This window comes from Lycorma delicatula, chromosome 10 (genome assembly GCF_047948215.1).
Source record: "Lycorma delicatula isolate Av1 chromosome 10, ASM4794821v1, whole genome shotgun sequence".
NCBI classification, from domain to species: Eukaryota; Metazoa; Arthropoda; class Insecta; order Hemiptera; family Fulgoridae; genus Lycorma; species Lycorma delicatula.
Genome location: NC_134464.1, coordinates 117,921,696 through 119,075,128, shown reverse-complemented (window position 1 = coordinate 119,075,128; position 1,153,433 = coordinate 117,921,696). Strand labels below are relative to the sequence as shown.

General features: G+C 29.7%; 6 protein-coding genes, 1 long non-coding RNA gene, 1 other non-coding gene and 5 pseudogenes across 13 annotated transcripts; 7 read left to right on the top strand and 6 right to left on the bottom strand.

Annotated features, from left to right (window-relative positions):
* Positions 1-7,216: 7,216 nt before the first annotated feature.
* Positions 7,217-136,115, bottom strand: NT1 (Neurotrophin 1). The gene is made up of 12 exons (XM_075377537.1): positions 135,504-136,115; positions 57,517-57,689; positions 44,429-44,537; positions 42,439-42,669; positions 36,404-36,485; positions 31,383-31,566; positions 26,191-26,307; positions 18,755-18,907; positions 16,713-16,836; positions 15,025-15,180; positions 13,051-13,331; positions 7,217-8,078 (listed from the first exon to the last, which is right to left on the bottom strand). The coding sequence occupies exons 1-12, from the start codon at positions 135,546-135,548 to the stop codon at positions 7,787-7,789; spliced, it is 1,947 nt and encodes a 648-aa protein (XP_075233652.1). The 5' UTR covers positions 135,549-136,115; the 3' UTR covers positions 7,217-7,786.
* Positions 136,116-219,312: 83,197 nt separating this feature from the next.
* LOC142331271 (uncharacterized) lies at positions 219,313-286,123 on the bottom strand. Of its 4 annotated transcripts, none has more exons than XM_075377045.1 (9): positions 286,054-286,123; positions 255,047-255,293; positions 247,133-247,253; positions 236,068-236,180; positions 230,181-230,313; positions 226,367-226,517; positions 224,876-224,963; positions 222,238-222,444; positions 219,313-220,719 (listed from the first exon to the last, which is right to left on the bottom strand). In XM_075377045.1, the coding sequence occupies exons 2-9, from the start codon at positions 255,225-255,227 to the stop codon at positions 220,052-220,054; spliced, it is 1,662 nt and encodes a 553-aa protein (XP_075233160.1). In that variant the 5' UTR covers positions 255,228-255,293; positions 286,054-286,123; the 3' UTR covers positions 219,313-220,051. The 4 variants fall into 4 exon arrangements, with proteins under 4 accessions (XP_075233160.1, XP_075233161.1, XP_075233163.1 ...); XM_075377046.1 differs by lacking the exon at positions 286,054-286,123 and adding an exon at positions 280,003-280,086; XM_075377048.1 differs by lacking the exon at positions 286,054-286,123 and adding an exon at positions 271,951-272,043.
* A 16,498-nt stretch (positions 286,124-302,621) lies between these two features.
* On the bottom strand, positions 302,622-845,590 carry LOC142331744 (uncharacterized). Its single transcript, XM_075377800.1, has 9 exons — positions 845,055-845,590; positions 341,400-344,515; positions 329,953-330,054; positions 319,242-319,358; positions 315,646-315,832; positions 313,400-313,581; positions 307,052-307,180; positions 305,728-305,839; positions 302,622-303,195 (listed from the first exon to the last, which is right to left on the bottom strand). Exons 1-9 carry the CDS (start codon positions 845,122-845,124, stop codon positions 302,900-302,902), a joined length of 4,311 nt encoding a protein of 1,436 aa, XP_075233915.1. The 5' UTR covers positions 845,125-845,590; the 3' UTR covers positions 302,622-302,899.
* LOC142331747 (uncharacterized) lies at positions 333,914-574,920 on the top strand. The gene is made up of 3 exons (XR_012758079.1): positions 333,914-334,110; positions 437,876-438,033; positions 574,833-574,920. It is a non-coding gene; the product is annotated as an uncharacterized LOC142331747 (long non-coding RNA).
* LOC142331854 (U6atac minor spliceosomal RNA) lies at positions 727,722-727,828 on the top strand. Its single transcript, XR_012758112.1, has one exon. It is a non-coding gene; the product is annotated as a U6atac minor spliceosomal RNA (small nuclear RNA).
* Positions 845,591-853,456: 7,866 nt separating the features above from the next.
* Positions 853,457-884,567, bottom strand: LOC142331746 (uncharacterized). Of its 3 annotated transcripts, none has more exons than XM_075377805.1 (6): positions 884,268-884,567; positions 872,424-872,526; positions 866,492-866,582; positions 859,532-859,617; positions 857,178-857,310; positions 853,457-855,064 (listed from the first exon to the last, which is right to left on the bottom strand). In XM_075377805.1, exons 2-6 carry the CDS (start codon positions 872,511-872,513, stop codon positions 854,979-854,981), a joined length of 486 nt encoding a protein of 161 aa, XP_075233920.1. In that variant the 5' UTR covers positions 872,514-872,526; positions 884,268-884,567; the 3' UTR covers positions 853,457-854,978. The 3 variants fall into 3 exon arrangements, with proteins under 3 accessions (XP_075233920.1, XP_075233918.1, XP_075233919.1); XM_075377803.1 differs by lacking the exon at positions 884,268-884,567 and adding an exon at positions 882,920-883,073; XM_075377804.1 differs by lacking the exon at positions 884,268-884,567 and adding an exon at positions 882,924-883,073.
* A 14,939-nt stretch (positions 884,568-899,506) lies between these two features.
* On the bottom strand, positions 899,507-923,258 carry LOC142331745 (uncharacterized). The gene is made up of 6 exons (XM_075377802.1): positions 923,111-923,258; positions 913,806-913,908; positions 909,534-909,636; positions 906,054-906,139; positions 901,640-901,769; positions 899,507-899,792 (listed from the first exon to the last, which is right to left on the bottom strand). The coding sequence occupies exons 2-6, from the start codon at positions 913,893-913,895 to the stop codon at positions 899,707-899,709; spliced, it is 495 nt and encodes a 164-aa protein (XP_075233917.1). The 5' UTR covers positions 913,896-913,908; positions 923,111-923,258; the 3' UTR covers positions 899,507-899,706.
* A 39,690-nt stretch (positions 923,259-962,948) lies between these two features.
* LOC142331493 (uncharacterized) lies at positions 962,949-1,101,717 on the bottom strand. Its single transcript, XM_075377440.1, has 6 exons — positions 1,101,392-1,101,717; positions 975,715-975,817; positions 974,040-974,139; positions 969,758-969,843; positions 965,342-965,474; positions 962,949-963,625 (listed from the first exon to the last, which is right to left on the bottom strand). Exons 1-6 carry the CDS (start codon positions 1,101,436-1,101,438, stop codon positions 963,522-963,524), a joined length of 573 nt encoding a protein of 190 aa, XP_075233555.1. The 5' UTR covers positions 1,101,439-1,101,717; the 3' UTR covers positions 962,949-963,521.
* LOC142331859 (U6atac minor spliceosomal RNA) lies at positions 1,007,636-1,007,690 on the top strand (annotated as a pseudogene).
* Positions 1,007,691-1,007,804, top strand: LOC142331873 (U6atac minor spliceosomal RNA; annotated as a pseudogene).
* Positions 1,008,394-1,008,448, top strand: LOC142331858 (U6atac minor spliceosomal RNA; annotated as a pseudogene).
* LOC142331875 (U6atac minor spliceosomal RNA) lies at positions 1,008,449-1,008,562 on the top strand (annotated as a pseudogene).
* On the top strand, positions 1,009,152-1,009,265 carry LOC142331864 (U6atac minor spliceosomal RNA; annotated as a pseudogene).
* Positions 1,101,718-1,153,433: the final 51,716 nt, after the last annotated feature.

Genomic DNA, 1,153,433 nt, shown 5'->3' with positions numbered 1-1,153,433 from the left:
AAAGTATTAATTAATAACAATTTTTCATTAAATCTTCTCACGATTAGTACTATATGTTTTACATTAAAAATATTTTAACTTCTGGCCGTTCCATCCAATTGAAGTGAAATTTTTTTACCGATTTTCGAATATATGTACGGTATTACTTTTGGTCGTATGGTTTGATCGGGGATTGAAATTGAATTTTCTTTACGTTTTGAGGTATTCCAAGAGTAAGAAAATATCATTCATGTGAAATGTAATATCCTTATATATATAAAAAATTGGTGGCTCGAAAATTTCCAAAACTACTTGATCAATTTCGTTGAAATTTAGATATGTTGTAGTAGTGTATCTGAAGTTGTGCATAAACGAATTTTATGAAGATTAGTCGACGAGTCGTTCTTCAGTTACGCTCAATTTAAGGTCGACAGTAGACAACACAACACCTTGATTTGAAGTTGACGTTCGGTCAATTTGAGACTGTGCAAAGATTTTTTAATATTTGTTTTTATCAACAGTTATCAGTCGAGCGACCGTTATCAAAGAAATAAGTGATTTATTTATTAGAATTTTTTTTATTCAAATGTTGGATATTATTAACATTTGTGATTATAAAAAAAGACCGCAAGTGGTAATTTTAGATTTTTTAATCCTAAAAATGCCTAATTTGTCTCGTAGTTTGTTTGGCTGCTTTTACACGAATGGCCAAAAAGAAGTGTAATGTATTTAGAGTGTATGCATGTATGTTTGTTTCACCGTAGCAGCTCAATGACTGAACCGAATTAGATGTACGGTCGGAATCCTTACTTTACCGGGCGTATCATTGGCTATATTATATATATATATATTTAAAAAATCATATGATTTTTTGACAAGCAGTATATTCGATTATGTAAGCATGTTCTATGTTCTTTCTCTTGCTCTTATTTTGCTAGTGTTCTTACTTATTAGTAAGAAGAACTTACTTTTTGGGCAGCCGTGTAATACACGGCTGCCCAAAAAGGAGTTAATGTATATAGTGTATGTATGTTTGTTCCACTGTAGCAGCTCAACGGCAATGTCTGTGTTTGGCCCCTTTTAAGAAATTCTTTTCTTATAGACATCTTTGGTCGGCAAACGTAAATTATTCAATAGTTTTATTAATTTGTTTTATTTAATTTTTTTGTTTTATATTATATTCTATTGATGGTACGCATTAGTAAATTCGAGCATTTGACAACATAGATTTTATCGAGGTAAAATAGTTAAAAATAATGAAATAAATGCGTAATGAGATATTTTTATACTAGTAAATATTTTAAATTTTTGTTACGAGTACTGAATCACGTTTGTACATTTTCATACTACTTTTTTTATGACTGATATTCGGTCACAACTGTTGTTTTCTTTTCATATTTAATAATCTTTCTGTGTTTCTTTAGTACAATTAAAATGCTTCTCTATAAAGGGAAGAAATTTTAGGATCCTGATTAAGAAATATAAAAACATTTTTAATTAACAAATACTGTTAAAAGTCACCATTTAAAAAAACTCTTTCTAAACGTTACAGATATTTTTATAACATAATTGCATAAAAAAAATGCAGGTTTGATATAAAAAAATTTAAATTATTATTTTAAATAATTCAAAATTTGTAAATAAAAAATATACTACGGTGACATATTATCACAGAAACAAATTATCAAAAGTTGCGGATTTATAACGTTAAGGAAAACAAAATATTTAATATAAATTTTCACACGAATATTATGTTCATAAGGACATTGTATGTATCTCTCTTTATCTGTGTGTGTGTCCCTTAGCTGAGCACCGGAATGTACTGATCACTAGCGGAAAATTCCGATTCGTTAGTATCAGTTTCTAGAGTTAAATTTCTAATTTAACTTTCATCATTCAAAAATAAATATTTTTACACAAGAGCTAATACATTTTGGATATCTAATAATCCCATTCCGAGACGCCGCCCGCACGGAGGGCGTGCTTACGGCACGCCTATGCAGCTAGTTATTACATAATTCTGACTATTACATAATTATTTATATATTTTTTTTTTTTACCATTGATTTCAATGCAATCAGGATGACAAATATGATTTACATTTCAGTAAATAATCTAAATAAAATAATATGTAGTAATCTTAAGTAGAGATAAAGTAATCTAAGTAAAGCCCCTTGAAGGGTTTTTACTCCAAATCAAATGATTCTTGTTGTATATTGAAATTAAAAAAAGATTTAACTGTAGCCCTTAATATTTTATTTCAAGTATTAAGGTTGTCAATTTATTAAAATAACAGTATTCTAGTGTGATTTTTTTTTGTATATTGGTTTTTTTTTATTTCCAGCGATGTTCGAGTGAAATTCCAGAATGTCTGAGACAATCTGAATGCTATTCTATTTTAAAAATATAAAAATTTAACTTCGAAGATGTTTTTAAGTTTAAATCTATTCTAAAACAGTCTTTATTTTGTTTTCTTTTCATGCACGTTTACGGTTTAATTTTACTTTCTCGGCGAATATTCTCTTTGAGTATTAAACAATAATATCAACGAGAAGACTTAAACAAAATTCTCGTCGAGTATTAAAGAAGAAAATATGATCATGTCGAAAATGTAATATCGGATTTTTGAAATTCTTACGATTTAAGGTTCAACTAGTTCATATGACAAAAAAACAAAACACGTACGTACGTGTGTGTTGCACTGCTTTTGGCTTTATATCTCGGGATATACCGAACCGATTTTCTTCTGTATATTTCTACGCATGGGTTGTTGATCATATTATTTTTTTTTCAAAATTCGTTAAGAGCATGGGGGATATCGTAAAAAACCAATTTCAGTTTTCTTCAGATATTTTAGAAAAAATTATTAAAGCAAATTTGTTACCTACAATCCATTTATAAATAATCCCAACAAATTAAAAAAAAAAAAAATTAGATGTGGACGCCACATGACTTCCTTGTATGCCTATTAAATTACATATACACATATTTTTTACAATCAGAAGTTAATAATTATTAATAAATCAATTATTTAAATTCAAAAAGAGATGAAGTCTGATTCGAACCGATGTGCCTTCCCCTCGTACCATCAATATATTTTTAATATTTTAAAATTAAAATTTTATTATAGTTTAAAAAATTTGTTTACAATCAGAAGTTAATAATTATTAATAAATTGATATATTTAAATTAAAAAGGAAAGTTAAAAAAAAGGAAAAAAAAGATGATTCAAGGATGTGCCTTCCTCTTGTACGATCCAAATATTTCATTAATTAAAATTTTTCAAATTTTTTTGGATATTGGGCTTTTTTTGGACAGTTATGGTCTAGTAGATTGCTATCAAAGAGGAAGGTGCACAACTAGAATTTACAACAGTCCTAAATCCAAAATTTCAACATTTACGGCTAATCGTTTTTGAATTATGCGAGATACATACGTACGTACAGATGTCACGCCGGAAATAGTCAAAATGGATTCAGAGATGGTCAAAATGGATAATTTCTGTTGAAATCTGAAAACTGAAATTTTTTCGTGCTCACAATACTTCCTTTACTTTGTACAAGGAAGTAAAAATAAAACCAATCTCCTCCTCTTAAAATTGAAATATAGGTTTTTCTTCTTTTGTTCTGTCTCTCTTCAGTTTAAATATTTTTCAAAAAACATTTTTTTATACTTCATATATAGCTGTCGTATATAATAGCTATATATATATATATATATATATATATATATATATATATAGAGAGAGAGCTAAGGAAAAAATTGTGTAGGCAGGCAGCGTTTGGAATATGTAAAACAAATTGTTAGGGATGTAGGATGTAGGGGGTATACTGAAATGAAACTACTAGCACTAAACAGGGAATCTTTGAGAGCTTCATCAAACCAGTCAAATGACTGAAGACAAAAAAAATATAGCTATCAAGAAATATCTAAAATTTTTTAAAATTATAAACACCAGAATTAAATGTAGAAACGTTTTTTGAAAATTTCTTTTTTCTTACTAGCGTTTATTGAAGGGGATGTTTATAGAAACCTTTACTTAAGGGCTTAAAATGTTTGTTAAGGTTAACCTATATATGAACATTTTTAGTAAAAGTTTTCTTAAAATTTATTCCCCACCTCTAAAAAAGTTTATTTTCTGTTATTTCTTTTTTTGGCTCTAACTCTTTTAACTTTTTATTATTGTATTTTTATTAACACTTTTATTAAAAAAGATTAAATTAGCTTTGGCACCTATATTACATTCTGGACCAAAAATAAGAAGTAATTTTTTTCGTTACTTTCATAAAAATTACACTTTCTTTTTTCAGTATTTTTAAACAATTCTTTTTAAATTAATATTTTTAAAATAAAAGTTAAGACACGTAGGGTTCGAATTGCAAAATCTTTCAGTGAAGTTAGAAAGATGTTTTGCTATGAATAAAATGTGCGAAGTATTGTATGACTGGTGTAGCCGGGAAAGTCATGCAATACTTTCTCAGCTTTTATATTTCATAATGATCTCTTCTTTGATTCTATTCCTGTCTTTATTTTAATTTAATTTATCTGATTTAAAAATAATTTTTCAAAAATTTAAGAACGAAAAAATAAAATTGTGTATGTTGCCTCTCTAGGAAATTGCAATAGAAAAAGTAAATTAAATTTTAAAACAATTAAATCTTAACCAGATTAAAAATAGTAAATGTTCCTTTTTTAGATTGGATGGATAAAACCTATCTAAAGAAAGATAAATATGTAACATGAATTTCAGAGCAGTGAGTTATATCTACATCCAAGTATAAAATTTTAAGGATAGGTATAACAGTTTATTGTTATTATAATTGAAACTTTTGTAAAAGAATTTTTAGTAAGTATACTATCATTGTTAACCAATGAAGCTCCTGTATCACTATAGGTAAACTAAGTTTCCTGACTAGTTTTACGCATACATTAAAAAATAAGAAACCATTATTTTCTAATTCACTAATTTTGACTAAACATACAATGTTGGCCAACAGTTAATTTTTCTATATTTATAATAAGCCAAATTCTCCTTTTCTAGATGAACCAGTTTTCTAGATGTAGCCAAAGTAACGTTAACGTTATGATTTTAATGCAATTGTTATCCTTGCTTTTGGTGATCATTTTTCTCTACCATTAAGAAGTAAGGTTTTTTCTGCAATTGTTAAATTTGTCAATTATTCTTTTCAGTATGTTGTCAATGTTTTTCTGGTAAAAACACTGAGTTCAGTTGTAGTAAAATATTTATCTATCTTTAATGAGCTTATCATGTTTTCATAATGAATGGGAATCAAGGAGATGTTTTTGATGTATTTAATGATAGACCTCTCAGCAGGAACTGTAAAAAAAATAGGACTATTCTTCTCCACAGCTCTTTGTACAAAAAACTTTGATTTTTAGTTTTGGGTTCAGAATTTTTTAAAAGAAGCATTCTCTTCATTCAGTTTTTTAAAATCTTTATGTAAATTTAAGATTATTGATAGAAAATTGTTATTTGGTTAGACAAATTTAGAAATTGATTCCTTTTTTAGTGCAGTAGTCTAAATTTATTTCTTTTAGAAATTATTTTAATATATTAACAACATATTTGAAATTTTATTTTTAATTTAAATGGACTTTTCCTTATTGATATGAGTGATATCACTTTTTACATCCAATCTGGTTTGTTGTGTAAACTATTGTATTAAAAGCTGACAACTTTTGTTGTAGAGGGTGAAAAGAATCAGTCATTGTTATGTACCAATTGATGTGTGTATATTTTTTGGAATATACAAAAATATGATTTTGTTCTCTCTACAATTCGATTTTAAATTTAAAAATGGTAGATCTGTTTAGTGTTTAATGTTCTTGTCAGTAAATTTAATGTCTTTGTAGATTTATTTTGATTATATTGAAACTTTGTTAAAAAACTTTAATCTTAGTATAGAATTTTGATCTTGGCCTAAATAAAATTCATTTATGATTCACCTAATAACATACTAGTATTATGATAAAATAAGTTTCACACACACACACACACACACACACACACACACACACACACACACACACACACACACACACACACACACACACACACACCCACACACACACACACCCACACACACACACCCACACACACACCCACACACATATCACTAAACTAATTAAACACAAAAAAATTATCAATAAAAACATTTAAATAGTTTAATTACACTTAGTAACTAAATTACACAATAGCCCATGAAAAATATGATTGAGCGTAGCGGATGTAAATCTGAAATCACTGAATTATTATTATAAGAAATAAATGGATATAGCAAAAAACATTATAACAGACCATTTGCTGTATTTTACTTGCAGACAGTACTATCAGACCATTCTGTAGTAGTGCACTGTTTGAAAGAGGATAAATAAGCATAACCAGTACATGTTATGTTATGTACCAGTACATAACTATGACCAGTACATGTTATGTTACATTTAAAAAAAGAGCATGAGGAGTTAAGTGGTTTTCGTTATTATTAAACGTATGTTTAACGTAATGACATTGTATGTCATTACGCTGAATTGACACTGAGATAATTGTGATATTTAGAACTACAAAAGATATCTTTACTCTATTTACAGGGATATCTTTCTTATTTCACAGGGACTGGGCATACAATGAACTTTTTCTCTGAAAAAAAAAACTTTTGATTAGTTTCTCATGATTCTCGGGTGTTTTATATGTATCAAAGCCATAGGAAAGATTGGGACAAATAATTTAAGCAATGTATAAATATACCCAGTCTATCGAAAAACAAGATATAAACAACACATACACTCTCTTGAAAAACAACACATATACTCTCTTCTCTCAGTGGAGGAATTATGAAGTAATTTATACATTTTAAAGAATTTTTAAAAATATTTGAAATATAAACACAGGTAATATTTTCATGAGTGAATAAAAATATATAACAATTTTAAAAATATTCTTCTTTGAAAATATTCCTTTTTGGTGTATTCATAGCTGTTAATTTTGTTTTTTTTTTTAAATTAAATATTTGTGTATCATAATCTGTGCAGTGGTGTTCTAAAAAATTCTAGTCGTTTGCCTTAAAAAAAAAAAATTGAAGCAATTAATATAAAATTGTATTAAATATAAGATATGCACTGATAAAAATTGTATTTAATTTTTTTAATTGTATTTTTTTTTTTTAATTATACTAATAAGTTATTAAAATTAATAATTAAAAAAAAATATTGTCACACACAATTGTACAAATAATTAAAATTAAAATTAATTTTTAACAATTATTTTTTGTTTTTGTTTAAAATTAAGTAGTTGAGTTTTAAATATTTATATGCAATGGGATACTAAATACTATGCAAGTTTGGAAGAAGGTAATCAATATTTTATATTTCATTATGGATTATTGGGTACATAAACTTTGATTTTTGATATTCTGAAGTCAATGGTACATAAGAAAGTAATGTTTTTACATTTCCCTAATCATCAGGTAAGACTTATTTTAAAATTGAAGTTTCGCTTAAATATTATTCTAACTTAATAATAAGGCTTTATTATAAATTATTTATAAAACTTAAAATTATGTAAATGTTTTCAAAGTTATACTTTGTTACTTAAAAATTATTCATAAATACACTTATATATTCATATGCACACTTTCCATCACAATCACTAGGTTTAAATCTTGATTAAATTAATATAACTATGTACAGGTGGATGAAAATTAAGTTCAAAAAATTAACTTCTTTTATTTGAAACAACTCATTATTTTTAATGGTGGCAAAAAAATAATTATTTTTTTTTGTAAACTGTCTATTCATCATTTGTTAGCCGTGGTCCGTCAGTAATAGGTGTCCAATCTGCTTTATCCACTCTTTGATCAATAGGTGATGATGTAGCAGTCTTAAAAAAGTCAATTATTGGATGATAACTATAATTTATCCTTCTTGAAGGGGTTGTAGCTGGTGCTGAAGGTGTTATAGGGGGTGGTAAAGGTGTTTCTGTTACTCCAGCTCCTGATATTATTAAATTATCGACTGGTAACTCAGGATGCCTCTGATTTGGCATTATTAATGGTGGACCTTCATTTTGGACTTTTGGTGGTCTGTAAAATTATAAAATAGAAAGTTGATAAGTAATTTAATAGAATTTTGTAAAAACAATATTGAGAATTTGAAAAAAAATGTATGTTGTACAAAAATATTATTTAAAAATACAGTAATATTCAACCTAAACCACTTAAATCAACACAGAAATACATATAATTAGAATAGAATGTAATGAATACTTTGTTCATTACCAATGGTACATAAGGAGATGATGCAACTAATAACATTCTTCATCATTTTTAATATCCTAAATTAAATGAACTATTAACTGATATCACCTGTTATATGTAATAAGATTTATTATTATTTTTTTTTTGTTTTTTATGTTTCTACAGTGTTAATATTTTTTTACAATGAAAATAAATTTTTGTTACATCATATTTTAAGTTCATTTATAGCTGCTTTATCAAGTTAGTCAAATAACCCAGCACTAGGGAAGCACTGTTAAATTAATTATTAAAATAAATATTTGCTTATTAAATCTCCTAAATTTAAATTTATTAATTTGAATTTGATTTTTTTTTTTAGTTGTTTTCATAGAAGATAACTAGTTATCTTGTAGCTAAATAACAACAGTTAATAACAACTTATAAACATATAATAATGGGTTCAAGTACCTAAAGTAGTGGTAATAACCCATTCCCAAGTAATGGGTTCAAACCTAAAGTAGTGGTTTTAGATTTTTGGTAATCTTGCTGAATTCAGATTTTCCCAAGACACTGCGCCAATTCTAACAACTGTAGTTTACAAAATAATTTTTTGGAAAGATTACGTAAAAATAAATAAAACTTATTATAGATCGCAAAAAAATGTAATTGAATAAATTCAATTAATTATAATAATTACTGGGATGGATGAACCTTTTGATTGCAACACATTTTCTCAAATCATAGAATTAAACTGGATACAGCCACCCTCAATTCCTTCTTCAGATTGATTTTCTTGTGATACGTAGATTTTATCATAGCAACTGCCCAAAACTCAGCTTCACGCAAATAAGAAATCGTAAATAGAATTAAATTTCTCTGAGCTTTACCATTTAGGAGTGGGTATTCATCATTAATTGACTTCCAAAATTCATCTCGAGAGAAATAAACTTCATTGGAGGTCAAAAATTGTTGCAACAAGGGGAAAAATTCCTTGTCTCTCCCTTTTATTCATTTGTTTTCCATAGCTTTAAATGTATAAAAGCTAAAATTTTCTCACTTGACTTCAAAAGGTGCATGTTGCTTTTCTGCAGAGCAGACTCATAGCATTTATCGGTACTTATGTATTAACGCCACCGCAGCTACAGTTTTATTTAAAAACAAAGTAGTCAATCAGATTTCGGTGGAAAAATGGGCTGATATTAATCTAGTTTAACCTAGATTCAAAACAGTCTCTTTATTAATTTTAATAAATGGTTATTTATATTTATTAATTTTATAAATATAATTTAACCAAACTTAACCTACGCTCGCTTTGCTCGCTAACCTTGACTAATTAATAGGAGTGTTTTGATTATTTAAATAATAAATAATTGCAATAATTACTGAATTTATTAAATAAATACTCAAAAAATTAAGGTGTTAAATACTCAAGGTTAGCGAGCGAAGCGAGCGTAGGTTAAGTTTGGTTAAATTATATTTATAAAATAAATAAATATAAATAACCATTTATTAAAATTAATAAAGAGACTGTTCATTTTCCACCAAAATCCGATCGACTACTTTGTTTTTAAATAAAGCTGTAGCTGCGGTGGTGTTAATATGTAAGTATCCATTTATCTTTTAAAAAATTTCATAAAAATTTTCTAGTTTTACCAAAAAAATCTTCATTCACAAAATGTTCAGTATAGTTGCATTCTTCCTTCTTTAAGAAAAATATAAATTTCTTGTCGCAGTTCAAATGTACGAGACAATCTGCTACCAAGAGAAAGGCATCATGAAATGTAGTACAACAAAGGCATGAGTTGTTCATCCCCCATGAGTTGTTCATTATTGCCTTCAAAAGCTGAGTTTTTATCATTTTTACTACATTTACTATTCTAAGAGCAGTTGAATGTAGGACTCAGATATCTAGACTTGAATGTTTCCCTGTAAATTAGGCAGTAGGTCCACCATGCTTCATGAATTTTGCTTCAAATAAAAGCCTACAATCATCCAAATCAACCAGATTTAGAACGAGCACTACAGTACAGATACCAATGTACTTAGTTCATTCAAAACTATTTTTGAATATAAAAGTAACAAGGATCTCAAAAACGTTTTGAGTCTTTGTATTAACAGTGATACTTTTAGAGAAGAGAAGGTTACATTTTTATTCCATCTCTAAACCATGCATAACAAATCATGTGAACATCATTTTGGTTGTCTGTGGCTACAGCCAGCTGCAAGCCAAATTCCTTCCCTTTAAAGTTTTTATTTAATTGATCATTGAGGCCCTTTGCTATGAGTTGTAATCTGTGGCTGATGTGTTATTGAGGCAATTTTTAAGTACCTTCTCAGCAGACTTGCTGATCATAATTTTAACCATATCTACATCAGCCAGTAGAATTAGTTCTTCTGTGATTGTATGGGGCTTCTTACATTTACGATTCTATGTGGTACCTTGTAAGATGCTGACAAAGGATTGCTTGGTATTGTTACCTACCTATAAAAACTACTCTTTTTTATTTAACTCTTTTACTTTCCTCTAAAGTAGTCATGAGATTTACTAACTATTTTAAAATAAATGGTTTCTAAATGATGTTTCAACTTGCTTGGTAGTTCAGTCTAATACAATAACTTTTATAAATAGAACATTGTGGCCTCTCTTCGCCATTGACATTTGTCAATGTAAAACCAAAGTCCAAATAGCTGTAATTATATTTTCAATTTTTATGCTTTTTCACACTCTTGCAACTGGTTGATGACATGTCTTCTTCATTTTCATTCTCACAATACTTATTTGCTAAAAAAAAAATCCATTTTTAAAAGTGCTTATGAGAAAAAAAATACTTCAAAAACTACACTTGAGTTGATCACAACAATATTCAGTTGATAGAACCTCCAAAAATTAATTCAACACTAGAACTGAACAAAGTGGATTTATTTGTATATGAACACAAAGTATTAAAAAATTTGATAAACCGTTAAAGCAATCAAGAGACTGGTATCATGTCATTTAGTAACCATTTACAAAGACCTTATAAACATTGAATAAGTGGTTTGCACGTGCTCCATTAGATATCAAATTCTGTGACATTGAATTAAAAATGGAAATATAATTATGAAATTTTTATAATATTTTGCTTCATCCCAGTAAGGAAGACAGCTCTCCAGGGAATGAGGTGCACACTTCAGGAACTACTGACCTAAAGTATTCTCGGTATTATATCTAAGGTATAAAACTGTACCTAAGGTATCCATTGTCCAAACATTCAGTTCTAAATTTTATCAGGATTGTTAACAAACATTCTTATGTTTGCCAGTTGGGTTTTAAATTATCTTCTTACACTTGATCCCTAGCCTAACTCAGGAATTAGTAAAATGAGGGAATGTACTTGACAAAAAAAAAGGTCTGTGGTACTTTTTAATGATTTTTTTTCAAGTTTGCAAGATAAAACATTAGATTATCAATGACAATACTGGTAGCATCAGATTGATGGTAAGATCCTCTCTAAGGACCAAATGGAACTTTATTCCACTCATGGCTCTCAGATAGGCCTGAAGCAAATTTAGAGATTAGATGTGTACTAAAAGTAAACAGATTCTTCATAAATAAGTAAGGTTTCTTTTTGTCTAAAAGGCATCTGAAAATATTAAGTTCCTTCCTCACCACATCCATTATCAAATAACAAATAAAAATCTGTTCCATTTTGTTCCATTTATAACATTGCACTGGTAATGAAGCCTATATAGTTTGCCTCATTATACATATTTTTCCAACCAGTTTTCCAGATACTGCTGGGTTTGTGTGTGTGTGAGTGTGTATGTGTATGTATATATATGTGCATGCATGTGTGTATGTGTGTAAGCAAATGCAGTTATTGTATTGACATGCCAGGCCTGATGTAACTGTATATGTAATGCAATGTAAGTGTAATTGTACTGGTAAACATTTACACATGAACTGTACATGTACTAGTAGTCTTGAACAGACTCAGGTCGGCCACTCCTGAGGCGAGTGGTTAGTTGAAACCCAACCACCAAAGAACATTGGTATCCACAGACTAGCATTCAAATCCATGTAAACGCAACTGACTTTACAAGGACTTGAACATTAGAACTCTCAATTTCAAAAATCAGCTCATTTTGTGATGACAACTTTAACCGCTAGACCAATCCAGTGGGTTAATTTGCTCCATTATCTTTATGATTTGGTAAAGAACCATACATAGTTTGTGTCTGTATTTCTTTGAATATAATGGCAAAAATGTAACGTCTTAAAAAAAGCATAAATCTAGTATAAGTATAGAATTTAGTAACAAGTAATTTAGGATTTGAGACAACAAAGGCATTTAAAAGAGTATGATAAATAATGATTCAAAATTTGAAACAATCTTATGATGGAATTTGCGAGTTATAATCATCGAAAGTAAGGTTATTTGAAATAACCTCTTTTTTTTAAATTAACCTATATAAAGTTCTCAAAAATAGTTCAAAATAAAGTTCTGAAAAATATTTGAAGGCAGTCAATAAAAGTAAAAAAGGCAAATTTTACGCATACTTTATGACAGTCCATCCGTCGTTCAAGATCAATTAATTTATACATTTTTTTTCATGCCTTTTGACATTTTGCATTTTTAGCTAATATCTCTGTATGTGTGTCCTGTTTCTATGAAATAATTTACAAATGTTGACTCTGCTCTGAGTATTTGTATCTGAAGTATATTTCAGACATCGATAAAAAATACTATAAATATTACAAATTAATTTTATACTAGAACTGCTGTAGTTTAATTGCCTAAAATATGTAAAATATATGATTAATGGTTGGGTATATTACCTATTGTCATATCTGTTGTTATTATTTATATTATTGCCACCATTATCTTGTGGTGGTGGAGGTTGGGGTAGCGTATGATTTCTGTATGATGTCCTTCTCAGATTATTATGAAAAGGTGGGTATCTCGGTGGAATTTCTTGTTCATGTTGTATTGGTAGTGGTGGTCCTCTGTGAATTACACCTTGACCTTGAAGAGGTGGTCTTCTTGTTACCCCCATATTAACAACATTTGATTCTCTCTTAGGTATGCTATGACTATTTTCAAGACGTAAACGACCACCCTGAAAAAATTCATGCAATAAATTGAGATTAGAATAAAAAAATTTATTATTTAAATTATTTTGTTTTTATCACTAGTTAGTTATTATAATTTTGCCCTTAAACATCATGGTATATAATTTGCTAGACAAAATTTAGAAAAGGTTTTTCAGCTACAAAAGAAATCCATTAATTTCTATAATAATTAGAAAACATGAAACGGTTAGGCAAATCCTAATTAAGCAAACCCTTTTTAATTTACACTAAATATAATTCCATCATTATTTATTTAAGAAGAAAATATCAATTGTAGGCAACAGATTTAAAAAAAAAAATAGAATCATACTTATAAAATAAGAAATGAAACAAGTAGGTTTGTATCAATAAATGTTCTATAATGGAACAAACCGATGAAACAACATTGCTTAAATGTAAGTCATCTTATGTAGACCTTATAGTTTATGTAAAAATTACAGCGTGAAATTTGTATGTGTGATAATAGAAAGATTTTTATAAAAACTGCTGAAATTTTTTTTGTTATTGAAAAATTTGTTTTCTTTTCAAATTAACTAAGTTAAGTAGTCAATACCCAGGGTATTCTGATGATCATGTTCAATTTAAATATCGTTGCATGTACGAGCAAATATCTTACTGACTTTTAGTTGATAGCATATAATTGAAATTTACCTTTCAAGAATAAATGGAGAGACAAACCATTCTGTGCGATATTTTGTTGAAAACTTCAAAATACCAATTATCAAGAATTTATATTCTTACCTTCAATATATTATATATTTATAGATTTTTTGTTAACATTTATTTAACAATTTATAGCTTATTTATTTTGCATTATTTTCTGCATCGGTAATCTTTTATGTTCTTATGTTGATATTCTGCAGTCTTGGTTTAACATTTTAAGTTGGACACTATAATCCACAGATTATCATAGAAACCAATATTATATTTTGTTTTAGAAATGAGTGTTTTAATTTTTTTTGATGATTGTTGTTATTATTACCTAAGATATTCTTCTATCTATATTTTAATAAGGAAGATGATGGGGATGAAATTAATACATGAAAAAAAGCTGTTGCGAGAATCAAATCTAAAATAAATTGATCTAGAAACAAGAACATTGATCACTACCCTAACAGTCAGAAAGTTAATGAAAAAATTAATTAACTCATTTTTAATAAAAAATTCCTTTAATAATTTGGAATAAAAATTTTATTTGTTTTATACAAATGTTAGTATACTACATTATTGTTTTCCAAATTAAGTAATGCAGTGGATATTTAAATAAAGAAATTGTTTTTATTTTATAAAGTTAATTAAATGTTGTTTAGTTAGGGAAAAAATTCTCTTTCCATGAAGCTTTAAGAGCAAGACATGAGGTTCTTCATCAAATTAATCATCTAGCTTAAGTTGAGTAGTTACCACGATGTCTTAGGCATTTAATAGGCTGCACATCAATGATTGTTTATTATGCCTGTCTATATAACTTAACAAACCTCCATAAGTAGTAATTGACTGAAAGATCCTATGCCTGGGCTCGATATAAAAGAATGAAATAGCTATCAAGTTTTACATTTGAAATAAAAATTTTGTAAATGGTTTTGATCATTTTGTTCTATTTTATTCGTATTTCAGTAACCATCTAGTTAGCTGTTTTTAATATTACATTATTAATGGAATAAAAAAAAAATATTGATTTACTTGGTTTTGTGGTGGTAGTTTTTGTGTTGTAGGTCCTGAAATTTCAGGTGCAATGAAATTTGTTTCTGGTGAAGCCTCTAAAAATGCTGGTGGTACATTCTGTTGTGGTCTGCTGGGTATAAATCCTTGTACATGACACGAACAACATGTCGGTACCTGTAATCATAAAAAAAAAAAACAAAGGTTTATTTACAAATGAATAAAATATAATTAGTTTAATTATTTCTTCTGGTAGTGAAAGAATTCTAATCAAAATATTTTCATTTAATTTTATACTCTTCCTTTTACTATTATCTTTATTAAATTAACAGAATATTATTTGTTCTTCTTTATGTTATTTTGAACAATATTATTTGCTTTTCTTTATGTTGTTTTGAACATTCCATTATAATTTTGATTTATTGTTGAATAAATTCAGCACAGAAGTTTATAAAGAAGCTTGTAGATGTGAATGTGAAAATAGAAATTTGTAATGTATGAGAAATACCCACTTGTTGGTGTTGGTCTGATGGTGAACTCGTCATTGCAAATCAGCTGATTTTGAAGTCGAATGTTCTGAGGTTCAAATTGTAGTAAACAATTCATACTTTTGTACAAATTTGAATACTAGATCATGGATACCAGTGTTCTTTGGTGATTGGATTTCAATTAATCACACATTCAGGAATGGTCAATCTGAGACTGTACGTGACTACACCTCATTCATATATATCATCCTCTGAAGTAATACCTTATGGTGGTTCTAGAGGTTAGACAGAAAAAGGGACAGAGATTGTATGAGAAATGTCATGTCTTACCTGGATTTCACCACAGGACCTCTGGATGAAAGGTTGAGCTGCTACCATTCCGCCATAGAAATCGGCAGAGTAGTAGCACATTTAATGTGCTTTATTCATTTATTTTTAAAACAAGTAATTTTGTTTTCTTTCTTAGTGAAGCATATTATAATACTATATAATAAGATAATATTTAATTGTGATCCCTAAAGAAATTATGCTTTATAAAATATCTTTTATTATAAGATCTACTTAAAGCCTCTCTAAATAATTTTACTTTAGTAACATTTATCTTCCTTCAAGAAGACACATTTTAATTATTTAATCAAGCACTGCTTCAATTATATAGTGTAATTAATGACTATTAACTGTTATAGAATGTTTCATGTATTTGGAAGCCTGTAGTTGAAGTCTGTTACATTATTTAGAGGTTATTTTTAATCTTATATGTTTACAAATTGAACTTTTACCTCTATGTTGACATTTATAGAAAACATGTGTACAAACAAGTATTTTATTTAAATCGGATAATAATATTTTTATAAATATTTTTAAGCTAAGAGAAAAAAAGGTGAGGCAACTATATTGTAGCAATCTAAATTTTACTTTAAGAATTTGAAATTTCAGTGTTCACATTTACTCTCTAAAAATTAATTTAGTAGAATTAAATGAAAAAAATATCAAACAGAATAGTAGTTTTCAGTTTATTTATAATTTCAATTAATACTACTTATATATTATTTAACAAAATTAAATTTACCACTGTATCAGTACATCATGTATAATAATTAAAATGATATTTAAAACAATTATATCTTTTGTAAACTTTATAAATTGTTGTGTAGTGTATTAAAGTCTATTATAACTTTATTTGATTGAAAACGTATTTTTAATGATGATTAGTATTTTTACCTTAAATACATCCATTGTTAAACCAGTATGTTGATCCCATGTTAAAAGGCGATGGTAATTATATACTTGTAAACATTCCGACCTTAAACCGTCTGCCAAATATGAACAACTTGTTTGAGGTCTCCTAAAACAAAACATGTAATTAATTTGTTTTTAAAAATGATAGTTTTTACGACTCGCTTTCATATTTTTTTTTTATATAAATTTTCCATAAAAAATGATTTTTTTTTTGAATTTATTATCCCTGGTGAGATGAAATTTCAAAAATAAGGAATGAAAATGTACTTTCAAAAAAAATTGTGCAGAATGCTGAACATAACAAAAACACTTTTATTTTGATTATGTTACATTTGTTTTTTTTATATTTACATTTATAACATTGTGAATTTATTCACATGTGTAAATTATTTTAATGTACTCAGAAGAGATGTGTAAGCTTGAAGTACTTTTTGTGGTTACATGAATGCACACATTCACACACAGACACACACACACACACTCACTCACACACATTTTTAAGTGTGAATAGTATGGAGTATACTGAGCTACCTCACGGTAAGGTTTGAAAATTTCCATTACATTTATAAAAATGGAATTGCTGTACAGTGTATCACAATGTTCGTGACTATAGTCATAAAACCTAAGACAGCTGGAATGTCTAAAGGAAAAGTATGTTAAATAATAAAAGAATCTAAAATAATGATTTAATTTGTCAGAACTTTAATAAACTGTTTTATATAGATCATGTCAGTTTCATGTAATTAGGAAAATCTACACAGTAGAATTTTATTGACTGATAATGATAACAGAAGAAAGAACAAAGAGAATCAGTCAAATGATACAATATTTAGAACTAGGTTAGTCTATACTGCAACTAACTTTCTGTTTCTGAATTGCAACTAAATTTTAGAAAGCTGTCTTCATGGTTTTCTTTTTAGCTGAAATTTAGTCCTTAGCATAAAACTCTTGTAATTCTGAGCACCAGACAGATGATATGCCTGATCATCCAGCAGTTGTACAACTCTTCTATAGCAAGTATCTCCAGTTTCACTAATTTTCTAAGCACCTTAAAACTTTAGTTTTGAAGAATTTTTCCATGGCCAGACTTACATGTTATATAAGACTGCCATGCAACCAGCCACAAGTTCTTCCTACAGTTCAACCCAATATTGGTTACAGCTGTTTTCAACTAAATCTGAATTAGTTTCTTCAACAGATGACTATTTTTTTTTTAATGAGTGCTTGAATTTGGCTCCTAAATTAAAAAAAAAGAGGATGACATTCATGTGCGCTTACTTTGGGTTTTCAAAAATTTCAGCAGCCATCTGTCTTCTGGCTTTAGGCTGTTTTAATCTAATCAATAACTATTTATTAAGAGTGACTCTATAACCTCTCTTTAGGGATTAATCTAAGGTATCTAGTTATCTATAATGTTGCCTCATTTATAGTAATGTGGACTTAATTAGTATACACTTAATTTTCCCAGACAGGTGCAGCTTATTAAATAGCAGAAAATCAAGAAACCCGTGTTTGAGACATGTAAGACATATTGGATAGGCTTTCCAGTATTAAGCAGTCAGCTTTCAAATTATGTTATTTCAGACACCAGATTTCTTTTCAGCTTTGTTTTACGCTGTTCAAGAATAACACACAACCTTATTTTACTTTGAAATATAATGTCGTCCAGATTGTTATTCTAGTAACTGGATAGTATATTGAAAGAAGTTTTGTGTAACTTTAGCTCATTAGATGAAGTAATTTTTTTATATAATTAAAAATCATAAAATTTACTTATTAATAGTTAACTGATTTTCCCTAATTGTGCTTTTGTAAGGAAATAAGCCTTTTTTTACAACTTTGAATTTTTCTACAACTGTGAATTTAATGCATATTAATCGTGCTGTCTTAGGCATTAATATGAAAATGGACTTTAATAAACCAAGGTTTCATTTGGTAGAGTGTACATAACATTTAAAATATATAAAATTCAAATATTGTTATAATTTAATATGGAGCACGTTAAAGTACAATTAAATGCTTACATGCACATTTCCAGTCGCAATGTTTGTGTATAATCTCCTGTATTTACAATATACTTCCATGCACCACTTGTAGCTCTAGCTCTTTTTGGCTGTGCCATCTCTACTCTGGTTGCACACATTCTGTTTTCTCCGATATTACTTTCACCTTGCCTCCTAGGAAATAAATAATTATTTACCGACATAAATATCATATTACAAATATTACTGTTAGATACTATAGTTGCAATTTTCAAACTTAACCAGCCAAAATATTATAATATAAATATAATAATATTGCAGGGGCAATATTTTTCCCCTGCAAATTGATGGTTAATATTGCAGGGGCAATATTTTGCTCCTGTAATATTAACCATCAGTCAATTTAATACTATGGGTTGTCAATTTTAATCTAACCTCTCCACACTTTCAACTATTTTGTTACCCGACCATGTTTGTTCCTGCTTCCATCTTTTTTATTATTCCTTGTTATCTTGTTTATCCTTGTTCCATCTTGTTTATATATCCATTATTCATATTGCTTTTACTCTCTTTCTCTCCTTTATACATTTTTAATATATTTTATAAAAAACATAAATGTTATCATTTCAATATAACATTTCTCTTAGTTTAACTAAATAAATATATCTTTTGTTCCGTTTGTTACTTAGTAGTACATTATTTAATCACATCAGGAATGGATAGATAAGCTATTGCAAAGATAAAAAAAGGAGTTGCCCAGTCATTTGCGTTTTTTCCTGTTTAGCCTCTGAAATCACTGTCAGGTATTACTTTAGAAGATGAATGAGGATATGTATAAGTGTAAGTGAAGTGTAGTTTTGTACAATCTCAGGTCGACCCAACCCAACCATTAAAGAACACCGGTATCCACGATCTAGTATTCAAATCCGTATAAAAGTAACTTCCTTTACTAGGACTTAAACGTTGGAACTCTCGATTTCGAAATCAGCTGATTTGCGAAGACGCATTCACCACTAGACTATATTCAAGACATTCAAGCGAATGTATATTATAAAGAAATTCCATGAAATATTAAATTTCTCAGCTGGAATAAATATCACGATAACATTTCGCTTATATCTTACACTTTGTCTAGAACTTTTTTTTTGTTTACTTCAAACGTGATTCCCTAAGTACGACAAGCAAATTACTCTAAAGATTCTAATGTTTGTTGTTGCCATTCCTGTTGGATAAATTCCTGATAAAATATTGCAATTTGATAATCGACAGGACATTATAAGAACATGACGATAGCTGGTTCCATTTTCGAAAGAAGATGATTTGAAGAATGTTTTGAAAGATGGGGGAATAGATCTGAGTCATTTATATTCGGAAAAAAGGACATTTTTAGAATAGTAAGATATTTTTGTTTTAAATCGCTAAAATTTTATACATTTTCAACAAAATTCATATGTTTATATGTTAGTTAAAACTAAACAAAAAATCAATTTCTATTTTTTTTCTTTTTTAATTTCTGTCTCATATCTTAATTTTATTACGAATATTGCAAGTCAATGCAAGTATAAAAAAATAAAATTTTATTATGACATTTATTGTTATTACTCTACTATAATTATATTACTATATTATAATACTGAAAATGTTGGTTTATTTATTTATTGCTTTTTTGAGTTAGTAAATTATAAAATATAATTAAAAATACATTAGCATTGGCTTGAAAAGTGAATGACATCAGGAATGTTAATGTTGCATAATCATATTACAGCTTTGGTTGTGTTTGTAGGCTAAATACGCGTGAACGCATGCAACGGTAAATGACATGGGTGGTGCCCTTATGGCTTATGACAGGTTACTTAACGGGATATAACTTGTTTATTTATATATATAGAATTAGTGATCGAACAGCAGTGTTCTTTATGGTAAAGATTTTGAGAATTATGCAATATCAGGTATAACATAACTTGATGTAAAATGGGTGAGGCATTCGAGGTCAATAAACATAGAAATATGGTTACACCAACCAATCTAGGCTACCTTCAACGTTCAGTTCTGCTTTTAAAGATTTAACAAAATAATAATAAGTGTTTTAACTATGATATAATTGTGTGTACATATTTTCTCTATTGAGTGGAAACGTATGCAGTATAAAATGCGTTGTTTCCTTGGGAAAAGGATGCATTAATTTGTTGTTTTAAATTAAATGGCTTATTCTTTTTTTATGGCTCTGACTCATATAAAGTATTTAAGACACAAAGAGGGTAAGTTAATAGCTTCTTTTTTTTTGAGAGTATTATATTAACTGGATATCCCGTCCATCGTGAACAGAATGAAGAGGGATTACTCGTAATGTTGAAAAGCATGTGCATTTCAGCAGGTTTGGCATGTTGATATGCAACATTATCTTTTGCTCAATGAAAATGCTGAGAATGCTCTGCCATTTATGTAAGTAACGTTTGACTAATGTCTGATGTTGCCTGTTACCGTCATATTTATATCTCTACATTTCATGCATTTTCATTGTTTTTTTTTGTATTAATTTTTTTGTTTGTTTAAAATTTATCTGAAATCTTTAAAAAACAATTTGTTTGAAAATAACTACAACACATTTACGTATAATTTCGTACAGGCGTAATGACATTATAATGATTAATGCATTAATTAAATAAAAAATTGTTTTTTTGTAGAAAAATAAACAGTTTTCTTAATAAGTACGACACATATTTGATAACTTTTGTAATAAAATTTCCCTTTTAGGCTAATAAAAATAGCCTAGATACTAAAAAAAACTTTATCAGTTAAAGAAAATAAAAGACGACCTCTCCTTTCTGTATAGCTATATATTCTATCAATATCATAAATATGTGAGGTGTGATTGGAAAGTTTTAAGATAGGTTCCGCCAGTGCTCAATAGGAGAGGGTAGCTTGCCCTGCGTGTGTGAAAGGGAAAGCTTGTTTTCACCTTGAAACGTCCTGAAAAGATCACCGCGATATCTCTTTTCTGTAACATTCTTGTGAGTGAAGACGTGCTTTCGGTTCTCGGTGGGTTATTGATTTCTCAAATTGGATGAAAAACGGTGCAGCAAATTTGTATCAAATTTTGTTTGTGAACTGGGAAATCAGCTTCGAAGACTTAAGAAATCTTAAAATCAAACTTTCGGAGTTAATTATCTGAGCCGGTCAAATGTTTTTATCTGGTTCAACAGATTCAAAGATGGCCGCGAATCAGTCGAACATGAGCCCGGTCCAACCGACCTTCCACTTCAAAAACTAACAAAAACATTATGATTTTTCTTGATTTAGTGCGCTCTGATTGTAGACTTACAAGTAGGGAGATGGTTGATGAACTGAATTTAAGTTTCTACGCGGTAGTCAACTTTAACTAAACATTTGTACATCTGTTGAGTGTCCGCGAAATGCATTTCGAAATTTTTATCAGGCCAGCAGACTTAAGTGTCCCAAGAACAAATTAATCTGGCCGAAACTGATTCAGATCTGTTATATAGGGTAATTATAGTTGAAAAATCATGTGTTTATGGTATCGCCTAGAAACAAAGGCACAATCATTAAAGTGGAAAGGTCCAAGTTAGTCACGATCAAAAAAAGCGAGACAAAGTCGGTCGAATGTGAAGATAATGCAGGTAGTTTTACGGGTATCGTGCATTAGGAATTTGCCCCTATGGAGCTGTCAGTCAATCAAGAATACTATAAAAGTGTCCTTCAGCGTTTGCGCGAAAATGCGCACAAGAATAGCTCTACGATCTGGCGAGTTGGATCCTCCACCACTACAACGGACCGGCTCATCGTGCGTTCTTGAACGCGGAATGTTTGTCCGAATTCCATGACTTCTTCCTGTTTCCTAAATCGAAATTTTTGCTGAAAGGGGACCGATTTGACTCAACTGAAGATATCCAGGAAAATATAGAGAGGATTCTAACCACCCTTAAGAAATAAAATTTACAGGAATGCTTCCAAAAGTGGAAATACCATTAGAGTTAATGTGTTCAGTTAGAAGGAAACTGCTTTGAAGGAGATCCATCCCAATAGCCTGTATATACTGTCATTTTGAAATTTCAAACTCAATCTTAAAACTTTCCAATCGCACCACGTATGAACAAAATCATTTCATGTACACAACATGTAGAAAAATTATTTTCTACTTTTAGGACTATTGAAATCTTTACTTTAGACGAGTGTTTACTACTAAAAAATATATATCATTATTAAACGCTTAATTATACTATTATTTTTATGCCTGCCGTGGTTTCAAGATTTGTAAGTCAAATTATGCAAAATAATTGCTACAAATATTAAAAAAAGAAGAAATATTAGATCAGTTAGCAATAATAACCACTGAATTTATTATTTTTACGACCAGAATCAAATATGGATGGTTACTTTAATCAGATGTAGTCAGATTATACGGCTACTACGATTAACAAGTTCTGCTGTGTACATATGTACGATTTTGTTTGGTAGTTATTTTAAAATGATAGAAAAAACTTATTTTTACAGAGAATTTAATAAAATTTGTTTTTAAAATGTGTGTGCAGCAGTAGTTTATTTCAATAAAAAAAATCTAAAAACAAATAAAACATTCTCATTAAGTGATATTTATATAAGATGTATGAGTATTATAATACAAACTCTTGCTATGATTATTATTTCTCTTAAAAATTACAAAGACCAAAAAAACTTTACTAGACCAGGAAAACTGCTGCATGAATCCTAGGTAACGTTGAAGAGATGTAGTTAAACATTTGTTCAAATTTTACATACCTAGATAACGATATATATAATTATTATTCACTTTTGCCCTTAGGACAACGTTTCATGATATGTAATCCTAAGCTGTTTTCTCCTTTTTTTTCCTCTTCCCAAAATCTCTTCATTCTTTGACTGTGCTCCTGTTTTCTTCTATTCTTTCACTTCAAATTTCGTATTCATAATTTAGTTTCTAATTTTTCTTGTCTCTCCTATAATTTCCCTGTTGATCCTTGCTTGTCTTAGATCCTCTTGTATTTCGTGATGCTGATTAGTTTTCCTAATTGAGCCGTTCACTATATCAACGATTTTCTGCTCATTGTGGGAGTGTGTCCGTTCGTTCATATAATTCCGTGGTTGGTTTCTTCATCCCTATGTCATCTGTATGTATTGCTCCAAAACTCTTTTCAAGTATTTTTCATTATATTTTTTCTGTTTCTGTGATGCCTGATGCTCCATTTGAAAAAATATATGTCGGTAAGCTTTTCATTGAAGTTTTGTCTTAACGATGCTAAAGAGAAAAATATATATCAATACAGCTTTTTGCCAAAAAATATTCTCTAAGTTTGTATTTTATACACTAGTATAAAGTATACAGTATTTTCGAAGTCGAGTGTTCTAAGGTTCAAGTCCTTGTAAAGGCAGTTGCTTTATGTGGATTTGAATGCTAGACTGTTGACGGTGTTCTTTAGTGGTTGGGTTTCAATCAATGGCACGTCTCAGGAGTGGCCGACCTGAGTTTGTTCCAGTTTACAAGCTTACCGGTACATTTGTAATTATAGTCAGCTACGTCAGGCTTGGCAAGCTGTTAGTGTAACTGTATTTCCGGATACATACATACCAGACCCGGCAGTTGCTAGAAAACCGGTTGGAGAAAAAAGCATACTGTATAATTTAAATCTTTAATTAACGATAGAAAGATTTTATTGTACTTTTATTTAAATTTATGTATAGTTTATAAATCACATTATATCACTGTAATAGATTTTAATATCATTTGCCTATATGTTTTGAAGTACTTTTATTTTCTTCATATTTTAAGCAGTTTGCGTTTGGTTACTTAAAATGTTATTGAAATTAGGTGCATGGAATATGTTTTTATTCTAATATAATTATTCTTGTATTAATAAATTATACACCATTACCTCTGGAAACTTGGTAATAAATTTAAAATTAAATACTGTTATATTATAACTGTAAAATAAAACAAACATTTCATTATGTTTTTTCTTCTTTAAATTATATAATTTAATATATAAAGTATTAGTGATAACTTCATTTTTTCTTTGCACAAAATTCTTGTATGTGTGTGTGTTCGTGTAAGCGGGCGCACATAACGGTGTGTAAATTTGTAGCCTATAGATTGAAATTATACAATCAGAATTTTTTCAATCTTTTCACTTATATTGAGAACAAATTCATCTTATCCATCCTTATTAGTGAGACCAATCCTCAGATATATATATATATATATATACATATATCTGAGGATTCTATTTTCAACTGACCATAGTGTTACTGAACCATATAAGACTTGTGGAAGGATTACTGTTTTATAATGTCTTTTCTTAATAAGGACGTTTTTATTATTTAGGCTTCCAATTAAATGATATGCTATATTTATTTTTTATATTTTAGCATACATTCCTTCTTTTTTTAGTCTTGTTGGGTTTGTTACTTTTCTTAAATATTTAAATCCATTTATCCCTTCTGATTATTTTATTTTAGGTACTTTAATTTCGTTATTTTTAACTTGAGTGTATGTCATTGAAATCAAAATTCATATTTTTATAATTTTTTTAATGATTTTTTTAAACATCAAAATACTCATCAGCTTATAAAATTTTTTTTGTTCTAAGTTTTCTTATTGTCATAATCGATCAATTTAGACTGACCGTTAAATATTGTTATATCGAATACTAATAATATTATTATTATTCCTAACGTGTTCGCTGCAATCTGTTCACTACTGAACAATAAGCAATCGCCTCCATGGCCCAATGAGATGTACAGACTCAGGCAGACCATTCCTAAAATGTGTGGTTAATTGTACTCCAACCACCAAAGTACACCGGTATCCATTGTCTAATATTCAAATCCGTAAAAAAGTAACTTTTATTATAATGTTAACATAAAAATAGCTATAAGAATAACATTACTGTAACATTATAAAACATAACCTTCTTTCTTGAACAATTTAAAATCATAAATATAGTCTTCCACAGCTGTTTTGGTAAAGATGAATCAACAACTATTGGATTTTTGTTACATACTCATATTTTTTTTAAGATATTAAGTATACAATAAGAAAAAATAAATAAATTCATACCTTCGAAATTAAATAATAAAGTTGTACTTAATATTTTTTGCACTAAATTTTTGCAAAAAAATGATGTACAACGATTCAAGTTTTAAGAATATACTCTGTTTCTGTTTTACTGTTTCTGTCTTCATGAGTTGGATACCAAATAATTAATTTATTAAATTTTATTTTTTAAAATAACTGTATATAAGAAACGAACTGCCTGAATTGCAATCTTAATATACAATTAGTAATTTATTTTCTGAAATTTTATGAAAGTTCCATAAAATAACCTTACCCTGTCTCATAAGATTCAATGGAGGGGTTAATTCTGTAGTTTTTAATTGCATATAAAAAATAAAAAAATAAAATAATAAATAAATTTAGAATTATATATAACTTTCTTTTTGTTTACCTTTCAACATGCTCTCCAAATGGATCAATTTCTTTGTAATCCTGTTTTGAATCCAGTAATAATGAATTATATGCATCTCTATTAGCTGATTTTTTAATCGACGCTAATATTTCATTTCTGTTAAAAACAAACAAAGATTATTATTATTATTATAATGCTTGTAATTTAATTATTCCTAATTTAATAACTATTAGTATTATTATTGATTAATGTTTAATCTCAAGTAGTTAGTTCTATTTGTGGTTAGCACTGCTAACAATAAATGGAAGTGATATTGTTCTACGAAAGCATAGTCTCCGGTCCAACAATATTTGTAATGAATATACAAAAAATATGATGTGGACACAACATGACTTTCTTATATGCCTATAAATTACGTATACACAATTTTTTACAATGAGAAGTTAATAATTATTAATAAATCAATGTATTTAAAAAAAAGTTAAAAAAAAGGAAATGAAGTCGGATTCGAACCGATGTACTTTCCCCTTGTATGATCGAAATATTTCATTAATTAAAATTTTATTTGGCTGTAACACTGGAACCGATGTAAATAAGTACCACTTATGATGAGATTAAAATGAGATCAAAAATCCAAATGTTTTGGATTTTGGGCTTTTTTGGACACTTTTGGTCCAGTCGGTTGCAATCAAAAGAGAAGTTGCACAACTAGGTGTTACAACAGTTCTAAATTCAAAATTTCAACATTCTACGGCTAATCGTCTTTGCGAGATACATACGTACGTACGTACAGACGTCACGCCGAAACTAGTCAAAATGAATATTTCCGTTGAAATCTGAAAACTGAAATTTTTCGCGATCACAATACTTCCTTCACTTTGTACAAGGAAGTTAAAAGAATATCCGGATTTTAATTTGATACAGAGTGTCTTACGAAGAAACGGTGAAACTTTCAGGACATGTTCTACTGGTCAAAATAATGAAAAAAGTGCATACAAACATAGGTCTGGAAACCCTTTGCTTTCGAGTTACGCCTAGCAACAGATTTCGCCTAGATTTCAGCTCTTCTAATAAAAGGAAACCCTGCTGTAATTTTTGGGACCCAAATTAAGGAGTAAAGTTGGTGGTTTCTTATTTAATTTGAGATGGGAAATAGGATAAAACAGGTCCCTGAACTGTATCTTCAGTAGTTTTTAAGATATCCGACGTAAAACACAAAAGTCGTTGTCGAAAAACAAGTTTTTTAGGTTTGTAGTAATAGCTTTGTCAAATGAGTAATAAATGCGGAAGATTTAGTAACAATACTTGGAGAGAATTTACTTCTGAGAAAATCCATCTAAATACAACTACCAATAAAAAGTAAATAAAAAATGTTAAAAATGAAAGAGCAAAAACGTTTTGCGCATTGTCGTAGAATGATATCTTTACGTTTGACTTCTCCAATAACAAAGGTGGGAACTCCTGAACAGAAAACCTTCTGTATTTTGCAGTTTGCTAAATGTGAATCTGCAGTTACAGTTCGACGTGCGTTCCGTAGAGAATTTGAATGTTATCCTCCGATTGATAGTGACGATGGTATAATCAATTTAAAACGACTGGATGTTTGTGTACAGGAAAGGTTACGGGATGACCGTGAGTGTCTGAAGAAAATGTTGAATGTATCAGGGAGTCCTTCCTGCGTAAACCTAAAAAATATGTTAGAAAGGCCAGCCGCGAATTAGCAATGACGGTGATGAGAGTATTGGAATTTTTTACAAAAAAGCTTACTTCGTCCATACTATTAACAGGTTTTGAAGCTTACCGACTACGCTGAGCGTGCCTAATTCACGATCGAAATGTTGAGGCATAAAGAAGAGGATTTTTTTGATCGTATTGTTTTTAGTGATAATCAATATTTCATTTTAATGGAAAATTTAATGTACATAATGTCCATATATGTGGGGGGTGGGTTAGAAAATTCCCATGAAATCTTACATTGGGAAGGGATTTCTGAAAATTGAATGTTTCTTAGAAATATCCCGACGACAAGTTTACGAGGTGTTCTTTTTCGCGGAAGCAAGAATAATAAGAGTTGCTTATTTAGAAATTCTGCGTTCACATTTCTTTTCCTCAGCTACAGGATGGGCTAGAGAATTTTATTTGGCAAGAAGATGGTGCTCTTCTCACTGGCATATCACTGTACGGTAACGGTTGAATGACGTTTTCCCCAACTGCTGGATCGATCGATCCGATGACTGAACTTGTTTGCCGGTGGCCTCCAAGATCATCCGATCTGATTCATGTGATTTTTTTTCTTTGGGGTTTTATAGAGGGTCTTATATATGTGCCTTCGCTATCTAATGATCTACCAGATTTCGGGCACAGGATTAAAGCAGCTTCTATTACGTCAGACATGCTGGTTAAAGTACATGCGAACTCTCCCACCGGTTGGACTTATATGGTATGAGATAGGTGCTCAAAATGAACACTTGTAGCGAAAGAATCTTTCATTTTATTTCTTATTCATTATTTAAGTTAAAACTGAGAGATATTAAACAGCTTTAAAACTTCTGATATTCTTTTTTGTTCCCCATATTGTTTTTTTTCAAATCATATTTCTTCATATTATTAATTAGAACTCTTCTTAAATTTTGAGGGAGAGTAAATTAAGGTTTTATTTATTACTTTTTTATTATTTCAGCAATATTGAAAAAAATGGATTTTTATGAGATAAGTGTATTTCTTTTAAACTAAAAATTGTCTTTAAAAAATAGATAGATTTTTAAATGATTGATAGCATTGCGAAATGATCAGAAAATACAATTTAAAGATTGATTAATAATCCGATTTCGTTAACTTATATTAATTAACACTAATAACTAATATTTATTCCACTTTACAATGATTATTACATAATTCTTGAGTAAAAAAAATTACCTTTCATTAAAATCAATAATCGATTTCTATTCTGTTAATTTACTTAGTGTAATATATTACTAGAATTAGCCAATCCAAATATCGTTTATTTTAAAACCATTATATATTTTTTTAAAAACTTCTAAGCATTTTATATATAAAGTTTTAGGAAGATGAAAACTTTCAAAGGATTTTTTTTTTGTTTTCAGAAAAGAAATTTACTTGGAAAAAATAATGATCATTTTTATTTATTATTTTCCGGTTTTGGGGGATACGATCTTTTTAATTTGATTCATTAATATATCATTGATTTTTCTGAAGTTTTTTAAACGGTTTATTTTTATTTTTTTATAATTTCAAATTAAATTACAGAACAAGTTTATTTATGTATGCAATATTCATTTGATCATTATGTTGGACTGATTTAATAACTTCATTGATTATTGAGCCCCTAAAACAAAAAAAGAAAAAAAAATTTTTTTTTTTAAATTGCAGGTATTTTAATATAAATGAAATAAATTAATGATTTTAAATTACCTATAAATAGTAAAAATTCTGGTAATAAATGACAATACGAAAATGGAAGACTTATATACAGAACACAAACCTGCATTAGGAGTCTTGGGCTTGTTTATTTTTAATGAGATAATTAGCTAATATTTATATGTTATTAGAATACATTTTTTTATCTTTAGTTAAGCGGTCTTATAGGAATTTTAGGAAGTGTAAAGCCGGGAAAACGACTAAATTTTGGAGTGGAGTAATTTGATAATTATTAATGTACTTTCAAGTAAACTTCAATAATATGTATTGGAAATTTACATGAAGTTTGTATTTGTATTCATGTGATAAGATGAGGTTTGCATCACTATATATTTGATTCGGAAGTTAAGTTACAAGGGGCAATTTTTATATTGTTAAGTTTGAAGTTTCAGGTAAATTAGATTTTAGAAATAAACTAAAAATATTGTTCGAACTTCCTATTAATTGTTACCTGCTTAAAAGTAACATTTTTGTTACATATAAGTCGTTTATTAAAGATTAATTCAAATATCGTTCAGAATTATATAGTAGTGGAACAGATGTATATAGCGTTGAATAGATATACATTTTTTATTTTCAAGTTTAAATATGTTACGCCCTTTTTTTGTATTGATTAACATTAACAAATCAGAAGAAAGTAAAATTTCTTTATAACTTTATATAAAGAATCTTAAACGTGTGTTGCATATGAAACAACAAATATGTCTGATGGAAAGGAAATATCGGAAGGAGTATTCGTATAGAAGAGGACTTAACATTGAACCTTGAAGTACACCATTTAAAACAGAAGCGTAAAAGGATTCCGGGGGATATGTAACGGTAACATGTTAGAAGGGGTATGAAAACACATCACGAAAGTATGATTAAGGCTAAGGAAAATTGTAATCTGAGATAAAATAGCGTGATTTCAATTTTGAAACATCTTATAATGGTTTAGGTTTAATAAAGTTGGAACTATCTCTTTTGATTGTTATGTTACAAACAACTGTTCTTTTTGAAAAAGAAAAATGCTAAAAATTTCAAATATTTTTTCGTTTAAGGAAAATTTAACGGTTTGATGTTTAGTACAATTCATCTTACTGTAAATATTGATGTTAAATTCATGAAATAACACCCGTGACGAGTTATCAAATTATTTGTATTTTGCTTTATAACATTTGACCTTTTATTTTTTATTTAAAATTTTCTTTTTTTTAATTTAAATTTTGTTTTCGAAATATTTAATTAGCTCCTTATATTTACTCGTATATAAATTAAATAAAAGAAACACGTAAAGAAATGTGAATGTAAATTGAAGAAAAAATACATAATATTGATACCGTGTTTTATTATTACGTTGTACAAGTTTTTTGATATACAAGTATATATGTACATATAATTTTTTGCATTGGCAAAATTTTTCTTTTCATATTTTATAAAACCTATTCAGAAACACATGTGAAACGTAATAATTTTTCATGTGTTTTGTGTTTCGCTATTAATATAATCGATATTTAATACATAAATTTATAAACTAAATTTCTGTTGAAAGACTTAAAAAAATTATGTCTTTTTAATTTTTATAATTTAAAGAAACTGAAATTAAAAGTAAGAAACAGTGAAAATTAAATAGAAATTTTCCATTTAATTTTTAAATTACAATAAGTATAAAAAAAGTATATTAATTTATATCTTCTGACTAGTTTTAACGTATTTCTTTTCTATTCATAAATTTCACGCTTACCATTAGAGAAATTTATCAATTAAAAAATTAATTACTATTTTAAAAAAAATGGAATAATAATATATATTACTGAGGATAATTTGTGTCTTCCAAGCATAAACTTTGAGTGAAGAATTGACACTCTTGTCCAGTTGGTTCAACGTTATATCTTCTTAAAGGTGGTGATGAATTTGCGTGCGGATGTCGTGATTTTTGCGGTCTAACATTAACATTTTTTGGTGGTGATGGTGGTGGTGGGGGTGGTGATAAAATCTCTGAAAAATATAACAATAAATTAGAAAAACAAATTATGCTTATATAAAATTCAGTAAATCATTGTAATTTATTATTCAATTATATTATGTTTACAACAAAATAAGTATAAATAATTTTACTTTTCAGTCATTTTTATTTAGTATTATGAATATTTACGTTTATAATTGTAACAAGATTTCAAGTTTCTTTTTTATTAATTCATTCAAAAACTCGAAGGTTGAGCGCGAGAATGTGGAATACGGACATTTTGTAGCGTATGAAAAATGCCATGTCTGACCGTGATTTGAATCCGAGGACCTTCCGGATGATAGGTTGAGGCGATACCATGGCGGTCGGCGGAGAGGTATTTCATCCCTTAATGTAAAGTAATATAGTTGTTATTAAGATTATTATTGTTATATTTTCTGCTAAGAACACTGTAATTTCTAAGTTACCTTTCTTAGAGGTAATCGTCTTTCTTAGCGTTATTCTTAATAAAAGAATGAAGCTAAGAAAGGTAAAGAGTATTCAACTTAGAAATTAAAGTAATATTATCGAATAATTTTCACGCAAATGAAAATCCCCCAAGTTATATTTAAAAGTCATCCCCAGATTTATCTGATACGTCAAACTCTTAGCGGTAGAGGCGCCGTTTTTAGTGACAGAAGATCTGTTTCCGTTTGTGCGGGTGTAAGCTTTTAAGAATGGGGAAGGCTTGCCTCATTCCCCAGCTCAAATTTGACCGGCGGGCCCTATATGGGTTGACAGTCGCTCTTCGGTGGGTGTATGCCAACTACACGCTTAGTTGCAATGTATTGTCATAGGCAACTTTGCTTCTAAGGTCAGCATGTCATACAAGTCAGCATATATCTGATCTTGATATGCCGGATACATGCTGACTTGTAGTGTGGCTGTGAGAAGGTACTTCCGCTCGGGGTCTGAGCCTATACCGTTGCAGATTTGTTTTCCACACGTAGGGATGGGTGGGTTGTTGATCGCCGTCCGCGGTGTGTGACAGCCGAGGGGCCTGGCCGGAGGTCTGGGAGAGTCATAGGTAACTATGACTCTCCTAAAATTATATTATCGAATAATTCCATGTAAATGAAAATCCCTCAAGATATATTTAAAAATCATCCTCATATTTATGTCAAGGCCTATCTGTGGATCTTTTTTCTTCGTTAACAAAGAAATTTTATTAATTATCTTATGTACTCATGCCAAGCGTTCGTAACGTAGTTATATAAATTTATAATATTCATTACTACTTACTGGAACTGAATTTTTGTTTTTAATAGATTAACCGGTTTGAAAGAGGAATTTTTCAGTTCAATTCCAGTATATTTATTTACTAATCACACTCTTCAATAAATCAGTCGTTTTCATTGATTCTCTTTGTTTTTATTTTTATAGTAAATTGCTCCAGTAGTCCATAAATAAGTATTTTGATTTAAAAATATTTCTCCTTTTTTCTCGCCATTTTGTTTATCGTTATTGGAATGTTATAACGTGATGATATATATATATATATCTTGATGCAATCATAATATTGAAAATACTTTTGGGGAAAAATAAAAGTATTACTTAAAGTAAAAATTAATATACCTAATGGATATTCCTACATTCCAAATAGCCTTAGGTATCTAAAATAGATTCCTTCGCTCGAGATGAAAAATCGTTTACTTCTTAAGAATGTTATTTCTTCATATTTTTTTTTGTTGGCCTACCATTGTTTTAAATAAAACAAACTTAAAAATAAAAAAAAAAAAACATTACAAAGCCAATTAAAGAAATACCTCGCTAAAGATTTTCAACACCTCCGTGGAGTAGTAACGCTGCATCAAACGGTAAGCGGTCAGGAGTTTTTCATTCGTTAAAAAAATGCTATTTCCACATATAAGTTTTTGAGCTTATATTAATTATTCCTCTTCAAACAAAAGAATATAAATAAAAACTTTTTCAATTCATAATTTTTTAACTTTTTGTAATCGACACCAAATTAAATTTAATGAGTAGCGATTAATTTACGAATAATTTGGTACCAAATTTTAAGAAGAAATTAAAAAAAAATTGTTACTTAAAAAATGAAAACATATTTGAAGTACTTTTCCAGCACTGAAAAACAAAAGGTTTAATTTCGAAAACTGGTTATTCAAACGATTAAAAAATCTTTCCTTGCAGTTTATTTCATTCAAAATATTGTTTAAAGAAAACAGATTAAATATTTATAAAAAAAATTATTTAATTTAAAAATAAAATTGTTAGTTACTTTCTATTGAAATATTTAAAAATATTAGTGTACTTGTAATTTTTAGAGGAGGAAAAAATTACAAAATGTTTTTAGAAAACGTTTTGTCAATCTCTTTGCTGAAAGTTTATGTTACTGCCTAAACGCTATTTTTTTTTTCTAAGAAAAGTTTTTCTTAACTACAAAGCGTTCGGAAAGTTCCTGTGCACTAAAATTATAGAAACCAAATGACGAAACTTTCTTAATTATTATTACTTCGTGTTTTTATTTCATTATTTTATACAAACGAATGTTATTACAATAACTGGAATAGTTTATAAAAGGTGTTGAAAATGACCTCCTCCAACGTCAATACAACACTGCAAACGTTTCAATTTGCTTTCAAACACTTTACCAGTTGATGTACTGGAATGTCACGTACGTATGCTGTTACTGCTGTTTCTAGTTCGTCAATCGTGCGTGATCTGTTGCAATATATTTGCCCCCCCCCCCCGGTAAAAAGTAATCTGGAGGAATCAAATCGGGTGATCATGGAGGCCAAAATCCCTCGAAATGATTCGTTCACCAAAGAGACATTTTGTAAAAAATTCATTGACCTGTTAACTGTGTGCGCTGTCGCGTCAAATTTTTGGAATCAACCGTAATTGATTTCCGCTTTAGTTATCTGACTAATGAAGTTTGTTAAAACACCACAGTAACGATCACTATTAACTGTATTTTCAAAAAAGATTGGACCTACAATGTGCGATCTTCTCACACCGACCCAGACTAAAATTTTCGCTTCGTGTAAAGATTGTTCGTGTAACAATCAGATATCGGCCACAGTCGTGTATTTTGTGAATAATATACCCTCCCGGATGAAACCACGCTTCATCTGTAAAAACGCAATGTCAAGGATACCTACGGAATTTTGATCAATAAAAAGTTCAAACCATTGACAATAATTTAGTCTTTTGGCATGATCTATATATAGGTTTCAGTTCTTGATCTCGCATTACTTTTAGGGGAAAACTTTCAGTTCTTACAGCTTTATATGTTGTAGGAAGTCCTATATCCTTCTTTTCTTTTTCTGTTTAGTCTTCGGAACTAACGTAAAGTATTACCTCAGAGGATGAATGAGGATGATATTAATGAATGCAATTGATATGTATGATTGTAGTCTTGTACAGTCTCAGGTCGACCGTACCTGAGGTATGTGGTTAATTGAAACCCAACCACCAAAGAACACCGATATCCACAATCTAAATTCAAATCTGTATAAAAATAACTGCCTTTATTAGAACTTGAACCTTAAAACTCTCGACTTCTAAATCAGCTGATTTGCGGTGACGAGTTTAACCATTAGACCAACCCGGCAGGTTAAGTCCTATATTTTGCTGCGGTACAACCTTCCGCATTGACTTTGATGGACTTGCAAAATAAAATATCAAGCAACTTCTGTTTAGGTGGTCTTTCATTTCTATCAGCGTCTTCAACAGAGGCTCTTCTCCGAAATTTTTCGATAAGAGTTCGAACTGCATTGCAGTGAGGAACAGGAGAATTTGGAAACTTTTCAGAAACCTTGTGCTTCACTAAATCATTATACTTGTTACTTCACAAAAGATGTATTCGACGAGAAAAATGCGATACCCTGCTGAAAGAACCATTACGTTTCTCGCAACTATTGATTACGATAAACGAAATAACACGAAACGAAACGAAGTACGCTCAATCATAACTCAACAACTGACGTCTTGGTTTTTACAGGGTAACCAACCTAACGCCGAAAGAACAGAATGCACCACTTAATTCTAAAGAATACTGCACAGTGAATTTCCGAACGCTTTTTATATAAAAAATAAATAAAAAATTCACAAATTTCTTTGAAACTTTGCACAAAAATTACTCGATAAATATCACATATGTAGACACTAACTGACCACCCGTTTGGATAGAATCCTACCTATGAAATAGATGTTTCATACATACATATTTACATACATTAATGTGTGTATGTTGTTTTAATTGACTTAACAAAAAACCGATAGATGATTATTTTTTTTTAATGATCGCCATACTTTCCATTTTATATACAGCTGGAAAAGTAAAGATATTTTTTTTTCTAATTGAGTGATATTTCTTTAAGTATTTCAAGATCCAAAATTGGTTAAAAGCAATTTAATTTACTCACAGGGCATAAAGTTTTACCTTTTTTCCTTTTGATATTTAGATATCCGAAGGGCAGAGCGTGTACTACACGGTTACATGTTATTGCTAACGGTATGTTAGAATGTGATATAATTAAGCGATTATTCGAAATGAAAATATTTAAACTTATTTAACAACTGTAACAATTATTTCTTAATAATTTTTTCTGATAAAATTCTTTTTCATTCTTTATAAAATTAATCGGTTGTAAAAATATAAGATTAACTAAATCATTTAAGCAACCTAAATTAAATTTTAGTTTTGTAATATTTTATTTTAAAATAAATCAGTATAAGTTAAATAAATTGTCTAATCATTTTGTTAAATTGAATTAAAAAGAAATAATTTAATAATTATGGATCATTCTTTGTTGAAGTAGTCACCTGATTATTATTAATGGAATGGCTTTTAATTTTCTAACTCACCTGTCGGGATTTGTGAATCTCTACGTGATTGAGGTCCAAAGGAATTTGGGTTATTATAATGGGGCCTTCCTCTTGTACTAACCTGAAAAAAAAATTATATTTGAGGTTATTTCGTGTTAAAATTAAGAATTAGCTATTAATAGTTTATTAAAATCTCATTTCAATATTACGTTATTCTATGTGTGTTATATCACACATAGAATAACACACTTTGATTATCTAATATTATTTTAAAATTACTGTTAAAAAATGTTTTAAAGTAAGAACTCGCTACAGTTTTTAAAAAAAATAAGTTCAATCTACTTCATTATTTTACGTCCTTCAGCTGCATTTTATCTCACTATTTTTTAAAACTGTCCTGAAAAATTGCTTGTTTTTCATATAGAACAATACTAAAAATATTTAGAAAAAAAATTAGTAGCAATAATTATAAACATATATTAATGCATAAACTTAAATTAATCCTCCTAATTCCTATCATTTTCTTATTGAACAAAAATGTACACTTGTTAAACGCTAATACAAACTCCATGACAAAAACATATAACTCAATTTTTTATTATCTTTGTTTTTTAGATTGTTTTTGTACAATCGTAAATCAATCAATAACTAGGATCTATATGCAATATTGCATCTAGTTTATAATATTAAACATTTAAGACGTCTGGGTTTAAATGTATGTAGAACACTTAATAAATTAAAATGTACCTCTATAAAATTGACAATTAGTTATTTCAACACAAATATTATCGGTAAAAGAAAGGGATCGCGATAATAATAATAATGCCTCAGATGAAATCCAATCCCACTTGGGTTATATTTGACTTAGTGAGTAGATGTAACTGCACGGAATGCAATTAACAAGGCCAACGTAACAATTGTATTACTCAGGAGCTCCTCTGTGGATTACGGGATTGGCGGTCCCGAGCTGTCGTAGCTGGTCGTTTCTGGTTGTGCTTCTCGATTTCGTTGCTTGCAGCGAGGTCAGGAAGCATAACCGTGATTTGTTGCCGAAGTTGAGTGGAGTGTGGATGGGGAGTGCTTGTCTCTCCTTACAGTGGTGGAAACAGGGTTGAGGCTGAGCTCTATATTTCCAGCTCTGACTAGTATAGTCGATCAGTGAAAAATTGAACGGTCGACCATCCAGATAAAGTAGCCCAAGACCGATGCAGAAGAAAACAGATGTAGCCAAACAAAAGTTTGTTATACGATCTAGAAATGAGCCTTCGACCAGTCAAAAAAGAAGTCTGAACATAATGCACCGACGATAAAAGTTGAAATAGAGAAATTCTGATTCAGGGGATCAGCAAAGAAGACAACGTAATGACGGTTGGAAAAGGGAGTGTTGGACAAGCACCATCAAAGCTCCCGAAAGCACGGAGGCCTCTACATGAGAGTCCGAGCTCTTTAGCCGCCCCAAACAGTTTAGCGAGGAACGAATCAAGCTTAGACTGTGATGCAGTGCTCCCCGCATCATTTGTGTCTATATCATCTGTAGTTGGCAGCAATATATCCTCCTTGATTTACTATTACTTATTTTACTTTTCAGAAGCTCTGAAACAGGTGGAGAGTCTGTCAGGAGGATGGAAAAAAGGAAGAAAAAAGGATGGCCTAAAGGAAAATCTAGGCGATAGATTATATTGATTTAGTTAGTTTTATAAGTTTTTTGACAAATTTTCATTAAGGCTATTATACCCGTTTTTAAAGATATGACAATATTTCTTTAGAAATGGATATTTATTTTTAAATGGTAAGAACCGTGTCATCTTTTGTTATTTTGGAGTTATAATATCCAATGACAATCCTATTTCTCATCGATAATCTGTCTGACAAGACTAGTCTTCTGACTAGGTCACTAGTTTTTGCTATTAATGTGGAAAAATATTTTCTTTTTTTTATTGAGAGAGAGCTGATTACCGTAGCACTCGATGCCAACAATCTCAAATAATATAAAAAAATAAATAAAAAAGAAAAAACATAAATTTATGTTTTTAAAAAATCTAAAACATTTACTTACTATTTGGAATTTTGAAAATAATTTCCTATAAAACGGATCCCTGACGTATTAAATTACGTTTACGACTAACTCAGCTCATAAACAACCCTAAATTTTGAAATTTTAAATCCCCCGACCTCAGTATTGTATTAATCCGTTCATAATTTATTTAAAAAATTTTAAAAACCAATACAACTTTGTATAAAAATAAATAACGTCTTTACAGAAGAGATGATACCCAAAAATTATACGATTGTTGGGGAAAAAGAGCTATTAAATAATACTTTATCCTCCGAATTCTTGAAACAATTTTCGATTACTATATTTCAATTTTATGTCAACATATTTTTATATATATTGAATTCCAGGAGGGGTTTTATTATTTTTATTTTACCACCTACATTTAAAATATTCGTATTGTAATAATTTTTTAGTTATAATTATAAAACTTAATAATTTAAAAAAAAAACTCCATAAGAAGAGATTCGTGAAAAATGTAACAAACTTTCAGGACATGTTCTACCGGTGAAATTAAAGAAGAAAGATCATATAAATGTAAGTTCGGAAACGCTTCGTTAGCGACTGCCTTTAGGCGAAAGAATTTATTCTTATTTATACTCTTTCAGTAAAATCAAGCCAGACTGTAATTATTGGGACCCAAATTAAGGAATAAATTTAGTGGTTTTATATGAAATCTGATCTGAAAAATTGAAAAAAATATTCCCAGAACTGTATTATTTGTAGTTTTCGAGAAATTTAGGGTAAAAGACAAAAGAATGGGGTCGAAAAAAAAGCAATATTTTATGTGAGCAAAATAACTTCATTAAATGGGTAATAAACACATAAAAAAACTTAAACAAAACTTTTAGAGAATTTGATTCTGAGTAAAATAGTTATTATGAATAAAGTCTACAAAAATAACATACAGACCAAAATAACAATTTCAAAGTTTATTAAAAAAAAAAAAACGTTTGAAAAAGTGATAAATTTTAACTAGGTATTAAATGAAAAAAATTTTCAATATTACAAAAAAAAAAAGAATTAACTATTAAAATAAAATATAATATAAGCTTGATGAAATCAAACCTGTATCTGGAAAAAGAAGAAAATAAGACAGATGAAAAAAGTATAGTTGATGAAGATGCAAGAAAAAGTAATTGAAAGAAAGACAAGATTTGATATTAATTGGAAATAAATACTTTGGAGGAACTGATGGGAAAAAATAGGAAGGTCATAGAAGAATGCAAATAACAGACAACTTCCCAAAGTGAAGGCAGCTATATAAAGATTAGATGACAGATGAACATGTCAACTACGGCTTTGTAAAAACTTATTAAGTTTAATCTGGGATTAAATTTTTTTTTTAAATTGACTGTGAAGGTGATAATTTATGTAAAAGCTGTCAGCCTCAGTTTGTTTCTTTCAGCTAACACGAAGAAGGATTGGCATACAACGACTTGCGTATTAACATTTTTCATGAAATTCTTTTTATAGGACTTATCGTATACAGAGTGTTTCACGAAGTTCTCCCGGGACATTTTTAACCTATTCTACTCGTGAAAATAATGGAAAAAGTTCATATAATATCCTAAAATACTTCGTTTGCGAATTACGGCTAATGAAAGATTTCTCTCTGATTTTAGATATCCCGATTAAATGAGGTCGTACTGAAATTTTAAGACTTTGGACTCATTGGGCTGGTCTAGTGAGCACGTCTTCGCAAATCAACTGATTTGCGAACGTCCAAATCCTAGTAAAGGCAGTTATTTTTATACAGATTTGAATATTAAATCGTGGATATTGGTGTTCTTTATTGGTTGAGTTTCAATTAATCATACATCTCAGAAATATTCGACTTGAGGTTGTACAAGACTACCTTCACTTACACTCATACATATCATTCTCATTCATTTTCTGAAGTAATACCTCACGGTGATTCCCGGAGGCTAAACAGAAGGAAAAAAAGAATAAAAAAGGACTTAAATTAAGGGGCAGAATTAGTGATTTCTTATGTTTTTGATCTGATAAATCGAATAAAATAGTTCCTCAAACCGTATCTCAGTAATTTTTACGAAATATTGGGAGAAAACCAATAAATTGGGGTAAAATACCCTTAAATACCATTTTTTTTTTGTTTGACGTGCAATAACTTTATAAAATATGTAATAAACAAACTTTAAAACTTTTAAACAAAACTTGAATTTGGTTTTTGTGTACATTAAATAAGTACTTTTTTGAAAAATATAGTAATGTACTGTTTCTAAATAAAATTCGAATTTTTCTTTGTTTTATTCAACTTATCTTATACCATTTTGTTTAGAATTAAATTCTCGACAAGTTTTGTTTAAATGTTTTGTGTGTTAATTACTCATTTAATAAAGTTACTGAACGTCAAACATAAAGAAAACTGGCTACTTTTATTCTAGTTTATTGGTTTTCACCCCAGATTTCTCAAAACTTGCTGCAGATAGGTTCTGGGATCTATTTTATTCGATTTTTCAGGTCAAAATCTATAATAAATCACAAATTCTGCCTCTTAATTAAAGTTCTAAAATTTTCAGTATGACCTCACCGGGATAGCTGAAATCCGAAGCATTAACTTGCAAACGAAGCATTTTAGGACATATTTTTATATGAACATTTTGTACTATTTTCAGCAGTAAAATAAGTTATGAAAGTCCAGAGAGAACTTCGTGATTACACACTGTATATTAAGCCGAAAATTTGTTTGTCTGTTTATTTATATGTTCTCGCATCACGCGAGAATCAATCGACCGATTGCTTTCAAATTTACAGTTTAAATTTGTTATCACAGGAAAGGCTTTAATCTATAGATCGAGGCCCTAGCCCCCGTGGTGCTGAAGTTTTCAAAGATATTCATTAAAGAAAAAAAAAAGAAAAAAAAAATATATATGTAAAAATAAAAAATTTCTGTCACCATGGAAACAAAGTTAGGTTGTGAAGTTTTCCTCATAAAAAGTGTGTTAACTTTAGTTACTACTATTCTGTCTTTTGTAATTTAGTTTTTCAGATTTCTCTAAATTTTGAATACTTTAATCGCTATTTATCAGTATTATTCTCACTACCATGAGATTAACGAATACTGTGGGGATCCAAGAGGCGGAACCCTCTGGCTAGCGATGCGAGCCCCCACCGGCTAGTATGTAAACAAAAATATGCTTTTCTATGATTTACAGCTGATTTCACTAGACTGTCCGACGTACGCATAGTTGCCCAAGGAGTAAATTCTTAATAACTGTTTTGTTTTATTTTTCTTAAAAAAAAATCAAAACATGAAAGATTTAAAATATAGTATGTTTATTGTTCTTGCCGTGTTGTATAAACGATAATATTACAAAAAATTTTCCAAATTTTTAAAAACTTGCTTTATTCTTTTTAGTCATACTTAAGTCAGATTATTATCACACATTAGGAAGCCGAGTTATCAACCGTGTGGTGTGGAGCCGAGTGAATCGTCAGGAGCTATGTGAATCATACGAAGCCGAGTGAACTACCAGGAGCTGTGTGAATGGTACGGAGCCGAGTGAATCGTCAGGAGCTGTGTCTCAACATACTGCCCGCTAAAAAATCATCTGTGTGTATATATATATATATATAAATGATGACGAAATGACAAATTCGAAACCACAAAAACTCCTGTACCAAGTTTTTGTCACTTTTTTATGTCAAACGGCTATCGGATTTGTGATCTGCGAACCCCCCGAAACCCTGCATAGCCGTTTTGCAGATTTTGCAATTTTTTTACACCCGCACCCTTAATTTACCCCCGTAAGGGGGGATGTTTGCAAAAGTAACTGTGCAAAATTTCATAAATCGGGAATGTCAGCAGTCAAATTAAGGATGCGAGATTTAATGAAAAAAAAAAAAAAAATTGTGAGTTTTTTTTTGTTGAAAAAGCCAGTAAATGAAAAGAAAAGCCAGTAATTACTCAATTAAACGAAGGCCCATTGATTTTAAATAAATGATCTACCTGCTTTCATTTTATTCATAAAAAGAAAGAAATATTTATTATACAAACATCATGATGCGGTCGGTAATCTGCACTTCTCGCCATATCCTCTCTACCAAGACCACGAAACATTGTAGCAATATCCATACTAATCGGTAGCATAAGTTCTGATGTTATATTTTGTGAACGGTCTACTGCTGGAAGTGCCGGTGATTCAGGAGATGCCATAACTTGTGCAGATACTAAAGCAGCTAATGCCAATCTTTGCGGTCCAGACATTGTACGTAATATCGGCATAACCTGTAAACATAAATTCATTTATATAATTACTGAAGTAGTGGTAACGCAACGAATGGAACGATTCTGTCATTTATTGCATCATTCGTACTGATAACCCTCATTTCTTGAAGGAATGGTAGAGAAAAAAAGAAAGTGGACGGCAAAGAGCTCTTGAATATTGTTAAAGGCTGGCATCCATATTATCAAATCATACAACTGACTTTGGAGAGAAAAATCCTTTGGGTTGATTTTAATTTGAACCGAAAAAAGGAAGAATCTTACCATTTCAATTTATTGATTGTTACATTTTTAAATTAACTTAGAATGTATGAAATTTATTTAAAAATAATCGATATAATATTTTTAGCTTACATTCTTACGATCCATACCTAGATCGTATAGCGAGTTACTAATACCTCTTTCTTGCATAACTCCCCGAAAAGTCCTTTACTTCATCGTGTCGCCTAATAATTGCTTCCTTGATGCAATTATTAGATTTAATTTTTTAAATTCAATTATATGAAATAATAAATAAGAAATTATATAGCGAATAACAAAAATATTTATATTATTTGCTAATTTCTTTTAATTTTATCCGTCCGCTTTTTTCGCCCAGTAATAATATCTCTACGCTTCATTATGTTACATTTTGCTACTAATGCACTGAAAATGGCTCATTGTTTTACTTATATTTTCAGATGCAAGGTCTGTGTTTGTGCGTGCGTGCGTGAGGAGGGTGCTATGAGAAATTCTGTTAGATTGAAATCTACCAGTCTTTGTTCATTTTTTAATTTCTGCAGATCGTATGCCAGAAATATATATATATATATTTTTTTTGTAGTTTTTGGAAATAATTTTTTTTTTAATTAACGTAAAATTATATATTACATTGATTTCAAAATATATGCGTATATTTTTAATATTATGCGATGTTTTTAATATCAAAATAAATTTTAGAAAACATTTTACATAGTAGTCTAGACCTTTACAGGTTTGTTTGTTAGTTTTGCTGCTTTTAGTAGTGGATTGCTGATAGTTTTCACTCATGACTCGTCATTATAATTTTCTTTTTTATTCAGCTTTTTTATTTTATTCAGCCCATATCCCTTGAAAATCCCGAAATTTGATATAATTTAAGTGTTTTTTTTAATTCAACTTAACTACTATTTTGCAATGGGTAGTAAAACGATTATAATAATAAATAAAACAAAATTAAAAGAATTAAGTTGATTCTTCGTACAAATAACAGTAATAGTAAAGGTTTCTATAATAAATCTTATACATAGTGCCCCGGAAGATGTTGGACAAATACCTTATTTCGCTTAATTTTCCTTCAGTTCGTAATTTTGTGTGTTATTTTAAAAATATTTATCCCTTAAGAACTGACTGATATTTAAATCAAATTTGGTGTACATAAACCCAACATCAACTTAAAAAAAAAATTGAAAATTCTATTTTTAAAAATTCCAAACTGACGGCTATTAAGTTTTTAAACATTAAAAACTCCACAAATATTAACTTTTTAATGTTTTATTAGATAAAATATATTAAGCCTTTGATTATAAACGAAATGTTACCTTCATTTGTTCAAATCAGAACATATTTATTTTTTTAATTTAAAAGATTATTTTATAAATAAATTTCCAAACAATCTTAAAAATTTTGTTTTTAGATTAATAAATTTCCTTTAAATAAATGATACTTATTGTCCAATTTGCGATTATTATTAATTTTTTTAATTATTGATAAATAAATAGTAAAATAATGTATTATTTTTTACTTGCGCCAATCGTTGTCTCGCACCCGGTTTTAGCATCGCCGCAGTTACTACCTTTTTCATTATATCTCTCTTCCTGTCTTCAACAGTTTTACTTGAACCTCCTTCTAAACTGGAATAAAAACAAAGAATACAAATTAAAATTTATTTAATATTTTTTCCGTTATTATTATAATTTATTTGTATTATAGTATAAATAAATTCTATGTATACAAAAGTAATCTGGGGAAGTAAGATCATGCAGGCCACATACTCCTTAAAATGATTCATTTACAAAGACATTTCGTAAAAAAGTCATTGACCTGTTAGCTGCGTGCGCTGTGGATCCAAATTGGTGGAATCAAACGTGATTGATTCCCAATCCTGTTAATTGACTAATGAAGTTTGTTAAAACAGCATAATAACGATCATTATTTTATTTAAAAAATAATGCTTGCCTCCCATAGAAAGTAAATCTTTCTTTCTTTTCTTGTTTAGCTTCCGGGAATTACCGTTCAGTTATTACTTCAGAGGATGAATGAAGATGATATGTGTGAGTGTAAATGAAGTGTAACCCAACCCAACCACCAAAGAACACCGGTATCCACGATCTAGTATTCAAATCCGTATAAAAATAACTGTCTTTAATAGGACTTGAACGCTGGAACTCTCGACTTCCACATCAGCTGATTTGGGAAGACGCGTTCACCACTAGACCAACCCGATTGGTTATAGAAAGTAATCTGGGGGAGTGCTAACTTACGTATTGACTTTGATGGACTTTCAGCCATTGCATCCGAAATATCAAACAGCTTCTGTTCGTTTAGTTTAGGTGGTCTTCCACTTGATCAGCGTTTGCAACAGAACGTGTTGTCAGAAAGTTTTCGATAAAAGTTTGAACTGCATTGCGGGGAGGAACAGGAGTACTTGAAAACTTTACACAAAACCTCTTGTCACCTTCACAAAAGACGTGTTCAACGAGAAAAATTTGTTACTCTACCGAAAGAAACGTTTCTCGCAATTATTGATTCCGATAAACGAAACAACTCGTAACGAAACGAAGCACGTTCAATCACAACTCTACAACTGACGAAATGGTCTGTTTCTGAGCAACGCCCAACGAACCCGCAGGGCAACCAACATAACGACGAAAGAACAAAGTACCCCATAATTCTAAAGCATACTGGACAGTAACGCTCTGTATTCGCTCTGTATTGTACTGTAACGCAGTAACGCTCTGTATTGAGCGTTTCCGAACGCTCTGTATTTGAGAAAAGTTTACGGAGTGTTAAAATGATTATTATTTTTATTTATTTTACATAAAGTTTTACAGAACCGGTTTTTGAATGGTCTACGTAGAATAAAATAAAATAAATTGCCGTATCTAATTAGGTTGAAGTATTTTAAAATTGGGTGGTAAGTAATACGGATTATAAAAACACTATGATTACAGTGCTTTGTCAATGAAATATTTTTATTTATTAACTTTTTCTGAGCGGCTAATGAGATCTTTCTTTCTTTTCCTATTTATTTTTTGTTTTATAATCACAATACATATTTGGAAATCGTAATAAAAGCTTAGCTAAGTGATTTATTTAATAAACAGATACAGAAATTTAATAAAATTTATTATTTACAACAATAAAACTGAAAAATCAAACTTCTGGGAAATATGTTGTGTATTTTTAAAAAAATTACTTTAGTACTGAAAAAACTTTATTTCATTTTTTTATATTTTTTTTTTAATGTTTGTTATGTAAAGGTTTACGTAAATGTTTAAATACCAAATCAACATTTATTTTTTTTTTAATTTCAAGTTGGGTAATTCATAGCAATTTTAATTATTTCCACCGTGATTTTTGAAGTGCTATTTAAAAAACAAAAAAGTATAAAAAATATTTTTAAGAAATAAATTAAAGCGTAAAAGCTACATAAAAATGGCCATAAATAAATATTTTTCTTTTTCTAATTCTTCTTTAAAAAAATTATCAATTGTCATTTTGAAGTCAAAAACTAAAAAAAAATAAAAAAAAAAACCACTACTACAGGATTGATTACTAATCTTTAATTTTACACCGACTTCAAAATATCAAAGTTAAAAGACAAATTGAAAACTATTATATTTTTTTTCTGTTTGAGCATTTCTTAAAAGAAAAAAGATTTGACGTAATTTTTACTTTATTAACATATATTGTTAATACTTTATTAACAATATATGTGTAAATGAAGTATATAGTCTTGTAAATTCTCAGTTCGACCATTCCTTAGATGTGTGGTTAATTGAGGACCCAACCATCAAAGAAAACCGGTATCCACGATCTAGTATTCAAATCCGTGTAAAAATAACTGACATTACTAGGACTTGAACGCTGGAACTCTCGACTTCCAAATCAACTGATTTGGGAAGACGCGTTCACCACTAGACCAACTCGGTGGGTTGTAAAAAGCGAGTTATTAGTATTTTATGTAACATATTTATTAATGTCATATGTAGCCCACCGGGTTGGACTAATGGCAAACTCATTGTCGTAAATCACTTAACAGCTGATTTTCATAATAAGGTTCGAAATTTCTAAGTTCAAAGGTTCTAACAGTCGAAGGTTCTAAGTTTGAAATCCTAGTTAAAGTTAGTTTTTGAATACTGGATAGTTGATACCGGTGTACGTTGGTGGCTGGGGTTCAATTAAACACACATCTCAGGAATTGTCGATCTGAGTCTGTACAAGACTGCACTGCATTTACATGTCCTTCATCTCATTCATCTTAGGCGGGGGGGGGGGGGGGTTGCTTATTGTTCACTAGTTGAACAGATTGCAACGTACACGTTAGGAATAAAAAAATATATATATCTGTAGATCTTTAGAGGAATAGAGCTTTTACATTTTGTTTATCATTAAAAATAAAAATATAATTACAAAAAAGAATTTTTTAATTATTAGTCTTATATTTCATAATAATGTTGAAGATTATTTTTGAAGAAAATTCCGTTGAATATTATTATAGAAATTAAGCAGAAAAATAATATTTGTAAAATTAAATTTGGCATGTATTCCGAATTAACTGCTGGGTCATCATTATAAAAAAAAGAATACAAAACCACATCAGTTTTGATGAAAAAGATATTCAGGAAATGTTCAAATTAAAAATTTTATTGTTTTTGGTTGAATTTAAAATATAAATACATAGAGCGAAATGTCAAAACAATTAAGTTTTAAACTAGAAATCGTGATCTTGTTTCGTTTGATCAAGTATATAGAGAGAGTGATTTATCAGTCACACTATAAATATTAACTCCAAAATATTAATAATTAAAAAACGATCTCCGTAGCGAAATAGTAGCGATTCGGCTTTTCATTTGGAGGTCCGTGTTCAAACTTGGGCCAGGCATGGCATTTTTCATACGCTACAATTCAATATTCACATTCGATTTCAATGTTCACATTCTCACGTACAAGCATTTTTATATGCTTCTGTGATTAATTAATTCATCAGCTAGTTAAAAACTACCACCTCTTTTAAAAAAAGTTTTAATTAAAAAAATTCTCTCGAGCGCTTTTATTTATTCATGCCATCTTTAGGAGTATAAGATAATTAAAATAAAAAAATATAATCGAACGAACATTTGCTATGACTATATTTTTACTAATTAAAAATATTTTTTTCTCCTGATGATGTAACGAATAGTCGAAAGGGCTTGCCATTACGCTATGTGAACAAAATATGTCTAATATAACAGAGAAAGACTGGTCATCGATATGTGAGAATGTAAAAAACAAGAAGATGAATGTTTGGAGAAAGAATATTTATGATGTTGAAGAAGAATTTGTTATCAATTTACTAGAAAGTTGTGATGAAGGCAGTGATGATTATTCATCTACAAGCGAAGTCGGCGAAGATTTAACAACACCTTACAGAGTAACAGTTTCTCCACTACGGCAAGTCAAAATAAATATTTTTATTTATTTGCATTTAAAATAAAAGTGAAATAAAAAACAAGGACAAAAATAAAATGCATATAAATTACTTCGCGGAGTTAATAAATTTATATCGTGTATAATAACGTATAAAATGAAATCAAATGAATATGAGCAGGCGACGTATGCTTTTTTGCATGAATAGTATACTAGACATGCAAAAAAGACCCTAGACAAGTTGACCCTAGACAAGTTGACTACTAGACAATTTGACCCTAGACAAGTTGACCCTCGCCAACTGTTGGCGAGGGTCAACTTTTAGCTTACGTATTGTACAAGCTTCTATTATTTTTATAGTTTATCAGTTACGGTATATTCATGCCCTATTTTCAAAATGTAACGTGCATAATTTGGTTTTTCTGGCTGACAAAATTTAAAACTTTATTGCCAAGCATATACACTATGACACGATTAGCAAGTTATTTTCTACACACCAGAACCGTTGTCCTTATATTTTTGTTAATTTTCATTACTGAATTATTATTAATTTTATATGCTATTTGCATACCAATTCTTTTTTCTGAGTAAATTTGTAATTTTATAAGTTTCAGGCCGTGTAGTTAAATAGCATATATTTTTTGTCCCTTACATTACTATTCTGCGAACGTAATATATTTATATTACGTAATATATTTATATTATTCTGCGAATATATTTATTTATACTTAATCGATTATACATTTTTATTTTTTTGCTTTTTTATCTACCATGTCTACACGATAACCGTTAAAGATTGCTACTTGCTTTATGTAATTATGTTCAAATTTAAGATGTGCGTGGCTTGAAGGAGTGGCCCTAGGCTATGTCCGAAAACTGGCATAATTTTGCTATACTTGCAAGAGCAGTCCTCAGAATAAAAGAAGATGATGCAAGATGACTGGGATACTGAGGGTTTTAGTTTATAGCAGGGCTGGGCGGACAGCCCTGTTCCTGAGGGCTCACATGCCCTGGTGTGTGGGTTCCCGTGATGGAGCGGGGACTCCTGGGATCCGTTAGGTGTGATTGAATGAAAAGACCGAGCCCGGCCGGCGGTGTGGTTTCCCGGATACGCTTTGGCGGCTTCAGCTCCTGCGCCGTCGGTTTGAGGCTGGCAAAAGGAAAGACCGAGACCCGGTTTCCGGCGGGGAGGCTGGTTTCTTCCACCGGAGATTTGAGGCAGGCAATTAAAAGATCCGGAAAGGACACTTCCCCGAGTATACTTAATTGGATGTCCGGCTCGGGGATGTAGGGGGAAAAAAAGATGTGCATGGCTTATTGGTAATTTCAAGGCTCTATTGAACATAGCCCTATAGGCCTACAATTTTTGACTAATCGGACGGTATGATTTATTATCTATTGTTATTATATCCACGTTAGTAAGCTTTCTGTAAATACTGAATTCCAATCTGTGATCATTTCAAGTGAAGGTGAGATCTAAATATTTAAGTTTTGTATCTCTTTCTTCTTCAAAAGTAAACTCTGCATTACTGTTCAAACTTTTGAATAGGCTCTTCATACTATTAGGCTTATTACGTATATTTCTATTAAATATAAAAAAATTATCATCAATATACGACAATATCATGATTTTTACTTTCCCGTCTAAATAGCGCTATAACTCTAGAAAGGAAAGCATTATAATCTATCCAATTTGGGCATACACGGTTTTCACTGGATCTTGGACTTTTTGAGATCTAAGGAACCCAAAAAAAACCATAAAACCGGATGGAAATTTTTCAGATGTTAATATTCGTATGTACGTTTGTACAATATCTAACTGGTGTTGTTTAGAGGTGTTGGCCTCTAAATCATATTATATCTCCAGAACAACTGGACCGATATTTTTACCAAACTTGATCAGATTACTTCTATGTATGGGACATTGATGCTATTAAATTTTCAACTTAAAAAGTCAAAGGAATGAGGCTGTAAAGCACGGACACCCTCAGTATCTCGAGATTTTGCTTAATTAAGATAAATTTTTCGTAGACACATTTGTTCATTACTAAAAAATAATATTATTTGCAAATAAAAATGTTTTTGCAAAATCGTATTCCTACCCCAAAAAAGTGCTCTAAACTACTACTATATTGTGACGTCACAGGCGAGCGGTAGAATTTAATGTATAATATTTAAAGAGTAAAAAAGTAACTTGGTTTGGATAGGTCTCGAACTCGATCGCCCGGATAACTCGGTACCTAGTGCTTAAGCCTCACAGCTAGACCAGTCTGCCGACAGTACAAGCGAAATTTGTTCTATGTAACTTGTGAAATTACATTGGTTTAGTTAGTACCGAACGTCACCGCTAGTACCGCCACATCCGCGCGAATTAAATATGTTATGCGCGCGCGCTTTAGTTAGAATCATTGAATTGAATAAACGAACAAATATTATATTTAAATAAAATGATAAATATTTTAAATTAAGTTGTTTAGATATGTATGTGTAAGCCGTGCATCAGAAACAACTATGTTCTTAGCTTTTTTCTCAAGGCTTTATTTTAGTCAAAATGTTGCAAAAATATTTCGGACAATATACTAGTTTTTGGATTCCCCATCATTAGTTTAGTTTTTTTTTTGTTGGTATTATTATTGTTTCTAAACTAGCTTTGTTTTATGGTAATGTTTAGCAAACTTATACATAATCTAATATACGCAAAATTACGACCATTTCAATGATTTACGATCATATTAAGAATTTATCAGCTATAATACTAATGACTTCATCTATAGGAATATTTGAAAATATATTTTTTATTTATTATTTAGGAAATTCCTAGGTCAAATGTATGGTAAGGCAATAATCAAAATTATCTAAGTGTTTTTAGTAAAAAATTAATAACAGTAATTATACAATACAGGTCACTAGGAAATGTATTGCTGTTCTTGTTATTATTCTTTTCTAATTCAATTTATAGATAATCGTATCAGGATATTTTAATACTGTGTTATGTAATTTAATTTGTTTAATTATTATAAACAAACTTTTATTATGTATATAATTAATTACATACCGCATTACATAGTTTAATTATTACCGCTATCTTTTTTCTACACCTCTAACTGTATTATTATTCCAGGAAATATTACGTATTTTATTTAAATGTTTGTATACGAAAAGGTTTTTTAAAATAAAATTACGTACTGGTTTATTGTTTGGAACGAGTGCAAATTTTACGCTTGTTAATTATTGTTTAATTCATAATTCTATAATAAAACGATTTAATTTTGTTTTAATTCTATTCAAAATATAAAAAAATAAATAAATATTTTGTGGATGAACTTACTATATTATCAAACAAAACATTTAACATAATCTCGTTAGAAATAAATTCAAACAAAATTTTTTATCCTATAAATAATTGTATATTTGTTTGAGTAGCTAATATTCACACCGATTCAAAAGTACGGAACCCACTCAACAACTTTAAAACCGTTCCATATAGAATACTGTAACTTTCAGAATAAGGTATAGGTCAACTACTTTTTCTTTTGACAAGAAATAAAATTTCAACCCCTGCTTTGAGTGGCCCAGGTTTGTAACTAAAATAATTTAAATGGTATCATCTTTTCTGTGATAAATCATTTTAAAGATCTCTCTTTAAGACAAGAAAAATTATAGAAATAAAAAGTTTGTACATGTACCAAAAATGGCGACGGGATAAAGTTTGATTTTGAAAATTGTTAAATTTAAGTTTAAATAATAAAATTAAATAAAAATAGTTGACTGAATTAAATAAAAATTTAATCTAATTTAATTAAAATCTGTTTTAAAAGTTAAATTTAAATTATAAAAAAATATATTTTTAAACAAAAAATTGTTTTTGTTCCAATTTAAAAACTAATTAAAAAAAGATATTGTTACCTAATCATGCTGATCAGCTAATCAATCATTGTTGATCTCTTACCATGGTTGTAAAAATGTGTTCCATTGCTACACTGTTAGCTTCTTATGGGATTTATTTATTATTTAGCGCATGGAACTAAGACAAAACACCAATTACAGTCAAAAATTACAAACAAACATCTAAAAAATTAATACAAACTACTAAATTCTGGAGTCGCCATCAGGAAATCTTCAGGAGTCCCTTCATAAGCTGTCCTAGGGCAAACTTCTGTGATGTGGTTAACGTTTTGATTTTCACTACACTCGCAAAGAGGCATCAGTGTTTTACCCCCTTTATACATGAAATAGGAGCACCTATCATGCTGAGTTCTTATTCAGTTTAACGTTGACATTTAGCATCACAATAAATTCTTATGAGAATTTATTGTGATCGGTTAGTTAATTAATTCTGTCTACCTTTATTCCATTTGTAAGCCACTTCTACATCTTTTTTTTACCTTTCTTGTAATTAATTACTGCATTAATCTTTTCTGTGCAACCTGCTAACATTGCTATCAACATGTCATTTAATGAACAAGAGAGGGTCACACTATTAAATATGAGGTGGCTTTGATGATTAAGTTTTATAATGAAGTTTGTTAATTGTACAATGCAACATTTAATAATTATAACCCTATTTAAAGAGATACAATGTCAAAAACCATCAAACGATTTGAAGAAACTGCCGCCGTTTTGGATTCCGAGCTCGCACCAACTTTTTAATTATACATTTTTGTTTTCCTAAAAAAATCTTAAAATGATTTATCACACAAAGGGTGTTAACCATTTATAATATCTGAGTTACAACCCCTGAGCCAAGCCTCAGGAAGGGGTTGAAATTTTATTTCTCGTCAATAGGTAAAGTAGTTGACCGATACCTTATCTTGAAAGTTATAGTATTCTATCTTGTATCAGTCTTCTAAAGTTGTTGAGGGGTTTACATACAGAGTGTCCCATATAAAACGCAACCCAACCTTATATTATTAGGTATTGAAATAATAAAAAGGATGTGTAAATGTAAATGTAATATTTATTATTACCATCCATTACCTTACATTTAGAGTAAATGTTGGAAGTGGCCGCCATCTTCTTGAATACAAGCCTCAATTCTTTTTACAGCGTTTCTTGCAACTTTTTTCAAAGTTTGTGGCTGGATATTTAATACAGCTTGTTCAATATTGACTTTCAATTGTTCAAGTGTTCGTGGTTTGTTGCTGTAGGCTTTTTCTTTGAGGTAACCCCATAGAAAAAAATCCGCTGCAGTCAAATCTGAAGATCTTGGTGAGCACAAGCCTCGACCGATAACACGATTACCAAAGAATTCCTCGACGAAATCAGAAGTTGAACCTGTGTAGTGCGATGTCGCACCGTCATGTTGTAGCCAGCAGTGTCTGTCTTCCTCTTCCAAGAATGCAATGAACTGAAATAAAATATCCTGATATCGTTCTGCATTAATGGTGTAATGTAAAAAAATAGGACCGATTATTTTCTTCCGCGATATCGCGCACCACACGCCCGACTTCTGAGGGTGTAATTGTTTTTCGTGATAAACGTGGGGATTTTCAGCACTCCAAATTCTACTGTTTTGGCTGTTTACGTAGCCATCCAAATGAAACCGTGCTTCATCTGTGAAAAATAACGAATCCATAACATTAATTCCCTCACGCAGAAATCGACGGAACCGTTGACAATATTGTAGCCGTTTTTCTTTGTCGGGCTCAAGAAGTTGATCAACCGTTTGAATGCGTAGGTCGTAATTGTAATGTTTGGTCGCCCGATGAACAGTTGATTTGGACAAATTAATTTCAGCAGACAAATGTCTGATCGATTTATTTGGCGAGGCGAGTAATCGGTCTTTGATTTCAGGGACTGTATCTGTATTCAACACTGACGCAGATCTTTTGTGTTCCTTGTTATTAACAGAACCGGTCTCTCTAAATTTTACAACTAACCTTAATACTGATGTTTTGTTAGGAGCTGGTTTATCTGGGTACTTATGGCGAAACAAATCTTGCACTGCAACCACTGATTTCGTACTGAAGTACGACTCAACAATGAAAACATGTTCATTTGTGAAAACACCATTTTGTCTCTAGCAATACACTGAACGTTATGATTGCATTGTTGTTACTATCGGTAGTGTTCTACTGCGTCGCCGCGATGTTCAGATGTTGGACGAGTCCATTTTAGTAACGAGTAGGGGAGTAAGCTTGACTTTTGAAATTTCATGGGTGAGTGATTGATGGTTTGCGTTTTATATTGGACACCCTACTTTTCACTCGCTTTGTATATCTAATAATGAAATAAAAATAAATTGAAACATCTGATTAAGAACTATAGGAAAGATTTCTTGTTTAAACAAGAAGGACCGGTTGTGTATTTTTTGTGATCAAAAAGTAAGCAACCGTTAATAATCTTTTATTACACATTTTACTGATAAAAAAGTAGACCAATAACATTATTTCATAATGTTCATCTTACGTTTTAATAAAATAAATACCCAAATAGATGATCTATAAAACATATGAGTGAACTTATTCTTAGAACATTAGTAATTACAAAATTGAGTTCCTCACAAGTGCAGTTATATGAGGCAAACAAGTAATCAAATTTTTGTACAGTATTTTATAACATTCAAGTATTTCCACCATTAATTACAGTTAAACAATTTGTGGTAATTATTATTTTTTAAATGTTTAAGCTGCGCTAATTTCTTTTAATTTTTTGTTGTGTATTAGAAATATTAATTCTATCATGTTTTATTTTACTTTCAAACCAGAATGTGTTAATGTATTTACTAGTCACGAATATTTTACTTTCAATAAGGTTTATAATAAATACAACTTTGTTCTTTTCTGAACTTTTCTTAAGATTTATAATTTATCTTTAAAAAAATCCTCTAGAATTACGGTAATTTATACGAAAAATTACGGAGAAAAATACCATTTTTTCACTTGTTTTCCTCGTGTATTACATTAAACAAAAATCAATATTCAAATATATTTAAAAGTTTTTTTTTCTTTTAAGAATTAAAAAAAAATTACCGTTGGTTGGTGTCTTAATATGATTGCATTAAAAAAATCCCTATTTCGGGTCTCTGTAAAGATAGGAGTTTAAAAAATAATTCTGTATTTTAATAGCACAATAATGCAGTACAAATAATATAAATTATCAAGAGATGGTAAAAAAGGTGTAAAGGAGATATTAACTGCCATTAAAAATTGTAATTTTGTTTTTAAATTAGAAAAAAGACTACGATTGTTGTTTCACTTAAACATAGATGATAATACAGTCCTTGTAATTATTTGATTGAACAGCTGTTTTGTCCTGTAGAACGGTGAAACGAGTGTACTAATATATATATATATTCAAAAAAAAAAATTACAATGAAATTGTAAACCGTATGGTAAGAGTCTCGCAGATATCATTTCTTGCCGGTCTCCGTGGCGCGAGTGGTAGCGTCTCGTCTTTCATCCGGAGGTCCCGAGTTCGAATCCCGCTCAGTCATGGCATTTTCACACGCTACAAAAATTGTCATTTATTTAATCTTCTGAAGTAATACTTAACGATGGTCGCGGAGCCTATCATTTCTTCTGCTCAAAAAACAAAAATTTCTGTAATATAAATAAATCTATTTTTAACAAAAGGATACTGATATCAAAAAAGATAAGACACTGCATTTCTATTATTAAAATCTGTTATTAATTTAGAATTTTCTTTAAAAAAAAATATGTTAAGTATATGTAATAGAAAACAGATATACAATAATAGATAATAAACCATGTTTAAGTGTTCCATATAATAAGCAAAAAAAAAAAAAAAATACAATTTGTTACCAAAATCTTACCGGCCCGATTTCATTTATTAAACAACGAATAATCGTAAGAATTGTATTATTTCTGTAAATGTGATATGTATTACATATTAATGAAATCAGGACGGCAAGAGTTTTGTAACAAATTTTTTTTGTTTTTTTTTACTCATTATATGGAACGCTTAAACATTGTTTATTATCTATTATTGTATATCTATTGTCTATTAACATGTATATTTTTTAAAATAAAATTTTAAATTAATAACAGATTTTGGTAATAGAACTATAATGTCTTACCTTTTTTGATATGAGATCGTTTTTTTAAACAGATTTATTTATATTACAGAAATTTTTGTTTTTTGAGCAGAAGAAATGATATCTGCGAGACTGTTACGGTACGGTTTACAATTTCATTGTAATTTTTTTTGGATATCACTGCGTTTAGTTAGATTATTCTTTTATTTTATTTTTTATGAATTGCTGATTGTTATCTTATGGATTTATTATTAAAATTTATTGTCTTAGAACAAACAAACTGAATTTCACGGCCAATTTTTTTGTTGATAATGATATCATTCACTTCATACCATATTTTTCCTTTTTTAATAAAACTAATATAATGGCTTTTACGAATCGGAAATCCGTGATGAAATATTGCACGTATTAATTTTTGTAAGTGTAACCCTCGATTTTTATCGTAAAATTCGATTTTACCAATGGAATTTATTTCTGTTTTAATAAAACTAATATAATCTCTTGTAAACTGATATTTTTATTTTTTTAAAGAATTAATGTGGATCAAAAAAAATTGTTTCTTCTTCAGTAGTTTCATTTACAAAGATCATTTACTATTAAAACAAGCTGTAGTATATTTCCTTTTAAATTTTATTATTTCAAGTACATTTTCGAGTTTTGTACGCTACCTAGTACTACCAAGTACTGCTATCTAGTGGCGCGATTCGTAAATTCACGGTAAAAAAATAAATAAAATGACACTTTTCAGTTTCGTGGTTTATCAAATGGAAAAAATAAAGTCTAACAAAATTTGAGGTATTTTTTGAAAGTATTCCTTATTACTAATCTAATTGAACTGAAATATAATGTTTTTAGGCTTATTTTCCCCCCATTTTTGTTTCATTCTTAGGCTAGGTCATGTTTAGAACTGCAAACGTAATTTGTTGACTCCGTCAGCTCTTACCGATGAAGTTCTAATGAACACCGTGTGAATCTGTGTGTGTGTGTGTGTATATATATATATATATATATATATATATATATGCACACACACACATAAAAAAAATATATATATATATATATATATATATTTTATCAAAAACAGAACAAACATAGTAGAGTAATAATTGGCCATTAATCCGTTTGGTTGTTACTAGGTTAGCATTGAAGAAGGGAACTTATTATCTAAAAAACAATTGTAATAAAACTATTTATTAAAAACTTACTTATTTGATTCTTTATTAAACTGATTCGATGAGTCTTCATTGTTTACTTCTCTATGGTAGTTATTACTATTTGAATCAGATATATCACTAAATGGTTCATTGTCGTCTAAAGGAAAATCTTCTAAATCATCTGACAATGAATGTGTTGTAACTAGTGTAAAACAAGGAAAAATCTGAAATTGAAAGAAAAAATAATGTAAATAAATAGTCAAGGTGAGAAAATCTGTTTTTATGTTGTAAAATTCCTATAACTAGCAGTTGTAATAATTAAAAATACGTACTCATATTTTAGAAAACCAGCGTATGTTTTCCGTTACAGATTCCATTTTTCTTAAAACTTCTGTGCGGGAGGACTATTTATAAAACTTTAGTATAAACTAAGAGTTAGTCTTACCTTTGAAATAGTTACCTTTAAAATAATTAATATATATCTATATTAATGTATGAAAAAAAATCTAATGTGGACACCAAATACTTCCTTGTACGCCTATTAAATTACATATAAACATTTTTTTAAAATGCAAAGTACATAAAAGTTTATTTCATTAATAACTTCTGATATTTTTTCATTTTTTTTTGTTATTAATGAATTATTTAGTGTAAATCTTTTTACAATGAGAGGTTAATAATTATTAATCAATTTATTTAAATTACCAAAAAAAGGAGATAAAGTCGGATTCGAACCGATATGACTTTCCCATGTAAGATCCAAATATTTCACTAATTAAAATTTTATTTGGCTATAACTCTGCGTCCAACGAAAATAAGTACCACTTATGATATATAGTTTAAAAGCTCTCAATGAGGGCTTATTATTACAGTTAAGAAAAAATCCAAGTTTTTCTGGATGTTGGGCTTTTTTGAACACTTTTGGTCCAGTCGAGTGCAAAAAGGGAGGTGCACAACTAGATGTTACAACAGTCCTAAATCCAAAATTTCAACATCCTACGGCTAATTGCTTTGTAGTTATGCGGGATACGTACGTACAGACATCACGCCGAAACTAGTCAGAATATTCAGGAATGGTCAAACTGGATATTTTCGTATAATCTGAAAACCAAAGTTTTTCGCGATCACAATACTTCGTTGACTTCGTACAAGGAAGAGAAAAACGCTGACCGGGAATAGAACAAAGAATTGAGACGTGCTACAATTCCCTAGTGAAAAAATAAATAAATAAAAGATATTTATTGTAAATAAACAATACTTTCAAAACATTATAAAATAAGTATTTCTAAAAGGAGAAAGATACTTTAACAGGTTGACTGCTATGAGATCCGGTTCTGGATCTTAAGTTATATCTGCAGCAGAGCTGTGAGCCCCGTTTTGATTCTCACTGTAATAGTGGTTTCCATCTGCTAAGGGTCTTTTTTGGTCCTCATTTTTCATGCAAAAAAAGTCATACTGTTATAGAACAAATTGCGATTACATTGGTATACTTAGGTTCTTTGTGCATTGTCTCATTCAAAAGTTGCTAAGCTGTTTCCAGAAAAATATAAATTTTACATTATTATTATTATTATTATTATAAAATAACAGCTGATTTTTACTAAATAAATTTAATTTGTAAAATGATTATGTTATTTAGATCGGAAAACAAGACTGAGTACGAGAATGTGCTTACCGTTTAACTGGTTTTTTGTTCTTAACAGTTAATTTTTTAATTTTTTGTTCTTAGTTACGCTTAGTTATATTTTTATTCGTTATACTTTTTATTGTTTGTACTTTGTTAACATTTTTATTGGAGAAGATATAACTGGATGCCTCCTTTTCACGTTATTATTACTCTGTACAACTTACTAGTATTTTCGTTATTCAGAAGCTGATTTGTAAGTAAAGCATACGCACAAAATAATAACTGCTAATTTCATTATAAGAATTAAATTTTTTTGGATGTAAAAATTCCTTTTAAATTATTTTATTAAAAATTGATAAATAAATTAAAAGGTTGAGTGATATTGAATAAAAAAAAATTATGTAAAGTTATTTCCATGAGCGTTCTGAACCACAGAAACTTACATTATTTCATTTGACTGAAATAGTTTTTTCCTTATTTCATCTTTTAACAAAACAATGTATTGTAATTATAAAACTCCTACTTATGTCTTATTCGCAGAATTTATCTTTTTTTGAGGCACGAATTATTAATGTCTTGCTCACTGAAATCCTGTGAGGCCCAAATTTATAACTCACTTTTTTTTTTTAATTTTAATTTCACATAATTTAAGATAGAATGACATTTTGTATAGAAAATGTATAGACTGAAATTAAAAAAAAGTAGGGAAAAATTTGGTTATAACGTGTAGTTAAAGTGCACGTTAAATTACTGTTTTGGGAGTAGCAATCTGTTAAGATAGGTGCGTTTTATATATATATATATATATATATATATATATATATATATATACGAGGTGCGACAATAAAGTAATGAGATTGATGTGAAAAAAAATTTTGCTTACCGTTTTAGTCATGTTTAGTGTTATCTCCTTCAAAGTAGTTCCCCTCTGATTGCACACACTTATTCCAGTGCTTCTGCCATTGATGGTAACATTTCTGGAACTCATCTCTGTAATATCCTCCAAGACCCTCGTCACAGCTTTTTGGACATCTTGTGTTGTTTGAAAATGGTGTCCGTTGACCGCCATTTTGACTCTTGGAAACAGAAAAAAGTCGCACGGAGCGATATCTGGTGAATAAGTTGGCTGTGGTAGTACTGAAATTTGTTTTGAGGTTAAAAATTGTTGTATTGACAGAACAGTATGGGATAGCATCAGCAAAACCAACCTTCATCGCCAGTGATAACAACAAATCTGGATTGATTTCCGTTTGCTCTAACAGATCGGCTGCCACATTTTTCCGTGTTTCTCGCTGTTGTGTGAGATTTTTGGGGACCATTTTTGCACAAATCTTTCTCATACCAAGATCTTCAGTTAATATTAGACGAACCGTTTCTCGATCGATGTTGAGTTCTTCTGCAATCATTTTCACGGATAATCTTCGATCAGATCGTACGATTTCACGCACCCTGGTCAAGTTGACATCTGTCCGTGAGGTTGATGGTCGTCCACTGCGGTCTTCATCTTCAACATTTGTTCTGCCTTCACTAAAAATTTTATGCCACTGAAAAACTTGAGCTCTTGACATAACTTCCTCTCCAAAAGCCTTCTGAAGCTTACCATAAGTTGTCGCGTTTTCACCCGATTTAACGCAAAAAGAAATGGCATACCGTTGCGCAATATTTTGCGGTTTCATTTCTGTGACGAGAGACACAAACACGTGTTCACTTATTACAGCACAACTCACGACTGAGCAGTTGCATCAATGTGCCACTTGGACTAGAAGTAGCTTATAGACCAAGGTCAAAGATGAAAAGAAAAAACAGTCTCATTACTTTATTGTCGCACCTTGTATGTATATATATATATATATATATATATATCTAAATTAATAAAATAAAATAAATATTATAAAGCAAAAGACGAGTAGAAAAAAATAAGTAAAAAGTAACAGCCATAACAGAAGTGGATGAAGAGCTTCTACACAACCCTTCCTCTAAAACTTACATATAAATTAACATAAATCAGCAATTGCGACTCCTCCGGAAAAGGGGGCGCATTGCTCCCTCCATATAGTTAGTGCCCCGTTGTGGCGTATTCCTGCTAGCCTATGAAGCGTTAGCACGAAAGGACTTCAGTGGACGGTCTGAAGGGGAATTACGTCGGGAGGACAGGTTCCATAAGCCTAGCCTTCCGCGGTCGGCCCATAAAATGGGTTCTATAACGCTGGTTTAACAACGGATTGGAATACAATTAAATCCGTCCTTAAAAATACTAAATATTAAATAAGACAAAACTAGAAAAATTAGACCCGTCACTTAAAATAAACCTTTTAAAAACACGCCCGATTGAATCATCCAGCAGCAATGGACTCTGTCCAGGTTCTGCGATCCGAAGGGAGAATCTATAAGCTCCCGCTAACTTTGCATTCCATTCCATTCCAAAAAGTAAAATTTTTGTAATTGATTCTTGAATGTTTTTTGTTTTTGTTTTGTAATTTATCCGAATACGCTAATAACATAATAGTTGTTTTTTATCCTTTACGTTTTACTTTAGTAGGATCTATTTTACATAATCCATTTATGTTAGTAAGTAGCACACACGAGTTACCTACTTACTTATTGTGTATTAGTATTTTATCTTAATGACTCTTAATAAAGCTTATATACTTATAATGTAATCTATTCTAATGATTATTATTATTATTATTACAACCATTCATTTTAATATAATGCAATGTAGAAATGCTCTCTTAATTCATTTTCTACATTAGATATCGTGCTTGTGTTATTTGTTTTATTTTAAAATAATGTTTTTGTTTTCTTTTCTTGTTTTATTTACTACATTAATTTAGATATAATAATATATCTTTAATTTTATAATCTATTTTATTTATGACATTAATATTTCATAATTAATCATTGTATAATACAAATTTATAATAGCTCTTATATTTATTAAAATTAAGTTTTCCTTCCGCTGCTTAATTTTTTCTCTACTATTTACGCTTTTTTAGAACTCTCTGTTTTATCTGAAATTTTTTGTTGAATTTAGGTTAAAAGTATATGTGTATTTAAAAAAAAAAAATATTTTTATTACGCTTCATTTATTAATATAAAATGAACTATTCTGAATAGTTCAATTAGTCTATTTAATAACAGGCTACCATTATACATCCACGCGCACGCACAAACATAATAAATTCTGGGAACTGTTAAATAATTTTTCCACAGTTAAATATAGAAAAATAAATTTTTGCAAGTGCTCCTACTGCTCTAAGCTTATCGTTTTCCTTGATATCTTCATATTGTATAAATAGATTTTAATTAAAATTTGTACGATTGTTTCTGAAGATGGGTTATTAATGTCGTTAAATTTTTATTGCAATTGGAGAGATACGGAAACCATGGTTCCCTCACAAAACAGAATATTTTAAATTAATTTTTTACTTGCATATTTATATGTTTAAATGTTCCGTTTTTATTTCCTTCTAAATATAGGATTCTCAACGATGAATGTAATAACTTTTCTGTTTTTTTTTTTAATTTGATAAATCTTGCACATTCGTAAATACAAATGTATTGAAACGGTCAGAAATTTTTAATTTCTAAACATCAGTCTACATGAATCATATTTATCTATACCGAAAAAAGATCTGACCATTTCATTTTTGTCTCCAGAAAGATTGTTCTGATATTTTCAATTAACTCCCACAAGGTGTAATATACTGTATTTTAGACGGGAGTATATTTAAGCGTAATTAATATTTAACATGTCAGGAAAAAATTTTTGAAAGTATGTGTTTGAAGCGTCGCTTTATATGGAAGTGAAACTTGAACGATCGGAGTACCTGAGAAGAAAAGATTAGAAGCTTTTGAAATGCGGTTCTATAGGAGAATGTAAAAAATCAGATGGGTGGATAAAGTGATAAATGAAGAGGTATTGCGGCAAATCGATGAAGAAAGAAGCATTTGGAAAAATATAATTAAAAGAAGAGACAGACTTATAGGCCACATATTAAGGCATCCTGGAATAGTCGCTTTAATATTAGATGGTCAGGTAGAAGGAAAAAATTGTGCAGGCAGGCAGGAATATGTAAAAGAAATTGTTAGAGATGTAGGTTGGAGGGGATATACCGAAATGAAACGACTAGCACTAAATAGGGAATCTTGGGGAGCTGCATCAAATCAGTCAAATGACTGAAGACAAAAAAAAATATATTTAAAAATGATGTTAAGATTAGATTTTGATTTTAATATTTCAAAACGAAACAATTTAATTTGATCTTGAAACTGATGAAATTAATTTGGTCATCCAAAAAGAAGATATAAAAGACCTATCATATTAACTGTATTAATATAAATTATTTTAAATATATATTGCTGAAATATTCACTTATGCTTCTTGTAATTATTTTCTTATTATATGATTCCATGAACTTCATCAGATCAAACGCATATTCAATGTTTCAATTCCCACATTTAAGAACAGGAAGTTAATTATAACATTATTATTTCCTGAAATAACCGGTTGTGTTATGATTTTCCTGCTTAAAGTTTTATCTATTTATTTGTAACTAGTACACGACTCCTTTATCAAACACTTATTCTTGATGGTGTTTATAATTTTAAGCTTTATTATTATTGTAAGGCGGTAATAATAGGTTAAAATTACATTGAAATTACCCCTAATAAGGTTAATAATTGTAATTTTATGGCAGTGATAAATCCCTTTCTGGTAAGAGATAATCGAACACCGTTACGGTATATTAATTTACCGAAAAATTCCTCTAAGAAAAGAAAAAAAAAATTTAACTAATTTTCGTTCGTTTTTAATTATTATTTTTCATAATTATAGATAGATGTGTACAATTAGAAAATGCGAATTTTTTTTTGTAATAATTATTTTATTTTGGTATGGGATTACCATATTCGAAGCTCCGAGGGGATCTCCATAATAAGCAACTCAAAAATTTAAATGGAAAGGGTAGTGCTGTAAAATAAATGACATTAAAAAAACAAAATACCTTGGGCTACAAAAACATTAACGAAGATGACAGCCATTTAATTATTTTCCACTGTCGGTTTAAAATGTAGTCTACAATACCTCTTAAAAAATTGTTAAACAGTCAAACAGTAAAAAAATAAGATTTAATAAATTCATTTACCAGAAAAAGATCTGTTTTTGAGTATGAAATCACCGCTTGTTTTTGTACGAGATAATTAGTATAAAAAATAATTACAAGATCGCCATTTTGGATAATGTTTTTTAGCCCCAATATTTTTTATTTCAATATTCTTTAAAACTGAGTGTCACACACACGCCTACCGTTTCTATTCGAAATATTTGAGTTACCTTCCCATGAGGCCCTCAAAAATGCTTTGGTTGTGGTGGCCTCATACCGAAAAAATAGATCTTTACGAGATAGTAGCATTTACTAAATTTCATTTTTCTCTCTTTAACTGTTGAAAAGTCATTAAAGAGTTCCGTTTTGTTTAATGTAACATCAGAGAATATTACGGAAAATTTATCTTTATTTTTCGTAAGGTCACCAATCATAAATTTATTTAGTCTACATAATACAAAGACGTTTCGTTTCCAATTTAAAAATATTTTCAATGCGTCACGTTCAACAATATATTCATACAGCATTCAATACCACCTATTTGTACGGACTAATCGAGAGAATAAATAATCATTCAACCACTGCAATGTCCTGATTATAATTGGGACAATCATAATAATTATAATTGATAATTATCAGTTATCATTCCACTGCTCCCTTTAGTAGAATTATCTGTAGTCCTGTTGCTTCCTTTCCCTTTCCCTTGGTTTACACCGCCTATAACAGGACGAGGAGAAAAAAGTAATTAAGAGAATGGATAAACAAAGGAATACATTTATTCCTTTTAAAACTCCTTGTTTCCTTTTGTAAATAAAGTTTCTTAATTAAAAGACTAAATTGCAGCTATTTTTTTGAAAGTTTTCGTTTACTCTGCTGAATAAAACTAAATAATCAACCTCTCACCTAGTTTTACAATAAACATAACGTTTTGCAAATATGAATTAAAATTCATAAATTAGTTAGCACTTTTCAAAAAAATTAGTAAAATATAAAATCAACCACTATGAAATTTGTAACATTATAAGAGCGAAATTATACAATTAGAAATATAAAAAGAAATATGGTTTTACAACCCTATATTAAGTAAAATTAAGTACTATGAAAAAATGTTATATCTTATCTGAGAAAAAATATTCTTTTAGAATAAGAACTTCTTGTACTTTTTTGTTTAGCTCCCGGAACTACCGTAAGGTGATTACTTTACAGGATGAATGAGGATTTTTTCCGGCCTCCTTGGCGCGATTGGTAGCGTTTCGGCCTTTCATCCGGAGGTCCCGGGTTTGAATCCCGATCAGGCATGGCATTTTCACACACGCTACAAATCATTCATCTCATCCTCTGAAGCAATACCTAACGGTGGACCCGGAGGTTAAACAGACACACAAAAAAAAGGATGAATGAGGATGATATGTTGAATGTAAATAAAGTGTAGTCTTGTACAGACTCAGATCGACCATTCTTGATATGTGTGAATAATTGAAACCCAACCACCAATGAACACCGGTATCCACGATCTAGTATTCAAATCCGTATAAAAGTAACTGCCTTTACTAGGATTTGAACCTTAGAACTCTCGACTTCGAAATCAATTGATTTACGATGAGTTAACCACTACACCCGGTGGGTTTTATTATAAGAACTAGGTTGACAGGAAATGACAGGATGTAAGATATTAATAAGATTAATTAATTTGGTACATAAAGAAAGTGCAGAGGATGAAAATTGTGCGGAAATACATTAATTAAAATTAGGAAAAGGATGAAATTTAATTGGAATATATCGGTGTTAATAAATAAAACGTTTGAAAATTTTTCGTTGGCAATAATCATGTATAAATTAAAATTAAGTTTACCTGCTAATTAGTTAATACGTAGCACAGGCACCGAGCTGTATTAAGCATATAATAGATTTTTCATTTATAATAAAGACAAATTTTTATTAGATTAGAAACAAATTTATATTTGTGACTTAAATTTACTAATTTTCATGAATAACTCATAAAATTACATAATTTATTTACAAATAATCTTTTAACATTATAGAAATCTAAAGAAGTAAAACCGGAACTATTTGCATGTGTTGTTTTCCTTAACAAATTTTAATGTATTTCTTATTTTATTTACCGTTTTCCCCTCCTTCAAAGTTAGTTTATTTGTTTATATTTCTTCTCTTTTATACAAGAGATATGTGCATTACTTTTTAAGTAAATAACAGTGTTAACATGTCACTGTTACAACTGTTTCACGGTCGAGTATGCTGGAGAGGTTAACATAAACGCAATATAAAGGTAGGTCAGAAATAAATAAAAACTGTTGTTAATTAATGCATGTTAAGTGTTCATTTATAGCTCAGTAAACTTTATAAATCGTATAAATTTTATTTACTTCTATTCATTGACTTTGCAGATAAAAAAATCTTAATATTAAAATATTAATTTCTTTAAATTATTTTTTATGTAATTTATTTTAATGTAAATTACTGGTAATGTTTTAAATTACTATTTGTTTACTTACTGTGAAAGAGATTAATTATAAAAATACATTTAAATTCTTCAGGTAATGAAAGTTGTTAGGGTTTTTGTTTTTATTTTTCTTATGTAGTAGTTCAAAGAATTCAGTTAGTTATCTTAAGTTACTCAATTTACATGACTTTTTTATTGTGATGTAATCCGTATAATATTTCGTTGTCTTTCTCGTTAAATAAAGAAATATAAGTACAGTATGTTGAGTTATTTAAAAATTATTTTAAATATTTAAATGGATACAAAAATTATTCAGAATACTTGCAAAATTAGATAATGTGTCAACTCCTATAACAGCATTAGTGAGTGGTGGTACGGCAAATATTCCACTTTTTTTGCTTTTTTTTGCGTTTGTTTTCCTGCTCTCCTTGGTCGGACTAAATAATCAGGTATGACTTAGCCAAGGGGAGTGTCGTTGTAACTCTAATGAGCCACCTCACCAACCTTTCTTTCTTTTTCCTGTTTACCCTCCGGGAATTACCGTTCTGATAATACTTCAGAGGATGAATGAGGATGATATATATGAATGTAAATGAAGTGTAGTCTTGTACAGTCTCAGTTCGACCATTGCTGAGATGTGTGGTTAATTGAAACCCAATCACCAAAGAACACCGGTATCCACGATCTAGGATTCAAATCCGTGTTAAAATAACTGCCTTTACTAGGACTTGAACGCTGGAACTCTCGACTTCCAAATCAGCTGATTTGGAAAGACGCGTTTACCACTAGACCAACTCGGCGGGTTCCTCCCCACCTACCGGCAGTACGTCCGGCATGACAGGTCGGCTCACCGGTTCCAGATCTTTTCCTTACTCTCATTTTGCCTCTGCCTCTAACCGTTAAGGCCAGGAACACCAGGCCTGGTTATGCCGTTCCCGGGCCCTGCCTCAGCAGCCGGGTCTCGGTCTTTCTTTTTCCCTAAAGTAATTCCTCCCGCTTTTGTAATCCACTTCCTTTGCTCGTATAACCTCAGCCACGAATCTTTCTATTGTCAGCCATTTCTCTTTACTTCTTAACATATACTTTGTTGTAGTTTTCGGAGTAATCTCTTTTATGTTATATCTGGCTTTTAGATCCTCCCAACGTGCACATTCAAAAAGGTGTAGCAGGGAGTGTCTTCTTGACCGCAGTACACACAATTTGGGAGGTCCCTTCTTTTAAACCTGTGTAAGTATATTCTCCGTGACAGAGAGAATTGTGACAGGTAGTATCCCACGTCACCGTATTTCCTCCCAAGCTACGGTTTTAATTCAGGAATAAGTTTCTTGTCTACGACTCAGTCGTAGCGGCGTTCAATTTCTCTTGCCATTCTTGTAGCAAGAGATTAGTAGCATCTTCCCTGTCCATGCCCTCATAGATCTCTTTCATTTGGGTAGCCCGTAACTGGATCGGCGGTACCCCGTTGAGGACTCCCACCGCATCCGCCGATACCGTTCGGTAAACCGTCACGATCCTTAAATTCATTCGTCTCTGCAGTGATGTCATCATCTTCACATTCCTCTTGCTGTTTAGTGCCGAAAACCAGGTAGGCACTGCATAGAGAAGTCACTGCTATCATCAAAAGCTTTATTTTAGCTGCTCTGGATCCCCACTTGGCGCCCATCAATCTCTTCAGAGCGTTGACGATCCGCTCCGCTTTACTGCATACTTCATTGAGTTGTGGGTTGTAATGAGGATGAGATGAATGATTTGTAGCGTGTGTGAAAATGCCATGCTTGACCGGGATTCGAACCAGGGACCTTTGAATGATCGAACCCGGGAACTTTGAATGAAAGGCCAAGACGCTACCACCCAAGCCACGGAGGCTGGCGTCGACCGTAACTTGAATTCTTCTAATCTTACGTCGGCCTGCCACAACCACGAGTGGTTTTTTTTTTGTGGAGTCGTAGCCTCCTTATCGCCAACCACATGCTTATTTGTCTTGTGGCTCTATTCGCCTTTTCCTCAACTTCATCTTCTGTAGGTCCATCAACGAACATCGCTAAATCGTCGGCGTAAGCAATATTCCTCTTGAAATCGATTTTTTTCGATTTTAATTCTGTTTACTCGGCATCACATATGCAACTGAATCGGTTATTCGACTTATAAGTTCAACAATATTGGGAAAGATAGTTGGGGAACAAACACTTGATCTTCTATTAAGAAGAAATCAAGTAATATTGAATTTTGGGATCGATATAGTTTTGCAGGTGAATCAACTCGACCGATCCACCGTCCTAAAAACGGTTCTATCAAGTAAATTCCAGACTTTTATGCAGTACAGTGATGAATTGAGTAACTGGATGTTAAAGCGATTTTATTGTCGTGTTCTTCTTCTAATTGTAGAATGTGAAAACATTCAGTTATATCCAGAAACAAGATACTGTTAGGGTATTCTCGATGACAAAGAACGTACGCTTTATATTGGTCAAAAAGAATATCCACCTAGAATAAAAATGCATATTGGTGTGCAAATATTTCAATGGAGATTCACTCCAAAAATTCTGGTAGATTTTAGCTGTCTTAGATCCTATTATTTTGGGTAATAGAGAGCCTTACTTCTTTATCCAATTTCGTTTAAAATAAATAAATAAAATGGATTGTAAAATGAAGTTGGTTCTAAACTTTAATTAAAATCAAAATTTTCAAGTTTTTTCTACGATTAAGAACAGCGTATTCTTGGAAAATATCATACGTAATAACTTTTTAATATTTTTTAAAACATATTAAAAATTTTGGGAACAGTCGATATTTACAGTGGAAAATTATAACCACAAATTTAAAATAATTAAACACTAAAGATTATTTTCTACTTCCATTAACATTTCTATACATAAAATTCACAACGAATTATCATCTTATCGTGTCAGTAAATTCCTTCCATATTCGTGTGTTTCAAAATCAGATGTTTACATAACACAAGCCATTTATTTACGTGGTAGCGTCTTGGCCTCTTATCTAGAGATCCCGGGTTCGAATCCCGGTCAGGCAAGGCATTTTCATACACGTCACAAATCATTCATCTCATACCCTCTGAAGCAATGCCTAACGGTGGACCCCCGGAGGTTTAAAAAAAGAAAAAAAAAGACGTTTATTGAATGATTGTTTCACGAGAATCATATCCTGTTGTTTTATGAGCATCTACGTACAAACTCTGATATTTAATATCGAACAGAATAATCGATCTCAAAAATTCTGATGCAAAGTTTTTAATTATACGTCTGTCGGGAGGACCTTTATGGTAGTGGTGCAAAGAGTACATTGAACGCGGATGTCGTTTCATGAAACTAACGCACGTCGTAATAAGTACGTTTCTCCTCAATGAACGTGTAATTTTATTAGCTAAGCTGAACGGACGTCTTAGTACTTATGATGAAGGAATTTTTACTACGTTATTATACGAGTGAAAAATTGTTACGTTTTTCTACAAAATTACAACTCGATTCTAGTCGTATTAATACTTTCAAATTTATTTTTTAATCGCTTTGTATAATGAATCGTTTAATAACAGAAAGGAGTATATTAATTGTTATTATTATCTTTTTTACTCTAAACTCTGTCCTAATCTGTTTTGTAATTTGAGACATGTAAATTACCCGAAGTACAAGCAATATCATCATTGCTTTCCCCTAGATTATTCTCTACACAACAAATTTTATTGATGGAAAAATTAAAGTTGTTGGGGTAAAGGTAAAAGTCACTGCCAATTTATTTATTTCGTTCATATTAATATGTAATTGAGAACATTATGTTTTGTTCAGTGAAGAGGCGGCAACGGGACAACGGGATAGCAAATTACTTCTTACATTCTCGAATACGTTCGGTATGAAATCTCTATTCTACCACTATTAGATAGCTTACTATCATTAAGGTATTTGGGTGATAGTGAATCTTAATTTCATATCCAATATAGATCCAAATAAATCAATAAATAAAATTGGTTATAAAATGATCGATGGTTCTAAAATTTGACTAAAATCAAACTTTCCAAGTTTTTTCTACGATTAAGATCAGCGTTTTCTTGGAAAATAATTCTTAATAACTTTTTTCATTTTTTATAACATTTTAAAAATTTTGAGAACAACAGTCGATATCTACAGTAGAACCACGTATTTAAAACAAATAAACATTAAGAATTATTTTAAGGTATGATACCTATCATATAGTTAAATAACAGACTCCATGTCTTTAAATATGGGAAAACCAAAATTAAAACAAAAACATTGGCGTTAAAAATACTGTTATTTTTTTTTAAATAGAAGGTTTTATCTAAACTGACTCTTTTAAGTCGGTTAAGATGAAGTAAGTAAAAATTTAAATTTTATAAACAAATTATTTCGATTAAATTTGAAATTTACTAAAATTAATATTCTTTAACTGTGTAATGACTCCAGCCTTCGAAGCTCTGGCGACTAAGTACTTGAAGCATTGTTCCTCTATCACAAACGGTTTTAGCATTATTTCTAATGATATTATAAAATTGAAAACAACTACCATAACTAATAACCGATTATAAAATTTAATTCAGTAGAGTAAACTAGTAAATTTATTCATTTATTCATTCACAAATTCCGGAATACCGCAATTATTTATCCGTAATAATTAGTTGTACGATAAAATTTGATATTATATTCAATTATTTAAAAAATCTGATGTGGACACCACATGACTTCCTTTACGCCTATTAAATTAGATATATACATTTTCTTTAAATTGAAAAGTACATAAAATTTCATTTTATTAATAACTTCTGATATGTTTTCATTTTTTTTATTGTTATTATTAAATTATTATTTATTGTAAAATTTTTTTTACAGTCAGTAGTTAATGACTATATAATAATAATAATAGTAAGAAATTAATAAATTAGTATATTTAAATTATAAAAAAAAAAAAAGTTAAAAAAGGAGATGAAGTCGGATTGAACCGATGAGCCTTCCCCTTGTAAGATCCAAATATTTCATTAATAAAAATTTATTTAGTTATAACTCTATAAAAAATGAAAATAAGTACCACTTATGATATAACTTGAAAAGCTCTCAATGAGGACTTATTACTGCAGTTAAGAAAAAATCCGTAAACCAAATATTTTGGATTTTGGGTTTTTGTGAACATTTTTGTTCCAGTCAATTGCAACTAAAATAGGAAGTGCACAACTAGATGTTACAACAGTCCGAAATCCAATATTTGAACATTCTACGGTTAATCGTTTTTAAGTTGTGAGAGATACATGTACGTACATACGTCACGCCGAAACTAGTCAAAATGGATTCAGGAATGATCCAAATGTATATTTCCGTTGAAATCTGAAAACCGACATTTTTTGCGATCACAATACTTCCTTTACTTCAAGGAAGTAAAAAGCAGATGTTTTTTAATTATGATAAGTGCTTATATCAATCGCTTTCTTTCCAAGTACAAGGAGTTCAACCTCATGCTAAAAATTTAGTATAAAAAAACTTCATGATATTTTTCTCTTAAATAAATCTAAAATAGATTACCATGTTTATAAAAAATTCATCGACACGGTTCCAGGATATTGATTAAAATCAAATGTTTAATGTTTTTTTCTACGATTTAGATCGGTGTATTCTTGGAAAATACCGAAAGAAATAATTTTTTATAATATAACATTTTAGAAATTTTGGGAACCATCAGTTGATATTTAGACCGGAAAATTATAAACCAAGTTTTAAAAATTTTACTTTGTTTTTGGTTTCCAGTGAAACAAAACTGGGATTCTGTAGGCTTAATTTATCTAACAGTTAACCTTTCTCTAAGTTCAATGATCTCTACTTCAAATCAGAATTTGGTTATCAGATTATCTTGATATAGGAAACATTTTTATACTAATCGTAGATAATTCGTTGAACAATATTTTCTAATTTCTACGGTATTAAAATTCCTAAAACATAATTCGTATATTTTGATAATTAATCTTGGCTGAGAACACCGTTATAATTAGAGACCGGATTATATGCAACATAAAAAGCTTGAAATATGCATGCAAATATGCATGAAAAGTGCCAAAATATACAACTTTAAATTATAAAAAAATAATAATTTTTAGTTTTTTTTTATTTCAAAATCAGCATACAATTAATAAGTAGTTGAATAATATATCGATAAATTCGATAATTAACAATTATTTAACATTTTGTTAGTTTTGTAAAGGTAAGCAATCGGGTACTGTTCCAAATGTTAGGTAGTATGATTGTCTTTCATCAGTCAATACATTTTTGTAAGTGGAAAAGGATCGCTCCACATCCACTGAGATGATAACTGGGCAGTATTTGAATTTGGGTGCTATGTTAGCACTTATGTTTCTGGCAAAAGTTCACTCCTCCCGTTAATAAAACTATCAATTTGATAGTTTTATCCCCAGTTAGTTTTATACCCAGGCTTTGAACACAAAGGTTTAAAGCCTGGGTTATTGTTCAAAATGTTTTCAAATTTTTCTTTAAGTTTACACGGGAATACCTCTGGCAATGCGGATTTCATTTGGTGAATCTTATTCATTAAGTAAATAAATTCAGCCAACACCAAACCTTGAATTTCAAGCATTTTAATGCTTGCAGGTATGTGGGAAAAAATGAGTGCTAATCACAGCTATGTTTTTTTTTAATACTAGAATCGTTAAATGCTTCGTTGGACTGACAAACTGCCAAAGCTTCTGCACTATCAAAGTCCTTTGATGGCCTCGAAATGTGCATTGTAAAACAGTACAGCTTCAATCCACGTTCCCCATCAAGTAACCACTGGTTCGGGAGGTAAAGGCAGTTTTTCTTTATACGCCTTATTGCGAACAGGTGCCATAAGAAACACTTTATTTGTTGATGAAATCAGTTTATTTACATTCCCAAACGTTGATCGTACTTCTTCAGCGAGTCGATGTACTCCGTGAGCAAAGCACGTCACATGAATCAAATTGGGATAAAATACTTGGAGGGCTTTGGCTGCCTTGATCATATAGGGAGCAGCAGCTAAGAAAAATATAAATATTCTTTCATCTGCAGAAGATTCATGAAATATCTTTTTAATACCCTCATTCACAAATTGGAAAGCGTAGAATGATTTGCCTTTTCAAGGTCTTTTGAGGTCCAAATAGGAAGAACAAGGCTCTAGTTTTAATGCACCGATAATTAAATTCGCAATGTAACGGACATATCTGTCGGTAGTTCCGTCAGATGAAATCCAAATAATGCTATCCTTGAGTTCATTGCGCATTTCTTCCCGAACATGTAGATAAATTGTCGGTATGTAATTTTTACGCAATGTTGATTCATCTGGTATATTTTGATTCAAACAATATTTCCATCGAAAATCTTTGAAGATAGGATTTGTAAATTTGTGAAGAGGAATATTACCTGTAAGCAATGCTTCACATAAATGCATGCTAAAGTGGTTTTTTTGTTTATCTATGGAAATGAAATCACTGCTACTTGCCGCTATTATAAATTGTGTTCGTGGGCATTTCTTTTGCAATCCTGCGATATGAGGACTTGTCTTGACATGCTGGACTATTTGAAATTTTATTGTGCACGAAATATTTTTCTCGCAAACTCGACAGTATAAAACATTTCCGTCGTACGTAAATGTTCCAGGATAGTCAGAAATCCACGAAGAGACACTTTTTTTCGGGGGCATGATACACATTAAAGTTTGCCAAAATAAATAAAAAACTAAACTGATGCAATGAACGGATCAATAATAAAATGCTTAATTATTATTATAAAATTAAATAAAATTATTGTTATAAAATGCTTTAATTGCCTAGCGAGAGGAGTGCTGCAGTAGGCATGCGCGACGCAGAACGGTATCGTCCGTCCTTGTCTCGCGTTGTGTGTGTTTTACTTGACCTCATAATAATATCCTACCAAAACAATAGACGCGTGGCTGCTAAGATCGCTTTACGACCGGTCCGGTTAATAGGTTTGGCCGCCTACAACGTAAGATTTCATTTATTAACTAGGCCTACTATCGAAAAATATTGTAAATATAGCGAAAATATGCAATAACCGGTTTATATGGGCTTTATATGCAAAAGCATATAATCTGGTCTCTAGTTATAATGCTTTATAAGCTTTTTTACACTTACTGGAAGTTGTCGTTAAATCAAATCAATTTTCGTAATGATCTCTATGCGAGAAATACTCTTACAATAAAAACAGTATAAGCTATTATTTAATTTTACAATGTCCAATTTTATTTAGTGTAATAAAAAAATCTTCACATTATTTCTAATAAGATTTTGTTAACGTTAGTTTCTTCCAAATTCTGTTGGAGTTGAAATAATAGAAATATGAAATTTATTATGCTCATTATTTTTATATTTCTTTGAATTTAAATATTAAAATGTACCGTTTTATTATGTAGTATGAACATTAAATTTGAAGTTTTAACAAAATTAAAAGTTGTCTATGTAATAATATAATATTAATTTAATTAAGTAAATTTGCGAAAAATATTATATTTTAATAACGAAAAATTACTTTCTCAGGAAGTTTATGGATATTTATAAATTCCCTTTCTTGTAATTTAAAAATAGAATTGCATATTATTTAAAGTTTTTTCTTTTGTAATTAAGGTAGGAAGTATTTATTATACAAGTTAGGAAATTATTTAAGATAAAATGAAAGTTTTAATAATAATAATAATGATGATGAAACAGATTGTCTGGTGAAACTGTGAAATTATAATTTTTTATTTTACTGAATGAAATTGATTGCTGTAAGAAAATTTTGTTAACAGAAGGTAAATATTCGTTTTATTATTACTTCCTTGTATAAAGTAAAGGAAGTAAAAAATTTCGGTTTTCAGATTTCAACGGAAATATCCATTTGGATCCATTTTCAATAGTTCGGCGCGACGTCTGTACGTACGTATCTCGCATAGCTCAAAAACGACTACCAGTAGAATGCTGAAATTTTGGATATAGGTCTGTTGTAACATCTAATTGTGCACTTCCCCTTTTGATTGCATTCAACTGAACGGAAAGTGTCGGAAAAATCCCATAATCTAAAACATTTGGATTTTGTAGTTTTTATTAACTGCAGTAATAAGCCCTCATTGAGAGCTTTTCAACGATATAAGTTGTACTTATTTTCATTGGTTCCGGAGTTATAACCAAATAAAATTTTAATTAATGAAATATTTAGATCTTACAAGGGGAAGGCCCATCGGTTCGAATCCGACTTCATTTCCAACTTTTTTAAAATTTAAATATATTGATTTATTAATTATTATTAACCTCCGATTGTAAAAGAAAATTATGTATTATATATATAAAACACTATAACACACACACACACACACACACACACACATATATATATATATATATATATATATATATATGTGTGTGTGTGTAGAATAAGAGAGAGGAGTCTCATAAAGAAGCTGATATTCTTCAGGGTTCTAAGCCTGAAAATAAATATAAAATTGTTATAAACATAACTGCTATTGACCTTATATCTCAGGATTGACTGAAACGATTTTCTTCAAATTTGGCTCAAATATTTCTATATATGGATTTGATCGTTGATCATATTAATTTTTTTTTCAAAGTCGGTTAAGACGCTGGGGAATGTAGCGAAAAAAATTCGATTTTCTTTTGAGAGTTTTAGAGTAAATTTTATTAATGACATATTTGCTATTTAAATTACGTATATAATATATATCTAATCGTATCTAAAAATATGTACGTATAAATATCTACAATAATCCAAAAAAAGTTTTAAAAATCAATCCCAAAACTGAAATATATGTGTTTGTTCTTTTGCTCTATCTCACCTAAATTTAAATATTTTTCAAAAACTTTTTTAAAGTTTATACTTAATGTATAGAGCTATCAAGAATTGTTCCAAAATTAAAAAAAAAAAAATAAAAACCGCAGATCTAAAATGCAGAAACGTTTTTTGAAAATTTTATTTTTTATGTTAATCTATGTTGAAGGGGTGTTAGATTTAGAAAAACTTTACTAAAGCAAATTTATTCAGTTTAACCTACATATGAATATTATTAGAAAAACATTTATTTAAATCTATTTCCACCTCTAAAAATAAATATTCTGATTTTTGTTTTAGTTCTTTTTTATTTTTTATTATTAAAAAAATATTTTTTAATTTTATTTTTCATCACTTAAAGGCCTATTAAAATAAAAGTAGCTTTGGCAGCTATACAATTCATACCAAAAGAAAGAAGAAATTTCATTATTTTCATAACAGTTATACTTTATTTTTCAATATTTTTAAATAATTCTCTCTTAAATTAATTATTTTTTTTGTTGTGGATTACTTCTTTATAAATACATTTTCTAAATTTTCCCTACAGACTATAGAAGCTACTGAAATCAAAAATATGTTTATTTGAAATTTTGATGCTTAAATTTATTTTGGTAATCATGACAAGACCGGCGTATCCGGAAAACCCGTGCCATACATTACCAGTTTCTTTTTATTATTTCTTGCAAACGGAAAATTCTCAGATGTGAAATCAATATCACCGGATTTGTTGTAAAAATAAATGAAATGAAATGAACATATAAAATTATTACTGAGGGAATGGAACATTTACGGGATGTAAAATATTTTTAGGCAACATGAATATTAAAATATCATCTTTGAGTGTATTTTAAGGCTACTTTCTATTACAATTTCCAGAGTAACATCGATTATAATTATTGTTCGCTATTTATATAATAAATAAAAAAAAAGTTAATTGTATTACGGAAGACTTACTTTGATAAATTAGATTAGAGCAAATAGTCAGCCGCCAAGTACGCTTTGCAATATATACAATAATATTCAAACATTGATTATAATCTTCAGTGTATATAAATACCATGCTCTAATAAAAATTGTTGGTTATTTAACATAATATGTATGCTGTAGTGTCATGTAAATCAGATAAATAATAGAAATTTTTTTTAAACACGTAGCTTTTTTTCTTTACTATTGTAATGAGAAATACATTAGTTACGGTCTTTAAATTGGTATATATATTTTTTTGTTTAATTTTATTACTCATACAAGTAAATTGTTTATCCAATCGAGGAGGGCAACATTAGTTTAAAATTAAATTTTGTTAGAGGCAATCATTTAAAGAGTGGAAAAGTCGGTTTTACTGAATAACTCGTATATTCAATTATATCTTTAAATCTTTCGATTAAATATCAATTGTTATTACATCACAGATTATACATACAAATCATAGATTACAGATTACCAAAATTATTTCAGTAAATAAATTTTAATTTTTCATGAAAGAATCAGTCACATGCAATACAGGTATGTTATTATTTTTTAATATTTAACTTTAACATGTCTTCTTTTACGTGATGAATTAATCATCATCACAAAAGCTTTCAGAGAAGCTTGTTCATGGGAATACGGAAATGTAATTTTGTACCGTACGAAAAATGCTCTGTCAGACAGAGATTTAAACTCCGAATGAATGGTACTACCACCCCTCCACCGAGATCAGTGATCTAAAAATAAAAATTTTTTTTAACATTTAAAAATAAATAAATTTTTAAAAAATAAAACTAACTTCAAAAAATGTATTAAAAGAAATTGCTTAATTCATTTCAAATATTCGATTTTTTGAAGTTGGTATTAAATTTGGATTAATACAATGAAATTATTTTTAATTTAAAATAATTTTTGAAGTTAAAATTTAAAAAAAAATTATCGAAAAATTATAATTATTTTTTTAATGTAGTTTTTTTTGGAAGTCAGTTTTAATGAATATATTTTTTTTTATTTTGTTGGTTTGGTGGTAAAAAAAAATCATCAAATCTTGCTATTTCTTAATTATGATAATAATAATGACAACGAAAAGATAATATTAGATAATTTAAAAAAAAAAAATTAATAAAGTGTGTATATTAGAAAAAATAAATAAATGAAGTTGTTTATATATAAATAAATAAAATACAACCTTACAACAATTTGTCCGCAGTCTCTTTTCTAATACTTTCGGTCATTCGACCATCCTCAGGAAAAGATATTCTTCAATTTATATCATTAAAATTAAATAATGTAAAAAGTAAATTAAAAATCGCAACTGGTCGTCATAGTATAAAGTTAGTCATGTCTTTTATGTAAGGTCGCAGTTATTATCTTGTAATTTTAACATTTTATAAATTTACTTTTTACATAATTTAATATTAATGATATAAATTGAAGAATATCTTTTCCTGAGGATGGTCCAATGACCGAAAGTATTAGAAAAGAGACTGCGGACAAATTGTTGTAAGGTTGTATTTCATTTATTTGTATATAAATAATATTATATACTAACTGTCCCATGTTTAAAAAACTTAAATAAAGTTGTATTAATATGTGTTATAATGATAAGAAATATTTGAAAACAACAATAAATAATTTTTAATAAATAATTAATTATTAATTAATTATAATATAATTAATACTTAATAATTTTATAAAAACAATGAAATAAAATAAAATTGTTGGTACAAATTGTTTTATTGTTTCACAAAATATTCGCCTTGAAAATTCAGGTGTAATCCATTTTAATTCAAAAACAATTTCAAAACTTTTATTGCATCATTATTTTTGATTTTGATGATATTTGGTATTTGATAACTACCCACCTTGAAGTGGCCAAAAAATATTTTTTTATATTAAACAACAACATTTTTTTTCTTGAATAATAAGACTATTTTCTTACTTGATAACCGTTAAAAACGTTTTCCATGAGCTGTAGCATTCTTATTCAAATGGGCTTTTTAGAAAGAGAAAAGATGGAAATTCATCTTAATATACTAAAAATTAATTTTGTTTCATAACCAAATCTTGTAATGTTTACTGAAATTACGTTTAAAAATTGTTGTTTTTTCAAATTTTGTGCCCAAAACAAAAAAAAGAAGGGCTTAAAGTAACAGGCCTGTTTTTTACTTTTTAACTCTTAGGTACTAGTGTACTTATAAAAAGAAAATTTGACTATTACCGAATGTCCTTCATTAAAAAAAATGGCCGCCAAATCGTAAGATTTTGAAAATATGTCATTTTTGGGGTCCGAAAACCACATGTGGAACAGGGGGCAAAAATCTTTAATTTTTACAGCAATAAGTAACTTTTATGTACTTTAAAACCATATAAAATTTATTTTGTTACTCAAACGGGTTGACGAGTAATATAAATTTGAATACTAGATCGTGGATAACGGTGTTCTTTGGAGGTTGGGTTTCAATTAACCACACATCTCAGGAATGGTCAAACTGAGACTGTACAAGACTACACTTCATTTACACTCATACATATCATCCTCATTCATCCTCTGAAGTATTATCTGAAAGGTAATTACCGGAGGCTAAACAGGAAAAAAGAAAAGAAAAGGTTATTTAGGGTTATATAAACCTTTTCTTTACCGTATAAACTTGTTCATAAAGTAATTTTATTAGCAGTGAACTTTTATGTGATATCATTTATTTTTAATTTTATTAATTAGAGAAATTTTTATTTTATCTGTAGAGAAACTGGGATAAGAAAAAGGATAGGGAGTTTTATAATTTATACTAACTGTATTGTTATTGTAAGAACCCTTGCATTTTATAAAAACGGATTATGGAGTGTTCAACTGGCTTTCACGCCGTAAAAGTATGTCACAGATTGACTTACAATAGATCTTCAGTATTGCACGATATTTTAGAATTAACTGAACAGCTAATAACATTGATATCTTTAAGAAGTGGATGCACTGAAACAAGAAATATCTGTGCTTTTCATAAAACCGAATATTTAGATAAATATTTTCATATTAATAGGAAAAGTTGCTCTAATCCATTTAGTTGCCACACTAAACCGGTTAAGAGATCTCTTCAAGAAATATCTTTGAAAGTTTCAACAAGCATTTCAAATTTAAAATTAATTTCAGGCAGAGCACAAAATGGTTAAACAAAATAAAAAAAAACCACAAGATGATGCAGAAAGCGAACCGGAATGTCAGAATATATTTGAGCCTCAATGTGTTATAGTCGAGTCAGTGAATAAAGCTTGTTCAGAAATTGGCATTTCCCTCGTTAAGGTTCAAAAATTATCGAGCAGCACAAAGAAATAAATTTAAAAAAAGAAAGTTACAAAAATAGCCGAGTCAGTTACCAGTAAATTAAACGATTCCTTTGGTTAAAATATTTCTAGTACATAAAAAGAACATAATAACTTCGTCCTGCTGTAAAAATTGCAAGATTTTTGTCCTCTGTCCCATATGTGGTTCTTGGGCTCCAAAAATGAGACATTTTCAAAATCATACGATATGGCGGCCATTTATTTAATAAAGGACAATCGGTAACAGTCCAATTTCATTTTTATAAGTACTATATTTCCTAAGAGGTAAAAGGTAAAAAAAGGCCTGTTACCCTACAATATTTATTTTGGGCTCAAAAGTTTGAAAAAACAACTATATGTAAACGTAATTTCAGTAAACATTTCAAGATTTGGTTACGAAAAAAATGAATTTTGTGTATACTCTTAACAAAAAGCTTTTTTTTTACCCTCTGTATGATGCAAAATAAGAATGTTACGCAGCTCATGGATAAAGTGTAGAAAATGGCTGTTTTTACCTGTTGGCTAGTTAGATAGTAGTTTAGTACTCAAGATAAACATTTTTTTAAACAATAAAAAATTATATTTTGGCCACTACAAGATTATCATATACCAATTATCATCAAAATAAAAAAAAGTGATGTACTGATCATTTGTTGAATTAAAATGGAAAACCCCGTATCATTGGTTTATTTTTCTATTTTGATTAGATAGTTACAGAAGTATTCTGTGAGGGCATTGAATGTTAAGAGTAATGCGCGGTGTTGAAGAGATAAACTGAGTTGTCATTGGTTTTTTTTTTATCAGATTTCCTATTCTGATAGATAGTTAATGACGTAGTCTCTGAGGCGGGTGAATGTTAAGAATATTCTGCTGTATTGAAGAGAAGTTGTGGTTTTTCATTGGTTTATTTTTTTATTGTTATTAGATAGTTATGGAAGTAGTCTGTGAGGGTAGTGAATTGTAAGAGTAACCTGCGGTACTGAAGAGTGAGTGTGTGTTGTCATTGGTTTTTTCCTATTCTCGTTAGATAGTTATGGAAGTAATCTTTGAGGGTGGTGTTTGTAAAGAGAATTCTGCTGTATTTAAGAGTGAATATTTGTTATCATATGTTTTATTTTTATCGGCTTTCTTGTCCTATTTAGATAGTTTCGGAAGTAATCTGTGAGGTCGGTGAATTTTAAGAGTAATTTGACTGAAGAATACCTCAGTTTTCGTTATCAGGTAATCACAACATTCCCAGAAACAAGATCCTTTCGCAGTTATGTTCCAACAAGTCGGAAATGTATTTTGAAAATTTGGTGACCTCTGAATCAGAAACATTTACTTTAGTTTCGGTACACAAGAATATTAGTGTTTTTGATTGCTTTATAGGTTTACCAAAGCAAAATGTAAAAATTATGTCTGCTGCGTATACGTTAGCAAGTGGCGAAATCATTGAAGTCAAAATACATGAAAATGAAGCGGAATATCTTTTAAATTTGACTTCAGTAATGAATCACAGATAATATGAAAGGTTTTCCCTGTAAGTGTTCGATGTGAGTACCTTTTGTCACACGGTACAAATCTAACCGATAGGAAATTTCGTCCCGTTGTTTAATCAGAATGTCTGGAGTAATGAAAGCAACAGTTACTTTAATCTGGTAGATCAGTAAGTAGCGCAAGCACAATCATATGATCTTTTATGAAACCTCAAAGGTAAAATCACACGAGTCAGGTTGAGTGACCTTGGAGGCCACCGCAACTAAACTCTATCATCGGGTTCATACCGACCAATCCAGAGATCGGGGAAAACAGGATTCAACCGATCCTGTTCACTGCTCTGTCCAGTGAGGAGACGCACCATCTTGGTGCCAAATTAAATTCTCTGGTCCATCTTGCAGTTGAGGAAAGAGCCGTGTATACAGCATATCCAAATAAGCAACTCCTGTTACGCTTGAATAAGGAGGAAAGAATGGGCAGTAAATTTTCCGCTAAAATTTCGCATATAAAACATTTAATTATATGGAATCTTTTTCTCATTGAAGAGTTCAAGGAGATTTTCTGACTCTTGGATAACGCCATTATTTGTCTTAACTTTTCTACTAAGATGAAATGTTGGCTAAACACAATACGATCAAGAAAGTCGAAATCTTCATGCTGCAATGTTTCGACGGTGAAGTTGGTACGTACAGAGTAACCGGTGTCCTTCAAAGCTGTAAACGGTGTAAATAGCGTTTAACAAAATGTAAGCGTTTTCTTAAAATATTCGGCATAGCTAGTTCGCGGTGGTCTTCCTAATATTTATTTTTTAGGATTGCATATGAAAGAGATTCTGACACGTTCATGATTTTCTTTAGCACGCTTCGTCTTCCCGTACTCTTTTCTTTCCCATCATGCCATCGCAAAATGTTATAATCATTTGGAGTAGCCCAAATAAACTTCCTACGGAGCACATATTGAATTGTAACTACAGATTCACATTTAACAAACTGCAAAACGTAGAAGGTTTTCTGTTCGAGTCGGTATCTCTCCTAGTGGCGCTATCAAACGGAAATTTCGGGAATCACCATCTATTGCCATGCGTGGAACTAAACTACCCTTTTTTCTCTTTGATTAGATTCTTAAATCAACGTTGTACATCTCTTCCAAGAACAAGTAACAAATTAACACTCCAAATTCTTTTTTATTCACTGTTTATTATTTTTTTCAATGTGGTGATCCTCTTTTAGGTAGATTTCATAAGAAATCTACCTATTGTAATGGGTACCGTGATCCGACTTCCGGAAAATTTCAACATATCTTCGCGTTTCACATCTCCCAGACCCCAAAACCACCGTCAGTTAAAGAGTTTATAAATATATAAATATATATATTTCAGTTTCTTGTAGACACGATAACTGCCGAAATTTTGCGCCAATCACTATGTAAGTAACGTTTTTGATATCACCAACCATCGGTTCAGAGGGTGAAAAAATGGGGTTTTGAAGACAAAAAAAATCATACCTCCCTTAATAGGTACAGTATCGAATCGGTTTTAAGTTTCGTTAGTCCTATAAACATTACCTAACGCTTTTGTCTGAAACAATTTTTGATAGACCAACCCTTATTGCAATGGATAAACAAAATTTTACTGGAATTGTAAGACGATGGGGGTTTGTTTTATGCTAAATATATGAAACTTTTTTCACATGCAACCATTGACGTATTGAGTAAATTTGAAGTTTTTTCTTAAATTTAAGGTGGAAATATTTTTTATCCTCTACGTAGCACCGGTGAAATCTACCTTCGCCTTCCGGCATGCCAAAAGGGATTTTTTTAAATATAGCTTTGAAGATAATAATTAGCCTGCCTATTTAGTATTCTATACAATTATTTCGTTCTAATTTAAAAAAGTTTACATACATAAATATATTAATTAAATTCAAACCAAATTTATTTTACTAAAAAAGAAACCAAAGCAATTTATAGAAAAATAATAATTTTTTTTAATTTTATGGTGCGTGTTTTACGTTAAATACGTACTAGCGTAAATAAAATTTTTTACTATTCGAAAATGATTTGATAAAAAATATATTTATTATATTGTTTCCTGTACTACATTGTAATCATTACCATCCATCATTTAAAATAGTATCCAGATAATAGATTCAACGTGTAAGTCAAAATATTTTACGTACTGTATTATCATAACCAAAACAAAATGTGGAACGTGCTTCAGGCGCCCGCTGTTACCATGGAAAAACCAGTTTTAAAATGGCACGGTCATCAACATATTTAATAATTTTACCCTGCAAATTCCATTCTATGTTAAAGAGTGTAATGAAAAGAGATAGAATATAGAGAAAGTAAGGCAGGTGAAATGCTAAGAGAGGTATGGAAAGATTTAATAACGGGTGTTAAAACTTAACTGTAACAATTTACCGATTTTTATGATATATATTCTATTGTTTAAATTTAAATATAGTGATAATAACATCGATTTAACATGTATATACCTATAATCTAAACAAATTTAGTTTCTACCTTCTATCATGATAACTTCCGTATATCATTAAATGTCTGCACTTCCGTCTATGAATTTGAATTACGGTATCTCTTGTATAAAATAACATTTTGTACGTTTATTAACCTCATTGCGTGTTCTTTTCTCTTTTTACTGTAGTTTTATTTTTACATATATTTTAAAAGTGTTGGTAAGAAATCGATTTTTTTATGTTTCTAATGTAAAGGATTGCTTGTTTTTTTCTCTCTCTATGAAGTGTGTACATGGGTGTAACTTTTTAAAGAATATTTAAAAATTTGATAATTTTCTTAATATTTTCTTTTTATCATTTCTTCCCAGACTGTTTTGTTGCACTTCATTCCTTTATTTATTAAATCTTTTAGCTTCAATGTACTGATTACATATTAGATTTTCAATTACTTCTTCATTTATTCTAATATTAGCCTCTGTGTCACGGCTTCGCCCGCTCTTTATGATTACTTGTATTTCCTGGTGCGGTCAGTTTTTTTTAATTTTATGTTTTTTAGTCAAGTAACCGGAGACAGATATAGCCAGTCGCGTCGTACATACAGTAACAGTAGCAGTGGTTTTATTGGTTGAGCCGCCTCGGTGTATATTATCGCACACTTTAAAAAATTGTAATTCAAAACAACCCGAAAATACTTTTCAAATATTTATCTGAAGAATATTTGCCAAAATTTACTCTGTATATCTCGTATAGTATAGTTGGAAATGGGGGAAATTTGTAATTAAAATTATTTTACTTTTCTTTGCCTCTTTTAAGGTTGAATTATAGAAAATATAGAAAACTGTTCTTAGATATTCAGATGTAAGTTACACAAACCAAAAATCAAGTTTATCATCTGTAATCGAAAAATTAAAAAAAGGCCTGGTTTCAAACAAAATTCAAAAATTTATTTTAACCCTTTAAACTCGGATATTTAAAAACCTTAGTAATTGGTTTTTAGATATTCATATGAAGATGACTCACACAAAAAATCAAATTGATATCTTCATTTTTTACTGAGAAAGTAAAAAAATAAATAAAATAAAATAAATAAAGTAAATTAAAGTAAAATAAATGAAATAAATTTCATTTTAACTCATTAAACTCGGAATTTCTAAAAATCTTTTATTAGCGTGCACTTACATCATAAGAAGAACGTTATATCAATTTATCTTCAGCAATTTTTGCAGAGCGTTGATTATGAATTGCCCACGACAGATTATTTTATATATTTACACTATACCGTGAAAAACCAATATTTGGTAAACGTCGATATTCTCCGGTGAATGTCGACACATCCAAATATATCGGTGAAAGACCGAAATATTTGTTCATTCGGATCTTCGCCGTTATACTTCGACAGACACAGAAATTTTCTGGTGGAGGTCGAAACGGTAACTAGAAATTAAAAAAAATAAATCACTCAATACCAACCTCTAAGGTAAAATAGATTACGAGAAACTCTCGTAAAAAAAGCTGATGTGGACCCCACTAGACTTCCTTGCACGCCTTTTAAATTACATATACACTTTTTTTTTTAAATGGAAAGTACATAAAATTTTATTTTAGAAATAACTTTTTTTATTTTTATTATTGAATTTTTATTTATTGTAAAACCTTTTCTGCAATCAGTGGTTAGTAATTAATAAAAAAATATTTTAATTAAAAAGTTAAAAAAATTAGATGAAGTCGGATTTGAATCGATGTGCCTTCATCTTGTAAGATCCAAATATATCATTAATTAAAATTTTACTTGGCTATAATTCTAGAACCAATGAAAATAAGTACCACTTATGATATATCGTTGAAAATCTCTCAATTAGGGCTTACCACTGCAGTTAAGAAAAGCGAAATTCGAAATGTTTTGCATTTTGGGCTTGAGTAACGCGAAATATATACGCACATTTGTACAGACGTCACGCCGAAACTAGTCAAAATGGATTCAGGGATGGTCAAAATGGATATTTTCGTTGAAATCTAAAAACCGAAATTTTTCGCGATCACAATACTTTCTTTACTTTGTACAAGTAAATTTAAATTTAAACCAAACGTAATCTATGTTCGCTTCACTCGCTAATCTCGACTAATTAAGGTTAAATATAAAATTATATGCTTTATTCTACAACATTGGAGGCGATTAATCAAATTAGAAATAAAAATTAATCAAATATTCAGCATTTTATAAATTGAAAGGGTCAACCAGGATATAAAGAACATGTTAACTGCATGGATGAACGATAATGTTATAAATAAATGGTCAGATGGTTTGCCCTTTATTTAAGTTTTATTCAACTTTCAACATTAGTGCATGCTGACTGCGAATGTAAAATTTCTTTTATTTCTTAAATACATAAATAAATTTATGTATTTATGTATACATAAATAAGTTATTTATTAAATGTGTAACTTTGTTTAAAGAACAGTAAATAAAAGCCGTTAAAAAAAAGTTGAGGCTCTTTCCCTTCCTCCTAGATAATTGTCTGTATCTAGCCTTGCGGTATGTACTACGTGACTTTCTATATACATCCTACAACCACAAACACCAAGCCTACGTTTTGTTTATGTACTTTAGATTAATCTATAAATTCCATCCAGTTTGTAAATAAAACTATGGAATGCGGTATAAAATGTCCAAAAAATCTAAAGACATGAACCAACAAAAAACGATTTTTAACAAGCAATAAATAATCTAAAGAGAAAGTACTTTGTTAAAATATTTTTATTAAATGATTTTAAAATGCTAACTATTTTATTAACACTACATACATTACTTTGAGTTTCTGCAGACATATATAATACTAATAATATTAAAAAATAAAAAACAATGTTTGTAGTAAATAGCTACAAAAATAAAGTATAAATTATTGTAATTATAGTATATACCTATATAAATAAAAATGTAAATGCTCGTTTGTTCAAAATCTTAAATCTCCGAAAGATCTTCACCGATTGCTTTGAAATTTTGACATAACGTTGCATTCGAATAGGCGTGTGTTTTTATATACCTAAGGTGTCACACCTGTGACAGGTAAAAACATACTTTTTTTTTAAAAACAACGCTATCTGTTGGACGTAAAAGCAACACACGCGCTATACTAGATATTTTACGATACCATTTCAATGTTTCCGATATGTGTGTCCGTTATAGACTAAAAAACTACTGGAAAAAGGGGAGAAAGGGAAAGAAAATCGAAAAAAGGGAAAAAAGGGATGAAGGGGAAAATGGAAAAAGAAAAAAACGGGAAAACGGGGAAAATATATGTGTGCGTGTGTATATATATAATGTGTGTGTGTGTGTGTGTGTGTGTGTGCGCGTTTGCGAGTGTATACTTTTAATCTGTTTTTTTTTCTGTGTAATAAATAATACCATAATTTAGATCTTGTTTTGAGGAATCAATAAAAGAATATTTATTGGCATTCTTTCCTGCTACTTTTGTGCGTTGAATTGTCTGTTTTTTCTTAGTCTAGATTGTTTTATTAGTGTAATTTTTAAGTAATAGTTGTTTTGTCATGAGTTGTTAACAATTTATTTTTATAAAAAAATCCTTGTTTTCACAATGAAAGAAAATATATCTTAAACTATTTTTCATCATAATTTCCATTTACACTCAAGGATTTATGAGACTAGGTGACGAGTTTGACGATCCGGTCGTTAAAGAACTCTGCTGCATGTTTCTTAAACCATCTTGACCCCCGTAGGGGAAGACACGCCTTGTGACTATTCTAGTCGCCTCACCAATCTTTCTATTTGGCTCTGATTGGCTTTACCGGAAGTCATCTTTTAGATCCTCTAAACTTGATAACACAACACAGTCGTACACAGAAGAGAGTTGCTGACAGTCTTTATCATCGATTTGCATACGTTTCCCGCTTAAAAGTTTCTTTAATTTTACGAAACTATAAAAGCCATATGAACTATATCCGATCTGCATGGAGGATGATCCGATATCTCCCATCAATCTTTTTTAACAGTTCTTCCGTGCTTTAAGTAACGTAAGAACGCGTGCTATATTACATTAGGCACATATACCCTTAATAAGCACATCTAATAACCAATACCATTTTTGTAAATTTGACTCTTTCATCACATTTTTTCCGTAAACTTCAAATGGATTAATTTTAGCTAGTCGAATTTTTTCTGCATTTAAAATTTAAATCACCGATCGCTACTTGGATTCGGCAGGATTATAATCGATTCATATAATGAAATTTTATTGAAAAATATTGGCTGATATACTTAAGAGCTTGTGAAGCTAATAGAAATCGATGTGAACAAATTCAAACAGGTTGTCGATCAGGTTTTATTCAAAGGTTTCAATTTATGTTATTAATATATTTAATGATTCTTATTTAAAAGCTTATCCTTATAATTTGGAGGTGAATTGATGAGTTTTTTTATATTCATACGGAGCGTTCGAAATGTTGATGTGCATTGGAATTATGGAAGTATAATGACGTCTTAATTATTACTTTGTATTTTTATTTCATTATTTCATACAAACGGATATTAAAATTACTGTAATAGTTTATAAAAGGTGTTGAAAATGACCTCCTTCAAAATCAGTACAGCACTGCACACGTTTCAATTTATTTTCATACTGGTATGTCTCGTACGTATGCCCTTACTGTGGTTTTCAGTTCGTCAATCGTGCGTGGTCTGTTGCGATACACTGCTTGTTACGCTACCCCCCGTAGAAAGTAATCTAAGGAAGTCAGATCGGGTGATTGTGCAGACCACAAAACCCTCGAAATGATTAAAAGACATTTCGTAAAAAATTCACTGACCTGTTAACTGTGTGCACTGTTGCCCCATCCAACCAGTTGGAACCAACCGTGATTGAGTTTCACTTTTTTTTATCTAATGAAGTTTGTTAAAACAGCAAAATAACGATCACTATTAATTGTGTTTTCAAAAACTTTTGGATCTACAGTACGCGTTTTACTTACACCGACGTAGACTGCAATTTTCGCTTCGTGTAATTCATGGGTGGTAGTGGTCGACCACAGTCGAGTATTTTGTGAATTAATATACCCTCCCAGATGAAACCATGCTTCATCTGTACAAAAAAAACTATCGAGAATACATAAGGATTTTAGTCAATAAAACGTTTAAACCATTGACAATAATTTATTTTTTGGCATGATCTGTAGATTTCAGTTCTTTAATACACATTACTTTGTAGGGGAAAAGTTTCAGCTTATTTCTTACAGATTTATGTGCGGTAACAAATCCGATATTTTGCTGCTGTGCTAACTTACGCTTTGATTTTGATGGTCTTTCGACCATAGCATTCAAAATATCAAGCAGTTTCTGTTCGTTTAGTTTAGGTGGTCTTCCACACGATCAGTCTTCAATGGAGCCTGTTGCCCGAAATTTTTCGATAAGAGTTAGAACTGCATTGCGGTGAGGAACAGGATAAGTATTTGGAAATTTTTCAGTAATTCACTAGTCCTTCACTAAATCGGTATACTTGTCACCTTCAAGAAAGACGTGTTCAACGGAAAAATGCGTTCCTCTACCGAAGCGACTACAGTTCTCGCAACTATTGATAAACGAAACAACACGAAACGAAATAAATAACGTTCAATTACAACTCAACCAGTAACGTATTTTTTATTACTGAGCACTGAACTTTTCAGACATACTTGTAATAAATGAAATAAAATAAAATGATATATTGATATCCTGTGTTTTATATTTTAATTACTTCGCATTTATTTCATTAATATACAAGTAGTTAATCTACTTGTATAGTTAATCTTGTATTGTTGTAGTTAATCTACTTGTCAGGCGCTTTGAGTCAAAGTATGCAATCAACATCGCTTCACTCTTGATTTTTTCTGCCTGATTTTCGCCGAACTTTGTGCTCCAGGACTCAATCAAGCAGCAGATTGACGCTTCGTTTGCGGACCATGCATGAAGCAGCAACTTTCATCCCTAGTTACAATGGTTTGCAAAAAATTCGGGTCGCTATCAGCAGTTTCAACGAAGGCTTGAGCACAAGAAAGAATTTTTATAAAAAACAAACTTTTTTGAGTTTGCGGGCCACAAAAATCCTTGAGGAAGGCTGCGGAATAAAGTAGCCGTAATTTTAACTTATCCGTACAGTAAAAGAGATTTCTTTTCAAAAAATAAAATCATTAAAATCGGATCGATGTAGTAAAATGTAAGGATGCATCCATTAAAAAACAACATACGAATCGAATTGAGATGTCTTCCTTTTTTGCAAGATTGTTAAATTTTTTTCTACAAAGTTTATTATTTACTTCTATGATTGTGTGGTTAAAAAAAGAGAAAACTTGAGTTCTTTTTGTTTTTTCATTATTTATTTTGTACTAATTATCATTTAAACTTTAAAAATTTGAAAGAATTCAATTTTAAATTTAAAAATCTATTATATCATAATCAAAATATATAAAATACAATTATTTAGGAAAATATTAGTAGGTCATACGGATTGTATACTATTACCTTACATATACATTCAATAATTAATTATAAGCACCGTAGTTAATTCTAGGGTGTGCGTATGTCATTAATTTTACGTGACCGTGTATTACAACGTAACTTTTCTAATTCAATTAACCTAATTCTGAGTTTAATGAATTCGTTTTTATTTATATTTTATTAAAGAAATAGAAAGTTAATTCCGTTATTTTTTTATAATTAATTAATAAAATGATTAATGTATCGATTGAATTTTTAAAATTGAAACTATATATAATTACAATCCTAAAATTATTTTATTTTTTTTCAATCGACATACCGTTTAAAAAATGATAAATTATTTTTTTTTCAGAGTAATTAGATGTTAGATATTAATGTAATAAATATTATTTGAAATTAAATTACGATATTTTGCTGCACTGGTCACGCTATACCTTAGTGAATGAATTTTCAAGCTTAATAACTCACTCGCCGATCTCCGTGACTGACAGGAGATTCTAGGTTAGAGTCCCGGTGAGACACGAGATTTTTTTTACATGCAAAAAAGATTCAGTCCATTATTTTCAATTGGCAGGTATTATAGGGTGGCAGCCAGAATAAACGGATCGAGATTTCTCTTTTTCAAATCCGTGGCATCTCATCCTTTCATCCGGAGGTCCTGGGTGCGAATCCCGGCCGGGCACGGCATTTTTCATGCGCTACATTTCCATATCCTACGTACAAGCTTCAAGCTTACGTAGCGATATCATCAAGCAAACAAAAAATTAATTATAGATATTCAACATATTTATTCGTTGTTTTGAGGAAACATATCTAGTTGGAAATAAATAAATGAAATTAAAACATTTGTCAATGAAAAGTGTAATAAGACTTTCCCGAACGAACATTCTTATTATTATTATTATTACTGTTCATTTAATTATTAATTCATTTCTAAGCAAGTTATTATCTTTAACTTCTCCTTACGCTAAGTTGATATAATTTATTTAATTCGTGTTTTATTTTTTAATTATTAAAATTATTACATTATCAATTTATTGGATAACATAATCAGTGATTTTTCAAGATTGATCAGAAATAATATTCTTGATCTAATTTATCGTTTCGATTAGGTGACTTTATAGTCCGGCCTTACGGAGTGCTCTTCTATTTCAGTTCTTTTATTTCTTTATTTTTATTAAGTCACAGACCGCTGGATCTGTGGCTACTTAATGTTGGTTCAACTAGATCTTATTCACTTATTGTTTAATTCTCTTACTGAACAAACTGTAAAGTTGGTATGATGTTACAATAAAAAAAAAACGAAAAAAAATATTAAAAAAATAGTTTTTTCGTCGTTTTTGAGGTCATAAACTTGATTTAATAATTGATATTTATATATTTTATACATTTATTAAATCTTACATTAATGCATTTGAACCACCTTAATAGCTTATATCGTCCACCGGGCTGGTCTAGTGGTTAACTAGTCATCGAAAATCAGCTGATTTCGAAATCAAGAGCTTTAAGATTTAAGGTCCTAGCAAAGGCAGTTAGTTACTTTTATACGGATTTGAATACTAGATAGTGGATACCGGTGTTCTTTAGTGATTGTATTTTTACTAACCATACATCTCAGGAATGGTCGACATGAGACTGTACAACACTGCCCTTCATTTACATTCATACATATCATCCTTATTCATACTCTAAAATAATACCTTACGGTGGTTCCGGAGGTTAAACAAAAAAAGATAATAGCTTACATCGTTATTACGTAATGATTATTACATTTTAATTTTGGCGGCCATTTGAGGTGACCCTGACCCGGCCATTAGTGTATTTTTGCAATCCTCTAACAGTGTTTAATCCAAATCCGACCAAAAACAAAATCCTAGACAAAAAGTATTCACACACACACACACACACACACACACGCATATATATATATATTGCACATATATATTTTTCCGTAACTATTCATTCATTGAAAATAACTTGCTAAATAATAACGATTATTAACCACATATTTTGTTCCCTAATCAATGTTCTGTTAGATTATGCAGATTCATTCTATTATACAAATTTTTCTTCAAAAAACTAAAGGAAATTATTATATATTTTTTTAAAAAAACATATCTCTTGTGAAAAGAATGTAAATACTTGTGAATCCGTGAAAAAATATTCCGAAATATTTCTAATTACTGTTTTATGTTTTCTTATTTACCTCACCTAATTTGGATTTTTTCAAGGAGGACTATTCGAATTATCAATTTTTTTTAATGTAATATCTATTTCAGTAAACAATGATTATTGTTATTAAAAAAAAAGTTCTTGTAATTGTTATATTAACTAGTATGGAAAGTATTGAAACGATGATGGATAACGTAGACTACATAACTGCTATTGTAAAATACTGTTGATGGAATAACGTAGACTACATAACTGCTATTGTAAAATACTGTTAATAAGATAAAGAATCTCTTTAAAAATTCACATTACAATTGTAATACTTAGAATTTACACTATACTATTTACACTTATACTTAGAATTTTACATACTTAAAATTTTTATACTAATTTAAGATCATTTTCATTCAGAATGAATTAAATGTTTATTATTATTACTATTACTATATGTATATATATATATATATATATATATATGTATGTATACTGCATAATTTGTTTCCTAATTTATCAAATCGTGTATAGCTAAATGTCATCTTTTTTCTTTTTTTTAAACTAATATTTACGACTGAAATAGTTAATTGAAAAAATGAGGGATACCTGTAATACTTTTGGACAAAGAATACCCCCAAATTGGACAAGAGCAATCAGGAAAGATAATTTTTGTGGAAGTTAATAAAACATATTCAAAAAACTTAACATATTCAAAATTCCTAAGAAATTATCTTTTATCTTTGTCTTCGCCTAATCTTGATAAAAAATTATTTTTAAGATAGTTATTTCAGCCAAATAGCCGTTTATTTGATTGTAATAACTGCCAAAATTAAATTTATATGTTAGTTTTGATAAGCAGAGTAGAAAATATACAGAATATGTCAAGCAGAAACAAAAGGACATATTTTTTAAGTGAAAATAAAGAAAAACGTTCGTAAAAATATGTCCAGAAACGATTTTTTTTTAATCATAGCTTGCGAAAAATGTTGCTCTAATTTCTTCTTTAGGGTAAAGTGAACCTACACTGAAATATTTGAAACTTAAATTAAAAGGATAAATTTGATGATTTCATATGATTTTTGACCGAAACTACTGAAAAACCCGGTTCCAGATCTATAATTTTAATAATAATTTTATATCTTTTTAATAATTTCTAAGGAAATTACTGTAAAACACAAAAAAGTTAATCAAAAATTTAATTTTGAGAAAATCTACGTAAGTAACGTCAACTGGTTGCCTTAGGAATGTTTAAATCAGAAAAAAAGTAACGACAACTGAACGTGGAGAAGAATTTAAGAGATTTGACTTTTGTTAAAAACAAAACGTACCGAAACGTGGCAGAAAAATACTTTATTAAAATTTTATATCATAAAAAAGAATAATTGTTATATACATGTAATTTTGAAAAAACTTCCCAATCCGCCTTTTTCGTCCCTTAAGCAAAATTTGAATGCTCAGCTTTGCGATTTTTCATAAATATCTCGTAAACGATGAAGAAATTGAACAATATTAAAGTAATTTTCTGAAAGCCCATGAAATTATCTACAAAATATAATTTTTCGGCTCTGACAGCTTTCTTAGTTCCGAAAATATTAACAATTAAAGTTAAAAATTGGTACCATCTCTTTGTCGGTCTCATTCGCCTGAGCGAAACTCGAATTTTTCGAGTTTGTAGCCTAACTCTGAAGTTAGGCTACAAAAAAATCCGTAAGCTGAACTTCAAGCAGCATCCAAAGCTGTCAAATCTGAATATCAAACGAGCGTCGAAGAGCTTAAGCTACATCTCAAGTACGCGTGCAAAGCAGCGGTTAAACGCTAGTGATATAATAATGAGAAAAGAGAATTGTTTTTTTTTTTTTTTTACCAAATTTTTGTTGAATATGTTAAAAATGAAGTTTGTGCGAAGTAAAACGGAACAGAAAATGTATTGACCAGTAAATACAGATAAAAAACATAATTTGTACAAAACCATATTTATTAATTTTTTTTAGTCTTCAAATAGAGAGAAATGTAAATATTTGGCCTTATTTTATGAATGAATTAGAGAAACATTCTAATAATAAAATAATGAACCATGATTACAATCTTTTTCCATTATTTTTAACTAATTATTAAAACCATTATACCTCTTCAGATACAATTTGTGAGCAAATTAAAGTGTTTTGATTCAGTCATCAATTCATAATGTTCCACTTCTATTTCATATTTTAAATGTCAAAGTAATTTAATGACCTTGAGGAAAAATTACAAGCAAGTGGATTACTGATAGCCAGAAGACATCTGTCAATCTGTCTTCAAAAGATACATTCGATTGAACATCAGAATCACTCATTGTAAAACTATATATAAAATGTTAACCTGAATTAAAAAGAAGGTCGATGATTCTTTAGAAAAAAACACCTTATACGTAAGATAATAAATTAAACTGAGACGAGAATTTAAATGAACTTTGATCTCTATAATTTTAAGTCCGTGACCTTGAATTTTAGTATAGTAAGTGTACTGAAGCCGTATATTCACTAATATAACTTAACAGTTCATTGATTGTACTCAAATATTTCCTTGTTGATAGCAAACACGTTTATTATTAAACGGTATAAATTAAGTAATATTTTTCGTTTCAACTTTGATCTAACAGTTTTAAAATATATTCTATAGTCTGCAGAATCATATACGCATGTTCATACATGTAACATTTTAATGTAACTTGGCTAAGATAATTGATAAACCGGTTATTTGGTAAATAAATGTGACGTCATTAATGCATTATTTTCGTTTAAAATGCAATACTCAAGATTTTTTTTTTTTAATGATGTCCTTCAACGCTGTTCGGTCATTTAATATTTAATTATTTATTCCGTTAAAATTAATGATGTCTTAAAAAAAAATTAATTGCATTAGGTATAATCTGTTTATAAATGTTGATATAAACTTTAATACCATATTTTTTGAAACATTTTCTACATTTTTAATATGTTCTTCTGTTATTTTTATATAATAGTATTTTTTTAATGTCTAATGAATAGAAATTAAATAAAAAATGATACAGTAAAATTAGATTTTATACAAGGAATAATTAGGAACACAATAACATTTTTGGAATAATGTTTGTTTTGGCATGTAATTTAAGAAACTGAGCAATACTGAGTGGTAAACTGAAGAATCCAGGTAAAAGTGATTTTTTTTTTTGATATGGTTGAAGAATCAAAAGATTGGTTTTTCGTGAATAACTCAAAAACTATAAATCCTAGAAAATTTACTATTTTTTTTTTTTTGAAAGCCAAATCAAATCGCCAAAAAACCCTGTTTGAAGCGTCTTTCTACGATCACAACTGATCGAGCTATAACCCTTTCAAGTATTCTCCGTTTTAAATCCTTTTTAAAAAATCATAATCGTTAAACTTGAATCTTTTATGTGCAGCCATTTGATTTAAGTACTCATCAATTATTGTTTCTTCCCCATACATGTATAAACTAACAACCTTATTTGTTTTAACTTTAATCTCATAAATATGATTTTAAAAACTGGAAATCTAATATAAAAAATTATTATTTTTATTAAAAATATACATTTTGAAAAGAATTTTGGAAAAAGGTAACTTTTTAAAAAAAATTGAGTTTTTGAGATTATGCATGAAATCAAAATTTTATATTTACCCTTAAAGATCCTATAAAAAAGGTCAGATTAATTTTTTTGATCAAACTTAATAAAAATGACAAACTCAGGAAACCCAAAAATTGGGTGTCTCGTAATGCCTTCATTTTTTGGTCCTGAATCAATCAACTTATATTGTTAAGAATTGAAAGCTCTACAATTTTTATCTGTAACATTTTTTGATCAGAGGCTTTGTTAAAAAGTTATTTGAGAAAATGTGACTTGTAAACAGTTAAATTCTTTAAATTGCTATACCTGTTTTCTTTATCTCTAAAAACATCTTATGAAAATATAGCTTTCAGAACAAATACCTAAGTTACCTACGATATATAGCTTTTTATGAATAACGTTTTTCTACTTTTCAATCTTTAATTAAAAAAAAGTTGACACCTCTATCTGGAAATCAGGACTGGAAATCAGTTTCTTAAATAATAAGCAAAACAAAAATTTTTTCTAAGTTTCATAGTAATCCTAATTACTTACTTAATATTTTATGCTTATTTTACTGAACTAAAATAATATGCCTATAATAAATACGTTATTTATGAATAGAATTTTATTTATTGCAATAATTTTTGTGGCGTGTGATGTAAAATAGAATCTTAAAATTAATATAGAATCTCAGTGTACGAGTGTACGAATATGTTTGCAGTAAAGGTTGTGCAGAAAATAACCACTATTTAAAAAAAAAAAACATAGTATTTTTCCCCTCTTTCTAGTTTAGAATGAATGCTGCTCCGTCTTCTGGGTAAACTGTTAATTTCGTCATGTAATAAAAAGTGTCATTATTTTAACAATTTAAATAACCATTTACTTTTAGATTTTATTTTTTCATACGGTTTTTCAAGTTTTTTATTTTATTTAATACTTACTAAATGAATAAACTTTTGAAATTAGCTTTTTATTTTTAATGAAAATTTCAAAAAATGGTTTTTAAAAGATATTAATGTGATTGATAAGAGATTTTTAAATTCATCTTGATTAAATATTGCTAATTATATTTTTAATTATAAAAAAAAATAATATCAAGCGAGATTATTTTTAAAATTTGGGTATTTTTTTTGCATTTCTCAAAGTTTTGAAGTCCCCTGAGTTCAAAGATAAAAAAAAATCCTTGGGCATTTAATCTGCATAATATCTTCAGAATAAGTGAAGATATAATCAGGAAATTTGATATGATCTGTATATAGAGGAAGATTAAGGGTATTATTATTTTTTGAAAATTGCGTAAGGAGTGTGATGAAGCGGTTCTGTTATAATCCATTGGGACTAAAATAATCAAATTTTTTAATAAAAAATTTTTAATTTAATTTGATAAAAAGATTTTCTACAATGAATAGTATACAAAAACTTATGTAAATTTACTAAAATAATAAACATTTTTAATAAAAAAAAAAAGTTTAACTATATTTGGGAACTAATAATTACGTTTTTATCTTTTTATTTTTTGTTTATAGCCTTATTTTTAATAAGCAATTAAATGCAGTTATAACCTTTTTATTACGTTAGGCTACTTATTATTTCTCAGTTATTAATAATTTTTTACGTGTAGGTAAAGTTAATCCAGTTTTAAATTAAAGAAAAAAAAAGCTGAAAACACAGTTGTAGGAGTTTCCCGTCACGCAGTTTTTTTTCTGATGCACGGAATACACACACAACTTAACTTAAAATATTTATCATTTTATTTAAATATAATATTTTTTGTTTGTTTAGTTCAATGATTCTATCTAGAGCTCGCGTGCATATTGTATTTCATTAGCGCGGGTGTGGTGGTACTAGCGGCCACTTTAAATACGTTTTTTACACTTCAAATATTATTAATTTATTTAATTCTATTACTCACATGTGACATCACAACATAGCAGACGCTTAGCAGCTGTACGTCACTGCTATGCTAGCACTCTTTGTTGTGAGACGGGGTAATATTGACGCAGTATACCCATTTAGCCGCCAGTTTATTTAAAGGATTTTTTGGGGTGGGGGTGCGATTTTGCAAAATATTTTATTAAAATATTATTTTTTAATTGTTAACAAATGTACCTAAGAAACTTTAATTAGGCAAATATCGAGATACTCAGGGTGACCTTGCTTTACACCCCCATCCCCTTGATCTTTTAAGTTAAAAGTTTAATGGCATCAATGCCCCATATATAGAAGTAATTTGACCAAGTTTGGTGAAAATCAGTTAGTAATTCTGATGAAATAAGGTGATTTAGATGGCGACACCGAAAATACACACGTACATACGAACATTCAGAAATTATCCATCCGGTTTTTGGGTTTTTTGGGTTCCTTAGGTGTCAAAACGTGAAGATCCGGTGAAAAACGCATATGCCCAAATTGGACCGATTATAATACTTTCCGTAAAAGAGCTCTTATAGCTCTTACAGCTCTCTTAACAGCAGAGAGCGATGTTTCTCTTCTACAGTGCCAAATGGAAAAGTAATAAATATTTAAATTTTGTGATAAAATTAAAAAAAAAAGAAATTTGTTTTTTTTTGTATTTAAAATTGTATTAATTGTAAAATTTTATTAATATTTTTGTTTTAATTGAATTACTCAAATTGCATTTTTTTTTGCATTTATAAAATTTAGCAACCCTGTCGCGGCTTTGCCCGCTCAAAATGGATGCTTGTGATTCCCGTCGCAGTCAATATTTTATTTTGTGTTTTTAGTCAAGTAACCAGATGCAGGCGCAAAAAGCCGCCGCATACATATAGTAACAGTGGCAGTGACTCTGTTGGTTGATATACCGTTGCACTCGTTAAACGATTGAATTAAAAAATCCCTTTGGGGACGCTGGAAGGCGGAGGTGGATTTCACCGGTGCTAAGTAGGGGGGTAGAAAAGATTCCCACCTTTAAGTTAAGAAAAACTTCAAATTTACTCAATACAATGGTTGCATGTGAAAAAAAGTTTCACATGTTTAGCATACGACAAGCCCCGTTTTCTTACAATTCCAGCAACATTTTGGTCATCCCTTACCGCAAGGATTGGTCATATCAAAAGTTGTTTCAGACAAAGGTTTTAGGTAATGTTTAGAGGACTAACGATCACTTTAAACAGATTCGATACTATGTCTATTAAGGAAGGTATGATATATTTTGTCTTCAAACCCCATATTTTCCACCCTCTGGGCCAATGGTTGGCGATATCAAAAACCTTTACCGACATAAGTTTTAGGTCCTTATCCAAAGAATAGTAGGAATTTTAAAGGAAATCGATATTTTACTTATTAAGAAAGTTAAAGCGATATTTTGTTATTTCTAAAACGCCCATCTATTTTCACACCTATGGTCCAATTTTGTCCATTAACGAACTCGACCGAGATTTTTGGTCGTTATATTTTATGTATCAATTTGAAAGTGATTTGCGCAAAATTACGGCGGTTATCGTGTCTACAAGAAAGTGAAATATACATATATATCAACTTTTGAACTGACGGTGGTCTTGGGGTCTGGGGGATGTGAAACGCGAAATGTCGAAATTTTCCGGAGTAATGGTACCCATTACATTAGGTAGATTTCTTATGAAATCTACCTAAAAAAAAACCCGAAATGTTTTTTATTTATTTATCTGAAAAGTATTTGCAAGCCCAAATCTACTGAATATCGCGTATAGTATATTCAGAAATCGAGATAATTTGTAATAATTGTTCAAACGTTTTCTACCTTTCTTCACCCCTTTTAAGGTCGAATTAAAAAAAAAACAAACTAATAATAGTTTTCAGATATTTAAATGAAAATTATAACAAAAAATCAATCGATATCTACATTTGTTATCAAGAAATTAAAAAAAAAAATAGTAAATTTGTCACTCCATTCTAACCCTTTAAATTCGGAATTTAAAAAAGAAATCCTTTGTTAGTGTGCACTTACACAGTAAGAAAAACGTGTATACAAATTTTCCTCAATTTATCTTGCGTAGTTTTTGCTGGGTGTTGATTGTTAGTAACTCACAATATGTTATTTTATATATACATATTTAATTTTTTCTAGAACTTTATGGAAAAAATAACAAGTAAATTTATACCTTCAAATTTCATGAAAAAACTTAAGAGATTACCTAACTAAATCTTGTAAGAATAATAATAACGATTTGTTTTACTTCATGGAGTACAATAGAAAGCGTGAAGTATATGTCGCAATAGACCATTCTGCATCACAAATCATCATTTCACTGATTACCTTTCTTTATCAGATTAACATGTCATATTATCTTCATATGAATGTAGGAAAAAATAACAGTATAAATTTTTTTTTATATATATATATATGTAAAAAACTTTTACGGTAAAATCTATCGTCAGTTTTAAATCATAAATAAACCAAACATCATTTTTCAGATAAAAAAGAAACAAAATAGTTTTCAGATTTAACTTTTTGAGCAATGTATTCTATTGTACGAGTATATAATATTTTACTTTCCCAGCGAATAAAGCTGGAGTAGGTATATTAAAGGTGAAAGTATGGTGATCATGTCAAAAACGGGGTATCGGTTTTTTTTTTTGTTGAGATCTTTTAGTTTTAGAGTCGAACAAGTTCATCTAGACCAAAAAAACTTGTGTAGGTTTGTGCGTACGTATGTGTCGCACTGCTTTTGCCCTTATATCTAATGATTGATCGAACTGATTTTCTTCAAATTTGACTCCAATATTTTTATACATTGGGCATTGATCATATATTTTTTTCTTAATTCGTTAAATGGATGGGGGATATCGCGAAAAAATCAGTTTCAATTTTCTTAGAGGCATTTAGAGAAAACATTATTAAAGCGAATTTTTTACCTAAAATGCTTGTACAGGGTCATTCACAGGAACCGTATGTTTTTGAAGTGGGTTGTACTCGGGCGTTCGTGGTGGAAGGGGCACGTGGCTGGTGTCTGACCTTTCCTTTGTTCATAGCATTTACATTTTAGTCGTTGAGATGGAGCCGTGGACGTTAGACCAACGCCTGTACGCGTATGACAGTTTTGTGCGAAATGACGAATCCGTAATTGCTGTTCAGCGAGATTTCCGCCGTCAGTTTAATATCCATCGTAATGCAAGTGTCCCTTCTCGTAACACAATATTGCGATGGGTAAACAACCTTCGAAGAAGCGGTTCAATATTGAAGAAAAAACCACCGGGTCCCCGACGAACTGCTAGCACTCCGGAGAACATCGAACGAGTAAAGGAAGCCATTGTCAGAAGCCCACGCCGCTCTATTCAGAGGCATTCAGCAGCGCTTCAAATGAGCACAAGTATGGTAAGACGAATTCTGCATACAGACCTGCATTTCCATCCTTACAAGATAGCCGTTGTGGAGCAGTTAAACGAGCAAGATTTCACGCAGCGATTACAATTTTGTCGACAAATACTTACCATTTTTGAAGAAAATGAAAATTTGTTATTGTTAATGAGTGACGAAGCCCATTTTCATCTGAATGGCTTTTTCGTTTTTCATAAAGCCCCCCCCCCCCAATTCCACCTACATGGTTTGATTTTGTCCGTTAACGAACTCGACCGAGATTTTGGGTTGTTATAATTTATGTATCAATTTGAAAGTGATTGGCGCAAAATTTCGGCAGTTATCGTGTCTACAAGAAACTGAAATATATATATTTATATATTTATAAACTCTTTAACTGACGGTGGTTTTGGGGTCTGGGAGATGTGAAACGCGAAGATATGTTGAAATTTTCCGGAACTAGAATAATGGTACCCATTACAATAGGTAGCTTTCTTATGAAATCTACCTAAAAGTTACCTACAAGTTGGCTTAAGTAAGGGGCACAAATTTCTTCGTAGTAAATCATATTATCTTTAAAGTAGCCTACTAGTAATATTATAGTAGTAATATCTACAGTAAATTATAGTAATATTATCTGTTACTAATTGTAGTGGTTAGAGCGTGACTTTTACATCTGGTGGTCTTAGGTTCGGTTCCCGGCAACAGTCTGGGATTTTTTCACCTGGTATTTCATATATATTGTTCCTAGTTATAATACTTATATCAGAGGTTATAATAATAAAGATAAAGATAACAATATTTTTATTTATGAAATAAATAAGTAAAAATAAAAAAGCTGACAACACAGAACCCCGGCTAAAGCCGCGTTCCGGGAAAGTCCTACAACTATAGCTTGTTTCTGATGTACGGCTTACATATACATATTCACATAAGTTAATTAAAAATATTTATCATTTTATTTAAATATAATAGTTTTTCGTTTATTTTATTCAATGATTATAACTAAAGCGGGCGCGCATACCGTATTTAATTCGCATGGGTGTGGCGGTACTAGTGGCGACGGTCGACACTAAATAAACTAATGTAATTTCACAAATTACATAGAACGGATTTTCTTGTACGGTCGGCAGCTGGTATAGCCGCAAATCTTAATGAACCAGGTACCTAGTCAACGGGCGATCGAATTCGAGACTCAGCCAAACCGAGTTACTTTTTTACACTTTAAATATTATTGATTTCTTTAATTCTACCGCTCATCTGTGACGTCACAACATAGCAGAAGACTATAAATGCAGTATTTTGGATGAGAGTATGATTTAACAACATTTTTTGCAAATATTATTATTTTTTAATTGTTAATAAATGTGACTAAAAAATATATGACATTAATTAGGCGAAATCTGTACATACTGAGGGTGACCTTGCTCTACATCCTCACCCTCTTGATCTTTAAGTTGAAAATTTAATGGCATCAATCCCCCATACATAGTAGTAATCTGACCAAGTTTGGTCAAAATCGGTCTAGTTATTCTGGACATATAAGGTGATTTAGAGGCCAACACGGAACACACACACGTACATACGAACATTAACCAAATTTCCATTCGGTTCCTTAGGTGTCAAAACGTCAAGATCCGGTGAAAACTGCTTAAGTCCAAATTGAACCGATTACAATACTTTCCAATAATTTACAATGCTTTCTAACTATAGCTCTGCTTTAGCGCTATCTAGACGGGAAAGTTAAAAGTTATAAGTCTTTTGTTATTTACAAAAAAATACCTTTTATTAAGTAGCTAGTATGATGCGATAAAGATTTGGGAAATTATATAAGTAAAATGATTTCTCAGTGGCCAAACCTTTTTCTTATTATATTAATTCTATGCAATAGGAATATAATCCTTGGTGGAGAGGTAGCGTCTCGGTCTTTCATCCGGAGGTGCTCGGTTCGAATCTCTATCAGGTATGGAATTTTTCAAACTCTTAAAATTTCCATCTCTACATTCTTACGTACAAGCTACATTGTAAGCTTCTGAGGTAAATTAATTCATCAGTCAGTCAAAAAAATAAGTAATAATAAAATATTATTAAAAAATTAGGATATGAATGCAGATGTTGGTGTGTCTTTTTTTAATTAAACTTTATCATATGATTTCTTACGTAAAATTTGTTACAATTTACCCATTACTACGGAATTCTTGCTGGTTGGTTGCTAGGGGATTGTTTTTATTTATGTTGCTCCGATTCTTGCTAGATTAAATATGCAATACATAATTTTACAAATAAATAAAGTAATATAGTAAAAACATAGTTCGCTAATTACTAAAAACTATTTACTATTAGAAAAAACTGTTATTAAAATTTTGTTTTATTTTTTATGAAGTTGAAAAACCTACTGTGCATCAAAAGTATAAAAAAAATATATATATATATGTGAAAAATATAAAATTTGTTGAGATGGATTATGTAATATTATTAAAACTATGAACTAATAAATAAAACCGACAGAAAAATGTTTATCTCTTAATTTATATTGCGTAAAAATCACTTATGATAATAGAAAACTGAACATACTGAGCATTTAGTATGCACTTTTGGAATGTCATTAAGCATACTTTCTTCCAAATTTGTTAGACTATTGTTTGTGACATGCTATACAAGATGTGGCTATTAAATAACGAGACTAATGCTGCTACAGAAGAACTGCGCTTGCGCAAAATTCGTACGACCGACAGCTGTGTAGCGTGAAGCCTTCTGTTTCGATTGTTGTTGGTCAAGTTTCTGTAGACATATTAGTCTGGCCGTGGCCTACGTTTGGATAACATCTGTTTTTTTTTTGTTTTGCCGAAAAAATGTTAAGTGTTTGATTAGAGCAAAGAATTGTCGTGAAATTTCATATGATACTTAGAAAAACGGCTATCGAAACTTATCTTTTATTACAAAATGTATATGGCAATGAATTTTTATTATTTGAGCGGGTTTTGAGTGGTTTAAGCGTTTCCAAGATGGCCGAAAAGACGTTAAAGATTATGTTCTCCCGGGTCTTGTTTTTTCCTGGTTCCTGAAAGTCAAACTATTAACCAACATTACTACCTTGAAGTAGTTGCTCAACTCCGTAAAAAAATAAGAAAATAAACGACCCAATTGTGGAAGAACAACGGGTCATGGGTTCTTCATCAGGACAACGCACCGGATCACAACATTGTATGTCTGTCAAGACGTTTCTAGCCAAGTATAACATCCCAGTGTTAGACCATCCGCCTTATTCGCCTTACCTGCACCATGTAACTTTATCTGTTCTCCAAGGTCAAATAAGCATTAAAAGGAAAAAGATTTCAGACCGTTGAAGCTGTGAAAGAAAAAGCGGCACGCGTCATAAAATAGCTCGCAGAAGATTTCCAGCACTGTTTAGAACAATAAAAAATTCGCATGGGGCGTTGTAGGGATAAGGGAGGGGTGTATATTTAAGGGGATAATAACTAAATTTGTATAACTTTAAAATAAAATATTTTACAGCATTAGTCTCGTTATTTAGTAGCCATAATGACTGACTCTTTTTAGCTTTTAACTCATTTAGCTTTTTATAAATAAATAATAAAAACTCAAATTAAAACCTGATGTTTAGTTCTTAAAAATTATAAAATTATTAATTTCATTAGAGGTTAACACAACAGGGCGTTAAGTATGAATTTCTAAGATAGAATGTGGCAAGCATGTGTACGTGGAAAAAATCATGAAATGAGATTACAAATCGAACCTCCATGTACTACGAATTAATTTTAGGTGAAATTCCAAACGGTATTTCATGGCTTGATGTTAATATTATGAGACCTGAAATTAAATTTCATGGCTAGCTCAGAAAGGGTTCGAAAATTTTGCATGACTGTCAAGCTGTTAAATTTACTAAAGTTTTCTTCTGGAAAAAAAATTCAAATTATCATTTATAATTTATAAACACTTATAATATTGTTTTTATTTATTTTTTTTTTATCAAAACGGGCATCAACAGCTATGTTAATTAGTCTGCTGGAAATTAGTAGCGTATAAAGAGATACCATGCCTAGATTCGAACTGGTACATCCGCACGAAATACCGAGACGCTACCTACTCAGCCACGCAGGTCGGCTGAAAAAATGTTTTTTTTTTTTTTTTTTTTTTAATTTTAAATGCTAATTAAATGTAGAAAAATTTCAACAACATCGTTGTCAGATTTCTTAATGATTCATATTAGTAAAAATTCTAATTTAACGGTAAATTTACGGATGTAGTCATTCATGTTCTTTAATTAAAATCTATTCTAATATCTTCTCTACATTATAAAATTGTAAAAAAAATGTTGAAAACACGAAAATCTTAATAACGCGAAACCTAATTGATGATTGGGACTGACGGGGGCTTAAAACAATCGGAGAATCAAGTGACACCTTATGAGGCCTCACCCAAAATTTTTTTTCAACAGAGTCGAGATATGAACGAATGTTCTTCCTATATTATAACATAATAAGAAAAATGCTGAAATGTTATCGGCCAGGTGGTGCAGCTCCATAGTAAAATTAAAAATTGTACTAAGTATTCAAATATTAACTGAATATTTGAACTAACTGAATTTCCCTTAATTAATTCTTTTTAAAATGATTCATTTAGAATTATTAGGTGTAAATATTTAATGAGATTATAGTTACTTTATTATTAGATAAATTGTGTATTCTAAAATTAAATATTTTGTAATTTTTGTTTATTATTGACATAAATTAAGTAATTTAGGTAAACCTTCAAATGTTAAGAATATTCTACTGCAATTAAATAATAATAAAAAAGTGAATAATTAGTTCTCTAAAATGTTTATTTCTTGTAAGCTATTAGGTTAATTACATCCTTATCCTTGTACTGATTTAAATGTTTTCAAACGAAATGATGAATATATTGTGTTAATATATAATTGTGAAATATAAGATTTCAAATGTACATAATACACTTAACACATTTTTTTCTTTCATTATAAAAAATAATAATAATCATTTTATTTTTTATTTTTTTATTTTTATTTGCTTTGTTTGTGCATCAGAACAGTTACACAAAACCTTTGTGTTGCACAATATCACATAAAGTCACAAAAGAACAGCCACAAGTCAACAACCCACATATAAATTAAAAATACAATACTCAAAACACAATAATAATAACAATTATACAGTCAAACACAAAAAAATAATAATTAGAACTTTAAAAACGGTAGCTATGGAGTGATAATAAAAACACATAGATGAAAACATACAAAAACAAAAACACAATATTACTAATACATTCCAAATAAAACAAGTTATAAGCAATAATCCTTAAAAAACAACAATAATTTTAAAATCATGAAAGTGAGCATTACACTAAGGACAATCCATCGCCACGTAACCCTCTCAAATGTTTAATGAAGGTTGTCTCATCTTCCCAAAAGCTTAGCTTATCCTGGAACTCCACTGCAACACTGGTACACCGCTCAATCGGAGACACGGTGGAACCAACCGGCGTCACAAATTGCCTAAAAGACCTCACTGACCTGGCCTGGTTCCGCAAGACAACATGGTAACGCGTCGGAAGTTTATTGTGCAGAGTTTTATAAAAGAAAACCAAGTCAAAATACGTTCTTCTATCAGATAACCTGGAAACGTCTAATCGCCTCAACATATCCTCTCTACTAGCGCCAACAAAACAATCTCCAAACTTAAAACGCATCCAGTTCAAGAACCTATTCTGAACACCCTCAACCAGATCAGAGGCAAAAACTCGTATACTATTCCACACCACGGTCGAGTACTCCAAGCGACTCCTCACCAATGATTTGTACAGCAGGTTACAAATTATAATAATAATAATAATAATATATTCTACCTCTATATATATATATATATATATATATATATATATACAATATAAACATAGTATCACTGATTATAAAAATAATTATTTAGAAATTTGTAACGATAATTAGGAAATGAATTTACTCGAAAAATATTACATTTATAAATTTAAAGAAAAACATAAAATAATTAATCAACAGATAATTTTTGAAAATGAGACTTTAATTAAAGATACAGAGAGTTGTAGGAGTTGACATCAATATTTACAAACATAACATTTTTAAATTTACTTAATCCTAGCTGGTTTATACATCTTCATTTAAGATTTTATTTATTTATTTTGTAGTTATGGAGTTATATATCAATTGATGTTGTGGATTCGACGATAGTTAACTATTGATATTTTATTAAATTTTTTTTACAAGTGTGTGTGGTGTTTTTTACAATTAATACTTTGAGGTATATATATATATATATATATATATATATATATCACGGAGTTCGTTAGAACTTCGCCAGTGAGAGGTGACGAAATCAACGGACTACGTTTATAGTTCTAAACATGACCTAACCTAACAGCGAAATGTAAATGGAGGGGGGGAAATAAATAAGCGTAAAACATTATATTTCAGTTCAATTAGATTAGTAATAAAGAATATTTTCAAAAAATACCTCAAATTTTGTTAGACATAGTTTTTTTCCCAATTGATGAACCGCGGTATATGTCATTTTATTGGTTTTTTTTAATGTACCTTTACGAATCGCGCCGCTAGATAGCAGTACTTGATATACTAGGTAGCGTACAAAAAGTTGATAACGCACTTGAAATAATAAAATTTCAAAGAAAATATACAACAGTTTGTTTTAATAGTAAATGCTCTTATGTAAATGAAGGTACTAAAGGTGAAACAATTTTTTAATTCCCATCACTTCTTTAAAAAACAATAAAAGTATTTGTTTACACGAGACTATACTAGTTTTATTAAAAAAGGAATACATAAAACAAAAATAAATTCGATTGGTAAAATCGAATTTAACGATAAAAATTGAGGGTTACACTTTTTTTTTCACCTCCTCCACCGGGCCGGATCCACGTAAAGCATAAAAACAGCCCGAGTTAGTGTCCAATACTCTAAGGAGCCTACTCTTCTACCGGCTGTAAGTCGGGCATGACAAGCAGGCCCGCCGGTAGATCTTAATTTCCTTGCCCTGCCTCTAACTCCTACTGCAAAGCCACCAGGTCCGTCAAAGTCGTGCCCAAAGACCCCATCCTGGGAGCCGGGACTCGGTCTTGTATTGCCTGCCTCAAACGGAGGCAATTCGAAGGTCACCTCCGCCGGAGGTGGAGTCGGAGTGCTGGAAACCACTCCGACTCGGTTGAAAGACCGCCGGAGTCGGTCTTTCAAGCGCCTGCCTCTAACAAGCGCGATCCATAGGTCCCACCTGCCGGGATTCGGTCATATCAGCTCTGGGGCACCAGAGTCCCCGTGTTTCATCATTGACGGCCACCCAACTAAGCGTGGTTAGACGCCGACTCCACAAGGGGCTGTCCAGTACCCCATTGCTACCCCCACCATTCACGGTACTGAAATAAACCGGAACGCTCCACGAAGGAGAAACTGAAAAGCCAGGCACTGGCAACAGCTACACAAAGCCTGTAAAAACGGGATAGCAACTCACTCGCGTTGCCGTATAAGCTGGACGAACCGAAGACACTCAAAATTCGGCCGACTCGCCAACCAATCGGCGTATGGCCTCGGTTATCTACACCTCAGTCGTGGTACATTCTAAATCCCGTAGGCGAACCACCGACCTGCGACCGCCCCTCGTCTTCATGTCGACATGCAGGTCTTTATAGCTTTATCCTGAAGAACCGCTTTCAACGCAACCGCCTTATCAGCGCCCTCAACCCGAAAGCGCAAATCTCCTGAAAATATCTTGGTAATCTCCCAAGGAATAGCCAAGTAAAAATAATTTTTATAAATAATGTGATGTACACATGATCAGAACGCAATTCCAACACCGTCCATCTTTAAAACAAACTAAAAATAAATATACAATGAATAAATTAACAATTAATATAATTCACCTTATCAGCACGTTGATATGTACTGTCGATCTTTCGGCTTACTTAGAAGCCATCATCAGGAGTTAAAATTAATACATTTAAAGTCAAAGTTTAAAAAATCATGGTTAAAATTTAAAAACAGTCTTGACTGTCCCGGTCCTACTAATATAGACCGAGTATACTACTACTGCTACTAGTATAGAGAGTATACTAGTAGGATCGGGACAGTCATGATTGTTTTTAACTTTTTTTAAATTTTAACTATAATTTTTTTAACTTTTGATTTTAAATCCATTAATTTTAACTCCTGATGATCGCTTCCAAATAAGCCGAAAGATCTAGAGTACGTATCAACGTGCTGGTAAGGTGGATTATATTAATTGTTAATTTATTCATTTAACATATCAGCGGTACCATGTTTGAGAAATTAAATATATAACAGTTATTAACAATTAAATACCCGATAGATAATTAGAAAAGACCTAGCTGCAAGGGGCTGATTCCAGACTCTACATTAAATAGAGGGATAAAACATCCACCAACATCCTTGCGTTCCTTTCCGTCGACAAAACGAAAGATAAGACTAATTTTTTTTAAACTTATAAATAATATGTAGTTCATACAACATACAAAAGTTCATTTGTTGTAAATTTTCTCTTTTCATGTTTCCCACACCTGCATGGTCATTTATTACCGGTGTATGACTCGCTAATTGTAAAAATATGTAGAGCTATAATATTTATTTACTAATCATGCGTAGTATTCTAACGGATATGATTAGCATAAAGAGAATTTTTACTGAACATTCTTTTCTTTTTATAAAACTTTTATAAACTCTATAGGATCATAAAAATATATATAAAGGAACTCACAAATGTTTTTCTAACGTTACAGACATATTTAATAATTTATTTACATAACTGTGAATGTGTTTTTATTTTTTTCTATATATATATGAATTATCTACACGTTCCCATGATGAATTAAATTGGTCAATTGTATTCGATGTTCTTGGGAGTGAAAGCAAACAGGATATCATCAGCTCATATGTACACATTCGTGTTTATTTATCTAGGATGCCTAATATAACAAAGATATATTTGTAATATCAATATTTACTATATATTAAATCTAAAATGAAGGAATAAATGTTGAATAAACTCTACTATAATATAACCTACACAAAAAAAAAAAAGTATAGCCTATAAATAAAATATATATATATATATATATATATATATATATCCTTTAAAATAGAGATACATCCATTTTATTTGTTTACATATTTTAAAATTTGTTTTGTTACTTATACATACTAACACAGAGAATCACAAGATAAAATGAACACAATTGACAATTTTTACTTTTTGTTTTTAAATATTTATCTTTGTATTAAAATCGTTGCTATCCCCTCATTTTTGCTGAATAAAAAATTTACCAACAAAATCAAATAAACACAAACTAAGTTGATCAATATTATGAAAAGGACAAAACCAATATCAATAACTGTTATCAAGTTTAGAGGATCTAAAAGACGATCTCCGGTAAGCCCATCAGGACTATGAACGGAGGGTGTGGTGTAGCGACTGGGATCGACACAAGGTGGGCGTCTTCGCCTTCGGGGATTCGGGTGATGAATAGTAAAAAGTCCTACTGTGTGAAAATATTTAAAGAAAAAAAGCAAGACAGTATGAAGAATTAATGGGAAAAGTTATGAGGAAAACCTTTATGAGGAACAAATCTACTGAAAGAAAAAAGTAAAAGATAAGGTAAAAAGTCTGGAGGAAGAAAACCTCTTAAAAAAGAGATCGAAAGAACAAGTAAAAAATGTGTTTAAAAATGGGATATCGAGAAAATACTATAAAAGATAAAAAAATATTAGCGAAAAGGGGAAAAGAATGGAATTAGATTTATGAAACGAAAAGAAATTATAAAAAGTATAAATTACCATGATTAACGGAAGGCGAGTGAAATAAGGACGTGGCACAGTTCCCTAACTATAATTATTTCTTAATAAACAAAATTATTTAAATCTATTTACTAAAATTACTCCCCCCCTAAAAAAAACCAATCTTTGCAGGTAATAAATGAAGAATTTTGGTACTTTCATCGAATACTCATGTCCTCCATTTGTTCTCTTTAAATTAGTGGTGGCTTTTTTGAACAAATTTCTTTATTCATTGTTAATTTACTGGTTACTACATTACTTCGACTTAAAGATCACGCAAAATTTACTTATTGACTGCTACATAGCTACTTCCGGCAGCCAGGTGTCCTTATTGCATCCAGTATTCTCTGGTACTGGTTCTTGTTCCCTGTCATGCGACGCCGAATTCCGTATGGTGCCTGGTAGTCTACCAGTCTACCTACGCTTTTTATTCCGCTACTTCAGCGACCCTATAAGCGTTCAATGGTTTGAGTGTAAGATAGACAAAGTGATACCGATATTTCATAATATAATGGTAGAACCCTTTCGTTTCCAGTACACCGGTTTGATAGCAAGCCAGAAATCCGAGTACAATATACTCCCGTCATTAATGTTATTTTTGATAGCATTCAGCAGGATTTGAATCGATTTGTCAGAAACTTTCTCGTCGTTTACATGACAAATGCCGCTGAAAACCTTTGTTAAAGGTAGACGCGACCAGCATAATATTTGCTCCTCGACAACAGCCTTACATCGATCTTAGTGACCGTAATATTTCTCCCAATTTTACCTTTCGTGTGTGTTCAATATACTCGAAACACTCTTTCCTAATGAAATTTTCCAGGGAATACTGATTAATTTCCCAGGGAAATTAATCCAGGGAATTCCCTGGATTATTCCAGGGAATCGTACCGATATCAGATTCACATTGACACCGAGCAACACTTGATAATTCGAACGCGCAACTATATAGAAAACGTATGACAGTCACGATGTTGAGATTCGAATTTTTCGGCTACGAAACGACACGCCCATTGACTTTCGACCGGAAAGTACGTTGTTGCAATGTAATACAACACCGTCAATTTCCTAAAGACGCATAACGTGTCCGTTGCGACATGTCCTCGTTCCCGGTAAAGTGCCATGCAGCTGTTGGGATCGTATTCGTTAACCGCCAAATTCCAAACATTTATGTTAAAAGTCAGTCCTGCTTTAACGATAAACGATCTTATTTATAGTTTAATCAAATATATAGGCTAAACTATAGAAGTTTTCAGTACCCTATCTGAAAAGTTTTATCTTTAACTGCACTTATTCAAACGGTATTACACAATATAAAAGTTTTTTTTTCGAGTAAAATCTTTTATGTTATAGCATTAGTTTTATAATATATTTATTTTATTTTATAAATGTTTTTGAAAAACCAATAATACATAACTTTAGTGATTTTTAATCACTAATTATCGGAAATCATATTCGTATTTTAATCTATAGATAAAATACTGCATGGGAGCAAAAATTAACTGATTTGCAATTTTTTTTTGGCAGGGTGTTAAAATTATAAGCGGTTATAAGCCTAAAGAAATAATATGATTGGATTTTCATTTCAAATTTTAATTTATTAAATTTAGGCAATTTTCTTTTATGTTGTAATACATAAAAAAATTATTATAAAGATATTTTTTAGAATGATAAATTTCATCGGTTAGTAGTCACATACTTTGTTAAACAACTGTTAACCTTCTATAAATCTTACTTTATTATATTATAATAGTAATAAATTTTACCCTGTTAATTCTTTAAGCAGTAAAACTTTCACCAATAAGTTTTTCAACAGACAAGGTCAATGTAAATTTCTATTAAAATAAATCTTCCCTTTCTCAAATCGTAATTTATTTTCAAAAACCGGATCTTTCAATATATTGTCCCACTTAAATGAAAAAAAAAATTAATATAATTAATGTATAATTTTATTATTGACCATAATGTAATTCGATTTCTACTTTCCTGGCATCACAGCTCTAGAGATGTGCTTGAAGAAGGAAAGTACAGTAATTAGTCAAAAAATGGATTATGGATTTTTTCCATTCTCTACATCTCATGACCCAGGACCCTCCCCCAAAAAAAAAGTTGGAGTTCGTACGTACTACGTATATGTGTTGGTGTGTTTGAAGCTTAAAAACGTTTGACTGGAGCAACAGATTTTGTGGAATAATCATGTATATAGGGCAATTAATTGGAACAATTTTGGGGTGAATATCTCCAGAGGGTGGGATAGATAGTTTTTTGGATTCAATTTCCTCAAAATTTTAAAACATAACCCCGCTTTATATTAAGCTCAGTACATATGTGCATGCTTATCTTACCGTTTTTAAAAATTAGCCCCAAAATTTCCCTTCTCCAAAAATCGAAAAAGGTATTTTTTTATTGCATATTTTTTAACGGAATTTTTTTGTCTTCTTAGACAAAATATTAGTAAAATGACACAAATAAAATACTTTGAGGGCAATATTGGAGGGGGGAGCCGATCAAAATTTAAAAATTACGATTTTTTTATACTGATTTAAAAAAAATTAAAACTACTAATTTTTTTATTTATTAAGCTTTTAATAATAATAATATTATAATACAATTTCATTATAATTCACCCTCCACGCCAAAAAAAATTAGGTAACGGGTAAATTAGTTTTACATTTTTCACTGGTATGTTTTCAGTTCCTTTCGTTTAACATAGTAGACGAAGGAAAATGAAAAAAAATTCTTGGAAGGTGATTTTGATGGTGGGGTGGAGAAAAAATATTAAAAAAAATTTTGGCATTTTTCTACTTTTGGTTTATTAAATGTAAAATGATAATTTTACCATAAAACTTCAAAAACTTCATCATAAATTACCTCCATCATAAAAAATAAATCCTAGAAAGAAAGAAGGAACTTTTTATTTATCATTTTTTTACTATATAAGAATAAATAACCAAAGCCAAGAATGTATTACAAGTTTCTGCTAGTTTTTTTTTTTATTGATTAATTACGTACTAAAATTTAATTAATATATTTTATGCTTATTCAAACTTTTATGCTTATTCAAAACAAAACAAAAAACAAAATTTTTCATCACTTCAAAAAATTAATAGATTTAAACGTTTTTATCGGAGGTCCCATGTTCGAATCAAGGCATGACATTTTTCTTACGCGGAAAAATTCCACTTTCATATCCCACGAACAAGCTTCAAGCTTACTTGGCGAAATCTTCAAGCAAAAGTAATTTACTTCAAAAATTAAAATTAACGTGCTGGAGAAACCTCTTTCCCCGAGGAACAGAAGAGACCAAGTCATCTTAACTCGGCTAAGAATTGGACACACCAAGCTTACTCACGCTCACCTACTTGGCTCTCCTCAGAAGATCTGTGAGGCTTCCAAGGTCAAATGGTCCGTGTACCACCTGTTCTTTGATCACCCAATCTTTGGAACCATCCGACAAAACTTACACCTGGGTTCAGATATGAAATTTTTATTAAACCAGAACAAAGGTTTAAAACGTCTGTTGCTGTTCCTCTCCTACAGTGGAATGAAGAATACGATTTAGTGATTTATGTATTTCATTTTGTATTTATTGCTGTCAATTGTCTATATGTTTATTATTTATTGTTCCTGTTTCTTTATTATTTATTTTTGTTGTTTTATATAATACTACATGATAGTGTTACTGTAGTCGCTAATGACTATAATTGTTGATGCGACTATAAATAACAGCATTAAAAAAAAAAAATTAATAAATTTAACACATTTAAAAATTAAAAATTTAATTTTTCATTCAACAGTTTTCTTAAATTTTATTTATTTGTTTTTTTTTGTTTTTTTTTTTATTGAAAGTATCAGTATACACAAAGGTTAGTAGTGTAGAGATATAGAAATAAAAAAAAAAACACTTTTATTTTCTGCAGGGAAATTAAAAGCATCATATGCTATTATAATTAGATAAACTATAATGTTCAGTTCGATAGTCATCTAAACCACGTAATGTGATTCAGTGGTTTGTTTTTTAATGTTCATAAATAAAATAAAAAACGATAAAAATAGAAAACAAAAGTATAATTTTATTTATTTATCGAAAGTTTTTGTTATACATATATAAAATATATCTAGTTTTTAAATAGGAACTATTTTTAAAATAGTTCCGCTATTTGTGTGAAAAAGAAATATTTGATGCGATTGTTTGTGTGCGTATGCGGTGTGCATGTGTGTGTGCAAACATTGTTATCCGGAATTTTAGTTAAATATCATAACAAAAGTAAGTGATATTCTTCAGGAGGTAAAACAATTTAATGCATCTTCTGAACTGCGTTTGCCTGTCTATTGTTCTACGTGTTAATTTTTTTAATATTTTAATCTAATAGCTTCCATTTTCTCTCAACGTATTTTAATATTTCTATTTTTCTTCTTCTATATTCTCTTTTCTTTATGTTAAAACTATTTTAATATTTTTTTCGTTTTTTGATGATTACTTTTTTAAGTTATAATTTTAATTTCTGAGGATATATCAAAAAATTATAATATATAACTTCAGAAATATTCATAACCCATATCGAGAAGTAAACCCAGGTCAGGCATAGAATTTTCACACGCTACTTGTCATTCATCTCATCCTCTGAAGCAATACGTAACGGTGGTCACGGAGGATAAAAAAAAAGAAACCCAGGATCATCATTTTATTATTCATAGAATTAACTAAGCTAGTGAGATTTCAAAACAAGATTTCTTTACTAATCATTTTCTTAGTTGCACCTAAGGGATTTAAGATCGTCCGGAGTGCTTTATTATAATCGCGTCTCCCTGTAGTCATTAATACTTGACTTGTGTAGTTTTTAAAGCGAATAAAATAATCTCCGTGGGTACTGATTGTAAAATTCGAAAATTAATAATATGTGATATGTATTTAAACATTTTCAGGGATTGTTTATTTGTCAACCCTCTAAAATCACCAACAAATTAAAAGAGCTGCTAATGCTGAAATGTAAAAAAGTCTTCAAATCAGCATCTTGGATTTGAACTTCATTTTTCCGTATATTATTTTAGAGGAGTTACTTGTAATATATATTTTTTTGTGTTTTACGAACATCGACTTCTACGGTCATTAGCCCTCGTCATATACGTCACTATACGTGCCACCCTTCGAGACTCCGTTGTATATATAAAAGCTACCCTTTATAGTTTGTTTAACACAGCTTTAAAATTTTCATTTTTACAGACTTTTAAGAAGTCCGCTGGCGTGTAAATAAGCAACTATTTTTTCTTTATTTCCATTTTCCAAACCGGCACTTGTAATATTTTTTATCAAAATTAATAGGCTACAATAAAAATAATAAAGTTTTTTTGCATCGGGTATCAAAAATAAATGTTAGAATTTTTTGTGAGACCGTAACATACGGTCCAGATTTAATTTCAAGCCGCTTCTTCCTGTTCAAATAGTTAAAAAAATTACCCAATGATTCCACGAGTGGTGAGAATTGAAATAAGTAACAGTGGTTAAAAGAAATAGCGGTAAAGGAGTATGACACGGGCATTCTTGAAAACTAAGGATCGCTTTGACTTATGTTTCATTGTTGGCGGCATTTAGGGAAAGAAATAGGCTAATGTATTTCCTTATAGTATTTTTTTTTAAGTGTATTATAATAAAGTGTATTTAAAAATGAATATCGAGGTTTTAAAGCTATATAATATTACTCAAGTTCACGAACATTGGATTAATTATATACGAAACGAAAGAGCAACTCAAACAGCTTTAGCTGTGTGCAAGCTCATAAACTGTTTCCTTTACCTTCCACATGGAAACGCTAGTAGGAAAGATGGCGAACTCCCAACAGAAAGCGTTCTTTGTTTTCCAGTTTGCAAAGTGTGAAGTTCAACGTGCGTTCCGTTTGAAGTTCGGTTGTGATACCTCGGTTGACGATAACATTCGTAGATGGTGTAAACAATTTGAAACTACTATCTGTATAGGATAACCGAGTGTGTCCGAAGACAATCTTGAACGTGTAAGAGATTCTTTTGTGTTTAGTTCTAGGTAATCTGTTAGGAAAGCTAGCTGCGAATTAGAAATTCCAGTGACATCTGTGAGTAGGGTTTTAAGGAAACGCTTACAGGTGCTTCCATATTGTTTGCAGCTATTACAAGCTCTAAAAGCTTACAGATTACGGTTTGCGTGCTAACTTTGCAAATAAAATTATGCACCGTGACAATGAAGACTTTTTTTATCGTATCGTATTCAGTGACAAGTCAACATTTCAGGTAAATGGAAAGTAAACACTCGTAACGTGTGTTTCTCAGGATCAGATAATCATCACGAAATATTGCAGTGTGAACGAGACTCCTAAAAAAGTGAATTTTTTTTTGTGCCGTATCCCGACGGAAAGTTTAGGGGCCGTTCTTTCTCGCGGAAAGAAGTGTGTCTGGAATGAACTATCTTGATGTGCTACAGTTATGCCGCTTTCCTCAAACGCTGTACAACCCACAGAACTTTATTTGACAACAAGACGGGGCATCTCCTCACTGGCATAACGCTGTACGTGATCAGTTAAATGTAATTCTCCCCGACCGCTGGATAGGTCGTCGGAGACCTGATGATAGGGCTCGTTTACCGTGGCCTCCACGTTCGCCCGATCTGACCTCGTGCGATTTTTTCTTTGGGGGTTTATTATGGATTAAGTGTGTGTAACATCGTTACCAGCTGACCTACCCGACTTGAGGCACACGATTGAAGCAGCTGTTGCATCAATTACGCCAGACTTGCTGATTAAAAAATGGGATGAACTCTCCTACCGGATGGATGTGTGCCATATAACGAATAGTGCTCACATTAAACATTTGTTTGAGTTGCCCTTTCATTTAATGTATAATTTACCGATGTAAGTAAAACTTAATTAATATTAATTAACTTTCAAACCCCGATATTTCATACAAAAAATTTATGATCAAAAGAGCTTTTACTTTCAAAACAGCTAACCCACATATTTTATTTATTATTTCTCACGTTTTAATTCCATAAATTAGTGAATTACTTTTACCGAATATTTAGTTTATTATTTGTAAAATTAAAAAAAAAAAAAATATTAACCCTCGTTCTTATAACATAACGTCATTCCCAAGAAACATAGAATAAATTAAAGAAATTAAACCGGTTTTCCATATTAATGAAATGATTTTGTACAAAATCTTATTCTTAGAAATATTTATAAATAATTAACTGATAATAAAGTACGTTAAACTAAATTGAGAATAAAGAAAGTGTACCACTTAAATGTTTTATGCTGTCTGAAAAACCGCAAAACAACCAAATAATTTTCAAATTATTAATATTATTTATTGAATTTAATTGAAGATAAAATGAGTGTGAGAAAATTATAAACCGTGTTAAAACACGGGTTATCTGTAAATTTAAGATTTCTTTTTAAAATAATAAATAATTATTCTTTCATTTCTCTACAGAAAATTAGAAATAAAAATTCGAAGGAAATATTCTGGTACTTAATCTAGTAATCATTTTATTTACTTGAGATAAATTTCAAATTAACTCTTGACTAAATTATTAGATCTAATCAGTAAATAATATGGCTTAAAACATACTTTATTAATAAATTTATTTTATAATTTTTAATGAAATTTAATTGCATTTCAACGGCGAATTTTAGTGGAAAATTACAAAAAATAACATTTAAAAAAGGAAAAATTTTGAATAACTTGCTTATAAATACGAGGGATATCTCTAAAGTAAAGACCGCTAGGAAATTTCTCTCCTTAAGGTTGGCGAACCTGTGTGGTTCCTGCCACGCTAGTAATGTACACACTGCATTGTTGTCTGTTAGTTTTCGCGTTGTAGTATCTTTGATTACATATAAGTTATTACGTTATAAAATGAATAGGAAAATCAATGTTGCTGTCGACTGTCAAGTACGCGGAGTCGTAGGTTTTCTAAACCACCAAAACGTTAAGCCGGTTGAAATTCATAGGCAGTCGATTGCTGTGTACGGCGATAATGTAATGAATGAAAGAAACGTCCGAAAGTGGTGTGAAAGGTTTAGAAATAATATGCATGATGAAGAACGTTGGGGAGGCCCTCGATAATCACCGAGGACGTATTGAAAGCGTCGATGATTAAATCAGAAAAGATCGTCGCTCAACGATTTCCGACCTGGCCCCATCTTTTTCCTGATGTTTCAAGAGCCGTTATCGGTCGGATCGTTCATGATCGTTTAGGCTTCAGAAAGGTTTGTGTACATCAGATGCCGCACGTCTTAACGGAACGTCACAAAAAAATCCGAATGGGATCTGCTTTCGAATTTTTGATGCGTTACACAGAAAAAGGTGATGAGTTCCTTAATTCGATTGTTACCGGCGGTGAAACGTGGATTTCGTACGACACGTTAGAGAAAAAACGGCAGTCAAGTGAATGGCGTCATCCTCAATCACCAAGCAGACCGACAAAGGTCAAGCCACAGACATTTGGACGCAAACTGATGAACAGTCTTTTGGGATCGGTTTGCCATACTGCTGATTGATTTCATGCCGCGTGGAACGACTATAAATGTAGAAGCCTACTGCGAAACTCTACGTAAGTTACGACGTGTCATTCGAAATCGGCCACGTGGGCGGCTGACCGACGGCGTCGTCCTGCTTCACGATAATGCACGTCCACATGTTGCGGGTCCGACCCGTGATTTACTGAACACATTTGGATGAAAATTTACGATCATTCTACATATAGTCCGGACTTAGCTCCTGCTGATTACCATTTATTTGGAAAATCGAAAGAAGTTTTGAGTGGTAAGCAATTCGCGGGTTACGGTAAAATTAAAAATGCTGTTAAGCAGTGGCTAAATGAACTGGCGGCAGAAGAATGTGACGAGAGTATATTGAAGCAGGTGTATCGCTACGATAAATGTCTTAATTTTTGTGGCAATTATATAGAGACGTCCTATAAAGTATGTAGTTTAAAAGAAATAAGTAATATTTATAAAGTTTTCAGAATAAATTTTTTTTACAATGAAACGGTCTTTACTTTAGAGATAACCTCTCGTATATTACTTTTTTAATTTTAACCGGATTGTGTAACATTTAAACAGAATAACTTTTTTCTTTACCTAGGTGGGAATGTATTTTAGAGAAATATTACAGGGATAAGAAACAGAATGAAAAAAAAGTTGTTTTAATCTTAAGTTTTATATCTAATAAAATATATATATATATTTTTTTAAATTCTGGTTAAGGGGTTGCTTTCCTAGTAATAGATAAGAACTAGTAACTGAATGAACGACTAATTCATATCTTATAAATTCATGTTTATCTTATTTATAGTACAGATAAACGAAATGATAGTGAATTTTGGCTTTCTAAACAAAAAAAAAAGAAAGTAATAAATTACTCATGTCTTTTTAAATTTTCAAAAGCATTTAAATGTTAATGGAAAAAACTTGATGTATGGAAGGATATACAGTGAGTTGAATTATAAATGAAATAATGAATGAAAGCAAGCAGTAATTTATTTAATATTTATCATATATCATTCTTGTAAGTACTTTATTAAGTACAATAAAGTACCTTAATCTGGAAGGAGAAATTGAAAAAAAAGCGTTTTATTAATCCGTATGATTGTGTTGATACTTTGATAGCAATGAGTGAAATTAAATTCGTGTCATCGTGTATCGTGCCCTGTATTCCAAGAAGAGAAGAAGAAGAATAGAATGTGGAGAAGAAGAAGTGACAGCTATGAAACAACTTTCTACTTCATGCTTATATTTTACTGTACAACTTGTAAACCATATAACCTGTAGGTTTCTAGTTGAATACCTTGCAGTATTACTTTGACTTATACATTTTTATCACTTTTTATTTTTAATTTACTTACATCTAATTTATATAACCTCATTTTAATGTACACACACACACACACACACACACACACACACACACACACACACACACACACAGCGTAATGCCAAAGATGGAAAGTTCTTTCATCCTATCCTATTTTAATCTGTATAAAATTATGTAATTAGCCTAAATATTACTATAACAATTCGTTTTATCTTTTCCGATGAATTTAAAACTTAATTACTCTCTTCATAACAAAAACCTAACAGTCTCCCGTCTCGCGGCTAAAGCCGCGTTCCGGAAAATTCCTACAACTCTGGTTGTGTCTGATGCACGGCTTGCACACACTACTTAATTTAAAATATTTATCATTTTGTTTAAATACAATATTTTTTCTTTTATTTAATTCAATGATTCTAACAGGGATAGGGATAAAATAATATTTAAATTCTTTTAAAGTACCTGTGAAAAAAGTAACATTTACGTTGTAACATAATTATCCTTTATAATTTCGATTGTGGGTTTTTCCTTAAAATAAGTATGCACTATTTATGAATTAAATAAAGTTGGCTTAAGTGAAAAAATCTCATGTGGACACCACATGACTTCCTTGTATGTCTACTACATACGAACATTTTTGCTGTACTTTATTTACACTTATTTAATTTGAAAGTGAGATGCAATCCTCCAGTTTTTTAATAAAAGTGGACCGTTACACAATTACTAATATATTAATTTTTATTAACATCAGATATTTATACAATTATTAATTCAACAATCTTACCTGAAATATTAGGATAGAGTACAAGTTCCTTGATTACTCTTTAAATAAATTGTTTACCAAATAATCCAATAATAAAAAGTGAATATTCTACACCGTAAGGTCAAAATTAATATTTGTAACCAGTACACAGGGGTTCACTAAGTGGAGTATTTTAATTATTATTAACTTTTATTTATGTGACACACCAGAAATCATGTGCGTATTATACACAAGGGAAAAAAAAATTCAAATAATACGATTCTAAGTTATAATTTTCAAATAATATTAAGTAATCAGATGTTTCACCAACTCTATTACATATACACATGCCTGTTAAATTATATATACACATTTTTAAAAGTACATAAAATTTTATCTCATTAATAACTTCTGATTTTTTTCATTTTTTTATTGTTGTTATGGGATAATTATTTATTGTAATTTTTTTTTACAATCACGGATTGATAATTATTAATAAATCAATATATTTATTAAAAAAAAAAATATATATATATATATATATTAAAAATAAAATAATTTAAAAAAAAAATTAAATAAAAAAGGAGATGTCTGATTGGAACCGATGTGCCTTCCTCTTATAGATCTAAATATTACATTAATTAAAATTTAATTTGACTATAACTCTAGAACCAATGAAAATAAGTACAACTTATATCGTTGAAAAGCTCTCAATGAGGGCTTATTACTGCAGTTAATAAAAACTACAAAATCCAAATGTTTTAGATTATGGGATTTTTCCGACACTTTCCGTTCAGTTGAATGCAATCAAAAGGGAAAATGAAAATAAGTACCACTTATGATATATCGTTGAAAAGCTTTCAGTGATGGCCTAGTAGAGAAGGTAAAAAATACAAAATTCAAATTCTTTTTTGAATTTTGGGCTTGGAGACTTTAGGTTCAGTCGATTGCAATCAAAAGGAGGAGAACAGTTGTTCCTAAATCTAAAATTTCAACATCCTACGGCTAAACGTTTTTGAGTTATGCGAGATAGATACATTCGTATGTACAGACGTCAAGCCGAACTAGTCAAAATGGATTCAGGGATGGTCAAAATGGCTATTTCTGTTGAAATTTGAAAACCGAAATTTTTAACGATCAGAATATTTCCTTTACTTTGTAGAAAGAAGTAAAAATTGAGGTTCAGTTAAATTAAGGTGAAAGTTAGGTTGCGGGCCTCCGTGGCGCGAGTGGTAGTATCTCGGCATTTCATCAGTAGGTCCCGGGTTCGAATCCCGGTCAGGCATGGCATTTACACTCGCTATAAATCATTCATCTCATACTCTGAAGCAATAACTAACGGTGGTCCCAGAGGTTAAAAAAAGTAAGATAAAGGTTAGGTTAGTTTATAAATAATTCGTAGATGTAAATTTTATAAAAACATACGCAGACAGTCATGAGTTAGAAAAACAGTCTATGACTTCCGCTTAATTTAACCTAACCTAACATTTTTGTAATTTTTTTTTTTAATTTAACCTCCGGGTCCACCGTTAAGTATCGCTTCAGAGGTTGAGATGAATGATTTATAGGGTGTGTAAAAATGTCATGCCTGACCGGAATTCGAACCCGGGACCTCCGGGTGAAAGGTCGAGACGCTACCACTCGCGCCACGGAGTCCGGCAACCTAACCTAACTTAATCTTAAGAAAATATAACCGTTATTCTTAATTTAATTTCAGTGAAATCAGTTATTTAGTCTGCTAATAATGTATACTACCGATGCACAGTAAAAAATAACGAAATTTTGGGTATTGATACTTTATAACTTAAGGACGTAGTTCAAGCGTAAAGCGTTTCAAGCAAATAATTGAACTTGTTACGAATAATTTAGATTCTAATAACGTGTATTTCAAATTTCATCAAAATCAGCGGTGAATAATAATTGTTTACCGTTACTTTAATACGTAAACTTCACCTTGTTTTAAATCTGTTAATAAAAACTTATTTTTCTTTATTTTTAACCAGTTTTGTTGACATAAATCTAAGGAATGAAATGTAGTTTAACGGGAAATCGACTGTAGAATATAATAAAATTCGATTACACATTGATATTATTAAACGAGTTATTAAACTTAAAACTCGTGGACAAACTTGATATAACGTAGCTACTGTAATCATTTGGTCCCGTTTCTAACTATTAAATAATTAGTGACATTCGAACATTTGTGAACACTTTTTGTCTCAGATTATGATTTTGATATCGGATTCGGATTAAGCATCGTTGGAAGGTTTAAAAAAAATCCCTTTCGGCACCGGTGCTAAGAAGGAGATAAAAAAGATTTCTACCTTAAAGTTAAGAAAAACTTCAAATTTACTCAATTCGACAATGGTTGCATGTGAAACAAGTTTTACATGTTTAGCATTCGACAAGTCCCATCTTCTTACAATTCCAGCAACATTTTGGTTATCCCTTGCGATAAGGGTTGGTCACTTAAAAATTGTTTCGGAAAAGTTTTAGGTAATGTTTAGGGGACTAACGACCACTTTAAACCGGGATATTATGCTTATTAAGGGAGGTATGATTCTTTTTTGTCTTCGAAATCCTATTTTTTCAACCCCCTGAACCAGTGGTTGGTGATATAAAAACAATTTACTTAGATAAGTTTTAGGTTCTTATCGAAAGAATAGTAGAAACTTTAAATGAATTCGATATTTTACTTAATAAGAAAGTTATAGCGATATTTTGTTTTTTCGAAAAAGCCAACCTATTTTCACTCCCATGGTCCAATTTTACCCGTTAACAAACTAGACCGAAATTTTGGATTTTTATATTTTATGTATGGATTTGAATGTGATTGCCGCAAAATTACGGAAGTTATCGTGTCCACAAGAAAATTATATATATGTATATATATAAAACGTTTGAACTTACGATGGTTTTGGTGTCTGGGGAATGTGAAACGCGAAGATATGTAGAAATTTCCAGGAAGTCGAATCATGGTACCCATTGCAGTAGGTAGCTTTCTTATAAAATCTACCTAATACATGAATGGTCGTAACCGACCATCGGGTTCACCTCAAAATGGCCGCCAAAATTAAAATTTTGTAATAATAATTACTCAGTAATGGTGTAAGCTATAAAGATGGTTCAAATATTCTAATGTAAGGTTTTACTAAAAGGCGTAAAATATGTAAAATAGATTTTTTAAATTAAGTGTACGACCTAAAAATGGCGGAAAACAATTTTTAAAAATTGAAAAGAAAAATTATACCATAAAACCGCCAAAACTCGAGGTAAATAAGTTGTGTCAACTTAGCGTAAATAGAAGTTAGAGATGAATTGAGAGAACAGTAATAATAAAAAGAATGTTCGTTTAGGAAAGGCATTCTAGACTTTTCACTATTAACTGGTTTATTTATGCAAATGCCTTTTGTCTGTCCACAAATTTGATTTTAAATATAGTTTGCTTAAATTATATGTGAATAAATATATCAGAAATTAATATTATTTGACTGTAAGTATAAAAGAACAATAGTGAGAGAGAGTTTAACTTTTTATTGTCATTCATTTTTTTTTAGTGTTTTTTTTTGTTTTGGTTTGTATTATTTGTGATGTAACGGTGTGAGGTTACAATTCCCATTGCTGTCTAATAAAAAAAAGCATGCTACATGTATTTTAATAAAGAAGTTCCTTTTAGCTTACACCGCTATAAATAAATACATTGGTACATACGTACAAAAAATTATAATTTTTACTTTTATCTCGCCGCAACCGTGATATTTTGAACGCAATAATATGTTTTTTAACGATACGTCATCAAAAGGAATCTTCAGTGGATGACACAAACAAAGTATAGACGTACCTTATAGTGTTCTTACTCATTTTTACTAGAAGAAAGATCAACTTTAATTTCTTCTTTTTTTTATGAATTATACGTGAAGAAAAAGGTTTAAATACTTTGCAGTTAAGCACAGTATTGTTTTATTAATTTTTAACAGGCTTAAATAATTATTTTTCTATTATAACGGGATATAAATGTTTATTTTAGTCATTGGTGTATGATAAGACTAACATTTAACAATATGTAATATAAAAAACGTAACAATACATGACATAAATAGTTAATTTACAAATAAATAAATATGTCCATGTTTTACCTATATTTATTTATAAATCTTATTTGCTCCTGGAATAAAAGGCTGCTGGCCAGTTTCATTTTTTTGTGTAAAATGAACTTGCCAAACTTTATCGGCATTTGAATCCAAGATCATCCAAATGTAAAGGAAAGACGTACCCTCACAGAGATCAGCGGTTCACCACATGAACCATTTTTTATGGCTCTTTTTTATTAGTAGGGGAAATTCATCAGATGATTTCGTTTTGGGTTTTTTATTGGTAACTTATACGGCAGATATTTTTAAACAAAGAATTTAATATGTAGATTGAAAGAAATATTTTTGTCTTATTTTTTCCTTGATTGTTGGTTAATATTGAATTTTTATTGCATATTGTTACACAGTCTAATGTCATTATGATACCGAACATATTTTACGCGTAACTTTAAGAAAATTAATTGGAAAAATTAAGGTAAAATAATAATAAATACAGCGCAGGTGTGCGCTGTATTTAACGGTTGGTAGCAGTCAGTGTCTACGTTATGTTTTTGTATTTTTTCTTATTTTTAACTCGATGAAGTATAAAAAATTAACATATTTATAGATTCCAGACTGCTGTATATATATATATATATATAGAATGTTTTAGGAAGTTTACAGGCGGCGTATTCCTCTCGCCAAAGTAGTGAAAAAAGTTCAAATAACATGATCAAGAAACGCTTTGTTACGAGTTAATGAAAACTAGATTTCTGCTTTAACGGTCAAATAATATTATAATAAATTCCTACGGATACAGATTATGAAGAAAAATTAGTAATATTTTATGCAATCTTGATGAAAAAAAAATAAAATAAATAAATCCCAGAACTGTATATTAATAGTTTTCAAGAAAATTTCTATAAAATACAAAAAAAATTGGGATGAAAAAGTACGTTATTTTTAATTTGGCGTAAATTTACTTATTTAAATTGCAAGTAATGAAATAAAACTTCATGATATCCTTTACTGATAATTTAATTCTGAGAAAGTAATTAAAGTCAATATTCTCTAATTATGCGATTTCCTTTCGTGCAGAAATCAGGACGAGATCTTTCGCTGACTGCAACTCGATTATAAAGCATTTTTATCTGTATATTTATTTGACTTTTTAAGTATTTTTATGAAAGGAATACGCTTATTAAGTATGACAAAAGCTTACTAAAACTTATATATATATATATCCTTTTATATCTCTAACAACATCTACCTTTTATATATCTATACTGTACTTATTTTTATACTCGTCATTTTAAAAATACCGAAGAAATATTTAGATTATCAATTTTTTTTTGTAGATTATTGTTTGTTACATTTGTAAAACAAAGGTAAACAGTAATGTTGAACAAATTAAGCTACAGCAAGTTGGTTGAATGAATATTTCAGATTGTTATTAATATTTAAATGGTTTTGAGTTAAAGGAGCCTTGAGTTTAATAGTTGATATGCCTTGATTTTCTATTTGTAATAATATCTGTAATTGTAATCTGTAGCTGTAATTCTTTCATCTATTTTTATTGCTAGTTATCATTATTTATATAGCCTAGTTATTATATAAACCTGACTTCGAAGAAATTTGAATGAAATACAGCTATGTTTACAATACTCATTTACGTGAAAAAAAAACACAATTGTCTATGTATAACACAAAATACCTATCTATGTTAAATATAATTTAACTATATATTAATATAAAGTTATATTTAATATATAATTATAATAATAATATTATTATTTAAAAAAATCAATTTTTTACTTTATTCGCTTTTTATTTTTATTTTTGAGAATATTATGAGTTTAGTATAGTTTAAGATTTTATTTATTACTTCAGATTACGAAGAAGTTTAAATAATTTAATTTAAATTAAATTAATAGATACTATTTTACATAAGGTGATTATAAAAATGCAAATTAATTACATGAAAATTAAGTGAATAAATTTAAATTTAATAAAATAAAAAAAAGTAATTTTTTTTCTTTTTTTTCTCAATAACTATTATAATTACAATCGGCTCTCCTGCGGAGTCATAAGTAAGTTTCCTGACAAAAGCACGTGATAAGAAGGTCCTTAAGGAACCCCCAAAATAAATAATACACAGCAAATAGCTGCAAGCAAACTTAAAGTCAAATATGAAATTTCAAACTCAGTCATAAATCACAAACCATTAATTTCACCACCATAAGTCCACAAAACAAACATTAATAACAAATAAAAAAGAAAAAGAAAGAGAAGTAACAAGAAATTAGATATACGACACCACTAAACTTGACGGTGTTAGATTCCAAATTGTTACGCAGACCCTAAGTCGAGTACATGGGCTCGTTTCAACCGTCGGACGTCTCTGCTGTTATCGAGTAGATTAATTGAAAAGTGGTTTACATGATTCTCAAGCCTCTGCAGGTATTTGACATTGCGCTGTTGTGCAATCTCACGAAATAAAAACATAAAAAAAAAAATAATAAATTTTAATAAAAAGAAAATTTTTTAAATATTATTTATAATTTTTTTGGAAAATTAAAAAAAAGAAAAATATAAAATAAATTTATTATTTCTTTAAGGAAACAAAATCATAAGATTTTATATTAGAAATATGGTTCTAAAGAAGAACGGAGAAAGTAATAAGATTTATATAGAAACGAAGCAGCGATATATGAGAAAAAAAATTATCCGACACATTTCACGAAGGAAAAGTAATTGACTGAAAGGAAAAGGGTTTAATAAAAAGATAGTATTGTAAAGAAGAGATCAAGGATAAATAGTCTGTAACAAAATCGATATAATTATACTATCCAACAGAAAAGGAAACTGTAATATATTTCTACGTTGAAAACATAGAAAACCTCTTATGACACAGCTAATTCTGATTTTATTATATATATATATATATATATATATATATGTGTGTGTGTGTGTGTGTGTGAGTGTGTGTTATTTTTTGCCTGAAACATGGGAAAATTCTAATTCTAATTAATAATAGCTATAGATTAATTGTTTTTTGAATCGATGATATATTATTTAGAAAAAATTGTTTAATTCTAAAATAAACTTGTCACTTAAAAAGAGTAAAGGAACATTGTAACAAAGTCGAGAGAAAAAAAAATGGTTTTTTGCATGATTTGATAAATTTCTCATTGTTTTTTTCTTTTTTCAAATATATCTTATAATTTTTTGATTAGAATAAATAATAATAAGAAATAAACAATCATACTACATCTCACTATTATATAAAGAGATGTCTTTTTCGTTTCTTCTCGATAACCGCGAAAACTACCGAATCAATCATTACGAAATTTTAAGGGCAGCTTTCTTATGATGCCCAGAATGTTTACTACTGTTTAAACCCCACTAATCTCACTGCTACATAAATCATAAATAAAACAAATTTATAAACAAATAACTTTTACTTTTTCCTGTTTAGCCTCCGGTAATTACCGTTCAGCTATTACTTCAGAGGATGAATGAAGATGATATGTATGAGTGTAAATTAAGTGTAGTCTTGTACAATCTCAGTTCGACCATTGCTGAGATGTGTGGTTAATTGAAACCCAACCACCAAAGAACACCGGTATCCACGATTTAGTATTCAAATCCGTGTAAAAATAACTGTCTTTTCTCGGATTTAAACGCTGTAACTCTCGACTTCCAAATCAGCTGATTTGGAAAACTTCTTTTACTAAATGTCATTTACATCGATATATATCATCTACATCGATCATTGTCTATGTCAATATCAACTTCTTTAGTAAGTTATTATGTGATTTACTGAATTTAATGTATTCTCTATGAAAAATCAATTTGTATTATTGTGGTAATATACGTAAAAATAAATTAATTTAATTAAATTAGTTTAAATAAATTAGTTAAAATTAAAGAGGATGACGACTATTTACATATTTAATAAGTTTGAAGAATATTGAATTTCGATATCGATATTGATTTCTTTAGAATGTTACTGATGTGCTTTTACTAAGATTAATTATATCGTCTTATCTATTGGCGATCAGTGAGAATTCATTCTCATTTGAACAAAGCAGCCCGGCTTAGATTTTTATGTCCTGAACTATAAGACCTATCAGTGTAAGCCGTACACCTAATTGATATATATTCGACTTTCAATTTGATATTAATATTTTAAATCTGTGCCTAAATGACTAGATCGGTGAGGTTACAGATAGAAAGAAAAATGTCTAAGGCTACTAGAATTTATGATCGTAGCCAGAACATTCTCAAGGACTTGAACAGTAACGTATACGATCAACTAAAAATAGAGTTCAAAGTTTGAGAAATATATTAAATCAGCGTTTCTCTACCTTTCAGTATTTGCGACTCAATTTTCAATCATAAATTTCATCGAGTCATAGTATATCATAATTTCACTCTCATAGTATATCAATGTTTACAATAATAATGTATTTCAAAATACTCGCGAAGGGCTCTCAATTGCCGAAGAAGAACTTCATAGATTTCACGGTAAGTGGCGAAATCAAAAGACAATTTAGTAATAAATCATTCTTTGAATTTTGGGCTGGAGTGGATAATGAATTTTCTGCACTGAAAACAAGAGAATATCGTATTCTATTACCAATTTCAACATCCTACTTTTGCGAAACCGGATTTTCTACAATGGTTGCTTTGAAGACGAAATATAGATTTCAGCTAAATATAGAAAAAGAAGTATCTATTGCTAATATTTAACTTTCCTTCGAAAAACGTTGTTCTACACGACAGGTCCAAGGAAGACACTAATAATTATAAAACTTGTTTTTAATTTAGTACTGATGACTTAATGCAGATGCATTGTGCAGTACTGATGTAATCATATTTGTAAGTGTATTATATAATTGTATAGTGTATTTTATTATTTATTATGTGATAATATATATATCTTTTTTTTACTTACCTTTCAGTAAATTAATAAATTTTTTTAATAATATTTACTTTTCGATATGGTCGCGCCCCCATATAGTATTATCATCCCCTCTAGGGAAGCGCGCCCCATAGGTTGAGAAACACTGTATTAAGTTTCAAATCAGCTTTTGATTATCTCTCTGAGACTATCTTAATTTGAATGATGTTCAAACAGATAACAAGATTAAAATATGTAACCATTGCATTGCAAGAAAATAGAATGATGAAACTCCTGGACTGAGTTGTGCTGGGGGTAAAGTAGGTCTTGAACAACTTCAGTATCCTCCTGATATACATTATTGTAGGTTGATATACATATATATATCAACCTACAATCAATCAGTATTTCCTATATTTATAACAAAAGCATGGTTTCTATATTTACTTTTAAATACCAAACAATCATATGAAAAGTTGATAAAGAAAAAATATAGGTGAATAATTACTGTACGAAATACTATATAGGGCAGACCGGACGTACAGTCAACCCATATATATATATATGTACTACATACATCATAAAATACCTTTCCCAAATCAATTTACAGTAACTGGACAACAGATGTAGGAAACTGTTAACAAAACATTTTCCTCTAATGAGTTGAAGCGGTAAAAACACAATGTTCTCAACAAAAAGGGGTATACTAATTTTTTTTATTTTAACTATCTATCCTAGTTCTTATAGCTTGATGCATGTTAAGCACGCGAAATAGACATCAATCAGATTTGCTTAATTTGAGAATAACAATGTTTCCTACGAAACATCGAATAAGAATAAGAATATTATTTTTCTAATGCGTACATTGCAATCTGTTCCTCAAGAACAATAATCAAACCCCCCTCCCAGCTGAACTTAATGGGATGAGGATGATATGTATGACATGTAAATGAGGTGTAGTCTTGTACACTCAGTTCGACCATTCCCGAGATGAATATATAATTGAACCCCAACCAAAAACGTTCACTGTCTAGTAAAATTCATTGTGTAGTATTCAAATCCGTATAAAAGAAACTAACTTACTAGGATTTAAACGTCAACCATTTACTGGTACAGTTACATTAATATGATGAATCGCTAATGACTTTAATTGTTGCTATTAAAAAAAAAAAAAAAAAAAAAGTAGCAAAATTAATTAAGGTAGCATAAATTTTTTAATATGGATTTAGATTATTATAGTTAAATACTTAGGAGTAATGTTAATATTAAGATTATTTTGTACCGCTTTCATATAATTACTCTCTTTACGTAGTTATGCAAATATTATTTCATGTAATTATTGTTTATATATATATATATTTTTTTTCTTTAACCTCCGGGTCCACAATTAGGAATTTCTTCACAGGATGAGATGAATGATTTTTAGCGTGTGTGAAAATGCCATGCCTGACCGGGATTCGAACCGAAGATCTCCGAATGAAAGGCTGAGACGCTATCACTCGCGCTCCGGAGCCCGGCTTTTTTTATGTATTAATGTAAACTATTAACACTTCTTGTTTAAGATCATTAATTTGTTATTTTGTAATAAATCTGATGAAAATTTGCTATTATTTCCCCACTGATCCTTCTAGGTAAATGTTAAAAAAAAAATTTTCTTTTTGTTATCCGTGGAATAGTACATCAGTTATTCCTAACGTAAAATAATAATTATGTCTTAATCTAAATCGAGGATTTATTTATTTAATGAAAAAAAAAAAGCTGGCAAAGCGGGTTACTATTGCATGATTTTCCCGGCTATTAATAAAAAAATTACAAGAATTAGAGCCCAAAAAACAAAAAAAAAAAAAACTGTTTATATATTTTTTAGAGATAGAGAATAAAGTTTAAGAAAAATATTTCTAAAACTATTTATATACAGGTTAACAGATTTGCTTAAGTAAAGGTTTCTCGAAATCTAATACCCCCTTCAACAATGGCTAAAATAAAAAAAGAAAATCTTAAAAAAACATTTTCTGCATTTTAGATCTGGGTCGAATCATTTAAAAAAAAAAAAAAAAAAAAAAAAAAATTGTAGATATTTCTTGATAATTATGTATATGAAGTATAAACTTTCAAAGAGATCTTTGAAAAAACATTTAAACCGAAGGGAGATAGAGAAAAAAACAAACATATTTCGGTTTAAGAGATGATTACTAAGTTAGTTTGAACTAACACCTTCAGATTTTTCCGTCTGGGGATGGATGAAAAATGTTGTATACAAAACAAAAATACATTCTCGTGTGGAATTAATTGTTAGCATTACGAATGCAGTGGAGCAACTTAAAGATAGCCCTGAAGAACTAAAAACAACAACAAAAGCAGTAAAGAAGCGTGCGAAGAAATGTTTTAAAAATGGCGGGCTAATTTTTGAACATTATTATAAACTGACATTTTGGTCCAATAAGTACTATTTCTAAACAAAATTCGAATTTTTCTAACTTTTATTTGTTGTATTCAACTTATCTTACATCATTTTGTTCAAAATTAGATTCTGTAAAAGTTTTGCTTAAAAATTTTCTGTGTTTATTACCCATTTAACAAAGTTTATTGAACGTCAAACATAAAAAAAAAAAACAGGGGTTTTTACCTCAGTTTATTCATTTTCATCCCAGATTTCTCAAAACCTACTGCAGATACGGTAGTGAGACCTATTTTAATCGATTTTTAAAATAAAAAAATCATAAGAAATCATCAAAATCTCTTAATTTACGTACTAAAAATTTCAGTACGAACTCATTTCACCGGGGTAGCTAAAATCCGAATAAAATCTTTCACTAGTCGTAACTCGAAAACGAAGCATTTTAGGACATATGTCTGTATGAACTTTTTCCATTATTTTCTTAAGTAGAATAGGTTATGAAAGTTTTGGAAGAACTTGGTAATACACTCTGTATATGGATTGAATGTAACAAATCTGTTTTAATAAAGTTTTCTCTAAAATGCCTCTGAATGAAATATAAATTGGTTTTTTTTGCGATATCCCGCCACTTTTTTAAAAGAATTTTTAAAAGAATTAATGTGATCAATGCCCATATATACAGAAATATTTGAGTCTCATTTGAAGAAAATCGGTTTATCAATCCTGTATTTAAGGCCAGAAATGAATGTGATAGATACATATAGATGCACATGTTTTTTTTTAACCTAGATGAACAAGGTCGACCCTAAAACGTAAAAATTAAAAAAAATATCGGTTATCCTATTTTTGATACAATCAACATACTTTCTGCTTTAGTAAGCTATTTTCACTGGAAAAGTAAAATATAATCATAATGCAAGCCAGTATTCACGTGGTACAACATAGTTTATATGGTTTTAAGATCATTTCATGTAATGCATCTTAATTAATAGTAATAGAAAAAATTTCATAGAATATTAAAAAAAAGGTAATAAAAAAATGAAAAAATTTTTGATATGATAAATTTCTTTCCTTGTAAGACTAGATTAATTGTTTTAATACGGTGTATTAATTTTTTACATTTTTTTTTGGTGGGGGGGTTTGTTATCGTGTAGTGTATTATATCTTTTTTTTTAGTAATTAATATTAACTTTAGTTTTTTCCCTTGTATTTCTTTGAAGTTTTTATGATTTATTTCATATAAAAAATAAAGTACTTTATGACAGCAGCTCATCCTTTTGTAAATAAAAAAAATTTTTTTTTTTTAATAATTTCTCATTTTTAATCAATTAATTATATTTTTATTATTTTTGTAAGTATTATCAAAATAGCACGTACTTATATAATTTTTTACAAATCAAGAAAAAAAAGAAACTGAAATAATAAACTTACCAAATAAATTATAGTTAAAATCTTCATTATGTTTACATATTCCATTGTCCATGAACGTTATATACACACCAATTTAATTTTTCGAAAAAAGAAAAAATCATTCACAGAAACTGCGCGTCCTTTGTTGTCACTTATTATTATTATTATTATAATTATTATTATTATTATTAATAAAAATTAATATTATTATAATTTAAAAAAAAAATCACTTAATAAATTTTGCACTTTTTTTATTTTATTTATATAATAGTTTTTGAAATTTTAATAAAAAAAGAAACTAAGAGTCAAGTAATATCTTTCCACGACATATTTTACCGGTTATAATAAAATGAAATGAAATTGACGTGATTTGAGGTTATGTTGTCTTTAATAATATAAAAAAAATAATAAACAAGCAGTGTATACGGTGCTGTAGTTGAATGAATACTGACAATATATTTCTTAGTTACAGTTGAAGAATTCTATTATCCGTGCCGCGAGACTAATAAGAAAGCCGGAAAACCAGGAGTAGTTAGCTGGTTAGATGTAATCTTGAACTTGATCGGAAACAAGTACCTCGTAAAGCGGTAGTGGGGAATGAGGAGAGTAAAAAGGTGTAAAAGAAAAGAGAGGGGAGTTTTGTTGTCGACTGTTTAAGTAGATAATGGTGGGGGAGCAAGTTGGCACTGACCGAGAAACGAAATGTAATTAGTCAGGTCTGACAAAAATAGAAATAATAAAATAAAAAAGGAAACAATATTCCGACTTTGTATACCAGGAAGAGAAAGAAGAGATTAAGAAGAATTCTCTTCTTTTTAATCCTTATTTCTTTCTTCTTACATGTTTATATCATCTTCAAAAATCTAAGAAGTAACTTACCCGTATTCACTGCCTCCTATGAAGGTTGTTAATATTTAACTGTCCTACGTATTATGAACTTGACAGCTGTAGGCGAGTAAGCACAAACCATTCGTGCGAAAGTGTATGTATAATATATTTATCACTATGACGACGTTATAGTATTGGTTTACAACGGTACTGCATGAGCTAACAAACAACTATTATACATTCCTTTTTTAATATTTAATTCTTAACAATACTTCATAACTTAAACTCTACGGCAAGACACTATACTAATTGTAATTATTAACTTAAGTCACGTAAAGTGCATGTGTACTCTTGAATACAAATTTTACTCTTTTTTTTTACTATAATTTGATTGTGTTTTTTTTTCAGTTTCATATTCCCGAATAAACAAAAAAACTGCTTAATTAAACAAAATTCGGATAAAATTTGACATATCAAAATAAAATCATAAATAATCAATTAAATCAAATTCGCACGACACACACATTTTGCTTAATTTTTTTTTTTTTTGAGGTTTTTAGGGGCATCTACTACTTTGGTCATTAGCCCCATCACACTTCAAAAAAAAATAAAAAAGGGTTCAATATTTCACATTTTCATGTGTCAAAAAAATGATCAAAATTTTACTTTTTCTTATAATTTCTGATCCAATTAAACTACTTTCTAGGCTTTCCTTTCGGCCATCCTTTTTTACACCGTTTTTCCATTCTGCGAACGGCCTCAACTTCCGACGACAGTGTGTCTGAGGCTTCGGACATGGCATCGTCTTCTCTTTCTGACGCCAATGACGTTCGCTGGCTTACATCAGGTGATGAAAGCTTCAATGGTGCTGTGAGCATCGTTGCAATTGAATCTAAACTTGCAACCGATGCACTTTCGGCGGCTGATGAACTTGATTCAATGTCTAAGGCTGTGCTTGGGCCGGCTGATACAGATGCTCTCGCCACAGTTGTTCTCTGAGCTTTTGGGGCCTCAGTACGTACAGTTTTATTATCGTCTGTGTCTGGTGCTTTTTCGATAGTTACTTGCACCTCCATTTTGGTTGACGCAGATTTTTCCTGTACTCTTGTCAGAAAATCCTTAGCTATATGACTCGTCATCGGGGTGATCTTTTGATCTTTGTCGGATAAATCAAGATTTTTCTTCATTACGTCTATTGATGGAGATATAATGGAAGATTTTGCCGGTTTTTTAAACTGCGCTGGTACGGGTCTTCTGTCAGCGACGTCATTCCGGGAATGAGCCTTCTCATGTTTACTTTGTTGTGTCTGATGAGTCGACTCGATCTTGGAATCGATGATTCTTTCTATCATTGTCGCGAGACTTGGTGCCATCGTATTAAGCGACTGCTCCACGTTGATTTTAGGTGTGGGGGGAGCAGCAGCTGCTTCTGCGTATGTAGTCGATGGTCTAGGTGTACGTAGGTTTACAATCTTCTTCGCTTCAGGGTAGCTGACTTTTTGAAGCGTTTTAACTTCCTGAATGGCTGTTTCTGATTTGTATACCGGGCAGTTCCTAGATCGACAGTTATGGTGCCCTTTACAATTAATGCAGACTGGAGAGTCTTTACATGGATCGCCCTCATGTATCTTCATTCCGCATATACAAATTTCCTGCGCTTCACATCTAGCTGCAGTGTGTCCGAAACGTTGATACCTAAAACATCTCATCGGCTGCGGAATAAATGCCCGTACATCAAGCCGATGGATGCCAGCTCGTACCTTTTCAGGAAGATTTGGCCTATTGAATGTCAAAACATGAGAGGCCGAAGGAAGAATCTCACCATTTCGTCTCATAGTAAGTCTGCGACAATGTGTCACTCCTTGACTAGACATTTCCTGCACTATTTCTTCTTCAGTACAGTTAAGAAGATCTCGGCAAACAACAACTCCTCTGGATGAATTAAGTGTATTATGCGGTTGGACAGTAACCGCAAATTCACCGATCTTCTTCAACGCCTGGACTTTCTGGCTTTGCATGTCGTTGATAGTTTCGACATGTAATCCATTAAACGTCTTACGGATTTCCTTGACAGGACCACCAGCACAATTTGTAATCTCTCTGGCAATTAAGAATGGACTTACCTTTTGGAAGTTACCATTCTCTTTCGGAATGACCAAAAATCTTGGTTTGGGAACATTATTTCCAAACAAAGCTCTTCTTAAATCTTTACTGATTTTATCAGCATCTTTTCTCATGTTATCACTCTCCTTACTTTTTTCCTCTTCGCTTGTGGCGAATCGGCGGTTTCTAAACGAGGGTGTTTACGTGCACCCTCTGCCACGTTTGATTGTTCAATATTCATGAACAGTGGATCCCTTCTGTAGCAAGGCTAGCCGCCGGGTTACACCCCCACTCCAGGGCTACTAACCTTGGAGGTCCGATCCGGTACTCCGGTGGAACCGACATATGTCCTGGCAGAGAGCGGATGCGCAGTCTCTGCACTGACTCCAGGCTCCTACTCACCGAAGATTTCAGAGCTCCCATGCACCGACATACATGGGCACCATTGCTACATGCTTGCCATCGCAGGGGGCATGTGGACAACGGAAGGGTCTCCGTTACACCTGCAATAACATTGACCCTGGCCGCCACACCGCCAGCTCTAAGAGTGGTATGAATCCATTTCCAAAATCGTTTGTTATTCCATTTCCTGCAGGTAGCCAAAAATCCAGTCCGTTTAGTGACCTGAAGTTGGAACCAGGTCAAACTTAACAAAGCATAACCGAGGAATTTACTCGGAACCCCGTTAGCCAGCTATATGTAATGTACGAAAGTACAGCTGTTGCCGCCCTGGACGTGGAACATAGATGTTGTGTTCCGGACGTGGGGATTATCTACCTCGGGGCATATTTTGCTTAATATTTATGTAAATTACGTCAATAGAAAACAAATACAAGTTCAGAAATTAGACTTTACACAGAAACAAACACACACACACACACGACCTTATTTTGGTCTGAATTAAAATTGAATTTCTGAGACTTATATTTGCTTTTTATTGATTTCATTTATATCAATTATTTTCAGAATTAAATTTGTCTATAAATTCTATTCGTTTATTCGAAATTTTAACAAACTTAAGATAAATCTAAAAAAAAAAATTATTTACTTGGCATAAATTGTTTGAATTTCACAAGTTTTTTCGTTAACGATTAGAACATATGAATATAAGAATATGTTTTGGGGCATATTTTACTCAATTTTTCGTATCAAAAAATATAAAAAACCAGCAGATTGCTTCCTATCTTAATTTTGTGTTTCATAAATTTTAAAATAATTTTATTTTACCATTACAGCAGAAATTTGGGTAAATATTTGCTGTTATTTTCAGCAAAAAAAGCGTCTTCTAATATATTTCGAATGCTGTCAAATTTTCAACCATCGATACATTTACACACACAACGCGCGTATGCGATCAAATATGCAATTTTTAAGCACTTTTTTGCTGTATTTCGACGCTTAATTTTATATACGTTACGGTAAATTTGATTAATTCAGTGATTATGCATAGTTACCGGTTAATATGTATAATCACCTCCAATGTTTGAGAATTTTATAAATATATAGCAAATGATTATTACATATACCGGTTAATTTACATATGATCCTTATTAACATAGTTTACATATTAAAATAACTCTACTTAAAGCAGTAATTATTGAATTTCTTCTTTTTTTCTTTTTCTTGTTTAGCCTCCGGGAATTACCGTTCAGGTGTTATTTAGAGGATGAATGGGGATGATATGTACTAGTGTAAGTGAAGTGCAGTCTCAGGTCGACCATTCCTGAAATGTGTAGTTAATTGAAACCCAGTCATCAAAGAACACCGGTATCCACGATCAGTATTCAAATCCGTATAAAAGTAAAAGTAACTAACTGCCTTTACTAGGACTTAACTAAGACTTTAATAGACTTAAGACTAAGACTAAACTAGGACTTATTAACGCGGAACTCTCGACTTCCAAATCAGCTGATTAGGGTTGACGCCTTCACCACTAGACCACATCGGTGGGTTTGAATTTATTATTCAAATAATTAAATTATTACTGTCAATTAGTCGAGATTAGCGAGTGAAGCGAGCTTAGGTTATGTTTGGCTAGATCTAACCAAACATAACCTACGCTCCCTAAACTCGTCTAATTAAATTGAAATATACAAATTATATATCAAATTTACCGCAATATATATATTTGTCCTGTGTTGTATTCTATGTTAAACGAGAAAAAATCTTTAAATTATTTATGTATGCAATATATATAAAAGTTTTGTGCAAGAAAACCGAATTTTCGCTAATTTATTTTATGTTCGTGTTTCAACTTGCAGCATCATAACGAAACACGCTTCTAACTAGGCCCGACAATTTTTTTCGGCTTTATATTGAACATAACTCAAGAACGACCCGACCAATCTTCATAGAATTTTCACTTGCTCAACTTCAGATACACTACTAAAGCATATCTAAATTTCAATGAAATTTATTAAGTAGTTTTTGAGATTTTCAAGCCACAAGATTTTATACATAGGTCTATAGATATACATAAGGAAATTTTATTTTAAGTGAATAATAGTTTCGTACTCCTCACACCTCAAAACGTACAGAGAATTAATTTCCCCCTCCCACCATGTGACTGAAAATAATTTTTCTTGAAGAAAAATATAGATTTTCCTAGAAAATCTTTAAAAATAAGAAAAATACTACGTAGCTATCGAATTGAGTATTTTTTTTGTTTTCGGTTAAAAATGATTTCACTCTTGGTTATCAACTTTTTAATTGCGTGGTTTCAAAAAATAATATTGCAAAACTAAAATTTATAATTAACAATTATTTAACGTAATTTTATTTTTATAAATTTATAAAACTTTTTCGATAAAAAAAACATCGACACATATACGTACTATATACACAAAGTAAATAGTTTATTAAAAATAAAATATCTAGCTTTTAAACGGCTTTCAGTACTTTCTTTTTAAAATAGAAACAAGATTAATCGGTTCAGGTTTTCACCTATTAAAAACAAATAATAATGATGATTCTTGAATAAAATATTTTTACTTTCTAACCAAGGTTGTTTGGGGTCATTTACAATTATATTTATCAATTAGATTAGAACTTTTCAAAAAACAAACTTTAATGAACTAATTTTAATAATGATGTTTCTTTTTTTCTTCTTATAATAATAATAATAATAAAACTTTTTTTTAATTCTTGTCCATCTCTACAAATGAATATAATATGTATGACTTAAAAAATAATAATCCCGTTATTAAACAGAAACAGTAGTATTACCAGATGTAATTTCACCGATACATGCAGGATTATTAAGTAAACATGAAAATAAATTTTCGTTAACTCCATTTTTGTTTAATCATTGTACTTTACAGTCAACCAAATTTTTTTAACCTATTCTAATAGTATTCTAAACTATCCGGTCAGGACTCAATCCCTTAAATCCCTGTGTTCATTTTCCTAATACTAGTAATAGTAATAATACGAAGAGACTAATCACCAGGTTTGGGCCGTGGATTCGGAGAGGGTAAGGGGAAGTGGGTTATTATCTCAACCAGTTCCTCTCTGGCCACGGGAACTTCATGGTTTACCTACATCGGTTCGGGAGAAGAGCATCCCCGGAGTGTGCATATTGTACGCAAGTAGAAACACCAGAGCACATATTTTTTAACTGTGCTCGTTGGGATCGCGTGAGGGTACAGATGGGATTGGCGTGGCTTCCCCCAGATAACATCATGGTGTACGTGCTCCTAGGCAGGAGGGAATGAAACGCCGTGGAAAAAATGGTCGGCAGAATTCTGGGCACGAAGGAAGAGGAAGGCAGAATCGGGAAGGCGGCTCTACGAGGCTAGGAACAGGACATGGTGAGAAATGCTTGCTCTAAGAAGTAACGGCCATGCGATGCTTGACAAAACCGCGATCGATGAGATTTTTATTTGTTTTTGTAGAAGTAGGGTGAGGTGCATCCATGTATGTGTGAGCGACATAATGTTAGGCGACGTGCAAGGCCAGAGAGGTAGTCTTTTTGCCTAGTGTGTTCGGGTCCGCTCACATTCAAGAGTGAGGGGGGCGGGAATTCCCGATGATGGCAAAAAAACCTTCAAGGTATGAGTAGGTCACGAAGTTAAGCATGTGCGAAACGCAAATCTGGAACTGTTTGAGTAGGGACGAGATGGATAGCTCCTTAGGGGAAGGGCATATCGGCTATCCGGATGAGGAAATCGGTGTGACCTAACGAAGTTGGGGACACCCCGGTGGGAAAGCCTCAGAAGGGAGCTAGCTAGGGTGGGTAGAGACTGCTGCACAACCGTTACAATCCTTGCGTAACGGCAAGGACCGGTTGCCTTGGGGGTGTTTAAAGGAAAAAGTGAGAATGATACTGGTAATAATTAAAGCCTGCTCAAATTACTAAAACTATCAGTGAATTGTAATTTCGTCCTCTGTTTTAAAAATAGTAGTTATAGCGGGCTATCCGTCCTTCATACGGGTAAAAACGTATTTTTCACGGTTATTAGCGTTATCCAAAAAAAAACCATCTCGATTAACCGTACTCCATTTATCATTTTTTTATCGACTTTTTGAGGAAAAGTAACGGGATGAATTCGGTTGCATGTTGCGAGTGGGGGGCAAAAATGAATTTTCTTTACGTCATGAGGAATGAGGTTTATAAAAATACCATTCACTTCAATCGTGATTTCCTTATATATTTATTTATACAGAGTCAAAAGAATGAAAACCCTTTAACAGCTTTAAAACCGTTCCAGATAGAATACTGAAGTTTCAGGATAAGGTATCGGTCAACAGGAAGGGTACCTTTTGATAAATAAAATTTCATCCCCTTCTTGGGGTGGTAGCCCAGGCGTTGTAACTCAAATATTTTAAATGGTAATCCCCTTTGTGTGATAAATCATTTTAAAGGTCTTTTTAAATCATGAAAGATTGAAAAATAAAATGTCGGTACACTGTCTATACCAAAAATGGTGGCAGGATAAATTTGGATTTTAAAAAAAATATCAACTTATTGATAATTTAAGGAATGTATTGCAAATAAATAACTTCATAAAAATTCTATTAAATGAATATTATCGAATAGATTTATTTTTAAAAAAAATTATTAAACCTAACATTTGCTTATTTACTTGCATTTCATTTTAATAAATGCTCGAAATGTCCTTCTTCTGTTGTTTGATAGTGTGTGATATTTTGTGCCGATTCTCGAATTCAATTCTGCAAATCATCGAAATCTTGGGGCTTTTTATGATAAACAATACTTTCATTGAGTGGCCCGTAGAAAGTAATCAGATGGTGACAGGTCGCTTGATCTCGCTGGCCATTCTATTTGACCTCTTCGGCCAATCCATCTTTCAGGAAAAATTAATTAAAAATTTCACCTAAAGATCGAAATGATTGGGCACACCTTGTTGAAACCAAACGGTTTGTAAGCTGGGGCCAACAACGACGTTTGAAGGTTTGAAATTATATGATCGAAAAGCAATACTTCATATTTCATTCACTGCGTTTAAATTTCCATCAATAAATATAGGGCCTATCAATCGCCCACCAATATTACCCTAAATTTACTATGACTGGATACTGTGTATATGCCTCACCATACCAGTGTGAATAATATCAGTTCAGTATCGACTATTATGGCAATCTACATTACCGTTTAAAAAAACGTGGCCTCATCACTAAAATTATGTTGTTTAGTAGATTAGGATCTGTAGAAATATTGTTTATCATACTTTCGCCGAACTCAGGTCTTCGATTTATTAAGTTCTTGCACCCGACCAATTTTGAAGGGTTTGAAATTTTCACTTTTTAATGTTCGAATCGTTGAATTTTGGCTAGTGTTATGTTTTCATGCTGCTGTTCGAGTCGAGGAATAAAGATTCACAATAAATTCTTGCATAATCGTTAACGATTTGTTGCAGATTTAGGTCTCACTGGTTTTCCCCTTTATTAACGCTCCCTGTTTCTTCAAATCGTTCGATGATTTTTGAATCTGTACCTTTTGAAATAGGGTTACGATTATTAAATGTTGCACTGAACAATTCCCAAACTTCATTATACGACCTCACTCTTTCAATGCTCCTCTTTATTAAAAAAAAGGATGACCCTCTCCTGTTCACTAAGTGACATGTTGATAGTAATGTTAGCAGATGGCACAGAACAAATGAATTCAGTAAAAAACGATTACAAAAAAGGTAAAAAGGATGTGATAATGAAAGTGCTTACAATTTGGTAAAGGTAGACAAAATCAATTAGCCAACCGATCACAGTAAATTCTAATAAGAAACTAAAAGTGTAGTAATGAAACACTCTAAATGGAATATTATACAACAATGAAGTAAGCTTTATTTTTGCAACAATGGTAAGAGACCATCAATGATCAACTGATCAGCATGATTAGGTGAAAATATTTTTATTTTTTTACTCATAAAATTGGAATAAAAACAATTTTTTGTGTTAAAAAATACAATTTAAAAAAAAATTAAATGTAACTTTTAAAATAAATTTTAATTAAATTATATTTTAATTCAGTTTAATTTCTTTTTATTTAATTTTATTATCTGAATTTATTAAATTTAGCAATTTTTAAAATATAAACATTATCCCGCTGTCCCTTTGTGTTCAGACATCGTACCAATTTTTTATTTATACAATTTTTATTGCCTTAAGATACCTTTATAATGAAGTATCACACAAAGGATGTAATTCAAAATTTGTAATTTTAAACCCCCCCCCCTTCAAGAAGGGGTTGAAATTATTTATCACTAAAGGTAAAGTAGTTGACCAATACCTTATCCTAATATTTACAGTATTCTTTCTGAAACGGTTTTAAAGTTGTTGAGAGGTCTCCGTATTTTTGTCTCGCTATGTTTGATATATATTTATTTAATTTTTGTATAGAGTGCAGTTATCTACTTTTCTTAGCTTCGCCATAATTAAATCATATGTTGACGCGCTTCGGATATTCTCCATTTTCAAAACTCACTGTATTGGTGTTTCTTTCACTTTGTAAGACTTTATACAGCGTTAGGTGACGCTTCACCCAACTCAATCATATAAATACCTGGGTAGTCATTTTTCCTGTTCTTTTATCTATCGGTTAAATTTCATCTATTTATTATATAATTATCTATTTCCTGTACTAGAAAATTAAGATTCCTAAATTGAACATCGGATTGATTATTAATCTGTTCATTTATGATTATTTTTACACTATTTTTAATTTAAAAATTTCTAAATTTTCTATAATATTCAGTCTTCCTCCTTTAACACAAATCAGTTTCATCGAGTGCTCTATTTTCAGTTAGGCATGTCCTTCTTTTATTAAATATTTTGCGTAGTTAGAATCTTGTTTTTCGTAATTGAAAAATCTCATATTGTTTGATAAATCTTAATTTTAACTTACTTCCCGTTTGCCCAATGTATACTGCGTCGCATTTACATTTTATTTTATGCATACCATTACTGTTATAAATATATTTTTATTCTATTTTGTCATTAAAAATCTTTTTAAGTGTATTATTCGTATTTACAACCATTTTTATATTATATTTATTGAAAAATTATTTGATCGGGTAAATTTCTTTTCCTGTAAATGTTAATTTAGCTCATTTATAGTTTTCTTTAAAGTTTATTGGTTTTTTAATTCTGCTTATTTTATTTTTGATCATTCTCGTAATCATTAATTTTTTATATCCGTTACTTTCTGCTATACAAAAAATAGTGTTCAGTTTTTTTATAGGCTATTCTCTTTAATGAAAAGTCATTTAATCTATTTATCACATATCTGGAAGCCCTAATTTATGTTCCATCGTATGATTTGAGTCATAAGCTTATATGTTATTCATATAAATTTCTTTTCTGTATACTTCGAAATCTAAATCACTGTTAAACGTAGAAAGTTAATAATCTTTCCTTCTTCTTTTCCCATAAATATTTGATGTAATTGCTCACTTCTTATAAAATCTTTTTTTTTTATTTTATTAATTTTATGATGGGTACCACCATTAATATGAGAGAAAATAAAATACTAAAAGTGGTTGTATAAAGCAACAAAAATTCCCCTTTCTGTTATAAAATAACGATCTACATCCAATAAGAAAATAAAACAAAAAAAATTGTATAAAAATATAAAATGAAAAGATAAATAGTGACGTAATGAAATGTTGTTCAGTTTGAGTAATTAATTTAGTAAGTTATATATAAACAGGATTTAAATTTTGAATAATACAGAATTTTCAGATGTAATACATGTTTAGTTTTGTCAAACAAAAAAAAAACTACAGTAATTTGATAAATTTTTATTATAGTAGAAAATAAGTTAAAAAAAAATATTCCTCAAAAAAAAAATACCGTATCAAAATTGATCGTTTATTTAGTCGGTCAAGCCCATGAACTTATAGAAAAACAATAGATAAATGGTATTATTACAGAATTCAACAAAGTGTTTACAAAGTATAAAAAAATGTTTTTATTGATAAATTGTTTTATTTTTTTTAATATTTTTTTTTTAAGAAACCAAGTAATGATTAAACAAAATTACAAAACGTTTTTCTAACTTAATTTAGTTTTAAGTGTTTTTAGAGGTTTTATAACTTCGATTATCAATACTAGATGAAATAAATTTAATTAATAAAATCAAAATTTTAATATATAAATTTAAATAAATTAACAAAGTAAAAGATATTATTTGAAAATTCAAATTTTTATAAATAAAATGAAGTCATAGTTAATAGGTAATTATAGTTTAGTAGATAAAAGCTCTGCTTTTCTTATACCGATTAGATTTATATAAGTAACCAAGTTATAATGACGTTATAACATAAATTATTTTTAATATGTGAATACTAAAGATGTTCAGATGCGGTGCGCTATTCATATCAACCAACTTTTGAACTGTTGATAAAATCAGGCAATTCTGCAATTCTGCAATTCTTCCCTAATTCAAGAAATAATTAATTTTTTTTTCTTATTCAGTTACTTTAGAAAATAAACAAGAATAATTTTAAATGACATCATTAATAGTATGAATAAAAAAATAGTTAATCACAAAAAAAATCTTCTTCCAAAGTGGGTGAATGAACCCCCTTTAATATTTCAAAAATGTTTTAATGAAAATAGTTTAAAGTTCTCTTGAATTTAAATATAATTGCTTGAGATTTATCGCTAAATAATTTAATTATTAGCTCAATATAATTGAAAATCCCAAAGATTTCAATTGTGAATATTACAATATCTTGTTAAAATAAATCCAATCGTAAATCTAAATAAACAAGTTAATTCATTTGTTTTTAATATCATCCAATAAGTAATTAGACAAAAATCGAGATAATTCGCACAAACTGAAATTAACAAAGCCATTGAGGCAATAATTTCTTTGTCTTTAACACAAACACAACATGAAAATAAAATGTTTCTAAACAATTACTAAAAAATGTAATTTTTAATATATCAACGAATATGTTGATAGACTTCAATATGTCAGTATACAGAGTGTGTCACGAAGTTCTCTAATTATTCTACTGGTGAAAATAATGGAAAAAGTTCATATAAATAAACGTCCTAAAAGGCTTTGTTTGCAAGTTACAGCTAGTGAAAGAGATTTTGCTCGGATTTCAGCTACACTGGTGAAAGGAGTTCATACTGAAATTTTTTTACTGATTTTTTTAGGAGTTCATACTGTTAATTAAAAAAGTAGAATTAGTGATTTCTTATGATTTTTGATCTGAAATATTGAATTGAATAGGTCGAAGAACCGAATCTGCAGTAGTTTTTGCGACATCTGAGGTGAAAACCAATAAATTGGGGTAAAAAACCCTGATTTTTTTGTTTGAAATACAATAAAATTGTTACATGGGTCATAAACATAAAAAAACTCTCAAATAATATCTGTAGAAAATTTAATTCTGAAAAAAATTGTTTAAGATAAGTTGAATAAAACAAATAAACTTTAAAAATCTGAATTTTACTTAGAAACAAAACACTAGACCAAAGTGCATTATACGTACCAGTATATAATAATTGTTAAAAAATGATCCCGCCACCTTCAAAACATTTCTTGGCACGCTTCAGAACTACTTTTGTTTCTCTTCTTAGGTGCTCAGAGCTGACCTTAAGCTGCTCAGTCACATCCATAATGCGGACAACAAATTCCACACGAGAATGCATTTTTATTTTGTATACAGTATTTATCATCCATCCCCAGAAGCAAAAATCTAAAGATGCTAGATCAGGGGATCTTGGTGGCCAGGAATATGGATATCCACGAGGGATCCATTTCTCATTTCTCAGGGATATGATGATTTAAGTGACTGGAAACGGCACAAGAGCAGTGGGGAGAGCGCCGTTATGCTGGAAGTTTGCATCTCAACACTACAAGAACATCTTCAAGCAATTGCGGAAATTCTTCTTGAAGAAAGTGCAAGTAGACTTCAGCATTTAAGCGGTTAGGCAATATGAACGGTCCAGACAGCTGGTTGTGATGAAGGTCGCACCATACATTGACGCTAAATCGGTGTTGAAAATTGCCTTACACCGTTTCATGAGGGTTTACCCATGTATGCCCATTGAATAAATTGTTGAAATCTAAAGTGAAATTTGCCTAATCGGTAAAAAAAACAAACTTGTAAAGTTGTCACCAGTTGCAGAACTCCAAGCGAAGCGGACCGCCTCCTGGGTTTAGATGTTGAACCGTTTATAATAAGAATAAAACTGGTTTTAAGTGTCCTCCAAACCATTGAATGCCAAACTCCGATGCTCTTAGAAGGAGATCGTGTACTGACGCCTGAACTGCGCTGAATCGCATCGATAATAATTTCATCAATAACAGCGTCATTTGTTCAAATCGTTCGTAGCTGGTACGAATACTTGGTAGTGAATCTGTTTCTTAAAGATTGCGAAAAATCGCGCTATTATTTTTGGGATCTGGAATCCGGCGATTCCGAAAACGTATTTCATATTCTACTGCAGCAGCTGTAACATTTCTATTACATACACCCTAAATGAATACCATATCAGCGTATTCCTCTGTTGTAACTGTGTATGACATTACTTCAACGGCAAACCAATAACGTTCAGAATTAAATGCACAGAAAATATTCGCTAACGACAGCATAGTTCACAATAACACTGCAGAACTTAATGCACAATTACATTAAATAAGTACTTTTCTGAAAAATATAGTAACGTACTGTTTCTAAATAAAATTCGAATTTCGCTAACTTTTCTTCGTTTTATTCAACTTATCCTACGTCATTTTGTTCAGAATTTTCTACAAAAGTTTTATTTATTGTTAAACGGGTAAACAAAACCAGTTTTGTTAGGTCAAATAAAAAACAGGGTTTTTTACCCCAATTTATCGGCTAAGAAATCACTAATTTTACCCCTTAATTAAAGTCTTAAAAATTTCAGTACGATAATTTCACCGGGGTAGCTTAAATCCAAGCGAAATCTTTCACTAGCCGTAATTCGCAAACGAAGCACTTTACAACGTATGTTTATATGGATTTTTTCCATTATTTTAACGAGTAAAATAGGATATGAAAGTACCAGGAGAACTTGTGATATATATATATATATATATATGTGTGTGTGTGTGTGTGTGTGTGTGTGTGAGCGCGTGCGTGTGTACAGATAGATAGATCGAGTCAATATATATATATAGATTTGTGAAAGTTTCTGCCTTATTTACAACCAAAATTCTCTCATCAAAACAATGAGAAAAGCTCATATAATCGTAGGTATAGAATCGCTTTGTTTTCGAATTACGGTTACAATAATATTGCGTCCAGATTTCAGCTCTAAAGGACTAATAATGCTTTACGATTACTTTACCGATCCAAATTGTTGAACAAATCAGCGGTTTTGTATACACTCTTGCACTGATTGCATTAAAAATTTAAATTAATTGATTTTTAAATTAAAAGATGTTTTTCCAGAAATTGAAAAAAATTAATAAATTCTAGTTTTCGAGAAAAACGTAATACTAAAAATTTTAAGTTTGGCCTAAATTTACTTCGTTAAATTGTCAGTAAGAAAATAAAACTTCAAGAAGAGATATGTAATGATTTAATTCTAAGAAAATTTATGCAATTAAAGTCAATAAAAATCGAAAAAATCTTTAAAAACCATTATTCAAGACTAAAATCTACTCTAAAGATTAGTAAAAAATTCTTTGCATTGGCCTTTTTATTATTTTATTAAATAGCTGATACGATAAGTACAGTATTAAAATAAAATTTAATTTCTTTTTTTATAAATTTCTTTTAAAAATATATCCATTATTTCTTAAGGAATTTGATTTAGTCAGCGACTCGAATTATTAATATATGGAAAAAAATAGCAATCTAAAATGGTTGCTGACTGTTTTACTCCTCACCCGGTAATGGTATTATCTAGATAAATTTACCCGAAAACCTCTTTCAAAATTTAGTAAATATAATAGTAAAATAATTGTTTAGTTCGACCCAGATATTCATGAGTTTCAAGCGTACTTCGATACTAAGAAATAAATACTAAATATTCCGACCTGATGATGACATATGTTATATTTTTAATTCAACGTATACCGGTTTTAGTTACTTTAATAAAAAAAAAAAGTGTTAGATAATAATTTAATATGAACTTCTATCGCTTTTTTTTTTAATCGACAGAACAAGTTTTGATATATGACAAGAAGATGACACGCCTACCTTCTCACTAAGGGTATCGCGTAGCATGAAGAAAGGTCATAACGGAATGTTCTATATATTTTAATTTTGATAATGTAAATTAATAATAATTTTTAAAAAAGTTCTTTTATACAAAGATTATAAATTTTTGGTCGATATCATTTTAATTTTTATTTTGTATTAGTGAATATTATTAATAATTTATATCGGATCTCTTGGATTTTATATTAATATTTATAATTATATCGCTTAATAGTACATTATCATAAAAATCTATTACTTTATTGTTTTTATTACCGAATTAAATATTATAAAATTCTTAACATTAAAACAATGTTATCGATAAGAAATAAATTTTAAAATTATTTTCAGTTATATAATTACATACTGTATTACACTTTTCTTTTTGTTATTGTTTTGTTTTTTTATCGGCAATTTAAAAGACGGTTTCTTTATATTAGACAGGTTTTTTGTTAATTTCATCTTCATATAAAAATCTCTAAGTATAATATAATTTTAATCTAGAAAATCTTTAAATTAAATTTATCGGTTAGATATCTGTTCGAAGGATTGTTTAAAGTAAGGAGATAAGAAAATCCATAGAAAGAATAAATTTCAAATTAGGTTAGAATGCATTATAAAATATAATACATATAAATGATTAAGAGCGTGTGCAACTCGTCCGAAACTACAGAAAAAATTGTATAACGGGGCTTTATAGATGCTAGTACCTTCAGGAAGAACATTAGTAGCAATTCATCAGAAGGAATGAAGACTTACGGTATTTCTGGCTTGTAAGTCTTGTAAGTTAACTTGCATATCGCTTTATTTTTCTGTGCTAGTAGTTTACTTCTACTACTGAATTAGTGGTGGGATTACTAGTTTGCCCTTTACTAGAACATCTGACGGTCTACCTCGTACTTACATGCTGATTACGTGTTTGCCCTTTCCTCTGTTTTGCCGAATGTATGTTGGTTGCAACAAATTGTTTAAAATGAGAAATGTAAACAAAAATGAAACCATGACATCGGAGTTTATAGATGTACATTTATAAAGAAACTTTATAGAATACTGAATCTACTGGTTACAGGAATTATTTCAGAGAAAGTACTTACTCGTATAAAAGGTTGCTAGAAGTATTTTTGTTGTCAGACTTTATTCATTTACTTTTTTGGGTAGGAAATAGTTTATAAAAAAAAATGGGTACTTATGTATTAGCCCGTCGACCAATAAATTGCAAACTTTTGGGGTATTGTTGTTAATATCACCCGATATAACCATTATATTACCATTTATATTTATTTATTTTATAAATGTAATTTAATCAAACTTAACCTACGCTCGCTTCGCTCGCTAACCCTGACTAATTAACACAGTAATTTTTTGAGTATTTAAATAATAAATTCATCGGTGGGATCTCTCATCAACGGGACCCACCGCTTAATCAAACAGTTTGCACCATAGATTGACCTCAAATTTGGCCAACTCAATTTACGACTAACCCAGTTCTTAACGGGGCACGGGGTCTTTAGGTCATATCTTTTTGGGAGGAGGAGGGCTATCACTTCCGAGTGCCTACATTGCGGAGGCTAATACTCCCCTGAACATCTTGCGTTCAGGTATCGACGGTGGATGGTCGAAAGAGGCGTCTGCGAACAACTAACTGGACCCCTCGATGTAGACACGATTATACCGATAATACTATCTGGAATCGAAAAATTCAGGGTCGTATCAGAATACGAGTATATACCAAAGATACTACAGCACAAAGTCAGGGACTACGAGGTAGCGAGAGGGTGATGGACATTCTCCTGTGGAGTCGTCGTCGTCCGGGCTTGCTTTGATGGGCGGCGACGATGAGACACGTGGACTCCGTCCCCCTCGAGCTGTTAAGACTGAGATCCGGCTGGGGCCCCCTCGGAGGAGCCGTTAGAGATAGGCAGCTATTAAAAGACCGAGACCCGGTTTAGGCCCCCTTTGTGGGATACTCACATCGGTGGGCATCAAGACCGAGTCCAGGCCCCAAGGGTGGGGTTCAGGAACGATGTAGTCGGGTCTGGATACCTTTCTCTAGGGGTTACAGGCAGACACTGAAACAATCTGTTAGAATGGACAATCCCCTGGGCTGTGCTATGCTTAACGGTGAGTCCAGCCCAGGGGGGTAGGGAAACAAGCTAACACAAAAAAAAATAAAAGTAAAAAAATTCAGTAATTATTACAATTATTTGTAATTTAAATAATCAAAATATTATTTTAATTAGTCGAGATTAGCAAGCGTAGGTTAAGTTTGGTTAATTTATATCTATAATTATAAGCAATAATGCTTATATTTTTAATATGTAAAATATGTTAATGATCCCGTAACTTTGAAGTATTTTCAAAGTTTCGGGATCATTATGGTTATGGTCGACGGGCTGATATTTAAGTACCAAAAGATGTAATGGAACAAAACTATCATCGTTTGTCGTTTAATGAATAGTACTATCTAACTTTGTGTATTCAGATATTGCATACTCCATTTAAATGTTACTGCGTTGAATTTTAAAAAGTACTTTTCAAGATTGCTGATTATTCATTGGTTAACTGTTTTTAAAACAGTAGGTTTTCACTAATTTAATAAATTATTCGATGCTCTAACGTGTTGTTCACTTCATTCGTATACCTTATTCATATATATATATATATTTTTTTTTTTTACTGAATTTCGAAGAAAAATACGGCCAGGAATATGGATATCCACGAGGGATCCATTTCTCATTTCTCAGGGATATGATGATTTAAGTGACTGGAAACGGCACAAGAGCAGTGGGGAGAGCGCCGTTATGCTGGAAGTTTGCATCTCAACACTACAAGAACATCTTCAAGCAATTGCGGAAATTCTTCTTGAAGAAAGTGCAAGTAGACTTCAGCATTTAAGCGGTTAGGCAATATGAACGGTCCAGACAGCTGGTTGTGATGAAGGTCGCACCATACATTGACGCTAAATCGGTGTTGAAAATTGCCTTACACCGTTTCATGAGGGTTTACCCATGTATGCCCATTGAATAAATTGTTGAAATCTAAAGTGAAATTTGCCTAATCGGTAAAAAAAACAAACTTGTAAAGTTGTCACCAGTTGCAGAACTCCAAGCGAAGCGGACCGCCTCCTGGGTTTAGATGTTGAACCGTTTATAATAAGAATAAAACTGGTTTTAAGTGTCCTCCAAACCATTGAATGCCAAACTCCGATGCTCTTAGAAGGAGATCGTGTACTGACGCCTGAACTGCGCTGAATCGCATCGATAATAATTTCATCAATAACAGCGTCATTTGTTCAAATCGTTCGTAGCTGGTACGAATACTTGGTAGTGAATCTGTTTCTTAAAGATTGCGAAAAATCGCGCTATTATTTTTGGGATCTGGAATCCGGCGATTCCGAAAACGTATTTCATATTCTACTGCAGCAGCTGTAACATTTCTATTACATACACCCTAAATGAATACCATATCAGCGTATTCCTCTGTTGTAACTGTGTATGACATTACTTCAACGGCAAACCAATAACGTTCAGAATTAAATGCACAGAAAATATTCGCTAACGACAGCATAGTTCACAATAACACTGCAGAACTTAATGCACAATTACATTAAATAAGTACTTTTCTGAAAAATATAGTAACGTACTGTTTCTAAATAAAATTCGAATTTCGCTAACTTTTCTTCGTTTTATTCAACTTATCCTACGTCATTTTGTTCAGAATTTTCTACAAAAGTTTTATTTATTGTTAAACGGGTAAACAAAACCAGTTTTGTTAGGTCAAATAAAAAACAGGGTTTTTTACCCCAATTTATCGGCTAAGAAATCACTAATTTTACCCCTTAATTAAAGTCTTAAAAATTTCAGTACGATAATTTCACCGGGGTAGCTTAAATCCAAGCGAAATCTTTCACTAGCCGTAATTCGCAAACGAAGCACTTTACAACGTATGTTTATATGGATTTTTTCCATTATTTTAACGAGTAAAATAGGATATGAAAGTACCAGGAGAACTTGTGATATATATATATATATATATATATATATATATATATATATGTGTGTGTGTGTGTGTGTGTGTGTGTGAGCGCGTGCGTGTGTACAGATAGATAGATCGAGTCAATATATATATATAGATTTGTGAAAGTTTCTGCCTTATTTACAACCAAAATTCTCTCATCAAAACAATGAGAAAAGCTCATATAATCGTAGGTATAGAATCGCTTTGTTTTCGAATTACGGTTACAATAATATTGCGTCCAGATTTCAGCTCTAAAGGACTAATAATGCTTTACGATTACTTTACCGATCCAAATTGTTGAACAAATCAGCGGTTTTGTATACACTCTTGCACTGATTGCATTAAAAATTTAAATTAATTGATTTTTAAATTAAAAGATGTTTTTCCAGAAATTGAAAAAAATTAATAAATTCTAGTTTTCGAGAAAAACGTAATACTAAAAATTTTAAGTTTGGCCTAAATTTACTTCGTTAAATTGTCAGTAAGAAAATAAAACTTCAAGAAGAGATATGTAATGATTTAATTCTAAGAAAATTTATGCAATTAAAGTCAATAAAAATCGAAAAAATCTTTAAAAACCATTACTTATTCAAGACTAAAATCTACTCTAAAGATTAGTAAAAAATTCTTTGCATTGGCCTTTTTATTATTTTATTAAATAGCTGATACGATAAGTACAGTATTAAAATAAAATTTAATTTCTTTTTTTATAAATTTCTTTTAAAAATATATCCATTATTTCTTAAGGAATTTGATTTAGTCAGCGACTCGAATTATTAATATATGGAAAAAAATAGCAATCTAAAATGGTTGCTGACTGTTTTACTCCTCACCCGGTAATGGTATTATCTAGATAAATTTACCCGAAAACCTCTTTCAAAATTTAGTAAATATAATAGTAAAATAATTGTTTAGTTCGACCCAGATATTCATGAGTTTCAAGCGTACTTCGATACTAAGAAATAAATACTAAATATTCCGACCTGATGATGACATATGTTATATTTTTAATTCAACGTATACCGGTTTTAGTTACTTTAATAAAAAAAAAAAGTGTTAGATAATAATTTAATATGAACTTCTATCGCTTTTTTTTTTAATCGACAGAACAAGTTTTGATATATGACAAGAAGATGACACGCCTACCTTCTCACTAAGGGTATCGCGTAGCATGAAGAAAGGTCATAACGGAATGTTCTATATATTTTAATTTTGATAATGTAAATTAATAATAATTTTTAAAAAAGTTCTTTTATACAAAGATTATAAATTTTTGGTCGATATCATTTTAATTTTTATTTTGTATTAGTGAATATTATTAATAATTTATATCGGATCTCTTGGATTTTATATTAATATTTATAATTATATCGCTTAATAGTACATTATCATAAAAATCTATTACTTTATTGTTTTTATTACCGAATTAAATATTATAAAATTCTTAACATTAAAACAATGTTATCGATAAGAAATAAATTTTAAAATTATTTTCAGTTATATAATTACATACTGTATTACACTTTTCTTTTTGTTATTGTTTTGTTTTTTTATCGGCAATTTAAAAGACGGTTTCTTTATATTAGACAGGTTTTTTGTTAATTTCATCTTCATATAAAAATCTCTAAGTATAATATAATTTTAATCTAGAAAATCTTTAAATTAAATTTATCGGTTAGATATCTGTTCGAAGGATTGTTTAAAGTAAGGAGATAAGAAAATCCATAGAAAGAATAAATTTCAAATTAGGTTAGAATGCATTATAAAATATAATACATATAAATGATTAAGAGCGTGTGCAACTCGTCCGAAACTACAGAAAAAATTGTATAACGGGGCTTTATAGATGCTAGTACCTTCAGGAAGAACATTAGTAGCAATTCATCAGAAGGAATGAAGACTTACGGTATTTCTGGCTTGTAAGTCTTGTAAGTTAACTTGCATATCGCTTTATTTTTCTGTGCTAGTAGTTTACTTCTACTACTGAATTAGTGGTGGGATTACTAGTTTGCCCTTTACTAGAACATCTGACGGTCTACCTCGTACTTACATGCTGATTACGTGTTTGCCCTTTCCTCTGTTTTGCCGAATGTATGTTGGTTGCAACAAATTGTTTAAAATGAGAAATGTAAACAAAAATGAAACCATGACATCGGAGTTTATAGATGTACATTTATAAAGAAACTTTATAGAATACTGAATCTACTGGTTACAGGAATTATTTCAGAGAAAGTACTTACTCGTATAAAAGGTTGCTAGAAGTATTTTTGTTGTCAGACTTTATTCATTTACTTTTTTGGGTAGGAAATAGTTTATAAAAAAAAATGGGTACTTATGTATTAGCCCGTCGACCAATAAATTGCAAACTTTTGGGGTATTGTTGTTAATATCACCCGATATAACCATTATATTACCATTTATATTTATTTATTTTATAAATGTAATTTAATCAAACTTAACCTACGCTCGCTTCGCTCGCTAACCCTGACTAATTAACACAGTAATTTTTTGAGTATTTAAATAATAAATTCATCGGTGGGATCTCTCATCAACGGGACCCACCGCTTAATCAAACAGTTTGCACCATAGATTGACCTCAAATTTGGCCAACTCAATTTACGACTAACCCAGTTCTTAACGGGGCACGGGGTCTTTAGGTCATATCTTTTTGGGAGGAGGAGGGCTATCACTTCCGAGTGCCTACATTGCGGAGGCTAATACTCCCCTGAACATCTTGCGTTCAGGTATCGACGGTGGATGGTCGAAAGAGGCGTCTGCGAACAACTAACTGGACCCCTCGATGTAGACACGATTATACCGATAATACTATCTGGAATCGAAAAATTCAGGGTCGTATCAGAATACGAGTATATACCAAAGATACTACAGCACAAAGTCAGGGACTACGAGGTAGCGAGAGGGTGATGGACATTCTCCTGTGGAGTCGTCGTCGTCCGGGCTTGCTTTGATGGGCGGCGACGATGAGACACGTGGACTCCGTCCCCCTCGAGCTGTTAAGACTGAGATCCGGCTGGGGCCCCCTCGGAGGAGCCGTTAGAGATAGGCAGCTATTAAAAGACCGAGACCCGGTTTAGGCCCCCTTTGTGGGATACTCACATCGGTGGGCATCAAGACCGAGTCCAGGCCCCAAGGGTGGGGTTCAGGAACGATGTAGTCGGGTCTGGATACCTTTCTCTAGGGGTTACAGGCAGACACTGAAACAATCTGTTAGAATGGACAATCCCCTGGGCTGTGCTATGCTTAACGGTGAGTCCAGCCCAGGGGGGTAGGGAAACAAGCTAACACAAAAAAAAATAAAAGTAAAAAAATTCAGTAATTATTACAATTATTTGTAATTTAAATAATCAAAATATTATTTTAATTAGTCGAGATTAGCAAGCGTAGGTTAAGTTTGGTTAATTTATATCTATAATTATAAGCAATAATGCTTATATTTTTAATATGTAAAATATGTTAATGATCCCGTAACTTTGAAGTATTTTCAAAGTTTCGGGATCATTATGGTTATGGTCGACGGGCTGATATTTAAGTACCAAAAGATGTAATGGAACAAAACTATCATCGTTTGTCGTTTAATGAATAGTACTATCTAACTTTGTGTATTCAGATATTGCATACTCCATTTAAATGTTACTGCGTTGAATTTTAAAAAGTACTTTTCAAGATTGCTGATTATTCATTGGTTAACTGTTTTTAAAACAGTAGGTTTTCACTAATTTAATAAATTATTCGATGCTCTAACGTGTTGTTCACTTCATTCGTATACCTTATTCATATATATATATATATTTTTTTTTTTTACTGAATTTCGAAGAAAAATACGGCCAGGAATATGGATATCCACGAGGGATCCATTTCTCATTTCTCAGGGATATGATGATTTAAGTGACTGGAAACGGCACAAGAGCAGTGGGGAGAGCGCCGTTATGCTGGAAGTTTGCATCTCAACACTACAAGAACATCTTCAAGCAATTGCGGAAATTCTTCTTGAAGAAAGTGCAAGTAGACTTCAGCATTTAAGCGGTTAGGCAATATGAACGGTCCAGACAGCTGGTTGTGATGAAGGTCGCACCATACATTGACGCTAAATCGGTGTTGAAAATTGCCTTACACCGTTTCATGAGGGTTTACCCATGTATGCCCATTGAATAAATTGTTGAAATCTAAAGTGAAATTTGCCTAATCGGTAAAAAAAACAAACTTGTAAAGTTGTCACCAGTTGCAGAACTCCAAGCGAAGCGGACCGCCTCCTGGGTTTAGATGTTGAACCGTTTATAATAAGAATAAAACTGGTTTTAAGTGTCCTCCAAACCATTGAATGCCAAACTCCGATGCTCTTAGAAGGAGATCGTGTACTGACGCCTGAACTGCGCTGAATCGCATCGATAATAATTTCATCAATAACAGCGTCATTTGTTCAAATCGTTCGTAGCTGGTACGAATACTTGGTAGTGAATCTGTTTCTTAAAGATTGCGAAAAATCGCGCTATTATTTTTGGGATCTGGAATCCGGCGATTCCGAAAACGTATTTCATATTCTACTGCAGCAGCTGTAACATTTCTATTACATACACCCTAAATGAATACCATATCAGCGTATTCCTCTGTTGTAACTGTGTATGACATTACTTCAACGGCAAACCAATAACGTTCAGAATTAAATGCACAGAAAATATTCGCTAACGACAGCATAGTTCACAATAACACTGCAGAACTTAATGCACAATTACATTAAATAAGTACTTTTCTGAAAAATATAGTAACGTACTGTTTCTAAATAAAATTCGAATTTCGCTAACTTTTCTTCGTTTTATTCAACTTATCCTACGTCATTTTGTTCAGAATTTTCTACAAAAGTTTTATTTATTGTTAAACGGGTAAACAAAACCAGTTTTGTTAGGTCAAATAAAAAACAGGGTTTTTTACCCCAATTTATCGGCTAAGAAATCACTAATTTTACCCCTTAATTAAAGTCTTAAAAATTTCAGTACGATAATTTCACCGGGGTAGCTTAAATCCAAGCGAAATCTTTCACTAGCCGTAATTCGCAAACGAAGCACTTTACAACGTATGTTTATATGGATTTTTTCCATTATTTTAACGAGTAAAATAGGATATGAAAGTACCAGGAGAACTTGTGATATATATATATATATATATATGTGTGTGTGTGTGTGTGTGTGTGTGTGTGAGCGCGTGCGTGTGTACAGATAGATAGATCGAGTCAATATATATATATATAGATTTGTGAAAGTTTCTGCCTTATTTACAACCAAAATTCTCTCATCAAAACAATGAGAAAAGCTCATATAATCGTAGGTATAGAATCGCTTTGTTTTCGAATTACGGTTACAATAATATTGCGTCCAGATTTCAGCTCTAAAGGACTAATAATGCTTTACGATTACTTTACCGATCCAAATTGTTGAACAAATCAGCGGTTTTGTATACACTCTTGCACTGATTGCATTAAAAATTTAAATTAATTGATTTTTAAATTAAAAGATGTTTTTCCAGAAATTGAAAAAAATTAATAAATTCTAGTTTTCGAGAAAAACGTAATACTAAAAATTTTAAGTTTGGCCTAAATTTACTTCGTTAAATTGTCAGTAAGAAAATAAAACTTCAAGAAGAGATATGTAATGATTTAATTCTAAGAAAATTTATGCAATTAAAGTCAATAAAAATCGAAAAAATCTTTAAAAACCATTATTCAAGACTAAAATCTACTCTAAAGATTAGTAAAAAATTCTTTGCATTGGCCTTTTTATTATTTTATTAAATAGCTGATACGATAAGTACAGTATTAAAATAAAATTTAATTTCTTTTTTTATAAATTTCTTTTAAAAATATATCCATTATTTCTTAAGGAATTTGATTTAGTCAGCGACTCGAATTATTAATATATGGAAAAAAATAGCAATCTAAAATGGTTGCTGACTGTTTTACTCCTCACCCGGTAATGGTATTATCTAGATAAATTTACCCGAAAACCTCTTTCAAAATTTAGTAAATATAATAGTAAAATAATTGTTTAGTTCGACCCAGATATTCATGAGTTTCAAGCGTACTTCGATACTAAGAAATAAATACTAAATATTCCGACCTGATGATGACATATGTTATATTTTTAATTCAACGTATACCGGTTTTAGTTACTTTAATAAAAAAAAAAAGTGTTAGATAATAATTTAATATGAACTTCTATCGCTTTTTTTTTTAATCGACAGAACAAGTTTTGATATATGACAAGAAGATGACACGCCTACCTTCTCACTAAGGGTATCGCGTAGCATGAAGAAAGGTCATAACGGAATGTTCTATATATTTTAATTTTGATAATGTAAATTAATAATAATTTTTAAAAAAGTTCTTTTATACAAAGATTATAAATTTTTGGTCGATATCATTTTAATTTTTATTTTGTATTAGTGAATATTATTAATAATTTATATCGGATCTCTTGGATTTTATATTAATATTTATAATTATATCGCTTAATAGTACATTATCATAAAAATCTATTACTTTATTGTTTTTATTACCGAATTAAATATTATAAAATTCTTAACATTAAAACAATGTTATCGATAAGAAATAAATTTTAAAATTATTTTCAGTTATATAATTACATACTGTATTACACTTTTCTTTTTGTTATTGTTTTGTTTTTTTATCGGCAATTTAAAAGACGGTTTCTTTATATTAGACAGGTTTTTTGTTAATTTCATCTTCATATAAAAATCTCTAAGTATAATATAATTTTAATCTAGAAAATCTTTAAATTAAATTTATCGGTTAGATATCTGTTCGAAGGATTGTTTAAAGTAAGGAGATAAGAAAATCCATAGAAAGAATAAATTTCAAATTAGGTTAGAATGCATTATAAAATATAATACATATAAATGATTAAGAGCGTGTGCAACTCGTCCGAAACTACAGAAAAAATTGTATAACGGGGCTTTATAGATGCTAGTACCTTCAGGAAGAACATTAGTAGCAATTCATCAGAAGGAATGAAGACTTACGGTATTTCTGGCTTGTAAGTCTTGTAAGTTAACTTGCATATCGCTTTATTTTTCTGTGCTAGTAGTTTACTTCTACTACTGAATTAGTGGTGGGATTACTAGTTTGCCCTTTACTAGAACATCTGACGGTCTACCTCGTACTTACATGCTGATTACGTGTTTGCCCTTTCCTCTGTTTTGCCGAATGTATGTTGGTTGCAACAAATTGTTTAAAATGAGAAATGTAAACAAAAATGAAACCATGACATCGGAGTTTATAGATGTACATTTATAAAGAAACTTTATAGAATACTGAATCTACTGGTTACAGGAATTATTTCAGAGAAAGTACTTACTCGTATAAAAGGTTGCTAGAAGTATTTTTGTTGTCAGACTTTATTCATTTACTTTTTTGGGTAGGAAATAGTTTATAAAAAAAAATGGGTACTTATGTATTAGCCCGTCGACCAATAAATTGCAAACTTTTGGGGTATTGTTGTTAATATCACCCGATATAACCATTATATTACCATTTATATTTATTTATTTTATAAATGTAATTTAATCAAACTTAACCTACGCTCGCTTCGCTCGCTAACCCTGACTAATTAACACAGTAATTTTTTGAGTATTTAAATAATAAATTCATCGGTGGGATCTCTCATCAACGGGACCCACCGCTTAATCAAACAGTTTGCACCATAGATTGACCTCAAATTTGGCCAACTCAATTTACGACTAACCCAGTTCTTAACGGGGCACGGGGTCTTTAGGTCATATCTTTTTGGGAGGAGGAGGGCTATCACTTCCGAGTGCCTACATTGCGGAGGCTAATACTCCCCTGAACATCTTGCGTTCAGGTATCGACGGTGGATGGTCGAAAGAGGCGTCTGCGAACAACTAACTGGACCCCTCGATGTAGACACGATTATACCGATAATACTATCTGGAATCGAAAAATTCAGGGTCGTATCAGAATACGAGTATATACCAAAGATACTACAGCACAAAGTCAGGGACTACGAGGTAGCGAGAGGGTGATGGACATTCTCCTGTGGAGTCGTCGTCGTCCGGGCTTGCTTTGATGGGCGGCGACGATGAGACACGTGGACTCCGTCCCCCTCGAGCTGTTAAGACTGAGATCCGGCTGGGGCCCCCTCGGAGGAGCCGTTAGAGATAGGCAGCTATTAAAAGACCGAGACCCGGTTTAGGCCCCCTTTGTGGGATACTCACATCGGTGGGCATCAAGACCGAGTCCAGGCCCCAAGGGTGGGGTTCAGGAACGATGTAGTCGGGTCTGGATACCTTTCTCTAGGGGTTACAGGCAGACACTGAAACAATCTGTTAGAATGGACAATCCCCTGGGCTGTGCTATGCTTAACGGTGAGTCCAGCCCAGGGGGGTAGGGAAACAAGCTAACACAAAAAAAAATAAAAGTAAAAAAATTCAGTAATTATTACAATTATTTGTAATTTAAATAATCAAAATATTATTTTAATTAGTCGAGATTAGCAAGCGTAGGTTAAGTTTGGTTAATTTATATCTATAATTATAAGCAATAATGCTTATATTTTTAATATGTAAAATATGTTAATGATCCCGTAACTTTGAAGTATTTTCAAAGTTTCGGGATCATTATGGTTATGGTCGACGGGCTGATATTTAAGTACCAAAAGATGTAATGGAACAAAACTATCATCGTTTGTCGTTTAATGAATAGTACTATCTAACTTTGTGTATTCAGATATTGCATACTCCATTTAAATGTTACTGCGTTGAATTTTAAAAAGTACTTTTCAAGATTGCTGATTATTCATTGGTTAACTGTTTTTAAAACAGTAGGTTTTCACTAATTTAATAAATTATTCGATGCTCTAACGTGTTGTTCACTTCATTCGTATACCTTATTCATATATATATATATATTTTTTTTTTTTACTGAATTTCGAAGAAAAATACGGCCAGGAATATGGATATCCACGAGGGATCCATTTCTCATTTCTCAGGGATATGATGATTTAAGTGACTGGAAACGGCACAAGAGCAGTGGGGAGAGCGCCGTTATGCTGGAAGTTTGCATCTCAACACTACAAGAACATCTTCAAGCAATTGCGGAAATTCTTCTTGAAGAAAGTGCAAGTAGACTTCAGCATTTAAGCGGTTAGGCAATATGAACGGTCCAGACAGCTGGTTGTGATGAAGGTCGCACCATACATTGACGCTAAATCGGTGTTGAAAATTGCCTTACACCGTTTCATGAGGGTTTACCCATGTATGCCCATTGAATAAATTGTTGAAATCTAAAGTGAAATTTGCCTAATCGGTAAAAAAAACAAACTTGTAAAGTTGTCACCAGTTGCAGAACTCCAAGCGAAGCGGACCGCCTCCTGGGTTTAGATGTTGAACCGTTTATAATAAGAATAAAACTGGTTTTAAGTGTCCTCCAAACCATTGAATGCCAAACTCCGATGCTCTTAGAAGGAGATCGTGTACTGACGCCTGAACTGCGCTGAATCGCATCGATAATAATTTCATCAATAACAGCGTCATTTGTTCAAATCGTTCGTAGCTGGTACGAATACTTGGTAGTGAATCTGTTTCTTAAAGATTGCGAAAAATCGCGCTATTATTTTTGGGATCTGGAATCCGGCGATTCCGAAAACGTATTTCATATTCTACTGCAGCAGCTGTAACATTTCTATTACATACACCCTAAATGAATACCATATCAGCGTATTCCTCTGTTGTAACTGTGTATGACATTACTTCAACGGCAAACCAATAACGTTCAGAATTAAATGCACAGAAAATATTCGCTAACGACAGCATAGTTCACAATAACACTGCAGAACTTAATGCACAATTACATTAAATAAGTACTTTTCTGAAAAATATAGTAACGTACTGTTTCTAAATAAAATTCGAATTTCGCTAACTTTTCTTCGTTTTATTCAACTTATCCTACGTCATTTTGTTCAGAATTTTCTACAAAAGTTTTATTTATTGTTAAACGGGTAAACAAAACCAGTTTTGTTAGGTCAAATAAAAAACAGGGTTTTTTACCCCAATTTATCGGCTAAGAAATCACTAATTTTACCCCTTAATTAAAGTCTTAAAAATTTCAGTACGATAATTTCACCGGGGTAGCTTAAATCCAAGCGAAATCTTTCACTAGCCGTAATTCGCAAACGAAGCACTTTACAACGTATGTTTATATGGATTTTTTCCATTATTTTAACGAGTAAAATAGGATATGAAAGTACCAGGAGAACTTGTGATATATATATATATATATATATATATATATATATATATATATATATATATATGTGTGTGTGTGTGTGTGTGTGTGTGTGAGCGCGTGCGTGTGTACAGATAGATAGATCGAGTCAATATATATATATAGATTTGTGAAAGTTTCTGCCTTATTTACAACCAAAATTCTCTCATCAAAACAATGAGAAAAGCTCATATAATCGTAGGTATAGAATCGCTTTGTTTTCGAATTACGGTTACAATAATATTGCGTCCAGATTTCAGCTCTAAAGGACTAATAATGCTTTACGATTACTTTACCGATCCAAATTGTTGAACAAATCAGCGGTTTTGTATACACTCTTGCACTGATTGCATTAAAAATTTAAATTAATTGATTTTTAAATTAAAAGATGTTTTTCCAGAAATTGAAAAAAATTAATAAATTCTAGTTTTCGAGAAAAACGTAATACTAAAAATTTTAAGTTTGGCCTAAATTTACTTCGTTAAATTGTCAGTAAGAAAATAAAACTTCAAGAAGAGATATGTAATGATTTAATTCTAAGAAAATTTATGCAATTAAAGTCAATAAAAATCGAAAAAATCTTTAAAAACCATTACTTATTCAAGACTAAAATCTACTCTAAAGATTAGTAAAAAATTCTTTGCATTGGCCTTTTTATTATTTTATTAAATAGCTGATACGATAAGTACAGTATTAAAATAAAATTTAATTTCTTTTTTTATAAATTTCTTTTAAAAATATATCCATTATTTCTTAAGGAATTTGATTTAGTCAGCGACTCGAATTATTAATATATGGAAAAAAATAGCAATCTAAAATGGTTGCTGACTGTTTTACTCCTCACCCGGTAATGGTATTATCTAGATAAATTTACCCGAAAACCTCTTTCAAAATTTAGTAAATATAATAGTAAAATAATTGTTTAGTTCGACCCAGATATTCATGAGTTTCAAGCGTACTTCGATACTAAGAAATAAATACTAAATATTCCGACCTGATGATGACATATGTTATATTTTTAATTCAACGTATACCGGTTTTAGTTACTTTAATAAAAAAAAAAAGTGTTAGATAATAATTTAATATGAACTTCTATCGCTTTTTTTTTTAATCGACAGAACAAGTTTTGATATATGACAAGAAGATGACACGCCTACCTTCTCACTAAGGGTATCGCGTAGCATGAAGAAAGGTCATAACGGAATGTTCTATATATTTTAATTTTGATAATGTAAATTAATAATAATTTTTAAAAAAGTTCTTTTATACAAAGATTATAAATTTTTGGTCGATATCATTTTAATTTTTATTTTGTATTAGTGAATATTATTAATAATTTATATCGGATCTCTTGGATTTTATATTAATATTTATAATTATATCGCTTAATAGTACATTATCATAAAAATCTATTACTTTATTGTTTTTATTACCGAATTAAATATTATAAAATTCTTAACATTAAAACAATGTTATCGATAAGAAATAAATTTTAAAATTATTTTCAGTTATATAATTACATACTGTATTACACTTTTCTTTTTGTTATTGTTTTGTTTTTTTATCGGCAATTTAAAAGACGGTTTCTTTATATTAGACAGGTTTTTTGTTAATTTCATCTTCATATAAAAATCTCTAAGTATAATATAATTTTAATCTAGAAAATCTTTAAATTAAATTTATCGGTTAGATATCTGTTCGAAGGATTGTTTAAAGTAAGGAGATAAGAAAATCCATAGAAAGAATAAATTTCAAATTAGGTTAGAATGCATTATAAAATATAATACATATAAATGATTAAGAGCGTGTGCAACTCGTCCGAAACTACAGAAAAAATTGTATAACGGGGCTTTATAGATGCTAGTACCTTCAGGAAGAACATTAGTAGCAATTCATCAGAAGGAATGAAGACTTACGGTATTTCTGGCTTGTAAGTCTTGTAAGTTAACTTGCATATCGCTTTATTTTTCTGTGCTAGTAGTTTACTTCTACTACTGAATTAGTGGTGGGATTACTAGTTTGCCCTTTACTAGAACATCTGACGGTCTACCTCGTACTTACATGCTGATTACGTGTTTGCCCTTTCCTCTGTTTTGCCGAATGTATGTTGGTTGCAACAAATTGTTTAAAATGAGAAATGTAAACAAAAATGAAACCATGACATCGGAGTTTATAGATGTACATTTATAAAGAAACTTTATAGAATACTGAATCTACTGGTTACAGGAATTATTTCAGAGAAAGTACTTACTCGTATAAAAGGTTGCTAGAAGTATTTTTGTTGTCAGACTTTATTCATTTACTTTTTTGGGTAGGAAATAGTTTATAAAAAAAAATGGGTACTTATGTATTAGCCCGTCGACCAATAAATTGCAAACTTTTGGGGTATTGTTGTTAATATCACCCGATATAACCATTATATTACCATTTATATTTATTTATTTTATAAATGTAATTTAATCAAACTTAACCTACGCTCGCTTCGCTCGCTAACCCTGACTAATTAACACAGTAATTTTTTGAGTATTTAAATAATAAATTCATCGGTGGGATCTCTCATCAACGGGACCCACCGCTTAATCAAACAGTTTGCACCATAGATTGACCTCAAATTTGGCCAACTCAATTTACGACTAACCCAGTTCTTAACGGGGCACGGGGTCTTTAGGTCATATCTTTTTGGGAGGAGGAGGGCTATCACTTCCGAGTGCCTACATTGCGGAGGCTAATACTCCCCTGAACATCTTGCGTTCAGGTATCGACGGTGGATGGTCGAAAGAGGCGTCTGCGAACAACTAACTGGACCCCTCGATGTAGACACGATTATACCGATAATACTATCTGGAATCGAAAAATTCAGGGTCGTATCAGAATACGAGTATATACCAAAGATACTACAGCACAAAGTCAGGGACTACGAGGTAGCGAGAGGGTGATGGACATTCTCCTGTGGAGTCGTCGTCGTCCGGGCTTGCTTTGATGGGCGGCGACGATGAGACACGTGGACTCCGTCCCCCTCGAGCTGTTAAGACTGAGATCCGGCTGGGGCCCCCTCGGAGGAGCCGTTAGAGATAGGCAGCTATTAAAAGACCGAGACCCGGTTTAGGCCCCCTTTGTGGGATACTCACATCGGTGGGCATCAAGACCGAGTCCAGGCCCCAAGGGTGGGGTTCAGGAACGATGTAGTCGGGTCTGGATACCTTTCTCTAGGGGTTACAGGCAGACACTGAAACAATCTGTTAGAATGGACAATCCCCTGGGCTGTGCTATGCTTAACGGTGAGTCCAGCCCAGGGGGGTAGGGAAACAAGCTAACACAAAAAAAAATAAAAGTAAAAAAATTCAGTAATTATTACAATTATTTGTAATTTAAATAATCAAAATATTATTTTAATTAGTCGAGATTAGCAAGCGTAGGTTAAGTTTGGTTAATTTATATCTATAATTATAAGCAATAATGCTTATATTTTTAATATGTAAAATATGTTAATGATCCCGTAACTTTGAAGTATTTTCAAAGTTTCGGGATCATTATGGTTATGGTCGACGGGCTGATATTTAAGTACCAAAAGATGTAATGGAACAAAACTATCATCGTTTGTCGTTTAATGAATAGTACTATCTAACTTTGTGTATTCAGATATTGCATACTCCATTTAAATGTTACTGCGTTGAATTTTAAAAAGTACTTTTCAAGATTGCTGATTATTCATTGGTTAACTGTTTTTAAAACAGTAGGTTTTCACTAATTTAATAAATTATTCGATGCTCTAACGTGTTGTTCACTTCATTCGTATACCTTATTCATATATATATATATATTTTTTTTTTTTACTGAATTTCGAAGAAAAATACGGCCAGGAATATGGATATCCACGAGGGATCCATTTCTCATTTCTCAGGGATATGATGATTTAAGTGACTGGAAACGGCACAAGAGCAGTGGGGAGAGCGCCGTTATGCTGGAAGTTTGCATCTCAACACTACAAGAACATCTTCAAGCAATTGCGGAAATTCTTCTTGAAGAAAGTGCAAGTAGACTTCAGCATTTAAGCGGTTAGGCAATATGAACGGTCCAGACAGCTGGTTGTGATGAAGGTCGCACCATACATTGACGCTAAATCGGTGTTGAAAATTGCCTTACACCGTTTCATGAGGGTTTACCCATGTATGCCCATTGAATAAATTGTTGAAATCTAAAGTGAAATTTGCCTAATCGGTAAAAAAAACAAACTTGTAAAGTTGTCACCAGTTGCAGAACTCCAAGCGAAGCGGACCGCCTCCTGGGTTTAGATGTTGAACCGTTTATAATAAGAATAAAACTGGTTTTAAGTGTCCTCCAAACCATTGAATGCCAAACTCCGATGCTCTTAGAAGGAGATCGTGTACTGACGCCTGAACTGCGCTGAATCGCATCGATAATAATTTCATCAATAACAGCGTCATTTGTTCAAATCGTTCGTAGCTGGTACGAATACTTGGTAGTGAATCTGTTTCTTAAAGATTGCGAAAAATCGCGCTATTATTTTTGGGATCTGGAATCCGGCGATTCCGAAAACGTATTTCATATTCTACTGCAGCAGCTGTAACATTTCTATTACATACACCCTAAATGAATACCATATCAGCGTATTCCTCTGTTGTAACTGTGTATGACATTACTTCAACGGCAAACCAATAACGTTCAGAATTAAATGCACAGAAAATATTCGCTAACGACAGCATAGTTCACAATAACACTGCAGAACTTAATGCACAATTACATTAAATAAGTACTTTTCTGAAAAATATAGTAACGTACTGTTTCTAAATAAAATTCGAATTTCGCTAACTTTTCTTCGTTTTATTCAACTTATCCTACGTCATTTTGTTCAGAATTTTCTACAAAAGTTTTATTTATTGTTAAACGGGTAAACAAAACCAGTTTTGTTAGGTCAAATAAAAAACAGGGTTTTTTACCCCAATTTATCGGCTAAGAAATCACTAATTTTACCCCTTAATTAAAGTCTTAAAAATTTCAGTACGATAATTTCACCGGGGTAGCTTAAATCCAAGCGAAATCTTTCACTAGCCGTAATTCGCAAACGAAGCACTTTACAACGTATGTTTATATGGATTTTTTCCATTATTTTAACGAGTAAAATAGGATATGAAAGTACCAGGAGAACTTGTGATATATATATATATATATATATGTGTGTGTGTGTGTGTGTGTGTGTGTGAGCGCGTGCGTGTGTACAGATAGATAGATCGAGTCAATATATATATATAGATTTGTGAAAGTTTCTGCCTTATTTACAACCAAAATTCTCTCATCAAAACAATGAGAAAAGCTCATATAATCGTAGGTATAGAATCGCTTTGTTTTCGAATTACGGTTACAATAATATTGCGTCCAGATTTCAGCTCTAAAGGACTAATAATGCTTTACGATTACTTTACCGATCCAAATTGTTGAACAAATCAGCGGTTTTGTATACACTCTTGCACTGATTGCATTAAAAATTTAAATTAATTGATTTTTAAATTAAAAGATGTTTTTCCAGAAATTGAAAAAAATTAATAAATTCTAGTTTTCGAGAAAAACGTAATACTAAAAATTTTAAGTTTGGCCTAAATTTACTTCGTTAAATTGTCAGTAAGAAAATAAAACTTCAAGAAGAGATATGTAATGATTTAATTCTAAGAAAATTTATGCAATTAAAGTCAATAAAAATCGAAAAAATCTTTAAAAACCATTACTTATTCAAGACTAAAATCTACTCTAAAGATTAGTAAAAAATTCTTTGCATTGGCCTTTTTATTATTTTATTAAATAGCTGATACGATAAGTACAGTATTAAAATAAAATTTAATTTCTTTTTTTATAAATTTCTTTTAAAAATATATCCATTATTTCTTAAGGAATTTGATTTAGTCAGCGACTCGAATTATTAATATATGGAAAAAAATAGCAATCTAAAATGGTTGCTGACTGTTTTACTCCTCACCCGGTAATGGTATTATCTAGATAAATTTACCCGAAAACCTCTTTCAAAATTTAGTAAATATAATAGTAAAATAATTGTTTAGTTCGACCCAGATATTCATGAGTTTCAAGCGTACTTCGATACTAAGAAATAAATACTAAATATTCCGACCTGATGATGACATATGTTATATTTTTAATTCAACGTATACCGGTTTTAGTTACTTTAATAAAAAAAAAAAGTGTTAGATAATAATTTAATATGAACTTCTATCGCTTTTTTTTTTAATCGACAGAACAAGTTTTGATATATGACAAGAAGATGACACGCCTACCTTCTCACTAAGGGTATCGCGTAGCATGAAGAAAGGTCATAACGGAATGTTCTATATATTTTAATTTTGATAATGTAAATTAATAATAATTTTTAAAAAAGTTCTTTTATACAAAGATTATAAATTTTTGGTCGATATCATTTTAATTTTTATTTTGTATTAGTGAATATTATTAATAATTTATATCGGATCTCTTGGATTTTATATTAATATTTATAATTATATCGCTTAATAGTACATTATCATAAAAATCTATTACTTTATTGTTTTTATTACCGAATTAAATATTATAAAATTCTTAACATTAAAACAATGTTATCGATAAGAAATAAATTTTAAAATTATTTTCAGTTATATAATTACATACTGTATTACACTTTTCTTTTTGTTATTGTTTTGTTTTTTTATCGGCAATTTAAAAGACGGTTTCTTTATATTAGACAGGTTTTTTGTTAATTTCATCTTCATATAAAAATCTCTAAGTATAATATAATTTTAATCTAGAAAATCTTTAAATTAAATTTATCGGTTAGATATCTGTTCGAAGGATTGTTTAAAGTAAGGAGATAAGAAAATCCATAGAAAGAATAAATTTCAAATTAGGTTAGAATGCATTATAAAATATAATACATATAAATGATTAAGAGCGTGTGCAACTCGTCCGAAACTACAGAAAAAATTGTATAACGGGGCTTTATAGATGCTAGTACCTTCAGGAAGAACATTAGTAGCAATTCATCAGAAGGAATGAAGACTTACGGTATTTCTGGCTTGTAAGTCTTGTAAGTTAACTTGCATATCGCTTTATTTTTCTGTGCTAGTAGTTTACTTCTACTACTGAATTAGTGGTGGGATTACTAGTTTGCCCTTTACTAGAACATCTGACGGTCTACCTCGTACTTACATGCTGATTACGTGTTTGCCCTTTCCTCTGTTTTGCCGAATGTATGTTGGTTGCAACAAATTGTTTAAAATGAGAAATGTAAACAAAAATGAAACCATGACATCGGAGTTTATAGATGTACATTTATAAAGAAACTTTATAGAATACTGAATCTACTGGTTACAGGAATTATTTCAGAGAAAGTACTTACTCGTATAAAAGGTTGCTAGAAGTATTTTTGTTGTCAGACTTTATTCATTTACTTTTTTGGGTAGGAAATAGTTTATAAAAAAAAATGGGTACTTATGTATTAGCCCGTCGACCAATAAATTGCAAACTTTTGGGGTATTGTTGTTAATATCACCCGATATAACCATTATATTACCATTTATATTTATTTATTTTATAAATGTAATTTAATCAAACTTAACCTACGCTCGCTTCGCTCGCTAACCCTGACTAATTAACACAGTAATTTTTTGAGTATTTAAATAATAAATTCATCGGTGGGATCTCTCATCAACGGGACCCACCGCTTAATCAAACAGTTTGCACCATAGATTGACCTCAAATTTGGCCAACTCAATTTACGACTAACCCAGTTCTTAACGGGGCACGGGGTCTTTAGGTCATATCTTTTTGGGAGGAGGAGGGCTATCACTTCCGAGTGCCTACATTGCGGAGGCTAATACTCCCCTGAACATCTTGCGTTCAGGTATCGACGGTGGATGGTCGAAAGAGGCGTCTGCGAACAACTAACTGGACCCCTCGATGTAGACACGATTATACCGATAATACTATCTGGAATCGAAAAATTCAGGGTCGTATCAGAATACGAGTATATACCAAAGATACTACAGCACAAAGTCAGGGACTACGAGGTAGCGAGAGGGTGATGGACATTCTCCTGTGGAGTCGTCGTCGTCCGGGCTTGCTTTGATGGGCGGCGACGATGAGACACGTGGACTCCGTCCCCCTCGAGCTGTTAAGACTGAGATCCGGCTGGGGCCCCCTCGGAGGAGCCGTTAGAGATAGGCAGCTATTAAAAGACCGAGACCCGGTTTAGGCCCCCTTTGTGGGATACTCACATCGGTGGGCATCAAGACCGAGTCCAGGCCCCAAGGGTGGGGTTCAGGAACGATGTAGTCGGGTCTGGATACCTTTCTCTAGGGGTTACAGGCAGACACTGAAACAATCTGTTAGAATGGACAATCCCCTGGGCTGTGCTATGCTTAACGGTGAGTCCAGCCCAGGGGGGTAGGGAAACAAGCTAACACAAAAAAAAATAAAAGTAAAAAAATTCAGTAATTATTACAATTATTTGTAATTTAAATAATCAAAATATTATTTTAATTAGTCGAGATTAGCAAGCGTAGGTTAAGTTTGGTTAATTTATATCTATAATTATAAGCAATAATGCTTATATTTTTAATATGTAAAATATGTTAATGATCCCGTAACTTTGAAGTATTTTCAAAGTTTCGGGATCATTATGGTTATGGTCGACGGGCTGATATTTAAGTACCAAAAGATGTAATGGAACAAAACTATCATCGTTTGTCGTTTAATGAATAGTACTATCTAACTTTGTGTATTCAGATATTGCATACTCCATTTAAATGTTACTGCGTTGAATTTTAAAAAGTACTTTTCAAGATTGCTGATTATTCATTGGTTAACTGTTTTTAAAACAGTAGGTTTTCACTAATTTAATAAATTATTCGATGCTCTAACGTGTTGTTCACTTCATTCGTATACCTTATTCATATATATATATATATTTTTTTTTTTTACTGAATTTCGAAGAAAAATACGATATTACTTTCGGTCGAATGGTGGAGGTGTGGGTTGAAAATAAATTTTCTTTACATTTTGAGATATGAGGAATACGAAAATGCCATTCATAATTACATGAATGGCATTTGTGGCTCGAAAATCTCCAAAACTACCACATTAATATTATTGAAATTTAAATGTGCTGTATTAATATATTTGAAGTTGTGCATGTGAATATTTGATGAGGATTGGTTTAGTCGTACTTGAGTCACGCTCAATTTAAGGCCGACAAAGACAACACAACCTCAATTTGAGGTGATGTTTTGTGTAGTGGTGTATTTCTCATACGCGCATATTTAGTGAATCACAATGGTGAATGAGTTCAAACTTGATGCCTGTTACGCGCATGGTATTTTTCCTGATGTGGGAAGCATGCAGGTAGTTAAATAGATCCCCCAATCGGCATACTACACAGTTTCTTTCTGAACATTTTCGAGATAGGTTGGTTCGATTTCGTTGATTTAATTCAGACTTCTGTCCGGAGTGTAGGGTCATTGATGATGTGTGCCATGTCTTATATGGCTTCCCCAGGTACGAAACTGAATGTGCCGCAGTAGCTAGGGAGCTTGCGAGGGTCAATTTGGGTTTGGTCTGCAAGTTAATTGGAAAATATAAAGGAAATGGAAGATAGTTTCTGGTTTCCTTAGATTCTTAATCCTGCGGAGGATGGCTGAGGGGAACTGATGCTGTTATAAATGAATAGATAGTATAGCATCCCGGGTGACTAGGGGCCCACGTAGGTACTTACTTCTCCAAGATAGGCGTTTTGGCATCGAGCCCCAGTTAGCTGAGATATTCACTTTTAGGATGAGAATGAATGTGTGAAGAACTCTATGATGAAGCTGTGTTGGAGCGGTACCTGAAGGGGTAGGCATTGACCTCACTCCCGAAAGTGGACCAAAGTAGAGAAAGAATGGGTATGTTTTCATTACAGGCTTATTAAATCTGTTTCTAATTTTTAAGTAAATCAAGCGGACTTTGAGTAAATTGAATTGTAGGGCAAAACTGTCGTTGTTGCGATCAGCACTTACTTTGTCGGTATGGTATTGTGGTGTTTAAAGAGTCAGTCAAATAATGATCTGAGGGCATAGTTTGATTGAAGTTAGATATAGGAAGAATTTTTGTTTGAAACCTTCGGTGTTAGAGGAAGGCGCAGGAATCACGCTTCCGCGAATCGTTTAATAGTTAAGGGTTGTAAGTTATGATAGGTGGTCGTGGTTGGAAAAGGTCATACGAAGGTAAGTTATGTAAATTCACTGGAATTGTTTTCCGAGGCATTTGCATCCTGACAGAATCTAAACTAATGACTGTGTTGTGCTGTCAAGTATAAAGGGTCTAAAAGACGACGTCCGGCAAAGCCCATCAGGGAGTGACGGTGTGGCGACCGGGATCGTCAGGGCAGTCGAACATCATATGCTCGTTCGACTGGACCTCCCCGCAGACACACAACTCATCAGCCGCTAGGCAAAACCGAAAAGATATTGCTTCAAATCCACATGGTTGGTGAGCACTTGGGCACCCGCTGCCTTTAAAAATGAATTCGAGGCATACCATCCCCCCAGAGCCTGTATAAACCTATACAAGGATCTTCCCTTAGTCGTGGTGTGCCATTAAGGCTGCCATCCATCGCGAGGCTCCATAGCCTCTTCCGCAGGCGGGAAATGGGCAACTGAACGAAATTTAGATCCGGTGCATTGTGATCGCCGTTCCGCTCCGGTTCTATCCCGGCTCGAAATCGCATCCCAAATGCCTCGGCTTCCCGACCTTTTCGCAACTTCCACATGACTGCCCGAACTTTCACCACTAAATCGATTGGGCGAGTCTTTCCCAATACGGTGGTAGCCTCGTAGGAGGTTGTTTTAAAAACACCAGTGCATAATATTAAGGCTCTGCGCTGGGCACTCCTTAAATTTTGAAGCAGTGCTCTATTTCTATCTAACCTATGCGCCCAAATTGGCGCCGTGTATGCGATCAGGCTCATGAAGACAAAATAACAATAAAAATAATAACAATAAATAAAAAATAAATAAAAAAAAACAATAAATAAAAAATAAATAAAAAAAATAATAACAATAAAAAATATCCAAATAACTGTTGCCTTACTAGGCAGTCGTAACAATAAACGTAAATTTAATTTAAAAATATCGAAATTTAAACTCGCAGTTCATTTATTCCAATTATCCGTATTGACCATCCCTGAATCCATTTTGACTAATTTCGGCGTGACGTCTTTACGTACGTACGTATATACGTTTCTCGCTTAACTCAAAAACGATTAGTCGTAGAGTTTTGAAATTTTGGATTTAGGATTGCTGTAACATTTAGTATGGCAATAGATTGATTCCTTAACTTTCCGTTTGACAGCGCCGATAGGAGAAATAGGGACTCAAATAAAAAATCTCCTATTTACAGTTTCTTAAAGGTGAATCTGTCACAATTCAACGTGTGTTTCATAGGAAGTTCATTTAGGATACTCCAAGTGATAATAACATTCGGCGATGGCATGATCGGTTTGAAACGACTGGATGTCTGTGTGAAAAGAAGAGTACGGGAATCTTTCATATGTAATCCTAAACACACCGTTTACAGCTTTTTTAACAGGCTTTGAAGCATACTGATTACGCTGTACATGCCGACTTCGCCATCGAAATGTTGCAGCATGAAGATGGTGCATCTTCATACTTTCCTGATCGTATTATGTTTAGTCAACACTTCATCTTGGGGGAAAGGTTAACGCCCACAACGCCTGTATCTGAGAGACACAAAATCTTCATAAACTCTTACAATTTGAAGGGACTCTATGTAATTAATTGTTTTCTGTGCGATATCCTGGCGGGAAATTTACCTTTTCCCCCCTTATTAAGCGTAACAGGAGGTGCTTATTCGTATATGCTTTATACATGGTTCTTTGCTCAGCTGCAAGATGGGCCAGAGAATTCTATTTGGCAACAAGATGGTGCTTCTCCTCACTGGAATAGCAGTGAACAGGATCGGTTGAATGACGTTTTCCCCGACCGCTGCTTCAGTCGGTATGGACTCGATGATAGAGCTTGTTTGCGCTGGCCTACAAGGTCATTTGATCTACTCCATGTAATTTTTCCTTTGAGGTTTTATAAAAGAGCTAATGTATATGCCTGTACTTCTTACAGATCTACCTGATTTGACATACACGGCTGACGTAGCTGTTGCTTTCATTACTCCCGACATATTGGTTAATCAATGGGACAAACTTACTGTCGGTTAGATATGTGCCACATGACAGAAGGTGCTCACATCTAACACTTATACGAAAAAATTCTTTCATTTTATCTGTGATTCATTATTGTAAGTCAAAGTTAAGAGGTAATAAATAGCTGTAAATACCCGATATTCTTTTTTGTACACTTTGCATATAATTTTTTATACTCCGTATATCCAATTTTTCCTTTTAAAGATTGAAAAAAAAAATAGTGAAGAAACAAAAATCAGCTTATTTTCAAAAATATGTCGTATATTTGTTTATTACTATTATCTATTCATTATACGTGATTAGTTAAGAGAATTACTACAAAATGTATAATAAATAAACGTTAAAATAAAACTTATCTTACAACATAAATTAATGTAAGGAAAAAACAATTTTTCTTAAACTCTTAATTGCAAAAAACCCAATGTTATTTACTTTTAATGTTAAAAGAAAACTTTTCCAAAATTGAAAACGTTGGCGGTTACCATATGGTAGATTTTTCATCATTTATTTAAAACTAACAGACCTGGCAATGCTTCACTATTGCTAGAATTGAGCATATATATAGATTAAATGAACACAATTGAAAGTTTGATAAAACATTAACAAAATGAACATTATGGAACTTCACGAAACTTTTACCCTTTTTTCTTTTCCTCTCCCCTTACCCCTTTTCCATTTCCCCTTTCACCATTTTCCATTTTTACCCTTTACCCTGTTTTCCCTTTTCCTCAACGTTTCTCTTTCCTTCTCCCGTTTATTTTCCCCTTATTTCACTTTCCCCTTTCCATTTCCTTTCCCCGATTTTCCTCTTTTTTCTATTTTCCCCTTCTTCCCTTTTACCTTCTTCGATTTTTCCCTTTTCCGATTTTCCCTATTTACCTTTTCCGATTTTTCCCTTTCCCCCATTTCGCCGTGCGTAAATCAGTTCAGTAGTTTTTTAGTCTATAGCGGACACACATATCGGAAACATTGAAATGGAATAGTAAAATATTTAGTATAGCGTGTGTTGCTTTTACGTCCAACAGATAGCGCTGTTTTTAAAAAAATCATGTTTTTGCCTGTCACAGATTTGACATCTTAGGTATATAAATAATAGGTAAAACACGCGAAAAAAATCGAAAACACGCGCGTATTCGATTGCAACGGTATGTCAAAATTTTCGGAGATTTAAGATTTTGAACAAACGAACATTTACATTTTTATTTATATAGATTTGATTAACCGTTACCTTGCTTATCTTGCTTAAAACTAAATAACTTTTTTATTTAAATTAGAAACGCACACTATTGGCTACATATAATTTAAAAATTATAAAATTACGGAATAGATCCGCTGATTAAAAAAATTAGGTTTTCACATCAAATAATAATCGAATAATAGAATATACTTAAATTTTATAATTGCAAAGAGCGGATCTACTTCATATTTTTTTACGTTTTTTAAAATTTTACCTCTTCACTATTATTCGTATTATAATTAACAGCAAATATTTTAAATAAAACATCTCTCTTATGGAATTCAAAATTGAATATAATTATGTTCGTTCAGATAGCCTCCGAGACCACCGTTAGATATTGCTTCAGAGAGTGAGATGAAACGACAATTTTTAGCGTGTGAAAATGCCATGCCTGACCAGGATTCGAGCCTAAGACCTCCTGTTGAAAAACAGTCGCTACACTCGCGCTAAGCAGGCCGGCTTTTTGGTATGATCTGTTGTAAAATGTTTTAATAACGCTTCCTTGATATATTTACCCTTCTCTCATTTTCAATTATCGTTTCTTCCGTTTGTATTTACTTTTTTAAAATTTAAATTGCATCTACATGATAATGAATTATTAAATTTTTAGTTATATACTTAAGACATGAATTTAGCATGTAGACGACGATCGTTTATTTTCTACAACATAATAATTTCACCGGCTTATACTTACAAGAATTATTATTATAAATGCAATTAGGTAAAACACCACTTAAGAAAATCGTGAAGCGGATGTTATAAAGTAAATTATAATTCCTTGTTCATTATTTTAATATTCTTTAATAATTAGTTTAATGTTCCTTCGTAGCTTCTTGTAGTTTTATGTATATATATGTTTATAAAAAATAGGTTACACTGTAGTTGTAGTTTCAGTTTTAAATATATTCTCACGAATGTATGTTAAACTGATTAATATAAACATTATTTTAATAGATAAATCTCATAATAAAAACAAATGACCTTGTAATATTACATCCAAACGTATATCCGAGATCGTGCAGTAAAAAAAGAAAAATTAGAACAAAACTTAAATTATCATATTTTAAGACATACTAATTAGATGTTGCGTGGAAGAAGAAAAAATACACAGTTAGCAATGCTTATATAAACTTAATGGGAGAATATATTTACTTTCCCAGCTATAGCAGTATAAAGAGAAAATACAACGATCGGCAAAAATTCTGGGTACCTGGGTTATTGCAAATTTGGACGTTTTAAGACCCCTTAATCAAACAAAAGAAACGTTTCTGGGAAGATGTAAGCTAGTAAAGTACGTGCGTGTGTTGACTTGAATTTTGATTATCTATGGACTGGCTCAACATTAATTCTTTAAAAATTACTCAACGAATTTTTACATAGGGGGGCATTGATGTGGTTAAATTTTACACAAAATTAAAAAGAGGGAGGAGTAATATCTTGAATTATTCTGTATAATGGTCATAGAAAATTGAGCTTTTGTACGATGGAAGCATTTAAGGTTTTTAAAGTTTTAAAATTGTAAGTCGATCAGATTTAGCATTGGAATGATATTATATATTATTTCTAAACAGTTTTGGCCTCATATCTCGAAAATTCGTTGACCAAAAAAGTTGAAACACCCGTTTTACTTCCTTGTACGAAGTAAAGGAAGTATTGTGATCGCGAAAAATTTCGGTTTTTCAGATTTCAACGGATATATCCATTTTGACCATCCCTGAATCCTTTTTTAGTAGTTTCGTCTTGAACTCTCTATCTACGTATGTATCTCGCATAACTAAAAAACGATATGCCGGATAATGTTGAAATTTGGGATTTAGGACTGTTGTAATATCTAGTTGTGCACCTCTCTTTTTGATTGCAATCGACTGAACCAAAACTGTCCAAAAAAGCCCAAAATTCCAAAAATTTGGATTTTGTAATTTTTCTTAACTGCAGTAATAAGCCTTCGTCGAGAGATTTTCAACGATATATCATAAGTGGTACTTATTTTCATTGGTTCCAGAAAATTAAAATTTAGAATCGTATTATTTTTGAATTTTATTGTTTAATTTTATTTAATTATTCAGGAATTTCTGTTTAATTCTATCTGCATTAAAGTTAAAGACAGAGTGAATGAAAAATAGATCCTCAGAAGAACAACATATACACTGAGGCATACATGCCCGAACTTTAATAAATTGCAAAAAACTATTATCTTTTAGTTCATTACTCCTCTGATATTGTCTGAAAAAATTCTCCCTAAGTAGGAACTGATAATAATTTCGTTCATTATCTTTTTTGTTGCCAGTGATTTAATTACTCTTTGGTTTGATATAATTCTTCTGATCTTAAATTGTGTACACAAATTCAATTTTCTCTCTAGTTTCAAATTTTCTCTCTCTTTACATTCATGATCCTCTCTTAATCTTTTTATTCTTTCTTTGGTTTTAACATATTTTTCCTTTTTATATTTATCATCTCTTAATTTGTTTATTCTTCCCTTGTTCTTAACATTTTCTTCCCCCTTCATATTCATCTTCTTGTCGTTTTTTTTTAGATATATTTCTTCATGTTATCTCTATTTTCGCTGTATGATTGTTTCTTTTTAATTTTTGATTATTCACCGAATAATCCAATAATAAAAACTGAATATTTTACACCGTAAGGTAGAAATTAACGTTTGTAACCAGTATACAGGACTTCACTAAACGGAATAGTTTAATTATTATTAACTTTTATTTATACGAAACACCAGAAATCTGAAATTTTTTTTAATCAGAAACTCACGAAGATACAAATAATACTGATCTAGCAGTACAAATAACAAGTTTAGTAACAAGTAACAAGATCAAGTAGTACAAGTCTAGTCGTACAAGTTTTACTCTATCCAAATATTTCATGTAAGATAGTTGAATTAATATTTATTTAAATATTTGACGTTAATAAAAACGAATATTTCAGCCGTTGTGTAAATGTCCACTTTATTAAAGAATTTGAGGATTGTATCTCATTTACAAAGGAATTAATTTTAAATGAAGTGCAGAAAAAAATGTGTATATGTAATTTAATAGGCGTACAAGGAAGTCATGTGGTGCCCATATCAGATTTTTTTTTTTCATAAGCAAAACAATCATTGAAATATTTATTCTGTAAGCTGTAATTTTGATAATTTAATAAAGCTGTTATCAGTTGAAAGATTATTTTTTAAGCTTAAAGAGCATTGAACCTTTTTTGCAATATAATTTTATCTGCGTTAACTTTCCAAAAAAAAACAAACTTTTATTCCTTCTCCACACTTCTATTGACAAATTAAATAATTACTGTAATTTTTTTTTAAAATGAATGTACAATTATTTTATTATAAAATAAGGAATTCTTTTTTATAACATTTTTTTAAATAATTGATTGTTAATGCAACTGGATTAATTCTCAATAATATATATATATATATATATATCTTTTTACGCAACCATACTATCAATTTTTTTTAAAATTAGTACATCATTATTTTGTTACATATATCGATGCTACAACCACAAAATCATCAAAAAATTAAATTTTAAAATCATTAATATTTAAAATACTTTCTTTTCTTCATATAAATATGTAAAAAAAAAAATTAGTATCATAAGATATTACTAAGTTTGGTTAATCAATTTCTATTTGATATATAAAACTATAATTAATTCGCCACACACAAAAAAAAAAAACACAAGCAATTATTACATAATTTATACGAAATATTACATGTAACAGAGTGAAAAATGATATTTACAATAAAAAAAATTACTGCATGAAACGAAGGATCTTGTGGTTTTTTTATTACTGGAATTTAAATAGTATCCAAACAAACTGAATAATTTCTACATACTTTAAAATATCTGTGCTTCCTCACGCTGTGAAATTCAATATTTTTTTTTTTTATAGAAAATTATTATTTAATAAATAACTACCGAGTAATTTAATATTATTATTGTTATACACAATTACGCGGTCAGGAACTAATAAAACTGCGAAAATTATAACCAGATATTGGGAAAAGTTAAGATTATTTGTTTCCTGTAATAATGTAACTTAATAATTTTATTTGAGGCTTAAAACTGGTTTGGTCTGGTTTGGTGTATTAACTAGATGAGAAAATTAATATTGTATTAAATATTTGACCAATCGATGTCATTCAATCGCTTTACTTTAATTATTATATTCAGTTGTTAAGTAATATTGGTTTTAGCTTGGTTAGTTGATTGTAATTTACTTTGTATCATTAAGAGAAAGTGAACCAAATTAATTAATTTAAGTTAATTTACGTATTAGTTGCTTATAAAGTGTAAACTATATTTTTAGTTGTCAAATGAATGAATACAACTACAATAAACCTTTTTATAAATAAATCTACCATTAAGCTTGATTTGAGTAATACAATTTATTAACCATATTAAAAACTTTTGATACAGAAAATTTCGGTAATAGAATAAATAAATTAATCGTTAACGAAGTGTTTAATATTTTTATTTATTTTTTTGATATAAAAAAAATCGTCATGATATGATATGTGTTTTAATCAAAACTGTTTCGTTAAACATTTATAATCAATCTAATGAAAGAGGTCAGTTAAATTGTTGAACTGCATGGCTTAGTGGTAGTATCTCGGGTCTTTTATCCATGGATCCCGAGTTCACATCCCGGTTAGGCATAGCATTTTTCATACACTATAAAATTATATTTCCATATTTCCATGTAAGACTTCAAAAAGCTTCTGAGGTGAATTAATCCGTCAAGAAAAAGAATAATATAATTGTAATTTTATGGAAATTTAAAAATAAAAACAATAAATCATTTATAACAATAATTAAATTTGTTTTAAAATTTATTAAAAATTCGTTTAAACAGCAAAAAATTCATCATCTATAGAAAACCACGGGAAAATACGGTTTTATTCCACCTCCTTGTTTGTTTGTAAAATTTGTAAATTAATAAATTAAAATTTCTAAAAAAAATAACACTTATTTCTTTTTCTCACTCCTTCTGACAAATTTCTCCATAAAATGTAAATTTTTAAATGAATGGACAATTTTTTTTATATACTAGCAAATTCTAGAAAGGAGTACTGATGTACGTAGTTACGAGATTACTAATTTCTGGTGTTTGAAATTTTTGTCCTCATTTTTGATTCCCCGTACTGAATTAAGTCTTTTTTAAATAGGTAGTTAGATATGTAATGGATGATTTTAATGTAAAATGTTAACGAAATAACCGATAGCCATTTAATTTGTAATAGTGTTCAAATTATTAGTTATTGTATTATTAGTGCTGATTCTTATTTCGAACCCTGTTGTTATTAGTGTTTGGGCCAATAATTCCAACAGTCTGTTTAATATCTGATACTGGGTGTAATTCCGAAGGTAATACGAAATAAAAAAATTATTGCATTTACCTCGTTTTATTACTACCACAATTTTTCCATTTTAGGAAATTTAATTGCTTATAGTCATTTATCGAGAAACAGTTTTCGCCATATTTTCATCGTAAAATTCTGTATTAAAATCATGTATCACATATCCAACTTCCTGTTTATAAAAAATAGTTTGATTCAATATGGCGGATCCAAAAAGGCCGATAAAAATTTCAAATATTCCATAAAGTAGTAATTTTATAACTATAAAGAATTGTACTTGTTTCTACCTCCTAGAATTTCCCATTTTTGAAATATAAAGCCGTTTCCATATTTTAATAACATCCTGAATGTAAATATACGATAAAATATGGACTTCTATTTTAATTTTCATCAATTCTCATTTTATTTCGGTAAGTATTTCAGTTATAGAACTTTCTTTTTAACTAATATCTTCATTTCTAGTAATTGTGTCAAATTATTTTTGACACAGTTTTACGAAAAGATGAAGTGTTTTTTGGGGTGAGAGGGTGGAATTTGTACATCCCAAAATGGTTATAAAAAGATGTATTTTGAGTAACTCTAAATTTCGCTACTCTTGCTGTTTAAACGTTTTCTAATAAAATAAAAAATAGGAGAGGTTAAATTTATTTTCTCCTGAATCACTCAGTAATTGCTAGCCTTTTTTAATTACTTTTCATAACGCTTTAAAAGAGAAAACATTTTTCCAGGAGTTTTAAGATTTGTAATTTTTTCCACGGTATGAACTTGCTTTTCGTTTAACTTCTTATTTAGCTTTTCCAACTTGCCATTTAAGGCTCTCACAATTTATACAACTAAATTGAATACTTCTGTTATCACAGATATGGTTTGTTTTTTTTTTAATTTCCAGTTATTATTTTTCATTATTTCCTGTTTTCAAGGCTATTCTATGGATTATTAGTAGGTTTGAATTTTCTTTCATATTCTTTCGTACAAGCTTCAATTTAGAGGATCATGAACCCTTGTATTTGATTTACCGTATCTTTGCTGGATAGTCTCATTTTAAGGCATACAGAACTCGTTTTTTTTTTTTCACTCATTTCATACTATTTCACAATAACTCTTATGCCACTACATATCTAGAAGTAGAGACAAGATTTCATGGAAGTAAAATTTGTTAACAGAGCTGACTAACTGACTATATACTCCTAAGTAGAAGGCTTTGTTCCAATTGAGGAGTAGTTGATCTGAGTCTGTTCCAGACTGCATGTTTACCGGTACATTTACACTTACATTTCAGTACATCTGCAGTTTTCAGGCCTGGAAAGCCGGTAGCAGTAATTTAATTTGCTTATACACACACACCCAGACCTGGCAGTAGCTGAAAAACTGGTTGGAGAAAACAAACAAACATATTTTTCATATTTTATTATCAATAGATTAAATGCTGTTAATTACAGATCCATCAGTTTATATACTATCGTAGGCTTTTATATCCACAACAGCACTCAAACTCACCCATATTTGAAGAAGTAGGAATGATTAAATGACTGTACTCTTGAATGATTCCTTATTTTGACGAGGTATTTCATTAAAAATTGATCATAAAAAAAATACATCACCCACACGATTTAATAATAAAGTAATTAACACAGAATACAAAGAAATTCTATTTTGATAATAAATAATCAAACAATAAGAAAGTAACCCAAGGCCATCCACCCTAATAATAAGCAAATAAAATCAGGTATTAAAATAAAAAAAAACAGATAATAAAATCGAACTAAATTTAAATCCTCTCTTATATAACGAAGACTATAAAATAACACATAAACCTATAATTAAAAACACAAAAGATATAAAAAAACAAGAAATTCAATAAAAAAAAATTAATCTCGTAGAAAAATGATGTTTTTTTTTTAAGTTGATCATGAATTGAGAAATTAAAATTTTTGATTAATTAGTATATTTAAAACGACATCGAATAAATCTTTATATTTTACATTTCACACTTTTTATAATCTCAAAGGGCTACATGACATTCCCAGATTATCTGAACTTTTATTTATCTGGTTTCGTGTAGTTCGGATGAACGAGATTATACTATATTAAAACTGTTCGGGATACAAATTTTCTGAACATCCTATTCATTAATTATTCTGGAAGTACTTTAATGCCATGGTGTACTAATGAACTTTTAAAATTTCTGCGACATAAAAAATTATTTTAAGATATGAAAAATACTTCAAAAATTAATAAAAATGAATTAGTACGTTTATATTACCAACCAATTCGTAAGTAACATACAGTATTTTTCGTTTATAAATTAACCTTACTGATTATTAATAATTAACCACTCATTATCTAATTATTAATTATAGATGTCAGCTTTTATAAATGTAAATTGACTTTAAAATTCTATTTTTATAAAAAAATCACATTTTTTTCCTGTCACGCGGCTAAAGCCGCGTTCTGGGAAATTCCTACAGCTGTGGGTTATTTCTGATTCACGGTTTACACATACAACTTAATTTAAAATATTTATCATTTTATAAAAATATAATATTTTTAACTCTGTTGATTAATATCATTAATTTAATGATAAATAAATTATAAATATCATTAATACTATTAATTATAATTTAATTCAATGATTCTAACTAAAGCGCGCGCGCATACCGTAATTAATCGGCACGGATGTGGCGGTACTAATGGCGACGATCGGCACTAAATAAACTAATGTATTTTCACAACTTACATAGAACAAATTTTGCTTGTACGGTCGGCAGGCTGGTATAGCCGCTGGTATAGAGGCTCAAAGCAACAGGTACCGAGTCGACCGGGCGATCGAATTCGAGACATAGCCTGACCGAATTACTTTTTTACACTTTAAATATTATTCATTTAATTAATTGTATCGCTCACCTATGACGTCACAACATACAGTCGACTACAACAGCTGTACTTCAGTGCTACCAACCTTTGAAATAATAATAAAATAAAATAAATAATTAATATTTAAAGTGTAAAAAATAATTTGATTGACAACCCTGTAGAATTTCAAATTTTACGGTCTGAGACGATAAGGTAAAAATTCTCACAGAGAAAAAGAGAAATGCCAAGTTGGCGGACTGTGACACTAGCGCTCCTTGTGGTGACAGGTGGGACTAATTGACGCAGTAGGTTTTTTAGCCAATGTTTAGAGCATTTTGTGGGTTGGGCGTACGATTGGCAAAAGTTTTTTTTGCAAATATTCTTATTTTCGATTGTTAACAAACGTGCGTAAGAAAAATATTCTTAATTAGGCGAAATTTCGACATACTGAGGGTGATCTTGATCTATAACCTCACCCTCTTGACCTTTTAATTTGAAGATTTAATGAAATCAATGCCCCAGAAGTAATTTGACCAAGTTTAGTCAAAATCGGTCCAGTAATTCTGAAGATATTAGATGATTTAGAGGCCAACACCGAATAAACACACATACATTCGAACGTTAAAATCCGGAAAATTTCTATTCGGTTTTTTGGGTTACTTTGGTGTCAAAACGTCAAGACCTATTGAAAACCGCATATGCCCAAATTGAACCGATTACATTACTTCCCTTTCTAGAGCTGCAACTCTGATGTAGCGCTATCTAGACGAAAAATTAAAAGCAGTAACACTAATTTACCAATGTAGAATTTTATAAAACTTTTACAGTAACTTATACACACCTCTATTTTAAAGCGGAGAATAAATCCATGTTTTGGATATTAAAGCCATTTATCTTCGTATGATTATGGAATTATATTATTAAACTTTATTTTTATAGCATAATTTTTATTTTTTTAAAACATTGAAATTGAAATTTATTTAATGGCAATTAAAATTTATTTAAATAGCAGTATATTTTATAAAAAATACTGACAAGGATTTTTTTCTTTATCATTACGATGAAAGTAGTATAAATTAAAAAAAAAATTATTTTTAATATATAATAACACATAAATTAATTTTCTGGTTAAAAGGTGTTTCTATCCAGAATTTCTAGATTATATTTTTATAATATATGAAAGTTTTATGTAAATTACTTTCCTATACTTCAATTTATAATGATTTATGTGACCTTAATGACAACATTTATTTTAAATATAAAATCTCTGAAAAAAAATTTGTCAGTTTAATTAAAGGAGAAACCTGGGGAAAATTTGAGTTATCCACAATTTTTTTTACAAAAATATTTTTTTATTTAATAGTAGAAATTACCTATGGAGAAAGTGTTTTCATAATAAAAATGTTTGTATTAAATTTCATTAGATATACAGATTTTAAGAGGTCATAAATTAAAATTTTTTTTTGTTAAAGGAGAAACAAGATTTTTTACACTATGGGAGTTAAAATATATAAAAAATAATTCTTTTATTTAAATTTTATTACCATAAATATTACGTTGAGATCCCTTACGGAATACTGTGTACGCAGTGAAAAAAGTCTAGTGGTGATGTTCTAATTGTTATTAATGTTCAAGTTTTATATTCAGTGTTTGGTGTTTATTATTTAAGTATTTATAATCACTTAATTTTTTCTCGGTCGTTAATGACTATTATCATTGATGTGACTATAAACAAACGACGGGGGAAAAAGAAGATTAAATCATCTGTTATTTGTAATTTTACTACCAAAACGAAAATATTTTTTGATTTCTTTATTATTGTATTTAATGATATTAATTTATCTTGCTTTATAAATTTCATTTCATTATCTTTGTTTTAACTTATCTATTTTTAAATTATATATCTTACTTTCCCGGAGAATATAGCTAGAATAGCTAAGAGGAAAATATCATGTCAAAAATGGAGTTTTTGGTATTTTTCAAATCTTTACGTCTAGGGTTTAACTAGTTCAGCTAGATAAAAAAGCCGTATAAATTATAACTTTTCGGTGGATGTTAAAATAACAAGAATATAAAAAGCGTTATTTTTGTTTTTTTGTTGCTCTTGATAAACACGCATTGAAGGCCAAACGTTGTGTTATTGTTTTGTATTTTGTTTTACGTAATAATACCATAATATTGTAAAATGTTGTTTTTACTTGAAGAATTATAAAATGGAATGTTTGTAATCTAAATATTTTATCTGCATATTTATATATATATTTTTTTATTTGCGTAGTGACTTATATGGATCTGAGTATTTCGTGTTCTTGTTTTATATATATATATATATATATATATATATATATATAGGTGTTTCATTTTAATCGCTCCAAGCGATTTTATCGTAACTACGCACAATACAAAAAAAAATTTCTTTCTTTCTTTTTTCTGTTTAGCCTACGGTAACTACCGTTTAGATAATACTTAAGAGGATGAATGAGGATGATATGTGTGTAAATGAAGTGTAGTCTTGTACATTCTCAGTTCGACCAATCCCTGAGATGTGTGGTCTGGACAACGTCCCTTGCTGCTGTATATTTCTATTATCGGGCGGATTTCATCGGTTATTTAGTGGCGGTTATAAATTTTAAGTTTTATTTATGGACGGATTTGATAATTTTCGTTCCTATCCGTATGGACCAGCGTGAAAATTATTTACTGGTTCTGACCGTGAGAAACTAAGCTTTTGAGCCTAGTAATCCCGGCGTGATTCCCCTTCAGTGAAGTCCATCCGCTGAAGTCCTTTCGGTACCAGCACGAATGGGCTAGCAGGAGTGCCCCTAACGGAGCCCTTGTTATTTGAAGGGAGAAATGCGCCCCGTTCTCCGGGGGGAATCACATTTGCTGACTAATGAAGTTGTGGTCTCTTCGTGGGACGGTGTGGGGTGTTGTCTAAATATATATATATATAAATAAGCCTAAAAAGGTTTTTCAAAAAATTAACCCACACCTTTTAAAATTAAAATACATGTCTGTTATTTTGCTATGTTCCTTCGGTTCTAGTATTTAAGAATATTTTTTTAAATTTATACTTCGTATATAGAACCATCAATAAATGTCTACAATTTTTTAGAATTATAGTCCTCGGACCAAAACTATAGAAAAGGTTCTTAGGAAATTTCCTTTTCTTATTTTAGCCTTTAATGAAAGGAGTTATTAGATTTAGAGAAAACTTTACTTAAGCAACTTTGATAAACATAACTTATATGTAAATATTTTTAGAAAAATTATTCTTAAAATTTAGTGCCCACCTCTAAATATATATATTCTGTTATTTGTTTTTTGGCATAACACTTTTAACTTTTATTAGTAAAAAGATTTTTGTATATTTCTGTAACACTTAAAGAGCTATTAAAATTAAAATTGCTTTGGCATCCATCAAAATATTGCAAATCCAAAACGAGTAGCAATTGTTTTCATACTTTCATAAAAATTACTCAATATTTTCAATATATTTTAGAATAATTCTCTTTTAAATTAAAAATCTGATGTGGACACTACATAACTTCCTTGTACGCCTATTAAATTACATATATACATTTTTAAAAGTACATAAAATTTTATTTCACTAATAACTTCTGATTTTTTCCTTATTTTTTATTTTTATTGTTATTTTTGAATTATTATTTATTGTAATTATTTTTTTACAATCGGAGGTTAATAAATCAATATATTTAAATTAAAAAAAAGAAGATGAAGTCTGATTCAAATCCTCCCCCACCCCCCTTGTAAGAACCAAATATTTCATTAATTAAAATTTTATTTGGCTATAACTATGGAACCGATGAAAATTTTACTTCACAACTTTAAAAGCATATAAAAATTTATTTAAATAACTTACAAATTCGATTGAGGTCTCATTTCATAAAAAAAAAAACATCAATTTATTCACGCAAGATTCACTTTGGCTTCCATTTGTAATGCGACATTCATCGCACCTGAAGTCCATTCCATTCCAGATTGCAGCAGCAGCTCGGGTGTACCTCAGCAGCTGTTGCGTTAATTCTTTAAGTCTGGGATACGAGTTAATGTTGAGTTCAGTAAGGGAACTAGGAATAAATTTCGTCGTTACGAGCAACATTTTTGGTGGTATGATGTGTTTAAATTTGCCTCGAATTTCGAGACATTCACAGAAATTAGCTCAATAAAGTAGAACTAGGCGCGGGGTTCGTGCTTACGCGAACTCGGTTAGCTAGTTGAGAGGGAAACGATGTAGGACATTCAAGATGTCCGGACGAGGCCTACAACGAAGGCAAAACCTTAGTTATTAAATCTCCGATGTAAATCTACGGAAGCATTTACATCGGTGGCATCCCAACGAGGCCAGGCTTATTTCTATGAGATGTAAAAAGTCAGAGGGCGATAGACGAACCCCGTTAAAGCCCATAAGCGGATGGTGCGAGGGTGGTGTGTGGCGACCGGAACATCACTAGACGGGTATCTTCCCCTATGGGGTTGGGATGTTGTGTTAATTCGATGTCTTAGCTCAACAAGATAAGTAGACAAAGGTGGTCCATTAACCCGATCTTTAATGAAACCCCACAAAAAAATCTAGTCGGTCAAATCTGGGGAACGAAATGGTCGTGGAATTGGATCTTCATGACCGATCTATCGACCTGGAAATCGAGTATCAAGAAAATCTCGGACTTCTAAGCGGTAGTGAGATGATGCTCCGTCTTGCTGATAGTATTGCATCCATCTTGGTCATCATCGTCTAACTGAGGAATTAAAAAAAATTGAAGCGTATCCAAATAAACGCCATTTATTGTTACCTCCTGGAAGGGCTATATCGTTTTTGAGTTGTGCGAGATACATACGTACATGTTTTTGAGGTATGCGAATCATATGTTCATACAGACTTCACGCCGAAACTAGTCAAAATGAATTCAGGGATGGTCAAAATGGATATTTCCGTTGAAATCTGAAAACCGAAATTTTTCGCGATCACAATACTTCCTTTACTTCCTACAAGGAAGTAAAAAACATATCTACATTCCATTCAATGTTTACAAATATACGTACTCAAAATAATTTTCAATAGCAGCTTCTGAATTATGAATTATTAATAATAATTTCGTACATTTAATGTCATATAACATTATTTTACGTATTTGTTTAAGTAATTAATATGGTCTTTAATTTTACCCATTTTTAGTCTTATAATTAGGTTTTTATATATAATTGATCTTATAATGACGTCATCCATGCAAATATATAATTATGTATCTATCAAGAAAAAAAATTTATTTATTAATGAAAATATATTAAAATAATATCAATTTTTAACACTTCTAAAAATTACTAGAAAATAAAGTACAAAATATTTATGTATTTTTGTTAGGCGGTCTGGAATTTTCCACTAATGATGTATCATACTCGCAATTTTCAATTTATGATCTTCCATTTAATATCATATAAAACATTTCAAAAACTAGTTTTTAAATGACGCATTATCAAGAACATTGTTGAATATATTAAAATTTTAAACTTGCAATAGTTTTTAAAAGTATACCAGATATAATATATATTTTCATTTTAAATTTCAGATTTCAAGATTGCTAAAATCATTTGATTTGATTAAATCAGTTACAGTTTTAATTAAAATATTAAGATACATACGAGGTCTGTAAATAAAATAATGAGACTGGTTCAGAAAAACCTTTTATTTACATTTCAATTATACATCTCTATTACCTTCGAATTAGTTCCCTTGGGAAGCCACGCAACGGTTTTCCGGAGTGGAAAACCCGTTTGAAGCCACTTTAATCGGTTTTCCCACTCTTCATAGCAATGTTGGAACTCCGAAATTGGAATATTCTTCAGATGGTCAGTTATATTTTTTTTTATGTTTTCTGCTGTTCCTTTGAGGTGCTTTTAAAGTTGGGAACAGGAAAAACTCTGAGGGACTCAACTCAGATGAATAAGGTGGTTGAGGAACTAGAGGAATGTTTTTCTTTGCCAAAAAACTCATTAATTGATAGTGCAGTGTGACAAGATGCATTGTCATGAGGCAGCATCCAGTTGTCTTTGATGGCTGGTCTCACTCGGGCAACTCTTTTCTGCAGTCTTTCAAGAATTTCTTGGTATACTTATTGATTTACAGACTATCCTGTAGGCAAAACTCCTTATGGGCAATGCCATTATTATCGAAAAAAAAAATTAGCATGGTTTTGTTTTCATTCATGATCCTGCATCATGCACCTTGTCACACTGCATTCTCAATTAATGAGTTTTTGGCAAAGAAAAACATTTCTCTAGTTCCTCAACCACCTTATTCACCTGACTTAAGCCGTTGCGACTTTTTCCTGTTTCCGACTTCAAAAAACACCTCAAAGAACACCATTTTGTAACAGTAGAAAACATTAAAATAAATGTAACTGACCATCTGAAAGACATTCCGATTTCTGAGTTCCAACACTGAAGAGTGGTAAAACCGTTTGAAGCGTTGCGTAACTTCCCAAGGGAACTATTTCGAAGGTGATACAGTCCATGTATAACTGGATTGTAAATAAAACGTTTTTCTAAACCAGTCTCATTACTTTTTTTACAGACCTCGTGTATATATATATATTCTTATGCGATGTGAAATTTTATATAACTTATATACTAAAGGAGAGTTCATCTATTAATTATTTTGTTTTAAAATCAAATAAAAGAAAGAAAAAAGGAAAGAAATAAATAAAAGGAAACTATATCTTAAATAACTTTTAAGAAATAGTAGCTTGCCGGCCTCCCTTAATGCGAGTGGTAGCTTCTCGGCCTTTTGGAGGTCCCGGGTTCGAATCCCGATCGTGCATGGCATTGATCACACGCTACAAAATTGTCATTCATTTCATCTTCTGAAACAATACCTAACGGTGGTTTTGGAGACTAAAAAAAAAGATTTCTGTTTTATTTAATGAAAATTTTACTCGCGTTTGTTGTTTAACAAAACAAAAACTGAAATAGCTTACCGCTAAAAATAAAATAACATTAAAAAATCCTCGTGAATCTTTCAGCTAAAATTAAAACATGAGAAAAATAGTAATTAAAAAGGCTGTTTGCAAAACTTCTCCGATATTTACATAAAACTGAAATTTAAATCTTTCCCAGTTATGAATTTAAATATTATCATTACGCATAAGATTCTATATATTTTCTAATTTATTTTCTTACTGAAATAAATATGAAAAAAAAATTAGCAAATATTCAATACCTACCCTAATCTGCTTTATGTTAGGCATAAACTAAAGAAGAAAGAATTATTTATTATTATGAAAACTTTTTCCGGAACTGGTCGACCTTCCCTATATAGTAAATTAATTTATTTATGTTTTTATTTTTTACAAGTAATTTAAATTATACAAATTGAAAGTAATTTAATACCTTTTACATAGAAAAACAATACATTTTTTACAGTGTCTGAAGCTCAACACATACTAATACCAATAGAATCCGTTGAAATTGGAAGTGGCAACAAAGAAGATACAATATTGACATTAGATGGTAGAGACCTATGGTTGAAATTCCAGTGTCTCACAAATGAGATGATTGTCACTAAAAATGGCCGGTTAGTCATTATTTATTTATAATAAAAATACCCATTAAATCTTAATTAATTTAAGATAGATAACAATTAAATAATACATATATATTTTGATATACGAGTTCTGTAAATAAAGTAATGAGACTGATTCAGAAAAACTTTTTATTTACAATCCAATTATACATGGACTCTATCACCTTCGAAATAGTTCCCTTGGGAAGCCACGTAACGCTTCAAACGGGCTTTCCACTCTTCACAGCAGTGTTGGAACTCAGAAACCGGAATATCCTTCAGATAGTCGGTTAAATTTATTTTTATGTTTTCTATTGTTCCAAACTGGTGTCCTTTGAGGTGTTTTTTTAAAGTCTGGAACAGGAAAATGTCTCAGGGACTCAAAGTCAGGTGAATAAGGTGGTTGAGGAGCTACAAGAAGTTTTTATTTGACAAAAACTCATTAACTGAGAGTGCATTGTGACAAGGTGCACTGTCATGATGCAGCATCCAATTGTCTTTGATGGCTGGTCTCATGCGGGTAACTCTTTTCCGCAGTGTTTCAAGAATTTCTCGGTAAACATATGGATTTACAGTCTGTCCTGTAGGCAGAAACTCCTTACGGACAATGCTATTACTATCGAAGAAACAAATTAGTATGGTTTTGATTTGCTCATTTTTGATTTTTTGGAATGTGATGAGTTTGAAGTGTGCCATTCCTTGCTCTGGCGTTTTGTTTCTGGGTCGTACTGAAATATCCAATATTCATTACCAGTAACATTTTTTAGAAAATCAGGATCAATTTCAATTCGCCCTAGAAGATCGCGGCACACTTCAACCCTGTTTATTTTTCTGTTCAATAGGGAGTTTTTTGGGATCAATTTTGCACAAACCTTTTTCATGTCCAATTCGTTAGTCAAAATTTGATGGACTGTGATATGGTTCAAATTCAACTGTTCTGCAATGATTCTAACAGTGAATCGCTGGTCACACCTTATCAAGGTAACAATATGCTCAACATTGACGACACTTTTTGACGTTAACAGACTTCTAGAGTGTGGATCGTCCGCAACTGATTCCAGGCCATCTGAAAACGGTTTAAAGCATATTAAAATGCTTTAAACCACCTAAAAACTTGATCTCGTGACAGAGATTCAATTTTTAAAATGTTTCAGTAGCATTCTCACAGGTTAACACAAAATTTGATTGCACAACGTTGCTCATAACTAGTATCACTCATGTTTGTAACGCACAACAAATATTGGTTTCACAAAAAGTTTGTTTTCATCTCACGTGGCAACAATAGACTAAAAATATTAATACCTAATATAAATCAACTGTTCATATAACCATATATTTACTAGTAACTTTAAAGTTTTGTTACTTTGGCTGCCAAAAGAACTAGTTCCATTACTTTATTTACAGACCTCGTATATGGTTGTCAACACAAAAACTTCTATGATACTCAAAAAAAAAAAATTATACATAAGAATATTAAATTTTATAATATTTGCAAGTACATTTTTTTTAAATTTATTAAGTACTACGCAGTTAGCATAGACGAATAAAAAATTAAGTATCACTAAAGAAATACATTGACTCGCAGAAGCATTCACGTTTATACTATTTTTTCTTTTTTTTTGTTTTATTTTACTTTTTTCTTTTTAATTAAGTGACTAATGAAATTACTCAATTTATTATACATACCTGCCTTTATTTTTACTTCCTTGTACGAAGTAAAGGAAGTGTTGTGATCGTAAAAATTTCGGTTTTTTAGATTGTAACGGAAATATCCATTTTGACCATCCCTGAATCCATTTTGACTAGTTTCGGCGTGACGTCTGTACGTATTTATGTACGTACGTTCGTACCTATGTATCTTGCATAACTCTAAACCGATTAGCAGTATAATGTTGAAATTTTGGATGTTGTAACATCTAGTTGTGGATTTCCCCTTTTGATCGTTTGCAATCGACTGAACCAATAGTGTCTAAAAAAAACCTAAAATTCAAAAGAATTTAGATTTTGGACTTATTCTTAACTGCAATAATAAGTCCTCATTGAGAGATTTTTAACGATATATCGTAAATGGTACTTATTTTCATTGGTTCCAGAGTTATAGCTAAATGAAATTTTAATTAATGAAATATTGGATCTTAGAAGGCACATCGGTTAAAATCGACTTCATCTCCCTTTTTTAAATTTATTTTATTTAACTTTTTTTTTAGTTTAAATATATTGATTTATTAATAATCATTAACTCGTGCTTGTAAAAAAAAAGTACAATAAATAATTATTCAATAATAACAATACAAAAATAAAAAATATGAGAAAAAAATCAAAAGTTATTAGTGAAATAAAATTTTATGTTTTTAAAAATGTTTGTATGTAATTTAATAGACATTATTACATATGTGTGTATACACGCGTGCGCGCGCGTGTGTGTAATAGATTTGGCGAAACATCTGATTATTTAATATTAATTGAAGATTATAATTTACAATCGTATTATTTTTGGATTTTCTAGTTTAATTTCGGTTTCATTTTATTTACTCGTTCTGGAATTTCTGTTTAATTTTATCTACATTAAAGTTAACTACAGAGTGACTGCAAAATAGACCCTCACAAGAAAAACATATACACTGAGGCATACATGCCTCATCTTTAATAAACTGCAAAAAAATTAATATCTTTTAGTTCTTTACTCTTCTGATATTGTCGGGCAATATTCTCCTTAAGTCGGAATTGATAATAATTTCATTTATTTATTTTTTTGTTGCTAATTATTTAATCGTTCTTTAGTTTGAAATAATTCTTCTGATTTTAATTTGACACAAATTAAAATATATATTTCATCATCCTTACTTAATATTTTTATTCTTTCCTTGGTCTTAACGTTTTTTTCCTTTTATATTTATCATCTTTCTTAATGTTTTTATTCTTTCTTTGTTTGCAACATTTTCTTCATGTCTATTTTTTTTATGGTTTACAACATTTTCTTTCTTTTTTTCCTTTTTTTTTTAAATATATTTATTTATTAATAATTATTATCCTCTGATTGTAAAAAAAAAAACTTTACAATAAATAATAATTCAATATTAACAGTAAAAAAAATATTCGAACAAAGATCAGAAGTTATTTGTGAAATAACATCTTATGTACTTTTAAAAATGTGTATATGTATTTAATAGCCTTTTTTATTGTATACCTGCCTTTATTTTTTATTGATGGATTAATCTTCTCAGCCCTAATACAACATCTTCCCAATAATATGGTTGTGAAAATTTGCAAGAAAAATACACCAAACAGTAGAGATATTCCACGCCATACTATAAATATAAAGTTAGTAGTAATAACACATTATAGATGTTTATTTACAGTATTAGTACACCACTGATGTCACAACAATAGTCTCTAATCTGTTAAGTTGGATTAAATTTAAAAATTTAATTTTTAAAGTTCAAAAAGTTTTTAACTTTCATATTTTTTGAATAGTTTTTTTAAAATTAAAATGTCAGCTTTCAGAATTAAAAAATTTACCAATTTATTTATAAATAATTTAATTCCCTATATGTTATCTTGTTTCTGGCAAACGGGAAGGGCAAACAAAGCAAACCCTGACCGGCTAGTTTTAAATATAAATACTGTACGTAGTTTATGCGAAAGTTATGTTTTTAAATTAATTTCTATACTAATTTAAAAAATTATTTTAGAAAACATTTTTTAGAAAGTCGCGTTTAGTTTCAAGGGGAAAAATTAAAAAAATACTAATAAAATTGGTTCATCGTTGAATATAAAAACTCTTGTTAAAACATATATTCACCTAAAAACATAGTCGCAGTAAGAACTATATAATACTATTTATCCAAAACGAAATCTGCGCGTCATCTTTCAATTTCATTTAGTCTTTTTGAACACCAATATTTATAAAATTTTTCCTATGTATATTAAATGAATCCAGATAAAATTCAATGCAGGAATCAAATCGTCGAGTTAATCGTACGACTTTTTGCCGCTAACTTTTGAATCGTTTAACCGTAAACGAATACGTCATCCAGTTATGTTGATGAATAAATAAACAAAACTTCCGTATAGGACGACAAAAAAATTAATGAGATTCATTAAGAACCACTCCACAGTACTAAAGTATAAAAAATATGGAGTGTAATAATTCCTTTGAAACAATCGGCTCATATTTATTTAAGGATAAAAATGATACTTTTATACCGTCATATCAAGCAATATAATTTTTATGCGAATAATTGAAAAAGTTTTTTTCCTAATTTAATGGAAAAACTTGAAATTAATCTAAGATAAGTGGTTTCAGTAAACTGGGGTCAATTTCACCGACAGATAATCAAACTATAAAAAAATTGTTTCTATATCACTTTATCCCCAATTACGGAAACATTCTTTGACCCGGAGATAGCCGGATTCCATGACAAACGATCTTTTCTTGTGAATACTATTTGAAGAGTAAGATATTCAGTTACTTATCCACCTTATCAAACATTGAACAACTTGTTTAAAAGATTTTCACGAATTTTCCGCAAATTCTTGTGGATATTTTACATCTTTTATTGAACGCCATAAAAATTTGACTTGAAGAATATAATCTTCAGTATGTAGTCATAAAATTTTTGAAGATACAAGTAAATTCTATTAAATAAATTTCCAATTTTTGTAAAAAAAAAATTTTCTCGCATTACTAAGTGAACAAAGAGCATGTTCTGCTTGTAACATTGCCACAAAAGTTTAATATAAAATCGTTAGGGTAGATTAAGTCAAAACTATGATCTATACTTTAATAATACGTAATTAAAGTATATAAGTCATAAGTTTTATTAGTTCTCTAAGTTATAACACTTCGAGGTTCTCTTCTCTTGAGATTTAAAATTAATGAGTCATGATAAACAATGTTTATAATTAATAAACTGACGTGTTATTATTGATGAGAAGTAACTAAATGATTGCAATAGCCTTATACTTGCATTAATGAGCTGGTAATATATTTTAATGTACAGAAATAAAAAATTATAATATAATGAAGTGGTACGCCATTTTAAGATAAAATTTCACCTTGCAGTAATTTAATATTTATAACGTAAAAAATAATTTAAACGGTTGATAAACGAGAATAAATAATAATTTAACCGAGAGAATTAGTAATACAGATGTATAAAAAACATCAAGGTCATTTACCTTAAAACTCAAAGTGACTTTTATATTAATAATTTATTATTAGTTACTGATGATAATAAAAGTCATTGGAATTATTTACAGGGGAAAGGTATGCAAACCATCTTTACACGGACCCGAACAATGACCTACTTTTTCGTACAGGCGACTACTACTCTCGGCCGACCAGCTGGTTGTTTGCTTGCCAGTTTATTTAGCCTGCACTGCTTCGGGCATTTTGGACTGGCTCCAAATCCCATTTACCTGTATATGTTAGCCTACTTGATATTTCATACAAAATATTTTCGATTTAATTCATACATAAATATTTTATATTTGACGTTGCGAGAAATTACATTCATAAAATATTATTATGTAATATGCATTTCATTGATATATTTATGTGATATCTTCGATTATTAATTAAAACAGTAATTTTTTGTTAAAACTTATTTTAAAAAATTCACTAAAATTGTAAAATAGAACCTTTAATTATTCTTTAAATCGAATGGCTACCATATTAAAAATATCTATCAGAAGCTTAATAATCTTTACTTTGACCCTCATTTCGAAAAAAATTTTTTTTTTTAAATTGAAAAAACCATAATTTTGTAATTTGAAGTAATATATTAATCAGTTTTTTTTATAAGTCATCAATGATTATTTGAAGTAATTATTATATAATATAATATTACATATTACTAATATTATATTAAAGAACATTTTTAAACTTCTAAATTTTTTTCTCTTATATTTTATCGAACCGCGAAATTAAAAAAAAGTATATTGAAATCTACTAAAATCACAGATTTGTTTTCGAATAAAAAGTTACAAATCATTATTTTTAAATAGATCTTTAGGTATAGCTACCAATTAAATTAAAGAAATGTTTCATTATATTTGTAACTAATTTAAATTCTAATTCAAAGAAATATTTCAGTAAATGTGGGTGGTATAAAGAATAATTTTTTTAATGATAAATCTTCCTCCAGGAAATGGTTCTCTACAGTTCTTATAATTTTAGCTCTCTGGAGAGAAAATATTAAACTAAATTCTTTTCTGTCATTGTAATAAAAATACAAATTATTCTGTACTCTTTGATTAGGTTTACAATTCAAAATAATTACTAACTGCAAAAAATTAGTTTTTATTTTTAACCCGCCTCAAAAAAAGAAGAAGGTTCTTAATTAAATTCTTATGTTTTGTTTTTTAACCTCCAGGTCCACTGTTAAGTATTTCTTCAAAGGATAACATGAAACGGCAATTTGTAGCGTGTGAAAATTCCATGCTTGACCGAGATTCGAACGCGTGACCTCCGGGTTGATACCAAGACTAGTTGATACCTAAAAAAAATAAAAACTTCTTAAACCCCTCCTCCGTATATTTAAAAGTTGGGAAGGTTTGAAAAGAGTACTAAAAAAAAGTCATTTACCATTGGATAGTTTCAATCCGCAGTATCTCCTGATCGATAGTGTTTACTGTGAAACAAAAAACCAAACGAATATTTGAAAATTTTCTCTAATTTTTAATCACGCCATACAACTTATTATTGAATCAGATATAAAAATTATGTTTGATTAAATTAAGGGGTAGTTATCTCTTATAGAACGTGATTTGGTACCAAGTCGACAGTTTTACTTCAACAAAAATAGTGGGTTGTTTGATTTATAATTTAGATTGTTGAAAGATTATCTAAAATTTCATTGTCACGTACAAGAAATAAGGTTTAAAAACACAAAATTGTTAAATTTTGTTAATAAACGTCTGACATACGACGGGTTAATTAGTTGATAGCCATAGTTTAAGTTAATCTTTGTATTAGATGGGCCGCAGTAGATACGAAGGTCGAGAAATTTTCGGGTGATGTATAAAAATTCTAGGTTATAATGTTTAGAAAGAAAGAAAGGTTATAATGTTTACCTTTCATCCGGAGGTCTCGGGTTCGAATTCCGGTAAGGCATGGCATTTTCACACACACTACAAATCATTCATCTCATCCTCTGAAGCAATACCTAACGGTGGTCCCGGAGGTTAAACCAGAATAACAATTTTTTTTTTAATATTTACGATTTATTTGCTACGTCATCGTAATGATGAATTCGTTATTGTTGGCAAAGTGTATTTCTTTGCTATAGGGACTCAAATTTTCTCCAATTAAATAATTAACATGTTTTCAAAATGTCTTAAAAATCATTATTGAATTGCGGTTTAGTTAATAAATAAAAAATATAATAAAATTCTTTCTTGCCAACCTTACAAAAAGAAAATGTTTATAAAAAACGGAAGTATGATAGACAACGATAATTCTGACTAATAATTTTAATTTTGATAAAAACAAAGAAAGAAAGAAAATCAATATTTTATAATTTAATTCAGAAAAATTCAGATTACGAATAAAATCAGTCCATCAGTATCGATTGCAAGAGGAGATTCGCGTGTATTGATATGCTATTTGCTGCACATTGACAAAATTAATATTAAAAACTATTTAACCTACTTCGGTTACCATAGATGTATTTAGAGTGTATGTATGTCTTATAGCCCAACACAGAAAAAGAATATACGAGGATATGTTAAGAGAGGACGCTAAAACCCTCCTATGGCAAGAGTGGCAGGGGCTTGGGAAGAGTCACGCACTGGAACATGGACACGAAGAATGATACTGCGATTAGAGTCGTGGCTGGGGGAGAGATCATGGTGATGTGAATTATTATGTTGCATAGCTTCTCTCTGGCCATGGAGAATTTGGTGAATATTTTAACAGATTTTAGAAGTGAGAGATGCCCAACTGTATATACTGTGGCCTGGTAGATTCATCTTACCACACATTTTATGAATGTGAGAGATGGATCGGATGTAAAGAGAGAGCAGGCCTTGGATGGATAACGCCCGAAAACAGTGTAAGCTATATGATACAAGGGGTGGTAGAATGGAATGCTATTGACGGTTTGGCCATGGAAATTCTGCAGAGGAAAGAAATAGAGTTTCATGACTGGAGCAGGGAACAGCATGTATAAAAAAATAGTTAGAGAAAGACTGAAACCCTGCTGCTAGGGGGGATCTGAGAACGGCATAACCAGACTTGGGTTCCCTCCCTGGTGGCTTGAGGCAGGCAAAAGGCAAGACCAAGTCCACGTTACTGTGGTAGGGCCCAGGAATGGTATAGCCTGGTCCAGTTACCCTGCCTCATTGATTTGAGGCAGGCGAATGAGGTAAGTAAAAGATCCGACCCCACTGGGTTGAGTATTGCTTGAATGCCCATTCGACCCAGGGGAGCAGAAAAAAGTATATGTATGGGAGCAAAAAAAAAAGAGTGTGTATGTATGTTTGTTCCATCGTAGCAGTTCAACAGCTGAACCGATTTAGATGTATTTCCCCCCGCATTGGAATCCTTATGTTACCAGGAGTGTAGTAACACAAACTTTAATTAATTGAATTAATGAACTGTGAATTGTGAGTCTCTGTCACTGAGTGAGCTGGGTTTGAACTGAATGATTAGAATCAGTCATATGAAAAATATTACAAAAATAATAGAATTAATATTACGTTAAATAAATAAAAAAAATGTCTGTTTATTAATAATTGGCTTCCCATGGGGAATGCATGTGAGGTGATGTGAGCACCTCGTGCGAGGCTAGACCAATCATCACCAACTAGTAAGAAACCCCTGGGGCGCTGTTTTTGGAGGTGCAGTGGGTGCTCTTATAAAAACTCCAATCTTTCGATTTTAAAAATTCAAACTGGGTATTTTCTAGTATAATACAAAAGCAGGATGGAACCAAACCAGAACAAAAATTAACTGATATACTCAGAAATAGACCTTATTTAATGTTGCATAGCATACAAATGTGCTGTTTATAAAGCTACATCTGTTATTAGAAATTAATGTGAAAGTAGTATTAAATAAAATAAAATAATAGGTGACCAGTCAACTTTCAGAAAGTTTTAATTTGTTTAAATATATTTTTCATGTTGTAGAAATAGCAGGCATTTAAGGTTGTCTAATGATTAAGTTCTCACCTGGTCTTACATTGATAAAAAAATTTTGTCCTTCGATGAAAATTGTTAAATGCAGTCGAGGGCTCTGAATATTAATTATTCTATATTAAAGAGTGGGAGTCTCAAAAGCTATATATATATGTATACATATATATATATTTAAATAAATTTAAAAAATTCTGATGTGAACACCACATGACTTTCTGGTATGCCTAATAAATTACATATACATATTTTTTTGCTGCACTTCATTTAACTTATTTCATTTGAAAATGAGATATGATCCTCCAATTCTTTAATAAAGTGGACAGTTACACAATTGCTGAAATATTCATTTTTATTGACATCAAATATTTATACAATTATTAATTCAACAATCTTACATGAAATATTAGGATAGAGTAAAAATCCCTTTATTACTTATATTACTAGATCAGTATTATTCATATCTTCATGAGTTGCTGATTAACAAATTTTTAAATTTCTGGTGTGTCGTATAAACAAAAGTTAATAATAATTAAACTATTCCGTTTAGTGAACTCCTGTATACTGGTTAGAAACATTAATTTCTACCTTACGGTGTAAAATATTCAGTTTTTATTACTGGATATTTGGTAAATAATCAAAAATTAAAAAGAAACAATCATACAATGAAAATAAAGATAACATGAAAAAATATATCACAAAAAAAAAAACACAAGAAGATGAATATGAAGGGGAAGAAAATGTTAATGAACAAGGAAAGAATAAAAACATTAAGAGAGGATGATGAATATAAACAGAGAGAAAATTTGAAAATGACAACGTGTACACAAACCAAAGAGCAATTAAATGATTGGCAACAAAAAGCAAATAAATGAAATGATGATCAACTCCAACTTAGGGAGAATATTGTCCGAAAATGTCAGAGGAGTAATGAACTAAAAGATAATAATTTTTTGCAATTTATTAAAGATCAGACATGTATGCTTCAGCAAATATGTTGTCCTTGTGAGGGTTTATCTTTCAGTCCCTCTGTAGTTAACTTTAATGTAGATAAAATTAAACAGAAATTCCAGAAATATTAAATAAAATTAACAGAAATCAATCTAGAAAATCCAAAAATAATACGATTCTAAATTGTAATTTTCAATTGATATTAAATAATCAGATGTTTCACCTAATCTGTTACATATACACGTATGTAATAATGCCTGTTAAATTACATATACACATTTTTAAAAGTACACAAAATTTTATTTCATAATAAAATCTGATATTTTTATCATTTTTTGTTGTTGTTATTATTGAATAATTATTTATTGTAAAAATATTTTTACACTCACGGGTTAATAATTATTAAATAAATAAATGAAAAATGATGATAAATAAGTGAATTAGAATTTTGATGGAAAACAAAGAAAACAATATGGTAAATTTTAATTGAATAGCATCGAATTTAGTACAACAGATTTAACTAATCAAAGTCATTATCAAAATATAACAAAAAGGTTAGATCTACTGTAAATATAGATGAAACTTATATACCATAGTTCTCGCTAACAAATCTAAAGAATGAACATCCCAAGATGAAGCCACATCGGAAGAAAGTACCAATTTGGAAAGGGAATTAATTATGGCACACACAGTGTAAAAATGCTAAAGGGACAGTTAACATGCTTTGTTGAGATAAAAAATATAACTTATTTTCTTAATTACTTGATGTTTTCATTCATTCAGCTATGCTTTCTGAACTGTTGAATTAGAAGCTAATATCAAATATTCCTCTTCAGGCTGTTATGGTTATAGACAATGTCATATATTATAATAACAAAGAACTGTAACTGTCCTTTAGTTTGTTTTTTTATTTTATTTTTATTAAAATAAATGAATACTTTAAAAAAAAAACTAATTTTATTTGCTTTACCATTTTGGAATGCTACTTTATCGGTACACTAATGACTATGAATATTTAATAATGAATAATAATATTTAATAATTAACGAATATTTAATAATTCAGTGTTAAGCTCCTGATCTGTAATTGACATGAGTGGAATGTTAAAGTACAATCTTTAACAACAGGGCATCAGACAGACAACCAAACAGTTAACGATTTTTCATATGACACATGATCTCTGTATTGTTAAACATGAAGTAAAAGTGGTCATTAGTCTGTATATAATTATTTATTTAACCATTGTCATTAGTTTTGTATTTTACGATAAAAGGGAAATTTATACAAATTGTAAAATAGACTACTTATTTGTGCATTAGTAATTTTAGTATAATGATTGCTGTAATGTTTGTATTATACAGTTTTTTCTTCTAATATGTAAACATTGTTTTTTGAGAGAAAAAGTATAATGTATTTCCTCAGTTACTTGATGCGTTCATTCATTCAGCTACTTCATTTTAAATCTTAAAATCATGACTTGTAATTTTTATCTTCTTGTGTTATTACTGTAATATCTTCTTCATGTTTTATAAATATTTGCAGCACACACATTCTTAATATTCTTCTTTTTCAATCTGTTTTTATATAAATTGAAAAACAAATTAATTTAATTTACTGAATCCAGAAGCATGAAATTGGTTTTAAATTAGACCTACTTTATTAGAAAAAAACCGTAAATCATTTCATTTTTTTTTTTACTCACGTGTTTTCCCCTTCACTTTTCATCTCTCACTCTCTCTCTCTCTCTCTCCCTTTCTATCTCTATCTCTATTTTTCTATTTCTCTCTGTGTTCATAAAAATGAATTGACATTTTTTTAATATTAGTAATAGCATTACCATCTTTACAATGTTTTATTTTATTAAAATCAAATTACTTTTAGATAGTAAATTATCTTTTCCAGTTTTAGGCTGTTTAGTAAAGAGAAATTTATTAATTTAACCTTAATAACCAAAATCCATCCATAATTTGGGCAATCAAACCGAAGTAACTATAATTATAAAAATAAATATGAAACAAGGCATGTTGTATTTTAAGGGAAATTAGTGGAGGCATTTCAGTTATTAAATTTGTTGTGTAGATTGTAAACAAATTAATATTAGAGCCTCCCACACCAGTAGATTATTTTATACTTAAGTAATTTTAAGATTTAAAAGTTTTATCCATTTACTGTTGAATTCTAGTATCATATATTTCACAATGTATAAATAATAACATACTTTTTATGTGATACCGAATACAACAGTCTTATATTCTGTTAAAGCTAAAATATTTAAGACAGATGTAAAAGCTAGTACATGCTTGTGAATAATATTTATTTATACTTGTTATTCTTATTTTTCTTCTTACATCGTTAATGTGAATAGATTTCCATGATATTTCTCATGCCTGGATGAATGTTTATAAGAATACTTCAGATTACTTTTCTCACTGGTAGATAATATATGTATATACGCATAGGATTTTTTAATATTATTGTTAAATTAGTTCTGTAACACAACTCAACATTGAATGATGATGATAATAATTATGATCAAAATGATGTGAGACTCCTTTCACTCTTTTCATATTCTTTTTCTTTCCTTTTTTTTTTGTAATGTACCTTGCTTTATAGAATGTTACTTTTTCATGTTTGTTGATGTAGCAGACAACTGATCTTACTATTTTATTTGTCCTACTCTATTGTGAGTATAATATTATGCACTTTTATTAATTTATAATCATCCATGAATGAAATGCAATGCAAATTTCATAAATTTTTAAATGTAACATTTTTTTATTAGAAATGGTTCACACACACACACACACACACACACACACACACACACACACATACATATATATATATATATCTACATACATCACTTTTTTAAAAACCTTTCTTCGCCATTATAATAATGTCAACATTAGAAAGCCATTATACTAAGTTTCATTAAATTGGCAAATTCACAACAAAAAAAGAAAAATAATATTTTTAAATCTATATATTAAAAATTATATCTACATCTAAAACTATTAAAAAATTATGATATTCCATGGTAAAAAAAAATGAATTTCTCCATAACGGCTTTGAAGAAGGAATCTATCTGGAAGGATAAAGGGAAACTATGGAAAAATTATGATTCAGAATTACATTACTTATTACAAAATTTGCCATTAAAAAAAGGGAAAAAACAAAAGATAAGAGCTCCAAGTAAGAGATAAGAAAAGTGATTTAAACGAGAAGTAAAATAAAGATTTGGTCCAGCTATTCCTTCAACCAGTTTTCCAGCTACTGCTGGGAGTGAATGTATGTGTATAAGCAAATGCAATTACTGCTACCAGCTTGCCTGGCCTGATGTAGCTGCAGATGTAGTACAGTTTAAATGTAAATGCACCAGTAAACGTGAAGTCTAGAACAGACTCAGGTCAACCACTCTGTTACTTCTGTACACATTTGAATACTAGATCGTAGATACCAGTGTTCTTTGGTAGTTGGGTTTCAATTAACCACACATCTCAGGAATGGTCGACCTAAGATTGTACAAGACTGCATTTCATTTACATTCATACATATCATCCTCTGAAGCAATACCTTAAAGTGGTTCCAGAGGCTAAACAGAAAAAGAGAGAGTTCAACTATCTAAGATGTATGGTTAATTGAAACTCAACCACCAAAGAACGCCGTTATCCAGAGTCTAGCATATTCAAATCCATATAAAAGCAACTGCCTTTACAAGGACTCAAACCTTAGAACTCTTCACTTTGAAAATCAACTGATTTTGCAATAATAAGTTTAACCACAAACTAATACAGCAGGTTAGCCCAGATATTAATCCACAAAAATAATTCTCAAAATTTTCCATTTTATTCTGTACCAGTTTTATTTATTTATTATTTTTACATAACAATAACAATTTGATTGCTTATTTTTAAACAGTAGATACTAATTAATGTTCCATATAAATTTCCAAAAAATTCTGGTTTGTCAGTTAATAATATTTAAAAAATCATAAGTTCTTATAAAACAAATCTTAATTTTTAATAAATTGGTTGGAAGACCGAATTAAAAATAGAAATTAAACTATAGTAGCATCTTCGGCAAAATGGTGAATTATTCAGTCTACCTCATTAGGTTATTCTTCACCCACTTTTCTTACCACCCATCCATTTTTCTAACCATTAATCTCATCTTTGCTTTTATCATTCTAAAGGTGCTAATCTGACCCTGCTAGCTTCTCCAAGCTGAGGATGATATGTCCTGAAGGGCCAATGTAGCCATAATGTCTGATAAAGAAGAATTCTTATAAAACATTGAGGGAATCTAGTCTTTTTTCATTGACTGCATGACTAATCTCTAGTTGCTTAAGTATATGGATAAAACCAAGAAGCCTAATGTAAAAAAGTAATAATAATATATATCTTAATTATTTCACCGCAGAAAACAATTATGCAAATTTATTTCCCTTACAATATATGTCTTGTAAAATATCTGATAAGAGTTTTCTCTGAGAGTAATGATGTTCATTATACAGCCAGTCTCTGTAGTGATCAGAGTGAGTATATGTACATTCTAGTGCTGCACATCACTTGTATTTTGGTAGGCTTAACATGCTGCAGTCACTTTTAGCACTGTGCAGTCATTTTAATGGAAAAAACCAAAACAACAATTAAATGAAAAACCACTTCACTCCACATTTTCTCCAGTACATTTGTAAAGAAATGATAGTTAACTTTAGGAATGTTATGTCACTTCTGGGAGAAGGTGATATCTTCATCTTCATTGATGGATTTAACATTATTTGGAAATTTTTTATTACAGTAAAAAATTCTATTGGATATTTTAAACTGAGATTTATGAATATCTTTTTATATATATTCCAAATTAAAAACTATCATAGTTTCATTGGGTTTGTCTTGAATGGCTAATCCTACTGTCATGAATTGTTCGTTACTTCTGGTCTGGCCTGATTGAGATAAACAAGTATGGGAGTATTTTATTTCATATAAACATTATTTACCTTTTCTTCACAGAATTATTATTCTTAAATAATAATTTATTTTATCTTTTAGTTCAAAATAGAATTTTTATATTTTTATTTTTGTTGTTTTATATTTATAAGCCTCAGTTGTAAGACTAGTATAAAATTTTTCCATTTATTTTGTTAATGAAGAAGTAGTGTAAGTAGTATTTTAACTTCAAATTTTTTAATTCCCATACTTAAATTGATTGATATTTTTTTATTGATGTCATAAAAAATGATATGAAGATGCCATAAAAAAATTGTTATGAACTGAGGACATGAGACACCAGTCACCACCAAAAATTACAAAGACATTTTCTTAAATAAACTGGAACTTATGAATGGAATAGGGAAAGTAAGTTGTGAAGAGTTTCCCATTGCCTTCTTCATTGATCTGAGTAATAAACTTTTGCACATCAACATGCCATACCTTCTAATACAAAATTAATATTCAGCACTGCAAGATACTGATTTTCAGTGTTTAGCATAGAAACTGACTAAATAATGCGCATCATTACTCTTAAAAATAACAACTCTTGACTTGGTAATATCAAGTCAAGAGTTGTTATTTTTAATTATATATATATATTGTTATATTATATAATATAAAATGTTAATTATATATATATATATATATATATATATATATATAAAAACTTTGTCAGCAGTTCACCTGTAGTGCAGCTTTTTGATGATCATGGCTAATAGGTTTAAATTACTAATACAAATGTTTTTTTAACCTGAATATTTTGCTTGTTCTTCAGATCTTTTGTATGTGCCAAAACCTTATGTACCTTTTTCTTCTAAAAACCGATGTATTATATTTGCTGGATGTATTTGCCGATGTATTATAAGTGGAGAACGTTAAGACAATAAAACATAGTAATACAACAGAGCCAAACAATTGTTTTTCAAATGAACTAAAAATGACATAAGATAATAAACAATGTTAAAAAATTATATAAAAAAATTTGTTATATTGACAAAATTTACATGTCAAATTAACAAATTTTTATATAAAAATGTTTTTTTGAAACAGTTTTCGATAAATTCAATATTTAACTAGTTATAACCAAAATTCAGAAGTGCGGCATCTTTACATCGATATGGTGTGGGCCAATTTTCTAGATCTATCTGGATATCTCAAAATTAAGAATTGTAGTGAGGCTCTCGACTTTTAGTATGTTAATTAAGACGTGCTTACGGACCTTCTCCACCTGATCTGATCAACAGGAAAGTTTTGCCCTTATATTCATGTTTTGAATCTAATGCTCCTACTCTATAGCTGCTATCTAATTATTTTTCTTTGTATGAACTAGTTTTCATCATGTGCACAAGTTCTTGAATAATTTATTATTTCCAAATCAAAAAAATTAATTTTTATTCATTCTTTACTGTTACACACTTCTCAAAATGTATAATATATTAACAAAATAATTCTCTCAGTGATATTTATTATATGTATTATTAATGTATTAATAAAATAACTTAGAAAAAATAAAACAACTAGTTTGTATCATACTTAACTCATCAAATATATATCACTTCAATATTTCTTACTCATATAAGAATAACATTAATGGAAACCGAATAAATACCAAATAAATAGCATGAATAAATCAAAAAGCACAAATAAAATTGCACAAACAAGGTGTCAACCAGCAATACCAGATTAAAAAATTTTACTTTTCTCTTTTTTCTTTACTTCTATTTAGGATCATGTGTTTCATTGATTTTATCCTAATTATCTATAAATTTTTTGAGAGCAAAATTCACCCAATGTACCAATATTCACCAAATTATGTTTTACTTTGCTTTTATTGTTAAATACATTACAGTAAATTTTATACATTCAGATAATAATTTAGCATTCTGTTCATTTTGTCCTTTTTCCAAGTATTTAAAGATTTTTTAAATTCATCGAATTTTGTACTACCTTCTATCTGTAATCTTCTTCAAAATTACTTTTTATTTGTGTATTTTAACTAAATAATTTAACTGTTCATTCATATTTAGCCTTATTTCTTTTTACATATCTAATTTAACAAAATAATTTTTTATTTCTGGTTTCTTCACAAATGATTTTTATATGCGTAATTTCACTAATAATTTAGTACTTCATTTATTATTTGTTCATGTTCACTTTTAATTTTTGTATGTTCAATACCAAAAAATAATTTTCATCAATTTGTCTTATTAGTTATTGATGGGTGTTCATTATTACTCAGTCAGGACATCTTGTTTTTTAGATACAGAATATAACCAAAGATGAACTGAATGCAAAATTGTGAAGCATTTAACTATAAAGAATGAACTAAAACATTTGTAGATTTGGAAATAATAAATTATTTATGAATTGGTGAACATGAAGAAAAATAATTACATATATGTAGTTCTACATTATTATTTTTTTAAACAAAAAAGTTACTTCTGTAACAAAATATCTTTACTTCCTTGTAAAATATTTACAAGGAGTAAATATTTTATTTGTTTGGAAATGAAGATTTTTAAGTTAACTGTGAATTAAAACTGTTATTGAAATATACCAGAATTTATAGTAATCGGCTTTGGAAATTTTTTTGTCATATTCAGTTCTCTTTTCATGGTAACAAATTTATTTACTTTTTATAAATTTATTTATTAAATATTTCATTATTTTATAAAGACAATTTCATTAAATTTTATATTTAAAAAATATTAGTTATTTTTCTCATTAATTAAATTAAGCTGATAATTTTTCCAACTCTTAATGAGTTTTTATAAGTATCAAACACATCAACCTAAATGCCAATAAAAGTCTAATATGGAAAGAAAGATATCTGATATTTTATTTAATAACTAAAGAATGCGCAAGTCCTTTATTCATTTAAGTATAACCCAGTTCATAGAAAACAGCTATTTTTCTAATATTCTAAATTCTATAAATTCTAAAACTTAAAAAGATGTTAATGGTTTTTTTCTTACCATTATGTAATACAGATTCTACATGTCAAAATTTTTAGAAAATCTTTTCATTTAAAAGCCAAAATCAAAAACAATACTTCCTTTTGTAGAATTGTAACTTATAATCATAAAATTTTCTTTCATATAGGAATTTTATTTTGACAATCAAGTTACGCTAATAATTAATTTAAATTATCTTGTTTTTGAAAGAAAATAATTTTCTTGTTATTCTGGAGATGTTATGGAGAATTGTTTTTATATTTTTTATATGATACCTCATTCAAATCAAAATGAGAAGATAACTTTTTAAGGTAAATTTCATTATGAATTAGCAGTTGGTCTTAATATCTCAAATGTCATGTAGTAGCACCGTGGACTTATTACTTTCTCTCAGTGATATTTATTATATGTATTATTAATGTATTAATAAAATAACTTAGAAAAAATAAAACAACTAGTTTGTATCATACTTAACTCATCAAATATATATCACTTCAATATGTTTTACTCATATAAGAATAACATAATGAAAACCAAATAAATAGCACGAATAAATAAAAAAGCACAAATAAAATTTCACAAAGAAGGTGTCAACCAGCAATACCAGATTAAAAAATTTAACTTTTCTCTTTTTTCTTTATTTCTATTTAGAATCATTATTTTATTTATTTATTTAATTTTTATTACTTAATTTTTGTATTATTAAAAGGGTAGATGAAATTTCCCATTAAAATTGTTGTAGCCGAAATTTAAATTGAAAATGATAATGCTTTCTGTTTGTTTACTGTTAAAAATGTATATTAGTCAAAAGTTACTAGATACGATAGAAATAGTACCTATTTCTGCTGATGCGTTGGGGTACTAGGTTCACAAACTATTCTCATTCATCCTTTTTGGAAATAAAAATGGTTTAAGTATAAATATAATGATGTCTAACTAAAACTGAATTTCAATGGGCTGCTGTCCACTGAAATTATCAACAGGGGTCGGTGGGAGCCCCCTTATAATACATACAGAGAAATAAATGGAATTCAAAGATGTGAATTATTCAAAGTCAAGATTATAAGTGAATTCTAAAGTAAAAAAGAAAAGATATGAACTCTTAAAGTCAAAATTACTTTGAACTGAAATTAAAGTAGTGATTCAAATTATCAGAAGGCAGCGTAGAATTTAAAGTGGAAAATAAAAAAAATGTAAACTCCAAAGTCAAAAATTATTTAAAGAGAATTCAAAGTCAGAAAATAAAAAAAATGTTCAAAATCATCAACCTTACTACACACGCGCACGCGCGCGCCCGCACAGAGAGAGAGAGAGTGTGATGTGCACACACTTAATCCGTTTTTCTTCCTGTTTAGCCACTGGGAATCACTGTCAGGTAATACTTCGGAGGATGAATGAGGATATGTATGAGTGTAAGCGAAGTGTAGTCTTGTACAGCCTCAGGTTGACCATTTCTGAGATTAATTGAAACCAAACCACCAAAGAACACCAGTATCCACAATCTAGTATTCAAATCTGTATAAAAGTAACTGCCTTTACTAGGATTTGAATGTTGGAACTCTAAAGAGTTCCAACATGATTTTAAAGTAAACTTTAAAATCAGCTGATTTGCAAAGATGCATTCACCACTACACCAACCCCATGAGTTACAATCATAATTCTTTTGTAGGCTGGATTATCCACATTATTACTTTGGTATTATTTCCATTCCTTCTAACTACAGAATCACTGAGCTAGGGTGGAGATACCTCTAAAATGAGGATGATCAATGGGATCTGCAAAATCTTTATACAATCAAGAATGATGATAATAAATAGATTTAAAAAAATCACTTTTTAAAATTGTTTAATAATACAAACATACAGCCATATTTCTTAATAAACAAAGTTGTAATTTTCTAGGAAGAGGATGAAATTAATTTTCTCAAAAAATATTAAACAATAAGGACTTTCAAAAAATTAAGATTTTTACATTTTAAATGCAACGGGTAGTAACTTGGAAAATGGATTTTAAATTTAAAATAAATTCTAAACAAATTTTTTTTAATTAAAAAAATATTTTTTATTACCACTGACCATTAGAGCGTGACATTCAAAAACTTTTATTGTGGTATGTAGGCCTATTGATGCAGAAAATGTAGATGCAATAACTCCCATTAACTCCTTTTTGTGAAGGAAGAAAAATATATAAAGTACATCTAAAAAAAGGAATATTTAAATATTAATATTAAAAAAAATATATAAAGTAATTTTTTTAGCAGAGGGTGAATATTAAATAAACATTTTTGATAATTTGTGATCTTGATAAAAGAGATTTCAATTTTGTAAGAAAAAATTTTTGCTAAATTTCCCTAGCAATGAATTGAAATTCTATTTTGGCCAGAACATCTTTCCTTTTCCAATTTTTGCAAAAATTGAATACATTTTTTTTCCTCTGAAAGTTGTATATTTCAACCAAGTTTAAAGAAAAATCGGTCAATTTACAGAGTTAAAAGAACAAATTCAGGGCAACATACATACATATGTACATAATGAACATACATAAATACACACAAATGTCTGTCGGTCAGAAATAAATTTTTTAGACTTGGAAGCATTGGAATAATTTTTTTTTTTTGTAGATTATATACAGTTTATAAAATCTATTTTTTTTTTGTTAAAAGTTTTTTTTTAAATGTCACCTTAAGATACAAAACTTAAAAATTAACCAATTTTTAAAATTTTTTTGTTTTTTTACCAATCTACAAGTATATGCTTTTCCATTATAGCTATAGTAGCATATATAGCTATATATATGCAGGTAGTAGTATATTTAGCTATAGCCAGGAAAGTAAAAAGTCCTTTAAGTTCTACCTTTATAAGCATTAATGTTTTATTAACTAACTTTGTATTACATTAACATGCTTTATGAAATGAAATTTAAAGGATAAATAAATCCAGTGAAAACAATTCTGTTAAGAGAAATTTCATAAATGAATTAAAAAAGTATAAAATTTATTCATAAATAACTTACAAAGTGCTTTGTTCACTTTCTTTTTTTAATGGTATAAAATATATAACATGCACTTTCTACATTTCAACAAAAGTAAGTCTTTATCTGAAGGTAAATATATTTAATTCACACAGATAGACATACTTAAACTGTCAACAAGTACTCCTATATGATTTTATTTCTACAATATTTACATCAAGCCTAAAGTGATACATTATATTTTTTAAGCAACGTATGAGTTGATTAAATTTATTTTATTACTTTAAATTAAATTAAAAAAAAAAACTTATGATTTACATTTTTAGAAATGTTGTTTCTATTTAGCACACATTTGTTCAGTTATTACATGTTTATAGATGCATATGTAGTGGTTTATAACAGAATACAGAACATTATTTACTTAAACTGTTGATTAAAAGCTTGTTGTTCTCAATAGCAGCTTCTTCTTGAAAGAAATTCAATTTAAAATAATTGTAGTAACTTAGTGTTATTATAATATTAACTGGGTGACTTATTGTCTCTACTTCATAATTATAATCATTTTTAATGAGCGAGATTAAATAATAGAAATACAATTTTGATAATGTAACCAATCATCTTGTACTACTTCAAATTTTCATTAAAAAGAATGAAATAAAAACTAATTTATTTAATGACACTTAATTTTAAAGTAATAAAAATTATTAGTAATTCAATTTGTTAATTAAATTGGCTTTTTTCATAAATAATATAATCCCATTCATTCACACTAGATGGGATTAGTCATAGATTGGACAAATGAAAGTTCAGATGATCAGAATTGTCATATAGTTTATTAAATTCACAATAAGTGTGAAGTTGTAATTCTTTATCAAAGTGCAAATAAATAATAAATTCAAACTTTGCTGTAGCTGTACCAGTTTAGAAGAAAATGGTTCTTCATAATAGAAAATAGGCTTATTAAATAATGAGCAAGCCTGCAATACAAACATTACAACATACACATTTCTTTGAAAAACCAATTGGTGATCTTAATACACTATTGTGACTACAAGAGCTAAAATTTATATATAAACATCTATATCTAGCTGATCATCTATATATGAACACCTGTATCATTAGATTTACCTGAATTTATAATTTTTAATTTAATTTACTGATAAATAAATATGAAAAATCTAATTTTTTTGAATTTGTAAACGCTAATAAATTAGAATTGTCATTTCATGTATATTTCATAATATAATACTAATTTGAAACAAAAAGTCTGACAATATTACAAAAGAAATGAGGTTTCAAAAAAATAAACAACATAAATAAGATAGATAAATAGGTAAATAAATAATACAGATAAATAGGACTATTTCCAAATCTAAAAGTATATTATTCATGTTAGGTTAGATGAAGATAAAATAAATAATTATATCTTTTATTCTCGTTGGTACATAACAATACATTACAGAGATAATTTCAGGAATGGATAGATAAATTACTCAACAGTTAAAATTTGAACTGTCCCAGAATTTTCGTGGATGTATGAAGGAAAACCATGGTAGACTCTTGACCAAAGCAGAATCATAAAATAAACAATTAATTATAAAATAAAAAATATATTTGGTTAAAGTCTATATTAATTATTTAAAATATAAACATAAGCAGTAACGTTAAAGTAAATACATACATTTTAAGTATAATAAATAACTACAAAATAAATCACAATTCATAAGAGGTTAATGAAAATTATTTGAGCACTGTATTTACATACATATTGAAAGTAATGCATAAAGTTACCTTTAATTTTTTAATTACTATTATTTAAAAATTCATCAACAGAATAATATTGTTTCTGCATAAGAATACATTTTAGTCATAATTTAAATAAATTGGTCAAAAACGTTTTAAAATTGCTTAGTAATTTATTAAAAATGACAATCTTAGTAATTTATCTTTCTCTTTAGAAGCTTAAAGATAGTTTTTTATAAGCCAAAGAATAGTGTTAAATTATATAAAAACAGTTCTGTCTTGTTTGATAGAGGTGAATATTATTATTTCTTTTAAGAATAAACAACTACTCTATTTAACAAAAATAATACTTTCAAAAATATTTAACAAAAATAAGTTAACATATTTATCCTAAATATCAACTACATAATTTATATGGGTGTCCTCACACTTATGGGTACCAAACAATGATCTGATCTAACAGCCAATTTTTTTTTTATTTAAAAACTTGTTCTGACTTTTTAGGAATATGATATTAAATTTCAGATAGGAATAGGATATTTTTATGCTTATATATACATGTAAGCATAATAAATATTTAATTATGTGTTTCATTAAGACACTATAAAGCAAAACACTACAGTTTTATTTTGGATGATTGAATTCAACACCTAAAGTATAATTCTATTGAAATACCTAGAAATTTCTCTTTATGATCAACAGAAATATTATCATTAGTGGGAATTCTATCCATGCAGTTACCAAAATAACATCTAACTGAGATCAATCCAGTGGTTTTATCTGTATTTAAAGTTAGACAGTTACAATCTATTCAGTGAATAATTTTTTGAACTGCCAACACAGAATTTTAGAGCCCTTTTAAATAACTATCTTCAAATGTAAATACAATTGTAACATCTAGACATAATGAATGGTTCAAAATTTTGAGACAAATATTAATAAACAATAAGAAAATAAAGGACAAGGACATCTCCCAGCGGCAATCCACGTTTTATATCTTGACTTAAGAACCTATTTTTTATTTGTGTGTTCATATCAAAAGATGAAATTTCAACTGCCTATTCATGGTTAGTAAAATTGACTTTAACCATTTGTAAGTAGCTCCTCGTATATCACAGGTACTATGATATTCATCAGTAAAAAAATGTGAAACTAAATAAAATGGTTTACTGAGATCGAAAAAAGTTGAAAATAGAATCTTGTGTTATCTATGCAATTTAAAATATTTTCTAAAATTTGTGAAATGTCTGTATTAATAGACAACTTTTTCTTAAAACCATACTAAAAGTTTGTCAATACTTGTTAAGTAAAATTACAAAAAAATGAATAAAGAAATGAAGTTGACAAAAGCAGACTAGCACAAGCCAGGAATATATTTTCTTTCAGAATGGTTTTATTACATACAATTGACAACTATAACAACATTTTTTATAAAAATCTTAATTAAATTTTAATAATGTAATTAATGTTTTTAAAATTGACACTGTTTTCAGTCATTCTTGTGTCCATCTTCATGTGACTCATGTGGCTGTTCTCATCTGGCACAATTTAATTGTTTGATTTTTTAATCAAGCAGACATGTTTAGAAAATAGTCAAAAAGTATACTGAATTTCAATTGTATCTGTTTTTTTTTTTTTTGTCTTCAGTCATTTGACTGGTTTGATGCAGCTCTCCAAGATTCCCTATCTAGTGATAGTCTCATTTCAGTATAGCCTCTACATCCTACATCCCTAACAATTTGTTTTACATATTCCAAACGTGGCCTGCCTACACAATTTTTTCCTTCTACCTGTCCTTCCAATATTAAAGCGACTATTCCAGGATGCCTTAGTATGTGGCCTATAAGTCTGTCTCTTCTTTTAACTATATTTTTCCAAATGCTTCTTTCTTCATCTATTTGCCGCAATACCTCTTCATTTGTCACTTTATCTACCCATCTGATTTTTAACATTCTCCTATAGCACCACATTTCAATAGCTTCTAATCTTTTCTTCTCAGATACTTCGATTGTCCAAGTTTCACTTCCATATAAAGCGACACTCCAAACATATACTTTCAAAAATCTTTTCCTAACATTTGTATCTGTTTAGTATTTTATTTATTAATTTGTCATTTCATTAATATATGATTACAAACTTTCTTTTAACTTACAAATTCAGCTAATCTTGATTTTCTTGTGGTATACTGTTTTTCTTATTTGTGTGTGTTTGTAATGTAGTATATGAAGAATATCAAAGCTGTTTTCAATACTGGTGGATTTGTGAATTGTATCTACCTGATGATTGACAAACAATGATTCTACATTACTCAGATCAATGTAGAATGTTATATTCTCAGAGAAATTACACATAACACAAATGTCACACTCGAACAGTATGAAATGTATAAAACAACAATATATTTATTAAATAAAAAATGTATATACTTGTCACATAGGGTTTAAAACAGATAAAAAAATCTAAAAAAAAAGAAAAGTTTCTATGGTTAATTTCTTATGGGATTTATGTGATTATGTAATAAACATATATTTCAACATAAATATTCCAACAAAAAATTGCATTGTACAATCAATTTTTTTTTTAATAAAAACAATTTTAAAATTAATATAAAATCAGTTTGGTTTATTCAACAGCTAATGTAGCAGCAGTTACATTAATAAAACAAGGTGGGGTAAATCTGGTATAATTAATGGCTTCTGTTAATGAATAATATGTAGATAAAAAAGTTGCTACTATCCCACAAAAAACTATAATAGCTGTTATAATTCTTTCCCAGACAACCAATGGTCCAATCTTTGAGTAATTATCTAATGAAACTAAATTTAAAAAATTATTTTTTATCTTTTTACAACTTCTTACAAAAAAATCTATCAATAAACATGACGTTTGTGCACTCACAACTTCATTATCTTCATTTTCATCATTAGGTAATTTTTCGTACGAGTATTTATGTATATTTTTTTTAGTACTTTTAACATTTTGTTCATTCTTTGATGTTTTAAGATAATAGTACTGTTTTTTTGTTATTGGAGTTGTTACATAATCTTTTGAGCCCAAAGTCATTGTTATTACATCATCTGTTGTTTGTGGTATAATCGATTCTAGATCTGGTTGTGGCTCCATTGCTCTTAATCTTGCATAAAATAATGGTGGTAATATAAACATAATAGGACCCATCATTGAACCTCCAACTAAACCCATTATTAAATCGAATCTTGGTACTATTTCACTTAACATAACTGATAATAACACTAAACTAGTTCGTAATAGGCAACGTAACCAATTAAATTCTGAAAAAAAGAAAATATATAAATTAATGAAGTTTAATGTACACTTGTATCAGTATGATTTAATCTAACCTATTCTATCAACAGAATTTTTTTTATAAAACTTGGTTGTATAGAATAAACTACATTATAATATTTTAGTTGTTTAATATAATTTGCACACATAACAGATCTGGACGTTAAAATTTCATTCAAATTGCAAGATAGATGATAAATCTGAATATTGAAAAATCCTAAATTTTTCTTAAACGTTAAATTTTAATCTAAAATTGTATGTATGGATGAAATGAACACCTACAAAAGTACAACACTTTAATTCACAGAAACTTAGAAGCTTGTATGTAGGAATATGGAAATGGAATTTTGTAGCATACGAAAAATTCCTTATCTGACCAGGATTCGAACCTCCTGATGAAAGGCCAAGATGCTGCTACTCTTCCATGGAGATTGGTAAAGTGTTCTACTTTTATGTAGAACAATTAATTTGAATATAGGTTTATTTTTTCTTGGAAATTGGAGGTATAGTTTTTAAATGGAAATAATGTATCTGAGTATAAAATCTATTCAAATTTGAAAATTACTGTAGCAATACATTTAAATAAGAAAAAATAAATATTTTGCAATCAGTGTAGATGTCAAAATAATTGAATTTTTGTAGAGTTAGATTTCATTACTTTTGAGTTTGATTGATAAATTAAAATGCTGTATGCAGAGTAATGAATGTTATTAACCATTAACAAGAAATAAAATATTCCTTGTTTATGTTTAATAACATAATTTCCATTTCATATTCCTGTAAATATGCTTCAAGCTTATATGACAAATTAATCATCAAAACAAAACAAAAAAATGAAGCTTTTGACTTATAGACATTTATGAGAACTGAAATTAAAATAGAATTGAAATTATGAAGAAGATTAATTGAGTTTTCCATTATAACTTACCAATTGAGATAAATAATGTTAATTCTATTCTATAATTTAGTATTTATTTTAATATTAAGTTTCACTAATTAATCACTAACTAACTTTTGAACTTGGCTACTTAAATCTTACTTCACTTATATATAGCAATGTCTGTATATGCCATAACCAGATGGTTGTAGGCAACTTCACATAAAATTAAAGTTTTTCATGAAAAACGTAACCACTTGAAGAATAGCTATGAGTGAATGTGAGGAGTAAAGTGGTTTCTCATTGCCTTCTTTACTGAGCTTATATACTGTTGTATATTATCATGCTAAGCCCACTGAAATGTAGATGACAAGATTTCACAAGTAATACTTTCTCTTTTTGATCATGGGAATTAGGTGTATGGTGAACATCATTACTGTTACAGAAAGCAACTCTGATTTGTTTCTGAATAATTCAATTACTTTGCATGAGTTGCAATGATTTGAAAGACTGAGAAAGATGATGAAGATAAATTAATGTAATCTTTTCTACTGTGGAAATATATACTACATAAGCCATCAATTCTGTAATTGGAAGTTCAGTACAATTATTTAATAAAATACTTTACCTTTTTTTATTCCAAGTTTCTCTTCTAAATCTTGGAATAAAGCAGTGCATCCAACAACTGTTGATAAACATACCTGCAGTGTCACTAACAATAAATTAATATCTAATAATTTTGATGATGGTAAAGTCATTAATAGATTATTATCTAAATCACTTCCATACCGTAGTGTTGCTAATATGGTTGTAGTTATAAATAAACCACCAGTTACTGAAACAGAAAAAAAATGTTTAATACTTTTTACATAAATCTTTCTTGAATAAGGTGCAGAAGATAGTTGCACAGAGAGTTTATTACATGAATAAAAACAGGCAGCCTATTTAAAACTATATAAAAAGTATAAATACATCTATTCAGTCATATAATTGCCAGAGTGAAATGTCTCATACTACCATTTTATTGTAAATTAATTTTTATTGCCATTCTTCAGTCAAAATAAAAAAAAAATTGTTAAAAATAAAATTATATGTAGTGTTGTGAATGGCACATGTCAACAAATGATTGATTTATGTGGTGACATCAATGCAGTAATGCTGATTTTTTTTTATTAAAATAAAACACAGTATTGTAGAATTTATATTACCTCAGTGAATTTATGCACATGAAAGGATTCAGTCTACTATTTAATTTTGTAAATGTAATTTGTTTATCATAAGTAAATCTAATCATAAAAATAAAAAATAAAAATTTTAAAATAGAAAGTACGAGGGTTATTTTTTTTCAAGGTCCGATCGGTCATGAAATTAAAACCACAGTGAAAATAAAAAATTTTTTATTTGTAACAAGTACTTATATAGTTTTCACTATTTCTCTACATAGTCACCACTCCGATTTAGACATTTGTCATAGCGTGGTACCAACTTTCCAATACCCTCGTCATAGAATGGAGCCGCCTGTGTTTTCAGCTATGTTTCTACGCGGATCTGCAGCACAATGTCTGTGCCAAAATGTTGGCTGAAACGCTGGCTAGGAGAAAACTTTGCGAAAAAGCCACAATTCAGAATAAGCAGAGAGGAATGTTGTCATCAGGCATTGTCTTTCTCCATGACAATGCTCAGCCACACACTGCAGCTGTAACAAAGAAGCTTCTGCAGCGTTTTTGTTGGGAAGTGTTTGATCACCCACCATACAGCCCGGACTTGGCTCCAGCCGATTTTCACCTCTTTGCTCACATGAAACGCTGGCTAGGAGGACAACATTTTGACACAGACATCGAGCTGCAGACCAGCGTAGAAATATGGCTGAAAACACAAGCGGCTCCGTTCTATGACGAGGGTATTGGAAAGTAGGTACCACACTACAACAAATGTCTAAATCGGAGTGGCGACTATGTAGAGAAATAGCGTAACTATGTAAGTACCTGTTACAAATAAAAAATTTTTTATTTTCACTGTGGTTTTAATTTTGTGACCAATCAGACCTTGAAAAAAAATAACCTTCGTATAAGATAGTTAAAATAGATCTAAATTATAAATGTTAATAAAACAATAATAAATTGATGAAATTAAAATAAAGTTGATGTAAAGAACTAATAATAGTAAATTCAAAAGAGAGAATTAAATCAAAATAAATTAAAAAAGTAACTTAGAGCTGTGAGTTAATTGTACTGTTAAACATTTTTATGAAATATAGTTCTAAAAATTCCAATTAAAAGGCATAATAATGCTTTCAATAGTGTAATAGAAAATACAGCCTGTCAAAGGAAAAGATTCCGTGAATAAGTTGTAATAATTTCAAAAACTGATACATTATTAATTACATACTTTTTAAATATACTACTGATCACAATGAAATTAATGGTGTGTGCTGCAACCTAAAACCTAAACTAAATCATGATGGTTGGACAATACATCATCCACATATTCCGTTTCACTACCATGTGGAGTCTTGACTTAATTCGTAGTTCCATCAGTACAGTAATTTAATACATAAATATAACTAAAAAAGGTGTTAGCATGTGAAGAGAAACTAATTCTAATATAATGTAGTTTAGCAAATGAAATACTACTTTTCTTGTCTTAAAACTCATTTTATAACCATTCAGAATTCTCCATGTCAACTAATGAGAATAGTAATAATATTATTAACTAAATCTGTAGCTAATAAATTAGCTGATCTCCATGGTGGAGCAGTGGAGTCTCAGCCTTTCCCCATGTTCGAATCGTGGTCAGTCATGGCATTTTTAATACATTATAAAATTCCATTTCTGTATTACCATGTACAAACTTCTCAGTAACCTTCCGTTATGAATAAATTCATGAAGCAAAAAGGAAAAAATAAATTATTTACTCAAAGTACTAGGTCTAATTTGGTGTGACACTAAAATTATTCTTAGAATATGAAGATCTGATCAGTAGAAAGAGGCTCTCATAATAATTATAGAATAAGAGAAAATAAGCTTCATTTACTTGAAATTTAGTTTACGAATAATTTAGAATGAATCGTTACAATCACACAGAAGTGGAGAGAAGAGTTGAAAAAAAAATAATGGATAGTTACTTTAGCCTAATCTGAATTAATAACTTACATTAATTGACCTTTATACATTTCTATGTTTAACAAAGCAGTCGTCTCTCAATTGTTAAGAAGATACTTTAAGGTATAGATGTAGGAAAAAATTGCCAAAAAATCATATATATACCTGAGAAACCAGCAGCCACTGCTTGTCCAAGCTTCATTTTATTCGCCATATCAACTTGTACAGTTAATATCAGTGGATGTATATCAAACTAAAACAAACAAATGAAAGTTTTAGTTCAGAAATGAAACATATATATATATATATATAATATGTCTGAGACCCTTTTTGTTGTTTTTTTTTTTAACAAAATATGTGTAAATATATATATATATATATATATATATATATATATATATATAATTTATTTATTTTTTTGCATTTTTCTTGGAAATAATAATAATAATAATAATAATACACATTGCCATACAGGAATTTGTATCTTGCCATTTAGATCTTTTATCTGTATTACAAAAGTAAATATTACATACAACAAAATTTTTTCAGAAAATTTTGGAAATTTAATATACTCATGTAATATACTCATAACATTGCTCTAACAAAATGCAGTGCTTGTAGTTAAAACCTCAGTTAACAAAACTCCTTCTTAATTAATCAGGCTGCAGTCATTAGTTGTTGATCTGATTCATCTAAGTTGTATCAATTCACCAATTTTAATGAAAATTACTTAATTTTTTTCTTAGGAGATTTACTTATTTTATAATTTTTTTTAGATTACAATGCACCAGTGTGCACTCATAAATTTTCCAGAGCTGAAATTTTTGATTTTGTATTACAGCAGACCACAAGAATAAGGTCCATAACCACAGGTGGCTTGGCTACACGACAATGTAATAAAAAATGCACATTCATTTTGATGTTTACATTGATAAGAAGCAAATCTTATTTTTTATGTCAAATGTTTTAGCTTTTTTCATGAATTAAATTTTTAGCAACTTATTTTGTCAACATTTCCCTACAGGTGTTCAAAAGCAAGGAACATATTTGGGCGGTGTGATTTTTATAATTTAGGCTCTATTCTTTATCAAGTTAAAACAAATTTTATGTAAAAGGATGATTTTTTATTTCTCTTAAAACACAGTACTGGAATGGCATTCAGACACAAGTGCACCCCTAATAATGCATGATTAAAATTTTCTTTTAAATAGAGGATTACAAATAAAATAGATTTTAAACTACGCAACATCAGATTTTTCCCTTAATATTCTTTTTGAAAAATATATATATTGTTTTATAACTATAAAACTACAGAAGTTATTGTTTTGAAATTTACATTTTACTTGTACAATAAGTTTTATTGACATTTAATCTATACTCAATATTTTTTTTCTAGCCTTTTCTTTATAGTTATAAAACATATTAATTGCTTTCACAGAATAAACTTTAAAACAAATTAATAAGACTGACTTTAAAAAGTCTGAATTAGTTTGGTTAGCAGTCATTATTATTGCTAATTATTTATTATTTTCCCATCTTCTTCATTTGTTTATAGAATATAAACCATATGAATGTATAGTGTTCATGTAAAGTTGCCAATTTAACAGCAGCAAATAATTTTTTTAAATGAAAATAACTGTTTATTTTTAATTCTACCTGGAATGCTAGAATTCCATAAGCAATTGCAATTGCTTCCCAGCTAGGTGCTGGTACTGCTGTTCTTGAAGGTACATTTGCTCCAATAATTGATATCCATGTTAAAAATGACACTGCTACAACGACACCTGATGAACTCACTACAAGCCATCTATCATAAAATAAAATTTTATAAATTATTAACAATGCATTTTCAAATTTTGTAATACATTTTTTCCCTAAATACCTTTCACTGGTAACTGAGTAGCTGTTTCATTGGCTCTGAAAGCACTTTTATTAATGGTATCTATCTTAAAAAGCACAGGAAAACTTTTAGTGTGTAGTCAAACTTGATCTATTCTATAATATAATTTTATGAAATTTAGTACGTATGTAAATTTTATGTTCATCTATGTTGACATCTTGATTTTTATGTACTACATGTAAAATTTGCTTGTTGTAGTTGACAAATTTGTGATTCTGATGTAGTGTGTACTTGCATGTGCTTTTTATATTATGAATGATTGTGTCCATGAACCTCTGACTATTTGCAATTTTATTAAATTATTTGAAAATTTGATTCTGATAAGGCGTGAAATACTTGTCCTTAGTATATGTGAATGGAAGTGTTTGTGCCCTGTCCATCCAATGTAGTATTTAGTGCAGTCATTGTGGTATAGGTCTATAAATGACTGACAGATAGCATTAGAAGAGATAAAAGCTTACAAAATACAGTGTCTTGTAAATGCACCAGTGGAAATGCAAATACCCGACAATGGTAACTTGCACAAAATTAGATGCATTGTAAAAGTATTGTAGCCCCCCACTTGTTAAAACAATTATTGTTCCTGAAATGGTTCTAATATAATTTCACAATGATTCAACTATATGATCATATTTGACCAATGTATATATATTTATAAATACATAATTTTACACTGATTTTCCATAAACGTATTTTTCATTATTTTTCTGCTGACACTATTTAAAAAAAAAAAGTTTTTTTAAAACTTATCAATCAAAGTTATTAAAAATAAAGTTGTGGATCAGTAAAAATATCTCCTCATCAGTCATCAGTTTGTAATGTCCATTGTCCCTTGAATCATCTGTTACAATATTGTTAATACAGTAAATCTTTTTTTCTATAATCAACAGATATATTATTGAGAAATTATTGTTTTGAGCTTTTTAATGTAGCTTTTCAGCTAGTGTGTTTTTGTTTCTTTGATTTTTGATAAAAAAACTTATTTCTGTATTATAACGAAGTCTTTTTATGTAATCATTGTATCTTTTTATGAAGATGTCCTCTTTCTCCGGAAGAGATTTTATATAATCAAAGCTGTTTTATACGCCTGAGGTGTTACATTTATTTTATTTGTATTTAAAGGTTTTTTTTCTTATTTGGTTTTGCTATAAAAGCTATATTTTATCTAGCTATTTTAAATTTGTGAGCTTTTTTCTAATCTTTTTTTCTGTCTAAAAAAGAATTTGTTCTGTATAATAAATTTATTGTTTCATTAGATATGTTAGTAAAATGTATCCTATCAGCATAATAGATTAATAAAAAAGAGCCTTCAAATATGAAACAACACCAAAACATTTTTTTTAGAGGATATTTAACTGATTCTTGGATATCAGGCAGTGATGTATTTTTATCTGATACTTTTCTAATGTATGGATGTCTTTGCCCCTGAACATAAAATTGCAACTTGTCAGAAAACATTACATCTTTCTAGTCTTCTTTGGCCTACTTATCCATGTACTTTGGCTCTCAAGAGCCCTTTTTTGCACATGTAAAAATTGCTTTTTAGCTGGCCAATGACCATTTGTCCAGCTGCAAGAAGTCAACATATAACAGTTGTTGCACGTAAATCTGTTTCACTGGCTGCTAATTCTTGATTTAAGTCTGCAGAACAAAATTTTGATCAAGTTTACTTTTTTTCTCTAATATGTTGAAGTAGTTTTTCTTTTACAACCACATCTGCCTTTCCTTTGAGCGAAACAGAATCAGTTTCCTTATTTTTTTTTAAATAGTGTTCACTGTCCCTAATCCAACACTCCGCTCAGAAGCTGTTTGTTGTTCTGCTCAAACAGAGAAACAAGTTTTGAATGCTTTCTTGGTGTCCATTATTTTGTATATATTCAAGGCGCACAATAAAAAATATGAAAATATGATTTTGTAATAAAAAATGAAATAAACTTTCACAAAACACTATAACATGAAAATTGCTAAATAACCAAATAAAAATAATAACCTTACATTACACAGACAATTTATGAATGGGTGTGGTCAAGCAGTGTTTTTTTTTTGTCTTCAGTCATTTGACTGGTTTGATGCAGCTCTCCAAGATTCCCTATCGAGTGCTAGTCGTTTCATCTCAGTATACCCCCTACGTCCTACATCCTTAACAATTTGTTTTACATATTCCAAACGTTGTCTGCCAGTACAATTTTTTCCTTCTACCTGTCCCTCTAATATTAAAGTGACTATTCCAAGATGCCTTAATATGTGGCCTATAAGTCATCTAGTCTTTTAACTATATTTTTCCAAATACTTCTTTCTTCATCTATTTGCCACAACACCTCTTCATTTGTCACTTTATCCACTAATCTGATTTTTAACATTCTCCTACAGACCACATTTCAAAAGCTTCTAATCTTTTCTTCTCAGGGACTCTGATCGTCCAAGTTTTACTTCCATATAAAGTGACACTCCAAACATATACTTTCAAAAATCTTTTCCTGACATTTAAATTAATTTTTGATGTAAACAAATTATATTTCTGACTGAAGGCTCGTTTCGCCTGTGGTATTCGGCATTTTATATCGCTCCTGCTTCATCCATCTTTAGTAATTCTACTTCCCAAGTAACAAAATTCTTCTACCTCCATAATCTTTTCTCTTCCTATTTTCACCTTTAGTGGTCCATATTCATTGTTTCTACTACATTTCATTACTTTCGTTTTGTTCTTGTGTATTTTCATACGGTAGTTCTTGCATAGGACTTCATGCCGTTCATTGTTCCTTCTAAATCCTTTTTACTTTCAGCTAGAATTACTATATCATTAGCAAATTATAGCATCTTTATATCTTCACCTTGTACTGTTACTCCGGATCTAAATTGTTCTTTAACATCATTAATTGCTATGTAGCAATGTAACAACAACATAAAAATAAAACAAAAAAATTCCCTGTGTTTAAATTAATTTTCACCTACTGTATTCAGAAGGTATCTAATGACTAAAACTATTAACTTTTCAGGGATGTTATATCCATTATAGTAAAGTTTAATTTATTATTGCTAAATTAAAATTCAAACTGCAACACAATTTCTTTTCTTGAAATATTTTAATTTATTTGGATCCATAGCCAAAGCTGTACTTTCATTGAGGGCATTGCCCTTTTACATATCTGTTAAGAGTGAAATACTTTTCATGATACTTTAACAGTATAGAGTAGCTAATAAAAGTTACTTCAGGGATCAAATATTTTCAACAGTATTAAACACTTAGTTCATTTGAATCTTTCATATTTAATGTTCATATTGTTGATATATTGCATATATGTACTACACAATAATAACGGAACATAATAAAGATACAACTCACTAATACTAGGCAAGAACATGGATTATGTTTCATTACAGTATAAAAAAAATGAATTTTCATAGTTCACTCTGACTACCTAAAAGTAAAACATTAAAAACAAATCACTTTTTTGAAATTAAAATTTGTGCTACACAATTAATTGTTCTTTCTCATCATAAAGAAAGTATGTTTAACTGGAAACCAAGTGAAAAAGGTAAATCTTTGATAATTTAAAATAAAGTACTTACTTCATATCTTTAGGGCTTCCTAGCCACATAAATGGACAAAGAGCTAAACCTATTACTGGCATCCAGTAGCAATACGATACATCCCATTTTAAACTGGCTGCTTTCTCTCCCAATAGTTGCATGTTTTGTGATGCTGTTAAAAAATTTAATGTGAAAATACTATAATGGTTCTTGAAAAATAATTTAAAATATATAATTATGCAAAATTAATATCAAGAATGAATTTGTATGTCATAAAACAATTGCAGTATATATTTATTAAGTTCATTGATATATTAAGGATATTAGTGAATGAAAAACAAAAATTGAATTCTAAAATATTTTAGTATAACAATATCTTAAACAAGTAAGATTAGATTAGATCAGTGTTTCTAAACCTGGGGGTCGAGGAGATATGAAACGGGAGTCATGAAATTAGCCTACAACTTTACATATAAACAATAATGAAATCATTTTATGAGAAAATTTTATGAGAAAAAAAATCATTTATTATAAAAATTTTACATACATTTATTATAATCGTATAATCTACAAATGAAAAAAAATTGATGATTTGGTTACGTTTGTTTTTTATTTAAAATTTATCCATCTACGAAACACACAAAATTAAGTTGTTTTCAAGTGAAGACGATTCATACATTTAGTTTTTAGTGCAACCATAGGTGAAAACCCCATTTCACAGAGGTAAGATGTGGCAAAAAAGATTAATATTTTCAATGCTTCTGTGACTAAATTTCCATATTCACTTCAAATAGCAAACCAAAACGTATCTAAATCTAAGACGCTAATTGTAGTTGTAACGGTTTATTGGCAGACATTTCGATGAACTGGTCGTGAATCTCAACTGGTAACTTACAGCTGCAACAAGGTTTTCACTAAATGGATTCAGTACTCATCTCTTTGAGAAATCATTTTTATCTTGTGGGAAACACTCCGCCACCTGAATTTTTTGCTCACACAAACGCATCTTCATGTTATTCAAACTGTAGTGAATAATAGTGTCTTCTGTATCAACATTTTTCTCAATTTAATAGGAAGTGAGTCTAATCCAAAAATAAAGCTTCTTAATTAAAGCATGAACTTTGTCTGTCATTAATAAAATGTTTTAATAACATCCGTGTAAAATCACATTAAAGCTGTTTAAATGTAAATATATATCAGCTAAGAAAGCCAGCAGCAGAGAATACTCATTATTCAGTAAACACATTGAACTATCATGGAAAAATATTAATTCGATTCACAATACCAATAACCGGGTTAACACTTTCTCCTGCGATAACCATTTGACTTCTGTATGGAAAAGAGGACATTTTTTATTTTTGCCCATTTCATCACATAGTTTAGCAAACAGCCTATTCTATAATAGTAGACTTTAAAAATATTAACAATTTTACAGCTCTAGAAAGAATTTTTTTGAAATTTTTTGGAATGTTTTATGTGGCAAGAGCATGTCTGTGAAGGAAGCAGTGCATCCGCTCGACCCTTGGTGTAAGAGGATCATCTGGTTTTTCTTTTCAGAAACGGCACTTCTTTCCTGTTATCACCTTTGCACCATCACTAAATACTGCAATACATTTTATCCAGTCTATGTTGTAGTTTTTAGTAGCTTGATAAAAAACATTTATGACCTGTACTGTTGCATGACCAGGTATTGATTTGCAAAACAACATATTTTCTTGGATTGATCTGTTTCTATCGAATTCATATCTTAAAAAACGTAGAAATGTTTGCCACATATATTATTAATAATGTATTCACATGGACTCATCAATTGAATGCTAAAAAGTTCATTTGAACTCACTTACTGAATTATCTGATCGCAAACATTGGCAGCCATGATTCAAATCGCCTTTTTACTCTGTCATTAGAAAGTGAAATATTTTTCAATTTTTTTGCTTCTTTCACGCCTATTAAAACACTAATCATATCAATTTTTACCATTTCATGGGGTTTGGACATCTTAGCTACTCTTATTGCTACGAGATAAGATGCTTCAAGTGTACTTTTATCAGTATGGCTTGATATACAAATAGAAGTTTATTGATTTCTCAAAGTATGTCAGTCATTTTCTTTCGAAAAATTCCAAGGGTTTGCTTTTATAATCAGGATATTTAGTTTCAAAGTTTCAAATTATTTATGATGGCTTCATGCTTTCATCAGAGAGGTCTTGAAAGCAAACAACGCATCGTATGGCTTTCCATCCAATGAAATAAAACCATAATTAAAATAACTGCATTGTACAATCTTGTCTTTTACTGATCAATTTACTGGATGTAGATGGCTCACTTTGATTTTTCACAGATTTATCCATTTTACATAAGAATATAATTGAAAAAAAGTTACACCGTTAGACTGCACACCTAGAAAGCGAAACCTCAAATATTAATTTCAATGAAACTACGCTTTTAAAAACTTAAATAAAGGCACCAGAACTTGCACCCTTCACATTCAAAACTAAAGTGACATTCTGCAATCCCTTATGCCTCTTTTATACTGCTGAGAGCACGAGATGTTCAAACATATCATATGCGTGTTCGAACATGATGCTCTCACAGCAAATATTATCAAGCAGACGAAATTACATGGATCATGTACACATCAAGTCAACCTGCATATTGCTCATGTTTGTACATTCCATACGTGCATGTTCATACCCATCGCTATCAATGCAGCTAAATAGTTTTAATGGTTGCATTGGGTTGGGGTTGGGAGTCACAAAATATTCATTATATATTTTTTTTTTTACTTTTTGGGAGTCATGGAGATATAAAGGTTGAGAATCACTGAATTAGAATAAAAGAAATGATTCTCTACCAAAAAATTTCAGCTTAAACGACTTTTTTAGATTTGCCTTTTCTGAGCTTACAGCCCAGCTCAATGTCTTTGGAAAAATAATGCAGCTAAGACTTGAAAAGCTCAGATTCTATACTCAGAAAGGGGTTGTATTGAAGGTCCCCAAATTCTATAAAAAAGATACCTAGATGTCTCATTCGATTGTAATCTCATAGTTTATGTATTGGGTTGACTATAAATCTCAAAGTTCTTATATAAAAGTTGAACACACCATGTTCAGTTAGAAAACTACTTGTTTTCCAAAGATTTGGTCTAATTATTACTGATAAGTTATCAGGGAGGTCTTTAAAAGTTGCCTCATACAATTTTTTTGATTTTGATAGTCCAGAATAAATTCCCTCTGTTTGGTCAGAATATATATATCTTCAAATTATTTTTATAGACCATGTAGTTTTTTTTATTCAAAAATCTTTCAATTATTTAGAAAAACTATACCAGGGCTACTGTAGGAGCGGAGCTTTGTCTTAAAATAATAGAGTTAACTAAAATTGTACTTTGGTGAAAAGACTTTAACATACATGAAATAATAAATGCCAGTTAATTTGAGAACTTTTTCTTTCTTCACTAATCAAAATTTGTGTAATTAGTGTGACATCACAGTGATCTCAAGTCAACACAATTAACTACTTTAACTGATAATATTTTGATATATTCTAATTTCAGTTTTTGGTGACTTTTTTAATTCTATTTTATAAAATTAGGGTAATTTTTTCCCAGTCTTGATTATCAATACTTACTATTTAGTATAGATGTACAAAATGTTTACATTTTTGTTCTGTAACTGATTGTTGTGCAAATATTTAGCATCATTCATATAATATATGTCATGAATTCAAACATAAATAAATTATTTAATTTCATATATAACTCTCATCAAAAAAAAATTTAATTGATTTTTAATAAATATTGTAAATCATAAAAATATCAATTTCTCAAACACGATATCATACTGATAACTAGCAGTCAGTCATGACTGCTTAATATTTTAATTCTTTAACTTTATTTTATAATGATATTTTCATCTCCTGATGATAGTCTAAGGATCGAAAGATCTTTTGAAGTCAAAATTAATTGCTGGTAAGGTGGATTTGCACTTTTTAATAATATAAAAAATATATCAATGCAATATTATAGTTAATAATAAAAGGCATCTGATACAAACATAAAAATCTAATGGTGTCTGTGAGTCAATTACTCTTTCATGCAAAAACTTCTCAATTGATTGAGCTGAAATTTTGCATGAACATAGGTTTTTGATCACCTGATTTCGAAAACGAGAATTCTAAAATTCAAATCCTAGTAAAGACCGTTACTTTTATACGGATTTGAATACTAGATCGTGGATACCGGTGTTCTTTGGTGGTTGGGTTTCAATTAACCATACAACTCAGGAATGGTCAACCTAAGACTGTACAAGAGTACATTTAATTTACATTCATACATATTATCCTCATTCATCCCCTGAAGCAATACATTACAGTAGTTCCGTAATGTTCGGAGGCTAAATAGAAAAAAAAATGAAAGAAAAGGTTTTTATAACTGAAAAAACATAGGACTTGCCGTTATGAAATGTTTCACTGTTTCAAGATAGTGGCCATTTTAATGGCTTGGGGTAACAATCGAATTATGTTCCTTGTCAGTTTAATTTTACTATTGCCAAACCGTGTATCAAATCGAATTTGGAGATCATTTTCAGTATTTCAAATTAAATTATCAATAAAAATGGTTTGTTTGTCTTATTCGATATCTGTTTCGATTAACGGTAAAAGTAACTTCAAACGGTGTACGGCGCGGCAGCTCAACATACAAAGACACTGCCACTGTTACTACATGTGTGCGACTCGGCGCGCCATGACTGGCTTTATCTGCATCCGGTTACTTGATTAAAAGATTATAAAATAAAAATTTTACTCGTACGAATTTCGGATAATCTACTATAATATTTTTAAGATTGTGCCCGCATACTTCATCAGGTCGTTCAAAGTATCGAGTCCTGTGTTGACCTAAATGTTGCTCTGAAGAAATTACAATATATCGATAGATTTTATAAATTGAACATTAAATCTGCTTTAAATGTTATTTATAAGTATTATCTTCGCAAGCATGAGAATAATTAAAACAATGGAAGTTCAGACTAGGTGGGAAGGATAAGAGAAGTGAGTTCTGATCGGTTAGTTAATAATAGAAACAATAAAGATAATGACTTAAAAACAGAAAGAGAAAAAGTAAATTACATAATTTAAATAAGTATAGTACATTAAGTGAAAATAGTGTAAAATTTACATTTTTATTTTCTTTGTCACTGATCGTGCATTATAGCAATCATCTTGTCTTCCGTGAAATTATCCGTTGAATAATTACAATTTTTAGCAACTCTTGAGAACTTTCTCAGAGGAAAAAAAAAAAAAAAAAAAATAGAACTTTATATTAATAGGTAGGTTGCCCTTTTAATTTATTAAAGATTTTCATGCCTTTAACTAGGGGCATATTCAGAAATAATTAAAAATAATGAGTTGTTATACCATAAGATTTGTCTTTTATCTGAACATTAAATAATGTGAGAATGTATTGTACTTCAGATTATTTAATATTTTCAGAAATAAAAAAGGAGTAGTTCAAATACGTATAGTGAGTGAATGATAAGAATTTGCAAGTTTCTAAACAAGGAGGTATTTACATAACATGTTTTTAATTATGCTACTAAAACATGTAATTCTAGCTTATAGAATTACAATGCAACTCTGAAATTCCTAGTGTTATTATTGTTTTCAGTATTTTGTTAATAAATATTATAACTCTTAATCGGCTTAGCAACTTAAAGACTGCCAAGTTTATTTATTAGAAAATTAATATGAGAAATCCGAGTTGGATTTTTCTAATATTTAATCTCAAAATATACATTTATTTTCTTTTAATTCCTAGTTTTTTTTATGGATTATTGAAAACTAATTAGTTATTTCAAGGAAATATAATTTAAAAAATAATAAGAAGAAATATTGACATATGTAAAAGATATATACTTATATGTACTTGCCAACAAGAAGGTTAGGTACCCCTCCAGCAAATACTGTTAAATCCAATAATACTGTAACTAAACGTCCTGTAAGCCGTCCATATGTCATCTCTGCAAGTGCGGAATACGGTTGTCTATTCAAACAAATAAAAAAAATAATATCCATTAAAACGTATGAAAAATTATATTTTATACATAATTATACAGTATACAAAAATATATAATCGTAAATGAAAAGTTCTCGGTTAAATGTTATAACAACAATAACACAAAATATTTAGATCTGAAATAAGTTACTAAGTAGATAATAGTAATAAATTCGCAGATGAAATACTAAGACACGAAATATTTTATTTTATAAATCTTTCTGCTTGTTCAGAAAATTCGGTGATGGAATTTTTGGTGAAACCCAATTAATGATCAAATTGAGTGGTAAGATGGCTTTTTATAAAATATATGTAATATTTTATTACGTTTGCCGGAGAACCAAATCCAGGAAATATTAAAAGAATTTAACAAAAATCATGAAGAAATTTAATTCACAAGTAAACTGGAGTCTGAAACTTTAGAGTTCCTTGATATGACCATGGAATGAGAAAATATACACTAGGTGGTTCGCTAAAAAGATTTTTTCGAATATCCCATATCATATAAAAAAGCTGTAATAAAATATTTAGCAAATAGAGTTCTAACATTCGACAAAAGAGAAATAATTAGGGAAGCAGAAAATCTTTTATTAAAAAATAATTATCCCACAAAATTAGTTAACAGTATTTACCTTGACAGCTTTTATGAAGTATGTAATTCTAAAGATAATAACAACAGAAACAACATGGGAGTTAGTGTGCGAGATGAAAACGATTATCAGCAATTTATAATAATCATTCCATACATCCATAATTTGTTTGAAAACCTTAAAAATATTTTGAAACAAGAATTCAAAATGACGTTTAAAAACTTTAACAATTTTAACCACTTTTTTTCACGTTGTAATCGTCAACTGAGAAACTTAAACAGTCTCATGTAGTTTATAGCATTCAATTTCTAAGGTTCAAATCCTAATAAAGGTAGTTACTGTTTTACGGATTTGAATAATAGATTGTGGATACCGGTGTTCTTTGGTGGTTGGGTTTCAATTAACGACACATCTCAGGAACGGTCGACCAGAGATTGTACAAGCACTTCATCTACATTCATACATATCATCCTCGTTTATCATCTGAAATAATATCTTACGGTGGTTCCGGAGGCTAAACAGAAAAAAAAAAGAGAGCGTTCAATGTAATGATTGCCAGGAACAATATATCGGGAAAGCCGGCCTCCGTGGCGCGAGTGGTAGCATCTTGGCCTTTCATCCGGAGGTCCCGGGTTCGAACCCCGGTAAGGCATGGCATTTTCACACACGTTACAAATCATTCATTTCATCCTCTGAAGCAATCACTAACGGTGGTCCCGGAGGTTAAACAAAAAAAAAAGAAAAAGAAAAAATATATCGGGAAAACCACGCGATATTAAAAAAAAAAACGTCAAGAGACGCATAAGTACCGGAAACATGAGGTTAAAGACTTATCAAAATATGAAAAAGAAAATAAACTATTTTAATTATGAGCAAGTAAATATTTTAGATTATGATGGAAATAATACTAGGAAGTTAAGACTTGAAATGATTCGCGTTATCAAATGAAAAAATTCTATTACAACAGATCAGATATTAATGGGTTAAGTAGATTATACGAGGTCTGTTAATAAAGTAATGAAACTGGTTCACAAAAACATTTTATTTACAACCCAATTATACTTGGACTTTATCACCTTCGAAATAGTTCCCTTGGGGAAGCCACGCAACGCTTCAAACGTTTTTCCCACTCTTCATAGCAGTGTTGGAACTCAGAAACCGGAATATCCTTCAGATGGTCGGTTATATATATTTTTAATGTTTTCTACTGTTCTAAAATGGTGTCCTTTGAGGTGATTTTTTTAAAGTCGGGAAAAAAAGTTCCAGGAAAAAGTTTCAGGGATTCAAATCAGGCGAATAAGGTGGTTGAAGAACTACAGGAATGTTTTCTTTGCCAAATACTCATCAATTGAGAGTGCAGTGTGACAAGGTGCATTGTCATGATGCAGCATCCAGTTGTCTTTGAAGGCTGGTCTCACGCGGGGCAACTCTTTTCCGCAGTCTTTCAAGAATTTCTCGTTAAATATATTGATTTACAGTCTGTCCTGTATGCAAAAACTCCTTTTAGACAATGCCATTACTATCGAAGAGACAAATTGCACGGTTTTGATTAGTTCATTTTTGCTTTTTTGGGACGTGGTGAGTTTGAAGCGTGTCACTCCTTGCTCTGGCGTTTTGTTTCTGGGTCGTACTCAAATATCCAAGATTCATCACCAGTAATAACATTTTTTAGAAAATCAGAATCAGTTTCAATTTGCCGTAGAAGATCACGTCATACTTCCACCTTGTTGTTTTACTGTTCAATAGTGAGGTTTTTTGGAACCAATTTTGCACAAACTTTTTTCATGTCTAATTCGTTTGTCAAAATTTGATGGAGTGTGGTACGATTAAAATTAAATTGTTCTGCAATCATTCTGACAGTTAATTGTCTGTCGTACCGTATCAAGTCTCTCATTCGCTCAACGTTGTCGTCACTTTTTGACGTTAACGGTCTTCCAGAGCGTGGATCATCCGCACTGATTCTTTGTCATCTTAAAATGCTTTAAACCACGCTAAAAACTTGGGTTCGTGACAGAGCGTCATCTCCATATGGAATTTTCAATTTTGAAAAATTTTCAGTAGCATTCTGACCGAGTTTAACACAAAAGTTGATCGCACAACGTTGCTCATTGTTAGTATCAATCATTTTTGTAACGCACAACAAAAACTCGTTCCAAGAAATGTTTGTTTGCATTTTACATGGCAACAGTAGACTAAAAATATTAATACCTAATATAAATCAGCTGTTCATATAACCATATGTTTACTAGTAACTTTGCAATGTTGTCACTTTGGCTGCCAAAAAAAAAATAAAAAATAAACTAGTCGCATTACTTTATTTACAGACCTAACTAGAGAGATAAATAATTACTGTTTAGGATTAGATATAATTGTGTAAAAAAAATGACTGTATATGATATTTATGTTTTATTAAATTTCCAGTTTCACTGAATGAAAAATAAGTGAAGGGTATCAACCAGTTCATCATGGTACGTGGACCGGTCCAGTATTGTTTAACCTATTATGATTAAGTAGGTTATGCTTATTATTTGCACTTGATAAAGCTTCGCATTTGAAGCGAAACGTCGTGTTATTGTATTATTTCTATTATTTTTTTTTATTTGTTTCTTATAATATTAATAATAACGGCCCTGAGGTGATAATTCCCACGTCCGGAACACAACACCTACGTTCCACGTCCAGGGCGGCAACAGCTGTATTTACGTACATTACATACAGCTGGCTAACGGGGCACCGAGTATTTTCCTCGGAATGCGTTTTTCTGTTTGACATGTCATCCACCTTCAGGTCACTAAGACGGATTGGATTTTTTTGCCACCTGCAGATCATGAACATTTAAATGATTTGGAAATGGACTTATACCAGACTTAGAGCTGGCGATGTGGCAGCCAGGGTCGATGTTAATGCAGGTGTAACGGAAACCCTTCCGTTGTCCGCATGCCCCCTGCGATGGCAAGCACGTAGTGAAGGTGCCCATGTATGTCGGTGCATGGGAGCTCTGAAAGCTTCGGTGAGTAGGAGCCTGGAGTCGGTGCAGAGATTGCGCATTCGCTCTCTGCTAGGACATATACCGGTTCCAACGGAGTGCCAGATCGGACCTCTAAGGTTAGTAGCCCTGGAGTGGGGGTGTATCCCGGTGGCTAGCCTTGCTACAGAAGGGATCACCTGTAATGGAAACACTTGAACAAACAAACGTGGCAGAGGGTCCACATAAACACACTCGTTTAGAAACATCCGATTCGCCAGAAGCGAAGAGGAAACGAAGCAAGGAATCTGAAAGGATTAAAAAATATACTGACAGAATTAGAAAAGATTTACGTAAATTCTGTTCAGCAGAAATGCGCCCAAACCTAGGCATCTAGTGATAACGAGAGAGAATGGAAACTTCCAGAAAATCAGTCCATTCTTGATTGTTCGGGAAATTACAAATTGTGCTGGTAGTTCTGTTAAGGAGATACGCAAAACTTTTAACGGTTTGTACGTCGAAACCGTAAATGACATACAAAGTTTAAAGGTTCAAGCTATAAAGAAGATCGGTGAGTTCCCTGTGTCTGTACAACCTAACTCGTCGAAAGGAGTCGTTGTTTGCCGTGACCTTCTTAATTGCACGGAAGAGGAAGTAATGGAGGAGATGTCGAGTCAAGAAGCGACTCATTGCCGCAGGTTAATCATGAGGAGAAATGATGAAGTTCTTCTTTCAGCGTCACATGTGTTAACCTTCAATAGACCGAATTTGCCTGAAAGAATACGGGTTGGAATTCACCGTATAGATGTGCGTGCATTTATCCCGCAGCCTATGCGATGTTTCAAATGTCAGTGTTTCGGACACACTGCAGTCAGATGTATAAGACAAGAAATCTTTGTGTGTGGAATTGAAACTCATGAAGGCGATCCGTGTAGAGATCCTCCCGTTTGCATTAAACTGCAAAGGGCATCATATTAGTCGTTCAAGAAATTGCCATGTAGATAAATTAGAGACGGCGATTCAGGAAGTCAAGACGCTACAGAAAATAAGTTATCCTGAAGCTAGAAAAATCGTTAATAGTAGAATTCCTCGACCAACAACGACATATACTGAAGCATATGCTGCCCCTCCGTCATCCAAGGCTAACGTGGCGCAGCTGCTTTCCACGCTTACACCAAGTCTTGCGTCTATGATAGAAACAATCATTGAAACAAAGATTGAATCTAATCGGCGAAAGGAAATAATTAATTACTCCTGTGAAAACTCCTACGCAGATGGACGTTGCTATGGAACGCCCTCCACGGGAGGAAGCAACAAAACCCGTGATCATGGGACCACCACCTGATATGCATAAGGACAGAGAAGCATCTGAAAAAGCGAAATCCATCACTCCTTCGACCAGTCATAGAGCGAGGGAGGGTGTGACAAGGGCACAGAAAAAGCCTGAAAGTAGTTCGATAGAGGTGCAATTAACAATCGAGAAAGTACCGAACTGGCACCTACAGAACCTCAAAAAGCCCAGAGGGCATCAAAGGACAGTACGAGTGCTTCAGCCGGTCCAAGTTTATCATTAGAAATTGAATCGAGTTTGAGAGTCAGTAACATCCGTGCTGACCGTTCCGTCTAAATTGTCATCACCAGATATCAGCCGTAGAACATCGTTGGTATCTGAAAGGGAGGAAGATGCCATGTCTAACGCTACATATACATTATCATCTGAAGTAGAAGCTGTAAGGAGGAAGGAGAAAAAACTCGGAAAGGAAAGCCTAGGAGGTGAACTAACTAACTTCAATCACTATGTTAAAGAACCAGGTTTTTTCGTTAACGTTTCCTTTATTTTGTTTGTGCGAATCCGGATTTAAGTAAGAGTGTTTAGTTTCGTGTGAAATGTAACGATTTAAGCTTACTTTTGTATTTGTTGCTTTTTTTCTTCTTTTGATGTGGGAAGGGGCTAATGACCAAAGTAGTCGATGTCCCGGAAAACCTCAACAAAAAAAAATAACAAAAAAAAATTGTAAAATGGTTACGTTATTTGAAGATTTATAAAATAAAATATTTAGTGTCAAGATTTTATCTGCGTATTTATTTTTATTTCTATTATCTACGTAGTGACTTATTTGAGATATAAATATTTTATTTTTATTATATATATATATACTCAATGAATTCCGGTTAATAGGAGTACGGGTTATTCAGGGCAGCCGTTTAATTGGGGCAATTTTGTAAAAATAGAAACAACAGTATAATTCATGAAAAATTACGCCGGTTTAAAGCCGTTTAAATTACGCCCAAAATGCCGTTTGTAAGGCCCAGCAGTTCGAATGATTCTCTTTATTTTACGAGTAAAATTATACAATTTTATTAAATATTATTAGTCGTTTAACCATTATTTAAACGCTATAAAATTCATTGATAGACTTTGTCAGTATTTTATACAAGAAAGTAGTGAAGGACGCCCACAAGTAGAAGTGTGAGTCGTTGCCAAATTTATTCAACGCCAAGTAATGAAAGGGAGAGTCAGAGCAAAGTAAATGAATTTTTCCGATAAGTTTAACCAAATAAAAAACATTAATGTACATATTTTTTTATTTCACTGACCATTAAACGCTCTTGTTATTTTGATTTGTTTTTCTATTTTGCTTATCAAGCTTTTTATGTTATTAATGACGTAAGACTATAAAAACATCTTTTCCCATCACAATGATCCGCGGTTGATTAGCGCTCCGCGAAAATATGTTGGTATCTGATTGTCTCCCTTCATAGTCTTATGCTACCCTCTTGTGAAAAAAATTTCAAAAAATTACAGTATATTAAAGAGATTTAACAGATTTTGACAAAAAAAAACCGTTACGATTGGATATTTTTTATGTCTGAAACAACAAAAAAATTGAAACTACAAAAATTACGATAATTTAATTACAGAATTTTTTTGCGCATTTCTACCGCGTTTTTTATTAGCAAAATTTTTTTTCTTGTGTTTATGAAACATAGTTTGCTGATTTTAAAAATAATACTTTCAAGCAAATCGGTTGAAAATTGGGCAAAATATGATGAAAAACCCGTGTCATAAATCACAGATTAGTAACATATGTTAGTATAAATGAAAGTAGATTCAGAAAACTACGTTTTATAAAAATTCCCACCACTCAAAAGGCTATTCAGATTGACAAAAAACGATTTTTACTGTATACTCTTATTCATTACGAATCGATATGTGTTACATGTTTACCGATATCATTTGTCAGAAAAGATATTTATAGATCTCAAGTAAAAGTGACGTATTTATGACCACAAATTCCTTCTTTTTTTTGTGTGCCGTATATCATAATTAATTATGTGTTTCAATACATCGATATGTTGCTAGTAAGATAAGCTATTTTTGTAAATAATAAATAAATCCGTAACCCTCATAGCCATTATAATACACTAGTCATACACACACAAGCACATTTGTGAGAAAAATGGTCGTATTCTTTCTAGTCTAAATAAAACATTTTACATCGTATAAACTGGGTAATAAAACTGATTCCTTTTGTGAATATAAAACAAAATAACCGACTTAGATGCCATATAAAATGATTTTGTAACAGCGTTTTAAAACTGACGCTGTACATAGCCAGTTCCAAGGCTACATGGTCTGAAAAGGTTTTAATTTGCAATTACCAATGTTGCTTGTGCAAGTTTGTTTTTCTAATGCTTATTCGCATCAACCATAATAGTCATTTAAATGTAACTGTAATACTGTATTAGAAATAGAATTCTGAATAATAAGGGGTTAAATCATGTTTATTAATTCCTGTATATTGTACTGTATTTATCTATATGCAAGTCTTTCGATTTAATTGATTTTTTTTATTTTCAATTAGATGTTTGATTTTTTCTTTTTCTTTATTTTTAATTTTTCTTTCTTGTATTTTAACTGAGACTAATCGTTCTCCATTTGATTTTTCTGAAGGTCAGTCCGAGGTGGTTTCTGGATTTAATATTGAGTATAGATTTTTTAGTTTTTCTTTGTTTTTTTTTTTGTCTGAGTATATAGATATAATATTTATGAAATGTTTATCTTGTTTAATTATCGATTTCAAAATCTGCTGATTTGCGAAGACAAATGATTTCGAAGTCGAAAGTTCCAACGTTCAAACTCGTGAACTGATGGATACCGGCCACGATCTATAGAATTCAAATCCATATACCAGTTCATTGTTAGAAAATCTGATGGCGATGGAAGGACTCGGAAAAATAACAGGAATTGATTAAAGTCTTTTATCCTTGAGGATCAATCAAGGATATGTTCTTCCGCAACATTGTATTTGATATTTGGTTAGATTTCTAAAGACAAAGAACATTTCGTTTTTCGTTGTATCGAACCCGTTACTCTGAAATTTTATTACGGTTATTAAATAAATATGAGAGTCCGAGTTCCACGATTATATAACATTTTTTTGAAAGGTGATAATGGAACATTCGATTACGTGAATGTTAACGATAAACTGAACTTTGTTGATTCGGAAACGAAAGCACATACTCAGACTGTGGAACGGATGTGACGTTTGGCGAAGATGAAAAACAAGAAAATATATAGTACTCATCAAGAAATACTTTTCTTTCTTTTTCCTGTTTAGCCTCCGGTAACTACCGTTTAGATAATACTTCAGAGGATGAATGAGGATGATATGTATGAGTGTGAATGAAGTGTAGTCTTGTACATTCTCAGTTCGACCATACCTGAGATGTGTGGTTAATTGAAACCCAACCACCAAAGAACACCGGTAGAACACTATCTAGTATTCAAATCCGTGTAAAAATATCTGGCTTTACTAGGACTTGAACGCTGTAACTCTCGACTTCCAAATCAGCTGATTTGGGAAGACGCGTTAACCACTAGACCAACCCGGTGGGTTTATCAAGAAATACTGGACAGTTATTTCTACACATTCTTTATTTGGCCTTTCAGAATTAAAAATTGTGAATCGGATAAATTCGATATTAAGAGACATATCACCCGTGTCTCCCATTTATGGCTTATGAGCTCCATTATCTGGCATCTATAAGTGTGAATCGTGTAGACTGATGTTTAGAAAATGAAATACGTTAATTATATTTAAGAATGTGCAATCTTCGCTAAAAAGATTGATCATCGAGTCTTAAAAAATAACAATATCCACCTTTACCGAACCATACAACGCAACTGTTTTCATGTTCCTTAACACAATACTTCGGCTTGCGAGAAAGGACGTTATTACGTTTCCATTGCCGTTTTTAATAAATTGTCGAACCATATGAATATTCTTCCCACCAATTTATTAAATTACAAGTAAAAGAGTTTATTTACTGAGATAATAATTATTCTGTCTTAGAATTTTATATACTTAATAGTTTTCAAATAACGATTAAGTAATGATTAATAATATAATTAATTACGAGTAATTACGATTTAATAATGATTAATAATAGTTCTCAAATAGTTTTCATGAATTTTTTAATATTTTGAAATCGACTAGAAATTAAGTACAGAAAATATTTGTATTTTGTTTCTTTGGTAGTTCGGAATTTACCGCTAATAATGTCTATCACAGTCACAATTTTCAATTTATGATCTTCCATTTAATATGATATAACATTTCAAAAACTATTTTTTTTTTAAATGACACGTTACCATATGTTTTATTGAAATATATAATTTGAACTTGCAATACTTTTTGCATTTTTTTTTGTGTTCAGTCATTTGACTGGTTTTATGCAACTCTCCAAGATTCCCTACCTAGTGCCAGTAGTTTCATTTCGGTATACCCCCTACATCCTACATCCCTAACAATTTGTTTTACATATTCCAAACGTTGTCTGCCTGCACAATTTTTCCCTTCTACCTGTCCCTCTAATATTAAAGTGACTATTCCAGGATGCCTTAATATGTGGCCTATAAGTCATCTATTCTTTTAACTATATTTTTCCAAATACTTCTTTCTTCATCTATTTGCCACAACACCTCTTCATTTGTCACTTTATCCACTAATCTGATTTTTAACATTCTCCTACAGCACCACATTTCAAAAGCTTCTAATCTTTTCTTCTCAGGGACTCTGATCGTCCAAGTTTTACTTCCATATAAAGTGACACTCCAAACATATACTTTCAAAAATCTTTTCCTGACATTTAAATTAATTTTTGATGTAAACAAATTATATTTCTGACTGAAGGCTTGTTTCGCCTGTGGTATTCGGCATTTTATATCGCTCCTGCTTCATCCATCTTTAGTAATTCTACTTCCCAATTAACAAAATTCTTCTACCTCCATAATCTTTTCTCTTCCTATTTTCACCTTTAGTGATCCATATTCATTGTTTCTACTACATTTCATTACTTTCGTTTTGTTCTTGTTTATTTTCACGCGGTAGTTCTTGCGTAAAACTTCCTCCATGCCGTTCATTGTTTCTTCTAAATCCTTCTTACTCTCATCTAGAATTACTATATCATTAGCAAATTATAGCATCTTTATCTTTTCATCTTGTACTGTTACTCCGGATCTTAATTGTTCTTTAACATCATTAACTGCTAGTTCCATGTAAAGATTAAAAAGTAACGGGAATAGGGAAAATCCTTGTCGGATTCCCTCTTTTGTTACGACTTCTTTCTTATGTTCTTCAATTATTACTATTGTTGCTTGCATATACAATGAATCATTCTAAATTTCAGATTTCTAAGTTGTTACAATCATTTGATTTGATTAAATCAGTTACAATTTTAATTAAAACAAAACTTCGATGCGCCCTATGTCTTGGTTTCCCTTATCCTTTCGGGAGTCGGCCCAACGACTTCATTTAAGCGTTTGTTCATAAAATACTCACAAAAAAAAATTCTAAGGCAGCTACTCAAATTACTTTACAAAACAACTACATTTTCGCTTCTCCTTCATACAACTTTAATTTAAATAAAGCCAAACTTAACTTTTTCTTTATATTAAACTATATCCTCATGGCCGAAAACATCTTTGCCTAGAATGATACCTTCATACTTATAACTATTACTACTATAAAAAAATCAACCCCAAAATCTCTCAGATTTCTTAGATATCAACTCTAATGACAAATTCAGGACTTTTACTAAAATTCAGATACTCAAAAACCGCTGAATTGCAATTTGTACTTTGAAAAATCATTGGATAATTTTCTTAAATTGTATTAATTTTTAATTATTTAATAATAAAATAATATATTTTTTTAATTTATTAAATACCAAGTAATTAGAATACTAAAAAATTAGTACGTAACTAAAGAAGTACAAGCGCCACACAGACATACAACATTTGTACACAATTTTTTACTTTTCTTTATTTAATTTTACTTTTTTCTTTTTAATTATTTGATTATCAGTTAATTATATTATACCTGCTTTTCTCTGTTATTGATGGATTAATTTTCTCCGCCATAATCCAACATCTTCCCAATATTATAGATGTATATATTTGTAGGAAAAATACACCAAACACTAAAGGTATTCCTAGCCATCCTGTAAATATGAAATTAGTAAATCACGTTAGATATTAATCGACAATGTTAATACATTAGTAATATCTTTACAATAGTCTCTAATCTATGAAATTTAAACATTTTTAAAAATAATTTTAACTATCATATTTTTTTATGATAGATTTTTTTGTTAAATTATCAACTTCGAAATTTAAAAATGTACCGGTTTATTTATTAATAATTTAATTTTCTCTTTGTTATTTTTTAATTTAATTTTTCTTAGTTATCATCTTTTCATTTCTCTTGTTTGAAATTACACGTATTTTGTTCTAATAAGCAACATCATTTTTCATTATCATTAAATAAACATCATTTCATCATCATTAAATAAGTAACATAATTTTTTTTTTTGTAACGTCAACATCTTGACGAGAATATCGTTTGTTCACATGAGGCGTATCCGGAAAATAAATATCGGTTTGTTATTTAAAAAAAAATATTTATATGTATATACATAATTTTCCACAGAATAATTTTATTATTACATGGAAGAGCACACCTTAAACTGTTTTTCTACACAATTTGCGCCATTATCAAGACATATTCTTGTTTTGTAACCATTTCTCCCTCAGAGAACGTCGCTGCCAATGAAGATAACCACTGTTATTAAACATTTTTCATGTCAGCATAGGGGTACAGCTTTCTGGGAGAAATTAAAGATTGTTCTTACACATAAAATATATTTTAACTTAAGTATGGCCTACATTTTACTTAACAAACATAATCTACTTATAAAAATCAGACCGTACGAAAATTGTCCTTGCGTTTGAATATCCGTAGGCATACGATGATAAAATAAGTCGCTAATATTTAATTCATGTATCCAAATTAATTATTTGACATGACAAAAATCAGTTTTGCTTCTTATTCTTTCGAATAAAGAATATATTATTTACATTTTTTCATAAAATCATAATCTAGATAGCCGACTATGGCTATGGACCATAAGTTTGCGGTCTGTTGTAATATAAAGTTAAACGTTCGGAACTGAAAAATTTACCAACTCACACTTGGTCGGCATCATTGTCATAGCGCTGAATAGTAAGGGAACTCTTAAAATGGAAAAACAAGCGGTTGTCCTTGGCGCTCAAAAAGTGATCATTTTCATCTTCGTATCGGGTAAGAAAACGATGAGAAAAGTCTAATCGCTTGGTTTTTGGAAATCTCCATCAACATTTTCGACATCCAATGGAAATAGAGCTTGTGATAGCCTACATTTTGTTACGATTTCATGCAAAATTGTTAGTGAAATTTCAGGGAACTCATTAACATAACGCAGAAATTATATAATTATGTTTTATGATTTATATATTTTATTAATTCTATAGTTTAAATTATATTTTTTTTTTACATATGTTTCCTGAATTATTTTTTTTTAATTTTCTTTTTCTTTTATATATCATTTATATTTTAATTTGAAATGTAATTTATCTATTAAATTACCATTACATCCATTCGATGTAGCAAAGTATTTAATATTATTTAATTTTATAGTATTATGTTTAAGATATTTGTTTGCTCTTTAAATTAATGAATTGAAAGTGGCTATTTTTTGATTCCACGGATGAAAGGAATTACAGTGTATTATTACATCTTGTTGGGTTAGTTTCCAATAATTGTTTACGTCCAATTTATTATTATTGAAGATTTTATTAAAATTGTTATATCTAAACAATCAATGCGATTGTTTCATTTCTTGGTTCATAGTGAAATTAATGTTTTCATACAATTTTTATAATACTATTAATCTGGAAAAATTACACATATATAACAAAAATAGTAACAATTTAATAAATGAACAGATTAGATTCGAAGGTGACATTTTACATAAGCAAATAATAAAAAAACAATTATTAAGTTGGTTAAACTGATTTCACAATCTACAGAATTCATAAAAATTGTGATACTCTTACAAAACGGACGTAATTATTTTAATTTAAGTTTAACGTTTACAAAATTTATCTATGACGATCAGTTGTTATGTCTCTAATTTTATCATGTGAATTTTACATTTTTTATATATTTTAATTTTAAATTATTATAAATTCTTCCTGACGATGGCAGAATAGCCGTAAAAGTCTGAGGAAATCAAATAATGCATTGGTAAGCTGTTTTTAATGTTATATTTGTAAGACATATTTATTTTTCTGAGTTATCCTCTAAATATTACATCGATAAAAACAGTTATTATTATTATTATTATCTACTCATGGCCCAGGTGCAGAAGTCAGTCCATCGGGATATTACCGAGATGAAGAAAGGAGAAGCCAGAGAGAGCTTGCTGCGCAGAATACTATGCAGATCTGACAGACAAGATAGGAAGAGGAGTCTCGGGATGGACGGTGAGGTGGACTATTTTCTGACTCAAAAGCTGACGGGATGTAGTTTCTTCCAGTCGAATCTCCATAAAATGGGGAACATGTCGGACCCAAGCTGTGTTTTTTGTATCTCCCCGAAAGATGATGCCCTCCACACATTCTTTGAATACGTGGAGTTCAGATTGAAGTTCCGTTGAGGTAGCATCAGGTAGCCTGACACCGGACAATATTTTCGGCTGGGAAGCCGAGACGATTGGGTGAAGGTCTCGACATACACATTGGGTGAAGATCTCGTCTTCCGTCTGAAACAGAGAATGTTGGACACTGTCGCCTAAGGGAGACAAGGAGAAGCCCCATGAAGGGCTGAAGGGTTAAATAGCGCCATCCTGAAGTAATACGAAAGCGGTTTCGGGGTTGTATCTGGAGAAACGGAGGTGATTTAGTGGGTAGGCCGAACTGTTGGAGAGTCTAAAACACCGGAGGATAAGTCTCCGGTGAATGCATAAAGCATTTACCCATCCTTTAAAAAAATTATTATTAAACAAACGTGGCTGTACTTTTAATAGCGTTTGACGAAAGCCAACGACTAATGGGAGAATGGGAGAATGTGGCGCGCATGCTCAGAGGGAAATGGTACTTATTTTCCGGGTATGCCTCATATGCAGGCGCGCATGCGTAATAATTTTTGTATTACTTAAAACTTCTGATGTCAACTATGCTTTTCTTCGCTCTTAAGTAATGTTTTTTCTTTAGTACGTTACTCGCATTTCATATAATTATTATTTTTAGATGTTAAGTTGGATTTTAACCATTTTTTTCTAATCAAAGTTTTGCTGCATGATTCATCCAAGAAAATGTTAGGGCATTACCTTTTTTAGGAAATTTAAAATATGAATTTTTTTTTTTTGTCTTCAGTCATTTGACTGGTTTGATGCAGCTCTCCAAGATTCCCTATCTAGTGCTAGTCGTTTCATTTCAGTATACCCTCTACATCCTACATCCCCAACAATTTGTTTTACATACTCCAAACGTGGCCTGCCTACACAATTTTTCCCTTCTACCTGTCCTTCCAATATTAAAGCGACTATTCCAGGATGCCTTAGTATGTGGCCTATAAGTCTGTCTCTTCTTTTAACTATATTTTTCCAAATGCTTCTTTCTTCATCTATTTGCCGCAATACCTCTTCATTTGTCACTTTATCCACCCATCTGATTTTTAACATTCTCCTATAGCACCACATTTCAAAAGCTTCTAATCTTTTCTTCTCAGATACTCCGATTGTCCAAGTTTCACTTCCATATAAAGCGACACTCCAAACATACACTTTCAAAAATCTTTTCCTGACATTTAAATTAATTTTTGATGTAAACAAATTATATTTCTTACTGAAGGCTCGTTTAGCTTGTGCTATTCGGCATTTTATATCGCTCCTGCTTCGTCCATCTTTAGTAATTTTACTTCCCAAATAACAAAATTCTTCTACCTCCATAATCTTTTCTCCTCCTATTTTCACATTCAGCGGTCCATCTTTGTTATTTCTACTACATTTCATTACTTTTGTTTTGTTCTTGTTTATTTTCATGCGATAGTTCTTGCGTAGGACTTCATCTATGCCGTTCATTGTTTCTTCTAAATCCTTTTTACTCTCGGCTAGAATTACTATATCATCAGCAAATCGTAGCATCTTTATCTTTTCACCTTGTACTGTTACTCCGAATCTAAATTGTTCTTTAACATCATTAACTGCTAGTTCCATGTAAAGATTAAAAAGTAACGGAGATAGGGAACATCCTTGTCGGACTCCCTTTCTTATTAGGGCTTCTTTCTTATGTTCTTCAATTGTTATTGTTGCTGTTTGGTTCCTGTACATGTTAGCAATTGTTCTTCTATCTCTGTATTTGAACCCTAATTTTTTTAAAATGCTGAACATTTTATTCCAGTCTACGTTATCGAAAGCCTTTTCTAGGTCTATAAACGCCAAGTATGTTGGTTTGTTTTTCTTTAATCTTCCTTCTACTATTAATCTGAGGCCTAAAATTGCTTCCCTTGTCCCTATACTTTTCCTGAAACCAAATTGGTCTTCTCCTAACACTTCTTCCACTCTCCTCTCAATTCTTCTGTATAAAATTCTAGTTAAGATTTTTGATGCATGACTAGTTAAACTAATTGTTCTGTATTCTTCACATTTATCTGCCCCTGCTTTCTTTGGTATCATAACTATAACACTTTTTTGAAGTCTGATGGAAATTCCCCATTTTCATAAATATTACACACCAGTTTGTATAATCTATCAATCGCTTCCTTACCTGCACTGTGCAGTAATTCTACAGGTATTCCGTCTATTCCAGGAGCCTTTCTGCCATTTAAATCTTTTAATGCTCTCTTAAATTCAGATCTCAGTATTGTTTCTCCCATTTCATCCTCCTCAACTTCCTCTTCTTCCTCTATAACACCATTTTCTAATTCATTTCCTCCGTATAACTCTTCAATATATTCCACCCATCTATCGACTTTACCTTTCGTATTATATATTGGTGTACCATCTTTGTTTAACACATTATTAGATTTTAACTTATGTACCCCAAAATTTTCCTTAACTTTCCTGTATGCTCCGTCTATTTTACCAATGTTCATTTCTCTTTCCACTTCTGAACACTTTTCTTTAATCCACTCTTCTTTCACCAGTTTGCACTTCCTGTTTATAGCATTTCTTAATTTCCGATAGTTCCTTTTACTTTCTTCATCACTAGCATTCTTATATTTTCTACGTTCATCCATCAGCTGCAATATATCGTCTGAAACCCAAGGTTTTCTACCGGTTCTCTTTATTCCGCCTAAGTTTGCTTCTGCTGATTTAAGAATTTCCTTTTTAACATTCTCCCATTCTTCTTCTACATTTTCTACCTTATCTTTTTTACTCAGACCTCTTGCGATGTCCTCCTCAAAAATTTTCTTTACCTCCTCTTCCTCAAGCTTCTCTAAATTCCACCGATTCATCTGACACCTTTTCTTCAGGTTTTTAAACCCCAATCTACATTTCATTATCACCAAATTATGGTCGCTATCAATGTCTGCTCCAGGGTAAGTTTTGCAGTCAACGAGTTGATTTCTAAATCTTTGCTTAACCATGATATAATCTATCTGATACCTTCCAATATCGCCTGGCTTTTTCCAAGTGTATATTCTTCTATTATGATTTTTAAATTGGGTGTTGGTCACCAGAAAATTAAAAAATATGAATTATCAAATGAAAATCAAACATAACATTTCTATAATATATAAACTAAACTGCTGCAACTGTGAAATTTTCTATAATTAACAAACAGGAAAAAAATCAAGCAAAGATAAAAATATAATGAACACATAAAAGCCTTCCACGGCAAACATAGAAACAGATCACAAATCCATCAACATTAACAATTCTATATACTACTACTATATACCGCATTTACAATTCTGATAAACAAATGATCATATCTTAATACAAATAATTATGAACTGTACAAGTATGTAATAACAATGCGCTAAATGAACAGAGATACAAGGTTCAGAGATCTGTTACAATTATCAGATGATAATTGGTAAGAGCATGATTTTCTAACAAAAAAACTGCTGACTACGACATCAATTGATATGAATATGGAAATCAACAGCATTAATCATTGAAGATGGTTGCAACAAAGACTGAAAGCATGCATTTCAGTCACTGCTGTAACAGTACAATGTGATTTAAAAATATGATTTTATCCAATTTGATTCAATTTCTCATTAGAAATTAATATATTTTGTGTAATTAATTAATAAGAATAAATAAGCCAGAAATTGTAATGCAACAAAATATGGATTTACATACAGTGGAAACCTTTGTGATTAAAAAATTTAATTATTCTTTCTTTAACTAAAAATAAAATTAAAAAGTAATTATTAAATTCAATTAGAGAGTAAAATAGTTCACCACATAAATTTATAGCACTTTTATGAGAACGTGGTATGGAAATTTTGAAGCGTTTGAAACTTATTAAGGCTGACATTTAAGGTTTGCATTCACGGATGGAGTTATGAAAGGGATTATCCTGCCGAATGGCCTGGCTGAGGCTACGTCAGAGGCTTGCCCCGAAGTACGGGATGGTAGGTGTGGCTATTCGACCAGGAATCAAATGTATTGGTGGTCTCCCGAGGTCACTAACAACAGACGGGAGTGCCAACGAGCAATAAGAGCGTGGCAGAGGAGGCGGTGAAGAGACGATGCTGATGTTGCTAGGATATATTATCTGAACCAAAAAAGGCTACTCAAGAAACGAATTGAGAATGCGAAAAGAGCAAAGCGGGCTGACAAGCGGACACAAATTGACGGCAATCCTTAGGGCAACGGATATAGGATTGTTCGTAAGAGATCTGGTAGAGCGCCACCCTTACTGAGTCGCTGCCGGAAGCTGACAGTATCTCGAGCCCTTTTCCCCATTGGCGAGGACTTCTCCCGAGAAAAAGTTATTGCTGATGCGATCCCATTTTTATCCTATATGAGCTGAGTCTCGTTTGCGAAAAGCTAAGGCCGAGAAATGGGCCGGGGCCAGATGGAATTCCGGCCGAGGTGATAAAGATGGCTGTTGATGCTGCTCCGCTTACAGTGCTCGGTGCATGAGTGGGTGCTGCAGGAGTAGAAATGGGACACACCTCTTGCCGAAAACGCCTGCTCGCGGTTACAACGTCCCTTCGGTTTATAGGCCGCTTTGCCTTCTCAATGCATATGGAATTTATTCGACGCTATGCTAATAAGAGTAAGAAGACTACAAGAGAAGATCGATGCGCACGGTGGATTGTCAGACCATCAATATGGATTTCGACGGGGGCAGTTGCTCTGACCAGAGTCACCGCGTTGGTAAAGGAGGCGGTTCGTGGCATCAGACACTCAAGAAGATTCACCAATTATTGTGTTTCTGGATGTCAGGAACGCTTTCAATAGTACAAAATGGCCATCCATCCTGTATTGAGCCCGCATTCAATTATTCATCATGAAAAACAAATCCGAGGTTGGATTTGAAACAGCTTGGAATTCAACTGTTTTAGACATTGTTAAGATTCTACTCTATAACATTAAGAACCTGTTTTAAAATCTTAGGCTGTGTAGAAGATTGTACATGGAATGTTTACAAACTGTTTACTCCAATTAACAAAGTTCAATTGAAGTAAATTTTTGAGTTGTATAAAACTGCTCTGTTTTTTAACTCTTAAAAAATAGTTATTTCGCATCCAAAAGAAAAAAAGACCTATTCTAATACTAACCTATTATGCATATGGAAACTTATGTCATAACTTTAGTCTTAATAGTAGGTTTAAAAAAATATATAAAATATTAAAAAACTTAAAATTATTAAGATAAAAAATTAAAGCAAAATCTTTACACAGGTATTTAAAAAATAAAGATTTAAATTACAGAAAATATTATCATGTTACCACAATCAATGATGGATCGCGGCATAGTTACAACAGGAAAGACTCCAAATAAATCAACAATGCATAATGTAGCAAAAAATAATGATAATCCTTGGGTAGCTTTATCATTTGCTTTTCCATCTTCCTCTGTGAAATCATTTTTATTTCCTAATAACGGTTTATATTCATCGTTTTCTTCCATTATAAACTAGACTTATTTTATTTCTTCTTTTATTTTAATTATATCATGAAATGTTTTTGATGATTACTGTAAACATATGATAAAATATATATAAATTCTAGGTTTTTGTATTAAAAAAAAAAAAATTATCATATTTTTCATTTGAGTGAGGCTGCACATTTTACAATGCTATGTATAAATTAAAAACTCACTTCTTAAAGATTTCATAATAACCCAAAAGTTATCTACAGTACTAACTAATTTGTATATTGATAGCTTATAAAATAACAAGCATTGAACTTACATATCTAAAACAATAACAGAAACATGTCAAACCATAAAATATTTGTAATCTTTGTAAAATATAATGGAGTTCTGATCCAGTGTGGATCTCAACTCCAAATTTTCTTACACAGATTATAAAAGGAGTTCCTAAAAGGATGAAACCTAAACTTTGAAAATGTATATTTCAGTTATTTTTTCATAAAATAAGAAAAATAATATCACAGATTCATTTACTTTTAAATAGATGACGAAAGTGTTTTCAAATACCACTTTTGTGTGCACGTGAGTGAGTGACACACACACACACAGAGAGAGAGAAAAAGAGAGAGAGAGAGAGAGAGAGAGAGAGAGAGAGAGAGAGAGAGAGAGAGAGAGAGAGAGAGTGAGATTGTTTGTGGAAAGTATGTAGATTATCACTGCTTCAAGTGCTTAGCTATTATCACCAGATCTCGTTATTAAAATAAAAATAATCCAGCATCCTTTTTCATTGACAAAATTTCAAAACCAACAACAGTTTTGCAAATGTCTTTTGTTGTCTGGTTTTTATTATTCATGAAAAATCCAGGAAGTACGTAATTAAAATTTTTTTTAATCATACAATCACTAGCTGTCTACAATATTCTTTGAGGGATTCTAAGAGGGATTCTAATTCTAAGAGGGATTCTGGATGAACAAACTTAATGCTGTTTTACATGTTCAAGAGTTATAGTGGATATCATAATTTTTAGAGAAAGAAAATCTAAATAGTGTCACTTGCATTACATATAATTTACATATATCTCTATCATAAGAAAAGTTCAGACATGTAATTAAACTTATAAATGAATATACCCATTCTATCAAGAAAAATACATTGTGACTATAAAATACATTTGACTCTGCTTAGGATGGAAAATGAAAAGAATAATACATTCAAAAATATTAACAAACAAAAGAACAAAAAAAAGTTCAATGTAAAAAAAATGTATGCTTTGTTTAGTATGACAAAAACAAAACATTAATATGCTGAGCACAAACACAAATCAACAAACACCATACCTAACAGAATACAGAATGAAAGAACACTGTGCTACCTCCATCAAAATAATAAAATACTCAGAAAATTCTCTATACAGTTCATTTTATTTTACTTTTAACAACTGTATTTTTAATGAAATTATAATATTGAAAAAAATAAAAATAGAATTTAATAACCATTTTTGTATGGTTTTGTATAATTCAGTTATAAAACAAAAATGTTTTCCAATTTTTTTATAACTGATTGGTTGTTTGAAGGATTACTTAACTTTAAAAAGTTTGCATAACTTAAGATCAAAAAAATAATTTTTTTAATCTTTTTGATTTAAGGTGTTCTGCATTATTACCTTCTGACCAGCTCAATAATAGATCTAACTACTCCACCCCATAAAATAATTACTGCAGATTTATTTAAGCAAAGAAAGCAACTTTGCTTATGTATTAAGAAAAGTTAAAAATTATTATTTACTAAGTAAAGCTAGTTTTATAAATCTTTTCTGATAATTTCTTGTAATCTGATTTCAGTCTCTCAAATCGTGTGCAAATGTTTTTACTTTCAGTTACATTGTAGTAAATAGATATTTATTAAAGGATCTTTACAAACATATATTCAATTTAAAGACTTTTATAAAGTATTATTAAATTAAGTATTGTAACTGTGTAAGTACACTGTGATACCTCTCTCTCACTCATGTCCTTTAAAAAATCTGTTCTGTGAAAAGCAGTTTATCTTCATTCCTTCCATTGAATTAATGAAGGTAAACTGCTGGGTTGCTGCGGAGGGTTGCTTGCGTTGTACTGAGCTCTATGAAGTTATTAATGTAAATAAAAAATACAATATAAATGAATAGCTTCCTTCAAATAAATCAAAGTCAAAATCAAAAAGAAAATAATGTAATTAAAATAATTAATTAGCAAAATTCAATAGAATTAAAGGTAATAAATTAAATTGATTTGTTTACTTTTACAAGTCGTTGGAATATTACATAAAAAAATGTAATATAGATTGATAAAAGTCAATAGCAGTTGTTTACTTTTAATCATAAGATTGAAAAATATGTTAACATTAAATTAATTTTGTCTACACTATTTGAAAAGTCATTGTTCTTGATTAATAAGACAACCTAATGAGATTATTATCAATAAAATAAAATTTATAAACATTTACAGATTAATAATATTTATTAAAATTTCAGATAAACAAAAGTTATAAAAAACTGTTAAAATAATCTCTTAGTATGAAGGTACTGCCACAAGAGGTCGAAGTTTAACAAATATATACAAAAAAAAACACAGGGTACTGACAAGTTTGAGGTGCGAGGCCAGCAATGGAGGCGTGGATGGTGACAAGACACATGGGGTGCTGAAATAATACCATGAGATAAACCCAGCATCCCATATTGTAGTGGAGGAGGGGGTTTTAGTGGGTAGGCTTGCAGTGTTGAGTCCCACACTACTATGGGATATGAGACCACATGGTGCCAATTAAAAGTTTCCCCTCCTAACAAAAAAAAAATCCCTTTCGGCATTCTGGAATGCGAAGGTATATTGCACCATTGCTAAGTAGAAAATAAAAAAGATTTCCACCTTAAAATTAAGAAAAACTTCAAATTTACGCAATATGACAGTGATTGCATGGGAAAAAAAGTTGCACATGTTTGGCATACGACAAGCCCCATCTTCTTACAATTCCAGCAAAATTTTGTCATCCTTTATCATAACAGTTGGTCATATCAAAAATTGTTTCAGACAAAGGTTTTAGACAATGTTTAGAGAATTAATGACCACTTTAAACAGATTTAATAATGTGCCTATAAGGAAGTATGATGTTTTTTGTCTTCGAAACCCCATTTTTTACACCCCTTGGGCCAATGGTTGGCGATATCAAAAAACTTTACTTAGATCAGTTTTAGGCCCGTATCCAAAGAATAGTATGAACTTTAAACGAATTCGATATTTTACTTAATAAGAAAGTTATAGTAATATTTTGTTTTTTCGAAAAAGCTCGCCCACCCACTTTTCTACTTCCATGGACCGATTTTACCAATTAACAAACTCGAACAAGATTTTGATTCGTTATATTTTATGTATCAGTTTGAAAGTGATTGGCGCAAAATTACGGCAGTTATCGTGTCCACAAGAATATATATATTTATATAAACGTATTTATACGTATACGTTTATAAAAATGTACATATAAACTTTTGGGTACTAACGTATTAACGCCACCGCAGCTACAGCTTTATTTAAAAACAAAGTAGTCAATCGGATTTCGGTGGAAAATGAACAGCCTCTTTATTAATTTTAATAAATGGTTATTTATATTTATTTATTTTATAAATATAATTTAACCAAATTTAACCTACGCTCGCTAACTTTGACTAATTAACACCGTAATGTTTTGAGTATTTATTTAATAAATTCAGTAATTATTGCAATTATTTATTATTTAAATAATCAAAACACTCCTGTTTATTAGTCAACATTAGCGAGCGAAGCGAGCGTAGGTTAAGTTTGGTTAAATTATATTTATAAAATAAATAAATATAAATAACCATTTATTAAAATTAATAAATAGACCGTTTTGAATCTATGTTAAACTCTATACCGGCCCATTTTCCACCGAAATCCGATTGACTTCTTTGTTTTTAAATAAAGCTATAGCTGCGGTGGCGTTAATACGTAAGTACCAACTATTGAACTGTCGATTGTTTCGGGATCTGGGGTTGTAAAACGCGAAGATATGTGGAAATTTTACGGAAGTCGAATCATGGTACCCGTTACAATAGGTAGCTTTCTTATGAAATCTACCTAAAACATTAGATTGCCCAAAAATATAATGAAACAAACTATTTTGTAATTTGGTTTTTTTACCATTTACAACCCCTTAAAATTGGATAATTCATTCGGTTTGAAAAATAAATATTTTACATAAAAATGAAAAAAATAATTTATTTTTAATTATTAAAGATCTTTTACTGATTTTTAATAAAAATCCATTTAAAACCACGACTTCGTTTGTATTAAACATCGGACCTTCAATTATTAAATATCACGTCATTGTTTTCAAGTCATTTAAATATAAAGTGCTGCGTAGATATTAAAGTGTAAGCTGTTCTATCCTATTCGTATTGGATTATAATGTAATGTTAAATATAAACTTATTTTCATATTATAATTTTCATATTTTTTTCTGGTTAGGCTCCAGAACTATCCTAAGGTATTAGAGGATGAATGAGAATGATATGTAAGAATGTAAATGAAGTGTAGTCTTGTACAGCCTCAGGTCGACGATTCCTGAGATGTGTGGTTAATTGAATCCCAACAAGCAATGAACACTGGTATCCACTTCTAGTATTGAAATCCGTAAAAAGGTTATTCTTGTCTTTGCTAGGATTTGAACCTTAGAAATCTACGTCGAAATCAGCTGATTTGCGATGACGAGTTAACCACTAGACCAACTCGGTGGGCTTACCAATTAAGCCTGCTACTCTTCAAGATCTGTGAAATCGAATTGTTACAGTAGAAAATTCAATAACCAGGGACCAGTTACCAATAAAAATAATTGGGATCAATTAAAATAATTAATTGTTGTTTATAAATTTTGATTTTTACATCCTAGTACGAAGTAAAAGCAAGTATTGTCATCGCGAAAAATTTCGGTTTTCAGATTTCAACGGAAATTTCCATTTGACAATCCCTGAATTCATTTTGACTATTTTCAGCGTGACGTCTGTACGTATGTATCTCGCATAACTCAAAAACGATTAGACATAGAATGTTGAAATTTTGGATTTAGGACTGTTGTAACTTATAATTGTGCACCTTCCCTTTTCATTACAATCCACTTGACCAAAAGTGTCAAAAAAAAACCAAAATCCAAACATTTAGATTTTGGAGTTTTTTTTAACTGTAGTAATAAGCCCTCATTGAGAGCTTTGCAGCTATATATAATAAGTGGAACTTATTTACGTAGGTTCCAGAGTTATAACTAAATAAAACTTTAATTAATGAAATATTTGGCTCTTACAAGGGGAAAGTACATCGGTTCGAATCAGACTTCCTTTCCTTTTTTTTTTTTTTTAAATGAAAAGTACATAAAATTTTATTTCATTAATAACTTCTGATTTTTTTATTGTTATTATTGAATTATTATTTATTTAAAAATTCTTTTACAATCAGAAGTTAATAATTATTAATAAATCAATATATTTAAATTAAAAAAAAAAGTTGAAACAAAAAGATTTCACTGGTGCTAAGGAGGGGATAAAAAAGATTTCCACCTTAAAGTTAAGAAAAACTTAAAATTTATTCAATAAGACAATGGTTGCATGTGAAAAAAGTTTCACATGTTTAACATACAAGTCCCATCTTACAATTCCAGCAATATTTTGGTCATCCCTTGCCGTAAGGGTTGGTTCTATCAAAAATTGTTTCAGACAAAAGTTTTAGGTAATGTTTAGAGGACTAAGCACTTTAAACCGATTCGATACTGTGCCTATTAAGGTAGGTATGTTTTTTGTCTTCAAAACCCCATTTTTTCCACCATCTGGGTCAATGGTTGCTTATATCAAAAAACTTTACTTAGATAAGTTTTAGACCCTTATCCAAAGAATAGTAAGAATTTTAATTGAATTCGATATTTTACTTAATAAGAAAGTTATAACAATATTTTGCTCTTTCGAAACTCCCCCCGTTTGCACCCCATGGTCCAATTTTAGACGTTAACGAATTCGACCGAGATTTTTGGTCGTTATATTTGATGTATCAATTTGAACGTGATTGGCGCAAAATTTCGGCAGTTACCGTATTCACAAGAAAGTGAAATATATATATATATTATATATATATAATATATATATATAAATATAATATAAGTTAATACATATGTATTAACTTTTGAGCTGATGGTGGTCTGGGGGATGTGAAATGCAAAGATATGTCGAAATTTTCCGGAAGTCAAATTTTGATACTCATTACAATACATAGCTTTCTTATTAAATCTACCTAAAACTAAAGAAGTACTGAACAAGATTTGATTTGTTTTCAAAACACTGTAATTAACTGATTTTGTGCATTTTTTAAATTAATGCATTTATTCAAGCATTTTTAATAAGTTTACTTTTCCTTTGTTTCGAAACACTGTATATAAAGTCATGCGGTAAACTCAAATCCAACAGTCAACAGGCGCGAAGAGCCCTACTACATGATTTAATTCTTTAAGACTCCATGCTTAAATGCTTCTTCTTATCAGGTGCAATGGTATGTCACAATTTTGTTATAATCATACACACCTACGCAGCTAGACCCTCCGGGCGGGTTGTCCTGGCGGGCAGCGTCTCGGAATGGGATTATTAGGTGTCCTAAATTGATTAACTTGTGTAAAAATACTTTTTTTTATTGATATAACGAAAGTTAAATTGAAAATTTAACTCTAGTAGAAATTGATACTAACGAATCGGAATTTTCCGCTAGTGATCGGTTTTCCAGTGCCGGCTTTATGCTTATGGTTCATTATTTTATGAAGAAAAACAATCACATAAATAAATAAAAAATATGTAAAAATAATTTCAAAATATTACTGTTGAATTAAACGTACTAAAAGGTAAAAAATAATTTTAGGACGTTATCTCAGAATGGATTTGACGACACGCTTTGATGATGATATGTAAGATTATGTGAAAGACATAGCTTCGAATTAAAAATTTGGTGCTTTTTCCAATTTTTTCTTATACGTGTTTGCACCCCACTCTTTAGGTCATTCATCACGCATAAGAAAAAGTTGGCAAAAATATCAAATTTTTAATTTTAAGCTATGGCTTTCATATAATTTTACACATCACAATCAAAGCTTGTTGTCAGATCCGTTATTTTCTTATAAGAGTGGTTTTTGAAAAGTTTTTTTATATATTTTTTATTTTCTACATTTTAGTTTTCGTAAGTTTATACTTTACAGCTGCGCTAGCGCATAGGTTTGAGAGTATTTAGCCAAAGATCGGATCGCTACATTTTACGGTGGATGAGTGCGATCAAAACATAGGGCTAAACGATTTAATTTCCGTATAACCAAGATCCGGTCGATCAAGATGGCACTCGATACGTTAAACAGTTAGTGCTCGACCTGCTGATACATACGCCGTTTGAATGATGAAAATCGGACAAGCGGTTGCCAAAATATTACGGTGGCATCCCCATCGCACCCCTCCACAATTTCCGAACGGCGCCCCGGGGGCACTTGGAAATATTATTATCCGACGGGTACCACTGGGAGCGGATGGGATGTCGTTTAGGATAGTAGAAAAAGTTTTCAGAGCGCTAGGACCGACCGTTTTCGAGATATTTGTGATTTTTGTCTGAAAATTCGAATCCGGTTAAAAAGTAATAAATTTTCGCTCACATATCGATGTATAATAATGTAACAAGTATATATCTGACCACCACGAGACATGTAATAACGAATCGGAATTTTCCGCTAGCGATTGGTACATTCCGGTGCTCAGCTAAGGGACACACACACAGACAAATGCCGTTTAATAGAGTAAACAAAAATGATCACTATTTACACACTCTTTCATACTCGGTTCTTTATATAAACTTTTCATACAAACCACAATGAATATCATTATGCATTATTTATTCCTGAGATTAGTACAGCTATTCTCAAGATAACAAGCACCGAAAACCTCATGCTTATTGAGGAAAATGAGAAGCAAAGTAGTCTTCTCTTGCCTTTTTCATTGAGCCACACATACTGTTCCATATCAACATTTCAAAACTATTGAAACAAAAAATTATTCAGTTGTTCTTGTACATCATTATTCTCAGAGAAAGCAACTCTGAATGTAGCATTTTAGGTACTTTATATATGTCATAAGTATAAAAAAGGCGCTTAAAAATATTGTAAAGTAATAAATGTTACAAAAGAATACATTGGTTTTACTCTCTAATTATTCTCTTCTAGAATGGAAAAATTTGGTTGTATTAAAAGCAATGAGAAAAATAAATATTCAACTGTTATTCTAAAACAATATTGCACCAAGATCAATGCCAACCAACAGCTGAATCCACTTTAATACTCAGGTGACAGTTGGGCACCACTAATCTCAACTGAAATAAACGTTTAATTTGTTACGAAAATTTTTTGCAAAATTTTGTAAAAAATAAAATTGTTTTAACAAATAGTATAAGTATTTAATTCTAATGTTATTTTAAGGTACTGATAAAATAATATAATATATAGCAATAAACTTTTCATCATTTTGAAATTTTCATTTACGTGAAATTTTTTATTTTCTAATGTAATATTAGAAAATATTACATTAGAAAACATACATTCTTTTTACATTCTTTTTTTTATATTTAAAAAAAGAATGTAAACAGTTTCTTTAATTAAATTGTTTTTGTAACTTAAAATAAATAAAATTTAATAATAAATATTTAAATTTATTATAACAACGTATAAAAAATAAATAAAAATCGTACTGACTAATAACTGCACAAATAATAAAAAATAGTGTAACACTGTGTAAACAACACAGCAATATACTTAACAAAATATTAACATTGATACAAAAACCAATCACATTGAGTGACAACACGACAGTGAATAATATATGTTTCCACCGTCCGAACGCAAATACATCTAGTACACTTACGATACAGTGTCTGATCTTACGTCTCTATAGTGAAAGTATATATCTGGAAGGCTGTAAACAGCAGAGTAATTACATGACACGTATTTATTACATTGTTGAACGTACTAAACCTTTGTTAATTGTGATAGAATGTCATATTTTTATTTATTCAAAAATAAGTTATTAATAGAATACTATGTATGACCACCCAAAATAAGTTCCGAAATTAAAAAAAAAAAATTTGGGTGCACCAATAAATTGCACCGCAAATATTTTTTGGGGAAGGGATGAAAATTATTCATATCTAAGAACGCTAAACATTTTATGAAACGAAAACATCTGTCAGATTAATATCGATTATATATCCCCTGTTAATATGTATAATTGAATATACAGATTGTCCAATAAGGAAATCCGACTTCATTTCTTGTTTTTTAACTTTTATTTTTGTAATTTTAATAATTATTCACATCTGATTGTACAAATTTTTGAATTAAGATAAAAAGTATATAACATTTTATTTCACTGATAACTTCTCATTTTTTTCATATATTTTGTTTTTGTATTGTTATTATTGAATTATTATTTATTGTTAAAAGTTTTTTTTTACAATCGCAGGTTAACAGTTATTAATAAATCAATATATTTAAGTTAAATAAACAAAATATATGTATCCTCCGAAATTTTTCATATTTTTTATTGCTATTGAATTATTATTTATTGTAAACATTGTTTTACAAATAGAGGTTAATAATTATTAATAAATCCATATTTAAATAAAAAAGTTAAAAAAAATTTTTTTTTAAAGTTAACAAACAATAAAAACAGATGAGGTCAGATTCGAACCATTTATCTTCCCCTTGTAAGATCCAAATATTTCATTAATTCATATTTCATTTGGCTATACCTCTGGAACCAATGAAAATAAGTACCCCTTATGATATATCGTTGAAAAGCTCTCAACGATGACCTATTACTGCAGTTAAGAAAAAGTCAAAAATCCAAATATTTTGGATTTTGGGCTTTTTGGCTCAGTCGATTACAGTCAAAAGAGGCGGTTCACAATTAGCATATTACAACAGTCCTAAATACTTAATTTCAACACTATAAGGCTAATCATTTTTGAGTTATGCGAGATGCATACGTACCATACGTACGTACGTCACGTCGAAATTAGTCAAAATGGATATTTCCGTTGAAATGTGAAAACCGAAATTTTTCGCGATTACAATACTCTTTATTTCGTACCAGGAAGTAAAAAAATATGATGTGGACACCACATGACTTCCTTGTACGCCTATTAAATTACATATACGCTTTTCTTGCTGCACTTCATTTAAACTTATTCATTTGAAAATGAGATACGATCCTTCAATTCTTTAATAATCTGGACAGTTACACAATTGCTAAAATATTAGATTTTATTTACATCAAATAAATATTTATACAATTATTAATTCAACAATCTTACCTGAAATATTTGGTTAGAGTAAAAGTCCCTCCCTTTACTACTCTTTAAAAAATGTAAATCTTATATCTGATGAATACTACTATGTTTCTTAAATTATTACAAAATGAAAACAGAAACGAAAGAGGAGAAGGTTACTAAATTTTAAAGCGATATTTATTATCAAGTAGACTGAAACAAATGCATAAATAAAAATAATACGATTCTAAATTATAATTTTCAATTAATATTCAATTATCAGATGTTTCACCAAATCTGGTGTGAACATCATATGACTGACTTCCTTGTATGCCTACTAAATTACGTATACGCATTTTCAAAAGCACATAAAATTTTATTTCACTAATAACTTCTGACATTTTTCATTGCTATTATTTAATTATTATTTATTGTAAAAATTGTTTTACAAACAGAGGTTAATAATTATTAATAAATCAACATATTTAAATTAAAAAAAAGTTAAAAAAAGAAAAAGATATGAAGTCGGATTCGAATCGATGTGCCTTCCCCCTTGCAAGATCCACAAATATTTCATTAATTAAAATTTTATTTAGCTATAACTCTGGAACCGATGAAAATAAGTACCACTTATGATGTATCGTTGAAAAGCTGTATCGTTGAGGGCTTATGACTGCAGTTAATAAAAACTCCAAAATCGAAAACATTTGGATTTTGGGCTTTTTATGGACACTTTTGGTCCAGTGGATTGTAATCAAAAGGGGAGGTGCACAACTAGATGTTACAACAGTCCTAAATCCAAAATTTCAACATCTTACGGCTAATCGTTTTTGAGTTATGCGAGATAAATACGTACGTACTGACGTCATGCCGAAACTAGTCAGAATGGATTCAGGGATTGTCAAAATGGATATTTCCGTTGAAATCTGAAAACCGAAATTTTTCGCGATCACAATAATTCCTTTACTTCGTACAAGGAAGTAAAAATTCATTCGTAGAATGTAAATCATAAAAAAATTATTTTCACAAAAAGTAAGGGAAAGTATACCGGAAAAGTATTTGGGAAGGATGTTCAATTAGAAAATTATTTTATGTTCATCACGTGACATTTTTGGTTAAAATCTGAATGTGTAATTTTCTATTACTTATAAAATGTAGTTAGGAGTTTAAAATATTATTACCGTGTACTAACTCATCTGACAAAAAATAAGAATTTTTAATTAAATAAGGAGTGTTTATTTAATAAAAAACTATTATACATGAACAATAGTTACGGTTTTTATAAATATATTTTACTCTAAATCCATAAATTTTTGTTGAATTCAGTTCGTGTTCAAACACATCCGAGATGTTATTGTGATAATGCAATATAAAATCTTTTAAGACAATCGTATGACTCGTTCAGGAATAAACCGACATAGACGCTATTTATTCCGAACATGTTGTAACACAAAGAAATAAAATAGAGAAACAACTTAAAAAATTATATAAATTTAATTTGATTCTCATTTTTTATCGTTCTTTTCGGAATTAATTGCTCAATTGAGGAAATATGAGTTACCATATAAGGAAAAATATTTTTTAATTGAACGATAAAAATGACGTAAAGTAAACACTTCTATTGAGGAAAATGAAGAACTTTTTTATTTGGATGTTTTATTCATTCGCTTATACGTGCTGTGAATCGTTTTACTCATAAATAAATTATTTAACACAAAATGAAATGCAAGTGTAATGATATGAATCGATATATAACGGAATTTAATTTTAAGAAATCAGCTAAGAACAGTAATATAGAGTTATGTAAGATATACTTGGAGTCTTGTGGTGAACGCGTCTTCTCAAATCAGTTGATTTGGAAGTCGAAACTTCCAGCGTTCAATTCCTAGTAAAGGCAGTTCTACTTTTATACGAATTTGAATACTAGATTGTGGATACCGGTGTTCTTTGGTGGTTGTATTAACCATACACCTCAGGAATAGACGAACTGAGACTGTACAAGACTACAATTCATTTACACTCATACATATCATCCTTTGAAGTAATACCTGATCGGTAATTCCCAGAGGCTAAACAGGAAAAAGAGTTACACTTGGAAATTCCTGAATCTAAATTATTCCTGAAGCAACGAGAACTTATTCTTTCGTTTCTCTTTCCATTATCTTTTTGGGTTTAATGGAAAATTCCATTAAGATTGTATTAGTTTACACAGAATATACGCTAAGAAACACAGTATCTACTGCACGTAAAAAGAGAACTCGTCAGACAAGTGATTTTAAATGAAATTGAAGTTCAAAACTGAATATAAAAAACAATAACCTGTATGCGCGAAATCAATATTAAACACCCTCATGTCCACCCTGATTCACAATCTTTAGTAATGAAAATTTTTAAAAATTGTTATTGACATTTGAAACTCTGGTGCCATGTATGTATAAACAAATATATATATATGCAGAGTATCCCATGAGGGACTTGACATACACAGGTGTATTCCGCTAATAAAAATAATGAAAAAAGTTGACATAAACATAGGTCTGAAAACGCTTTGTTAGCGATTTAGGGTTAGCGAAAAGTTTCGCCCGGAATTCAGCTTCCTTGGTGAAATGAAGACGTACTGAAATTTTAAGGATGTTAATTGAAATAACCTATAACGTCTTACTGGTTAAATATCTTACTGCTTAAATAAAAAGTTTAAGTTTAATTTGGGTCAAGCTCCCCCCTCCAACTGCCGAACAAGAAAAAGAACGCTTGGTAAAAGAAAAAAAAACAACAGAGGATCCAGACGATACGGGCTGACGTTGTCATGGCGAATACGCAGCCGATAGGTGGGGAGTCCCGTTAGTCAGAAGGACACCCTTCACACGCGACGTCACCTGCTTCACTGCAAACCCGTCTAGGAGGAGCAGAAAAATTTTTTAATTTAAATGAAGTGTAGCAAAAAATGTGTACAGTATATATAATTTAATAGGCGTAGTCCACATCAGATTTTTTAAAAATTATAGACCTGGACCTAAAATGCATTAGTCTTTTGAAAAATTTTTTTTCTTATTTTAGCTTTTATTGAAGGGGCGTTAGATTTATAGAAAACTTTATTAAGGAAATTTGTTAAGCCAAACCTGTAAATAAAAATCTTAAAAGAGGTTTTTTAAAACTTATTTCTCACCTCTAAAAATATATATTCTGTTTATTTTCTTCTTTTTTTTCTTTTGAGCCTAACTATTTTAATTTTTATTCTTAATAAACAGGAAGCCTTTTTATTTGTAGTACACCACTTTATCTAAGTGGTTGTCATGTACTACTATCACCTGCATAGAAATATAGAATACTCGTACTACCCCCACTAAAACAGAGATTTCAGTGCTTTCTCAGATAGGGTATTAGTTTTACATCGATTGTGAATTATATCAGATTTCAATAAGTGAAAGCCTTCAGGTTTCAAGTGCACCAACTTCTTTTAAATTCAGTTTTTTTTTCATAATTGACATTTTTTTACATATTTTTCAAAGGAGAATGTGTTTTGAAGCTTCAAACAAAATTTGGTTACTCAAAATTTCAATTTTGTTAATCAAATGTCGAACAAGATGAAAATAAAATCATAAACAAATATAGTTAAAATTTAAAAAAAAACACAAGAAAATCACAAGATATAATAAATAAAAGAACAAACCCGATCAGAAAATAAACCATAAGAATTAAACATAAAAAATAATCACTTAAAGAAAAAAAATCAAAATTATATTCATCGTTTAACAACTGATTTTACAAAGTCGAACGTTCTGAGGTCCAAACTGATGTGTAAAAGTTAGTTGCTTTTATACGGATTTGAACACTAGACAGTGGATACCAGTGTACTTTTGAAGTTGGGGTTCAATTGACCACATGTCTCAGGAATGGTTGGCCTGAGTTTTCATGAGACTACATCTCATTTATATTCACACATATCATCCTCATCTCAACGGTAAGGGGGAGGGGGGTGGTTGCTTATTGTTTACTAGTTGAACAAATTGCGATGTACACATTAGGAAAAAGAAAAAAAATTAAAACAGAAAAACACAGTCTAACCATTACATTAAGTGACATCAACATACAAGAAATGAAAGACACAAAAAATTGTAGATTATTATTTAAACTAAAGGTTCGCCTAAAAATATAACCAAAAAAGAACCAGCAAAATAACAGAAATTTTTTTTTTTAATAAGTCGGTTTGTCTTGTTTCTTTGTGATTTTTGTTTTTTATTTTTTGTTAAGTTTTTTTTTTTTAAATGATGTTTATATTTAAGGCCTCTATGGATTATAAGTCCTCTAAGCCTGAGAACACATAGGAATGAGATGACTTATACTCCATTAAATCTTTAACTTTTCTCTGAAACAATTTACTGAAGCAAATGGTTATATATTGCAATTTTGACTTTTCCTTGGAAGTAAAGAACATTTTGATAAAGCAGTTTGAATATTTCAATTTTTTTAATTGAAGAGTAGGCTACAGAGCTAAAGAATAAATGGTTTCAAAACTGCTTAACCTAATCATTCTTACCGGTTTTACTGGTCTTCAGAATCAGAACACATTAAAAAATGTAATGAAAATTGCAATATTTCATTTTGTAGATATATTTTTTTACTGAAATTTTATTCTGTTATGTATTTTATATATTTCTATTCTACTTATTTTTTATACTTACATTTACTTTTTACTGTAATCGAGCTAAAAATAAACTTGTTGCTAATGGCAACCTTAAAATGTTAAGAATAGAGGAGGATTTACAATCCTAAATTGTTTTTTTTGTCTCCACAAGTAAAATATATATATATTGTTTTTAATATGCCTGAATATCATAATATCTCATTTATTTATTTTAATTAAGAAGAATTAAACTAATTTTTAGGCTTGAGGGAGCATTGGGGCTTGAAGTTCTTGAACTCTATTAAACGTTTTACTTGTTTCTGAAGGTAAATGCTTCAAAAAAAAAAAAAGAAACAGTTTCTTAGAGAATAGTTTAAATATTATACTATTTAAACTTGTCACTGTTCTGACCACTTTTGTGGAAGTCTGGATCCTTACCAGATCGGTAATGATCTTCTGTATATGTAAAATGGTCGTTACAGTTTATTTTGTTAAAGTATTATCATTACAAATAATGACTGTTTTTTTTGTGTCGTTTGCTTAAATTTCAAAAACTGTGGGGCCAATCAAAATAGTTAATTGAATGTTGGGGATGGTTTTACGCATAGATTTATTTTGATAACTCAGATTAGAATATAAAGCTTAAATAAAAAGTTTTCATATTTTACAGCATCATTTTCATATAGTAAAATTTTGAGTTATAGACTAAACCGTATTCTGTAAGATGTAGGAGGTGTTTGATTTCTGTATTGTTATTTAATTATTTTTTATTCCGATGATGAATGAAGTTGAAACGGTTATTATGATTGATGTTTTAGCTTTTATTTATATATGGGCCACTCCATCTAAATAAAAAATAGATTTTATGACGTTTATCTAATCGGCATAAATTTTACAACAAAAAAGTGATATAATAAAAAACTAAACCTGATCTTATTTTGGAGAAAAGATTAATAATATTTATATAACCAGAATGCATTTTAGCAAAAAATCTAAAGCGATGAAAATTAAAGCGTATAGAATTATATCAAAGTTTATTCATAGAAACCCATTTTAAATTTCTAATAGAGATTCGTTTCTTCATTTTGCGAGTCGGTATTTATGGTTTACATGCTGCTGGATGAATTTTAGTAAATAATTCAGAGGACAAGAATAAAAAGTAAATTTTTAAATAATTTTTCTGTAAAGTATTTTTTTTTTTCAATTTCAACGAGTTTGGAGTTTTGAGTATAAATAAAATTCTGATTCGTAAGGGAGCATTGATAATTCATATTACGTACTATATATATTAAAAATAAAGTAATATTACAAATAAAAATCTGTTTTCTGTTAGTATAAATATTCAATGCAAACAGACTGCAAAGTCAGAAGTCTGCCTTGTAAAATTTGCATGTCTTTTATAGTAATGGGATTTAAAACGTATTAATTTTATTACTGTAGTTGGCGGAAATAAGTTATTTAAAACAATAAAACAAAACATTAAAAATACTTGAGTCATTTGGCACTTTTATATCTGTAATCATGTCAGTATTGCTGACAAAAACAATTTGCATAATTATTTAGTTGTATGCATTATATAATAATGTAAACAAATTAATAATTTATACAATTGTGTTTATAATTTATAAAAATATTTTATCAAAAAGATGAAATTAAGTCCTGATTTATCTGTCGTTGACGCAAACAGGTAGTGTATTTATATAATTATATATTAAATTACTTTGTTAGTATGATTAACAAGATTACTAGAAAACTTACCTCTTTAAAAACGTGTAAAAAAATACTTTACATATACTAAATAAACTGTTTTTCATTAAAAATATGCTTAACCAATATCTACCGATATAATAACTGATGCAAGAAGTACAGCAGTATAAAAGAAAATGATGTTTCTAGTCAAGTAATAGTTGTTATGTAATAGTACAAGAAAAGATCAAGTGAAGCCTTGTCAATTCAGTACAGTGTTACGTAACTTTGAGCGCTCTACCGATCCACACATGTTCCACTGTTAAATTTAAAAAGTCAGTAAAAGAATTTATTTAGTTATAAAAAAATTTATTCATTTAAATTTCATACTTAAGTGTATGAAGTGTATGAGTTTCGTATTAAGTGTAGGATGCAATTTTTTCAACAAAATTATGTCAAGAATTTAGAGAGAGAGAGAGAGAGAGAGTGAGTGAGAGAGAGTCATACACATATATATATATATATATATATACACTTGCAATAATTGTTCTTATAATACAAGATTAATTTAATTCGAAAAGTAGACTATTACAAAATGGAATTCCGCAGGGATCACCCCTTAGCGGTACCCTGTTTACAATTGCAGTCAATAGGGTTCTACGAGGAATACCAGTGGAAATTGGTAAATGTATGTATGTCGACGATCTGGCGATCTTCTATGCCGGCACGAAAACTGCAATGGTCCGGTACAAGTTACAATGAGCAATCGATGATATTGTTGATACGGCTGAAAGGTCTGGCTTCAGGTTCTCAACCGAAAAGTCATGCGCCGTATATTTCTGTCGCTTTAGAGGAACACACCCTAGTCCACGACTTACAATAAAGGGTTTTGAAGTTCCATATAAAGAAGAAGTCAAGTTTTTGGGACTCGAAAGAGCAAGCCTTGGACGTCGTACAAAACGCCGGAATTCGATATGAGACTGGAGCGTTTTGCACTAGTCCCGTCGACGGTCTTACATGTGAATCAGGATTGTCTCCAGTAAGTTTTCAAAGAGACATGCTGTTACTGCGCTATGCGATCAATGTCACGTCATCACCGCACCATGTAAACGGACCAGTGTTCATAAGACATTCTTTCCAAAAAGCTTACAACCGGCGTCAGACCTATATACCAGGCCGGCCGGAATCAGAGCTCGAGAATCGATGGACAAGTACGACATTGTGCTTCCAAGAGTTGTTGAATCAACGGTGTATGAATCACCACCGTGGCTGCTTCCATCGGCCTTTTTTCGAATGGATTTAACATCTTTTAAGCGATACAATTCACAGGAAATAATTCATCGTTTTCGGGAGCTTGTGAGCGAACACGAACAAGAGCTAGTTTTATACACGGATAGCTCTAAGACGGCGAACGGGGTTGGCAGTGCCTTCCGTTGTGCGGTCGTTAGTCATTCGTGGTCCTTGCCGGCTGTTGCATATGTTTTTACTGCGGAGTTGTATGCCGTTTAGCAAAGGTATTGAGAGCACTATCATCTACCGTGCTTTTTGATCTGCAGCGACAAATAAGTGGTATACAAGCGCTGCAGGATACGAGCTCAACGGATCGCTTCGTGAAAATGATACTTTCATTGCTCCGGGTGCTAAGCAAGAAGGGGCGATCCCGGGATACTCCGGTTTTGCTGGAAACGAGGCTGAGGATGAAGCAGCTCGAGCCTCTGCTGACGCGCCTGAGTCCGAGGAAATTCCCGTCAGACCTGGCGATGTTAAGTGTCGCGTACCTGTTTGTGTCAGACGTGAATGGCACAGAGTTTGAAAAGAGTTACCGACGAAATTTAACGCCGTGAAAGACTCCTTGCAAGTGGACCGCTCCATCTACGATCAAGAGGAGAGAGCAGATTGTAATAATAAGGTTACGAATAGGACATACGAACCTAATGTCGAATTATATGTTGACTGGTAGCAATCGACCGGTTTATGACGAGTGTCAGCAACCGTTGACAGTCAAACACTTATTGGAAGATTGGATCGTACATGGGGATCTGGGTCGTCAATTTAAAATAGGAGGAGGAATAAAGAAAATTTTGAGAAACGAAGAATGTGCTGTTAGAGACTGCTGTTTTTCGTTATGCAGCTTGTATCTTCTACTGTATTTAAATTTAATTTTCGGAGGCATGTCTTCGGAATATTTTCTATTTTCTAGAGAGGATATTTAGATATTCCTTTTTTTTGTTTTATTTCTTGTTTTTTACTGAATGGGGCCTTTTACATCCCATTCGGTTGTGTATGAGTTTTTCTCAACGACTAAGTGATTATATGGGTGTATTAGTTTTGTTATTTTATACTTTTATTAAAGTGTTATCTTTTATTTGTAGTTTTTGTTTTAGGAATTGACAAGGGCTAATGACTTTGGTAGTCGATGCCCGATACCTATTAAAAAAAAAAAAAAAAAATAGTATGGCACGGCACTAGCAAAAATGGTTGAACGCATCGTGAACAACAATCTTGGAAATCATTCTACCAGAGAAGGTAGCCCGAAACGGAGAAGAAACCAGCAGTTTTCAAACAAAAGAATTCATCTCCTTTTGGAGATGAATCGGTCGAGGAATGAATCTTCGACCGATTACAGAGGAAAGACAATCGATGAAAGCAGAATATACAAAAAGCCTAAAGCTAAAGTGGAAGTAGCAAAACTCACCGCACAGGGAACTGAGAAAATAGATATAAAAATTTTGGATAAAGATTTAACTAAAACAAAAATGGAGCCTCCAAAAACACGGAGGCCTTTAGCGGAGAGGGTCATATGTGGTGGGGGTCAGCACACATGTTCTAGCGGTGAGTGCATGTAGTCTGGACTGTAATGTACTTCTCACTGCGCCACAGGAGCAGGTGCTGTCCGATGCCGGCAGCATGAGATCTTCCTTGATTTCTGGCGGGAGAACTGAAGATTCCATCTCCAACGTCTCAGATACCTCGGAATTTGACATCGAAGACTTTAGAAAGATGGAGAAGAGGAGCAAAAAAGGATGGCCTAAGGGAAAACCTTGGTGATATATTAAGAGGAAGTTTAATGTGTTTTGATGAAAGGATGAATATTTTAATTTTTGCCTATCACAGACATGTATCAATAACTTTGACAAAATTTGGTCTGCGAGTTAAACGGTAAGAGACTTTTACGCTCCTGTCATTATGTTTTAATATAAGTGTATTTTTAATTTTTATAATGGGATTTTAAAAGTGTGAATTTGATTGTTTTTGACACTTCGTAAGAAATATTTTATGTTTTTTTTTTAAGGATCTTAAAAGCAAGAAGGTTTTTTAAGGCAAGGATCTTTTACACCATTGTCATGTTGTGTTTATTTGGGTTTTGTAACACAACTTGACAAGTATATTTCTAGATGATCTGTTATGACAAGACTAATCTACTGACTGTCGCTGATGCTGTTAACAGGGAGGGAAAGAAATTTTTCATTTTTTTTTTTTTATGTGAAAGGAGCTAATGACCATAGCAGTCAATGTCTCTAAAACTTTAAAAAAAATTGTGTGTATTCATGCTTGTCACACGCGCGACCCTATTAAGCAAAAAAAATATATATCCATTTTAACGCCCCCACATCTAATATAAACGTGATATATAACATGTATCATCGTAACAGAAGAAAAATGTATAGTTTATACTCTTTTTTTAATTTTATTTAAACGAATAAAAAATAAAAACCTTGAGTTTATGCAGTGAGTTTCTATAAAAGATTGTATGAAAAACAAATTTATATAGAATAGAATTATCTTACAAATTTATTTGCAATAAATAAATGGTAGCACTAAAAAAAATTATTTCATTAAATTTTATAGATCGGAAAAGTAATTAGAGGTATAAATACATACCAGGCTGAATTCTAAGCGGCCACGCATGCGCAACACGTAGAGCGTGTTCGCTTACCAGCACACGTTCTACGTGTTGCGCCACCACCATTAAGTAAGTACGGACGTATCTTGATGTTGATCTTGGTCGTCGTAGCCGTTTCATCATGATGCATCACCCGCTACATTTATCACTCAATACAGAGAAAAGGGAAATTCCACTGGAGGGAATTGGAAAAGGGAAATTCCTACAGTGATAACTGTACCTACAGTGATCGCACCTACAGTGCGATTTCCTTTCCTGATTCGTATTTCAGCCAAGATTAAATCGATAAGAAACGTTTTACCAGTTTCACCAGCGGCATCCAAAAAAATTAGATCCATTTAATTTTGTTGTACTATCAACAACGGTGTTAAAATCATAAAGATGTTTGGTTGTTAGTTTTTTTATTTTTATCTGAAAGGAATCTTCTTAGTTTATTTTCGTCGTAATTTATTTCCTTGTCAAACTCCAGTTCTATCGCATTGAAAGCATCACGTAGTAGTTGAAGTCCTAATTTGGATAATGCTTTAGAGCCGGTATCAATGCAAACATTTTTCAACAAAATAAGTTCAAAATTGTAAATTTCGTTGTCGAAAACTGCGTCTCGATTAAGAATTTTTATTCGTGTAAAACATCTTATGAAAACTCATTCTTAAACTAATTCATAGCGATTGTGGGTGACTCGGTGCACAATATATTAATATAATAGCAAGTAACTGTCGAAGTTGAGAAGGTGATTTTCTAAGAATTGCGTCAATAATTGTCCTTTCCAGTGGTCATTTTGTAAAAGTTCCAGTTTAAAGCAAGACTCTTGAATTGTGCAACAAACTCTCATGTTTATCGTACGCAAGTCCGCAAATATTTCAGGTCTTCGAATACGATAAAGAAGCATCCTCAAATAAAAACACTCTGATCGACTCGGATGTACAGTGTAAACAAGTGTAATAGTGTTGGATAAAAAAACATTTGAAAATCCAGGTGCCGGTGTTCCTCTACGGCGTCGCAAAAATTTTTTCCTTGAATTATCCCATGTATAATATGTGGGTACTTCGCAATGTAATAGAGTTTTTGCGAAACTGTCGCTCTGGTATAGTTTAAAGAAAGCGGTAAGGGTTGTATCGGACGGTTTTTCTAAAATACGGTTAATATTATCAGATGAAAAGTAAACTATTTGACCGTTTTTAACGTGAAAACTAAGATTAGCGCTGGATATCTTTTATGAATGGAAAATCCAAAATGCTTCATTGGAGCTTATATAACGTCCTATCTGATACTGAAGCACTTCATCTTGCGGGTTTCCATTACGTATTTGAAGAACAGCCATATACCTTTGTTCACCTACTTTAGTTCCTACCTTTGTTCACATATTTGCAAATATATTTAATCGGTCTCACCGAGTTACAGTATCTTACTTTGATATGAGTATTAAACATCTTTGATAATTGATGGATTATATTGTAAGATCCCCTTATTGTCTACAATCCAATTTTGATAAACGCTGATGATTCGGGTACGTAATTCCAAAAAATCCTCCATTGTTAGGAGAACGTCGACGATATAGCGGATAACCATATGTTCCTGTTTTTGTTGAACTTAAAACCATTTGCGTTAAGCACTTGCTACGTCTGTTATTCTTCATGCACGGTAAATTTGGATTTAGCTGACAGCACGGTTCATGCATCATATTCTTTGATACTACATCAAATATTTTAGGATCCGTGTTGCTATCGGGTAGCTCTGCTGAAGTAATCAAATCGATGTCGTTAAACTTTTCCTTTAGCCAAATTAAGATAGGCGCATGAGGCAAACCTCGATTCTGCCATTCTACGGAGTACATCCAACAAACACCTGAAAAACCCCACGGCGAACGATAACATCGATTAATTGTGAAAGCTTTTGTTTAAATATTCTGGAGATAACATCATGGCGATCGAAAGCTTGTTCGTTACCTTTCAAAAGAATTTCGATTTCTGGCCATTTTGGATTGCATGTAAAGGTAATAAATAGATCGGCACGGCCGTGTTTTCGAACATAATTCACGGCATCCTGCGTTTACTTGTGTATGTGTCGCGGACTGCCTGTAAATGATGATGGTATATACACCGTTTTATCTATATCTTGAACTGGAACATCCGATTATATCGCGTCTTGATGATGAATCTAATCTTCACATCGCAAATGTTTTTGATTCAGTTTGATGTACAATAATCGTTCACTTTCGATTTTTGCGTACATATCTTTAAGAGTCGTCTATATTTCAAAACGTAGTTATCGTGGTTAGCTCTTATCATTAAGCGAGAGCAATAAAATGATCGAGATGGTATTTTCCTTATTGCCAATATTCTAGTGGTAGAGTCGGTTTGAACATAATTGAAATGGTATCCGTCGAACCCGTTCCAAAAAAAAATTAATGAGTATTGAAGGTTGAAGGTATTCATATGATCTGTCTGTTTCTGAAATTCGCTGTAAAATTCTATCTCGTCGATGTAAAACAATATCCCTGGACATACATTCATTTTCAGTTGTTACTATCGCAATTTCATCCGCTGTAGGGACATTGAACCTTCTTTCGTGTTCTCGAGTAGGTGTCTTATCTGGCCGAATAACCAACTACTTTGAAAGAATCAGACGTCATTTGTTCCAAAGCCAGCCAATTTGAATAAACGAACTGATCGACGAGGTTCGTGAAAAAAAAAACTGCAAGCGGATTACTATTTCTCTGTTGAATCCGGGTACGTCAGCATATCTTCTTGAGGCTTGTAATTCAGGGTCTCCGATAAAGTAAATTAAAAAATTCGAATTTTCACCAATCGTAGGCAACAAAGATTCCATCTGATGAAAAATTTGTCCTTTAATCCCAAATATTGATTGGAATTCTGTTGGCGATTGATATTTTGCACCGAAAGATGTCATTTGATAGCATGAATCGTACTTTTCGATATTGCTTAAAAATTGATTTGAATGACGATCAGTTCCAAATAATTATTTAAGTGGTTCTGGAGGCGTCTCAAGAGTCGGTAAAGTGACCTTTCCTTTGTTGCAACAAATTCCTTCAGATTCGTTTGCTTATCGAAGAGCTTGACAGTAATCGCAAACATTGTCCATTAATCCAATTTTTACTTTCGGGTCATCCTCATACGGGTACCTGTAATCGTAATTAAATGCAATTTTAAAAAGATTTTTACTTGTTTTTTGACGTTCTTGCCGGGCAAAGACGATTTTCTTTCATCCTATTCATCCGTTCTGAAGTTTCCCGATCTAAACATCGTCCTTTAGCAGCTGTTCTGCTGCTACGGTAACCGATTGAACTTCTTCTTGGCATTCTAAGAATAAACTTTATACAATTTATGTATATAAGTTAGGTGTGATACTCAACGACTTACGTTTTCAAAAAACCAACTTTATTTATAAAATTAATGTTATAACAATTAGTATACATGTAATCGTAAATAATTAACTGTTAAAATCAATGCGTAAATGCTAATGTGTTATAAAATAGGACAATATAACATCGAACGTCTAGTAGTACATGTTAATGGTATCAGTTCCTAATTGGGACTAACTAATTATTCTGTACACTTGATACAGGATACGAACAGGATGGAACTGCATTGCATTCCATCACACGGTAGATTTCTAAGTATTAAGTGATATGAAACACACATGGTTTATGGAATACCACAGGATTTTATTGTAATAAAACTTATACCAGGGTTGTCTCAAAAAATATATATATATATCAATGTGGCCAATGGTGAAAAAAGGAACATTTTTGATATTTTTTTAGTTATAACTTTTGAATTTTTGATTTAAAACAATCCTGAAGGTATATGGGCCTTGTAAAATTTTGTTAATGCATGTTTAGTATTGCGGCTGCGGTTACAGAAATAATTGGTATAATTTTTTATATATACAGATATATACAGAACAATATCCAGCAGTTAGATCAATAACTAGGGTCATAATTTTATAATTCTAAAACAAACAGTAACAAAGCAAAATTATTTCAAATATAACATTAATGACTACACTCAATAATGCTTGCCGATACATTTCCATTTCAAGAGCTTCCTGTTTAAAATATTTTTGAAACTTTTTGGAAATATATTTATACTGCATAATGAAAAATGCAGGCAATATTATATTGTGTTCCTATATAAAAAACAGACAAGAATACATCATACATTTTTCACAAAAAAATATATATTAACGCCCTTATTTACATTTCATTGAAGGTCAATCATCTTGGACCTGACGACATTCAAACCACATCTGTACCTTGAAAATATGAAAAAACTTACTGCAACAGACAGGTTTATCATACAATTTTTAATTTCCACACATAATGACAAATATTGTCTAAATATTTTCCTAAACTATATTAAGATATCTACTATTAGCAAAAGTACCATTTACTGCGCCTTTAAGGAAGGAATTGCATTGCAGTTGTGAAAATATCTCTGAAAGTATATTAATAGGTTCTTAGAAAAAAGTAATTTACAATTCTCTTAATTATTTTTAACATAAATAGTTATTCACAATTCAAACAAATATTACAAGTTGTATGTACGGTTGGTTGTGTTAAGTTCTTTTACAGCTGTTAGCTTTGTTTACTTAGGTATGGTTGCTAACTTATTGCATTTATAACAATTATTTTATAAAAAAGTAAACCTAATTTTTTCATGTAGAATTCAATATCTAACTTTTGTTCTTACGTCATTTTTTATTAGCATGTTAAGTGAAAACTGATAAAACCATTCTGCATCAAAAAATGGCTTGGAAGTTATAATGCCCAAGCCAGATATTTTAGGAAAATTTTTAAATATATGTTATTTTAAAATGGATAATTTTGATTTTCATTCCAATAAAGTTTTTTTACAGAACCCAAAAAATTATCAGAATATCATTATTTTTCTATGATGAGCGCCATATGAAGAGATATTTAAAAATATCATATCATTGTTTATGGTAATAAAGGTTTACATGAATGGTTTTATTTTAATCAGATCAGTGATTCTGAATTAACAAGGATATTATCTTTAATGAAGTTGTGAGATCAAGTTCAAATTAATTTTAAAGCTATCAGCTTTCTAATATTGTCTCCCTACCTGTTCTACTGCTGGATTCTAATTAACAGCACATATTGGTTTGGTAATCCAGGGATGTAAATAACTCTTTTATTCTGATCATTCATATAAATAAATATATATGTATAGATATATTGTATAATCATTCATATATGTAGTTTACATGAGAAATTGATATGTAGGCTAATTCGTTACATCTACTATATATAATATATTAATAATAAAAACTGACATTATTTCAAGGTTGCCTAACTTCCTAAAGCACTAATTTTTAAAGTTTCTGTGATATTAAGAATCAATCAGATTAATTTATGAAGTAACAGATAGACAAATAAAAGTTGAATGTACTAAGTAATAATATTGTAAAATTTCCCTGTAAGGATAAAAAATTTCAATTCCCAGATTTGAAATATATTTGAAAATATACATATTAAAAATGTTAAATTAAATTAAATTAACAATTTTGTATTTTCAAATAAATTTATGAAAATTGATGAAGCAATTAAACACATAAAAGGAGATGAAAATTTAATAATTGTTGGAGATTGGAATGCAAGCATTGGAAAAGGCAAGGAAGGAAATATAGTGGGTGAATACGGGCTGGGTAAAAGGAATGAAAGACGGGACCGACTTACAGAGTTTTGCACCAAGTATAATTTAGTAATTGCCAATACCCAGTTAAAAATCATAATAGAAGAATATACACTTGGAAAAAGCCAGGCGATACTGCGAGGTATCAGATAGATTATATCATGGTTAAACAAAGATTTAGAAATCAACTTGTTGACTGCAAAACTTACCCTGGAGCAGACATTGATAACGACCATAACTTAGTGATAATGAAATGTAGATTGGGGTTTAAAAACCTGAAGAAAAGGTGTCAGATGAATCGATGGAATTTAGAGAACTTGAGGAAGAGGAGGTAAAGAAGATTTTTGAGGAGGACATCGCAAGAGGTCTGAGTAAAAAAGATAAGGTAGAAAATGTAGAAGAAGAATGGGAGAATGTTAAAAAGGAAATTCTTAAATCAGCAGAAGCAAACTTAGGCGGAACAAAGAGAACTGGTAGGAAACCTTGGGTTTCAGACGATATCTTGCAGCTGATGGATGAGCGTAGAAAATATAAGAATGCTAAAGATGAGGAAAGTAAAAGGAACTATCGACAATTAAGAAATACTATAAACAGGAAGTGCAAACTAGCGAAAGAAGAGTGGATTAAAGAAAAGTGTTCAGAAGTGGAAAGAGAAATGAACATTGGTAAAATAAACGGAGCATACAGGAAAGTTAAGGAAAATTTTGGGATACATAAATTAAAATCCACTAATGTGTAAAACAAAGATGGTACACCGATTTATAATATGAAAGGTAAAGTCGATAGGTTATATTGAGTAATATATAATAGGTTATATTGTAATATAGATTATATTGAAGAGTTATATAGAGGAAATGAATTAGAAAATGGTGTTATAGAGGAAGAAGAGGAGGATGAAATGGGAGAAAAAATACTGAGATCTGAATTTAAGAGAGCATTAAAAGATTTAAATGGCAGAAAGGCTCCTGGAATAGACGGAATACCTGTAGAATTACTGCACAGTGCAGGTGAGGAAGCGATTGATAGATTATACAAACTGGTGTGTAATATTTATGAAAAAGGGGAATTTCCGTCAGACTTCAAAAAAAGTGTTATAGTAATGATACCAAAGAAAGCAGGGGCGGATAAATGTGAAGAATACAGAACAATTAGTTTAACTAGTCATGCATCAAAAATCTTAACTAGAATTCTATACAGAAGAATTGAGAGGAGAGTGGAAGAAGTGTTAGGAGAAGACCAATTTGGTTTCAGGAAAAGTATAGTGACAAGGGAACAATTTTAGGTCTCAGATTAATAGTAGAAGGAAGATTAAAGAAAAAACCAACATACTTGGCATTTATAGACCCAGAAAAGGCATTCAGTAATGTAGACTGGAATAAAATGTTCAGCATTTTAAAAAAAATTAGGGTTCAAATACAGAGATAGAAGAACAATTGCTAACATTTACAGGAACCAAACAGCAACAGTAATAATTGAAGAAAAAAGCTGTAATAAGAAAGGGAGTCCGACAAGGATGTTCCCTATCCCCGTTACTTTTTAATCTTTACATGGAACTAGCAGTTAATGATGTTAAAGAACAATTTAAATTCGAAGTAACAGTACAAGGTGAAAAGTTAAAGATGCTACGATTTGCTGAAGATATAGTAATTCTAGCTGAGATTAAAAAGGATTTAGAAGAAACAATGAATGGCATGGATGAAGTCCTATGCAAGAACCACCGCATGAAAATAAAAAAGAACAAAACGAAAGTAATGAAATATAGTAAAAATAACAAAGATGAACCACTGAATGTGAAAATAGGAGGAGAAAAGATTATGGAGGTAGAAGAATTTTGTTATTTGGGAAGTAGAATTACTAAAGATGGACGAAGCAGGAGCGACATAAAATGCTGGATAGCACAGGCAAAACGAGCCTTCAGTCAGAAATGTAATTTGTTCACATCAAAAATTAATTTAAATTTCAGGAAAAGATTTTTGAAAGCATGTGTTTGGAGCGTTGCTTTATGTGGAAGTGAAACTTGGATGATCAGAGTAACTGAGAAGAAAAGATTAGAAGCTTTTGGAATGCGGTGCTATAGGAGAATGTTAAAAATCAGACGGGTGGGTAAAGTGACAAAAGGATAAAGTGAAGAGGTGTTGCGGCAAATAGATGAAGAAAGAAGCATTTGGAAAAATATAGCTAAAAGAAGAGACAGACTTATAGGCCGCATATTAAGGCATCCTTGAATAGTCACTTTAATATTGGAGGGACAGGTAGAAGGAAAAACTTGTGCAGGCAGGCAACGTTTGGAATATGTAAAACAAATGTTTAGGGATGTAGGAGATATGGGGTATACTGAAATGAAACAACTAGCACTAGATAAGTAATCTTGGAGAGCTGCATCAAACCAGTCAAATGGCTGAAGACAAAAAAAAAAAATTGAAAATATATATATTTTGAAATATTTTTTTTGATTCCCAGATTGATTGCAGACACTCAAGTGTCTGCCCGGAAGAGGAGTCAGTGTGTCTTGATGAAGCTGAGGAGACCCCGATGGGAAAGCCCCAGAAGGGGGTTAGGTAGGGTGGTCAGAGACTGCTACCACGAAACTCCAAGGTGACTGTGTTTTGCACCGGTTTTGCAACGGTGAGGACCATTAAGCACAAACTGTGAGGACCATTAAGTCAACACCTTGGGGGTGTTGAAGAAAAAATCGAAGAAAAAAAAAAGAAGATTTGCAGACACTTGAATTTTATTAATACAGATATTATTTCTAAATATGGGAAAAACTCACTAATTTTATTGTCATTTTAAATTATAAATTTTCTTAAAAGAACAAGTACATTATACTTTTATACACTAGTAAAATTAAACTGTTAACTACACAAATTATAGTCAGTTCTGGTCTCCATTCCACTTATTTCATGATTTTTCATAAATATCTTTTATCATTTTATTACATTATTTATAAGATTAGGCATAAGGAATTGGGAAAAAATTATTGATAATATAATCATGATTACACATACTTTACAAGAAATACAATTAACAAACGATCAATAGCCATCAAGTTAAAAAGATGGTGTTTTAAGTTAATAAATCCAGTTACACTGATTCCTATATTGTTAGATGCACTTTTTTCAATTCTACATTAATATTTTACTCAATTCGTTTGTTGCAGTTTGCTTCTTAAATCCAGTCATGGTTTAAGCAGTCAAGGTGAATCATATTTATTTGAAATAGATTTCTACTACCACATATCTTTATGCACTTGTTGCAATTCATTTCAGCATTAACATAAAAAAAAAAAAAATTGACTAGATGATTTCTAGAAAATATTTAAGGTGGTTATATGTAAAATTATTACATAAGATTTATAGAATTTCCGTAATGTTGTGATTGTTAAATCATTAAATTTGATTTTGGAAGGAATTTACAGGTTTTTTCTTTTCTTGTTGTAAACGTTCGTTTAGGCGGTGATAATTTTATTTTATTCTTTAACAGCAATTTTTTACAGAAAATATTATTTTTACATACCAAAAAAAATCTGGTTTTTGTTTGTATTAAATAACTCATTTTCTGACAAATGTTTACAGTTTCTAAATTAAATTCGAATTTTTCTAAATTTTCTTTGTTTTATTCAATTTATCTTAAACTATTTTGTTGAGAATTAATCTCTACAAGTTTTATATGCTAATTAGTCATTTAACAAAGCTGTACGTTGAAAAAAAGTTAAATATTTGTTGTCTGATTCCGAAGAAATATCTACTTAATATGTAGAGTCTTAATACGTATTACGTAAAAAGTCTTAAACGTTAAATATTTATCACCAACTAATATAAACGTGTTTAAACATGAGCAATTACTAATACGTAGCGTAAAAAAAAACTTTTGTGGGGGAAATCAGAAAAGACACTACTAGTTCATGTAGTGAGATCCTAATTCTGATTTCTTTTTCTTTTCTGCTTCAATCTATTCATTTTGAACTTTTTTCAACCCACCTAATTTTCAACAATCTTCTACAGAATTACTTTTCAAAAAATCTTTAATCTTTTAGCTTTCTTGCCATTATTTAATTTATTTGAAGCATTTTATATACACGTTACAACATTAAGCTAAGGTTTCATGGTGCACAGTGCATGTTTAAATCCTTCTTCTGGTATATCGTACTTGGATCATGCAAAATGTTAGCATACGCAAATAGAAACTGCGTGAACTAGAAGAAAATTTACGCGTGCACTCTTCAATTTGGTGGAAACGACGATCTTGTACGCGAATTGTGTTCACGAATTTTAGTTTACATAGTCACCGATGCTTAATTTTTTGAACGCTGTTAAATTATATTTTTAACTATTATTTTTTTGTATTTATTACTGATTGATTAAAAATTGATTTAAGTACTGTACACATATTATTTTATTATATTAGCTTGACAAATAATATTTAAATAAAATTCTTTAATTATATCAGCTAATTTATAACAAAAATTAAAGATTAATCCTGCTATTAAGTATTTCTTTAAAATTGTGTTAATTCTGTCTCTATTAGTCTGTACAAATTATTTTAATGCATGTGAGAAATAATAAATAGTAATGAATAACAAATTTACGTACTTACCTTCCACAACGTATTTCAATGTGGAGGTTAACCCTTCTTGACCATAGGAGATGGTTGCACTTTACTTTTTCGTGTTTCACGAGTAGGGGGAGGAATATAAACCAATTTTTTAAGTGCGCTGCCATCTACCGGATGCCTTCGGTACTACATGAAACTATCACAAATTTTTCGCAAAATAGCTGTGTTCTGGTGGAAATTGCTTGATGCAATGAAAATTTTTTATCTCTCGTGTGAAGATTTTTGTATATTTTTCGACTTTTATCTCATAAATAAGCAAGCTAAAGATAATGACCGTATTTATTGCCTTTCTTAACATTTATTTTTTATATTTCTTGAACTTCCGGTGTGAAAAGTATTTCATATATTTGATAAGTGTTTTTTTTTTTTTAATTGCAAGAAGTACCTATCAGATCAAGTATAATTTAGTAATTGCCAACACCCAATTTAAAAATCATAATAGAAGAATATACACTTGGAAAAAGCCAGGCGATACTGGAAGGTATCAGATAGATTATATCATGGTTAAGCAAAGATTTAGAAATCAACTCATTGACTGCAAAACTTACCCTGGAGCAGACATTGATAGCGACCATAATTTGGTGATAATGAAATGTAGATTGGGGTTTAAAAACCTGAAGAAAAGTTGTCAGATGAATCGGTGGAATTTAGAGAAGCTTGAGGAAGAGGAGGTAAAGAAGATTTTTGAGGAGGACATCGCAAGAGGTCTGAGTAAAAAAGATATGGTAGAAAATGTAGAAGAAGAATGGGAGAATGTTAAAAAGGAAATTCTTAAATCAGCTGAAGCAAACTTAGGCGGAATAAAGAGAACTGGTAGAAAACCTTGGGTTTCAGACGATATATTGCAGCTGATGGATGAACGTAGAAAATATAAGAATGCTAATGATGAAGAAAGTAAAAGGAACTATCGGCAATTAAGAAATGCTATAAATAGGAAATGCAAACTGGCGAAAGAAGAGTGGATTAAAGAAAAGTGTTCAGAAGTGGAAAGAGAAATGAACATTGGTAAAATTGACGGAGCATACAGGAAAGTTAAAAAAATTTTGGGGTACATAAATTAAAATCTAATAATGTGTTAAACAAAGATGGTACACCAATATATAATACGAAAGGTAAAGTCGATAGATGGGTGGAATATATTGAAGAGTTATACGGAGGAAATGAATTAGAAAATGGTGTTATAGAGGAAGAAGAGGAAGTTGAGGAGGATGAAATGGGAGAAACAATACTGAGATCTGAATTTAAGAGAGCATTAAAAGATTTAAATGGCAGAAAGGCTCCTGGAATAGACGGAATACCTGTAGAATTACTGCGCAGTGCAGGTGAGGAAGCGATTGATAGATTATACAAACTGGTGTGTAATATTTATGAAAAAGGGGAATTTCCGTCAGACTTCAAAAAAAGTGTTATAGTTATGATACCAAAGAAAGCAGGGGCAGATAAATGTGAAGAATACAGAACAATTAGTTTAACTAGTCATGCATCAAAAATCTTAACTAGAATTTTATACAGAAGAATTGAGAGGAGAGTGGAAGAAGTGTTAGGAGAAGACCAATTTGGTTTCAGGAAAACTATAGGGACAAGGGAAGCAATTTTAGGCCTCAGATTAATAGTAGAAGGAAGATTAAAGAAAAACAAACCAACATACTTGGCGTTTATAGACCTAGAAAAGGCTTTCGATAACGTAGATTGGAATAAAATGTTCAGCATTTTAAAAAAATTAGGGTTCAAATACAGAGATAGAAGAACAATTGCTAACATGTACAGGAACCAAACAGCAACAATAACAATTGAAGAACATAAGAAAGAAGCCCTAATAAGAAAGGGAGTCCGACAAGGATGTTCCCTATCTCCGTTACTTTTTAATCTTTACATGGAACTAGCAGTTAATGATATTAAAGAACAATTTAGATTCGGAGTAACAGTACAAGGTGAAAAGATAAAGATGCTACGATTTGCTGATGATATAGTAATCCTAGCCGAGAGTAAAAAGGATTTAGAAGAAACAATGAATGGCATAGATGAAGTCCTACGCAAGAACTATCGCATGAAAATAAACAAGAACAAAACAAAAGTAATGAAATGTAGTAGAAATAACAAAGATGGACCCCTGAATGTGAAAATAGGAGGAGAAAAGATTATGGAGGTAGAAGAATTTTGTTATTTGGGAAGTAAAATTACTAAAGATGGACGAAGCAGGAGCGATATAAAATGCCGAATAGCACAAGCTAAACGAGCCTTCAGTAAGAAATATAATTTGTTTACATCAAAAATGAATTTAAATGTCAGGAAAAGATTTTTGAAAGTGTATGTTTGGAGTGTCGCTTTATATGGAAGTGAAACTTGGACAATCGGAGTATCTGAGAAGAAAAGATTAGAAGCTTTTGAAATGTGGTGCTATAGGAGAATGTTAAAAATCAGATGGGTGGATAAAGTGACAAATGAAGAGGTATTGCGGCAAATAGATGAAGAAAGAAGCATTTGGAAGAATATAGTTAAAAGAAGAGACAGACTTATAGGCCACATACTAAGGCATCCTGGAATAGTCGCTTTAATATTGGAAGGACAGGTAGAAGGGAAAAATTGTGTAGGCAGGCCACGTTTGGAGTATGTAAAACAAATTGTTGGGGATGTAGGATGTAGAGGGTATACTGAAATGAAACGACTAGCACTAGATAGGGAATCTTGGAGAGCTGCATCAAACCAGTCAAATGACTGAAGACAAAAAAAAAAAAAAAAAACCTATCAGATGGCCAATGAGACATATTTGTCCCACTTATTTTTTATAATTTCTTTATAGATTCGACATTTTTGCTTTATTTTTTCAGTCTAGAAAATTTTTAGTCTAAATTTTATTTTTAGTATAGTAGATATTATATCACCTGCCTCAGTAGAGTTTTCATAAAACTTCATGAAAATAAAACTTTTCATAAAAATGTCCTCTATGGTGCATATCCTTGCTTTGAAAACTTACATAGAAAGTAAAGGTTCTTGTCATCGCCGTCAGTAAAATCAACATTAAACATCACTGGCAATACACCCCTTGTGTTTGAATAAACTTGTCATCAAAATTAATTCTTTTTTGTAAAGTTGCAGCTGAAACTAAATCTTATCTCTTATGCTCTCAGTTTTTATTCAAACTTGTTAATGCAATATTCCCACCTAATGACCAATGGGTCATATAAGTCCCACTTAACATTTTTTAAAAACTGGATGCAACAACCATACACTGTTTATACATTTCACGTCGGAAGCTACTTCTTAAACAAAATACAGAACAAATATTACAAATTTATCAAGCTTGTGAAAGTCTCCAGAAACAAGATTTCTCAGTGTTATTCCGATGCTGAATCTTCGCAAAAACCTTTTTGAGCACACATTTTGTTCGCAGTATAGCACAATTCACAAACGTTTCGTTTTTGGTGAGGGCAATATGTTAGCAACAACCTACATAACAGGCTTATTGTGCTGCACATTTTTTCGATGGATCAGCACATTAGGCATGTTTTACACATTCATTTCATTTCCACATAAATATAATCTTTTTTTTAAAGTTAATACTTTAATTATTGTTTATTTTACTTTTAAGTAACTAATATGTATACTTTTTAATTACTTTCCTTTATCGGAGTTGATATAATTGCAAAAATAAAAACAGATCAAAATAAATTTTTAATGTTAGAAGATCATCCCTTATCAGATTGCAAGTAAATTCATTCACAGAAGTTGATAAACATTGAAAATTATTAGATTTAATAAACTGGCAAATTACTGGATTTTCCGGCTACGCCAGTCAGGTCATAATTATCAAAATAAGGTTTAAGCATCATTCAGAAAAATTTTGTTATTCTCAAATTTTGAATTTCTTTTAGCGGCTTTCTTATTTTTTAGGAAAAATTTATTTATAAAGAACTGATTTTAAACAAAAAAAATTATTTTAGAAGAGAATTGTTTAAAAATACTGAAAAAATAAAATGAAAAAAAAAAATTGCTCCCGACGGGGAGTCTTATTCTTTAAGAATTTGGGGGTTGGTGCCCCCATGGCTCTAGCCTCTTCAGCTTTTCTCCCCCTATACACAGAGCTGCAGAACACCTTACACCATACACACACTACACCAAGAACACTACACAAATTATAACATATATGAGTACCCTTAGACAACTACAAAACAATATCTTATATTTACACTTGGTGGTGCGAGAACTTACGAAACGCAACCGTAACCCAAGGTGGAAACTATCGTACCGATGGGTGGGTGGCTTTACCTACTGAGTCTCGAACGATGTCCTCTGGGCACTTGGGTGAACCCAGTTGTATTTAGCTCTAGCTCCAGTACGCATGCGTTCTGCTGGAATGGTCCGTTAATATTGGCAGTGCTCATGGGAACCGTATTTCAGTACCATTTCTAATCCTTTGGTGGTTGTTGGTCCACCTGAAAAAAAACTAATGGGTTACAAGAGACTTCGGCCGACATCGTCAGTCGAAGATTTAGCTAGCGGTGAAGTGACAAGGAAGGTTACAGAGGGAAGAAACGTTACCCAATTGAAATCCAATTTGAAATTATTAAAAGTCTATTGTAACAGGTTGCGGATCTCCGAAATCGGTCCAAAAGTTCAGGAGTGGAAAAGGAGGAGTCCAAAAGTTTCTCATTTTTACTTTATTAAAGTAAATAATGAGGAACAATGCCGAAAACGGCTAGCCCTTAAATATGTAGTGAGATACGGAGTGGTAGTGAAGCTCCATAAAATGCTGAATTTCAGCAAGGGGGTTATCTTTTGGCATGACTTGGCTGACATGGAGTTATGTTACCTACCTCAATGTCAGTCAGTGAAGTAGGTTACCTCAGAATCCATGTACGACCATATATACATAACCCCAAACGCTGCTGTCAGTGTCAGGGTTTTGGCTGCAACAAAGATGGTTGCACAAAAGAACAAGTTTGTGGTGCATTGTGGCTGTACAAGATATGATGACACCACATTTGCTGAGGTCGAAAACCATGCAAATTGTAAAGATCCACACTCAGGAAGATCTCGAGAATGCCCCATTTACAAAGAAGAAAAAGCTATTTTGAAGATCTGTGCTGAATAGGAAGTTCCCTTTCCTGTAGCTCATCGGGAATACAGAAAATTCCTCAGCATGAGGAAACTTGTACAATCTGCTCTTTTTACGTTTAGTCTAGATGATACGTATTCATTCATCAATATCTTAATATTATCTATTTAATTTTTTAGTATTAAGGAAGTATACCACTTATTAGTTTTAATCCATCATAGATAAAGAAAAATTGTTAAAGCAAAGAAAGACTATAAAGTCTGCCATTACAAGAATCCGTACATTTGCTGATAAATTTAATCTATCAGTGGATGATATTTATGCCTTAGAAATCTTCATGATTTCCATGTAAAATATGATGTTATACAGTCACACCTTGAGACTGAATTTGATGATGATGATGATGTTCTCTTATCAGACCACATTCAAGTTGAAGATAATTGACTGTAAGTTACAATTTTTGATGAAAAATAGTCAAAAAACAGTGAATCAAGAAATTAATTTAAATTCAAAGACTAACCAAATCCAACTACAGCCAATTAACTTATCAGTATTTAAAGGCAATATCTTAGATTGGCAACATGACTATCATATATTTAATGATTTAATACATAGTAGAAATGACTTAAGAGATTTACAAAAATTGCATTATCTTCATTCCTCTTTGAACGATGAAGTACTAGCCGTTATTAAGAATTTGCCAATTAAAAATGAAAATTACATAATTGCATTAGAATTATTGAAAAGGAGATTTAATAATAAATATGTAATTGCTTTCCGTAATGCTGATCACATCTTAAATTTAAATGCTTTAAAGGGAGAATCTTTGGGCACTTTGTCCAATTTTATTAATGAAGTATCGTCTCATGTAAATGCTTTTGAGATATTGCAAATACTAATTAATGCATTTGAATTTACAGTGATTCAATTTTTAGTTTCAAAATTTGATTATAGCACTTTTAAAAGGTGGAAAGAGAATTTATTAAAAAAAGAATTTCCCACTTTTCAAGTCTTACAAGAGTTCCTCTAATCAAGACTTAAGATACTTGAGAACACCAACCCAAGGTTAATTAATGATTCTAAGCTCAAAATAGATTATTCCACCTTCATCCAAGAATACTTAGATCTGGGTGACATGTCATCACTTAACAACGATGACTTCTTAATTAAACGAGCTAATGTGTGCTATTTACTCCACCAGTATTTAAACCGTAACTACTAAACTTTCAATGGTTTTTGATGGTTCGTCTAAAACTTCCAGTGGCCTATCACTTAATGATACTTTACTAGTCAATCCAGTAGTCCAACAAGGTATATTTTCTATAATTTTAGATTTAGAATACATAATTATGTCATTACATCAGACATAATGAATATGTATTGCCAATTTTAATCAAACCTAGTGATTCAAACGTACAATGTATACTATGGCGTGATTCTCCTGATCAGGAATTACAACAATGTACTACATTTGGTAACTTATGGAACTGCTTGCACATCATACCTAGCCACATGATGTCTAAAACAAATAGCAAAGGAAAATGAAATTAATTATTCATGAGCTTGCAATGCTATTCAAAACAACTTCTATGTTGAAACATTATTACAGCAAGTTCAAATAAATTAGATGAAGTTATTCAACTGAAAACTGACATTACTAAATTGTTACAACAGTATGATTCTTTGTTACATACTTAGTTTTCAAACAATTCTATAGTGCTTCCCTTGATCATAATTATTCTTTTTCGTCCAATCAAGAACAATACATACAAACTTTAGGAATCCTTTGGAATAATTCTTGAGACATATTACTTCGTCTCACTCTAATAATTCTAATATCTATACAAAAGAAATATCCTTTCCATCATAGCTAGTATTTTTGATCCACTGGAACTTATTGGTCTTATCATATTTTCTTATAAATGTTTTATGCAGTCATTATGGCAAATTAAAATTGATTGGGATGAAACATTACCCAAAACAATACTGTCTCAATGGCTGGCTCTTTACAATCAGTTGTATTTAATTAAATCTATAAAAATAAATACATCTATAATTCCTAATAATAATAATAATATTAACATTAAGTCAATTCAATTACATTTTTTTTTTTCAATGCCTCAAAAAAGGACTAAGGTTGCTATATTTATATACGAGTATTACTTGTTGACAATACAATTTCATCTAATTTACGCTGTTTGAAATCAAAACTGGCCCCTTTAAAACAAATAACATTACCAAGACTTGAACTATGTGGTTGTTTGTTACTTACTCGCTTATTAATAAGGGTAACTAAACATTAAAGATACATTTTAATGAAATACACTTGTATACTGATTCTATGGTTGCACTTTACTGGATTCATGGACAACCATCTACTTGGAAGATATTTATTAACAATAGAGTTTTGGAAATCCAACATAATACCAGAAATGCTATTTAGCATTTCATTAAGTCTTCAGATAACTCTGCTGATTTACTGTCTAGGGGTTGTCCTCCAAGCAATTTAACTGATCTGTCATTTTGGTGGCATGGTCTGAATTGGCTTTCATGATCTTCTTCCTATTGGTCAATTAATAATAATTTTACCTTTAAAAACTGCGAATTGAAGAATGCTTAGCAGAAAAATGCAAATCTATGTTATTGTCATGTATATCCAATGTCAAACCTGATTATACAAGAAAATATTCATCTTTAAACAAGCTGCATACTTAGTTTCATTTACAATGCTAAGTCTAATCAGTTAGAATAAAATTCACATCCTACACAGGAAGTGTACTACACAGTACACTTCACAGGACTACACAGGAAGTAAACCACACACGCTTACCTTCTTTTTTCAACAATCACAGTTCATTCACTTTGGTCATGAGATATGTAGTATGAAAAATAATCAAATTATTGCTAACATAGAACTAACTATTATAACATAGAAAACTTATCTCTTTGAATCCATTCTTGGCTAACTTAGGTTTACCATGTGTAGGAGGCAAACTTCAACAATCTTTATTTTACTACCATATAAAACATCCTATCATATTACATCCTGATGCTAACATCACAAGACTAATCATTAAGGCCAAACATTTATGGCTTCTGATATTCAGTTATCACATCATTTGCTGCGTAAGAAGTATTAGATACTAAATGCCAAAAGAACTATTTCATCAATCATTAATAAATGTTTGACTTTCTTCAAGTTTAATGCAAGAACTCAAACTCAAAAACTTGGTCAACTACCACATTTTAGAGTAGTTCCTTCATGACTATTCTCTGAAAATTTGTGGAAAAGTGCAATTAAAAGTATCAAACATCATATGCGTCATGTTATCGGTCAAACGATTCTTAACGTTGAGGAATTATATACAGTTTTAATGCACATTGAAGCTGCTTGCCTTAACTCCCATCCCTTATGCTCTGTTTCTGCAGACCATAAAGATCCTGATCCTTTAACTCTAGGACATTTTCTCGTTCACGTACATCCTTACCTGAGCCCAGTTATCAGAAAATTCAAATTAATCATTTAGGACGCTGGCAACTATTCCAAAAATTTATTCAGTCTGAAAAAATATATGTAAATATATATGTACATAGTGTTATAATAACTGTTTCAAGGATTCAGGAGATGGTCCTCCACATAAAGAAAAAACTTTACATCTACATATGTCTGTAAATGCTTAGTTTACCAGCTATCCACCACTTTGTATTTTTAATATAAAGATTTATCTCTCAGAAATGGTTAATTGTATCGAGGTGAGATTTCATATACCACTAGAGTACTTAGAGGTTTACTTGTATAAAAATAATGAACCTGTTCTCTCAAGCCATTTGAAAATGGTAGCCATGTACTCTTTTTAATTGTTAATATCTTTGCTAGTTTATTTAAATGTTGTTATTGCAAAAAAAATGTAAGCATTTTATACAAAGAAAATACACCTTATTTATTTAAATACATTCATAAATGTAATGGTGAATGTAAAGTGAATGGGCAAAAACTTTTGAATGATTCATTCTAGATTAAAATACCAGTTTTCATTTTCTCCTGAATAAAATTAAATAACTCGACTTGATCTCAACTGGAATAATTTTATTAATATTATCATATAGTAAATTATAATAAGTTGATAATATTATAAATATTACAATAAAATAAAGTATTATTGAATATTTCTGATCTCCAGGGAAGGAAATGGATTGTCCAACAGGCTGTGAGTTGAACTGAACACAGTGTAGGATGACGATGTATGGTCAGTGGGGGTCATGGTGCTCAGTAGAATAACTGGTAAGAAATATGTAATTAAATAGTAGCTTTGACAGCCCCAACATCTCTCTGTGCATGCGTGAGTGAGTGAGTAAGAGAGAGAGAGAGAGAGAGAGAGAGAGAGTGTGTGTGTGTGTGTGTGTGTGTAATATAGTTCATAACTATAATATAATCTATTACAATAAAAGTATTTCTTTATTTCTTTTATTTAATTTTTGAGTTATTACAATATTTAATAATACTGATTAAATATTACATTCTTTTTTACTTAATATAATAAATACAGATTTATACAGTATAATTTGTCAGTAATTTTGCTTATAGAAGTATTTAAATAATGGTGTTAATAGTTAGAATGATGAATCATGTAAACACCTTGCCTTGTAAAAACCAGTGACAACATTTAAATTTTTAAACTTTTTTAAAAAGTTTGTTAATACACTTGCTGTTTCCTAGATGATTGTGGCATTGTAAAAAAAAATATAAATGGGATCAGTTACTATAGAGTAACTATACTCTAGCTCAATACATCGATAAATAAATTAGATGTGGTTTCATCTAATTTATTTATTTTATTTTGATTACACTTGCAGTTATTCTTGAGATTCTGTTTGCTCTTACTTAGTAGTTATTAATATTTAGCTAAGCACTTTTTCCTCTGTAAAAAATATTGATGAAACAGAAATATATAGTTGCTTTTTGTTTTAGTTTTCATAAAAGATTAAATTAGAGTAAGAATGTATGTAAGAATCTATTTATAGATTATGTAGTTATTAATCTGATTTTAAAATGTTTAAGCTGACACATTCTTAAAATACTATATACTGTAGATGTTGCTACATATCTTTCCTGTTATTGTAAACAACAGGACTGAAAAAACTAATTTCAATAATGATGGATATCCCAAATGAAACTGTACACCAGTGTTTACAAACCTTTTATTTATTATCTACAAATAATTATGATAGAAACAGGAATAATTCTTACTAAAATGAGTTTTTATTTTCAGGAAGTGGTCAATATGGCCACCATTTGTCTCCAGTGTGATAATTTTATTACATTAGTATGCCACTATGGTTAGCCAAAGTAATTTGTAACTATAATTGAATAATTTCATTCAGTTGAAGGGGAATCTTATTTTTTTGATTTTTTTTTTTTCATTAGTTATCATTTTGCTTGATATATTTATACTGGATTAACCAATTTTTATAATTTTGAACAAAGACTTTTGAATATGAGTCATTGATGACATGTAATTTTGGTTACAATTGGTTAAGTTAGCGAGGAGATGTGGTTACCATGGATCTCATAACTCAAAACTACTCAGAGTAGAATAAGTTTTTTATTTAATTTAATATCTCTTAGGAAGCTTATACACTACTTGTTTGTATTGTGTTCCATTGTACTCCCAAATTAAAAATATGAGGGTAGAAAACTTGTTTTCAGCTTTTTCATTCATTGTAAATATTTCCTTATTTATTAGCTAAAATGGATCATATATTTAAAATATTTATGTAATATTATTTTGAAGTTGATTGGTTAAGGAGGGTTGGGGTAGTCCATACTACTGGCCAACCTTATGAAATACCCATAACCAGTATACCATCTAAATATGTGTACGATGCAACTTCTGCTTGACTGTGCACCACATCATTGTGGACTGCATATGTTTTGCGGCCTTGCATTACAAATTAAAATTACCAAGAGACATTCGCCACATCCTAGAATAAATAAGAATGTACTGACTGGGTATTGTTACTTCTAAGAAGAATTAATATACTTCATAGGATTTAATCTGCTATAAATGTTGATATTATTCTGTTATTTGGATGTATTATCTTATTAGGATAATATTCTATTTGTGTTAGGATATATTATACTAATTATTATGTTTCCTTTACACTTTCAGTTTTGTTTCTACAATTATCTTAATTTTCATCTTAGTTTTAGCTTATTTTGCTAATCTTTTAATATCCGAGAAGGAAGCTTTTGTTATTATTTTGAAATAATAACAAAATGATGGTAACACAAAAGCGTTTTTCGTCCAAAAAAAAAATATACCATCTATTCTGGACTTTCAAAAAGTTGGATGATATTTCTGATCACATAGCTGAAAGCCCAAAAAAGTCTATCAGAAAATTGGCAAAATTTCAAGGAGTAGTATGCATATAGCGCTGATTAAACATTTTAAATTACACCCATACAACAAAACTGTAGTGCATCAGTTACACAATACTCATTTTCCTAAACATGTTGAATATTGGCAGTGGTTGATTTAGCAAATGAAAAAAGTACACATTTTTGATGTAACATTTTTTCAGATTAAGTGTGGTTTCATTTATTGGGTCATGTCAACAGCTAGAACAATTGATTTTGGTTTATGAATAATCCTCACAAGATCTTAAAATAACTATTACATGACAAAAATATAGAGTTTGGTGTGCTTTATCACATAAGCAGCTAATCATGGAGATATTGTATCATGCTGATGAATTTGCCAGGCAGAATCTTCATCTCGCTCTTAATAAAATTTATGAAAAACTTGAATATTTCTTGAACATATAATATTCACAATATTGTAACATTATATTGGTGTGATCCTTCACCATTACATTGCCCAATCCCTCACCACTGACCAAACATAAATAATTAAATATTTTTAATGGGATTTAGAACTATCATCATATCAATTCTAGTAATCTTCCACCTGTATAAAATTGAAGACTTATTTGGAGGGGTCCACTTCATGAGTGATTTGGAGTTAAAGGAAGCAGTCACTAATTTCTGAATAAATTAATGGTAGACAAGTACCAAAAGCGTATACAAATATGATTTGTAATTTCATGAATAATTACATGGAAAAATAACTTAAGAAAGATTAAATTTTCTGTTCAAAAAATGTTGGTTACTTTGTTACTGTAAACTAGGATTGGTCAGATTTTTGACCATTCAATATTTAAATGTTATTTTATCATTATCGTACTCATAAAAAGTATAGATAAAGATTAATAGCAATAAAAAAATTAATGAAAACTTCATTAATATTTTTTATGCAGTTGTGGTAGTTGTATAATTCTATAATCTTATAGAGTTCATATTTTAACTTTAAGATACAAACCTTAACACTTTTAAAACAAATAAATCCAAATTTTATAAATACTATATTTTTAATAATTTACTTCTGCTAATGTTCTACCCTAGTATCAATTGATATTTCTACTCACATTTTAAGTATCTCAGACATGTTATGTCTATTTATTCTTGGAAAGGCATGAAGGATGGGGACTTTAGAGTTGATTTATTTTAAGAAATGTTTTTGGTGTAAGGTATATTTTATTTAGATTTGTTAACACTTAAGACATTAATTTTCACTTAGAATTCATTGTTCAGATCCTGTCAAAGTTCTGAGGTAGATTTGAATCTCTCCCAACAGCCTAAATTCACTGTATCTGGGAAGTCACTGTATCCCTAAAGTTAACAAAAAATATGAGTTAGGATATATGTTTAGAACATACAGTATTTTCATTAGGATTGTTGGCAACAGTTTTTTTACATCACACACTGACTAAAAGACAGTTGTGCTAAAATGGCTGACACAAGTAGTTACAGTGTCGAGGAGCAGTTAGTGACAGGTGTATGAGTTCATCAACAACAACGTACAAATCAAACAATAAAGCTAGTTAGTAATATGTTTCAGCAACGCTTAATAAGGTACTACCATGAAAAAAACAATGTTGGCTTGGGAAAAACATAGGCCACAGAGTGTACGAAAGTTAATGTGGTTAGAAGCATGTGCTGCTGTTGCAGTTTCAGTTTAACAATCCCCAATGAAATCAACTTGTAAACGGTCAGTTGAACATCATATACTACGGATGACAATGCAAAACCATATGTAAAAGGACTTGAAAATTTGTCCATTTCATCCATTGTTAATCAATGAACAATCAGATGCAGACATGGAATAATATGCTGCATCCTGATGGGCTTTATTAGAAAAATTTCTCGCTGCAGTGCTCTGTAGAAAGGTGCAGAAAGGTTTTACTGATGAATGTCCTTTTACTGATAGAATAATCTATCGCAATTCGCATGGCAGAAATGTGTTTTTTTGGGCGAAAGAAAATCCTTATTATGCAACAGAGTTGGAAAGAAATCCACCATAGTTGGAAAGGAATTGAAAAGCTTGTGTATCCTTATGATGAGTGCCTCAGTTTAAATGGCGACTATGTAGAAAAATAGTTTAAGATTGTCCTTACAAATGTATATAATAAAATTTCTTTTTTTTTATTTGGTTTTATATTCCAGAACGTAAGTTACTTTTTGGACAGCCGTCGTATATTTACAAAATCAACATTCAGTTGTAATTAGTGTTAAAATTATATTATATAAATGTGACATGAAATTCTAGAAAAATAAGTTTTAAATCCTCTAATACCTTGATACCTTGATAGAGTATCAAGGTCATTTTATGATCATCATTTATTGTACACTCTAATGTAAACAGATTCTGACTTAATGATAAACAATATAGTATGTATTCTGATAATACATACAAAGGGATCCATCTAGCCACTTACAAGAACAAAGTCGATTATGTAAATCGACTTAAACTCTAATGTTTTACTCTAATGTAAACAGATTCTGACTTAATGATAAACAATATAGTATGTATACTGATAATACATACAAAGGGATCCATCTAGCCATTTACAAGAACAAAGTCGATTATACTGTAGGATTTCTGTGTACAGTAATAAAACTAACACATAAACATACATTACAATAATTTAAGGATATTAAATAAAATACATCATCAGATTAAGAGACATTTTTAGAATTTTTATTTATTTGTAATATGAGATATACTGATATCTAATAATTTACATACTTTTGTGAGTAGCTAATTATGTACATTTCACGTTTATGTGAATAAACTAAAGTTACTGTAACTATACAAATTTATTTATTTTTTTATTTTGTGTACCGGGTTTCGTTTAAATTTTATGTTCTTAGATTGATTTAAGATCATTTTTTATTTTTTTGTTCTATAAAATAAGCAATCATTATTCAAGGAGTTATAAGAATTATGAATAAAACTGTTAAAGTGAAATTTTAACAGATGGCTGTTCTGTATTTTCTTACTAAAACCATACAATTTCTTAAAACAAATGGCCACTTATGAATTTTTTTTCTGTAATAATTTAAAAAAAATTATGTGTTTTTATAATATTATTATAGAGTTTCTCTGAGAAAGCTGCCATCAAACTGTTGCAGTAATATCCACTAATTTGTAATCAATAATAGTAAATAATTGTTTTTTTTTTTTATAGTAGTGAAATTCTTGTATTTCTCCTCTTATTTATAGTGTTTATGTTTATATAGAATCAATCCCTTAGAAATGTATTTATTGCTATAAACATTTTAATTTTTATTATTTACAAATTATTTTTATTATATATTGCTTACTAAACACTTGTTTAGCATTCCTAAACCACTTTCGATAGAAAAGAAGTAAATTTTTACTTCTGACTGTATATTGCATCTTAGCTCATCATAAAATATTACTTAAAAACATCATAAAAAAAAATTAATTAAAAAAACTGATTACTAAAACTTGATGTAAATCTATCTTCACTTAGTGTGAGGTACCTGAAGAGCAGTCCAAGCATTAGTCCTTGGGCTGAAAACCAGTGTTCCATACTGACAAACCTTTCAGTCTTTTACCTGAGTTTATAGTTGTTTGCATGCCTGCTCATACTTAAGAAAACTCTAATAGATTGTTTTTATTAAAAAAAAAAACAATTAGAAGGTTCCACTGGAAAGCTAACATTTTAATTCGATAGATTAATTAATTAAGGAAAATAATTCCTGATTGAATTGAGAATCATATCCTTCCCAAAAATATGCTCAAGAAGTGATAAAGAAAAATGGGCAGTAGTGTTTATTATTTGAAAGAATAAATAAGGTCGAGTAGCTAACACAGAAGGTGAAAATTATTTAAGAACTTACAAGAAGAATTTTACCATATGAAAAGAATCTCATAGTCATAAATCTTTTGACTCTTACAGAGAACATCTAAAAAATAAGGCGCAACAATTCTACTACTGCGTAGAAACTTCTGCAAATCTTACAATGTTGTTTAACACACAGTTCCCTCTAGTGTTTGAATGTAGCTTGATCATAAACTAATATTTCTATTACATCTACTAGATAAAGCTTTATTAAGGAAATATAACAGCTGGCATTGCAGTAAAATGGCTTGAATTACTATTGATATGGAAAATGCGGCTCCATACCATTCTTATGTAAGCTTCTACTCCTGTCAATAAAAATGATATAAATATAATATGTGTTAAGTGCTGACCATGGAATAAACTGATTTTTTTCAGGGTTAAAATATTATAAATCTAGTTCTCATCCAATTATACTACACTAAAAATCTAAAAATTACTTGAAAATAAACTTTACTATAGAATTTTTAGTGTTGTTATACAGTCAGTATAATTGCTAATTACATAGCAGTAATAAATTAATTATTGATCCATTTCTTTTTAATTTTTAATATAGTTTCCTATTGCAGTGTTTGATTTAATAATCTATCAATTTTCATTTCAATAGTGTACATGGGTGTTCAACAATAACACATTAAAAAATTAATTTTTACATCTTTTTCACATACATAAAAAACTAACAGTTATCTAAAGAAACTCTTTATTGCTTAATTGTAGTGTATTATATATATTTTAATGAACTGTTTGACTTTTAAAGAAAAAAGATATGTATACTTTCATGCTTTAAAAAAATATTTCTAATTAATATTAAAAATAAAATATATTTGTATATTTAATAAATTATTTTTTAAAAATGTAAAAAAAAAAATAACACTATAATACTTAATGTAAAAACTTATTGACTATATCACATTGAATTATATCATTTCAAAATTATGCTATAAGTATAAAAATAAAACATAATCATAAAAAAAATTATATATATCTTTTAAAATTTTGTTAAATGTCTTTAAATTGAGTATACTGAGTTCGCTCTTTCTAAGCAAACGAGTTATAAATGAAGTATGATTTGCCATTAATGTAAAGTTAATCTTTTAAAACTTTGTATAGTATTTTTTTCATAAAGAGTAAACAAAATAAAAAAAAATTTAAAAGGTATATTTATACATTACAGAAAGACTGATTAAGATTGAATAAATTTCACTCTAATTAAAATTGTATACATTTGCAATGTTAGCTATATATTTATGCAGGATTTTTTGTTTTATTATTTTCATGCATATAATTTATCTGTTTTATTTCATTTTTTTTATTTTTTATTGAATAAGTTTTTTATTTAATACTACATATATAACATGTTTTATAATGAACCATTAAAAAGTTTTTTCTTGGCCATTTTTATAATTACTACACTAATTCTAATGATAATAATATTAATAAAGTAATGTCATTTCATTCATTTTATACATTCATTTGTATAAATAACATTTATACAAAAACTGATCAATGATTATGTGGCCTTTGTAATGTACTCGCCCCACTTGAATTATGATGTTTTATTTCTTCGGCGAGTCCATCTAAATCGACATAACCGCCTCCATGTTCTGAATCCCCAAGCAATTGCCCTAGTTCATGTTTCAGTTCTGCAAATGTGGGTCGTTTTGCTGGCTCAGAATTCCAACACCTTTGTATTACTCTGAAAAATTCTTGGTGACAATGACTTGGCCGGTCTAAACGATATCCTTCTCTCACTCTACGCATCACCTCTCTCGCACCCATATTAGCATATGGAGTTGATCCTTAAAATACAATTATTAATTATACATTAAGTTCACATACTGTACTCACTAAACTAAATAGTTTCTTAATTATAGAACTGAAACTAAAGAAAACCTAATATTAGTATTTTTATAATCCTTTTTCTTTAACAACAAAAATTTGGGTTAACTTATATCTCAACCCAGGACCAAGTCTCAGAGAAGACTGAAAACTAGTTTGATATACCCTATAAATTTTCAATTTCCACCATCTACCTTTTTTTGTTACCTTTGTTTCTTCAAAAAATTAATTCTTGTTGAACGTACTAGATTCTCTGACTTAAGAATGTCAGAACTGATGCATCCTTTGTATCTAGTAGGGGGGCAGCTTACAAATTGATTTTAAAGTTGTTTCTGTCCAGTGGTCAAACAGTAACCAAACAGTTAGCCATTCGAACAGACACAGACCTAATATTTCCATAGTTAATAACAATTAACTAAATTAGATATAGGCAATTAAATAAAAATACAAGTATATTATAATAAATTGAATGATGTGAAAACCAGATTTATGCTTTATGCGTTCAGGTTATAGTTATCCTCTCATGAGAACAAACATCATAACCTCTGAGAGGAAATTCCAAAAATTAAAGGTTGAATGGAAGAACACCAGACTAAGGTGTATGGTGAAATGTTGATGTGAAATGAATAAACATATGTTCATAAATTTTAAGTATTTATTCTTACTGTTCCATGCAAATCAAAAGAAGTTAAATTTTTCACATATAATATTGTCTTACAAGCCATTTTTAAGGAATTTAGTTTTAGATGTGATTTTACATATTTTTGAAAAAAAAATAGTACTGGGATGTCATTCACACATGAATTATAAAATATCATTACTAATATTAATACTAAATTGATTGATTTATTAGTGCTCACTATAATGATCTTATTTTTCTAAAAGTATGTGAGTGATGAGTAGCATAAACAAAAGGAATATTTATTGCTATTTATGTAAGAAACCATTTAATAGTACAAAATTTAACAAAACTTAGTTTTCTTCACTTTCCTTCAATCAAATTTACTCCTTCCTTCTAATGAATGAAACAGATATTCCAAATTTACTTTGACCTACCTCCTTCATGATATTTTATATCTTAGTATAGTATTGTTTTTAACATGAATGTAGTTTGCAGTGAATATTTAATGTTTTATAAATACCTCTTCTAATGTTCTCTGACCAGCTAACAGAATTATTTTTATTTTATTTATCTATAAATTTTGGTGTAAGTTTACTGTTACCAAACGGTGATGTTGTTTGTGTAGAGTGCAGTTGTTAATTTACATTACTAGATAATTAAGATTTTTGTTTTTTATAAATTTACCAGCATAATTATCTTTATATATCTTTGTAGGCATAAATGCCTACATAAAGTGATATATTGGTAGAGAAGAAATCAACAATCTCTACAAAAATCCAAGCTAGTCTGATAAGAAAGTAAATGAAATAGCTGCAGAATATAAATTATTATGTTATTCATCTTATAGGTATGATAAAAAACAATAACAAACAATAACAAATATTTAAAAAAATAAGAAATGCTACATGAAAGCTATTGAAAAAAACTTTTCAAAGTTTCGTATCAGAAAAAAAACAAATTTCTGCAGAACAGTTTTTAAAAGATTTTTTCTAAGTTAAAAAAGAGAAAAGAGTTTTAAAAAAGAGAAAGAGTGTTAAAAGATTATTATATAACTTAATCATTACTGTAAAGACATTATCAATATTTCATATGTTAAAGCTGTAAAAATTTAAAACTGAGGAATCAATTTGTCGTCAAATGGAAGTTAGTTTAATTGATGCAGAAAATGAGTCAGATTAAATTTGATTAAAATACTGGATGTAATTGAAATTGTAGATGTCTAATCTACAACTTAGAACTTCTCATTAGCTAAAGTAATTGAGAAAGATGAATTATTCAACTTGTTTGATATTCATTTAGAAAGAAATAGGTCTCAAAAGAAAATATATTTCACTGTGACAAACATAGCCACTTTAAAGGAAAGAATGCATTGTTTTAAGACTGAAAGATTGCATAAATGTGGATTTATGCGGCATTGATCAATACAAAATCAGATTATTCAATCTATACTTTATTTAATTTCACATAAAAAAATACTCTCAGGGAAGTAATCCTATAGCTGATTCTGCAAGAATGTGGCTCTGTGTTGCTAAGAACTTGATTTACAATTACCAGATTACCAACCACTGACTAGGAACCAATTATATGCTTATGTAAAAATATATTTTACATACTTCATTTTTAACTGAAGTAAATTAGTGGGATATTTTTGTCATTAACCTATTGCAGAAGCACATATCAGTTATGAGATTTGTAAGTCCCTCATGATTTTATGTTTAGATATTTGAAATGGAGCATTAATCATGAGGTAACACTAAATGTATAACAAACTAGTTGTAAGTTGGTTTATTTTACTACTATCAAATATATAATATGTTAGAATCAAATATTCTCTTTCTTTCTTTTAGTATATACATAATATTTCATTTACCTAGAGTGACTATTTCCCACATGAGAATTCCAAAACTCCAGACATCAGTCTTATGTGTAAAAAGGCTGAAATGTAAAGATTCTGGAGCCATCCATCGAATTGGTAAAGCACCCTAAAAAGAACGCAAAAAAAAAACAAATGAACTTAATTCAAATGAAATGACAAATAGATATGTTTTTTTTTATTTTTACATTGTTCATTTATTTTTCACAGATCATGAATTGTTAATCAATACTTACCTAAGTAAAATATTTTACTTTTTGAATCCCCTTACATCTTTAAAAGCATATAGAAGTTTAGTTAAAATATTTACAGAATTAGTTATCAAGCCAATTTGTAGCAAACAAGTTAAGTTGATACCTACACCCCCAGAGTACAAATTGCTTAACTTCTGAGGCAGTGAAAATTCATATGAATCTCTAGAACAATTGTGTGATAGTTCAAAGAATTTGTCTTGTGCTTATAGCCAAGTGAATGTTTACAGCTAATATTTTTTCATTGAGAATGACATAAATGGTTTCATGCTCTTAGATAAAAAACCATTTATATATAAAAAATTTTTTAATTCAACACTTAGACATGGATGAATTTTCTATTTCAACTAGACAGAGATCATCATTATTACATAAAAATGTGAGAGTTCCTTGATAAATGTTTCCCAGGTTAGTTGGTCAAGTACCCATCAGTATGACATCCTCATTCTCTAGATTTGACAGAATCCAATTTATTTATGAGTGGTTTTATTAGAATCAGTGTTGCTGAACTCAAAAAATCATTCATTACTATCGTTGAAGTTAGTGACAACAGAAGTCACTAATTTTTTTATTGCCTCTAGATTGAGTTCAGCAAGAAATTGATCTTTTTTCAAAAGATGAGATGATGGCAATATCATCAATGGTGCTTATACCAAACCTATGTGATTTTTATGAAAAAACTTGTTATTTTTTATTCTAAAACGAAACTCAACTGAATGTTTAAGTATTCTAAATGTATTTCTATTAGTCTTCAATGTTAAAAGTTATTTTTAATAACCCTGAATTACAAAAAGAAAGTTGAATATTAAATTTACAATTCAGAATATACTTTGAAAATGACTAAGATACTGAAAACAGCATATGTCATCATATCACCATATTATGGAATATCAATATTTTAGAGCCAGATCTAAAATTTCTTGAAACATCTTTCATTTTTTACAACCTTTTTTACCTATGTTGTTTATTTGTTTGTTATAATGGCATTAACTTTATATTTTAAATCTCTTTGTAATCAATTAATACAAAATAGTTATAGTTCTGATGAAGTGATGACTAAGTTTAGTTACCTTGCTTTGTCTTTGTTCATATATCTGACCAGTATCTCTAACATTTCTTGACATACCAAAATCAGCTATTTTACACAGCTTATTATGATCAACTAGTACATTTCTTGCTGCCAGATCTCGATGAATTATCTGTGAAAAAGGAAGTAATAATTAAATTTTTGATTGTAATAATAATATTTTTATAACAACCAGTTACTATAAATATATTTTTTTTAACAACACATTTTTCTCTGAATTATCTATAGTAATTATTATGCTGCACTACAAAAATAAAATTAAACAATTTGATGCATTACTTAGAGATAATATTTTTTAACTTAATAATTGGATAAATAAAAAAAAATATTAAATATATACTAATAGCAGTACTATCATTAAATTTGAAATGTAGTTTATATTTATCTGTTCTTGGCAGGTTGTAACCTGCTTTGATAAATAATCATCTATTCTAATTAATCAAAGTGTTCATTCTAATCTAATGAATAATCTATCAGTATCAGGTTTTCCAATACCCATCTCTTTCTTCTCTGATATACATTTTTTAGATGGTTATTTCTTTACTATCTTTATTTAAAATATTTAAAAATTTTAGCCCTGCTTACAAAAATTATTTTTTAACTAATTCCCTACGTATTTCAGGAATATGTAGTAAACTTGTATCCATACTTCTTGTTTTAGATAAATTATTTATTTACATTCATCACAACTGTTAAATAATAGTATTAATAATTAATAAATGTAAAGTTTTTTTTAAGGTGATATATTATATTATTTTTTTAATGCTTCCATATGATGGATAAAGTAATTGTAATCCATGATTTTATTATTTTCTTCAGTACGAGTTCTACATAGGCAAAAGTAGTTTTATATGTACTCGCTTAACATAATATTCTATTTTAGAGCTGTGAGATTTTTTTTGTTCGTTTAACCTCCGGGACAACTGTTATGTATTGCTTCAAAGGATGAGATGAATGATTTGCAGCATGTGTGAAAATGCCGTGCCTGACAGGGATTCGAACCCGGGACCTTCGGATGAAAGGACGAGATCATACCACTTGTGCCATGGAGGCCGGCTTTTAAAGCTGTGATTGGATTAGGGCATCATAACTGATATGTTATGCTTGGTTACAATATAGTATCAATTAAAAAAAATTTTTTTTACATAAATTTTATGTGATAATAAGCTGTTTCCTTAATTTAAGAATATGAAGTTTCCAATTTAAATCTCTGTTCTTATTTTATATAAATAGATTATATATAGATTTATATATATATATATATATATATATATATAAATTTAAAAAAATTGAAAAAATCTATCAGATGAATGAGTCATTTTTTAATAACTCTCATCTCAATGCTTCTTTCTGAATGATTCGGAAACCTTGTATCTCAAACTTGTGATGTTATTGTCTTACTAATGTTTTTACATGACTGCCCATAAAGGAGTGTAATGAATTTAGGGTGTATATATATGTATGTGTTCCACCTTAGCAGCTCCACAGCTGAACTGATTGTCATCCACATGCTCTTTAATTAACCTATATTAAAGAAAGATGTTTGTCAACAATGTATTTTTCGGTAGTTGTGTTTTTTAATTTTTAATATTTTTATCCCTTATTAGATAAATTTTTTTATAATCCTAATAATGAGAATATTCAGTATTTTGTACTAACCTATTATTTCAATCGGCTTATTAAAAAATTTGAATGACTATTCATCATTTCAAACACATCTTATTAAGATTGAAATATTACCATCAGTTAGTTTCTAACTTCAGTAATAATCAATCAGGATATTTGTTAAAACTAAGTACAACTTACAGCATAATTTTTCAAAATAAAATATATAAGTTTTTATACTTTTAAAAACTGTAAATTCTTTCTAAGTATGTAAAGCATGTAGTTTTGTACACATAGAAAAATATATTTCTAAAAATCACTTTGAAACTAATGTGCCATTCTTTCATCTGTATTGAATGAATAGGTGCAGAACAGAATGATCAGTACTTTAATAATTTTAATAAAATTTTGACTTTGTTATCAAATTATATAAAATTTTGAAATCCTAGTCAATAAATGATTGTTTTTTTAAATTAGATAGTTCATGTGACATACATATGGGATTTTCATGAACAGCAGTAGGCTTTCAATAAAAATACATGATCATAATTATTTTATGAAATTATAGATCAATTCATACAGTATTTACTATAAATATATATATTGTTTTTTCAAAAATTTTTTCCATTGTATCGAATATTATAATTTAATTAATTATAAATTCAAAACCACCAGATACAGTACATTAAAAATAAGAGACATTACTGTAGATGCTATAATAAATGTAGCACTTTAAAAGATTTACTTAATCATCAGCAGTTAAAATTAGAAATTACATATAAAAAATTTCAGCATACACTGTCTTATTAAATAACATTAAAACCTCTTTCTCATAGCAAGGCATGAAGTAAAGTAACAATTCTTACTGAAATATTAGACTAAACAACAATTTTACCAATTTATATAATATAATAAACCATCATCATATACTTCGTTTGTTTGTCTATTAATTTATATTTACATTTAAATTTATTAATAAAATATTTTCCCCGAATATCAATTTTCCTATTATTGTTATTTATTTCTATTATATGCAAATTATTATGTATATCAGTAATTATATGTTTAAGTAATTTTTCATCTTATTTGTAAATGGTAAAACCACTTTATTTTAAAATTATCCTTAAAGGTTATTTTTAAGAGCTTTGTATATAGATAATAATCTAAGGGTGTTCTAGCAGACAACTTTATTAAAGTTATTTTATACAGTTAGTATTTTTTATTGAAAAACATCTCTAGGCGAGACCAAAAATACATAAAAGAATCAATTTAATAAAATTTTAACTGTGCATTAATAAACAGAATCTATGTAAAGAAAAAAAATATATAAACAAATTTTATGCATTGATGTTTTCATATGATTTTATTTTTGCCTTGATCTTTTTCAGCGAGTAAATGAACTTTTATCTATTAAAAATCTGAAATGAGTTTCTTGAATTGTTTGTCATTAAGTGCAATCTAAAATTTAATATTATAAGTAATGTCAAAACATATTTTGCGGATGGATGTACACACCAACATGTTCAACATTTACAATGAAGATATAAGAAATTTATTACAAGAAAGAGAAGAAATATGTATAGAAGGAATGAAAAATAAGGTATATAAGGATTGCTGATGATATGCTAACTCTAGCTGAGTGTAAACATGCCCTTCAAAGGTCGTTAACAGCCATGAAACAGCATGGAATGAAAATGAATATAGGAAAACTAATGTAATGAAGTAAACAATAAAGAAGATTTAGTGGTAATGACAAATAAACAAAGAATAGAAAAAAAATTATAGATATTTGGGGACTATGGTAATAGAGAACTAGCAGAGCACAATGGAAATAAAAGGAAAGGTAATGAGGCAAAGAAAGCCTTCTGTAAGAAGAGAAAATTACTGTGTAGTAAATGGACTTAAGGGCTAAAGAAGGTTAGCAAAATGCTATGTATGGAGTGTCTTGTTATGTGGAAGTTAACCATGGACAAGGAGGAAGAGGAACTGGATTGAGGGTTTTGAGATATGGATATGGAGAAGGATGGAGAAAGTAAGATGAGTGGAAAAAGTGAAAAAAAAAATTAAAGAACAGGATTGAAGAAGAAAGAGCATTTATATGGGAAATAGATAAAAGAAAAAAGGAAACTGGTTAGTACATGTGGTTAGAGAAAGTGGAATTTTGACACTGCATTGGAAGAATCAGTAGAAGAAGAAAGGAAGTGAGAAGGGGATAAAGAAGAATGCTTGTGACAGAAATGGATAGAGTAAGGGGTGGCATACGGGATCTCCCGCCAGGCAGAACACCAGATGATGAGGATGTTCATATTTGTTTTGTGTTTTCATCTATCATCATTAATTGGATTGTTTTTTTTTTATACCTCTGGGACCACTATTAGATATTGCTTCAGAGGATAAGATAAATGATGATTTATGTAGCATATGAAAATGCCATGTTTGACTGGGAATCAAACCAGGGACCTCTGGATAAAAGGCTAAGATGCTACCAATTGTGCCACAGAGGCCATCTTCATAGGGAGTTTGTGATCAGCAAATATCTACTAATTACTTTGAAAAACAAGTCAGCCATGGACAGTTTTCATGCACTACAAAATTTCCATTCCATATTTCACTGCATGACCATCCAGCTCATGTGGTGAATTATTGTAAAAAATGAAAAAACCCATTTCAAATTTAGTAGAGAAGGTTTTCCTCTACTTGACAGCCTCAGTGGTTCAGTTAGTAACATCTCTGACTGTTATACTAGAGGTCTAAGGTTCAATTCTCAGCTAGGGTCTAGATTCTTATAATAAGATAGAACTACCTACCAAGATCTTTCCATAAAAAAAATCATACCCTAAACTAAAAGAACCTCCATTGCCTGGACTCTAAATGTAACAAATATTGCAGTGGGTAGTTTTACTTTTTCTACATTGAATATATTCTTGTATAATAAATAAGAAAAGGAAGATCACTGTATGTAATGAAAACAGGCAAAATCAGTATCTAGGTAGACCTAAACCAGTACTTGCTGTATTGCATTGTTGACATTAGCTTACCCGAAGAAAAAATAAAGAAAATCATAAACAATTTGGTCCTCCCAATTTAGGGATTTGATTGATGTACCTACTCATCATTGTAAATCTACACTTTTGCAAAAGATCTTGCAGCTCAACCTTGGATTAGGAAAGAAAATGTCAGTTGTAGATTAGGTTAAGAGAATGATTGAAAAACTTGACTTATTTTTTTTTTATTTACCATATAACTCATTGTAAATGTAATTTATAATCCATGTTGATGGATTATTGATTTCATAAATACAGAGGGGGTACAAAAAATGTACTCACTGTTTGCTAGTCCATATCTTGTGACAAATTTGACTTGACGTGACAATTTTTGACACTGAGAGAGGGTTATGATATGTGTTCAAAATGACCACCAGCAGCTTCTACACAATGCCCATTGTGCAGAACTGTACACTGAACTATGGCTGTTAGTGCATCTGGCGTAATGTCAGCATATGATTTTATGATTTTTTCATGTAGCTCATTGATTGATGCTGGTTTTTTTTTATGCACGTCATTCTTGATGGTTCCCCAAAGGTAGAAGTCTAGAGGTGTCAAATCAGGAGACCAAGTAGAGTACTCAACAGCACCTCTTTGACCCACCCACCGTCTGGGTAGAGTTTTATTTAGGTACAACCTGACATCTTGATAGTAGTGAGTTAGGGCTTTGTTTTATTGCATATAAAAAAGTTCATCACCATACAGGTTTTGGATGGCAGGCAAAATCCTTGTCTGAAGCATATCAACTTCAAGATAAGCTTCACCAGTTATGATACCCCCGAAGAAGAAGGGACCAATCAAACTATGCACTGATAGATCACACCACATATCAACCCCTAGTAGATTCACTGCTCTGTCCACAAGAGCATGAGGATTTTCAGGAGCCCAGTAGACACTGTGGTGATTCACAGTACCGTTAAGTTTGAATTGCGCCTCGTTAGTCCACACAAACTTCCCTGTAAATTCCTCATCCTTGCCAACCATGTGCTAAAACTATTTACAGAACTTCATCCTTTGATCTGGGTCATTCTTATTGATCACATATATAGCAGTCTTGGAATATACACTTTCCACTTTGCACTCTTCAGAATGCATCTTACACTTGCCAACTCACTCCACTTTAGTGTGCTCCCTGGTTCACTGATTTTTGCAGTGATTGGGTCAAACATTGCAACACCGCAGCACTGAATACTGAACTCATGGCTGTTCATGGTCGGCCGGATCTTTCCTTGTGCACATCTTTAAACTCTCTCTGCAACTACCATTTACCTTATGAATGTTCTTGTACTTCCAGTACCACTTCAGTACAGCCTTGCGTTCAACAAATGATAAGCGAACCTCAGCCATTGTTGCTACTCGACTGTCTTCTGCTGCACTGAAGACAGACTTTCAGCAGACTTGCTCTGCCACCACTAACCAACTGCGCATGCACGGCATAAATTGCCAGTTCCACCTACCATGACAAATTTAATACCTTACACGACACTACACATTAGATTAGTGAATTTAAGTCTTTTTGTTTAGATATTATTTATTACAAACTGTGAGTTCATTTTTTGGACTCCTTGTACATTTATAATATCAGTAGATGACAGAATGTTACCTTTGTTGTTTTCCAAATATTAATTATACTAATACAAAATAAAATATTAGTTTTAAAGTAAGTTATAATTTTCTGTTACCCCTTTTGTAGTAAGGTAATCCATTCCTCTAGCTACACAGTAAGCAAATACAGTTAGATCTCTGGATGTCAACGCATCTGTTGATTCAGAAAAATTATAATAATGAGCACGTGTTCTGTGATCCCTTAGAAATGCCAGCAGTTTTCCATACATCACATATTCCATGATTAATAAATATGGCTCTGTAAAACAAAAAAATTAACAGAAAACATGAATTAAATTTTTATTATAAATTATTAACTTTTTCGTGAATAAAATGCAGTAAAAAATTAAACTAATTGTAATTAAGTTTTAGTTACAAAATGCAAAATATATTTATGTGAACTATGATTTTTTTCTATTTTAACTATCACAGTGAATCAAAATTTAACAAAAAATATTTTTTTAAATATTCGAGTGCCATTATTTGTATGCTAAGTTTAACAATTGATTGTGAAGACCTTGATCTACTTTTTTTAACCATCAGTTTCTTTATATTGTAGTCCCAAATTTCTTTTATGTATATTCTATGAATGCTAATAATTTTGTCGTTTAATCTTTTCAATGTTATTGTTTTTAAAATAAAAAGTCTTCTTTTACTAAATTACTTAAATAGAATTATCTCTACTTATGAAAATTTCTTTACTATACATTTTCTCTTTCCTAAAAACCCATTTTGATTAGCTTTGAAAACTCTTTTTCCCTTGATCCATAGATGTGGGCAAGCCTATGAACTACCCAGAATCAGTGAGATCCTGTCTGCGAATAAATCATTGTTCTATCTTCCCCATTTTATACCATTTATTTATTTTTCCAGGGGAGATACCCTTACACTTTGTTATACCAGCTTTGTCTGTCGCACCATCTTCTAGTAGTCATTAGACAGTTACTTTTTTATTAAGTCTCAGTATTAATAACTGTGCCTATGGAATTTTTCAGCCACTTTTTATTCTCTCTAGCAGTTGCTCATAAACCGAGGCTAGTGGCTGAAGTGCTACGTGCAAAAAACCCAAACTATGCAAAAACTCCTTCTATTCCTAAAACCTAGACAAAATCTCATAATCTAGTGTTTAATTTGAGTACAAATATAATTTATCTGTGATACTATTGTTTCCATCATTTCTTCTAAAAATTAAATTAAACTACAAAACTTTTCACTTTTTACCATAAACATATATTTAATTGGGGTGTGAACCTCATCAAAATGTAAATGTAATTTAAAATCATTTCTTGTTTTGTTTCACCCTATATACCTCTCAACAGTCTCTTTTTGTGTGCTTTTGTTTGCCATTGTCATTCATTCATTTTATGTTCCACCCTCAGCATACACTGTTTTAATTTTGTGTAGGGTCTAATTTTCCACATGTGTGACTGTAATATAGTAAGAATATACTTGTAACATAAACCAATTTTTTTCTTGAATTATACCTCATTTTTATTATTATTCTTTTTGTGTTTTTTTATCATTTATACAGTTGTTAAAAAAAAAAAAAAAAAAAAATTATTTAAAGCAATTTTTGTGTGTATATGAGTTAAAATTGGGATTTTGTTGATAGATATTTCTGTTTACACTTTTGTATTTCATATCCTGATATTCATACAACTTAGAGAAAAGTCTTTTAAAAAATGTATTATTATCACATTTATTTCTATACAAATAAAAAGGATAAATTTCTAAAATATATGAAATATTTTAGTCCAAAATGGAAAAGATATAATAAAAAATTTACTTTCAATTTTTTATGAATTCTTTTGAAAACAAGTTAATAAAAAAATACTCATTTTCTTGTTTCATTCTAAATGTTGAGTGCAAAATTGGTATAAAAATTTGTTATCTTTTGCAATTTTCTACATAAATTTAAGTTTGTTTAAGAAGTCTTAGAAGAAATGTAATTAGAAATCAAAATTAACTTAAAAACATGTTTAGTCCTTGTAAAATCAAAATAAGTAAATTTTATAAAAATGTTTAAATTGATATTTATAATAGGAATCATGATGACCCACATATATGTATGGGTATTAAAAAACTATGGTTACATTAGGTAAAAAATTTTCCCACAAAACTGAAAATAAGTAACTGAAAATTAGAATATTTCATTGTATTTTTATTATTTAAAAAAAAAAGTATTATTAAAATACTCATTCATCTTACATTCTGTAATATGCAGTATTATACAATTTATAATTTTTTGTATTTACTACTGCAAAAATTATATGTAAAACATTGGTAATATATTAATTGATGTTAATAATAATTCTGTACTTACCTTTTTCAGTACAGCATCCCAGTAAAGTAACCACATTTGGATGAGCACCAAGTTCTTGCATTATACCTAGTTCTCTTAACAGATCTTCTCGTTCTCTGTTCGATGCACCTTCCTTAACAGTCTTAACAGCAACTAAACGTGTTAAACCTTCATGTCCGCTAATGTCATCCGCTTCTGCTTTCCATACCTACATAAACATAATTCATTTTTAATACAGTTATGTTTTATTAATTGTGTCATAGTAAGGAAAGTAACATGTTTTACAGCAATGTTTAGCAATATGGAGTTAGATTTTTACCTTCTTGAATTTAAACATCTTTATCAAATTTATTTATTATTGAATGGATTATTTTTACCACAGAGATATGTTAAATTTTCTATAACCAATGATTAACAAACATTAAATATTTAAAATTAACATAGCATATTTATTAACATCCAAGAGAAATAAAAACAAAATTTGGAAAAAGTAGTCATGAAAAAATTGAAATATCTAGGCGAAGTAATCCAGAAAAATGAACTAGACAAAATCTGTTTAGAAAATTGGGAAAATAACGTAGAAATGACTTTCCAACTAACCAAAAATCTTTACAATAAAAAATCAATTTCTTACAAGGCGAAATTCAGAATTACATCACGGTTATAAAACCTAAAAAGTCAGTACATGGCAGAAACTTTAATATTAAATAATCAAAGAAGACTAGAGAATATTTTGAAAAAGGAAAAGAAAATTCTAAGGAAAATATTAGGGTCAAAATGTGAAAATAATAAAATAAAATGTATTAAAATCAAACAATTTATAGAAAATTTGAAAACATAATTGAAACAATTAAAAAACAGAAAATAATGTTTTAAAGGGTCATTTAAATAGAAGTAATAAAGAAAGATTGACAAGAAAGATTTTCAACTTGTTTGACAATCTCAAAAATAACAGTTGGCTCCTACAGAGAGAAAGGATCTCCAAGAGATCATAATAAGAGAAGAATAAATTATAGTCAAGTAAATTTTCAAGAAAAAACTACATGAGTTTAAAAAAGTCGCTCAAGATAGAATAGGAAATAACATAACAACAGGAGAATTTCAGAACACAGAGAAAGATTAAGAAAAATTATGATTAAAAGATGGCAGAATATTAAAGTCTGAAAGGAAAAATAAAGTTTGATTTCATGGTCCAGCATTGGCCAATTTAAAAAACACTATTTACTAACAAAACACAGAATATATATATAATTCTCAAATATAATATCAAAGGGATTTCTAACCACTTAATTATAGCACCATTATTAATAACAGTGTTACCTGTAGTATGTTGATGAAGGAGCTGGGTAATAGCTCTAAAAATAGGTATAATATCTCAAATACTGGATATAATTGTTCTTGAAAATTTTTACATATTTACGAAGAGAACAATTTTTATAGCAATAATACTTTTTGTGGTAATTGTTCATATTTTAAATTCTTTACATTTCATCTGTTAATTTAGTCACCTCTTTGATTCTCCTTACTGATTTTTTTTTTTTTAAATAAAAGAATAATGTAAAGAAAATGTAAAATGATGTTCATAGACCACAGGTAATGTCAGTAACATACATCTTACTGTAGTTTAGGTTCCACATTTCTTTATGTGCTGCCATGTAAAATAGATTTCTTAGTACTAGATTACATTATACCAGAATATTTCTTCTTAGCTTAGTTTGATTATATTTGATTTGAGTATTACCTATCACACCATTTTTGAACTGTTCTATTAATTATTCTTTAAAAAAAACTCCAGAGTGAAATTAGGTAAGTTTTATTAATTTCAAATTTTATAATTTCTTTCAGTATTTTTTTTAATGTTTTTTACAAATTTTTGAATAACATATTAATGCAGTTAGTAGCTTGGTGTAATAATATATTAAGGCCAGTAGATTATAAGGGAAAAATTTAGACTGTCATTGTAAAATTCTTCATGTTGATTAATGTCTCAAATTATCTATTATTATTAAATATAATAGAAGATTCTGTTCACAAAACAAACATGAATGTATTTAGCACATTCAAATAATGAAAGCTTAAATGAATAATCATTATTATTATAATCTTTAATGAATGCATGATAGTGCACTGAAGGCCTGTAGCTTTCATCACATTACTTGATAAAAGACCTTTCAATAACAAACAATAATTGTGATATGATTTATTGATTAAATAATACTTACATGATTATAAAGAAGATTCACTTTCACATTTTTTTGTTGAAATAAAAATGATTGAAAATCATTTTAAAAATAAAAGGAAAGAAACAATTTATAAATAAGTTGTCAATGACCTATTTATTTTACTTTACAAAAATCCCATTTATAGATTACTCTGTGAATGTGTGTGTATTGTAAATTATAATTTTATATAGATTAAAAAATCATCTGAGAAGTATCAAAAATGTAAAGAAGATTTTCTTACCTTAGCAGTATATTCTTATTCCCATAAAAATATATTTTTGGAGGTAGCTCCATTTCTCTCATAAAAAATATTACACTTTAAAAAAAAATGAATTAAAATAAAAACTCATGTCTAAAATACATGTACCCTTTTGCCAAGTAACTATTTTAAACTTTTATATTTTTACTCATATAATTTAAAAATATTTATGAAAGAAGTGCCTCTACAAATCCGTTTTTCAGTATGATGTAAGAATGTCATTAAGTAAGAAATTATCTCTCTTAAATTGTTTGTTAAAATAAATTCATTAATTTTATAATGTATATGTATTTTTTCTCATAACCGTAATGGCTGTAAGTTATCTAAATTATGTTAAAGTCATTACTGAAAAATATATATTCATTCTCTAGATTAATAAGCATTTTGTGGCAGACTTGATAAGGGATGTGAAGGAATGAAGTAATTTTTGATTGCATTCTTTACTGAGCTGAATGTATAGATGCAAATGTCAGTCTTACAATTTATGGTTGATGACAATGTATGTTTAAAAGTTGTTTTAATCAATTTATGATTATTTTTATCACTATAAGAATAACAAAGTTTATTTTTGCAACAAGATGAGAAAGGGATTTAGAAAGAAACAGTTTTTAAGAAATATTTACTTATTAACTGAATACATAGTTTATATAAAAATGATAGTGTTGTATAATGATCTCATTAAGAAGTATAGTTGAAAAAGGATATAAAATAAATTTTTTTTGTTATAAATTTTCAAGGTCAAATTTAAGTTGGGGTACTCACACATAGGACCAGTGGGTTATATCTTCAAAAAAAATATATAAAGGCAGAAAAATTCTGCAACTATTCTCTCCACACAGCTTCTTGATCAGTTGGTGTCAAGTTTGATTCTCAGTAAGAATCTGGTAACTTTTCACTTGCCATTCCATCTATCTCATTTTTTCATTAAAATAAATTATTTCATGTTTTAAGTTGTAATAATAAAAATAAAAAAGTTAAATCTGTTTTTAAATTGTATGAAAACATTTCTAGATTAAACATTTTTGCACATATCAGAAATCACAAATTGTCATCCTTTTTTAAAATTTGAATTTAAAGATAATTAAAGAAATTTATTACTACTTTATTGTAAAATAATATTTTTAAAAAATACTCACCTGACCAAAATTTCCTTGTCCTAACACTGTTTGAAGCCGTAGTTTATCTCTAGGAAATTCCCATCTGGTAGATGTTACTGGTATAGGAGGTAATGGAGTTTTCTCCACTTCCCATCCCTGTAAATAAAGAGTTTTTAATTTAAAAAATTAATTTGAATAGAAATGTTGTTTTTTAATAAAACAATATTTATACCAAGCATACAACAATAATTGTAAGTTTAAAATAAAGATATGGTGAATTTGAAGTAGTACAACGTTGAGTTAAGTAGCTTTCTAAATATTTCTATAAGATAACGTGTATTTTCTCACAAGTGCCCAAAGTGACTTTCTAAGAGACACCTTGACTCTTGGATCTCCAACAAACTTTCATTAGCCAAAATACTTCGACACCTGTAACAAAAACAGTTGACGCCACCTGTCTTCTAGAAACCAAATTTTGAAAATGGCAAATGACGCATTAATTTGACACTTTAATACTTGGATAAAAAGAAAACAAGAAAATGTTTTTGATGTGATGACAAAAATGAAATTCAACAGAAAAAAGTGTTTATGACTCAGAAACTTTTGTAAACCGTCTTAGGATTAATGAAAGACATTTCTGCATACTTTTTGCTGGCAGCCCAGTGGTGATATGTATTTTTTATCAGTGTTATGCTGATATGATATGTTTGTGATAAGAACTCGCTGTCAATAGATATCAGGTGTTATATAGCAGTTTTTTTGTTCAAGAACAAAATCAAATGGATTTTTGATTACCTGTTATTTGTAAATGAGAATACCAGTAAGTAATAATTTTTTTTTATACTCGTATTACAATTTTATTTAAAGTAAATAAAATCTTGATGAAAGGAATCTAATCTGAATAACAACTCTGAATTTATATTCAAAGTGATTTCAGATTTCACGGCAATTTTTCGGGAAATGATTCTACAGCCAAAAATAAGAAAAACTTTCATATAAAAATAGATCAGAAAACGGTTCGTTAGCGAGTTTCGGCTCGCGAAACATTTAATCCTGCTTTCTGTTCCCTCTGTGAAATTAAACAGTACTAAAATTCTTGTAGTACAAATCGAGAGGTAAATTTGGTGCTTTTTTAAGAATTTTGATCTAAGAAATTGAATAAAAGTGGTCCTAGACCTCTATCTCACTTAGGTTTTAAGGAAATCGGAATAGAACAAAAAAATGTTTTATCGGAAAATACACACAATTTTTTAGATTCGGAATAAAATAACTTTGCTAATTTACTAATAAACAAATAAAAATCTCTAGTCAACTTTGTAGATAATTTAATTCTGAAAAAATTGATATAAATAACGTTTATTAAAATTAAACACAAATTTGAGTTCAACTTTAATAAAAAACAAAACACAAAGGATCGGAAATGTGATACGATTTTAAATAAAACAATATACACACAAATACTAAATATTATAAAAATAAATTTGAAAGACTTGCTAAAACACATTAAAAGTTTTTATTTTTTCACATATTAGTAGTAACAGCTACAGCTAATCAAAAATTAAGTTTAATGTCTAGCATTTGAATATTCATTTGAGCGGTGTTAATCATATTGTTCGGTTAATTACCAGAAATCTATTTTCATTTGGAGAATTGACGGACATGTTAATTTATGGTAAAGTAAATAAAAATAGATTGGATTCTGTACGCGAATACCGGGAAAATTATCCAGATCGAAGATTACCGGTTCGTAAAACATTTGAGGCTTTGGAAAGACGAGTTCAAATAACAGGTGTACTGAAACCACAACGATTCGATGCTGGTCGTGAACGTTTTGTGAGAAATGCCAAAGCTGAAGAAGCATTATTGAATGCGGTATAAGTATCTACCACCTCAAGCAACAAAAGGTTGTCACATCGCTTTCATATTTCCAAATCGTGTGTGTGGCGAACGACGGGAGCAACAAGTATACCCATTACAACACATGTACAAGAGTTGTTACCGGCTAACGATCTCCTACGTAATATTCTAATTACAGATGAATCTTGTTTTACCAAAAATGGCATTGTAAATTATCAAAACACTCATAATTCGGCAGAAGAAAATTCCCATGAGACTCTTACAAGTCATTTCCAACGCACTTTTTCGTTTAATATTGGATGTGGTCTTGGTGACAATCTCATAGGCCCTTTTTCTCATCGCCAACGGTCATGAAAATAATGGAAAAAGGTCACACAAACATATCTCCTAAAATGCTTCGTTGCGAGTTACAGCCGGTAAAAGATTTCGCTCGGATTTTAACTCCCCCAGTGAAATGAAGTCGTACTGAAATTTTTAAGACGTTAATTAATGAGAAAAATTTGTGATTACTTAAGGTTTTTGACCTTAAAAATTAAATTAAAGGTCCAGAACTGTATGTGTGTAGTTCTTGAAAAATCTTAGGTGTTTTTATTATTATTTTTTAGTTATTCTGGGCGTCCTTAAGTTGTTCTACGACATCCATAATGCGAACAGTTAATTCCTCAGAAGAATGTATTTTTGTTTTGTATACAATATATTTCATCCATCCCTAAACGCAAAAATCTAAAGGTGTTAGATCAGGCGATCTTAGTGGCCAGAAATGTGGACCTCCACGATCTATCCATTTCTCAGGGAAATGACGATTTAAGTTAGTGAAAACGGCACAAGAAAAGTGGGGAGGCGCGCCGTAGTACTGGAAGTATACTTGCAGTACTTATATTACTACATTATAGGCACGGTCTTTTCCCAAATGTGGAAAAGACCGTGGCTTGCGTGGCGCTTCTTGTACACCTCCAAATAAATTTGTAACAAAAAATTTATTTCAGGGAATGGTGCCTTTAGGGAGAGATTGGCTCGATTCGGCCTAGTTGACTCGGGGGCTTATGTCCGTATTGTGGGGTGATTATGATGGCTTCATGTATTTATGTATGTAGAAGGTATAAGCTTAGACGATTGGAGGTTATCTGTTAGCTCGACGAAATTCGGTCGAGCTTAGATTTAAAGAGAAATTGGAAAAATCAGGCCGAATGGACGATTGTTGAGGAGTATATGAAGTATTTGATTCTTGAGAGGATGGCTGAGTGAATTAGGATTAATGGATAGATTGTGACCCGGGTGACGTTTAGGTACTCTATCCGCCAAGATAGGCGTCTTGGCTACCTAGATTGTGTGTGTGAATTTATGCGTGTGTTTATTATTGTTATGTTAAACTCGTATATTGTGTTGATCTGCAATCTGGGATGGGGGTCTTCTCGGTCTTATTCTCGGGGCAGTCGGATCAGAGGTTAGTTACTTTGTGTTTGATGTACACAAATTCGCGATGTTGCGAAAAACATATTTTATGTGGTGTGTTGTTATGATTAATTTGGTTTTACAAGCTCAAGTTTATAACTTCGAATCAGTTCAGTTACTCGGGAATATTGTGTATTTAGATTTATTAATAATGTGGCTCCTTCGGTTAGATTAGGTCAGGATTCGCGCTTCCGCGGGGGCGGTTAATGTAGTGGTATGAGGACATTTGGTGTAGGACTATGTAATTAGCTAAGGCTTGACACGAAAACGACAGTATAGGTTTTTGTTCTCACCGATGGAAATGTCTGTCGAGGCATTTACATCGGTGACATCCTGACAAGAGGCCAAACTGATGACTGAGAGATATAATCAGGTTTGAGGGTCTGGAAGATGACCTCCGGTAAACCCCCATTAGGCCTATCGAAAGGGGTGGTGTGGCGACCGGGTTCGTCACAAGGCGGGTCGTCCCCTATGGGTCAGGACACCCAAAATGAATACCATATTAGTGTATTCCTCCGTTGTAAATAAGTACGGCATTACTTCAATGCCAAACCGACACGTTCAAACTAAAATTGACAGAAAACCTTCACTGACATCACAATTCAAAATACCCGATATACTTAATTTACCTTACAGAATGATTTAAACACTAACACAGTATTGCGTATTGTGGATCAGGTGTTATTATTTTATTGCCAACTTTGAAATAATTTTTTTCAAATAATTTATTGCGTTCCTGTCGTTAATAAAAAAAATTATCTAAGTAATTTTTATTTATTTATTTTTATTTTACAATTTTGTGTAATTTGCATTTTTTTTTTTTAATAGTAAATTTTGTTTTTACAAAATGTTCATATCACCAAAAAAGAATTTTTTTTTTTTTTTTACATTAAATACGTATTAAATCATTTTCTGACAAATGTAGTAATATAATGCTTCAAACTAAAATTCAAATTTTCTAACCTTTATTTGTTTTATTCAACTTATCTTACACCATTTTGATCAGAATTAAAATTTCTATAAGGTTTCTTAAACGTTTTTGTGTTTATTACCCGTTTAAAAGTTACTGTAGTGAAACAAAAATACAGGAGTTTTACCCAATTTATTGGTTTTCATCCCAAATTTCTCAAAAACTTCTCTAGATACGGTTCTGCAACCTATTTTATTAGATTTTCAGGTCGAAAAACATAAGAAATCATTGACTTTGTTTCTTAATTAACATTTAAAAAATTTCAGTACGATCTAATGAGATCTTACTGAAATTTTCAGTACCCCAGTGACATGTCACTGGGGTAGCTGAAATCCGAGCAAAATCTTTCACTAGCCGTAACTCGCAAACGAAGCATTTTAGGAAATATGTTTATATAAAATTTTTTCATTATTTTCACGAGTAAAATAGGTTATGAAAGTCCCGGGAGAACTTTGTGGTATACTCTGTATATATTTATAAAATCATAAAAAAAGATTTTTACATAAAAAGTAATTTTTATGTCAATCATTGTAATCTTTTATGTCAAGTAATAAAATGATTGTTTGGTAATTGAAATTTTTTTATTAGCACATAATGTTAAGCATGTCTCACTTTTCATTGATAAGCTAAAATCTTTTCTTTTTCTTTTTAACTAATATTTAAATTCATTACTCAAATATTTGTTCGTTTAAATAGTTAATCAAAAATTTTTTATTTTTTTTATGATTTATTTGAATTTGTCAAATATTTTTTACAATATTATTTTCACAGAAGAATATTTTTATTAGTAAATATCTCTCTAATTTATTTACTTTTTGTTAGACTAATTGCCATGCCTTTAAGGAATGAATTACACTGCTGCTAATGTATTGATTAAATTTTACTTCCTTGTACGAAGTGAAGGAAATACTGTGATCGCGTAAAATTTCGGTTTCCAGATTTCAACGGAAATATCCTTTTTGATCATCCCTGGATCGTATTTTGACTAGTTTAGGGGGACGTCTGTATGTACGTACGTATCTCGCATAACTCAAAAACGATTAGCCGTAGAATGTAGAAATTTTGTGTTTAGGACTGTTGTAATATCTAGTTGTGCACCTCCCATTTTGATTGCAATCGACGGAACCAAAAGTGTCCAAAAAAATTTGGATTTTGGACTTTTTCTTCTTAACTGCATTAATAAGCCCTTATTGAGAGCTTTTCAACGACATATAATAAGTGGTACGTATTTTAATTGGTTCCAGAATTATAGCCAAATGGAATTTTAATTAAAGAAATATTTGGATCTTAGAAGGGGAAGGCACATCGCTTCGAATCAGACTTCATTTTCCTTTTTTTTAACTTAAATGTATTGATTTATTAATAATTATTAACTTCTGATTGTAAAAAAAATTACAATAAATAATAATTCAATAATAATAAAAAAAAATAAAAATATAAAAAAATATTAGAAGTTAATTAATGAAATAATATTTTATGTATTTTTCTTTTTAAAAAATATCAAAATGTAATTTAATAGGCGTATCGGAAAGTCATGTTGTCCACATCAAATTTTTGTAATTATTATATTGATCAGTAAGCAATAACATCTTAAGCAAAATTTTTATAAAAATTAATTCACAATTTTTTTTTAGAAAGATTAAACCAAAAAACTCAATAATTTCATAAAGGCTAGCTGATCTGTAATTCTAATACATTTCTAAACTTTCCACAATAATATTTGGCACACAGTAAGTCTTATATACAGAGTAATTGAAATAAAAACTCCTAAAACAGTAATTTTATAATGTGTGTATTAAAAGTAGTGAAAAAGTTTTAAATTGTTATTGCAATTTTTTTTGATGATCATTAGTTTTTTTTTTATTTTTATCAATTTTATGTTATCTAATGTTATGCTAAATAGCTTTTACATAATATGTAGTGTTATTTTGGTTATTCTATAGAAGAAAAAATTATGGATCATGTTTTAAGGCATCCAAAAATACTTAATTTTTTTATAAAAGGAAGTATGTGGTAAAATATTGTGGGCTTATTTCTTCAGGGCTGGTTTGTATCGAAATCCAGCATTCATGAATAGATAGTACATGTAACTATTTTAAACTTTATTTGTCAGGTCATGATATGTTGTTAATTACCAGCCATTAATTAAATACAAATGTTGATTAGGAAACAAAATAATAAATTATTAGTGTAGAATGGAAAGAGTAACTTTTTTGTAGACTTGGCATGCAGATGTAAAATATTATGTTTGGGTTAACAAAGGATGAAACAGGAAACCAATTTCCATTGTATATCTGATATGGGATACTTATTTTTGAGAATGGTTATGCAATTTTTACTTTCTTGTATGAAGTAAAGGAAGTATTGTGACCACAAAAAATTTCAGTTTTTGCATCCCAATGGAAATATCCATTTTGACCAACCCTGAATCCATTTTGATTAGTTTTGGTGTGAAGTCCGTACGTACATACGTATGTGTCTCACATCTCAAAAATGATTAGCCGTAGGATGTTGAAATTTTGTATTTAGGACTGTTGTAAAATCTAATTGTGCACCTCCCCTTTCGATTGCAATCGACTGGACCAAAAGTGTCCAAATAAGCTCAAAATCCAAAAACATTTGGATTTTAAAATTTTTCTTCTTAACTGCGTAATAAGCCGTTAATTAAGAGCTTTTTAATGTTATATAATAAGTGGTACTTATTTTTATTGGTTCCAGAGTTATAGACAAATCAAATTTTAATGAATGAAGTATTTGGATCTTAGGGGAAGCAACATTGGTTTGAATCACTTAATATGTTTTTTTTTAAATATATTGATACATTAATAATTAATTATTAACCTCTCATTGTAAAAAATAAAATTGCAATAAATAATATTCAATAATAAAAATAAAAAATATGAAAAAATATTAGAAGTTATTAATGGAGTAAAATTTTATGAACTTCTCATTTTAAAAAACATGTGTATATGTAATTTGATAGGCGTACAAGGAAGTCATGTGGTGTCCACATCAGATTTTTATAAATGGTATTTTTCTCTTTTTAATTATATACACTATTTGGTTATCACAGCTAACTGATGAAAATTATCGCAGAACTCTTTCTTGTAACTTTTTATAATTCTATAAAAATTCTACTTCTTAAGTTACCATGGACATTTTTTAATATTTGATCGATCATACAACTATGTTTATATGAATTAATCTAACAAATTAATTAACCTTTTAAACTTTTAAACATTAGTATTATTAATAAATTATAAATACCTTTAAACATGAACTGCATAATAATATCATATAAATTATTAATGTTGTAATTAAATAATATTTTCATATACAAATTATTACTGATAATATTTAAAATTATTATTTAATTAAAAAATTATTATAACACTGTCAATCACTAATTACAATGAACTATAAAGTAAGAAGCTACCTATAACTCTGTCGTTAAACAACAAAAAAGTACTGATAACATTCTTATTCAAATGTAGAATCTAACTTGTACAAATAGTATAATGAATGACCTAGCAACAACACATGCGTTAGTTTTATTTGTAAGTAATGGTATATACATGTATATAAGATATATATATATATATAAACACACACACACACACACACACACACACACACACACACACACACACACACACACACACATACACGCACAAAGTTAAATTATGTAATTTCTCCATATTCATTGTTTTATGTATTCATTTGTAATTTTTTAAATTATTTTATTGAGTATTTACATTTTTCTGAGGTATGCAGTTCATTATCAAATGTCTTCAGCATACTGTTTTTATTGTTGTTTAATATAAAATGTAACAAGTGTAAATAAATGTTAGTACAGGTACAATAATATCATATAATACATTGCTATATGTATGATTCATCTGTTTTGTTTATATAAATTGATAAATATATTCGTAATAAGCCGTTAAGGTACATAAAATTTGAAATTAGGTGCTATAAAATTTTATGTACTACATCGTATGAGTACCTCATTATAGTGTTTTTAGAATAAATTAACTGGTTTATTACATACATGTATTAATTCCTACATAAAAAATAATTAAAAATTACAGTTGCCCTTACAGGTTTCCAGAATGCACTATGTATCATTCATTACATATTTGTTTAATTTTTTGTTATTCTTTAAAAAGTTTTTTCTTTAAAATGGTTTCTGCTAATTTTTTTAATTATAACATTATTTTAATATATTTACATCTTCTCTTATTTATATTATGTATTGTATTTTTATAATTAACTTTTTTTACAACCTATTGGTTCTTTCAATTATAACTGACACTGGATGTTTTATTATAATTTTTATTTTCATTAATCTTATATTACTCTGCATTTCATAAACCATTCTTTAAACCTTTTTTAAGATGTATACATTATAAATATGTACATATTTATTTAATATGTATATTTCAGCTATGGGAGAAAATGTTGAATTGATAAAAAATGAAGATATCTGCACAGATGGAAAGAGAAAAATTGTATAAGGTGTTGGTTTTTAGAAAATGAGTACAGAATATTCAACTAATAATTTCAAATCAGAAGATATAATGATAGAATATGACATGAAAATGAATATTAGGACAAAACTCAATTACTAAAGGAAATAAATCAATGAAGATGTAGACAAAAGAAGGGAGAATTGAACAATTAAAACAGTGTACATATTTAAGTACCATGCTAACAGAAGATTGCAAAAGTGAAAATAATATAAAAATAAAAGTTTTAGTTGTAAGGAAGCATTTAATAGAAAGAAATGATTATTATTTTTAAGATCGAGTAGGTCTTATGTAATGTTACATTGGCCATTGGCATGTGTGTACTTCTTTACGCATGTGAAACATGATATTAAAATAAGCGTAAAAGAAAGACTAGAAGCATTTTAAATGTGGGCATGAAGAAGATTGGGGAAGAATAAATGGACAAAAAAGTAAAAAATGAAGAATTTATGGTGAGAGTGAAAGAGAAGAGTAGCTTAAACAGAATAATTCAGAATAGAAAAGCTAACTTGGTGGGACATATGATAGAAGACGTGATTAAAACAAAGCTATAATGATCAGTAGAAGATGTAAAAAGATGTGAAAACTGTAGTCTATCTAAAAGGAATTGACGCTAACAGCTCATAAGTTAAATATTGTAATAGAGGAGAATTGAGATGAACATTGTATACAAGGGTGAGCAGATAACCTTTATGATGTAAGAAAGTAGAGCTTATGAAATTTTTCTGTGTTATATTTCATTCAGTCCTTATCAAGAGGGTCTCATTTAGGTGAAAAATAGTTAAGAGTCTACTGTATTCTGTAAGGGGTGGCTATTACTGAAACTTTCATGTTCAGTGAGGGAATTGAATTATTCCCATGTTCTCAACAGCTTTACTGCATACTCCAAGAGGTAGTTTCAAATAAATCAGAAACTACAATTTCTTATAACTAAATATTTGTCTTACAGTTTTACAACTACAGCTTATTTAATAGCATTCATTTAAGACTGGTTGCTTTGAAAATTAAGACCACTTACTGTATAATAATTATATATAATGTTAAACTTTGTTCAATTTATTATTGTCACATAGTCTTCTATAAAAATTCACTTCTTTTATCAGCATTATTATAGAATACCTTGGAACTTAAATAACTTAAAAATTGTGGAAAAATATATTGAGTCTCTGTAGCCTTCTAACTAATTATAGTTCCAAGATTAACTCATTAAGACTACAATATTCTATGTAATTTGTAAATTTACTGAATGAATTTTTATAATCATTCAAGAAAACCTATATATTCCATATAACAACAGACCAACAAGGCCATTCATTTTGTCACACCAGAAAAATACAATTACTGTGAATTATAATAGAACCTAATTAAAAGAAGGATATTTCTAATACTTTATATTAATATTTATTTTTCTTTTATGTGTTTTTTCTTTTAAAGAGAATTATATTAAATCATAATTAGTTTTCTGTTGTTCTGGTTTTGTACAAAATTAATTCTATCCTATTGTAAAATACAGTATGGTAAATACTTCTTCAGTGTTATCAATTTGGTTATGTTAATAGTAAATATTTTTATGGGTATACAATAAACGTCAATCTCATCACTTGTGTATATAATTGGTTATTTATTTCTAATCAATGACATTCAACTTGACATATATCTTGTCATAATATTTTTTTACATCAATTAATGTTTCTTTTGTGAAAATTTACATATTATGTAATTTTTTACATCAAACTTATTACTTCATGTTGTTATTATTAATATTATTTAAAATTATTACATTTTTCCCTGATGGCTATGTCATGGATTTAAATTACAGCAAAGAAAGAATAAGATCCAACTAAGACATGGTTATTTCTCCTCAATTACTTAATGAATAAATTCAGGAGTAATGGATGCCAATAATTTTTTTAATTAATTTTTATTAACTTATTATACTTACCAAATGAGCAGGTACTCGTGGTAATTTTGTAGGTAATGGTGAATTAGTTGCACCAAGAGGACTGCGATTATATTCTGAAGAATATTCTGATTCATCTAGAACCTGTAATAAAATTAATTTACAAAAAAATTAATAAGAAATATTTAAATAATTGATGATACAAATATTTTTTAATTATGACAGATATTTTTACTTAAGCAGTTTTCCTTAATATTTTGGTGATTATTTGAAAACATTTAACAAATATTTTCAAATAATCATTTAACCATATATTCTTATGGTTAAATAACCTTCTTAATTATAATACTCACCATCTGGAAAATAATATGACATGTTGTGGGGTTTTTAGGTAGACCTTAAACTGAGAGGAAGCTTTTTCTGGTTGTTTAAAATTTTTTTAATATATTCCTGTGTGTTGTTTTGCAGTTCGACAAGGATATATATATATATAAATTTGATTAATTATATTATATTATATTAATTATATGTAAATTTGACAGTTGTTTTATTATGTTTGTTTTAGACATGTTTATTGTTTTTTTTAATTCATTCCCTTACTTTGACAAGTATCAGTAACTGTAAATTCACATGAGGGTCCTCTTCTTTGATATAACTTGCTCACTAGTGTAATGCACACATTTTCATAGAATTCAAATCACAGTAAATTTTAAATGTATTGTTAAAGTTTAAAACAATTACAAATTCTGCAGCTAGATGCCACATGAAAGATGCAAATAATATACTGTATGAGAATTCTTCTTGTTGTCCTGTAACCATTTTAATATAATGAATATTTATTATGATAAACTTTTAAGTCCCATAAAAGGTTTTTAAAGACCTCATAAATTGTTACAAATTTATCTATTTCTTCATTCCATTTCACTGATTTGTCATGAGACTGACCTAATAGTCTCAAGAAGATAAAACCTGATATGCTCATTCATGCAGTAAAATAGACCATATCACCAACATCTATGATAAATACAAGGTTGTCCTATTCATATGTTATAAATCTTTTTATTTATATTTCTTCATCTGTATGCTGCTGAATCTTTGAGGGAATGTTTTTTGCAACAAAGAAAAATGGCAAGTCCCTCATTATATCTTCACTATGCCTTTGATTATCATATATGAATTGGATAAATCATACTTATTTAGGTCATAGCTGATCACAATCAATGACTTCTGGTTCACGATCTTTCAGTTTTGCTGTGATCATTTCTTCATTTTTTAAAACATTAAAAGTGTTATCTATTTTGATTATTGTTTGACAATCTAGAGCTCTTCTTATTATTGCATGCAATAAGGTTCTAAAATTTCAAAAAGTTTTTGTTTAAAAATTTTGGTGCAAAGGTTTTTAATAACTATTTAATGTAATAACTATGTTTAGATTTACTCACTTCACATATGTTTGTGTAGTGAGTATGTGTATTTCTTTGTGAAGAAATAAACATTGCATTAAAAATGTTCTACTTATGTGTTAATGATCATCATTTTTTATTTTTTCTGTGTAATTTGAGTGAATAGAAATGAATATTCTTATGCACATTGTTAAAACATTTTTGTAAAGGAGTTAATTTCTTAGCTACTTTTTAAAGGTCAGTTGCTTCCAGTCATTGTTTGTTTTCCTACTTATCTGAACATAAAACATTATATTATTATGAATACTCAAACACATGTTCCTATTCAAAGATAGGAAAATGAAGATAGATTGTATGATGAACTGATGCAGAGGATAGGTGCATAGCTTTCTGTATTGGAAGTAGACAGTTTCAGGTCTGATCAGAGCAGTATTTTTTATTAAGACTGTTTCCCAGCCACCATGTTGTTGTTAGATTATAATTAAGGCCTGACCTACCAATCCAGAAATGTAACATCTATATTCTTGTAGAGTTAGGTGTTCACTGAGTGATGAAACAAAGCTGCAGATATGTTCTTTATATGAACAAGGAACATATTTGCCTACCTTTGGATTCTTAACCAACAGAGCTGCCTGTTCAAGATATTTAGAGACTTTTAGAACATGTTAAAATAAAGAGTGTAAATGAAATGATATGATTGTCTACTCAAAATAACAAACGGATTTCAAATTTATGATTATAGCTGATGGATACTTTATTTAATTTTTTTTTAAAGCTTGATAAAAAATATTATTGATTCCATTAAAACAGAACATCATGAACATTTCACACAAGTTGCCTTATAACTGTCTGGAAAATATATTTAAAACCTTAAATAGAAGCTTTGTATATTTTTGTTGCTGAAAAATTATTTCTTTTTATAATTTTTTTTATCTTTGAATTTTAGAGGGTCAGTTTATATGTATGAATTAAAAGCTGTTTAAATTAAAATTTAGAACTGAATTTGAAAGTAAAATATTTGAAGTAAAATATATATTGTAACAAGACCAATATAATGGACCTGAGTAACGGATTCTTTCAATTAAGAAGAAAGTAGTAAAAAATATGATAATGGGAAGAATCCAGAAAGGGCCTAAAAGGGACTCTTGTAGTAAAGCTAATAGGTACATTTAACAATTGTTCTTTGTAATACTGCTCACTGACATACCTAACGGATGTTCCGTGAAAAGGGTTACTGGACCGAGGATAGGAATGTATGGGAAAAGAAAAATTAATTGATCATTCTCACACTCAACTGGGGTCTGGTCCTGTAGGTAGGAGTAATCTCCAGGGAAGATAAGTTGAAATGAGTTCTGCGAGAGAGTTCTAAGTGAGGAGTTATTCTGCAAGGAGGTTGGCAAGTCAGTGAAGTGCGAATTTCTAGTGGGTAAAAATTTGACTGATTAAGGTGATGTCACAAGTAATTCCAGAATAAGAAAACAAGAAGTAGTTCGGTAAGTTATAGTTAGACAATTAGTGAAAATAATGTGAATGACTAAATTCATTTATAAATTGTTAGGGTAGTTTTATTTGTGAACAGTAAATGCATTTGTAGTGAAAGAACTTTAAATTGTTTATCTATTGTACTATTTTTGTTAATACAAGACTAGTGGTTAAAAGTGTTAAGATTAGTGGTTATGCTAATGTCTTTTGTCAGTGGGACTGAATTCTGGTTTTCAATATTTAACTACCTGTAAATAAATCCTGACGATTACTTTAAATTCTGTTTTGTATGTAATCACAGCTTTTTTATTATTAATATTGTATTGTGTTTGTGATTATTATGATTATTATTGTTATTGTTTGCTGTTGTCATTATTGTTATTATTCTGATTGTTATCGTGAGTGGTTTATTATTACTATTGACATTATTATTGTTATTGATTTGTCTTGTTTTATTTATGTTCTCAAACTAATAAATTGTAATTATATAAACATTTTCAATAGTCAATCTCTCAATATATATACACACAAGCATATATACCTCAAAAAACAACAAATTAACTACCAAACACAGTAACAGAAAACTTAAAAAATTAATTCCAAAATCAACTTTCGCGGATCCCACATCATCAGTTGGTACTTAATTCTTTTATTTATGCTTCTTCACTAATATGGTGCTAAATCTTTGATGGAATGTTAGTAATAAGGAAGAGAAATGGCGAGTCGGTTACTTTGAATTATTTTTTCCAGAAGGTAATTAACTAGGCACATCACGAATAATGTTCTGTTCTAAACTTCATTCAATAAGCAAAGATTTATAAGTTTATTCACAATTCCTTTAGTAGTAATTTAGTGCCTCATTAAGCTTTTTATTATCATTAATATATGATCGGATAAATCATACTTATTTAGTTCGTAGTTGAGATTATGTTCAATGTCTTCTTGTTCATGATCTTTCATTTTTTGGGGTGATCATTCCTTCAATTTAATCAACAGGAATTATTAACAACAGATCGTTTTTGAAGATGATACTTTAATTAAAGACAGTGGGTTTTGTAGTTGGCAACAATGTTTACGAAAGTAATTGCGTGACGTTTAACTACGTCATCCAGCTGGAAGTGAAGTTGTGTTCAATTTTTGTGGTTAAGGTTTATGTTTTCTAAATTTTAAGTTTCGTTTTTGTTTTTCGAAGTATTTGTAAAAATATGTACCGATTGATGGTGCGAGATCCTGCGAAAGTCGACTTTTGGTATTAGTTTGTTAGGTTCTTCTTACTGTATTTGGCGGTAAATTGTTGTTTGAGGTTAATTGGGTGGTCAGTATGTTGATGAATTATTTGAATTTTTAGAAAATTATATATATTAAGATTAATTTAAAGATTTAATATTTAGTCATTGGAGATTAAATTTAAACCAGTTCATTTAGTTTATTTAATAAAATGTTAACATTTACATTATAATTTACTTAACAGAAAATTACTAATTAGACTTAAGGGATAGGTCAGTTAGTTCTCACGTGATTCTGATATAAACATACTTTATATATAAAACAGTACTAGTTATCAGAAAAAAACATAAAGTAAAAGTATTTTATACTGCTCAAGGAAAAATAATCTTATTGTAACGCTAGCCGGTCAGGGCTCGCTCGCCGACGGTCTAGCCACGGGGCTCTGCTCCTTGGATCCTCTTGGTTGTGAGAATATTAAGTATTTTACAGAAATATTTTAATTAAAAGAAATATTAGTGCATAGAAAATATTTTTCCGAACATTTTGGTGCTTTTATATTTAAAATGGGCTGAAGGAGTGATTACGTATAGAATTTCATAGTTATTAATAGAAATATAATGTTTAACGGTAGCCATATTGATAACAAGTAGTAGTTGGCTTCTTCGTTTAGTCTTCTGCGTGTATTCGTGTGAGGTTGTGTTAGTTGCTGGTTGAGCTGATACTATTGACGCAGAGTGGACCACGTGATGCGACGGCCGGATGCGCGCCAATGACTTTCCCGCTAAATAAAGAATCCTTTTTTTTTACTGCTAAATATTAACTAATAATCCCATTCTTTTGTTACTAAAATTAAATAAATAAAAACCATTTACGCTTAGAAATTAAATAAAATAATTTGTAAAAGCTTCTAGCAAGAGAGAGTCGGCTAAGCGAGAATCGCCGTACCAAGCCGTTCTGCGCCAATAGCAGATAAAATAAAAATGCGAGTTCATGCGATAAACAAACAAACTAACAAACAAACTCACGCACCTTTTTATGAGAAAAAAGATGACGGACGTGATTTTACGTGCGACATTAAAAGCAAACTTTTCAGTTTATATACACCATTTTCAATTTAAGATGATGTTTTTAGTGGAAGACGTATACACCTGACCACCACGAGACATGTATCGGGACATCGGGATTTTCTGCTAGTGATCGATAAATTACGGTGTCGATAGCTAAGGAGAACACTCATACACACACACACACACAAAGACAGACAGACCCACATACAAATGCCCCTTAGTAGGGTAGGATGTTTATTCAATTTACAATGTCCAAGTAAGAAATTTTAAGACTTTTTTTGTAGAGATCTGCAAATTTAATGAATGACAATATTTTAAACATTGTTGTAACGTTTTCATTACTGAGATAAGGCAAAAGCCTTTCTAAAAATATAATTATTCTCAAGAATAAAAAGAATAAACAGCAGGTTTACTAGGCAATGTAAGTAAAGACCTCCCTGTGCCTTCTTCTTTGAACTGAATACAAGCAAACCATTGCACTTGCATGATAAGCTCACTGAAATACAAAAGATATTTGACCTTGTTAGTTGCACATTCATTTTGTTCTCCTGCTAGCAGGTGTTCACTAGTAAACATAATTATTCTTTGTGAAAACAATTGTGATTAGTGTATCTTTTCCGCAGGTGCTTTACTTGCACTACAACGTATAAAAGATTATGAGATAACTAATCATAAACAAGTTAAGACACTAATACAAAGATTCAGTTTTTTAACTTTATACAGATTTTATTAGTTTTAACATAAAAAACTCAGGTATTCAATTAATGCAGAAAGTAGATTTAATTTACAGATTTGACATTTTTCTATTGGTTTTTAATTAATTTTTTGCTTGTCTAACTTAATAATCTGTTTGCTTTTTGCCTTTCAGTGAATAATTATATTATAGTGATTAATATTTAAATATTAATTAATTATAATATAAAAAAAGAGATGCTAATGATGTAATCTTGTCCCTATGTTTTTTAGAATTTTTATGTTTAACAGTTATTTTGTTTTTTTATTAAGCCTTAATCTGAAAATATCTCACTACTGTTATATATTCCTTATAACAATATTAATAAAAAAGGATCATAGTGATAGTTCAGAAAGAAACAAAATCAAGATTAGAAGGTGAGATTTAAAATTTATGAATTTAATTATAAAAATATATTAATGTATAAAATGTGATACCCTAGAGTGAATTGTATTTTTGCATGTTATTAAATTTGTTTATTTAAACATTTTTTTGTATTGTTTAAAAATATTAGCTCAAGATAGGTGTCCATGTCATGTAACAACATAAAATTATGCAGTTAAACTGTTTGATTGTATACTTTGCTGTATTGTTTTTAAGTTTTAAGATAAAAAGAGTAAACTGAAAAATTATGAATGTAATTGTGGAAAATACTCTTGAAGTCGAGAAATTTCTACTTATGTTCTACTGGTGAAAATAAAGAAAATATACATGTTCATATTAACATTGGTCCAGAAACACTTTTTAATTTTGGCTAGCAAAAAGTTTTACTATAGCAGTAAAATGAAAGTGTATGTTACATAAATTATCATGCATTGTTGATGATTTTATATGTTTTTTTGACCTGACAAAATAGTGTTCCAAAATTAAATCTACAGTAGTTTCAGAGAAAATTATTTTAAAGCTCAAAAAATTAGAATTCAAGACATTTTTATAGGTTTATTGAACATGGCTCTTTGGTGATTAACATTTTGTATTATATAAATTTTCAGGATGCTAATCACTAAGAAATTTCAGTATTGTCACTTTTAGCTTAAAAAAGGTTGTAATTTATCCAAGGAACAGAAATATTATTATTAGTATTATTATAATTAATTAAATGATACATGTTAATTTAAAATTTTATCATTTTTAATTACTTAGTATTAAAGAGTAGAATATTATAAGTGTTAATGAAATGTAATTGGTCACAATTTTCATATCCAGGCTATTTTTGCATTTCTTAATGTTCTGAAATTTCACAGTTAAAAATTAGCAATTAAAAACTTGGGATTCAGTTCTGTGTGTGTTTTGTATGTCACCATAAATTGGATTGGTTTCAGCATAAATTTTGTTTAAAATCTTTACAATGGATGAATGTTTAATCATAAAATTTGGTATGACAGCTTTTGTATGTATGACATTGATAGTATTAAATTTTTATGAATATCAGACTAAATGTAGGATATTTTCCTTTCAACCTGTGATTAATATCTCAAGGTAGTGAAATAACCAGTGAAATCTTCACCATGACCTTTTCAAAATTATTATTTGTATAAAGTATGTGTATTTTAATCTCCTGAAAAGAAAAATGAATAGAAGGTTATAGTAACCCTTTTAGGAGTCTAGTTTTAACTGAAATATTATCTTCAACCCACTGCAATTTGATAAAAATTTCACTGGTTCACTTTTGAAGACTATTGGTTTAATAGTCTCAGCTTTACTTAATAGGAACTTCAGCTATTAGGCGTAAGGCTGGCAGTCACCAGACAGTAAACCATGTTCCAAAAACAGTTTAGAGCAGTGGTAGTCAACCTGGTCGCTGAACACCCACTACTGGGCGTTCCAGTTTTCATGGTGGGCGGCAGGGGTTTTGTCTGATGTTGTAGCACTTTCTTTTTTTTAATTTAATTAACTTTAAAAAATTTTCATAGCATTATTTAAAAACACTTTCATTAGGTTTTCATAAAATTCCCTGTGACAATTAAAATTTCAGAAAATATACTATTTGTATTGCCTGTGCATAAGTTTAGTTCATGTTATGCAAGTAACATGGCGCTACAATGCAACCGCAAACAAAAGAGCCTTGTCCCGGAATAGCTCGCGCATCTGGTCAGTAAGCAGTTAGATTTGTGAGAGTGAGCACGTGCCTACAGCTTCAAACAAAATATGAGTGAGTTGTTTAATAAAGATTTATTCTGCCAAACTTAGCAAAAGCTGACATAAAGTATTTGGTAAATAATTATTATTATTGTGGAACTGTTGGGCGGTTAGAAAATTTTACTACTAACAGAGACACAAAGGTGGGCAGTAGGTATAAAAAGGTTGACTACCACTGGTATAGAGGCAGCCTCCCTACCAGATACCAGGGATGGAATGGTTTTTAATGCTTTAGAATCCATAGCATGGAGAACATGGAAGGATCAGACCTATACCCACAAACCCAATAATGGGGAAAAAGGGATTGAGAATAAAGAAAGTGTGGTTGCATGCAGGAGTTACCCGTGAGGGTAGCATTCTGTTTTGTTCAGGACGTTTAATGAATATTAGCAATATTGTGAAAATAAAAATTGAAAAAGACCTTCTTTCCTTTCCACCACAATCACATACAAAAGTTTGGTTTACAAACTTTGAATTAGAAAGACATAATCATACGAGCCTGTATGACTTTTATGACCAAAGAAGAGAAGGAGTTTTGTTATAATTGTATTTTGTAAGTTGAAGAAATTATTAATTAAAAAAATAAATAAGGTACTAAGATTACTAATGATTTTTAAATTCATCTCTGGGTGGAGGATTGAATTGTAATTCTTATTCAAATTCATTGTTGGATTTTTTTACAATAAGTTATTCAAAATTTCCATAAGTTACTTGTATTGAAATTTAAATTTCGGTGTTGACAAGTGAATTACTGGTAAAAATATAATTTATTAATAATTCTTTAATGGTATATGAAGTAAAAGTATATTATATATATATATATATATATATATATATATAATGTGTGTGTATGCATATACAGTTAAAGATTATAATATAGTTATAATAACAAAGATATATTTAATCATCAATCTTTTTTTAACAGTTAATAGACTATATTAGTCTGTGGGGGGTTAATACGTTTTATATTATCATATTATTTAAAACGGTTCTGAAAAAAGTTGTAATACATTAAACTGGTTGACCTTCTGAGTTCAAAAACCATACTACAGATCAGTTTCCATTCATCTCTTTGTTTTCCTTTTCTTTTTTTTAATAATCAATATTTTTACCGTAAGCTATTATATCATTAAAGGATTAAAATGTAAAACATTATTTTTATTATTATTGCTTTCTGTTTAATAAAATAGCATATTATTAAAAACTGGTTTCTTCCTACTGTTTAATACACATTATCCATAATGATATATATTTTTTTATATACATTTTTCTGTAAAAACGTGCATCTCATGGCCTACAATAAGAATTAATTTTATTTTTCCTGCTTTATTTTATTGTAGAATAATCAGGATCAGCTTGTATTAACTTTTTTGTATTTTAATTAAGGTTATTTATATATAAGGCTATTGAGTGAAAGTGTATTAAATATCTATGCATTTTTCTAATAGTAAATGGCATTATGTTTTATTTTTTATAATTTTTTGTTGAGCATTAAATATCACTGTTTTTTAATACAATAAATTCAGTGAAGTTGTTAAAATTAAAGGAAGATACATTAATGATAAGTTTTTATTTCATGTTGAAGTGTGTATTTTTAGAGATATCTAATCATCAGTTTTTTCATAAAAAAATTACATTAATCTTAAGCTTTGTTACTTAATCAAAAGTTTATATATAAACTAGAGCATCCCCATCAAGGTTTCACTTGTGCTATATGGTTACTTGCATTTACCGTTGTGGTTAATTTTTTTTTATTTTATGTTTTTCAGTCAACTGGACGCAGATGCAGCCAGTTGTAGTGTACATACAGTAACAGTAGTGTCGTCTGTTGGTTGAACCACTGTGCTGCATACTGATATTCACTAAAAAATTGAAATTCAGTAAAACTCGAAAATGGTTTTTAGATGTTTATTTGAAGAGTATTTGCGAGCCCAAATTGAGTTTAGTATAGTCAGAAACGGAGAAAATTTACAACTATTGTTCAACATTTTTTTTTACCTTCACCTTTTTCAAGGTTTAATTTTGAAATATCTATAAATTGGTTTTTAGATATTCACATCAAGATTGCATGCACTAAAAATATTTTTAAGTTTGTGCCTTCATTTATTACTGAGAAATTAAGAAAATAGTAAATTTCATTGTTATTCCTTTTCAACCTTTTAAATTCAAAATTTCAGAAAATCCTTTTTTAGTGTGCACTTACACCATAAGAACGTGTATACAAATTTTCATCAATGATCTTTAGTAGTTTTTGCTGAATGTTGATTATGAATGAGTCACAACATGTTGTTTTATATATATATATATATATATACCTAAATGACCATTATTATTATAGATTATGTGTCAGCATTTTAAAATTTAATTTTTCTCTTTTATTTTATATGTGATTAATATACATTTTTACTGCCTTTGATCAGTCTTTTTCTTCTTTAATGTTTTCTTGATTGTGTTCATTTCTTTCAATCATTAAAGTATTTATTTTTAATATCATTTTCTTATTTTATCCCTTCTTGAATTGAAGTCAATAAATTTACATTAATCTGTTAATTTTTCTACATGCTATATTTTGTTTAAATTGCTTAACTTACATAGTAATCTCATTAGTGGTTAATTAATATTATAAAATCTGTAAATTTTGTGTTATAAATGTAATAAAACTTGTGCCATCTACTGTTGCATTATTAATGAGAAGATTATAGTGATGGGAGCAGTATAGATTAATAAAAATCTCTCATGCTCAGCACTCATTATTGTTTAATGAAATACATCTAAACGGAATTTAGAAAAGGTTTTTCATTACGGCATTACATAAATATTACAAATAAGAAAATATGAAACCTGTTAAAACAAAGATCAGTAATTAATGACTTTTCTTTCATTATTTATTTATGAAGAAATAATATAAGTATTATTCAGATTTCAAAAAAAAAAAAATCAGTTGCAAATAAAACATAAGAAACTGAACAAGTATGTTTGTGAAACTAAGCATTTTATGTCAGACCAGAGTTTACAGAAATAATAGTTTCAGTCATTATTATATGGTAATTTGAATTTAAAAAAAATAAAAGTATTTAACTGAAAACTGTTTCTACTTTCTTGACGATGTACTTTTCCTCTTCAATAATAAATAAATTAGGTAGATGTAAATTAAGATTTGGGTTTAGATAGAGTTCCATCTCACATTTTACTTGGTTCTGAGTCACTGAGAGATGATGAAAAGAGAAAACAAATTTCCTTGTTTTTGTAGTACGAGATAAATGATAATATAAAGAACTTTGTGTTTTTTTTTTATCATTTGTGGTACAAGACAACTACATTAAAAGCTGAAGATTTCATTGCTACTGTTTTGTTTTTATATTTTTATGATGAATATAATACTTTTTAACCTAGATCCATTTTTTATTATTATTAAGTATTTTATTTTATATTACTTACCTTTTTCCTGTTGCGAATAACAACCATTCTTGCTACAATCACAGCTAATAGTAGAATTGGAATAATACCCAACCCTGTTAAAATATATGTAGCGATATGAACACCTTCTGGATATGCAACACCAACATCTTCATTACTATCTGTTATTGATACATTACTATTTAATCTTGAACCGGTGCTGTGTAACCATTTATGATCTAATGCTGATGTCGATAATGATGTCAATGTTGTCGGTGGAATTATTTTATTGTTATTATCTCGATAAGTATTTGTTATTTTCACCCTATCTATTTCTACTTTATCTGGTATTTCTGTTAGTAAATCTTTATCGTTATTTTCAACTATTACTTCTTTTAATTGGTCTTTTTCTTCTTCAATGTTTTCTTGATTTTGTTGATCAGTTTCAATCGCTGGAGTATTTATTTCAATATTTATATCACTATTGGTAAATGATTTATAATTTAATTCTTCTCTGTTTTCTTTGCTGGTATTTGTTTGTTCATATCTTGTATTATCTGTTTCAATAGCACTGCTTGTAGAGTTAAAATTATTTGACGGCGATGGTGAAGATGCGTTTTCGTAATCCATATCATCAATTGAGGTCTGTGGATTATTATTGTTATTATCTTTATCCTTATTAATATTAATTTCAGTGGTTGATATTTTAGCAATAGTAGGTGTTATTTCAAAACCTAATTCTGTATTATTATTATTATTATTAACTGAAGGCATTTCTTTGGTATCATTTGTGTTTGTTTTTATTGGATTATTATTTGGTGTTAATTCTATAACTGGTACCGGTACTTTATTTTTTACAATAGTTTTTTCATCATTATTTAAAATAGTTTTTCTTGTTGTTAATATTTTCGATATTATTATTCGTGGTGTTGTAGATGTTTTTGTAGTAGATGCGACTGTAGTCGATATTATTTCGTTTGTTCTTGGTAATGTAATCTTTGGTTTATATGATGCATTTGTTATCAAAGTTTTATTGAATTCTTTTTTGTTACTTTCTGTAATTGGTTTTATTGTAGTAGTTGTTATTCTCTGATTTTTTATGCTTATTCGCGGTACGTCAATAAAATCGTCAGGTATTGATTTATTGGTTAGTGTGCTTGTTGTTGGTTTAAATATTATTTTGGGTGAAGAACTTGATGAAGTACTATCATGAAATTCATCTGTTTTACCTAAATTTTTCTCATTATTATCATTTACAATCAAAGATTTGTTATTTGACATTTTCGTATTTAAATTTTCATTCATTACAGTTTTAACATCTACTTTACTATATTTTGAATCGTTATCTTTCATTGTGCTATTATTAGTTATATTAATTAACAAATCAGCATTACTAAGTGTTTCATTAATCTTTGAATTTGAATTATTTTTTGGTAATGATTCTTTAACAGATACTGATGTCACTACTGCGGTTGACAATATTCTTGTAGTTAACTGCTGATTTGTTGGTGAAATTGTTGTTATTATTGGGTGAGTTAAATTTCTTTCATACCTGTTTGATTCTTCATGTATCAATGGATCAACATTTTTTTGCTGTTCATTTTCCTTTTTATTACTGGTTTCATTACTAGTGTTATTATTATTATTATTATTACTGTTATTATTATTATTTATTTTATTCCTTACATTCAGTGTTATTGGTAGTAATGTTCTTTTGGTTGTACTTCTTAAAATTGTGGTTTCTGATAATGGCTCAACTTTTATTCTTTCAAACTTTTGAGTTCTTGATGTATTATTACTATTATAATGTTTTATGTTTTCAAAATCAACAATCTTTTCTGTATTATTTTTATTATTATTGTTGTTTTTGCGATTATTTAAGGTCCGATTTAATAGTATTATAGCTGTATTATTCTTTATTGTTTTTTCATTACTTATATGGTCATTTGGTGTTGGTTTTTGTTTAACTGATGTGTTATCATCTATTACTTCGCATTTTGTATTGTTAATTACTGTGCGGCTGTTATGTTTATATGATATTGGCAGAGATGCATTTTTGTTACGATTTGCTTTTAACTCATCAGAACCATTTTCCTTAGAAAGTAAACATTCTGTTGTTGGAGTTATAATTAAATTTTCAAAATTTTTTGCTGTAGTTGTAGGTAATGTTTGTTGTGTTGTTGGTCGTCTTCGATAATAACCTGATATATATGGGTCTCGTAATTGTATTTTACCTCTTGGTACATTATTTCTCTCGATTGTTTTTTTTACAACTGTGACATCCATATCTTCATGAAGTTCAATGTCTTCATCTAATTTTGTTGAACGGTATTCTGTTGTAACGTGTTCTTTAGGTTTATGTCTATTATGACTGTTTGATTTATTTTCGATAGAATTTAAACCGCTTGGTGTTGGAGGTATACCGGGTGATAACTTTTTACCAAAATCTAAAAACGGTAGTAAATGATCTTGCGGAACATCTTGATCTAATGGTCGAAAATGGTTGTATAAATTATATGGCATTGTTTGGGGTGTAACAGTTGTAGTTGTTGTTGTTGTTTGTAACCGACGCCTTTTTTTAGAATTAGTACTAGTATTATTAATAACAGATTCTGACAGATTGTCAGGTGTTTCTGATGTTGTTTCTGTTTGAACATGACTAGGTGTACGTTGCCGTCTAAATGATGATGATAATGGAGATGACTTGCGCCCTCTTATTGAGTCTAATCTTGTGTAATTTTTATGGCTATCATTACCAGTCTTTTGTGGTGATGCCTCGTTAATTGTTTCATCTTTTGTATCCTTAACCTCATTAACCGTTTTATTTGACTTTGACTCAGAACTGACATTTGATGTTTTTGATGCGTTTTCTGTTTCGTCATTTTCATCAGGTTTTGATCTTGATCGATCAGATTTTGATCTACTTTTATTAATTTCTTCAGATTTATTCTCTCCTTCGACTTCATCCTTAGTTTTTTCGATACTGTCTTTTCGATCACTGATAACTCTTTGTGTATATTTATTTCTTGATTTTCCTCTAGATATTCTTCCTTCCTCGGTGGTTGTTTCATCTTCAGTATTATCATAATGATGGGGGTGTGTACTTCCGCTTAATACTTGTGTTCGACGAGCTTCCACGATTTCAGGATCTGAATCATCTGTAACATAAAAGAAAGAAAGATATTACTAATTAGTTATGATGTTTATTTTTAATTAAAATTCACATATTGTCCTCGTTGAAATATAAATTATTAAAATTTCTACTAGAGTGAACTGTGAAGTATACAAGGATACAGGAGTTTCTCTAAGTAAATAATATAATCTGGAATATTATTGTGGAAACCAAAAAATCTGTTTAGAAAATTTTTTGAACACCCTCCAATTCTCATATTTTTTGGCGCAAGACATTAGCTTCATACAAAGCTAAAGTTTTGATCTCAGCTTTAACCATTAATTTCAAAGTGTGGCATGTAATTTAAAATTAAATGCTGTTTAAAACAGCACATTTTGTGGTTGTTAGTTTTTCCTTAAAAAATATGAGAACATTTACGTGAGGGTTTAACTCATAAATATTTATGATACCAGTGTAAAACCATTTTTCATTACTATTCAAAACACCTCATTTATGGAATACCATAACTTTTGATTTCTCTAGATTCGTGATTAAATTCTACTTAAAACAATATGCCTTAAACTTATCTATCATCTTTTGTAGAAATTTTGGTTCAGTTACAGGACAAATTAAGTTATTTGCTTACACCAGAATCCTAACATTAATGTTTTCTCTTCATATACCTCCTGTACTTTATCATGAAAGACATTAATGAACAGAGCAAATTATGCAGGCAACCCTGCCTGACATCTTAAATGATGAGTAAAGAATGAGAAAGGCCTTTGATACATCATACAGATGATTCATTTTGATTTTATAAATTTATTAAAATTTTTATGAATTTTTCAATTGAACATTGTGCATTTAATAAAATAATACCTGTCTGTCTAGCCCATTAAAAATAATTTCAAGTAAGCTTTTGTAATTTATTCTTCAACCGTGTTCTTAATAATCTATATGACATTTTTTAATTATTCAAACTTTCATTCATTTAAACTGGAATTGTAACATCATTTGGCCATAATAATTTTATAAGAATCATGAAAACTGTAAATCATTTTTTTTTCTATTCTATTAAGAGAAATTCATGGAATATGACTAAAACTATGAACATTGTCATGGATTTAGTAAAAATTCATGTCTCAGTCAAATATTTTGCGTAAAACCTCCTATATCATGAACAACACATCATTCCACTGATTTTACCTTCTTTCTTTAGAAAGTTGATGTAATTTCTCAAATTATTCTTGTGCTTTTAAAAAATTTAATTTTTTGTCTCGTTAAAAAAAGCAAGCAAAAATTAAGAAGTATTATCTTCAACAGAATGTACATGTTTTTATGTTTATTAATTTTTTCAGTAATGGAAATTATAAAATTCCAAAAAGAGAAGGTTTTAAATATTTGTACTAGACTTTTTAATTAATAATTTATTTTTAGTGACTATCTTGACCATGCCTATTATTTACTTCAATGAAATGTAAAATTTGGCATTGTTACTTCAGTATAGTGTAAAAACATTGTTATTTCATTTTATAAGTTATTAAGTTTATAAGAATAAGTTATTAAGTTCTAACAACTAATATCTTTCTTTAATGTTTTGTGAAGTTAAGATCAAGCAGTACAAGTTGTAATAAGGTACCTGAATTAATGAGTACATACAATTTAAAATAAAGTAGATGGTTTGCAAAGACAGAATAATGACATTAGTCTTCTTTGTTCATTAGCTCATATCTTCTTTTACATTTGTCACAAAGAGGTTTTGTTATAATTCTGTGTTACAAATTACTTGTATCTTTTGTAGTATTGCTGTATGAAATTATTATGAAGTACGGTATATTTCATTGTATTGTGATCTTTTTAATTTCTAATACTCTATTAATTAGCCGTGTTTCTATCATCTCCATTTTCTTATTGAAATCGTATAAATGAAAGTTAAATTATTCTTAAATAGCAAAAAGAAAATGTATATGACCTTTTAGTATATAATGTTATTATACGTGTTTCATTTCTATATAATTAAATATGAAGTGTCAATAAATGGATATTTTATATATGATGCAAAGCATAAAGATTTGTTCTTGTTCTCTGTACATAAATGTCGTTATTCTTAGAAACAGCAACTCTCTGTTGTACAGTGATATCATCTCCTCCTTTTCATCCAGAAAGTTCTGGATTCGATCCTAGTCAGGCATGGAATTTTTCACATTTATTTTGTATTATTAAAAAATCTGATGTAGACACCATAAGACTTCCTTGTACGCCTACTAAATTACATGTACACATTTTTTACTGTACTTCATTCAAAATTATTTCATTTGAAAGTGAGATACGATCCTCAAATTCTTTAATAAAGTGGACAGTTACATAGTTGCTAAAATATTAGTTTTTATTAACATCAAATATATATACAATTATTAATTCAACAATCTTACCTGAAATATTAGTCCCTTTATTACTCATATTACTAGACCAGTATTATTCGCATCTTCATGATTTGCTGATTAACAAAAGTTTCAGATTTCAAGGGTGTGTCGAATAAATAAAAGTTAATAATAATTAAACTATTCTGGTTAGTAAACTCCTTTATACTGGTTACAAATATTAATTTTAACCTTATGGTGTAAAATATTGACTTTTTATTACTGGATTATTTGGCGAATAATCAAAAATGAAAAAAACAATCGTACAGAAAATAATAAAGATAACATGAAGAAATATATTTAAAAAAAAACAACAAGAAGATGAATATGAAGAGGAAGAAAATGTTAAGAACAAGGGAAGAATAAAAACATTAAGAGAGGATGATGAATATAAAGAGAGAGAAAATTTTTAAACTAGAGAACATGTACACAAATTAGATCAGAAGAATTATATCAAACCAAAGAGCGATTAAATGATTGGCAACAAAAAACAAATCAATGAAAGGATGATCAATTCAGACTTAGGAGAACGTTGTCCGACAATATTAGGAGCGTAATGAACTAATAGATAAGAATATTTTGCTGTTTAATAAAGATCGGGCAGGTATGCCTCACTGTATATGTTCTTATGATGGGTCTGTTTTTCAGTCGCTCTGTAGTTAACTTTAATGTAGGTAAAATTAAACTAGAAAATCCAAAAATAATACGATTGTAAATTATAATTTTCAATTAATATTAAATAATCAAATGTTTCACCAAATCTATTACATATACACATATGTAATAATGCCTATTAAATTACGTGTACGCATTTTTAAAAGTACATAAAATTTTATTTCACTAGTAACTTCTGATTTTTTTCATATATATATTTCTTTTTATCGTTATTATTGAATAATTATTTATTGTAAATCGTTTTTTACAATTACGGGTTAGTAATTATTAATAAATCAATATATTTAACTCAAAAAAAAGTTCAAAAAATAGTTTAAAAAAAGGAGATGAAGTTTGATTTGAACTGATGTGCCTTCCCTTGTAAGATGAAATATTTCATTAATTAAAATTTTATTTGGCTATAACTTTGGAATCAATGAAAATAAATACCACTTGTGATATCGTTGAAAAGCTCTCGATGAGAGCTATTACTGCAATTAAGAAAAAGTCCAAAATCCAAATGTTTTTGGATTTTGGATTTTTTTGGACACTTTTGGTTCAGTCGATTGCACTCAAAAGGGGATGTGCGCAACTATATGTTACAACTGCCTTAAATCCAAAATTTGAACATCCTACGGCTAATTGTTTTTGAGTTATGTGAGATACATACGTCACACCGTAACTAGTCAAAATGGATTCAGAGGTGGTCAAAATGGATATTTCCGTTGAAATCTGGAAACCGAAATTTTTCGCGATCACAATACTTTTTTTACTTCGTACAAGGAAGTACAAAAAAGTTAGGGTAGTTTTAATTGGACTTAAACCTCTAGGACTTAAACCTATCAGGAGGTAGAATAAATGCAGATACAAAAATTAAATAACAAGAATTCGAAGCATATTAGTTGATCAATAAAATAATGTAAGGTTAATTTAGGTTAGGTGATACTTTTTAAATTAAAAAATAATGTTATAGCTATGAAAATTTAAAAACATTTTAATTATAATTTCAGTTCAGGCAACGTTAGTGATTATAAATTTGCTATTAATATGAATTTAGAGATTTTTTCTTTCACCGTAAAAATAAATTAATACTATTTAATGCACGCTTAGTAATTACTTTGACAAACTGATAAAATTATTATAATTTATACTTAAAAAAAAGACCATTTAAAACGCAAATTAGTATTATATAGTCAATATTATAAATTGTTTTTTAACATAAAATAAAGCAAATAGACCATTCGTGATGAAAAAACTATGCTAATCAAAATAATGAATATATTTCTTCTCCTAGATGCACGTTAAAAAGACATTACAAAGAAGAAAAAAGTAAAAATGTATACAGTAAAACTAATATTAAATCTGTACTTTACAAATAAGGTAAAGAAATAGAAATTTAAACCATCTTTTTATTTTATGATAATATTTCATACATCCAGTCGGTTAATTTTTTTCTCCTTCTTTATTACCTTTATTTAGTTTTGATCTACTAAAACGTTTCCTTTTTTATTTTTTATTTCTGGGTCATGGTAAATCCACGTTAAGTATTATAAATATTATAAACCATAGACCGTTGCATTGGTAATTCGTTGTATAATAACTGATATCTACAACTTCCATCAAAACGAAGATGGTACTTTCACCAGACATGCATTGTAAAAAATAATGTTTTTTTTTCATTTTATTTAAATATATAAAATATATTTTCTGATTTAATTGTAAATCTGACCACCCACAAATTTGTTTTAGTTGTACAGAATATTTTCAACTTCAATCTGATGTTAAGCAGTATATTTTCTAGTGAAAAATAAAAATTATTATTTTCTTTATAGCACTATAATATTTGATATGCTCCGTAAGAAAAACATATTTTTTACTGAGTTTGTATAAAAATTAATTAATTATTACAATAAATTTCTGATTATCCGGGGCCGGAATACAACCGATTTGTGACTACGATTTTTTTCAGGTTTCAAATTTTATACTTTCACACTTAGAGATATAGCAGGGATATAGCTTTAGAAGAAAAAAAAGTATTGTAATCGGTCCAATTTGGACATATACGATTTTTACCCGATCTTTACGTTTTGACACCTAAGAAACTCAAAAAAATACAAAAACCGGATGGAAATGTTCGCATGTACGTGTATGTGTTCGGTGATTCACACCTAATATCTCCAGAACTACTCGACCGCTTTTGACCCAACTCGGTCAGGTTACTTCTATATACGGGTCATTGATGCCATTAAATTTTCAACTTAAAAGGTCAAGGGGGTAAGACTGTAGAGCAAGGTCACCCTCAGGATCTCGAGATTTCGCCTAATTAAATTCTTATTTTTCTTAGGCACATTTGTTAATTAAAAAATAATTCCAAAAAAATTTGCAAAATCGCACCCCCACCCGAAAAAATGCTCTAAACTAGTGGCTAAGTGGGTATTGAGCTTCATTAGTACCCCCTTCTCACCGCAGGGAACGCTGGTGTAGCACTGACCTACATTTGCTGTAGTTGTCTACTACTCTTTTTTTCTGTTTAGCCTCTGGAACCAGCGTAAAATATTACTTCAGAGAATGAATGAGGATGATATACGAGGTGCTACCCAAAATTTCGGGGAATTTTACCATAAAAATAAAATAGCTTACCGTAACTTATAATTTCCACTGTCTCCTTCAAAGTAATCCCTTGGGCATTGATACAGTGATCCCAGCGTTTTTCCCATGATTCCATGCATCCCTGGAAGTCTGCAGGTGTAAGTGTTCGAAGCACGTTCTGGGTTTCTTCCTGAATCTCCTCAATCGTGTTAAAACGACGGCCTTTCAATTGAAATTTTATTTTTGGAAAGAGAAAAAAGTCGCACGGGGCAAGGTCAGGCGAATAGGGTGGGTGGGGAATCACTACCGTCTTTTTGGAAGCCAAGAAATTCCAAACGGCTAGCGATGTGTGCACGGGCGCGTTGTCATGGTGCAAACCCAGCTGTTGTTACCCCACAGATCTGAACGTTTGCGCCTAATGCTTTCACGTAACCGCTTCAAAACTTCACAATAGAACATCCCACTGACAGTTTGACCAAGAGGAACAAATTCCTTACGGATAATGTCTTTGATGTCGAAAAAAATAATCATCAATCATCATGGACTTCACGTTGCTGCGAACTTGGCGTGCTTTTTTTGGCCACGGTGAACTTGGCGACTTCCACTGCGACGACTGCCGCTTAGTTTCAGGGTCGTACCTGTACACCCATGTCGCATCACCGGTTATGATGTCGGGGATGAAGTTAGGGTCATCTCTTGCTGAATTTTTCAATTCACCACAGACAGCTACGCGATTTTGTTTCTGGTCGCTGTTCAACAGTCTCGGTACGAATTTTGCAGCGATGCGTCTCATTTTTCAAATTGTCCGACAAAATGCGTTGCACGGACCCATATGACATTTGTTCGATCGCACAAACATTATGGATTGTTTGTCTACGACCTGCAACAATAGCCTCTCGCACTTTCGCGATGTTTTCCTGTGTTGCGCTTGATGGTCTTTCTGAACGCTCATCGTCATCGACTGCCGTTCGTCCATCTTTGAATCGTTTGTACCTCAAAAAAGTTTTACTTTTACTCGTAGCATTGTTAGCAAATGCTTCCACAAGCATGCGATGGCTTTCTGCACCAGTTTTTTTAAGCGTGAAGCAAAGTTTGATGCTGGTTCTTTTCTCTTTAAAATCTGCCATTTAGAACTTCGCCGAAGTAGTAAAACACAACTTTACACAACCGCACGAAAGTCAACAATGCAGCCTTCAATGCAATTGAAGTTTAATCTTGTTCAATCTCAGGTCGGTTATTCCTGAGGTGTGGTTAATCGAAACCCAACCACCAAAGAACAGCGGTATCTACGGTCTACTATTAAAATCCGTATAAACGTAACTGCCTTTCTTAGAACTCTCTATTTCATCTGATTTGCCATAACGAGTTCACCACTAGTCGTCTGCTGTGTTGTAACGCCACAGGTGAGCGGCAGATTTAAATAAATGAAAGTGTTTAAAGTGGCCGCTAGTACCGCCACACCCGCACGATTGAAATACGGTATGCCTGCGCGCTTTAATTACAATCATTGAATTAAATAAACAAAAAAATTTATATTTAAATAAAATTATAAATATTTTAAATTAAGTTGTATGTGTATGTAAGCTGAGCATCAGAAAACACCGCGTGACTGGAAAGACCTACAAATGTGTTGTCTTTATTTTTTAAATATTCATACACCATGTACTAGATACGTTTTTAATATAAAACAAATATTTATTTCAATTTGTCTGTTTTGTGTTGTATGGAATAATGAATTGACGGCAAAACCAGATTTATTGAATATTATATAATCAGAGCGTACTCTTTATCAAATGGAATGAGATTTCGATGTGGTTCTTTGTAGAGGAAATTCTTTTGGTAGATTTCTTTTTATATAGATGATTTAAAGAATATTTTTTTCTCCTTTTTTGTACCGTTATTAATAATTAGTTTCGTCTAAGCCGATTATAGTATTGAAAGTATTTCGGTTCGAAAGCTCAACTAAACTAATTGGGAAACTTTGGTTCAAATAGAAATTTACAAGTTCTAAAAAAAATGTTAGTTCATGTGCATCAACAGTCCCGTTTAGGTTGAGAATTATTGGTAATTGTTTTTAATTTGGCACCAAATTTTAATAATAAAAATTTTAAACGATAATAAATTTTTATTTTAAACTTTTTTTTTGAACTCTGTTTTATAAAATGTTTATTTTCTTATAAATTATTAAATATTTTACAATACGTTAAGTGTGTATATTTTCCATAAAGAAATGTTCTCCAGTCTCTAAAACTCATTTCTAACTTTGTACTTTATTATCGGTTATCTAAAAAATCTTACATGAGAGGTAAACAATAAAAATATCTATCAGAATGTTTATCATATTGAAATTTGGAAAACTATTAAATGCACGCTAGCATTTTCCATTCTTTTTTAATCTATCAGGATACTATTTATAAACCAGAAAAAAAATCGCTCGATTTTGGTGTTTTATTTTCTATTAGTTTTAGTTAATTATGTCAACAGAATAAAATCGTATTTGAAATAGTTCTTTTTTTAAAGTTTCCTTGTAAACGTTGAATAAGAGATGAGGGTTCCATTTTTATTTTAGGAAGACTGTACTAATGATTTTTTAACCGTTGTTCCATTTTGGTGAAAAATTATAAGAATAAAATATAAGTAAATATCATTTTTAAAACAACTTCTGAAGTACTTATTAAAATTTTCCTTTCCGAATCGTATAGGAAATGTTTTTTTATTTATTTAAAAAAATTAAATTTAATTTAAAAATTTCAGGGGGTAACGCTATAAAACGCTTTCGTATGAAATGTTTGTGAAATTTTGATAAAAAAGAATTTGTACCTTCGGTAACGGTTAAGTCAGCTTGTTTACGTAATAAAATAAGCAAGATTAAATTCTTTTTTCTTCGACTGGAAACGAGTTTACATTTTAAGAAATATAAAAAAATGTCTGGAAAGTATAACAACGCTAAATTGTTTCTTTAACAACTATAAAATTGTTTGGGAATTTGGAATAAAATAACAAATTTTGCAATTATAAAAAGATTTCCTTAGGATAGAGATTGCTGTACAGTAATTTGCTTATAAAATATATATAGCGGGCCCGGAGAAAGTTTTTTTTTATTCTCATTGATGGATATTTAATGAGTGAAGTCAATATAAAATTTAAGTAATAGAATTAATTTCTATTTGTAAATTTTATTCTAAGCGTAATGCTTGTAGCCTAAACGGTTCCTTACTTTTTAACGATCCACCCACTTACAATTTACCCATATTATTCTCTATTAGAAAGTTGAAATAACGGTAGATCGACAATTCAAGCTATCTTAACTTGTTCTTATAGTTTTATTTTTTTTTTTTTACTTGTGTTACTTTTAAAAGTAAAAGTTTATCCGTTAGAATCCGAATATACTCGCAGGATTTATATATATATATATATATATATATATATATATAAGAAGAATAGAGAAATATATATATAAGAAGAAGAGAAGAATTCTTATATATATATAAGAATATATAGAAAATTGTAACGGTTTTTAAATATCTAATTAAACTTCCTGTGGCTATCTTTGAATATCTTTCAATGAATCACGCAGTTTTCTAAGACTAATAATTACAACGAACTGATCTCTTTTTTTGCTATTAAAAATTGACCACACGTTTTGACCCTTACAATTTTCACTTTGTACATTATATCTGTGATATACGCTAAATAAAAATTACTATGATTCACAAAAAAAAAAAATGTTCTTTTCATAATATAAATAATAATACATATATATGTATAATATAATTAATTAATTTTATTAATATAAATGATATATATGTATATAGATTAATTATTCTTTAATAAGTGGGAAAAATTGAAAAACTCTCTCGGTAAGAAATCTAAATATCTTTTAAATATACAATTATATATTGTACATAAATATACAACTATATATTAAATAATTGTAAATATACAATTATATAATAAACCGGTCGGTAATTACAAATGATTTTCACAATAAATTTTTTTTTGACTTTTTTATTCCTGTCGATTTATTCTTCTGTTAAAATTTTACAAGCCGTAGAGACGCTACTTATTGAAGATTTTATTAACTACAATTTTTTTTTTACTTTAGTCAGTCGACTGGTTCCATGCAGCTCTTCAAGATTCCCTATCTAGTGCTAGTCGTTTCATTTCGGTATACCGTCTACATCCTACATCCTTAACAATTTGTTTTATGTATTCCAAACGTTGTCTACCTGTACAATTTTTCCCTTATATTGTTATTTCAATATTAAGGCGACTATTCCAGGATGCCTTAATAGGTGACCTATTAAGTCTGTCTCTTCTTTTAACTATACTTTTCCAAATGATTCTCATCAGTTTGCCGCACCAAATCTTCATTTGTAATTTTATCCACGCATTTGATTTTTAACATTCTCCTATAGCACCGCATTTCAAAAACTTGTAATCTTTTCTTCTCAGGTACTCCGATCGACCAAGTTTCACTTTCATATAAAGCTACCCTCCAAACATATACTTTCAGAAATCTTTTCTTGATGTTTAAATTAATTTTTGATGTAAGCAAATTATATTTCTGACTGAAAGCTCGTTTCGCCTGTGTTCTTCGGTATTTTATATCGCTTCTGCTTCGTCCATCTTTAGTAACTCTACTTCCCAAATAATAAAATTCTTCTACCTCCGTAATCTTTTCTCTTCCTATTTTTATATTCAGCGGTCCATCTACATCTACATCTACTACATTTTATTACTTTCGTTTTGTTTGTTTATTTTCACGCGGTAGTTTTTACGTAGGACTTCATCCATGCCGTTTTTTGTTTCTTCTAAATATTTTTACTCTCGGTTAGAATTACTACATCATCAGCAAATCGTAGCAACTTATCTTTTCACCTTGCACTGTTACTAAATTATTATTTAATATCATTAACTGCTAGTTCTATGTAAAGATTAAAAGTAACTACAATAGGATAATAATACTAAACAAAAATAATAAACAGAACTAAATAAATAGAGATTAAAGAGAAAATAACGAAAATTGATATTTTATTCCTTAAGATAGTAATAGTAATAATTAAAAAGTTACTAATTTTACACATTTGATAACTATAAGAGGTTTACTTTTTAAAAAAATTATTAGAGGTATGACAGGTTGTTCGTGAATCTTATAAAAGGGTACACTTGTTTTGTTATATAAAGTACTGTCTGTTTAAAATACATTTTTATCATTAAATTATAGTTAAAATAAACTAAGTATTAGTTTAACATCTTAAATAAAATTTAGGAACGACATTTTAACATTTTTGTTTATGTTCTATCCTTGACTTTTAAATAACGAAAATATATAACAAAATTAAAGTAATATAGCTATAAAAATGTAAATTATGAAATAATCCTTAAATCAACAGTTCATCGTAAATTTCATTAAAAAGTTCGGTGAACTATTATGACGTCATAGCATGTCAGTAAGAGAGAACGGATGATTTTTATTCTATTAATTGTGAAGAAGTTATGCTCTTTCTCTCCCCTCCCCCCTCTCTCTCTTTTGCCCAAATTAAATAGTCGTTTTCGTTATTTCTTACTGGCTGTCTAAATTTAAAAAAAATTAAATACTTATCGCATATCGAATAAAAATTATTTAAATAGAAAAGCGGAAATCTGATTATTCTTGATGCGCTTCTGATATTGCGTAATTTAAATGTCCATCGTGACGGTAAATTAATCCATCTTATGTATAATTATTAGTTCCTTTATCCGTGCCAAACCTGTAATATTAATTACTTGTATAATGCAAAGCTGAAACTTGGCAGATACAAAAAATAAATATTTATTTATTTTAATCCGGTTAATAAATAATGATGCGGTACATATATCACATCAGGAATTGTAATTTTACTATTTTACGAGACGTGCAAAAGGAACTGCTTCAGTATTTATCTGGAAGGTGGTTAAAGTCTATAGTACTTATGAGCCTCCATATTTTGATATTTTTGCCGCTACTTTCAAAATTTAGTTTATTTGTTTTTACGGTTATCGTTTAGTAAAATTTATTTAAAATCCGAGCAATTATTTTCAATATATATCGGTAAATTAACAATCGATTTATAAGAGTTATTTAGGAGAATAAATATTTATTCGCTCCCCCGAAAATAAAAAACAAACGAAATATATAAAAATAATAAATAGATAAAAATCAGTTCAAAAAAAAGACAATATGTGATGCGGGTTTATCAAATATCGGTAAAGATTAGTTAGAGACAAGGTTTGTAATGAGAATGCACTCCAAAAATGGGAGTAATTTTCATATGTGATGTAAGACATCCAAAGAAATATCGGTTTCCATACTTCAATGGAAAAAAGATGGGTCATCAAGTCCCCAGGTGGATGGAAAATTTCACGGTTGAGAAAGTTATCGGGTAAAGCAGCTCTTTATTCCTGATCGGTTGTAGATAAAGTTCTAATTGTCTCAGACGCTAGTCTAAAAAAAAAAGCAGTTTTCGTTTTTAATTTTTTTTTTTTCTAATGCGTACATTGCGATCTGTTCAACTAATGAACAGTAAGCAACCTCCCCCACGGCCCAGTGAGATGAGGATGATATGTATGACATGTAAATGAGTTGTAATCTTGTGATTTAAGCCGACCAGTCCTGAGACGTGTGATTAATTGAACCCCAACCACCAAAGTACACCGATATCCGTTGACTAGTATTTAAATCCGTATAAAAGCAACTAACCTTTATAAGGATTTGAACCTCAGGACCTTCGACTTCGGAAATCAGCTGTTATAAAACTGATTTGCGACAAGTTAACCGCTAGCTCAGCCCGGAGGGTTACAAAGGAGTTAATCAAAATTACTTGAGTGAAACCGTACTTTGAACATCTGCATTTTGGTGAGATTGGTATTTCGATATTAACAGTAACACTGACATTTCTTTCAGTGAAGAAAACGAGAGAAACCACTTTAGTATGCCTGGCATGGAATGCATGTCATCTTTAGATTGACTTACATTTTTTTGATAGGACATGATTCATATCAGGCTGATCTATAACTTTTATAGTTACTACACAAGTATAATCTGATAATTTATGTTTGATAATTGATAAATTTAAAAAAATACTTAATGTTAATTTGAAAAATGAATGTAGACGTTGCATGTGTATATGTAAATACGTTGGAATAATATAATATTGCGATATGTTAATTTTATGAATGTTCTGTTGGATTTGTTAACATATCACTTCAATCTACTCTCGAAAAAATTTATATTACTTCTTGAATCGATTTGATGTAATCTTTCACAGATATTCTAGATTGACTTTAATGATTATGGAAGTTTTTCATGTCTTATGCATGATATATATTAGTCCTAATATATTACCATAAAACAGTAAAATGGTTGCCGTATTTTTACTTGTTACTTTTTTTTGGTAAATTTATAATGAATCATTAATTTATAAAATTGAATATATTTTTGGTAATTTTTGCCTTCTAAAACAGAATCCAGTGAAAATAGATTAAAATTATTCTATAAAAAAAGATTTGATATTAAACAAGGTCGGACCTCACCAGATAAATAAAAACAAAAAATAAAATCTTCAGAATTGTGTATAATAAATAATTCTTTAATTAGCAAATTTTCTAGCACAACTACCGAAATAATATTAGTAAAAAATTTCTCCATGTACAGGGCGTTTCATGATGTTCTTGGGAGTTTCGAAAATTCATTAATAAAAATTATTTCACTCATAAGAATAAAACAAGTACTGTGCAAAAGAGTACTTCAAATAGTTTTTTTTCACATATACTAGGCAGTTAGTAGACAGTAGACAGTAGACAGTAGAGAAAATGGTTGCACGGGAAGCGAGAAGTCGCTTTGTGTGTTAGAATTTCACTTGTCAAAGTCAGTAATTTCTGTATAACGTGCGTTTCGGTTGAAATTTCATAAGGAACCACCAAGTGACAATACAATTTGTGCACGGTATAAACAATTCACTGAAACTGGTTGCTTGTGGAAGCGAAAATCAACCGGTCGTCCATCAACCTCAGAAGTCAATGTCGAAAGTGTGCGTGCAAGTTTCATTCGCAGCCCGTCAAAATTGACTGCGGCTGCAGGCAGAGAATTGGGAATTTCAAAAACAACAGTGTGGAGAGTTCTCCGTAAACGTTTATTATGCAAATCGTACCGTCTTCAATTAATCCAGCGTCTTTCTGATGGAGATAAAACACGTAGGCTCGATTTTTGTTTACAGTTACAGGAAAAGATGTTGTTAGATGAAGATTTTCTAAACAAGATAATTTTCAGCGATGAAGCTACTTTCCATGTTAGCGGCAAAGTAAACCGTCATAACGTTTGAGTTTGGGGAACTGAAAACCCACACGCTTATGTGGAACGCATTCGGGATTCTCCGAAAGTAAACGTTTTTTGTGCGATCTGTCGTGAGGCAGTGTTTGGACCGTTCTTTTTTATGGAAACGAAAGTAACCGGCATGATATAACTGGATATGTTACAATTATGGCTTACGCCTCGGCTACTCAACGATTATTTTCCAGCAAGATGGTTGTCCTGCCCGTTTTCATAACGAGGTTCGACAGTACCTTAACACAACATTACCTCGGCGCTGGATAGGACGTGCGTCTGAAGAAGATCGACAGATTATGCTGTGGCCACCAAGATTGTGATTGGCCAGACCTCACGCCATGTACTTTTTTTTTCTGGGGTTACGTGAAAGATAAGGTGTTTATCCCACCGATGCCGCACGATATCGCTGAGCTAAAGGATCGCATAATCAATGCAATCAACTCTATCGAAAATGACATGTTAGAACGAGTTTGGCGAGAGCTAGACTTTCGTGTTGATGTGTGCCGTGTCACCAGAGGAGCACATATTGAGCATTTATAGATTTTAACAAAAACTGTTTGAGTCCCTGCATCACTTCGTACAACTTTCATTTAGGTACGCGAAATACTTTTTTTGTACTGAATTTTTGTAATTCCTAAGAACATTATGAAGGCCCTGTATATAGTTCTATTTTCTTTTACCGAAATCCTTTTAAATTATTGATAACTGAAATTAAAAAGAAAAAGAAATTAAATCATAAATTTAAAAAAATGTTATTTAAATTACTTTTTATTATTGTAATACTTTTTTATATGAAAATAATCAATATTATTCAAATTACTAGAATATAATTACGTATTAAATAATGGAGTTAAATGATTTGGCGTTTATCGGGAGAGAGGAAATGCTGTTAATAAAAAATAAGTTAAATATTATTGTATTTTCAGTCCGCTAGGATGATCTAATCGTCGCAAATCAATTAGCAATTGATTTTACAAAAGCTAATTTTCGAATTCGAAGGTTCTGAGGTTCGAATCCTAGTAAAAGTTAGTTGCTTTTATACGGATTTGAATTGTAGACGGTGGATATCGATGTATTTTAATGGCTGGAGGTCAATTTACCTTACTTCTCAGGAATGGTCAACTTAAGTCTGTATAATACTACACATCTCATTTACATATCATTCTCATCTTACTGGGCTGTGTGGGGATTACTTATGTTCACTACTTGAACGGATTGCAACGTTCACATTAGGAAAAAATATTACATTTCCCAAAGTAAAACTAAAGACAACCATAAAAGTTCATTTCATTCTTTAATTTTTAAAAAACCGTTTTAAGTAGTGTAAGGTTGTTTGATAATTCTAAAGGAAATTAAATATTTGAGTAAACGGATGTAGGTACTTTTTAATGAATTAATGTATGCTGCACTAATTCCAGTGGAATAATGAAGAGAACTGAATTGAATTATTTTTATTTTCGTGTAATAAGATAAAGACATACACACGATACGTTCCAGGTTTAAAATGTAAAGAACTTAAAGAGAAATATTGGATTAGACGTAGTAGTTTTAAGATGTTTCTAATAGTCTACGTGGTTTGGTTGTTTAATTTTGAATTTTTTGTTGTTTTTTGGTGGACGTCATCCTTTTTTTTTTCAAACGTAATTTAATAGTTTACTAAAAAAAGACATCAACAAACTCTTTAGTAGTACGATTTCTTGCGCTGTATTTTCAAAATAGATTTTACTAATTCGCATAACGTTAACATGTTTTAGCGTACATGTGTCAAATTTTTAAATATAAAAAAACATAAGCTCTGGATGATCTTTATTTTTAAATTAATTTTATTTTCTAACATTACTATAGCTGTAAGGGAAAAATATATAGATTGGTAAAAAAAATCTAAAAACATTGGTCTTTTTGTTTTCTACCTTAAGGAGGCGTTAAAAAAATTTAACAAAAATATAATAATTTAAATAAGTAGTAAATGATGTGCGGACAAAAGTTTTATTCCAGTGCTCCCGAATCTATTCTTCTCAGACAGACGTAATTCCTCAAAAATTTTTTTTTTTTTTTATTTTATATATCTTAAAGAAATTGGATTTTGTTTGGATCTGAATTTTCTACATTAATATAGGCTTTCAAACGACTAAAAATGTATTTTGCCTATCCCGTTCCTATCGTCTGGAATAAAAAAAAATCTTTTAAAACTTTATTTTAAATTTAAATCCATCTTGCAAGTCACTCATTGCATTTAAAATTTAAAAATCCTTAATTTTTTAAATTATTACATTTCTTAAAAAAAAATTACCTTAAAATTTTCACCCTTTCCTATAAAATTACAACTTTGTTTAATTAGAATTATGGCTATGTATTTCTTCAAAAATGTCAAAAAGCTCGTTTCTAAATTTATTTTCACCACTTAGGAATTATTTTCTTAAAAATTAATTTTACCCGAATATTTCCCCTTGATTATGGGAGCCCCCGAAATAAAAAAAATTTTTTTCACAATTTGTAATTTTTAAAGATCAAAAATGTATTTTGTTAAACAGTAAAGTCACTAAAATTACTTAATACTCCTTCAGAGCCTAAAATGGACACCGACTACGCCGGTCAAGTTGTGGAATTCATTGCTGGCTTTTTTAATATTCCGATTAATTTTTAATAGATTCCAAAAAAAAGAATTTTCAACATTTTTTATTTATTATTTTTTTATATTGTATTTATTTTTAAATTTATACTCTAATTATAAAATTTAACTTTATTTATTTGTAAAATGTAGTAATTTTTATGTTTTTTAATGTCATTTATTTTTAGAGGGTCCTTCAGGTGATTTTGAAGTGTGTCCTTACATATAATTCCTGTAATTTAATTTATAATTACATGAAAGAAAACTACATCACAATTTTAAAATAATAAATATAAAATGAAAAAAAAAGTATGTATATAGATTATATGAATAGATTTTTTCATCGTTGTTTAATATTTGTAATAATTAATATATAACCTGATATCATTCTCATATTCAAAGTATTTTAATGTAAAAAAACGCCGATCTCCATGGCGGAGTGGTAGCGTACCAGTCTTTCATTCGGTAGATCACGGATTCGAATCCCGGTCAAGCTAACCTCATATTCAAAGTATTTTAGTGTACAAAAAAATCTGATGTGGGCACCACATGATTTTCTTCTAGACGTATTAAATTACATATACACATTTTTTAAAATGGAAAGTATATAAAATTTTATTTCATTAATAACTTCTTGTACATTTTCATATTTTTTTTTGTTTTATTCTTATTTATCGTAAAAGTTTTTATACAATCAGAAGTTGATAATTATTAATAAATCAATATATTTAAATAAAAAATAAAAAAAAGGAAGTGAAGTCTGATTCGAACCGATGTGCCCTTCCCTTCTAAGATCCAAATATTTTATTAATTAAAATTTCATTTGACTATAACTCTGGAACCAATGAAAATAATTACTGCTTGTGATATATTGTTGAAAAGCTCTTATTGAGCGCTTTTTACTGCGATTAAGAAAAAGTCCAAAATCCATATTTGCTTTGGTTTTTTGGCTTTTTTGGACACTTTTGGTTCATTCGATTGGAATTAAAAGGGAAGGTGCAAAACTATATGTTATAACAGTCCTAAATCCAAAAATTCAACATCCTACGGCTAATCGCTTTATGCGGGATACATACGTATGATCAGACGTCACGCCGAAACTATTCAAAATCGCTTCAGGGATGGTCAAAATGGATATTTCCGTTGAAATCTGAAAATTGAAATTTTTTCGCGATCACAATACTTCCTTTACTTCGTACAAGGAAGTAAAAAAGATTGCCGATTTCAGTGGTGGAATAGTAGCGTCCCGAGCTTTCATCAGGAGATCCCGGCTTCGAATACCGTTCAAGTATGGCATTTTTTTCATTCGCTACAAATTTATATTTTCATATTCTTTCTTACAAGTTTTTTTTTATAAACTTCTATGTGAAATAATTCATCAGTCAAAAAAAAATAAATATAAAAAATAAGATTGGTTTTTGAGAAATTTAAGTTAAAAATACAATACGTTATCTATTTTTACAAATACACTTAAAACTATGCTAGAGTTCTCAGACGCTATCAGATATTATCAAGATATTTCATAGTTACTAGTTTTCATGTATTTATTCATATTAATTATGTTTGTACCGGTTAAGGATTATCATTTAACTATCCTATTTCACGTGATCTTCTATCATACGACTTAATTATAGCTTCAGTACGGTAGCTGATTGTAAATAAATAAATTTACAAATAGACTTAACGACACGCTTGTTAGTAATTTCCTTATCTTATTTCTTACATAAAAATTATAATTATAAAGACCCTGATTTTTAATATTTTGCCAACAGTTTTCTTTTATTCGTAAGCGTTTAATTATGTTTAGGCTACCCTTGTTTTAAATGGGATTAATATTATTCAGATGTAAATTAAAAAAAGTGGATTAACATAAAAAAAGTAAAATAATTTTAATAGTTTACCATTTTTTATTTTTTATTTTAAGTTCTGATTCTTTGAATTTGACGCTAAATTAAAAGTTTAATTAAAATCGCTAAATTTTTTACTTTTTAATGTTTCTTTTAAGTAAAATTCTTAATTTAATTTTTTTATTGTTATGAATCTATAAAAACTTGTTTATACTAACTTTTCAAATTTTTTTTCTCTATAATAATATTAAATATATTAATTTTTTTTATTATACGACACAACAACTTAGCAATCTTTTGAGCAAGGTAATTGAACAGTAAGTAAATAACATGTGTTTGAACTAACATTAAGTTGCCACAGACCCGACGGCTTGTGACTTAATAATGAAAAGAAGAGCACTCTGTACGGCCAAACCATAAAGTCACCTAATTGAAAGTTAAGGCAAACCAAGAATATTGTTCCTCAGCAATCTTGAAAAATCACTGATCCTATTATCTTATAAAATGACCGCCAAATAATTCGGCTACCGATCCAAACGATTTTGATACGTTACGCTGACCAGAGAGAATTCCTGCCGAACGGTTTACAACTTAAGATGCAAAACTAGTTGTTATTAATGCTAGTGTTAGATGTTAATATAAGGCTATTACTTATGTACCAGGGTATATTGAGCATTTTCCGCAGCGATTTTGTTTGGTAGCGTTCAAGTATGTGGAGTTTAGAAGTGATGTTTCACCCAAGTAAGTCGTCTATCAAGATGATAAAAACCAAATACGATTTAGTCTTGAGATCTCGGAATCGGAACATTGAAGATAGAGATAGGAGGACAGTGTTATATTATATTTATATTATTTTAATATATATATATATATATATTTAATAGAAAAAAATCTCATTAAAGGATTTATTCAAAAAATATATAACAATTTTTAAGTGATGAGTTCATGAAGAATGTTTTATATTTATAACTTACTACTTTTTGAGTACATTTAATCACTTTATTTGTAAAATATTTTCTTTTTGACATCTAAATTAGATTTTGTCCTGATACTTGGTAATAAACAATTGTCGTTCACATGGAAAAACAACCAAAACAGTTTTGTCATTATCAAATTATTTGTAACGACATTATCATATTATGTTTACCGTTTGTAATTTGTACAGTTATTTGACGATGATTTTCGTTATTGTGTGACTGTTATAGCATCCAATATATAATTTATAAGGTATTATACTTTATTACTTGCAAAAAAAAGAATAATTTACTATAAGTTACCTGAAGAAAAAGAAAAAGTACATTTTCTCATAAATACTATTTTAAAAAAACGAATAAATTTTTTTTTGAATAACGAGCTTTTTATCTTGCGTTGAAATCTGAGCTGGTTACAAGATTTCAACAATGTAAATAAACGGATAATTTACATAATCATTCGATCGTGTAATACATGTTTAAGATTACTGATTTTATTATTGCTTATTAAAAAAAAAAGTGATGTCAGAAAATACATTTAAAATTTGTAAATAAAAAAAAAGTCAGTTTTATTCTAGTCTACTTTCTAGTGTTTATAAATATAATCATTTTTTTTCTCTTTTTTAATGGTATTTCATTTATTCACTTCTGAGGAAGAATAAAACTGCTTTTAGTTTCACATAAATGCCATTATAATTAATGGTACTTGTCTACCTTTTCAATCGAGTACATGAATTTTTATAATCTTACGCGATTTTGCTGTAAACAGAGTTACTTTTATGTATTTGCGTATGTTTATTCTGTAAATTATTATTTCTGTATTGTTAATAAGCATCGAACATTAATTCGATATGATATTTTTCCAATTTTATTCGGGGTGATGTTAAATTAAAAGTAAAAATGTGTAAATTTATAAAAAATTAGCCAAAATTACAATTATGTATTTTTATTTTTTCATTACCGAAATTTAAGAAACTTTCTACAAGAGTGGTAAAATATTGTTTCTATGAAAAGAGATGTTTTAGCTTCGTTTTTGTTGCCAATATTCCAACAATGAAATAAGTTCTCAGTTCAGTGATATTTGATTTTTTTTATCAGTGTTGTACTCAAATCTTATTCTCCTTAAAGTGGGTTGATTTCGGATTTCTTTTTTGGAATCTGACTGCCACTTTTTTCAATCCAATTTTTTTCAGTTTTGTCTTCCAAATTAGTGGTATTTGGAGGTATTTACATAGAAATTATAAATATAATTTAACCTACGCTCGCTTCGCTCGGTAAGCTATTTTTTTTTTTTTTAATCGTAGATTTTATTCAAACTTAGTTCTTCCAATTGTACCTGAGAGAGGTCCATATAAGCATTACACTAATAAATATAATATAACCAAACTTAACCTAAGCTCGCTTTGCTCGCTAACCTTGACTAATGAGATTAGGTTAAGTTTGGTTAGATTATATTTATAATTTCTCTGCAAATACCTTCAAATACCCACCGATTTGGAAGAAAAAATAGAAAAAAGTGGCTGTCGGATTCCGAAAAACTACCGATTTCGGTAATTGCTTTTAGGTAGATTTCATAACCAACCGGGTTGGTCTAGTGGTTAACGCGTCTTCCCAAATCAGCTGATTTGGAAGTCGAGAGTTCCAGCTTTCAATTCCCAGTAAAGCCAGTTATTTTTACACTGATTTGAATACTAGATCGTGGATACCGGTGTTCTTTGGTGGTCGGGTTTTAATTAACCACACATCTCAGGTATGGTCGAACTGAGAATGTACAAGACTACACTTCATTTACACTCATACATATCATCCTCATTCATCCTCTGAAGAATTATCTAAACGGTAGTTACCGCAGGCTAAACAGGAAAAAGAAAGAAAAGGTAGATTTCATAAGAAAGTTACTTATTGTAATGGGTACCATGATTTGACTTCCGAAAAATTTCGACATATCTTTTCCTTTTCACATCCTCCAGATCCCAATATCACCATCAGCTCAAAAGTTTATATATATATATATTTAATTTTCTTTTGGACACGATAACCGCCATAATTTTGCGCCAGTCACTTTCAAATCGTTCCTTAAAAATAACTCGTCCCAAAATTTCGATTGAGTTCGTTAACGGCCAAAATTGGATCATGGGGGTGGAAATGGGGGCTTTTTCAAAAAAAAAAAAAATATATTGCTATAACTTTCTTTTCTTTATTGCTATTTCTTTCTTTAAGTAAAATATCGATTTCTCACTTTAGTTTTAATTTTTATTAAGCGAAAACTTTTATAAAAATGAATGATTATTAAATATTCGTTTATGTTATTCTTCATCATTTTTTTTTTAATCAAGGTTTAGGCATTTTCCTGCCCTGAACTTAAGAAACCGTTTTCATCTCTTTCAGGGTCTTCCAAATCGCCTTTTCCTCGTAGGATATACTTCTACTGTTTTGTTGTATACAGTCCTCTTCCGTATTACGTATATGTAGATACCAATTTGCTATTTTTGTCTTTCTTTCTCAAGCGTCTAATTATTGAATTTAACATTTAACTCCTGATAGATGTCTGAAAATCTCGCGAGGAGGAACCTTTGATTTCCTTGAATTGTGTTGAACTATGCATTCACATAACAGGTTTTCCTAATAATATAATTTTATACACGTAATAGAAAGATAGGTGCTGCCATAATCTTGTAAAACTTTATTTTCATCTCGGTTGTGAGGGTTAGCTATGAATAAAAGTCTCAACCCTGCAAAATTGGTTCCGAAAAAGTAGCAGTAGGGTGTTGGAAGAATGATCTTTGGCCCGATAATTCTTATTAAATACCAAAATTCCCTGAGCTTTTTCAAATTATACTCTTAAATTATGTTGCGAGTAAATCCTGCAATCAAATAAGCACTGTTTATTTTCATTCCAAGGTATAATATTGATAGCGGATGAGGGAAATTCCTCCACGGTGACAAAATTAACGAATATAGAGTAGGAAACCTCGAATGATAATCTGGTTGGATATTACTGCTTAGATGTAATTTAAGCAGCTTATTTATTTATTGATTACACCTGATAAAATTCCTACAGGATTGAAGGCTGCCAACCGTACCACCAACATTAACTTGAACTGGGATCATATATCAGTCAGAAATGCTTTTTTATTTCTCGGAAGTCTCAAAGAAAGAAGCCGAATGATTTTATTAAATAATATATTCAATAAAATTAAATGATATAAGGGCACACGTAACCGCCTATCCTTTGCTATGTTAATTTTAGCTATATTGAAGACCCATTACCTTAGGAACTATTAATGCTACAGGCTTCAGATTTTTTCTAAGTAGATTAGATGCATCTAGAATTATAATTATACACCACTTCCCTAATGAAATATAATTTATTTTTTCAATTTTTTAGGAATCATTTTTTTAACGGATAATTGTTCACATATCTTCATAATTGTAGATGTATTGAAAAATATATACATATAGAATTTTGACGAAAAAATTCAAATTGTTATCTTTAGTGGTTCCTAAGATAACGGATCATAAATATAGAAAAATACGATTTTGGAAAACGTGATTTAAAAATTATATAAACAAGCTTTTTTTTTAAGTTAGCTGTGTTAAAACTGCATAGTTTCATCATCTGGGTCATCTGTGCTAGCTTCCTGATCTTCTAGCTTTAGTTTTTTATTTCTGCTTGTTTGTCTTGCCTTTCTCTTCATTTCTTGAACTGTTTTTTCCGCCTAGCTTACCCGTTGCTAGTTAATATTTTTAAAACCTTTTTACGGTATTAAGACACAAGTTGATTTCAATGTTGCAGAACTTTACACTTGCTAATGCTTCCAGTATTAAATGTTGACACTATCATGTATTTCAAACTCAAGTGTTTCCTTTCCCACAAAAATATGTTTTAGCAACCGATTCAGAGAAGTTTTGTGTAAGTAAGAACAATTTTTACTGGAAAATTTGATCGTCGTTGTTTATATAACAGCTGTGAGCAATTTTTTTTAAATCAAAAAAATTTGTTTGCTAACATACAGTTATGAATCAACCGACTCAGAAAATATTGAAAAATATACCGAGAAGAAATTCCAAAAAAAACGATTTTTTCACCCCTTATCGGTTACGAGTGCCTCGCGATTAAAAAATTATATAAAATTCACGTTACTAATAAATATTAAAATTAAGTTAAGAAAAGTAAAATTTAAAATTTATTCAAATTTTTATTTCAAATATATCCCAGTCGATTATGATCTTATATTACACATAATTTACGTTGTACTATTATTATCCTACGGTCATTTCTTTAATTTTTTTTCCGAGTGATATGTTTATTTACATGCAACGTGAAATGTTAATATCACATTTATTATTATTATTATTATTATACCTTTAAATGAAATTCATGGGCTTTACTTTATTTTTACTTTCTTTTTTTGTGCCATACTTACTTATTTATTTTTATTCAAATATAAAATATCAGAAATTCAAGATATTGCGTTATTTTCTTACAGATTATTCAAATGTTGCATGCCTTTACATAATATTATTTTTGTCTATATCGGCTAAAAAAGAAAGACAAGGAAATGTATTTTATTTAGTAAGAGATGTATAAATGTAAACATAAAATTTCAATTTTCTTTTTATACGAATATGAATAAATTTTCGTATGTAATAAATTTCATAAATAAATACGCGGGCACGATATATAAATGTATAATTATTTCAATAAACTATGTGGATGAAAATATTTTCTAGTATAATTTAAAGTATAACTTATAAATAATTTCCTTCAATCCTACACGCTTCTCCCAGAGTTCGTAAAAAAAAGTTCTGGAAAGATTCTTGGAATTTATTCCTTAAAATCTTCATCTTTAAAAGGTAAACATCTAAAAAGATAAAGCGATAAAACAGCTGATTTATTTGGTTTTCATAATAGATTATAAGAAAAATTACTAATAAAGTATTATTATCAGTAATAAAAATCACACTTACTGCTTTTTTGTTTCTTGTAAAACATGACCGCTTTCGGCCATTTTAACTGACCTAGAAGATGAAACAAATTTCTTTACCATTTTAATTAATAAAATTTTATTTATATCTGATGAAGCAGTGATTACTACGAAAGCGCTCATATTTTACATGATTTTTAATAGTATACTAATATGATTTCTGAATTACAAATTAATTAACGATAAAGTATGTTGGATGGATCAGGGAATTATATTTTTTATTGAGTACACAGTAAATAGATTAATTTAAAAATAATAAATATAGTATATACATATAATAATAGGTAAATAGATCCGTAAATTAAGCGCATATTAAAATCGGATGTTAAATTGAAGGGATAATATAATGGAGTATAATGGTAAGAAACTTTTCATAAAATATTCTTCAATTTTTCTTTTCTATTCAAAAATCTCACTACTATATGAAGAGACAATGAGTTTTTTGTTTTTTTCCGATAACTGGGAAAACTATTGAATCAATCATTACGAGATTTTAACGAAATCAGTTTCACTACTCTATAAATCGTGAATAAAAATAAATATAGAATCTATATATATATATATATATATAAAACGTATAATGCCAAAGTGGACTACTTTCTTATTCAATACATTTAAAGAGTTATATAAGGGAAGGAACGCATTACCGTGAAGAAAAAACAAAATATTTCCTTCCATGACGGAAGTAAATTAACATTAAATACTATTAAAAAAAAAAAAACAAAGGTAAAGAAAAAAGAAACAGTTTAATCACTAGCAGAAATATCACATTAAAAAACAAAAGTAAGCAAATTAAGATAACTGATCGAAAATGTTAAACATTACCTTATTAATGTTGTAATAATGTTATTATTATTATTAGATAGTAAAATAATATTTTCTGGCATTAATAATGTTTATAATAATCTGTTTGAAGATGATGATCACCATCATGATTTACGATAATATAAATAATGATTAAAAAATGAAGATAAATTGGAAAGAAAGTAGTTCCGACTCTTTTGCAATAATAAAAGTAATAATACTAAATAATAGTATTTGTAATTCACGATTATATTACAAACTTTTCCTATTAAATTTTAATTTTTATTATAAGATTAAAATATTATTCTTAGTTAATATTACTTGTTTTTTCATTTAAGCTATTTTATGCACTTTTTATTCTTCTAGATTATTTATTATAGTAAATGAATTAAATCTGTAGTTTTTTTGTTACTTTTAAGGCCGCAAAGGACCACTTTAGTCAGAATAATTCAAGTCTTTTTGCCGATGTTTTGACCTTTAAGTTCTTAGCTTTTACTTTCTCCCAATATTTAGTCATTCTTAATGATCTTGCTTTACGATCCTCTTCTGAATAAATCCTTTTTGTATAATTAAAAGTTCTTACTTAAAAGTTGGTATTCGGATCTTTAATAACAAATTTTAATTTTTCGGATTTATTAAGTAAATATTCGTAAGTCAAATTTAATTCTTGCATGACTTCTTTAATTTCTTTGATCGATAATGGCGGATTTTTTAAAGACCAAAATCGATCGATAATTCTCTTAGTAATCCTATCCTGCGGTAATCTTAACAAGTGTGCGCAGAAAGAAATTCGCTTCTTTTTTATAGTATCAATTAAGGATTCCAAGTTTTCGTACAGAAATTTATTAGGCAATACTCTGTACTGATTTTCGTGTTTATATTTTTTGTTTATGCTGGTTCTAAGAATCCTGCGTTCAACTTTAAGCAAAGGTTCAGTCCTATTTTTCTGATTTAATCTAAATAAAGTTTCACTCGCGTAAGTAATTACCGGTTTAATCACAGTTTTGTAACGTTTAATTTTAGTGTTAATCGAGAGCGATTTTTTGTTGTAAGTATTTTTGGTTACTTGTAGCACTTTAAATAATTTATTATGTCTTTCGGTCCAATTTTGTTTTTCATTACAATTACAAGTAATGATCTCTCCAAGATATTTAAATTTTTCTACAAGTTCTACTTTGTTACCATTAATATTCACAGAATTAATAACTAAAGAATCTATAGCCATCATTTTAGTCTTTTCGTAAGAAATTTTAAGTCCAATTTTATTCACAAGTTCTTCTATACTTTGGCTTTTATGGGTATATTATATTAAAAAAAACCGATTAATTTCCCATAAATCTGTACTAGTTTCTTATTCATACTTGTTTCGTTATATTTTTACCCATAAGTTTGAAACTTGTTTAAATCGATAAAGAAAATTCAAGTATTTATTTATTCCCAACCGTATTTTTCTTTTTTAAAACATAAAAAAAAACCATTTTATTGGTAATTAAAAAAATAAATAAAACTGAAGAAGTAGTAAAGAAGGTACTCCCCCCTTTTTTTATTAATTTTTAATCTAACCTGAATATTACATCGATTTAAAAAAAATTTTAAATATATCTAATAATTAACTTTTTTTGAATTTAGACATTTTTAGACCAATATTTTACTCCTTATCGTTCAAGTATTTCAATATAAAGAAGCTAAAACTGTGTTGAAGTAAGAAAATTATGTAAAATATGTATAAGAATGAGGTAACAAGGATAAAATAAGGAAGCTGTAATATAGAAATGGCTGAGACAAGAATGTATTTTGTCCTCGTTTTTTTTTTCATCTTCTATTTATAGAAAAATCAATACAGGATTTGAAGGCCCTTTAAAAATTGAATTATTAATCCAAGGAAAGAAAATAAGGATTCTAAGATGTTATAGCTGTTTTGCTTCAAACAAAAACTGAATTAACGGGTTTATTATAAATAAATAAAAACAGTTAGAAAAGGAATGTATAATCTAAATAAAGAATGCTGTACAAGAAGTATAACAATTATATGGAAGTTACAACAGTAGCACAGACAGAAATAAAAAGTTATATTAAACAAATGATCGATTACCCCAAAAAGTCTTTTTTTAAATAATAAAAACTGGTATTACCCACCGGGTTGGTTTACTGGTAAACACCTATCAGGTCTGATTTCGAAGTCGAGAATTCTAAGGTCAAAATCATAATAAAGGTATTTGCTTTTATTCGGATTTTAATATTAGATCATAGATGCCGGTGTTCTTTGGTGATTGGATTCCAATTAATCACAGGTCTCATGAATGGTCGGGCTGAGTGTGTTCAAGATTACACGTTTGCAGGTACATTGCACTTATAATTCGCTAATCATTTTAACTGTTGATGCGACTATAAAAAAAAATATATATTAAAAAAGTTACTTTAAAACAGTCCAAAATATATAGATTTATAGGAAAAGTTATACATCGAGTATCCTAAAAGATAAAAAAACAGGATAAAAGCTAAAGTAGCGAAGACGGAGAGTATATCATTTTTATAAAGGATGTACATAACAAGAAGTTCCTTTCCAAAAATAAAAAAACTGGGACTTTCTAGACAGTAATATTTTCAAAAACTCTATATGGTCACAATTATTTTGTGAGTTTACAAACATTTTCAAAAAAAAAAAAAAAAAAAATCAGCATAATATTAAAAGATTACAATTTTACGGAAACCTGTATAGAATGAATGAAAACAGATTAATAAACAATTTTATTTTCTTTTTTTAAAAACAAACGGTTGAGGAAAACAGTTGGTCTGAGAAATGGTTGAGAAACCTGGTTTAGAGAAACAGAAAAGGATTTGAAAATACTCAAGATATCAAAAAGTCGAACCTTCAACAGACAAACTTTCAAAAAAAGTATATGAATTTTCAGAAGAACAGAAGAAAAAGTTTAATCGTAAGTGAAGTGATGAGATGAAAAAAAGGATAAAGAGTTTTTGGAAAAGAAAGATGAGCTATGTAAACGTGAACGTTAGAGATCAGATCGAAAGAAAAAACTGATATATTCGTTTTGATTAACTGAATAATAAAATATATATTGTAATGAAAATCCCTTATTATAAATTTAGGAATGAAATTAGATTTGTAAGTAAAGGAATAATAAAATATTTAGCAACAGCTTTATGGATAATAATTTGGAAAAAAGGTTTTTTTTAAAAAATTAATCGGTGCTTTGTTTTATGACAGAACTTCACAAGAGTAGTTATGTAGTCTATTTTTTATACTTTTTAATTTCAATAATTTCCTGTAAAATATTTTAAAACAGTATTTTTTAATCGTCACTTTGTACTTTCCATAGTAACAGTTTTTATATCAATCAATCAATCGATTCCAAAAAAAAGATTTCAAAATTATCATATTTTAGGATGATATCTTAAATGTATAAAATTCATTTATTGACTAAATTTCCAACATATGGAAATTGGATGATTTTTATCTCAAAATGGAAATAGAATGATTGTAATCGCATAGATAGAATTCCCATTTATAATAACGATTGTGTTTCTGTTGTTTATAGAGGGGAATACTAGATGTTTTATTATATGAGAAATTCTCTCTAAATGATAAATTGGATTCTCTAAAAAGTTAAAATAATTTTTTTAGATGTAAAGCTGAATTGTCAGGTTTCTATTTAGAGCCTGTAAGATGAACAATGTGAACCGATGTATAAAAAAAGATGATAAAAAAGTCGTATTACTTTCCTGGCATTGATTCGCCGAATTCGCTTCGAAAATAATTCGCTTCGCCGAATTATATCGAAAATAATGATATATGAAAAATTAAAGAATTAAAACAAAATATATAATAATAATAATTAATAATCGATAATAGTAATAATAATTCAAAAAATTAATTTTTCGATTGGAGGAGAATTTTTTTTATAACGATACAGCAACTTTACAATCTGTTCAGTAAGATAATTGAACAATAAGTAAATAAGATCTATATTTGAATTAACATTAAGTTGTCACAGACCTAACGGCTAGTGACTTAGTAATGAAATAGAAGAGCACTCCGTACGGCTAAACCATAAAGTCTCTTAATTGAAACGATAAGGCAAACCAAGAATATTGTTCGTCAGCAATATTGAAAAATGACTGATCGTGTTATCTTATAAATCGACCGCCAAGTAATTCGGGTGTCGACCCAAACGCTTTTGATACCGTAGGCTGACTAAAGAGACTTCTTGCTGAACGTTTCGCAACTTAAGATCATTATATATGAGGCTGTTGCTTATGTAGGTATGTTTAGCATTTTTGGCAATGTTTTTGTCTGGTAGCCTTCAAGTATGTCAATAATGGATTTGCATGCTGTACCTCATAATTCAAGCCCGTAAATCCAAATAGGCTTCAAAACTGATTTATAAATCAGTAATTTACATTCTACGTCAAGATCTATGTACTGTCAGCCAGTACATGCTTTTAAACTTGAGATCCAACTGTTTCCTCTTAGATTTGATATGTTTCGCCCAAGTAAGTCGTTGGTCTAGATGAAAATCCAAATATTTACAGTCCTGATATCTCGGAATCGGAACATTGAAGATAGAAACAGGAGGATAATGTTCCTTACGAAGAGTGAGCGTGACGTGCTTTGATCTTGTTTCGTTTTTTTCCAACACGTAAGCCTCGATTCATGGAGAGTGATATAATCATAAATAAAACGCAGTAACCGGATCCTCGCGGACAGCAAGAATTGCAGATCGTAAGCAGACTTTGCAACTGTGATATCTGTTGTAACTGACAAGTCAGCCGTAAACAGAACGTAAAAGACGGGACCGAGAACGCTTACCTGAGGTACTCCTGATTGTATAAGGAACAAATCCGTCAAAAACTTTCCATATTTAACCTTAAAATACCTGTATTCTAGGTAAGATTTCAGCACATCGTAGAAAACATGCGGTAAAACCTTTTTCAGTTTATAGAGCAACCCTACATGCCAAACCTTGTCAAAAGCCTGACAAAAAAGAACAGGGTGTAGATTTTCTTTTACATCGTAAGATAAGCATGTACGCTACTGAGGTTAATGTAAAGTGGGGTTGTAAATGAAGTGTAGTGTTGTACAGTCTCAGTTTGACCATTTCTGAGATGTGTTGTTAATTGAAACCTAACCACCAAAGCACACCGGTATCCACGATATAGTATTCAAATCCGTATAAAAGTAGCTGTCTTTCCTAGGACTTGAACGTTGGAACTTTTGACTTCCAAAATCAGCTGATTTGGGAAGACGTGTTCACCATTAGACCGACCCGGTGAGTTTCGTCGGAGATCTGGGCATATTCAGTGTCCCAAGCCTTTACGAGGTCATCATTGCTCGTAAAATGCCTCCTTTTTACTCGGTTCTTCACCTGGCGAAACAGCTTGAAGTCACATAGAACGAAGTCTGGACAGTATGGAGTGTGCTGTAACAGTTTTATTCTAATGCTGGCCAGATAGTCGGAGCAAACTTTGAAGCGGTACGTTTGAGTATTATCTTGGTGAAGAAATCATGTGACCATCGTTGAGTTTTGGTTCAGCTACTTCAAAACTTCGATAACATAAGGCAGATTCCTTTGTACCACTTTCCTCTTCTGAGTTCTTCTCTAAAATAACTACTGTCATACTAAAAAATACGGCCACCAATCATTTTTTCACTGATATGGATTTTAGAACAGCCACTGGGGTCTCCTCATCTTCAAACACCCGTACTTTGTTTGAGCCTTGGTCGGAACGTGATAATAGTTCAGAAAAATTTATAACCTATTCAATATTGTTCAAGTAGGGAGGATTTCCTATTTTCAAACTTTTTCATGACTTTACGGCACCATGAAACACGACTTGCAGTTTGATCGTCGATCAATTTATGTGGTACCCAAAGAGTACAAAGATTTCTAACTTGAAGGTTATCTTGCAGACTAGCATGAATTGATGCTAAAGAACTCCACTGTTTGGTGGTAGATCACACGCCTGTCTCATCCATTTTTCATACTGTAGCAGTGTTTCCTGTAGTCACTGACAAAGATGGTTGATCTGACCGTGGAGTGTCTTCAAGGCGAAAATATCTTCTTTCAAACTCTCCTTACCAGGTAAATATTGTAATACAATTAGAAAAATTCTCTCCAATCAGAGGAGTAATTTCCTCTAAACACTGATGAACACAATCCACTGAAAAATTGTAGCGCAAAATTGCTCGGTATTCAGTTTTTACCGCGATGATATCATTATCTCTTTTTACAACAGCTAAAAAGCAAATAATTGACTAGACCGGCTGCAGTACAGGTAGGATCTGTATAAATTTTAAAACTGGCTAAAGTTTAACTGCCTCTGTTGATCTGTTCTGTCATATTACAGAATTTTTCTAGAGCCCTTAATTTAATGTAATAAACAAATTTAGTCTTAATGAAGAAATATTTTCGCAATTCAGAAAAAAACGAACATGGATATTACACGGAAAGTTCTGAATCACCCAAAACCTCTTTTTCTAAGTTTCCTTTTTCAAGAAATTTCCTTTTCTACTGGACACACCAAACTTCATTTCTATTAATAGGGGATCATACATTAAAAAGATTTATTAACGTCTATCGATACGTATAATATCGATTATTTTTTTTGGCGATACTTTAAAGCATCACATTAAAAGACGACATGTTGAGATATCGTCCATCTCTATTATAACCGTATTTAAAATTAAAAATGTTACAGTACAATATTTATTAATACCGCAACAGTTAGGCGCGTTCCGTTCAATTGGTTACTTAACGAGCTGTTTAATTGTATTGACATAGCCAATTAATTTATCATCCAATGAAAAATACTTTCAAAGATAATTATTATATTGGGGAGAAGAAAGTAATGATTGTATACTAATCACTTACATAATGTTAGAGATAATTCCGTTTAACTCTGTTATAAAAATTATTATTTGATGTGTAAACTGTGCTTATTACACTATTACTATTATTGCACAAATGTTAAACTGTAACAATTTAAAAAAAAAATATTATGTATTTACTGAATAGTAGTAAATAAATTGAATAAATATCATGGAATATTTAAATACCTGAAACGGATTTTTCGTCTCTAATTTTTTATATATCTTTTAAAATAATTGAACTGGTAATTTTTGTAATTGGTTTTTATTGGTTAGCACTGCGAGAAATATAATATTTTTATAGGTTTTTGCATCATTTTAAACATCAAACTGTTACGCAATAAGGAAAACTAGTTATTTTTTTTTAAATTGGTTTTTTTTTGATGCAGTATAATAGTTATGATTGTTTTTTAATGACGTATTTTAGACTAAATATAAAGTTTTTATAAGTTCTTTGCCTCTTATAACTTCACAATAAAATACGTCCTGTAGTCTATGGATTTTTTGATTTTTTTAAATCATAATACGCAATTTATTTTTCAAAATATATTTTTTCTATTATGTAGTTCTAATTTTTCCAATTCCAGAATTTTGAGTATTAATTCCAAATTTTTTTTTCTGCTTATCTTATTGTCTTGATATTTTATATATTTTTTCTTTCATTATTAATTAATTTATTTATTTAGCGTATGGCACCAAAACACAACACCAATTACAGTCAAAAATTACAAACAAATATCGAACAAATTAATGTAAGATATTGATTCTGGAGTCGCCATCAGGAAATCTTCAGGAGTCCCTTCATAAGCTATTCTAGGAAAAACTTCTGTGATGTGTTTAACAGTCTGATTTTCACCACACTCGCAAAGGTGCGTCGGTGTTTTAGCCCATTTATACAGGAAATAGGCGCACCTATCATGCTGAGTTCGTATTCTGTTTAGCGTTGACCATGTCTTACGTGGCAAGTCAAAACCCGGCGGCTTTTGAGTAATACATGGGATTTGGTTATTCTGCTTTGTGGTCCATTCTTGATGCCAGGCGTCAATTAGGTTAAATCCGTCATCTGTAGCAGCAATTGCTGTTTTGATAGGTGGCTTTCTAGATCGAAGGCGACCGCGATTGGCATCCTCAATGTCCTCATGTATTGGTAGGTTTCGATTGTCCATAATCTTCTTGTATTCATTATTAAATTATTCGTTTATTCATATCAGTATTTAAATTTAATTAAGATACTAATTGATATTTTAAGCCTTCTGTCTAAGGAAAAACTTAAAAAAGTAGAGTTATCTGTGTAATTATTTATGTAATTAAAATTGATGTACATTAATACAGTTGAAGATTCTATAAAATAATGCTAAAGTACTAGTAATATTGCATTTTAAAAAAAAAACAAAATTATTGGATTTTTCATGCTTATAGTATAAATTATGAGAAGTATTTAAAAAATGTATTACTTTATTAATTTCTTTTTTAAATATTGTGTTTAATAATAAAGAGCCAGAAAACTCATTGCAAATTTTTTATTTCTGAAATATATATTTTTGATTTTCAGTAAAAAAATCTGATGTGAGCATTACATGACTTCCTTATACGCCTGTTAAATTATATATACACATTTTTTTAAATTAAAAGTACGTAAAATATTATTGAATTTATCGTAAATTATTTTTACAATCGGAGATTAATAATTATTAATAAATCTGTACATTTAAATTTAAAAAAAAGGAGATGAAGTCTGATTCGAACCAATGTGCCTTCCCGGTTCTAAGATCTAAATATTTTATTAATTAAAATTCCATTTTGCTCTAACTCTGGAACTAATGAAAATAAGTACCACTTATGATATATCGTTGAAAAGCTCTCAATAAGGGCTTATTACTGCAGTTAAGAAAAGTCCAAAATCCAAATGTTTTTAGATTTTGGGCTTTTTAGACACTTTTACTTTAGTCGATTGCAATCAAAAGGGGAGGTGCGCAATTAGATGTTACAACAGTCCTAAATCCAAAATTTCAACATCCTACGGCTAATCGTTTTTGACTTATACGAGATACATACGTTCGTACGTACAGACGTCACGCCAAAACTAGTCAAAATGGATTCAGGGATGATCAAAACGGGTATTTCTGTTGAAATTTGGAAACCGAAGTTTTCGTGATCACAGTACTTCCTTTACTTCGTACAAGGAAGTAAAAAGACAACTAATAACAATTACGCCTTTATAAACTTTATAATCTCACAAAACATCAGATTATATAGGATCATTCATTTTTTCTTTTCATTCCGACCACTACGGATTACGTTTGCTTAGTTTTGACTTCTTTTTCTTTTCCCAAAAGGTTTTCATTCTTTTGCTTTGTTGTTGTGTCACCTTTCTTCCGTCCATTTATTCAGGTTTACGCACTTATTTTTCTTTCTTTCTGGAAACTTAGATTTCGAATCACTTTTCTGCATTTATCTCTGTCTACACAAACCCTTAGAAATGTTTAATTTTTTATATTTGTTCCTATTTCTTTAAACTATTTGGCGTTTGTGGCTCTGTTCTTGTAGAAATTGAACATTTTGTTTATCAGTGTTTGGTTGTTCATTCTGTATGAATGGCCATCAAACTGTAATCTCGTTTTCCGGATTAAGTTCCCTATTTTTTCTGTTTATTTGTAAATTTCTTTTTCACCTCTCAAGTGAAGAATCCATTTTATTATAATATTATTTTCAAAACGATGTAATCACATAATACTCTAATCAGTGAAATCTATGATATAAAATCTTAAAGCTTATTATATCATCGTAAAAGAATTGTATTAAAATTATTAGAAAAATAATAATAAAAAATATTTGGATAAAAAATTAAACAAATTAAATTAAACAAATTTTGAAATTAAGAAAATCAAAGTTTATAAGAAATCAATGAAAATTTTTTAAGCAAATGTTTTAAGTCCAGTGGGCTGGTCTTGCGGTTAACTCGTCGCAAATTAGTTCTTTAACAGCTGATTTTCGAAGTCGATGGTTCTGAGGTACGAATCCTACCTAGTAAAAGATAGTAGTTGCTTTTGTACGGATTTGAATAGTACAGTGGATACCGGTGTACTTTGGTGGTTGGGGTTCAATTAACCACACATCTCAGGAATGGTCGGCCAGAGTCTGTACAAGACTACACCTCGTTTATATGTAATACATATAATCATTATCTCATTCGTTGCTTATTGCTCACTAGTTGAACAGATTGCAATATATTCATTACAAAAGAAAGAAGAAGAGACGTTTATTTATATTTTAAACGAATCTGCAGAAAACTTAGGAATTTTTAAAAATATGTATTATTTAAAACTTTATTAACAGAGTAATATTGTTAACGAAAAAGAGAAGAAACTTTAATTTTATTTTAAACAAGTTGGTAGGAAGGTGTTTATCAGTAAATTATTAAAAATGATAACGTAAGATCCTTTCTCATAAGTTGCGTTTTTGTGTTGAATTAGATGAAAATATTACTGTTGTCTAGTTTGAAAAGAAGTTTTTTTTTTTTAACAAAGATTGTATGTTGGAAAATATATACACGTGGCTAAGTTAAAATTATTAATTTACTACCGGTCTACATGGTTCATATTTATGGAACAATTATCCAATAACCGGCTCTTTATCATGAAAACTCAACCTAAATTTTTTTAAGGAGCTCCTAGAAATGGTATAATATTTTAGTTGGTAGTATTCGAAGGCAGAATAAATGTTTATGACTAGTTAGCGTTTTTTAAAACATTTTAAAGCAAAACATCGTAATGTACAATTAATTATATTGCAAACGAAATCCGTTTGGTCTTCTAAAGAGAATTTCTTATTTAATAAAGACATCCAGAAATTTTTATCAACAGAAATACTGTATTATCGTTAATGGGAATTTTATCGACGTTTTTATCAATGCTACGTTTACAAGAAAACCTATTTGGTTATAATGTATCCAACGAATAAATTTTTGAATTTATTAACGCACAATTTATAAGTTTTTTTAAATAGCTATCCTGGAATTTACGAGTAGATACAGTTGCGTCATACACGAACACGGTAACAATAAATGGTTCAAGTTTATGAATACAAATCATTTATGAACAGTAAATAAAGGAACGGACCAAGTGATTTATTTTGTAATTAATTTATATATTTAATAAGTTGACTTAATCTAATGTTATTTTATGTTTTATATTCTAAATAATCTATTTTTAATTTTTATAATTAACTGTAGATTCTGATCTGATCGAGATTTTACTACAGTCTTTTTAGACTCATACGAACAAATATTGGGATAATTCCTGTTTAATTTTCTAAGCATCTGGTATTAATACAATTGTATAAATAAAATTCCACTTACCCATAATTTTAACGGTATATATCCGAGTACTTTCGGAGCCGTAACTCCATCATCAGGGATTTCCCAAAAGATCTTAATTCAAATTCAAATGTATAATAGTATTTAAATTAAAATTGTTACATTCATAATAGTCTGTCGTCAAGAAATAAAAAATAATTTATTTATACGTCATTTAGACTGTAACGTCATGTCCGTAAGATGTTTAGGACTATAGAAATAGTCGTAACGATACATAGTAACTTAGATTGTAATCGGTTACGACTATAGATAATAGTCGTAAACATCTTACGGCCATGGCGTTACAGTCTTATTGACGCATAAATTATTTTTTATTTCTTGACGACCGACTATTATGAACGACACAATTTTATTTCAAGTATAATTATACATAAAACATGAATTTTGAATTAACATCTTATAAGAAATCCTGTTGATGGAAACAACTCCGAAAGGACTTGGAAGGGTGTACCATATAAGGGTGTACCAACCTTATATTGGTAGGTATTGAAATAATAAAAAGGCATGTGTAAATGTAAATGTAATTTTTATTTTTACCATCCATTACCTTACATCTAAAGTAAATGTTGGAAGTGGCCGCCATCTTCTTGAATACAAGCTTCAATTCCTTTTACAGCGTTTCTTGCAACTTTTTTCAAAGTTTGTGGCTGGATATTTAATACAGATTGTTCAATATTGACTTTCAAGTGTTCGTGGATTGTTACTGCAGGCTTTTTCTTTGAGGTAACCCCGTAGAAAAAAAATCCGCCGCAGTCAAATCTGTAGATCTTGGTGGGCACAAGCCTCGACCGATAACACGATTACCAAAGAATTCCTCGACGAAATCAGAAGTTGAACCTGCGTAGTGCGATGTCGCACCGTCATGTTGTAGCCAGCAGTGTCTGTCTTCCTCTTACAAGAGTGCGATGAACTGAAATAAAATATCCTGATATCGTTCTGCATTAATGGTCTACTCGAAAAAAATAGGACCGGCTATTTTCTTCCGCGATATCGCGCACCACACGCCCAACTTCTGCGGGTTTAATTGTTTTTCGTGATAAACGTGAGGATTTTCAGCGCTCCAAATTCTACTGTTTTGACTGTTTACGTAGCCGTCCAAATGAAACCGTGCTTCATCTTTGAAAAATAATGAATCCATAACGTTAATTCCCTCACGCAGAAATCTACGGAACCGTTGACAATATTGTAGCCGTTTTTCTTTGTCAGGCTCAAGAAGTTGATGAACCGTTTGAATGCGATAAGGTCGTAATTGTAATTGTTTGGTCGCCCGATGAACAGTCGATTTAGACAAATTAATTTCAGCAGACAAACGTCTGCGATTTATTTGGCGAGGCGAGTAATCGGTCTTTGATTTCAGTGACTGTATCTGCATTCAACACTGACGCAGATCTTTTGTGTTCCTTGTTATTAACTGAACCGGTCTCTCTAAATTTTGCTACTAACCTTAATACTGATGTTTTGTTAGGAGCTGGTTTATCTGGGTACTTATGGCGAAACAAATCTTGCACTGCAACCACTGATTTCATACTGAAGTACGACTCAACAATGAAAACACGTTCATCTATCGAAAACACCATCTTGTCTCTAGCAATACACTGAACGTTATGATTGCATTGTTGTTACTTCCGGTAGTGTTCTACTGCGTCGCCGCGATTTTCAGATGTTGGATGAGTCTATTTCAGTAACGAGTAAGGGAGTAAGCTTGACTTTTGAAATTTCATGGATGAGTGAAATAGCCTCTCTGGATAGACGGAAAGTCGAGTGAAGCGAGCCATGACCGGCAAAATATTTCCACCGCGAAGAGGAACGCAAGTAATATAGCGCGAGCGAAGCCGCGATGGGAATGCTATTATATATGTACATATGTACATATATATATATATATATATATATATATATATATATATATATACGAGAGGTTGTCTCTAAAGTAAACACAGTTTCATTTAAAAAATCTGTTCTGAAAACTTTATATTTTTTATTTCTGTTAAACTACACACCTCATTCTACTTCTCTATATAATCGCTACATGACTTAAGACATTTTTCGTAGCGATACACCAGCTTCAATATATCCTTATCTTATCTTCTGCCGCCAGTCCATTTAGCCACTGACTAACAGCATTTTTAAGTTCATCGTCACTCGCGAATCGCTTACCGCTCTAAACTTATTTCAATTTCCCAAACAAATAGTAATCAGAAGAAGCTAAGTCCGGACTATGTGGTGGGTTATTGTAAATTTCCCATCCAAATTTACACACTTTCACACAATTTTCAGACGTTTATTTAATTCATTAAATTATCACTGAACACAACAATCAACTGCCTATGAATTTCAGCCGGGTTAACGTTTTGATGGTTTAGAAAACGTACGACTCCACGCATTTTACAGTCGGCGGCAACACAGATTTTCCTATTCATTTTTTAACGTAATAACTCACACGTAATCAAAGATACTACAACGCGACAACTTATAGACAACAATACAGTGTGTAAATTACTAGTGTAGCTATGAACGATACAGATTCGCCAACCATAAGGAGTGAAATTTCCCAGCGGTCTTTTCTTAAGAGATGTTCTTCGTATACATATAACTTTTGCAGACATTATTAAAATACTTTTAAAGGATTTCTATCTCCTATTTCACACGCAAAGTTTTTTTTTGGATTTAGACGCCGTAGATCAATATATATATATATATATATATATATTTGAAATATATGCTTATTTAGTTTCAGAAGTTAAGAATTAAAACAAATACAATTTTGAACTCCTACATATTTTTTTGGTGAATTCTTTGCTGATATTACTTTTCTATCTAATAGATAAAATCTGGGGAAGTCAGAGATAGTTCAGTTCGTAATACTATAAAGTTATTTTTGTATTTGTCAATATTATTTTGATTACAGTTTCACGGCTTATGTGTTACGTATGTGTACTACGTGTATTATGTCTGTGTGTGTTATGTGTATGTGTGTATGTGGCTTATGTGTACTAGTACATAAAAAGTCGAGCCTAAAACATATTTCGTTTTATAATCCCTTTTTTATCTATATAAATTCTAATTATTTTAATTTATTCATTTTTTGGATTTTTTCTATTATAGGATTTCAGGGTTAAACGTTTTTCTACAGAAGTCAGGTATTAAAATAACAACTCGATTATAAACAGTAATTATTATTTAAATAATTCAAACATTATTGTTAATTAGTCTAGGTTAGCGAGCGAAGCTACGATGTTATATTTGTTAAGATTATGTTGATACAGTGTACTGAAGAATTGTAAGTTATCAACGTAACCTACGTTCGCTTCGCTTGCTAACCTCGTCTAATTATCGTTAAATATAAAATTTATGTACAACTTATATATTTACGTAACTCGTTTATTTCATTATTAGAAAAAGTTTATACCGTCTAGTCCTATAATGGAAAAGGTCCCATTTTTTTCTCGATTTTTAATATGATAAAAGCAAAACACAAGTATATAATTGTTTTTATTTATATTGGGTGCAGTAATTTTGTCTGATAAATTCTCAATTTTATTAATTCAAATATTTTGATATCAATTCTAATATATCTTTTATTTATTTGGAAATTTTATATTTATTCTTTTTATATTTGGAAATTATAACATTTTCTTAAAAAAAAAATTAACTACATATTTATGACCACTAGATAAACAAATACAGTATTATAAATAAATTTGTATTGTTACGACTGTTGGTCAAGTGAGCAACTAATTTCACTCTCATTCTCTCTCTCTCTCTCTCTCACACACATTATATATATAGCGTTTTACATTCCGACGTTGCATTTATTATTTTAGTAAAAGAAGGTAGCCTTGAACTCGATGCAAATATTATTATAATAAACTATACTGTACTACCAGTGTAGCATTATGACCGAAATATCAGTGTATACACACACACACACACACACACATATATATTTTATCTTTTATTTATATATCATAATTTGTATTATGAATAATATCAAATAGTAACACATATGCTAATAATACCTCTAAAAATCAGTTACACAAGAACTGTTTTTTAACATTAAAAACAAATTTAGATAAAAAATATGGATTTCATATAAATTTATTATATTGTATGAAAACAGGTCGTTGTGTTTGTTTTGTATACAACATACATTTGTTTTTATTTTTTGTTTTAATAAAATAATAATGTTTTGAAATATATTTTATTTTTAAAAAGAAATAAAAAACGCGAATTAAATTAGTTGAAATGTATAAATTATTGATAAAAATTTTAATCGATTCCTTTGATTCTTATAAACTAGTAGACCCGGCAATGCTTCGCCAATACTAGATTTGAGTATATTTAAATATAATATATATATATAGATTAAATGAACACAATTGAAAGTTTGATAAAACATTAACAAAACGAACATTACGGAACTTCACAAAATTTAATCTTTTCGTTTTTCCCTTTCCCCCTTTTCCTTTTACTCCTTTCACCCTTTCCCCATTTTCTTTTTCCCATTTTCATTTTTACCATATTGCTTACCTTTTCCCTTTTCACCCCCTTCACCCTTTTACTTTCCTTCTCACATTTCTCTTTCCCTTATTTCCCGTTTTTCCTTTTCCCCTTCTTCCCTTTTACCTTTTTCAATTGTTCCCTTTACCAATTTTTCCCTCCGTGCGTAAATCTGTTTAGTAGTGATTTAGTCTATAACGGACACACATATAACATTGAACTTCGTTAACATTGAAATGAATCGTAAAATACTTAGTATGGCGTGTGTTGTTTTTACGTCCAACAGATAGCGCTGTTTTTATAAAAAAGCATGGTTTTTACCAGTCACAGCTCTGAAATCTTAGGTATATAAAAACACGCGCGTATTTGAGTGCAAGTTATGGAAAAATTTCAAAGTAATCTGTGAAGAACTTTCGGAGATTTAAGATTTTGAACAAACGAACATTTACATTTTTATTTATGTAGATGAACATATCTATATAATATTATTATAGGTTTATATATATTTTATTTGTTAAAAAAATACTAATAATAAAATAAGACCGCCCGTGACTTTGCATTAATATTATGAATCTAATATTAAACTCAAAACTCATCGGTAATGATAAAGCATGATTTGTATAGCAATAATTAAAATTCTATAATTTCACTTTTAACTTTCTTTATACTTTAAAAAAAATATTGCCATTTTTCAAGTTCAAATACTACATTATATATAAGTAGTTCACAGAGCTTTCTTATAAAATATTACCGTAATTTGAAATGAAATATTGAGAAAATAAATCACTGTTATCATCGGTAGGCCTAGTTTATTTAAAAATGAATTAAATTATTCATATTATATGGGTCAAAAACTTCTGTTATTATTATTATTATTATTATTATTATTATTATTATTATTTTAAGCAATACTGGTGAAATAATTTTTTTTAACATTATATTATTTTTTAATATTATTCTTGACACATTATTATTTGTTCGAGTATAACACTTTATTTATGTATTATAATATTCTACAAGAATATAATAAATTCAAATACATCGATCAATGTCATGTTCATATCGATCAAAAAATAAATTATTGACTTTGACTTAACTTTCGAATATCTAAAATAATTTTCTTTAAATCTGTTTATGATTTATAATAATTTTTCGTGCTATAATTTTTTCAAAAATAAATAAATAAATAAAATATTTATACATTATATCGAAAGTAAATGTATTTCATTTATGTAGATCATTTCATTTATGTAGGTAAATGAAATGAATCAAAAATTTAATTTGTAAAAATATAAAATTCACATATATTATTTAAAAAAATTTATAAATAGAATTTGAGAAAAATAATTATTTAAAAAAATTATAGGCCGTCCTCCGTTATCCTTCCCCCATCTGTCGAACATCATTACCCCCTGATTTATATTAAACCAGTCAACAGGGCTTTTTATTATGACAAAATTGTTACCCGGGAACCGTTTTCGGGATATTTTGAAGTACGTTTCGTAAATGAAAACGTACAAGTTTTAAACTCGCAACAAGGTTTAACAATTGTTTAAACCATGTTTTTGTGGGAGCAATGTTTTTTAAACAATATAATACTAGCGGCGTGGTGCACTTCCCCGCCGTTGACGTAACCTCCTACCACCACACCGCTCGGCTTGCGCGGCGCGCTCGCATTTAACACTCTACGTTCGGATACATTTTAAACTAATTTAACAGCATTTTAACGAGTTAAAGTAAATTAATGAATTGTTGTTTAGCTTCTCTAGTTTCCTAATCCGTCTTTAAATTTTTATTTAAGCGATCGTACGAGATAGAATGAATGCTGCATGAAAAGTTTAGTCTGTTGGACACAGAGTATGCATTAAGTAGAATCCAGCTTCTGCATACATATTCTATAAGAAATTACCCATATTTTCCGTAAAGGCCGATGCTTCAAACGCAAAAACAATAGAGTTGGAAATTTTCTCAAAAAAAAAAAAAAAACATTTTTAGCAGTTTTTCCGGATTTTCTCGGAGGGAATGCATCAATCAAAACGCATAAGATGTAATTTTACAGGTAGTTGGAATTTTGTACAACTTTTGCATTAAATGTATTTTCATTGTTCAACGGTTTTCATGTTATAGGTAAAAAAAAAAAAACAACAAAAAAAGTATTTTTTTGTTGTTTTTTTGTGCAAATATTTTTGCACAATATTGTTTAAACCAGTGTTTCCCAAACTTTTCCGAGTGGCGGTGTCCTTCTTCAATAAAACTTTTTCCATGGCGTAAGTAAAAGTATGACTACTCGTAAGTAAGAGATAAAAATAAATAAAACTCGTGTATCTTCATGATTTAACTTCTTTTTTTTTTAACTTTATTAACATTAAATTAATAATTATAAATGTCTTGGTTCAATTAATTATGAAGATTTTACAGTATTTCGTGACGCCCTAGTGAAGAGGCCGCGGCTCCCCGGGGCGCCGCGATGCATAGTTTGGGAGTCATTAGTTTAAACAATTGTAATGCCTAGTTGCGAGTTTAAAACATGTACTTTTTCATCTACGAAACGTACTTCAAAATACCCTGCAATCGGTTTTCGGGAAAAATTTTGTTACAAACTCAGTCCTTTGAGCTCTATTGACTTGTATGTATTACATCTATTGCTGCCAGTATAAAAGATAATATTATCGAAATTTATAACTCAATTTCATCTTCATTCCTGTCTGTTAAAAGATTAAAATTTAGTTAAGTAAATTAAGATATAATTAGTTGATCTAAAAGTAAGTAATTTTTTTAAAATTTGTCGATCTCCGCAGCGGAGTGATAGCATCTCGTCCTTTCATTCGGAGGTTCCGGGTTCGAATCTCGTTCAGGAATGGCATTTTTCATACGCTACAAAATTCAGTTTCCATATTCCCACGTATGTTCCTGTAAACTTCTGTGGTGAATTAATTCATCAAGAAAAAAAATCGGGCATAGCAAGTGATTTTTTTGAATAGCGAACTTTAATGGGGAAAAGTTAAAACAACTATTAAAACAGATGATCGCAATGAGTTTCAAGTAACTGTGCAACCGCTCTTTTGCCTACGCAATAAATATTTATGTTCATAAATATTCAATGTTTCAAATATTATTATTTCATTGTTAGCTTTTATTAATTTTTATTTAAACATTCCAATTTGAACGTTATTTTTTACTTCCTTGTACGAAGTAAAGGTAGTATTGTGATCATGAAAAATTTCGGTCTTCAGATTTCATCTCCTTTTTTACTTTTTTTTAACTTTTTTATACTTCATTGTACAAAGTAAAGGAAGTATTGTGATTACGAAACATTTCGGTTTTCACATTTCAACGGAAATTTCCATTTTGACCATCCGTGAAACCGTTTTGACTAATTTCGGCGTGACGTCTGTACGTACGTATGTATTTATATATGTATATGCGTACGTATCTGGCATAACTCAAAAACGATTAGCAGTAAGATGTTGAAATTTTGGATTTAGGACTGTTGTAACATCTAGTTGTGCATCTCCCTTTTTCCTTGCAATCGAAAGTAAATTACAATTTTAATTAATGAAATATTTGGATCTTAAAGAAAAGGCACATCGGTTCGAATCAGACTTCATCTTCTTTTGTTTTTTTTATTTATTTTTTTTTAAATTTATTTTTTTAAATTTAAATATATTGATTTAATAATTATTAACACGTGTTTGTAAAATAAAATTACAATAAATAGTAATTCAATGATGATAAAAAAATGAAAAATTATTAGCGAAATTAAATTTTATGTACTTTTAAAAATGTGTAAATGTAATTTAATAGGCATTAGATATGTGTATACGTAATATATTTCGTAAAACATCTGTTTATTTAATATTAATTGAAAATTATAATTTAGAATCGTATTATTTTTTGGATTTTCTTAGTAAATTCTTACAAACATTTTATATATATTTTAAAAAAATAATTTTTTAAAAATTATTTGACAGAAAAATAAAATACATTTTTAAATTGTATTCAATTTAAAGTGATTGATGAAAATTTGTTTTCACTGCACAAGGTTTTTCTAGTCTGTATTTCAGATTTTTGGTGTGTCGTATAAATAAAAGTTAATAATTAAAGTATTCCGTTAGAGAACTTCTGTCTACTGGTTACAAATATTAATTTTGAGCTTACGCTGTAGAATAATGAGTTTTTATTATTGAATTATTTGATAATTTATTTAAAGAGTAATACTTTAACCTAATATTTGAGGTAAGATTGTTGAATTAATAATTGTATAAATATTTGACGCTAATAAAAACTAATATTTTAACAGTTGTGTAACTAACTGTTCACTTACATGGATTTGTGTTTTTCACAAACTTTTCCAGCCTTTATTTGGGTTGTAACGTATGTTTAAGTGACACTAATCAGAGTTGCTTTCTCTGAGAGTAATATTGCTCATTTTACACATATTCCCCGTAACGATAAGTTAAGGCGTCAATTCTATAATAGAATATTACTTGCATTTCATTAGGTTTGACTTACATAATATACTGTAGTAGATTTGGCTCGGAAGGTAATTTTTCACTTTTTTTTGTAAGTCGTTTAATAAAATGGATGTTTATTAATCTTGAGAATGTAAATATCATTTTCTATGTTGTCCTATGGAAGTTTAAAATGGAATATTTAATTTATTGAAAATAACTTATCATTTCAATCTACATCAGATTTTATTTGCTGTATTGCAACGATATTTTTCAAAATGTAGATTAATAACCTATTTATTTATATAGTAAAGTCAGGATTTTACCCCCTTACAGTTAACAACGGATGATAAATGAATTTTGTAGCGTGCAAAAAATGCCATGCCTGATCGGGATTCGAACCCGGGACCTTCGGATGAAAGACCTAGACGCTACCACCCGTCACGGATATGGGCGATATAATAATAATAGATAGATAGATAGAAAGTATTAACAATTAAAATAATTGAGTAACGAAGTATTATGGAAAATTTTAATCACATATGCAATAAAATAAATAAAAATAGTAAAATGAATGAAAAAAAAAACAACTAAAAAATTATAATAAGAACGGAAATAATATTTGTTTACAATAGCAGGAAATATAATATTTTGTAGCTAAAATTAATTGTTTTTAGGATAAAAAATTAACAATCAATGGTACTCGTTATTATATTGATGTTATTTTATTTACCGGCAATAAATTTATAATTTATACTTTTATCGGAAACGGAAATTGTAATAATTTAAACATTTTTCCTGTTCCGTAATTAAAAATGTATAACTACATTTATATATAAACATTATTCCTGTAAGTTATTATTTTAAATAATAATAATAATAACAATTACAATAGTAATGTGGGATTATAACCGGGGGAAAAATAAATAGTATATGAATTATCTCGCACAAAATTCCAAAAATTTCCAGTATTTATGTTACATGATTAAGTGCACAATTTTGTTTTGTGAAAGATTGTAAAATATGCAGTGGGAATGCATACAATGCTGCTGAATTAGCATTACGTGATTTTTCGTTTTAAATAATTCTATAAAATGTATGTTACGCTATTATATTTCAAATAAAAACATAATTATCAAATTGATTTTAAATAGTTGAAATTTTAAAATAAATTTTCTTTTTTTATAATAGTTTTCAGGGATTTTTGTGTTTTTCCTCTCTATCTATTCTTTTGTAATCTGTTAGTTTCAACATATATTTTACGTTTGTAATTATCTATTTAATATTTTGTAATTTTTCTCTTCCTTTGATGATGTTATTACTTTCTACACTTTCTTCTTCAATCAGTTTTATCAACCGAATAATTTAATTTCTTAACAAATATTCCCTTGTTCTTTTATATTCAAGATTTTGCAAAAAACCTCTCTATTTCCAATTACTTTCAAAATGTTGTATTACATCAACCCACGTAATTTTCAGTAGTATTTTTTTACATCTTATCTCAAAAGGTTCTATCATTAGTCATTCCGGCTTACCGATTGTTATTTGTTTCCTTTTTTCCCTCCAAATAGGTCTAACCTTTTTCACCCAAATATAATTTTAGTTTCTTCTGTTCTAATTTTCCATCTTTCTCTCCAGAATTCTTTCACTATACTCTGTTTTTCGTTCTTCTGTCCAGCGCATGAACTCTTTTCTTTTTTTCATTTAAAAAGCCTCTATTCTGAGGATTTATTCTTTAAATATTTTCTGTTATAAATAATGTTTTTAAATGGTTTTTTTATTTAAAGCTATTTTTGATAATACAAGATTTGTTATTTTTTCTACCGTCCTGATCTTTGTCAAATTGTTTTTGTTATCATCTACACATCTATTCATCAATTGTAATTTTACTATCCGAATAACTAATCTAACTTTAAGGAATAAACTTTCCGTTGTTTTTTGTAATATATACTCGCAACAGTTAAAAAAGTTTGGCAAGTCTTAAATAAGTTTTCAGCATGAAAAAATAAAATTTAGCAGACTGCTCCTCTGTCGAAATGATCAAATTTTTTTTGTACGAGACCACCAGACCCCAGACTCCCAGGGGCAACTTAAACATTTTAAATCGAAAAAGTACGGTTGTGATAAGTTATTTTAAACGGCATTATAAAAAAGAAATTAATTTAAACAAATTCCGGCTAGAATTTAACCTAACCAAAAGTGAGATCATTTAATATTTGCTAGTTCCAGAAGAGAAGTCTATAACAGCTCTTAAATAAATTCTCAGCAGTATGATGAATTATAAAATTATATTATAAAATAAATTTAAGTAAATTCTCTTACTTTAAAACCATCTATTTTAATTTACGAGAATACTATCTGGGAGGTAGTGTAAACTACTATAATGATGTTAATGCCTCCTGTACCGCCGTTAGGTGTTACTTCAGAGGATGAATCAGGATAATACATGAACGAGTGTCAATGTGAATCTTAGAACTCTCGACTTCGAAATCAACGACGCTTTGAACGAAAAATTTGGAGATCGATGGATAGGCCGGTAAGGACCCGTACTTTGGCCTCCAAAGAGTCCAGACCTGACACCTTGCGATTTTTTCTTGTGGGGGTCAAAAACGTTGTTTATACACAAAAAATGAGTGTCAATTTGAATCTTAGAACTCTCGACTTCGAAATCAGCTGATTTGCGATTTTGTGATTTACATTTTTAGTTCGGAGTATTAGCTAAATTTTATTTTTCCATGTATATCTAAATAAATAAAATCGTAAATGTTCGTTTATTCAAAATCTTAAATTTCCAAAAGTTCTTCACCGATTGCTTTGAAATTTTGACACAACGTTGCATTCGAATACGGGCAGGTTTTTATATACCTAAGACGTCACACCTATGACAGGTAAAAACATGTTTTTTTGTTTTTTTTTTTTTTAAACAGCGCTATCTGTTGGACGTAAAAGCAACACATGCTATACTAAATATTTTCCGATTCCATTTCAATGTTTCCGATATGTGTGTCCACTATAGACTAAAAAACTACCGCCCGATTTACGGTCGGGGAAAAAGAGTGAAAGGGAAAAATTGGAAAGAGGACATACGAAAAAATCGGAAAAGGGAAAACTTGAAAAAGGTAAAAGGGGAGAAGGGGAAATAGAATAAATAAAAACGGGGAAAAGGAAACGGACAGGGGAAGATAAAAAATAAAAGGGGGAATGAATAAGGGGAAAGTAAATAAGGGAACAATAAATGGGGGAGGAAAGGGAAAGGGGGAACGGGGAAAGGAAATTATATCGGGGAAAGGGAATATTGTAAAAATGAAAATGGGAAAAGGAAAAGGGGGAAAAGGGAGAAAGGGTGAAAGCGAAAAAGGTAAAGATTAAATTTTGTGCGTAATGTTCATTTTGTTAATGTTTTTTCAAATTTTCAATTGTGTTCATTTAATCTATATCTATATATGTACACTGAAATCTAGCAATAGAGAAGCATCGGAAGCATTGCCGGTTCTGCTAGTATATACTCGTATATATTAGCCGGTATAGTCAGGGGACTCCGCCCACTGAATCCCCACGCGTTCGTTACTCTAATTGCTGTGAGAATATTTAATAATGTACCGATATTCTTTAAAGAAATAATAATTTTTCATTTTTGTTCATTATACTTCTGTTGTCATAATGACAGAAATATAGTAGAGGATTAATTTTTGTTTCTTTAATGAATATCTTTAATTCACAATTTCACCCTCAAGGCGGCTAAGCCCTTGATCTATGGCTTAAAACCTTCTGTTGAATAACACCAGTCTATCCTACAAATGTGAAAGTAATCGGTCAGTTGGTTCTCGCGTGATGCTGTTACAAACAAACAGACAAATTCTCGTATTTACTTATTATATATATATATACCCATAGTCTACTGTGAAATAAGTGTTATTTATTATATTTTGTACCTCTAGAGAATTAAAATAAAATTTCTTAATATCTGGAAATAAGTTGGTTTTATTATTTTTTTTTCATATGAAACAGGTAGGACGGTAACGCAGCGGGAATCTATCTCGATTAGTGGGCGTTTTGAGAAACCTGATAAAAGGTCGAGGTTTCACATGCGTAATATTTATTTGCAATATACTCGTAAATCTTGTTAAGTTTCTGCATATTGTTATCGAATCTGTTTATTCTTTTAAATCATTTTTCTTAGTCTATGCTCACTCGTTTAAATACAGATACATCTTTGTATATATATCCATCTTCTAAACCGCGAATTCTAAAGAATAACACATTTTTTCATAATTTAATAGACTCGATTACAATCAGATATACTACATACATTACTTTTAATTGCTCAAAAGAAGTGCTTAAAAGGCTGTGTAAATGTAATAAACAATTGCTTACAAATGATTTAATTTTTACTTGAAAGATTATTCTCACAAGTAAAAAAAAATTATTTCATTTTTACTTCAAAAAATAATGAAATAGTTAATAATTATTACAAAGAGTTTGACAAATTTCGCCAAAAATTATGTAATTTTTCTAATTTCAGATAACTATGATTTTCGATTTTCAAGAAATATCACCTAAGGTGAAATAATTGTATCATTATTACTAAGGAATTTCATCTAAATAAAACGTAAATTTAATAAAACCATCTGTATTTTATATAAATTAAATTAAAAAAAGAATATTATTTATATAATATATTTATAAAAGATATATGCAAGAAATAGAGAATTTAATTAAAAACTTGTTACTTTGCATTAAATCACGTAATATTTAAAAAAAGAAAGTAGACCTAAAAAAGTTCAAAAAAACTTTGTCTCCTACATCTTCTAGCATTTTCAATTGATAAAAATTTAAATTTAGCCACACTCAAAGCCTTCTTTTTTTTTAAAGAGTTATAAACTATTCTATACCAACCTCCGTGGCTGAGTAGGTAGCATCTACCTGAGTGGAGGTACCGTATTTTGTGTGGGGTACCGTATTCGAATCCCGGTCAGACATGGTATCTTTTCATATGCTACCAATTTCCACCGGGCTAATGACCATAGCTGTTGATTATCGCTCTTTCATAACAAACAAAAACTATTCTAATTCTGGGGATCTTGTAAACTACCCTTTCTTTTTTCTGTTTAGCCTCCGGAACTACCGCCAGGTATTACTTCAGAGGATAAATGAGGATAATATGTATGAATGTAAATGAAGTGTAGTCTTGTACAGTCTCAGTTCGACCGTTTCTGAGATGTGTGGGTAATTGAAACCCAATTATCAAACAACACCGGTATCCACGATCTTCTATTTAAAACCGTATAAAAGTAACTGCCTTTACTAAACTTTGAACCTTAGAACTCTCGACTTCGAAATCAGTTGATTTGTGAAGACGCGTTCACCAGTAGACCATCCCGGTGGGTTTATAAACTACCTTTTTGTTATCTTCCCTGATCTGGACCACAACTAAGTATAGTTCAGCCCAGGGGAGTGTCCTTTAACTCTAACAGGCCTATATATTTATCGAGTTGTTTGTAATTATTCAATGCGGTCGAAGATTATCAGAAGATTTTACTTATATTGAAACTCTTCTTATTCGTAATTCACAAAAATCGGTTCTTTCAGCCCTCCCCAATATTTTTTACGCGTTCTTCAACGGAACCACATCTGTTCTTATGTGATTTAAAATTCTCCAAGTTTTCCTTTCTATGACAACTTGATGTAGAACGGACTGATAAGAAATAAAATTTTGATGAATTCTCTTTTACCGTCGTAATACCCATCTGATGTTAATACCCAGTTATCTTTTGGGCTTTTAAACAGCGGGTACTGTTCATAAAATGTTTGCTTAAATCTGTGTTTGGACTCTGGATATATCTGTGTTACATTCGGCAGTTGCAAACACTATTTCTTTGAAAAGAATTTCAAGTTTTATAGGCTTCATACTGCCAGTAATTAATCTCAAAATCTCATTAAGGGCAACATTATTTTCTTTTGCAGTGTAGGGAGGCAAATAAATTCTCCCATCGAAAAGACGTACCTCTTGGGAGTTTTTTGAACCTAAAGTCTTTGCTCTCGACTTTCTACTTGAAAATATTGATTTTGCATGCATCTTTTGTTGTTGTTTTTTTTTTTTATATTTATGCAAGTTATGAAAAATGTTATTTTGTACATAACTGGTATTATCGATTATTTTGTGTGAATAATAATAACTTTATCGCTTATACGAGTATTCGGTGGTATTACGCGATCATATCTCGTATGAAGCCTCTGGTATATTAATAAAATATTTTCAGTTATTTTGAATTCATCTGTAATTTGATGAAATATCTCGTATATCATGCGAGAGCCTACGAAATTATAATATATTGAATGACCACTCCCCAAATTATACGTTTACACCATATAAAAAGTTACAAACGTGAGCTGTTGTAGCAGAACACTCTTTTATTGTTGTTACTTATAGTACAGTAGACAATAACAGTGTATTTTATTGTTTGTTGTAATGTTTTATAATTTTACAGTTACAGTATATAAAATGTAAGGTACTAATGTTACAATTTTGTGTGCTCATTCAACTTATTACATAATATAGTATACACATTATCGAAGAAAATTACGAAAAAATAAAACACCTTTCACGTAGCATACTGTTGAATTGTTGGACTAATATACAGGTACGTGGGTGATACAATAGTAAATTCTATTCTCAATGTTCATTGCTATGTGATAATGCGTTTGTGGTTTTGTTTGAAATCATATAAAACCTTTGCACGAATTTTTTAAAAGTATTAGAAATAATAAAAATAATACAATTGATTAAACTATTTTTTTTTCTTTTTCTATTTCTAATGTGTACGTTGGAATCTGTTTGTATTGTGAATTATAAGGTAACGAATGAGATAAGAATGATATACGTGATACGTAAATAAGGTTTAATATTGTACTGATTTAAGCCAATCGTTCTTGAGATATAAGTTGATTAAACTGCAACTTCTTAAGTATACCGTTATTCATTGTGTAGTATTACAATTCGTATAAAAGTAACTAATTAAATATACTCGTAAATTAGTGTATGTTTGTAATTTTGAAGATTTTACACACACACACACACACACACACACCACACACACACATATATATATATATATATATATATATATATATATAATAATAATAATAATAATAATAATAATAAAGATTGACGTCATATTTTAAATTAAATTATATTCAATTTTCTCTTTTTTCAAGTTTATTTATATCAGTTTTTTTTAAAGAAATAAATTGTGTTCAAATATTTATTAATAGGTATTTAACAAAGTTATTTTACGTCAAACAAAAAAAAGTCGTGTTTTCTGAATTGAATTTTTTTATTTTTATGTAACTGTATTCTGAAAAAATGTTAAAGATACGGTTCTGGGAATCGCGTAGATTTTATTTAAGTCAAAAATCATAAAAATAAGTTAATTTTTTACTCTTATTTTTATTTGTAGAATTTCCTCCTAGAATAGTGTTCTTTCCTGGTGAAATGCCTTATGTGTACGTATATATATATATATTTCTGTCTTTATAGTTTTTAAATATATTTCAATATAAAAAGAAAAAAAATTAACTGATTTCGTAAAATTTTGAACCATATAAAATACAAAAAATAATTTTTTTAGGCTAGCATGAAATTTTAGTTCAAAGTAGTCTTATGAACATATTGTATTGTAACTGCCATAACCGTGCTAGTTGTAGGCGACCAGAGCTGTCTTAAGCCTTCCAAAAAAAAATGAAAATCATTTGAAAAAAACTTAAAACCATCCTATTCTAGGATTATTAAAAAATATCCGTCAGGTTTCACTTCGCTCGCCTGACTCTTCTTCTAGCCAGGGGACTCGGTCCCTTGGCTACACGATCATTCATTGGATTTACATCCAGAATCATTAACAATTTCATCCAGGTCAACTAGTGGTATATGGTAGGCATGGTTTGTTGATAACGACTACATTCAGTCTTTTGTTTTATTTTGAGTTCATTAAATAGTAGTACACCGATGGGAATGTCACACGTGGCATTCGCATCGGTGGCATCCTGGTCTGGCAGACTCAAATATATAAAAAACGGAGGTTTCGAAGATGACCTCCGGTAAAGCTCATACGGGTACGGAACTGAGGGGGGCGGCGGAGAGTGTCTTCCCCTACGGGTAAGGATGATAACAACTACAGCGAATTGTGATTTTTGTTGTTATTAATAGATAAATATATTCTGTTATAATAGCTGGTCCTTTATTAATGAAAATTATCCTCAGTTTACGTTGTATGCTAGTTTTATTCACGATTAATTGCAAGCTTCTTTTGATTCTTTTTACAAAATATCATTTTATGAAATTGTACTTTAGCTTAAGAACAATAATTATTTTTAAGGAAAAAGTTTAAAATTAGAGTAAACTACCTTAATAGTTTTCCTTTTTCCTTTTTCCTGTATAGCTTCCATTATTTACCTTTCAGATAATACTTCAGAGGATGAATGAGGATGTTATGTATGAGTGTAGTCGTCTTGTGCAGTCTCAGTTCGACTATTCCCGAGATGTGTGGTTAATTGAAACCCAACCACCAAAGAACACCGGTATCCACGATCTAGTATTCAAATCCGTGTAAAAATAACTGGCTTTACTAGGACTTGAACGCTGGAACTCTGGACTTCCAAATCAGCTGATTTGGGAAGACGCGTTCACCACTAGACCAACCCGGTGGGTTAAATTACCTTAATCTAAAAAATTGTAATGTAACCTTGACAAAGTTAAAATTTAACTGATGTTTATGTAGTTATTTTTGTCTTTTTTGGAGTCTGCTGTTTAAACTTTATATATATATATTTATTATTTTTTTTATGGCTTTTAGAAGAAAAGTACGGCATTACTTTCGATCGCACAGTGGATTGGGAAGTGAATATGAATTTTCTTTTTGAAAATTCATTTTCAAGAAATTCATTTTGTGAAAATAAATATATCGGCCTATGTTTAAAATTTTGTGGCTCAAAATTTTCCAAAACTACTAAATCAATTTCATTGAGATTTAGGTACGATGCAATAATGTATTTGAAGTTGTGCATATGAAGATTTTATGAAGATTGGTTCAGTCGTTCTTGAGTTAAGCTTAATTAAAGGTAGAAAAAAAAACTGTGGTTATGTTGACTGTGTGGTGTATTTTTCTTACTCGCTTAAGTAGAGAGTCACAGAAGTAAGTTAGTTGAAACTTGATCGTATCTATCGTGTTTACTCTGAAAATCAGTACGCTTCTGACTGCGAAATAGTGAGAGCGTAAAAAACGAAAAGTCTGTTTTCTTATGCAGAACTGCGCGAATTATTTTCTCTTTTATATAATGCCAAGACGTGTAAGATTTTTTACAAACAGATATGACGATCCTAGATAAAAAAAAAATATATGTAACAATCTTAATTAGTTTTAGAAGAAAAAAAATCTGATCTCTGATACTTTCATCCGTAACAAGACAAGTTCAGTACAGAAATTATTGATATTAATCCTGGTAGTTATTATGTATTAAACTTTAAAGAAATGATAAAAGATATAGTACGAAAGTTTTATTAAAGAAAGTTTGTATGCTTTATCTATTAATGGTTTTATAGATACAGAATTTTATTTTGATATCCTTTTTTAAAAATCTTTGTGATACCTGTGTTCAGTATATCTTATAAAGTTTGAAAAGTTGTATTTATTATTGTGTGCTAATATACAGTATCTTATTATTAAGTATTTTTAAATATTAAAACGTTTTTACCAATCATTTAAATAAAATTAGACAAATTAATGATCGTAAAATAAACAGTATGCAAATGAAGTTGTTAGCAAAAATATACGTATTTATAAAACCTAAAACGTTATTTAATTATAATGATAATACGTATTAAAAAATATCTTAAACACATTATTATTATTAAATATATATAGAATTTCACCTTTCTTAAATGCTCCAACACAAAAAGTAATGTTATACACCCATTCATTTTACATTTTAGGCTTTAGTCATTATCCTAGTTGTATAGCCTAATCTATATCCGGACCACTTTCGCGATCTGACAACATGAAAGTAGATTTATCTGCTTTCCTTCTCTTATAAGAGTTAACTTGTCATCAAAGATCCTCATCTGTGACCTTTCTTGGTTATATGCTATTATAATATTAATAAATACAGCCGACGTATTCTTTTATAAACATATAATAAAATAACTTTCACATAACCGTCCTTTCATATTGTGCCGATATATTTATCCACGTTTATTTATTTACCCTTTATTTAAGTATTATTAAATATGTGAATTTTCCTTTTATTCTATTATTATTATCATCGTTATTATAATAGAAATATAATTTAGTTCTATATATAAAGAATAAAATAAAGGGCAATGTCAAACACCGAATACATTTATAAATTGTAAGAGTATATTATTAAATTATATTTATTTTAAATTCATGTTCAGGTATAATGAAAGTTTATTATTTAATTTATAGTCGTTTGAAAGAAACGAACTGGATTTTAAAGTACTGAATTTGCAAATTAAGATCGCATTATAAAGTAAAATTTTAATTTTTCAGTCTTTTAGAACTACTTTACTGTAGTTCTGAGTACGTGTGTATCGTTTAATGAAGAGAAGGAATATGTAGTTACCAATTAATTGGTAAATATTAAACATATGAGTTAATTGTATAATCTAAAATTTATCGTTTGAAATTTATTAATTCTTAATATGTATATAAAATGTGTATATAATTAGAATGAAATATAACCTTGACATATGTATTTATATTATTATTAAAATAAATAATAATTTAAAATCTTCCTGATTATAATGTTTAATTATATATTTAAAAAATATTAATATGTACTTTTAAAATGAAAAAATATGTAATTTAAAAACCTTAAATATTTCAACTCTTTATTACATTCTAATAATGATGATTAGTATTTCATGATAAAAAATTCATTAACCAGTATTTTTAATTAACAACTGATAGTTTATTTTGTTATTAATTTATTTATTCACATTTTTATTATAACTTAATTATAGGAAGTAAACGAAGATGATTTATTCTCTATGTTAACAATCGTTTCATAAACATATTTATTCTGCTATTACGTATTTATTTTTTTATGCCTTTATATATATATAAAATTTAATATCCGCTTAATGGGACAATTATTTATTTTTTAAATTAAATTCAAATTAATTGAGTTTAAATCAGTGATAACAATCACCTATCTATCTTTTATTGATCGAGAGTTAATACGAATACAAACGGAAAAAAAATATTGTTCTTTATTTGCCGATGATTTATTACTTCTGAAATGTGCAACTTGTATTTATTTCTCCTTTCGTAGTTACCTACCATAATGATGATAAAATTTTGGTTGATTGTAATAAAAAGTTATAGCTATTAAGCTATTCAACTTTTCGACGAAGTAAAGAGGAGCATCCTTTAAAGGGTTACTGCCGCTTCTCTCTTAAAAAGGTGGTGAGATAAAAGAAATTCTTTCAAAAATTGTTCACCTTGATCATAGGTCCTAGTTAGTTTTCTACAAAGCGGAGTTAGGGATTAAGGTGGTGATCTTAATCTACATTAAAAATTAATGTAGGCAAGGCTTAATCTACATTAAGGGTTATGTAGATTAAGGCTTAATTTATTCTGGGCTTTACTTGCGAGTAAAACCTAAAACTATATGAATGTGAAATACTTTGACTATTCAATCTTTTTATTCTACGTGTCTTCCATTGGTTAAGGTTTTAAAGAACAGCCGAATCACTCTGCTACTTGGTTGTTTCTTAGATTACTCTGACTAGGACTTCCGTTTGCATCACCAAGCGGGGCTTAGCATTCAATGGTGGGAATTCATCTTGCTATATATAACCGTTCTACACGAAAGAAATATTTTTATTACTTATCTTCACCGCATCTTAGTAGCTGAAAGACTTTATCTGAAGAACAATCAATATTGTACGTGCTCCTTTTTTGTTTATAGATATGTATGATATAAAATTCCGAAGCCAAAATACGTACACTGGTTTTTTATCTATGTCCATTGCGAGGTGATCTCTGAAAAAGTACTGGAGATTATGATTCTAGACTCAATGATAGGAAAATTATGATATTCATCTCTTATGATAAATAGGCGAGAACATTTTAAGCTACAAACGGCTGACGAATGCAAGAATTACGGGTTTTTATAACGAATTTAAGGTTTTATTTTCGAAATGCCTATGGTTTCTTATTAATGGTTTATATAAATGTTTAATAATTATAAAAAAACAATTTTGTAATCCTTAATTTAGCATTTACTTTAAAATGTTGGAATTTAAAAAGTATTTTTCGTTTAATATTTTGTACATTTTAATCAACGTAATTGTGCACGTATTTCTATAAGTTTATTTTAATTCTTAAATATTTTTTTAAAGCATCTAATTATTCTAATAATTCCTTATACAGTTCTACTATCTAAAACATTAAATTGTTCTTTCAAGCATCTTTTTTTATAGCATATCCCTAAAAAGAAGCTGCCTGTATGGAAAAAATCTTAGTAAATGAAACGCAGTGGCAAAAAACTTTCGTTATGACAAAATAAGCAAAGGGAACTCAGAAATTACGTAGAAAGAATTACCGAATGTTAGCTAGACTCAGTGGAAAGGAGGAATACTTATTATTCTTTTACCTTTAGTTGTTATCGAATCACACAAAGGGTGTTACCATTTAAAATATTTGAGTTACAACCACTGGGCTACAAGTAAAGTAGTTAACCTATACCTTATCCTGAAAGTAAGAGTATTCTATCTGGAACGGTTTTAATTTCAGTTGAGGGTTTCCATACTTTTGACTCACTCTAGACACACACACGTACATATTTTTCTAAAATCTATCCTTTCGGGAATCATATTCCTCTTCACTATACAAATTGTATTAATCTGATCAACCCAGGTTCAGAATTTAAAAAAAATAAATAGAATAGAATGACACCTACCTTATTCCATAATCCAAGCAAGAGCGCTTTCGCGAGTACCTCGCATCATCAGTTGCTCTATAATTTTTCGCTGCAAATTATACATTAAAATTAATATTGAGATTTAAAATTGTTAAAAGATCCTTTTACAATTAAATTAAAACAGAAATAGAACTATTTTTATTTTATTTTTTAAATTATAGAGCAACTGATGATGGATGAAGGTACTCGCGAAAGCGCTCTTGCTTGGATTATGGAATAAGGTAGGTGTCATTCTATTCTATTCTATTAATTCTGTACTTGGGTTGATCGGATTAATATAATACATTCATATATTACAAATAAATAAATAAATAAAATTTATTTATTTGTAAAAAAAAAAAATAAAATCTGTTTATTTGTAAGCCTATGTATAAAAAAAATTCTTTTACTCGAAAATCTTCAAAAGTCCAAGATCTTTTATTGAAATTACAATTTTTTTGTAGTAGTGTATCTGACGTTAAGCATATGAAAATTGAGTCGTTCTTAAGTTACTATAAACTTACGGTCAAAAAAACTTGAGCGGGCCAAGTTAGAAAATACGTATCTCCATATTACAGTGTTTATAAAATAACAAAAGTCGGTGTTCCTGTGTAGAACTGCGCAAATTTTTTTACTGTAGAATTTTTTATTTAAATTTTTTTTAAGATATAAGTTTTAATTTTTATTTTTATTTAAGGCAGACTTAAAAAAAGTTGAGAAACACTGGCTTGAAAGATTAATAAAAATTAAGAAAAGATTAAAGTAATACTCGACTTAATCGTTATCAAGCCTATTCAGGCTAACTGGAATGCATTAATATACATATTCTTTCTTTCTACTAATTTTCCAAATCGTTTTGTTTTTTAATTTTAAAAAGAAAGTACTTCGTTTAAAAGGTTATTTATCATTATGCTGCAATATGCAAATATTAAGCGATGATAATGACAAAAAAGAATTAAAAATAACTTTGTCTATGAAGATAATGTAGTTTTCTTTTTGAAAATCATCAATTTAAAAAAAATATACAAAAAATTAAAGCAGTCATTAAAATCGGTTCATTTGATTAAGTTTAGGGCTTGAACAAACAATAAAAAAGAACTGTTGCAATAAGTGCGTTATAAGGGTGAATTTTCTTGAAAACGTAACGAAAAACCCAGTTTTTTTCCTCTAATTTCAGTTCCTGTGAACCGATTTGCTTGAAAATCATTAAGGCTTTATTCCCAATAGATCTACATCATCCCACTAAGTTTCGTCAAAATCGCTTAAGATTTGCGTACGATAAAATCTTATGCATACTTGCGTGCATACATATGTCTATAAACATGACCGGGCGCAGTAGCGATTCCCAAATTCTATGGGAATCTAAAGTTTCTTCTTTATTAAGTTGGTTAGAAAAGGTATTGATAATATTTTTTTTTTGTCTTCAGTCATTTGACTGGTTTGATGCAGCTCTCCAAGATTCCCTATCTAGTGCTAGTCGATTCATTTCGGTATACCTCCTACATCCCTAACAATTTGTTATACATATTCTAAACGTTGCCTGCCGGCACAATTTTTCCCTTCTACCTGTCCATCCAATATCAAAACGACTATTCCAGGATGCCTTAGTATGTGGCCTATAAGTCTGTCTCTTCTTTTAACTATATTTTTCAAAATGCTTCTTTCTTTATCAATTTGCCGCAACACCTCTTCATTTGTCACTTTATCTACCCATCTGATTTTTAACATTTTCCTATAGCACCGCATTTCAAAAGCTTCTAATCTTTTCTTTTCAGGTACTCCGATCGTCCAAGTTTTAATTCCATATAAAGTGACGCTCCAAAAATAGATTTCCAAAAATCTTTTCCTGAAGTTTAAATTAATTTTTGATGTAAACAAATTATATTTCTGACTGAAGGATCGTTTCGCTTGTGCTGTTCGGCATTTTATATAGCTCCTGCTTCGTCCATCTTTAGTAATTTTACTTCCCAAATAACAAAATTCTTCTACCTCCATAATCTTTTCTCCTCCTATTTTCACATTCAGTGGTCCATCTCTGTTATTTCTACTACATTTCATTACTTTCGTTTTGTTCTTGTTTATTTTCACGCGGTAGTTCTTGCGTAGGACTTCATCCATGCTGTTCATTGTTTCTTCTAAATCCTTTTTACTCTCAGCTAGAATTACTATGTCATCGACAGATTGTATTATCTTTATCTTTTTACCTTGTACTGTTACTCCGAATCTAAATTGTTCTTTAACATCATTAATTGCTAGTTCTATGTAAAGATTAAAAAGTAACGGGGATAGGGAATATCCTTGTCCGACTCCCTTTCTTATTACGGCTTCTTTCTTATGTTCTTCAATTATGACTGTTGCTCTTTGGTTCCTGTAAATGTTAGCAATCGTTCTTCTACTCTGCATTTGAACCCTAATTTTTTTAAAATGCTGAACATTTTATTCCAGTCTACGTTATCGAATGCCTTTTCTAGATCTATAAATGCCAAGTATGTTGGTTTGTTTTTTTAGTCTTTTTGTTGTTCTGTTGTTTGGTCTTTTTTGATAATATGAATAATAAAAAAAAAAATTATATGAATAAAAAAAATAATATGTACGATAAAATAAATTTCATATAATTTGAATGGATACGGATCATATTAATCCGTAGTTTTTATTCAAAGTAAGTTTATTATAATCCAAACATTTACATGCTTATCTTGTAAATTTATCAGTACAGAAATTTATTTCTCGTTTTTTAATTCTATTTAAATATTAGAAGAGAATAATTTATTCTTGTAAAAATGTTAACATAACGTATCTAATGTAATTTTTAGTTGTAATAATATTATAATAGCATTATAATTTAAAAGTTAGCTTCATTTTACTACATAAAGGCAAGTCGGAAGTAAATTGTTAGAAATATAAAAATGATATTAGCAAATATAGTAATGAGAAAACAGGTGAGAATTCTAAAGAAAGATTGACAATAAAGAAACTTTCTTATTGAGCATCCACGCATCTCCTTATTTACAAAGTTTGTTATATCTATCTAGACATCTCTTGTAATACAATTTTAATATATGCAGCAGTATTTTGTATCGTTTCTTTGGCAAATTGTCAAATAACGAATAACGCCTTAACAGAAATTCTATTACTAGTAAAATTTTAGTTATATATTTAACTTATCTACACAAGTTTATTTATACAACGAAAAGAAGTTTTTCTTTTCGTTCCGACCACAACAGACCACTTTTACATAGTTTTGACTTCTTTTCCAAATGGTTTTCATTCTTTTGCTCTGTTGTAGTCGCCTTTCTTCCATCCGTTTATTCAGGTTTATACCCTTCTTTTTCTTTCTCTTTAGAAACTTAGATCCTCGAATCACTTTTCTAAATTTATCTCTTTCTTTAAACAAATCCTTAGAAATTTTTAATGTTTTTAGTTCTGTTTCTAAACCAGTTGGTCTTTTTGGGTCTGTTAATGTAGAAATTTAATATTTATTTTGTCAATATTTGGTTGTTCATTCTGCATAAATTTCCATAGAAAGTTTAATCTTCTTTTCCGAATTAAGTCTCCTATTTTTTCTGTATGTTTATAAAATTCTTATTCACTTTTTAATTTGTAAATTCCATCTTCATATTTTACTTCACAAATTTTGTTGGTTTTTTTATTAACTTAAATGTCCTTAATACTTTTTATTATACTTGAACTATTTTTTTTGTAACATTTTATTATAAAATAATTTAAATATATAACGTTAATGCTACAGTCAATAACACTCCGCGTGCCAAAAGAGGAGATGTGCAGGTAAGTGGCTCGAGTGACAATGATTCTTATGTTTGTAATAATAATAATATTAATGGTAACAATAATACTGACTTTGTTAATAGGCTGGATATTTCTGATCCTACCTAAGCAGAGAAAGTTACAATGTGTGGACTCTCTTATAACAATGATAATAAGTATAAAAATAGGCTGAATAATTCCGGTCTTATCTACGCAGAACGAGTTAAGATGGGTGGTTCCTATCAGCAAACTACTGGTAACAAGAATTTTCATGGGCTCATGCATATCGTAGAGTATATATTTCAAAGATTTGAGCGAATGATAGGAATTATGACGGAGAAGATGTTCCGACTTTTCCTGAGTCATCTTGAGAAAAAATGAACAATCTAGAATGCTAACGGGTTGTCAAATGAGGAATTAGATTTGGATTCTTTATTTCGTTATTATTATTGTCACAAATAACTAGGTTTGTGGCTACTTCATGTTGGTTCAAGTAGATCTTATTTATTTATTGCTCAATTATCTTAGTGAACAGATTGTAAATTTGCTATGACGTTATAATAATAATTATAATAAAAATTAAAAAAAATTCCTTAATGTAATTTAATATAAACTAGAATTAACTTTAATGATAATTACTTAATTTTAATAATAAAATATGTAGTTACTGCGCGCTTGTGGGAAACAGTTAAAGCTTAAATAAGTAAGAGTAAGTCCTGGTGCAGAGTAATTTACGTTCCGCTGTCATCCACACACCAAAAACCACTGACTAATTTATAAATTTATACTTACACATATATATATATATATATATGTGTGTGGGGGGGGGGGAGTGGAGCGCGCGCGCGCGTATGTAATGCTTACTGTACATGATGCACTGTTAAGAGTGTTGCTTTCTTTGGTAGTAGTGTTATTACCTGTTTAATTAGTCTCTGGTGAACAAGGAAATAACGCACGAAGACTTCATCGCGTTTGTGCTGTAATATATTAGACAGAGTGAATTGACCTGATTTCATTTATGTTATCTGGTGATGCTTTATTATGATTTTTTGGATAACTGCCTTAACGGTACTTCACACGTGTATGCTATACGGCATTAGACTATATTGTTGTAACTAGAGCATAGAATTGGCGATGGCTTAGTAAATATTTAGACTATGTAAAAAGTTTATAAAACGTTTTAAGACTTATTACAAATTTAAAAGAGAATTATTTTAAAATGCGTTTCTTGTTTCCCATTCTGCATCGGTAAGGTTAATAAAGGAATTAAAAAAAAATATCTTCCTTATTACAATTGTAATTTTTATTAGTTTGATTAGTAGTATTATTTAGTTATTAATCTTTAAAAATTAGACTAGTAATTTTTTGAAATGTAATTTTGTTTCCATAGATGAGTTTTATCTATTCGTTTTTTTATACAGGTCACTAGCACATCTAACGGGTCTACGGGTCTATCGCGTAAAGATGATTTTAACAAAAACCGTTTTTTTTCATATGCTATGACTGCAATAATAAAACCTTCCTTCTCTTAAAACGTTGTAATCCTACATGAATAGGAGCTGTAGAAACAGAATAATTTTTTTTGAGTCATCACATAATTTTTTGGTAGTGTAAAAGTCTTTTTTGGTGATGATGTCATCGTAATTGTAAAAAAATTAAATTATTTTTGAATTCAGTTAAAACTTTAATCTGTAACTTATTAATGTGTATTTTATAATTTCTCAGGAAAAGGAGAAGCGCTCTTTACCCTAGTAGATAAGGGTTTCTCAGCAAATTATCAGTTGCGGAGGTGGTCTATATTTAATGCGTGAAGTCGGAACGTACTATATATATATATATATATATATATATATATATATATATATATATATTACTAACCTACTCTATCAATTAACCCAAATTAATTAATTAAATACTAATCTATCAATTAAATTATAATACAAGATCAGGTATAGTTATTTCACTGCAATGCTACGTATTTTTTAATAAAAAATGCAAATTGTAAATTGTTTATTAAATAATTCCAGATAAATAATATTAGTAGGAGAAATGCGTGTTACATGCATTGGAATTAACTACTTTCATCTCGATTTATCGTAAAGAAGTACATAAATCATTTTCTGTACATTGAGTCAAACTGTGGAAACTCATTACCGTAAGTGATGCTCATTTGGCAGAAAAAGATTGCTTTTATGAGTTATTCATTTGTTAGATACTTAACTATCTAGTACGCAATTATATTTTGTATTATACGCACTTGTGATTATGCAAATAGATTTGAGAATAAAGCTTGGCAATATCAATTATTAAAAAAAAATATACAAAGTTTATAAAATTTTTTATAATATTAGATTATATTTAATACTTTTATTTATTTCTTCTTATTTTTGTAAATATTGTTGTTGATTTTTAATGATTTTCCTGAAAAAATTTCTTATATGTACACTTTAGGTAGATTTCATAAGAAAGCTACCTATTGTAATGGGTGCCATGATTTGACTTCAAGAAAATTTCGACATATCTTGCGTTTCACATCCCCCAGACCCCAAAACCACCGTCAACTCAAAAGTTTATATATATATAAATATATTTCACTTTCTTGTGAACACGATAACTGCCGTAATTTTGCGCCAATAACTTTCAAATTGTTCCTTTAAAATAACACGTCCCAAAATCTCGTTCGAGTTCGTTAATTGCCAAAATCGGACCATGGGGTGGAAATGGGTGGTTTTTTTTGAAAAAATAAAATATCGCTATAATTTCCTTATTAAGTAAAATATCGAATTCGTTTAAAGTTCCTACTATTCTTTGGATAAGGAACAAAAAACCTATCTAAGTAAAGGATCTTGATATCACAAATCATTGGCCCAGGGGGTGGAAAAATTTGAGTTTTGAAGACAATCAAGAATTATACCTCCCTTAATACTCACAGTATCGAATTGGGTTAAAGTGGTCGTTTGTTCTCTAAACATTATCTAAAACTTTTCTCTAAAACAATTTTTGGTATGACCAATCCTTACGGCAAGGGATAACCAAAGAGTTGCTGTAATTGTAAGAAGATGGGGTTTGTCGTATGCTAAACATGTGAAATTTTTTTCTCGTGCAACCATTGTCGTATTGAGTAAATTTGAAGATTTTCTTAACTTTAAGGTGGAAATGCTTTTTATCTCCTACTTAGCACCGGTGAAATCTACCTCCGTCTTCCGGCGTACCGAAAGGGATTTTTTTTTTTAATAGAATATGCCAATTATTATGTTGTCAGTTATTATTTAACTTTTTAGCCGATTGCCGTGACGGAGTGGTAGCGTTATATCATCCGGAGAGACCCCGGGTTTTAATCCCGGTCAGGCATGGAATTTTTTCGTAAGTTACAAATTTCTATCGGGTTAATGACCATAGACGTTTGATGCCCGTAAAACCAAAAACCAAAAAAAAAATTATTTAACTTACATTGTAACTTTAAATTTATATAAATTGAAAAACAAGATGATAGATTACGTTCCAAAAACCATCCAAAGAATTTTTTTTTTAAATTTAAACCAAGATAGTAATTTTGATTCTTAATTTGTCATTATTATCAGTAAATTCTTTAGGAAAAGTATATATACATAAAAAAACAAATGAGAAAAAAAAATAATAAGAAATATGAATTGAAAAATTAACATTGGTTAAGAAGAACAAAGTAACGAGCATTTCTAGCAAAGATTTTAGCAGAAAAGTAAAGGAAAAACTATAAATAATCGTTGTCGTTTTAGGGAATCCCAATAAAAAGAGTAACTTTATCTTAAAAACATTTAAACCACTTAGACCTGCAATTCAGATTATTCACTACGACTTAACTAATCGCCTTTTAAACAGGTCGAGTAGATAATGTTTTATCTTAAAAAAGATAATGATGGCATGAACCGCAAATAAATCAATCAAGGAAATAAACCCCTCCCACCCATGAGCAAAGTTTTAGGAAGGGGATAACTATTTAATGTTTTTACGATTTAAAACTTTCACAAGAACTTTTTTTAATAAACTTATTATTAAAAAAAATTATTAAATAATAATTCCCTGTTGCTAATCGATAAAGTTTTTACATCATTGTTGATAAATAGGTTCTCCAAATATCCAATTCTTATTTATTAATACTATTTCTGTGTTTTTTTACAAAATTTTTTATCACCGTTTCTAATAAACTATCTTTATGACTAATATCCAGGCACTGCTACTCTTAGCCGATTTCTCTGGTCTTCTTATATTTATAATGTGCTAAATGTTCTTTATTCTTTAATTTTTTTTTTTTTTGTTTATCTTATACATTTATTTTTGAGAGTTTTATAACCTTACTTGTACAGTAAAAATTAAAACAAGAAGTAAACAGGAATTTAATAAGAAGGGAAGACTGCTGTGTGGAAAGTTAAACTTAGCGCTAAGGAAGACATTAATAAAATGTTTTTTTTTGGAGGGTGATGCTCTATAGATCTGAAACGTGGACAATGAGAAAGGCAGACAGAAAACGAATTGAAGTTTTGGAGTGGCAAGACCATGCAACAAATGCAGAAGTATTAACGAGAATCGGAGAGAACAGGAAAATGTAAATACGATTGAATATAGATAAAGGAACTGGCTAGGATATTGTATAAGAAGGTGTTTATTAGTGGATGCGATAAAAGGCTTGATGAATGGAAGGAAAGGAAGAGATTTCAAATGATGGATGGAGTTACGAAAATGGAAAATATGCGGAAAGAAAGATGTTAGCAAAGGATAGAGATCAAGGTGGAGAGCAGCAACCGTGACAGGACCTGCCCTAATGGCAAAACAGTATGAATGAATGAATGTCTTGTATATACTATATTAAAATAATTATCTTAATAAACTAGTTTATTATAAGTACCCGGAACTTTCGATCGATTTAGTGTTTTCAAAGATAGAAACAAAATTTTTTAGAAGGTACCGTGGTGATTTTAAAAAAAGTTAAAGATGTGATGTTTTTACCTTGTGGCTATATCGAGGGCAATATGCAATTTTTTCTATGCCTTGCTCGATCCTGCTCTACCTGAATTAAGGTTGCAGTCGGTAATTTTTTTCCCGATTTTTTTCTGTATCCTGGTCATTTGGTAAAACCACAGAATAGTAAAGTTTATTTATATTTAGTTTACATACTTATTTTATTATTATTATTTTTTAACACATCTGTTGACCTTGTAAAGGCTACACCTTTGCTTTACCTTTACGTTTAGTTCTGGCAATAAAAATGACATCAGTCAAATAAATCTGCCTTAATACAAATAGAATTTCAGAAAAATGATCTATAATGAAATACTACTAATACATCAATATATTTTGCATGAATGAAAAGACGCGGCATTTTTCAAAACAAAATATTCGCACAAAAAGAAATTTCATTTTTCTAAATTCAGATTCAATCGGAAAAATTTAGGTGCAATTTAGAGTACAACAAACACAAAAACCCTTCATAACTTGATTTTAAAAAATAATTAAACACAGTAAAAATTATGTCAGAAACAGTTAAACCGCTTAACGTTTATTAATAACATGTAAACACAATTTTATGACTAGACTGAGTAGTATTCAAATTAATTTCGAAGCATCAGTAGTGTTACCAACCTAATTTTTTAACTCTTTAAATTTATTATACAAAAAGTAACTTTTTAATTTTGAAAAATTCATAACATTTTTCTCATAAGTTTTGTTTTTAATAATAAAAGTTGAAAACCACACTCTCAGGAGCTGTTGACCTGAGTCGGTTCCAGACTACATGTTTACCGGGACGTTTACACTTACGTTGCAGCTAAGTCAGGCCAGGCAAGTCGGTAGTAGTAATTTCATTTTACTTTCTTTCTTTTGTTTAGCCTCCGGTGATTACCTTTCAGATTATACTTCAGAGGATGAATGAGGATGATATGTATGAGTGTAAATGAAGTGTAGTCTTGAACAGTCTCAGTTCTACCATTCCTGAGATGTGTGGTTAATTGAAACTCAACCACCAAAGAACACCGGTATCCAGGAATCTAGCATTCAAATCCGTATAAAAGTAACTAACTGCCTTTACTAGGACTTGAACGCTGGAATTCTCGACTTCCAAATCAGGTGATTTGGGAAGACGCGTTCACCACTAGACCAATGCGGTGGGTTAATTGCATTTTCCCATACACACATACACACGCGCGCGCACTCACACACACACACACACACACACACACACACACACACACACCCAGAGAGAGAGAGACACACAGACCGGGAAATATCTTGAAAATTGGTTTGAGAAATATATAAATAACAAAAGTTGATTTTTTCTTTTTCAGTCTTTATTTCATTAATTTTTTCAAAATTTAACTCTACAAGTTCTGATAAAAAAATTTGCACGTTTATGTCATTTAACAAAGTTATTGTACTTCAGGCTGAAAAAATGTGTTTTTCCTCGCCGAATGTTTCTGTTTTTCCTTGGATACCATGAAAATCCGTGAGATATAGTTCTGGGACCGGTTTTATTAAATTTTACAGATCAAAAAACATAAACCATCAAGTTTATTCCTCATGTACACCTTAAAAATTTCAACATGACATCATTTCACCGGAGAAACTGAAATCCAGGCGAAATGTTTCGCTAGCGGTAACTCGATAAAAAAGCGTTTTATGAACGATGAAAAGCTTTGTATAAAGTTTGTATGATTTTTTTTTCCTTATTTCAAGCTGTAGAATCAGTTGCAAAATTATTTCCGATTTTTCCTGAATTACTTGTATCATATTTTAGTAGCTAAATTGATTCATTGACGAGTGAGATTTATCATATTTCAATGCAAAAATAACTTAAGTTAGTGATATATCGAAACCCACTTGCTTATCGTCATTTCTTTATCCCTACATAAATTGTTCGCAAATTTTTTATTTAGAATAAATAAAAATATTCTTAGAAAAACTATCATGTTTTTTATCTTTAATTAAAACTTTTTTTTTTGAAATAGTTTATAGAAAAAAGGGTTAAATAATGTCGAAATAAAAAAAAAAAAAATGTTTTTTAAAAGTAGAAGACTGTTTTGTGTATATATAACCTGTAGAGTACACCGTATTGTACAAATTAATATTTAAATTTGAAAATCATGTAATTGTTCTCTTATAAAATTTCTTAAAATAAAAAAATCTGATATTGAAATAAATAATAATATATTAAAGCTTACTTTAATTACACGCCTTTCAAGAAGTGAAAACTGTGTTATTTTTTCTAACCAAAAAACATAGAAATACAATACGTTCGGTGAATAAAAGAAAATCAATTGCAAAGTGACTTTTTATCTGAGCTGTGTTATAACGTGGTAAAGAACGTCCTACGCTGGTTCATGTTTCACGTGTCATTAACAAGGTTATATATCCAGTATTTTATTATTTAATCTGTCATGTTACTTACATAGTACAATATCACCGTTTGTTTAAAAAGTTCATTCATCACGAATATTTCTTTATGGTTTCAATAAAACAAAAAAAAAAATAATAATGAAAAAATCTATAGTTCATTCATGGCATTCCATAACGCTTAGATTATTTTGTTGGAATTCTCTTATTCGTGTCAATATCACACCCATAACGCCCCCGGAATTTTTTGAAAGTATTTTAAGGATATTTTATGCAAATAATTTAAGTATTACTTTTATCGTAAAGGAAATGATAGTGTAAAACAAACGATGTCATTATATAAAATTGTGTAATTTTGTACAATTTTAAAAATATTTTTTCATTTATTTTAAATATTATTTTTAAATTATCTAAAATTTGGATCTAATTTCTTAAGCTGGATTTATTATTTTAATACGAAAATATTATAAACAATGATAATATGGTCAAATAGGATATAACCTTAAGTAGTAAGGTTCAGGGATATGTAATGTATAGTTTAGTTAACATCTGTGTTTTACGTAAAGTTTTTTGAATGAAGTAATAATATATTTTATTTTAAAATTATTACTGACTTTTCGAATAAAACTATAGTATTAATTTCGGTTGCATAGTGTGAATTGGGGAGCGAAAATAAATTGTCTTTACTTAAACATATGTATAAAATTTTTAACTCAAAAATCTTCAAAACTACTCGATTAATTTCATTGAAATATAGCTATTCTGTAGTAGTGTATCTGAAGTTGTGCACGAGTTAATTTTATTAAAAGCGATGAGTTGTTCTTGAATTATGCTCAGTTTAAGATAGAAAAAACTTTTGATTTTATGTTGACTGTGTAATGGTGTATTTTTCATACGCCCTTTCCAGTGAGTCAAAGTGGTGAATTGAAACTTGATGCTTGTATATCTAGGGTCTATGGTTTAATCGAACGAATGTAGTGTGTTGTATTGTGAAAATCAGTGCGTTTCTGACAGCGAAATAGTGAGGGCGTCGGAAACGAAAAGTCGGTCTTCCTGTGCAGAACTGCGCAAGAAACCGACTTTTCGTTTAATGAAACATTTTTTCTTTACAATCATGGAATTTGATAAAGTAATGCAAATAAGGATTTTATAAAAATATTATTCGGAATTTTTACCTGTTATTAGATTACGAGTTCTAACCGATCTAGTGATCTAGTGTAGATCAAGCAGGTAATTGGTATAAGTTCTTATTTTACATTTTCTTTTAAGATTCTATATCGTTATATTTTTTCTTGAAAATATGACCGAAATCAGTATTATGATACAGTGGTAAATGTTATACACATATTGGAAAATATTTTGATTAAATATTTATTAAGTTCTGTGGAAATGAAATTTGTCCACACTTTAGCAGACCTTTGTATGTTTAATTATACTAGTATTTTTACGAATTTTATTGAACATGATAGTCTGCTATAAAATTCCGATAATCAATTAGATTTTATTGTAATTTTTTTAAATACTTTGATAATGCGTTTAAAAGTGATACTAATAAGAGTTAAATAAGTTATTAAGATTTAAATATTATTAGAATTTAAAAAAAAAAAATGGAGTAATTGGGGTGTAAGTGTGAGTATGTACATGTATGTACTTCGGTGTAAGTGTGAGTATGTACATGTATGTACTTCGCATGTACTTGTATTGACATGTTTGAAGTTTAACAACTTTTGACTGGAAAAAATGATTTTAATGAAATTTGGCATAGAGACGATTGTGTATGAGACAATTTTTTGGTAAAAGTTTTAGGTCAATATTTTCAAGGGTTGGAAGATTTTATTGGGGGTCAATTTTCTCAAAAGTTTGCAAACATTATCTCACTTTATATTAAACTTTATACTTGCGTACATGCTTCTTTTTTTTAACTTTTGAGACCACATTGGACCACTTTAGTCATCCATATTTCATTTCCTCTTGAATTTCAGTATTAGTCCGGCCTTTCGATTTTCCCAGTATTTCTTCATTCTATCGGATTTTTGCTTCCTGATCTCGTCTGTGACCTGCAGTTTGTTATGCCTTTCTAATTTTTTAACGTTGAATTTATTGTTTTGATGTGCGTAGTTTAATTTTCATTCGTCCTCAACCCTCAAGCCAATTTCTTGAAGATGTCTTTGGGTTTCTCCAATATATTTTGCACATGTATTTTGTTAATATTCCTTGCGACCACTTGTTTTAGAATTCGGTTCTCAGGAATTCTTAATACGTGGAAAAAATGGGAAATCCTTCGTTTTTTCATTGTACTGGGAATCGGGTCGACTTGTTTGTGAACTGTTTCATTTGTGGTAATTCGCTAGATTCCATCCTTTTGATAACTTTTATTTAAACAAGTTCTGATAATTTGCCTTTCTGTTTTAATTAATTGATCCGTTTTACTTTCATTCTTAATCTGAAAAATTCTCACAAACATAAAAGCGCCACCGGAAGAACTACTGTGTTGTAATGGTGAATTTTGGATTTTATTGAGAGACATTTTTTATTGTATGTTTGTCAAGTTGGACTTTGTGCTCTTTTAATTTTAGTTAATCTGTTTTTCCATGCTTGTTTTTCTTTCAATCTGCAGTGAATGATTTCACCTAAGCATTTAAATTGTTCAAGTATTTTTATTTCTTTATCTTAACAATTTGAAGAATTCCCAAAAATCGAAGAAAGCTATCTTTTTATTTACTGCATATTTTATAACCAATTTTTAAAAATATTTTGTAAGCTTAGAAGTAATGCAAATGACCCAAAATAAAAATTCTTTAAGGCAATATTGAGGGTAGGTGACCCGATCAAAGTTTAAAAATATAGGTTTGTTTAATTCTTTAAAATTTTAATTTATTTAAATTTTTACAATAATATTTCATCATAATTCGCCCACCCAAAAAAAAACTTAGGTAACTTTTTATTGTTTGTACTATTTTCAGTAGAATTTTTTTTTAGTTTTTTTTCGATTTAACATTGTAAACGTAAATCAAAAACATTACTTGGGAGATATAATTTTAGGAATGCATGAACAGAAAAAAGTAAAAATATATTGATTTTTTGAATTTTTAAAACATTTTTCATGAATTATTTTTTCATTATATAAAAATAAATCACCAATGCCAGAAAAGTACAATAACTTTGTTATCTGTTTTTTTTTCGTTTAGTAATAAATTTACGTATAAATACGCCTAATATTTGATAATAAATGAGAAAATAAAAAAGTTTGTTTGCTACAGAGATCGACTCAAGTAAAATCAGAAAGTATTCCTAACTTAAATATGTATGAATAATCTCAAAAAGTAGAACTATAATATTTACATTAAGAATTATTTAAGTGGCAGTTTTTTTAGCTAAAGTTATAAATTTTATACGTCTTTTACGTTCAAACGAAGGAATATTAAATTTTTATGTACGATATAACCCTTATACAAATGCTTATTAATTTATTTTTTTAAATAATGTACAAATTTGTGGAATTATTTTCACAAACTTTTATATTAAACAGTTTTATGTGTTATAAGAAAACTGAACAGTGATTTTAAAACAAATAAAATTAAAGAAAAAAGCAAAAAAAAAAACGTTTGTTAAAAGTAACTTTTATGTAAACATGTAGAAGTTTAAAATATTTTTAGTATGCATAATTGGGTGGCCAATCTTTTCACTGCTTAGTCTTGCTGAAGTAATCAAATTATAATTATATTGTTTTAAATATTTAAAACAATGAAGATTGTTTAATTGTAATGTAATTTAACATTCGTAATAGATAGATTTATATATTTAAATGAAAATTACTACAAGGAATTACACTAACAATAAAATATATTATTATATATCACTCTATTTACAGAAATTACATTGAAGAAAAATTTACTATATTAGGTAATCAAAAAATTACGTGACTTCAATATTTTTTATATTTCTCCAATTTATATACTTTTCAAGTTAAAAAAAAAAAAAAAAAAAAATTATTATTTCATAAACATGTTGACATGTCCTTGTCTTTTTTTATTTTTTCAATCCTTTCTCTTTTTTTTTTAAAAATCTAATGATGCGTATATACTTTTAATATTTTCTACATTGCATATATTTTTTCATCATATTTTTTTAAATGTTTAATTCATAATATAACACCTTTACCTATAGTTGATAGGTAGCAATTTTAAAGAAATAGATAGTTTTCTTAAAGAAAGATATTCTTCAATTATTATGAAATAACGAAAGTAAACTTAATATGTCTAAGAATTATTTTGTTAAAAAAAATTGCGTAACTCTAATAATATATTTTCAATTGTATTTCATATCATACAGTTGTACCGATTAAGTATACTGTATCATATAACTTAAATTTAGTATAATAATTCATATTATGAAAAATACATTAAATATTAAACCGAAATCATATTATTGAAGTGTTATTTTTTCTTATGTTACTTAATATAAGGAAAGAATTTTTAATGTGAGATTTTAATCGTATAGTTCTATGAATTAACAATGAATATTGCATGAATTTTCATATAAGTAAGGGTAATACTCGTATTTACAATTATAATAAAATGAAAATATAAAAATTAATTCACTAATTTTGTTCGTAAATGATTAAGACTTTTAATTAAATCAAAACATATATATATTTTGATAGGTGTACCGCAGATTAGTATGCATAGGACCTATAATATTATTAATGTAATCGTTTGAATGGTCACCATAATGATCTTTTACATTTCCTATGTAAATAATTATATGCTATAATTGTAGAGAAATTATTCAAAATTAAACGAATTACGTTTAGTTTTGAATAATTTGTTACTGGGATAATACATTGTTTATTATCTCAGCATTTTCTTGAAATTGTTATACTACTAATTTTATGTTATTTTAAAATGAATATTATATATTCTTTTGTTTTAGACCTGTGTATCACATAGGTCTAAATTATGTAATTATTAATTTCAGCAGTTATTATTATAGAAATATTTATAATGACTCATTAGTATTTATTAGTTATTAAAATATTGTTGTATTGAATATTTTTTCTTTTTTTTTAATTTTTGTACATACTTTTTAATAGTAAAGTTTTTTTTTTTTTAGTATTTTTGTTTTTCTCTTTTCACTTTTTTTTCTGTTTAGCCTCCGGAACCACCGTAAGGTATTACTTCAGAGGATGAATGAGGATAATATGTATGAATGTGAATGAAGTGTAGTCTAGTTCAGTCTCAAGTCGACCACTCTTGAGAAGTGTGGTTAATAGAAACCCACCAAAGAACACCGGTATCCACGATCTGTTATTATTCAAATTCGTGTAAAAGTAACTGCCTTAAAGTACTTGTATCAGAATGATGATTAAATTACGTGTAAATATAATAATTACGTAGCAACTGAAATAAAAGAATTGTATATTACTTTACATCACATATGTATAATTATATACGGTTTTCCTTTTAGTGCATAGATTATCCGGAAATGTATCGTTTGCTTTTCAATACTGATAACCCGTAAGGAAATTTCATTTTTTTCCCAAGATTATCAGATACGTTTTTTTGTTGTAAAAATCAGATAATCTTTATAAAATTAATAATAATGAATATATTATAAAAATTAAACGACACAAAAAAATAGTTATTTGAAAAACCTTTATGAATTTTAATAAAGCTTTATTACATACGAGTATATCCTGTTTACGGTTTTACTCTTGATCTAGAGCTATGCTGCAAGAAGGAAATTATAGTAATTAGTCAAAAAAGGGTTACAGTTTCTTTTTTTGCATTTCTCGACGTTTCATGAACTAGAAACCCCAAATAACAAAATAAAAGTGGAGGGAATATTCTTCCGTTTGTATGTACGTGTGTTGGAATACTTGAAGCTTTGAAATTTTGTGCAGGAACTCGTTTATATGGGGAAACTGTTTGGTAGAATTTTAGGGAAAATATCTTCAAGAAGATACTAAAATATATTCAAACTTGAAGATATTCTAGTTATCCCTAAAATATCTTCAAGTTTTTAAGGAAAACTTGAATATCTTCAAGTTTTTTGGAGTAAATCTTCTTAAAATTTTTCAAACATAATTTCACTTTATATTAAGCTCATCTTACATGCTTATGTTACAATTTTTAATAAACCTTTTCCTCAAAATTCTCCCCTTTTGCAAAAATTGAGAAATAGCTATCCGTTTATTTATTGCATATTTTTTACGTGAATTTCTCTTATGTCTTCCTACGTATAGTAGTACAAGTGGCAAAAAAATTAAAAATAAATAAATAAAAATAGTACAATGGAGACTATATCTAAAGTGTGGGAGGCGATATCGATTTTTTGAATCTTTCAAAACATTTTCGATTTATTTAAACTTTTTTTTAGTGTTAAAAGTTTTTAATAATAATAATATCACGATAAAATTCATCGTAATTTACTCCCTACCGCCAAAAAAGGATTCTGAGGTAACTCGTAAAATAAAAAAAAAAAATTTCTTGGAAGGTAATTTTGGCGGTGGAGTTGAGGAAAAAATAAAAAGTACAGATTTTTAAAATTTTTTAAACTTTTTTTGGTTTATTTAAACATATAATGATAATTTTACAATAAAACTTCATCATAAATTACGGCCATCCCAAAAAAACAATTTAGGTAACTTTTTTTGTTGATATATCAGTATTTTTTCACTACAAAAGAATAAATATCCAATTTCAGGAAAGTATTATAACTTTGTTGTTAAATTTTTTGTAATTTTCTGCAAACTATATTAAAAGGAAAATTAATTACTTGAGAAAAACTAGTTTAAAGTTAGTGCACAATTATTAAAATTACTTTTAGACCTAAATTTTTCATCTATCGAATAAACGATGATGTTGACATTCAGTCGGGTCGTTGCTTAGCTAAATAATCCTTTTTCATAATTGACTGTAATAAAACTAGCTCTACTAAATTTTATAGCGTTTATTAATGTGATGAGTTAATTTAAATTAGATATATAAAACATTTACCTTCTTCTTGTTTTCTCTTTCTTTATTATTTACTAATTATGTTAATTAGATTAGTTTATTGAGGTATAGATTTTATAAAATTATTTTGTTATTGCGTTTGTTGAGTTTGTACTAATCGATTCAAATATACTATAAACCAGTTAATGATTAATTTTTTTTTTATTATGTTAACTCATTAATACGCGAATTAAAGTTACGTGGATTTAATCGGACGCCAGTAACGTTTTAATTATTTATTAATAGATTGTTTTATTAATAGATTATGTATGGGTGATTGAAATTTTCAATTATCCTTATAAATGTTAAAAGGTCGTTAAAATTTTAAAGGTAATTTGATACAACGAGTAGTTTAAGCGAGTAATGCAGCAGTAAAAAGGTTGCGGAATGGTGACAAAATTATCGTTAAAACAATATGTAAATATACAATTTATAAAACCTTATAACATTCTAATTGACGATATAACAATTCAATTTTTATATTTTTTTTCCGCTTTTTTTTTACCCATTAATACAAACTCGATAATTAATCCGATATTTAGTTGTTAAGCTCAAAATTCTTGGGAAAGAAAATTAACGTATATATTATTTTCGTACTCAAAATTTACCTTAAAAAACATTAAAAAGATAGATGTTTTATATAATCAGAATGACGCCATTTCTTCACCCTTTTTGTGGGAGTAGTTGAGCAGACCACCCATTTATTGGAAAATAAAAATTATGCTTTTAATTTATATAAGTTAACTAAACGGAAACCGAACAGTGAAAACACTTTTTTTTTTAAATTTCATTATTTTATTAATTAGTTACCGGTTTTCGTTTGTTGGACAAGTTGTTAATATAATGGGTTGCACTTATCGTAGTGTTTCGATGTGACAGGTTCTTGTAACGCAGGGAAACATACCTGAGAGAATTTGGCTTGCTTAACCCTAGATAACATCATGAGGAGGACTATGCTGCAGAACAAACGGGCATGTTATGCCGCATAGAGGATATTAGTGTCAATCATCTATACTAAAACAATCGAAGAAGTGTAGGGATGAATACCTCTGATATTCCCTTGGAGCTGTTCGGAATTAAAGGGGATCCTGCCCTAAGGAAAAGTAACAGATAAAAAAAGACTCGACGATCCCAACTCAGGAAGGCTTGGGACTAAAAGTAGTTTTGAGAATGGAAGTATCCCAAACCGTGTCAACTACAAATGTTAAAGTGATAGTGACAGGAAGGGCAGAAAATAACACTGAAATCAATTTTGATAATCCTAGCGGAAGTATATAATATTGTGAAAAATGAAAAAAAAGACTCGAATTTTAAATTCTCGATTAGAAAAAATCGGGCGGAGCTGTGCGCACGGCCGTTGGTTTAACGTGATATTTACCGATCTTGGATGAAGTTCCTCCGAGCTACAGACCGACAAATGTAACTGTAGAGTTAAACGGGAGAGCCACCATCATTTTATTTTTGAACAAAAATGAAAGTCTCCAATGGAAAATCTTAGTCTCTCATTTGATATGAGATATGAGAAGTAAGAGACATAAAGCATAATAAGAACGGTAGAGGTGCTCGCGCCGTCGGCGTCGTTCACTGAGCGCGCCGTGCCAGTTTTGCGGCGCTCCCGAAACAGTCTCGCTTGCTCGCTCAGCATTGCACATGAGGTACCTGTGCGTGGCCTATAACCTCCCCTTTCCAACGATAAGCGTAATTTATATTTTCGGCTGGCTTTTGCGCGGGCTGAGGCTGACATATTGAATTTTATACATTTTTACACGTTTAATTTAATTATTTTACGGTAAATATTATCAAAAATACACTTATTACTACTTAAATCGATATATCTTGACAATCACAGGAATCACCACGCTATGACGTCCAAGTCGTGAGCTATACTGAATGGAAATGAGTGAGAGCGCCAGTTTTGGCCGATCTGCGCTGTGCCCTCTCCCCGCCAATCATCGTTCGCCAGTGACGCAAACTAAAAGTAGTTTCGGTGAGCTGATCATGTAAGTTATAAAATAACACCTTATTTACGTCTCTGAGACTAATAGCTGGTTAGATTATATTTTTAATTTCTCTGCAAATATCTCCAAATAATTCTTCGCACTGATTTGTAAGAAAAAAATGTGCAAACGATTGCACAATTTACAATTAGCCTAAAGTTGTAGAAGCTCATTACAAAAAGCCTGAAAAATATCAGGCCGATTAGAAATTGCTAGATAGTTTTCCAATTTGCCGGGCGCATTGCAAAATGTAGGCTTTTTACAATAAGCTTGACTTTTCAATTCGCCTACGGAGGAGACCCCAATTTAAGTAAATGGTATTTTCTTACTCCTCATACCTCAAAACGGGAAGAAAATTCTTTTCACCCCTGTCTTCCACCATGAACCGAATGTAATACCGTATTTTAACTAAAAAGTCGTGAAAAAATTACTTATTTATGATCCGGAATAAATAAAAGTCGTAAGAGATATATTGTAGAGATGGTGCACAACTAGATCTTACAAAGTCTTAAATCCAAAATTTCAACATCCTGCGGCTTATCGTTTTTGAGTTATGCAAGATACGTACTTACGTATAGACGTCACGCCGAAACTAGTCAAAATGGATTCAGGGATGATCAAAATGAATATTTCCGTTCAAATCTGAGAACCAAAATTTTTCGCGATCCCAGTACGTCCTTTACTTCGTACCAGGAAGTAAAAATTGGGTTTCGATTTACTTTGGGATAGAAAGAGAGAGCTCATGGATAGATAAATATGCTTCCTTTTGTTCTTACTCAAAAATTCATTAATTACGATAAGAGGAGAAGTCCTATCATTAATATCCCATGAATATCTGCCATTTATTCCACATAAAATTCTTTATATATCTCTTAGAGGGAATGGCTAATGTTTTAGATATATTCGTAAATGTAGTGAAGCTGTTATGAAGAAATACACAGATTAAATTTCTAACACTGGAAATACGAACTTACTTTTTTCAGTGTTCCACTTCCTTCTTACTTTTTTCCATCTTTCTGAAAGAAATACCTACATCGGTGAATTCTTCTGCATTATGCAGCATTTTTCTTCTTTTATTTCCCCCATACCACTCTTTATGCTTACTCCCTTTACGCTCATAAAATTCCACTTTATATCTTTAATTTTTTTTCATCTCACTAGTTCAGTATAACTTTCTGTTCTATTCTTTTACATAACTAATTATTTTCAAATAATGCCCTAATTTTGTTAACATTTTACTGTTAACAATTGTTACAAGTTCATATCCAAATATTATCAACATCTAAAGTTTCAGTATGCTTAACTTATAATTTTTATGTATTCTCTTTTTTTTATCTGGCTGTATATTTACACTAATGTAATGTGTTTAGACTAATGTAATATATATTTAGTTGTATATTTACACTAATGTAACACTGGAAAAACTAAACTAATTTTCATTAAATATTTTTTTAATTATTTCTCATTTGCATAAGTGATAATAGGTATTTAAAGATGAAGAAAACCCAATTAAAATATTTACATAAAATAATAGTGTGTATTTTGAGTATTATCTTTTTGTAATTACTATACATCAACTACAAATTTGAAATTTATTTATAGTTGTCCCCCATTCTACTTTATTTAAAATAAAATATTTTGTATCGATTGATTTTTCTAATAATGTATTTGAGATATGAATGTAATTTGAATTATGATTAATAGTTGTTGCAAATTCATAGAAAAATAAAAATCTTTTTTCTAAATAACCTTGTAATAAATGACATTTGTTTGCAAATAAATAAAATAAATATTATACAGAAAGGAAGCCATTTATTTAAGTTAATAATTAAGTGAAAGGTATTTTATTATATCCTGACGTAGACGATTTAATTTATAAGTTGTTTTTTTTTTTTATGATATAATTTACTTTATCACCGAGCATTTTTTCTTTTTATTTTCCCGGGAAATATATCTAGTTATATTAAAGGTAAAAGTATTGTGAAGGTGTAAAAAAACGATGTATTGGGTTTTTTGAAAATTTTTAGGTTTTAGGTCCAACTAGTTCATCTAGGTCAAAAAACATATGTGCGTACTTATATCGCACTGCTTTTGGCCTTAAATCTCAGGATTGACTGAACCGATTTAATTCAAATGTGGTTCAAATATTTTTTATGTATGGGGCATTGATTATTTTTTTTTTGAATTCGTTAAACAGTGGGGAATATAGCGAAAAAAATTTGAATTTTTTTTCAGAAGCATTTTAGAGAAAATTTTATTAAAGCAAATTGTTACCTACAATGCTTATATAAAAAATCAAAAATAATATTTTTTTAAAATCAAAATTCCCGAATTAAAATAGAATATATTATTTTAGTTCTTTTACTCTATCTCCCTTCATTTTAAATATTTTTCAAAACTTTTTTTGAAAGTTTGTACTTCCTTCATTTATAGATTTATCAAGAAACATCTGCAATTTTTTTTAAATTGTACACCCGGGAACTAAATGCAAAATATTTTGAGAATTTTTTTTTTCTTATTTTATTTAAGGAGGTGTTAGATTTAGAGAAAACTTTACTTAATCAAAATTGATAAGCTTAATCTAAGTATGAATATTGTTAAAAAAACTTTTATTAAAATTTATTCCCCACCTCTATAAAAATTTTTACTCTTTTTAATTTTTATTATTAATTGATGGGAAAGTCATGCTATACTTTATCAGTTTTTTCTAATGTAAATATTATTGATAGAAATGTTAAACATAAAAAATAAAACATAAAAATGTAGTCTTTTGAATTAAAATTGAGGTAAAACGGTTATTAACAAAATAATTAAAATACTAAGAAAGAAAAACTTACAATACATTAAAAAAAATCCGATTATTTTTGAAATTTTACTTAGCTTATTAGAAAGATGTATTCTTTAGTTCAGAGATTATAATTCATACTTAATTTAATAGAAAACAATTTTTTCAGATTATAACTTCAGTAATGTTATTTTAATGTTAAAGTTTAAGGTTACAAAACAATTTATGATTGTTAACTACCTAACTAACCACAATGCATAAATTAGATTCCTATAGAGAGATGAAATTATAAACAGCATATTACAAACTTGAGTAATAAAAATGTTTAATTGCTAATTGTAAAACAGAGAAGTACCCCTGTGTTTCTGTGTAGTATTGTGTTGCAATTATGGCTTAACTTATTTTGTTGTTCAATTCAATGAATCTTCTACCTTATAATGGTAGCAATAATATTTAAACAAGGTGGAAAATGCATGTTGAGAATTACCAAACTGTTCTTAGTTAATTTTTGATTGCATTGTTTTACGTTGTGTTTTATATAATGTTAAATTTTTTTATATATGTAAAAATTAAATATTTAATTATTTTATATAATGTTTTTAAATAATGAATAGCTAAAATATATATTATATATTTATAATCGTTGGTATCAGTAACTGCAGACTAGCATCTTAGTTATTTAAAATTAAATTTTACTTAAAATGTTATGCGCGATGTACAATTAAAACTTGTAAATATTTGAAATAAACAACCTACTTAGTATTTTTCTCCTAAAGAAAAAACAATTGTAACACGTCAAAGTAGATTTTTTATTTGCGAAATTGAGAATTTAAATGTTATAATTAAGAGATGATGGTTTTTTCTTTCTCTTTTTCTGTTTAGTCTACAGAACCACCGTAACGTATTACTTCAGAGGATGAATGAGGATTATATGTATCAATGTAAATGTAGTATAGTCTTGTACAGTCAGAGGTCAACTATTTCTGAGATGTGTGGTTACCTGAAACCCAGCCATTAAAGAACAGCTGTATTCACGATCTAGTATTCAGATCCGTATAACAGCAAATGCCTTTACTAGGATTTGAACCTTAGGACTCTCGACTTCAAAATCAGGTGATTTGCGATGACGAGTTCACCACTAGACCAACCCGGTGGGTTAAGAGATTATGAATTTAGCACAGACTGAATACTCGCAATTTTTTCGGAAATCAAATTCTATTTATTACCCGGAATGGAACCAGTATTAAAATTAGAAAAATATTCTTATAAAAACCGTTTAAATATCAGTTTTAATTTTTATTCCTTGAAATAGTTTACTTAAAATTTATACTTATTTTTTAAACATTAAAAAACAGTCCCTGCAAGATGGAAAAGAAACTCTCATTTTATATTTCAAAAAAATCTTTTTTTATTAAGTGTATCCAGATCGTAAAAAATAAAAACGTTTTTTTTTAAAAGGGGCGGATTAATTTTTTTATTTTACTGTTTATTTTTTAAAAATACATCGTGAATGAATAAATGGTAAAAAATTCTGATGTGGACACCATATGACTTCTTTATACACCATTAAATTACAGATTCACATATTTTTAAAATGTGAAGTACATAAAATTTTATTTCATTGATAACTTCTGATATTTTTTCATATTTTTTTTTGTTAATATTATTTTTATTTTTTTATGGAAAAATTATTTATTGAAAAACTTTTTTTACAGTAAGATGTTAATAATTAATAAATCAATATATTTAAATTTAAAAAAAAAGTTAAAAAAAAGGAGATGAAACCGGACTCAAATTGATGTGCTTTATAAGATCTAAATACTTCATTATTAAAATTTTATTTGACTATAATTCTAAAACCAATGAGAATATGTATATTTTATGATATATCGTTGAAAAGCTCTCAATGAGGCCTTATTACACCAGTTAAGAAAAAGTCCACAATCAAAATGTTTGGATTTGGGCTTTTTTGTGGCACTTTTGGTCCAGTCGATTGTAATCAAAAGGGAAGGTGGACCACTAGATGTTACAACAGTCCTAAATCCAAACTTTCAACATCCTGCGGTTAATCATTTTTTAGTTATGCGAGATACATACGTACGTACAGATGTCTCGCCGAAACTAATCAAAATGGATTCAGGGATGGTCAAAATGAATATTTCTGTTGAAATCTTAAAACCAAAATTTTTCGCGATCGCAATACTTTTTTTACTTCGCACAAAGAAGTAATAATACCGTTTTACTATTCGATTAAATTGTTATGTTCCATGAAAAAGTTAATTCTTAAAGTTTCGTTGAAACATGTAACATCGTCCAATCGTAAAACAATAGGTATTAAAGGAAAAGTCTTTTTACTTTAGATTTTTATGGAACAAACATAATTAAAACATGTATCTTATAAACCATTTTCAGACGTAACTTTATTTATATATCACAGCATAAATAGCGCGAAAAGTTACGTTAATAAACTTTCTAGGGAAAGTTGTGGTGGAAAAGTTTTTATTAAAAAATGTATATATAGATTTACCTGTTTATATATAGATTCGGGAAATTTCCCTTTTGTCGTCAGAGAATAACAAAAAGACCGCCATCTCATATTTTAATTTTTTATAAAAGAAACTCATCAGAATTACGTTGTATTTTATTTTACCAGCAGTGAACAGTCAACAGAAAAAAACAGTAGCTGATAACTCGAGAATAGTTTATCCGATTTTAGTAAGTAAAATACAAAATAAAATTTCAGTCGGGGGGGAATCCATTATATAAAGTAAATAAAACTAAGTTATATATATATTAAAAATAACATGGACCCATATATTTCACAGAAGTTGATTTAGTAAGCGACCCCAAATATTACTCTACTTAAAATAATGCGATAATACGACACTTTTTCTATTTAAGCTTTACCGCTCGATCAATAATAAAATTAAATGGATACATTTAATTAGGTATTAAGTAGTCCTAACATTTTTTTAATAATATTAATAGTCCAAGTTAGGATTCAGATCAGTGGTTCTTGAGTTTTAAACAATTATTGGTATAAGCACAAATTTAAGCAAACAAACATTTTAATTTATGTAGGAAGATCCGTTTTGGAATAGGAATATTTTAGTAGAGAAATTCCCCTTTCGTTATCAGAAAAAAAAGAAAAAGACTGCTATCTCATATTTTTATCTCATCTTCAAAAGAAAAATCTTTATTTTTTGAATTTTTTAGAAATTACTTTTTTTATTTTTTAAAAATACACCACGAAATCGGATAAGTGCCACTGGCGGAACTCGGAGATCCGCCAGTGGCACTAATCCGATTTTATTATTTGTTAACTATTATGGTGAAATTTATTTTATTTAAAAAAGCAATAATATAGTTCAATATTGTTAAAGATAAAATAAAATATAAATAAACATATATATACACACACGTATATAAATTTTTTAAATTTATTTTTAATTTTTTTCTCCTGATGGGTGTAGGAACCGCCCATATAATGATGATGTATACTGTATTTTAAAAGTAAAATACTTGAATTAAGGAAATTTTAGTCGCAGGAAGTTTAAAAAATATAATTATAAAATTTTTATTAATTAAAGGATAAATCTATTTAAAAAAACGATTTAACTTCTTATTTTTGTTTATGGAAGATTATATACTACCGTCTTGAATTCGTCATGCATCATTAAAATTTTCTTTATTATTTTTTAACACTTTTTTCCTTTATTAATTATTAAATTGTTTATAAAAATTAAAATTTATAATTTCAGTTTATTACACTGATATACGTTTATTTTATCGTAATAATAATATTACAATATTATGGGGAGAAATTTAGCGATATAATTATGCTATTAACTTTCTTCAATTTATGTGGATGTGAAAGTAAAATTTCACATAGTTTTGACAAATTATATGTATTTATACTTTTATTAATGAGTTAAATTTTATTGCTTATTATTGTTAATATTATTATTATAATGTCTTAGTTAACAAACTTTATAATATTACTAATGATTTATTACTCGCCTATGCATATTTATTATAAGATATTGAGGAAACCTGTGCTATTTATTAAAGTGCTTTAGTTAGGTGAAGGCATTAATTAAAGTGTTAAACTTATTATATTTAAAATTTAAAAGGACAGTTAAAAATCAGTTATTAAAGTTTTTAATAATTAAATTACTTTTCAATCGGTAGTCAACTTGCCGATCACGGATGGCATTTTTCATACGCTACAGAATTCCATTTCTGTATCCCACGCACAATCTTCAAATTTATGTGACAATATCATCAAGCAGAAAAAGAACTTTTATCTTTTTTGTGGTAATTTTACTTATTATATTCTTTGCGGCCGTATCATCTTTTTTATTTGAGTATCGATTGTTATATTACACAAAAAAAAACCAAGTGTGATTACATGTTACATTCAGTAGTACAATAACTACAAGCAATAATTAATGAATTAACTTCGTCGATCTACGGGAATCACTTTTATTGAACTTTTAATCTTTTTATTTTTGTTAGACAATGTTAATTAATTCCAATTTGAAGATTTCTTGAAATCTTCAAAATATTGCAAAACTTTTGTGGTATAAACGTATGCAGTTTATCATACCTGACCTGGTATTTATAATGAAAAACGTATGGGATTTATTTTGCTTTCAAGACATTTCTATCTAAATAGAAATAAACATCTAAATAAAACAGTTCTAGAAAGATCAGTAAAAGGTATAAAGGACGGAAAAATGTAATTACTTCTCGCATTAAAAACGGAAATGGATGCTATCAGGAATCCAATGGTTTAATGGAAAGGAGATTGAAAACATTATTGGTACAAGGACCTTTTTCTTTTTTTTGTTTTCCGTAGGAGGAGGAAAAAGCTCTGCCAGCCGCTGCCAGGCCCGCTCTGACAGCAAGTGCGGGGCTCTCACCCGCTAATAAACCTCCCCCTCTAGTCACGCACGGGACAGACCTAATCCACATGGTATGTACACAGCCCCTACGCAATCACCCGGGCGCTCTTGTTACAGAATTAGAATAGCCAGAGCGACGTCCCCAGGGGATCATCGGCGAACTACGACTCCGAGGGGCCCCCGCCGCCCATAGTTGCCCGGCATCGGTCTCTCCGCCTCAGGTCAACTGCAATCTTCCAGCTTGCCTGCCCCTCTCCTCTGCTGCCTTATTTCTAATTATGGGTGACACCGCAGTCATTACTGTCGTCCAAGCATCACTGCCAACCAACATCACATTTATGACATTATCCACATTTACTGCACCGTGGTCCACCATGGCGGCCCTCAAGTCTCTCCACCTCGTGCGTGAAATAACTACGTGTTCTGCCGTATCCTGCTCCCCACAATCATGTCAGCATCTCGTGGTACTCTTACTCATACGGTACAGGTAATCTTGAAAGGACCCATGCCCTGATAGAAACCGGGTGAGCTCAACCCAGCTCCTGACGTCACTTATGAACCCTTGTGTCCACCGTCCAGTCTCTGCCGCAATTGAAATTTGAAAACCGAAATTTCTCGCGATCACAATTCTTCCTTTTCGTCATACAAGGAAATAAAAATAGTAACAAATTTCTTTTTCAAAAAGATTAACTCCGAATTAATTTTACTGAAAAATAGAATATGATATCATTTAGGGGGTTAAAACAAAGACTAATTATAAAATAAAATTTATAAAAAAAATGATTGCCAAAACTTTTAAGTATTCCTCACGGATACTATATAAAATTAAAACGTTAAGACTCTAAATCAATTATAGAATGAACTTGACCTAAAGTTGAATACATATATAAACATATTAATAACAAAATTACCTGTTTACTTTAAAGGAATTCGATTAAAAAAAAAATCGATTTCATACAAATAAATTAATTTTTACATTCATAAAAAATGTATTATAACAAATATGTTACAATGTACCGGATTGTAACAAATAAAAAAAAGTTAATTAAAAAAATACCATTATAAGTCCACCCGCACAATATATGCCACCCTATAATCTGTGCAAAAGTTTATAATTCAGTATTTCATATCTATAATTAAATTTTCATATATCACGCGTATGTTTAAACCGATTTATTTTTATTATTACATCATTACAAAGAAATTCAAACATTAATTTGTGCTCTTATATATACTATATACATATTTTTATTTACCTACTACTTTGATTTTTTTTTTTTATTGTGGAAATAAAAATAAATTAAAGCAAGTTTATTATTTCTTATAACTAATAGCTTATAAAAACTTTTGATATACTCGTATATACACGATTTATAATGTCATTTCTTAAAAATACAATTCGGTTTAGTTAGGTAAATTTATATGAATGATGTAATTTTATTATTAGATTGTGATGCAATTTCATATATGAATAAATAAATAATTAATTAAGTACATTGTACTTATGTATATTACATTATAGTTTAGATAAGATTGTATTCAAATGAGATATCTCATGTATCTATGCATATTTATTTATTTTTTAATTATTATTTCTTTTTAGATATTACTTATAAAGGTTACAAAAAAGAAACGTTAATAGGTTGTATTTTAATCGTATACTTCTAACTAAAATATATTATATCCTGGGGCTATATCAAAAAGTCAGATGATTTTTTAGTATAACCAAATTAGCTGTCATATGTTTGGTTTAGTGCCGGTAAATACGAGTCATGTTAATCAATTTATATTAATTTAAAATCTCTTTGTGTTTTTTAACATTTATGAACGTTCTAATTTTGCTATGAAAAATCTTTTAATTCTTTAAAACGCGAGATAAACATTATAAAAACAAAAAAAAAACACGACTGCCAGAAAAAAAATATTAAAAAATAATCTATATATTCGTATATATAAAAATTAATGTTTGTTTGTTCCGTCTGCCCCTTACTATACCGTTCATCCGACATCGATGAAAGTTGTCGGCACGCCCGTGAAAGTTTCTAATTAGTCTGGACCCGTTAGTTGGCGCTGGGGGTCGAGATATTTCGAAAAATTGTATTTATCGTCCGATTTGGTTCATATTATTCAGAATATGTGTTATTTACACGGAAAGAAGTACCTCTACAAAAAATGGGTCCGCTAGATGGCGCTGGGATTGATATATTTAGAAAATTTGTATTTATGGACCGATTTGGCTCATATTCAGAATATATATTAGGTACATGAAAAGAGAAATTTTTGCAAACATTATATCCACTAGGTGGCGCCGGTGTCGAGATATTAACGAAACAAATATACAAACAGACTTTCTTACTTATATAAATATATATTACTTATATAAATGTAGTTCTTCGTTTGCCCAAAATCTTAAAACTCCTAAAGTTCTTCACTGTATTCTTTGAAATTTTCCATTTGAATACGCGCCTGTTTTTATATAACTAAGATGTCACACCTGAGTGACAGGTTAAAACATGCTTTTATTGAAAAAAAAAACAAAAAAAAAACAAAAAAAACAAAAAAAACAGCGGTATCTGTTGGACGTAAAAGGAACACACACTATACTAGATATTTTACGATTCCATTTCAATGTTTCCGATATGTGTCTAAAAACCTACTGGACCGACTTACGCGCGAAGAAAAAGGGAGAAAGGGAAAAGTAGAAAAAGGGAAGAAGGGAAAAATGGAAAAAAGAAAAAAAAGGAAATCGGGGAAAAGGAAAAACCCGGGAAAAGGAAGGGGAAAGGAAGAAAAGGGAAAAGGATGGAAAGAGGAGCAGGAAAAGGGAAATAAGAGAAAGAAAAATGGAGGAAGGAAGTTGGGGGAAAGGAAAAAGGAAAAAAGGAAAAAAGGAACGAGTGTAACGGTAAAAGTGAAAGATTAAATTTTGTGAAGTTCCGTAATGTTAATTTGTTAACGTGTTAAACTGTCAATTGTGTTCATTTAATCAATATATATACTCAAATCTAGCCGGGTCTGCTAGTATATATATATATATATATATATATATATATATTAACGGTAATGTTCGTATTTGTGTCCGCTATAGAATAAAATACTAATGAACCGATTTACGCGCGGGTTTTTGCTAAATAGTCCGTGTTGTTCGGAGAAGGTTTAAAGCTATTGAAATTCTCGATCTGACCAGTAGAAAGAAAGTTAGTTATATTTTGAACCGACTTGTGAATTAAATCGGATTGGCAGTGTGCTATTTACACAATTTTTTTATTTACATTCTGAATTAGTAATGTTATGTAAGTTTCTTAACGTTCAGTATTAATTGTGATGATTTTGCAGCCATATCTCTTTTCGTTAAAAAGTTGTTTTTCAACGACTAATGTATTTAGAGAGTAGTTTGAATTAAATCCCATAGGTAGTGCTATTGTTTCGCCAGTTGGATTTATTTACATTCTGACTTTTATAAAGTGAAAGGTTAAATTTTGTGAAGTTCCGTATCGTTCAGTTTTTAATGTTTTATCGAACTTTCAATTGTGTTCATTAAATATACGAGTATACGCAAATCTAACAATAGCGAAGCATCGCTGAATCTGCTAGTATTAAATAAATAAATAAGTAAAATTATTGAATAAATTACGTTTCCTGACCAAAGATGTCTAAAACAAAAAAAAATCTCTCAAAAAGAGCCAAACTCAGATTTTACGCCGTAGTGGTGAATCCAGTGTTACTGTAAGGAAGTGAAAACGTTACACCTTTAAAAATTGGAACAGTTAAAAAAAAATAGAGAGAAGAACACTGAAATCATTTTTTGTAGTAATTAGATGACTCCCTTACGTTAATATGTGACTGTAATTATATTTTTAACAATTTTATTCACAAATAGGAGAATAAAAGAATAATATTTTTCCTTTTTTCATTAGTTGTTTGTTTTTTGTCTTTAGAATGGATGAACAAATTTTTATGAAATTTCATGACATGACTTTGCAATATGAATCATTGATGTCATTTAATTTTGGCACAATTGGTCAATAAAGTGGAGAGAGAGAGATACGGTCACCAAGGTTTTCATACCGCAAAATATTACTCGGATAGTAAAATAAATTTTTTTACATAATTTAATACCTTTTTATGTGTCTTATATGCTGAAGCGACTTCACAAATTTATTGAATTTAAGAGTTTATTAACAATTTTCCTTCTAAACATCTTTTGGTAGCCAAAGTTTTATAACTTTCCCAGTAAAGTTGAGAAAAATCTTTGTTAAAACGAGAATGTAAATTATCTATATAACTGATTTAAATAATTTTGTTATAGTTATCACCGCTTCGAATTGAATTGTTATATAAAAATATAATGCTTGAAGTTATTCTGATGAAGTACTTGCACTTGATAATTAAAAAAAAATAAGTCAGAAATATTGAGGTAAAAAAAAAAGGAAAGAATTAATGTTCTCACATTCCAGACAGCTTAGTCATGCACACATTTTGCAGCGGTTACTTTACGTCCTTTCTCTAAGTTTCTTACAAACAATTTTTTTCTTCATACAGATAGCGTTTAATTGTAAGCCAGCCATCTTAAACAAAAAAACAAAAAATCTGATGTGGACACCACATGAGTTCCTTGTACGCCTATTAAATTACATATATACATTTTTTTAGATGAAAAGTACATAAAATTTTTCGTTAATAACTTCTGATATTTTTCATATTTTTTTTTTCTTTTGTTGTTATTATTGAATTATTGTTTATTTTAAAACTTTTTTTACCATCAGAGGTTAATAATTATTAATAAATCAATATATTTAAATTAAAAAAAAGTTTAAAAATAAAAAGGAGATGAAGTCGGATTTCAACCGATGTGCCTTCCCCTTGTAAGATTAAAATATCCCATTAATTAAAATTTCATTCGGCTATTACTCTGGAAACAATGAAAATAAGTACCACTTATGATATATCGTTGAAAAGTTCTCAATGAGGGCTATTACTGCAGTTAAAAAAAAGTTAAAAATCTCAATTTTTTGAATTTGGCTTCAGCAGCCGATCTCGAGCTTTTTTTTAGCCCCAACGATCCCACGTTGGGGCATTTGTTGACGCTTCTTTTTTCATAAAGTTATATACTATACAAACGATTTCCGTACTCTGACTATGAAGCACTTTACCTCCAAGTTTTGATACAAAATGAACGTCCTTCGTGATTATTGGATGATAACAAATACCGTAATTTGAGTTTAAAGAATATACAGGTTTAAACTAAATACTCACGACAGATATCAAATTTAACATATTCACTATGCCTGTACATTCACTTTCTTCTTCTTTCTTTTCCTGTTTAGCCTCCGGTAATTACCGTTCAGATAATACTTCAGAGGATGAGTGAGAATGATATGTACGAGTGTAAATGAAGTACAGTCTCAATTCGACCGTTCGTGAGATGTTTGGTTAATTGAAACCTAAACACCAAAGAACACCGATATCCACGATCTAGATTCAAATCCGTGTAAAAACAACTGACTTTACTAGGACTTGAACGCTGGAATTCCCGACTTTCAAATCAGGTGATTTGGGAAGACGCGTTCACCACTAGACCAATCCGGTGGGTTACCGGATACATTCACTATATGGTTTAAACAAAACGGGAACATAAAGTTATTGCGCAAGTGTGCTGAATACGTTCTCAAGACTGAGTATTACCAGAGAACGGATTATATACAACATAAAAAGCTTGAAATATGCATGAAAAATGCTTAAAATACGCATAAAAAGTGTCAAAATATGTAACTAAGTTAAAAAAATTTCAATATCAGCATTTAATTAATAAGTAGCGAATACCTCGTGCGAGGGTAAACCAATCGTCACCATCTATCGGTTACAAACGGGATGCCTCTGCGGTGGTGAAATGAATATCTTGGCAAAAGAATACTTGAATATCCGATTTTCAAAATTCAAGCCAGGTATTTATTAGTAGATTGAAGACTAACTTTTACATGCATCAGGTACACTCTCGACCTAACAGATCCAAATTATTAGGAAATGTTGCAACCAGTATTCTGATTTTAAAAATTGAAATGAGGTATTTACTAGTATAATACAAAATAACAATGGAACCTAACGAAAACAAAATGTTCTTCAGCAATGATTTTTTCGGGCAGTCGTTTTTAATTTTTAATTATTATCGATTGTTTTGTTTTAATTTATTAATGATTTTTTATAGAAATTTAAAAAATAATTAAAAACTATCATTTTTTAAAAATATATAATATTTTTATTTATTAAAAAAAATATTTTATAATAATTTTTTAATAATATTTTTATTTATTAAAGATGCCCCGTTTAGTCGCCTTTTTTAAACTAAGCTAATCAATATGGTGAAGTTAATATTTCATAAAATTTATCCCTTGTTCGAAATTAAATTGTAAATTGGATAGATTAATTTAAAAATTTAATCTCTCCAATTTACAACCTACCAAAATAAATTTTATAATTCTTTGTTATATTGTTAAGGTATAAAACAAAATACCTGCTAACGCAGATTTTTGTATAACAAATTTGTTACGAATATTTTACTTTACTTCCCATTCTTTATAGTAAAACGTGGGAAACGTGTGGAGGTGGGGGTGGGGGTGGGGGGGTTGAACAAAAATTTACTTCTGTTATAACAGCCGAAAAAGAAGAAGAAAATCTCATGTGTGCACGCGCGTGTGTGTAGAAAAAATATAGGAAAATGTATAAAAGTTTAAAGATTATTAAACGTTACGTTGAATACTATGGATGACTGCACTGAGACAAAACTTAACACGCTTATTTGATATTACAGGTGGTCTTAGGTCACGTTTCTTTTCTTTTTTTCAGTTAAAAGAATTAAACGACATTTCCAAGCGACCTACTTTAGTTATTATTATTATTTCCATTTTAAAATTTAAGCTGATGTTTATTTATTTACTATAGAAATAACAGGCTACGTCCAAATATAATTTCATGATGTTAGAAGTTCTTTTACAGCGTATGAAAAACTCCAAGCTTGAGTGGGATTCGAACCTAGGACCAATATAAAATAATTGTTTAATCAATTTATTTATTGTTTGAATGATTTCAAAATTTTTTAAATACTTTTAAAATCTTTGCAATTTTTGTTTGTATAGGAAGCAGTTATATATAAATATATCTTCTTTCTTTTTCTGTTTAGCCTCCAGAACCACCGTAAGGTATTACTTCAGAGGATGACTGAAGATGAAAGTAAATGAATTGTAGTCTTGTATAGTCTCAGGTCAACCGTTCCTGAGATGTGTGGCTAATTGAAACCCAACCGCCAAAGAACAACGGTATCCTCGATCTAATATCCAGGTACATATACCTCAACAGTATTTCAGGCACAAATACCGTATAAATTATGATAGATTATTTACCTTATTTGTTAATAGTTGAGTAAATATTTTAATTGAGCTACATTATGAACTCGTATGTTGCTCGTTTCAACATTGTTTGGAGAGTTAAATTTTAATGTAGGTCATACGTTTTACTTAACATAACCATCCTACTTGACATAACATTATCATGTTATGTCGGTTATGTTTTACTTATTAAGGTTATAATTAAATATATTTACAATTAAATTTACTACATTTAAAAATTTTTTTAAATATATTTACTAAAAATTTATTGATAAATGTACCAATTAAGTGATTGCTTTGAAGAGAACAAGAAAAAAAAAATTACTATCTGACTAATACAAAGGTTTTTATATTTACATATTACGTTTTCAGTTACCAGGAATGGAATTATTTCTACGTATTTTAATTCGTTCTTTCATTTTTTTTCTTTTAAAGTTAGTCCTGAAAGTTTAAATAATAAAACAAAATTCGGCTTTATGAACTTCGAAACCCCTCTTTAAAAAAAAGGAGAGAAATATTTATAATATTAAATTGTAAAATTTGTTTGAATTCTTTAATTTTTTTTTAATATAACAAACAAAAGTTTTACTTTTGGAATTCATAGAAGCCATAATTAATAGATAGTGTTTATATAGCACAGTGAACTTTCTCTTTTTTAGTGACATATCCAATATGGCGAAAAAAGTAGTTTTTAATGGAGTATGGCCTTTAATCTCCAATACCGTTTTTTTTTTCAAAGTATTAAATAATATACATGTTAATTCTGCTTCTTGGACACGATAAATAAACTTTAATGGTAATATTAAATATGTAATAGTTTGAATGGCATTTTTAAAATTACGTTTAGAAATGAAGTCAAAATAAATATTAAGTTATTGAAAAAAATCTAATTCAAACGACTTTAAAATTTTGAAATTTGAAAGATTTTATTTTTTACGTTTTAAATTTTTTTTTAAATAACATATTTTTAATAAAAATTTAAGTACACAAAAAGACGCTATCATATGAAAAAAAATCGTTCGCAAGATTTTCGAAAACAAAAGAATTATTTTTTCCATCGAGAATGAGGTAACACTTCCTAGAGCAGGCGTGGCCAACAGTTTTTGCCTCCGATTCGAATTCGAAAGAAAACTTTTTTCACGGGCCGAACGAAATATTAAAATTAAAAAAAATGTTTCGATCGATTTAAGTAAACAAAATATTATTATGGAATTTGTTGTACTTTTATTTAGATTCATTAAAGAAAAAGTTTGTTCGCGAATGCTGAAGATTAAGTATTTCTTGGCAAGTTTTTTTTTAATTTCCGTATTTTCCATTATTCAATTATTTATAAAAAAAAAAAAAACTAATATTGACAAATTTTTCGCGGATCGCATAAATTCATTACGCGAACCGGATTTCGCCCCGCGGGCCGTGTGTTGGCCATGCCTGCCCTAGAGTACGGTAAAAACTGTTATCTTACTTTAAATTTTACACGTCTATAAACGTATTTTATTTATTTTTTTGGAGCCGATTGAATGGTTTGATTATTTTCTTCATTTCCTCCTGTTCTGTGTTAATCTTGACTTCAATTTAATTGCTTCATCTTGAATTCTCAATTAAATGTTCTATATGAATAAAAATGAAAGAATAAATCTTTATTTCCCTTGTAAAAAATACTTGTATAAATAAAAAAGAATTACAGTGTATAATTAGGAAATATAATACCTGCAAAGGATAACCTGTGTGCAGGTATTAGCCGCTTAATATAATATCTCTGATAAGGAAATATAATAATCAAAACCATATTTAAAATAAATAGTGGTAACTAAAAGTTCCCACAAAAAAAATGTAATTGTTAAAGATTGAAATCTATTAAAATTTATTATCTTAGAAAAACGACAAAGGAATAAAGAAATTGAACTAAGATAATAATATTTTATAGGTAATGAATACCCGCACCCATTCATTAAAATTCAACATCTAGATTTAGTAATATCAAGAAGGTACAACAATATGAAGGTGATGTAAATAATATTTATATTGTTTTACACTTTTATGCTTTGTATATTGTACAAATTGGAGTAAAATGATTATCGATAAGTGTTGGTTTTTAACACTATATAAATAATACAAAAAAATGCCAAATAATCTTAGTATTAATATTACAATTATAAATTTACCTTTAATAAGTCTGTCTTCATTAGTTAGGATTAGCTCCGTTATAGGATTTTATATAAACAAAAGGTTATTAAGATTGGATTAGAAAATTAACTAATTATGAATCGTTTAGACAGAATGGTAAAAAAATGTATGGAATAGTGATTCATACACATTACTTGTCATTATCCACTCTTTAAGGAGTTTTTTTGTTCATTCTGTCATACGTAAATTTAGCAGGAATATGTTGTATTAGTTTAGGAAAAATATACGTGAAATGTTTTCTGCAGATTGAAGGTCATTTCGGGATACTAAACAGTGTTTCTAAAATGATGGGCTGGCTAAAATTTGTTGGATTCTACTTGTAAAACTAAAAAAAAAAAAAATACCTTTAGGAAAAATGGGAATTTCTCCTTCGTTCTCCCCTTGTCCGCCATTTTGTTATTGTTATATAAATATTTATATCTCAAGTTCGGATACAGTAATTACATTAATATTTGGTAAGTGTCATTGTAATAAAGTTGTAAAATGAGGAAAAATCAGGACTTAAATACCATCACAAATTTCAAAATAGCGGCCATGTTTATTTTTCAATCTCTTATATCTTCATAAATATAAGTTTTTTTCACAATATATGTTATTTACTAAAATATTAAGCCTTTTATTTTTAAAAAATTATATTTTATTTTTCAAAATCGCTTAGCAAACAGTCGATTTATGGCAGACTTAATTTTGTGTTTGTTTTCATGTCCTCCACTTTACGTTGAATTCGATGAAATATTGTTTTTATTTATTGCTAATTCCTGTATTGTAAATTAGTATCAAATTAAGTAATAATTTACTCCCAATAAAATTTAATTTTAATTAATAATAAAACAATTGTATATTAATTTTTCCCTTTTGAATAATTTTACTCAGCGACTATTGCTGCTGATCATGTTAACAAACATATATTTAACGTAAACAATACTATAAACATACATTTTGATAAAAGTAATATTTATGGAGATATAACAGATTGAAAAATATACTGCCTCCATTTTGTAATTTGCGAAGATATTTAAGTCCTGATTTTATGCTAATTTTAAAAATATATTACATAGACGCTTACCGAATAGTAATGTGAGTATTGTCATTTTTCCTAAGGGTATTTTTTGTTTAGTTTTACAAGTAGAATTCGAAAAAGTATAGCCAGCCCACAATTTTAGAAACAATCTGTATATGCCCCGAAATAAAGGGTGATTCAAAGAAACGTGAAATTTAAAAAATTAAATAACGTTAATGAAAAATTTTTTTAGAAAATGAATTTTATTTCATGTAATTGTACAAACGTTGCCATTTTAGGATACATACATTTTAGTTTATTTTTTAAAGATGACATCTTCCAGGTGACCTCCTCTTCTACGTAAACACTCACGAAGTCTCTTCGTTAAATTGTTCGTGGTTTGACGTAACATCTCAACTGGAATTTCCGCAATTGCTTCTCGGATCTCTGCCTTCAGTTCTTCCGTTGTAGCAGGTTTACTGTGGAACACTTTGCTTTTAAGGTGACCCCGCAAAAAGTAATCGCAAGCTGAGAGATCAGGCGATCTGGGAGGCCATCTAATGTCACCGTTTCGTGAAATGACACGTTATCCAAAAAATCGGCGTACAGCTGCCATCGATATTCGTGCAGTATGTGACGTTGCTCCGTCTTGTTGAATCCAGGCTGTGTTAAGAATCGGTGGAAATCTCCTTTGTTGTTCCACAACAAAGGTTTCAAGCGCGGCTACGTAATGAGCCGACGTCACTGTAATCGCAAGACCGTTGTCATCCTCAAAAAAATAAGGGCCTATAACACCGTAAGATGGCATAGCACACCACACGGTCACTTTCTGGCTGTGCAACGGACGGTGGTGAAGCCGCGTAGGATTTTCTTGTGCCCGGTATCTGAAATTTTGCTTCTTAACAAATCTACCGAGGTGGAAATGCGCTTCGTCTGACATCCACAGTTCGTGAACAAACTCTTCGTTATTTTTTATCTTCTGAGCATTACATTACAGAATTGTGCTCGCACAACTGCATCGATCGGTTTCAGTTCCTGGACGATCTGCAACTTGTATGGATGGAATTGCAAGTCCTTCACTAACATTCTTCGAACACTTGAACTATGCGATTGTAATGATGCTGAGAGACGACGAATTGACCGATGTGGACTTCGTGTAACAGCATCTTGTAAAGCTTGAACATTCTGTGGTGTACGGACGGTTCGCTCACGGCCTGGAGGTTTCTTTCTCATTGGCGAACCGGTTTCCTTAAAATTAGATATCCATGTTTTAATTGCATGTGCTGATGGAACACGGTCGTGCCGTCCCAGATTAAAATGACGGCGAAATTCTCTATGCGCTCCCTCCACACTGTCATTGTTTTTGTAAAGCGCTTGATAGCAAATGCACGTTGCGCACCACTCCAAGGATCCATGACAACTAAATGGCAGGTTAGGTTAAAGAGGCTGGCGCCACTTATCAAGTGGTACCAATCGCCCACGGCTACCAACACAACTTTCAAAATTTCCCGTTTCTTTGAATCACCCTTTATATCTGTTTTTTCTATATATATATATATATATATATATATATATATATTGATTTTTTATCTTCTACATTACCTTGATCATTAAATTAACTAAACTTTGTTATTAAGAACCAGCCAGTGAGAAAATTAAACTGTAGTTTTCTTATGACCGTTGGAATATTTATCACATAAATAAAACAAACATGTAAGTAAATAACTTAGAATTTATTTAGTAAATCTAATGACATTAATCTGCCTATATCCATTGTCTATGTCTATATCGAAGTCACTCGTATTATATGTTTTACTAAATTTAGTGACAACTAAATTTAAAAACCCCCAACTGTGTTTTGCTAAGTTTTTTTTTGTATTCGGCGGCAACTTGCGAACATCCCTCACGCAAGCAAAGTAGCCTATATGTTTTCATATTCTGAGCTAAGAAGTTCCATCAGAGTAAGCTATACGTATAAATGGCATAAATCGACTTTCTATTTGGTATTAATATTTTCGTAACGCCTAAGTTGGCGAGATCATAGATAGGAAGAATAACTTTGAGGGATATGGTCATTAGACGTGAATCTACGCCAGTACATTATCAAAGACTTGAAGAGCAACGTATACGCTCAGCTCAAAATCGAGTTCAACCTTCGAGAAACACGTTAGGTCTCAAATTAGCTTTTATTACCCTTAAGTTCATTAACTAAATTTGAAAGATATTCAAACAGGTAGCATGATTAAAATAACTATTGCAATACCAAAAAATGGAATGATAAACCTGGACTTGCTGTACTTGGAGCAAAATAATTCTCGAACAACTTCAATATCTAACAGATTTCAATAAAAATTTTGTGAACATCTTTTTCCTTAAGATTCTGTTTTATCCGGAAAGTTGTGAATAGCGAGTACAATAGCCCACACATAATTATTAAAATGCTATTTCCTATTTTTTAAGTTCTATACTCGTATAGCGCGGGCGAAGCTGTGGTGGGGGATAATTTATAAATCTTTGTCATTTTAATAAAATTTTTCTTAATAATATTATTGTAAATGTAATTTATCTATTTATACTTACTAATAATCATTATTTATGAATAGAATTCGTGCATTCCAGTCGAATAACATACCTGAAATCAGAGAAATGTAATAGTTCATATTAGAAATTATTCATTTATTAAATTACATTTTATCTCTAATTATTTTACTAATAATATAAATTAGTGCGTAATTCCTTAATCTAGGATATTACATCTTCTATCAACGGTAGGTGAACGAAAATAAAGTATGTAGGCAACTTGTTAAGAAAAGCAGCAGAACTTTGCTATAACACTAATAAAAATTTGATTCCTTTTTTGTAAGATATATTTTTAATTATTTGTTACAAAATAGATGTTCTGAAAAATATGTTTTGTTAAAATTTAATTACCTTAAGTAAAATTAATTCTATTTAATTTGAAAAGTACCTCTAACTATGAATTTGTATACAAATATTTATTTTCGAACATATGAATTTTATTTATTTATCATAAAGATATTTGTTTACAGTACTGATACAAAAAATACAAATACAAAAAATGTATAATTGAAGATTTAGTTATAAGAGACGGTGTTACTTGCAACTGAATATATTGGAACAAAATTTTTGTTATAATATTCTGTTATTAGGTACAATTATTATTAGAATTAAATTTCCTAAGCATTTGGCACCGTTGGTATTAATACAATTTGTATAAATTAAAGTTTCCATTTACCAACAATTTTCAATACTATATATGTCCTAGTACTTTCGGAGTCACTATTCCATCATCAGGGATTTCATAAAAGATTTAATTAAAATTTCATATTTGTAACTTTTCTATGTATAATTATACTTTAAATTAAAATTGCTATATTCGTAATAGTCGATCGTCAAAAATAACAAAATAATTTTTACGTTAATAAGAATGTAACGTCATGTCTGTAAGAGTTTACGATTAATATGATAGATAATAGTCGTAAACATCTTACGGACATAACGTTACATTCTTATTGACGTTAAATTACTTTTTATTTTTTGACGACCGACTATTATAATTTTAATTTAAGGTATAATTATACATAGAAAAGTTACAAATATGAAATTTGAATAAAATCTGTTATGAAATCCCTGATAACGGAGTAGTGACTCCGAAAGTACTAGGACATATATATTGAACATTTTTGGTAAGTTGAAACCAGACCGAGTTACTTTTTAACCCTTTAAATATTATTAATTTATTTAATTCTACCGCTCACGTGTGACGTCACAACATAGCAGTAGTTCAGAGAATTTTTTGGGATGTGGGTGAGATTTTTCAAAAAATGATTTACAAATATTATTATTTTTTAATTGTTTAACAAATATGCCTAAAATAATATGACCTTAATTAGGTGAAATCTTGAGATAGCGAGGGTGACCTTGCTCTACAGCCTCACCCCCTTGACCTTTTAAATTGAAAATTTAATGGCATCAATGCCCGATATATTGAAGTAATCTGACCAAGTGGTCAAAATCAGTCCAGTAGTTCTGGAAATATAAGGTGATTTAGAGGCCAACCCGCACATATGTACATACGAACATTAACATCCGGAAAATTTCCATCCGGTTTTTTGGGTTCTTTAGGTGTCAAAATGTCAAGATCCGGTGAAAACCGCATATACCCGAATTGGACGATTGAAATATTTTTCAATCTAGAGCTATAGCGCTATCTAGACGGGAAAGTAAAATTTAATATTTACCAGAATTTACATTTTCATTTTTTATTTTGGAATATTTTTCACTAATTTATTCTCGGATGAAAATATTCTTCATGTTTTTTTATGTTTTTCTCTCTAGCTTTCGGAACTAGACTCGTATAAAAATTAAATTAGTAAATTTGTAACATCGTATAAAATTATCCGATGTGCAATATTTTTTTAATCGATGGTGGGAGGTTTGTTGTTTGTTCCCCGATTTTATACAACTTGACAACAGCGCAGTTACAGCCTAAATACTAAATTGTGCTATGCCAGGCAATGCAATTTTCTACTAATTCTTATTTCATTTTTTTAGCGTAGAATACTGTTTTTAAATTCTTGAATCTCTTCATTTCTCAAGCAGTTGTTTTCGCTTTATCTTTCATTTTTAGCTTCTATCAATATTATTTTTTTCTGTTTTCCTTTACGTTTCCAGTATTTTTCTTATTCTTCACGTTCAGATCCAAACGTCATTACTGGAGAAATACTTGTTTGATTAAATAAAGTACTTTTAGACCGTTCATTTTCAAATAGCGAACTACAAATTAATATCAATTCAACTTAATTCATATACTCATTTGTAATCGCAAAAGACAAGTCGTCTACCATACAACTCCTGCTGTAAATCACGCCTACCGTACGTATCTAGCCTTCTTGATGTAGTTATAAGTGGTCCTTTCTTCCATGAAAAATTTTTTCGTTGCAATTTAATATCAAGTAGTCTGGTTATAAAAGTTCATGCAAACATATCTTATATTTATATAATGCAGAATTAAAATTTTATAATAACTATTTAAAGACACATTTTGGTAGGTTTAGTTTAATAAACTTCAAAATTCATACGTTTGTATTTTGTTTTTTTTTTACACTTTATTAAACCATTTTACTCAGAATAGAATTTTCTATATGTTTTGTATAAAATTTTTGTGTGTTTATTACTTTATTACATTAACCAAATAATTTTTTGTCAAACATAAAATAGTGTGTGTTTCAGCATCAATCTTTTGTCTTTTACCACAGATTTCTAGAAAAATACTAAAAATAAAGTTCTGGGGTCTATTTTTTTCTATTTTCAGGTAAAATCTCATATAATTAACTCTATAATTTGGGTTCCAATGATTATAGTTTGACTTACTTTTAATGAAGGCACAGAAATCAGGGCGAAATCTTTCGTCATCCGACACTCGCTAACTAAGCGTTACTGTGAATTTTCTTCTTTATTTTTATCACTATAAGATGTCCTGAAAGATTATTATATTTTTCGTGAGTTCTTCTGTAGGTAAATCCCTCGTATTATAATTAAACCTGTTATTCATTACTATAGTATAGAAAGAAACCGATAGGAGTGTTAACGGAATTTGTAAGTGATATTTAAAAAAAATTAAAGAATTGAAATAACAAATCCATTCATTCCTATAATTATAATTTCGTCTTGTGTTCATTCTTTATTATACTATTCCTACTAGTAAACCTAAAAAAGAGAAATTACAACAGAAATCAGTGCCAACTGTATAAACTCGTATCTTCAAATAATTACCATCGCTTTTATTTATGAAATTACGTTAAATTTGTTTTTTTACCAAATCTGTTTTGACAATCTCTGGTCAAATGCGTTCTCCCGCGGAAAAATTCAAATGCAGTCTTTGCAAATCGTGTATTTTTGGATAAATTTAAATGTAAATATCGTGTCAGTATTTTCATTAAGATCCCTATAAAACTTGCATAACATATCAACAGTATGTAATTAATATATTTACTTCATCTGTAATTCCTTTATTAATTATATATTTTTTCATGTGTGAATTATAGATATCTTATCCATTCTAAGAAAATACAATCTCTATTTCGTGTATTCACCTCCGTAACATTTATATTTAACGCCTTGACCTTTCGTTCACTGTCAGAGAGAAATACGTGTATCATTCCTGCACTATCAGTAAGATACAAAAAAAAAGTAAAATTTATTTGTGAATTTACTATGTTTTTAGTTCATATGTTATATTTAGTTTAGTTTATTGGTTTTAAGGAGTTTCACAGATTGCAATGAAAAATTTACGATTCTACAGTTTATCTGGGTAATCGAAAAACGATGGTGTTGCTATTCCTACAAAAAATAAAAAATAAATTGGTTTCGACGAACCACGTCTTAGGTATGATAGGCTTGAATCTGTGCAAGACTTCACCTCACTCTGAAGTCACGAACAAGGGACGCGGCTGCCTACAGACCCCGAATCTATTAAGCTGCACGGGATATCTGGAGACTTCGGGAATTTTCATGAAACTACAAAAAAAATTAGTTTTTCTTCCCCTGTAATTTACTCTTCTATTTTCATTCTGCCTACTGTTTATTTTTATATTTGTATATATTTTTTATGTTTCTTGTAATCTAAAATAGAATAAAGAAAAAAATTAATTAACACTTCGTGAAGATAATTATCGCTTTGTATAATAGAGTCTATCTGCTTTATAAGTCCTACCTCCCTATCCATCCCACTCTTTTCTCTCTCCTTTTTTGTTCGCTATTTCTCTTTAATATATATTTCCTTCTTTGTTATGTTATTATTAGCTCGTTCATTCCATTGTTTTTTGTGTTGTAACAATAGACCATAGCAACAAACTAGGATGGGCAGGAAGTGGAAGTCATGTATTCAGGTGTATAGAAATATATATAACAAACATATTCACAAAGGTACACATTTGTGTCCGTGTTTGTCTGCACAGGCATTTCATAGCTAGATACTCTACTATAGTAACGGATATGAGGTCTATGAATACAAAATTAAACCTGCCGGACATTTACGTTTGTTTTTTTCCCTCTTTTTATATTCTTTATCAGTTACCTTTTATTGCGTTTTTTTTATTAATATAAAATTTATTTATAAAGAAAAAAGAAGTTAATAACTTATTTCTGCAATATTATTTTTTATATGCTCTAGTAATGTTTTTTTTCGATATTTGTGACTATTTCAGAAATGAGATAATTAGGTTTTTTATTCCTTTAATTTTTTTAATAAAAAAATAATAAAATGAGTAATCCCACTAGTGATTCTCTGTAATACAGTCGTTATAATTTATGCATTTTAAATTACAAATACGTTGAATTATTGTTGTAAAAATATCTTTATCTACGAACATAATTAAAAAAAAACCTGACGTGGACACCACATGACTTCCTTGTACGCCTATTAAATTACATAAATACATTTTTTGCTGCACTTGTTTTAAACTTATTTCGATCTTATTACCATCTTCCAATTCTTTAACAAAGTGGACAGTACACAACTGTATTGTGGTGGACACCACTTGCATCACGTTTTTTTGTGGTGTCCGTATCAGCATTTCATATTAGTTTATATATTAATTTTGTTTCACAAAAAATCAATTAGTTGTGGTGTGAGTGAGAACGTTTCGGATCCGACAAATTCTATGGATACATTTGTTCGAATCCGATTTCATATATATGTATTTTTTTTTCCAATTTAAATATATTGATTTATTAATAATTATTAATCTCTGTAAAAAAAATTGAATTAAAATGAAAAGTACATAAAATTTTATTTCTGATTGTTTTTATTGAATTTTGATTTATTGTAAAACTTTTTTACTATGTGAGGTTAATAATAATTATTAATGAATCAATATATTTCAATTAAAAAAAAGAGATGAATTCTGATTTGAACCGATGTGCCTTCCCTTGTAGATCAAAATATTTCCTTAATTAAAATTTTGTTTGGCTGTAACTCTGGAACCAACGAAAACAAGCACCGCTTATGATATATCGTTGTAAAGCTGTCAATGACGGTTTATTATACTGCACTTAAAAAAAGTCCAAAATCCAAATTTAGTTATCCAAATTAAGTCCGTACGTACAGACGTCACGTCGAAACTTGTTGAAATGGATTCAGGGATGGTCAAAATGGATATTTCCGTTGAAATCTGTAAACCGACATTTTTAGCGATCACAGTACTTCCTTTACTTTGTACAAGGATATAAAAAAAGACTGATTATTTTATATGATAACTTTCATATTTTGAAATAAATGTAAAACGTAAATGTTCATTTGTTACTATTCCATGAAGTAGTTGTATTTCTACCGTTCTAATCCTGGAAGGAATTCTTTTCACGAAATACGTATTAATGAGATCGGCACGAGGACTACTCCGAGCAATCTACGGTACGCTAACAAACGACGTTGAGTTTTGATTTAGCTTTACGGGGATTTTTGTCAAGTTATATGCCACTTACCCCTGATCGGATCACCAACTTACAGTCGGTTGTATCAAGTCAAATAAACATAAGCGTAGACTTTGGTTTAATACATGATACTCTGTTAATTACATTCTGCCGTATCTCTGCAGCTGAGGCGTTAATTCAAAGACTTACCTCAACAAGATTAGCAGGCAAAGGTGGTACATAAACTCGATTTTAATGAAAACACACAAGAAGTAATCTGGCGGGATCAAATCTGGTGAGCGTGGTTGACCTTCACGAACAATCCACCGACCTGGGAATCGAGTATCAAGAAAATCTCGGACTTCTAGGTGGTGGTGAGGTGGTTCCCCAGCTGATAGTAATGGCGTCCTTCTTGGTCATAATCGTCTAACTGAGGAATTAGAAATTTTGAAGCATATCCAGATAAACGATACCATTTACGGTTATCTCCCTGAAGAAGAACGGACCGTACAGTCTTTGTTTGCTTAAGGCACAAAAACCATTGACTTTAGGGCTATGACGAATGTGCTGCAAAGTTTCATGAGGGTTATCGCTACCCCATATTCCACAGTTATTGTTGTTCATCTTTTCACCGATGGAAATCGTTGATTCATCATTAAAATTTACTTTGTTTAATTGTGTAGTCGGTCTGTCTTGTAGTTCTCCCCATCATTTCCACACAAGATTTCAGCCGAGCAACTTTTCCATATGTAATATGTTAAACCATGATTAGTTTGTACGGCTTTGAAGCCATACGATTGCACTTGATTGCAATCGTTTACGCGCCAAACAGTCTTTTGTGGAATGCCAGTCTCACGTGACGATGTTGTGTTGATTTATTTGGACTACGTGCAAAGCTATCTATGAGTTGTTTCACAGTAGCTTCAGGAACGCGTGAGCGTTCTGGTGATTTTGTATTTTTAAGCAACCTATCTCAACAAAGGTATGGTGCCAAGAGTAAATTATATACCTACTAGGAAGCTTCCTAACCCACCGGGTTGGTCTAGTGGTGAACGCGTCTTCGCAAATCAGCTGATTTCGAAGTCGAGAGTCCCAACGATCAAATCCTAGTAAAGGCATTTACTTTTATATGGATTTGAATATTAGATCGTGGATACCGGTGTTCTTTGTTGGTTGGATTTCAATTAACCATACATCTCAGAAAGGGTCGATCTGAGACTATACAAGATTATACTTCACTTACACACATACATATCATCCTCATTCAACCTCTGAAGTATCACCTGACGGTGATTCCTGCAGGCTAAACAGGAAAAAAAAGGAGGCTCCCTACCGTGAAACCAAAACACAGCTAGCACGTGGAAATGTATCCATTTTTAACAACACTGATGACAGCACTGGTGGTCAAATTCGGTACTAATGAACTACACGATTCAAAATTTGATATATTGTATTATGAAATAAGAACTCAACTGAATCTGTAAATTAACTAGATAGATTTTTATACGCTTTTAAAGTTGAGAAGTCCTTTTTGAATCGCCCGTTGGTTTGAATCAGATAAGATATATTGTTTTTTGTTTTTTTTTTTAATTATCTGAATGTACAGCGTATTCAATGTTTACAAATTAACAGTATTTAAATTTTAAATTTCATTACTTAAAATTATTTTTTTATTATTCAACAACAAGCTGACGTCCATTACAGTTATTGTGATAGATGAGATAATGAATTTTCGTAGCATTTGAAAATAATCATGCAAGTGAAACATTTTTAACATGAAACTTTTACACCCGTGTGCAACACACTAAAAATGTTATAAAAGTTGGTTCTATTAACTCCTTAAAACTAAACTTTTTTCGTTTAGTCGAAAAATTTTAGTAATTTGAACAACGGTATTTTCTAGATACCCCTCTCAATTGTCAAATAAAAGGAATATCAGTCAGGAATTATTTATTTAAAAAAATTAAAAACTTGTATGCTCTTTTAAGACAAAAACAGTTTTCTTGAATAAATATATTTTTTTTAAAGTTTATTTAAAATCAAGTTACATTAATATTAACCTTGAGTAAATTTATGCCAAGATCACACTCGCAGTAACATGATAAATAAATGGTTTCCAGCGAAACTCCTCAAAATTTTCACACTAGTATTACAAAGAACTTTTATGATAAGCAGCACATACATCGGTAAGTACGAACGACATTTAAAATCTAACAGTAGAACAAGAGAAAGCAAAATAATTAAAAGTCATAAATAGCAAGAAAAACGACAAACAATCAAAAGAAAAATAGAGATAAAAGAATATATAATAAATTTGAAAATAAAAATCGATTAAATATGCTCAACACTCACAGCTGAAGTTACGCTTAGATTACTGTAGAGTCGCTAAGGTCCAGAAAGTGTAGCCCTTTTTAATATTGTAATATCATCCCCGTTGACTAGGAGATTCACGGCTACGTGATTTACGTGGTTGTTAAGTAGCAGTTCGTACTTTGAACTGAAACGTTGAAGTCCCTCCCAGACGTATCGTAAACCTAAATATTCATATATTTCACTGTTTTTTGCAAACCAAGGTGCCCTGTTATACACCTCGCTAGTTTATTTCGAAACCGCAGGAAGATACATTACTCCCAATACCCAAAAGTCGGGTCCCATATGTACAGATCGGATTTAGAACTGTTGAGTATACCAGCAGCTTATTAGATAAACATAATTGAGAACTTCTACCAAACAACCAAAAAATTTTCCTTAAACTTTTTTTTAAGTCGCCTTCTCCTTTCTGTTATATGAACTTTCTACGTTAGTCAACGGTCAAGTTGTAGACTAGGTACCTCACACTTTCAGTTTTCGGGATTACTATTCCACGAAGACGGACTTGTGGACAGTCACTTATCCTCATGGTGAATGTCATACGGTTCGATTTTGCTTGGTTAACGCAAATTCTCCATGTACTCGACGAACTGTTGATTATGTACAACTCAACTGGTATGCTAATCGATGCTATCATCAACAGCGAGAATAGGTGTGTCATCCGCAATGGAAACGACACTAACCTCGTCTATAATCGGAAGATCTGCAGTAAAGACGGAGTATAACACGGGTTCCAAGGCAGAGCCCTGAGGAGCCCTCATCTTGATTTCAAAGAACACGGACAACTCCTGATTATACTTCATCTGAGAAGAAAATTCCTTCTAGATAGCCGCGTAAAACATGGTAATAAGACTGAGGAAGGCTCATCTTCAATTTATACAAAATTCCAAGGTGCCAAACCTTGTCAAAAGCCTGTTGGATGTCTAAGAAGGCTGCCGAACAGTACTTTTTCTCTTCAAGGCTTCTGCTGATTACGTTTACGAATTTGCGCGCGGGTGTGTGTGCGCGCGCGTGCGCGTATACATATATTTATATTTTTTACATTTTTATTTATTGTTTATTAATATTTTTTAATATCAGTGAGCTTATTAAAAAACAGAAGTCGTTCATAATAAACGCAAAAGGCGAGAAACGTGAGTTATAAAAATAAAAAACGTATTCAATGAAACGTCATAAATCTAAGATTACGGAGCTTGAACTAACAATCTGGAACGGGGGAATATATATTATTTTTCCCTACTGCATTTTTCAAATAATTTTATTGTATTTTAACACGAAAATAGTGACCGTATCAACATTAGATGATAGATACTACATAACCATTGCAAATAAAATACCCAGCATTGATGACGTCTTCAGCTTATCCATTAAGATAATTTTTATTAGTTTAAAAGATTTTTCACTTAAGATGTATAAACTTACTATGGAACCAGAAGAAAAATTTCCTTTATAATATAACAAAAAGGATAATCATAATTTATCAATTTTATGAAGAGTAAGTATTGAACATATATAAAACATACAAAAAAAACCAGAAATCTACCTTTTTGAATTCGGTTAAAAAATAGTATCAGCTTTTAGCTATCATTTTAACTGCAATTAACTTAAGCTATTATTTTTTTTAAGACTATTAATTGGGCCGATTATGTAAATTATTATCTGGTTAACAGGAATTTCTCGGTTACGGAAAATTGAATAACAATTCGTATTGTAATCGAAATAATTATAGTTTTTTCAGGAAACATATGAAATACAAATAATTTAATTGATAATTATAAAAATATTATTAAACAAACATATTTGAGTTTTTTTTTTTTTTTTTAATTACACGTACGAGGGTTTAATTAGTTTACCAAGGATATTATGTAAAATTTAACTATTTTATAAATACCGCACAATTTAACTACTATTTATATTTAATTTTCTTTTACGATTAACTGTGATTTTACAGCAAAATAATTATGTAGGTGACTAGTTATTAACATCATGCGATTCTTATAAATTATATATGGATGTAACATACTATGTTTTGTTTAGAAAATTGCAGGAAATTTTATAATAACAGATTTTATGATTTCCAAGCATAGTTATTAGCAATAATTTTGCTTATTATAAAATATTTTACTCAAAATAGTTTCTAAATTATTTATACAATGCTTTTTTTTTGTACATATATAGTCGCATGGACAATTAAAGTTATTAACGACTTATCAGTGTAATGTAACTTAACGGTAAATTTATAGTCTCGAACAAACTCAGGAACGTGAGGTTAACTGAAACCCAACCACCAAAGAAATCCGGAGGTTCCGGGTTCGAATCCCGGCCAGGAATGGCATTTTCATACACGCTACAAATCATGCATCTCGTCCTCTGAAGCGATACCTAACGGTGGTCCCGGAAGTTAAACACCAAAAACACACCAAAGAACACCGGTATCCGCCATCTAGTATTCAAATCGGAATAAACGTAATTACCTTTATTAGGATTTGAACTTGAGAACTTCGACATCAGCTGATTTACGACGACAAGTTTACCGCTAGACCAATCCGGTGGGTCGTTTATGTTTTAGATTCCCAGTAAATATAAATTTTTATATAAATAGTATTATAATGTAATAAATATTATATGAAATAATGATTTTTTTTTGTCTTCAGTCATTAGACTGGTTTAATGCAGCTCTCCAAGATTCCCTATCTAGTGCTAGTCGTTTCATTTCGATAGACCCCCCTACATTCTATATCCCTAACAATTTGTTTTGCATTCTCCAAACGTTGCCTTCCTGCACAACTTTTTCCTTTTACCTGTCCCTTCAACATTAAAGCGACTATTCCAGGATGCCTTAATATGTAGCCTATAAGTCTGTTTCTTCTTTTAACTATATTTTTCCAAATGCAGAAATAATGATTTATACATGATAATAAGTATTACATGACTTTTCCGGCTTTAAAGTCATATAATACCTTGCACAGCTTTTTCATTGAATGTAAAATCTTTTTTACATTTAACCTTTTTTACATTTTGGAATGTCCGTCTTGCCGGCTACATTATGAGAAGAAATCGATTTTAGGTGGGATGTATGTCCTACTACAAACAGAAGCCATATCAAACCAAAGTGAATGTTGGGGGACAAACTTCATGTACATTTTATGAAATGAGAACCCAACCTAATCTTTCAGTTACCTCAGTAAGTCTTTATAGGCTTTTAAACTTGTGAGGTATGTTTGCATAAGTTTGATTATTAGTGTATCTAATTTAAGCGTTTTAAGAGAAATTCAACAGGTCGAACGTATGTAGGAGTAACCCCAGTCTGTTTTCCCTTGAAATTTAAAAATAAAAATAAATAAATACTTTGTATTATTTTGTTAAATCAACAATTAAGTAATTTTAATAATGTATATATTAATTAGGTTATTTATTTATTATCTGCTTGTTGTTTTTTATTTTTTAGTTTTAATTTAAAACTCAGGAAATTTAATTAATATTATATGCTCTATATTGTAAATTTAATTTGCTTTAAATTACCTTAAATTAAAATTAACAATAGTTTTTTTTTATTACCTGTAGGAATTTTATTATACAATTTAATTCTTATTAATTAATTATTTTACAATAATTACGAAAGTTTTAATTTCATGGAAAAACCCTGTTTGCATGTTAAGCATCTATAATCGTTTATTAATTATGGCAATTCCGTAAGAAAATGTTAATATACTGCTCCTGTTTTATGAGAAGAATTTAAATATTGTAATTTGTAATAGCATCATATTAAATGTATATTTATAGCTACTCATGATATATAAATTAAAAATTATGATTTATTAATAAATAATTAAAAAATAACTTTCTCATAATTTTAATGAAACTTTTTTTTCTTGTAATAAATTACTTTCATTTATATAATTTAATGTTAATCTTTGTTATATTTTTATTTAATATTACATGAGAGCAGTACCGTATGAATTGTTGCACCAGCTTCTGGATTACATTCATTATTTTCATATAAAATCTATGTGAACTGGTTTTTTAAAGTAATAAAAGCATTTTCCTGAACATTATATAATTTTTAATGTAAAGAATTAAAAATAATACGTATATATGTTTTAATAAAAAAATTATCTCGCACTAAATTATTATAAATGAAGTGTGTTTTTGAAAAATTAAAAATAAAAAAATAAGTATAGTAGAGGAAACTTTGATATTTGAGATATTAATATCAAACTATGCGCCAAGGACACCAATTATTTTTTTATTACAATTGCACTGTATCTATAATGTCATATATATCTTCTTTTTTTTTTTTGCTTAAACCTATCTAAATTGTTTGTATAAAAGTATAAAAATTACTCTTTATTGTTTATATATTGTTTTATATTGTTTTTTTTTATCCTTTATTACTAGTATCACTGTGTTAATTTTAAGAAACAGTAACTGGCACATCAGATTCCATGTTGGGTGTTCACGTAATACCTTACGCTTTCTGTACGGGGCACTATGTCGCCGTACGTAGGAACACGATGCCTAGACAACTTATTTCTCCCTATAGTTCATTTTCCCAACCAGCGAATGGCTTGATTGTTCTTAAATATTCTGGATATCCTACTTCTCGAATTTTCCAGAACTGAATGAAAGTGGTTTACTAATTAGGTTTTTTCTTAAATAGTACCTGAATGTTCTAGCACGAACGTTGAATCTGTATATAAACTGCCGACAGGTATTATTTTATACCTCAGAATCTCCCTTGAGGCAGAAGTTTAAAAAAATGCAGGATCCGATAATTTCAAAGCGTGGGCCCAGCAATGAAGGTGCGGATGTAGATGAAGACACATGGGGTGCCGTGATAATACCGTAAGATGGGCCTAGCATCCCATGTTGTAGAAGGTGAGAGGTTTTAGTGGGTAGGCCCGTAAGGGAGAGTTCCACACTACCATGGGGTTCAAGACCACATTTTGCCTATAAAAGGCTTTCCATCCTCCGACGAAAAAAAGAGGTACTATTCTCTAGGAAATATGTTCTGGAAACAGAGTACTTGCGCCGAGTGCGTACTGCGGTTCATATGTGGAATGTTTGTACACCAATAACCGTACTTCAAGCTACTTTTAACCGGTTCGTTAATAAAAGGCAATAGAAAACTACTAATTATTTGTTTATTCGTTTACATTTTTGAAACTGTATTTCATACATTCAGTAATTTATAAATAAATGTCAGTTACATGCGCTCGTGTGTATTCATAAGGTACTATATGATAAATCACGACTAGTTGCCATAAGATCAAACGGGCTGAGTTTTACAAATATAAGAAATCTGTAGTTACCTTTAAATTCAGTCCGTTACTTTATATCAAATCTTATATATATATATATATATTATATAAATGAATGTTTGTTTGTCCCGTATGCGTTCCTATACCATTCATCTGTTTGCGATGAAACTTTGCTGAGTTGTGTGCACGCCCGCAACGGTTTCTGAATTAGCTTGGACCTGCTAGGTGGCGTTCGGGTCGAGATATTTCGGAAAATTGTATTTATTGACCGATTGGGCTCATATTAAGAATATGTGTTACTTACATGGAAAGAAATATCTCTGCAAAAAATGGACCCGCTAGATGGCGCTGGGGTTGAGAAATTTTGAAAAATTGCATTTATGGTCTGATTTGACTCGTATTCAGAATATATATTAGTTAACGTGAAAAGAAATATTTTTGCGAAAAAGGAAAATAGGGAGAAACGGGAAAAGGTAAGAAGGAACGAAGGGGATAAGGAAAAAAGGGAAAGCTTGTGAATTCCGTAATGTTCAGTTTTTTATTGCTTTATCAAACTTTCATTTGTCTCAATTAAATCTATATATATACTCAAATCTAGCTATGGCGAAGCATTTCCAGGTCAGCTAGTAACTGATAAAAAATAAAAATTATAACAGCAGTATTCAACAGAAATAAAATAAAATTTATATAAAAATAACACCGGAACCTGCAAAGCTACCGTTTAATTGTTAGAGTTTTTTAAATCTTATAACTGTAACTGCTCTAGACGATCTGATATGATTTATGTGTAACTTCTGGAAATTTCTTAATCATTTTCAACTAAAATCAGATCATGTGCCAGGCTAACAAAGGAATTTGGTTCCTATAATTTTCGATAATAATAGTTCTGTTATCCATAATTATGATAACACCACTGAAGTCTTACACGTAATACATTCATTCTGTTCATCGCAAGGATCGGCTGAATAGTGATTATGATTACTGTTAGAGAAAACCATTCTAATTGTTTTACTTTTTCTTCATGTGCTTTGAATACCAATCCACCGGGTTGGTCTAGTGGTGAACTCGTTATCGCAAAACAGCTGATTTTCAAGTCTAGAGTTCTAAGGTTCAAATCCTAGTAAAGGCAGTTACTTTTATTCGGATTTGAATATTAGATCGAGGATATCGCTGTTCTTTGGTAGTTGGGTTTCAATTAATTACATATCTCAGGAATGGTAGACCGTTTTCTTTTCCCCTTCCCTGAGCCGGACCCACAGCTAAGTATAACTCAGCGCAGGGGAGTGGGGGAGTGACCTTTAACTCCCCATTCGCCAGTGTTTTAGCTCTCTCTGTCAAGCTACTCTGTACAGAGTACTCTCTGTACCTCTGACAAGGCAGGTTGGCCCGCCCGTTGGATCTTTTTTATTTTGCCAGCCTCTAACTATCAGCGAGGAGACTCCGGATCCAACTAAGCTGTAACCTTTATCCTCACGCCGAAGGCGGAGTCCCGGTCTTTTCTGTGCCGTATACCTCTAATGAGGGGTTCCAAGAGGATCCCCCATCGGGACTCTGGTTTTAACTCCTCCTAGAGGATGACGCGTTCTGAAAATCTTCATCACAACAGAGAACTGTCATAGCGGTACACGTCATGTACGGAGTCATCAAGTGATCATCGGAGCTGGCACACCAGTTTTCACAGCCGAGGCTGTGCAACAACCCCTGCTAGAAGCCCCTTCTCCGCTTCTCATCATCCTTAGCTCGAAGCACCGACCGGGAAAAGAGGCTGAACGCATCCCAGCGAGCTGCAGAAGCAATTATGTGAGTCAGTAAGTATGCAGGTGTCAAGCCGGGAATCCCTGCACGAACCCTATGTTCCTCCCATTAAGGACACTGAAACAAGGTGTGTTTGAAAGTGTCGTGCTCTATACAGAACATACAGTTGGGGTTGTCACGCCTCCCAATGCAGTGTAGATAGCTTCTATAGTTCCCAAGGCCTGTGAACGGAATGGTAGACCAGAGACTGTACAAGACTACACTTCATTCACACATATCATCCTCATTCATCCTCCGAAGTAATACCTTACGCTGGTTCCGGAGGCTAAACAGAAAAAGGGGCTTTGATTGCGTCGTAATCACATTAGTGACAGATTTATAGTGTTAAGAAACAAACTAATCACTTTTATAACTTTCAAGTTTTATCAAAATATTTTATAAGTATATAAAAATTTTTATATTTTTTTTTTTTGGGGGTGGCGAAAAACGCTTCGGCGGTATTATCGCCCGAACATGATGCATGTGTTTTAAAAAACTAAATGTTAAAATTTCACAATTAAATGTTAATTAAAAACAAAAACATCTTTAAAAAAAACGTAATACATCTTAAAATGGAGACTGTCAAATTTTTATTTAAGATCAAGTAGAAAAAAATTGTTTGGTATCGCTAGCACCCTTGTGTATTATCGAATTTAAATATGCAATTTTGATTAAAGTATAAACTATTCATCTTATTAGGGGTTTATACAAATACGCATGAAAATATCTTAACGTTTCATAGTAAATTATTTTTTAAATTAAAAACAAATTTCCCCTCTAACTGTAATTCTATCTACAAACATTCCCTTTCTAAATTTTAAATAGTGTAAAGTTTGGTGTAAATATTTAAATGTTACCAATCTTTCCATAAAGTGTCACTGCAACCGTTATCCATGAATTTTAGAATTAAAAAAAAATGGATAATTTAAAAATCTAAGTAGATTTTTAAATTATCAACAACACTTCCCCATACAACGCTTCCCCATAATGGTTATTTTGATAAAAAAAGATATAAAAAAATCTATTTTTTAGATATTTAATTTTTGCATTCCAAAAAAAGACTAATTTTCTCTTCTCAACAATAATAATTTAAGAAACATAACAAATAAACATTTATTACGTTTAATTTATAATATTTCACCAGCATAAAGTTTTTTTTTAATCTCTTATATGCAGAAATAGTCGCAGGATAAATTTTTAGTAGATATAAAGTTTTATGCGCAAGCCAATTTAACTGACGAATATTAATAATTCATAATATATCCTGATGACACTAACCATATAAAGGCGTTTAAAGATATTTTTTTGCTGTGCTGAGTAAGGGGTATTCATAGACATCAAATTTAATAACTGGCAGTAGATGCTACGAATGGAATAAAGATGGGTTACGTCTCTAAAATAACAATAATTTTACGTCAGCAATCATTCTTTTTACAGTATTATCAATGTCAAATATTTCTTTTTATAAATAATAAAAGTTTTTTAATTTATAATAAAAGTTTTTATAATATATTTTTACGTTCATTCTTTATATCGTTTAAAGAAACATATTATTTCAAAAAATAATAAAATTTTTGAGGTTTACTGAATTTTTTTCATTTAATATTTTTAATTTATATGTTGTCTATTGTCGATCTTTTTTTTTTCTGTTTACCTTCCGGAACCACCGTAAGGTATTTCTTGAGAGGATGAATGAGAATGATATGTATCAGTGTAAATGAATTGTAGTTTTGTACAGTCTCAGGTCGACCTTTCCTGAGATGTGTGGTTAATTGAAACCCAACCACCAAAGAATACCGGTATCCACGATCTGATATTCAAATCCGTAGAAAAGTTTACTTTTAACCTTTACTATAAACCTTTACTAGGATTTGAACCTTAGAACTCTCGACTTCGAAACTGTTGTCGATTTTAAATTGAGCGTACAATACGTGAGCTGAAAGTTTGCCCCTAACCAACTGCTGTGTCTGGTGTACTTGTATTTTATTAGTCTATATTTTGTTAGTTTATTAGTTGTGTTTGCATTTTATACACAAATATGTCATGTTATTAGCAAACGGATGATGTTATCTGGTTAGATAGTATAACAAACCCTGTCTCGTTCTCCCAGTACCAGCCGCAATTCACACAGTTTTAAATACTACTACAACATATATAAACTTCAATAAAATTGACAAAATAGTTTTTGAGATTTCCGATCCAAAAACTTTGTACATACATATATAAATGGAAGCCTGAATTAAGTGTAGGGTATTTTCGTATTCGTCATACCTCAAAACGTAAAGTGAATTCATCTTCAGCCTCTAATCGCACCACACAACCGAAAGTAATACCGTAATTTTCTTCGAAAGTCTATAAAAAAACTGTCCGTCGTTTAATTTAGGAAGGTTAGGTTTTATTGTCAAAAAAAAAAAAATGTTACTGTACAATTCTGATCGTAAGTTAAGTTTCCGTAGACGTTAGACATCATTGACTGATGATTGCAGACTAGAAATTTCCATTAAAATCCCCACTTTTTTCGTATTAAAAAAATATTTTTTGATTTTATATTTTTTCCGAAATAAACATATCCGAGTGGAAAATGATAAAAAGTAGGCTACCGTTATTAAAAATCAAATGAAGATAAGATATTTAATAGTATATTAAGAAAGACTCAGTAATTTTTAGTACTAGGAAAACAGTCACAGAGATAACATTTATATTAAATGTAGAGTAAAACGAGAAGTATCTAATGCGTAGTGGAAGATAACGTGTTGATAGATTGGCGACGAAAACTTCTCCATTGCATTCTTTTTGCTTTTATCTAAGTGGGAGACTAGGAGCTGCTATTTTGAACCGTAGATTTTAGAGATATTTTAACATTATATCGTTTTCTCTAATTGTCTTAACTGCATCAAAAATATAAAACAATAAGGTAGAATTAGAACAGGACCTTTTTTAAGCTGAGCTACTTCAGAAATAATACATTGTGAATATTACAAGTAATTAAATTACTAAACACTATTTACAAGATATGAAATATCAAGTTTTTAATCTCATGTTTAAAATTGATAAAATTATTTACGTTTTAAACGATTATTATTTTGTTATATTTATAATTAGTAAATATTAAGAGAGATTAAAGATTAAGAGAGAATGTATTTTTTTTTAAATAAGGAATTTAATATATTTAAAAATAAAAAAAAAAATGTAATAAAAACTAATCTAATTTGTCAAATCATATTGTTCTTAGGCTATAATTCTAACAGGTTTAAAACTTAAAAGGTCATTTAATAAGTTAAAAAAATTGACAAACCAGTCTTGAACATCATTCTATATATGCTTTTTTGTAGTAGGTTACTAAACATATAAATTAACTTTTGTTTTTTTTTATACATTAACACTTTTTTTTTGTTGGAATTTTTTTTATGATACTGGATTTTTTTTTACCTAGAAAACCTATTACAGAACAACGATTATTTAGCTATTATATATATAATTGCTATATACTCATACATATATTTCATTACAAAATTTTTAAAATCTCGTTTTGTGCATATTTATTCATTGTTTCATTTCATCTTATTTCAGTGGCTAATGTTTTTTTTCATTTTTTTTTTTCTTCTAATTTACTCTTACTCTACTTTGATCCTAAGTTTAATCTACAAATTATTATCGTATATAATTAGTTAGAATTAAATTTATTATACATTTTAAGAATTAAAAAAAGGGTTGACAACAAAGTTGTAATAATTTCTTAGTATTTATTGTTATGTAGCGAAAAAATAATTATATATGAAAAAAGTTAACGAAGATTTTGTTTTTGGGGTGGGGAGTTTTATGCAGTATAATTAATATATGAAAAATAATAATTATATATGAAAAAAGTTAACAAAGATTTTGTTTTTGGGGTGGGGAGTTTTGATGACGTATTGCAAAAATTTCATTATTTAATAAAAACTATGTAAAGTTATCATTATATGTTAAAATAAACAAAAAAATGTTCCAAAAAATTTGTATTTTTTTAATTTTTACCTTTCTCCACCACCAACTTCACCTTCCAAGGAAATCTTTTTTTTTCTACTTTTATTATGTTAAATGGAAGAAACTAAAAATAATTCCACAAAAAACAAATAAAAAGTTACCTTAGATTTTTTTTGGTGGTGGGGTGAATTATGATGAAATTTTATTGTAATACTAACAATATATATGTAAGAAAGAGAGAGAGAAAGAGTTTAAATGAACACAATTGAAAATTTGATAAAAAAATTAAAAAACTGAACATTACTGAGCTTCACAAAATTTTACCTTTTACTTATTCTCCTTCCCTTTTTACCTTTCCCCATTCTCATTACCCCTCTCCCAGTTTCCTTTTTACCCTTTCCCATTTTTCCCCTTTTCTCTTTCTACCTTTTCCCTTTTCCCCCGTTTTCCCTTTACCCCGCGCCTAATTCGATCCATTAGTTTTTTGGTCTTTAGCGGACACATACAAACATTGCCTTTTATATATATATATATATAAATAAATAAAAAGTCTGTTTGTATATTTGTTTGTTTCGTAAAAATCTTGACACCGGCGCCACCTAGAGGTTATAGTTTTTGCAAAAATATTTCTTTTTACGTAACTAATATTCATATTCTGAATATGAACCAAATCGGTCCATAAATATATTTTTTCTGAATATCTCAACGCCAGCGCCACCTAGCGGGTCCAAACTAATTCAGTCACCTTCGCGAGCGTGTGCACAACAACTCACTAAAGTTTCATCGCAATCGGATGAACGGTTTAGGAAGGCATAAGAGACATACAGACAGACAAACATTCATTTTTATATATATAGATTATTACTAAAAGTTTATTATTTAACTCTTAATATTTTTATTAATTTTGAAAAATTTCAGTATTTTAAACTTTGATCGACTCCCCACCCCCAATATTGCCCCCACATATTTGTGGTCGTTTACCTAGGAAGTCATTAAAAAAATTTTGTTAAAAAATGTGCAATAAATAAAAATATAATTTTCGCGATTTTTGAGGATGAGGGAATTTTGGGGTAATTTTTTTTTAAATAGAAAGATAAGCATACACACATATACTGAGCTTAATATAAAGTGGGGTTATATTTGCGAAAATTTTGATAAAATTGACGTCCAAGAATCCTCGCTCTAGAGATATTTACCGAAAAATTGTACCAGCAAATTGCACCATGTCTGTACAAAATTTCATAATAATCGGTTTATCCAATCAAAAGTTATTAAGCTTCAAACATTCCAACATAATTATGTACGTATATTACCCCTCACTTTTCTTTGTTTTTTTGGGGGTTCCTGGGTCATGAAACGTCGAGACATGCAAAATAAACCCATACCCAATTTTTTCATTAACATATTTTTCTTCTTGCAGTATAGCTGTAGAGTTATGAAGCCAGATAAGGAAAAAAAGTGTATATCGTCTTTTTAGGTAGATTAGACTATTAGATGATTTTATTCTGTTAAAAGTTTATATTATTAGTTTTTCTTAATTATAAAACTTTAAAAGGTTCACTTTTGTAATGAAGTTTTCCTTCTAAATGACATTTCCAAATTAATCTGTTATTTTCTTCATTAGAGTAATGATAGCTTTGTTGTTAGTCAGACTTCTTAAACAAATTTAAGACGCTCGCTATTAACAACAGACCTTGGACTATTTCTTAAAAATCTCATTTATCCAGTAGCAATTTTTTGTAGCAATCTCTTACATGTATAAAACTATCTTCCTCTACTCTACACTAGAATTAGAACATCCACAAATCATAATACTTAACTGAATTTCCCTTATTTCATTCAACATAAGTTTATACCCGAATGGAACAGCAAACAGTCCGTCGCTAACAAACTTAACAGTACCGGAAACTAATTGAGGTTATTTTCTTAAACTTAGCTGTAATATTTGCTTAATATCACCTAAAATAATTAAGAGATTTACTCTTTAAAATATCCTTAAAGAAAAAACAATTACTTTAAAATTGGATTTTATAATTTTTGTTTAGTATACTAAAAATCCATCGTTAAATAAATGTTTAAATTTGACGCGATAAAACGCCCCCAAAACTCATAAAGATCAATTTAAAAATTTCATTTTGAACTATCTCAGAAAGGCAGTAATATAAGATTGTAATAAAAGAAATAAATAATTATTTATTTTCCTACAGTATAAATCACTTAGTTTTTGTCAGATCTGTAAATAATTCAACGCTCTTGCCAAATATTTCACTTAATTTTTGCCTGATATTTTTGATCCCCTGTTTAGATATAAATTTAGTTTTAATTTCGTTTTTTATACGATGTCCCATATAAAGTATTTTTTTAACAGGTAGCTCCTGTTTTTCTTGGTTGAAAGAAATTTTCTTTCTGATTAAACCGTTCTGATTTAAACGTTTCGATAGAACTGTTTAAAAAATAAATTTATTACTGTTACTCTATTGTTGTTTAAGTTGAAATAAAATGTAATTCTTTTCGATTCCATTTTTTTTTTTTTCTTTAACGAACACAAAGAAATAAAACATAAAGATACTAAATTCCAATAAAAATAGGCCTTTCTCTTCTCTGTCCCTCACTCTCTCACTCTCTCTCTCTCTCTCTCTCTCTATATATATATATATATATATATATATATATCAAATGAAAAATCCTAAGAACCTTTAGTAAATCTTTTCTTTGGATAATAAAAGAAAATAGAATGTATCGATAAAGATAATACAAAAAAAAAAATTAAAATATATTACCTAATGTAAAAACAGAGTGTATTTATGGCAAACCTATTGCATCTGGTTAAATTTAAATAATGTGGGGTAAAAACGTTAACTCTTTTTAACAATAATATATGACCTGTACTATGTAAGGTATAAAACGCTGGTTGTCATCAGTTAATAGTAAATAGCAGGTACAAACTAACCTGCAATAACAAAATTCACATGGTCATATATATTACAAACTATGTAGTACCTTCATATGTCTTCTTCCCTTTATTGGGAAAAAAATAAAGTATCTCTAAAAGATAGAATTAATTCTTGTTCACGTGTGTACTGTGTAGTATAGTCTCGTGCTATAATACTGCAGCTTCTATTAATCAATTGAAGGAATCCTCGTTTTATACTACAACATTCGTTGTCTTTTAAAATACATAACATGTCTGATTCAGTGTATCACAGTTTTATTTCCCCCCCTCCCTGAAAACATTTATTACTTTCAATTCTATTTGTGTAGAACTGATCGTACGCATAAATTTTAAATAAGTATTGTTATTATAACGTTTCAATAAAAAACAGTATGTCACATATTTTATATTGATTTATTTGTAAATTACAATACTGTAAGTGATAAATAAATAACACCATAAAACGTTTTTTTTTCTTTGAAAAGTTAAACAGATATTTAAAAAAATGGTAAGAAGTAATCCTTTCCACAACATTACGTAATCCATTATTGGTTCACTATAATGTATGGGGTGCATCACCTAATCCAAAAAATACAGTTCTGACCTAATATGATTTTACAAAATTCTGTGATTTTGTTTTGTTTTTTTTTTTTTGGTTTATAAATCAAGCTCAAGGTTTGATTATGAAAATATATAAAGAAATGGTAGCTTATGAAAAATGCCAATCTCGAATGGGTTGGCAATCGAAGGTTCGATTGGGAATTCGAACCTAGAACTTTCCGGATGAAAAACGAAAGAGCTATCATTTTACCGGGGAGGTTGATTAAAATTAAAATTTGAATCAACGCAACAAGCTCTGTGGCTTCTTGGTTTTATTCGAAGTTTTTCTTGTTTGAAATTATTAAGATATATAAAAACAAATATGTCTATATACGAATAATAATAGAACATTAATCATCAAAACCTACGTTATATAGTTTACTATAAATAAAGGCAAAAACACTGTAATAGTTTAATAATTAATTATAATTTCAAATTCAATGCTAAATCACCTCATAAGTTTTCATAAATATATATATATATATATATATATATATATATATATATATACTTGCAGTGTGTCTTCGTTTTGACCTTACATAGCCACCTACTTAGGTTCAGTTAAAAGTACATGTAATCTTATTAAAAATACATCATGATCTAAGTTTGAGATGTGTACTATTTCATCTTAAATATAACAATAGCATCATCAGAAAATCGTGATTTACTATTTTCCTACGAAGTAAAGTAACATTTTAATAATTTTGTCACGCATTTTTTTAATGTAAATTCTAAATGCATTTTCAATGTTTATAATTATTATTAAATATGATTTAATAATTAAAAGAAAAACGTTTTTTTTTTTTTGCTAGCCTTTAATACATTATTAGTGAGTAAGGTAGATTATTTGTAATTTATAAAAGTTTTCATAAAATATCTTAAATTAAGGAAAACCTAATTATGGAAACTTTTTAATAAATTACTATCAACAAATCTTGGTAATAATAAATAAAATTTTAATTATAAAAGGAAAAATGTGAACATAAAAAACCAAATTCTGGTTTTGGAATTCTATGAAATATTAAATTTAACTATAAGAGCTTTATGAATAAATAGTGTATTTCAAGTTTTTTATTATTTAAAAACATAAATGTACGCAATGCCATTCACAGAATTGTAATAAAAAGAAGTGTTTATTAATTTGATGATAATTACATATTTATTAATTTTTAAATTATTTCATAAGAGATATTTTTATTTATTTATTTATTTTTTTTTTTTTTAAGAATTATCAGTGATTTATTTTAAATTACAACTTTAAAATTTTTTTAACTGTTATACGCATTTGCCATGCGGAGAGGTGACTGTCCCGGTGTGTACTTCGATGGTGTTTTGATCCCGCAAACGGGACTTCACCTGGATCAGTGTTTGACCTGGAAGTGTCAAGTGAGGATGAAGAGGAAATAGCTAAACGCAAGATACAGGGAACTTCATTGGCTGCTACGGAGGAACTCAGGCCTCACGTTTATCAAATAAGATCTTAATTTACAATATTATCCTGCGCCCAATCTGGACGTACGGTGTGGAATTGTGGGGAACGGCTAGTACTAGTAATGTGGAAATTATACACCGATTTCAGAACAAAGTAGCGAGAGTAATTGCCGAAGCTCCGTGGTTCACGCGGAGTGATTAGATTCAGGATTAGCTGGAGCTCCCATCGGTTCGTGAGATTGCACAACAGCACAATGTCAAATACCTGCAGAGGCTTGAGAATCATGTAAACCACTTTTCAATTAATCTACTCGATAACAGCAGAGACGTCCGACGGTTGAAACGAACCCATGTACTCGACTTAGGGACTGCGTAACAGTTTGGAATCTAACACCGTCAAGTTTAGTGGTGTCGTATATCTAATTTCTTGTTACTTCTCTTTCTTTTTCTTTTTTATTTGTTAGTAACGTTTGTTTTGTGGACTATATGGTGCTGAAATTGTTGGTTTGTGATTTATGAGTTATCGTTTCCACATGAAAGTGAAATATATACGGTCGTTTTGGGGGTTTGGGGGGATGTGATATGCGATGATATGACGAAATTTTCCGGAAGTCGAATCATGGTACCCGTTACAATAGGTAGCTTTGTTATAAAATCTACCAAAATTTTTTAACAAATTTGTTAAAAAAAAATCAATTTGTTTCCTTTTCTTTGAAAGTTCTTTTTATATTTTTTTTAAATCAAATTAATTGTTTTTCAGCGAAAAGGCTTTCACAGAGTACCATGATAAACGAATGTTATTTTTCCTTGAAGTATGCAAACCCACACACACACACACACACACACACACACACACACACACACACACACACACACACACACACACACACACACACACACACACACGTTGTATAATTGAAACATTTAATAACACGCCCAAACCAGTTAATTAATGGTAAACGATTACTTTAATAAATTTTCATAATTTTTATCAAAATACTTATTTCAAATGTAAAAGAGAAAAATATTATTTTAATTCCTTTTAATATTTTACCTTTTTTTAATTTAAACTGTTGTTCTTCTGCAACATATTTTATAATGATGTCATGGTTATAGCAGTAAAAATATATATACATATATAATACAAATAACAAAAAAACAAGAGATAAATATTATAATTTAAAAAAACACGACTGTCGAAAAAAATGTTGCTGACAAACATGGCTGCTTTTTTTTGTTTTGGTTTATTTCCATCGTGATTTTAGTAGTATTATACTAGCAAATACCACGTTTGAATTTTGAAAATCAAAAGATCGGTTGCGAAGATATAACAAAATTTCCAAATAACCGTAATCTGTTAGATCGAGAGTGTACCTGATGCGTGCAAAATTTAGCCTTTAACCTACTAACAAATACCTTGTTTGAATTTTGAAAATGAGACGATTGTTTGCAGAGATATAAGAGCACCCCATTTCACCTTCCAAATCAGTACCCCAGGGGCATCCCGTTTGTTACCAGATGATGGTAATGATTAGTCTAGCTTCACACGAGGTACTCGGATCACCTCATCACTCTAGCCTCACATGCAGCCCCCCACGGGAAACCCATTATTATTAAACAGAAATTTTTTAAGTTTATTTAATATTATTTATTTTATTTCAAGTAAATTTAATTCTATTATTTTTACAATATTTATTCGATTGATTTGGATTATTCAGTTCAAACCCAGCTACCCCAGTGATAGAGGCTTTATTAATTCAGTTAATTAAAAAGTTTGTTTCAACCGGGGAAATCTCCTTTACTATATATATATATATCTCCTATGATACTCCCACTAATGTGAGGATTCCACACGGGATTATATATATAAATCGATTCAGCCGTTGAGCTGCTACGGTAGAACATACATAGATACATACACACACCCTAAATACATTACACTCCTTTCTGGGCAGTCGTGTAAAAAATGGATTTTGTTAAAAAAGTTTTATTTTATTTCACCTTTTTCATAAAATTACAGGTAGGTTAATGTAATTACTAATGATGGCATACTTTTTCATATGCATTTTGTGAAAAAAAATTCTTCTTGTAATTATATGGAGGATTATTGTTATTTATTAAACAAAAATAAACAATAACAAAAAACATGCTTTTGTAGGAATTAACTGGTAAATTACTTATGTCAATGATTATTACTGAACTCAAGGTTCTGTGTAATAAAAAGTTGGTAACGTAAAAGAAGTGACTCAGAAAAAAAAAATTATAGCACTATCGTATAAAAAAGTTTTTTTTTATTAAGTTTTAATCAGAAAATTAACACAAAAATAAAACAGCTATAAAACAATGTTGTTATATTTGCTTTTCTTTTTTACTTTAATGTGCGTGATCAAACAAAGGTTAAATTAGAAAGTGTGACACAGTAGTGTGGTGTACATCCCGACAACGTTACATCATATTATCCGCACTCTTCTATTCCTCTTTCTCACTCTCTCTCTTTCTCTCTCTCTCTCTCTCACACACACATACACACACACACACTTTATATGTGTGTGTGTATATATATATATATATATATATATATAAAACAAACATTTAACTATAAAGGCTAACCGACGACTGGATACCATTATAACATCGTTGGTTACTTTACTATATGTTAGATATCCTTATCAGTACCCCGAGAAACAACAGGAAATTACTTCTTTTGAAATACTTTACAGCACATGCTACTTTTAATAACATTGCTTATCTTAGTTTTTATTATTAATAAAACGTTGCGGTTTTTTGCAACTGATAATACTGTTTACTGGTGTTCCTTTTATTATTTTTGTTTTACGAATTTGGTTGTGGCTGTTAATATTATAAGTAGGTTACTGTACTTGATGGAGAACGTACATATGATACATAGACAAAAGTTTTTTTTTCTTTTAGAGTGTTGATATTCATTATATTGTTAATTTATGTGTTGAACAGAGTATCGTTGTTACTTGTGGGTTTGAATAACATCTGCATTTCAGTAGAACTGAATTCAGACTTTTGACTACCGAATTCAAACTTTTCTGCATTTTAGATCCAGGGTTTATAATAATAGAATATATGAAGCATAAACTTTCAAAATATTTTTGAAAAAATATTTTAATCCAAGGGATATATACCAAAATACAAAGAGTATATTTCATTTTTAAGAAGTGGGGTTTGACATTTTTGGAAAGATTTTTTTTATTATTTATATATGCATTGTAAGTAATAAATTTTCTTTATTAAAGTTTTCTCTAAAATGCTTCTGAAGAAAATCGAAATTGTTTTTTTTATATTCCCCCACCACGATAACGAATTTTGAAAAATAAGACATGATCAATGACCACATATAGAAATATTTGAGCCCTATTTAAAGAAATATCCTGACATATAAGGCTAAAAACTGTTCAACACACAGACGAATTTCCTTATATCTTTCCCGATTAGTTTGAACCTTAGTAAATGGCTGTAAAATAACAGTTAAAAAATCGAGACTGGTCTTATTTTTATTACTGTTCCGTTCCACGTCGAGCCGTCCGGTGCTGCGATCTAGTGGGTGCTAGCGCTAACGGAAGGTAAGGTTCGTATTAGTATTCTACGTTAGAGTCCCGCCCAATGCGGTCGCATTTTTCATTTCGTCCGGATGGACAATTAGTGTTAGTTATATTCTACGTCAGGATCCCGCACAGTGCGGTCGTGTATTCATTTCAGTCCAAGGGGACTCATAGTTTCTTGATAATGTTCAAGTTTAATTATGACTAAAGTGTCACACATTCTTAAGTTTAATGTAACTATTGTAATTCAGTCAAAATGTCAGGGTGACAACAAATTAGATATAACGATTTAAGAAGACCATAGCGTTGCTTCATATCATCATCTATCATCTAATAAAAAAAAAAAAAAAAAAAAAAAAAAAAAAAAAACAGTCCAAACTAACTCTAAATTCTACCAATTACCCATTTATTATTTTTTTTAATGGATTTTTATTATTGGAAATTTTATTTAAAAAAGTAATTAAAAAACTGTAGAAAAGTACAGGTTTTAGAAAATAATATTTAATGTAAAACTATTTGATGTATAATATAAATCATGTAACCAAAAAATATTTTCTAATGTTTTGTATTAATAACTAATTTCTCCTGATTGTCCTAGCTATAGATTTTTCAAATAAAAAAAAATTATTTAGACTTTTTGTTTTTTATTTAAAAAAAAAATATATATATATTTTTATTTGATAAACTTTGCAAGGAAATATGCATATTAATGATTAAAAAAGATCATTACATCAAGAAAGAATTTTTTCTTCCTATTAATAAAAATACAGTTTTTTTTAAGAATCGCGCCAATTAATGTAACAAAATAAATTTTACTTTATCTTATTACATGCAATTTAGCAATAGAAGTTATGAAGTCTATTTGTTAAGTAATCGTTACTTTTTTTTACCTCTCCGCAACACCGCAATAAAACAGTTATTTGTAAAGCACACTTTTATTTCAATTTCAATTTTGCTATTATTAAACCTCTTTTTATAATGGTTTCTAATAATTACTTATATATCTTCTAATTCATCTAAATAAGTTAAAAAAAACCAGTTAATTCCCAAAAATAATTGTATTTCTGACTTAAATAGTTATTATTTGGGAAGAAAAACGGCCGATAACTAGAAAAATACTGGTTTAAAAATGTTTAAATTGAACCTAGAGAATAAAAAATCCGTTTCGGCACGCCGGAAGGCACCGATCTAAGGAAGGGATAAAAAATTATTTCCACCTTAAAGTTAAGAAAAACTTCAATTTACCCAATACGACAATGGTTGCATGTGATGAAAAGTTTCACATGTTTAGCATACGACAAGCCCATCTTACAATTCTAGCAACATTTTGGTTATCCCTTAAGGGAGAGACAAAAAAATCATTTTCTTGGTCTTCAAAACCCCATTTTTTCAACTCCGTGGGCCAATGGTTGGTGATATCAAAAAAATGTATTTAGATAAAATTTGGTCAATTCCATCCTTGGCTCTTGTAGTGAAAGGTTGTGTTTTGTTGTGCTCTGTGAATTGTCAGTTGTAACCAGTCCAGCCAGGTGTTCAACAGTTCTTCTACCTGCGTCGCCAGACAATGTGAGAAGGGTCTGCTAGGACATCAGCCGGGCGGCCAGCTACCTGGACTACAGGCCAGTCACATTAAGAAAAGGATAATCCTTTTCTTAATTTTACTTTTATACTATTCAATATTTCTAATAATGTAAAGTGAACTCTTGTAGTCATTGTGAATACGTTAAGTAAATAGCCTATTATTATAGGACTATTGTGCTACTTTTAAAATAATTTTATTTTTTAATTGATTTTCTTGTCAGTGATTTTATTTTACAGCAAGTGTAGATTAAGAAGTGTAAATTAAGTTTAATTTTAATTTTTAAATTTTTCTTCCTTATTTTCCTCAATGGAAGGAAAAATAAGGCCTCCTCCACCCCGTTCTCCCACCACGGAACTGTCCGACGGTGGAGAGGAAAGCGGGTCTGGCGCTAGGAAGCGCCAGAAACGCCGGGACTCCGCGCCTCCTATGGAGACGGAGCCCGTAGCGGGCTGTAGCAAGGCTGCAGCAGCCGCCAACTCGCAGGCTGATGATGGGGCCCCATCACAGCCTGCTACCGTCAGGCGGGAGAAAATCCCGCCGATAATGCTGGACTGCCCGAAAGAGTGGCCAGCATTGGCGAGGGACATAAAGTCGAGGATTGGGGGGCGCCTGGTGGCTAAAAGCACCGGGCTCTCGATAAGGCTGCAGCTGGGCAGCGAGGCGGATTACCGGGCGGTGCAGAGTTTTCTGCACTCGAAGGGAATCGCCTTTCACTCCTTTCAGCTCCCGAAGGACAGGGAGCTGAAGGTGGTTATACGGGGGATCCCCTATGGGGCTGCCCCGGAGGAAGTAAGGGAGGAACTGACCTCCCTTGGCTATGAGGTGGTTTCGGTTAAGAAGCTCCTCACAAGGGACGGTCGGGAAACCCCGACCTGCCTAGTGGCCCTTAAGAGGACCCCTTTGGCCCGGGCCATTTATGACCTTGGCAGTATTTTTTACTGCAAGGTCGCAGTGACTGCATTTGTGTCACGAGGGGGGCCACCCCAGTGCCACAGATGCCAGAAATTTGGACACTCGTCCAATTACTGCCAGAGGGCCCAGCAATGCGTAAAGGGTGGTGGAAACCACGACACTTCTGCCTGCGTCAAGCCGCGTGAGGAACCAGCCTCATGCGTCAACTGTAAGGGGCCACATCCGGCCAATTACAGTGGCTGCCTCTATTATAAGGAGCAGACAAACAAAGTCAAGGGACTTAAAAAGCCCGCGACTTTGGACGGCCGCAGCTGGGCCCGTGTTGCCGGTGGGGGAAAAACAGTCCCCAAACCGGAGGTGCCGGCACCCGTGGCAAAAGCGGTCGTGAAAAAAGGGGAGGTAACCTCCCCAACACCCGCCAAGCCAAAACCGGCGGCAACCACCAAGAAGGTGGTAAAACAAAAGGCGGCGACAAAGCCGGCCCCGGCGAAGAAGGCCAAGCCTTCCTCGACGGGAAAGGCAAAGCCGGCCCCGGCGAAGAAGGCCAAGCCTTCCTCGACGGGAAAGGCAAAGCCTGCTCCGGCTGGGAAGGCCAAGCAGGCTGTTAAAAACACCGCGGCCCCTGTGGCCCCGCGCCCCACCAAAAGGGCGGCCGCGCCAAAAGGCACCCCCAGCGGCAATCCGAAACCGGCTACCCCGTTGGAGACCACTGGCATGGACTTCCTGTCGCAGATGACAGTGAAGGATATCCTGCCAGATATCATGATGGTTTTGCCACGCCTGCTCCAGGCAAAATCTCTCAAGGACTGTATTCAGTCCTTAATAGAGTGCCTCATGGCTGTACTGTCAAGGTATGGTTAGGCCCACCCTCAGACTCTTGCAGTGGAACGCCAACTCAGTAGTAGGCCGGACGGAGGAACTATGCCGTCTGGCCGAGGATCTACTGATAGACGTGATACTGTTGTCTGAGACGTGCTTGAACCCAAACAAGCAACTGACCCTTCGGAACTATTTTACATATAGGACGGATAGGCCAGTTCGACCCGGATCTCGCACCTCTGGTGGAACTGCGGTTTTAGTCCACAGACGCCACATGCATACGCGCGTTGTTCTTCATACAAACGTGATGGAGCAAACGTGTGTGCATGTGGAGCATCTGGGCACGGTGTATCGGCTGGTTTCGGCTTATAGCAAGCCGAACGACGCGGTAACCGGCGCAGATCTGGATGCCGTGCTGGAAAATTGGGATGGGCCCGTGATACTCATGGGCGACCTCAATGCCAAACACGTGTCATGGAACAGCATTCTGACAAATCCGAATGGCAGATTGCTGTACGAAAGGGCGAGAGCCCGCCGCTTGGTCGTCGTAGGCCCTGAGGTGCCCACGTTCGTGCATCGCTCAGGCAGATCTAGGCCTGACGTGCTGGATATCGCAGTCATGAAGGGGGGTACCCTCCCATTCATGATTGAAACGATAGAAGACCTCAGCTCGGACCATTCCCCTGTCCTGTTGGAACTAGGTCAGGCAGGGGGTGGCCGAGATCCCCCGCCTATACCCCGAAGGTCAGTCAACTGGAAAAGGTTCTACGAGACCCTCCAGCGGGAGTACAGGCCGGTAAATCCTGAGCTCCTGAACACCCCGGAGGAAATCGACGACACTGTCGGGCGCGTCACGTCGTCAATGACCGAGGCCCTGGCAGGCAGCTCATCGGCCAAAACTCGAGCAGTTGTTCGAAACGACCTCCCTCCTCATATCTCCGAAGCCATAACGGAGAAACGACGACTGAGGAGGAGATATCGAATCACCCTGTCCCCCGCTGATAAGCGGGCCTTTTATAATCAAACGGACAGGGTAAAACAACTGCTGACAAGCCATCGAGAGGATTCGTGGAACGAATACCTCGCCTCGGTCTCTGACGACATCTCCTCGGTGTTCAGGTTGAACAGGAGACTGCGAGAAGGGAAGAAGCCTCGCCATCCGGTTGTGGGGCAGCGAGGTTTTCTTGCATACTCGGAGGCGGAGAGGGCCGAGGTATTCGCCGATACCTTGGAGGAGCAGTTCACTCCAAACCCCCCTCCCTCCCCGAACGACGAGCACACAACCGAGGTGGAATCCTTTCTTGTAGATTATTTCTCACAGGTGGAGGACGCCCCTCTAGAGATTGACCAAGTCACTGAAGCGGAAGTTTCCGCAGCCATTAAGGCCACAAGCCCCGACAAGGCCCCGGGTGTCGACGGGATCAGCGCCCGTGCATTCCGGAACATACCGGCCTCCGTGATTACAGCAATTTCGGTGATATTCACGTCCATTTTGTACGTTGGATATTTCCCGAATTGTTGGAAAACGGCCAAAGTCGTATGTTTACCCAAACCGGGGAAAAGTTTACTTTTCCCACGGAATTATAGGCCAATCTCCCTGTTACCGGTATTGTCTAAGTTGTTCGAGAGGATTTTTCTCGAAAAACTGAGGCGATACATGGAGGGAGAAGTGCGGCCCGAGCAATTTGGGTTCAGGGAGGGTCACTCAACCACCCTCCAACTGGTAAAAATAATAGACGACCTTGTCGGAGGCCTGAACAGGAAACGGGTGACTGCAGCCGTTTTTCTGGATGTGGCCAAGGCCTTTGACAAAGTTTGGCATAGCGGGCTGCTTTATAAGCTAGCGCGATCGGCGATCCCGTACCGCTATGTCAGACTGATGCGGTCATATCTGCTAGACCGACATTTTGTCGTGCGCGTAGGGGAAACGATTTCCTCTACCAGAGAAATAGCCGCTGGGGTTCCCCAAGGAGCAGTACTTTCCCCGTTCTTGTACACTTTGTACGTGAACGATATGCCGCTGTCGGAAGGGGTCAAAACGGCCCTTTACGCAGACGACACGGCATATTTCTACGAATCCGCAAATGTGGATTACGCGGTCCGGAGGCTCCAAAGGCAGCTGGACTTAGTGGAACCGTGGCTCGACATGTGGAGAATCAGGGTCAACGGTGAAAAATCGGTGGCCGTGATGTTCACATGCAAGACACGTAAACCGACCAGAGAGCTGGAAATCTCAGGGGAGAAAATCCCTTTTGAGAAAACAGTTAAGTACCTGGGGGTGGTGTTGGACAGGCGGCTTACCTTCGGCGAACATGTAAATTATGCGACCCGGAGGGCTAAGGCCGCCAGAGCCTCGCTATACCCAGTGCTGAACAGTGCCAGCCCGTACCCACTGGCAACTAAGCTCCTCATTTTTCGGCTGTACGTACTGCCGATTCTAACATATGCTTACCCGGCATGGGGGGCAGTGTTGAGCTCCTCGCTTCAAAAGAAGATCGAGGCCGTCCAAAACATCGCGTTGCGGACGATCTTTGGAGCTCCGTGGTTCGTCAGGAACGCCACTCTCCGATCTGATGCGAGATTTCAATCCGTGTCCGAGGTGGGGGTGGCGCAGGCGCGCAGACTGTTCGGGAGAGCGGCTGTGTCCGAACACAGTCATCTTCGGGACATCTGCCGAGAGGACCCAACTCCGACAGTTGTAAGGAAGCGGCCTCACGCCGTACTGGACGAACCACCGTGATGGTGCGGTGCGGTAGCCGAAAATCGACAAACCAGGCTTAGGGGCCTCCATATCGCATGAGCCATAAACGGAATAGTGCGTCAGACGCGTTTCCGGGGTCGCGAGTGAAAAGTTTTCGCGAGTTATATAGATTGAAGACGTCAAACACGGTAAGTCGCGCATAAAACAAAAACGCGGTCTAAATTTAAAAAAAAAAAACTTACAGTAAGACAAAATATCCCAGCAATTGCGACTCCTCCGGAAAAGGGGACGCATTGCTCGCTCCTTATAGCTAGTGCCCCGTTGTGGCGTATTCCTGCTAGCCTATTAAAGAGTTAGCACCGAAAGGACTTCAGTGGACGGTCTGAAGGGGAATTACGTCGGGAGGACAGGCTTTATAAGCCTAGCCTTCCGCGGTCGGCCCATGAAATGGGTTCGATAACGCTGGTTTAACAACGGATTGGAATGCAATTAAATCCGTCTTAAATTCACTAAAATAATAATAGACAAAACTTGAAAAATTAGATCCGAGATTAAAAAATAACCCTTTTAAAAACAAGCCCGATTAGAATGATCCAGCAGCAAGGGACTCTGTCCAGGTTCTGCGATAAAGTAGGGAGTAATAGACTCCTGCCAACTTTGCATTCCATTCCATTCCAGATAAAATTTAGGCCTTTATAAAGAAAAAAAAAGAAAAAAAATATAGTAAACTAAACGAATTCGATATTTTACGTAATAAGAAAGTTATAGCGATATTTTGTTTTGGTCATCCCTTGCCGTAAGGGTTGGTCATACCAAAAATTGTTACAGACACACGTTTCAGGTAATGTTTAGAGAACCAACTACCGCTTTTAACCAATTCGATACTATGTCTATTAAGCGAGGTATGATTTTTTGTCTTCAAAACCCCATTTTTTCAACCCCCTGGGCCAATGGTTGGTGATATCAAAAACTATTACTTAAATAAGTTTTAGACTGTTATTCAAAGAATAGAACTTTAAACGAATTCAATATTTTATTTAAGAAAGTTATAGCTATATTTTGTTTTTTTGGAAAAGCCCCCCCCCCATTACCACTTCAATGGTCCGATTTTAGCCGTTAACAAACTCGACCGAGATTTTGGGACGAGTTGCTTTTAAGGAACAATTTGAAGGTGATTGACGCAAAATTACGGCAGTTATCGTGTCCACAAGAAAGTGAAATATGTATATATAATCTTTTGAGCTGACAGTGGTTTTGTGGTAGCTTTCTCATGAAACCTACCTAAAATGAAATCGATTATATTAGTTAATAGGGAATATTCTTAGAATTTATTTTTGTACGTTTCACTCGAGTGTAAAGACCGGATAGGTTATAAAACAGTCAGCAAATTGTATCTTATTTAGATTTTTAAGAAAAGACATTTTAATCTTAATGAAATTAAATTTATTTACGGAAAAGTGATATATGTGAATAAATAAGATCATGCTTGATTTTTATTTTATTAAAGTGTCTGTTACTAGGTATTGAAACGTGTAAAGCGATTAGTAGCCTATATAGATATAAATTGTAATTCTTAAACGTGAAGAACTAATTACCACGTTAAACACCAATTATCTACCTATAATTATTTCAGTCAATATCTCGTATATTACTTTAAATGTATTATTTAACTATAAATAATTGATTTATTAATGTATATAAATTAATATTAATGGTTAACTAATCTATCGCTAATAAGTCGTTAATATTATTTCAATATAAATTATCATAAGGTCAACAAATAAAAAAAAACCTGGAAAAGTATTACATGAATTTTCTGGCTTCGCTGGTCAAGTCATTCACTAGTTTTAAAAATTAAGAGTCAGAGTCAAAAAACGAAAAATAGAATATATAAATCATCTGATTTTCGAAGTCGAGAGTTTAAGGTTCGAGACCTTGTAATGGTGTCTTTGGTGGTTGGGTTTCAATTAACCACGTCTCAGGAGTGGTCGGCCTGAGTCTGTTCAAGACTACACATTTACCGGTACATTATTTACACTTACACGCCAGGTTGCGCGCAGATGCCTGGCATCTTTGCAGAGTACTGTTGACATTACGTCACTGTGCTGCTACTCTGTTACCTGTATACATAAATAAATATAAATATTTTTTAAAGGTTGGGAGTGAATTTTAACAAAAAATTCTTCTAAAAATATTCATAAATAGGTTAAGTTTAACAAATTTTCTTAAGTAAAGATTTTCCTTAATCTAACACTCCCTTCAATAAAGAAAAAGGAAATTTTCAAAAAACCTTTCTCCATTTTAGGTCTGGGGTTTATAATTTAATAAAAATAGAATATATGAAGTATAGACTTTCAAAAATTGTTGAAAAAATTTAAACCAAAGGGCGATAGAGCAAAAGCACAAAACGTATATTCCACTTTTAGGAAGTGGGGGGTTTGATTTTTTGAAAAATTTTTTTGAATATTTGTATGTCCATTGTAGGTAATAAAATTGCTTTAATAAAGTTTTCTCTTAAGTGCTTCTGAAGGAAATCAAAATTGGTTTTTTCGCCATATTCTCCCACTTGGTTAACGAATTTTGAAAAATAAGGTATGTCCAATGCCCGAAATATAGAAATAATTAACACGCACATACATATTAGAATGTGTATCACACAGCTTTTGTATTAATTTTCTTTTTTACGTACTTTTGAATGTATCTACGAACGCAAAAATTCATAAACATCCATATGTTTTTTTTTAGTTTAGATGAACTACTTGGACGTTAAAAAATTTGCAATAAACACGAGACCCTATTTTTGACATGATCACCATACTTTCCCCTTTAACGTAAACATTCTAGATATATTCGCCGCGAAAGTAACTTTTTGTTAAATAAGTTTAAAAAAAGAGATTCAAATAAAGAAGAAAAATTGAAACGTTGAAAGTCGTTTAATTTTGAACAGTAGTAAATATATTAAATTGATATAATTAGATTTAAGAGAATAATACCTTTAATATTTAAAACTTATATTTTTAGCTGACGTTAACTAGATTTTATTTTCATTTGTTAGTCAATCGTATAACAATCTGTTTACAAAAAAAACCCTTTATTGAGTGAAAAAGAAATGTACCCCTTTTTTGTCGTTAGTCATTTGGCTAGTTCGATCAGTTTTTTCATTTCATTTTATCCTGTACTATAGTATGTACCACTAAAGAAAAAATGCTTCTCTTTGAGAGGTATGCAGCACTCGGCCGTTTGTTAGAAAAGAGTACAGTCGCTTCGTGTAAGCGTAAAATACAGTAAACAACTCATACTTTACGATTAATATTTTGATGTGTAGAACTGTAAAATAACTATTTTCTAAGGTTTTTATAGACTCACAGCTGCAAACATTAACTAATCTCTTTATACAACAATGTTTTTACATTAGCATGAAAATTTATGCGTATAAATATTGAATATATGTACACTCCTAATAGTATGTACATACTACAAAGGTATGTATGATCTAGAAAATACCTCAATGGAAAATAAATCTACATTTACTGAGCCGAAATAATAATTTTTGTTTTTCAAAAGTGATCTTCACATTGAAAGCGGTTATCTGAGAAATGTTTAAAAATATTTAAATAAATAATTAAACGGTCTGCTCTAGGAAGTGGAGACTGTATAACTAACTCCTTGTTTCTCACTGAAATGTTTCCCCATTAATCTGTTACTTTAAACTGCTAAATATCACATGTATTTTGGTCGATTCATCATTATAATATTCAGCTCAGTGAAGATGGAAACCAGTTTACTTGTATATTTTCTGATTTTGCCTGGTATACAATGGTTGTTATTCCTGTAAACCATAAAAGCGTTTCTTTTGAGCAGCTGTAACTCATATTCGTGAAATGACATTCATAGTTTTTTGTATCTCTAGATGGACAGGCTTGCCGGCCTCCATGGCGCGAGTGGTAGCGTCTTGGCCTTTCATCCGGTGGTCCCGGGTTCGAATCCCGATCAAGCATTGCATTTTTACTCGCTACAAAAATTGTCATTCATCTCATCCTCTGAAGCAATACTTAACGGGTGGTCCCGTAGGTGGCCAGCTTAACACATCACCGGGTTAGTCTAGTGGTGAACTCGTCATCGCAAATCATCTGATTTCGAAGTCAAGAGTTCTTAGATTCAAATCCTAGTAAAGGCAGTTACTTTTATACGGATTTGAAATCTAGATCGTGGATACAGGAGTTCTTTGATGGTTGGTTTTCAATTAACCAGATCTCTCAGGAATGGTCAACCTGAGATTGTACAAGACTACACCTCATTTACATTTATTCATATCCTCAATTATCCTCATTAATACCTTACGTTGGTTCCGGAGGCTAAACAGAAAAATATGGAGATGCCTAGCTGAGGATGTGTTTAATCAGATTCCAACAATATATCGAGGGATTGGTGACAGAACGGTTGGAGGCGTTTAAGTTAAAATATAATGATTCTGCAGCACTATTAATATCTGCTTTCCAGGTAATATCTGTGTTCAGTATGTCCAATTTACCACCCATTTATTTGAACTTGAAAAATTTATTTAATTTATTTCTGAGCTTAAGTGATATTTATTTTTTCCTCATACAGAATCTCTTTAATTGATCAATTAATATTATTATTATTATTTTTATTATAATCTTTGTTTTTCTTGCATATGAGTATTTGTAAACCTCGGATACAAGTCTTAGTTTTTTTTAATATATTATTAATTCACCATATCATTTGGGAATTTGAATAGAAATTTACAACTTATTCTGGGATACAATATGATATCTTTCGAATGGCAGGCTGAGACACTACCATTATGCCATCTTATTGTATCTTTTAGACTAAAAATATAAAGTTTTACTTGTACAGTACGTACAGGTATAGAAAGCGGAAAGTATGTTAATTTTTCAGAAAAATAGCCTTTTCACTCTTGTTTTTTCTTTTTATTTACTGTTCTCAAGGGGTTATTATAAAACGTAGAAAGAAAACGTAAAAAGGGATTGGATGGATTGAAAATCTTCAAATATTGTATGGTGACTTTTACGAGACTCGGCTGATAAATTCTGCAAATATATGCGTAACATGGGAATGAGAAGAGATACTGGAATGAAATAAAAAGTTACACTACCTTAGCTACAAAAGACGGTATCTATTTTTCAATATAATCCCCGTTTACACTGATACAATTTTCATAGCGTGTGACAAGTTATTGCATTCCATCACTGAAAAATCCTGGCGGTCTTTCTCGGATCCAAAAGGCCACAACTTCCTTCACCTCATCGTCAGTGGTGTAATGATTACCTTTGAGATCCCTGTTGAGGTGACGGAAGAAGTGGAAGTCGCACGGAGCCATATCCGGCGATTATGTTGGAAGCGGAATAGGCTCAAACTTCAGCTTGCGGAGAGCCACCAGTCAGTTTTCGCGGTACCCATCGTGCACAGATTTTACGGTAACCCAATTGATCGATAATATGGTCTACTCGATCTTTAGATATGCCTAACTAAATAACGATGCGTTGCTGGGTGATTCACTGGTCACTTTGAAGCAAATCTTCCACCTCCTTTCGATGTTTCACGTCAGTCGCAAAACCTGGTCTTCCGCTGCGAGGTGCGTCCTCAATTGTCCCTGTACCAGCTTCACATTCACAAAATTTCAACGCCCACATATTTACAGTACACCTATCAACAGTTTCACTACCGTAAACCGCTTTTAAACTATGAAAAATATTCGTAGGGTTTACATTTTCTGCTGTTAAAAATTCGATTACTGCGCGCTTATTTAACCGTGTTGATATGTTGACCGTACTCAACTACATTTTAACTGCCACTGAAAAAAAAACAACCGGTAAACGGATTTCAACGCATTATCGCAGGTTTGTAGAGGGGAGTTTTAGCTATCATGTGCTGCCACGCCCAACTTGATAGTACCTTTTGTCTCCATGTAGCACGCTAGTGTGCAAAATTTATCAGCCGAGCCTCGAATATATGGGACGTTGATATTACAATTTCGGGTCGGGATCTCAAACACATAGGATGGTAGTGGAGTTAGAATTTATATCTCGGCTAGGACTGGACTTAATGAAAAATTTACTTATAGCCACGAGTTATAAACTCATAAAAAGGTGAAGATTTTTTTCTGCTAAATGTTTGACGTATTCTTTAATTCAGAAGTATCGATTGTAATCGAAATTTTCAACTTCCTCTGGATTCATTTTTTTTTCATTCTATCTTGATTTATGTAGTACGTATTTGTATAAAATATTGTTGTTATTAAATTTTGACGTTTGAGTCTAAATTTATATCTGTTAAGATTAATAATTATAGATTTTTTAAATCCTAAAAGTTCATCAGTAAGTTAAAATGATTCTCGAACATTTCTATGAAACAAAAAAGACAAATTTGTAGAGAAAGTTTTAGCAGTTGGTAATTTGTTAGCTCGTTTTTAGTGCAGCTTTTTATTTTCATGTTCGTTTGATCATTACTCAGTCGAATTTATTTCAATGAAAATCGGTTAAAAATATATGAGAAATTTTAAACATTAACACATTCGGGTCACGCGTGCGGATTAATCCTTCGTGATGATCTGTAAGGTGTAGGATTAGTCAATGTGTTTGTGTTCTAATGAGAGAAGAGTGAGAAATGTATACTGCTGTTAAACTATTTCAAAAGTATTAATTTTAGTTCAATGCAGGTTCATGTCAAGTTTATTGAGAAATAAACTTATATCCTTCTTAACGAAATATGTATTCTTTCCCATAACATCATCATTCTAAATAACCGTATAAATTATTATAAATCGTTGTACAGTGTATAAAACAGTACGCGCATGAAATAGTTTTGTGCTGGATTAAATCTATCAAAATACGTGCTGTACAACTAACTAGCTATTTATAACAAATAGTTACTACGTAACAAATATATATAAAGATGTAAATGTTCGTTTGTTCAAAATCTTAAATCTCCGAAAGTTATTTATCGATTGCTTTGAAATTTTGAGACAACGTTGCATTCGAATACGCGTGTGTTTTTATATATCTACTATTTATATACCTAAGATGTGACATCTGTGACCGATAAAAACATGCTCTTTTTGAAAAACAGCGCTACGTTTGAATAATGTTTAGATCATTATTAAAAATTAACTATTTTTAAATATTATATAATTTCTTTTCATCTATTTCTATCACAGAAAATTGGATGCCATTCGATGTGGACACATGCAGTTTTAGATATTATTTAAAAAAAACCTAAAAAATGAATTTTATCAAATTCCACGCGATTGGTAGCGTCTCGGCCTTTCACCCGGAGGTCCTGGGTTCGAATCCCGGTCAGGTATGGCATTTTTCCATAGCTACATTTTACATATCCCACGCACAGGCTTCAAGCTTATAATGGTGATGTCATCAAAAAGAAAAAAAAATTTGCAGATTGTCCTGGAAGTTATTAGCAAAATTTGAAAGACTAATTCAGGACATCAAAATAAACAAAAAAGTTCATATTAACAATATTCTTTCTTCCTTGGAATTTCCTTCGGGATAAGATGCTTGAATATTTCATTTATTAGTCGTGTTGGTAATGCAGTAGAAATTGATATTGATAAGTGTCTTGTTGAAGTAAAAACATAGGGGAATAACCCTATTATGTTCCTTGTTAAAATGAATAAAAATTGATATTGTTAGGATTAAGATTTCCTTGTTTTGAGTTATTCATTTAAATTCATGCATTAATATTTATTCTAATTCATTTTCTCCTCTGTGCACAATTTTGTGATTTTTTAAATTAGAATTTATATCATTAAATAAAATTGAGGTATTTTAATAAAATTTGGTACAGGTGTTCTCAAAAAAAGTTTTATAAAATAAATTTTGAAAATTTTACTTTTGAAAATTGCAAAAGGAATTGAAAATTTAAAAATACCATTAGATTAAATATTAGACCTTATATTGTGCATAAATTTCTTTTTATTCTTTCAAAATTTATTTACAATCGGTTAAATTTACATGAACCTTTAGTAAATTGAATCGTACCCCAAACCTCATCAAAATGAGTCATCAGGGTAATTTTTCAAAAAATTACACAATATAATAAAAAACTTTATGCTAAGCACATACAGTTAGGAATTATGAATAACACATAACACCATTAGAACAATAGCAAGCAAAATAAGGTATCGCAACAAGAAGTAAAAAAATGATGAATCAATGTAAAAAAAAGAAGAAAAGTATATGTAACAGATTTGAAATTAAGAATCGAGTAGAAAATGCGCATTCCTCATATTCAAGGTTATTATAGCAGGGACACTAAGGTCTGCAACGTGGAGTTAGTTCAATCTTTTAATGTCAACCCCATTGTTTGGTGGGTTTACTACCAAATGATTTACGTGATAGTTTGTACTTTTAGTTTGTATTTGTGTACGACGTTTGTACTTTGAACCGAAACGTTGCGTCTCCTCTCGCACGGACCGTAATCGTAAATAATCCTGAATCTCACGTCGCTAGTTTATTCTGAAACCGGTATAAGATTTCAACATTGCTTCTGCTCGCTCCATAGTTTGATCCCATTGTTCAGATAGGTTTTAGAATTGCTGAATATACCAGCAGCATATTAGACGAGGACAAACGACTGCCCAGCAACCAGAACATTTCTGGAACTTTATCTCAGGTTGCCCTCTCTTCTCTCTTACGTGAACTTTCCGGTTTAGTCGACGATCGAGGTATAGACTTAGGTACCTCAGCTACGTACCCTCAATTTGCCGAATTACAACGCCATCAAGGTGGACCGTGGGCTGTCATCTTTCCTCATTGTTAATGTCACATGTTTCGATTTTGCTTAGTCAACGCGTTTTATTCACGTACTCAAGCACCTGTTGATTAAATCCAACTCAAATTGTAGGCTATTCGATGTTATAGTTGAGCTGGCATGTACTGTGAGTATATGTGTTATCCGCAAAGGAAATTACAGTAATCTGTAGTTGAAAAGTCTGCATTAAAGATGGAGTATAACACGGGCCCTAAGACAGAGCTCTGAGGAACTCCGACTAAATTTCGAAGAATGCAGATAATTGTTGGCTATATTTCACCTGAGAGTAACGCCTTTCTAGTTAGCCATGCAGAATAAGGTAATATGGTTGAGGAAGGCTCATCTTTAATTTGTATAAAGGCTGGGATGCCAGACCTTGTCAAAGGTCTGTGAACAAAATGACACCTCATATGTTAAAAATTCGTTGATAAACAACTGAAATATGGATGAAATTGTCAAAAAGGATCGTAAAATTTATACAGTCTGACAATTTTGCGTGTGTTTTCACTCTCTTTAATGACAAAATTAAAAATTGATAATAAATTTTATTATAGACCAAAGTGGTCAGAAGAGCGTAAACAAGCTTTCTCGGAAAGAATGAAAACTTATTGGAGCAACAAGAGGAACCGAAAGGAAAATTGAGTTATTTGCTTAACGTCTTCCATTTAGTGGGAGAAAGATAATAATTGTATTATTAATAAAAATAGAGCAGGCTTAACACATCACCTAATAATTAATATTTCGATGAAATTAATATTTACGAAATTAACTAATTATAAATAACTAAGCTCAAAATGTACTTGGACGTCATTTTGGAATTTTCATAAGTATAATTTTCAAACTTATTTATTTTGTAGATCTTGTTGGGTTTAAACGTACACCAAATTTCATTAAAATATCCTAATCGGTTCTAAAGATATAAATTTTTATTGAAAAAAAAACATAAAATTGCGGATATAGGGAAAATGAAGCTAGTTAGGGAATTTGTTCACATGCAAGTTTTTGTTTATTTTATCTTACTGAATTAGTCTGTTAATTTGGTCAATTCTGAACGAATGCTAAATATTTACATATACACATGTAATGTACACGTGAACTCAAATTGTTTGAGTTAATTAATTTTAAGACTAATTATTTCTATTATACAGAATCGAATTCAACAGATAATTAATGAAAGGTAGAGAAAACCTTATTTAAGAATAAAGATTAAAAAAAATAACGGATAAAGTGTATCGAATTATTTTTACATTCAATTTACTCATATATAGTAACAAAGTAAATATATACATGTATTTTAAATATACTATAACTTATATGTTATCTTTAAATAAATTTAGAAAATTGGCTTCCGTCCGAGGAAATACCAAAGGTAAAACTAAATCTTTTTAGAGAACGGATACATTAAAATTGATTTGTAAAGAGAATAATATTATAATTGAGGATAAGTAAGACAAACTAAAATAAAGGAGTATCGATCGTGGCCCTACATTGTTGGAAAAGCGATCATAAAACAAATTTATTTGCAAATAAAGTTTTAATTATTTCTATACTAAAAAGGACCTAAATAGTTGGGAAACTTATTTTATTGAAAGTAGTAGAAAAATTGCTTTCTTGAATAAAGAATCAATATCCAATAGGTTTTACGAGGTTTTCCATTTATTTTTACTTTTATTTCCAGGTTAACTTTTCTTTTTTTTTACTTTTAAGACCATAACAGTTCACTTTAGTTCTTTTTTTTTTGGCAAGTTCTTTCTTTTCTTGCTGATTTGTTGTTTTTCAGCTTTTCTTTTTTGCCAGTAATTTCTAAGGTTTTCATATCTTCTTGCCCTTTCTTGTTCAGAGTATTATTACTCTGAATTTTGATAGGAATCTTTTTCTTTATTTTTTAATTTCTCATAGTTTCCGGTTTTCGTTTTTAGGTTTTCACGGGTTATATTCCTCCATGTCTTTCTGTACTTCGTATAACCAGTCTGTCTGCTTTTCTTGTTCCAGAAAAGTTCGATTATCCGCTGGTAAATCTGGTCTCTTCCATTCAAAAAATTATGTCCTAGAAAGGAAATTCTCTTCTTTCTAAATTTATTAGTTATCGGGATGATCGTTTTGTAAATCTCTTCGTTTGGAATAATTCTCCAAATCCCGTCTTTTTTATTTATTTTTATGTATTTTTCATTTATTAATCGGTCGAAATTTGTTTTTTGATCTTAAATTCTATCGATCTTTCATTGAATAAATGTAATTTATACATATTAAACCTTACCTCTTGTAGAAGGTGGAACAGGTCGTAGCAACTCGTTCAGGTGGAAAGTTATTTAGTAAACAGTATGTTATTGTACTATCTGTTTATTAACTTTTATACATGGTCTATCCTCAGCTTCATTAATATTTAATTTTTTAATAAAAATTTCATAGGTTAAGAGAAAATGATTGACCTTACAATTTTATTTAAACGTTATTTTAAAGATACTTAATAAGCTTCAAACTCATCGGCAATGGTATAGCACGTATACTATATAGAGATGGTAATAATCTGTCTCAAACATTGTTTTTCCCATACAGAATATATGTCACATGCTTTAAGGAAAACCCTGACAAAAAAGTTATAATACTTTCACGGCATCGGTTATTTATTCTTATATAATGAAAAAATAATTATACATAAAAAACGTTACCTAATATTTCTTTTTTTGGGGTGGGGATAATTTATGATATTTTATTGTAAAATTATCATTAAATGTTTAAATAAACCAAAAAACGGTTTAAAACTTCACCTCTAAAATCACCTTCTACGAAAGTTTTTTTTTTTATTTTTCTGCTTTTGCTATGTTAGATGGGAGTAACTAAAAAAATTCCACAGAAAAATGTACAACCAATAAAAAGTTACCGAAGGATTTTTTTTTTTTTTTGGTTGTGGAGGCTTGAATTATTATGAAAATTTATAGTTAAAAGTTTATCATTTAAGTGTTTAATTATAATTATAAGTTTGAATAAACCAAAACAAGTATTGAATAATTGAAAAAAAAAAATCGATATTTTTAAACTTTGTTCGGCTTCTCACCCAAAGCATTTTTTTTCGGGTCGGTTTCATAAAAAGACAAAAAAGATCGGTTAAAAATATTCAATAAATAAACAGATAGCTTTTTTTATTTTTGGGAAAGGGGGAATTTTGAGACAAACATGTTTTAAAAATAGTAAGGTAGGCATCCACCCGTGTACTGTATTTAATATAAAGTAATGTTTGCTAAATTAAAAAAAAGAAAATTACCGCAGAAAACTATCTACTTCCACTTCCTGGAAATATTGACCTCAGACGTTTACCAACAAATTGCTTCATATACACGAGTCCCAAAATCATCAATATCGGTTCATCCAATTAAAGGTTTAGGCTTCAAACACACCGACTCACATACATACGTACGTACGTACGAACATTATCCTCCCCACGTTTTTTTTTTTTGGGTCCCTGGATCATGAAACGTTGAAAAATACAAAAAATCCATACACCATTTTTTAAGTGATTACCTTACTTTCCTTCTTGCAGCATAGCAGTAGAGCTGTGATGTGCCAGTAAAGTAAAAAGTTATTCAACTTTAAATTACCCGTTTTTTTTTTTTGTTTTTTTTTGCCATCTTCTTTTATATATTTGTTATAAAAAAATACTCTAGATTAATTCATGATAAAAATTATGTCGGCTGAAGTAACAACAATGAACATATGTTATTTCTTTAGTATTTTTTTTTTTTTTACGTATATACTGATTTAAATTTTTTTGTAATGGACTTGATTTATTAAATAATCTGTCGAAATAAATTTACGTATTTACGGTGGATCGATAAACCGTTAAAAATATTGTATAGTAATCTAAAGAATTTGAAAAAGTATTTTATTTTATTTAAAACGATAACACTTTATGTGATATTTGAAATATGACATCCAATTATTGTGGTACGTATTATAAAATAATAATAATAATGATAAATTTAGAGACGAATTTCACGGAGATTAGTCAAGAAATATCCATGAAAGCGTTTGTTTTGTTTGTTGATATATATGGATAGATATATGTGTAAATGTTTTTTCTTTATATCATTGTGCAATTTAATACGATAGTAAGAATGCAATGTGATGTAACATAATGGATGACGTAGTTTTAAATACTTTTGAAGCTTTAAGAATAATTATAATATTTAGACTATAGTTATACATTATGTATGAACACCAAAATATACCTAAATTATATTTAGAAACTAAATAAGAATAAATAACAAAAAAACCCAGTAGTTTAACCTTAAAAGTTAATATACAGTAATAATATTGTAATATATAATGGATTTCTAATTTGAAAAATCTATTTCAACAGACACTCATAGTGTAATTTAAATGTTTTAAAAACGTTAAAAATAAATTTGTTTCAAATATTTTCATAGTTAAACAATAGAATACTTACGAAAAAGAAATAAATGTCTTTTTATTTACTAGTGGGATTAAATACCTGAAACAAACAAAATTATAATCGATAAGTACAATAAAATCACGATTATTCGGAAAGGGGTCGAAAAATAATTTATTTTATCGGGAATTAAAAATATTCGGTGTAATTTAATTTTTACTCCCTAGTACAAAGTAAAGGAAATATTGTGATAGAGAAAAATTTCGGTCTTCAGATTTCAACGAAAATATTCATTTTGACCATCCCTGACTCCATTTTGACTACTTTCGGCGTGACGTCTGTACGTATCTCGCACGACTCAAATACGATTTGCCGTAGGATTTTGAAATGTTGGATTTAAGACTGTTGTAACATCTAGTTGTACCTTCCCTTTTGATTGCAATCGACTAAACTAAAAGTGTCCAAAAAATCCCAAAACCACCCAAAAATTGGATTTTGGACTTTTTCTTAACTGCAGTAATAAGTCATCGTTGAAAGCTTTTCAACGATGTATCATAAGTGGTACTTATTTTCATCGGTTCCAGAGTTATAGCCAAATAAAATTTTAATTAATGAAATATTTGGATCTTACAAGGGGAAGAATCTTACAGTTAAACATGTCCTGAAAGACATTCTTCTTGAATCACTCAGTATATGAGGTTGTTAATGTAATGACGTTGAACAGTTTTCATCATGTAAAGGATACCCATCGGTTCAAATCGGAATTCATGTCTTTTTTTTAATTTATTTTTTTAACCTTTTTTAATTTACATATATTGATTTACTCGTATTAATAATCATTAACTCGTGATTCCAGAAAAAAAATCTTACAATAATTAATTTAATGAATTAAAGAATAATTCAATTCGAATCGATAATTAATTCAATTCAAAGAATGTAACTCAATAATAGCAATAAAACAAAGATATGGAACATTTTATGTACTTTTAAAAATGTGTATATGTAATTTAATAGGCATTATTACATAAGTGTATATGTAATAATGCCTATTAAACATTTGATTATGTAATATTTATTGAAAATTATAATTTAGAATCGTATTATTTTTGGATTTTCTGGTTTAATTTTTTTTGGATTTAATATTTAATTTAAAATGTAAGGTTACGTTTTAAATTTATTTAAGTACTGTTAGTATTTTAAATTATTATTGAAACCTCTTTTCTTTCCCATAAAAAAGGATTGTGTGTAGGTTTGTGTGCTCACATTTTTATTTTAGTTGCTACTGGCCAGAGCGGGCGAATGGTGGTGAGCCGGGCGGCTGCGCGCAGCGCACGAACGATTCATTCGTTCGAACTAATTATACTTCTTGATACGAACGATTTATCTAAAATTATATTTGTGCTTTGGGGATAAAAAAGGAAAACATTGGGGTTAGAATTATGTTAAAAAATCACAACTCAAGAAACAGGTAAAAATGTTCAGGATTTTGAAACTTTTCGTTGTAAGAGTATTTGTTGTTGTTAATGCGCTAAATTCATTAACGTTATTTAGTTACAATTGGCAAAAATATTTAACAAAATCTTGTGTAATGAAACATAAATCATGTAGCATTTTCACGGCGGACCGTAGGATAACCTTTTTCCTAGTATTATTTAACGTTTTATATAATTGTTGTTTCTTTTATTTATCTAGAGTTAGGATTAAATAAATATTTAAAAAATAATTATCAACAGGAATTTTAATAATAAATCACGATTTAATTAATGGTAATTATTTTAGTTACTTATGATCTTTTTTTTATAAACGATATGGTTATTTGTATTAAGATATTTTATGCTTATACAACAGATAAAAAATTTAAGAGGTGCGTCAGCTTATAAGATTGTTATCGATACGAAGACTGATCGAATTTTCCCAGCTTAACGTTCATCTTTATTTACAAGCACTTAAGCTTATCTAACGTTAGGTATACTGTCGATACTGTAAAGTACAAAATCAAACTACCAACCGGCTGTTCGGTAAATTAAACTTTTTTAAATGAATTTGACGTCACTAGTGCAATATTTTCTTGTGAAAAGTAGACTACGACAAAATGTTTTATAGATGATATTTTTCCATTGGCATTTATGTAATTATTTATTAAGGAATAGTAATTGATATTCTTTGAAACAGAATTTATTATTACATACAGTTTGACTGTTTACAATTAAACGCAAGCTCTTAATTATAGTAATATTTTTTCAAAATAATTCCACCACATAAATTGCAGGTTCATGATTCATCTAAGGAAAAAAATATATATTTGTATGGCATGCAAGTTGATTTCATATGAAAAATAAAGATTTTATCTTTTGCAGTAACTCTGGTTATTTATGGGGTATAAAAACGGATCAGATAAATAAATATTATATTTCAGTCAGTATATAATAATACATTATATATGTCATATAAGAAATGTTACAATTAATTATAAGAGAAAAAAGTATGTGTGATTAACATGTTAAAATGTAAACGCATGAAATAATGATAAGTTAAATACATGATATTAAATATAAAAAATAAAATACAAAAAAAATTACAAACATATATTTGATTACATATAAAAAATTACTTTTGAAAAAAGCTTTTATTTAACTAATATATATTAACATTAATAAAAAATGAAACAAATTAGGAAAACCTCTAAAAATTAAAAAAAAAAGAATTAAATCAAATTGAAAATTTTAAACAAAATAATAAAATATATTAACAAATATAAAAATGCACTGAAAAGTAAAAAATAAATTATATAAATATCGAATAAATAACCAATAAATAAATGTAATAATTATTAAATTTTAAAATTAAAAGTAATGAAAACATTTAGTTAAATAAAAGCGTGGCTCAGTTTTGATAATTTATTTAAAAACAATATAACATTTATTTTTACAACAATAATACTTATTCGAAAACATTGTTATAAAAACTGCGCCACGCTTTTATTTAACTGAATATTTTCATTACTTTTAATTTTAAAATTTAATAATTATTACATTTATTTATTGGTTATTTATTAGATATTTATATAATTTATTTTTTACTTTTCAGTGCATTTTTATACTTGTTAATATATTATATTTTTTTTGTTTATAATTCTCAATTTGATTTAATTCTTATTTTTTACTTTTTAGAGGGTTTTTCTAATTTGTTTCATTTTTTTATTAATATTAGTTAAATAAAAGCTTTTTTAAAAAATCATTTTTTATATGTAATCAAATATATTTTTGTAATATTTTTTTATTTATTTACACATCGAAGTTACATACGTGTACCAAATTTCATTGATTTTCATTCGATAGATCAAAAGATATAGCAGTTGAAACATTTGATTATTCCTAAAGCGAGTTAAATAAAAATTTTTAAAAATAACTATAAAATAATATCAAATCAAAAATGACGTTAATGAAAATTATTAAACACATATTTATGCAAGCAGTAAACGGGATGCAGAAAAATTTGGGTTTTTATAAATGCTTTAATTAATTTTATTTAAAAATTCAACAAATATTTTTTCTGGAAAAAAATTTTTTTTCTTGGTGGGAAGATTTTTTAAATAGTCTGGCAATTTATAAAAAAATTATTTCTTTGTCATAAGCCGAAGTATTCTTTTGAGATACACGAAAATATTTCTTTTGCCTGGTTTAGTAAAGGTAAATATTGTTGTTATATTTTAAGAAAAAGCGATTATTATTTTAGAAAAGATAGCATATTCATTAATATACACTCAGTGATAGATTACTATATTTAATTTTCTAAATATCGGTCGACACGATTCATACTTAGAGACTCTAAACAATTTTCTGACAATTCAAATATATACTTAAAACTCGTTTAACTTTTCGATGGCATTCCAAGATGTGATATTACATTTTAGTGGGGTGTATATATATATATTTATAGTTATAAAAAATAGTTAAAAACGATGACAAGATTAACGTGTTTTATTAAGGAGATTCAGAGCAAAGCTGGTTTGATAGTAAATGAAGTCAATTTAATCATACTATGAGGTCACTTAAAATTTAATAAAATAACCAGAAATCTCGCATTACGGGCAACGGAAATACTATTATTATTATTAATTAGAATTCTATCTAAACGATCAGCAATGTTACCACAATAACCCCAATATATAGGTTTTAATCGTATCTAAAATTAGTACTTGCAATTCATCTTGTGAACAATTCTTTGAAATGCTGTTATAGAATTTTCAATTCCTTCTAAATAATTTTCAGATATAAATATACTAATGTCATCTGCAAAGGGTGTGCAATGATCTTTGGATCTTGATATAATAAACGGTAAGAAAAGCAAGGGATAGAGACACTTATATCTGAAACTCCATGTTCAACATGACTTGACCTTATCTAATCGTATACGTGCAGTAAAAGCGACTGTACCGCTCTTTATAAAACAATTATTTCTGTCATATCGTAAAAAGTACAGTGATATTATCTCGTTTTAATAAACGGCAGTAGCACTATTTTTTATCATGTAATTCTAAATTATATGAGAGGAATGGAAACATTTTTAGTTGGAAGTGTTATTATGTATTGAAACCACCTCACAGAAAACATTTTCTGTTATAGTATATTATAATTTGTTTTTCATGAGTTATTCTTATGAGTTGCAATTTATTTGATGAAAAACTATAGTATTTAAAGAAAATTACGCATAAAAAATTACCCCGTATTTCCGAGCAGAATTAATGTAAATATCTTTAAACAATAATTTTTACATACTCTTATCAAATAAAATATGAAAATATGCAAGTTCGGAATCGTAATTATAAAGGTGTGATTTACTGTAAGAAAATTTATATATATATATATATATATATATGTCCTGTTTTTTTTTTGCTAATTTTAAAACTTTACTGCTAAGACCCTTACCAAATATTAGTGTGAGTCCTACATCCGAACTCGAGGTATAAACTTTTATATAAAAATAACAAAATGGTGGACGAGGGAGAACGAAGGAGAAATTGCCATTTTTCCTAATGATATTTTTTGTTTAGTTTTACAAGTAGAATCCAAAAATTATAGCCAGTCCACCATTTTAGAAACACTCTGTATAATGTAAGTTACGAGTATTACTGTAATAATAGAAAATCATACAGATTTATATTTCAGATTATTTTTTGATTTACCTAAAAAGCAGTGAAATTTGTGCCAGTTAATTTTAAAAGTCATAATTTAGTTAATTTATGTGATTAGTAACCGTAGTTAGTACTCAATTTAAAAGTAATTAAGCGAAAATTAAACCGTTTTAAATCAATTAAAATACATTAATTCAAAATTTTATCATAAAAAATCGATTTAAGATTCGTTACAAATGCATCTAGTACTTTTTTATTTTAAATATACCTTAATATCCGGTGCTTTAAGTTTAAAAAAATAATGTCATCCCTAAATGATATCTCTAAGGTAATATTTTTTTATGCGCTTTAAATTTAAACGAAAGTAAAATTATTTAATTGTTTTTTTATATTAATCGATTTTCTAATTAATGTACACCGTTAAACTGAATAGTACCGTTACTTATATATAAATTGAATCCGACTATTGTATATAAGAATATTTTGTAATAATTAATTATTAACTGTAATGAGTAGCCTAAATATAAAAAAAGAAACAAAGAAAGTTATAATCACTTGCACTTCTCTCCTGGACGGTTATGGTATAATTCACGGTCAAATACACCAAACAGATTCGTGTTATGTAATATTTTTAGTATATTATTTTAATATAAAAATTAATTATTAAGATTATGAATAATCGATTTTAAAATATCTATTAACAGTTTAATATTATTAACATATGTAAGTTATATATTTTTTTAATAAAAAATTTGTTTACTCATTAAACGGTAAATAGATAATTACTGATCGATTAACTCCAATTGTAATAGAATGATTTTTTTTTTTAATTTAACGATGCGAAGATAAATTATTATTAGTTTATAGTTCATTAAATTTATTGCTTTATATGTAATAATCATTAACTTTTTGGTTAGTTGGTTTCAAGGGCTGAAAAATTATCTTAATAGACCGTAATACATTAGTACAAAATGCCTTTTAAGTTTTTAAAAAAAAATTTACACATTTAAACTAAATAAATTTAATAAAATATAGGTTAGAATAATTAAATATGAATAAAAATAATAGGTTACCTTATTATTATCAACGTACGGCCTTATTAGATGCATTATAATAAGTTAATTTTGACTGCTTCATAAATTTATTAATGATTTAATGAGGATATGATATCCTTGTATTTCAAATAAATGAGGGCAAATTATAAATAGTTTAGGTAAACATTAAAATAACTTCTAAATATTAAAACCTATAATAAATATGGTTTAAAGGACAAAAAGTAATGAACAAATAAATTTTTCCCCGCTACTTAAATGTATTCCTCAAAAGGATCATCGTAAAAAAATTGGTTGTTAAAAGTTACCTTCTCTTAAAATGATAAAATAACCCGTTATAATTTTTAAAAATAATTCTTATCCAATTCTTTTTTAAATTATCAAGTTTTTCTAGATGATACCAAACTAAAATTCATTTACCAACAGATTATTACCCGTTTAAAAAAACATATATATTCAGGGTTTGAAGAAGTTTTAATTCTGCTAATACTGGAGGGAATAGTCTATCGCGACAGGACATCGCTGGTTCAACAAACCATACCGACACTTATAATCAAATCAAATAAGCTTTTCAAATAGATGAGTAAATTTTATTTGAAATTAAATTCAATAAATCAGATTATTTTATTAGTTGTATTAATACAACAAACTTGAGCGGTAACATGATAACATCTCCTTCTTTCATCCGACTATACCCGGTTTTAATCCTGGTCAGGTATTACTGAAAACTTATCTCGTTGTAGGAATCCATCAAATTTACAAGTATAGCTTGTCTAAATCGAAGGAAGAAAATGGAACGTACCCTTGGTACCGGTGTTCTTTGATGGTTGGATTTCAATTAACCCCCTATTTCAGGAATGATCGATCGGAGACTGTAAACGTCTTCATTTACATTCGTACTTTTTACCTTACGGGGGTTCCGGAGGCTAAACAGAAAAAGAAAGAGATGGTGATAAGTCGCATAAGCCTGGCCAAGAATGCATTTAATAAAAGGAGGGACTTTTTTCCTTCTAATAAACTTAATAAAGACCTTAGGAAAAAAACGCTAAAGATTTTTACATGGAGTTTGTTTTTGTACGGGAATGAGACGCAAACAATGGGGGTTGAAGTGGAAAGGAGAGCCGAAGCCGCAGATTAATAGAAGCCCTATGAATGAATACAGTGTTCCATGAAGAGCTGCTAAGGAAGGTCGATGTGGCAAAGCCTTACCTCTTAAATATCTCAAAGCAAGAAGAAAAAAACTGGTTGGCCGTTTTGTTAAGGCATAATGGGTTAATTAAAACAATGATAAAAGGTACTGTGGAAGAAGCAAAGGCTGGCCAAGAGAGATAGAGGTACATCTATTAGATTATGGGTGATATGGATTAAGGAATTTACTAGGAGTTGAAGAGATTTGTTGGGAATCGTGATATATGGAGATCAGCTGCAAACAGATCCTAGGATTGACAACAAAAGAAAAAGAATTTCAGAAAAGCCGAGAAAAATTGGCATAAAAAAAATAATTTAAATAAATTTATTAATAAAAATGCATTTGTGTATATTTCATTATAGTTTTCAAGAAATCTCCCTTTTAGATATTATAGAATAAAAAATCTCGATACCTTTATTAAAGGATGGGAAAGTAATTTTTAATTTATGTATTAATTAAACTCTCTCTCATTCTCTTTTTCTCTCTTTACTGTTATATCAAAGCTCTTTTTACTGCAAAAGCTTTTCTTGATTAATTTACCGTTACATTTTATGATTCAATAAAAAAAGAAATAATCTAGCTACATCAATAGAATTAAGACGTTATTATTATTTTTTATACAATTTTAATAATAATAAAAATTATAAATTATAAACGTAATTCAAGCTTCATAATTATTTCATTATTTATTTAATTAATAATTCGTTTTTTTATAAATGATAAATATTGCACGTTGCAGGCAACGTTTGGAATCCCTAACAGATTGTTAGGGATATAGGATGTAGGGGGTATACCGAAATGAAATGACTGGCACTGCATATGGAATCTTGGAGAGCTGCATCAAACCAGTCAAATGACTGAACACAAAAAAAAAATATTGCACTTGTATAAGAACCCTACGATTAGGTTAATTGTTTTAAATCATTGTCAATCGAATATTACTTTAGCTGTTTTGTAATACTGTAGGGCTTTGATTCAAATCTGCTTAAACGTATATTTATTATAACGCCTACGCTACTGATTTTATCTTCCAGTGTAACCTAATATTAAAGTTTTATTAAAGATACTTACTATTAGGTAAGACTAACTTCTATCTCTAAATAAGGTTTTAAAAAATAATTAGTTGTTTCTTAGAGAAAGTTTTTCGATGTTAACAGACTTCAACGAAGAAAACGTTGACACAAATAAGAAAGATGCAAGGCCTGATAAAACTAAGGCAAGTTTTGGCGATTCTTGTGTTAGGATAAATGTATTATTACAGATATGTCGGGTTGATAAGGAGATAAAAGCTTTCATTTTTTTCTTGCTACCCAAACTTTATTTGTCGATTTGTAGATAAACACCGTTTGCAGACTGCCAAACGAGGATATTGTAAAATTTCATTTAACAAACATGGGTTGCAACTACCAATGAAATAAAACTATAATAGATATCGTACCGACTTTTAAATATCTTATTCAGAGAGAATATCTATATAAGATTAAAACTACCTATTCCTTTTACATGAAATCATGGTGTTTCTTTTTTTATGTATGATACGTACCACAACTACGGCGTTTGAAAGTAACCAACATGAAATACTACTCTCATTTCTTAGCTAAGACTAATTCTAATATGACTTAGCTACGAGATATTCTCAAGAATGAAATTTACTAAGAAAGTGAGGAGTGAAATGGTTTCCTGTAGCCTTGCGCTCTAAAACAGTTATATTGTAGAATATCAGCATTTCAGCTCACTGCTATCCAGTTCTAAAAATTACACCTTTCTTCTTTTCGCAAAACTGAATGGTAACATAACTAAAATAAAGATAAATAAGTAAATGGCTCAATGGCACAATAGAAACATGAAATAAATAACGTAATACATAAAGAGATATGTTAATGATTAGTAAAATGTTCCGTAAACAGATACTGGGGATTCGAGACATATAAGTTCATAAATAAATAATTAAACGAAAAAAATAACAGTAAAAAATTTAAATGACAAATAAACAGTACTTATGATATATTACAAAACAAACAATTTTAGCATTGTTTTTAGAATAAGAGTCAAAAGTAAAATAAAGCCCTTAAGGCAATATTTTTATTAGGGTACAGTAAAGTAGATATTTCAGTGATTTAGATGTTTTTGTTAAATTTACGCTTTCTACTGAGATTGCCTAAAATAAAAATTTTCCTGTATAAATAACTTAAGTTAAAAATCAATTATATTATTATTATTACTAATAACGATTAAAAAATGCTCAGGTGCAACGCACCGCTGCCTTGCGAGTCGTTTCCGATATCGGACGGTTTCCGAGCTTGCCGTTCTGGCGGTCACCAGCGTTATACTCATTGCTCTGCTCTTTTGGCAACGGCCGGGATGCCTACAGCAGGTGACGGGCAGGTAAAAATCGGGAGACCATCGCCGGGGAGGAACAGACTCGAACGTTCCTTGTCTATCAAGTGACCTGTGACCGCGAGACCAGAGGATGATGATCTGCAAGGTTTATCCTTCTGGTCAGACTCTGAACAGAGCGATGACATGGAGAGGTGGAAGTACTACGTGACCCAGTTTTTAATAGATCACGTGTAATCGGCGGTTATCTCCATGCCAAAGGGAAAGTGCAGTCCCTCGACTGCCTCTTGCCTCGGTGTACGGGACGTGTCGCCGAGCACACCTTTTTCAAATTAGCTCGATGGGCGGCAAATCAAAGGTCACTAGAGACGGATCTCGGAACACTGAGCCTCCACAAGTCGGTGGCGATGATGCTCCGTGATCTGAGCAGCTGGAAGAGTGTAGCTCGATATGTCGAGAGTATTCTCAGGACCAAGAAGGGCGACTTGGATAATCCTGAGCCGGGTGAAAACATGTTAACAGTCTTCTCAGGCTAGGATAGGAGGACACGGCCTGAAGTAATGTGTAAAACGGTTCCGGGTCGAGTCCTGGTAGAAATGAAGTGGTTTTAGCAGGTAGTTTACTGAGGGCGGTTTATAACCAATGGAAGCCTGACATTCCGTGCTTAAATGCGTTTCCACCTCCCTCCGGAAAAAAAATCATATCTATTCAGAAAATGGAATAAAATAATTTGTTCAATATGAATCGAACTAAAAAAATATTTACTCGCTATTTATTGAAAATGTATAAGATTCCATCTTTCAACAGTTGTTAATATTTTAATAGTAATAAAAGAAAACATTTTTCAAATAATTTTACAATATATATCCTAGATCTATGTCAACAAATTTATTCTAAACGTAGAGAGATCTTAAGTAAAATTTTATGCAATTTTTAGTCTTACTTCAGTACTATTACACAGCTCTAGTACGTGCATTGAATAAAGGCTGTTTTAGTTATGTCGGTGTCACTTCACAAAAATGTATTTGTTATACGCATAACAAAACAGTCTGGTGAAGGTTAGCGACTAACAATTGTCAATATTGATATATCATTAATTCTTTTCACCGATTCATCATATTTACGTCCATATACATAAAAGTACGATCGTTTATAACGTCACGTTGAGTCTGTGTTCAATACTTTTGTTCACGTTTAATGTATCATCCGGTATCGTGACTATTATTTATTCTATTCATGATGTCCAGAATTATATTTTGTGAATACAAAATAGGTGAACGAACATATATGTACATGCGCAATGAAGTAACAAAACTAAGAACCTAGTAGGTTCTTAGTGACTCACTTGTTAAATAATTTTAAAAACTTGTTATTATACCTGAGAATGTAAATAGGCAAAAGAGCACCTTCATAATATTTAATCATATTTTTACATTTCTTTTTTGTAGTTATAATTAGTGGGTTTTTGGATACAGCCATTTGCTGTTGCAATACTGTAGCTACAAAGGGAAAATATAACGATCGGCAAGCATTTTGGTATCGGGGATTTTACAAATGTCGACGCTTCAAGATTCCCTTAGTCTAAAAAAAAACAAGACAAAAAATTCCCAGATGTATGTATGTACGTACGTTCGTAAGAGTGTTAACCGTATTTTAATTAATATTTCTGGGTTGGTTCAAAATATATTCCTGGAAAATATATATATTGATTTTTATATATTTATGATATATATAAATATCATGCTCCACAAACAAACTTTCAGAACGTGTTCTACTGGTGAAAATATTTAAAAAAGCTCATATAAACATCTGTTTTGTTACAATAAAAAACATTTTTAAAAGTTTTTATTAACTTTTAATCGGCTGTATTTACATTAACTTTATCAGAATTAGATTCTCTACAAGTTATGATACTAACTCTTCTGCATTTATTAGTAATTTAACAAAGTTATTGTACTAAAAAACTAAAAAAAAAATTGTTTTTCGACACCGAATTTTGAGTTTTACGTTGGATATCTTAAAAACTACTTGAGATACAGTTCTCGAACCTATTTTATCGTATTTCCCAGCTCAATTTACTTAGCAAACTACCAACTTTACTCCTTAATTTTGGTCCCAAAAATTACAGTAAAGTTTCTTTTTAGGTAGATAACATAAGAAGGTTACCTATTGTAATGGGTATCATGATTCGACTTCAGGAAAATTTTGACATATCTTCGCATTTTACATCTCAATACCACCGTAAGTTCAAAAGTTTATATATATATACACACACACACACACACACACACACACATATACACACATATATTTATTCACACACATATATTTTATTTTCTTGTGGACATAATAACTACCATAATTTTACGCCAATCAATTACACATTGATACATAAAATATACCCGGTCGAGTTTCCACCCCATAAGGGTGGAAATGGGGGCTTTTTCGAAAAATAAAATATCGCTATAACTTTCATATTAAGTAAAATATCGAATTCGTTTAATGTTCCTTATTCTTTGGATAAGGGCCTAAAATTGATCTAAGTAGAGATTTTTGATATCACCATCCATTGCCCCAGAGGGTGGAAAAAATGGGGTTTCGAAGACAAAAAACATCATACCTCCCTTAATAGGCACAGTATCGAATCGGTTTAACTGGTTGTTACTCTTCTAAACATTACCTAAAACTTTTATCTAAAACAATTTTTGATATGAGCAACCTTTACGGCAATGGATGACGAAAATGTTGCTGGAATTGTAAGAAGTTGGGGCTTGTCGTGTGCTAGACGTATGAAACTTTTTTCACGTGCAACTACTGTTGTATTGAGTAAATGTGAAGTTTTTTTTAACATTAAGGTAGAAATCTTTTTTATCCCTTGCTTAGCACCGGTGAAATCTACCTCTGCCTTCCGGCGTGTCGAAAGGGACTTTTTTAGAAGAGCTGAAATGCCTGTGGAATTTTTCGCAGCTGTAACTAAAAAAAAACCGTTTCCAGACCTATGTTTATATGATTTTTTTTTCATTATTTTCACCAGTAGGCCATTTCTTCGTGGGACACTATATATATATTTATAAATGTGTGTGTGCGCGTGTTTGTTTGTGAGGCATTGGTGGTAATAAATTTTGGAAAAAATTAGAAAATGGAGAGAGTAGTTTTCCCCATTTTGACTTTTTGCATAGTGGTCATAAAAAATTTAAAGTGGTGCTTTCAAAGCATTCATTAAGTTATCTAAAATTCCAAATTTTAAGTTAATCGGATTTAAAGGGGGAAAAGGATATATTTCTAAAACGTTTTAGCCCCATATCTCGAAAATATGAGGGCCAAACAGGCTGAATTTTGGCACAAATGTATGGTTATATAAATATATCCCAGCTTTGGCCTGTTTTTTGCTCCCATCGATTAAGGGAGCATGATAGTACCCGTATTTTATTTATTTATTTTTTTAATAAGTTGTAATTATATTAGCTTTGTTGAATAATATTACACCATACCGGGCCAATTTAGTGCGTTCTGTTAGCATTTACAATCTGTACCTAATAGGGGACCGTAAGTTAATTTAGTTAATTATAATCATTTGAAGAGAGGTTCCCTGACAAAACCCCTCATTAAATTATGCAAAGGTTCAACACTTCATTTATAGAAAAAGAATTTGTGTAACTGGTCCAAGTAAAGTTCAATACTTAGCATAACTAGAAATAAATCACAGGAAGAAGAAAACAAAAGAATAAAAATAAAAACAATGTCATCAATACCAATATATAAAACAAATATTCGTCGGTTATAGAAATAGCTGTAAAGTGAAGCTCACTTCATAGTGACAGACTCATCCTGTGTTCCCACTCGTAGGTCCTCTGTTTACATCTCTCAGGTTCAGCTTATAGAAACGTTTTAATCGCCTGGTAACATCACTGATGTCTAATAGATTTACTGCCAGATAATCTGCCTACTTTCTATTTGTACCGCGAGCTAATTTTTGGGATCGCTTCATAAACAGAAGGTAATCCTAGATAATCATGAATTTTTCTACCCCTAACGAACCACGGCGCCTCTGTTATAGCCATCACAAATTTATTTTGGAATTTTTGAATTAATTATTTCAATATTGCTGTTACTCCAGTAAAATGTTTTTGTGGCTTTAAAAATTTTGACGAAGTCGTCGACTGTAATATTAAATATCTCCTAAGAATTTATTAATTTTTATATTTCTCACGTCCGGAAAATCTGATAATGTGACCGTACTCTAAATAAACATAATCTATTCCAGTTTATTTATTAGCGTTCTAGTTTCAAACAGATTATTGATCATTTTAAAATTTATTTTGGAAAAATTAATTAATTATTTTTATTTATTACTAGCAGACCCGGCAATGCTTCGCTGTTACTAGATTTGAAATAGATTAAATGAACGCAATTGAAAGTTTGATAAAACATTTACAAAATGAACGTTACGGAACTTCACAAAATTTAACCTTTCCCGTTTTCCTTTTTACCCTTTCTCCCTTTTCCCCCTTCCACATTTCCCCATTTTCACCCCTTCCCCTTTTCACCATTCTCTTTCCCTTGTCTCCATTCCCTGTCCTTTTCCCCTCTTTCCCTTTCTTTATCCTTTCCCCTTTTCATTTCCTTTTCCCGTTTTTCCTATTTACCCCTTTTTCTTTCTTCCATTTTTATCTTCTTCTCTTTTACCTTTTTCGATTTTTCCCTTTATCTTTTTTCCCCGCGCGTAAATCGGTCCAGTAGTTTTTTAGTTTATAGCGGACACACACATCAGAAACATTGAAATGGGATCGTGAAATATTTAGTATAATGTGTTGCTTTTACGTCCAACAGGTAGCGCTGTTTTAAAAAAAAACATATTTTTACCTGATACAGGTGTGATATATTAAATATATAAATAGTAGGTATATAAAAACACGTGCGTATTCGAATGCAACGTTGTGTCAAAATTTCAAAGCAGTCGGTGAAGAACTTTTGGAGACTTAAGATTTTGAACAAACGAAAATTTACATTTTTATTTGTACGCATTTTTATTATATAATAAAAAAAAAATCCATCCCTTAATATTAAACACAATAGATTTTACAACATATCATCACGTATTATAAAATTAATTTTTATTTTTCCTTGAAATTAAAAATTATAATACTGTATTTAAAAAAAAAGAAAGAAAACAGAAGAAACACAATGGTTGTCATTAAGATACATATTACATTGAGCCACGTGACAAGTACACGTGTCTTAGATTTATTTTTTTCTATAAATAAAGTAATTAATCGTCTTCCTATCTCTATTCATAAAAATCTGTATTAACGCATGCTTAGATTTATTATGAATGTGCGCATACGCACGCACGATTATTTATTTTATATTTAACAATAAATGAACCTAATAAAAAAGTAATATAAGTAAAAAATACCTGTGTTAATTGAAAAGCATTATTATAATACACGTCGTGTTTGTTGCACACTACTAACTCAGTTACGTAAGTTGCTAAGGTAACTTTGAAGATTACTACTATTAAGAATAGTTTGTAGGATGCAACAATAATAATGTATTGTATATAATAACCTACGTATAATGACACAATAAATAACTAAACAACACATGCATAGACATGATCTTTTAAGTCTCACGAAAACGTGATTAGGTTTAAATATTTAGTGAAATATGGAAAATACTGTCGACCAATAAATTTGTGTTTGAAAAAATTAAAAATATTGTATATATAAATATTCAGTTTTTATGAGTTCTCTAGCCTTTTACTTGTATGTAGATTTATTTTAAAAACATTAAAGATCAGGAATATAATTTTTTACCTTTCATTCATAAAAATTTTAAAATTGCACAATGCGGCAACAGCGCATTGAAATAAACGGGTGAAGGTGTCGGTATTGAAAGAAAGGGAACCATTTATCTCCATTTAAAATAGATAATTAATTTCTAAATTCATTTGTTCTTTTGAAAATTAAGTTTTTATAAAAATTCAGAAGTTTTTCATTAAAAAGGAAAACGGTGCTCATAAACTATGTTTCATATAATTTTATAATTTAAACAAAAATCTTTAATTCAATAATTTTCTTTAAAATGTTAAAAGAAATAATAAAAAATTGTTTTATAAAACTTTATCAAGATTTTCAACTCATGAAAGCGAATCATGAACGCTATGTATGAAAACATGATATTTTAATCGAATTGAACTGGTTAAAAAAAAATTCAAGATAAATGTAAGAGTCATGAATGGTCAGAATAGAGGGAGCCAATAGCAGTAATGTCGTTAAACTATATTAAAACATTAAAATATCCTTGAAAATGAAAACACGCTTATTAAATCCTCACAAAATGTAATATTTTCACATTATGTTGTAACTTATTTGAAACGTTTTCGTCTTTTTATTTTTTTTATTTTAAATAGAAAAAAATTATTACCATTAAACTCTAGAAAGCATAACTGCTAATAGTACGAGTACAAAAAAAAAAGTTCCGCGGTAGGACATCATAGTTGTAGGCGCTCAGTAGCTTTTTTGCATGTCACTGAAGTTGATATTTTTCGTGCCTCCTCACTATCTAGCAATCCATCTCTCCTTGTGATTAAACTTATTTATATATGCTTTGATGAGTAATAATTTTATTTATTCTATTTTTCTGAAGTTGTTTGGTTTAAATAATAATCTTATTAGCCAGGATTTCAAAGTCAATTAACATTCAGGAAATATTCGTTATTGAAGGCTGTTTTAAATAAAATTGATAAATTTATTTATAATAAAAATAAAATATAAAATGAAGAAGAGAAGATTAAGGTTTCTACGAACACCTCTTCAGAATAGAATTAATAGATAACCTAAAAAAAAATCTGATGGGAACATCACACGACCTCCTTGTGCACCTGTTAAATTACATACACATTTTTTTAGAATGAAAAGTAGATTAAATTTTATTTCATTAATAACTGCTGATATTTTTTTATTGTTATTCAACTATTTTTTACAGAAAAAAACGTTTTTACAAATAGAGGTTAATAATAATTAATAAATCAACATGTTTAAAATTAAAAAAAAAGTTAAAAAAAGGAGATGAACTCTGATTCGAATTGACGTGTTTTCCCTTGTAAGATCCATATATGAAACCAGTGAAAATAAATACCGCTTATGATACATCGTTGAAATGTTTCGTGGGCTTGTTACTGCAGTTAAGAAAAAGTCCAATATCCAAATTTTTTCGAGTTTAGGAATTTTTTGGGCAGTTTTGGCCCAGTCCATTGCAGTAAAAAAGGTAGGTACACAACTAGGTGTTACAACAGTCCTAAATACAAAATTTCAATATCCCAGGGTTAATCGTTTTTGAGTTATGCGAGATACATACATACGTACAGACGTCACGCCGAAACTAGTCAAAATGGATTCAAGAATGGTTACAATACTTCCTTTAATTCGTATAAGGAAGTAAAGATTTGAATATTTTCGAAAACAGGAAGACAAAACCAAAATCATTTCAAGAAACATAAAAAGATCTCAAAATTTAGGAAAACTGATAAAAAATAAATTTTGAACGAAGATAAATTCAGGAAAATAATAATTTAAACAGTTTCCAGAAAAATAAACTTAACGGGGCTTGAACTAAGAAGAGAAGACGGCAACTAAGTCGAAGGATGAAAGAATTTTGGAAGAGAAAAGAGTATAACTGTAGTCCTCAGTAGGCCCATACAAAAAATATGAAAAAAATAACCCATACCATTTCGTAATCTAGTGAAGTAGACAAACATAACAGTGTTTGCCATATGATAGACGATCATTTTTTAATACTTTTGCAATTATTTAATTTTTGTAATAAATATTTATATTTTGGTTTAAATGAAGGATATAAATTTGGCCTATTGACATACGAAAATTACTGTTTCTTTTCTTTAAATCTAATTTGCAAAGTTATGATTGTATACGATGTTATACATGTATGTGTAAATGTTGACATTTTAATTTGAACAAGCGATAAGTCTGACTAAATAGAATAACACTAATGGAGTTTCTTCCAGTTTAAGAAGGCCCTAATCTTAGACTCACGCGTCTTCCCAAATCAAGTAATTTGGAAGTCGAGAGTTCCAGCGTTCAAGTCCTAGTAAAGACTACACTTCATTTACACTCATACATATCATCCTCATTCATCCTCCGAAGTATTATCTGAAAGGTAATTACCGGAGGCTAAACAGGAAAAAGAAAGTAAGGCCCTCATCTTAACTCACCGTGTCTTCATAAGTCAGCTGATTTCGAAGAGGAGAGTTCTAACGTTAAAATCCTAGTAAAGGCAGTTTGTTTTATACGGATTTGAATATTAGATCGCGGATACCGGTGTTATTTGTTGGTTGGGTTTCAATTAACCACACATCTCAGAAATAGTCGAATTGAGACTGTACAAGACTAGACTTCATCCTCCGAAAAAGGTAATTACCGCAGGCTAAATAGGAAAAAACGGAGGCTCACTACCGTGAAACCAAAACACACAGCTAGCACGTTCTGTACCAGCAAATTTACCCATTTTTAACAACAGTGACCTCATCTTAGTTTGCGAGTCCTGTAGATTTATATATTACAATGCATTTTATATATATATATATATATATATATATATATATATATATATATATGATGTGTGTGTGTGTGTATACATACACACGTATTGGTTAGTGCATGGAGAATGCCGGTCTACAATATACATCCTAACAGACATAATATTGTAAAGATGAAGTTGTTATTAGTTTGGTATTAAAAAAGTGTTTTTCTGGTTTTATCATTTGTGTTATGTATTGGCGACTGTACGTATAATTATTTTTTATTGAATGTTTATCAAGGTAAAACTTCGTTGAATTTTTTACTGCGTTGGTCATAAAGATAGACTGATTTTAAATTTAGTGCTACGTTAATCTGAATTGTATGTAAGAGAAATACATATGAATCATTATTATGTAATTTGTAAACAATTGTGAATTCTGTTATTCTGTATAATTTTTATAGCTTTGATTACGTGTTACTATAAAATTTATAGTATTCATCAGTGAAATAAAAACTAGTATAGCTAAATGTATATTAAATAAATCAAGAAGTAATTTCTAGTATTAAAATGGAAAACCATACCCGAGTGCCTTGAATATAAATAAAAACATTAAATTTTATTTTATCACGAACTAATTACAATATTTGTATTCAATAATGTTTTCTCTAGTTTTTTTTTAAATATTAGTAATAAAGCACTATAGATTATGGTTCAGAGGGTGGGATATGCGAGTAATTACCAAGTACGTATGCTCAGAATAGCGTTTTTTGAAATTCAATTTTGTAAATGAAATACGATGCGGAAAGCCACTTGGCAATTAATTTATAATTAGTGATAAATTTTAATTGTTCAGTAATAACTACGGTAATACGATGTTAATAATAATCTTATTTCTTTGATTTTCTTTTTTTGGAAACCTCCTGAAATATATACGGTGTGCCCATGAATAAACGAAAACCTTTCACCATATGATCTACTGGTGAAAACAATGAAAAAAGTTCATGTAAATATAAACTTCATTATATATATGTTCTGAAGATACCTTGTTTTTGAATTCCGGCTAACGAAACATTTCGCCTAGATTTCAGCTGTTCTAATAAAAAGTAGCCCTACTGTAATTTTTGGGGCCGAAATTAAGATGTAAACTTGGTGGTTACTTATGTAATTTGAGCTGGCAAATAGAATAAAACGAGTTCCAAAACTGTAAAACCTGTAAAGATATTCGAAGTAAAACTGCACCTACATTAATTTTCCCAGAATTAAATTCTACATAAGTGTTTTTATTAAATATTCCGCATTTATTAGTTATATAACAAAGCAATTGTACTACAAACTTGAAAAAGCTTGTTTTCGACCTAGAATTTTGTGTTTTACTTCGGGTATTTTAAAAACGATTGAAGTTATAGTTCTGAAATCTATTTTATCCTATTTATCAGCTCAAATTATATTAGTAAACACGAACTTTACTCCTTAATATGGGTTCCAAAAATTACAGTACAGTTTCTCTTTACTGGAAGAGGTGAAATCCGGGCGAAATCTTTCGCTAGCCGTAATTCGAAAACAAAACGTTTCCAAACCTACATTTATATGAACTTTTTTCATTATTTTCACCAGTAGAATATGTCTTGAAAGTTCCTCAGTTTCTTCGTGAACATTTTGTATATATATACCAAATGCCCACATAATTATCTGTATATATTTATATATATATAAATATATATTTTTTTTTAAATAAAATGTTTTATTTAGAAAATTTCATTTTTTGTTGCAGTCATTATAGTTTTATTTTATTTTTTTTTGTCTTCAGTCATTTGAGTGAATCTCTCAATGAGTTCAGTTTGACACAGCTCTCCAAGATTCCCTATCTAGTGCTAGTCGTTTCATTTCGGTATAATACTCCCTACATCCTACATCCCTAATAATTTTTTTTACTTAGTTTTATAGTATAATGTTATTTAAATTCATGTTATTCTTTTTTTCACGGTACTTTTGCGGGAAAATTAATGTAAATTAGTTGGAAAACTTGGGTAGGAAGATATTATATATTCCTGCACTAAAGAGAGAACTAGTTAACGCTTAATTACGATCTCTTGACATCTCTTCTCAGCACTCCTTTTTTTATTTACTTATACGAAGTAAAGAAAGTATTGTGATCGTGAAAATTTTCAGTTTTCGGATTTCAACGGGAATAACCATTTTTGAATTCATTTAGACTAGTTTCGGCGTGACGTCTTTAGTACGTACGTATGTATGAATCTCGCGTAACTCAAAAACGATTAGCCGTAGGATGTTGAAATTTTGGATTTACGATTGTTGTAATAAATAGTTGTGCACCTCCCCTTTTGATTGCAATCGACTATACCGAAAGTGTACATAAAAGCCCAAGATCAACAAAAGTTTGGATTTTGGACTTTTTCTTAACTGCAGTGATAAGCCCTCATCGAGTGCTTTTCAACGATATATCATTAGTTTCATTGGTTCCAGAGTTATAGCCAAATGAAATTTTAATTAATGCAATATATTTGGATCTTACAAGGGGAAGGCACATCTGTTCCAATGAGATGTCCTTTTTTATTTTTTTAACTTTTATTTTTAATTAATTTTTTTAACACTTTTTTAAATTAAATGTATGGATTTATTAATAATTATTAACCTGTAATTGTAAAAAAAAATGTTCAATAAATAAATATTCAATAAAAACAATAAAAAAATATGAAAAAAATCAGAAGTTATTAGTGAAATAAAATTTTATGTACTTTTAAAAATGTGTTTATGCAATTTAATAGGCAGTACACGTATGTAATTTGATGAAACTATTAATTATTTTATATTTATTGAAAATTATAATTTAGAATCGTATTTTTTTTGGATTTTCTAGTTTAATTTCTGTTTAATTTTATCTACATTAAAGTTAACTACAGAGTGACTGAAAAATAGACCTTCACAAGAAAAACATATACACTGAAGCATACATGCCCCATCTTTAATAAATTGCAAAAAATTCTTATCTTTTAGTTTATTACCCCTCTGATATTATCGGATAATATTGTTCCTAAGTCGGAGTTGATCATCATTTCGTTTATTTGTTTTTTATTGCCAATCATTTAATCCCTCTTTGGTTTGATATAATTCTTCTGTTCTTAATTTGCGTTCGCATTCTCTAGTATAAAAATTTTCAAAAATGTTATATGTAATTTAATAGTCTACAAGGAAGTCATGTGGTGTCCACATCATATTATTTTTACTTCTATCAAAACGCAAGTTTCTTAACTTTACATTTTTTGTGAACGAACAATTTATTTTAATTCGGACAGTGGTTTTTCCCATATTTTGTATGAAAAAAAAAAAAAAGTAAAATGAAAGATATTTAAAAAATAATAAACCCAATCCTTAAAAAAAAATCGCCTAAATAATATTGCAATCATTAGAATTTTTATCAAATTACAAGATGGTGATATTGGTAAATAGTTTAATCTTTGCACCGACTCAAAAAAACCAAACTTAATGAAGAATTTTAAAGTATAATTTTATTTATTTATTTATTTTAATAAGGTTGTTCTTTTTTTTTGAAAGTCACTTGAAAAAAATTATTTGAAGTTACATTTATAAAAATAACAAATGTTTAACCTGCAAAAATAAGCAAATGGTATATGATTATATAACATAAAAAATAAATCTAAAATAGTATTACAATAAAAGTAGGCTAATGTAAACGTAAGTCTTATTACTAGTAAAAAAAATATATTAAAAAAAAGAACAATAAATATTTATTACTATCGCTTTATGTTTAAAATTAATGTTATAATATTCATTTTTAAGGTTACAATTGTAATTCTATTTATAACGGAACATGTTATTAAATTTACAGTAAAACGTAATTCTAATTATAACGGAACATTTTATTAAAATTTACAGTAAAAAATAAATAAATGGTAAAAATAATGATACCAAATTATTTTTGTTATACAGGTATAGATAACACAATACAATACTTAATGTTTGTTGAAAACAAACAGAAATATATTCCTCATTGAGGCCATATTGATAATAAATATTTTTCTTTTTTCTTACGATATAATAAATTATTATGAAAACATCATTTATGTTTATGATTATTTTCACCTGAAACATAATTTATGTGTAAGTTAATGTTAAAAGTACCGCAGTAATAATAATAACAGGTTACAGGTAACGATATTCCTAGACAACATTTATAATAAATGTGTATACATTTTTTTTCTTTCTTTAGACATTTGTTCAATAATGTAGTTTTGTAAGATTTAATACGATGATCTAAATATATATTTTTATCTACTATTGTTATTAACACTAGTTCTTATTTAATTATTATTATTTTTTTATTTAACTTATTTATTAAATCTTAATAATAGACAGGTGTAATAATAATTAATCGGTTTATTTTTTTACGTACGCTAATTAATATGTTTTGATACATAGTAATAGTTGAAGGATATTTTTAATATTTGGATCACAAAAAATTTAATTCTGTAATTTTTGTTTTCAAAGGTTAGATAATTTTTACAACATTTTGCTTAAATTTTGAGGTATTTTTTATTTGTTTTTAACAAAACTGATTAACTTTTAATTTGTTTTTAAAAGACTGTTATAAAACTCAACAATGATAGTTTTTCAGAAATAATTTATTTTGAATATTTTCATTTAGTACTGAAAATAAATTAACAAAATTAATATTCCCAGAATAAAATAAAAATAAAACTAACGTATAAAAATAAAAATACACCTAACCTTTTTTTAAAACAACAAGAACGTATTTATCCTTAATTCGGTTCACATTTAATAAGTTGAAATTTTGGAAAATATTATAATGCTGAATTTTTTAATACTTTTTAGTATTTTTTTTTTTAACTCAATATAATTTTTTTTATTTTATAATTTTGATCTTTTATTCTGTTTTTTTTTTCAATAAAAGTACTTATTAAAAAAAAATTCTTATGAGAAAAAGCCTTCTGAATAAACACAAAAGGCTAGTAACCTCTTGATAAAAATAATAAATAAATAAATATTTAATTCGGTAATTCTAACCAAAGCGAGCGCATACCTTATTTAATTCACGCGGGAATGTCTGTCCTAGCGACGACAGTCGGCACTAACTATTGTAATTTCACAATTTTATTGAAAAAATGTTGCTTGTACGGTCGGCAGACTGGTGTAGCCGTGGAGCTTAACACATCAGGTACGAGTCAACCGGGAGATCGAGCGCGAAACCCAGACAGACCGAGTTATTTTTTTAAACTTTAAATATTATTCATTTATTTAATTCTGCCGCTACCGTGTGACTTCAAAACGTAGCAAACGACTAGAACAGCAATTTTTTGGGGTGAAGGTGCGAATTGCAAACTTTTATTTGCAAATACTGTTATTTTTTAATTAATATATGTCTTTAAGAAAAATATGGTCTTAATTAGGTAAAATATCGAAATACTGAAGGTGACCTTGCTTTACAGCCTCACCCTTTTGACCTTTTAAGTTGAAAATTTAATTGCATCAATGTCCCATATATAACAGAAGTAATCTGATCAAGTTTGGTCAAAATCGGTCCAGTAGTTCTGGAGATATAAGGTGATTTAGAAGCCAACACACACACACACACACATTCATACACACACAAACCACACACATGTACATACGAATATTAACATCCGGAAAATTTCCATCCGGTTTTTTGCGGTTCCAAAAGGTCAAGATTCAGTGAAAACCGCATTTGTCAAAATTTGACAGATTACTACACTTTCCTTACTAGAGCTACAGCTCTAGTAAGAGTTCTACAGAGCTATCTAGACGGGAAAGTAAAATTATCCAACAAAAAAAAACTTTTTAAACATCAGAATTATACCGGCTTATATATTGTTATTCAATAACAAACATATACTAAGGAATAATGACATAAAAAATAGGAAATAAAAATATCTTAATATAATCTGTACGGGCCATATAATCTTTAGTTTAAAAAATCTTTCATTTGATAGTTACCTGAACAACTTTTAAATTGTACTTTCTGTACTTTTGCTTTTACAAAAATATAAAAAAGATTCTCAGATATAAGTAAATTTATAGGTTATATAAGTGATATAAGTTATAACATATAAAATAAATTTAAAAAAATATAAAACTTTAATCTCATTTGTTTTTTATAATCGGTAGCCAAACTATTATTACCACTACTAATCCTTAATTGGTGTCGACTTTAAAATGGCAAAATTTATAAATAAATTGACGTTATTTTATAATTTACAGTACTATTTTCAGCCGGTATTGTTATTTTTATTTAAAATATAGATAGGCAGGCCTTGAAAAACTGCTTAACCGTTTCTGTTTTGAAAAAAAATAATCGTTTACAAGAAACGAAAAACCGACAAACGTGCGTTCTGATAAAAATAAAAAAAATAAATACAGATTAAAGACGTAAAAATAGTGCAACCAAGCGTGATCAAACGCTGTCTTGAATGCAGGAATGTGAATTATTTTTTTAACCTTATGTTTTTCCAAGTAATTTTCTTGAATATTCAAGCGAAAATACTTTGAATACCGTAATTGCATTAAGTTATATATGATTTCGCTGTAACAATGTAACATTAAATAATTATGAAAACAAAAATAAATATTTTAAATCATTTTGTACACCACGTATAAATTTTTCATTTAAAAAGTTTTTCATTTAATTTATTCGGAAAAACATACATTTCGGGATTACCAGATGAATTTTATCTACAAAATAAAATAAAAAAATCATCGATTTTGCTGTATCGAATAAAACTTATCGATTTTAAAGAACGTAAAAACTGAAATCGGTTGATTTTGAGAAGCTTCTTTTTTATTTTTGTTAAAAATACATTTTTAGCGGGTTTGATAATTCAAAAAAATAATCTACGTATTAGAAAAATATGATGTAATTAGTTTTTGTTCATGAGCTGCCGTGTTCGTCGAATGCCGAGCTGTTCGCTGTTCGGGAAATATCGAGTAATTTGGTAGATTCGTTGTAGGGAACATTCCGGTATTATCAAACAATTTTTTCACATTAATAATTGGTTTTCGTTGATACATCAAAGCGTCAAATATTGATCTATACTCTAAAAACGGCTCTACTTATGATGTTGTTTACATAAGATTATTTGATATTCGGGAGATTTAGTATATATGTGAATAAAAATACCTTATTCGTTATCAAATATTCGGTAAATAAGTCCGAACACATCAGTTTTAAATAGATTTCATAAGAAAGCTACCTATTGTAATCGGTACCATGATTCGACTTCCGGAAAATTTCGATATATCTTTGCGTTTCACATCCCCCAGACCCCAAAAACCAGCGTCAACTCAAAAATTTATTTACATATGTTTATTTTACTTTCATGTGGACACGAAAACTACCGTAATTTTTCGCCAATCACTTTCAAATTGTTCCTCAAAATTAACTCGTTCCAAAATCTCGGTCGAATTTATTAAAGACCAAAATCGGATCATGGGGGTGGAAATGGGGTGGCTTTTTCGAAAAAAAAACAAAATATTCCAAAGTAATATATAGAATTTCTTTAGATATCGAAAAAGCACGAAAACGTTCGTGTTTTTTTCTTCGTTCATGAATATTTCTACGTTTGACCAAGATATCTCAAGTATTTAGATCTACACATATGGAAGACATTTTAAAAGTAATATACAGTTCATTGTATTTCATAACGCATTAATAATTTATAATATATTATTTTCCTTTTTTCAGATTTTATATATATTTTTTTTATTTTATCTATTTTTTTTTTTTGATGTCTATAAATAATAAAATGGTGTGACCTAACGATTTAGTTTTAAGAATTTTGGGATTTATATCAGAAAACTAATATAATAATAATGAGATGGATAATTTTGAATCCATCTCATGATGGCAATGCAAGAATATTAAAAAAATAATATAAAATACAATAAAGAAAGAAAATACGCCTGCACAGACGGCAATAATATCATTAATTGATCCAAATGGCAGAGATCAAAGATACAGTACTCTGGTTTACTACATATCACCTAACATTAACATTTTAACACATAGAAATAAAGTGCATCAGTGATTATAACTTAATCTGTTTTGATTAAATGATACCATTCAACGGCTTTTTCTTTTAATATCACAAATTTATCAAAACAAATATGAGCGGTAGAAATCCCAGTTTCGGAGTAATTGTTCATTTTGTAAAAAATTAAGACAATGGTTTTGTATGTATACGGAATGTCCCGACAAACTTACTGGATTGATTCGTGACATCAATGCAAACAAAAAAAAGATCATGAGGACAAATATTTATTTTTTTTTTAAATTTATATTTTTACAACAAATGAGATATTTAAATAAAATTTAGTGTACATTTACCTAACTCCATCTTCTACAAAATAAATACATTTGAATATTCCAAAATGGCGGCCGTTAAAAATGTTTAATCATTAATGGCACTGTGAATATTATTTTATCCAGTTATGATAAAATGTTACGCCTTTAACTGTGAACAAAATGACAATTTTGTATGTGAATGTCGTGTGTGTTATAAAATTGTTGAAGTGGATCGAAAAAAATTTATAGTGAGAATTTTGCACTTTTTTCACTTTTACTAATTGAATTAATAATAATCTCTATTATTAAGAATTATAAATGTCAATATATATATATGTTTATACAGAGTGTTTCTGAAATGGTGGGCTGGCTATACTTTTTCGGATTTTACTTGTAATATTAAACAAAAAGTAAAATGAAACAAAAAATTCCTTAGGAAAAATGGATTTTTTAATTACTCCAGTTGTATTATCCAGTTTTTTTTAGTACAACCTAACTTCAAAACGTATCTCTTCAACTAATCTTAAATTGCTGATATTTCAACATCTAAAAGGTTTTAATTCTCTTCAATATTGCTTCTATAGAATTCAAGATAAAACAAGTGACATACATGTCACCCAAAAAATCATTATCTTCCACAAATTAAGCCTCTATTGGATATTCCATTATCATAAAAAAATTAATTTTGTTTTTTGTATCCTATTCTTTTTTTTTCATAAGTGATAACAACATCTCAATTATACAAAATTTGATGCAAGAGCAATGTTACCAATGAAAATTCATCAACCATGGATGGAGATTGGATAAATATTTCGAATTCTTAATTAACAAAATTACATGAAATAAAAATAATTTTCTTTATAAAGAAATTAAAATTTAACCTTATAAAGGAAAGATTTTAATTGGAATTATTTCAACTCATAGTTACACAATAGTAAACTGGGTATATTATTATTAGTACTTTTTTTTTTAATTTCTAACGGATGCGAAAATTACAAAACGTTAATAGTAAATAATAAAACACAAGCTTTTTTTATTTACTTATCTATTAATTTGTATAATTATAAAATTAAAAAATATTAAAAATATCTGGATAAAAAAAAACCGTTTAAATTTGTATAATTATTTAGTAATAATTTGTAAATAATTGCTTGTTCTAAAATGTGTTTTACAGATTTTTGTTAAATTTTTAACCAATCGGTAATAAGAATTTTATTTTAATCCTATAAACTAATAATTAAACAATTCATTGAAGTTGGATTTGTGTTGTAACTGTGTTCCCATTGAGTAAAATTTTTAATTAATGTATTTAAAAATCAAATTAAACAACACATCCTGTTATTAATTTAAGAACCGACAGTTTTTTTCAGTTTAGCCTCCGGGAATCACTGTTTGGTATTACTTCAGAGGATGATATGTACAAGAGTAAGTGAAGTGTTGTCTTGTACAGTCTCAGGTCGACCATTTCAACCTGTTTGTATGTGTGTTATGTGTTGTATGTGTGTATGTGTATGTATGTATATATATATGTGTGTGTGTGTGTGTGTGTGTGTGTGTGTGTGTGTGTGTGTGTGTGTGTGTGTGTGTGTAACCTCCAAATAACACCGCTATCCGCGATGTAGTATTCAAATTCGTATAAAAGTTACTGTCTACTAGGATTTAAACCTTAGAACTCTCGACTTCGAATTCAGCTGATTTGCGATGACGAGTTCATCACTGGACCAACCCGGTGGGTTTGATTTTATTATCAAAATATTTGTTTTTTTACATATGCTGGATTAATAATACCAATGTTCTTCTCTTCTATTGAAACAATCAGACGTTATCAAGAAAGATGGACGAGTCACCTCCTACGAATGCCTCAACACAGATTGCCATTGGGTGCATGGTATTATAAATCGGATTAAAAAAGAAATGTGGGCAGACCGAGACGTCGATGGGCGCCGGAATAGGCTAATCAAGCTTTAACAGTGAAGGAAGAAGAAGGAGGAGGAGGAGAAGATATTTTATGGACAATGACATTAAATTTCTTTTTTTGTTTAACCTCTTGGACCACCGTTAGGTATTAGGTATTGCTTCAGAGAATGAGATGAATGATTTGTAGTGTGTGTGTGAAAATGCCATACCTGACCGGGATTCGAACCCGGGACCTCCGGATGAAAGGCCGAGACGCTACCACATGCGCCACGGAGGCCGGCATTGTCATTAAATTTAGTAAATCCATAATAACCTTTTCAAGAAGTCGATATTGACATAGAAAACGATCGTGTACACGATGATAATCGATATAAACAATATCTATCGTTGTAGATAATGATTTTAAATTTAGCAAAAGAAGTTCTAGGTTATTTAGTTTATGTATTTTTTTGTTTATGATTTATATAGTGGTGAGATGGCGAGGTTTGAACTGTAATAAGCTAGTGTTAAAATTTCGAAATGATTGGTTCAGTAGTTTTCGCGGTTATCAGGATGTAAATGAAAGAGATGTCGTTTCTTTGTATAGCAGTGAGATGATTTGGAGAAAAATAAGAACATAACTATTACCATGTTAATATAATAAATGCTTTCTAACTCTTTAGTGTGTGGCGCGCGCTCGAGCGCGGGTGTGTTGTTTGTAAAAGTATTTGACAAACCCATTTTCTTTTTAAATGTTAAAAAACCTTTCATTGTCTTTTACTCTACTCTTTCATACTGTCATATGAAGGTAAATTTAGTTAATAAATACATCATCATGTATTTGTTACATTATTATTTTTTTTTATTGTAATAGTTGTTTTACTCTATTATTTCTGTCATCATTCTAAAGTACGGTATTGTTTTTTTTTGTTCTTCATTATAAAGTTTAACATTTTTCATAATAACGAATGAAAAGATGGATACTTTGATATCTTTGTTAGAAGAATAAAATAGTAATTTAAAAAAAAAAGAAAACAAAATCATTAAAATAAAGGAAACGAAAAACCATATAATTAACAGAATAACATGAATTACGGCTACGCTAGTTTACGCTTATTTAGTATTTACAGTAAAAAGATTAATGAAAACCAACAACAAAAGCCTAAAATTCGTTTCACGTTTCACATATAAGCCATCTACAATTTTCTCCTTTCTTGAAGCGCTTCCTATTTATTATTTTCATTATATTATCTTTTTCAATTCATTCAAAATGTTTTATTCAGTATTACAAAATCTATTATACTCTTCTCTAGCTACTGCACATAGAATTAAATTGTCGGTGAGATGAAAGAACATATGGTATGTTTATCATATTTTTAATAATTTCAATATTCTTTTGAATATTATATAATTATTTTTTTACGAAACCGTAATTTTCCAAAGGATCTTTTCAGGATAAATAATTATTTTACTTCTTTTGGTCTAGGGATTATTGTGTAGAATAAAAAAATAATAATAATAATAAAAAAATGGTTTCTTATTGGTATAATTTTTACGGTTATGTTTTTCAGTTTAAAAAAATACGTTTTAATAATTTAATTTGAAAAAATGAAATTTAAATTATAAATATCCTAAAATTGGAGTTAAATTTTATCTTGAATCACTCTTTCACGTATCCCGATTAAATTGTTATAATAAATGTAAATAACGTGTAGGTTTCCTTTCAAAAGAACCAGCAAAACTTAATTTCCTTATTAGCAGCTTATTATTTGATGAATTAAGATGCTAAGAAGCCTTAAAATGAAAAAAAATTCAAGTAAAGTTTATAATTATAGATTCCAATATAAAGATAAACATCATGTTTCTAAAATTTTAGTAGAAAGTTGTTTTACGTGCGAGTCAAAATTTTGGGTTTTGAATGGTAAAACAAAACTTAATTGTTACTGGCGATATTGCTAGATAAAATAACAGAATAATATGAAGTTCACATTAAATCTTCACCGACTGACAATCCTGACCCCGAAGAGAAGACACCTTCCATCGGAGTTAGGTCATCCATACACCACCTCTTCCGTACCGAGCCCTTAAGGGCTATACCGGAGGTCATCTTCAGTACTTCAGCAATAGAAATCTCCCAGTCCCGATTGCCTCACTCAGATGCCACCGATGCGAAAGCCAGGAATGGTATTCCCATCGGTGTACTAATACTAACTTAAATAAATTGAGACCATTGTACTTACAATGGTCTTAAATAAGACCACAACGATTGAGCTGTTCCACCCTAACCTAACCGAAAACGGTAAAAGCTGAGCTAGAAACGCAATACCAGACGGAAAACAAGAAGAAGATAATCTGTGAACAAGGAAAATACAAAAACATGTAAAACACTGAAACTAACATTAAAATAATCCAAACAAAACAAACACGGACTATAAACATGTAAATAACCTATACTAGCAGGAATTAGAGGGAGCTTGATCACTTTCTCTCCCAATTCTTCAGCGGTCAGGGGTGTTTCAATTCTTTCCTCAACGTGAGGGCGAGGAGAGACACCCGTGAGCGTGGGTACTGCTCGGCGGTGTCCACCTCCGCCGAGCACTATCTTCGCACACTATCTTCGACTGCCCACGCTGAGAGAGATAGAGGAGATGTTGTCAGGGTTGTAAGTTATATCTCCCCAGACAATATAGCTGACATATGCTCCGAAACAAGGAGTCCTGGTGGTCTTGGCTAGGTTTATAACGTCTTCCATGTCCAAGAAGGTGGAAGACGAGAATTTGTAAAATAAAGACATTTTATGTGTAGTCTAATGAAGAATAGATCACTTGTAGACCATGCTATTTGACTGTATATCAAGCTACAACAAGTTTTCTTTTAGCCAAAAAAACTTGTTTTTCCTCGAGTTGACACTAATGGAGAAGCAATTTAAGGATTTTTGGTGATATAAAATAAGTTTTACGAATTGAAACCTGTAATAATACTACACCTTTATTTTTCACAGCTTACAGCATCTTTCTTGGTATATAACCATAATTTTATCAGAATTCTAATTAAACAAACCGTGGTTACGAGACATTTTACTTCACATTTTATTGGAAATTTTTCTAGATAAAAAACATCGATATTATTAGTAAACCTCTTAATAAACGAGTTCAGGAACAAGTACAATAGTTTTATTATTACTTTAATTGAAGGTTGAGAGATCCTTCATAATTATTGAAAAGGTTATAATAGTTATAGGTCTAAATAATTATTTGACATTGTACGACATAACTTTAAGTAAAAAGATAAAAACTCAGGCTGTGATATAACATAACAAAGATTGTGGTTATTGTCATTTCCACTTGAAATAAAAAGAAAATAAGAGATAACTACAGGAGTGTGTTGTTCACTTGAATGAATCTTTTATGATATATATATATATATATATATATACATACCATTACTAGCATCTTGGCACTTAGTGCCTCTTGTTCAGTGTATTATCTCCTTGACCGTAAAAACCATTCAACCTTGAAATATTGCTTCTGAAAAGTATTCCTTGCTTTACACTTGATATCATTAGAAAAAAATATATAAAAATAAAAATAAAAACCAGTATCATTGTCTGTTAACACCTCAATCTGCTGCTATTTGGCTGCCTCAGTTTTTTTTTTTTCATTCTTGTAACACTTTCATCGTGCTATTAATATACGGATGATTGCACGTGCTTGACATAGATCATTCAATAATTTCTACCCTCTCCATTTTTACATACGTATGAGTATTGTCGCACGCATAATGCGTTATAATAGAAATGAAACGGTGAGTGATATTGGTGAAATAAATAATAAATGTATAAAGTAGAGAGAGAGAGTATATTATTGTTATTATATATTTTGATTTTATACGAGGTTAGAATTATTAATTATTTTTATCTAGCTCTCTTTTTGTATTATTTATAAAAACAAAATTTAAAAGTTAGCGACTAATTCGGTAACTGTTTATATATTAACTTTTTAAGAGTTCAAAGTTGATCTGTAAGCTTCAAATTTATTAAAATCTTTTTTATTTATTTTTTTTTCCAGAAAAAAAAAATACTGTATTAATATAATAATAAAAAAAAAGTTAAAAACTTGTTTTTAAAATATTTTTTTTTTTTAAACAAAGTATGTAGCAGGTATTACAACTCTCTGCAAAGCAGAGAGTTGCAAATGTTGAAGTAATCCATTAGGATCGCATACAAAAACAGTTTTAACAAAAATGAAACTTTTCAGGAATATTTTTCTATTAGTACCTCAAAGAAGGAGCGTTGGACGATTCAAAAGTGATAAAATTCAATGAATAGGAAATAAGGATAATACAGTTAGTTGTTGCGTAAAAAATCATTGAAGAGAGTGAAAAACCAGTAAAATATAACTTCAAGATTTAATTATGGAATAATTTTTTTTTTAAAAACGATCAGGGCTGTTGTATCGTTTAGTGTTAAATGAAGTAGTTATACTTTACTCACCTTTTATATCTCATAATGAGGTTAAATCTTCAATAAAGGAAGTAATTAACCAACCAGTACTAGATAAAATATTTGCTGGAATGACATATGCCCTTAAAAAATCATAAAAAAGAATTCCTACTGCCGTAATAAAAAAAACTCAGGAAAAATAAACTTAAAAAAATAATAATAATAAAATAAAAAATAGTAAACTAATATCGTTTTTCCAGGTATGAATAACCTGAAAAGAACTATCATTCATGATATGTATAGTTCATTCTACGACAAAAGACTATTTCTTAAGTTCTTATGAATATTCATATTTTCTGAAAGAGAAAAATTTTGATTTACCATTACAAGTACTGGAAAAGAATCACAGGTAATTTACTTTTTAATGTAATTAATATAGTTTGTGTTTGTTTTTTTTAGATAAATTAAAACTGTTTTTTTTTTTTGTCAGAATAGATAGCATTCTTAAACAAAACATGAGTTACTTCTAAAAATGACTTTACAAGGTAGATTATTCTCAAGAATAATAAGTGTCTAATGTCATATTTACAAGGAAAAATGGAAAGTAAACTTTATAACTCATGAATTAGTTGACAATAATCTCCATTATTCTTAAGAAAAAAATTTCATATAAAAAAGCATTCTAAACTGATGCTTTTTTGAACGTTCGAGTAAAACCTTAAAGAAGAAAAATATAATCAGTTATCAATGAAAAATCTTTCTTTTTTTCCTGTTTAGCCTCCGGGAATCACCATCAGGTATTACTTCAGAGGATGATGAGGATGATATGTAATGAAGTATAGTTTTGTACACTCTCAGGTCGACCATTTCTGAGATGTGTGGATAACTAAAACCCAACCACCAAAGAACACCGGTATCCACGATCTAGTATTCAAATCCGTATAAAAGTAACTCTCTTTTCTAGGATTTGAACGTTGAAACTCTCGATTTCGAAATCAGCTGATTTGCGAAGATTCGTTCACCACTAGACCAGTCCGGTGGATAATTAATGAAAAATCTACTAAGACTTTCCCGAACGAACATTTTTATTATTATTATTATTGTGTTCTCAATTATTATTTAATTTCTAACAAAGTTATCTCTAACTTTTACCTAACTCAAATTATTACATATTACATGCTTTTATAATATATTTCAATGTTATTGTTTGATTTAATGCAGTTGCTATTTATAGATTTTATACGTATAAATAGTAACGGGTGATTTAAAAAGGACTTCACAATTTTAAAAGCATATAAAGATTTATAAAAATAACTTAGATTCGGTTGAGGTCTCATTTTATAGAAAAACACATTATGCTTGTCACCCAAAATTCACTTTGGTTCGATACGGCTTCCATTTGCAATAATGCGACATACATTTCATATGAAGTCGATTTCATTCCAGACAGTAGCCAGCAAGCCGGGTGTTACCTCTGAAACTGCAACGTTAATTCGAAATTTTAGCTCATCAAAATCAGCAGGCAAAGGGAGGGTAGATAAACTCGATCTTTAACGAAACCTCACAAAAAAAAACCTAGCGGGTTCAAATGTGTGGAGCGATATCGCCATGCAACTGGACCTTCACAACCGATCCACCGACCTGGGAATTAAGTATCAAGAAAATCTCGGACTTCTAGGCGGTAGTGAGGTGGTTTCCCATCTTGCTCACAATATTAGCGTCCATCTTGGTCATTATCGTCTAATTGAGGAATTAGAAAATTTTGAAGCAGAAAAATGATTCCATTTACGGTTTCCTTCAGGAAGAAGAACGGGCCGTAAAATCTTTGTTTGCTTCGGGCACAAAAAAATTGACTGTAGGGCTATCATAAATGTGCTGCAAAGTGTCATCGGTGTCATCGAGGTTATCGGTGTCCACCTTGTTACTGATGTGAAAAGTTGACTTATCACTAAGAATTTCATTGTCTAAAAATGTATCGTAGTCTGCAATTTTATCCATCATTTCCACACAAAACTGCAGCCGAGCAACTTTGTCATCATCTGTAATATATTAAACCATGGTTAGTTTGCATGATTTCAAGTATAATACGCTTCAAACAGTAATTTTTCGAATGCCAGTCTCACGTGACGCACGTAGAGTTGATTTCTTTGGACTATGTACAAAGCTTTCTCTAAATTTTTCCACAGCAGCTTCAGTGGCGCGTGAGCGTCCTGGTGATTTGTATGTTGAACAGAACAACTTGTCTCAACGAAGGTTTAGTGCCAAGAATAAATTGTATGTCTACTAGGAGCATACCTACCGTACTGTACAAAAATTTCGTTGAACTGCAGATGTTGACTGGAAATAGTAAAACCAAAACACACAGCGAGCACGTTCCGCGCTAGTAAATGTACCCACTTTTAACAACACTGGTGACAGCGCTGGTGGTCGAATTCGGTACTACATTATTGACGTTGTTTCCTTTTCAGTATCTGTTACAATTATAAAGTTACACATTTTTCTAATTTTAAATTAAAAATACTTTTTTTTAAATCTGCACGTGGATCAAATGAGTTTATTATGGTTCTTTTTCTTTTTTTTTTTTGTTGGTGTTTGTTTATTCTCCCGCTCCCCTGGGCCGGCTCAACAATAAATCTCTATTGGGATCTAACATATGCTAACTTAATATAATTTATTTATCTCGTGTTTTAGCGGATTTATGGCATATTATTTTTTTCAATTATTAAAAAGTGAGTTTTTCCGCCTTATTAGGGATCCCGCACTATATTTACAAAGTTGATATTTATATATTTTATGCGATTCAGTTAACCTCAATATTAGTGCGTTTGAATTAAAATAAAATTCTAATTTTGGCGGTTATTTTGAGGTGAACCCGACGGCCGATCATGGCTGTTCGTGTATCTTTGTAATCGTCTAATGGTGCTTAATACAAATCAGAAATCAAAATCCATATATACATATTAATATTTAATTCAATAATGTTTGTTCGTTGAAAATTCTGTTAGAGCTGTTACGTTGACAATTTTTTTAGTAGGTTAATATTTCTGTTTAGCAGTGAGATGCGACCTACATAAATAAAAATAATGAAATTCACCATAAAACTTTGTAGAAATTATTGTATTGTGAAATATTATTTAAATAAAAAGGTATAGTGGTGAGATTAACCTCTGATTAGTTGATAATTTTATTATGACAGTACTGGATATCTAATCTAGTCGTGGAGTATCCTTGAAAAATACATTCGTCATTCTTCCTTAGTAATTACAGCATATAATTGAATTTAAATTAATAAATAAATAATACAATTATATGAAAGTTAAAATTAATAACACTTAATTTCTAAATATTTTTTACAATTCCAGTTACAATAATTAATTGTTTTTGTAACGTATTTTATATATATATTTTAATTTAATTAATTAGAACAAATTTAACAACCTAATTTTATCGTTAATAGTAAATTTTACAAATTGACAGGACAAGATAATTAATTTGTCACTCGTTAAATAATAATAAAATAAAATTTGTAGATTATTCTTTTGTTTAATAAATATTATTAGTTAATCAATCTAGTTAAATTATTGAGTACTTATTAATTTTACTTTATTTTTTTTAACCTCAAGGATCACCGATAGGTATTGGTTCAGAGAATGAGATTTTTTTACCGTGTGAAAATTCCATGCCTTACCGGGATTCGAACCTGGGACCTCCGGATGAAAGGCCAAGACGCTACCACTCGCGCCACGGAGGCCGGCAATTTTACTTTGCCATTTTATATGTACGTATATCACTATAAATTATAAAACGAAAATTTTACAGTTTGGAAGTTATATTTTTTTTACAAGGAATATACATACGATTTTCGTATAAAACTGTAATAAAATTATTATATTTATTTTGACATAGTTTCTTAAAAATAAAACGCTTTCAAGTAGTCTGGGAATAGACAAATAAGATTACAGGAATCCGAAATTCCTTCCTAATAGTTATTATCTCTGTCCATGATGGCTAAGGCGCATAAAATTGTTTTCAAAATTGGATGTTTGACAAACAACAGTTATTTCCCGGTATTACGTCAAACAAAACGATTTTTTTAATTTTGTCTTTTGCATATTTGTTATTTATTATCCTTATCCTTTTTTGTTGTTTTTATTCGGATCTCCAGATTAAATTTACTTTTCCACAGAAACGTTTATATTATTTTATCCATTATATTCGAAAATTTTCTACGTTACTTTTGTTTGAACAACTCCGCCCTGGTTTATTATCTCGGTTAGGATTAATTATTCTAAGCATTTAATTATTTGCTGATTCAATAAAATAAATAATATTTATTTCTTATTTAGTTTATATTACTTCATAATATTTTATTATAATTTATAAATCTTTATTTTATACATATGACATTGTTTTATGTTAATTAGTTATACATTGATATTATAAAACATGTTGAGTCTCTGATGGCTGGTACTAGACTGAACAATAAAGAATTACATGCATTGTTACATAGTCATATAAAATATCGGCTGTTTACAGCTTACTGAATACAGAGAAATTCAATTAATTTATAATGAGTAAGAAGAACTAGACAGTTATAGTTTTATTTTATTTTTACAACACAAAAGGAGGAAAGGAAGTATGATTCTTAAAAACGTTTTCATGTCAGTCCGAGTATTTATCAAAACATTCGAAAATATACCTGAAATCGGTAAAAAATTCATATATACCTAATCTTTTCTTCACGCAATATCAGTAATGTATTAAGAAATTTTACTACTTTTTAACTAGTGATTTCATCATAATCACAGTCAAAATGAAAAATTATGGGGCAATTTTTTAAACAAAATTTAGTAATTGTGAGCCTGAACGTCCTCAACACTTAATCTTTTTCAAATTGAAGTATGTTGAAAAATATGTTATATAATTAATAAAAATACGAGTTCCAAAAGTCAGAAGAGTGAAGTTACCTCATTATTCTTCCTCAGAATCTGTAACGGCAGTAGCGTTGTTATCAGCTGTTTTGGGCAACATATAGTCAGGATAGAGTGAAGCAAGACTGGACCATAAATGATGTACTCGGTCCTTCTTGTAGTCCCTTTATTTTCTTTTGAAAAAGAACTCAGTGAGATGCCTGTGCAAGTGGTGCTTACAATTTCCTACCGAAGAACGTTTGAACGCACTTCTCGCCACGCACGCTCGATTGTCTATGTATGAGCTTCCGTGTCCGGATGTATGAAATTATATTTATGGTTCATCGCTAAATATTGGTAGCCCTCGTGTTACAAACAATTATAAGTCTTCTAGCAATCGCTAACAATTATTGTACCGGGGAGAATATACTTTTGTACGATAGGCAATAAGGTGGCGTGTGTGATAGCTGGTGTAGCTAACTCTGCAAGGTATTATATTGTTAAAAAGATCTGAAACAGTAATTTGGATTTACAGGGTGTACAAAAAAAGAATATCGGTATTTATTGGTTACACGAGATTCCTACTGAAATCCAATTTTTTGCGTATATAAAAATAAAATCACCTACGTATAACTTATTAAAAAAAGCGTAGGTTATATCTGATTAGATTATGTTGATTACGTGTAATGACGTATCGCGTTCTACATCAATATAACCTAACCAAACATAACCTACGCTTGCTTCACTCGCTAACTTCGTCTAATTAATGTTAAATGTGTGTGTGTGTGTGTGCGCCAGTAGACAGCTTCATTTTATCCTGACTATATGATGGAATTACCCAAAACAGCTGATAACAACGCTTCTGCCGTTACAGATTCTGAGGAAGAATACTAAAGTAATTTCACTCTTTCGACTTCTGAAACTTGCATTTTTATTAATTATGTAACATATTTTTCAGCAAACTTTAATTTGAAAAAGATTAAGGTTGAGGACGTTCAGGCTCACAAGTACCCAAAATTTGATTTTTTATAAAGTTTTATAAATAGCTTTCTACGGGATAGCTTACATTATAACTACTCTAGATAAAGGAAAAGGTTGCGTAATACTACACGTATTTTCTAAAACATTAGTCAATTTTAATACAGTATTAAATTAACTTAAAAAGTAAAGCAGGCTAGTTAAAATATTGATAAAGACCTGGACTGTGTCCTTCTACGAACTTCCTTATTTAAATAATTTTTTTAAATTGATCAGTTCCAATAATTCGATCCAAGAACTATTAAAATCCGTTTAAAATGCACACTCTTACCGACCTTTACTTAATTTCAAATACGCTTCGCTTGTTCTGGAAAATAACAATCCGTCACGTGGTGACCGAGCAATGTAAAGTTACTTTCAACTTACTGTGTTCATATTTTCCAGTTGGATAATCGTGAGGGATTCTATGACATTTAGTTTACCGGAACGAGCACAGTTAGTGATGGTCTACTTAAAATAATGATTTATTAGCCAAATTAGTACAATTAAACCGGGATTTAAATCCAAATTTATAATTATTACAACGATTTAGAAAAAAAAAGTGGATGGGATAACCTTCCAAATCAGACGGGCGTATTTTTATCATCTCTCTCTCTTTCTCTACCTCTCTTTCAATCAGTTCTCTTTTTCTCAAGTTGCATTAATCGACAGAACTCGAGCCCTTTACAAACATATATGGGGCATGAACTATTCTTACATATTTTCGGGGTTAAATATGCCATTTTTAAATTTTCATTCCCTCTGGATTCCCCGCTCGATATGTTTCAATCGAAATTTCCCGAAGGCGTTCCCCTAATTTTTCATGACGAATCCGAATCAGATTTAAAACCCCAAACTGAATTGGTAAATTACTCGACATTAGTTAAAGTATTTACTTTTAAGAAAATAAATAGTTTTTCATAATTTGGTCCATGAGTAATAATAAAAAAAAACGACATATAAAAGAAATAATTGCGTAATCGGTTAGCAAGAATTAATTTATAAATATTTGCCCACTAAATATAAATTCTCCACTAAAAGGTTTTCATGTAATTTTTGTATCCGAAAACAAAATTGTGTGCGCGCGCGAACACATACACTCGATAAGTCTAGGAAAAATAATAGAAATTTTTAAATGACCTTTTAATGTAGCGACTTCAATTTTAAACCGATTAATACTCTTGATTATTTTTTAATATCGATAGATTGCCTGTAATTACTCGTACAAGAAGATTATTGAATTGTTTAGTATCTTACTGAGGTAAGATAAAAAAAAAAATAACATACTGTCAAATTAGCTCAATTGTCACCATTGTTATTTCTGTTAAAAAATACAAAGGTTTAAACATGTTTAGACTACGATTTGTTAATTGATAAGATTCATTTTCGTTTTACACAATGATTTTATTGCTTTCTGTTATTGCAATATATTTTAAAATTATCTATATTATTAATAAATTTAAATTTTTACTTCATTGTACGAAGTAAAGAAAGTCTTGTGATCGCAAAAAATTTCGGTTTTCATATTTCAACGGAAATATTCATTTTGACCATCCCTGAATCCATTTTGACCAGTTTCGGCGTGACGTCTGTACGTACGTATGTATATCGCATAACTCAAAAACGATTAGCCGTAGAATGTTGAAATTTTGGATTTAGGACTTTTGTACAACATCTATTTGTGCACCTTCCCTTTTGATTGCAATCAACTGTACCAAAAGTGTCCAAAAAAGCTAAAAATCCCAAAAAAATTGGATTTTGGACTTTTCTTAACTACACTAATCAGCCCTCACTAAGAGATTTTCAACGATATATCATAAGTGGTACTTATTTTCATTGGTTCCAGAGTTATAACCAAATAAAATTTTAATTAATGAAATATTTGGATTCTTTGAAGGGGAAGGTACATTGGTTCGAATCAGACTTAATTTCCTTTTTTTTAACTTTTTTTTTAATTTAAATATATTGATGTATTAATAATAATTATTAACCTCTGATTGTAGAAAAAAAAATGTGTATATGTAATTTTAATAGGCGTAAAACGATGTCATGTGATGTCCACATCAAATTTTTTGAATTTTAATGGAACAGATACAAATTTTTTTAAATAGAGAACTATATTCTAATTTTATTTCTTTATTTTTTTATAGTAACAATATTCCGAAGATAAGGTATGCAAATAAAATTTACCAATAGAATCATTCAATATACGAGGGTTATTTTTTTTTCAAGGTCCGATCGGTCACGAAATTAAAACCATAGTGAAAATAAAAAATGTTTTATTTGTAACAAGTACTTACATAGTTACGCTATTTCTCTACATAGTCGCCATTCTGATTTAGACATTTGTCGTAGCGTGGTACCAACTTTCCAATACCCTCGTCATAGAACGGAGTCGCCTGTGTTTTCAGGCATGTTTCTACGCTGGGCTGCAGCTCGATGTCTGTGCCAAAATGTTGTCCTCCTAGCCAGCGTTACATCCTCCGCTTATTCTTATTCAAATAAGAATAAGCGGAGAGGAATGTTGTCATCAGGCATTGTCTTTCTCCATGACAATTCTCGGCCGCACACTGCAGCTGTAACAAAGAAGCTTCTGCAGCATTTTCGCTTGGAAGTGTTTGTTCAGGACAACATTTTGGCACAGACATCGAGTTGCAGACCAGCGTCGAAACATGGCTGAAAACACAAGTGGCTCCGTTCTATGACCAGGGTATTGGAAAGTTGGTCCCACGAGAAATGTCTAAATCGGAGTGGCAACTATGTAGAGAAATAGCGTAACTATGTAAGTACTTGTTACAAATAAAACATTTTTTATTTTCACTATGGTTTTAATTTCGTGACCGATCGGACCTTGAAAAAAAAAGTCCCCGGTCAGGTATGAGAATTTTACACATGCTAAAAATCATTCATCTCATCCTCTGAAGCAATATTTAGCAATGGTCCCGGAGGTTAAAAAAATAAAAATATATACTTGTATATTTAAACATATAATCTCCCCTGAAAAACCTTGAATTTTTGAGAAAAATTATGGATCTTGATAATATGTAACGAAAACCAGTACAAAACGGAAATTTAATATCTAATAATAATATATTTAATTATAGATATTTAAAATAATGAAAGTGAAAATATATTTTACATTATAATTATATTCAACATCATTTATTTTTTTTAACAAAATTTTTATTAATAATATTTATAATTCGATCAGTGACGTTTCCGAGGTTTTATCCTAAAACTTTTGGGGTTTTATTCATAAAAATCGGTTTATTAACTTTTGAGAATTAGCTCCGGTTACATTTGTAATTGCAGCGATAGAGTTATTTATAATAAATTATTTCTAAGCCTTATAAATACAATACGTTAGCGTATGCTTTTTCTACATTTTTACTGTATTATTATTAAATTTTTAAATAAAAGAATGTATATATACTTATAAGAAGGATTAACTGAGATGTTTAAAACCAGAATATTTTTTTCTGAATACTTTTCTTTTGTTGTACTAAAATCTTTGTCAACAACAGTAAAAAGATGAAAAATTTTAAGAAAGTTTATAGATCAAAGAATCATTTCATCTATAGTTAATTTTATTATATACATTTTTTGACTGTTTTACTTTAATGACAGATTCTCCCGAGGGAAATCAAAATATTTCGGGGTACAAACCATAGAAGAGAAAGTGTTTGTTATTCTCTGTTGTGTATAAAACGTATAAACTGGTATGAAACAATGAAATTTCTATTACAAAGTTAAATCACATCACTAAATATTTAGTATTAATTTCATACCTCTGGAGCGCGTGTTCCCTGTTAATTTTAGTTACTTGTGTATTGGTGATAGATGAGTTTAATAACTCTAAACGTGCCTAATCTTCTTTTAAGGTATAATAGACAATGGTATGTTAAAATAGTCCTAGTAGGACATGGCCGGATAACACGTGCTTATATATATATATACGTGTGCGTGTGCATGAACTGCAGTATAATTTGCGTGCATCATGCGTGAATCTAACCGTGGCGGTACCGCGCGGACTTTCACCTTGGGACGTTCACCTAACCACCACCTTGCCTCAATACTCTGGCAATATTCCACGAATTATCTTCTACAAAAAATATATAAAAGATACCACTCCGCCACAAGTGGTAGCGTCTCGGCCTTTATACGGAGGTTCTGGGTTCAAATCCCGTTAGTCATGGCATTTTTCATACACTACAAAATTTCATTAACATATTCCACCGACAAGCTTCAAAACTTTTATGTAATTTCATCAACCAAAAAATAAATAATTAATATATATATATATGTGTGTGTGTGTGTGTGTATTTTGTGTTTCTGATAAATATTTTCTTTTTATATAAAATACAATCACATACCTTCATTACATCGGTAATACAGATAGGTATATTGTGTATATAAAAAAAAAATCCAACAATAAATAGAATTATGTTAAAATATTTACAGATGCAATAATATTTGTATTTTTTTTTTCCTAAATTCAAGATTTTCACATTTCAGAACATGAAACATTCTATTATTATTCTTTCAGAGTAGTTCTGATACCAGAAATAGAGCTCTTAACCTACAAATATTATAGCAGTTAGAAAATCTAAAAATATATACAAATAATTTCGGAAAATGTAATTTATCAGTTAGAAGATTACGTTCAATCGTATAGCAGATTATTGACATTTTATTGAACGAGAATTTATTTTTACGCGCGATCGATTTCTGTTGATATAGGAATTGAATTAGAATTTTGGAATTCCCAAAAGTTGAACACATTTAAAACGTTCAATTTAAAAATTTAAGTAAGTGCTTCTTGAGATGATCGAATCTCCTGCGGGAATTCTACGGAGAGTATGTAGTACGTGTGTGAATATATAGTCACTTGAGACTTATTTGTTAAAACAGTTTTAGTTCTATTTTATTTTTTATCTAAAGTAGTAAAACTTGGACGATGTTATTATTAAAATGTAGTCTTTTCAATCAACATTTCTAAAATATAAAATGCTTTAAAGTTAAAACAATACTTTTCCAGTGTTTTTACAAAATTTCTTGTTAGGGCGTAAAATCTTTACAAAAATATTTACATCGTACACAACAAAAAATTATTAAAATTTTCACAAAATTTGAGAGTTTGATGTATGAGTTTAAAATAACTATTTCTCTATTGTTAAAATCGTTTGAGGGTATTAAAAATATGTTGTAAAACAATGTATGTATTGTGTATAACAATATGCATGCTAAAACATTATCACGATTTTTGGAATCTAAGTTTTAGCATGAAGTGCATTGATCTTTTCCCTTTTTTTATGATCTTTACATTTTAATTGATCATTAAATAATATGCATAGTTTTGTTTGGATGAGGTTGTTGATAAATAACAATTGAAGCAAATCGTATAGAATTTTCCCGATTAGTCTCGTAAATCGTATATGAACTGAATTTATGAAATCTAATACTTTGCAAATGTCAATATAAATTGCAATCTGAATTTCTTCTTGAATATACAACCCAGAATCCAACCCTAAATGTTTTTAGAAGACCTGACATACGTCACAAGTTATAAGCGTCTTATGATGGTTTATGTGGGACATTGAGAAGTTAAGTGGTTTCCTATTCCCCAGTCTACTACACCGAACACTCTTACATAAAAATGCAAGTGATATCAGATAAAAACATATATATTATTTTGGTCACGAGTGGAGTTACTTTAATAAAAATCATTGCTTTTGAGTACCTGTGACTAGTGATCTTAGATTTTCTATACGAGTTGCTAAGTAAAAAGAGTAAATATAACTGCAGAAAAAGTTTCCTTATCTTTAATTTTTACCTAGCTGTGAGTTAATATAAAAAATGAAATATTCTACTCGTTTTGTAAAAAAAAGCTGGCAAAGTATTGCATGACATTTCCGGATACACCGGTCAAGTCATAAAATACCTTACACAAGTATTTAATTGCAAAATATTTTTCTATTTTTTAGGTCCAGGTTTTATAATTACAAACTTTTCTTGATACAAACATTTCTTGATAGCTCTATATATATAGTATAAACTTCCAAAAAAAATTTGAAAAATATTTATAACAAAAGGAGGTACAACAAGAATTTATTTTTACGCGCGATCGATTTCTGTTGATATAAGAATTGAATTAGAATTTTGGAATTCCCAAAAGTTGAACACATTTAAAACGTTCAATTTAAAAATTGAACGTTTACATATATTTCAACATATATTTCAATTTAAGAAGAGGTGGTATATCTTAAAAAAATATATTTTTGGATTATTATATATGCATTGTAGGTAACGAATTTGCTTTAATAAAGTTTTCTCTAAAATACCTCTGAAGAAAATCGAAAATATATCTTTTTGGTCTAGATGAATTACTTTGATGCTAAATCGTAACGATTTGCAAAAAACGACACCTCATTTTTAAGATAATTGTCATGCTTTTCTCTTTAATATCTTTATATATACTTCGGCAAAGTAAAAATGTTTTTTTTTTTTTTTTTTTTGGTAGCCGTGTTCAATTAAAAAATGAAGTTTTTTTTAAAAAAATTAAACAAATTTCTTACTTAATTATTTTTAAATGTCTATATCTGTGTGAATAAGAACTTATTAAGAACTGTTTTTTTGTAAGTTTGAAAATATTCTTCTAAGTTCTCTTTGTTTATTATGCAGTTACCATTTACTTATTTTTATTTATGAATCGCAATATATTTTTATTACGGAATAAATAATCATTATTCATAAAACAACTGATTCTGAAGTAAAAATAATATTATTTATGAACATATAAAAAAAAAAAGAGTTAATCTCTTTTATAAATCATTCATTTATTTCTTTTTTTTAAATTTTATTTGACATTGACGCTGACGGAATCCTTAAAATGAAAGAAAAGGAATAACAATCTGCTTTTTTTAATTGTTATTATTTAGATTATTATCACATAATTAAATTAAATTTCTTATTTGTATACCAATAAAATAACGTAACATTAACTAATTATTTACAAAAAAGGAAATAAAGAATGTGTTAATATAAAATAAGAAGGGATAATAACACATTAAATATATGTTATTTTAAGAGTTGTATTATTACAGTTACATGCAAAACGAGAACACTGTTCGAGACATTGTAATGTCCAGTTATTATTCTTTTTCTCTATGTATATTTTTTTATTTTACACTTTTATGTCTATCAACGGCATTGAAAATTCAAGTGCACTGAAGTGTTGTCTGCATCGGTAATTTTATTGCTAGTAATGCAAAAAAAAGTTACCGTAACAAATTGATTCAAATGAAGGTATGATATCGTTGTTTTGTTACATTGAACTGTTTTTTTTTATTCTGTTCTACACGGTCAAGTAATCTGTTATGTATATTATATTACATCTAATCTATTGGGCGTAACATCTTAAAATAGCTAATTCATTCAAAAAAAAAAAAAATGTTGTGTAAAACATAGGCATGTTGGTGAATATAATAAAAATAATTTTATTAAACATTGATTTATTGTTGCCGGTGCCTAAGTTTTGATTATAGTTATGAAGAAAGTATTATAAGTATTATTTTATGAAGAAAAACAATCACATTAATAAATAAAAATATTTTAAAATACCACTCTTAAATTAAACCCACTAAAAGGTAAAAAATAATTTTAGGACGGTATCTCAGAATGGATTTGACGACAAGCTTTGATGGTGATATGTAAGATTGTGTGTAAGTCATAGCTTCAAATTAGAAATTTTATCTCTGCCAATTTTTTCTTATGAGTGATGAATGGCCTAAATAGTGGGGTGCAAACACGCATAAGAAAAAACTGGCAAAAACATAAAAGTTTGACACCAAAGTTTATTGTCAAATCCATTCTGAGATACTAAAATATTTCTTTACATTTTAGTGCGTTTAATTTAAGATTGGTATTTTAAAACTTTTTTATATCTTTTTTATTTTATACTTTTTAGTCTTCATAAGTTTATACTTTACAGCTACGCAACTTTCAGCGTACTTAGCGAAAGATCGAAACGGTACGTTTTACGGTGGGTGAGTGCAATCAAAACATAGCGCTAAATTATTTAACTTCCGAATAACCAAGATCCGGTCGATCAAGAGTGTATCCGATGCGTTAAACAGTTAGCGCTCGACCTGCTAATACATACGCCGTTTAAATCGTGGAAATCAGACGAGCAGTTGCCGGGATGTTACGGTGGTACCCCATCGCACCTCCTCCCCAATTTCCAAACGGTGCTGCGGGGTACTTGAAAATATAATCATTCAACTAGTTCTAATGGAAGCGGATCAGACGATGTTGAGGGAGATCGAAAAAACTTTTCAGAACGCTAGGATCGACCGTTTTCGAGATATTTGTGATTTACATCAGAAAATTCGGATCTGGTTAAAAAGAACTAAATTTTCCCAAAATATACATATATATTTTGCATATATAGTGACATATATACACGGTATATTGATGTATAATAATATAACAAGTGTACACCTTTCTTTCTTTTTCCTGTTTAGCCTCCGGTAACTACCGTTTAGATAATACTTCAGAGGATGAATGAGGATGATATGTATGAATGTGAATGAAGTGTAGTCTTGTACATTCTCAGTTCGACCGTACCTGAGATGTGTGGTTAATTGAAACCCGACCACCAAAGAACACCGGTATCCACGATCTAGTATTCAAGTCCGTGTAAAAATAGCTGGCTTTACTACGACTTGAACGCTGGAACTCCTGACTTTCAAATCAGCTGATTTGGGAAGACGCGTTCACCACTAGACCAACCCGGTGGGTTAACAAGTGTACACTTGACCACCACGAGACATACTAACCAATCGGGATTTTCCGCTAGTGATCAGTAAATTCCTCCAAGCTAAGGGTGACGCACACACACAGACACACATACAAATACCGTTTAGTAGGGTAGGATTATTGAAACTATTAGTAAAAATGAATAATAACTGTAAAATAGTTAGATCAAAATAATCAAATTTGGGCGAGGATAATGAGGAGTGAGTGTTTATAATGAAGTTAACAATTACGGTAAAATTTTTATATATAGGATTAAGGCCGATTGGGTTTTATAGTTTCTTGGTTTTAAGAAAAATTTCAGTATTGAATTTAAATTTTGTATGTTAACAGAAATAATATTGAGCATTAAAATACGACTATCTTTGATTTTATACTAATATTATGAAAAGTTTTTATTCATTTTTACTTTTTTTAATAAATATTGATCAAACAGTTGGTCAGTATATATTTCAAGGAAGGATAAGGCAATAACGAGGAATAGGAATACAAAGTAGCGATTGCTTAAGTTACTAATCTTCCCAGTAGTCGTGTACAACGTTGAGGCCTGGACCATCAAGGTGGAAGACCGGAGGAGAATTTATGCATTCGAAATGTGGGCCTACAGAAGAATTCTCCGCGTAGCATGGACGGAAAAGAAGACGAACAACTCGATTGTAAACGAGTGGGTATGCAGAGGAGATTGTCCGTAATATGCTTCCAGCGCATCATCTTCTTTTTCGGCCGTATAGTCACTTAGGCCCGGCGAAAATCTTGAAGAGCTAGTCGTACAAGAAAAAATCAGGGTCAGCAGATCACGCGAAAGACCCTCGAAAAGATGGCTGGACCAAATCGAATATTTAACTGGAACAAAATTTTATGATAACTCGTCCAGATCTTATTAGATTAAAAATGTATAGGATTAATTAAGATTTGTATCTTATCCAATTATATTTACATTTTTCATCATTAATGTCATAATTTTTCCATTATCTGTAATATTTTTATTTTCTAAAGTTTAAATTAATTAAACAAAACTTTTATTATTCTTTTGAAATATTCTAATTATAGTTACTGTTAGAAAATTTTGACGTTACCACAGACCGATAAAAAAATATAGATTTTATTTTTAATATAACTGAACCAGTGAAAAACATGGAAAAGAAGCTAACTTCAAAATAATACGAAATCTGTATACAAATAAAAATAACTACATTAAAAAAAAAATAATAATAAAAAACCAAGCAATGACTTATATGAGGCTTTTCACGTCAAGAAATACCGTTATATCGTTATTTCAATAGCAATTTTTCGTTAGCATTTTACTGGTTTTTTATATATTTTTTTTTATACTATTGTCGCTAAATAAGAGTGATTGTATCAAAGTGTGTCAGACTGAACCGTTATAGTATTATATATTCTTACAAAAAAAAAAAGGAAAAGAAATCTTTTTATTATTTTCAGTGGCTAATTGACGTTAGAAAGCCAGAATATTTGTGCGTTGTAATAAATACATGAAATTTAAAAACAGTGTATGAAAAAACTAAGCCTAGTCTTATGAATGAATGGGGGAAAAAACATTACTAATCTGTTTCAAACCTCGATAAATTTAATTAATGTTTCGTTAAATATTAATGAAAGTTACGATCCTGAAATAGTGGTTTATATTTAATACGTAACGGAAATTTGAAACTTAATATTTATAATTTTATTTAACGTTTTGATACTGTTTATCAATTGTTATTTAAATTTCGATTCTTTTAAAATAATAACTACCATTTTCTATAACTATTTAATTTTGTCGGCAGAATTAAAAATTCAGAAGTTAATGAAAAATACTATTTTTTGTTTAACTTCTTACTGTAGTATTTTTTTTAAGTAGGCTTTATTTTATATTTTAATTTTTGGATCGTTGTTGGACTACTTAGTTAATTTCTGATTGGTCATCTATTTTTCCAGTTGTTTCTTTTTCTCTTCTGAGTATTTTTTATCGCTACACTTTTTGTTTCTTTTCTGGATCCCGCCATAGTTGTATTTCTTTCTAAATATATTTCTGTTCTGTATGTCAATATGTTTTGCATCTACAATTTTTGAGATCTTTGATTTGTTTTTTACCATCTGACGTTAATTTTCTTTCTACTACATCTGTAGAAAATCTTCTTGGTTAGTTTATTAGAGTTCACTTAGTTAAATATTTATAAAAAGCTGGTCTTCATTTTCGTATGTCATCTGTAAGTTAATCTGTATTGAGGTATAGCTCATTGATTTCCGCGTTTTCCGACCCTTATTTGTTTTCCTCGGTCCAGTATCAGTATTAGCATCTTTCTCTCGCTATTTTTTATTTAGTTTACTTCTCCCTGATTTAACGCTATGGATTTTGTACCGTACAGAATTTGGTATTGCGGTGATGAATTTACTCTTATCCGACTTAATTAAATATTCCTTTTTTATAGCGTACTCCTTATTCAAGGCATAGGCTTTCTGAATTTTGCTGATCCTTTATTTGCTTCGTTAATAGTTTCGTTCGGGTTTATTTTGTAGATATATTTTATCTATTTAATTATTATTATTTTTTAATTATTAATTAATGTTGTTTATTAATTAGATTAAGCCGATAAAAACACTGGGAATATGAAATATTTCGTCAATAGAAGTGCAATTTTTTACTATTGAAATTTTCCCGAGAAACATATACCTTGACGTAAAACAAAAGAACGGGGAGAAATGACATCAAGAAATTACTACCGAGCGAGTGCACTACCTTTTTATCCTACGGACACTACTACATACTTGTCTTATATTTTTTTACTAATTTACTGAAATTTACAAAAAAATGCTTTAAATATAAGAATAACGAAAGTAGGCTTTGCTATTAACAACCAATTATTAAGCAACGAAAGTGATAAAAAAAACTCTTGCGCAGTTCTGCACAAGAAGACTGACTTTTCGTTTCTGACATCCTAACTATTTTGCAGTCAGAAACGCACTGACTTTCAGAGTCAACGCGATACATACGTTCGATAACGAGTTTCAACTCGCTCACCACTGTAACTCACTGCATAAAAGTGTATGAAAAATACACCACTACACAGTAAACATAACCTCAAACTTTTTTCGAAATTAAATTGAGTGTAACTCAAGAACCATTCAACAAATCTTCTTCAAGTTTTCACATGCACAACTTCCAATACACTACTACAGCATAACTAAATTTAAATGAAATTGATCTTTTACTTTTAGAGATTTTCGAGCCACAAACTTTATACACAGGCATTTATATATATATATATATATATATATATATATATATATATATATAATAATTATATTTTAATTTAATGGTGTTTTCACACTCTTCATGCCTGAAAAGTAATACAAAATGAATTTTATCCCCCAATCCCATCACAGTGCGATTGTAATACCGTATTTTTTTTCGAAAAGTTGGTAAGGAAATAAATACATTTTATGAAAATGAGTAAGTTTTTCAATGAAAAAACAAAATTGCCTTTTTTGTAAGTTGAAATGATAGAAGACGAACTTCTAAATTTAGACATTAATATTTTGGGATATAACTAAATAAGACCATGAGAGAAGTCGTGTTTGAACAATAAAAAAAAAAAAATAATAGTGCAGAAAGTTTCATTGATAAATTATTACACGACACAATTTTAAAACCGGTATGAAATTAGTTGTTACCGGGGACTGTCAGCAACAGCAAACTAATTATTTTACAAAGATTTTAATGTGAAGCCCTAATAAATATTATTAATGTTGCATAGTTCGCAAGAAGTAGATCACCAATTACTTCTTGTTTCTATCATCAAAGATGAGGTGAAATATTATACGATACAAATTACGTAGAGAATCCTGAACTAACATCCAGAACATTTGCCACTAAATCTGCTAGAGAATAACAGTGAAGTTAAGAGACTGAAACATTACTGTACTTTAGATTTTTGTAAAAGAAACTCAAGTGCCTTTTTATTTACAGTATGTGTTAGAAAAATGAAGTGTTTTATTATTATTATATTATTAGCTATATATAATTTCTTTTTTCCCTTTTTTCATGTAAAATACTTATATATTTTCTCAAATTGTGATTCATATTGGAGAAAGTTTCATCGAGAACTTATATCGTACTCATTATTTTATACTGTTTTGGTAAAAATATGTATATAAAAATTACAAAATGTAACTACAAAAACGTAATTTTTCGTTTTAAAATTTTACACATTTAAATTTCTCAGAAAACCGATAACAAAACCATCAGAGGAATTTTCTTCACAAAATAACAAGAATGAAATCGATTTTATAAACTATATTAAAAATCAAGTTAAAATCGAAGTTATTTTTTTAATGCTTTTATTTATAGTCGCATCAACAATTTTAGTCATTAACGACTACAGTAACACTATCATGTAGTATTATATAAAAAAGCAAATATCATAAAGAACAAAATAAATAATAAAGAAATAAGAACAATAAATAACAAACATAGACAAGTGACAACAATAAATACATAAATCAGACAAAAATCACTAAATCGTATTCTTCATTTCACTGTAGGAGAGGAACCGTAACAGACGTTTTATACCTTCGTTCTTGTTTAATAGAAATTTCATATCCGAACCCAGGTTTATGTTTTGTCGGAAAGTTCCAATGACTGGGCAATCAACAAGCAGGTGGTGCACGGACCATACACCAACCAAAATCGAAAGTGTTCATTTGTTAAAAGAATAAACTAAATTATTCATAAATTAATACAAATAAATCGAATAGCAAATCGAAACGAAAATCTTTCGTTTAAAAAGTATACTATTTCATAATAATACACTTTCAAATAATAACAAATTTTCTTTATGACAGAAAATGTTTTTTTTCTCTTAAAATTATCTTTTATAAATATTCAAGAATCTAGAGTACAGTCATGTTCACTGGCTTTAACAATACATAAATTAATTTTTAAAAAACAGACTTACAGATTGCAATATTCATTTTATACTTTCACAAAATGCGCATCCTTATTAAGGATTAATTATTATTTCATAATTCACTTATTAAAGTAGGTTATCCAAACGTATGAAATTATATTATTATTAATACCGTTATTTGATCTTCTTTAATTTTTTTATATTAATAATTAATTAACTAATTATGAAATATTCTAATTAATTATTAGATTACATTTCATATTTATAAATAATTTATAAGTTATTAAAAAAAAAATCAAACGCGTAATCAATGAACCATTCCTTCATGTTCGCCCCATCTTTATTATTTTTTTTTATATAATCTCTCCCTCGCATGATGTCTTCATATAATAAAAAAACGTGACCATGTATACAAAACGGTAACTTAACTAATGATTTTTGTCTTCTTTATTCTTTCTTTATCTTTTTTATATTTTAAATGATCGGTGTCGAGAAATAGAACAAAATATTTTTAGTTTATACGAATTACATTCATTCAACATCAGTAAGATTGATAAATAGATATACACGAAATTTTAAATGAATGTTGTTGGTGTAATCTATTTTGTAATAATAAATTGTAATTATTACTTTATTGCACGTTTATTTATATAAATTATGGTCTTTTAAATAGGTATAAATTGCTTAACAAAAAAAAAATTAGATGAAAAAAATTTTTTTAAATTTATAAGAACTTCGGTATTCTTTGTATACTGTAAGGATTTTTCACTTTGGCTGTAAGATGAATCACATTTACTCAGGGACAGGCTACTTACAGCGGAATTAAATCAAGAACGAAATAATTTGATTCCCGCTAGCCTCCTCACCAAAAGACTAATTTGCTTATTATTATCACTTAAGTATATATTGGCTCAGAATTTGTGGTTACTGAACCTAAAAGAATATTTTAAAAAAAATTCTTTTTACCTAAAAAAAAACTAGTGTGACTAATTTTTTTCTTTTGACCCGTAGGGTTAACTGCTTCAGAGGATGAGATGAATAACAATTTTTGTAGCGTGTGAAATGCCATGCCTGACCGGGATTCGATGAATAGAATTCAAATGCTTGGAATTTCATTGAAAATTCTCAATTTCCATCAGTGAATGGAAATTGTGAAAATCTATATTTTAAATTTAAATATGTATATATTTTTTCTCTTTAAGTGGACCAGCCTGACATTTTTATGTTTCTCAATTCATTTTTTTCATTTCTTTTCTCAATTCATTTTTTTTCTTATCTGTTTTGTTTTTATATTATTTTCTTTACAAGTACTTTAAAGAGAGACGCTATGTTTTCGTTCACTACTAAAAATGTATATTTGGGTTGATGCCTATAACTTCATTTGTAAATATATATATATATATATATATATATATATATTTATTTATTTTTTAGATCAACCAAAATACAAAATAAATAGTAGGATGCTTACCTTAAGCCACAAGCAGGAGCGCTTTCGCGATTTACTCGCATTATCAGCTGCATTACATATTCATATACTAATCTCAAATTACATTACAAAATTTATAAAATATAACAACATATCATGCATTTATTTATTTTAAAATTTTAAACTTTTTTTTATTTCTTTTTATTTTAAGAATTAACATTTTTTCAGTCAAATTAAAAAAAAAATTAATTAATTAAAATTAACATTAAAAATTAGATTAGAATTAAATTGAATTTTTTTTACATATGTGGAAATATGACGTATGAAGGCATAAAATCAAATAAACATAATTTTAAATAAAGCAATTATGCATGTTAATTTAACTGAACTTACTTTACTTGATAGTAAAGCATAATTTTAAGTAAAACATAATTGCATTACATAAATTATTTTTATTACATTTTAATTTGGATTATAATTTTAATTTTCGTTTATGCCTTGACGTCATATTTTTACACCTGTAAAAAAAATTTCAATTTCATTTTTAATGTTAATTTCAATTATTTTTTCATATTTAATTTTTTTTAATTTTTAACTGAAAAAGTTTAAATTCTAAAAAAAAGATTAATAGTTTTAAATTTTAAATAAAATAAATAGATGTTATTAAATGTTATTTAAATAAAATAAATAAATATGTTATTATATTCTATTAAGTTTTTAATGTAATTTGAGATGAATATGTATTGCAGCTGACGATGCGAGTAAATCACGAAAGCGCTCCTGCATATAAAGTGGAATAAGATGTCATCCTACTTTATTTATTGTGTATTTTGTTTGATTTGTATATAGTACAGAGGAATATGATTCTTAAAAGAATTAATTTAAAGAAAATAAAAAATGTATATACGTACATTAGCATCCCCGTTGTGGCTTCGCTCGCTCTAACTTGCGTTTCTCGTCACGATCAATTTTTTTATATGTTTAAGTAGCCTGTTGCGTCGCACACATACTAACAGTTGTGTGTTGGTTGAGCCGTCGCGCTGTATACCGACGCATCCCATAAAAAATGGTTTCTAAATATTTATCCGAAGAATATTTACAAGCCCAAATCTAGTAAATATCTCGTTTATTGTAGTCGGAAATGGGGAAAATTTACAAACATTGTTCAAAATGTTTTTATCTTTCTTCACCATTTACAAAGACTAATTTCGAAAAATCTGGATACTAGTTTTTAGATATTCACAAGAAGATTGATTAGACACATCAAAAATCAAATTGAGATCTTCATTTGTTATTGAGAATTAAAAAAAAAAAATAGTCGGGTTTCAAAAACAAATTCAAAAATCCATTTAACACATTAAACTCGGAATTTCAAAAAGTCAAGAAATTAATTTTTGGATATTTACATAAAGATTGCACGCAACAAAGATATTTTCTATTGTTACTGAGGAATTAAAAAAAAAAAATTGTAGTTTCATTGTTTCTTCATTTTAACTCTTTAAATCGATATTTCAAAAAATCTTTTCTTTATGTGCATTTACACCGTAAGAAGAACGTGAATACAAATTTTTATCAATTTATCTTCAGTAATATTTGCTGAATCATTTACAACATGTTTTATATTTTTAAAACATGTAAATAAATAAAAAATTTATTTTTTATTAAATTTAGTTATTTGTTTTATATATATATATATATATATAAAACATCTAAGCATTAATTCTTAACTCGGATCTCAGAGCAGCTCTTAGATATCCTACCGGCCTTCACCAATTCTTATCATACAGCCATTCGATAACTTTTAGCTTCGATAATGTAGCTTTATTTTACCATGCAACTGGAAAATTACTTCAGTTGTGTCCAAACCCCTACAAAATTTGAGGGGTCGAGATTACTTATTGTAATAACTTATTATGTTATTACAAAGTTATTATAATAACTTGTAATTATTTATTATGCCAGATTAGCAGAGCCAATATGATCTTTGAGATTCTTTTCGTATCCAACCACAGGAACGTTTAATTTATACTTTTTACGATTATTTTTTAGTTTTTTATTATTGTTGTTATGTAGATACGGAAGAGGCAATGTATATTTGTTGTCTATGCTTTATGTGATTTTTTCTTCTGTATTATTCTGAACAAAAGTTGTTTACTGCAATTGCTAATAAAAAAAAAAATTATTTACTGATAATCTGTCATTTGTTGTAAAGCCAGTTAAATCAGCATCAGCGTTGCGTTTGTGTGTGTGTGTGTGTGTGTGTGTGCGCGCGCGCGCGCGCGCGAGCAGTCTGCTCTTATCTTAATTTGATGATTTTATCGATCCAAACTAATTTATTTCAAAAAATTGTTTAACATTGCTCTTTGTAAAATATACGAGTATATATATTTTTGGAGACAGATACGCAATATTTGATGTTATTTGAAAAATTTATAGCAAAATAAATGTATATATTTATTTGTAATTAAAAAAAATATATAACACTTCTTTTAGTAGACATTTTTAGCTTAAAAATCATAAGATTGTTAATTGAATAATTTTACTATAAAACACATTAAAATTTTTTTTATTGTAAATATTCTGAGTAGTTTTACCTGAAATAATACAAACAAATCAGTAAAAGTAAGAACAACACAATTGTTGAAGGTAATGAAATTGACCTTAGACCTTTTACAACCACGGGTTGGTTATTTACTTGAATAAATTTACAATGTACTATCTTCTAATAACGTATTGTAGAAACATAACCTTGAAATCAACTTACAGTTACTTGAAAAATATTTCTGTATTTTATTTTTTTATCGCAGTAGCAATTCATATAATTTTTGTACTGTGTATAATTTTAAAATTGTGTATTAATTTTAGATAAAAAAATTATCTCAAACATCTGGTAAAAAATGTTTTAATTAAAATTAGAGAAAAAATTTACAAGGAAATATGTGTTTATGTAAATTTATAAAATTATATTAGAATATCATTTCAACAAGAAAATATTTCAGATTAAGACATTTTTTCATGGAATTATTCAGTTTGATATAGATTTAGTTTTTTTAATAAAGATAATTAACATTTTAGTTCTTTTTTAAATTATACATATTTGTTACAACGAAAAAGAAAGCAAAGTATTAAGTAGTATCTAATTGCTGGAGTTTTGTATGTATTTACATTTCTTTGAAACCGGTTGTAAAAATTCAATTAAAATTATGTTTTTATTATTTTCTCATTTATTTACATTTTGGCGATGTTTATTAATATAATCTCGGATATACTACAATTACTTTAACAGGGGAAATGAGATTATGAAATAACTAGCCGGTTAGCCGAGGTTTGGTTTCCGCTGTGTTTGTTATCCTCATGATTGTGAGAATAATGCTGATAAATAACAATTAAAGCCTGAAAATCTCTCTTTCCTCCAACGTTTCCCTCGATCTTGACATAGAATCTCTGATATGCTTCTGCTGTAGACGAACATATCGCTTTTGGCTCCTTTCCATTAGCTCAGAATAACCTATACCTCAGGATGGGGTCAAGGTAGAAAGTTGAAAATCAGATGTGTTATAAAAAGCATATTATTTTTACGTCGAAAAACGGAATAAAAAACGGTAATAGGTCGTCGTCCAAGAGGAAAAATTCACAACTTCGCCCTCAAGGGGGCTAGAGCCTTAATCTATGGTTTACACCCTTCCATGGAATAACACAAATATATCCTGAAAATTTGAAAGCAATCAGTCAACTGGTTCTCACGTGATGCTGTTGCAAACGAACAGCACCGCCACAAACTTTCGTATTTACATATTAGATAGTTTAAAAAAATTTAGACCCCTGGGGGGAGAAAAGGTAAGGAACTCCATAATATGGTGTGAATGGTGAACGGTGAATTGGCTGTTAAAACGGGTAGAAGGAACGGCTGGGATGAGATGTTATTATATACTTGTAGAAAAAATAAAAAACATCGCGAAAGACTTCAAAAATCAAGTCTGGGGTTGAAGCGTGGCGAAGTGTGGGAGCAGGGAGATAGCCTCTATGCCTAGGGTGTTTTGGTTCGCCCACACGCAAGAATGCGAGGGGGGGTCGAAGCTCCCGGATAATGGTATAGAGGACTCTCGAGGTGTGAGAGGGTCGCGGAAAGCGAAGGACGTGCGCAATGCATGTACGTCTGGAGCTTGTAGAGTAGGGCCGGAGAGGGTAGCTCTCCAGCTAAAGGGTGCGTCGGCAGCCCAGAAGAGGGGTCGGTGTATCTCAATGAAGCTTGGGAGACCCCGATGGGAAGCCCCTTGGAGGGGCCGTGACAGGGAGAGCAGAGACTGCTGCTACGACACTCCGAGACGATTGTGCTGACGGCGGGCGCCAGTTGTCTTGGAGGGAGGATAGGTGAGAGAGGAGTTTTAGTCGGTAGAGTGCAGGTATACATACGCTCATTAGTAGCATCTAGCGGAACCTGTGCGAGTCCGACACTACCCCATTTATGGGGCGTGTGAAAATGGCATTTATCCGATTCACCGAAAAAAAAAGGCCGGAATAGAACCCATTATCCGTAGACTGATCCACAAGTCACCATATTATTTGGTCCGCTACATCAAATTGAGATAATATTTTTAATTATGAAATATTAACAGGTTCATTGTTAAAATAAAATGTCAGATCGGATGTTGAACGTTCATTCCTGAACCTAGTCCACGTAGGCCACTATCACTAATTATAATCCACCGATACAAAATCTGAATATTATTATTTTACATTAATTTTCACAGTTGGTTATGATTGTACTGCTTTGAATGTATCTGAAGTGAAAGTAATGAAAGTATAAACATGTAAACCCTGTAGTAAAAAAGGTTTACTTTGTTCACGTTTAAGGGCTTTGCGTTTCGTATCATTGCGTTCTTTTGCATATTGTGTAATAATACCTTATGTTCAATGAAGAAGGCAACGGGAAACTACTTCATTCCTCATTTTTCTTAAAATAATCTTGGCATAGAATTCTTGTTATTCTTCATACAGGTTATCCTATTTTTGGAAGTTTTTGTATCAGATCGCTTTAAAATTATCACAGATATGGTACAAAATTATTGTATTCAAACAAATAAATTCACAATAAAAATAAATAAATTTTAATCGCGTTTCTATCTATAGATTGTGTGATTTGTTTGGCATTAAAATCTCTTTTGGGGAGTTGGGGAAACCTTTTATAGGCACCATGTGATCTCAACTTGAACCCCATGGAGTATGAAATTCTCCCTTGCAGGCCTTCCCTTAAAAACCCATCCCCGTCTACAACATTGGATGCCGGGCCTACCTTCCGGTATGCTGGTCCTATGCCTCGAACCCATCAAGGTCCTGCGGTTGTTTATGAATATTTTTGTATTGCACAATAGAAATTTCCTACAATTTGATTAAAAAAATTAATCAAGGCGTCAGTCACATTATTTAATAGAATAATGGAAATTTAAAATGTGTAATAAGATTTATTGCGTAAAGTGTAAATCGCTTTCCTTCTTCCGCTAATTAAAACAAAGAATCCCGTCTTATGTTTATCAATTTTCTAAAAGATAATTGATGAATATTTGGTTGATTCACCTGCGAAATAGCTATGAGAAATTTATGGGAATTAAATATTTATGGGAAATTTGAGACGTTATTCCTAAGGAAAGTTTTCAGTACAAGGATTTAAATTTTCAACGATTAAATCTGTGTTTAGATTCTTGCAATTGTAATGTAGCATTTTAAGTCTATATAAATATTTAGCGTAATAAAAATGAAACAGAATACGCTCTAATTATTAAGTAATAACTTTATATATCCGAGTACAACGTTAAAATTTCCCTCAAATTTAAGCATCGGTCACAAACACTTATTTCAGCAGTGTAATGAGGGAACAATGGGCATCCTCGGGCTCCCCATACAATAAGTGTACGATAGGGAATATTCATCTAGCCCAAAGGGATTTACCGTGTTATTTGATGAAATATTCACCTTCATTAAAGCAACATTATCTTCTTTTTGAATGCATATAACTGCTCCCGCTTAAAGAACCGTAACTGATAAATGCATATTCAGGAAAATTTGGTAGATCGGAGAGTATCTTCTTACTAATCACAAGTTTACGTGATTCTCAAAACAACATTAAGCGCTGTTTACGTATCAGATTTCCCAGTAGCATATCAAAATCGAGAAAGCAATTCAGCGTGCCTGTCCATCATAAATCAATCATCCTCACTTCAAGCGGGGGAGGAATGTAACCGGGTTATTGTCGGGGGCGGAATTTAATTCCATTCGATTCACCACGCTATGCAGAGCCGGTTCGGCGATGGACAACCAGTTAAGGAGTCGAGTGATATAATTTACCAGCAAGATCAACTTAATTGGCTAATACAGTGATTAGTTTGGCAATATTTTTGTGTAAGTTAACAGCCGCTTGATTTATCAGGAACTCTTCTCAAATTTTGAATTCGAGTTAACAGCTGGACCAGCCGAGCAGTGTTTAACTCAAATTTAATGCCTTATACTGGACAGACTTCTATTTAATTTACGCAACCGAATGTACTGTTGTCACTTGAAGTTGGTTATTTAAGTATTTTTATCATCGTAGCATTCTGTTTTTATAACGGTTAACGGTAGTCAATGTGTTCCGTTAATTGGAAATTAGAAGTGAAAGAACAGATTCAAATTCTTTCGCAATGAAATATGCTTAAATTTTTAATTTCATATTTAATAGAAAAATACAAACAAGTTTATAGTAAATTTTTTTTTGGATTGTAATAAAATTAATATTAAAGCTTTTTACTTGTCGTAGATATTTCTTCATCGGTAGGTAAATCGTTATCCTCGTATGTAATCATGTTAAAACAACAGTACAGGAGGTATTTTAAAATGAAATATATAATTTCTTTCGTCATACTATTCTTCCTTCCTGTACGACCCCCACACAAGCATAAAGTTTCAACTCACCACTGTAATTCACTGTATAAGCACGTACGATATAAAAACATACCCGGTCATCATGATACTAAAAGTATGTAAGCTACCTTAATACGCGGAAAAACATTGTTAGTAATGGATACCACTGATAAAGAAACGTCGACATTTCAACTTGTATCTTAACAAAGCACGTTTCTAACTTGCCATTCTCAAATTTTTTCGACCTTAAATTAAGCGTAACTCAAGAACGACTCGACTAATCTTTATTAAATTTTCACATGTACATATTTTCAGATACATTATTAAAGCGTACCAAAATTTCAGTGAAATCGATGTATTATTTTTAGAGAATTTCGAGCCACGAAAGTTTTATACGTAATCCAATAAATAAATATGTAAGGAAACTACAATTTAAGTAAATAGTATTTTCGTATTCCTCATACCTCAAAACATAAATTTATTTTCAGCCCCCGCCACACTCACCATACTATCCAAATTAACACCGTACTTACCTTCAAAATGTCTGTAAAAAGGTAGATATGCAAAATTATGTTTTATAGATATACTTTGTTTATAAAAAAGTGACTGCACCTGTTTTTTTTTGTTTTTTTTTTTTAATATTCTTAAATTTAAACTAAGGTAGTAATAATGTATGCAAAATTATGAATAATTTCCATTGTACTACATATTATTTATTACAAGCAAATATAATAATCATTAAAAATACAACCCTAAGGTTATTATTAGGATTATATATCGAATTATGTTTACCATAAATAAATTCTAAAATGGTTTTAGGCTGCCCAAATTTACGTATTTTCAAGGTTTAACCGATAATAGTGTTGCATTCTTTTCTACAAAAGTTACAGTGTCAGGTTTATCTTGTTGTTACTTGTGGTTACAACAAATTCCCGCCTTAACAAAATCCGACTGAAATAATTCATGACTGGATCTAATCATCTTGGGATATAGTTTTCTTGTTATTATTTTACTGCTTCGGGGATGTTGTGTAATTCAATAAGATTAACTACTTGAAGGATTTTTTTTTTAATTTAATGAGCTAAAACTTATGCTATTTTGTTATGCTATTTAACTAAATATAGTACAATGTTTCTTAAAATTAAATGAAGGATATTTATTTTTTTTCTTTAAATTACTATTAACTAACGTTAACTTTATTTTGGTATTATTATTCTTTTATATATATATATATTTAGATAATTTACATTTAATTTAAAAATAAGTAACCAGTCAAAACCACAATATAAATTCTACAACATTTATATAACATACATAGACTATTATTGTGCTAAACACTAAAGTTAAATTTATTAAAAATGCTTCCAAAAATGTTAATGAAAATTTATTATTTTTATGATTATACTAATTCCGATTGATGTACTGCTGCGAGAAAAATTCAGTAAAATAACGAAAAATAAGAATAAAACAAATGAAATTAAATAATAAACAAAGGGACATTTATAAAAAAAATTAAACTTAATTAAAATTGTTATTTACAATATACAGAGTGTCCTTAAAAGGTGAGGCCAAAGTCTAGGAAGTGATTCTATTTAACTAGTGAAGAAAAAATGTTCAGTGAATATAGCTTCGAAAACTCATATTTTCCTGTCTGTCCACCATTTGTTTTTTAAGAAAAATATTATTTTTCAAGAACGGATGAAGATAACGCAATAAAATTTTGTACTTTATTTGAAACCAATATTTTTTAATGGGAAAAATAATAACGATACTCTTCCTTGACAAATTTCAAAATATCAGTCGTTTAAATTGTTCAATCTTAAATATGTAACGAACTGGCCCCCGTGGTACGAGTGGTACCGTCTCGGCCTTTCGTCTGGAGGTCCCGAGTTCGAATCCCGGTCAGGCGTGGCATTTTTATACGCGCTACAAATCATTCATCTCATCCTCTGAAGCTGGTCCTAACGCTGGTCCCGGAAGTTAAAAAAAAAAAGGACTTATAAGATTTATCAAATTGCGTTGTATTACAAAAATTTATTAAGCATTTTTTTTTTGTAAACAAAATACCTTATTAAGATTAAATACCTTAACAAGATACCTTAGTTGTAAAAATCCGATGACAAACAACAACAGAGTTATTGGAAAAAGTAGGCATAAACCGATAAGGTTTATGCCTATATCTTGTTTTTTTATTATTGTGGTCTCTAATTTTAATCAGAATATTTGGTTTAGTTTTCAAGTAGTCACAATAATAAAAAAAGGAAAGATAGCCGCTACTTCGGTTTATGCCTACTTTTTGCAATAACTCTGTAGTTTTTCGTTAGATTTTTACGACTAAGGTGTCATTTTGTTCACAAAAACATGTTTCTAATATAATACAATTTCATAAATGTAATAATTCCTTAGAAATTTAAGATTGAAAAATTCAAACGACCGACATTTTGAAATTTGTCAACGAAGAGCATCATTATTATTTTTCTTATTAAAAAAATGTCAGTTTAAAATAAAGTAAAAAAAATTATTGCGTTATCTCCAACCGTTCTTGAAAATAATATTTTTTTTAAAAAACACAAAATGGAGGATAGGCAGAAAAATATGCGTTCGGACCTACGTTCATTGGGAATTTTTTTTTCAGTATAACATCCCTAAGATTATTATTAGGATTATATATCGAATTATGTTTACCGTAAATAAATTCTAAAATGGTTTTAGGCTGGCAAAATTTACGTATTTTAAGGTTTAACCGATAATAGTGTTGCATTATTTTCTATAAAAGTAAAATCACTTCCTAGAGTTTGGTCTTACCTGTATACAGCAACATGTCAATTATGAGAGTAGGATGAAGAAAAAGTGTACGAAAAATATGTAATTAGTCCCCTCTATTTTTTCAGTTTATATATAGAAGAAATAATACAGTAATTGAAAGGAAAATTTGAGAATAGAGTAATTATCCAATAGGTTTGCTGTATTCTTTTGCCAGAAAAAAAAATGAATTAAAATTTTTGTTTTTATTTTTACTACAGAAATTACAGTTTGAAATTAAATTGAGTAAAGCAAATGCAATGAAAATTACAGGAAAGAGATTAATGAAAATTTAAAATTATAATAAGGAAATATGATGCCCAATAAGTTACGAAATTTTATCGTTTAAGTATTAAAATTATAAAATAGGGACGAAGTAAGTTCAAAAGCAAAGTAGTACAAAAAAAGAGGGGTTTCATAAAAGAATAATAATAAAACTAATATTAAGAAATATAGAACTAAGTATATTATAGAAATTCTTGAAATCAGTTATTTAAAGTATAACGCTTTTTTTAGTGAAACATGGACAATGGAAAAACAAACAGAAGGATCATTGAAATATCATTTAAAGGTAGATCGATAAAATTTAAAATTAAGTCTTAAGATGAATAAGAGAAGTCTTAAAATTTTATAATAGACAAACTAAACTGGTTTGTCATATATAAGATCGCCACCAGGCTGGTCTAGTGGTTAACTCTTCGCCGTAAATCAGCTATTTAATAGCTAATTTTTGAAGTCGAATGTTCTGAGGTTGAATCCTATTAATAGCTAAGCTAGTAAAGTCCAGTAAGCTCTCTCTTTTTCCTGTTTAACCTCCGGTAACTACCGTTTAGATAATCCTTCAGAGGATGAATGAGGATGATATGTATGAGTGTAAATGAAGTGTAGTCTTGTACATTCTCAGTTCGACCGTTCCTGAGATGTGTGGTTAATTGAAACCCAACCACCAAAGAACACCGATATCCACGATCTAGTATTCAAATCCGTGTAAAAATAACTGGCTTTACTAGGACTTGAACGCTGTAACTCTCGACTTTCCAAATCAGCTGATTTGGGAAGACGCGTTAACCACTAGACCAACCCGATGGGTTAAGTCCAGTAAGCTAGTAAAAGTTTGCTTTTATACGGATTTTAATACTACAGTGGATATCAGTGTCCTTTGATGTTTATGGTTCAATTAACCGTACGTTTCAGTAACGGTCGGCCTGAGCCTGTACAAGATTACCCTAATTTTCATGTCATACTTATCATCCTCAATTAGGCCGTTGGAGGGAGGGGGGTTTGCTTATTTATTGAGCTGGTGTGTTACCGTGATGCAGCACTCAATCATCTGCAATGCCCGTTCGGACTCGCTGGACCTGTTTTTGAAGTCTTTGCAAGAGATCTTTCTACATTAATTTGTACATTATTTGTTTGGTACATTAAAATAAATAAATATATACAAAGTGATTCAGGAAGATGTAACAAAATTTCAGGATATGTTCTACTGGTGAAAATAAAGAAGAAAGTTCATATAGGTTCAGAAAGGTGTTTCGTTAGAGAATGTTGGCTTGCGATAAATTTCGCCCTGATTGTTACGTCTTCGGTAAAATTAAGCTATATGTAATTCTTGGGATCCCCAAGTTAAGGGCTAAATTTAATGATACGAAATCTGACCTGAAAAATAGAAAAATATAGGTTCCAAACTGTACTTTTAATAATTTTTGAAATATTTGGAATAAAAAATATTTCGTGATCGAAAAACACACTATTTTATATTTAGCGTTAAATACCTTTGTTAAACCCCAATCAGGCATAACATTTTTCATACGTTACAAACATCCATTTTCATCTTCCACGTACAAACTTCAAGCTTATGTGGCGATAAGAAGAAAAAAATGGAAAATAAACGATGAAGAGTTTTTTTTTAAATTTTGATTACTTTTTTAATATTTATTTCGTTTTTTTTTGTAACATTAAACATTTTGTTTTGTTTAATACCGTTAAAGTCTCCCACATTTTTTTATATGTTTTGTTTTTTATAAATTTCGTAATTTTGAAATTTGTATTTTTTTATGTGAAATTTATTAATACCACTTTAATTAAGATAAATTTCTCTACAGGTTTTGTTAAAACTTTATATGTTTATTACCCATTTAACAAAAATATTTTACGCCAAACGCATAATATGTTCTTCGAACTTTCCTTAAAAACTAATAAAAATTCAGTTCTGGGACCTGTTTTTTTCTTCAGTTTTTTAGATCAGATCTCTTATAACACCATTAAATATTCCCTTTCATCTATGTCCTATGAAATACAGTCTGGGTTAATTTTACCGAAGGGGTCGAAATCGGGGGCAAAATCTTTCGCCCGCCTACCCTCGCTAACGAATCGTTTCCGAACCAATATTTATATAAACTTTCTTCATTATTTTCACCAGTAGAACGTGTCCTGATTTTTTGTTACATTTTTCGTAAATCACTCTATGTTAAGATATCCAGGTTTAGTTAATTGGTAATACAAGGATGTGTAGAGTTAAAAACTGCAGAGGATGGTTAATATTGCAATATATAAAACAAACAATTGAGGATGTAGGCTGTAGTAAATATGTTAAGGTTGAGCAATAAATCATACAAATTAATTAATGACTCAAAACAAAGAGAGTAGGATTATTGTGCATTATTATACCAAAAGTTAAGATTTCTCTTTAAGTAAGTAAATTGCAAAAGGACTAATAAAGTAAAATAGATAACAAAAGAACATTGGCATAAGTATGGAAAAATTTCGTACAGAAATTAACCTGTTAGAATGAAATATATATCTAAGATATTTCTTTAAATATTTCTGCAAAGTGGTTGTAAAGAAAAAATATTTCTGAAAATATTACAATATAAAGAATTAATGTATACATGTTGTATAATGCCGTGTATAATAGACATAACGTAATAATGTTTCTTGACATTATTACGTTAAGTCATTAATATTATGTATTAGTATGTATAATGTAAATATTATAATATTAATATTTATAGAAATATTTCTGTAAAGAATTTATATACGTAAAAACTTTGACAACAGTAAAAACAAAAATATAGGAAGAAGTCCTTCGATATGTTGTTTTACAAGTTGTTTAGATGATATGTTGTTGTCGATTATGTTGAAAAATAATTTGAATCGATAAAATTCGAACTGATAAATTGTAAATATTAAAAAAAAAATCGCAAAATCTTATCAATATTAATGTTAAAATGGTGGATGATTTATTATGACATCCAGTTTTAATTAATTAGCTAATAGAGGGATGTGCTAAAGATAAATGCTATAAAAGAAAATAATGACTGGGGACAAAAACAAATCGGACAATTAAGGATGTCGTAAATATGTTGAAATTAAAATATTAGTATTTTCATATTTAAGAATGATTACATATAATCACTTAAATTAAATGATGACCGAAAAAAGCTACAAAATTATAAAATTACAACTAAAAAATGATAATTTAAAATTAACTTTCATTATTATTGTTTTTTGAATTTAATATATTTTTTTTTCTTAAAATTAGTTGTGAATTTCTTTTTAAAATGTTCGGAATATCAAATTCGTTTATGTAGTAGTTAATTTGAAGGTTATTTATTTTTCATTTAAATGAAACAGAAACCTTCTTTTATTATTCTTCTTCTTTTAATTTAAATGGATTTAAATATAAAACAACTAGGATGATGTCTATTCATAAATTTGATAAAAATATAAATCCCTGATCTCTTATTTCAATAACACGATCTAGAATTACTGGTTATTTTATAATATTTATATCATCGCTGAGATAACGGTAAGAATGAAAGTTATTGTTGTACGAATGTACTATACTGTATAACAAAATGAAGTTTTGCGTAATATAAAGGGAATTGTAGATTGCAGATGATAGGAATAGGCAGTTTTGTTATAAAAGTGAATGACAACAATAACTTTGCCCTAGTTATATCTGCAAACCGCAAAACCGAGAGGTTATCCTCATGTTTTTAATAATAACAATAATAATACTGAAGAAGTTCAGATTAAATTTTACGGTTAGTTGATGCTGTATAAAAATTCTTATCACATTTTTATCATAAAAGAATATCTTTAATTCAAAAAATATTTGCGAAATTTCTTCATTGTGCATGTGATTTCTTATATATATATATATATATATATATATATATATATATATATATATATATATATATATGTATATATATGTATATAAATAACTATCTCTTGCTTCCCATCTTGGTTTTTGGTTGACATTATTATGGATATTCATCGGAAAAACCACTATGCCCGAAAGAGGCGGTACTCTGAGTGTCATGATTTATTACTCGCAGAGTTGTGAAAATTTCTGAAACACGCGACTAACCGCAATTATGTTTAAAAATGAAATAATATAGATACAGCATTCATATTTACGTTACTTGTTAAGATAAGAGTCAATTATAACTGATTTTATTCTTATTCTTTACACTTTGCTTTTGCGTACAATTATTAACAAAACAAAGTGCAAAATTTAATTTAAACCTGCATCAGGCAGATACGAAATGCATCAGTACATGTGTAAATCATCTAAAAATTAGTGGTTGATAATGTATTTAAGGTTACTTGATGTATTTTTAAATAAAAACGTTAAAATATAACGGCCCGAAAACATGATATAGTACACCTCTAAATAGCATCTATTGAAAAAGATAAAGAATCATCACCACAAAGACGTAGATAATCGTGTATGTCTTGAGTGACTCAACGCTCAACAAAAACTACTAGAAGATAAATTGATGAGAATTTGTACGCACGTTTTTCTTTCTCTCTTACGGATGCAAAAAAGGATTTTTTTTTTGAGATTCCAACTTTAAAGGGTTAAAATGGAGTAAAATTGAATTTTACTATTCTTTAATTTCTCAGGAACAATAAAAGATACGTGATTTTTGGTTTGTGTAATCTTCATCTGAATATTTAAAAATAATTTTATAGATTTTTAAAAGTTCTTCCTTGAATGGGGTGAAGAAAGAAAAAATATTTTGAAAAATAATTGTAAATTTTCCCCGTTTCCGACTGTACTAAACGAGATATTAATCCTATTTGGGCCTTGTAAGTACCCTTCAGATAAATATCTAAAAATCATATTTTCGGATTTTTTTTTAAATTTCGTTTTTTAAAGGGTTTGATGGTATTCGTTGCAGCGGCTCAACCAACATAGCCACCATTACCACTGTTACTGTAGGTGCGATGCGACTGACTCCACCTGCCTCCAGTTACTTGACTAAAAGAATTTAAAAAAATAAAAGGAGAAACGAAGTACGGTTACTTCCTAGTGGGGTTTTTTTGGGTAACGCTAAAAACCGGGAAAAGTACTTTTTTACCTTTACGAAGAACGAGTATAACCAGTACTTTTTTCTGAGAAGGACGACTATTATGAAACTAGCATTCTTCAGATCACTCAAAGTTTTGGATCTTGTACTAATCAAACTGATGCTGTCTTTTAATATTAAAATGATTCATTTTATACGTTCTTAGAGTCGGATAATTTATACGAAATGAAACAGCGTTCTTTTTTTTTTGGTACTACTCGGTATATATTTGCAAATTAAACTTATTGATTAAGGTGTTGAAATACAAATAAACATAATTTAAAAAGAAATCTATCTAAAAACGCTGTGAACCAAATTTTATACTTTCCTGGCACATGTTATTATTTCGACTAATATAGTCGAAAGATACATGAAAGAAATTAAAAAATTCAAAAAATCGATATTTTTAAAATTTCATCGGTTTCCCCAGCCCCATAATTACTATCAACGTTTTTTTTCGGGCCACTTGTAACACTAATCTTCTTAGGAAGACATAAAAACTCTCTGTTAAAAAATATTCGATAAATAAAAAATCTATGTGGACATCACATGACTTTCTTGTACACCTATTAAATTACATACAGTATACACATTTATTTATGCAAATCATTTGAACTTATTTCATTTGAAAGTGAGATACAATCCTCCAATTCTTTAATAAAGTGGATAGTTATACAATTATATTTTGGTGGACACCACATTGCATCGCATTTTTTTTTTCGTATCCGTATCAGCATTTTCTATTAGTTTATAGATTAATTTTGTTTCACGCCGTTAAAGTAATTACGTGGCGTAAAGTGAGAACTTGTAGGATCTATAATCATGGATACATCGGTTCGGATCCGACTTCATATACATATTTTTTTTTTTTAACTTTTTTTTAAATTAAATATATTTATTTATTAATAATTATTAACCTCTGTAAAAATTTTTGAATTAAAATGAAAAGTACATAAAATTTTATTTCACTAATAACTTCTGATTTTCTCTGGAACCGATGAAAATAAGTACCACTTATACTAAAACAACGAGGACAGCGATGCTTATTTGTATGGACTCCAGGGCATGCTGGTATTACAGGTAATGAAATCGCAGACGAAGCTGCCAGAAAGGCAACAGTCTGCGATGATTTGGATGCATTTCCTGTAAGAGTGGCAGATGTTAAAAACCGTCTAACAAACATAGTAAGAAACAGGTGGAACGCTGAATGGAGGAGTTTAAATACAAAATTAAACTCAGTTAAAACTTCTCCTTATAAATGGAAAAGCGACTTTAAGTTGACTCGCCGTGAACAAGTAGCGGTGACCAGACTTAGAATCGGTCACACGCGATTAACAAATTTATATTTGTTAACCGGCGAAGTGAGACCAATGTGCGGTGTTTGTAATAAAACACTGACAATCAAGCATCTAATAGAAGAGTGTACCATATATGAGGACCTCAGAAAGAGGTTCTGTTTTACAAATAATATTAGTGCTGATCTGGATAATGGAAATGAAGAAAATATAGTTGCATTTTTACACGCCAGTGGACTTCTTAAAAGTCTATAAAATGGAAGTTTAAAGCTGTGGTAAAAGATACTCTAAGCGGTAGTTTTATATATACATATAGAAGAAAGAAGAAAGATATGGTATTGATAAGATTAATTATAATTTTAAGTTCATGGTCTTTTGAGAACCTATCTCAAATTTTAATATCGGGGCCCTTTACACCCCGTAAGTGTTTGTGATTGTCCTTGTCTTTCATGTTTTAATGTTTATTGTGAAGTTTGTGTTTTTAAATAAAATGTAAGGGCCCTTTACACCCTTACATATGACGATCCTGATGGAAATAATAATTTCTTTTAAAGAATGTGACGAGGGCTAATGACCTTAGCAGTCGATGCCCGTAAAAATTCAGATAAAAAAAAAAAAAAAAAAAAATAAGTACCACTTATGATATATCATTGAAAACCTCTCAATAAGGGCTTATTACTGCAGTCAAGAAAAAGTCTAAAATCAAAGTCTTATGAATTTTGGGCTTTTTTCGGACATTTTTGGTCAAGTCGATTGCAATCAAAAAAGGAGGTACACAACTAGATGTTACGATAGTACTAAATCCAAAATTTCGACATTCTACGGTTAATCGATTTTGGGTTATGCGAGATACATACATACGTACGTACGTACAGACGGGTCACGCCGAAACTAGTCAAAATGGATATTTCCTTTGAAATCTGAAAACCGATATTTTTCGCCATTACAATACTTCCTTGTACGAAGTACAAATCGCAGCGCATTGTATCGGATTGAAGCATTGTAATCGAAAAAACGTTTTTTCTATTTTTGTGGAAGGGTAGAATTTGGAATAATTTTTGGTTTAATGGTAAGATAAGGATATACGCATATAATATAATCTGAGGTTAATAAAACTGAGATTATGTTTACAAAATTTTGAAAATATTGACCCAAAGTAAACTACCTCATCACCTGGAGATGTAACCCCAATCTTTTACCTTTTTTCTGTTTTAATCTCGGGAACCACCGTAAAGTATTATTTCAGAGGTCGAATGAAGATTATATGTATGAATGTAAATGAAGTGTTGGCTTGTATAGTCTCATGTCGACCTTTCCTGAGATGTGATGAATTGAAACCCAACCACCAAAGAATAGCGGTTCCATGATCTTGTACTCAGACCCGTATAAAAGTAACCGTCTTTACTAGGATTTGTACCTTAGAACTTCGAAACCCAATCTTTTACCTACAAATTGCCTCATGTATCCTAGTCTCTGAGCTAAATTTTATTTAAATCAGCTTATCCAGTCAAATTTTATTAAGCTTCAAACACGCCAACACATGTACATACGTATTTATGTATGAACATTACTCCCATTTTTTGGGGTTCTTGGGTCATGAGAATCGAGACGTGCAAAAAAATCCATACCCCACTTTTTGATTGATTACCATACTTTCCTTGTGCAGCATAGCTGTAGAGCTATGATACAAGGAAAGTAAAAAAATGTCATATTTAACAAATCTTTAGTAAAACTATGCAATAATTATTATTCGTAAACTTCTCTTTGATTTTCTTTAACTTTGTTCTTTTATTCTCAAACATCGTACTAAATGAAAATAGTGTAATAAAATAGTAAGAATGCAGCGACAAGGTAGAGGCAAAATAAAAGCAACAATACACCTGTCTTTCAATAGATACACTTATGATAACGATGTAATGAAAATAATATGAACTCAAATATTAATCAAGCTGAACTTACAACATCTAAATGTCGTTTCGTCAGAAAACCGAAATAATAAATTCCTTTTTCATTCATTCCATATTTCAACGCTGTTCTGATTTAACAATTAGTGAATTACATAACTTAAGTTTTTAAACTACGTTTTATATTCTAGTTTCATATACGACGACGTTGATTTATGTACCGTGTTATATAGCGCAAGTAATTCGTGATTATTTAGTGAATAGCTATAAAGACGGTGTTCTTAAATGTATCTGTAATATAGTATGTAAAAAAAAAAAGTAACGTAAATAATTTAAATTAGCATTCCTAAAACGCATCGTTTAACCCGGTACTTATTATTTTACTTTAGTGACACCATTAAAAATAATATATATACATGACGAAATACATCCTACTTAATATAATATTATATTTAATATAATTACTATGTAAAATAATCGATTGATTGATGATCGATTATTGCCGTCTCTATGATTTTATCAAATTAGCATTTGCAATAATTTAAATGTCAAAACCATTAATTTTCTCTTGATTATCTATCATGGTTCATAGATTTTAAGATACATTGACATGTATAAAATCTAACATCTTGTTTTATGTTGTAACAGGTCCAACGTAAACTTATTTATGTATATATTATAAACTTGTATACATATATACGTATATATATTTATACAAGGACATTCTCACAGATGTCAATTGTTAAAAAAAAACAAAGTAATGAAAATAGTAGATTTCTTTTGTAGATTTGATTAATTATTATTACATTAAATAGACCTGTTCTACGTTATAATTAAGATACATTAATTTATGTAAGGTCTTATTTTTATGTAAAATTATAACTTGTTTCAGAATTATTACGTTGATATGTAATGAAATATAGATTAATTTATTTCTGTTAATATGAATTTATTTCTTCATGGTCAATTGTTGATGTCATATAAAATACAGTCTTGTTCATATAATATGGTTTGTATACGTAAACCATTGTTTTACAATTCAAACTAAAGATAATATAATTTTTGCTACATCACGTATAGTTTTTTTTTTTTTTATTAATCAACTCGTATATGTATATATATTAAGAATATGTTCTTGAAATTTCAATAATTTCTTACGTAAATATTATCTATATGATTCTCGATTATGTAGAACAATAAAATTTTATATATATATATATATTTATAATGATTCACAAAAAGGGTAAAAAACTATCAGGACATATTCTACTGGTGAAAAGAAAAGAAAAACATTCATATAAACATAAATCAAAAACGGTTCGTAGTGAATGTCAGCGGCGAAAAATTTCGCCTTGATTTCTGCGACTTCAGTAAAATTAATCTATTCTGTAATTCTTGCGACCTAATTTAAAATGTAAATTTCACTAAATATATCTCTTGTCAAATCCCTATAATTTCATTATAAATCTCTATATCTTTTATAAGCTATCCTTCTTATAAGGATACTGTTGTATGTGAAATCTAACATGAAAAATTGAAAAAAATAAAAATAAAAATAGATTCCAGAACTGTTTTTAGTAGTTTTTGAGAAATCTGGGGTAAAAAACTAAAAAAGGTTGATCGGAAAACATACCATTGTTTTTTGTGTGGGGTAAAATAACTTTGTTAAATGGGTAATAAACACATAAACGTTTTAAAAAACTTACAGTGAATTTAATTTGAATAAAACGATATAAATAAATTCCACAGAAAGTGAAATACAAACATAAAAAAGTAATTTTATTAAAAATAAAACATATCAACAAAATACGGTAGATTTTAACTAGATATTAAACGAAGCCGGCCTCCATGGCGCAAGTGGTAGCATCTCGGCCTTTCATTAGGAGGTCCCGGGTTCGAATCCCGGTTAGGCATGTCATTTTCACACGCTAAAAAAATTTTAATTCATCTTATCCTCTTAAGCATTACCCAACGGTAGTGCCGGAGGTTAAAAAAAAGAAAGATATTTAAACGAAATAAAATTGTCAATATTAAAAAAGAAAAGAAATTAATATTTTAGAAAAGTCAACATCAAAATTAAAAATTAAATAAATAAATACTTCAACAAAATAATTTATTGAACATCTTTAAAGCTAATTAAAAATTAGTTTTAAACAGCTTTCATTTTTTTTTTTTTTACTTATGTTCAATCCTTATTCAGTAGTAGATGGTTCAGTTACTATAATTTTTTTTAATTTCATGGATAAAATTCCTCGGGTGTTAATATTGTAAGGTTTTTAAAAATATGTGAAAGATTAATGATATATATATATATATATAATTTAAGTAATCAATAACAGTTAATCAATGTGATTATTAATTCCGTAAATCATTCAATTAGACAAAACCTACTAAAACAAACCACTCATGGACATCATGCCATCCAACCTTTAGTATTTCAAAAGGTTTTTAATTTGTCCTTTATGCTACCCTAACAGAGTTAAACCTTTTTTATCCTTACAGATTAATTTTGTACACCGCCAATTTAGTCATGTATACTAAACTGAGATTACACTAAATTGACGTAATCCTTGTTAGTATTAAATTTATTTGTATAAATTCAGTTGAGAAAGAATACTTTTTAATCTTTACATAAAAAAATTATTTCACATTATTAACATTATGTAACTAAAATTTGTAATTTTATTTATGTTTTAGATGATTATATATTATTTTGTTATTCTTTAAAAAATACATATACAGATATAATAGATTATATTAAAATACATACGCATAATTAATTATTTATAAATTACTTAAGCATAATTTTACTCATTATTATATGATTCTTCTTTTTTTTCTGTAATATTCTTATAATTTAATATAAAATTTAATTTATTCTTAATGAGAGAAGGCTCTACTATAAAGAAATTTAATTTCTATTAGAGGTTATTATTATTAAAAAAACTTTCTTCAAATAATAATGATACACAATCTTTACATTCATGTATGAAGAAATAATCTTAATGATTTTAAATGGCTCAGTGAGCGTACTGCTGCAGTAAGTGACTTTTTTTCTTTCTCTTGTTTAGTAGAATATTTTCTCACGCTACTGATTGTGTATATACTATATATACTAAATTACGTAGCCGTGTTCTGATACGCGATGAGATGCAATCTTATTTCTTTTTTCTTCTATTGTCTTCTTTGCGATTTGTAGGTGCTCGCTTTAGTTATACACTACCTATATTCAATTCCTTATCATGGTAACAGGAATTTTACATTATAATGCAAGCTTACATTCGATGTAACTTAAATTACACGTAAAATATCAAAATTTTTGTTATAAATTTCAATATTTTTCTTTAGATATTTTTCAGATTTTTCTTTACATATTTTGATGTTATAATTATTATTTTAATTTTATATTTTTAAGTAATTTTGAATGATTTTCTAAATCATTACAATAACATTATCGCTAATTATCTTTTATCCCGGTCAAGCATGGCATTTTCAGACTTGCTACAAATCATTCATGTCATCCTCTGAAGCAATACCTAACGGTGGTCCCGGCTCCGGCGTCCCACCTTCAATGATTGAACGGGGACTCCTGGGGTCCTTAGGTGGAGAAAAGAAAGACCAAGACCGAGTCTGGGGCCTCGGATTAGAGGCAGGCGCTTATTGAAAGACCGATACTCAGCCATTGGAGGGTGTTGTCAGGAACGGCATAGCCCGGTCTGGCATGGCCTCCCAGAGGAGTAGAGGCAACTGGCACTCTCAAGGTCGTGTTGTAGGGGATCGTGGATCTGGCCTTGAAATGAGGGGGGGGGGAAAGAAGAAGAAGAGGTAACTGATCAATGTAACTGTGTTTACGTTTCTGTTTATTTTATATTATAATAAAATAACATAAGATTTGAAAAAAGAAATTCACTCAATTTATCCGTTGCTTTACGTCAAAAAATGAGGAGAGAAAACGAATATAGAAGCTTAATCAGAAAAGGATAGCTATTGTTTTTTCTTTTTTGTACGTATTGCTTTATTTACAATTAGTTTCCTGAACAATGAAATTATAAGTAAATTGTACAGTGTAATAATGACGTGAAAGGGAGGCATACAATGGTACATTCCAAGACAATATAAAGGATTAAACACAGTATAGTACAATAAAAAGTATAACGAATAAAAATAAAACTTAGCGTAACAAAGTACAAACAATTCAAAAATTAACTTTTAAGAACAAAAAAGGTTTTAAATGGTAACATAACAAAGGTATTGAGAAAAATAAAATCAAATTGTTAACAAAACAGAAAAAACAATCGAGTATAAAAAAATTGCCACAAGTCATACATGAGAATAAAGGAAGACATCTAACAAATTAACACTGCTCACAAACAAGAAACAAAGTCAAAATCACGAAACTTAAAAAATTCATAAACAACCAAACAAAAGAATTCATATTACTAAATTAAAATAATTCATAAATAATATCAGTAACAAAATGAAGATATTCAATGCACAACAGTTTCTACATCTAATAAATGCAGCCACTTTAGTCGTCTTACATCTTCACTGTTATCCAAAAGGTTAACAGCCAGATGATATTCTTGCGCTTTAAGCTAAATTACATACTTTAAACTTAGTCGGTTGATTTCTTCACTGATAGATGGCATCCCTTGGTAATATTTCTTTGCAATCCGTGTTGCCTCCGAAATGCTCCTCAGCATTTTATTCTGGAAGCTTTGGATGATGCCGATATTGATATTGCTTGCCGTACCCAAAATTCGTATCCCGTAGGCCTATATTGGTTTTAAAAGTGCCTTGTACAACAAAAATTTGTTATTTAACGATAGCTAATTGGCTGAGACATTTAAAACAGTTCTAAAACTTTCACTAAAAGTGAAAAAAGATATTTTGAAAAATATTAGGAATTATAATCGATTTAAATAGAAATAATTTCTATAAGGAACTTAAAAGTAACCTCTTTTTTCTGTAGGAAGTGGGAAAATTTTCCTGAACCAAACGCGCACCAGCCTGAACATACTGGATGTGTGGGGTACACCGCCTATGCGAGGGACCCACTAAAACCCCACTCCCTACGCAGGGTGGTGCTGGAATTGACGTAAAGTCATAACATCAGCACCACCCGCGTCAGAGGCACACTTCTCATTCACACCAATATTTACATAACACATTCAGACATTATTTACATTCAATATTTACAATTAATAATATAAACAGCTCAGAATTAACAATATAGCTATGCCGGCCTCAGATAACAGGAACGCGTTCCGCGGGAGCCATTGGTGACGACAATGCCAAGGGCACCGCTGCCCCTGGGCTCGATCCCGAAGGCTCGCGCCCATCGCCGTCCTAAACCAACCTCTCATTGTTCTTCTGTCCCTGGTTCCTCTTCATCGTATCAATCTTTCGCCTTAAAAGTTAAACTGGTGATATCAAAGATTGGAGAATGAAGTTATGCAAGAAACATGTTTAAAAGCAGGTTACCTTATCATATATGAGTCAGAAAATTGTAATTGTAAATTGATGCATTACTTTTATGGGAAAATTATTATGAATATCTTTTTACAATCATAAAAATTATTTATTTGCTAATTTTTAATTCTTAAATAGAAAACAACTGTCAATTTATTACCCTGATATTATCTAGGCTTTAAACTGGTTGCAGATCAGGCTAAAAGAAAAACCAGCTTTCGAATTGATAAACATAGTTAAACCGTTTATTGATGGTGACGATGATGCATTATAATTAGAACATCTCTTTATATATCATTTTATAATCGTTTTCTGGTAATCGAATTAAAAAAAGAATTCACCAATTTTAATATTTATTTTAACTTTTTTTTAAATTGTTGGCACAAAGTCGGTGAGAAAAATAATATAAATTTTCTTTAATTTATGAGCGTAATTAAAAAGAGGAAAATAGCACATTAGTTATTTCTTTTTCATTGAATTGACGCTAATACTTTTGTACATACATGTCGGTAAAATACCAAATTAAGACAAGTTTGAGAAAGCTTGATTTGTATAAAACTTATTTATTCAGTGAAAATTTTAATTAGAGAAGTTTCTTTGAGTAACCAAAAATAATCGAAAATTTATTGTGGTGGTATTTTTGACTAATTAGATGATAATTCTATTTAAATATTTTTTTTTACCGTAAGTTGATTGATTAATTACTTGAAATAAAACTCTAAATTAGGTTGAAAAATTCATAAATGTAATGTCAAGTTTAAATAGTTATAAAAAGCGGTATTAAAAGTTTAAAAATAATATAAAATTAGTTTTTTAATCAATACTAATTAGAATAAAACGTGCTTTTATCCATTAATTAATTTTTTTTTCAATATTTACCTAATTAAGCATTCAGTGTTTATTAATGCACCACTTGAACAGCTTCACGCCACGTCCTTCAATACCTCTGAAAATAACTACTGGCAAATTAAAAATAAAATATTCATTTCATTAAAATGCTTCAATGTTTAAATATCTTCTTGAAAATTAAATTATAATTTTTTATATTCTGTTTTTAACTATTTTTTAACCGATTAAAGTATCCGTTCTTTGAATGGAAAAAAATTATTGTTTTTAAGTTTTTTATTTTGTACAGTTTGCTCTTACCTTTGTTTTGAGTTCAAAAAAATTCTATATAAATATTTAGTTTATATAGTTGAATATATTTGTAACTAGATCAATGAACAGAATATATAAACTGCTGTGATGAAGTTTTATCTTTCACATGATGCACTTTCCAGTACTTTGGAAATATAAACTTGAATTCATAATCATTTATTCTAGTTTCATTCTGTTAACAATAAGAGATCGTGGAATACTTTTAAATAATTTTTTCTTATTAAGCAATGTCGAGACAGATCTGAAGGAGATCAGAGATATCTCCGATTATTTGGCTTCTCTTTTGTAAGCGGATTACGCGCTTTACTGTACACGATGTCTCTTCAGTCATTAACGATGAAATACATCCAGCAAAGGCGCCGGTTTATGATTTGATCACCGGTCGGGTTCTCCAGGTACTACCTCGGCATGTGATACGTTTGGTTACTTTGATTTTCAATGCTATTATCCGAATTGGTAATTTTTCTGGTCCGTGGAAAATTTCACAGTTAATTGTTATAGCAAAACCGGGTAAAGACTCCTCAAATGTAACATTTTATAGTCCAATCAGCCTGCTTCCTGTGCTCTCTAAGATCTTTGAAAAGCTTTTTTTTGAAAAGACTGAAGCGGTTCGTGGACGATCACATTCCGGCTCACCAGTTTGGGTTTACGGAGTAACTAGCTCCTGTGAATCAGGTAAACAGGATTGTAAACGTTATAAATCATGCTCTAGATGAGAAACAGTACTGTTCAGCGGTTTTCCTCCAAGTCAGTTAGGTTTTTGACAAGGTTTAGCATGTGTGGTTGCTCTATAAACTGAAAAAAGGTTTTACCGCATGTTTTTTATGTGGTAATAAAATCCTACCTAGAATATAGGTGCTTTCAAGTTAAATATGGAGAGGCACCATATCAGGGGCACCACAAGGAAGCGTTCTCAAAATTATATCTCTCTCTTCGAATCGTGGCTTACGTGATGAAAAATAAAAATAAACGAAACAAAATCAAAGCGCTTCACGTTCACCCTGCGTAAGGAACACTGTCCTCCTGTTTCTATCTTGAATGTTCCGATTCCGAGATCTCAAGAATTTAAATATTTGCCTTTTCATCTTGATCGACGACTTACTTGGGCGAAAGATATCACTTCTAAGCGGAAACAGTTGGATCTCAAGTTTAAACACATGTACTGGCTGATAGGACATAGATCTCGGCTTTCAGCAGAAAGTAAATTATTGATTTATAAATCCGTCTTGAAGCCTGTTTGGACTTATGGGCTTGAATTGTGGAGTACAGCGTGCAACTCCAGTATTAACATACTTGAACTCTTCCAAACAAAACCTCTGCGGAAAATGCTCAAAATACGGTGGTACATAAGTAATAGCCTTATATATAATGACCTTAAGTTGATAACCGTTCGGCAGGAAATCTCTCTGGTCAGCCTACGGTATCAAAATCGTTTGGATCGGCACCCGAATTATTTGGAGGTCAATTTGTTAGATAACACGATCAGAGATTTTTCAAGATTGTTGAGGAACAATATTCTTGGTTTGCCTTATCGCTTCAATTAGGTGTATTTATGGTCTGGCCGTACGGAGTGCTCTTCTATTCCATTATTAAGTCACAAGCTGCTGGGTCTGTGGCAACTCAATATTAATTCAAATAGTCTTATTTACTTATTGCTCTATGAACAGATTGTAAAGTTGCTGTGTCGTTATAATTTAAAATAAGTAAGCAATGAAAATTCTTTTTGTTAAACATATCCTCTGGAATTAGGAAATCTTTGTTTATGTTTTTTTAATTTTATTTCAAAATACATTTAAATAATCTCATAGAGTGAATTTGTTCCACTCCTTACTCCTACTCATCTTTCTAAGTGGCATCTTTCTATCACGTCTTCCTTAATGGCTTTTGAGTTTCAGATTATCCATAGTTAACTTCACGAAAGCTACCTATAGTTTAATATGTAGAAAATCATAGTAATATGAATAATTATACTATATGTTCCTTATGCAACCTCGATCGTTATTTTATGTTATTATTTTTACGCTTACTGCAAATGTTTAATTATGTTTAACTTTTTCTCCCCGTTCGGTTGCTTTCTCTGTTTGAAGATTACATTGTAGAATTTATCTGTAATTATTTAAACTTTCATTTACTTTACGGTTAAATTTTAAGTTGTGAAAAGACACTCGATTAATTTCCGTTTCTTGCTTGAGAAAAATAGTTTTTTGCAACTTGATACAGAGCTACTCGTGTATGCTAAGTTATAAACTTGTTACCGTTTATTTCAGTCTGGATATTTATGAAACTGCTTAACATGTGTTATACTTTAAGAGAGCGATTAATTCTTTAATGACTACATTATTAAACGTACTATGATTATTCATAGTATGTTTAGAAATAACTTCTTTTTTTTGTCTTCAGTCATTTGACTGGTTTGATGCAGCTCTCCAAGATTCCCTATCTAGTGCTAGTCGTTTCATTTCGGTATATTCCCGTACATCCTACATCCCTAACAATTTGTTTTAAATATTCCAAATATGTAAAACACAACCTGTCTACACAACATTTTCCTTCTACCTTCCTTCCAATATTAAAGCGATTATTCCAGTATGCCTTAATATGCGGCCTATAAGTCTGTCTCTTCTTTTAACTATACTTTTCCAAATGCTTCTTTCTTCATCTATTTGCCGCAACACCTCTTCATTTGTCACTTTATCCACCCATCTGATTTTTAACTATTATAAATAACTATTTTTAACTACACTATTTTAAATTTAACTACACTTTAAATAACTATTTTGTCATATTATTATGATAAGTAGTTATTTCTCTTCGACTTGGTTTACCTAAATATCATATTAGAATCGATTAAAAGGAAATACAAAATATATTACAGATATTATTGTAGTTACTTTTAGAGCCGCATTCTAGTTTTACTACAGTTATATCACATATTAAACGGAAACTATAAAAAACACTCTAAATCCATATTCTACCTTTTAAGGATGATTTTTTGCTCTTAGAAATGTATAACGAAAAATTTCTTTCAGAGAAGTAACTTATTATCTAAGGAAATGAAGAAAAAGATAAAGTGTTTTCCTAGTATTTCTAAATAAAATTTCAATAAATTTGACAAAGTAAAAACATAAATAAGCCAAACTCGATTTTCATATGTAATTGAAATTGGATTGTTAGACTGTAATTACAAAAATAATTAAATTCACGAGTTTGCATACCTTCTCAACCCTCCCCATCAACATTTACCATAAAAAAGCCCTCTTATTATTTGCTTGCCCCAAAAGAAAAACATACCCATCAGTTTTCCAGTTTTTAATTTCATCTTGAACCCCTTTCCAGCCTTTTTAAGTTTATCTCTTAGCAGGTTGTTAATTGGAATATTTTTTTTTTGCATTTTCTAAATAACTCTTTGAGAATATTATGTCAATTTCGGCTGTACCTATCCGGAACGTGGGGAAAATAGTGACGAGGGAGTCAGTGAGGTTTTTGCGTAATCGTTTCAATCCCCTTACGCGTGGTTAAAAATTAATCGCATCGTACCGGTAGATTACTCCGTAAACATACTTCTTATCTTCTTACAACGTAATTTTCTTTCAAATCTTAAGAGTTGCTAATCAAAATAATTTTCCCTTATTTTTTCTAAATACCTTTTCGGCAATAAGTGCCAATACCAATTTTTTTCATCAGTTTATTTATTAAACGTAATTTAATGTACCTTTATTCCGAATTTTTTCTTTTTTTTTTTACTGATGAATTAATTCATCACAGAAGCTTACAAAGAAGATTGTTCTTGGAGTATGAAAATGGAAATTTGTTGCGTATGAAAAATCCCATACCTGACCAGGGGTTTCGAACCCGGGATCTCCGGATGAAAGGTGGATAAGCTAACACTCCGCCACGAATATCGGCGGATTTTATTTCTAATACAGTATTAAATTACAAAATGATTAAACTATTTTTTTTCTAATTTTAAATCATTAATGATAAACAAAATAGAGGAATAAGACAATATAATGATTGCCTTTTATGGTCGGTAAAATACTAAAATATGTACTTTAATGTTTCTTACTCGGTTAAACTTGTGGAAAAAGTTCTTGTGTTTTGCAATGTTGTCTTCCTTTCATTACCTGAAATTCAACATATTTGACAAGACTCGCAGTTCTGCTTGTGGGCTTCATTGCATAAAATACTACTTACATAAAATACTGTTGAAGTCTATGAATTTTTTGAATTTCATATAGTTATGCCTTAGACTTCGGATTCGTTTTCATCATCTTTAACTTCTTCCACTTTTTGAGTAATTTTCTTTTATTTCAGTATAAAATACAAATTTTATAAATATTTAAAAAAAAAATATTATAAATATGTTATTTTTTCATCACTCCCTCACAACTTGAAAGTATTCCTAGTGGTTAAGGAAAAGATACCTCCCTCACTATAGCGTTTAAACAACTGTTAAACGACTTAAATATTTAATAAAATTGTGTTATTTTACGGTAAAATAAAGAAGCTTACGAACTAATGGACCTTACAAGCGGCATTTTGGGCCGTTAAACCGGCGTAATGTTACATGCATTATACCAATATGTTTCTGTTTTTATAAAATAGCCCCAATTAAACGGCTGCCCCGAATAACCGGTGATGCCATTAACCGGAGTTCACTGTGTGTGTGTGTGTGTGTGTGTGTGTCTGTATATATATTGTATAATGAATTTCTTTATTAACGTTTCTTTAATATAATTAGTCAGGTAAACAGCAGGACGGAAATAAGGCCGTAAAATGAAAGTTTAAAACGGAAAAGTATATTCTTACATGGTATTTGATACGAAATTCTACGAATAAAATTATTTTCCTTTTATCAACTGTTGATGTTGTTTCGATTCAATGGGAAAAAGGTTGAGTCGCAGTATATAGCTTTAGAATGAGATCCGGTAGTTTTTATAATAAAATTTATTTTCTATTGAAGGTCACATGAAAATTTATTATTAGAAAAATTTATTGTTTGTAACAAAAAAATAATTCCAGATTTTTATTAAAATGTCATATTTTATAAGAATATCCTATAAAATCATAATTAATTTTTTTTTTGTTTCAGAATACCTGTGTTTGAAAATTGAAATCTTACATGGCTGTTACTTTTTAACTAATGAAATCACTCGATAATTATTGCAGTAAATAACAAAGTAAGTGAAGTAAAGGTCTATGGTAATCAGTAAAAATAATTGAACTGTTAGAGCGGGCTGATGTTTTAATTGGAAAAATTATTATAAAATTACTAAAAAAATGAAAGTAATTCCTTTCTTTTCCAGTATTCCTTTCTCTTTTCATACGCCATAATAATTAAATAATATAAGTATTTACTTAATAATTAATTAAGTATTTACATATAATTTTATTAATAGAATAATAAGTTATTTAATAAAATATACAAAAAAATTAATTAATATTGAAAAATTTCTATTAACTAAATAAGAAAAAAGAATTAAATATTTAACGAAGAGTTTTAATCTATAAAATAAAAATATGGAAATGATTATTTACTATAATTAAGAAAGAATTAATCGATTAAATATCGATAAAGATTACATAGATTATTATAATTATTATTTACATACATTTTTTAAAAATATTTAATGTATAATTATACTAATTAATTCACTTTTTTGAATAATTAACTTAACTGTATAACACAGTTATTAATTTTTGTTGCCATATGGTAATTTATAATGTTATGAAGAAATATTTGTTATTCTATTGTTTTTCCCTTCCCATATTAATTATTAACAAATTTATAAAATTAAGTGCTTTATAAAATTAGTAATTTTTTTGTTCACTGGTTTTTATACAGTAAATTTTATACATAATATATATATATATATATATATATGTGTGTAATTAGCTTTGCAATATTAATATGTTTCACATGTCTTAGTGGACGTATCATGATTTATTTACTTTCTTTTTATGTAATATAATTATATTTTGAACAGTAACCGAGCTGTTTTGTGTATGAGTTGCCATATTTTGTTTGTTTACATATCAAATTAATTGTTTTTATAATTCTCATAAATAGCTTTGATAAAAAACTGATTACATTCATATTAATGTAATGTACTCATTATAAGATTATTTCGTTTATAATGGTGAAATTTTCTTTAAGATATCGTTTTACCTTTAAAAATATGTTCCTTTATTTTATGCAGTTAATGGTAATAAATAGAACAAATTATTAGCGTCTCGGCCTTACATCCGGAGGTACCCGGGTTCGTATCCCGGTCACACACGGCATTTTTCATACGCTACAAAATTCTATTTCTCACGGACAAACCGCAAACTTATTTGTGGAATCAATTCATCAAGCCAAAAAAAATTTAATTTAATTTAATCTGATTGGTTTAATACAATTCTTGTCACTATTATGTGACAACTTCCTCTAAATATCTCAGTCTTTTTGGAGAAAGAATTTGATAACATAAAATTGAAAAAAAATTAACATTTAAGAATATTTTGATTGAAATATAGGGAAATAGACTGCATTAACATATTTATAAGAATCACGTGGCAGATGAAAGAAAAACAAGTCAATTCGGAAATGAGTGATACAAGAATATGATTTGCTCTTATTGCTTTTCAGGTTGTATGTATAGAACAAAGCAGTTTAGGAACTGAAAGACTAAATAATTATTCCAGAAAGGTTACTATACATTTCTAGTTTTGAAAAATGAAGCTTCATTTTGAAAACTAGTTAGTCGAACGATTTTAAGATTTTTCCCTTACATATATTTTTATCTAAATTATTATTTAATGAAAATAAATTAAAAATCTATTATTTTAAAAAATTTTTCTTTATGTAATTTGATAATATAAGTAATTTCCGGCTGAAATATTAAAAAAAAAAAAAGAACTAGAACTGTATATTTCCAATTTTCGGTGTTGGAGAATAAAAATTTTGCAAACATTTTTTATGAAAGTTTATGTACCTTAAGGTTACATTTTTTTACTTAGATAGTTTTTCTTAAACAAAGTACAAAGTAAAAATTAAAAATTCACAAAATTTTTATAACCCTATCAGAAAATTTGAACAAGATAAATAACCAATATATAGGAACATACTAATCAAATTTGAACAAAATCGGTCTATCCAGTATGAAGATTTTTAGTGAAAAACAGTGCTATGTAGCACTGCTTCATTTGCGCGCGCGCCCACACACACACACACACACACACACACACACACATACATACACACACATACATACAGAATACCCCACGATGAAAGGGAGGAATTTTCAGAACATATTTTACTAGTGAAAATAATGTAAAAAGTTGATATAAACATAGGTATGGAAACGCTTTGTTTTCGAGTTACGGCTAGCGAAAATTTTCGCCCGAATATTAGCTCTTCTACAAAAAGAAGCCCTACTGTAATTTTGCGATCCCAATTAAAAAGTAATTTAGTGGTTTTTTATGTAATTTGAGCTGGGATATAGGTTAAAACAGATCTCAGATCTTTAAGTTTTTCAGATATACGAGGTAAAATACAAAAATTCGGTGTCAAAACACAAGTTTTTTTTTAGGTTTGTATTACAGTAGCTTTGTTAAATGAATAATAAATGAGAAAAATTTAGTAAAATAATATTTAGAGAATTTAATTCTGAGAAGATTAATGCAAATACAGCCAGTAAAAAGTAAATAAAACTTTTAAAAATCGCTTTTTTATTGAAGCAAAACAGACGAAAAGTAAACAGAAAATTGTAGTATTCTTTGTGTACCTAATAAACATTATTATTAATATAGCAAGACAAAAAATATAATAAATGAAATTATAAAAAGTAACAGAATAACAAAACTCAGTTACAGAACGTTTTCTATTCTGAAAGTTTCACTGTCTCATTTGTATATACGAAAGTATATTTATGATAAATGCAACCGTTTGGAAAATTATTTCTGTATTTTATTTTCTCTTAATGAACTTCTTAAGGTGTGAAACGTCAAAACTTTTTAAAATCCTAATAGAAGATTTTATACGTATATACAGCCGGGAAAGTAAAAATAATGATTGTAATATTTACCAATGATGCTTGAATTAACTAATTTCTTAAGAGAAATTCAGTTCTGAAAATAAAAGATAACGTGTAATAGAAAGGAAGATAGCGAGGAATGACCTAATAAGCATATGAATATAATATACCAAAAGTTACAAAATTTTGTTATTTAGGGAATAAATTACGAAGGGTTGAGAAGGTATAGGAAAGATTAAAAACGAACTGGCACAAGCAAGAGTAGCGTCTATTTAGAAACGAAATCTGTTAGTATCTAACATAGATCTAACAATTAAAATATATATGTAAAAATGGTGAAAAATAGACAGTAGGAAAGGTGTGGAAAAAAGGAAAAGAATATAGGGCTTTGAAATATAGTGTTACAGGAGGATATTCAAAATTATGTGAACTACGATAACATTCAAAAGAAAATACTTCTTTTCGTGTAATACAGACGAATAATTAAGAAACCACGTATAAACTAACAAAAAAAAAAAAATTAACATTTTTACTGCCTTGTACGAAGTACTGTGATTGGAAGCATCCAATCACGAAAATCGCGAAATATTTCGGTTTTCAGATTTCAACGTAAATATCCAATTTGCCCATTCCAGAATCCATTTTCACTAGTTTCGACGTGACGTCTGTACATACGTACGTATGTATCGCATAACTCAAAAACGATTAGCTGTAGAATGTTGAAATTTTGGTTTTAGAATTGTTGTAACATTTAGTTGTGCACCTCCCATTTTGATTGAAATCGACTGAACCAGAAGTGTCAAAAAAAGCCCAAAATCCCCCAAAAATTGGATTTCGAACTTTTTATTAAGTGCAGTAATAAGCCTTCATTGAGAGTTTTTCAACGATAAGGATAGTTATAGCGAAATAAAATTGTAATTAATGAAATATTTGGATCTTACAAGGGGAAAGACGTCGGTTCGAATCTGACTTCAACTCCTTTTTTTTAAACTTTTTCTCTTTTTTAATTTAAATATATTAATTTATTAATAATTATTAACTTCTGATTGTAAAAAAAATCACAATTAATAATAATTCAATAATAACAAAAAAAAGAAAAAATATCAGAAGTTATTAATAATATAAAATGTTATGTAATTTTTATTTTAAAAATATGTGTATATGTAATTTAATAAGCGTACAAAGAAGTCATGGTGTCCATATCAATTTTTTTTTAATTGTTTCTTTTTTTATATTGTCTGATTTCCAGAAAAACGTGGCAGAGTTTAGTAAACTTTCACATTGGTAGGTCATATAAAAAGATAACTAGGTTTTGTTAATGTGGTAATGAACAGATGTATAGAAGGTAAATCTGTAGAGGACTCTAGAGGAAGACAACGATTGGAATTTACAGTAAAGATAGTTAAGGATATAAATTGTATAATTTTGTTGAGGTTAAAATATTAAAATAGAATGGAAAGGAATTGAAAATAGCATAAAACCACTCAAATGACTTCTTACATTAAATTATATAAAACTTCTTACAAAAATTATAAGAACTTCTTACATCTTTAGTTATATCAATTTTATAAATTTTAATATTTTTATTTTTTTTTTGTATCTTAATTTGATCTACCACCCTTAAGATATAATACTGTCCATAAGATACTGCCATTAATTTTTCATTCTTTTTTTACTCTATCAGCCTTAAATACTAGTAAATTAAATATGTTTTATATATAACATAATATGAAATGGATTAAGTATAAATTAATATGTGAATTTAAGAAAAAAATGTTGTACTTTACATATTTATGAAGATTAGCCTCGACTTGTCGTACCTAAAAAAAAAAAAAAATAATAGTAAAAATTTGAAATAAATAAATTGAATAAATATTATTGTTATTATAATAATAATAATTTCTTTGATGAAACCATTATTTTATTTATTCAATTACTGAAATTTTTTTTCATATTGTTTGATGAAATTTTACGTCATTAGTCTTCTATGACTGTATGTCATAGATAAAAGTTAAAAAAAAAATTTACTAAAACACAATTTTTTCCATTACCTTGAGTAGAAAAGAGCTGAAAATTGTTTAATTAGGTTTTTTAAAAATAATTTTAATTTTTTCAATTCACTGATATTTATATACCTGTACACACAAACAATAGTAATTTATTATTTTTCTTTTTAATTCTTTATTTAATAATTGCAATAATGAAAATAGAAACCATAAAATAAGTAAAATTTTAATATTTTTAAATTTTAGAGCCCCTCCATGTTTGGAATTAATGTAAATATTTTTCAACAATTGTTCTTTAATAATATATACTTAACAGTGATTAGTTAAAGATGCTGCAGTAATGTTGAAAAAGTAGTCTAAAACAGAAACATTTTAAGTTATTGTTGAATTTTCGAAGAAATGTGTGGTATTACTTTGGGAGTGGAGGGATGAAAAAAATGTTGTTTACGTTTTGAGGATTAGTTATACGAAAATACCTTTCTTTATATACTTATAAGCCTATGTATGAAAAATTGTGGTTTAAAAATCTCTAAAATTACTCAAACAATTTCATTGGAATTTAACTATGTTGTAGTAGTGTATCTGAAATTGTGCGTGTGATAATTTTATGAAGATTGGTAGAGTAGTTCTTGAGTTACTGTAAATTTAATGTGGAAAACATTTCAGCAGGGCAAGTTAGAAGCGTGGTTCGTTATGTTGTTACAAGTTGAAGAAACGTTGATGTGTCTTTATCTTCAGTATCTATTTTTAGCAATATTAAACAGAGTTAAAAAAAAAAAAAAAAAATATTAAAACCAAATTAAATTAACAAAAAGTCGGTTTTCTTGTGCAGAACTGCACAAGATTCTCTTTTTGTACATTTAAAAAAAATAAAATTCTTTAAGAAAATAAGTATCGCTTATGATACTTCAGGACTTTTAAAAATAAATTTTACTTATATTTCTAATCGCTTATATAAAAATATATAAGTTTTTCCATGATTATATTGGAACAGATTTTATTGAGTAATAACACTTTGAAAGATTATGTGTATTATAATAAATAATATTTGGATTTTTCATTTCTTTCTCAACAGGAAACACCTGACGCCAAAGAATAATTCTGGAATAATAATAATTGTACAACTGATTCAGTGTACTAATATAAAATTTATTTGTCCAAGCGTCTTCTTCATTATTATAAAATAAAGGTAATAACAATAAATATAAAAAAAAAATTATTTAACTACGCTTAATAATAAATTAAAAATAATGATAAATTATATATGTATATGTACTTGGATGAACGTAGTTGTAACCTTGAGACTGAAGTGATGAATTAATGAAGCATTCTTTGCCACTGAATTATTGCCAAAGAAATTAATTCGTCACGGTATACAGAATGCTTCTTTATTGCAGGTCTTATTGTTTTTTGCATTATACTCATTCGTTCCGCTACCCGAAAAGTTATTTTAAATCGAGCTTTGTCTGTGCGTCTCGTTGTGATAATATCTTTACCGATGAGTTTCAAGCTTAAGAATTCATTTTTAATTAACCTTAAAAATCAATAGTAGTTGTGCTTTTTTCTTTAACTACGCAATTTCATTTTATTTTTCCAATTTATTTTTAAAAAAACCCTGAAGAAAAGCACTCGTACTTGATTTTTTTTAATAAATAAAAGTAAATAAATTTAATATAATTTATTTAGTATATAATATAAATTAATATAATTTAGTAAATAAATTTAATAAATAAATTTTTAAAAATTAACACTTTACGAAATAAATTACGAAGGGATGAAAAGGTATGGGAAAGATAAAACCAAACTGGCGTAAGCAAGAATAGCTTCTATTTAGAGACGAAATCTGTTAATATCTGCGTAGATCTAACAAAAATATTAGTTTGGAATGTAGTATAAAACAGTACTGAAAAATGGGCAGTAGCAAAAGAGGGGCAAAAAGGCAAAAAATATAGAGCTTCGAAATATAGTATTACAGGGGGATATTCAAAATTATGTGGAGTACGATGGCATTCAAAAAGAGGTATTACATGAATGCTATTATTAGTTTTTTGTTTTAAGTAATAGTGTTTCAATCAGGAATTGTTAAAAAATAAATCATTTTAATAAGCCAGATAATAAAATATGTATAATAAATAAATTAACATTTCTATAATAATGTAAAGAAGTGAAATTTTGAATAAAAAATTATTTTAACTAATTCTTTCATTACTCAGCTTCATTTAATAATTGTACACATTTTGTTATTTAGCTTATCAGTAGAAATATACTTTCCTCAATAAAACTGCTACTACTTGATAAATTAACAATTATTGAATAATGTAATACATTGATAAACATCCGTAATAGATGAGGAAAAATATGACGTGGAATTATAAAGAAAAATGTTAGTGAGAATACTTTTTCCGTTACAGTTTTCCTTGATTTTTCCTTAAAAAAAATTCATTAATAGAAAAGCATTTTATAAATTAACAGAAAAGTTATAGGGAAACAAATAACCTTTATTTTATATAATCTTTTTAAAGCAATTTAAAAACTGTTTTATTGATTCAGTTCAATTTACTAAAAAAAATAAAAAATAAATAAATAAATAAAACTGAAGAACACAGTTCTATATAATCATAGATTCGGAAACACTTGGTTAGCGATTGAAATTTATTCATTTATGTATACATACATCCACCATATTCTCCAGATTTAAACGACGGGCAACTTTCACCCGTTTCCAAGTACGGAGAACTTGCTATCTGGGAAGATATATGCTTAAAATAATGTAATAATCGATGGTAACAACATTTATTTTTGAGGTTTTAACCTATCGTATTTTTCTAATGGGGGTATCTAATAACTCATTTATCGCCGCAATGAGTATATTTAGCTAATAGGAGACTGTCAAAAATAACAAAATTCGTAAAACCAATTAGTGTTTTTATAGCTACTTTAGAAAACACCGAACGCTCCTTTAATGATTATATAGAAAAACAGGCAGTCTAACGTTATTTGACTACTATCACTATTATTAGTATTATTATTTAATTGTTGTTATTAATTACATTATATAAAGAAAAAAAAAAACTACTCAATCATCCTTTAATTAACAGATTCATTCTACTTTATTACGACAAATCATCCAACCCCCTCCAAAAAAGATTTTAATAAATGATGACATAATTTATTAGATTATAACTTTAACGTTTTATTACAATACAATTTTATTACTATTATTACAATTGTAATTATTATTTTATCGATGATTCATTGATTTATTGAATCTTTTTTATTGTAATAACGTGTATTCGTTAAATTTATTGTGGCCTATTCATCCGATAATATTATCACATTTTATAACACTATAAACCTTGAAAATAAACATAAATATTTATTTTTAGGATTTTTTTTCTGTAATATTCTAATTCGTACTAGTATCTTGATGAGGCGTAAATCTCAACAGAATTAATACATTTTTAGTTTTAAGCTTTAGAAAAAAAGTAATTATATGTTGGAAGTTTTTGTCTCTCGATCATAACGTATGAAAAAAGATCGCATGAAAACAAAGACAACTGAAAAAAATTACTTGTGCTCTCTTTAGGAATGAAAAAATTGGAAAAAATGTTATAATTCTTAAATAATAATTAAACAAAGTTTTGATTGTTGAATTAAAAGTTTTGATTCAAATCGAACCAGTGTTTTCGTTTTCATCATACCGAATAGCCTACGATAACAGTTTTGTTTTCACAAAGTATCTGCTCTTTATTTTGATAATCCCGGAACTTACAGTTCTGAAATTTCACCATGTTCTTTTAGCATTCATTCAAAAATTAAAAAAAAATTTGGTTTTTTATTGTTTTTATTGAAAGATATATATATATATATGTACGCATTTAAATTTTAAAAGTTCGAATTGTGTTAGTAATATAAAATGTATTTGCTTGGTTATATAATAATATATTTAAATTAAAAAAAAAAATAATGAACCGATTAAGGTTGTCTCTTACTTCTACCGCTCTGAAAATAAGAGAAACAATCCGTACGCGGTTTTCAACTGTTGGAAAGATAAAAAAAATGAAGTCCAATGAATAATTCGTTTTATATATAATTTTTTTTCTTCACAAATTGGGCTTCTATGGACCAGGTGAATATCATTAAAATTTTTCTTTTCTTTCATATTATTTTCATCACTTCATTTTGGTTTTGTCTTTTCTGTTTGTTCCTGGTCTTTCGCTTTTACTACAGAAACATTTGTGTTGTTATTGAACACTTTGCGTATGTAAATAGGTTTCATAGCTTGTAATAGCTGCGAACGATATGGACATAAATGTTAATGTTTCTTTAAAACATTCTACACTATTATCACCGGCATTGATAGCTTTTCTAACAGATTTCTTACGATTACATCGGAAAGACTCCCTGAGATGTTCAAAATTTTCTTCTGACATCCTTGGTAGTTCTGTACTCTTTCTCTTTACGTAAACATCCGGCCGTTTCAGATCGATTATGCCAACGACGAATGTTATTATCACTTGGAAGAAAACAATTAAACTTTCTACGGAGCTCACGTTGAAATATAACTACCGATTTACATTTAGCAAACTGCTAAACACAGAAGCTTTCTGTACAGGAGACAATCTCGTCATCTTTGCTAGCGGGGCTTTCAAGCAGAAAGATAGGGAATCAATCGACGGATATGCGTGCAATTAAATGTATCCCTTTTGGTCTTCGTTTTTAGCCTTTAATCAATAAGATATAACGGATTAAAACCACGATATTCTTTTTTACGATTCGATATAATTAATTAATTACGCCTTTTTAATAAATTCGTTATCGTCAATAAAAATAATAAAAAATTTAGGTTGTTTATAATGTTTGACAAATAATTAATTGTAACGCATGAACAATTTCAATCGCAGTAAACTATTTTCATTACTTTTATAAGAGGGATAGACCTTTTAAAATATGACAAAACTTCCTGAATCATTCTATATATGAATAAATTTTTGTAATATAATCATACTTATATAATTTGGTTTTAGAAATAGTCTGTTATTGAATATTTTAAATTATATTATAATTTCATTTTTATATAATTATGAAATATTTTTGAATAAACATTTTTTCAATGATCAATCGAAAATAACGAGGTTTCTGTGACGATATGGTTATCGAGGAATTTCGCTTTCAAGTGTACGCGCATGTCTGTCCAATTATATTATATAAAGATATAGGTTATTATTAGGAAGAAAATAAATTGAAGATTTATGCGAAGTCACGTACATATCTTTAAAAGGATTTCTAATTGTATATCTAGCTTAACCGTTTTAAAATATTCGTTCATCATTATTTAACACCATCATTATTTATTTACAAAATGCTAAGTTAAAACAATAAAAATGTAACGGTAAAAATAAATAATGATATTGTTGGAACATAGAATCTGGTAGCAATAAGAAAACCATACCGTATCATAAATTATGAAATTGCTATAAACCAGATGCGGTCAGTTATAAATTACGATTTGTGCAGGCCACAAAATATATACCCTGATACAGACCATATAATACTGTAATATGTGAGTGTATGTCAAATAGTCATCCTAAAATATGATGAGTCATACGTATTTTATTTTTTATTTTTTAAAGGTACGATATCAATTTTGTAAAATATTACCATTAAACTGATTTATTTTGATAACAAATAATATCGTAATTTTATTTTCACCTAAGTTCCATTTAAATTTATTTAATACTAGCAAACCCTTTATTTAGATTTATTTAATACTGCTTCTTTATTGCCAGATTTGAGTATATATATATATATATATATATATATAGATTAAATGAACACAAATGATAGTTTGATAAAACATTAAAAAACCGAGCATTACGAAACTTCACAAAATTTAACCTTTCACTTTATAGAAGTCAGAATGTAAATAAATCCAATTGTTAAAACAGCACTGCCTATCGGATTTAATTCAAACTACTCCATAAACACAGTAATCGGTTCAAAATACCCCTAAATTTCTTTCTACTGGTCAGATCGAGGATTTCAATAGCTTTAAACCTTCTCCGTACAACGCGGACCATTTTGCAAAAATCCGTGCGTAAATCGGTTCAGTAGTTTTTTAAACTAAAGCGGACATACATATGAACATTGCATTTATATATATACTAGCAGACCCGGCAATGTTTCGCTATTGCTAGATTTGAGTATATATATATATATATATATAGATTAAATGAAACAGTTTAAAGTTTGATAAAACATTACGAAACTTCACAAATTTAACCTTTGCCTTTCTCTCTTTCCCCCTTTCGCCTGTCCATTCAACCCCTTCCCTTTCTCCCTTTCACCGTTTTCCCCTTTTCATTGTCTCCCTCTTTCTTTTTCCTTTCCCTTTACTTCCCTCTTTTCCCGTTTTTCTTTTCCCCGCGCGTAAATCAGTCGAGTAATATTTTAGTGTATAGCGGACATACATATTAACATTGCATTTTGTACATATAGAAGAACAAAGTCTGTATATTTGTTTGTTTGTTTGTTTGTTTCGTAATTATCTCGACACCGGCGCTACTTAGCGGGCATAGTTTTTGCAAAAATATTGCTTTTCATTCTTTTCACGTAACAAATATATATTCTGAATATGAGCCAAATCGGACCACAAGTACAATTTTTCAAAATATCTCGACCCCAAAATATCTCGGGTCTAACTAATTCAGAAACCTTCGTGAACGTGTGCACAACAACTCACCAAAGTTTCATCGCAATCGGATGAACGGTTTAGGAGGGCATACGAGACATACAGATAGACAAACATTCATTTATATATATATATATATATAGAAGAAAAAGGCTGTTTGTGTATTTGTTTGTTTCGTAAATATCTCGGCATCGTTGCCACCCACCGAATATAATTTTTACAAAAATATTTCTTTTCACGTAACTAATATATATTCTGAATATGAGAAAAATCGGACCATAAATTCAATTTTCAAAATATCCTAACCCCAGCACCATCTAGTGGGTCCATTTTTTTGTAGAGGTATTTTTTTCCATGTAAGTAACATATTCCGAATATGTGCCAAATCGGAACTTAAATATAATTTTTCGAAATATCTCGATCCCAGCGCCAATTATTGGGTCCAAACTAATTAAGAAACGTTTGCGGGCGTGCGCATAACAACTCACCAAAATTTCATCGCAATCGGATGAATGGTATAGGATCGCATACGTAACAAACAAACAAACAACCATTTTTATATATATATATATTTAACCATCATCTATTTTCATTATTGTAACAAATTATAAATGAAAATGAAATGATTCTTATAAAAACTCGTAAAAAAAAGTTATTACTACTTTTTTAGTAGTAATAATGTTTAAGCTTAAAAACTGTTTCTTTTAATACCTGTAAGACAATACATCTATCCAGTTAATTCAATGAATTTTTACACAAATTTTGGAATGTTATTACCACATGTTATAAAAGAAGTTATCCACTTAGGATGTTTGAATATTCAAAACTTCCACTTTCGGACAACAGAAATTTAATCCATCAAAAATTATTTCATAATACTGAAGTTACCCGTTTAATGTTCAATAACATCCTTTGGAATCATCGGTTCTTATTATTTAAGAACAATGATGCTACCGTCACGTAACAGCTATATTTCCGAATATAAATTGAAAACCATTGACTTCTCAACACTGAAAAAACATTAAAATCAATTCACACAAGTTGTTTCAGCTTATGAGATGACAAATCACACATCTAGGATATCAATAATGCAATTTAGCCATTGTTTTTAGATCACGTCACTCTAAACATGAATTATATTTTCTTGGCCAATGATTTCACCGAACCTCATAGCAAGCAAATTTCTCGTGGGGTAATTTGAAGAGTGAGCATTTAATTATCCACCGGTCACGTGTCGTTGAGAAATACAAAAAAAAAAATAATAAATTTTTTACGAGGAATGGATATGTTTATAACATGTGATAGAAAACATTCCAAAAAACTCAATTTAAAAATTCGTGAATTAAAATGCTAAACGCCTTCGGGAGTGTGGTTTTTAAAATACTTGAATGATTTAAAATGTACATAAATTATATTAAATAAAATTTCAAATTGTATAGAAGGTTGTTTTAAATTTCATAAATAAGGAAAAGTTGACAACAATGTTATTTTGTAATACTTTCGTGGTATTGATTATAGTGTAAAAATAAAGATACATAAAAAAGTTACCAAAGATTTCCTTTTCGGGATGAGGGTTAATTATGATGAAATTTTATTGTAAAATTTCATTAAATGTTTAAGTAATCAAAAAAAAGTTAGTATTTTTCTTTCTGCTCCCCATCTCTAAAATCACTTTTCAAGAAAATTTCTGATTTTTCTACATTTTATGTAGAAAAATAATTTTGATTCTTTATGTTTTCGATACTCTACGTTTATATCTTTTAGATTTTTCCATTCAGTATATTAAATTGAAGAAACTAAATAAAAATTTCACTGAAAAAACCAATAAAAAGATTTATTTTTTTAGAAATGGGGTGAATTATGATGACATTTTATTGTAGTAATATTATTATTAAAAGTTTAAGTGAACCAAAAAAAATTGTAAAAAATTCGATATTTTTAAAATCTGATCGACTCCTTCACCCCCAAAATTGTTCCCAAAGTTTTTTTTGCGGGTCACTTGCATTACTTTTACGCCTAGGAAAACATTAAAAAAATCGGTTAAAAAATATGCAATAAATAAAAAAATAGCTTTCTCCGATTATTGGAGAATTGAAGAAATTTGGGAAGATTTTTTTTTTAATGACAAGATAAGCACGCACGGATGAGCTTTATATAAAATGGGTTTATGTTTACAAAATCTTGAAAAAATTGATCGCAAAAAACTATCTTCTCATCCCAGAAGATATTGATCCAAAAATTTTATCAACAAATTGTTCCATATACTCGTGTCTTTGTACAAAATTTCATAGAAATCTTTTTTTCCCCCCCTAGTTTTTTTGAAGAGGTTACTTGGTCTTTCGATGTCGAGAAATGCAAAAAAAACCATACCCCATTTTTTGACTAATAACTATACTTTCTTGCAGCATAACTCCCAGGAAATTAAAAATCAGACCGACCTATCTAATTAAAATGAATTTTTTCCTATGGTCTTACAAAAAACATAGGAAATACTTTTATATCAAAAACAAACCGATTGGGCACTTAATGTAATGTCAATATGGTTGACATTCTGGCTTCTATATCTGTCGGTTTTTGGTTCGACTCCCTATAAGGGTCTGGCATTTATTTCGTCTATTAAATCATTAATTTCATCTTGTTTGTTAAAATACATTTGTAGTACTTAAATAGGTCGTAATAATAAATAACATAAGAAATATAATAAATTTTAATACGTACCATATGTCAATGGCAGCTGTTAAACATAAGTATGTTTCTTGTAATGTCAGCTCTCTAGTAACATTTATGTAGCATTGTTACACCTGAGAATATTTCATGAGTTTAACAACATGACATAATTTCTCATTCAATACGTTAGCACGAGTGTATTTGTGTAAACATATTTCAAAGTATGAAAACAACTATTTAAGTTGTATTTTAATTAATGAATTATTCAATTAGAAGCTAATTTAAATCTTAAAAAAGTTACGACCTGGTATCAATTATAAAAATAGAATTATTTGTAATAATTATGAGAAGTTGTTGAAATAATAGGTCAAGTGTTATTTATTCATTAATGTTTAAATATGATTTCCTTAAAATTGTGTAACCTACATTAACAAGGTAATCGATTACAAATTTTCTGTAAAGAGGATATCACATGATTCATAATGTACCGTACTGGGTAAAAAATTAATGTCTCATTTTAATAAAAGAAAAATTATTTACCGTATAACAGGAAAATTGAATAATATATCGTAGTGTTTCTTTATAAGTGGTGTTTATATTGTTTTTTAACCATTAACTACATAATTTGAAATATATATGTAACCGTTTACAATAGCTGATAAAAGTTTCTCCTAGATTACGTTGTCATATATTTAACTGTATATTTTTTTTAATTTCCCAGTTTTAGGTAAATTGTTTTCAATTAGTCTAAATTGGATTTAAGTATGAAAAAATCAACTAAATTGGCGTAAGCGCTTTTGTTCTACATATAAATAAAAAAATAATAATTATAATCTATCTATACATCGTTAGAAAAAGAAAAACTATAAAGATGATGAAATTTTTACAAATAGTTAATGTTGATCCAACTCCTGTTTGAATCGAGCTGTTTAGTCTGAAATACTCCGCATTATAATTTTATTAAAAATAGATTAATTAATTGCAATTAGGACAATATTACTAAAAAAACAGAGATGTTCCAATTTTTATGAGAATTCGACTGGAATTAAAATGACGTCATTTTTAATTAAAATAGTCACTTTTAATTAAAAGATTAAAATTAACATAAAAAATAAAACTGTTATGAAGCAAAAATAAGGACAGGATAAATTTTATCTTAACTTAGGATTGGGGAAATTATACAACATCGATTAAACTGGTAGGATATTCAAAAAGAAGAAAAAACTGACAATAAGATTGTTTTTTTTTTGTGGGCGAAAAACGCCTGGGCGTTATCATCGCCCGGAATTTTATTAATAAAAGGGTAAAATAACTCCAAAACAATAAAACTTATAAGGTGTAAAATTAATATTAATCATATAATAAAAATTTATTAAAACAAAAGTTAAGAAAGTAAAATAAAACTCAAAATTAATATCGCAGTTGAAGTCTTTAAAATATAAAAGTTAAAATAATAGAATAAAGAAACAAAACTCACCTAATTCCGATAGGTTGTGCAAAAGGAAGGTTGTAATACTTTTCTCTTATTGTTTATTTATTCTTATATAGTGGAAAAATAATGATAATTGAAAATAAATCTAAAATAGGTTCAAAAAATTAAAAAAAAAATCTATATTTTTAAATTGTGAACTCTACCCAAAATATTGTCCCTAAAGTATTTTATTTTTATTCTTTTTTTTGGTTACTTACACTACCACTATGCCTAGGAAGATATAAAAAATCGATTAAAAAATATGCAATAAATAAAAAGTTAACTTTTTAAATGTTTGAAGAAGGGGGAATTTTGGGCCCATTTTTTTAAAAACATCTGATGTGAACAACACATGACCTCCTTGTACGCCTATTAAAGGCCATACACATATTTTTAAAAGTGCATATAATTTTATTTCGCTAATAACGTCTTTCTTTTTTCATTTTTTTTTTTTATGAAATTATTATTTATTGTAAAAGGTTTTTTTTTTACAATCACAGGTCAATAATTATAAATAAATAAATAAATTTAGATTAAAAAAAAGTTAAAAAAGGAAATGAATTCTAATTTGAATCCTTCCCCTTCAAAGATCATATTTCATTAATTAAAATTTTATTTGGCAATAATTCTGGTAACAATGAAAATAAGTACCACTTATGATATATCGTTGAAAAGCTCTCAATGAGGACTTATTACTGCAGTTAAGAAAAGGTCCAAAATCCAAATGTTTTGGATTTTGGACTTTTTTTGGACATTTTTGGTCAAGTCAATTGGAATCAAAAGGGGAGGTGCGCAAATAGGTGTTGTAGCAGTCCTAAATCCAAAATTTCAACATACTACGGCTAATCATTCTTGAGTTATGTGAGATACATACGTACGTACATACAGACGTCACGCCAAAACTATTCAAAATGGATTCAGCGATTGTCAAAATGTATATTTTCGTTGAAATCTAAAAACCGAAATTTTTCGCGATCACAGTACCTTTTCTACTTCGTCCAAAGAAGTAATAATGTTAAAATAAGAATGCACAAATGTACCGATCGTATATAAAATGGGGTAATGTTTGCAAAATTTTAATAAAATTTATCGCAGTAAACTATCCCTGGTAATATTGAATCTAAAGTTTTTTCAATAAATTTCCCCACATACACGAGTATCTGTACAAAATTTCATCAAAATCAATTATCTAGTCAAAAGTTATTAATCTTCAAGCACGCCAATGCACGTACATAAGTATGAACACTACTACCCCTTTTTTTTGTTGTTTGGGGTATCGGGGTTGTAAAACGTCGAGAAATGAAGAAACCATACTCAGTTTTTTGACTGACTACCAGAATTCCTTCTTTCAGCACAGCTCTAGAGTTACGATACCAGTAAATTAAAGATTGATTGAGATTTTTAGATATTTCTGGAGATTTAGAAAAAAAGAGTAAAAAATTCTTGCAGTAGGTAAACATTGTCTAGCTATTACACAGGGGTAAAGACTTTCTTTCATACAATAATTCCTGGGTTTGTGCAGTAACCGGAGTTTTAACGCATTTAAAACTGTAGTAATTAAGTGATATATGACAACCTCGACTTACCTCTAGACCTAAATTTAATTTAATTAGTCTCTGGATGAAAACATCACGGGAAAATATCTTCTGACCTAATCGTTAAAAATATTTAAAAACGTGGCATATCAAATAATTTAGATGGCAACAAAGTTATTAAATAATGAAATGGAACGTTAAGATAACAATTTGATTATTAATTAAGTTATAATGGAAATTAGTTTAGAAAAAGGGGAAATAATAGTAGATTTTTATTGAGTTGCCTGAGTAGCCTGACTCCTCCGTTACGTTCATTATCTTCTTGTTTGTGCAAATAATATTTATTGATAAATAACAGTTAAAGCATGTTCAATTTATAAAAAAACTATCAGTGTTTTGGAATTTCTTCCGAGCAACAATTTGGTCAGCAGAGGACTCGAAATTTTAAGTGATCTGAAATATGCGGGTTACAGAATAGTTGGCCGCCATTTTATAAATAATAGTTATATTTTCTTGTTACCTGTCCTTCATACGGGTAAAAAAGTATTTTGTACGGTTCTTAGCGTTACCCTACAAATACCAAGTGACCGTGAAAGTCATTTTTTACTTTATTTTGTTTTTCTTCTATGTTTTTTAGTCAAGTAACCGAAGGCAGATGCAGTCAGTCGCATCACCAACATAATAGCAGTGGCGGTGGTTATGTTTATTGAACCGCCGTGCCGTACATCATCGCGCGTTTGAAGCTACTTTTCTAGATAACTAAAAGAAATATCGAAAGTGACGAAACAACATTTTTTGTAGAAAATTTATTTTTAAATAATGCAAGTAGTATCCGAATTCGATTTTATTAACGGTTTGTCCATCGATTATTTTAATTTTCTGTTTAGCCTCCGGAACCACCGAAAAAAATTCTCATTCAGAGGATGAATGAGAATGATATGTATGAATATAAATGAAATGTAGTCTTGTACAGTCTCAGGTCGATCGTTCCTGAAATGTTCGGTTAATTGAAACCCAATCACCAAAGTACGTCTCCGTGGCGCGAGTAGTAGCGTCTCGGCCTTTCATCCGGAGATCCGGTGTTCGAATCCCGGTTAGGCGTGGTATTTTCACACACGCTACAATTCATTCATCTGATCCTCTGAAGCAATGCCTAACGGTAGACCCGGAGGTTAAACAAAAAAAAAAAACCACCAAAGAACAGCAGTTTCTAGTATTCAAATCCGTTTAAAAATGACTGCCTTTTCAAGGATTTGATCCGTTCTTTGGTGCCTTAACTCTCGACAGCAAAATCAGCTGATTTGCGATGACGAGTTCACCACTAGAATCATTCCGGTGAGTTAACGGTTTGGTTATAGTAAAATTGAATATCGGCAAGGAACATAATCCGGTTGTTAGAGCAAGCCATAAAAACGGCCACCATCTTGAAACGGTTAAATATTTCGTAACGGAAATAGTTCTAAGTTCTTTCCAAGAATAAAAATTTTCATTTGTGCAAAATTTCAGCTTAATTTGTTGAGTAGTTTTTACGTGAAAACGTTACGAACCAATAGCGGCTTGCATCTAAATTAGTAGGGGTGCTGCTCCAGAAAATATTTTTCTGGGCCTTTTCAAGATCTCGATTAAATTTATTTGTAAAATAAAAGAACCGAAAAAAATGAATCAAATAGAATAGCTGGAAGCAGGATAATAATCTAATTCTACACTTTATCACATTCAGGAATATGGTGGTACTCGGTTTTTAAGCCTACTGTGCTTAAAAATCTTATTCGGTTTAACTGAATAAATAATAAAATGTCAATAGAGATAATATTTTTTTTGGTATTATTAGATAATAACTTAATAAAATCTCCGCTTTAAAACACTATAGTTCAATAGTGCTTAAATTTCTATGTACACGGAAACAAATACATAATTAGCTTTTACTAGTTACCTTCTCTTTCACCCTTCCAGCGTGTTTTTGGACAAATTTGGCAATCAAAAACCTCTTGCTTTCCGCCATCTTCTGATTACTACTGAAAAAACAACTAAACCGCTTTCGTAATCCTTTCACCGAGTAAATTAGAAATGGGAATGAACAAGGAACGTTCTATACACACGCGGAGTAAAAATAAAACTACCTTCCACCAACACACTAGGGCCGGCAGTGCAGGAGCGACAATGCTCTCTCTTTCCCTCGCAGCCTCGCGTGCAGCTTCCTGTGTGCGCATGCGAAAACAGGACGGCCAAACACCACGCCGCTGGAACTGTGAAGTCCACAGTTCCATACAAAGAGTTTTTTATCTTTTTCATAAACTGGGAGATAGGTACTGACATTAGGATTAAGGATTATATATTGCACAAGTATAAAGAAAGAATTAAAGAAATAAGGACTCATTATATTAAATGTTATTAATAATATCAAGTGGAAATTCGGAGTGCTGCAGTTCCACAATGCCTATACGCGAGTCGCAACTGTAACGGACTCACAAAAACTACCAGGTTTTTTATATTTACTCGTATGTATAACAGTCTCAAATGTCTCAATAAGAACGTCACTGATAAATATATATATATTTAGCCCATTGATTTTATGCTTGTGTTGCTTTTATCAATAAAGTAATTTAAATTTCCATTATTTTATTCTATTATTATTTTTTTTAACTAAGTTTGGGTGCGTTTATTATTGTACTCGTATAAAAATAAGCTTGAGCACATTTATATAATAAATAAGTAAATTTAACTGAAGTTTACTGGTAGAAACAATACAGATGCGTAAAACATATACGCTAAATATAAATTTATCAGGCAAATCTTTTATTGAGTTAATAACTAAATAAAAATTATCTATTTTTTACCTTTATATGTAGATCAGTGCACTTTAAATATGCATTGATCTAATATCGAAAATGATTTGTGTAGTTTTATTAATTAAATAAAAATTTTTCAGAAATTAAAAACTGGTGCGCAGTATCTAATTATTTTGAAATATTTATTTTTAAAAACCTTTCCTGCACACCACAGTACAACTTCGAATAAGCTAAAATCTAGTCAATCGCCTCTCGGTAATAGGGAATTTAGTTTATATATAACATTTATAAATTGTTATTTTATGCGCTTTGTTTAGATAAGCTCCAGTAGATCTGAAATATAAACCATCGTTAAGGTAACATTGTTATTGAATTGAGTGTAAGCAATTAAATTATACTATGCCCGCTGGGATAAACTGTCTCGTTTAATGTCGGTTTCTGCAAATTATACTTGACACATTTACTAAATTATATCGGATTATTCTCTTCACGGTCGATTTAATGCTTTGTTTTATAAATCAGTAATTGATTAATATCGTTAAATTTGTGAAGGTAGAAACTGTTTTCGAATAAAACTTTTAAAACTTTTCTAATAATAGATTTTACTATAGAATAGTTCATCTATTATTACAGAATAATAGACTATAGTATTTTACTTTCCCGCCTAGTACTACTATAGCGTAGGTATATCTTTATAAGGGAAAGTATTGTAATCGGTCCAATTTGGGCGTATGCGGTTTTCACCGGATCATGTCGTTTTGACACCTAAGGAATCCAAAAAAACACAAAAACCGGATGGAAATGTTCGCATGTACGTGTGTGTGTGTGTTTGGTGTATTACACCTTATATCTCTAAAACTACTAGACTGATTTTGACTAAACTTGGTCAGATTACTTCTGTATTACTTGGTTGATTACTTCTATATATGGAGTTATTGCCATTAAATTTTCAATTTAAAACGTCTACGGGGTGAGGCTGTAGAGCAAGGTCGTCCTCAGTATTTCGAGATTTCGCCTAATAAAGGTCTTATTTTTTTTAGGCACATTTTTTAACAATTAAAAAAATTATATTTACATAAAAAAAATTTACAAAATCGCATCCCCCCGCCACAAGAAATTCTCTAAACTAGTGGCTAAGTGGGTATAATGCGTCATTAGTACCCCCTCTCGCCACAATGAGCGCTAGTGTAACACTGAAGTACAGTTGCTGTAGTCACCATTCTTTTTCTTTTTCTGTTTAGCCTCCGGAACTACCGTAAGGTATTACTTCAGAGAATGAATGAAGTATGAATATTAATCAGAGATGGCAGCACTCTTCAATCTTCAGTCGAACGGTTGGCAATCCCAGATAATCGTGTATTGTTCTGAAATCGCTGTATGACTTCGATGTTGCTCTCGTTTGTAGTACCTCATAGTCGGATACCGTAGGTCTAAATCGGTTTCAAGATCATCGAGTAAAGCAATTCCTTGTTTAATAATGATAGTTGCGATCCCCTGCCTAGCAACTAGTACATCTCCCTGAACTTATTGTTAAGATGCGTCCTTTTTTCCCTGATTCCTCCACCGTCAGACGACGATCCAAATGCAGTTATAGGTATCGTAATCTGTTAGAGTGCAAGATAAGACGCCATTTAGTTGAATTTGCGGGTAATTACCCGCATTCTTTATCGCAAACCTAACATGCGTTGACGGCCGGATGGACCATCATCTTTCATCTATCTAGTCACTCGTTAATCAGATAAAATACAGTTTGTACTTTACCAGAAGCTACGATAGGTCAGCATCCATAGCCAAAATTGCCGTGTCATCTGCAGCAGTTGGAAATGATTATACAAATTTTTCCCCCATTCCATTCCTATAGTCTCTGTAGCAACGAAAAATCGTTTTTTGAATTTTTTAAAAGTTTCATGCAATGTCTATTGCGTTAAAAATGGGAAAGTATTTATATTTCATTATCCTCAAATTTCTAATATATTTATTTTTTCAATAAATGCCACATCATTCTATTTTTTCAACATTTTTAAACAATTTTTTTCTTTAATTTTGTATTGTCACTTTAGGGCTACGTTTTAAACATTAATTTATCCATTTACTCACCCTGGAGTAAGGCAACCCCGAAAATGAAATAATTGTTTGGTTATTTCGAATTATCAATGCCTAAAATTTTTTATTATCTTTTTTATTGAATAAATTTTACATTATAACTTAATTTTATTGTATTATTTCCATTTTAAAATTTTATTGAACGGAAGGGTTACCGCAGGAAACGTTTTGCCATGCTTTTCTGGATTTAAAAAAAAAATATTTACTGTAGGATATAATACAGTAATACATTTCAGATCAGAAAGAATTAAAGCGAATTAATTTTTAATAATTTTCATATGAAACATTTATTTAACTCTGATTGAAATTTACTTTCCAGATAATCAATTTACTTTACATCAGAGTAACGTATCTAGAGTACACTTTCTATATTAAATACCTAATTTTATTTGAATGAATTCTGTTACTGTTAGTATAGTATTAGCTTAAAGAATTCATACGTAATCGTTGGACAAAATGTGTGTGCATATATTTTTAGTTAATTGAATCGTGATGTTCTGTCTTATACCAATTTGTAATATTAAAATAGTTTACAAAATTCATTTTTACTGTTCATTATTTTCTATCAATATGAAAATTAACATTCAATCTATTTGCAATACGAGTCCGATAAGATTTTCTACTAAAGATAGTATTAAAAACTAATTGAATTTTTTTTGGGAATTAAATTTCCTGTTTCAAAACAACACAAAATTATAATCATGTTAGAATTCCTAAAACCGTTCTTGTTTTATTAAAGAAAAATACAAATATCTACTATTTATGTTTATACTCATATAAATATAGCTTTAAAATTGTTAAAGGAGTTGTGTAAATAGCAACTTAGTTGTTTCTAAACACCCGGAACTATAATAAATTGTAATAAATCGTCTTGGTTTATAAATAAATTATTTTTTTATTACACCTGCTAATATTATGATGATATTATTACTTTATGTAGCCCTAAACTTTCTCAACCGGTTAAGCTACATTTGATATTATTACTGTTTTTATTGCTAATTCTATGCAACAATTTTATTTATTTATGTAATATTGTTTTTTTTCAATTTTATCCTATTATTGAATTAACTAAATTACGGAAACTATTAACTTTTAAATGTTTTAAAGTTAATCATAAACTTTTTATGTTTTACTATTAATATGTTTTATTTTTTAATATTTAAACATTTTTGCAAGTAGTTTACAACGTAATGAGTAAAATAATCTGATGTGGACATCATATGATTTCATTGTACGCCTATTAAATTACATATACACATTTTTTTTTTTAATGAAAAGTACATAACATTTTATTTCATTAATAACTTCTGATATTTTTTTCATATTTTTTTTTTTTAATTGTTATTATTGTAATTTTTTTTACAATAACAGAAAATAATTATTAATGAATCAATATATTTAAATTGAAAAAAGTTAAAAAAAGAAGATGAAGTAGGATTCGAACCGATGTACCTTATAAGATCCAAATATTTCATTAATTAAAATTTTATTTGGTTCTGGAACCAATGAAAATAAGCACCGCTTATGATATATCGTTGAAAATCTCTCAATGAGGGCTTATTAATGCAGTTAAGAAAACGTCCAAAATCCAAATGTTTTTGGATTTTGGGCTTTTTTGAATAGTTTTGGTCCAGTCGATTGCGATCAAAAGGGGAGGTGGACAATAAGATTTTGCAAAATCCTAAATCCAAAATTTCAACATCCTACGGCTAATCGTTTTTGAGTTATGAGAGATACATACGTACGTATGTACAGACGTCACGTCGAATCTAGTAAAAATGGATTCAGGGATGGTCAAAATGGATATTTCCGATGAAATCTGAAAACTAAAATTTTTCGCCTTCACAATACTTCATTTACTTCGTACAAGGAAGTAAAAAGAAAATCATTTAAAAAGGTTTTATTTAATATATTAATTTGGATTTATTAAAATTAATTTATCTTAATAATATGTTATATTAGGCTGAGAAATATTATGATCGGACTGAAAGTAGTTAAAAATATTGATTGTGTTGATTTGCAATTCCAGATGATATTTGGTTTCATTCGTAAATTATACCGTATAGCATCCTGCGGCTTTATCCAAGTTATATGCGTGTACAACTTCAAAAATTGAGAATGGGTTTTTAGTAATTAAGCGTTGGCTCTCGGAGTTTATCACTTTTCATAACATACCGGATAAAATAGAATGTCTGAATAAAAGAGGTTTCCAAAATCAAATTTTTAATGAAATCAGAAGGATATTGAAGTTTTTCAAAAATTACTTTACTTCTAGCAAAACAAAGTCCAGGAGTTTTATCATTCCATTTTTTGAATTGTAATAGTTACATATATTTTAATCATGTTACCAATTTGAATATTTTTCAAATTCAGATAGTCAATCTACGGGTGGTAATGAAAAGATATCTATTATGGTATTTCTCAAAGGTTGAACTTGATTTTGAACCGAGCATATACGTTCTTCATAAAGTCTTTGAGACGCTCTGGAACAGATTTACAATCATAAATTCTAGTAGCCCTAGAAGTTCTTCTTCCTATCTATGACCTAGCCAATCCAGACGTTATGATAAATTAATACCGAACTGAAAGTTGAATATTTGCAAATCTATAACTTATCTTGACGGTAAACTTTAATTCTAACAATACCTTAAGTTCATTTCTTAATTCAGTATATAAAAATTTAAAGAGTGCTGCTGCTTTGATCGTGTTTGGATGAATTATCACGAATCGGCGACAGATGAGATAATGACATTTAATTTAATAAAATATGAAATAACTTTCTGATGAAGTCGATATCGATATCGAAATTTAATATTCCTCAAGCCATCAAAACTTTAAAAAAAGAAAATAGTCATCAAAGTTATATTATTTATATAAACCGCTTACCAGCAATTATATATGTACGTCCAAGCGCTTTCAGAAAGTAATTTCCATCATCATTAACCCACTAAGTTATTATGTGTGTAATCTATATATATAAAAATGAATGTTTGCTGTCTGTATGTCTCTTATGCCTTCCTAAACCGTTCATCCGATAGCGATGAAACTTTGGGGAATGGTTGGACCCATGCCAGGGAAGGTTTCTAGGAATTAGTTTGGACCCGCTAGGTGGCGCTGGCGTTGACATATTTCGAAAAATTATATTTATGGACCGATTTAGTTCATATTCAGAATATGAATATTAGTTAGGTGAAAAGAAATATTTTTGCAAAAACTATACCCGCTAGGTGGGGCCGGTGTCGAGATATTTACGAAACTAACAAAGATACAAACAGAATTTTTTATTCTATACATATATATATATATATATATATATATATACATAAATTGCATGGTCGTATGAGTGTCCGCTAAAGACCAAAAAACTAATGGACGGATTTACCCGCGGGAAAAAGAGAAAATGGAAAACGTAGAAAAGGGGAAAAGGTGGAAAGAGAAAAGGGGAACACAGGAAAGGGTAAAAAGGAAACTGGTAGAGGGGGATGGAGAAGTTGGAAAGCGAAAAGGGAAGGAGAATAAGTGAAAGGTCAAATTTGTGAAGTTCAGTTTTTTAATTTTATCAAATTTTCAATTGTGTTCATTTAAACTCTCTCTCTCTCTCTCTATATATATATATATAGCAATAGCGAAGCATTGCCGGGTCTGCTAGTAATAAATAAATCTTCACATATTAATTATATAATTTTTTTTATGCAACAATTGATCATCATGTATGTTATAATTATTTCAACGTAGTACATAATTATGTGATCTCAATTATTATCGCCATACGGATAAGACGTACTTTTTCTTTCTTTTTTTCTTTTTCCTGTTTGATATGTATGAGTGTAAATGAAGTGTTAGTCTTGTAGATTCTCAGTTCGACCATTCCTGAGATGTGTGGTTAATTGAAACCCAACCACCAAAGAACACCGGTATCCACGATCTAGTATTCACATCCGTAAAAATATCTGGCTTTACTAGGACTTGAACGCTGTAACTCTCGACTTCCAAATCAGCTGATTTGGGAAGACGCGTTAACCACTAGACCAACCCGGTGGGTGGATAAGACGTACTACGCGAGTGGTAGCGTCTCGGCCTTTCATTCGGAGGTCCCGGGTTCGAATCTCGGTCAGGCGTGGCATTTTCACACGCTACAAAAATTGTCATTCATCTTATCCTCTCCCTCATACCAAGCTATACCTGACGGTGGTCCCGAAGGTTAAAAAAGTCCCAAAACTGAGTTGCGAAACCCCCGAACGTAGATAATGTTTGATTATATTTTACCAACCAGGTAACTATGAAGAATAAGGTAATACGTTTGATTTATAATTTACGTTAGGATAAATTAATCTGTAAAAATCATAAAATTTACGAAATATTTTTGATATTCTGAACTTTTTGGCTCTAGTCTATAAATTAAAATTTATCCAGAATTACAAACCTAAAAATAAAAATTTTTTTGAGAATTTCTTTGAAAGGAAATACTTTATTATTTTTAACTTATCCTACGAATTTAAATATTGTATTATAATTATTATTTGTTAAATATATTAGGAGTTAAAACTTGAATGAAAGATAAGAGAAACAACCGTATAAATCTTTTTTTTCTGTTTAAATAACCTTCAAACATACTTGTTATTCTAATTACTAAAATACTCTAATCCGGCGTAAAATGTAATATTGTTATAGTAGGTAAATTACTGCATCAAAAGCGATTACGGTTTGTTGAATAATCCACTTAAATATTATTGAACACTATGCTTATAATCAAACGTGTTAGCAGCATTCAGAATGTTATTTATTATTATTAATATAATACCAAGTTAAATCCGTACTAATCTACCGGATATAACCAATTCCCATAGTAATAAATTTGTATCATAAAGATAGATTTGATGTCATTGCTATACCGTAAAAACGTTAAAATGATAATATACTATGACCAAATCGTAATAATAAATAACAAAAGTAGGGTGAATCATTTGACCCTGGAGGAAAAAACTGTTGTTGTAAACAGAAATGTTCAAAGATATGCTTTAAATTTTATTATGTACAGTATTATAAAAATGTATTATTAGTAGTGTTTAAAAGTAATCTTGTTAAAAATAAAAATTTATGTTGAAGAAATAAAAAAAAAGATTACGAATGACAGGTCAAATAATTCTTTATTTTTGAGAAGTGAATTATTTTTCTATCAAAACGTTTTTTTTTTTTTTATTAATCTGTTAAATACACTGGTATTAAATGACAGTTGGAAGGTCTGTGATTTTGTTTCTTTTTAAATGATTTTATCTTTTGTCTACCTTATTTATTTATAACCCACACGCTACGCAGCATTTACTCTTCAATTATTATTATTGTTATTAATGACCTTCTCTGCTATAATTTATTAATTCAAATCAAATAATTAAATGAACGAATAAATATTATTATAGATAATCCATTAATAAAAATAATATTCTTAAAAGATGAGTAAGACCATTATTTATTATTATTATTAATAATTTAAAATGATTTATAATTGTAAAATTTATAATAGCGATCAGGTTAGATGGGACATTAAATCTATAAGTTATTATGGAAACGCTCGTCATCAGTTGACCCTATTGGTTAAAGGTTTACATTACTATAGCAACAAACTAATCAGATCATATCTCTATTAGACGCTTAGATACTGTATTTTTAACAGGAAAAGTTACATATAAAGGTGGATTAAGGGAAAACTGATTTGAGTTGGCGTATTGAGCGTGCATTCAGTTATTAATATGAACAGCAATATCCATTTATAAACTTTGAGTAAGCGCTTTGTTTGGTTCCATAGTTCACGTATTATTATGAGATAAAGATTTTAAAATCATCAGAATAAATTTTTTAGGTAGGTTTATCTTATTCCATTTTGTAAATAATTTTTGTTGCCAGAATTGCTGTATTAAAATTTTAACTAGTCGTTTAATTTGGCCGGTCTTGATCAATAAAAACTACCTCTATAATTGCCGTCTTATATAAAGAATACTGATAAATGTCTATCCAAGTAAATGGTGATGTAACCTCATATGTCACTCAATCGTTTAGTCGATGTTTTCAGTACGAAACTTACACCGAGTAAAGTTAGTCTTTCATTATACCTTAAAATATTATGTATTAAAAGTCCTTAAATATAACGGAGCTTAATCTTTGCGTATTACGTTATTCACCGATCAACCAGAATTGCTTCTATTGAAAAACATTACCAGAGTCAATTTACTAAACATTTGGCGTTGGTATTAATACAATTGTATAAATTAAATTTCCACTTACCAACAATTTAAAAAGTGTAAATCCCAGTACTTTCGGAGCTGTTACTCCATCTTCAGGAATTTTCTAAAAGTGTTAATTTAAATTCAAATCAATAATCGTTTTTAAATTAAACTGTTATGTTCATAATAGTCTGAGACTATTAAATAATAATCGTAAACATCTTACAAACATAACGTTACTGTCTTATTGACGTACGAATTAATTTTATTCTTGACGACCGACTTATTCATGAGACCAAACAGTGGTTGAGATGAGATGTAAGTGTACCCGTAATATGAAAGTGGTTTCATTGTAGAAAAGTCATAACTATGGTTTCTTGTTGTGTGTTGATGATAGACTACCAGATAAAGAGCAGGATCGTAGTCGAGGAGTATTACGCCTCACCATTGGACAGATTAAAGGGTTCTAATCGACCTAAATACCCAAATGATGCCAAAATTAAACTGCTCTTCCTCACAATAATACGCCTGAAATACACATATTTCGGATTTTTGCTACAAAATTTATTGATTTGCATTTTGAAGTGCTTTTACAAGCACTATATTCACCGGATTTGGCTTCCAGTGATCACTTCCTTTTCTCAAATTGAAAAAATGACTTACTGGACAAAAATTCACTTCATAAAATGAGATCAATGCTGAGATAACCGCTTATTATGAGATGAATCGCATTATAATGAGGTTATTAAAATGTTAAAAAACCGTTGGTCTAACTGTACCGAATTGTGGCTGCGTTGAAAAATAAATAAAGATTTCTGAAAAATCTTCTGTTTTCTTAGTCAGGCTGAGAACTTTACGAAAGGTCCACGTATTTTATTATTTGAGATAACGCGAAATTATATTTAAAACTGCTCATTTCTTAAATTTTCTATTTTATAATGACTGAATTATTTTAGTTTTGTGTGTAATCTGTATAAATTCTCCTAAAATTTCCATTATATTAATGCTCTTAACAGTATTTTTATCGTCTAGACTATTTTTGTTAATTAATTTATTGTCTAGTCTGTGGATAAACAATTTTTATCGACGTAAACATATAAGAATTATTTGTTTAGTTTTTGTATACAGTGTTAATTTTTATTTATTATCTTTGACATGAAGTATTATATTTTTCTATGTAGAATTTTACTTAAATGATTAGTTAAAAATATACAAATAAATATTTTTCTTGATAATTAGCCGTTATTTATTACTGTATTTTTTTGTACTATTTTAAAATTATTTATTTTCATTATTATTAAAATATTAAAAAGTTAATTACTACAGCTAAACATGGAAAATTATTAAAATAAAAAGTATGGGATAAAAAAATCCACCTTAAAGTTAAGAAAAACTTCAAATTTATTCAATATGGTTGCATGTGAAAAAAGTTTCACGTTTAGCGTACGACAAGCCCCATCTTCTTACAATTCCAACATTTTGGCCATTCCTTGCCCTAAGAGTTGGTCATATCAAAAGTCGTTTCAGACAAACTTTTTAGGTAATATTTAGAGGACTAACGACTACTAAATGGATTCGATCCTGTGCCTATTAAGAGAGCTATGATTTCTTTGTACTTGAAACTTCATTTTTTCGACCCCTTGACCCTTATATAAAGAAAAGTAGGAACTTTAAGCGAATTCGATATTTTACTTAATAAGAAAGTTAAAGCGATATTTTGATTTTACTGTTTTTATTTTTGGTTTTGGTTATCCCTTGTGGTAAGGGTTGATCAAAAATTGTTTCAGACAAATCGTTTAGGTAATGCTTACAGCACTAATGACTACTTTAAACCGATTCGATACTGTACCTATTAAGGGAGGTATGATGTTTTTTGTCTTTGAAACCCTATTTTTTCTACCCCCTGGGCCAATGGTTGGCGATATCAAAAAACTTTACTTAGATAAGTTTTAGGCCCTTATACAAAGAATAGTAGGAACTTTAAACGAATTCGATATTTTACTTAATAAGAAAGTTATAGCGATATATGTTTTTTGAAAATACCCCCACTTACAACCCTCGGTTCGATTTTGCCTAATAACGAACTCCATCGAGATTTTGGGTCGTTATATTTTATGTATAAATTTGAAAGTGATTGGCGCAAAATTACGGTAGTTATCGTGTCCACAAGAAAGTATATATATAAACTATTGAACTGACGGTGGATTTGTGGTCTGGGGGATGTGAAACGCGAAGATATGTCGAAATTTTCTGGATGTCGAATCTATTGTAATGGTACCCATTACAATAGATAGCATTCTTATGAAATCTACCTAATATTGTTTTAATGTAAATAACAAATACCATTTTGCTTTTATGACTGTATTAATTTCTAATTGCTTATGAGGAATTAAATTATACTTGGGAAACTTCGAGTATAAATTTAATTAACTCATACAAATGATATTTAGATTAGATAAATTAATCTAAATTTTTCTACATAACGACATAGCTTAACGTTAATGACTTAACGACTTAAATGTTCGAAACACCAGGTTATTGAGAAATTTATCTTTATTTTAAAAATCATTGTAATGCATATGCATGTTGCTTTTCCAAATCATTGAAAAAAATGAAATACGTGCACGGTATTTATAGATAAACATGTTTAACTTATAGTTAATGACTTCAGACTATTAAAGCTACTAATAATTATGAAACTATTGTTTGAAAAATATATAAATCATTATTATTAGTGTTCAACATTTTTCTGCATCCTACCTATTCATATTTTCACTAAATTTTTTTCTTTCTTTTTTATTCATACATTCATCACACCTCACTTCCAGTTTAATACAAATAGTAGTATATTTTATCATACTGTATTGTGTTCTTTAATTGCATTGTAATGCACGAGAATAACATAAAGGAATTGTTTGAATTTTTCACTTCTTTCGGTATTTTCATCTCAGAAAAGAAAGTATTTGAATATAATAGAATTAACCTTTACACTCAATAAGAGCAAACTATCCTTTAAAAAGATTTATTTAATTTTATTTAATAATCCTTTATCAGAATCTGGCACAAAAGAACAACAAAAATCAAGATTTAAATTAGCATTCGCTGACGATTTAGCATTTTTTAATAAATAATCTGAATGTAGCTTATTTAAAATAACAAATTATAGAAATTCTGGAGGAAATAGAATTACAAAAATGCTTCCCTAACGGACTGAAACAAATATAGGAAAATTAATTAAATAAAAAAATTTAAGTAATGTCAGATGAGAATATCTTCTCTTTTTAACATTAGTATATGACCTTATACTTATACACACACACACATATATATATACACACACATGGTTTACAACTCTGCTGTCATCAGCGAGTACTAACTAGTAAATACAAATCAACCTGGACTAACAAAAGTAACACGGTCATATATTACCGACTATGTTAATTCTCTTGGTCACGTTTGTACTGTAAAGTATAGCCTCCTTCTACAATAATGTAACCTCTATTAATCGATTGAAGGAATCTTGTCTACCGTAACCGTTTTTCTTTTCCATTATTTTCCTTAATCCCCTCTGAACATTTATTACTTTCAATTGAATTTGTACAAGATCTAAGCGTATAATCGATTTTAACAGGCTGACTTCTACATCTGAATCAGCAATAAACTGCTAAAAAAAGCAAAAAATTCATTTTCTATACAAATTCCAAAATTCTGTGTAATTATAATAAAAAAACTTGAGACATAAATTCGGGTTTCACAGTATTTCAGCAAATGAGACACAAATTGGCGTCTCAAAAAAAAGAAGATAAATTTAAACCGTAAAAGATAAATACACTGTTTTGTTTAAAAGGGTAAACTACGGGAGGAAAAGACTATTTCAGTCATCTGAAATAATAAAATTCAAGAATTTGGTTCCACAAATTTGTACGGTTCACAACATTCACGGGAAAAAATTTACATCCTACTTTTTTATTTCATTAAACTTTATTTTATCTATAATTTTGAAATAACATATATAAAAAGGATTTTCGATATAGAAAAAAAAAATTCTAATGAAAGTAGCAGTTTTTAAAAGGATTTAAAGGGATTTATGAACAAGATATACGATTTTTTTAAATTGTAATTATTTTATATAACAGTTGTAAACATCCTACTGACATGATGTTTTATTTTACTTAACGTATAACTTTTTTTTAATTATTGACGACCGAATTTTATGAAAATACCAATTTTAATTTTAATTATAATTATACATGTAACACTATCTGCACGGATTCAAATTCATCGTTTTAAATATTCCCTGATAATGGGGAAATGACTGAAAGCTCATGGATAATACATTAAAAAACGTTTTGGTAAGTGGAAATATTTATACAACTTATAATTATTTTGATCTAATAGTGATTAGAAAAAAAGAGTCCAAACATATATGCACAGCACACCTCAACAGTGGGTCTTCCTTAATTCATTACTGATCTATAAATTAAATTTATTTAATAAAAATTAGTTGTTATTTTATAACAAAAACAGAAAATTTATAATTATTGGGAAATAGCTTAGTAAGTTTTAATGAAGCATTGTTCAAAGAAACCAAGTATAGTATTGGAATGACCGTAATTAGAACTATTACAATATGACGTTTCTGTCTTGAAAAATAAAGTGCAATAAACATCCTTAGCGGTTGGAAACGACTATTACGCTGAAACATCAAAACGGGTCTCACAACTCAGGAGCACATATAACATAAGACCCGTAACGGCTGTCATAGCAGATAACCTGTTAAATAAGATTATTATTGTTCTAATAACAATGTGAATATAATGCTGCTTAAACATAAAATGTATTTTTTTATCTGTAAAGTACAATAATTTTACCGATAACTAAATCTAGAATTATTTATCCAATCTAAATAATAAATTTTTAACTCTGCTGAGATATATCAATTTATTTAATATATATAATTTTATTTTAATTTTATAACGGATCAAAACGTATATAATTAAAAAAAAAATGAAACGATAAAAACTTTGAAATTATAAAATTTCTATTCTATATTTCAGAGTATAGTAAATACTTAAGGTTAAATTTCCATAAAAAAAAATTATGATGGAATTGAATTTCCTTTATTTATTGAAATCGATACAAGAAAAAATAAATAAATAATAATTTGGTCGTAACTTTTGATATTAATAATTTAGCTGGTTCTAACATAGCGGCAGTTTAAAAAATAAATACTCTTCCTCTAACGACAAAATATTATTGTTATTTTTACTTGACGTGCTTTTTGAGCTAAATCTTAAATAATTTCTGTTTTGTGGCGGTTTTAGCCCTTAGTACATTTTTTTACAACCTTTATTTTTAGTTATCTCCTCTACGTAGAACGGTATATTTTTTCCACTACATTACAGACATTATATTCGTCACCTTATTGTGTAATTCAAAATGCTTTAAAGCAGGAACACTCAAGTCTGAACGTTAAGATTTAAAAACAAATTAATTTTTTCTTTTTCTTTTCTTAGATTCATTTTTACTTCCTTGTACGAAGTAAATGAAGTATTGTGATCGCGAAAAGTGTCGGTTTCCAGATTTCAACGGAAATATCCATTTTGACCATCCCTGAATCCATTTTGACTAGTTTCGGCGTGATGTCTGTAAGTACGGGTGTATCTCGCATAGTTCTAAAACTATTAGCCGTATGATGTTGAAATTTTGGATTTAGGAATGTTGTAACATCTAGTTGTTCACCTCCCCTTTTGATTGCTATCGACTGAACCAAATGTGTCCATAAAAGCTCAAAATTCTAAAAGATTTTGATTTTGAACTTTTTCTTAAATGCAGTAATAAGCTCTCGTTGAGAGTTTTTCAACGATATATCATGTGGTACTTATTTTCATCGGTTCCAGAGTTATAGCCCAAGAAAACTTTATTAATGAAATATTTGGATCTTAGGGGAAGGTATATCGGTTCGAAACAGACTTTTTTAAAATTTAAATATATTGATTTTATAATAATTAATTATTAACCTCTCACTGTAAAAAATTTACAATGAATAATTCAATAATAAAAATAAAACAATGAAAAAAAAATAAATAAAATTTTATATACTTTTCATTTTAAAAAAAATGTGTAAATGTAATTTAATAGATGTACAAGAAAGTCTGGTGTTGTCTATATTAGATTTTTACTTCTAAGGGTTAACATAAGGTTAACAAACCTACTAACGTAATGTTATTAATAGGATAATTTGTTTTTAATGTAAAGTAGTTTTAGGTTTAAAACACAATTAAAAAATATACTATTTGTTTAGTTTCTCTATATTTTTTTTTTTTTTGGAAGACAAATTTCAAAAATGAAATGAAATTATATATTTTTAAAGAGAAAATTACATTTTTATTGTTATTTAATTTACACCTTACATGTAGGAGAGCTAACAGGCATCTATTACTCATTGAAAATGAGTAATTAATTACAAAATTATGGGAGTATTTATATAATTAAAGTAAAAGCAGTTCTTAAAACCTTTCATTATATTCCTTCCATTAATAAAGAAAAAAAAATGATAATATTATTTAAATCATATAATAAGAAATATGTCCTTCGTTTTGTAATAAGTGATTGAAGAGTTTCTGCAAGATGTTGTGACTTATAACATTGATTTTTATGATTGATTGAAATATTACATAATATATTCATTATTTTTTATTATTTACAATGTTAATGGAAATATGTTTGTTGGTCATATGAATTTTCTTCACCCCATTACGAATTAAATTATTCATATATGCATGCCCTTAAATTGTACTGGGTTGTAGGCCTTTTATTATTAAGAATATTAATCTATCTTAACTTTACGTTAAAGGTTATTTTGCGGTAGACAGTAATCTTTCGTAAAGAAAAATCTTTGTGGGGAATTGAAATATTGTAATTATGTATATATATATATATGTGCATATATACAAAGTGTCCTTTAGAGATGAGGTCAAGCTATAGGAAGTGATTCTACATAACATGCTGAAGAAAAAATGTCCAGAGAACATGAACATAGGTCCGAAAAGGTATAAAGGTATAAATACTCTTCGTTAATAAATTTCTTAACGGCAGTAGTTTCAATTTTTTAATCTTAAATATCATAGGAATTATTAGATTTATCAAATTGTGTTGTACTATAAAAATTATGAAGCCTTTTTTTGTGAACAAAACGACACCCATAGTCGTAACAATCCGTCGATAAGCAACAGAGTTATTGCAAAAATTAGTCCTAAACCGATATGGCGGCCATCTTGTTTTTTTATTATAGTGGTTTTTGATTAAAATTGCTAATTTTAGTAATTTTATTTAGTTATCAAGTGAGTCATGATAAAAAAACCAATGAAACATGGATTTCGTATTACACGCCTGAGAGACCGTTTGAATAGCGTCCCTCCTCAATCATCAACTAAACCAAAAAATATCAAGCCACAGCCATTTGGACGTAAACTGATGACCACAATCTTTTGAGATCGATTTGGCATAGTGCTGATTGATTTCATGCCACGTGAAACGATTGTAAATTCAGAAGCCTACTGCGAAACTCTACATAAGTTACGGCACGCCATTCAAAATCGGCGACGTGGGCAGCTGACCGACGGCGTCATCCTACTGGACATCAACATGTTGCGGGTCCGACACTTCATATACTGAGAATATTTGGATTGAAAATTTACGATCAGTCACCATATAGTCTGGACTTAGCTCCTTTTGATTACCATTTGCTTAGGAAATGAAAGAATTTTTGAGCGGTAAGTAATTCGCGGATGACGAACTTAAAAATGCTGTTAATCAGTGGCTAAATGGACTGGAGGCAGAAGAATACGATGAGGGTATATTGAAGCTGGTGTATCGCTACGATAAATGTCTTAATTCATGTGGCGATTATGTACAGAAGTAGTATAAGGTATGTAATTTAATAGAAATAAAAATATTTATAAAGTTTTCAGAATACATTTTTTTTACAATGAAACAGTCTTTACTTTAGAGGTAACCTCTCGAATAAAATCTTAAAGAACCAACAGCAACCCGTTGCTGTTGGTTCTTTAAGTTATTTTCTGTTGGTTCTTATCTGGATGCAAATTTTTAATCACACTTATTTTTTACAATATTATTTACCATTTCATTCTTTTTTTTTAATGTTTTATTTATTTATTTTGTTATGAAAGAACGGGCATCAACAGTTATGGTTATTAACCCGATGAAAATTGGTAGTGTACGAAAAGATGTCACGCTTGACCGGGATTCAAATCCGGGACCTCCGCACGAAATGCCGAGACGCTACCTACTCAGCCACAAAGGTACATGTTGGATAGAAACTGATTAATCACTATTATTATGTTTAATTAATTTATTGACTATAATTACTGACTAATAATTGTAATATTAATTTGGTAAATCATTATTTCATTTATTTGAGTGTATATAATATTTATACGTATAGTCATTTTGATTATTACCGTTTCCTGTGATGTTGAAAACTATCTGTCCTTCGGCACCTCTTTACGATTCTTACGTGCCTTACAATTTGGGCGGCCTAATGATCGGTTTAGGAATAATAGTATGATAAGAAGCCAAAATTGTGTTTTGTCAGTATAATTATTTTTTATTATAAAGGAGTGTACCTATAATATACTGTACTGTACTGTACTGTATGATGTTCACAGAACTACAAAATGTGTAATTATATTGAAATATTTTGATATTTTGCCAACAGATTTTATCGCAGTACTATGAAATGAATTTTAATGCCGTTTGAGTGTATTCTTGGAAAATTATAATATAATGAAAATTCCAAGTAATAAAAATCCGTAGGTTTATTTCATTTTAATTTTTTTCTTATTTAATCACAAGTATTTATTAATGTGAAAGTTGGGTTTTTTAATAAAATTTTATAACCAGTTTCTACATAAAGCCTAGAAAACAGTAGAAAACTGTTCTTCGGTTGACAATTAGTTTCCACCAAAGAGTTAAACATAAACAACTAATAATTTCTCCGATCGTAAAATAAAAAATTATGATATGTATAATTACACTACGATATAAATAATGATTTGCACCTTTGAAATAATATACCAATTTTAATTACAATTTTTTGATTCGTATATGGTAAAGTAAATCTCTTTTAAGACAGTCTCTTGCTTCATTTCTTTCACCACTCTCTTCTACATCCAACTAAACTTTTAAGTTCGTATTAGCTACCATTTTCTTTAACAATTTTTAATATTTTCTTACTTTTGTTTTCGTTGCATCGTCTACTGATCCGTATAACTCTGTTTAATTATTTCTTCTCCTCTCTTGTTATATCTTGGGCAATTAACTTTGATATTTTGAATTTTCCTGATTAATTTTCTACCCTCATTCACGTTTACTCATCGCTTCAAGGTTTTTCTTTTGTTTATCCATTTATAATCTTCTCCAGTATCCTCCATGTACATGCTTTTCAAATACTTCCAGTCTGTATTTTTTCCCCTTCTTCGAGATATTTATATTTTATTTGAGCATTACAAATGTAATTTTTTTTAAGATGTTCAAGTTCAGCCTCCAATCTACTCTGTTTTATTTAATTTTCTCTTTATAAGTCATCTATAACACGGTACCTGAGTAAATATATTGTTTTTTATTTTAATTCGTACGTTTTATTGTGTAAACACAATAAATAATATTCACACTGGATTATTGTTTCCTATCTTCATACTTTTTGAATTTACCATTAATTTTATAGTACATTATGTCACAGTGTCTTCTTATTCTGAAATCAAATCAACATTCTGTACGAGTCTCCTATAATAGTAAAAGAATTACGAGAAGTCTAATCATTAAAGAATTTTCACGCGAAAATTCAAGAAAACTAGTTAAAAAATTTAGCGTAAAATAATTATAAATATTTTCGTATTCAAGGCGTATCAAGAAAGCTTACTTTGGTAATTGTTTGTGAATACATATTGTTTAACTACTGGATATAAAACAAATTTGATAAAGATATCGATAATCCAGTTTTAAAGACCGTAAATCGTGATGGACTCTGTCAAATGCCATATTTTAATCTATATACATCCTGATTAATATCAACACATCTTTATATCAACGCAATAAGTGAAAAAAAATCTTAAGCCCTTACGAAATCCAATTTTTATTCCAATCATATTCATTCAAGTGTTTATTGACGTATTCGTTACGTATTATCATAATAAAAAAAATCAATATATGTGATATCTAAGTAATGACGATCGGTAAATTTCTTGGCATTCATTTTTTTAAAACAATTATATGAAAAACGTTCCAACTATTTCTGGAGATGTTTCCAGCTCTGTATATTTTATTAAATAATTTCACCAAAGATGCCTACGTTACTTTGTAAGGATATAACCGGAAAATTCATCAGGCCCCGGACTATTTTAATTTTTTGTCGTCTTCAAGGTTTAAATTACTTCCTTATTGTCAATATCAGTCCTATATCTGTTTGAAAAATAGTCATTTATTAAGAAGTCTTTCTTTTATCTATTAACCGTTTTTCAATATATTTTTTTCACTAATGTATAAAATTGCCTTTATCTATTACTGAAAGCAATAGCTCAATTTATTTATTGCAAACCAGTCAGTTCTTGACGTTTTAGACAAATCAAATTTACAAAGAACAACGAAGTTCTTAAATTTCTTTGCAAAGCAAAACTAAGAAATGAAAACATTTTAAATAACATTTAAAAAACAAATATTTAAAGGTTTTTTTAAACAATTATATATATATTTTACAGCACTTCATTACATTTGTCAGAAAAGTACTTATTTAATGTAAACAATAACCAAATATTATACACTGGTACGTATACTTGATAGTACACTTTGGTCTAGTGTATTTGTAGATAAAATTCGAATTTTTATAACTTTTCTTTATTTATTCAACTTGTTTTACACCATTTTGTTCAAAATTAAATTCTCTATAATTTTTGTTTAAATGTTTTACGTGCTTATTATCTTTTTAACAAAGTTATTGTAGGTCAAACATAAAAAACAGGGTTTTTGCCATAATTTACTTATTTTCGACCCAGATTTCTCAAAACATATATTGCAGATACGGCTGTGGTACCTATTCGATTGAATTTTCTAGATCAAAGAAATCAGTAATTTTATCCGTTAATTAACGTCCTAAAAATCTTAGTACAATCTCATTTCACCGGGGTAACTGAAATACGAACGAAATCTTTCACTATAAGTAACTCTTAAACGAAGGATTTTAGAACATATATTTATATGAAATTTTTCCATTATTTTTACGAGTGGAATAGGTTATGAAAGTCCCGAAAGAATTTCGAGATACTCTCTGTATATGATGCCACAAATAATAGTTAGTATATACTTTTTTTGTTTATTTTTTTTTATACTCTCTTCCCTAATCCTACCCACAGTTAAGTATAACGCAGTCCAAGGGAGAGTCCTTTAACGCGCCTTCCCGCCCACCTGCTGAACATCCGGCAAGGGAGGTCGGCCCGCCGGTTGGCTCTTTTGCTTTATGCCTGTCTCTAACCCCCAGCGAGGAGACTCCAGATCCAGCAATGCCGTAACCTTCATCCCCAGTCCAAGGGCCGGGTCTCGGTCTTTTGAGTGCATTATGCCTCAAATGGGGCGTCCCCAAAGGGATCCCCCACCGGGACTTTGGTCTTGACTTCCCCCTATAAGACGTCAGGTCTAAATGATCGTCGTCACAGCAGAAAGAGTCACATTTCACACGTGGAGCTGATCATCGGAGCCAGTACATCTGGGCATACGGGCCCTCACAGCTGAGGCTGTCCAAAACCTCCCGTTAGAAATCCCTCCTTCGTTCCTCATCATCTTTGGCTCGAAGCACCGTCCCAGAAAAGAGGCTGAACGCATCCTAGCAAGCTGCGGAAGCGATTATATAAGGTAGCAGGGATGCAGGTGACAAGCCAGTAATCTCCGCACGAGCCCTTTGTTCCTCCCATTCAGGACACTGAAACAGGGTGTGTTAGAGGTGTTACATTCTATGCAGTACATAAAATTGTGGGTATCACGGCCTCCCAATACAATGAAGATAACTGCCAAAATTGCCATGGCATGTGAACATTTGAGTAGTGTAATAGTCAAGGTCACCGTGTTTTCTCAAACACCACGATCACAGTTCCGGTATTAAGACTCTCATCCAGGCTGCCGTTTTTCCGGTCAGCCACCGATCATGCCATATGTTAAAAGTAGAGTCCCGTACCAACGCAACCGATATCCCGGCCTGCCTGTCCGTCCGTTCCTTTACCAATAGATCGATGGGGAAAACACCTGTTAGCACGCAGGCAGCATCATATGAGGTGGTCCGGTATGCTGCAATGACCTCCAACAACGAGTCTGTACAAACTCCGAAGCCTGGTAAGGTTCCTCTTAATCAGCAACGTTGAGCCCCAAACCGGAGCAGCGTACAAAATAATAGATGCGACAGTAGACATAATGACTCTCCGTTTCGATGCTCGAGATGCCATCTGGGTTGAGAGAAGTTATCTCAAGGAAGCAAGAGTGTTCTCTCCCGTTCACAGACCCCGATGATGTGGTCGCTGAATCTACACGATTTGTTAACAGTCACTTCTAAATGTCGGACAACACGACTCGATGGAATCTGGTGTACTCCATTGCGTAGGTCTATTTGACCCAACATTCTCCGATCGGCGAGGACGATATATTCACTCTTCTGAGGCGGTAATCGCAGGTCGTGATCCGTCAACCATCCATTTATTCGAGTAAGGGCCTCATTGCCCCAAACGCAAAGGTAGTGTTTGCATATATTCCTGTTTTTGTATACTCTGTGTTATACTGTGTTGTATACTCCTTTTAAGACCGTTTTACTTAAAACAGACTTAAAAAACTTGCTGTAAAAACTAAAAAATAATATTCTTTATAATTGTTAAATTAAATTTTTTTAAGTTGGTACCGATTTCTATAATTTGAAATCTAAAATTTTGTATGAAGGCAATTATCTAAGGGCTTTTCCATTGTTGAATATTTGCATTAACCAGTTTTTTGTTTTATATCTGTAAATGTCATGAATGTATAGTAATATATATACACAAACATACGCAGTTTTACGTACTATATACTTTCTATAAAGTTCTCAATATATATATTACATCAGCAGCGTTTAGGAGAATCCATGTAGATATTGAAAACTATACAAGAAAAAAAGTCATGAAAAGGCCTGCTTGTATAATAACACCGTGAATACTTCTAGAGGCAAAGAATTATTATTTATATTTAATCGCACAAGAAATGGAAAACACTTTTTAAGAAAACAATATTAATTTATTTAAAATAAAACTAGAAGTAATTCTTTATTATTATTATTTTATAGCCTATAGAAATGAAACAACTGTTTAAAATATTAATAAATATTATATATGTACTAGAAATAGTAAGTGTAAAAAGACCTTGAAATTACAGCTTGAATGAATGTTAACACGTGTTTTTTATTGTGTGTGTGTGTGTGTGTGTGTGTATGCGTTCCAGTAAAGGGGAGTGTATGTAAAAGAGTAAAAAGATGGAGAACGTGAGTGATAATAAATTAGCAGAATAAGTAGGGATAACAGCATGAGAGTGAATGTTTATTCTGTACAGTTGGATTAAATTTTTTTCTTTATGCAAGAATAATTATAAGTGTGTAGGTCAAGAACATGGACTGCAGGCTATAGGGCAAAGCACGACTTTTTAGTTAACTGATTAAGTATAGTATAAAACAATAATTTGTATTAATCTGTATAAAATAACAAAAAACTAAATTAAACTCGCTAACGAGCTAACAGAAAATAGTGGCTAGGCAATACTTGATAGACACGCAATAAGATAAAGAAAATAATTTTTTTTTTAGTTACAACAAAATAAATTTAATTTTTCTACAAATGTAGAATAATTTTTTTATTTTCTTATTTGTGAATTGTTTGTTTAAACAAAATTGTTTGTTGCAATAATGGGTGGTAAAACGGATGGTCATATCAAATATCGTCATCATACAATTACGAAATAAATAAATTACATCGTGATCAAATTTAAAAGTAATTTTTATTATTTTTTACGTCATTCTATTATAATATATTTATTAATCTAATAATTAATATAGTTTTTCGTAACTGTAAAATATTGGAAATGTGTTTTATACATATATAATACTGTCAAGTAGCATATATATATATTATTATGAAAAAAATTGATTAATTTTTGTTTTCTTTGTTGTCGAATGTACGATTTTGTAACTTTAAATTACACATCGTCTTGTAGTCATATCTTACTTGATTTTTTTATTATATCTATGTATAAAGTCTATTAAATCTTAAATCATTCAGCCTGACGAAAATTAAACGAATTATTTTCGAAGAATTTAATCTAAAAATAACTTTTAGGCTACAACATACTCGAGAAATCCTGCAACAGTTCCTTAAAAAATGATTGGCATTGCTCAACAGTGTCCTCAATATGATTTTACGATCTCCAGAAAAGAAACCTACGCAGTCTATTTCCTACAGACCAATCAATATGTTACGATGTCACATAAAAATTTATTTAATAAATATTAAAGCCTTCTCTAATAGAAAATAAACTTCCTTTCTACTACCATTTTATTAAATTATTTATTAAAAGTAATAACTGGTTTCTAAATCAGCTGGTCTTAGGTTCAATTCCCAGTAATTATCAGGCTATTTTTGTCTCATCTTCTCTCATCTTTCTCATTAAATTACGCGTTAAAGAATGGTGAAATTATGTAGAAAAGTATCATTTTTACAAAAATAAGAATTGTAGTTAAATTATGCTTAGGTTGTTTCCAAAGACGCAAATAACTTTAAATTTTTTATTTAGAAGTAAATCTTTTGAAGGTTTTTTCAAATATCTATTTTAATAAGAATTTTATAAATTCTATTTTAATAAGTCTATTAAAACATCAAGTCTGAATGGCTTAACTGAATTTGATGAAATTCAAACAAGATGGTTCTAGCTTAAATCCAATTGAGTTTTAAGGTATTCATTTTTTTCTTCTTCTCCCCGGGGTCGGATCCTGCAGTTAAGTATTACACAGCCCAGGGGAGTGTCCTTTACTTTAACGTGCCTCCACGTCTCGGTTCGTTAATGTGAGATCCCTCGGATCTCACTTTGTGCCCGCCTCAAACCCCCACAGTAGGATCCACCGGCCCGGCTATGCCGTCCCTGGGTTCCCACTCCGGGAGCCGGGAATCGGTCTTTATGCCAATGCCTCCAACGGGGACACCCCGAATGAGGCATCCCCGCCAGAACTCGGTCTTTTTCGCTCGGGCGTGCGTGAGTCCCCGTGCCTCATCGCTACCGCCCACTCGTGCAAACGGCAGCTCCGCAGAAAGCTGTTCCTCATTCCCTAGACCCCCGACTATCCTTCCCCTGAAGAACCCTTGCCACAAATCCTGCAATGGCATTAAACTCTTCGGGATCCGAAACATGGTGGCGATGATGTTCTCTACGCTGAGCGGTACGGTATTCGCCGAGCAAGCTAGGCGGTAATCATCCCACTGCGGGCACCAGAACACTACGTGTTCTCGGGTATCCGGGTCGCCGCAATACGGGCAGTATGGGTCATCCGCCCTCCTCCCATCACACAGGTAGGAGCGAAAGACCCCATGGCCGGTCAGGAATCGCGTGAGCCAGTAGTTCAACTCACCAAACCTCCGACCGGCTCACGGCTTATCCGTGATAAGGCGGTGCGTCCACCTGTCCTTGGTGGACGCATCCCACCTAGCTTGCCAATCTCGGAACAGGGCTGCATCATGTATGTCCCGCTTGGAAATTCCCGGTGGCCCAACACTCGAGCCTCTGCCATCTGCTGAAGAATTGGCCGCCCCGTGATCACCAGCAACGCCTCTGTGGACACCGAGGCATATGCTGATGCCACATTGAGGGTCATGCGACGCTGTACCCCCTCTCGGATTCTCCCGTTGCGCCCCACGGCCATGGCCCTCTTCCACGCCGGAACGCTGTAGAGAAGTGTTGCATTGACTACATGTGTATACGCCTTCTTTTCGATGTTCGTGTTCCACCGATGGTTGAGAGCAAGCTAGCCAGACGCTGCACCATTCGTTCAGAGTTTTAGGGTATTCAAAATTTTTTAAATGTGCTCATGAGCCTCAGGAGTGGGAGAAATTCAAAATAAAAAACGTGGACCGATTAATTGTGTTTTTAGTTTACGTATTAAGTTTGATAAAATTGTTAATTTGTTTATTTTGAATCCTGTAAATCCTCTGGGCGCACAAAATTGGGGTGTTGGGTGCTTCTAAATTCAAAACCTACTGGGCTAGTTAATTCAAAGTATCACTAATAAAATAATTCTATATAAAATTCTCCCCTTACTAAATGTATCGGAATGTGTAATGCAATTACAACAGGACTTCAGCCCAGTGTAACAAGGATATATTTATCAATTCATAGTAATATTTGAGGTAAAAATGAGGGAAAATTCGGGGTGAAGCTGGATACAAAGCTACTTTAGTTTAGACATAAATGATAAGAATTTTATTTTGACAGAAACTATTTTAAAACCTAGTTAAAGAAATTTTAGTTTTCTTTTTGAAAATAATCATAACAACCTCTGAAATAAATAGTTTTATAATCAAAATCTCGATTAAAAAATCGACAAGAAACGTTTCATTTTAATTGTTGCCGGACGTTTTCCCAAAAGTTATTTCCGGAATGAATATTTCTCGAATAGACATTCTCCCGGTTATCATTTTTCGAAGGCAAATTTCCGAATGTGCTTTTTCCCGAATAAGCATTTTTTCCGAATATACTGGAATATATTGTTTCCTGAATCATTCAAATTATGCCAATAATTGTGTTCGATTTAATCTCCGTGGTTACTATTCAGATCTATACTGACACTGCTGTTTATTTACAGTGTTTTTGTAAATAAACAGTTTACATAAATTTATAGCATCTTTTTTAACTACATTTTTTCGCTTTTGTAAGTAAATTTATAGTATTTCAATGGCTCAAGCAACAGTTGTTGGGGAAACAAAATTAATTATCGACGGAGACGTCTATTTGCGGTTAAAAAGGGACTAATGCAATACATACTGAGAGCCAATATACAAGAAAACCATAACGTTGAGAACGATCGAGATTTAAAAACAGCGACTTACTTGTTGGCTGCACTTGCCTTCGTACCAGAAAATGACGTGCAAGAGATGTTCGAAATTCTACGATAAAATCGCCCGGTAATTTAGAGCCAGTAATAATATACTTTTCCGAATATTTCGCAGAGTAAGAGGACGAAGAAGGGCTATCATCCCGAGGTATCCTGTTTAAATCTGGAATCAATATGAAGTCACTTTGAACGGACAACAAAGAATCAACAACATAAGCGAAGGTTGACACAGTAGATTTCACTTGGTCGTCGTAAAAACATCTAGATTTGTATTCTGCTCTCAAAAAATTTTAAAAGGAACAAGCAGATAGCGAAATTCAAGTTTTTAAACTAAGCTTAGAGTCGTTAAAGTTGTGCCAAAGAAGAAATGGCAAAAAAATTCAAAAGCGCAATCAAAAAATTGTTGAAAAATATCCAGAGTACGAGCTCCGTCTATTCGAATATTTTCGATTTCCGCACACAATATTGTTATTTATTTACTGATTTTTATAAATTTTTAGAAAAGTTTTTGCTATGTTAAAATACCGAAATTTCACTTACAGTTTTGCTTTTTTTTTAAATATAATTTTTTTATTTTCGGGAATAATACCTTCTGGAAAAGGGCATTTAGAATTTTGGTTATTCGGGATTTTGGTCGTTCGGGAAAACGTCCGAGAAACATTTTAATATTTTGTCTGATCCTTTTTTTCACGCTGATACCGCTGAATAGATCTGACTTTATACTACAGTATGATGAAAAGAAAATCGATCAAGTTGATGAACTTGATCGATTAAAAGAACTTGAACTACGATTAAAATCGTTATTTTTATATGTAAATACCACACGGTTAAATAGCGTAACGACAAAAATAACAATTTTTAAATTTTAAGATATCTTTTTATTTTAATTATTTCATAATGTTTTCTTGTATTACTTTGGTTTCTTTTTTTTTAATTAGAGAGAAAAAACACATTAATAAACTAATTATTTCTGAGTTTATTTATTTATCATGTTTAAACCACGACTGAATTTTGTAATGAAAAATCACAACCGATGTGGGAGATAAATAATAACCTTCAAATAATATTCATGACTGGACGATGGATACAGTTCAATGAAGTTTCCGGTAAATCTGCAATGAAATTGCGGATGGCTATTTTTTCCCTTTCTTTTTTTTTTGTTATAAATATAATGTTTTCCTTTTTATTGTTTAATCCATTGTTTGTTTAGTTATGGTAAATCTAATGAAAATCTGTGAATGAACTGAAAAAAATCAATTGTTTATTGGAAGGGTACTCATGAATGAATTAAAGAAAAAAAAGTATATCAGATTATAATGTAATGAGCGCGTTGACCTATTTTCCTTTTTTTCATCAAATTTTTCCATTGAATTTTCAAGGTCCTCTTTTAAAGTGATAGGCGTAAATTAAATTTTTATTAATATTATTATTAAATAAAATAAATTTAATATTAAGTTTCTTAATAAGGAAATTTTAATGGAATAAATTAAAAATTAAAAATTTACTAAATAAGTAATACATAAAAATTACACATATATCTATATATATTTTAGGCTTATTTAGTATTATCTAGTTTTTTAATGAATGCTATTTTTTAAATGAAAAACGGTCACTTCAAAGAAAAATAGTAATAATACATCTATAGCAACCGGTCATTAGAAATGTTTTTGTGCAATACAACACATCTTTGACGTACAATGATAAACCAAATGCTTTCATTGCCATTTTTAATGAATTACCTACCTTTTAAAAGATCTTCCTAATCCTTTTTATTTTAAATAAAAGTATAAATATTCTTTTTTTACAGAACCAATACTACTCTGCCGATGTATTTTTAAATTATACATCTGAATATTAATTAAAAAATAAAACTACTTATATAACAAATTACATCCCACCAGTAAAATAAAATAATATATTCAAAATTGTAATCCTCTTTTCTACTTACTGATTTTTAATTATCCTCATTTATTAGTTTTCCAGAAATATATACTTTATTTATAAAATTTTAAAACTATAGAAATATGTGAATGTTTACCATCTCAGTCGTTAATCTTATATATTAAAAAAATTGGGCTGAAACTTATTTCCAGTCCGTCTGGGCGTTCTAATGGACCGAACGGGCTGATTTCTTTTTTATTCTTCTTGAAATTATCTAAAGAAATTATAAACTTTTTTGGCATTGTAATTTATCTTGGTGAATTTTTATTACCAGTTTTTTTCCTATAACCCGAATCAACTTATCATCAATAAAATACTTATCATTATCCGTTCAGATTTAGATTTCCGTAAATTTTTCTGAGTATATGTTTGAGTAAATGAGTAAATAGGGTGTTTATTTTACGAATGTCACTTAATAATTAAAGATATAAATAATAGTTTAAGTTGTGGATCTAAAACGATTTTTTTAATCAATCTGACATATTTATCCCTTTTCAACGTAATATCTAGCAACACTTTCTCATTTCTGTAATAGATTATTTTTACTTGCTAAATTCAACAAAATCTTTGTTTTGATATCGGAGCCAATTTCGAACATTTTTAAGTTGATAATGCCATTAAATTTCTTACGTCATAGCATCATCTTGAGTAGACAAGACAAGTGGAAATCCGATAGTTTTAATTAAGGAGTGCATGTGTCGTGAAGTAGTACTTCTAGATGCAGTTTGTCAGAGGTTTCTAGAGTAATCTAACTTCTTTGTTTTTCCTGTTTAGCCTCCGGGAATTACCGTTCAGGTATTACTTCAGAGAATGAATGAGGATGATATGTATGAGTGTAAATGAAGTGTAGTCTTGTACAGTCTCACTTCGACCATTCTTGAGATGTGTGGTTAATTAAAACCCAACCACCAAAGAACATCGATATCCATGATATAGTATTCAAATTCGAATAAAAATAACTGACTTTACTAAGACTTGAACGCTGGAACTCTCGACTTCCAAATCAGAGAGTTATCTAATTGTGCATTATAGTGAAGCAAAATAATGCCTTTGTTCTGAGATCCAATGTTTTTTTCAGTACGGTAGGCTTTACTTTGTTGATAAGCATGGCACAGTAGTAGGCATTGTTTTTCTTCGCTAATATTCTTCAAAATCGATAAAAACCGAGCATTTTGTATCCCAAAAAAATTTAATTATGAATTTTTCTGCTGACGGTCGGGTTTGATATCTAAATTCGTCTACTTCCACTCTATGCTTATATTTTATGATGATGAAGTTTGATTTCGGTTCATCCATTTCTCATCACAGATTGAAATACTGTTCAAAAAAACATCACCATTCTGATGATTTTGTTTTTCAGTTTGTACACATGCGAAGTCTTCTCTCCTTATCTGTCTCCTTGATCTGTCAATTCTTTTGGAATCCATCTTGCTCTTGTTTTAAGTACATGAGCTTGTTGGTGATAATGTTATGAACGTTACTGACACTTACTTGTAATTTCTCAGCTAAAATCTCAACTGTTCAACCGTAATCCGTCAGTCTTTGTGGATGAGAGTTCTAAGGTTCAACTCCTAGTAAAGGTTAATTTTATACCGATTTGAATACTATATCGTGGATACTAGTGTTCTTCGGCGGTTGGGTTTCAATTAATCATACATCTCAGGAATGGTCGACCTGAGATTGTACAAGACTGCACTTCATTTACATTCATACATATAACATCCTCTGAAGTAATACCTTGCGGTGGTTCCGGAGGCTAAACAAAAAGAGAAAAAGGATGTGAGAATCTATCCGAATTCGAAGCGCTGAAGTTAAAACTTTAATCGGACATCCAGAAAGGAGCTCATCAGTCTCTGAATTTTGACGTTTTTAAATATTTCTACCCACTTGTAAAACTTTTGCGGTTCGTACAACTTTTCCCGTATTGTTTGGTCATACGAGAGTAAATGTTAACCAGTTTTTTCATCTTCAACCAATCGGGTTGGTCTAGTGGTTAACGCGTCTTCCCAAATCAGCTGATTTGGAAAGTCGAGAGTTACAGCGTTCAAGTCCTAGTAAAGCCAGTTACTTTTACACGGATTTGAATACTAGATCGTGGATACCGGTGTTCTTTGGTGGTTGGGTTTCAATTAACCACACATCTCAGGAACGGTCGAACTGAGAATGTACAAGACTACACTTCATTTACACTCATATATATCATCCTCATTCATCTTCTGAAGAATTATCTAAACGGTAGTTACCGGAGGCTAAACAGGAAAAGAGAGAGAGAGTTTTTTATCTTCGGAAAACAAAAAACGGATCGCTACATGCTTTTCAATGGATTCAAAAATTTTAAAAGGGGCATTGTAAAATGAGATTTTGAGGTTTTAAATGATCAATTTTATTCAAAAAACATAAAAATTATCATGGAATTATCAACTTACTGCCCTAAAAATATGCGAATTTGAAGCGCTAATCTTCTTACCTATTATTTTGCCTCCAAAACTATTTCTTACTTTAATCATAGAACGACCCTTCGTATATATATAACATTTTAATTGTTAGTATATTATAATTAAATTTTGAATTACAACAATTAGTAAAAAAAATTCTAATTAAAGTAATTAAAATTTGATAAACAAAACTTTTGTTTTTTTTTGCTTTTTTTACTTTATTATATCATTATTCTTATTATTCAACAAATTATGTCAAGAACAAAACGTGAAATGAATATTTGAATTTAGAATATCTCGAATCAGAATAATTGTTTCTCTTCTTTTTTTTAACAATTACACGTTTTAATAGAAGTAATGATTTAATAATATTCTATGCCGGACAAATGATAAAATAATCTAATTGCTATAAGTTATTATAAATTATTAAAATAACCTTGGTTCCTGGGAATAAACGTTAAGTCAGAACATCATTTTATTTAGATAGTATATATAGATTTATTTTACCATGAATTTTTATCTAGAACTAACTAATTATATTATCTTCTTTTATTTATTCTTCTTTTCTTGTTATTTGTTTATTATTTTCTTTTATTCTTCTTACTATAGAATAGTATAATTATCAATCACCTTGAACTAACGTACAAAAAAAAGATGAAATCCAAGAAAGATTCATTACTTTTTCATCGTTCCCTACAGGTCGTAGTTTTTTTTTATCTCTTTGTAAATAGGTTGATCAATCTGTATAAGCTAAATAAAATTACCACAATGGAAAAATAAAACAACGAACAAATGTTAGAAGTAGTAATTACTTTTTCATAACATATAAAGATATTTGTTTTCAATACGTGGTAAGTTACTGTATTCCTATTATACTTCATTCAGGTTATATTTGCAGTAATATCAATTAGTATAGTGGTGAAAATAGTCTACTACTAGCATTGTATGCTGTACATCTGTATCATCTATAATAATTGGGCTGACATATAAATTCACACTTTTATCTTAATTTACAGATTATTTCTGGAGGTAGGTATACATTTCAGAAATCAATTCAGGATTTGAAAATACTATTAAAAAAAAGCCGATATAAAAAAATAATATAAAATTTTGTAAAGATCATATTTCGCTTTTTTATCTGTCAGTTGTGTATGTGTTTTGCCCGTGCACGCGCGTGCATGATCATAAATCTAGATTGAGTTTAATATCTTTTTTTCATGATAACATTCCATTTAAAAAACTGAAAAAAAAGTCAACTCATCGATATGTTTTTTCCATTCATTCGTCCTCCTCCCAGAAGAACAGTAGAATCGATTTTATCAAAATTTGATAAGAATCAGCTTTGGTATTTCATTACTTTTGGTTATAAAAAAAAAAATTGACTCCATACAAAGAAAAAAAAAGATATTTTATTTAGCGTATATGAAAATTATTTTCTGGTTTTATAGCCTCACATGTTTATAGAATTAAATAAAATGTCTCACGATAAGTAGCGTGTTTACTCGCGAAAATCAAGAATTGTTTTTATCAATATTTTTATCTAAAAGTAGATGCGTAATTTATGCAAGAAAACCATTTTACATTGGTTTGCAGTGAAGTAAGAAAATTATATTTATTTGACTGAATATTTCGTACATGACTGTTCAAAAAGGAGTGTAATATATTTAGGGTTTTTATATGTGTGTTTGTTCCACCGTAGCAGTTCAACGGCTGAACCGATTTAGATGTATGACCCCGCGTTGGAATCCTTACGTTACTGGCAGTATCACAGGTGTATATATATATATGCTTAAATTTAAAAAAAATTAAAAATAAATTATATTGTACACATAAAAATACTATAAACAAAACTGTTTACAACGCTTTATAAACACTTTCACGCTCTTTAATTATCCTATATTAAACAGTAATGTTTTTTTAATTTGTAATATTTATCTTTTTTTTAAAAATTCAGGTACATGATTTACGGGAGTAAATACAGTAATAATGATTTTTAATAAAACGAATGTTAACTTTATTACTTTTTGTCATATTGTTTTCATAACATACGATTTTTCTGCGAACAAAAAAAAAACAGTTAAATATGCTACAGCTTTTTGCAATTATTTTTTTTAATTTTCCGTCCTAAAATCAGTAAGAAATAAATAATTTTATTATCACTGTAATTTTACTGTATTAATGTCCTTTACCATTATTTCCAGAACACCAAATAATTTTAATTGATGGTTTTCAAAGAGGTACTTCTGGTTTATCTCCCATGTTTTTTTTTTTGTAATTCTTTTTCTGCAAAAAAAATTAATTAAACGGACTGAAAGAGGGTATCAAAGATTTAATCATATTACTTATTAAGTTGTTGTATTTCAAATTAAAATGACTTAATCTGTACATTTTCACTAGTGACATTTACCACGAAGAAGAGTAAAGAAGAGTATGTTGTCCAATGAGCCCACCGGTTCAATCGGACAGCATTCTCATTCGTAACGCAGACATCGGTACGATAACTAAGGTTATATCTAAATTATCGATTGATCTGGCACGTCAGAGAGAAGAGGAGGCAACTGATTGCTAAACTTACACGAATATCCTGATTCCTTGGTAGACGGTCTCATTTGTTCTTGACGAATAAATTGTTGATGTATAAGGTTTTCCCAAAACCAATATGGAGGTATTATGCAAAGGTATGGGTACTACTTATAATAGTAACGTTGAAATCATCTAACGGTTTGAAAACAAGATGCTCAGGATGGTATTAGAGGCTTCACGGTTCACTAGGAAAGATGAGGGGCACGGGTATTTTCGGATACCACATGTTCGTTAGGAGGTAGGAGGACCAGTCGGGACTAAATATCTAAGCCGGATAAGCATGTGAATCATCTGGTGTTGAATTTACTTGACAAAGGTTAGGCGGTAAGACGATTATGCAGGGTACATCTCGTTTATCTTTGAAGGCATGGATGATTATTGGTGTACATCCTGACTTCCGTAGCAGAGGACACTCGCCTTGTGATGATCCCGGTCGCCACACCACCCCCTCCGTTCCTATCCATGATGGGCTTTACCGGAGATCGTCTTTTAGACTCTCTAAACCTTGATAACACAACACAGTCATCAGTTTGGCCTCTGTCAGGATGCTATCGATGCAAATGCCTCTGTAGAAATTTCCATCAGTGACTTTACACAATCGTCGTCGTCACAATCGGCCGTCTTCATATGGCCTCTTCCAATCACGACCATCTACCGTAACTTACAATCTCCAACTATAAAATTAATCGATTCGCAGAAGCGCGTTCCCCGCGCCTTTCTCTAACACCAAAGGTTTCACACAAAAACTCTTCCTATATTTAACCGTTGACTATGCGCTCAGATCATTACTTGATTCAGTCATTAAACACCAAAAATATTATCCTCATTGGAACGTATGACTTTGGCATACATTAGTTATTAAAGTTAGTTTAAACTTAATGAACCTTACTGGAATTTGACTATGTTGAAGCTGGTGGTTGACTCTGAGGCGGCGGTGTGATTTCCTGCTGAGAATTTGATGTCTACTTTTTTGGTGACCTTATTGTTTTTATCTGCGTTTATTTGACTTTAATATTTGTGATTTTACTTGGATGACTTCAACGTGTTATGGCTTTTTTTATTATTATTTCCTTTATCTGGCATTATTGTCTGTTATCTTTATTTTATTAACTGATTGCTTCGTTTGTGTCATGAGAGGTGATATATATTATTAATATTGTGTTTGAGGTGGATTACCTTCGGGTAGTCTCCTGACACGTTACTCAGCCAAAAAATTTACTTATGGTGGCAATCGCTTTGGCGACCGATTGTAAAAGTAAATTCCTCAAAAAAAAAAATCTTGCTGATTTACTGCCTACCGTATTAAAAGCCACCATTTTGAAACGAAAAGTTTTGAATATTATAAATTAAATTATTGTTTCTAACAGTAACAGACCGTAATATAAAATTTCATAAAAATTGTAAAACACGGTTCACCGTAACTCCATAAAAAACATACAAATAGAAGAAATGCCAAAAGGTCGAGTTACAATATCTCTTTTCGTTCGGTCGATATTATTTTTATTCAGTAAAATATAAACAATTGTTTATTATTATTACTATTATTCTAATTGTTCGTGTAATATAAATTTAGATAAATCTATTAAAATCAAAGGATAATAACTATTTTAATTTTTTAAAAAAGATGACTTTGTCACGTTTTTTGATAATGATCTATAATACAATATGAATTACGATAAAGAAGAATATTATGAAGTAAAAATAAATAAATATTAGCAATAAAACATAAAAGCCGAGATTAAAAACTGAAAGTTAAATCGATTATTCTTATTTTTTTTAGTTACAAAAAGTGGTTAAATTTACTTTTTATTTATCTATTTTTGATTTTAAGATAAATTATATATAGATCACGATTATTAATTTATGTATTTTCTTTTGTAATTTAATTTATCATCTTGTTATGTATTTTTATTTATTATAATTACATCATGAATAAATTAAAATAACGGAAGAAATTGTGGGAAAATTTTTATATAATTTGTCATAATTTTGAAAACAAAGGATGACCTAATCTTTTTCTTTGATTAAATGTGATAAGTCATCTAAAATGAAGAAATAAAATAAAATCTTATTTATCTATTTTGTTGTTAAATAAAATAAATAATTTTAATAAAGAAAAGTTAGTTTTAATAAGTAGGAAATTAAAAAAAAAGAGTAAAATTACATTGGAATAAATGTAAGTAGAATTTTTCTTATCAATTTAATTTTTTTTATACGTTTTACGAATGTAAAAAAAAATTAGCAATTCATAGGGATAAGTCTGATTCAAGGTACCAGATGGAATTGTGTGTTACAGCTCAGAATCAGTAATCTCAACCAAATCGAAATTTAATGCTTAGGAAAACAAAACGATTGAAAAATCTGTTAAGCTTTTTCTGATAGAAGAATATCACAGAAACATTTACAATATATATTTACATAAAGAGGTATAGATATATACCCTTATACCCTATAGCCTATTTCCTATAGATACCCTATTTCGTAGGCAACGTTACAAATAATACGGAAAATCTTTTATTAAAATGATTGGTATGAGTAATTTTATTTTAACGTAAATTTTTTATACGTATTATTATTATTATTATATTTTTTTTATTGTAGCTGCATTTTCAACTAGCTTTTCTTGGAGATTCTTTATGTTGTGTAAACGAAAACCTTAATATTATTTATTCTGTACTTAGTACATGTCACTCATAATGTACTGAATTTTTATCGATTAAGTATTAAAATATTGTGGAATATTTAAAATTAAATTTTAATCACAAAATGAAATTTTCGATCATCCCACAGTCTGACCACGTACGGTACCTAGGGCCACCTTGATCGTCTTTTGACGTGGAAGTATCACGTAAAAGAAAAAAAGGAAACGGTTAAATACGACGTATAAAGAAGCTTTATTGGTTGTTAGGTAGGAATTTCCACTTGTTTGTCCAACAAACTATTAATTTATAAGGTAATTCCAAAACCTATTTGGACGTATAGTATACAGCTATACGGTAGGACGAGAAAAAGTAACATTGAGATTATAAAACGTTTCGAGAATAAGCTGGCAAAATCCATTGCAGCGACACCGTGGTTTTGCACGGGACAAAGAAATTCACGACTACTTAGAATTATTTTGTGCTTGCAAAGAGGTCAAACGGTTCGGTTTAAATTATGAACAACGGTTAGATAATCATCATCGGAACTTTCTACCAATTAATCTTCCAGAAAATAGTGAGGATGTCCGATGACTGAAAACCCTAAATATGCTAGACTTGGGGGAATATGAGCTTAAGAGCCAAAAAATTAAAAAAATTAAAATAAAAAATAAACGAAGTATTACAATTTTTAGAGGTGAAGAATAAATTTTAAGAAAAATATTTATAAAAATGTTTATACAAAGATTAAGCTTAAAAAATTTGGTTATGTAAAGTTTTCTCTAAATCTAACACCCTGTCTAAGAAAGGATGAAATAAAAAAAATAAAATTTTCAAAAAACGTTTCTGCGGTTCAAGTCCGAGGTTTATCATTTTGGAAAATCGTAAAATTTTTTGGTAGCCCTATATATGATAAATAAAATATCAAAGATTATTTTAAAAATATTAAAACCGAAGGGGGATAGAATAAAAAAAATTTCCATTTTAAGAGAGAGTTAATTTTATGAAAAACGGTTTTTGGGTTATTTGTACTCGTATATGCAATATAGGTAATAAATTTCCCAAAGGTTTTTCTAAATCAAAATGAAAAAAAATCGAAATTGTTTTTTTCTCGATAACCCTCCAATTCCCTTTAAGGAATTTTGAAAAACATATTAATAAGATCTACGCCCTATATATATAAATATTTGATCTAAAAGTGAAAAAAATCATTTCCGTTAATCCTGAGATATAAGACCAAAAGACATGCAACATACATACGTACGTATGTATGTTTGGTATAGTTGAACTAGTTGGACCCTAAAACGTAAAGATTTGAAAAAAACCGGAAACCAATTTTTGACATGATCACCATACTTTTCCCTTTAATGTAGCTAGTAATGTAGCTAGCTAAAGTAATAAACATTTGTAATTTTACATCTTTTAGATTTAATGAAATATGGTGTTGTACATTTTTTGATGATCCACGTGTGTAGTAAGTAATTGTTATTTATGTTTTAAATTTTTTACTGTCATTGACAACCTTCCTGTTCCTAAATAGACCTTCCTGTTTCTATTAATAATAATATGGTTTAATTCATTTTTAATCGATTTTATTTTCTCTTAAAACATACATTATCTTTATAAATAATTTCATAGTGTCGAAAGTAAATATTTAATTATGATATATTGTTGTATTCCTAGTACACTTAGTAAGTACCGTATGAAGTACCGTATTAAAGCAAAATGAGTATCGTAGTAAAGTCATTTTTTATTATTTCCCAATTATCACGCCTTATTTAACAAGTTATTAGTCAAATGACCTAGAGACAAGGAAAACCTATAGAAAATTGTTGAATCATTGTGATAATTAGTGTTTATTTTTTTCTATTTGTGCGATTTTTTGTTTTAATTCTAGATCCACAAATTATTTTATAATTTCAAGTGAAAGTTTCGCCAACATTAACAAGTGCTTAATTTCATGTTTTTTATTTTTTGTTTCAAAACATACTATGTATTTTGAAACAGAAAAAATTGTTAAGAAAAGAAAAAACAGCAGCCTTATGTATTCATCCTTGCTTATCGGTTGGTATGGCAGTTAACCTGGTAAACATTTATTAGTTTTTAAGATTGTTCTGAGATGGTCTGATAAAAAAACGGTGTTATTTTAATAGCTGATTTTCGAAGTCGAGAGTTCTAAGGTTCGAGTCCTTGTAAAGTCAGTTGCTTTTATATGGATTTGAATACTAGACTGTGGATACCGGTGTACGTTGGTGGATGGGTTTCAATTAACCACATTGGGAAGGCAGTGGCAAACCACCCGTAATACCTACCAGGAAAATTCCAATGACAAAAATATCAACGCCTATGGAATCGCCAAGGGTCAATCACGACTGAATGGCTAAATTTGACTTTGATATATATATATATATATGTGTGTGTGTGTGTGTGTGTGTGCATTATTTTCCTTAAAAATTTATAATATTAATAAATAATCTAGCCTAAACAGTAAGAAAAATGATAGATTCATAAGCCGCCAGGTATTATAATATTAATTTCAAGAGAAGTATAGAGAGAGAATCTTTCATTTTTTCTCAATTTCTTTGATTTTTATATTTTTTTAGTTATTAAAAAATACTTTTGCAATTTGTGAATTCAAATTTTTTTTAATAAGTTATAGTTTGGTTTTAAGGAGGTTAAAGTAATTAAATTGTTCTACCTACTAATTTGTTTACCTACTTTGCTGTCAATGAACTAATAATTAATAGGAAATAAAAAGTTTCTGGATTGCTTATAGACATAAAAAAGCGTTTGATAATAAATAAAATTTGATTAATCAGGTTGTTGAGAGCTAAAATAAGTGATATGTTACTGTGTCTATATATATATACTTTATATGTATATTGGATCTAGTGTATGTAGATGTGTTATTCTCATACAACGTATGTCACCTCTTGGGACTTTCTCAAAAAGACTCAACGAGTTTTTAAAATAAAAATACGAGTTAACAGACAATTATTTGGCTTCAAATATTATGTATCTGGTAAATTTACATTTGGAATATTAAATATATCTTATCCGTCTGTTTATATTTATAAATGTGCAATTTTTGTTAAAAATAATGCTCAGATGTCAAAAAATGTCAATATCCACTTTATCAATCCAGACAACTTAACTGTTTTCATATAACTCAAATACAATGCTTCGGTTTACGATAAAGTATCATATTATGCTTCCACTGATATTTTTAATAAATTTCCGAACCGTTTAAAAACTCCCGAACCGATTTATTAATTGGTGGGAATAAATAAATTAATTAATTTTAAGCATAAAATACAATTATAAAAATTTCTTTTACGGAAACAATATTTTGATTGATTTTGCAAATCGCACTCCCACCCTAAAAAAATGCTCTAAGCTTGTGGCTAAGTGGGCATACTCTGTCAGTAGTACCTGCTGTTACCCCAACGAGCGCTAGTGTCGGAGTCTGCCAACTTGGAATTTCCCATTTTCGCTGTGGGGAATTCCCTTTTTCCTCGTTCTCTTGGACCGGGAAATTTTAAATTCCACAGGGTAGCCAACCAAATTATTTTTTACACCTTAAGTATTAATTATTTATACTGTTTATTTAGTCAATATTTCAAAGGTTGGTAGCAGCTGTTGACGTACAGCTGTTGTAATCATCTGATATGTTGTGACTTCACAGGTGAGCGAAAGAATTAAGTAAATAATATTTAAAGTGTGAAAATTAACTCGGTCTGGCTGGGTCTCGAACTCGATCGCCCGGTCGACACGGTACCTGGTGCGTTAGGCCTCGCGGCTTCACCAGTGTGCCGACCGTACAAGCGAAACTTGTTCTATGTGAATTGTGAAATTATATTAGTTTAGTTAGTGCCGACCGTCGCCGTTGTACCCCCACACCTGTATGAATTAATTTAAGGTGTGCGCGCGCGCTTTAGTTAGAATCATTGAGTTAAATAAACGAAAAAATTATAAATATTTTAAATTAAGTTGTGTGTGTAAGCCATGCATCAGAAACAACTCACAGTTTTAGGAGTTTCCAGGAACGCAGCTGTAGCCGCGTGACGGGCAAGTTCTACAACTGTGTTGTCAGCTTCTTCATTTAATGATAGTTTCCTTCTCTTTTTAGAAGAAACAGTTTTTCTTTTAATACTTTTCTTGAAGTTTGGCTTTACTTTCTTTTGATTTAAAATTCGTTTTTATTTCAGATGATGACAAAAAAGCACTAATTTATGATCAATTTAGATCATAAAGATTTAAAATGAAAAAACAAATCCTTACAGCAGAGAATTATTTAGATTTATTAAAGGTTGAAGAAATTAAAGAAATTTTGTTTTAATTAAAAAATTTTAATTAATTTATTAAGCATATTTGTGCTAAATATATAAATTTACTATTCACGTAGTAACCTACATTATTTTAATTTTTTTTTCAAATTTTTTAGATGGAATTATACTTTCTACCTTAGAGTTAAACTTAGCAGGATGGTTTATATTTTAAAATATAGGCTAATGATAGAAAGTTTGTATAAGATTAATACATCTCTATTAAGATAATTATATTTTGAGTTAGAAAGTTAATGTGCTCAAAAAAAAGTGTTACTATCAATTAAAATGTGATTTCATCGGGTTCTATACCTTTTTTTTAATAAAAAACATTATTTTCATTCGCAGAGTACAGATTTAACAGTAATTTACATACATATTGCATTTTTTTAGTGAGCGGAAAGGATAATTAATAGATTATCTGATACACAAAACAAGTCTTAAATTTTCTGTATATATATTTTTTTATTCAAAATTTTAACAGCTCAAATTTCGGAGGTTTTTTTTTTGGTTAATCAAATTATAGTTGTATCTATAATATGGATATATGTAATCGTAAATTAATATTTACCAAATTATTACGCAAAATCTAATTTGTGCCAGCTATTTAATATTCATCTGTAATATTATTTTAAAGTAGTATTAATGTCAAATATATTTAGTGTATGTCGTAACATGTTAAACGCTGCTTTCCTTCATCATAAGTAAATAAAACATCAATAAACCCACAACACTATTATACATAGCATTTGTTGTTTAAATATACAATTCAAATTAATATACCTATCGCACATATTAGTTTTCGTAAATTTGTCTCCTCTTGATAGTAAACTCTCCCTAAAATAAACAAAGAGGAATGTACAAGGACATATTATTTAGAATGAGAAAGAAAAACAGTATTAATTCATCTACGTAGGTTTGATTATTAAATATTTAGTACTACCCACTCTTGTAAACAAATAGAAAATAAAAGTGCGTTCTCATAATGTACCGAATGAGTTGTATAATAAATGTATTGTTCATATATACTAAATTTCTTTTTTAATATTCTTCGGCCATTTTATTACAAGTTTATTCAAATTTCGTTACGCGTAATGACCTCAGTCGTTCTATAATACGGATTGAATTCAATATCATTGAAGTTAACCGTATTTCATTTTGCCCTTGAGTAATATTTTCTTCCAGTTAGTAAATTATTGAATGAAAAAAATTTGATGTGTGATCAGATTTAAAAAAAAATTATACTTTTTCCGTCAATTTCATAAGATTATAAGTTTATGCTATAGTTCAGAATAAATGTCAGGGCGTTTCATAATGTTTTTCAGAGTTTCGAAAATTCATTAACAAAAAACTATTTCATTCATTAGAATAAAACAAATACTGTACGAAAGAGTACTTGAAATAGTTCTTTCCACATATACTAGGCAACTGCCTAGTATATGTGGACCATTTGCTCGCTAGGCGTCGACAGTAGAGAAAATGGCTGCCACGGGAAGCGAGAAGTCGTTTTCCGTGTTAGAATTTCACTTGTCAAAGTCAGTAATTTCTGTGCAACGTGCATTTCGGTTGAAATTTCATAAGGAGCCACCAAGTGACAATTCAATTCGTGCACGGTATAAACAATTCAGTGAAACCAGTTGCTTGTGCAAGCGAAAATCAACCGGTCGTCCGTCAACCTCAGAAGTCAATACCGAATGTGTGCGTGCAAGTTTCATTCGCAGCCCGCCAAAATCGACTGCGGCTGTAGGCAGAGAATCACAAATTCCGAAAACAACAGTGTGGAGAGTTCTCCGTAAACGTTTATTATGCAAACCGTACCGTCTTCAATTAATCCAGAGTTTTTCGGATGGAGACAAAACACGTAGGCTCGATTTTTGTTTACAGTTACAGGAAAAGATGTTGTTAGATGAAGGTTTTCTAAACAAGATAATTTTCAGCGATGAAGCTACTTTCCATATTAGCGGCAAAGTAAACCGTCGTAACGTGCGAGTTTGGGAAACAGAAAACCCACACGCTTATGTGGAACGCATTCGGGATTCTCCGAAAGTAAACGTTTTTTGTGCGATCTGTCGTGAGGCAGTGTATGGGTCGTTCTTTTTTATGGAAACGACAGTAACCGGCATGATATAACTGGATATGTTACAATTATGGCTTACGCCTCAGCTACTCAACGACTTCATTTTCCAGCAAGATGGTTGTCCTGCCCGTTTTCATAACGAGGTTCGACAGTACCTTAACACAACATTACCTCAGCGCTGCATAGGACGTGCGTCTGAAGAAGACCAACGCATTATGCTGTGGCCACCAAGATCATCAGACCTCACGCCATGTGATTTCTTTCTCTGGGGTTACGTGAAAGATAAGGTGTTTAACTCACCAATGCCGCACGATATCGCTGGGCTAAAGGATCGCATAATCAATGCAATCAACTCTATCGAAAATGACATGTTAGAACGAGTTTGGCAAGAGCTAGACTTTCGTGTTGACGTGTGCCGTGTCACCAGAGAAGCATATATTGAACATTTATAGATTTTAACAAAATCTGTTTGAGTCCCTGCATCACCTCGTACAACTTTCATTTAGGTAAGTGAAATACTTTTTTTGTACTGAATTTTTGTAACTCCTAAGAACATTATGAAAGCCCTGTATAATACATTTACAAAATTTAGACTTTCCTCGTTTTTTTTTTTTAACTCAGGGGATTGTGAAACGCTATTCATGTATGTATTATATTGTATTGTTGTGTATCTATTTGGGTTGATAATTTTTGGATTGGTTGGAAAAAATATCTTTAAATTTGACGCAGTGATATCTACTACATAGTGGGGTTTGGTGAGAAATGTGGATAAATTGATTTAATTAAGAATTTCTACTTGTTTGTTTTTTTTTCATTTTGAAATATTAAATTAAGGTGGATAAGCTTTTTTTTTAATATAATTTATGTTTTAATTTACTTATTAAATAATGTGGATAATCCTTATGAATGCTTCATTAATGTTTGGTGAGTAATGCATAGTTAAAAATAGTCCTGAAATAATTTGAATTATTAAGCATGTAACTAGGAGTGTACCAAAATTTCATCACAGAGAAATATTAGAGGGTGTTGGTAGATATTCCTCTCTCTCTCTCTATATATATATATATATTGTACCTATAAAAACAAGATGTCCTGACTAGCAAGATCAACGACTCAAAAATTACTGAAAATAAATTGATGAAAATTTGTTTATATGTTCTTCTTCTAGAGTAAGAGAAAATTTAGAAAGGATTTTTTTGAAGTTCCGAGTTTAAAGGGTTAAAATGGGGTAGCATTAGATTTTAATTTTTTTTTAATTTCTGTGTAACAAATGAAGATATCGACTTAATTTTGGGTATGTGTAATCTTCATGTGAATAATTAATTTCCAGATTTTTTCAAAATTCGACCTTCAAAGGGGATAAACTAAAAACTAGTATGAAAATTTTGAACAGTGATTGCAAATTTTCCCTATTCCCGACTATTATAAACGAGATATTCACTTAATTTTGACATGTGAATACTCTTCAGATAAATATCTAAAAAACGTTTCGGGTTTTTTGAATTTCGATTTTTTAAGGGGAACGACGGTGTACGGCACGGCAGCTCAAACAACACAACCATTGACACTTAAAGTGTGATTGCATCTACCCCCAAAAAAGTTACGTGACCAAAAAAGTATAAAATTAAAAAAAGTTTTTAAATGAGAAATGAAGTACGATCATAGTCGTGTTTGTCGGGTAACGCTAAGAACCGGGCGAAATATATTTTTACCCGTACAAAGGAAGGGTAACCAGCTATAACTACTATTTTTTAAGATGGAGACCAACTATTTTAAAACCCGCATTCTTTTTATATCACTCAAAATTTCGGGTCCTGTACTGACCATACTGTTGCTTTGAAGAAATTACAATATACTGTTTTTTTTAATAAATTGAGCAGGTTTTAATTGTAATTTATCATATAATTCTAACAAGCATGAAGATAATGAACATAATGAGGTTCAGAGGAGCAAAGCTCTCTGTCTCAGAGCCCACTCTTTGCTCGCCCTTCCCGGCTAGTGTGTATATATGTATATATATCTATTTAATAATTTAATATATATCCGTATTATATAATAATATTTAATAATTATTAATAAGTATATATCCGACTACTTTCGAAACCGTTACTTCATCATCAGCGATATCCCAAAAGATGTTAATTCAATTCAAATATATAATTATATTTAAATTAAAATTGTTACGTTCATCATAGTCGGACGTCAAGAAATAAAAAAATAATTTATACGTCAATAAGACTGTAACGAAGTCATGGCCGGAAGATGTTTACGATTATAATAAAAAATAAATGAAACGGTACCAACCTATTAACGATTAATTATTGTATAATTTGGTTATATACGATACTATTATCGAATTTGACCTGTTCGTTTATTAATTTATTGTTATTCAAATATATATGAAAATTTTCTAATAGCGAGCAGAAGTCATACTCGGATCATTTTCCAGAAAAGATTAACAAACCTTTTGCCAGGATTTTGTTTTATTTTGAAATAAAGAGTAATGTAATCAAATTTTTTATGATTAAAATCTTTTTCTCATATGTTTACAGAATTATAACATTATCAACGAATTGTAGAAAATAATAGCTTTACCTATTATGAAGGGATTTTCATGACATTTAATAATATTAATAAAATTAAATTTTTTGTAATATTAACTGATTTAATCATGAATTTAATAGTAAAACTTTTTTCCGAAAAAAAATTATTTTATCCGATTCACTATGTACACGTTTAACATATGAATGGAATTTTGTACTTTATTGTGTCCCTGTAATTATAAAAGAAATTCATAAAAGGATTAAATTATTTTTTTAACTACATGAATGATTTATCTTGATGAAATTCATAATTGTTAAAAATCAGACTAAATGGTGAATTTGTTTGATTCAGTTTTTATAAATAATAATGATTTACACACAGATAAAAGGTTAATGATTTATAAAAAAAAACGTGTACTTGATTAAAAAGTGTTCAAGAAGGATAATTGTGTGTGTGTGTGTGTGTTGTGTGTAAAACTATACTAAATTGTAAGCCTTGAATTTTTGTTATAAATCTAGTTGTTCCTTTTGTTGAATGTCCAATTATTAAAATAAGGTTGCGGTGGCAAGAAAATACGGAATACTGACTACAAAAAAGAAGAATATATATATATAAAAAATGAATTGCCTATTAGATTCAAATAGATAAATAAACAAACAGAATAAGCATACAATAAGAACTTCAAAAAAGATGAAAAAATATATTTCATTTATAATAACAGAAGTACTATCAAGGATAAATTATGAATACAAAACATCTTTACATAAAATTAGTCAGAATTTCAATTCAATTCTATTACAATTGTGAGAATTTAAAGATCAATTTATTTATTGAATAAGGACAAACGAAACAAAAGGTTTCATGGAAATAATATAATGATTAAAATATTGGCTGTATATAGTATTTTTCACATTTATTTTATTTTTCTAATTTTATACACGATAGAAATTATAATTGCCTAACGGAATATTTGTATGCATGTGGCGTATATTAACAGTGATTGTGTGAACATTGGAAATTATCATCAGAGCGTTTTGCTTTTTTTATTTAATTGTTTTTTTTATTTGTTTTTTTTCAGCGTAAATAAAACAAGATTTATTTTATTAGCATGTAAAATAATTGGTAATTAATATAAAACACAGATAATGAATCTGTGGAAGGAATAAGTTCGGTTCAATAAAATATTTAGGTATAATATTAGATAAGATTAAATTTAATAAACATGTGTTTATACTAAGAACGTAGCGAAATATTCAGGACATGTACTTTTGGTGAAGATAAAGAAGAAATTTGATATATGCATAGGATTGGAAACGCTTCATTAGCAAATGTAGGCTGGCAAATATTTTGCCACAAATTACGCCGTAATTTCTGCGTTTTCTTTAAAATTAAGTCATTCTTGGGACCCAAATTAAGCGGTAAATTTAGTGGTATATCATGAAATCTCACCTAAACTAAAAGAAATAGATCCCAAAACTTTGGTGTAAAATAAATTAATTAAAATCTTCCACATTTGTTTATGTAATTGTTAAAACTACAACGTTGATTATACCGATTAAATTACCTAAACAACATTAATTTGTATAAAATTTAGTTGTTCACAAACTTATAATAAAAATTTCTAGCCAGGTATATCCAGAAAAGTTTTATTTATTTATAACTATTTAGTAATTTACCACAGAAATCTTTTGAGAATAGAATTAAATGAAATATAAATTAATTAATTCATGGACTTACCAATTTAATATAATATTTGCGTACACTGTTTGCATTTCTTTGTTTAATTACAAATCTATAAGTACGGTAATTACCTGACACAACAAAAAAAAAAACAACACATAAGTTCTTCAGTAATTTCAGTTTTAATAAATCATTAAAACTGTATTATCTAAGTTAAAACTTTAAATAACTTGTGCAATTGAATTTAACTAGTTGCTTTTCTGAAGACCATTATAGTTATATGTTTATGGTAGAAAGTTGTCTCTGTATATATATAAATATATATAAAACTATTTAGTTTTTATAAAAAAAAAAAATTAAAATAAAAATACTGTAATATATTTATTAAACAAAATTAATTTCGTTCACCAAAAATTTTGTTATTAATTAATACTTAAAAAAAGAAAAAGACCAAATAGATAAAATAAAATGAACTAAAAAATTAAAGACAACCACTATATAAAGGATTACTCCTTTAAAAGGTTTATAGATACGGATTTTTTATTTTTTACAATCCCTCCGCATTGCCTCCTTACAAATGCCCTCCGCATTTATTTTGTACAACTTATTTTTTAGATTTTCTTCAAATTTGGCCAAAATATTTTTATATATGGGACATTAATTATATTTTTTTTAAATTTCGTTAGGGGGTAGGAGATATAACATAAAAAACATTTTCGATTTTCTTCAGAGGCATTTTGGATTATCATTTTTTGATTAACTGTCTAAAAATAGTCTTGTATGGCATTTATTACCGACTAAGCAAAAATCAACAGTCGTAATTTGAAAAAAAAATTCGGAAATATGACTCATTTTTCTTATTTTTAAGCTTTCAAATCACCTTCCGAAATAATATTCTTTCCTAGTGGAAAATTCTATATACTTATACATATAAAACAATGTACACAACAACTAACACACCGGCTTAGTCTAGTGGTTAAACCCATCGCAAAATCAGCTGATTTTTCGAAGTCGAGTGTTCTAAAGTTTGTAAAAGCGGTTGCTTTTAAAGGGATTTGAATGCTAGACTATGGATACCGGTGTTTTTTGGTGATTGGGTTTCAATGAACCACACGTCTCAGGAGTGGTCGGCCTGAGTCTATTCAAGACTACACATTTACCGGTACATTTACAATTACACGCCAGACTGCGAACAGATGCCTTGGCATCTCTGTAGAGTACTGTTGACATCATGTCACTGTGCTGTCACTCTATAATCTGGTATTATATAAGTAAAGAAATATAGAGCCTAAACATATTATTAATAATATAATATTATACTTTAGTTTATATAATGTGCTTGTACTGTAATATATTACATTTAATTCTAATGAACATTTACAACAGATTGCTTAATTTTAATATTGAGTCCTGCATCGTCATATAAATAAATTACGTCATAATAAGTGATGAACAATGATAATACTCATTATTAACCGTTCGTAGATTTAGTGAGAGGTATATTTGTGAATTTGGAGAAGGAAGGAAATAAATATTATAAATTAATTTTATTGATTTCATATTTGACAGGCATGTCTATAATAACGCTACATGTCAAACGAATGAAAAATGAATTTTATTCCTGTTACATGGTTTATTATTTTTAATACAAATAGTTATAATGAAAACTGTATCTATGTCCGGTTATGTGGGAGTTGTACGTATTAAAGAATAATGAATACAGTAATAAAAAACCAATTGAAGAAAGTAGTGTTTGCAGTACGTGATTCTGATTTCCTGTAACTTCGCAGAATATATATTTTTTTTATATAATAATTTTTTCATGTAACTTGCCATATCTTATATTGTTTTTATTATATGACAGAATATTCTAACCGGTTATGATGTATGTTTGTTATATACATTCAAAAAAATAAATCATAAAAAATCAACATCCCAAATGGTAGTTTCATACCAAAAAATAAATCTTAAGGTGGAAATATTTGCTAAATTTTCTTATCATAAAATTTTTGAAACTAGTTTTGAAAAATACTGCTTACCTTTCTTAGCTTCATTCTTTTATCACTTGTTGACGCGTTTCGGAACCACTCCATTGCCAAAACCTATTGTACTGGTCAATTTCTGTTAATCTTTATAAAGCGTTTTGTCAACGCCCCTCCCTTTATTTGGTTCTCTTCTTGTTTATTTATTATTAATGGTTACACTTATACATTTATTTAAACGATAAGTATAACCATTAATAACAAATAAGCAAGAAGAAGGCCAGATAGGCATGACGTCAAATATAAGGAGAGGCGTTGACTAAACGATATATAAAATTAACAGAAATTTAAAGTATCAGTACAATAAGTTTTAACAATAGAGTGGTTCCGAAACCCGTCAACAAGTGATAAAAGAATGAAACTAAAAAAGGCAAGCCGAACTAATTCTCTCCTTTTCTGTTCAGCTGAGAAAGTAATAACAAATTTTGAAAAATATTAAATATTAAGAGTTGACATAGTTCGATCTTTTTTTACGTCAAACGTTTTGTTTTCTAAGGTCCTTTAAAATAATGTGTCACAATCATACAGTTTTCATTAAAATTTTTGAATTGACCCCCGTTGAGACCATGATGGGTCGGGATAGAATTATTTCATACCGGTAAATACATTTTTTCGAGACAGATGCATTCGCGTAATTTCGTTTTCGGTTGAAAGCTATTAAAGAGTAGCCCTATGAACACTACACACACTTGTGTGTTAGGCATCCTAATTAAAGTTACGTATATTATTAATTTACCTAAAAAAGTGATATACTCGTTTATATAACTGTGTCTTGATTCTAAAATGGCCAAACAAAAGAATTTATTGGCCTTTGTACTATTTTAGGTTTCCTTTCTATCACTAAAAAGACCTAACTAAAAGCCAATACCTTCTAACATTTTTTACCACCTTTGGTTAAAAAAAAAAATCAAGGTTGTTTTGCCACACATACATAAGCATACCTGCTTTTGGGAGAGAAGACGCTCGCTAGTTTGTGTGATTTATTTTATTATAAAATATTTTCGAAATTTATAATGCAATATAGAGGTAGTAAATATTACAATATCTGAATCACAATCTAATAATTTATTATTATTATTATTATTTTTTTTTTTTTTTGTAAATTAGGGGAAATGTAACATTTTTAATAATTAATAACAATTATCCAAATAGTAATACAGTATTTTAATACCTTAAGAGTAAAGCAATGATAATGATATGGGACAGAATGGAAAAATAATACGGAATTAAATACTAAGATGTATTTTATATATTAGTTCGGACTTAATATATAAAAGCCGACCTCCGTTGCTATGTAGGTAGCGTCTCGGAATTTCGTGCAGAGGTCCCGGGTTCGAATCCCAGTCGGGCATAGCATCATTACATACGCTACTAATTTCCCCGGGCTAATGACTATAGCTGTTGATGCCCGCTCTTTCATAACAAATATATATATATATGTATAAAATTAAATAATTTTGTTATTTATTTAGTGAAATTATAAAAGATCATTGGAGTTATATAGATATTAAAAATAAATTGGTTAAGACAAGTAAAACCTTTCATAAAAAATGGACTGTTATTAAAAAATAATACATCATATGAAGTCCAAACATAGATTTAAGAAATAATAAAAAAATCTCATATTTAGACAAAGGCCATATATTTAGATAATTTAGGTTTACAATTGATACACGATAGGTTTATGATTAATTTTATTTTTATGAGAAGATATAAAACAATAATCTAGGACGTAGGAATTTTATAAATAAAATATTTATAAACCCGATCGACTAAAGAAAAAAAAGGGTATCTAAGAAAAACAATAATTGCAATTTTATGGATTATGAGGGCAGGGTTGAAAATATTAAATTAATAATCAAATTTTAATTGATTATAGATAATATTCAATCAAAATAATTTAAAATATTTATAAATATTGTTAAATTATACCTTATTTGATAAGATAAAAATCGTTATTATAATAATAGTGATGCATTGTCAATAGATAACAGAGGGATAATGATATAAAAATCTGGGTTAATCGAATTCTGATGGATATTTTTTCCTGCATTTTTTTATGTGATATTATTTAAATTTACTCATCATTTCTATAATTTTTCACTCATCTTATTTTGAACTACATAATTATTTAAATAACCGTACAAAATCTGAGGTTTATAAATATCCCCTGCAATTTTTATCTGGTGAATTATGTTAACGATTTCAAAAATAAAATCAAAATTTCTGACCTTTGTGCAACTTTTGTACAAAACTGTTAATTCAAATTTAGACTAAAAAAAAATTATGATTTTTCTATAAAATATAATTAATATTTTTTTTTTTAATGACTTGCTTTAAGATTACTCGTTCAATAAAAAACTACTTCATTTTATCTGAAATTATTTTATTTGCATTTTACATTGATGGAGAGATTAAGAAGACAGGTTTTTTCCGATAAGTACTTTTTAGTCTTTAAGCTTATTTTGAAGATACCGGCTAATGAATAATGTTTTTGGATCGGTTGACAAGAAACCTTTCTATGTATGTCATATCCAAGATAAACTAGTTCCATAGCTTCCTTAATATTAGCCTAGCATAATTAGAATTACATCTACGTAACCGAAAATAAGAATAAAAAAAAGTTAAGGATTAGGAAAAAATTGATAAATTGTAAGAAAAGAATATCTACCCTTCAAGAAATCAATTCATCTGATAAACGACACGATTCGGAGTTACGCTCAGTTTCTCTTTCAGACACATTTAATCCCTCAAGGTAAAAGGGAATTTTTATTTTAATGAGTAGTGCACGTTTACTATTGAACAATTATGTATTGTGTAATTAATATTCAAAGGAATGGGAAATAATTTGGGAACTGATTCTATAGTTTGAAATAGGAAAAAAGCTCATATAAACATACGTCCGAAAACGCTTTTTATTGAGTTACGGCTAGCGAAAAATTTCGTTCAGATTTTAGTTCACACTGTGAAGTGAGGTCGCACTGAAATTTTTAAGGTGTTATATAAGGAGTAACATTTATGATTTCTTTACTTGAAAGATCGAATAAAATAGGTCCCAGAACTGTTTCTCCCGTAGTATTCATGATATACAACGTAAAACAGAAAAATTCGGTGACGAAAACACCAGTTATTTTTAGGTTTGAAGTACAGTAACTTTGTTAAATGACTAATAAATGCGTAAATTCTACTATCAAAACTTAGAGAATTTAAACTCAGAGAATTTAAGTAAAATTAAAATGTATGATACAAAAAGATTAATTTTTCCTGTAGAAATAAAAACATATTCGAGAATAGGTAAAGAATTCTTGAAGGAACAACCTCGCTTATCCCTAAAATTCTGTAACATTTGTTAGTCATACAGTACTTACAAATATATGAATGTTATTTATATAAGTATAACTATATTATCTAAACATACATGTCGTATATGTTTAAGGTGTACTTTTGTGTAATAAAATATTTTGATTTATGTTCTGAACTCTACATCATTTTATTGTCATGGATATAACATTGTGTTTCTTCAGAGCGAAAAATATATATATAGAAAATGACCGGAATCCTTTGAAATATGCATTTGTAAGGATTAAATGGTAAGATAAAAAATAATTAATGAAGAAATTCAGAGAAGAATCGAACTCATGAAAAGCTAAATAAACTGAAAGCAATGAAAAATGGAAGAAGACCTCACATTTTGATAGAAAAAGGTTTTGAATAATGTTTTGAATGGACCCGTAAAAGGATTTAAAAAAAAAATAAGAGTAGAAAGAAGAAGATGATAAATGACTTGAAAGACTAAAGCAATGAAAGAATGAATAGAAAAGCGAACGCTAGTGTGAGATAAGAGAGAGGAGTTAGTGGACTAGAGAATGTCACTAGGCACCTGTAGAAATCATTTAATATTGTTTTTTACCTTATTATCATTTGTTTGATCCGATTTTTTTTCTGTTTTGATATACTTCTTTATTCCTTCCTCTTCTACGCTATTTGTGTTTTCACAAAATATTTACAATTTCCTATATTTTTAAAATTCTGAATAGTGCCTTCTCCTGTAGTTTTTAATGACTTCACTTTGTGTTAAGTAATACAACGCGAAAAAGTTTGTCTTTAAAAAAATGATACTTTTCGAACCGGTTGATCAGAAAAATAGTATTCTTTACACAATTCGAGTATATTTCATTCCAATTATTTAAAAATATTAATGAACTATTAATATAATATTATTAATGATATTAATGAAATATTAGTGGTAACGCGTCTTCCCAAATCAGCTGATTTGGAGTTCGAGAGTTCTAGCGTTCAAATTCTAGTAAAGTAAGTTATTTTTACACGGATTTGAATACTAGATCGTGGATACAGGTGTTCTTTGGTGGTTGGGTTTCAATTAACCACACATCTCAGGAACGGTCGAACTGAGAACGTACAAGACTACACTTCATTTACACTTATACATATCATCCTCATTCATCCTCTGAAGAATTATCTAAACGGTAGTTACCGGAGGCTAAACAAGAAAAAAAAAAATCAGACCTATAATATCATATGGAAGCGAAACACTCTTCAAACTAAGATCCAACATTTCCTATTCAACAGAGATGCAAAGAATAGAAAGAAGAATTTTAAGAACATGCATAAATAAAAGACGACTTACTGATGGGGAAGAATGGACACTCATACCAAACCAAGAGGTACATAAAGACGTAAAACCAGCTCTAGACTACTTTAGAAAGAAGAAAATCTCCTTCTCTGGGCACATAATAAGAACAGAACCGAACAGGCTTATCAGGAAACCGGTCGAGAAATACTGGAAAATGTCCAAAACACCTATCTGGAAAACCAAAATTAAACAAGACATGCAAGACTATAGAAATCATAATAGAAGATTCACGAAAAAAACTGACAATATTAAAAAAAAAAGTAAAAGAAACAAACTCCAGATTTAAAATTAAAGAAAAAAAAACGAGGGTTTGTTCAGAAGAAATAAATAAAAGCAAGATCTGACAGAATGAAGTATCGGGTAGTAATCAAGAAGAAAAATAAAAAGAAATGACGAATCAGAGTTGACTAAAGCGGACCACTGTGACCTCAAAATCCTCAACAAAAAAAAAAGAAAAGAAGTTCAACACCTTGAACGTGACGTGACCACCGACGTGAACGTCGGGTTTCACCAAATTATGAAACTATATTGTTTACCAAATGAGTTTTTTTTTTTATAAAATTCTATCGTCATATTTTTTTCTTCGGGTTTCAGAAAAATATAAATAAAATCTGAAATTTAGAAAAAAAATCTTTTTTATTTTAAATTACCTTAGATTTATATAATTATTATCTCATTGAAACATGTCCTTCATAAAATTAATATTGACGTAACCTAATGCAAATAAGACTGTTTGTTTTATGTGGGCTGATATTGTGTGAGATATTCATTGTTATTATTTTTTTATTTTTTAAGAAAAATTTTGTGAAGTTTTCTTAGTTTTCTAAACAAAATAATAATTATTGTTAAATTTAAAACAAAAAGGTTTTTGTGTGTGTGTTTTTTTAATGTCATATACATAATATTTTTTTTATATTCAAGGTGATTTATGATTATTCATATATACGTGACATATATGACAGTTATAATTTTGTTGTCGCATTTCTTTTTTTAATTACTTTTGTTGTAATTGTTTTAAAGGCTGTATTATAAGATAAAATTCCCCAAAAAAAGAATTTGTTATGTTTTATGAATATAATCTGTTGTAAATATATTTATTCAATTTAAAAATATTATCGATGAAAATAATATTGATTGTTTACTATATTATCATATTTGGCTTTTATTAAAAAAAAATAAATAATAAAAATAATCTACTGATTTGAATATTATTGTACAAAATTATCACGTAAATTTGGTTTTCACTATTAATTTCTTGTTTGTTATAATAGGTGTATGTTACAGAGAATACAGTTATCGATAGAAATACAATATTTCACCCACAGAGTTTTGTATTTCCCAAAGTTTATTTGGTCCTGTCTTCTTCCTTAATTTTGGTATCCTGTTCTAACCTTCCAAAATTGTTTTATTTATTTTTTTTTTCAGTAAAATATATTATTAGGGTGGAAATAATTCTCAACCTGTACCACAAAAGAAATAAAAACTAAAATTCTGTTTAACTAAAAAAATCTTTTTTAAAATTTTTCTTAATTCAAACAGCTCCAAACACTATCATTAAAGATTTACTAAAATACATTTTATGATCTTAAGAGATCTAATATTTTTATACCGTACTGGTTTTATTTAAAATATTATTACTAGAGACCGGATTATATTTGCATATTAAGCCCGTTCATCGGTTACTGCAAATTTTCCTTAAAAACTAGCGATGATGCATATTTTCGCTATATTTTTCGGGAGGGTACCTTGTTAATATAAATGAAATCTTACGTTAAAATATTTTTCAAAATTTTTTTGAAAGTTTGTAATTTATATATAGAATTATGAAGAAATGTCTACATTTTTATTTTTATTTTAAATGACAGACCCCCGATCTAAAATGCAGAGAAATATTTGAAGATTTTCTTATTTTAGTCTTTATTGAAGGGGGTATTTTTAGAAAAGTTTTTCCTAAAATTTATTCCCCACCTCTAAAATATGTTTTTTGTTCTCATTTAATTTTTATTATTAATAACCGTGAATGTCAAACTATAAGACTTTGCCAGATTTTATTTCATTGGAGAAAAAATTAGGAAGTGGTAAAGTTTATCAAAGGATAAATTTAAACCTGAGAAAAGAGTGAAAAAAAGTAATTATTAAGTGTGAAACTGTAGAAAAAACTTTTATATGCTATGATAAGATCTTTTTGCAATTTTTATTTTAATTTTCATTATTTTTTTTTTAATAATAAAAAAAGGAATACACATTACATTACAAATTGTAGATAATTCTAAATACAGTAGTCAGTCATTTAATTATAAAATAATAAAATTAAAGGAAACCAAACAGGTATATAGTATTAATTTAAATAACTGGGTAGGGTATTTCATACTGGATATTATATTTCATTGTATGGATCTTATAACATAAAATTCACTTAATTGTAATTCTAATCGTGTATAATTTTTCCACAAACGAAGTTTTGTTTCCTGTTTTACAACCAATTACATGTAGGTTAACAATTTCAATTTTGTAATATAAGTACGGTTAATAACGGTAAACTGATGATTAACTATTACACACACACACACACACACACACACACGCGCGCGCGCGCGCGCGCGCATATATATATATATATATATATATATATATGTACACACACAATTAAATACTACGCAATCTTTTCCGGTCAATTTAACATTAAACATATGCAACTACTACATATATTTTAACTTTACAAACTTTACATATAATGCATAAATAAACTCGTGCTTATGTTTATTCTTGGTGTACAGGATAAAGAACTAAAACTTCATTTTTTTCTTCTTACGCAATATCCTTTTTACTATAATATTATGTTAAGAAAATCCCACCTCACGTTTTAAGTTGATGTATAGATGTGTGTCTGCACGCGCGATCGTTTAAAGTATTTCGAAATGTACTTAACTGTTTTTTTTTCGATTCATCCCATCGTTGAGAAGAATAGTATCTTCTCAACACTTCTTTGATATCTTAAGTGTACCATTATGTATTCGTTGAAATAAAATAATACGGGTTTTCTGTTTTATTATGTTTATTGATATATATATATATATATATATATATATATATATATATATATATATATATAAATCTACATTGAAATTAAATCTTTAAAAGTTTGTATACATAAATGATCTTCTCAGAGTTAAAATTAATAATGGTAAAACTCTATAGTCAACTTTTATGTCATACATCAACATGATTCATCAATTACAAATGACAGTATTTTATTTAATCGTCCAAATTTGGTTTATTGAATTAAAAAATTAAACATTAGTTCCCTTATGGGTTGTTAATAGTAGATTACGTATTACGCAATTTCTGATTTTTATTATCGATTTTTATTCTACCTAAATATATCATTATAAGTCCATCATTAAAGTTGTATCATTATTAAAGTACCATTAAAGTTTCGTTGTAAAAACTTTATGCACGATATAAGTTACATTTATTTTTATAAGCATAATTTATAAGCATTCCCTATCAGGCTTAGAGGAAAAATAAAAATTGTTTCCATTTTTCATTTAGACTGAGCTAAATATACTGTTGGCTCAGCACAATAAGCTAGCCGAAATTCAATTGATATTCTGAAAAAGTTACCCATTCAATTCATATACCATAGGTACCGGTTTTTGTATGATGAAAATCATTGCTTTCAGAGAAAGCAACTATAACAAGCGTCTTTTATTATAAACGTGATTTACATGAGTTACAAATAAGAAAAATTAGTAAATTGTTACAATAATAACAATTACTATAAAGCAACAAGTAAATATATTAATTTCTTACATGAAATAATGCTTTTTTTAATGTGAAAATTTTGAATATGTTCAATAAAATTAGGGTTAAAAATGAAGGTTTACATAATTTAGTAATTAGGTTTACTAATAAACTGAATTAAAACATATTAAATTAGTAAAAAAAAATAAATAAATAAATAAACTCAAGGTACAATTTAAAACCTAAAAACAGAGCCTTAATTTGTTCATTTTCGTAAAAAATTTACCAAGATAAAATTGTTTAAAAGTGTTTTTCACACTTTTTTTTTTTTTTGTTTAAAGCAAACATTTTATGCATAATATTCGTTATTTACTTGAAAAATAAGAATTATATGCTTAACAAAAGCTTCTATAAAAATGAAAATTTTTATTTTTATTTTTTCCCGTTTATTTATGACCTGCGTAACCTCTCTTTCTTCTTGTTATAGTATAACATTTTCATTTTCTTGTGTAAAAATAAAAGTAAAAATTAAATTTTATAATATTTTAAATCAGTGTTCCATATTTTGTACAAATTTCTTTATTCTAATAAATAATGAAAAAAATGACAAAATAGCTGTGTTTTTCTTCAATTTTATATTTTTTCCATTTATTTGTTGCAATAACGAAATTATTACAGCATTTGAGTCACTGATTTAAAGTGTTGTAAAACTACAAAGACGAAAAGAATACAGTTTTTAAAAGTTAACCAAGGTAATGAAGTATTACAAATAAAAAACTCCAATTAAATAATAACAAAAACTAAAATTACAAAACTGTGAAATTTAATTCAACTTATAGACAACATATTTTTAATAAGATCAAATGGAGATGCTATATCGTAGGTCCTGAACGGTTACTTTTAGGGAAACATTTTCTAGAAAAAGTCTCAGAATTATTATTTTCAGATGTATTCGAAAATAATACAAAGATTTGTGGTTACCATTTTAATAAATAATTGGCCGCCTTATGGATAAATGGTGGTTTCAAATATTCCAGTAGCGTATGTTTAATTCACTCAAGAATCGAGAAAAAGTTACCTATTTAATATTTATTGTACGGTTTCTAACTTACGAGATCTTAGTAGTGGCATTAAAATGAACGCTCTCTCTCCCCCTCACTCTCTCTCTCTCTCTCTATATATATATATATATATATATATAGATTAGATGAATGCAAATGAAATTATGATAAAACATTAAAAAACTGAACATTACGGAACATCAGAAAATTTAATCGTTCCCTTTTTCCTTCTTTCCTTCTTTTCCTCTTCACATCTTCTTCACTTCCCATTTTCACTTCTTCACGTCTTCCCCCGATTCATTCTTTCCCTTTTCCCTATTTCCTTTTTCCCTTCTTTGCAAAAATTGTTTCTTTTCACGTAACTAATATGTATTCTGAATATGAGTCAAATCGTATCATAAAGACAATTTTTTTAAATATCCCGACTCCAGTGCTACCTAGCGAGTCAATTTTTTGCAAAACTATTTTTTTTTTTACGTAACTAATATATATATTCTGAATATGAGCCAAATCGGTCCATAAATATAATTTTTCCAAATATCTCAACCATAGCCCCACCATGCGGGGTTTTTCTTTTGTAAAAATATTTCTCTTCACGTAACTAATATATATTCTGAATATGAGCCAAATTGGACCATAGATACATTTTTTGAAATATTTCGTCCCCAGCATCACGCAATTACCAGCGGACCAAACGGTCTGGACCAGCGGGTCCAAACTAATTCAGAAACCTTTGCGAGCGTGCGCACATTAACTTATGAAAGTTTCATCGCAATCGGATGAATGGTATAAGAACACATACGGGACAAACAAAAAAAAAAAATTATTTATAACTTTCATTATATATATATATATATATATTAACATTTTAGAGGGTGATTCACCATTTATAACTTAATTTTTTTTTTCAACTTCAATTTCGGTCAAATAATTTTAGTGACCAATATAATCTCTCTCTCTCTCTCTTTCTATATTCTATATATATATATATATATATATATATATTGTTGTGCTACCGATGGTACTGTTTTCTGAAATTACTTACTTTACGTTTATCCTTAAACCTTACATGTTCTGTATAGGATTATTAGTATGTAATTTTTGAGGTACTTCGATGTAGCGCACTCTCTACATGTGATAGTATGTGATCATAGTTTCTTATGGTTTCTGTAAAGGTGTATAATCGATTGTAAATATATTTCGAGACAAAAATAAATTAAGGGGTAAATTTAATGGTTATAAACTGATCTAAACAATAAAAATAAAAAATCGTTTCCAGGATTGTATCTTTAGTAGTGTTCGAGAAATCTTGGGTAAAAGACCAAAAAATGGAGTCGTAAAACAGTAATTTATATTTGGTATTAAATAATTTTTTAAATGGGTAATAAACACATAAAAGATTTAATCATAACATATACATAATTTAATTCTGAGTGAACTAATGTGAATAATATCCACAGAAACTAAATATAGATTAAGAATTTTGAATTTAAAAAAAAAACAAAACTTATCAAAATGTGCCAATTTTAATTAGGGATGTATTACGTATTAAATATTATAACCAAAATTCAGATATTTCTGGATTTAGAGGACCTCAAAAGGTGGAAGCATTGCGAATAAAACCCCAAATAATCCCCATTCCCAAGCAAAAGGCCGGAAATGGGCAGTTTTGAAAATTTTTTGACTAACAGTAGTAGTTTCCCTGTTAGTGTATATTTTATGGTATAAGTAGAATATCCTATATAGCATAATATTTAAATGGAATATAAAATAATAACAAACTACTTTTCAATTTTTTAGGGAATAGGAGGAATTTACAGTAATCTATATATTATCTTTTAATACTCTCCAATTGCAAAATTGCGTTGTTTAACCAAATAAAACAATTCTATTAGTTGTACAAATTATTTATTTATGATCACAAAAAATTACAAGGTTCACCGTAAGGGAAACCATTCCCGGTTCATAGTGCCTATGAGTCGAATTAATAAATAAAAAACTGCACTTGAAGGTAGATGATACGAAGAGGAAATGAAATCAGTTATAGTTAATCATTTACACTGGTAAAATGATTAGTTTTAAAAAGGACATAAACTAAGGACAGTATAATCACGACAGACTATATATTATCACGATGTTTGTATAATTCCGGTATGAATAGTATCTTGTTAGTATTAAAAATCATTACCCAGAATATTACATTAATTTTTTTATTTTTTTTTAGTTTTTAGAATAATTTGTTAAAACCGTTAATACAGATAAACGAGCAGTTAATGATATTTATTATAACTGCTTCCATAATTTTATATTCATTCACACGTAATCTTTCTAAAGATTTTGTAGACGTTTAGTAAACATCCTGATATAACAGCAATTTAATTTCAATAACTAAGCCTAAATTTTTTTTTTTTTGTGTATTGAAAATCGAAAAATTGTCTTATTTAATTTGTTTCAATTCAAAAGTTATAAGATAAAAATTTTGTAGAAATACCACAAAGGACTATATAATTAATAAAGGACTATATATCTTCAAAAAAAAATAATAAATTTATTTCGAATAAATTTTTACAAACTTTCATATTCTTATTCTGTAGAATACCTATAGGAATATCAAAAATTTAGTTTCTGAATTATTAATATAATAATTGCTTATACTTATAAACTACTCAAATTTTATTAATTTAGTGCTTATCCTGTCAAGTATAATTCTATGTTACAAATTTTAAATACTTACGGTGGTGGGTGATGGAACAGGCTGGCTCGATTTGCTTTGACTGACTCGGGTCGTGTCTTAGTATCGGAAGTATCTTAGTAACTTCGGAAGATTTGCTTTGACTGACTAGGGTCGTGTCTTAGTATCGGAAGTATCTTAGTATCTTCGGAAGATTTGCTGTGACTGACTAGGGTCGTGTCTTAGTATCGGAAGTATCTTAGTATCTTCGGAAGATTTGCTTTGACTGACTCGGGTCGTGTCTTAGTATCGGAAGTATCTTAGTATCTTCGGAAGTGTCTTAATACTTAATATCGGAAGATGCATATCACGTGCTGTAAGTCTGCTCAAAATATGAGTTTAGGTGTGCAGAGATGGTCAGGAAGCTACAAGGAATTGGTTCGAGTCCGGATCAGCAGGCTAACTAGAAACCCTTCGGCTTGGTCTAGTGGTGAACGTATCTTCCCAAATCAGCTGATTTGGTAGTCGAAAGTTCCAGCGTTCAATTCCTAGAAAAATCCTCCTAGTTTTTTACACGGATTTGAATACTAGATCATGGATACTGGTGTTCTTTGGTGGTTGGGTTTCAATTAGCCACACATCTCAGGAGTGGTCGAAATGAGACTGTACATGATTGCACTTCATTTACACTCATACATGTCATCCTCATTCATCCTCTGAAGTATTATCTGAAAGGTAATTACCGGAGGCTAAACAGGAAAAAGAAAAAGGCTAACTGGAAAGTTAGAGATGAGTGGAGCATTGTAGAAAATGTTTTTGACGCTTGAAAGGACTGCGGAGGATATTTAGTGTAGAATAGTAACCTGGATGGTTAAGGACCCGGGTGTTTTTCCACCAGAGTATGCACATTCGGCAGTTGTGTTTTGGTATGTTTGTAGATTAATTTATTGGTAATTTTGGTTACTTTGGTACGGTACGTCAAAATTGGGATGTTGCGAACAATTTTTGAGACTATGAGATTAATATTTATTTATGGCTCAATTTGTACGTTTTTATTGGTTATCAGTTTTTTGACTCGGTTTAGGTGAGTTTGAAAAATATCTTTTGTTAGCTGATGGTTTTAACACCGATCGAAATGTCTTTCAAGGCTTTTTCATCGGTGCCATCCTGATAGCCGTACTGATGACTGAAATATGTAATCAGGTATTGAGAGCCTAGAAGATGACCTCCGGTAAAGCCCATCAGGGCAAGAACGGAGGAGATGGTGTGGCGACTGGAGTTGTCACAAGGCGGGTGTCTTCCCCTATAGTGTCAGGATGTAATTCTTGGGTGGTGTGTGATGTAATTCTTTGAATCGATCTAATCGCATAACATTTTGATTTAATTTTTCTTTTAACTTTTTCTTTTAGTATTATTGATTTTTCTTAGTTTATTAGATTTATCTTTAACGTTAGTTAATTTATTCTAATTTTTAGAAAATATCACTAGTATCTTGGATATCAGCAACCAATTCCTTCACTTCACTAATGGCTGTCAAAAACAATTGTTGATGTGCAAAATATTAAAGGATAAAGCGAAAGTTATTTTTGTTAATTAGATGAAAATTTATTTTTATTCAAATATCTGCAGCTATAAATTAAATTTTGTTGTTAAGACCGATTTATTTATTGACGAGCTTTACGACCTGTTAAATTATGTAAGTATTTAACGAGGAAGATTAGGTGGATAAAATGGAAGATGAAAAAATGCCAGATCCATCACACGAAATCTGAGAAGTCAGCAGGATAACCATTACACTTATGATCTTCTTTGGTAGAACTCTACTTTAATTAACCTTTGTAGAGTTTTAATAGCTACATTGCATTCATAAATTTATGAAAGTAAGTCTTGGATCTTGAAAAATCAAGGAGGTGATCTTTGAAAAATGAAATTTTGTGTGTTGTAAAAGGATGTTCCAGAATATTTAAAAAAATAATAATAAGCTTGTAAATATACTTTTTAATTTAAACTAGAATTTCAGTTACGACTGTAGAAAAGGTTTCTTATAAGAAATTTATTGCCACTCATTTATATTAAAGATCATGAAAGGTTGTATTCTAGACATAGTGATATGACAGCTAGTACAAGAAACAAGAATCATTTCTCCAAAGGCAAATATTTTCGATTAATTAGCTACCTCCTAATAGCATCTGCGACCACTATAAACAGCATTTTCGTACGTGTAACATCATGAATTTCAATGAAATTTACCTTCCATCCAATAATGTCTGATTACTAGATTACAGTACATTTTACTTTCTTATGGACACGATAACTGCCGTAATGTTGCGCCAATCACTTTCAAATTGTTCCTTAAAAATAACTCGTCCAAAAACCTCGGTCGAGTTTGTTAACGGCCAGAATCAGACCATGGGGTGGAAATACGGAGGCTTTTCCGTAAAAAAACAAAATATCGCTATTACTTTCTTATTAAGTAAAATATCGAATTCGGTTAAAGTTCCTACTATTCTTTGAATAAGGGCCTAAAGCTTATCTAAGTAAAGTTTTTGTATATCACAAATCATTGGCCCAGGGGGTTGGAAAAAATTGGGTTTTGAAGAAAAAAAAATCATACCTCCCTTAATTTACACAGTATCGAATCGGTTTAAAGTAGTTGTTGGTCCTCTAAACATTACCTAAAACTTTTGTCTGATATAATTTTTGATATAAACCAACCCTTACGGCAAGAGATGATCAAAATGTTGTTGGAATTGTAAGAAGATGGGGTTTGTCGTATGCTAAACATGTGAAACTTTTTTCACACGCAACCATTGTCGTTTTGAGTATATTTGAAGTTTTTCTTAACTTTAAGGTGGAAATCTTTTTTATCCCTTACTTAGCAGCAGTGAAATCTAAAAAAATCCCTTTCCACGAAAGGGATTTTTTAATATTAAATTTTTCCTGTATAAATTCATAATATTAATCAGTATACGATAAAATAAAATTATTATATTTGTTTTTGATTAAATTTATGTTAATTCTTTACATTTGTACCGTCTTGAATGTGTCTACAAATATTAAATTTTTTTAAAAATTTCAGTTATTCTATCATTAATATAATTCAGAAAGTTATTCTATTTGGCTATAAAATGTAACAAATTTACAAAATGTAAACAATAAAAGAAACAAGATTTAAAATTTTGCATTACCTTGTTTAAAATATTTGACTGTCATTTAAATATAGGTCTATTATTAACACGGAAAACACAATTTAAATAATTTAACAAGTAAAAGCATTCGTTGTTTTTATATAATTTCTTCACGTCTTATTCCATTTTATTTTTACAATTTAACTGTTATATAAAATTTCACTTTTAACATTTATTTCATAATCATTACTTATTTAGCAGTTAAACAACAAAAAAGGAAAAGTTATGTTAAACACCTAAAATTATTGCTCTTTTTTTCTCTGTTTGTATAATCACATATTTGTAATTTTTTTATTACTTGTTGACTTTTAACTTAACATAGACGATTTTAAATTGCACTACAATTACAGATAAATACTTCTTCATTCTTTAAATTATTCAAACTCTTTTTAAAGATAATAGAATTTGAAATTTTTTCTCACTTAAATGTAATATTTAAAAAGTAGAGGAAAGTATGTAATGATAAAAGTTAGAAAGTGTCGTAAGATCATTGATCATTATAATGTAAATTATTGGGTCCTACGTAAACATTTGCTATTAGGAATCACTGAATTTAACAGTTGAAATTTTATTAATCATATTTACTCATCAACGAAATTTGCTAACCCGATTTGTTTGTCTTTGTTAGCTTATACGCATAACATGGCAACTTTCGAACGAAATTATGTTGAATCCTAAATCTTTTAGATTTGTTATAAACGTGCAAGTAAAGCTCGTTATGAATGTCGGCGTTCTGTTTTTTCTATTGTTATTATAATATCAAAATCATCCTTGAAAATGAAGTAACATTGCTCTGCTAAATTTAAACAGGAATTACTACTTTGAGGATAACGTGGTTGCTCCGTCTATGTTTTCTTGTATTGGATGCCGTATGCTTACTATCTTGAGATAATTTTATTGGTCATCCTTTAAATTTCTTGCAGATTTTCATGCAATCTTACTTTCAGTTACCTATTACTCATTATTCGCTTTGATACAGATTTCTGGAAATCCATCTTCGATAAATCTTGTACAACCTTCCATATTTATTTATACGCATTAACATTAATGTAATCAAGTTATCCCTGTTTTCTGTTGCGTTGACCAAATTTATATTATTTAGGGTTTTCAAAATTAATATTCTTTATATGAGCTTGCAATGCAACGTAAAAGCATATGGGTTTATATTAAAGTAACCAACGAGCATGAGTATTATTGAAATTAAACAACTTTTCTAGAATAAGTTGGCGGCCGGTCTCCGTGGCGCGAGTGGTAGCGTCTGGGCCTTTCATCCGGAGGTTCCGGGTTCGAATCATCCCGGTCAGGCATGGCATTTTCAGACACGCTACAAATCATTCATCTCATCATCTGAAGTATGCCTAACGGTAGATCCGGAGGTTAAAAAAAAAAAAATAATAAAAAGTTGGCGAATTCCAATGCAGAGGCACCGTGGTTCGCACCGCAACGAAGAAATTCACGAATACTTAGAATAAGTTTACGTTCGTGAATAGGTCAAAGAGTTTGGTTCAAATTATAGACAGCGATTAGATAATCATGTGAAATTTGTAGCGGTTTATCTCCTAGACAACAAGTACTTGAATACTAATAAATATTTTTGGTAATTTGTGTTGTTGATAAAAATAATTCAACTTTTGTAAGAGATCATTTTTACTAAGTGCCCCAGTAAAGATTTGAAATTTTATTTTGTCCAAAACACCCGAATTATTCCAATTCTTGCAAACATTTTATATTCTCCCCCTCTCTTCCCGGAAAGTAGAACCTATCAACTAAGTTTGATGATAGCTGGTCTACGGGGTCTAAAAGTATAAAATCAAATACAGGTCAACACACATACGTAAAAACGCCTGAATATTTATTTAAATCTAATAAATTTAGATTTTTTGAAGTTTGGAACACCGGAAAAGAAAATATTTTTCGCAGATTATTCAGTCTATTTTAATCGATCGATTTTTTCGTAAAACTTTTTTTTAATATCTCCTTAAGGCACAATACTTGAAAATAGATCAATTTTTTAATTTTTTTTATTTTTGCCGATCTGCATACTTTTCTACTGTACAGTACATTCGGAAAGTCTTTATGGTGCAATATGATTTAGAATTATGTGGTGAATTTTGTTCTTTCGGCGTTAGGTTGGTTGCCCTGTGAGTTCATTTGGCGTAGCTCAGTAATAAACCAAGATGTCAGTTGTTGAGTTGTGATTGAACGAGCTTCGTTTCGTTTATCGTAATCAATAGTTGCGAGAAATGTAATGGTTCTTTGAGTAGAGGAACGCATTTTCTCGTTGAAAACGTCATTCATTCTTAAAGGTGACACTATACTGATTTAGTGAAGCACAAGTTTTCTTTAAAATTTCCAAATATTCCTCCCCGCAATGCAGTTCGAACTCTTATCGAAAAATTCTGGCAACAGGCTCTGCTGAAGACGCTGATTAAGAGGAAAACCACCTAAACAAAACTAACAGAAACCTTGATCTTTCGGATGCTGTGGGTGAAAATCCATCAAAGTCGGTGCGTAAGTTAGCACTCCCACAGATTAATTTCTTTGGAGAGCAGTGAAACAAGCAGTGTATCACAACAGACCAGGCAGCATTGAAGAACTAATAACGGCAAACGTATGAGACATTCCAGCACATCAGCTGTTAAAGTGTTTGAAAACAAATTGAATCGTGTGCAGTGTTATACTGATATTCTAGACATTGATTCCCAAAGTGGTCCAGATGGACCCCAAGAGGTCCACGGGAGACTCGACGGGGTCTACGTTGGCGTGACAGAAAAATGGGGGTTCACAATTCGTAAGCGGGGGTCCACGAAAATTCATCCGGTTTCGATAGTGAAGAACTAAAATGTTGGCTTGACTTTGCGTATCAATCTAGGCAGATAATGTTTTGAGAAGCTCAGCGACTGTTACTTGTAAAAACTTGCATATTCCATATTCAGTACAACGAACGTGTCGAGACTTGCAAAGCGCCGCCGCCGTCCGCAACGCTTGTTCAGACGTGCAAAGGGACGAAATACGACTTGTGATGTATGTGCTAGCAATATTGCATGAACTTGTTTGATTCTTCACTAATATAAATACGATTGCCAAGGATAAACGTTACTCATTTGTTTCCAAATATTACATATTTGAATAAATGCAACACAAAAAAATATACTATTTTTCTTTCGCTTTTTACCACTCTGAATGGGAAGTTTTCTAAATAAAATAAGTGAGAATTGATGCTTTCTTGTGCTGTGAGTAGATGTCAAAAATGTAAAGTTGGATGGAAGCATTTTTTTGATCGGCCAACTTTACTTTTTTGACATCCATTCACAGCACAGTCAATCAAAAATTAACCAATCAATTCTCACTTTTTTTTCGGCAGCTATTAGTTCGTGGAACTCAGCCGTAACGCAAATTTTCATAGTTAGATCTAATCTTCACATTTTCCGTCGACTGGAAATATGGTAGAAATGTAGCTGCAGGGGGTACAACGGAACCAGCAAAATTTTGAAAGTGGTCTATAAGAAAAATAAGTTTGGGATCCTCTGTTCTAGATCATTTTCAACTCTTTTTATTAACTATTTCAGTTATTGTTAAATCCGTTTCTATAAAATAAAGAAATATAAATATAAAGTAATAGTTAAGAAAGTTTCGTAATTAAACTTCTATAATTTTAGCACACGATGACTTTTCGAACGTACTTTAGTTATATATAACTGGATATATCGATATAGCTGGAAAAGAAAGTATCGATTTAGCTTAAAAAAAGTGTTTAAAAAATTAAATAAGAAACCCCCATTTTTTACATTGTAAAGCGATTTATTAAGTTCCAAACTCATCAAAAAAAGAAATAACTATTAGCGTATTAAAGAAAGAATGTAACTTTAAATTTTAAATTAACATTACTTTAAATTATAATTTATTATTTTGTAAATATATTTTTTCTTAAAATATAACCTTCATTCATAATTTGCTTATTTAGACATACTTGTATTTTTAATTCTAGAATTATTACAGGAAGTTTGTGTTATTATTAATTATTTTATTTAAAAAAATAATAATAATAAATTTCTGATTAACAATAATTAAACATTATTATTTTATTGTTTATTCATTAAACATATTCCCAAGAATTAAAAGTTGTTTTTATAATTTTTCAATATTATAATTATTTTTTTTTTAATCTATTATTACCAGAAGGTAATGAGATAGTGAGAAGTGTGTCGTGTAAACTATACCTTATTGTAAAAAAGGGGAAAAAACCTTTTGTAAAATACTGTAAATTAATTAAACAATAATAAATAAATAATAATTTTATATTATATGATAATAATAACATATAAAGATACTTTCTAGGAATTATTAATTATTTTAAAAAACTTAAAGAATATTTTTATTATATGAAAACATCTTTATCTAAAGTATATCTATTGTTTTAATTTTTAAAGAACAGTAGAATTTTAATATTAATAAAATTCATTCATTTTAATATAACCGTCAAATACATATATATATATATATATATATATATCAAAAGCCGAGAGTAAAAAGGATTTAGAAGAAACAATGAACGGCATAGATGAAGTTCTACGCAAGAACTATCGCATGAAAATTAACAAGAACAAAACGAAAGTAATGAAATGTAGTAGAAATAATGAATATGCACCACTGAAGGTGAAAATAGGAAGAGAAAAGATTATGGAGGTAGAAGAATTTTCTTACTTGGGAAGTAGAATTACTAAAGATGGACTAAGCAGGAGCGATATAAAATGCCGAATAGCACAAGCGAAACGAGCCTTCAGTAAGAAATATAATTTGTTTACATCAAAAATTAATTTAAATGTCAGGAAAAGATTTTTGAAAGTATATGTTTGGAGTGTCGCTTTATATGGAAGTGAAACTTGGACGATCGGAGTATCTGAGAAGAAAAGATTAGAAACTTTTGAAATGCGGTGCTATAGGAGAATGTTAAAAATCAGATGGGTGGATAAAGTGACAAATGAAGAGGTATTGCGGCAAATAGATGAAGAAAGAAGCATTTGGAAAAATATAGTTAAAAGAAGAGACAGACTTATAGGCCACATACTAAGGCATCCTGGAATGACTATTCCAGGATGCCTTAGTATGTGGCTTATAAGTCTGTCTCTTCTTTTAACTATATTTTTCCAAATGCTTCTTTCTTCATCTATTTGCCGCAATACCTCTTTAACATTCCTCTTAACATTTTTAACATTCTCCTATAGCACCACATTTCAAAAGCTTCTAATCTTTTCTTCCCAGATACTCCGATCGTCCAAGTTTCACTTCCATATAAAGCGACACTCCAAACATATACTTTCAAAAATCTTTTCCTGACATTTAAATTAATTTTTGATGTAAACAAATTATATTTCTTCTTACTGAAGGCTCGTTTAGCTTGTGCTATTCGGCATTTTATATCGCTCCTGCTTCGTCCATCTTTAGTAATTCTACTTCCCAAACAACAAAATTCTTCTACCTCCATAATCTTTTCTCCTTCTATTTTCACATTCAGCGGTCCATCTTTGTTATTTCTACTACATTTCATTACTTTTGTTTTGTTCTTGTTTATTTTCACGCGATAGTTCTTGCGTAGGACTTCATCTATGCCGTTCATTGTTTCTTCTAAATCCTTTTTACTCTCGGCTAGAATTACTATATCATCAGCAAATCGTAGCATATTTATCTTTTCACCTTGTACTGTTACTCCGAATCTAAATTGTTCTTTAACATCATTAACTGCTAGTTCCATGTAAAGATTAAAAAGTAACGGAGATAGGGAACATCCTTGTCGGACTCCCTTTCTTATGTTCTTCAATTGTTACTGTTGCTGTTTGGTTCCTGTACATGTTAGCAATTGTTCTTCTATCTCTGTATTTGAACCCTAATTTTTTTAAAATGCTGAACATTCTATTCCAGTCTACGTTATCGAATGCCTTTTCTAGGTCTATAAACGCCAAGTATGTTGGTTTGATCTTCCTTCTTAATTATTGTTATCGTTTATTTATACGACACATTAGAAATCTGAAACATTTGTTAATCAGAAACTCACGAAGATACGAATAATACTGATCTAGAATAGTATATTACGCAACAAGAGTTGTAAGAAGCATTTGACGCACAACTGAAAAAGTTACGTATTTTCACGAGTGCGTAGTAGTGTTGCAAGTCCAGTTATGTTATATTATTTCCAGTTATATTATTTCTACGACCAGAATCACTTCCCCATATCAAAACAAAAAGAAAAAGGTATCATTTGAAAGATACTTACGTTTTTATTAAATAATAAATATAAATTTGAAGGATAGAATATTTTGAAATGAATAATTTACAAATTATCTTATTATGAATGAAAATAATTTTTCTAGTAAAGTAAAATATTTAAAAAGCAAATATCTAAATTCAAATAATAAAATGATTTTTTTTTTAAAATAAATATATTATTTTTAGAACATTTTTCTAAGAAAATCCAAATATAATATGGTTCTAAATTATAATTTTCAATTAATATTAAATAATCAGATATAATATACATAGTTATTACCAACATAACATACAGTTATTCTAAATCCCTATTGCCCAGTATATTTCAGTCAAAAAGAAAGATCCACTAGTAGATGTTACAACAGTCCTAGATTAAAAAATTCAGTATTATACGACTAATCGTTTTTGAGAATGTGTAACAGATAAAAAGAGAGATTTGGAAATAAAATTATTTTAATATACAAAGATCATGCCTAATCTGTAAAAAAAAAATTGTTTTTTGTAACAATATTATCTGTAATTTTGAAATAAAATAATTATAGTGACTTTTTCTATAAAATATTAAATCAGTATAAGGCACCTAAGGATCCATATTACTGTAGCTAACAATGGAAAGGCACGGGCTTCGGGACACCGATTTTAACTATTTTGTGTGTGTGAATAGTACACTATTTACGTGTCTTCATCATAAAATACTAACACGCAATATTCAATTGTGTTCAAGAAGAATGGCCCTAAAAATTTCCTTAGCATTTTATATTAGCTTATATATTAATTTTGTTTCACGTCACTCAAGTAGATAAGTGGTGTAAGTGAGAACGTGTCGGATCCGTTAACACGCACACATCGGTTCGAATACGGCTTCTTATGCATATATCTTTTATAACATATTTTTTTCCTTAATTTAAATATATTTATTTATTAATAATTGTTAACCTCCGATTGTAAAAATTATTGAATTAAAATGAAAAATACATAAAATTTTATTCTATTAATAACTTCTGATTTTTTTTCATATATTTTTTTGTATTGTTATTATTGAATTATTATTTAATGTTATTTTTTTTTTACAATCAAAGGTTAATAATTATTAATAAATCAATATATTTAAATTTAAAAAAAAAGGTTTCAATAAAATATATGCATATGAAGTGGGATTCGAACCGATGCCTTCCCCTTGTAAGAAACGAATATTTCATTAATTAAACATTTATGTATCTACAACTCTGGAACCAATAAGTATGATATATCGCGGAAAAGCTCTCAACGAGGGCTTATTATTACAATTAATAAAACGTCCAAAATCCAAATGTTTTATATTTCGGGCTTTTTTGTCATTTTTGGCCCAGTCAATGGTAATGAAAAGGGAACTTGCGCAACTGGTTGTTACAACAGTTATAAATACAAAATTTTAACATTGTATGGCTAATAGTTTTTGAGTTATACGAGATACATACACGTACGTATAGACGTCACGCCGAAACTAGTCAGATTGGATTCAGGGATGGTCAAAATGGATATTTCCGTTGAAATGTGAAAACCGACATTTTTTGCCATACAATACTTACTTTACTTCGTACAAATAAGTAAAAAAAAACAAAAACATCTAATATAAATTTTACGAATAATGTAATTTTTTTTGTATGTGTACGTTACAATCTGTCCACCTCGTAAACAATAAACAGTCTCCTCACGGTCCAACGGGATGAAGATGATCGGTATGACGTAATAAAAGGTGATTGATTGATTTTTTTTCAGATGATCAATTTTCTACAAAAGAATGAAGCTTTGAATGGGAACATGGTGTGGAAAGATTATAACATGTAAAAATACATAATCAAACCCGATATCTTTCAGATGAATGGCTTACAGTCGATAAAAATGGTAATATTTTTATACTATACACATGTTATTTATTTCCTAATAGACCTGATTTTTTAAATTTTATAATAAAATTTTATTTCAGTTCAACACATTCAATACATGAAAACAACAATATGTTATGTATTTTAATTTTTTCACTTATAGAAAGAGCGAGGAACTACTCTCAGTGTAAATTTTAATTGGTGGAAAGGTAGGTTGTAACAGAATATTGATAAGTGATATACATATATATCTTTTCTCCCACTGGAGGTGGGAGATACTTGAACCGCATTTAATATTCCTTCTTCAGCGATGACGTATCTTACAAAACGTTTACGACCAGCATCAAATCGTTGTGGTTAAGCATACTTGTTTTTCAAACTCGCTTCTCCAAATCCTTAAATATTTTCTGATAGGTACTCTTTAATCTGGAAAGTTTTCCCGGTATTCACGCACAGCAACCAATCCATTTTTATTCACTTTACCATAAATTAACATGTCCGTCAACTTTCCAAATGAAAAGAAAGTTGTGGTATCGCCCAATGTGAATAACTGACCGAGCAATAACAATTCAATCACCGCTCAAATGAATATTCAAATGTTAGACACTAAAATTAATTGTTGATCAGCTGTTACTGCCAACCTATGAAAAAATAAAAATTTTTAATATATTTTAGAAGATGTCTTTGAAATTTATTTTTATAATTTTTAACATTTGTATGTAAATTGTTCTTTCTAAATTCGTATCACTTTTCCGATTCAGTTTGTATGATTTATTTTTAATTAACGTTAAACTTTTTCAAATTTGTGTTTAATCTTAGGAGACGTTATTTACTCAATTTTCTTAGAATGAAATTCTCTACAAACTTAACTAAAACTTTTTATTCGTTTACTGGTAAATTAACAAAGTTATTTTATTGCAAACCTAAAACAGTGTGTTTTCCGACAAAACGTTTTCACGTTTTACCCCGTTTATTTTAAAACCTATGTGAAATAGAGGTCTGGGATCAAATTTACCCCTCGATTGGTAACCAAAAAATTTTAGTATAATTTAATTTCACAGAGAGAGCAGAAAGCAGGACTAAGTGTTTCGCGAGCCGAAACTCGCCAACGAACATTTTTCTGACCTATTTTTATATGAACCTTTTTTCTTATTTTTGGCTGTAGAATCATCTCCAGAATTCTCCCGCTATATATATTATACAGCGGGAGAATTCTGGAGATATATATACTAGCCGGTCAGAGCTCCCCTCTGAACCCCCGTTTCATTCGATATTAGATATTTTACAGATATTCATCAGAGAGAAATAAATTAGTCATTTTATTTCTGTCCCCATGGTGACAAAAATATAATGAATTAAAATAAATTGTTTCTTTAATGAATATGTTTAATATTTTAATTCTCAACGGAGGTAGGATCTCGATTTTTGGCTTAAAATCTTCCCTGGGATAACACAGAATTATTCTGACAATTTGAAAGTAATCTGTCTGTTGGTTCTCGCGTGATTATATTGCAAACAAACAGACAGATTCATAAACCTTTGCACTTATATATAAAATATATAAATTATTGAATCAAAACACCTGTAAAAAGTTAGATTTGTGTAATCACATAAACAGATTCACTGGTTTAAGGTTGTTTTACCCCCTAAGAATTTATAATGTTACATATATAATATAATTTATTTATATAATAATTTCCACCTACCAACAATCTTTAATAGTATATCCGAGCGCTTTCATATTAGTAATCCATCCTCAGGAACATGCCGAACAATGTCGAGACGCTGTCTACTCAGCCACGGACGTCCAATTATTTTTATTTTTAATTTAATAAACAATAAAAAAAAAGCTAACTACACAGTTTTTGGGCTTTCCCGTCGTTTGGCTATTTATAAATAAAATATAATTAATATACTATAATTATAATATATACTATATATACTATATACTATATATATACTATATATAGTATATACTATATATACTATAATTAATATAACTAATAACGTATTGAAAAAATCCCTCGTTATAATTGCAAGTGAATAATATTGGCTTGAAGTTAAAATATAAAATTTAAAATCTGGTATTAATAAAAGAAACTTCTATTTCAACAAATTTAAGCATTAAAATCGTTTTCAGCGGCCTTGAAAATGTATTAATTGATATCTCACACGACCGTGTTTGTTACTTTTTGCGAGAACCACAAAGTTCAATTTTAAATTCTTTTTAAAGCAGTGTTGATTACAATAAAAAAAGGGAAAGAAAAAAAATGTTTAAAACTGCATGACTTTTAGTTGGGTCCGGCCGCTTGATGGGGTTTGGGGCTTCCAATTTAGTAAATATTGACGGCCTCCGTGGCGCGAATGGTAGCGTCACGGCCTTTCATACGGAAGTCCCAGGTTCCAATCCCGGTCAGGCATGGCATTTTCACACACGCTGCAAATCATTCATGTCATCCCCTGAATCTTACAAAGTTTTGTCAAAATCGGTCCGGTAGTTCTGGAGATAAGGTGATTTAGAAACCGATACAGAAAACACACGTACATACTAACATTAATATCCGGTATCTCCATCCGGTTTTTTGGTGATTTGTGTTCCGCTGGTGTCAAAACGTCAAGATCCAGTAAAACTTCCTGTACCCAAATTGGGCCGATACAATACTTACCCTTCTAGAACTGTACCTTTGCTATAGCGCTAGAAGCGTACATAAAGTTTTACTAATTTTTTTGTTGTATAAAATTATAAGTTCTAATCAAATAGACACGGATAATTCCATCAATTTTATTGCCAAATTGTTACGTCTTCTTTAATAAATTTTCCATTTAAATAACTTTTATTATTAATTTATGAGTGATCATTATTTTATGTTTAGTCGATTGAAGTTTAATTTATTTATAATTCATTTTATAAATTTAAAAAAAAAGAAAATAGCAATAGAAAAATAGAGTTGATTAAAAAGCGAATAGGAACTTTAATAGTATACGAAATTGAATGAATAAAACTGCTACGTAAAATAAAAAAACAGAAGGAAAATAAACAAAAGAAATAATATATGTATTTTCTCACTTCTTATTTATTTATTTATTTATTTTAATATATTGGAGAAGAAATACCTCCCATTCAGTTTTACATTTCATTCACTGTTAACTGGAAACACACACAAACATAAGTGAATAAATTATATATTTGTACAGGTGAATCTACTTGTTCAGATTGTGCTTCTTCGTTAAAAAATAAAATACCATTTCCTTCTCCGGTTTCCTTTTAAGTAACAATGCACTTAAACATTTCACATCGTATTCTTCCTCTTTTTTAAAGTAATTCTCTGAATCGTATTTGGCTTCTGCATTCATTATAATACGCCAACATAGATATATCTTTTACTTATTTATATATATATATATATTTATATATATATATATATATATATATATATATATATATATATATATATATATATATATATATGGTATTTAAACGAAAAAAGAGAAGAATATTTTATCCCATAATTTTAAATTTAATTAATTTTAAGATGTATTATAGCTTTGAAATAATTACGTTTTATTTTTTATTAATTGAAAATGCCTTATATGAACACAATTAATGTTTATACTATGACCTTTTCTAAAAGGTTAAGGTATTAAATTTTTATCTTCAGCCAACAAATAACAGTGTAATTTAAATAAAGTTTTAATAATAGTAAACGTCTATTTTACACATTTTTTTTCTGCAACTACGTTTTTTTTGTTAATCACTGTAGCTAATTTATTCAGATAAAATAATATATTTAGTAAATTTAACATATTCTTATAATTTTACAATTAAGTACAGTGTAATACTTAATTTGTGTTAGTTGAAATTTTAATGATAAAATCAAAATTTTATTAGTTTTTCGGATCCTAGTAAAATAAGAAATAACCCACCGGGATGTTGTAACAGTAAACTCATCCCCGCAAATCAGTTGATTTCGAAGTCGAGAGTTCTGAGGTTTAAATCCTAGTAATGGCAGTTACTTTTATACGGATTTGAGTACAAGATCGTGGATACCGATGTTCTTTGGTGGATAGGTTTAAATAAACCACTCAGGAATGATCGGCCTGAGTTTGTTCAAGAATACACATTTACCGGTATAGTTACATTTCACTGATAAGTCGCTAATGACTTAAATTGTTGATGCGACTATGAATAAAAAAGTTAAAGAAAAATAATGACTTATTTTTACTCCTATTTCCTGTTCATGGATCGGGAAAATATCTTTAAACTCTATACTGAATTTAAAAAACATTATATTTAACATTTACAAAAATAATATTACGTAATTTTATTACGTCACAATCAATTCCTTGGTTTTTATTAGCATTATTATCTAAAACTTTTTTTTTTATTTTTTAATGTAATTATTATACTGAATTGTTATTTAGAATTAAGAATTAGTAAGTGAATTCTTTTAATGTTTCTTGATTTTTAATTTTTAAATCAAAATTTATCGTTTAGGGATATTTTGAGTTTTGAATCTATGAAAATAAAAATTGCAGACGAAATTCCTCTACCAAGAATTTTGTAATCGAAATATGAAAATAAACAATTAAAAAAATTTTTTTTTATTTAGCCGACTTTCATTTTTGTTTACATTCAAATATTTGTTATACTAATAATATGTTTGTTTGTAAAACTAAAATAACTTACGTAATACTTACTTCGATCTTGTTTACGAGTCGTGTTGTATATTAATACATTAATCAATTCTTTTAGTGTGATGTAATGATGAATGGCTTTCAATTTCAATACGGGAAGCCACCGAAAGTAGCCGAGTACTCGTAAAAAAGAAAAAGCTTCTAACAATCAATCGCTATCTATTTACAAAATTTTCGATATAGGACGTTAATTTAAATTCGTCTTAGACAATACTTATCGTTTATTAGACGTACGTAATCTAAATGGACCAAATTTAATTTTCATTTATACTCCATTTCTAGTTTTTGGTATTATTTAAATTTAGTCATATTTTTTAAATTATACTAGCCGGTCAGACCGTTTAGCCAGGGGACTTGACCCTCGACGTGTTCTTTATCCTCGTGTTTGTGAGAATACTAAAGACTACAGATATTCATTAAAGAAAAAATAAATACTTTTTCTTCATTATAGCGAGAGAAATATAGTAATCAAGTAAAAGCAGTAATTTTTTGTTTTTTCTTTCAACCCCCAACAGGGCTAGGACCTCGATCTATGGTTGGGATAACACGAATAGGATAAAACAAGTTTTGTTTACATTTTTTATGTGCTTATTAATCTATTTAACAAAGTTTTATATGCCAAACATAGAATTGTGTATTTTTCGACCCAATTTTTTTGTTTTTTCCCCAAATTTCTCGAAAACTACCTAAATCAATCGGTCGGTTAGTTCTCCTCGTGATGTTGTTGCAGACAAACAGACAAACTTTCGCATTTATGTACCGGTTGTTTCATTTTAATCTCTCTGGGCGATTTTTTGGTAAACTACACACATCCAAAAACTAAACACTCGGAATATAGGGGGACACCTCATGGTGACCTTAAATTTGACTTTGTACTTGTCCTTGATTGTTATTTATATGATTTTTTTAATGGAAAAACCTATTTTTAACCCCACCAATGGAAAGAGCGGAAAATTTTACATTAGAATATGCGGTCATACATATAACCTTGAATTTTTTTTTAAGGTCAAACGGCTAATCATTAATGATAGTGTTAGAAGGAGTTATATGGGTTACACGTTTTTTAAGGTCATACAAAGTAAAATTCATATTCCAGGTAATTTATCTCGCAAACTATGGGAAAGAGCATAACAATGACTATAGAAGCTAAGTGGATAGGAAGGAAAATTTGTTACATTTTTCGTGAATAACTCTGTGTGCATTAGCGCGCGCGCGCGCGTGTGTGTGTGTGTGTGTGTGGAGAGAGGGAGAGAGAATGATCGGAGGTATAGGCCTTCTGAAAGTTTTTCGGAAATTTTCAAGTATCTACAATTCTTAAAGCTATGGATTCCCTGGTATCAAGTTCTAGCTTTGGAATGTTTAAAAAATTGTATATTTCTTTTCCATGACACTTAACGATAAAGTATTCATTTATGAAATTTAAGTTTTATACTTCCGATCATTCTCTCACACTCTCTCTCTCTCTCCACACACACACACACACAAACAAATGTTTTTCGAACCGAATTTTGAGTTTTCGTTGGATATCTTAAAAACTACTGGAGTTACAGTTCTGGAACCTATTTTGTTGTATTTCCCAGCTCAATTTACTTAACAAACTACCGACTTTACTCCTTAATTTGGGTCCTAAAAATTACAGTAAAGTTTCTTTGTAGGTAGATAACATAAGAAGGCTACCTATTGTAATGGATACGATGATTCGACTTCAGGAAAATTTTGACATATCTTCGCATTTTACATCTCAAAACTACCGTCAGTTCAAAAGTTTACACACACACACACACACACACACACACACACACACACACACACACACACAAACACACACACACACAAACACACACACACACACACAAATGTACACGAAAAAAGTAACAAAAAATGTTATTCACGAAAAATGTAACAAATTTTCAAGATACGTTTTACTGATGAAAATAAAGAAATTTCATTTAAACATAGGTTTGTTTAAACATATGTTCATTTAAACATAGGCTAGCGAAATCTTTCGCTAGCCTATGATTTCTGATTCTGAATTCTGCACCTTCGGTAAAATTTAGTCAGATTGTAATTCTTGCCGGCCTCCTTGGCGCGAGTGGTAGCGTTTCGGCCCTTCATCCGGAGGTCTCGAGTTCGAATCCCGGTCAGACATGGCAATCCCACACATGCTACATTCATCTCATCCTCTGAAGCATTACCTCACATTGGTCCCGGAGGTTAAAAAAGAAAAAAAATTATAAAAAAGACTGTAATTCTTGGAACAAATTAAAAGGTATATGTAATAATTTTATATAAAACATTACCTGAAAAATTCTAAAAAAAATATATCCCAGAACTGTATTTTAGATCGTTTAATGTGGGATGAAAGTCAAAAGATTAAGGTCAAAAAATACATTATTTTTTGTTTTACATAAAAAAATTTGTTATATAGATTAATAAATACATAAATTTTATCAAACAAAATTTGTAGAGAATTTAATTCCAAGTAAAATTATATCAATGAAGTATACGGAAGACAGTTAAAGACAAACATATTAATTTCCGAATTTATTATAAAAATATATATATATATATATATATATTAAAAGTGGTAGATAACAACTAGGTATTAAACAAAATAAAATTTTCATTATTACAAAAAAAAAATAAACAATGAAAATTTAAAATCAAATAAAACAATTTATTACGAATTTTTATAGGTAATTAAAAATTAGTTTTATCTAATTTTTTTTGTAATAATTTATTTCACTAGCTAGTTTTGGGTTTTATTGTTTGCATTTGTAATTCTTATTTTTTATAAACTTGTAAACCTATAAAGATAAAACTTCGTTTCATAAACTTGAAAACTTATATATGAACTTTCTTCTTTATTTTCAGTAGAATATGTCCTGAAAGTTTTTACATTTTTCTTATATCACTTTGTGTGTTTATATATATATATATATATATAGATAGATACACGCGCGCGCACAATTTTATAATTATTAGCAGATTTATCCCATATGTATTAATTGTGATTAGTTTTTTCATACAGCTAATATTTATTTATTTGTGTATCCTTATTTTAATTGAAAAGATAAATTTAAATAATTTTAAATTTCTGAAGTTAAATGAATTTTTATTTGGAATTTACGGCAAACATTTTTTATAACTTACCTGTTCGTTTCTTCGGTGTTAAAATTGACGACAAAAGTTAAAAATAAAATGGTTTATAAAAAACGAAGGATCATAGATTTTTTTAAATGGTGATTAATTAAAGAAACACGAAAAACTTGCTCGTTAATTTTTCATAACTTTTTTATTTAATTTTTTTTTACTTTCTTATTGTAGTTTTTTCTTTAATCTTATGATAAATAAAAATTTGGAGTATTTCACAACTTTAGTGAAAGTTTATTTTAGTTGTAAGGTAAATACTTTTTTAAATTTATACAAAGTCAATTCTGTGAAAGTTTAGCATGGTTGTCGTTATATATATATTTTTTTAAATTATGGCCTATGTTATTTATTTTTATCATTTGTATAATTAGTATGTACATACCTATAATTTATTTATTTTTAGCATATACTATCATATTTAAGTAAAAGGCTTTACAAGGAATAACCTATCAGCTTTATTATGTACTAAATACATAAATATTAGCGGTTTTCTTCCTTAAAAATGACGCCAAAAAAATTTTTAATGCACATTAATTACAATTTATATTGATCTTACAAATAATACATTAAGCTTTTCTAAATTTTCTGTAAAGTATAGCTTTTTATAATTTAGTGGCATTTGTCCCCCAATGATAAACTAAGTAAATTACAGTAATGTAAATATTTTTGGACTTTATAAATAGTAGATAGATTTCCAACATTAAATTGTAAATGATCTTGTATTAAGTGACGGTTTTTTGTTACAATTTTTATTTAATATTTTAGTAGCAGTTGTAAGTTTTTTAATTCATAATGAAAGTTATGAAAACTGATATGAATACATACATACATACTCACACACAACAGAATGACACTGTGGACATTGACCCGAGCAAGAGACAGTTTTCAGTTATATTATATGACAATCCGGAAGTAAGATTTCTGTTGACGTGTATGTTGATACGTATGTGCGTGTTGTGTGTTATAAAATTATACGTCTGCATACTATATACAGAGCTAAAATATATGTTTGTGTGAGTTTGTACGTAATAATTTATGGTTAGGTTTACTTGCTTTTAACGACAGTATCATATGTTGTAACTGTAACCGCATGTAAAGAAATAGTAAAGTTATACGTAACAAAACAGAAGAGCCGAATAAATTTTTTTCATTTAAACTTTGTCATTTAAATATTGTTTAACATAACCTCTACTAACCTATAATGTAAAACTAGTCCCGTTTGGTTTGGTTAAAACATGATAAGTTTAAATCGGTTTAACATATCAGATATATATATATATATACATATATATATCTGATGTAAGTTTACTTTGTGGTAAGAGTTTTTTTTTTTTTTACAATTGGTCACGAATTCGGTTACATTTGTATGTATAAAATACGGAAGTGTTAAAGTCACTTGGCCTACAGCGTGAGGGTCGGATAGTTGCGTAGTAGATAAGGGTCTTCTTTCATTTATTGTTTATAACTAAAGTATTCATTACTGGAATATTATTATTTTAATATCCTGTATTAGTTACGTATATATATATATATATATATATATATACAAATTTTTGCGTTACGTCGAGGTCAAAAGTCTATAACGTGTGGTCAGACAAGTACAAACTTTAGTCAAATTTCTAAAATTTATTATTGCCTGTAGTAACACAGTAAATTACTTCCATATACTGTGTATGTAATAAATAATAATAATAATATTATATTTAAAATTCTTATCCATAACGCATTTTATAACAATAAACCCATCATCATTATCATTAATGCAATTTTGTTTTGTTTTATTCGTGCACATCAGAACTTTCACTATTACTAAATGTATATATATATATTGTTTATATTGTATTTATTGGGTAATACAATTTAAAATCTTATACTGGTAAATAAATTTTAAATTATAAATTAAAATATCTTTCTGTCGATAATTATATAAAGTAAAAAAATATACTTATTATCAAATCATAAATGCACGCATGCTTTTGAATTATGGTATATTCAAAGTATAATGTAGGTTTTTAAAGACGAATTTTAATAATACAGATAGGTTGGGGTAAATCATAAAAATAAATATTCATCGATTGTAAAATTAGTAGAAAATTAAAATAATCGAATTTTTAGGTTTTTTTTATTGGTGAATATACAAAATAATTATTAAAAATAGTTAAAAGAGATTTCAAAAATACCTCTTGTAAAATAAATTTAGTTTTACATAAGATGTTAACTTATACAAAAAAGATTTTTTGTATGGTTTTCAGAAGTAGATTTTATGTTTTATTAGGATTTTTATTTTTTTAAATTTAAAATTTGTATAAACCTGCAAAAATAGCCGTTTAACAGAATAGCAAAGACCTGAAACATTCGTCTTGATAAAAAAATGTAGAAAACGAAGTAAATAGATTATTACTGACTGTAACCTAAGGATCTTTAGAATGTGTAAAAATAAATATTACTTTTTTGCTCTCAGTTTTCTAAAAACGTTTTCTAAAATTTAGAGATATTACGAATATTAGATATAATTTTTCATTTAAAAAAAAAAAATTGAATTTACTCTACAAAATCATGACAAAAATTACGGAAATCGATGTACAAAAAGGATTGCATATTATAAATGAGATAATGAAGAGTTAATACTTTGAAAATTTACCACCTTTTTGCCAAATTACATTTTACGAAAGTTCATTTATTTTTTTAAATATATATTATTTAAGCCTTATATTTAAAGAATTGTATTTATTTCTATTATATTATTTTGTAAAAGATATTTTGTTCATTACATATTCTAAATAGAATATCCTGTTTGAAAATATTTTTAATTCGTTTATCGTTATCTTTGTTTTTGATTACTATTGTATAATTTAAAGAACATGAACATATAATATTTTCTTACGAAACTTCAAAAAAATTTATGTTCAGTCTAATTTCATAAGGATTTTTGTACATTTTTTTAACTTTTTTATTTAAACTTATCAACTAAAAAATTTCGTTGTTATTTATTATTATTACTATTATTTTCCATTTATTTGAATGACGCTTTATCAACCTGGAAAGAGTCTTCAATCTTATATCATGTAGATTTTTTTATTTTTTGTGGAAATAGTTAATTGTAATTAGAGACATTTTATAATTAAAATAATATTATTATTTTTAAGTAGCAGACTCCGTAATGCTTCGCTATTGATAGATTTGAGTACATATATATTAGATTAAATGAACACAAATGAAAGTTTGATAAAACATTAGCAAAATGAACATTACGGAAGTTCACAAAATTTCACCTTTCCTTTTATCCTTTCTCCTTTTTCCCTGTTTCCCGTTCTCCTGAATTTCCCCATTTCCTTTCCCCGTCACCATGTCCCCAATTCCTTTTCCCATTTTAATGTTTGTCATGTTCCCTTTACTTTTCCATATTTTCCCCATTTTCTCCTTTTCCTCCCCATTTCCCTTTTCTTCCTCATTTCTCTTTCCCTTTCCCCATTCAGCTTTCCCACTTCCCCTTTTATTTTTTCTTCTCTTCCCTTTCCACTTCCTTTCCCCCTTTTTTTCATTTTCCCTTTATTCCTTTTTACCTTTTACCTTTTTCGATTTTTCTCTTTCTCCCTTTTTCCCCGCGCGTGAATCGGTCCAGTATTTTTTTAGTCTACAGCTGACATAAATATCAGAAACATTGAAATGGAATTGTTTTGTAAAATATTTTTTAGTATTGCGTTTGTTGCTTTTACATAACAGATAGCGCTGTTTTTCAAAATAAATCATCTTCTTACTTGTCACAGGTGTGACATCTAAGGTATATAAATAGTAGGTAATAAAAACACGCGCCTATTCGAATGCAGCATTGTGTCAAAATTTGAAAGCAATCGGTGAAGAACTTTTGGAGTTTTAAGATTTTGAAGAAAAACAAATATTTACATTTTCATTTATATAGATTTTATCGCTTTGGAAGACTTAAATAATAATTTTAATGTAAGTACTGGGAAAGTTCAACAACAACATTGCTAGTTTTTTTTTATAAATACAATTTTTTATACTTTTCATGCTTATCAATTTATTTATATATACATATATATATATTTTTTTTTTTCGATAAAACGTTTATCAACTAAAATAAAGACAATAGACCAATAAATTTCTGTACAAAAAGAAGGAAGAATTGAAAAAATAAAACAGTAATTAGAACAGGTTAATAGAGAATGTTGTATAAGTAAAAACAAGATAAAAAAAGATTAGCAATGACTAAGAAGAAATTTAACAGAAAGAAACAATTAGCACATACGTAATAAGATTTAGTTGGACTTGAAGAAATGTCTAATCAAGTGTTACGTTTGAGCTGTATTCCTATATTGATAATAAGAAAAGGGATAAAACAAAGACACAAGAGATTTGAAATGTGGGCATAGAGAAGATTAAACGGATTTACAAAATTAAAAATGAAGAAGTAATGGGGAGAGTTAACAAAAAAACAAAAAAAAACAGTTCAATCAGAAAAATTCAAAACAGAAAAGTTAACTGGTTGGAACATATCATTAGGGGAGGATTTATTAAAACAGTGCTAAAAAGATCAATAGAATGTAAAAATGAGTGGCCAGATAGGAGATCTACCTAAGTGAGCAAGGGATCTGCCTAAGGGCAGATTTTATCATCATTTTTTGATAAAGTCAAAATAAAATAACTTTTAATGATAAAATTTTAAATTCTATTTTAAGTCCAGATTTTATGATTTTGATCAAAATTTTTTAAAATCATATTCTTTCAAGAATTTCTTTTGTTGTTGAATTGAAACAACATATTAAGATAACACTGAAATAAAAAGAATTAAAGATTATAAACATGATTTTTATTCAAGAATAGAAATTCTGTATACTTTGATTGACAAATAATTTTCAAAAGTACGTCACTTTTACTTAACTAATACTTGTCAAATAAATACATAAAATATTGTTACGGTTTTAGTACGTATTCATGAAAAATCAATTAACTAGTCTTTCCTTAAGAAGACAATGTCACTTAAGAGGTTAATACCCTTAGTCCTTCAATCTCTTTTCTGAGGAGTGGCTTCGTTCCTAGTAAGGGAAATTTATTACTACAGCTTGATCAATTCCATAAAAAGTAGTCTTTCAAAAACATTGATCGTTAGAAGAGGTTAAAGTATATGTTAAATCGGATCATAAAATGTATAATATATTGACGAACAAAGAGTACTTTATTTATTAGTTTTATATAGATAATACTTACGTAATTTTTAGAACTGTTGAAGTAAAATATAACTATGTACAGGTAATCGCCGGGCCTAAAATAAATATTCTCGTATTATTACGTACTGTAAAACTTTTTAATTGAAGCTGATTTTTTTTTTCCTCTGAAGCTATACCTAACGGTGGTTCCTTCGGGATCACCGTTAGGTAGTGCTTCAGAAGATGAGATGAATGATATGTAGCGTGTGTGAAAATTCCATGTCTGACCGGGATTCGAACCCGGAACCTCCGGATGAAAGACCGAGACGCGCTACGGTGGCCGGCAATTTTAATTTGATAATAAAATAGTTTACGTGAATTCACACACGCGCGCGCGAATAAATTATAATATGAATATTATAATTATGTTAAAAACGTTTATCATACTTATAAAATGTTAAGTAAATGAAACTTATTTTTTTGTAAAAATCATTTATTTTAATAATAAAAAAATTAAAAATTACATTAAAACTAACAAACATTTTAATAAAGAAGAAATTTTAATGCACTAAAATGTTTTTACTTCCTTGTACGAAGTAAAGGATGTATAATGACCGAGAAAAATTTCAGTTTTCAGATTTAAACGGGAATATTCATTTTGACCATCCCTGAATCCATTTTCACTAGTTTCGGCGTGACTTCTGTACATATGTATCTCGCATAACTCAAAAACGATTAGCCTTAAAGTGTTGAAATTTAGGACTGTTGTAACATCTAGTTGTGCACCTTGCTTTTTAATTGGTGACTTGACTAAAAGTGCCCCTAAAAACGCCTAAAATAAAAAAAAAAAAGGATTTTGGCCTTTTTCTTAACTGCAGTAATAAGCTTTCATTTAGAGCTTTTCAGCGATATTTCTTAAGTGGTACTTATTTGCATTTGTTCTAGAGTTTAGCCAAATAAAATTTTAATTAATGAAATATTTGGATCTTACAGGAGGAAGGCACATCGGTTCAAATCCGACTACATCACCTTATTTCTTTAACTTTTTTTTTAATTTAAATATATTGATTTATTAATAATTATTATTAACTTCTGATTGCAAAAAAAAATTTACTATAAGTAATAGTTCAGTAATAACAATAAAAAAATATTATGAAAAAATTTCTGAAGTTAGTGATTAAATAAAATTATATATACTTTTCATTTTAAAGATATGTGTATTTGTAATTTAATAAGCATATAAGGAAGTAATGTGGTGACCACATCGCACCGGTCTCCGTGGCAGGAGTGGTAGTAACGTCTCGGTCTTTCATCCGGACGTTCCGGGTTCGAATCCTGGTCATGCATGGCATTTTCTGACGCTACAAAAAAAAAATGTTTAGTAGTGATAGCCTTAGAGAAAACAAAATTATTTCTATCTTCATAATTCATATATAAAATGGTGGAATAAATTAAAATAATGAGAAAAAAAATTAGAACTCTAATTGTGTGTTACAAATTTCATTACCGATGTAAACCTTAACCGGTGACAAATTGTCGATTATGTGTGTATGTGTAAGACCGTACGTGATCGTGTGTGTCCTTTATATAATTAAAATACAACAATTAAATATTTAGGCAATTATGAATATTTTATTAATTACACGCGAAAGTAAGACGGTAATCATTGCCTAGTAAATATCTGATAATTAATGGAGAATGGTAAATTCGATGAAAACTCATTCTTTAACGCTATTATAAAATATTATTTTTAACACTAAATTTATTTAGTTATGATGTTAATAGTTTTTGTATTTTAATTGTTTTATTTTTATGTCGTTAAAATTATTTCGTAAATTTACAGTTTTTTATGATACAGTTAACAAGAGAAAAAATCAACAAAATAATTAAACCATCTCTCTTTTCTCTCATTTTTTAGACAAATTAATATAGTATATTTTCTCTCTCTGTCATGATAATATTACCTTATCAGTATATCAAAAAATCCCCAATAAAAGTTGCTCTTGGTAAATGGTTTTAGACATTATTTCATATTACGGTTTAGAGCTGATTTAATGATAACTACGAATGGATATGGATTTCCCCTGAAAAGTTTAATGTATATTGTTATGGTTGATTTTATTAGCATATATAATAAATAATAGTTATTACAGTAATAAAATTATGATTTCATAAACTAGATTTATTGATAACTAATTTCATTATTCCAACATTCAATTTTATGCTTGTTTTATATATATATATTTAATTTATTCATCAATTTTTCATGGTATTATCTGACATAATTAACGTGAATTGTAGTATTATTATACTTAAGCTACTGCTTAAGTAACTATGCTACTGCATAAATATGTGGAACTAGCATTTTTTTGTTCCTTCACAGTTTTTATCTTCTGCACGTCCTTTTATCATTAAATTAATTATTCCTCCATGTTTTAATAACTATTTTTTTTCTCTTTACAAGATTCTGTCACAAACTTCTTCCTTTTTATTTTTCTCAAGATCTCCCATTTCGAATTCTATTTACCCACTTAATTCGAGACGCTCCTGCAACACTAAATTATAAAGGCCTTTATTCTTTTTCCTATTATCCAAAAACAGTATATATTCTTGACTAATACAAGGATTACTCCATAAATAAAAAGATAAAAGATTGTTATTTTAATACGGTTTATTCAGTACATTAAAGAACTTATTTATTTTTCAAAATAATTCCCTGGATAACATTTATTTCTCATTATTAATATGTTGATGTTATTTCATATCAACTACGAGTTTTTGACATTTTTGTCCATTTGTATTTACTTTTTAATTGATGTGAAACTTAATTCTACATATAAACAGTCATTAAGAAGTTTAATATTTAAGAATTTCTGAACAGTTCAAGTTTCGTTACGGATTAACGTCATTTTTTCCTTTTAACTATTTTTTTTTTTTTTTCAGTATCATCAGCTTTAATTATCTGTAGTTATAGGTATGGATAATTTACTACTCTTAAAAGATAAACAAATCACAAAAAAAACTGGGTCTTTAATATAGTAAAACATTGTTAGCTTCACTTTACCGATTGATGATTGAGTTTTGAATTTTTTTCTTATTGGATGAATGGAATTCTTCCACGTCATTCTTTACCTTTTGGATTCCGGATAATAGAGATTGATTCAGGTCATAATAATTTACTATTATAACCAAAACAAATTTATCTTCTTCAATCGAATAGTATTGTTTGAGTTTTCTATACTAGCAAAGTAATTAATTTATAATTCAAAAAACATATTTTGGAAGTCATTTTACAAATTTGTTACTATAGTTCAATTTTTTCAATAATATTACTTCAATTTGTGTGCTATATATACATAAATGCTTACCTAAAAATTATCAGGATTATTTCTGTTATTTTAATTTATCTTAGAATTTATCTATTATTTATTAGAATTTATTTATTTTAATAAATTGGTCAGTATATTAATGCAAAGCTGCGGTTGGTTCCTCAATTGATCATCGCTAACATGTCTCGTATCAGTAAAATCTTTTTTTGTAGAAAGTTTAATTTAAAATAGTACTAGTGATTTCCGAATTTGAGTAGGTCACCGAAGTTGAATATCGGTAAGGAACATTTCCTTTATACGGATTTGAATACTAGATAGTGGATACCGGTGTACTTTGGTGGTTGGGATTCAATTAACCACACGTCTCAGGAATGATTGGCACGAGTCTGTACAAGATTTCACCTCATTTACATGTCATACATATTATCCTCATCTCATTAGCCCTTGGAGGGGTTGCTTATTGTTCACTAACTGAACAGATTGCAACATACACAGGAAAATAAAAGTAATTTAAAATCAGCGATGACATTATTTGAAAGACTCGTTATCTTCTGATATCCTTCTTTTTTGTGTAATCTTGCGTGTTCCTGTACGCGGATATATTCTATATTGTGTTTATTTATTAAATAAAACCAATTATTTATTTATTATTTTACATAAAGGAATATATCGATAGAACTTTCTAACTAGAATACGTTATGTACACGTTTTTTACTCGTAAATAAATGTTTTGTGTGTGTGTTTTGTCATTGGCCTATTTATAACAATGCTTTTATTCTATAATTTATTTTAGCTATTTGTTTATTTATTAGATTACGAGAATAACCTATATTAAATTATTATAATAATATACCAATAAAATTGTTAACAAATGAAATAAAATATTTTTAAAGACTACACGATGGAATTTTATTTCTTTTTATGAAAGGAATTAATTATGTATTTATTGTAACGTTTCTTTTATAAAATTATAAAACAGTATATTTTGCCATATTTATCTATTGTTCTATTCTTTTTTCTAATAAAAATGATAATAATACTGGATGTATATAATGGATTTAGTATAATATTTCATCGTAGTTTCTACATTATGTTATTATTATTAGTTTCATTTCATTTTCTTAATTATTAAACCATGATTTTTTTTTTAATTTTTAATGTGATCTTTTAATAGTTTTTAAATAAAAAATAAACTTATAACAAATACCTATTGATAAATTATCATTAAAGGTAAAGATATTTATTATTTATGAAGTTTTTTGAATAAATTTGCGTTATCAACTGTAAAAAAGAATAAAAAAACATTTTTTTCTGATTTATCAGATTAGAAAAAAAAAATTACATGTGTATTATCACAATATCTATCATTTCGACTGGTTTGATGTTATTCTATATTCCTTTTTCTTCTATATATTCCAATTTTAACATATTTGTTAAATATTACATCTTTAGTTATCTAGTTTTCTTATTCCAATTTTTATCCTGTTTAACCGTTAAACCTTCTTTATTAATTAATCTTAACTAGTCAGTCACTTTATATATTTGAAAATAGTTAATAATTTTTGTAATAATAAACAAAAAATTCGAAAATACTGTTATTTTATTTTGAATTAATATTTTGGTTATACAACTTAATTTCGTTATTAAAAGCGCTGGCAAAGTATTGCGTGACTTTCTCACCTATTAAAAATTAAAAGATTTTGAGCCCAAAAAAAAACCATTATTTTTAGAGGTAGGAAATAAATTAAAAAAAAAAAAAAATTCTAAAGATATTCATAGGTAGGTTAAGCTTAAAAAATTTGGTTAAGCATTGTGTTCTCTAAATCTAATACCCGTTAAATAAAAGTTAAAATAAAAAAAAAAGGTTCAAAAAATATTTCTGCATTTTAAGTCCGGGATTTATCATTTAAAGAAAAATATAAATATTTCTTGAATCTCTTTATATAAAGTATATATTTTCAAAAAGCTTTGGAAAAGTATTTAAACTGAAGGGAGGTAGAGCAAAGGAACAAAAAAATTATATTTCAATTTTAAGAGGTTGGGGTAGATTTAAAAAAATAAGTTTTAGGATTATTTATTATGTATTATAAATGTACGTATTATATATATATGTTGTAGATAACATATTTGGTTTAATAAAATTTTCTCTAAATTGCCTTTAAAAAAAATCGAAATTGGTTTTTACGATATCCTCCACCCCAGAAAAAATTTTGAAAAAGGAATAATAAGATCAATGCTCCACATATAGAAATATTTGTGCCAAATTTGAAGAAAATCGGTTTGGCCAATCTTAAGATATGAGGTGAAAAGCAGTGCGACACACATACGTACATACGTAAGCACGTAGTGTATATACATATATCTTATTCGTCTAAATGAACTAGTTTCTAAAATGTAAAGATTTAAAAAAAAAACACTCGATATTTCATTATTGACTCAATCACCATACTTTTTCCTTTAATATAACTAATTTAGCTGTATTAAAATAACATCGTCCAAAAAAAAGGAAGAAAACGGGCGTTTCTAACTTTTATCGACTAAATTGAACTTTTATCAATTAAATTGAAGTACCTCGAGGAAGAATAAATCTTTATAAAATTTTCACATTCACAACTTTAGTTACACTTCTACAGGATATCTAAATTTTAATGAAATGAGTTAAACAGTTGTGGAGATTTTCGAGCCACCAAATTTCATGTGTAGTTCTTATATATATATATATATATATATATATATATATATATATATATATAAAAAGAATATTTCACTTAAGTGAATGGTATTTTCTTACTCCTCAAAACGTAAAAAAAATCAATTCCATCGCTCATTCCCACCATGCGACTGAAAAATTACTTTCTTCGAAAAGCCAGTTAAAATAAACCTTTTTTTTTGTAGAAAATTATGTTTTATAATTCATATTTCTGTCATTTATGTAGTGTTTAAGGGTATCGATAGTTCTTAAGTAACTATAAATTTTTAGCTTTCTAAATATTTCTGAGCAAGTATATATATATATATATATATTTAAATATTTCTTTAAATTAGGGTTTCTCATCTATCGATTTTTTAAAGGATGGATTTTACCTAAAAATTTAAGAATAATTTTTATAAAGCTAATGAGAATAAAACAATTTTTTTGTTTTATAAAATTAATGTGAGGGAAAGGAGATGACTGTGAGAAAACGAATTTAGATGTTTTTCATTGCACCAAAATTGTAATCTGATTCAAAATGAATTACCTTTTAATTTAAATTAAAGTTAAAAACATTAGTTTTTATTATTATTTTTTTTTAATATAAATTAAAATGATTCATTTCAATTCTTGATATTTTTTTCCCTTTTATCTTAATGACTAAAGAACAAAAGAAAATTAATTTTCACTTCTTTTTACTTGATTTTTGGAATTCTAAAAAGACCGGATTAACTAGTAAAAAACGAGAAATTAGAAAAACGAAATACTTTCTGAATTATTATACATCCTGTTTTAATTTCATTTCAGATAATACATTATTATCACAAAATAGAAATCATTACAGAATGACCTTGCTATTTATGTGTAAAAATAAATAAATCATCATTAAATGAAAAATAAATCTTGAACAAAAATCCAGAAAATAAAATATTACTATTTTAAAAATTTATAGATTTAGAATTTTTTTAATCTTTTAATAGTATATATATTTCATATTTTGTTATATTCATGTTTAACTTACATTTGTAAGTTAAACGTTTCATTTGCAGTTTTTCTAAAAACATATCATCAATGTATAAATGGGTGCTTCACAATGAAATCTTTATTTCTTAATTCTTCCATTTATCGAATAGTAGAAAATTGGAATTTAGATGAATTGCTGCTAAGGAAAACTCTTCCGTTTCCGGAAAAATCTTTTAATGCTAATGTTAGTGTTTTTTCCTTAGATAGGTAATGTACCAGTAAGAATTTTTTCCATTATTCATATTAAGTGATATAAAAGCGGTGTAAATCGATTTACGAATTTTTTCGAAAACAAAAAATGAAAACTTACTAGAGTAAAAAATTAAAACCCATTCGCAAAGTTGTTCACGCGGTCTATAAATGGCCAAAATTTGTTAAAAAAACTATTTAATTAAGGTTTTTTCTGATGAAATAATGTTACGTAAATACAAAAACATTTTTAAAAATATTACAAAATAATTCGTAATTCAAAAACCCCTTATTGAAAACTATTTTCAGTACCTATTAACGTACACGTTGAGTAGGGTGCAAATAAATCGTGCTTTTTTTTTTAATTTAAAACTTCATCAACAAAGTGTTATTGTTTCTGTAAACAAAACTTTTTAATTGTATTTTAAATAAATTGGTAGAAAAATATTTCAAATTTATCAGTTTGTGGCAACGTGTGCATAATATCATTTCTGGTAAACTTAAGTATTGCGATGAGTTAGTATCGTTGGAATAAGGATAAGTATTAATCCTTTAATTCTCGTGCTTATTTCTAAAACTTGAAAAAAGACTAAAGAATTAACAGAATTATGAAATATTATAAAAATATATAATATCTTCAGACTTTCCTTCAAAACCATTTTAAGCGAATGAAATTTAAAAAAAAGATTATTTATTTTTATAGTTTATATTCGGAAATAAAAAATATTGAAGTAACTGGAAATATTTAACTAGAACTGAAAATGAAATTCCTCCGGGACCACCATTATATATTTGTTTCAGAGAATGAGATGAATGATTTGTAGCGTGCGTAAAAATGCCATGTTTGACCAGGATTCGAACCCGGGACCTCCCGATGATATGCCGAGACGCTACTACTCGCGCCACGAAGGCCGGCAAATTCCATTATTATTTACATTTAACTTAACGGTCAGAAAAAGCCTTCTCTCATTGTTATCCCCAAGTAATTCGATTAACGTTAATTCAACGTTAGAGTACTGTTTAGCAATTTGGGAGGGTCTTATAGGACTCGAACCACTTGTTACATAAAAAAATATTTTTCGACTTATAGCGAAAAAAAAGCTGATTAGAGTGCACTAAACCTCTACTTTTTCTTCTTTGAAAATTACAATTCAAGAACGTATATTTATATTAATAAAGTACTTAAGAATTATTTTTAACAAGTACTAATGAAAGAAGTAATACAAAGTGTACTGAGATGGATCTTAAAAATAAATTGGATGTCCCTATACCTAAACCTAGATTGACAATTTCCAAAATATTTTACACGTATAAGGTACAAAACGGTTTTATTAGAGAACATAAAAACATTAAAAGTTATAAGAAATTTTTTGAAAGCTCTGCAAGAATTTCTTTTATAATTGGACGGTAATAGTCATTTTTATAATATTTTTGTCTAGTTTTTATTTATTTATATTTTCGGTTCATTAGAGTGATGATTTTACTTTGTTTTATTTGTTGTTATATTACTAGAAATGTTATCAAATTAAAATATATGTAATATTACAACAGCCACCAACTTGTTGACAAGGGAGGGGTGGGAGGCTCCGGCCACGATCGATGAACCGGCGGAGACTCCATTACATTGGCACTGGGAGGAATGTAAGACCGTAGTGCCGCTGGAGAATCCCTTTTCTCATTAAAGGCGTGGCATCAAGACCGGAGTTTCGGCGAGGGGACCGATTTAGGGTCCTCTCGCTAGAAGCATGGCATTCAAAGACCGGAGCCCCGGTGAGGGGACCTATTTAGGTTCCTATTGCTAGAGGCATGGCATTCTAACACCGAGTCCCGGCTGCCTGGGTGGTGCCTTGAAAACGGCATTAGCCGGACCCAGGATAACCGTCTAGGTAGTTTGAGGCAGTTGCACTCCTCCGGAGTTCCGATAATGCTTAATTTCGGATCCGAGTCCGGGGGGGTGGGGTGAATAAAACGAAAAAGTAATTAATTACATCAATATATATCTATTGATAAAAATAATAATAATATTTATATAATAATATTGTACTGATAAGGGGAGGTTGTATTTATATACAATCTTTCCTTGTATATATGTACAAGGCTTACAACTTACTGTATGTGGGTACGGTAGCTTTACCTTATGAAATTTTTTGGTCGGTCACAACTCCAATGAATTTACTATAGAACAAGTAATATATATACCAACCCTACAGGCTGAGGCCTCGGGATGTATTTTATTAATCTCTAAATGTAAAATTGTATGATATTAAATAAAAATAAATAAATTCATCTATTTACCGAAAAATTAGAAAGATGACACATTTGATACAATTACTTTTAAATTCGGTATTTGCCCAAGCAAAGAATGGGTAAATTTTTAGATAAATATAAAGATTATATTAAAATTAACGCGTTTTAAAATAATTCTTTATAAATAGAACTTGGTAAGTTCATTTTATAGTATTAAAACAGAATATCTATTCAACCAGAAACACTCGGTCAACCAATTCATACATTACGTCTGAATTATTCTGCATAATCTTTATTTTAAATAAATGTAACGCATTGTTTTTATTATTTTAAACAGTTTTTGTAATGTAATATATAAAAGAAATGCATTTTTTTATGATCGACTAAACTTTTTTATTTTATAAGAATATAAAAAAAACCTGTTATTATAACGACTTAATCTAGTCATGATTTACCTATTTAAGTAAACGCATGAATAAACTTAATACAAATTTATTTATTTATGCATGCATGGAATAATGCGTATAAATGAAGTATAAAAAATTGTATTGAGTACTACATTAAAATGAAAATCATTATTTAAAATAGCTTCTATAACATATATATATATATATATTAAAAAACAACCGTTTGTAAAAATTAAAATCTATCATTAAATATAAAAATTGTTGACAAAATATTGCAACCTTGAGATAATTTCCCAATAGTTAAATATAGAAAAATGAAATTTAACAATGCTGTTACCTCGAAATGATACATTTCTCGATCTGAGACCATCACATTTCAAGCAACTATTGGGAGGTAAATAAAACATTTTAAATGAAAAAAATAAGTTTGTGACAAAATTTATATGGGTATTGAGAAAAATTTTGATGTAAAATTTTGACCACGACAACCCTAACCAAAATGGCCGAATAATAATAACTGAATAATAGATCATTTTGGTGTAAGAATATTTCTTAAATTTTATCTTTTTAGTATTTCATTGTTGAACAGTTATACAGAGCGATTTTATCGCACACTACATGAATTACTTGAACAGTCTCCAAGGAAAAGTTTATCATCGCAGATAAGATTATCGTACGGGGGTACACAAAATCCACAAAGAAATTAGGTCTACATGCATACCAAATACACTGCGTACAGGAACTGAAATCCCGAGACTGACAAATAAATAAGTTTGTTTATCGACCAGGTGGAAAGTAATGGGATGGGAGATTGGATGGATAACGTGTTTTTTAAGTGATGAGGCGTATCTTCACCTTAACAGTTACATCAGTAGTCAGAATAAAAGATATTGGTCTGTGGCCTCCTCGTTCCCCTGAGTTATCGTCACCAGACTTCTTTCTGTTGGATTTTTTGAAAGGCGTATATATAGAGCAAACGTATATATAGTGTCAAAATATATGGTACGAATGGTTCTCAGATCTACCGTCAGGAAAATGGTGGACATTCAAACACTTGTAAGACATTACCGATTGTACTTAATTACGTTCCATGAATCAAATCAAATGTGAGTATCTCTGTCCGTAGTGGAATTATAATGTAAATGATCGGATTGTATAAGAAGTACCGAGTGCGGACCGTTTTGTTAATATCTTCTATGTTTCTATTATTAAACAATTTTTAATAGTTCGTCCTACCGAATGGGAATAATATATAAAGGGGTGCATAATTTTCTTGTTTTACAATATTTTTCTCTGTATTTCTTTTCATCGTGACCGATATAAAGTGTCTGTACTGGAGACAATCAATCGCATTTTCTGATATTAAAATATTTTCTAGATTATCACTTCCTATATAGTAAAGACTTTGATATTGCAGTGGATTTGGAATACGCTAACGTATATTCCGCTCTACAGGATCGGCAAGCCAGGTGGGATGCGTCTACGAAAGGGAGGTGGACGCAACCTTTGATCGCGCACATTGAGCCGTGGGCCGGGTGGAAGTTTGGCGAACTGGGATTCTGGCTGACACAATTTCTAACCGGCCATGGGGTCTTTCGTTCATACCTGTGTGGATGAAGAAGAGCTGAAGACCCGTTCTGCCCCTACTGTCGGGAGTTAGATACGCCGGAACACGTGATATTCCAGTTCCCGCGGTGAGACGAGGAACTGACGAGACTGTACTGCCGTATCTGGGCATCGATCAAGTAATAAACAAAAATGACCGTTAGTTATAAAAGTTCACAGTAAATAAAAAATTCACAGTAAGAACCTACGAACAGTTCAAGAGGAAACACCTTGACCTGACAATTTTCCTCATATCTTTCTTATTTTATATTTGGATAATTGAAAAGTACCTAGTGGTCAGTCCAGGTGGAGCGTTTTGATTCTGTAAGGTTACCTTTTGATTTCCGTTTGGACTGTTCACCGGCAGATTGCATTATTTCTCAATTTTCCGTTTTTATTTTATTCTGTAAATTCAAATATTCTTTTTTTATTCATTTATAACTTTTTATTTATTATATACTCTTTTATTATTACTTTACAACTTCTCATGATTAATCGCCTAAAATTTAAAATACGTATTTAGTTTTAGTTTTTCATATAATTTTCGTTTTACATATTATTAGCAGTTCTCAAATAGTCTCATTGTTATTTTCTTTCATTACCATTTTATTATTATTATTTTGTTAATATCGGTTGTATTTAATATATTTTATCCTATTACTCTTTAGAAAAAAAAAAAATTTAATTAATCGCTAAGACAATGGTAAGATTCATAACAAATATTTAACCTCTGATTAAAATAGTATAAATGGGAATTTAAAAAGGCTTTTCAATTATTTATAAATATAAAATAGAGTATATAATATATGTTTCAGATATCGATTATCGTGATATAATATTTTGTTGTAACCAGACTGTTTCGCCACAAACTATAATGCTACCCAAACAGGAAGACCAAGAAAACGTTAATCGGGTAAAAGCTATATAAATTCAATTCTTGATGGATGAATAATAATTAAAAAGATGGCTTCAATATTAAAATAGTTTTTATTCTCTTATAAAAAAATATTTCAATTTTAATATCGATTATCCAGTTGCTATTTAATACTTTATTTCATATTAAACATTTAAGTACCGCTTGACCGATTTTTTGTAATTTTTATCGATCGGTGATTTTTTTATTTTAGATTATACAACATATAGCCGAGTCTTAATGGTTAATAGAATTAAACTATGTTGTTGAGGTAATGATTAAGTTAAAGAATTAGGTTACGTAAAGATTATTATAAATAAACTTGTCTTACTTGAAGGAATTCGATTTTCTCTTTGTAAATATGTATGTATCGTATGATATTCCTAAAATGTTTAATGTATCTAGTGCAGTCATATTTACTCGACATATGTACTTAGTAGTGTCCATTGTTCGTAAAGTGACAGTATAAATGTAAACACGTGTCGCATACTTGGCAGGCTTTACATACTTTATATTTTAGGTTTGTCAGACCATTATTTATTTGTTACGTAAAATATATCGTAAGGATACAAGACCTCCTATAATGTACTTTCTTTTCTTAACGTAAATAAAAATACAAATCATAGAGACAACGGTTTAAAAGAAAAACAAAACAATAAAAATTTATGTACTGTTTGTTAACAAAAGGAGGCAGGAAAACAAACTTTTAAGTAACTGATGACATTAACGTAATTAATATAGATCATAAAAGAAGAAGGATCGATAAAAACTGCGCTTAAAGGTACAGATAGAAAAATCCTAGAGTAAAATTTATAGACGATTTAAAAGAAATTGATGCTATTAAAGGTTTTTCAATTAAAGACAATTTACCGAAACGGTGTGAAATACCTGCCTCATGGTAGATTATAAAATACTGATAAGAACGCCCAGCAGTTGATCTTTCTTTTAAAGAATAAAACCTAAGCATTTAATCGCTCTATTACCTTTAATTTATATTACCTTTTGGTGAAATTGAATTTTTCCATTTTACGTATCGGGTCATTCAAAACGGACTTTTCAACTTTAAAACGACATAAAAATTTATTGAGATAATGTACAGATTCGAGTGAGATCTCATTTCATAGCAAAACACATCAAGTTTTGACTCATCTAGTTCATTAATATCGCTGTCACAAGTGACGTAAAATGGATATATTAACTGGTGCGGAACGTGCTCACTGTGCGTTTTGGTTTCACAATTTGCAGTAAGCGACTGCAGTTCAACGTAATATTCGTATATGGTACGGTAGGAACCCGTACCAGTAGGCATACAATTTACTCTTGGCATTAAACCATCGTTGAGACAGGTTGTTCTTCCAGACATAACTATCCGTTTTTTAAGAGACAACCGCAAACGGTTGCTTTCTGAAAGAAACGATACCATTTTTTGAAAACGATACCTTTTATAGTATCGTTTATATAGACATGCTTCAAAATTCTAATTCCTCAGTTTGATGATGATGATGATGGCTAAGATGAACGCCATTACTACCAGCAAGACGGAGCACTACCTCATTACCGCCTACAAGTCCGATTCCCAGGTCGATGGATCGGTCGTGAAGGTCCAAACTGCATGGCCATCTTGCTCCCCAGATTTGATTCCGCAAGATTTTTTTTGTGGGATACCATTAAAAATCGAGTTTGCCTGCTTATCTTGTTGAGCTAAGACTTCTAATTAACAACCCAGCTGCACAGGTAACGCCCGAGTTGCTGGCTACAGTCGGAAATGAAATCGACTTAGGTGAAATGCTTTTTTATTACAAATGGAAGCCATATCGAACTAATGTGAATGTTGGATGACAAACTTGATGTCATTTTTTATGAAATGAGATCTTAACCGAATCTGTAAGTTATGTCAATAAAATTTTATGCGCTTTTAAACGATCAAGTCCTTTTTTAATCACCCGGTATATTTTATTATGTGAAAATTGCGTTAGCTTGAACAGAATGTGGATGATTCAAATGTTGAATCAATTTGGTCTTACTTTTTTGTATATTGAGTTCTAAAATTTTCTAATCCATCTTGAACTTTACGTAAAAAATTTCTCTGAATTGATTCATAGATAACACAGTTAAAATTATATTTTTACGGTACTTCTATCCAAATATGAAAGTAAAAATTTCAAATATAATAATAAAATACCGAAAATTTTACTTTTTCACAACATAAAATTGTTTCTTAACATTATTATTATTATTCTGTTTTTTCTTTTATTTTATAAACGTGGTTGTATGATTAATAAATTTAGTAATTTCATTTTTATTAGTTGTAAAATAAAAAATAATTTTCGCTCAGAATTATAAATATACTGAAAATTTTCACTTGATGGTTCCTTAACAACGGAAATACTGTCAGGAAATAGCATCATCCTCAATTATACTATAAGGATATGAAGTAAGGATGTTGTAAGAATAAAAAACAAACTTAGGAAGTCATTCTTAACAAAATAGATTTCGTAGAACACTAAATTTAAGCAAATGTAAGTGCAAGTTACATTTTGGATTAATTACGTTGCATGCTAATTACGGTTACCGTTAGTAAAAATTAATGAAAATAATAAATCATAATAAATATTACGTTGAACATTATAATTTTCCTTTTCCATCACAATCAACAGGAAATGTTTTTTTTTTTTTTTAGATATAAAATATTTTCTACTTTCTATTTAATTCTTAAAGAAGCTTAACGACCAAATAAACGAAATTTAATAAAATTAAAACAAATTTTTGGGGAAATTTTATCGCCAGTTTTTTTACAATTAAAAAACAACTGGTACACGGACGAAAATAGTTTTAAATCTATAAGCATGAGTATATAATAAAACTTGTGATTTTTGTGAAAATTCGTTTATTTTAAATTTTGAATTAACATAATTGTATTAGAGAAAAGTTATTACAATTGTGTTAATTCGAAGTGGTGAGAAAAAATATCAAATGAAATACGAATAACTGAATTTACATATATACTTATTCAAATTCCCCACACAGACACAATATACATATATAAAAAAATAAATAACAAAAAATAAGGATTTTTTTTTTAACTTTTTAACAATATTATAAACGGAAGTGAAGTAAATCTTTTGACATCACAGTTCACAGATATATAGAAGATTGAGTTAGCTTGAAGCCATGTTTACCTACACGCGATTTTGCAATAGCATTACTTTCACTGCAGCTCTTCACTTCACCTAACGTGAAGAGACTAGTATATCCATATATAATATAGCCTACATCAATGTAATTCATGCCTTTAGGTTGTAATAACTGTGTAAATCTGTGGTGGGAGAAAAATAGATAGCGAGCGAATTAGAAAAAGATAGTTGGAGAGAAAGGGAGAGGGAAGCAGAGAGAGAATTCAACTCAGGTGTATATTATGATATTAACATATTACAATACAAGGATGTGAATATCCTCCTTTAGGTTACTAAATTCTATCACAACTCGTAAATTTATACAGCCTACTAAGATGTGATGTCTGTCTCTCAACTACCTACATAAATATAGCACCTACATATATATTTAGGCTACATAAACAAACAAAAAAAGGTAAAATATATTTTATGTATGTGTATTTATTGTACAATTACTTATAATTACACCGTGTAGCATGTATACCATTAATAAAAAATACTAAACGTATCCTTTTTAGGTTACATCACTAACACCTCCCTTCCTATTCTTAAAAAAACGTCATATTATCCAACAATGACTTTTTATTATTTAATTAGGTTCATATATTTAATTTTTTTTTACATTTATTTTTTCTTCGGATCATTCAAAAAATAAACTATTATATTAGCATTAAGATAAAAATGGAAAAATGCTTTGTTTAATTTCTTGGCGTAACTAAACAATGTAAAATGAATGTCCCGCAGTCATTGAATTAGAGATTTACTTTTATCATTTAACATAATATGGCATTTAGATAAACGTTGGACACCAATTATCCAGATTAATCAACAAACAAATTTTATCTGGATAGCTGGATATTCTTAATATTTAATTTATTTTTTATTAATTGAAAATCACTCATTTTTTTTAATTTATTGGTTTAAATCCTTGTAAAATTAGTAGTTTTTATACTAATTTGTATATTAGACAGTGGATACCGGTGTACTTTGGTGGTAGCGGTTCAATTAATCACAGGTCTCTTATTTAACCTCATTTACATGTCATATATGTCACACAAATCATCCTCATTTCATTGTGCCATGAGAAGGGCTGCTTATAGTTCACTAGTTGAACATATTTCAATGTACACAGGAAAAAAATCAATCGGTTACATACTGTATTTAAATATATAAAATTCCAAAATAAATTAATTTAAAAAAATATATATTTTTTTTATAAACATAAAAAAACAAAATTAAAAAGTTCAGAGGAGATATATTAGATGCATTTGAAGTAAAAACGGGATTGAGACAGGGAGATGGGTTATCCCCATTATTATTTAACTGCGCACTAGAATATATAATTAGAGAATGGAGAAAATTAAATCCGGAAGGAATAAAAATTGGAACAAAAATTAAAATAAACTGCCTGGGTTTCGCAGACGATCTAGTCTTCCTCTCAAACAACATAAAAGAAGCTAGTACCCAAATAGAAACACTAGAATAACTTGTAATTATGGTCAGGGATTCACTATGCGTTAATCATGTAAACGTAAACGGAAACAAAGTGGAACCAGTAGGAAAATTTAAATACCTAGGAGATACCATAACACATAACATCAATGAGGAAATAAACTGGTAAGAAAGAACTGAGAAACTTAAAAAATCATTAATAACTACCCAAAACATATACAATAAAAAATGTCTATCGACAAAATCAGACATTACCAAACAGTAATTCTTCCAGTAATACAATACGCCAGCGATACTCTCTTCGGACCGTACAAAATTAGAGAAGTAGAAAGGATCAAAAAGATAGAAAATGCGTAAACAAGAAAAATATAATAGAAGGATAGCGGAAGATAATCCCAAATGATGAAGTATATAAAATAATAACCCCACTAACAAATTTCTTCAGGAAAAAAAGAATTTCATTTTTGGGGCACCTACTTAGAGCAGAAGACACCAGACTTGCAAACCAAATAATTAACTTGTACTGAGAAAGAACAACAAAACCGAATTGGATAAAGGAAGTCCGAATAGGTATGGAAGAGTTGAGAATATCCAAAAAAGATCTAATCAAAGAATCTGGAAAATACGACAAATTAAAACTAATATGATAAAATTGAACCTAAAATCAAAAAGAAATTCAGACGAGGACAGGCGTCAAAGATCAGAACGCCTCAAAAGGATATGGGCAAAAAGAAGAGAAGCAAGAATAAAACAACTCACACGATTCCGAAATAAGAAGAACCGATTATAAAGTGGACTGGCCCAGAAATTGAACTAAAGTGATCCTATGAGGTCGTAAAAGCAAAAAAATAAAAAAACAAAAAAACTTTGGTACAGTAATACAAACTAAATATATACTACAATTCCAACAAATATGTTTACTTCAATTAAAATCTTAGATAATAGTAAAAAAACCGTTTCATCTACGACGGTTTTAATAATTTGTATAGAATAGACTTCGATAATTTGTTAAATAAATTAACAAATTAAAGAAATTTATTCTGTTTACATGAATTTTTAATTTTCGTAATTTTTTATAATGAAATTATAGATATAAACCAAATTTTTTAAACGGATCAAGTAATATCTAGCAAGTGAACGTGGTTTTTCATCTCTTGACAAGCCTTAAAATCCTTTATCAAAGTCTTAGAGATTTATTTGCGTACAAGGCAATTTTAATTAAATGACGCGGAAGATTTGATTAAAACTTCAATGCTAGAGAAGTTATTGAAAAGTACAGAAAAGAGGAACAGAGAAAGAGTAAAAATTACAGATGATATAAAAGGAAATGGAAGTTATTAAGAACTCAAAAGTTTAGCTAAGGGTATATGAATGTAAATGGAAAGATCTCAGTTAATTTACTGATTTTTTTAACAGGAAAATTTAATTAAAAAAAAAAATAATATTTTTGAATTATTTCTTTTCGTTTAATTATAACTTATTTTATTGTTTGTATTTTATTATGTAAACTTAGTTTAAAATAGAATGAAAAATTGAAAACTAACAGAAATATTTACTTCTTAAAAACAATCCCATGACAATAATAGAAGAAATAAATAAAACAGTTTCTTTAAGTAAAAAGAAGTGTAACTTTTATAATTTTAAGTGAATAAAATCAAATTACAGAAAACAGCAGATTAATTTATATTAGTCACATAATATGCTATGAAATCACTTTAGGATTAATTTATCCAGATATTCAAATTTATGCATACATATACGTATACGTGGATTTAAAACAATTAAAAATATTACATTCAATAATTAAAGCTTGAAACAAACAATTTAAAATTAAAATAGAAAAATTAAAATTGTATGTTAAAATAGCCAAAACGGTGGAAGTTTCAAAATTTCATTAATTTACATCCGGATGATATTAGTGTTTAGCGTTCATGAAAATTAATTGATATGAAAAATGAAAAACTATTGTTCCCTTGATTCTCTTACTTTCCCGGTGAATATAGAATAGCTATATTAAAGTAGGAGAGTATGTTGATCGTGTCAAAAAAGGGATATCGAGTTTTTTTTATAAATTTTTACTATCTTGTACGAAATAAAACAAGTATTATGGTCGCGAAAAATTTCGGTTTTCAGATTTCAACGGAAATATCTATTTTAACCATCCCTGAATCCATTTTGACTAGTTTTGGCGTGACGTTTGTACGCTACGTACGTAAGTATATATATCTAGCGTAACTCAAAAACGATTAGCTGTAGTATGTTAAAATTTTGAATTTAGAACTGTTGTAACATCTAGTTCTGCGCCTACCCTTTTTATTGCAATCGACCGGACCAAAAGTGTCCAAAAAAGCCTAAAATCCAAAAACATCTGGATTTTGGACTTTTTCATAACTGCAGTAATAAGCCCTTATTGAGAGATTTTCAACGGTATATCATAAGTGATACTTATTTTCATTGGTTCCACAGTTATAGCCAAATTAGATTTTAATTAATGAAATATTTGGATCTTAGAAGGGGAAGGCACATCCGTTCGAATTCGACTTCGTCTCCTTTTTTTTAAACTTTTTTTTTTAATTTAAATATATTGATTTATTAATAATTATTAACCTCTGATTGTAATAAACGTTTTACAATAAATAATTCAATAATAATAAAAAAAATATATACATGAAAAAATATCAGAAGTTATTAATGAAATAAAATTTGATGTACTTATCATTTTAAAAATATATGCACATGTAATTTGGTGTCCACATTAGATTTTTATGTTTAAGGATCAAAATAGTTCATCTAGTATTCTTGAAAAAAAAAACGTATGTATGTGTGTGCGTACGTATATACGTATGTGTGTCATACTGCTTTTGGTCTTACAGCTATTGACAAAACCCATTTTCTTCGAACTTGGCTCAAATATTTCTATATAGGGGCATTAATCTTATTAATTTTTTATCAAAATTCGTTAAAGGAGTGGGGAATGTCGTGAAGAACAAATTTCGAGTTTCTTCAGAGACATTTCAGAGAAAACTTTGAGTAAATTGTTTACCTACAATTCATATATTTAAAAAAATCTTTTTTTAAATCTACCCCAACCGCTTAAAATTGAAATATATGTTTTTTGTTCTTCACTCTATCTTAATTTTCAACATTTTTGAAAGTTTATATGTTTTTTGTTCTTCACTCTATCTTAATTTTCAACATTTTTGAAAGTTTATACTTTATATACAGAGCTATCAAGAAATGTCTACAATTTTTTTATAAATTATAGACCCCAGACCTAAAATGAAGAAAATATTTTTGAAAAGTTTTTTCTTATTTTTGACTTTATTGAAGGGGTGTTACATTTAAAGAAAACTTAACTTAAACAGATTTATTTAAATTGACCTATATATGAATATTTTTTGAAAACTTTTTCTTAAAATTTATTTCCCACCTTTAAAAAATATATATTCTTATACTATTTTTTGTTTTTGGCTCTAACACTTTTAATTTTTATTATTAATAGCCAACGGATTTTTTTTGAAGCCGAGATTTCCTTTTTTAACCAGTAAATTATATATATATATTCTTTTAAAAATAATACATGATAATTTACAATATATATGAATAAGTTAACTTATCTTAACTTTCATTCAAAATTTTATCCAAGTGATCATTAAGGGCTTAAATAAGGTGCATATTAACGAATTCATAAAAATATGCAATTGTGTTTTTCATGTACTCGTAAGTTTTCATGTAATAAATTTCATTATGATTTAAAGTTGGAAAACCTAAAAAAAATATCGTGCTGTGTTGTTTAAAATATATAAATTATCATCTATTTTGTATTAAAATTATATAAAAATTATTCTATATTATTATAAATTGAAATTCAAACTGTTATTACTATTTTGTAATTTTACTATTGAATCCATTCCATTTTTGTAACACTTAATAATTGATGATTGTTATGTAATATATTTAAAGTAAGACTACTGAAGGGTATTGCATCAAAACATTATTATTACCATTGTAACTCCAGGTGGCAATTTTATCATTTAAAAAAGGTGTACATAAATATACATTAAAGCATAATTTCTTCTTTTTACATCCTTAACAAAATTTATAATTATTTGTATTAAATTCAAATAGTAAGTTATCAGTTTGTCGATAATTTTCATAACATTAATGTGTTATTTTCACTTAAAACTGCTGTAGTGTTATAACAATTTTATTTTATAAATTGATGTTATGTAATTTATTTAGAATAATAATAATATTGAGTACGAGTATATCTAATAAACCGATTTTTCTTAAAAATTAAAAGCAAATATTAAAGAAAAAATTATAAAAAGAGAGAGAGAGAGAGAGAAAGAGAGAACAAATGTGTGAGCGAGTAAGATAATTTATTGAATAATCATAAGTAATATAAAATATTAATTTTTTTTTAATAAATTCTACATTACCCAAAGGAGGTAAATTTTCCATAATTCATAAGTTTAGATTGACTAAAAAAAAAAATTAAAATTTGAACAGTCTACTGATGACCTAGTTAGTAACAACCTGCTGTTAATAGAAATAATAAAATAATCCAACATAATATTCATATTAATTATGAAAATTAATTTTAGCTACCCATTAAAATAAATTTAATCAAATTTGTTTTAACTGTCTTTCTACAGTTTTTTCTTTCTTTTTTTAAAAACAAAGCTTTTTCCTGTACATTATATATATTTTTCTACTTAAGATGCAATGCTGAAATTTTTCTGAAATATCTATTCCAAACTGACGAATTTCTTATAAAATATTCCAAAAACAGTCAGTCAAATTGTCTAACCATATTACATACTTTGAACTTATTTTAATATACCACTAAAAAGATGAACTTGTTTTAAGGATGGATTCCTTCTACATTTCCCATATCTTTTAAAATTAATTATTTTTTAATAGAAAATACAATTTAAATCAGGATATAACTCCGAGAGTATCCAAAAATAGAAATGTTCTTAATTTCCATTGATCTTTTATAATGCTTGAATAGAAATTCAAAAATCTTTACAAATAACAGCCTATTTCCATCACATAATTTTATTAAAAAATGTTTCGAGAATTTCCTGTTCAATCCGTCATTAGTCGGATGATAATGACGAAAAAAAGAGTTTCATACATCTAATTTATATTTCCAAAAGTGATGGAAATAATTAAATTGACAGTTCGTAAAAAATATTTATATATATTTATATAAATTGGAAAGGCTTTAATCACTGATTTATCCACTTTAGCTTTCAAATATAAAATAAAAGCAAGAATGATTTTAAATTGTTTATTATTATTATACGATTTGCTGATGATATAGTAATTCTAGCCGAGAGTAAAAAGGATTTAGAAGAAACAATGAACGGCATAGAGAAGTCCTACGCAAAAAATACCGCATGACAATAAACAAGAACAAAACAAAAGTAATGAAATGTAGTAGAAATAATGTAGATGAACCACTGAATGTGAAAATAGGAGGAGAAAAGATTATGGAGGTAGAAGAATTTTGTTATTTGGGAAGTAGAATTACTAAAGATGGACGAAGCAGGAGCGATATAAAATGCCAAATAGCACAAGCTAAACGAGCCTTCAGTAAGAAATATAATTTGTTTACATCAAAAATTAATTTAAATGTCAGGAAAAGATTTTTGAAAGTATATGTTTGGAGTGTCGCTTTATATGGAAGTGAAACTTGGACGATCGGAGTATCTGGGAAGAAAAGATTAGAAGCTTTTGAAATGCGGTGCTATAGGAGAATGTTAAAAATGTTAAGAGGAATGTTAAAGAGGTATTGCGGCAAATAGATGAAGAAAGAAGCATTTGGAAAAATATAGTTAAAAGAAGAGACAGATTTATAGGCCACATATTAAGGCATCCTGGAATAGTCGCTTTAATGTTGAAGGGATAAGTAGAAGGGAAAAATTGTGCAGGCTGGCAACGTTTGAAATAGTGAAACAAATTGTTAGGGAATAGGATGTAGGGGGTATTCAGAAATGAAACGACTAGCACTAGACAGGGAATCTTGGAGAGCTGCATCAAACCAGTCAAATGACTGAAGACAAAAATAAATCTAAAATTAATCAATTAGAGATTAAAAAGAATTTAGAATCTCCTGATTTTGATATATGATTCGGTAACTTGTTTGTTAAGAGGGCAGATTTTATTAAAATCTTGAAAAAATGGATTGATTTTTGAAAAAACATATCGTGAACAATTAAAAATAGTTTCGATTTTTTTTAATTGTTGTACTTTAGGAATATATTTTGTATATATTTTTTTTAAGTTTTACACTTTGCTAATCCCATTATTAGTGACTATGTTTGGGGCTAATTAGTTACAACAATTTTTCATATCATAGCCAAGAATCAAATCAAAAGATTTTGGGTGCAGTAGGTAAAACGCCAACCACCTGTACAACCAAGTGATGGTTTTTAAGCTTATTAAAAAAATAATAAATATTTCTGAAAAATGTTTGAAATGTGCCACTTGGTTCCTATTTGTTGAAATCTTCTACAATTTTTGTTTAATAATTTTTTACTTATCTACTTGAGTTTTTCTTTTTTATTCTGAACGAAATTTTACTAAAGTATGAAAATTTTTAATCTCTTTTTACTTGGTAAAAAATATATTAAACATTTTGTTCTACAGCTTATTCTATCTTTTTACTATTTCAACTAATCGAAGTGAAGTATTTTTACTTATTTTATAAGTAGGAGGAGGTAGATTTTAAACTTTTATAGCAAGAAAAGAAAGAACATTTTTTGGAAAGTAATTTTTTTTTGTAAAAATGTCCTGTATATTTTTATTTAAATTGTATTCATTACACTTCATGATGTATTACAATAAAGAATCATAATACAAGGTTTAATTTCAATAAGTTTTTATTGGTTTTTACTAATTTAGTAAATGAAATCTTAAATTTTGTATTTTGGTAAGGAAATAAGCAAAATAATTATGTTAATGGGTAATAATAATTAATTTTCAGTAATAATAATGTTCCATTTAATCATTCAATTAAGTTAGAGAAGTTATTATTTTAAGTTATATTAAATTATTAGGGTATTTCAGCAAAGTCATATTTTAAAACCAGCAGTAGTCTATATACCTAGGTAAAGATTGAAATTATAGATTATTTATTAATCATCTCAGTAATACTGATCGAGACACCGATTTATATACTAAAGTATATAAATCTTTGTATCTAATTACGGCTCGCCACTAAAAATCTTTTTTATAAGTAGTTATTTCATCATCGTTTTACAAGTGCAATAAATGTATGTAGAATTATTATACATTATTTAAAAAAATTACTAGTCATTTTAATACAGGAAAATGATATATACAACAAATTCTATACAATGTTTACAATATTTTTTTTTTTTTTTTTAAATGAACTTACTTTTACTGAAGGATAACGTTTTAAGATACTTCTATTCATTATAAAGTAAAATATTATCTAGTTTATCCTTTGCCAATAACACAAAATGGCATTGTAGGTCAGACAGCATCTACTGTATATCCTAACATACCACACAGTTATGTAAGTGTGTGCAATATACGATGTCATTAGTTAATGTAACTGGTACCATTGTTTGTTTTATGTAATCTCAAAAAATATATATATACATATTTTAAAATATGGCAGTAGTTAACATTTATTTTAATTTTATATTTAAAAAAAAATTAATCATGGAAGATTATTCTTTTTAAAATCTTTTATTTAACTCGCTTTAGGAATAATCAAATCTTGCAACTGCTATATCTTTTGATCTATCGTATGAAAATCAATGAAATTTGGTACACTTATGTAACTTCGATGACAATACAGCACTACGGTGTCGGAATTTGATATGACCCACTCCCACCCCACCGCGCACTACCCCTACACTAAATTCATGCATTTAGTTGAAAATTTTCATTTCTCATGAACTATCTTATGAAAATGATTGAAATTTGGTACACGTATGTAACTTTGATGTGTAAAAATAAATATTTTTACTTTTTTTTTGGTCTTAAAAAAAATACAAAAAACAAAAAAAAAAAATTACAAAAATATATTTGATTACATATAACAAATTATTTAAAAAAAAATCTTTTATTTAACTAATATAAATATTAAAATTAATAAAAAAAGGAAACAAATTATAAAAACCCTCTAAAAAGCAAAAAATAAGAATTAAATCAAACTGAGAATTTTAAACAAAAAATATATTAACAAATATAAAAATGCACTGAAAAGTAAAAAATAAATCATATAAATATCTAATAAATACAATACAAATAAATGTAATAATTATTAAATTTTAAAATTAAAAGTAATGAGAATATTTATAAATACAAGGGTTATTTTTTTTCAAGGTCCGATCGGTCACGAAATGAAAAACCACAGTGAAAAAAAATAACCCTCCTAATTCTTATAATTAACGGGCACAAAATTCCAACCAATCGTATTCTTTGTTTTCATAAGGTGAGCGTAATTCTTATCATCATGAACGAAATTCCAACGAATCGTATTCGGTGTTTTTATCCAATCATAAGATGAGAGTAATTCTTATCATTATCAGGCCCGAAATTCCAACCAATCGAATTTTTGTTTTTTAACCGATCATAAGGTGAGAGTAATTCTTATCATTATCAGGCACAAAATTCCAACCGATCGTATTCTTTGTTTTTTAACCAATCATAAGGTGAGTGTAATTTTTATCATTATCGGGCACAAAATTCCAATTCTTTGTTTTTTACCCAATCATAAGGTGAGAGTAATTCTTATCATTATCGGGCACAAAATTGAGAGTACGTATATATATATAACTAATTAAATGAAATTTTGACGATTTTCCATCCACCTTCGATTGCAATCGATTTTTATTTACGTACACGTTTGTAGAAAAATAAGATCTATTCAACAAAATAAATAATTGTGTTAGCATACTTTTCCGAATTTATAAATCATTTTAAACCGATTCCACTGTCATCCAATGAGCGTTGTGATTTGAGAGACGTGATATCATGAATTAGAATTCCTTCTTTATGTTTAATTATAATGTCAGTTCTGTAGCCAGCATTGAATTTCATAACAAAAATCAGTCCTCACAAAGACTGGTGAAGAAAGACAATTCCCTTTTATCTGAAGATCTTCTAAATTGCCATCAGATTTATCTTCTAAATGTTGAATTCAATGGGATTTATTAAGAATTGGACTAAACGAAGTTATAATACAATAATAAAAGTATATTATATTATCTTGTAATGTTTTAGTTAGATTGCATTGTAGATATTTCTGTAATCTGGTGTTGTATAACTTTTTTCTAAAAAATCTCTTGTTTGGTTGAATTTTACAAAGGCCTATATATATATTTTGTAAATTTTTAAGAATAAATATTTAATTTTTACAGTGAGTTAAGATACAGCAATTTGGATAAGTTGTCGCAGGTTCGGAAGTTTGTATATGAATAAATAATGTTTTGTCTTTCGTGATTTATTTTCCTGATGATAATATTATGTGGTACGTCATGGGATTTAAATAAACAAAATATTTCATTTATCTTTAATATTTTTTAGGTTTAAATAAATATTTTTATCTGTCACCCAAGTCTCTGAAAATATATTTAAACTATTTTGGTTCATTCTATTCTGGGGTGTCTTATTTTAACACCTCGTCAATTCCTACCACAAAATCTGATTTTTTCAAATATTTAATGGAATCATTCATCATAATACAGTCCAACAAACATATGTCTCATTTAGAATTTAGTAACCAAGTCTTTAGAAGTACTTTTGAAATCACTGTGTCTCAAAGCGTTAAGAAATACAAAAGTTGAAAGGGTTTGATTTTTTACCGATACTACGGGGGCAAGTCAAAAATTACCTACACTTTTGCCATAACCCACATTCAAGATTGACGACTGCCTTTTGCGCATGCATGCTTAGATTTGGTACGACTGCGGTCACACGTGCGATATTTGATCCTCATCGCATCATTTGCGTTCCGGCAATTACAATAAACACATGTCAGCTCCGCAACCGTTTTCATGAAGGAGGAACAACGAGCAGTGATCTAATTTCTCTGACCCGAAGGTGTGATCTATAGTTCATCGTGGACTTTTATTACAATAAGGGGACAGTGCTTTATCGTGTAAAATTTGTTCGTGGATCGAAAAGTTTAAAAGTGACGGGATGAGTGTGACTTACGAAGACAGAGCAGGACACCCGTCAACCTCTACCATGGACGTCAAGATTTAGCGGGCTTGAGAGACGGTTCTGGCGATTAGACGAGTTAACATTGATGAGGTAGCGTCTTCTTTGAATATCAGTCATGGTTCTGCCCACCAAGTCATCCACGACGAGCTCTGCTTCCGTAAAGTCTGTGCCCGATGGGTACTAAGAGCGCTTACTGTAGATGACAATCTCAGCCGTGTTGACAACGCTTAAACAAGAAAGATGACACATTTTTGAGCAGAATAATCACCAGGGATGAAACGTGGATTCATCATTATGAGCCGCAACAGAAATTCCAGTATTTGGAGTGGAAACATCCGGTATCTACGGTAAAGAAGAAATTCAAGACCGAGCTATCGGCGAGAAAGGTTATGTTAACCGGTTCTTATGGACGCAAAAGGGTCTATTTTGGAAGACTTTATGGAAAAGGGAGTTGCAATCAATAACCCGGATTACAGTAAAATGTTAGAAAATAAGCTGAAACCAGAAATTCGCAACTCCGAAGTCTACTGTTGAAGAAAATGTTGTTGTTGCATGCAACGTCTGCCCGCATACGGCTCATCATAAGGTTTAAACCATCAATAAGTTGAATTTTGAGGTACTGGAACACCCTTCCTACAGCTCAGATCTTGCTCCATCCAACATTCATCTATTTAGGGCGCTCAAAGTTGGTTTGGAAGGACGTCGATTTTCTACAGACAGATGTACAGGAAGCGGTGCAAAAGTGGATTCGCGATCAACCGAAAACCTTCTTCTTAAAAGGAATATGAAACCAAGTGGACCGCTGGACCAAATTATTGACAAGGGATTATGTAGAAAAAATATTTACGTACATGTTGAACCCCCTTATTTTTGTGTAAATAAATTGTAGAACGAAATTAATAATTAATCATCTTTGTCTCGCCCTCGTATTAAATTTACTCTGTTGTATACAATAACCTCCGAAAAAGTATGTATTCAATTATTATAAAGAAACAAAATATTTTGAATTATTTAAAACAAAAATTATCTTTATTTAATTCTTTAGTTACCTGTAATAAGTTTTATAAGAGGCTTTGCGATCACAATCGAGAGCGCGTGTGTACAACACGCGCGCGCGTACACACACAAATACACACAACAAGCAAAATTAGATCTCGATCATTCTATTGTAAAAAAATTATCATATTAACTTACTCTAGAAGTTTTCATCTCCATAGTACACTGTTCAATTTCATTAAATTCCAGTACAAATAATTACCTGGAAAAGAAACATTTTACATGAATAAATATTTTTAAAAAAATTCATTATTATTGATTATTTAAAAATATATTTTAGGTATAATAATCCAGATAATCAAAAAGTCTTTCAATTTTCGTACACGGCAAACGTTACATCGTTTATTAAAATTTGTTTAATAATAAGGAATCGTACAACAAAATTTCATAAAAATCTGAAATCGTTTGGCAGTAATTATTTCATAGAAAATATTCTTGACTAAGAGTTAAATCAGCATTTTGATTCGATTGATCAATAAAAACAATATATTTATAAAATCCGAAGAATTATAAAGATTTAAATTAAATAGAATGTATGTATAGTTAATTAGTATTGTGTGATATCGAGATTAAATTAATCGTACTTGTGGTTCCGATGATTGGGTTTTGTAATAGTGAGAAAAATCACAATGAGGACTTTTTAACTTTGAAGTTATCTATTTTTTTCCCCTTTTTTTAATAAAATTGAATACAAATTCGTTCGTTTTATTTTCCCGGGTAATATAGCTGGAATGTATTAATATATTCAAGAGGAAAGTATAGTGATTATATAAAAAATGGGATAATGGGTATTTTGTAAATCTTTACGTTATAGTGGACGAGTTCATTTAGACAAAAAAAACATATGTATGTGCGTACATATGTCGCATTGATTTTGGCTTTATATCTGAGATTGAACGAATCGATTTTCTTCAAAATTGGCTCAAATATTTCTACGTATGGGGTATTGATGATCATATTAATCTTTTGTTAAACTTTTTTTAAGGGGATATCGCGAAAAATCAGTTTCGATTTTCTTCAGAGGCATTTTAGAGAAAAAAGTTATTAACAAAAAATAAATAAATAAAATATGTTAAATTTTGCGAAATCATATATTTTTTTTTCTTTTTGTTATGATGGATTTTCATCAAGTAACGATTTCATCCCTAGATTATTTTATGATTCTTTTAAAGCAAATTTGTTACCTAAAATGCATAATAATCCAGTAATTTTTTTTCAAAGAGCCAACCTCCACTTCTTCATAGAAATAATTTTGTTCATCTTTCTGTTTAAATATTTTTCAAAAACCATTTTTTTTAAGTTTATACTTGGTATATAGAGAGTTATCAAGAAATTTTTACAATATTTTTAAATTCAAATGGCGCTAGATCGTGTCTGCGTGTGGCAGAAAAAGTGGAGGATTAAGGTTAATCAATGTAACTCGAGGCACGTTACATTTGCCACGCTGAGGTATGACTGACCCGGTGAGTACTTCGATGGTGTTTTGATCCCGCAAACGGAGACTGTGCAGTATCTGGGACTTTACCTAGATCGGCGTTTACTCTGGAAGTGTCACGTGAGGATGAAGAGGAAACAGCTAAACCCAAGGTACAGGGAACTTCATTGGCTGCTACGGAGGAACTCAGGCCTCACGTTATCCAACAAGATCTTAATTTACAAGGCTATCCTGCGCCCAATCTGGACGTACGGTGTAGAATTGTGGAGAACGTCTAGTACTAGTAATGTGGAAATTATACAACGATTCCAGAACAAAGTAGTGTGGGTAATTGCCAAAACGCCGTCGTTCACGAGAAATGATGAGATTCACGATTATCTGGAGCTTCCGTCGGTTCGTGAGACTGCACAACAGCGTAATGTCAAATACCTGCAGAGGCTTGAGAATCATGTAAACCACTTTGCAATTAATCTACTCGATAACAGCAGAGATGTTCGATGGTTGAGGGTCTACGTAACAGTTTGAAATCTAACACCGTGAATTTTAGTGGTGTCGTATATCTAATTTCTTGTTACTTCTCTTTCTTTTTCTTTTTTATTTGTTATTAATGTTTGTTTTGTGGACTGTATGGTGGTGAAATTAATGGTTTGTGATTTATGACTGAGCTTGAAATTTCATATTAGGCTTTAAGTTTACTTGTAACTATTTATTGTGTATTACTTATTTTGGGGGTTCCTTAAGGACTCCCTCATCACGTGCTTTTGTCAGGAGACTTACTTATATCTCCACAGGCGAGCCGATTGTAATTATAATTGTTATTGAGCAAAAAAAAAAAAATTTTTTAATTATAGACCCCGGATTAAATATCCAGAAACTTTTTTGAAAATGTTTTTTTTCTTATTTCCGCCTTTATTGAAGCTGGGTGTTAGATTTTCAGAAAACTTTACTTAGGGAAATTTGTTAAGCTTAACCTATATATGAATAGTTTTAGAAAAATCTTTTTACAATTTATTCCAAACCTCTATTTTTTCAGTTTACCCTTCGGAACCACCGTAAGGTATTATTTCAGAGGATGACATGTATGAATGGAAACGAAGCGTAGTCTTGTACAGTCTCAGGTCGACCATCCCTGAGATGTGTGATTGACTGAAACCCAACCGCCAAAGAACACCGGTATCCACGATCCAATATTCAAATCGGTATAAAAATAACTGCCTTTACTAGGATTTGAATCTTAGACCTCTCGTCTTCTAAATCAGTTGATTTTCCACGACGAATTCAGCAGTAAACCAACCCTATCGGGTTAATAATAATAATAATAATAATAGAATCAACAATGAAAACAATCGTACAAAAATAAAAGAATTATCCATTAGATCGTGACTAAAATCCTGCCAGATCGTGGATTTAAAAGACCAACCCTGTGGGTTATTCCAAACCTCAAAGAAAAGGAAAGTCACCCAATACTTCGCCAACTTTTCATTAATTTTTATGTGAAAAATTAACAAAAAAGTTCAAATTATCCTTTACAAGTTCGTTCAAATGAACCTTTATTATAATTTACAAAGGATGGAAAATATCTTCTTACATAGTAAGTCGTCTGTTAAATTGTTTTTTTTCTTTCATATTAGAAGTTGGTTAATCTGACTACGTTGGTATAACATTTATTGTAGAGTGTCAATATGGAAAGTTGTATCGTAGGACTTTGTTATATTAAATTTTAATGGGTAAAAATTACACCTTAATGACCTTCGTAAAAATTTCATTCGCGAATGATAGAAATAAACAGTATAAATTAGTAACAAATTTCGTAATTACTATTATATAATTTATATATATGCATACATGTACATAAATAAACTAAACTTGGCTATAATTCTATTAATTGATATTAAAACAAAAATTGCTTAATATATATTTTCATATGAAAGGGGTAGGAGAGTTACACAATTTAATTGTATTTTTCTTTTAACCTAAATAGCCTAAAATTGATATATACCTTACAATATTTAAGAATGAAGCGTGTATGACACCAATTTGTTTTATAGTAAACTACTTTTAACCTTTCACCTTCAGTCTTCTTGACCTTAATAAAAAAAGTTTTAAAGGCTAATATGTGAACAAACATACAGTACATTCATCATGTAATAAAAATAATAATAATATTTTATAACACGAAACGTTACGACTAATCTTTATAATACATCAGTAACTAATTCTTTTGATAAAATAATAGATAAAATTGTCATGTTCATTCATACATTCATAGATACGCACACTTTCACACGCAAAAACAGTTTTAAAATAATATGAATAAATTAAGCAATGTATTAAACTTATAATTATTTTAACGAGTTATATTCCTTCTAACATAATTTATTATTTTATTAAATAATTATAAGCCTAAAGTAATATTTTTATTATAAATTTGTTGTATGTTGATCCGATAAAAAATCTTTTATCAGATTATAGGCTTAAATAATCATGTTCTCATAATGTATAAAAATTTCTATATTATTAAACTTAACAACGTGATAACATTCTCTTTAATCTACAGGCCAATATACAGAAGTTCTTTTCTGTAATGAGTTTTTATTGATATGTGTGTCAGTTCCGTTGACTCATCACAACACCAAAAAAATTAAGGAGTGATATGTTTAAAAAAGTTTCTTTTATGCTCGATTACTTAACGAGAAATTAAAGAGAAATGTTTGTAGAAAAATTATTATTATTCAATGCAACGAAATGAAGGTTATTGTTCAATTTAATCCCTGTTTACATTTAGGCTTTTGTCCAATCATTTTGTGATCTTTCTTATTTCAGTAGTAAAGAATTGTTTTAAATTCTAACATTTGGGATTAGGATCAAAATGAAAAATCCATGTACAATCAATCACAAAGTATTATGTGACCTAAAAATGAATTAACTTCCACTAAAAACTTTTGTTTAAGTTTTGTAGAATTCGGGTGTTTGTGATGAGTCAACTGTCTCGGAACCAATTTCGAACACATTTTATGGTAATACAGCTTGTCATGAATAATGGAATGGCGAGTGCCAGTACTCGCACAACAAATTTCTCTAATTTTCCAGATTTGTATACGTCTATCCTTTCGAACGAGATAATTAAGTCGATTTTACAAATTGTTAGTAGAAATTTCTTTCTGACTTCCGCTACGATGAAAATCGGTGATATTTGTTTTACTCGATTTAAACTTTTCCATCCGCTTATCAAAATTTATACGGTTAATACATTTTTTATCGTACTGTTAAAATATATGAAAGTGGATTTTAATCGGTTTTACATCTTCAAAAAATAAAAATGTTATCTTAGAAAGCTGATCTTTCACGGTTCATATTTCAAGTGAAATGGTGGACACATTTTAAAATAATCAAAAGAGGTTAAAATAATGGAAATTCTTTTAGATTAACTGATTTTGTTTTATGTTAGAAGTGTTATCTTGAATATCAAACAGTTTCAGACAGTTTTATTCTATTAATTAGATTTACGTAAATATATATATAAAAGATGTCCCAGGAGATGTAGGCCAAACTTTAAGGTTCTAATTCAGGAGATCAAAATAAAAAATAATGCATGCGGAAAAGTTTACGTAAATCATATTCCATATAAATTGATACCGTGTCAATTCTTACACTGTTATGGATACATCCAATTTTATTTTCCATTTAGTACGGCAGATGCTCAAAATTACATCATTTCTAAAATAGTTTTAGTCAAGTTATAGCCCTAATCAGTCAAAATTTTTAACTTTAACTAAATTTACTTATGGAGTTTATATAGTCATAAATACTGTATTTAATTAATTTTGTAATATTATCTTAACTGAGATTTTTTTAAATTAAAGTTAGTGTATATATAATCAACAATATCTTTTATAAAATAATTGATAATTTTACTTTAAAATATTCCAAAAAGACCGCTTAAATTTTTTTAATCATTAATAACTCCTTAAAAATTAATTTCATCAAATTATATTTTATAAAATAAATTGTTAAACATTTTATTTAGAGGGAAGTGATCCCTTATTTATTCAAATCCGTTGATAAACAGCTGAGATATAGCTGAAATCGTTAAAGTAGATCGCAAAAAATTATGCCATTTGACAATTTTGTGTCTATTCTGTTATTATTATTAATAATAGAAATTATTTTTAATTAAATTAGTGAAGGAAGTGAAAACAGGTACATAATTAACAGGTTGCATAAGTTTTGCGATCCACTTTAACAATTTCTGCCTATCTCAGCTGCTTATAAAGCGATTTGAACAAATATGATGTACTTTGCTTCACAATATTAGCCTTAATATTTTATCTTATAAAATATAATTTGATTAAACTATTCTTCATGGAGCTATTATCGATTAAAATATTTTTAAATTTCACTTTGGAATTTTTAAACTTGTTTTTTTGTAGAAGATGTTGGAATACGGGTACACCAAATTTTATTAAAATATATCAATCCGTTTTTATATCAATTTTTATAGAAAAAAACATATGACGGATAGATAAAAAATGAATAGAGATTTGCCTACATAAAGGTTTCTATTATTTTGGTGTTCTGAATTAGTTTCTTAAGTAACACATCTCGGTACATTCTAGACAGAATCTAGGTTGAATTACAGTAGAAGAAATTTCAGATCGTAAGTGATTATGAAGAGTGACTTTTCCATCTGCAAGTACATGTATACCATATTCCATATAAATTGATAACGCTTCAATTCTTATCCTATTACGGATATATACTATTTCATTTCCAATTTTTCTACGATAGATGCTCAAAACTACCTCTTTTCTGTAATATTCCTAATTAAATAAATAATAACCCTAATTTACTCAGAATTTGTAACATTGAATATATTTACTTGATGGTCTTTATACATTTATAGATACTATAACCGATTAATTCTGTAATATTATACTTGGTGTTTTTTAAAACCACTTTTATCATACATATTTTTTAATTATTTCTATAACCCGGTTTTTTATTTATTGCAATAAATTTACTATATCATATTTATCTAATATATGTTTGGATTTTTGTTATTGCGTTAAAAATATTGTATGTATGTTCTAAAATAAATACAGATCATCGTAGTTTTAATATATAAATTGATATAAAAATATTTTTATCCAAAATTAGTATTAAAAGCAACAATAAAATAACAAACAATTTTTAATTATTGTAAAAAAAAATACAAGATCACTTAAGAGAAAACTGAATTTTTAGGTATTAAAATACAGACCTCGCAGTACAGACACAAATATGATGAATTCATTATGATTAATAAAATGAAACTCTTAAATGTCGCAGTGCTAAGATAATAACATAGACATAACTTTAATAGATACTAAGACAAGATACATTTTAACAAATATGTGAATTATAAACGTTAAAATAGTTGTTATTCTTGGGTTTTATTATTTTAATTTAAAAAATTCACCTCCCAAAGGAGCACGTCCACCAGAAATTATGACTAGTCTGTGGAACACTAGTAGCGTCCTGATGGCATATTTCTATTAGTTATATAAAAAAAAATAACAATGAAATTGTAAACCGTACGGTAAGAGTCTCGCAAATATCATTTCTTCCGTTCAAAAAACAAAGATACTGTAATATAAATAAAACTGTTTTTAACAAAATGATACTGTTATCAAAAAAGGTAAGATACTACATTTTTATTATCAAAATCTTTTATAAATTAAAAATTTTGTTTAAAAAAAAGGTACATGTTAAATATACGTAATAGAAAATAGATATACAGTAATAGATAATTAACAATGTTTAAGCGTTCCATATAATAAGCAAAAAATAAAAAAAAATTATTACAACACTCTTATCGGCCAGATTTCATTTATTAAACAACGAATAATCATAAGAATTGTATTATTTCTGAAAATGTGATATATGTTACATATAAATGAAATCGGGACGGTAAGAGTTTTGTAATAAATTTTTCTTTTTTCTTTGCTTATTATATGAAACGCTTAAACTGCTTATTATCTATTATTGTATATCTATTTCTATTGCGTATATTTAATATGTACCTTTTTTTTAAACAAAATTCTAAATTAATAACAGATTTTTATAACAGAAATATAGTGTCTTACCTTTTTTTTATATCAGTATCATTTTGTTAAAAACAGTTTTATATGTATTACAGAAATTTTTGTTTTTGAGCGGAAGAAATATCTGCGAGACTCTTACCATACGGTTTAAAATTTCATTCTAATTTTTTGGATATCACTGCGTTTTGTTAGATTATTCTTTTATATATATATTTTTTTTTATAAATAACTAATTGGTATCTTAGGGATTTATTATTAAAATTTATTGACTTTCTACAACAAACAAATATATATTCTATTAATTTCTCGGCCAATTTTTCTTTATTGTAGTCATATCATTCACTTCATACCATATTTTTCCTTTTTTAATTTTAAAACTATTATAATGATGTTTACAAATCAAAGATCCGTGATGTAATATTGCACCTATTACTTTGTATAACCCTAAGTGTAACCCTCGATTTTAATCGTATCCGTGGATACAGTTTTCATATTATTATTATTATTAATGAACTTTTTTTTATTTCTCCATCAATTAGCTCAAATAGTTCTAATTGAAGAATACAAATTTTACCAATCGAATTTATTTCTGTTTTATGTAAAAAAAACTTTGTTGCCACATTTTCAACACTTTTCTACCGTTCGTGTTTTTTTTTTTATTTTATTAGCAGCTGTAATCTTTTGTAAACTAATAATGTTGATTTTTTTTAATGAACGGATGGGATTCAAACATTTTTTCATCTTCACTACTTTCATTTACGTAAGAGCATTTACTACTACATCAAGCTTATTCAGTTTTTGTATGCTACCTAGTACTATCAAGTACTACAACCTAGTGGCGCGATTCGTAAATCCACCTTTTTGAGGAAAATGTGACATTCGAATCCCGCAGTTCATCAAATGGAAGAAAACGCGTTGTCTAAAAAAAAATTCTAGGTATTTTTTGAAAGTATTCTTTATTACAAATCTAATTGAACTGAAATATAGTATTTTCATGATTACTTTCCCCCCCCCCCCATTTTCATTTTACTTTTAGGTTAGGTCATGTTTAGTACTGTAAACATAGTTCGTTGACTTCGCCGTGCCATCCGGTTATGCGGACTGTTACCGGCGAAGTTCTAACAAACTTCTTGAATTATTTACTAGTATTATATAAACTATTATATATCTTGAAGGCTTCTCATATTATTTTCATTTAGACCATCTGAGAACTAATGTGATGGTTTATAAAGAAGAAAGTATGATCGTTGTAATTTTATAACGTTACAAAAGAAAGTGCACAGAAAACTTAAAAAAATTGCGAAGTTTATAGAAAATTTCATCAATTAAACAAACTAAACGGATTAACAAGTAAAAAGAATAAAAACTAATTGATGGTGATTCGTTACCTCAGCAGATTTTGCTAAGTACTATAAAAATAAGATAATAAATATCGATGTTTAATATTTAAAAAATGTCCAAGTATTTGATAGCGGTGGTAGTTTTTATACAGTCAGTACAGTCAATGTACAGTAGTGCACGGCAAATTTTGACAAAAATTTTTTCGTAATTAAAAAGTATAAGACATAAATTACAATCCAAGAGAGATATTATTAAAAAAAAATTTCATAAATTTTTATTACTGATAAAGGTATGGTTTCCATGAAAAAAACGAAGTTATAAATCGTTATAAGCTGCCAGTCATGAAAACGGATGTTTGTTCATCGTGCAAGGGCAAATAGAGATGCCGGAATTATACCTCTTAAATTTTGTCGACATCATCGCTAATAAATAATGAATATAATTCTCCTGTAAAAAAGAATCTGATGGACGATTTTTTTCTCAACTGTTGTTGTATCTTATGAAGTTGCTTTAAAATATATTGCAACGAAGAATAGTTTTCAATAGCGAAAAATGTTTCTTAAAAAATAAAATATTTTAAAGGAAACACAAACTTCAAATGACATTAAAAAGTAAAAACATTATATACATCATGATATTTATATAAAAAGAAACAAACAAATGATAAAAAACAACCGTGCATCCATCAATTTTATACTTTTTCTTCGTTTTACAATGAAATCGATTATAAAAGTTGAATTTTAAGCAACTTGTTTTGAAGTTGCATAATTATTATGATAACAATGATTAATCTTTGTTATTATAATAATACAGTACGTTCGGAAAGTTGCTGTTCACTGGAATTATTAAAGTGTAATGATGCAACTTTCTTAATTATTACTTTGTATTTTTATTTCATTATTTTATAGAAACGGATATTATAATAACTGGAATAATTTATAAAAGGTGTTGAAAATGATCTTCACCATCAGTACAACACTGGACACGTTTCAGTTTGTTTTCAAACACTTTAATCAGCTGATTTACTCGTACATATGCCGTTTTTAGTTCCTCAATCGTACTTGTTTCGCTGTGCCCCATAGAAAGTAATCTGAGGGAGTTAGATCAGGCGATTGTTCGGGCTACAAACCCCTCAAAATAATTCGTTTATCAAAGACATTTCGTAAATGACACTGACTTTGTTACATGTGCTGTGGTGGCATCTTGTTGGAACCAACCGTGATTAATTTCCACTTTTGTTAACCGACTGATGAAGTTTGTTAAAAAATTTGTTTGTAATGAAGTTTGATAGCAAGATATCGGATTTGCTACTGCACATAAAGCTGTAAGGAAAGAACTAAAACTTTTCCTCTACAAACTAATGTGTTCAAGAACTGAAACCTACAGATCACGCCAAAGAACTAAATTATAATTAACGGTTTAAACGTTTTATTGACAAAAATATTGTAGATATCCTCGACATTACGTTGTTTTACAAATAAAACGTGGTTTCATCCGGGGAGGTATATTAATTCACAAAATACACAACTGTGTTTGACAACGAACTCCCGTGAATTACACGAACCGAAAATTGGAGTCTAGGTCAGAACCCCCTTTGTAGGTCCAGTCGTTTTTGAAAATACAGTTAATAGTGATCGTTATTGTGATTTTTTTGGATTATGGGCTTTTTCGGACACTTTTAGTTCAATCGATTGCAATAAAAGAGGAGGTGCACAACTAGGAGGTTACAACCGTCCTAAATACAAAATTTTAACATCCTACGGCTAATCGTTTTTGTGTTAATGCAAGATACACACGTACGTACGTACAGAGTCATGCCGAAACTAGTCAAAATGGATTCAGGAATTTTCAAAATGGATATTTCCGTTGAAATCTGAAAACCGAAATTTTTCGCGATCACACTCACACACACACACACACACACAATTTTTTTAGTTACGTTTTTAATTTTTCAAAAAATATTATTTTCTGGAAACTTATTCATCTCTGATGAAAGATTTTAAGGGTTACTCGTAATCATGAATAAAAAAACTAGAAAAAGTATTATTAAAAAATGAAATATTTTAAAAGAAAAAACAAACGTAAAATGACATTAAAAAAATAAATAATGTATACATCATGATTGATATTTATAAATAAAAATAAACAAATAAATGAAAGCGTTGTTGATTAATGAAAAGCAACCGTGTAACCATCAATTTTATATTTTTTCTTCGTTTTGCAATGAAATCGATTATAAATAAGAAAAAAAATCGGGACAAAAAAAAAAGTAAAATCATTTTTTTAAATGTCTAAAAAGAGAACATCTGCAGTGCAGTTTCATGTTATAATAGTTATGTCGGTTTAATGATAAATCGGTAGTATATAATTTTTTTCGTAGTTTCTATTGTAAAAGAAATAGAAAGAGGGGGAAAAATAAAATGGCATATTCAAACATGGGTGGGGGGGGGGAATATTTCGTGTTAAGTATATTATTATAGTGAAAACTTAAGTAAAAAAAAATGTAGTAAAAAATACGGTCATTTTTCTCTTATATTTTTTTCGACCTCTACTTGCGTGACTTATACCCTCTTAGACATCCAATAATTTCTCTTTTGACTACCGTCCTTTTTCAACCTTTTACATTCCATTATATTCTATATTAATCTTTTTATTTCCTATTTGAAACATGCTATTTTTATCTACATTTTTATAAATATATTTATTTTTATTTCACATTTAAATTTACTTAATACTTATTTTAGAATTCCAATACATTTAGCTGTGTATTTGTGATGTCTCTCTTCTGTAATGAATGTTAAGTCTTCAAGGGCAAAACCTTTCGAACATTATTATTATTATTATTTTTATTAAAATAGAAGGTGTGAGGTTTTAAACCTGCGTGACCTATTTTATCACTCATCTTTATAAACATTACTATTTTTATTATATATATATATATAAAATATAGTGTTGAAATATTTTTATGACTCAAATGCGTGACGATATTCGTACATCCTTCATTTATCCAATCATGAGAAAAGAAGAGTTGTAAACTGTATTATAAATATTGTATAATATTTTAATGTTAAGTAACATAGAGCATGATAAATGAATGATGATCGTCTATTTGTAAGTCCATTTTTACTTTCCCGATTAATATATTTAAAATTAATTAACTATATTAAAGGGAAGAGCATGATGATCATTACAATTATGGCGCCGGTTTTTTGTTTTGCATATCTTCGTTTTATGCTCTAACTAGTTCTAGACAAAAAGAAAATAATTCTGTATATGTGCGTACTTATGTTCGTATATTGTTGAATTGCTTTTAACCTTGTATCTCAGGATTGACCAAACCGTTTTTCTTCAAATTTGGCTCAAATATTTCTACATATGTGGGGGACCATTGATTATATTTTATTTTTCAAAATTCGTCAATGGATATCTCCGAAAAAAACAAATTTCGATTCTTTTCAGAGGCATTTCAGAAAAAACCTTATTAAAGCATTTGTTACCTAACTAATATATAAACAAAACAATTTTTAAAAAAATCAATTTTCACCTATTAAAATATATATTTTTTTGTTTATTTGCTCTATTCCTTTCAGTTTAAGTATTTTTTGAAAGTTTATATTTTATTATATATATTTAAAATATTTCTTACTTTTTATAATTATTTGATTTTTATTACATTGTTATAAAAAATTTAATCTTTATAAATTTTTATTTATTTATTGTTCGCAAATTTAAACAAGCAACAAAGTTTCAACCTCTAGAATTCGTGACGCTAATAAATTTTTAAAAGTTAGCAATAAGCTATAAAGTTTTAATTTCATATTACAACAGACCAAAAAGGTTTTTCAAAAGAGTAAAATTTTAAAAGTAATAAAATATTACTTAAGTGTTTCTGAATTTTATTTTTATTATAAGGATAAATTTTTTATTTTATGTTTAACAGTATAATGTCTTATTAACAACATTTACCAAAAAGGTTTTCTCATCTTTTTATAAAATATTTGCTATTGTTTTATAAAAATAATGTTGTATTTTATTAAAAAAAAGTCACACCCTTATTCTTCTATTTTACTATTTCTTTAATGTTTTTAAACACGAGCTTTTTTATGTTTACCTATTCGTACTTTATTAAAAAATAACTGAATTATTTGAAGACTATTACTTTCTTATTTACAAACCGGAAGTATTTAAAATTTCAAAAAAATTTTCTTTTCAATATTTATGTTTTTATTTATTTCTTTCTAAAATAATTTATTAAAATGATTCCAAAATTATAATGAACTTTTTTCTGTTAGAATGAAGAAAAAAAAATTAACAAAACACGGTTGTGAAACTTTCCCATCTGTATTTAACCCATGTATTTTCCAACCGATTTTTAATTGTAGTTTTAACATGGGTTTGAGGTAGTAATCATAGTTTGGAAAAGGGCTAATCTACTCCTTTGTTGTACTTTTATGAAAGCCTTCGTAAAAAACATCGTTTTTTAATCATCGTGATACCTTTTAGTTTTGCTAGAACCAGTCTGGGTCTAAGAGTGGAAAGAGATCCTCCCTTTGACTCCTTCTATATATTAGGTAGATTTCATAAGAAAGCTATCTATTGTAATGGGTACCATGATTCGAATTCCGTGAAATCTCGATATATCTTGGCGTTTCACATCCCCTAGGGCCCAAAACTACCGTCAGCTTAAAGGTTTATATATATACACGAGTTTATATATTTCACTTTCTTGTGGACACGATAACTGTCGTGATTTAACGCCAATCACTTTCAAATTGTTTCTTAAAAATAACTCGCCCAAAATCTCGGTCGAGTACATTAACGGCCAAAATCGGACCATTGGGGTGGAAATGGGGGGCTTTTTCGAAAAAACGAAATATTGCTATAACTTTCTGATTAAGTAAAATATCCAATTAATTTAAAATTCCTACTATTCTTTGAGTAAGGGCCTAAAATTTATCTAAGTAAAGTTTTTTTGATTTATATATATATTTTTCCACCAACTTCTGGACCAGGGGGTGGAAAAAATGGGGTTTCGAAGACAAAAAATAATCATACCTCCCTTAAAAGACACAGTATCGAATCGGTTTAAAGTGGTCGTTAGTCCGCTAAACATTACCTAAAACTTTTGTCTTAGAAAACTTTTGATATGATCAACCTTACGGCAAGGGATGAGCAAAATGTTACTGGAATTGTAAGAAGATAGGACTTTTGTGTTAAATATATGAAACTATTTTTCACATGCAGCCATTGTCGTATTGAATAAATTTGAATTTTTTCTTAACTTTAAGGTGGAAATCTTTTTTATCCCCTACTTAGTACCGGTGAAATCTACCTTCACCTTCGGCGTGCCGAAAGGGATTTTTTTATTGAATTTTAATTTTTAAATTTCAATAAATTTAAAACTATGAACACTTTTTTATTTTTTTTATTTCGTAGTATTACATAGCAATGGGTTAAATTAGAGAGTCCCTGCCTTTTCAATTCTCATTAAAAAAAATTATTGCATTTATCCATCTTATTAATTTAATTACCTCAAAAAATTTCAGTATTTATAAATTAAACCGTTCTTAAGATACTAACTAAAATAAGACTTCAACTCGTACACATCGATATATATAAAAAAATTAATTTCCTACGTTTTTTTTTTGCTTTTTAAAATGTCAAGAAATGTTAAAAATTAGGTTATTCAACATTTTTATTCATTACAATAATTTCTTTTATTACATTTTTTCACATTACAAAAAAAAATCTGGGGAGTTAAAATTTTTTATAACAAATATGTTTTAAAGTTCAATTTACTTTAATTTTTCTCTCTACAAAAGTTATTCCTCTTTAAAAAATTAAAGAACCATTCGGTAAGAAAAACAAAAGTAATCCTAAAGGAGCAATCTCACTCTTATACCGATATTATATGGCTTGAGGAATCTGATTTTAATAAAGAATCATGCAACCAGATGTTTGAGTTCTTGAATAAGTTATATATTTTTTTGTTGGTTTAGACATTAAAAATGTGAATTTTTCATAAAAGAAAAAATGTATAATGTGAGACTAATTCTATAATTTTTATATCTTCCTCCGATAACATGAAAAAATAAGCAAATCAATAATCTCCACATTTTCTTACAATAAAAATATATGCAAAGCTAACGACTTATAAATTAAAAATCGGTTTTCCAAGAAATATTAAGCATTAATTTTCCACGAAATATTTAATGAATTAAAAGAACGGATACTGACATTTTATCAAGCGTTATCAAGTTAAAGTAGGAAGTATTTTTGTGTATTAAAAGCAATATTTACTAAAATAACGAAAATGCAACTCAGGATGCATTTATTAATTTTTCTTTGCCTTATTTTTATCTTCATATACGAGTATATCTTCTACTGTTTGAAAAATTAAAATGAACTTCACCTTTTTAAGAAATATAAAAAAAAACAAAAAACAAGAAGGCCTGTACAATAATGTGGTTAGGATTTAATTTTAGCAAATTTTAAATTCGGTATTATAATAATAATAGTAATCATAATAATAATAATTGTTATTATTATTATTTTTATTTATTTATTATTTTTATTTTTATTGCTCACTTCCTTCATATATAAAATCCATAAAGTAAACCTTTACAAGTGGATCATCTTTATACTTGTGCAGTTATAACAAACTTCCGATTATTCCCGATAATAACCGGGAAGAGGATCACACATAATCTAAAACTCATAGAAAAATCGCAGTTAATGAAAAACGGTATATATAAAATAACATAAAATGACTCAATATTGTACTGTAGTACAGCATTTACATGAGTAAATAATAAATATTATTTACTGTTATATTAAGGTATAACGGTAAATAATAAAATAAAATACAGAACACTACACTATTACGTACATGGTATATTACGTACAAGTAATATCCGGAAGTTTATACAAAATACGTATTAACATTCAAGAGATTTTCATTATCACTAATACTGTACGTAGATTTATATGCAGTAGTGAACGTACTACATAATGAATTAACAAACACATCTTAACGTACAGTAGCTAGCCAGAAAAAATACATAAACATTAAAAAAAAAAGTTAATAAATTGTGCATTTTATTCTTTCAGATATTTTTAAATAAGACGCGATTAATTGTTGTTTTAGTGGCTGAAAACACTTTCTTTTAATTCAGTGGTACCCAAATATTTCCCAGTCGCGGCGCCCTGTTTCAATTAAAATTTTTCCATGGTACCCTACCCTAAGTAAAAGTATGACTACTTGTAAGTAAGAGATAAAAATAAATGAAACTCGTGTATCTTCATTATTTTTTTTTGCTTTATGAACATTAAATTAATAATTTTAAGTGTCTTGTTCCAATTAATTATGAAGCTATTACAATATTTCGCGGCGCCCCTGTGAAGAGGTCGCGGCTTCTCGGGACGCCGCGGCACACAGTTTGGGAATTATTGTTCTAATTATTGAATTTCGTAGTTTTCATAACATTATAATATTGAACAATTAACTATAGTAAAGCATTATCATAATCAAGACAAGCACTCGTTCAAGTATAAAATAAATAAAGGAGTAAATCCTATTGCAGAACGATGAAAAAACTTTACAATTTTAGCTTCTTTATAAGTTTTTAAAACTTTATTTTTTTCGAGAGAATTTTTGGTTAAGGTTAAACCTCTAGCGGATAATCCGGAGTTGACTGTACTGTATATTCAAAATAATATGTTATAAGATATAAACTATCTGACCGAAAGTTTATTTTATATTAAAAAAACTTCGGGTTTGTTAAAAATATTGGTTCAGCTGAATCTATACAGATTATCTATCGAATCAAGAATTCATATTTTTGTGAGGATTTAGTTGTTAGACTTTTCAAGGAAAAGAGTTATTTTTGTATTATATTATATTAAAAAGATCCGATGTGAACGTCACATGACTTCCTTGTACGCTTATTAAATTACATATACACATTTTTTTAAAAATGAAAAGTACATAAAATTTTATTTCATTAATAACTTCTGATATTTTTTTTTATTATTATTATTGAATTATTATTTATCGTATTTTTTTTTTTTTTACAATCGGAGGTTAATAATTATTAATAAATCAATATATGTTAAGAAAAAAAGTTAAAAAAAGAAGGTGAAGTTTGATTCGAACCGATGTGCCTTCGCCTTGTAAGATTCAAATATTGCATTAATTAAAATTTTATTTGGCTATAACTCTGGAATCAATGAAACTAAGTACCACTTATGATATACCGTTGAAAAGCTCTCAATAAGGCTTATTACTGCAATTAAAAAAATTCCAAAATCCAATTTTTTTTTTTTATTTTGGGCTTTTTTTGGACACTTTTGTTTGGTCAAGTCGATTGCAATCAAACGAGAAGGTACAAAACTAGATGTTACAACAGTCCTAAATCCAAAATTTCAACATCCTACGGCTAATCGTTTTTGAGTTATGCGAGATACATACTTGTATGTACGTACAGACATCACGACGAATCTAGTCAAAATGGATTCAGGGATGGTCAAAATGGATATTACCGTTGAAATATGATAACCGAAATTTTTCGCGATCACAATACTTCCTTTACTTCGTACAAGGAAATAAAAATATATATATTTATATATTGTGTGAATAACTTACTGGCAGTGACAAGCGTACAGATAAATTGAATTTCTATGATTCATGTAGCATTAAAAATACACTATAAAAATATAATTTAGTGCATTACTGTGTATACACATTACAAGTACAGACATTACATTAACAAATTATAATATTTTATTGAATATTCGTTATCAGTAGCATTTGTTCTTTGATTGAATTCCTATGTAGAAATAATAATGTGTTTTTATTTTAAATTTGGAAGTTACTTCATTAACATTTATTTATTTTACATTTTGAAAAACAGATTATTGTTATGCAGTTACTGGGTTTTCTGCAGTAGGCACCTTCATTACCCAAAAGTTTAAAATACAAATATACATCTAACAATATATTCATAAAAACAATACCGTTATACATTTTAATAAAAATTATTAAAATCGATACAAGATAGTTGAGATTGACGATCGTTCTTCCTCACGTACAAAATACAACATAGGCCGCGTTCTGCCGAAACAATTGGTTTTCGGGAGCGTATGTAGAGAGAACAGTACTTTTTTTACACAACACCAGGAACAACAATAAGATCAGATCGCTCGAAATCTTGTTCCAATGTTACTCGAATTCCAGGAGTGAGTTATACTAGCTACTTCGTTAGAAATTTTTGGACTCTTTTTCCGGGAGCCATACTCAAACAGTAGAGTATGTGGGGGTCATTTAAACCAAGAAATAAGAACGAATGTGGACACAGAGATCTCCTTCACACATACTTCTGTGAATACATTTGGAGAAGCCGATACCTCAGAGGAACGACTTGTTTGACCAGATACTGGAAAACATTCACGTTTTTTTTTCCATTGGAATAACAAGCCAATTTATTCCACTTCGGCTAGAGTTAATTATGTTACGGTAAGATAGGTTTTTTTTTAGAAATTGAGACGTCTACTGTAGAAAATTCAATTATCTTTAATTATTTACTTTTTAATATAAAAAAGGTCTAAAAATTAATAATAATAATAATGGTAGGAGGGGAGGTTTTTTAGCGGGTGAGAGCCCCGCACTGCCATCAGTGCGGGCCTGACGGCGGCTGGCAGAGCTTTTTCCTCCCCTACGGAAAGAAAGAAAGAAATAATAATAATGAAAAAATATTTTCAATAAATTTGTTTTTAAAAATTATGAATTATTACTCAACATATTTGTTTAAGACCGCTTTATATTATATTTAATACCAATTTTATAATCAACACTTTAAGTTAACGTTGTTAGTATAGTTAAACAGCAGCTAAATTTACGTATATGTCGATGTTCCTTCGATGTACTTCTACACGTTTGTTTGGCAATGTAAAATTCTTTGATAAAGTATGAAAAAAATTATATAAAGTATTTAAAGTAAACCACCGTTCTTCATTTGGGAAGAGAAGTGTACATCAAAATGTATTCAATAAATTTATGTTCAAATGGGAAACAGGTTACTACATATTTTGTTGTGTAGTACACTAGTTAATAAACTTGTTTGTTTATGTGTGAGTTTCCTACAGATTAAACATTATAAATATACTATCTTCTACCGTTCGTTATAATAAAATTATGATCTTGTTACCGTCTTTTTATGTGACCATTTATAAATCGATGCACTAGATAGATATCCGTTTCCTTTTATGTAGAATTATTCTACTTTTAAATCTTTCCCACCATTCTATTTTCCTTTCTCTTTTATGTTCTTTACTGTTCTCTTTTATAGTAATATAAACTTAAATAATTTTTTTAATTTTTATTATAACGACTCAGCAACTTTACAGCAAGATAATTAAATAATAAGTAAATATGATGTTTCTGAACTAACATTAATTAAGTTGTCACAGACCCAGAGCCTTGTGACTTAATAACGAAATAGAAGAGCACTCCGTTCGGCCAGACCATAAAGTCATCTAATTGAAAGTTAAGACAAACCAAGAATATTGTTCCTCAGCAATCTTGAAAAATCATTGATCGTGTTATCTAATAAATTAACCGCCAAATAATTACAAACAGGTTACAAACGATTTTGATACCGTAGGCTGACCAGAGAGATTTCCTGCTGAACGGTTAGCAAATTAATATCATTATATATAAGGCTATTACTTATGTTCCAGGGTATGTTGAGTATTTTCCGCAGTGTTTTTGTTAAGTAGCGTTCAAATATGTCAATACTAGAGTTGTACGCTGTACCCCACAATTCAAGACCGTAAGTCCAAACAGGCTTCAAAACGGAATTATAAATTAATAATTTACAATTTAACTAAAGGCCGAGATGTATATCCTATCAGTCAGTACATTGTTTAAACTTGAGATCCAACTGTTTAAATAATTTAAGCAAAAATATTACAAAATTATATTTCAATTTTTCCAGTATTCATAAAAGATTTTAAATCGCGAAATCTCAGTCTTTCTTCAGGAAGTTCTTTGGAACGAATCTCGATCAGGCGTGGCATTTTTTATAAGCTATAAAAATTTTCGTTCCATATTCTTAACCGTAAGCTTCAAAATTATGTGGTTATTTAATCATCGGTGAGAAAAAAGTCATCGTCATTAATATTTTTTCTATAATTATTGAATATTACTTTTATAGTATTTAATTTTTTTTTATTAGTAGTAATATTAATAGATATTTTTATTAATATTAAGTTAGGCCTGACATTTCTGAAAAGCTACAAAATTCACTTCTCATCCGTTGCTATAATTAGACAGTTAGCTTGTAGTCGATTAAAGAAGCAAGTAATAAAATAATTTTTTATTTTTAATAAAAAATTAAGATTATACGTTACGTTACTTGACGATTAGTGTTATATGAAAGGAAAGAAGGTTAACGTTTCCCTAGACAAGGATGGAAATATATATACCGTTAAGACACGACTGTGCTACTTGAAGATTAAAGCGTAATTATCCTCAAGTGCGGCCAGTTTAAATATCCCTAAATATATTTTGTCGGGGTCTAAAGTTTGAAAACTATTTACCCTGATCGAGAATTAACAAAAACCATTCCGTCAGAGGTTCCCGAATTTTAACTGCATTACTCTTTTCAGAATTAGAGCTTAAGTGGTTAACCGGTGTCATTATTACACAAAACTAATTTCTGAAACTATCATAAATAATAAGATTATAACTAAATCTGATGTCGAAAAACATATTTCAGTGTTGATTATCAGTATACAAGTACATAAATGGCATCTATATAGATATTAAAAAACTCAAATAAAAACATCATAGAATTAAAGGTCATCCATCACACGATTTTTAAATTATACGGTGTTTATATTTTCTTATACAAGCAGGTATAAATGTTGCTGTTATTTATAGCTAGTATCCATTCATAACGAATTATAGTTATAGATAAATATATTTTATAAAAGCATATCTTCGGACAAACTGGAAAAATGAATGTAAAAAAAATTTAGTGATTATATGAACAGTAAAACGTTATCGCGTTTATTAAATTATTAAAATAATAAATTAAATTTGAATACTTGGGGCATATATTTTAGTATTATGAGTGCTTAAAAAAAAGTGAAAATTAATACAGGCTGTTATTTATAGGTAAGAGGAGTGGCTTATATTCTTCAAATAACCAAAAATGGAATTTTATTGAACGAGCGATTAAAATATAAAAGGTTTAAGGAGATTTTGAATTTCATTGAATATTTCAAAGAAAAATGACAGGTGTATCCGAGTATGAATGACTGTATGTTTCTCTTATAGTAATTCTTTTACATTGTTTATCGTGATGTTTTTTCTGATAGGGTCGTTTTCGTAAATTTTGATTATTATTTATTCATCAATATAATGGTACTCTGACAAATATAGTGTCGCACTATAAGTTGACACGTTTGAATTTTGACACTTATTTTTATTTTTTTAATTTAATACGATTCCAACTGTACATACCAAATGCAGTGTTTGTGAAACGTTCTTTTACTACATGCCTTGTTCAATATAGGTGCCATTACGCCTAACAATCTCTTCCAGGCGAGTGTGTACATTTCTACGACTCTGCGACACAAGTCTTCTTCAATCTCTTCATACAACTGAACTATCCGCGCGCACATTCCTATAAGATTTTCATATCTTACTAGAAGATATGAAAATATTGTTTCTCTTTTAAATATTCCTATAAAAACAAGTGACAAGGATTTAAATTTGGGCTCAACGATAGCCAAAAGAGGCCTCCATTTTGGCGATGTGCAAACTCCAATATTTTTTGCTTTTTAGGTTGCGTTAATTTACGCTGGACAGTCAGTTTGTACGGGGAAATCTTGAGATCACTGTGTATTATTCTTTGTACTGTACGACGAGATATTCTCATTTCTCGTGAATCTGGTCGTGTAAGATATTCCCGGACTACGTCGCATGGCAACTCGTACTCTTTACGTATTTTCTGGAGAACGAAGGAGAACTGCTTTAGGTTGTTTCGCTTCTTTTATGCTGTCTTGTTCCTCAAATTTACAGTATAAACGGAGAATGATGTTTCTTGTTGGAGTCTATCGAGTGTTAAAATCAGCTCGGAATAGTCGCTGAGTAACTGTAACACCTTTTGATTCAATATAAAGAAACAAAACTTTAGTGCGCTGTGAATTAGACAAACGTCCGTAATCGGCCGTATTTCAATAATTAATGTGTTGCAAAATCAGAAGCGAGTACAAAGACTAGGCGACATCTATTGGTATTTTAAGGAAATAGGGATTACCCGTGCGCAATATAAAAAACCAGTAAAGAAACACATTTATTTATAATCGACTTTATAAATGTGTCAACTTAAGAAGTGCGCCACACTGGATATTTTTAATAACAGTCGATAATATAGATTACTTGAAATAAAAAATTTATTATTTTATTTAAAGAATTTTATGAAAATTGAGTATAGATGATAAAATATGTACGAAAATTAAGTTTTCCATACTAAAATTACAGGAATTGCTTTTTTTGGAAAATCAGTTTGTCGGTCGTACCTAAGTAATTTTTAAATGCAGATTTAATAGTTTTTAGGTTCAGGTTGATTTAATGAACTAAAAAATTGGTTCAAAATTGATCAGCTTTTAAAAATATGCAAGCTATTTCGAATTAATTGTTTTATACATATTTTTACTGGGTTTTAACAAAGAAAAGCAAAATAACTTTTCAACAGTTAAACATAGAAAATAAAAATTTATCAAATGCTTCTACCTTACAACAATCTATAATTTGAAGGAAATGGGTGAACTCAAATATTTAAATGGATAAAAAGGTAGGATTATGACATCAGTTAAAAGGGTGTTGAAAAATTTGACTTAGAAATTACAGATTACGACAACCCAGATCAAAAGGTGTTTCAATTATATTTTCAAAAGTGGTCCTCAGTATCTTTTAAATAACTGTTTAGCGGTGAAAAACTAAAATAATTAATTTAGAAAATGCTGCAACCACAAAATTACCCATTTTTCGGTATCAGATTTCACTATTTAGGGTGTACACTAGATCACTTCTAAGTTTATCAATGAAAAATATTTATGGCCGCTAATTAAAATAATTAGAGCTGTCGTAACCCAACGTTTTTTTCAACGTTTCGATTTCCTTTAAAATGTTTCTCAATCGTTTTCATTTAACATTTTTGAGTTTTCCCCTTAGATGTTTGAATGGAATAGTCTTCGATAAAAAAAACCCAGATAATTTCGACATAGAAGTATTAGCTAAATTTTATTTTTCCATAAGGATTATCACAATTATATATACCGCATGTGTCCCATGAAGATACACTTTTGATTTAATATCTCTTTCCCGTTCCCCAACCGATCCTGTTGAAAGTTTCCTTACAACAAAGGAACCTTTGGACCTTTCAATTTTCGGACCTTTTAACAAATTTTCCGAAAATGTTCTGTAAAAATTCAACCTTCTACAATTTATAAAAACAAATAGTTGCTTTCAAATAAAAACATCAATTTCAGATAAACTACATATTTTATTCATTACAAAATAGCTGGTAAAAAATGATTAAAAACAATTAATGATAATTAGAACTAGGATAATTAAAAAAGATAATTACTCATTGTTATGACTAATTTTTAACTTGTTTTATTCAGTTTGAACAGCTGTTTAACAATGCATCATTTATTTTTAATCTTTTTACCAGCTATTTTCTAATGAATATAAAAACGTGGTTTATCTGAAATTGATATTTTTATTTGAAGGCCGCCATTTTGTTTCTATAAATTCTTGAAGGTTGAAATTTTTGAAGAATGTTTTTAAAACCTTCGTTAAAAGGTCTGAAAAGTTTCAATAGAATCGTTTGGGGAATGGACGAGTAATACTAAATCAAATTTTTCTTTTCCTTTTGAAAAGGAATTCAAGTATTCCTTTTCGTAGAACACATTGCATGTGTATGTATTTAAGTATTCATTTTCTAATAGCTCAGGTCAAAATGTTTGTATAACAAAGGATTTTGGGGTGGAATTTGGGTTAAATGAGAGATCACACCTCACTCCGTACTTAATCAATCTGAAGATAACTGAATATTAATAAGGGAATTGAGAGTATATAACTATGAAGTATGTTACTTGTATACTTCACAGTATAGAAATATTGTGTCGTATGGAATTCATAAAATTGAGAAAAAAATTAGAGCAATTATCTAGAAAAAAGTGTTATAGTACACATGGTATTAAAATAGAGAAACAATTGAATTATTTATAAAACTATTGGGTGGAAAGTTAAATTCATTTATACAATATTGGATAAAAATGGGGAACTTGTTGCTGAATTAAAGAATAGAACAGTATGTTGTGTGATTAGAAGGTAGAATGTATAAACCTTAAGATCGAAAATAATGTATGGTTCTTCACAAAGACGTTCATAAAAATACAGGTGATTTAAGAAGTGGAAATTACTATGCTGTGATGAGTGGAGTAACGAGACTAAACAAGAAAAATAAATAATCACTATAAACTTATGGTATATCAAAGTAGGTCCGATAGGTAAAAAGCTGCAGGAATATTTGAATATTTTCAAAGAAATTCGGACATGAAGAACGAAGGAGTAAAGAGTGTATTAAAAAAAAAGAATCCAGAAGACGGAATTAATGGGGAGAAAGATTCAAATTAAGATATAAAGATAAGGCAGCAGGAGACATTGGTTGAGGGGTTGAGGAAGCTCAGAGAAGCGAAGAATTAAAAATTATAGTTCCGTATGACATAGGATGTGGCGAAGATAAAGAAGAGAAAAAGTTTCTACGAGGAAACATATTACCCTTAGACAAATTAAATGGATTTTGTTATGGTGCCTGAAATGTTTGACACCGAGGAATCTATGAACGTTTTTCAATAGCTACAGAGTCAACGGATTTTATAATCTGTTAGATTAACAATAAATTAAACATTCAATCTGTTAAATTTCTCATTGAAGATTATTATAAAATCTAATAAAAAATTTGGACAGTCCTGGCTAAATTGCGAAAACTCTAACCAAATTTAGCTCATATTCAATCAAATCTATTGAGCTATGATACGATAAAAATTGAGTGCAACTAATGGGTAGTCTAAAGTAAGTTCAGGTATTTAAGCAACATTTTGATCGTTACCATGAAAATCGCATTCCTTAAATTAATTTCCTTGTCTAACTCAATAACACTGTGTTTTAATTTATAAAGGATATCCTTTTTTATAAATCATTGTGTAAATTCCCGGATATAATAACGGATTTTATAATACAATAGTGTTTGAGTATTAAAAATAAATATATAATTTTTTTAAAGATTGTTATCAAAATTTTCATAAATATCAACTTAATTTTTATGTACCTGAAAATAAAAAACAAAATTGAAAATTATTTAAAAATTTTTTCTTAATAAAAATAATCTTAATTTATTTATCAATGATTAGCATATATTTTTAAAATTGATGTTTCAAAAAAAAATTACTTAAAAAAGTTGTAATAATAAAACTTATTGTGAATTTGATTCTTTTCAATTTTACATGTAGTAGATCTTTTATATTGTTGTAAATAACAACTTTAAAAAAAATAAATAAAAAATGATTAAACTTTTTTAAATTGATTTTTTTATCTTATCTAATCAAATATATTATTATAAATAAATAACTGAAGTAAAAACATAGAAAAAATATTTAAAAAAAAAATAATATTCTAAGAAATATATTTCATATTTGAAATAATCAAACAATTTATTTAGAATTAATATAAAAATTGACTAAAAAAATGATAGAACTGCCAAAATACTGGCAAATTGTTTTATCTTAATCAAGGAATACACCTTACATATCATACCTGTAATCAATTATAAAAAAAAGCATTTATTATTAAATGATATCCTTGTTTAAAGCTTACAGAATCATTCAATATTCATCTATTTAAAGGTCACATTATAAATTAATATTCATTGGAAATCAACTCGTCCAGTTCTCGTTCATTACGGTTCTCTTTTTCAATCTTTATTATGCTAATTTAGGCTACATCATTTTATTATTATTATTATTAATTATATCTAGTTTTTATATCCCGGATACGTTCTAATTTTATAAATTAAAATGTCAAAGCTATAAAATGATCATTATTTATATTTCATTTTGATTTCTATAAAATAAAATCATCCTCCCGAATCTTAGTTTTTATTTTTTTGTTACTCTAATCCCATCATTTTATTTTGATTTTAACATTTTTAAGTTGAACTTATGTTGTTCTTATTATTTCAAAACAACAGGAATAAAGCTCTTACACACGGAGATTTCCTTGAGTGAGTTCCTTTTTGGGTATTTTTAAGTCAATTTGATATTAAGGAGGATTTTTAATAAAAATTAGATTAAGTGTTTAAATCTTATTTTTTTACTCGGCAGATTATTATTTTGTAATCATTTAAATACGATTTATTCATAAAGATTTATGAATAAAATTGTCTTATTTTGTCTATTTTAATTCAGCAAACTAACGGTTCAGAAATTTTATTTATGGTTTTACTCTTGGCATCTAGAGCTATGCTATAAAAGGGAAAATATGGTAATCAGACAAAAAATGGAGAAATGGTTTTTGTGCATTCCTCGACGTTTCATACCTTGGGGAACTAAAAAAAAAAAACAAACAAAAAAGTAGGAAGTAATGTTCTAATTAAAATAGAACGTATGTGTTGGCCTGTTTTAAGCTTGATAACTTTTGACTGTTAATCCACTTTGATGAAATTACGAGGCTCGGTTGATAAAATTTGCACAATATTGTACTACACTATCGAGTTAAGCGTGACAGCACATGCTAGCTAAAATCCTCCTCTACAAGTCTGCGATAATGCGTTGAAATCTGTTTACCGGCTTGCTTTCAATAGCAGTTAAAATGGAGTAGAGTACGGCCAACATGTCAACACGGTTAAAACCGCGCAATGTTAGAATTTTTAACAGCAGAAAATATGAATCCTACGAATATTTTACATTTTTTAAAAGCGGTTTAAGGTATTGAAACTGTTGACAGGAATATTGTGAATAGATGGGAGTTGAAATTTCGCGAATGTGAAGCTGGTAAAGCGATAATTGAGGACGCACCTCGCAGCGGACGACAGTTTCTGTGACTGACGAGAAACATCGAAAGGAGGTGAACGATTTGCTTCAGTGACCGGCGAATCGCTCATCAACGCATCGATGTTCAGTTAGCTAACTGAACATCGATGCGTTGATGAGCGAATCGCCGGTTCTAAAAAACGAGTAGGCCATATTATCGAGCAATTGGGTTACCGTAAAATCTGCGCACGATGGGTACCGCGCAAACTCTGATGGCTCTCCACAAGCTGAAGTTTAAGTCTATTCCGCATCCGCCATACTCGCCCGATTTGGCTCTGTGCGACTTCCACTTTTTCCCTCATCATAAGAGGGATCTCAAAGATAATCAATACACCACCGACGTTGAGTTGAAGGAAGCTGTGGCTACTTTGATCCCAGAAAGACCGCCAGAAATTTTCAGTAACGGAATGCAAAAATTTGACACACGTTGGGAAAAGTGTATCAGGGTAAACGGGGATTATATTGCAAACTAACTACTGCATATTGTAGCTAAGGTATTGTACTTTTATTCATTCCCATGCTACGCATATATGTGCAAAATTTATCAGCCGAGCCTGGTATGTACATAGACTCGAGTATATGAGGCAATTTTTTGGTAAAATTTTGGGATCAATATTTTCTGGAAATGGGGGGGGGGGGTTTGCGGTCAATTTTTTCAGAATTTTGCAAACAAAACCCTACTTTAAAGTGAGCTCAATACATGCGTGCATGCTTATCTTACCATTTATAAAGAAATTTCCCTAAAAATTCCCACTTCCCAAAAAATATAAAAAGTTATTTTATTTATTGCATATTTTTTATGTCTGTCAAAGCATTGTAGTAGAGCAGGTAATCCCAAAAAATACTCTTGGGACAATATTGGGGGTGGGGAAGCCAATCAAATTTTAATAATATACATTTTTTTGAACTCTAAAACTTTTTTTGGTCTATTTTCGTATAACATTATCTTTCCACCATAGAAGAACAAATAATCAATGACAGGAAAGTATTACAACTTTGTTGTTATCTGCTTCTTTTTTGTTTTTAAGGTAAATAACCTTTTTAAACAATACTATTGACAGGACACTATACTCAGCGGTTAACTTATTTAAAGTTTACAAATCATATAATCAGAAGCTCAGATTGTAATTATGATTACGTAGCTTCGTAGATAATGTGTTCTCTATTCGTTACAAAAAAAAAATATTTCTAATTACATACCAAGTGTTATGATTTTTGTACTTGAAATACAAAGAATATATCTCATTGTATTATCTAATTCAAAAATATATAGTCAACTAATTTTGTATAATCACGGTTTTCACTTTAATTTCAAGTTGCATATCAATGTACTTGAAAGATTAAACATATTGAAATTAATAATGGCAAATATTTTTTAAATTATTTATTGACATCTTAAAAGACAAATATCATTAAATTCATCATAATTATACATTTTATGTTTCGATAAAAAACAAATTAATTTTATTTTTTACAGTCGCAGCAGTAATTACAGTCATTAGCGACTAAAGTAACACTATCATGCAGTGTTTTAAATAAAACAACAAAAAATAAATTATTTAATAACACAACATAAAAAATTAATTTTGAGATTGTTCATTCTGTTGCACTTTATAATTATTCAATATCTATATTATTTGTTTCTCTCATTTATTTAATTTTTAACAAAATACTGAGGTCTTACAAACCATGAGATTTTTCTTATGATTTTATTTATTTTCTCATTCAGAATACATAATTTAAAAATGTACCCTATTATTATAGTTATGACTGTTTTTTAGTATTACTTATTAAAGTTTTAATACCTGACAAACAACAGCAAGCGGATAGAAAAGTTTTCCTTCTAAAAACAGAGCTTACTCATTTAACGTTATTTTTATTTATTACTATTCTTTCATAAATGCACATTTTTTTTACTTTAAATTATTCAAGTTAATTTATTACTTCATTTATAAATTTACGAAAATAAAACTATGAAAAAGTGTTAAATGAACAAGGTCAATTCTTAGAAGGAGATTTATTACGTGCTGTTACTATTTATAATGAATTATATTCATTATAATTTATATTCATAAGTTTTAATTACGAATATAAGAAACTACAATAGTTTGAACACTATCCTGAAATATTTTTAAATCCTATATATTTACCATTATTGTAATAAAAAAATGTTATAATTTTATAAAATATATTGTTATAAAAAAATTATTGTAATAATAAAAAATGTATACATATACATATATATATATATATATATATATATATATATTTATATATATGAATGATTCACGAAGAGATTTCAGGATATGTTCTACTGGTTAAAAAAAAAAGAAAGCTCATATAAATATAAGTTCGAAAATTCTTCGTAAGCGATTGTCGGTTGGCGAAAGACTTCGCTCTGATTTCTGCAACTTCGGTAAAATTAAGCCGGACTATAATTCTGAGACCTAACTAAAGAAATAAATTAAGTGGTTTTATATGAAATCTGACTTGAAAAAAAAAAGTATCAGAACTGTATTTTTTGTAATTTTTCAGAATTTGAGGTACAAGTCCAAAGATTTGGGTCGAAAAACAATTTTTTTCCGAATATTTCACCAGAACACGTTAGATCATTTATTTATTTGTGGTGTATCTTTTTTCTGTTTTTCTATTTGCCCATTACCTCTTCATTCTTACTGATATCTCTTTCCTTCGTTTTTCAGAAATTTCTGCTCTGTTGTTTTTGCGTTTTAGCGTTTCTTTGAACCTTTTATTTTCATTTTTAATATTCTCTTTAAAATTTTTCTTTCTCTTATAATTACTTCAGTTCTTTTAGGTCTTCTTGGACTTGTATGAACCATTTGCCTTTAGTTGTTTTACGTTGGACGAAATAAAAAATTTGTTTAGTCAATTTACTGTTATTCATTTTAAATAAATGGGAGTAAAATGTAATACGTATTTTCTTTATCGTGTCTGAGAATTTTTCAATTTCATATAAAGTTTGTCATTTGGAACTAATTTTACCTGATTATTTTGAGATTTAGGATCTAAATCTCAAAATATAATTTTCCTTTCTTTTTTCTAGATTTTTTTAATAAACGTTTGTTGCATAGTCTTAGGGTTCCGCTACATCACAGTTTTATAGTGTCAAAATTATGAGTTCCATAATAAAGACAAAGATGATTCCACAATAAAGATAATGATGCATTTTTCGTCAGCGGGAAAGATAATTTAATTTTATTAGCTCTAACTGTTAAAGTTTTTTTTTATTTAAAGAATTCCAACTGATCCATTCTCCAAGATATTTGAAATTATGCATTTTCTTATTATTTATACTAAGGAAATTCGGGCAATTTTTATCATTATTCAAAATTTAAATTTTCTCAAACTCGATTTTTAGTCCCATTTTGGCATCTTAGCGTAAAAACAGACTATTTTATGTTTGGCGAATTGAGGCGTTTGAGGAATAAACTTGAAAACATTTTTAATAAAATTTGTACAGAATTTGATTCTGAATAAAATTCTATGAATAAAGTTCGCAGAAACTAAATACAAAAGTAAGAATGTTTAAGTTTCTTAAAAACAAAAATTATCAAAATTAGGGAGACTTTAACCATACAAGACAAATTTTCTATTACAAAACATCAGATATCGATTAAAACCACTTTAATTTTACCCCTTAATTTAGACACTAAGAATTACAATTTAGCTTAATTTTACCGAAAGTGCAGAAACCAGAGCGATTCTTCGCCACCCGACACTTGCTAACGAAGCGTTGTTATTATATGAATTTCTTTACTTTCGCTGGTAGAACACGTCCTAAATGTTTGTTACATTCTTCGTGAATCACCCTAGTATTTTCACCTTTTAGTATTTAAAGATTTTTGCCTTACAAATATATATATACACAAATTGTTCCGGGAAGTGTTGGCCAAACCTCTAAGGAACTGATTCAGGACATCAAAATAGACAAACAATATGGACAAATCCCCTACCACACTTTATTTTTCTCTCAGTCTGCCATTTTGTGCGTATATGTGTTTTTTTTCTCAATAAAAGTGTTTATCTAAAGAATGAACTGATATACTTTAAATGAAATTTTGTTTTTGTATATATACCCAACAAAAATGTATACGAAATAAACATTTTGAAAATTCTAAAATGGCCATCATTAGAATGATTTAATCATTATTAAATAGTTTCGTAAATTTTACTTTTATCGAATTATGTTTTATTAAATAAAACGTTAAGCCTTATATTACAAACAAAATGATACCTCATTTGTTAAAATCGGTACGGCTGAAAATGTTAAAGTGGTGCAAAAATTAAATTTAAAGTGAAAAATTTATGCTATCTGAAAATTTTGTAGCTGCTTTTACTTTACTGAATGAATTAGAAATAATTTCAAATATTAGAAATAATAAAGCAGTATTTTGTCCACCTGATTTTTTTTTTATTTTTATAACCTGATTCAGTCATTTAACTTTGTCCAACTTCTCCCTGGAATACCTAATTACATAAACTTTTGAATTTATTATTATTATTATAAATTAATTAAATAATTTAAGTATAACATTTATTTGTTAGGCTTACTTATTTAAAAAAAATGATTTGCGTATTAATTTAGTGTGTTATCCATCATTCGTTGTTAAATTACTTACACTAGATTTGGAAGATGCCGATATTAGACTGAAATGAAAGCATAGTTAGCAGTCTGTCTAATTTCGAAATAAGATTTTTCTTTAGTTATGGTAATAAAATATTCAAGGTAAAATTCTTGGAGTAACTAAACTGCTAAAGTTTGAAAAAGATGTTCTTTTTTTAAGAACAAATTTCTTGTTTCAATTAGGTTCAGTATTTTTTAGTAATGCTTAACATCTATTTTTCATTTAAACAGAAAACTAATAATACTTGGTACACTATATATTTTCCGATGATTTTTATGAGTTAATTTTAATAATTCACTCCAAAAAAAAAAATAATAATAAACCATCCCGAGTTGTCTTATTTTTTCCTCAAATAATTTTTTGCTAAATTAAGCTATTTGATTTAATGTCATTATAAAAATTTAATTTTTAAAGAAAATTACTCCTTAGTCGATTTTTAGCATAATCCGACTTTACGTGTTTGGCTGTGAAACGCTTTAAAAAAGATATCTACAAATGTTTCCTATTAAACGCCTAAAAATAATCTTTCTTCCTTATTTTTCCCAATTAAAAAATATTTTAACGAGTAGTTTTCCAGTTATCTATTTTCCAAGTAAAAAGTATATTAATTAACTCCACCAAAGCTAGCCACAAGCCCATGTTGAAAAAGGAGAAGGGTAAATTACGGGTTTTTGAGTTTTAATGAGAGCGCTAATGTCTGGTAGGTGTTTTAACAACCATTAGATATTAAGAAATGCTAGAGTTGAGATTTAATCTTTACGTTACTAACAAATCCTACCCCTGTAGGGGATCAGTGACGACTTGTTTTCAGCGCCTTATAACTGGAACCTCTAGTCTAAGGGAAGGAAATCACTGACAGTAAAACCGTGGTCCTCCAGGTTGGTGGTTGGACGTAGAATTAACAACCCAACCATGAAATTACTATTACGAAACCAAAATGGAGGCCAAGTTCCTACACGGGCTGTAGCGCCAAGGAGTAAGTACGTATTTTAATTGGAAATGATTCTTATTTTAAATTTAAAAAAAAAATTGAATATATTTATTTTGATATCCGTAATAAAAAAAAAAAAAAAATGGTGAGTATTAATAAAAATAAAGCATTATTACGACGGGAGTAAACTAGTATTTTAAAGAAAAAATTCTTTCAATAATTGTTCATAATTGCTTCAGAGAAGAAAGTATTGTAATGCCATGTAATAATGTAGATTACTTTGTGGAATGCTGCTTACATGACAATATGCAGGTTAATGATTTACTGAAGTAGAACTGTTGTATATCACCCATTAAGGTGCAATTTTTTTTTATCTAGCACTGTACTATGGAGCTTAACAACACGATGACATAACAAAATTATTACATACCAACTTGAAACGACATGAAAATAGAATCAATACTCAACAATTTCTTTTATTTGCAGAATTTAAAAATGGAATAAAATAATAGCATCATACTGAAAAAAGTATAATATTACTATTTTGAATAGGTATTTAAGAATGTAAAATATTTTTTATTAAAAATGCTACCTCATTTTTTTTTACTCTCTCATCTATATAACAGCAATAGCTATATAGAAGGGAAAGTATGGTGATCGATCAAAATTGGGCATATCCGTTTTCACCGAACCTTGATGAATTGAACCCTAAGGACCCAAGAAAACCTAAAAATGACATAGAAATGAGTGTACGTATGTACATGTATGTAGCGTCACCAGAACTACTTGACCGATTTTTACCAAAATTGGCTAAAATATTACTACAGTAGGGGCATTGATGCTATTAAATTCTCTATTCAAAAGGTCAAACGGTGGGGGATACAGGGTGGTAAAACGAAATCGTCCCCCAACTTTGCATAATTAAGGTTTTTTTTTATAATTTTGTGAATATTAAATAAACAACTTTTGTAAAAGATTATTTGCTAAACTTCACCTCCAACCCAAAAAATTGTCTTAATTTTGAAAAGTTATAGAAGGGTGTACAATGGGTGATGGGTGATTTTCAGTGCATTTTAAAAAAAAAATTTTTGGGAACAATTATAAAAAAACCATCCTTTGTATAATTTTTTTTTTGCTAAATTGCTTGGACCCCATCTCCAAAAAATAATACTAATTTTGAAACGTTGTAAAAGGCAGTACAGTGGTCCTTTTCGTTGCAATTTTTTCTATTAGCATTTCGTTGGATCGACAAATTTATTCCCCATCAAAGTGGGGTCTTAATTTGGCCACACTCCTTACACACCTTACATCCCACTTAGTGGCCGGACTACTGCTGTAGTCGCCCGCTATGTTGTGACGTCACAGGTGAGCGGTAAAATTAAATAAATGAATAATATTTAAAGTGTAAAAATTTATTTAAACTGGCCGCTAGTACTGTCACACCCGCACGAATGAAATACGGTATGCGCGCGTGCTTCAGTTAGAATCATTGAATTAAATAAACAAAAAATACTGTATTTAAATAAAATGATAAATATTTTTAATTAAATTGTGTGTGTAAGCTGTGCATCAGAAAATTGCCGCGTAACGGAGAAGTCCTGCAACTGTGTTGTCAGCTTTTATTTATGAAATCGCCATATAAACGCGAAGCTTGTGCGTGGAACGTGGAGAGTGAAAATGGATTTATTTTATAGCGCATGAAAAATGCCTTGGCTGAACGGGATTCGAACCCGAGATCTCCGGATGAAAGTTTTTAAGTCGTAATAGTTATTATTTTTCAGTTCCATTCATATTTTTAATTCAACTTATCAAAACGAGCTTATCAAACTTTTTAATTTTTAAAAACAAAAAATCCTACTGAAATAAGCACTATTGCACATGAATAACTGGAAAAATCTTTCCTTTTATTAAAACAACTAATTGAGAAAAGTTATTAGGCATTGAATATGGTGTAACTTTTAGATTCATTCCGCAGATTTTTTCTAAAAAGAAAATATTTCTTCAAATTTCATAATAGCAGGATGAAATCTGTAGACGAGTAATCGGTCATTTATCAAATAAGAATTAAATTATTCGCATCATAAGTTTTTCACCCTTGATCGATATCTATAATGAACTGTATTAAAATAATTAAGTTATATAAAATTTTAACCGCAAAATGAGAAAAAAACTTGATTTTTCTTTGATATTATTGTATAGAGTCAAGTTCATTCATAATAGAAAAGCATTCAATGGAACGAAACTTGTTTTTTCTTTTCAGCTTGTTATATACTAAATGATAAGATATAAATAACAATCAGAATATAAAAATTAGGATTATTATTATTATTACTCTCTCTCTCTCTCTCTCTCTCTCTCTCTATATATATATATATATATATATAGAGAGAGAGAGAAGTTTTATTAATACTATATATATATATATATATATAGTATTAATAAAACTTCTTTTTAAAAGTTGAAAAAAAGTTTAATGGAATAACTGTAGTTTTTTTTACTTTCTTTTTCTTTAGATAACTTCAAAGACGTTCTTCGTTTTCTTCTTTTTTTTTATCAATTCCGGGTCTTCTTTAATACGGTCAGTTGCTCGTGTAATAACTGATGTGAAACGGCAAGACATTCTTGTCACTCCTGTATTCTCTTTTATATAATTCTATTTCATACTATGATTAATGTATAAAAAAGAAAAACAAAAACATAAAAAATAATGCTTTTTTAAACATTTAAAAAGATTTTTTATTGTATGTTAAATTTATAAAACGTACATCGTTTAATTTACTAACAAATAGATCTTGAAATTTCATCCTTTAGCATGTGCGTATATAAAAGAAAGCAAAATAGATAATATAAAATATGTTTTTATGGGGCTCAGTAATATTTCCTTTTTTGATTAAAATATATTAATTATCTTCCATAAGAATATATATACTTATTTTTAATTCAAAAAATATTAATATGGTATTACATGATTACATGATAGCCATCCTTTTATCAATGTTATAAAACAACTGCAAGGAAGACATTAATTAGTTTGCCGAAAACTTATTCTTTTAACCGACCTCAAAAAATAAACACGAAACTCAAAGTTTTTCAATTCGTCCCGTATTTATTAGTTTATGCAATCTTCTGCAAATCATCGATCCAAATTCTTCGACAACTGAACCGATTTTAATAATATTTTTTTATTTTGTAGATAAAGTTCCTTTGGCTGTCCCGTTGGTCCTTTTACTCCTATTTCTCTACTTCTTTTTAAGTTAATAGTTTTTCTTTTTGTAGAAAAATCATTCTTTTTCATACGATTAAATTTTTTTAAGACTTTCCATAATTTAAGTAAAAGTAAAAAAAAACTGATGTGAACACATGAATTCCTTGTAACCTATTAAATTACATATACGATTTATTTTTATATTTTTTTTTACCTTTTTTTTGTTATTATTGAATTATTATTTATTGTAAAACCTTTTTTTAGAATCAGAGGTTAATAATTATTAATAGATCAATAGATTTAAATTTAAAAAAAAGTTTGCAAAAAAAAGGAAATGAAGTCGGATTCGAACCGATGTACCTTCCCCTTGTAAGATCCAAATATTTAATTCATTAAAATTTCATTGGGCTATAATTCTGGAACCGATGAAAACAAGTACAACTTATGATACATTGTTGAATAGCTCTCAATGAGGGCTTATTACTGGGTTTAAGAAAAATTTAAAATACAGATTCTTTGGATTTTGGGCTTTTTTGACACATTTAGTCCAGTCGATTCTAATCAAAAGAGGAGGTACAACTAGATGTTACAGCAGTCCTAAATCCAAAATTTCAACATTCTACGGCTTATCGTTTTCAAGTTATGAGATATATATATACGTACAGACGTCACTCCGAATCTAGTCAAAATGGATTCAGGGATGGTCAAAGTGGATATTTCCGTTGAAATCTGAAAACCGAAATTTTTCGCGATCACAAGACTTCCTTGTGCTTTACAAGATAGTAATAAAAAATTTAAAATTATATCAATTTTTCAGTTTGTTTTTAAATTTCAAGTTTTTGAATCTGGTATCTAATTAACCTTAGTAAGTTATTGGTTGTTATTTTTAAATTTGGCACAAATTAAGGCTTAACTAATAGTTTTTACTTTTTGGTACGTTTTTTAAATAAATTTTATTAAAATTATTATTTTTTATATATATAATTTATCAAAAGTATTTTCCGAGCGATAAGAAATTATTGTTCCTTTTAATTTTTTTAATAAATTCATATATTTACAGGATCAACTAAAGCGATTTAACATTGGAACATAGTGTGAACAATTTGTAGCGTATTAAAAAATGTTAATCAGGTCTAGAATACCGCTTAAAAAATCCATCAATTTTAATAAAGTTTTTGCACAGATTTAAACTATATTAATCAAGGGAATGGTTTAATCCAAGGCCCACCAATTTTAATATTTTACCTTAAACGAAATCATATTTACTAAATAGCTTATTGCTATTTATAAACGTTATTCATGAAGAGATGTTATTCATTTCAATTCACGAATTCATTTAGCTTTTCATCCATAAAGTTAAGAAATAAGTCCAAATCGTTTTAGTTTTACAGTCTCCCGAAGTTTCCATAAATAGGAAATGAGAGTCCGGGTGATCACGCGGAGGCTGAGTACATGCCATAGGGATTAGTTCCGGCCCCTGCCTGACTGGAGGGGGAGGTGTTTTAGCGGGTGAGAGCCCCGCACTTGCCGTCAGAGCGGGCCTGGCGGCGGCTGGCAGAGCTTTTTCCTCCCCCAACGGAAAACAAAAAAAAAGGAAATGTGTAAACATTTTTTCATGAAATTATTTTTGTGTATTCTATGTATGAAAACTTATGGGACGCTCTGTATTTTAAACTTCTTTTGTTATTTTCTTACGACTGCCCTTTGTTGTTGAGTACGATTTTAACAACAAATTCTTATCTAATGAACCTAGGATGTATCTCGGCAACATGCACATAATATTTCATATATAAACCAACTTGTTCTTACATAGATGTTTCTACTAAATAAATCTCTACCAAATATCCAGGAGACTTCTGAATTACCAATCGACTCGTTCGCTACTTTTAGAGAACTGGTTTTTTTTTTATTATCGAGGATTATTTCTTGGTGATTATCTAGAAATTTTTTTATCTTCAATACATCCTTCAGAATTCTTTATTTTTAATTTGCAACGCTTTTATCTTAAATGAAGTCAACTTTTTATTCTATATATTAAAATTAAATTTTAACTAGTATTAATGTTTTTTAAATTAGTTTAGTAAAATTATATTCTGTTTATGCTTTTTTTATTTACCGTTTACTTTTTTATATAGTAACATAAACAACAAAATTTTGTATCTTAAATAAACTTCAAGCAAAATTTTAAAATCAAACAATGGAAAATCAAAATTTTTAATTTTATACAAAATAAAATATTTATTCTTTATTCGTTTATCACGTGCTTATCTAAATTTTATTTACATTAGACTCAGAGGGTAGACATAAGATTTCAAGGGCATTAATGTTATTCTATTGTATTCGTATCGGTCCATTGTTGCAATCTCATATTTAAAGTTCAACTGTCGTTCTGAAGATTATTGGAGGTGGAGCTTCATCACCAACCACTTTTTTAAATTGCTGTCTGATTGTAGTTCACGTTGTTGCTTGTAATAACATTAACAATAATAATAATCTTTCTGCTACATGAAGAGACAAGTCTTTTTCGTTTGACAACCGCGAAAACTACTGAATTAATCATTATGGAATTTTAACTGTAGCTTTCTTATGAAGCCCGAAATATTTACCGCAGTTGAAACCTCATCGATTTCACTTCTATAGAAATCATAAAAAAAGAGTATAAATAAATAACCTAAAACTTCTTTAGTAATTTTAATATCATTGTCTAATCTGGCAGCGACTCCTGAGAACTCTTCCTCATGCGAGTAAAGTAGCACTCAATATTATCCGGCATAGAACCATTTTTAAAATTGGTATTAATATTTTCATAAAACCTAAATCGGCCAAGTCACAGATAGGAAAAAGAATTGTAGAAAATGTGAAGTAAAATCGAGTTCAACATTTGAGAAGTATTTATAACTAGTGAATGGCAATAACTCTTGCGAGTTTCCAATTTTTGAAGTTCTATACGCATATTGCGCATGCGAAGCCACTACAGGGGCTGCTAATTAGTATTATAATAATAACAAAAGTCTATTCAACAAAAATGAAATTTTGAATTTATAAACTTTTAACGACAGAGATATCTCATGATTCTTCAACCGTCTCAACAGTTTTTTTAAAATAAAACAATAAAAATTAATATAATGAGAGAAAACGTAAAGAAAATGTGAAAAAATAACAAAAAATGCACGTAAATAACTGAAAGTAACTTAAATAGATAAGGAAAATTAAAAATTAGCAATAGCAGTATTTCAACAATTTCGTAACGGTAAATTTCAGTAACAGTATTTATAAAAGTATATTACATTTTCAAGGGACGATAAAAATTATGATACTGGTAATTACAGTATTAAGAATGAAAAATTATTATACACAATAGCAATTCAAATACAAAATAAAATATCTGGAACAAGCTAAGCAAAAATTCAAGTATGGATTAGGTTTTTTAATAATTAAATTCTTGAATTAAAAAATACTCGATAACTCCAAGAATTTTACAGAAAAATAATTGTACGAGTAATTATATCCTATTTGAATTTTAAGTGTTGTGTAAACTCAGCTAGAGTAAATTAATTTTTATTCAGATTCTTAACCTAAAATCAGTTAAAACTGGACATAGTACTGAAAAATGATATATATCTCTGTCATCTCTCTTATTTAAAGCTTTAAGTTAAAAAAAGCTTTTAAAGCTTTAAGAAAAAAAATTAGGAATTTTTCTGAATATATCAATTAAAATACTGTATAATATGATCAGGGTTAGTTATTTACAGTATTTTAATTGATGCATTGAGAAAAATTCCTATTTTTTCCTTTGATCAAACATTTTTAATGGAGATATTTATGTTTTAATTTGATGTTAATAACATGATACTTTAAAAGTTAACGCATTCATACATTAGCTTAAAGAGAAAAAAACTAAAATTTATGTAAAATAATTACGTTTGAAAGGTAATGAATCTCCATTTTTATTCTAAAAAAAAAAAACAAACTTGTAATCTATACAAAAATTTACGACCCAAAAATAGCAATTAAGTATGCCTCAATAAAATGTGAAAAATAACGAACCTGTACTCTTTTTCTGCTTAGCCTCCGGAACCACCGTAAGGCATTACTTCAGAGGATGATATGTATGAATGTAAATGAAGTGTAGTCTTGTACAGTCTCAGGTCGAACATTCCTGAGATGTGTGGTTAATTGAAACCCAACTACTAAAGAATACCGATATCCGTGATCTAGTATTCAAATCCGTATAAAAGTTTACTAAGATTTGAACCTTGTCTACGAAATCAGATTATTGACGCGTTAACCACTAGACCATGCCGTTGGGTTCAGTAACCTGTATTAAATTCTGCAGCAGTATAAAAAAAAAAAAATGGTAGTTTGTATGAACCCTCCACCTCGGGTTTGTCCCCAAAGGAAAAAAAGCTCTGTCTTTAACGATTTTCTAAGCTGTAAAACATTAATTAAAAGATGTAACATCGGATCCAGACTTACGTAGTAGAATAATATTGAATGCTTATTGAATAATATTACTGTAATAATAATATAATTGTAATTTTACTTCCAAAATATATTTTTTTAAATTAAAAATTTGATAAAATTTCTACAATAAAGTACAAAAAAAATAAATTATTTCATTAAAATTTCTGAAGTAGATGGTAAATAAATAACTACCATTTACTTAATAAATAACAGTTAATTTAACCCGATTTTAAAAAGTTGATACTTAAGGAAGAGCTAAATTTTATATTTTAATCTTTAGTGTGTTTTTAAAACATTATATAATTTTCTATTTTTTCGTTTTTTCCCCTGATTTTACCGCTCTCATTAAACGCATTTGAGGTACTCCCTCTAAAAATTTAAATACTTGTAAACAATGGAAACTGTCGTCTTCCTCTTGTCAGTCAATATTCAGTTATTCTTTACTCGTATGGACTCCTTCTGGATCGCTGACTTACTCAAGTCAGATCTACTCAAAATATCCCACGTATTTTACTAATAACATGTATGTTACCATGAATGTTTTTATATAAAACATACACACACCTCGGTCTAGTACCCAAATCCGTATAAAAGCCACTAACTTTTACTAGGATTTGAACCTCAGCCCTTCGACTTCAAAAATCAGCTGTTAAACTTTCGACACGTTTACAACTAGACCAGCCTGATGGGCTACATTCACACACATACACATTATTCCTTTAAATTTTTAATTATTATTCACAATTCATTACTATTATTATTGAATTAAAAATAATTAATAATTTTTATTATAAATAAGTGAAAACAGGCACAAAATTTTCAAACTGCATAATTTTTGTAATCTTCTTTAACAATTTCAACCATATTTCAGCTGTTTATGTCAACAAATTAGACATAATTTTGTTCACAATAAAATGCTTAACATTTTTTCTGTTAACAACATATAAATAATATTTATTGATATTTACAGATATTTTATTGTCTATATAACAATAAAATTTTCTCCAACCAATTTTTCAGCTATTGCCGGGTCTGCGTATGTGTGTATGGGCAAATAAAATCACCGCTACCGGTTTGCCAGGCCTGACGTAGTTGCAAGATTAGTGTAATGTACGAGTAAGTTTAAATACTACGGTAAACATGTAATCTGGAAAATATTCAGGTCGGTTCCTCTTGCAACGTGTGTTTAATTGAAACCCAAGCACCAAAGAACACTGGTATCTACAGTTCAGCATTCAAAACCATATAAAAGTCTTTACACGGACTCTAACTTTAGAACTCTCGACTTAAAAAGATGAGCTGATTTTGATGTAATAAAATATTATTCAAGAAGAATAATCTTTACAAAACTGTTTATGAGTAAAACATTTAAATGGCCGCCGTGTTGGATTTTTTAGACGTACAATTTTCAACATCTTTATTTTTTGTAAATATTTTTTTGTACCTTTCTTTAAAACCTTTCTATAAACCTTTCTTTTTCTGTTTAGCCTCCGGAACCACCGTAAGGTATTACTTAAGAGAATGTACAAATATGATATGTACGAATATAAACCTAATTTTATTTAAAACACCAAAATCCGTTTTTAAGATATAAAGTTTTATAGAAAAATGCAGCGAAATAGAACATTTTCCACATTAACATTTTTATTTATTTTTATGTTCTTAACCAATCCGTTAAATTTGGTTAAGTTAACATCTCTAGAGGTGAACGCTTGAAAGACCGAGTCTCGGCGGAAGTGACCTTCGGGTTGCCTCCGTTTGAGGCAGGCAATACAAGACTGAGTTCCGGTTCCCAGAGTGGGGTCGCTGGGCACGACTTTGTCGGACCTGGTGGTTTTGCACTGGGGGTTAGAGGTATGGCAAGGAAATTAAGATCCTACCTGCGGGCCTCCCTGTCATGTCGGACTTAACCGGTAGGCTCGTTAGATGGACACTCCCCCAGATTGTGTTTATCCTTTACATTGATCCGTCCCGGAGAGGAGGTTGAAAAATAACATCTCTGGGGACACCCAATAATATATAACTTTTTTCTTTTACTTAACATTTCTATCTATTAATTGTTTCGAATTTTTTCGATAAACCAAATATTTTTTAATTTATACTAATTAAATAATAAATAATGACGATCTGATCTTAGAAAAAAAAGAAAACTATAAATCTTCTAAACAATTAATGAGACTTTTTATTCAAATTAATTTTTATTTAAATTAAATGCAGGAGATTTAAATTGTGACCACCATGGGAAGTTTCTTTTCAAAATATATGTACAAAAATATATAAATCATTTTATAGTTTAAATATATATAATCATAATAGCTTAAAGGAACTATAATAAATATTAACTGACCTTTAATTAATAAGTGAATACAAATTAAATCATTTCATTAGTCAAGTAGGTAATTCTTAAATTCGTAAAAAATACGAGTAATTAGATTTTGTAATTAAATGTAGTGTTATTATTGTTAACATTTCGGTTGTGCTGATTTAACAAAATTAATTAATTAGTTGTGGTCGATGATGTTCTTGTTGTGTGGATACATTAGTTAACACTGTTAAATGTAGAACTATATCTAATAAATAGGTCACTGGCAGGTTATTAAGCCATACAAACTGGAATAACGGAAGGTAGATTATTATTATTATTTTACCTACATGTTCAGTTAATTATAATCAGCTAATTTTTTGAAGTATTATTGTGTAACCGTAAAAAATTATATATATATATATATAAATTTTAAATAAATAAATAAATAATTTTATCTATGCAGATAATTAAATAAATTTTAATTAAATTTAAGCTGGTTTAGTACGATAGCAATATCGTAAAATTTATATCAGCATATTCAGTTTTTGAAGATTTGTTTATCTTTTATATTTCTTTAATCTATTATATTGTATTCAGCTGGAATTAAAAGTATGCGAATTATAATATTATGAGCAAATCAATCTGTATCTTATGTACATTTAGAATATTGGTTATTTTATTAGAATTTGATTAAATAAAAAAAAAATTAGATTTTGTAATGTTTGTGTAAAATTTTAGATTCAATCTTCCGGAAGACGTATGTACGGACGGTTTGTGTGTTAGCCTGTATTTTTATTAATATATACTTACTGTCTCATCGTTAATTGTTCGAAAATCGTTCAAAAATTTATTTCCATCGAATTTAGGAATGGGGAAATATTTAGTATTATTTTTAAAAGGTTTTTACTTCATATTTCTCAAACCCGTAAACCGAATGATTGAAATTTGGTATAAATATTTGACTACATATATATCCAAACTTTGGCTCGATTTTTGACCCCTTTGAACCAGGGGGCTATCGCGGTAACAATTTCTTATTCAGTAAAATATAATATTCTTTATTCTTGTTGAATAATATTGCCCCAAACTAAATTAATTTAGTGAAATAAATTATTACTACAATAAATAAGCGTTTAGGTCTCCAAATGAACAAGGGCTGATGGAATCTGTAATTAAAATATCAGTTTTTAAAATTATAATTTTTAAGGTGAAAACCTACCTGACTGTACCTAATATTAATCTAGATGACATGGTAATTTTTTTTTTGGAAATTATTTTCCTATAGGACCCGTTTTTTAAAGAATTTAAAAAAGAATTGAAATTTTGTATAATTTCTGTCAAGTTATAGCTGTTATAAAAAAATGTTTTATAAGGAAGTTATCTGACAAGGGATCAAATTGGACCCAAACTGTTGTACTACAAATTTTTATAATTATTTTTTACCAATAGTACTCAAAATACAATATAATCTTGATGATAAAAAATGTAATTTGATTAAAATGGGTCAATTGGAATCCATAATTTTTACTAAAAATTTTGGTTTTCTCTCAAGTTTACATTTAATACTGGATAATTTTTAAAATAAAAACGCCATTTGATCAATTGAATCAAATGTGATCCAAAACTTTTTTCTGAATATTTTTTTCATCTTTTTCTCTATGTTAAGTTAAATATTGTATAAGTTATTAATATTTTAAATCCCTTCGGCGTATTTGAAATAAAAATCTGTCAAGGGAAAAGCCATAAAGTTTATGCAACCCTTTTACCGGCTTTTTTTTAATGAATAACTTTTTCTAACTGATGAATTAATTCAACGTAGAAGCTTACAAAAAAGCTTGTGTGTGGAAATATGAAAATGGAAATTTGTAGCGTATATACTTGGGAGCTCCGGATGAAATGGCGAGACACTACTACTACGACGTCACGGAGATTGGTATTATAAAAATTGTTTATAAAATAATAAATTATAATAATAACATTTACAAAAAAAAATACGTATGGTTCTAATTAAAACCCGTTTTTTTTTTTTATTAAAATAGCTAATAAATATAAAGTTGAACTTCATAATTTATATATTGTTTTGCTGTTAATTGTAGATATAGTTCATATACATATTGAAATTTTTGTTCATAAATAAATTAAAGTTAAAACTTCAAGCGCAAAAATATCATTTCCATTAGTTCTTGTTTAAAGAAATTTATAGCTTCTTTGATTAGAATTAATTTTAATTTTAAAATATGCACCTACATTCTACGATATTACAGTAGAATTATATTAAAATTAAATAGAACCGTTAATTTTATACTAAGTTAATACAGATTTATTGAATGGTGTAAGCAAATAAATAATAAAGTTGCTTATAGCTGTTTGGTATGCAGAGATTTTTATCTACTTGAAATTTACTTTGATTGTTGTTTCTTGCTTACCGTATTTAAATTATTAAACCCTTAGTGAAAGTATATTCGTGTCGGTCAGTTTACATCTGACGTTAGTTCAGATGCAGGTGTTTTGATTACAGCTCCAAGAAAATTAATAAATGCTACCTAGATATCCATTCAACATTTCTGTTTAGTATTAAAATATTCTGTACTACATTATACTACTATATATATATATATATATATATATACATATATATTGTTGTAATTCTATAGTCGATAAGACTTCGTTACGTTCCAAAGAATAAATAGAACTTTGTAAAGCAGAAAAAAAGATTTTAATACTAGTGTTCCATTTCTTAAACAGCTTATATATCACTTTACTTAAAAACATTGCTTAGTAACAGAATTTACTGGTTACTTAAAAGAGGTCGTTAAATTTATGCTCATTATATCCACTCAGTTGATTATATGATTAGTGGTTCGTGTAATCATAGATAAATAATGCTGTTCATAAATTCACATTGAGTTTCATGTGTTTTTACGTCTGAATGTAAATAACTATAATATATATATATATATATAATAATATATAATATATATATATATAATAATATATATTATAATATATATATATATATATATATATATATATATATTTTGCGGTTGTTAGGATTCAATTATCGGCACTGTATTAGAAATTATTGATCTGAGGCTAAATAAGTTTGGTCCTTTTTTATAATAACAAAAGAAAAATAATTTAAAAAAAATTATTTACTTTGATTTATTTATGAAATTTAATCAAATTAAAATAATTTTTTTACCGACTTTTCAAAGGTATGGTATTACATTCCGTCGCACAAAGTGATTGTGGGGGGGGGATGAAATTGAATTTTCTTTACGTTTTGAGGTATGAGAAGTACGAAAATATCATCCGTTTAAAATTTAATTTAAAATTAAAATAATTGAGGAAAGCTCGAAAAGATTTTCGACCACAGCTTTTATATCTAGGCTTTTATATATATACATCTAGATGTAAAGGTTGTGGCTCTAGAATATCCACAAAAAAAAACTAGATTAATTTCATTGAAATTTAGGTATGCTGCAATAGTGTATCTAAAGTTGCGTATGTGAAAATTTAATGGGAATTGGTTGAGTCGTTCCTGAGTTCAATTGTTGTTGCTCAATTAAAGGACAACAGACATCGTAACCTCAATTTCCCATATTTTTTCGGTTAGATGGGGCGATTGGGGGCGAAAATGAATCTTCTTTTCATTTTGAGGTATGAGGATTACAAAATATAATTCTTGAATAAAATTTTGTTGCTCGAAAATCTCAAAAATAAATTTCATGTATAGACTATTGCGGCTTGAAAATATCCAAAACTGTTGGATCAATTCATTGGAATTTAGATTTGAGGTTTTGTTGTCGAGTTTGTATCTGTGGATTTTTCATACGCGCTCATGCAGTAAATCACTGTGGTGAGCGAGTTGAAACTTCAACTCAAGTTGAAAAATCAGTGCGTTTCTAACTGTAAAATAGTGAGGGCGTCAGGAACGAAAAGTCGGTCTTTTTGCGCAGAACTACACAAGAATGTTTTCAAAATATTTTGTACAGTTACTAAATGTTATGTATTTTTAAATTATTTTAATTGTCATATACGAGTAAATATAAACTATATTAATAACTTCTTATTAATTAAAATAATAATTAAAAAATGTTCAGGTTGATACATTACAATCGTAAAACGTTTAAAAATTATAAAATGTATATTTATAGGTTTTTGGATATATTACACTTAATTGTTGTAATAAGGATTGAAAAATATTATCGCCCGTTTAAAATTTCATTTAAAATAAAATTATAAAAATTAATTTTAACTCAAAAGGTTTTAAAATAGTGAAAAATGAATAAATTTTGGCTACAAAGCAACAATTTTTATTTAAATAAAATTTACCGATTATTTTCGACGAAGAAGATTTATTAATTAATTACATTTCATTTTCTCTTAGTACGCAGAATTTACAAAGTAAAAGAAAAAATTGAAACTAATGAATTTTTAATTCTTCTTATATTATAATCTTTCATTTTTAGGCTGAACGAACAATTTTTTTCCAAAAGTTCTTTTAAAAAATGTTTTTGTGATGTTTAATTATTAACGTATTAATATACAAACGGATTAATTTTGAATCACTGTAGTTCTACATACAGAATTTGCACTGTAAAGCTCAAACTTAAGCGCTAAATTTATAGAATTATTACAGAAAACTATTTTTTTTATTTTTAATTTATAAATAAATATGTGGAAAAGTTTATTTTAACGATCTAACAACAAAAAAAAATAAAAATAAAAATGCAGTCCTGAGAAAAATATACGGACCTAAAAAGAATCAAAATACTTATAAAATAAAAAGATTACATTGAAAAAAAAAATTATCAAAAATATCAATACACTAGAAACAAATTGTAGAGAAAGGAGATTAAGGTTTATCGGACATATGATGAGAAAGAATAAATCTAGATTGAATAAACAAATCTTTCGTAAAATTTGGAAATGCAAAAATCCTCAAGGTTATATCAAACAAATTATAAGAGAAATTCAAAAATTCAATCTATTTGAAGTTTCTCAAGCAGAGATGAGTTTAGAAAGTTTTTGAACAATTTGAACATACCTGTGGAACAGAAGAATCTAGTTGTAGAAATTAGATTGAAGAAGATAAAAAGAACAAATCACAAACGATGAAGAAATTGTTTGAAGAAAGACAGAAAAAAGAGATGAAAAAAATTATATTTGTAATATTTTGATGGTCTATTCGCAAAAAAAAATTAATAAAAATAAGATGAATGATTTTTTAAATCTTAACAAGAAAAATTTGTAAAACACGAGATAAATTTTAGAAAAATATTTATAGATTTGTAATGAAGAAAGAAAACGGAACTCATTAGTTAAATATTTCTTTGAAGTTTCAAGAAATAATTTTGTAAACTTTCCTTGTTATTCTTGTACAAACATAATACCAGTTAAATTTAAAGACAAATAAAAATAAACTTGAATTATTTAGTTGAATATTAATTATCCCGTTAATAAATAGTTCATTAAAAAATTCTTATTTTTTTGTACATAAGACTTATAAAATCCTGATTTTTATCAAATAATTATCGAAGAAGAACAAATTGTACGTCGGTTTAAAGATTTAATTTAAAAAAAAAAATATTCATTCAAATTGATTGATTTTAAATTAATTCTATTTTTAACCGACTTCAAAAAAGTTATGTGTTCGACCCGCTTATGTTTTTTTGTTTGTTCCCTCATAACTTTTTTCTATATTAATCTGAATGAAATATATCTTATTGCAATCGACACAGCTGCTTTTCGTGTTGAAAAAATCTTTTCACACAAAGAATCACTCTGAAATTGACAAAAAACATTTTTTCGCCGTCCGGTGGGTAGATAGGGAGAGTGGGAATCCTGATTATTTGTGTGCGTCACGTTAGATGATGTTATATAGTCTTCTGTAGGGCAGGTAATGTGAGTTTCTGCAATAGATATGTAGTACCGTTAATAAAATCATCAAAAATCGAGATATCTCTTAAACCTTTCATCCCCGATATAAATTTTACATAATGTACAACATCGTAAAGGGACAGTGGAAATCTTATAATTCTATATACGTGCATCATATTATATAGTCTCGATGTCGGTTCCATTTTTTAAAAAAATATTTATTAGTGTAGTAAAATTACCATTTGCCAGCCTCTGTGGCGTCTCGGCCTTTCATCCGAAGGTCCCGGGTTCGAATCCCGGTCAAGCGTGGCATTTTCACACACGCTAAAAATCATTCATCTCATTCTCTAAAGCACCTAATAATGCTTTAAAAGGTCCTAATAAGTACCTAATGCTGGTCCCAGAGCTAAACAAAAACAAAAAGAAATTACCATTTAAGGTAACTTAATTTTTGAAATGATCTTTTCATTTGATGGAAGATATAAAACGGCATTATAAATCAGGTTAAAAGTGCTAAAATAATTAGAAAAAGGTTATATCAGCTTTTTAGAATAACCTGACTTCCAAGGGATAATTTTTATTTTTAAATATTAATAAAACGTTTTACATACGAGTCAGAGTTTAAAGTTTGAAAATAAAAACTGATAATTATAGATATTATACTTTAAGATAAACGCTGCAAAGTGATGTAGAGTAAGAGATATGAAGGTCAGGGATGTTATGATTACGAACCTTACATCTTCATTAACCGATAATATCTTTACGAAACAATTTTGGTGGTAAGGTCATATGCGTTCAGAGTAATTACCTCATCAAATTTGGAAATAACAGTCATTTAATAGAAAAATGAAAGGAAGACACACACAGAAAGAAGATATTAAATGTGATGAAGGCCAAAAATGAGCGTAATTAGGAAGATGAAATTATCCGAAAACAGAAATTTTTGGATGTGAGAAATGGCAGCAGCAGCTATAAAAATCAATTTAAAAAAAATTAGTATTCAAAACAGCTTTCAATAGTAATAGCTAGTTTTCATTTCTGTAAATGCTTTTCAGTTCTGTACAAAAACATTACTTATTTGTTTATAGTAATGTTAAATCCTATAAACTAGATATACTATTATTTAATAGTATAGATTTTGACTTGAATTATTTTTGACGTATTGAAATGTCACATCTAAACATTAATGTCAAAGTAAAAATTGCTTTTAGAGATTTAAAAAAAGAATTACTGGATTTTTATTTACTTTTTTTAAATTTACGAAATTTCATACAAATTAAAAAAATGTTACGTCACATTTGTGGTTAATATTATGTTTACGTAACTAATAATTTAATGAAAGCATTACATCTTTTTAGTTGTATTTTTTCCTTTTTTTTGTGGAAGTAGATATATTCATAATTACTGTTACTTAAAAATACTTCCATCAGATTTGTATACTTTTTTCTTAATTATTAATTACGTTATGTGTTTTTATGTTTTATTTAAGGTTTTTGATAATTTTTTATTTATTTTAATTTCGCGTTATTTTATTTAATTACGTTGTTATTACCGCTTCTTAACTAGATGAAAATAATAGTATTATATAAACACTTTTTTGACTCTCTCTTCAGTTATTTAATACTAATTTTTAACTAGTTTAAAACTAATCTTAATTTTTGTTTATATATATATTAGATCTTTAACTCATAAAATAATTTAGTATTATAAACAGTTGGTTAAACAAAAATTTTTAAATATTTAAAAAAAATTTTGGGAAGTAAACTTTCATCATGCAAGATACAACTCTCCTACCATAATAACTTTTTATTTATTTATTTATTAAGTGAAAAAAAAAAAATTAATATTTATTTAAATAATTGTTAAAATATGCTCTAAAAATTTATTTTACTGTTAACTGATTTGCGACGACGAGTTAACCAGTAGAACAGCCGACTGGGTTAAAAAATTATATTAATACTACTAACTTTTCATTTTAAAGTTTAAATTAAAAAAAAGGAAAAATAAAAAAATAAATAGGCCGGCCTGTACAAACCTTTATTAACGTCACTTCTCGGGTTGGCATTTAACTATATTTTGCAATGCACATTTTATCATATATTACATTTCTCATATTGCTTTTAAAAAAATAATTATATATATATATATATATATAATTATTACCTTTAAAAATGTGATATTTTTAAATTTCTATTGGTAAGGATCTTCTTCATATAAATAACTAAATACAATTACATATTAATGTTACATTGACACCTCTGCTTTTCAACAGTAGTATATATGTAATGCAAAATATCTGAACATATTTAGTGAACATTTTTAAGTAGATTTCATTAGGAAGCTACCTATTTTAATGGTACCATGATTCGACTTCCAGAAAATTTCGACATACCTTCGCGTTTCACAACCCAGATCCCAAAACCACCGTCAGATTAAAAGTTTGTATATATATATATATATATTTCACTTTCTTGTGTACACGATAATTGCCGTAATTTTGCGGCAATTACTTTCAAATTGTTCCTTAAAGGTAACTCGTCCCAAAATCTCGGTCGAGTTTGTTAACGGCGAAAATCGGACCATGGGGGATAGAAATGGGCGGGCTTTTTCGAAAAAACAAAATATCGCTATAACCTTTTTTATTAAATAAAATATCGAATTCGTTTAAAGTTCCTACTATTTTTTAGATACGGGCCTGAAATTTATGTACGTAAAGCTTTTTGATATCATCAACCATTGGTCCAGGGAATGGAAAAAATGGGGTTTTGAAAACAAAAAAAAAATTATACTTTCCTTAATTGGCACAGTATCGAATCGGTTTAAAGTAATCGTTAGTCTTCTAAACATTATCTAAAACCTTTGTCTGAAACAATTTTTGATATGACCAACCCTTACGGCAAGGGATGACAAAAATATTGCTGGAATTGTAAGATGGGGCTCGTCGTATGCTGCTAAACATGCGAAACATTTTTTCACATGCAACCATTGGCGTATTGAGTAAATTATAAGTTTTTCTTAACTTAAAGGTGGAAATCTTATTCTTACTTAGCACCGGTGACATCTATCTCAGCCTTCTGGCGGGCTGAAAGGGATTTTTTATAATATTGCTGAACATTAACATTTATATTACTGAACATGGAGTTGGTTTTTTATTAAAAAAAAAAAAAATTCCTCATTGATAAAACTAAACATTATTTCACAATAAAAAAAAAAAAAATAATAATAATAATAATAATAGAATCATTTCAACCCAATACGTTAGATACCGTAATAAGTTGTATTGTTTAAATTTATTTAGGTTGCCCCTATGAAATAACGCTAAAAAAACGTTGACACATATATTACAAGCAACCAAACGCAGAATGTTATTATAATAATAATAATTCTAATATTTTTCTTTTTGTGATATATTAAGATGTCCAGAAAAAAAAATTGGATCATGTTTTTAGCCATAACTATATTTCATTTCTGTTACATATTTTAAGAACAGCAATGTACTCGTAAAACTTGAAAATTCAGTTAAAACTGTTTATGTAGATGCCCTTTATTTCACTCTTAAAATTTCCTTATACGCTAGAAATATTTGACTCCATAATATTAATCTCATTTTATTTTTTCGCCTATACGTTTTGAGGGGATTTAATAAATTATTTCATTATGTAAATAAAATCATAGATGATTATTTTTATATCATATCTTGTAATCAATTTTTTTAAATGTTTATAAAATGATTTATTAATTAACATTTATCTACAAAACATTTGTGGAAATTATTTGAAGAATTATTGTATCCAGTGTTGCTTGAATTATTCAGATAGTTTGAGATAAGTTACTGCTCAAACATATAAATTTATATGTGAATGTACTGTTTAGTGAGTTAAACAAGAGTTATGGATAAATTTTATCTTTCCTCCATCAAATAAAGTTTGATGGTGGTGCTTTAGGAGATTCAAGATAAATTAGACTCGTAGAAAAAAATTACAAAGATTACCAAATACGTTCCTCTTTGTAATCAGTATAAAACAAATTAAAGAAATTATTTTTGGCGTTTTATTTTATTTTTTAAACTACTTATTTTTTTCTTTTCTTTATTTATTTAAATAATACCTTATAGTTCTATTTTTCTAAAATTTATTTCTTTATTTACCTTTAGTATGAAAAATGGATGATGTAACTAATTTGATTTGATAGATAAGATTATGTTAGGCGTGATAATACTAGGTTATTATGTCAATGGAATACATTTTTTAAATTAATCTTCTTTTTAGCCCAGTCTTATTGTTTGCAAATTTTATAGGTTGGTTATGTTGGCGGAACTGATTCGTATTTTTTATTTCGTCTTTTTACTTATTTCATTGCTTTTAATTCTGTATTCTTTACGATGAATTAAACTATTACAATTGAACGATTTTAACAATAGCGGGTTTATCTTATTTTGTAATATTATACAACGTAAATAAATTGTTATTAAAGTAGTAATAATACAAATAATAAATTCAGGATATTCACTGATATGGAAACTTTTTTCAGGTGTCTTTTTTCAACTTTTACGTTATTATATAATTGTATGATACTAATTTAGTTAAACGATTTTATTGTTTCATTTTTTACATTTAAAAAAAAATATAATATATGCTTTCGGTATTAGCATCATCATCATTTTTTTATGTAACACATTCTAAAATAAAATCTTCCTTTTATTATACAACAAGAGATATTCGGGAAGTAGGCGTGGTTGCAAATTTCATATGAATGAAAAATTTATTAATACAAAATTTCGTTTAAGTAAATATACATCCTATGCAATTTGTTATATAATTTGTATAAATGTGTGTGTGCGCGCGCGCGTGTTTATATTCTTAATGGAAAAGAAAGTATATTTTTTTTCATTAAATATAATTCTAAAAAATCCGGAGATGAGTCTTTTTTTTTATTTATTCAATCAAAATATTCAATATTATATACTCTATTATAGTATAATAATAGTTTTACATAAAACGGGCTATCATTTTTACCAACATTCATTTTACAAATCAATTTTTAATTTTTTTTTATTCCAGAAATTTTCTATAAATAATGTATTTTTAGTTATAAATAATATATAATAGTATATCATATTTTTACTTATCCTTAAGCAGGTCCCTTGTACAATATCCGTCTCCAATTTCTTTTATTCCTAGTTAAAATTTTTATACTTGATAGTTCTCATTTTCTTTTAAATCTTCTATAATTTTTAATTTTTTTTTATATACCATCTAATAATTCTTCTAGCGGTAATGTAATCAATCCTTCTTCTCTGAAGATATGCCCCAGCCAATTAGCTTTCCTAACCTGAATTATTTCGATTACTCTCTATTAACGTTTATTCTCCTTATCACTTTGTTTTTACTTTATCAGTCCATTTAATATTCTCCACGTATAAATTTCAAAATCTTCATCATTTTTTATCTTATTCTCACTGATTTTTTATCCTTACAGAAGTATACTTACTACAAGCGTATATTTCAAAAGTTGTTTTTAAGTCTTTTCAGCCCATCTTACTAAATAATAATTATTTTTCTTTCTGTTAAATTCTTTCTTAACCGTTTATATTTTTATTTTTATTTTTATTTCGTTGTCGTTGCTTCAACCTATTCTGATTACTTAAATTTTTAAAATTAATTTTCATTTTATATTCTGTAGTAGTATCTTCTAACTTTGTAATCATTTGATGAATATCCTGAGCGGCTTTTCTATAAAAAAATATGTAATTTGCAAACCTTATATAATTTATTCTCCTTCCCACTACACGAATCCTTCATATTATTGAGTATTTTTTATTGCAATTCAAAATACGTTTTAAACAGGATCGGTTTTTAGGGAACACCGATTCCTTACTTCTCTACCTAGGTCAAGTTAGGTCTTCTATTTAGGTTAGGTCATATATAGTTATTGAGTTAGAATATTTACAAAGAAATTTAAAACTTTAGGTCACAGAAAGAAGAAGAGATTTTAGGGCAACTAGAATTTATGATCGTAGACAACATGAAACTACGCAAAACGTTCACAAGATTTAGAGTTACGTGTACGCTAGGCTCAAAATCGAGTTCAGCCTTCGAGAAATGTGTTAGGTCTCAAATCAGCTTTTGATTATCCCTCTGAAACTGGATTATTTGAATTTGAGAGATATTCTAATATGTAACAAGTATTTTTTAACACTTTTACGTATTAATTACCCATTTAACAAACTTATTGTACGTCAAACATAAAACAAACAGGATTCTTTACTCTAATTTATTGGTTTTCACCCTAGATCTCACAAAAACTACTGTAGATACGGTTTTTAAATCTATTTTATTTGATTTTTCAAGCCAAAAACCACAAAAAAATCCCTTATTTTACCTCTTAATTAAAGTAATAAAAATTTTAATAAGTGGTATAAAACATTTTTATACTACTTCAGTACTGCTTCATTTCACCGGGATAAGTAAAATCCAAGTGAAATGTTTCACTGACCTTAACGCGCAAACAAAACATTTAAGGACTTTTGTTTACGTGAATTTTTCCATTATTTTCACGAATAGAACGGGTTATGATAGTCCCGAAAGAACTTCGTGATACACTTTACGATACCAAAACCAGTGCAATGCCAAAAAATGGAATGATGAAACCGTTGAACTTTACTATGTTGAGGAGAAGGTAGTTCCCCTCAACAACTTTACTTCTCAACTGTACTTCAATTTCTTCTTAACTGTGTTACAGAAAACAGAAGAAGAGGCGAGGGAGTGTGGGATAGCTCTCATAGAATCGCCGTCGTCTGGGCTTCCTTGGATGGTCGGTGGCGATGAAGTGGGGGTACTCCGGATCCTCTCGTTAACTTAAGAACACTGAGGGAGTGAGGAAATTTGGTTAAAAAACTGAAAAGACCCGAACCGGCAAGGAGCCAGGAATGACATCCCCTGTTTGAGTGGCCAATAAAACAAACGATCCAGCCGGCGGCCCGATTGTAATGCCGGACGTACAGCCGTTAGACGGAAAGGAACGTTTGAGTTCAAGGACACTCCCCTGCGTTGAGCCATGCATAATTGCTGATCCAATGCAGGGATGTAGGGGGGGGAAAACTTTATATCCTTCAATATCCTTCTGATTCCAGTAAAATTTGAGTTTTTGGTTATTTATCTAACCATTTCTTAGATAATTCTAGATAGTACAATAATTTATTTCAAATTATATCACTTGGAGCAAAAGAGGTACGAGAAGGGAATTTCATGGCTATTTTAAATTAAAGGCAGTTTACTTCTGAATCTGAATATATTTCCCGATTATTACAGATTTATTTTACGCCTAAAACCGATCAAATATAAACCCGACTTTGAAAAATATCATTGAATTTTGCAAGATAATATGGTCACATAATTCAAGTATAATCTTGAATTGAGTTTTATTAACGAATTAATTTGAAATTGTTTATTCATGCCGACCGGATACCGGTAGATAAATATAGAAGTCAATGGTCATGCGGCTACTTTGATAAAGTAGATGTATTATTAGTGGACGAAGAGAAAGATCCAACGGATACTGTGTTATGTTGTCGTGACGATTGATTAAAACGTGTTTCTGAGCTTCATCGTTCCTATGAACCCATATATTCATATAATACAGAAAAGAAATATAATTTATTAAGAAGTTTTATAATTCTCTGATTTTATGAAATCCTATTTTACTGGAAAATTGTTATTCATTCAGATTAATCTATTTTATCCAGTAAGTTTTGAATACCGATAGCTCTGAGAGCAACAGCCAGTTTATAATTGTTAAAAAATTATTTCAAATTTTTGAAGTTTTATATGCGTATAGCGTGAATGAACTCGTAACGGGAGATCGTAGTAAAACATAAAACGTATTGGTTAAATTTAGAAATTCTTTCTCTTTTTAAAGTCGGTTAATAGAATAAAATTGATGTTTTATTTCCTAGTCCTGATTCCTGATTCACAGGAAGAAAATAATTTCTTTTGTAATTTTGAATAAATTATTTTAAAGTATTAACTTGTGTTTCTTTTTTTGTTCTTTATTAACTGCACTTTGACATTTAAGAGTTGGTCTTATTATATAATTGAATTTTTATTACTATTTTTAAGGTTTTTGTTAAATCCATTAGTTACAGATCAGTTTTATTTAAAATCTATATTAACCGTATAGCAATTATTTTTATTCTTATACATTTTAAAAATAATAGTATATTATGACTGTAATAAACAATTTAATGACAAAATTATAATTATTATTTATAGTATAAAATAAAAATTTAGACTATCATTAAATAATAGACTTATTAAAAAGAGATTAAAAACAAAGGTGTACTACTATATATATACATTCAAAATGTATTTAATATATATTAAAAACCCATAAAAGTTCTTCTTTATATTATTTTACGGGCACTATTTTTTGTGCGCGCGCATACATATATATGTATATAATTTAGTTTTTTATGATCGTAATAAAAATTTAAATAATTGTTGTAATAACTACCACAATATTATAAATAAGGCAGAAATAAAAGAAGTTTGACTTTTTATGACTTATAACATGTATTAATATTGTTTTTTGTTATTTCTTTTATTCTGTATAATAATTAAAAACAATTTATTTTAAGCTTTCTCATTCTGCTTTTTTATTGTACAATTATAACAAGAAAAGGATGCAGAAAGAGGAAAAGATTGAGTGAAAGAGCAGTTACTGTTTTAAATTCGTTACTTTTGATAATGATCGCAATAAAAAAGAAAGTTAGAAAGAAGCGTTTAGTTGGCAGTTTTATTCTTCTTTACATTTATTTTTGTTTATTATAACTATTACAGCTGTTATTTATTTTTTTTAAATAATTTTCTGAATGCAAAATAATTTAATTTTTTTATAAAATGCGTTAAATTTTTTTATATTGTATAACTCATCTAGTATCTTCATTTTAATGTGAAAATTCCATGTGACACACTATTTGAAATTTTATAAAAGAAATACATACAGGGTGTATAACAAGGTACTCCCGGCACTTTCATAACCTATTCTACTTGGAGAAATAATGGAAAACGTTGATGTAAACCTAAGTTATATGAAATTAAATTCTTCGTTTGCGAGTTACGGCTAGTGAAAGATTCCGCTCTGATTTCAGCTACTTCGGTGAAATGAGATCGTACTGAAGTTTTTAGGACGAAGTTTTTAAGAGAAGTTTTAATTAAGGGACAGAATAGAATTAGTGATTTTTTATGGCTTTTAACCTAAAAAATCGAATAAAAAAAATGTTTTATTTTAATTTTTAATTTATTTGCAGTCGCATTAACAATTATAGTCATAAGCGACTACAGTAAAACTATCATGTAATATTAACAAAACACCGTTTTGTTCAAAATTAAATTCTCTACAAATTTTCTAAAGTTTTATGTGTTTATTACCCGTTTAACAAAGTTATAGTACGTAAAAAATAAAAATAAAATGGGTTTATACCCCAATTTATTGGTTTTAACCCCTTTCGTTTTCCTGTTTAGCCTCCGGTAATTACCGTTCAGATAATACTACAGAGGATGAAATGTATGAGTGTAAATGAAGTGTAGTCTTGTACAATCTCAGTTCGACCATTCCTGAGATGTGTTGTTAATTGAAACCCAACCACCAAAGAACACCGGTATCCACGATCTAGTATTCAAATCCGTGTAAAAATAACTAACATTAACTAGGACTTGAACACTGGAACTCTCAATTTACAAATCAGCTGATTTGGGAAGACGCGTTCACCAGTAGACCAATCCGGCTGATTTTAACCCCAGATTTCTCAAAAACTACTTCAGATATTGTTTTAAAATCTGAAGTAGATTTTACTTCAAAATAAGTGAAGTAAAATCACTTATTTTATTCAATTCAAAATAAATTATTATTATAATATTAAACATTATTATTATTATATTAAATTATTATTTTATTCAATTTCAGATTAAAAACTTCCTTAATTAACGTCCAAAAAATTTCAGTACGATCTCATTTCACCGGGATACCTGAAATCCGAGCAAAACCTCTCACTAGCCGTAACTCCCAAAGAAAGCATTTTAGAACGTATAAACATTTTCCATTATTTTCACGAGTAGAATAGGTTATGAAAGTTCCGGGGGAACCTCATGATTCATCTATATATGAAAAATACTGTTAATTTTTTTTGTTTAAATAAGTTTTTATAGCTAATAATTTTTCTAGTTTAATCATATTTTAATACTAGTTAAAAATATGCGGGTTGAAACGATTAATTTCTATGTTCTCGTAAAATCTATTTAAAAGGAAATCTGAATTTTAATTTTTATAATTTTCAGATAAAAATAGTTTAAAAATTAAGCAAATTAACGTCATTTTTGTTTTACTTTACGTTCAGATTCATTTCACATAATAAGAAATATTGGGTTTATACTATGGTTTTTGGCATTAGATGCTTGTTATTTTTAGGAACAGTTTTATACTTTTTGAGATTAACATAAATTACGTCATATTGCTTTCAGCTAACCATTTTTGTAAGGATATCTAACTCATAAATAATATAAAAAAATTGTTTTTATTATTTTATAGAAATTAAAAAAGTTACGATATGATTTTGGAGTAGAGCTTATCCATTGTCATCAGCTAATCTTAAAATTTTTAATTTCATTTCATTAAATGTTACTTAAATTTTCCATCAATTTCAGTATTGTTTCTTTTACATACAAGTTAAACAGTGATAAGGGGATGTTACGCGCGGGGAAAAGGGGAATAATGAAAATGGGGAAAATGGAAAAATTTAGAAAAAGAAAAAGTTAAATGGGGAAAAAGGGAAAATTGGAAAACGGGAAAGGAAGAATGGAAAAGGGATAAAGTGAAAAATTAAATTTTGTGAAGTTCCGTAATGCTCAGTTTTTTAATGTTTTATCAAACTTTCAATTGTGTTTATTTAATTTCTCTCTCTCTCTCTCTCTCTCTCTCTCTATATATATATATATATATATATATATATATATATATATGTATACTTATACAAATCTAGCAATAGCGAAGCATTGCCGGGTCTGCCAGTTGTCATATAAAAATTAAAAGACACACTAAATAACACACATACCACTTCTAATGAAAGGTATTCAAAAACGCTTCTCGACATGCAAAAATTAAAAGATACACCTTTTATTAAAATTTTTCAAAACAAAAATAAACACAAAAACAATCTCTTCTTAAATTCTATCGCCTAGATTTCCTCTTAGGTCATTCGTTTTTGCTTTTCTATTTTTATTATTATTACTGTCTTTTCATAATAATTGGAAATCCATATAGTACATTGTTTCACTGCCGAAGGAATAAATTAATTTGTTGTTTTATCGTTTTCCTATATATATATATATATATATATATATATTTTAATTTTTTTTATGACCGTGATAATGTAATGTACATCTTAAATACAAATGTTGTTATTTAAGAGGTGCTTTCACTAATCTTTTATAATATTCTTTATATTACTATGTCCTTGTATTGAATAAAGTTATGTTGCCAATTTTATGACATAACATTACCTGCATATCGGCGGGTTTGGCATGCTTACATTTAATTCTACACCGGCTCAGTTAAGAAGACTGCTAGAAATTATTTCACTTTTTACTTTCCCTAACTAAAATTAATATGATTTTTTTATAGTTTTATCTTTAAGAATGGTTGTTATTTTTATTAGTGTATTGTATCTCTGTTAGATCTTCTACAATCATTTAATTTTGGCACCCGTACAAGTGTATATATTATGAATTGACAGTAAATTATTATTATATTTATTAATAATAAAATAATTTTCAGATAAATATTTAAGATATACTATGTTATAATTACTACTTTTTTTATTTTCTTTATTTTTATCTCATAAAATCTGTTCATAGATGAGAAAGTTAGTTAATTTTTATTAAGCAATTTATTTATTGTAATTTCTTTTTATTTCCTATTAAATTCGCATTGAATGATTACAACTTAAATCAAAAATATACAGTAATGTACTTTGTTGGCCTTAGATAAAATTAACTATAATCATGCTTATAGAGGGAAAGTGTTCTTCGGATGACTGGAGGCATTAATGCCCTTCCTTCAATATTATTAAATAAAAAAAGACAAAAGATAAAACGTAAATAAAAATAGTGAGTGAAAGAAAGGTAATGTCCTTTAGTTTATTAATCTGGGTGGGGTGTAGAGTCAGTCCTACCTGGCATCTGGCAAAGAAACTTCTTTAAAATTCCACACCTACGTTTCCCACGCCAACTCGTCTTTCACTGTCATCATATACACATTGACAAAGAGTCATTCTTTTATAATATATTTTTAAACACTTAATATTATTACTTTTATATTTATTTATAACTGAATTTTTTACTTTCGTTTTAAAATCTACAAATAAATCTACTCTTTCATTTGTTATATACCTATATAATATTTTAAAAAGACTGTCTAGATCGTTAAAACAATTTTATTTGAGTTTATGTTTAATCATATCATCATGATGAATTATCTTTTTATTATTAAATAATTTTATCACTATTTGCCTTGAATTTTATGATAATTATTGATAAGTTTATTTTTAATATTAATAATCTAGATGAACTATATTCAATGCTCTTAAAGAATCGTTCTGAAAATCACGGATTAACAATAATAGTTATTTTTTTTTTCTTTTTAAATTAATGTCATTTGAAATCGTATAGGTCCTGGTGTAGAATTGGTATTTATTTTTTAAAGTTGCGTTTAATAAACTTATTGAAATGTTGTAGTTATTTTACAGGTGTTAATAAAGTATGGGAATCTTTAAATAATTTTTCCAAACTAAAAAACGTAAAAATTAAATTTAGCAAATGCTTTTAAAAAATACTACAGGAGGACCCCGATAAAATTCGTCATCCGTTATTCGTCTCATTCAATAATTTGTCACCCTTTTGGTAAGTAGTGATTTTTATTTTAGACGTACAATACTGATACACAAAAGTAAATTAAATTTTTATTTACTAACAAAAATACTCTATTAGTTTAGGTTTAGAGCATAAAAATTCACTTAGTTGCGACCGATGTTTTTATATGTACGTTAAGTATAAATTACAGTAATCGAGTGAAAACAGAACTGATAAAATTACTTTACATACCTTTCATTCATATAAACAATTTCATTTGGGCACTATTATCTAATCAGTCCTTATATATTTCTTACACAGTACGGTGCTTTATCAAAAATACTAAATTAACTCATTTCCTTTCCGTTTCTGAAATTCATTGCAGTAGTGAACTTTGCGTCATGCGAGTCAGTTATTCGTACCGGTATCTTAGTGTCATACCTATTACTGTGTACTGTACTTGCGGAGCAAAGATATCTAGCAAAAGTGGAAGTTATAAAGGTTTAGAGTTGAGAAAAGGTCTGAGGTTATTCAATGCCTGCGTAAAGAATAAACGTGCCGTTAAACTGTCACAGGAGTTCAGAATCCCTCGTACAGCAGTAAACGAAATTGAAAAATATGCTAATAAAATAGAAGAATTTATGAGTAAAATGGAAGTTACTGACGGTGATGTTACAACGAGAAAGAGAATGAAAACAGCAGAAAATGACAAACATGACGAGACAGTGTACACTTGGTTCGCACAGCGTCGTAGTCAAGGCCTATTTTTAAGTTGCTCATTAGTTACTGAAGTAGATCTTCAAATGAATGAACGATTAAATGGCAATCCAGATGATAAAATCAGCAAGGGTTGGCTGGCTTTAAAGATGGGCGGTAGAGATGATACTGCCATCTACCTTTTTGTAAAGATGGGCGGGGATCTCTCTCTGGTCTTTCAAATAATCAATTTGGGTTTCGGCAGGTTAGATTAACGTGGATGCCGTCGTAAAGGTCGTCTCAACTGTGGATAATGTCGTCCAGGGCACCTGGCGCACGCAAACGATTGCGATAATTGTTTTACTAGACGTCCGTGACTCGTTTGGAAGGGTTAGCTAGGGAGGAGCAAATATCAGAGAGCTCAAAAGGAAAAAGTAAGCAACGACATCGTAAGAATCTTTCAGGAATAGTTAAAGGAGAGAACTGTCGCGGCAAATGGAGAAGGAGAGGAGATTGTTCGTAGCATGTGCAACGGGTCCCATATTGCTACCTATAATTTGGAATATTGATTTCGATGGTGTTCACGGTTTCATCCTGTCGAGTGTGTCGAGGCGATCGGTTATGCCGATGATTTAATTATACCGATGGTTTAATTTTTATCGGCTTTCCTTTTCTTATTGGATAATTCATAAAGTAATTATGCAGTAGACAATAATACTGAATGAGGAATGTGTGTTTTGATTGGTTTAATATTTTTCTTTTTTCGTTTTGTTATTGGATAGTTACTAAATTAATCTCGGAGGGCGTTGCATAATAAGCATAATCTGTGATACTGAATGAGGATTATGTGTTTTTTCATTAGTTTAATTTTATCGGTTTTCTTTTGTTATTGGATAGTTACTAAAGTAATGTGGGAGGACGGTGCATAATAAGCATAACCTGAGATACTGAATTCGGAATGTGTGTTTTCATTGGTTTAATTTTTACCGGTTATCCTTTTGTTATTGGATAGTTACTAAAGTAATCTCGGAGGTCGGTGCATAATAAGCATAATCTGCGAAACTGAATGAGGAATGTGTGTTTTCATTTGTTTAATTTTTTTCTGTACTTTTTTTTTTTGTTATTGGATATTTACTAAAGTTATGTCGAAGGGCGGTGCATAATAAGCATTATCTAAGATACTGAATAAAGAACGTCTGTTTTTATTGGTTTAGTTTTTATCGGCTTTCATTTTGTTATATAATAGTTACTAAAGTAATCTGGATGGGCGGTGCATAATAAGCTTAATTGCGATACTGAATGAGGAATGTATGTTTGCATTGGACATCCATAAAAAAAAATTATTATTGTTATATAATAATATTGAGTTTAATGAACTCATCAATTCTTTAGGTGTTATAATTTAAGGTTTTAGAAGAACCCTCCTCGCTGAGGGTGACTAGCTGACACAATAAAACCGACTTTCTTGTCGGACGTACACCTGGCGAACGGCCTTGTTACAGTTAAAGGACACTCCCCTGGGCCGAGTAATACTTAGATGTGGGTCCGGCTTAGGGGAAGGGAAAAAAGAAGTTTTAAATACACGATTAAGTTAAATAGACACGTACATCCCCTTGCTTTGAACCTACTAGACAATGGTAATGACATTCGACGATTGAAAAGGGTTCATTTACTGCAGCTTAGTAATAGTCGTGAGGTACACCTCTATTTTCATGTTTTTTTTCAGTCCTTTTTTACCGTGTGAATTTACCTGTTTCTGTTATTATTTTTTTCCTATTGTTACTACATATTTATTGCTGTTTTTTTAATCCTATTACTGTTTGTCGTATTCTTACTTTGCATTTACTTATATTTGCTTATTTTGTGCGCATTTTATTTATGTCTGTTTATTTTTTCGTTCGTTCGTTTATCTATCTGTGTTCATATATGCATGCGGATCTTCTATTTGATAAAAAACATCGCGTGCTAACTGAATATGGTAGATACATGCGTTTTTAGATTGGACAAGTTGTAGAACCCTCTGATGATAATGTTTATGATATAACGAATGTTTACTGGATCTTAGTTGTTACTATAAGTATGTTTATTAACATGGACGTTTACTATTATTGTAATCATTTGCTGTTTGTTTTCATGAGGGGGAGATCATCATTAGATGGCCCTCTCTCATGTGATATTTTAAGATATTTACTATTTGTGGTTTTTTCAGGAGAAAACGATTGTAAATTTTTGTTCTACGGCAAAAAAAACATTTGTTCTATTAAGCGCATAATAAATAATTTTTTATTATTACATTCGTCAAATTTCAATGTTTTTGTACTAAATGTTTTTCAATTACTACTTATTTTACATGATATAAATTTTTCTGCAGTCAGGTACGATTATTTTTAAAAACGGACGATAAATTGAAAACTTTTGATAAAAATATACCGTACTTGGGTAAGGAAAACAAACAAAAAATAATAATTTATCACACCGTAAGAAAGTATATTTTTAAAACCCTTTCTATTTGGATGGCTTTTAAAAGAGCGTGTTTCAAATAATATTTTTGTAAAGTTTTAAAAATGGATTTTTTTCATTAGTTTTTATTCAGTACTGAAATGAACATGCATAGGTTAATAGAAACGTGATTAGGAAATAAAATAAGACCGTGCTTTCATCATTAAGCAAAGAAATCATCACAGAGATATTACGTAACTAGTATCCAGTGTAATGTCTTTTGGACCAAAGGTGCTTTACATTCATCACATTCGTAATAAAGATTGGGAAAATGATCTATTTGTATTTACTCTTTCGTTATTTTTCAACTAAAACCGATCTCCATGGCGAATCGGTAGCATCTCGGCCTTTCATCCGGAGGTCCCAGGTTTAATCCCGGTTATGCATGAAATTTTTCATACACTACAAAAATTAAATTTCCATCTCCCTTAAACAAGCTTCAAGCTTATATGATGAGATCATCAAAGGAACAACAAAAAAAATTATTTTATTTAAAAATAGTTAATTTAAAAATTAAAAAAAATATTTTTAAATTAGTGGAAAACTTGAAATGTTAAAACTCAAATTAAACTTCTAACAAAATGTTTTAACTTGATAATTTTAATTTTACTCACATACCCTATAAGTATGTGGTATGTTTGTAACAAGTTTTAAAAAGGATTTTTGTCGTTATTCTAAAAGCAAGTTGTTTTAACCACAACAAACAGAGAGAAATCCAGCTTTCGTTTAATATTTTTTTACAACCCTAAGAATTTTTATATAGAATTGTTATACCGTTTTAGTTATATCAGATTTCAGATATCAATTTTGACCTAAATACTGACAGATACAAAAACGACAAGCTATAAAAACCACATACCTTTACATTTTAACGGCAGTTGATTTTTTATTTAATCTAACTTTACTATAATATCAAATTTACATGTCACAATAGAACTACTTAAATTCATATTGTGATTTTCCAATAGGATTTTTTTTTTTTTTATTTAAGAGAAAAATGTATCATTAAAGAGCGTTTGACTTGAAAATCGAAAAACTTCAAGTGAGGGATATGAAAAATGCGATCAAGTTATTAGCTGTTTTAATACATTTTTAAAATAAAATCAGCTTTTTTGTAAAATATCAATGATATGAAAAAACGAGGTATTTCTCCTCTAAATCCAAAAGGTTTATTTTTTTTTTTTTATTTTAAGAAATTTGTAGATATGAAATAATATTAATTGTAAAAAATACAGGGTTAAATTTAATTTATTCAAAACTGATTTTTTGTTATTTTTTTAAAAGAAATAAATTTTAAAACTTAAGAAAACAAAAAAAGAGGAGCTTTGAGAGGTACTCGAAAGCTCATTAATTATGACAACTCATGCAGGCAAAAGATTACGAGACAGGTGAGCAGGAATATTTTATTCATTTAATTTTTTCTCCAGTAATACCAGTAAATTTTTTGTATAGGTTTAAGCCCCAAAAATTCATAAAGTTATAAGTCAAGAATTTATTTTTTGATACTGCATTCCTTTCTGTTGCAATGCTTTTAATTAATTGCCTAATATTCCGTTGAGTGTGCATTCATTTACAGATTAACGAAGAGAGTACTGGTAGTGATTAATGACAAGTACTGTTTGTCAAATGACTAAATTGGAAGCAAGATAATTCGTTAATTCCAATATAAACATGTTTTTGAAGTCGTCAGTCATTTGACTGGTTTGATGTTAATTTCTATTCGTATCTGTTCATTGATAATCTTTTAACCTCAGTCTAATTACTACCTACATTTTCAGCTGCATATTCCATAAATTAAGTAGCTTTGATACGAATTATATTCAGGACCAAGTATGAGAAGCAATGTTTTTCATTATTTTCATAAAAATTATAGCCTACTTTATTTTTTCAATATTTTTAAACAGTGCTCTTTTAATTTATTTTTTATTTTTTTTATTTTACTGATGACTTTTTTATAAATAAATTTTTCCTAAACTTTCCCCATAGGAAAAAATCAAAACTTTTTATATTCGAAATCAGGGAATTTTGATTTGCCATATTTTTTTTTCGTTTTACCATGTTTTGTTGCTACCATCACGTACCACATTCTATACAAAAATGTTTAAGAAAATCTTTTTAATTTGTAGAACTATATTAGATACTACCAGATTTTTCGCATGAAAACTCTCCTTCCGTAGGCTAATTTGCTTTTGATCTCAACCTTACTTCATTTATCCTTTGTAATTTTACTTCCTAATAGCTTCATTTTTTTACGTTCCTCTACTTTGATATTTAATTCCTCTTTATCCTTCTTTGTCTCACATTTTATTATCTTTATTTTATTCTAATATAATTTTAAATATAATTTCTTTTTGACAATAAATCAATATCACTCGGAATCTCTTTTAATTAATTTTTTTGTTATAATTATTATATTCGATCAACAAATTTCAAAAACGTTCTCAAATTTTTTTTATTTTTATTTTTTTCTATATGGTCAAGAAAAACAAACATTTCTCTCATTTGAAGTCACCAAAGACTTACGGTCTTATTATTACGGTTATTATTTTCCTTCAATTATATTTTCGACGTGATGGTAAAACCATTCACCGATTTCGATGATCATATAGGGAGTATAATATTTTTGTTATTTAAAAATGATAAATATCATGCATACAGTTTTTCCACTCCTACTGAAAAAATCGTTTATTGAGTTCAATAAAGAAAAATTAATAATTAATTAAAATATTTTGTCAAATAACAGAATAAATTACTTTAGCTATACAAAAAGAAAACTCGATGAGAAGCATAAAAAAGAAAGGACTCGTGATTACTTTGAGAAAGTGAATCTTGTGTGCTTTACATATCTATGGACTGTAATAATACATGTTTTGCATCATGTACAAGAACCTTACAAAACCAAGTATTATAGAAGACACTGGTTATGTAATAGTGACTGACATTAAAAGGGAGATATATCTATAAAAAAGCAGGTAACGCTTGATTTCAATAAGGATTTTCATAATTATTTCTAAAAATTTGCTGTTTAATGCGTACTGTGTGTGTATTGATCAAAATACTTGATTTTAAACGATATTTATTTATTCTTTAAGTATTTACGTCAGTGAATACTTAAACCTAATTGTCTAATTAAACCCCTAATTAATTAGGTTCAATTAGGTATTAAACCTAATTATGGTTAATGGTGGCGAGAAATAAATTTTTCAGGATGTAAAATAATACCAAGCTTGACCGAAGTTCGATCCCAGAGCTTTCCGGATAAAAAGCAAATACGCCACTAAGATCGATCGAAACTGAAAGTGAGTTTGGTCTCTGGTTTTTAACCTGCTAATATAATTCAAGATCCTACTTCTGAGATATATTAAATGATATGGAGACATCAATCTATATATACTTTACACTAATATAAAAAAATTATACTTATATTAACTTAGAATAAAATATCGATATACTTATTGATTTTTGAATTCGTACAGTTCAGATCTGATATTTACCTGAAACAGAAAAAAAACTTTAGATAGATATTGATTATTGTTTCATCAAATAATAACATAATCTAAAGATTTAATAATAGCTTGTATGCATAACATATACATCCTCTCGGTGATTAACCCTCCTGATCCTGAACTTTTAAATTTGTTGCTATATTCTCATTAAATTGTAAAATCTTACTAACACCATTTATTTATTATTATGTTAGGAATTTTTAAAATCTTTTGTGATTCCAGCTAGTTAAAAATTATATCTAAATAGTTTAAAAAAGACTTTTTAATTTTTTAATTTCCGTATGGTAAATTAAGTGAGTAATTAGGTGTGTTGAAAAGTGAAAATCGAGTACATATTATTATGATATAATTTCAGGAGATTTCTCAACCTAATATACAATTAAAAAGAAGAAGCGTTGACTAATTTTACTTTGGAATTAAAATCAATATTTCCTTACTTTTATTGGGATAATTTATGTAAAATAAAAATTTGATTATAAATTAATGTTTCTGTTATTAATTTTCTGATGGATAAAGATTGACTGTTCTTTGAAATATTTTTCTGGTTTTAAGTAGATTTCATAATAAAGCTACCTATTGTAATTGGTATCATGATTAGACTTCCGGAAAATTTCGACTTATTTTCGCGTCTCACATCCCCCCAGACAAAACCATCGTCAGCTCAAAAGTTTATATATATATATATATATAAACATATATATATATATAATAGGTATATATATATATATATATATATATATATATATATATATATATATATATATACATATATATATATATATATATATATATTTCACTTTCTTGTGGACACGATAACTGCCGTCATTTTGTACCAATTACTTTCAAATAGTTCCTTAAAAATAACTCGTCTCAAAATTTCTATCAAGTTAGTTAACGACTAAATCGGACCATGGGGATGGAAATGGGGGGCTTTTTCGAGAAAAAAAAATATAGCTATAACCTTTATATTAACTAAAATATCGAATTCGTTTAAATTTCCTACTATTCTTTGTATAAGGGCCTAAAACGTATCTAAGTAAAGTTTTTTTATATCACAACCCATTGGCCCAGGGGGTGGAAAAATGGGGTTCTGAAGGCAAAAAAAAATCGTATCACCCTTTATAGGCAAAGTATCGAATCGGTTTAAAGGGGTCGTTACTCCTCTAAACATTACCTAAAACTTTTGTCTGAAACAATTTTTTATATGATCAACCCTTACGGCAAGGGATGGCCAAAATTTTTCTGGAATTGTAAGATGGGGCTTGTCGTATGCTAAACATGTCAGACTTTTTTCACACGCAACTATTGTTATATTGAGTAAATTTGAAGTTTTTCTTAATTTTAAGGTGGAAATATTTTATCTTCTACTTAGCACCAGTGAAATCTACCTCCGCCTTCCGCCGTACCGAAAGGGATTTTTTATTCTGTATATTTTACTTTCCCGGATTTTATAAATAAATAAATATTAATTGTTTAATATATTGATGAACACTGTATAATTATACATTACCCAGATCATGTCAGGAATTGGTATGTAAGTTAACGACAAATAAAAAAAAAGCTACCTCCCAATTTTCCTGGACAGCTCGAGAAAAAACGGTTTTTAAAAATTGGTCAAAATACCTTCAGTAAATACACAGTTTATTTTTTTTAATATGTGAAAATACTAAATAAATTATCTGAGAACAAAAATATAACAATTTAATGAAATTTATTTCAGTGCATATTTATTGTACACTTTAAACAATGATGCAGAATTATATTAAGTTATTATTTCAATTTTAATTTTTAATTAACTCATCGGAAAAATATAATAGGCCTGTTATGTCAAAAAGAAACTATTTTAAATAAATTGGTAGGAAACGTTTTTTAAACGGTTCGATAGTTTTTAAAAACTGTTAATAGAATCATAATTCTTTCTCCTACCTCCAAATTGTCGTCCTAAATTATGATAAAAATTTAGTAATATTAAATTAGAGAAAGGAGATTTATTAAATCGGTCAAAATACGATACATTAGGCTTTTTTTTTTTAAAGTTTTTTTTAGGCGAAAAACGCTTTTGCGTTATCATCGCCCGGGTCAAAAATATTATAAAAAGTCCCTTCTCGGAAATTAAAATATTAATAAAATAAGGTTAAAACTATTATGAGGCCTAATATAATAATAGGATTAAAACTAAAATAATAAAACAAACGTAACCATTAGAATAATAAATAAATTAACAATTAATATAATCCACCTTTCTTTTTGTTGTTTAGCCTCCGGGAATTAGCGTTCAGGTATTACTTCAGAGGATATGTATGAGTGTAAATGAAGTGTAGTCTTGTACAGTATCAGTTCGACCATTTCTGAGATGTGTGGTTAATTGAAACCTAACCATCAAAGAACACCGGTATCCACTATCTAGTATTCAAATCCGTAACGATAACCGACTTTACTAGGACTTGAACGCTGGAACTCTCGACTTCCAAATCAGCTGATTCGGGAAGCGCATTCACCACTAAACCAACCCGGTGGGTAAATATAATCAACCTTACCTTTGTTGATGTGTTCTATAGATCTTTCGGCTTACTTGGAAGCTATCATCAGGAGTTAAAATTAATGTATTAAAGTCAAAACTTTAATTAAGGTCAAAAATCATAATTAAAATTTAAAAACAGTCATGACTGTCCGGTCCTACTAGTATACCAGGATCGAAAGATCTAGAGAACATATCAACGTGCTGGTTAGGTGGATTACATTAATTGTTAATTTATATATTTAACATATCAGCGGTACCATGTTAGAGAAATTAATCATTAGGATAATATATGTATCACGAATAACGAAATAAAATCAAAATTTATGGTTGCTTAACGATAAATTTTATGAAGCATATTGATTCTTCTTAGAAGTAACAATACCCGGTTTATTACATTCTTATTATTTCCTAGAATACGAAGGATGTCTCTCGGTAATTTGAATTTGCGACGTAAGGCCGCATAGAAGATGCAGTTTACAAGGATGTGGTGCACAGATAAGCGGCAGTCACATCGTACGCACAGTGGTGCGTTTTCTACTGATATCAGACATCCGTGAATAGGTCTGGTATGTCCTAATCGTAATCGGCACAGGACCACTTTCTCTCGGCAAATTTTTGTCCCGTGCTAACATAGTAATCTTTGATGAGTCATAGTTTATTACACACTGTAGCAGTCCTGTTACCTTCCCACCTTCTTCGAAGAGTACGTTTAATGGAATTAATAAAATCTGTAGTAGTAACTCGAGTTGTGAAAGACGGTTGGCTACATGCAACTTTAGCAGCGGAATCTGCAAGTTTGTGAGGATCCCTTTTTATTTACTGTTGGACACACCTGTAGAAAACAACAACACGAATAGCGCACTAAACCTACCACTGGTTGTTAATCCGTTATTACGCGAAAATATTCATATTTGATCTCATTTTAGAATCTTCGGTATTGTCTGATTCTTTTATTTTCGATTTAGTAGTGAAAAACTACAAGATGAAAAATTAAAAGGAAGATTATGTTATTAACATATCAATATCGGAAATTGCAATTTTTTTTATCAACAACTTGGGTCAGTTTCACAATTAATGTAGAAAAACAACGAACTATTCGTATTAAATATTTCATTCACGATATAATTGAACATTTTATAAAGTCCATTAATAATTATATACAATAATTAAAAAATAAATATTTGAGAATATAAAATTAAATAGTGTAAGCGAACCTTACTAAAATTAAAATCCTAGACGTCGAAATGACTTCTTAAAAAAAAAAAATAATAATATCATGATATGGCCAGATTGCATTAAATTATATCTTTGGAATAATTTTATAAATCGTAATTTTAAAGATTATAAGTGAAATTGTATCATTTGTATCCTTATGATTTAATGTTAAACAAATTGTCATTAATTTTTTAATTAGTATTTCGTATTATTATAATATTAGCTATATTAGTATTTATTTATTTAATACAGACAAACGAAGTGCAGTTCGTCTTTATAAAATGTCCTAATCTAGGGTGCAGTGTGCTGTTCTTCTAACCACTTACACCCAGCTACTTGATGCGCAATTCGTGGGGGCTACCGGTACTGTCATATTTGGTTTTATATTTAAAGAATGGTTTAACGTGCAATCATAAAATTTGGATGATTACTTCTAAATTAGATAGATAGATATTATTATTAGTAGATAAGATTTTATTAATCTTTTTTTTTAAATCGGTTGAAATGTGAGAAAAAAATAAAAAAAAGAGATTGCACTTTATTAAAATTTCGTTAGTAAGTGTTTTTATTTAGTTGATTGAATTTATCATTTTACGATGCTGAAAGCAGCTGTTTTGAAATCTGATAAGTTTTAACGTCGGTTAATCGGTTATTGAAATGATTCTTTATTTAATTTATTTTGTCATAATTTGTTACTTTTAATTTCTGAGCTATATTTTGCATTTTTAATCCTTTTTTCCCTTACAATCTTCTTTTAATATAATTAAAAATTTGATGTGGAAACTGGAAAATGCAATTTTTTTATCAACATTTATCAACAATATTTTTTTTCTTTCAATACGGGCTAGTTTCACAGTTAGTGTAGAAAAAACAACGAACTATTTGTATTAAATCATTTCACTCACGACATAACTTAAGCTTTTATAACGTTATAAGTTTAACGTTGCCCAAGTAAATGGGTGGTGTAACTGGGAACGTGACGGATCCATCACTATGCAACATCGGTTTGAATCCGACTTATATACAAATTCTTTTATATTTTTTTTTTTTTTTTTTTTGTTATTATTGATTTAATATGTATCGTAAAAATATCTTTACAATCAGAGATTAATATTTACTAATAAATCAATAGATTTAAATTTAAAAAAAAAGGAAATAAAGTCGGATTCGAACCGATGTTCCTTCCCTTTGTAAGATCCAAATATTTCATTAATTAAAATTTTATTTGCCTATAACTCTGGAACCAACGAAAATAAATACCACTTATGATATCGTTAAAAAGCTCTAAATGAGGGCTTATTACTGCAGTTAAGAAAAAGTCTAAAATTGTTTTAGATTTTGGGCTTTTTTGGAAATTTTTGATAAATTCTATTGGAACAAAAGAGGAGGTGCACAACTAGATGTTACAGCAGTCCTAAATCCAAAATTTCAACATTTTACGGGTAATCGTTTTTTAGTTATGCGAGATACATATGCACGTACGTACAGACGTCACGCCGAAAATAATCAAATTGGATTCAGGGATGGTCAAAATGGATATTTTTGTTGAAATCTGAATACCGAAATTTTTCGCGATTACAATATGTCCTTTACTTCGTACAAGGAAGTAAAAATTGAATAAATAGATACAAATATGTCAATGATCTAAATGAGATAAAATTTTAAGTGTATAAAATTGAAAAATACGATTAAAACGTGGTTCCAGAATATATTTATATATTATATATAAATTTATATTCATTGTATTATCAAATGAAATGGGTTGGGTAGGTCGGAACTGACCAATGTAACTAACGTTACACAATGACAACCAATTTAACACTGAAAATTTTCATTGACGTTTAAAATACTCCTATTTATTATTATTATTATTATTATTATTATTATTATTATTATTGTCGCTATTATTATATTTAAATTTAAAAAATTACGTTTAATTTACAGAGATGATATATATATATATATATATATATATATATATATATATATATATATTATATATGTATTTAACAATCGTATCTTTTAAAAACGATCTAGTCTATTCAAATTTTTGATTAGATAAAATTTAATTACCTGTTTGGTTATACTGTGTTCTTTCAATATACAAACATATAATGAGAAATGGTGAGCGAGTGATAAGTAACTCAATACAGAATTTTCATTTTAAAGTAACAATAGAGTGATAAATTGTTGTAAAGAATGAAATACAAATTGTAATTTATAACCTGTTTAATGTTGTGACTAAATAAAAAAACTTTTATTATTAAAATTTCAAAGTAAATAAAAAAAAAATCAAATGTATAGACGACAAAATGTTAATTTAATTTTGAAAAGTTTTAATGAAAAAAATTAAAGTAAAATAAGAGCTATGTATGCTGAAAATACTACACAATAAGAATATTAATAAAATAAATAAATAAATCGGTGAAATAACGTTAAAAACAAATAAAAATATAATAATAAGAAAAATTTTATCTTCAAAAAAAAAATTAATCTGATATTACTAAAAAAAAGCATCATTTCAACAGCTTTAAATGTTAAAATCGTTTTTAGCGCCCTTGAAAATGTATAAATTGATACCTCACTCGATAATGTTGCTTACTTTTTGCACGAACCCCAAAATGGGAATCAAAGTTAAATTTTATAAAAAATATTTTTTTTTTAGCAGTCTTAATTACCATAAAAAAGGAAAAAGAATAATGTAAAAAAAAAATGCATGACTTTTGTTTTTAAAGCAGTCTTGATTACAATAAAAAAGAGAAAGAAGAAAAATGCTAAAAAATGGATGACTTTTGGTTGGGTCCGACCGCTCGTTAGGGTTTGGGGCTCCCAGTTTAGTAAAGGTTAATTTACACGGGAAATTTTTCTTTTTCCTGTTTAGCCTCCGGGAATTACCGTTCAGATATTACTTCAGAGGATGAATGAGGAAGATATGTATGAGTGTAAATGAAGTGTGGTCTTGTTCAGTCTCAGTTCGACCATTCCTGAGATGTGTGGTTAATTGAAACGCAATCACCAAAGAACACAGGTATCCACGATCTAGTATTCAAATTCGTATAAAAGTAATTGCCTTTATAGGACTTGAACGCTGGAACTCTCAACTTCCAAATCAGTTGATTTGGGAAGACGCGTTCACCATTAGACCAACCCGGTCGGTTTTATATGGGTAATTAGACGACAATAACAACCATGATAATGATCACAACAAAGCTTCAAAGTCTAGAACATTTTTTGAAGTGGTGGTGAGATTTTTCAAAAGGTTTTTTGAAGATATTGTTATTTTTAATCGTTAAATGCGCGTAAGAAATATATTACGTTAATTAGGTGAAATCTCGAAATACTGAGGGTGACCTTCAGCCTCACCCCCTTGATCTTTTAAGTTGAAAATTTAATGGCATCAATGCCCCATATTTAGAAGTAATCTGATCAACTTTGGTCAAAATCGGTCCCGTAGTTCTGGAGATATAAGGTGATTTAGAGGCTAACACCAAACTAACATGCGTGCATACACTCGTTAACATCCGGAAAATTTCCATTCGGTTTTTTTGGTTTTTTTGGTTCCTTAGGTGTCATAACCTCAAGTTTCGGTGAAAATCGCACGTGCCCAAATTGGACCGATTACAATACTTTCCCTCTAGAGCTACAGCTGTGCTATAGCGCTAACTAGACGGGAAAGTAGTATATGCTTCAGTGAACTGATATGAATTTTAAGTTACTTATAAATTAAATTCTGTTTCCACATTTTTTAAACTTCATATTTAAAACCATCATCTTTAGCTATAAACTTCGTATTTATAATAAATATTTTAATAAATTTTAGAATTATAATCGAACTAAAGTAGTTAAGTTACAGAAAGATTTCATTGGCTTTCCCACTTTAATTCAGTTCTTATTATACACGAAATTATTATAAATGAAAGAAACAGTAAATAATTCTTGAAATGAAACAATATAGATAAACCCGCATAAACACAATTAATAAAAATATAAAATTAGATCTACAGTGTAATTTTCAAACATGATCTAGTGGAATTAGCAAAGGCAAATTATAAAAAAAAAACAAAATATAAATTAACACAAATAGGTGTGATGGTGAGTCCAAGTGAAGAGTTTATGTAATTTAGATTGTGCTTTATATAACTTTTCATACTTGGAGTACGAAAATTCATATAAAAAATAATAAAATATTAAATATTATTATTTTTTTTTTAATAATAAAAAAATAATAATTCATATATAAAATTTCATACTTGGAGCGATGTTGATCATTTTATTGTTAATGGCTTTTATTTTTTAACGTTTATAAAAAAAAACTGTTTTTTCAGTGATTTGTAAATATTGGTTTTTCCTTTTTACTACTTTCTTTTTTAATTTTTGGCATTAATTATTATTCATATTTTCTTTTCGTAATTTCCCTGTAACCATTAGTATTGTATTTATTATTTTTTTTTAACAGTCGAAATGCACATATAGTTTTTTATTTGTATTTCTTCTAAATAATTTTTTTAGTGTTTTCTCTTTATTTTCGTTCATTATTACATAAGTTTGAAAATTGCAGAGGTTTCAGTCTGGATATAGTGTATCGTTTGCTAAAAATATATTTATAATAATTTTATAATTATTATTATTATTTCAAATTCTGGATATATGCATGTATGTGTTATCCAACAGAGCTTTTGTTAGCAGTTGCAATTTTTTTGTAGTAGCACGAGAAAATTTTACAAGATTATCAGTGATAACTAGTTCATTTATCAGAAGCAAACGTAGTTTTATAGAAAGGATTAATACAATAGACAAAGATAACGTTTACGTATTGTACAGTTGTTCTTTCTTACCTCCCCTACAGTAATTTGTAGAGTAAAAATTGAAAAATCAAAAGAAGAATATAGATAAACGTGATGGAATCTTTATCCTTTACTAATTTTGCTTTTTAAAAATTTAATTTATTAAATGTAGTTTCTGGTAATACGATTTTTTTTCTTAAAATAATAATCTACAGTAATGTAGAAGAAAGTTGATTTAGGTAAACACAATTTAATAAAATAATATTTAATTTCATTTCCTTCACCCCATTTGAAATCAATAAGCTTTTCCGGAAAGTATTTGATCAGTTGTTTCAAGATTTTTACGAGGAAAAAATTCACTAATAAAATTAAATTGTATAAATTAATAAGAATACGTACATTTATTAAAATATGACAAACCTCAATTTTTTTTATATAAATATAAATCAAATTTCCCCTACTGAGCTAAATTGTAAAATAAAATTGCGAATTGACTTCCATGCAAACCCATTCTTTTTGTTTACTAAAAAGCACCTACGATAGAAAAAACACTCTTCGAGTAGTTTTCTTTGAAATTAATGATGTTCATTATACAACCACTCCTTATGATAAGCAGAATGAAAGTGACAGTTGTGGGGCATCTACTTTTAATGGGCTTGGCATGCTGATATATGTAATAATATATATATATATCAATTTGGCTCAATGAAGAAGGGAAGAGGAAATCACTTCATTTCTCATTTCTTTTAATAGGTTTGGTATAAAATTTCCCTTTATAATTGTGAAATGTTTCATGTTTTTATCTTACTAGTTACTGATAATAATGTAAACTTATTGATATGCTTATTGTTGTTACCTTACATGAATAATAATAATAAAAATGATGAAATAAATTTTCTTTAAAATAATTTTTTTTAAATTGATCATTTAGGTGGATCGAATAAAAAAAAATCTAGATTAGTTAATATTAATAGATAGATAAATAAATTATCAATCTCGCTAAGGATTGCTTTTATTTCCATGTACGAAGTAAAGGAAGTATTGTGTTTTCGCGTAAAATTTCGGTTTTCAGATTTCAACAGAAATTTCCATATTGACCATTCCTGAATCCATTGTGACTAGTTTCGGTGTAACGTATGTAACCCGCATAACTTAAAAACATATCTGTAGGATGTTGAAATTTTATATTTTGGACTGTTGTAATACCTAGTTGTGCACCTCACCTTTTTATTGCAATCGACTGAAACAAAAGTGTCAAAAAGGACCAAAATCCAAAAAAACTGAATTTTGGACTTTTTCTTAACTACAGTAACGGCTAATCGTTTTAGAGTTATGCGAGTTACGTATGTGCATACATCATACATACGTACGTACAGACGTCACGCCGAAAGTAGTTCCTTCCTTTACTTCGTAAAAGGAAGTAAAAATCTGATGTGGATAACGCGTGAATTCCTTGTACGCTTATTAAATTATTTATTCACTTTTTTTTTTTTAAATGAAAAGTACTTAAAATTTTTATTTCATTATTGAGTTATTATTTATCGTAATATATTTTTTATAATTAGAGGTTAATAATTATTAATAAATCAATATATTTAAATTAAAAAAAAAAAGTTAAACAAAAAGGAGATGAAGTCTGATTCGAACTGATATGCCTTCCCTTATAAGATCCAAATATTTCATTAATTAAAATTTTATTTGGCTATAATTCTGGAACCGATGAAAATAACTACTTATGATACATCGTTTAAAAGCTCTCAATGAGGGCTGTTACTGCAAATAATTACATACATACGTACGTACAGAGGTCCCGCCGAAACTAGTCAAAATGTATTCAGGGATAGTTAAAATGGATATTTTCGTTGAAATCTAAAAACCGAATTTATTCGCGATCACAATACTTCCTTTACTTCGTACAAAGAAGTAATTAACTACTACACAGTCAACATAACCTCAAATTTAGGTTATATTGATTATTGTCGATCTTAATTTGAGCATTACTCAGGAACGACTCAACCGATCTACATAAAGTTTTCACATATGCAACTTCAGATACACCATTAAAGCATACCTATATTTCAATAAAATTGATTTTGTAGTTTTGGCGATTTTCGAGCGACAAATTTTATACATAGGCCTCTTTATATAAGGAGATTTAATTTTAAGTGAATGGTATTTTCGTACTTCTGATATCTCAAAATGTAAAGAAAATTCAATTTCATCCCCAATCCCACCACACGACCGAAAATAATAACGTACTTTTTTCTTCGAAAGGTCGCTAAAAAAAGAAATGTAAAAATTGAGTTTTATTTTTCAATTGATATTGTAAGATAAATCATATTTTAATAATTAGATTAACTAGAAATTTATAAAAATATATATTTATAAATTAATGGATTACAACTGGTTGTAATTATACAATTATACTTTCTTTTTTATTAGACTATTTTTAAAAACCAAACAAAAAGTTGTGTGATAAATATGATCTTTCTTGATAATTATATATGATTAATAATAAACTGTATGGTGTCATAAAACGTAAAATAATATATTAACAACATACATATATATTCGCCACATGTATGGGTGTACGTATACTATAGGAGAGAGTGAAAGATTTTTTTTTTTCTATGAAATATGAATACATTTATAACTGGTTTTAAACATGATATCCGTTCGGCGAAAGTGGAAACTGGGAGGAACTACACAGATCCACACGTAAAACTCGTTCATTTAAAGCTCTTCCTATATTGTAAAATGATATAGAAACAATAATAATTAATAACTGTATTTTCTTCCTAGTCTTTTTTTTTAAAGTAAATGTGCTTCCACGTGTATGTTATTTTATTAATACCATTAATATGAACTTAATTATAAATAATTAACTGACTAAAATTATATGTAGATTCTATGAATATATTTCAACAATTTAACTTGAGGTTTTTTTTATTCTGTTGTAAAGGTCGATGACATTTATTAGTAGGTGTAAACATTAAGGATATTTCCATGACTGTACCTATTGATTCTCGAAACAAAAAATAATTTCAACATCTTATCCTTTTTACTTCCTTGTACAAAGTAAAGGAAGTATTGTGATAGAAAAAAATTTGGGTTTTCAGATTTCAACGGAAATATCCATTTTGACCATCCGTGAATCCAATTTGACTAGTTTCAGCGTGATGTGTGTATCTCGGATATCTCAAAAACGATTAGACGTGGGATGTTGAAATTTTTGATTTAGGACTGTTGTAACATCTAGTTCTGCACCTTCCCTTTTGATTGCTATCGACTGGACCAAAAGTGTTCAAAAAAGCCCAAAATCCCGAAACATTTGAATTTTGGACTTTTTTTTAACTGTAGTAATGAGACTCATTGAGAGCTTTTCAGCTATATAACATAATTGGTACTTATTTTCATTGGTTACAGAGTTATAGTCAAGTCAAATTATTTAATTATTTATTTAATTAATGAAATATTTGATCTTACAAGGGGAAGACAAACCGGTTCAAATCCGACATCATCTCCTTTTTTTAATTTTTTTTTTTTAATTTAAATATATTGATTTATTAATAATTATTATCCTCTGATTATAAAAAAAATACAATAAATAATTATCAATAATAAAAATAAGGAAAAAAATACGAAAAACTATCAGAAGTTATTAATGAAATAAAATTTTATGTATTTTTCATTTTAAAAAATATGTGTGTATGTAATTTAATTGGCGTACAAGGAAGTCATTTAGGGTCCACACCAGATTTTTAAAATATTTTTTGCAATATTTACCGGAATATCCATATAGTTTTGATAAAACACAGAAAAGAAATTTTATTTCTTCTAAAACTTTTACATTAGAAGACTTAAAGAATTTATAAGTTCATTATACTCATTATTATATATAATAATTAATTTTTTTATGGATGTCCAGAACATGTATTAACAGGATGATGTAAATAAATATCCTGTGCATTTTTATAATAATTTTTTTAATTGATTAAAAAAATAAAAACGACCAATTAGGTACAAGCGCAGGCGGACAGATAGTAACTAAACCTATTTCATAATTGAATAGATAGGAAGTCCAATAAAAACGATGCTCAGGTATAAAAAAAAGAAAAAAAAAGAAAGCTAACCGACTCGGATTCATCATATCTTTATCTGACATGAACATCTTGCACCATGTCGTCTCCATTCTCCTCTGTTCCAGGATAAACTTTCGTGTTCCTAATAACTCCAGTTTCTTTTTATTTTTACTCTTTTTCGGATTTACTCCTTCGATCCTTCTACTGATATTTAATCATAATTATACATTCCAGTAACTTAGCGTAGTATGTTTCAACCAATTATCTTTCCTTTTCTGAATTACTCTGATTAAGTTTCTATTCTCGTTAACTCTTGTCATTCCTTCTTTATTTTTCATTTTGTCCGTCTATTTAATCTTATTTTATCTCCGTCATACCTAAATTTCAATTAATACCAGTCTCTCTGTTTCCTTTTTTCATAGTATTTATACCTCAAATCTATACAGAAGTACACTCCAAACGTAACACAAAACGGTTCTTTACGTCTAACTTCGTAATAATTGTTTCTTTCTGTTAAACTCTTTCTTAGCAACAGATATTCTTGTTTTTATTTTGTTTTCACTTTTGCAATCTTCTTCTAACATGATACCTAAGTGTATTTACTGTTTTATTGTTCAATTTTCTGTTTTTGTGTAGACATTCATTACGTTATGTGATAAATTCTGAGTAGAGTATATTATTTTTAGGAGTATGAAAAACTCAAATATGGAAAAATTAAAATCATTTTAGACTCATACCACAACACCGGGACCATAATCTATTAAATCAGGACGTAAGGTGGAAGTTCCACGTTTATTGAATCTCAACGGAGTACGGTATATAAAATTTGTAAATTAGATAGAAATAGGAGACCTGGCTTTATTATTCGTCGTTTATTATTATTACGTCAATCGTTAGATCTTTCTTTTCTGTTTAATCTCCAGAACCACTAAAAGGTATTACTTCAGAGGATGAATGAAGATGATATGTATGTATATAAATGAAGTGTCTTGTACAGTCTCAGGTCGACCATTCTTGAGATGCGTGGTAGTTAGTTGAAACCCAACTACCAAAGAACACCGGTATCTACGATCTAGTATTCAAATCCGTATAAAAGTAATTGACTTTACTAGGATTTGAACCTTAGAACTCTCGACTTCGAAATCAGCTGATTTACGATGACGAGTTCACTACTAAACCAACCTCCTGGTTGGTTTAGTAGTGAACCTCTTACCATATTAAATCTTACCATATTTAATATGGTAAGATTAAAGACCTAAGATTAGAAGTCCCGGGTTTGAATCCCGGCAGGTATGGCGTTTTTACACGCTACTTGTCATTCATTTCATGCTCTGAAGCGATTCCTAACGGTGGTCTCGGAGGTAAAAAAAAGACCTATCTACGAATAGGTACAGAGTTCTTAAAGAAGTGATAAGGTTTTTTGTTGGAATTTTTTCTTGTGAAAGTATTCAAATAAATTATAAAACCTCTGCCAAACCTCTTGAAGGATATATAAATTGGTAATATGGAAACTCTTATTTATTATATAAATATAAATAAATAAATTTTATTTAAATTTATTTATTTATACAATATTTATTTATATTTGTTTTATACAAATAAAAAAAATTTGACTCTTTTGAAAAATGTTTTCTTTAAATCCGTTTTAAACAAATAAATCATAAAAAATATAGAAGTAGAACAGACATATTTTTCTCATTGAAAAAAGTATATAAAATTCTACCAAGGGTAATTACAATAATTTCAATTTATTACATTTTTGGTTAAAATTCATTGCTAAATTTCACATACAATTAGAAAACTGCGAAAATTTAATTTGAAATGATCGGAATCATTGTTCAATACTAAAAAAAAAAAATTGTTTATTATGAATTTTGTGTTCGATTTTAATGGTACTTTCGATTTTATGCTGTACTTTATTTAAACCTTAATGTTGTTTTAGGAAGTATCACTGGATACTTCTCTTTCACGTCATTATTACTCTTTAAAATTTACTTAAAGTTTCATTGTTCAGAAAACTGATTGTAAATAAAGCAATTCACCAAAAAAATATAAAATAAATACAGGTTGATTTTGTTTTAATTCTATTTTTAAGATGAACTTTCAATAATTAAATTCTAAAAAGTTTATTTTTTATAAAGACGAATTTTAAATCATAATTTAAAACTAAAAATATCAATAATTAATAGAATCCTATCCTACTAGACTTGTTAAGAGATCAATTATTAAAATAAAAAAAAAAAAAAGACCGGACTAATAGTTGTACGCATCTATGTAGAATATTATGAAAACTAATAAAAAAATAGATAAGTTTTTCTTTCTTTTCTTACAAGCATTTTTTTCAGGATACAGTATGTAAGTCAGGGATGAAATTTATTATTACTTATACATTTTATGTTGTATTTGGGTATCTGTTAATCTTAAGAATGTGTAGGCAATTGAAGTCGCCATCTCATATAGCCTACAAAGTTACCTGACTACAATATGATATGTAGAAGCAATATTAAATTTTATATAGCTGACAAACCTATTGTAACTTATCCTGAAAAGATGCCTGTAAGAAAAGAAAGAAAAAATTGTTTAAATATATTTTTTTTTTCATAATTATTCTAGGTAGATGGGTACAATTATTAATCGGGATTTTTGTTTTTTAATAATTATTTTATTTAGCGCGTTTTTGTTGTTTCCGTAACTTTACCATTTAATATACTAGATACGATATATAATATGTCTTTTTAAAAAAAAAAAAAAAAACATTGAACTACTTAAATATAAATATGAATGATAAAGTACGTGCTATCCGCGATTCATAGAAACTTCCTTTTACTGAACATATTTTTTGCTTATACCTCGAGAACGATGAATTTTTCGAAACCATCACGAGGCAAAAAGTGTCTATTTTTTATTTATGGAATACTATCATTAAAATTTGAAAATAGCATAATTTTTAAATTTTGTCCCTTTGTATTGGGCCCCCACATCTAGATAAGACAGTTTTTTTTTGTTGAGTTCATCAGTTTTTATCCTTCCTGGAGCCAGACCCGAACCAAGCATGAAAGCTCCAGGGGGTGCCATCACCTCAAATTGCCTAGTCGAGAACTGACGTTCCCCCCAGACAGCCGGGACTCGGTCTTTAATTAATCGCAATGCCTCTAATAAGAGGACCTCGTAGAGATCCCCCCACCGGGACTCAGGTCTTGACGCCACGAGCGTCTCCTTACAAAATCGCCTCCGAGACACATACTCAGTCACTCGATAGAAAAAGAGCCCCACCCTCACGTGAGGCCGACAAATACAGGCATCGCATTCTCACCCAACACCAACCGGGCTGATTCCAAGCGATTGACCAAACGTTCCTCACCCTCCGATGAGTCCGCTAACACCAAATAATTCAGTCCGCCTACAACTACATACCCATCGGTCAAATCCATCGCACAGGTATTGCCAGCAACAACCTGACCAGCCCGCAGTGAGCCCTATTGAAGCATCGGGCCCGCTCAGGGCATGCCCTTCACGGCGAGGTGAAGGGCAACAACGGCGAGGTGGCTCAGTAATCTGCCCCTTGTGCCAGGTCGACCACCCACGCAAGGCCATCAGCTCCACTGGCATTCTCCAGTAGCATACTGGACGTAAATACTTCCTTGGGCCACCTCTGAAGGATCAGCCAAGGAAATTCGCTGTCAACTACTTCACTCTCCAGTGCCTTCCGGACATCTATGCCAGGAGGACCTCCATCCGTCGTAGATAGATAAAACAGTTTAAGATAGGGCTATGCTATTTCTAGACCAAAGAATTATTACTAGCCAAAAGTTTGTTATAATCGGTTGGATCTGTGGTTCTATAGAAGGGAACAAACATACATTACAGTTACAATATCACTCCTGCTATGGACGTAGTCGAGTCAAAATTACTTCAAATATAATGCATAAGATAATTGGCAATATTTAAATAATTTTTATATCTCGGGTTACTTCTTATTCTAATTTGAAATACGGAAGTAAAAAATAATATTTTAAGAAAAAAAAACGGAAATTGTTAACTTTTTTTGGATAAAATATCGCATTATTGTTTCGATTACCTAAAAAATAAATTTTGTAAAATGAAAATGTAGCTGTTTATATTAGTATAATAGTCTTAAATTGTTGAAAAGGAAGTTTTTTTAAAGAAATTATTTTCTAAGAAATTTCTCCCAATTATATTTACATTTATTCATAAAAAAGAAACAAAAGATTTACTTTTTCTAAAAACGAAGAAAAAAAGAAGAAATCGTACATTTGTATTTAAAATAACATTGATAATAGTTAACATGAAAATTCATATTTAAAGTACATACTATTAAATATGACATAGTATTATACAACATAGTATTAAATATGTTATCACTATCATTATTATTTTTATAAATTTATTTAATACTCAATTTTTAATTTAATTTTTGTTCAAGATATAATTTTTATATTTAATTTAGTCCGGAAATGAAAGCTCATTATAAATAAATGTAAGTAGTGAATCTGATCACGCTAAAAAATCTATCCGGTTTTTATTAAATTTTAAACTTGTCTGGAATTAATAATTATTTGTTTAAATCTAATAAAAAAAGCCGTCTTGTTTTCATCAGTTAAAAAAAATGTTTTACATAATTATCTTAAATCTTCTTTATACCATTTTTTTTTAAACATGTATTTTTACTTTCCCCCGTCGAATCGCTAAAATATCTATATTAAAGGTGAAAGTATGTGATCATGTGAAAAATGGAGTATCGGGTTTTTTTGCAAATCTTTACGTTTTAGGGTCAAACTAGTTCATCTAGATAAAAAAAAACATATGTATGACGTGTGTGTGCCACACTGCTTTTGGTCTTATATCTCAGGATCGACCGAAACGATTTTATTTAAATTTTGCTCAAATATTTTTATACTGGGTGTGGCTGTTCACTACACAGTTACAGAGTCATCCTGTATTCGCACTCCTAGGTTCCATTTCCAGGTTACTCCAGTGGATATATCTCCCAGGTCCAGCACAGGGAAACGTTTCAGTCACCTGATGTCATCGTTTACTATCAGATAATTTACGTGTTTGTCTAACCTCTGATTGTACCACGAGTTAATTTTTTGGATCTCTTCGAAAACAGAAGGTAATCGTAGATAGTCATGAGCTTCTCTATTTATAACCATATATTTAGCTTAATGAAGATAGCCATGAAAACCCACATTAGCTAGTCTGCAATAGCTAATGTGGGTTCTCTTCTTTCGTTTTCTGTTTAGCCACCGGAACCACCATAAGGTATTACTTCAGAGAATTAATGAGGATGATATGTGTGAATGTAAATTAAGTGTCATCTTGTACAGTCTCAGGTCGACCATTCCTGAGATGTGTAGTTAATTTAAACCCAACCACCAAAGAACACCGGTATCGAAGATCTGTATTCAAATCCGTACAAAAGTAACTGACTACTAGGACTTGAACGCTGGAACTCTCGACTTCCAAATCAGCTGATTTGCGATGACGAGTTCACCACTAGACCAACCCGGTGGATTATTCCCTGTTATACCTAGCATGAAATGATTGTTGTTCGTGAATTCCTATGACATTTATGGGAATGAATTGGGAATTATATGTGATTATGACTCTTTAATTTATAAACTGTATTTATGTTGATCGTAAACATTTAAATATATCGGCTCGTTTCTATTTTTTATTTTATTAATCTATTTTATTTATTTTAAATTCTATTTATTTAACAATAAATAATTATTTGAACAATTGTTACATTTGTTGTTACGTAAATGGTAAGTAATCGGGAAATACTCATACCACTTCTAAACAATTTGTAATTAAAGGTTTTTCTAAGTGGAAAAAACAAACAAAATACTATATATATATATATATGTATATATAATATACTACATACATGTATATATAATACTATATATATATATATATATATACTATACTATACTATAGTATTTATTTTATTTATTTATATTCAGATTTTTTCCGCATTTTGACATTTGTTTACATTCAACATTAAAATACTACTGCTTTCCTTTTCATTTCTGCTTTTACCTTTGTTTATTTGTCCTAACTGTCCTTAACTGTCATCTACTCCCATATCTCTTAAGAAGAAAAATAATTAAAAAAAAACAACTGTAATCTAATGTCAAACAATAGGCTTCCATTCCCCACCAGTATCATTTAAAAATTTCATTGAAATCTTTCCGTCCCCAATCTTTTTAGCTATTTTATATATATATATATATATATATATAATACATGGCCGCCATACCACAACCGGTGTGCCGGCCACCTTGTTTTTTTTTATTATCGTGACTCACATGATAACTAAATCAAATTTCTGATTAAAATTTCTAAAAATTAAGTATTATGGATATTTAACAGTAATTGTTGTAGTAGCTAGCCTAGAAACAATTAATTCTCAGTAATAAAAAATGTAAAAAACAAATTCATAGGTTATTCAAACAAATTTTTTAAATTAAATAAAAAAAATTCCTTTCGGCACGCCGGAAGGCGAAGGTAGATTTCACCGGTGCTAAATAGGGGATAAAAAAAGTCCACCTTAAAATTAAGAAAAACTTCAAATTTACTCAATACGACAATGATTGCATGTGAAAAAAGTTTCATATGTTTAGCATACGACAAGCCCATCTTCTTACAATTCCAGCAAAATGTTGATCATCCCTTGCAGTAAGGGTTGGTCATATCAAAAATTGTTTTAGATATGTTTCTTCTAAACATTACCTAAACGTTTTAGGTAATGTTTAGAGGACTAACGACCGCTTAACTGATTCAATACTCTGCCTATTAAGGGAGATATGATTTTTTTGTCTTCAAAACCACATTTTTACTACCCCTGTGCCAATGGTTGGCGATATCAAAAAACTTTACTTAGATAAGTTTTAGGCCCTTATACAAAGAATAGTAGGAACTTTAAACGAATTCGATATTTTACTTAATAAAAAAGTTATAGCGATATTTTTTTTTATTTTTTTTTTTTTGAAAAGCACCGCCATCTCCATCTCCATGGTCCGATTTTTCCCATTAACAAACTCGAGAGAGATTTGGGTCGTTATGTTTTACGTATCAATTTGAAAGTAATTGGAGCAAAATTACTTCAGTTATCTTGTCTACAAGAAAGTGAAATATATATATATATATATTAATGCACATATAAACTTTTGAACAGACGTTGGTTTTGAGATCTGGGGTTATGAAACGCGAAGGAAGATATGTCGAAATTTTCCGGAACTGAAATCATGGTACCTTTCTTATGAAATGGGTAGCAATAGGTAGCTACAATAGGTACAATAGGTAGCAATGGGTAGCAATAGGTAGCTATTACAATAGTTAGCTTTCTTATGAAATGTAAAACATTATTGTCCAAAAATATAATGAAATAAACTATTTTGTAATTTGGGAGGTTTATCCATTTGCAACCCTTTAAAATTGAATAATTCCTTCGGTTTGAAAAATAGATATTTTACATAAAAATAAAAACAATAATTTATTTTTAATTATTGAAAATCTTTTACTGATTTTGAATAAAAGTCCATTTAAAACCATGACCTCGTTTATATTAAACATCGGACCTTTAATTATTAAATATCATGTCATTATTTTCAACCCATTTAAATATAAAGTGATGCGTTGATAGTAAAGTGTAAGCTGTCCTATTCTATTCGTATTATATTATAATATAATATTAAATTTAAATTTGTGTTTCATGTTATAATTTATTATAAGCGAGTCATTACAATATTATTCGTATTTTTTTATAAATTTTGTTTTTATAAGATATGAATTTTTAATATTATTACGTTCTATTAAATGACATGATTTATTTCTTTAATTTCTAAATTGATAATTTAATTTTTATACTGACGTAATTATATTTTTTATTACTTTAGACCGGAACACTGGTTTATAATGCTATTTTGTAATATTGTGACATTAGAATATAAACAACAACAAATATATATGTAACCTTTTACTTCGGGGTTATTATCTTTTTTCTGTTTAGCCTCCGTAACTACCATAAGGTATTATTACTTTATTACTTCAAAGGATGAATGATGATGATCTGTATGAAAGTAAATAAAGTGTAGTCTTGTACAGTCTCAGGTCGACCATTCCTGAGATGTGTGGTTAATTGAATCCCAACCACCAAAGAACACTGGTATCCACTATCTAGTATTCAAATGAATATAAAGGTAACTGGCTTTGCTAGAATTTGAATCTTAGAACTCTCGATTTCGAAATCAGCTGATTTGCGATGACAAATTAACCGCTAGACCAACCCGGTGGGTTTACCAATTAAGCCTGCTACTCTTCAAAATCTGCGAAATCGAATTGTTACAGCAATAACCAGGAACCAGTTACCAATAAAATTAATTTGTGACCAATTAAAATAATTAACTGTTATTTATTAATCTCGATTTTTACATCCTTGTACTAAGTAAATGAAGTATTGTGATCGCAAAAAATTTCGGTTTTCAGATTTCAACGAAAATTTCCATTTGACCATCCCTAAATCCATTTTGACTAGTTTCGGCATAACTCCTGTACGCGAAGATATGTCGAAATTTACCGGAAGTAAAATCACGGTACCCATTATAGTAGGTAGATTTTACAAGAAAGAATATGTATAATACATATTCAAACAGATTTTTTTAATCAAAATGCCTATAAATAAGTACTCTATGATAATTGTGATTGAAACAGCTGATTTTTTTTTTAACCTCCGGGACCACTGTTAGGTATTTCTTCAGAAGATGAGATGAATTATTTTTAGCGTGTGAAAATGCCATGCCTGACCGGGATCCGAACCTGGGACCTCCCAGGATGAAAGGCTGAAATGCTACCACTCGTGCCACGGAGGCCGGCTGGTCTTTTTACTGCGTTGTTTTTCTTATCTTTTTTTTATATAGGCTGAATGAAAAGACTTACTTCAGAATTATTCTTTGTGTTACTACAGCCATAACTGTAAGTTGTTTTTCGAAATTAAATTGTTTAAATTAAAATATTAATTTTGGAGTAACTCAAGTTCATTTTTAGGTCGGTTAACATTGTTTACGTCACATTAACCATATTATAACGAAGTAATAACTTCTACATTTGCTTATGATAATTCAATATTCAATTTTCCAATGAAAATTTAATAATAGTTTCAGAGTATTTACAAAAATAATTTGAACAGTAATAAAACTTAACATTGATTAATTTTCCGTACAGATATTGTGAAGTTGATTTGATCAGTAAATAGAGGTTTATTTATTACAGAAATGACTCGTAAAAACCACGCTAAAAGTAAACAAAACTAATAGAATAGTTTTGGTTGTTAAGAAGAAAGCCCATTTTTATTTTGAACGATCGTCCAATAACTGCGCACTACGACAACCCTGGACTTATATTATGGCAATTCTAAAGATACCAGGTTTCAGTATATATTAGTAAAAGTAAGATTTTACTATAAAAATATAACGTTATTTTGTAAGTACAATATTTGTAAAAAAACGGTACACTAAAGTAAATTGTAAATAGAAACTCGAACCCCGTAAATACTTTAAAAGTCAGTTAAGGTATGTCGGGTAAACATAATAGACAATTATATTAGGGATTGGTATGTTCCCCGTTTTATAATGGGGAACGATAAATAAAAGGAATTTGTTCTTTTTTCATAGATCTCGAAGTAAAAATTTACTAAATTTTAATACATGATAGTTCGAAAAACTTTTCAACTCTCTTAGTATTTATAAATGATTTTACTTATAAAAGAGATTATTAAACTTGTCAACATCAAAAAAGATTTTCTGGTACATCAAAATTATTTAGTCCTGAAGTTTTTTAGATAACAACAACGAAACTTGACACTTGCAAAGACTAAATTATCAGACCTTAAATTAAAATGTTAATTCTTATATATATTTTTTAAATGTTTTTATTTACAGTCGCATCAACAATTACAGTCATTAGCGACTAAAGTAACACTATCATGTAGTGTTACATAAAATAACAAAAATAAACAATAAAGATATAGGAACATTACAGAATAAACATAGACAAGTAACAACAAATATAAACTAAAGTACACGAATCAGACAAAAACCACTAAATTGTATTCTTCATTCCACTGTAGGAGAGGAACTGCAACATGTTTTATACCATCTTTTCGGTTTAGTAGAAATTTTATATCTGAACCCAGGTCTAAGTTTTGTCGAATGGTTCCAAAGAATGGACGATCAAAGAGCAGATAGTGAACGGATCATTTGATATTTTAAGCCTCACAGTTCTTCTGAGGAGAGCCAAATAGATGAGTGTGGGTAAGTCTGGTGTATCAAATTCTTAGCCGATTTAAGTTGACTTGGTCTCTTCTGTTCCTCGGGGAAAGAGGTTTCTCGAGCACATTCTCCCGGATGTTATATAATGCGGTGGGAGGACTCAGCAGCCAGAACCTATTCCACTGAACTTGCAGTTTTACACGGACTGATCTCATGAAGTCTCTCTCATACGTCGATAATTCGATACCATTTTTTCTGCTTTCTTGGCAGCCTTATTTGGCAGCCTCGTCCTCGAGGATGCCTCAATGGCCAGGGACCCATACCAGTACCACAGCCTTATTTATCCTTGAAAGAATATCATGAATAATCTGGACGATGGATTCGTTCATCTTATAATTTTTACTGTTACTTCTTTTCTAAATAATTTATTTATAGTTATATACCGTTTATTATAGTTAAATAATTAACTGTTATATACCGTTACCGTAAGAAATTTTTTTTTTTTTGTGGGACACCTCTATGATTATTGATTTATTGATTTACTAAATTGATAGTATTTTTTTTGTATTAGTTTTTACATTCCAGATAATTTAAAATAAACAAATATTTTTCCTAAAAATATTTTAAACTAAAAAATATAATTAAAAATATTAATTATTACGAGGTTTTTGAACTTATTGTATAATTTTATAAAAATAAACAAAAAAATTACTGTTTTCAGCATATCATATGTAGGAAAATATCTAATAAGGTTTTCAACCTATTGAATTTTATTTTAAAGTGAAATAAAACAAAGAAACAAAAAAATACAGAAAACAATAAAATTATAATTATTACTTTTATTGTTTATTGTCAATCATATGAGATTATATATTATTACTGTTATAAAAATTGTATGAGTATTTAATTTTTATTTTCCCAGGGAAATCCTTCAAAATATTTTCCCACCTGATGGTTACCGTGAAGGTGAAACGCGTTGACCGGAACCTTAAGTGCAATTAAAAATAACCTTCCATGTTTCTGAAATTTTGTTATGCCTTTTAAAGTGAATAAATTTTTATTTATATTTAAATGAGAGCCAAATTTACACACACACAGAGAGGCAGAGACAGAGTTTTATTATAAAGAGAGGATAAAATTAGAGAAGGATATTTTGTTTTTAACCAACCAAGTATTTAGTTTATGTGTTTATCTGTGTATTTTTGGCCGTAAAATTATGTAGCGTAATATATTATGCTTGTATTCCGTTAAAAATTAATTAAAACATTTTTTTTTTTTAAATTAGACGGATCCGGAATTTCCTTCATTTTATCTACAGTTTAAAGGGTCCTTGCTCTCCTTTTTATTACTATATGGCATGCTTTCCATTTTACAATTTAATATTATTTTAACTAAACTATGTTTTCATAGATTTATATATATTTGTATTTTAACTTTTCTGGCTAATCACATACAGTATATTTGAATAGCTGATAACAAAATAAAATATTTTTTATACAAATATCGTCAGTTGAATAATATTAGAACTAGCAGTTTTGAATGCATTTTCCAACATAAAAAGAGGTAAATATTAAAAATTAAAAAACACGACTGCAAAAAAAAAATCCCTTTGCACGCCGGAAGGCGAACTGGAAGCAATGGAAATGTGGATTTGGAGGGGAATAACAAGAACAAGCTGGGTGGATAGGAAAACAAATGATCTAGTGTTAGCAGAAGTGAAGGAAAGATCCTTGCTAAATGTTATACGAAGAAGAAGAGCGAAATTGATAGGATATGTAATACGATATGAGCAGTTTTTAACGAATATATTTGAGGGCAAGGTTTTGGGTAAAAAATCTAGATGTAGATCCGAGAGCAACCATCATCAGTAATGTTAAAGAAGATAGAAGCGGAGATGAGAGTCACGTGGCTAAATCTACAAGGCTTAGCCTTTAGTGAATGATGATGAATTGAATTAACACTGTTAGTCCCATATATAGAAGTCATTATACTGATTTTTGTGATAAATTATAATTCATTCAGAAAATATAAAACACTACGAGCGGGGACACACGGTTACTGTTCTCTAAGCAACCTTATGGAAAGTCCACGTATTATAGTAATTTAATTTCAAATATATAATATTTCCAGGGGCTAAATTTGAGATGATCACTATATTTTTCAATATTATTATAGCTATATGGTTATCTTATACAAGATAGGATCCTTTCATTATATCATTTACAATTATCTTAATTTACAGCTAAATTTTTCATTTCCTAATTGTTTTCATAATTTTTGGATCGTGTATCATTTTCATTGTTTTTAGCTTCTCTTTTTTTCACTTTCTACAGTTCTTTCTAGAACCGTTTAAATTTATCCTTTTCCTTTCATATGCCTTAATCAATTGAATTTTCTAGTCTCTCTTTTTCTGTTTAGCCTCCGGAACCACCGTACGGTATTACTTCAGAGAATGATATGTATGAATATAAATGAAATGCAGTCTTGTACAGTTTCAGGTCGATCATTCCTGAGATGTGTGGTTAACTAAAACCCAATCACCAAAGAACATTTTTTCTATCAACCAAGGACAGATTTTCTATTCTGAATTATTTTAATTAAACTTTAATTTTGTTCATTTCACCATTATTTCTCTAAACTTCTCCAAATCTACTCGTATATTTTTAAAAAATTGCATCCAATTTTTCATTCAATGCTTTATTTGCTATCCATGATTAGTATGCATACTGACATATATTCTAAGTATAATATTTCATCAGACGTTCCTTCAAATCTAATTTTATTGTATTACGTGAGACTTTTTCTTTTTATTGCATTTACATTTTGAAATTTTTTTCTATTTCCAATCTTCCTGAGGAGCAATAATTCATTTGTAATTTAGTTTAGAGTACCAGTTAATGTTATTTGTACTGTTTTTTCAAATCTTTTTTCTTTTATTTAGACGTTAATTGTTGATTTATTTTCTCCTATCTTTATTATTTTTGTTTTCTTTACATTAATTTTCATTCCATTTCCTTTATTCTGTAATAATCCAAAAGATAAACAAACATAAATGAGGTATGTAAGAATGCAGGATTGTTAGGGAAACGAAAGAAACACCTGTTTCATTTCACGTAAAATTTTATACAATTTTATACTTAATTTAGTTAAAAATGCTTACAAAGTTTTCATGCAAAATCTTTTTTTGTGAGACAAACATATTTAATTTTTCCCTTTGATATATTTTAATAAATTCTATCCTTGTACGTACCTTTTGTTCAAAGGAGATCGTTGTCGGTTTTAAATTTTAATTATTCATAAATATTTTCCATTAGAAATTTTATAATATTTATTTTAACAGCTCTACCTCAAAAGCATTGCTTTATATATTAACAGAAATATAAATATAAACCTCTTTAATAAAAGTAATCATCATATAATCTGATGCCATCTAGTATCACCATAATTATACTCCGAAATGATCTATCAGTCTGCAGAAGACATTTTATGTCTTCTGTTTATATTCTCATAAACTGATAAATCTTATTCCTGCTAGATTTACGTATAGGAGAGTGAATTAAAATTTCTTAAAGAAATAGATGAGTGGATAAGACAAATAATGTGAACATGTTTTTTCCATCCTGTCTAAATGATACATAATTAGTTAATTTTCTGATCCAATCTTAATAGCATTTTGTTTTTTTTTAATATAAAATCTTATAACGGAGCTTATTCAAACTAAGGAAGACAAAGTTATTAAGTGTAAATTTATAATTGTAATTATTATCATAATATTAATAGCAAGATTATATACTCGTAGCATTATTTTTTACTATTTACGAGTATGTAGTAAATACCATACTGTTAACGACTAACAGATATGCAATATTCATTTAACTCGAATTTGTACAATATACTGAGCATAAAAGGGTACAACTGTAAACATATACAAATATTATTTACATCATCTTCATATTCTTGCATCTTCTTGATATTACTAAATCTAGAATGTTGAATTTTAATGAATGGGTACGGCTGTTCATTTGCTATAAAGTATTATTATATTCAATTTTTTTTTGTTCTTTCGTCGTTTTCTAAGATAATAAATTTTAATTTTAATTGATTTCAGTCTCTAAAAATAAATTTTTGTTTGTAAGAAATTTTATTTATGTACAAACTTTTAGTTTTTTTGTCATCTTTATTTACCTCGCCCCCCGGAGCCGGAACAAGCATTACTCAGCTCCGGGGGGAGGGGGAGCCTTCGCCTCAAACTACCTTGGCAGAACACAGGGTTCCGCCCAAGTAGCCGGGACTCGGTCTTGCAATACATGCCACGCCTATAATGAGAAGATCCCAAAGAGGTCCCCTCTCCGGGATTCCGGTCTTAATGCCCTGTCTCTAACGGGAAACCCCCAAAGGGATCTCCCACCGGGATTACGGTCTTACATTCCCTCCCCCAGAGGCGCTTCGAAAGAGTCCCCGTCCAATCATTGATGGTGGGACGCCGGAGCCTCCCACCCCTCCCGGACGAAGCTGTCCCCCACAGATACCCAGCAGCACTGAGCAGGCGCCGCATCTTCATGTCGCAGGTGAAGTCTTGCATTCCCTATTCCCGGGTGCTTGTCCATGCAACCGACAGGAAGGACACCGAGACTCTCGCCGGCAATCCTTCCGTAGATGACCGGCTTCTCCACAGGTGAAACAGTGGCCACCACGATCCGGTCCGGTACACGAATTGGCCCTGTGGCCTGGCTTCTAGCAGCGAAAACAAAGTTCGTCAAATGAACGTCTCATAACCCTACAAGACACCCATCCGATACGCATACGTCCATCAGCCGATAATTTACAGCCACAGTGACCACCTGCGTCGCAACATGGGCCGGTCGCATGGACGTAATTTCGATCGACACTGACTCCCCCGTGATTTTTAAAGCTCCGTAATGAACTCATCCTGAATGGTGAGTACATCCACATCCTTAATAAGGATGGGGACTCTCCTACCACCCCTCCCTGTCAGAGCCGTAGAAACGTTTAGTTACTACTATTTATTTATTTTTTTAAAATTGTTTTAATTTTTATATTTCTTTTTTAGAAATATAATATGAAGTGGCTCATACCTGTGCACATGTTATTCTTTGCAGGTGTTCTGTTTCCTAATTATATATTGTAATTCTTTTTTATGTCATATTTTGTACAAGGGGAAGGGTTATTCATTCATTCATTCATTCATTTTTACTATTTATTTTTATTTATTGTCGCATCAACAATTGAAGTCATTAGCTACCCATCAAGATCTTTGTTAATGTTATAAACATAGCCTTCAACTAGCCTGAGTCTTGAACAGACTCAGGCCAGTCATTCCTGAGACGTTTAGTTAATTGAAATCAAACCACCAAATAACACCGGTATCCACGATCAAGTATCCAAATCTGTACAAAAGCAACAACTATCTTTATTAGGATTAGAACTTTAGAATCTCGACTTCGAATCAGCTGATTTGCCAATCTGGTGGGTTATTTTTTTTTATTACGTAAATTAAATTTAAAAAAAAAGTTTATTCAAACATAGTTACTATTTTAATAAAATTAAAAATAAATCCATCTTACAATTTAAAAAAAAATATTAGATCAGCAGTTCTTATATATGGTTCAGGGATAAATATTTTGAATAATGTAAGACGCATTTAATTTTATATTTATAGAAATCATATTTACGATATTAACCTTTTAATAGTATTTTAGAATGCAAACAATTGTTTTTCTCTCTTACTTGCATGTGATTCATCTTATTTCTGTTTACTTATTAAAAATTAATTATTATTTACTATTATTTTAAATAATAGTAATAATTTTAGAATTGGTTTATTTTATTAACTAATAAATAGCATTCTTACTAATTTCAACAAATAATTTTAAATACTACAGATTAGATAAGATAGTTTTGTTTTATATATTGCCCTTTTTTAGCTGTAAACAATAACTTAATTTTAAATTCAATTCATAGTATAATCACCAAATAGCGTGATTTTAATTTTATTTATCTTGTATTTTTTTTTTTTTAATTATCTTAAATAAAGTTTATCCTATTTAAAAATATTACAAACTTACAAAAAATGATATTACCGTTTTTATTACATTACATTCTATATAAAACGAATATTTTCATGTGCATTTTTTTAATATTGGGATTATTTAGAAATGAAGAGTAATTTTTTTTTAAAATTCACTCTTAACAGCAGAACTTTATCTTTGTTTTAACCTCCGGGGACCACCGTTAGGTACTGTTTCAGAGGGTGAGATGAATGATTTGTAGCGTGTGAAAATGGCATGCGTGACCGGGATTCGAACCCGGGACCTCTGGATGAAAGGCCAAGACGCTACCACTTGCGCTACGGAAGCCGGAATTTAACAACAGAACTGTTTCTTGTAACAGCATAATAAAGATTAGTAGAAACTACAAAAAAAGAGAGGCGAGAGAATAGTTAAGGAGTAAACGAAAGTGGAAGCTATTAAAAACTTACATTACAGGTTAAGTTGGGAATAGATTGTACAAGGGACCGGCATTAGGACAGGTAACCATATAATTATATGGATTATTATAACGTAATGATATGCGGTCTGATCTTAAAGTATTTTTGTGTGAAAATTAAACAAAATTAGTTGGAAAACATCATGAAAAATACACATTCCCGCATTCCTGGGAGCATTAAGGTTAAAATTTGGTAAAAGACATTTATGTGTTTTTTACATTCTTAATCTTTTTTTTTTTTATAAAAATACACGTTTCTCACCTTTTTTTTAGAAAAACGCTAAAATCTGGACTACGTTTTTTTTCCTTTGCCTACCCGTAATGATTTTAATTTTTTTATTTTCATAAAATAACTAATGGTATCTCAATATTTTAAATTTCATTTTTTTTTTCGCCAAATTAAAAGAAAAAATTTGATGTGGACACCACATGGCTTCCTGTACGCCTGATAAATTACATATACACGTTTTTAGAAGTACATAAAATTTTGTTTCACTAATAATTTCTGATTTTTTTTCTTGTTATTATTGTATTATTATTTAATGTAAAATATTTTATACAACTAGAAATTAATAAATTAATATATTTATATTAAAAAAAAAATGAAATGAAGTCGGATTTGAACCAATGTACCTTCCCCTTATAAGATCCAAATATTTCATTAATTAAAATTTTATTTGGCTATAACTCTGGAACCAATGAAAATAAGTACCACTCCAAATCCAATTTTTTTGGATTTTGGGCTTCTTTGGAAACTTTTCAAATCAGAAGGGAAGGTGCACAACTAGATGTTGCAACAGTCCTAAATCCAAAGTTTCAACATCCTACGGCTAATCGTGTTTTGAGTTATACACGTACGTATTTACAGACGTCACCCCGAAACTAGTAAAAATGATTTCAGGGATGGTGAAAATGGATATTTCCGTTGAAATCTGAAAACCAAAATTTTTTGCGATTACAGTACTTTCTTTACTTCGTACAAGGAAGTATAAAGGATTTTAATTTTACATTAAAATAATTATTAATTTGGCGATTATTCAAAAAAGTTTAAATTTAAAGAATTGAAAAAAAATTGCTATTTCAGTTTTTTACGTTTTTTGAAGTCTATTACATTTTTTTGTAAAACGTATTTTCATCTAAGCAGGTGATTAAATTTGTTTTTCTTACGAATTACTGAAATATATTTAAATATAGTATTACTTCTAAAAAATTTATTAATTGATAAGTCCAACTAACGACACATTAAATGAAGATATTCTGGCCTAAGGTATACCTTAATACATTAATTAAACCCTTATTAAAATTAATTTTACCGTGAATATATTAAAATTATTATATATATTTCAAGAAATTTGTTATAAAAAAAATTCCTGTTAATTTATTTAGAAATATGATCAGATATATTAAAAAATTAGTACAGGAAACATGAAACAAAAATTTAAAAAAAATTGCGAAATATCGATATATTAAGTGGTCAAAGACCTCCTTTTGTCCAATGTGCGGTTTATCCAAGACTTAACTTTATAGAATATTATATTACATATTATATTTTAGTGGTTATACTTCTGAATTCTTTAAGTCTCAATATGTATTTATATTTTTATGATTTTTAAACTCACTAAATTACATAATATTTTAGAGTTAGAAGAAGAGTAATTTTTATGATAAACCCGCATTTAATGATAAAATTTATCAATATTTTTCAAAGAATAAAATAGAATCATAAATAATGTAATAAAACCTTTTTTTTTAATTTTGATTGAAAGTGGTTTTCCCTCGAGTATCCAATCAGCAGTATTATACCAGGTGCCCGAAAAAGAATTCCGCGTTTTTAAATTAAATTTATTTTATTACATTTATAATTACAAACGATGTATTTTATTGTTACATGAAAATATCAAATTCTTTTTACCTATTAATGTAACTCAATATAAGCACCGTTTATAGCCTTGCTATTAACGTCAAATCGATCTATTTCATTTCACACTTTGGCGAGGAACTCTGCAAGACTCGCTTCCACGGCCGCTGTTATTCTTTGGTGCACGTGGTCAAGTGCTGAACTTTTTCTCGGTATACGATGGTTTTACGTAATCCCAAAAGAAAAAATCCATCTTTGTCAAATCGGGAATACGAGGTTGCCAAGCAATCTGAGTTTCTCTGCCTATCCAGCCTTCTGGTAACCTAACGTTGAGTGCTGGCTGTACTACTTCTACATTATGCGGAGGGACTTCATTCTGTTGGAAAATTAGGCCTTTCATATTTTCAATCTGTGGAAACACAAAGTTCTTTAATATGTCCGAGTACACTATGTTCGTAATAGTCTGCTCATGGGGGAAAAAATGGACCAAAAATTCTATTATGCGTTACACCATACAATACATTCACTTTCGGACAGTTGTAGACGTATTCTACCGATTATTGTGGGTTCCTGGACTCCTTACTAGACAATTTTGGCGATCCACGACTCTATGAACATGAAATATTGTTTCATCAGCAGACATATGGTCTAATATGATCGTTATAAATTGAACTCTATGACCTATCCTTAGATTTAATTTCATGGAAAAGCTACAAGAAATTTCAATCGTTTGCGATTAACATTATGAACAGTGATTTTAGGAATGTTTAATCGACGACAAACACTACGAACTGAATACTTAGACTTGGTTAGAACGTCAGTTGAATTCTTTCTGTGTTTTCGGAACTGTTCACAACAATTAAGTATGCTTTTATCACTCGGAAAATTTCTGCAACACGCTCACGTATAATTTCTTTGTACGATAGTCACCGATCTTGTTTCTGTAAATCAGTACTCGAGTTGTGCTTTTTCTTGCGGCGACGCCACGGTAATGAAGCTCGGGTATATAACAGCTTAGCCCTTGCAACAGTCTAACGCAGCTGGTATCTTAATTGTTGCCGCTTCAAGATTCTGCGTAAAATGCTATTGAGTGCTGCAAAATTAAAACTATATTCCTTATTTGAACACTGTAGTTTTTTTTTTACAGATAATCCGATAGAAAGAGAATATTTTATTAAAAAAACAAAATTTAAAAAGTCTTTTTGAAATTATTAAATTTTATTTTAAGAAAATAATTAACAGAAGGAAGGAATTTTTAGTTAAAAATCTTTTAGTGGAAGGTTCCTTTCCTACTGAATGAATAAAAAAGGCATACGTAGTGCATTAAAAAACGTTTTTTAATTACACTACCTCGGTCTTTCTTATAGCATAAAGCATATTAAGTATATGCTTTGAGGGTTCCCACCAAATTTTAAGAATCGTTTTTCTTGACCTCTCCTGATTAATTTATCAAAACTTTTTTATAATGTACTAAATTATCTTTTCATAATTTAATACATTAACTTTTCTCATAATGTAATACATATGTCATAATGTCTTCTGCAGTTTACTCTGCATAATATGTACATTTTTTTTTAGCCTTCGCCATCCCGATACCTGCTGAACTCAAGCCTTTTTTTTATTATTTATTATTAAATTAATTTTTAAAGTTTAATTTTACCTCCTTGTAAAGTACAAGGAAGTATTATAATCGCGAAAAATTTCGATTTTCAAATTTCAACGGGAATATCCATTTTGACTATTTTCGGCGTGACGCCTGTACGTCCGTACATATCTCGCATAACTCAAAAACGATTAGCCGCAGAATGTTGAAATTTTGTATTAGGACTGTTTTACAATATCTAGTTGCGCACGTTCCCATTGTATTACAATCGACTGCACCAAAAATGTCCAAAAAATCTCAAAATCCAAAACATTTGGAGTTTTGATTTTTTATTAACTATAGTAATAAGTCCTCATTGAGAGCTTTTCAACGATATATCACAAGTGATACTTATTTTCATTGGTTCCAGAGTTATAACCAAATAAAATTTTAATTAATGAAATATTTGGATCTTACAAGGGAAAGGTACATCGGTTCTAATCCGACTTCATTTCCTTTTTTTTTATTTAAATATATTAATTTATTAATAATTATTAACCACTTTAAAAAAAGAAATAAATAAATAATCCAATAACAATAAAAAAAAAATCAGTTATTTGTAAAATAAAATTTTATGTACTTTTCATTACAAAAAAAAAAAGTGTATATATAATTTAATAGGCGTAAAAGAAGTCTTGTGGTGTCCACATGAGATTTTTTTAATGATTTTTTTTTACAATATACATTTAAAATTAAGCTTTTTTTTGTGATAAGTTATTTCAGTAAATTACATGGCAAAGTACTAAAAAAAATCAATATTTCATAAGTTTGCATAAAAATTATGCATTATGGTAACTAAAAGTAACTCAGATTAGAAATTAAAACTAACTAAAGCAATTTTTAAAAACAATTAGCTCGTAACTAAAAATATTTAATAATTTTCTTTGCGTAAAAATGCTAAGAAACACGGATTTCAATTTAAAAAGGAATATACTTGTGATAACAATTTAAAAGGAAAACCAAAATCACTGTGACTAAAAGTAATACAGTTTTGTTTCAATTCAACACATCTCAGAATGGTCGACCTGAGACTGAACAAGATTACACTTCATTTACACTCATACATATCATTCTCTGCACTAATACCTTATGTGGTTATGGAGGCTAAACAGAAAAAAAAATAAAAGATAAGAAAACTAGAACTGAACATCTTATTTTGTACAGAAAATAAACATTATTAACATTTACTTCAAAAATATTTTTTCATTGTTTTTCTAACGTATACAAAAAAATAAAATAAAATAATAATTTAAGATTTTATTAGATGCGTATTATTATGTAGGTATAAAACACAGGGCACCTTTTCTTTATTTTTAGGTTCTTAATGGTTTGCCATTTTCTAAAAGTTTATTTTTGGCGGCTGTCTTCTTCTACCAAGATTTTAGCTTTCAACTTTTTTCTTTCTTTCTCCAGTGTTTTAATTTTTGCTTGAATTTTCCTTTCAGGGCTCTATTCTGTTCTTTTTAAGAGAAGATTTTTCTTTTTTCTTCAAGACATTCTTCATATCGTCTTCTGGAGCTTCTCACTGCAGTGAGAATTTTTTTTTGTAATTAAAATAAAAAAAATTCCCCTAGATTCTGCAATTGAATTAAAAAGTTATTTTTTTAGATTGTTGTCTATTTGTGTAAATTCTCCACAAGAATAGATTTTTAATGGAAAAACCATCTCTGAAAATACAATTCTTTGAAATTTTTTTACAATTTTTACGGATTTTTTTCTAAAAATTTCTGACGTTTCTTGACTAAATTTATATTTCCAGACTTTTCTCTTTAAACAATGAAGAAATCAATATGCATCCAGTTCGCATATTAATTAATGTGTCACTTGGATATCATTGATATTCTCATTTTATTAGGATTTGGGATGAGATGGTTATTATTAACACTGACTGATGTTTCATATAATAAATACAACCGTGTGATTTTCATATCTAATATACAATTTATAAAAATCAATAGAGTGGTTCAATAAAAATAATTTTTCTTTTTTTTTTAAAAAACTGTAACCAAACGAAATTATATTTTTAATAAATGAATTGAAATGGTAATTATTTTGTGTTAATTATAATTAAATATCCAAATAACAGGAGATTTCAAATATATTAATTATATGTATTAAGTTACAAAATAATGTATGTAACCCGTAAATCAATAAATAAGTCGATTATGTTTTCTGTTGTCCAACAGACTAGAGAGCGCTAAATACTATCCCTATTGTTTGACTTTTTGACCTCGTTTAGCAAAACGTTTTACTATCTTCATAACGTAGATTTCTTTACTCGTAAAAAACAAAGATTCTAATTATTTTTATCAAAGACAAATTAAACTATTTAAGACATCTTATAAAATAAGGTTACCTTTTGTTTAATTTATAAGATCAAGTACGGTAATAATTTTCTAAGCTTTCTAAATTAACTTTAATTGTAAATTTTCTAGGCCAGTAATTTAAAAAAAAAATACTTACACTTTATAACTTGTTATAATTTACATTAAAAAAAAGTAATAAATAACAGACATTGTTCTTCTTTGCATTATTATGTAGAAAGAGATATATCTCTAATCATTTTTTTTTTATTATAAGTAAATAATTATCCTAAAACAAATTGTTGGAATATTATAAGATTATTTTAATTTGCGAATGATTTTAATATATCAATATAGGTATTTTTTCAATTAATTCAAATTTACTACATACCATAAATTTACAAAAAAATAAAAGTGATTTCTCTAATCTAAACTCATGACCTCGCTTTATAATTGAAAAAAAATATGCATATATAATATTTTGATATTCTAATTGACTACTGTAGAATCCCAACTGAAATCCCATATAAAATTTTAGATGCAAAAACTAATTTCCACCTCATAGTCATGTACATATTTCACAAAACGAAAAATATTTTACAGTTGGCTGAACTACAGTGTTTGTATTAAAACGTAACCCGTTTTAAAGAAAAATAGTGTACTATATTTAATGCAATTAAATATAGTACAAATATTATATATATATATATATATTACAAATATTAACGATTTATTGTGCAAAACAACATTGAGATCAAAGTTTTTTATCACAAATGTTGCAAGTGTCCACTACTTTCATCAATGTAATCCATTGCCCTCTTTTTCACACTCTGTGTAACTTTTCGAAGTGTACCTCTTCCAGTTTCTTGTAATTCTTGAGTTATGTTGGCTTTCAGTTCATAAACGGTGTGTGGATTATTTTTGAATAAACAACCTTTTAGATATCCGCAGAGAAAAACATCTGCAGGAGAAAGATAAAGTGACATAGCTGGCCATAAGCCAGTCGATATTACTATTTCACCAAAGAAATTTTAAAAAGTCCATTGCTGCTCTTACCGTGAGATGTATGGCTCCATCTTGTTGAAACCACAAATCTCTCTCATTTGATTCTAGATTTTCAAAAAATTACATCCAATTTCTTGTTAGAGGTCTGCATTAAAAGTATTTTAAAGAATATGGGCCCAATTATTCTTTTCATCTCTCTCTTTCTTTTTCTGTTTAGCCTCCGGAACCACCCTTAGGTATTACTTCAGAGGATGAATGAGGATGAAGTGTAGTCTTGTACATCCCAACCCCGTATGAGATGACACCCTCCTTGTGACGCTTCCGGTCACTACACCACCCATCCGTTTCTGCCCTGATGGGCTTTAACGGGAGTCGTCTTTCGCCCTCTAACTTTTTACATCTCACACTAATAATCCAGGTCTCGTTGGGATGCCACTGATGCAAATGCCTCGATAGACATTTACATCAGTGATTTATAAACTCAGCTTTTGCCTTCGTTGAAGGCCTCATTCGGATATAGTCTTGTACAGTTTTAGGTCGACAGTTCCTGAGTTGTGTGGTTAATTGAATCCCAACTGCCAAAAAACAACGGTATCCACGATCTAGTATTCAACTGACGAGTTCACTAGACCAATCCAGTGGGTTAATTTTATTCTTTTCCTGGAAATTGCATACCGCACACCAATTTTCTGGTGGAGGGGTGGTGGGGGGTGTAGAAGTCGTGAATGGGTCATGTGAGGATTGTTAAAGTTCAAGTAGCGATTATTCCGGCTATTAACTAACCACTCAAATGAAACCATATCTCATTTATAAAAAATACATTATCCAACACTTTAATACTCTCTCGAACAAATTGATTAAACCATTGACAGTACTGGAGCCTAACAGCATAATCAAATGGGTGAAATTCATCTGATAGATGAATTCGTTATGGCTTTAGGTTAAGTAGTCGAGTAGCTTTAAAGGCACTTTATACAGTCTTTCTTTTTGTTGTACAGGTTTTCGTAATGATTTGTTAAGTGAGTTTAAAAAGCATTTCCTAACATCTTCCAATGTTTCGTCATTAAGTAATAAACGTTTCCGGCTACGTCTCTGCAAACATAACCAGTCCCTCTATATTTCTTTATAAAACGATGAATTAAAGATTTATTTGGTGCATTCTTACCCGGGAACTGCAATTGAAAAGCTTCTTGCTACAAAATAAAAGATTTTAGTGGTTAAATAATTTTCCACAATAAAAATCCTTTCATCTGTGTTCAAAACCATTTTTTCGTAATAAAAAAAACGAATAACAAAATAACTAACTGTTCACAAAAAAAAAAGAAAATTATATCAGCTGATTATAAAACAATGATAGGTAGTGCTGCCAACATCTTCATCAAAAATTATTCTATTAACTTATCTAAAAGTATTTTACTTGGATTATGTTTTAAAACAAATATCCAGTACAAATATTCTATTATACGTTTGTTGAATCCATTCTTCAATACAGATAAATTTGTAGAATTATAGGAGTATTTTATTTAAAATTGATAAAAATTAGTATAAATACGTCCAGGCTTTACCCTAGTCGAAATCTTCATCGTTTCAAAATTACTTACAATAACCTGACTGCAGATAAAGAATTTGTTTTTCATTATATTACGATATACAAGCTAATTTCAAAATTAATATAAAGAATTATATTTATAAGTTTAGAACGATTACTTGTAGTAGGTCTGAAAAATACTGTTTTAATCTGACTATTATTTAAAGAAAATTTAAAGTTATCAGTACTAAACTTATTAATATATTTCTCAAATTATGTTTGATAATCTATATAAATAAAAATGTAAATGTTCGTTTGTTCAAAATCATAAATCTCCGAAAGCTCTTCATCGATGCTTTGAAATTTTTACATAACGTTGCATTCGAATACGCGCGTGTTTTTATATACCTATGATGTCACACCTGTGAAAGGTAAAAACATGCTTTTTTTGAAAAACAGAGCTACCTGTTGGACGTAAAAGCTACAAACGCCATACTAAATATTTTACGATTCCATTTCAATGTTATCAATATGTATGTTCGCTATCGACTAAAAAACTACAGGACCGATTTACGCGCGGGTAAAAAGGGAGAAGGGAAAAATCAGAAAAGGGAAAAGTTAAAAGGGAAGAAGGGGAAAATGGAAAAAAGAAAAAAAAGGGAAAACGGGGAAATGAAAAAACGGAAATGAGAAAAAATAAAAGAGGAAAGGGGAAAAGAGAATGGGGAAGGAAGGGAAAAGGGGAAGAAAATAGGAAAAATGGGGAAAGGGAATGTGGTAAAAATTAAAATGGAAAAAAGGATGATGGGAAAAAGAAATGGAGAAAGGGGGAAAGGAAAAAGGAAAGAGAGGAAGGTTAAATTTTGTGAAGTTCCGTAATGTTAATTTTGTTAATGTTTTATCAAACTTTCAATTGTTTTCATTTAATCTATATATATATATATGTATTCTCAAAGCTAGGAATAGCGAAGTATTGCCGGGTCTGCTAGTAATGATAATAAAAGTTTTGTTAAGAGGATGGATTTTATCAGTTATAAAGTATCTTTTTCGATTTTAAATTTCTCAAAAATATTTTTAATGTGTATTTTAAAATTTATTTTGTGTTAATGACTGTTGAAATAAATACTACATTTAATATTGGATCTTCCTTTTTAATATTTTAGACAAATTAATGTATTTATCAAGCGATTAAATATCCTATTATTAAAATAAAAACGACATATTTATCGATATAATAATTAATAATAATATTATTACTTACCTTTTTTATGATTAAAATTTATCTTTTTCGTTTTAATATATGTTTTTAATGTTAGTATTTTTATTCTTTCAAATGTATTTTTATCATTAAGAATTTTGTAAAGTTTTAAGGAATGTAACTACATCAGCAGACAATGTATATTCCCTTCGTTGATATAACATATTTTTATATAAAACTGAACTATTTCTCAACTGTAAAATAAATAATTTTCATTTCATAATGAAATTTAATTTGATTATATATTAATATGTAATTTAGTAACAATTTCAATTTCATCTCAAACTTTTGTTCCTGAAACAGTTATAACCAAACATTTTGTTCGATTTCTATGAAATTTTTCACTAAGATTCCTTGTTATATATACCGATTTATATGTAACTATTTTTCGTAAAATATTCTCTTTTAAATTGGCCGCCATTTTTAAATAGATATCTGCCGGCCTCCGTGGCGCGAGTAATAGCGTCTCGGCTTTTTAACTGGAGGTCCCGGGTTCGAATCCCGGTCAGACATGGAATTTTCATACGCTACAAAAATTTTCATTCATCTCATCCTCTGAAGTTAATACCTAACCGTGATGCCGGAGATTAAAGAAAAAAAAGTTATTTTGAAGAACATCGATTGTTAGCTATTATACCAAATTCATTTATTGTATACACTATTTTTTTTAATTTAAAAAAAAATTAATAAACAATAAAAAAACTGGGTTTATAATGAAGATATTTTGTCGACAGTTATCAGTCAGTAGTGTTCGTTGTCCCTATAAACAGTGCTTGCTATATTGCCAATATAAAAGTATTATTTTTGGCACTGACTATACCTTCGACAGATCAGTTGTATAATTGATAATTTCGTTTTATATTTTAATTTTAATTTTTTTTAACTATTTTGTTCAGCTAAATTTATTAAATTCAATATAAAATGAAATTGAACAGTACAGGTGTACCGTTCAAAGAACTACAAGTATGGCCCATGAAAATGAATGTTTTTACAATACTGCGTACAAATTATTATGAATACTATTTGTATTCAGTTAGCATGCTAACTTCTAAATCAACTGATTTACAATTCATGTGCAATTACTTTCCATTTTATTACGTAATTTAAAATTTCGAGAATCTTTGTTTAACTAAAGGAAAACTAAACCAAAATACTTAACTGTTTTGTGTTACGCTTTAAATCTAATCGAGTTTATGCCCATGCGAAAACGCAAAATAATTCTAAAAATCCCCTCGAATGGCTAAATTTTTTCCATTAACCTCGTATAATTTAGGCGTTTAATAACCAACGGTTTTCCAGTTATCAGTAATTTTTCAGGTAGTAACTATTTCAATCCGGAATTTATACTGTAAAATATTTTTGTAAAACTGTTGTGTTCTTAAAAAAAAAATACTGTACGAAAAAGTAAATTATTAAGTTATCATTATTACGTCTGAGGAAATTTTACATTAACTGATATCGGGAAAAAATTATTTTTTTAATAATTGAGTTGCAGTGGAAAAAGCATCACGTAATGTAAACATTTTGGTCAACTACTCATAAAATACTACGTCCAACTATTTTCTTGCTAGAATTTCTATAAATTACTCCCGTTTTAGCGTAAAATTTTAATCACATATTTTTAAATCAATTTATCCCTAACTTGAGGCTGGTTGTGAACGGCTCTAGGAAAGCATTGAGGTGAACTGTTTTCTAAATCGAGGCCAGTATGGCTTCACGACAGGGGTTGGCACTAAGGATTGCATCTTAAATGCTCTTGCCGAGGTGGAAATCGCCGACTGTAAATATGTTTTGGCAATTTTCATAGACATAGAGGCAGCATTTCCTTCCTTGTGTTGGAGTTCTGTCCTCTACGAGTTGGAACGCCGCAATGTTCCCGTAGCCCTGTAGGCCGTAGTACGTGACTATTTGTCTAATCGTACGGCTCTGTTTAAAGATGCGCACCTAGCTGTGAAAAAATCCGTCATCAGTGGAAACCCGCAGGGTTTCGGTCTCGGTCCCCTGCTGTGGAACTGGTATTTGATGGGTTTCTCAGATTGATATTCCCAGAAGGGGTCACGTAAGGCTTTCGCCGATGACTGTCTCCTTTTAGTTCGTGGTAATTCACGACCGCAGAGCTGGAAAATCGAGCAAAAGCGGCCTTGTCGACCACGGAGGGTTGGATGGACATTCAAAATTTAAAGATTTCTGTGCCCAAGACGAAGTTTATGCTTCTCTAGGGTGCAGACAAATTATCGTACAGTCGAAACCCCATATTAAGTATAAAGGCTGTGTAATCAGCTGAGTGGGAGTTCGTAAGTACCTAGGTGTTTTGTTTGACGAGAAATTGCTGTTCAGCAACCACATTAGGCAAGCAGCGACTGACGCCTTCTCTGTGATGCACAAACTTAGAAGGATTGCTCGAAAGGATTACGAACTGTCGGGCCGTCATTTGTACATGGTGTACCGAGGTGTCTTCGAAAGTATGACCTCTTACGCGACGTCCGTTTGGCCGCATAGGTTGGAAAGAAATCGAGCAAAAGGAATGCCCAGCGCAGAGACTTAATTGTATGCACTGGTGTTCTTAAAACAACCTCCTACGAGGCTACCACCGTATTGGGAACGGCTCTCCCAATCGATTTAGCGGTGAAAGTTCGGACAGCCATGTGGAAATTGCGAAGAGGTCGGGAGGCTGAGGTATTTGGGATGCGGTTTCTGGCCGGGCCAGTACCGGAACGGAACGGTGATCACACAGCACCGGATGTAAATTTCGTCCAGAAGCCCATCTCCCGCCTACGGAAGAGGATGCAGAGTATTGCGATGGAAGCATGGCAGCTGGAATGGGACAACACGATTAAGGGAAGATTCCTGTACAAGTTTATACGGGATCTGGGGGGATGGTATGCCTCGAGTTCGGTTTTAAGGGCAACGGGTGCCCAGGTGATCACAAACCATGTTAATTTGAACCAATATCTGTTTCGGTTCCGCCTGGCAGCTGATGAGCTGTAGCTGTGCGTCTGCGGGGAGATCCAGTCAAATGAACAGAGACCGGGGCACCCTGGAAGGGGTAAATTGGCCACTCACAAGCGGCGAGTCAATGAGGCGAGAGCCGCATTGTCGGACAGTGTAGGAGTTCCATGATGCGGTTGCTATGCTCAACCGACATCAGTAGTTTACTTAAGGGAAAGACTCCTAACACACTGCTGTGTAAAGTTAACCTTGAGATATATGGCTGACCACCAGCCAATTAGGGCTTCAAGGGCTTTAATATCGTGAACAGGTACTTGCTGGCATTCGGCGATCTAGGCATGGCAGCGAATTGCTGTCTTGACAAAGTAAATTTTAATTTAGGGATGTCATATGTATTTTTAATAGTTGACGGGGTGCGCATATCCATTTTAGTAAATATATAACAAGTGAGCCGTTGGGACACGTAAGCCGGTGGTGTATGGCACCGCGATTAGTCCACTCATGCTGTTAGGTAAGCTCTAGTAGCTATTTAGGACACTGGTCGCTAAACTGCTTCGAAGCTCAGTAGCCGTTTGTGGCACAGACATTCGGGCTTATGCTTTAGGGCGACCGAATGGGGTGGTTGGTGGCGGGAGAAATGCCACGCAAACCAATTCTTGTAACTAAAAATCCCTAACCTAATAATTTTATCTTTTTATTCAGTTTATAAAGACGGATACAAAATTGTTTTTTTTTTTCAGATTAAAAAAAAAAAATATTGTAAATAACCACTCTACTCAAATCACATTTAAAAAATGCAAATAATTGGAAAATATTGATTTATAAATTCCTAAACTGGGCGATAATAACGAGTAAAAATTAAAAAGTTAATAAAGTGTATTTTTTAAAAGGTTTTTTATGACATCTTTTGAACGTAAATTTGAGTAAGGTAGAATAGTAATAAAAAAAGTGCTTTACCTCAGTTTTCTTAATTCTTAATTTTTAAAAAGATTTTAATTACAAAGACGAATTAAATTGTGTAATTTAATAGAAAAACAATTGTGTAATAAAAATATCATTCCTCAATGCTTTATTATTATTATAGGGCGCGATCATTAAACTTCAAATTCATCGGCAAAGATATGACAAGAATAATCTTGATATTATATACATTTTAATATCTCAAGGGTAAAGGCCGTCAGGGCCTCACTATACCCAGTACTGAACAGTGCCAGCCCATATCCACTGGCGACCATATTGCTCATTTTTCGGCTATACGTCCTGCCGATTCTAACATGTGCTTACCCGGCACGGGGAGCTTTGTTGAACTCCACGCTTCAAAAGAAATTAGAAGCCGTCCAAAACATAGCGTTGCGGACGATATTTGGAGCACCGTGGTTCGTCAGAAACGTCACTCTTCGCTACGATGCGGGACTATACACCGTATCCGAGGTGGGGGTGGCGCAGGCACGCAGGTTGTTCGGGAGAGCTGCCGTGTCCAACACGGCCATCTCCGGGACATCTGCCGACAGGACCGTACTCCACAATGTATAAGAAAACGACCTCATACCGTGTTAAACGAACCACCTTGAAGAGGCGGTACGAGAGTCAAAAAATGACAAACCAGGCTTAAGAGCCTCTATATCGCGTAACCTATAAATGTAAACCGCGCGAAAATAACGGCCGCGAAATTGGCCGTTTTCGCAATTAAATTTTGTTAAAACTATAAAAATCTAGACAACACCCCACACCGTCCCACGAAGTGACCACAATTTCATTTAGTTAGCATATGCGACTCTCTCCGGAGAACGGGGCGCATTTCTCCTTCCAAATAACTAGGACTCCGGTAGGCGCACTCCTGCTAGCCCATAGGTGCTGGAACCAAAAGGACTTCAGCGGATGGACTAAAGAGGAATCACGCCGGGATTACTAGGCTCAAAAGCTTAGTCTCTCACGGTCAGAACCAGTAAATAAATTTCACGATGGTCCATACGGATAGGAACGCAAAAGACCAAATCCGTCCGTAAATAAAACTTAAAATTTATAACCTCCACTAAATAACCGATGAAATCCGCCCTATAATAGAAATATACAGCAACAAGGGACATCGTCCAGGCTCTGCGATCTGCAGGGAGAAATATTGAAACTCCCGCCATTCTTGCTTTCCGTTCCGTTCCTAATATCTCAAATTACCTTCTAATGAGTAGATTTAAAGCAAATTATTATTATTCTTTTTTTTTGTATTACTCACTTCAAATAATATAAAACAGAATAGATAACATTAATGTTCGTTATAAATATAAAAATGGTAGTTAAAAAGAATCGATTGTGGAGGGGATTAGTGTTAAGTACGTCAAACGTCAATTTGCTTGGTAATTAGAAGTACAAGGTTCATTTATTTGTTGACAGATTATAACAAAATTACTTTATTACTTAAATAATATTATTATGTATTTATTACTCTTATTCAGCTGACGATATTAGAATAAAAAGTTACATCATACCGTAATGTTATTGCAGGATATTAATAGTAATGTAGATAAAAATGATAAAAAAAAGAAAATATATATTTGATGTGCATTAACATAACACTGTTTTTTTGTTTTTTTGTTTATGAGTATATAATTTTAAAATTACCGCTTTAATTTTAATTTTTTTTTTTTAAGTTTTACATTAAAGTTATAGCAGAGAAATCTTTCAATAATTATTACGCACGACGATCCTGAAACTGATTTGGAATTATGGCATCCAGTTTTGGGGTACAGCAAGCAGCGAGAATATCAAGATTCTGAGGATCATCACAGAAGCGTCTTGATTTGTAAGAAACAGTGAAATCCACGAATATCTTGGTTTACCGTTTGTTCGAAAAGAAATACAGCGATTCGGTACCGAAAATAAATTGCGGCTGAACAACTACGTGAACTATTTAGCTATTAACCTTCTAGACAGTGTTAAAGACGTTGGAAGGCTAAAACTACTCCACGTGTTGAACCTTGTTTATTTTTTTGTTTAACCTTCGGGACGGCAGGTTAAACAAATGATATTTCATATCATTCACTATTACCTTAGAGAATGATATAAATAATTTGTAGCGTGTGTGAAAATGTCATGCCTGACCGGGATTCGAATCCGGGACAACCGGGAAGGCCGAGACGCTACCACTCACGCCATGGAGGTCGGCGTTGAACCGTGGTTACTTTTTGAGATTTGAGTTGGAGCAGCATCAATTGCATGTTACCCATCAATTCATTATTTCACTTCGTTCAATTTTAGTTAATATTCTTTCATTATTAATTATAGTTTTTTTTTTCTGTTTATGAATTTTTACGATTGTTTTTGTTTTCTGTTTCCAGTGGAACTGTTCTCTGTTCTAATTTTACGTGTACGTACTTTCATTAAATATTCTGTATAGAAATATTAGTATGTAATTTTTTAGCAGTTTCGATGTATGCTTCGCTTCATATTATTGTATGTTATATTTACTTATGGTTTCTGTAATGCTGAAATCGTTTGTAAATTTTACTTTGAGAAAAAAATTATCTGAAAAGCTATAAAAACCTAATAAAGAAAACTAGACATTTATATTCACTACACGACTGCCCAAAAAGAAGTGTAATGTATTTAGGGTGTATGTATGTATGTATGTTTTTACCACCGTAGCAGCTCAACGGCTTAACCGATTTAGATGCATGAGTATCCTGCATTTAGTATCCAATTACCCTGCATTAGTAATTATCCTATATTAGAGAGCAATGTTTGTCAGCAATGCTTTTTTTTGGCAGTCATCTTTTTTAATTTTTAATATTTATCTCTTGTCTTAACAAAATTTTTCTTCCTAATTACCTATTGTTGAACTTTATGTATTCATTGTACTTAAAATAATTCACCCTTTTTTAGTATTAAAATATATTGGATAAACAAATCGTACAATTTATTACAGTTAAAAAAATATTATCATATTATGAAATGTATGTGATAAACCTAATAAACTTTTTAAAAAACAAATTGAGTTTTTCTATTATGTCAAGTCGATCTATAAAATACATAAATTTATAGTGTTAAAAAAATGTTTATTCAGGTTAGGAAAATATTTTTTTTTTAAGATTATCAGCACGAGAGAAATTCTTTCTTTTTTGTTTAGCCTTCCAAACCACCGTAAGGTATTACTTCAGAGGATTAAGACGGATGATTTGTACGAATATAAATGAAGTTCAGTCTTGTACAATCTCAGGTTGAGTATTCCTGAGAGTGTGGTTAATTGAACCCCAACCATCAAAGAACACCGGTATCCACGATCTAGTATTCAAATATGTACTTCCTTCGAGAATACATAATAAAATTAGCAAGGTAATAGTAGAACTATGCTTAATTTATTCTTAAAGGATTATTTTTTGATTCATATATTTCTGTAATGTTGTGTAAATTTTTAATTCTGTTTTTAAGGGAACTTAAGTAAATTCCTCATGAATGGACAAAATAATATGCACAGAAATAATGTTGCACCGTTTGAATCGATGCTAAAAAATTGTGATTTTGGATTAGAGGAACAGTATATTTTTAACTTTTTGAAATTTTAATTTAAAAGACATTTGATAGAATTGAAATTCAACCAACAAAAAGCTAAATAAATGGTTATCATAAAATAAATACGTAAACGAGAATATTTAATTACAATTAGGGTGTAAGAAATCTGAAAAAAAAATTTATCATTATGGAAATCATTGAATTGAAATAATGACACGGAAAGGGAAATACTGGTGTGAATAAAATTTTACGCCTTATATCATGGGACAGAAACACGAATATTAATTGGAAAAGAAACAAGAGATTGTCTTCGGAGAATTAAGTCATATATGACAGATTTTAGGTAGTACAAAAAAATTGATAGTATAGAAAGAAAGATATGAAATTTCGTTTTTAAGGAAACAGATATGATGACAAAATAAATACGAGAATTGACTATGATATGTCCCTAGAAAATATGAAACGTTATTATTAATGTAAAGAAAATAGGAGAAAAGTGACCATTAGGAAACCATAAAAGTAGTTAGGAGATTGAGTAAAAAACATTTTGAAAAACTAAAAATGACACAAAAAAAAATTTTGAAGGAAATTTCCTTTAAAAAATTAAAAATATTTAAAAAATACAATAAAATTTAAGATCCACTGGTTGTTTCCAAAAATATCAGACATGGAGACAGGTTATGAAGCAATAATGTTTTACCAAGATTTCTTAATCATTAAGTTTTAATTACGGCTTATTCGCAAATAAATTCCATTGAAATTTTAAAATTTTAAATAGATTTAAAATTCCTTTTTCTTTTGGAAGTCAGCGAGGACATAATTCGACGTTGAGAAAGCTGGATAACGTAGAAATTAATACGTTTTGATAGAAATGCATCTTTACTAGGTAAAGTAATGTAGCCGGGAATAATACAAGCATGTTACTACGTCTGCCAACGAGAAAGTTCAAACATTTTTAATTTTATGTATATTTAACTATAAAAAATAAAAGAAAGACCTTATAAATATATAAAAGAACAAATAATAATGGTATATAGTATTATTAATCACAACATTGATAATAAAATTTTCAACACATTTCAATCTCTTTAACCACTATTATTATTTTAGTTATTATTTAAGCTTCAGTGGAAAACGAAATAAGATAAAACGTGCCGCTAGTTTATATTACAATATATTAGCTTATTATAGTAAGCCTAACTGTATAAAAAATAGAATTCGTTAGAGAGGGTCGTATCAATTTTTTTTTTTTATTATTTTTATTATAAAGTTTATACTTATTAAACACGCACGTATATCGATAATGATTGTTATATACGTAATTTTGCATAAATATTACGTATATAGAGTACATAATTATGTTAACGGTTATTATTATATTAACAAACAATATTTCATGTGATTATTTATCTTTCATAATTTATACTGAAAAGGTTTAGAAATTGATGTGAATAAATAATGAGAAAACGCGCACTCAAAAATCTACTGTTTGTTTGCAATATCATACTTGGAGACGGGTTACGGAGCAGTAGTATTCTATTAAAATTTCATTATAATTACGTTTTAATTGCGGTATTGATTAGCCTATTCGCAAATAAAATTCCTTTAATTATCTTTTAATTTTTACAACAAAAAAAAATACTATATAAAATTAAGGATAATTTTTTTACTCTTTTTTATATACGATCCTGAAACCGATCTGGAACTATGGGATTCAGTTTTGGGGTACACTAAGAGTGGCAACGTCGAGATTCCAAAACAAATTCTTGAGAAATATCACAGAGGCCGCCATGGTTCGTAATAAATAGTGAAATCTACGCATAACTGGGTTTACCGTTTGTTTGTTTGTTAAGAAATATAGCGATCCAGTACAAAATATAAATTGCGGTGAAACAAACACGTGAACTATTTTAACTATTAACCTTCAGCGCAATTGTGAAGACGTTAGAAGGCCAAAACGACTCCACGTGTTGGACCTTGATGACTTTACGTGATTTGAGATGAAACTGCATCAACTTATATTACCTACCGTATTCTTTCACTTCGTTCAATTTTAGTTATTATTATTATTTCATTATTAATTATAGTTTTACTTTGATTTTTTTTTCTTCTTTATTAATTCTTATGATTGTTTTTGATTTTCGTTGAAATGCCAACGGCACTGTTCTCTGATCTAATTTTAGATCTGTACTTTCATTAAATGTTCTGTATACAATATTAGTATGTAATTTTTGAGGAGATTTCATATATTGTGATTGTATGTGATCATGCTTACTTATAGTTTCTGTAATAGTGTAACATATTTTAAGTTTTATTTTGAGATAAAAAAAATCTTAGGATTAAGCAAATGGATTTTCTTATGATCTTATGTCTTTAGATCTTATATCTTTTTTCAAAATTTGTTAAGGGCTGGAGTGATATCGGGAGAAAACCAATTTCGAATTTTTTTCAGAGGCATTTTAGAGAAAACTGTATTAAAGCAAATTTGTTACCTATAACGCATACATAAATAATACAAAACGTTTTTTTTCTTCTTTAAATTCAATCTTCTATCTCTCTTAAAATTCTATCTCTTAAAAATCTATTTCTTAAAATTGATATATATATATATATATATATATATCTTATTTTGCTCTTTTATTCTGTCTCCCTTCGGTTTAAATATATTTCAAAGCACTTTTGAAAGTTTATACTTCATACATAAAGCTATCAGGAAATGTTAATCTTTTTAAAAAAATTATAAACCCCCTTGGACCTAAAATCCAGAAAATCTTTTTTGAAAATTTTATTTTTATATTTTAGCCTTTATTGAAAGGGGTGTTAGATTTAGAGAATTCTTTACTTAAGTGAATTTTTTAAGCTTAACCGGTATATGAAAATTTTATTCTCAACCTCCAAAAATTATATATTGTATTTTTTTTTGTTTTTGAACATACTACAGATTAAAAGAACCTTTTTTTAATATTTCATTGAATACGTTAAAAAAATAAAACTAAAAAAAATTTTTTTAATATTTCAATGAAAAGGAAAAAATAATTTTTCAAATACAGCTTGCAATAAATCTTTGAAACGTATTTTTTGGTCGGAGCCAAGTTTTAAATGAATTGGATTATGAGGTACGGTTTAAGAAATTTATTTGAATTATTAAGATATAAAGTGAATAAAGATTAAACGTACTTAAATACTAAAAAAAAATCAGTTTAATAGATGATTGGGAAAAAATAATAAATAAATAAAACGTTAAAATCTACCAATAAATTATTAAAAAATCAACTTCAAATAAAACATTTTTAAAGATTTTACTGAGGACTTATTGGAGAAATTATTTTTGTACAGTTTTGGAATTTCACAGCAAAACTTTTTTATACAACTTCACGAAAATAATTTCTATTTTTAAGTTAATTAGACGAGGCTAGCGAGTGAAACAAGCGTAGGTTATGTTTGGTTAGATTATGTTGATTCTACGAAACTTAGTGAGGTTCATGGCCAGGGAGGCTGCCTCTATGTCTAGGGTGCTTTGGCTTACTCACATGCAAGAGTGGGTGGGTCGGAGTTTCCCGATGATGACATAGGGACCCTCAAGGTATGTGCAGGGGACGCGGATCGCGAAGGATATGCGTAAGGCATGTCTGAAGAGTGTAGGTTAGGGCCGGGGAGGCTGTACTCCAGAGGCGGGCCGTGTCGGCTGCCCGGAAGAAGAGGTCGGTGTGTCCCTGTGAGGCTCGGGGACCCCTGTTGGGAAATCCCTCTAGTGGAGGTAAAATAAGGAGGGCAGAGACTACTGCCTCGGCATCCTGAGGCGACCGAGTAACGTCTGAACGGCGGGAACCGGTTGCCTTGGGGGTATAATAAAATGGAAGAGAAAAAAAAGATTATGTTGATTCCTTGTACAAGATATCAGTTTTTGTAGCTTCTGGGACCAACGTTAGGTATTATTCCAGAGGATAGATGAAATGACAATTTTGTAGCTTGTAAAAATACCACGCCTGACCGGGATTTGGATCCCGGATCCGTACCGGGACCTCCGGATGAAAGCCCGAGACGCTACCACTCGCACCACGGAATATCAAAGTATCTAACCAAACATAAGTTACGCACGCTTTGCTCGCTATCATATAATTAATTGTAAATATATAAATAAATTATAGACAACTTATTTATAACAAAAGTTATATTTAAATTAAATACAATAATGTTAATTATTGCTGTTTTACATTGAATAAAAATAAATTTTTGATTTTTTTTGTTGTGAAATTCCAAAAAAGTACCTGTTTTTCAGTGCGGTTTTTTTTTATTTTTTAATTTAATTTTTTTTTTGATTCAATCCATTTTTTCAAATATTTTTTGTGTAGAACAATTTTATACACCGATTTCCATTACAATTACCTTTTATCCATAAGTTCTTGGTTCGAATCCGGATCAAGCATAATGTTTATAATTTTATATTTTTTAAACTATTAATTTATACATGAAAAAAGAAGTCATTTCTATTCGTTAAAAATTAGTGAGTTTACCCACCGGGTTCGTCTAGTGGTGAACTCGTCTTCGCAAATCAGCTGATTTCGAAGTCGAGAGTTCCAACGTTCAAATCATAGTAAAGGAAGTTTAATTTTGTACGGATTTGAATACTAGATCGTGGATACCGGTGTTCTTTGGTGGTTGGGTTTCAATTAACCACACATCTCAGGAATGGTCGACCTGAGACTGTACAAGACTACACTTCATTTACATTCATACATATCATCCTCATTCATCCTCTGAAGTAATACCTGAATGGTAATTCCCGGAGGCTAAACAGGGAAAAAATAAATAAAAAAGACTGCACTTTACTTACACTCATACATCCTCTCAAGTAATACCTGACGTTGATTCATGGAGGCTAAAGAGAAAAAAAAAACAAAAAATGGAGTAGTTTGTGACTACTGTAGTAGAAAAATAATTCGTTCGTAAAACGGAAATAGATTTAAAGATTTTGTAATTATTTAGTTGAGGTGCCTCACCCCGAAATCACAAAAAAACCTATCAAATCGTTGTAAAATCTTTTGAAATGTATTTTATGATGGAAATGAAGTGTCGGAAAAGTAGATATTTGAATATTGATGCACTCAATATTATAAATTAAATAATAAATTTATTATTTAAATAATATAACTATTAATTAGTCGAGATTAGCGAGCGTAGTTTAAGTTTGGTTAGATTAATAAATTTTAATATAGTTGAGTAATTACCAAAACCCAGAAAAAACCAATCAAGAAAGCAAAAAACCACGGAGCGTTCGACAGCACGTCTTCACTACTCAATGTCTCTTACTAAACTATATTAAAATTTTATTTATCTAACCAAACTTAACCTACGTTCGCTTTGCTCGCTAACTTCGACTAATTAATAGTAATGTTTTGATTATTTAAATAATAAATTTATTATTTAAGTTATAAATAATAAAAGTAGTGTAGTGAATAAGAAGAATTCTACATTATCCGTAGGTGAGAATCTGCATTATCGGGTGTATCAATATTCTAAAGATTTTACAACGATTTGATATGTTTTTTTTTGTGATTTCTAGGAGAGGCACCTCAACTAAATAATTACCAACGGAAATAAATTTAAAGATTTTGGTGGATGTATTAGAGACCGTGGTTGTCGAGGTTAATGATTTGTGTAAAAATGGAAGTTGGTATCATGTTGGAGATAACGCCACTATCACATCAGTAAAATAAATAATTTAAGTTGTCTAGCAACCAAATAATAATAAAAACATCTGTTTTTTTATATATAACTTCTTGTTATTCGTGGTAATTAGATATGATTGTTTCTAGTGTGAAAATTAAATGTTAACACATTAAATTTGTATTTTAACATATCTTATTTCGCTTATAACTTTAAATTTACAAACCCGGGGGGAATGAAATAGCTCCTATTATATGAATATCGATACAGTCCACATGATATACCATTTTACATCTTTCTACAAGACATTTTTTTTGTTTTGGTCCTTCGGACCGGATTTAAAGCAGCAACCTATAAATGTTGTTAAAAGTATATTTTAAAAAAATATTAATATCAGATTCATTATAGATTCGGAGTATACTCGGACGAGAGGCGTCCGATACGTGTTTATTTACAGAACCCTATGATTTATATATATTGATTGTTAAATAATTTATTGTTCTTAATATATCTTGTCATTTAATTAGCGATTTATTTCTAGCATTTACCCAAATGTGGTGTATAAACACATCGTATTTTTTTCACACTTAAGATAATTCATTCTCATTCATTATAATAACTAATATTTTTCGGTCAGCCTGTTGGCACAGGTGATACAATGATGTATTCAGATTCAGTTTAAGTATTATCTTATTCGGAATCAGTATACATCATTACGATGTAGAGTTTTTCTCTGTGTAACAAAAAACATTACCGATGATATTTCGGATTTGAGTTTTTTAATCATGTAATTCTCTTACTTCATTGATCAAACTTTGAAAATTATTATAAATGCATTTTATTACTGTTGCTACTGTTCTAAATGATTAAAATAATAAATATATTTTTAAATTTTAAATTTCCGTGTTATTTTATTATTAGTAATTTGTGTAACTAGTTTTAATTAAAATTTTTATTAATAAGTTTTGTATAAAATTGACATAAAAATAAGGAAAATAATTATTATAATTAGACCGTAATATAATAATTATATATATTTTTAAATTAGTAAAATTTTAATTAAAATTAAAAGTAAATTACTCATCAGTAAGAAAAAGAATAATAATTTTTCAATTAATCTTCTAACAAAACATTACATTAAAAATTTGTTTTTTGTTATATTTTTAATAGCTTAGTACGATAATTTAAGCTTAATTTTTTCGCTTAATAAAACAAAGATTAATTAACCAAGGCCAATGTTGATTTTTTTTTAACATTATTACTTTATTAGACGATGAAATTTTTAAAACTGTTTTTATAAATAAATATTGCATTAATAAAACTATGAATGGCTAGTTGAATTAAAGAAATATTTTTAAAAATTAAAGATCTTAAATTATTTAAAAAATATAGTAGTAATTTGTAGAGGGTATACTGAAATGAAACGACTAGCACTAGATAGGAAATCTTGGAGAGCTGCATCAAACCAGTCAAATGACTGAAGACAAAAAAAAAGTAGTAATTTACAATATGTTAAAAACGTGTTTTCTAATAAAATAAACAGTATTACATCTACTTTCATTATTAATTACAGATGTCACAAAAATTCCTTCTTTTCTTTTTTCCTGTTTAGCCTCCGGTAATTACCGTTCAGATAATACTTCAGAGGATGAATGAGGACGATATGTATGAGTGTAAATGAAGTGTAACTCTTGTACATTCTCAGTTCGACCGTTCCTGAGATGTGTGGTTATGATTAATTGAAACCCAACCACCAAAGAACACCGGTATCCACGATCTAGTATTCAAATCCGTGTAAAAATAACTGACTTTAGTAGGAGTTGAACGCAGGAAATCTCGACTTCCAAATCAGCTGATTTGGGAAGACGCGTTCACCACTAGACCAAACCGATGGGTTACAAAAATTGAACAATCAATATTTAACAACCTGACCAACTTTTTATTATTTATTTTAGTAATTACCGGCTTATTACAGTTACTCATGAATAATAAAGTTTTATTGTAAAGGTGTTCCAAAATGAATTAATATTTTAAATTTGCCGCCATGTTTGTCAAATTGAAACCAGAGTAGAGAAATTTATATGCTGTTATCAGTAAACATTGAGGATAAATTATGGAAAAGTACACCCTTGAACGCATAGAAATTGTAAAAATAACGAGTTTTCGAAAAAAAATCATATTTAGCAATTTGGAATATTTTCTTCTTACCAGCTTTTTCAGTAAATAAAATTGTTGAATTTAAGAATCAGAAAATCCGAAAAAGATTGAAGATTTTCCTATTCACCCTCGACGGATCACGGTTTGGTATGGATTTTGGGATAGGCGCTTAATTGGATCTTACTTCTTCGAAAATTAAAAAGCTATTACAATCAGTGGAGTTCGATTTTGTGAGATAATTTTAAACTTTTTATGACCTGAAATTAATTATATGGATATGCAAGAGATATGGTTTCAACAAAATGGTGTAGCATGCTCCCAATGAAACCATGCAGTTATTGCAAGCAAAATTTATTAATCTTGTTGTCATCCAACGAGATGATGTGAATTGACCGCCAAGATCATGTGATTTAACACCGTTGGATAAAGTGTACATCAATATATCACAAACAACTGAGGACCTCAAAGAAGAAATTCGATACAACATTGCCCAGTAATTATGTCAACACGCTTTGAAAATTTTGTTAAAAGATTAAACATGTGCAGCCAAAACCGGAAGGCTCATTTGTCAGATGTTTTGTATCACACATAACCTCCGTGTCACTACTTTCTAATAAAACAAAATTATTATCAATTTTCAAATAAATAAAAAATTATTAATAATTTATAATATTAAAAGATTAAAATGTCAACTCATTTTTGGACACCATTACTAATATTAATCTGTACCGGGATTCAAACCAAAACCTTCCGGATGAAAGTTAGAAAATCTTCACTCCACCATGGTGGTCGGCATTTTTCCTCTATTTAAATAATTTCAGCGTGAAATTTAATTAGAAGTGTTTTTAAGTTGTAAATGATTTATGTAAATTTTCGTTTGAGTTCTGATTTAAATATAATTAGTTCAAATTAGCGGTAAAATAAAAGGAAATAAAATGTTTAGCCTCCTTCTCTGGATAAACCCATACAATATTATCTTTTACTAGAGTCGTTTCTCACTAATCGATATTTTTCAGTTTCGCACGGTAGAACTGTTCAATTCTCTTCCGCTATTTGGAGGCGTAGACTCAATTCTTGCTCTCACACCGTATAAAATAATAACTTTCTGTCATGTAACAAGTATTATTACTTAATTTACAAGGGATGCCATAATTTTATCTTCTTCGGACCGCCCGCATGATGTACCTTTAAATTTAAAAAATCAAAATTTACATATCTGGGACTTTAGATTGATAAACGATAGATTTAGAATTAACATGTTATCACCATACGTTAAACTTAGACTCAAGAAGCTGTATTTCTTGATTTTTTAAATTTAAATTTTTAGTTTACCAAAAATTCCTAGATTATATAAATCTTTAAAACTTGTTTGGGTATACGGTAGTCAAATTTATTGATATTAAATCATTTCTTATTTTTAAAATAAAACCGTTTCAATTTTCAACTGTTAAGTAACTAATGCGTATTTCTACGTAACAAATATGATATTATATTCAGATTTACATCAGTAACGAATTTTATCGTATACAGTTGCTTTTTAACGATACTCTAGATCCTAACCTCAAGCAACCACAAATTTTTGACTTGAACTCACCGTGTTTTCAAATCAACCAACCCGTAAAGATAAAACCGATGTATTAGAGATTTCATAATATATATCTTATTAAACTTTGTTTTAGTTTATATAATTTAATTTTTTAATTATTAATTAACCGCATAAGTTCGGTGCTTTTGCCTTGAGAATATGAAATGATAGTTTTTAATCGTATGAAAAAGATGCCTGATCGAGATTCGAACCCGGTACCTCCGGATGAGAGATATAATTTAAATTTACATAATGTAATTAACAAATTAATTATATAGTTTAATTAATAACCTATAATTATGTTCACCGGGCTATCTAGTGGTTAACTCGTCATCGCAAATCGGTTGTTTAACAGCAAATTTTCGAAGTCTGAAGGTTCTGAGGTTCAAATCCTAGTAAACGTTAGTTGCTTGTGTACAGATTTGAAATACTAGAGAGTGGATACCGGTGTATTTTGGTGGTTGGGGTTCAATTAACTACAAGTCTCAGGAATGGTCAGCCTGAGTCTGTACAAGACTACATCTCATTTACATGTCATATATATCAAAAAAATTAACAATCTATACTGATAGAGTACAGTCAGTGGGCAGGCAGTTTTCTCTTCAAAGCCTGTTTTAAGTAATTTAAATCGCTTCTAATCGGTTTCATTTATATTTTATTTTTACAGTTATGAATAAGCTTAAAAAACCTTTGCCAATATTTTCATGATTATTTCAACTATATAAAATTAGCAATATTATTTATATTAGCTTTGACTAAATTTAATTTCGAAAATTTGACCAAGATAGAGCTGTTTTTTTTAATAAAAGGACACGAGCGAAACCCTTCTATTAAAGTACGGCTTGTTTAATGTATTAATATTGTCAGACTGCCGGCCTCCGTGGTGCGAATGGTAGCGTTTTAGCTTTTTATTCCGGAGGTCCCGGGTACGAATCTCGGTCAGGCATGACATTTTCACACGCTAAAATTTGTCATTTCATCTAATCCTCTAAACCGATAACTAATGGTGGTCCCGAAGGCTAAAGAAAAAAAGGTTATTACAGATGGAAGCGATAGGTGGTATTTTGTTTGTTTACTGTAATTTGTAATATATATTATTTTCTTTTTATTACAAAAGTTATACGTAATTTTAAAGACACAGGACAAACTTCCTAGTTTTTATAGGTATAAATAAAAAAATAAGGGAAATATATAGTTCTATATTATTAATAATAATTTTGAAATAATTAGTTGTAATCGTTAAAAAGAGAATTCATAAACACGTTAATTAAAAAAACTAACAGTGTAGGCTATATGTATATATGTTTTTTTTTTTTTAATATATTCATGTTTTATATATATATATATATATATATATATATACTTGTTCATACTTAATTTATCATTAATTTTCATTACTTTCTAAAGAACTAGAGCAAGTGATGTAAAAAAATGAACATCTTCATTAAGTGAATCAGCGAAGATAAAAATATATAGTTAATATTTTTAGTATAAATAATTACGGGTATAATTAGTAATTAAAAATAAATTAATTAATTATACTAACAAACCAAACTACTTATTTTCTACAATCTGAATTTGCGAAATGTTCATATTTAAGAAAATTGAAGATTTTTCTACATTTAAAAAAAAAAGAATTATGAGACAAATATTTTTTTTCTAAGTACGTGATAAATAAAAATACAACTAACTTAAAAAAAGAAGAAATTTAATAATAATCATTGGCCTTTATGAAATAAATAAAGCAGAAATAACATAAGAGAATTTTTTTTACGGTTGCCCCATCAAATAAAGATCTTATCAAATTCATAATTGATTAAATTTAATTTATTTTATGTTTGAATTTTACTTAATAAACATATTTATACTTCCTAAAGTAGTTATATGATTTTTCTTCCATTATGGTTCATTCAAAAATAAGGAATCTAAAATGATTTTTTTTTTATAAATCAATTTATTATGTTAGTTCCGTTATTTTATTTTATTTTTATTAATTTTTTTTCTATCTTTATTTTTAATAAAAAAACAAAACTTTTATTTTGTGTCTAAACTTTTTAATTATTTTTATCCGTTCCTCAAAAAAAAAGATAGACTATAAATTTCATCTATACGTTTTTTCTTTATTTCTTTTTATTTACATTAAAGCAATTAAGGAAATGTTTCCATTTCGATGTTTATTATTTGTATCTTATAAAAGGAATTTCCCTAATAAATTTCTTCCAGAAAATTCAGTAGAAAATTCTTTTAAGAAGCTGAAAAGATAGTTCAGGGAAAAGCACGTTCAGGGAAATTTTCTGGATTGTTTCTGATGCACAGCTTACAAACACTTACACAAACAAAGTTAAAATATTTGTCATTTTACTTAAATATAATATTTTCTCGTTTATGTAGTTCAATGATTCTAACTAAAGCGCGCGCGCATACCGTATTTAATTCGCGCGGGTGTGGCGGTACTGGCGGCGACAGTCGGCACTAACTAAACTTATACAATTTTACAACTTACAAAGAATAAATTTTTCTTGTACGGTTGGCAGACTGGTGTAGCCAGTCGGTACTTGGCTTAACGCATCAGGTATTGACTCGATCGGCCGATAGAGTTCGAGACCCAGCCGATCAGAGTTACTTTTTTACACTTCAAATATTATCCATTTATCTAATTCTACCGCTCACCTGTGATATCACAACATAGCAGACGACTACAAGTGCCTTTTTCGGGGGTGAGGGTGCGATTTTACAAAATATATAGAAGTAATCTCATCAAGTTTGGAAAAAATCGGCCCGGTAGTTCTGGAGATAAAGGTGATTTAGAGGCTAACACCGAACACACACATGTACATACGAAAATTGACGGGAGAACGGGGGAAGAAGAATAAATGTATTATTTTTTTGATTACATAGCGGTACCGGTGGAGAACCCAAGTACATTAAAAGAAATCCTTGATGAATAAAACTTATGAAGGTCAGGGTATGAGAATCAGCAAAAAGAAGATAAAATATTAGGTATTAGTATTAGGTGGAAGAGGAGAGGATTGAGATTAAGGTAGAAAAGCAATTTTAGAGCAGTTAAAGAAATTTCAGGAGCTTTAAAATCGATGACCTGATTTGCACAGTAGAAATTAAAACAAGAATATCAAGAAGTAATCAGATATTTAATAAAAAGGAAAGACTGCTGTGTGGAAAGTTAAACTTAGCGTTAAGGAAGAGATTAATCTAATGTTTTATTTGGACTGTGATATTCTACGAAGCTGAAACGCGGATGATGAGAAAGGCAGACGGCAAACTAATTGAGGCTTTTGAGATGTAGGTGTAGCGCAGAACGATAAATATCAGATTGCAAGACTATCTAACAAATGAAAAATTATTAAGGAGAACAGGAAAATGCGATTGAATGTAGGAAAAGGAACCGGCTAGGATATTGTACGAGAAGAAGGTGTTTATTAACGAATGGGATAAATAGATGGAAAGGAACAGGAAAGAAGAGATTTCAAATGATGAATGGGATTATCGAAAAAAGAGGTTAGCAAAGGATAGAACAAGGTGGAGAGCAGCAGCCGTGACAGGACCTGCCCTAATGGGAGAAAACTATGACTGAATGGAAAACTTAAAATAAAACAAAATTCTTATTTCTGAGTTATTTTTTTATTGTGAAATACATATTACGTGAAAAACTACTTGTATAATTGTTAAACTATCGGTGGTTGAAAAACTTCCAAACCAGGCGATATCAATAAGAAGTGATTATATTTTCAGTACTCTTTTTTTATTTCAGTCAAGTCGTGTTAGGTTAAAAAGTCATTAAGGATACTTTCCTTAAATATGTAGCTTTTAAAAAATATATTTTAATATTATTTAATAAAATTGCTTATATTAACAGAAAATTGTTAGCGGCAAGTAAAATAAGGACACCCTCGATGTTTGTACCTTTGTTATTATTATATTGAACGAGTAGATTAACTTCAAATTCACGGGCAAAGATATAACGTAATTAATATATGTTTATTTATTGTCAAGGATACAACCTTCAAATTTGATTAATGATAAACTAACGATAAACACGTTTAAAAAGTTTAATTAATAAAAGCTTTAATTTTATGTTAGTTTACATAGCGATAAAATTTTTTATTTGATTTTTGAAACGATCAGTTTTTTTTAGCATAAGTTACCGTTTTATGCTGAAGTAAATATATTTGCGTGTTACTTGTTAATGAATATATTACGATGTATTTGATTACCTAGCAACAAAATTATTAAAATACGTTATTCTAAATTACAAGTTTTATATAGGTAGCATATTATTATTAATTTATTTGCATTTTTCAGTTATCTTCGGTAACAATAATTAATAAGTGCAGTATAATCGTTTTATAAAAAATTAAATATTACGTCAACGTGCAGATAAAAGTTCAATTATGTTTTTTTATTTCAAAGATAAAATTAATTTTTCATTACAGCTTACTGTGTATATGTTATACAGTGATTGGTTTTGTTTCAAATTGATTATTTGTTAATATAACAACAGGCTGATTTAAAAATAGTTAACTGATGAATGACAATAAACTCAGAATCTCTGATGAAAAATAGAATGCTACCTATCCCCCACAGAGATAAAGCTCTAGTTTGATTTATACACTAAATTAAAAATAAACTTTTAGTTGTTAGATAATGGAAAACATATTTTTGATCAAATCTTTTTTTTTTTTTTTTTTTTTTTAACAAATGTTTGGAAAAATATTTACTTTTTATTTCAAGTCAATTTATTAAAAGAGTCAAATAAAAATTATATTTTTACGCAATAAAATATAAAATGATGAAATAAAGATTTAAAATAAATTATTTTTATTTGTCATTTGACTGATTTGATGTATTTCTATACTCCTTCCTATATTACTCTAATCTTTTAACTCGGTACACTTCATAAATATTCAGCTATATTATTTAATAAGTGATATCTTCTACTATTTTCCGTATGTTTTTGTATACCCGTGGTTGGATAAATACATATATGATTACAGATAATAACGTGGTTGGATTAGTACAGGGAATTCCTAAAATACATTTTTAGATTCTATGTGCCAAAATAATGAAAAGATGACCTATAAAAAAATGTGAATATTAGAAATAAATGATGTAATCATTAACGATATTTAATAATAAATTAAAATAGTTAACAATATAATAAATTAACAGCATAATTAATCAAATGCGTAATTTAATGGAGAAAGATATGAAATTATCAAAAAATTATGTTATACATTTTCTGTCATAAGTTGGTTATTTTTTACAACTGATTTTCAAATTTAAAGTGTCATTATCTTCACAATAAAATGCTTATTATTTCTTATAAATGTTTATAATATGATAAAACTAAGGATTACCGAGTTATAAAGAATTGAAAAATTTACATGGCCACCAGTTTGAAATTTGTGAACCTGCTTATAGTGTAATTTTTTTTATTTATTAGACGATATTGGTATAAATGTGTGTATCAAATATTTTTGTGACTTTTCATTCTGATTATGAGATAAAAATTTTTAATTAATAAACAAAAATGGCGTACAGAAGGAAAATGAAGGAGAAATCGGTATTTTTTTCATAAGAGATTGTTTGTATATTTTGACTCGAAGAATCCGAAATTGTATAGCTAGTCCACCATTTTAGGAACACAGGATAAAATTCAATTCCAGTTTTTTTTGTCTCTTTTAAACAAATTTAAAAAATTTTTTATTCAATTCAAAACATTTTTTGTTCATTTTGACATGTAGAATCCGAAAATGTATAGACCTCCAATTTAAGAACACCGAATAAAATTCCGTTTCAGTCGTCTTTACCTATTTATTTAAACAACTTTAAATGTTTTTTTTTATTGTTTTTTTAATACTTTTATTTATAATCGCATCAATACTAATAAATCAACACTTAAAAGTCATTAGCGACTTATCAGTATAATGAAACTATACCGGTAAACGTGTATTCTTGAATAAATTCAGGCCGACCATTCCTGAGATGTGTGATTAATTGAAACCCAACCACCAAAGAACACCGGTATCCACGATCTAGTATTCAAATCCGAATAAAAGCAACTGCCTAAATCAGCATTTGAACCTGAGAACTTGGGCGACGAATTTTCAACTAGACCAACCTGGTGGGTTTTTTTTTCATTTTAATTCAGTCTTTATATGAGCTTTACAGATCGAATTTTTATTTATTTATTTATTTTTTGTTTAAACTTTACTGTTTCGTCATATGAACAACTTAGATAATCCCTTTTCTGTTATTTTATAGTGGACATTCTCGTAGTGTTCACAAATTAATTTCCTTACAAATAATTTTAATGAAAAATTGTTTATTATTTATATAAAAAATGATATTTTATATTTATTTTTAATTCATTATTGTTAAGTACTGGATTATTATACCACAATGACGTATTTTCTGATATTCATAATATTTTCACGCGAAAATTAAGGGAAATTAGTTTGGAAAACTTATTTGTAAAAAATAATATATATTACCGTTTTCCATACTGCTTTATATTAATCTCGATTGTAGTAAGTAACATAATCTTCTTTGAATTCTGTTTCTTATTTTTCATCAAGTAGGTTTGTTATCAACAGTTTGTATTTATGCTAGAAGCGCTTTTTAGGGCTGTTCATATTTTTTTTTAAAAAGTAAAAATAAAAAAAATTAATAAAGTAATCATGAAATCGTTTTGTGAATTTAAAAATAATATTTTTTAATTCATCTTTAAATTTCGAAAGAAGTTGATGTCAAATTAATCCTTTAGAAAGTTGATTGTTCGGCTCTTTAATTTGGTATGATTTAAAAAACCTGAAATTTAAAGAACTGAAATAATGTGTGTGTGTGTGTTTGTTTTTACCCTTTATTAGTGTATCACTAGCATAAATATACTAGTGCATATTAATGTTTCATTCTATTTCTTAATCTTTACTTGTGTTAAACCACCGAGTAAAAAAAAAATGCATATAAAGTGCATTGTATCTGAGATAAGACACATTATATAATTCAATATATAAAAAAAAACTGTTAAATTATTGATAAAATTTATCAAAATAATTAATCCAAAGAAAAAACAATGTTTTACTTCAGATAATTATTTTAATATTAGGCATATGTTTTTTCAAGTATTTTTTTTATATATTTATTATTTTTTTTATATCTCATTATTAGTTTTAAAAAAAAGTATTTATTCTAAATCAAATTATATTTAGAGTCACTTTCGATATTTTAAGTAGAATTTATCTTTTTCCATTAAAACATGAAAAATAAACTAAAATTTCTACTAAACTAAGCGAGCAAAATATTCTTACATGACATTGCAGTGCTTTTTTTAACACACCTCACGCATACACTACCTTTCTCACTGACATCTACTAGCACGCGCGCACGCATACCGTGTTAATAAAATTCGCTTTCACCTTGCAACAGGTTTCTTCTCTTCTTACTTTGTATAAAAACGCACCTAAAGAAATATTAATGTGAAGTAACATATTTTTGCAAATATTTTATATTAAACATTTTATGAAATTGGCTAAAATGATTTCATTTTTAATTAGATGTGTTTTAATAAACAAAACAAAAAATCATAATCGATCGCCTATTTTATTAATGTCTATTATTTATAAACATATAAATAATTTTAAATTTTATTATTTTGATCGTTAATAAATAATTACTAAAACTGAGAAGTATGTAGATATATACCCAAGCGAATAAACATTATGTACAGCGTTTATTATTATTTTTTTAATTCATCCCGTGATGATTGACCCAGTATTGGATTAAACAAGTGCAAATGAAGTCAAATTTAATTTCAAATTATCATATAAATATTTAAATTGCTTTCCATATGGAATGGAATGGAATGCAAAAGTGGCGGGAGTTAGAATCGCAGAGCCTGGACAGTGTCCCTTGCTGCTGGATGATTCTGTAATCGGGCGTATTTCAAGGGTTTATTTTAATGACGGGTCTAACTTTTAAGTTTTATTATATTTTATGGACGGATTTATGATTAGCATTCCATATCCGTTCTCAAACCCATTTCTGGGTCCGACCGCGGGAGGCTAGGCTTTTAAAACCTGTGCCCCCGACGTGATTCCCCTTCAGACCGTCCGCTGAAGTCCTTTCGGTGCTAGCGTTTCATAGGCTACCAGGAATACGCCACAAAGGGGCCCTAGGTTTGGAGGGAGCAATGCGCCCCTTTTTCCGGAGGGAGTCGCAATTGCTGGTTTAAATTAATTGTAGGTATTGAGATATTTTATGGTATGATTAAGGAGAAGTTCTTCATCTACTTCAATGGCTGCCCTTCACGGTGCTTCTCTGCTGGGCTCTTTTTCCGGACTCCTGTCCGTGACGTCGGGTGGTGTAGCGGGTCTTCTTTTTCTTCTTCTTCAGATGACCTCTTCGTTCTTCTTTGGCCTGCACTTTCCGAGACTCGGCAGTAATCGAAATTACATACCGGTAACCTTGATGTTCCTGTGTGCTGAACGGGGGAAAGTGCAGGTTTCTTCGTTTCCATATGAATTTTACGGTGGATAAAAACATGGTTTTTTTTTGAAGAAAACAACGGGAAATTTTAATTTTTATAATAAACCTGGCGTGTGATGTTTTTTATGCTTACAAATGATTGTGTAATCAATGATTTTCAGGAATGATTTTTATCTCGTATTAGATCATATACAACCACTACGGTAAAGATACATATCATATATATACTAATAACAACTGATTATCGTTCAGCAGGAGAATTTTAACCATCAATTATAAATTTTTAAAAGATTCCCCATAGGTTTATCACACACTAATTGATTTTGATTTCAAGTTGTTTAACTTCAATAATTTACCACTAAATAATAATGCTTTCAAACATAAGTATTTCATAGATTTATTTTTAAGATGTTTGTATCTATAATTTCCAGAGTTTTGGAATCATCAGTTTGTAAGAAAATGCAGCTTATTGTATTCTTTAAGATCTTTTAAGTTATTTATTCATTAGTAAAGAACAGAACAAATCCACTTATAGCAAACCTAATGCGGAAATGAAATCTTTGTAGCGTATAAAATATGTCATGCCTGAATGAGATTCAAACCCGGGACTTCTGGATGAAAGGACGAGACGCTACCACTCCACCACGTTATTTCGCCTGTTTATAAAAAACATGTCCTTTTGTTATTTATTGAAGGCTTGACCTGCTCATTAATGAAATTATTGTTATTAATATAATTAATTCATTTATAGGTACTTCATTGTTTTGAATGTTACGTCAACAAAAATTGTAATTATTCACAGTTTTATTACCATTTAAGCGATTTAAAAAAAAAATTATTTAAACAATAAAAATTGGAAGTTCTCAATTTCACCTGCATTAAAACAAAAAATTAAAGCTGTTCTTTTCTTTACACAGCCAGTTTCAATGATTTTTTGCTTTAATTTGTAAAGAAATCTTTCTAGTACTCTCACTATAGTAAGTTTATTTCAAAATTACTCAAAAAAAAAGAAAGATTTCTGAACATAATTACAATATTGACGTAGAAGATTTAAAGGTATTTTTTTTTTTTTTTGACGTCATAATGTAGTGGAATAAAGCGTAATGATACATAATAATGGTCTGACATTAATCATAATGCATAATATTCTGACATTCAAACCATTTTTACGTGAAAAGTGAAAAAAATTATTTTTAGGTAACTTTTGGTAGAATACTAGATCGTGGATACCGGTGTTCTTTGGTGGTTGGATTTCAATTAACCACACATCTCAGGAATGGTAGAACTGAGATTGTACAAGACTACACTTCATTTACACTCTTACATATCATTCTCATTCATCCTCTGAAGAATTATCTAAAAGGTGATTACCGGAGGCTAAACAGGAAAAAAGAAGGTAACTTTCGGAAAAAAAATAATATTTATATATAGTCTTTATATCGTTTATCAATAATTCCTTTTCATTTTTTTATCATTACGTAAGTTGTCACGTTTGTGTTTCTTGTGAACGGGTGTTATTCGTACAGAGCTCCATTTCGTTAGATAAATTAATTTAAAAAAAAAAAATGATAATAAATCGACTACAAAAATTAAGAAGTAATACTTCTTCAATTGTTTAAATTTAAATATTTTTTTTTTAAATTATTCCTAAATTAAGGGTTAGTAAATTTTTGGTAGATTTGGCTCCGACTTCTAAAAGCCAAAATTAAAATGGAATTGAAAAATTATTATTTTTTACTTTCTATTTCGTGATTTTTTTTTAATTTGATTTAATTTTGCATTAAGTTTGTTTAATTTTTTAATTTAAAAATTGACATTTTTAAACGGAATTAAATTACTTCTTGGTTATAATTGTAATATTTCAATAATTCAGTTTATATACAACCTTATAGTTTAACGAATTTATAATAAGATTTTCATAAATTTTGTGGTATAACAAATATTAATATAAATTTATAAAATTAAATTCTATGAAAAAATATAGAAACAACATAAATATGAATTCTTTAATCACATCTATTCAGGATAAAATTTAATTAAATAAAATAATCCTGTATTAGATTCTTGTAAAGGAAATAATTACGATATAGTTTCTATGTACTAGAAATACAAAAATAAAAATGGTAAAACAGATTAAAAACTAAATTCGATTCGTCTTTAAGAAAAACTGAGTTATTTATAGATAAATCTTCACCAACAAAATGAATCGAATTAAATCCAAACATGATAGATTAAACTGTTAATTTCATTTTTTTAAGGATTTTTTTTTTTAATTTACTTCAGAAACTACAGGCTGAATCCTAGTATTGGCATTCTATCTCTACTTTTTATTTGTAATAAGAAATAAATCTCGTAGTTTAAAAAATTCTAGCTCTGACTGGGATTCACCTCCCCAGAACTTTCCAGATGAAAGTTAGAAACTTACAACTTTGTCAAAGAGTTGTGAAATTATCAGGAATAAATTAAGAAATTTAACTTAATTTTTATATCAAAAATAAAATACTACAATGTATATATTGTTAACAGATAGTTGGATATGTGTATTAGTTGGGAGTAAACTATGCTTGATAAGCATCTCGTTCCAGGATGTTTTTTGGTATAGCTTCTACAAAGAAAATCTCACATCCTTAAAATATTCCATTGATAGAACATCTAAATCACAGAAAATTCTAATTGCACAATAACAGTGAAGGTCCCAACACCCTTATTATTGATTAAATGTAGGTATCTTTCTTTTTCTGTTTAGCCTCCAGAACCACCGTAAGGTATTACTTAAGGGGATGATATGTATGAATGTAAATAATGTGTAATCTTGTACAGTCTCAGGTCAACCATTCCTGAGATGTGTGTTTAACTGAAACCAAACTACCAAAGAGCACCAGTATTCACGATCTACTATTGAAATCCGTATAAAAGTAACTGCCTTTACTAGGATTTGAACCTTAGAACTCTCGACTTGGAAATTAACTGATCTGCGATGGAGGTGTCTAGGTAAAATCAAATGAAAATACTGGAAAAGTAAGAAAGATATTACTGGATTAAGAATAAGGAAAACGGGTTAATAGTGAAAAAAAGGATAGTAGAAGAGAAACCACAAAACAAAAATGTCACTCAAAGTAATGTTTCAAGATGTCTCTCGGGAGTGAGGATCCATCTTACACAAAATCGAACGGGATATCAAAGATTTTCAATATGAGAGCATCACATAATAAACCACAGAAATTCGAATGAGAAATAATTCCAAAAAATTTTACATTTTTAACAAGGACTCTGAAGAGTCTAACCAAAACCGTAGACATCCATTCTAAGAAAAAAAGGGATCAAATAATGAGAAAAAATGAGATTCCTACAGAAAAACCATGAATGGTGGAATAAAAACAACAACGAAAAAAATGCTTTTTTCTTGGGAATGTAAACCCTACTCCAATTCCCTTGATAAATCAGGATATCTTTACCCAAGATTAGACCACCACATTATTGACTTATCAATTTGATCAGGAATAAAACACAGATCTTTTTTTTTTAAATTCAGCGTTACCAGTTAAAGAAAACCTTTCTTTGAATAGATTTTAATTACTGAAATTTAAGTATAGATAAAATTGTTTGATTTAAAAATTTAATAAATTGATAAATTACAGATTATAAATAAACATTTATTGTGGTGTGTATATTCCCGTGTAATGTTATAACTTACAATTACTTCAAATTTTATGAGAACCTTTTTAGAATATAAAACTGTGGGCTCCAACATCTTTGTTACGAATCGATAAATCATGTAGACCAATATTCAATAAATTATTTACGAATTATTATTACCTTTGCAAATAATGAAATCTGTGTTCTTAAAAAATAAACAAAAGTTGATTAGAGAAAATCAATTGAAAAACATCTTAACTCTTAACTAAATCCAAGATACAAGTTAAATTTGAAATTTCTTTGGACATAGAGTTTAACTTTGGGGTACATCAGTAACTTTAATACTTCAAATACAAAAAAAATATTGAAGATAATTCTTAGAAAACTTTGATTTATTTACAGTAATATTCGACTAACACAGTGAAACAAAATATTAAAGTATAAACTAAATTTTACAAACAACGGTTTAAAGATTCTCTGTATCATTTGGCGGTAAATCTTGACAATATGTTTATAAGGCATAAAATATTTTCTTCATAAATCTATGAAGTTAAGATTTATCTGATATTTAAATTCCAAGTTTGAAGATATCATTAAATTTTTAATCAGTGGATTAGTAATGAATGGTATTTTATTTTTTGCCAGATCTTGGGTCAAATCCAAGATTGGTCAAAACCAATATTTATTATTTTATATCTGTTTTATGTAAAAAAACTTGTAATTTTGCTGTTGTTATAATTAAAGAAAACATACTAAATCCAAAAAAAAACTATTTTTGACTAACATACTCAGTTTATCAGAAAATAGTTTAACTTGCTTCTGTTATCGCTTTTTAAATAAATTACCAAATGTTTGAAAAGAATCAATCAATCTATTTAAATATTAAATATTTTCCTGAAAAAATTTTAAAAAAATTCTACTTATAAATGTATAAGTAATATTGATTAAACAAAAAAGAGCTTTCTATGTATACATTTAATTTTAAAATATGTTGTCTTGAAAATTTCTGTTTTAAAGTGTACCGATCTTTTAAACTATGTATACATTTAATTTTAAAATATGTTGTCTTGAAAATTTCTATTTTAAAGTGTACCGATCTTTAAAATTTTTACGTAGTTTCCCATCTCTATTTTTAATAAAATTATCTTCTTTATGCATTAATATGAAATATAATCGCTTCTATATATATTATTTAATCAAATTTTGAACTTTTTAATCTTGCTATGATTAAGCTTTTCTGTAGTTTTATTTGATATTTCCAGGAAACTCATTCAAAAGTTTACTTTTGTTATATGTAGAGTAGCATACATTTCTAATGTTATTTGCATAATTAATAATTAATGAGTACAGAAAAATAAATAAAACTTTTATGTATATTTGTTTTATTGAAGTGTTAGTTAAATTGTGATTTTTTTATTAATTTTTTGTCTTACTCTTTTCCTTTAAACAATTCTGATAATTTTTTAGCAACAATAGGTAATGTTTTAAGAGTATTTGTTCTAAGTCAGTGCTAGAAAAATTTTTATGTGCTAGGTAAATTTTTTATCTCTTTTACCTTGTAATGGATGATTAGACGATAAAGCGATGGTAAACAAAATGAAAATTATGGTTGTCCAAATTAGCATTTTATATATGTATCCGAGCTTTGCACCCGACTTTTCATTGTTGATAACCACTGAAATTAATTTCTTCAAAATAATAATAATAAAACTTGCGAATTATTATATTTTTATCAATAATATTTTTATTCACTTTGACATTCATCTATAAATATCACTAAATAAAAGGACTTTTAGAAGTCCCAATATAAAAATTCACTGTTCACATTTTTAACGGTTTTATTTTTTTTTTAATTAAAAAAAAAAAAAATTTAATCAATTTTATTATAAAAATAATTTAAAACACAATTGACACCACATATCTTTTAATTATTTTTTCACTAAAATAATGTCAGAAGCAAAGTGGTGTCAGATATATATAGTATTCATAAAATAATACACAGCACAGGGTTACTTTCGGCTAGAAGCAGCACTATATTATCAACCGATCAAATGTTTACCGCCACACACCGCCGCCGCTCGCCCGGTTCAATGCTCAACGGACACTGACACAGTTGTAGAAGCGTTGATATTTCACGAGAAGCGCTTTCTCACGGAGTTAAGGTAAACTAAATTACATTCATGAATACACCTCCACAACTTTCATTTAAATTTATTATTACCAGTAATTTTACAAAATGAAAAATAAAGTAGCAAAACTTTCCCGGTATTTTTCAAAATGTAATTTTTCCTTTACTGATAAACTTCATGACCGTATTTATTTCATTATTCATTTATTTAGTTATTTTGTTGTTAAAGGAACGTTCTATATTGACAGTAGTTTGATAAATTAATTTTAAAATTAGCAAAATCTTAATTCTGTATTTATGTACTCAATTTTATTAAAACATTTAAAAAACTAGAACATTTTGGAATATCTGTGCAAAAAAAATAAACATGAAAAAGTTCGGTTTGGGGGATGTGTCGAAAATCCAACCGCAGTCTTTTGAAATTAGATCAGGTGTATACGATTAAAGGTTTATTCTCTACTTAAAGCCTACGTATTGTATAGAGCAGTTTGTATCAACTGCTTATTTAACGGGTCGATCTCAACACTATACCATCTCAACTTCATACCAATTTTTTTTAACACTAATTTAAAATACATACTCCTTAGATCACGAAAAAAATTCTTGCTCGGTTGGAAAAAATCTATTTTCTTGAAATTGTCTACTCCAGTAATTGTACTTCTCTCTGTCGGTGAAATATTCCATATTGTAAATAAATTTCTAATATTGCGTTTGAGAATACGTAGCTTTACTTCAATATATAATATTTTATGGAGATATTGTAAATTAAGGTATTCTCTGAGACACTCAAGAGAAGATAAATTATAAATTGACTTTAGCTGTTGTTTATCAAGATGTTGATGAAATTTGTGAGAAATCCAAGACAAAAAGTTGTTCTGGATAGATTCAATGTTTTGCGAAGTATACTCTCTCCGATAATTCCAGGTGGAGGTGGAATATTTAAGTTGGTGGCTTGAAGAGTAAGATGCAAGCAAGGATCAACAAAAGGCCTCGCAAGCCATTTCAACAGACCAAGATTTCATCATCATGTTCAGAAATGTACAACTTAGAATCAAGAAGGATCGGTGACGCAGTCTACGGTAGTAATCGTATAAGAATTTACTGTGTATTTAAAATACGCGATATAATAATAATAATGCCCTGGACAAATTCCAACCCTACGTCCGTGCCGTAACATCTACGCACACGTCCGGGACGGACAACGACATGGTACTTCGGTACTTTCACTCATGTCTGCCAACGAACCAATGGTTTTGCTTAGGATTTCCCCAGTACCGTACGAGATCGGTGGTCCGTACCTGTCCGAGCTGGTTGTGGTTGTGCTTCTCGGGTTTGCTGTTTGCGGCGGGGGCGGGAGGCATGATTGTGATTTGTTTTGCAACGGGGGACGGAATGCGGACTTGGAGTGCTTATTCCTCTTCCCGGTTGTGGAGCCGGGTTGAGGCTGGGCTGATGTAAGCTTAGCTCTGCTGAAGTCTTGCGCCGCTCGGTGTGAGTTAGTCAATCACTTTGGTCCTTGGCGGGGTCTGTCCCACGGGTAAGGGTATCGAAGCCCTTTGAGTTGCGTGTGAGCCCTGGGATGTCGGTATAGAGGGAAGGAATTACCTGACTCCCTGGCTCGAGTTAAATCTGTGAGAGGCGGCTTAGTAAGAAACCCAGGCAGGATCAATGATTTGGAGCACGCCCAAACCGTCTCATTACCCGCACCTTGACTTGAGAAACAGGTTATGAATACTTTAACTTCTACAACTTCTGTGGTAGAGAAGGATCCACGTAAAAACCCTCGTCTTGAAGACACTCGTCTTCACAAGCGAAGAGGAGGAAGAGTGTAGAGTGTAAAGGAAGAGTGCAGAATTCTGGAAAAGAAGAACCGGACTAAGTTTCGACCGAAGTATAGCTGATCGATTTCAAAATGGTTAGTAATTAAAAATAAAGACGGCAATTTCTCAAAGAAAACCCCTTTTGTGATAGCTCGTGACATCACGAAAGCTACTAGAGGACCGGTTAAAGAAACAAGAAGAACTGCTGTCGGACTCTTTTTAGAAACTGTCAACGAGGTTCAGTCGTTACCGCTATTCAAAACCAAGAAGATCGGAGTTTTGGACATTGAAATTAAACCCCATATTACCCTGAATATCTTAAAGGTTGTAGTCGTGTGCAGGGATTTGTTTATCTGCACAGAAGAGGAAATCGTTCAGGAACTTCATGAACTAGCAGTTTTTGTGTGTGGATGCTTAAACATACGACGCAACGGAGAAGTTCTACACTCTGCTGTTGTATGTTAACTTTCAATAAGCCGTAGTGTCCAGAGAAGATAGAAAATGGATTTCATATGTTGGACGTATGTCTATTTATCCCGTCTCGACTCTTTTGCGTTACTTTGGTAAGAGATTCAGACACACAGTGGCATGTTGTAAGAGGAAGAAATTGTGTGTATGTGGGGCATTTCAGCTGTCCCACACGCTTCAGTAGGGAGTGCATCGAGACTTAATTCTGATGCATTGCTGATCACGCCATTGAAGTCGATATCATCTGATGCCGGCAGCAGGACATCCAACGTAATTTACTGCGAAAAATCAGAAGAATCCGTCTACGAGACCTCAGAAACCATTGAGTTACATAGATACCTTCACAGAAAAATAAAAAAGAAAGGACAGCCAAAGGGTAAATCTAGGCGATAGAATTAATAAATGAGAATTTTAATCAACAAAGAGTAGTTAATTTTATTGTATGATATTTAAATTGTTTTCGTAATACTGACATTTCGTTAGAAATTATTGGTGTGTTTTAAGTTTTTTAGTGTGCTTTTGAAATGTTTTAATTTGATAGTTTTTAAGTGGCAAGAGCCCTTTACACCTTGTCATGTTGTGTTTCTTTTTCGGGTATTAATATCTTTTGAAAAATCTGTTTTTGAATGATCTGTTATAACAAGACTGGTCTTTTGACTATGTCCTAATTTTTTTAATAGGGACGGAAAGAAATATCTTTCTTTTTTTTGTTATTGTGAAAAGGGGCTAATGACCATTGTAGTCCATCCTCCTAAAAGTTAAAAAAATAAAAAAATATGTTAGGGAAATTCAGTAGCTTCAAAATACCCTTGTCAAGTTTTAATAGTTTTTTAGTAATAACCCGCCAAATATCATAGCGATACATGAAAATTTCCTAAGATTTGGCATGATTTCTCACCCATGAGAAAGACTTAAAACTGCATCATAGTGTAACCTGCTTTTATTTAACTGTATATATTCCGAATTTTATATTTAAATCAATCAGTTTATATGACGGCAGTGTGAAGTTATTTTTAAAGCACCATACTTCAATAATGTCGTTTATATCCGGTAAAACTTGTTCCTTTCAGTCCTTAACAAATTTTGCACGAAGCACTTGTCCCTTTGAAGTCACTTAATAGATTTACAGATTTCTTACAAAAAAGACAGGTGGATATGCAAGCGAGAATCCAGAAAATTTTTCGTGGAGCTATAAGACTTTTCAATAAGCTAGAGTGTGTGCTTTACTCCAAGGAATTGCAGTTTATGCTTATTTTATATATTTTACTTTTTTTTTTATTTTGTGCACAGTGCAACAACAGTATAAATGTCAACTTAATTCTTAATACAAACAGTACATACTACATATACTACGTAATTATGTATCATTCATAAAAACTTCTAAAAATATTTTAAAAATGAGAACGAAGTTAGAATATAATCAACAGCAATTTATAAATATTACACATCACATTCAACTTAATAACTTAATTAAATTATATTTTTACAAATACTTTTTAAAATTAAAATAAAATTATAAAACAATTAACACAACATAAAAACTGGAAATATAATTAAAACGTATTAAAAATAAATATATAGATGCATTAATTTATAATTCATATGGTAATCTAGATGTGACGCTTCTTTTTATCAGAAAATCTGTCAATAATTTTGGATGGTTCGATATTTTTATCGCGGTGAATGTGCAACCTCTCTTGTATCATACTGGATCTAAGCGACGATTTAAGCCTTTTTAAGACAGAAAATGTTCTCTGGAGTGGCATTAGATATCGCTAGTGTATTAGCAATTCGTACAAAGAAATGTATATTTGGATAAAACATTAGATCACACTCATTTAATAAATATATGGCAATGAAAGAAAAAGTTTTTTTTCGGCTCACGTAATATCCCATTTTTCGAGTTCTATCTGTAACTTTTTTTTCCACTAATTTGGTCGTTTTATCTTAAAAGTAAGAATATTTTTTAACTAATTATTCAATAACTTGATAATCGCGGTTATTTTCGTTATTTTGAAATAAAATTGAAAAATTATAAAACTAAAGTATCGTTCGAAAATCTGGCTTCTATATCCTGAATTGTGTTATCCAATGTCGAAATGTATACTGATTACTTGTAACACGTTTCTGGGTCGGTAGTTATATAATTTTCCCTGTGAATTTGTTTTCCAATGACTCTCGGTATTTTAATTTCAATTAACGGCTCTTCAGCTACTCCACTTATTTCAAGAAATATGTTTTTGAAATATTCTTCACTTTTCTGACATGTTTTCTCAAAAATTTCAGAGTCATATTTAATTCATCGCTTGCTGATTTTAAATCAACGTTCACTTTTTTAAAAAAATTGACTTAGACATTTCGCCCACATTAACAAATCGGATAAACAAAGTATAGCTTCGAAAGTCTCACTATTGGTTAATGATTTCAATAGTTTTGAGCTTTAACAGAAGTATCTTTTCATTTACAGATTGATATTAAAACATTCACAATCAATAGCAATGAGTACCTGATTTGCAATACGGCATCATGAAGTTTATCCATTTTGTTTCGCAAAATTCAACAAGTTTCTTGTCGATTTTGCTGTTAAAATTGCTGAACGTTTAGATGAATTAGGTAAATCATTAAGAAACAATGTAGTTTTTACATGGTATTCATTGCATTCCTAATGGCTCGTACTTCGCATAATTTAGAAATATCTAAATTCAAAGCATGATTATAACGTAAAAACGGCATTCATGTTTCACTTCCTACAGTGGTTACAGCTCCGCAAACTTCCAAAATCATCGTGCTGGAAACATCATTTGTTATACCTTTACAGTTTTTATATCCAAGTCCCCAGGGCGCTTAAGATTTCCAGTCTATTATTTTCAGCTCATGTACATGATTTGGTGGTGGGGGGGAGGAGCATTGCTCCAATAGCCCCTGGCTGGATCCGTCTTTGGTCTGTCACAGAAAAGGATATCGTACCGATGAGTCATTGCGAAAAAGTACTTAATTGGAAGGCTCGAAACTATAATTTGAGATAGTTATTCAGTTTAATCACCCAAGAGTAAACAAGCATCATATGAGTGATGGGGCCCGAGGGAAACTTTGAGTTTGACTCGAGGAGTTTCTCGCGTCGAAAATACACTTTAAGTTGATACTTTTTCAGAAATGGGAGTTCGGGGGAATATTCAAAGAGAGCAAGAAATTTCAGGTATGTTGTAGCAGATGGAACAGCTACCAATATATATGAAAAAAAAAAAAAAAAAAAACAATTGCAGCTTATATTTTACCCGGTAAAAAAAAATTATCTCTGACTGCTGTAGAACATTTAACCATATTCAAAGATTCTAATATGCATTACGTTCACGAAACCATGAATCATTCTCGTTGATCCAGTTAGGTGCTCATGATCAAACGATTGAATCAAGTAAGACGCCGAAACAAACGAGAATACGGTAGACGTAGATATTTTCTAGATTCCTACTTGGGAAATTTTCACAAGTAGGAGGCAATATCATGAGGCGGAAGATCATTTATTAAAATATAGAGAGATAATATTCTGGCCATCTGAGTGAACCAATAATCTATAAGTTAGGATTAGTTTAGGTTAAGTTATGTCACAGACAGTGCACCCCATCTTCAGAATACTTCAAATGAACTGAGGTATGTTAAGAATTCACTTAAAAATTAATGATTATTCACTTAATTAATTATACCGAAACAGCTTTTTTTTTTAACTTGAAAACCGATAATAGTGATGCTACTTGGTTTCAGTTTTGTTATCAAACGTAAACTTTACATTACAAAATATTTAAGTATTTCTAGTCGTTTTCTATTTCATCTTATTTTTATTCTGTGTAGTCTTTAATAAAAGGAGAATTTTTATTGACATTATAACAACAGGAATTAACTCAAAATTAAATACTTTGCGTATTATATTAAAAATTTAAAAACCTATTAATGTTTGCTAGATATTAAATGAAATTTCAATCGTTTCTAGGTTGAAGTTTAGGTAAACTTTTTCTTTATTTTTACCTGCAGAATGTATTCTTGAAATATGTTCATTTCCTCATGGTGTACCTGGTTTATAATAATATTTTTCAAGAGTAATTTTTGAGTCAGTTAATAATAGATCAAGTGAACATGGTAATGAAATCTTATGTCATCCTGGCTTACACTTGTTCTCTCTTTTAATTTATATTGTGGTGTAGACTCAAGAGAATGTAGTATTCAAATTATTACATATAACTGAACACAATACTTCAGCTTATGAAGAAGGACCTTATTGCTTCTGTTGCAGTTTTTAATAAATTGATGAACTACTTGAAAAATATTCCCAACAATTTATTTAAAATACAATTAAAAGATTTTCTTTTATGGAAACAATAATTTTTTTACTGACAAATTTTTATTAATTCATTAATTCATTAATTGTTTTTAATTTTTATTTATAATTAAAAAAACACACAATTTATCTGCATCCTGTTCAACGTGTTCATAAATCATCATCATTTTCAGTTCTCATTAATATAAATTTCCTCAGGTTAGGTCTTCTACAAAATTTGTCTACCTGCCTCGATCCATGAATCATCTTTCTTCCATTATTTACACCACATCCTCTCTCTTGCACACTTCCTCCATCATAGCATTTGTCATTTTATTCTTGGTTTACCTCTTAGTCTTCTGTCTGTTTCCTCTGCATGCAGCTTCCTGGTTGGTAATTTTTCTGCATCCATATTTTCATTATGCCCAAACCACCAATTGACTTAACAAGGCTTCCAAATTTCAGTTTCTCTTTAATCATACTGCCCCTTATCATATCCCTTCCTGCCTTTCTCAGCATGCTTTTCTTGAATTTTTTGTATAAAATTAATTTGTATTAAATTAATCTTGTTAACTAAAACTTTTATACATATACCCTTTTGTACATTCAAAAGTCTATTTTTCAACACCACTAATTTGTACTTAAATATTATTTTGGAACCTTTAGATATAATTCTATGATGCTTTCATATTTTTTTAAATTTTTAGGTTTTATATATATATATATATATATATGACCTAAAAATAAAGTATTTGTTGTTGTTGAGAAGTACTGAATTTTATTTTTAGGCAGCAATCATATTCATGATTTTTTAAATTCATATCTTTTCTTTAGCAAACAATTTCTAAGAAATAAAATATAACATTTTTTTATTAATAACTTAAATTTGATTCTATTTATAATTAATCAGTATAGATAAAATACATTTAATCAAGATTTTTTTTTTTTTTGACAAAGAAACATTAGTATATATTCAAATTCATAGAATCAATCAAAATACTAAAATAATTATTTTAATAACCTATTTAACAAGTTCATCAGAAACAAAGGCAGGAAATCATGATAAAATATGTGAGAAAAACATTATCATGTACAACATTTTAATCACTTCATCAAAATAAAATATAAGAATTCTGGAATGCTTCTGGAAAAAACCAGTAACTGAGCAACTTTCAACATATTCATTTGAAGGAGAAGGGAACTCAGAAAATAATAATATTACTTCCATAAAATACATAAAAAAGAAATTTTATTGGAATCTAAAGCTTTTTACAATGTAAATACCAATTTATTATTACTTTTAATTCCTGAATTATTAACAAAATTTATATCTATCTATAGTTTACATTCTAAGGTAATAAAATTAATATGCCGATAATATTACTAATGATAATTAAATATATTATATATTTTTATTTTGTTCCAGTTGTTAATTTTGCATTTTTTGAATATTATAATATTTAACATTTTTATTCATATTAGTTTCTATTTCAAATCAAATTTTATTTAATACGTTAAAAGCATTTACGTGGCTGTAAAGTGATTTTAATTTATGATTTTAACTTAAATTTTTATTTCTATTTTTTTTAAATTTAAATTTTACTTTTTTATTATTCAATTTTTTGTATTTCATTGTGTACTTGTAATCATCTTTAACTAATTATTTTCTGACACAGAATTATGTTTTTTTTTTTTTTTTTATTGAATTTGAATGCATTTAGAAATAATTTTAAACACTGCATTTTTATTAAAAAAGTTTGCTCTGAGATATCCACAGCAGTCGAAGGGGGCAAGTGATCATTGATAACATATCTAAGAATCATAAACTTGCATTTAAAAAAAGATTTGATGAAATCAGTCCAATAATTAGGACTGTGGGACTCCATCAAGGTTTTTGTCAATTATTTTAAATATATAGATATCTAGAGTGTATGTTGTGAAATTTTCCCTAAAATTTTTGTATGTGTATATTACAGTATTTAATTTGAAGCTTTATTCAACTTTGTGTTGAATATTATATATATGAATTCATATTTGTTTGTTACATTATTCCTACATGATTATTACAAGATAATGAAGTGTTAAATATTATATTTATTTAAATTTTCCAAAAAGTTCAGTAACTTACTACTCTCAATTACTATCCATCATCTTTAAAACTATTTCTTCAAACAGTTTTAAAGATGAAAAAGCAGTTTTAAAAAAATTAAAATGGAAGATAATTAATATTCATCATAAATAAGTTGCGGCTTTTGATTTAAAAAAATTATTAATCAGTTAACTTTCTTTTACAAAATATAATATACATGGAGTAATGTGCAAAATATGAAAACAACAAAGTAAATTTGAAAGCTTGAAATATCAGTTATCTACATTATGATTCCCATTTCAGTTTATAATCCTGACCAATAAATTTTATGCATTCAGATATAGTGACTAACTGATTATAAGCTTGTATTGTTAAGGGATTAATTACTAAATAACATCTAAATTGTTTTATTTATATTTATGATTCACTAATTTAATTAAGGAATAAATGTATTTATAATAATTGAATAAACAATAATAAGGCTTTATTTATAATTGAAAACATGACAGATGTAAAACTTCTGGAAAGCAATTCTGCCATACACCCAGTCCACCATTTTTAACAATGCTTAAATCATAACATATTCATAAAATATTGATTTTTTAAATTCTAGTATAAGATGGAAATGCATCACAGAAGTGTTTAGAAGACACTCTATAAACAAATTATAGGTTTTGTACGTATTTAGGTCCTTCACTTCTAATTTCCTGAAAATAGCTAAATATCAGAAGTCCAATGTATCCAAAAGTAACTGAAACAGAATTTTAAAAATTTGATTAATTTAATTTGATAGGAAAAAGTATAGGATGTGGATTAAAAAACCCTAATTGAAATTTTTTTGTACTTGTCTATAAATAAAAAGAGTTAAATAAATGTGAAAACTATATTTATCACGTTGCATTCAACAAATTTGAGCATAGATTTGACATTATCAGTACCAAAAATATCAGGCACAACAGAATAACTATATTTCATTATATTCAACCAAGAAATTTATTTATTTATTCATATAATATTAAAAACAGTTTAATCCTGATTATAGTGTCTACAATGAATGGTAATGAATTTTTATAGCATGTGAAAAATAATGTATTGCTTAGGGACTGAAAACAGAAATTTTTATATGAAAGGGTGCAACACTATTTTTTTACCAAGAGATCGCTAGATATTTATTTACAAATAATATTCACAGCTGTAAATATCAGTTTAACTGTAAATATAAAATATTTACATCCCAGTTTACTGTCAACAATTGGTCACGTATTGTTACAAAGTCTCAGTGGGATAGAGATCAGGGAAACCTGATTATCCAAATGAGAGTACTTTGATATCATTTTGTTCAATTTATTTATTTAATTTTATATACAATATGACATTACTAACAACATCGAATTCATGAAAATTTAATTACAAAACCTAATGAGAGTAAAGAAGGAATATTAGATTAAACTAAAAAAAAAGGTCTATAAAAAGAAACATAATTTTCAATCTTGAAATATTCTTCAGAATTATCTGTTTCAGACAACACTATACTGTATTTTTACATCAGAAAACATAACACTCTATACTGTCACCAGTTTTCAATTGATAGTGAGTATGAGAAAAGCATAATGGGCAGTTTTAGAAATTTCTTTCTGTTTATAAAAAACACCTCCAACTTTAACAGTATGAGCCTAATAATAAATAGTCAATGGAAGTTCTCTAAGAATTAAAAACTTGCAAAAAAGTTGAATTATCTAATAATATAGTAATAAAATACACTACACTAATAATAATAATAATACAATAAAATATTGCTGCTATTTATTTTTTTTTGATGAAATTCTTTCTTTAGTGGAAGTACTTACTAGTACTTCTTAAATTAAAGAAGTTTATTTGATATTTCTAATGTGACAGATATAATACCAGAAATTTCAGCATACAAATCGATCTTCTGCCATCTATGTACTTGTTTATTAAGAAATAAGTGTACTTGTAACTGCCATTCTACGCACATAATTCCAAAGGTAAATTCAAATCTGTGCCCATCAAGCATCATTTTATTTCCAATAAAATTATTACAGTCGAATTCATGCTGCACTGATGATTTCAGCAGAAAAAAAGTTATTGCAAATGCCCATCAGATCCCAGTTTTTTTGCCAAAAACATTATGGGTGTTTAAAAATTATTTAATTGAACTAATACTGGCCAAGGTGAAAATAAGAGATAGATGAAAAAACTCTTAGAATATCAAATTATTATCATTCGTTATCTTTTTTTATAACTTTCTAAAATTCTCTTTTCCAGAAATCTGCATTTTCAATTTCCACACCAACAAAAAGACAATGGAAAATGATATACAAAAGTGTAGTTATAAATATTTTTTGCAGAAAATATTGATGATTCTAATGATGTAATTTTTTGCACAATTTTTTTTTCTGACACATTATCGTGGCAATATTACCCATAAAATTATCAAAAGCTTAATATTTGTAATAATAGGAATGGTAAACATTTATGTTAAAGTATGAAAGCTAAAATCTTTGCTCAAAGGTTATATATTTAAAATTTTATAGGCTCTGATAGTTGATTTGAAGAATTTTAGAGTGCTATAATATATTCAACATATATACTATATTCAACATTTCAATTTACAATCATGATAAAATTTAGAAATAAGGAAAATATTGTTAATTATTTCTAATTCATCTAATCTCTGTAATAAAATAATTCATTTTGTGACAAAAACTTGGTTCCTCCCATGCCATTACTTAAGAATTTGACTAAAATTTAAATAATCCTTTTTTCTTAATTTATACTTTGTTATTAATATTATATTAAATGTTAACTAACAGTAAGTATTTATTATAATAAGTGCCATTCACCTTCATAAAGTAAGGACACCGAAGGGTACAAAGCAAGATTAGTGAAATAAAAATCGATCAGATGTGATGTTCCCACTATTAGAAGAATTATACATATAAGCACCATCCATGGAATTATATAAGCAGGACGTCTCTGAAAAACACACAAAACAAAATAAACTATGATAATTTTTAAAACATAAAAGTAACATAGGTATTAAAATTATATCATTTTACTCTGAGTTGTTTAATGCACATTGACATGATGTAGATAAAATTCTTTACTAATAAAATGAATTGATAAAAAAAAAACTTCTATGTGACCAAAAGGTAAAATTTAGAATTTTAAACTCACATATTTTTAATTTTACGCATAATGTAACATCATATTTAACATAAATTTTTATGCATTTATTCATGTAGATAATATACTCGTGTTCCATATTATATAAGCTTTATCATGTTCAGTATCACAACTATTAATTAAATTTGTTATAACACTATCTACTGAATATAAAACAGCATTTTAGAACATCTGAAAATGAAAATGGAAATAACAGTAATTTTTATTAATGAAAAAAGGAACATTATTTGATCATATTTTTTTTTTAATAAAAATACTAATTTCTGATTCAAAATGATTCAATTTCTGAGATAAAGCATTATGGCTAAGTTCATAATGATTGACCATAACTCTCTCTTGAAATGAACATGTATATCACATTAACAAATAATAAACTCCAATATTTTGTTCTGAGATTAATATCTTGGACTTGGTGATAATAAGTTCATGCGAACAGTTTTAACATGGATTGATAATCTTCCTTGTACAAATCTCAATAATATTTTGGTGATCATCATCTAAACAAAATTCATACAGTTTTTAGGTTACAAAAGAAAGCCATTTAGGAAAACTTATTTTTAAATGATCAAATCCTGGTTGTTCGCAAATGTGTCTACAAATTTTTTTATGAATCCAAGTTTTATGTCAATTGGCAGCAGTATGATTTTACCACTCTCAATTAATGATAAATGCCTTACATTTTTTTCACCAGCCACAAAGTTCTGCCACAGTGTCCAGTTCTGTACTTGGTAGTGAATTTTTGTAACACTACTATCCCAAAGACAAAGAATAAAACAATATTTTGTAAACCCACCTTGTAAACCAAGAAGTAATGTAACAACTTTCATATCATTGCAAACTTGCCACATATGCTCTTTGTATTTTATTGCTTCTATTATTGATGCCATACTTTCATATGTTTCTTTCTTGTCAACAGCATGAACTAATGAAATGGATGGCTGTTTGTTATCATTATGGAATAAAACTGATTTCATGTTAACTTTAGAAAAGTCAATAGAAACACCATTCTTCAGGAATATATTGAATTCCAATCACTTTCATCAGTCGTCAGGCCATCAACATCAGTACAAACGTGCAATGAATTTTTCATTGTAAAATAAGTTGAAAAAGTTTTATTTCATGTTCTAAATGTAGTAACTTTTGTTTTTTTTCCGCTAAAAGATTCCACTGTTGAAGTCTAGACCAGAAAATAAGCTTCATTTTTAGATTGTTCTTCTAGAAATGTTAGATTAGATAGTGGTAGAGGTACATGTAACTTCTCTCCATGTTGTCTCCAGCTTTAGAACTGAGGATACATCTGCATGTTGTATGAACATCCAAATATATTTGAATATTTTTAATGAAAATCCAAATATATTTGTCATACAAAAGTAGCAGTTGGTGAAGTGGTCCTTATGTTCACACCATTGGTACAGCAAATGGCATGGCTTATTTCCCCATCAACCATTCGGTTAGAGTTACTGAACATGATATGCAAATAACACGAGGCACCCAGATTTTATCTTGATTCCAAGTGCACAATCAAAATAAAATTTATAAGCTGTTTTTATCAATACAGAAATAGTCTTTCTTTGAGATTTAGGTGTAAATTTACCATAGACATATCAAAAATTGTCTGGATGATTTATAAACATCCATGAACTTTTCAGAAGCAATGTTTTAACAAATAAAAACAAGAAAAATCACTTTTGTATTATAAAGAATTGATGAAAATATAGCAAAACACTAATAAATTTGTGAAACATTACACACAGTATAGACAAGTGACGCTAAACTGAATAAGATTTTGAGTTCTGTAGTAGGCAACAGCAGATGTCTGTATGATGTCATCATACAGTCATGTTTGTACATGTCAACTTCTAATCATACTGTTACATGGTAACACAATTTCAATAGCATATTTGAAATCAGTACCTAAATTACAGTGATCAAAGTTGTGTAACAGGTTAGATACAAATTTTATGTTAACTAGTGTTATAATTTATTTATTTTTTTATAAATGTATACTTACTTTATAAACTCCAGTAATCAGGAATACTGCTATTATCAGAAAAATAACTGAAATTGTCGAGCAAAGAATACAACCCAATATCAGATCTGTAATGAAAAAGATAAATAAAAATAGATAGAAAAATAACACAGGTTAACAAAATTAAGGAATTTGAAATTTGTTTGTAATTTGATTACTGATTTTTATCTTATTTTTTGTGCTGATTTCAAAATTAGCCACTATTTTTTTCTATCATGTAAGAAATTTTCACAATAATAAAAAAATAAAATGGAAAAAAGGTGTATTGTATACGTATTCCTTGAGGAAAATGTTTATTTATAAAAAAATAATAGGAATTAAAGAAAGGATTTTTGTATATTTTCTTACTTCTATGAAGACTTGTTCTGCCTTTTTCTTTTACTTTCAGCACTTCTCAGATCCATGTTCTGTTGTAATTAGCTTGTAGATCATCTCTATGGATGCACCAACAGTCATATGCAATCATATTTACATTCCACTGATACCTGCATTCCATTTCCTTTACATCTTGGTAATATCTTTCACCCTGTTCTTCATTTACAGTACTAAGGTTTTTGGGGAAGTAATCAATATGAGAATGCAGAAAATATACCTTCAAGTTCATTGAACAACCTTAGTCTTGGAATTTCATTAGCATGTTTTCCACTATACACTTAAAATTTGAGTCCTTATTGTTCCCCAGAAATTTTTCTACAGCTTCTCTAAATGCTTTCCATGCTTCTGTTTCAGTGTCCTCCATTTTGGTTTGAAAGACTTTATTTTTAAAAAGTTTACGAATATCTGGACCATCCCAACCCTGTAGGAGAAGACACTCGCCTTGTGACGCTTCCGGTCACCACACCACCCCTCCACATTCATAGCCCTGATGGGCTTTAAGGGGAGTCATCTTTCACCCTCTAACTTTTTACATCTCATAGTAATAAGCCAGGACTTGTTGGGATGCCACCGATATAAATGCCTCGGTAGAAATTTACATCAGTGATTTTTAAACTCAGCTTTTGCCTTCGCTGTAGGCCTCATCCAGACGTCTTGAATGTACTACATTGTTACCCTCTGAACTAGCTAACCAAGTTCACAGAAGCATGAAGCCCACACCTAGTGGGCTTCATGCTGAACTGAGCCAATTCTTGGAAATGTCTCGTAAATTCAAGGCCAATTAAACAACAACATCCCACCAAAAATGTTCTTGATAACAATGAAATTTTGTCCTAGTTCCCTTTGTGAACTCAAGAATATCTGAACCAGTGAAAATGCCTTCTTTCTTTTTGGCTTCTGACAACTGTGGAAACTTATGGCATATGTATCTAAAACACTCCTTTAGATAGAGCCTTTACAAATTGTTTCATCAATTCCAGTTCGATGTGAAGTGGAGGTAGGAGTTTCCATGGATCAACCAAATTTTTCCATATTATGTTTTTTCTCCCAGGTTCTAATAATACCTTACATGGCCATTCTTTTCTTGTCCAATGTTCTTTCTTGTCCCAGCTGTCCCATTCACATCCTCCCTGCTGCCAAAGAAGCATAGAAATTACTTTTAGGTCACTACATATTATCCATTCATGATTGCAATATTTCAGTTTAGACAGAACTAATTCTAAATTCTCATAACATTCTTTCAGATACGCAGAGAATCCGACCGGCATTGAAGCATATTTGTTGCCATTATGAAGAATTGTATAAATTAAATTTTCACTTATCAGCAATTTAAAAAGTGTAAATCCTAGTACTTTTGGAGCTGTTACTCCATCTTAAGGAATTTTCTAAAAGATGTTAATTTAAATTCAAATTAATAATAGTTTTTAAATTAAACTGTTATGTTCATAATAGTCAGTTGTCAAGAATAAAATTAATTCGTACGTCAATAAGACAGTAATGTCATGTTTGTAAGAAGTTTGTTATTATCAGATAATAGTCACATATAATAATAACGACCAACTATTATAAACATAACAGTTTAATTTAAAAATGATTTTTGATTTGAATCTAAATTAACATCCCTGAAAATGGAGTAACAGCTCCGAAAGTACTAGGATATATTAATGCAAACGGTGCCAAATGCTTAGTAAATTACATTATGAAGACTAACAGCTTTGAGGTTTCTTTTGGATGAGTCAATAAACAGCCTACATTCATTCACATAATACTTTATGTTCAACTGCTCCATTACACCAGGAACATTGTTATAATAAATTAATCTTCTATCTTCAGAAAAGTACAGACTAAAGACATTTTCCCTGTTTCTGTACAATGAGAAAAAAGTCCCAGTGGCCAGTAAGTTTTTTTTTTTTTTTAATGTAGATCCTGAAAGTTATGCTGAATTTTTAGGAAGACTTAAATCTCTGACCAAGTCATTCAGTTCATGTTGTGAAAAAAGTTGTGGTTCAGAATTACCAGAAATAAAATCAACATCATTTTTATTCTGTTTTGGAGTTGTTTAGTACATCTTTTAGTTTTCCTGGAACTGAAGGTAAAGGTACACCAGGGCCATGAGGTACAGGGTGTATTGCCGAATAACAATTTGAATATACAATTTCTTTCTTATTCTTTAGATTATACTCCTACACATCATTAGAACAAAAGTAGCAATCATCACTGTGATTTTGTGGTTCTATCCAGATCATTTCTACTCCAGACCAAAGATTTTTTCTTACCTTTTGTCCATTTGCACAGCTCGTGTATTACAAATTATATTTGATTTGTTATCATTCTTTTACTATCTTAAAAATAAATTTTTGGTTGAAGATGACAAGATTTGTCACCACAGAGTCAGATGAATTTCCTAGTGATGTGACACCTCCACCCAGCTTACCATAGGGAGTAACTGTATATTCAATACTGCTGCTCTAAGGAAAGTAACTTTGAAGTTGCATTTACTTCAGATACTTTACTTGTGTTTGTCTTAGGAAAGTCTGGTCAAATACAGTCTTAATAAAGACTGGTAAAAAATTAATATATTCTTTTTCTGTGTGGATCAATGGTGCATGTCATTGTCATCGTTGTGGTCACCGTCATAATCATCATTATTATTATTTGATGATTGAGATATTCAAGCGTTTCTATGTTTATACCAGTCTACTTTTTATCTCTACCTAACTTTAACCAGACTGAAATTTTACTCCTTAAGTAGTAAAATTCTGCAACATTTGATAGTGTTTTTCTTTTTTAGCCCACCTAAGATTAGTCTGAGGGCCATTCTCGCCCTCAACAACATTGGTACAAGGGAGGCCTTGTAATCCCAATGTTGTCTCTTTCAATCAATACCATTCGAGTCTAATGATCTCTACATGATACTACTCGGTCCTTCGTCTCCGAAAGAAGGCACTAATTCTAAGATATATCATTATCCCTGCTGCTTTATTACTAAGTTTTGTGACTCTGAGTTCTGTCCCTTCCAAAGAAGGAGTTTGATTAAAGGTCAAACTCTGATCTCAGAATAAATTCCTTTCCAATCTTTTTTTTCCTTTAGAACCTCACCTGACAAGACAGGTCTGTGGTGAAAAAAACGTTTTATTGGATTTTATGTATCTGTTTCCTATGTATTTTTTGGTGCTGATTTAACAAATAATACTAAAAATGTCATTATTACATACAGTACTTCCTATAGTTAATTATTTTTATTAGACACGCATATTGAATTTATACATTTTACAATCTATCCTATTATATAAAGAGGAAGAGGGTTTTTGTTTGTTCAGGATAAACAAAAACTACTCAATCAATTGCAGCCAAATTTTTACCCAAGTTTCTAGGCGTAACTGATAAGGTTATTATATATATTTCATCTGGAAAAAAAATTATATTTATTTATAAATTATAAATTTATATTTACATATATATTATAGGTTGCTGCAATATTCTCCCTTTGTACAGCCCCTTTATATACATACTCGTGCTACTTGTTAGCTTTTCTTGTCTATCTAATAATGATTTTCCATCCACACCTTTATACTAATACAGTTTGGTTTCATTTCTTCATACTTCCTTATAAGATGTATATACCTTCCTGGTGATCATATTATTCATTTCTGCATCACCAGTTTTCCTTTTTTGTTTTGCACTTTCATTCGGTTTATTTTTAAAGAGCCTATACAACTTTCCTTTCTTCATTAGAAATTTTTTTTTAATTTTTACAATTTTTAATTAATTATTTCATTGCTATATTGACACAAGTCTTCAGAATTATAATTTTAGTTTTAAAGTATGTTGTATGACTGAACTGTATTCACTGGCATTAAAGAAAAATACTTTTAGTTGTACTTATTTAAAATTTCGGTGTTTTCAGAAACAAAGAGAATATAGTCTTCTCAAACACTATTCCATGCTGAAAACTGTTGACATGAGAATTTTTCTTAGGCTTATAAATTAATCTAGAAGGAAAGTTATAAGGATAGATCAGAGAAATATGGGAATTAATTTGTTTACTCCTTGTACGAAGTAAAGGAAGTATTGTGATTGCAAAAAATTTTGATTTTCAGATTTCAATGGAAATATCCATTTTGACAATCCCTGAATCCACTTTGACTAGTTTTGGTGTGATGTCTGTATGTATGTATGTATGTACATACGCACGTATATATTTCACATAACTCAAAGAATAGCCATATGATGATGAAATTTTGGGTTTAGGACTGTTGTAATATCTAGTTGTATACCTTTCCTTTTGATTGCAATCGATTGAACCAAGTGTCCAAAAAGTTCAAAATCCAAAAAAATTTGAATTTTGGATTTTTTCTTAACTGCATTAATAAGCACTCATTGAGAGTTAATCTATGATTTATTATAAATATTACATATTTTCATTGGTTCCAGAGTTATAACCAAACGAAATTTTAATTAATGAAATATTTGGATCTTATAAAGGGAAGGTACATCGGTTCGAATCAGACTTCATCTTTTTTTTTAATTTAAATATATTGATTTATTAATAATTATTAACTTCTTTCTTTTTTTCTTTTTTCATGTTTAGCTTCTGGGAATTACTGTTCAGGCATTACTTCAGAGGATGTATGAGGATGATATGTATGAGTGTAAATAAAGTGTAATCTTGTACAGTCTCAGTTCGTCCATTCCTGAGATGTGTGGTTAATTGAAACCCAACCACCAAAGAACACTGGTATCCGCAATCTAGTATTCAAATGAATATAAAAGTAACTGCCTTTACTAGGACTTGAACACTGGAACTCTCAACTTCCAAATCAGCTGATTTGGGAAGACATGTTCACCATTAGAACAACTTGGTGGGTTAAATTATTAACTTCTGATTGAAAACGTTTTACAATAAATAAAAAAATCATAAGTTATTAATGAAATAAAATTATATGTAATTTTCTTTTTAAAAATATATGCATTTGTAATTTAATAGGCATACAAGTAAGTCATGTGGTGTCCACATCAGTTTTGGTGAAACATCTGATTATTCGTTTTTGTTTTCATTTTGATGGTTACATCATAATAATTTAAAAACATATAGCATTAGATAGATATAAGACTTACATTTATTTAAAGAGTAATGAAGAGACTTTTACTCTATCCTAATATTTCAGGTAAGATTGTTGAATTAATAATTTTATAAATATTTGATGTTAATAAAAACTAATATTTTAGCAATTGTGTAATTGTCCACTATATTAAATAATTGGAGGGACGTATCTCATTTTCAAATGAAATAAGTTTAAATGAAGTACAGAAAAAAATATGTATATGCAATTTAATAGGCATATAAGGAAGTCATATGGTGTCCACAGCAGATTTTTTATGATAATATAGCTTTGCTTACCTACATTGGCTTCAAACCTTTAGTGTTACTTGCTTAATATCTGTTTTATAATATTTTTTTGGTTTCCTTTTATTTGAAAGGCCAGTTTTTTATATAAAATCTTTAATCAGCTGATTAACTTTTTTAAATTCTTTTCAAAGAAATTATAAAACACTTCCTCTATGAAATTGTGCTTTCAAAATTATTATTTGGCTTTTCTAGGGTATTACAATTAAACTCCTGAAAAGGAGTTTCAGAGTTCCTAATTCATAATTGTAAGTATACCAGATATTTAGACCAATTAAACAATTACAACAAAAACAGTCTCGCAGAGGTTTATCATTCCATTTCTTCCCTCTTCCCCCCTGTTTCTTTATCCTTTATTCCTTCTTCCTCAGATGAGAGCCATGGGAAATTGATCAGCTGCTGTCATTCTTTCATGTGCGGCATCATACTGACATTTTCTAGAAGACTTCTTTAATGGGACTCAGTGAGATAGCCTTTATGTGAACGGAAAAGCCCAAGTCTTTTCTCAACTGTTTTTCCAATTCAAAGATATAAAAAGGCAAACTGATATGTCATGTGAATACCAAGTAAAGCTAGATCTCCTGGTCCCCATAAAATCTAATTTAGTATATAAAATACAATGATTATATTTACTGTCAGTTTAATGTTCTTGAGTGGATAAGAATGTTGTTAAGGCCAACCATGCAGGTTGGCCTTAACAACTTCTGAGTAGACATACTGGACCAGTTTGAAAGTTGATTTTGCACACTAGACAAGTTATTGGTTGTAGAATTCTTAGCATGGATAATGATCATGGAGCATTAACAAACAAACATGAAATCTTTCAGTTATGATTTTCTAACATTTACAGGGAAGTTATAATTTTTTAATCTTTATAAACTATATGCAAGGGTAAAACTTATCAATGTTCTAGATGCACTTTCGTTGTTCAATTTCTGGATCTAAAACTACTTTTGAACACAATGTAATATTGCTTTGTATATCTTGTTTCATTCAATATATTTCCTGACATATAAAATGTTTATTTTTTATTTTCTGCTTTTTTTTATAAAAGTAAGTACAAGCAATATTTCCACCAGAAAAAAATACCCATATTTCTAATAATTCTTGACTTCATCATATGATTACAAACATTAGAGCAAATAATTTTTATAACTTACCTTCTCGTGCAAATTCTTTTTCATGTATTACACCGGTTCCAAATAAAATTATCATAGTGAACACATAAATATTAAGTGCTATCACCAAAACCTGTAAAAAAGATCTCAAATAAATAAAAAGTTGAAAAAACCTGTTTTTCCTTGCTTATAACTTAAAAACCATAAATTGTCAAATAACCTCAAAAAACAATATCCCAAATCTTCCTGAGGATTCTCAATTTCTTATGTAATATTATGGAGCTTCATAAGCTTACATATTAAAGCACTGATCAAGAATTAAAGAGACAAATGGCTACAAAAAAGATATTGTTTTTTTCAACAAAAATGAAATTAATGTTGCTTTTCAACATAATCCGTGACTAGATTTAGTCACATGTCCCTTTCTATGAATTTTCTTATTCCAGTAGAAAAAATTGTTCACTTGGTGTCTGACCCATTCATGCACTACATTTTCTATCTGCTCATTATTACTGAACTTCTTGCCACAAAAAAATCTTTGAGATGGACCAAAAAAAATATCTGATGATGCAAGATCAAGAATGTAGGTGGATGTGGCAGCATCTCCTGACCTGTTCTTTGAATAGTTTCCTGTTTGAGCAGTACAGAGTCAGGTATTATTACACTTTCTGATAGAGAAGTGGGATGTTCATTCCTTGTTTTATTTCCTCCTTACTTCACTTTATTTTATAAAATTTCACAATAGTAATCACTGTAATCTGTTCTTCCAAATAATTGAAATAAATTGAGCATTTATTATCTAAAAAGCATTAGCATCACTTTACCAGCTAATGTGTATATTTTGAATTTTTTCCTGGTGGGCAAACTTAGATGATTCCATTCCATGATATCATATTTGGATTCTGACTCAAAATGAGAAACCAAGTTTCATCGCAAGTAATTATGGAATCTAAAAAAAGTATTACTTCCTGCTAAAATTTGTTGTATATGTTTAATGTGAATTTGGGTGTCTTTGTGATTTTCAGTCAATTATCAGGGCAACCCACCTTGAACATCATTTTATGTTTGTGCTTGAACCGTTTTACAGTTAATCTAAATTACTAGCACTACAAATTTCAGCTATTTCTCAAATTCTTACTTGTCTGTACTTGTGAATAAGATCATTAAAGTAATTTTGGATATTATGTAATTGTTCTTTGTCATCATGATTTACTTTATTAATACTTATTTCAGAATAAATTATTGTATTTTTAATAACGTTGTTCTTATCACCATCATTCAAATTAAATTTAAATGCATTGGCAATGATAAACTTTTCCTTATCAAGGTCAATATTACTAAAATTAATAACTCAAGACAATTACTATTAAATAATTTTGAATTTACATGTCCATCTTTGAAATGTATATCATTATGAGTATCATTTGTTACCATGTCTTCCTGCAATTATAATCGTCAAAACACCTGCAATTATAATTACTATTATTCTAGTTATTATCAAACAATTAATTTTAACAGGTTTGGATTCATGAAGTTTATTTTTAAGAATTTCAGTGTTAACCTTGATCAATTTAAATGCATAATCAAACATTACAACACCCATTACAAGACCTGTACTAACTAGAGATGTGTATTATATACCTTTATATTTATTTCTTTTATAATATATATGTTTGATTTCCTGCTTCATTCTAAATCTTTCTGCAAAATTTTTAGATTTTTTATACATTTATTAAATTCTAATAAATGTGTAACAAAAAATAAAAGTAAATTAAACAAAGAAATAGATATTATAAAACAAATCGCTAAACATAATGATGATAATGTTTCTTTAATTGATAATATATACAAAAAACAAAATTCAAAAATTAATAATACTACAACTCTTATACCTATAAGTGATATACAAAAGATTGAACACATATTTATACACTAATAATTTTTTTGAAAATATAAATAATATTTATGATAAAAGTAAATTTAAACTGATATACAAGACAAACAATCATATAATAAAATATTTAAAAATAACAATTACATTAACATATAATTCATGCAGAATTTATAAAATAAAGTGTAATGATTGTGACCATATATATATATATATATATAGGTAAAACTAATAGGTCTTTTAAAACTAGATTTTTAGAACATTAGAAATTATAAAAATGGTAAATTGGGTTTATTGCTGACCACCTTATTAATAATAAACATACTGTATCTGATATTCAGACAATTTTGGAAATTTGGAAATAGTAAAAATCAAGAAATTTAATTTAAATAATAATAGTAAAAGTTTGGACATTTTGGAGAGATTTTATGTATATAAATACAAAAGAATTTCCAACTTGATCAACTTTCAGACAGAATATATTAAGATGACACTCTTATATATCTTATATACAACTGATAATGCGGGATCCCATGAAAGTGCTTTTGGAATAAAAAAAAAGGTAAGTGTCATTTCATTTACTTTGTAATTCTGTACTTGGGTTGTTCAAGTTGGGTTTTGATTATAAAAATATAATATATTGTCGCCGAATGGCTTCATCGTCACATGGCACTTACCAACCTTATGGTACCCCTGAGAAGGGCTGTTGTTGTCGAATGGCTTTGACGGCTCATAATTCATAATCTTGTGAAGGCCCTGATAAGGGCCATTTTTTGCGTTAGGTCTGAGAAGAGCTGTTGGGTCTGGAAGCTGGTCCCCGCCAAAGTGTGGGAGTTGCAACTCGTCCGTTGAAGTCAGACCGGGTTTTCCCTCAGCGGCAGTTGGGTCCCCACTACAGAATGGCAATGGTGGCCCACAATATGATTCACGTCAGAAACTTGCCGTATAAAGACACTATCAAGCAACTTCGTGCACAGAATAGCAGACATATAGGTATGCCCTACACAAAACTTTTTCCAGCAGTCAAAGCCTGGCAGATCACCACTAATGACATATGGGTGCTGCAGAAGGGCAACATCAAGGCTCCGTCTCTCTACAACTTCCCTAACTCAACCTGGACTACATAAGCTCCCTGGGCATTTATTTGACTGAACCTAACCATCTAAGGAATTAAAGTACAGCGCAACGGCCTTTACATAACAGCCACACTACTTACTAACAACTGGGTGCTCATGATTCTTGTGCAACCTCTTATAGTTAGCACAGGCCGGAGCCTCGGACCTATGCGAACAATCGTCACATTTGTGGCCCTCCTCACCACAATGGGCACACACCAAGGCAAACTTACAAAATTTAGCCCTGTGACCATATCTGCAGCACTTGAAACATCTTTGGACAACCACGTACACTTTTAGTCGACAAGACCCTAAATCAATTAATAGTCTGCCTGCATACGTAAATTTTTGAAACAGACCAGAACTTACCTCAAAGACTCCGTGATATTTCTGGGTATCACGCCTACTCGTTAAGACCAATCTACAGTACCGCCGAAAGGCGGCTTCATTTAAATTAGTGGTCTGCTCCCTAATGAGAGACAAGACATCTTCATCGGTAAGATGAAGATGTCTTCATCTTACTATGATGTCAGTATCATAAACTATAATATGGAGCCTACGCGTTCTCCTGGGGTCTATTTTCACATTCAGTCACTTATCCGCCATGGAATCAACTAATCCCTTGCCGGTTTCTTTAATAGTCCTGATTTTAAGACCTTTCTGGTCACCTTGAAGGGCAACCTAGAGGTCTTACTTCAGCTGACTGCTAGACACAGTCGAGCCCTCCGCCCTATTAACAAACGCAACCTCAGGTTTCTTAGAGGACTGGCTGGTTTCACGTCTGCCCCTGACCATCTCAGCATACCTGCGCGGTTGCAACGGGGCCGGGGCCGGTTTCTGAGCTATGGTTATTTCTTTAGGCCTTGAGGCAAGATTTTCGAAACACTCGAAGAGAGCTGTGAAAGCCGCTCGGACGAATTTGAGACGAGGCAATAATCTCCTCTTGGTAGCTACACTAATACACTTGAGGTTTGCTAGATAGGAAGACAAGCTATCCAGTTCCACAATAACATCACGGAACAGTTACCAGGCCTGCCCCCGGCTTGCAAAATTTTTCAATAAGTGGGTTCACACCCTCCTGGGTGGTCACCCCTTTATCTACTTCCGAACCATCATTGTCAGAACCAGTGTTCGAGGAGGTCGATGGAAAAAGCTCCGGCTAGGCTTCTTACCTACCTTACTAACATCTGCCATGGTCGGAGATGCCCTGACCTAACAGTATACGAACAAACTGCTCGCTGTATTCCTTCTATTTAGATATATTGGGCACAAGCCCACAAGCATGCGACGACTACCCGCAGTAAGCCACGGACAGCTGGAGACCTTCTGTATTCTCCTTTACAGGAGAATACACTCACTCATTCACTCTTTGCCGCTACTGGATCAAATGTGTGAAATTAAACATCAACACACAATTACAGATTATGGCCTCCGCTCTAAAAGAGCGCGAGCAGGACTAAGGGTAAAGGTCCCTTTGCTCGTAACAGGGACTTGCGACCAGGAGTCGTGCCACTCTTTTCGCCACGATGAGGGGGGGCTCGAACAAATCGTGCGCCAAATTCTCTGAATCCCCGTGAAAAAGGTATGAATCGTCTAACAATAAAGGCGCAAAACCGTTGTAACAGTTCTCGGACAGCAAGACTGTCAAACTGGGGAAGGTACACACTCGACCACCAGCTCAAAAATAGCACTGAAAAAGACTTTATACAACGCAATCTCGGGTCGGCGTCGGTCGTCCTTCGCCGAGGCGGTTCTCGCCGAGCGATCAAACACTGGGCCGGCTACTGCTGCTGAGTCCGCCGGCCAGGGTGACTGAAGCCCGGCGAGCTGGAGCGGGAAGGTAGCGTCCGCGTCCAGCGGCTCCCTCGGTGGGCCGGCCAGGCCTGCTGCTTCGGCGGGGATGTTGGCATCCGCCGGGAGGTCCCATGTTGAGGCGGCCAGGTATCTTATTTTGTCTTCTTCCATCTTCTTGGTCTTCTCCAGATGGTGGTCGACGATGAATTGTAAATTTACTCTTGTGCACGCTCTTTTATTGGAGCCTGAGAGTGATGGGGCCGCAGCACCCAACTGTGAACTGCGCGGCGGTAGTGATACTTGTATCAGCGCGTACGTATACTGTGCGCCATCTCACATCTGAGTTGCTACGGTGTTCAACCGCCGATATTAAATTAGGCATATATTTGGTAACAATATATATATATATATATATATTCCAAAAACATTTAAAAAATTCGGCATAATCCACCAAAGTACAGAATCAATAAGAGCTCTTACCTTATTTTATTATTTTTCTTTTTCTTTTTTATATATCAAAGTGCTTTCGAGGAAATTCCTCATATTGATTAAAATTAAAAATTAATTACACATTAAAGCATTAATAAAACATGAAACTTTAATATAATTGCATATATGACATTAATATATACAGTCAAATAATTAATTAAAATAATTAAAAATCTTTAAATTTTAAAAACATTAAAATTCTTCTATGAAAATGTTTGTGGCCAGCGACTAAATACAGCATTGTGCTGTATTTAGTGGCTGGCCACAAACATGTTAATAAAAGAATTTTAATGTTTGGAAAACTCAAGACTTATTTTAGTATTTAATTATGGAAAAATTTCAGTCTGTAAATGTGAATATTTTCAGTTTACTGTAACAGTAATGGTACTTGTTCACTGTAGAATAAATTTCCAAAACTACTGAAACTGTATATTTATTTTGAAAAATGAAAATTTTATTTTTATGTAATGAAAAAGATTGATATCGTATAATAATTTTTTTTTTATACCAAAAATTTCAACCAGATTTGTTGAAGATAAAATATCTTCAATCAGTCAGATTTATTCTAGACAAGAATAAATTCCTTTATGCAACATAATTAATATTATCACTTTGTTTGTTTGCAGTAATTAGAAAAAATAAACTTAATTAAATAATTTTTTTTTAAATCCTACAAAGTACTTACTAAATTTATCCAGGCAACAATTTTTGCACCTACTTCCAATGAGCAATAACCAAAAAAGCCTCTTTTTAAAATTGGAGTTGGACTCCCCATCTTGTATTAAGAGCTGAAAACAATCATAAATAAATTGATTCATTTACAATTTTTTGTATTAAGTAGCATTAACATATAATTCACCACTTACATGAAATGGTGCAAACTAAGTGCTAGGAGAAAAATTCAATAAGGTGATAAAATAGAGTAGAGAAATGTTTAAATATAATCAAAGCCAAATTAGGTATTAATATGAAATATGTTCAGCTGAAAACTTCATTAAATAATAGAAATATTATTAAAAATAAATAATATTTTATAAAGAAGAATCCTGTAAAAAAATTCTTAAAAGAATGAGTTGTCTATAATTAATTTTCCAATTAAAGTAAAGGTTGTATGAATTATATGTGATAAAATATTAGAATATTTGTTTATCAATTAACTGAAGAGATAAGATGTAGTAAAGATTTATACAGGAATAAAAAGTTTAAAATAAAATAAAATAATAAAAATAAAACAATAAAATAGAATAATAAAAAACAAATTGTTTGAAATAAAATAATAAAATAGAAAGAGCATCAAATCAGTCTAGATGACAAACTTTTTTTAAAAATATAATTTCATAATCATTTTATAAATATTTAACTTTATAAAACTTTGTAATTTCATTTGACTTCTTCTACTTTGAATTTCAATACGTAATAATCCTCCTTTTTGCTACTTTTATTGCGAACCTATCAGGTAGGTTGATGCATATTACCAGAACTGGCAGTTTTGAATGAATTTTCTATTTAAAAAAAAAGGATAACCGATCGGGTTAGTCTAGTGGTAAAATTGTTGTTTCAAATCAGCTGATTTTTGAAATCGAAGGTTCTGAGGTTCAGATCCTAATAAAGATAAGTTATTTTTATACAAATTTGTATACTAGACATTGAATACCAGTATACTTTGATGTTTGGGATTCAATTAATTACATATCTCAGGAATAGTAGATCTCTCTCTTTTTCTGTTTAACCTCCAGAACCATTGTAAGGTATTACTTCTGAGGATGATGTGTGAATTTAAATGAATTGTTGTCTTGTACAGCCTCAGATTGACCATTCCTAGAATGTGTGGTTAATTGAAACACAATCACCAAAGAACTCTGTTACCCATAATCTAGTATTCAAATCCATATAAAAGTAACTGCCTTTTCTCGAATATGAAACTTAGAACTCTTGACTTCGAAATCAGGTGATTTGCGATGATGAATTAACTACTAGACCACCCCAGTGGGCTAGGAATGGTTGGTCTGATTCTGTACAAGAACACGCCTCATTTACATGTCATACATATCTTCCTCATTTTTCAAAAGTTGAACAGATTGTAATATGCACATTAGTAATAGAAAATTATAATTTATCCCAATTCCATAACTTTGTTGCATTTTTATGTTAAATTTATAAAAAAAAAAACTGTTATATTACTTTATTTAGTTAATTAATTAATTTAAAAACAATAATTTTATTGTTAAAACAAAATTTAAGAAAAAAGTGTATCTAAAAATTTATTTTTAAGTGTATTTTCTTTTAACTCACAAACGTTCTTAAAAACCTTCTTTACTTGGTACCAGGCAATCAATTTATTTAAACTGAATATTAACTTATTAACATACATATTTATATATATTACGCAAGTTTCCATACCTTAAAATTTTTTTTCATTGTTAAACACTGAAAAATTAAGTAGCATACTTCAAAATAAATCTTTCTGAGGTAGGAAGGCATATTTGTTAAATTTGGTTTTTTAGTGTTTTGTTGTTGAGTAGTTATTTAAAACATATTAGCGACGTGAGAGATATTAGATTACTGTCATTTGGTTAGAGTTGTCTTAGCTCAATTTTTTTTACATCGAAATAGTTGTTGGTTTTTAATCCCCTTTAAAATGATATATCACAATCCATACCCTTTCTATTTAACATTTTGTTGTTGTCTCCTCATTGCAGCACTGCAAATGTTTGGGGTCTGGTGGTTTCATATGAAAAAAGTAATTCATTTTGAGGACAGAGCATTTGCTAAATTTCATTTTTCTATGACCAAAGGATGAAAAGTTATTTAAGGGTTGCTAAACTTAATCTCTGTGTGTATGAACTGTGTAATTGTTTTACACATACTACTATAAATAATTTAAACATAAGAAATCTTCTTATACACAAATACAAAGATGGAGTTGAAGGCTGTAGGATCTTACCTTACACTAACACAGCTGTAACATCAATGTAAAACACTTTTATATAAAGACCAATTAATCCTTAAAGTAAATTTCCATGAACAATCACTACTATACAAGTAATTAAAGTGGCTAACTAAATTAATACACACAAAGAGTAAAACAGTTAAACAGATTTATTCGTTTGTGGAGAGAAATCATGTTATGAAAGAGTGGAAGTATAATCAGTAATAACCTAAAAATAGATAAGAAAAAACACTCATATATTCTTCTAATTAATAAAAAAAATCGAACAAGTTATCATCTAAGTCATCCTTAATGAAATTACCACCCATTAGACTTGTTTCAAAAATTACTAATACCATACCCTGTCATTAATAAGTTTTATGATATCAAGAAAGTCAATGATCAGAAGAATATAATGTTAACAGAAATTTTGAGCTCTTTATTTTGAAAGTGTGATTCCCTGAACCATCATAACACCAATTAATAAAATATCCACAGCATTAAATCAGAGAAATATATATGTAAGAGATATGAATAATGTTAAATTTATGCTACGCGTTTCAGGATGTGTAAAAAAATTTGTTACAGATGCATTTGAAAATAAAGTGGTGATTTTACAGAGTATCTTTTTACCTTATTAACAAAACTGTTAATAATACAAAAATGTTTCTGTAGTGAAACCGAAGCATATTTAATCAGTCAGCTCTTTAAATTCTACCAGTGAGGAAGAAAGATATTTTATTTAATAACTACTCTTCTCACTCCTTACGATTTTAAGTGTGCCATAATCAATATTAATACTCTTTCATTCTACAACTCTAATAAATGATTTGCATTCATTTATTCCAAATGGTTCCTTACTCTAAGCAAAGCATGTAATCTTGAAACATATAAATTAGTTGAGATGACATAAATGTCATTTAACAAGATTAAATAATGGTTTTAAAGGGAATTATTTGTTTTTAAACAAATTTATTAATATTTTTTAATATGATTTATGTATTAAATTTCTGTTTATCATGCATTAAGCAGATAACAAAATATTAAATAAACTAAATAACAAAAATAAATCCATTATATTTATAACAGAGTTTTTATAAAATAAAATGTGCAAAACAAAACTTTTAAAATACTTATATATGAACAACCAACAGAGTTTAAAAAAAATTAATAAAGAATATAGTAATCTTTTTTTCTAATCTGGAGGATTTTAAAATATTGGAACTTAATAATAACCAATGTAACTATCATTTCTTGTTAAATTATTTCTAATAAAAAGATATTATAAAATTATAAATTAACTATTAAAATTTGATAATGATAACTGAATTAGAGAATTATAAATTTAATTTAATAATTCAATTTATTTCTAAATTATATTTAATTCAAAATCATTAGTTCTATTATTTACAAACATAAGTATTCTGATGAAGTAGAATTTGTAACAAAGTAATTACGGGCATAAAAAAATTGAAAAGCAGTAAGACAGGGGTGTGATTAAAATTTAAAATTATATTTTACATATTATTCTACTGCTAAGAACCTAACAGCATATGACGTAAAGAATCACAGCCATGTTTTTGTCAGAAGAATTTTTTTTGTATGTATACATATATATATATATATAATAGTAAATTTCTATTCTATTCCCTGACAGTCAACTTGTTATTCAAAATCAGAAGATCTTAGACGTACAGATTTTTATTTATGAAGAGCAATGAAAGAAACTGTTTACAAGAACTATCCTCATAGACTGGATGAAGTGAAAAATAACAACTTAATTTATAAGTGCACTCATTCCTTTGGTGCTTCATCGGGTATTTTCAAACATAATGAAAAAAGTTCAAGCATGCCTGGAAGCAAGTGATCACAATACTGAAAATCTCCTGGAAATAAAAATTCATTTTAATAAGCATCCCTATTTATATCAGTGTTATTTAAACAAAATAACTTAAAAGTTTGTAAACACAGTTTCATTTGAGACATCTGTTACTACATAAAAATCGAATCAGTATATATACCATAATATTTTAACATCGGTAGATTTTAAACAGTCTATGGCAAAATTAATTGAAGTTGATTGAGAATACTATATAGAACAAACACACCTGAAATTTTATAACTATGAATTTGTATACAGTGATGTATGGAAGTGAATTGGATGTTCCTGAATGAAGAGAATAAAGTAGAATGCAAATGGTCAAAATAATTCCTTCAGTTTATAAAGTGTTCTAGAAATTAAATAAAGGAGAGTATTAAATATGGAACTAGATCACCAGATGACAAAAAGAAAAACAAATTGTCAACAACAGATATCCTAAAGTAGTAATGTTTTATCCTTTTTTTGGAAGAGAAAGAAAGATTACATAAGAAGTTTACATAACTACTGGTTTGATTTTGGAAAAGGAAAATATCATCCCATAATAATTCATGGTGGATGGACCTAACTAAGAAAATTCAATTTTGTACATGTGGCTTCATCTTGCTGTGTATATTGTACACTTATTTTCTTGTGGCTGTGCTATCAGCATAATTTCACATACATGACAATTGTTTTTTTCTTCTAAGTAGTTAATATGATAAATGAATTGCATTTTAATTAATAGTAAAATCAGTAAAAAAATAATTACAATTCTAAAAAAGTAATCACTTTTTTTTTTACACAAATTATTATTGTGTTAACTGTTATCTAATTATTTACTTTTATAACAGGTTGATACCTACAACAGTTGCTGATGAATGGTAATGAATTTTGTAGTTGTGAAAAATGCTATGCCTAATCAGGATTCATATCAGAAACACCAGATAAAACACAAAGATGATACCACTCCACAATGGAGATCATTATCATAGTTATTTATTAATTAATTATAATTTTTGTTAGCTTTTAGGATCAGTTCACAGTTACTTTGTAATTACAAAGGACTCCCATTATTATACAGTGTTTATTGTCATGCCAAATTTTGGGTAATGATTCTACAAATCAAACTGAAGAAGAAATGTCAACAAAAATCTAATAATAATTCATTTTCTATCATGTTTTTTTTAAAAAATAAACACCGAAGATCACTGGTATCCAGTATGGATACTATATGGATTCAAATCCATATAGAAGCAAGTGCTTTTATAAGGACTTGAACCTTAGAATTCTTGACTTCAAAAATCAGCTGATTTTGGGATGATGAGTTTAACCACTAGACTAACCCAGTGGATTTGTTTTTAAGATATGTAGTAATAATATCACGTGACGCTGGGATTAGAAACCATCAGTCACTGAAGATGACTTAAAAACCACTAAAATTTTTGTGGAAAAACATTTTTAATATTTTTTATTTATTAAATTTGATTTAGTTTTTTTTATAGTTTGAAATAATATGTAATTACCAACCATTATATAAATTAAAGAAATGGTAATATTTTATTTTTTAGATTATCTGTCAATTATTTACTTTTCAACAAATCAGAATTAATATCATCTTATCCAATTTTTCTTATTTATTGATTTTTTTCCTATATTCTACATACTATTTTTGTTTTCTAATAAAAAGTAAAGGTAATGATGTTTAAGTTTTTTTTCTTTTAAGTAAAGATTATGTCATTTAGAAGATATATCTACTTATTAAAAAAATCTGATGTTGACACCACATGATTTCCTTGTATGCCTATTAAGTTACACATACAGATTTTTTGCTGCACTTTATTTAAATTTACTTCATTTGAAAGTGAGATATGATTTTCCATTACTTTAATAAAGTATACAGTTACACAATTGATGAAACTAGAGAACGTGTACACAAACTAAGATCAGAAGAATTATATCAAACCAAAGAGCAATTAAATGATTGGCAACAAAAAACAAATAAATGAAATGATGATCAAGATTGACTTAGGGAGAATATTGTCCGAAATATCAGAAGATTAATGAACTGAAAGATAAGAATTTTTTGCAATTAATTAAAGATCAGGCATGTATGCCTCAGTGTATATGTTTTTCTTGTGAGGGTCTATTTTTCAGTCACTCTGTAGTTAACTTTAATATAGAAAAAATTAAACAGAAATAGACTAGAAAATCCAAAAATAGTACGATTCTAACTTATAATTTTCAATTAATATCAAATTATCAGATGTTTCACCAAATCTATTATATATACACATGTGTAATAATGCCTATTAAATTACATGTACACATTTTTAAAAGTAGATAAAATTTTGTTTCACTAATAACTTCTGATTTTTAAAAATATTTTTTTATTGTTATTATTGAATTATTAGTAATTGTAAAACTTTTTTTACCATCATGTGTTAATAATTATTAATAAATCAATATTTTTTTTTTGTCTTCAGTCATTTGACTGGTTTGATGCAGCTCTCCAAGATTCCCTGTCTAGTGCTAGTCGTTTCATTTCAGTATACCCTCTACATCCTACATCCCTAAAAATTTGTTTTACATATTCCAAACGTGGCCTGCCTACACAATTTTTTCCTTCTACCTGTCCTTTCAATATTAAAGCGACTATTACAGGATGCCTTAGTATGTGGCCTATAAGTCTGTCTCTTCTTTTAACTATATTTTTCCAAATGCTTCTTTCTTCATCTATTTGCCGCAATACCTCTTCATTTGTCACTTTATCCACCCATCTGATTTTTAACATTCTCCTATAGCACCACATTTCAAAAGCTTCTAATCTTTTCTTCTCAGATACTCCGATCGTCCAAGTTTCACTTCCATATAAAGCGACACTCTAAACATATACTTTCAAAAATCTTTTCCTGACATTTAAATTAATTTTTGATGTAAACAAATTATATTTCTTACTGAAGGCTCGTTTAGCTTGTGCTATTCGGCATTTTATATCGCTCCTGCTTCGTCCATCTTTAGTAATTCTACTTCCCAAATAACAAAATTCTTCTACCTCCATAATCTTTTCTCCTCCTATTTTCACATTCAGTGGTCCGTCTTTGTTATTTCTATTACATTTCATTACTTTTGTTGTGTTCTTGTTTATTTTCATGCGATAGTTGTTGCGTAGGACTTCATCTATGCCGTTCATAGTTTCTTCTAAATCCTTTTTACTCTCGGCTAGAATTACTATATCATCAGCAAATCGTAGCATCTTTATCTTTTCACCTTGTACTGTTACTCCGAATCTAAATTGTTCTTTAACATCATTAACTGCTAGTTCCATGTAAAGATTAAAAAGTAACGGAGATAGAGAACATCCTTGTCGGACTCCCTTTCTTATTATGGCTTCTTTCTTATGTTCTTCAATTGCTACTGTTGCTGTTTGGTTCCTGTACATGTTAGCAATTGTTCTTCTATCTCTGTATTTGAACCCTAATTTTTTTAAAATGCTGAACATTTTATTCCAGTCTACGTTATCGAATGCCTTTTCTAGGTCTATAAACGCCAAGTATGTTGGTTTGTTTTTCTTTAATCTTCCTTCTACTATTAATCTGAGGCCTAAAATTGCTTCCCTTGTCCCTATACTTTTCCTGAAACCAAATTGGTCTTCTCCTAACACTTCCTCCACTCTCCTACGTTCATCCATCAGCTGCAATATATCATCTGAAACCCAAGGTTTTCTACCAGTTCTCTTTTTTCTGCCTAAGTTCGCTTCTGCTGATTTAAGAATTTCCTTTTTAACATTCTCCCATTCTTCTTCTACATTTTCTACCTTATCTTTTTTACTCAGACCTCTTGCGATGTCCTCCTCAAAAATCTTCTTTACCTCCTCTTCCTCAAGCTTCTCTAAATTCCACCGATTCATCTGACACCTTTTCTTCAGGTTTTTAAACCCCAATCTACATTTCATTATCACCAAATTATGGTCGCTATCAATGTCTGCTCCAGGGTAAGTTTTGCAGTCAACGAGTTGATTTCTAAATCTTTGCTTAACCATGATATAATCTATCTGATACCTTGCAGTATCGCCTGGCTTTTTCCAAGTGTATATAATTCTATTATGATTTTTAAATCGGGTGTTGGCAATTACTAAATTATACTTCGTGCAAAACTCTATAAGTCGGTCCCCTCTTTCATTCCTTTTGCCCAGCCCGTATTCACCCACTATATTTCCTTCCTTGCCTTTTCCAATGCTTGCATTCCAATCTCCAACTATTATTAAATTTTCATCTCCTTTTACGTGTTTAATTGCTTCATCAATCTCCTCATATACACACTCTACCTCATCATCATCATGGGCGCTTGTAGGCATATAGACGTTAACAATCGTTGTCGGTTTAGGTTTTGATTTTATCCTTATTACAATGATTCTATCGCTATGCATTTTGAAATACTCTACTCTCTTCCCTATCTTCTTGTTCATTCTGAAACCTACTCCTGCCTGCCCATTATTTGAAGCTGAGTTAATTATTCTAAAATCACCTGACCAAAAGTCGCCTTCCTCATCCCACCGAACCTCACTAATTCCTACTACATCCACATTTATCCTATCCATTTCCCTTTTTCAATTTTCTAGCCTACCAACCTTTTTTAAACTTCTAACATTCCACACTCCGACTCGTAGAATGTTATTTTTTAATTTTCTGGTGACCCCTTCCTTAGTAGTCCCCACCCGGAGATCCGAACGGGGGACTAGTTTACCTCCGGAATATTTTACCAAGGAAGGCGCCTCCATCATTGCTATATGAAAATGCAGAGAGCCACATTTTCTTGGAAAAAAAGCAGCTGTAGTTTTCCATTGCTTTCAGCTGCGCAGTACTCAGAGGACTGAGTGATGTTGATATGGCCGTTTAAGTCATTCTGACTCACGCCCCTAACAACTACTGAAAGAGCTGCTGCCCTCTTTCAGGAATCATTCCTCAGTCTGGCTCTCAACAGATACCTCTCCGATATGGTTGCACCTTCGGTCCAGCTACTCTGTATCACTGAGCACTCAAACCCCCTCACCAACGGCAAGGTCTCATGATTCATAGAGGAGGTAAATCAATATATTTAAATTTTAAAAAAAAGGAGTTGAAGTCCGATTCGAACCGATGTGCCTTCCCCTTCTAAGATCCAAATGTTTCATTAATTAAACTTTCATTTAGTAATAACGTTGGAGCCAATGAAAATAATTACCACTTATGATATATCGTTGAAAAGCTCTCAATGAGAGCACTGCAGTTAAAAAAAGCCCAAAATCCAAAATGATTTAGATTTTGGATACTTTTGGTTCAGTCGATTGCAATAAAAAAGGGGGACGCACAACTAGATGTTACAACAGTCCTAAATCCAAAATTTCAACATCCTACACCTAATCGTTTTAGAGTTATGCGAGATACATACATATGTATGTATCTATATATGTATAGATACACGCCGAACTAGTCAAAATGGATATTTCCGTTGAACTTCTAAAACCGTAATTTTTGGGATTACAATAAGTTTTTACTTCCTAACTGTTTTTAATTCGTACAAGGAAGTAATAACTGTTTTTACTTTCTCGTACGAAGTACAAGGAAAACAGTTATGAATTAGCACATTTTTGTGCTGAAAGCAGTTTGACTCGATTATTATTTTCATATCTGATTAATATGAAATGAAAGTTAATTTTTTTTTTACACATATAAATTGCAACGTGACGAATTATTCTACAAATTGAATGTATTGTGATTACGGAAAGACAATATAATGTAATACTTATTTTCTGAGAACAACTTTTACTAATTAGTTTATTAACGATTTTACTTAAATGAGATAAACACGTTAAAATATCGTACAATGTTATTAAAATATCTAAATAATTTTTAAATATAGAATTATAAATAAATGTTGTATAACAGAATTATTTTTTTAATTATGTCGGAAGTAAACACACCGAGTAAGCATACTGATTGCAATATTTTCCTTATGGGATCTCTCAGTTTAATTTGTTTAATGAAATGTTTATTGCAGTAGAAAAAGAGGGTGCACAACTAGATGTTACAGTAGTCCTAAATACAAAATTTCAACATCCTACACCCTTTTTTACTATAATTTGTTTATTCCCGTACATATCGGGGGAGATTCCCTCGATATGTACGAGACCCCATACTTTAATTTTGATTCATTAAAATTATCGTTTTATTTTTGTTTTAATTATTAAAAAATTCATTATTCATATACAATCTATTCAATAAATGGTTCAACAAGTAAAGCTACAAAAACTAATCTAAATTATTACTATACATCAACAATAATTATAAAATAATATCAAAAATCAATTATAATAATAATAATAGTTTTATTAGTAATAATAATAATACAATACCAACACGTTGAAGAAATAAATAAACGATTGATTTGTCCAGTAGCGAGTAACTATTTGTTCGTTTTCTATATGTTTACTAGCAGGAAACGTTTGCAGATTATCAACGTTTCATCAGTTTACTAATGCAGTATTAACGCGAACGAACATTGCACGGTTTTGTGGAACAAGAACTTTCTAGGAGTAGGGGAAACATTCGGTGTTTGGCCTTGACTTTCAGAACTGCGTCACAACTAGATTCTATACGGAGGAGTAAACTTAGGAGAAAATTAATTTCCTATTATCCATTCTTCCAGGAACAGTCACTTGCCGGTAAGGAAAACATTAATACAATATGCATAATAAAATAATTTGTTTTTAGCGTTCAATAAAACACACGATTAATTATAAAATTGATTAAAAATAACAGTGGTTGAAGTACAAATTAATAATAACAAATCTAATTATTAAAATGCTTAACGTAGGTATAATATAAAATATTATGTGATTCAAAACAGAATTTCTGGTTTAGCATCAAAATCCTAAAATAGTTTCAAAATAATTAGTACTTCAATTAATAGCGTAATAAATCAACTTCCTGATTTAATAAAAGACGAGATGAAATCTGGCAGAAAATTATCATAAATTTTCTTCATAAGTTGATTATTTGTGAACCAAAGGTGTCATTTTATTCACAATAAAATACTTTACATTAAAAAAAAACTAAATATAATAAAACTGAGGATTACCGAGATATAAAGGACTGAATACAAGGCACGGCTACCATTTTGAATTTGTGAATGTGTTTATACATTTTTTTTTGTTTTTTACTTATTAGACAACGTTAATGTAAATGTGTGTACCAGTTATTGTGATTCTTCAATCCGATTTTGAGATATAAAATTTTTGTTAGTAAAAACATATTGTCGGACAAAAGGAAAACGAAGGGGAAGTAGACATTTTTTCATAGGATATTTTTTATTAATTTTGACATGTAGAAAATGTACAGCCAGCTTACCATTTTAGATGCACTGTTTGTATAAATATGATTAAGAAACTATTGCAAAATCTCTCAATGAAATCTAACGTGAAATAAAAAAAAATTACAACCTATTTCAGCAAATTTCTACTTTTTTAAATGAGATAATTCGGTATTAATGTAGCCTACAATGATACATATATAATCAAATTATCGATGAACTACAGTGAAATTTGAACTTATTTTCACGAAATACCTATTTGAAATATATCTGAGATTGGCTGTTTTCCTTGTTAATTTATATGTTAAGATTATTATAAAATATAGAAAAGTATAAAACTGAATAATATTACACATGAACAGCCGAAATCTCATCACACCACATAAACATACCTATCTTTTTCTGTTTAGCCTACGGGAATTACCGTTCAGATATTACTTCAGAAGATAAATGAGGATGATATGTATGAGTGCAGATGAAATGTAGTCTACTGCAGTCTCAGTTCGTCCATTCCTGAGATGTGTGGTTAATTGAAACCCAACCATCAAAGAACACCCATGATCTACTATTCAAATCCGTATAAAATAACTGTCTTTAGTAAGGCTTGAACTCTAGACTTCCAAATCAGCTGATTTGGGAAGACGCGTTCACCACTAGACCAACCCGTTCACACACACATACCGATCAACGCCGACTCCACGATTCTCGGCCGCCGCATACATACTATCCAACCAGTCATCCCCACCACTCACTCACACAAAAGAACACATATCATCCATGCCCCCCACCTTGAAGAAGTTACTTCAAAAATACTACATTAATATATACACAAATAATAAAATGACAATATTAAAACAAATTAATGTGTAATGTTTCTTTAAAAAGAAATTGGCAATAAACATAATTTGTTAATCGGTCTCTTCAATACACCATTTGAAGTCTTGACAGTGAGAACCCGAAATTTGTTGTCCCCTGCTGGATGAAGGTCTACAATACAGGTCATTTTCCATTGTAAAGGGGTCTTCCTTGATAATCATGTCACCAATTCTTAAATTAGGTGAAGGAGTGGTCCACTTCTTTCTCTGCTGTAGGCCATTCAAGTAGTCTTGCGACCACCGTGACCAGAAGCGTTGCAACAACTATTGGATTTGTTGATAATGAGATAGTTTATTTGCTGGAAGATCAGATATGCAAAGTTCGGGATTAGTTGTGAATACATCATCGATTAAGAAGTGGTTTTGTTATCTAGCAAAGGAACTAATGGACTTGAATTTATGCGTGCTTCTATTTGTGCTATAACGTTACAAACTGGATGTAAGTTAAAACTGATGTTTCAAGATACATTTTAGGTGTGTTTTGACAAGTTTGACTGACGACTCCCATAAACCTTCAAAATGTGGAGCCTTAGTAAAACTAGAAAAATTATTTAAATTGATCATTTGGTTTTCAGTTTAACACATGATATCACTGTATGACGACGCTCTGGCATTTGATCGCCAATCGGTAGACTAACTGGCTCTTCTAGAGATCTTGTGATATATACAAAAATGAAGGCCCCTTCCAATACAAGTCCACCTGTGTAATCTCATCTGACTTCTCGACAGAGAGTCAGCAGGATTGTTTTGACTCTTCACATGCTTCCACGAACTGATGTCGGTGTTAGTTTGTACCTTAGATACCCTGTTAGCAACAAATGTTGTCCGATGAGAAGATGGAGCTTTGATTCATGCTAATGTTAAAATCGAATCGGTGTAATATAAAATTAAAGATGTAATTAATACATTGACAGTTGATTTGCATAGTAGTTCAGATAACAACAAAGCGCCACACAACTCTTGTCAGGGTAACGAAAGTTTCTTTAATGGTGCGACACGAGATTTTGACGTGACTAAATTAACAGTGATGATTCCATCATGGTCAATACACTTGAGATATATACAGACACCATATGCGGATTCTGAAGCATCTGCGAATCCATGTATCTCTAACTTCAGAACACTTTTCTGTTTAGGGACTATGACCCTGTGGACTTGAATGTTTGATAGCATATGCAATGACTCTTGAAATTGAGTCCACTCTTTAAGTAATTCATCAGGTACTTCTTCATCCCATCCTAGTGAACACGACCAAAATTTTTGCACGATTAATTTTGAGGTTAAAATTACTGGACCTATAATTCCAAAGGGATCGAAAATCCTTCCTTGCCGACAAAATAGTGCGTTTAGTTGTTTTTACAGCTGTGTTTTCTTCACGAAAAGAAAATTGGAATACATCTTGTCTTGGATTTCACATAAAACCCAGTGTCTTACTTGTAGTGTCTTGATCAATCTCAATGCAACCCTTAGCCACATCTTCTAATGGAACGTCAGATAGAATTTCTGGATTGTTAGCGCTCCAATTTCTACTATGAAAACTGCCTCGATAAAGCAGACTATTTAAATCATGCCGTAGTTGTTTCGCTTCTTTTATTGTCTTAGCCTCAGTCATAACATCGTTCACATAAAAATCCTCTATGACTACCTTGGATGCGGCTGGAAAGAAGGATTCTTCATCCAATGCTAGCTGCTTTAGAATTCCACGTAAGGAGCACTAGCGATGTCATAAGTGATTGTCAGCAATTTAAATATTTTAATAGAATCTTCTGGCTGGTCTCTCCAAAAGATTAGTTGTAAATTTTTCTGAGCGATTGGACGTTAATCTGATGTTATATTTTTTCAATATTTGCTGTTACAACATATGAATGTATTCTGTATACTGACGAGATTTGATTGTACTGTTGGACCAACAATTGAGATGTTATTCAATGAAACACCAGAGCTTGTTTTTGAAAATGCATCGAAAACTACCTGTAATTTGGTGGTTGTGGAATCTTCCCTTATCTCAATAAGGGAAGATTGATTGGACTACACAATCAATAGGGCAGGAAAATGTATTAAATCTTGATTTAATGACCCATTGAACAACTTTAGAAGTTTTGGTAGTGCATGTTCCAATTCCGAGTCGAGTTGGAGTACTCATGGGGTGTAGACCTATTCTTGTTCCGCTCTGCGATTTTTGCAATTTAGTTTGGTTTTTTATGTTTTTTGTTTGGTTTGTTGGTTGTACATTGTTGTTTAATGAATTGTGAACGGGCCTGTTAATTTTCGTGAATTTTGAACATGGATTAATACCGCTTTTTTAATTTTTTCTTCGGGTTTGTATTTGCCATAAAAAATACATTGAAGTTGGTTCTATGTAACATATTACTTGGTCAATATTATTCCAAGTCGATCGAAAAGTTGCTACAGGAAGAATAAGTCATCATCTTTCTGGTAAATAAGGACTTTGAAAATTTTCCTGAGCTAGTGAGTACAGAATTTTTTCTAAGTCCCACAGCGTTACTGATTTGGCCAGGTAACTTCTTTTCCTTATAACTCCATATCCGTACCCCTAATCACAAATCCCTCTTGGATCTACACAATCCATACCCGACCGCATATTTTACCCGCCCGAAAAATTTTTTACCCCCCCTCCAAATCCGACCTCAGATTTGGAGGAATACATTTTACCTCCCCCCCCCCACAAATAACGAGTGGGGCTCAAATTCTCAGGAATTTAGGCCTCTTTCATTATCTGGTGAACTTTCCTTCCTAGGATGGCTGAGCCTCTTGAGGAAATGGAAATTGAGGCTTCCTTTAGAAGATCTAAGAAAACGATTATATCACCCGTCGTTACGCCGTCAACTAGTACCGCTGATCTCTCTAAGACTGGTGTGCCTGATAAGGGGCCCGAGGAGAAGCCTAAAAAACGAAGAAGAGTGCCTAGTAGTGATTCGAGCGTCGGAGATTGAACCATTAATTGAGGAGATAAAGGGACTTCATAATCTCTGTAAATGTCATCCCACGACTAAGAAGACTATTACTCTGTCGGTGAACAGAATCCTTAACCTTGCCAAGGATGTTAAAGAAGTCATTGAGGATTTGGAGGTCAAGAAAAATACGTCTGATAAATATACGCAAACGTTGAGAACTGATCTGGATACATTGCTGAGCATGTTAAAGTCTGGGACCATTGAGGAGTTTAAACAAGTGCTTACTGGGAGATGGCCTATGAAAGGGTATCGGAGAAGAAGGGGCTACCTGAGGAGGAGGATCCCCAACCCAAGGTATATATCCTGGACCTTACTGGAGATAAACGGACCCCCTTCGCGACTCATGTTTGTGGGGTCTGCTCTGGGGCGAAGCTGAAACTCAACAAGAGTGCTTTAGCCCCTGGTTCTGTCATTCGCAGCGTGGGTTCTGTGGAGATACTAGGTGAAGGTATTGCCAACTCACTTCGGTTGGCAATACCTTTGTTTTAGCAATGGGCAGTGAAGGAGAAGACATCGTCGACAGTCTTCTGCTGGGTCTTAATAAGATTTATGCTGTGGAGAATCGCCTGTTGATTTTCTCTACAACTAAAGGGAAACTAGGGGCAATCGTTAAGAAGACATTGGAGTATTGGATCAGACGATGGTTGATTGACTGCGCGCTGTACTTCATCGGAGAACCGGATAAGTCTGCTAGACATGATCAACCTAGAGCTACCGCTGTGGTTGTACGACAGAAAGGGACGACTTATGCTGATTTATTACGCAAGGTTAAAACTTCTGTTGGACATGCCATGGCTAAGAGTATACTCTCAGTACGCCAAGGACAGGGTGAAGATATTGAAGTCCGGCTGGTTGAAGGACACAAGGCGACTGCTAGCCTTAAGGAAAAGATTGCTGCTCAGACCCCTGACGTCAAGTTCATTGATAAAGGACTCTCAACCAGGATGGCGATAGTGCACGTAAAAGACGCTGAGGAGACCGAAGAGGAAGTACTGCTGGCCGTGAATAAGAAATTGGGTGGTGACTGTACAGCGGAGGTTGCCTCACTGAGACCTGCCTTTGGCAGGACCCAGCATGCGACAGTGATATTGTCGTCTGCTGAAGCAGGCAAATTGACTACCGGTTCCCGTATCCTAGTGGGCTGGCAGTCCTGCCGAGTTGATTTACGGAGGCCTTCTACCCATTGTTATCGACGCTGGGAGGGTGGCCACATCGCCTCCCAGAGCAAAGGGCCTGACAGGAGTAATAAATGCTATAATTGCGTTGGTCAGGGTCATCAAAAAGTGAATTGCTCTGCGCCCTCCAGATGTGTTGCTTGTGGTGTGGTCGGTCATTGGAATGGGAGTAGGGACTGCCGGCACTCTCGCAAATGCAAATAATGCAGATCAACGCCAACAGGAGTCCATAGTTCACGATCTCATTTGGAGATCATCGTTAGACCAAGATGTTGATTTCCTTACGGTGGCTGAACCTAATGTGAGAAGAGTGGCTGCGCTACCATGGATAGTGGATATAGATTCAGACGTGGCGATTCTCAATGTGTCGGGTAGATATGCGACATCTCGTATTACTAGATGTAATGGTTTTGTGGTGGTATAACTTGCGGACCTTAGCCTAGTATCAGGTTACATCTCCCCGAATTCTGGAAATGAGAGGTTTCAGAAATTTATTGATGACTTAGAGGCCTGTATACGCAGTTCTAGGAAACCTGTGGTACTTACTGGAGATTACAACTCCAAATGTTGAGAGTTAGGCGGTATGAGATCAACCCCAAGAGACTACGTACTTGCTGCTATGTTTAATGCGGCCGGCCTTGTGACACATAATACTGGATCCTCGCCCACCTTCGTTGACAGGGGTCGAGGCTCGGTTGCGGATGTTACCGCATCCTCTGATGGGACTTCCCATTTGATCACGGACTAGCGGATTTGTGAGGAAGAACTGGCGAGTGACCACTTGGCTATTATTTTGACGGTAGAGTGTGGAAGGTCGGGAACCCCTGTCCCGTAGTCGAAAGCGGCGGTTCTCAGAACTTCAGGCCGAACGTATTGCGGACAGGGTGGCTGATCTGTTGGACCCTGCTCGGACGATCACACCTGAAGAGCTTATGGAGGTTCTGTGTGATGAGTACAGTCGAGGCGGACGACCTGAGGAGCCGGCAAAGAGAAGAGTCTCCTGGTGGACTGATGAGCTTGCTACCAGGAGAGCAGCTACAATCGCTGCTAGAAGGAAACTTCAGAGAGCAACTAGGAGAGCTTCTGATGATGTAGACGAGTTGCTTGTTGCATACCGACAAGCAAAAAAGTCCCTTTGTGTGGCCATTAAGGACGAGGTCCCTGGTTCTCTCGTTAAATTAATGGTGACAAGACATCCTTGGGTCATACTGGACGCCTATAATACAGCTTTGAAGAGCTATCGTTTTCCTTCCTGTTGGAAGGAAGCGCGGTTGGTCCTGGTGCCAAAGAAGAGAGAAATGCTTGGGAGTGGTGTCTCATATCGTCCGATATACTTGCTCAGCACTCTGGGCAAGCTGTTGGAGAGACTTATCGCTGACAGACTCTGGTGCGAGGTGGAAGCGAAGGGCGGGCTTTCCCATGATCAATATGGCTTTGTTAGGGGGAAGTACACAATTGACGCGTTGAAACGTGTAACTGAATGGGCTAGAGATCGAAGTACTGGCACTAGGCGTCGACGGACACATTTTCACTTCTACAGACATATTTGCAAATGGCAAGACTAGTTTTCTGACCGCCTTCTCAGTCACAAAATTTGACTGCGACCCTGAATCTAATAGTGCACGACTAAGATGAGGAGCCCCACGATGATCGAGAATAGACAATAGGGTAGTAGACAACAACACTGAAGAAGAAACACCTTGGCACGATATATGTGATGTGCACACGATTGATTTTGACTACTGGATTCAGCCTCGGAAGTTGATTATTTGATTCAGGATGCAATGATTTATTTGTTTTTTCTGAATAATGCAATAACGTATTGTGACGTTTACCACAAAGTTTGCATTTTTGCAAAGCCTGCACGACAATTTTTTATTTGATGATCACCAGAAGAAAGACAATTAAATCACAGTCCTAACTTCCTTTTCTCTATCATTAATGGAAAGTGATTTGAACGTATCACACAAACACAATGGGTGGGAATTGTCACATAATGATCACTTCTTTATAAAAGAAATTTCCAGTTTAAGATTACTTTGACATCTTTTCTATAGAAATTGTAACAGGCACATTGATAGATTCTGTCTCTGATTCCCACTGACGGTGAGTAGTTTTATCCAACTTGATAAAACTGATAATCAAGTGAATTATTAGAATGTTCCAGTGGGTCGACCTAATGTATAAAGGGCACGCACATGTTTTATACATCGTCAATTAATTTTCTCAAATTAGAACTACACTCTTTGTCTAATTTATTTAGGTTGAAAATGGCTGAGACGTGTTTGTTGATCAAATACCTTTTGTTTTGAAACCTCTCCACTAAGAGGTCCCAACCGATTTTATAATTTTCGCTTGACCCTTCTAGAGATTGTAAAAACTAGCGATACTGTCTTTTAAAGACAATTTGAGATAGTGAAATTTCTGACAATTAAACAAATTTGAATTGTTATGAATTAATGATTTAAAACTGTCATGGAATGATGACCATTCGTCATATTCTCACGAAAATGTGAGCAGCTTTACAGCTGGTAACGAAAAGCGGGGGTGAGTCCAACTTGACTCGTTAATTTCGTCGGTTGTTTCATGTTTTACACCGATAGTATCAGCTTTACTGAGCTGCTGAATTGTAGTTTGCACTTGCGTAGTTAATCGATAGAATGTATCTTCAAATTGAGCCCAATCATCATCATGGCTCTCAGAACCGTCTAAAACGTCGATTTCGGTTTGAATTTTTTTCGAATTCCGATAACAGTTCTTGAAATTTAATTAACCTAATTTTAAGCTAGCATTATCTGATTTATCTAACGTACTATTGAATCTTGTCATTTGTCCCTTAACTATAACTTGTTTTTAATTAAAAGCTTTAACGTTCTGAATCCTCCATTTTTAAATTAATAATAATAAAGGTATGATTGTTCACAGTAATCGTATGTCAGGAGTAGTAACAATATTTAAAACGGCACAAATTTAATGATTGAATAAAGGCAAGCACACATGGAAATATGAATAATTAAAAATAAGCTATTGTTTTAAGACGGAATAACATTTCAAATAATAAAGACAATAATATTTGCAAATAAAGAGGTTAAATGCAAAGAAAAGAAGATGGATAATTAAAAGGAATGATTTAATCAATATTTTGAAAGGTTTGTTTATGATAAATTAAGAGTAGCTAGACCATGTTTCATCTGGATTATTTTGGTCACGGGGCGTTGCCTCAAAAGTTGCTGGGTAATAATGTCAGCGTAGGTTGTACTAAGTAGCCGGCTCACTGAGGATACGATAATAGTCGCACGATTGTAACGAGTAGTGAAGTTAAAGTAAAAGCTATGCTGAAGTACTGCGTTGTGTTTGTGTGAAAGACACAAACACAACGCAGTACGTAAATTGAATAAAGAATGATGCGCAACTACACGATTACATAATAAAGTATACGGATATGTATTTAGTGCACTAACTGGTAATATATAATTTAACACACAGTACGGCAACACTGTTATGATAAAAGTAAATGTTAACAAAACACGGAAAATTACACTTACGTTAATTTTTTATTAAACTGATTAATAATGACCGCTGGTTGATGATACAGTCATTTTTTCTATTTCTAATGGACTTTAACGAATTCATAAATCAAACAATATTTAGTACCACGAATTGTTAAATAATGTTGTAAAAAAAATATTTTTGTAAAAAATGTTGCATCCCAGTTGACCCTCCTTGACCAAAATGATCGTATCATCGAAATTGGTTGAATTTAGATAACAATTGATAAAAAATCAAAATTTTATTAAGAAAATTTGGGTTTCATTCGAACCTATTCCTCAAAAGCAATCCCACAACATTTTCAACATGATGATATCATATTTTTAATTTGTTTTAGCCACGAGTATAAAAACAGGTAAAGTATTAAAAATTGTTCAAAATCAAAAGATGTTTAAATTTTTCAGGTGAATCCCACAGGACCCACTTTTTACTTCTTTGTACGAAGTAAAGTAAAGTACGTAAGTTTGAATGCATCACGCATAACTCAAAAACGATTAGCCGTAGGATGTTGAAATTTTGGATTTAGGACTGTTGTGACATCTAGGTGTTCACCTTTCCTTTTGATTGCAACCGACTGGCCCAAAAAAGCCCAAAATCCAAAAAAATTATATTTTGGACTTTTCCTTAACTGCAGTAATAAGCACTCATTGAGAATTTTTCTACGAACTATTATAAGTGGTACTTATTTTCATTGGTTCCAGAATCAGACAAATGAAATTTTAATCGATGAAATATTTGAATCTTATAAGAGGAAGGCACATCGGTTTCATTCAGACTTCATCTTCCTTTTTTTTAAATTTAGATATATTGATTTATTAATAATTATTAACCTATGATGGTAAAAAAGTTTTATGATAAATAACTTAATAATTCAATAATAATAATTAAAAAAATCAAAAGTTATTTATGTACTTTTCATTTAAAAAAAAATATGTATATGTAATTTAACAGGCGTGCAAAATGTAATATGGTCCCACATCAGATATTTTGATTTAAAAATTGTCGTTTTTAAAATTATTAAATTACTCCTTGGTTATAATAATTGTAATATTTCATTAATTCAGTTTATATAACCTTACAGTTTTAACAAATTAGTAATAAGATCTTCATAAATTTTATGTTACAACAAATAAATTATGTTTTTTTTTTGTCTTTAGTCATTTGATTGGTTTGAAGTGACTCTCCAAGATTCCCTATCTAGTGCCAGTCGTTTCATTTTGGTATACCCCCTACGTCCTACATCTCTAACAATTTGTTTTCATATTCCAAATGTTGCCTGTCTGCACAATTTTTCCCTTCTACCTGACCCTCCAATATTAAAGAGACTATTCCAGGATGCTTTAATATGTGGTGTATAAGTCTGTCACTTCTTTTAATTATATTTTTCCAAATGCTTCTTTCTTCATTAATTTGCGCAAAACCTCTTCATTTGTCACTTTATCCACCCATCTGATTTTTAACATTCTCCTATAGCACAGCATTCAAAAGCTTCTATCCTTTTCTTCTCAGGTACTCTGATCGTCCAAATTTCACTTCCATATAAAGCTACGCTCTAGACAAATATTTTCATGACATTTAAATTAATTTTTGAAGTAAACAAATTACATTTCTAACTGAAGGCTTGTTTCGCCTGTGCCATTCGGAATTTTATATCGCTCCTGCTTTGTCCATCTTTAGTAATTCTACTTCCAAAATAACAAAATTCTTCTACCTCTGTAATCTCTTATCTTCCTATTTTTATATTCAATGGTCCATGTACATTATTTCTACTATCTTTCATTACTTTCATTTTGTTCTTTATTTTCATGCGGTGGGTCTTGCGTAGGACTTCATCCATGCCGTTCATTGTTTCTTCTAACTCTCAGCTAGAATTACTATATCATCAGAAAATTGTAGCATTGTTATCTTTTCACCTTGTGCTGTTACTCCAGATCTAACTTGTTCTTTAACATCATTAACCATCAGTTCTATGTAAAATTTAAAAAGCAACGGTGATAGGGAACATCCTTGTCGGACTCCCTTTTTTATTATGGCTTCTTTCTTATGTTCTTCAGTTATTACTGTTTGGTTCCTGTAAATGTTAGCAATTGTTCTTCTATCTATGTACTTGAACCCTAATGTTTTTAAAATGCTGAATATTTTATTCCAGTCTACGTTAACGAATGCCTTTTCTAGGTCTGTAAATGCCAAATATGTTGGTTTGTTTTTCTGTAAATTAATCTGAGTGCTAAAATTGCTTCCCTTGTCCCTATACCTTTTCTGAAACCAAATTGGTTCTCTCCTTCCAATTCTTCTGTACAGAATTTTAGTTAAGATTTTTTTATATATGACTAGTTAAGAAAATTTTCAGCTGTATTCTTCACATTTTTCTGCTCCTTCTTTCTTTGGTATCATGACTATAACAGTCTTTTTGAAGTCTGATGGAACTTCCCCTTATCATAAATATTACACACCATTTTGTATAATTTATCTATCGCTTCCTCACCTGCACTGCGCAGTATTCCATCTATTCCAGGAGCCTTTCTGCCATTCAGATCTCAGTATTGTTTCTTCCCTTTCATCCTCTTCAACTTCCTCATCTTACTCCATAACACCATTTTCTAATTCATTTCCTCCGTATAACAATTCAATATATCTCACCCTCCTATCGACCTTACCTTTCCTATTGTAAATCGATGTACTATCTTTGTTTAACATATTTTTAGATTTTAATTTATGTACCACATAGTTTTCCTTAACTTTCCTGTATGTTCCGTCTATTTTACCAATGATCATTTCTCTTTCCACTTCTGAACAATTCTCTTTAATCCACTCTTCTTTTGCACTTCCTGTTTATAGTACTTCTTAATTATCAATAGTTCCTTTTACTTTCTTTATCACTAGCATTCTTATATTTTCTACATTTATCCACCATCTGCAATATGTCTCTACCTGCCTCAATTCATGAATCATCTTTCTTCCATTATCTACACCACATCACCTCTCTCGTTCATTTCCTCCATCACAATAATTATCATTTTATTCTTGGTTTACCTCTTAGTCTTCTGTCTGTTTCCTCTGCATGCAGCTTCCTGGTTGGTAATTTTTCCTCATCTATGCTTTCAATATGCCCAAACCACCTGTCCATTGATCTTCCAATTGCCTTGACAAGACTTCCAAATTTCAGTTCCTCTCTAATCATACTGCTCCTTATCCTATCCCTTCCTGCCTTTCCGAGCATGCTTTTCTTGAATTTTATGTATAAAATTAATTTTGTTAACTAAAACCTTTACACTTACACACTTTTGTACATTCAAAATTCTGTTTTTCAATGCCACTAATTTTACTTAAAAATTATTTTGGAAACTTATGGTATAATTCTATGATGCTTTCTTTTTTTTTTTTAATTTTCAGGTCATATATGTATAAAGAGAGAGAGAGAGAGAGAGAGAATGAGGATATAAATCTGCTGATTTTCCCTCAAAATTTATTTGAATTATCGTATCATTTTACCTTTGAAGAAGAAATAAGAGCAAAATCTTTCACTAACCATACCTTTTGGACCTATGTTTATATGAAATATTTCTTTTACTTTCATGTGTAGTATGTATTCTTGAAATAAGTCCATTCATACGACACTGAATTATAATACATTGTTTCACTGAAAAATATGTATTAGTTTGTTGTACATTGTTCTCTCTTATATTGGCCAAGAAGATGCATGGGTACCACTTGAGGTACAACCAGGCTTTTACAAGAATAACATTTTTTTTAACTAAAACAATGATTTTTCTCTTTGAGACAGAGCAGATGCACAGAGCTTTCAGTGCTCCTTTTGTCATGAATTAATTTTTTTTTTAAAAACCATGGATAAAAATATAGTTCAAAATTTCATCATATATAAAATTAAAATTGACCAAACTAAAAAAAGATTAAATTTAGATATCTTTGTCACGCTTATTTGATAAAACTACTATTACATTAAACATGAACTTTTAATGTAGTGCATTTACTGTACACTTTCTATTAAAAAAAACTGATTGTATTACTGTTAACAGTTGACTACAGAATATATTATTTTTGTAACTTATTAAATAAAATTACTTAATTCATTCCAACAACTAAAAAGAGAAGAAACAGATTTTTTTATGTCTCACAAATTTTTTTTCTGTTTTTTTTTTACTCTGTTGTAATACTATTTACTTTATTCTGTTTTATAGAGTCCATTTACTGTGTTATATTTATTCTTCATTCTATTCTATTTTCTTTATTCTATTGTAATATTTAAATTTTTCAAATTTACCATTCAGAAGTATAAAATTTATCTATCGTTTAAAAAAATGGCTATATTAAAGTTGTTTGACACCCAGTGACATTGACATTGTAATGAATTTAATCATAACATCATACATAATTAAGATCATATGAATAAAATATAAAACATAATGTAAATTGATAAATATTTTAGAATTAAATAATATTTAAATAAGATATGTGGATCTGATTGAAATACAAGGTGAGGTGGTACTGATTTTTACAGCAATTTCCTGTATGTCTTTCAGATGGTTAGAAACAGTACACTTGCTATAATGTGACAGGGTTCTCACATGTTTTACCACAATGTTTTTGAATATTTGTAGAATTAACTTCATGAAAATTTGCAGTAACTTTCTGGGTTATTCCCAAAATATTTTCTTTGAATTTTTTGTTTCTTCTTCAGATGTTTTTCTTGAAAATTGTGGCCATTTTTGTATATTATAGGATTGGTTGTTTTCCCCACAAACTGAAGGATAATTTCCTATGTTTTCTTTAAATGAATAAATGAAAATGGTTTACTGAACAAACTTGTGGTAGGGATCCCCCTTTCCTGTAATTCCTTCAACTGAAATTGTTCAATACTGTAAATTAGCTGTTTTATATTGAGATGTTCCTAATAATTTATATCAGAATTTTCTATTTAGTAGTGTCTGATACAGTTCATCAAATTTTACTATGATGTATTTTATCTCCTTTCTATTTACTTAATCAAAATGGTCAACTAGTATGTATGTAATAATGATTCTTACGCTGTACTTGACAAGAATTTAATGCATCTCGGTTGCCCCATTGGATAGACTTAAAAATCATGAACCTTCCTGGAATGTAAAGGGGTTTTTTGGTAAACGTTTTACCACTTTTGATAAAATGTCTAGGAAAAAGCCCTGTGATAAATCAGTAAGTCCAGAATTTAAAATTTGAATTTTAATTTTAGGCAATAATCATGTCAATGGTTTTTTTTAATTTGTGTCTTTTCTTTAGCAGACAAATTTATAAGAAATGAAATATAAACATTTTTTTATTAATGACTTAAATTTTACCCTTTATAACTAATCAGGAAAGCTTAAATTAATTTAATCGAGATTTTTTTGGTCAGAGAAACATTAGTACATATTCAAATTGATAGAATCAATCAAAATATTAAAATAGTTAAGAAAAAAATAACAATTTTCGATGAAAGTTAAATCATTATTATTGATTAATCTAAATTTGGGCCCAGGAGATTACAGCAAAACATCTTTAGAAAAATCCTGTCATATATTAGCAACTTTCGTACTTTTAACAAGTTCTTCAGAAACAAAGGCAGGAAATCGACGATAAAACATGTGAGAAAAACATTATCATGTACAACATTCAACATTTTAACCATTTCATCAGAATTAATTATAATAATTCTGGAATGCTTCTGGAAAAACCAGTAACTGAGCAACTTCAAACATATTCATTTGAAGGAGAAGAAAGGAACTCAGAAAATAATATTATTGGTTTCATAAAATACATTAAAAATAAATTTTATTGGTATCAAAAGCTTTTTACAATGTAAATACCTATTTATTATTAATTTTAATCCCTGAATTATTAACAACATTTTCATATCATTACAGTTTAGATTCTAAGGCAACAAAATTAATATACAGATAATAATTAATTATATATATATATATATTTTGTTCCAATGGTTAATTTTGCGTTTTTTGAATGTTATGTATATTTTACCATTTTAATTCATATTAGTTTCTATTTCACATCAAATTATATTTAACACAATAAAAGAGTTTATGTGGCTGTAAAGTAAATCTAATTTACGATCTTTTTTATTATAAAATTTTTGCATTTCGTTGTTTACTTTTAATCTTTAACTAATTATTTTCTTACAAAGAATTGTGTTTTTTTTTTATTGAATTTGAATGAATTTAGAAATAATTTTAAGCATTGCATTTTTATTAAAAAAAACTAGCTCTGAGATATCCACTGCAGATGAAGGGGGACAGGCGACCATTGATGACATATTCAGGGGTCATAAACTTCATTTAAAAAAAAGATTTGGCGAAATCGGTCCAGTAGTTAGGGCTGGAGGACTCTGTCAAGGTTTTTGCTAATTATTTTAAATATATAGATATGTAGAGTTTATACTGTGAAATTTTCCCTTAAATTTTCATATGTGTATATAAGTATATTTACTTTGATTGAAGCTTTATTCAACTTTACGTTGAATATTATTTATATATATATATATATATATATATTTATATTTTTTGTTATGTTATTCCCACATGATTATTGCAAGATAATGAAGTAATAAATAACTTCTATTAAATATTTTATTTATGCAAATTTTCCAAAAAGTTCAGTTAACTTATTTCTCTCAATTACTATCCAACATCTTTAAACTGTTTCTTCAAAGTTTTAAAAAACTTAAAATGAAAAATAATTAATATGTATTTTAAATAAGTTGTGGCTTTTTATTTTAAAAATTATTAATCAGATAATTTTCTTTTATAAAAGATATTATATATAATGTGTCAAAATATGAGAAAAACAAAGTAAAATTGAAAGTGTGAAATATCAGTTATCTACATTATGATTCCCATTTCAGTTTATAATCCAGACCAATAAATTTTATGCATTCAGATGTAGTGACTAACTGATTACAAGCTTGTAATGTTAAAAGATTAATACAAAATAACATCTAAATTGTTTTTTTTTATATTTATGATTCACTAGTTATTAATTAATTATATAATAAATGTTTTTGTAGTAATTGAATATACAATAAGTCTTTATTTATAAATGAGAACATGACAGATGTAAAGCTTCGTGGAAGCAATCCTGTCACATACCAAGTCCACCATTTTTAACAATGCTTAAATCATAACATATTCATAAAATACTAATATTGTAAATTCTAGTGTAAGATGAAACTGCATCACAGAAGTATTTAGAAGACACTTTACAAACAAGTTATAGGTTTTGTACGTAGGTAGGTCCTTCACGTCTAATTTCCTGAAAATAGCTGTATATCAAAAGTGTCATGTATCCAAGAGTAACTGAAACATAATTTTAAAAATTTGATTAATTTAATTTGATCGAAAAAATTATAGATGTGGATTAACAAAATCTAATTGAAATATTTTTGTACTTGTCTATTAATAAAAACTTTTAAGTAGATGTGGAAAGTATATTTGTTCCGTTGTATTCAACAAAACTGAGCTTTGATTTGATATAATTAGTACCAAAAATATCAGGCACAATAGAATATTTAAAAAACCCACTTAACAATTCTTTTTTTTTTTTATGTGTTCAAGTGCTTTCAGAATGGAATTCCATCAACAGAAACTTAAAAATGTGTATATTATGCTTTTAGTAAAGCTAAAACTTTGTTGTCATATGTAAAGTTGTGTTTATGTAAAGAATATAAAGTATACATAAGTAGTATATTTATACAAGTATATAAAATATAACAGTGGTTGTCATGTGTTTAAAATTGTGTCGACTTAACGTCATGTCATTATGAATGTCTCCACCGTTATGGTAAAATGGAATGGGAACGGTATGGTCAATTCACTCTGTAGTTATTATTTAGTACTTGCTTAAACAATTAATCATTATCAAATCTTGTTTATTCGTTTATTAATTTATCATTTTTAAACTATATATGGTACTTTTCTAACTTATTGGTAATGTGAATATTATTTGAAAAATTGAGTATGGTAATAAAATTTTCTGGGTTATAATTATGGTTTTTATTTATAATATATTTAGCAAAATTAGATTTTTGTATTTGATCTTTCTATATACGATTCATATGTTCTCGTATTTTAACAGAGAATGACTGATTGGTCTTGCCAATATAATTTAATTCATAATCTGTGCATTTTAAGCTATATGCACCTGGTCCATCTAAATTAATTTTAATTTTATTACCATTTTATATTGTTTTAGATGGATTTATATTACTAATATGTTTATTTTATTATTAGTTACGTATGCAGTTTTTAAACCAAATAATTTAAATATTTTGTTGAATTCTCTATAATTTGTATTATACTTGATTTTGGTATATCTATCATTATTGTTAGTTAATTTTATGTTATCCTTTATGTAAATTTTGTATTTTAATTTATTAAATAATTTATTTATTAAATTTTTGTTATATCCGTTAGGTATGGAAATATATTTGATATTATTTATTTCATTTTTTAATTTTATATCATATTTTAAGGCTCTATGTATCAAGGTGTTAAAAGTGGCCATTTTTTGGTTATAAGGATGAAAAGTTTCATAATGTATTATTGTATTTTGCCTAGTGGGCTTCCTAAAAATGTCAATAATTAATTTGTTATTTTTATAATCTTTATTAACTTTATATATAAAGAATCTATACCATTATTATTTTCCTGAATTAGGTAAACTTAATATTATTATTTAAAGAATTCATTTCATTTAATATTGCATTTCATTTTAATATTATTTCATTTTCATCATCGTTGCATTGTTGGTTATAAATAATTAGTGTCATCAATGTATAGTAAAATTTTATACTTTTTAATAATGCTGTATAAATTGTTATTTTCTTATTCATTTATAAATATATTGGCCAATGTTGCTGAAAGTGGAGAACCCATGGTGAAAAATAATAACATGTAGCTATTATATTCAACATTTCAAATCATGATCAAATTTAAAAATAAGAAAACTATTTTTTTCTAATTGACATATCTCACTATAATAGAAAACTCACTTTTGGCAAAAACTTGGTTCCTCCTGTACCATTACTTAAGAATTTGACAGAAATTTAAATAATATTTTTTTCATAATTTATATTTTATTAATAATATTAAATGGTAACTAACAGTAAGTATTTATTATAACAAAATAACAAAGTGCCATTCACCTTCATAAATTATGCGCTCTATAGTGTATAATGTAAATTCTTTAAAAAACAGAATCATCAATTCAAGTGCCCCATTTATTAGAAGAATTACACAGAATACCATCCATGGAATTATATAAGCAGGACGTCTCTGAAATACACAAAAAACAAAATAAACTACGATAATTTTCAAAACATATAATTAGTATAAGTATTAAAAATTAAATCATTCTACTCTAAGTTGTTATTTAATGCACATTGATGTGAAGCAGATAAAATTTTTAATTGATAAAATGAATTGATAAAAAAACCTTCTGTGACCAAAAGGTAAAATTTAGAATTTTAAAATACACATAACATATCGTCATATTTAAAATAAATTTTTATCGCATTCAATGGTATCACAACTATTAGTCAAATTTTTAAAAAAAGATGACCAAAATATACAATAACTAAAATTATCTACTGAACATAAAACAGCATTTTAGAACATCTGAAAATTAAAATGGAAACAACAGTAATTTTTTTTTTAATGAAAAAAGGAACATTATTATTTGATCATGTTTTAAAAATACTAATTTGTCATTCAAAATGATTCGGTTTCTGAGATAAAGCATTATGACATAGTGACTGACCATAACTATCTCTTGAAATGAATATTTGTATCACATTAACAAATTCCAATATTTTGTTCTGAAATTAATATCTTGGGGTTGGTGATTATAAACTCATGAGAACAGTTTTATCATGGATTGATAACCTTTCATGTACAATACTCAACACTGCTTTGGGAATCATCATCTAAACAAAATTCATAGAGTTTTTAGGCTACAAAAGAAAGCCATTAGATTATGTGATAAGAATAAAGAAATATTAAATCTTTAGGCAATCTTAAGATGTAAAATTAATGACTTTTCATTCATTCATATGTTTTATTACGAGCCCAGTATCTTCTTTTGTTAGCTATTGTCAGGATCTACAGGAGTGTCTTACGAGCGACAGTCTGTGTGATTCACTAGCACGAAACCAATCAACATCCTAGCTACGGAATTTAGGAAGCGTTATATTTCTAAGAAGGCTCTCCTTCTTACTACTGGCTATACACGAGAGATTGAAGACCAAGGTTTTAACACTTGGCAGGTTAGGTGGAATGAATCTTCTACTGGTAGATACATGCATGGTACATTTCCAAATGTTAGTGCGAGCGATTAGGTAGGTTCCCCTACTTGGTTCATAACACAATTTTTGTCGGAACATGATGCCTTTACGGAAAGCTTGGCAGGTTTGGTTTGGTTGATTCAGGCCTCTGCTCGGACTGTAGGGTCAATGATACTGTGGACCATGCCCTTTCTGTTTGTCCTCAGTATGAGGCTGAATGTACCAGAGTTTTTAGGGAGCTTGAGAGAGTAAAGTCCTTTCTTAATCTGTGGTCAAAATCTCATTATCATCATCATTCTAATTATTGGCCAAAATTTTCCAATTGACTATTATGACCAGCTAGTATTACAGTAATAGCAATAATATAGTCCATGATAATAGAATTTTAATTTTGTCAATATAATTTATAATGTTACAAAATCTAAATTATATTATCTAAAGGAATGTGGCATTTAGAAATTCAATATTAACAAAATAATAATGAACCCACTGATAATTACAAAAATGAGGTAAGAGTAACAATGTAATGGAATAAGATGTATGGTAATTATCCTTAAAAACCATAGGATACATCATCCAAACATTAATCTCCAAAAATATTTTAATAATAACATTCTCCAAGAAGATGGTAAGCAGTTGAAAGAACAACTATCTCAAAATAATGCAATATTTTAATTTATTATATAATTACCAGTGTAAGGTTGATTAATATCATCAACCTTACTTGACAATAAACTAGCAGCATGGAAGTCCTTCAAAGATATTTTTGGTGCTTTTTAGGCAGTAAAAAATATGAAAACTGTCTTTTTTGGTTAATAAGCTTTTAGAAAATTACAAACATTTAGGATGTGGGATGACATTAAAAATTCATTTCCAACTTTCTACACTTCCAACTAGACCACAAAAAAAACACTTCCTTACCCACAAAAAAAACTTTTCGAGTATCTGGAATCATATATGGTGATTTTAACTAATTTTGGGGTGCTGAATTCAAAAACTGTTGTCGAATTTGTGTAATACATCACATTTATATATATATATATATATATATAATATATATATAATTTAGACACAATTTATTCACCAATAAATGAATAATCACTGAGAAATCAATATTTAAAATATCTATTATTTACGTGTATTCAAATAACATTTTTTTAGAGCATCTAATATTTTATTTATTAAATAAAATTGAAATAAATTAATACAATTTTAAAATAACAGTCTTTAAAAGTTTAAATAATTGGAATTGTCTTACCTTTAACTTTTAAAATATGTTGACAAACTTTTACGATTGTATGATATTTGATTAATTTCTCTAAACAAAATCCAACAATAGTCACTCATCATTCCAGGATCCCATCTTCCCTGGTACCAATCCTCCATAGTCAGAATAACCTGACAGAAACACTCTTCTTGCTTATTACTCATAGAGTTCAAATTTTCAAGAAAAAAGTCTAGTTGGAAGTGTAGGAAGTAGGAAATGAATTTTTAATGACATCCCACATCCTAAATGTTTGTAATTTTCAAAAAGCTTATTAACCAAAAAAGACAGTTTTCATCTTTTTTACTGCCTAAAAAGCACCAAAAATATCTTTGAAGGACTTCCATGCAGCTAGTTTATTGTCAAAAGTTGAATGCTTAAGCAGTTTCTAGATTATCACCACTCCTCCTTGAGCTCACCATTACTCAGTTTAGGAAAAACTTATTTTTAAATGATCAAATCCTCCTCCTTCGCAAATGTGTCTTTATAAAATTTTTTATGAGTCTGCATTTTATGTGAAGTGGCGGTAGTATGATTTTACCACTCTCAATTAATGATAAATGCCTTACATTTTTTTCACCAGCCACAATGTCCAGTTCTTTAATTGGAAGTGACTTTTGTAACACGACTATCCCAAAGACAAAGAATAAAGCAATATTTTGTAAACCCACCTTGTAAACCAACAAGTAATGTAACAACTTTCAGATCACTGCAAACTTGCCACATATGCACTTTGTATTTTATTGCTTCTATTACTGATGCCATAGTTTCATATCTTTCTTTCTTGTCAACTTCATGAGCTAATGAAATGGATGGCTGTATATTACCATTATGCAATAAAACTGCTTTCATGTTAACTTTAGAAGAGTCAATAAAAGACACCATTCTTCAGGAATATACTGATTTCTAAGCTTTCATCAGTCATCAGGCCATCGACATCAATACAAATGCGCATTGAATTTTTCATAGTAAAATAAGTTGAAAAAGTTTTATTTCATGTTCTAAATACAGTAACTTTTGTTTTTTCTGCTAAAAGATTCCACTGTCGCAGTAGACTCCAGAAGAAGTTCAGCTTGGTGCTTGGTAACTTTAAATCTTGAACTAAATCATTAAGTTCATGTTGTTGAATTAAATGAGAATTTTTCTCATCAGATACAGGAAGAAATTCTTCAACATCCTCTACATCTGCTTCATTTTCAGATTGTTCTTCTAGCGATGTTGGATTAGATAGTGGCAGAGGCACAGCTGTAACTTGTCTCAGTATGCTAACAGCTTTAGAGCTGAGTACCATACAGAAACAAGTTACAGCATTTGCATACTGTATGAACATCCAAATATATTTTTAATGAAAATCGAAACATATTTGTCATATAAAAGTAGCAGTTGGTGAAGTGGTTCTTATGTTCATGCCATCAGTACAGCAAATGGCATGGCTTGTGGTTTCCCTTTCAATCATTCAGTTAGAATTACTTAACGTGATATACAAATAACAAGAGGTGCCCAAATTTTATCTTGATCCCGAGTGCACAATCAAAATAACATTTATAAGCTGTTTTTATCAATACAGAAATAGTCTTTCTTTGGGATTTAGGTGTAAATTTACCACAAACAACAAAAACTGTCTGGATGATTTGAACATTTAGGAACTTTTTCAGAAGCCATGTTGTAATGAATAAAAATGAGAAAAATCAGTTTTGTATTATAAAGAATTGATGAAAATACAGCAAAACACTAATAAATCTGTGAAACACAACACAGTATAGACAAGTGAATTTAGACTGAATAAGATTTTAAGCTCTGTAGTAGGCAACGACAAATGTATGTATGATGTCATGATACAGACATGTTTGTACGTGTCTACTTCTCATGATACCTTTATGTGGTAACACAATTTCAATAGCGTATCTGAAATCAGTACAAAAATACAGTGACCAAAGTTGTGTAACATGTTAGATACAAATTTTATGTTGACTATAGTTACTATTTATTTTTTTTTTATAAACTTATGCTTACTTTATAAACTCCAATAATCAGTAATACTGCTAATATCAGAAAAAGAACTGAAATAGCTGAGATAAGAGCACAACCCAATATCAGATCTGTAATGAAAAAGATAAATAAAAATAGATAGAAAAATAATTTATTAAAATATAGGTAAAGTAATCTGTGCATTTTCTTCATTAGCAAAGAAAAGAAAGAGTGTTATTATTTCTCAAACATTAACAAACAATTTTACACAAAAGTTTAGTAAAGAAATTATGTTTATATTTATTTAACATTTGCTTTATATTCATTCTAGTTGTAAAAAAGAATAGGACAGATAATGTAAAGCAAAAAAATTAGTTGAAATTGTGTATTACAAATTATATTTGATTTTTTATCATTCTACTATTTTAAAAATAAATTTTAATAAATTTGCTAACTTAATGGTTGAAGATGACCAGACTTATCACCGCAGGGTCAGATGAATGTCCTGGTGATCTGTCTCCTTCACTCAGTTTACCATAGGGAGTAACTGTACATTCAATACCACTGCTCGCAGGAAAACAACTTTGAAAGCTACATTTACTTCAGGTACTTTACATGTGTTTGTCTTATGAAAGTTTGGTCAAATACATAGTGTTAATGAAGACTGGTAAAAAATTAATATATTCTTTTTCTGTGCGAAGCAATAGTGCATTGTCATTATCATCGTCATGGTTGTCATCATCATCATTATTATTATTATTATTTGGAGTTATTCAAGCCTTTCCATGTTTATGCCAGTCTACTTTAATCTTTATCTAACCTTATCCAGACTTTGAAATTTTACTTCTTAAGTAGTAAAATTCTGCAACATTTGATGGTGTTATTCTTTTTAAGTCTGCCTAAGATTAGTCTGAGGGCCAGAGTGGCCTCCCTTGTACCAATGTTATCTCTGATAATCTTCCAGTCTAATGAACTCTACCTACTAATCTACATAATACTGTTCAGTCCTTCGTCTCCTAAGGAAGGCACTAATTCTAAGATATATCATTATCCCTGCTGCTTTATTACTAAGTGTTTTGGAGTTCTGTTCCTTCCAAAGAAGGAGTTTGATTAAAGGTCAAACTCTTATCTTAAAATAAATTCCCTTGTAATCTTTTTTTTGTTTACAACTTCACCTGATAAGACAGGTCTGTGATGAAAAACTTAGGTATTGGATTTTAGTACGTATCTTTTTTTTATGTAATTTTTGGTGCTGATTTAACAAATAATACTAAAAATGTCATATCACATACAGGTCTTCCTGTAGTTGATTATTTTTATTACACATACATATTGAAGTTATACATTTTACAACCTATACTATTATATAAAGAGGAAGAGGGTTTTTGTTTGTTTGGGATAAACAAAGAACTACTTAATCAATGGCAACCAAATTTTTTCAAGTTTCTTGACATAAGCCTTAGATATATTTCATCTGGAAAAAATTGTGTATATATATATATATATATATATATATATATATATATAGTTATACGTAGTAGTAGTGATTTGCCAGCTGAAGTACAAACTCTAATAAATTGAATTAATGAAATGAGAACTGTGAGAGCTGAATTGAATTGCATGAATTAAATCAAATTAATAATATTACACAAACAGTAGAATTAGATTTATGTTAAATAAAATAATATTAAAAAAAAAAAGTTGTTTGACAATAATGGGCTTCCCATGGGGACTGCATGTGAGGCTAGATTGGTGAGCTATGCAAACATCTCATGGGAGGGTAGACTAATCATTACCATCAAATGGAAACAAACGGGGTGTCCCTGGGATACTGTTTTGAGAGATGCAATGGGATTCTCTTAAAATACTTCTGCAAATAATCATCCAATTTCAAAATTCAAATGGAGTATTTGTTAGTAAGTTGAAGGCTAACTTTTGTATGCATCAGATACACTCTTAATGTAACAGATCACAGTTATTCAGAAATGTAAATATATATAGAGCTTGTTTGTTTGTTATCGCATCACACAAGAACCAACCAACTGATCATTTTAAAATTTTCAGGATACATTCATATTATCCCAGGGAAGGTTTTAAGGCATCGACCGAGCCCCTAGTCCTTTGAAGGTTAAAATATTAAAAATATTCATTATTTCCTCGCCCCCAAGAAGGGTGAAGTTGTGAATTAAATATATTCATTAATGAAAAAAATATATTAAAACTTTTTTTTTTTTTATTATTATATTTCTGCCATTTGGCAAAGAAATTAATTTTTCGTCATCAAAGGTGTGTATACTTCAGTTTCCAGTTACTATTATTCTATCTTTGGCAATTTAGTTTCTTTTTCAGATTTCTATAAAGCCTGAATACTATAATTATTACTTATCAGTATTATTCTCACAACTATGAGGATAACTTACAGTGCATGGGTTCAAAGAGTGGAGCCCTCTGGGTAGAGAGGAATGGTGACTGAAGCAAGCTCTACAGGTGTCCAGGGCGCCGGTCCCCTTGGCAAATTGGGAATGGCCAGCAAAGCAAGTTCTGCGGCCATGGGGTAAGCCCCTTGGGTCTGGGAAGCCCCAGAGTTGGATTCTCCTGGGCTGTCCTGAGCCCCGAGAGGCCAGGTTCTCGCTAGATGGGCAACTAGTAGTAGTATATACACATTAATGTACAGATACATTTCTATTATATTTCACTGATTGCAAAAATCTTACCGATAAGAAATTTATCAATATCTATCATGATAACCTTCTTATATCTTGGTTTTCTTATAAATCCTCCCACATTAAGAATTGTCATAAAACTGCTGATATTTAAAATTTGATTTTGCTGATTTTTGAGCTCCAGATTAAAAGAAAAGAATCATTGGCACAGAATTGTCTACTTTTGTTTGTAAAAAGAGAGGACTACTACCTTTTTTTCACAGGAATATGATTTGATATACTGCTGTGATATCGAGTACAAAATAAATAATTGGAGACTTTTTATTAACTAAAAGTAGTTTAAAAGCTGTTCTTCTGTACTGTAAGCTGTAAAATGTGTACTGTAAAATGTTCTTCTGTACTTCTGTTCTTGTTGGTCACTCAATATACCTAAAAATAGTTGCGTTAACTTAAAAATGGTACTCACTAAAATAAAATATAAAGAACTCAACTGAATGGTTTGTGCCTTAAAATACTGAGTATGATTTTAGATCAGAAGGATGAATGTACTAAAGTCTGTGCTTCTTATGTGAATATTGCAGTCAAGCAAGATGTTAATAATGGGTACAAAAATAATGGCCTGCAAGAAAATCTCTTGAGCCAGGAAGATAATTTTGAATGATATTGTATTGTCTGCTCAAAAAAAAAATACTTCTGCTCCCATCCATACAAAACTTGGACTCTTGAAGCAATTTTTTATAGCTGTATTTCAGTTAATTACTGCTAAGCAATATCACCATCAAAAATAATATCCATATTTCTAATAATTCTTGACTTCATCATATGATTACAAACATTAGAGCAAATAATTTTTGTAACTTACATTTTCCTCTAAAGTCTTGTGGTAAATCTTCTTCATGTATTTTACCAATTCCAACTAAAATTATTCCAGTGAGTACAGCAATATTAAGTGCTATCACTGAAACCTGTAAAAAAAATCTCAAATAAATAAAAAGTTGAAAAAACATGATTCTCATTGCTTGTAACTTAAAAATCATAAATTTGTCAAATAACCTGTAAAAACAACATTCCAAATCCTCCTGAGGATTCTCCATTTTTTAAATATTATGGAGCTTCATAAGCTTACATATTAAATCCATGATCAACAATTAAAGAGCTGCAGAAAAGATATTGTTTTTTCAATAAAAATGAAATTAATGATGCTTTTCAACATAATCCATGACTAGATTTAGTCACATGTCCTTTTCTATGAATTTTCTTATTCCAATAGAAAAAATTTTTCAGTTGGTGTCTGGCCCATTCATGCACCACATTTTCTGTCTGCTCATTATTACTGAACTTCTTGCCACAAAAAAATCTTTGAGATAGACCAAAAAAAATATCTGATGATGCAGGATCAAGAATGTAGGTCGATGTGGCAGCACCTCCTGACCTGATCTTTGAATAGTTTCCTGTTTGAGCAGTACAGAGTCAGGTATTATTGTGCAGAAGAATTACACCTTCTGATAGAGAACTGGGATGTTCATTCCTTGTTTTATTCCTCCTTACTTCACTTTATTTTATAAAATTTCATAATAGTAATCACTATTAATCTGTTATTCCAAATAATTGAAATAAATTGAAAATTTATTATCTTTTTCTTTCTTTTTATTCTTTTTCCTGTTTAGCCTCCAGTAACTGCCGTTTAGGTAATACTTCAGAGGATGATATGTATGAGTGTGAATGAAGTGTAGTCTTGTACATACTCAGTTTGACTATACCTGAGATGTGTGGTTAATTGAAACCCAACCACCAAAGAACACCGGTATCCACGATCTAGTATTCAAGTCCGTGTAAAAATAGCTGGCTTTACTAGGACTTGAACGCTGGAACTCTCGACTTGCAAATCAGCTGATTTGGGAAGACACGTTCACCACTAGACCAACCCGGTGGGTTGAGCATTTATTATCTAAAAAGCATTGGCATCACTTTACCAGCTAATGTGTAGATTTTGAATTTTTTCCTGGTGGGCAAACTTAGATTATTCCATTCCATGATCTCATATTTGGATTCTAACTCAAAATGTGAAACCAAGTTTCATCGCAAGTAATTATGGAATCTAAAAAAGTATTACTTCCTGCTAAAATTTGTTGTATATGTTTAATGTGAATTTGGGTGTCTTTGTGGTTTTCAGTCAATTATCAGGGCAACCCACCTTGAACATCATTTTATGTTTAGGTTTGAACCGTTTCACAGTTAATCTAAATTACTAGCACTACAAATTTAAGCTATTTCTCAAATTCTTACTTGTCTGTACTTGTGAATAAGATCATTAAAGTAATTTTGCAAACTGTCAGTCAAAACTTCCACCAGTCTTTAACTACGATGAAAATTGGTGACACATATTCTATACATATTAAACTTTTTTCCACTTATAAAAATTTCCATTGTAAAGACCATACCATACTGTTTTAACATCCATTAGTGAATTTTGACCAGTTTTATACTTTCAGAAAATAAAAATCTTATCACAGCACAATGTTCTTCCATTGTACACATTTCAAGCGGAGCCGATGTTTTGAAATAAACAAAAGAGGTTTTAATATGAGAAATTCTCTCTATGATGTAAAACAATTTCAGTTTATTCTATTAAGTAGCATTTGCTGTTGCCATTTGTCTCTTTTATTATTGAACTACCCTATAAAAGTCAACTCCATAGTACTTGGGTATATGAACTATTTGGGACTGAAAAGGTGATATAAAAAATAAGATTTTGCACTTAAGTATACCTCTTCTTATAATCCTACTTTTTACTCCTAATCCTAACCTATTCCTAATGTGGCAGTACCAAAAACAATATCCATTTAACAAAAACAAATATAAATAATAAGATTATTTTAAGATGTATACATTAAATAAATAACAGTAATTAATGGGATGTAAATTAATTAAACAGATGATAATGTCACCGTGACTAAATAAAATTAATTATAATTATTAATAATAAATAAAATAAAAATAATTATAAATATAATTATAAATAGATTTTTTTTTTCAAAGCTATTCTTTTAATAACCATACTCCTCTGTACCAATACAAATTAATTTATATTTAATAGATCAACCATAAGTACAGAATAATTGAAATAGAATGACTTACCTTATTTCATTACACAAATAGAAGTGCTTTTATGAACTTGATTCGCATCATCAGCTGTATACATTTATGCATATTACAATATATGAAATATATACACATATATATATATATATATATATATATATATATATATATATATATATATATATATATATATATACACAAAAACATTATTAATTTGTAATCCATGATAACATACCACTTATTCACTTATAATTTTATGTTAAAAATATTTTTAAACCATTTAAATTTGATTAAAAATCTTTAAATTAAATTTATCTTATACTTTAAAATCTTATATAAAAATTTTTTAATACTTTTATTTAAATAAAAACTTTTTTAAAATTATAATGAAAACAAGAAATAAAAAACATAAAATGTAAAAAATTGTATAAAATTATAAAGATTAATCAATTAAGTTAAAACTAAAATGTAAAAATATAATTACAACAAAGATAAAAACTAAAATTAAAACTTAAAAAAAAAAAATAAAAACAAAAATTATACAAAGCAAAATCATGTGCCAGCCAATTCATTGAATTTATTCTATTGTAGAGTACTTCACTGAATTTACTCTACTCTAATGTAGAGTTAAGAGTAAATTCAGTGAAATGGCTGGCACATGATTTTACTGGATCTGGACACATTGAGACAGAGAATAATTGAAGCTATTGCTAGTGTTACCGAAGAAATGTTGACGAACATATGGTGTGAAATTGATTATCGGTTGGACATTCTACGAGTGATAAAAGACACACATGTTGAAGTTTATTGACACGGCAAAAAAAAACTTTATAATTTTTTCTTTCTTTTGACACAAATTCCACTGCTTTAACTGTAATAGGTTTTTTAATAGATTTTTGTAATGATGGAAAGACTTTATGGATACCCTGTACTTTAATATAATAATGCATATAAACACTGAACTGCAGTACAGTATTAGATCTGTTTAAATCATATTACTTTATTACATATTATTTTTGAATCAACCGCAATTATAATTTTGGTTGGATTATCTGCAATCCGCTTCACGGTTATTATTCTGGATAATCAGGAGCCAACTGTGTATATATATATATATATATATATAAATTGTGGCAGGAATGGGTAGATTTATCCCCCATTCAATCAAACCTTCATCTTCAATTATAAAAACTTGAATCAAATATACCACATTCTTAAGTTATCTCCTTTCAGTCAGTTTCCTAAAGAATAAAGGTTTTGTCATAGATAAATACACCTATGTATGAGAAGTAGTAGTAGTCTGCAAAAAGTAGTTAAATAATGTTATCAAACTTCTTAAGTTTCAGAAGTTCTGATGAGTTCTTTGACTCATTATGCAGACATTGTAAAACTTTTGTTTATTGATAAATCAACTGTTTGATTGAACTAAGAGTTGTGAAATTTTTGACTGATTACCAGATTAGATTGTTGATAATTTTTTTGGGTTTAATTTGAAATGATTTATCTGGTAATTCAAGTAAATACTAATGTTGACTTAAAAGAATAATGTTGAAGAAGAAATTCTTTGCCCAAACACTTTTTCAAATTAAGTTACACATTATTTGTCAAGTATGGCTGTTGTGGATAACTTGTACGTATTTTAGTTTAAGTTTTCATTTATATTATTTTTTTTTTTTTTAATTATAGAAAAATTTCAATCTGTAAATATGAATATTTTGAGTTTATTGTATCAATAATGGTACTTGTTCACTGTAGAATAAAATTTCCAAAACTACCAAAAGTGTACATTTATTTTGAAAAGTGAACTTTTTATTTTTATGTAACAAAAAAAGATTGATATCTAATATTTTTTGTATCAAAATTTCAACCAGATTTATTGAAGATAAAATATCTTCAATCAATCAGATCTCTTTTAGACAAGAATAAATTTCTTTATATAACAAACTTAATTAATATTAACACTTTTTTTGTTTGCATTAATTAGAAAAGATAAACTTAATTAAATCTTTTTTAAATTTTACAAACTACTTACCAATTTTATCCAGGCAACAATTTTTGCACCTACTTCCAGTGAGCAACAGCCAAAGCAACTGCTTTCTAAAATTGGAATTGGACCCCCCATGTTGCATTAACAGCTGAAAACAATTATAAATAAATTTATTCATTTACAATTTTTTGTAATTAATAGTATTAACATATAATTCTCCACTTATTAAATGGTGCAAACTAAGTACTAGGAGAAAAATTCAATAAGTAGATTAAATAGAGTAGGAAAATGTTTAATTATAACCAAGCCAAAATAGGTATAAAGGAGGGAATTACCCGTAATTTACAACTTGCTTATTTTTTGTCATATGAAGGAGATATTTGATTTTCTAGTTGGCTGTCTCTCATGAATTTTTTAAAGGGTTTCAGCAACCTAACATACCTCTTTACATTTTGCTGATGTTTTGTTTTGTAAATTATGTTTTTGTTGTTGTCCTTGTTTTGTTTTGTTTCAATGTTAATGTGTTGTTATTGTTCCATGTAATATTTTTATATTTCGTGTTGTGTGTTGAACTCACCTTTACCTTCTACAGGTAGTTAGTTAAATTCCTTTGTTAGTTAGGTATTTTCAATCTTGCTTAAGACTCGGTGAGCTGTGTGAGATTGTTTTCAGTTCATTAATTAGTAGTGTACCGATGGGAATGTCCCTCATGGCATCCTGGCTGAGGTGGACTGGAATATGTAAAAAGCCGAAGTTTTGAAGATGACCTGCGGTAAAGCCCATAAGGGATCAGAACAGAGGGTGTCTTCCCCTATCGGGTCAGGATACCTTTACAACCCCTTTAACTAGGGGATGGGGTTGAAATCCGTGATTCATTAGAAAAATCATAATTTTGTTTTACTCAAGATAAATAAAAGGTTTTTAAAATTGTTTAGTATATTATGTATTAGTGGCATTGGTATCGCATATTTTATGCATTTAGTACTTAATTTTATATTAATTTTTACTAATTATTTAGTTTTTAAAAATTATCTTAAACTTCTCTCTTCAAGCAAAAATGTTCAGTCTGGAATTTGTGAATCACCATACTGGTGCTACTAGAGCACATTATTCTGAACAATTAAAAAAAAAATCATGCGTTTATCTTAAATAGAACTAAAGTTATGAATTCTCTTTTACTTAAATATCATATTTTCGGAAAGCAGCAATTGAATATATGAAGGCTGGACTACTGAACTATCTGATACATACCTTCCTCTGTTATTCTGTTATTTATGTTACACCTTCCTTCTCTTTTTCCATTTCTTCATCCCTTAGATTCTTCAGCCGTAATCACATTTTTCACTTTTGATATTTTTCCTGTTGAACCTTGGTACTATTTGCTTTCCTTTGGTTGTCATGGTGGTTTGCCAACAGATAACTTCTTTTTCCTTTGCCGAGTTCATTGTTGCTAACAGAGATGAACTTCCAGAATTGTATTCGCCTTTCATTTCAGCTAATGCTGCTTCAACCATTTTTTTGCAGTTTTAGTTTTATCACAACATTTCCAAATTCTTTTGTGCAAATTTTCAACACCATTTTGAGTTTGATTTCTCAAACACTGCTCCAATAAACTTCTTACTGTTAGTATTTGATCAACGACGGTTATATGTTTTAGTATATTCAAGCTAATAGGTGTGTTTATATTATCATTGTTCCCAGGGATTTTATATTTTGCTACAGCCATATTACAAAAACACCAACTGTCTGTGCCTGTAGGGCATTTATTGTTTTGGGTCACTGTCAGTAAAAACACAGTGGTGAAGAGTGGCCAAAGCAGCGTTTCAACATTTTGTAGCAATAGCATTATTATAGTATTTAGTTGGTTTTACAATTGTACATTCTTTCAGACTACCTCTTGACTTCCCACCTAATGTGATTTTTTGGGCCCTACACATCTACCAAATTACATAATGCAGTACCAAGTCATTTTGACACATGATTCACACATTCTTCTTTAGATCTCCATCGCGTACTACAGTAGAATACCAAAATTTATATAATATTAGTCGTTTCCATAATATTTCAGCTGCACTAGTTGTAGCCATGTATGGCAATGACCCATCAACTCGTTTCATGTCCCTTGTACCAAAAATAAAACTCCGTTCTATTTTTGCCTAGTTGAGCTTTAGTGCAATTTCTGCAAAACTTAGACAATATGTAGAAATCAATGGGTCAGTTCCTATTTCAATCACACACCCTATGCATTGGATCTAAAACCTCGCTTGTGCCAAGTCCTGTCATAACTAACTGCTATATCTAAAATAATATCACAAAGTTACTTAGGATCTGGTTCCTTATAATGCTCCCAAACTAACTGACGAATACTCAACTTTTGAATCTTACTTTTGTATACAAACTGGGAATGGTGATGAAAATGTTTGTTACTCATAGGCATCATGTTCATGAAAACACTAAATTGTTCTACCACTGCATAACCTTTAACAATGGTCGTAAAGGCTTGTGTAACTCTGCGGTTTACATCAAAAATCTTATTAGAAACTATATTTAACATTTTTTTTTTAAATAAAAAATTTTTCAGTTTTGAAAAATTTTAATGTATTTAAGTTTGGAATGTAGTTTGATATGAACAGTTTAAAATATAATAAATACAGCTGAAGATGTGGGTTTCCACGAAAACGTTTTTGTAAAATATGAAATTAGGTAAGTGTCATATTTAATGTATATTTCTACATTTGGGTAGATCAATTTGATTTATAATTTGTATATTTTTACTGAGGAATATGGATATTGACTTTAGAAAAAAGATATATATGTATATATTTATATAAGTTATCATAACTTTAAATTATTTTTCATTGTTAAGCACTGAAAAATTAAGCAGCATACTTCAAAATAAATCTCTCCGAGGTAGGAGTATTTGCTAAATTTTATTTTTTAGTAGTTTGTTGTTGAGTAGTTATTTAACACGTATTAGCAGTGTGAAAAATATTAAACTACTGTCATTTTGGTTAGAGTTGTCACAGCCCAATCTTTTTTTTTTACTTAAAAATAGTTTTTGTTTCTTAATCCCCTTTAAAATGATGTATCACAATGCATACCCTTTCTATTTAAAAGTCTGTAGTTGTCTCCTCATGTCAATCCTCAGGATGTTTGAGGTGTGGTGGTTTCATATGTAAAAAGTAACTCATTTTGATGACAGAGCATTTGCTAAATTTCATTTCTCTATGTCCAAAGGATGAAAAAATATTTAAGGGTTGCTAAACTTAATCTCTGTGTGTATGAACTGTGTAATTGTTTTACACATACTACTACAAATAATTTAAACATAAGAACTCTTCCTATACACAAATACAAAGATGGAGTTGAAGGCTGTAGGATCGTACTTTACACTAACGTACTTTACTGTAACATCAATGTAAAACAGTTTTATATAAAGAACAATTAATCCTTAAAGTAAATTTCCATGAACAATCACTACTATACAATTAATTAAAGCGGCTAACTAAATTAATACACATAAAAAGTAAAACAGTTAAACAGATTTATTCGTTTGTGGAGAGAAATCATGTTATGAAAGAGTGGAAGTATATCCAATAATAAACTAGAAATAGGATATTAATTACCACCATTAGAACTATTTCAAAAAAGAATGTTACTGATACCGTACACTGTCATTAATGTGTTTTATAATATCAAGAAAGTCAACGATCAGAAAAATGTAATGTTAACAGTAATTTTGAGCTCTTTATTTTATAAGTGTGATTTCCTGAACCATCATAACACTAATTAATAAGATTTATTCTTTATTCCATTTTCTCCTTTCCATTCCCCCTTTACCATTTTTCACTTTTCCCCGGTTTCCCTTTTTTCCCATGTATAAATCGGTCCATGTGTAAATCGGACACACATACAAACATTACCTTTTATATATATATATATATATATATAGAAGAAGAAAGTCTGTTTGTATATTTGCTTTGTTTGTTTCGTAAAGATCTCAACATCGGTGCCATCTAGCGGGTATAGTTTTTGCAAAACATTTTCTTTTCACGTAACTAATATATATTCTGAATATGAGCCAAATCGGTCCATAAATACAATTTTTTCTAAATATCTAAACCCCAGCGCCACCTAGCGGATTCATTTTTCACAAAAATATTTCTTTTCACATAACTATATATATTCTGAATATGAGTCAAATCGGACCATAAATGCAATCTTTGCAAATATCTTGACCCCCAGCACCCCCTAATGGGTCCAAATTAATTCAGAAACCTTCATGAGCGTGCACACAACAAATCACCAAAGTTTCATCGCAATCAGATGAATGGTTTAAGAATGCATATGAGATAAACATATAAACATTCATTTATATATATAGATAAAGCAGATAACAAAATATTAAATAAACTAAATAATAAAAATAAATCCATTACATTTATAGTAAAGTGAGTTTTTATAAGATAAAATATGCAAAACAAAACTTTTAAAACAATTATATAGGAACAACAAACAGAATTTAAAAAAATTGATACAATTAAAGAATATAGTAATCTCTTTTTCTAATCTGGAGGCTATTAAAGTATTGGAAATTATTAGTAACAAATTTATATATCATAAACTTCTTAAATTATTCCTAATAAAAAGATATTATAGAATTATAAATGAACTACTTTGTTAATGACAACTGAATTACAGAAATTATAAATTAAATTTAATAATTCAATTTATCTTTAAATTACATTTAAACTCTAAATCATTAGGTCTATTATTTAACAAAGAAAAATATTCTAATGAAGTAGAATTTGAACAAAGTAATTACGGGCATAAAAAAATTGAAAAGCAATAAGGCAGGTGTGATTAAAATTATATTTTACATATTCTACTGCTAAGAATCTAACAGCGTATGGCATAAGAACCACAGCCATGTTTTTGTCAGTAGAATTTTTTTTATATATATTATAGTAAATTCTATTCTATTCCTTGTCAGTCAACTTGTTCATTCAAAATCAGAAGATGATTTTCAGAGATCTAGTCACTATTTACATATCCTTACAACTGACTTTAATTTAAAAATTTTAATTTGCAAACCATTTTTTGGTAGTCCATATGAAATTCTCAACAGATCTAAAATTTTCATTAATAGTTGAAATAGATATCTCGTTTTAAATACCTTGACTGTAATAACAATTAAATCCAAAATTGAACTGTGCATCTAAACAAAATAACAAGATTTCTATCTATAAAATAAGATTTAACATAATTTTTCAATATTTATTATAATGTTAGTTGTGAAACTAACAACCGACTTTGTTCACAGCTGATTTCCATGTTTCATTATTTGGCATAACTTCTTTTTACTTTCATAACCATTAAAGCTTTTGTTTACGCTTTAGTTTCTAGTACGTGGAAATGGTTTTAATACTTGAAGCTCACATTTTTTTGATTAAAAATATATTTCATTGTAGAAGTGAATAAACGAAGGAAATGTTTCATTAAACGATTCCAGACATTAATGTTCCACATATCAATGATGTGCGAAGCTTGATCAATAAGTTCCAAGAAACAGAATGTGTCAAAGAAACGCCTGAGTCCAGAAAACCAGCTATTCTGACAGAGAAAAAGTTGGATGATATTTCTGATTACATAACTCAAAAAAAATATCAGAAAATTGGCCCAAAAGTATACACACATTATCTGCAATTCATCAGTTATGTAATACTGATTTTCCTAAAAATATTGAATGCTGCAAATGGAGATTGGGTTTCATAAATGGGAGAGAAAACATTTTCAATACAACTTTTTTTTCAGATGAAATGTGATTTCATTTAAGGGATCATGTCAACAGCCAGAAATGACATTTATGTAAATAATCCTTGTCAGATTTAGGAACAACTATTATATGACAAAAATTGGAATTTTGTGTTCTATATCACATGAATGGATAATCATACAGTATTCCCAGTACACAGTAAACACAAAATGTTATTGCAATGAATTTATTTATCCTTTCATCGGCCAACTAAATGAAAAAGAAAATGCTGGAGCATCCTTTCAGAAAATTAGGCAGTGGTGTACATCGCCAATGTTTTATAAATTTTCTGTGTGTAAATTTGGAAAATGGGAAATGTTTTTGGGAATAAACTCATTTAAAATCTCATCTGGACTTCGAAATTCCCAGATCTTAGACTTACAGATTTTTATTTATGAGGAGCAATGAAAGAATTTGTTTACAAGAACAATCCTCATAGGCTGGATGAAGTGAAAAATAACAACTGAATTTGTAAGTGCAATCATTCCTTTGGGTATTTTCAAACATAGATAAAAAAACACTCCTAAAATTTTATAATGTTGATGGGTTTGTATGCAGTGATGTATGGAGGTGAATTGGATGTTCTTGAATGACAAGAATAAATTAGAACGCAAATAGTGAAAATGATTCCTTCATTTTATGAAATGTTCTAGAAATTAAATAAAGGAGAGTATTAAATATGGAACTAGATCACCAGATGATCAAGAAAAACAGATTGTCAACAACAGTTATCCTAAAGCAGGAATGTTTTATTCTTTTTCTGGAAGAAAAAGAAAGGTTACATAAGTTACTATTGGCGATATATTTTGATTTTGGAGAAGGCAGATACCATCCCATCATAATTCATGGCGGATGGACCTCAATAACAAAATTCTATTTTGTAGATGTGATCTTGCTATGTATATTCTATGCTTATTTTGATGCAGGTGCACTTCCTATATAACGAGTATCAATTATACTTATTTTCTTGTGGCTATCAGCAGAATCCCAGATAAATGACAATTTTTTTCCCTTCTAAATAGTTAATATGATAAATGTATAATAGTTTTTAATATTAAGATCAGTTAAAAAAATAATTTGAATTTTAATACACAAGCAATCACATTCATTTTTTTAGACAAATTATTATTGCATTAACTATTATCTAATTATTTATTTATTTTCTAAAATATTTACTAAAATAATTTTTAAGTATAAAATTTTAAATTAAATGTTGTTAAATTAAATTTTTTATTACAAAATAATTTTTTTAATTATATCAGAAGTATTCACACATGTGTAAGCACACTGATTGCAATATTTCTCTTATGGGATCACTCAGTATAATTTGTTTAATGAAATCTCCTACTATATGTACGGGAATAATCCAATACTTTAATTTTGCTTCTGAATGATAATGAATTTTGTAGTTGGGAAAAATGCTATGCCTAATCAGGATTCATATCAGAAACACCAGATAAAACACAAAGATGATACCACTCTACAATGGAGATTATTATCATAGTTATTAATTAATTATAATTTCTGTTAGCTTTTAGGATCATTTGACAGTTATTGTACAATTACAAAGGACTCCCATTATTATATAGAGCATTTACAGTCATGCCAAATTTTGGGTAATGATTCTACAAATCAAACTGAGGAAGAAATGTCAACAAAAATATAATAATAATTCATTTTCTATCATGCATATATATATATATTTTTTTTTTTTTTTAAATAAGTTAATTTCTCATTTAGATAAGATATATATTTCTCCAACCAGTTTTCCAGCTTCTGCCAGATCTGGGTGTATGTTCTGTATACTCAAATGCAATTACTGCTACCTGCTTGCCAGGCCTGATGTAGCTGCAGACTTAGTGCAATGCAAGTGTAAATGTACTGGAACCATGTCGTCTGGAACAGATTCGGAACTCACTTGAGATATGTGATTAATTGAAATTCAACCACCATATATTCAAATCCATATAAAAGCAAGTGCCTTTACGAGGACTTGAAACTAAGAATTCTTGACTTCAAAAATCAGCTGATTTTGTGACGATGAGTTTAACCACTAGACTAACCTAGTGGGTTTGTATTTAAAATATGTTGTAATAATATCACCTGACGCTGGGATTAGAAAGCATCAGTCATGAAGATGACTTCAAAAGCCACTAAAATTTTAGTGGAAAAACATTTTTAATATTTTTTATTTATTAAATTTGATTTAGTTTTTTTTTTATAGTTTTAAATAATATTTCATTACTAATTGTCATGGATAAATTAAAGCAATGGTAATATTTTAGATTATCAGTCAATCATTTACTTTTTAACAAATCGAAATTAATGTCACTTTATCCAATTTTAAAAAGAAATTTTTCTTATTTATTAAATTTTTTTCCTATATTCTACTTACTATTTTTGTTTTCTAGTAAATAGTAAAGGTAATGACTTTTAAAAAAATAAAGATTATGGATTTTAGAAGATATATCTACTTATTATAAAAACAGTTACGAATTCAGCACATTTTTGTTTATTATTTATTAATAGAAATTTATAAATAGTGGTGTGATAAATAGAAAAAAAAATTTGTTTTATTTAATGTGAATTTTACCTTTATTTTATTGTATTATGTTCATGAATATCACATTCATGAATATCATATTGGCCTGATGAATTAATTCTAAATATAAGCTTGAATCTTGTCCGTGGAATGTGAAAAATAGAGTTTTGTAGCGGACGAAAAATGCAATACCTAATCGGGATTCGACCCCGGGGCCTCCGGATGAAGGGCCAAGACACACCACTCCACCACGAAGATCGGCAATTCGTATCTGAGGAGGTTAGAAATTTTACAAATGTAATTTTCATACAGTAAACTTTACGGTAAGAAAAAGCACTTTGACTCGATTATTATTTTCATATCTAATTAATATGAAATTAAATTTTATTTATTTATAACATATATAAATTGCAACGTGACGAATTATTCTACAAAATAAATGTGTTATGATTATGAAAAGATAATATAATGTAATATTTATTTTCTGAGAACCCTTTTACTAATTAATTTATTAAACAATTTTCCTTAAATGAGATAAATACATTAAAATATCTTGCCATGTTATTAAAATATCTAAATAATTTTTAAATATAAAATTATAAATTAAATGTTGTTAAATTTTCTATTACAAAATATTTTTTTAAAATTATATCGGAAGTATTCACACATTGCGTAAGCATCGCTTACATTGTGCAAGCATACTGATTACAATATTTCCCTTATGGGATCTCTCAATATAACTTGTTTAATGAAATCTCCCCCGATATGTACGGGAATAACCCAATAATTTAATTTTGCTTTATTAAAATTATCGTTTTACTTTTCCTTTTATTATTAAGAATCATTATTCATATACAATCTATTCAATAGGATCAAAAAGTAAAGCTAAAAAATCTAATCTAAATTATTACTATATATCAACCATAATTATAAAATAATATCAAAAAATCAATAATAATAGTAGTAGTAGTGGTGATAATAGCAATACATTACCAGCACGTTGAATAAATATATGATTTGTCCAGTAGCGAGTACAACGTGGTTTTCTGTATGTTCACTAGTAGGAAACGTAGCCAGCTGGTCTCACATCAGTGTACCAATGCAGTACTAACGCGAAAGAACAAAGCACTATTTTTTACAACAGGAACTTTCTAGGAGTAGGGGAGACTTCAGTGTTTGGCCTTGGCTTCCAGAACTGCGTCACAACTAGCTTCCCCACTAGTTGTATACGAAGGAGCAAACTTCTTAAAGAAAATTAATTTCCTATAATCCATTTTTCCAGGGGCAGTCACTTGTCGGTAAGGGGGGTATAATAATGCTAATTGTACAATAAAATAATGTGTTTTTAGCTTTCAGTATAAAAAACAATTAATTATAAAATCTGTTAAAAATAACAAAAGTAAAAGCACAAATTAATAATAACAGATTTGTCAAAACAATATATTAATTACGAATTTAATTATTAACATAGGTGTAATATTACAATTACAATATTACGTTATCAATAACGTAACAAGTTTTTATTGTTCTAAAGATAAATTTTCTTTGACCACCACTAAAATCAGTAATTAAAAATAGCAAAATTTAACCCCTTCCCTTTTTTTTAATTCTACCCAAAATTTAATGCCATCAATGCCTCCCCCCCCCCCTGATGTGCAATATTATGTACATACATCTTGCGGAAATTTCTAAACTTTTTTATTCTTTTTTAGATGATTAATTCACCATATTAACTTCAAATCTTGTGCTTGGGAATATGAAATAAAAATTTGTAGCGTATGAAAAATTTCATGTACCGATATTCAAAATGTTGCCCGATCGCTGTACTTTTCCTTTATAGTTGTGGTACTGCAGCAGCAATACAAGTACAGCTGGAAAAGTAAAAAAAAAAAAAAAACGTGCAAAGTAAATAAAAATTTAGAAAATATTAAAAATTGATGAAGTATGTTAAATGAAGGCTGAAGGTTTTAGTTGTTTTTAATTATTGTTGTTTGAAAGGTGGTCGAAACATGATATTCTTTCTGTAAATTTTATTTTAAGTAAATTGGTAGATAGATCAGTCTTTTAAACGGGTCAGTAAAAAATTAGAAATGGCAATGAAAAATTTTAATTAATATATGAGGTAACATCCGCTTATTATTAGGATAGAGTACACAATCAGTTTCATGCAAGCGTGGAATACTGTACGAGCATTACTTTTAGTACAATTGTTTCACTGTAAAGAAACATGAGCGAATGTATTCATCATTGACAGAAAATCAAGACTTCTATCTGTTTTAATGTAAAGTTTTACTTATTTCATAACTCTTTTCTATCCAGTAGACAAATGAAATTCTATATTTACTGTGATAATGCTGTTAAAACATATAATTAATTTCTGATTTCAGTGTTAGTTTCTGCTCTTCGTAGCATTGTTACTCATAAACATTTGTACCGGAGTACCTTTATTCTCAACAATACTTTTATCACTCACTAAAATTCAAAAAAACTCTCACAACTTTTAGCACTTTCGAAGCGTTAAAAGTAGTTTTGAGAATGGAGATACTCCGAAACGCATCAACTATGAGTGACAGTGCTACGAAGGGTAGAAAATGACACTCAAATTAATTATGATAATCCTAACGGAAATATAAAATATTGTGAAAAAATATATATTTCATCACCAAGAGAAACGCTTTTAATTTTATTGGACTCTATTTTTTTTTTTTTTTACATTAAAACTAGCCGAGGAAAATATTTTTTTAAATTACTTATAAAGGGCTGATAAAACTATTTTTTAATGTTCTAACTTTTCATATAATTTCTATAGGAAGTTATGGAACATCTCACGACAACAGTCCAACCCATGCAACATAGAGATTCTTGGGAAAACTCGGGATTCGAACAACTTCCACACGCTCCTTTACTTTATAACTACTTTCTTATCTGTACCTATAAAGCAACTTCTTCTGACTGACTGATTCATCAACGCCCAGCAAAATCGGCTGAAGATAAATTAATGAAAATGTATAATATGTTCTTACGATGTAAATGCAATCTAAGAAAGGATTTTTTGAAATGCCGAGTTTAAAGGATAAAAATGGAGTAATAATGAAATTTACTATTTTTTTTTTAAATTTATCAGTAACAAAAGAAGACATGAACTTGATTTTTTGTGTGTATGTAATCTTCATGTAAATATCTAAAAATTAATTTCTAAATTTTTTGAAATTCCGAGTTGAAAGGTTTAAAGTAGATTTTGATGTTTTTTTTAAACCCGGCTATTTCTTTTATTTCTCGATTTCAAATTAATATATCAACTTGATTTTTGGTGTGTGTAATTTTCATGTAAATATTTAAAAATCAACTTTTAGATTTTACAAAATTCGACCTTAAATGGAGTGAAGAGAGGTAAAAAAAAAAAAATTGGACAATAATTGCAGATTTTCCTTATTTCCGACTATACTAAATGAGATATTTATTCGATTGGGGCTTCTAAATACTCTTCAGATAAATATCTAAAAACCATATTCATTTTCGGGTTTTATTGAATTTCAACTAACATAGCCACTGTTATTGTATGTGTGACGCGACTGGCTGCACCTGCCTCCAGTTACTTAGCTAAAATAAATCAAAAAAACGAAGTATCTCCAGTGGTGTTTGTAAGGTAACCCTAAGAACTGGGAAAAATACATTTTTACCTGTACGAAGGACGAGTAACTAGTTACAAAATATATTTTTAAGATGGAGGCCGATTGTTTTGAAATTCACATTCTTAGATCACTCAGTCTTGGGTTGTGTTAATACAGGACCAGAGACCATTCTGTTGCTCTGAAGAAATTACAATACCTTGATATTTTTTAATAAATTGAAAGGCTTTAATTTTTGTTTATCATTATTTTTCTCAAAAGCACAAGTTAATGGCTACAGCGGGGTATGCATTCATTAACGATGTATCAGTAGAATATGTATTTTAAAAGGGCAGCAAGTTTTGAAATTAAAAAAAAATTACAATACCTAGTGTTACAAAATGTGAACATCAAATTTAGATAAGAAATTTTTAATTTTCTAGAATAATATGATACTCCGGTAGAGGCGCAAAACGAAGATATTAAATGAATAGTTTTTCTTTACTGCGTTATATACGAGTAGAATAATTTGTTGACGTTTGTCTTCACCTTTCGTAAAAAATATGTACAGCCTAAAAACAGATCAAGGCTAAATCTAAATAAATGAAACTGCAAGTGAAAGAAAGTAGAAAACAAATGATACTTAGTTATCTGTAATCTGATAATATTTAAGATATATGGACTACAATAATTCAATATTTGCACATAATTAATTTTTAGGTAAATTTGATAAAAAAGCTACGTATTGGTACTATGATTCGACTTCCGGAAAATTTCGACATACCTTTGCGTTTCACATCACCCAGATACCAAAACCACCGTCAGTTCAAAAGTTTAACCGTCAGTTCAAAAGTTTATGTATACATTAATATATATATTACACACACACACACACACACACACACACACATATATATATTTTTGGGGACACGGTAACTGCCGTAATTTTGCGCCAATCACTTTCAAATTGATACATAAAATATAACAACCTAAAATCTCAGTCGAGTTCGTTAATGAGAAAAATCGGGCTATGTGGGTTAAAATGAGGGGGCTTTTCCAAAAAAAAAAAAAAAAAAAAAAAAAAAAAAAATATTGCTATAACTTTCTTATTAAGTAAAATATCGAATTCGTTTAAAGTTCCTACTATTTTTTATACAAGGGCCTGAAATTTATCTACATAAAGTTTTTTGATATCACCATTGGTCTACGAAATGGAAAAAATGGTGTTTTGAAAACAAACAAAAAATGCATACTTCCCTTAATTGGCACAGTATCGAATCGATTTAAAGTGGTAGTTAGTCCTCTAAACATTACCTGAAATTTTTGTCTGAGAAAATCTTTGATATGACCAACCCTTACAGAAAGGGATGACCAAAATATTGCTAGAATTGTAAAAAGATGTGGATTGTCGTATGCTAAATATATGAAACTTTTTTCGCATGCAACAATTGTCGTATTGAGTAAATTTGAAGTTTTTCTTAACGTTAAGGTGGAAATCTTTTTATCTCCTAATTAACATTGGTGAAATCTACCTCCGTCTTCCGGTGCCGAAAGGGATTTTTTTCTTATGTAACTGTAACTTTGGTTATACTAGTTTTTGATTATTTTTTTAGCCTCCGGGACCCCCATTAGGTATTGCCTCACATGCTGAGATGTTTTGTAGCGTGTGAAAATGCCATATCTGATCGGGATTCAAACCCGGGATCTCCAAATTAAAAACCGAGACGCTACAGTCAAAATGGATTTAGGGATGGTCAAAATGTGTAGTATTTCCATTGAAATTTGAAAACTGAAATTTTTTGCCATCACACTACTTCTTTTACTTCATATAAGGAAGTAAAAAGAAAAAAAATTATTTAATAATAATACAGCAGTCTCACTAAAATATATATGCTGTTAAAACGTGGCATTTGAATCAAATCAAATGGGATTCGAAGATAAAAAATTATACAAATATAATTTAAAATATTAAACTCGAAAAACTTTCAACATTTCTTTATTTCCTCATATGATGAAAAGAAAATCAGTTGAAACAATATTTGGCAAATTATCGGGTTATAAGGCCAGTAGTTTCCTCCGCTGCTTCGTTGGTCCGCCAATGTTTGGAAGTAGGCCGGCGATCAATCTCATCTTCTCTGTCCTGCCGCAACCTTCTATAGCTTGTACACCGAATCTGAGTCTGCCTCACCGAATCTGCAGTCTATCCAGACTCCAAGATATTTGATTGTCGGCCTGGAGGCAATCTTTCTATCACAAGCGTGATTGAAGGTAGAAAGATTGTCTTTTCTGGGACCAGCGTCAATCCTGCTCCAGCTATCCATTCCCTTATCGCCGTATAGGAGTTGGCCATCTTTTCCGTGGCCTCACATCGTGTTCCCGCTTCGATAACTAGGGCCAAGTCGTCAGCATAGCCCATTATTTTAACTTCTCACGGTAGAGCCACCCGAAATACGCCGTCATAGGCAAGGTTCCAGAGGGTCTGCCCAAGGACCGACCCCTGGGGAATCCCCTGTCAAGTGTCTTTTCCACCAATCTATCCTGTACACGGCACTCCAATCTGCGTCCAACAAGATACGAGCGCACCACTGCTCCTGTTATTCTCTGTTGTAACATGCGCTCTAGCACCTAGGCTAAGGCGTCTATCATCGCCAGCGGTCGGTACGAGGATGGAAGTGCTGGGTACCTCCCAGATTTAGGGGCCAGTACCAGCCGCTGACGCCTTTGTATACATCCTCTACCGCATCATCATCATGGGCACTTTAGGTATATAGACTTTAACAATCATTGTCGGCTTAGGTTTTGATTTTATACTGATTGCAATGATTCTATCGCTATGTTTTTGAAATACTCTACCCTCTTCCCTATCTTCTTGTTCATTAAGAAACGTACTCCTGCCTGCCCTTTATTTGAAGATAATTATTCTAAAATCACCTGACTAAAAGTCGTTTTCTTCTTCCCACCGAACCTCGCTAATTCCTACTACATCTATATTTAACATACTCATTTCCCTCTTTAAATTTTCTAACCTACCAACCTTTTTTAGGCTTCAACTTTAAAAAAAGTTAAAAAAAACTCAAAAATAAGTATTTTTAAGCATTAATCAGCTTCTCCTCTCTCAATATTGCCCGCAAAGTATTTTTTCAGGGTCATTTCTTATGTCTAGGAAGACATTAAAAAAATTTGCAATAAATAAAAAGATAAATTTTTGGATTTTGGGGAAGGTAAGAATTTTGTGACAATTTTTCTTTTTAAAGTGGTGAAGATAAGTATTCAAGCATGTACACTGAACTTAACGTAATGTTTGGTTGTGTTTGCAGAATTTTGAGAATTTGACCCCAAAAATTGTCTACCCCCCGGAAATATTGGTCCCAAAGTTTACCATCAAACTGACTTATTTATACTAGTCTTTGTAGGGAAGAGTATTGTGCCTTGAAAATACTCTACCTTGGAACGCTCGTAGTTTCTAGGCATGCTGTTATATATTTTTCTGTGGTATAACTACTTCAATAACTTGCCACCAGAGCGTAAGTCAGTTTTAGTTTGAGTAGTATCACATTTGTTTTGTAGCTTTGGTGTGCAAATAAAGTTTTGACTGGCAAAATAACTTCAAGGTTTTTATTATTGTTCTCTGAATCTCTATGGCACTTAATTCTGCAGATACTGGTGAGAAGGTTATGTTTTATAATGCTAGTAAACACAATCAAGAAAACACGTAAACAAGTAAACACGTCAAGAAAAAAATTTAATAAAAACAGCGACTCTTGTACCACGGAACAAAGCAACCTAATGTACCTTGAAACATGTTCATAAATACAATCGGATAACATTTTTCTCTTTTTTTGTTTCAGACGAAAATGACACGAAGTAAATCAGATCTAAAGAGGTCGCCAGTTGAACCGGAAAATATGCTGAACGCGATTAAAGCCGTTATTGCAAATGATACAAAAATTTCGATTCAGAAAATTTGAAAAGTCTATAAATTAAAATTAGCTGCTCTATCCAGTAATCTAGCTAAGTTCAAAGAATCTGGTTAAACAGTTTTCAATTACACATCAAACTATGACGTAAATAGAGTTTTTTCAGAATAATAAGAAGAATCTTTATTGGTAGATTACATAAAATAAGTTTCAAACATGAATTACGGCCTTTGTAAAAAAGACGTACGACTTGTAGCATTTAAGTTTACCTACTAAATTCTGTATAAATACAATATTTTCATTTTGTAAGGATGGTAATATATATTGTAAATATACTATTTTTTTGCAGATCAATGGAAATACTTTTTTTTCTATTCAAATACATCAGAAACCAAATAAAACAAAATTATCTTCCGAATCATTCAAATTAGGTCGGTTAGTTAATTTTTTTTAAAGTAAATATTCAGTATATAATCTAGTAAAAAAAGGATTTTTAATTTGAAAAATTAGAAATCCGTTCCATAACGGAAACAAAATCAATTGTTTAGGTTTCGCAATGATCTGTGTAATATTATTATCCAAAAACATCAAATCAGCTGAAATTTAACTTAATTTTCTGAAAGAAATAGTAAAAAAACAGTTTTATAAATTTCAAAAGAGAAAAAAATTAAATTGGTGAAAACTATTATAAAAATGCACCAAATTTGTTAAATTCAAAGTTTGAAAAATCCAGAGAATCGAACAATTTTTATATTTAGGAAAAATATCCAACAAAATGGAGAAAAAATGACAATCCATGAAAGAACTGGGAAAGTGGAGAAAATAAACTGAATAACGAAAAGGATTTTCAACAAAAATTAGCAACTAAATGAAAAAGAAATTGCTGAAGAGTACTTTCAACAAAACGGAGCAACACAGCCAATTTTTAGCTAAATTTTCTATGTGATTTTTTGGGGATATACTGATTTCAAAGCTTCATGGTTATCAAAAGCCCCATATCTTTCAATTATAGATTTTATTTATGCAAAGCAATGAAAGGATCTCTTTACAAGAACAGACCTTATATACTGTATAAACTGAAAGATAGTAATTCGGTGTTTTAGCGTCTGTTTTTAAGTGTGTTCAGTTTAGTCATATTCAACATTTAAAAATTCATACTATAGGTGTCACCTTGAATCTTGTAGATGACGGCTAGTACGGTGCCTGCTAACCAAACTGAAAACATTCAGTTTAGTTTTCACGCGCAGAAGAAAATTACTTTCATATAAATACAATTTATTATTCTATGTTACTGGATGATATTATGGATTGATTTTAAATATTTTCTAATTCTGCTGTTTATATTTATAAATTATTAAGTACTTTTCCATAAAAAAAATAATATAGTACATTTCTAAATGTATAAAAATGTAAGCCTATTCTCAAAGTAACATAATTACAAATTATTTATACTCGTATAATAGTTTCCACATACCAAAAATCTTTAATAGTAATGTTGGAGCGCTTTCGGATTATTAATCCAGCCTCAGGAACAATGATGTGTTATACATTACAGTTCATTAATCATACTAAATTGAATTTTATAAAAATATAAATATAACAACTGGTCGTCAAAAAGTAAAATAAAGTTAACGTTATCCGTCATGTCAGTATGAAAGACTCAATTGTTATCTAGCGTTAACTTTATTTTATCTTTTGATGATATTTAACTTTTTACTTTTATTTTACTTTCTTTCTTTTTATATAAAATTCAATTTAGTATAATTAATCGTATGTGAAGTAAATAATTATAATTTATAACACATCATTGTTCTGAGGATGGATTCATAATCCGAAAGCGCTCGAACATTACTATTAAAAATTGTTGGTAAGTGGAAATTATTATATAAATAATTTATATATTAATACCAACGGCCCGTGGTTAATAAAATTAATATAATTACGTCAGGAGACAAACACTGATTGTATACAAACTAACATTATAATTGTCTGGCATATTATAATCTATTGTGATTTTATTTGTAAAAATAAACAATAAACACGGATAAACCAAGTATTAAAAGTCAAGGAATGCGTTACCTTCTTAAAAATATCAGAAAACCATATTGCTATATTGTTTGCCATGGACTCATAGTTTTTAAATACAGCCAGGCCAATGTAAAGATACCCATGAGCTTATATAATTGAATGCTTGAATATAATCCAATTAACTAGTTACCTGTATTGGTAGATCCTGTAAGAGCTTTTGTACTAATTTTGTTTCTTTTAATTCGAGTTCTGATTGAGAAAATTAATCGCATTTTATAATCTGTATTTTTAATGTTTTGCAATTATGAGTGAACTTAAGCCTAACTAAAAAAAAAAAACAAAAAACTAAAACGGCTGACCCGAGAAATAATAAATAGTGTGTATGAGTTTATGAAACAAGAAGGTGATCGATTTTCAAAGTCGGAAAAGAAAGAAAAACACCTGATTCATATTAGAAAATCTGAAGGAAGAACAGCAACAGCTTGTAGAGTATCGCGATCTTAAGTCCAAAGAGTGAGAAAAGAGAAAAATTAGTCGAAAATCTGGCGGAGACTTCTTTCTCTACTCCAATAAAACACAAAACCCTTGAATACCCAGCAACAGGAGTAAATGATTTTGACAAGTGTATGTGGTGAGACAAACTATAATCGAATTTTACAGTATTCATAATCGACTGCGATAGTAAAAAATATAATATTAGCACTTAAAGATGTCACTAGTTATTTAAGAAAAGAGGCGAGTTTGAGAAAAATTATAAAAGAATTGGGCTTTAGGAGGAGAAAACCTGAAAATAACAGGAAGGTTCTCTCTGAGCGACATGACATAAAGTTTAAGCGTATTCAATATCTGCCATAAAGAAATTTAGAACTGAAAATAGTCAGATAGTGTGTACCTTGACACTGCTCGTTATTTAATATTTTTTCAAGTTAGGACTGACACTAGACTTTCACTAGCACTAGATAGGGAATCTTGGAGAGCTGCATCAAACCAGTCAAATGACTGAAAACAAAAAAAAAGAAAACAAGTTAGGAAGCTCGTTATTAAAATAAAACGAATGAACTTTTTTCTATAGCAATTTTGATAAAATGGTCCAACTTTTCAACCGGTTTCACACGCTTTCCAGTCTTTTTAGAACTAACATGTTTACCATCAGTTTTGTAAACATCTTACCATCATTGCTGGTTTTATAATAAAATCTTATAATAGATTTTATTATAAAACGATTTTTCTTTATAAAAATTGTTCTTTCGCTTACGCCTGTTGCACTACTTGCTTTCCGGCGATGTCTTCAACTGCAGTTTCAGGATTATTTTATTTTAAGACTATATACATGTTGCTGATTTCTTTTTCGGAGCTACTTAAGGATTCTCCTAGTTTAAGTTTCACGACAGAATCACTTGTGGTTAAAAGTCGATCGGCATAAAAAACAGGGTAAATTAAAATAACACTGAAAAATCAACTATAAAACTGTATCGAATCGTACAGAGTAACACGATAACATAAACTGAAACATTTTCTTTCACTTAACTGAATAATGGTGTAAGCATTACAAATGATGTTATTGTAGTTAAATATCAATAACAAAAACTCAAGAAAAAAATTTTAATTTCTTTTATCATCAGCATGGCACGACACCAGACAAGTGACAGCTTTAGATTTTTATACGCATTTGCTGATGGGAACGACAGAATGACTTAGCCTAAACTTCTGTGACATTACTTATACATTCTGAATTCATATTTATATCTACTGCATGGATTTGTGAGACAGGATGACTTTTTTTTATTAAAATGTTGTGGTTAAATCATTTTTTAAATAAACCACCTTTAATTTGATTAATAATAAAACAAATTCATTTAAAGTAGTGCTCTTTCTATGCTAATATCATCAGCTAAAAATAATATAAATTTCTTTTTTAACTTAATAATTTTTAAATGAAAAGCAAGTGTATTTGACTTAGTAAAAACAGTAATAGAAACCACTTCCTTCTCATTTTCTTAGAAGTCTTGGCATGGGTGATATGTGTATGTGTGCGCTTTTATAAGTTACATTACTGAGAAAAGCCTGAGAATAGATGGTGCATTACATTCCATAAGCCACGTGTGTTGCCTATCCTAGTTTCCAGGAAAAATCACTGTGAGAAAGACTGTAACGCAGCTGCAACCTGTGTTTCTTTATTCTTAATGTAATAACAATTATTCACTCTCAATCAGAAACTCATACAGTTAACATGTATTAAAGTCTCAATCGTGGACTCATTCGATGAACATCGTCCTATTAGATTCTTTTAGCAGCTCTCATGGGGTAAAATCTTGCATTAGATGACTTGTTTGATATTCCATTGTCCTATTCAATTCATTATGAGCATGTACGCATAATGATGTTAACAGTTTATTATTTACGATTACATGTATACTAATTGTAATAAATAAGTTTGTTTTTTAAAAACATAACTTGTTGAGTATAACACTTAAGCAGTAATGAAGAAAGTTTTATGTTAATTTAAGGGTTTAAGTTGATAGAAAGAGATCACGATAGGTTGAGGCTTCAGATGGCTGAAGAAGGAGGTTGAAGAATGCATGCAGTAAAGATGAGAAAAATGAAAATAGCTAGTGACTAGGTACAATGTTGGACAAGTTTATGTATCAAGCAGGCTCGGGCAGAAGCTGAAATATATAACTGATGATGTGTTTTTAATTACACAAGTTATTTCAGTCCCATTTCATAAATTAGGTATTCCTCTATGTAAATTACTTCTGACCCAATCTATCTTATAGCTATGATGCATGTACAGCACCTTAGCTTCTGATTAAAGATACTTTCATTGAGAGTAATGATATCCACCAAACTGCCAGTTTTTGTAATGAAGGTGTCGCTTCTGGATCTGAAAAATCTCTGAATTTTGGTGGGCTTGGCATGTAGACATCTGGCATCTAACATCTGTACATCTTGCAGTCCATTTGGCTAGTTATTGCAAATCAGCTGATTTCGAAGATGAGAATTCTAACTTCAAATCCTAGTAAAGGCAGTTACTTTTATGTGGATTTGAATACTAGATCATGTATACCGGTATTCTTTGGTGGTTTGGTTTCAATTAACCATACATCTCAGGAATGATCGACCTGAGACTGTACAAGACTACTCTTCATTTACATTCATACATATCATCCTCTGAAGTAATACCTTATGGTGGTTCTGGGGACTAAACAGAAAAATAAAAAATGCATTTGGCTCAATGAAGAAAGCAATGGAAAACCATTTTGCTCCTCATTTTCTTTTGAGGGTCATACTTGAAAGAATATTCAGGAATTTAGGTATAGAAATTAGTATAGTTTTATTTTATTAGTAATAAGTATAGTTTTGTAAGACTTTCAGTTAATTTCTTTAAAGCCTACTGTTTTGCTACAATCAATCTATGGATTATGTAAGAAAACAATAATCATGTATATGTCAAGACAAGGCAAATTAATCAATGTTTTTTTTAGGAACTGACTTTCTATCGCTTCCTTTTTTAATTTCACAATGTTCACTTTGTTGTATTTATAGAGTATAACTGACAGAATAAGATTAGTCCATAACACTGGCTAAGCAGAGTAATAATAATTAATCTCCAGCTGTTTGATAAAAGAAGTAAGATTAATTGTGTGATTTAAATTTAAGAATTCAAAAAATTTTAGTTGAATACAATAATGAATACAAAAACATAATGTTGTACATTTCATAAAAACAAGATTAATTAATAACATAGATTTTACTATACAAATATTATTTTAATTGATATAATTCTAATTTACAGACATTAATAAAATTAATCCTTATGTACAAATTTGTGCTAGGAAAAATACAAAAGCATTATTTATTTGAATATTCATTGCAGAGTTTTATTATACATCAGATATTTAATGTGTGTTGTTAACTTCCTGAATTGTTGGTAGTTACTTATTTCAGAAGTTTCGTGTAGTAGCTGTTTACCACCAGCAAGGAATAAATATTAAATGCTGAAACATTGTAAAAATGTTTTTCATTACACTCAAAATTTGCAACCTTACAATATTATCTTTTAGTTATATGAAAAAAATAATAATAAAAGATATATTTATATTTTAAATATTTAATATGGGCTTTAATCACATTTATTTTTACTTCCTTGTGAGAAGTAAAGCAAGTTTTGTGATTGCGAAAAATTTCAGTTTCAGATTTCAATGGAAATATCCATTTTGACCATCTCTGAATCCATTTTGACTAGTTTCGGCGAGAGAGACGTCACAGACGTCAATACATACACATGTGTTGTATGTATGTCCACATCAGATTTTTTATTTTAAAATTAATTGTGCTCATCCCTGTCTTGATCTATGTAATGTAGATCATTTCTCTGTTTATAATATAATAATATCATCAAAACAAACAAATAAAAGCACAACAAAATCTTAATACAACAAAGCCTTATATCAACACTACTGTTAATATTTGTTTGTTGTCTACTTTAACATGATGCTTGCTAACAAGAATAACATTTATTGTTTTTCTGTTGTATTGAATTCAATTGATAGAAAAGCTTTATTTTATAAATTACTATACTTATCTACTACACTGATAAATAGTTCACAAAGTTTTAACATGTAGATTGTTTTTGGTATAAATGGTTTAAGAAAATTCCCAATACAAAAATGGGTCTTAGGCAGGGATGTTCAGTTTTATTTGCATTTTTCTAAATGATTTGAATGAGGCTTTAAAGGGAAATTCATTGGAAGCAGGAAAAAAAAGGGTATTAATGTATGCAGATGTTGTAGTATTATTAGCAGATTCAGATAGAAGAATAATTTTATTGCTGTACAATCTTTTAGATTTTATATCCACCAACTTGAAATATAATGTCACTTTGAATTTTGTGATTCAATTAATTAAAACTCATTTTCTTCAATAAGTTTTGATCTTTTCTTTAAAAATATCATCGGTAATATTAATTTATCGATTAATAATAATTTATTTACTACCTTCATTATACTAAAATATGAATAAAAATTCAATAAAAAAAATGTATATTTTTTCATTCAGTTCAATAAAAAGAAATGATTCCTTGTATTTCATACAAAAAGGATAAATATAAAAAACACTCATTTATCAAGTTAATTCGAACAAGATTATATAAGTTAACATATGAGAGATGGTCATATGAAAAATTTTGCCTCATTTACATTTTCATCATTTTTTTTTTATTATGTGATTCACCAAATTTGTATGTTAATAAAACATAGTCTAAATTACAACTACTAAAATCTTCAACATTGCTTTAGTTTCTAAAATTTATTTTAGTTTTTCATCTTACATGGTTAACATTATATTTACTCTGTCTTTTTATTAATGAAGGACATGAGGTTTATTTCCTACAGAACAAAATTATTACCTTATACAAATACTACTAATGACACTAAAAGTACAGAAGACCTCAAGATGTAGGAACCAAAATAGTGAACTGAATTTATAGATAGCAGTGGGCTATAGGCAACTAGCTGGTGAGCATCATATTTACATTCTTAGCTTGACAAGATATAATCTAATTATATTAAAAAAAAGAAAGAATATTTTTTAATAAAAAGATCTATCAGCTTAAATTAATGATCTTTGTCTCAATGTACAGTCTTAGTTTCAGATATTAACTGAAAAAAATGAAATGAAGCTTAAATATAAGTTGATTATAATTTATTGTAAAAACATGTTACTTACCAGCAACTAGTATTGAATCAATGGAGAATAATCCCTCTGATAAATAAACTAATGTAACAATCACAGTTAAGGTTAAGATCATTATATTAAGTAGAATCCATGGTAAGATATAACTAGGACGTTTCTGAAACATACAAAATATTATAAATTTTACAAGGTATAAAATTGTAAAAAGCAACAAACATAATAATTTATATTGAAAAATTTCAATATAATCCATAAATATCATATTAAGTAATTATAACAATAAATATATTTTTATAATTTAATCTCTAATCATATATTTAAACAATTTAACCAACAAAGAAAGATATATTGTAATCATTAATATTTCTTTCTTTCATTTAGAAATTTCTGATATTATTTAATATGACTGGAAATAATTTTTAAAGGAGTGTATGTAATAGAGTACTGGAAGCCCTATACTAAAAATGAAAGAAAAAAATTTCTACTAAAAATGAAAGAAAAAAATTTCTACTAAAAATGAAAGAAAAAAATTTTTTTAGAACTTCTTTCCAGTCATTGGAGTCATTGGTATCTGAAAAGAACATAATCTGAAAAGAACAAGGTGTGCCAAAAAAGAAACTGAACGTTTTAAAAAGTATTTTATTTATTTACTATAATACTTAAATTTATCCCCTCTGAAGAAATATCCTCAATTATTAACACAAATCTCTCATTCTGTTGTAAATTTTCTTTATCTCTTCTAGTATCTGGAAACACTCTTTTCAAAAGATTTCTATTTTTTAAAATGTCTACTGGTGAGACATTTTTAAATCAGGTGAGTAGAGATACATGTTGTATTTAGGATATAACAGTTGTGAAACTCTTGAATGAGAAAATGGTGAAGGCATAATGTGTAGGAGAGCATTGTAATTATTATTGTAATAATTAGATGACCGCTTCACAACTTTAAGCCAATTTTTTTACACTGCTGTCCTCAAACACTGCATTATTTAAAAAAAAAAAAAAGAATGTATATTGATGTCATAACCAGATAAAATGTACTTGTAATGAATGATAAAATTCCAGTACAAAAAAATGATTTACCCCATTCCATCACATTAAATAACTTTGACGAGAATGATTTGAAAAGCTGGCATTAACTCTGGACATGGCTAAATTTTGTACATTTTAAGTAAATACCTTGCCTGTAATAATTTGCAATAGAATTTCACACTAACACATTGCTTTTCAAAAATCATCATTCTCTTATCAGAAATACAGTATGAAGCATAATTTTACTTTCACCGTTTATATATATGTCAACATAATATATATATATTTATAAAATTAAAAAAATTCTGAGATTAGAATACAAAAAGATGGTTGTACTGCTGCTCCTACCCGTGCACTCAGACATATTTTACATCGCAGCGTACTGGTCAAATCTTCATCCCGTATAACAACTCGTTCTACTGCACATTTCAGATTTCTTAATGCTTCAACTAAGCGATTCTAAAAAGGGTATGTCTGCACCCTTCACACTGGTGATATTGCGCACTAAGTTCCTAATACTGGTAGCCACTCTTGCTTTAGCAAGTTCGAATGATGTCGATGTTCTTTCACCCATGTTCGACTAATGTGCAGCTGTGTTGTGAAATGAATGTTGTAGTGAGCGGAGCGACAAATATATATACCTTATCAGTGCTATGGACTCTGTAATTCCTGTTATTTCCCGCTTGCTATTTTTACAAAATTAAATAAAAAAACGGTTACGTTTCCACACCACCCACGAGGTAGCAACCGTGGCGCGTTGAGATTTTTCTTTTACATGAGTGAAATCTCTCCCCAATAGGCCTACTGTAAAACACTCGCTTTTTTTATATTTTTTTTATTTATTTAAAAAAATTTTTTTTTTGTAAATATTTGCAAGTGATTCATTGCAAGCATAAATAATATTCCTGGCATAAAACCAAGATGAAAGGCAATAACTATAATTGAGATCTCTAACCAACGATGTTGATTCATCAACATCTTACAGCAGACTGAGCTCTACAGCGGTACTCGACGTGGAACAACATGTTCAAACGAAAGCGGTAGGTTTTCCTTGATGCAATTTTGACAACGAGTTGAGTGGTGATGCACATCCATCCTTTCGTTACACCAACAACATTTTACACACAATTCGTGAATTGAAATCACAATGTTGGTGGGGGATATCCCTTCGTTCTCCTCCCCCTTATCCGCCTTCTTTGTATTCTTCTTCTTCTTATTGGTCTTGGTCTTTCTGATCGTCTGTTCAACTGAAGAAGGCTTATCATAAGATTTTTTACGTGGATTTCGCCTTTTTCGGACCTTCGTTGGTTTCGATTTCACCTCCTTCTCAGTCGGTTTCGTAACGTCAGGATGGTTTTCGATGTTATGTAAAGATTCGTTCATGAATAGAAACGATTGAACGTCGTCTGGCGAATAAAGACCTCCTCCTTCCATGACGGATGCTCAACAACTACTGAATTGTGTACGCAGTCGGATTAAGCCTTTTTATACTTCCAGAGTAAAAGTGGTGGGGGTAACCCCCTCCACCTCTTCTTCTTCCTCGTTTAGAGGACCGTCATAGTCATCATCATCATGTGCATGTAACGTTATGTTAGGTAATGAGATTTTGGTAGCGTTTACTTTTGGTAACACTGTTGTCTTCGCTGAAGGTAATGATGATTTTACATTCACTCTTGTTTTCTTCTTCAATGCGGTTTTGTCGATGTTTACCTTTGGTAACACTGTTGTCTTCGCTGAAGGTAATGATGACTTTACAGTCACTACGGTTTTCTTCAATGCGGTTTTGTCGATATCATCGTTTAACGTTACGTTTGGTAGCACTATTGCTTTTTCTGAAGGTGACGATGTAGTGATGTTGCTAACTACATCGACAGACACGTTTTTCGAAGATGATGATGGTGATACGGTAGCGTTGTAAAAAATAGACAACACCTCCACGGACGATGAATTACATTATACTAACGGTATGTTAACCGGCGATTGCGCAGAAAAAGTCACTCTACATCGTATCGGTTTCATTGTTGTACAAGATTCATGCGAAAAGTCGCCCAGTAATAGTGTTACGATTATACCAACTGCAATACCCGTTTTAAATACACTAAATGTTATCAGCCATTTTGTAAACCGTCGCCACGTTGACAATATTTGCTTTTTACCTTCCTCTCCCCGTCCATCACCACCACCTAATTGATCGATCTTAAATACCTCCCACATTACATAAGTTTTTTCACTATTCCAGTGAGCGGAATATGCGTGACGATGCTATCATGTATAATGAGACAGTAAGCGGTCGTGCTGGCCGGTATATTGTGTCTGGTATCGAAATCGATACGTACATCTACGGTTCCTGTTTTAAGCTATTCGTTCTTACGGGAACAATCGATAACTATTAACAGTACACTGGCTTTAAAATCCGCCAAACTGTAAGCGGGACACTCGTCCTCCGGTCTGTTGTAATAACCGGATCGAAAGCTGGCGAACATTTCGTACATCATATTCACATCTCCCTGTAGATTGTCGTACGGATAGTACTGCGAATTCAAATACAGACGAACGTTTATCAATTCGCAAATATCGAAGAGCGTCAATGATTTTGTAGCTTTATCTTTTCTGTCCGTCTGTAAACCGAATATCACGTATCTCGGTTTCTCCGTTTGCGCACATGTTTTTACCGTCCATGAATGTATATTTGTTTGTGGTAGAGCCGGATATTCGTGGATCTGCCATGTACGAAAGGCTATCGCCAACGGTCTATCACGTTCTACTACCTTCAACAAATGCAATCGCATCGTATCGGCAACGTGAACATACGGAATCTTCCACGCTAACTTTGTCACTTTCAACTTTGAATCGGGCGCCTCTTTGGACGACACTAGTGCGTTCACGTCACTGGAAGATCTAAGCAAAACCAATTCTTGTTTCACGTTCAATATTATGTGTTTTTAGTCTTCTGCGAAACCCATCAGCATACGCAGCGGTAGGTAGAAGCAAAATCTCCCAGTGGTTTTATCCAAATCGAACTTATCCGACGCTTTGAACTTCCACCCGAAATTCTCCAAAATAGTTTCTTCGCTTTTACGCAACGAAAGAATATTCTTTATCGTTGTCGTTATTCCTAACTTTTGTACGCGACACATCTCCGTGCCGTTTATCTCGGATTGTATCTCCTCGAAGAGAAACGGTATCGCGTTGTTTGTTAACCACGATTCCATTGCCTTTTTATCGCCTGCTTTAGTAGTTAACGTCCCTTCGACCATCAAATAGCTTTTATGCGGTAACGTGTACACATCTTGTTGGTGTATCGGTATCCGGATTTCATCGTTGTTGTAAGTCGACGAAGCGTACGGTAGATGGGTATGATATTCGTACTGTGTGATCGTGTTGTCGAACGAAACACTTTCACCTACGTCCAACATATTCGCTTCTATCGCTGCCATTACGGTTCACTAAAACTGTAAAACCAAGTTTTCGAAGAAATAACACGTTACGCGATGTTAACGCTTTGGTGTTTGCACTTCGACTGATCGGTTTGCGCGTCGTTTCGCTACTAGTACCACCACTATTGTATATTAACCCCATCTATTGGCTTTCCTTTTTACTTCGTTTTCCTTTGTAAATGCAATCTCACCGTAACGGTTTCACCGCGAAAATTTATCGGTTTTCCGTCTTGATCGGTAAACTTTATAGCGATATCGTCTAAGCTCTTCGTATTCACCGGTAGATAGATTCTTCGGCGATTCGATTATTTTGAAACCATGCGGTACGCTTAGCGTGAATTCGTGCAACACGTGTCCCTCTGATCCGTTCGTATAGGAGCCTCGTATAAGGTTGCATTCGACCCGTACGGTGTTCACGTTGTTAATGGCGACTGATTTCGATGACTCGTGCCATATATTCGCCGTCAGATTAGTTTTCTCGAACCCCAACAGCGGTGCCAAACTATCTGTTGATGTCAAATCGATCGCGGCACTGCATTTAAGTTCGCATTTTAACGTATTGTTATTCGGACGCATAAGTAAATCTATTTTGCTTTTGTCTTTGAGTTCATCGCTCAAGCGTTTGGCGATATCATCCACTTCGTACGATCCGGTCGCTAGTGTCAGCTTAATCGGTTTTTGAGGTTTCTTTGGAACAACAGTAAATGTGTTGTTGATTCCCTCTTCGACATTTGGAATCGAGTTGTATGTGGTTAAGTTTATCAACGCCATCAGACAAATCCAATGGCGGAAAGATGTAGCGTGTAAGAACGACGTATTTCCACTTATGCAGAACATGTTTACCTGTAGGCTGACGAATCACGACTGAGAAATTAAAGACATAAATGACCGCAGATAACCGTGTTTATACTCTGTCTGGCGTTATAATTGAAATTTATAATCGAATCGAGTGGAAAATAACGCATCCATTCGTTAGGTGGACGCAGATTACCGAAACTATCGAAATAGTCCACCGTCCGTCCACGTTTTCTATAACATACCCAGTGTGTTCCATGACCGGTACTGCGGTCAAGATTAACTATCGCAGTTTCGTTGGTCTTCGGTTGTGTGGGTAATGCGTCCAACATGAAGACCCCTCGAAAATCGGCTATATTTTGCCTTCTCGCGTACCACATTAGTTCTATGTTCGATAGCGGTCGCACTGGTATTCCCTTTATTGGAGACGATGACGACGACGACGTTTTTTTTTACCGCCCATCCCTGATCCGGTCAAAGGGTAGGGCTTAAGGTATAATCCCCGCCCTGCAGCGCCCGCTTTTCGTTTCATCATTTCGACAAGGCGTTTTATATTATTCCTTTTTGATCGTCTTCTTCGTCTTCGTACTCTTCCACCGCCGAACTTTGCTTTTAACTTCATCGCGTTTGTAACCGCCAATGACGTAGCCTTTTCCGCGATACTCGAGTCCTTAGCTTTAACTCTTTCCCAAGCGCTATCGGCTAATTTACGATCTGCTGCCGCTCTTCTTTCGTTATCGCTGTACGTTGCGTATGCGATATCGTGTTCTTTACAAGCGGCGTCCAACTTGTTTACACCGGGATCGCCTCTCTTTAATCGTTTTTTTAAATTCGTTCCCGGTCCGCAGTACTGATATCCCGGAATATGTAACTCTATCGATAATAAATCGATCCCTTTGTTTACGACCGTACCCACCACCTTTTTGACACCTTTTAATGCTTTATCGCCGATATAGGATCCTAACGCTCCTGCAGTTAGAGTTGTTAACAGTCCACCGCCTCGTTTAAGACTGGCTATTCGTTTAGATCTTCTCACCTTACCCTTTCGAACGGGAGAACATTTTGACCTCCTCACTCTTGCCATGTCGGATAGACAATGAATTTGTTTACGACATTCTACCATCTTACATTGGATCTGTGTTCGGCAATCAGTAGTGTAGAAAAGGGGAGTCTGGCATAAAATCAAGTTCACCAGACAGCGTGGCGCCAGTGACGTCATCAGGGAATCCCCTGTGACGTCATCACCGGAATCCCCTCCACCGTCATAGCCCCTCCACAACCATCTACCCTGATGACGTCATCGCCCCCTACCCTCTGACGTCACAAAAACCTAACCTATCATAACCTAATCTAACCAAAACAAATTGGTGGATAAAAATGGTGGGAAAAAAGCATGCACGGTACACGTGCTCGCATGCTGGGCGATAAAACCATCGTACGGTATAGGTGCTCGCTTACTGACATCGTTGTTTTTGTTTGTAAGTTATCTCTTCTTCTTCTTCTGTTTAATTTTCCTCGTCACCAGATTTAATTAATTTAAATTAATTTAATTCCTCGTCACAAGATTTAAACGAGATTTAATTAAATTAATAAAAAATAATATTTTATGTGTTAATATTATATATTGATAAAATAATTATTCATTTAAAAATAATATTAATATTGTTTAAGTTTGGTTTAATTTATTAGCGAAAAAAATTAATATTGATAGAGTAGAAAATGATTTCGTTTAAATATATATATATTATAACCGTAATATTTGTTCACCAATGAATTTTGCAGTAATGTTAAATGAAACTGATTATTTTGATATAGGTAAGAAAGCATCACAACCTTGCTTTATAACCAAAAATCATGAAAAAAGCCCGAGAAAAGCTTGAAAAGCCTGAAAACTTACCTTTGTTGTAGGTTGCATGTTTGCTCCATGTAATAAAATTGATAAATTCTTGTTTTTTGCATATGACCGAAACATATTTCATTTTGATACTCATTAAAAACCAGAGATTAACCAAAAAACGTCTGAGAAAAGCTTGAAAAGCCTGAAAACTCATGTGTAGTAGGTTGCATACCTGCTCCGGTACATACTTGCAATGTAAATATTTAAAGCAGTTTGTGTTAAAACGTTGTGTGTTATTTTCTTTTCCTAAATTAAACATTGAATGTGCCTTAATGGTAAGGAAGAGGAATTAAATCTAGAAATGAAAAACTATTTTTTCTTTTTTAAAAACGATTTATTGATATAAAAACTGAATACAGAAGGAATGACGTTATGGTTTACATACATATATGTCTCATATAAAAACAATAGCATATTACAAAATAGATCGACGTTAAATTTAATATACATATGGTAAAGAAAAGCTAAATGTTTAATTTCCGCTCCAGTTCTTGTTGTCTTCTGGAAACGGTTCTTGAATCTTGATTTCTGGATCTTGTTGTAAGTAGATTGGTAGATCTGCGTACACCTTTGCAGGAACGTATAGACCATAATGATCGATGATGAATTGTTTGAGCAGGTAGCAGAGAACCTCCCATCCGGGCTGTTTAAGTAGCACTTCTGTGCTTTTTCATAGCATTTCCTACCGCTTCCAGCGCGTTGTAGAATCAAATTATCAAAAAAAAAATTTTCCTTTCCTTTCCTACATTAAGTGATGCAAAAGTTAAGGAAGGTATTTTTGTTGGCCCTCAAATTCAACAACTTGTAAAGAATCCTGCGTTTGACTGAATTTTGGAGGGGAAAGAAAAGTAAGCTTGGGAAGCCTTAAAGGGAGTCATTCATGGATTTTTAAACAACAAAAGAAATGAAAACTAGAGTCAGTTGGTGACAGTAGTTCTACAAAAATACTATCAACGTCGATGCAACATGTTCCTTAAACTCAATTTTCTTCCTCCTAGTTGTTGAGTTGTCAATGATCAACACAGAGAAGGATTTCATCAGGATATTTCTGTAATGGAACAAAGATATCAGGGCCATTGCAATGAAGCATTGCTTGCAGATCACTGCTGGTCTGTGTGTAGGAACTGCACACGGAACCACTTACAAGAGGAAAGCCAAAAGACAACAATCTCTTGAACCCCAACCAACTGCCAGGTATTCTTCCATCAACTAATAACTCTTAGAATATAACTGTCATTAAAAATATGTCAAATGGACTTTCTATGTTGTTGGTATATGTAATTAAAATGTATCATTTTCTCTTAATCTGTTAAAATAAAATACTTCCACCTGTTGTATATCACAGAAAGTAGAGCTAATAAAAATTTTTCTCTGTCATATTTGTTTTTCTCAACCCAAAATTAGTAAGATTTGACTCATGAAGTGAAGGAAACATTCAAAAAGAAATTTTTGTTGGGCAGTGATTTAAAAATTTGACTTAATCTAAGGTAAATTAAAATAATAAGAAGTTAAAGTTTGATGCTGCAGCAGAACATTCAAACACACACACACACACACACACACACACACACACACACATATATATATATATATATATATATTATATACAATAGCATGCAAATGAAAAATACAGATGTTATTTAAAAAAAGGTAACTTTATTTAGAAAAAAAATCATATCTGTACAATTTGTGAATATCTAATAATTAATACGTCCTCATTTAATCGTAGTCATTTCTTGTACACAATTTTGACATCAAATCAACAAGCGTACTAAACATTTTTTTTTATTTCTTCATCATGAAACCATATTATTGCTATTATTGCTTTAAGAGGCCAATTTTTGTTTAAAATTCATTTTTGATAGTCCTTTTATTTACTATTGCCCAAAGAGTTTCAATTGGGTTTAAGTCTGGAGAGTTGCCTGGTCACAGGAGCATTTCAATGTTTCATTCTTTGAAAACTCTTTTCAGTTTTTTTAGCAGAATGGCATGGTGCCAAATCTTGTTGGAACAGTCTATTGCCTTTTGGTAATTTTGTTTTGAAGTTGTGTCATAACCATTTCCTTCAGAATCTTGATTTACCCATCACTTTTCAACAATCCATCCACCTTGGAACAAGGGCCTTCAAATGTGAAACAACCCCAAAACATCTTTTTCTGGGAATATTTAACTGATTGTTGGATTTGAGCCAGTGATGTATTTTCATCTGATACTTTTCTAATGTGTGGAACATTTTTGATTTCTGTAGTACTGTTAAGATCTTCTGTTATGAGGTTACCCAAGTACTTAAATTTGACCACCTGCTCTATTAACCCAATCCCAATTCTTACATTGATATTTTCATTTTTGCCACCTAATACCATATTTTGTTTTCTTGTTATTAATTTTTATCCCTTGATTTTCACAAACCTTATTTAGATTGTTAAGCATTTCATTTAACTTCGTCAGCACCACGTTATCAGCAAATCATATACATTCTATTCTTCTACCACCTATTGCCACCCCTCTATTACCTTCAAACCATTGTTGATGATGTCTTCTAAATAAATATAGAATAGTGTAGGTAGAAATTATAAAGTGTAGCTAGAAATAGTATAGCTAATATGAATTATAATAGCTCTGAAAATAATGACAAATTCCAGCTTTCCATCAGGTCATAAGAAATAAGTAGTATGCAAACTCACTCAGGTTTTCTCATTTATATCATACATAAATTTAGTAATAGAGCGGTATGTCTTCAATTTAAGTCACTAATGATATTTCTACTAATTTAATTATTTTTAGAATTTTCAGAACATAAACCTATTTTCAGAAACATGAAACCTATTTATCCATAAAAATAAGGTAACTATATTTTAAATTAGTTAAACCTTACTTGTAAAGAAACCTAATCAATAAGTATCCATGAAACTGTGTTATTGTGCACTTGACATTTAGTAACATCAGCCTCCAAGAATTAAGGTAACATATAACAGGACAAAGTGAATATCCCAGGATTCATACTTTGAAGAAAAGTGAATTATAAAACTTGTAGAAAAATTTATAAAATTTATGAGGATAATCCAGTAATAATATTAATTTATTTACCTAGATTTAAATTTATAGTGGGTTTCCAAGTATATAATTTTGTGTAAATCAATGGATTTAATTCGAATGCAATTTTACAATATTAAATTATCATTATTTTATAAAGTAACAACCTAATAACATACATTTTGTTTTCTTTGTATTAACTTTTGTCCCTAGATATTCATAAGCCTTATTTAGATTATTAAGCATTACATTTACCTTTGTTACACTTTCTGCCAGCACTACCATATTGTCAATAAATCATGTACATTCTATTCTTCTACCACCTATTGCTAACCCTCTATTACTCTTCAAGCCATTGTTGATGATGTCTTCTAAATAAATATTGAATAGTGCAGGTAGAAATTATAAAGTGTAGCAATATTTGTTATTTCAAATAACAAAAATGGATAAAAAACCGTATTACTTGATCTTTTAACATGGATAACCATCAGTTTTCAATAAATCATGCAATTAGCAATTCAATTCAAAAACATAATTAATATTTTTTCTTTAAACTTACTTCATATACTCCAATAAGAAAAAATGAATTTATAACCAAAATTATTGCCACAGGTACACTAAAAACAATAATAAGGACAATGTAAACTGAAACAAACAAAAACTAAACATGAGTTATATTATTAAAATATATTTACAGTGATTCATAAAATTAAGAATGCTAATAATTTATTTTCCTAATGTGTACGTTGGAATCTGTTCAACTAGTGAACAATAAGCAACCCTCCCTCCCAAGGATGAATGTGATGAACATGTTATGTATGACATGTAAATGAGGTGCAGTCATGTACAGACTCAGGCCGACCATTTCTGAGACTTCAAATCCATATAAAAACAACTGACTTTTACTAGGATTTGAACCTCATAACTTTCAACTTCAAAAATCAGCTGTTAAACACTTTCTCTCTCTCTCACATCATTTAACGCCCACGCCGGTTAATACGGTAACTATATAATCTGAATAGGAAAGCCGATCAAAATAAAATACAGATACGTATTCTAGATATGGAAGGAGACAAATCATGTTCATTGGTGTAATTTTTATCAACTTTTTCATTGAGATTTTTTTTGTTACCGTAGTAACCGGCGTGGGCGTTAAATTATAACTTAACCTCAGATACGGAAGAGAGAACTTGTGTTTCATTGGTTTAATTTGTTTGGCTTTCCTATTATATTTGTTTGATTATATTGTTATATTAGTATTCGTCGAAGGCTTTAAATGATAATTGTAATCTTTGTTACTCTTGTTCATTAGTTTCATTTTTTATCGGCTTTCCTATTCAGATTATATTGTTACCGTAGTAACCGGTATTTGCGTTAAATGATAACCCTAGTCTGAGATACGGAAGAGGAAAGATATTGTTCATCGATCAATTTTTTATCAACTTCCTTATTCATATTATATTATTACTGTAGTAACTGGCGAGGCGTTAAATTATATTTTAATCTCATATACGGAAAAGGGAATTCTTTTTCATTGTTTTAATTTTTATCGGCTTTTCTATTTAGATTACATTGTTACCTTAGTACCCGGCAAGGGCGTTAAATGTTAACCGTAATCGTAGATACGGAAGAGGACAAATCATGTTCGTTGGCCTAATTTTTATCAACTTTTTTATTCAGATTATTTTGTTACCGTAGTAGCCGGCGTGGGCGTTAAATTATAACAACCTCAGATACGGATGAGAGAACTTGTTTTTCATTCGTTTAATTTTTTTTGGCTTTCCTATTCAGATTTTATTGTTATTTTAGTATTCGTCGAAGGCGTTAAATGATAACCGTAATCTGAGATACGAAAGAGGAAAAATCATGTTCATTTTTCTAGTTTTTTCAACTTTACTATTCAGATTATATTATTACCGTTGTAACCGGCAAGGGCGTTTATTGAATACTGTAATCTTTGTTACCGAAGAAGGAATCTTTTTTTCATTGGTTTAATTTTTTATCGGCTTTCCTATTCAGATTATATTGTTTCGGTTGTAACCGGCGGGAGCATTAATTAAATTTTTCAAATCTATTTGTACAATATATAATTTGCACCATTTTTGAAAACTTCAGATTACCGGTATGTTATTTTCTTACGTTCCCTTAATTTAGCCAATTCCATAATAAATCTTTATACAGTAATTAATAAATTTGTACGCATTTAATTTTACGATTACCAGTTAAATTATTTTTGCGCATCGTATGTAAATTACACAATATATTTGAATCCTTACCCGTAGGACATTTAAATGGTTTCAAAATTTACTATTGAATTTTGAAATTATAAAAATTTCATAAAAAATTTTACTAATTTTTCAGATTATTTTTTTTCAGATATACTGTCGGGTTTTGTTATCCCGATGACTTTGAATATATCAACAATTTCAGCGCATTCAGTGATGTTGACCTAAATATTCTCGCAATGTGACCAATTCATTCATTAAAATCACCATTAACAATTTAAGTTACGTTACCCGCTTAAATCATTGAGATTTCTGGTCGAACTATAATAAAATAGTAATTATGCAGAAAATAAGTGTTACGTTACCATGATATTAGCAGATTAAAAAAAATTATACTTTCAAACGAAAGTAAGGTAATTATAAGATTTAATTTTTTTTTTCATTATCACTTACACTTCTGGACTGGTCATAAGAAATTTCAAAATCTGACAATGATATTTAACTTTAATTTTTGCTGTAATCATTTTAACATTAAACTCTATTCATGACAATGTGACAATTTACCTACGAAAAATACATTAAATTTTCCAATTTGCTACTCGAAAAATCTTAAACTAATATTCTATTCCCGATTGACTCTTACTTATTTCTCGTCAAGCTCTTATATTAAAATTTCATAATTCTCGTTGGTTTGGTCTCAATTAATTGTTTTCCAGGTGATTGTCTTTGTTTGTATCTTATTAAATGCGAAGTTTGACGATTGTATATGATTTAGTTTTAACAGCGTTCAGGAGCGGTCCGTATTTTATCTGGGAAAAGTTTAGTGACCTAACTGATCAATTTATTCTCGTAGAAACATAATGTATTCTTCTAATACCGATTAGCATTCACACATTTCTAGTTAAATTTTTGTATTAAAATTTCATATCCTGGGAAATTGAAATTCCAAAACTACTATTGTTATTATTAATATTATTTTGTTTGATGCAAGAACTATTTGTAATAATTCTCTAAAAAATACAATATTATTTAACTTGCTATAATTTAAATTAAATTATATAACAAAAAAAAAAACATTTCTTTAATGTGTAAAATGTAAATAAATAACTGAGCAAAATAAAAAAAAATAAAGATAATTACTTACATGATGTGTTTTGTTTGGATAGTTGATTTTCATTCAGTACACCAGCATTAAGAATAATTATTCCGGTGATCATGGTCACAGAAATCAGTATTGTGATTGTCTGTTAAAGAAATGAAATTATAATAAATGGATTCATAAAAAGTATGTGTATATAAAAAAAGAGGAATATTTATTTACTGTCAGACACATAAATATTTATTTACTAGAATGTAAATAGTAATATTCATCACACACATTCTACCATATACATATATATATATATATATATATATATATATATAAAATAAATAAAAACAGTTATATTATAACAGTATATACAAAAAACAGTTATAATAATTAGTCATGGTTATGAATAATTATTAACTTGTTTTATTCAATTTGAACAGCCGTTTAACAATACATCATCTGTTTTTAATCATTTTTACCAGCTATTTTGTAACGAATAAAAATTGTGGTTTATCTGAAGTTGATGTTTTTATTTGAAAGCTACCGTTTGTAAATCCTAGAAGGTTGACATTTTAACAAATATTTTAACACCTTCGATAAAAGGTCTGTAAAGTTTCAGCAGAATCTCGGTGGGAGAATGGGTGAATGATAGTAAATGAAAAGGTATACCTCTTCGTGGGACACATTTACACGACGTTTATCTAATAAAATAGTTAAAATGGCAACAACGGTAAACTGCAGTTTAAAAAATATTAACTAGAATAATCTAAAACTGTCTGACGGTCAAGTTCGTACCAGTGACAGAAAATTTTTACTGTTCTATACAGTTAATGATGTTACCATTATTATAAATTCTTTTGTTTATTTCAAAATGTTGGTTCCGCTTGAAAAATGAACCGTGGAAGAACAGCGTCCTATGATATGATTTTTATTTTCTGATGATATAAATCCGGCCAAAATTCTCTCGGGGATGTTAAGCAGTAAGGTGAAAAGTTTATTAAACGGAACCTTTTTATTAGTAGGTTGAACAAATTAAATCGACCAGAACGAGTGTTACCGATTTTCATTATAGTGGAAGACCGGGGAAAATTTCAACTGAAGCTTTTCAAAAATTGCATTTGCAAGGACAGACTTGTAAAAATTTGGGAAATTGCTAAAATTTGTAATGCGAGTATCGATACTGTCCATTTCACATCCAAGATAAGGTGAATTATCGTTAAAATTGCTCAAGATGAATTCTGAGACAACTCAAAACAAAAAAAAAACACTCAAATTCACATTTGTACGGTTCTCAAACTACTTTTAGCGGAGGATAATGCGTTTTTAGATCGTATAATAACTTGTGATGAAAATTGAAACCATTTCTAGTCTGACTCAAAACGTCAGAATATGGAATGGAAACATCCAAGTTCATCGCTAGGAAAAAATAAGAACCTACAGCTGGTAAAGTGATTCTAACGGTATTTTGGGTTTAATTTTTTGATTATTTGGAAGAACAAAGTACAATCAACAGTGAAATGCTAGAAAATAATGTAAAACAGGCAGTGAGGAGGAAATGTGCTGGCTGTCTTAAAAAAACAATCCTGTATGATAATGCTCTATTCCATACCGCTTAAAAGATACGGGAAGTTATTCAAAGTTTGTTGTTGCTACATCTCCCTTACATCTAGCAGTATGAAATTTTATTTTGTTTGGTCCTCCAAAGAGCTTTTACGAGACACCATGTTCCTCAACAATAAACAGGTTATGAATACGGTACAAGAGTGCCTCAAGCACCAAGGTGAACAAATCTTTACTACTAGAATAAGAAGTTTACAAATATATCTGTCAACAAAATATGGACTGTTATAATAATGAAAGTGACTTTTCTTGGGAAACGTCAATACTGGTGACGAAACAGACAGATCAGTCGGTTTGATCTAGAGAGTAAACGGCAGAGTACGGAATGGAAATATCCACAATTCCCTACCGGAAAAAAAATTGAAAAGTCAACAATAAGCAGAAAAATTAATGTTAACAGTGTCGAGGAAACTGTTAAAGAAAATGTTCTGTAGTACAACAATGATCCTCAGGTAGGTGAAACCTTCTAGAAAATCAAATTTGATTTATTGGTTCATCCTCTGTTTAATCCTGATCTCACTTTAGACTGTCGCTTTGGTCCGCCCAGAAAAATATAAAGAGTCCATCAGTTAACCTTCGACCAAGAATTGAAAGAAGTGATGCTCACTTCTTTCAATTCTTTGAAAGAATTGGCTTGTTTCTGTAGTGTGAAACAAGACACCCATGCTGGGTGGCTTGTTTCTCACATCCAAAAGTAATTTTTTTTTGCAAGAGTATTTTGTTAAAAAATGATGCATGAATTTTCCTTTTTTGAAATAAAGTTTTAATGCTTCAGCATTACGGATTGATTCGTAAATTTAAGTGCAGACCAAAGCAATACCCATAATTAATTTGCAATACATAACACATTTTATGAAACATTTTATTATGAATATTTAAAAAAATTCTTGTACTATATAGAGAGCCATTTCGGACGTGTTTTTTTAACTAATTAACTGGTAGATTTCTTAGCTTAACTACGTTATTCTGAATAATTATTTTTCTCATATATTATTCACATTGGTTTCTTTATAAAAATAATATTTATATATATATATATATATATATATATATATATATATATAAAACACACACACACATACACATTAAGTTTTTAATTTATAAAAGAACTTGGACTAAATAGATAAAATGTGTCAACTATTTAATACCCAGGATTTTACAATAGGCTCTCTGAAGAACGCTGGCAGATCATTTCTGCTGTTTGGGCAACTGTACTGTATAGCAGTTTTGATCTCACAGCAGCCAACTTCAGTTAAAAGACCTATGAGTACAGGCATAGTAAATTCTGACTAAAAGGTTCTATGTCACTTATACAAATAACCATAATTTGTAGAATAAAATTTAACAGTAATATTGTAGACTATCCTAGTTTTTTTTACAATTAACATTTCAAATACGCCTATTAGTACAATTATAAAAACATAATTATATGTGAAATAAGGATAAAATTCAGTTTAAAAAAATATAAATATAACAATTTTTTTCTTAGATTTGTAGAATATACATGATCTTTTCAAAGCTATCTTTCAGTTTCTTTATCGTAGGTGTTACTGATGCATAATTTTTCACCAAATAAAAGATGTAGTACCACTTTTTAATTGGTTAAATAACATTATTTTTAGTTAGTATAGTTAGTTTGATTTAATATTTAATTTTTAATCAATTTTAGAAATGATTTATAATAACGATGATGCATTGGTAATATTTTTCTCTACGCATTATATCTCCATGTATTAGAGTAAACTTTATTACGTGTGATTACCTTGGTTCTGTTAGATGATTATGATTTTCTGTACAAAGATAGATAGCATATATTATATTTATGAAGGAAATAGGTCTAAATAAATATTTATTACTTACAAAACAAACCCAAGCAATAATTTTTGAGCCTACTTCCACTGTGCAACAGCCAAAACAACTTTTTGTTATCTTTGGAATTCTATTCTCTGGTTTTGACATATTGCATAAAAAACTGAAAAAAAAAATATATTTATAAATTTCAGCCTTTTTAGCAGAAAATTTTGAATCAACGCATAAACAAATAAAAATCTGAAATAAAATCTCTATCAGAACAAATCTACAAATTTCGAATTATCCTATGTCGAACCACATAGGATACAGAATTTAAATCTACGCAGATACACCGGCTCGAGGCCCCACACCACACCACCCGATGATGTCACACTTCACACGTTCGGCCCGATCGCGATAGCCAGCGTGATCTTGAAGTGGCCGTCAATCACCACATATTATCTACTCGTACGTTTTTCTCACAAAACCGAAAATGTCTGTGAAGTGAGTAATATTATTTGTAATAATTTTTTTTACTATTATTACAAAGTGTCCATATGTGATAATTAAAACAGTATTTTATTCATCCGTATTATTATACAATTAAATCCAAACTTGAATATCCGTTTTTTAAGCTTCCACGCTACAATGTTTTGTTAAAGGTCAAGAATCGCTGCGAAATGATCTGAATAATTTTTTTTACCAAAGTTCTTATAAAATTTTTTGAATATATGTCGCGGTTAAATTATTCAGATTTCTGGATTAATTAGTGTGTAGTAAAACACTAATTGATCCAGAAGTGAGACTAATAAAGTTTATTTCACTTTAAGTGAGAGTTAATATTATTTTACAATGTTATTTCTTATACTATAATTTTTTTGAGGCGTTAGATAATCAATCTCGGTCTGATAAAACCACTATATTTTTATGCTATTGAGGTTTAACCATAAAGTCCGTATTGCTATTTCCGTTCTCAGAAATAACAATCATTCTATGCCCGGCTTTTTAGAAAAAGTAAGGTATGTAGTAACTGCATACCTTACTTGCATAGGTATGTAGCACTGTCTTTTCACTTAGCCGAATATGTTGTTCCACATCGGCATACAAAAACTATAATACGTAATACTATATTTATACCTTCGCCATAGGGACTAGGTACGTAGTGAATTGATCACTACTATCAAGAAAAGCATCCATGATTAGTGTCAGTTAACATCATATGATTAATGTAAAAATCATAATCATAAGAAACACTATGCAAGACAGTGTAAAGCAACAATTTTGAAAACCATGAATTTTTATTTACTACACTGGTAAAGTCATTACTATTATTTCTAATAATTTAAAATTTTACTATTTTTACTTTCCCGGAGAATATATTAAAGGGGAAAGTAATCGGTGATCATGTCGGAAATGGGGTATCGAGTTTTTTTGTTAATCTTTACGTTTTAGGGTCCAACTACTTCATATAGACAAAAAAAAAAATCGCGTGTATATTTGTGTGTCGCACTGTTGGTCTTATATCTCAGGATTGACCAAACTGATTTTCTTCAAATTTGTCTCAAATATGGGCGAATGAAGAAATTATTTTTTTTTTTCAAAATTCCTTAAGTTGTTAGGGGACATCGCGAAAACCCTAATTTCGATTTTCTTCAGAGGTATTTTAGAGAAATCTTTATTAAAACAAATTTGTTACCAACAATGCATATATGAGTAATAAAGAAAATCCAAAAATCAACGTCCACTTATTAAAATTGAAATATATGTTTTTTTTGTTCTTTTGCTTTATCTCTCTTCGGTTTAAATATTTTTCAAATTTTTTTGAAACTTTTATACTTCATATATAGATAAAAATTAAGAAACGTCTCCAATTATTTTAAATTATAGATCTCGAACCTAATTGCAACATTTTTTTTTGGGGGGATATTTTATTTTTTTTATTTTAAAGTTTATTGAAGGGGGTATTAGATTTTTTTTTATTTTACTTAAGTAAATTTGTTAAATTTAACCTGCTTATGAATATTTTTAGAAAACGTTTTCTTAAAATTTATTTCCAGTTTCTAAAAAAATTCTGTTTTTTTTTAATTATTTTTTGACTAACTCTTAATTTTTGTTTTAATAGCCGGGAAAATCCCCCAATACTTTTCTGGCTTTTTTCTAAGGCTAAAAATTTTTATTTTTTTGCGAAGCGTAAAACCTATTTGATTGTTATCACTTGCAAGCAACGACATTCCCATTGTCACACTGATAATAATTTTGTAATTATATAAATAAGAAAAAAAGATCTATAAATTCCGTTTACAGTAAACTTAAAATTAATGCTGGTTAGTAATTGAACCTTACCAATCAACAGAATAAAATTAACATGGAAGATTATAAAACAAAAACCTATCAAAAACACCTGAAATAGTTGTTTAATAATTTTGTGTACATACACATATATTTCAAACAAACATGCACTTAAAATTGTATTATTTAATCGATATATACACTTACATATAAATTCATATAAATCCTCGTATTTTCGCTTGTATACATAAATGAAAATTATAATTAGTTGAATTATGCGTGAGAAGAACACAACTTATGATCTGGTAAAGGAAAAATCTAAATTTAAAAATGCAGCTGCTAGCAATATGTTATTAGAAACATTGTTAAATATACTGATAATTTTTTTCTTACTAATCCCTTAAGAATTTTAATCACAGAACTTTTCTGGCAATCTCTCTCCGTTTCACAAGGACAGCCTTCTCTCCTGTTCCATTAAATCAAAAACTAAATTCGATGACAACAAAAATATCTACGAAAACATTTTGAAAAATGAAATTTAAACTACGGCAAATAATATACCTCTTAATAATCTTAAAAAATATTTCTTCTCCGATCTTATGCTTGTCATCAATATTAAATATTTATTAAGCTTTGTGTATTCCAAATTGAAGTATAATATTTATTATTATGGGCCGCCACAAAAAAGTCAGAATCAAATTTTCAAGATATAAAAACAAACAGTTAGATCATGGTTTAAAATTTCTGTAATCAGTACTCTCAATGTATCGAAAAAAGTAAATATAAAAGTATGGTTACATTTTTTATTTTTTCACAAAAATTGGATGATGTGTGTTATGGTTTCATTTCAGTAGAAAATTTTTTGTCACAGAGATTTTCATATTTTGTGCACAGAAGGGGATATGGGAGATGTAAGCAGAAATACAAGATGTTGCTATAAATTTCAAATTCCACTGGAGAAAAGGTTACTACAAAATTCGTAAGAAAATGAGTTTCGATTGCCAAGGTCACAAGCAATATATTAAATTCTTGTAATCAGTACTTTCTATTGTAGCGGGAAAAAAAGTAGGGTTCGATTTTTTTTGTTATCTCAAAAACTGAATGATGTATAATATATGGTTTTTCTTTTCCAGAAGAAATATTTTGTCAGAGAGTTTTATCATATTTTATGTACAGATAGGGTATACGGGAGATGTAGCCAGAAGTCAAATATATTAGTATAAATTTCAACTTCAACTAAAAAACATTTACGAGAAAATTTGTTAGAAAGTGAAATTCCATTGCCAATAACTCAAATAAAAAAATATCAATCACTATATTAAATTTCTCTAATCAGTACTCTTCTAATGTATGAAAAAATTCAATTAAAAAATTGGGTTAGATTATTTTTTTCACAAAATATTGGTGAAGTATATTTGGTTTTTAATATGATTAATATAATCATGAACCAAATTCTTGGTTTTTTAGTAGAAATTAGTTTTTCATTGACTTTTCTCATACTTTGTATACAGATGGGGTATGGGGTGTGTAACCAGAAATACAATATGATGCTATAAATTTCAACTTCTACTAGAAAGTTAGTAGAAAATTTGTAAAAAAAAATTAATTCCCATTGTCAGTGCCACAAATAAAAAAAATCAATCATTACATTAAATTACTTTACTAAGAACTCTCTAATGTATTGAAAAAATTAATAAAAAAGTAGGATTAGATTTTTTATCTTTTCACAAAAAATGGATGAAGTATATTGTATATATATATATATATATATATATATATATATATATATTGTATAAGTATATTCTATTTAAATTCATGGGTTTCTTCTGTAGAAATTATTTCTGTCACAGACTTTTCTCATATTTTGTGTTCAGACAGGAAATAACAAATTTCAAATTCTACTAGAAAAAATCTGATGTGGACACTACATGACTTCTGTGTACGCTTCTTCTTCTTTTTTGTTTATGTTTAGCTTCCGGGAATTACCGTTCAGGTTAATACCTGAACGGTAATTCAGAGGATGAATGAGGATGATATGTATGAGCGTAAGTGAAGTGTAGTCTTGTACAGTCTCAGTTCGACCATTCCTGAGATGTGTGGTTAATTGAAACGCAACTACCAAAGAACACCGGTATCCACAATCTAGTATTCAAATCTGTATAAAAGTAACTGCCTTTAATAGGACTTGAATGCTGTAACTCTTGAATTCCAAATCAGCAGATTTGGGAAGACGTGTTCACCACTAGACCTTGTCCGCCTATTAAATTACATATACACATTTTTTTTATATGAAAAGTACATAAAATTAGATATTTCATTAATAACTTCTGATGTTTTTTCATTTTTTATTTATTGTTATTACTGAATTATTATTTATTGTAAAATTATTTTTACAATCAGAGGTTAATAATCAATATATTTAGAAAAAAAAAGGAGATGAAGTCGGATTTGAACTGATGTGACATCCCCTTGTAAGATGGTCAACTGGTAACAGTGGCACATACACTTGATCCTTCATAAACCTCCAAAGAAAAAAATCGCACGGGATCAGATCGGCTGAACATGGAGGCTAAGGCAAACAAGCCCTGTCATCTGGACCCGGCGACCAATCCAGCAGTCGGGGAGATTTCATTCAACCAGTCACATACAGAATTATGTCAGTGAGGAGATGCACCATCTTGTTTCCAAATAGAGCTTTGTGGTTCGTATTGCAGTTGAGGAATACAGTTGATAGGCCACAGTTATATATAGCATATCAAGATAGTTCATTCCAGACACACTTGTTTCCTGTACTCTTCCATTTACAAATACAACTGTTGGTATCAAATTGTTTATAACGGCTATGAATGTTATGTATGAGGATGATAAGGAACTTGTCACTTGTCATCACTGAAGGATCACAACAAACAGATCGCAGATTGAACGGTAATTACAAATTCACACTTTGCAAACTGCAAAACACAGAACGATTTCTGTTGGGGGGGGGGGGGGGATCACCATCTTTGCTACTAGTGCTTTCAAGCGGAAGATAGAGGAAACAGTTTATGAGGTTGCGCACTTAGGTGCTCTTTTATTTGATGAATCAACATTCGTGAAACTTGATAAATATTACGTAGTAAAAAACCCTGATATTCACTTTGAAACACTCTGTATTATTTCCTAAATTTTTTCTACCTCTAATTGTATTTAAATATATGCTCAAATAATTTCCATTACCCCATCTGAATTTTTATTTAATTTAAGTAATAATTATTTTTCTTAATGATTAATGTTGTCTTTAATTACATTTATTTCTTATTTTATAATTAATTTTATATTTTGACATGCTGTTCTGATCAAGATTATACCATGGTTTCCCTTGATCCATACAGGCAAATGAATTGGCAGTTCTTTTTTTTAATCAAAAAGTAGCATATCAACTCATTTCTGCTGGTGTGGTAAAAAACATCACCATTGACACCAAAACAGGATTTTTTTAATATAATATCGATTAGAAAAATAACAGATATACTTACAATATTTGTTTATTATCTATTTCCTGGAAGACTTCAGGTATCAAGAAACCAAAAAATAAAAATAAATGACAGAAAGATTGAAGAAATCATTCGTTGAAGACTGATTATATTGTAAGAAATATTAAAAAAAATTTCCTTCAACATTTTTTGCAAATTTAATGGACAATAAACTTTTTTTTAAGTATAATCTAAGTGAGTAAATGCTGAAAAAAATCATTTTTCATCAAGAGACAGCATGATTTTAAACATGATAAAAGTATTGTATTAAATTTTACATATTTTTATTTTGATTGTAATACTCTAAGGCACAAGATGCAATAATTACAACTTCTTTCTCTCAGATGATTAATGATGTTCACTACCAACATCATGAATTCAGAAAAACTACAGTACACTACTGCAGACAAATATATTGATGCACTCTGAAATATGATAAATTCATTATAATACTTACTTGTTTTAAAAACTAGATGTGATTTATAACATTTTTTATATCCTCAAAAATCAGAAATTTCATATTTTTAATGACTCCTTCTTACCGTTACCAATATGATGAAATTTATGAAGGGTTTCTTATATATTCCTAGTGATTATTCTTTTTTTCTGATTCTTATATGTCTGTATATATTATTTAATACTTTATCGATCTCTTTTCTTTATACTTTTTGTTTGGAATACAAATTATTTTAAAATTAGGAATGTATTTCTACACACTATGATTTTTTACAGATCCAGGTGTCAGATACAGTGCTGACTCAGTACTCAGATTATGGTGGGCTTGGCCACCAAAGACAGATGACAGATGCATTGGCATGACAGATGCGTTTTATTGGTGGGAATGGCTATGCCATTCTTGAGAATAATTTGTGATTGTTGTCTGCATCACATAAATCATTTTAATGGTTGAATGGCAACCATTGTGGTTATGCCATCTAACATGATTTAATTGTAGAATTCTATTTATTATTTTTTACTAATTTTGTAAAAATAAACAGAATCTTCTTTTTTAATGCAAAGCTTGAAATGAAGTTTTGTAATGTAGTAATTTCTTTAGCTATATAAATTTATTTTTAATATCTTAAGGGTTTCTTTGGTTCATTTTGAAAAACATAAGAAATAAATTTCTTTAGATTTATTAATAATAATAGCTTATTTTTATAAAATCTCTATGTTACTCTTTATATGAAAATGATAATTTGCTAAGCCAGTAAGACACAACTTGGACTTAACAATCAATACCTCTTCACTTCTTCCTTATCTTGTACAACACAATCAGAAGAGAAGAAATGAGTTAACTAAAGGAAGAAAGAAAAAGGAAAATAAAAATGAGGAAGTTTAAAGCAGAACATTTTTCTAGAGGTTATTTAAAAATGTGAAACAGGGAAGGTATAAGATGAATCAAAATATTTTTAAAATTATTCATATTTTAAAAATACTCATCTGTATCTAAAATCCTGTGGAAGAATAAATAGAAAAATTAATTAGGAACACCACATGAGATTAAGAAAGCAGTGATGAATTAAGGATATCTTTTACAATGAGATGATAAAGGTTGTAATAGAAAGGCAAGCATGAGTGCATTTGCGTATTAATGTATGAGTAATAAAAGCTACATGGAGAAAAATGCAAATGCCAATATTAATATTGGCATATTAATATTTTAATATTAATATTAATTTTAATATTAATATTAAAATTACAAAAGTAGTAACAGAAAAATTGTTGATACTGTAGTGGAATTATACTGCTTCATATACTGAAAATCTTTGAAAGGATATTGGAGAAAATAATAAAAAATAAAGTGATGATATACCACTTGAAAAAACAGTATAAATAAGAGCTGCGAGAATACAAAAGAAGAATAATCTTAAAATATATAACCTTTATATTTGTTTATAAAATAGACAAAGATTGTAAAAAAATCAAATGATGGCACTTCCAGAGGGAAAATAGTCAGTACAGTAGTGACAAGAAAAATTACGTATCCAAGAATAATACAAGGAATGCTAAAAAAATTGTAAGAAACTCATTAAGAGAAATTGAAAGTTTTAAGATATAGAATGGACTAATACAAGTAAAGTATTCTTATCTTTGTTATTTATCATTGTAATTTGTGAAATTTTTAAAGAAATGAAGCAGAAAAGAGAAAATAAGGAAAGAAAAACATGTTACTCACCAATCAAATTGTTGTTTTTGAAGAAATAGAGGAAATAATCCAAAATTACCTTACTTCTTGGATGGATTAAACAAGAAAGTGGAGGATACAAGCAAATGTAGAGAAAAATAAAATGTTATTAGTAATAAGAAATTTTCAAAATGAAAGAGACAGTCTGCAAGTACAAGGAAAAACACTAAAAAACTATTGAAAGTTTTAATTGAAATAAAATAAATTTGGCCTATGAAATATCTGAGAAAGAGAAGATCAGTATGCCTACAGATGACAAGGTTTTTTTTAAACATGACAAACTTACTTTGTTAATAAGATTGTTTTATCTTTTGAATTACAAAAAATGAGTAATTATCCAAAAATACAAAGCATTTTAAAAAGAAAACACAAATAGTACAAAATGTGTATTTGAAAAAAAGGATTCTGTAAAAAATGAAAATGTACAGATAAACATGTTAAGTGAATGGTAGGTGTATGGTTATTCAAGATATGTTAATTTTATTCATATAGGAAAAATACTAACTTTACTCATAAAACTCGCGCTATATGAGAATATAAAAAATATATGTAGGTATATAAAAAATTATTTTTATGATTTATTCATGATACAAACTTTTACACATATACATTTTTACACTTAATATTTATGTTATGATATTTCATGCATTTTATTGTTAAAAAATCATAGGTATACAGGAATGAATTAGTAAAAATGAATAAAGTATAAATACAAAACATAAAATAATAAAAATGAAGAAAAACCGTACGTATGAAACATTATAAACACATTTCTACTAGTAAGCCAATTTAAACAGAATTAAAAATTGTTTATTAAGAAATGATGCACATATTGTTTTGGTCAGTCTAAGTTAAAAGTGAAAACTTAACACAAACATAGTATAAAAACACTTAAAACTCCATAATTGGACTAAAATTTTTTCCTATAAACATCTTTCTCACTGAAATTTTACAGTAGAACTACTCATAAAAATTTAACTAAGAACTACTTATAAAAATACTTAAAGATAGCACTAGATTTTGATAACCCATCTTATAAAATCATACACTTCATGTAAAACTGGAATAGCAGAAGGGATATTTAATTATTAAACAAAACAACTGAAAACTCAATATGTAGATTACTAATTATCTTCATACGTCAATCCTTTCTCATAGTAGCTTAATGCATCTCAAACACAATGTACGAAACAGCCTTTGAGAAAGTACAAAAATTAATTACAGATTGATAGTTTGTGTTATTCAATCTCAAGCAGAAACTGATAGATCCAAGTGTCGTTCATAAGTAGGTCTTTCAGCCTCAATATCTTTATAGCAACTATACATCACTAGCAGGATATACGTAGACAAAACTGAAACAATTTTTTTTTAAAATTAATTGTAATTTAATGTACTGGTACATAAACAAATCAAAATTTAATATTAACTTATGTAATTTTAAAAAGATAGAAAGTCAGATCTAAACAAAAACCTGTTTTAGTTCATATCAAAACAAGGTCTTTGTTAAGGTTTCTAAAAACCAGATTTAGTAGCCTTACTATTTATAAAGATTATGTTTATTTCTATTCCAAATGGAGGATATGCCAGCATCTCATGTTATAAGCTATGACAAAATTTCCAAGTCTTATATAAAGATTGAGTGATTTACCAAGGATTCTAGCACAAACTCATCTATTAACATAACAATATCTGTAAAAATACAGTCAGTTCTTAATTTAACATTGTAAATTCTTTCATTTTTTAACCCTGAAGGAATGAGGTTTTATGAAATTTACTGTATTGTATTAAATTAGAAATATTTTTCCAACTATCAATGCAGAAGAAATTACCCTTTCTTCTGCTAAAATGCTAAGATGAAGTAAACTAAAAATGTTTCAAGTATGGTGAAAACTGAAATTCTCTAAAAATAAGAAGACAAGCAAATCTTCATCTCTTACTGTTTATCTTTAACTACAAGTTAAGGTATTCTGTTTTTTATTGTCTTTATTAAACAAGTTATTTTCTCAGTATGTATTATTTTGACATGTACTATGTACTGGTGCAGTTAGAGGGTGCAAGGCATGCGGTCTGCACCGAGTGTCATCAACAGAGAGGGTTGTCATTTTCAGACACAACATTCTTTTCTGCATTATATTGTTTTTACTTAGAAATGTTTGTAAAATACTGGAAGTTTATAAATCTTAAATGTGTTAGAAGTTAAAACTTGACAAATTATTCGAAAACAATAGCAACTACCATTTCGAACCAATTCAATGATGATAGTTAGTTAATATTCTGTGTGATGTGTGACAATGCCTTGCTAGTTATCATCCGTTCAGTTAACCAACATGTGGTTCGGAGTGTGGTTTTGGGAATGACAAATCTGAGTCTGCATCAGGTACCAAATAACCTAGCTACAACACTTGTGTTATGCTTTTGTTTTTGATATTTTTGGTTTTTCATGTAAATTTGAAGTATTTTCAGTAAAGGTTTTTAATAGTACAGTGTACTATATGTAAATATTTTAGTTAGGTAATTGATGATTGACTGAATATGATTTGTTGTAATAATATTGATTTTTATTTGCCTGCATTCCTATAGATTTTACTCAAATTGTAACCCATGATAATATTACAAAAAAACATGATTTAATAAGACTCACTTTTCTATCACAAGATTTGTAAAATATAACTCTTCAAAGATAAACTTTCTTTTCTCTCATATGAATACTACTGCATAGTGCGATGATAGAAATATTACAGATGAATGTATATTGTAGTACTAAATATTTGAGTGTGCTTTCTGTATTTTAAATGTTGCTTTCTAAATAAGTTTGTGATAGAATAAAAAATTTAATGTATTCATTTTTATTTAGACTATTCAATATAGCTATATAGAAACTAAAATTTAAAAGTCTGTTTAATGACATTAGCAGTAGTTGTAAATGAACCTATGAAGAGTTGATAACTAAATATAAAGCTGCAATATCTAGTAATAATTTAAAGAAATGGTTGTGTCTTAATTTAAAATTAGTTCAAAAATTAGAAGAAAAAAAATATTACAATTTAATTCAAGAGACTTCCACTCACCTAATGCTAATACATTTAGCAAGAGTCCAGACTCAAATCCACATGCATATAAATATGACAATATATGCAGGAATTCAATGAGTACACAAAATCTGTAAAATATAATCCATGGAAGCATATAACTGGGACTTCTCTGAAATATACAGAAAGTAATAACAATAATTGTAAAATTACTCAAAGTAAATAATGATTATAAGAAAATAACACTTCAGTTTAATGCAAACTTTTGTCTTAGGATGAGATTTTTTTATGATGACATTTTCTTTTTACGTCTCTTATGGCTCAAAAGTAGTCACCAAATTTTTGATTAGCCAGAAAAGAATTAAAATATTTTATACTATTTTTAAAGGATTAATACTGTTACTTTATTATTGCTCTAAATTAAAAAAAAAAAAATGTAAACACCGTTATGGACCAACAAATCATATGGAATATATCACTTCAATACATTTTGCAAAAATAAAGTTTCCAAAAATGCAAGAAATACATGTTTTATATTATAATATTAAATTGAAATTGAAATTTTTGGATCAAGAAAATAAAAAATCCTTTTACATTTTCTCAATCATGTTTTTGTTTAATGTAATCTCTGTCCTAACATACTCAAATTAACTATTCTATTTAATATTATGCCTAAGTGATATTGACATATGTTGATTGAATAGTTATCAGAAGAAATTCTTCAACAAATATCCCCATGTCACAGTTAAAACAACTGATGAATCCAATAAAAATAATCAATTAATTAAATTAAATATATATTACATTTTCAGTCACAATTCAGGTATTTTGTTAAACACAGTTAATAACCAAAAATGCAATATTTTAAGACAATGGATTCTATAATTCAAAAAATTTATTTTAATTAAAAAAAATCATGCTCTTTGTGTATTTATTTTTTCACTACCACAAGAAATCGTTGATTTATTTTATTCCTTTTTTTCCATTTAATCATTCACAGATTTTTGTAGTGATATTTTAAAACTAAATGTTTTATGGGAAAATTGTGTTCATTGTTTTCAATTCTGCAACCCTCTGAAAGATAATTGAGACACTTATTAGCCGCTCCACATACCTCAGCCATATGTTCCGTCTTTCCTTAATTATTATAAAGTTCTTCTTGTCAAGACCGCTACACTTGCTCGCAATTTGGCCTGTGGTCCAGCACCTGTAACATCTGAGCTCCACGTGCCAATCGTCAATCCTTTAAGACACCCACCCAAAGTTCATACGAGCATCCTTGATGAGGGTCCATGCTGCCATCTCAGGAACCTTGACAATAGCATGAACCAGTGCCTCGAAAGCCTGCCTCTCTCGTACTATTCACATCCTGCCTGATCTCCAGCCCTACACTTGCCACACCTTCTATCTTCATCAGAGACATTGACAGCCAAATCATATAACTTAATGGTAGCCATCTTATTTTTATTAATACTGCAAATTGCTTGTCCTTAACTGTTCTGCGACCGCCGACATGAAGGTACCGTTGAGGTCCCTTCCTTGTGGACAAGACTTCAGTACCCATATTTTGTGGATTAACAACTACTTTAACTGCCTTGAGGATCATGTAATATTCCTGTCTCTGAAGTTTTATGATTACAGTCCCCACATTGTATGGAGATTCTCTCTTATCCTAGCTAGGATCTGCATTTTAGCAGCCGTCCCTACAAACACAGTGAACTTAGTAACGCATCTCCTGCCATGGTGCTCAAGCAATTTCCTCACCATTATCAGAGATTTCATCCCATAACTCTGAAGGGACATATTTTTTATTTGATTTTAAAATTACTGAAAGGAGTGCCTGTTACAGCCTTTAAATGTCCTTGGGTTCATTATAAAATAAGTTAGGATCGGTTTTAATTTTATACCACCTTTGCCATTACCTATGAATAAAAGGGTATATCTTTGGATACTTTATAATCTGGTGTTGTCCCTTCTTTTCTTGCTAAAAATTTCTTGTTGGCATTTTTTCCAGAATAGGCCTACTTTTTAGAAAATAAACTACCTTTGACATTTTCATCAACATTAACTATTTGGCAATAATCACACCCATTTTCGTCAATTATTTTTTTTAACTCTTCACGATATTTAGCTGCCACATCTTTATCAGCACTCACCACTTCAACTGCATGTTTAACATTTTTTAAGCCTGATGAAGCTTTGAAATTTTCTAAGCAGCCCTTACTTGCATGTTGCAGTATCCCCTTGATATCTATTGATATCTAGAGAATCATAGGATTTTATTACAGACCTCAAGATGATGATCAGCAGGATCTCAATATAATCCTCTTCTTTCAAGTCTTTTGTTAGGAGGTCCTCTTGCTTCAGTTTAAGGTAGTTCAACTTGCTTTTCATGTTTCACAGCTTATCAAGGATTGTTTATTTAGCCTGTCTGGATCATCCTGATAATATGTCCCAGGAAATTTAATCTTCTCTTGGTTACTGCTGTTTCTGTCTTCTTGATTTTGGTAGATCTCCTCATTAGATTTCAGTCTGTATCCTTCCTCTGTTACTCTTTGTCCATGGTTATGCCTTAATAAGTTTCCTTCGATCCTGAGCAATTTTTCAAGATTGGTTAGGAGTAATTTTTCAGTCCCATACAGGATTACTGGTTTTACTACAGTTGTATAATATCTCAGTTTCACGGCCTTGGAAAGATACTTCTTATTGTAGATGTCTTTGGTAATAAATCTAAACTTCTCCAGTTTTGATGTTCTATCTTCAATTGATTTTCGTTTGTTCTTGTCTTTCTTATCTCCTAACTGCTTATTTATTATTTAAATTATTTATTTTTTTAAATTAATTTATTTAAATTAATACTTTATTTATTTTAGTATGTAATATTTTATTTAACCTACATATTTTGATTTGATGGTTGATGCTGCTAACTAAACTAATGTAATTTCATGATTTATATACAACAATTTTCCATAAATTGTCAGGGAGCTGCTATGACTGAGAGCTAAAGCACCAGTATCTTGGGTGACCAAGTTTCAAACCTACAGTTACCATTTTACACTTTAATATTATTTATTTATTTAATTTATTGCTGATAAGTAACATCACAACTTAGGAGATGACTAAAACAGCTGTACAGTCAGTGCTACCTACCTTTTAAATATTTGAATAATTAAATAAAATATATAATTAACTTTTAAAGCGTAAAAAATAATTAGGTTTGCAACACCCTGAGGGAAAAGGGAACTTTCTGCAGGAAAAAAGGGGATTTCCAAGATGATGGAATAGTTTCAATTTCCAGGTTCAAGATGGCAATTTCCAGGTCCAAGATGTGACCGAAATTGTGCAACAGAATTGGCTATTGATTCGGTACTACCACTTTCGTAACACTTTTATGTGTAATATTTTAATAACAAAAAAAATAAAAATATTATGTGATGATAGAAAATTGCCATTCATGCAAAATTTATTAATATATAAAATTACAGATGTATTTATAAAAAAAACACAATTAGCTGATGAAATTTGTAAATTAACATAATTACAGAATAAATGAATAAATTTATTGCAGTGCTCCAATCATGTAGATTACAATCCCTGAGATTCAGTTGCAACACTTGAGAGGGTTTGCAAAAAAATAAATTCTTACTTGTTGAAGCACGCTAATCAAATTTGGTACGACATATGTTAAGGGGTGGTCTTATTTTCTTTGATTCAATATTCATACTATGTCAATATAATTCAAAACAGCAGAACGCTCCATGAACATTACTAAACAGAAAACAGGAACAGCAGACTGTATGATGCGTTTCAAAATAATTCCACCACAGTACTAATACTTCCTTCCAAAGTAAAATTCTAGTATCAAATTAAAAGCTGAAAAGACGAGCCTATTTTAAATTAATATATGATTCATTTATCAATTTTGTATAACAATATAAAACATTTTGTGTTGTCAATTTGTGTCCAGTAAGGTCAAAAAAGAATTATCTCCTTTTAAGACAACAAACATATTTTTATTTAAACCACTATGATTTTACTTTAATATATTTTCTTTCATTTCCGCTTAAAATAAGAATGCTTTAAAATTTATATTACAAAAGTTTACAATTTTTTCACATTCTTAGTTTATGATTTATTGAGAAGCTGCTTTAGAAATGTTTTACTGTAAGTTTATATTACAAAAAAAAATAACAGAGTTATCTTAAAAAACATTCCCTCTATTCCAGAATAACAATCAGCATTGTAAAATTAATCAACAAGCTGTACAGAGATTAAAGTCATCACTACAAGTTGAAAAATATAAAAGTGAAAACATCATCATAAAAAGTAAAAAAAAAAAAATATATTTCTTGACCTCAAACAAGGATGCCATCAGGGAATATTATTATATCTTTTTAATATTTCATGCAATAACTATGAATATCATTATCAGTTTTTTAGTAATTAAATTCTTACCTTATTAACTCCAATTATGAACAAAATAATCATATAAAAAAGATATGCTACCATAGAAGTTAATATAACGCATACCAAAACAATACCTAAACAAAATTAAAATAACAATTTAATAAAATATGTTAACAATTTTATAAAAAAAGAACATTTATTCTATGTAATGCATGTTCTATTTATACAAATAATTATATAAGTAGTATGAAGGTACTTAATATACACACATATACTTATTGTAATTAAAATACATTTTTTTTTATCTTTAAAGTATGATGCTGCTGTAATATTTTTAACTTGTAAACTTATACAAGTGCTTTTGTCGAGGCCATGGCTTCTTCAGGTGTTTTTATTGAAATAAATGGAATAAATATTAAAGAATTAAAAATTAGAGATAATGTGCTATTCTTTTAGTCACTTTATTATAACTGATTCTCTCTAATTTTTAATTCTTTAATGTTTGTTCCATTTATTGCAATAAAAATACCTGAAGAAGCCGTGCCACAGCAAAAGCGCTTGTTTAACTTAGAAGAATTACAGCATACTTTAAAAAAAATGTTTAAATTAAATTGCTGCTAGGATGCTTATATTCAATAAAACATTTATTAATACATGAACATATACAAGTGTACATATATACATATGTACACTTGAAGTTATTGTCTTTGTGTATTGTAATTAATAACTAATAAAAACCACTTATAAATATAACAAAACATTAAACTTATGTTAACTAACCAATTTACTCATATACAATAAATACAATTTTTATATTGATTAGTACAAAATAATACATTATGTTCATCATGTCTGGAATGGGTAGATATGTAAAACAAAGAACTAAATATCATTATCTTGTCACCTGATTTTCTTCCTGGTTTGATCAATGAAAAGTTAGATTTTTCCATCATATTTTGTGAAAAATATATGATTAACAACATTTATACTGTTCGGATATTTTCTCCATGTTATATACATTTGTGTTATGTAATCAGATAGTTCATTTATAGCAGCTTGAAATTGTTAATAAATACTATGGATACTGTGTGCGTCCATCATCATGCGTTCTTTCTTTAAACAATTGTTTATTTGTAATAGAATAATTTATACAAAGATCACTTAGAACCTTGCCAAGGTTTTGTTCCTATTTCAGTAGGTGCAGCAATCACCTACTGAAACTTTTTGATATCAAAATATCAAAACAGTGCTTTTAAAATTATTATTGTTGACGACATAATCTACCATACATGAGATGAATTTGTTGCTAAATACAGTGCCATTATCTTCAGGCCACATATACAAATTTATTATTTTGTACAATTGTGGAGTTTTTAATTTCTGTCTACAATACAATGATGAAGCTATAATAACCATACAGATCAGAACCTTTGCAGATCCATTATTAAAGCTAATACCTCACAAATGTTCTTGGTAAATTCTTTGATTATACTTTTCTCTGCTTAAACTGCATCTTTCAATAATTATCACAATCATTCTTAAAATTATTTATATCCTTTTTCACCAATAATCCCAGTTTTAAATCTACAAGTATCTCACTGATTTTTTCATGGTGAGAAGTTGTATTTTTCTTTTTTTAAAAACGTCTAAATATTTTTTTATGAAGTGCCGTTATTTCTTTCTCTTCAGATGATTTTTAAGAACTCTAGCCATATGTGGTCATGACAGAAAAACAAATTCAACATATAGCCTCTTTAATGATTTTCTGAAGTAGTGATTTGGCACTTTTGGTATACATTGAGCCAATTCTTTCATTATGTTTTCAGATGAACTCTATTTATTGTTTATATAAGGAATATTAGTTGATATATTTATCTTCTTTAGCATCTTAGTTAAAGTGTGATAATCAGACAAAAAATAGGATATGGACTTTTTTTATATTTCTCAATGTTTCATGATCCAGGGTCCCCAAAAAACAAAAATTAATGCTGACAACACAGTTGTAGGACTTTAGCCGTGTTCCAGAAAAGTACTTACTAGTTTGGGTTGTTTCTGATGCACGGCTTACACACATATACACACACAACTTAATTTAAAATATTTATAATTTTATTTAAGTATAATATTTTTTCATTTATTTATTTCAAAGATTCTAACCAAAGCACATGGACATACCGTATTTAATTTGTGCGGTGTGGCGGTATTAGCGGTGATGGCTTTAACTACTAATCTACTGTAATTTCACAACTTACATAGAACAAATTTCCCTTGTACAGTCGGCACACTGGTGTAGCCGTGAGGCTTAATGCACCAAGTACCAAGTCAAACGGGCGGATTCAAGATCCAGCAAGACCGAGTTACTTTTTTACACTTAAAATGTTATTAATTTATTTAATTCTACTGCTCACCTGTGATGTCACAACATAGCAGATTACTATAACAACATTTTTTGGGGTTAGGGTGCAATTTTTTGCAAAAATCTTTTTTGTAAATATTGTTATTTTTTTTTTGTTAACAAATAACAAATATGCCTAAGAAAAATATGACCCTAATTAAGTGAAATATCCAGATACTGATGGTGACCTTGCTCTACAGCCTCATTCCTTGACTTTTTAAAGTGAAAATTTAATGGCATCAATGTCATATATGTAGAGGTAATCTGAACAAGTGTGGTCAAAATCGGTTCAGTAGTTCTGGATATGTAAGGTGATTTATAGGCCAACACCAAACATACACAAGTACATATGAACATTATCATCTGATTTTTTGGGTTCCTTAGGTGTCAAAACATCAAGAACAGGTGAAAACCGCTTATGCCCAAATTGGACTGGTTACAGTATTTTCCCTTCTAGAGCTATAACTCCTCTATAACGCTATCTTCACAGGAAAGTAAAAGTGGAGGGTAATGTTCATATATGCATATGTAAATGTGCTGGTATGTTTGAAGTTTAATAGCTTTGGATAAATCGATTTTGATGAAATTTTTTACAGAGATTCATGAACTTGGGGCAATTTGTGGGTAAATGTTTGGGGTCAATATCTCCACGGGGTGAAGAAGATAGTTTTTTGGGGTAAATTTTCTTGAAATTTTGCAAATTAACCCCAGTTTATATTAATCTCAGTATATGTATGCATGCTTATCTATTCTAAAAAATGTCCCAAAATTTCCCCTTCCCAAAAATCAAAAAAGGCTATCTTTTTATTTATTGTACATTTTTAGTCAATTTTTTTTTATGTCTTTCTAGGCAAAATAGTAGTAGGTCACTTAAAATAAGTGATCTAAAAAGAAATAAAATTGTTTGGGGACAATTTTGTGGGTGGGGGAGACGATCAAAGTTTATATATAGAAATTTTTTTAATTTTATAATAATTTAATTCTGAAATTTAAAATAAATATGCAATCCCAGGAAAGTAAACAACTTTGTTGTCAGGTTTTTTAATTTATTTTCTTAACACTGCAAATTTTTAAGATAAAAAGTCATTTGATGAAGGGGCCAAATCAGATTAATATTTTTTTTTCACTGAATATTTTATCTTTTTCTCAATTGTACTATACATGTTGATAATTAAGTAATTAATATTGGGCAAAGATAAGTCTATCTTTGCCCATGACAAGTTTATTCACACTTCCATCATGTTTTGCTCAATACAACAAAATGTAAAGTTTATGTTAAAGAACACCTGCTAACATAATAATTTGCAATAGTTACACATACATAAATATAAATTAAAAATTGGTGGCTCCCCCATCCACAATATTGCCCCCAAAGTATTTTTTTTTTTTTTCAATTGCACAACTACTTTGCCTAGGAAGATGCAAAAACTTTTTGAAAGGTTAAAAAATGTGCAATAAATAAAAAGGTAACGTTTTGATTTTTTGGAAAGGGGGAATTTTGGGACAAAATATTTTTTAGAATAGTAAGATAAGCATGCATACATGTACTGAGCTTAATATAAAGTGAGGTTATGCTTGCAAAATCTTGAGAAAATTAACCCCCAAAAAACTTGAAAACCTTAATATCTTCTCCGCCCCCTAGAGATATTGACTGCAAAATTTTACTAGGTAGTGTTATAGCAGAACTATAATTCTAGAGTAGAAAGTACTGCAATCGGTCCAATTTGGTCATATGCGGTTTTCATCGGATCTTGACGTTTTGACACCTAAGGAACTCAAAAAACCGGATGGAAATTTTCAGGATATTAATTTTCCTATGTTTGTTTGGTTTTGGCCTCTAAACCACCTTATATCTACTGGACCGATTTTGGCTAAACTTGACCAAACCTTTTAAACTAATAGCCCTTAAAAAAACAGAAAATTGTCTTTACTTACGAACTCTTACATACGGAGGTAATTCTTCTGATGAGAATACACCAATACCGAACATTATTAATAGTAATAAATATCCAATTGAACCCAGTACCAGCAAGCTCTGTTAAAAAAGAGCACTTAAAATAATAACACAGATGAAACAAAATTTTCAAAACTTATTTTACATTATATCAAAGATATGTGTAATTTCTTTCATAGTAAAAGAGTACTGTGCATCCTTCCTTATTTAACAGTTCTGTAACACATACAGAATATCAGAAATGAGCATTTACATTTCATAACTTAATACTTTTTAAAATTATTGCTTCTAATATTTCTGTTCTTACTATAAAATTAAAACTAATTTAACGGTTATTTTTGTTTTGATCTATTTAATATGCATGTACATATATAGATGTGTATTAAACAATACGTACAAAGTAATTCCAAATTGCACAGCAATCTCTCAGGAGATGATTTTATAGCCAAAAATAAGAAAAACAGTTCATATAAACATAGGTTAATAAACGGTTCGTTAGCAAGTTTTGGCTCACGAAAAAGTTGCCCCTGCTTTCTGCACCCTCTGTGAAAGTAAACCGTACTCAAATTCTTGGGGTACAAATCGAGGGTAAATTTAGTGCTTCCTTATATTTTTTGATCTAAGAAATTGAATAAAGTGATCTCAGACCTTAAAACCTTACTTAGGTTTTAAGTAAAACGGGGTAAAACACGAAAACGTTTTGTTGGAAAATACACGTTTTAGATTTGGAATCAAGTAACTATGTTAATTTACCAACAAATGAAACTTTCTAATTAACTTTGTAAGGAATTTAAATCTGAAAAAATTGATGTAAATAACTTATATTAAAATTAAACACAAATTTAAGAAGTTCAACTTTAATTAAAAACAAAACACATAAACTAGATACAAAAATGATACGATTTTAAACAGGACAATTTTCATCAATGTTTGAACAACATAATGTAAATAAAAACAAATAGATAGTTTATCATTAATAGAAAAAATGAGTAAAAAATAGATTTAAAAACTCAAAATCACGTACATTTGAAGTAATACCTTACGGTGGTTTCAGAGGCTAAACAGAAAAAAGAGGGTAATTAAAAATTTTGGAGATGAATATCATGTAAGGGATTTTTGACTTTGTGTTTGCTATTACAATAAATGAATCCCATACAAAATATATGATACACAAAAATAAACATCTACTATATTGTCATAAGATATTACTATTCTGTAAAAGTTGTTGCTTGTTCACTAACTCTGCTGAATAAAATTTTTAAAACCCTCACACTTTACAAATAGAGCATAAGGACAATTATTTATATGTTGGAAATTATTATTTTAATTTCTATATATTTCAATGGATTTTTAATTTATGGTATTCAACTGGGTATTTTTAATTACCCAGACTGAGTCAAGTGAATGATAGCCTTTATGAAATAACAAGTTAATTGATTATGATATAAATATTTTGTTATTACAACAATAAATTTTTCATTAATGATAAGCAAAAATATAAGCAATATTCAGATCTATTAATGAAATTTTCATATCAGTAAATAACTAACTGTTCATTGCATCATGTAACATTAAAATAAGAATTAAATCTAGGCTTTCATTTTATGTTTATTTACACAATATAAAAAAAATATATATACACAAACAAATACTTACTAATTTAATTAAACCAATAATTATTGAGGCCATTTGCAGTGAACAACAGCCAAAACAACTTCCTTTTAGTACTGGAATTTGAAAACACATGTTGTACAAAGATCTGAAAAAGGAATAAAAATTAATTAATTTATAACTTCTCATTACTCTTTTCTATTTACAATAACATCAAGTACTATTTTAAAATAACTGCTTTTAATTGACAATTAGATATAGAAAATACATCAAGAGTAAATGAAAAATAATCACATAATATGAGTTTAACGTTCTAATTCTAATACTAATTTTTGTTGTAATATTTTCTAAACAATTACTTTTATACAAAAATTTTTTCTGGAAATTTTGATGTTGATATTTTAGAAATAATACCTTATTTTTATACCACTGTTGCATTGCAGAATTTTTATTATTACAATTATTGATATTTTTCATTATATTTTAAAAAATTCATAACCTAAAATAAAGACTGCCAATTTCAATGGCTGAGTAAATAGCATCTCAGCATTTCGTGTAGAGGTCTCAGGTTCGAATCCCAGTCAGGTGTGGCATCTTTTCATGTACTTCCAATTTACATCGGGCTAATGATCATAGCTGTTGATGCCTGTTCTTTCATAATAAAATAAACAGAATTGTGATTAATAAGAATAAAGAGAATTTTAAGGCAGAATCTTTTTAGAACCTTGATTTACCAGATATTTTTCCTTGATCCTGAAACCTTACTTTTCCAAAATGTATTTAATTAAGGGGTAGATAAAAAAATGATTGTATTGTCAAGGTTAAACCCCATACCTTCCCAAGTCCTGTTAATTAGTAACAATCGGAATAAATCCATAATCAAATCATTCTTTTCAAAGAGGTCTTCTGCTTCTGGAATTCACTAAAATATTCAGTATATCATAAGATTTACATGCCTCCTTCACCTGCAGCACCATAACTTCCTCTACCAGCTTAAAATGTATAAAAATATATTATTATACTAAAACTATTTTCAAGAACCCAATCTACTTTAAGAGACAAATGAGAAACAAAATGATAATAAAATGTTTTAAGAACTCCCTTCACCTTTTTTCACTGTGTCAGATAGCAGTCACATACTCACTATAAATAAGTAAACTATTAATATTCTGATATACTTCAATCATATTTTGCAAAATGTGTTCCAACTTCATGTCAATTAAAAAATGCAAACTTCAAGGTTTTTATTTTGCTGAAAAGTACAAAAACATTTGCTTGTAAAACCCTTCAATTAAAAGTCGTGATATATTAGATATTATTTCTTCTTTGTGTTGCGCTTCAAAGTGCTATTAGTATTCTTGTGGTATTGATTGTTTCATTCCTAAACCCTGTCTAAGTACCCTAAATTTCTTAACCTATTCGTTTACAAAAATTAAAATTCCATGATTTCAAACCTTGCTTGAATATGTAGAGTTCAAATTTTTAACAAACACTAATTTACAAAAACAAGTAAAAACTAAAGATGTAAAAAACTAAAATTTTTAGACTAAATGATTATTGAAATGTAGATATATAAAATAAATTTTATTTATATTTTCTTCACCGTACAGTGTTTTTTATCTAAATTATATAAAAAAAAGAAAATTAACAAAAATGAGATACAAGACAGCCTAATACATTATACCTAATCCTGATAGAAAACATTTTTGTTTATCTCATATGGATGATATTCTTCATTAAAAAAAGTCTGAAGAGCGACACCACTCAAAAAAAATATTAATTTAATCATTCAAAATTCATTAAAACAAAAAAAAAATAAAAATTTGCAAAAATAATGGATATATTGTATGTATTATTACTAAAAATATTTTATGAAACTTCAAATGGAACGCAAACCTGTCCGCAGTTTAATGAAGTAGTTTCTTTTTTTATTTCATAATTAATTTTACAAAATATCAAGTTAAAAAATAGATGTAAAACTTAATATAATTTTTATACAAACTTTTTTTTAAATTTTGACCAAACCACCCATTTATCACAATAAGGAACGTATTTCATGAGAATAACATATTATTTTTTTGTGTCAATATTATCATTTCTAAGAAAAGTCATTTACTAACATCTACTAGTTAATTAACTAAGTATTGGTATTTTTAAGGAAGTATCTTAAAAAAAATATAATTTTTTCCATTCATATAATTTCACTGGCAGGTTTTACAAGTTTTTTTTTTTTTGTTCAAATAAGGTTTATAATTCTAGAAAATGTCACAATAACTTAAATTAATTTATAATGAGTATACAAATTACATTATAATAGTAATTTTAAATTAGAAATGTTGAAAAATAGAACATAAAATGATTTATGTTTTAAAATAATAATATTTTTTGTCGAAAAAATTTTTAAAACATTTTTTTTTTTTTTAGTAAAAATAAATAGAGAATATTTATTTTTTAAAAAGAAATACCGCTAAAAATGTTTACTTACCAGCAGACTGTCAATAATAACAGTTAAATTTTATTAAAAAAAAAAAAAAACTAAGGAGGGCAATCCTTCCTCCAGTACAACTGCTGTAGTATAGGTTCTTAATAACACGTGTATTCCTATTCGAACCAACAACGCAACTATATCTTGCGCGCGACAAAGGATAAAAAAAGAAAAATAGTAAACAGTAAATTCAAACTGGGCTCTCTGCTGCTCATGGTGTTGGCCTTGAATGTGATTATAAACTACGACGTCACAGGCGATACCTTCTTGTTTTTTGTAAAGCGTATCCCCGTGGTCCTTCAGAGAAACATGTTAAGAATTAAGGCAATAAATATTTTGGGGTATAGTTACACAACTCGGATAAATATATTAATATTACCGATATGTAATACATTTTGTATTTACTAATTTCACCAAACAATCCAATGCACAAAGTATCAATTCATTTACGAACTATAATGTTGCATTTAAAGTATGTGTGATTAATTATAATTTACGGTTGTAAATGCAAAATGTACGGTTAATTGAGTGTGTGAGTGTATATATATATATATAATAATAATAGCTATTTTCTTGTAGATAAAATATATTTAAATATAAATACAAATATTATTTTTAAATATATTTCGGTTCACTCAAGTGACAAACAATTTAAAATAACAATTAATAACTTTGACGATTGCTGTTGTAAGTGGGTTACATTTCATTATTCTCCATAAAATATTCTTTCAAATGTAGGCTAATTTTAGAATATTAAACGCAGTATTCTAAAATAACTTTTCAGTCATAAAACAAGAAAGTATAATTAACAAATTCTCCTTTCACAAAACGATCTATTTGTCTGTATGAGACCAAAACTTAAATTCTACTGTTAGCTACTTTTGAAAACTATGACAAATAGAGTAAATAGCAAACATTTTATTTTTATTTATTTTTTTAGGATAGTCATAGCTCAAAGTTTTTTATATCAAAATTTTTGTTTTTCAATATCTATTAAAATGATTAACATAATCAGCCCATTATATGTTTTTGAATTTCAAATAAACCATTAAATAGGGCAATTCAAAACTGGCGTAGTGGTCTCATCCCGAAAAATAGATCGTTTAAGGCAGGTGAAAGGTATATTATTTTATTATAGTTATAATAAAATAATATATATATATATATATATATATATGTAAAAAAGAAAACATTGAGAAATATTCAGAAAGAATATTTGAAAAAATATTAATAATTTTTATATAAAAAATTATATACAAAGCGAGTCAAAAGTATGGAAACCCCTCAACAACTTTAAAATCGTTCCAGATAGAATACTGTTACAACTTAACACAGGAAAAGAATATACGAGGGTATGATAAAAAAGGGCGCTAAAATCCTTCTATGGCAAGAGTGACAGGAAACTTAGGATGAGTCACACACTGGAACATAGACACGAATAATATAACCGCGATTAGAGCTGTGGCTGCGGAGAGGTCATGGTGATGTGAGTTATTATGTTGCACATCTTCTCTCCGGTCATGGAAAATTAGGTGAATATTTACACCGATTTGGGAAGCGAGAGATGCCTAACTGTATATACTGTGGCCTGGTAGATTCACCTTATCATACATTTTATGAATGTGACACAGATGGATCGGATGTAGAGGGCAGGCCTTGAATTGATAACGCCCGAAAACACTGTAAGCTGTATGAAACAAGGGTGGTAGAATGGAATGCTATGTACGTTTTGGCCACAGAAATTTTTCAGAGGAAAGAAATAGAGTTTCGTGGCTGGAGCAGGGGACAGCAAGTACAAAAAAAGGAAGAGAAAGACCGAGACTCGGCTAGTAGGGGGGATCTGGGAACACCATATCCGGATTTGGTTTTCCTCCTTGGTGGGTTGAGGCAGGCAAGAGGCAAGACCGAGTCCCGGTTACTGTGGCCGGGCCCGGGAACGGTATAGCCGGGCCCGGTTACTCCGCCTCAGTGATTTGAGGAAGGCGAATGAGGTAAATAAAAGATTCGCCCCCTGGGTTGAGTATTGCTTGAATGCCGATCCGAGCCAGGGAAGCAGAAAAAAAAAAGATAGAATAGTGTAACTTTCATGATATGGTATCGGTCAACTACTTTACCTTTTGACGAGAAATAGAATTTCAACTCCTTCTTGGGGAGTGGGGTGGCCCACGGGTTGTAACTCAAATATTTAAAATAGTAACACCATTTGTACAGTAAATCATTTTAAAGTTTCTTTTACACAAGAAAAATGCTATAAATAAAAATTTTGTACGATGATTGTACCCAAAATGGCAGCGGAATAAATTTTGGATTTTGATAAAAATTACATTAATATTTTAAGGAACTGTTATAAATACATTTATAAAAGTTTAATTAAATGGATATTATCTAATAAATTTATTTTAAAAAAAATATTTATTAAGCATAACGTTTGCTTATTTACTTACATTTAATTTTAATAAATTTCGAAAAGCTTCTGTTATTTGACAGTGTGCCAGTTGGTTATAAAATAATAATATTATATTATTCCATGATTCCCTAGTGATATTTTGTGCTTATTCTCGAATTCTATTTTGTAAATCATGATATTTTGGGACTTATTATAATACACAATACTTTTTAAGTTTTTTTTTTGTTTGGTGGGCGAAAAACGAGTACTTTTGTAGAATAAAAGATTAAAAAAATAATGCCGACCTCCGTGGCTGAATAAGTAGCAGCGTCTCGGCATTTCATGCGATGGTCCGAGGTTCGAATCCCCCGGTCAGGCATGACATCTTTTCATACGCTACCAGTTTCCACAGGCTAACCCTAGCTGTTGATGTCCTCTCTTCACAAAAAAACTAATAATAAAAATAATTTGAAGTGGAATTTTATTCACTGTTTTTATGATTTTTATAAAATTGTTCAGTTTTCACTTAAACATACATTTAGCATATTAATAAAAATATAAATTAACATATAATAAATAATTCAATGACTGTTTTTCAAGATTCAGTAACAATACGAAGGTACAATCTCACAACATTTACTGCCAGATCGGCTATTTTTTTTGCCTTTTTTTAGTCTCATAGCCCTCAAGGTTTTGTTGGATTGAAAAATATAATAAATTTTACCAAATGTTAAAATTTTCTAATCAACCAATCTACTAACGTATCACAAGGTGATCCGATGTCTGCAGAGGTTGAACAATAAATGAATAAAAACCGTTTATTTTGTACAGTTAATACATTAAATAAATCACATCAAGAATATGTTAAATTAATTTTAATACAGTTCCGCTTAATTGGGCCACTGTTTAATCGATGCAGCCAGTATAATGGGGCAAATTTTTAAAAACAGAAACAAATTGTCAAATTAAATGATGATTTATGATTTACTTCGCTTTTGACGGTGAAATGCACTGGTTAATCGGTCCAAATGTTGCCTATATTTTTAGACAGAGATCGTTTAGAATCATAATAATTATTTGTTGCCAGTGAGATGGAGAAACTGGAATGTCAAGAGAGAATGATAAGAATGGGCTAATGAAAGACACGTGAGCTGTGACAGGTCGTCACCTGCTAAGGAACATGCATTTTTTGTTTTGTCTGCATCATATTTATTGTCACCATTACATTTAAAGATTAAAGTAGCTTTTATCGTTTTACTTTATTGAAATACATTTTTTATTTAGTGCGCGTGCTCTTTTCATTCTGCTTTGTAGAGCGTTGTAGAGTAAGCAGAACTGTTCATTAATTTTCATCTTTGGTACATTACATATTTTTATTTTAAAGTTTGTTTTTTATTCACCTGTGTGTTTTATGCCACGAAAAGATCTGACATTAATTGAAAAGTTTCTTTCTAAAAAGAATTTTAAAAAAACCAACCGCCAAACATCAATCGATGGCAGCTGGCATTGATTATTGGAATCCCAAAATCAACAATTGCGCGCCTACTACAAAATTCAGACAAAATACAACGAGAAGAGTGACGTAAGGATTCAAAAGTTGAGAAAGCACTTAATGAGTGGTCTTCAGTCACAACAGGACGACGTGTACGAGTCAGTAGTCCAGTGTTTAGAAGTAAAACAGAAGAATTAACTCAGAAATTAAATAATGATTTTAAAGCTACGTTGGATGGCTGTCCCGCTGGAAGCGTAGGCACGACGTTAAATTAAAAAGAGTGCGAGGCGAAAAGAGAAGTGCAGATGAAGAAAGTGTTGAAGTTAACAAAACCAGCTGGATTTATTGAAAACTATTTAGTAGATGATATTTACAATGCCAGCAAAAGCGGGTTTTATTATAGAGCTACACCAGATGGGTCGTTCACTTATAAACATACAATACTTTTGGATTCGAAAAGAACATTAGATCGTCTGACAGTGTTGTGTTGTCACAAGAATATCCGGAAACGACAAGAAAAAATTATTAGTCATAGGAAAGTCAGCAAAATCACGCTACTTCAAAAGACTTCAAATTGAAAGGTTACCAGTTGAATACATACTATTCTAATAAAAATGCATGGATAACTTTTTAGCATAATTTTTTTTGGGTTAAGAAATGGGATGCCAAATTAAAAAAAAAATTAAGGAATGTTCTTCTGGAAGTTAATATCTGTTCATCATATCAAAATTTAAAATGTTTACGAAACATTCAATTAGAGCTTCTCCCACCAAATACAATGAGTTTGACACAGACACTCCATATGGTATCATAAAGAATTCAAAATCACTATATCACTGAAAATTAGTTAAGAACATTCTTGAAGAAATTGAAGTAACTCTTCTCATTCCAGTTAACTGCCACAGAAATCAGCGATAGATGGCGATGATGAAACGAGTTGGAGAAGGTTTTCTCGTAGAAAGAACAGAGATAGGTAAATAAACCACTGGACCAATCTTTTACCTTGAGAAAATATGAATACCTTACCCAACTCAGTTTCATCATTGTCATCATCACTTTTTGAACTATCCAGAAGGCTAAGAAATTCATCAATTGGTTTTGACAATTTTTTATGCAAGAAGAAAATGAGGGTAGTCTATTTACACATTGGATGACTATACTGAGTTTTTTTTTAACTAAAAATCATTTAAAAATCTGAAGGCAGTTAAAATTAGATGACTATTTCAGAAAAATTCAGTATCATGTAAGTAAATTTTCTACTGACTGTTATAATGTTAAACTTTTCAATAGCCTAACTATTTCTGTATTCTTTATATGTACTCTAATGTGAATACTTAGCACTTCAGTGTACTTACTCTGAGACTGAACGCTTAGACTTTGTTTTCAATGTACTGAATTTTTGTTCTTTCTGTAAACTGGACATACATGCCTACTCATACTGTAATTTTTAAAAAGATTGAGTTGGTTCTAATTTTTATAACAGTATTACAGTTCTGTACTACATTTCTTTAATATACCACGTACTTTAATGTTGATCACACATTAATATGTATTGTACTTTTCTGTATTTACTTTATGTATTTTTTGAACTGTACAGTACTGTATTACATAAGATTCATGTTAAGTTAGATTTAATTTTTATTAATTCATAAACATTTTTAAATAAACATCAATAAACATTTTTATTGATTCATAAACAATCGTCTCAATAATCATATGTGGTTCAATTTAGTGGGATGCTCTTTATAAAAAATAGATATGATTAAAGTGCATAATTAATTATTTAAAACATAAATACATGAGATATTATTAAGGTAACTTTAAATACATGACAAAATTTAATATAAAAAATTACTGTAAAATAATTTACAATTCAGAAGAAATTATTGAAAATTATTTGAGCACATGTTTATGTAAATGTTTAACAGTAAGCAAAAAATTCAAGATTTTTTTTACATTTTTTAACTGGTATTATTTAAAAATTTGTTGACAAGCTAACATTATTTCCTTAGGACAAAATATTTTAAATAAGTTATTGGTAAAAATTTGTAAATGGTTTACTAATTTGTTAATGATGATGTCAAAAGCTAGTAAGGCCCATTTTCTTAAGTCGAAGTATTATCTTAAGTTACCCGAAAATAACTCATTTTTCTGGTTTAATAGAAATAGATATGAGAGTCAAACTATCAGTTTACACGTTCATACTTAGGATGCCAAACAATAATCTAAAGTTATACTTAAGGTGACAATGTATATAAGATTAATAAATATTTAATCATTTTAGAAAAGTTTAGTGTAAAGTATTTCAAAGCAAAACAGTAAAATTTGATTTTTTGTGGATGATCAATAAATTTGATCATACACATCAACAAAAACTTGTCATCTAATAAAACATTCAGAAATCTCACTTTATTTCCATCTTCATTATTTTTATTACATTCCACTACTTTCGTTTTGTTCTTGTTTATTTTTATACGGTAGTTCTTGTGTAGAACTTTATCCATGCAGTTCATTGTTTCTTCTAAATTTTTTTTTACACTCAGCTAGAATTACTATATCATCAGCAAATTGTAGCATCTTTATCTTTTCACCTTGTACTGTTATTCCAGATCTAAAAGTAGAGAACTATTGCGTATGTGTTTATGCTTTCTAATCTTTAATGAATAATACAATAACAGAGAGTGAAACTTTGTTTTAGCAAAGATTATGATTGGATAATGATAATTTACATAAGTTGAAAATAGATACAACTGATAATATTCTCAGCATATTCTTATTTGTAGAAGTGGGATTCTTGATCAACCATCTCAACTATAGTTTGAGAAGTTGTTCAAACTCAACATAAAAAGCTCGATGTACTACTCGACTGATAATAATAAACAAGGAACGGTTTTTTTATTGTTAAACTATTTATGAATGAAAACTGTAACAAACTTTGATCAGTAATACAAAATTAATGAATAAAGAGGAGATGTGATTAAAGTCCATATTAGTTCATAAAATAGTAAATATATAAAATAATAGTCAGCAAAATATGTGAAGACAATAAACAAAATCAGTACAAATAAATTAACAGTTAGGAAAGAATACATCAATTTGAGTAAACTGTTTAGTTGAGCAGCACCTACTTACTAACCTAGTGTAATACAATGCATTTTACCTTATTTTGTATAAAATTTTTTTTAAATTATGAAAAAAAAATATTTACACAAAAAATTTTCAAATTATCAAAAATTCATTATGGGTTTTTATCTCACATTCATTATAGCATATAAAAAATAATAAAAATAAAAATATATTTACATTACTATCACCTAGTATTACACAAGGAAAAAATTCTACTCTTTATCTAAGTAATAAATAATCTAACTTAGTTCACTGATAAATGAAATAAATAATTATCAAGAAAAAAAGAAGAATTTATTGCTTATTTTTGATTTGTATTACTAACTTATAAGATTGTTATAAATTATACTAAATTATTGGCAACTTTAAATCATTATTATAAGTATGTTCATTGAAAATAATTATAAACACAATGGGAATTATTTCAATAATTATTTTCTTGGTGTTTTTTACATACTTAAAAATAGTATTGCACAAACAATTAAAAATAATAACAGTGAAAATAATCTACTGGTTGCCCAACATTAAAATCGAATACATTTTTAATCTTTATTCTGTTCCATTTCCTTTACAAAAAAATTAATCTTCTTTTGCTAGTGTATGAATTTTATTAATAGAGAGACCTGGAAATATATTCCACCTTGCTGTAACTATTCAGACCTTTGCCAAGAATAAAACCACCACAATCGTCACTAGAGTAGTAAGGAATGAAACTTAGCCAACTGAGACAGTAAAATAAGGGGCAGGAAATTTTTGTTTTTTATTGATTTTAATCACAACAATTTGCTCAAAATTAATTTTTTCTAAATACTTAAATAATAACACAGGGATACAGCTTCACATCCAATTTTCAATCAAAACTACAAAGTTTACCTTGTAATTGAAGTTCCAGAAATGCAGTATGGTACTTTAAATTTGAAAAAAAAATTTAGCAATCATAACTAGAAAACAAAGCATTTTTAAATACATTTATAAGAATTTTTTAATACATTTATAAGATGAAAATAATGTCTAAGAGTATGTTGCTGACTTGGAATATGATTGAAACTGTGTAAAGGGAGTGCAATTCCTCCAGTAACAGCAATAAAAATAATTCACACATTCAGTTTTACTATGAGAAAAACATATCAATCTTTCAATTAGAGAAAAAAGATCAACTTCTAAATAATATGTTTACTTGTTATTGCAATAATATAATTATTAAAATGTTTACAATTGTGTTATTTCCATGAAAGAGACTCAGGAATAATCTAGATCTTCAAGTGGTGAAATTTGCTTTTTGCCATGGATTTAATAATTACATAAACAATCGTTTTCATAAATAATATGTCATTTAAACAAAAAAATTGAACATTTTGTTAAATATACATACATATCTTAGACAACTAGTATGTAAAAAATAAAATGAATTTATCAGCAGGAGACCTCTCCACAAGCTATTTCAATTTTGTTCAGTTGATAGAGTTGTACCTTTAGAAGGTCTAAACTTCTTTCCTGGTTGCTCTTCAATTTTCAATGGAAAAGTAATTTTTGTAACAGTATATATATTTAAGGAGATCAATGAAAAAATCAATGATTTTGTTGTTACCCCAATTTTCTGAAGGGCTGTGTATAAGGCAGGGGCTTGTAAGTGGACTACAACAGCCTTCAGCAGATCTGTTAATGGGGCTGTTTACTTCATGCTGCATTACTTTAAAGGTAAGTCATTCCTTCTTATCATCTACTATTACTTTTCCTGATCCTTCTTGATCAATCTTTTTCATGGTTTGGGTTCTGTTGATGAACTCTTCTTGTTAAAAATGCTGGGATCTTTAGAAACAGGACATCTGTGGAGGGCAGCTGCCTGAGAAATCTTTCTAGGAAATCGTTTTTAATAGATTGCACAATAAATCTAAAGGCTAAAGTGCTCATTTGATAAAGCTAGGTCTCAATAATTTTATAATATAAATCTCTGAAATCTGTCTTCTGTTTGTGTCTTACATAATTTGGTAAAGATCAACTGCAAAATAACATTTTTATATAGCTGATTAAAAATTTTTATAGTTGTTTAAATATTTTTTTTTTAATTTTGAATCATTTTATTATTAGGGATGCAGATTAATAATCAAAGTTTTATTATTTCTGACAGAATATAAACTATACTGGATTTAAGCTGTCAAGCTGTCACCCATCAATCATATTAAATTTTTTTATATAGAAAATGGGTAAATATTATGCCTTTTTTTTGTGATCGTTCTGACTTAATCATAGGTTAGATACATAATACAAAAATAATTTTTTTATTCAGATTAATGTATAATTTCACTTTATAATTCTAAATCATTTCATATTATCTGTGCTTATACTAATATAAATGTTATACGGTACAACAGAAATTAATTGCTACACTTGACTCATTTTTTTCTCATTTGCCTTATTAAAGTGTGCATAGCATCTCTGGTTAAAAAACTGCATAGAATTGCCATTACTAACAAACAGTTAATGGTAATCTGTTATATGTTACCTTAATATGTAGTGAAAATATGTTAAATTAGAATATAAATATTATGATTCTGTAATGGCAAAGTTGAAATTATGTCACTGAATATAAATTAAATTAATTGTACTTGACATTTTTTAAGAAATGAATTTATAATATTCACTGGAGATAGTAATCAGCAATATAATATATAATTTTTCTGATATATAAAAGCAAATAACTGAACTCTTTTATTGGTTATAGAAAGTTATGTACGTTTTACACAAAAATATGAGATTATTTGTTTGTAGAACCTTCTACTCTTGTCATGGTGTTATACATTCATATATTTATTTATCCATTTGTTCATATATGGGGATTTGACTTACATATCAATTAATAATAATCATTTAACCTACAAACATTTGTTTCAGTTGACAAACTACACAACAAACAAGCCATGCATCTGTATAGTAGATTATTACACTAGTCAACAAATTTAAACTTTTTTTAAGTAACATTGATGAAAATAGGTGTATTTAAAGTATCTTCTATCCTTAGATTCGAAAATGATATGCAAAATACTGTAACACATACAGGTTTTTTGTTACAGGGTTTGCGAGTTAGACTAAAACAGAAAACCTTTTTTTAAATTGCATTTTTCCAATGTAATGTACATTGAATAAAAAATATATTTACGTCTAAAACATGTTACATCTAATTAAGGATATTTTCATTAAGAGCTATATAAAAAATAAAAAATGTAAAATGTTACATAAAAGTACCATTTAGTGATAAAATATTTCACTTTTTTTTCTTGTGTTCAGTAAAATCTTATCTTTTTAAAACCAGCAGTAGTCACTCAACAAAGATCCCACCATCTCTAGTATATTTTTCCATTGTCCTGGTGTCTCCGTATTCATCACTGCACCCAAATTTTCCAGAAAAAATGCAAATGAGACCGCTAAGAATGGATTTTTAAGAACTAGTGACATCCAATTAATTCGTAGGCTTTTAAGAGTTTATCTACTAGAGTTTTATAGTTCTCATTTTTCTTATTACCCAGAAATCCCTTCACTACTCTTACAAAACAATTCCAAGCTGCCAATCCTGTACCACTTAATTTTGCTTTAAAAAAGCAGATCACTTAAAGGTTTCCTTATTTGAGGTCCAATAAACAACCTTCTTTTAGCTCTGCCTCACTTAACTGGAAAAATAATTTTTGAAGTACTTGAAACCTGTTAAGTTCACAACCTGTTTTTTCCATAGCTTTAACAAAGTTTTCATTAGTCCATGCTTAATATGGAGAGGTGGAAGAAGCACCTTTTTTGGATCAACACGGGAAATATACTTTATATTTGAAGAACATGGCTCAAAAGAAGTTCTATGAGGCCAATTTTTCTTAATGAAATGATCTTGTGTTGCCTGACTGTCCCATAGGCATCAAAAACAATTACCCTTTGAAGCCGGTGTAATATACCTATATCACTTCTAAATCTCCTAAAAATTTTCCATTGATACTGTTCATATCCAACTTCATTTAGAATGGTAACAAAGTTATTATAATTTTCTTTCACTGTCACTGAAGCCAAAGGAGTAGCTGGTTTATCATTTCCATTATGAAACAAGACTGCTTTTAGTCTGTATTTAGTTGAATTTATGAAAATATGCCACTCAGAAGATATGTTTTATGTATTAAGTTTATCCATTAAACCATCAATATCATAACAGACACATATGATCCTTCCATTTTAAAGAACTTTAGTAAAGTGAAAACTTCTGTTTTCATCTAACAGGTTCCACTGTTCTGGTCTGGAACCAAGAAGGTCAGCTTTTTGTTTTGACAAACCCAGGTCACATACCAAGTCATTTAGTTTGTTTTGAGTTACTAAATGATACTCACTAGTGGTTGGTAAAAACATAGGGTTACTAGTATTGGTTTCAGGAAGTTGTGAATCACATCCTGATGATGAATAACAATTATCAGGAAATGTAATGCTGTCCAATTTTAAAGGCGATTCCAGGTTATGAGGAATGGGTCTTAGTGCTGAAGACAAATTTGGATACTCAATTTTACCCTTTTGATTTTTTGAATAACCGTCTGTTTTAGTAATGCAGAAGTAGCAATCACTTGCATGGTCAGAAGGTTCTCTCCACACGATAAGAACAGCAAACAGCATAGAATTTTTCTTGCCGTGCATTCACTGCACAAGATTTAAATGATAACTCATACAGCAAACATGAGAAACCCAACAGTTATCTAGATCTCCAATCTGGCACTTAAAATATAAAAAGTAGGTTTTTTGACTTCTTGAAATATAGATCTAATGTAAAACTTTAAATTAAATCTTCCACATGTATAACAAAACTTATCTATCCACTGGATTTCTACAACATTGACAACTGAAACTTGTTATTTTACATAATCACTGTGACTGTACACAAGACAGAATCAATCTAAACTTTAAAGAAATGTAACAGTCTTTAAAGGCTTGTAGAATGCAGTGGAAATACCCAGTAAAGTCAGGTGTAAACTATTCCATGTAATTCAAAACAGGTTAACAGGTACACAGAAATAGGACTTGCTAGGATATTTCTGTGAATAAATATTTTAATAACTAGTAAAATGAAACATAAAAAGAGCGTTTTCATTGATGTTACAAAAATCACATCAACCATTGTTATTATTAATTCTATTTCCTCATCAAACTAAAAGTACGAAAACATTACAATAAAGAAGATACCAGGAACAAAAGAATAAATAAAAATATTTAACTGAAAATAAAAATAATGTAATGTCAGAAGATATTGCAGTGAAAGTCTACCACCACAATACAATACTCAACAGAAAAAATAATAATCTTGATGTTATTTTTAAAGTATATATTTTATTTAAATTATTATTATAACATTTATGTAATATATGTTAATATAACATAATTAACTAGTATGCTCTAGTTAGACTAGTATCAGCTGTAATAATTTGTGAAATGTGTATTGATATGATTTAAAGTTATCAAATAAATTTTAGAAAATGTATAAAATTCCTTCTCATAATAACAGGTAATTTTATAATTCTAATAAAGAAAATAAATTTAATATAATATGTAGATTTGTTTGACTTGGCTTTTGTTCTTAATCAAGTTTCTTCACTCATTTAAGCTCAAAATAAGCTTCTGAAGAAGATAAATAAAAGTTAATAAGTTATAAAATTTCACTTTAAATGAAGTGCCATGTAAAAAGCATACAACATAAAAAAACCAGTATGACAACACTACCACATTCAAGTTTATGGTATTGTGATTATTAATAAATCCTAATTTATCAAATAGAATCATAAATAATTTGATTGTTACTTTAATTTTACATGATCATAATTGTGTTTTGCATAATTTTAATTTTAGTACTGTCCTTTGGATCACAGTCAACATTCTGACCTTGATTTCCTAAGGATAAGGTGTTTCATGTGGTTGTGTCACTCCTTCTCCAGAGTTTCACGTTGAAGGACCATACAATTAAATGATAATTACTTCCTGTTTCATCTGGATATATATTTATTTAGAAGAATGCTCACTGTATTTATTTATATTTTGTATAGGTTTTATCTTTTTTTGACTTGAAAAGTTTAGTGTAAATTTTAGCAACTCCTTTTTTAGAATATTATCTTTTAATTTTATAAATTTTTTTTTTTGAGTATTCTATAGCAGTCCTTGTTGATCTCATGCCCTTTCTGTCTCTAGTCAAGGGTGATAAGGAATGTTTTTACAGCAAGATTTTGAAGGAATTTAAAAAAATTCAAATTAACTTATTACATGGAGTATTTCAGATCATCCCTATAATTTGTATACTAAAAGAAAGTATTTATTTTTATATTGTTAAAATTCATAAACTTTTTAAGAATTATTAAAAATCTTAATTCAAAATATTTTCTTAATAAGTCACATGTTAAAATTATTTCTACCTAGTAGAATTATTTTTTATTTTATCAAAAATATGAAAAGAGTTTTTAGAGCAGTACTATTTCTTAGAATATGCAAATATGATTACCAATCAAGTAATAACTTTTTTAAGGATTATTTTTTAATAGCCTTCAATACTATGTCCAGTTGCACTTTCTTTAGTTTGAATTTCTATAGTTAAATATTCAGTTGTTCACAAACATGAAATTAATATACCAATAAACTATAGTTTTCTTGTTCAGTAAAAAAAAAAAAATAAAGAAAAAACAGAAATCAATTAATATAATGCTTTTTAACTATTTACTTTATAGTCCCCTTTAATATTATAGCTCTTTGTGTATATATTTTTTAAAGTAGTTGATATGAATTAATTTTTTAGCCTAAACAGAAACAATTTAATTGTTATCTTTCTGATCAAAAACCAGGAAAGTCTTTAACAGTATAGATTAAGAGCATAGGTTATATATACTTATAACACAATATAATGTAAAGTCATAGCAAGGTCCCAGAAAAAACTTTTCTATTTCAACTACATGCTAAGTGAATAAGTAAAAGGTCATTTCATATGTAATTTTTAGATATGTTTGGAACAATTTCATGTGGTTTTCATTAATTAAACTATAAATATCTAAATAACACTCCAATTCTGGCTGTACAAGATGAAATATATTGGAGTTGCGGAAAAGTTTCTTTGTATTCACCCAACAAATGGCTTTAGGATCATGTAACTCTGATAATATAAATCAAATCTATCAACACTTGCATGATTTTGACATATCAATGAATATTTTTAGTAAGTTATATTATGTTATTTATTTAAAAGTTATTGTGTCGAAAATAAGCAAAAATAATGAAGAAATTTTATACATTTTAAAATTTTACATAAAAAAGAAAAGAATCAGCTCAACCTGCTGAAAAAATTTATGATGTTTATGGACATGATACAGCATCCGTATGCAAAGCATAAAGCTGGTTCAAGTGTTTCCAATCTGGAAATTTTTATGTCAATGGTTATCTCTTTGTTCGACCAATGACTGAAAGAGTCAATGAAATCATGGAAAAAACTGAACAAGACCTGCACAATATCAGTAATAAACAAAACACTTTTAAACTGTTTTAAGAAGGCTGAATACAAAAATAATGTTTGGGTGTCACATGATTTAATAATCTAAAATTTAATGAATCAAATTTCCGTTTGTAAATCACCGCAAAAAGGAATGAAATTGAACTATTTTTGAAATGGCTCATTATGGGTAATAAAAAATTGATCATGTGTGTGACATTTCTGTGTGTGTGTGACTTTTTACAATTATGTAAGAAAAGATGGTGGTCAAAGCATGGTGAAGCTCCAAAAATGATGGCAAAGCCATGAGTTATTGAACTTATAGTGCAGTAATTTTTATATTTATCTGCTCTTCTTTATTTTGAATTGTCTTAACAGATATATGCAAATTAATACAGCATTTTAACATGCATACTAAACTATTTTAATTATTTAATATACTAACTGATTTAATTATTTCTTTTTATACATTTCAAGATAATTGTTTTACTGCCAGCAATATTAGTGATGAAAGAATTAGAATAAACAGTGAAAAATAATTGTAATGAAAATCCAGGTAATGAGTAAGTTTTGAATGAGTAAGAAATAGTAGTATTTGTTTATTTAACACTAGTTACACTTATAAAAAAAATTATTTTTTGTGACATTGATTGCTACATTCATTGGTCACCAATAAATAAATACAAACACCATCAATGTACTCCAATGTTATTTTTGGGTTAAATATCAAAATTATAAATAATTTACATAAATTTTTGGATGGAAAAATAAATATTATCACTCCTTTTTATAGTAATTTTAGTTATGGAACCATCAAATTCCAGAACACTAACAATAATTTTTTTTTTTTAGCTTCTCAACCTTTCCTTACAGAGCATCTTTACTGCCCTAAACAGACAGAAAGTGGCACGTAGCAGGAAGTAACAGAGAATTTACATACAGTAAACAGCCAAATCCACTAGTACTTCTCAGTAAAAAAAGAGAAAAAAATAACCCAAGAAGAAAAGGGTATTACCTAAAAAGTGAAGCAACGCTTTGTCAAATGACAAGAAGAGTCATTTATGACAAGAGAGTTAGAATAAGATTCTCTTCTGATTATTAATGAAAATATTTTGATTTTATTTGAAGAAATCAATGTTGTCCCACAATGCAGACGCAGTACCAAAACATCTGTGATCTACAGTGAGCGATCCCTGCAGTGGAAACCAAGGGACAAAAATTGCACACTCTTCTGTTTGGTATTCTGTGAATGATATCTGATGCAGCACCAGTACCCTTTAAGATGTTTTAACTTAGTAGTGCATCGTTGAACTTTCTTCTTGCAGATAAAAGCGGTGACTTATATTGGAGTCGAATATAACTCATGATCGAATATCTTATCTTATATTGGAGTAACTCATGATCGAATATCTTGATTTATCTCAAATTTGTAATGTAACCATGATATGAAATTATTCTGGATGCCCTCAACAACCACATCAGTGTAAACACAGATTCTGTTCCAGAATGTTATAGTATACTCCAGAAAAATCTGGAGTACAGCAGCTTTGTACAGCAACCAACATACACTTGAACAGTAGCAAACATGTGAATATCTCTTGGAAAGGTCTGGATACCCATTTTATAAGTCAGATTTTGCTTAGCCTTATTAACTATATTATTAATATGGTTATTCATCTATAGTTCATAATCAAGAAAGACACTGAGCTAGCACACAAGCCTTTCAGTGAGTAATAATAATTAAATGTTATTAAAAATAACTTACTATTATGATTTTTGCAAATTACTTGCATATTTTGAGGATAATAGTTTTCAGGAGGAGGATAAATTGAAAAAAGTGGAGATGGATATTTTGGGGAAGAATTGGTGGAGATTGTGGGGTCGTATTAATGATTAGCAATTATTCTGACAATTGTGTTATATTTTTCTCTGCATTACAGGGAAAGAGTTAAGAGAGTCAAATAAATAAAATGTGAAGTGATTATTTTAGGAAGAAAAATATTCTCTTTTCTACTAATTATGTAGCATTTGAGGCACAGTGTAGGTCGGTAGTTGAATGCAGGAGCAAAGTATGAATTTGAAAGAGATATGATACATTAGAAGATTTTCAGTATTTTTTAATAAAAGAAGTGTTAAGATTTCCGAGGAATCTGAAGTACATCTGCAGAATAGACTGTATTTAATGAGTAAATATATATTGAAATTACATGTTTAGTACATACAATCACTTAAAAGTTTTAAAAGTTCCCTTTAAGAAATGGATGGTTTAAAAATTGAATTATTTTGATGAAAAATCATGGTTGTGAAATATGTCATGATTTGTCAGGGATGCAGCACAGGATATTACAATTAGCATTATTATGTGAACAAATAAAATCGGCCAGGTTGCCTAGTGGTTAAAATCGTCATTGAAATACAGCTTATTTTTAAAGTCAAGAGTTTTATGGTTTGAGTTTTCATAAAAGCAGTTGCTTTTATATGGATTTGAATGCCAGACTGCGGATACCAGTGTTGTTTGTTGGTTGGGTTTCAATTAACCACATGTCTCAGGAGTGGTCAACTTGAGTCTGTTCCAGACTACATATTTACCAGTGTATTTACACTTACATTGTACTATATTTGCAGCTACGTCAGGCCTGTCATGCCGATAACAGTAATTGCGTTTGCCTATAGAAACACACCCAGACCTGGCAGTAGCTGGAAACTGGTTGGAGAAAACAAACATGTGAAAAAATAAAGGAAAACAGGAAGTCTCCTTGGATCAATAAGGTGAGTAGTTAGCAGTATTGTGTAGAATACACTAAGCTAATGTAGAATTTAAATGAACAATTTTTCATTATGACTGCTATAATAGATAATTTATAAACATTATATTTAGAGTCAGGGCTGAAATACTTTCACTAAGTTATCAGCTCTATATAGAAAATTATTTCTCCTATAGGTTGTGTATTTGTTAGTTTTGCAATGTTGAAGAAGAGTAATCAATCGATGTGACAATCAGTATAATTGCAAATTGGATTTGATAAGCTAGATTAAGGAGGCAGTAAATAATGAATTCAATTAATTTACAAGTTTAATTGTAGTTTTAAGCTATTATCTATTTTTATTTTCATCTTTTGAGCCTGCATACAAATTTATATTGGCTAGTCTGTAGGATGGTTAATTATGTAATTTCTTTATTGGAAAAATACTGTACTGTAAGGTAAATTATGTTTAAGTGATTGTTATAATTAAAGTTATAATTACAATTTGTAGTGCAAAACAAATAGGTTGTTTCTATTTTGGTTGTAGTTAACTTGATAAATAGCTATATCAAGGTCAACACTAGTGTAATTGATGTGTTAAGTGACTGTAATATAGTTTTAGTTTGGTAAGTGAAAATTTATTTCAAGTTTATTATTTATTATTGCTTGTTGATTTACTGATGACATCTTTATTGGACTTTAATGCATTTTTGTTTAATTTGAAATATTTAATTTTATTATTTTGTACCAGTGGATGAAAGTCATTCAGTTAGTTTTGCAGTGTAATCTAGTTTTGAGGTAGACAACCTTTTGTTATGTTGTAAGTGTAGTGAAAATTACAGTTTGTAAGCTGTTGTAAATTAAATAAATACATTGTTATTATTATAATATGCTTATTTAATACTAGTTACATTTAAAAAAAATGATATTTTTAATGATATTGGTGTTATATTCAATGTTGTCCACTAATAAATGCCAACAGCATGTACTACATCTCAATGTTATTTGACTGTGGTGTTCTACACCACAAGAACAACTTTATTGGATATGGCTTTGAATATTGAGTTTTTATCTTTATGTAACATCTTCAATGTCTTGAATGCTACTTCCCAAGATGATCTAAGTATTGTGAAACCACCAGGTTGTAAGGAACATAACCTTCTGTTTTAGCCAGAACCTTATTTACATGTTTTTTTTTTTTTTTGTCTTCAGTCATTTGACTGGTTTGATGCAGCTCTCCAAGATTCCCTATCTAGTGCTAGTCGTTTCATTTCAGTATACCCTCTACATCCTACATCCCCAACAATTTGTTTTACATACTCCAAACGTGGCCTGCCTACACAATTTTTCCCTTCTACCTGTCCTTCCAATATTAAAGCGACTATTCCAGGATCCCTTAGTATGTGGCCTATAAGTCTGTTTCTTCTTTTAACTATATTTTTCCAAATGCTACTTTCTTCATCTATTTGCCGCAATACCTCTTCATTTGTCACTTTATCCAGCCATCTGATTTTTAACATTCTCCTATAGCACCACATTTCAAAAGCTTCTAATCTTTTCTTCTCAGATACTCCGATTGTCCAAGTTTCACTTCCATATAAAGCGACACTCCAAACATACACTTTCAAAAATCTTTTCCTGACATTTAAATTCATTTTTGATGTAAACAAATTATATTTCTTACTGAAGGCTCGTTTAGCTTGTGCTATTCGGCATTTTATATCGCTCCTGCTTTGTCCATCTTTAGTAATTTTACTTCCCAAATAACAAAATTCTTCTACCTCCATAATCTTTTCTCCTCCTATTTTCACATTCAGTGGTCCATCTTTGTTATTTCTACTACATTTCATTACTTTTGTTTTGTTCTTGTTTATTTTCATGCGATAGTTTTTGCGTAGGACTTCATCTATGCCGTTCATTGTTTCTTCTAAATCCTTTTTACTCTCGGCTAGAATTACTATATCATCAGCAAATCGTAGCATCTTTATCTTTTCACCTTGTACTGTTACTCCGAATCTAAATTGTTCTTTATCATCATTAACTGCTAGTTCCATGTAAAGATTAAAAAGTAGCGGCGATAGGGAACATCCTTGTCGGACTCCCTTTCTTATTAGGGCTTCTTTCTTATGTTCTTCAATTGTTATTGTTGCTGTTTGGTTCCTGTACAATTTACATGTTTAATAAATTTAAATCTGATTATAAATAAGATCTAATCAATCTATGTTACATCAATTTACATTAAAGTACGTACGTTATTTACATCAATTTTCTCAAAATTAAATTATCTACAAAGTAAACATTTTTATTTGTTTTTTGGAAATTAACAAAGTTATTTTATTTCAAATCTAAAAGAGTATTTTTTCTGACAAAACTTTTTCATGTTTTACTCCATTTTTTCTGAAAACCTAAGTGAGATAGAGGTTTGGGACTACTTTTATTAAATATCTTAGATAAAAACCATAAGTTTGCAGCAAATTTACTCCTTGATTTGTACCCAAAGAATTTTATTACAGTTTAATTTCACAGAGGGAACAGAAAGCAGGGCTAAATGTTTTGCAAGCCGAAACTCGCTAATCATACATTTTCTGACATATGATTATATGAACTTTCTCTTTTTTTGGTTATAGAAATCTCATGAAAGATTGCCATACAAATTGGATTCACTCTGTATACAACCAGTTTGTTAAATCAGAATAAGCAGCTGTTTAAAATAAACAAAACAACAACTTAGGTTACCCAAAATTTTAAAAACAGATATTATAAATAGTCTATATCAAATAAAAAGATTTTTTAACCAGCAAAATGTCAAACCTTATAACAAACACAAAACATAAAAACAGCACTAAAACTAAAATAATTAACACTAAAAAAAGCAAAATTCCAGATTAACACGAACACATCACAATTTTACTCTTTATAATAATAATAATTTTTTTTTTTTTTGAGGAGGGAGGTGGAAATGCATTTACGCGCGGAGTGTCGGGCTCCCGCTGATGGTATTATCCAATCACTATCAGCAGACTACCGACTAAAACCATCCCCCTTTCTACCAGGACTCAACCCGGAACCGTTTAACACATTACTTCCGGTCGAGTCCTCCTACACTAGCCTGATTAGGTGCTACCTAATTTTCAGGACAATCCAGGTCAATCTTTTTGGCCCTGAGAATGTTGCCGATGAATTGGGCTACACTTTCCCAGCTGCTCAGGTCACGGAGCATCATCGCAACCACGTTGTGGGGGCTCAGTGCTCCGAGATCCGCCTCTAATGTCCCTCGATTGGAGGACGGCGCTTTCCCTATGACATAGAGGTAAGCGCAGAAGTACCAGTGACCCATTAAAAATTGGGTCATGTAGTACTCCACCTTTCCATGCCGTCGCTTCGTCCACAGTCTGACCAGAGGGATAAGCCTTGCAGTCCATCGTCCCCTGGTCGCGTGGTCCCAGGTCTCTTGCCATGCGAGGAACGTGCGAGTGCGTTCCTCGTTGACAATGGTCACCCGGTAATAATAATAATAAAAATAATAATAACAATAACAATGACAATAATAATAATAATAATAGACTCTACTTACTCTATATTAACATCAGAATAACATCCTACAAAAAGCCTTTTTTAAAATTATGATGAAATAGATGAAACGATCGATGAAAAAAATTTTATATTTTTTCCAGCTGATTTATGTTATACTAACCACTACATCAACATTTTAAATAAATGTAATAAAAAAATAATTTAAAATTGATGTGTATTATGTCGTATGAGAGTATTCAGTTTACAACTAACCTCCCAAGTAATCGATTCTCTGCCAAACATTTTGTTACCATAACTTCTCTCGTACCATGATATCATCAATAATTAGTTGAAACTTTTTCCTTTCTTTTTCTCCTGCTCTTCTTTTTTCAATTTTAGCTTCTACAACGTATAATAATATACTTCTTCTTCCTAACCAGTGACCTTTGTAGTTTCTCTTGCTGTTTTTTATTTTACTTAAACTATTTTTTCTGTTCATTACTACTTTATTTCTGATTTCATATATCAAACATTAACCTCTCATTCTTTTCCAAATCCACATTTTTAATCTTTTTTTCATATTCGTTCCTTTAAATCTGCTCCATATATAAGATATATACCCTCCAGATGTAAGATTTTTGTAAACTCTTCCTTACATCTTTATTCAGATGTTCATGTAAAATCTTTTAAAATCTTTCTTTTACAATGTACTTTTTTTTTATAATTCTTTGATAGCAGTAAACTCGTTACTATCCTCGCTGCACAGAAACGACGATATCTCTTGATGTCTTATTAATTTTTTTTCTTGCTGATATAGCAACATAAGGTTGAAGAATGTGCATGGAATATAAAAATGGAATATTTTAGCGTATGAAAAATGCCACGCCTGACTGGGACTTGAACCTTGGACCTCCAGATGAAAGGTCGGGACGCTACCACTCCACCACTGAGATTCTTTAATTCTTATTTCCAAATATCTTGTTATAAATTACTTCTTCAGATCAAATATATATAATTACACAATATTCTCAGAATTTAAATATATTAAATGTGTTCTTTGTAGATATCAAACTGTTAAAAGAAATTACTTTTTCTTTCTACTTTTGTAAGAAAAATTTTTTGTATCAAAAACTTTTTTTGATACATTTTCAAAAAATATGAAATGAATTATATTTCTGAAATCTAGATAGATATTTAAATAAAAATTAAAATATTATTATAAGATTTTGGAACTTGGAATAAATTATCATAAATTCATTTCTATATAATATATATATATATATATATATATATATATATATATATATATATATATATACTTTCCCGGCAAATATAGCTAGAAAATCTGCATTAAAGAGGAAAGTATGAAGATCGTGTGATATATGGCATAATGGATTTTTTTTTCAAATCTTTACGTTTTATGGTCTAACTAGTTCATCTAGACAAAAAAAAAAAAAAGAAAAAATGTGCGTATGAATGTGTCAGCCACTGACCTCGGCCTTATATATCTCAAGATTGACTAAACCGATTTTTTTCAAATTTAGCTCAAATATTTTTATGTATGAGACTAATTATTATTTTTTTCAAAATTTTTTAAGGGGGTATCACGAAAAAATCTATTTCGATTTTCTTCAGAGGAAGATTAGAAAAAGCTTACTTTGAAAAATTTGTTACCTAAATTGCATGCATAAATAATCTATTTTTTTTTAAGTCAACACCCACATCTTAAAATTGAAATATATGTTTTTTAGTTCTTTTGCTCTATTTCCTTTCGTTTTAAATATTTTTCAATATTTTTTTTGAAAGTTTACCCTTCAAATACTGTATCTCAGGCCATTCCTAATATTACACAATTTCATTGCTGTTTCCTTCGCTATTGTCATCCAATTTATCTTTACGTTAAATTTCTTGGTCTTCCCAGAATTTTTTACCTGGTGGTTCGCTTCGATGACCAATCTCAGGATTTTTTTTTTCTTAATCATCCTTGTCAAACGACCAATAGACTCAGTATTTTCTCTTAACTGTTCCACTACAAGATTCATGTTATAAAATTAGATTTCTGCATTCGTGATTTCATCTCTTCTGTTTTATCTTTAATATTTCTTAAGTGACTTATATAAATTGAAGATAATCTATTTTTTTAGTTTGTTAGTAACACCAAACGTTTATAGTTCACTAAAATCATGTGGGTCTAAATTCAGAATTATACATCGAAATTTATAAATCTACTTAAATTAGCCTACAAATTCTAGTAACATCACATTTCAGTGACCTCTATTTTTATTAGTTTTTTTTGTTGATCTTTTGCTGTCAAATTTGAATATAATTATTTTTCAATATTAAATTATGTAAAGGCAAAATTAGGGTTTTTTTTTCATATAACGCAAAACAAGGTTTTATAAAATCCTTAGAAATAATCAAGTTATTACTAAATAAAGCCGTTCCTGGTTAATAACGTCTAAGTACGTAGTATTAAGTTAATTTAAAATAAATTCTTCGGTGAGCTCCTATTAATGTAGTAAACCACTGGTGGTTATATCCAATTAAAACAAATACACCAGAATTATTGTATATTTAGTTTAATTTAAGTAGTATAGAAACCTCATATACTGGGTCTGGCCAACCAGTCCTGAGCACAATTATGGACCCAGTATATGAGATTTATTTTTCTCGAGAGCGACCCACTCTTTCTAGTTAAATTTTTACCACGAAGGCTATGTGATTTTCAATCACGTATAAGGGATTTTTTTTTTTAATCTGAATATGTATATGGTATTAAGCACAATTCTGTATCACAAAAAAAAAAATTAACAAGTAATTTTAAATTTCATGAAATAAACTAATTATGAAGGTTGCTTTATTACTTTGCCAGTTAGCGGTGAGTAAGCCACTATATTTTCATATGTTAATAAACAATACGCGATTGTATTTGGTTTAAAATTCTCTTCAACTCCAATATTAATGTTCAAATCAATAACACCAATTTTTACCGATTCATCTGGTCGTGTACAGTCAATCACGTGTAAGGGATATTTTTTTTTATAATCTGAATATGTATATGGTAAATCAGTCATTTTATAATATGATTGTTTAAACTCCACAAACATCATGTACATCAACATTCGATCCCCCTCTAAATCCTCGTATGGATAACAGTTTGAATTTATGATTTTTTTTTTTGTCTTCAGTCATTTGACTGGTTTGATGCAGCTCTCCAAGATTCCCTATCTAGTGCTAGTCGTTTCATTTCAGTATACCCTCTACATACTATATCCCTAACAATTTGTTTTACATATTCCAAACGTGGCCTGGCTACACAATTTTTCCCTTCTATCTGTCCTTCCAATATTAAAGCGACTATTCCAGGATGCCTTAGTATGTGGCCTATAAGTCTGTCTCTTCTTTTAACTATATTTTTCCAAATGCTTCTTTCTTCATCTATTTGCCGCAATACCTCTTCATTTGTCACTTTATCCACCCATCTGATTTTTAACATTCTCCTATAGCACCACATTTCAAAAGCTTCTAATCTTTTCTTCTCAGATACTCCGATCGTCCAAGTTTGACTTCCATATAAAGCGACACTCCAAAGATACACTTTCAAAAATCTTTTCCTGACATTTAAATTAATTATTGATGTAAACAAATTATATTTCTTACTGAAGGCTCGTTTAGCTTGTGCTATTCGGATTTTATATCGCTCCTGCTTCGTCCATCTTTAGTAATTCTACTTCCCAAATAACAAAATTCTTCTACCTCCATAATCTTTTCTCCTCCTATTTTCACATTCAGTGGTCCATCTTTGTTATTTCTACTACATTTCATTACTTTTGAATACTTTGAATACTTTAATATTTTTAACGTTACACGAATCAAATTCTGACGCGTTCTTTGTAACTTTATTTAATCTATCTGTTTGAAAGCCTACAATAGCATATCTAGGTTTGTCTAATTGTGATGATGTTTTTACATTCCAAGCCATAGATTTTGTTTGTAGGACTGTTGGATTCTGATGAAGTTCCCAACTTCTACATTGTATACGCAACTCGCCATTTTTTTCTCTTAATTCCCCAAATTCCAATTAATATTGCACGCAATATCAAGCCGTGCAAAATCTGTTATATCTAGTCTAGATTTATGCTCTGAAACCATGGCCAGTATTGCGTTTACATCATTACTAGTACGTTTCAATAATAATTCTTGTCTGTTGTTTATAATGTTTTTATTAAAGTTTATCAACTGGGTTGAAAACAACGGCTAGAAAAAGTAAACGACTAATAGTAATGCACGTAGGAAGTGAGAATGGTTTTTGAACAGTGGTTTATGGGTATTTTAATCAGATCTTCCCAAGAGTATCATGTTGAAATGAATGAACACAATTTTATGTAGAGGTTTAATAAAATGTCATTTTATGTTAAAACTAAAGAGAAGTGTTTTTTCTAGGATAGATTGTGCTGACTTAAATAAAAGTGGAATCATCATACTGTAATGTTTTGATTTGTTGCGCGCTATTGTGAAACAAAATATAGACTGAATAACTTAAAATTAGGTCATAAAATAAAATGATCAATCTTTTGTAATTTGATAGAATCAGATTCAACAGTCCCTAGTCTAACTACTTTAACATATGATATTATTAGACTTCTTATTATCTTTGTTTAAACACAAAATTAATTTATTTTAGTTATTTCACTTACTACCAAAAATACATTTTCTTCAGAATATTATAAAACAATACACTTTTCAAAAATGGGTTGGTTCTTCATAATTCTAACTAAAAAAGAAAGGAAACACTGACAAAATTATAAACCAGTTAAATGTATTACTTCAAGTCCATGGTTATCAGATTATTCTGAGAAATATCTTAGATTTAGTTAACTGATTACTGATTTTCAACAAATATCTTGTTTTTTATTGGCGGGAGATTGATGATTATTTTATAGATTTATTGTAATAAATTAATCATCAACCTGGTTTGGGAGCTTGTGTGGGGAATATGAAACGGAACTTTTGTCCGTCATGAAAAAATGAGCTACCTGACTGGAATTCACACATGGGACCTTCCAGATGGAAATATTTTTTTTTTTTTTAAAGAAAGACACTATCACTACATCATGAAGGTTGGTAATTAATTATGTTTTATTCAATTTGTAACTTATTGAAATTTAATCTTTTCGGAATGTTTGGCATAATTTTTTTAATAATTAGCTGAATGCATTGTAATTTTTATTTTGAAATCAGTATCCTAGTAACCAAACAACTGATTCTCATTTTATTTAAATAATTTTAATTCATTTAAACATGTTTTTCATTTACTTAAGGATAGTTAAAAAATGCATACCATAATTGGTGAAAATTAATATTAGTGAATTAACTATATAAATTTAAATGAATTTTATTAAATATTCTTGTGTTACTACAGATTAAAATGGAAATAATGTACACTCTGAGAACAAATTGAATTTCTACAAGAATGGTAAAAATCTACAAAATCAGAAATGCAATTAAAAAGAAAAAAGGATGAACAGTAAAACAAATGTCAAGAATGAAAGAGAAATTTTCAAAAGAAATACAATTACAATTAATATCCATAAGGAAAATTTCAGTATTATATCTTATTGAAGAGAAACTGGACAGATAAATAGATATTATTTTTAGTCTATATTAATAAGAATACAGAATAATATATATTACTCTTAATTTTATTCAAAAACATACAACATATGGTAAGTTTTAAATTTTTTATATTTTTTCTGTATTTTACAAGATCTTTTCGTCCATCCTTTGATACTAATGTAAGTAAAGATAATCATCTCATCTCATTTATTTTTTTATAACTGTAAAACTTTGTAGAGTAAATTAATTAAAACTGAAAAATTTTACATTAGATTATAATGTGCAATTAGATAGTGTTCAGCCTATTAAAAGATGAATCACACAGTTCTTTTCAATTTCCAAACCACTTTTGCAATGATAGAATGTAACATTTATCATATCTTAATTTTGATAATTTCTGGTTATTACATGTGATTTTTTTTCATCAAAAGAAATATTAAGGTTTCTTTGAAAAATAAAGAAATTATTATATACATACAAAATAACAATTTTATATATATATATATATATATATATATATATATATATATATATATATATATATATACACACACGAGTATATTATGTATTGTTTAACGATTTAATTAAAAACATAAGATATTTGTTAAAGAATATTTTTAATTCAATATATTTTTAATATATATGTATACATTATATATATAAGTATGAAAAAAATGAACATGGTTACCAAATACTATATAATTACTGTTTAACAATTTTTCCCAATTAAAGGATAAGTTGTGTAACCTACAACCAACAAGATACAATGTTTTTTTTTTTTTTTATGTAAGCAATAAGTACTTATCTAAGTATAATACAAAAATATTGTATTATTGAATTTATAAACTATGCATGAAAACAAAAAAAAAATTATAATTTAAATATATTTTCTAAATTTTTATTTTAGTGAACTGAATTCAATTAAAATGTTACAGAATATTTTAATTCAAATAAATAACCTTTAAACCAATCAGAACATAAAAATACATTTTATACATCAAAACAATTGTATTTAAAGACCATATTAATTAATTAAATATAAACACTTGAAATTATAATAAACTACAAAAATATTTTTCGTTAGGCACGGTTAGATTTTATCAGTGACAGCATAGTATTGTTATTCACTGGAGTTTCAGCTGAAGTTATAGCAATACAATTTTTAACATGTACTTTTTTGTTTAACGCAGTAAAAATAAGGGAAACCAATGACGACACTCTTTAGATTTTATGGATCTTCAGACATTATCCTACTTAAAAAATGAATAGATAGATACATTAAAGAACAATAAACAAAGTTTAGAAGAAAAAACACTTTTGAAGTGAAAAAAATTGGATAAATAATTAAAAAAGTTAAAAATCATTTGTGCATTAATATAAGGTCCTTAATAATAAAATAACTGAACTTTAGTAAATTTGGTGGTTCAAAGATTCAATGAAGAATTAAAAATGGTCTAAAATAACACTGACTTGATAATTAGAAATAGTTTGTGGAATTGGCATCAGATGTATTATTTCCAATCTAAATATTCTGTGTTTGCAACAACAAAAAATCAGGAAAGTAATATATTTCAGTAATTTGGCTAATAAAAACTTGCAAAACTATAAATTATAATAAGATATAAATAATAAATTATAAGATTTATTATTGCATATTTGTAATTCAAACAAAAGCATTAATTTTGTTAACATACAATTTAGACTGATGTTAAAATAACACTATATTATGTAATCTGTTACATATAATATTATGTTATTACATTTGCGTGTAATTCTGTTTTATATACAGGATACACAATAGCTTATACACACACACTTTTTTTTACTAAATTTTATCTTTGTAAGTAGTAATATATATGAAACTTACATCTGGATATTAATTTTATGTTGCAGATGCAAAACAGAATCTGAAAACAGAAAAAAAAGAAGAAAAATGGAATGAGTGAATACAAAACATAGAATACAAGAGATATTTTAGGGTTAGATATTTTCAAGAGGTTGTTGTAATCAATAAAAGATTTTGATTTTGGTATAGGGTTTTGATTTTTGGGATTTTGTTTTATTTGGTATAGGATATAAGATGTAGTAGAAATAACAAAGATGGACCACTGAATGTGAAAATAGGAGGAGAAAAGATTATGGAGGTAGAAGAATTTTGTTATTTGGGAAGTAGAATTACTAAAGATGGACGAAGCAGGAGCGATATAAAAAGCCGAATAGCACAAGCTAAACGAGCCTTCAGTAAGAAATATAAGTTGTTTACATCAATAATTAATTTAAATGTCAGGAAAAGATTTTTGAAAGTGTATGTTTGGAGTGTCGCTTTATATGGAAGTGAAACTTGGACAATCGGAGTATCTGAGAAGAAAAGGTTAGAAGCTTTTGAAATGTGGTGCTATAGGAGAATGTTAAAAATCAGATGGGTGGATAAAGTGACAAATGAGGAGGTATTGCGGCAAATAGATGAAGAAAGAAGCATTTTGAAAAATATAGTTAAAAGAAGAGACAGACTTATAGGCCACATACTAAGGCATCCTGGAATAGTCGCTTTAATTTTGGAAGGACAGGTAGAAGGGAAAAATTGTGTAGGCAGGCCACGTTTGGAATATGTAAAACAAATTGTTAGGGATGTAGGATGTAGAGGGTATACTGAAATGAAACGACTAGCACTAGATAGGGAATCTTGGAGAGCTGCATCAAACCAGTCAAAGGACTGAAGACAAAAAAAAAAAAAAGAAGGATATAAGATATAGGATTAGTAGGGTAATAGGATATAGGGTGTAGGGTATAGGATTTGTAAAGGGTAAAAGGGTATTAAGAGGTTGCTGTAATCAATAAAAGATTTAAATTTTGGTATAGGGTTTTGATTTTTGGGTTTTTGGTTTGGAATTTTGAGTTTTTTGGTTTAGAGTATAAATTATAGGATTAGTAGGGTAATAGGATATAGGGTATAGGATTAGTAGAGGGTAAAAGGGTATAGGGTATAAAATGAAATTGTGTAGGTCAAAATTATAGGTAGCGATTTCATATCCATAACCAATAAAGTTTATGGAAATGTAATTGCTAACTATGCTACCTAGCTTAACCGTACACGCCCGTAGGAATTATACAGCCTGTACATCCTGTGTTGTATGAAAGGAGAGAAGGTTAGCACTCCCCTAGACAAGGCTGTACATCCTGTGTTGTATGAAAGGAGAAACGGTTAGCACTCCTCTAGACAAGGCTGTACATCCTGTCTGTACATCCAGAAAAACAGCCTGTAGGACGGTTCCTACGACCGGCAAAGGCATTAGGAATGGTAATATACAGCTGCCAGCTCCGAGCTGGGAAAACAGCCAGTTGAACTGTTCCTATAAGTGGTTTTTTAACCTCACGGAGGTTGTACAACCAACTTGGTATATCCGAAAGGATTGGGTGATTGGGGGTAACAGTTGAGGTGAAAATTAAAACTGGTGTTAATTCAAAATTTGTTAGGGTATATCATCCTCCCTTGTTGTTGTCGTGTACTAATCTCCTGTCTTTGACCGGGGAGACTTTTGAGTCTTGGTGAGTGGCGTAGGTTAATGTAGGTAGGAAAATTTCTATTTACAAAATAGCGCGCTTTTTTATGGAAATCAATTGTATCAATAAAAGATTTTGATTTTGGTATAGGGTATTGATTTTTGGGATATTGGTTTGGAATTTTGAGTTTAGTATAGGGTATAGTATTAGAAGAGGGTAAAAGGGTATAGGGTATAGGGTATAAAATGCAATTGTGTAGGTCAAAATTATAGGTAGCGATTTCATATCCATAACCAATAAAGTTTATGGAAATGTAATTGCTACCTATGCTACCTAGCTAAACCGTACACGCCCGTAGGAATTATACAGGCTGTACATCCTGTGTTGTATGAAAGGAGAGAAGGTTAGCACTCCCCTAGACAAGGCTGTACATCCTGTGTTGTATGAAAGGAGAAACGGTTAGCACTCCTCTAGACAAGGCTGTACATCCTGTCTGTACATCTGGAAAAACAGCCTGTTGGACGGTTCCTACGACCGGCAAAGGCATTAGGAATGGTAATATACAGCTGCCAGCTCCGAACTGGGAAAACAGCCAGTTGAACTGTTCCTATAAGTGGTTTTTTAACCTCACGGAGGTTGTACAACCAACTTGGTATATCCGAAAGGATTGGGTGATTGGGGGTAATAGTTGAGGTGAAAATTAAAACTGGTGTTAATTCAAAATTTGTTAGGGTATATCATCCTCCCTTGTTGTTGTCGTGTACTAATCTCCTGTCTTTGACCGGGGAGACTTTTGAGTCTTGGTGAGTGGCGTAGGTTAATGTAGGTAGGAAAATTTCTATTCACAAAATAGCGCGCTTTTTTATGGAAATCAATTGTATCAATAAAAGATTTTGATTTTGGTATAAGGTATTGATTTTTGGGATATTGGTTTGGAATTTTGAGTTTAGTATAGGGTATAGTATTAGAAGAGGGTAAAAGGGTATAGGGTATAGGGTATAAAATGCAATTGTGTAGGTCAAAATTATAGGTAGCGATTTCATATCCATAACCAATAAAGTTTATGGAAATGTAATTGCTACCTATGCTACCTTGCTTAACCGTACACGCCCGTAGGAATTATACAGGCTGTTTATCTTGTGTTGTATGAAAGGTGAGAAGGCTAGCACTCCCCTAGACAAGGCTGTACATCCTGTCTGTACATCCAGAAAAACAGCCTGTAGGACGGTTCCTACGACCGGCAAAGGCATTAGGAATGGTAATATACAGCTGCCAGCTCCGAGCTGGGAAAACAGCCAGCTGAACTGTTCCTATAAGTGGTTTTTTAAACCTCACGGAGGTTGTACAACCAACTTGGTATATCCGAAAGGATTGGGTGATTGGGGGTAACAGTTTAGACGAAAATTAAATCTGGTGTAAATTCAAAATTTGTTAGGGTATATCATCCTCCCTTGTTGTTGTCGTGTACTAATCTCCCGCCTTTGACCGGGGAGACTTTTGAGTCTTGGTGAGTGGCGTAGGTTAATGTAGGTAGGAAAATTTCCGCTTACTATTCACAAAATAGCGCGTTTTTTTCAGAATAGGTTTTTTACATTTTCAGGTGAAACACAGATGAAGAAACTATTTTCCATTAAATGCAGCTGACTAAAAAGATGAAGTTAGAAGATGTGAGAAATTATGAAGATTAAATGGTGCTGACTAAAAAGATGAAGTTAGAAGATGTGAGAAATTATGAGGAAGATTACTTTCATGACAAATGAGAATTAGAAAAGAAAAAAAATAATGTAAGCACTTTCTTGTCTTAGTTTACAGATTCTATTTCTAAGATATTTAATATTATCTAAAAATGTTATTCTCTTTATACAGGTATGTAGTTTTTATGTTCATAAATACAAATAAAAGTAATTAATTTTAAATGATACAATTATTCTGTTGAAATATTTAATTTATCATAGTACTGATATGATAAAATTATTCTATTTATCTGTCCAGACATTTTCAATAAGATTTGAGTTAATAAATGGGGTATTGATTTTTAATTTCTCTTAACAGTTATTAATTTTATTTTGAATAGTCTTTGCTTCTTTTGATACTGATAAATGTGGCGGAATTGTGTTGTTCCTGGATCATTTATCAATAAATTCCTTAATAGTGAAAATTGTTATGTTTAGTCCAGACAGAAAACATTTCTTTCAACTGTTTGTCTTCTGCCGGTAAATTTGAAAATATGTGAAAACCAGTGAATGAGCTGAAGATGTTGATGTTTCTACCGATAGTACATTGTCACTATATAGGTAAGACAAATTCTTAGTTTTATTCTTTTTAATTCAGTAAGGCTTAATTTAATACATTACACTATAAGAAAATATGGTACATTATTTTAATATTTAAAAAACTGTTTATCTATGCTGTAACATAGAATTCTCTATCTTGGAAAATCTACAATTGTGTTTAGTTGTAGTCTTGTTGGTCTGCCAAGAAATTTACAGAACTATTTTTTAACATAACTGAAGGGAATAATATATCCCCAATAGCAAAAAGATTATGAAAATTTTTTCATATAAATTAAATACATATAGTATGTGTTTACAGTATTACATGTCATTTTTCACACTCTTATCTTTCATTACAATGAATGATCTCTCCATCTTCTTTCTGCAGGTTGTCATTCAAAAACTTTCTTAAGCAAATAGTTCTTACTCAGCCTCATTATATGTCCATACAAAGTCAATAGTTTCTGCTCGATTTTATTCTTAAACTGCCACTTTTCACTTTCATTCTTTACAAAATTGAACATTCAGTGAAATCATAATATTCTACAAGGACCTACACTAAATTTCAGAATTAATTATCATTTGCAAGTAACCTCATGAAAACTGGACATAATAAAATGACATGTAAATTTTAAACATGCAGATAAAAATCGTGAATTAAACTAATTTAAATTATATAAATTTAAAAATATATTAAATTTAAAAGAAATAATATATTAGTTCAAGAAAAAGAACACAAATCAAATATAATATACTGGATACTCAAATTCCATAATGGATGGGTTTTCTAACAGTTTTATGACAATTGCCACTAACAATGATGTGTATTACTGAGGCTGAACTACATTTTAGAACTGAAAAAATCTTATATAACCATATTTCCAAACATTATTCAGGAAGCAAATCTGTGATATAACTACTATTTTATAAAAATAAGCTGAAGTTTTCCCAAAAAAATGTCTCAGTTTCAGCAAGTAATATAATTTTATAAATTAAATGCATTTATTGATATGAGAAACATTTCATACACCATTTCTTTATCATACCAAATGAAACTCTAAATAAAAAATTTCATGTAATATACAATTTTGATAAATTTTATTAATATAAATTACATTTGAAAATGTCTTTATTTAGAAACTTTCAGTGTAATCTTTTTACACTGAAACATTTTTTTAATATATTTTTATATAAAAAAATTATTTAATCTTTTTTTAAGTTAAATTTTTAAAAAAGAATGTTTTATTAACTGATGAGGGTAACCCTTGAAAGCGCTTTTATATAAGTGTAAGGTAAGAAATATTATTGAATTCTGTACTCCAGGTGGTAGACTTTTTATAATTTTGTCTTTGGTATAAAATTAAAAACACTTAGCACATTTACGGTAAGGAAATGCAAAATAACTCTTCAAAGAAACACATAAAAATAAAGCTGGTTAAACTGTTGTTCAGCTATTAAAATAATTCATACAATATACTCAACAAAAAATGTGGGTACTATTTTTATACCGTTAAAATTTGTTTATTCCATAATTTTTTTTTCTTCCAAAGGTTTATAAAGGAAATCATTAAATTATAATTTGTAATCAGCAAATTCAAGTATCTCGGGAAACCATCATGCTCAACATCTCTGAAAAAAAGCAATGAACAAATGAGTATGCAACCTGGAATTCGCATATCAACTCATCCAATTCTATGATCACACTTCTTGTATTAATGACAGAAGACTCAAAACCTATTCTCATACACATCAAAACCTAAAATAACAAAACGATCGATGATATGGGAAAAGATATGAAAGAAATAATCACTGATGAAGAAACAAAAACCGGAACACATTTTGAGACTGTCAAAAATTTCTAAAAAAAAAAATTTATTTAAATACAACTGGTATAAATATAAAATATCATATCCAAAACTTTATTCCCCATTATCAAATTTTCTATTTTCCTTTTTCAACAATAAAATGGTTTAATATTAGCAAAATACATATCACCCAATATTGTAATGTCTTAAATTAAATAAATTAACTTCAAAAGTGAGAATAAACATTGAAAGCTCTAATAATTAAATTTCTTAGTTTTAAAATACAGGATTTTGTAGTATTAAGATGAAAAATCCCAGTAATTTGCCGGTTCATGATTAAACCTAAGTACCTAATACATTCATCCTGTTATATTTTAACCAAAAATAACAAAATCTGACTCCTTGCACAATACAATTAAAAGATGTATAATATAAAGATTTGGTTTGCTTGGGATTTCTCCTGCCACCACCCCATTCAGTCGCCCTAAAGCATACCACAAAATATCTGTGCCACAAATGGCTACTGAGCATCTAAACAGTTTAGCGACCAGTGTCCTAAATAGCTCCTAGAGCTTACCTAACAGCATAAGCGGACTAAGCATGGTGCCATACACAACCAGCTTACGTGCCCCAACTGCTCACTTGTCATATATTTACTAAAATGGGTAGGCGCACCCTGTCAACAACTAAAAATATATGACATCCATAAATTAAAATTCATTTGTACTAGACAGCAATACCCTGCCACGCCTAGGCCACTGAATGCCAGCAAGTACCTCCACCACATTAAAGCTCTTGGAGCCTTAATTTGCTGGTGGTCAGCCATATATATCGTAATGTTAGCTTCCCACAGCAGTGCGGTAGGAGTCTTTCCCTTAAGTAAGCTACTGATGTCAGTTGAATAAAGCAACCGCATCAAAAAACTCCCACACTCGCCACATTGACTCAACGCTTGTGAGTGGCCAATTTTACTCTTGACCTCTAAGTTCCAGACTGGCCTGGTCACTGGCCCTCCCAAGAGCAGGGCAATCAAACATCAGATGATCATTTAACTAAACTTCCCCACAAACGCACAGTTCATCAGCTGCCAAGCGGAACCAAAACAGATATTGGTTTAAATTAACATGGTTGATGAGCACCTGGGCATCTGTTGCCCTTAAAAATGAGCTTGAGGCATACAATTCTCCTCAGATCTCGTATAAATTTATACACTGATGTTCACATAGCCGTGGTGTGCTATTCCAGCTGCCATGCATCCATCACGAGGCTCTGCTCAAAATAAAAAAAAGGCTTAATATTTTAGTAATAAAATAAATTTTGATAAAACCAATATTTATGGATATAACAGATTGAAAAAATAAAGATGGCCACCATTTTGTAATTTGAGAAAGTATTTAATTCCTGATTTTTTTCTAATTTTACAACTTTATTACCAAGACGCTTACCAAATATTAATGTAATTCGTCTGTCTGAACTTGAGATATAAATTTTTTCATAAAAATAACAATGTGGCGGACAGTGAGAGAACGAAGGAGAAACTGCCATTTTTCCTAAGGACATTTTTTGTTTAGTTTTACAAGTAGAATCTGAAAAAGTATAGCCAGCCCACCACTTTAGAAACACTCTGTATATCTTGAAAGTTATTTCTAAATACATATAGATCTATAAACAAGAAGAAAACTAAAGTAATGACATGTAGTAGAAATAAAGTTATAATACTAGTTCTATGTGTAGTAGAAATAAAGTATATTGGTCCACTGAATATAAAAATAGGATGAGAAATGACTGTGGAGATAGAATTTTATTATTTGGGAAGTAGAATTATTAAATATGGATGAAGTAAGAGCTTAAAAGTTTTTATAAAATGTTGAATAGTACAGGCGAAACGAGCTTTCAGTCAGAAATATAATTTGCTTACATCAAAAATTAATTTAAACATCAGGAAAGCATTTTTGAAAGTATATTTTGAGCGTAACTTTATATGAAACTGAAATTGGAATAAGTAAGGGATACTTCCTTTATAACACCTACAAAGCATTGTATATGAGAATAAACTTGATGGTTTCTTATGTTTTTTGAAATGAAAAATCTAATAAAATGTCTAAGAATTGAATCTACCATAGTCTTCATTACCATTAAATTCTTCATCTAAGAGTCACCTTACTTCATTAGTGAAATATTTTGGTGCTCCATCAAGTTGATAATACATTTCATTTTATTTCGCCAGTGAGAAATTTTCAGTCACTGTAATAAGTTCATCATTTAGAAATTCCAGATAATTTCTCATCACACATTGTTCTCATATGAAAGAGCCTATTAATTAGTTGTCAATCATGCCACACCAAACATTCATTGAAAATCATTGCTGGAAATTTGATTCAACTATAACATGTGGGTTTTCTTCAGATCACAGATTTGAATTACGTGTGTTGTTTTTGTAATTATGGGTAAAATAGCTTTGTCTGAAAATGGTGTAACAGAATAAGTGATAAAAATTATTGTTAACCCATTAAACCTTCAGTCATCTGGTTGGGTCATCAATCTGGAGGTGTGGTACTTTCTGAACATAATAATGAGTGTTTAAGCTGAAAGACTGGCACAGAATAGAAATGAATAGAGTAGTGCATTAAACCAAATGACTGAGACACATTGATCAAGCATAAATTACAAGATGTAATTATGTAATGTCTTTCTTCCAGGTCTGCCTCACGAAAAATAAATGTGTTTTACAAGATTGTTTGTCTACAGATATGGACAGGTTTGAGCGAAAAAAATTTCATTTCAGAATCTTTGTTTAAATCAATTTTTACATCTCATAAACGAAGATCAACATTAAAGCAAAAACAAAATTAGACTTTTTAAAAAAAAAATTGTGTTTTTAAATGTACGTTTTGAATTTTTTCGAATTGTTTAAATCTTAAGAAATTATGTTTTTATAAACACCTAGTAAATTAATTTTTCAGTTGATTAAAATTTCTCTTCTATTCGTTTTTTGTAGCTCTTTCTTAACTTTTTTGAATAAGTTTTTAAATTTTATTTTTTTATGAAAGAGTAAGGTAATTTCTTTCAAACGTTTTTGTAAATTCTGAATATTTTATTAATAAATTTCTACTAACTGGATTTCTTGTAACGTATTACATGTATATTACATATAGTAGCTGCAGCGACGTGACTCGACACGATATAACGAAAGTTAAGTTAGAAATTTAACTCTAGAAATTGATACTAACGAATCGGTATTTTCCGCTAGTGATCGGTACATTCCGATCCCTGGCCTACTTTTTGGTATAGTTCATTATTTTATAAAGAAAAACAATCACATAAATAAAAATAATATATTATTATTATATATTTCGCATACATATCAATATATATGGGATATATCTACATATAATAATACAAGTATACACCTGGCCACCACGAGACATGTACTAACGAATCAGGATTTTCCGCTAGTGATCGTACGTTCCGATGCTAAGCTAAGGAACACACACACACACACACACACACACACACACACACACACACACACACACACACACACACACACACACACACACACACACACACACACACACACACACAGAGAGAGAGAGAGAGAGAGAGAGAGAGAGAGAGAGAGAGAGAGAGAGAGAGAGAGAGAGAGAGAGAGAGAGAGAGAGAGAGAGAGAGAGAGAGAGAGAGAGTAATTTTTTAAAGGTGAAAAGTATAGAATTATTATATTACATTATTATATTATATATTACAGAAGACTGTTAAAAATATATAATCATTCCATTGAACCACTATTAGAAATGTTGAGGGCAATGTCTTTTTATTTCAAAATAAACAAACTGAAATGGTATAATAGTAAAGAAAAATATTAAGCAGAAAAAAGCTGTATTCAGTGAGTTTGTTATACTACTTCTGAAAAAAAGGTAATTTAATGTTATTACCCTAACATTTCTATCTCTTTTACCTATACACTCACATTCATATGCTGATCTGTTCTTAAAATAATCTCATTTTAAATATTCTGAAAAATAAATACTTTTAAATATTTTATAATATTTTACGCCGGGTCATGTACTTACAGTGAAAATTAAATCTAAAATGAGAGAATACCTTTTACAATTCAACCATCTAAAAAATTACCTGAGTTTAAAAAAATGTTTTAAACGTACTGTAAACATGAATAAACATGACTTTTCATGTTTATTCAAATTTTTTTTCTTACTCAAAAGAAGTAATTTGCTTTATATAACCTACTTGCTAATCAGTTAGATAATAATAATAGCAGTTGAAGCAGCTTAAAACAAAGAAATAATTAGGTTCAACCGAGAATAAATTTATTTCTCCTTTTTCCATAATTTCTCATTAAAATATTATTAAAATTAGAATAGTATTGACAGTAAAAATAGCAAAAAGAAAGAGTATCTCTTCACTTTATATTAAGTATTTTTCAAACTGTATCAGTTTAATTTTAGAACCTAATAAGTAATTAATTGTACATAGTTATTCTTTATTAAAGTATTAGAGAATCTTGGAGATGCTTTTAAGGTATGAGATTCGGTGAAGAGAACATTCTGATATTCACCTTCCCATGCTAGATAATGACCAATTATTGTATATATTAACAACTGCTAGTACATTTAAGCAGCTAATGAATGAAGGGGCTAAATTATAAGGATTTTCCCGAATTATAAGTGCCAACAGACCCCTCGGCAGATGAGCAATGGTGGGTACAGACCACCCTATTACCCTTGGAGTTTACTCTTGGAAATGAGAAAAAGTTTAAAGAAAGTAGAAAAAGGATAGTTAGTTAAGAAATGAAACTTAGAAAAGTTGAAGAAATTGGATGGAAAGAATTGGATAGGGAAAGGAACCAGAGATGTCATAGTACAAAAAGTTTGGATGCCAGCAGACCCCCTTGACCAAATGACATTTTTATCATCAAAATTATATTGCATTAGAGTATATTTGCTAAAAAAAATAAAGCTAGTAAAAAAACTTTAGGTCCTGTTTGACCTCCTTGCTTGACAGCTAGCTCAAATAATATTTTTATTGGCAATCTCAGCTTAAAAAACATAAAAGAAATTATAAAAAACTCAAAAAGTTATTAAAAAGTTCCCATGTTGTCTACATTAACACTAGATATAACTAGATTTCAAATCTTGAAAATTAAAATTTCTAAAAACTGACACTGTATACAAAGGTCCCCCATTCAGCACTGTATTTTTGGGGGCTTAAAAGTTTGTTAGAGTAATTATTAATTTCAATAAGTTGACCCATTTAGTTATACAACAAGGCTAAAAAAAATTATAAAATTTACTGAAAATATATGGGTTCTGTGAGACCCCTCTTGTCAGGATGGTATTGAAAATTAAGCCAAAAATGGGGATATATAAATATAAATTTAGTCAAATATTTGTGTCATACTTCAACATTTTTGCTCAACAGGATTTCGATATCAGGCAAAAACTTTTTACAAATGTTGTTGAATAACCCTCTACTCACAAATCCAATTGACTTAAAACTTTGGAATTTTAAATAAATACTTTCATTGTACTAAAGTTAATTTTTCGCAACCACTTTAAAAAAGTCCAATATTAAAAATGTTAAAAAATGCTCTCCCCTTTTTTAATCCAAAATGTAATACTATTAATTCCCAAAATACAGAAAATTTTTCATTTATTTTTGAAGACTTTTGTTGAGCTACTCTGGATGGAGATATTAATCAAAACACATGAATGTATGTACATACATCTGCTGAAAATTTCATTAACGTTTTTGTTCTTTGAGCTAAGAAAGTCTTGAAACAACACTGGCAAAAATTCCATACCCAAAATTTTGACTGATTGCTATGCTTTCCCTTTATATCTATGCTATTGCAGCAGCAATAAAATTAAAATTGGGAAAGTAAAAATTTGTTAATATAGTAACATTAACTTAATAAATAACATTTTTATAATCAATTTACACTGTGAACCGATTACTTCATTACATTAATTGTATTCTAAATAAATGTTTAACAATTAAAAATCAAAAAAAAGATTTACAAAAAAATTATCAAAAAAAAGATTTACAAAAAAAGACCTACAAAAAATTAACTAAATAAGAATAACCAACAACTTTAATAAAAAAACACAACATATTAAAAAAAAAATTATTATTTCATTAAAATTTAAACAAATTGCTGTCTATAAAATAAAACTGATAAAATAAATATAAGAAAAAACTAAAGTAATGGAAGTAAATTACAAATATCTGTAAAAAATTACAGATATTTGGGTTCTGTGGTGATAGAGAACTGGAAGAGCACAATGGAAATAAAATAAATATAAGAAAAAAAGTAATGATAAAACTACCACTAATGCTTTCTTTTTATAAATTTCAGGATTGTCATGGTTATATTCTTGCATGAATCATTCATTACTGACACAATATTCTGGATTATCCACATTCCAGTCATGGGCAACTAAATTATTTTATTGAAAATGGATTTCACTTGTATTATTTTTCAATCATTCTTAATTCAGGTCATGAGTAATATGTTTATTAATAATCTACTATGCAAATTCTGTTCATTAACTTTAAAAAAAGTAAAGCTATGGAAAGAAATAATGAGATACAGAATTCCAGAAAAATGTACTATGTCAAAATATACTGCATTTGTTTATTGCATTCACATTTAGCTTCAAAGTCTAATTTTTGGTGAATATTTAATTTTGTTATCTCTCAATAACAAAATCACATTTGACGACTGTTAGCCAAACATTTAGGTTATCCAAATGTTATTTAACAAGTTTATGGTTTTAAATAATTTTCTTTGCCAATCATCTTGGAAAAAACATAGAAAACAATTAATAGATTTGAGATAAAATATATTAATTATGTTACATATTTTTAATTATTATTCCTCAGTACTTTTTTAAGTTGTAATGGAACACAAATAAAAATGTAATACTAGTAAACTTGCTTTTATTGAGAAAATTAATTTGTTGAGCATCATGATGAAATTATGATTTAGAAAATCTTTTAAAACATTTTTATATATAACACTTCAAGATTAAACATTATTAACAATTCACCTTCTGTCATTTTGGAGCTAATTTTTCATTTCTTGCTGCAAGGAATCATTGATAGCATAGTTGTTAATGGTAGATGTGACAACAAAAGATGATAACCAAGTTGCTATTTTTAAATGTCATTGATTATTTATTGCTATATAAAAATGATACATGAGAAAGTTTAAAAAATTCAAAAAAGTTATATTTTTGGCTACTTGTAACCACTATGCTCAGAAAAACATAAAACCAAGTCTGGTTAAAAAATATGCAATAAATAAAAATGTAGCATTCATTGATTTTTCAGCAACGTGGAGAATTTGCAGGAAATGTTTTTTTTTTAATGGTAAGATAAGCATGTACGCATGTACTGAGCTTAATATAAATTATTACCAAAAAAACATAGTATTTGTGACAAATTTCATCAAAATCAGTTTATTCAGTCAAAAGTTATTAAGATTCAAACTTGTACATTGGTACGTGTGTTGGCGTGTTTTAAGCTAAGGATGAACATTACCTACCACTTTTTTTTGTTTTTTGAGGTTCCTGAGTCATGAAACCGTAAAAATGCAAAAAAAATTGATACCTAATTTTATAACTGATTACCGTACTTTCCTTCTTGCAGCATAACTCTAGGGCTGTGATGTCAGTAAGTAAAAGTTAGGAAACCCCTTTTTAGACAGAAATTTATCACAGATATAAAGAACACATACTCGCAACTTAAAATCAACTTCTTTCATTAATCACCTCAGAGTATTAGCAACTCACGCAAAAATATAAACCACAACATGATCATTTTATATACCATATAAAATTTAAGATTACAACATGCTTGAAAAATATAAAATTTACTAATACATTAAATTTACAAAACAATATACTGCAGGAAACAAAAATCTTAAAAGGAAAAAAACAACATTATAGAATAAAAAGGAATATGAAACCCTCTTTTAATCCTACAGTACATATGATCACGTTATAATTTGTAATCTAAACTTGGAATTTATAAACGCATTTCAATTTTGTGAAGTAATATGTACATTTTAAAATATCTATATCATTTTGTCATTTAAATGCTAAATTACAAGAATTGTGAGATATTCTGAGCTTCTTGGTAACACACACAAAGTAAGCACGCAAAGCACTTTCATTTCTGTAAAAGAAGTATCTTGAATACTTTGATTACAAGAAAACTGTTATCTAATTCTATTTGAATAAGTAATTTGTGCAACATATGATTATATGTAAAAATGAATAAACAAAAAACCTTTTGAGTTTTGAAAAAATGCAGCGTTTGCAGTTTCTGCTTCATTAGTGATTATTGCTTGAAGATGCATGATTATTATAAAAGTCTTCAGTTAATCTTTACTGTTAATGTAAAATTGAGATACCACATAATATAATCTGTTTTTGCATAATCCTTACTTTCTTCTACATAATTATTATCTTAGTCATTTAAATTATACTGTTCATCTCCATTTCTTTTAGGATGCATGAAAGTTTTCTGATATCATTAGGCTTTCTTGATCTGTTGATATTTTTATAAAAAGAGATAAAAACATAACATATACTACAGCATTCAAGTATGTGAGCTGCTGTAGATGTCATAAAACTGAAAATTCTTATTTTGATGAATTATAGATTATTTTATTTACTCATTAAAGACTCATCAACTGCATAGCATTTAAGGCAGTCTTCATTGTATCAAAAGAGTTCATTTACAATAGGGTGGTTCTTGCTTTGCACAGAGTGTAATTACTTAATTCGAAAAAGAATTATTAGAATTTGGACGATTCTCAATCTCATTTTCAAATGAATGAAATATTGTTTGGAATTTTCAGATAACTGATTGTTTTTCATCTTTGAAATTCTCAACTATTTGAAAACTCCTTTAAAAAAATGTTGTGTACTCTGTGATCAAATCTTTATAAGTTCCAAATAACAATACACCTCTTAACAAAACTAATAGTATAATAAATATGTCTTCAATGTAAGAACAAAAACTAAATTAATCTTATAGAAAATTACTAGTATTAATTACATACAGAAGCACGGAATATCAGGCTAAGTAAATAGTGTAGTTATTAACTGTACACTTGTGCACAGAAATAGAGAATTATAATGAGTTATTTTTTAATTATAACAGAAATGTTAAGTACCGGTAACTAAACTAAACTAGCATGACCAAAGATAAAAATTAATGACAGGAGGAAACTTAAAAATTGAAATTTTTGTCTAATTTTTTCTTTGGACAGCATTGAAAAGTTCAAATGGATACTATTAATAACACTACCAATGGTAACTCCAACAAAGAAGAAACTGCATAATTAGCTCTGAGTGGTACTTTGGAAAAACTTTCTATATAATTTAAAAGTGAATCATTTTTAATTTTTTAATAACTTCATGTAATTCTAATAACAGCAAACTCTTCTCTGTTTACACTCAGTCCTGCATATTTTAAATAAGTAATACGTTTTAAATGACTAATAAAAAACAAAAACCAATCAATATTTCTGTTGATTGAAATTGTTTTCTAACAGAATCCAAGTGATTTAATTCAATTATAATTTATATTTATGTTTAACAGCTTGATTAATATGAAGGAAGGATTACCACCAGTGCTAATTTTTCTCCCCAATTTAGTAAATTTTTTATATCCCCATTACTCATTTTAGATAAAAGATCTGTTTGTAACTGCAGTTTCTGGAAAAAAATTTAAAAAGCTGAGAAAAAATCGTATATTTCTTAGTAAATAACAAGACAATTTCATCTCTTGAAGCATATTTCATATTAAAATAAAGAAAAGAGTATCGAAAACTACTTAATAACAATAAAAATAATATGATTTCACTTTTCAGTTACATAGACTGATGAGAATTAAAAACTAGAAGATATTATATTTTCTAATTATAATATAAAAAAACTAATAAATAATTTTAAAACTTTAACTAACAAAATTTGTATGTATCGACATTAAAAAGAAATCCAACCTAGAATAACAAAGTAGTTTTATAAAAAATAAAAAAAAACATTTTACAGAATAATAAAATACTGGTTACATTGTGTTTCTAATTGGCTGCTCATAAAAATAATATTCAAAAAAAAATCATTACACAAACGCTGAGGATGTGAGGAAAACTTTTCTAATTGTATCTATAATATACATTGCACAAATTAATGCAACAGTGATGGTTTTTCATTTTAAAAAAAAAATCAATTTATCATATAAGATACAAACTCTTGTCTCATATCGTTAATGGAAAATTAAGTGACACAAAATCATTTTCATAGCAGTCAACCTTTAAGTATTTCAAGAATTTAACTGAAATTTTATTTGAGGTGATACCATATAAAAATATTGTAAAAATTAGTATAAAAAAAGTAAAGTAGCCTTTATTTTTGGAGAAGTGGAAACCTTTTATAGGCCCCATGTGGCTTCATACCCCCATAGTAGTGTAGGACTCCTTTGCAGATCTACCTACTAAAACCCCTCCTCCTCTACAACATGGGATGCCAGGCCCACCTTAGGTATTATCACAGCACCCCGTCTGTCTTGTCTCAATCTGTGTCTCCAATGCTGGCCCCATGCCTTGAACTTGTCGGGATTCTGTGTTGTTTTGGTTTTTTAAAATTTATACTTGCATATATATATATATACATAAACAAGTATATATATATATATATATTTTTTAAACTAGCTTTTTAAAGAGCTTAAGCTCTTGGAGCCGAAACGTGCCCCAAGAGAGACTCAGAGATAGTTATTCACTCCTGGACCATCTTCCACCAACTTGGTGCAGATGATTTTAACCAATATCATGGACACCATATGCCACGATCATTCAGTCTGAAGTATAGTCCAATGTTCCAACAATGTTCTCTGGTGAAAGCATGTTGAATGCTCCTGTGCATGCTTCCCTATGCTGCAGAAAATGATCGCAGATGAACACCGAGTGTTCCGCACAGTAATCGCAATCTGCAGAGCATCTCAGTGTTCATGTGCACAAGTATGCCTTGAAACATCCTTGACAGGTAAGGAACTGGGTCAACTCATACTCTAGAATAAGATAAATATTTAAATAAATTAGCTTAATGGCTTCAAAGTGGCAAATTTTTTGTTGTATTTATACTAGATTATATTTCATCAAAAGCATGACCCATTTAATAATCTAGTTATTATTTTCTTTAAAATCATATATGTCAGCAATTTAGATCTGCTTTCTTGCAAAAAAACCATCTTAATTATAAAAATCAGAGGAGTAAAATGAATAATCTATTTATAATTTGTTGAAAATGATAATTTTTTGTGTGTTCTTTTAATGTATGTTTTGTATTATTATGATAGAAAATTATACCATATATACAATTTAAATATTAAAAAAAATAGCAATGATATCTTTTTCGTATTTGATGATTTTTAAATATTGAAACTGCATCTATATCAGTAATTTTTCCCATTTTTATATGAATAACAGTTCCTTACAAGCTATCTCTAGTTGTTATAATTTACTTCTTCACCACTCAGTACTTCTTACGAAAGTTAAAATACAAAATTTTTATAAAATTGTATCTTAAATCATTGCTTTCCTTATACAGTTTATTTTTGTATTAATGTTATACTATCATTACAGGAACATAATATTCACATCAGAAGCATGTTTTAACTGACAAATAATTTAATGTAAGTTAACATAAACTGAATAATTATTTATCTTACATCCTATATTTTTTTTATCAGTTTTAAGGTGTAAAATAAAATTTTCATATGATAATAATTTTAAGCTGTTGTCTAACAAACTCTTCTTGTCATCAGACTTTAAATTTTTGGATGATTTAGAAATATCTGCATCAGCCATTCTTTATCTAAATTCAGGCCAGCAAGTACTATATTATATTTAGTTAAGACAAACCATATAATTTTTAGAAACCAGCATTTCACAAGGATACTCTTGTAATCCATTTATTACTCTTTTAGAATAATTAGATGACAGCAATTATTTGTATATATTATATTCTGGTCAACAGCTCTATGAAAAAGAATCTCGTACTCTTTATTCCAAGACTCAATAGCTAGTTTTGTGAAAACCGAAACTTTTAAAATCTAACCAAATATTTTATTACCTACAATTAACCAGGTTCTAAAAAAATGAATTAATTTACTAAAATACTGTACTAAGAAAAACATTTTTTTACAATTTAATATTGGTTTCATTTTTGCATTATTTTACACGGTAAAATTTTTGTATCAATTTATCCCCCCATATGATTGAATTTTTAAATATTAACTAATATATTTTTTTTTAATATTAATATTACTGTTTTTCCTAATATTGAAGTCTAGGCATTCCATGTACCTAACAGTTTTATATACATATAATAAAACTGAGGGCCTCCTAGTTAATAAATATCACAGCATAAATTAAACAACATAAAAATTGTAAATTTTGAATGATGTTTGTCTATAAAGAAACCATTTTTTTTAGAATTATTTTGTTTACTTAATGTAGAACTTAGACTTATTCCTTGAGTATAGTCTTCTCAACTGTTACGTGGTTTTCCACTCTTGGGATGCGTTACAGTATAAATTTTATGGAATAGCCTACAGGTCCCATATTAATTTTCTTTAATCTCTTTTATCATACAAAAACAGCATATTTTCAGTGATTTTCATCTTTGAAAACAGACAACATCTGACCAATTAGGATATATTATGCCAATAGTATACCCCAATATGAGAGTTAAAAACTCTCATATTTGAGATTACAAAAATTTTCAAATCAGAACTGTTGAATCCACAGAAGCATTATCATGGAACAGTATCCATGTTTTGTACGGTCTAGAGTCAATCTTGTGCCTTTCTCTCAAGTCATCTCTTTCTACTCATAAGTCATTTGACTCGTTTGATGTAATTCTCCATTCCTTTCTGTTTTAAGCTAACTTTTTAACTTCATCGTACATGTTACACATTACTAAAACACAATTATCTGTTTTATATATTCCAATATTTGCCTTTTTCTACTGTTTTATTTTTTACATATCCCTCTACAACAAGATTAGCACTAAATCTAGATGTCTTAATACATTACCCATTAATCTAATTCTTTTGTTACAACATCATAAATTTCTCTCCTCTCCTGTTTGTCGTAAAATCTCTTCATTTTGAATTTTATTGATCCACCTTATTATTCAAAATCCTTCTGTAACATTTCATTTGACAGAACTGTTTTCTTTTTGTTTTTTTTATGGTAAATCTTTTATTGCAAGATAAATGTTTGGCTAAAACTTTGATGTAATTTCTCATTTAAGACATTTGCTAACAATTTTGCTTCTCATTATCTAATTATTTCATCCACTCTTTATGAAATTCCTCCTCTTCTGGTATATTGTATTCCTCCATCTTAATAATTAATTTGTAATTATCTTTGTCACATTTCATAACCTTTATTTTATTCTTATTTAGTGCTAATTCTCATAATAAAAAGTGTAAAACAACTAAAGTACAAAGTTTGTTTTCTTAGAAAATATGGTCAGCAGTAAATAAAAAAATTATATTTCGTAAAATCTGTGTAAAAAGCAAAAACACACTCCTATAAAGTGGTTTTTTTATTCCACTCAAAGAAATATCAACAGAGTTTGCTCTTTCAGATGATGTAGTGATTTTCGCTGATGAACTAAACACAGCCCAAATACGAACTGAAATTTTGAAGGAAATCACCAAAAGAACAGGTCTGCAAATTTCATTTGAAAAAAAGAAATAATGGCAAATCTAAAAGAACAACTTAGAGAAATTAAAACAAAATTCGGGAAAATTAAAATCATGGAAAAATTTAAATACCTAGGTGCAGTAATTCAGACAAAATGTGTTTAGAAAATTGGGCAAATAGCATTTTAATCAACCAAAAAGTTTTACAATAAAAAATCGAATTCTTATAAAGCGAAATTAAAACATATTTCAGTAAAGTTATAAAATCTGAAAGTCTTTACGCGACAGAAACTTGTAACACTAAATAACAACGGAAGAGTAAAAAATACTTTGAAAAAGGAAAGAACAATTATAAGAAAAATAATTGTTATTGATCTTAAAAATATTTTAAGATCAAATGGAAAACTTTATAAAAATATTGAAAACACAATCGACACGATTAAAAAACAGAGAATAATGTTTTTTTCCGGCCATTTAGAGAGAGTGAATGAAGAAAGATTGGCAAGAAATATTTTCAATTTTTTTTTATTATCTAAAAAGTAAAAACAATAAGGCGGTACTTGTTTCTTATCGCACCGCCACTTTTTTTATGCAACTTCTTTGTCAAATAAACAACGTATTAAACGTACTAAACAAAAAATGTCTGTTAGTGAGCGTAGGTTGTTTGTTTATATTGTACTGACGAATCGTACGTGTACCAACATAACTTTTCTTTCTTTATTTTTCCTGTTTAGCCTCCGGGAATCACCGTCCAGGTATTACTTCAGAGGATGGATGAGAATGATATGTAAAAGTGTAGTCTTGTACAGTCTCAGTTCGACCATTCCTGAGATGTATGGTTAATTGAAACTCAACCACCAAAGAACACCGGTATCCACGATCTAGTACTCAAAAGTGTATAAAAGTAACTGCCTTTACTAGGATTTGAACGTTGGAACTCTCGACTTCCAAATTAGCTGATTTGGGAAGACACGTTCACTATTAGACCAACCCGATGGGTTTTTATTATTTTTTTTTTTCACCTTACCCCCCAGGCTGGATCCACACCAAAGCAAAGCACAGCCCAGGGGGTTGTCTACTCAAACAGGCATCTCCATCCGCTGGCCATAACTCTAGTGCGACAGTCAGCCCGCCGGTTAGATCTTTTCATTGCCTGCCTCTAACCCCTAGGGCGAGGTATCCAAGCCTGAATATGTCGTTCCTGGACTCCACCCCAGAAGCCGGGACTCGGTCTTGACGCCAATGCCTCTGGTGAGAGAACCTTATGGAGGTCTCGGTCTTTTTCGCAAAGGGGAAAAAAAGGGTTATGTTATGTTGATACAATCCATGGAGTTGTATCTACATAACTTTTCTTTTTCCTGTTTAGCCTCCGGTGATTACCGTTCAGATAATACTTCAGAGGATGATAGGTATGAGTGTAGTCTTGTACAATTTCAGTTTGACCATTCCTGAGATGTGCGGTTAATTGAAACCCAAACGTCAAAGAACAAAGAACACCGGTATCCACGATCTAGTATTCAAATCCGAGTAAAAATAACTGACTTTACTAGGACTTGAACGCTGGAACTCTCGACTTCCAAATCAGCTGATTTGGGAAGACGCGTTCACCATTAGACCAGCCCGGTGGGTCGTATCAACATAACCTATGCTCGCTAACCTTGTCTAATTAAAGTTTATTGTGCACTATTTAACGTTTAATTAGAAGAGTTTAACGAGCGTAAGTTATCTTTGATTGCTTATATTGATATACGTACGATTTGTCAGTACATGCAGTCAACATAATCTAAAATGTTGTAATTTTTATTTTTCATTAAAAAATGCACTTTTTCCATCTTAAATAAACATAATTATTCATTTTCTCATGAAATCTGAAGAAGTTGCATCAAAAAAGTGAAATAAAGTAGGGTTGTAATAACATACCGGTTAGCTTCTAGAGATGGAAAAGGATCTCTAAGAGAACGGAATAAGAAAAAAAGAAATAAGAAATTTTAGTCAGGAAAATTTCCGAGAAAAAACACATGAGTCTTAAAGATTTAAAGCGCTCAAGACGGAAGAGGAAACAACAGGAGAATCACAGAAGAACACAGAGAAAGATTTAGAAAAATTATGACTGAAAGATGATAGAAAGTTAATACCTCAAAGGAAAAGTATAGTTTGTTCACGCGATTCAAAGAAGGCTAATTCGTAAAAAGTGATTTATAAAATATAACTCTTCTAACAGATATTTGTTTTTGTAGTGAATAATTTATCATTTTACACTGATTTTTTCAGAACAGTATCATAAATAATTCTCCCTTAAATATCACAGTCATTAACATCTAGACAGGGAATAAGAAAACATTTTTAAATGAAAAAAAAATTATAAAATAATTAAAAAGAAAGACAAAACAGGATTATAAAAGTGCACATCTTTTAACATATAAACTCAATACAGTAAAATAGATAAGCTAAAAATAAAAAAGTATTCATTGTACACAAATATAAATATATATATAATATAGATTTAAGTACTATAAATAAATAAATTAAATAATCAAAAAGAATAGATTTATAAATATAACAATATTATATAGTTGTATCATTTATAAAGGTAACCTTGTGTTACTTTTGAAAACAAATTGCGATACAGAACTGTTATATAATAAATTAGAAAAAAAGACGAATTATTTTTATACGGTAAGTAGTTGAATTAAGTTATAAAGAAATTGAATTTATTTCCTTGAATGTTTTATAATAAAATTTTAAGCTACCGTTAAAAAGTAAATACGAAGGTTAATTATTTACCATCTTTTTTTATTATAAAAATTTAATTGATGCATTAAATTATCATATAGCATAACAAACTGTTATACGAATCTAATTTTATATTGCATAAGATTATTATCTAACATATTCTTTTATAATATGCGGTATACATTTTTTTTAATAAAAAAAAATTACTTTAACTTAAATAGCCAAGAGTATTCATAAAAAATTATCCTGTTATATATATATATATATATATATGTGTTGTGTGTGTGTGTGTGTGTGTGTGTGTGTGTGTGTGTGTGTGTGTGTGTGTGTGTGTGTGTGTGTGTGTGTGTGTGTCTTTATGCACTTTCATTATCAGTTAAAATAATTCTGATAACCATGTTACTGCGTGAAAAAAACTTTGTGAAACGCAGATTAAAACAATAAAATATATTTATCTTCGTATATAATATCTTTGCCAATGAGTTCTTAAGGTTAATAACTTGCTTCATAATAATGGTAAAAAATCAAAATAGTATAATCTTTTTCCCCGAATTATCTTTATTAATAAATTATAAAATTGTGTTTTATTATTAAAAAGTCACTTTTAAAAAAATAAAAGAAAAACTCAAGTAAACATCCGTTGTCAAACTAAAATTGACTTGAATCCTCTTTTAATGCACAAAGGCAATCTAAAGATATGAATAACTAACTGTCTAATAATGGACTATTATTTTATTTTTTTATTATTATTTTCAACCAGTCTGACCGTTTATGACCATTAGTTTATTGGTTTGCTTGGAATTTTTTCCGCCACCACCCCATTCGGTCACCCTAAAGCATAAGACCGAATGTTTGTACCACAAACGGTTACTGAGCCTCGAAACAGTTTAGCGACCATTGTCCTAACTAGCTCCTAAAGCTAACCTAAAAGCATGAACGGAATAAGCGTGGTACCATACACCACTCGCTTGCGTGTCCCACCGCCCAGTTGTCATATATCACCAAAGTGGGTAGACGCACCCCGTCAACTAGTAAAACATATATGAGTATCAATATTTAAATTTATCTCGTCAAAGACAGCAATTCGCTGCCACGCCTAAGCTGCTGAATGCCAGCAAGTACCTGTCCACCATTAAAGGCTTGGAGCCTTAATCTGGCTGGTAGCCAGCCATATCTCTCGGTGTTAGCATCCTACAGCAGCCTGGTAGGAGTCTTTTCCCTTAGGTAAACTACTGATGTCGGTTGAACGAAGCAACCGCAAGAAACTCTCACACGGTCCGACAATGTGGCTCTTGTCACAGTATGTGCTCTTTAGTTGTTGTATGTGCTGTTTAGTTCGGTTTTTTGGTGTCTTTTGTTTAATTTGTTGGTTGTACATTGTTGGCTAATGAATTGTGAACGTGCTTGTGAATTTTCGTGAATTTTGGATATAGATTAATATCGCTTTTTTTATTTTTTCTTCGGGTTTGTATTTGCCATAAGAAATACATTGAAGTTGGTTCTACATAACATATTACTTGGTGAATATTATTCCAAGTCTATCGACAAGTTGCTGCAGGAAGAATAACTCATCATCTTTCTGGTAAATAAGGACTTAGAAAATTTTCCTGAGCTGGTGAGAATAGAATTTTTTCTAAGTCCCACAGCGTTACTGATTTGGCCGGGGAACTTCTTTTCCTTATAACTCCATATCCGTACCCCCAATCACAAATCTCTTTTGGATCTACGCGATCCATACCCGACCGCATATTTTACCCTCCCCAAAAAGTTTTTTACCCCTCCAACTCCGACCTCAGATTTGGAGGAATACATTTTACCCCCCAAACGCCCCCCCGGACCGCCCAAAAAAAAATATCGAGTGGGAGCTCAACTTCTCAGGAATTTAGCCGTCTTTCATTATCTGGTGATGGTGAACTCAACTTCCTAGGATGGCTGACCCTCCTGAGGAAATAGAATTTGAGGCTTCCTTTAGAAGATCTAAGAAAACGATTAGATCACCCGTCATTACGCCGTCAACTAGTACCGCTGATCTCTCTAAGACTGGTGTGCCTGATAAGGGGCCCGAGGAGAAGCCTACAAAATGAAGAAGAGTGCCTAGTAGTGATTCGAGCGAGAAGGCTGCGACGGAGATTGAAACATTGAGGAGATAAAGGGACTTCAGAATCTGTGTTAAAGTCATCCCACGACTAAGAAGACTATTACTCTGTCGGTGAACAGAATCCTTAACCTTACCAAGGATGTTAAAGAAGTCATTGAGGATTTGGAGGTCAAGAAAAATATGTCTGACAAATATAAGCAAACGGTGAGAACTGATCTGGATACACTGCTGAGCATGTTAAAGTTCGGGACCATTGAGAAGTTTAAATAAGTGCTTACTGGGAGATGGCCTAATCAGGCCTATGAAAGGGTGTCAGAGGAGAAGCGGCTACCTGACGAGGAGGATCCTCAACCCAAGGTATACATCCTGGATCTTACTGGAGATAAACGGACCCCCTTCGCGACTCATGTTTGTGGGGTCTGCCCTGGGGCGAGGCTGAAGCTCAACAACAGTGCTTTAGCCCCTGGTTCTGTCATTCGCAATGTGGGTTTTGTAGAGAAACTAGGTGAAGAACTCACTTCGGTTGGCGATACCTTTGTTTTGGCAGTGGGCGGTGAAGGAGAAGACATCGTCGACAGTCTTCTGCTGGGTCTTAATAAGATTTATGCTGTGGAGAATCGCCCGTTGATTTTCTCTACAACTAAAGGGAAACTAGGAGCAATCGTTAAGAAGACATTGGAGTATTAGGCCAAACGACGGTTGATTGACTGCACTCTGTACCTCACCGGAGAACCGGATAAGTCTGCTAGACATGATAAACCTAGAGTTACCACTGTGGTTGTACGACAGGAAGGAACATCTTATGCTGATTTATTACGCAAGGTTAAAACTTCTGTTGGGGATGCTATGGCTAAGAGTATACTCTCACTACGCTCTCATTAGGGTGAAGATATTGAAGTCCGCTGGTTGAAGGACACAAGGCGACTGCCAGCCTTAAGGAAAAGATTGCTTCTCAGACTCCTGATGTCAAGTTCATTGCTAAAGGACTCTCAACCAGGAGGGGGTTAGTGCACGTAAAAGATTTGGACGCTGAGGCGACCGAAGAGGAAGTACTGCTGGCCGTGAATAAAAACTTGGGTGGTGACTCTACTGCGAGGGTTGCTTCACTGAGACTGCGGGGGCTGCGTAAATGGCATTTCTCAGACTCATCTATAACAAAAACAAAAAACAAAAAACAAAAAAAGAGTTATAGCCGAAAGAAATTTTAATTAATTAAATATTTGAATATTATAAAGGGAAGGCTTATTGGTTCGAATCAGACTTCATCTCCTTTTATTTTTATTTTTAATTTAATAAAATTGATTTATTATTAATAAATAATTAACCTCTTACTGTAAAAAAATGTTGCGATAAATAATAATGAAATAATAACATTAAAAAAAAATCTGATGTGAACATCACATGACTTCCTTGTACGCCTATTCAATTACATATACACATTTTTTTTTTTAATGAAAAAATTCGTGAAATTTTATTCAATTAATAACTTGTGATATTTTTTCGTATTTTTTTCATTTTTATTGTTATTATTGGATTGGCACAGAATTAAAGGAGCTGTCGCTTTCATTACGCTAGACATTCTGGTTAAAGTATGTTAGAGTAAACTGCTATTGGTTAGCAAGATGCAATAAGTATCTCCTCTTAAGATTCCCATCTAAAATAAATAAAATACGTAATAGTAAAAAAAGTTACTACGTGGTATTTTACCTTGTTTTATTACTACCACGATTTTTCCGTTTTTTTCAATTTTGATTACTTTTACTCGTAATTCAAAAATGAAGGCGTTTATCGAGAAAAGATTTTCACCATCTTTTTCTATAAAGGTTTACATAAAATCATGTAAAAAGAAAAAAAACGTTTGATACTATCCTATCTAAAAAGAAAAAACCGTTTGATTCAATTTGGCAGATCCAAGATGCCGGAATAAGATTTCAAACAGACCATAAGGTAGTAATTTTATAACTATGAAGATCTGCACTTGTTTCTGTCTCTTATTATTCCTCAGTTTTTAAATATGAAGCCGTTTCCATAGTTTAATATTACCCTATATATGTATATATGTACAGTCATACATATAAACAGTTTCACTTTACCGATATCGTAATTTAAAGATGTTAATAAATTTATAGTTATTAAATAGTTAATCTTATTTTTCTGATGAACTGAACAAACGGTGTTTTTAATTTTAAATTAAACATTTTGACGGAAATGTATATTGATAATGAAAACGGTTGATAACGGTGAAACCGTTTGTTGAAAATATTTCTAATTGGCCAAGGAAAATGAGGAAAAGTTGTTAGAATGCTTTTATAAAATTGATTGTTATTTGTCCTACATGGAGATAAATGAATTTAAATAAAAAAGTAGCGAGGAAATTTACTTTTCTTTTTTAGTTATTTTTTTAATTTTTCTTTACTTCTTTGGCGAAAAATTTCAGTAATGAATGAAATTACATAAATTAGAAGAACAATATTAGACTGTTTTTAAATATTTTTATAATTATTGCAATTGGGCTTTAAACTCATCGATAAAAATATAATAATACTACCAAATTTCAAATCGACAAAATAATTACTTTATTATTATTTAAATTTTTTTGTTCAATTTTAATCCTGCTAATAAACAATTTCAGCAACATAACAAAGGAAATTCAATTATCAGAATTAAAATATTACTAACATTTACGTATGTGAATATGTATAATTGAATAATAATACCCAAAGTAATTATTTCATTATAAATTTAACTCAATCAACACGTCATAATCCTTTGTTTTAATGATAAATATAATATTTACAAGGTAAATACATCTAACTTTAACTATATTAAATACATTTAACAAAAATCATAGTAAATGTAAACTTTTTTTGTGACATACGTAAATACTTACCTAACTAAAATTCAACGGTTTATTAACTAAATTTGCGTACAAATATTACATTTTCTTTTAAATTAATTATAAATAAGATATATGTTTCGAAGCAAGTACATAAAATTTTAGTACAGTCGAAATAACTAAGATTAGCCGGTAAATGATTTACTTCCTTGTACAAAGTAAAAAAAGTATTGTGATCGCGAAAAATTTCGGTTTTCAGATTTCAACGGAAATATCTATTTTGACTAGATTCTGCGTGACGTCTGTTTGTACGAACGAACGTATGTATTTCGCATAACACAAAAACAATTAGCCGTAGGATATTGAAATTTTGGATTTAAGACTGTTGTAACTTCTAATTGTGCACTTCCCCTTTTGATTGCAATCGACTGAACCAAAAGTGACCAAAAAAGCCCAGAATCCAAAACATTTGAACATAACAAAAGATTCTTCATTCTTAAGTTATAATGGCGTGTTGAACGATTGAACAGGATGCAATTGAGATTAAACCATTCTCAGAAAAATGGCGATAGTTTTACAATTAGCAAAAGCAGTTTCAAATAACCATCAAATTGATGGAAGCTACCAAAATCTGCATGCAGAAATTTTGAAAAAAAAATTACATTAGCTTTAAACAAGAAGATCCTTTTGGTAAACAAAGGAATATATATATATCTGAAAACATAAAAACTGTAACGGATGCAATGTTCCTAAGACCCAATTGGTCAGCAATTGGCTGTCATCCGTTTTATTTGGCTTTTTAAATACCAATGGCCGAAGGATTCGTAAAAAAAATGTATACAAATATCCATACAAAATTCAAGTTATACAGACATTAAATGACATCGATTGACTTAATTGTATGACTTTTGGCCGCCGAGTAATGAAGACGTTATTCAGAATATGCTAATGAGGGATGAATAACATTTCCACTGATTTTTATATAACAGTAAACAACAATTATGTTATCGGATAATAAAAACAATAATGAAAACCTTAATAAAATTCAACACAAGGTTTTTTCAATTTCTGAGTGTACCTTGCGTCTAGATTAAAAACAAATAAAATCAACTTGAAGAACGAGTAAATTTAAATGACACCGTTGAGAAATTCTAAAAACCATGTCGTATTTTTACTTCCTTGTACGAAGTAAAGGAAGTATTGCGATCGCAAAATATTTCGGTTTTCAGATTTCAACGGAAATGTTCATTTTGACCATCCCTGAATTCATTTTGGCTAGTTTCGGCATCACGTCAGTACGTATGTATTTATGTATCACGCATAACTTATAACGATTAGCCGTAGGATGTTGAAAGTTTGGATTTACGACTGTTGTAACGTTAGTTGTCCACCTTCCCTTTTGATTGCAATCGAATGGACCAAAAGTGCCCCAAAAAGCTCAAAATTCAAAAACATTTGGATTTTGGACGTTTTCTTAATTACAGTCGAAGTCCTCGTTGAGAGCTTTTAAACGATATATCATCACTTATTTTTATTTGTTTCAGAGTTATAGCCAAATAAAATTTAATTAATGAAATATTTGGATCTTGTAAGGGGAAGGCACATCGGTTCGAATCCGATTTCATATATATATATTTTTTTAACTATTTTTTAAATTTAAATATATTGATTTATTAATATATTATTAACCTTTTATTAATGATTTTATTTATTAAATAATAATTCAATTAAAAAAATAATGACAAAATATCAGAAGTTATTAATGAAACAAAGTTTTATGTACTTTTAATTTAAAAAAATGTGTATACGTAGTTTAATAGGCGTACAAGGAAGTATGGGGGACCCACATCAAATATTTTGACTAATTATAATACGTTCCTTCTTGCAGCATAGATCTAGAGCAGTAATGTAAGGAAAATAAAAATGATAATATAACAAACGGTCCGTATTGCAGTTACAAAAATAAATAGACCGCAATACAATAAAATTTCTTTTCGATAAATCCCATTTTCCTTCAAAATAAACAGGGTTGTATTTAATTTTTATTTTCAAAGTATTTTAAAGAATTTTAATTCAAAAAATTACTCGCCTATGAAACGTAAAATATATTTATTTAAATATAAATAAACATAACATGGGGAAATTTTGATCAGAAATTTTAAAACTATTGATATTTAAAGTATTTTTATGTTTCTTTTCTTCAAGTATTTTTTTCCATAACTAATATTTAATAAGTGATGTGATACTGAGATGTGGTTTTATAAATACACTCACACATACACACAATTGATTTTTGATGTATCATTCAAATACGTCAATATATTAATGATTGGTAAAGAAAATGATGTTAAATTACGTTTAAATAAATATTATATTTCGCTAGCCATATTTAAGTAGGAGGTGTCTATGACAATGAAAAATTTATTTAAATAATTGTATAATTATATAATTTTTTTACATATGACCTTTAGAAATTATGCGCACGTGACAGTAAAAAACGTGCTAGATGTTATGCACAGACATTAAAATAAATAAAAGATATATTAAAAAAATTACAAATTTATTTAAAGAATCGATCCCAGGATCTAATATAATATGTCAGAGGATAAATTACAATTATCTTAATATCAAACGCTGTACTGACTCGTGCAATAAACGGAAATACGGGTAAAAAACCAAAATCATACCGCATCATTTTAAAAAAATTAATTTTAATTTGAAAGACATTTACAACTTTATAAGCAAAACATACGTGCACGTGAGGTGTTTAATGAATCTAAAAAATTCGCAAACAGGTAAAAATATCAGGCCTGCATGACCATTTTAATTATGTAAAATTATTTATTCTTAAATTGATTCAAGATTTTTTCTCAGAAAATCGATTCAATATTTTTACTGTAATAAGGCGAAGAGTTAACGCAATGCAAAATTTTCTTTGTCAGACTGAACTTTAAGAAATAAACGCCTTTTTAAATGCAAACGTGTAAAAAAAAAATCCATATTTTTTTATTTCCTGGCTGTGTAAGCGTATATAATTTAATAGGGATAAATTTTGAATGTGATGGTTTTTTGCAGATCTTGACGTTCCATGACCTCATCTAGCCAAAAAAGCACAATTTCAATATTGTATATATATATATAGTGTGTGTGTGTGTGTGTGTGTGTGTGTGTGTGTGTGTGTGTGTGTGTGTGTGTGTGTGTGTGTGTGTGTGTGTGTGTGTGTGTGTGTGTGTGTGTGTGTGTGTGTGTGTGTGTGTGTGTGTGTGTGTGTGTGTGTGTGTATGTACGTACATATGAATGTATTGTATGTTGGTTTATTTTCTATTTATTTTTATTTTTTTGACGTGAAACGTCTTTAAAATCACACCGAAACATTCGGGTACCAGAACAGAAATTTGTAGCGTAACGAAAAGGTCTACATCGTCCTGCCTTAATAAATCTAAACTAAATTATTAGTGTCAGAGATGTAAATGCGGTGTCATTTTATAACGTACACAGTCAGCTCTCCGTTACGATTTTGAGTTGCGTCACTGGTAAGCGGGTTGGCGGAGAGGGAGCACAGCACAGATAGGCCAAAACTGGCGCTGCCGCTCATTTCCATTCATTGAAGTTCACAACTTAGACATGATAGCACGGTGATTAGTGTGTTTGTGTTTAGAGTTTGTCCAGATAGATCGATTTACTTAATAATAAATGCATTTTGTACAATATTTATGTGTAAAAAAATAAAATAAACGTGTAAAAAAATATAAAAATTCAATGTCAGCCTCAGCCCGCGCAAAAGCCAGCCGGAAGTACAAATTACGCATATCGTTGAAAAGGGGAGGTTACGGGCAACTCACAGGTACTCCGATATCCAATGTCGAGAGAGCGAGACAGTTTCGGGAGCATCGCAAAGTTGGCACGGCGCGCTCAGTGAACGACGCCGCGGCACGAGCACCTCTAGCGCCGCTTATTACGGCTTATGTCTCTTACTTCTCATTTCACAGACCAATTTTGAACAAAATTTTTGTCGAATATTATTTTCTTTTTTTTTGGTCTTCAGTCATTTGACTGGTTTGATGCAGCTCTCCAAGATTCCCTATCTAGTGCTAGTCGTTTCATTTCAGTATACCCTCTACATCCTACATCCCTAACAATTTGTTTTACATATTCCAAACGTGGCCTGCCTACACAATTTTTTCCTTCTACCTGTCCTTCCAATATTAAAGCGACTATTCCAGGATGCCTTAGTATGTGGCCTATAAGTCTGTCTCTTCTTTTAACTATATTTTTCCAAATGCTTCTTTCTTCATCTATTTGCCGCAATACCTCTTCATTTGTCACTTTTTCCACCCATCTGATTTTTAACATTCTCCTATAGCACCACATTTCAAAAGCTTCTAATCTTTTCTTCTCAGATACTCCGATTGTCCAAGTTTCACTTCCATATAAAGCGAACCTCCAAACATATACTTTCAAAAATCTTTTCCTGACATTTAAATTAATTTTTGATGTAAACAAATTATATTTCTTACTGAAGGCTCGTTTCGCTTGTGCTATTCGGCATTTTATTTCGCTCCTGATTCGTCCATCTTTAGTAATTCTACTTCCCAAATAACAAAATTCTTCTACGTCCATAATCTTTTCTCCTCCTATTTTCACATTCAGTGGTCCGTCTTTGTTATTTCTATTACATTTCATTACTTTTGTTGTGTTCTTGTTTATTTTCATGCGATAGTTGTTGCGTAGGACTTCATCTATGCCGTTCATAGTTTCTTCTAAATCCTTTTTACTCTCGGCTAGAATTACTATATCATCAGCAAATCCTAGCATCTTTATCTTTTCACCTTGTACTGTTATTCCGAATCTAAATTGTTCTTTAACATCATTAACTGCTAGTTCCATGTAAAGATTAAAAAGTAACGGAGATAGGGAACATCCTTGTCGGACTCCCTTTCTTATTACGGCTCCTTTCTTATGTTCTTCAATTATTACTGTTGCTGTTTGGTTCCTGTACATGTAAGCAATTGTTCTTCTATCTCTGTATTTGAACCCTAATTTTTTTTAAATGCTGAACATTTTATTCCAGTGTACGTTATCGAATGCCTTTTCTAGGTCTATAAACGCCAAGTATGTTGGTTTGTTTTTCTTTAATCTTCCTACTACTATTAATCTGAGGCCTAAAATTGCTTCCCTTGTCCCTATACTTTTCCTGAAACCAAATTGGTTTTCTCCTAACACTTCTTTCACTCTCCTCTCAATTCTTCTGTATAGAATTCTAGTTTTGATGCATGACTAGTTAAACTAATTGTTCTGTATTCTTCACATTTATCTGGCCCTGCTTTCTTTGGTATCACTTTTTTTGAAGTCTGACGGAAATTCCCCTTTTTCATAAATATTACACACCAGTTTGTATAATCTATCAATCGCTTCCTCACCTGCACTGCGCAGTAATTCTACAGAATTAAATGGCAGAAAGGCTCCTGGAATAGCCCAGGAGCCTTTCTGCCATTTAAATCTTTTAATGCTCTCTTAAATTCAGATATCAGTATTGTTTCTCCCATTTCATCCTCCTGAACTTCCTCTTCTTCCTCTCTAACGCCATTTTCTAATTCATTTCCTCCGTATAACTCTTCAATATATTCAACCCATCTATCGACTTTACTTTTCGTATTATATATTGGTGTACAATCTTTGTTTAACACATTATTAGATTTTAATTTATGTACCCCAAAATTTTCCTTAACTTTCCTGTATGCTCCGTCTATTTTACCAATGTTCTCTTTACACTTCTAAACACTTTTCTTTAATCCACTCTTCTTTCGCCAGTTTGCACTTCCTGTTTATAGCATTTCTTAATTGCCGATAGTTCCTTTTACTTTCTTCATCACTAGCATTCTTATATTTTCTACGTTCATCCATCAGCTGCAATATATCGTCTGAAACCCAAGGTTTTCTGCCAGTTCTCTTTATTCCGCCTAAGTCTGCTTCTGCTGATTTAAGAATTTTCTTTTTAACATTCTCCCATTCTTCTTCTACATTTTCTACCTTATCTTTTTTACTCAGACCTCTTGCGATGTCCTCCTCAAAAATCTTCTTTACCTCCTCTTCCTCAAGCTTCTCTAAATTCCACCGATTCATCTGACACCTTTTCTTCAGGCTTTTAAACCCAATCTACATTTCATTATCATCAAATTATGGTCGCTATCAATGTCTGCTCCAGGGTAAGTTTTGCAGTCAACTAGTTGATTTCTAAATCTTTGCTTAACCATGATATAATCTATCTGATACCTTGCACTATCGCCTGGCTTTTTCCAAGTGTATATTCTTCTATTATGATTTTTAAATTGGGTGTTGGCAATTGCTAAATTATACTTCGTGCAAAACTCTAAAGTCGGTCCCCTCTTTCATTCCTTTTGCCCAGCCCGTATTCACCCACTATATTTCCTTCCTTGCCTTTTCCAATGCTTGCATTCCAATCTCCAACTATTATTAAATTTTCATCTCCTTTTACGTGTTTAATTGCTTCATCAATCTCTTCGTATACACACTCTACCTCATCATCATCATGGGCGCTTGTAGGCATATAGACGTTAACAATCGTTGTCGGTTTAGGTTTTGATTTTATCCTTATTACAATGATTCTATCGCTATTAGTCGAATAGCTAATCGCTAACAGTCGTTGAATATTAGTCGAAATAAATATCATGCACAATTTATTGTCTACTTTTAGTTAAAATTAAATTTAGTACGCAGTCGATGTCTCGTTTTATTTCAATCCAATACATTAAAAGTGACTCGCTGACATACAGATCGACCAATTTATCTGTAGAGTCGGCAAAATGAAGAAATTAAAATTTTCCATTGGAGACTTTCAGTTTTGTTCAAAAAATATACGATGGGGCTGTCCCGTTTTACTCTGCAGATACCGGTTGCCGTGGTAACTCTCCCCAGGAGGGCTACCCTTCCCTTCCCACCTAGTCAGGGTCCGGGTATGCAACCCACCCATACCCCCCTGCATCGCGCGCCCACCTCACAAACTTCGAGGGTCCTCAATGCGTCATCAGAACGGTCCAGCAGATAGCTGGATTCGAACGCTCTCAGCAAAGAGGCTGCCTCCCTGGCCCTGCACGTATCCACGATTCGACCCCTGGCGACAGATTCTTTTTTGCCAGTTCCCCTAATTGTTATTTTTTCAAATTCACATTACTGGAGTTTGACATCTACAGAGTATAGTTTCATTAGCTCCAGTCAGTCGAAGATATATGTCATTGCCTTTCAGTGACATGAAGTACAGCTTAACTTATATGTATATAAGATGTATGTGTGATGAGGTATAAATTATATGTGTAGCAAGATTTATTTACCAACACAATCCAGTATACATAATACATACAACCAAGTCACTTAACATTGCAAAAAGGATGAAATACAATTATCAAATAGATTAAATTTATTATAAATATTTACAATAACACAGCTCTATTAGTAGGTCATACACATGTACACATGTAGTAATGAGTTTGCACCGTAAATGGTGTACACCAACATATGTAGTACAATAAAACAATATAATAACAGTAAATGTAATGATACAAATAATAATAAAGCAACAGCAAAATTAATAAACAAAGCTAAGTACCTAGACCAGCCCAGACAGTTAATCCTAATTACTCGCCAACAAACACAAAACAACTTATCCAATCTTACACTAAACATAACAATAACACAACTAACATGATAGAAAGTGCCCAACAAGGTAGGACATAATATATACATTTCATAACAAAGTATAGGGGTCCTCATTCCCGGTTTAAACATTAGTTCACAGACACGATTCATGCTATGTAGTGATGAGTTTCATTTCACCAAAATGCGATAGCACATTTTTATACATAATACAAACTGTAGTAGATCCAATAAAAATACGACAAATTACAAGATTCAAAAAGATATGTCAAGAGAATTAATATAAATAATTATAAAATACACATGTATTTACAAGTTAATCTACATATTTACAAATTTCCTTCTCCGAGTACCTGGCAGACTTGATGACTGTCTTGCAGTCAGATGTTCTATCCGTCAGTCTCCTCCCCGTAGTTCTGCCTCTCTCGCTTTCGTAGTCAAGATGCGAGACCAGTGATGCAACCTCTGCCCATTGCCGTCTTCCCCAGAGCATGTAATTTACTAAGTTATCCCCTAGGGGTAATCCATGATAGTTCCAGGAGTCTCCTGACTTCTTACCATCAACTACAATAAAAAAGCGCTTCTGCCATTGATGGTAACATTTCTGGAACTCATCTCTGTAATATCCTCCAAGACCCTCGTCACAGCTTTTTGGACATCTTGTGTTGTTTGAAAATGGTGTCCCTTGATCGCCCTTTTGACTCTTGGAAATAGAAAAAAGTCGCACGGAGCGATATCTGGTGAATAAAGTGGCTGTGGCAGTACTTAAATTTGTTTTGAGGTTAAAAATTGCTGTACTGACAGAGCAGTATGGGATGGCGCATTATCGTGATGCAGAATCCAATTATCAGCAATGTTGGCACGGACACGAAGAACTCGTTTACGAAGTCTTTCTAAAATTTCTTTGTAGAAATATTGGTTAACTGTTTGTCCAGGAGGCACCCGCTCTTTATGAACAATTTCCTTGGAATCGAAGAAGCACACAAGCATGCATTTCACTTTTGACTTTGACATGCGAGCTTTTTTTGGTCTGGGTGATCCCTTTCAGCACCATTGTGAACTTTGGCGTTTTGTCTCTGATCGTATTGAAAAAACTAACCTTCATCACCAGTGATAACACGGCTCAACAAATCTGGATTGATTTCAGTTTGTTCTAACAGATCGGCTGCCACATTTTGCCGTGTTTTTCGCTGTTGTGTGAGATTTTTGGGGACCATTTTTGCACAAATCTTTCTCATACCAAGATCTTCAGTTAATATTAGACGAACCGTTTCTCGATCGATGTTGAGTTCTTCTGCAATCATTTTCACGGATAATCTTCGATCAGATCGTACGATTTCACGCACCCTGGTCAAGTTGACATCTGTCCGTGAGGTTGATGGTCGTCCACTGCGGTCTTCGTTTTCAACATTCGTTCTGCCTTCACTAAAAATGTTATGCCACCGGAAAACTTGAGCTCTTGACATAACCTCCTCTCCAAAAGCCTTCTGAAGCTTACCATAAGTTGTCGTCGCGTTTTCACCCGATTTAACGCAAAAAGAAATGGCATACCGTTGCGCAATATTTTGCGGTTTCATTTCTGTGACGAGAGACACAAACACGTGTTCACTTTTTTTAAACTGTTTTCTACATTTTCATCATTATTATTGTTATTGGAATATTTGGATTGTACAAAGCAGTACTACTTTTATCACATCATAATAGCTGGTTGTAAAATTTATAGTTCTAATATTAATTAAAAATTTATTTAAAAATCCTTTAAAATGACTAATATTACTTTCTCTAAGATTATCGCCTTTTTATACGATCTGAAGATAATTCAAGAAATAAATCATTTTAAGTATTATTAAAATCCAACTGATACTGATAATTACAATGAAACAAAAACAGTCGTGCCGAATAACTTGGACACAAGTACATATTTTAAAACCAACCAGTTTAATTTTGAACTCGATAAATATAATTAATTTTGAACTCGATAAATATAGTAGTCAACTGATTTAATAAAAATGTTAAGAAATAAGTTTCGTTATATCTTATGACAATTATCTTTATGGGGATAATCCCCCGTTTATTTTTTAACAAAATAATAATCTCTAATAACTCTAAACAGCGTACGTTACTATGAATGCTGTTTATAAATTTAAAGGTTATTATTGGGTTTCAGTAAGGCATGGAAGCAACTAAACTTTTTCGGCGAAATGTTTAAAAACTCGTATTTAAATTAATCTTATTATTAATCACGGCCCGTTGGTACAGATATTAATTAATTATATAATAATTTCCACTTACCAACTATTTTTATTATTATGTCCGAGCGCTTTCGGATATTAATCCATCATCAGGAACATTTATGTGTTATGGATTATAATTATTTCCTTCACAAATTAATATATTAGATGAATTTTGAATTTTTTAAAAAACAAAAATTATAAATACAACAATTGATGGTCAAGATGTAAAAATAAGAGCTTCATACTGACATGACGGACAACGTCGACATTATTTTTACATTTTGACCATCAATTGTTGTATTTATAAGTTTTGTTTTAAAAAGTTCAAAATTCATCTAATATATTAATTTGTGAAGGAAATAATTATAATCCATAACACATAAATATTCCTGATGATGGATTAATATCCGAAAGCGCTCGGAGATAATAATAAAAATTAAGTGGAAATTGTTTACATCAAAAATTAATTTGAATGTCAGGAAAAGATTTTTGAAAGTATATGTTTGGAGTGTCGCTTTATATGGAAGTGAAACTTGGACGATCGGAGTATCTGAGAAGAAAAGATTAGAAGCTTTTGAACTGTGGTGCTATAGGAGAATGTTAAAAATCAGACGGGTGGATAAAGTGACAAATGAAGAGGTATTGCGGCAAATAGATGAAGAAAGAAGCATTTGGAAAAATATAGTTAAAAGAAGAGACAGACTTATAGGCCACATACTAAGGCATCCTGGAATAGTCGCTTTAATATTGGAAGGACAAGTAGAAGGAAAAAATTGTGTAGGCTGGCCACGTTTGGAATATGTAAAACAAATTGTTAGGGATGTAGGATGTAGAGGGTATACTGAAATGAAACGACTAGCACTAGATAGGGAATCTTGGAGAGCTGCATCAAACCAGTCAAATGACTGAAGACAAAAAAAAAGTGGAAATTATTATATAATTAACTCCTACTATTTAATTAATAAAATTAACAATTTTTATTAAAATATTTTTAATAAATTTTAAGAAAATAGCTTTCTAAAAGTTATATCTAGTATTTTATCTAGAATCTTGACAATATAAACTTTAAAATGATAACTCAGTCATTAAAATTGGTTAAACCGATTTCTCAATATACCGTATCTAATCAGTTTATCAAATTCATACATAATATGAGGCGTGTATTTTATGTAAGGACCGTTAAGATATAAAGATTTAAATAAGCAAAATAGAAAAAAAAACTTTATTATAACAAAATAAACTTAAATATATATACTATTTTTCTACATATTCGTCATTCACTGCAATACTGCAATACATTTTTGAAACCGGCTTACAGCTTCATTACTGCGTTACAAAACAATTCTCCCGCCTGTGATTTAATTACTTCAATTAATTACTCTGTTTTGCAATTCCTCATTATTTTCAAACATTTGCGATGCAAGCCATTGTTTTAAATGAAGATACATATAATAATTACTCGGAAAAAGAACCAGACTGTAAGGCGATTTTCCCAATGAAATCATAGTAATTATTCGGTTGTTTTGTTTGCCGTCTGAAGTCGTGCGTTATCGTGGAAAACAAAATTCTGTTGGTTATTTTTCCACGCCTTTTTTTTTTAATTGAACGTCTAAGTTTTGTAAATGTTTCACAGTACGTATCGGCGGCATTAACAGTTCTTCCACATTCAAGAAATTCAATCAGCAATATCCCTTCGATGTTCAAAAAAACCACAGCCACAAAATTTTTCATTGAACTTTCTCGCTTAAACGTTTTGGGTTTCAGGTATGATGAATTCCGTCATCACATTTATTGCTGCTTTGTCTCGACATTTGAATAAAATATCCACGTTTCATCACCGGTCACAACATGTTTCCATAAATCATCACCTTCATTTTCGTAGCGTCTCAAAAGTGTTTGTTCAACAGCACGACGTTTTTCTTTGTGTGTTTCTGTCAATATTTTTAGTACCCATCCGGAACACAACTTTCTGTAACCAAGTTTTTCAGTTAAAATGTCGTAAATTACTGATCGCGAAACAAAAGGAAATTCAATCGATAATTGAGAAACAGTAAGCTTCCTGTTTTCACAGATTTTTTCAATTCATCTGTGTTGACGGTCGGGCGAACACTATACGTTCTTCGTCGTGTGCATTCGTTTTTCCTCCACGAGACAAACGACACCAACGGCAAACGTTACTTTCGCACATAACATCAACAATTTCTATATGAATATCAGCAGGATTATTTATTGTAGCAGTTTTTCAACCAGGCTATACACAGTAACTTTTCTTTCTTTTTTTAATCTCCGGGACCACCGTTAGGTACTGCTTCAGAGAATGAGATGAATGATTTATAGCGTGTTTGAAAATGCCATGCCTGATCGGGATTCAAACTCGGGACACAGCAACTAACGCGAATAACGTCAACCTGTTGTAGCAAACAGATAACCGTTGATATAAATAAACATGCTACGCTAGCGCAATCAATTTCCACCACATGTAATGGCGGTAAATTAAAAACGGTCCTTGCTTAAAAAACACGCCTCGTATCATCAGTCATCATTATATCAAATATATAGGCTACGTTATATAAATAACTATAAAACTTACTCGACTTTTTTAATCGAATTGAAGAAAGAAAGTTTTTAAATCTCTTGCATTGTCGTTATATTAATAATGTTCAAGAAAAAAATTTATTTGAATGTCACGTTTTTTAAATAGTAATAAAAATAACATTAAAAGTTTTAATAAACAGAGATCCGGTATTTAATATAATTGGGCAATTTTTAATCAGTAACCGTATGAAAGAGGAAATCGGTTATTTGTTTGCAAATTATCATCAGCAAATATATAAAAGGATTTTATGTTAGTAACCGAGTGGATAAAATTTACAGATTTGTTTGCCATTAGCTAATTTTATTATTATAAAAATATTTTTCATATCGATTGTTAAGTTTAATTTAAAATGTTCCCATGTGATTACAAAAAACGATGGGTATATATTAATAAAATAATGGTACACCACTCACATAAATTATACGTCGTCACTAATATTCTCTTTTAGGTTTAAATCCGAAAGGATATCTCGTCATAACATTTCACCGAAGGTCAAGAAGATGGAAAAAAAATTGATCGTTAAAGATATTATAAATTAAGAGAGACAGATATTAGAAAGAGAAAATACTGAGCAGAGGAATTATTTATATATTTTTTAATTTCCTCAAGGACTCAAATATTTTTGAAAATTAGAGTAGCAAACCCGTGTTCAACAAGAAGTGGACCTTTCTTCAAATTATATTTACGTTGTAGGTTTACTCATACCTACGCTCAATTAAATTACTTTTTAAAATTAACATAATTCTACATCAACAACATTTAATTTTTATCCATAAGAGAATTACAGATATTTTTTGAAGAACCCAATAAAAATCTAACTAAATTTCTTTATAATTTACACAGGAAATATCTAAAGTAGGTGCATGATAATTATGATTTGTACATCTTAATAAAATGCAAACCTTGTTATTATTTTTTTTTTTTTTCGTAGGGGGAGGAAAAATCTCTGCCAGCCGCCGTCAAGCCCGCATTGGTGGCAGTGCGGGGCTCTCACCCGCTAAAAAACCTCCCCTCCTATCATGCAGGGGCCGGATCTAAGCCTATGGTATGTACAGCCCCTGCATGATCACCCAGGCACTCTACTATCCGAATCCGTGTGACCGGAATGCGTCCCCAGGGGGCGATCGACAAGCGACGACTCCGAGGAGCTCCCGCCGCCCACTCCCAGAAGATGGCCTCCCTTGATCACCCGTCATCGAACTCCAAGTCTCTATAGATTCGCATCTGATCAGCCTGTCGTCGTCTCTCTTATTATTATTATTATTATTATTAAAAATGTATATTCTATTATTTTTATGTTTACTATGTTTAAAATATAATTCTACATCTTGGAACTATTTTAAAATGTGAGAGCGATTTTTTAGTAGGGTCCACATATTATGGTGGACTAGATTATATTATTCGACTTCCGTAAATATGAACTATGTTAAATGATATTTAATAAATCAAATTTTAAACAATTCTACCTGTGTTTATGTAGAAATATGCAATTTTTTTTAAAAATAAATATTATTCTTAAAATTATATTCAAAATCCACCTCTACCAAACCAGACTACAAAAATATTTTTGCTTTACTCAGCACAATAATTCTTTCTAAAAGATAAGTTCTTATTTTCCCTATAACCTAACGATCTACAAGATTTTCAAACCAGTTTATTTAAAATAAAATTTACTTTAAAAAAATAATAACAATCTGTCGTTAAGTCACTTAACACGATAATATTCTGAGCTTTTGAATGGGACTGTGGTAATGAGGTATCATTGTACCAACATAAAAATGCAAAAAGAACAATTATAAAACGGTTTTTCATAAATATATTCAGTAAAGTATTGAGATAAAGTGGCACCCACTAAATTAAATCTTACTTCAAAACAACTATATCATACTAATTTAATTCGGATGACATTCCTAACATTAACCCCGAGTGTAGTCAATGAGGAAAGTGTACAAAAATATTAAGACCATCCCAGAATTAGTTATCCATTTGATTCCTCGATAATCCATATCACGAGAAACATTGTAAGTTTTTGTCATTCAAGGGTAAACTCTAAAATAAATAAAGAAAAAAAACAATATTATAGTCTAATATAACTTAAAGGTGCCTTTAATAGCAAGTTTTTTTAAAGCCTACTTAGTCGCATAAAATACTGGAAATTTTCTTTCTTACAATCAAATATTTTCATTCGCTCAAATATTTTTTTTCAACAATCTAACATCCTGTTTTGAACTCCGCTTTTCACCCTTTTATTCTCTTCGCACTCTAAATTATAGAAATTTAGTAAGCTTAAGTAGATCCTACTGATCACAGGTATTTTAATACTAATTACGTACCCTTAAATAATAACGTACCTTTATGTAATTATTTTACGTACCCGTACGTGAAACTTCTTTGTACTTTAAACATATTTAAAACCGTAAAAAAGTATTTTTCAGTTTTTTCCTCATAAATTATTAATTTACAAACAATTTATTATATTTATTTTTACTATTAAGACCTAAAATACTGACAAACATTTTCATTAAATTTATTTCGTAATGGATAAAAACGTGTAAGATTGTGATTATTTTAGTATTTTATCCGTAATATTCGGGTATGTTTGATAACAGGAGATTCATCTTTTAATAAATCTTTATCCTGGTCATAACCAGGATATTGGATGAGTGAACGAGTGAGCAGTTGAAACAATGTACAAAAATGGAATGTAGTTTTACGGGTGTACAACGGTTGTTTTGAAGCTATTTCAATATCCAGCGGAATGATATAGTGAGTTTAAAATTGGTTGAGCGTTGAACAAAAAACCTTCTGGTAAATAAGATAATGTATAAATACTTGAAATCATTGATGCCATAATACTTACGATGCTATGAAGGTCTAAAGTTCGTTGTCTTTTAATTTCACTTGGCTTGTCGAATACCAGAATCTGATGAATTTTTCATTAGATTTTACCTAGACATTCAGATAAAATTCAAGAAGTGGAGACGTTAATGAAGCAGATTGAATTTTTCGTATGATCTTTTGTCACCGAGTTTTAAATTTTATTGTAAATCACTTTATTAAATTATTATAAATTAATACAGTATAAACCACAATGAGTATTTTTTTTTTTATAGTAAATTAAAAGTCCTTTAATTTTACAAGTGCTAAATTTATTGTACTAAAATCAGCTATAAATAAAAAAATAAGTTACAATAAATAACGAAAATTCTACCGTTGACATTAGTGCAATTATCATCTCGTTTCCTTACATTTTCTTTTCCCAACCTTTTTTTTACCCCCAGGATCATCCTTAGGTATTGCTTTAGGTAATGCCATGCCTGACCGGGATTCGAACCCGGGACCTCCGGATGAAAGGCCGAGACGCTACCGATCGCACCACGTTGGCCGGCTTCTTTTCCCAACCTAATGATATCTTCGCGTTCCTTGATGTGGGCAGAAGCATTGAGAATGCAAGTAGTCAATACATCACGTGTGTCTAAGTTTTACTTGTATACCTTGCACTTGATCCATCTCCATAAACTATAGTCTAAGGGTTCATAAACTGTATTCTAAATTCGTTAAACGTGTTGGTGCTTCCATCAAGTTGATATAATACATTCTAATTCGTTTTGCCAGTGTAAGAAACTCATTTTTTAAAAATTCCAGATAATTTCTCCCCGTGATACGTTGTTCTAGTATGAAAGGGTCTATTAATTAACAACTGTTTTTTATTTTTACAAATTCATAACATTTTCCTGTTAAGTTTTGTTTTTTATTAAAAGGTTGATTTTGTTTGGTTTTTTATATACTTTATCGGATCAAATTTCTCAGAATTAGAATCTCTACAAGATTTCATAATAAAATTTACGCATTTATTAGTCATTTAATAAAGTTATTGTACTTCAAAACTAAAAAAAAGGTAATTTTCATCATCGAATTTTTCTGTTTTACGGTGGATATCATGAAAACTATGGGAGTTTTAGTGTTGGAGTTTATTTTATCCAATTTTTCAGGTCAAAAAACATAAGAAACTATCAAGTCTATCTCTTATATAATGCCTTCATAATTTCAGTACGATCTCATTTCATCGGGGGAACTGAAATCCGGTAGAAATTTTTCGCTAGTCGTAACTCGCTAACAAAGCGTTTTCGGAAATATGTTTGAACTTTTTTCTTAATTTTAAGCTCTAGAATCAGTTCCAAAATTATTTCCGATTCCTTCTTAATCGCTCTGTATTAGTTTATGTTTTCGGAAATTAAATTTCCAAGAAATTTAAAAAGACATAACTTGAGGAACAGATTAAGAATTTTAACAATAAAAAAGAATACAAAAGTTCTACTTTATCAATAATGAAAATAAAAATAATTTTCATATGAAAAATATAACGATTGTCATCTTATAAAAGTAAATGAAAATTTCACGCTGCAAGGATATTGACAGGATCGGAAAGGCACGATAAATACAGAGAAATTATTTCTAAGACTGTACTGATTAATATCGAAAGGCCTTGTGAAAAACGTATTAAATGAAAAAAAAAACAATTTTCACGGATGAGGAGATAAATTAATAGGCCTAACATAATAAGTATAATAATAAATAATACCGAAAAAACTATGAATTGTTTTTATATTCTATGTATTATATTAAATATTCATTACTTTTTTTTTATAAATTCAAAGTAATTAAAATAGTATTAACTTATGTAATTAATATTTTGTAACACATTCAGTCATAATAATGATTCTAACCTAAAATACAATAAATTGTAACTATAAAATTACAATAAAATAAACGATCAGTCATAAAAACCACATTCCATTAAATTTTATTCACATAATTCTAGAAAAAACTAGTGTAAACAAATATAAAAATAAAATACAATTAAATCTTACAAAAACAGAAATTAAAAGTTAATTAATAGATAACATAAATACCAGTATAATCTAAAACATGTATTATATGCTTAAGTCATTAACATTATTAGTTAATATTATTTTATGCCAAGTCATTTTTTCATTATTACAAGAAAAATGTACCAATTAAATATAAATAATTTAAAACAGTAACATATAATTTAAATTGTATATTTAACGATGAGAATAGAATTAATTACGGTAATTCACAATTATCATAATCACCGGAAATGTACCATTAATAAACAAACAATTTGTTTTATTTGTTAGAATATAATAAAAGTGTTTTCAGTAGTACCACATTTTATGAATTATCCGGTGAAAACAAATACATATCACATTTACAGAAATAATACAATTTTTATGTTTATTCATTGTTTAATTAATGAAATCGGGCCGGTAAAAGTTTTGTAACAAATTTTTCTTTTTTTTGCTTATTATATGGAACGCTTAAATATTATTTATTATCTATTACATATATTTAACATGTATTCTTTTTTTAAAGAAAATTCCAAATTAATAATAGATTTTGATAATAGAAATGGAGTGTTTTACCTTTTTATAAGCTTTTATTTAACTTGCTTTAGTTATAATCAAATTTTGCAACCGCTATATCTTTTGATCTATATGAAAGTCAATGAAATTTGTTACACGTATGTAACTTCGATGACAATACAATACTACGGTGTTAGAATTTGGATATGATTTAGGATTAGAATTAGGATAGAATTTAGATTATTCTTAGACTTTTCACTTAAAATATTAATGAATTGCCAATGTTTCGTGGGATCATTATTATATTTTTTAATTTCATTTTTTAAATAGAATTTTTTACGATTTCTTATCATTTTAGTAACCCTATTCGTAATTTTTTTATAGTCAGTTCTACAAGTATTATTTGAAGGGGAACTTTTCCTTTTCTTAAAGGAAGCGTCCTTTAGGATAGTTCTGTAGCAATCTCTTAAGACATCCAGGGGTTATTTTTGCGATAAGAGATAGGATTGTCACATGATTTAATTTGTGAGTTATTATATAAGAATTCTGAAACACAGAAACCCATTGTTGATAAAAATCATTAATATTTCCTTTACGTGAAATGTCACCCTCCAATTTTAGTTTCTTATCTATGGCTAGAAGAAAAAGAATTAGAAAATATTAGAAGAGAAAGTTTTGTAATCGGTCCATTTTGGGCATATGCGGCTTTCATCGGATCTTTACGTTTTGACACCTAAGAAACCCAAAAAATAAAAAAAAACCGGATGGAAATTTTCCAGATATTCGTATTTGCGTGTGCCTGTTTTGTGTCGCACCCTAAATCACCTTATATTTGCAGAACTATTGAACCGATTTTGACAGTGGTTAGATTACTTCTGCATATGAGGCATTGATGCTATTAAATTTTGACTTAATTTACTAAATTAAACTAATTTTTTGCTACTAAATTTTTTGATTTAAAAGGTCAAAGGGGAGAGGCTACAGAGCAAGGTCACTCTCAGTATCTCGACATTTCGTCTAATTAAGGTCTTATTTTGCTTAGGCACATTTGTTAAAATCAAAAAATAATCGTTTTTCCAAAAACAATTTGCAAAATCGTACACCCATCCCGAAAATTGCTCTAAATAAACAATCTCTACTTAGCTAGAATTATTACATCAATTTAATCTTTATTTAATAATTCTACCTGAGTCCAATGTTTTTTAAAACAATAGATAAGAAGTTTTTATATTTATCGTCAGTACGTGTAACTTTTCCCTAGTGATATAGATAATCGCATACCTCGAAATTCACTTCATTAAACAACGATTGATATGTAAACTATTTATCGACAGCTATAACAGTAATAACAGAGACAAATATAAAATTTTAAGGTCTATTAATAAAGACATAACAACAAAAGATATAAAATATTAGCAAATTAAAAATTACAATTTCAGGACATCATTAAAGTTATTTATACACAAAACCTTTTCATTTGTTTTTTTTTTATAAAACAATTTTCCAGCCGAAAACCATACAAATTTGTATGATTTTTTCTTTAGCTTTAAACCTTGTTTACTTATAAAGTGATCGGAAAAACGGCGTCATGATTTCATTGAGATATACGTTAAGATTCCCTTTTACACAACTTCCATCCTGAAAAAAGTCACTGTTTCTCAAGGAAGAGTTGATTTTTTTGAATTTCTTTGCATAATTAAACCATTCGTTTCTTTGAATTCTACAATGAAACTGCATTATAACTTTCGGAGATCTCGTTTTATAATTTGAAGAAATACGATGAGCAACATGAATAATAACATCCGGTTTGTAATCAACACCAATACGTTTTGTTACTAGACTCGATGTTTGATTAACGTTTTCATTATCAACCGATTGTATTTCTTGAATTTCCACGTTCACTTGTCAACTATATTGTTCTAAGTTATTTAACTGATCGGTTAAAAGATATATTTTTGAATCACGGTCTAGCACATCTTTTCTTAATTTTTTAATTCCAAATTATCATTTATAATTTCAAACAATTGCTTAGAGATTTCGTCATACTTCATTGACAAAAATCCATAATTTTTTCAAGATTCGGACAGGAAAAAACAAATCCATGTGAATTTAAGAGAAACTTTATTTCCCTTAAATTCTTTAAAAGTCATTCTATTTTTCCTGGCTTTTCTCTTTTTAAGTAATGACGTTTTTTAACGTAGGGCACAAATGACAGGCCGTCATGTTTTATTGGAAACTTTAATACGCGTAATAGGAATTATTTCAGTCTCATTTCTTACAATTTAAAATAAAAACATTCTTATACATATCCAACACAGCTTTCTTAAGCCGATAAAAAATTTCTCTTCCACTTCTTTCATACTGTAAAATATTATATTATTCCCTTTATCGTCCTCTTCAAAAACACTTCGTTTTCCTGCCTTTCCTGCCAGAGAAGTAGTTTAAACTTGTTCTACCATATTTTTTATTTTATCCTGGATATAATACGACTGTCTATTTTATTCTTAGAAATTTCCAAAGATTTATTTACGTCAAGTAATGGTAAGCCTGTATCATCATCCGCTGACTGACATTTTTTGAATTTCCATTGTTTTATTTTAGTTTTAGACATAGCTTTAACAGTAGAAGTACAACCATAGTGATGATGATTGGTGATTGGTGATTGGTGACAATGAGAATGAGGATGAAGATGACGATAATAACAATAAAAATAATAATAATAATAATCCTTTATTGATTTTTGAATGCAATATATAAAATTGAATGTATTAAATATTTTTATAGTTTCCATTAAATACATATCACATAAATCGTTTTGGAATTAGGCCAATTCGACATTCTTTTACTATGCCAATATAATTCAGTTATTTTAAAAAATCTTTGTTTAAATAAATGATATGTGATTTCATTTTAAATGAAATATGCTTCAAATTTTACCATATAAAACATTATTTGCCGACCTCCGTGGGTAAGTAGACAGCGTCTCGACATTTCTTGCGTAGATCCCGGGTTCGAATCTCGCTCAGGTACGTACGGCATCTTTTCATACACTACCAATTTTCTCCGGGCTAATGACTGTAGCTGTTGATGCCCGATCTTTCATAACAAAAAAAAAACACTGATTAATTTATTTGTTTTTAAAAATATTGATTGAAAAATTTAATTTCTCCCATTTTGAAATTATTTTAAAACGTATTTATTTCGTAAAATATGTCTTATTAGATACGAATGTATCAAACTTTTATATAATATTTAATTTTTGTTTTGTTTTAAGATATGAGTTTTTAATTTTAAAAAAATATGTAAAAAGGAAGACTAAAAAAAAGCGTTAAAAGTACATTAATAGCTTCTTCTGGATTATTTTACTGTCCCAAATCACTTTTCAAAGATATTTCGTTTATCCACATTAAATTCAGCATTTTATCCAATATTATCATAAGCCAAAATTTGAAATTAGTGCAGATAGGCGGGATATATACTTTTGCCGTATTTTTACGTTAATAGATCGGGACTGAATGGATAAAAAAAATCTTTAAATTTGACATGGGGTTTTAAATAGGTGAGAAACTGAAGCTATTAACTTCTGAAGTTGAAGTCTCAAAGGAGTGATGAAATAGTAAAGTTCAGGGATCATACCTCAGCTGTAACTTGACTTAAAATTGTAAACATTTACTCGTGAATGTGCAAATGAGGTTTGAGTTTTTACTGCATACGAAACTCGTATGAGTTTTTTACGCTTTTATTAAAGAAAGAAATAATATAAATGTGTATTTATTCAATAGAATATAAAATTAAACATTATATAAATCTTATCAACAAAAAAAATACAATTCAGAAATATAAAAATTCAGAGAAAAATATGTTAAAGAACTTAGCAGATTATTCTCATGGTCTTTCAACCGTTTGAGGAGCAGAAAATTTGCAAAAACAGAAAATTCTAATTATAGGTACATAAAATAAAGTACCATACATAATAATAGAGTTCGTTAAAAAAAAAATAGAAGTAAATAAAAATAACTTAAAATGGTTAAGTTAAAGCTTTTTTAAAAAATAACTTTTTTTTTAATAAAAATATTAGAAAATTTATTATACCTTAATACTAACTTTTAATCAGTTATGGAATTCTAGTTAAGGCTATTATTGCCATTAAAGATCTTTACGTAGAAGTTTGAATTTTTTTTTTTTTTTGTTTTTGTTGATATATCACCATATAAGTTTGAAGCTTGTGCTTGGAATATGAAAAAGGAATCTTTTAGGTGTGAAAAATGTCATGCCTGGGGATTCGAACCCGGGACCTCTGGATGAAAAACCGAGACGCTATCACTCTGTGGTAGCTACCGATATCCGTGACCGATTAATGCGGATGTCGGCTATTTACTATAATTATTAAAGTAAGAATGTTTTCAACTAAAAGTTTATATCATTTTTTTTTTTTTGTTTGCTACAGAATGACTTATTATGTAATAATACACAACTTCTCTCTTTTTATATCTTGCAATATTAGAAGAACAATGACCAGTAATTGCAATGTATAATTTCCAAAACTCAGAACATCTCTTTTAGGAAGTCTTTGATAGATTCATGAGGGTAGAACTTTTAATTAAATACGAATATAATATAAATGTAAGAAAATATATCTGAACAAATAATATTAAAATAAATTAAAATTACTTGATAAATGTGTAATTTGTGGTTGTTCTGTTTAAAAATCGATTATGTTTTCAGATCTTATCTTTTCCTGCCTAATTTTAGACTTAGATTGTATCTTAATTATTTTGTTGTTTTAGTTTATTTATAATTAAATACTAATTTATTATTGTTACATAATGACTTTAATGTTTGATAGCTTTTATTAGAATAGTTTATATTATTTATATTAATGTACCTCTTCTATTTTTGTGAAAATTTATTTAGTTATATGTAATTTTTACTTTTTTTCGATTTAATACAAATTCTTGCTGTACCAGCAACAGTTTTTGGACTTTTGGTTTCTAAGGGGTACATTTTTTCAATCAAAATTAGGGTCAGGCTATAAGAGTACTCGATCTCCATCAATGTTCTCTATTGTATGTAAACTATTTTTCACGTAACAATTAATTAGCGCCTAAATAAAACGCAAAGACGTGGTTTTTTGGTTTAGTAAAAATAATCACCAATCACGTACTAACTTTGATATCGATATTATGAATAATTATTGACTTGCCACGTAAGACATGGTCAACGCTAAACAGAATACGGACTCAGCATGGTAGGTGCGCCTATTTCTTGTATAAATGGGGTATAACACCGACGCCCCTTTGTGAGTGTGGTGAAAATCAAACTGTCAGACATCACAGAAGTTTGCCCTAGGTCAGCTTATGAAGGGAATCCTGAAGAATTCCTGATAGCGATTCCAGAATCAGTAGCATATATTAGTTTGTTAAATCTTTGTAATTGGTGTTATGTTTTGGTGCCATACGCTAAATAAATAAATATGAATTATTAGACTAAATTATTTTGACTTTGAAATAAATTATTACGGGAGAAGGAAGAAAAACGGAATAAATAATAGAAGGAAAAAAGAAGAATTGAAGTAAAAAGATTTATTGCCAAATAGAAAACATCGAACCTTCACGTAGAAATATAGCTCTAAAGCTATATCTATCATAAATCCCGCTAAACTCCAACGATTAAAATTATATTTTACTAGGGTAGATGAGGAAATGGTTTTTGAAGCGTTGTCAATCGGAAAATTTGTAACTATTCAAACGTGGAATGTTGGTAATAAGACAAAAACAAGACGTTTGTCACGCGGTAGACGTGATTTTTTTAATTTAGTTTTTATTTGCAAACCTTTTAATAAATAAATTTGAAAATACCCCCTTCGACCTGACAACATTATACTATATGTTATTCCTAAATGGAGCAAATTATTTTAAATTTACCAAAAGTTCTTCCTTTAAGTATCATTTATCGATGACATTTTGATTTGTTTTATTATCTATCGTAGACCAAATTTATACGTTTGTTTATCGAAAGTTGCTACTGGCTTCCTCATATATCTCCGCATAAGTAGTATATAGAGCGCTACTATTTATTGCGCTAGCTCGTTTATTTATAATCTAATCTTAATAATTTCATAACATTTATGTGTAGAATATTTCGCTCTACATTTTAAACAAGAATGATTTTTTCTGTAAAATCAATATTTAACGACCTACAACCAAAAGAGTGAGAAAAAAACACGGTTCTTAAATTTTATTTTGTTTATAACAAAGTTGGAACGGTAGTGAGACTCGACTTTTAATATGATAATTGAGGCATGCTTAGGGACTTATTTTAACCTGGTCTAATCAATAGGAAAATCTTGCCCCTATATTCATGTTTTAAATCTAATACTCCTACTCTAACACGAAAGATTGAATTTTATACCAAAATAGATTGAATTACATCGAATAGATTGAATTTTTTGACGTTATTTTGCAATTTATTGAAAGAAAATCTATAAATGTTACATTCAGTACGCAAAAGATTTTCGGCCTTTACTTGTAGCGCATTTTATCTTTCCTTAATATAGTTATGCGGTAGAAGAAAAGAAGTGATAGAATTTTGGAGGAAGAAAAATAAATTGTGCAAGATTCGTAGATGATATGTTTTTTTTAGATGAACACACAGAATATTCTGAAATTATAAAACATTATGACAGAATATGGTATGAAAATAAATTATATATAAATGTATAATTTAGAAAAAAAATATACATACAGATATTCAATATATATATATATAGAAAATATTTTTAAATAAAATTATTAAAAGTAACCATTTATTATTTAAAAATATAACAATAATAAAGAAATAACACTAAAAAAAAACTTTTTCTTATTTAAAACACGAAGTTTGTTTGATGGATGGAGATATGGTAATGTTCAAATCGAGTTCTAGGCAATGACAACAAGTCTTACTTCATAATGAAGTAGTCCTTTTATAATAGAATAAATAAATATTTCTATCTATTTTTCTAATGATTACGTCACCTAATTCAAAAATATAAACAAGTTATCTATATTTACATTTGTAAATAGAAATACATCTTAACAACGGCTCTTTATCTTGTAAAGTTATTTTTTGTTTCAAATTAAATTTAACTTATTGAAATTATAATATCTATGAATTTATTTATATGAAATTAGCCGGCCAGGGCTCACCTTCTCATTTAATCAGAGGATGGAGCCCCCCTGGATTCCTTCTGTGTTCATTATCCTTATGCTTGTGAGAAAAATACTGAAAAATAACAATTAACGTCTGTTCAATTTATTAAAAAAAAACATCAGTATATTGTAATTTCTTCAGAGCAACAGTTTGGTATCAAAGGGCTCCAAACTTTGAGTGATCAGAAGTATGTGGGTTTCAGAATAGTCGGCCCCATCTTAAAAGTAATAGTTATAGCTGGTTACCCGTCCTTCGTACGGATAAAAAACTGTTTTGCAATATCCGACAATCACCTCAAGAACATAACCGTACTTCATTTCTCATATTTATCGTTTTATCATTTTATTTTTTAATTATATCATCTTTTTATTTTTTTATATATTCTTTAGTCAAGTAACTGGAGGCAGATGTAGCCATTCGCCTTACACACACACACACACGCACACACACACACACACACACACACAGAGAGTGAGAGAGTAACAGTGGCAGTGGTTGTGTTGGTTGAGCTGCCGCACCATACATCGTCGCACATTTAAGATATTTTTCTCGATAACCAAAAGAGATATCTAAAAAGATAAAATTATCTTTTTTGTAGAAAATTTAATTTAAAATACTCTAAGTGATCTCCGAATTAGATCTGATTAACGGTTTGGCCATGGTAAAGTTGAATATCTGCAAGGAACATTATCCGGTTGTTACCGTAAGCCATTAAAATAGCCATCATTTTCAAAAGGCGAAACATTTCGTTAGTCCTGTGTTATTTTCAGGTACAAAAAATATGTTCATGCAAATTTTCAAATCATTGGAGAACTGAGTAATTATTGCGTGAAAGAATAACAGACTCACAGATACCACTAGATATATGTATATATATATATACATACATATATATATATAAAATGTATATATATATATATATATATATATATAATGTATTAGTCTCTTTATACTACGCTTACTTCCAAGGCAGTGTTAGCGTCTTATCCTTTCATTAAGGAGTTTCGATCAGGCTTAACATTTTTCAGCGGCTACAAAATTGCCAGCACGTATTTCCACGCAACGCTTTGAGAAATTATAAATACGTCAGGAATGGGTAGATATACTATTCCATGAATACAAAATATTAATATCAAATATTTACCTGGATGGATCAAGAGAATCTCCGATAAAACTTTTATCAGAGCAGAATTATAAAATTCACAGTTATTATAAAATAACAAATATATCTGATATAAGTCCTTATTAATTATTTAAAATATAAACAAATAAAATAATTTTAACATAAATGTCTGAAGATATTAAATATGAAAAAACCCACCGGGTTGGTCTAAGGTAAACTCGTTGTAACTCAAATGATTTCGAAGTCGAAATTCTCAGGTTCACATTCTAATGAAAGTAGCTTTTATTCGGATTTGAATACTAGATCGTGCATACCGGCAATCTTTGGTGGTTGAATTTCAATTAACCACACGTCTCAGGAATGGTCGGCCTGAGTTTGTTCAAGACTACACATCCATCGGTACAGTTTCATTACATTGATAAGTCGCTAATTACTTTAATTGTTGATGCGATTATAATTAAAAGTATTAAAAAAAAATACGAAAAAATAATTACAAAATAATTCACAATTCAGAAAATATTTTTTCAATAATTAATGCAGATAATTCAGGGTTGAAAAAAAATTTAATTAATAAAATTTAAAAATATATCGCCAGAGTTTGAGTTACACGAAAACATTTATGTTATTTGGTTTGATAAGAGTTAAATTAAAATTTTATTTTTAACCGTAACTGGTTAAACTAATATTGGCTAACTGGTTAGCAAATATTGTACATTCATAAATATAAACTCAGAATTAAATTAACATTTTTAATTTACTAGATATTGGTCTACAAAATTAATTTTTATTGGCGTCAAACAATGATCTGACAGCCCATTTTGTATCTGGTAAACTCAATATTTTTATCTTTTTTTTTTTTTTTTTTTGTCTTCAGTCATTTGACTGGCTTGATGCAGATCTCCAAGATTCCCTATCTAGTGCTAGTAGTTTCATTTCAGTATACCCTCTACATCCTACATCAACATATCCTAACAATTTTACATATTCCAAACGTGGCCTGCCTACACAATTTTTCCCTTCTACCTGTCCTTCCAATATTAAAGCGACTATTCCAGGATGCCTTAGTATGTGGCCTATAAGTCTGTCTCTTCTTTTAACTATATTTTTCCAAACGCTTCTTTCTTCATCTATTTGCCGCAATACCTCTTCATTTGTCACTTTATCCACCCATCTGATTTTTAACATTCTCTTATAGCACCACATTTCAAAAGCTTCTAATCTTTTCTTCTCAGATACTCCGATCGTCCAAGTTTCACTTCCATATAAAGCGACACTCCAAACATACACTTTCAAAAATCTTTTCCTGACATTTAAATTAATTTTTGATGTAAACAAGTTATATTTCTTACTGAAGGCTCGTTTAGCTTCAGTATAAAACTCAATATTTTTATCTATCGTACTAATAAATTACACTACTTTCAAGAAATTTTATTTGGAAATAAGTATGAAAGATTTTAATAATCTGTTTCTTGACAGAAATCAGCAAACCCAGACTAATGAGTAAAATGTGTATCGGATAAACGCTGATATTTTAATCAATTTGAAATATAAATATCTCTTACTTGTTAACGAAATAACCATTAATGTACCACAATTATACGTACATTCAGAACCTTTAACAAATCCTTTCATTTATTCTTCGATTTACAAATTCATTTAGAGATCAGCATATAATGTGTTTTATTTACTAAAATATAAGCGTCATAAAATAGATAATTAATCTTTCTTATTTATAGAAAAAAAGATAAAATTTTATGTATTATCCATTACTATTCAATTACAGATTACAAAATCGATTTAGAAATTCTGGTTTATTAATCGGCTAACTTCAGAGAAATTTAATAAAATGGGTTTTTACTAGAGATAAATAAAAAATGTTAATCTTTGGTTTTTACCAACATAATTCAATACCAATGCGGTGAATCTGTATTATTCCTAATACCCGATGGCGTATCATGAACTTTTAGCATACCAGAGGCAACATCTCAACAACAAATATATTATTAAAAACCGGTTTTATCAAAGAAAGTGGAATATAACAGAACTATAATAGTAATAATAAAAATAATAAATTGTATGGTGTCGTAGGAAACAAAAATAAAACATACAATGAAAAACAATTTGGAGTGGGTAATAAATAAGTAGACAAAAATGGATTTTCCCATGTTATTTTTTTTTTCAAAGAATACTTAAATAAATGAGAAGTAAAACAGAGTTCCTATGACAAACTCCTAATTTCATATCTATATATTATATACAAAGGAAGTTAAAACCAGTTTTGATTATTTTCATTAATTAATTTGTTACTTATTTACATTTAATTTATTCACAAGTTATTAATAAATCGAACTAAGACTATATTAATATTCTAAGAAATTATGATTATTTTTGTTCATCTTGAATTAATTTAAATAAATAATATATAGTCTAGTAATTTTTTAAAATTATTTAAAGTAAAAAAAAAAAACGCGAACCGCAAAGTCGTAATGCTTTCCTATATATAGTGGAAAAATATTGCATAAAAAATTTACCTAAGGTTTCTTTTTTGGAGTGGGGGTAATTTATGATGAAATTTTATTGTTAAATTATCATTATATGTTTAAATAACAAAACCAAATATCAGTATTTTTTTTTTCTACTTCCCACTTCCAGAATCACTCCACGAATTTTTTGTTGATTTTTCTGTTTACTATGTAAAATAGAAAAAAAATTAAAAAATCAATTGAAAACTGTACAAACAATAAAAAGTTACCAAAGATTGCTTTTTTTGTTATAAGGGGGAATGATAAAGAAATTTTATTGTAATATTATTAACAGCATATTATTTAAACTTTAATGATATTAAAAGTTTAAATAAACCAAAAAAAGTTTTAAAAAATTCAAAAAATTAATATTTTAAAATTTTGATCGGCTCCCTCACCCTCAATATTGCTCCAATTTTTTTAAATTTTTTTTGGTGTCACTTGCATCACTACTACTACGCCAAGGAAGACATAAAAAAATTGGTTAAAATATCTGCAATAAATAAAAAGGTATATTTTTCGATTTTTGGGGAATGGGGTCGAATTGGAACTTCAGGCCGATTTTTTTTTTAATGATAAGATAAGCATATACTGAGCTTAATACACGGTGGGGTTATGTTGGCAAAATTTTGAGAAAATTGACCACAGAAATCGTTCAGTCGTTTAAAATTGGTGAAGCCTCTGCACAAGTGGTGCTTAGTCCAAGAGTCTAGAAAACCACATCACTAGTAACTGCAGTTTTTATTTCTCTTTTTTTTTAAATAAATATTTTACTCATTTTATTCATACTCAATTTACTCATTTACTCTTCTTTCAACACAACCGTTTTGATAAATTAAAATTAAAGATCGACTTCTAACAGTTTTGTTTTATTATTATTTAAAATATTTGTTAACTGACATAATCCAGTTTTATCATTATGTGTATATTGATTATGTATGGATAAATAATATACGATACGAATAATATGGATATAATATATCTCCCACCCCCTGGAGATATTTACCCCAAAATTTTACCAACTTATTGCCCCATATACACGAGTTTCTGCACAAAATCTTATAAAAATCAGTTTATCGAGTTAAAAGTTATTAAGTTTCACACACGCCAACGCACGTAGATAAGTATATACTTTTTTTTTTTTTGAACTCTACTCCCCTGGGCCGGTCCGACTGGTTGGTATTGCGCCACCCAGGGGAGTGCCTGTTCTACTCTAATGGGCCTTCCCACCTACCGGCTATAAGTCCGGCATGGCAGGTCGGCCCACCGGTCAGTTCTTTTGAGTTCTTTTGCCCCATCCGTATATCGCCACGTCAATACCATGTATTGTCGTGACATGGCGATTGAGACTTCTCAGATCTTGATATTAACCTAACGAAAAAACCCTTAGGAGTCCCCAGTGGATCATCGGAACCGACACACCTCGGCATGTCAGCCCTCACCACTGAGGCTGTCCACCCTGCCCTATGCTAAAGTTTAAAATCCTAGTCTCCTCTCATCGTTGTTTTTCTGCATAAGTATTCTTTTGATGACCGACTCAACTTTTTTCCAAGTTTCTTCACTGTTTATCATGCTATTGATTAGTCTGCCAGTTCCATCAGATGACAGGTCAATACCGTCTGTCTCTTCCCTCCATTTATGACATACAGTGAAAGTATGTTCGACATCATCATCACAGTCACAGTACATACAGGCTGCAGTTTCCCTTCTACCGACTCTATGCAGATAGTAATTAAAACTACCGTGTCCTGTAAAATACTGTGACGTGTAAAAGTTTATTTCACCGTGTTTTCTATTTATCCAGTTCCTTAGATCGGGGATTAGCCTTCTGGTCCTGTCTCCAGGGCCTGCTGTGCTCCATCTCTCCTGCCATCTCTCTATTAGCCTATGCCTCGCTTCGTGAACTTCAACACCTTGATCTCTTTCGACTCTGAAATGAGCCATAAGGTCGATCGGAGGCACTCCTGATAAAACCCATAATGCCTCATAGGAGACTGTCCTGTAAGCGGAAACCACGCCAAGCAACAGTCTGCTATGGGTCCTAACTAAGCGTGCCAAGTTCTTCTTTATCCGTACTGAAGGCCACCGTACCGGGACAGCATATAATATCGACGACATAACCGAGGACGCAACAACCCTCCTTTTAGACGCTTTAGGTGCTCTTTGAGAAGTCATAATAATATTAAGAGATTTAGTCATCTTATCAGCCCTATTTCAAACCTCATGTATGTGTTCCGTAAATGCACCATTTCTCTGAAAGGTGACCCCAAGTACTTTAATCTATCTGTTTCTGCTATTACGTGTTCATTGACCTTGATATTTAGCCGTTCGATGATCCTTCTGCCAGTAAATGTAATAAAATTACATTTACCAGTATTTAGCGTTAGATTCTTTTCACATAGCCAACCATTTATTATCTGCAATGCCAAATTGGCCTTTTCTTGTGCCTCCAATTCGTGCCTGTCACTCGCCAAGACCACCAAATCGTCGGCATAGGATTTATATACTTGCGTACGAACAACATTACATCCCTCCAATTCTTTTATCTTTTGAGGTTCCTGGGTCCCCAAAAGGCAAGAAAATGTCGAGAAACGGAAAAAGCCTATACCTCATTTTTTGACTGATTACCATACTTTCCGTGTTGCCATTATAGCTCTAAGCTATAACGTCAGGAAAGTAAAATGAATAACTTTTTGAAATGAGTAACTTTAAGCTTTTTATTTTTTTATAAAATCCTCTTATTTGATTAAATTATCGACCGGATAACATCGATATTTGCTTTAACATTTTAGAAAGAATGTAGAAAATTAACTGGTACTTTTCAAATTCAGTACCTCAAATTTTATATTGCCGAATATTATACAATCTACAAATGGCATTATATTATAGAATTATACAATTCTGTATCATAATACAAAAGAAAACACGTTTCTTCTAAAAAATAAATAAAAAAATTTTTCAGGATATGTACTGAAACTAAAAATAAAGAAAAAAGTTCATATAAACTTGAATCCAGACGGTTCGTTTTTTAAGTTAAATCTTGCGAAAAAAGACTTTTTTTAGGTTTGACTATAATAACTTTCTTAAATTGCTAGTAATCAAACAAAATGAGTAGAAAATTTAATTTTGAGAAAAACTGTGTAAATAACGTCAAGTTCACATGAAGAAGAGCTTAAGAAATTTAACTTTTATTAAAAAAAAAAAAAAAAAAAAAACAGTTTTCTTATTTTTATTTGTAGAATATTTTTTGAAATTCATTCCATTTTTATGCGAGACGTCATGTGTATACCTATTATATTGATTCAAGGAATCATTTAAAGTTGAAAAGTGGCAAAAAACCCGCTTACATAAATGTGTGTAGGTGTGTATATACGTATGGTGTGTATATCTATATACAGTGGACTCTACTTCGCTTGATATCTGAGGAATAGAAACCTTTCATTTTTTTTAGAATCATTCAACATATAAGGCATTAATTTTATTATTTTTTTTTTAAGTTCGTTAATTGGGCGGGAAGGTACGAAGGTAGGAGTGTCACCTCGATTAAAATATCCAGAGTAAATCTTTTTCTAACCTTTTTACTCTTTGGATATTACAAAAAAAAAAAAAACCCGAATGCCACCAAATATTTCAGATATAAAAATGTCAGTCAACGATAGTTTTTATTCTATTGTGATTTAATAAAAGTTAAATTTCACGGGAACACTTTTGTGTTTATTTATAACACAAAGAGAATTCGGTGTATCTGTTTTTACCTCGCTTAAATTAAATGAGATAATTGTATTTAAGACATTAGGAATCGTTCTATAAATTCGTAGCTGGATAGAATAAATACGCTAAACAAATACGAAAAAGAATATCCTTTTCATATTATTTGATTCGATAATTGCGTTATGGTTGCAATTTAATTTTTTCACAGATGGTTTATTTAACTGAAAAATACGGTATAATTTTTTAGTGTAGTTCATGAAATCGGCATGAATTGTAGAAATTTCAATAATTGGCTCTAAAGAGAATACTAGATTTTGCAATGTAGGACTCTTTTCAAAATGCTTTGTTTACAGATTTTTAACTACATCTGCTTTTTTTAATATACTAATGTTGGATTTTTTTTTAATAACAACGAAAATTTATTTACAAACAGCTATCTTCCACAATTTCTGTAAACAGACCAATACCCACGCACCGCCGATTTAATATAAATTCATTTAAAAACAAGTCCATACTGTTCAGTTATATAACCTTCCGAGTAATGTTCATTAGTTATACAAGGAAAACAAAGGAAACGAAAGGAATATTATTGGTTTTAAAACTAAGGTTACATCATATGCCGCTCCATAACATTGTTATTAAAATAATTAGATGACCCTTGGAACGGTATTTTATAGTAGCTTCTATTATTCTATTTATATTTATTCATTATGTGGTGATTATTTTTTTTTAGAACAATTTAATTTTATTTTTGTACAACTATTTGTAATAGACATTATTTTAAACGTATATATTAAAAAAAAATCCCTTTCGGCACGCCGGAAGGCGGAGGTAGAATTCATCGATTCTAAATAGGGGATAAAAAAAGATTTCCACTTAAAGTTAAGAAAAACTTCAAATTTACTCAATATGACAATGGTTACATGTAAAAAAAAGTTTCACATGTTTAGCATTTGACAAGCCCCATCTTACAATTCTAGCAACATTTTGGACATCCCTTGCCGTAAGGTTTGATCGTATCAAAAATTGTTTCAGACAAAAGATTTAATGTTTAGAGTACTAACGACCATTTTAAACCGATTCGATACTGTGCCTATTAAGGGAGGTATGATTTTTTTTTGTCTAAACAATCCTATTTTTTCCACCCACTCGGCTAATGGTTGGTGATATCAAAAAACTTTACTTAGATAAGTTTTAGGCTCTTATCCAAATAATAGTAGGATCTTTAAAGGAATTCGACATTTTACTGACTAGGAAAGTTATAGCGATATTTTGGTTTTTCGAAAAAGCCCTCCCATTTTCACCCCCATGGTCTGATTTTATCCATTAACGAACTCAACCGAGATTTTGAGTCGGTATATTTTGTGTATCAATTTGAAAGTTATTGGCGCAAAATTACGGCAGTTATCGTGTCCACAAGAAAGTGAAATATATATATATATATATAGAAAGTGAAATATATATATATATATATATATATATATATATATATATATATATAAAGTTTTGGACCTGACGGTGGTTTTGGGGTCTGGGGGATGTGAATGAATTTATATATATGTGGATTGACTGTACAATGGATACGGTGTTGTTTGATGGTTGGGTTTCAATTAACCACACGTCTCAGGAGGGGTCGCCCGAGTCTGTTCAAGACAACGCATTTACACGCCAAACTGCGAACAGATGCCCTTGGCATCTTTGCAGAGTACTGTTGACATCTTGTCATTGTGCTGTTACTTTGACACTTTTTTTTTTTTTTTGTTTAACCTCCAGGTCCGCAGTTAAGCAATTATCACAGAGGATGAGATGAATACTTTGTAGCGTTTGTGAAAAAATGCCATGCTTAACCGGGATTCGAACCCAGGACCTCCGGGTAAAAGGCCGAGACGCTACCACTCGCGCCACGGAGGCTGACGTTACTTTGTAACCTAGTATAACATAAAATAAATAAATAATTATATTTAAGTCAGGGAAATTTTACAAATATAATTAAAGAATAATCGTGAAAAAAGTTCATTTGAATCTCTCTGTAAACTTCATTTATGTTTTAAATATTAAATGTTCATCGTTTGTGTCATTAATATTTGCATGTTTAAATTAATTTAAAATTAAAAACATGAAGCTTTTACTAAATAAAAAAATGGTTTTACAAGGTAACTTAAGCCGCATTGCTTTTATAGAAAAAGTCTTATAGAACTTAAAACTTAAACAAAGCGGCTTCATTTAGGAATGAATTTCACTAATAACATTGCAACCTTAGTAATACTTAAACTGTTGCACAAGTGTCCCTACGTCTATAGATGCTTGCTTTGAATAATCTATGAACTTACATATTAAAATAACTAATTTTATTCATGTCCTTTGCATGAAAGAGTGTGTGCGCGAACGTGCAAGCTCATTAACTTATATGTATACTTATTTTCTTCAACTATCTTAACTTTTTTTTTCTTATTTATTCATTTCTTTTTTTTATTGTTCAAAGCTTGCCGTGAAAACAGGGAAAATAATTTTTTATTCTTATTAGTACGTAACAATACTTTGTATAGATTACGATTATAAATTAAATTATAAGGTAACAAACAGATGTAATTAAAGTCCTGTATTAGTTATTTAATATAAAACCACATAAAATAATGTTAAGGTAAACACACGAAGATAATAAGGTAAAAAATAACTCGAAATAATTAATTATTCAAAAGATGTTATTGAAAATTGTTTGATTACAAGCGCTCTCCTACACACACACACACACACACTATATATATATATATATATATATATGTATATACTTATTGAACGGGGTGTAGATAATTCAAAATCTTTTAAATAAAATGGTAGAACATTTTTTAAAAATGGTTCAGTAATTTATTAAAAATGGCAAAGGAAGCCTAATAGACGAGACCAGCTTTTGTTACCGTATTTTGCCCGTCTCAAAGGACAACCAAATCACCCGGATTTTGACCCAGTTCTTAAGAATCCTAATTTAAGGAAGTATGAGGACCGTCCACGCTGTACTGCGCCTGTGGGTGTCCGTACCTGACGTCTGCTGCAGCATATAAATGTTGACACTCCCTCGTTCTTTCCATCATGTCCGTGCTCATATCCTCCGTGGAGAATAAACCTTGTAAATTTTACATTTGACCTTGCAACATACGATAAACGATCAACACCACCTACTGTTTTCCGGCAAATGTTTCAGTATATTTTCATCAAGACGAACCCAGACGCGGTGATATACACTGGGTCGAAACAAGACGGTACTGTTGTTGTCAATGAAAGAACTTATATGTTTGGCCTACCCGGTATTACGAGTGTGTTCACCGCAGAACTACTTGATATAAATAGGGCTCTAAATATCGTTAGCCCTAAATATAGAAACATTCTTATTTGCAGTGACTCGTGTAGTGCTCTCCATGCGTTAGAAAACTTTTATTCCAAACATCCTGTCGTCATTGACATTTATGATGCGATCGCTGAGTTAGATAATCGCAACACAGAGGTCAGTTTTTGCTGGATCCCTAGCCATTCTAGGTAACGAAAGAGCAGATTATGCTTCCAAAGAAGCTTGTATTCAACCTCCTTTCACCAGCCGAGTTACTACCTTTGATTTTATCAATTGTATAAAACAATCACTGAGAGCAAGGTGGCAAAGTGACTGGGCGACTACCGTCAATAATAAACTCCGACGGATTAAAGATTCAGTGTTGCCATGGGGCTCCTCTTGCAGAAATTCTCGTCGTGAGGAATGGTCCTCTGCCGGTTACGGTTAGGACGTACGAGGATCACACACAAATACCTAATGTCAGGAGAAGCCCCACCACTATGCACACAATGCAACTGCCGCATGACTGTGCACCACATTCTCGTGGACTGCATATGTTACGCGGCGTTGCGTCGTAAGTTTAATCTACCTAGAAACATCTGTGATATCTTGTACAATAATAACGAAATTTTGGACCGCATGTTTCTCTTTTTGCATAGTACCAGGTTAAACAGCAAAAAATTTAATATTATCGTATATATTTTTATGCTAGAAGAGTTTTTTAATAATTTTTAACCTTTACTTCCAATTTTGATTTTTTTTGGTTCTATGTATTTAATTTTACTATCCGGGGTGAGAACCTATCCGGAACTATCCGGAGTGGTGCACAACCCATCGGAATTAGGTAAGTTTTATAGTTTCTTTATTCGATTATTTTAACTTTTATATTTTAACAACTTCGTCTGTGGTATTAGTTTTGAGTTTTTTTTTATCCTTCTTGACTTGTTTTAATAGTTTTTTATTACATGATTAATATTACTTTTACACCTTATAAACTTTATTATTTTGGAGTTATTTTCCCCTTTTATTAATAAAATTCCGGGCGATGATAACGCCCAGGCGTTTTTCGCCCACAAACAAAAAAAAACAAAAAAACAGACGAGATACTTCCATATTCACGTCTGGTAGACGTGATTACTTCTAATTACGTATATCTGAGAAGTACAATGCAATGGTTTTAACCATGTTTACGGTTAGATGGTTTCAATTTATCGATTGATTAATTTTTACTTCCTTGTACGAAGTAAAGGAAGTATTGTGATCGCGAAAATTTCGGTTTTTAGATTTCAACGGAAATACCCATTATGACCATCCCTGAATCCATTTTGACTAGTTTCAGCACGACGTCAGTATGTATCTCGCATCACTCAAAAATGATTAGTCGTAAGATGTTGAAATTTTGGATTTAGGACTATTGTAACAACTAGTTATGCACCTCCTCTTTTGACTGCAATCGGCTGGACCAAAAGTATCCAAAAAAGCCCAAAATCCAAAAAATTTAGATTTTTGATTTTTTTTAACTGCAGTAATCATGAGAGATTTTAACGATATTTCATAAGTGGTTCTTATTTTCATCGGTTCCAAAGGTATAACCAAATAAAAGTTTTATTAATGAAATATTTGGATCTTACAAGAGGGAGGAACATCGGGTCGTATCAGACTTCATCTCCTATATTTTTTTTTTTTTTTAATTTAAATATATTGATTTATTAATACCTATTGACCTTTGATTATAAAAAAAAACTTACGATAAATAATAATTCAATAACAATAAAAAAAAGAAAAAAATATGAAAAAATATCAGAAGTTGTAATGAAATAAAATTTTATGTACTTTTAAAAATGTGTATATGTACTTTAATATGCGTACAGGTCATGTGGTGTTCAAATCAGATTTTTTGAATTACTATCGTAGAATTTTTAATCTCAATTAAATAATTACTTTTAGATGATTAGAAAAGTGGAAAGAAAGATATTAAGAAAAAATCATGGTCTGGTTTTAGAGGAAGGAATCTATAAATTTAGAAAAGAGAAAGATCTTTACAAAAATTGGGAGTGAATTGAACATTTTTTTGGAAAAGAAGATTAAAATTTTACGGTATGTATAGAATGGAAAACGATAGATTAACAATACGTACATTTAACTTACCTGAAAACAGGAAAACTAAAATAAAATGGTTTCAAGAAGTCTAGAAGGATCTTACATATTGGGCAGATCTCTTTTCAGAGCTTTGATTTCAGGAGTTAAAGTTTCCAGAGGAAAAGAAAATTAAAAAGCCTAGCATGAATAGTAGAAAGAAGAAAGAATCATTGAGAAAGAATGATTAAATATTGGAAGGAGAAGAAATTGAATGCTATTCATCGTGATCCTTAGGTGGTCCAAACGAAAAAAAATTAACTTTAGGTATATCTACAGTTGTATCTATATCTTTGCAGCTGCGAAGAGGTAAACAAAATGATTCAAGATTTTAATAAAATCATTAATAAACATTAAGAAAAGAAAGGGACCAAAGACATTTACTTGAGAGACTCCACATTCTATATCTTGAGGTGGAACCTACATTTTTCATGTCTTATCAAAGGATAGAATTATAATTAGATGCTTATAGTTGGTAAGATATGGCTTTAATCAGATACAAACAACCCTCTGACATATATATAGCCATTGAGTTTTTTCATAAGTAAAAAATGTGGAATGAAATCGAATGATTTATTGAGATGGCCAAAACATAGAAAATAAAATTATATTGTTATCTCGGCTGTTAGAAATATTTTTGAAAAATTAGGAACATAAAACCATGCTGAAAATTTCTTAATAAAATTACTTTTCAAGAAATGTTAAAACTGCATTTTTTATAGATCTTTTTTTTCAAATAGTTTAGAAAATATAGATAATAACAAAACTAAATTATAATTTTGAAAATTGGGTGCAAATGTTTCTTACGGATGAGAATAACGTCGGAATGATATGGGAAACACTTGATGAAAGATTTATTAATTAAATCTGTAAGGGAAATAATAATACCTACGACTTTCTTTTACCGACTTTTCGAAGAAAATAATGGTATTAGTTTCGGTCGCATGGTGAGAGTGGGGATGAAAAAGAATTTTCTTTACTTTTTTTGGTATAAGGAGTACGAAAATACCATTCACCTAAATTGTGGTTTCCTTAAATATTTATTTACATATATATGTAATCTAAATATATATATTTATTTATTTATAAGCCAATGTATAAAATTTTGTGGCTCGAAAATTTCCAAAACTACTCGATCAATTTCATTGAAATTTAGATACTGTGTAGTAGTGTATCTGAAATTGTGCGTGTGAAAATTTGAAGAAGATTGGTTGAGTCGTTCATGAATTACGCTTACTTAAGGTTGAAAAAATTTGAGTGGGGCAAGTTAGAAGCGTGGTTCATTATGATGATGCAAGTTTGAATGTTGGACCAGCCGGTAGGTCTAGTGGTTAAACTCGTAATCGCAAATCAGCTGATTTCGAAGTCGAGAGTTCTAAGATTCAAATCCTAGTAAAGGCAGTTACTTTTATACGGATTTGAAAACTAGATCGTGGATACCGGCGTTCTATGGGGGTTGGGTTTCAACTAACCACACCTCAGAAATGGTCGACCTGAGACTGTGCAAAACTACACTTCATTTACACACATACATATCATCCTCATTCATTATTTGAAGTAATACCTTACGGTGGTTCCGGAGGCTAAACAAAAAAAGAAAAGAAAAAGAAGTTGGATCGTTGACGTTTCTTTATTTATGGTATCTATTATTAGAAATATTGTTATTTTTATTTATTTAAAAATCTTTTTGTTAATTTATTTTTTATTGTAGTGAGTTTTTGACATGTAACAATTTTTTTATGGATCAAAGGATTTTCTTTTTTGTAAAATATTAGATTAGAATGAGTTGATACTTTTGCAAAAGGAAACAAAAGAAAATAGCGAAATTTCGGTCTTCTTTCTCAAGAACTCCGTAAGATTTTTTTTTTAAATACTGGTACGTCAATACTCACCGACTGTTTATTTTTTATACATTTATAAAGTTAAATACATATTTTAACTTTCTTGGAATCAACGGGAAATAAAAATACTGATTCATCAATAAAAGGATTCAAGGTGAATGGCTTTGTTTGAAATTGATCAATATTATTGTTATTTGAAATAATGGAGAAGAAATTACTAAATTCATCTATTACATGAATATTGGACTAGATAACAGAAGCCGAATTCTTTTTTGTGAAGTTGATGACCTATTTAAATTCAAAATCCGCTTTCACTTCCAATAATTACCTATATAATTTTAGACTTACTGATTAAATTATCATAATATAATATTTTAACATTCCTAATAACTTTAGCTTAGATTCCTTAGTAATTTTTCAATAATAATATGAATAAATAAGTAATAACTAGTATTAAATACAACAACGACTTCAAAATAATATTAAATCTATAAATGTTTCATAAATTAATAAAGTAGATAGAGAAGTAATGACGTTTGACCCTGACTATTTTTATGGTTACTTTTTTTTTGTAAAGAAAATAATTCCAGTGATCTAAGTAAATTTTCTCCAGATTTAACTGAAACAATTTTAAAAGAAAAAAAAAGACATTTTCTATCTAAATTATTTTGTTTCGTATTTGTTACTGGATAGTTTAACGTAGATACTTATCATAATGAATTAACGATTTTTTTTTTATAGAGAAACTACGAATAGTTTATCGCTTTTTATTAGTTTTTAAAGGTTTCTTTTCAGGCCTCTTCATATTTTAAATAAAAATAAAATTAAAAAAGCCACTAAAATTAAAAAAAAAAATGAAATAACAGTAACATCTTTTCAATTAAGATTTAAAAATTAAGGATTAGTAAACTGTTTTTAACATGGCGCCGAATTCAAAATGTAAAAATTAAAAGCACTGAAAAAATATTACTTTTTAGTTGGTAACGTTGTTTTTTTTAAAGGAAGGGGCTTTTGTGTCATAATGTTTCCTGATGTCTTATTTTGCAGGGTGTCTCTTGGATACGTCCGAATAAGTATCTGACGCAATATCTTTCTGGGCATGGCGCTTTTCGGAACAGGCTGCAGAAGTTCGGCCTGGTGGACTCAGGAATATATTCGCAATGAGGACAATTGGGTGATATATATATCACCGATGATATATAAGACCGATGGATTAGAGTTGAGATTATAGCTGAGAAATCACAAGTGTTGGTACGGTTTATAACATTATCACCAACAAGACAAGTACCGTAAAAAAAGCGCAAGACGGCATCTCTTGGAATCCATCTGCTTCACGATAACTCCCGGCCCTACACACCTACTACTAGGCTTCAAAAAATTTGTCGCTAGTATTATCGAAAAAATGCATCAAGAAGTACTACCTCGTCCTCCATAAAGTTCTGAATTGGCCCCACCGGATCTCCACTTATTTGGTCCATTCATGGAGATGTTACGTGTTAAGAAGTCTAATGTCAACGAAAACGTCAAGAAAATGTGCTAAATTACATTGTACATCAAAATAAAGATTTCTTTCTAGCAGACATAAATAAGCTGATTTACAGATAAGACAATTGTGTTAATGTTGCTTGAAGTAATACTGAAAAGTTAAAAAAATGTTAAATTGAATAAATAATAATAACCCACCGGGTTGGTCTAGTGATGAACGCGTCTTTCCAAATCAGCTGATTTGGAAATCGAGAGTTCCAGCGTTAAAGTCCTAGTAAAGTTAGTTATTTTTACACGGATTTGAATACCAGATCGTGGATACCGTTGTTCTTTGGTGGTTGGGTTTCAATTAACCATACATCTGAGGAATGGTCGGACTGTACAAGACTACACTTCATTTACACTCTTACATATCATCCTCATTCAACCTCTGAAGTATTATCTGAGTGGTAATTGCCGGAGGCTAAACAGGAAAAATAAAGAAAAAGCCGTTTAAATAAGTTGTTTTAGGTACCAAAATAATTTGTGTGTTTAATTATTGAATGACCCTCGTATATTATATTTACATTTAATAAATATAGTATCAAAAATTAATTAAATATACAAAAAAAAAAAATTATATATTAATTGTATGACTGTTCATATAACATCAATGTTAATGAGTTTAATTATTAACAGCTAGCTCGTTTTGTAATAGCGAAAGTCATAGATATTTTTATTTTTTATTCAATCAGTTTTCTATTAACCTATTTAATTTCATTTTATTACTCAAATTTATCTTAATAAAGCTGAAAAATAATTAATGAAAGGTCCTTTTAACATAAAAAAAACCTTAAGCCGGGTTATGTTAAAAACGCGTGAAAATATTTTTACGAATTATTCATTTTCTAATAACTAATCTTTTATCGTTATCCATTCTCCAATTTGAGCGTTTCTTGGCTCAAAAAAAAAACAATCAGTCAGGAATATTTATTTTTCTAAATTAAAAAAATAATAATAATATTGTTCTTGAGAATAAACTGAAATAAAAGAATGGTATGAATACATATAAAAATTAAGTAATTATATTTACAATTGGGAAAACGTGTTAAAAAAAAAAATTATTTTAATAAGTGCTCTGAAGTAGAAAATTACACCAATTACGTCATAACATTGAATACAAGCTGATGTAGAAGCTCCTCATTCGATAATACGCTGACTAGTCATTTTCTTGCTAGTTATTATACATATATAATACGTATATTGTCGTAGCAATATACTGCTACGACGGATTAAATGGTATTTTAATATTTAAAAATATAGATTCACTCTTGACGTAATAATGAATTTATTTTAATTCGTATAAACATTATCATACTCAGATTATATCAATAATACAAATACACAGTGTATCATAAAGTTCTCCCGGGACTTTTTCCATGAAGTTCTCCAGAAATTATCATAACTACTCTACTCCTGAAAATAATGGAAAAACTTCATATAAACATGTCATAAACTTCGTTTGCAAATTACGTCTAGTGAAAAATTTCGCTCGGATTTCAGCTATTCCGGTGAATTGAGGTTGAACTGAAATTTTTATGGGGTAAATTAAGGGAAAAAATTAATGATTTATTATGGTTTATAACCTGAAAATCGAGTAAAATAGGTCCCAGAACGTTTGAAAAATATTGGGTGAGCTCACCAGGCTGGTCTAGTGGTTAACTCGTCATCGTAAATCAGCTGATTTCGAAGTCGAGAGTTCTAAGGTTCAAATCCTAGTAAAGTCAATTACTTTTATACGGATTTGAATACTAGATTGTAGATACCGGTGTTCTTTGGTGATTGGGGTTTTAATTAACCATACATCTCAGGAATGATCGACCTGAGAATGTACAAGACTAGACTTCATTTATATTCATACATATCAACCTCTGAAGTAATACCTTACGGTGATTTCGGAAACTAAATAGAAAAGATAAATATTGAGTGAAAACCAATAAATTGGGGGAAAAAACCCTGTTTATTGTGTTTGACGTACAATATTTTTTGTTAAACTGATAATAAACACGTAAAACTATTAAACAAAAATTGTAAAAAAATTAATTCTGAACAAAATTATATAATATAAGTTCAATAAAACAAAAAAGGTTAAAAAAAAATCGAATTTTATTTAGAAACAGTGCATTATTACATTTCTCAGAAAAATATTTATTTAATGTAAACAAAAATCAGATTGTTTTTGATGATGTCAAATATTTGTAAAAACAAAATATACGTTTAAAAAAAAAAGAAAATTAAAATAACAATTGTAAAATTAAAATAAATAAACAAAGATTACTTAAATAAAATATTTTTATTAATGAGAGAAATACAATAAATTATTTGAAAAATTATTATTTTAAAGTCGGCAATAAAATAATAACAATTAATCAACAATACGCAATACTGTATTAGTGTTTAAATCATTCTGTAAAGTACATAAGTATATCGGGTATTGTGAGCTGTGCTATCGTTAGCGAAGGATTCCTGTGAATTATAGTTTGAACGTGATCGGTTTGCCATTGAAGTAATGCTGCAATTATTTAAAACAGAGGAATACACTGATACGGTATACATTTGTTTCGAGGATAAAGTAAAAATATAAACTAGTAAAACGAGTACCATCTCCTTTTATTAAATTCAATTAATCGAAAAGCTTATTTCATTGAAAAGATTTGAAGTCTTCGGTTAAAATTTCAAAAACATTTTAAAATATTTAATTTAATAAAAGGGAGCAATTTTTATAACATTAACTTTTATCTTTATTTTTCCCCCAACCACTACAGAGGGCTGTCCCTCATCACCACGCTCCTCAGTCCTTAATCTTAGTGACATAACGTGAGATAGTATAGAACCAATGTTTACTCTCTAACATCTCGGTTGACAATGTTCCCAGTCCAGTGTCCAACAGACCCACCGGCAACTTGCATGCCTGACGTTCACCAGCCCAACTGCCACACTCAAAGGTGTCCGTCTCGCCACAGTACGGGCATCCTTCATCGTCCGTCCACTCCCTACCGTACAGGTAAGTTCTAAATGCTTGTCTGGTCAGAAATCGGGTGAGCCAACAGCTTAGCTAACCGAATTTCCTCCCGTACCACGTCCTGATGCATGGAACGGTCGGTGGGTCCACCGGCCCATATGAGAGGCGTTCCAACTGACCTGCCACTCAGTAGTCGCCGCCTCGAATAAGCTTTGACGGTCTACCCCAGCATAGCATACAGTCTTTTCCTGTGGCCAACCAAGTGTTGTAGCGGTACGGTACCGGCAACTACTACAGTTGTGTGCGGCCGGAACCCGCAGAGCAATACGACGTTGTATACCTTCCAACAAGCACCGATATCGCCCGACCTCCAGTGCTTTGTGCCAAACGGGAATACCGTAAAGGAGTATGAAATTTACCACACGGGCATACAGCCGCCGCTTAGACGTTCGTGGTCCTGTCACGTTCCCCGTTAGCCTGCTAAGCCACATCACAACCCTTTCAGCCCGGAGATATATTTCTTTTGCGTGCGTAGTAATTGACCTTAACTTTTTAAATCTTTTTTACTTTCCTAGCATCATAGCTCTGGTGATGCTGCAAGAAGGAAAGTACGGTAACCATCGAGAAATTGGGTATGGTTTTTTGCATTTCTCGATGTTTCATAACTTAAGGACCCCAAAAAAGAAAAGAAAGTTAAGAGGTGGTAATGTTCATACGTATGTATGTACGTGTATTGGCATGTTTGAAGTTTAATATCTTTTGACTGGATAAACCGATTTTGATGAAATTTTATGAAGAGACTAATGTATACGGGTAATTTTTAAGTAAAATTTTGGGGAAATATCTCCGGGAAGTGGAGGTAGATAGTTTTTTTGTGGTCAATTTTCTCAAAATTTTGCAAAGATAACCTCACTTTATATTAAACTCAGTACATGCGTGCATGTTTTCCTTATCATTTTTTTTAAATTTCCCATAATTTCCCTTCCCCAAAAATTGAAAAAGCTAGCTCTTTATTTATTGGATTTTAACGAATTTTTTTTTTTAATGTCTTCCTAGGCAAAGTAGTAGGTCAAGCGACTTCCCAAAAAGATACTTTCGGTGAATAAAGTGGATGGAGGAGCCGAACAAAGTTAAAAATATCGATTTTTTTTTTATATTTCCAAACTTTTTTGGTTTATTTATTATTATTAAAAGTTTAAATAAAAACTTTCAGTAATAATAGTACAATAAAATGTCATCATAATTCACCACCCACTTTCAAAAAATAAATCTTAGACGACCTTTTATTGGTTGTAAATCAAAAGATATACTTGGAAGGTATTTTAAAGGTGAGGGAGATGGTCAATATATCTTACCATTTTTAAAAACATTTTGCTCCAAAATTCCGCCCTTCTCAAAAATCTAAATATGTTATCTCTTTATTTCTTGTATATTTTTTAACTGAATCTTTTTATGTTTTTCTAGGCAAAGTAGAAGTGAGTATGACCCAAATAAAATACTTTTGTGGGAATATTGGTTCGAGGGAAGCAGATCAAAGTTTAAAAATATCCATTTTCTTTTTAATCTTTTAATTACTTTTTTGGTTTATTTTCACGTATAATTATTTTTCCACTATATAAGAATAAATAACCGATGCCAAGAAAGTATTTCAACTTAGTTGTCAACTTCTTTTAAAATACATGAAATTTTATATATTAATAAAACATTAAAAAACGAAGCTTTCAAGAAACAAAAATAAAGTTCCTTTAGTACTGGTTAAAAATAAATGTAATTTGAATATTTTGATAAAATTTGTTGAGAATTAATTTTGAGTCAGCTTACAGAGTAATGTTCGTAGAACCCTAAAAAAATAAAGAAACTCTAAAACCTCAAAAAAGGCATTTTTTTTTTACACACAAAGTATTAAATGATACAAATGCTAAACAGACAGAAACATTTAAAGATCTGAGAAGTATTTATTGATAATTCTTTTACATTATGGCATTTTTACATATTAAGTCAGGTGAATCGTATTTTTTTAATCTGTTTTTAAGTGAAAAAAAAACAAAAAAAAAACATGTAAATACTGTAAGTAACGTGTTTCTACGTATTGTTTTTTTTTATATTTATTCAGCATATCAAGGACATGTCGTATATTCAGTTTCTGCTGAATAATCCTTCTATAATCAGCCTTGAACTACGCTGTATAGAACAATAATTTCAGAGTTCAATTGTTTAAAGCACATTAACACTTCAACAAAGAGAAATTTTTCAAAACTTTTTACAGCTCTGTCAAGAAGGGTTATTCTTTTTTCGGTGTACGTTTATAACACGTATCTATAACTTCAGAGTAACTGCGTTGATTTTCGTAAAATATATCTGAACAAATCATCTTAACTGCACGAGTTAATGTTTGCAAATGAAGAATTGGAAATAAAAACAGTACGGTTAATTGTTCAGGAAATTTTTCCAAACCAAAAATATTTTCAAAAAATTAGCGTATCGAACTAAATTAGGTGACAATATTATGTACTTTTTTCCTTTTTTTGTCTGAGATCTCATGAGAATTTTCCTTGTTTGTTAAACTATTTTTTTTATCTACATTACTCTTGATTCGCAGATAAAATACACAGATATACATACATAAATATACATACTACGCATACTACGCTATATATATACATACGTAAATTATAGATGATTATGGATGAATAGCAAAGTGATATGTGCGAAATAAAATTAAAAATAAATAAATCATTTTTAAATTACATATTAATTCCTAATAACCTGCTTCATAATAACAGAAGAAAAGTAGAGATTATCTTATTTCGCAGTCAAATTTTCCTGTTTTATTTAATTATTAATATCCGGGTTTTCTCAGTAAACCGAAGAAAAACTAAAAACAAAAATACCCTTTCAAATTATCTTTTAACCTTACTCGAATCTACACCTATATGAAACGACTAAAAAATTCCCAGTTATTGGGTATTATCCACGAATTACTAGGTATTTCAGTCAGTAATGGTTAAATTAAAAATAAAATTAAGGATAAAGAAACAAATATTATTACATTAAAAATGGAATGTTTGTTAATTAAAATGCGATTAAATATTTCACACGTAGAGAGCAACTCACATGCAAAGATTACCGAGCGCATTTTTTTTTAACAGCCAAATAGGAGTTTATGTTATAGGATCGTTGTAGTAGTTGTTCCGTGTCATCTACTGTAACAGGTATTTTAAATAATTTGTATTTGTAATACTAGCTATAAATATAGTAATTTTTAATTACTTTTACAAGTTTAGTTGCATTTTCTTATTCAGTTTATTCATAAAACCAAATTTTAATTTTTGTAATTTTTAAAAATATTCATTTCTTTCTTTTTCTTTTTTTATTTGCTTGGTGATATAGTCACATAAGCTTGAAGCTTGTGCGTGGGATATGGAAATGGAATTTTTTAACTATGAAAAATGTCATGCCTGACCGGGATTCGAATTCGGGACCTCCTGATGAAAGGCCGAGACGTCACTACTCCGTCAAGGAGATCGGAATTTCTAACTAAATAGTTATTATTTTGAAAATTATCGATAACATGAAAAACTGTTGCTTAAAATAGGAAGAGAGAATTAGAATTATTAAGCATTTAAAAGGGAATATTTAAATATTTCCACTTTACATGGATGTAAATGCCAACAAGGAATAATAAGATCCACCGGTTTAAAAGTCTGGTCAATAATAAGACTTCTCGATGTAAAAGGATTTAATAATGCTGAAATTCATCGTGTGTAGTGGGACTGTGGTACGTAAAAAATAACGTACTGGGATTTGAATTCAGGATCTTCCAGATGAATGCCCGAAATGTTATTAATATATTCCACCAAAGAGGTTGACAAATAAGTAAAGGAAATGTTGAGCAATGACATCATACATTTATTAAAGGCTGTAAAAATGTTCATAGTTAAAAGAGGAATAAAAGGCCTTGGGTTCAGAAAATGTCTTCGTCGAATTTGCGTTTGCTTAGATTTGTGTTTTCTTTCAGTTTTTTGAAAAAGGTTTTTATAATGAAACGAAAGAGCTAATAGAACAGTGATGAAGGAATAAAATAAGCCTACCTTGTTTTTTTATTCTTATTTTCAAGCGAGTAATTAAGCTTCAAAACCATCGGCAAACATGCACTGAGAAAGACAATTTAATAATTTTTTTATTTTATTATTATTATTATTATTATTATTATTGCTTTCTTTATCATTTTCTATTCAAGGATTGTCAGGAAATGTGAAGATAAATTAATTTTTCATTATTTTAATAGATTAATCAAATTTGAATAGAAATCAAAATTATTAATAATTCAGTTTTTTTTAATACTACTTATTTTATACAGTAAAAAAAATAAACATTAACAAAATTTGTTAAAATTATTTTTATTTAAAAAGTCAAAATGAATGTTCAAATCTTTTTTTGTATTTGTTTTTTTAGTCTTCTCCCGGAACCAGTGAACTCAGAAGCCGAACCCCATGTCGTTCAATAATTACTTTTAACTTCCTTGTACGAAGTAAAGGAAGTATTGTGATCACGAAAAATTTTGGTTTTCAGATTTTAACAGAAATATCTATTTTGATCATCCCTGAATTCATTTTGTTTAGTTTCGGTGCGACGTCTGTACGTACGTGTATGTATGTATCTCGCATAATTCAGAAACGATTAACGTAGGATGATGGAATTTTGGATTTAGGACTGTTGTAACATGTAGTTATGCACCTGCCCTTTTTATTGGAATCAACTGAACCAAAAGTGTCCAAAAAAGGCCAAAATTCAAAAGAAATTGGATTTTGGACTTTTTCATAACTGCAGTATTAAGTCCTCATTGAGCTTTTCAACGATATATCATAAGTGGTACTTATTTTCATCGGTTCCAGAGTTATAGCCAAATGAAATTTTAATTAATGAGATATTTGAATCTTATAAGGGGAAGGCACATCGGTTCGAATCACAGTTCATCTCCTTTTTTTTAATTTAAATATATTGATTTATTAATAATTATTAACCTCTGATTGTAAAAAAAAATGACGATAAATAATAATTCAATAATAACAATAAATAAAAATAAAAATATACCAGTTGTTATTAATGAAATAAAATTCTATGCGCTTTTCATTTAAAGAAAAAAATGTGTATACGTAATTTAGTTTCCAAGATACTCAAAACAAATGCGGAGAAACGATAAGGTTATATAATAAGCGTAACCAAGCAGAAAAAAACAGCGGAACGAGTTCGAACTCACAGACTACGTCAAAAAATAATTTCAGAACTAAGTGGAACGTCTATATGTAGTCCTTCCAGTGTTATACTCGTATTAAATTTAGATATAGTGTAGTGACTCCCGGACCATCACGTCAGTCAGCTCCTGTCAATTTAAATGAAATTATTTCCAATGATATTGTAAATCAAGTCGGTGACAATATGTGCAATTCATCTTTGTCCATTCCAGCACAGGATTACCGCAGTGTTATTACTGTGCAAGCCGAGGTGCATATGTGCAAAATTCTCTTCGGCAATCACCGTATAACCAAAAAAGTTCCGTTAACACCAGCGAAGTGTGTGAAAACGGATATATGACAGCGAATACTTCATTACCTTTTAAACTGCATAAAATTTATATTATTTAATTTAATTTAAGTGTTATTTATTCAAACTTTTATTTATGGTTTTTAATGTCGTCTATCAATCGTTTGACTCAGTTCAAATTTGTTTGAATGCGTAAAAAAATTATTTTTTTAATCACGCCAAAGTACTATAACTTCTTACGTGCGTACATAAGTACACACACACATTTTTTTATTTTATAAATAATAATTTATATGCTGAAGACTGCCAATGTTTAAAAAAAAAAATATCCCCAACAGTTTAAAAATCTTACAAGAAAATTCTACGATTACAATTCTTATTGCTGATATCTCCCCTTTTTTATTATAATTCTTAGTACGTTAAAAAATGTATGATATAAAACAAAATGCAGTTATAAACATTGCAATCTAAGATGACGCAAAAAACATCTAAACCACCTAAGTTGTAAATTAACATTTTTAAAAAGATTTTGAAAAATATAAATAAATAATTGTTATGAAAATTATTCAAACTTGTTTTCTTCTTATTAGTTATGGTTAATGTCACGGTCACGATTTCGCAAGTTGTGTTGAAAAAAATAATAATTTTATTATATCTGTTAATATAACTTTTTTCCAAATATGTAAATTTATTTTTAAAACACTTATTTCTGTAAAGATTAATGCAACAATAATAATAACTACAATTTATCGTGTAATAAAATTTTTAAGCAACCATCAGTAAGTAGAATATCCAACTGACAAATAATAATAAAACATAATTTTTATTTCAAATAAAATATCTAAGCAAGATACAAAAGCCAAAAATATAAATTTCTAAACTATTTCAAGCCAGCAACATTTTACATGTAATATAAAAGAACCGATGCATATTAATTAACAAAAATAATATACTATTCAACAGACATAAAAGGTCATTCATTATATCAATCTGTTTAAAATATACTGCCAATTAAAAAACTCGATCAACATATAGATAAATATATACGTCATTTTAAATTTTCCCCTCATTTTAATGTCGTATATTATGAAGTCGACCTTATCAAAATATAATACCTATTACATTAATCCATTAAAATTAATCCATCACAAACATATTTTCAAGATAACATATATATATATATATATATATATATAAGATACGACACGTTAAGTTAAAATAAAGTCAAATGACAGAACGTGTAATACGCTGAATGTAAATAAAAATAAAACAAACAAATAAAGAATCATAGTGAAAGTGAAAAAATAAATAAAAACAAACAACATTAACAAAATCCACAATGTTAAAAGATAAACCCCATTTAAAGTAAATAAAAACAAAAATACGAGTATTATGATGATTTGTGCATAACAGCAATTAAAAAGTTGAGTAATTAAACTATTACCTTGAATGATAATATTATGCCAGATTACTTGTTCTTGGGTTTATAAATTATATAAAGACATTTAAATTACTCTCAAAATGTTCATCGATAATAAACGCTATTGCTTGCTAATATATTGACAATTTAGTTGAAGACAGAAATATTTTCTGAGGGGTAACAAAAAATTTATTTTCCCTGTAATTATTAGAAGACGTAAATAACAAAGTAAAATGTACTGTTATTTCAGATTTAATTTAATTGATAAGATAAATTTTTGCATTACTGAAAAAAAACAAAAAAAAATTATGTAAATATATATATATATATATATATATATATATATATATATATATATTTTCCTAAATAAATATATATATATATATATTTTTTTTCCTAAATAAAATAATTATTAACATCTATTAAATCAGAAAACATAACTTTATTCGAGTAACAACGTCATAATGTCGGCAGCCCCAATTTTCGTACTAAGCATCCGAGTACAAAAGTCATAATACGAACAGCAAACAGCATCCTAGTTTAGGACATTTTAAAACTGACGAACTCCGAACTCCCGTAAAAGTCCATCGGGGCTATTAGCGAAGGGGGTGACCGGAAGCGTCAAAAGGCGGGTGGCTACTCTTCCACTACGGGCAGACATCATAAAATACGGGAAGACATCATAACATCGTAAATATTCTACAAAATTTTGACAAAATAATAAAATAAAAACGCAAAAGAAAAAGAAAATAATAAAAAAACGACGAAATTGCAAAATACCGTATTTATTCATTATATTCATACCGTATATTACATCAAGGGTGTCAGAAATAACTTTACCTCTAAATCGTCGGCAACTACATCTAGCTTCTTTTTCGTATATTTCGAATTCTCAGTCTGGGCGTCTGTCCATTACCAGTGTCTAGGATATATTCATGAAGCCAGTTTCAGGTGCCGAGGAATTTTCGCTGTTCTGTTCTTTACACGAAAGTATTGAGTTCGATGATGTCTCATAGATTCTGCTGCTGTATAATAGTACTCGTGGGTGGGAAATCTGTGCCCAAGAAGAACTTTATGTTTCCAAAGGGCGTAGAAAAATTATCATAGAGTCGTAACCCACCACTTTAACCGTAAAGCCTGTTTAAACAGCCGAGTAAAAGTTCAGAAGTACCTTGGTGTACTGTTTGATGAAAGGCTGAATTTTAGCAATCATTTTATCAAACAGGGGAGTCTGTTGGGTCCCTTATTGTGAGCGGTGGAATTTCATTCACTTCTGCAGCTGACGTTGCTCAGCGGGTGGTGTCGCATCGTGGCTTATGTTGACGATGGGCACTTACTGGTCGAGTGACGCTCGTGGACGGAGGTTGAAATCCAAGCCACGCAAGCGTGCAGGATAGTCGACCTAGTTTCATCAACGTAACACGACGTTTAGTTCGAAGAAGACCACGATGCTGCTCTTCAAAGACCGTTTGGCTGCGAGGGGGAGAGTAAGCGTATCGATGTCTCGAACACGAAGAATATTCTAAGTCCTCACGGGGACAATTATAAGGGAGATCACTTTTTCTCTTTTTTTTAACTTCCTGTTCGTCCCAGACTAAAACCACCCCGGATCACTACCGATCCGAGCCTCCGCTATCTCCTGACCCCAAATCCAAAAAAACCACAAAAAATACAACACCCCAAAAAAATTTTTGCCAAGCCAAATCCTTCCGTTTCTAGGCGTTTCACGTTTTTTTCTGGATGACGTATTTTGGGACAGGTGTCGGATAGGTCAGAAATGGTGTGAAACGCCTAGGAACCGAAGGATTTGGCCTGACGAAGATTTTTTTGGGTGGGGGGTATTTTTGGGGGTTTTTGGATTTGGTATCAGGAGTCAGCGGAGGCCCGGATCGGTGGAGATCCGGGTCGTTATTGGTCTGGGACGAACAAGAAGTCAGAAAAATTAGAAAAAGTGATCCCCCTTGTAATTGTCCCTGAAGACAATATTTTTCGTGTTCGAGACATCGATACGCCGACTCGCCCCATCGCCCCCAAACGTCCTTGGGGAAGCATCATAGTGGTCTTCTCTGAGCTACACGACGTCTTTTGTTGATGACCCTTAAACAACATAGGATGCTGCAACAAGTAAACATTCAACCCTTTACGCACGGCGATCTCGCCAAGTTCAATCTGCGCAATGTAAGCACCTTACCCATTCAATTTCCGAATTTTAACCATCTAACGATATTCAGTTATGATACATTACGATAGCCCCCTTATAACACGCACAATACTATTTACAGAGTGGTTTATGTTTATGTTTATGTTTAATAAACGATAGGTTGATACAACCTATATATGGTAATAAAACTGATCCTATAACCATATGTTCGGAAAGGTTATTTTCCAACTACGGCCCAATTTTTGTTTTTCAAATATAAATTCATATCTTAAAAACGAATTGAAATATTTTAATAACATTTCGTAAACATGTTTAAAACAATATTTTCCGTGAAAAAATAAATATGAAACCTTTTTCCACAAGAAAATATCAAAATGGTAGCTAGCCATAATACATTTTTTAAATATTGCTATATATGCAAAATTATATAATTTTATTCTGTTTATTAGGAAAGATCTAAATATTTCATAATGAAGATATGATACCTCATTTGTTTAAAAGTGTTTAAAAACAACGACAAGTGAAAGTGTTGTTGTTATAAACACTGTGTTAATAACAACAAGTTATATAGGAGATTTTCAGTGATTTTGTTTGAATTATGAACTAATTAATTCCCTCCATTAAGAAACAAGTAACACTGAAGAAAAAATTTACAACTAAAATATAATATTACTTTTTTCCATTGAAAAAAACGTTGCAATCTGTTTCTCCTGACGATAAGTAAATAATAAATAAATAATATGTTAAAATATCACTTGAAAGAGGACCAGCCAATGATAACCCCCACAAAAAAAAGAGTAAATGGTTATAATAACAGTAAATGTAATACACTCATCACTGGGTTCCATAAATCGTTCAATCTATGTAGCATATGCTCCACACATTCACTTCACAAGTGATGTTTTTTATCAAATAGAAGATCCTCATACACACACACACACATACACACACAAACACACACACACACACACACACACACACACACACACACACAACACACATGAACAGGTATATAAAAAACGAATGAAAAATTTAATACAACATCAATAAAAGGATGACAAAATAAGAGAGTATAGGTAAATGCAAAGCAAGTTTTTTCCAAAAAAACCATGAAAATAGAATATCCTCGACTTACATTACTAAGGTCCAACACAAAAACGCTTTTCAATTATCTAATGTCATCACTGTTGTATATCAGATTCAAAGCAAAAAGATTTACATAACTATTTATTTAGAACTGAAACGGTTAATCTCATCCCAAACATATGGATCCCCAGGTATTTCAGAATTTCTGACGAACCAAGGCGGTTGGGTTACTTTCCTCAATATCTTATTCTGTGACCTTTGGATCACTTTAATATTGCTGTCACTGGTTTCAAGAATGTCTTATATAATCCAATATTAGTAAACAAAATTGTAAGTTTTATTGTTTAAAAATAACCTTATTAAATACTATATTACAGAAATCATACTTTATAAAGAGGTATTTGTAAATGTGTGATTTCTTTAAAAACTAACAACGAATGATTATTTACAATGCATTTTCTAAGTTTCCACTATTCTATTCAATATACTTATATTGAACAGTATACTTATGTAAATAGTTCTCTTAATAGAATATTGCATAATTTCAAATATCTTCATTTGTTAATGATTTTGAATAGTTTCACAACAGGCATCAAAAATATGTTTTCAAAACATCTCTTCATTTTCTTCATTATCAATAAGCCTTGAATATACTTATGGTTGCATGTGAATTCACAAACTAAAATCAATGAGGTATAGCCAAAAATAAGACTCACAATAAAGGTCACATACTAAATTGAATATCATATTTACTAGTAACTTTGAACTGACAGTGACATGTAGTCTGAAATAGATATGTTTTTAATTTAGTTTAATTAGATGTATGAGAAACACAATCAAATTCTGTATAATTAATTTATACTTGTAATTTGTATTACATAATGTTAAATTAGTAAATGTATATAAACTTTTTTTTATACTATTTTCTTTCTTTGTAACCTTTGAAATACAATAAATTAGAATTTATAATTAAATTACATATTTAATATATTTATATTATTCTATTTATTTAATAAATTAGATATTAAATTAGAATGAATTTAAAATACTGAAAATAAATGACTAATATAAATCTTTTTTTCAATTCAATAATACTTTGAAGGACAAAATGTTGTTGACAATTTAGAATTAATTGTACATTAATGTTAGTTTTTATTAATTATATTTAAATTACATGTGTAACAATAAAAATATTTAATTTATTATAAATGTAATAAAAATTCTCTTAATATAGAATAGTATATTTAATTTCTTTTTAAATTAAAAACAATATATAATAATAGAATTCTTTTAATATACAGTCTGCCATATTTCATTACATTATATAGATTATATGATATAGGAGAAATAAAACGAACAAAATTTCATGCTTTTGAAATTTCTAACTACAATAATTTATATGAAATTGACATAAATATTTAGTTATTAGATGATAATCAAATTGATATCAGAAAAAGGATGAAAAAATCCACAGATTAAATTTAGAAGATAAATTGAAAAATAACATATGTAGAGAACATGTACATTATAAAAATGTGTTTGATAATATTCAATAGAATAGACCAGGAATGGATAACCTTTTTAAGGGTGTGTGCCAAATCTCTAACACAAAATTTCTCATGTACCAACCAAACTTTTTTGAGAACATGTAATTTGATATTTGATTTGTAAGTGATAATGTAAATCATGTAACTGTACTGTGACTTTTTTTATGAAAAAGTTTTTTGTGAATATTTTTTATCAACCTGTAAGTATAACTGTAACTGCCATACATATTCATACAACTGTTATTTTTTTCGATTAAGTAATCTTTATTTTTTCCCAGTTATAAATTTGTATGACTAAACAGTAAAAAGGTTTTATAGATAATCTTTTGTTGATTTTAATTTACTTATAAATAATTTATAAAAAAGAAGATATATTTATTTATCTTCAAAACTCATTTAAACAACTGCCAGCCAACCTTTGCCACTTTCAAAAGAAAACATCAGATAAAACTAGAGACAGAAATCTTGTTAAATTTTTTAATATATTATGATCAGTGGAACTTTTGCTGCTGCATCACTGATGGCAGAGATTTTATATCGGGTTTATATTTAGTAACCTTAAGAGCTACAAGGTTAAGAATAACAAGCACTACTAGTTTCATCTTCAGGCTGCTCCTGTTAGGAGACTTAACATAGTTCATCACAAAAAATTCATAAGCAAATGGTACTGAAAATGTGGATAAAAATCATGTTGCAAGGTTTTTTAAACAGACATAATTTTCTGGAATAGTATTCTTAGTCCTTAGTACTTCATTTTCCTTTTCAATAATTTCCAAAATAACTCCAAGATCAACCAATTTCTGCTTTGAAATTGAGCTACTCTGAAATTAAATTAAATGCATTTCAAAATCATTTATATCTGTTCATGAAAACATTTGCAAGTTTATTTCATATTTTATGATTTAATGAATTTTCCCACTCTTCCAGTTCCCTGAATTTTATTTTGGGCAATAACTTTTGAAACATCAAAACTAGCAGCAAATAAATTGGAACAGAGTTTACCTGACATAAAGTTCACAACAATATCAGCCTGTTTTTTGTCTTATTCAGTTTACAAGAAACTCTCTTTGTTTCTCCTCATTTTTGTAGAGCAGAAATTTAAAACAAAAAACCTACAAATGTTTGTAAATGTGGATGAATGAGTTAAAACTTGCAAGGCTGAAGAACAACATGTGAAAGTTGTTTTTGTAACCATTGAACATCACCCAGTCATGGTGGTAAAGAATTTTAAAAAGTATTTTCTTGACGAAAAATCGGTAGCAAGTTATGAGCAGTTAAGGATCCATTTCAAAATACTCACGAAGGACTCTTAACTGCCGAAGAAGAAAACTTCATAGACTTCATGGCAAGTGGCAAAATCAAAAGACAATTTAGTAATAAATCACTCCTTGAATTTTGGACAGGGGTGGATGATGAATTTTCTACATTGAAAACAAGAGCATTTCGTATACTATTACCATTTTCAACCTACCTTTCCGAAACTGGACTTTCTGCAGTTGTTGCTTTGAAGACAAAATATAGATCTCAGCTAAATATAGAAAAAGAACTAAACTGTCTATTTCCAATATAAAATCTTCCTTCGAAAAACTTATAATCTGCAGGTCAGGCCCAAGGGAATCACTAATTATTAAACTTGTTTTTAATTTAGTATTGATAAGTTAATTATTAAATACATTGTGCAGTACTGATACAATTCTATTTATAAGTCTACTACTGTTTATAAGTGTAGTGTGTAAGAGTAAATGTGTCTTTCATTATTTGTTATGTAAAATGTATTTTGTTTTGCATTTCTTTCAGTAAATTAATACATTTTTTAATAACATTTTCTTTTCAATATCCTCATGCCCCACATTTAGTATTACCACGCCCTTCTAGGGGGAGCCCGACCCACAGGTTGAAAAACACTGCCTTACAGTGGTTCTGGAGGCTAAACAGGAAGAAAAAACTACACAAGAATGTATTTGTACTCAGTTGCGGCGGTTGGCATCGTTTTGTTGTAACCAGGCATTATTTATTTCAAGTATTATGAGTTGATCGATGAAGATGATTACAAAATTATAAAAAAAACTTCACTATTAATCTTTTATAAGAAAGGAAAGTCCATAATAAGAATTTTGTAACTGTTTCTTCATTTTGAAGTACATAATAAAGTGTAACGTTTTTGAATTTATTTTATTACTACAATGTATTTTTTAATTGTATATTTGTTCAGTAATGTATTCTGCTTACTTACATTGAACCGTTCCAAACACTTCACTCACCCACCGGGTTGGTCTGGTGGTGATCGTGACTTCGCATCAGCTGATTTGGAAGTCGAGAGTTTCAACATTCAAATCCTAGTAAAGGCAGTTACTTTTATACGGATTTGAATACAAGATCATGGATACCGGTGTTCTTTGGTGGTTGGGTTTCAATTAAACACACATCTCAGAAATGGTCGACCAGAGGCTATATAAGACTATACACTACATATCATCCCATTCATCCTTTGAAGTAATACCTGACGGTGATTCCCGGAAGCTAAACAGGGAAAATATCTTTTACTTACAATCAGTAGTTCAAAAACTGTACACCGGATCTACTAAAGATGCAGAAAATTAAACGAGGTAAGTATAGCCACTGATATTAAGAATAGTTGTGCTAACATCTGTTACAGCTCTTCATTTATAACGTTTATAATCACATACTTAATAAATTATCATGGTTAGCGCGATGATAAATAGCATACTCATCTCACAGAAAAAATAATATAAAATACTTGTACAAAAAGAACAGTAATATTTATAAATGAAACGAAATTACACTATTTAATTAATTTTTGAAAAGAATAAATTAAATGAAATGAATGTACGTCTTAAAATTATTGTAATAATTTATTAAAATTACAGATTAATCATAGTTTTATAATTTCATGGACATTTAACAGAATAGCTTACGTAATAGATTTCAAAAGGTAAAAAGTAAGTGTAATTACTTTAATTAATAATATATGAAAATCTTAATTAAAAGAACCAAACAAATTACCAAATTTGATAAAATCATGGGATCTCAGCCAAAAATAGTAAGAATATTTACAAAAAAAATAAAATAATTGTAATTATCAACGTAATTTAATATTTGCATTAAAAAACCAACTAATGTACTTATTATATTTTTAATGAAAAACAAAATTTATATAATATTAATTTTAAATTTTAATGAATTACAATAAAAAATGATAATTAATTTTCACACCGATATGATTTTTTAACTCTACATCCTTTTGAATTCCCTTGAAATCGGATTTCATTTCATGAATTTAAATAAATAAATAAACTAATTAATTACATGTATTTTTTTTTTCATTTACACATTAATAAAAACTTCAGAATAAAAAAAAGTTATAAAAAATAAATTTGAACTCGAAAATGAAATTTAGGTTTCGTGCTGAAAACTAAAAATTATTATAAAAATACCATCTTTCAAAACTTTTGAAGAATTTTTAAATGGGTATTTCCGTGCCAGAAATAAAAAGTGTTCCTTCGATAAATAAAAGTATTTGAAAAGAGTCAAAGTTACTTGAGACGAGCAAGAAGATAGATAATTAGTGTAATATATATATACATATTTCTTCTCAGCGATCTGAAAAATCAAACAGGCATACGTTTTCCTCAGCGAAAAAGGTCCAGGGATGCGAATAGGCCCAAATATTCATAAGACTGGACGGTCCGATAGTTTGTGATCCGACGACCTAGCGTGCGGTCATCCGAGAGCGTTGCTTGTTTCCGAGCTTGGATCGTAGGTGGACTTAACCGCAAGTCAGAGATTTCGGAAAAAGGAGTATCCTAAGAGAATTAGATGGGACATAAAATGATTTTCGGTCCCATGTATTTTTATATGACATAAATGTCAGGAAAAGATTTTTGAAAGTATATGTTTGGAGTGTCGCTTTATATGGAAGTGAAACTTGGACGATCGGAGTATCTGAGAAGAAAAGATTAGAAGCTTTTGAAATGTGGTGCTATAGGAGAATGTTAAAAATCAGACGGGTGGATAAAGTGACAAATGAAGAGGTATTGCGACAAATATATGAAGAAAGAAGCATTTGGAAAAATATAGTTAAAAGATGAGACAGACTTATAGGCCACATACTAAGGCATCCTGGAATAGTCGCTTTAATATTGGAAGGACAGGTAGAAGGAAAAAATTGTGTAGGCAGGCCACGTTTGGAATGTGTAAAACAAATTGTTAGGGATGTAGGATGTAGAGGGTATACTGAAATGAAACGACTAGCACTAGATAGGGAATCTTGGAGAGCTGCATCAAACCAGTCAAATGACTGAAGACAAAAAAAAAAATTATTAAGATTTTTTTATAACTAGTCGGTCAGGGCTCCATCGCCCAATGACCCCAACTGCGTTCATCACCATAGAAGCATAATAATAAAGAACAATCGAAGCCCGTCAATTTATAAAAACTATTAATGTAATGAAATTTTTTCATAGCAACAATTTGGTCAGCAATGAACTCCACATTTTGAGTGACCAATATATAAGCAGGTTACAGAATAGTCGGCCTCCATCTGAAAAATGAGTAAAATAGTGTATCCGTCCTTCGAACGGGTAAAAAGATATTTTTCACTGTTCTTAAAGTTGTCCGACAAACATCACGAGGAGGTGAATGTACTTAGTTACTCATTTTTTATTTTATATTTTTTAGTTAAGTAACCGGAGACAGTTGCAACCAGTCACGTCGCGCATACAGTTACAGTGGTAATGGTTATGCTGGTTGAGGTGCTACCCCGTACACCGTCGCACTTTTAATGCTACTTTTATCGATTGAAAGAGATGGAGAAAAAGAAACACAGACTTTTTCTCTAGAAATTTTAATTTAAAATCTGCAAATAGTTTCTTAATTCGATTTGATCAGCAGTTTAGCAATATTAAAGTTGAATATCGGCAAGGAAGATAATCCGATTTTTACCGAAAATCATTAAAATAACCACCATCTTGAAACGGTGTAACATTTTGGAATGGCAATAGTCATATGTTCTTTCCAGATATAATAACTAAGTTCACGGAAAATTTTAGCCCAAAAGGTGAGTGTTTTTTGTGTGAAGGAGAAACAGATTCACAGCCACCACTAAATTTATATATACGAGTATATTATAAATTACAATTAAATGTAATTATATTTTTGAATTTTATACATATATATATATATATATATATATATATATATAAAATTAAATAACAGCAATAGTCGACTTCCGCGGGATCCCGCAACAACAGTCGGCACACAATCCTATAATACATGTTGGTAATCATTATTGCCATCTGCTACATATGGTTCATTAGATGATTATTAAGCGTTTCTAAATTTTTAAGTTTTTTTTCTTTAGCCTCCGGTAATTAACATTCAGATAATACTTCAGAGGATTAATGTGGATGATATGTAAGAGTGTAAATAAAGTGTAATCTTGTACAGTCTCAATTCCACCTTTCCTGAGATGTGTGATTAATTGAAACCCAAACCAACAAAGTACACCGGTATCCACGACCTAGTATTCAAATCCGTGTAAAAATAATTGACTTTACTAGGACCTGAACGCTGGAACTCTCCACTTCCAAATCAGCTTGTTTAGGAAGACGCGTTCACCACTAGACCAACCCGGTGAGTTGGTCTGAGCTAAAAGACTAAGTCCCGGCGGGGCCGTCCCTCCGGGGTTTTTTTCCGAGAGGTAGGGGGAAAAAAACATTTTTTTCTTAATTTTATGTTATTTGTTTGATGTAATTATAGAATTGTGAACCGACTGATGATGCGGGATCCCGCGAAAGTAGACAATTGATATTAGTTTTCAGGTAATTTCATAAAAAAAGCTACCTATTGTAACGGGTACCATGATTCAACTTCAGGAAAATTTCTCTTCGCGTTTCACATCCCCCAGACTCCAGAACCACCGTCAGTTCAAAGGTTTATATATATATATATATATATATATGAACCTTATACTTAAATTCCTTGTGGACACGAAAACTGCCGTAATTTGCGCCAATCACTTTCAAATTTTTCCTTAAAAATAAGTCGTCCCAATATCTCGGTCAAGTGTGTTAACTGCCAAAATCGTACAATGAGGAGTGGAAATGGGTTTTTTTTCGAAAAAACAAAATATCGTAATAACTTTCTTATTAAGTAAAATATCGAATTCGTTTAAAGTTCCTACTATTCTTTGGACAAGGACCTAAAACCTAAGTAAATTTTTTTTATATCACCAACTATTGGCCCAGGGGGTTGAAAAAATGGGGTTTCGAAGACAAAAAAGAAACATACCTCCCTTAATAGGCAAGTATCGAATCGCTTTAAAATGGTCGTTACCTAAAACATTACCTAAAACTTTTTGTCTGAAACAATTGTTGATATGATCAACCCTTACGGCAAGGTATGAACAAAGTGTTGCTGGAATTGTAAAAAGATGGGGGGGCTTGTATGCCAAACATGTGAAAATTTTTTCAGATGTAACCATTGTCGTATTGAGTAAATTTGAAGTTTTTTTAACGTTAAGATGGAATTTTTTTTATCCCCTACTTACCACCGATGAAATCTATCTCCGCTTTCCGACGTGCGAAAGGGAGTTTTTTTTTTAGGTTTTTTCTGTTACCGTGTTTTGGTAGTTAAGTTATTATTTTTTTGAATTCAATTAGTACAGTGGTCAATAAGTTGATGAATTATTTGAATTTTCTAAAATAAATATAAATATTAAAACGTTTTGATCAGTATTTTTGTTAAAATATGGTGTACGTATATGTAACTGTAAAAGACCGAAATTAGAGAATGTCAATATTCTTCGGTAAATGTCAATACATACCAAATATGTTGGTGAAAACCCGAAAAATTTGCTTACTCGGAACTTCACCGGTATATGTCGACAAATAAAGGTAAGCTTTCGTGAGGTTCAAAACGATAACTAGAAATTAATAAAAAAATCATTCAGTGACAATTTCTAAAGTAAATAGATTACGAGAAACCCTCGCAAAAAAGGAAGTTTAACTATAAGGCAAACATAACTTACGTTTGCTTTGTTCGCTAACCTCGTCTAATTAACGCTAGCTATACAAATTATATATGTTATTCTCCAACATTGGAGGCGATTAATGGAATAACCGTATTCAGCATGCACCGATGGGGAAAGTTGAATAAAAATATATTTATAAAAAACTGAATAAAGAGCAAACCATCTGACCATTTATTCATATCGTTATCATATATTATCCTTACAGTTAAGATATTCTGTATATCCTAATTGGCCCTTTCACGTTATAAAATGCTGAAAATTTGATGAAATTTTTATTTTTATAAATGAGATGAATTTAATTAATCGCCTTCAATGTTTGGGTCATCCAAATTTGGCTCAAATAGTACTACGTATGAGGCATTGATCATATTAATCTTTCTCAAAATTCGTTAAGGAAAGGGAGAATATCGTGAAAAAACCAATTTCGATTTTCTTCAGAGGTGTTTTAGAGAAAGCTTTATTAAACCAACTTTGTTACCTACAATTCATATATAAATAATCTAAAAAAAGTTTTCAAAAAATTGAAATGAGAATATACGTTTTTTGCTCATCACCCTTGCCTTTGAAATTTTTTTCAATGATTTTTTTGAAAGATGATACTTCATATATATAAATAGAGCTATCCAGTATTATCTACAGTTTTTTTATGTTTTTTTAATTATAGACATCGAACTTAAAATTGCAGAAAAGATTTTTTGAAAGTTTTATTTCTTTTAGTTTAGCTTTACTGAAGGAGATGTTTAGAAAAAAACTTTACTTTTGTAAATTTATTACGCTTAATCTATATATGAATATATTTAGAAAAATGTTTCTTAAAATTTATTCCACACCTCTAAAAAATATATATTCTGTTTTTAGTTTGCTTTTTTAATGAAACTCTTTTACTTTAGTTCTTATTTATTAAAAATAATATTTCTTTAAAATTTGTCTCTATCACTTTAAGAGCAGTTAAAATTTACGTATTTTTTAGCCCTATAATATACTTCGAAACCAAAATAAGAAGACATTTTTTTCATGAAGGTTATAATTTATTTTTTCAGTAATTTTAAGCAATTCTTTTTTATTTTATTTTTATTTTTTTGTTAAGAATCACTGTTTTATAAAAACGTTTTTACTAAATTTTCCCAACAGAGTAAGGAAGCCCCCAAAATTAAAAATTATTTTACTTGAAATTCTGATGCTTAAATTTTATTTTGGTAATTATTATTACCAATAAAAAAAGCCCCATTGGTAAAGAAGCTTGAAAATTTTTAAAAATTCTGAAAAATTTTTTTATTACTTATATTTAAACGTTTATTATGAAAATAAAAATAACACATTTAATGATTGAATTGCAAAGAATTTTCGGCTTCACCGAAAAGGTTCTGGAATGAAAAGGCTGAGCTAGATATTGTATGACTTGTTTTGTTTTGTTTGGTTTATGACTTTTTGTTTTGTTTATTAAGCTGAAAGTTATGTAAGTTATTGTAACATTCTTTAAAGAAAAATCAATTGTAAATTCCCCTGAAAATAAAAATTCTAATTTATATTAATATAACATATGATTTAAAAAACATACCCACACATACGCAGAAGCATGCGCATGCATGAAACCAGATACTAGACGTTTTTTTAAACATCACATGTCTTCGTTGTACCTTCGAATATCAAGTGTATACTACATAAAATGAAACTGATTGATTGATTAATTCATTAAATCGTTATTTGAACGTTGGAATTTAAAACTAGTTGTTCCACTTTCGAAAATAAACTTATTATATAATTAACCTCTACTTTTGTGATCTTTCAACGAAATCTTATTTCAGAAGGAAAGAATGAGAGAGAAAGTGAATGGAGAGAAGATAAACAGGCTAAATAAAGAAAAGTAGTATAACAAGGTACTAATAATTATCAATGAGAAAAGAAGACCTCGATTACATTTTTAATCATAATACTAACTACTAACAGAAAGTTAAAAAATTATATAAACTAAATGTATCCCCACAAAACATATCCTTTGTGTATGTAAGTGTTATTTATTTATTTTCTTTTAAGCAGTTATATAATACTTTTGTTATTAACGTCTACGTAATACCAAGGTATATTAGACGTAAAATAAAAAACAAAAAATCGTAAACGAAATTTCTAGATATTAAATTACGTTCATAAAAAGATGGAACAACAAATAAAAAGTGCATCTGACACGAGAGAAAATGACAAATAGTTTAGTTTTGTTAGGATCTGTTAATTCATTACGTAATTTTTTGTGCGTCAGGTATAGATTTTTATCGAATATACAGTACTGGAATGATCACAATAATACATGTCTAATTACTGCGCAGTTATTGGAATTATACGGCGTAATTTATACTATCTGTGTGCGCGAAATTAAAATGTGTTGTCAGAACAGGTTCTCAGCAAATAAATGACAACAAAAAATGTAGTATCGCAATAAGTAAGGCAGTCTTGTTCGAAATTAATATAGTTTCACACAGAATTGGTGATCCGATTAATTTAATTCAAAAAAATGTTTAATTATTATTTTTATACTTATTTTTTCAAGTATACATCGAGTGAAAACAAAAAAAAGGCTCTTGCGCATAACTGTACAAGATTTATTTTATTCTGTATAGTAATTTTTGTGCAGGAAATACGCAAATCATAAATTAAATGAGAAAACTAAAAGAGATATATAACTTTTTATCTAATATTAAAATATATTTTCTGTTTATAAGAAAATTCAATTTTTATAACCGTAATTTGATTAAATAATTAAAAATAATGAGTAAACCCTGCAAACAAGCATTAAGTTTAAACTCGCTCGTGAATGTGATTTACTGCATAAGTGTGTATGAAAAATACACCACTGCAAAGTCTGTTGTTGACCTTAATTTGAGCGTAACTGCAGAATGGACTCGATTAACCTTCATCAAATTTTCAGATGCACAACTTCAGATACATTACTACAGCACATCTATATTTCAGTAAAATTGATCGTGCAGCTTTGTAGATTTTCGAGTCGCAGAATTTTATATATGAATGGCATTTTCGTAATCCTAATACTTCAACGTAAATAAAATTAATTTTTCATCCCCCAGTACCACCACGAGACCGGAAAAAATAACTCAAATAGAGGTTACGTTGTCTGTTGTAAAGTTTAAATTAAGCGTAACTCAGGAACGACTCAATCAAATTCGACAAATTTTCAGATGCACAACTTCAGAGACATTATTACAGCATATCTAAATTTCAGTGAAATTGATCTAACAGTTCTGGAGATTTTTGAGCCGTATATAAGGAAGTTACATTTAAAGTGAATGGTATTTTCGTACTCCTCATACCTCAAAACGTAAAGAAAATTCAATTATATCCCCCAATTTCACTGTGCGACAAAAAGTAATACCGTACTTTTTTTCAAAAAGTCGGTGAAAAATGCTTTGGAAGGGAAACCCTCACTGAATAGTTTACATCAAGATTAACTTCTCGATCTCAAAGTTCTGGTTACTGATCTTGTTATAAATAAACATTAAAATAAAATTGAAGAGAAAAACTCTAGAACCGTTTAAACAAACAGAAAACCTGCAAAATAACCCTGACGCTTCGCCTTGAGTAGCCGTAGAAGTTTTAAATATTATTGACTTAATTATGCAATATTTAAAGTACAATTGCTAAAATGATCAACACGTACAGAAAAAAACTTTGGGTTCGATTTGATTCCCTTGATCAAAGATGATGATAAAAACCTCTTCCATTCAGCCCCCTGTTTGAGATTTAAAAGTTTATTTATTGAAGTATTAATATACTTTAATAATTTGGCTACGATTTGGTGCAATATTATTCAAAAAAACTAAAAATAAAATTATAATTTACTAAAAAAAAAAAAAAAAATGAGTACCGAGATGCTCCCAATGAGATGAGGATGATATGTATGACTTGTAAATAAGGTGTGGTCTTGTGCAGACTCAGGCCGACTATTCCTGAGACGTGAAGTTAATTGAACCCCAATTTCAGTGGTTGGGGGCACGAATAGCATGTGCCTATTCCTCGGTGTCAACTGAAGCACATTTTGTAATTACTGAGGTGTTTTACGTAATTTTATGTACTTTTAAAATGCGTATTGTAATTTAATATGCATTATTCCTTTGCGTATATGTATTTTATGCGTATTTGTAATAGGTTTGGTGAAGCATCTGATAATCTAATATTAATCGAAAATTTAATTTAGAATCGTATTATTTTTGGATTTTCTAGTTAAATTTTATTAAATTCTTCTGGAATTTCTATTTAATTTTAGGTACTAAAAGTCTAAAATTCTCTTCTTCCAACACACTTATTTTCTCTATTTGATCCATTAAGAAATAATTTTTATTGAATCATACTTAGGTATTGTCTAAGTAGACTTCTCTGAAAATTAAGTAAATATACCAACAACTCGGTTTTCCTAATGATCAATACATTTCACCAAAGATTTCAATTAGAAGTGAATAGGAACGTACGTGCACGAATCATACAAAAACCAATAAAAGAAGAACAGAAAACGTCACTTCAGGTCATACTACCGTTTGGTAATATCTTATGTTCTATATATGGAAAACACGCGTAAAAGAGGGCCGGTTTTTTCCTTAATCGCAATGATAAATTTCAATGTCACATCGTTGCTGTATTACGCAGGAAATGAGTATTTAAAAACCGTGATTTAGATAAATTGTATAAACTATACGATTAATAATACAAAAAAATTAAATCATAATTGAAATACTAAGAAAATAAACATATCATTTTCTTTAATAATAAATAAAAACGTCTACAGACATTAATTTATTTTTTTAATAATCTACCTATCTATTTAATAATAAAGAAAATTATATACAATTACTTACGAATATTTAGAAAATACGTATTCCGGATTGTACGTAATCCAGGTCATGCACGGCGTTTTTCGTGCGCTATAAAATATCCACTTCGAGCAAACGTTTTCAGCTGATGTGGTAATTATGAAAAAAAATAATGTATAAAAACCGAAATTAAACACGTTAGTCTAATTTACAATTATTAAAAAAATAAAACTCAATGAAAAAAATTAAAAACGACAATAAAAATAAATCTGTAAATATTTATGTACATTTTTAAACGAAATTGTAAAATAAAGCTAAAGATTAATCCAAACAATACTTATAAATACAAAAGATATTAACCGAATTCTACAACGATTAGAACCGTACAATCATTTTCGTTCAAAGGATTGATTATTGAATAGAGAAAATTTTATCAGTGAAATTTAGATATTATTTCGATAAATCGATTGTAAACGATTAATAACCGATATTATAAAAACTTCTTCCGTAAACGAAGATAATAAAAATTAATTTTTCAATAATAATTATTATTATCATCATTATTATTATATCTAACTATTAATGTTTCTCAGTAATTTAAATCGCTTTCAATAAAGTAACCGATAAATTAACACCAGTTAATCAGGTGATTTCAAGAACTTTGAAAAATAAATTTTGTGGAAACGCTTAAATGAATCAAAAAGTTTGCACGTAACCTAAATTACATTAGTTAAAAGTTAATAAAACCCACCGGGTTGGTCTAGTGGTGAACGCGTCATCCCAAATCAGCCGACTTGAAAGTCGAAAGTTCCAGCGTTAAAGTCCTAGTAGTTATTTTTACACGGATTTGAATACTAGATCATAGATACCGGTGTTCTTTGGTGGTTGGGTTTTCAATTAACCACACATCTCAGGTACGGTCGAAGTACAAGACTACACTTACGCATATCTTCCTCTGAAGTATTATCTGAACGGTAATTACCGGAGGCTAAACAGGAAAAAGAAGGTTAAAAGTTAATAGTATTGTATAAGTTAAATTTCCACTTTTAAATTTTCAGGGATGTTATTTTAAATTCAAATCAATAATCGTTTTTAAAATTAAACTATTATGTTTATAATAGTCGATCGTTAAGAGTAAAATTAATTCGTACGCCAATAAGACAGTAACATCATGTTTGTAAGATGTTTGCGACTGTTATTATCATAATAGTCGGAAGATGAAGTAACAACTCCGAAAGTAATAGGATTCACACTTTTTAAATTGTTGCCGACTGGAAATTTAATTTATACAATTGTATTAATACCGACGGTGCCAAACGGTTAGTAAATTAAATTCAAAATTTAATAGTAATTTGCGCTCAATAAAACGTCATAAATTTTAAATAATATGGATCCAATAAACAAACATGAAATCGTGCCTTTCAATTAACAAAATTTAATTACCAATGCGGAGTAAAGGCAAAGGGATCAAGGTTCACATGGACAGCAATACCAGACCGGTATTGTAAATATTAAGTTAAAAAAGCTGGCAAATTATTGCATGCTTTTTCAGGTTGTACCGGTCACGTGTATAATACCGTTTTCTTTATTTCAGATCCGGGATCTATAATTTAAAAAATATTGTAGGTATTTCTTGATAGCGCTATATCTAAAGTACATACTTTCAAAAAACTTTTGAAAAATGTTTAAATCGAAGGGGGACAGAACAGAACAAAAAACATACATTTCAATTTTAAGAGGTGGAGGATGACTTTTTAAAAACACTTTTTTTGATTATTTATATATTCATTGTAGGTAAAAAATTTGCTTTAATAAAATGTTTTCTCTAAAACGCCTCTGAAGAAAATCTAAACTGTTTTTCCCCGATATTCCCCACCCCAATTCGAATCTTAAAAATTTAATCTATCAGTGCTCCATATGTAGAAATATTTGAGTCAAATTTGAAGAAAATTAGTTTGGTCAGGCCTGAAATATAAGGCCAAAAGTAGTGGTCTTAGAGCAGATACACATACGCAAATACATGTTTTTTTTTTGTCTAAATGTACTCGTTTAACCCTAGATTTGAAAAACGCTATACCCCATTTTTGACATCATTACCATACTTTTCCCATTTAAACTATCGTATTATCTCAAAAATAATCCCGGAAAAATTAGATATATTCAACATTAAATTATTTAATAGACACAACTCAGTTAGTTGTAAAAATTCCACATCAAAATCGAATAATAAGACACATTACTAAGAATTGCGGAAGATACGAGTGCAATAAATGATATAAAAAGAAGTAGTCGAGTATTTCGTTGACAGAAATATCTGTAATTTGTTCCTCGAGACAATAAATACTTGTATTGAATTTTACAACCGACTTGAAGGAGAGAATAAGTCCAACTGCAATTAGCTTTTCAATATTCCCAGTTATTCTGGCTATCATCCACAGCTGTTGATTAGTAATAATGATAAATGTACGTTTGGTAAAATGAAAATAAATTCCGTGGCTTTGACCGGGACTCGAACCCAGAACTTCCAGATAATAAAAAATGAAAACTGGTTTAGATTTTATCATATATATATATATATATATATACATTATATATATATATATATACATTATATATATATATATATATAATATATATATATATATATATATATATATATTAAAAACGCTATATCATTTTTTATTTAAAGTCGTATACTTTATTTTATTTACCTTTATAAACAAAGTAAAAGATGTTTTTAATGTCAAATAATTATTGTTTGATTTTAATTATTTATATATACTCGTATATTTTTTAAAATTAATTCACATTTAATTTTAGATTTATATTTTTTGTTAACGGTTCTTGAGCGTCTTCTTTTATAGAACACTCGATAACTTTTCAACGTAGTTCCCTTCAAAAAAAGTTGACAAAGAATTTTTATACTCCCTGGCACTGGTTATTTATTTATTATTATAAAGAGAAAAAAGTAATCGTATATGAAAAAAATTTAAAGATTAAAAAATCGATAACTTTGTTCTTTTATTGGTTCCCTACCCGCAACATTACCCTTAATTTTTTTTTTGTAGCCACTTGTATTATTACTATTATGCCTAGGAAAATATAAAAGAGTCGGTTAAAAAATGAAATAGAAAGATAGCTTTTTTTCGATTTTTGGGGACGGGAGAAAATTTGGGGGAAAATTATTTTTTTAAACGGTAAGATAAGCATGTACTCGTGGATCTTAATTATAAAGTGAGGTTATGTTGGCAAAATCTTTAGAAAATCAACCCCAAATAAACTATTTACCCCACCCCCTGGACATATTGATCTCAAACTTCACCAAGAAATCGGTCCATATAAACGAGTCTCTGTGCTAAATTTCATCAAAATCGGTTTACTAAGCGTCAAACACGTCAACAGACGGATATACGTACGTATGAACATTACCACCACTTTTTTGGGGAGGGGGGTCCTAGTGTCATGAAACGTCGAGAAATTAAAAAATTCATACTCCGTTTTTTGACGGATATTTCCCTTCTTGCAGTATAATTCTAGAATTATGTTACCATAAGTAAGCAAAAAAAGGGAAAATGATGACTTAAAATTTAGGAATTTTAAATAACTTAATAAGTTCTTTCATCGTAATTATTTAAACTCAATTTTCTACGACCAATTAACAAAAATTCAAAACAGCGATAACTAAATGTTTCCTTTTTTAATATTATCCAAAATTTAACGGATCAATGCCCGTTCATGGAATTTTTTTTTGGCAATTTCCGAAGAACATACGTTAAACCGGACACACATACATATTGTACACATATACATGTATGTTGTTATGTTTGTAATATATCTTCCGGAAATTTCTTGTAAGATGTGTACACATCTTTCCAGATAAAAAGAACGATAAATGTGTTTTTTTTTACGTTTCTAGTTTCCAAGGGTTGTGAAACGTCGAGATTTGTAAAACACCCGACATCGAAAAAAATATGAACCGATCTTTGTATTTTCCCTTTATAGCTTGCTACATAGCTTGGAAAGTTAAAAAAAGAGTAGAAATAATCCAAATTCAAAGGAAAAATAGTATTACTATTTAAAAGAAATAATATCAATCAAAATTTATAATAATTAATAGCCCTATTGGCCCTGACAACAATAAAATTTAAAAGAAGTGCAACAAATATACTACGTTTTTAAGGACGAGTTACTTATCAACTAATTTATTTATGAATAAATTATTATAGTCATTGTGCAGTCTTAATATTTTCATAGCGTACTTAATTAATAAGCATTAAGTTTTTAAATTAAAGAATATTATTGAAAATAAAAGGAACCTTCATTTGTTAAAATTATTGAACACGAGAAAAAACTGCAAAACCGTAATTTTCTGCGTTTTTTTCTTTAGATATAAACGCAGAAAAATACGCAGTTTAAAGGGTTAAATTATATAGTTTAAATTTGTGTCATTTTCTTTTATTAGTCAGACTACAATTCTTCCAAATGTGTAATTAATTTAATCTTAGATCAATATGACGAAATAAAATTTACACTTTTATAAAATAGCATATTAATTAATTATCGCTGATTAACTGGAAGCAGATTTCTAAGTATTTAGAAAGTTACTTCTTAATTAACTTATTTATTTGTAAAAATATAATTTTCGTTTTACCTGAAACAACAGGCAATGAAAAACATACAATGAAAAAATATTATTTCATAAGGTAAAACAAAATTAAATGTGATATGAAACTTTTATCCGATGTAATCAATTCTTTTTTTTAAAATGATTGCAGTAATTAAAAATTTAATAATGTATCCATATAACTAACCTAAGTTATATAAAATATATATACAAAATCAATGTTGTAATTATTAAGACATCTTAAGTCATAGAATTTCATCTATTGTCATTGATACGTGAACTCGCTGACGAAATAAATTTATTTTGTTTATATTCACGTCGTTTGCTTATAACAAAGTTGGCAAAATAAAATAAATTCATGTCTCGCTTCGTGTTGCTAAGTCACGTACGTTTAATGATTCGTAACAATCCGACATTTTTTGGTTGTTAAAAACAAAAATTAAATTATTTAAAATTATTATTAAAACGTTAAATTTAGTTTTAAAATGCAAAAAAAATTGATTTTTTATATAATTTTTGATTTGTTTTTCCAACAATCATCACACGGGTTGTATGTATATAGAGATATACATAAAACATCTCATAAATAATTCTTAATCGAAGCCCTGCAAAAACTTCTGAAGATAAATTGATGAAAATTTGTATACACATTCAACAATGAGGTTTACCATTTTTTTTTTTTTAATTTCTCAGTAATAAATAAAATTATCAACTTGATCTTTGATATCTACATACTAATTTCTAGTTTTTTTTTAAATTCCAGGTATAAAAAGGATAAAAATGAATTTTTTTTTAAACCGATTATTTTTTTAATTTCTCGGTAACAAATGAAGATATCAACATATTTTTGATGAGTGTAATTTTCATGTGACCATCTAAAAACCAGTTTCGAGATTTTCTGAAATTCCACCTTGAAAGAGATGAAGAAAGGTAAAAATATTTTGAACAGTGAATGCAAATTTTCCCCGTTTTCGATTATACTAAACGAGATATTCAGTAGATTTGGGCTTCTAAATACTCTTCGATTTTTGAAAGGGTCCGACGGTATACTACGCGGGGGGTTCAACCAACACATCTACTGCCATTGTTACTCTACGTGCGATGCGACTGGCTGCACCTACCTCCGGTTATATCACTAAAAAACAAAATAAAAAAACTGACCGCGACTGGAAACGCAAGAAAACATATTGCGCGGGTGAAGCCACGACGGGTGCTATTTATATATATATAATTGAAAATAAAACAACTGAAATTTATGCAACAGATTAAATACCGGTCAGCTGAATCGATAAGAGCATTGATCTATGCATGCGCCTCTGTTGTTTAACACGCATGACCTTCCCGACCTACAATTTTCTATACGTTCTGCACAATCACACTACTATGTAAACAACGTCTTTATCGTTTGTTCTCGATAACCACAAAAACGACTGAACCAATCATTACGGAATTTTAACTGTAACTTTCTTACGACCCCGGAATGTTTACCGCAGTTTAAATCTCACCAATATTACTACCACAAAAATTCTACCCTACTAAACGGCATTTGTATGTGTGTCTGTGTGTGCGTCCCCCTTAGCCTAGCACCGGAATGTACCGATCACTAGCGGAAAATTCCGATTTGTTAGTACATATCTCGTGGTGATCAGGTGTATACTTGTTATAGTATATATCTCGATATATATATATATTAAAAAAACTTTGGGAAAACTTAGTACCTTTTAACTGAATCCGAATTTTCGGACGAAAATCGCAAATATCTCGAAAACGAACGGTCCTAGCGCTCTGAAACCTTTACTCGACCCCCCTCGACGATACCGCATCCAGTCCCAGTGGTACCCGGCGGATGATAATATTTTTCTAGTGCCCCCGGAGTGCCGTTCGTAAACTGTGGAGGGGATGCGATGGGGTACCACCGTAATATCTCGGCAACCGCTCGTTCGATTTTCACGATTCAAACGGCATATGTATTAACAGGTCGAGCGCTAACTGTTTAACATATCGGGTACACTCTTGATCGACTGGATCTTGGTAATCCGGAAATTAAATCGTATAGCCCTGTTTTGATTGCACTCACCCACCGTAAAACGTACCGATCCGATCTTTCGCTAAATACGTTCAAACTTGTGCGCTGGTGCAGTTGTAAAGTATAAAGCTATGAAGACTACAAAGTAGAAAATAAAAATATATAAAAAAGACTTTTTAAAAACCACTCCTGTGTTAAGTGCACTAAAAATTAGAAAATAAGAAATATGTAAAAAAAATGTTTAAAAACAACACTCTTAAATTAAACATACTAAAATGTAAAAAATAATTTTAGGACAGTATCTCAGAATGAATTTGAGAACAATCTTTGATGGTGATATGTAAGATTATGTGAAAGTCGTAGCCTCAAATTAAAAATTTAATGTTTTTGCCAATTTTTTCTTATTGTGATGAATGGTTTAAAGTGTTGGGTGCAAACCCGCGTAAGAAAAAATTGGTAAAAACATCAAATTTTTAATTTGAAGCTATTACTTTCACGTAATCTTACATATCACTATCAAAGCTTGTTGTCAAATCCATTCTGAGATACCGTCCTAAAATTAATTTTTACTTTTTAGTGCGTTTAATATAAGTGATGTTTTAAAATTTTATTTTACATATTTTTTATTTATTTATATGATTGTTTTTCGTCTTAATATAATGAAATATAACCAAAAAGTGTGCATCGATTGCTAGCGGAAAATCCCGATTTGTTAGTACAAATTTCTAGAGTTAAATTTCTAATTTAACTTTCGTTACATCAATCTTCATCATTCAAAAAAAGTTTTTTTACACAAGAGGTAATAAATTTTGGACACCTAATAATCCCATTACGAGACGCCGCCCACCAGGGCAACCCGCCCGGAAGGCCTAGCTGCGGAGGCGTGCTTAGACACGCCCTGTAGCTAGTCTTACATAAAAAAATGTAAAAATAAATAATCTAAAACTTCTTTCATTAAATTTAATGTCGTTGCCTGTAATATACATACATTTGTATGTATACATTTGTATTACATTTGTAATATACATAAAAACAAATAAATTTGATAATAAAATAAAAAAGAATGACCACTAGTTACAAGTTTTTACGGTTTGAGGCATATTCAGTTTCTCTTTGAATACGATTTTAACAGAAAGTTATGCGTTTTAATGTTTAAATTGAACGTTAATTAAAACACTGTACCTTAAATTTAATTGCATCGTCTAATCTGATGATGACTCGCGAGATCTTCTCCTCAAATGAGTAAAGTAGCGTTTTGTAGGTTTTTATATTTTTAACTAAGAAGTTAAGATAAAGTTTTAAGTTAACTAAGATAAAGCATACACATAATCGGCATAGATTCGAATTTCAATTTGGTATTAATATTTTCATACCGTCTAAGTCCGCGACGTCAGAGATAGGAAAAAGAACATCTACGGCTACTAGAATTTTATGATTGTAGACAACATAATCTACGTCAGAACGTTCTCAAAAACTTGAAAAGCAACGTATACGCTCGGCTCAAAATCGACTTTAACAATGGAAAAATGAAAAAGTATCTATTTAAAAGAGGTATAGTTAGTTATATATACATTACTGTATATATATACAAACTGTAACTCTTTTATATGATCAATGTATCAGATTCTCTACTTGGTAACTGAACTGTATATTTATTGAAAAATAAAATTTTAAAATAAGATTCTTCAAGCCGTGCCTCTCATCAACAAGAAGTCATGGCTCGTTTTAATTCATTTTATTTTATTTTCTAAATTAACCTTCAATACTCGTATTAAAAAGGATCAGGAGACTTAATAAGAAAAAAAAAAAACATTACTGTTTCAAAATAGATTTGCGAGAAAGATATACTGAAAAGCAATTATTATTTATTTTAATAATTAATGGAAATGGTTTGATCCTTTTTATTACAGCTATTGAACATTAATTAATCATTGTTAAGAAAAAAATCTGAATACTTTTATGGCATTGGTTATTTATTCTTTTATAAAGGAAAAATAATTTATACATGAAAATGTTACCTAAGATTTCTTTTATGGAATAGTTTATGATGAAGTTTTGTTGTAGAATTATAATTATACATTTAAAGAAACCAAAAAAAGTTTAAAAAAATTAAAAATGTATTTTTATTTTTTTTTTATTCCCCACCACCAAAATCAGATTCCAATTTTTTTTTTCTACGTTTACAATGTTAAATGGAAGATAATAAAACATAATCCACTAAAAATGTACAACCAATAAGAATTTACCTAAGATCTCTTTTCTGGGGTTAGGAGGTTAAATTATAATGAAATATTATTATAATTAGAAATTTAAATAAACCAAAAAAAAAGTTATAAAAAAATCGATATGTTTAAACTTTGATCGGCTCCTCACCCCTCCAATATTGACCGCAAAGTATATATATATATTTTTTTTTTTACCACTTCCTTTACAACTATGTCTCTCTTTTTTCAGTTTAGCTTCCGGAACACCATAAGGCATTACTTCAGAGAATGATATGTATAGATGTAAATGAAGTTTAGTCTTGTACATTTTCAGATCGACCGTTCCTGAGATGTGTATTTAATTGAAACCCAACCACCAAGAACACCGGTATCCACGATCTAGCATTCAAATCTACTATTACTACTATGCTTAGAAAGCAAAAAAAATTTCGGTTAAAAAATATGCAATAAATAAAAAGATTAATTGGGAAGGGGAAATTTTGGGACTAAACCATTTTTTTTAAATTGTAAGATATGCATGCACGCATGTAACTAGCTTAATATAAATTGGGATTATGTTTGCAAAACAATTTAAAAATTTACCCCAAAAACTACCTACTACCTACTTCATCTCCTGGAAAGGAGATATTAAACCCAAAATTTACCAACAAATTATACACAAGTCTGTACAAAATTTCATCAAAATCAGTTTATCCAGTCAAAGATTACTAAGCTTCAAACACATTTACATACGTACATATGTACGTACGAATATTATCCCCTCGTTTTTTTTTTTTGTTTTTTAGGTTACCTGCGTCATGAAACGTTGAGAAATGCAAAAAACCCATTCACCATTTTTTGACTGATTATTATACGGCATACCTATAAAGTTAAGATGCCAGGAAGTAACAATTTTTATATCGAGCCAATAATCTAATTCTTGTGATTACTTATCGATTAGGTGTATAACTTCAAAGATACATTTTATATTTCATTTTACGCATTATAGTTACCTATCAACTAATATGATACACGTTATCTAATATTAACCTACTTTTAAAAATGATAAATAAATCGATTACAGAAGAATCAGTTATGGAAGAATCAAACAGTTTAATTAACTAGAACTCAATATTAATATAATAAAGTAATTAAATTTTACTATACGGATCATTTATATTAATTAAAATATTGTTTTGTGTAATGTCTTGAAATTTCATTATGTAATCAAGAAATTATAATTAAATTATACGTTTAAATAAGTAATAATGTACAGACAGAAGAAACATTCCAAAGAACAAGTTGGGTTCACAGACAAACTAATTATACTGCTGCCAAATCATTATTAGTATTTTTTTTTCATATACGGGCATCGACTTCTAAGGTTATTAGCCCTCGTCACATTCTTTAAGAAAAAGTTTAATCCAGCAGGATCATCAGATAAAAGGGTGTAAAGGATCCTTACTTTTTATTTAAAAATACAAAAGTAACATAACACGAAACGTTTAAACATATTTATAACAATTACAAGGTGTAAAGAGCCCTGACATTTACATAGAGACACAAAAAATAAATATATATAAAAAATTTAAATATATTCAAAAACCTTAAAAGATAAAATTCTGGAAGTCTAGACAATACCATAAAGACTAAATAAAATCTTGTTCGTACAAACGCTACTTCATGTAGGGAATTTTCCACATAAAACATTCTGTCGTAAATAGTCCGTTTAGTATAAATAAACAACTATCTTTTCTTTTTCGATTTCTAAATCAGCTGCAATATTATTTGTTAATTCATACCGCTTTCTGAGGTCCTCATACATTGTATATCCTTCTAGTAGATGCTTGAGAGTAAGCTAAACAGCTTACATCACATTGGTCTTCCTTCCACAGTTAAAAAATATGAATCTGTTATTCGTATGCGACCAATTCCGAGTCTGATTACCACCACTTGTTCTCGGCGAATGAGTTTGAAGTCGCTCTTCTATTTGCATAAAGTTTTAATCGTATTAATATCGTATTTAGTCTTCTTCATTCATTACTCCACGTGTTTCTGATAATGTTGTTTAGACGATTTTTAACGTCTGCCACACGAACAGAAATTATATCCATTTTATCATAAACTGTTGTCATTTTGGCAGATTTGTCTACGCTTTCGTTTCCTGGGATACCAGCATGCCCTGAAGTCCATCCAAATACCACATTTCAGTCCGCATCGATTTCCAACATACAGAATGGACGGAATGTTTACGATAAGAACACTCTTAACGTTTTCGTTTCGAATTCCGATTAGTGCGCTTAATGAGTCGGAACATATGAGCACTCTTTGCAGAAATGTTTGTGCAGCGAACAGCTTGCTGTATAGCGATGAACTCTGCCGTATAAACACTTGCCATATCTGTCAGTTTCCACGAACGGGCTTCTCCATTTATGTATACAGAGAATCCAACTATCAGTTAAAATTTTTATATACTCTTTTTAATTACTAATGATTGCCGAAAATTCCTGCCGGATGATCACTGCCGGCTTCTCTTTTATTTTTCGATAAAACAGATCTAATCTTGCGCTTACCGCCGGTAAAAGCATTAGCGGTAATTCTCTTGCAGAAATTGTTAATGTATGCGGTAAACCGATTCCATATTTGTTTGTTAATTCATGAAGTCGTATTTCGTTTGATCTGGAATATGTAGCACGACGTTCATATAATGCAGCCGAAGGATAATTGTTAAAAATTTTATAATTTATACAGGTAGGAAGGTCCATATATCTGCAGCATATTTTAACAGTAAGATCTCTCCTCTATAATTTAGTGGCATTATGCCGGCTTCTGATATTAAACTAGTCACCGGGCTTGCATGAAAGCGCCTGACATATCTGATTCCGTTATGTATTACGTCTAACTTTTGTAGATGCGACTTTCTAGCGGATGAATATATATTACACCCGTAATCAAGGTTCTATTGAACCAATACGGCCCCGGTAATATATTTTATCTGATTCCTAACTGATGTTTGATAAAAGTTTAATAATGTTTAGAGCTTTCTTGCATCTAACACTCAAGTTCTGTATATATAGTTCCCATGTAAGGGATTTATCTAATTCTAGACCTAAAAAACATATATTATCCTTATATTGGATCGGATGATCATCGATGATTAAAACAAGACTACAGGAGGAATTGTCTTCCTACAGAAGTGTACACTATTATTTCTTGCAACTTTATTACGTTGTCGGTTAGAAAACCAGCAATACTATAAAAGTATCTTTCAACGTTTGTGCAAAAATGTGCGGAAGAAAAGCCGTACACTCTGGCGAGACAATAATTGGGTTCTCCACCACGACAACTCACCGGCTCATCGTGGGTTCTTGATCGCACAGTTTCTAGTCAAATTCTGAATTCCTGTGCTTCCAAAATCCCCTATTCCCCTTATTTAGCCCCGTCGACTTTCCTCTGCCCGTTTCCTAAATTGAAAATTTCGCTGAAAGGGAATCGATATGAATCAATTGAAGATATCCAGGCAAATACGAAGAGGGTTCTTAACACCCTTAAGAAAGAACATTTCTAGGAATGCTTCTAAAAGTGGAAACAGCGTTGAAGTCAGTTTTTTAGACAGAATGGGATTATTTTAAACGAGATCCATCCCGATAGCCTGTAAGTACTGCCATTACGATATTATTAGCCCGGTCTTAAAACTTTCCAATCACACCTCGTATTCCAAAGACTGAACAATAATAAAATGACTGGCTAACTTTATTTACTCTGTAGACTAATGATAACAATGGAGTTTTGTTCCTTCCTTCTCAAGTAATATATACCGATAATATTTTTTTATTCTTTTGATATTTTTTGTGAATATTTATATATAATTAATCATTTTAAGCTCGCAGACAGCGTTGTAATACAAAAAACATGAAAAAGATAGATATTTTGCAATAGATAATGAATCCAGGCTTATTTTTGCAATTTACATGTACGTTTGTAGTCCAACTGCAAAGTAATCGGTAAAACAAAAAGTAATATAATAATTTATAGTATTAATTATATAATATGTAATCGACAAGAAAAAAAACGTTCAAATATTCTTTATAAACAAAATTGTAAAAGTAGATTCAAATTTCGATAGTTAAACAATCATCGAAAGATTTGGGCAAATCAGAAAAAGCAAAACATAAAACTAAAAAGGGGTAAAACAACAAAAATAAACAAGTAAAAAAAAAAATTTAACGATAGAGTTCCGTAATTTAACGATTTTTTTGTTTTTTTTTTGTTAATATTTCTTTTAAACTTAGTCATAATTTTTATTTTATTAATATTTAATTTTTCTAATTCCTCCAAACTGATAATGATTTAACAATCGAAATACGCATCTAGTTTTAGAATTTCATCATTTGTAAACGATTCTTGAAAGTTTTCTCATTTAGATTTTATTTCAAAAACACGTTTAGTAAATAAAAGAGTTTTTTTTTTAAATTAATTTACAATTCAGATAAGTAGTTTCATAGCAGACATGTCGCAGAGAAAAATCTAAAGTGATCACTAATTTAGATTTATTCATCATCATCTAACTTAGAAATACTTAAAACCTAGAATTATTATAATATATTCCGTCAAAGTTTTAATATTTTTTGATGTAAACCGTTTTAATAATATTAGACATTACATCTCCTGATGTCTAAGATAAATAATTGATGTCCGTTGTCAAATAAATTCTGAACTGAACAGCTGAGTTAGAAGGGAGGCAGCCAGCCGCCTCTTCATGTAGAGATTATGAAGAGAAAGTGTAACTGAATTGGACACATGCTGAGGAAACCAGACAGTACAATTGAGAAACATGTAATGAACTGCGACATCACAGTTCAACAGGACAAGAAGACGAAGGCATTTATGTAAAATTATTTAAGAGGTGGAAGTCAATAAAAAATATTATCTACCGTAACATAAAATCTTAACAACTTTAGTACCACGCCGATTTTCGAGCCCTTTTTAACCGGCCATAAGATCACAATTACGTCAATATTAGACCATGAGATTCTATTTGGAATTTGACGTACAAATTAACTGATTTGTAAAACACGGTGACTCCAAATGCATCTATTTGTCGTGTTTTTCTACAAATATATATACGCGTTCCCACATTTTAACGTAGAAATTTATACATTTAGCGTCTTGTACATTAACTTTTAACGGAGTTAATAAAGCTAAAAGAGTCGTATTGCATGTTACAAACAATAATCCATCAAATTTGAGGGAAAGTATGCTCAGTGACATTCCAAAAGTGCACACCAAGTACTCAATATGTTCAGTCTTCTATTGTCAAAACTATATTTTTTACGGAACAAATTATCAAATAAATTAATCAAACGCAAATTAAATTAAGACAATTTTATTTTTTAGTTCACAGTAATTATTATTAAATAGTCTATCGCAATTCATTTTATATTTTTCATATACTTTAATTTTCGTTTATATTTTTTATTTAATAGTTTTTTAATTTTATTAAAAAATATATATTTAGATATAATATTTTTCTGTAAATAATTACTAGACAATAAAACTTCTCTATTTTTATCTAAGCACATTAATTATTTGTAAAAATTGAAAAGTAACACGCTTCGCTTACCAAGAACCGTAGCAAACATAAATAGAAGTTAATTTCATCGCAACCAACCAGCAAGAATTTCATAACGACGGGTAAATTATAACCAATTTAAGAAACTGTAATCATATGAATATGCTTATTAACCAAAAAGATATTAACATCTGGAATTTATATCCTATTTCATATGATGTATTCCTACTGTATGGAATTAATACAGTAAAAGAAATGGAAAGATAGATAGGCAAGTAACAACAAAGCTACTTTAAAAGAAGTTGATCACTATGGGTTGTTTATAATGCACGGTTTACGCACGCGCGCGCACACACAACTTAATTAAAAATATTTATAACATTATTTAAATATAATATTTTTTAGTTTATTTAATGCAACGATTTTAACTAAAGCGCGTGCGCATACCGTATTTAATTCGCGCGGATGTGGCGATAGTAGCGGTGACAGTCGACACTAACTAAACTAATGTAAAATCACAACTTTCATAGAGGAAATATAGTTTGTACGGTCGGCACACTTGTGAAGTCGGAAGGCTTGACGCACCAGATACAGAATCAACCGGGCGATCGAGTTCGAAATCCAGCCAGACCGACTAATTTTTTTACACTTTGAATATATTCATTCATTTATTAAATTCTACCGCTCGCTTGTGACATCACAACATAGCAATAGTTTAGAATATTTTTTGTGATGGGGGGGATGCGATTTTGCAAAAGTTTTTTTTTCAAATATTGTTATTTTTAATTGTTAAAAGATGTACGTAAGAAAATATGACCTTAATTAAGCGAAATCTCCAGATACTGAGGATGACCCTGCTCTACAGTTTCATCCCCTTAACCTTCTAAGTTAAAAATTAAATGGCATCAATGACCCATATATAAAAGTAATCTGACCAAGTTTGGTAAAAATCGATCCAGTAGTTCTAGAGATATAAGGTGATTCTGAGGCAGACACCGAACATGCGTACATATGAACATTAACATCCATAAAATTTCCATCCGGTTTTTTGGGTCCCTCAGATGTCAAAACGTCAAGATCCGGTGTACATCGCATATCCCAAAATTGGACCGATTACAATACTTTCCTTTCTAAAGCTGTAGGGCTATTTAGACGGGAAAGTAAAAATATGCGCCGCTGGAAGGTCATGAGATCCGATTTGGGATCTTACATCCTAGGGCCGTAAAAATGAATTATATTATTTTCTTCAGACAACAAACACTACCTAAATTATTGAGTTAGTATTTGCTGTAAACGTATTGTTGCGTATTACGAACTAACATTTTTCATGTTACTTGTTATTAACACTAGATAAGACTCCATTTGGAATTTCATGGCGATAAAGTTGTTAAACATTATTTAATTAATTATAATTAAATGGAAAATTCTAAGTGTAGGCGATTTATAAATAGCGATTAAATTATCACAAATGTAGTTGAAAAAGAGCCAATTTGGTTCTTTTCGTTCCATTTGGATGTTTTTCAGCATCAAAATGAAAAGAAAGATATCAAATTTTTTTCGATTAATCATGGAAGATCGCTTTTATTGTAAACTGATCGTAATTTCGCTTCATATTAGTGGCACAAATGGAAAAAATTGTAAACAATAGAATTTACATAATTACAGATGGGCAACTGCATTTGCGTAAATATAGATACTAGTATGATATTTGAATGATACACTGCAGTCCTCGTGAAGAAATAAATTAATGTAACAACGTAAAAATTAGCTACATGTGGTGATGCTATTTAACTAACCGACCGTCAGTTAAGAGTAATTAATTCCAAAAGTAGATCGACAGTTTAATCGCAAATCTATTCGGCTTTAATTACAAATATTATAGGCATTATTACGCATTAATTATATTAAAATTAAAAATATTAAAATTATATTATATTACGCGTATCAGTTTGTGGGCGAACTTGTATAATTGAAATTATCAGTAAACTATTTCGATGAATCTTATTTTCACGTTATCTTTTCATTTCTAATAAAACTAAAGCAAAAACCTATTACTTTAATTTATTTTTATTATCATACTAGCAGACCCGGCAATGTTTCGCTATTGCTAGATTAGATTTGAGTGTATATATATATATATATATATATATATATATATATATATATATATATATATATATATATAGAGAGAGAGAGAGAGAGAGAGAGAGAGAGTTTAAATGAACACAATTGAAAATTTTATAAAAAAAAATTTAAAAATTGAACATTACGGAACTTCTCAAATTTTACCTTTCACTTATTCTCCTTCCCCTTTTCCCTTTCCAACTTCTCCCTCACCCCTCAACCCTCTCCCAGTTTTCTTTTTACCCTTTCCCATTTTTCGCTTTTCTCTTTCCACCTTTCCCCTTTTTTCCCTTTTGTCCGCCAGTAAATCGGTCCATTACTTTTTTGGTTTTTAGCGGACACACATACGAACATGCCTTTTATATATAAATATATATATAGAATAAAAAAGTCTGTTTGTATATTTGTTTGTTTGTTTCGTAAATATCTCGACACCGGCCCTACCTAGCGGGTATAGTTTTTGCAAAAATATTTCTTTTCACGTAACTAATATTCATATTCTGAATATGAACCAAATCGGTCCATAAATATATTTTTTCTAAATATCTTAAACCCAGCGCCATCTAGCCGGTCCATTTTTTTCAAAGATAATTCTTTCCATGTAAGTAACACGTATTCTGAATATGAGGCAAATCGGACCATAAATACAAATGTTTCGAAATATCTGGACGCCAGCGCCACCTAGTTGGTCCAAACAAATTCAGAAACCTTCCCTGGCATGCGTCCAACCATTCCCCAAAGTTTCATCGCTATCGGATGAACAGTTTAGGAAGGCATAAGAGACATACAGAGACAAACATTCATTTTTATATATATAGATTAGCCTAACATTTCGATTTATGTCTGGTTTTCTTTGTGCAGGACAGCAAAACTTATTTTAATAAAACTTGCCGAATGAACCTATTTTTGTTAAATTTAGTAATTTAAGTGATCAAAATCGTATCTATTTGTTATGTCTTCATTTTAAATATAATTCAACACATCGCTATCTCTTGAAATTATATTTTTTCTTACTTAGAAAAAAAAAATAGTTTAAAATTTAGATGCTCAGAAATGAATTTATAAAAAAAAATCAATATACAATAATTAAAAACTTGGGAGAACTTTCTTTAGAAGTTATCTTTTTACAATTCGAATGGGTCAGTCTTATTTTGGCAATACCATTATTACGATTTACTATATTGTACTTGAAAAATCTGGTGAAGGTCACCTGCCTTACTGGTATTCTACTTAAACACTTTTTAAACGAAACAAATTTTAAAAAGTATTTTTTTATTGCAATAGTGAAGATTCTTCAGTAATACATATAAAGAAAATTTTTAAAGTACTAAAACAATTGAAAAAATAAGTCTATCATGTTATATATATATATATTTTTTTTTTTCATCACGACAGAAGCTTTGAAATTTTTACGTGGAAATATGGGAAAATTTTTAGCGTACGAAAATTGCTATGCTTGACCGGGATTCAAAACCGGAGGACCCCGGATGAAAGGTGGAGACGCTACTACTCCACCACGGAGATTTAATTTTATTATTTTAATCACTAATACAAAATTTTTATTTAAAAAACATAAAAACTGTAATTAAGATACATAATACTTAAGAATAAATAAAGATTTCAAATTTAAAAAAAAAATGCATATATTATTGATAATAAATATGTATTTAATTTTTATATAATAATATTAGGATTTGGCATAGTTTTGAGAGACAAAATTAGATAAAAATTACAAAGGAAAATGTGTTTATTTTAATAGCAGAAATTAAAGATTACAATAAAACGTGCAACAGATTTTTAAAAAAAATAAATTTTAATGGACAGTCTGTCTCCATGGTAAAATTATGATAGTATCTCGGCCTATCACAGGGAGGAACCGGGTTCGAATCCCGGTCAGATATGGCATTTTTCACACGCTAAAAATTTCAATTTCATATTCCCACGTACAAACTTATTTTTAAACTTTTGCGGTGAATCAATTCATTAGGCCAAAGAAAAAAACATTTCTTTATACGTAAAAGGACACTACGGAAATTATAAGCAAGTCTGCTTTATTAAATAGTGATTATTAAAAAAATTAATAAATTATTAATTACTACGAAATTTTTGATTAAATAGAAAAAACGGTAGGAATTTTTGTGAGGGCTATTTTCTTTTGCGATGATTTGAACAAAAGCTCGGTTACTTTACTGTTAATTCAACAACTTCAGCATACATCTTCTCTACACTATTCGTAGTGGCAACATTATACAAGTAACACTTGATTTTGATTTTGAATAACAGGGTATAAAATCCTGGTCTAAACCCAATTTTACCTAGAAAAAAAAAAACAAGAAATAAATATTAAAAAACACTGCTGATAAACATCTTTAATATAAAGCAATTAAAGAGCGTGCGGGTGACAATTTTGTGACAACTTTGTTTTCAATTTTTTTAAATTTATTTAAACATACATATATATATGTTTAAAGCATATGACAATCTTAGTAACGTAAGGATTCCAACGCGGGGTCATATAACTAAATCGGTTCATCCGTTGAGCTGCTACGGTGGAGCAAACATTCATAAATATATACATACAACCTAAATACATTAAACTCCTTTTTGGGCAGTAGTGTAATAAATAATTAAAGTATAAACCGTAATAAGTGTTTTTAAAAGTAAATTGAAAATATTTTTATTTTTCAAAGGTCTAAATTTATTGTACTAAAAACAGCTGTTTTTAATTTTTACAAATTCACAAGATTTTTTGTTAAGTTTTTTATTCATAAAAACTGATTTTTTTGTTTGTTTTTGATAGACCTTAAATCAATTTTTTTTTAATAAAATTTTCTAGACGTTTAGATAAGAAAATTTGCGCATTTATTAGCCATTTAACAAAATCTAAAAAAAAATGTTTTTCCTCACTAAATTTTTATGTTTTACGATGGATATCATGAAAACTACAAAAAAATACAGTACTGGGACCTATTTTATTCGATTTATCAGGTCAAAAACATAAAAAATAATCAAGTTTACCCCTGATATACAGAAATTTTTCCCCAGTGTAATTGAAATCAGACGAAACTTTACGCTAGCCGTTACCACGATAACAAAGCGTTTTCGGACATATGTTTGTACGTAACAAATAAACACATACATACATACACCCTAAATACATTACACTCCTTTTCGGGCAGTCATGTAATTAATATAAATTTCATCCAAATATAATTTTTTTTAAATAAAAGCATAACTAAACTCTAAAAAAATTAACTTAACTCGATGTATAACAGAAATAAAATAATCCTTAATAGGGGGTTATATTTATTTAAATTATAAACCCAATATGGGGTTTATTTATTTGTTTTCCTGAAACTTAGAATTAATCATATTTTAACAAATCCCAGCTGCCATTTCCCGTGTTGAAACGAGCAATTTTCTGAAAATGTCATTAAGTTTCTTCCGGTAAATATTTATAGAAAAAAGAATTTTTTTTAAGAGAAAATTGGGATTAGTAAGAGACATTTTCTTAAAACTAACGGATCTGCGTAAATCTGAAATCGCAACTGGATATAATTTTTAGAAATATAGATATTTTTAAGAACTAATGTCATAATGATTTAATAACGAATAATAAATAAGAAATTAAATGAAGTTGTGAATCTACTATTATATGATAAATAAACCATTTAAAAGACGAGTATCATTAGAAACCGATTCTGTGTATCTGTTGGTGTAATATTATTTAATTTTCCATACTAAAATTAGAATCTTTCATATCAAACGGAATAAAACTAATAAACGCAATGTTATATTTTAATATATTTATAACAATTTATTGAATTTTTTTGTTTGTATATTTCAATATCTTAGAAATGCATATATCTTTTGAAATATATGACTTAAAAATGTGAGATTTGAATCGGTCTCCTGGTCAAAGCTACAATTAATGCGGTGACTAAATTTATAAATCGTAAAACGAAACAACAAATGATAAAGCAGAGCTATCGTAATCAGCAGCAAGCGCGTGGCTCACAGGGAATAACCAATATTGATCGGAGAAGTGAGGAAGGCACATGACCTTCAACCACTTAATTGATTTAAATAGAATTTCAAAAACTTTCATAGATACGTTTATGAAGTTACGAAAGGACAGGTCTTTCCCTTCGTCTATTAAAAATATATCTTTTTCTTTCGCTTACTTGCTAGGATGTATTTTAAAACCAAATTCAAGGAAACAAGAATTAGAGCTAATACAAATTTAAGAAATTTTTCTAGGATTTTTTTTTTAATTTTGATTTAAGGTTATTTTCCAGATAAGAGGTAAGATACATTCAAAAGAAAACCGGGTTAACTTGCTTTAAAAATAAGTAAAACGAGAATAGGCTTATAAATTTAATTAACATTAAAATTTAAAAATAAAAAAAAAATTAAAAAAGATTAAAAATTAAATTAAATTAAAATAAATGTGTTTATAACTTATGTGTTTTAATAATATATTTCAATTTTCTGGAATATTAAATAGAGAAAAATAGAATATAACATTAAAAAAATTAACACACACAAACAGTTATCCACCTCTAAGGAAGAGTTTAATACTTCGAGATGTTAGAAATTATTTTTCGTGAATTACAATTTGCTAAAAATATTCAGTAGACTTTTAAGGAATGTTTTTTTTTAGAAATCTCACTGAATTTTGTTGGAAACAGTTTTCAGTGATTTATTCGTTAGGAATGTATTTTTTTTTAATTCCAGAACAATTAAAACAAAAAAAAACTTTTTTTTATGAATTAATACTACGGTAAACTAATGGTTACAAACAATTTTACACGAGACATAACTCATTCCAAAAAATGATACAAGCATTCCTAAAAATAACAAGTATTCCTGTGTCATCATGATTACTAATAAAAATATAGATTGAAGCTTTTTGCGATGCCAAGCTCACCAAAATGCAGATGATACTCATCTTTGTAATTACGCCTCTGCTCAGGACCGGTTGTAACATTAACATTAATAAAGGGTCATTACATTAACATTAATAAAGGGTTAACACCTTCAGAGTCAGTAAAAACTCTGATCTAGTACTACTTGTTCTCCTCAGACGCTTTAGTTATATCATTAGCAAAATAAAGAATTAAACGCATATTATAAAACTACAAAAAATGAAGCGTTTTGAGGGAAACATAATATTCAATTGAGCAAAACGTTTGTAGGAAACATTTTTTAAAGTTTTGACCTTTTCATTTACGGATATCGCATAAGAATTAGGCGACTTGATTATCTGACTTACCTTGCGTTCCTTGATTTACAATCAATGGAACGCAAGGTAAGTCAGATATTCAACTAATCTAAGAAAAGTTGTTTGAGTAACGTACTCTTGCTCGAATAATGAGCATACCTGTAGCTTGTTACATCTATATGGATCACAATACATTTTTTTTGTTTTCAGTACCCGTCATCAGAGTGGCGGTCGAGAGATATTATTCAGGAGCAATTAGCGATTTATTAAATATAATAAAGAAACCATTGAAAATAGTTAAATAATTTATCTTTTTCTAGTGATATCCTTACACATACTTTCTACTGTAGAGACATAATTATACCAAAGAATTGACGGAGAAGTTCACGGAAAAAATGTAACTGACAATGAATGTCCGTCAAAAGAAGACGTGAATATGCTCACACAAGTAGCATAATAAAACGAATTTTAACCTTAAAGTAGGACAGAATTAAAATATGTAATGTGTGTGTGTGTGTGTTGTGTGTGAAATGTAATCGTATTTTACGTTACATTTTCATTCCGTTATTTCTGATTGTAATACATCCGTATAATAAGTATAATACATGGTTATCAGCAACTGCAGGCTACTATGAAAAATTTTTCTATCATCAGTATGCACACATATTTAGAAAGAGAAAATAGAAAACATCTTTACAATTCATATAATCTTTTAACTTAAAAACGTATATAAAAAAATTTCAGTATCCTTTTAAATTACAAGTATCCTATGACAAAATACTTTAAATTTATAACAAAAAACTTTCTACTATTATTTTCTTATTGAAAAATTAAGCTGATAAAAATGGTTCTCCATCAAAAACTATATTAAACTAAATAGTCTGTACTTTAAACTTTAAAAACGGGATACTAAACAGAAACAAAAAATTATCATGGAATGTTACAACCGATCCAAAATAACATAATTCGCAATATTGTATAAATGAGTACGAGTAAATCGTGCTCTTTTTCTTCTTCAAATGACATCGCCTTGACCCTTGGCGAAATCATTATCGCTAATTTGACCCTTGGGTAGGCAGCTCGGAATAGTTCAGTGGACGTTGTGCCGAACTATTCCCTCAAATTGCGCAACATGAAATTCTGCGCCTCCCAACGTTACGTCTGCCCACTGTATGATCAACTGGAGCAACTCGAACTTCTGTCCACTCTTTATGTGACCTAGATACTGTAATTTCCCTGCTTGTACTGTAAACGTAATCTCGAGCTATTTATTCATACGCTCTAGTACCTTGATGTTTGATATCTTATCCTTCCAAGATATCCTTAGCATGCGTCTATAGCACCATATTTCAAAGGCCGCAACTTCTTTACGTGCAGCTTTTTCAATGTCCATGTCTCCATTCCATATAGCAGCACAGGAAACAGACTTTTTACCATTCTAGCCCGTAGATATAATCTGATCTGCCGATTACACAAGTAATCGTATTTTGAGAAATGCGCTTCTAGCCGTTTCTATCTGGGTTTTAATTTCCAGTGTTTGGTCCACGTTGTTGGTTATCCTAGTACCAAGATATTTGTACTTTGTTGTTTTTTCAATTATCGCATCGTCGATGTATAACTCTGGGCCCGCCATTTTTGATCTAGTTATCATCATGTACTTCGTCTTCTTGAGGTTCATTCTAATGCCGTACTGTATACTAACATCTTTAATCTTTTGAACTGCTCTCTGTAAATCACTCAAAGTCTCCGTTATGACGACACTGTCGTCCGCATACTTCAAATTACTAACTGGCCGACAATCGACTATAATTCCAGCTTCATCTCCATTTAGAACCTTCTTTAATACCGCTTCGGAATTCAGATTAAAAAGCACGGGAGACAAAATGCATTCTTACCTTAATCACCTTTGTATTTGTATCTCCTCTGTAACGTCATTACAGTTGAACGGTAGCTATTTGACCCTAGTAAAACGATTCAATAATCTGCATATCTCATGAGACGATATTCCGCTGTCTATGTAAACTTATTAGAGTATCATGGCGAACTTTATCAAAAGCCTTCTCGTAATCTATGAAACAGATGAGCGTACTCTGATTCACATCTAGGCACCTCTTAGCTAATACATTAAAACTAAATAATGCTTCTCTCGTACAGAAACCTTTCCTAAATCCAAATTGGGTTTACTAATATCTTTTCCAGTTTACTGTATAATCTTTTGCGGATGACTTTCAAGAATTCTTATAGTATATGACTCTTCAAGCTAATAGTTCGGTAATCAGTGCATTCTCTCGCATTAAAAAAGTCAATTTTATCCACTGCTTCAGTATTATTCCGATTCTGTACACCTCATTAATAAGATCTACAACAGTATCGAGCTGATCTTCAACTATTAACTTCAGACGTTCACATGGAATTTCGTTTGGCCCGACTGCTTTTCCGCTTTCAATGTTTTTGTGACAAAAAGAACTTCTTCTTTCATGATGTTTGGCTCCTCTATGGCATTTTGTAGTATTCTCGTACTTCTTGTATCTTGAAATAGTTGTTCTATATATTTCTTCCATCGTAGAAGTTTCTGCGGTGATTCAATCAAGATTTTGCCTTTTTATCTTTCGCAACACCGGGTTGTCTTTTTCTGGTTGTTCCTGTTAGCTCTTTAATTTCCTTATGCAAATTGTGGTTATCATATTTCATTTGTAGCTCCTCTATTTGTTAACACTTTTCCGAAATGCATCTCTCCTTTGCTTCCCTAATCGTTTTTGTTATCTTTCCTTATAATTCTTTGTATTTATTTGTTGCATTATTCTTAGTTTTTCTTCTTTCTTCCATAAGAAACATTATCTCTTCGGTCATCCATTTGGGTTTCGGCCTCCTCTTATCTGATTTCAATTTGTTCCTGCTTCCATCAATCAATGCCGCCTTTATGTTACTCCATTTATGCTCCGTGTCCAAATTCAGTGCCCCGTGCCGTACCGAATCAATTTTAATATTTATCTCTCTCTGCACTTGTGCTCTTATGCCTTCATCCCTTAGTTTCTCTGTCACTATCCTATTATCCTTACTATTATAATTTAACTTTTTAAGCTTGATATTTACTTTAGCGACTTCCGGGTTATGGTCTGATCTGATATCAGCTCTTGCGTAAGTTTTTACTGATGTTATGCTATTTCTGAATCGTTTCTTGATAAGTAGGTAATCAATTGGTTCTTTACTATTCTATCTTCAGTGTCTCGAGCAGATCTCCACATCCATATTCTTCTCTTGGGTAATTTTTAGTACGTATTAGCAACTATGAATCTCCCTGTCTGACAGAATTCTACAAGCCTGTCGCCTTTATCATTCCTCTCCACCAGTCCATAGCCTGCAACAGCATCATTCACTCTACCCTCCCCCATCTTCGCATTAAAATCTCCTATGATTATAGTAATATCATATTCCTTCGTGCCTTCCAGAACAATGCGTAAATCTTCGTAGAACTTTTCAATTTCTTCATCAGGCTTATCCGCTGTAGGTGCATAAGTTTGAAGAAGATTGATTCTCCTTTTATGAGAGGGCATCTGTATCGATATGATTCTATCTGAATAAGGAACAAAACTGGATATACACCTATCTACATTCTTATCCACCATGACAGCAACTCCATATTTATTCGCTTTATCAGTGCTTCTGGAATAATACATAGTGCATTTATCCCTTCGCTGCACTCCAGATCCTGGACATCTTAAGTCACTTATGCCTAGGATGCTTATACTAAGCCTTTGCATCTCCGCTGTTACACTGTTAATTTTGCCTGCCGGAAACAGACTTCTTACATTCCAGATACCAATTCTCAAGGTTTCGTTCAACACTGCCCCCCCCCCCCGGAGATCCGACCGGGGAACTACTAACTCCGGAAAATTTAATATCGAAACCAACCATAATGATGATTTATACTAGGGATATCCATTGGGATCTTTAATGCAGTGGTTCCCCGTTGCCTTCTGCATCTTTATACCGTTATCGTACCGATTCGCCTTTATTTACAATTTCTCGACCACAGGACAAGAACGTGCTCCGACTGTTGCCAACTCCTCCACCCGAAGTTATTGGCCGGCAAGAGTGGTCTGCTTATTCCGACAGGCATTCGGTTACAACCGCCCAATCTGGGACAGACGCTGCTCTATCTGTTTGGTCCGCGGGAGGTATTTTATTTCCCTCCTACCCGGTATATCTACCGAGCATTCCCCTATCCGCCACCTGGGGACGCGCCCTCTAGGGGTTACAGATTCCCCCGAGGGTTATAAAATTGTATAAAAATATTTAAATATGCTAGAAGCAAATTATACTACATTCCTATGCTCTAAATTCAATTTCCTATTTAATTTCTTATAATATCGCCCACAAGACTGTTATTATTAAAATTATACAATAACAATAAAATTTTTAAGACTGCGGGAGAGTGTTACCAGTTATTATTTAAATCCTAATAATCTAAAAATTAAAAAAAAAAATAAATCCAAGAACTGTATCTCCGGTAGTTTCCGAGAATATTGTTGTAAAAACCCAACGAAATTGGAGTAGAAAAGCACGATTTTTAAACTTTTTTTTCTGATGAGGTGGGAATCCCAGTTACGGACTAAGTATAGGACTCGCAACAGTTTCCGCTTTTTAAGCTTTGTAATCCAAAAAAAATTACAATGAAATTGTAAACCTACGGTAAAGGTCTCGTAGATATCATTTCTTCAGCTAAAAAAACAAAAATTTCTGTAATATAAATAAAACTGTTTTTAACAAAACGATACTGATATCAAAGAAGGTAAGATACTACATTTCTATTTTCAAAATCGGTTATTAATTTAGAATTTTCTTTAAAAAAAAATGCATACGAGGGTTATTTTTTTCAAGGTCCGATCGGTCACGAAATTAAAACCACAGTGAAAATAAAAATTTTTTTATTTGCAACAAGTACTTACATAGTTACGCTATTTCTCTACATAGTCGCCATTCCGATTTAATCATTTGTCGTAGTGTGGTACCAACTTCCAATACCCTCGTCATAGAAGGGAGCCGCCTGTGTTTTCAGCCATGTTTCTACGCTGGTCAGCAGCTCGATGTCTGTGCCTAAATGTTGTCTTCCTAGCCAGCGTTTCATGTGAGCAAAGAGGTGAAAATCGGTTGGAGCCAAGTCCTATTGTCTATTGTCGGATGTCTATTGTCTATTACATATATTTAACATGTAGTTTTTTTAAAGAAAATTCTAAATTAATAACAGATTTTGATAATAGAAATTTAGTGTCTTCCCTTTTTTGATATCAATAACGTTTTGTTAAAAACAGTTTTATTTATATTACAAAAACTTTTGTTTTTTGAGCGGAAGAAATGATATCTGCGAATCTGTTACCGGTTTACCATTTCAATATAATTTTTTTTGACATAACCGCGTTTTGTTAGATTATTCTTTTTTTATGAATTACTGATTGTTATTTTATGAATTTATTATTAAAATTTATTGCCTTAGAACAAAAAACTTGAACTTCACGGCCAATTTTTTTTGTTGATAGTCATATCGCTTCACTTCATACCATATTTTTCCTTTTTTAATAAAACTAGTTTAATGACCTTTACAGATCGAAAATCCGTGATGTAATATTCCACTTATTATTTTGTAAGTGTAACCCTCGATTTTTATCGTTAAGTAAAAAGAAATAAATTCAATTTAACAAATCGAATTTATTTCTTTTTATTTATTCCTTTTTTAATAAAACTAGTATAATCTCTTGTAAACTAATTTTTTTTAAAGAAGTGATGGGAATTAAAAAAATTGTTTCATCTTCATTATTTTCATATTAAAACAAGCTGTAATATATTTTCTTATTTCAAGTACATTATCAAGTTTTTGTACGCTACCTAATACTATCAAGTACTGCTACCTAAGGGCGCGATTCTTAAAGGTACATTAAAAAAATGAATAAAATGACACATTCGAGTCCCGCGGTTCATCAAATGGAAAATAAAACGTTCTCAAAAAAAAAAATCGAGGTATTTTTTGAAAGTATTCTTTATTTGAATTGAAATGTAATGACTCCACGCTTTTTTTCCCCATTTTCATTTCACTGTTAGGTTAGGTCATGCTTAGAATTGTGAACGTAGTTTGTTGACTTCGTCACCTCTTACCGACGAAGTTCTAACGAACTCCGTGATTTTTTAAATTGACAATAATAAAATAAAACTTTAAGACGAAATTTGTAAAGAGTTTAATTTTGAAAACTTTACAAATTAATATAAACCGAACTTTATGTTTAATTATATTGTATATTAAATAATGATTTGGTAATAATATAAAATAATTTTGAGATAACTTAAGTTGCAAGTTACTGTGCAAAATGTTTAGAGTTTTTTTTTGTTGTAATTGATTTATAACAAAAATGGATTTTTAAAAATTTTATCCAGTTTTGATTAAAATTAAATTTGCCCCTAACCTAAAAAAGGTTGCTTTAAGATTTCAATTTTTTACAAAAAAATATTTTCTGAAAATACTGCAGGTACAGCTTTGGGATCAATTTTTTATGTAAAACTGCATATAAAATCTTAATTTTTTTCCAATAGTTTATATTCCCTTAAAGTTTTAGTACACAAATAGTTGATTTATTTTTTTTAGAGTAGAAATCTTGAGTTAACAGTAACTCGAAAACATAGTTGTTTCCATACCTACAATTATAATGTATGAACTTTTTCATTATTTTAATACGAGAAATACGCATATAAAACACTGTAATAATTTCCTGAAACACCAGGAAGAAAAACAATAAATAATTAAAATTATTAAACAATATCTTTGTTTATATATATTTTACGATAATTATATAGGCTAGTAAAAAAAAAAAAAAAAAAAAAAACTCACCAATCAGTCTTGTGGTAAACTCGTTATCATAAATCAGCTGATTTCGAAGTCGAGAGTTCTAAGGTTCAAATCCTAGTAAAGACAGTTACTTACATACAGAAATCGTGGATATCGGTGTTCCTTGGTGGTTAGGTTTTAATTACCATACATCTCAGTAGTGGTTGATCTGAGACTGTACAAGATTACACTTCATTTACATTCATACATATCGTCCTCATCCATCCTCTGAAGTAATACTTAACGGTGTGGTTCCGGAGGCTAAACAGAAAAAGAAATAAAGGCTAGTGAAAAAAAGAATCAATGACTACATAGTTACATGACAAACAAAACTTTGTCGTTAAAATCATAAAAAAAAGAAAACTTAAAAATTGACATAATAAAAAAAATTGACACATTACTGCTTTGCGGATGACTGAACCTTAGTGACTCGGTTCATAATTACGTAAAAAATCATGAATACTCGTATATTCTTTTATTCCCCAATCTATTTTCTGTAAAACAAGAATTAAATTTCATATCATTACTGATCGTTTTTTTTGAAGTTATACTTCTTTTGGCGCGTTAGGAGAAATTGATCAGAGTGTATTTTCAGCAAGTTACGGAAGTTGCGCGCGCCGATGTAACACACTATGAAGATTTGCGCAGCCCCAAGTGGATCAGTTTGCACGCACATGTATGTAGTGTCTAAGTCATTCAATCGTTCAATGTAATTAAGTGATTAGCACGTGTTGTAAACATAACAGATATTGAGTCGTAACAAATATATATTTATGTACACGGATTTCTGAAGACGAATATTTTAAACTGTGAATATTGAATATTGTTGTTCATATTCATAAAACTTTATTTATATTGCAGTGTATATTTATTTACTTTTTTTTGTGAAAATTGTGTATTGAGATTTGAGGTTATATTTATGTAAGTATTATTTTTTATGAGTAAAATTATATTTTTTTTTATGACAGAAAATAGCACCATCAGATAAATTCTTGATTTTGCGTAAATAATTTTTAATTTATCAAAAACAAAATTTTTGGTAAAATGCAGTTATAAAATAAAACTATTTGTGTCATATTTTTCATATCATAAGCCGTTGATAACCCTTGTTCCTATTCAATCGTCATCCGAAGAATTAATGGAAATAAACTAATCGAAATGTATTCGATAAACTCTGTTTTTTATGAAAACAAATACTTCAATACTTTTTAAACTGTATAAAATAAATATTATTTAAATTAATTTATTTATTCAAACTTTTATTCATGGTATTTATGTCGTTTATAGATCGTTTGACTCAATTCAAATTTGTTTGAATGGGTAAAACAATTACTTTTTTTTATTCACCTCAACGAAGTGTAATTTCTTACGTGCGTACATAAGTACACACGAGCTTTTTTTTTAAGTAACAAGTAAAATTTGTTACTACACTTTAACTTATCATGAATTTATGCCCTTCCCCCAAGAAACAGACAATTTTATTTTGACAATATCCTCACTATTGTCTAATAAGTTTTCATTTGACCTTGTACAATCTGGATGTTTTTAACTACCAGTTTTTCAAAGTAACAGCTATTTCAATCTGAATTGTTTTTTTTTTTTGAAAATTAAAATAACTGTTTTATTCGTTATGTTTAGTATAGAGTGTAAGTGCACACTAAGAAAGGATTTTTTGAGATTCCGAGTTTAAAGGGTTAAAATGAAGTAACAATGAAAACTACTATTTTTTTTTTTTAATTTCTCGGTAATAAATATATATATAAACTTGATTTTTGGTGTATGTAATATTCATATAAATATCTAAACACCAATTTCGATATTTTCTGAAATTCGACCTCGAAAGGGATGAGAAAAGTTAAAAACGTTTTGAACAATGCTTGCAATTTTTCCCCATTTTCGACTATACTAAACGAGATATTCAATAGATTTAGGCTTGCAAATACTTTTCCGATAAATATCTAATAACAATTTTTGTTTTGTTTTCAATTCGATTTTTTAAGAAATGCGACGGTGTACAACGCAGTGGCTCCACCAAAATAGTCACTGTCACTCTTACTGTATGTGCGACACGACTAGCAGCACCTGCCACCGGTTATTTGACTAAAGCCAATAAAATTTTAAAAAATTGTTCGTGACGGGAAACGCAAGTAACCATGTAGAACGGACGGAGCCGCGAAGGGGTTACTAGTAAATTTATATATAAGCAAGGAGTCTTGTCTTACGATCAATGCAAAACATCAGTTACAAAGACTATTAGGTGTGATCAAAAGATCTTGGCTTATAAAAACCAAAATACTTAACCTATTAAGTCCGATGATCTTTTTTCCCCTACACCCGTGGGCCGGAATTGCAATCAAGATAACTCAGTCCAGGGGCGTGTCCTTCCGACTCAAACGGGCCTCCCCGCCTGCCGGCAGTAGGTCCAATATGGCAGGTCCAATATCGCCGGTTCTGGCTGAAGTATGTTACCGTGATGAATTTTCTATTCGCCATTTTCCTAAATCTGTGGTCTTGCGTCAAACAGCATCTCTCAGCCAACGGAGAATAGTTGTGTTATGCTTTTTACTAACAGTTTGTCCTTGAGGAACATACTCGTGATAAACCAGACCTTGATAAACAAAATAGATTGTCAGCATAACCTTCATATTGCATCGTTATTGCCTGGCTTTCTTTTTCCGCGAAGAACCGCAATAAAAATAAAGTTGGATATTTTTTAATCGCATCTCGTAAATATAAAACGCGGTTGTTACAGTAATTCTCTCTCACTCAGCAGCAGTCATTTTAAAAAATGTTATTTTAACATCATCTTGTTCCATTTTTATTGATGACTTCTTTTAATAACTCCGCACGTTATCTAATTCAGCTTACTAAAACAACATACCATTTTCAACGAAAGGAAGAGTTTGTTACTGAATTCAATATGTATTATTGAACTTCAATATGAAGTTTTTTGTCTTGGATTTTGATTTCGGATTCTGATTAAGTATCGTTAGAGGATTACAAAAATACATGAATATCGGCCGTCGAGTTCCCCTCAAAATAGTCGCCAAAATTAAAATTTTGTAATATTCATTACGCGATAACGATGTACGTTATCAAACTGGTTCTAACGCACTAATGTAAGGTTTACTAAAATGCATAAAATATATAAATACCGATTTTTTAAATCAAAAATATGATCCCCAAAATGGCGGAAAAACTAACTTTTTTATAAATGAACAAAAAAAAAACCTCCAAAACACAAAATAAATAAATTATATAAACTTAGCATGTATACGTAAGCAGAAGCCGATTTTGTTAGAAATGAATTAATAATTGAGAAAACAGTAATAATAAAAATTTTTGTTCTGGAAAGTCTTACTATACTTTTTATAGATAACTGGTTTTCTTTTCTTTTTAATAACAATTTCTTTAATGATGTAGTTACTTTTTGAAAAATGACTAACAACTAAAAAACCGTTGGCTAAGAGAACGTCCAAATTGGGTAAGAACAAAAAAAGATTCCTGGGCAGTTCCGCCAAGAAGCCAGATTTTTCGTTAATTTTATTTGGTTATAACATATATTTTTTTAATTTGGTTTAACATAGCCAGCAACAGATACCGCAGATAAAGAAAAGTCAACGTTCTAACTTGTAGTATTATAACGTAACCCGCTACTAACTTTACCCGACCAATTTTTTCAACCTTAAATTGAGCGTAACTCAAGAAGGATGTTCATCAAATTTCTTCATCCAGAACTTCAGATACTCTACTACAGCATATTTAAGTTTCAATTAAATTGATCGGTTAGTTTTGAATATTTTCGAGCCACTAGATTTGATACATAGGCCAATACATAAATATATAAGGAAACCACAAATTAAATGAATGCTATTTTCGTATTCTTCATATCTCAAAACGTAAAGAAAATTCATTTTCACCCCCTCTTACTCCTTCCATGCAGTCGAAAGTAATACCGTACTTTTCGAAGAAAAATCATAAAAAAAAATTTTTTTGTCCGAGTTTTTTCATACACAAATAATTATATATATATATATATATATACGTGTGTGTGTGTGTGTGTGTGCGTATATATATATATATATAAATTGTTAATGTCTAAAAATTATCTTATATTGTATAATAACATTATAATTAATCTTTTTCCCCAATTTTCGTTAATATTAGTTCATTATCAACTATCATATGGTAATCTGCCCTAAGGCAAGTCCTTAGCACTTTATAAATATATATATATATATATATATATATATATATATATATGTGTGTGTGTGTGTGTGTGTGTGTGTGTGTGTGTGTGTGTGTGTGTGTGTGTGTGTGTGCGTATATATATATATATAGAGAGAGAGAGAGAGAGAGGAAAGTCATCTTACAGGCCTACAAAATTTTACTAAGTTGTTGAACAAGTTACTAAGAGAATAAACCAAATATTTATAAGTTTATATCTTTTAACTAAAGTTTTACTGCATCTATCATTAAAAAAATACCATTTTACGTGTGTTTAACATTTCTATGACGATTAATACATCTGATATACCAATGAAGTTTATCTATTTAATTTCTATTTCTAACATCTAATTAAATTAACATCTATTTATCAACAGTATGTACTTTAATCCAAGGAAGTATTTCAATAAATTATTCTACTTTCCAAAATTAAATTAACTACTTTTTTTATAAATAAAGATAATTAACTTTTTTTTAACATATAATATCATAAGATCTTCTATATATTTATGTTTGCAAAATAATTTACTTTAAACGAGTAATAATACAATTGTAAAATTATAATTACAATTAATGGGAATATTTTTAGAACTCTTTATACTTTTTTCACATGGGCTTAAATCACTTTAGGTTGTAAATAATACCCGCCGGATTGGTCTAGTAGTGAACGCGTCTTCGCAAATCAACTGATTTGAAAGTCTAGAGTTCCAGCACTCAAGTCCTAGTAAAGGCAGTTATTTTTACCCGGATTTGAATACTAGATCGTGGATACCGGTGTTCTTTGGTGGTTAGGATTCAATTAACCACATATCTCAAAAAATGTCGACCTTGACTGTACAAGACTATTCTTCATTTACACTCATACATATCATCCTCATTCATCCTCTGAAGTAATACGTGACGGTAATACTCGGAGGCGCGGTTTTAAATTATAAAAAAAGGTATTTCTTTCTTTGAAATATTAATTGTAATTTTATAGGTTGAAAGAAAAGTGACTGGGAATTAACAAAAAAACTATTTTTGACGTTTTGTACTTAAGAAACGAATCGTTAAACTTTTAACTCGTGGAAAAATGTACAAAGCGCTACACTAGGTTTTCATATGTTTTTTGTTTTTTTTTTTTATTCATATATAAATAATTCTGCAAGTATCGCACAATAAGTAATTTTAATATTATATTTACTTTAATATTGCATATTGCAATATTACAATATATATATATATATATATTTTTAAATTTTAATACTATATTCTTTGTATATTTTTAATACGAAAAAATGTAAAAAATGACAAAAAAGCAATAAAAGAAGAAAAAACTAGTGACTTTTATTGAAAAAAAGTTTCTTTGTTTCTATCATCAAACAATATTTTTGTTGCAAAACATAAGAGAAGTACAATGACGAAAAATATAAAAGTCTTTTAATGTTTCTGGTTTGTATATTTTTATTATTTCCATTCTATATCCGAGCCTATTTTTAATTCTAAGTTAAAATTTGTTCACTTCAATATACCAATGTAATTTATCAATGTGGAAATTCCAACTTTTTCATGTTATGGTTTTACGTTACCAACAGAAATCATGAACACTTTAATAGAGAAAGAACTTGTTTTTGTTTCATGTTTAACCTCCGGGAATTACCATTCAGGTATTATTTCAGAGGTCGAATGAAGATGATATGTATGAGAGTAAATGAAGTTTAGTCTTGTACAGTCTCAGTTCCACCATTCCTAAGATGTGTGTTTAATTGAAATCCAACCACCAAATAACACCGATATCCACGATCTAGTATTCAAGTCCGTATAAAAATAACTTACTTTACTAGGACTTGAACGCTGAAACTCTCAACTTCCAAATCAGCTAATTTGGGAAGAGGCATTCACCACTAGACTGACCCGGTGGGTTAATTGGGTTAAGTGGGAAAGAACTAATTTTAAATTGCTATTTATTCGCCCTACTCATGACGTTAAAAGATGTAATTTTTTAGATATCTTGGTGGTTAAGATCTACTCAAGTTATAGGTGTCGCATTTTAAGTTATTCCGACGACGTATTAACTAACATATATTCGTATTTAAAAAATTATAAACTTCGTACGTTTTACACATCTTTTATATTGTAATTTTGAAACACATGATGAACTTAGTATTCAAGTTTCTGATGGGTTCTACGGTAACATAATTCAGATAGTTTATTTTTATTTTTTAATTATACTTAAAAATCACTACAATTAAGAAAGCTTCCTTTCTAACCATTAACCTAAAATCGGTATTAATTTATAATTAAAATAAAAATGAATCGTAGTAGAAGGCGTATAGTAAATCCCCTGTAATATACCTTTATTATACCTTAGGTATAATTAGCCTTTGTCTCTTCTTCCGTGGGAGGAGAAAAGCCTAATTAATTTTACATTCTGGGATTAAATTAACGGCACTATCTCACTAATGTTAACCTGCAAATATACAAGATCAATTTCTGAATTATATTTGGCTTACAATTAAATAATTTTATGGCAGTATAATATTTAACAAAACCAGAATAAATAAAATTAAAAAAACATATTTTATGAAATTTATTTTAATTACTACAGAAGTACTTTATTTTCATACCATAAAGTAATTTGAAAACGGTACTCTAAATACTTATCAAAATGGAGCAAAGAATACTAACAGATTTTGTTTTTAACTGTTAAAAATAGTACGTTAATAAATTTACAATAGAAAATATATATATATATATATATATATATATTTTCAATGACAATATTTATTTTCTAAACAGGTTTTAAATACCTGTTTTCTTTTTTCATCTATGTTAGTAACTTTTTCTAGATAATTATAAAAAAGAAAAAACATTTAATACTATGTATTTTAAATCAACGGGGTAATTCTCACGAACACATGCATAAATACAGATATAAATACACACCCGCAATATGTAAATTTCTTCCTTTATTACGTCAGTGAAATTTACGCATATTAGTTTACTAATTTACCAATACATCACTAGTATTCAAGGTAGTTCTGGGTAAAAATTTTTCCATTCAATCTGTCAAAGTAATAAAAATGTAGATTAATAGATTATATAAAAATAAATCCATTAAGAATATCTGTCATTGCAAACTATAAAAGCAGACTGTAATTAATAAATAGAAATAAAAAAAAGGATTATACACTTTTAATAAATATTATAATAATATATCCTTCCTATATTATTATTACTATTTATTACTTCCTTGTACGAAGTAAAGAAGTATTGTCATCGCGAGAAATTTTGGTTCTCAGATTTCAACGGAAATATCAATTTTGACCATCCCTGGATCCATTTTTACTAGTTTCGGCGTGACGTCAGTACGTATGTATCTCGCGTAACTCAAAAACGATTAGCCGTAGGATGTTGAAATTTTGAATTTAGAACTGTTGTTACATCAAGTTGTGCACCTCTCCTTTTGATTGGAATCGACTGAACCAAAAGCGTTCAAAAATCCAAAAATTTGGATTTTGTACTTTTTCTTAACTGCAGTAATAAGCCCTCATTGAAAGCTTTTCAACGATATATCATAAGTGGTACTTATTTTCATCGGTTCTATAGTTACAGCCAAATGAAAGTTTAATTAATGAAATATTTGGATCTTACAAGGGGAAGGTAAAATCGGTTCGAATCAGACTTCATCTCTTCTTTTTTTAACTTCTTTTTTTTAAATAAAAATATATTGATTTATTAATTATTATTATTATTTATTTATTTAATTTATTATTATTATCTATTAACCTCTAATTGTAAAAAAATTACGATAAAGAACAATTCAATACTAATAATAAAAAACATGAAAAAATATCAGAATTTATTAATGAAATAAAATTTTTTTATTTAGAAAAAATGTGTATGTAATTTAATAAGCGTACAAGGAAGGTGTTCATATCAAATTTTTTGGTATGAGACAAACACACACCAAAGATTTCTAGAGATCCAATGAAGAGCAATTGAAAAATTGTAGATAGATGGCTTACGGTTGTAAGACGTAAAAATAATTTTTGGCTTAGAAAACCTTAATTGAAATGGCAGCCATTTAATATTTTTCAGTTATTTTCAAAAATGATCTTCAGTACTTCCAAAAAAACTGATCAAGAGTGAAACTATTAAAAAGAACTTAGCAAACGCTTTTACCTGAAACTAATTTATTACTTGATATGAGACCACTATGGGGATATATTGTAAAACACTTGATACTAACTTCGACAAAAAATAAATTATAGCCGTTGTGAAAAGATTTTAAAATGACTACCACAATCATACACTTTTCATTTAAAAGTTTACAGTTGCTTCGCATATGCCACTCGGAGAGCTTGGGTTGGATGGATACCGAAAAACCGAAAAATAGATCGTTTTGAGGTATTTATTAAATTTAATTTTTTTATTCTCAACCGTTGAAAAGTTATTTAATAGTTTTCATACTTTATTTACATGCTATGCGTATGTACGGGAGCGTGTAATTATATACATAATTATACAAATATACATAAATCCCACTTATACCACATTTGCATGCACACATACGCGCGCACACACACACACAAATACAGACAATAAGTGGAATGCATTCCTACATTCCCGAATAATCCGATAAAATTTTATTTTATTTCCTCAAATCATTTTCAAAATATTTTCATTCTTTCATGAATAAAAAAAAACCACAAATCATTGCTTGTAGTTCTCTCTTTTGATGTAATTTGAAAAATTAAATTTAAAAACATTTTTTGAGGTAGCCTCAAAAAATAATTTCTTCTTCCTAATGCAACTTAAATAAGAAATTAACTATTTTTTATTGACTGTAATTTTAAATATTAGACAGCAAAAAAAGGATAAACCCAAATAAATTGAGGTATAATTGTTTCACATATTGTGAAACTAAGTTAATTGATACTTGCACAACATAAATACTATTACTTAAAGTAATAATAATAACAACAATAAAACTGACTTAAATAAAGCCTACGAAAAATTAAATTCTTCTTTAAATTGGTAATTTTTTAAAGGTGTTGACGAATTAAAAAATTAGCAAACTAGCAAAACTCTAATCATTGGGTTGACTTGGAATGGTTTAAATTTAAATAAGAATTGAAAAAGTATAATTTTTTATTATTTATACAATTATTTCAAAACTTTTACTTTTAATTTCTACCACAGATAGATGATATTAAATAATTCCCGAACGTGAATTAACGCTGTTTAGAATGCGATAACTCTTTCCTTAAGTTTTTCAAATAATGATCTTTATGTTACAAGTAAAAATACTTTGAATATCGGAACGATTTTAACTATGTAGTGATACGTTACAACAATTCCATAATAAGTAATGATGATGGTGATTAATAAATAAAAACGAAAACTTCAGCTCATATATATAAATATATAAGCTATATATATATATATATATATATATATATATGTGTGTGTTTTTAAATCTTCCACTGATATTGTCTGGAAGGAACTTAACAACATGATCAACAAACAAACACTTTCGGTAAAATAAGAAAGTATAATCAAAATCGCGTGCATTTATTCATAGTTACAGTTTCAGCGTGTATACTCGCGTATATATATATATGTATAAGCTTGGTGAATGAATTATAACCAAAGGAGCAGGGGCAGGCTTTAGAAGCGTTTTAGCACAATGGATGAGTTGCTCCAGGTTGTTCAGCAAGTCATAGAAGACACAACGAGTACATCATGCCCCTATGAATGGCTTTTCTTGACTACAAACTAACTGCATTACATAACCACAGGTATAAACACAGTCTACATAAACTTGCTACAATCGATATACGAAGAAGTAAAAGCTACCTTCTGTGTAAACGAGCATAAAATAGCTGTACAAAAAGATGTGCGACAAGACGACCCTATGTTACCCGTGCTTTTTGCAGCCTGTCTCGAGTAGGTATTTAGAAAGGTAGAATAGGAAAAAGAGGGCGTACGGATAAATGGCGCATATCTAAACTATCTGAGATTCGCAGATGATATAGTTCTCTTCCCACAAGAACCAGAATAACTAAAAAGGTGCATGCAGAGACTGCAGTTGGCTGGTGAACCCCTATGATCTAAGGCCTTAAAAAGAGCCAGGTCATGTTCAAGAAGTTTTCCGAAAAAAGAAAGAGTTTCGTCTCTGGAAAAGAATTACCCTAACCGGTAAATCAAGTAATGTAGCTTTGCCAAAGGATTTCAACTGACAATCAAAGAAATCGAACGACGAGTTAAGCTTAGGTGACAGGCATTCGGGAGTCTTAACATCGTTTTTAAGAACAAACTCCCATTTTGCTTTAAAAAGAAAGTTTTCAATCAATTCATCCTGCCAGTCCTTACCTATGGAAGCGTTGACTGGATCGCTTCCGTATGGAAGCCTATGATCCTAATTCGGGTTCGAGATGACCCAGTTCCTTATCGGTCATTGGTGCTTCAAAGCATACCTGTGCGCGTAGACGTTGAAACCGTTTGCGGAATGCTATTATTGCAGGGAAGATGACACCGCAGAACACACAGTGTTTGTGTAGTTTCGGTTCCTACAGTTTAAGAAAGGATTCTAAACGGAATTCGGCGAATATCACGGTTGCAAACCGAACGGATATGGCATACGGTGTCCGTGATGATAGATTATCCGTACGAAGATGGTGAAACAAGTCCAAGGGTGAATAATTCCCCCTGAATCTTCTCCGGATTAAAAAAGAAACATGGGCCCAGCAATGGAAGCGTGAAGTGACACAAGACACATGAGTTACTGTGATAATACCTACGGGGGTCCGACACCCCATGTTGTAGAGGGGAAGCGATTTTAGTGAGTAGGCAAGCAGAGAGAGTTCCACACAACCGTGAACGTTGAGAACACACGGTGCTTATAAAATGTCTCCCCTCCACCGACAAAAAAATAAACAAAAAAAGAAACCGTAATCGTAACTGATTATCTCATAGCACGAGAAATTTTTTTTCGTGTTATGCGACCTAGCACGAGAAAAATTTCTTTCAAAAAAATGATATAAGCCCTTCCAAAGAAAAATAAAAAATTTGTCAGGATTCTTAAGGAAATGAAAGAAACGGTATCCCCTTTTCATCGAGTTAATATACTGTTGCATATCAACGTGCCAGATCTAATATAAATAATGCAATGTTTGTAATATAAATCTCTAAAATGACATCACGGGGCTAACTGTAATCATTTATGGAAAATCATACCTTTCAGAGAAAGTACTTTGATTATCTCCTCTATTTTTAATGCTTTATATAAGCATCATAGTAATTAGGATTACAATAATTGGTGTATCCCAACAAATTAAACTAACCTTTCTATTTAGAAACAGTACATAAACACACTAACTACTTAGTAGAGAAAAAACTTTTCTCTAATTAAAACCTTTTACAAAAAATATAATTATGAATATTTCCAAGAAATTTTCTGCTATATTTTAAGTTTTCAAATTTAAAAACGGCAGGAATGTTAATCTTTTTAACTAAAAAGATAAACTATTATTTTATTTATAAAATGATCGTTCTGTAATGGAAAAGGACCTTGAATACACTGAACCTGGAATCATTTTTTTTTTTTATTAAGGATACGTTCTGTTTAGCGCACATTTTTTATTTCTAATGGATCTACACAATGTATAATTTATTAAATTATATTCTTATCTGATAAAATATTATTTAATTTTTAACTCATCTCCTTTCTTTATAATTAAATATTCTATATATACTCTTTCTAAAAGTTAATCGATGTAATTCAATAATGATTATCCAAAATTGGGATTTTTCCTTCATAGTTGTTTTTTTTTTTTTTTTTTTTTTTGGCTAATTCTGTTTGTTTAAAAAACCTTAATGTGTTTCGTAATGTCAAATTAATTACTAAATAATAGGTGATTATATCTTACACGAATATTAATACTTATTTCAGAATCTCTCTTTCTCTCTCTGTAGAGAGAGAAAGACTGAGTAAGAGAAAGGAAAGTCATAATATAGGTCTACAAAATGACATGTAACAAGTTAAGAAGAGAATATACCAAATATCTATAATTTTTTCCTTTTTAACTAAAGCTTTTCCTGCACCTATCATAAAAAGGTATAATTTTAAAATATTTAATAATAATAATAAAACAAATAAGTTTTAAATTACCTCCTAATATTATAACTTTAAAAGTTTAAAATATTTTAAAAGTTCGATGTCATTAACTTTGAAAATTTTTCCATTGATAAAACATTATACCACAATAGTAATAAAACAGCAGTAGCATAATTTGTACGTTCTTTCCTCAATGTATAAATTTTAGAAGGTAGTTCATTAAACAACCTTAACCTTAAAATATTACAAATGTCTAACGATTTCTGTAACCTGTAATAAAAACAAAATCTTTTATTTTTTATAGCAATAAGAAAATAGCTATTATTAACTGTAAGGGTATTTATTTTTTTAAACTTTCTTCAAAATTTACATCCATGAAAATAAATAAGGTCTTGATTACGTAAAGAACATATTATAATTAGCATCCCCAGTCATTCGCGCTATATACGTTTATAATTTAAAATATTAGAAATAGATTTTAGTTATTTATGGATTGACGATCTCAGAATTATCGTTATTTATAGGTTACCGGATAAAATAAAATGTTTAAATAAAAGATGTGTTCCCAAAATCAAATTTTTAATAAAATGAAAAGGATATTAAAGTTGTTCAAGAACTGTTTGCCCGAGCACAGCATAAGAGTCCAGATTTTTCCTCATTCCATATTTTTTGCATTGCAATGGTTACATTTTAACTGTGTTATCTATTTGATTATCTTTGAAATTCAGTTAGTCAATATAAAAATCTGATTTAAGATCTAACATATTATTTGAAGGTTGATCTCGATTTTGAACCGAGCGTATACGCTCGGCTCAAAATCGAGATCAAATCTGTTGCCCTTCAAGTCTTTGAGTTTCTGGAGATTTAGGTTGTCTATAATCATAAATTGTAGTAGCCCTAGAAATTCTTCGTATATCTGACCTCACCGACCTAGTCGTTAAGAAAATATAAATACCAAATTTTAAGTCGAATCTATATCAATTACGTGTACAGTTTACCGGGATGGAACTTCTTTGTTCAGTGTATAAAAATTTACAGAGTGCAACTTTACTCGCGTGAGAACAGGTTAGTCTAGTGGTAACGCGGTCTAGTGTTAATCGTTAACCCACCGGGTTGGTCTAGTGGTGAACTCGTCTTCTCAAATCAGCTAATTTGGAAGTCGAAAGTTCCAGCGTTCAAGTCTTAGTAAAGGCAATTACTTTTATACGGATTTGAATACTAGAACGTGGATACCGGTGTTCTATGGTGGTTGGGGTTCAATTAACCATACATCTCAGGAATGGTCGAACTGAGACTGCACAAGACTACACTTTATTTAAATTCATACATATCATGCACATTCATCCTCTGAAGTAATACCTGAACGGTAATTCCCGGAAGCTAATTAGAAAAAGAAAGAGTGGTAAAGTCGTTATCGCAAATAAGCTAATTTCGAAGTCAAGAGTTCTAAGGTTCTAATCCTAGCAAACACAATTACTTTTACACAGATTTGAATACTAGATCGAGGATACCGGTCTTCTTTGGTGGTTGGCGTTGAATTAACCACACATCTCAGGAATGGTCGACATGAGACCGTACAAGACTACACTTTATTTAAATTCGTACATTTATCCTCATTCATTCTCTGAAGTAACACCTTACAGTGATTGTTTACTAGAGGCTAAACAGAAAAAGAAAGAGTTGCTGTCAAATTGAACAATGACATTAAATTTAATAAAACGCTTAGAAACTTTCTGAAGAAGTCGATATTGACAGAGACAACGAACGATGTTCACAATGACAATCGATGTAAACAAGATATTAAATTCAGCAAAATAAGTTCAAGGATATTTATTTATACGATTTTTTGTTTTTTTTTTTTTTTATTTATGATTTATGTACAGTGAAATTTGAGTTGTCGTAATTATTCCAGGAATCATAAAAAAGCTGCTGTTAAAATTTCGTAATGACTGGTTTAGTAGTTTTCGCAGTTATCTGGAATAAAAAAAACAAACCTCGTCTTTATATATAGTAGTGGAATTTTTGGTCGTCGTATAAAAAATCAAAATGAAAAATTATGTACAATAACAATTTCTTTTTCTATTTATCTGAAAAAATTTTTTGCAATAAAATAGATTAAAAAGCCGACTTCAAAAAACTGCATTAAAAAATCTGTGCGAAATTAGACATTTACCATTTATTAACTCTTAATTAAAAAGCTCTGACTTCAAAATCTGAAATTATTAAATAATTAAAAATCATTTTTTTTAGTTTTTTAAAGGGTATTTTTTTTTTAATTAATCTTATTTTAAATTTTCGTAACTGAACAAAATTACTATCCGTATGAAAAAAAAATATCCTGTTGCAAGAAACAAGGCTATAAACTTGTGTCGTGATGAAAGAAAGAAAGGAATGTAGAAACGATGCAAAGAGAGTAATTCCGAACATGAGCTAAGGCTCTCTGAATGTGAAAATATTCTCTACTAAAGTTATATATGATAAACTTAACAGACACATCAGATGAATAAATATCTATATATGATGAATATATAGATATGTGAATATATAATATATATAGATATATGAATATAATATATATATATATATTCACATATCTATATAGATATGCGAATATATCTGAATATATTCATATAGCTATGTGAATATTCATCATATTCACATATGATGAATATCTATAAAAGAAATAAAAGAGCTAACCGGTGAACTGACCTGCCGTGCCGGACATACAGCCGCCGGGCGGGGAGGCGAGCTAGAGTAAAGGACACTCCTCTGACTTGATTGTAGATCCGTTCCAGAGGAGTAGGTGGGAACTAAAAAAAAAAAAAAAAAAAAAAAAAAAAAAAAAAAAAAAAACAGACACATCAGAGGAACCTCTTGTATAAAGAATCATCGAATTTGGTAAAGGCAAAATATTGCTTGAACAGAAATAAAAAAAATCTGATGTATTTTTTATTGTTATTGAATTATAATTTATCGTAAAACTTTTTCTTACAATCAGAGGTTAATAATTATTATTATATCAATATATTTTAATTTAAAAAAAAAAGGAGATGAAATCTGATTCGAACCGATGTGCCTTCCCCTTATAAGATCCAAATAGTTTATTAATTAAAATTGTATTTGGCTATAACTCTGGAGCCAATGAAAATAAGTACCACTTATGATATATCGTTGAAAAGCTCTCAATGAGGGCCTATTACTCCAGTTACGAAAAGTCGAAAAACCAATTTTTTGTTTGATTTTCGGGCTTTTTTGAATAGTTTTGGTTCAGTTGATTGCAGTCAAAAGGAGAGGTGCACAACTTGATGTAAACACAGTCCTAAAACCCAAATTTCAACATCCTACGGTTAATTATGTTTGAGTTATGCAGGATACATACGTACGTAGTCACGCCGAAACAAGTGAAAATGGATTCAGGGATGGTCAAAATGGATATTTCCGATGAAATCTGAAAACCGAAATTTTTCGCGATTACAATATTTCCTTTACTTCATACAATGAAGTAAAAAACTATACGCAGCGGAATGAAGTTAGATTTCCCTGAATGTGTTTAATTCTGTAACATTCTATAACAAGTGGGAATTTTGTTTCTAGAGTTGGCAGTAATCAGCTGATATAATTACTAGTTAACTATTGTTCAATCCATTTTCATAACTATTTTTAGAATAATGGTCTTTCAGCAAACAATTTTTTTCGTTTCAATATTACTGGAAAAATAAAAAGGATACTGTTGTTGACCAGGAAGAAAGAATTTTTTTAAATTTCCGCTATCGAGCCGTTAGCATCTGCATTAGATGACCATCAAATCTGAAAATCCTGATGGCACTGAAGATGCTCATTGATTAAGTACAATCAATAGAATAAGTGTCAATTTAGAAAACAAATAACTTGTATTGAAAACGTTCGTAGAGCACTGAAGACGTAAATCAGAAAGAGTTTCTTTTAGACTGGATGTACTCAGAATAAGTTTGTGAAAGATTCAAAAATAATTGAAATGTACGTATTATTCCATGTACTTGGTGAAGATATTTTGACAGAATGGTGGAATTTCATTGTAAGAAGCAGAACTTCACTTCTTTACCTCAATGAATGGTCTCAAACTTAATGCCCAAGTAAATATATTTACTGATCTGTGAAGATTCTCGCGTAATTAAGGAGGAATAAACGTACCTCAAGGTTATGTTTAATGTGGATCACAAAAAAAGTAATGTTAGGTCCTTATTTCTTCGATGGAAGTTTAACACGAGACAAAATATCTTCATACATTACTAGATGTTATTACCGAGTTATTAAACAACAAAACTATGTTTGACAGCAAGATAAGACACCTACTTTCTATTCTTCACGCAACAAAATTACTTCAATCAAATTTTCCTGAATGGATAGAACACTGTAAAACAATTGAATTACCACCAAATTAATGTAACTACAAACCTTGCTATGTTTTGTTCTAAAGAAAGCACCATGTGCTTTCTTTAAATCCATATCACTTGAAGCATCTTAAGCTGTCCATTGAAAATTAATTTGATTTTTTAAATTGCGACAAAAATTTATTTAAAAAAAATGTAAAGCTAAACGCTGCCAAGAATTCATATAAGAAAGATGATCACTTGAAAAATTTCCTCTAATGTTTATTAAACATGTAGCAATAATATAATAATATTATCATTTAGAAAAATCTGATTATTTATAACCTTCTTATATTCATAAAGTAGCGTGAGATATATTAATTAACATTCCATAAAATTCAGTCTTTTCACACTCGTTTAGAATGGAATATTATTAAAAACACACACACTGAGAGAGAGAGAGAGAGAGAGAGAGTGAGAGAGAACCTAAGCCATTACACATGATAAAAATTACCAATATTAAATCACAGGATACATAAAAACAAACGCTGTAAAATGCAATAGAAGATAAATAATTCATGCAACATTGTTATTTCTGTGTAAGTTGATATCACTCATTCTGTTTTGATTTTAACAGATTAAGCTGTGCTGTATAATGAAAATAAATTAATAGCGAAAATTAAAATAAAACACAAATCAGAAAAGTTTAAAAATCATCATAGTACATAAAGCAATATCTTAAGGCTTTTTCCGCAGGAACATCGGACATTTCTGGATACATTTTCAGAAAATTCTCGCCCCTAAAAATGAGATATTTTTTTTATCAATACAAAATTACATATACTATAATTATTACGTAAAATTAAGTAGGAGAAATGATGGTAAAATGATAAATACATAGAAGATACTTTTTAATACAATGTAATGTAAATGTAGCACAAAATTGGAATAATTATTAAACACTTTTTGATGTGTTTCTTCTCTGTCTCTCTCTCTCTCTCCAGTGCGCGCGGGCGCATGTGTGTGTGTGTGGTGTGAATTATGAATGATTTCAATACAGAATATACGAAATACAGTAACAATTGAATGATTTATTTTTAAAATTCACTGATATGTTGCAACATTAATTCAAATAAATCTTCTTCATCCCTACGTCTGTGAGGCCATAAGAATACACAAATATAAGAATCCATTAGTTCTCTCGAGGAGGCCCCTCGAGAGAACGAAAGAAAGGGCCTTTCTTTTCTGTTACGTTGTTTGGAACAACAAATCGATAAATTTTCAATATTTTGTGTGAGTGTTCTGGTCTCGGGATCCACGAAACTCTCCGAATGATTTATTGTAAGATGTTGAAAGTTATAGCTATCTACACGTAATTTGGGAATATCTTCACAAGAATTTCCACTTGTTGAATATAATTAAAAAACCTTCTACAATAAAAGTCTTAATGATATCAAAAAAATTATGTTTTTTCCGATTCGGTACAGCATACATATAGCACCCTTTTGTCTCTGTGCATATACTTCTGAAAGTCCATTGATTCGGCACACTAATCCTCGATTATACTTTTGCTTGGAAAAACTGGACTCATCTATTTCGACAGTCATTCCCTCGCCTCCTATTTTTTGTGGGTTTTTTTAACAAATTATCAGCACAAACTTCACGCAAGTAATTCTTCCAGTTAGTTATACTTTCGGTTTTCATTTGCAGTCCTTTCAAACAGAATTTTTAGTTGTGTACTCACTAACCCAACAATAAATAAACAGTATTACTTTTTCCAAAGACAAAAGAATATCTTCTAGCCATATATCTTTTAATAAAGGAATTTCCTGACGGCAGCTTCGTTTATTACACACTCATCGAATTCTCTTTGCAGTAAATTGTAATTTCATATTATGTTTTTTTATTTTTACAAACTCTTGTTTCATGTAAAATTTTCTTTGCTTACAATAACTCAACTGCCTTTTCTTTACTATCAATAATTCCAACAAGTGATGAAAAGGTTTGTGGCTGCATAAATGCTGCATCTTCCAAAAATAGAAAAACGTATGTAATATAACAAACAGAAAATTTAGGTTTTTAGGTTTTTAAGCTAAGTTCGAATCAAGGTAGCAGCGGAGAGGGGCAGGCAGGCTGAAAGACTACAGTTAACCTGAAGCGGAGCGACCGATGCCGGACGGCTGTAGGAGGCCAGCTTTATGAGTGGGCGGCGGGGACTCTTCGGAGTCGTCGTTTGCCAATGATCCCCTGGGGATGTCACTCTGGCTATTCTAATTCGGTGATAAGAGTGCCCGCATGATTGCGCAGCGGCTGTGTACATACCATGTGGATTAGGTCTGTCCCCTGCATGACTAGAAGAGGAGGTGAGAGCCTCGCACTTGCCATCAGAGCGGGCCTGGCGGCGGCTGGCAAAGTCATTGCATATACATTGACGTAATATCGTTCCGCGTAGTATCAAGGAACCTTAATGCATAATTTCATGAAAATTGAATAACGCATTTACCTATAATTACGTTACAAGAACAGAAAGAGAATAAAAGACCGAAGTAAAAAAGGAGCTCGGTTTAGTCAGTCAATGAATTAAATTCTTAATTTAACATTACTTTCTTTGTATTTTTTTTAATGAAATTATTACTTACGCAGATTAAATGATTTGCAACTTCGTTACTTGAGTTCTTTCATTTTTTGTAATATTATCAAAAGTTGATACAATTTTCAATTTCAAATATTAAAAACAATAGTTTTAATTTTACTACGGGAAACCTCTTCACTCCTTAGTTTTTCTAGTTAGCCTGTCATAGGTAGAAAAATGGCTAAGTCATTCTTGAAAGTAATTTGTAACTCGTGTTACCAGATCACCTAAAAATGTTATTTTTTCATCTCCTTCACCGGCTGGATTAACGTGAAGCATAAATACAGCCCGGTGGAGTATCCATTACTCTAACGAGCAATGGATACTACCGGCTGTAAATCCGGCATGACAGGGAGGCCCGCCGATAGGATCTTAATTTCCTTGTCCTGCCATTAACCCCAGTAATTTAAAAAATCTAAAATCAACTCTTAAAAAAAATTTAACTTTTATTTTTAATAAAATGGCAAGATTTTTATCGTCATTTAAAATAAAGATTTAGTTACATTTAAGGTGAAAATATAAAATTTAAATTGTAAATTTTAGTTAAACTATTTCCTAACACAATTACCGTTAATTTAACGTCAGCAGTTGATTGTTAACTACAAAATAAACACAAATTAAAAATTATAAATAAAAAAAATTTAATTTTTAAACTCGAAAAAATACATTAATTTTAAATATGTAAATTAAAATTTTTGTAACAAATACAAATCAAAAATTGTAATTTTTCTTCAAATTAATTCTCTATTCAATTTTTCTATCTTATTCAATTACAAACATTAAGTCTTATAATTGTAACGGTTATAGGCAATATGGAAGAACGCAAAGGCGATTTCAAAAATGATAAAATGATTCCCAAATATAATAAGCCTTCCCGCGGTAGATTTACTAGGAAAAATGAGCAGTGAAATGATTTCCCATCGCGTTCTTCAATGAACTGATTATACAACATATTAAGTTCATTAAAATAGTAATTTTATTTAGCCGTAGTGACATTTTCAGTTTCTTCACCAAAGAGATTGTCTATAATAAACAACATGAATTTCAGAGAAAACAATTCCAACAGTGTTACTTTACCCCAGATATTTTACTTATGTATTAAAGTCATAAGGAAGAGTGCCAGATAGTGTAATCCAACAAATTCATGTATTTTTAAATCCAACAAACAAATAATTCATTATTCAGACTTACTATTTCACACAAGAAAAAATATAATGAATTAGATATAATTAGACCTGATGATGGGAACTTCTTCACAAAACACACCAACGGATTTAAATTTTAAGAATCTATCTGTATATTATACGTAAAAAAGTATGTTTTTTTTAATTTTGTCTTTTTTCATTTCTTTTCCTTCAGAACGAAAAAATAATTTTTTTTAGGTAGTAATGAAATTTGCCACATTGACGTTGCTTAAGATATCTGTAGTAGGAACAACATCAAAAAGTTGAATTACTAATAGAAGGTTTTGAAGAGGCTAATAGAGGGTTTCTATAATCTTAAAATGATTCAAAATTAAATACATTACTCATACATAATTCAAATGTTTACAGCGGATATTTTTTTTAAATTATTTAAAACTGAAACAAAGGAATAAAACAATATCAAGGAAACCCAAATTGAAAGTAAAAATCTAATTAGAATAGAAAACAAACAATAAAATTTATACTAAAAGCCGGATATTTCTTATGTTTATTCATCAAATAAACAATATCACTTTTACATATTTCTCCATAAACAGTATGGATATTTACAATTAAATTTCCTTAAATTATGGAAATGTATTAAATTATTACATAAATTTAAAAAAATAATTCTTCAGTTAAGTGTGAAATCTTTTAAGAAATATACAAAATTTCAATAAACTTGAGTACTAAAGCTAGATTCAGTTTCCAGGGGGGAGAATAAATAAAAAAGGGAGAATAAATTATATTTATACGAGATGCGACAATAAAGTAATGAGACTGATTTTTCTTTTCATCTTTGACCTTGGTCTATAAGCTACTTCTAGCCCAAGCGGCACATTGATGCGACTGCTCAGTTGCGAGTTGTGCTGTAATAAGTGAACACGTGTTTGTGTCTCTCGTCACAGAAATGAAACCGCAAAATATTGCGCAACAGTATGCTATTTCTTTTTGCGTTAAATCGGGTGTAAACGCGACGACAATTTACGGTAAGCTTCAGAAGACATTTGGAGAGGAGGTTATGTCAAGAGCTCAAGTTTTTCGGTGGAATAATATTTTTAGTGAAGGCAGAACGAATATTGAAGATGAAGACCGCAGTGGACGACCATCAACCTCACGGACAGATGTCAACTTGACCAGGGTGCGTGAAATTGTACGATCTGATCGAAGATTATCCGTGAAAGTGATTGCAGAAGAACTCAACATCAATCGAGAAAGGTTCGTCTAATATTAACTGAAGATCTTGGTACGAGAAAGATTTGTGCAAAAATGGTCCCCAAAAATCTCACACAACAGCGAAAAACACGGCAAAATGTGGCAGCCGATCTGTTAGAGCAAACTGAAATCAATCCAGATTTGTTGAGCCGTGTTATCACTGGTGATGAAGGTTGGTTTTTTCAATGCAATCTAGAGACAAAACGCCAAAGTTCGCAACGGTGCTCAAAGGAATCACTCAGACCAAAAAAAGCTCGCATGTCAAAGTCAAAAGTGAAATGCATGCTTGTCTGCTTCTTCGATTCCAAGGGAATTGTTCATAAACAGCGGGTGCGTCCTGGACAAACAGTTAACCGATATTTCTACAAATAAATTTTAGAAAGACTTCGTAAACGAGTTCTTCGTGTCCGTGCCAACATTGCTGATAATTGGATTCTGCATCACGATAATGCGCCATCCCATACTGCTCTGTCAGTACAGCAATTTTTAACCTCAAAACAAATTCCAGTACTACCACAGCCACCTTATTCACCAGATATCGCTCCGTGTGACTTTTTTCTATTTTCAAGAGTCAAAATGGCGGTCAAGGGACACCATTTTCAAACTACACAAGATGTCCAAAAAGCTGTGACGAGGGTCTTGGAGGATATTACAGAAGATGAGTTCGAGAAATGTTACCATCAATGGCAGAAGCGCTGGAATAAGTGTGTGCAATCAGAGGGGAACTACTTTGAAGGAGACAACACTAAACACGACTAAAACGCTAAGCAACATTTTTTTTCACATCAGTCTCATTACTTTATCGTCGCACCTCGTATAATACATATATGAGTATTATATATTTACAAGAAAGAAAACGCTGTCAAAATATTGCATGACTTAACTAGTTATTAGTAATAAAAATTATAGTCAGAGCCAAAAAAAAAGATGAATATTTTTTTAAAAATGGGTAATAAATTTTTATTTTTATTCATATATAGGTTAAGCTTAACAAATTTGCTTAATTAAAGTTTTCCCTAAATCTAACACTTTCTTCAATAAAGTCTAAAATTTAAAAAAAAAAATTAAATTTTCAAAAAGCGTCTGCATTTCAAGTCGGGGGTCTACAATTTTAAAAATTGTAAACACTGTTTGATAGCTCTATCAAAATATGAAGGAATTAGTGTTTGGGTGTTTTAATTATGATAAACTACGTTCTAAGTTTAAAGTTGTTGCTCGGGCTGGTAGAAGGGATAGGAGGGTAGTTCACTATATCATTGAACGCGATAAAGAGGTGCGTGCGAAACGTAATTATGGTGAAGGGTCGTCTCTTTATATATATTATCATTCATGTAAGGTGCAAACCACATTAGGTCAATGTTTTAAAAGTCTTGGACTCGGGCATGCGGCAAAATTTTGTAAGCAGAAGGAAATTTATTCGCACTGTTCTAAGGAATGGCATCGTGTTGATATTTGTCCTGTTAAAAAGGAGGGTGGCTCACCTACTTGTGCAAATTATTCCAAGATTAGAAAGCCGGCTGAGCACAATACTAAATCGAATGATTGTCCCGCGTACAAGCTAGCGCGAGACTTATTAATTAGTCGAATCGATAAATAGATTGTTTGGGATTTTAGTTGTGATTTGTCTTGGTTGTTTTAATTTATATTTTACTGTAGTCTTGTAGGTTTTATTTGTTATTTCGGTTGTTCTCTTTAATGTTCTTTCTTTTACAAAGTTTTCTTTAGTGTTCT

Bases quoted from the DNA above. Each gene is read 5' to 3' on its own strand.
- NT1 (XM_075377537.1), bottom strand. From the start codon at position 135,548: ATGGAATATGTAAACATAATGAAGATTTTAACTATAATTTATTTG. The intron at 26,308-31,382 runs GTAATATATATT...TGTTTTTAACAG, and splicing joins GAAGACACAAATTATCCTCA to AAATGAAATATTAGCGTCGA. The intron at 15,181-16,712 runs GTAAAAATACTA...TTATGATTACAG, and splicing joins TAACAATGGATGTATTTAAG to GTACCGACATGTTGTTCGTG.
- LOC142331271 (XM_075377045.1), bottom strand. From the start codon at position 255,227: ATGGAAGAAAACGATGAATATAAACCGTTATTAGGAAATAAAAATGAT. The intron at 236,181-247,132 runs GTATAATATAAT...TTGTTTGAATAG, and splicing joins TCAATAACAGAGAAAAGCAG to ACAACCGTATTCCGCACTTG. The intron at 226,518-230,180 runs GTAAGTACTTTA...ATTTTATGATAG, and splicing joins GGAAGCCCTAAAGATATGAA to ATGGCTTGTAGTGAGTTCAT.
- LOC142331744 (XM_075377800.1), bottom strand. From the start codon at position 845,124: ATGCTAATTTGGACAACCATAATTTTCATTTTGTTTACCATCGCTTTA. The intron at 330,055-341,399 runs GTAAGTAATATA...ATTTTATTACAG, and splicing joins TTATTCGCAACAGGAAAAAG to GTTCTAGATGAATCAGAATA. The intron at 313,582-315,645 runs GTAAGTACAGAA...TTTGTTTTACAG, and splicing joins GGGATGCTGTACTGAAAAAG to AGCCATATTTATTAATCATG.
- LOC142331746 (XM_075377805.1), bottom strand. From the start codon at position 872,513: ATGGGGAGTCCAACTCCAATTTTAAAAAGAGGCTTTTTTGGTTATTGC. The intron at 866,583-872,423 runs GTAAGTACTTTG...TCTTTTTTACAG, and splicing joins TTGTTGCCTGGATAAATTTA to GTTTTGGTGATAGCACTTAA. The intron at 857,311-859,531 runs GTAAGTATACAT...TGTGTTTTTCAG, and splicing joins TGATTACTGGAGTTTATAAA to AGACGTCCTGCTTATATAAT.
- LOC142331745 (XM_075377802.1), bottom strand. From the start codon at position 913,895: ATGGGGGGTCCAATTCCAATTTTAGAAAGCAGTTGCTTTGGCTGTTGC. The intron at 901,770-906,053 runs GTAAGCATAAGT...TGTGTATTTCAG, and splicing joins TGATTATTGGAGTTTATAAA to AGACGTCCTGCTTATATAAT. The intron at 899,793-901,639 runs GTGAATGGCACT...ATTATGTTTCAG, and splicing joins AGAGCGCATAATTTATGAAG to TTACTCTTGGATACATGACA.
- LOC142331493 (XM_075377440.1), bottom strand. From the start codon at position 1,101,438: ATGACCTGGATTACGTACAATCCGGAATACGTATTTTCTAAATATTC. The intron at 965,475-969,757 runs GTAAGAATTTAA...TGTATATTTCAG, and splicing joins TCATAATTGGAGTTAATAAG to AGAAGTCCCAGTTATATGCT. The intron at 963,626-965,341 runs GTGAGTGGAAGT...AAATTGTTTCAG, and splicing joins GCTAAATGTATTAGCATTAG to TTTTGTCTACGTATATCCTG.